The sequence below is a fragment of the Topomyia yanbarensis genome, chromosome 2, assembly GCF_030247195.1.
Source record: "Topomyia yanbarensis strain Yona2022 chromosome 2, ASM3024719v1, whole genome shotgun sequence".
NCBI lineage: Eukaryota > Metazoa > Arthropoda > Insecta > Diptera > Culicidae > Topomyia > Topomyia yanbarensis.
In genome coordinates, this window is record NC_080671.1 from 414,257,761 (window position 1) to 415,090,334 (window position 832,574).

At 39.0% G+C, this 832,574-nt stretch overlaps 7 protein-coding genes across 8 annotated transcripts; 3 read left to right on the forward strand and 4 right to left on the reverse strand.

The window, feature by feature from the left end:
• Nucleotides 1-53,204: 53,204 nt before the first annotated feature.
• On the forward strand, nt 53,205-627,873 carry LOC131685117 (hemicentin-1-like). 2 transcript variants are annotated; one of them, XM_058968577.1, is made up of 11 exons: nt 53,205-54,441; nt 259,187-260,510; nt 436,346-436,462; nt 462,067-462,267; nt 531,355-531,495; nt 531,573-531,704; nt 579,442-579,539; nt 580,117-580,494; nt 581,453-581,667; nt 591,458-591,516; nt 605,339-627,873. In XM_058968577.1, exons 2-11 carry the CDS (start codon nt 260,057-260,059, stop codon nt 605,467-605,469), a joined length of 1,926 nt encoding a protein of 641 aa, XP_058824560.1. In that variant the 5' UTR covers nt 53,205-54,441; nt 259,187-260,056; the 3' UTR covers nt 605,470-627,873. The 2 variants fall into 2 exon arrangements, with proteins under 2 accessions (XP_058824560.1, XP_058824561.1); XM_058968578.1 differs by lacking the exon at nt 53,205-54,441 and adding an exon at nt 159,856-159,932.
• Nucleotides 154,980-159,521, reverse strand: LOC131680901 (proteoglycan 4). Its single transcript, XM_058961618.1, has 3 exons — nt 159,362-159,521; nt 158,980-159,271; nt 154,980-158,925 (listed from the first exon to the last, which is right to left on the reverse strand). Exons 1-3 carry the CDS (start codon nt 159,404-159,406, stop codon nt 155,234-155,236), a joined length of 4,029 nt encoding a protein of 1,342 aa, XP_058817601.1. The 5' UTR covers nt 159,407-159,521; the 3' UTR covers nt 154,980-155,233.
• LOC131680902 (uncharacterized) lies at nt 194,277-204,314 on the reverse strand. The gene is made up of 2 exons (XM_058961619.1): nt 203,182-204,314; nt 194,277-194,433 (listed from the first exon to the last, which is right to left on the reverse strand). The coding sequence occupies exons 1-2, from the start codon at nt 204,312-204,314 to the stop codon at nt 194,277-194,279; spliced, it is 1,290 nt and encodes a 429-aa protein (XP_058817602.1).
• LOC131680903 (uncharacterized) lies at nt 221,824-226,258 on the forward strand. Its single transcript, XM_058961620.1, has 2 exons — nt 221,824-226,050; nt 226,145-226,258. The coding sequence occupies exons 1-2, from the start codon at nt 221,824-221,826 to the stop codon at nt 226,256-226,258; spliced, it is 4,341 nt and encodes a 1,446-aa protein (XP_058817603.1).
• On the forward strand, nt 226,323-227,003 carry LOC131680904 (uncharacterized). Its single transcript, XM_058961621.1, has one exon. It carries the CDS (start codon nt 226,323-226,325, stop codon nt 227,001-227,003), a length of 681 nt encoding a protein of 226 aa, XP_058817604.1.
• Nucleotides 242,921-243,560, reverse strand: LOC131685119 (perlucin-like). Its single transcript, XM_058968579.1, has 2 exons — nt 243,444-243,560; nt 242,921-243,383 (listed from the first exon to the last, which is right to left on the reverse strand). The coding sequence occupies exons 1-2, from the start codon at nt 243,546-243,548 to the stop codon at nt 243,000-243,002; spliced, it is 489 nt and encodes a 162-aa protein (XP_058824562.1). The 5' UTR covers nt 243,549-243,560; the 3' UTR covers nt 242,921-242,999.
• On the reverse strand, nt 609,540-614,413 carry LOC131680905 (uncharacterized). The gene is made up of 3 exons (XM_058961622.1): nt 614,344-614,413; nt 613,283-613,538; nt 609,540-610,635 (listed from the first exon to the last, which is right to left on the reverse strand). Exons 1-3 carry the CDS (start codon nt 614,411-614,413, stop codon nt 609,540-609,542), a joined length of 1,422 nt encoding a protein of 473 aa, XP_058817605.1.
• Nucleotides 627,874-832,574: the final 204,701 nt, after the last annotated feature.

The window sequence follows — 832,574 nt, forward strand, 5'->3', positions numbered from 1 at the left end:
AGTCCAAATTGGGGAAATCACTACCGTATTGTTTCGTCATGGATGACGAGGCTTATGTAAAAGCATATTTACTCCTGGCTTCTTTTGTTCAGTTCGATGTCCCTTAGGAAGTTAGAAGTGCCAAAAAATATATGATTTGGCAGGCAATTTGCTCTTGTGGAAAGCGGAAAATCCCCTTTCGTGACACCAGACAGGAGTACTTGAACGGATGTCTCCAAAAGCGTCTACTAACCCTTTTGAGGTCTCACGATGACCCTAAGCTTTTCTGGCCCGATTTAGCCTCGTTGCATTACTCAGGAGATGCTCTGTAGTGGTTAAGGAGGTCAATCTTGTGTTAATCTCCCGAACGCACCGGAATACTGGTCCATCATGAAGCAGTTTCTCTGGAAGCTTCCTGAGGAAAAGAAAACAGAAGCTGGCATGAGCCAAAAATGAATTTCCAACTAAAAAAAACCGATTTAATCCACCTAGCAGTGAGATGAGACATTTCTTACACATTTCACTATTGGATTAGTTTGCAGAACTCACGAGAAGTAGGCACCCAATTAGAGGTGGGATGAAAACAGTTTCTAGTCTTGCACGAATAAAATCTCGAATAAACTGAATAAATTATAGAAATCAACAAAACGACCGAAATAAGAAAGTAAAGCAAAAAATGAAACAATAGGTTTTTAAATTCATAAAATAAGTAGAAAAATTAATGGAAATCATTATAATTTTGATCCAAATACACGAATCAAATTAGATTAGGTTATTACATAAAAATTAAGATTATATTTAGAAATAGTTATAAGATTAATAGAATAAATTGACTCATACTAACAAATTGAATGAAATAAAACGAATGACTGAACATGAAATGCATAAAATTAAAGATACGAATAAAATGAATCAGATAAATCAAATGAATCAAATGAATCAAATGAATCAAATGAATCAAATGAATCAAATGAATCAAATGAATCAAATAAATCAAATGAATCAAATGAATCAAATGAATCACATGAATCACACGAATCACATGAGTCAAATGAATTAAATGAATCAAATTGATTTAATTCATCCAGTGAATACAATGAATCAAATTAATGAAATGGATCAAATGAATAAAAAGAATGGATCAACAAAATGAATAAAGTAAAAAATAAATGAAATGCATTCATAAAACAAACGAATCAAATAAATAAAATGAGCTGGAGTGATAAAATGAATAAAAAGAAGAAAATGAGCAGAATTAAATGCATTGATTGAAATGAAAAATTGAACAACAGTAAAAGGTTATAAATTAATATAAATAAATAAATTGAATCAAATAAATTATTTGGATGAAATGATTAAAACTGAAAAAGTAGTCAGATTATTAAAATGAATAAACTGAACAAAATGAATAAACTGGAATAAAATAATAAAATGCATACAATGAAAACAATGAATGATATGAGTAAAATGCACAAAAAGAATAAACTGATCAGAGTGAATCCAAAGAATGAAACGAATAAAATAAGTAAAATGAACGCAGATGAACAAAACGAATAAAAAGATGCGGAATGAAATTATTAATTAAAATGAAATGGTCATATATTTGAAGCCAAACACATTTTTGAATAAAGATAATGAATAAACCGGATTGTACGAATATGAAAACCATTGCATCAGAAAGTTTTGAAATGTTTTTGAAAATCCCATCTTCTGAGAAATGGACTTTCTAGGGCTTCCATCTTTTTTTGGTTTTATTCTTTTTGTTTTCATGCTTCTTTACTTGACGAATTCAAAGTTTACTTTTTGGTCACATATTCCCGAAAAAAGATTTATGTGCAGAACAGAATTTACTGGTCCAGTATTTTAACGCGCAATTGAATATAGTAAAGTGAGACAAGGTCACATGTGCTTTCAAGCCCCTTGAATAGAGAACGACAGAGGGAGAATGCGATTCGTGAATGAGACAGGTAGATATTTCAAAGTTTTTATTTGCATTGAAGTAAATAGTGTGAAATGTCTAGGCTATGTCGATTGCATAAAAGCCGTATTTGTATTGTTTCGTTCGGAATTCTCGTGTAGGAAATATGGTTAAATAAGTCCTATACAGACCAATATTGTGAAAAAGAAATGGTTCAAACTACTCAGTATATCCAAATATGGACGACGATAAGTTAGAAGACACATTGTAGTTGCATCCCCCATCGAGAGTGGGTACTTTGGGGACTTCTTTTCCTGGATCTAATTTGTGGATATTTTTGGTCTTTGATCCGTTATTTTTCATGAAAGTTCGTACCAATACAACGAATGTGCAGCTGATACAACTCATGGTTCATTCGCCTGCGCAACGTTCCGTCTTCCATCTGCACGCCACCATAGATGGTACGCAACACTTTTCGTTCGAAAACTCCAAGGGCGCGTTGGTCCTCCACGAGCATAGTCCAGGTCTCGTGGCCGTAGAGGACCACCGATCTAATCAGCGTCTTGAAGATAATCAACTTCGTGCGGCGGCGAATTTTGTTCAACCGGAGCGTCCTCTGGAGTCCAAAGTAGGCACGATTTCCCGCTATGATCCGTCTCTGAATTTCTCTGCTGTTATCATTGTCGTCGGTTACCAGTGAACCCAAATACATGAATTCGTCGTCCCACCCGATTTCGTCACCGTCAATCCGAACTCGGGTGGGAGGTTCACATTGTCGTCTCTAGAACCTCTTCCTCTCATGTATTTTGTCTTCGAAATCCTGGCTTCAGCTTTAAGTCTTTGAGCATATATTTCATTCAAAATTCAAAAGAGATACGAATAGTTTAAATATCGCACGTGGAATGTCTCTTTTGAAAATTTCCATCGTCATACTTTCATATTACCCAGTTAAGCCAAATATTTTTCTGATATAGCCATGAATTTCCTTAATTATAGTGTAGATACAGGCTTTGAATACAATTGAATTAAAGTTGAGTTGATGTAGCAGCAGACAAAAAATAGTTTTGTTTTCTCAAACCTTCGCAATTACAATTAATAAATATTTCAGATTGGCAGAAGATCTTATCACACAACTTAAAAATGCATACAGAAATAGCTAGATAGATGCGATAGAAGAGAGACAGAGAGAGAGAGAGAGAGAGAGAGAGAGAGAGAGAGAGATGGGGGGGGGGCGTGTGAGAAACGGCAAATGATGGTTAATGCAGTGACATTATTTTTATGGTATATTATTATCATATATTGATTCTTACATTCTTATCATAAATAATGTAAGTAGTAAGTTTTGCTCCATAACCAGTATAACCTAAATCTTGCAAAAGAGCTAAATTTTCGCTAGATTTTTGGGCTTCAAACATACAGTTGCTTTGGGTGACGCCACAAGTATAATTATATTAGAAATCTTTTATCTCACTACTAGGTGAATTACTTGTTGATCTGTGTATTGATATACCATCCAACATTTACCTCATGATTGAACGCAATGCCTAATCCAAGGAATAAATACTAGAACTCACTGTTTCTTTATCAACGCATTATTTTGTCTTTGAAGTGAACTTATATATTGATTTTTGAGAAATAGTTCTTTTATTATAAAGGTAATTCACAAAATGTTCTCAACATCGAATTCCTTGAATCACGTAGATGTGTTTTCATACCCCGATATTCAAAATCGGTTTAGTTTTGCCCCTTAAACACCAGTAAAGCAATACTCTGTATGAAACAATCTCATTTTTAATTGGTGGAAATTGGTAAGCGAGAACTAAAAATACAAAATGTCTAATATCTCCGTCGCTCGTGCACGGATTTAGACAATCTATAGCTTGTTAGAAAGGTATTTTTACAAGTTTTCTATTTATGTGCAGTTTGTGGGACAATATTGTATTGTTCAAAAGTTATTTGCGAAAAACCGGCTGTGTTTTGACAAAATCGCCCATATCTCAGAAAGTAAACAACATATCGAATATCAAAAATAATAGTGTCAAATGGCAACGTTAGACCTTTCATTTGAAACTAATTTCATTAAGATCGGTTCAGCCATTGCTGAGATAATTACATGACATTTTGTACATACATACATACACACATACACACACACACATACAGACATTGTCTCAATTTGTCGAGCTGAGTCGATTGGTATATGAGACTCGGCCCTCCGGGCCTCGGAAAAAGTTGTCAAAGTTTGAGCGAATCCTATACATTTCTTTTGTAAGAAATGTAAAAACAAATTGGCCCAAGCGTTGTATAAAACCTTGTAAGCAGTGTTAACAGGAAGGAACGTGCATTTGAATATGACTATGGAATTGAATGAAACGAATATGGGAAAAGTTGAGTAATATGTTTTGTTTTATTCCCTGAAAGTTTGAAAACGATTGGTTGAATGGGTGATTTTTGACGCATCTGCTGTTTTTTTATTTCGATTATAGAGGTTTTAACCTTAAGGTCATTCGCCTCTTCGGGTTAGAAAAATCTCTTATGAAAAATTTCTAACCCTATGTGCGGGATCGGGACTCGAACCCAGGTGCGCTGCGTACAAGGCAATCGATTTACCAATACGCTACGCCCACCCCCGCACCTGCTGTTGTTATGCAATTTGATTTCGTACACTCTTCTGTATCCCACAATCGGAGCAACGTAAAGTATCCTATCAAAAGTATTTTCAACATTCACATTTCAAAGGAAAAGAACTTTGGGTTTAACACGTTTATGAAATATTTAATAGTGTTGGATTTGGTGTAATACCCCAAGCAAATGGCCACATTGGGCGAATTCTGCATCATTGCGATGCTGGCTTGAAATATTTCGAATTAATCATTATTTCATAAAAGTTTGGTTTTTTAGTGTTTCGGATTCTCCTCGTCAGTACACACTTAATTTTTTCTGCCGAATCTCAGCATTTTTTGCAACTTTTGCCGAGATTTGAACAGCCGAGAACTCGGCAAAGCCATTTTTACTGAGATCTCAGTAAAAGCTACAATTGTTTGCTGAAATTCGGGAAATATTTCGCTGAAAATCAGCAAACGAATAGGACTTTGCCGAGCTATCAGTATAAACATTTACTGATTACTCGGATGTGCAGGAAATGGCCAAGCTCAACTAAGTGTGTAACTAACACCAACTTAATGCTAGCTAGACAAGTCCAACCCAGCACCAAATTGGCTCCAGTTAGTTTTAGTGGCTAACTGGGAGAATCCGAAACACTAAAGAACCAAACTTTTATGTTAGATATTGTGTCCTTATTCACAAAAAATGTGTTTGGTCGGTTTGGTTTAACTGACGTATTGACTTTCTTTTATTTCTAGCGAAATGAGTTCTTGATGCTAGGATTGTTGTCTGGTGTATTTGTAGTCACAAGATAGCACAACTCGATCTAACGAGAAATTGGAGCTTGCCGTAATTGTGTTTCGCTATATCTCAGTAACGTAGAAGAATTTAAAAATTCTGAAAACGCCACTTTGTAGAGATTTTAATATTCAGTAACATGGCGTATCTAACTCAGTTTACCCCTAAATGGCGTTTGTCATAAGATAGCATAACAGCGACGATATGTGAACCTTCAATATTAGGGTTCGTCGCGGTGCGGATGTGGGCGGTAAATGGATAGTCCGCACCGCAACCGCAAAAAAATAATAAAACCGCACCGCTTACCGCAACCGCACTGCATTTACCGCACCGCACCGCGCGGTAATGCGGTAAATGCGGTAAAAATCTGTATTTTTGAAAAGTGTGTTGAAAAAATATTAATTTATTTGTATAACTATATATAATTTCCTATTTACACGAACATTAACTTTGACGGACTCCTCAGAATGAAAAATTTATTAAAAAATGTCAACTTTGTCAAGTTTTATTAATAAAATGCCGTACATCTTGAGATAAATACTTTCGAAACAAGGTAAACATTAGCATAGCACTGAAGTCCTATGAAATGTAGCTGTATTTCATCATTATACATACAAAAACGTTTTTCAGCTGCAATTAATAGGAAAACTTTTAATTAATATCAGATCAGGTATCCATCCCATCTCAACCGGTACAGAGTTGTTGAAGGACATTTGAAAAACTGCAAAATATGTATGATCTACAGCATACAGCAGAAATGTTTATACAAATAGGGGATTTAAGGAACAAAATACGTTAAAACACTTACTTCGTATTTTTCAAGAAATCGATGTATTCTTATTAAAATACTAAGATTGCACCCTTAAAATTGTATGAGTTGAAATTTTCTAATAGCTAGTTCGAAAGATCTACCTTTTTATGTAGTTTTTCTAATATTTTTCCATAATGCCAATGCAAAAACTTCAATTGAAGTTGGTAGAGGTCAAAAATAGTCCTGTGCAAAATTTGGTATCTGGGCTAACTTTGACACTTTTCGCAATATGAAAAGAGGCTTTGAGAAACACAAAAAAATCGAAATACCCTATACTTACTTCGAAAGCTTTAATTTCAAAAAGTTACAAAATACTCCTAACTGAAAAATATTAGTTGTTAAATTGGTAGAAAATATTCCCAGTTGGACGAACAATGGACGTATGCGAAAAAAAGTTATGTAGAAGGAGTCTTAAAAACGAACTGCAGGAAAATTCATTGCGAATTTACACAGAAACCAACAGAGATAGAAATACGATGTTGAAGAACGAATAATAAAGTTATCAGCCTAATTTGGACCCTTGCGTATTTTGGACGCTCTTCAAACATTTGTCTCCCTTACTGCTGATTCCTCCAAATTCGTTTGTTTTGATGATGATAATTTCATTCTTTGGGTTGTTTTTAAGTCTTAAGACTTTTTTAAGTTCATCTTTAAGTTCTCCAAATTAATTAAAATTTACAGTTGAGAAAACGCCATCGTACACGATTCATAATTTCACGATTGCCAAGAGGAATCGGGAGAAATGAGGCTTTTTTAAATTGAATTTCACAGTACAATTAGAGCTTCCATCCCGGGAAATTATTTCCCGGGAATCCCGGGATTTTTGGATTTCCCGGGATTCCCAATTCCCGGGAAATTGTGTTTTCCCATTCCCGGGATTCGGGAATCCCGGGAAAAAAGATTTTTAATTTATTCCAAAAGGCGTAGGTTCCGCGAAAAAAATTCTGTAGGAAATATTTTTACCGGCAAACATTTGGAGTGAGTAGTGAATGCAGATTGTAGCGTTAGTGACGCGCGGTACTTTCTTAAAAAATCGATGAGTGTATGTTACAAAACTTGGGATGGTTTTAAGTGATATCATGCTTAACGCAAACGCTTTTTAAAATAAGGAATGTTACTAGAACGTCTGCAGAAATATTTGGTCAGTTCATCGAATGCATATTTCGTCTAATTTGTAATACCGTAGGTGTAATATCTGTAAATTTTTGAATGTATGAAAAGCAATACACAACACTGTATCTGTCCAACATCATGCGCATCCACACTCTTTGAATGTCGCTTTCAAGGATGCAGAAAGGATTTTTGAAGGGATAAGATCAAACAATCCAGATACTCACCCGTAACAAGAAATCGATAGTGGGATTCGTCCATCGCTGTACAGTTCGTCCATTATCTACTTGATTTTGATTCACAATTAATTCGAAATGATGCTGATCTTACTGTGATGGAAATGGATTCCATATATCACATTTTCTCATTTAATCGGAAATGACTGCCCACTACCCTGAAGCAGCTCGATCTTTTCATTCAAGATTATTAAAGAAGGTGCTTTGCATTAAATTGATTACATTCCATCGTATCAGAACAACGAATTCCAATTTTGGACAGTAACTCCAGCAGCTGCGTTTAGTCCCAATTGTAATCGTAATTACCAAAATTTAGGTTATGCCTATAGCCAAGAAAAATCATCAAAAGGAGTTGATGTTGCGTAAACTTATTGACGAGCTATCGAATGATTGAATGATGTGTAGGCCACCAAATCGCCATTTTCTGACAACTGCCTTTAGGACAGATATACATGCAATCAAACGGATTTGAAAAATTTTCGATTTATTCTTTTGTTTTCAAGAAAATCATTCACCTTTTTATTTTTCTTCTGTATTCCCGGGATCCCGGGATTTCCCGGGAAATCTATTATTTATTTCCCGAATCCCGGGAAGCTGAAAACCGTCGGGAAATGGAAGCTCTAAGTACAATTCAATTGTTTTTCAATGATTGGATTGTGCATTTTATATATTTGAAAAGGTTCGCTTGTAATTTTTTCAAAATGTTCAAAATATGTCGTAAATATAATGGTGCCAAATTAATAATGTAAGTAACGATGGGTTGAATATAGATTATATTCGGATTTCTTTTCAAATCATTGTAAAGTCCATGGAAATTAGAGCAATTAAATGTTTATTATGTTTCCCTATTGTAAGGTAATAATTTGCGTCGTTCTTAAATGCTAAAAGTCAAAGTTTTAATTCACTTTTTGAAGCAGACTTTATCAATTATTTTTTTAAGTGCGGTTGCGGTAATACCGCGCGGTAAAAGCTCATTTCCCGCACCGCATCCGCGAGAAAAAGTGTCTCACCGCACCGCAGTTTTTGTGGTGCGGGTGCGGTAAATACCGCGCGGTTGCGGTAATTACCGCAACCGCGACGAACCCTATTCAATATTGCATCTTAGGATGTATAGTAAAATATACTACCTAAACAATTTATCAGCTTAGCTCAAAAGTAAACTTTTGACAATATTGATCTATATATTGATGGTACAAGGGTGTCTTGAAAATGGCGAGTCTCCTGAATTCAAATGAAATTGACGTATTTAAGTAATCTTGTCAATATATTTATTGACAATATCCTTGTCTCGTGTAGGGTCTGCCAAAGACGGCTCCGAGAATTAAAAAAGTGTATCATTCTCCCAGGTTCGACAGTACCGTGAATGGTCTGCTGCGTCATATTCATTAAAAATGTGAAGAGTCTAAATTAAAACATGTTATCACTGTTGCGAATCCAGAGTTCGACTATGAATGTTCCCCCTATATATGTATGCATAATTCGAATTCGAAAGTTACATGACTAAGGAACTGAACCATCGTCACCATGAACGATTCTGAGTGAAAGAAAAGTTTATTAATATATTAAATTGAAAAGTTGCGTTTCTGAATGAATGCAGAGCAACGCGGGAAATTATGTCAGCGGGGCAAGGCATGGGTAAGCAGAAGGCGAATTTTCTAAACTTGGAAGCTCGTTTAACTTAGCGTAAAATTCATCACACTGCATAAAACATAAGGAACGTGATTTTCAAAAGACTCGCCTCCATGAAAAGCTTTTCATCTTGAACAGCTGCGAGCACGGGTTTGGCATCGAGTCGGGTCGGGTATGTGAGTGTGTGTGGGCGGATGTACGTGTAACAGATGATGGAAAATGTATAATAACGAGACTCCAGGTTCACGTTCGCCGGGGGCCACCACCCAAAAATCACTTGACAAGCTCAGACAGTCACCGTCCTCTGACGACTGGCGACGAGCTTCGGTGCTTAACACTTTCTCTTTTCCACTTTTCTCCACGAATTCTGATATGTTATTAGCTCCTGCTAGTGGTGCTTAGTGATGGGGAGCATAGTTTTTTGTGGGGTCTCCTCATGTTGAATATCAATAACAAATTATTGGTACAACTCATCCATTGGAGTGGGTTCATTCACTGCCAAACTTCAAGTTGAAAAATTTGTGCTTAAATTAAATGCTGTTTCGGTCGTTATTTTCATCGTTACTGGGACAAGTAGTAAATTGCTCACCAACCCTACTAGAAACAAATTAAATTCCTATCTAATCTCACTGTCGAGAGCATTTTATCGGTTTTTTACCTAATGTGAATTAGTAAAGTTTTCTAAATCTTTCTTTTAAAATCTCTATGACCATCATAATCTAAGATAGTTAGGTATGAAATGTTGGTTTTCATAGAATAATAGAATTATTCTGAAATTTTTATGTGTATAGTGATATATTGCCATCGATGTCAAGCTAATGGCCACATGAAATTTGCATTCCTCTTCTGGCAACAAAGTTTACTGTTTCAACACAAAGAACCCTCGAAGCGAAATGGTAGTACCAAAACCACAATTTAACGTCAATTGCCAATTTATTTTTTACGATGCAATAAACACATTACACGCCCTTCATTCATCCGTCTAAACTTTATCAATAATTTCAGAATGTTGGATGAGGAACGTATATAACTACCCCATCCCGGGGGAAAACACTGAATCCTAGTAGAAATCTAGCAATCCCCCCGAGACAAGAAACATAGCCAACCAGTTACTCCACTGTCTTCCCGCTTGCCAAGAACTACATGCCATCAGTCTTTTTCTCCACTGTGTTTAGCAGCGTGAACCCTACCGCCAACGTAGACAACCGCCCAGTAGGATCGAGACAATTTCACTCCGGACGTCATCGCATTTCATCTCGAAGGATTTAGAGTTGTTTATTTTTTGGTTGTTTTGCGTCAATCCCATGTTGCGATAAAAATTTCCATTGCTTTCTAAGGGGTTGAATGGACAAAGAGCTTCACTGCTTATCCATCGTGTTTCAACGCAGTAAGTTAGAAATATGTACAAGTAGGTACCAGTTTTAATACCAGCACTCGTTTCGACTGCGCGACATTTGATGATCATCGCAATAACGACGACGTCGTCATGACCAATGTCACCTATTTCGTTTTATTATTTGCTTGCATCTCGCTGTCCTCGGAGCTATTTGTAGGATCTTATATCGTCGCTGTTGTGCTATCTTATGACAAACGCCATTTTGGGGTAAACTGAGTTAGATATGCAACATAACTAATCTGAAAATTCTCTACAAAATGGCGTTTTCAGAATTTTGAAATTTTGCTTGGTTACTGAGTTATAGCGAAAAAAGTGATGAGAAATTGTCAGTTTTTTGCTTTAAATCACTGTATCTTGGGATTCGCTTAAGTAATGTAGAAGTTTTAGATGTTTTTATATGTAAAAATGTCTGAGGAACACAATGGCATAATAATTTTTAAAATAAAAATACATGTATTTCGAGAAATATGCAGTTTTACTTTTAAATTGGCAATATTTCATGTTTGGCAACACTGTAGTTAAAATTACTATTTTTTCTAGATTGCTTGCTCAATTTCCTTCAAAATGCATCTCATCGATTGTTTCTAGGCCAAATAAAGCCGAAGATATTAATAAAAGTTAATAATTGATGCTTTTTTTCTATGGAAAATTGTCCATGCACAATTATGACACTCCATACAAATTTTGCCATCAATACACACCTACGACACGTGTGAGTGCGACTTTTGTTTACATTTATAGTGAAAACTCGCAACATAGTCAACCGAACTTCATGATATTTGAGAGTTTAATACAGAATAGATTGAAGCATTAATTGTCTTCTTTGAATTGTTTTTACCATTTATAAGTTTCAAGATATTTAATCTCAAACTTTAAATATCGTTTTTCTCGAAATGTGCTAAACGGCGCTTGTCATAAGATAACACAACAGCGACGATATATTACTTTAAAATTCCTATGTCCCACGGGACGGTTTACGGAGGATAACACATATGTATGTTATCAGCGAACAGCGTTATTTGCTTGACGACTTACCATAAGACCGTGCGCCATCGTATAGCAACGGGCATGATAACATTTTTTTATGATAAGTGAAACATAAATGGGACATGAAACCCATCTTATCTAGCTGTTGAAAACATGTTGAATAGAGTGAATGCCAGTTGAGTCATTCAAATCATTTGCGCCTTAGTATTAGGAATGAAAATCGTTTTAGATTGCTGGTTTTTATAGCAACAGACTGGTTGAAGTAGTTTGCAATAATTTTTAATTTTATTACAATAATTTAGAAAAAAAACTATCCGCCGGCATATCAACTATGTACTGGTAATGTAAACCACATTTCATGTGCAAGTGTATCTACGCAATCGCAATAGATGAAATGAATGAGTTTATTTCTCTACGTAGCGATTAGAGCAACACTGAGTGGGTGATGATTCCGTGCGATGGCGATTTACCCTTTGGGTGGTTAAATGGAGATCGAATCGACTCCCAAGACTCAGGCTGACCCTGTTGGAAACCCCAGAATTAAACTGCACTCAGAGCTCCCACCCGGCCTGTTGTAGTCTTTTTCGGCCCTAAACTAAGTTGATGAATTTAGTACAAAAGCTGGACAGTACGCTTCTAGGCTGTAACCGAAATTTCAAAGGTTCAGCAATACAAGATCAGGGTAGTGTCAAACAGTTCAAATCAGGCAAATTATGTCTACATACCAGTTCACAAAGTAAAAATAGATGGCGCAGTCAACGATGAGAGTTGGACATGCGAACAAGAGAAGAGATGGAATTCAATATTAACTGCGGGGAGCGCTACGAAATATGGGCTTATCTTCGCTGGGTCCGTTTTACCGAGTTACATCCTCTTGCACAAAATTCGTCTAACTGTTCGTTTGGTTGTACCGCGAGTCATGAACTGCCTTAAAGTAACAAAAAAAGCTCGATTTTTTGTTACTTTATCTGAAAGTACAACTCCTGGAGAATATTTCTCCAAATTTTTCGTAGGGATCTGTGAAATAGATCTAAAGTTACTGCGCTTGGATGCGCGCTTCGCCTACCAAGAGCAATGGTTACTTGAAATTTCAAACTCGATTATCTCGAAATTTTCTTTTCCCAAAAATGGTTTTTCCGTGATCACGATTGTCAAAAACCACTCAACTGATTTTCTTCAATTTTTTTTCAATTGATCGTACTTAATTTTTCTCGTACCTTAACGATGCCTTTTTGCCTTTCTCCTATAGAAAGGCTATGCAATCACTCTGAAAACCGACTGATTAACCGAGGCTCGCAGGGCTGAGTCTCTTATACCATTCGACTCAGTTCGTCGAGTTAGGCAAATGTCTGTGCGTGTGTATGTATGTATGTGACCAAAAATAAGCACATCGGTTACTCAGGAATGGCTGAACAGATTTTGTCAAACTTAGTCTCAAATGAAAGGTACAACGGTCCCATAGGCTGCTATTCAATTTCATTTAATTCCGAATTTCTGTTCCGGAGTTATAGGTTAAAGAGTGGGGTCACGCATGAAATTCCCATATAAATCGGAATCAGAATGGTATCTAAAAGATGCAAAACTTAATGTGTTCGAAAATATTTGGATTTATTGTTTCAGCTCACTGATGCCCAATCACATTCACGTTGATTACATTGGACAACTTCGGCGGAACCGGAAGCTTCGGGAATGTGGTTATGCTCCTGAGTTGAATTCACATCTGCTTCTCAGAAATGTCTGACTCGATTTTCGCAAAATCAGTCTCAAATAAAAGCTAGAATATTGCAATTGAATGCTGTTAAATTTCCTTTGAATCGGAGATCTGGTTCCTGTGTTACGGGTTGAAGTATGTGGCCACATGCGAAATTTCCATGTAAACCGGTAATCAATATATATATAAATGATGCAAAAATAATTAAAATGAGTTACAAATTGCTTGAAATTGTTGACCGACACTCTTATACCACTCAACTCACTTCGTTGAGTTCGGAAAACGTGTGTACTCGTATGTGTGTATGTCTGTGTGTGTGTGACCAATAATTGCGCATCGGTTACTCGGAGATGACCGAACCGATTTCCTCAAAACAAGTCTCAAATAGAAGGTATAATATGCAGTTTGGTGTAGTATCGCTCCCCACTTACCCTAACACCTTTCATCGACCCCCCCCCCCCCCTTGGTCACCCTCGCATCCGCATTAGAGCATTGCAAAAAACAGTCATTTTTGCAATCTCAAAGGCCTCTTATTGTGACAAATAGCAAAGTAAACTTAGATGCCAAATTTCATATCATTTGGACAATTTTAGACTTCCGCTCACATTGCTTGAAGTTTTTGACATTGGTCCTACATTTTTACGTTCACCCTAATTTCTCTGAACAACTTTTTTTTTCTATTCAAACAAACTGCACCAATTTTTTAGCGTTTGTTTTCAAGTTTAATCATGATGTTTCTCGAAATTTAGAAGCCCTGGTGCGTTTTGTTCGTTCGTTATGGTAGTTTGAATGAAAAAAGAGATGTCCCATATTTATAAGCTCACTTTACTTTGTTGCCTTTGTCATATGGAAGGGTTATGCAATCAATCTGAACATCGTCAACCTAATCCCGGTCTATCCCCCCATCACACACCATCCTTCCCTAAATCCACCTTCCCTCATCGCTTATTTGCGATTCTTGTGATTTCTCATCACGTTATTGTGCTATCTTATTCATGAGTTTATTATCGCATTTTTCTGTCAGACTAGCGGGATTAAAATTCATGATTTCAGGATCTTAGTCGCGATTTTTGTAATTTCTTTTCACGTTATCGTGATTCATGTTCAAAATTCCTGGATCTTAGTCATGATTTTCGTACTTTCTGTTCATGTTATCGTAATGTTTTATTTTAAAACTTACTTCCAAATTTGACACGAAGAGTAATATGACTAATGTTCATGATATCAGCAGATATACCATGGTATTCGTAAACTCTCTTCGCCTAATTGTGATTTGTTACTTTTTGGTTGCTATCGATTTTTTTTTATTCGGAATAACGTGACAATATGCATTCGATCATACAAATATGACTGATTCGCGATATCTTGTTCTGTGAATTATATCACGCACACTATTTGAGATTCTCATCGCATTTTACGTTTTCTATCTAGATATCACCATTAACCTTATCAAACGAATAACGATGTTCGAGGTCCTAATAGTTTTTGTTATATCTAATGCTCGTGTCTATTACTATGGCCGCTAGCAACTGGACATTTCATTAAACAGTGCATGGAATAAAAATGATTCCATGAATAGTTCTCCAAATTTTGTGAAAGAGTTCACGGAGAAATTTCATTATCATGTTGCATGATAATTGTAAATGATTAGCGATATCTTCTGAATATCAACAGCACGCAAAATAGGCATCATGAACCAGTTCACGAATACATGAATAATATTTAATGATTTCGTGAACTATTTCACAAAAATGAAGGTGAGTTGTGACTTATATTAGATATCATGAACCAGTTCACGAATACATGAATTATATTTCATGATTTCGTGAACTATTTCACGAGCATGGATATTGGATCGTGACATATATTAGGAATTATGAACCAGTTTACGAATACATGAAAAATATTTGATGATTTTGTTAACTAATTCACGAGCACAGATATTGGATCGTACCTAATATATTAGAGATCATGAATTAGTTTACGAGAATTAAATTGATTCATGAATACAATTTTAAATTTCACAAAATAGTTCACGATAACATATCCAGAATATTATAATTTTGTGAACTAATGCTCCTATATCTATGAAAATCATCATTAGTCAACCTTTGGTTTTATGAATAATGTTCATAAATTTGTGAACTAGTTCGTCTACTGAAAATCGTATTAGAAACCGTGACTGAATTTCACAAAGTTCCACTAAAATAAGCGTTATGCGGGCGTTACTGAAGGGAAATTGAACATAATTATAAAACACATGATTTTTGTTCATGGACCTGTTTACTGCCTGTAAACGCATAAGAGTCCCATATTGAAATACAGCAAGCCGAGAAAAATGCTGTTCAAGATTTGCATTTTCATTGAGCCTTATGGATGGGAGAACCATGTTTTGGTATTTTTTTTTCGATATTTTCAAAACAAAACTGGTAATCTTATTTGTGCATTGTGATTCAGTGGTGATACAGAATATAATCCAACAGATAACTCATTTCCGACAAAAATCCATATGGGACTCTTATGCTTTTATGGGCAGTTTCCATAACGTAAAAACGTGATTGTTCCAGGATTCATGGCACTTTATTCACTATTTTGGGAACAATTTTTTCCCGTGTAGTTTGGATTAATGAGAAAGGCACAATTTCACCGCTAGGTGGATTAAAACAGGTCTTTTTTACAATAAATTCGGCTATGTCTGAACTGAAAGTCCTACAGATCTAAACTTTTTTTTGCAAGTATCTCAAACATTGAACTAAATAATAGATATTTTGCAGAATTTGTAGGTTTTTTTGAAAAATATATCAAAATATACAAAAAATTAGAGTTTATTATTATGTTGATCTGAAAAAGATTCTGATAGACAGGCATAACCTCTCAACTAGCATAAAAATAAATTATGTGGTTTTTGAGGTCGCTGATTACGATTCTGATAACGGAATTCGAAAATTCACATGGCAGCCTATTTTTACGAAATTTACGAGTTTTGTTGCAATCAGCATAAAACTCGATTTACGACAGTTTTTGGAGTCGCTGATTATGATTCTGATGTCAGAATTCGAAAATTTAAAATGGCGCCTATAAAATGACAACCATATATCCAAGCACAGTCGCCATATTGGATTCGCCATTTTGAATTTTACATTTTCGACATCAGAATCAGTGATCCCGGAAACCCCCTTGTAAAACGTTTTAGGCCACTATAAAAACAAACATAAAATTTAGCCAAGCACAGTCGCCATATTGGATCCGCCATTTTGAATTTTACATTTTAGATGTCAGAATCAAAATCAACTGCTCCGAAAACCTCCTTGTAAGACGTTTTAGGCCAATATAAAAAACATGAAATTTAGCCAAAAACAGTCGCCATATTGAATCCGCCATTTTGAATTTTACATTTTCGACGTCAGAATCAAAATCAGCGACCCCGAAAACCTATATGAAGCTAAAAATAACAGCATTAACAATGAAAAAAATTGCGTCGCTAAGGATTAATCGGACGGTAATACTACGTTCACATTACGAGTTGAAACGTGTTTTAACGCTATCTTGATGACATTTTTCTTATTGCTAATTAAAGGGCGAACACAAAATTATTGCGACACATTCAACAGGGCATAACTTTTTTACCATTGGGTAAAAATCAACCAAATTTTGCACACTTTCTCATTGATGTGTATTGTTTACATGCTGTCAAACTCGAAGTCGTGTTTTTCGATTCAAAGAAAATGGAGGTGAACCAACGCGAGTCGAGAGAACAAATTCTTTCCAAACACCTGGAATTTCCTGACCTGTCGCACCGGCAGTTGGGAAAAATGTTGAACATTCACCATTCAACCGTCTCCAGAATGTTGAAGCGGTTCCAGGAACGGTTGACGTTGGACCACGGCAAAGGAGCTGAAAAAAACCAGGACCGGAGAACAAAAAGACGGAGGGAAAGGTGAAGCGGATGATTAAAGCAAATCTCAACGTCTCAAGCCGTGATTTGGCTAAAAAGATCGGCATGTCGCAGAGTTACGTCCAGAATGCAAAGAAGAGAGCTGGACTACATACATACAAGGTACAGAACTTCCCAAACTGCGATGAGCGGCAACAATCGACGGCTAAAACTCGGGCACGGAAGCTCTACGAGAAGATGCTGACAAAATATGGCTGCTGTGTGATGGACGACGAAACGTATATAAAAGCCGATTTTAAGCAAATTCCGGGGTTCGAGTTTTTCACCGGCAAGAGCAAGTTCTATGTCGAACGACAAATTTATGAAGAAGAAAATGTCGAAGTTCGCCTCCAAATATCTCATTTGGCAGGCCATCTGCTCTTGCGGACTGAGGAGTGAGCCTTTCGTGACAAAGGGCACAGTAAATGGCGAGATCTACAAATCTGAGTGCCTCGAGAAGCGCCTTTTGCCGTTCTTGCAGCAGCATGACGAAGCTCCGCTATTTTGGCCAGATTTGGCATCATGCCACTATTCTAAAAGTGTCCTGATGCAGTGGTATGAGGCCAATTCTGTCCATTTTGTTCCAAAGGACATAAATCCGCCAAACTGTCCGGAGCTGCGCCCGGTGGAGCAGTACTGGGCAATGATGAAGCGGGAACTTCGGAAGAGCAAGAAGACAGTCAAAGACGAGAAGGACATGTTAAGAAAATGGAAAAAAACTGAAAAACTGGTACCGGATGACACTGTAAAGACTTTGATGGAGGGCATCAAGCGAAAATGCGTTCAATTTTCACTCAAGGCTCCATCGATTAATTTTTCTTTTGATTTTTGAAGTAAATATATGTATAAAACTACCCTAAAATTTTGGTTTGATTTTAAACATTATAAGAAAATTGGCATAACATTTTCGGTGTCGTAATAATTTCTTGTTCGCCCTTTCTTATAACGTGTTTTAACTCTGTAGTGTGAACATGGCATAAGACAGATATAAATGGACCGAATCGGAAACTGCTTACATTTGTACTCCTGGCACAAATTCATTTCAGAAACAGTTACTCGTTTTCATAACATGCAACCTAAATTATTCATGTTCATTACTCAACATTGCGTTTTTGAAAATCGCAAAAAATAAATAGTATTGGTTCACTAAAATTGATGAAAACCATTTTCGAATAACTGACTAGACCTAAGGATTAACGTCTATGGAATTCATGTTACATGAGCAAAATTGTAGCTAGCTGGCCCTGGGCTATCATTGTATGCAACACGTTTTTACACTTTAGCAAATGTTCAAGTATGAATGATCATATATTTCAGCAGGGTGTCATAATATATGATAATACTGTTAAATCATAGATTGTCAATTAATAACATCCAATTTTCGGTTTTAGTCTACGCTTTCGCGAGGAATTTAATGCTGCAACTAGTCGCAGCATTTTAGCCGCTCGTTCTGATTGCCAATTGCCATACCCATGGAAGTGTACACATTAAGCCATAAAACAGCAAATACAGCAATAGGGACTCAGGAGTAAGACTAAAAGGTTGTAACTGATTGCTTCTTTAAGTTGGTAGGTTAGGATTAACGTTTCGATTTCAATGCTTTAGTGTGTGGCAGTCAAGTCAACTTGTTCGCACATATCTTAATGTTAGATGTGAGAACGTGGCCTTAGAGAGAACCGATTCATTTCGATTATTGAACACGTAGTGACGCATCGTCTCTTGTTCTTTTTTTGTTAGATATCAAATAAAAAATGATGATCTGAAATGAGGAAGGTCTCGGGGCACCAGCGAACCGGATGCCCTGCTTCACCAGAATCGTCTGATAGTGCCGCTAGTATACCATCACCATGTGCCATGAACAACGATACCGTCGGGCTCGGGTAGGGTCCAGGTTTTGGGTCCAAAAAGCCGAACCCGACCATTTCCAATACTTACAGGTATGATGGCGAAAGAACGTGAAGCTTCCATTCTCATATTCATGGCTTTACTTTCCAAGCCCAGCTCTTCATATGTAAATTTATTATTACTCCTACAGCCAAAACGAATCTTTGGGAGCGGTAATGCATTTGTTTTATTTGCTCTCGAACTTTGAGCAAAAAGATCCCAAATGATGCTCCCGATGATTAGTTTTAGGGTGAAGGGATACAAAAAAGATATATGAAAAGAAACTGAAGTTTTTTTTTTGTAAAATAGTAAGATTACTATATTTGAAAAATATTTATAATGTGCAATCAATCCACTCCCGCCAGATAATCAAAAAACGTTTAATTCATCAAATTCGCCCGCAAATCATTTACAGAAACGTGATTGCATTTTGCTTAGCTAGCTCAGCATTAAATTTAGCTTCCATCCATCAGCATCGAATGCAAATCAGGTAATTTTCGAAATAGAAAAGAAAACAACAATCGCACATCAACCGTAACGAGACCCTTGTCTCCCACTCTCACCACCTAACACACTTATCCTGGTTAACGACTCTTACCGTCACGTGTAGCTTCGAGAGGGAGCTCAAATTCCTCAACCTCAACTCCCCCTTCAGCCAAAAAAAAGGCAAACGCCAAGAGCACTCAATGCTTATCTCAAATGCGTGATTTGCACAAAGAAAACGTAACATCAGATAAGTGAAATTAAGCTGGTCTTCTTTTCCTGTATTCCCTTCCACCCCGCCATTGGAAATCACTCTCGATCCGAATCGACGGCGGCGATGACTGCAAACGGTGTCAATTTGAATTCCTCCTTATTCTTCTCTTACATCCGAATCGGTAAGGACGTGTTCCAGACCCGCGCACAAGCAGTGCCACTTCCAATCAATCCAGCATTCAAAATCTTTTCAGATTCAGTTGCGTTGTCACGTCAGTTCACGGAAACTGGAATTAAACGAGTTCGGATTCGGGTTAGGATAGGGTTTTGATTGAGCAGTCGTCGATATTAAGCAAAGAGAGCACAGATATGCGTTTCACTGGTGCGTGGAGTCACACCGTCGTCGCTGCTCATGTCACGATAGGCGGAGGGTGTGATAATCTTATTTCTGTAGGACTGTCAGTCGTTGATTCGGTTGCTTGGTTGTCGAAATACAAAGCTCACTTAGGTTGATAAACACGTTGAATTCGATTTGGTTCAGCTTGTTTTTAAGAAGAGTGGGGATGATTGATTCAATTTAAGATTTTTAGAAATCTAAATCTTGTAGCTACAGTCCCTGGCCATGTTATTATACTTTTACTAAGAAAAGGATCCATCATTTTATATTCGACGTTTAATTGCTTTTGTGTTGTTATTTAGAATTTAGTTGATTTAACTAAATATGTAAAGTAAAAAACGTGTTTTATAGTTAAAATGACTTTTTCAGCTTAAGCATAATAATTTGGCAAGAGACTATAGATGCAAAAGTGTGTGATATCGATGTTTCTAAATATAAAAATAATAACATCTTGTTTGATAAGCAATTTGTAGCTGCGAAGCTTTGAATATTAAGCGTGTAAGACTTTTCTACCCAAATTTGACTATTAGTCACTATTGAAATTCAACAGAATAGTGATGCAAAGATTTAGGCGTGGCTATGCTTCCTGAGGAGGAAGCAGGAGACCCCGGTTAATATTTTGGGGTCAAGCAGTACTGGAGGATTGTGAAGCACATCTTGGAGAAGAAAACTGAAACAGCGAATAATTGAATTAAAGCGGAAGTGGATTGTAGTTACCAAATAAGTGGGGTGCGAGTTCGAGCAAAGAATGATGGACTCTGTACGCGAAATATGCTAAAATGAATTTTAAACAATGGTCGTTACATAAATTACATATTATATTGAAAATGTTATAAGTTTAAGAAATTTAAATACAATAGTATTCTAATGTTTTGACTATTCATGTTCTGCATTCATAACTGATTGAAAATCAAACGAAAATGCAAAGAAATGCAAGTGGAATGTTGGAACCCATCAAGATTATCCCAGTTAATAATATTTACCAACCACCAACACTCGAGCAGAACAAACTCTTGTAGTGACAATTATTGAACTGATTGGATTGTGCCACTTTCTTCCTTATTCCGTTTGAAACGTTTCACCTTTATCCATTCGCCATCATCATCGGACAACGGGCTTTCGCGAAATGACGGGAACTCACTGGCCAAGCGCAGGTTTTTGCCCCCCTCACGTGTATTATATAGTTTAATACATGTTCACCACCCGCGGCAGGGTTCGGGTAAAACTTTAACAGCTGCAGCAGCCATCAAATTGAACAACTTTGCCATAGCTGTTGATACTGCGCTGCTGCTGCTGCTGGTGGTGGTGGTGGCAACTTCAAGTCACAATAACCGATCTGCCCTCACTGCCCGCAGGAACGGTGGGAACTATGGGATCAAATCAAATTTCACCCATACCAGTCGGATCGTACGGGAATGGGGGTGGGCTGTGAACGAACGGTTTCTCGTCAGCTCCTTCAATTCGTCCGCTTCGCTTGGCAGAATTCCCTTCACCACTACTGGCAATGTTTTTGTGAGCACAAATTTAAACAAGTTACAAAACTTTTTCAATTCACTCTTCCATTCAGTGTGTAGCTTACTCTACTATGCCGGCTATCAGCGGCCGCGCGGGTTTGGCGAGAGAAAAAAAAGTCTCCATTGGAGCAGACCCTAGTTTTCGCACGGCGGAAGAACGTAGCGAACGAAAAAAAAAATTGCAATACACCAAACAATATTCATTCAATTCAAGTTTTAATCCGTCACTGCGATAATGCAGCAAACTGTGCAGCTGCAGAGATGGTCTCTCAGTTCGTGCGGATACGATGAGCGAAATTGAGCTTTCTATTCTGCGAAGAACAAACTTTCTGCAGTTGCGAGTTACGGCGGAAACTTTGAAGAGTGCGATTTTAGTTAATCTGCTTAGCACTGTACAAATTGAGATGATGCTTTGAGGGGTTGATATCAGTTGAAGAGTTTGAGGTGATTTACGGTTTGAAGTTTGTCTCGTATCAATAGAATATAACAAATATCTCGCAGTTGTATTATAACTGATTTTACATAGATTAGAAACTATTCTAATTGTTTCATGTCGTCTACGGATTTCATCCAAGATGGCGCCGGTGGTTGAGTGGTAAGCGTGACCGCCACTCATTCCAATTTGCCTGGGTTCAATTCCAGCCGACGTCGTAGAGATGTTTCTGAGGTGAAAAAATCTGTGGTCACGTCTTCCTTCGGAAGGGAAGTAAAGCCATTGATCCCCGGTCTATGAGTTTGGTGGATCGATATCTAGTCCAGTTTGGTGGATCGATATCTAGTCCAGATAGTGAAGTCACCTCTCTGGTGTCGGTAAAGAAAAAGTGATCCAACTTCTATACTCTTACTAACAAAAATATCCTCCTCCTGTGATACTTGTGGAGTGCGCAGTTAGTATATACGACCTCTAGCAAAAGCAAGTATCGGACCAACCGTTCCTTCCCTTTCCTTCCGCGATCTACGTTCGGGCCTGGCCGGCGCCGGTATTGATCAATACTTTAGGATTACCAGGAGTTGCACATTGAAAGATGTTTCGCTACTCCCAAGCATAATTATCTACTTATTCTCTGTGCAACTTCAGCTAGTCCAGATCGATATCGGAGTAGCAGCCAGGGGTGGTCGCACAAGCTCAAGCTCAAGCTGTTGGATTTCATCCAATCCAAACCATTTTATACCCCGAATTAATTAGTAGTTTACTTGAACTAAAGGTTGATTTGAAACTATGAACAAAATGTACAGATTTAATTTTTTTCTGCAATCCCAAAAACGTTAGCAATATACCGGAACCATATTATAGTTTATTTATTTATTCGATCTTCGGCAGATACCGTACAGATTAAGTGTTAATGTGTTAAATGTTTATAATCGCTAACTTATGACTAGATTTAGTAATATGATAGTCAAAGATTTCGGAAGTTTCATTAAATTTGCGGCAACATCTATCTACCGGATTATTCTGGCCGTAGGCTGTACGGTGCCTAGGAATCCATAAAAGCGGTCGGTTTCTTATAACACGAGGAGGAACAAATAAATTAATCCTTAAAAAGAATATCGGGACAGTCAATATTGCTCGACAACATATCAAAAATGAACATTCTTTGCAAGAAGGTACGACGTGACTCCAGCGTTGGCAAATCTAGTAGCATACATCTATTATTATACGGTGGTAAACGGATAGGGTCGTTCCAAGGCAGTTTTCTTAAAGCAAACCGTACAAAGCTTCTTTGAACACGCTCTAATCGATTGCTTTGCACGGCGTTGTACGGCGCCCACACTTGTACAGCGTACTCCAAAATGCTACGGACCAGTACGCAGTATATAGATTTCAGAGTGTAGAAATCCTCGAAGTCAGCTGTGTTTCGTTTCAAAAAACCCAATGTTGCAAAAGCTTTAGCCGTTGTCGCCGTGATGTGGTCGGCGAAGCGAAATTTTCTGTCAAATAACACTCCCAGGTCACGGATAGATTCCACGCACTCGATGCCACACGCTTGAAGGGTATATTCGCAGCGCCTTAGAGTTGTCGAGCGCCCGAAGCTTATCACCTTACATTTATCGACATTGATCTGCATTCCATTCAGCGAGCACCACTCTTCAATATTGACTATATCCTCTTGGAGCACAGCTGAATCGAGTCCCGAAGCAATGGAGCGAAAGATTTTCAGATCATCAGCGTAGAGTAGTTTTCCAGACTTGATGCGGGTGCAGAAATCGTTGATGAATAATATAAAGATAAGTGGCCCTAAGTGACTTCCTTGAGGGACACCGGTTGGCGTTTCAAATACGCTTGAGCATGTGGTGCCGATTCTAACAAAAGCGGATCGTTCAGAAAGGTAAGATTGTAACCACCTGGTTACCCACGGAGGAAATCCTAATCGCTGTAGTTTCATAACCGCAATGTTGTGCGGCACCTTGTCGAATGCTTTAGCGAAATCAAAATATATTGCATCAACTTGCTGGCGCTTCTCGACGGCTGGAACTAGAAAACTTGTGTACGTCATCAAGTTCGAAGTTGTCGAGCGTTTCTTTACAAAGCCGTGCTGACGTTCATCAATTATGTGTGAAGATGCAGCGTACATTGCATTGTAAACAAAGTTTTCCCGAATTTTGGCCAAACAATTCAGAAGCGAGATCCCTCTATAGTTTTCAATATTATGTGTGTTTCTTGCCTTATGGATAGGAACTATAGCAGCTTCTTTCCACACACTTGGAAAAAACATTTTCCGTGATCGAGCGCTTGAAAATAATGCTTACTGGTACAGAAAGCGCTCGGGCACAATGTTTTATGAACAAAGGGGGCAAACAATCCGGACCTGGCCCTTTCAACGGGTCAACGCTGGATAAAGCTATCAAAACATCGGTAACGTTTACGTTAGGGCAGGGGAGGCTGATATTATAGGTTGGCAATGTTTCAAGGTAGTCTTGCGATGGGTAGACAGGAGGGCTGTTAAATACATCTCGAAAGTGATCTGCAAAAAGATCCACCGATTCGGCTGTGGACTGTGAACATTTGTCTCGAAGATAAACATTTTCTGGAATACCCCGGAGCGTCTTCTGCTATTTATAAACTTCCAGAATGTCGAGGGATTCTTCCGCAGGTTGCATTGAACTTGGTTGAGATACTCACCGAATGCACTGTTTCGGGCTGTTTCATATTGCAGCTCAATTTGTCGAAGAATAACTTTGTTGTCGTCGATCCTGTGATGTAAGAATCGCTTACGTTGCTTCCGTAGTACGTTGCGCAGCCGGCCAAGCTCAGCGTTCCACCACGGGTACTTATAATCTACTTTTTTAGTGGTACGCATTTTAGGAACATTGCAACGAAGAATTCCATATATGGCCTCGTAGAACGCCGAAACTGCCTGATTCAAATCATTTCCATCCAGCATATCGTTCCAGTTGACTGCGCCAATGGCCGATGAGACTTCATCGAGGTTGCATCGAGAAAAATCGAAGTTGAGGTCGTCATTAGTTATATCAGAATCGTCGCCGTCGTTAGATCTTAAGACGTCAAATCTTAAGACGAAGGACTTATGGTGAGGGTCTACCTGAAGTGTAGATGTCGGAGGCTCCATCAGTTCGAACACGTTCGTGTCGTTGACGAAGGCTAGATCGAGTGTCCGTCCGTTCACATTGCTAAGAGAGCAGATTTGATATAAACCATCAGAGACCAAAGTTTCTGTGATGGCCGTCTCTTGCTCCGATGTCGCATTTTCTGGAATGTAGCACTTAAGATCGTCATCGAAAGACCACCGGAGATGAGGAAGGTTATAATCACCAACAACTTATACATTGTCTCGCCTGCTGGCTTTATCAAGAATGCTCTGAACCGCGGAGGAGTGCACGTTATACAAGTCAGGATCACTATTCGGCCTCAGATAAATGCAGCAAATAAATAACGACCGACCTGGCAGGGAAACGCGTACGACAACCTGTTCCAAACATTCACATCCAGGCATTTTTAGTTCAGTCGCAGCAAGATTTTTCTTTATCGCAATAAGAACACCACCTCCGCGGCGTAAATTGCGGGTAGAAGAATTACGATCGCAACGATAAATAGCGTAGTTCGTCGTAAGCTCGGAATTTAATATATCATCGCGTAGCCAGGTTTCAGTGAGAACAATAATGTCGTAGTCGCAGGAAGTAAGGGCAAGCAAGAAGGTCTGAGTTTTCGTTCTCATTCCACGGACGTTCTGGTAGTATACGGACAGGAAATCTTCAGAGGTCAAGTGTGTGATATGAATGGATCGATGAGAATCGAAGCTTACTTGGATGTTAGCGGCGTCTCCACAGTGATCAGGGGTGGAATTGGGGTGTGCGGAGGTCTCCAAAAATTCTGACCGGCTCGTCCTGTATCCTCAAATTCGCGAAACCGAATACCTAATGGCCATGTATCCACTGACATAGCTTTTGCCTTAAGACTAACTGGCATGCTCACCTTAAAGGATACAAAGCTCAGCGTGCGCACTTCTCTGCCTCTAGGGACCAGCTTGTCTGCCTTTACTTCCTCAGAATCCAGTCTCGTACGCACCAGTTGCAGTACGGTGTCGTCAGGTACCTGCAGGTCAATGCCGGAAAGATATAACCAGAACTTTGGTTCGTCGCTCGCGATAGCTCCCGGGGCAACTATATTTGGGCCAGAGTTACAATTTGCTGTTCCACACAGAAGTTTCGCCGGGCGGTGGGACGTGATATCCTCGTCGTTGTCGGTGTCGCGCAGTCTTTTAGCTCTGGATCGCGGAGCTGATTGACACACACGAGGTGTCAAAACGGGAGTTGCTGGGACGGAGTCAATCAGCGCCTTGAAATTGGTGCGAATTTCAGTCCGAATATCTGCGAGAATTGCATCTTTGATTTCGGTTTTGAGCGAGTCTATTATGTGTTCATTCGCTGCATTCACAGATACTAAAGCATTCGAAAAACGATCTTTACTCAGGATATTTTTGCAGGCATAACACATCCAAATCAGGTGGCCGCTCGATTTCAGAGCATCGTGAATTTCCGGTTTCATCCCAGAACAACGCAAACAAACTCCAGTTACTATATTCATAGTTAGGCGAAGACACTGAGCGGAGCCAATCGAGCATGACGTCACATAACATGTTCTCTTTGGATGTATATGGAAAAGGTATTGTGATTATGGTCATAATTATTTTACTTTTTTCCTATGTTATCGAGTGTAGAGAAACGAAAAGAACAAGATTTTTTTTGTAACACCAAGAGATATTTGCACAATTATGAAATCATTTCATCATATCTTCGACTTGGTTTTTTTATTCGTACATGTAAAGTTCTTACACACGACGACAATGAAATTATTAAGCTAGAGCTTGAACATTTGCGTGGGATGCTAGTGTTTCTTCCTGAAATAAGAGATACCAGTTTTCTGGTTTTTGTGTCCGCCTAACTCTAAATATAGTAACTCTAAACTATACTATACCATTGACGCAAAAACAAACCTTTCCGAATAGTTATTTCTCTTCCTTCCATTTTGCGAATCGTTGTATTCGCTTGTCTTCTATAAATTCAACGTTAAATTTTGTTAATCAATTGTGCTAAAGCGGATTTTCCATGACAAATTTCAAGTGATGCTAGTTGTCTAGCTAGACTTTTCGATTATTCTATACTGTAGTCACATGGAAAAAATCTGTTCAAAAATTCATGAAAAAAATGATGTCCTGAACACTGAAAATCGTGACCAAGTTACTGTAATTATAATTAATAATCTTCCTGTTTGTGTTTGCAGAAAACTAGTTCACGCAAAACATACACATTGCGTTACATTCGAATGTTTGATAGGGTTACTAGTGTTGTTCCCTGCTATAAATGATTAATTTTTGTCATTATTTTTGTCCATAATACGGAGATACACTAGTATTTATTATAAACTATATAAACTAAAAGAGCCGACAGTTAAACGATGTTCACGATTTCAATGTTGTTATAAGTTTACTATAAGTGTACTATCGGATTTTTATAGCAGAGCAATATGGCTCATATTCATAATTCTAGGATCTTAGTTACGATTTTCATAATTTATATGCACGTTATCGTTATATTTAATTCGTGAGTTTACTATCGAATTTGACACGTGGAGCAATGCGACTCATGATCATGGTATCAACAGTTTCACCAATATATTCATCACGTTCTAGTAATACGTTAATTTTGGATTATTATCAGATTTGTAACTCAGACTAACGTGATAATATGAACTGAGTCGTGAAAGTGCAACGGATTCGCAGTATCTTGTATATTAAACTGTCTCACGGAACACGATGTGTGCCTCTCTCTCTGTGACATGACCAGAAGCGAAAAGAGAAAACCCTGGGGGGGGGGGGGGGTGAGCAACATGAAGGCTCCCAACCACGATAGATGAAACCTGATACCACGCTGATTTTCAAACGGAGGCCTAGATAATTGCACCCTTGCCGCCGCAATTAGATCCTTATCCCGGGGAAGAAAGTTGCCAACTGTTGGACGACTGCCTTAATCATTGTTGTGGCTGCTATTGTTGTTACGATTGTTGTTACGATTGTTGTTGTCATTGAGGGTGTAGTTGTAATAGCTACTTCTGGATATCTGATACTTATTCGTGTAATTTTTTTTTATTTCGTTTATTTGACACGGCTCATAGCGGTAGCTTAACGGAACCGTGGATCTTTTATGTGTTAACAATATGTAAAAAATAAAAATAAAACAAATATTATTGATTGTCCGTTGGATCTCGTGCGCGCTACTTTTTATTGCGAGCGGAGACCTTCTTTCGCGGCTCGCCTACTGCGTCATGGGGACCATTTAATTCTCTCCTGTCCTCCACATCAAGGTCATCATCGTTAAAAGTGCCTTGGTGCTCGCGACCAGATGTTCTTTGCTGCTTCTTGCACTTACGGGTGACCAATGTAAATCCGTCGTCATTGCTATTATCTTCATCACCGATGTTGCTTACAGTGGTTTCTAGGGTTCTGGATGCTGCTTTGGCAGTTGTCAATATGAACTGAACAGCTGTCACAAATTTGGCAACCGTTTGTGGTTCAGGTATTGGTATTGAAAACTCTTTTTTGGGTTGGTTTACCGTGGATTCGTCGGCAATCGGAAGAGATGCATTCTCCTCTGTATCTTCCGCGCAAGGTTGTCCGTGGTGTGCTGTTTGATTACAATACTTGCACGTGGGAGTTTGCCCCTCATGGGTGCATAACGTAGTTTGATCAATAGTAGCTTCGTGGGTTTTGAGTTTTATAGTCAAGTGGGAGGGGATAGGTTTTTCGATCCGCATCCTCACCACAAGAACACCGTTAGGTGTACCCGGGAAGAAATTTCTCCACGTATCACGTGTAACTGATTCTACTTCGCCGTATTGCGACATGTATTTTGCAATTAGACCAGGAGGGGTACGTGGTGATAGGTCATGTAACTTTACATCTACATAGTCATTTTCTATATACACGGGAATCTTAATTCCAACTTTATCACTTTGAGCCACGTGCTTTAAGTTGTTCTGCAAAACGAAACGTTCGGCTTGTGCTAACGTGTTGAATGATATGAGTACGACATTACGAAGATGATGATACTGTAGATACATAACCTCCTTGAGCCTAAGCTGCATCTTCACCTTCAGCAGGTATTCCACTTCACGAAAACTCAATCTTATTGAACAGAATTTAAAGTCAACGACCGCTGCGTTGGGTCGGAGCAGAGATTTTTCGTCAACTTTACTCATGATGGTAAGAATAAATTAAAAGTTTCCTTTGTTCTCGAGACAATGCACACTACATCGAGAGGTTGCTAGTTTTTGTTCACTTGGTTCGATTGTACGTCTGACTTGGGCAGAAGTAGAAAGTAGACTGAATTTGTGTCTTTGGTATTACGACTATGTTGATGTCTGTTTTTATTGCGATCATTTATTACCAGATTCAACTGGTTTTTATAAGCTTTTCTTCGTGCCGTCGCCCTATCATTCACCTTTTGATGTTGAATTCTACGCTGATTACGTGTGTCGTACTCCGTCCCGTCAGAGCGCCACAATTTCTTCGAACCCAAAAAGCGACAACGTTCAGTGGCTTCGGTAGCGGAGCGGTGACCTGAGTCATCCGATTTTGTTGATTGGGCATTTAATTCGACCATCAAGCTGGGGCCCGCTAGCGGCAAACAAGCATCGCGTGTACTGCTATCCAAAGTGTTAAGTGCCTGCAAGAGATTGTAATTCTTTGAGAATAATTTAATCAAATATAGTAAAAAAATGAGATAACATGAAATAAATGGATGTAAAATAAATTTTAATAAAAAGCATGTATATAGGAGGGCAAATTAGAAATTGCGAAAAAATGCACACATAACTTCGTGGGGGTTATTTTTCGGCTTATCGTCGTGAATTAGACAGCGAAAACAACAATATTTTTTTACTTCCAACGTTTCGATGCATTTATTCTACCTTGATCAAGGAAACATAAATAGCAAAATAAAAAATCATAAGAAGTGGATAAAAGAAAAGAATAAACTTTGGGGTAAATATTGATTATAGCGAATAAGATGGATGGAAATGAGTAAAAAATATATTAATACTAGCTAATACCCATCGCGCGTTGCTGCGACACTCTGCGAAATAGGAGGAAAACACAATTTGTTCCAAAGCGCCATCTGGCGGGCAGATAATCTCCAACTAATAGCACACAAACACGCCCCATACCAAATACCTACTGTGTGCAAATTTTTACGGAAATCGGTTAAGCCGTTTGGGAGTCTATAAATCATATACATACAAACATTGACTTTTATATATATAGATAGATAGATAGATAGATAGATTGATAGATAGATTAAAAATAAAAAAAAAACTATAACATCGGAAAAAACATCTAAAACTGGAAAAGAATAAAATAAAGAAAAATTGAACGGTTGAAATAGCACAAAACAGAAAAAATCAACAAAATAAAAATAGATGTAAACAGAACTAATGTACACAAAACTGAATAATTTAGGAAAAAAGATAAATGAAACTCGCCAGATTAATGACAAAAATGGAAGGATAAAAATATCTTGAAAAAGATAAAAATACTAAAAAACATCTATAATATAGAAATCAAAAGTGAAAATGCAGAAAATAAAATTTAAAAAAAGGTGATATATAGAATCAGAAAATAAAATAAAATAGAAGATTTTAGGTTAAAGATGAAATAGATTAAATGTTAAAAATATGGAAAAAAATAATAAAAATTATACATATTTGAGTAGTTAAAATTTGAATATTAAAAATTGAAAATCATGAATAATTGAGTAAAATTTAAATTTGAATATAAAAAATTGAAAATCATGAATAATTGAGTAAAATTAGAATGGAATCAGTGCGGAAAAAAAACGAATAATAAATAAATAATGAAGAAATTGTTAAGGAGTAGTTGAAATAAAAAATCGAATAGAGGATAGAATGGGAAAAGGAAAAACATGAAAAAAGAAGAAATGTGGGATAATGAAGGCAAATTTGTACATGGGAAAAACCGCGAACGTGGCAGTACATAAGGAATGATAAAGTAAAGTAAATGTAAAAAAAATAAAGAACTGGCAAATTAAAAAAAAGTTGTAAATCCTTACGAAAATAACGAAAACAATAAAATATAAAAAATATAGGAAAACGACGAACAGAAAAAAATCTGCCAAATAGTAAAATGTAGAATTTCAGATAGTGGAAAAAGTAAAATTCTAGAGAAAGAAGGAAAAAGCAAAACAACATGAAATAAATAAAACAGTAGAAAATGATAAAAGTAGAAAACATGGAACAAATCACAAAAATTCAACAAAGAGAAACTATTTAACAAAGGTATATGCAATATACACCTGCTCGGAGGTCTGTAGGAAGCGAAACTACAGACATGGAAAAATCGCAATCTGTTCAAACAGCCAAGCAGCACTGTTGGCATTAAGATCGTCGTAATGTGAGTCGAAACTGGTTTGGGAGTGCATCACATCTTTACAAGAACTGGTAAATCGGAAAAATGATATTCAGGATACCTGGCCAGCAAGGAATCGATGGTAACGAAGTGACCGACGAATTAGTCAGGCGTGGTTCATCAAACACATTTGTTGGACCAGAACCATTTCTAGGTATATCTGCCTGTGCAATCAAACTAGAACTTTCGGCTTGGGCAAGAGACCAACTACTAAGCGACTGGCGTAACGTAGAAGGCGCTCGACAAGCTAAGAGATTCATACATCCAGATACAACGAGAGCCAAAAAACTAATGGATCTAAAACGAAAAGATTTACGTATAATCACAAGTTTATTTACGGGACGTTGTACTGCTAAGTATCGTCTGAAAAAAAAAGCAAAACTCAAGATGACAATTGTCGATTCTCTAACGACGAGCCCGAGAGCTCGGAACATATTCTCAGCCTTGCCATGCCTTGTGATATAGCAAGGGTATAAAGATGATGGGGCTTGAGAGGGGGAGGGGTATGAGTGATGGATGGGGTGGTGGTCTGCGGGGGGGGGGGGGGTGCATGGAGGGGTGTTCTAATGGAAATTTAAATGGTTGATGACCAATGAAGTGGAGGGGATGTAACCCCTCTCCGAACATCCGAAGCTACACCCCTGTTAATATCCAGAAACCTTGTGTTATAGCCGGGATTAGGTTGACGATTTTTAGAGTGATTGCATATCCTTATAAGAAAGGTAAAATGCCGTTTCTATATCAGAAAAGAAAGAGATAAAATGGATTAGATATTAAAAATACGCAAAATTATACAATGGACAGAAATGAATATATTTTAGATATATTTGAGAAGCTTAAAATCATGAATAATTGAGTAAAATTAGAATGGAATGAGTGCGGAAAAAAGAGAATGCGAAAATAATAATTAATTAAAAAAAATTTGCCATGAATGGGAAATAAAAATCGAATAGAGGATAAAATGGGAAAAAGGGAAGCATGAAAAATGAAGAAATATGGGATAATGAACAAAAATCTGCATATAGAAAAACACTAAGAAAGTGAAAGTGCACAAGAAATGAAAGAAAATTGAATAAATTATTGAAAAAGTGAAGTAAATTAAAATAAATTAAAAAACTGGCAAAATATAAAACGAGACAGAATGGAAATAACTAGGAATTGGAAAAATGAAGAAAATCGAAAACAAGTTGTAAATCCGTAAGAAAATAACAACAACAATAAGATAGAAAAAATATAGGCAAACGACGAATAGAAAAAAAATCTGCCAAATAGTAAAATGTAGAATTTAAGATAATGGAAAAAGTAAAATTCTAGAGAAAAAAGGAAAAAGCAAACAAACATGAAATAAATAAAAAAGTAGAAAATGATAAAAGTTGAAATCATGGAACAAATCAGAAAAATGCAACAAAGAGGAACTATGTGACAAAAAGAAGAAAATTGCATGAATTAAAAAAGGAGAAAACTGGCAGAAGGAAAAACATATAAAAAATAGGGAGAAGTTTTGAAAATATAAAAAGGGTACAATAGGAATAAATGTTGAAAATAGAAAAATTTAAAAATGTACTAGTTCAAATGGAAAAAGAACAAACGAAAATTCGGAATAATAAAAAAAGTGAAAAATATAGATGCAAATAGAATAGATAGTATTCCCCTCAAAATGCTAGAAATCGAAGATGTAAACAGATGGATTGAATAGAAATATAGTAACAATAGAAACTATAGAAGAAAAATGCAAAGATGCATAAAAATTTGAGAAAACATCAAATAGTGGATCAAATAAAAAAATTTTATCTAAACGATGAAAATTAAAAATAAACAGTAAAAAACCATGGACAAAATTCCAAAAAAAAGTTTGCGTTTGGATCGAATGAAATACAGGCTCTAAAAATGTCGTGATTGTTTACGAATTGTGTGTTTTTCTTTAATTTTTGGAATATTTTAAAAGGTTTTGCTTATGTTTCGAGATTAGAGGTTGAAATATGCACTCATTCTCACGACAAGCAGTTTATCGCACAGCCTTTTTATCCTTAGTAGAGAGGGACTCAATTTTTCACCTTCCAAGAAATTGCGGAAAGTTGCCGACAATTGAGTATTGGGAGCATGGTGTTTTCGTGGCTTTGAATCTCGAAATAAAACTAGTACAGTGAAAACAATTAACAAAAAGGCGACGTTGAACAGAACAGACACAACTTTCGCTGGACAATTGTCCAATACTTTCCGATTGGGTAGAATTGCGGACAGTTCGGTATATTGAAATTCTTGTGGACGAAATCCACCTTATTGTCACGATACCATTGTAGTACCTTCCAGTAGTAGTGGCAAATTGCCAAATTTGGCTAGAGCTTTAATGGACCTTTGTGAGCCTTAAATAAAGGTAGTGCATTTCCTCAGAAAAAGCTTAGTTTTTTTGTGTGTGCATCTGCAAATTTTCTGCCAGATCTTAAGTTCCGGACGAATTTAAATTATTTATAAATCTTTTGTCCGGAAACCTGCACACACGAACATGCAGCAGTTATGATGATACGAAATAAATAAATAAAAAGGTCCATACTATGAATTACAATACTTTCCCCAGTAAAGTAAGTATTTATACTTGTAAACACAGTATTGAGCTCTGACCGTCAGTATCGTATGAACGCTTAAAGGGTTACACCACTATAGAAAATGGAAAAATAGAGATTTATGGAAAAAAATTGTTGCCGCTAGGAAGAGATGAATCGTGATAATTTGAAATTAATTTTAAAATACTAATTATGATGCATAAAATATAATGTATTAAAGTAATTTATTCAGAAAATGGCGGCTGTGCAGCATATTCCCGTCGACGAGTTCACTGCCGGAAAATTTTACCTAGAATCAAAACCTGAACCTTTGGATTCATTAGAACGATAAGCAAGCGACGTACGTAGGATTTTTTCGATATTTGGATATTTTTAATAGAAAAACGTGGAAAATATGTTGGAAATCGGCACGAAACTGCTTATTAAAAATGAAAGTTTTACGTTAAAATTGAATAAAACGAAACAAAAATCAGGTTGTGTTCATTGAATTAGATCATGGTTGAAAGGTTTACTACTGGTGGTACTGGATATTGGTTTGGTGGTACTAGATGCCGCTCTGGCTCAATATGCACTGCATTCGTTGCACAGGCATACTGACAGAAAACAGACAAACATTTCTAAATTGGATAACTCTAATGTTCATTGAACAAATTAATCCCAATAAAGTGATTTTATTGGAAATGTTTAAGGAATCAAACGAATTCGGTTTAATCTGGAATGAAGATTGTACTGCGTTGGCCGTAAAATCTGCTAGTTACTAAGAAATGAAGGTAAATAATCTTGGATTTAATGAAAACAATTTCAACTTGTTCTTTACTCATTTCGCACTTATTTCCCCCTTCTTATATTTTCAAACCTCGACATAACGGTTCAAATAAGGTGTGTTTAATTAATTTCAATATATTAAAATTATTAATGACATTTTTTTGCCATTAAAATCAACATTGCTCGCAAATAGATTTGCCCAAAATAACGAATTTGTTGTAATTGTCTAGATTAGAAATTTTAAGTAATTCTTACACGCTGAATTGAATTTGGCTAAACACGAATAATGGACAAAATAATGGAGAAGGGTTTGAATAATTCTGGAATGTTCAACAAAATTTTGAGTAAAAAAATAAATTTGTCGCAGCCATCCTAATGAACAATGAAAATAATTACAATTAATTCATCATTCTAATTTAAACCATTACTACAATTTCTGAAATTTATCCTAGGTGTTCAAAGCCAAATAATTGAAAAAAATATAAATGTGGCAGCGAAACGAACCAAGATAATCAGAATGAGACAATTATTCTATATGACTATTTCGGGTAAAATTTTCCATCTCAAAGTTATTACAGTTATTTCATGAAAAAAAAATTCATTTAGCATGAATAGCTAATACATTTTCCGTATTGTGTGTAGGTTGTTCAATGGATGGTTTAAACTATATGCTAATTTTGATAAACTGTTCTTAGAAGCAGGAACGCAGAGCTTTCCATGGAGTCTGTTTATAGTTCTGGCACATGGCGATCTGGTTTTTATCCATACAAAGTGTGGTATGAGCAATGATAGTTGCTTGTATTCGAGTTATTATTGCAGAATTTATATCACTTTATCGTGACAGGCAGTGTCGCTTTAATATCTGATCGACTACCCACAAACTCATTAAATTTAATAAATGTAGTAATGAACTGCACCCGAAGTGGTTTCGCCGGAGAAAATTCGATCCCCCGTTATGCAGCAATATATCTCGTGGTATGCCTCAGCATTTTTGTTTGTCAAGCCCGATACTTCGTTACCTGATAAATGCAAATCCAATTGCCAGATTCCCCATTACCGTTAGTCAAATAAACTTTCCACTCCGGGGGCAATAAATCCCATCGCGCTGGTTCCGAAGCCACAAGTCGTGTCTCATCTGTCGTGAACGCGAGGATTATCAGTTTATATGTACCTATGGTAGCGACAGCGCACTTTGCAAAACGCTATCTCCAAAGCAAAAGAACTTCAGCTTCTAAAACGTCCCCGCTACACTGAGGCGGAGAGGCCGCGGGGGAATTAATCGATTTGCAAATCAATTCGTGATCGCTTTGGAATCGCAGCAACAACAGAACAGATTCGAGAGAGGAAGCAAAAAAAAAAAGAAACTGAAACGCGAACAAAAGATTATCCTACGAGTCGTCCTGCCTCCTGCATACGAAGTTAGTTGCCTTGTTCTGCAGTACGGTAGCGGAGCGGAGCAATGAACAACAGAAACGAATGGTGAAACGGAAAATTCGATTTTCAATTGCCAGCGCGTCATTTGCCTACACTACCGCCCGAAGGGGTTGCATAATAAACACCTGGGACAGAAAAAGTCCAGACTTAGCAATGCGAATGGAAACGAGAGAATTATGCTACGATAATGGTTGGTGGGAGGAGTTCAATGCCGGTTCGCTATACTCATGGAATTTCTCAGAGGTCTTGAGTTGTTACTCTTCCTGTTCCATATGCTTCAAACATAAATAAATTTAACCCGGCGCATGTTTATTCATGCTTGCCTATCTATATGTATCCACTCTAATAGATGGCTCTTCGGCAACTAGAAATTCTTTCATGTTTTTAGAACCTTGAAAGTATTCAGATAGAGAAAAAATGTTTGTTTAGCTCTAGACTTAGGGTATAAGTTGGAAATGTTTTTTAACAAATTCAATGCACAAACATTTCTTACATGTTAACTAATTTTAGTCGCAGACCTCCGAATCATCAACTTCCTAAATCATAGTTTGGTCGTAGTTTGTGTAGAAATGCTAGACGAGTTCGTAATACTTTTGAGCGGATGTGTACTTCAAATGGTAGTTCATTCAGTAGAGCTTACAATGGAAGTGCTGAAAAAAATAACCTAGGCATAGCCACGTGAGAATCTGTATCCTTCGGCAGTGCATTGAAGGCTGGATACGAGGGACGATAAAAGGTCACTTTGCGTCATCCCCCGATCATTCACATTCTTACACAGCTGAAGTAGAAATATCATTAACTTGCCACTAGCAGAATGTTGTTAGTGAGTTGTTGCTTCAATAGGATTTTTTTTCTGCCATCATTTACATATTGTACAAATAGGAAAAGTTTTGCGATTGGCGAATTGGAAAGTTAGTTAATTCATCTAATTAATACTTATGATATTTAGTAGTACATAGCAAAGAGACTCGTCGAAACTAATAAACCATTGCTACTACCCTATGGAGAAATTGGAAAAATCACTCTATTAACTTCACTTACAGGTTTGTTTTGGCATACTGCACCCGTTGACTAAAAGAATTGGCTTGCGGTTGTCATATTCGTAGCACTAACTTCATTGTTTCTGCCACTCGTCACAATAAATGAAAGAATCTATCCCTCATATCAGACAGTTTCTGTAGGTTCAACTTTGATCGAGCAATAGTATAATATGAGCTGAAATCATTGAAGAAGCAGCAATATTTTTATATTGTTTGAATTAAAAATAATAAAATTATGTCATGAGCTGTTCTTCAAGGCAAATATTTTCTTCTTGAAATACCGCAGGATAAATATCTGCAAGCTAAGCGTTAGCTCTGCTTCTTTTATTTGAGTAAAGATTTCTTCAAGTTTATATAACACTATAAAATATTGATCGGGTTGGTCAGCTTCCAACGCAATTCCACACAACCAAAAGAGCCTTTTCTTTGGTCGTGTACAATTCCGTTGCAGGCATTCACGGTCTTACTACCCGACGCCATCATCGCTGAGGTTAGTTGCTTTAAGGATAGTTTCTTAAGGTGATACCGCAACGCGATAAATTATACTTAACGTCCATCCTGCTGTAAGTGTTGGCCAACCCCAGCCGAGAGCACTGCTGAAACTCTCTGAAACAAAGACCTCAGGGTCGGTAGCCTTATTATGGAGCTTCGCGGGTGGCAAAGAAATGTCTGATTAGCCGATGCAAACTCTAGTTTATTCTCCTCACTTATACAGACTTTTATTCTCTTCTTCTCTGCACTTTCACTTCTTGTTCGTGTTGAGGTGGACAATCACGTAGTCATTCGACCTATGCGGCGAAACCCCTTCGCGCGCATCTGTCATCAACAACAACAACAATCAGTTGGTAGAAAACTTTTATCAGAGAAACACGCGGTTAATAAACAAATGTTCTTTTTCGCTAAGTAATCGGTTATTACGTTTTTATTCCGATGTCCGAACCATTTCCTGAATAGGTTATGGGTTCCAGTAGTCGCGAGTAACGGAAGTTCGGTCGGAAGTAAATGTTTTGCGAGGTGAGATCAAGGCGGAGGACACGGCTGAGGAGCGCCAGCAGAAGTCAAAAGCCGTGGAGAAAAGGGAGAAGAAGGGCAGGCGATGCCGATCATTGTTGATTTCCCGCATCCACGACAGTCAGCTCGAATACATCCATGACGAATCACCCCCTAAGACGATTTGGATTACGCTGCAGCGGATTTTCGAGCGGCGAAGCATCGCGAGTCGTCTGCATCTTAAGAAGCAGCTGATTACCCTTCGGCAGGACGGTGCTAGTCTGCGGGAACATTTCCTCCGGTTCGACCCGATCGTTCGTGAGTACAAATCCACCGGAGCTGGCATTGATGACCTCGATATCGTCTGTCGTGACAGCCATCGAGACGATGCCGGAAGACACCTGGAATTCGTGAAGTGTCGATTGCTTGACGAGGAAACGAAGAGGAAGAGTGCAGATGTTGAATCCATTTCGATCAAGCAGGATGCAGCAGCTTTCTACGGATCACGAGCTCGGAAGCCTCATCGCTTTTGCCAAGCAGGAGCAGTCGATCGTCGCGAAGCATCACGGCGTGATTCGTTTGTGTTCCATCGTAAATGGTGAGTCGATTCCGATAACTTTACGTGACGTGCCATACATTCCGGAAGCAAGTGTGAATCTGTTGTCGGTACGAAAAATCGAAATGAACGGATTGAAAATAGTGTTCGCCAGTGGCACAGTGAGCATCGCACAAGAATCGGGTGTCGTCGCGATTGGGGAACGTCGTGGAAAACTGTACGAACTTGACCTTTGCCGAGAAGGAGAATGTGTGAACAAATCGTCATTCTACTCGTGCGGTAGTGTATCAAAAAGAGTTCGAACTATGGCACCACCGGTACGGCCACCTGAGCGCGAAGAATTTGGAGACACTAGTGCGTGACAAGATGGTCGTTGGACTTGATGTGAAGCCTGGAACGAAGGGCAGCGACGAAATCGTTTGTGGTTCGTGCATCGCCGGGAAGCAAACTCGAATGCCTTTCTCCGTGCGTGAGGTTAGAAGATCGTCACGAGTTTTGGAGCTGGTTCACTCGGACGTGTGTTGTCCGGTGTCGTCCGTGGGTATTGATGGTGAGAACTACTTCATCACATTTATCGATGATTCGAGTCGGTTCACCGTTGTCTACTTGATGAGCTCCAAGGACCTAGTCATCAGCAAGTTCAAGGAATAGGAAGCCTACGTGTCGGCGAAGTTCGGAAGCAAGATCTTGCGGTTCCGCTGTGACAATGGCGACGAATATAGAGCCGGCGCGTTCCCTTACACGCCGGAACAGAACGGCGTCAGTGAACGCGTGAATAGGGCGCTGGTGGAGAAGGCGCGCTCCATGCTGGAGGATTCCGGAATCGACAAAAAGTTCTGGGGTCCAGCGATTGGATGTCTATGTGCACATTCCAAAGGAGCACAGGAAGAACCTGGATCCGAAATCATGGCGAGGAGTGTTCATTGGCTATTCCCACAATGGCTATCGTGTATGGGATACACAAAGAACAACCGGTTACGGTTGTGCGTGACGTAGTTTTCATCGAGAACGGTAGAAGTGGAGGTTCTCTGGTTCCGGAGAGGAAGACAAGCCAAGGCTATGTGCGTATGCCGAAAATCGAGGACGCAGCTGATGCCGAAAGTGATGTCGAGAACGAGGTAGCTGAGCAAGAAATTGTGGACGAGGAAAACTTCGATAGTTGCGTTGAGGAAACAATTCGGGAAAATGGTTAAGAAGCCGCGGCGGGAAACAAGCAAGATGATGAATGGCGAAAAACCAGTGCCGTCACAGTGTGCGGAAAGTACTCGGAAAAGCACGCCCCGTCCATTGCTAGAACGTCAGCCTCCAGCGTGGCAACGGGACTTCGAGATGGACTGGATTCGCTCTCAGTGCAGCTAGCTTCGTGGAAAATTTTCCGAGTTCGCTGATGGAGATGAAGAAGCGACTCGACTGGACTCAGTGGGAGTAGCCGTTCAGGAGGAGATGGAAGCTTTGGAGAAGAAAAACTCTCGCTTCTTGACGAAGATTCTCGAAGGTCGTGTCCCGATTACCTACAAGTGGGTATTCCGACTGAAGCGGGACGACGACGGCGGCGAGAATCGCTACAAAGCTAGGCTCGTAGCACGCGGATTCACCCAAAGGTATGGTTTTGATTACTCCGAGGCTTATTCCCTAGTTGCGAAGCTAGACACACTCCAGGCGGTGCTAGCGGTCGCAAACCACGAGAAGATGCCGGTCATCAAATGGACGTAAAGACCGCCTTCTTGAACGGCACGATCGCTTAGGAGATATATATGATCCAGCCTGAAGGATTCGAGAAAGGTAAGGGTCTGGTATGTCGCTTGAACCGTACACTGTACGGCCTGAAACAGGCGTCGAGGGCCTAGAACGAGCGGTTCCACGTTTTCGCCGAGAAGCTGGGATTCAAGAGAGGAGCGAGTGATTAGTGCCTGTACATGAAGCGAACCAAAACCGGTAAAAAGGTCCTTGGTCAGGGAATTCGAGATAAAGGACCTGGGGGAAGTGAAGAGCTTCCTCGGAATGTGGATTGAACGAGTCGTCGAGGAAAGATACCTACGAAGCAGTCATCGTGTTTTTCTGGAAGGTTCACTGAGGCAGTTCACTATCCAAGAGTGCAAACCGATTTCCACGCCGATTGAGTGTCGTTTTCGGTTGCCGAAAGGAGAAGAGTCCAAACGATCAGAGAAGCCGTATCGTGAGTTGATTGGGTGTCTCATGTACGTCTCCCTCACGTCACGGCCCGATCTATGTGCGGCCGTCATCTACTTCAGCCAATTCCAGAGCTGCCCGACGGAGGAGCACTGGGTACACCTGTAGCGGGTGCTGCGGTACATCCGTGGCACGTTGGAGTTTGGACTGGAATTCCGAGGAATTTATGGAAGCGTTGTGTGATGCCGACTGGCCCAATGACCGGTGGACCGGCGATCACTCACCGGATATGTGTTCCGGGTTCATGGCTGTACAGTTGGCTGGCTGACAAGGAATCAACCGACCGTATTCTTGTCATCGACCGAGGCCGAACTGGTTGCACTCAGCGTCACCGTATGCCATGGTATATGGATGAAGCGACTATTGGGCAGGGAGCTCAAAGGGCCTTTTTTACAATGGAGAAGACCTTTACGTCCTAGCCCAGTACACGTGCTATTGGTAGGTGTCCAAGCTACCGCACGGGGTGTACTGGGGGCGTGTCGGGCTCGAATGGTGACGCTGCCATTAATAGCGACTAAACTCCATTGGGCTCCGCCATCGTTCCTCCCAGGAACTACCTCTCGGTATTACTTCTGGGGGGATGGCTGTACATAGTGTACTAATTCACTCTCACTCACGCGTTCATACGTCCTGTATGAGGCTTACTGGGGTGCTCTCTCTATCGCACCTTGATTCACTCTCAAACACTCCACATGAGGCTGACTTTTGTGCTCACCTTTTTCGTTCCTTGCGAGGCTGACTTGTGTGCTCACCTCACCCATACCATGTTAGGCTGACTTGGGTGCTCACCCTATCACCTGGTTCACTCTCGATCGTGCCACTCTATTATACCTCTGTCACTCCCCCTGGCATCCCATGTGGGACATTTTTCTTAGGCCCCACTTCTGACATACCATGCGAGGCTGATTTGTGTGCTCACCTTTTTCATTCCTTGCTAGGCTTACTTTTGTGCTAGCCACTACCATACCATGTGAGGCTGACTTTTGTGCTCACCCTTAACATACCGTGTAAGACCGACTTGGATGCTCACCCTTTCACTCCTCTGCCACGCCATGAGGTATCGATAGCTAAGTCCCAACATACTACGCTACGACCCTCCCGTCTTGGCATGAGGCAGTCCACTTATACGCCTATACACTCACTCTTCTGTCTTGCTTCGGGGTGGCTGGGTTTACCCCTTACGCGGTTGCCATTCGCTGCGCCAAACCTGCCTCGGCATGAACAGACCATTCACTCCCTTTTTTTGCGCTTGGCCTTTTTCGCTCCAGCTAACCAATCACTAGTTAGCCGTGCCCGTCGTCTGTTGCTCGGTTCGCCAGACTACCTGTAGCCTACTGGCAATCTGGATGGTAGCAGCCGAGACTGCGTTCCACTTCTCCACCGATTGACACATCCGCTGAGTAAGGGTATCAGGGGTTGTGTCCCAGCCACAGACGTCTTTCGACGTCGAACCGATGACATACGACCAGTATGTGTTCGGCAGTTTCGTCTACACCTGGGCAGTCAGGGTAGGCTGGGACCTCCGCGTGCCCGAACCTGTGGAGGTACTGTCGGAAGCAGCGATGGCCTGACAGGAATTGTGTCAGGTGGAAGTGAACTTCCCCATGGGGTCTTCCCACCCAGCTCGATATGCTAGGTATCAGCCGGTGGGTCCACCTACCTTTCGAGGAGTTGTCCCACTCACGCTGCCATCTGGCGACCGAGGTCACCCTGGTGCGCTCGCGGGCTCCCCTATTTCCACGTATCTCAAAGCACTCCTCATCTTCCCGAATGACCAGCCCGACTGGCATCATGCTCGCTATCACACAGGATGCATCGTGTGATACCGTGCGGTAGGCAGATATCACTCTGAGGCATATCACGCGGTAGGTGCTCTCCAGTTTCTGTAGGTAACTGGTTACCCTCAGTGCTCTTGACCATGACGGGCCGCCGTACCTGAGGATAGATACGGCAACGTCTGCCAGTAACCTCCCAAGTAACAATTTTGGTTATATTGAAGTTTTATAGCGTTTATTACAACTAATGTTTAAAACCTTCCATGCATACTTCATGGTTTTGACACCTTTCTACAGGCCGCTATAAACCCGTGTTATGACAAGTTGGCCCAGTTGTATTGCTACCAGTATAACTTGATATGCAAACCACCATGGGAGTAATCGTTTTATTTCAAAGTCTTTAAAGCCTCTTCTGCTTTCCATGTTAAAGCTATCAGTTCTAGCTTGGATTTTCTCCATTGATTGGATATATTCAATGAAATTTTATCATGGTTTTATTCTTCCACACCCCATAATTTCAATCATCGAACGAAATGCATGATTGTTAGGTATATAATAGGTTTGTTCCAGTACACGGAAGTCACTCCGGAGTAAACAGAAGCAAAAAATCTTTACTCCTTTTTACTCCGGTTTGCTACCAGAAGAAGAAAAAAGAGAAGAAGAGAGTACAGGAACGATTTTCTCCGGAGTACTTCCAGTTTCTCCTGGTACTGGAACAGACCTAATATTTCCCAAAATATTGAATATACGAAATGTTTATTTTTGTTTACGACCCATTTTTACTCGTTTTCTAGGTATGCCGTTAAATATTTATGGTAAAATATAATGCAAAAGTTACGCAAAATAAATGCGCTCCATGAATTCGGCCGAGAATGGGTAATCTGTGATATTAAAAATGATAGAATTAAAATGACACTCTACCAAGTTCTAATTAAAAGTGCAACATTTTGTTAAAAATGCATAGATTTTTACTCGAAAAACGCCTTCAAACGTATAATTCTCATTCAAGCAAAGTAATAGGCATGTATTTGAGAAATTTTAATTTGTGCTTTTTTTGTGTTTGCATGAATTTTTGTATTGAACGACATTTTTTTAATAAAACTTGATATACCTAAAAATAGTTCCATATGACATGTCCTCCTGAGTTTGTTATAACATAACAAGTCATATAGCTAGTGTGTTTATCATAGCGCATTTGTAGCTATGTTACGATTGACAAGTTTTATGTTGGGCTGTATCGCTGCTTGCAGGTTATAATTATTTTGACAGTGATTTCGACCAAGATGGTAGATAAAAAGGCAGGCGTTTTTTGTATGTAGCGGTTGTCAAACTTGAGTTATCAAAGAAAAAAAGCGATTACGTCACATTTTTCGTTTTGAATAGCATTAAATATCAATATAGATACAATACAGCATTTCGCACTTACGGATAATGCTTTAACATGTATTGAAACTACTATTTTAAACTATATTCTAAAATGACAGTATGTTGCTGAGACCGCCATCAAATGTATGATTTGTTGACAGCTATAGCAAATGTCACACAATGTGGTGCCCTTTTAGTAATTGTCTTGATAAATTAATTTAAAGTAACCAAATTAGCAGGAAATTTCCGTATTCATGTAACCGGAGTATCTTGTTTTGGAATCTCATGTAGGAAGCATTGTGGTAATAGCTGATTGAACTTTTGAGATCCGGTTGGCTCTTTAGGAATAGAACTGAAGAATGCCACACTTTCCGTTTCGAAGAAGGATTGTAAGTGCAGAATTGTAGTACTATCCATGAAATTGTTTTGTTCACTGAGAATTGGCAGCAAAGTCTTTCCAAACAGAAAAGAAAAAAATCCGCTTTACTTTGAACAGACAATTTATTTTCGTCGAGCAGAAAATAAAACGAGTAAGAGCGGAGCGTTTGTGTAATAGCGTCACCAAGCTCTGTGTTGATTTTTATGCTTTTCGATGCAACTAACCCCAAAAAAACTTAGTCAAATTTCTTTTTAATATTGTGTACGTGAAATGACAAAATAAATAATTTGTAAAGTTGTATTAACAGGTTAACAAATCTAACCTCTGCGGGTGAAATGTCTGGCAAAAAGGCCGATATTGTGAAACAGCGCCCTGTTTACATTTTCGTAGAATATAAATAAAAATAGTAAAAACAACCGCAATCTTCACAGGCACAGCATTTAAGGTCAACCATCGCACTACAGGGCAAATTCGTTAGTTGGGCCACGACGGGTATCTGCAAGCATACGACGTTGCCACTAGCTAAAAAATCATTGGATAATGTGATTGAATACATCAGAGATGATTTTCAAAAGCGCAACATCTAACACATTTATTTCACTAAAACATTCCGGAATATGAATTCAAAATGCAGAGTAAATCTAATGACAGCTATTTAAAACCATAATAGAATCATCGGCTTCGATGGCGCCTTCTTAAAATCAAGATAAAACAATGGTAAATCCTCCAAGCATTTCAATTGTTACTTGGGCTACGTCTACTGGCGCACACCTTTGAGCTGTTGGACATCATTCTCGATAGAGCCGCAACAGCAGTAGACGCTCTCGTGCATGTATAGTCGACATGGCTGCCGAAGGTCAGCTTGTCGTCTATAATGACTCCGAGAGACTTCAGACTTCGCTGTGAAGTGATCGCGACTTCTCCCACATGAATAACTGCATGTTGTGCCGACTTGCGGTTGTTTACGATAACTACCTCCGTCTTATGATGAGCGAGCTCCAGGCCTCTCGCGCTCATCCATTCCTCCACCGTGCTAATCGCGTGTTCTGCGGTTAGTTCTACCTCAGGAATTGATTCCCCGTAGACCTCCAAGGTTACGTCGTCGGCAAAGCCGACGATCTTGACCCCAGGAGGGAACTTCAGTCTCAGAACCCCGTCATATACGAGGTTCCATAGCACCGGGCCTAGGATCGAGCCCTGCGGGACTCTGGCGGTTATCGGAACCCTTTTCTGACCGGCATCGGTCTCGTATAGCAGTACGCGGTTTTGGAAGTAACTTTCCAGGATCCGGTACAGACCCACCGATAGGCTAAGCCGGTGTAACGAGAGCGCAATGGCATCCCAGCTTGCGCTGTTGAATGCGTTCTTCACGTCAAATGTCACTAACGCACAGTATCGAATACCTCACCTTTTTCCTTGGATCGCTATCTCGGCAGTTTTTATCACTGAGTTGAGAGCGTCCATTGTGGACTTACCCTTCCGAAAGCCAAACTGGTTGCTTGACAGACCGTCCGTACCTTCCGCGTACGGGGTTAGCCTGTTGAGGATGATCCTCTCAAGCAGTTTGCCAGTCGTGTCGATCAGACAGATTGGGATGTACGCCGATGGGTCGCCTGGCGGCTTCCCGGGCTTCGGCAACAGCACCAATTTCTGCCTTTTCCATCTATCGGGGAAACGACACTCGTCAAGGCATCTCTGCATAGCTAGCCTGAACATGTTCGGGTTCGCTATGATCGCTGCCTTGAGTGCGTTGTTTGGAACTCCATCCGGCCCTGGAGCTTTGTTCATTGCTAGGGATTTAGCCACTGCGAGTAGTTCTTCGTTCGTCACTGGAGCCACCATTTCGGCCGTGCCCGCACTGTCTCGTAGTGCAGGTGGCCAGGGGCTTGTGGCTCGAGACGGGAAGAGTACTTCGATAATCGTTGCCAACCGGTCCGGAGACCGTTCTGGGGGTGAGGAGCCCCCTTTGGTCTTGGCCATCACAATCCTGTAGGCGTCACCCCACGGATTCGCGTTGGCACTCTCACACAGGTTGTCGAAACACGCTCTCTTGCTGCTTTTAATAGCCTTGTTAAGGGCCAATTTCGCAGCTCGAAACACTTCACGGCGGTTCTCTCTTGCATCCTCGGTGCGACCTCTTTGCATCTTACGTCTAGCTCTGAGGCAGGCTGACCGTAGAGTTGCAATCTCGGCACTCCACCAGTATACCGGGCATCTACCGTTTCTTGGCAGTGTTTTTCTCGGCATAGTGGCGTCGCACGCGCGTGGTAGAACAGCTACCAGCGCATCCCCGCTTAGACTGTCGGTGTTGGCCTCCAGTCCCAGGGCCGCGGTGAAAGCTTCGCTGTCGAAGTGATTGGACTTCCACCCGCGTACCTGACAGGGATCTCCTGCCCTCGGATGCTGCACACCATAGTTGATCTTAAAGCGGATTGCTAAATGATCGCTATGGGTGTAGCCTTCGTCTACCCTCCATTCCATGCCTGGAGCCAGACTCGGGCTGGCAAATGTTAGGTCAATCCACGCCTCCACTCCGTTTCTACGGAATGTACTAGCGGAGCCATTATTAGCTAGCACAGTATCGAGTTTCGCAAGCGCCTCCATTAGCGCTTGACCACTGCTATTTGTACAGCGGCTGCCCCACTCCACTGCCCAAGCGTTAAAGTCTCCCGCTATGACTACCGGTTTCCGGCCCACTAGGTCCGACGAGAGCCTGTCGATCATCTGGTAGAACTGTTCTATTGGCCACCTTGGTGGGGCGTAGCAGCTGCAATAGAACACACCATTGATCTTGGCAATCGCAACACCCTCGGCGGAGGGGTGTATTACCTCTTGAACCGGGAACCGTCCCGTTGTACAGATTGCCACCATTCCAGACCCGTCCGACACCCAATTGCCGTTGCCGGCAGGGATGCGGTACGGGTCTGATAAGAGGGCGACATCTGTCCTCGACTCCGAGACCGACTGCCACAGCAGCTGTTGGGCTGCTGCACAATGGTTAAGATTTAGCTGTGTGACGTTCACGGCTTCTTCTTATTTAACTCACCGAAGGGACACGAAGGTCCGCCCATAGCATGTTTATGGGCTTGCTTCTTAGCGGTGCAGATAAGGCACTTGTGTGCCTTAGTGCAACCCCGCTCTTTATGCCCCTCCTCGCCGCAGCGACGACATAGTTTGCTCCTATCTATGCCCTTGCACTCGTAGGCTTTGTGGCCGGACTCAAGGCACCGATAGCACCTATCCACTGAAGGCGGCTGGGGTATGCTAATTGGGCATACTGACCAGCCGATCGTCAGTTTACCTATCACGGTAATCTTTTTGGCATCTGCTTTCAATAGCCTGAGGTAGGCTACTTGGGTGCCAGAGGGTCCATCTCTCAATCGCACAGAGGCCCGCTCGATTGTGACGTCGCAATGTTCCTTGACGGCTGCGACGACGTCTTCTGCGGTCGTGAACTCGTCCAGATGCTTGACCCCTGCTATTTGTACAGCGGCTGCCCCACTCTACTGCCCCAGGTTTCCGGCCCACTAGGTCTGACGAGAGTCTGTCGATCATCTGGTTGAACTGTTCTATGGGCCACCTTGGTGGAGCGTTGCAGCTACAATAGAACACACCATTGATCTTGGCAATCGCAACACCCTTGGCGGAGGAGTGTATTACCTTCCGACACCCAATTGCCGTTGCCGGCAGGGATGTTGTACGGGTCTGATAGGAGGGCGACATCTGTCCTCGACTCCGAGACCGACTTCCACAATAGCTGTTGGGCTGCTGCATAATGGTTAAGATTTAGCTGTGTGACGTTCACGGCTTCTTTTTATTTGCCTCGCCGAAGGGACACGAAGGTCCGCCCATAGCATGATTACGGGCTTGCTTCTTAGTGGTGCATATAAGGCATTTATGCGCCTTAGTGCAGCCCCGCTCCTTATGCCCCTCCTCGCCGCAGCGACGACATAGTTTGCTCCTGTCTGTACCCTTACAGTCGTACGATTTATGGCCGGACTCCAGGCACCGATAGCACCTATCCACTGAAGGCGGCTGGGGTATGCTAATTGGGCATACTGACCAGCCGATCGTCAGTTTACCTATCACGGTAATCTTTTTGGCATCTGCTTTCAATAGCTTGAGGTAGGCTACTTGGGTGCCGGAGGGTCCCCTTCTCAAGCGCACAGAGGCCCGCTCGATTGTTATGTCGCATTGCACCTTGACGGCTGCGACGACATCGTCTGCGGTCGTGAACTCGTCCAGTTGCTTACACTGGCGTCTTAACCCAGGACCTCTTGGGCCAAGGCCTTATAGGCAGCACTGGATTGTGCGCTTCGCCAGCACCAAAAGCATTTCGCCTGTATTGGTGCGTCTCACGCTGAGCACGTCTTGCCCGAGGGCCGAGAGGCTTTCGGCCGCCCTCATCGACTTTAGGATGTCGGCATATTTGTCCTTGTCGGTTGTTAACCACAAGACCTTGCCTCTGTCCTTGGCCTTCTTCGCGGGCCGCGGTACATCCGGTGTCGGTGAAGGTTTCTTCTTGGTGATCAGCGTCTAGGAGTTTACGCCCCCTGCCCCGGTTGCGCCGAGTTGTTGGTACCTTCTCTCTGCCCGGCGGGGTCATTTTCGCCCCGGTTTACCTCGACCAAACGGCGTTTGGCCGTGACGGTTACACGCCGTATGGTGTTGGTTTTTGCACCCTCGCCTGGTGGCTTCCTAGGGTGCTTCGCTTTCGACGCCGTCTTGCGCTTGCCCTTGCCCTTACCCTTCGAGGGGAACTCAGCCGTCGCTTCGAGCGACTTGGCTGCTCCATAGAAGGGGAAGGGAAGGGCCTCTGTCTGGGTACCTATGTCGGCCTTCTCCCTTCCCTCCCTCTTGGAGGCCACAGTCTGGGTTTCTCTGTCGGATTTTTCTCTACACTCCACCCTCTTGGCGTAAGCCTGCTGTTCCTGTCTTGCGACACAACAGCCTACCGGAGCACCAGCAGGCGCTGTTTCAGCTCCTTGCTAATATTTTGCTTCGCGTTAGTGAACTCGATTATAGTATCGAGCTGCTCCACCACTTTACGCATCGCGGATAGTGGCCCGTCCAGCGCGTTGGTAGGGCTATTTTCTACCACTGCTGGGGGGTCACTGATGCTGTCGGTACGGCCCTCGTCGTTCCACTACTCTCCCCACTGGGGGGAGACCTCATCAAACCAGCTTTAGCAAAGGGGTTTGGCACCTCCGTTTTTTTGGTTTTTGTTATTTTTCACGTCGCGCGAGAAAGAAAGGTCAGCCACGCCAGAGCTCCGCAGTAACGTGGTAAGGGACGCTTACTGTGGGGGTTGCCCAGGTACCCCACAGACTCCGTTAACGATCGAGCATCTTTTTCACCCCCTCGATCACTCATCCCTCGGCACGGGTCGCTTCACGCCTTGGACTTGGGGTTATGACCTTTTTTGCTTTACGTGGTGAACGCGGCCCAGATCATCACAACCATCCTCCTTTACTAGGACTTTGGACCTGTAGCTCTGGTTCTCAATAGTTCCAAGTACGTAGGTTATTACAGACATGCTACTATTGAGATCTGTCATTCGCTAGCGGAGTGTGTGTGTATGCTGAACCGATCTTATCCAAACCAATTTTAAATGAAAGGCTTATCACCCAGACAGAACGCTATTAATTTGTTTTTGATTCTGATGTTTAGTTTCCAAGATATGAATGAAGGTAAATTGACTACATAGAGAGTTGTTTTGCATATCAGAAAGCGCAAACGAATACCTTTCCAAAGAGCTATAGATTGTCATAATCTAATTATTACCAAAAAAGATATTTAACATTAAATTAGGACAAAAGATTTTTATGATTTTTTCATAGCTATAGAAATAAGGCCAAAAGCGTACAATCTATTATTAGGCCAATAGGTCTTTAGGGAAGTTATTGGGTATAATATACCCTTTCATTTGATATTGTTTTTTTTGCAGATTATTCCCAAACAAGTGAGATAATGTCACATTTATTTTTGTATTGAGTGATTGTATAGAGATGATGCTCACCGCAAATTTTTAGCTCTCACTTTTGCCCTTTTTTCACTGCACTGAAGACACCAAGTATCAAATCATAAATACTTTAAAAGTTCGGCATGTTGTTTGTGGATTACCCTTTGTCGCCTATTTATTTTTCAACATAGTAATGATCCGTTTAAACAAGTCAGTCCTCTTACTTCGCCGCCATTTTAATTCAACCATTTTTTGGATAGTTCCATTCTTTATTGAATGATAATGAAGTCGAAATTCAGAAAGACTAACGAGAAAGCGAAGGTGCTATAGAATTCGACTGTATTCGTAAGGATGATGTGAAATTATATTAGCGAGAATTTTACCAAATAATCTCCAACATTTGATTCAGTATGTGTAAACTGTACTTAAAACATTCACTAAACCGCTTCAATTTTTTTACTACTGAATTCAGAAGATTGATAGCAGGTTTTCTGTGTTTCCATGATTTCATGTACTCAACTAATTGGATAACGAATAGCTTCAAATGATAAGCCCAAATATGCGAGTTTGCCAAAGTAAACATGATGCTACGTTATAACATGGACGAAATAATCATTTCTTTTCTTTTCCATACCCCCAGTTAACCGTGCAATACTCCTCAAGCTCAGACTACACTCACTGTGAACAAATGTTAGTTATGTAAACAATCGTCCCATTTTTGAAGTCTTGAAAACCCTACTAAAATCATTTGCCTCTGCCGACTTCCTGCCTATTACTTGCAGTGACAATAATCCTAACAGTAAACACATCTCCTGATAAGTTATCGTGAAATCCCTCCCTTCATATAAAAACGAATCCCGCATTTCCTCATCCGTTGAAAATGTGATTGTCGATTTCTATCCCTAACTACAGCAATGTGAGTTACCGCCCTTATCTAATTATAAACTGATTATTGTGCTGAACAACTTACCCCAGGATACCAAGAATTTAATTTTGGTGGGCATACCAAACCACTGAACAACCCTGCGGTACTTACCAAAACAGAGAATGAGTTCACTCACTCGCGAAACGACGCACGATGGTTCATTCACTTCCCACCGCTGAGTGCAATGTGCTTCGCCGGATCTCGCTTGTTGTCCTCTAGATGTGTTACCCACAGCTGCTCGGTGCCGTCGGCCGGTGCACCCATGCGCACTGGAGCTCCTGTTGCATTCGTGCATCACTCCGTTCACGTGCTCTACGGTCGTTTGATAGTGGCCGCTGATAACCCGAGAAGAGAAGAGGAATGGGAAGAGAATATTAGCATGCTACTTGCATGCAAGGTTAACGACTGACTGAACGTGCGCTCTCAAGTCTCGAGTGGGTGAGGCAGGAGAGAGTTCTAATGACACGTTGTTGATGACTGGAGTTGTACTCATAGTTCACTATCTGCAGCCTGTAACCGGAGGAGTGTTGCTAAACAGTAATACCAAATGTGTCATATATAATTGATTCTACCAAGGGTGTGTATTTTTTATGAAATTCAACTTGGCGGCGGAATAATGAGCGTAATAAGTTTGTTTACAAAAGTCTCATTAGCCCTTTTGAAGAATTAATATTGAATTGAAAATTTTGGTTGCGGCTGCCAAAATCATTTGGGTAGATCCAAAGGATTCTTTATCGCTTCATAAAGATGATTGCTGGTTTCGACTGCTTCGAATTCCGGGCACTATCTATTTTAAATTAATTACCTCTATGAAATCTTCAAGCAAGAGTATCAAAACTATTAATGTTACATTTACTGAACGGCGTCTTACTACCTCGCAACTAGTTGCTGCATGCAGATACGTTAAGTGGATAGTAGGCTATGGAAAAATATTAAAAAGTTTAACATTTTCATTCGTGTTTATTATTATTGCCTAAAATATCGTTTTAGTTCCTCAGTTCTCGTTATTATATTTGGGCATTGCTGTGATTCTCAAAGAAGGTTAGAGAAGGAGTTTATAAGGATTGATAAGGAACATCTAAATCGTGTGAACAATAACTAACGTACACAAGTACGAATACAGTGTCAGTAATTTGTGTCATAAAATAGATTGTTGTTTAACAATTATTAATAAGCCGATAAAGGGATTCATTTTGTTGAATTTCGCATTCGTTAGCTGAAAGCTAAAAAGCTTTAAAAAGAGTTACTAAAATGTGCGGAATTAGATTAAGAACGGTAGTTTTAACAATTGTGGAACATTGTAATCGAACCCGACGCAGCGTCGACGATCATTCAGTTCTCTGGTCTTAAATCAAAACTACATAGAAGCTGAATAATCCACAACTTGGCAAGTATCCTAAGTTCAACAAACGGTATTCCGAAAAAAAACTTCCGTCAAATCAAACGATTCCCACATAACTTCGGCATCACTGCCTCGGTGGGAAAATCGGAAAAACAAACCACCCACTTTGCTCACCAACCGCCCCAAACAGCAGCGTATGAGATGGTGAGCGAGAATTCTTTCTCGCGCTTCACACCGCGAAAGTCATCTCCGTCGGTCGTCGTCCTCACTCGTGGGCCAAGGTTCTCCGAATAGGGCGAGTGTGGCAGTCGAGCTGGTTTGGCAAGTCGCCAGCCGCAACCGAACCGTGTTCGTAGCGTTCCGACACAATCGAAGCTGCTGTCAGTTTGTATTTGAACTCCCGTCAACGTGGACGCGAATTTCGAGCTGGCTGCTAGAGGCTAGCTAGCGCTGTTATCTACCGTTCTTGGGAAAATCAAAAACCCTAACGCATCACTCTTCTCTCTGTGCGGAGGTGTCGTCCTCAGGCGTTGTGTTAGCTGTTTGGATAAGCAGTGTTCACACAGTGGTGGCAGCATGTAGGAGCCCTGAAAGGACTACACCGTTGTCGATTGTTCCGGTTGGATTTAGTGTTGACTTGTGGTGTGTGGGAAAAAAATCGCCCCCTAGTTGGTTCGCTTGGGAAAAGTGCGAAAAATAATTGAAAATTAAAGAGTCCTTAACCGATTGCGGGGAGAGCGTAAAGAGAACAGGGTTCGTCGAACGAACTCGAGTGGTTATTATTTTCCCAACAAGTTTTTTTTCTTGTGCAACGGAACGGAAAAACGCTCGCGCGAAGTTTATTTTGATTGGAGTTGAGCTCCGGTGGAAGTTGTTGGCGAAATTGGAACGTGGTTAAAAAAAAGAAATATAAGGTGTAATAGGGAATAGGGAGCCGTAAAAAAGGCACCAAAATCGCGAAACACAAATAAGGTTACGTAAAGAGTGAAGGATTAGCATATAGCCGATGCGGCGGGGAATGTGTACGCACGAGTGAATTAAACCAGGATAAAGTGAAACAATATTACAATAAGGATTAAGTGATTAAACAAAGTGTTTTGGTTCCCACCGTGGTCGTACAGATCCTCAATGGAGTGAGTGACAAGCAGCACCCTTTCGTGCTCACCGTTTATCCAGTACTTTCCTCGAGTGAGGGAGGAAAATGTAATTGCTGTGTTGTTTTCATCGATCCGTCAAGTGTTGTCCCGTGAACCACAATGCTGGTCACACATATTATTCGTTTACAGCATAATCCGGTTACTTCATAGTGCTTCAATTGATGTTTGCTACACACACAGTTGTTTGACGAAGAATTAGTAAGTCGAAAATAAACTTCCGGCGAACGAGTGGAACCTAATCCAAAGTATAATAAGTACTGGGAAAATTGCACCTGCTCGCAGCTTTTCCGTTTGTGTTTAGGAAGAACAACAGCGCGTAAGCCTATCAAAACAGTATCCGAGTCGGGAAGCGGCAGTAAGCGCTCGTTGAAAGTGGGTGACTAATATATCTGATAGCATCATCATTAGGTATCAGCGGATGTACATTTTGGAGTAGGCGCAGCATCCACCACTTTGAGGTAAGTTGAAGTCTACACAACACAACCACGCGGCTCTTGCAGCTAGCGGCTTGAGGTCTCGGTCACCGTAGTCTCAAAGTTCAGACATAAGACGAATCGGTACGTGATAAGAATGTTGCTCTCCCTGGAAAGCAGTTTGTCTGAGCGGATTACGGTTTAAGCTGCTTTGGTTCGGCTGCTGGTTTTGGGGCTTTTCGAGCAAGCTTACGTGTATGGTAGAAGAGACCCATATTCGAGGCAGGCAAGGATGATATGTGTTTAGTTGCTGGAGGGGCAAAAACTTTCTCCTTTCTGCTCTGCCAATGAGTCGTCGGACTTTTTTGGTTTACTAGGTTGGGGTGGGTTCACGGTACAAGCAAGGGTGTTAATGAAGCGCAGATGTTCGTAACTGCTGGGCTAAATTGCTAAATCCAAATTGCCGGGAACTTTCAGCTGTTTGAGCCGTTAATTCAATAATTCAAACAATTTTTTTACTTTTTCGAAAAAAATAGGTGATTAACTACGTGTGTTTGGTTAAAAGAAATTATTGAATAAGCGACGCTATATACCGCGGGTGGAATAAGCTTTATAGTTTCATAGATAACATTGCTTGAGGGTGGCGAGTGTGTTGGCCAAAATGAGAAATGATAGAGTAAGGCAGTTTGAACACATATTCAGCGTTCAAACTTCATTTCCCACGCTAGTAGGAACTTCATTATGTGGTTAAGATTGTTTTCGTAAATGAATCACTCGGCTATTTATGATGTCTTAAATATTTCAAGTAGTACGAAATCTAGCTGCATTCTCTCACTCTGGGGCTCTTTTATTTGAGTAGATGACAAACTCCGTTAACAGATGGACGAACATTGCTACGTTAGAAGTCTATCACTGAAGTACTGTTTAATCTCCATAATCGGATAAAATTTAGAGAGAAATATTCTTTCTCAATTTTTATCGTTGTATATTTGAGCTACAATTCTGTTTTTGGAGCTCTTTTCTCTTAACTTTAAATCTGAGAAATGTTCTACGTACCAAAAATACACGCGATTTAAACCACAACAATACCGCTCGATTTGTTTTATTATGATTCGGACTACGCTAACCGAAATCGGAAGTGCTTGTGCTTACTTTGGCAACTCCATTGGTTCAAGCATTATAATTGACCTCCCATTGCCCGATGACAATCTACGAAAAACAGGTAGCAATATACCATTAAAATTGAACTTGTAATTATATATCTTTTTTTTCAAATTTTTTTTTCGAAAAAATCGCGGAAAAAGAGGTATTTTGCAACCCAACTCGGGCAGAGCCGTTAACAACAAGCACAAATTCACCAACCAAAATCTTGCGATTTTTAATACAGCTCTGCTGAATATTTGCTTGTAACACCATTCGTACCTAGCTGTGTGAACGCGACGAGGCTTTCATTTTAGTATTGTATATTGATACCAGAAAACTGAGAGGACAATATCGAGAAATCTGATCGGCTGGATTGTTTACTGTTATGGTGGTTGTAAGTTTCGTTTCGTGTCTACACCAGACTTTGTTTGCAGTGTTAGTTGAATACATTTTTTTCCATTGCTAAATTAATTCTCTTCATGACATCAAAAGATTTTTAAGCCTAGTATACATTTGTATATCTTTTCTATCTCCAACAATGTGTTGCACTTTCGATGATACGTAATTTGCTAAAAAAACACTTCCAAATATCTGGCAAAAGCTACGCTCTGGTGCAGCCATTGAGAATGGTGCAATTGTTCAAAAAGAAAATATATACCTTGAAGAACAGCTCATGATAGAAAGAATGATGTATTTTATCATTCACCAAACAAATATACGATTATTAGAGTTTTTATACTGATTACCTCCCAAATTTTTACAACACAATAATTAAATTTTTGAGGCCATCAAAGATAAAACTGCGGAAACTATTTGATACGAGGGAGAGTTTTTTCGTGTACTGGAACGAGTCACAGAAACATCCGTAGCCTATTGCTGGTATTGTCGATGATACTGCAAGTTTTCATATCTTCATAAGTTAAGATAAGTGCTTAATTTTTCAATATTTAGATGCAATTGTATTGGCAATACATCTAATAGGCTTAAAATGTGCTTGAACCAAAACTGTTTACTTAAATGAAGAAAGTATTCAGCTCATCCACGGGAATAATAGAAAAGAATTCTATAATAATAAGTTCACTGCAAATTTTTCCGTAATATTATCATTACGGTGTTTGAAAACAAACGGACATTTTCTCGCGAGACTTTGTAAAATGAGTTCAAGCTAGGTGTTTGAAGGCAATGTACGAAGCATCTATTCAGCAGCTTTCATATTCAACATCAAGATCTGTTGGGCACTTTAAGGAAAAAAAGTTATTTGAAAAAAACTTTTCTTTGTTCAAACTGAATTTTTTTTTTCAGTGTATTTTTATCGAAAACTGAAACAATGAAAGTCATAATCATCTCAGTAACGAATTTGTTATAGCACATCGGACTGGACTGAAACGAGGAAGAAGGGATTCGTTTAACGGAGATCTGGTACTAGAATACTTAGCGCACGACCAGACAACATGTTTAATATCGCGATAACCGCCACCACAAGCGCAGAGACCGCTCTCCACTACCTCAACACGCCGAAGATGGGCCTTCTACATATAATAATTGTACATGACCTGAGATATGACCCGAATGAAGTCATGACCCTCATTCATTCTCTTGGACCAATATTTGTTGATTCTTTTGGAATTCCTAAACTTCCATCGCTCCACGAAATTTGCCAATTTTCGAGCGTCCTTTGAGAATTTTTTTTTAAAAACTTCTAATGCCAAGATGCCCACCTTCACATTATCATTCTAATCCAAGTGTCCGCCTTCTCATTACCCAGAATGGAGCAATGCGAAAAAATTCAAACTAAGGTAATCTACTATGATTTTTCAGCTAAAGTACTCAAAAACTCCCATGTTTTCCCCAGGAAATACAAAGTGTGCTTTCCATGCTCCACCAAATGGAGAGCCTCCTGTAACTGTAACGATGTGGGCATGGTCGTTGATAGGTAAATATAAAACCATCAATCTTGTGGGGAGAATGTTGGCAGCACAGCCTCTTTTATGATTGCACTTACCACTACTGTCATAATAATTAGCATAAAAGCTATGTATCAGCTGTCATCATATGACAAACGTTCCGTGTATTCCAATCACAGGATGAATCGAATACACAACGTAGGCCCTAGCTACCAGACGAAACATTGTTGCTCTGATGATCTGTCCGTTAATCCGTCCACGAACCGGTGCCAATAATCGCGTTTTTCAGCTTTCATAATTTTTTTCATTTGCATTTGTAGCGTCGTGTATATTTAGAAATATTCGGGCGATCCGACGTTCAAAAGTCGTTTTCTAAGCAATCTCTGCCCACCCCGAGATAGAAGACTGTTCACAGTTGTTCACGTCGGGTACTCGTTTCGTCTGACCTTTAATCGTAATGCAAATGCATTGTGTGAAATCTGGGGAAAAATGTAGGGACTGAAATATAAGGACACTTGGGGTTTTTGATGTCCCATGTGGAAATTCCTGCTAGTTTCTAAGATTACCGAGACCAGGAACCACTTACTTCGGTTTTGTAACAGCACCCTTCAAGGGATACTCTCAGGCCTTTACAAGGAAGCTTAGGAGAGAAAACTGATTTTCCTCTTTCGGAAATGTATCGGTACATTAGAAAATGTTTCCACAGTGGGATGGATAGACTCTCGCTCTTTAGTGTACAACGAAACGTAGAAATTAGTCGTTGTCGGTGACGTAGCGCTCTTTTGCATTATCGGAGCGTTCCTTAAAAGTATGTTTCATGTTGTCCCCACATAATTTATATGCATTTTCCACAGCGTGCCTTGTTTCTACAATATGTCGCTATAGGCCCAATTGTTTGCAGCAACGAAAATTCATGCCTCGCGGCACAAAAAGGCAAACAGGTAGACTAGCCCCACCCAAAAGATCAAAGTTTGGAGGAGCAGATTGGGTGAAAGGTTCGAAATGGGGCTGATGGAAAATAAGTTGTTTTCAAATACTTGAGCTTTTTCCTGAACGCAATTTCTTGCAAACCAGAATTCTCGCTGGCTGAACCAAAGGATTTTTGACGGAGCGAACCCCATACTTCGCAACTAAGGGCCGTATTGGAGACTGCACCATCAATCTCTACTTCCCGGGCGGGTACATAGACAAGATACTTCTTCGTACGCATATATCGTTGATGTTAAATGGCTCATCTTTGCGCTCATTCAAGTTTTTTATGAATATATACCAAATTCGTTACTGATACTTTTTGCATGTAACAGAAGACTAGCAGTTGGGAAAATGGGTTCTGAGATGATTATGACTTTCATTGGTCCAGTTTTCGATAAAAATACATTGAAAATAAATTCAGTTTGGACAAGGAAATTTTTTTAAATAACTTTTTACATCATTTATAGAAAAAGTCGATATCGAAGTAAAGTTTGAACTATGCACGCAGAGCTGAAATTTCAGTGCTTAGTTCTCATCCGAGTTGGAAATTTGAGTAAATGCTATTGAGTATGAACTTAGAATCCATTCGAATTTTTTTTTTCGAATTTTTTGACTCAACACAACATATATAAACTCTCTAGGAAAATTCAGTTTTACTTACACAATGCATTGATTGAAGAATTTATATATGTTATTAACGGAGCATTAGCAATAATTCATTTTTATTTCTATTTTATGAGGCATTTTTTCCGCTTTTCCTTTAAATTGGTTTAACCTTTGAGATTTCTTGCACTGATATTGTCCTATGCTAATTTGAGCGATTCTCTGAGTCCTGCCACTATCCCATGTAGTATGTGTTATCAAAAACATCATGAAGCATCAAGTTCTAAATGTTCTCAATCGATATAATACCCGAAGAAAGCGATAAGAGTTATAGGAAATGTATCACCACACAGTTAGGTGGATTAAAAGCGTTTTTTCCTTAAAAGTGCGCAACTTGAATTTTTGACGGGAGGTAGGGAACATAATTACCTACCTTGGAACAAAATTTCGTCCAAATCAAAGATGTTTTTTTGTAAAACGACTTAAAATTTTTAAAATCGTTTTTCCTCGGTGTAAGGGTCGATGAAGAATTTATCCAATATTTTTATTCAAAAATTTAACTAATTTTGTGAACATTTTTTGTAGAATTTGTCATTTTTGGACTATAGCCATTTGAAAAAAAAAAGTGGTTAAAAAGTTTGATCCTTCTCAAAAGACTGTCTAGATCATTTTTAAAAAAACTACAAGGGGCAGTCCTATGGGGTTGCACGAACTGTAGACGTAGGACTATACTACTTAATGTAAAATATTTATTTTCTTAGTACTTAGTGTGTGGGAAAAAACACCCGGACCGGTGAAGAAAAATCAAACTTTAGACAATATAATCACATCTCATGTATAGAACAAGCTTTCTAGTTGCTCTCAAACAGATCCTAAAAGTTCAAACACCCATGGATAACCCCAAGTTTGTAGATGTGTTTCGATGCCAGAGGATTGTAAAATGGTTAATATTACGTCATGAAAATTCAATTCTTCCGTGACAATTTTTTTTGCCTGCAAAATGCCCTGTGTGTATGCAAAGCTCATGATTTGTTGGGTTATTAGCATTGATCGGAAAATGCTTTCCAACGCTGCGCATTGCATACATACAGGAGATTTTGCAGGTCACCAGAAGCTGTTCATTTTACCACCGCCACATGTTCATTTTACCCACTCGCTATAAACATGCTTCATTTTTGGACATGTTTAGAAATCAAGAATCATGTTTGAAAAAATGTATTTATGACGAAGTATTTTTACCAAATATGTACAAAACATGTCTAACAAGAAACATAAGGTGATTGTAATATCTCATTCACTTACTAGTTATAAAATATTGACTTTGCTTAACGTGTTCATTTTACCGCCAGTTCTCCTACCTACCAACACATTCGCCCCAAACATTGAACCCAAGCGTACAATGCAAAATGAGTCAACGCTGATGATGATGGGTAGAGCGAAAGAGACAACTAGTACCACCACGACACTATTAGCGCATTTCACTAAAATTCCACGCGGCCTTTCCCGATTGAAAGGAACGGCCGCGCTTAGCCCATCTGTCATATTATCGTGATTTTGCATAGCGAAGGGCTGAATGATTTTGTTTCAAAAAACAGCCCTGCGTTATGCAACACTTTGTGCAGGTTGATTATTCCAGTTGCAAGTGGGGCCAAATTCACCAAGTTCCGTAAAATTCCTTTTAAATTACAGAATTGATAAAATTGCTTAGATGAGCTAAACTAATTAATCAAATCCTGTTTTAAAAACTGTCGTTGCGTTTAAACCAAAATGGGAAGCTTATTACTACCACTACATTACTTAATTTCAAGCGCAAATAGCAAATACATGTGCTAGTTAAACCAAAAATTTACTGGCAACATTACAGCGGCATTTAGGAAGCAGTTGGAGCGGTCTCCTGTTGGACGACACAGGGTAGCGTCCCTCCACAGCCAGTGTAACGGACTTCTAGCTCAGCTACACTGGCTGTAAAAAACACAGCGCAGTGATCTGCTTCGCCAGCCGTTCAACAGTGAACTGAGCATGTCTGGCCAAGTCCGTTCTTTAAATAGTCGATGATGACGTCATTCATAGAAGCGTTGCGCGCTAGGTACACCAATCCGTCGTACAGGGCTTGGGAAGCGCTATCTTCTGTGTGTTAATGCGCGATATTTTGACAAGGTTGTATATTATTTAATTTTTTAATGCTATGATATCAAAAATCTTTGGGTTTATCTATTGGAATCTATTCTTACAAGTATTCCGGGGCGATTTGTGCAAAAAAATTGAAGATTTAACGTGAGATGGCTGAATTATATGCGTTTAAAATTGGACCACTTTTCGTTACATACCATTTTTGTAGAATTTGCAGAGTGCACTCCCATATCGAAAACAAAGACGTAGTCCTACGTCAAAAGATTCTGGAAACCTTTAAATCTGATAAAAAAAAATTTATTTCAGTGCTTTATCAATGTACAAAAAGTTTCATCCATTTTAACACGTTGGAATATTGAACAATAACAAAATGTTGCGAATTTTTGCTTAAAATAATTTGAAATAATGTGTAAAACTAGTTTGACAAAAAATGTATTAAAAATAAACAAATCTAAAGGAAAATACAAACTTGTAATTTATTACTCTTGCTCAAATCTGAGAATTAGTTGTTTTATAAAAAATAGACACTTTACGAAGTTTCGTAAAAATCAGGTAAAGTCAAATTTCGGTTTTTTGTCGTTTTTGTACCAAAAAACCGAACAATATACTCAAAAAGTATAACAAATCAGTATTTTATAAGTTTAGAGTAAAAATCATTTCAAATTAGAATGATTCGGTAGACTATTCTGGTTTAATAAGCGATCTACGAAAAAAGTTTCGAGTGATCAAAGTCACCCCGATGATCAAAGTCACCCCGGTCTACGGTACCTAGAAACCAGAAATATGTAAGATATCTTCCGCAAAACCAAGAAGTGTGTGAGATTTCACGATAGCGCTATCGTTCCGATCCACGGAGTCAAGAATTCCCTTCGTTAAAGTAAAGTATGAATATGCGCAGTCCAAGATGACTTCCTTATGTAATACCAGATGTAGCGGGAAGTTGTTTCCCAATATTTGTTGGCCACCTTCACGCTAAACTGACGGCAGACGAGATAGACTTGGAGCGATAGGTTGATATATCGATGTAGTATAAGCATAGACGGTTTGCAAACTATAAAATCCTATATTTTCGAATATACTGACAAAAGTTTGCTGCCTTTTGGTTTTTTTTTGTTATGGCGGAGACTATTAAATTTTAATGGCACAAAAAACTCCTAATAAATAGAAACACACTATTATATCGCAGTTTTCTACCTCTGGAAAGCTTAAGCAAAAGCATACATATGCTCTTCAAACTTACCAAAGGTGTGACCCCATCAAGAACCAAGATCGCCTTGAGGCATTGCACCCCGCAAACTGGATCGAATCATTCTTTCTTCATTCTTGAATACGGCACTCTTCCAGCGGAAGTTACCCGCTGACAAAGCCCCGTGGTTTTTGCTTAGTTTATCGCTACGGTAGCGCTGCGATGGGCTTTCCGATTTCAGAGAACGGCCTTCTTGTACGTACATCCGCACCCTATGTGGGTATATGTAAATTTGATGTCCGTTAACAAACATGGCTTTTCTCGCTCGAGCATAATAGAAGCCACCAGCATGGTTCAAATGTGTGAAAAACATGATTTTCCTTTTATAGCGTCTCTTGCTGGAAATTTTCCGACGGCCACAGAAACGACACATATACACACAGGCAAACCCATGTTGGTGCTGTCGGGTCAGCATTCGTTCAGACTAAGAGTAGAGAGAAGCGGATAGGTTTGACCATCCAGGGAATTAGTTTCGATAGCCAGAAATGGAACGGACTCTATGGGAGTTGAAAGTAACAAGTTTTAATTGGAGTTGTGGTATACTTCACATTTTTGGTTACTCAGATTAATACACGCATGAAATGTTGTTAAGTTATGACTACAAATAGAAGTAAAAAAACAGATTTTTTTTGAATAGCGCGATTATTCCGGTACTCCTTTTTGCTTTTAGCTTAACATAGTAAAAGATCTTACAGTTCAGAACTATCGTCTGCGTTATGATTAGATTACTCTTGTTTATAAGTGAAAGTGATACTACATTCATGTTTAACTCTTTCACAACTACTACGGACCCAAAACTGACGAACTCAGCCGAGACCCGGTTAGACGAATAACTCTCCTCCAGAAGCTTGATTGCACCACTTTGAATGCATTTTCGAAACTCATTAAAAGTGAATCTATCAGTACCAGGAGGTAGAACCAGTAACTTTCAACAGCTCACATTTTGCTCTTCGTTCGTGGTTATTTTTTCTCCTTTCGAGTTTAAATCCTGTATTACCTTCTCACCCATTCCCCAGCCGGCATCATCTTTACCAGGTGATTTTGGCAGCGCATAAGTCTTCCAACGGATAGCGCAGGGAGTAGCAGAAGCAGCAGCAGCAGCAGCGCAAAAATCCAAGCATAAAATCAGTGCAAAACTTTTCTTAATTTAGCTGCTCTCTTTGCCGAAACATTTCGAATGCATCATAAATTCTAACCAACTTTCCGAGCCGTCAGAGACCCTAAGAAGCTACACGAAAGAACTTTTTGCTAGGATGTTCGTTCATAATTTCAAACCATACCACCAGTGTGACCCACCCGCGCACGGGCTGTTTGCATTCACTCGTTGGCCCCACGCCACGATCTGCTGGCTGGCTGAGTGCGCGCCGTATGTTTGCACCACACCAGGCACTCCGGGAAAAAGAGAGAAACAAGCTACACTAGACATGGGAACCATAAATAACGAAATCTTAGCTTATGAGCATCCATTACACCATCCCTGGGAGAAGAGGGGAAGTTTGATTTTGGTCCAGGAAATGTGCCCTTCATCCATCGCGGCTGTGAGAGTGCTTTGTGCTTGCACTGCATGGAAAATTTGGGTCATGTTCGTACGGTCATACTATAAGAGTGGGAATGAAAATATGCAACATTCCATCTCGTTGGAGAAATTGGAACACTTTGCGATGTATAGAAGACGTAAAGTAGTTTACAGTTAGTGTTGCTTTTAGTGTTTTCTTTTGTTTTATAAAAAACGTGGAAACCAATATTATTACTATAACCATTTAAATAATGAGTGTATACAATTCATTCTGTGACATATCGTTTTTTACATTTCTTTAAAAAAATGTATATAGTTCGCTCAAAACTTTCAAGATGTTTTCCAAGCCTCGGACGGCTTATTCTTATATACCAATCGCCTCAGCTCGATGATTTGGGCCAATTTCTGAGTATGTGTTTTTATAGTAAGGTTTAAAAAGCTTAAAAAGCCTGGCCTGTAGTGTATTGGCACTGTGTGGGACTCAAGACTCACGTTCGTGCCTAACCACTGAAAATACTACTTACTCTGTTTTTTCGCACTTCTTCCCCAAGGAACTACAACGAGGTATTACCTCCTGAGGGAGGAGGGGAGGTTGGTGGGCTCATTGTGATTTCGCCGCACCTCTTTCTGCTCCTCTATCCCAGAGCCTCAGCTAGTTCGTGAAACCTTTGAGCTTTGATTTAACTCTCGACTCCTCTTTTGCTACTTGCCTCCATTTATTACGTCCCCATTTTAGCTCTTGTCCCCGTGAGCCGTTTAGATGTTGATTCCATGAGCCATTTAGCTCCTGTTTCCGTGAGCTCCCGGCCTTATAACGATCCACTCGGATAGTCCCCGACGGGGAATTCACCCTACTCCGACCCATAGTTCCCCGACGGAGGAATGTCTACCGACAGCGATACCCGCTTCTTTGAGCCAGCTCCCAGATTTGTCGAGATCTACTTGGAAATTATCCGGCGGTGAACTACGCTACTTCGACTGAGACTTCCCCGGCAACGGAATGTTTCTCGGTACCGGTGTTTGTTTTGCGAGTCAATTAGATCCCATTTTCGTCACGATTCTGTCAGATAGTTCGCGGCGGCGAATCTACTCTACTGTACATTCTCCGGCGATAGATTTCTCCCGATACCGATGTTCGTTTCCGTTAGCCATTTAGCTCCCCACTTCGTCCCCATCTACTCGATTGAGTCCCCGGCGGTGGACCTAGCCTACTCAGCGGGCCAGCTAGTAGGTGCTGAGGTCTGTCCAGAGATTCCGGGTGGAGTGTAGCTTCCGGTTCACTGGCGCCCAACGACCCAATGCTAGACTATTCGTCGCGGTCTACTCGGTCTAATCTATGGCGGTGATTCTAGCCTACTCACGAGCTACTCGGTAGGGTGTCGAGGTCGGTCCGGTGATTTCGGTTGAGCCTGTTGTCTAGTTCGCTGGCGCCCCGACGACCTGAATCTGGTGCTACGTTGCGTACTAGTCAACTGGTGGACCTAGTCTATACCGACGGATAGTTTCTCTCGAAACCCGATTTGTGGTTTAGCGTCAGCTTTCTAACCAATGGTACTACTTTGTTGGTCCCTTCGCTACTTTCTCTGTAGCTCAGAGAATATACGCGTAACCACCTTGTTGACAACATCCCAGATATGCTCGTCGTAGCTCATCTCTTCGACACACCAGACATACCCCTTCGAATTTCTTCGAACCTAGGACATTCGAAGACCATTCGAAGACCACGTGTTCCAGTGTCTCTGTGCACGATCACACACTCCGGACAAAGGGGTGACGAAACGTGCCCAAACCGATGCTAGTAGTTCCGGAAGCATCCGTACCCGGACAATAACTGCGTCAACTGGAAGTTCACCTCTCCATGTTTCCTATGTACCCATGCAGACACATTTGGGATGAGTCCGTGTGTTCACTTTCCTTTCTTCGCGTTGTCCCATTCTTGCAGCCATATAGTCAACGAGTCCGCTCGAATCAGTCTCCTTGCATTACGTGCATTTCTCCGCTGATAGCCTTCCACGTCCTCAGCCGGAGTAATGCAGATAGGGATCATCCCTGCAATTACGCATACTGCCTCCGACAATATCGTTCTGTACGAACCCGTGACACGAACAGCCATTAGGTGAAACGTGCTTGTCAGCTTTGTCCGATTCCGCCTTGAGTTCAGCGCAGCAGCCCAGGCCGGTAAGCCATACCTCAGTAGTGAGAATGAAACATCCGTCAGGAGAAGTTTCGTGCACAGGCTAGTAGAAAGTAAAAGGCTATTAGTGGTTGTTTTGTAAGAATTGTAGTCTTTAGTACTAGTGTACAATAGTTATGTGCTAGTCACATGTCTATCTCATCCCCAGAAGTAATACCGAGAGGTAATCCCTGCGGAGAACAATGGCGGAGCCCAATGGAGTTTAGTCGGTATTACCTTGTTATGGTGGAGCCGGACACTCCAGTACACTCCGTGCGGTAGCTTGGCATCTACTAAGCACGTGTACTGGGTCAGTGCGTAAATTACATTCTCCATTGTAAAAAACAAAGTTGCATGTCTATCTGTATATGTGTTCGTCTGAGTACTTGTGTGGTGTATATAACACAATAATGACGCTCACATTCACTAGACAACACGTTCCATGCCAAGATGACTGGGATCTCTAGTCATATGGGAAAACTGATTCTCTTCTAGCATCTGTACCATACACTAAGCATCAGATTCATGGTGCACGCGCGATTATTCAATAATACATATGCGAATGGCACATGATTATAAAATCTAATTTGTACACACGTAGTTACATATACGCTTGCCCAAGTTACAAAAATGTTAACATGCAATCGCTCGAGCTCCTCGCGATCATCAACGCACACCTACGCCCGCGATCTCGCAAACATGAAAACACCCCGGTGACTAAGTGAACGGTTTAGCACAATTTGCAAACGCGTTCTGAAGAATAAACCTACAAACGAACGTGTTCGTGCGATCATGAATTGGTTTCGTCCGGAAGTTCCTACGTGGCCCTAGTGGTCTAGGTCCAATGCCTTCAGGTAGATCAAATAAAAAAAAATTCGCTCATGGCTGCAACTAGATCGAATTTATACATGCGAAGTCGCATACATGCGACAAACACGTTTACAGTCTTTCGCGATCATCCACGCAGCCAACACCCGCGTTCTCACACACACATGATAACATCCCGGTGATGGAGTGAACGTCTCAGCACTTATAAATTTCCAAACGCACTTTCCACCTACAATCTCCCGCGCTCGCGTGTTCGTGGATCGGTCACTTCCGGAAGTGTCTATCCTCGGTACCGAAAGTCTAGGTCCATGCTTTCAATTGAACCAATTAAAAACCTATTTTAATCCACCTAGCGGTGCAATTGTGCCTTTCTCAATCATGAATCACGAGAATGTGTGCGTTGTTTATATTCATTAAAAACTTTTAAATGCATATATTACATTTTATTATTATACATCACATGACAACTATATTCAGGAAAATAAATCTTTATTCGAGTTCTAAAATTTTGAAAAAGAAAAAACAGCCATGGTAATATTGAACTGAAAAAAGGTGCGAAATCGATTTTGATAAAAAAATTTTTTCGAGATAACATAAAATCTCGACGTTTCATGCATTTTAAAGATGTTTGGCATCAAAAATACGAATTCGATTTCTGAAATTTCATGGGGTCCCCCCTTTGAAAAAAAAAATTTGAGTTCTGGCTTATATGGGAATTTCATATGTGACCGGACGATTTAGTCTATATTACCGGACCCATATAAGCGATCCGTACGAAATTTTATAGACATCTGTGGGGATATTATAGCTATCATTTGGAACTAAGTTTGTGAAAATCGGCCCAACCATTTCAGGGAAACTGATGTGAGTTCGTAAATTTTGAAAGATGGCCGCTTTTCCCGGGCACTTCCGGAACCGTCTATGGTGGTCAATGTAGTCAACGAAAGTTTGGTTGGCCGTCGGTGACCTAGAACAGCAAATTCAAGTTGTTTGAGAGACATTTTAGCGAAATTCTTACCTTTTTTGCTTTCATCGGAGTATCGGTTTGAATCACAATTTGCTATGTGATCGCACGCCACAACCTGTAACTCCGTAACCGGAAATCGGATCGGGATGAAATTAAATAGCCATTTACAGGGACGCAATACCTTTCATTTGAGACTAAGTTTAACCGAATCGGTCTAGCCATCTCCGAGAAACCGATGTGACTGTTATTCTGAATTTAGATACTTCCGCCGGGGCTTCTGGAACCGATGATGGTGGCCAATGTGACCAAAGAGACTTTGAATGGCTGTTAATGACCTAGTACTACAAATCGAAGCAGTTGTGGTCACATTTTGGAAAAATTTTCACCATTATACATTCATTGCAGAATTTCTTAAAATCGACATTTTCTGCGTGATCGTACTCATCACCCTGTAATTCCGGAACCGGAAGTCGGATCCATTAGAAATTCAATAGCAGCCTATGGGAACGTTGCACCTTTCATTTGGGACTAAGTTTGTAAAAATCGGTTTATCCATCTCTGAGAAAAGTGAGTGAGATTGTGTTCGCGTACACACACACAGACGCACATACACACACACACATACATACACACACACATACATACACACACATACATACACACACACACAGACATTTGCCGAACTCGACGAACTGAATCGAATGGTATATGTCACTCGGCCCTCCGGGCCTCCGTTAAAAAGTCGGTTTTCAGAGCAATTGCAATACCTTTCTATTGAGAAAGGCAAAAAAAGGAAGCTCTCGTATCTACTAGACAACACGTTTCATGGCGACATGACCGGGAACTCTAGTAGTATGGGGTAATTCACTCTCCGACAGAATATGAACAGTATACCGAAAACTAAACATCAGAATGACGGTCCGCGTGACCATCAAAGAAAACACGCGAATATGTCAATGGCCACACGGTTATAAAATCGAATTTATGCATGCGAAGTCACTTACATGCGACAAACACGTTAACATACGAACGCTTAAGCCCTTCGCCGTCATCCACGCACACTTACGCCCGCGATCGCGCAAGATTGATAACACCTCCACGGTGTGTTTGGTAGAACAAGTTTATTCGAAAAAAAATCGGCATCGCTAAAACTTCAGCATGTGATAGAATGGAATTTTCCAATTTATTTGAAATCAAAATAAAAATATTCTGTCGGGAGCCTTAGAACAACTTTATTTTGAAGTTTGAAAACTTAGGTTTTACAATAAAACTGGTTCACATTTTTGCCTCTGACATTCAAATTTTACCAAAAGTGAGAATCTGATGGACAATTTTATTCTCTACAACTTTGTACAAATTTACAACTCGAACGCCATTAAAATTTCATCAAAGTTTCCAGTTTCGCACGTGTCCTACTGGTTAAGAAGTTGACTTCCAAAATCATCTTCCTTTGGAAAAAAATACTCGTCGTATTTTAACAGTGTGTGCAGAAGATCTTGAGTGCTAATAAAGTCCCACCTTTAAGCGGAAAAACATAATTTCAAATAATATAGAGAAATATAGAGAAGAGTAGATAAAATTTGAACGAAATTAGTACTCTTTTCAAAGATGCTGAATAATGCAGAAAAATGATTTGATTTGATCTCGATTGAGAATCTAGATTTACAGTTTTATGGAGGATAGCAAAATAATTCGATGAGATTTATGTTCATGTTTGTTAACTTTTGGGATAAATTCGAGGACTTCTGTGCATCGAACGATACAGCTGCAAGGTGTTTCTTGTACTCAAATTACACTTTGTTTTCCAAAGGAATAAATTTCACATAACTTAGAAAAAAGGTGTCTAGACTGGTGTTCATGGTGGGATTTTTTGCGACGCGGTTAAAAATTCACAGTAGGTACCTCAGAACAGTAAATATCAGAAATTAGGTGTCCTTCATCAGCTTATTGCCATTTGGTCAAGTTTCCCATGAAATCTTGGTCAAGTCTCCCTAACATTAGTTCAATGTCTGACAAATTTTATAAATACCTATTCCAATATTCCGATTCATTTCACTACTTCATAGGGATTCACATGGTATTTGAGTTCTATAAAAAAATAAATTACTCTAGTAGATATGTCAATACAAAGTTTGATAAAAATTACATAATTTAACGCAAATTCAAGAATTACGAAATATTTTCTATGCAGAATGGATTTTCCACTCCAAACTTTTAAAATTAACTGATGGGATCGAAACAAGTTTAAAAATATTTTTTTAATATTTTTAAGAACCGAATAGAACACGTTATTGAAAATTGTTGAATCGCGCGCTTGGTCAAGTCTCCCCATGTTCCCCTACTCGAAAGAGGTGTTGCTGTTACTGTCTCCAGATTCTGAACTGAGCTGGCAACTCTGTCATCTTGATATGTGGTCTTCGCTCTTAGACCACATTTTGAGGGAAATCTTCAATATACAGACTTGCATTAATACTTTGGGAATTTTCTGAATATATTTTCTTGTTCGTTTTCTGTTGTGATCCGTGTTCAGCGAGTAACGGCTCCGGAATTTCTTCTTAAAGGAAATTAAGAAACTTGGTTTTGGTCCTTTTTCCTATGATTATGCGAAATGTGTTCCTTTTGGAAATAAAACGCAATTCGAGGGCAAGCAAAACTCCGCATCTATAAATTCTGATGTAATGAATCTACCCCAAAAGATAACAAACACGGATCCAAACTCAAAGAGCTTTTTTCTCTTTCAATCTTTTTCTTTTAATCCTTTCATGTCCAACTTTTTTCTAGTGCATGTAGAGTTTCAAAACTATTTTTCATTGAAAATGGTGGGATCGAGAAACACGAAAAGCCTTTTTTCATAAAGATAGGTGCTTCCCTTGCAGTGTTAGAAGCTGCTCAATTTTTACCTTCCAATGCTCAATATAATTCTCCTAGAATATTTACAATAGTTCAATTGCATGGAAAACATAGCCAAAGGCAGGCTAAATTGATATGTTTCAAATTCATTTTCCGACGTCAACGTAAACTGTTCCTGGCAGCACTGCTCCATCGGAATCCAATCAGACTAATTGCTATTACTTCAGTTATGGAGCTGATCCTTATAATTGTGAATACTCAAATGAAAGATAATAGTCACATTTATTAGCCTTACTTGGTTTTGTGAACAAATCTTGCCTCAATCAAAAGTTATAGCTGTTTAAAAACGTTGTTGTCCACAAACAACATTGGCATGAATGGGTTAATGTTTATAAGGACAAACAGGATTCTCAATGCAAAGTCGTTTATTACAATGACTCGGAATGTCTACTTTAGTTCTTTCAAATATAATTGGAAAATTTCAACCGAGTTATACATGTAAATATACCGTACAACTGCTGAGTCGTATACAGTGCGCAAATATTCTATATACGAATAAAAGTGCAGGTAATATATCTACCTTGAGAGAAAATTGGGTTTTAATACACGATATAAACTGCACATAAATGCAACTGTAGTCGGTAATTACTCTGATTCGATGTGGCTAGCAACAGACACCTTTAAAACACTCTTACGACTCAAAACAGTACTATATACGATTATATTAGGCATTCAGAAAAAAAATTATGTATAATGAAAGTTGAGAATGAGAAAAATCTTACGACCACCTGTTTTTTGAAGAACGAGAATTACTTTAAAATTTTCATATCTAGCTTTTTTCTTTTTACAAATGGATTCACTTGGTCTCGAACCCCGAAGCATCAGCTTACGTGCCTTCAACAAATCCTATACACCAATTGATAGGTGTAGTTCATTCGGGCCAAAATCGTTAACTCTTGGGAAAACGCTTATTATTATACCACTCTGCTATACGATTTTGTCTCGGGTTATCATAACATACTATTAATGATATGCGAAATGTGTAGTAATCAACTTCCTTCTACTGAAGAAAATGTACTTATATATATACACACACTCAATTCAATGTGGTAATTTTCACACAGCTGAACAGTCACTTAAATTTTTCAACTGATAGCCCAGCAAAGTTGCTTTAATTTACTGATTTTCAGCGATATATTTTCCGAGTTTCAGCAAAACAAACTCAGATCTAGGTAAAAGCTTTGTTAGCTGAGTGCTCGGCTGTGTAAAACTTGGTTAAAGTTGCGAAAAAGCTGTGATTCTGTACAGCAAAATTAAGTGTGTATATCCATTTGTAATCCAATTAATGTCAAATTTGTATGTATTCTTCGAGGTCTTTCGATCATTTTCTCTATTATAGTAAAGAAGCTATAAATCTGCACCAAAAACGTTGAGGAGAATGCCACATTATATATAATTGCAATTTTATAAATAAATTATAAACTTTTGCTTCGCTGCTACGAAACATATATACAAGTTGGCGTAAAAACCTCATTGGTATTTTATAATTATTTAGTAAGCATTTTTCGTTAATAGATCCCCAATAGCATTGTTTGCCAAATTCATCAAATCATAGAAATAACCAAAAATAATGTATGAATCAATCATATAAACTTTTTCAAATCTTACTCATAGGTGTACCTTTATACGATTCCGATAAAAATTGCATGCTTATACGATTTTTCTGTATCGATTTTGTTGGCTATTTTCGGCAAATTTGAGACTAAGCGAAATGAAAGCAATGAAATTGAAAGACGGATAGGTATTCTAGAGCGAATCAGTTATAAACTTAGAACGGAAAACTAGAACTAGGCAGGCTGATATGGGCATGATCGAAAGGAAATGTGAAGAATTTTTTTCCGTCTTTCAATTTCATTGCTTTCGTTTCTCTTAGTCTCAAATTTGCCGAAAATAGCCAACAAAATCGATACAGTAGAACCTTGCGGCAATTAAAACATAGTAACTTATACGATTTTTGTTGGTTATCCTTATACGACACCTGGTTACCTGGGTACATACACGTTAGCACACGTGACATACAAACGCACACGCGATCGAACACGTTAACGTACAAACGCTGACTGTCAGAAACGTAAACAAAAAAAATATATATTGTTCAGCATACCTATCGCATAACGAATCATCTCCTTCTGATGATTTCAAAAGCGTTGTATCATATTGTAGCAGAAATGGGCTTCCGCTCATTATCGGCAGTGATGGGAATGCTCATCACATCATTTGGGGCAGCTCAGACATCAATCTGAGAGGCTCTGAACTGATGGAGTACATAAGTAGTACAAATCTCTATATTCTGAATGTGGGAAACCGACCAACTTTTGCGAGGTCTGGGAGGGAGGAGGTGTTAGACATAACACTTTGCTCTGATAGAATTTTGCATGAACTGGGAAATTGGCAGGATCCAAATGAAACTGAACCGTCTCTATCCGATCATAAATATATATTTTTCGATCATTTTGATGTCACCTTCAATGTGGTGACATATCGTAATCCTAAATCTACAAACTGGGACCTCTTTTTGGAAAACTTGGCGACTAAATTTCATGGATATTTTCCAACAATTAGTCAACTAGACGACTTAGATGACGTCGTGGATACGACAAACTCATTCATATTAGCATCCTACGAAAAAGCTTGTTCACTTCGTACTATTAAATCGACTAGGGGTACCCCTTGGTGGAGGGCTGAGCTTGAAAGAATGAAGAAAGTTATGAGAAGAGCTTGGAACCGGCATCAGCGTGATGCTTTGCTTCATACAAATCACCCGGAAAAGATGGAATACTTCCCGTGCTACTGCAAAAGGGATTTGATATTCTTAAACATGTCTTGAAAAAGATTTTGCTTTCCAGTCTTGCTACCAGGTATATCCCGAAAGCATGGCGAGAAATAACTGTTAGATTTATTCCCAAAGGGGGGCGCTCAAGCTATGAAGAAGCCAAGAGTTTTAGGCCTATCAGCTTAAGTTCTTTTCTTCTGAAAGCTTTGGAACGGATAATCGATCATTACATCTGGAACGTTAGTGCACAAAATGCAACATGCATATCAGTGTGGGAAATCCACGATCACTCTGCTTCACGATGTTGTTTACAACATTGAGAAAGCCTTCTTGCTCAAACAATCTAGCTTGGGTGTGTTCGTAGATATTGAGGGTGCTTTTGACAGTGTGTCCTTCCAGTCTATTCTGGAAGCGACGCGCGGTCATGGGATACCTGCATGTATCTCAGGTTGGATAAACGCAATGCTTAGTAACCGCATACTCTGCTCGTCACTGCGACAGGCTGAGATACGGAAGTTGAGTATTTGCGGTTGTCCTCAGGGCGGCGTTCTGTCACGTTTGTTATGGAACTTAGTAGCTGACGGCTTGTTGAAGAAACTCAATGAGCTTGGATTTCCAACCTACGGGTTTGCTGACGATTACCAAATACTAATTACTGGATTTTGCATCGGAACAATCTTTGACTTAATGCAACAGGCATTAAGAGCTGTCGAACAGTGGTGTCGACAAGTTAAACTATCAGTTAACCCAAGCAAAACTTCAATGGTTCTTTTCACGAAGAAGCGAATAACAACCGGGGTTCGTCCCTTGCAGTTCTTTGATTCTGAGCTACTGTGTGCAGATCAAGTCAAATACGTTGGAGTCATATTGGATTCCAAACTGAATTGGTCTGCTCACATTGAGTTCAGAGTCAAGAAAGCGTGCATGGCCTTCGGGCAGTGCAGACGAACTTTTGGAAAGACATGGGGTCTCAAACCTAAATACATCTATTGGATTTACACGACAATTGTACGTCCAATACTGTCATACGGATGCCTTGTGTGGTGGCAGAGGGGAGAGGTGGTGACAGTCCAGTCAAAGCTAAACCATCTGCAAAGAATGGCGCTCATGGCGTTGACTGGTGCTTTCACCACGACTCCTACTGCTGCTCTTGAGGCACTTCTAAATATCAAACCATTACACATACACTTAAAACAAGAAGCACTATCATGTGCATACAGACTGCAGGTTACTGGGCTTTGGAACAGTAATCATGTTGATCTTGCTACCAGTCATACTCGATTGTGGTCACAAATGGTTACATGGGGTGAAGATATTCTTGCTCCCAGCGATATTACACTCACTTGTAGTTTTCCTTACAGGACATTCCATATGAAGATTCCCTCTCGAGAGGAGTGGTTGTCTGGCTTTATGGAAAGACAACAACAAACGCAAGTGGTCTGTTACACTGACGGTTCTCTGATGGAGGGACGTGCTGGTGCTGGTGTCTACTGTCGTGAAATGAGATTGGAACAATCTCACTCACTAGGTAGATACTGTACTGTATTCCAAGCAGAAATCTTTGCGATTATATGCGGGGTGCAATCGGCCCTTCAACTGAGTTTGTCCGGCAGAGTTATAAACTTCTGCTCCGATAGTCAGGCTGCAATCAAGGCCCTTAGCTCAGACAAATCCCGGTCCAAGCAAGTGATCGCGTGCCGAACCCAAATCAAAGAACTAAGCATTGTCAACACTATCTACCTCGTCTGGGTGCCCGGACATTGCGGTATTACTGGGAATGAATGGGCTGACGAATTAGCCAGGGCAGGTTCAGCGATTGACTTCGTTGGTCCTGAGCCCGCGCTGCCAATTTCGACAAGTTGGATAAGGGAAAAAATACGGTCCTGGGCTTCGTCCGAGCACCGCAATTATTGGAGAAATCTACAAACGTGTCGCCAAACAAAGGCGTTTCTAGAACAACCATGCCCAGTGGTTTCGAAAAATCTCTTACATTTTTCGAAGCTCCACTGCGGCATGCTGACCTGGGCTTTAACCGGTCACTGCAGACTCAATTATCAGATGGCAACTATTCAGCGCGCTGAGTCTTTTTCATGTGATCTTTGTGAATCCGACTACGGAACCTCATATCATCTTATATGCAACTGTCCAGCGGTAGCGCAATTGTGATTTCGAGTCTTCAGCCGTCCTTATATAGACGAAACCATGTTTGGTCAACTGAAACTCAGAGATATACTAAGGTTTCTTATCCAATGTGGTAAAGAGCTTTAGGCTTATTCGCAGGCAAGTTGAACTACTTGTGAGTTTAACTTACCTGTTGTTTATTTTTGTTTTGTGCTGTTATTTTTCCCACCCTTCCAATTCTACTTCCCCACACCTCCTTGTCCTTTCCTTCCGATCAGGAAATGATGAAAACACACGGCAAGGCACAAATCCCCGACTACACATGGGGAACGTGCCATTTGAGCCAATATATTCTGATTCCTGATTCCTTATACGACACCTGGTTACCTGGGTACGTACACGTTAGCACACGCGACATACAAACGCACACGCGATCGAACACGTCAACGTACGAACGCTCGAATCCTTCGCGATGATACACGCGATCGCGACGTCTCTACACCCGCACATGTCTGAACCGTACAATGAATATCACATCCAGAATCACGGCCTGCTGCAATTGGCCAATAATAACGGTATTTAATGTTACGAGCCGTAATTGAAGATAATGATACTTGAAAAAGTTATATTTTTATGTAAAAGTTCTCATAACTGCGACACGAAAATAGTTTAGTCGTTGGTGTATAGAAACAAATTATAAAAAAAAATAATCTACAAGTTGTCCAAAGGGTGCTTTAGTGCAAAATAAAAACTACATAACTTAGAAATAAAACGATTTTTAGAGGAACACCCTAACGGTTGCATTTGAATTTCTCGTGCAATGAATAATATAAAAGATAGAGCTTGCATGTCTTCAGCAAATTTGTCTAAAATATGTTGTTCTATAACTGCATCGAAGATAATGAAGCTCTATCTCGTACCGTTAAAAAGATCAATTTTAAATCTTACTAAAATTGGAAGCAATCTAGCTTCTGTTTAAATAAAATGCAAGTCCTTGCAAAGCACAACTTTCCTAAACATATTGTAAGGCTATTTTGCCAAAAAGTTAAAATTCCTGCCAAATTTAATTCAATGAAACTGTGAAAATTGCAATATTTTTAAGTGGCTTGTGCTAGTACCCGGTTGTGATTTCAATGAAAGAAATAGCTAGAGTTTTTGATTATATTCTTCAAAATTCGGTTGGAGCATCATAGCATGAAATTTTTTTCTGGACACTCTAGTACACAGTCGTCTTATGGTGAACCATATGATAGGATAGTTGCTGATCCAATGACTGTGGATCTGGCAGTATCAAATAGTAACTCAACAACAATCAAGCCCAGAACCATGTGGGTAATAACCTTTATTAACAGCTAAGCAACAACGATTGTGCCTAGTACCTCCAAACCAACAACCAGTACCACCAATAAAGATGCAAATACCGTCAGAATCGATTGGAGCTCTTGCATATTCAATGTTGGGTTTTTGCATTTCGGATTCTCCTTATCCTTCAACCAGGGGTCAGTTAGACGACAAAGAGAAAATAGTCCCAAAATTGGCATTAGTTAGGCGCTACTTTTAAAAAGTCATACGTCTTGCATAAACGCCTAAATAAATGGCGGGTTCCGAGTAATGTCTCGGGTAGCAAGCACAGGAGTAATGTTTTGCTGACGATAAATCCGAATTCGATTTTTTTGTTTTTGTTTTGGTAGGCTAGTGCTGGTTTTGTAGTTTTTGTTTTATATTTATCGTCTGACTGGCCCCAAGTTGGTGCTAGTTAGCGATGAAGGTAATTCGAAACGCAAAAATCCAACTTTGCGTTAGCTATTGTGCCATCTTGTACAAAAAATTGTTTAATCAATTTTTTCCCTTGGCATTTTTTATTGCATCTGGCATAGTCGTTAACAGATCTGGCAATTGTTTAGTAAAACGAAAGGTTGCTATGGTTCAACAGCTACCTTTAGGTTCTTTTTCATAGTGAATTAATTCATGTTTAATTTCGGATCGTATTCTAGTTGGTTTCAATTTCAGATGTTATTTTGTTCGGCATGCAGTCATTCGGTGCAGCAAACAGGAGTTTGTCTGTTTTACTATACCAGATGACTACACACCAAACAAAATAACACCTGTAATTTTAATTTTGAGAAAATTATGAATGGATAATTAGTGAATATAATAAATTGACTTAATTCATTTTAGATAATCATGTTAGCTCGAAGAAAAAAATAACTGAAAATAGATTTTTTTTGACTTTCAACCACGATGGACTTGTTGGTAGAATAATATATTAACATTCCCACACTCTATTAACCGCAACCACTGTCACTGTCAACGAGGATCAAGCCTGTTGACAACAACAAATTGAATCAGTGTCAGCGGGAGAAATCTACCTGCGTACATATTCTTAGACACAACAAACCAACTACCAAGCTGCTGTATGTTCGTCCCCTATCGAAGAAACACAGTGTTTTTTATCCCAACTTAGACCGTACCGCCGGCATCGTCATAACTTGACTTTGTTAACGGTCCGGACCACGCGTTGACACCGGAAGCACACCACCCGCAACAGCCAAATACTATAAGGGAAAAATCAACAGATTAAAGGTCACAGAATAATAGTCCCACTCACCGTAAACAGGCAGTTGTTGTGTGGTCCGGGGAATGCTTGTTTCCACACTGAACAGCAAAGGTAAACAGCTTTTAGCCTGAAGAAAATATTTTATCCATTAATTATGCAAGTGATTTTGGAGTCGTTCCGACAGACGACAAGTCACCGACCACCAAGCGTCTCCACTACCACCGACCACCACTCACCAGGCAGAACCATCGGAGTCGTCGTCGTAAGCGGGCGGCACGCTATGACATTTGTTTTGTACCTACCTTTAGTCAAAACTCCACACCGCTAGCCCCACCACAATGGCAACCGATGCTGCCGCACGGTACTTGCTCACTGAACCAGAAGTCACTTCCTTTAGCACCACCAGGTAGGTTGTATGCGAGGCGTAGGTATATAGACGGATGATGGTGGTTGGCGATATGCCGAACCGAGAGGTTACTGAAATATTAAAGCATTTTCTCGCTCTAATCTTTCGTTATTTGTTTTTGCTTTCCATTAGTGGTGCCCTCGGTCGCGGTTGGAATTGCGTTCAAGGGGTGGAAAACCTGGGAGGGCGGTCAATGTTGGCAGGTTTACGAGTTTGCTCCGATCGGGGAAAAAGATATCGAAGGCCAATAATGTTTTTAATGGTTTTTGGCAAACGAATCTTGGCGCGAGATAAGCGCAGTAGATATTCAAATTCGTTGGTGGAACTTTTCCAATGTTTGCTTTATTGCACCGTTCAAGATAAGTTAAACAATTGAATTAGTTTTGGATGGAAATACTGTTTTCCCAGGTTACGGTTTGCTGTTTTGCAATAAATGGATAGATCTTCCAGGAAGAACCTAGATTAAAGGTTTTTTATTTGGAATCACTGCCTGAAAAGTGCTGGTTTTGCCACAAAATATTTGATCAGCGCTTTATTTGTCTTTCCTAAAAGTTGTTGGAATTTCTTCGGTTCCTTGATAGATGAAACTGAATCTACCCTTCCCCTCTACCCAGCGTGGTTCCCCAGAACATGTCTACATCTAGAATGCTCCGTTCTTCTTCGACGAACCCGCAGCATTTAATTTATTTGTTCGGGTCTATTCTATCCTGTTTGCCCCCGCTGCACATTGATCCCACCCCTGCCTTGTGAAAATCTTCAACTTCCCACGGTATAGCAAAATACAGCTCAATCTTCGATTTGAACGCTCGTTTCGCTACCACCTTCCAAGCCTTGGCGACACGTTCTGCTTTTACTCAAATTGGGGAGCAACGGAATTTATGACAGTGTGTCTTGGCGGGCGCAATTTGTTTGGATTGTTTGTCCCACCACCGTCGTTGCCTGTCGCAGTTTCCACTAGGGAAGAGCGACAGGGGAGAAAAATTCAAACTACGCTAATGAGGATTTGGTCGCCGCCAGGCGTGAGTAAGAGGTGGTTCCCTACACGTAGATTGCCGAATCGGTAGTAATCTTCTTGCTCGTCTTAGTTGTCTTCTTCTTCTTCTTCTTCGTTTTCGTCGTTAGGGAACCGGTAATTGGGTGTCGGTGAAATTTGGGATTCCAATGAATCCATGCTTTCAAAGCGGAAATCAATTTGAGAAAGTGTGTTTGTTGCGAAAACAGTCTTCGTGCTACGGGGGGGGGGGGGGGGGCAAATGTACAACGCTGGAAAAACTTCAAGTAAAGTTGAATATGTTTTAAGGATTCAATCGAGTATCGAGTTTTTTTTATCAGTTCGTGTCTTCAGTTCAGGGGTGTCTGGTGTAGTGGGCAAAATCAAATGAACCTCACCTTCAAGCATACACAATGAATGTATATGCTTGAAGGTGAGAATTTTCTTTTCTACATTGTGGAAAACCACAATAAGGTTTACAATTTATTTTAAGCGTAATTTTTATTTTTATAATACAAAGGGAAACAAGAATATGTTCTGATTAGGAATACAGTTCGATTTTTAACTGCGAATATTTTTGTACCTTTTGTTAAATAATGTTTGAGAAACTATGAACAGTTATACAAGGGGATGCATTGAGTTTTGGATTTGAATTATTTCGAATTTGGTTGGACAATTTAATGCTTCATTAAGACTGAAAAGGCACCTTTGCTTTTGAAGTAGAATATTTTTTTAAATTTTTTATTTAATTCGTTTATTTGATAAGGCACAATGTAGTAGAATACTTCTAACGTTTCAATATAGGGGCTTCGCTTAAAAAAAATCGGTCGGAAATCTACTTGAGTTTTTGAACGTGAATATCAGCTGTTGTGCTGAACGAAAAAATAAGATTTTTGCGCTATCTAATTGAAAATATGTGCAACAATTTTGTAAATAATTCTAAAGAATGTACATTGATTATCTGCACCATGATTGGCCGTACACTTTGCTTACAAGCGCGTTAGACTAGCCCCACCTCTTTGGCGGTAGAAGTTAACTATTTTTGTTCGATGGCCAGACTTACATGTTAGACTCGTGCTGGCTACACCAGCACGTCCTGTCTAGCGAATCCATCGTTTGCTGAGAAAGGGTCACCACGCCCCTATCTTGCCGCCAAAATATTGGAGCTGCCAGCAAACTAGGGTTCGCAGTACCGACCCTTTTTGGCGAGAACCGGTACTACCGGTACTACGGTACTGAAGCCCTCAGTACCGGTTGTACCGGTAAAGTACCGATACTCGAATATTTATTTTTAAATTCAAAAAAAAGTTTCAATGTGAAATTTAATGATCAAACTGATGACCTTATTCTAAGATGATTGATTTATGCTGATCAAAAAAACATATTTATTGTTTTTAATTGCTTCGTAATGGCATGACTCATTTCGGCAGAAGATATGTTTCGTATTTCACCTTCTATTATTTCGAAATCTAGGCCCCTTTGAAATCAATAACTGCTAAGCCGTACGATTTTTGTCGACTTAAACAGATGGTAAATGTAAGAAACCCAATTAACAACAGTAAATCAAAGTGAGAATGGCAGTAAAACAGAGGAGGTTGCTCGTATTTCCTCTATTTCTTTTCTGTAAATTGGCTTCGACCTTTATGTCGTTTGCCTACTATTCTCTAACGCATACCAAGGCTCTTTGCTTTCTTGAAAACTATGGAGTGTTCCTGACTTTTCCGATCACCAATAATTACACATCACACCATTTGAAGCAGTTTGCCAAATCTAAAATTGTTAGCTACTGAATCGTTGTTCGTTCTTTTATAGATAAAGGAATAAGAGCAAACCTAATACAGACATGACTTAGGCCATAGTTTTATTACGCGCCACCCAGTGAATAATGCAAACCAATCAGAATGTCGATAATAAAAAAATCATAGCAAATTTTTACGTCTCTTACACTAGATATGAATATTTTGAAATTTGGTACAAGATCATTAAAATTTAATTTCTACAAAATAGTGGAGGAATTTAAACATACCGTTCAGTACAACGGGAGCTAGTAGTTTTTAACTTCTAGAATTATTATGATGATGGCCCTACCTCCCCCACAAAGGTGTTAGCTCAACGATTTATCTAGAAGGTAATTAATATAATTAAAAGTCATCTTGCAGACCGATATTTTGAAACAGGGCCACTAGAGAGTCCACATATTTTTCATAAAAGAATTGTATGGTACCGGAAATACCGGTACTGGCTTTTGTTTAGTACCGATATTACGGTAACAAAAATGGTTATTCCCGGGATTTTCGGTACCAGTATTACCGGTATCACAACCCTACAGCAAACGCATCCCCCGTCATCTGCAGCTGGTCATTCGAAATTACGAAGAGCTGAACAAATTTCTCTCCGGCGTGACTATTTCCCAGGGTGGTGTGTTGCCCAATATCCAAACCATTCTGCTACCAAAGAGGACGGAAAAGACTCCGAAGAAATCGGCTACCATTGGACAGATGTAAAAAAAATCTTGGTGGTGGTGTTGAGAAGTCCAAAAGGCGAAAGGATAAGAAACCGGCTGCACAGTGGGACGAGCCCGGACTTAAGTCCATCGTTGAATGTTATGCGATATTCTCGCTAGTATTTATCTCCTATCAGCTGAGCCATCAGGGACATTTTTGCTAGATTTTAAGTGATTTGAACGTAAAATGAGATTTTGACAGCTTTTTAAAGTGTTTTCTGCATAATTTGACCTTAGGAACTACATCCGGTTATTTTCGTTTTTCAAAGAAATGGTTGTTTGCATTACTTCACCAAAATTATCCGTGTGATAAAATTACATCGTAAAATCGCCAAAAATAAGTCACCAGTTGGTTTAGTTAGTGTTTAGATAACTGTTTGTCATGAATTTTTATTGAATTCGAACTTCTAATGCGATATCAACAATGACGCCCGTGAATGCCCACGATCACACTATATTCACTATTCATTCGAAAGCTTTTAATTTTCTTTTTAAAATAAGTAAACGCTAGTTTTGCGAAAACTTGCGATAAGCAGACAAAATTAAAAAAAACTGTGAATGGAGACGCATGGTTATTACTGATATTGAGTTTGAATAATCACTTTATAGCTGGAATAATGACACGAATACATGCACAACTTTCAAATAGCATTGAGAGCATGATCTACAAGGGTTTTACTAGTAATCAAAAGTAAGGAGCCGAGTGGGAAGTATGTTTTTTTAGATGGTAGAGGTATTAAGAATGTTTGAAAATCAGTAAATATTTTCAAATGTTTCTGGAACTACTTTTGCTAACTTGCGCAATAACTGTCAAATAGAGTGAACATAGTTGAGTTCTATTCATTTGGTGAGACTGTTTTGATCCGAATTTGCATAGCACTGATATAGCTTAAGGGTATACGATATTATCTACACCATTTTAAATGAACAATATACACGAAAAAAGGGTTTTGGATTTATTTTCATTTAAGATATGAAATAAGCAATCTAAGTAACTTAAAACACACCTACGAAAAAAAATCGTTAACCATCTTGATTAGTGAATGTAATTAAATATTCCACTAAGACGCTCAAAATATTTGTTTTGAAAATGATAGAAAATGTAGCTTTCATATCAAGTAAACCACTAATGAATTAAATGTTTCAAAATTAGTCGAACACATTTTATTTGATCCGTAAAAACCAAATAGTCATTTCTGAGGCCCCATAATGAGATGTCAATTAATTCGTTTCAATATGGAAAATAAATTCCAAAATTACTATTGAAAAAATCATTATAAAAGACAAAATACTTACTTTTGAGCCACTCTAATTCGTAGTAAAGTTAATTTCTATTTTTATAATTAAAATAGAAATTCAGCGCCCAAAAACTTCTTTAAAAAAATTTTTGAATCTTCACTACAAAATAATTTTTTGAGCCAACCCTAACGTATAATGAAATTTTTTTTACATGTGTTAATATCAAAAACGATTTAGTACACGAAAATAAATATACACACATTTTAACCCATTCATGCCCATGTTGAACATGACCCATGACAACAACGTTTTTAAACAGCTATAACTTGAGGCGAGATTTGCTTACAAAAACAAGTAAGGCTCATTAATGTGATTATTGCCTTTAATTTTAGTATTAACAATTACAAGGATCAGCTCTAGAACTGAAGTTATTACAATTTGTCTGATTGGATTCCGATGGAGCAGTGCTGCCAGAGACAGTTTTCGTTGACGACGGAAAATGATTTTTTCATATATCTTCGTTATGGTGCAATATTATTGAAAACTGATAAAACTTATCAATTTAGACTGTCGTTGGCTACATTTTTCACATAATTGGACTATTGTAATTATTCTAGGAGAATTATATTGAGCATTAGAAGTATTAGTATAGGCTTTTCGTGTTTCTTGACCCCACCGTTTTCAAGGAAAAATAGTTTTGAATCCCTACATGCACTAGAAAAAAGTTGGGTATGAAAGGGTTAAGAACGATTTGGAAAAAAATATTTTTGGGACACCCTAATGAAAAGTAGACGCCTAATTTTGAAATGTTTTAATATCAGAAATGAATTCAGCCTACGAAAATTACATAAAATCGTCCTATTTGAACCGATACGGCAAAATTTGGACTTTAGTCCACCTTTTGTTCTAAGTCGTGCCACTGTGGGCTGTGCCAAAGCTTTCCCTGCAAAGGGGGTTGCAGCTGTCACTATACAGAAGGTCAGCGAAGGCTACAGCGATTCGTTTTCAGCATCGTGAAGCGACATGACGCGATAGGTCTTCTGTGCCGGGACAGAATCCAGTCAGACTATCTTGATGAAATCGAACATCCAGCAGTTGAAGTAATCAACACTTTCGTTGGCACTACATATTTCAGTTGCTCATTCGTCGCAGCGTCCAAAGTGTGTTCATCCATGTATCTCTCGTTAGGTAGTCGACTAGCCGGCGCCAATATTCTCGTTAATTTAAGCTTTTCATTGTGGTATCCTACATCGTATACTTCCTAAATTTGACAGGCCTTCCATCCTTCAAGGATTATTTATACGCGGAGACCTTTGACCCCTCACTATGTGGAAGACTATTCGAGGATATTCACATCTGGTATGTGTTTCGCTTGAGCAATGCCGAAATTCAAACCTGGCCAAAACGTATACTTTTCTACCAAAAGCAGTTTTATTGTGGCCTCGATTTTGCTGAATATCAAGGTTACGTTATTCACCCAATCTATAATTTGGTTAGAGTCATACTAAATATAAGCTATTTCCGACGGTTCCGAACCGTCAGCGTTTGTAAGTAAGATCGACAGATGATCGCTAAGAATATCATGAGGATCCGAGATAATATTTCATATGTAATCTAACGGAAGTTTGAGGAACAAATCTAAGCCACTCGGGAGAGTTGGTAGTGCAGGATGCTGTATCATTTCACCTGTAATTAAAATGGGCAGATTGAAGTTGTTGAAAATCTCATGGAGTATACAGGTAGATTGTGAAGAGGGTCTTCAAAATGATTGGTAATGCAGCGGGAAATTTGTTGGAGTTAAAACAATTTGTGATAAAAAATGTGGTGATACTTTTCCGGGATACTTACTTTTGCAATAAGCCTGTTAAGACAGATGTTTTCCGTTTAATTCCACTATAGACTTACTTTTGTGGTTAATGGAAAGCGTTCGATCAAAAATTCGAAATTATATTAATATCATTAGGCATTAGCAATGTTCAAGTTCAATCTAGTACAATGAAACATAGAAACTTTTGGCATTTTTAATGTGTCAGAAAGTATTGCGAACTACTTATCTGATCTAAGATTTCCTTGACCAGGACCTATTTACTTCGGATTCGTAAGATTTCCGAGACCCGGATTAAGTAAGATTTCCGTAGATTCGTCGAAAGTCACCCGATATAAGTTAATGTATATATGGGGTCGAAATCTGTTGGCTGTGATTTATCCTGAATGAAATCCATTACAGTTCAGTATCTTCACTGAGTGATGCAAGGGAACTTTAAAAAACCTCAACCTTGTACTTTAGCATTTAGTCCATTTAACTCGAATTGGTTATCATACCGTCAATCCAAACATCGCGTGCGGGTACGTATACTAGGTAACAGGCATGGCAAAAGCACCGAACGGTGCTGCACGGTGGGCACTTCTACCAATAAACACGCCACCAAGAGGATTGAAGTTGGTACGCCGTACCGGTGCTCAACAGCAGACACCGGTCGCCGATACCAAGGCACCGGCGTCGGTGCCAGCGCATGATATTTAACCACCGTGCTCGTTGCTTCGGCAAAGCACCGACCCGAGTGTTTCTGACTTCGGTAGGCACCGTAACCGAGGTGCATCTCACATCGGCAGGCACCGCAACCGAGGTGTTTCTGACATCGGCAGGCACCGTACCGAGTGTTTTTAAATTCGTAAAACACGGCAGCTTATATTTCGGTAGCGATTATCGCCGCGCTATTGCTGTCGCTTGGTAAGTGGCTCAAAGCAATTTGTGCGTTCATATGCATGAACGAGCTTGGTACTTTATGAAGAATCTGTAATGCATTATACAGTAAGGAAGGATTAAGTAGGTATGCATGTAGGAATTATAAATAGATGAATGAATGGATTTAAATTGGCGTTGGTACTGAAGTCGAATTGTACATCTTAGCCAACTCTTACATCAAACAACCTCAGTCCGAGTATTACGTTTGAAGACCATAACTGACCTTTATTCAGTATCAAAATTAAAAAGATTCTTCTGCACTTCGAAATTTAAATATCGTCCGGTCATTTGTATTCTTTAAAAATAAGAGAAAATTCTCTTCTAAAAACTAAAAAAAAATAATATTGAGACTAACTATTTAACGATTAATAGCGATTAGATTGTAACCTCCACATTTGTATTACTAAAAGTATCATTGAAAGACTAAAGTGTCAAAGTTTTCCGCTACTTAGTACTAAATAGCTCAGTTTGAAAATTTTATTCAGGTATGGAAATACATATGCGCCTAAATTGAATTGAAAAGCAAATAGGAATGCGTGATAGAAAAAAATGTTGATTTTAAATATTTTTATTCGGTCAACACCTTTCATATGTTTTGCATAATTTTAAGACTTTTGACTCCAAATTGTTAAAATTATTATTACCGTTGCTAAAATTACATTAACAGAGGAAGTCAGAAGTGTTGCAAGTTCCCAGTTTGACGGTTGTATGTTTCATTTGTCTCGAAATGCTCAAAATAATGTCCCGTCATTATAAAATTAATAAAAATATGATTTCTGAAAAAGTAGTATAAGTCAAGGTCGTTAAGTATCTTGTAAAGTATTCAGCTTTAGTCATAACTTCGAAAAGAAATAATGTTTCCAGAAATCAGTCTGGAAAGTTAATATGTTACTGATTGAGAAAACATTTTAGTTTTTAACTCTAGGTAGAAAGATCAATATTTAAAATCTGTGGAAATTCTCTTTAGTTTCCGCATAGGTAAAATCAAACATGAAATTGTAGTATTTTAGTAAAATTTCTAAAGTTGCAGCTTCAGCTACCATCAAATGACTTCATGAGTGCCGTGTATGAATTAAACAAAAACTTTAGGACCAATATTTTCAGTCTACTTTTCGGGCAAATGGTAGTGGGTCCAACTAGTTTGTATTGCAATTTTTAGATCTTGGTTTTTGTTCAATACAAATCATCCTATTTTGTCATTCTAATAAATTCAATCAAATATACTGTTCATTTGTCAAAATTTACAGTAAAAGTAAAAAGAGACAACTTATCATATGATAATACGCAAGCGAATAAAGTCAACTCGCGTGGGAACATATCATTTACATACGCGTTTAAATTTCTATGACTTACACAAACCCAACACAAATTATACCGATGACGTCTATTGACGAACCAAGCCAATTTCAAGTATCATTTCTTAAGAACGTTGTTAACATCTTATAGATGCAAAGTTTTTTTGTTTTGCTGTGGAAAAAGGGAAATTTATTCCAAATAATAAACAGATCAGATTCGAATATCCGGGGATTTAAAAAATCTTACCCCGGGTAATCGAATCTAAATTAAAGTATGTTAAATGTAAATGTATCAATTTGGCTCTATTCAATTTGTAAAATTCCAAGGTGTGATTTGTCTTTTCAGTTGCTTTTCATTTATATAATATATTGTTAATGGGTTCATGATATATTTCAGTTTTGTATAGCTATTTGTGCATGAATTCTCAAACAAACTTAAGGTGTATTTAATGCATTACAGGTCGCATTATCCAGGAAATAATTGGTCTGTTATTCGATTTTCTGGTGTAAGTCAATTAATTTTTCAACCACTAAAAAATAAAGTAAATTAATGAGCTTTTCGTTGGTGTTGTGGTGTTACATGCTTTAACTAACTTCTCGACGTTTAAGTGAGAGGAGTCTCGTCCTGTGCGTAGTGCTTACACAAAGCATAACTTCATTGACCAATATTGTACTGGATGGTCTGGTGGTCAAAATGCTCATAGTTTTCACAAACTTTCCAACTCATGTTTGCCATCTCCGACGGACTATAAAAAGTTATGTCGATGATAGATGCCCGACCGTCTCAGCAAAAATCATCGCATATCCTTACATCGATCACTGTTTCCAGTACAGTTATACTCTCTATGACTGGTAAGTCTACACACCCACTATACTGTGCAAGAATTTAAATCTCTTTAGACAGTCGAATAAAATTTTATGTATCTAAAATGCATGCAGTAATTAAATTTTGCCGATCAAATTGTAAAAACCCATTTGAAGCTGGCTTTTTTATACCTTAAAGCAGAATAGATATAAAAAGGACAAGGTATCGGTTCAATTATTAAAAATGCAGAATATAGCAAGACAAAAATCTAGTCTTCAGATTTCAAACTGCATCACTTCAGAATGTGGTTTGGTTGATCACTTACCATCTTGTCAACTAAATTTGTCTTTGTTTTATTGAGTTTACATGCGGAATAATGAATATAGCTTATATAGTATAACTATCGAAGAACTGATAAGGACTAGGACACTAGCTAGCGATATTTATGATAACGTAGATTTTTTCTAGAATAATGCTCTAGAAGTCTATAGTACAGCGAACCAAACGGCACGTCAACACGCGGACGCCGTTGGATGTGCCAGAAAAGTAATGAAGTCCGGCCAAAATTCATTTCTATGCATTGTGCTGTGTTAAAAGTTTTGTAATGGCACTGGTAATGACGTATAAAGCGGAAATAAATCGTATGGGCGCACCTTGATTGTGCCCTAACGCCTTTACATACGATAACGTGTTTCAAGTAATTTTGAAAATTGAAGTTCTCTGCAGTAGGTAACTTGCTACAAATGATATGAACAATTCCAGTTCCATTAGAGTAAAGCGAAGCCTCCCTCCCTTTTAACTTACCAGGACGGGGTGCTTGGAATGAATATGAAATATTTGCGAAATATGATCACCTTATACATGACCTTGTAGAGTTTGCGACATGAAATGACTCAATACTTTATTATTACGACCAGCTATAGATAGAATGTCTAAAAATTGGTAAAAATTATCCAAATACTGTGAAATACTTGTGATTGATTGATCGAAAATTCGAAACGTGTGCCCCAAATGGCGGCAATAGGAATAGATTCAAATTGAGCTAAGCCCATATGTGCGTTATCCGTATAGATTGGGATCATAAAAAAAAGATGTTTATCGATGGCAAAGTTCATATCTTTTGCTTTCAATTAGATATAAATTTGCATGCAGATAAAGAAATAGAATTTTCGTTGACTAGTATTTCCAAGACGCAAAATTAAAAAAAAAATCCACCATCCGCGATCTACACTTGCATCGAGTTTGGATATTTTATAATTACATATCTAACTAAAAATCAAACTGCCGTGATAATAGAAGTATATTTGCTGTTCTCTTTTATTCCGTCGCACCGAAAAATCTTTTTTCTTTCTTTTTGTGCATATGCTAGCGGGCTTAAACATTCTCGCTTTGATACGGGTGCAAAGTCAAAGAGTTTCCGAGGTGTTATCCGAAGTTGAAAGCGCTCGGCTCCGGTGCTTCAGAAATTTTAAAGCACCCGGCCCGAGTGTTTTCCGAAGCATCCCAGCACCGGATCGAAAATTTAACACCGCCACCGACACAGGTCACGGTGTCTTTTTTTAACAACTTTATGCAAAAAAATTCAGCATCTCTGAAACTTCAGGACATGAAAGAATGGGCTTTCCCCTTTCATTTGAAACCAAAATCAAAATAATCCGTCGGGGGGTCTAGAGCAACTTTTTTTTTTGAAGTATTTTTTCGTGAAAACATAGATTTTACAATGGAACTAGTTCATATTTCTGCCCCTAGATGGTGTTTTAGACATTCGAACAACACTAAAAGTGAGAATCTGATAGATTATTTAGTTGTCTACAACTTTGTTACCAACTAAAACCGATTTGAAATTATCCCGAAAAGTAGTTTAATATTTTAACGAATTCTAAGTCTAAGTTAGTTTCACAGAAGGCCTAGTGGTTTGTTAATTCACAAGCACTTTATTTGCCAAATAGTTGTGTTTAGTTGAATAGTGAATTCAGCGGAATTTGAGAGCTTGGAAAGTCATCTTTTAGCTGACAATTATAATTCCCTGATACAGGGCACCATTCATATTTTTAGGATGAGAAGTTTTAGATAAGTGTTGACCAAACTAGTATGATATTAATATTCTTTTTCATGATGGTAAGTGATTCCTCCCGCAGAAACAGCCTTTTCAATTATGTATTGTTCTCAGGGATGACTGATAACTATTATTACATGAATGTCCTACTCTGTTAGCATCTTCGTATAAAATTGACTTGTCCTGAACTTCAACCATTATATTTGAACAAACTCAATGAAACTTTTAACGCACCATTGCAATATTTCGCGGATTTCATTGCAACGCTTGGTTAAAAACGCTGATTATCCGTTTTCAAAATTAACTCAATGTGACAAACAGTGAACAAAAAACTTTGAGTTTTTGGATCAAGATAATTTTTTTTGGGATATATTCGAGGGCTTCTATGTATATAAGGTTATTGTTGTACTCAAATCATATTTTGTTTTCAAAAGTAATACATATCGCATAATCTAGGATGAATTTAGTAACGATATCTCGCACAATTGATAGGAAATGGCCGTAAAATCCAACTGCCACAATATGCTTTGCGGAGAAAATTTGAATAAATCATTTCACACTAACTACTAATTTGGACAGTTACTACTGTGGTTTGCGTTAAATTAGAAACGGTGTGTTCCAACATTTCGTCTTGAACGGAATTATAATAGCTGACTTAAGCGATCATAACCTAAATTATACGACGTATGGTCCTTTCTAAAACACCCGTGTAACAAAACATAAATGTAAGCAAACCCTTGTAACCAAGCAATACCTTCCGATTAATGGTAGTCCCTTCGAACCTATCGGAAAAGATTACAAACCAAAAGCACAAATAGTTTTCTGACTCTGTCAAACATCCTAATTTACAGAAGTTCAATTAGAATTGTCAACGTAATGAATCCCGTCTAATATTTTCATGCCACTAAACCCAATTATTTTTTGGCAATATAATAAGTGCGAGAAACTATATTTCCAAACCACTAGGCCTCGTGTGAAACTATCTTAGATATAACTTTGTTAAAATCTTAAACAACTTTTCCGGATGATTTCAGATCAATTTTTAGTGGTCAACAAACTTGTAGACAATTAAATTTTCTATTAAATTCTCACTTTTAGTGTTGTTCGAATGAATAAAACACCATCTAGGGTCAGAAATATGAATTATCTCCAGTAGTAAAACCTACATTGTTACGAAAAAAAAAACTTCAAAAAAAAAAGTTGCTCTGGACCCCCCGACGGATTATTTTGATCTTAGTTTCAAATGAAAGGGGAAAGCCCATTCTTTCATATTCCGAAGTTTCAGAGATGCTGATTTTTTTTGCATAAAATTGTTCTAATAAATACACCGTGAGGTGCTTCGTTTATCGTGTATCGGTGCTTCCATCGAGCACTGGCTTGGGGTGCTCATTACAATACACTCGGTTGCGGTGGTAAAATGCAGCACGCGGTGCCGTGGCGTGTTTGGACATGCCTGCAGGTAATCTTCGTAAAAGTGCCATAGCGAGTAACACATAACTTTTGTAAATTATCCGTAAGGAGCCAAATTGGGTTGAACCCGAATTTGGGCATAAAAGTACACATACCATATACTTCTGCAAATATAGATTCTTTTTATTTTGGTTCTATTCGTCAGTAGCTAGCAGACTGACTTGGTCGCTAGCCAGACAATAAATGCACACACAAATGATGAATAACTTCCGAGAATCTTAAACATAATATTATTTGTCTGCCGCAGATGAATTACAACCGCGTTATGAATTTTATAGTTCCGTTGTGACTAAATATCGTTCGAAATATTTTACAGTCGATTTCTTGATTTGTCTAAAAACTGGTATTCATTGAAATTCAGTTACCGTGCTGGGCTTCAGCATAAATTTATATTTCCATTTCTTCACCAAATTTTCGACTGTAATAGTCCATTTCGAGGATTTCAAAATTCGTCTCAACACAAAACAGTTTTCAAAAATTGTTAACATTTCTGAAAATAATATAGTTGGAATGTTTTGCGTTTCGGATTCTCCTCACCAGTAACCAGCAACAGACTTTGGGCTTGTTAGACAATAAATCAAAACTAGCACCAAAGCTGGCATTAATTAGACGCTTAATCCAAAAAAGTCATACGTCTTGCATGACGTCTAATCAACTGGCTGGTTCCGAGTGAAGGCTCGTGTAGCCAAGCACAGAAATTCTTGTTTGCTGATGAGAATGCGGAATCCGAACTTGTCTTTTGGTTCGAGGACCGAACGCTTGTAACTAAGCAAAAATATTTCCAAAAGCGAAATAATGATTTTTACATTTATCTGCTATCAAAGTCTGACTGGAAACAATAGATGACACAATTACAGGATGCTGGAGAGTAAATGTGATCAAATATGACTATTTTGGCACAGGTTTCGGTTCCAAGGGCGTATTGGTTCACCCAATAGACACTCACCATAGCTAATAAACTTCATCAAATAACATATTATGACCTATTTTGATACATAAAATGTCACTTGACAGAGTTCGATGCTTCTAGAGTCGGTTTCTGATTCCTTCTGCTGAAACCTCACTAAGGATTATAATGGAGTGGAATGTGATTCTGGATTCTTACCAACTGTTCCGATAAGAAATCCGTCAAAATTCTGATGGAATTTCGATTTGGCTATTTCACCAATTAAGTGTAAAGTACCCTTGTCTGGTGATTCGGATGTAGTATTTTTAGGATGAATTAAAATATACGCGTATACGTTTTGGATACTGGATCGGAGGTAAAAAAGTTTCTCCCAAGTTGTGATTATTCTGTCGTTTCGAGGCAGGATTCATTTTCAGGGTTATACTGTATGTTAATGAAATCACAGAAAAAAGTTTTAAATGAATTAATATAACGTATGCGGAATAAAATTTGGACAAAAGACATTTTTTTTGTAAAAAAATAATGCTAACTCTATACGAAAACATTTGTCACCTTATTAACTTAATGTAGAAAAAAATTTGAGCCCATTCGAGAAGTAAAGCAAAGAAGTAAAAAAGTCGAGTTCCACATTGGAATGTAGCACTTACCAAGTGACTACTCTCTTAATAAAATGTGGGTTTGATGTAACACTTTACAACCAAAACAAACTTAGTCAATTATGAGTAATGGTTTGAAAAAGGATAATTTAAACTTCTAGCGGGAAGCGCGATTGTCGACCCTGAGCTCTATGAATATTCCATGAGTTGTTTACTTAACAAGGTCGCAAAACTGATTGGAGCGGCAAAAAGGTATTGTTTTGGGGACGCGGGGACATTGGATAATTCGTTAAAAATGTAAAAGGCGTTTTAATAGGGCTATTCGGGAAAAGCAGTAAACATTGAGCAGGGAACAATGGCAAATATACTTAGGACCATCCCAATTTCAAGGCTGCTTCATTTTTCAAAAATAATAATAAGCTTTGTTTAGAACAGATCGAGCGCTTTTCTGTCACAAATTATATTGAAAACTTTTTTACATTTTGACGGCATTCAATTAGCTAGAGATTACTGGGTAGGGAAAGTTATGAAAATTAGAGCCATAGTACTGAAGTGAGAGCAAGGATGTGAAGTAAACAGATCGGAAAACTAGAAGTGGAAGGGTCATTAGAACAGGCTTAATATCGTACGGGCTTAATCTGTGTTCTGCTAATGAGGGTCGAGGTTAGGCAGTATAACTACGAATCACCCGAGTTCACTAGCATGTGTCTTGGTATCGATAGACGTGTCCACCTTTACCGTGACAACCGACAATATTGAAAACTACTACACTGAAGCCTCGAAAAGTATTGAGAATATCGCATATAGATTGAAGTTAGGTAAAGATAGTTGGCGTCTGATGAACAGTTGTTTTTTCTTCATTTTTAAGCGGTAGAAATTTTTGCGGTAAGTAGCACCCTTCAAAAATCTCCAATTTTTGAAGGGTGCTACTTACCGCAAAACAATCCTACCGCTTAAAAATGAAGAAAAAACAACTGTTCATCAGAATATGTAGCCTTTTATTGAATTTGAGTATCTTGGGAAAATATTGCCCCCAATTCTTGAAAAAGAGCATATCACAAAACACGATTCAGAAGGTTCCAAAATTAAATTAAATTTAAATGGATAATATTAGGGTTATAAGCAGAGTGAAGTGACGTTTTGAGTTGTTAATGTGATTCATATATTGAACGGTATTTTTATTAATAGCACTAAAACTTTCAGTCTATTTCCTACTACCAAAGGCATCGGCCAAGGTGTTCAGGGCGCTTTCTGCTGCTGCCCGAGCCAGCGCAAACGAAGAACAAATAGTTATTTTTATCCTGTGTTACTGGTAGTACCAATATAGGCTAGTATACTTCAACTAGTTACATACAGAGCCACATAGAAATTGTGCATTCTTGAAGAACAGCGTATATAGCAATGTTGCCATATGGCTTGCTTGTGTAGTTCCTGAATTATTGCTAAACTGAGAAGTAATGCAAACTGAGAGCAACCAGCCCGCTACACAAATGTAAGTCAGTGAGTAGACTTTTCTTTACGATCTAAAATGAAAATTGCCTTCAAATTGGTATTGGTATTCGAAATGTAACCTCGTTGAAGCACGGTTAATGCATTAATACTTCTGCTAAAAAATTCTCAAGATATTAAAAATTTCGTGTACTTAACCCATTCATGCCCATGTTGTTTGTGGATAACAACGTTTTTAAACAGCAAGTTATAGCTAATAATTTGCTCACAAAAACAAGTAAGACTATGTGACTATTGCCTTTCATTTGAGTAATAACAGCTCTAGAAGCGAGGTTATTGCAATTAGTCTGATGGGTTTCCGATGGTGCAGTGCTGCCAGGGACAGTTTACGTTGACGACAGAAAATGATTTTTTATATATCTTCGTTATGTTACATTATCATTAAAATCTGACAAAACTTATCAATTTAGACTGTCTTTGGCTACGTTTTCCGCACAAGTGGACTATTGTAAATATTCTAGGAGAATTGTATTGAGCATTGGAAGGTAAAAATTGAGCAACTTCTAGCACTGCGAAGGAGGCACCTATCTTTATGAAAAATGATTTTTCGTGTTTCTCGACCCCACTGCTTTCAAGGAAAAATAGTTTTAAAACTCTACAAGTTTGTTGAAAAAAAGACTACATGTTGTTGTTTATCGGTCGTTGACTAGTTGGTTGAAATCCTGTATCTGTCTAAAATCTTTAGAGGGTTGCTACCACATGCTGAATCTTACCTAAAATGCCTTTTGTTTTTACTCTAGGAAGGCACTTAGCACAGCTGATCTTCGTTTTATTTGTCAACGCTTTATACCATTAGGTTTGGAAAATTTCTTCATCTTGATGATGTGGAAATATTGAATTGGGCATGCGCAAACTTGGAACTGTTGTCAATAATCACTTCAGGACTGCAATACCGGAGCTCTTCATGACTAACAAAAACATTCCATTTGAGAATATAAGCCAATTGCATCATAACTAAAATAAATATTACACTATTTATTTGGTACAGAATCAGAATTAAATGCGTATTAGCATATTATAGATTTCAGTAACTTTAGCAGAATAAACGCTTGTGTCTGATATTTATTCGATTAGTGGTATATTTGTTGGTTATTTTAGAAATTACAATTTAATTCAAATTTGCTAGATTTTTATCCTATTTTCCAAATGTTTTAGGCAGAATTTGGAAAAAATTTGCTTTACGGAAATCCTGCATTATTTCTTTGCATGAAAATGTTTAATACACTGAAAATTGCTTTTGCTACTAAATGAGCAAAATATTTAATAGTTTTCGCTTCCAGAATTACACTGAATCATTTAACTAAATAAAAGAAATATCTCAATCTTTAAAATCAGTAGAACAGTTTACTCTAAATTGTCCAATTCAGTAAGCGTGCGTAGCCAAGGACTTCTACCGTTCTACCCGTTTTGATTACCTATAATTTTGGAAAGCAAATAATAATGACTTATATCAATTCTGTGAGAAACTACACCAGGCTTCTGGTCACCATTGTCTAGTTCCACCATACAAAGAGTCCGGTATTGTTATCGTTCAAGCGTTTGGCCAAAACAGGCATGTTCTTTTTGTCACGTAGTCACATTCCTTGGTCACACAGAACTGCTCCAAAATACTTGGCTAGGCACACTTCCCGATCAGCAACACATAACTTTGAAATCTTTCAAAGCTATATCTCGTGCTGTTACTTTTTATAATTTTCTATTATTTTAACTACTAACGAGATCAAATTTATAACACCGCTTACTATGAAAATTGAATTCTTATATCATTGTGTTATTGCATTCTGATCGGGTTGTTACGAGACCCTTTGGTACAGGAACGATAACAAAGAGATATAGGTGTGATATAGTCAATTCGAGACTAGGAAAAACTTCTGCCGAGATTTCCTCAACAGTGTTCGAATGATGAGAAAGCGACAAGCAAGCATATCGATTACTTACTACTTGGCCCCATCAACTCAAGTTAGAGTTTTTACTATTGCTCAAATCAGGCAACGTATATAACAAGATCACTACGAGTCAGTACTGTAAGCAGACGACATAACACGAAAAGCCCTGGTCATAGCATAGCATACCAAAAATGATAGCACTTATCATGGGTGGCTGATACAGTGATATCTTTTTATACAATAGTTCACTGCCCGCCTGGCCATGTCCTTACGATGGTTAGAGGGAATGAATGTTAGTTGAATACCTACCTAAGAAGATGCGAGGAACCCATGTTATCTCCTTAGGTGTTACGGATATTAAATTTTGTTAGTGGGGAAGGAAAATGGGATATGCATTTGGAGTGATTTATGTGCGTATTTAGTGAGTTTTTTGATTTTCATATTTAGATTAAGATATAAATATAGACCTTGCCTAATTTCAGTAATTGTGGAGCATATTCATCTAAACTATGGGCAGCGTAAATCTCATTCGGCATGTATCCATATTTCAAATTGGTATTGATAAGAACGAGCTCGAAGCAAACTCGCATCCGCTTCTTTCCGGGGAAGCACCTGGTAATAACTCACACTAATTTTCGGAATACGTCTGGGTGTTTGGACACCAGCGTCAAACACTCTACATTGGCCAATCACGCTTTCAGTTACGTGAGCGGTCCATTCTTACCCGTGGTAATACTAGAAATTTTCGAAATCAGCACTAATTTGCATAATTTTGACGATAGCTGAAAATTTTCACATCCCACGCGTAGGACTACTCATATCGCGAAAAGCCCTGGCATGTGCTTTAAATAATCATTCAGTACAATCAAAATCAATTTTAACATCGTCAGCTGTTCCCCAACCTGCCCTCATTCAACAACAACTTGGCCTAGTATCTCCCAACCATGAGTCTACAGTGTCAACAAAAATCCAACGCCATGTAGGAAGAATACATAATCATAATCTGCATAGGCAAAATACAAACAAGAACATCTGGCCGTGAGCTGTCATAAAATACGTAATACAAAAATTTCCTATAATTGGCTTCCCCCTCCCCCATGTAACAAATTATCATAAATTTCTTTATTCCCCCCTCTCCTAGTACGTAAAAATTCTTAAAAAATAGGCGTTAATTTATATTGAATATGAAAATGCAAGTATTTTGATGCATTGCTCAGTGAGAGAGACCCGGAGGGCCGACTGCCATATACCATTCGATTCAGTTCATCGAGATCGCAAAATGTCGGTGTGTGTATGTATGTGTCTGTCAAATAATGTGACTCAATTTTTTCAGAAGCGGCTGAACCATTTTGCACAAACTTAGTTCAATTGAACGCACAGTGGCACGACTTAAAGCAAAAGGTGGACTAAAGTCCAAACTTTTCCATATCGGTTCATATAGGACGTTTTTATGTAATTTTGGTACGCTGAATTCGTTTTCGATATTAAAACATTTCAAAAATGAACATTTACTATTCATTAGGGTGTCTCAAAAAACTTTTTTTTTCTAAATCGTTCTTAAAATTTGTGTATATTAATTTTCGTGTGCTTAATCGTTTTTGATATTAACATTTGTAAAAAAATTTCATTATACATTAGGGTGGCTCAAAAATAATTATTTTGTTGTGAAGGTTCAAAAAATTTTAAAAGACATTTTTGTGCGCTGAATTCATATGTTGGTTATACAAAATAGAAATTAACTTTACTACTTATTACAGTGGCTCAAAAGTAAATATTTTGTCTTTTATAAAGATTTCTTTCAGTTGTAATTTTGGAATTTATTTTCCGTATTGAAACGAATTGATTCTCATTATGTGGCTTTAGAAATGACTATATTATTTTTAAGGATTAAATAAGATGTGATCGATTAATTTTGGAACGTTTAATTCATTAGTGGGTTACTTGGTATGAAAACTACATTTTTTTCATTTTCAAAACAAATATTTTGAGCGTCTTAGTGGAATATTGATTTACATTCACTAATCAACAAGATGGTTAACGATTTTGTTTTCGCAGGTGTGTTTTAAATTGCTTAGATTACTTATTTCATACCTCAAAAAAAATCAAAAAATGGTCTTCTTTTATTAGGATAATATCGCATACCCTTAAGCTATATCAGCGCTATGCAAACTCGGAAAAAATAGTCTCACCAAATGACTAGAACTCAACTGTGTTCACTCAATTTGACAGTTATTGCGTAGGATTGCGCAAAAATAGCTCATGAAACATTTTATGACACATTTCAGATGGTTGAAAATATTTACTGAATTTTAAACATTCTTAATTCCTTTGCCACTTAAAAACCATACTTCCCATTCGGCTCCTTACTCTTGATCACTAGTAAAACCCTTGTAGATTATGCTCTAAATGCTATTTGAAAGTTGTGCATAAATTAGTGTCATTATTCTAGTCATAAAGTGAATATTCAAATTAAATATCAGTAATAACCATGCGTCTCCATTCACATTTTTTTTAAATTTTGACTGCTTATCGCAAGTTTTCGCAAAACTAGCATAGGCTCATTTTAAAGAGAAAATGAAAAGCTTTCGAATGAGCATAATGTGATCGCGGGCATTCACGGGCGTCGTTGTTGTTATCGCTTTAGAAGTTCGAATTCAATAAAAATTCATAACAAACAGTTATCTAAACACTAACTAAACCAACTAGTGATTCATTTTTGGCGATTTTACGATGTAATTTTATCACACGGATAATTTTGGTGAAGTAATGCAATTCATAAAATCAACCGTTTCTTTGAAAAACGAGAATAACCGTATGTAGTTCCTATGGTCAAATAATGCAAAAAACACTTGAGTTATGCCCTTCAAAAAGCTGTCAAAAACTCATTTTGCATTCAAATCACCTAAAATCTCGCAAAAATGTCTCTGATGGCTCAGCTGAAACGAAAAAAATACTAGTGAGAATATCGCATAACCTTCATATATGGACTTAAGTCCAGGCTCGTCCCACTGTTGAACGGTATAACGCTCCCATAAGATGCCATTGTATTTTTAGTTGATCGGACTTCCGGTTCTGAAGTTATAGGTTGAAGAGTGAGATCTCACAGCAAATTCCCATATAAACTGGTAACCCTATGATGTCCGAAAGATGTAATATGTAGGGGAACCCGGAGCCATTAAGACAGTGGAGGTAATTCGGACCCCTCGATTTCTCAGAGAATAGCAAGACTTTCTGACTATCGTACATATTCGTGGAACCGCTATTCTGATACATTATTTTTGAGAGCTGAATTTGATTCTTTGTTCTTTGTAGATACAACGTGTTTCGTTGTTTTGCCATTCTCAAAACAAAAACCATTATAATAAATAAACTGTGATTAAAGCAACAAATAAAAATGAAAAACTAACAGGTGATTATTTTGGAAACCTTGATGCTCCTATTTTATGGAATGATTTTTGTTTTGGGTGAAAACACATATATTTTCGAGACGCTCATCATTTTTGTTCGATATGAGCGTACGGGGCTATTGGAACCCCCTATTCCGTCAACCACCGTTCAGCGGCTTGCGACTGCGCACATCCTTACACACGCCACAGCAAAGAAAATACATGGGCCGCCAATCGACAGCTGTGACATACCAGATTAAGTTTTTGTAAGGCAATTTATTTTTTTTGCTTCTTAAGGTGTCTCTTGTAAATATTTCATAGGTAGACATAATACCATTGTAAAAAAATTAAAGAAAACTGACGGTCTGAATTGCCCCGTAGGGAGGTCCGAATTACCCCTACATTGTAAAAGGATGAAAAAACGTAGAGATTTGCAAATCGTCGCCGAGCGCTGCCATGGAATGGTGTAAATGAACATTTTATGGCACCACATCTATCCACCTAAAAGGGCGATTTGCTTAAGTAGGACCGAGTAGCCCCGGGTTCCCCTATATATGTTCCAGGTGCTTTTTCAAAACCCATTCGCTGCGTTGATTTTCGGGTGAGGCCATTTTTTTATAATTTTTGAAAAACTGACAGCGATAAAAATGCATTGAAAACAATACACTCTAAACTACTTCCAGCCAAATTTTCAAGAGAAAATACCCAATGGGTTATTTTCTACAGCGTATTTCCCGTGGTGCAATTTGATGTAGGACACCTTTTAATTTAACCTTTCTAGCTTAAAACAGTATGTAGTAACGTTTTTATAGAAAACCCTATCTAGCTACAGTTTTCTGCAAAGTTGTCAAGCACATTTTACTTACCTTACCTTGCCGTTCAGGCTTGAGACTTGTTGTCTCTTGCTGTATGCAGAAGCCGTCTCCACTCCACTCGGTCCATTGCTGCTTGTCGCCAGCCTAGCAGTCTTCGAAGGGTCCGCAGGTCGTCCTCTATCTGGTCGATCCCCCGTACTCGCTGTGCGCCCCGACTTCTTGTTCCTGTAGAGTCGCCCTCCAGAACCATCTTCACCGCGTCGTCGTCCGACATTCTTACGACGTATCCATCCCACCGCAAACGTCCTATTTTTGCGGTATGCGCGATGGATGGTTCTTCCAGTAGCTGATGCAATTAATGCTTCATTCGCCTGCGTCACGTTCCGTCTTTCATCTGCACGCCACCATAGATGGTACGCAACACATTTCGTTCGAAAACTTCAAGGACGCGTTGGTCCACCACGGGCATAGTCTAGGTCTCGTGGCCGTAGAGGACCACCTGTCTAATCGGCGTCTTGTAGATAATCAACTTCGTGCGGCGGCGAATTTTGTTCGACCGGAGCGTCCTCCGGAGTCCAATGTAGGCACGATTTCCCGCCAAGATCCGTCTGAATATCTCTGCTGGTATCATTGACGGCGGTTACCAGTGAGCCCAAATACACGAATTCGTCGACCATCTCAATTTCGTCACCGTCAATCTGAACTCGGGATGGGAGGTTCACATTGTCGTCTCTAGAACCTCTTCCTCTCATGTATTTCGTATTCGAAACGTTGATGGTAAGTCCAATCCTGCTGGCTTCATCTTTCAGTCAGATGTATGTTTCCGACATCGCCTCAAAGTTCCGTGCCCTTATGACAATGTCGTCGGCGAAGCCAAGAAACTGGACGGACTTCCTGAATATCGTGCCACTCGTGTCTATCCCCGCTCTCCTTATTACACCTTCTAACGCAACGTTGAACAGCAGGCACGAAAGACCTTCACCTTGCCGTAGCCCTCTTTGAGTTTCAAAGGGACTCGAGAGTGTCCCTGATACTCTAACAACGCACATCACCCGATCCACCGTCGATTTGATTAATCGTGTTAGCTTATCCGGAAAACCGTACCGAGTCTCAAGGGTTGCGGGTTGGAATCATGCCTTTGGGAGGATTTTTTTCCCACAATTGCTTTCGCTTAACTCACCATTTCGATCTGTTTTCTCCTTTGGATATCACCAAATGAGTTTTAATGTAGTACTGATTAACCACTGTACACTGTTAAACCCCATGCAAAGCTGGCTCAAACATCACGTCGTCGTCTCATAACTTCTACTAACGAAGCTGGATTGACTTGAAGTCTTCGTTAAAGTTTTAGGCAATCAATTTATCTTTCTTTTTTCAATTGCACTGATAATCGGATGGTTAAAGTACCACCTGACGGTGAAAATGCGAGCTCTTCAGTTTCCTTTATGTAAATTATTGACAAATCCCATACAATCTTCATGAATGTAGGTATGTTAGAATTGTCCGATTCGTTTCAAATATCAAACCAACACTCCTGGTTTAACTAGTAATCGACTCAGGCAGTGACCGAAAGAGTTGTCAAACATTCGCTTTTTCTGCAATTTTTTAAAAAATACTTTTGGAGCGACTTGGCTGGGTGTCAAAATTAATAGAGGTGTGCGTCGATGCGGATCCAATATGGCGACTGTGCTTGGCTAAATTTCATGTTTTTTATATTGACCTATAACGTCTTCCAGGGGTTTTTGGGGTCGCTGATCACGATGGTGACGTTATAATTGCAAATTTCGTGACAGCAGATCCAATATGGCGACATATGTGCTTGGCACTATTTTGAATTTTAGAATTCTGACATCAAAATCAGCGACCTCAAAAACTCTCGTAAATCGAGTTTTATGCTCATTCTAACAAAATTTGCAAATTTCGTAAAAATTGACTGCCATTGTGTATTTAGAATTTTCAATTTTTATAACAGAATCATAATCAGCAACCTCTAAAACCACATAATTTATTTTTATGCTAGTTGAGAAGTTATCCCTGTCTCTCAGAATCTTTTATAGACCAACATAATTATAAACTCCATTTTTGATAACTTTTTTCGAAAACATTGACCCACGAAAAATTCTGCAAAAAAATATATTATTTATTTTAATGTTTGAGATACTTGTAAAAAAAACACAGCCGAATTTAAAAACGAGATTTTCGAGTTTTAACTGTTTATAACTAATATGTAATTAACAAATTCACATATTTTTTGTGCTAGTTACCCAAGTAACCATAAGCATTAAACCATTGCACTATATTGGCTATACATTTGCATTAATGTTGCATTGAAATTCCATTGCATCATTTACAACGTAATAAAGCTCTATATTAGCATCAATAATGCATAGCTACACAGCCGACATATATTAGCTTGCTCTATATGCGTATATAAAGCTGATATAACGCGTACATGCTTCTAGGATCTTTAAAGAATGTAAGCTTTACAAGTGCATTTAATGGTATTATAGAGCAAATAAAAAGCTGATATAATGCTATTGTAATGCTGTGGGTTTATTTGTTATGCAACTCTTCTTGAAGATTATATTCGGATTATTTCATTTCAATCGAACATATGCAATATAGTCCAGGAAGCAAGCGCAGCGTACTTACCGTGAAGGACGAGGCAAGGTACCTCAGTTCGAGACTTACTAAAGGTAATTTTCGTAAACATTCATGTCATGTGAGAACGAAAACCCATTAAGGATATTCATTACAATGCATTAGAACAGAGTCAATTACGGTTTTAAACAGAATATTTAAAAAAAAATTCCTTTCTGCTCATCATACCGAAAGGAAACATAAAAAATGGTTTTAAAACCATGGCGGGCAATGACAAGCAACTGAAGCTTTTTAATAGCATTAGTAGTGCCAATATAAGGCTTTCAAATTTGACATTTGTACACTTTTGCTATATAATAGCATTAGCACTGCAGAAACGAGCTGTCAATCTTTGCACAGTAATAGCACTATATTTCGCCTTTTCTGGCATAATATCAGCATTATATAAGTATTTAGGACTTCACGGCTTTTTAGGACAGCTTTATATGTGGATCTAAAGCAGATATTAGGCTACGTTATAATGCTTATTGGTTACTTGGGTATACTCCTTACATCCCTAAGAGTTGATTTTAAAGAAAGAATTCGTATTTCTATGCCAACGCTATAGCGAAAAAATCGTGTAAATTTACGTCTCCTGAGCATGACATATACGAGCATCAAAAACGACACAGTTTTACGTTTGATTTTAATTTTACATGTCGTTGAATTTTGCGAGTCACGTAATTTTGCTCCACATATGGCGTTTATTCAAAATGTTGAAGAGTGTAATTTTATGATACTGCGCGTGGAAAGTACATCTTTCATGTAAACACGGTAATATTTCGTCATTTCATCAATCACGGTTTGTTAGATTATGGCATGTTTGGAATTACGTCAACGAAAAAATTCAGATTTTTTTGGTGTGTAACTAGAAATCAAAGAAAAACTTAGGAGAAGTAGGTGGAACGTATGCGTCGCAAAGGGTTAAGGTTGAACAGAGAAAGGGGCAAAAATCGGAAACGAAAAAAGCAGAGTTTTTCCACACCGTGTGTTAGATCTTCATAAAGATCATAAAGAGCGAGCAAGGGCGCTATAACCCTGGCTCATTAGCCAGGGCAGGGCCAAATACTTCTCTCCCATCCCAGGAACCTAGGACCAAAGGAGTGACATAAACCCTCTTAGCAAAGTCACTCCCAACGATTTATCAAACCTCCATCAAATTGAAACGGTTGTGTACGGTTGTCCACGTTTCTTCCTTATTCAAGGTTCAAAATAATCCGTTTATTAAATTATTCATTGAATGAATAATTTGATTGCCGTATAATTTTGAATTATCTTTATTTTGTACGCTGCACAGTTGGCCTGGCCGTTTTAATGCTTGTGTCATATTCAATATGTGCCATAAACATTAATAATGACAAGAAAAATTATGGACGAACGTCTGCAATTTTCCAGGATCCCTAGATGTATTGGCTGTGTATATGTAGACTAGACTAGACTAAATAGACCGGATCTTCATAAAAATCATAAATTCCTCAAAAAATCCCGGTGTGGCAAGCAATCTGCAAATGCGACAACATGAATCATCACAACTGCAGCCGTAAGTGGACAAGTTCAACACTAACTCCAAAGGTGGCTTCGACACTGTTCTGACAAGTTGACATCCTGCCAATACACGTTTAACGGTTTTAGACTGACTGTTCCTGTTAACCCTCAAAAAGGCAAGTGGTCTCAGAGGCCCGACTAGTTACAGTTTTCTAGTTTCAATGAACATGTAATTTGAAACACAAATGATCGAGCGCTTTCGGGCTTTCGATTCTCTCACTGATAAAGCGACAAAAAAGAGGCTTTTTATTTTATTGGGTCTTAGAAGAAATGCTTATTGAAGTCACAATTTTGGCTTGCCTTTTTGAGGATTAAAAAAAATTAACCCGCCAAAACTTTCGGAACTTCATTGTACCGAGAAATTTTGGGCTATCATTAACTCCATTAACTAACTTGGCCTTACCAAGCAGAGGTGTTTTGATTTGGAGAGGACGTCGAAACTTAACCGTATAGTAGTACTTAATTTCCAGGAAGTTCAGCCCCGAGAAAAGTTTATGGTGACCTATTTTTTACATTTTTTTCTCAATTGCCTTCATTAAACAGTAAGAATAAATTCCTCGAAGGATTTAAAATTAAGAATTAAGGCCCAAACCATACACTACCTTCTTCGAAGCAATTTTAATAAGTACTTCCAGGGAGAATCGCCACAGGTGAAGATCGTAACCTTTCGCATGATGTGTCTACAAAGAAATACTTTGAAGGTTGACGGTCTTTCCAAAACCCATACCGGGGAAGTTTTATTTTATCTTCGTTTTTTTTGCTCGCCCCTTATCTACCAGCATAGGTACCAGCTGAAAATTATTTGCGAACGAGGATACTCCCAGCACGGGATTGCACTCAAGAGAATAAGTCGCCCACGGACGTTTGTTTAACGTTCCAGCCACGCAGGTACATGACATACCGGTTTAGGTCTAGAAACCCTCCTCCTAAATTCCCCGGTAACAAGTGTGCCAAACGTTACCCTTCCGGAGTGGTTCCGTCAGTCAGTCTGTAGCAGATATTTTCCAATTTTTTGTCCTACAATAAGCTGATTGCCTTTTCGCCCTGCAGGAAATTCCCAGGGTACTGCAAACATAGCTGACAGACCATCGTCGGATGGAGGGAAAGATGGTGACCGAAGGTTGTTAGATTTTTTTTTGTTTCTCTTTAATTTATGACGATTCTTGGGTGCCCCGCTGTTGGTAATTTGATTGATGGAAGCAATTTCACCCGATAAAACGACGGTTACTGCTGTGATGCAGACAGGAGCGCTACAAATTTAATATTATTGCCGGCTGGAGGGAGGTGCTTTAAGTTCGGGTCACGTGCTTCTGCGAGGTATGAAAGTTTATTGCTCCGATCAGGGGTGCAGTTGGCGAAGGTTTTTTTTTAAATTCAAGGCGAATATTGCTAGCTAGAATAATTGAATAAATTCTCAGTTTATAGTTATTATACCACACAAAGCCAAAATTTATCCAGGTCTGCCACCACTGACTCGCTTCGCTGATTTTAAGATAAAATCTTCCCTGCGGATTGCGAAGCTTTGAAGGTAAAAGGACATTGCATGTTGTTTTTGACCAAACGAAAATTGTCTCGGTTCTTGTGTGTGTGACAATAAGCAACGTTGTTTACAAGAACAAGACAAAGCAAAAGATACCCTGTTATTGCTTACTAATGTGAGGTTGTTCTTCACCACCACTTATTATTTCGAACCATGGTAGGACCGTGTTAGAGAGCTTCCTTGGCCGTTGAACCATACTGTGTTGAAAGGTCAGTTAATTCTAGTTTATTGCGTACGCATTACGGCTTTAGTAAAGTGAAATAACAGAGGGGATTGAAACGAGACTCGAAAAAATTCAGCACAATTGATGTTTCCTGATGTCGTTCACGAACAATCGAAGTTTAAAAGCAACGCGGATTGAACCCGATACCTCGAGAAACATTTGCACTAGCTAAACCCCTCCTTTTAATCCCTTTATTCACTTAAGCCATCTGCTCATTTTTCATCTATACGTGTATTGTGTGTGCACTGAAAGCGGTTCTTCGACCAAACAACGGAAAATCCACATTGCAGCACTCATCAGTCCGGTTCGCCTGTGGCTCGTAAAATATTAAATGTGACCCGTTTTCCGCACGTTTGGTGTGTCCCTTGGCCTGACCGGTGTGGTACGGTGGAAGTCTGATGCAGCAGTAAGCTGATCACCATATGGCCGGCGAGGCTTGAATCATCGTAAAATGACCGAACGCAAAAGCTTTAAAATTCATATTTTATTTTTTTTTTGTTTGACCGTTCTCTGTTTTGGCACAGAATGAACGAACGGTCGCAGCCAAAGACCCAACGGAAGCAGTGGGGCGAAAAGCACACAAATCGATCGATCCTAACCTAGTTTGCCCAGTGCTTTTTTTGCCTTCCTGTGGAGTAGAGAATGGCCAGTGGATGTTTGCAAAGGCAAAAAAATAAACTTGTGGTTGAGACGAGGAAAAACCAACGGCGAGATGAAAATTAATAGCAAACAAAACCACTGCGAGACGCAAGACCCCGGTGAGTGGGCGGTATGGTTGCTGCATCGAGTGTAAAATAACAATTATAAGGATCGAGAAAATGCGAACGATTATTTTTTTTCTATCGAAACAGATGGTCATTTTTCCTATTGTGATTTAAAGAACAGTTGCTCGTAAATGCAACCAACGATTGCTTTAGATCTACAATGTATGTAAATGTTTGAAAAGATCTTTTAGAACTGTTTCATAAAATAATAATCAATCGTTTGAAATTAATAGAGGAGAATTGATTGGTCTGTAAGCCCTTAGATTACATACAAAGCTGTGGCGGAAAAGTGAGCTAAGTTCGTGATTTTTTTAAAGAGTGTTATGCTAATTTTATTTCAAAAAGTGAAAGACAGTTCGTTGGTAGCACTATCGAAGATTGAAAAAACAAGTTGAATTTAAAAAAAACTTAAAATTTGGCGAAGTTATGGCCCATCCCCGAAGCATGTTTTTTTGGCAGAGGTTTGTGTTGTACGCTCTCCAAGCCGAACCGCTCAACTGAAATTCAGAAACTAAAAAGATTATTGAAGAAAAATGTATTGTGGTGTACTTGAACGGATTGGTTCCCCAATACAAATTTTTGAAGTAGAATACTTCTAACGTTTCAATATAGGGTTCCCGTTTAAAAATTTTCTGCCAGAGCTTTACCAGATCTTTTAAACGTGAATATCTGCCGTTGCATAGAATGAAAAAATAAGATTATTGCGCTATCTGATTCGAAATATGTACAACAATTTTGTATCCAATTCTGTAGAATGCATAATGACTAAAAATAACGAAAATAATGGTTTTTGAGAAAGCAGTAATTATCTGATCCATGATTGGTCGGTACAATTCGACCAAGCAGCGAGCATTAATAAGACTTCCCCTTTGTCATCCAATGAACTGCGACACGTATAAAAAGGAAACGTATGAAAAATTCGTTAGTTTGTATTCTGGCGTTGAAGGTGTAGCAGCTGCTGCGGTTAACGTCAGCTCGCATTCTTCGAAGGTGGGTAATACATCCCATGACAGCCGGCAGACGCTTCCAGCATTTTATTCCATACTCTGTTGCGTTTCGGCTTCGCCTCATCAGAAACCGACACTAACTTATTGTCGGAATAGATTAGCGCCGGCTTGACGCAAATCCCTTAAAACTAAAACACACTTTGTGTTTCAATCGAACGACTGATCAAACGTGATGTCACGTTCGAGCAGATGTTCAATAAGACAATAAGTTAGTGTCGGTTTCTGATGAGGCGAAGCCGAAACGCAACAGAGTATGAAATGAGGATTTGTGCCCTCCTGTACAAAGACTGGTTTTTACCAACAAATTTTCACCCTAGTGAGAAATTTTGGTTTTTACCAAATTCTCCTCCTTAGGATGAAATATAGCATAGCATTTTATTGCCATGATGCACTGGCGTGCCAGTTTCATTCATACACAGAAGATACAATGATAACACACCACAGAAAAAGTAGAAAGCTCTTTCTTTCGGAGCTGAATAAATGGATTGGTGATGGGGTGGTTTGGTGTGAGAGAACCGCGCTCTCTTGCTCTTTAAATTATTTGTAGCGTCAGGTGCGTGTACAGATAAATTCAGCACGGCGCGCGTTCCAGAGTGCACTGCGGTGTATACATTGAAGTGTGAACTGGCGTGTGCTCTTTGGTTCGATGTTCTCTGGCAAGCGGTAGTGCGGGTGCGATTGACGATAGAATAAGCACTGGTTGTTTCGTTGTGTAAAAGAGATGGTTCTGGCTTATTGGATGCTGATATTATGATTTTCTGTTGATGATTTGATACGAGTTACTTCGTAAAGTTTATTTTCGAGTTCGTAGAGCATTTTTACACTACCGAAACTCGCGCTGAACAGGACATTCCGCCTGATGGCTGTACAAGTCACGAGTGCTTACAGAATAATATCGTCGGAGGCCGGGATGATCTCCATTTGCATCACTCAGGCTGAGGACGTGGAATGCTACCAGCGGAGAAATGCACGTAATGCAAGGTGACTGGTCCGAGCGGACTCGTTGGTTAAGTGGTAGCATGAGTGGGACAACGCGGACAAAGGAAAGTGGACCCACTGACTCATCCCAAATGTTTCGGCTTGGGTGCATAGGAATCATGGAGAGGTGAACTTCTTTTTTTGAAGCAGTTTTTGTTCGAGCATGGATGCTTCCGGAAGTACTTCGGTTTGGACATGCTTCGTCACCTCTTTTTCCGGAGTGTGTGGACGTGCAAGAGACACCGGAACACGTAGTCTTTGAATGCGTTTTTTGTTAGGGGAAACTTTGCCACTGCGACCACTATTCAGGTTATCTTTTGTGGCTGCCCCTGTTTGCTCTACATGTTACAAATTGCCCGAATCCAATGTAGTTGGGAGCGAGTTGTTTGTTTGTCCACATGTGTCGTCCCAACCGGGTAGTACATTATTAATGTAGCTGAAGATCCGTTTGGGACAGGTATGCCATATCTCGTGAGGTGTCATAAGATGCCTTCCGAAGTATCGCTCCCTTCGAAGAAATAGTACTGCACACTGGCAGAGAATATGTTCCGAGCTCTCGGGGTTGTAGTTTCAAAATCGACAAATGTCATCTTGACTTTTGCCAATTTTTTTCAGATGATACTTAGCAGAACAATGTCCCGTAAATAAACCTGTGATTATACGTAAGTCTTTACGTTTTAGATCCATTAGGTTTTTGGCTCTCGTTGTATCTGGATGTATGAATTTCTTAGCTTGTCGAGCGCCTTCTACGTTACGCCAGTCGTTTAGTAGTTGGTCTCTTGCCCAAGCCGAAAGTTCTAGTTTAATGGCACAGTAGATATACCTAGAAATGGTTCTGGTCCACCAAACATGTTCAATGAACCACGCCTGGCTAATTCGTCGGCCACTTCGTTACCATCGATTCCTTGGTGACCAGGTACCCAGAATATCATTACTTTATTCCGAGTTGCCAGTTGTTGTAAAGATGTGATGCGCTCCCAAACCAGTTTGGTCTCACATTTCGACGACCTTAATGCCAACAGTGCTGCTTGGCTGTCCGAGAAGATTGCGATTTTTGCATGTCTGTAGTTTCGTTTCCTACAGATCTCCGAGCAGGTGTATATTGTATATACCTCTGCCTGGAAAACTGCAGGCCACTTTCCCATTGATATCCCGCTTCTTTAATTCTTGGTCCGTAGACTCCCGAGTCAGTCAGCTCACCCATTTTAGAACCATCTGTATAGAATGATATTGTACCTTGAGGCAGTATAGGACAACCAACATCCCACATCTGACGATCCACTATGTGGACCTCATATGAGATATCGAAGTTCGGTTTAGCCTCCATTTTATCTTGAACTGTAGTCTGTACAGGGTTTAGTTTGAGTTCCTTTATTATACTCAGGTGACCATTTAAATCCCCATCAAGTAGTGGTTACCCTTTAGCACTCTCAGAGAGCCAAGTCTCGCCTCCCTCATAACATGTTTGTGCAATGAAGGTAGATGAAGCCTGGCTTCCATAGCTGTAGTTCTGATTTCATAGCGCCAGTGATAGAGAGGCAGGCTAGCCTCTGAACTTTAGTTAGTTTTGCTTGGGCGGTCTTTTGCTTAACTTTGGGCCACCACACAATGGAGGAATAAGTTAATCGTGGCCTGGCGATGGTCGTGTAGGACCAGTAAGCCAACCTCCAAGTTTTCCCGAAGAGTTTACTGCGCGCCCACAGTGCTGTTGTTGCTTTATAAACGGCGTATGTCAGGTGCGAGTTCCAATTCAGTTTTTTGTCTAGGATAACACCTAGGTGTTTCGCTTCTTCTGCATGGTTGATTGTAGTTCCACTGAGAGTTGGGGGAACCAACTTCAGTTTTTTTTCCTATTGGTAAATGGTACAATGACCGTTTTTGCTGGGTTCACGTTGAGTCCCTCTTTGAAACACCATGTCATGATGAAGTTTAGGGCTAGTTGAATCCGATCGCTTAGTACAGATTCATATTTTCCCCTCACAATTAGGACAATGTCATCTTCATATCCAACAATCTCGAAACCCATTTCAGTCAGATCATTGATAAGATCGTCCACATCTAGTGACCAGAGCAGGGCTGATAACACACCTCCCTGGAGACAGCCTCTATTGGCTGTTATAGTTGCTTTCGTGTCTCCCAACGTTACTGCGATCTCTCGACTCTTGAGCATTGCAAGAATCCAGTCCTCTATCGGTTTTTCCACTCCTCTTTTGGCCAGGGCCTTGTGAATTGATATGTAGGACGTATTATCAAAAGCACCCTCGATGTCAAGTATGTAGGCTGTTTCAGTAGATTTGCCCTTTTGATATACAAAGTACTTGTTTAGTGGAACTTTCGATAAGTGCTTCGTTCGAATATAGTGGTCCAGCAGTTTTTACATCAGTTTTAGATTTAGATCAGTGTTGATGTTAAACTAATGGATCTAAAGGCCTTGAGTAGTGCCAGGTCCTTTTACCCGTTTTTGAGATAAATATTACCCTAGCTTCTCTCCATCTTATAGGTGTTATGTCCAAGCATAAGACTGGATCTCAGGATGGTTAATAGATCCGGAAGAATTATGTGTGCCGATTTTTGTAGAAATATTGGAAGAATGTTATCAGGGCCGGGAGATTTGTAGGGTTCGAAGGTGTTGATAGGCCATTTAATTAGAGATGGTGTGAAAATCTGACAGGCCAGTTTTTGTGATGCCTCACAAGCCCTGTTAGGACGGAGTCTATCACAATTCTGACCTGCCGAATTCTCGTCTTTCGCAACCGACCCAGGAAAGTGGGTGTTCATTAGAACATCCAATGTTTCACTATTGCCAATTGTGAGAGAACCATCGCCTTTTTTCACTTGCCCTAGGCCATTTGTGTGATCCTTGGATAAGGCTTTTTGGAGGCGAACTGCCTCTGGAAAGTTTCCGATGTTTTCACAAAACTCACGCATTGAATGTCCTAGATTCGAAGAATTTCGTAGGGGCTAGCAGCGGGTCGCTGGGGCGCCAGTAAACCGGAAGTTACGCTTCACGCCGAATCACTGGATGGACCTCAGCACAAACTGCCCGGCCCATTGGGTAGGCTAGATCCACCGCCAGGGACTAGATCGAGTAGTTCGCGAACAAAATTTGTGTGAAATCGTGAGCTGATTGGCTTATCAGGGAAGTTAAGCGAAATGGAACGAGAGAGGAACCAAAGGGCCTAAAGAAGTTGCGGTGCTAAATGGCACCGTACAGGGAGCCAAAGGGCTGAAGAATTTGTGGTGCTAAAACCGAAGAAGAATCGGAATCGGGAAAACTTCCTTCGCTGGGGAACTCTCCGCCGGTGTAAGCTAGATTCACCGATGGGATCTATAATGAGTAGACCGCGACGAGACACCGCCAGTCGCGGGTCGTCGGGGAACCAGCGAATCGGACGCCCTGCTTCACCGGAATTGCCGAACTGACCTCGACACCTGGCTGGCTGGCTCGGTTTCGGGAGAACTTCTCTCGCCGGGGAATTCTCCGTTGGAGTAGGCTAGGTCCACCGTCGGGGACTAGACCGAGTAGTTCACGAACAAGTCGGGAGCTCAACGAGATGATGAATTGTACGAGAAGGGAGTTGCGGTGCTAAATGGCACAAGGGAACCGAAGGGTTCGGTAAATTATACAATTTGGAGTTTGTCGCTCAGATTGTCTTCGAAGGGGAAGAGCACTAAGTCTCGCCTCACAGCCAGCTTTCCGAGTGCAATGCAGAAATTTCCAGTCTGTGTGGATGGTGGAGAACTGGTGGTGCGTCGAGGAGTGGTGCTGCAACCCTATTGAAATAGAATGGATGCTATGCACATAAAAACCCCTCCCCGAAGTAATATCGTAAGATAGTGCCGGCGAGGTATCAGGTTCTGGGTAAGAGCAGTGGTTTTTAGCGGGTCGGGTGATGGCAGCCCAAACCCGTTCCCTAGAGCGTTAGGGTTTTTGCCTTTCTCATATAGAAAGGTTATGCAATCACTCTGAAAAACGTCAACCTAATCCCGGCCCGGAGGGCCGAGTGTCATATCCCATTCGACTCAGTTCGTCGAGATCGGAAAAAGTCTGTATGTGTGTGTATGTATGTGTGTGTATGTGTGTGTATGTGTGTGTGTATATATGTGCGTATGTGTCAAATAATGTCACTCATTTTTCTCAGAGATGGCTGGACCGATTTGCCCAAACTTAGTCTCAAATGAAAGGTGCAACCTTCCCATCGGCTGCTGTTGAATTTTGGATCGATCGGAATTCTGGTTCCGGAATTACGGGTTTCAGAGTGCGGCCACACAGAAATTTCTCACATAAACTATAGGAAAAATTAAAAATAGAATTTTTATTTTTGATGCTAAATGTGTTCAAGGTGCATGAAATGTCGAGATTTGATGCAAACTCGAAAAAAAAATTGACGACAATTCACTTTTTTGGATTTTGGCACATTTTTGCCTTTCTCATATAGAAAGGTTATGCAATCACTCTGAAAAACGTCAACCTAATCCCGGCCAAATTTTTTTTTTCGACTCGCATAAGGTTTCTGGATTTTAACAAGGGCGTAGTTGATGGTTTACGGAGAGGGGTTACATCCCCGCTCTACTGTTCACTTCCCTCCTTTAAAAATCTCCTTAAATCACCCCTCAGACCACCACCCCATCCAGCCCTCATACCCCTCCCTTTCTACCCCATAATCTTTAAACCACCACTATATCACAAAGCATACCAATTTAAACTGGGGAGTCGTTCGTTCATGGGACTTTCGCCCTCCTCACATACCCACCCCCGCATGACAAAATGAGTTAGCAAGCAGATAACATTGATCTAATGCTGATTAGGCTAATGAAGTATGATATTTTTTTTGTTTCAAGTGTTTCAACGTCGACACGTAGCTCATCAAGTTCGTGGCTGGCATGCCATTGTGTATAAATGCAAAGTGTACTAAGAATGTAATGGACATTTCCACAATTATGTTGAACATAAAAAGCCTCCGTGCCATAGTTTAGAGAAATGAGAAAGGCACAATTGCACCGCTAGGTGGATTAAAACAGGTTTTTTACATGTTGTCCTTGCTCAGGGTTTTCTTGAAATTTTCTTAATGCTCTCTAAAAAAACTCGTCCCCCTCCTTCCTCTCAACACCCCGTCCCCCTCTCACCATCCACCATCTCAGATCAACCTCCCACTTGCATTCCCTTTATCCACCCCGTATTCCAAAATAAGTTAGGTGACTCCCGACGCATCCTCCCCCTCCAATTAATTATAGCCCTTCCTTTCTCCAGAACCCTGCATTTCAAAATATATTGACATGAAGACAACTCACGCTGATTAAACTGTATAAATATTATATTTTTGTTTGTTTCAAGTGTGTCAGTGTCGACATGTTGCTTATCAGGTTCGCGACAGTCGTGCTTATCAAGTGTAATAAGAATGAAATAGACATTTTCATAATTTTATATTGTTGCCTGGTTACGCATTAAATTATAGTTTGGATAAATGAGAAAGTCATAATTGCATCACTAGTAGGGCATTGCAAAAAAAATTTTTTTTTTGAGTTCTCGAAGCCCCCCCCCCTTTCATATTGTGACAAATGTCAAAGCAAGCTCAGATGCCAAATTTCACATCATTTGGACAATTTTAGACCCCCGCCCACTTCGCTTGAAATTTTTTGAAATTGGTACTATGGGAAAATATGGAGGAAAATACATTAAATGCTATAACTTTTGAAGTAGCAATCAGAAAATTACAATTTGTACTTCTTTTGAAAGGAAATAATCATAGTATTTGAATAGAGATATTTTTGTTTCTACGAAAATACGGGAATCTTGGGTACTGGGTCATTTTGGCCCCAAAATCCCCTATTTTTAATGATTTTTCTGCTCCGTTATGCAAATTATACATATTTTGTAGTTATTATAATGTAAAAAATCTCAAAAATCGATCGGAGCCTTTTTGACCTTTGTCCGAATACGAGAAGTTGGGGTTAAATGGGCTTTTGTCATTCATATTAAACTTCATCATTTTCTCGTGAATATGTCTCTATTATTCTTTACTCAATTTTAATAAACTATACCTTGTTTAACGTGGAAAATCCTTAGGATAATAACAAAAATAGATTCGTTACCGGTAAAATTCAGAAACTTCGAATTATCTGACATATAGTGTCGATTTCACATTTTTATCATAAAATCGCACATATTAACTCCATTTAGCAACAAAATTCTTATTTAATTTACTACTTTTAGTGTAAAATGTGCTTAGGGATCACATGAGAAAAGTTTCATTTCTGGAAAAATAGGGGAAGTTGAGGTATCGCTCTGGTGAACGATCTTTCGCCGCAGAAGGGGGTGCTGGGTCTAGTTAGAAGCGTCCTGCGGTACAAGCCACTTCTAATTCTAGACTAAGTATAGTTTGTGGCACCTGCGTTACAAATACCACACGCTATAGCTTAATAAGCCGGGAATTCCTCGTCCAGTTAGTATCGTTCTGCGTAACAAACCAATACTAATTCTGGTCGTAAGACAATTTGCTTCCCCGCTTGCGTTACAAACAAGGAAGTAATTTGATTTTCCTTCTGCCTCTTTAGGTCAGAACGAACTGTTCTATGTTGCGGTGGTTTGTTTTGATTCTGCCGAACGGTTTTCTTGTGCTCGCTGCGAACAGCTGTTTGTGATTTTGCGTCGGCGACATATTGCCCCCCGTAAGTCTATCCCATAGACCTTACGAAAAACTAGCCGACGCGCCGATGGTCATCTTGCTTGTCGAGATTTTCGATGCCTATCTGATTATAAAGGTTCATATAATATTTACTTTTGTTACCTACTAATGATTTATGTTTTTGGAGCCTAGTTTAATATTTAATAAATGATAACGTTCCTATCTTTCAAGTTATTTTTTAATATTTGTTTAAGTTATTAATGCACTTGCTTTAAATTTGTGTAACACTATTTGCAGCTGTTGTTCGTGGAATTATTCTCGGTGGTCGTCTTGGAAGTGGAGTTGGTCTGCTCGATGTTCTAATGGTGTAACGTCGACTGCCTTTCTTATAGTAAAGGGCGCTGATTATCGTGGCCACAACAAGTACTGATGATACCGCTGCTACTATGACCGGAACATGATGATTTATCGCCTTTGTTTCAGGATCGTTGTGATAGGATGAATGGGTTGCAGCTATCGGATCAAGTTCTGTTGTTTCCCAAGTGTCTTCTGACGCATTGAAATTGTCGTTTTTCCATTGAGGTATTTGATCGTGGCGTTTGAAGTATATTTTTTGTTGCTTTGAAGTTCCGCCAATGCTAGCGTACGTTACGCTGTGCTTGGTTCGTATTTCACAACCAGGATCTAATTTTACAACCGCTATGTTGTATGAGGTGAAATTCAATTCCTTATTGCAGAGTATCGTGATTGTATTTGGATCTTTTGCGTAGTATAGTAGTGTGTTTGGTTGTGATAATATGATTACTTCCGCGTAATCGGTGGGCAGGTTATCGAAAGTTGTAATATTGCAGTTTCTTACGGGACGCTTGTGAAATATTGCTGCTGGCACGCATGACATTTCCATCTGTATTGTTGGCTTGAAGCAGAGGAAGTGTGTTTCGTTTAGTTTCCTTGCCTCATTAGAGGGATAGAAATACTGGTTGTGCTGATTGATGGCGATTCTTGGTTGATCAACATGAATTTTTGTTCTGTTTTCAAAGTCTGGTATAGCTATAACCTTGAAATTTTCGAATGATTCTCTTAGTATCACAATAGATCTCATCGTGATGTGATACGAATCATTCTTTATTTTGAGTTTATAATGGGTTGCAAACTCATCCTCGGGTATGTAGTGATTTGCAGGAAGTCGCAGGTTCGCTTGTTGGATGAATTCATTTCTTTCTTCTATGGTGATGGGTATACGTTTCAATTTTCTGTGACGTGTGAGAATACTCTCGATCAGTTGTTTAGCCACCATTATTGTGTCCATCAGATGGTTGGCTAGAGTTTCTGCATAGTTCATCGCGAACTGTTTGTTCAAAAGTTTGATTCCATCTAATGCGTGGTGAATCCGTTGTTCAAATTGATTGTTTTGTTGCAGGGTTCTTTCCCTTAGCTGATTCATGCTATGTGTGACGTCATGAATTTTTTGTTCTTCGTTCATTCGGATAGCCTCGATTTGCTCTGTCAGATCATCGCCTCCGAATAGTATGTCTTTAAGGAATCCAAAAATTCCCTTTCCTCTTTTTACTCGAGCTGGTTCCAAAATTTCCTGCTTCGCGGCGTAACACTGTTGTTCAATCGAGGTAGCCAAGTCGATGAGTGTTGGATTTTTTATTTTCTGCTTTAGTCCATTTATAGCGTCTTCGATGTTTCTGTGTATCGTGTCAATGAGTTTTACATCGTCGGTGGGAGATATGTTTGTAGTAATTTGTGTGTCCCAAATTCCGGTTTGTATTAAATAGGTAGCTTCGTGATCGAATAAAAGTCCCGCATTTGGTACGGGTTTGATGGTCATACTAGACGTTGTATTTAAAGATAGTACTGCTGCTGTAGTGACGAGCATTTTTGCCCACATGTTTGGCCTAGCTCGAATAGTTTTCTTTTTCGGTTTGGTTGGATGAGCGGCTTTGTGCTTTTCTGCTAGTTGTTTTACTAGCTCTATGTCGATTTTTTGTCGCTTACCCCAATCTGTCATATTTGCCTTTGCATTTGAGCTACTATTTTGCGGGAAGACGTCTTTTCGTTTTGGTGATATTTCCTGTATGTGACCGGTGAATACCGTATCTGCCTTTACGTCTAATTTGGCCAATTTTACAGTTGGCCTAACTAATTTAGAGTTTTCAGTGCGAACGACCGCAGACCTTGTTTGGCCATCCTGCGCCTTCCTTACTTCGGTTATAATTCCTTTATGAAACTTCCCTTTCCGTTGTTCGTCTGGAAAAACAACGACATCATCAGGCTGGAGTGGTTCTGTGTTCTGTTTCCATTTTTCTCGTTTGTTCAGTTTAGGAAGGTATTCTGTACTCCACCGATCCCAAAATTTAGTAGTTGCCATTTGAGCCTTTTTCCAGTGTTCTCTTGTTGCCTCGGCTCGCGACGTGTCGTCGAGTGAAGGATACGTTCCTCCTGCGCATCCAATCAAAAAATGATTTGGTGTCAGGGGTTCATCATCGTTGGAGCTTAATGGTATATGTGTTAACGGGCGACTGTTCAGGAGATGCTCTATCTCGATTAGAGCATTCCTAAGTACGCTCTCCTTGGGTTTTGATACTGGCCATAGCTTTTCATTTAGTAATTTTTTAACCTCTTGTATCATACGTTCCCATGCTCCTCCAAAGTGTGGAGCTGATGGTGGAATAAAATTCCATTTTATTCCTTCGATCGCTGTTCTGATTTCTAATTCCTTCATCTGATTACTTGCGCCAACCATATTGGTGCCGTTATCGCTGTACATTTCACAGACCTTGCCGCGCCTGTTTTGTAAGTTTTTTATGCAGATGAGAAGCGCGTCTGTACTTAAGTCGTCTGCTAGTTCCAGGTGTATAGCTCGAGTAGCCATACAGGTGAAGAGTGCACCCCAGCGTTTTTCACATCTTCTTCCTACAGTAACTTCCATTGGTCCAAAGAAGTCTATACCGGTGTGTGTAAATGGTTTTAAATTTGGAGTGGTGCGGCAGCTTGGCAATGTGCCCATTTTTGGAGGGTGAGGGCTTGCCTTCTTGTTTCTGCAGAGTTGACATCTTGCATTCACTCTTTTTACTGCCGCCCTAATCTTGATTATCCAGAAATGCTGTCGTATTTGAGCTATAACTGCTTCTGTTTCACGGTGTAGAAATTTCTCGTGGTATTGTTTTATGATCAAATTCGTTATATGTCCCTTGTTTGGTAATAGTACTGGAGTCATGTTTTGTATTCGTCCGCTGATTCGGATGAGACGGTTTTCATCTAATGCAAGCTCGTGATCTGCTACAGAGCTGTTCTGGTAAATACCTTCGCCGTTGATCAGAGCCACTAGCTCGGATGGAAAAGCTTCTTGCTGTGCTTGTTGTAACAATAGGATTTCTGCTCGCTTATAATGATCAGAAGTAATTGTCTCATCATATCTGGAGTTTGATACTTTCGTCCTCAATTTTTCCATGTATTTGAGCCAGTAACAAACTGCCTTCTTTAGTCGTCCCCAATCCGAGCACCAAGTTGTGTGCATAATAATGTTCGCAGGTTGTATTTCTTGAACGCTGCAAACCCTTTTTTCTTCTGAAGTTTCAATGACTGCACCTTTCTCCTTTGGCCATGATTCCACTTTTGTATTTAGGTACGTCGCTCCTGTATACCATATAGATTCCGTAGGTTGGATGTTCCGTGTTGCTTCGTCTGCCGGATTCATTCCTGATGGTACCCACCTCCATTGGGAGATCGTTGTGTCGTCGAGTATTTCGCTTACTCGGTTGGCTACAAATGTTTTATACCTGCGATGGTCACTTCGTATCCAGGAGAGTACAGTGGTGCTATCTGTCCACATGGTTACGTTTGTAATATTCAATCGAAGTTCCTTTAAAACGGTTGTTTTCAATCGTGTGCCTAACACCGCGGCTTGAAGTTCTAGCCTTGGAATTGACATGGCTTTATTTGGTGCAACTCTCGTTTTTGCTGCTATTAGGCTTACGTCGTATCCATGTAAGGTTTCTGCTCGTATATATGCTGCCGCGGCGAACGCTGATTCTGATGCATCAACAAAGATATGCAATTCCAATGATTTTGCGTCCGGTATGTTGGGAGAGAAACACCTAGAAATTCTCAGATGTGATATTGTGGATAGTCTATTTGTCCAAATCGTCCAATCTTCCATTAATTTCGTAGATATTTTCTCATCCCAGTCTATACCTTCTTTCCAGGCTTGTTGCATTAGTAATTTACCTCCAATCGTAATATGCGCTATTAATCCAAGAGGGTCGAAGATTCTGGCAATTGTTGAGAGGACTTCTCTTTTGGTCGGTATGGCGTTGGACTTGAAGTCTGCTATTCTATACCCAATTGTGTCTTGGGTCGTGTCCCAGTATACTCCGAGGACTTTCTCTGATGTTGCAGTTTTTTCAATAAATTCCTTTTGGGTGGATTGTCTCGCGACGTTGCGTTCAGGTAGGACGTCCAGCATGTCGGCATCGTTTGAAATGATGTTTCTTAGTGTGAAGTGTGCAGCTTCATGAATTTTTATAACTCCGAACGTAACTGCACTGGCTTCCTCCGCTGTCGAGAAACTGTCCAGATAATCGTCAACATAGTGTTGTTTTATAATGGCGTTGGCTGCCACCGGATCGCAATCTCGGTAGTTCTCTGCGTTTGCATTCTTTACTGCTTGGGCACATGCAGGTGAGCAGGTTGCTCCAAACGTCATTACCTGCATTACGTAGTGTCCCATGGTATTTGAAGCCTTACCGTCCCTCCATAAGAATCGTTGAGCCTCCTGGTCCTCTTTGCGTATTTTAATTTGTGAGAACATCTCTTGGATGTCTCCTGCTACTGCGTACTTTCCTTCTCGGAATCTCAGTAAAATTCCAAAGAGCGATGTCAAGTTATCGGGACCAGAGAGTAATTCAGTGTTGAGCGATAATCCTTGTACCTTGGCAGCTGCGTCAAATACAAGTCGCGGTTTTAAAGGTGTTTTATTAGGATTTACGACAGCGAAATGAGGCAAATAGTATGTTTTATCGGTTGTTAGTGTTATCTCGTTTGCTGTTAATTTTCGTGCGTATCCCTTTTCAACGTATTCCTTAATTTTGTCCGTGTACCATTGGGCAAACTCAGGGTTTTTCCTCATCTTAGTTTCAGTGTATTCTAACCTCTTTAATGCTCCCTTGAAGCTTTCTGATTTTGGCATTATGGGCCTGGCTTGTTTCCATAAAAGGCCAATTTCGTATTGACTCCCGTCATACTTCATTGTTTCTTTTATCAATTTTTCAGCTCGTCTATCCTCCTCGCTCTGTTGGTTAGTGGTGCTAACCTTAACGCCAAACTCTTCCGTTGAGAAGTATTTCCTCATTTCTTCTCGTAGTGAGTCTTGCTCCTCTACTACACAGGAATATATTTCTCCTTGATGTCGGGAGTTGGTCCTTCCGTAAATGACCCATCCTATTGGTGTTTTAGCGGCAACTGGACCGACTTTGCTTGCTCTCTGTTTTGTTGCTGTTAATAGTCGGGGATGATCAAGTCCAATAAGTAATGTCGGCTCAGCATTCTCGTATCCTTGAATAGGAAGGTTTTTAAGATGGTTGTAGTTGTCATGAAGATCCTTGTAGTCAAGTGTCTGTCGTGGCAAGGATAATTTTTTTACTGTACGTACACTTTCCATTTGGTATCGAATTTTGTTGTCGCCTGATATTTTGAAACATACGCTTTGGCTTTCGTTATCTTCGTGTACGGAGTCATTTGTCCATTTTATGCATAATGGTGATACTGGCCCTTGCAAACCTAAATCTTTGGCCAAGTCGTCGAGGATTAGACTGTTCGATGAGCCGTGATCCAAAAATGCGAAGGTTTCTAATTGTCTTCCTTGCGCATAAAGTGTAACCGGCAGTATTTGGTAGTAGACCTTATTTCTTTTGGTAGCGTGTATGTTAGTGCGCACATCTTCTTGTTCCTTCGAGGTGGACGATGTTGGAGCTTGCGCATCTATTTCTTTCACTTCCTTCTTATCTTGGTTCTTCTTGTTGTCTTTTGATTGTCCTGAAGGTTCCTTGATTTTTTGTTTTGTTTCCTCCTTTTGGGAGGCTCGTTTTTCATCATTTGTTTTTGGTCTGACGTGAAGAAATGTGTGATGATATGCTGTACATCCTTCTGTTCTGCAGTTTGGCCTCATTTGACAGTTTCTAAAGGAGTGTCCTTGGCGTAAACAGTTAAAGCACATGCGTTTCTCTAGTGCCAGTTCTCGTCTTTTTTCCACACTCATCTTTTTAAAGACCGGGCATGCTACTATCCAGTGTTGTTGACTACAACAGGAACATTTGGCTTGGGATCTGGATGTTGTTTCAGCGTGCATATTGACTCTTGATTGGCGCTCATTTTTCGGGTTTTCCTTCTCAGATTGACACACCTTTTGTGCAATAAGAAGTGTTGCTCTTTGCTGTTGCGGTTTCAAAAACTCGTGTAATTCCTTTAGTGTGAGTTTTTGCCGTGGTCGTCCTTCTTGCGGAATCATTGCTTCTGCTTCCTTGTCCGCCCATTGTTCTCTTAAGTTCAGTGGTAAGCGGCAAACAAGTTCAGCCATCTGCAACGGATTAGTTAAATAATCCTCACACTGTATCATGGACATGTTGGACACCAAATTTCCGAGAGTCACTACGAAGTCCACCATGCTTTGAGGGTATTCCATGCGTGGGTTCCGTAACTTTGCCAAATCCTTCCATAGTTCGTTGTATATAGCCAACGGTTGTCCGTAAATACTATCCAGAGTTTCTACTACATGTTTCTCGTTTCCTGGATCCATCAGCAAGGCACTTACGTGTACCTTTGCTGCCTTGCCTAGACTTGCCATAAGTCTGTTTATGTTGTCGGTATCGCTGAATTGACCTTCTCGTTTGCTTTGTTCGTAAAGCCGTTTGAAATTTGGCCAATCCTTGTAATTTCCGTTGAAAACTGGGAGGGGTGTTGCTGTTTGCCTCCTCAGTAAGTTTGTAATTTCATCCGGCAATTTGATTGTCGGAGCCATTTGTTGTCCCGCTTCGGGGTCCATTTTTACTTGGTGCATTTTGGTTGCCATCTCAATCATGGCTTTTTGAAATGCCTCATCACGCAATTTTTGGCTTTCCATTTGTGCCTCAAATTGGCGTCTTAGCAGCTCTACAGTGTCTGCTGGTCCGCGTTCCTTGGACACACTCCTGGTAGTCTTCTTCTTTTGATCCTCCAGCTCCTTTCTTAGTTGCTGGAGCTCCATTATTTCCTCTTTGCACTTTGGGCAGTGCCAGAGGTCCTTAGTGGAGGGTCTTTTCTCAAGTTTGGTGCAGGTCATGTGGAACCAGTTCCAACACTTTGAGCACTCGACCATCCATTCGTCCGCGCTGTCCTTATCCTTGCACAGGCGGCAATTCCCATTCGGGTTGTGCGCGTATCCTCCAGATGCCATCCTTTAGATCCGCTTTCTCTTTCGGCTTGTTTTAGATTCACTAGTGATATATCGCACGGTGTGATATATATTGTGATATCTTATTCAAGCACTGTTTGTTTTCACCGAATCCGCTATTGGCTGCGGATACGCCTTATTAGCGATTTTGTAAGTGACGCGTATTGCAATGCGTATTACTGTCCGTTATAAGCTACGGACACGCTGTGTTTCTAGCGTTTTTCCACCACAGTTTGTAGGTGTTCGCTTAATGTTTATGCCTTTTTCCACTACCGTAGCTTGGTCAGTGTAGGACTTAGTAGTTTTTCTTTACTTCGTGCCTTCTGTGGCGAGAATTGTGAGGATAAATCCTCTCTGGAGCCACCATATATCGCTCTGGTGAACGATCTTTCGCCGCAGAAGGGGGTGCTGGGTCTAGTTAGAAGCGTCCTGCGGTACAAGCCACTTCTAATTCTAGACTAAGTATAGTTTGTGGCACCTGCGTTACAAATACCACACGCTATAGCTTAATAAGCCGGGAATTCCTCGTCCAGTTAGTATCGTTCTGCGTAACAAACCAATACTAATTCTGGTCGTAAGACAATTTGCTTCCCCGCTTGCGTTACAAACAAGGAAGTAATTTGATTTTCCTTCTGCCTCTTTAGGTCAGAACGAACTGTTCTATGTTGCGGTGGTTTGTTTTGATTCTGCCGAACGGTTTTCTTGTGCTCGCTGCGAACAGCTGTTTGTGATTTTGCGTCGGCGACATGAGGTATTAGGACAAGTAATGAAAAAAATGAGATTTGTAAAATAAATATCGAAAAGTTTGATGTTTCTGAATTTTACCTATAACGTTTTTATTTTTGTTTTATTCCTCATAATTTTACACGTTCAATAAGTTACATTTTATGAAAATTGATTGAAGAATAATAGAGATATATGCTTGAGAAAATAATAAAATTTAATACGAATGACAAAAAGCCCTATAACCCCAACTTCTCGTATTCGGACTAAGGTCAAAAGGGTTCCGTTCGATTTCTGAGATTTTTTCACATTAGAAAAACTACAAAATATGTGCGATTTGCATCACGGAGCAGAAAAATCATTAAAAATATGGGATTTTGTGTCCAAAATGACTCAGTACTCCACTTTTCCGTATTTTCCTAGAAACAAAAAATATCTCATTTCAAATACTAAGATTATTTCCTTTCAAAAGAGGTACAAATTGTAATTTTCTGATTGCTACTTCAAAAGTTATAGCATTTAATGTATTTTTCCTCCAAATTTTCCCATAGTACCAATTTCAAAAAATTTCAAGCGAAGTGGGCGGGGGTCTAAAATTGTCCAAATGATGTGAAATTTGGCATCTGAGCTTACTTTCACATCTGTCACAATATGAGAGGGGGGCTTTTGAGAATTCAAATTTTTTTTTTTTGCAATGCCCTAATCACTAGGTGGATTAAAACAGGTTTTTTTTCTATTTAATATTACCGTGGCCGTTTCGAAAAAATTTCGTAAGCATTGTTTGGTGTATCGGGCATAAAGTATCCTTCCTACACATGGTGCGAACATTACTGTTCTCCTTTCACCAGCTGATCAAGACGACCAAACTCAAACCGCTGTTTACTGGTTCTGATGGTTAAAGTTTTCGATTTGACCTTTTTCCTTTTACAAAATTTTAGAATTCGAATAATAATTTCTTTTCTTGTATATAGTTGTGATGTCAAGTATTATAAAAATGTAATTTATGCATTTGAAAACTTTTAATGAATATGACCAACGATAAAATTCTCCTGTTCATGATTGAGAAAGGCAGTATTGCACCACTAGGTGGATTAAAACAGGTTTTTCTAATCAGTTTCACTATGTACGTGATGTTGCACCGCTAGGATTCAAAATCCATCTCTTAGCCGAACAGTTTATTTTCATTAATAACATGCGCCACTATGTTGAGAGTAACAATGTTAGGGTCAAGATCCCCGTGGATTATGAAGATGGAACAATCGAGGTCCGACAACGTGATCTGTCTCCGCATACATTCGATGGCACTATTCGCCAGTTGATTCCGCAATACGGAGAAATTCTTTCCGTTAGAGATGATAAATGGAGGAACTTCTTCTCAGATTTTAACAACGGTGTTCGAGTAATTCCGGTACCGACAATCCTGGGAATAAAGACCCATTATTGGTATTGTAATACCGGTACTGCATAAAAGCCAGTACCGGTATTTTCGGTACCATACAAAATATTTTATGAAAAATATGTAGACAATATAGAGCGACCTGTTTCCAAATATCGGTCTGCAAAGTGGTTCTTAATTATATATAATTATCTTCTAGATAAATCGTTCAGCTTATGCCTTTATGGGGAATTGAGACGGGGCCATCATCATAATAATTCTCCCATTGTACTGAACAATATGTTTAAATTCTTGCATTATTTGGTCGAAATAAAATTTCAACTATCTTCTACTAAATTTAATAGTATTCACAGTTAGCATTAAGAGTAAAAATTTGTTTTGATTTTTTTATTAGCGACATTTGGTTCCAATTATTCACTTGGTGGCGCATTATGAGGATGTGACCCAAGTCATGTCTGCGTTTGGTTTACGCGTAAATCTTTATTTATAAAAAAAGAACAGCGATTTAGTAGCTTTAGAGTTGGCGAACAGCTCCGAATGGAGCGATTCGTAATTTTTGGTGATCGGAAAAGTCAGCAAAACTCCGTAGTTTACAGGAAAGTAGTAGCCTTGGCCTCCATAAAAGTCGAAACCAATTTAGGGTTTCTTACACTTATCATCTGTTGAAGTCGCCGAAAGTCGCATCGCTTTGCAGTTATTGAATTCAAAGTGACTTAGATCTCTAAATAGAAGAAGGTGCCGCATTCGAAAATACCTTGTGCTGCAATGAGACATCAGTTTGAGCATTCAATTTCACCTTGAAAAAAAATATTTGACTACCGGTACTTTACGGGTACTATCGGTACTGAGGGCTTCAGTACCGCAGTACCAGTTCTCGTCAAGATGGTTGGTACTACGAACCCTATAAAGCGCCCTATTCTTTTCTTCATGACTCTGCGACCTGGCTCTTCCGATGCTCAGACTACGCTGTGTACTTCTGATAATCAGTCTCCCATTTGTCATTACTCAAAACAGACTGAAACAAATATAGCGGTCTCATAATCTTCAATTAATTCACAAATTGTTGTCCAACTACCGACACATGTTGAACCATCAACGAATGCTCGAATTATTTACGACTATAGCAAGCACGTCTGAAACAAAAAGCAGCTCCGTCAACAACAAGACGGGAAACGAGAAAGATGGCAACCTCTTAGACAGCAGTAGCGATGAGAGTGCGGACAAAAGTGCAATCAAGGAAGCTGATCGAGTGACCCTCACACGGTGTATTTATTAGAACAATTTTATGCAAAAAAATTCAGCATCTCTGAAACTTCGGTATATGAAAGAATGGGCTTTCCCCTATCATTTGAAACTAAGATTAAAATAATCCGTCGGGGGGTCCAGAGCAACTTTTTTTTGAAGTTTTTTTCGTAACAATATAGGTTTTACTAGTGGAGATAGTTCATATTTCTGTCCCTAGATGGTGCTTTATACATTCGAACAAGACTAAAAGTGAGAATTTGATAGAAAATTGAATTGTCTACAAGTTTGTTGACCACTAAAAATTGATCTGAAATCATCCGGAAAAGTTGTTTAAGATTTTAACAAAGTTATATCTAAGATAGTTTCACACGAGGCGTAGTGGTTTGGAAATATGTTTTCTCGCACTTATTACATCACCAAAAAAATAATTGGGTTTAGTGGCATGAACATATTAGACGGGATTTATTACGTTGACAATTCTAATTGAACTTCTGAAAATAAGGATGTTTGACAGAGTCAGAAAACTATTTGTGCTTTTGGTTTGTAATCTTTCCCGATAGGTTCGAAGGGACTACCATTCATCGGAAGGTATTGCTTGGTTACAAGGGTTTGCTTACATTTATGTTTTAGAAAGGTTCATGCGTCGTATAATTTAGGTTATGATTGCTTAAGTTAGCTATTATAATTCCGTTCAAGACGAAATGTTGGGACACACCGTTCCTAATTTAACGCAAACCACAGCAGTAACTGTCCAAATTAGTGGTTAGCGTGAAAAGATTTATTCAAATTTTCTCCGCAAAGCATATTGTGGCAGTTGGATTTTACGGCCATTTCCTATCAATTATGCGAGATATCGTTACTTAATTGATCCTAGATTATGCGATATGTATTACTTTTGAAAACAAAATATGATTTGAGTGCAACAATAACCTTATATACATAGAAGTCTTCGAATATATCTCAAAAAAAATTATCTTGATCCAAAGTTTTTTGTTCACTAACCAAACGTTGCAATGAAATCCGCGAAATATTGCAATGGTGCGTTAAAAGTTTCATTGAGTTTGTTCAAATATAAAGGTTGAAGTTCAGGACAAGTCAATTTTATACGAAGATGCTAACAGAGTAGGAGACTCATGTAAGAATAGTTATCAGTCATCCCTGAGAACAATCGAAAAAAATGAAAAAGAAGGCATACATAATTGAAAAAGCTGTTTCTGTGGGAGGAATCACTTACCATCATGAAAAAGAATATTAATATCATACTAGTTTGGTCAACACTTATCTAAAACTTCTCATCCCAAAAATATGAATGGTGCCCTGTATCAGGGAATTATAATTTTCAGCTAAAAGATGAGACTTTCCAAGCTCTCAAATTCCGCTGAATTCACTATTGAACTAAACACAACAATTTGGCAAATAAAAAAGTGCTTGTGAATTGACAAACCACTAGGTCTTCTGTGAAACTAACTTAGACTTAAAATTCGTTAACATTTTAAACTACTTTTCGGGATAATTTCAAATCAGTTTTTAGTTGGTAACAAAGTTGTAGACAATTAAATAATCTATCAGATTCTTACTTTTAGTGTTGTTCGAATGTCTAAAGCACCATCTAGGGGCAGAAATATGAACTAGTTCCATTGTAAAATCTATGTTTTCACGAAAAAACTTAAAAAAAAAAGTTGCTCTGGACCCCCCGACGGATTATTTAGATTTTGGTTTCATATGAAAGGGGAAAGCCCATTCTTTCATATCCCGAAGTTTCAGAGATGCTGAATTTTTTTTGCATAAAGTTGTTAAAAAAAGACACCGTGCCTCAAGCTCTATCAGGCGTCGCTGAAAATGCTCCCCTACCGAAGAAAAGAATCTCCGCACGCATTAATAAATTGCGTGCGAAGTATTCGAAGGACACACATTAAAGAGTCTTTATTAGATATTTGTTGTGGCAATTAAACAAATTATAAAAATCAAAAACAGAAACTTTTTCAAAATGCTTAAAATGCATAAAATGATCGTAACTTACCTTTTGTAATCTAGACGATGTTGTGAACCTTTTGAAAATACTCAAAAACAAGAAAAATATCGTTCAAATATATAGTATAAGCCTCAGACCAACTCAATACGATCAGCAAGCAATAGTAATTAAATTTAAAAACTCACTCTCCTTGGGCTGGACGAGATCAATAATCGGACTCTCTATTGAACGGATGAATGTATTTTACACAAACTTCAAAAACAGTGAACTGAATATATTTTGTAGAAAAATGTTGGTCGTTTCCATCTATAGCAATTTCATATAATATGATCGAATCTGTTCTCGGAATCACATTTAGAAAATCAAGCATTTTATGCTGAAGCAGTTGGTAAAAGACAATTTACAGATTAAAACAATGTAAAGATCAATACATTGTAAAGACAATACCGTTCTCTGAATAGCAGGCTCCATTCGAGATGCGGAACAGCACCTAACCGGTTTGATATCACTAGACCGCAACCCTTGACTTGGAAGCATATCCTAATAACCTAGCAGCTTCTACTATTCCATACTCGAAAATAGATGGAATCAGGTTCTGCAAACATTCTTTGCAATCACACAAGCGGAATCGAGGGAAATCCAACTGTTTACCGTTTCGAGATATCTCTATCCGCACACATACATACACACATACGTATGCTGGCACCTTCCGGGTTCAGGATGTGGTGGATGGATCGTTCCTCTCGCATTGGAAACGGAGAGACAAGGGCCCCCGGGCGAAGGGAACTTAAATTTTTCAACTTATTTGATTGTTCGGTTTTCTCGGGCGTTCGGAGTAGAATTTTTTTTTCCACTCGTACCATCGACGGCGGTAAAAAGTTGAATATGATTGGATTACTGGCGGGAAGAGTGCGCCTCTCGAGAAAAGCAAACACATTCGGGCAAAGCAGATGATAATTTAATTTCATTTCGTTTCGATTTTGTTTTCCGGCTCGGGCTGGCGGGAAGTTTTGCTTGCAAGGAGTAAGTTTCCTGAATTATGCATGCGGATTTTTTTTCTATTTTCCTTCCGGCGGAACTCGGGCGGAATTTGTTATCCGTGCCCGTAAGCTGACATAATTAGGAACTGGATGTTGTTATGTGAAAAGTGTTTGTTTTGGATTTATTTTGTTTTACTTTCTTTTTTTGTTTGGATTGCGGGAATTTAATGATTATGTAAAAAACTTCTTCACATTTGAAATGAGGAATGAATGAAATTATCATAAATTTCGCTTCGCCGTCGATTATCATAAAATCTATTGGAATTTCATTACCCATTGATTTACCAGGAAAGAATTTTTTTTATCTTAATCCACCCAATGGTTTAGTTGCACATTTACATATTGATCGGGTTTATATTAATCGAACTGTCCTTCAATGTCAACCTCCTTCTTAGTGCAGCCTAGATAAGCTGTGTAGTGTCAATAGTGGTTGTTTCAACCGGCTAAGAATTATACTACGGATCACCTGATCCGGTGGTAAAAACTCACCCAACAGGGAACCCCTATTCCACAGATCATGCGACCTGTGCTGCGGTTAAAATTGACAAGGGCGTTTAAAATATTCTCAGTAGGGAACGGAGTTTGGAAAGCACCGAGCGAACTTTCCAGTATGCTGCATTACGCAGTGGAACGTTTGCTATACACGCTGAAATAAAATTGCCGAAGGTCGGTATTATTTTGCCGGATTTTTGTTGGCTGGAGGTTTGGTGAGACCTTCTGCTGATGGTAGATCGGTGAAGTTTTGCTGGGTTTCGCTTATCAATTTTCGATGTGTACAGACGAACTTGCCCAAAGACCGTGTAGCATCCGGTTAAGAACTAGGTTCCTGATCTCGTGGCGACTGAAAACAAGAACCCCTAAGTCAATGTGTAGTCTGTGCTGAGGAATTAATGGCTCGAGGGTCTAAAATATGCCAGTCGCTCACCGATTTTTTTAGATTTTGCCTTTACTGTGTCATGCAGATCTCTGACTCAGTGGACCGTTATTTTTGTCGCGAATCGTGGAAATTTAATTATGATCCTGTCCCATTTAAACCTGACACGGGTCGCTACATGTGTTCAAATACCAACTTGCTTGGTGTCCTCTAGTTCTTGTGCATTATATGTTGGAAATGAAATGTACAGCTATCTAATCAGGTAGATTGGCACAAATCAATCTCCATTATAAAAGTACAGCAACTATGAATCTACAACTTATGCAGGAAGGTTCCATAGCATTGGTTCAAGAACCGTACTTCCACAAAGGAAACTTCTATATTGCAATGTTAATTAACACTGTCTCTTTTGCAAACAACAAGACAGCCCTGACTAATCCACGTGAAATGCCTCGTCCATGCATTCTTGCAGCTCACAACTATGTGCAGTCACAGTTAGCCTGACTATGGGCAGCATAGACAATAAGCATATATTTTGTTCGGTATATCTACCGCATGAGTTATTACCTTCTGATGATTTCCAAAGCGTTGTATCATATTGTAGCAAAAATTGGCGTCCGTTTATTATGAGAAGCGATATAGATTATGAGAAGCGATATAGATGTCAATCTGAGAGGCTCTGAACTGATGGTGTATATAAGTAGTACAAATCTTCATATCCTGAATGTAGGAAACCGACCAATTTTTGCGAAGCCTAGGAGACAGCAGGTGTTAGACAGAATGTTATGAGCTGGAAAATTGGCTGGTTCCAAATAAAATGGAACCGTCTCTATACGATCATAAGTATATATTTATCGATCATCTTGTTGTCACCCTCAATGTGGTAACATATCGTAATCCTGAATCTACAAACTGGAACCACTTTTTGGAAAATTTAGCGACTAAATTTCATTGATATTTTCCCACAATTAGTCAACTAGACGACTTGGATGACGTCGTGGATAAACAAACTCGTTCGCGGTAGCATCCTACGAAGAAGCTTGTTCACTTCGTACTGTTAAATCGATTAGGGGACCCCTTGGTGGAGGGATGAGCTTGAGCGAATAAAGAACTTTAAACTGGCCTCATTGTGATGACTTCAGGGCTTACAAGTCAGTTCGCATATAAGAAATGTCTTAGATCTGGGAACGGGCTGGCGGGCAAAGCCTATGCACTAATGTCTCTAAAGATGAACTCCTTAAAAACCAGAGATTGTGTTTATGTAACCGACGAAAAAGATGTTCTCAATTTTCTCTTCGCTGTACACTTTTCAGGTTGTATCGATCCAGAACTGAATTTTGAATTTGATATTCTCAAACAAAAAGTTTTTGCTTACCAGTCTTGCTACTGGATATATCTCAAATGCATGGCGAGAAATAACTGTTAGATTTATTCCCAAATGGGGGTGCTCAAGTTATGAAGAAGCCAAGAGTTTTGGGCCTATCAGCTTAAAGTCTTTTCTTCCAAAAGCTTTGGAACGGCTAATCGATCATCACATCAGGAACGCTAGTTCAGTTGAATTTAGAGATGGTCGGGTTCATGTTTTTGGACGCGGAACCCGACGGATTTCGGGTTCTCTAAATTTAAACTTCTCGGGTTTGGGTCGGGTTCCTGGTTTTCGGATTTGAATTTCTCGGGCTCGGGTCGGATCCGGATGTTTGGTATTGTAAACTTTCTGGGTTCTGGTCGGGTTCGGGTTTTGAACAGATAACACCCAACCATCTCTTAAGGCTGGTTACGTCCATACACAACACCTAGTCTCTGTTTGTAGTATTTAACCCTAGTAAAAATTGAGGTTTTGTTCAGCTCCTGAAGTCCTTCTTAAAACTTAGAATGCACTTGTAGTGTGCTATAAAACCAGAATTGCTACTTGGGAACTTTACTTCGAGATACGAATGGATGACCGTACTAAATCTTACCACCATTGAATCGCTAGAAATCGTTATATTTTCTGATGCTCAAATATTGTATTTTTTATTCATTTATAAAATTGCTTCTCTTCAGATTCGCAAACTGCCCGAATTATTTTATTTGTTAAATGAGCACTCATGAGAGAGAAATCAATAATAATAAGCGTTTCGCGTCTAAAATCTCTATGCTATTTATTTTTCATGATAATCATCAAAGAACAAAGTCAAATAAAATTTGTCGGAAAATATTGGTTCGAGCGAGTAGAAATCTACGGGAAGTAGAGACAATCTTGGCATTCATTTGGTAATGGTATACTAGCGCCACTATCAAATCATTGGTATATATTTGAAACAAGAACTTTCTGTTAGATTGTCCCCGGGTGTGTTCTGTTCTAGCCATGATCATATTTGTAATTCCGAGAACTTTATTGGAGATGACAAAGCATCTCTACTGGCGCGCATACCGTACTAGCTAATGATGTGACAACAAGAGAGAATCTTGATTGACACCCTTCCTTGACCGTACCAATCAGTAACGCGGGTGACGTCATGTAAACTGTGGAATACGAAGTGCCCATTGACATAGATTAATTTAATACATGTAATAAATTATACAGAACTACTCCTGCACGAATTTATCTTATGTTCCGGTTAAGATATCGACGATTTATAAGTTTCTCAGAACATTAAACATTCGACATTCAATAATAGTAAATATAAATGCCAATTCCTCTCGCTAGTAATGTTTTTTGCCGTAGGCAGATATAACTGGATGCGTATGGTGCTACTTCCGGTTCGAGTGATTCTATAATTTCAGACGAATCAGGCGCCTAAAATTAAAAATCTTCGGGATCTTTGGTTGATTCTCCGTATAAATAATTCCGATTCAGATCGGGTTTCTTAAATTATAAATTTTCTGATTCGATCGGATTCGGGTTTTTAATTTTGAAAGGATTGAGTTCGGGTTTTACAAAATTTTCAATCTCGGGTTCGAGTCGGGTTCGGATTTTTCAAATGTTAAAATTTCCGGCTCAGGTTCAATTTTCAAGCTTTCGGCTTCGGCTCGTGTACTGGTTCAAAAAAAAAAAAATTGAAACCCGACCATCTCTATTGAATATCCATATACAACATTGAAAAGGGCTTCTTGCTCAAACAATCTAAACTGGGTGTATTGCTAGATATTAGGAGTGCTTTTGACAATGTGTCCTTCCAGTCTATTCTGTGAGCGACGCGCGGTCAGAGAGTATCTGCATGTATCTCCGGTTGGATAAACGCAATGCTTAGTAACCGAATTCTTTGCTCGTCACTGAGACAGCCAACGATGAGGAAATTGAGTATTTGCGGTGGTTCTCAGGGTAGCTTTCTGTCACCTTTGCTATAGGATCTGGTTGCCGGCGGCTGCAAGTTTGATTACTTCTTCTCTCTGTTATTGTTGTCCGCCCTCGCTTAACATTCCCTGATACGGGCTCTGCTGCCCTGTTGCTTGATCGAAACCCTCTTTTGTATGTCTTTTGCCTTCCTTTTGTTAAAAAAAAACCCAATAGTGTTTCTCTTTGCAACATCGAATTTATTTGCATTAGGCTGAAAAAAATGCCGTAATATTTTTTCGTATGTCGATCTGAGTTCCTGGTTTTCAGATGAATATGTGTCAAAATGTATTCATCTTAGTATTCATACAAAAAATAATTTCAAATTTCAAATTTCAAATAAGTCTTAATTATTCCCTATTTTCAAGAAATTTTAATTATAAAGTAAAGAAATTTCCAAATTATTGTAAACGTGCCAGGTCAAATAAACAGACTAAATAAAATTTTTTATTGTGCATCCAGAATTTTGGACGCGGATTTTGTGAGACACATACGTGATTAATCTCAGGTTTGGTTTGTCCCCAAGATTCGAGTGGGTAATTATCCCCTCGGCTATTTTCAACTGGGTAGTACTACCCATACTACCCACGTGTTCCGTCGCCCCTGGGCGCGCTGAGCCATTCTCATGTGATCTTTGTGAATCCAACTACGGAACTTAATATCAATAGCGCAATTATGATTTCGAATTACATAGCTGACATCGTTTTTGGACGACCAAAACTCAGAGACCTACTAAAGTTCGCTATGCAACGCGATGAAGAGCTTTAGGCTTTCTCGCAGGCGATTTGAACCACTTGTGAGTTTAAATTACCTGCTGCTTGTTTCTGTGCTTTCTCCCTGCTCCTTCTCCTTTCCGTCCGATAAGAGAAATGACGAGAAGACACTGCAAGACACAAATATCCAACTACATATGAGGAACGTGCCATCTGAGCAGGCATTGCATTTATCGCTCATATGAGTAAATGCGCCCGGATAGTTTGCTACTGCGACAATAAAAACTCACATTTTCACACGAAAAGTTATTGGCACTCACACAACTTCTCCGTATAAATACAACGTGTTATTTCTCCGGATAAATAAAACAGCCGGAGAATGAGTGAATGAGTTTATCACGGTATCCTTTTTTCACTCGCTGCTTTCCTGTCGTTATTCCAAAACACGAAAAAACAAGTCTATCATACTTCTTTGCCGCTTTTCTTTGTAATTAAGTGTATTTTTTGAAGTTTTTATTGATTTCCACGAAATTAAAATTTTATCACCTACTCCGGTGAGAAGGAAAAAGTCAAATAAATTTTATCCGGAAAATCATTCTCACGCTATTTGTGGAGACGGAGAATTTTGCGACTCATCTTAACTCGGAAAAGTTGGACATCGGATAAGCTTCTTCTCGCGTGAGAGAGAATTACAATGCCTGCATTTGAGCAAATATATTCTTATACTTTAGTTATACATTTCAGTTTCGATTTTTGACAGATTTATATCGCTTCTTTCTGGGATCCCGGGTTATTCCGATGTTGGTTGGTTGTTTATTACGGGCTTTAACCTACTTGGTTATTCGTCCGAGAAGCCAATAAAATGCATACATATTATATTGCATTTCATTATGAATTTCGTTAGCAATATTCTAAAGGCTAACTGATAGGTTGTTCGTTGTGGGTCGCTGGCGTGCTTTGGATTTTGGAGTACTGCAGAGCGGGAGAGGTGAACAGTCCGTGGGGGTACTCACAATTTCTCGAGCAGCTCGACACCTCTTAAGAACGAGATAATTGTCTCCTCACTTGACGGGTCGTTGGCCAGAAAGTCTCGGATTGAAGTTGATGAACGTTTCGTAGGTTTTGAAATTCTAGGCAATCTACCAGAAGATGTTTCACTGTGAGTCTGGTTTGGTATACCTGGCATACGGGAGGAGAGGAGTTCAGTTCGAGTGATCGTATGTGCGTGAATTATTTTGATGTGTCCCACTCGTAGGCGGGAGAGGGCTCTCTGTTCGAGTCTGTTACTCCGGTCGGTTCATCGTTCCGGTACTCCCTTGATTTTTTGGAGGTGGCCTGGTTGGTCCTACTGTGGTAAATATAAAGTGAGTCATTATTTGTGCTTTGAAGTAGAAGATAATATCCGTCGATGGGACCAATTTGGTTAGCAATCTTCTGGTCTGTCTCCCACGAGCTGCCAATGAGTCGGCTTCCTCATTCCCGCCGATCCTGCAGTGACCAGATACCCAGCATATCGTAGTTATCGGTTCGTTCCCGTTTCCAGGGCCGATATGACCGACATAGAGTCCGTCAGAATGATAGTCGGTATTCCCTCTGGTCTCCTTGCAAGCGACTGATGGCAGCGACTTCTGCCGAGAAAATGGAACAGTTTTTAGGGAGGCAGTAGGCCAGACCAGCTCCCATTCCGCAGAGCCCCACTCCGACTTTTTCTTACAGCTTAGAAGCGTCAGTGTAGATCCGGACGTGATTCTGGAATTATTGGTTCATCAGCTCTAGGATTTTTGCCTGAGCGACCTCGTGGGAAGGGCCTGCTCCCAGTGACCTGGATAGGTTGGTGTTCGGACTTGTACCAGAGATGTGGGTAATGTGGATAATGTAGCTGCAGGAAAAAAATTAGTTTTAAGTTGTTACTTTCATAATTATGTTTCGTTTTCCTTTAGTAACGCCTGTATAATGCTTTTATTACTAGAAATATTTGTTTTGTTTTGTGAACTTCTACCACAGTTTCCGCCATTTCATTGCCAAATCAATTTTCTGTACGTGAGCTAGTTCACAACTTTCTAAACATTATTCATAAAACCAAAGGTTGAAACGTAATTTTATTCATATCTTTTGGAACATTATTCAGAGTCCGACTATGCGACGTGAACTGATTCATGATTTGTTTCATCTTGAACATGATCTGGTTTTCGTGGTTGTGAACTATTTCATGAAACCCGGAATATTATTCATGAATTCTTTTAATCATTGTGAACATCATCACACGATTCAATAGCCGTGCTCGTGAAATAGTTCACAAAAACACAAGATGTTTTAAAGTATACGTGAACTGATTCCTAATGTCTAGCGATTTAGTCACAACTAATCAAGCATGCTCATGAAATAGCACAAAACCTTGAAATATTTCGTATGTGGTCGTCAACTGGTTCATGACTTCTAGTATAATATACACGACTTATCATTCGAACTAATGCAACAATTTACAAAATTGAAAAATATTATTCAGTTATACGTGAGCTGATTTATAATTCCTAGTAACATACCATTCGAGCTCGTGAAATAGTTCACAAAATCATGAAATTTTATTCATAATGAACTGATCCATGATTACTAATATAGTAGTCTCACCTGACCATGCGCATTCGTGAAATAGTTCATAAAATCATGAAATATCGTTCATGTGTTCGTGAACTGGTTTATGATTTCTAGTATAATTTCCACAAAGTGCTATTCGTAGTCGTGAAATAGTTCGCAAAATCAAAATATATTTTAGCGTGAACTACCCGAAACCCGAAAAATTATTCATGAATCCTTTCAATGATGAACTATTTCATGATTCCAAATATATTAGTCAGGATTCAATATTCGTGCTCTTAATATCGTTCATGAAATCGTAAAATCTTATTCATGCATACGTGAACTCATTCATGATTTTTAACAAATAAGTTGCAACCCCTTCATTCATGCTCATGAAATTTTTCGAAAAATCATAAAATAATTTCCATGTATTCGTAAACCAGTTGATGTTTCCTAGAATAATAGTTGCGGCTTACCATTCGAGCTCGTGAAATAGTTCATAAGAACGAAAAATATTATTCATGTATACATGAACTAATTCATGATTCCTAGCAACAGACCATTCGTGCTCGTGAAATAGTTCACAAAATGGAAGCGTGAACTGATTCATGATTCATAGTATAATAGTTGCGTCTGACCATACGCGCCCGTGAAATAGTTCATAAAATCATAAAATATCGTTCATGTGCTTCTGAACTAGTGCATAATTCCTAGAATTTTACGATTGACCATTCGTGCTCATGAAATAGTTAAAAAAATCATAAAATATTATTCATGGATTCGTGAACTGGTTTATGATTCGTAGTACATGATTCACTATAATATTGAGTGTTCGTGATATTTAGAAGACATCCGTCATCATTTTCGATTTCATGTAAGTCTACACATGATCTTGAAATATCACGTGACCTGTTTCACAAAATTTTGGGTTTTTCATTAATTTCATATACAGTGAAGACCCGATTTTAACAGCACCCGTTTTTGTCAGCCCCCGGTTTTAACTACCCTCCATTTTATCAGTTTTTCGACCCGATTTTAACAGCCTCATATGATAATTGATAGTTAGTAGTTTGATGGCCTCTAGCAGACGAAGTAAGTTGAATTCAAGTAAATCCTTTCTTGAGCATATTTTTCTTATCTTAAAGATCCGAAATAAGTAAAAATTTCAAATTTTGCGCTGTCTGAAGGGAAATTTTAAGCTAAATAATCAAGAAAAAATATGAGGCTATATCTAGGGACTGTAGAAGAATATTTTAAGAGCTTCGGTACCTTAAAAAAAAGAAAAATAATTGTACCTATTTTATCAGCCTAAATTTATTAAGGGGCTGATAAAAATGGGTCCCACTGTAGTTATATCCAGTTTCTAGCAACTAATAACAGGTTCGAGCATAAGATATAAGAAAACTATTAAGACCTCGAACGTCGCGATTCATTTGATTATGATCGAGGTGATATTGGGCACAGAAAACGAAAATTACGCAGCGCGCTAAACAGTATATTAGAGAGTCACAAATCGTGTTCGTGATGTAGTTCACAAATCAGTCAAACTTTCATGATCCAATTCATATTGTCACGTTCTGATAAACAATCTGATTGTAATTAACCCTTACATGCGCAATGATATTTTAAAACAACATTGCGACAAACTTCTAAAAATTGTCATAGTAACGTATTAAAGCTGTGAGACATTTTGCAGAGAATGGTTTGCGCCCTTAAGGGTTAAACATGAATATGAATCACATTACTCCACGCTTCGAATTCGAAAGTGAGCTCAAGAATAAAATATCACGATAACGATAACGATAAATATATAATTACCAAAATCGTGTCTAGGATCTAGAAATTAGGAACATAAATTACAATACTAACGACTAAAATATCAAAAATCGTAACTATGATCCTGAAATCATAAACATAAATCACTCCACTTGTGACTAAATCATCACCATAAAATGAATAGAAATTGTGACCAAGATCCTGAAGTCATGAACATGAGTCTTACTACTTTGCCAGACGAATTCAACATGAAACTCGGGAATAAAGTATCACGAAAGCATGAGTATAAATTGCGAATATCAGGACTAAGGTTTCGAAATCATGAACATAAATCGTGCTACTCTGCCAGAAAAATCCGATGGTAAACTCATTATTGAAATACCACGATATGACACAATGAGAAATTATGAAAATCACGACAAAGCTCCAGAAGTCGTCAATATCGCTTAAATGGTGGTTCTTTCAGTTGATATACTTTATACAAACCAATTATGAACAACAATCATAACAAAAACCGTAACCCAACCAAACATTGCAATGTTACGTCATGTACATTTTTGCGAGAACTACTTTTTGGAAATGCGCATAAATTCATGAATACGAGGTTTATGATCCATAATTTCAGGAATTTGGTCACAATTTTCATAAATCATACAATTCACGAAATCGTGAAATTTATGAGCGGATTTTTTCTCTGTGAAAACCTTTTATGGTTTCCAATGATGTTGTCTTGAGAAGTGTTGTAATACTGTGAGAGAGTGAAATTATTAGAATATTTGTTTTAAAATCCCTATAACAAATTGTATTGTACCAATCGTGATTCAACACCCTGTTATATAAACATGGACCTGGCGGCAATATGATAGTTGTGTACAGAGTTACCTAACATCGACACTATGCTATACGTATACCATAATGTCATTTCTTCGTGAAAGTTCCATCCCATACATATCGAATTCATAGGCGAGTAACTAACGACCTATTATCCTCATAAAATATTCATGTTTAACGTATGTATTCCACTTCCACGGGTTTATTCATGTTGTCACTATTTATATCCCTTCTGAATATTATCCCATGTGATTTTGTTCTGCATAAATTCCCTCCGTATTCCGAACGGAACCTCTGCTAAATAGAAACACTTTCCCATGCTGATCTGACCAACCGATCCTGATAATCAGAAAACCGACCGACCAGCCGAATGTGTGAATAAAGATAACAATTTCACGCCCAAGGCAAAAAAAAAACTGGCATTAGCATAAATATGTGCTCCACATTCACGCTCGAGTCACTTTACTCCTGGGATGTTTTGTTAGGCTTTCTCCGAACCGAGCGAGTTTGGTTATTTTGTCTCCACTACCAAATGCCGAGAATCGATCTCTGCTGAAAACGAACCTTGAAAGCGCAAAAAATTTCACCCAAATTGAGCCGAAGATGGCAACAGTTTGTATCCTTTTAATTTTACTCACATTCGCACTTTATGAATTTGCTTTCCTGCATAAGTCGCCGAAAATCTTCGACCATTTATTCCATGTTACTGGGTTGTGGCGATGGAAAAAAAGAAACAGGAAAGGGGAAGCAGCCTCCTGAGGTCGTAAAATAAAACGATACATCCACCTACCGGTCGATATTTATGTGCGGGTATCGAATAGCCCCTGACTGACTTCGGGATGGGCTGGGATTCGGTATATCCGGTCTTGTTTTTTTTTTCCTTCTCGGTCCCAACAAGCCGGAGCGACATGATTGTTGTTGCTCTTGACTTGAAGTGTAGAAGATCCATTTCGGTGTAAAGGCCGAACAATTTATCTCTGTCCCTCCCCGCGGGAGGTCTAGTGTCAAGTGTCGTCTCTTGAGTCTTGAGTGGTGATACTCTTGTAGGTTGATTTTTTTGAGCACCGAACACGCTGGACATTAATGGGATTTTTATTACGCCGATTTGCTGTTTGGACAATATCAAGACGAGACTCGGAACCGGTGCCGCTAGGATAACGGGCAAAGTCATTACATCACTACGGTATATGGGTCATAAATAAATGGGAGGCCAAGGCAATTATGAAGACGATAATTTCGGACAAAGTATTTACTGCGGAAGGTGTTTTTTGACAGCAGGTGGAAGATGATGCGTAGGGCATCCAGGTCGAATTTGCACTCACAGCTGTTCTTCAGTAATGATGATACACGGTAAACTTTTTTTTACAATTTCTCTTACATAATAAATTATTTGACTTTTTTTCAGACGTTTCATTCAACCACAAAATTTGGGCATGTTTTTTCTTCGAATCACTTTAATAGTCGTTCCAATATTTGGGGGCCTGTTTGTTTCATTTATTCAATCCAAACAATCTTCCGGATATATACTGCGCTTATTCTGTTTCGCATGAAATCGTCATCTACTGTTCCATAAAACAGAGAAAAAATACCACAATATTCGAAGCAAACGCAACACCCGATGCCTTCATACGAACAAAAACCCCTCAAAGTGCGAGTAATTGCTTCGCTTCGTTCGCTTTCCAACCGGATGGATTTATTGATGAACGGTAGTACATATTGACTGACGGTGTTGTGGTGATCGGACAAAAAATGAAACCACCCCGAGATCCACACCCACGCCCGTCCATGCTTTGAGCAGGGAAGAAGGCAAAAAAAATAACGCAAACAACGCTCGGAAAAGGATGTGTTTTCACGGGTACACAATTACTGTATCGAACAACGCCGATGGTTCATAAAACGGCAAAGCCATATCATTCATTATTCAGCGAATGCAAACTCGAAAATACGCATGTAATTAATATTCAAAATGAGTCACCAGCAGCGGGCGGGTTGGTGAGAGGGAGGACCAGGGGGTTTGTACTCGGATCGATTGTGTTTGTGGTCGAATTCTACGAGCTTGCTGACGGGTGGATAAAATAAATTTATAAACATTTCAAACAACAGTTTACAATTCAGTTGCGGTGGGGGTAGTTTGACAAACAGAGGTTTGCTTTTTTGTGACCACTATTTAGTTCATTTGAACTGGTGACCTGTTTTTATACATCGGGGACAAACCACACATCAACTTGTAACGAAATTGGCGAATAATTCCAGGTAGACATGATGTATATATCTAGTGCAGCAAAACTGTAACTTTAAGCAATACCAAAAAGGTCAAATGAGTTTTACTTGTGTATATACGAACGAGCTATTCATAATATGTTACACGCTTGATAAATTTTGCATCCTATTTCCGCTTTAATGTACCGCAACCAGTATTCTATTTCAACACCTGCCTCAGTGCCTCATTCACTCTTCCAAGCTGACAGAAGCTTCATGTAGAATCGATTGCTTTCAGTTCAAAGGAAATGTAAACTCATTCACCAACAAAAGCATTCATTTGTTATACGCGGACAGATTGAAAGCCCAGTCTGGTTACTCATCTTGTACAGTTCAGAAGCTAAAAATTGCTTCGCTGCTGAGGCTGACCATGAAATATAACCATCACCAATTCGAACAAAACTTTGCTGTTGTGTTCGTTTTATGAGACTCCATGATTTCCTCAGGCAATTAAAATATTGTTACACAAGGATACTTTTTCAAAAGGGCGTATTTAAATCAAGTGCATTATCGGGATTTTGGATCTGCCAGACAATATCTTTTACATTCGTTTATGAGCGTTCGATCGCGACACAAGTGTTTTTTTCCAGTCCGTAAGGGTATAGCGACAGAGATAAGTGCTAATCCGCGTTTAAGGTTGTCTTGTGCATTCTCTGGCTCTCGAGGTTTTGGACTTTTTTCTTCTTTTGTGCGTGTGTTAACCGTTAGGACGCACAGTGGTCGGAAACGCCAAAAACGCGAACGTAATTCACTAGAGGCCAAACCATCGAATAGATTCACAGGGCGTCTTTGGAGGAATTGTTCGTATAAATATTCCCCACAATCTGGTAACAATTGAAATTAGGCATGGCCTACTATGATCGAACTAAAAAAAATAACTTTTTATACTGATGAGGTAGAAAGTTGGTGTCTTCGACAAAGTTTTAGAAATACTCATAGAGAAGAATTTTGTTGAAGAACTTGAGCTTGTAGGGTTAAAGGTTATCGATTCATAAGGCGTTTTCTATGGCAACCCCCTTAAATCCAGTTTTTTAAATATAACTTTTTTCATTATGACTTTTCGTGCAAACTATGTTCAAGACAAATGTGTAGGTATAAAAACTACATAATATTGTTGAAGACTGTATGTAAAAATACTTATTCGTCCGAAATTGAATGTACCTCATAACGTCCGGGGCATTATGACACACAAAGGGTGCGTCATAAGATCCGAAAATAAATGTGCATCTTAAATTCCGGAACATGATGACACACATCCGTTTTCGGACGTTACGACGCAGTCTGGTGCGTCATAATATCCCGGCCATAATGACGCACCGGCACCGTGTCATAACGTCCGATGGGTGGTGCGTAGAGTGACAGGAAAAAAATGACCCCTATCGGCCCACCTCTGAGTCGATTCCTAGTCCCACCAGGAGTACTTGCACCAAATTTGAAGCAAATCGGACAAGTCTAACTACCGGACCAACGTGGCTGAAGTTTGCATGGGAATTTTCAACAATTTACATGGAGAAAACCCACTAGCTCGCATTTTCGCCGCTAGGTGGCACTGTATGCATCGTATTATCACAGTAAGTGAAAATAAGAAAGATAATTTAATTGTCTACAACTTTGTCGAAGACTGCTAGCCAATCCGGCATTGTTAAAAGAAGTTATTAAACTTTTAACGAAGTGCTGTCTGAGTCAGTTTTGCATGGGGCCTAACAGTGCATGGTTGTGTATCAGTACTCGATTCATACGAACTAAACATTTTTGTGAAATAATCGTTAGGTTTAGCTCAATGGTATGTTTACAAGAATTATAGTTAATAATACGAGTCATGCTTTGGTTAAAAAAATTTAGTTCCTCCTGTTACCGCATAGAGGGCGCCAACACTAACTTTTCAACGGAGAGAGATAGAAATTTGGTGTCTTCTACAAAGTTATAGAGCAGGTATTTTTCAGTATTTCATCCGAACATCTTGATACTCTATCTCTCTTCTATGAAAAGTTAGTGGTGGCGCCCTCTATGCGGTCACAGGTAGAACTAAAATTTTCTAACCAAAACATAGCCCGTATTATTTAATACAATTATTGTAATTATACTATTCAGCTAAATCTAACGATTATTTCACAAAAATGTATAGTTCGCGGGACTCGAGTACTGATACACAACCATGCACTGCTAGGCCCCATGCAAAACTGACTCAGACATCACTTCGTTAAAAGTTTAATAGCTTCTTTTAACAAAGCCGGATTTACTAGCAGTCTTCGACAAAGTTGTAGACAATTAAATTATATTTCTTATTTTCACTTATAGTGATAATACGATGCATACAGTGCCACCTAGTGGCGAAAATACGAACTAGGGAGTTTTCTCCATGTAAATTGTTGAAAAAATCCATACAAACTTCAGGCACGTTGGTCCGGTAGTAAGACTTGTCCGATTTGCTTCAAATTTGGTGCAAGTACTCCTGGTGGGACTAGGAATCGACTCAGGGGTGGGCCGATTGAGTTTTCAAAAATTCATCATTTTTCTGGGCAGTCTAGTGGTGCGTCATAACGTCCGGAACATTATGACGCATCAGGCTGCGTCATAACATCCGAAAACGGATGTGCGTCATTATGTCCCGGACGGTATGACGCACATTCGATTTCGGATCTTATGTCGCAGTCGATACCCTGGACACTGTGACGCACTTATAGGTTCGGATATTGTGACGCATAAGAATTGCTTCATAGTGTCCCAGGTCATATCGTCCCAAAATAATGTGCGTCGTAACGTCCGGGACATTCTGATGCACGATAGTGCGTCATAAGGTCCTAAAATAAATACACGTCATAAAATCCGCAATTATTCTAGTGTAACAACGCCCGAAAGTAGTCCTGCGTCATAATGCAAGTTTAAAAATAAGTTGTACCTACCATCCTTTCTCGTATGGTTATTGTGCTCCCGAAAGTAAGGCTTTTGGCGAAGCTAGCTTGATGCGGCTATGCCGCCTAGCCGAGTCCTAGGATCCGAAGCGGCGCAAAGCTGCTGAGGATCCGCCGGACGAGGTGGCCTTGTTACTTGTCATCGGAATCGCAAGCAAACCTGTGATCCACTCGTTTGTCCGGTATACTCAAACATAGGGGCTATCCCTAGTTTAAACTCGATTGAGCGGCAGCGACATCGTTTCATTAGTGTGCTAGGGATAGCCCTTATGTTTGAGTATACCGGGCAAACGAGTGGATCACTGGTTTTCTTGCGATTCCGATGACAAGTAACAAGACGACTTTGCGCCGCTTCGGATCCTTGGACTCGGCAATGCGGCATAGCCGCATTATGCTAGCTTCGCCAAAAGCCTTACTTTCGTGAGCACAATAACCATACGAGCAAGGTTATCAGGTACAACTTATTTTTAAACTTATTAATGAATTATTAAAATTCTCGCTTTCCGCCCCTATTTTAAGAATCTACAACACTAAACTAGCATGTTTTCCGCTTATAAGGGAAGAAGTACCTAAAGTAAACAATTACCTTATAATATTCGGAAACGGGTGTGCGTCATGCGTTCTCGCACTTTATAACGCATATTTCTTTTCGGATCTTATGACACACACCTTGTGCGTCACAATGTCCCAGACGCCGGATTCTATGACGTCCCAGACGTTATGACGCACCCCCTGTTGCGACCTTATGACCCGGGACGTAGAGACGCAGTGCCTATGCGCCATAATATCCGAAACGATGAGTACGTCATATTATCCCGGACTTTATGACGCAATACCACTACGTCATAATATCCCAATATCAGTGTGCGTCATAATGTCCCGGACGTTATGACGCACCACCCTTCGGACGTTATGACCTCAGTAGTTATGACACGGTGCCTGACGTACCCTCCTTCGGATGTTATGACCTCGGACGTTATGACACGGTGTCATTGTAAAGAGCTAAGCCCATGTAAATAAGCGCCTTGTTGAAATCCCATTTAACCGTTTCAAGATGCTACCGTATCGCTACGTGAAAGGGTAGTGACACGTTTTACGAATGTTGTTTAGAATTAAAGTCGAGGTTTATCCGATATAATAATCGCTACAGAATCAAAAACTCTCTCATTGACTTAGAATACAGAATCCATTCGCTCTTTAGAACGTATGCCAGTTGATTTTTTTAAAACAGCGTAAAAAATCGTTCGAACTCTTCTCTTCGCGAAGAGAAAATCGAGTTTTGATAACAAGTTGTTTGCCTTTACCAAATTGTTTAAACGTAGTAGAAAAGTATTGAAATCGGCCGATACAAATTGTGGTCAAAATTTGGCTATCCCGTTTTATGAATAACAAGCACACAGTCTTGTGGACCAATGCTATGCTATGGAATAAATTCAATTATCGACTCTTAGCTGTACCAGACAGACTCTTTAAAAAATTGATTTCGATTCAGTCTGACCCAAAAACATTATTTTTGCATAACACTAGTGCATCTGGAAATTTATCGATAAATATGAGTGAATTTCGCACATACCTTTCTTGCAAAGTCTAATGTTCGTTCAAAACAATTCAGTTCTAAAAAATATACTCATCATTTCATTTGCATAACAATCTCTGCCTAAAGTTTCGTTCCAATTTTGAACGAAGAAAAAAAATCGTACTCGTCTATTCCTCGATTACGAGATCTGCCTCAACGTAAACAACCTCATCCAGGTACTGTACACGATAAAAATGTTCCCAAAATCGTGAATAAAATGCCATGAATTCTGGACCAATCACGTTTTTACGTTAGGAAAACAGGACCATGAACAAAAATCATGGCTTTTATGATTGTGTTCAATTTCCCTTCAGTAACGCCCGCATAACGCTTTCATTAGTGGAAATATTTGTTTTTGTTTTGTGAGCTTCAGTCACGGTTTCCGCCGAGTTATTTCTAATTCGATTTTCAGTACGCGAACTAGTTCACAACTTTATTAACATTATGCATAAAACCAAAGGTTGACTCATGATTTTTCATTGATATAGGAACATTAGTTCACAAAATCAAATTATTCCGGATATTTTTACGTAAATTATTTCACGAAATTTGGAATTTTATTAATGAATCCATTCAATTCTCGTGAACTAATTCATGATCCCTAATATATTAGTCACGAGTCAATATCCGTGCTCGTTAAATGGTTCACAAAATCATCAAATATTATTCATGTATTCGTGAACTGGTTCATGATTCCTAATATATTAGTTACGATCCAATATCCGTGCTCGTGAAATAGTTCACGAAATCATGTAGTATTATTCATGTATTCGTGAACTGAATATAATATATTTAATAACAGTATAAAGGGCGAACACGAAATTATTGCGACACATTCAACAGGGCATAACTTTTTTACCATTGGGTAAAAATCAACCAAATTTTGCACACTTTCTCACCGATGTGTATTGTTTACATGCTGTCAAACTCGAAGTCGTGTTTTTCGATTCAACGAAAATGGAGGTGAACCAACGCGAGTCGAGAGAACAAATTCTTTCCAAACACCTGAAATTTTCTGACCTGTCGCACCGGCAGTTGGGAAAAATGTTGAACATTCACCATTCAACCGTCTCCAGAGTGTTGAAGCGGTTCCAGGAGCGCTTAACGTTGGACCACGGCAAAGGAGATGGAAGAAAACCGGGACCGGAGAACAAAAAGACGGAGGGAAAGGTGAAGCGGATGATTAAAGCAAATCCCAACGTCTCAAGCCGTGATTTGGCTAAAAAGATCGGCATGTCGCGGAGCTACGTCCAGCATGTAAAGAAGAGAGCTGGACTACATACATACAAGGTACAGAACTTCCCAAACCGCGATGAGCGGCAACAATCGACGGCTGAAACTCGGGCACGGAAGCTCTACGAGAAGATGCTGACAAAATATGGCTGCTGTGTGATGGACGACGAAACGTATATAAAAGCCGATTTTAAGCAAATTCCCGGGTTGGAGTTTTTCACCGGCAAGAGCAAGTTCTACGTGGACGACAAATTTAAGAAGAAGAAAATGTCGAAGTTCGCCTCCAAATATCTCATTTGGCAGGCCATCTGCTCTTGCGGCTTGAGCCTTTCGTGACAAAGGGCACAGTAAATGGCGAGATCTACAAATCTGAGTACCTCGAGAAGCGCCTTTTTCCGTTCTTGCAGTAGCACGACGAAGCTCCGCTATTTTGGCCAGATTTGGCATCATGCCACTATTCTAAAAGTGTCCTGGAGTGGTATGAGACCAATTCTGTCCGTTTTGTTCCAAAGGACATGAATCCGCCAAACTGTCCGGAGCTGCGCCCGGTGGAGCAGTACTGGGCAATGATGAAGCGGGAACTTCGGAAGAGCAAGAAGACAGTCAAAGACGAGAAGGACATGTTACGAAAATGGAAAAAAAACTGAGAAACTGGTACCGGATGACACTGTAAAGACTTTGATGGAGGGCATCAAACGAAAATGCGTTCAATTTTACACTCAAGTTTCCATCGATTAACTCTTCTTTTGATTTTTGAAGTAAATATATGTATAAAACTACCCTAAAATTTTGGTTTGATTTTAAACATTATAAGAAAATTGGCATGACATTTTCGGTGTCGCAATAATTTCGTGTTCGCCCTTTAATAGTCACAACTTACCATTCCTTTTCGTGAAATAGTTCACGAAAACATTACATATTATTTATGAATTCGTGAACTGGTTCATGAATCCTAGTACATGATTCACGATCTATCTAGTATTTATTTGTGTGCTTGTAATATTTAGAAGATATCCACAATCATTTACAATTTCATGCAACATGGTAATGACATTTTCACGTGAACTCCTTCACAAAATTGGGAGTATTATTCGTGGAACCATTTTTGTTCCATGCACTTTTTCATGAAATACTCAGCTGCTAACGATCAGTAATAGGTACGAGCAGTAGATATAAAAAAAAATATTAGGAATATTGTTATTCATTTGATAAGGTTCATTGTGATGTCCGGACAGAAAACGAAAACAGCACTGAGAACCCCAAATAGTGTGCGTGATATAGTTCATATAGAACAAGATATCGTAAATGAGTCATATTTTAATGATCCAGTTCATATTGTCACGTTATTCCGAGTAAAAAACCGTTAGTAACTAAAAAATAATAGATCCATGATAAAACTGCTGATATCATGAACATTAGTTACATTACTCTTTGAAAGTAAGCTCTAAAATAAAATATAATGATAACATGAACAGAAATTACCAAAATCGTGACTAAGATCCTGAAATCATGAACACAAAGAAGTTACAAAAATCGTGGCTAAGATCTGGAAATCATGAACTTTAATCCCGTTAATGTCATTAACATTCACAATAATCGTGAATAAGCTCTTGAAATCATGAACAATGTTTGACTGTAAACTTTGTATTCCCAAATCATGAACAAGAATCACAACAAAAATTGAACATGTTCAGGGAACAACAACAGTAACTCAAGCAAACATTCTAATGTTACGCCATGTACATATTCGGAGCAAACTGGATTTTAGAAAACATAAATAGTTTCATGAATACGAGGTTTATTATTCATAATTTCAGGAGCTTGGTCACGGTTTTCGTAAATCGACCTTTTGTTCATGAATTTATTAACGGATTTTTTTTCCGTGTACGTTTATGGTGGAGATTGATTTGTGCTATTCTAACCATTGTTGATTAGAGAACTGTACATTTCATCTCCAACACAAATTGCACAACAACTAGAGGACACCAAGCGAGTTGGGATGTTAACGCATTTAGCGAGCCATATCAGGTTTAAATGGGACATGATCATTTGATTCCCACGATTTGCGAAGAAAATAATGGTCCACTGTGTCAGAGAGTCGCATAACATAGTAAACGCAAAACCCAAAATGCTCCGGGCGCGACAGGCATATTTTAGATCCTCCAGACATTAAATCCTCGTTACAGAGCTACACCTTGACTCAGTGACTCCTACTTTCAGTCGCCTCCTACGATATGGGAGCAGGAACTCAGTGGCTCAATTCATGGCAGGATACCACACGGCCTCTTGGCAGGTTCGTCTGTAAACATCGAAATTTGATAATCGAAACCCACCAAAACTTCACCGAACTTCCATCACTCGAGAGTCTCAGTAAACCCCCAGCCAACAAAAATTCGGCAAAATAAGGCGGATCATCGGCGAAAAAACTTTGGTGCGTAGAGTGAACATTCCGCTACGTAATGCAGCATACTGGGGAGTTCGCCCAGCTCTTCCCAGACTCCGTTCGTCGTTGAGAATATTTTGAACCCCCTCTACAATTTTACCTATATCACGGGTCACATGATACTATGGAATTGACGTTCCCTGTTTGGTGGGTTTTTACCACCGGAACAGGTAGTCCGTAGTGTAATTTTTAGTCGGTTGAAACGACCACTATAGAAACTACACGGCTTTTTAGGCTGTTCGGAGAAAGCAGCTGACATTGACGGACAACTTCCATAGATGGCCGAACAGCCAACTTACCATGGGGTTGGGTTTTTCGCGTTACATGTTTTTCTCTCTGAAAATGGAGAAAATGCATCAAACATTTTATTATTTTTATTTATTTATTCTTCTTTGGCGTAAAAATGCCACACAGACAATTTCTTATTCTAGGCTTCTTAATCTATTTCTGAACACGTTTTTGGAGATGTTGAAATCGTAGAGCGAATAGGTTTGGTTGAAGTGCCTAATGTAGGAGCTGAACGGCTGATTGTATGTACAGGTGGTTCGATGTGCAGGAACACGAAGAAATTGATGATTTCGAATCTGTCGGTATGGGATGTTGATGCATAGTTCATGTAGTAGTGCAGGACAATCAATGTTGCCGGCTAACAGATCAAATATGAAGAGACGTTGCATAATATTTACTCTTCGATTAGCAAGAGGTTCAAGTTGAATTAGCAAGCACCGGTGGGTGTAGTTTGGAAGGTTGAGTGGGTCGTTCCATGGCAGACGTTGTAACCATTCAAATGGCTACATTGACTGATTAACCTGAGTCAAATGCGTCGTATTTACCTTAAAACAACAACTAACCAAAAGCGCCAATATCACTATAGCTATATTCTCCGTAAATATGCATTTGTTTGTTAAAAAAAATTACTAATAAAAAAAACTAACCATCAAACGTCTGATTCAAAATTTAAATTGCAAATTAGAGATGTAAGCAGGTATTGTACCACAGGAGCCAACACAATATTCCACACACTTCACAAATCCTCAAACATTTATACGGGTTGCTACCAACACGTACGAGTCAATCGGAACTGACTGGAGGTGTTGCCTGGCTAAAAAACTAATTGCAAAGTGCGGTCACTTGGACTAAGAACACCGTAGAGTACAGTTCAGAAAGTTTACCACGTCAATTCTACGAGTCCATCCTTCAAAAGTGCCGCTAGTTCTGAGCACTAAACTTTATATTGGCCGCATCAGATCCAAGATCCGCAGTGCCTCGGAGCGTTGGCCTCGACAGACGGAACAGGTAATAAAAGCATCACCCCGCGATTGTCCAGAACTCGCATTCATTCCAGTAATTCCTGATTACTCCTTTGGTATAGCACCCAGCCACGCTGTCCCATTGTCAGTATCCAGACGGCGTCACTGCGGATTAATTATGGATTAAATATATTCTCCATACCGCGCACATTCCGATTCGTAACCCATATCGAGGCTGCGGAAGCTATCGAACCATCTAAAAAGGTCATATATTCAGACCGCCGCATTGGCACGTGGTGGTGAAGATCACCTGAGGAGTCCCGGAGACCTGCGACTAACACCGACCGCCTTCATAACGCGGAACAGCAACGAGACAACACGGAGAACCCGCGATAGAGGATCGTGTCATCTTTACGGGCCCACACACGTAACACACACTACACAATAGGGTCAACGTGAGTAATTTTGTACATACTAACCATAAAACTTAGGATAAGGATTTAGAACTAGAGAACTTAAATTAGGGATTTAGAATAGGTTCAATCAATGAATATAACAATAGTAGGTTACTCGCATTCAATTTTGTTATTATTTCTCTCAATATTCAATATTTTCCCTGAGAAGATAAGTTATAGTGAAATCTAAAAATATATTAAATATCTATAACTATCAACGTCGAAGTGCATAGCGAATAAAACTTTTTTGAACTCTATCCATGCGTGCAATCTACGTTGCATGATATGGCGCCCAAACAGGAACTGCATACTCGAGTAGGCTACGAACCAGTGAGCAATACAAAGCTTTCAAAGTATGTGCATCATCGAAACACGTGGTATTCCTTCTAATTTAATAAAATTCAGAGATGTTTCCAACATCCTGCCCTTTTATGCAACATATTCTATTGTGCAAGATGTTCCTAAATTAAAGCGGTAAAAAATTAAAACTGAAAACACTGCCAACTAGCTCCGTTCTCCCCTACTACCGATTATAAAGATCTACTTATTCAGTTTCATCATTTTCGGAATGTGGCTCTGCTACAATTCCACTATTTACTATCACCTACAAGAACAACGGGTACAGCCGATAGCGTAATTCGCAAGTTTAACGGTTGTGCAATCTCCGTTGAACTTGGCACTTGTGGACATTTGTTATCCGACATTGCCAACGGTGTTCAGGTGGTAGGAATTTAACAAAACTGACGTATTCCTTCATTTATGACCCTGAAACAAGGCACCGTCTACGCACTGATCGCTGGACTGGTCAGACTAAAACGAATTATTGAATATTAAATCCGCCCACCCCTGAGTTGCACCAGGAAATAAGAACTGAGTCGAACAAATCTACCGGATGGTTAAATTTTTCGCAATTTGCATGGAAAATAATAACTAGATGTCACTATATGCATTACATTTATACTGCAAGTGAAAATAAGAAAGAAAATTTAAATGGCGGTGAAGCAGTAATAGGGTTTCCACGATTTTTTTTGAGAAAAAATGGTTTAGTTCAGCAAAATAGTATTTTTCGAAGAATTTTGTTACAGAATATGAGTCATCTTTTACGACAAAATTTTAATTCAACATCTCATAAAAATGCAGCAAACTACAAGGAAGAAGACTTCACGGTCGGTCGTAGTCAGCGAATCGAAGAATCATATTAAAACATTCGACCGTGATCTTCGCCCAGTGTTTCTTTGTTGTAAATGTATCAAAGAACAACGGCTCTGTTAAGCTCACGTAGGGGCCTGCAGCCTAATAAACTAAGGGAAACAATCAAATCCTTTTTCGATTCTTTTTTAAATTAATAACTAATAAAGAAAAACAGATTTTTTGAGATCTTTCAAAAACGGTGCGGGAAAGGTGTTCAAAAACGGTGACGGCGGAGCCGTCAATATGGACAACCAACCGAAAGCAAAAATTTTGTGAAAATATAAATCTAGCTCGGCTGTAGATTTATCTGCAATGTCATACGTTTGAAGAGGATTAAGCACCTGGGTGGCTTGATTGATTTGAAATAAAAGATACAACTCTCCTCCTCCATAATCTGGGAATGTTCTTCACGGATCCAGTAAACATTCGGGTCAGTCGATTTTTGATAGCGCCGAGTTTCGCACAGGGTCACGGTTCCTGACCGATAACGATGCGATTTCTTCACCCCTCCTGTGGCAAGGGCACTTTAGCGCACGATTTATGGGCCATTGCAAAATGTTTCCGGTGATACGATAATGGGTAAACGGATGATGGGAAAACGGTTGTTCGGTCTCTTTTAAGGCCGAACAAAGGGACACGCGTGTACCCAAAACCGCTATAACTCTCTCGCTCGTTTTTATAGGTTACTCATATGTATTATGAAGACGGTACCGGTGGTTAAGTGCTAAGCGTGACTGTTTCTTACCCCAGTGGGTTTGGGTTCAATTCCAGCTGTTTGAAAAATCTCTGGTCACATTTTTTGGCAGGGAAGTAAATCTGTGTATCCCGGTTTTCGTGGAAAAAATATAAATTTTATTTTTACGTCGGAGATATATGGGTCAGATTAATATTTTGACCTCAGCCACCGCTTTTGCCCTACAAACCTATCTTGTCGTCGATAATGATTCAAGGAACTTCAGTCAATTGCTTAGTATACCTATGTATTTCAAAGATACATCGTGTGCTCAAATAATATTTAAATCGATTACGTAACTTTTCCTCATAGTTTACCAGTGTCGATTACTACCAGGTCAGCCAAGGGTTCGCCCCCCCATATCTCAAATAAATTAAATTTCCACCTCAGCAAAATAGCATAAAAACCGAGGTGCGAATTTGATCGTCAATAACCAGTGTGGTGTTGTTTACGAGAGGGATTTTTTTTGTTATTTCCATCATCCCGGCGAAGTATGATGCCTACCGACGGAAATATCCGATTGCAAATACCGGCGCCAGTTTGCTCTCCTATGGTACGCGCTTCCGATGGCCACAGTGAGCTTTCCGTACCCGCGGGACTGTGACAGCACGGTTTGTTTAACGTTTCGCCGAACCCGTCGTTGAACCTGACCGGCAGGTTTTTTGTTTGACAAGAGGATTTCGACGTGTGCCCGTGTAATTCAATATTGTTTGATGAGTTTAATTTTCAGTGGAATTCTGGAAAATTAAGTTGAGGGTGGATGGGCGGTAGGAAGTTTGTAGTATTGGCCATGTAAGGACATCCTGTTGCCTAGATTAATATTATTTATGCATTCGGATAAAGTTGGAACATCAAAGTGAAGGCCGAGTTATTGTATTCTTTTATTCTGGTAATTTCGTAGAGTGAGTTACAAACTTAGTTTATTAACGGGATATTAAAATGCTTGCCATGCCATGCCACAACATTCTAATTGGCTTCTTACTGGACTGGACTTTTTAAACAGTTTATGTGTAACAACTTCCGTGACCTAAGTCAGTAGCAAATTTCACTAAAGTTCAACATCGACCTTCACCTGCGACCGGAAAGCAAATGATGTTATTGACTCAACACATTAGCCACAAATAACATCCTCATCGTCGGTACAAACTGCCAGCGACGAATCGAACTGCTGACCCTTGGGACACTTTAGTTTATTCTTCTTGTACTTGTCCTTCTTCTTCAGCGTACAGATAAAGTACCGGGCGCAATTTTCCGGATCCGGGAACGTTCCTTCTTCGGTGCACTCGAATTTAATCTTTTGTTTAACCTCTACGGAGTCCTCCTGGGAATCATTTGAATCGGAAACCTCGGGGTTGGAGTCCTCTTCACTGGTGGAGTCAACGGTAGGGGTCAAGCAGCGTCTGCGATATGCATCAAACACCTGACCGTTGGGGCAATCGAGTTTGTACTGCCGGTAGCCGCCAAGAATGTTCCATACACACCAGAAGTATTTAGTATTATCCTGGGGATCCGCGAACCGGCCAGGAGAAGTGCAGGTGAATTGTCCGGCAAAACATGGACTCTGGTCGGCTGTGCAACGTTGTAGCGATGGATTGTAGGCCCATCCAAGGGGACAGGTTTGTTCCAGTTCATACAGACCGAATGGTAGCAGAATGCAACGGTAGTACTTGTGGCAGTTGGATGGATGCGAGAAAATTCCGGATTGCTGGCAGACGAAGGGTCGTGCGGTTGTTGATGTCGGAGTGCTTGGTGTTGTTAATTCGTTGGAGCCTTCAGTGGGGTTAGGTTGTCCAGGAGCAGCGGATGTTTCGGGTTGGGGTTGTCCTGGAGCTGCGGAAGTTTCTGGTTGAGGTTGTTCAGGAGCTCCGGATGTTCCTGGATGAGGTTCTCCAGGAGCAACGGAAGAGTCCGGCAAGGTTTCTCCTGGTGCTGCGGAAGTTCCTGGTTCAGGTTGTCCAGGTGCAATTGAGCTTCCTGGTTGAAAATTTCCAGGAGCGGCTGAAGTATCTGGTTGGGGTCGTCCAGGAGCAACTGAAGTGTCTGGCTGAGCTTCACCAGGAGCACCAGAAGAATCCGGCAGATTTCCTCCTGGAGCAACAGAAGTCTCTAGTTCTGGCTGAGTTTCTGCAGGAGCCACGGAAGTTTCCGGTTGGGGTTGTCCAGGTGCAGTGGAAGTACCTGTTTGAGAATTGCCAGGAGCAATGGATGTTTCTGTTTGAGATTGTCCAGGTAATACTGAAGAATCAGGTTGGGTTTCTCCTGGTGCAATTGAGGTCTCTGGTTGGGTCTGTCCAGGAGCAGCGGAACTTTCTGATTGATTTTCTCCAGGTGCAACGGAAGTGTCTGGCTGGATTTCCCCAGGTGCTGCTGATGTAGCGGGTTGAGGCTCTTCCGGTACAACTGAAATCTCTGGCTGATTCTCTCCAGGTCCAACTGGCTGGGTTTCTCCAGGTGCAACTGAATTCTCTGACTGGGGTGCTCCTGGAGTAACGGAAGTCTCGAGTTGGGGTTGACTAGGTGCAACGGAAGATTCTGGTTGAGTTTCTGCGGGTGCAACGGAAGTGTCCGGCTGGGGTTCCCCGGGTGCAACGGAAGTTTCAGGTTGGGGTTGACCAGGTGCAACGGAAGATTCTGGCTGAGTTTCTGCGGGTGCAACGGAAGTGTCCGGCTGGGGCTCTCCGGGTGCAACGGAAGCTTCAGGTTGGGGTTGACCAGGTGCAACGGAAGATTCTGGCTGAGTTTCTGCGGGTGCAACGGAAGTGTCCGGCTGGGGCTCCCCGGGTGCAACGGAAGTTTCAGGTTGGGGTTGACCAGGTGCAACGGAAGATTCTGGCTGAGTTTCTGCGGGTGCAACGGAAGTGTCCGGCTGGGGCTCCCCGGGTGCAACGGAAGTTTCAGGTTGAGGTTGTCCAGGTGCAACGGAAGATTCTGGTTGACTTTCTATGGGTGAAATGGATGTGTCTGGCTGGGGCTCTCCAGGTGCAACGGAAGTCTCAGGTTGGGGTTGTCCAGGTGCAACGGAAGATTCTGGTTGAGTTTCTGTGGGTGCAACGGAAGCGTCTGGTTGGGGTTCTCCAGGAGCAACAGAAGTCTCAGGTTGGGGTTGTCCAGGTGCAACGGAAGATTCTGGTTGAGTTTCTACGGGTGCAACGGAAGTGTTTGGCTGGGGCTCCCCGGGTACAACGGAAGTCTCTGGTTGCGGTTCTCCAGAAACAATGGAAGTATCTTGTTGAGTTTCACCTGGCGCAATGGAACTCTCAGGTTGGGATTCTCCAGGAGCAATGGTAGTGTCTGGCTGGGGTTCTTCGGGTACAACTGGTTGGGTTTCTCCAGGAGCAACTGGAGTCTCAGGTTGTGGTTGTTCAGGAGCAACTGAAGCATCTGGTTGGGTTTCTCCAGGAGCAATTGAAGACCCTGGTTGAGGTTCAACGGGTGTCACTGGTGGTTCAGGAGCAATAGTACTCTCTGGTTGAGCAGGAGCAGCTCCGGGTGCAGCTGATGTTTCTAGTGGGAGCTCTCCAGGAGCAACGGAAGTGTCTGGCTGGGGTTGTTCAGGTGTTACTGATACATCAGCTTGTGTATCTCCAGGTACAACTGATGGCTCTGGTTGGACATCTCCAGGGGCAAGCGACGGCTCAGGTTGAGACTCCCCGGGTGCAGCGGAAGCTTCTGGCTGAATTTCTCCAGGTGCAATTGAAGTCCCTGGTTGAGGCTCCCCAGGGACAACGGATGTCTCTGGTTGGGGCTCACCAGCAGCAACAGTATTCTCTGGTAGAGGCTCACCAGAAACAATTGTAGTATCTGCCTGTGATTGTCCTGCAGCGACAGTAGTTCCCGGTTGTGCTTCTCCAGCAGCCGCGGTTGTTTCTGGCTGCGATTCACCAGCAGCGACAGATGGCTGAGTTTCTCCCACAATAACGGTAGTATCCGGCTGTGGTTCTCCAGCTGTTATGCTAGTTTCAGGTTGTGGTTCTCCAGCAATAACAGTAGTTTCTGGCTGTAAATCCCCAGTTGCAACAGTAGTCTCTGGCAGGACTTCTCCTCCTGCAACTGTAGTGTCTGGATGAAGTTCTCCAGCAGCATTAGTAGTTTCTGGCTGAGGTTCTCCAGCTGCCACAGTAGACTCTGGTAGAGGTTCTCCAGCACCGACAGTAGCTTCTGGTTGAGGTTCCACAGCTACGGCAGTAGTTTGTGGTTGAGGTTCTGCGGCAGATGCGCTGCTCTCTGGTTGTGGTTCACCAGCAACAATTGTAGTCTCTGGTTGAGCTCCTCCCGTAACAACTGTAGTCTCTGGTTGGTTTTCTCCGGTTGCCACAGTAGCTTCTGGTTGAAGTTCTCCAGCAGCATTAGTGGTCTCTGGTTGGGATTCTCCAGTAGCCACTGTAGTTTCTGGCTGAGGTTGTCCAGTTGCAACAACCGTAGTCTGTGGCTGTGGGTCTCCAGCAGCTACGCTAGTCTCTGGTTGTGGTTCGTTAATATCAACTGTAGCTTCTGGCTGGGTTTCTCCCACAATAACTGTAGATTCCGGTTGAGGTTCTCCAGCACCAACAGTAGATTCTGGCGAGGGTTCCACAGCTACGACAGTTGTCTGTGGTTGAGATTCTCCAGCAACTGCGCTAGTTTCTGGTTGTGGTTCCACAGCAGCTACAGTAGACTCTGGCTGGGGCTCTCCCGCAATAACTGTAGTTTCCGGTTGAGGTTCTCCAGCAGCCACAGTAGTTTCCGGCTGAGGTTCTACTGCGACCACTGTAGATTCTGGTTGAGGTTCCACAATAATCTCATCTGCGGGAGGCTGCATTGGATCTAAACAATACGATTTTTATAAAAACTATTAACGCTGCATATTTGCATGAATACCTTGAGGGGCAATTGTCTCCGCTTGTGGCACAGTAGTAGAAGCAGTAGTAGTAATAGTAGTTGTAGTAGTAGTCGTCGTCGTCGGTGGCACCGATGAATCACACTCAAACTGTCCTGTATTGCTACAGAATGAGTTCGTGGGGCACGATTGGGCTACATCGTCTACCGTTTGTGGCCTTCCATCGCCTAAATCAATACAGATTTGGAAGCGTCGCTCGTCCAGACAGAGATAGTCCTTCCCGCCGCAGTCCGTGCCAATGGCTTGAGATTGCGCCGAACGTAGCGTAACACTCTGCGGCAACAGAAATGGAATAGAGAACAGGCACTTTTAATTAGCAACACCTTTATTAACACACGGCGGCACACGAACGATTAAACTCACCAGCACGATAAATTGCCACACGAGTAACTTCCTGAGGTTTCCCATGGTAGAGAGATTTGTTTACGCTAGAGGTAAGGTTATGGATCGGTGACTTGTCTGCTTGCTCCAATTCGTTGTCTAAGGTGTACACTTGGTTCGTTGGGGTCGTCTTGTTAAATGGTCTGGCTGGAGGCTGCGCTTGACCATTTTATAATGAATGAGATGAAGACTATCCGCAGAGAGTAATCCCTTCCAGTGCCGTATTACTATCGTCGGAATTGTGCGATAACAAAAACATCTGCCCGCGATAAGCCCATATCTAACGAGGAATGGTGTAATCGTGATAACGGACCGTGTGGTCTGTTGTCATGTATCCAAATCTTCCATTGCGCTTACTAATAAAAGCTAATCATCTAGGTAAACTAATTTATCTTAATAGTGTCCATCTGTTTTTTTTTTATTTATTTCAGGTGAATAATAATACTCGTAATTACTTGATGGTCTTTCCGAGAGATGATATTGATAATTTTACTGATGATTCATACCATTGTAGAAACATTCTGAAATCGCGCCTCCAAACAGCTGCGAGAAGGTAAATTTATGAGTTCTTTGCGGTAATTTACATGGGAACAAAACAAAATTCCACAGATAATGTGAAACAAAATGTGATTATCAGATTGCAGTGCTATAACAAACAGATTGCAAATGATTCATAATGCGGAAAATAGCGATGGTCAAGTATCTCGAATATATTGAGAAGTATGTACGAAACGGCATTTATCGGTTTCTTAAAACGTAATATAATGTTATAGCATGTAAATATAACACACATAATTAATCTAAATTAGTGATATGAGTTATTGAGCGTTATAAATTTTCTAAGATCTTATCACCGTAATGGTTATTATGATTTTGTATATTTGTTGAAAACAATTGTAGACTAATAAAATAAAATTCAAATTTTTTCCGATGATCATATGTCATATGAGTCAACGTAGCTTTTTTACGACTACTTTGCTTCAGTTTCATCATACAAGGAATGCCATAACGATATTGATCAGGTTTTTTCCATAATGATTTTATCAGGTTCGAGTAACATGGCAGCCATGTCCCAATAAACAGGGGTGGGATCCGTTTCATTTGAATCTTAAAGGAATCTTTTTCAGGTATTCTCAACAAGCGAGTTAAAGGTGCGAGAATGTGGCGGCCCGACTAATAGCCTTCCTCCCTGATCCCACGAGTGCACCTCTGTCATTGCTCAGACTACGCTACGTACGTATCAAGAGCCGATCCCGATTTGTCAGAATTGTAAACGAAAGCAGATCTCAGAAAGTTCTGCGCAGGTGCTGCTAAAACCAATCGATTACCAACATAATCCATCCACACGCATTTCAATATCATCTGCTAAAGCATTACCGGTTGTTCAACCTATGCCCATTTAGAAACGATTCTGTCCAGTACTCCAAAACCAACAACCAGAGAACAACACGAATGAATAGGAATACAAAATTATTCTTCGCAATTGCTAAAAGTATAACAGCAAGGATTTAAGGGGTAACGATAGAAAAGACGCAAATGCGCTCCTGTTGGGCAGTTGCTTTTCAGATGATATGAGGTTCCGCAGTCAGATTCACATAGATCACTTGAGAATGGGTCAGTGCGCTCAATAATTGCCATGCGACAGTGTTTGTGAGTTTTCAGTGGCCGGTAAAAACACTGGTCAGCATGTCGCAGTGGGGTTTCGAAACATGTAGTAGATTTTTCGATATCACTGCGCACTATTGTACTAGAAACATTTTTGTTAAACGACACGTTTGTAGATTTTTTTTAATAATTGCGGTGCTTGGACGAATCCCATGGCCATGACCGGATTTTTTCTCCTATTCAATTTGACGAAATTGGCAGGGACAGCTCAGGACCAAAGAAGTCAATCACTGCACTTGCCCTGGTCAATTCGTCAATCCATTCATTGGCAGTAATAACGAAATGTCCGGGCACCCAGATAAGGTAGATAGTGTTGACACTGCTTAGTTCTTCGATTTGGTTTCGGCACGCGATCACTAGCTTGTACCGTGATTTGTCTGAGCTTTTTTGGAGCCTTAATTTCAGTCTGACTGTCCGAGTAGAAGTTTATAACTTTGCCGGACAAGCTCTGTTGAAGGGCTGATTATACCCCGCACATAATAGCTTAGATTTCTGTTTGGAATACAGTACAGTATCCGCCTAGCGAGTAAAATTGTTCCAATCCTTTTTCACGATAGTAGATACCAGCATCAGTACATCTTTCCATCAGAGTCAGTGTAACAGGTTGTTGCCTCTCTATATAGCCATCATCAGCTCTCCCATATGACTCAACACCTGGCACTCCGTATGACAGTATTGGACGTATAGGTTCGAGACTCCAGAACTTTCCAAAAGTTCGTCTACACTTCCCGAAGGCAATACACGCTTTCTGGATCCTGAACTCAATGCAGGGATGCCAGGTGATATTTTGAAAAATCTGTGCGTGGCCCATTTAAAAATCTGTGCATCTGTGTTAATCTGTGAAACTTACAAATTTGTCCCTAAACAAAATGTGGCGATCTTTTTTTTGATTTTTGCGCGAGGCAAAAATTAAGCGCAAGGTCAAAAATGGAGAAAATTTGTGCTAATCTGTGCATTGTACAAAAAACTGTGGAAATCTGTGTATTAAAGCAGAAAACTGGAAATTTGTGCAGTTTTTGAAATCAGTGCAGCATATTGAAAATTTGTGAAGCACAGATTAATCTGTGCACCTGGCATCCCTGACTGAATGTGAGCAGACCAATTCAATAATTGGTATCCAATATAACTCCAACGTACTTGACTTGATCCGCACATAGTAACTCGGAGTCAAAGAATTGGATGGGAAGCTCTCTGTTTATTCTCTTTTTCGAGAAAAGAACGATTAAGGTTTTGTTTAAAATAACCAATACCAATAACTGGTTGACGCCATTGTTCGACAGCTCTTAAGGAGGGAGTTTGGTGTAGTGGGTAAAAAATCGACTTATTTTTTATTCGCTTAATTGTTAGTATTGAATCCCGTTATCTCGGTGGATACGCTGAGCTTCTTTTGTTTTAAACATCCATGCACTGCCCATGATCGCATATTTGTCCCATTTTATATGGGATTTCCTATCTTTATGGGACTGATTTGCGATCATGGGCAGTGCATTCCTCGTGCGTATTTTCTGTAACACACGAAGATTTCAATCTATCGGAAACTTTAATAGCTTTTTTTCTCGAAACCGTATTTTTTAAATTGCCGAACACGATAACTCAAAAACTGATTAACGAATTGACTTTATTTTTTTATGAGAATGCACAATATGTGTAGCCTGTCAATGAACCGCAGAAAACCGAATACAAAAAAAATCTCCCTAATATCTTGTAGAAAGTGAGAGAATTTTACAGTAAAATATGAGATTTTTCGGTTTTTTTGAAGCTTTACAAATCTTATTTCATATCCTGTGTCAGATAATTTTGTTAATAGTTATCGTGTTCGCCACCGCGCTCCTCGACGTGGAAATAGTTGGACGTCTACTCTTGGAATGTTCGTATGTGAGGCTCTGCGTGACTGAAAATATTTTTTTTTGTGCGCGATGATTCGTACATTCAGAATGTATAAATAAATCTTAACATTACACAAAAGATCCATTGTTGCCTTGCCTTCAAAATCGTAATAGAATATAACCGGTTTGAGCACTTTACATCAGGCACTCCTCTTAATGCTTGTTACATTAAGTCAAAGATTGCTCCGATGCAAAGTTCAGAAATTAGTATTTGGTAAACTAAGTAACTTGTAAGTTAGTTGACCTATATCTATGTCTCTTTTTTCTATTGATGCAATTCAATTTGCTTGCGATGACTAAGTAGGGAACATTATAAAAATTTAGAGCCATAGTGCTGAAATAAGAGCAAGTATGTTAAATATACAGATCGGAAAACTAGAATTGGTAGGGTCAATAGAAACAGGTTTGAAAGCTTGCGGACCAATACTTTGTATTCTGCTAGTAGGAGTCGGGATACAGTCGGGTCTCCTACTACGCGGTACCCGCTTAATAGGAATCCCATAGCTTATGGAATTTTGACTAATTAGGACTGTGGCCGAATAATGCGTCTGCTTTAACATTTAGCGCAATACCTTTTTTGGCAAAGTTGTTGTACTTACTTAGACCTACAATTTATAGTAATTGGATATCCAATTAGTTGAGAATTGGGGTGCTTTAAAACAGAGTTAATAATCGAACCTCTCATCGTGAATGTGACTATCGTTATACTCATTTAACATAAAATATATCGAAATTTATTATTTATTCTGATTATTTTGAAAGGTGGTGTCTTAGGCAGATTTGTCCATAAAGTCAACAGCTTCTAGATGATGGAAGTAATAACTCGGAATTGTCCCACCAGGCGGCGCTAGTGTGAAGGCAAATGTTCAAATAATCTCAAAGTTATACTTTATCTCAATAACGAGAATATTTAGAGGTCTTCAGTGAAGTTGCTCGAGAAATCAAACACTACGAGATGATGACAGATTAGTTTGGGACACTCTCACTATGTGGCGTTAGTGAGCGTACCACCCTTCAGCACATTATAGAATATGATACGTCTCAAAAGTCTAATAACTTGGCAAACGATGTTGTTTTCGGTAAAGTTCAAGAGGAGGTCAAGTACGCAAATATAAACAAATCATATTGGAATATATCCGCTAGGCGGTGCTAGTGAGCATGTAATATTTTTCAAATTCTAATTTAGAATAATTTAGAAGTGTAGTTTCTTCGGCAATATTTATCGACGGATACCCAATTGCATTGAAAATGTCCAAAACTGTCAACTGCCAAAAACTTGCCTTGCAATATAAAATTCGTTTCCAAATTGATGAAATTTTTTTTTATATTGACGCAGTGGTGGACCTCCCTATGCATCGAACATGTCCAAAACAATTGGTTTTCATCTGCCAAGATAATGTCTTTCAAAATAAGACTCATTGGCATATTGATGAAAAATTTTTCATTTTGAATATTAATTTTTTTAGTAGCACACAAGCGGTAGCCCTACACCTCCTCATGAATTTTGTTAAAAACAGCTTTCTAAATTATCAATTTTTTAGGATATATTACAATCTACCAACTATTGAAAGCTTGTACGCTCACTAGCGCTGCATGGTGAGAGTATCCAATACTAATCTGTAATCTGTTACCATCTGGCAGTCCTTGACATCATGAGCAACTTCGCAGAAGACATCACGCTTCTAAATTGCCATTATTTGGAGATACTTAAAAAAAAGATTTATGCTCACTAGCGCCGCTTAGCGGGTGATATCCAATTTAATCATTACGTTATCAAACAGCCCTTGTCGTTCTCAGAAACTTTACAAAAAACATCATTTCCTAAATTATTAAATTTTCGTGATAAAACATCTCCCAACAAGTACTAAAAATAGTATTCTCCCCAGCGCCGCCTAGTGACGGAGTATCAATTCGCCTTCGAGCAGCATTCGATCCACTGATGAATATTGCCGCAGACTTCACTTCTGAATTATCATGATCTTTAGATATAGAATTTGAAAAATAAAACATGCTCACTAGCGCCGCCTGACGGATCTATTTCAATTTGATTTGATTTCAAGTTCAAACAGCATGATTTACAAAAATGTATATTTTGTGGGAATCGAGTACTGATACCAAGGATGCAAAATGCCTACCTTTTCTGCGGCTGTAATTTTTCTGCCTACATTCTCATTTCTCTCTCGATGCTGCTGTCGTTCGCTAGTGCAGGACGCCCAGCGCTGTACGGCTGCCTGTGTGCAAAGCAGTAACATGACAAAAAACTACTGTCCCCAATACAGCCACCAGACGCGAGCGGTACAGCTTCTCTTTCCTTATTTTACGTTTTTTTTTAATATTTTCAATCTTTTTAATATTTTTATTCAAAAATGACGACAATGAATGCGGCTCATTTACGCCACGGCCGGCATCAACGCTTTCGCGTGTGGGCCTCTCCCTTTGACTATGCAGAGAAAAATGTACAAAGCGAGAGAACAAACTTTACTACGCCACACTCTCACCGAGCAGTCGGAGTACACCAGCAAAACAAAAATGTATTCTACTGCTGTACGGGAAAATGTACTCGGTTTGGCTACCGTTTTGGCAAGAGCTGTAGTGATGCGTCGCTGTAGCGGGCTGTACGGTTTGTGCAAATGTAAATATACCGAAAAAATGTAGTTTATCGGTACCGTTGGCATCCCTGATTGATACACAACCATGCACTGCTAGACCCCATGCAAAACTGACTCAGCCATCACTTCGTTAAACGTTTAATAACTTCTTTTACCAAAGCCAGAATGACTGAGTACAACCTTCCCATCGGCTGCAATTGAATTGGAAAACAAAATGACTTTTTGTAGACACTGTGGGTAAAACAAACACCCAATAGGCGTAAGATCGACGACCCCTTTAACTTATTTTCTCTCCACTTTATTAAAATGTTTGTATTTTTTTAAAAATGTGATGTATGCCTGAGTAATAAAGTGTGAGTATGTGAGATACAAATATGTACTTTTCGTAGCTTCATTATGTAGTGAGGAGAAGAGAGTTCGAAGGCGTAGTGCTATAAACATGAGTATTTTATGCTATAGGATTATTTCTTGATAAGGGTATTTCCAAATAATCCTTATGCACATCATTGCAACCTTCAGTGTCATTTTATTTCATAAGAGAAGATTTGCAAGTGTTCTACATCCTGCTAATCTGATTCATTCACTTAAAAGTGATGCACACTTCTTAGTAAAACTACCTTTTCCAGCCTTCATTTTTCGAATTCTGATCATCAACGATTTACCAGGTTATACAAAAGATCATTGTCTCATTGTGATAAAGTACATCCATGACAAACCAAGAGAACACTAGAACTTCGGAGGAGCTTTTTGCAGAAATCGCAAAAGCTTCGATAGAATCTGATAAGCAAAAACACCAATTTTTGATTTTTAAAGAAACTTATAAAAAATAAACACAATAAAAGTATTTCTGTGTGTTTCTGCTAATACTATAGTGTGCTAATCGTGTAATTGAAGTGTCACAAAGATTCCCAGCCTTTTGTAATGAACAGCATGTAAACACAACCATCTTCACAGAGTGTCGGTTTTACCCCAACAGCGCACATTTTTTTTTAAAAAAGCGATTAAAAATATTGAATTTCTCAAACTCGTCTCTAATGCACTCAGTTGATCATACGAAAGGCCGATAATAATAAGTACTGAAAAATGTGGTAATTTGAAAAACTTTTGTTCGGTTAAAACCTTAAAATCAACCAACAAAATTTTACATCCAGACGAGTATGAAAAGCTGCTGTCGTATGTTTTGTTCAATTTTATGACATTCGGCGTACTAACGTAAATCCAATTTGTCTTTAAATGTTCAACATAATCATACTAATAATAAAGTGTCACTATGAAATGAATAAAAATTTGATTTCTAGGGAAAGTTGTAGGGTGTCGGTTTTCCCCACAATTCCCCTACAAGTATGGTCGCCATATCATGCCGTTCAAAGTGATTGAGTGAAGCTTGCACAAATCATGTTTCGTGCGGATAGCCCTCAGGACACTTCCATGGAACAATCCCTTTAGATTACTGTCATACACAGACAAATGTATGTTGCTTGATCTGAAGACTTTGGAGTCCCGTCGCATTTTTTGGCAGAGAATGTTAGTATTCGACTTACTGTCAGGCAACATCGATAGCCCATTTCTTCTGTCCAGCATAAGTTTATCTGTGCCTTCTGTGCCCTTCAAAAATCCACCATGTTATGCGTTGCGTTGCGTAAGCACGGTATATTTCGTAGATTGCAGACTGATGACTCTCATTTCCAGCCAGACTACTTGAGGAGCGTTGTTTGGGAATAACAATTGATCCAGTCCAGGCGAGAATTTCACCTGAGAACCACCATTGCGGGCCTCGACCATCTTTACCGTAACTTGGGATATGAGAAAGGAAATGTTGATGTGGTACTTACTTAACGGAAGGCCCCGACTCAGTGACACTCCCATAAGTACCACGGAATGGATAGCGGGTGGGTTTTTAGTCAGGATTCGCCTCAAGCAAGCGATGCGACTGAGAATATATTTGAGTTTACTGACTGTAGGATACGTAAATGTTCTAGATGTTAAGGCGGTTAAACTCTGGGTAACCGTTTATCGAGAGTTTGTTTCATTGAAAACAACTTGAACTCCAGACAGCCGGCTGTCGGGAGTGTTGTCGACAATATAAAATGGACCATAAGCAACGAGTTTTAAGGCATGCGTTTTAAGAGATTGGTATTGTGGACTATTCATAAATTATGTTACGCAAAGATTGCCTAATACTAGCAAACTCTCGCTCTCTCTCTCTCATATTACCACGTTCTTTATCTCCTTGCTCTAATACGAAACGAATGATTTTAGTTTTTCCCTTTTTTGTAGGAGCACATTACAAAGTGTTCTATGGAATTTCTTATATATACATGGCACAATCGTGCGCAAAAGGGCCGAATGCGCCAAAGCGCATTGCGTGCTCCCCATCCCATTTATGTCACAATTTGTCATAGCGCGGAAGAATTAATAAATGGTCCTTTATAGGTATTATCACAAGATTATTGAGATCCCGTAACTTTAAATTTTCCACCTCGTTCGGGTAAACGTTGCGATATTACAATGAAGACGCGAAGCAGAAAAAATATCGATACTGCTTTACTAAACGATATTAATATCATGCACGAATCTAACTCCCCCTATCTCCAAATAGTAAGTACTTATTCTTAGCTCAATATAATTGATTCACGATTTAATGGACTAAAAGTAAACCATTAAATATGACAATAAAACATTTGTTCCTCGTGCTGAATAGATTGCCGCAAATTGGTAATTGGTTTTAAATTGTTCTTGAAAATTGTGAATTCTAAACCCTCATATATAATTCAAAAGTCATCACTCACTCAGACAAGACCATGCGTACTCCCCACGCGCATTAAATACCCAAAGGATTAGTTTCCTAGTTGGCCAAATAAACACTAAATAAACAAAGAAATTAGTTTGCTCAGTCTAAAGATTGGCATCAACCGTCGGATACGTGTTCCCTTACAATGCCATTAAATAAAAGAACATTTAAAATTGCTTACGACAAAATATATGCAATTCAGAATATAGCGAAATGAAGACTGCTTAATTATTTGCATTAAAAGAAGATAGGAAAAAAAAAATATTTGTATAATCAAGGTGGATCATTTTCAAAGAAAGCACCGCTGATGAATCACTTTATAAAAATAAGTGATAAGGGACGCGGACAAAAATAGCTGACCACCGCCCCACAGTGTTTTAAAACGTCGTTTTCGTGCTCAAAATTAATAGCGTCTAAACTGTTAACTTTAGAAGTATAGTTTGTTCGGAGAAGTTGTTGTTCTTATGATTGCGCATCCACAAGAGTATGCCGTTCAGTAATTAATTCACCTATAAGTGATATACGAAATTTATTTTCCGAATTAATTGAGATAGAGACTTGGTGTCTTCGACAAAGTTGTTGAAAATGTTACTACAAAAGAAATTGCTGAACATGCCATATATCTAGCTTCAATAGTTTACGAGTTATGGAACATATTATATGGAAGACCCCTTAAAATTAGTTTTTTCATGATAACTTCTTTAGACATTCTCCTATGTTCTTAAAATATTTCACAAAGTTGTTTGCGGTTTTGAAACACATATTTTTGCCGAACATAGTTAATTCCTATCTGTTGAATTTAAAAAGATATTCCAAATTTTACGATATTTTTGGGGCAACTTCCACCTTAAATAACTCGTTAAGGAGCAAAAATTAAAGGGTTGTGTACAGGACACGACCACGGTGACATTAAAAATGTAGCTTTTTTCAAGAGCGTGCAAATGAATTTTATCTATCACACATATCGACTCACGTTCTTGTTCACTCGCCTGTTTTCATATGTCACAATTTGCTATATACCCTCCCCATCAATACATAATTTATTGAAGGTCTTTTAACGGTAATCTATTATTTATTCAAGTATCTCACTAGGTGATTGGCATTATTTGGCTGATCCATCTAGTAAAAATAGGCCGGTCTGTCCAGAAAATATATTCAAAAGAAAAGTTCCATATTGAGAGCAGTGATGAGGAAGCCCACGCCCGCCAACGGAAATATACAGATTCTCCATGAAATATGAAATTTCATTTTCCATTTAAATTTTCAATAATGTACTAATGAACTTAAGTAAACAATCTTAAGGTTAAGTATTTCTTGATCGATAAGTGGATCGAACCAATTAAAATATTTGATAAATTACATCATTGTTATACAACGTTCGCACTACCAGTTAAAACGGGTTTTTATGCTATCTTGGTGACATTTTTCTTGTTGCTAATTATTAAAACGTGTTATAACTCTGTAGTGTAAACATTGTATTATTAAACCAATTCTGCAGCGTTTTATGTTATATAGGTGTTTTATGTGGTAATAGGACTGACATAATTATATCTTCAGTACAGCGGTTTGTTTCATAATTTAAAACAGATTTATTTTAAAATTTAAATTAGTATACCCAACCGTTCTATTTGTTGTATACATTAAAACGCAATTAGAACTGTGTTTTAAATACATAGGGTAGGACAGATGTTCTGACTGGATAAACTGGGAAAACAATTTTAAGTCCAGTAACGCTTAAGACATGGCTTGAATTTGAATCGTAAAAGAATACCCGCTTAAACTGCTGCTGGGTAAGTTCTGTTTTAAAATTTTCCGTTGTGTGCAGTACGAAACAAAAGTATTTGAAATTAGAAAACAAAAAGTTCTGCTGGGAATGTGATTGTCTCCGATGCAATTACACTCAGATTTTTCACGCAGGGGATACAGGCCGTGTAAATGAAAACCGCGTAAATTTAAAAAAAAACGCGTTATTGAAAACCGCGTAAATTTCAAAATCCGCGTAATAAAACCTGAGTGTGCTCTCCTATATAAAATACTACGCTGCTGAACAGTGCAATAACTACAGAAGCACGTTGTCAGATGCCTTACACATAAAAAACATATAACCGAAATATGAAACATGAAAACCAATAGGCTCTTTACCCTACGCAGCTACAAAGCGCCGTAAACATGGATTAACAAGTTACAACGCACACGCATGCATAAAAATAAATATATTTTTTTCAAACGCAACACTCTTAAGCAGCACACACCGTATTGAATTAAATCCAAACCACCCCACCCACCCACTTTGCAAATCATTCTGTGACACCGTGCTGGTACCCGAAAAATCCGCACACGGCCACCGCTGCCGAAAATGCATAGCGTCTACCGCTTAGTGTAGTGCCCAGACGCTGCAGCCATGATCTTACCCGTTCGACATAAGAACAAAAACTGATTCAAACGGGTACGCGTCACCTCTATTTATAAACTAACCGTATATGGTTTAGTCACTTAGGTGCGAGTGTGTGCGAATGCCAACGTTACCGAAAATCGATAGCGCTTATTGCATCGCCCGGAGACGATGTTGCTCCTATGGGATAAGAGCAACAACTGATTTAAACGGACATGCGTTGCTTCTATTTATGACTTTTCGTGTTTCATTGAGCAACTAAGCTGCCCTCTCTTGACGGCTGTGTCTGAGAAATCTGCCTCACGAATGGTAATTTTCCCGTTTTTCGTGAACTTTTTAATTTTACCAATTTCCAAAAGTCTGCTTGTATTGGGGAGATATTAAATTATTACCAATATTTAAGTTAGGTGTTTCTGAATCGGTTGGTGTATGAATGATTAAAATCCATCTAGTAATATCGGAGTTATAAGCGTGCAAACCTTACATAGTTTCGTTACATGGGAGATAGTTTAGATTTTAGAATGACACCTAGCCCCAGATAGTGGAGTAAGACATTTTTAATGTCAAAAGGAGCAAATTACATCATAACATACTGAAAGTACTAGCTTTTTACTTTTATATAGTAGCCCGATTGTTAGTCGACGCGAGTCTCCCCGAGTGTTATGTTCAAAACAATATCCCATCGCAGTGGTTTAAAATGAAATATTCAAGCGCACTGCGATAAGTAGCTTCATCTTTTCATGGAAAATTGCATAACATATTTATAGATGTCCAAAAAAAAAAGGAAAAAGGAACTTTGACCACAATCAAGATCAAAGTACGAAACGTAGCATATCGTGCGTTCGAGAAGTGTGTCACGTAAAATTTAAACAATGTGGATACTGCTAAGATTGAAAAAATGATGGAGATCCCACCAGAAGGTTTGTTAAAGTCTGTCGTGATATTTATAATGCAGCTTGATTAACGTCACCTGTTCACAATGTGGATCCTGTCGTGACTGAAGCTCGGTGATGGCTAAGTAGGTATAAAATGATTTTTAGAAGACGCCAAAGCTCTTCTAGCGGAAGAAGAAAGCTTTGAAGATGACGGAGAAAATGATTATTAAAAATAAATTATTTATCTAATTTATAATGAAAATATCGACTTTATTAAACACATCCAAAACTACACTTTGATTTTTGAAAGGCAAATCATATGCATTGCATGTTATAGACGAACGTGTTCTATGCAATTTACCATAAAAACATGAAGCTGTTTATCGCAGTGCGCCTGAATATTTCATTTTATACCACTGCGATGGCATGTTGTATTGATCATAACACTCGGGGAGAATCGCGTCGACTAACAATCGGGCCACTATATGAAAGTAAAAAGCTAGTACTTTTAGTATGTTATGATGTTGTTTGCTCCTTTTTGCTCCTTAACGAATTATTTAAGATGGAAGTTACGCCAAAAATATCGTAAAATTTGGAATATCTTTTTAAATTCAACAGATAGGAAGTAAGTATGTTCGGCAAAAATTCTGTGTTTCGATACCGCAAACAATTTTGTGGAAGATTCTAAGAAGATACGAGAATTTCTAAAAAAGTTATCATGAAAAAACTAATTTTAAGGGGTCTTCCATATAATATGTTCCATAACTCGTAAACTATTGAAGCTAGATATATAGTATCTTCAGCAATTTCTTTTGTAGTAACATTTTCAACAACTTTGTCGAAGACACCAAGTCTCTATCTCAATTAATTCGGAAAATAAATTTCGTATATCACTTATAGGTGAATTAATCATTGAAAGGTATACTCTTGTGGATGCGCAATCATAAGAATAACAACTTCTCCAAACAAACTATACCTCTGCGTGGTCAAAATAATCTAATCGACAGATGTTACCACAAATTTAACTAAAGTTCTTATGTGTTCGATTTTAACGTTTCCAAGTATAGATATATGTTGTTATTAACGTCTGTAATACGTCTGTACGGTCATTACCACAGATTTGAACTAAATACGTGGAATGTTAGATTTGCCCAAGAAGAAATTACTTGCCTTGAAGAACAGCTCATGAAATGAACAATGATAAATTACATTATTCATTCAACGAATATACCAATAAGGCAACTACTACGATGGTTTTCTCCCATATTATTAAGTTCAATGAGTATATTCTTAATGCCATCAAAGATAAAACTACGCAAACTGTCTATTACGTGAGAGAGAATTTACCATGTACTGTGACGACTTACCGGAACAAATAATTTATCGTTGAGTACGTCCAAAACGCAAATTTTCATAAGCTCCGAAACATAATGTTTGTTCGTTCATAGCCGAACTAGCTTAATCCTTTCATGCCCAACTTTTTTCTAGTGCATATTGGGTTCCAAAACTAGTTTTCCCTGAAAAGGCTGGGGTCAACAAACCCGAAAAACCTTTTTCAATAAAAATTGGTGTTTCCATCGCAGTGCTAGAAGCTGCTTTATTTTTACCTTCCAATACTCAATACAATTCTCCTAGAATGTTTACAAGAATCCAATTGCGTGAAAACCATGGTCGAAGACAGTGTAAATTGATAGGTTTTATCAGGTTTCAATAATATAGCAAATAACGAAGATATCTTAAAATTTCATTTTTCGTCGTCAACGTAAACTATCTTTGGCAGCACTGCTCCATCGGGATCCAATCACACTAATTGCAATAACTTCGATTCTAGAGCTAATACTTGTAGCTGTAAGCACTCAAATTAAAAATACTAATCACATTTATTAGCCTTACTAGTTTTTGTGAACAAATTTTGTTAAACCAAAAGTTATAGCTGTTTGAAAATGTTGTTGTTTATAAACAACATGGGCATGAAGGGGTTAAAGCTGAATCGTCCAAAATAGACACATAAACAACATTATTGTTGTTCATTAGCCCTTACTTTCGCATGTATAGCGACTTTAGTGGTAAAAAATTTTCAAACTGGAATGCTTTGTGTAATTGGTCCAAACAATGCGCGCTCATCGAATATACTCCAACTATCGTCAACGCACGTTATCTCAATCTCCTTTATAGCATCTAATCGTATACTGTTTATATTACCATCTAAGTTAATATGCAGGATACGATGTGTTTATCCTTCATCGCAGACCACAACGCAAGCAGATTGTTTTGATGACTCACACGTTTGATCAAAGAGTTGTTCATTTAAACAATACATTCCATTATAATCACTATCGGCAGCATGAGTTTTAAATTAAACATAATGAATGTGCTCTCAGATCCACAAGCAATGCGTGAAAAGCGGAGACCACTTACTATTGGTGAAATGAGTGAAATTAGTAGTTTTTGTAATTCTAAATGATCAAGAATCTGGATATATCAAAGATGCACTCGAATCACGCTGTTCACCGTCATGGGCTTCCTTCTTGAATAAACCTCAACCGTTGACATGAAAGTGACATAGGCACAGTGAAAATTTCAATTCTGCTTTAATTTCAGCCATTCAGTCACTATCCTTCAACCAGGTAAATAGAAAACCCATCGATTTCACTTCCGTCCTAATCCTGTCAGCCGCAAACCAAGGCCGAAAAATGTTTACTCTTGTCTTTCTACCCCATCTCACCGGGCGATGTGTAACCAATATCTGCAAAACGATAAAAGTTTCCCCTTTGGACAATTCTCATCTCTGTCGAGCATGGCTGCCGGGCCTTCTGCTGTTTGTGTGCTATCGATGGTGCTAGCATGACTTTTTGTCTTTTCACTATTACGTGATTCGAAGAATTTCCCAGTAAATCTAAAGTACAAGAACAAAATTTGTTCTGTTCAACTCGGATTCGTCGGGTGCGCTGCTACACCCGTTCGGTTGTATTGGAGACGATTACCAGATTACCTACAAGTTGGTAAAGTTGTTAGTAGGGTTCGTCGCGGTTGCGGTAATTACCGCAACCGCGCGGTATTTACCGCACCCGCACCGCAAAAACTGCGGTGCGGTGAGACCCTTTTTCCCGCGGATGCGGTGCGGGAAATGAGCTTTTACCGCGCGGTATTACCGCAACCGCGCTTCAAAAAATAATTGTCTGCAGTCTGCATTAAAAAGTGAATTAAAACTATGACTTTTACCATTTGAGAAGGACGCAACTAGATTTATTTTCTGAACGAATGCTTATCAATGTCATTATTAGGAAAATTCTTCTGTCAGAACGTTCGAGTCTTACTTATCACCCTACAATAGAGAAACATAATAAACATTTAATTGCTCTAATTTCCATAGACTTGACAATGATTTGAGAAGAAATTCGAATATAATCTGTATTCGACCTATCGCATTTTGATTTTTTACATTTTGGTTATTCTAATATGACAAAATATACTATTACTAAGAAATAAAATCTATAAGCTGTGTCCAATATAATTTGGCACCATTATTTTTACGACATATTTTGAAAACTATTTATTTAATACTTCAAACTAAAAATTTACAAACGAGCCTTTTCAAATACATAAAACGCACAATCCAATCATTGAAAAACAATTGAATTGTGCTGTCAAATCCAATTAAAAATGCACCATTTCTCTCGATTTCTCTTGGAAATCGCGGAATTATGAATCGTTTGCGATGACATTTTCTCAACTGTGAATTTTGATTAATTTGGAGAACTTAAAGATGAACTAATAATACTTAGATTTAAAAACAACCCACAGAATGTAATTATCATCATCAAACCAAACGAATTTGGAGGATTTTTTTTTCGCGTGTATCCATTGTTCGTCCAACTGGGAATTTTTTCTACCAAATTAATATTTTTCAGTTAGGAGTATTTTGTAAATTTTTTAAAGTAAAGCTTTCGAAGTTAGTGTAGGGTATTGCGATTTTTTTTGTGTTTCTCAAAGCCTCCCCTCATACTGTGAAAAGTGTAAAAATTAGCCCAGATGCCAAATTTTGCATAGTTTGGACAGTTTTTGCGTTAATTGAAGATTTATCTTGAAAACTCAGCGTAGGGGTTAGGTATTTTTTACATAGAATGTGTATGCAAAGTTTGAATGAAACCGCTTAAGTAGTTTTTGAATGGCAGGTACCACCGCAAACCATGTTTTTCCAGAAACGTTCTACAAAAAGCTTCGTCACCGAGTCGTTTGTCGACTGCATGGATTACAGCATGTTATTGAAATGATACACTATAATGTACAAAACTTTTTATCAATTCGCTTAACGCCAAGTTTAAAAAAATCGCAAAAAAGTATTTTTTTGCGCCAAAACCCTTACCCGTCCCCCCCTTAATAAAACTTTCAAAGTTGAATTTTTTCATAAATGTTACATTCTGAGGAGTCCGTAAAGGTAATTTTGGTGTAAATAAGAATAACATTTTATTATATATGGTTATACGAAATAAATGAATAATTTTTAAAAATACATGATTTTTACCGCATTTACCGCATTACCGCGCGGTGCGGTGCGGTAACTGCAATGCGGTTGCGGTATGCGGTGCGGTTTTATTATTTTTTGGCGGTTGCGGTGCGGACTATCCATTTACCGCCCACATCCGCACCGCGACGAACCCTAGTTGTTAGAATACTTTTCGAATCGATTGCTGCTCAAGATTAGATGTTTGCTATCAAGGATATACATATAAAATCAAAGCATGGGCCGCATGTTATGAAATGAAAGATTCGCACAATTTACCTTTTCTTATATTAGTGAAATTGATATATTCGTTGATACCTTGCCAAGAAGAATTTTTCGAAAAAACGAACTCGTTTCGGGTGACACTATCAGCGTTCAATTTGATAAGACTCGTTTGCCTAAACGATCCTAGTCTTGGAACAGAAATGAAATTTTTCCAATCGCAAGATGCGACGTTTGCCCTATAACAACAAACCAACCGAAGTCGTCGAAAGTCGAACAAATTGCCAACCAAAGTGCTTGGAAAAAGGCTGCGCGTAATCAGCATAATCACTCCGGTGGTGTCAGGTAATCTACTATTCAAGCAAACCAAAAACGAGCATCCGAAAGCTTCTCCGATACAGCTAACGAGCACTTCCCGTAAAACCTTATCGCCCGAAAACAAATGCTGCGCTATTCGAGGTGACTAATGGAGGTCAATTAAGTAGCGATTTTTATTCGTGTCTCACGTGTTAGCTTCCATGTTGGCACGGGCACGTACGAAAAGGCACACGCACTCCGGCAGCTCGGAAGGAGATACATACATATCCGAAACCCGCATCGCGCTGTTAAGGTAGACAAATGGATCGACAGACAGACAAACGGACCGACAGCTCACTCCCAATTTGTCGTGAATTCCTCATCATACTACTAATACTACTGCTGCTGCTGATACCGGTGATACCGGTGGGTTCGCCTCGCATCATTCAACAACTGATCATCGTTTCCATTCACGTATATTTCGGATACCACCAACGTAAACCAGGAGGGGTGGTAAACGGGGACTTACGAGGAAGCTTTTCGCAGATCACAGGGCTAGATTAATGATTGAAATTAACTCCGACAAGTGTGTGTCGTTTTCCACGAAGAAAACGGCCCATTCTTCACCGGGATACCGGCCCGGCTGACGATGATGATGGAAGCGAAACTTTTTGACAATGTGTGAACAAGCTGATGATGATGGATGTATTCATCGTTCCGTCCCCTGCCAGTCCACGCTCGTTTTTCCGCGCGAAGCCATTTCTATCATCTTTTGGGAAAATAACTTACGTTCAACTGTTTGGAATGTGTTGACTTGCTAGACGAGCTATTCGGTGGCGAAAAGTTAGTACTACTGAACATACCAACTTCAGGAATATGTCGGTATGTTTAAGAGAGTTAGTCAGAAATAAAATGATATTCGCTCTGGTGGAATAATCGAAATTGTGTTACGTATTGTTAGTACGTACACTTTTATTTGCTGATGGCTGGTTCATTTTCCTGTGCAATCGAGGGCAACGACACTAATACTGTTTGTGCAGTGGATAAGTAACAAAGCGATAGATACAATTGATGCTCGTTTCAGATATGGCTATAATTTTATGGTCTGGCGTGTTTCCAGGCCTAATACCTCCGAATTGGTATTCCAATGCCATAACCAGTAGCCTATCTGGAAAGTGTACCATGATTTGTAACCAATAGTTTTTACATGTACTACCCCTAATATGTCGGTAGGATTGTAGCACTACCCGTATAATTGCGCTGTGCACTATAAATCTCAAGTCACTAGAAATAAAGCTCAAGGTGCTAATTATTTTGTCTTGCTAGATTGCATTTTTAACCCAGTGTGCATTGGAACCCGCCTCATAAGAAAAATATGAGTTCGTAATGACTGGAACAGAACTGGAGTGTCGTGAATGCATTTAGAGCTGTACATTCAAAACTAATACACTAACCATTTACAAACACTTTTATGCGTAATACTCGAATCACGTAACATTTTTACGAAGCAAATTCGTAAAAATAAACTTTTTGCAACAAACTGAAAAAAAAAAAACGAAAGCGTGCAGTACAGTATGAAGTTTCAAACAATTTAATATGTTTTTACTAAGTATTAGAAATAAATTGCTCTGACTTCTGCTAATAGAAGATTAAAGATTATTCCACGAGATTTTAAGCCTGTTTCTAATGACTTAGCCACTTCTAGTTATTCGATCTGTATGTATCACATCCTGGCTCTCACTTGAGTACTATGGTTATAAATTTTCATAACTTTTTCTGCTATTTGGTTGCGAAAAGTTAGTACTACTAAACATACCGGATGTTGATATATGTTTGTATGTTTAAGAGAGTTAGCCAGATATAAATGGTGGAATTATCGAAGTTGTCTATTTTACCTAATGCGGACACTTTTACTTTTTGTGCTTGGTTCATTTTGCTGTACAACCGGAGGTAAAGATAGGGGAAAGTTTTTTTTATCATTTGCTTAGTGTTATAAAAAGAAGCAAATCGATCGAAAAACTATGCACATTGAATATTTAAGAAGCGAATTCATTCTATTTTGTGAATCAAATGACATCGAAATGTTCGCAACCTTTTTTATGCAGTTTTCAAAAAGGTTACAAAATTCGGTTGTCGGCACTGCTTTTTGTGGCAAATGCTGAATTCTCTATAACCTTATCAACATGGGTAATTTCGGAACGGGCTTGACGAGTGGATGCCACAAATTGATTTTTGACACCATTTTGAAATCCAAGATGACGACTTCCGGTTTAGCGGAATTCTCTATATCCCAATCAATATGAGTATTTCCGACACGGATTTCATGAGCCGATGCCAAAAATTGATGTGTGATGCCATTCTGAAATCCGAGCAAGCGACATCTCTATTCTAAAAGTACTCACATGGGAAATTTTCAGATTTGTCTATAGTAAAAATCCGTCATTATAAATATAGCTTCCAGATGTTGGATTTTTGTATGGTGGTGAATATCAGTTTAGGATATGTAAACAACCTACTATTACAACCTTTGCAAACCAAAAATATCCACATTGTACGAAAAGATGATCCTAAAACTTTGCAATTCGATTTCTATCCCCACCAAGATGTCTGCTCAAAATTTGAGCTATATCGGTCATGTCAAACTACTAGTCTGTTCACCGCTGAGTGGCACTGGATACACCAGATTGTCACGTCTATTGTTTAGAAATTTCAGTTTTTTGATTTGTGCCCATTTCATTTTTTTAGAAAAATTGGGGAGGGGAGGGAACCCTTTACCTCCACCCCTTCTAACTACGTGCTTGCATGGACTTTTGTCCTATTTGTCTGAAGCTTTTGTCGAAAAAATGACCGCCTGAAACTCACTCAATTGCAATGAATAGGATCCGACAGTGCTTTAGTGGTGCTTGATATGCGCACCAGCGTTTCACATACACACATTGTGCTTCTGATCAGGAATGTTGTTCAAAGTGACTTTGCTAGTTGTTGAAATAACTAAATTTCATTTTCCCTTTGAATGTTGTTGATTTTCATTCATATTTTGCCAGTTTTGCCAAATTTTCTTAGGGTGCTGACAACCGACCACTTTTTCTAAATGGCAAAAATAATCATTTTACTAAATTGTTAGTAGAATTTTTCATATTGACGGAATAAATAGAATCCCTTCACTAGTTATTAGCTGAGGCTTCTAGCTTTCCATTGGTATGCCTGTGGCTCTATATCCTGCTATGGGAGGAATGTTATGAGTCAAAAACCAAAGTGTGCCGACAACCGAACACTTTCCCCTACCCTACTCAGTACAGGTATCACTCTTGAAAACAGATACTACTGTTTCGACTACAACGTATAGTCTTCTTTAGTGTTCGTATCAGTCTACAATACATTTCACTAAGACCTCCTAAAAAAGTTGTGTGTAATTGGTATGGATAAGTAACAAAGCGATAGCTAGATTCAGTGGCCACGGTTGTAGATCTTAAGACCGGACCACAAATGTGTTTCTGAATGATTCATGACAAACGTTGAATACAATACTATTGTTACGTTTATTTTGTTATGAAATATAAGCCATTAGATACAGTAAAGAAAACGAAAAACTTACAAAAGAAGACGCAGATGTCGCCACGCACGCCAACAACGAAGCAACCCTGCATCAATCCCACTGCTAGAACTGCCATTGCAGAAGACCAGGAGTGGTATCCCTATGGTGATGTATAGACCTTGACAGTAGTCAACATATGAGGGGTCTTACATTGGGTTGTTTTGATTTTAACGAAGGCAGAATATGGCCGCCTAGCAGGGGGTTGCAGAAGACACATACAAGCGCACACCCAATCAGCGAAGAAGGTAATTTAACATGAGCAGATAGTAGCGATCAGATGAGGAGAAAGCCGTTTTCGTCAGTCGTTATAACGGAAAGTGCCATTTGGGAGAAAGTGCCATTTGGCAGAAAGTGCCACTTGGCAGAAAGTTCCGTTCGGTAGAAAATTCCATTCGGTAGAAAGTTCCATTCGGTAGAAAGTTCCATTCGGTAGAAAGTTCCATTCAGCAGAATGTGCCATTTGGCAGAACGTGCCATTTGGCAGAAAGTGCCATTTGGCAGAATGTTCCATTCAGCAAAAAGTTCCATTCAGCAAAAAGTTCCATTCGGCAGAAAGTTCCATTTGGCAGAAAGTGCCATTTGGCAGAAAGTGCCATTTGGCAGAAAGTGCTATTTGGCAGAAAGTGCCATTTGGCAGAAAGTGCCATTTGGCAGAAAGTGCCATTTGGCAGAAAGTGCCATTTGGCAGAAAGTGCCATTTGGCAGAAAGTGCCATTTGGCAGAAAGTGCCATTTGGCAGAAAGTGCCATTTGGCAGAAAGTGCCATTTGGCAGAAAGTGCCATTTGGCAGAAAATGCCACTTGGCAGAAAGTGCCACTTGGCAGAAAGTGCCACTTGGCAGAAAGTGCCACTTGGCAGAAAGTGCCACTTGGCAGAAAGTGCCACTTGGCAGAAAGTGCCACTTGGCAGAAATTGCCCCTTGGCAGAAAGTGCCACTTGGCAGAAAGTGCCACTTGGCAGAAAGTGCCACTTGGCAGAAAGTGCCACTTGGCAGAAAGTGCCACTTGGCAGAAAGTGCCACTTGGCAGAAAGTGCCACTTGGCAGAAAGTGCCACTTGGCAGAAAGTGCCACTTGGCAGAAAGTGCCACTTGGCAGAAAGTGCCACTTGGCAGAAAGTGCCATGCCGAATGTTATTTTTGGCCGAATGTCAGTTTTGACTAAATGTCATTTTTGCTGTATCGATTTTGTTGGCTATTTTCGGTAAATTTAAGACTAAGAGACAATGAAAGCAATGAAATTGAAAGATGGATTGGTATTCTAGAGTGAATCAGTTATAAACTTAGAACGGAAATCTACCGGTGTCGGCGGTAAAACATGATGATGAGTTATGTTCTATCCATGACCATGCGGTAGACTTGGGTGCAACGCCCAGCTCCTACTTAGCAGAAGGCAAAGGACTCTTCACATTTCCTTTCGATCGTGTCCATATGAGCCCGCCTAGTCCTAGTTCTCCGTTCTAAGTTTATAACTGATTCACTGTAGAATACCTATCCGTCTTTCAATTCCATTGCTTTCGTTATCTCTTAGTCTTAAATTTGCCGAAAATAGCAAACAAAATCGATACAGTAGAACCTTACGGTAATTGAAATATGGTAACAAATGTCATTTTTGGACGAATGCAGTAGTTCGTCAAATGTCATTTTTAGCCGATTGTCATTTTTGGCCGATTTTAATTTTTGGCCGAATGGCATTTTTGAACAAATGTCGTTTCGGCCGAATGTCATTTTTAACTGAATGCCATTTCGGCTCAATGTCATTTTTGACTGAATGTTATTTTTGGTCGTGTGCAATTTTTGGCAAAATGCATTTTGACCAGACGTCATTTGACCGACTGTCATTTTTGGACGAAGGCCGAAGTGTCACTTTTGGTTGAATATCATATTTTGTCGACTGTCATATTTGGCTGAATGTTATTTTTGGCCGAATGCAATTTTTGGACGAATGTCATTATTGGCTGATTGTTATTTTTGGCCAAATGTCATTTTTGACCGAATGTCATTTTTGATCGACATTTTTGGCCTACTGCCATTTTTACGTAATGGCATTTCTACCAAATGCAATTTATGGCAAATTAGCAATGGCATTGTTTTTGGCCGAACATCGTGTTTGGCCGAATGTGAATGTTGGCCGAATGACATTTTTGACCGAATGTCATGTTTGGCCGGATGTTAACGGTCAAAACTAACATCCCGCCATATGATGTTAGTTTTGACCGTTTGTCCTTTTTCGGCACAATGTCATTTTTTGCTGAATGTCAACTTTGACTGAAGGCCGAATGATGATTTTTTTACCGAATTTCTTTTTTTCCGAATGTCATTTTAGTCAAGGTCATTCTTTAACCGAATGACATGATAATGTGATAACCATGATCTAATAAATATCGAATTTGAATTATTGGTCTCAAATTCAATTCTGTTTATTTATCTTTGTTGTTAAGGGGTTGCACCACTGTAAAGCACGAAAAAAAAGCATGTTTCGAGAATTTTTCTTGACGCAATAAAGAAGTGAATCGAGATATTGTTAGATGGGATTTATGACATAACAATTGAATCACACCAAATTATTTTTTCGAGCAATTTCATCACAATATGGCGGCTGACCGGGAATCTATCACCCGTATTTTTTACCTAGAGCTAAAAACCAAAGTTTTTCTGATTCCTTATATCAATAGCAAGCGTTGTACGTAGGATTTTTTCAATATTTTGATTTTACACGAAATTGTCACAAAATTGTTAATTAAAAAAAATTAAGCAATAAAAAAATAAAATCCTACGTACGGCGCTGAAGAAATCAATTTTGAATATACTGTAAAAATTTCAAAACGATCAAAAATGATTTGTTCGAGTTACATTTTCGGCCAGCTCAAACAAAGTGGTTTCGAGAAAAACGCGGTTAAAGTTTTCAGTAGGTACACACGGGATATACATAAGAAGCAAAGTATTCCCCAAATGAACATCGAACACCATGTTCGCTCAAGTTCTGTGCTCCTTTTATACCCACATTTCGTGTACAACGCCAATGTGTACCAAAACAGGAGCACACGTTCGGCTGCACAACCGAACCCCATGTACGCACGCGGTGTTCGTACATACAAGTTTTTGATAATAGCTTTCTCTCCCTAAACAAGTTTAAATTTCCCCTGAGCCCACCAAAAACTTTAAGCGCATTTTTTCTAGAAACCGCTTTTTCTGTTTTGTAATATACGTTCAGGACAAAATCGCTAAAAATATGTTATTACAATAATTATGACCGATAATAATATTTAATTTTTCTGTCGGCCTCTGTCCGTAATTAGTGCCTTTCACGGACGCCGATATCGATCTATCAACACATGAACCGGGATCAACGGCTTTACTTCCCTTCCAAAGAAAGAAGTGACCACAGATTCAAGTTTGCCTGCCACCTTCCATTTTCGGCATGTCATTGTTAGGACTCTTTAGACCAATTTCTTCAGTGGTGTTACCCCCAAGGCACACAATTATTCAATTTCGTATTTTTTTTACAAAATGATTTTTTATTTAACTTTGCTGGTTTCATTGTGATTTGGGTTTCGCTGGTCTGTCCGTAAACGACAGCTTTTCTTATGCTATTGTAGGAGCAGATTAATTCGTTTTTTCTATGACAATTTCATACAACTTCGAAAAAGAATTCTTCAATGTAAGACAGACCGTAGAAAAAAATTCTACGTGGTAGTGTACCCTCTTTTTCAGAGCTACGAAAATTACGAAACATGTACGTATGGAATCGAGAAATATGTTTCCGAGAATGGGAATTCTTTTCGCTGGAAGTTTCTTGGAATGTTTTACTTTTCTATTAAAGAAAGGCTGCGTATTACTCCGAAACTCGTTTATTTTAATCTAGTTTCTGTTATAAATGCTATTTCAATCAGTTAGTCGAGTGCGGGAGATGCATGTCTGTGTTTACACTGAAAAGATATTAAAAGGGCTCTTGAAACTCTATCAGAATGAGTTTAAAATTGTTAGAATTGCAAATTGGTGCCCATAAAAGTATATTTTCGAACAGCCATGGTGAACTGTTTTTTGTATGTATGAGAAAAGAATACTTACTCAATAGGGTGAATAAAGGTAGGTTGTTTTTCTTCCCATATTGGCATGTTGAATGCCATAAACCTCAATGGTCATACGTATCCATCCCACCCATACGACCGGCAAATTCGTCGGACAGTTCTCCACACACACACACCATGACAAAGTGATTGGTAACGAGACGTGGTAGGTTAGCGTGAAAGAATCCTTTTTCCCCTTTTCACCGATATGCCAGCAGAATATTAATTTCACTCAATTTATCACAGAAAATCGTAAAACTATTTCGGAAAAGATGTTACCCTCCCCAACACCACCAAACCCGGTTCAGGTCTGGGAATCGGATCCATCCCCCTCCGGGAACAACCTGGCTGGTGATGCTGGTTGGGAGAAGATTAAGGATAATGGCATTTTCACCTGAGGGCGGTAAAAAACCTACAAGTGATCCCTGGCTGCTGCGTGAGAAATCGACAAAACTTGAGCAGCAGCAGAGCCGGAGGAGTGCCTCCGCCACGCCAGAATGTAGCGAGCAGTGCGGCTTAGCTGATATAGGGTGAAGTGCCTATTTTCACCATACTAAGGAGGGCGCCTCACTGATTCATTAATTACTCGGCCAACAAACAATGGAATACGCACAAATTGGCATCAACAGCTTTGCTTCGTTATTAAGTACCAAGATAATAACATACATGCGCTGAAAACAGTGAAATTCTCGTGTTTGAGCGAAACGAAAACACGAATCGAGTGCCCCTATTGTTGCGCTACCATTTGACTCAATGCGTTAAACAAAGATGGCAGACACTGCTCTAACCAACGGCTTCAAATGGGTAGCGTGATAATAGAAACATAGCGATAATGGGCTCATCACCCTATACGGTAAAAAGCCAAAAGCTATTGCCGGATAACTGAGCGTTGAGTGGATGGAAGCGTTATCTGTTTCTGTGCGAAAGACGTTCGTATAGAGTGCTTCGAGAGTGAAATTTGCCCGCAGTGCGATGCTGGGCTATGGATTATTTAAAGGAATACTTTCTTTCGAAGCGAGACTTGGAAGTGGAATATCTCGGAATGTTCTCGAAAGTGTGATTTGATTTGACGTGTTTGAGATTGCTTTCCCCGTTACATGAGGATATGTATAGAGTTTTAGGGTGCAAATTGTTGCTTTGATTACGACAGTAAAAGACGGATTCTTGTTTGAAATTGTATGCCTGAGGAGGTTCACAGTAAAATATTAAACGCATGTAATTTTTCAACAAGATTGAAATAAGGTTTTACGCGATAATTTGCTATCGATTTAGTATTATTAAGGATGTTTAAAAAATTAAAAAGGAAATGCAAAATTCGATTTCAAAAAACATTGTTAAAAATTTGCAAATAGATACCGAATGTCGCCTTTCGCTGATACCATTTGTAAGCGTCAATCATATAAATATTCATAAACATAACTCGTTGCGAACTTCATAGGAAATCGATTTCCCTTCTTCATTTTTCCGCCATTCACACTTCGCAGAGTATAATCATTCAAGAAGTTGTCTCCGGCGATGTCACCATACAATAATGTTGCCGTTTCTATCTTCGTCTGGGTAGTCACTTGCTTGCTAAACCTCCCACCAGAACTTCACCCCCCAACCCCTCTTTCCTCTACCTGACTCAGTCACACAAAGCGCGACTGCAAGAATATAGATTGCATTTTCCCATGACACAAGTTTCTTCGTCTTCGATCCATTTCCATTCATAGCTGCGCTAGCGGTGACATCGCACGGTGGTTCAGAACGGTGAAAAATTGGTCTCACAAAAGTTGCATTATAGCCATGCGCTATCTTCCGGAAAGTTTCTGGAAAAGAAAAGACATATAAATAAAAAAAGTTTCTGGAAAAGAAAAGACATGTACATATAAATAATTAATCTGTATAGAATCGAGAATTGCAATTTTTTCCCTACAAATGCAAATAAAGAGACAGATTTTTTTTCGGTTTAAAAAAAGTCCTGTCTAGAATCTTTACTGAAGACACCAGGTGTGTTTCTTCAATCTAGTTGAAATACGTAAATTGTTCCCCCTTTTGTGTACGAATCTATATTGTTAGTTTTAAGATAACTGTAAAATATTTCGTAAAAAACTATTACTATTGAATTCCTTGTTTTAAAATTTTTCATAAAAAATCTTTTGCCCCCTCTCCTGTATATAGAATCTTATTTCTAGTCTTAAGATAGCTGAAAAGTTTTTCTCTTTCATAAAAAAAAGTTTCAACATCGTAACCTCCTAGTTGTAAGATATCCAAAATGTAACGCATTTGTACCTATCAATTAAACGAAATGAATAAAAAAAAATACGTAACGTTATTCGTGTAAGATCTCAAAACGAAGCTTGATTTTAAAATTATTTTGTTAAATTGTTGCTTCTTGGAAGTTTGAGATGTGTTATCCTTGATAATTAAAGAGATAATGAGTGATGATACAAGATAAGTAGAAAAGGTGCTCTACTATTTAGAAGAAAAGTATTTTTTTTTTGATTTTTTAATAAGGAATGTGTTCAAAAATGAAAGTTCTATCATCAGAAATATTACGGTAGCTACCTCAATAGAAGCGTAAAAAAGTTTGATAGAACTTTCCTGAAGACACATACACACGAAAATGAAATCAAAAACTTAAAACCTGTTTAGACCACTTTTTTCCCATTCAAGACCACCGTGCGTCGTCGTCAGGCGAGCAAGTCTTGTCGAATTGGGTGGAACAGGGGACGGAGGTCGATCACCGGCAAGATCCTATTGCCGCACAATGAAATGATAGAAAATGACAGTCTAGCCTTCTTTTGCGATGTGCCGGGGAAGAAAAATGACAACATTAATAAACTCCACTGTACCCATTTTGTGTCATAATTTTATTCGATGATAAATGTGCGGGGCTACACAATCGACTTTTCTCCAATTTCCTTCGCCGAAGTAGGTCTAGCTGTAGCTACCTTCCTACCTGCTGGGTGTAACAGTTTTGCCATCTAGTGATTTATTGCCGAGTCATTTGACGCTTACGATTCGATAAATGGGTGGTGTTTTCCAACCTGTTTGCGAAGTACTGGAGTGATGACAGAAAATGATGATCATTCGATTTAGTTGGATTACTGCTGCCACCAGCGTCGCGTCCGTTGGAGTGTATTGCGCAATTTGTCACCGATGCTTGCGAAGGGTAATAAAAATGTGAGAATAATATATTTTTCTAAAAAACATGGTGAAATCTCATGGGTAAGTTTTATGAATTTTATCCGTGATCATTAGTTATTAAGTATCACCGATGATTTCGTTTGATTTTGTGTTATTATCTGGAAGGACTTTTTTATCAAAATTTGCGAATACTGAAAGACAAATTTAAGATAGTGGTCTGTAGAGGCAAATCGATAGATATTAAATAGTTAATTATAACAAATCTTTATTCAGATAAGTTACTTCAAATTTATTCTTTTATAACTTTGCAAAACATTGCGTAGGTTTATTTCCAACATCAAGCATGTTGACACTTTGATAACCCGAACCATCGGCTGTGGTCCCCCAGAAGGTTGAATGGGTTATGGGGCCACATCTAGGGACTATAGAATAATATTTTAACAACTTCGGCAGTTAATTAACCTTTCGGCAGACAGCGAAATCGTCTAAGTGCATCAGCGGCTGTTCGTTCAGTGGGCCATATACGCGACTTCCGGAGGGTTAAGAAGACAGAAAAAAAAGTGTGTCCCGATTTCGTCAATACCCATTTTATCAACCTAAAATAAACAAAGTGGCTGATAAAAACGAAAGAGACAACTAATACCACGACACTATGTTAACCGTGTCTGCAAATGGAGCTCGTATGTACAAACTATTTTGTGTACGAATAATTATACATAAAAGTGTGCTGGAAACGAGCACAACACAAAAGATAGCATAGCTCAGTCGCATTCACTGGGTAGCGTACCTCCACAGGCAGTGTAACGGACTTTTAACTCAGCTACACTGGCTGTGAAAACACACAGCGCAGTGGTCTACTTCGCCTGCTGCTCAACAGGTAACTGAGCGTAGTGCGCTAGGTACACAAATCTGTCGTCCTGGACTAGGGAAGCGCTATCTTCTGTGTGTAAATGCGCGATATTTTGATTAGGTTGTTCATTGTTTAAATTTTTAATGCCATGGTTTCGAAAATCTTTGGGTTTATCTATTGGAATATATTCTTAGAAGTATTTCGGGGTGATATGCGCAAAAAATTTGAAAATTTATCGTGAGATGGCTGAATTATATGCGTTTGAAATTGGACCACTTTTCGTTACATACCATTTTTGTAGAATTTGCAACGTGCACCCCTATATCGAAAACAAAGACGTAGTCCTACGTCAAAAAAGCAACATCTCAATTTTCCGTAGACAAATCAGATTCGAATGGATATGGATCCATTCGAATATGATGCGCTATCAAATACAGTGATAACCATTTGCATGCTGTCTCATGCATGCAGAAATATATATTCAAAAAACGACTATAAAACTCTTTTATAAGGTGATTAAAAAATTGCATCGCACATTTAAGGGTAAAAGGAGGAAGTATGAAGCATGTTTCTACATGGGGAGTGGAAGACGGGAGGGGTAAGGTTAACATAGCATACTAATTTTTTTCTGTTGGAACAAAATCCTAGAACATTTTGAATTTCTTAAAGATCACCCAAAAAAGTTATTTGAAAGAAAAAAAAAAGATTTTCAGGGGTGTATCATAGAAAACTCCACAAATTCCTTATAAACCAATAATTAGATACTTCAGTCTCTTCAGTAAAGTTTTTATATTCCTTATTATATTCCCTACAACTTTGCTGAATGCATTTTTTTTTATTATTTTCTTAAATGATCAAGCAAAAATTAGCTTCTCAGCTTTAGGGGGATTAATCACCCAACCATTACTTTAATAAAATGGGGAATATAAACATTGCTGAGAACACTATAACTCGAAAATTATTTTTTTTTTATTGTCAAAACAATTTCGACCACTTTTCTGCCTATTTGCAAACACTGTACGGCGGACCCTTATTGACAGGGCGGCTCAGGTGCTTCTAAAAAGTAAACTAAAGAATACTAATTTTAACAACTTGCATTCCTCCTTCCTACCGATTCTTATACCGATGCTGCTACTGACGAGAATGTGATGCGGCTTCCCAACGATTTCCAACCGGCCGAATTACTAACGGTCGCGTTCACCTACAATTTCATTGGCCACAACGGCAACGATCCTTGGTTTTAACTAGGTAGTTGTGCTTGGTTTCTTTGTTGGAATCTCCCTAGCGGACCCCCTTGACTATTAGCTGTGAGATAGATAGATATATAGATAGATAGATAAATGGAAAGAGATATAGAGAGAGAAATAGAGAGAGAGAGCTAGGCTCGTCCGACGAATTCTTCACAGCGAGGGCGGAAAAGAGCCACCTGGGTCCCTTCTAACTGATTATTCTGGGAGTGAGCTTTTGAGAAAAATTGACTTTTGAAGTTAGTGTTAGCGCACTCTATGCGGTCACAGGTGGAACTAAAATGTCAGCGTGGGACTCTAAACAGAGCTGACACGGTGGTCCTCCGGCAAGACAGAGGGTTGGGGAAGGCCCAACAAGCCGCCCTGGAGAACTAACCGTTACCAACAATGCAGAAGAAAATACGAATCGGAACAATCGGCAAAGACCTACGCGACGAAATAAGGACTAAGATTGGAAACTCGGAAAATGGAACTGCAGGTCGCTTTGCTTTCCAGCTTTCGACAGGTTAATCTACGACGAACTCCAACCACGCAACTTTAAAGTCGTAGCACTGCAGGAACTTTGCTTGATAGGACAAAGTGTATGGAAAAGCGGGCATCGGGCGGCTACTTTCTACCAGAGCTATGGCACCACCAACGAGCTGGGAACCGGCTTTGTAGTGTTGGGTAGGATGCGTCAACGCGTGATTGGATGTACTTCGATCAACGCAAGGATGTATAAGTTGAGGATCAAAGGCCGTTTCTTCAACTACAGCATCATCAACGTATACCGCTCACACGATGGGAGACCCGACGACGAAAAGGAAGCGTTCTACGCGAAGCTGGAGGAAGTGTACGACGGCTATTCGCAACGGTACGTGAAAATCGTCATCGGTGATATGAACGCTCAGGTAGGACGGGAGGTAATGTTTAGACGGGTAATCGGGCCAAACAGCTTGCACACCGTATCGAATGACAACGGCCAACGATGCGTGAACTTCGCTGCCTCCCGTGGCATGGTAGTCCGAAGTACCTTCTTCCCCCGCAAAGATATCCACAATCCACCTGGAGATCTCCTGACCAACGCACCGAAAACGATCCGAAATCAATCGATCTAATCGACGGGCGATTGATGTCACCAACTTTCGTACCTACTGCAGGGCGAATATAGATTCGGACCATTACCTAGTTGCAGTATGCATGCGCTCAAAACTCGACCGTGTACAACACTCGTCGTAGTCGGACGCCAAGGCCCAACATCGCGCAACTTCGGGACGCCGTGGTTGCCCAAGACTACACACAGCTGCTGGAAGTAGCACTACCCACTGAAGAACAGCTGGACGCAGCTACTCTTGAAGATGGCTGGAAGGAGATCCGTTCCGCCATAGAAAGTACTGCTATAGCGGCACTAGGTACAGCGATTCCGAATCGAGGAAACGACTGGTTCGATGACGAATATAAGCAGTTAATAGAGGAGAAGAATGCAGCACGGGCGAGGATGCTGCAGCACGGAACGAGACAGAATGTGGAGCGATACAAATAAGCACGGAACAGGCTAACCTCGGTCCTCCAGAGTAAGAAGCGCCAACAGGAGGAACGTGATCGCGAAGCGATGGATCAACTGTACCGCGTAAATGACACACGGAAGTTCTTCGAAAAGCTGAACAGTTCGCGCAAAGGCTACGTTCCGCAAGCCGATATGTGCAGGGACTTAGACGGCAACCGTCTTACGTACGAGTTTGATCATGATCATTTTCTGTGGTTTTAAATAGAGTGTCAATACCCTAGTAACAATTGAGATCTTATGGTAGTTTTATAGCCACTGATAAAACTTTGATTGCACTTGTAGCGTGCTATAAAACTTCAATTGTTACTTAATTATAACCAGTACTAGTGTACCGGGCCATATCGTGGAGGCGAATTTCCGTAAGATCGTTATCCATTGTATGTCCATGTACACGGAAATCTTGGTTTTGAGGTTTCCGTATTCGATGTCGAACAACAGCATCGTGTTCTTCGCTACGAAGCTTTCTGCCTCGACTAAGGAGTTGAATGCTATTAGTACCACATGCCTCGTATGATGTAGCTGTACGTGTGCATTTCTGTTAGCACACATTTCATTTTTATCTTGATTTACTGGTCAACCTCGCGCACTGTCGGTCCACTGCGGATCTGCGTATAGTTAATCACCATTGTGTTCTCCAGCAATGGGCGAGATTTGTTTTGTGATTCAGTTGGGGGCAACGGAACTTTACTGTGTCTATATGTTACACGTATCCGCTAAAGTGGAGTGGTGCTGGTAGTATTTGATGTTTGTATGCAGTTCGTAAGCGGTCCGTTTCTTGCCTTCTGATTTGTACGAGATTAGTGAGCAGACTGGGCATTTTATGTGTCAAACTTCATTAAACTTATTGTTGAGAAACAAAACCTTAGCGATTACATAAAAATAAATATTCGCTACACGAAACAGCGTCTAAGTGATGACGATTAAACCTTTATGATTAAAATTTTCGGGATTGTGTAGGTGTTTTCATTCAAAACAGACAACCAATACGACCGCATCAAAAAACCAACTCGAACCAATAATTGGAGGAAAGCAATCCGATGATTGAAAAACAACGTTTCTCGATCACAGAGACGAACATTTTAAAACTATTTACGCTAAGATAACTTCTCATACGCTAAATCTTCACCAGCAAACTGTCGACAAAAACAAGGTACGAATCGCAAAAGACGACTTGGAATGAAAACAAGTTTTCCCGGCCCGTTCCCTTACTGCAGGAATCCAACCCACGGCAACCTTCCGGTGCTGGGCATTGTATAAATATATCTCCCGTTTTCTACATATTCGCAGCTTACAGTTCAGCATCCGAGAATTGTTTTCTATTGAAGAATAGCTTGCTTTTCCCGTATGTATGTGCATTCGTTCTGTGCTGTACCTAACTAGGTAGCAAAGATAAGCTCGTTGCTGTTGCTGCCTTCAGTGGCCACCGTGGTGACTGAGCAGAGCCGTATCTCGTAACTCGTCGCATTACACCGGCAAGCTAGCTGATGCTGGAGAGAATAAATATCGAAACAACTTCGTTTGCCCCTGCGTCAAACGGGATCACTTCGCTAAAGCTTTTATCGGATATCGCACAATCCACCGCAAACAATGTCCGTGCCACACCACGCCCCCCTGATCATACCAACAGTCAACCATCACCGGTGTGGCGTGCGGGGGGATTTGGAAGTTTCCTTCTAGGAAGAGTTCGCTATTTGTGTAAACATGTTTGCTACAAAAGTCTGCGGGTCGGTGTGTTGTCGAGGGAATAGCGGTAGTTCTGTCGGAATACAACACGGCACATTGGGGTCGTTCCTGCAACTATCTACATATCAACTGAGGCTGCCGTTGGCATGATGTGCGGTTTCGTATGCCATGCTCCAAAGTCAATTTCCGTGTTGGTGGTGGCGAGACGGAAGTTTTCGTAATTCAAATATTTTAATACGGGATGTGATTGATTGATGGTGCTGTCGAGTCCGAAATTACACGCTGTTGCTTTCGACACCTGGGCCGGCGTGCCATGGATACCTTTGTCGGTGTAATACGATAATGCATTCATCCGTCAGACAGTGTGATATGAGGGATGAGGGTGGGTGTGTGTTATTAAATAGTTTTATCCATTAAAATAAGCGCGATGAATGGATAGAAGTAACAGTCGTTGTTGAATTTCAGAGTTAAAATTTTGACAGGAGAATTTAATAGAAAATATTTTGTATGAGCTAAGGCATATGGTAACAAAATCATTAAAAATCGTACATTGGAAAATACAAAATTATATTATTATTCTTCTGAACATGCTATTGAGCTAAAACTAACCATTATTTCACAAAAATGTATAGTTCGTGGGAATCGAGTACTGATGCACAACCATGCACTGCTAGGCCCCATGCAAAACTGACTCAGACTTGACTTCGATAAACGTTTAATAGCTTCCTTTAACAACATCGGATTGACTAGCAGTCTTCGGCAAAGTTGTAAACAATTAAATTATCTTTCTTATTTTCACTTTCAGTGATAATACGATACATACAGTGCCACCTAGCGGTAAAAATGCGAGCTAGTAGGTTTTCTCCATGTAAATTGGCGAAAAATCCTACACAAACTGCAGATACGTTGGTCCGGTAGCTAGACTTGTCCGATTTGCTTCAAATTTGGTGCAAGTACTCCTGGTTGCACTAGGAATCGACTCAGGGGTGGGCCGATTGAGTTGTCAAAAATTCATTATTTTTCTGGGTAGTCTAGAGCTCGCAAGTCACGGAATATATCCAGAATTCTTCGCTGGTCCGTCGTTGATTGTTGTTTACCCCTAGCTAATCGCCGAGTTAACTTCGTCGGGGCTAGGAATAAACTGCGAAAGTTCCTAATATTATTAGAAGACAAAACCCAGCGAGAACCGGTTTCTGCGGATTGGCATTTTTCACCACCTAGCGCTCCACATTTCGGAGGCCAGGTCATCGGGGAAAATGGTATCACCGGAAGACTTTACAACACTACTCGTGCAGGTGGAAGGATACCTCAATTTCCGACCACTACCACTGTCCATGTTAGAAGATCCCAATGATTTAGAACCGTTGACGCTATCGCACTTCCTCGCTTCAAGCCCTTCCTGAAACCAATCACGAAAATGTACAGGTCAACCATCTGAATAAATGGCAGTTAATGTAACGCAAGTTTCAAGATTTTTGGCGCAGATGGCGCCGGGAATACCTGTGTTAACTCCAAGCTAGGACCAAATGCAGGAAACCATCAGTTCAAGTCGAGGTGGGCAAGCTGGTCGTGACCCAAGATGACAATCTGCCCCCAATGCGATGGAGAATAGGAAGGATACAGGAACTCCATCCGGCCGACGACCAGGTAGTGCCCGTCGTTACCGTCTAAACAGCTGCTGGAAATCAAATACGCCCTGTAGAAAAATTAACCAAACAAACCATTCAGTCGAACAACGTACGCTACCGTACGAAACTAAGCTTCTATAGAACACTTAGTAGATCGGTTACTTTATCGACTATGCTGGACAAGCGTATCCGCGATTTAATTGGAAAGGAGACAAATTTCCAATAAAATTAATAGATTGAAAATACAACGTATACTTTTTGAGTTAGAGGCAGTTATAGATAAACAACTTAATAGAGAAAAAATGAAATGGAAATATGTTGAGCAAGAAATGCCACCTCCTGACATTGCCACTCGGGGCAACACAGTGGTCCAGAATGCGAATTTAGCAGGAATTTTAACTTTTTGCTAAAATTAAATAACTTAGCTTTACAACATGTTTGGCAAAGTTGTTGTACTTTGCAAGGTCCTTCTTTTTGTTTAAACCGATGCTAAGGTGGTTCTAAATTTAGCAATATTTAAAATAGAACTTTTTAACGGTTTGAGATAGAGTTTTACTGTCTTCGATAAAGTTGTAGAGTAACACATTTTAGACAAATTTTCTGAAGACATGCAAGCTCTAGCTTTTATATTTTCCATTGCACGAGAAATTCAAATATAAGCTTTAGGGTGTTTCTTAAAAAACGGTTTTATTTCTATAACTTTTGAAGTTTTTATTTTACGCTAAAGTACCCTTTGGACAACTTGAAGATTATTTTAGGGCGCATAATTTGCTTTAAAATATCAACTACTTAACTTTTTTTGTTTTACAGTTATAAGAACTTTTATATAAAAAATATAACTTTTTCAAATAGAATTATCTTCGATTCGGGCATTAAACATTAAAAATGTTGCTTTCGTTTGAAATAGGATACTTTGTAGTATAGATCACCAAAAAATGGCAAATACGATATTTTTTTATATCTTGTAATATTCACTCAAAAAATAGTTTATTTTTAGTATATATAACTTTCTAACGAGTGAAGCTAGAGGTTCAATATATTAAGAAAAATTGTTCTTCTTCAAAATATCTGAAAGTATTTCTAAAGTGATCTTAATGAAAAATCAAAACTGCAAAAGTTATACAAAGAAAACTATTTTTTTTAAGAAACACCCTTTTTTGGAAAATTACTTGTAAAATGAAAAGTACATGACATTAAGTTTCAGTGTCTGCGACAAAGTTTTTTAAAATTTCATTTTCTTCAATTCTCTGGAAGACAGCAAAACTCTATCTCGAATCATTAAAAAGTTAATTTCCTGATTTAAAAAAATTTAGAACTACCCTACCCACTATTTAAAATAATAGAAAAGTACTGTAAAGTGCTATATTTTATCATGAAAACGAAACTACATTTTTTATATTGTTCACCGTGAAAGTAATTTGAACATATTACAAAGAGTCAATTCATGAAAAACCAAATTTTTAATATAACTTTTTCAATTTTCATTTTTATCCAACCTATCCTTCAGATGTTTTTCAGAGTTTTTGAAGACGAAGATTTTCTTCTAATACCTTAAAACTCTAGCTTTTATCGTTCAGAAGATATAAGCTCTTAACTTTTCAAAAAAAAAAAAAAAGATTTTTTTAAATCAATTTTATAAAATTCAAAAAAATATCGTATTTGCCATTTTTTACTCAATTATAACTCTAATCATGACCTTATTTATAGTTCAAAAAGAATTATCTTTTATTTGCCCCAAATGAGTGATATTGTTATTCCAAACAACCCCATTTTTTGGCGAAAAAGTGTTCATAATTTTTCAACGGAAATAGCTAGATATATAGTGCCATGAAACAAATTATTCGCCTTGAAACAATCTTAAAGTTGTCTGAAGACTACTTCAGTTGTAAATGAATACAGCAAAAGTTGTTGGAATAAAACTGTATTTCGAAGAAACACCCTAAGCTCCTACTTTAAATTTGTTGTAAAATAAAAAGTATGACAGATAGAGCTTACATGTCTTCAGAAACATTTCCAAAATTTGTCGTTCTACAACTTCGCTGAAGGTCGTTTGGCTCTAGCTAGAATGATTAAAAAGTTAATTTTTTGATCTTGGTAAAATTAGAACCACCCTTACTGTTGTTTCAACAAAAAGAGGGGGCTCATAAACTACGAAAACTTCTCCAAAGACTTAATAATGCTAAGTTGTTTGGCTTTAGTAAAATCTCAAAATTCATGCTAAATTTGCATTCTGGACCACTGTGCACTGGTACCTCCTGCACGTTATTTGTGGTGTATCATTCCATAGCCTTTTTTCCGTGATGGCAGGACGTCTAATCTGGCCAAAACAGAACGGAGCCTTTGTGTTTCTTGAGGAAAGGTATCAGATGTTTTTCCAGGCACCCCAGCACATAAATTTCCTGGTTGATGGTCCCGGATGCGATGTAAATGTCATTCTTCAAACCACAGGAACAGATGGCCTGCCATGTGAGATATTTCTCTGTAAACTTCGACAACTTTATATGTTTGAAAATCTCTGAATACCTTTCCTTTTCCAGTTAACGAATAATATTTCTATTCAGGAAGCTGTTGAAAGTCTGCCTTGACGTTGTAAGTAGGGGTTTACCCACTACTCGGGTTCTTGTTTGCCCGGCGTACCCTTCTTTTTAGGGCGGCAGGTGCCTCTACAGAATTTCGGATTTTCGTAACAACAAAAAAGGTAAACAAAACAAATAAATTTAATTTTACCGTGTTTATTTCCTCCAACTCTCTCCACTGCTGCTGCTGCTGCTGATCTGCTACTGCTGGGCGGAAAGGCGGGCGGTCTCGTCCGACCGGCCGGGACAGAAACGGCCGAGTTCTCCCGATTTGTGTTGACTGCTCCGGCAGCGGTCCTTGACAATTAGCTAGGGAGGTGAGCTTAGCTCCTTTGTTGGAACCTCCCTAGCGACGATGGCGAATTATCGCCGGATCTACTCGCTCCCCGCGAGAGATTTCAGAAGTCACCGCAGTGTACTTCCCAGGGAGCACCTTTGGCCACTCTGCTTCGCTCTCCTTGACGTTTAGCTGTGAAGGAGAGCTAGACTCAATCGGCTGATCCTTCATAGCGAGAGCGGAAAGGCGTCTTCTGAGTCCTTTATGGTTAGCCGGGGAAGCGAGTGGCTCCTTAACGATTAGCTTCCCTAATCGGCGACCCGACATCAGACCAGAGTTCTCGAACCACGAGCCGGTACTTTTGCTGGAATTTACTTCCGCACACACGCGTTATTTGGCGGGTTGGATTTCCCAACAACAAACCGGTCACTACCGAAAACAAACCGAACAGCAACTTGGTCCGAAACTAACTAATCTTTTCACGATGGCCGCCTTTTGCACGACTAAAACAAAAACGACACACCGCCTCGATGCCTAGCTGTCATCTCCCTTGCAGCATAACCAGCAACCAATTCAACAGCAAGAGGAGAGCGGTGACCTAACTAAGCCCTATGTTATTTATACAGAAATATGAAACAAAATTTTGTACACCTATCTAGACCAACAAATTGGTTCACAAAAGCTAAAACAAACAAAATTTACGAGAAAAAGTGAACGATCATAAGGAACAGCTGTGAGCATTATGTTACATAAACAATGCACTCTACGGAGAGAGTACGTACAAATAGGTATATTTCCACCCAGTGCTAAATTGTTACCCTGAAGGGTTACAACGTATGTTTCGTCATCCTGTCCCACGTAATCAAACTTCGTCAACATCTTCATGTACAGCTTCCGCGATCGTCTTCAGGCCGACTTGTTTTCCTTAACGTCACGAATTAGAGTCACTACCTTCTTGTAAGTCGTCAGTCGGGCTCGTTTTTTAGCTGGATGCAAGGTTGTAGACGACACACCCAGCTTGCTTGCAACACCTCGGATGGAGAGCTTGCTTCTGACTTTCGATTTCCTGCCGTTCTAGTCTTCCTCACTGACGACAAACGTTTCCTGAACACGTTTAGTGATGGTTGATTTAGCCACACTCAGTTATTTCGCCAACTTACGTAGTAGTTCGGATTTTCACGATGCTCTAGCAAAAATTTGCCCCATTGCTTCTTTTGCTTTGATGTCATTTTTACAGCTGAAGTGCAAATGTCGAAACCAAACAGTATGTATGATGCTACTACACACATACATCTTTAAAATGAGGGATGAGCGGATTTTTATGCACCCAAAAAAACATCTCTTGCAATGATTGCAAGCGACAATCACTTGCAAATAATGTTAACAACGCTTGTAATTATGCTGCTAAAGTTGCTTGCAATTTTTGCAAGCATATATAATCACTTCATTTCTTGCTATACCTACATACGTTTCTTCAAAACAACTGTCAAAAGATTGCCGCCACCCAATCAAAAAAGGCAAATTGCTGGCTAATGGGGGGCTATTTGCTAACTCGGAAGCGCTAATTGTTCTTCAATTTGCAAGCAAATTGCTGGCAATTAGGGGGCTATTTCAAATGCAATATTTGGGCGATTTGTCGCCGCAATTTTTTTGCCGCTCTATCCGCCCTTAAATTGCCCCCAAATCACCCAGGGAACGCGCCATTTAATCGCCCTTAATTGCCTAATATGAAAATCCCTAATAAAACTTATTTTCGGATTAATTATCTACTCACATTAACGTATTAGTACAGGTTATCAACACCAAACTACAGGAAGAATCAATGGTGAAATTGGTATTGCACATCAAAACTTACCACAATCTGACTTTCATTAAGACTTTAGGTCAGGGATCTTGTTCCACTATACTTACACACGATTCCACAATTTCCCACATTCGTTGGCTAAATGAAGTGCACTAGGCAAACAAAATACAAGCGAGAACACGCCATGTTTGAAAAACACAAAAAACAACCAAGTCCATTTCAACCGCCAGAAAATTTGACTAAGTGTTGAAATTTCCGTTAAATCGCATTCGTAAATTGTATTTGTTCCTAGGGGCAATTAGCACAGACGAGTTGAGTTAAACGTCAAACTGTTTGAATCGCCTGACCATGTTCGTCCGCAATTTTTTTGACCGGGAACATTCACGTGCCTATGCTGGTTATTATAGCAACGCGCGGCGAGTTTTTATTTACTGTTTGCTTTTTATTCATTCCTCACGAACATCATTAAACACAAACTTGTGGCTCATTCATTACACACGAGACATTATCGAATTTCGGATGTGCTAATGGTACGAGTTTTAACGCCCTGCTCTCATGTGCAAGAACAGAATAGTGATAATAGTCAGTGCTACGATGCGCAAGAGCATGAGTTCAAATCTGGGTTGCGTCCGTTACTTTTTTCATTAACGGGCCACTTCAAAGTCAACTGTGGCTTTTTGTGTTTGTATTTGGGAATTGCACAAAAATGCTAATTTCCAGGTTATTATAACGAGGAGCGTATTCATAGCGCCTTGATCCCTGTAATAAATACCAAGAAACATTAAGAAATAGAGAGTAGTTTAATGTACTCGTCTGTTTTAAAAATATCCTGTCCCAAAGATTCAGAGCTCAGTACTGATCGAGCAGTATGGGATTGCATCTTACCTTGACCCCTTCACGATACTAGAATGGTCAGTCAGATCAGAAGTCAAAAAGAGCACCGCTTGCGAACAGCATAGAAACAGAAATACTACCAGTGCCGCGCCGCTTTAACGTGGACGTGTAACATATACATAGACGCAAAAAAGTTCCGTTGCACGGGAGAATACAATCGCGATTGATTTTTCGCAGACTCGTCTTAGACCTTCAGTGTGCGAGGTGGAACAGTTGGTCAAGGTAAAAATGGAACTTGATCGTACAGAGGTTTCAGACGTCCAGCTTCACCACACGAGGCAAGTAGTTCTTATAACGTTCAACTTCATAGCCGAGAAAGAAAGCTTCGTAGCAAAGAACAATATGCAACATGACGTTGAATATGAAAACGTCAAAACCAAGATACCCGTGTATAGGGACCGCGATCTAACTGAAATACGCCTCCATGATTTGGCTTCTCGTACTAGTTCGGATTGTATTAAAAGATTCATGTCAAAGTATGGAGAAGTGGAACCCGTCACAAACGATACTTGGAGAAACTTTTTCCCTGGCATACTCAACGGTGTTCGGGTGGTGCGAATGCGGCTGTACCAACCTATACCGTCTTACTTGACTTTCGAGCGCAGATCATCCCAAGGTGTTAACTACATACAAAGAACCCTATGCACATACCCTGGACAGACGCCCACGTGCCAGTTCTGTAATCAGACGGCACACTACGGTAAGCCATGTGCCAAAACAACTAAAGAAAACTCATCTACAACCACCACTACCAAACAGCCTTCCACATCTTCTGATACACAACAGACAGCCGGACAAAAAATGAATGCCGGACAAACAATATTCCACGGCATCTCAAAGCAAACAGGTAACGAACGCAGGGAAGAAATAAACAAGAACGAAGACGGCTATACCAATGTAACTCGAAAACACAAAAAGCACCAAAAATCTAACAGCGACAACCAGAGCCAATCTAGCGATGACGATATGGGCACAAACACGAGCGAGGGGGAAGACAGACAGAATGATCAGCAAGCAGAAAGTACACCCGACCATCGCTCACCACCAGGAAATAAAATAAACACAAGAAGCGGAAAGCAGTGCTCCCAGGATAGTCGCCAGAAATAAGATTTGATGGTTTATAGATTTTTTTATCTATTTTGAATGGATTTTTGAATTTAAAAAGTTTTTTTTAAATGTACATTATTTTCAAAAAGGCGAATGACCCTCGAGGTTAATACCTCAATAAAAAATAATAATGATAATAATAATAATAATAATAATAATAATAATAATAATAATAATAATAATAATAATAATAATAATAATAATAATAATAATAATAATAATAATAATAATAATAATAATAATAATAATAATAATAATAATAATAATAATAATAATAATAATAATAATAATAATAATAATAATAATAATAATAATAATAATAATAATAATAATAATAATTGTTGTTGTTGTTGTTCTTTATTAAAGACACAGGTGCATTCGTGTCGGAAAAAATAGTTTCAATTTTGCTTTCATTAACATTGAAATAATAATTTACAATTCAGTTTTTCTTCAATTTTTTGACGTAGGACTACGTCTTTGTTTTCGATATGGGGGTGCACTCTGCAAATTCTACAAAAATGGTATGTAACGAAAAGTGGTCCAATTTTAAACGCATGTAATTCAGCCATCTCACGATAAATTTTCAAATTTTTTGCACAAATCACCCCGAAATACTTCTAAGAATAGATTCCAACAGATATCCCCAAGGATTTTTGATATCATAGCATTAAAAAATTAAATAATATACAACCTTGTCAAAATATCGCGCATTAACACACAGAAGATAGCGCTTCCCAAGCCCTGCACGACGGATTAGTGTACCTAGCGCGCAACGCTTCTATGAATGACGTCATCATCGACTATTTAAAGAACGGACTTGGCCAGACATGCTCAGTTCCCTGTTGAACGGCTGGCGAAGCAGATCACCGCGCTGTGTTTTTTACAGCCAGTGTAGCTGAGTTAGAAGTCCGTTACACTGGCTGTGGAGGGACGCTACCCAGTGTCGTCCAACAGGCGACCGCTCAAACTGCTTCCTAAATGCCGCTGTAATGTTGCCAGTAAATTTTTGGTTTAACTAGCACATGTATTTGTTATTTACGCTTGAAATTAAGTAATGTAGTGGTAGTAATAAGCTTCCCATTTTGGTTTAAACGCAAGGACAGTTTTTAAAACAGGATTTGATTAGTTAGTTTAGCTCATCTAAGCAATTTTATCAATTCTGTAATTTAAAAGGAATTTTACGGAACTTGGTGAATTTGGCCCCACTTGCAACTGGTATAATCAACTTGCACAAAGTGTTGCATAACGCAGGGCTGTTTTTTTGGAACAAAATGTGTTATCATTCAGCCCTTCGCTATGCAAAATCACGATATTATGACAGATGGACTAAGCGCGGCCGTTCCTTTCAATAGGGAAAGGCCGCGTGGAATTTTGGTGAAACGCGCTAATAGTGTCGTGGTGGTAAAGTTGTCTCTTTCGCTCTACCCATCATCATCAGCGTTGACTTATTTTGCATTGTACGCTTGGGTTCAATGTTTGGGGCGAATGTGTTGGTAGGTAGGGGAACTGGCGGTAAAATGAACAGCAAAGTCATTATTTTATAACTAATAAGTGACTGAGATATTACAATTACCTTATGTTTCTTGTTAGACATGTTTTGTACATATCTGGTAAAAATACTTCGTCATAAACACATTTTTTCAAACATGATTCTTGATTGCTAAAGATGTCCAAAAATGAGACATGTTTATAGCGAGTGGGTAAAATGAACAGATTCTGGTGGCCTGCAAAATGTCCTGTATGTATGCAATGCGCAGCGTTGGAAAGCATTTTCCGATCAATGCTAATATCCCAACAAATCATGAGCTTTGCATACACACAGGGCATTTTGCAAGCAAAAAAAATTGTCACGGAAGAATTGAATTTTCATGACGTAATATTAACCATTTTACAATCCTGTGGCATCGAAACACATCTACAAACTTGGGGTTATCTATGGGTGTTTGAACTTTTAGGATCTGTTTGAGAGCAACTAGAAAGCTTGTTCGATACATGAGATGTGATTATATTGTCTAAAATTTGATTTTTCTTCACCGGTCCGGGTGTTTTTTTCCGACACACTAAGTACTAAGAAAATAAATATTTTACATTAAGTAGTATAGTCCTACGTCTACAGTTCGTGCAACCCCATAGGGCTGCCCCTTGTAGTTTTTTATACAAGGTTGCTTCTTTAAGGAAGTTTAAAACTTTCTGCTCGCTGTCGTTGTCGTTGCATAACGCCGCTCGTAAACTCGTCGGCTCGATGTCGTGCTTTTTCCTCGCTTCGTCGTATATCCTGCAGTGAAGGATCACATGACGAACGTTTAAGGTGACTCCACAGTAGTCGCATACTGGTGGAGAGGTCCTCTTCAGCAGGAATTCGTGCGTCAATCGGGTATGCCCTATTCGCAATCGCGTTAGCACTCGTTGGTCGGCCGAATTCTCGCGGTCAGTCCACTTTGTTGTGTTGAATTTTACTTCGCGTAGTTTCACCTCGGTGGACGCTGACCACCGCTGGTACCATCGATTTCGGATAGTTGTTTTGATTTGACTAACGGCATCTGCTCCGGGAACGGATATATCCAATGGGGGAACGCCCCTGGCTTCTCCTGCAAGTCGGTCTGCCTCTTCGTTAACGCGGATGCCAGTGTGACCTGGGATCCAGCAAAGATTGATTGGACGGTTCCGAAGCATGTTTTCAATCTGTTGGATCCACGGGTGCTGGGATGTGCCGGCTTCGATTGCTGATAAACAGCTAGCCGAATCTGACATGATCAGCAAATCGCTAGACGTGTGGTATGCTGTTAGCGCTGTTTTTATTGCAAATGCCTCGGCTGAGAAGACGCTGCATTGCTGTGGTAGACCTAGCGACTGTTGATAGTGTTCTCCGAAAACTCCCGCGCCGACAGCGATATCGTCTTTCGATCCATCTGTGTAAACGACTGTTGAGGGGCTGAAACGTTCTGTCAGTAGCTCCTGAACGACTGGACGGACAGTATCCGAAGGATCTCCGGCTTTTACGCGTTTCTTGATGTCCCACACGATCTGAGGTTTGGCTTCGTACCACTTCCGAGTAGTTAGCCGCGTGCGGGAGCAGATACTTGGAAGAGGCGTTCCGACCATCTCCATCAAACGACTGGAAGCTCGATGTACCAAGGGAATAGCAGCATTATCCCTACTATTCTCTAACATACTGATAGCCAATCGTGCGATGGTTTGGAGGACAAGCAGATCGAACGGCAAAATACCTGCTTCAGCCATAATGGCTAGAATTGGACTCGTGACGTATGCACCGGATGCAAACCTTACCATCCTGTTGTATGTAGGTGCGAGTGTTTGGACGACGGCATCTCCTCCTCTGCTTACGAGCCCCATGCCATATAGTAATCGAGAGGTGACAATTGCTGACCCGATTTGAAGTAAAGAAGCGCGTTGACCACGGGGTAGCTTGGCACCGATCATCTTCAAGATACGCAACCTGGATTCACACCATGCCATATCTCCAAGTAGTGTCGTACGCCTTGGCCAAATCTAGCGACGCTATCAGACAGTGTTCGTCACGGTCGGGTAATGACCTCTCCAACTCTGCAAAGTACCCCGACCAGATCTGAAGGCATGTTGTCGTTTGTCGAGACGCTCGTTCGACTCTAGTTCGGTGGTTAACCGTCGGTTGACAATTCGCTCGAACACCTTCGCCATACAACTAGTTAACGTTATTGGACGGAATGAAGCTGGACCCGCGTCATCCGAGCTTGGCTTTGGAATTGGTACGATGATTCCGGTTCGCCAAAAGGGTGGGAATACGCCACTGCGCCATATTCTGTTGAAAAGTTCAAACATGGCAGTTTTCACAGACAATGGCAGTCGCTGAAGCATTGGATGGCCGATGCAGTCCTGTCCTGAAGAGCCACTTCTTCCTCTGTCAAGTGCCCACAGCAACTCATTCAGGGTGAAGTCCAAATTGTAAATATCATCGCTATCTGGCGAGAAGTTTATGCGGTTTCGTTCGGCCTTTTTTTTCTCCCTCTGGAACAACGACGAATAGCTGGAGTTTGCGGACCTTTCGCTGTAGTGTTGCGCCAGTTCTTCAGCTATTTCTTCTGGCTTATCCGTGTAACCATTGGACCGTTTGATGACAGTTGGGCGGTGTTGGCGTTTCCCTCTCAACGTGTTCACTGTCTGCCACATCTCCGACGTAGTTGAACTTGGAGATATATTCGCGACAAGGTCTTTCCATGATTTTTTCTTGGCGTCATGGATAGACTTTCTTGCTGCTGCCCGTGATTCCTGGAAGCTTTCTAGTGCATCCGCTTTTCGTGGACCCTCTGCTGGTATACGCTTCAGTGCTCTAAATGCTTTTCTCCGATTTTTTATAGCTGCTTTCACCGCCGGACACCACCACGGAACCGCTTTGGGACCGACTCTGCCGGTAGTGCGAGGTATCGCGGTTTTTGCTGCTCTAATCAACCGGCCAACGAAACAGTCGATTGATATTTCGACGCCCGGTCGAATAGCGTTGGCGATCAATCGCTCGTAGGTTGTCCAATCTGCTTGGTCGTAAATCCATTTCTGTTTTTTCGTTGGGATAGTTGACAGTCCGGGAATGGAAACGAGAATGGGAAAGTGATCACTGCTGTGGGTGTCCGGAAGTGTTCGCCAAACAAATTTCGAAGCCACCGATTCGGAGCAGATCGAGAGGTCAATAGCCGAAGTAGTACCGGTAGTTGGATCAATCCGAGTGTGCGATCCGTCGTTGAGGATGAGTAATCGTTCCGATAGCGTTTTTTCGGTGATGAAGTGGCCTAATGCGGTAGATTTCGTAGAACCCCAGCAAATATGGTGCGCGTTAAAGTCGCCTAGTACCAGCACTGGACGTGGAAGCGTTTCGAGGAAGTCACCCAGCTGTTCTTGACACTGTTGAGTATTGGGAGGGACGTAGATCGATACAACCGTCATTTGTTGTGGCAGTTGGATTCGAACTGCGATTGCCTGTATATTGTCGTCGACTTCGATTCGTTCGAAGGGTACACGATCCCGAATGGCAAGACCTACTCCTTGTTGCCAGTATCTACAGCTACCAGTTTTCAGCAGCAGGGTATAGTTGTTGCCGATGAAATCTGCTGCGACTACTCGGTTGTCCACTTTTGTTTCCTATAGCGCTATCAGGTTTGGCTCGTGTTGGGCGATCAGCTGCTTAAGTTCACTGATATTGGAGCGGAGGCCCCGAATGTTCCACTGCAGTGCGAAACTGTTGCTATTGCGACTGGTGATTGTCGCTGACGAAGACGATGTTGATGGTGAACGTCTACGAGTTCGTATTGGCTCGCCAACAGGGTTCCTCGACGTGGTTGGGAGATCGGTGTTCTGGAACTGCTGTTGCGATGTGCTTTCACCGGCCAAAAATTAATATTTTTTCTAGACTTCTTGAACAATTTTCTTCAAAAGCCATCTTGCGGTTTGATTCTAGAGTAAATAGAACCGGAGATATGATCAAAAGAAAATCAAGGGTTTTGGCAATTTGCCAAAACGGAGGGTGCTCCCATGACCCGAACCACCAATTAATACCAAAACTTGGGTTTTTATATATTGGCCCAAGATAAACAATTCCTCCAAATTTGGTTTAAATCCGCGAAGGTCGATTACACGTGCCTTGATCACTTCGCGTGGAATCCCGATCAGAATGAAATAACAAGATTATAACAAAATGCAGTTGTCGTAACATACTGTGTTATAAATTTGGTCTCGTTAGTAGTTAAAATAACAGAAAATTATAGCAGGTTACAAAGCGAGATATAGTTTTGAAATCTTTTTGTTATGTGTTTCTGATCGGGATGACCCATATTCGTATGGAAGATGTTAACTTATCGAAATATTAACTAAACCTCTAATAATTGTGCATGTAATAGATATGGATGTAGTTTAACACATAAGAGGACCTTTTCGCGAAAACGTCCAAGTGTTTTATATATGACTTTTCTTCACTCATAACTATCTGATAGCATGGTTGGATGGATAAAGTATTGGTTAGTGATCGATCTGTAAGCGATTCTTACCGGGTACGTTTTGGGAGTGTACGAATAAAAAAGCATTAAATTCAAGTAGACCAATTTTTTATCGTAACACCCTCTACTATCGATGGAAATCGTATGAATTGGTATCAGTTCCACAGTTTGCTATCACAGATGACCTAAAGATGGTGAAATGCACGTCTTTGAGCGTAACAAAAACTCGAATTAACCCTTTCATGCCCAACTTTTTTCTACTGCTTGTAGGGTTTCAAAACTATTTTTCGTTGCAAGCGGTGGGGTCAAGAAACACGAAAATCTTTTTTTTCATAAAGTTAGGTGCTTCCCTCGCAGTGCTAGAAGCTGCTCAATTTTTACCTTCCAATGCTCAATACAATTCTCCTACAATATTTACAATAGTCCACTTGTGTGGAAAACGTAGTTAAAGACAGTCTAAATTGATAAGCTTTATCAGTTTTTAATAATATTGCAACATAATGAAGATATATTCAAAATTCATTTTCCGTCGACAACGTAAACTGTCACTGGCAGCACTGCTCCATCGGAATTGAATCAGATGAATTGCAATAACTTCAGTTCTAGAGCTGGTCGTTGTAACTATTAATGCTCAAATGAAAAGCAATAGACACATTTATTAGCCTTACTTATTTTGAGAGCAAATCTTGCCTCAATCAAGAGTTATAGCTGTTTAAAAACGTTGTTGTCCACAAACAACATGGGCATGAATGGGTTAAGAACCCTAATTATTACCTTTAGTTGGGCCAACGCATTGAACAAATATGACAGACGCTGTAACCAGCGGCATCGAATGGGTATGTCCAAAATATGTTCATTATCCTAATAACACTAAAAGCAAACAACAATCTGTAAATACTCAACAAATTATTGCAATTATTGTTGACAATCTACAAATCCGAAATTTTCGAAAATATTATTGAAAATCATTGAAAATGGCAACCCTGTCACCAAGCGAAATGAAACCGAAACATGGATCATAATAGAAAATCAGCTCTGTCAAAATGCGTATAATCGTAAAATTGTTTTCATTCATTTCTTGTATTCCATCACACATTTTGACACATTCATATACAATGTGGTTCTGACCAAACGGTATTTTACCTGTGATGGTAAAACAAATTACAATCTGTGCGAAAATTTCAGATGATTTGGAAATTATTGATACTCACTATATTATTGATAGATCTGGAATTCGCACTGCGACACGCTGCATTTTCAATTTAGCTGGGGTCGTGTCTTGTACACAACCTCTTTTTTTGTGTATTCCAGTAAAGCCGGCAAATGAGCCGGAATTCTGGCTGATTCTAGGTATCATTTCGGCTACTGTGACAAAACCGATTCTAAATAGAATCGGTTGTGTCACTGGAGCCGGAGGTATGTAGTTGCAAGTTTGAGCTTTTGAGCTTCCACTCTTAGTCGAAACCGTCGTTTTTCGATCTGCAAAAAGTACTCTTAATATTTTTTAAAAATTAAAGGAAAAATCCAGGAAGTTTTATTCCAATCAGTAGATGTATGCACATGAAATTATGATTTCTTTAGTTTTGCAAAGCTACCAGTTAACTTTGACGTCATTATTATACCAACCATCACACGATAATTGCGACCAAGCAACTTTTGCAGATCGATTTTTAAAAAATTTTGCGCATTTCTCACCGTGAAAGAAGCAGTACAAAAATACAACCAGGCAGCAGCAGATCTTGTCATATGTTTATCCTTCCGTGCCCGATATCAAAAGTTGGCTACTGCCGTCTGTTATATGACCTAAAATGCTTATCCATGCTCACTTTCAGCCTTCTGCCTCGGAGAAAACGTAGATTGTTTGCCGTTGAACTGAACCTTCGTCACAAACATGCGCGCACACACACACATACACCCGTACAGATTTGGCCAAACTGTGGCAGTTCTAGCGGAAGACCAAACGTTTCGGATGCTGACGATGATTATGACGAGGATTTTCGTTTCGGTGAGCAAGATAATTTTCTTCGTCCTAATTCAAGTCCTTGGGCAAGGTGAACGAAAAGCGGCAGAAGAAGAGATACATAGTTGCAAAATGTTTGGAATGGGCTGGAATTTAATTGCGTTGGTGGAAGATGCTCCAAATTGCGCCTCTTGGAATGTGGTACGAATAAGATAATTTTAATATTCGCTAGGCCAAAAAATCAGTGCTCTTATCCAGGGCATTCTTTTCTGTACAACATCGAATGCGAGTGCAATTCCCTAAGCACCGTTGACACTTACCTACCATAAACGCTATTTTCCCAAGCCTTTCCCAACCGGCAACTACGTATGAAACCTCTGCAGTAGCGCACACACGCACACCATGGTTGGCCGATTGAGCAAACAACGCCGTCATTTATTACGACCAGCGAGCGAACGGCGTATGAATAATCTTATTGGCCCATAAAGCGTTTATAGCAAACATACAGTCACTTTTCAAACAAGACTCCTGCTGCTGATGGCACCTTTCGCTCGCGGTCATAAACGTGGAGTGGGTGACAAGTAGTACCTACTCGGAGAGTATGCGAGTTTGTGTATCTATGGCTTTGTTAGTTGGTATGTGCCAAGCTCATTCCGTTTGATAAGTTTGTTGATAAAGGTGAGCGGTTCCTACTGTTTACCACAACTTGTACCTGTTGTCGTCGTCGTCACACTTGCTGGAACCATCTCCGATGGAGCAGTTTTGTTTCTGGTCCCGTACACATTCTAATCAAGCTTTCCTGTCTGACGTTTGCGGTTTTCATCAGAGCTGGGGAATGCAAGCGTCTTACATTGAAAATACTTTGCAATAGGAAGTTAGTATAGCCAATTAGTGAATCTGTGATTCTTAATAGTTATTACCGCTTGTCTAAAATTTTTTGATGTGGAATACTGCAAACATTAGTTAGTCTTTTAGTTTTTTTTAGTTATTGGGCTCACTGCAAAAATGGTCCAGCTCCCAAAAGATTGATTCGATTTATAAGAGAAAAACAAAAACGAAGAACAATAATCTTTTTATTAAAATTTTGTAGCTCGTCCAGTGCAGCCTATTGACAGCTTGAAAAGGCAGCCTTTGATAGAACCAGGACACGCCTACGATAATAGATCAGCTGGGCATCAGTCTGAACGCAAAAGTGCCCCCTCCTTGGGCAGGCTATGATTGGCGACTTTACCTTGAAGGAGTCTTTTTTTACCCGGAAATCGTTTATTAAATCCAACTTTGTCCGGTCCATCCTATCTGGTATACTCTGGTACCAGCATAATGTAAACGCTGAAGCATTCTACCAGCACAATGAAAGTTGAAGGTTGAAAGCTGAAAGTTGAAAGTTGAAAGTTGAAAGTTGAAAGTTGAAAGTTGAAAGTTGAAAGTTGAAAGTTGAAAGTTGAAAGTTGAAAGTTGAAAGTTGAAAGTTGAATGTTGAAAGTTGAAAGTTGAAAGTTGAAAGTTGAAAGTTGAAAGTTGAAAGTTGAAAGTTGAAAGTTGAAAGTTGAAAGTTGAAAGTTGAAAGTTGAAAGTTGAAAGTTGAAAGTTGAAAGTTGAAAGTTGAAAGTTGAAAGTTGAAAGTTGAAAGTTGAAAGTTGAAAGTTGAAAGTTGAAAGTTGAAAGTTGAAAGTTGAAAGTTGAAAGTTGAAAGTTGAAAGTTGAAAGCTGAAAGTTGAAAGTTGAAAGTTGAAAGTTGAAAGTTGAAAGTTGAAAGTTGAAAGTTGAAAGTTGAAAGTTGAAAGTTGAAAATTAAAATATAAAATTTTAAACAGCAACCATCCAACTTCAAACTTCAAAATTCAAACTTCAAACTTCAAACTTCAAACTTCAAACTTCAAACTTCAAACTTCAAACTTCAAACTTCAAACTTCAAACTTCAAACTTCAAACTTCAAACTTCAAACTTCAAACTTCAAACTTCAAACTTCAAACTTCAAACTTCAAACTTCAAACTTCAAACTTCAAACTTCAAACTTCAAACTTCAAACTTCAAACTTCAAACTTCAAACTTCAAACTTCAAACTTCAAACTTCAAACTTCAAACTTCAAACTTCAAACTTCAAACTTCAAACTTCAAACTTCAAACTTCAAACTTCAAACTTCAAACTTCAAACTTCAAACTTCAAACTTCAAACTTCAAACTTCAAACTTCAAACTTCAAACTTCAAACTTCACACTTCAAACTTCAAAATCTCAACTTTCAACTTCCAACTTCAAACTTTAAACTTCAAACATTAAACCTGAATTTTCAAACTGTTAATTTTAAGCTTCAAACTTCCTATTTCCTATTTTTGATTACAGTGATAACCCGTTTTTTATTAGCCCCTTGGTGAATTTTAGGTTGATAAAAAGGAGACTTTGATAAAATCGGAACATACATTTTGCTTTCTTTTTAATAAACTGAATCTCTTAAAATATTATTCTTTATTCCCTAGATATTATTTAGTTTAAATTTCCTTTAAGGTTATCTGACAATGCAAAGTTAAAAAATGTTTATTTTTGCATACTTCGGAAGATAAGGAAATATGCTTAAGAAAGAATTTACTCGAATTCAATTTGGTACGTCTGCTAGAACCCATCAAACTACCAATTATGAATTTTCGTATGAGGCTGACAAAATCGGGTCAAAAAGCTGTCAAAATCGGGGGTAGATAAAATCGGTGTCTAACAAAATCGAGTCTTCACTGTATTCAATTCCTGTTCTTCTAACGATTTTCCAATTTTAAAATAATTTTTCCTTTCTATTTACTATTTATAATTTTTGATCTTTGTTTTCTGATTTCTGATTTTTGATTTTTGATTTCTGATTTCTGATTTCTGATTTTTGATTTCTGATTTCTGATTTTTGATTTCTGATTTCTGATTTCTGATTTCTGATTTCTGATTTCTGATTTCTGATTTCTGATTTCTGATTTCTGATTTCTGATTTCTGATTTCTGATTTCTGATTTCTGATTTCTGATTTCTGATTTCTGATTTCTGATTTCTGATTTCTGATTTCTGATTTCTGATTTCTGATTTCTGATTTCTGATTTCTGATTTCTGATTTCTGATTTCTGATTTCTGATTTCTGATTTCTGATTTCTGATTTCTGATTTCTGATTTCTGATTTCTGATTTCTGATTTCTGATTTCTGATTTCTGATTTCTGATTTCTGATTTCTGATTTCTGATTTCTGATTTCTGATTTCTGATTTCTGATTTCTGATTTCTGATTTCTGATTTCTGATTTCTGATTTCTGATTTCTGATTTCTGATTTCTGATTTCTGATTTCTGATTTCTGATTTCTGATTTCTGATTTCTGATTTCTGATTTCTGATTTCTGATTTCTGATTTCTGATTTCTGATTTCTGATTTCTGATTTCTGATTTCTGATTTCTGATTTCTGATTTCTGATTTCTGATTTCTGATTTCTGATTTCTGATTTCTGATTTCTGATTTCTGATTTCTGATTTCTGATTTCTGATTTCTGATTTCTGATTTCTGATTTCTGATTTCTGATTTCTGATTTCTGATTTCTGATTTCTGATTTCTGATTTCTGATTTCTGATTTCTGATTTCTGATTTCTGATTTCTGATTTCTGATTTCTGATTTCTGATTTCTGATTTCTGATTTCTGATTTCTGATTTCTGATTTCTGATTTCTGATTTCTGATTTCTGATTTCTGATTTCTGATTTCTGATTTCTGATTTCTGATTTCTGATTTCTGATTTCTGATTTCTGATTTCTGATTTCTGATTTCTGATTTCTGATTTCTGATTTCTGATTTCTGATTTCTGATTTCTGATTTCTGATTTCTGATTTCTGATTTCTGATTTCTGATTTCTGATTTCTGATTTCTGATTTCTGATTTCTGATTTCTGATTTCTGATTTCTGATTTCTGATTTCTGATTTCTGATTTCTGATTTCTGATTTCTGATTTCTGATTTCTGATTTCTGATTTCTGATTTCTGATTTCTGATTTCTGATTTCTGATTTCTGATTTCTGATTTCTGATTTCTGATTTCTGATTTCTGATTTCTGATTTCTGATTTCTGATTTCTGATTTCTGATTTCTGATTTCTGATTTCTGATTTCTGATTTCTGATTTCTGATTTCTGATTTCTGATTTCTGATTTCTGATTTCTGATTTCTGATTTCTGATTTCTGATTTCTGATTTCTGATTTCTGATTTCTGATTTCTGATTTCTGATTTCTGATTTCTGATTTCTGATTTCTGATTTCTGATTTCTGATTTCTGATTTCTGATTTCTGATTTCTGATTTCTGATTTCTGATTTCTGATTTCTGATTTCTGATTCCTGATTTCTGATTTCTGATTTCTGATTTCTGATTTCTGATTTCTGATTTCTGATTTCTGATTTCTGATTTCTGATTTCTGATTTCTGATTTCTGATTTCTGATTTCTGATTTCTGATTTCTGATTTCTGATTTCTGATTTCTGATTTCTGATTTCTGATTTCTGATTTCTGATTTCTGATTTCTGATTTCTGATTTCTGATTTCTGATTTCTGATTTCTGATTTCTGATTTCTGATTTCTGATTTCTGATTTCTGATTTCTGATTTCTGATTTCTGATTTCTGATTTCTGATTTCTGATTTCTGATTTCTGATTTCTGATTTCTGATTTCTGATTTCTGATTTCTGATTTCTGATTTCTGATTTCTGATTTCTGATTTCTGATTTCTGATTTCTGATTTCTGATTTCTGATTTCTGATTTCTGATTTCTGATTTCTGATTTCTGATTTCTGATTTCTGATTTCTGATTTCTGATTTCTGATTTCTGATTTCTGAGTTCTGATTTCTGATTTCTGATTTCTGATTTCTGATTTCTGATTTCGGATTTCTGATTTCTGGTCTCGCCGACTGGTGGGATTGTTCCACAGCTTGATGACAGTGTTGGTGGGCACGGCTTGTAGAGTGGGTCATTGTGTGTCGACTTCGTTATCGTACATAGGCTAATTAATGAAATGTTAAATTAGAAGCCTATTTGTGTTATTTTAGTAATAACTTTAGTTTTTAGTACTAGTATACAATTGTTATATGCTAGTTGTTTGTCTGTTTGTGTATGCGTTCGTCTAAGTATTCGTGACAGTTGTGTCAGGGAATGGCGTTTACCGGCGTTCATTTCGTGCATTCGATTCGATTCATTCGGGAAGATCGGATTGGATGAATTTAGGTACTATTAATTTACCGACGCACGTGAATCATCCATTCCCAGTCAGCATAGCACGAAAAACTTCTAACGGAATGCATTTGTCGTTAATGGTAAGTAAACATCATTCGCTGGCATTTCGACGAGTTCAAGTAGTTTATTTGCATGTTACATGTGCTGTTTTCTCTTGCTTCATTAGTTGGTTTTTGTTATACTTCTATTTGTTTTCTTTTCCAGCGCTCGTGTACCAAAAGTAATACACCTTTGTACACTTCTAATTAATCTGTTTGCAACTTTTTTATTTATTCGGCATGACATGTTTATTTCTTTTTTTGCTACATCTTAAACTAGATTCATAACACAATAGCAAAATTAATTGCATATTATCTCATATACACTCACAATCTCTCCCATTCCAAGCGTACAAACGCTCGTTGCCTTCGCAATAACACAAATTTAGTCACAATCGTGAACATGCAATTGCCATCATCCACACATACCTACGCCCGCGATATCACCAACATTAAAACACCTCGGTAATTAAGTGAACTTTGTAGCACCTATAAATTTTCAAACGCGGTCTCGAGCATTAACCCACCAGTTGCTCGATTATATCCAGAAGTCTCTACTTTCGGTCCTAGCAGCCTAGCTTCATACGTCTAGTTGGACCAAACAAAAAAATGACGCTCATATTTACAAGACAACACGGTCCATGGCGACATGACTGGGAACTCGTGATATGGGGGAACTCATTCACTCAGATTCACGATCCGCGCGCGAATATACAAATGGCCACATGGTTATAAAATCTAATTTAAGCACGTGAAGTTACATTCACGTTAGTGCAAGCGACAAACACGTTAACATACAAACGTTCGAGCCCTTCGCGATCATCCCCGCACACGTTTGCCCGCGATCTCGCAAACATGAAAAGGCCCCTGTAACTAAGTGAAATTTCCAAACACGCTCTCAAGAGTGAACCCACATGTTCGCGCGATAATGAATCGGTTACGTCCGGATGTCTCTACTCGGCCCCTAGCATCCTAAGTCCATGCCTTCAGTTTGATTAATAAAAAATGACGGATGACAACACGTTCCATGGCGACATGACCGGGAACTCTAGTGAAGTGGAAGAACTTACTCTCTTCTAGCATCTGAACCGTACACCGAAAATTAAGTATCAGATGCACGGTCCGCGCGGAACCGTCCAAGTCACACGCGAATAGGCGAATGGACACACGGTTATAAAATAGAATTTATACACGAGAAGTTACATACTCGCTAGCACACGCGACATACAAACACCTCCCCCTTGTAACAATTAAGGTTTTATGGTACTCTTGAAGCCATCTTTAAAACTTGTAGTGTGCTATAAAACTAGAAATGCTACTTGGGATGCGATCGAACACGTTAACGAACAAATGCTCGAGAACTTCGCGATGATACACGCGATCGTGAGGTCCCTACGCCCGCATATATCTGAACCATACAATGAATATCACACCCAGAATCACGGATCACTGCGATTGACCTTAAGTAGTGTTTTAGTGGGTGAAATTTTATGTCTCGTCTGCAATTGTAGTGAGTGACTCTGACCGGGAGCCTTGCCTAGACTCTAGCTCTACAGCTCCAGTAAGACAACCCTAAAAAAAAAATTAGGAGCAAAATTACCGATATTGCAGAGATGAGCATTTTCTGCGGCTGAATTAATTTCCTGGATTGGAACATGCTCTCCAAAAGATCTGGAAAAAATTCTGTGGTTCACTATATTGTGCCATTTCATTACTCTATCAACTATTACTATTATCGTTACGAACATAATTGACATTAGTTTTCAATACAAGGAAAGACACATAACATTGTGTGCCAAGTGCATTTCATCGACAATCAATAATCCGCTATTACGGATCACCGACCCACGTCGCGCCGTCGTCGGGTTCAGAACCGTGGGAAATCAGGTCGTTAACTTATACAGACATTCGACATTGTACGATACAGCATGGCTGCTCCTTGCCACCCGAGGCACCCGTCGTTCGAACGAGCAAAATGTGCACCGCCAGCCATGATTCGTAAATTTTTATTGTTTACCGATAAACCGACATCAATAAGTTTGCCATTACTTTTACGAGTGTGTTTTTTTTTCTGTTTCCAATTTTTTTAAGTGCAAGAGAGAAAAAGTTTCCAACGCGGTTACTTTGATCGGGGCAACGTGGCTACCGCATGCCACTTGTTTCCCAATCGAGTGTTGCTTGCGGTGACGAGGTGTTACGGTAAGGGGGTTCGACCGGAAAGGGAGTGTGAATGATGGCAAATAAATTGCCCTTGAACGTGAGAGGAGCCCGGGAGCCAGTATCCAAGCGCAGCTGTCGGTTTTATGGATGTTCGAAAGTGCCGACTGGCAAAGTTCGCATAAAACCGTTGACGACAGGCACACGACATTGACGCATGGGGTTGGGAGGGGATGTTGAATAACTTTTCGGGATCTGCGTTAAAATTTTGCGATCGGACGTGATGCGCAGGAACAATGGACTGCAGGTGTCATTTATGGAAATTAATAAGGATTTATGCGTAGAATGTGATTCAGGCTTTTGGAGCATCTGCCACTCGGCGGAGTACTTCTTTTACTGTCCTATTTTTGCTTTAAAGTAAATTAACGAAGGTTGACTGATCATGTATCGTGATAGGCCATTTTCTAATTAAAAGCAAATAGGGCTTACCATTCCTGTATTTGCCTGAGCATCTTCAAATGAGTTGACACAATCAATCACTGCGTTGGTATAGAGACTGAAGACTGAATCGAGAAGGATGTGTCCATCCGTTCCCCGGTGTACCATCGTATAGGATGGGAAATTAGTAATCACTTCATTACATTCCAGCAGCGAACGTAATGAACACACTTTACATACTGGCAATATAGCTGTGTCTGATCGATTCATCGATGTACATTTACCTTTTCACATTTCTCGTAGGATAGGAGATGAGACTATTTTCATTCCGTTTGGTAACGGTCCGCAGTAGTTTTCGAATGATTTCTAATTGAAGCTATGTAATCAATATCCTTTCACACAATAAAGTATCAACATACTTTTTTCTCCATCTCTATTTAATATATATTTAACAAACATTACTCCATCTTAGTTTGATCACAATGGCTTACGCTTTGTGCGGTGATTCGTGTGGCACTCTTATTTCCCTAAGCTTCGACGATTATCAAAGCTGTCTGCTCTCTCAATTTGAATAGTCACACGAAAAACAACTCCGAAAGTCACAAACTACTTCCACCCAGTAGACTCCATCCTGTCGATTGAGATGTAGCCCCGAATCGTAACAATTCGAACCGATCTTGCGTGACCTCCGTCGAGCTTCTACCACTTCATTTTTCCTATACAACCGAAAGTCCCTACCGGGCAAACCGGCACTCTCCGGGTCGATAATGCCATTCGATTTTTTATTGCATTAGCGTTAACAGTGAATTTATGCGTTGTCCTCGTCGAAGGCGTTCCCCAGTACAGCGGGAGACCGGCAAACCGGAACAAACGGGCAAATCGAAGTGTCACCCATATGCGCGCACACACACATACACATGTGGGCGCGCAAACACAATCGCCCGCATGCCGAGCTTACACCACTTATTTCACATTGGGGGCGCGATGAGCGGTTGAAATCCTGCTTTTATTGGGAAGTTGCATGCTTGCAAACGCCAGCAAAAATAAAGCTCCCACATGGCGCGCGCGTTTCGTTTTCCTGAGCGTATCCGAGTTCGGGTTGTTTTTTTTTGCTGTCATCGAGGGCGATCAACTTGTGCTCAGCAGCAGTCAGAGTGGTTCAAAAGCGGTATCGGTGGGAGGTACTTTTGCCAAGTGGCAAGCGAGAATTGTCAACGCAGCACGGGGGTTTTATGCGAAAATGGAAGCGCAAAGTTTTCCCCATCCCTGGCTTAGAATGTGAGTGGGTAATCCAAAGCGGCGTCCATATTGCACTTTTATTTTTATTTTTATTTATGGTCGTTTTGAGTCGTCTCCACTGTTTCATCGTTTGGAGTAGCAAAAACATCAATCGATCTATCGTAAAAGTGGTTTAAAATTTGTCGTTATATTATTAGTGCGATGTAGTACTTTAATAATATAATATTTCAAACTAAATAAAAATCAAAGCAGACACGATAATTTAATTATACAAAAATTAAATTAAAGACCACTTCAAAGCGAACTCACCTCCTACGTTAAATTACATGCAGGGCAAAGCACCTGTCATGTCGGAAAATGACACTAATTAGCTTCTTGCTCACCCGCCAATGAAGGACATAATTTGCGCTAAGCTGTGACTTTCAACATTACGTTCCGGCACATTGTCTGTGTATCCAATTTCCACGCTCTCTGTCTAAATGCCAACCGTTTGACCCTGACTAGGGAAACAGCCGAAAGGTACAATGTCGAGTTCAAATATAATACCAGCAGACTAAAGCAAAAAAGTAGCAAGTCTGAATCGTACGTGGCTTTACCATTCGTGTCATTCAAATACTGCCCAGAGTCCGGTCGCATTACTTTGATCGTCGCGTAATTGGAAACCAATCTGTGTATTTCGAAAATGATTTCTAATGAAATTCCCTACTGTAACACAAGCGGTTTATGATAGAATCATTGCCTCCGGTTAATATCAACAGTTGAGCTAAATTAAAATTCTCGTCAAATCTGTCATTTGATAGACTACGCTCTGGTAGGATAGAAACGAATCAGCGGCGAAATAGCATGTAAAACTAATTTGAAACTGATGAAATGCTAAAACCCTGCGAGAAGTTATCGCATTAGAGTTCGGTAACATAAACGTTCCCCAAACGTTCCCCAAAATCAGGTTGAAAAAGGGTGGCTTCCTGTTTTGACATATTTCATTGTGGATTTGAAGCACTCATATTGGAGCTAGTGGTACGGTGCTACATACACTTAAAATAAAGTTTAGTAAATTGAATAGTCATTTCACCGAAATGGGTCATTTGACCGAAATGGGTCGATTGACCGAAACGGTTCATTTTACCGAAATGGGCCATTTGACCGAAATGGGCCATTTGACCGAAATGGATCATTTGACCGAAACGGGTCATTTGACCGAAATGGGTCATTTGACCGAAATGGGTCATTTGACCGAAATGGGTCATTTGACCGAAATAAGTCATTTGACCGAAATGGGTCATTTGTCCAAATTGGGTCATTTGACCGAAATGGGTCATTTGACCGAAATGGGTCATTTGACCGAAATGGGTCATTTGACCGATATGGCTCATTTGACCGAAATGGGTCATTTTACCGAAATGGGTCATTTTACCGAAATGGGTCATTTGGCCGAAATGGGTCATTTGACCGAAATAAGTCATTTGACCGAAATGGGTCATTTTACCCATTTTGGTCAAATGACCCATTTCGGTCAAATGACCCATGACCGAAATGGGTCATTTGACCGAAATAGGTCATTTGACCGAAATGGGTCATTTGACCGAAATGGGTCATTTGACCGAAATGGGTCATTTGACCGAAATGGGTCATTTGGCCGAAATGGGTCATTTGACCGAAATGGGTCATTTGACCGAAATGGGTCATTTGACCGAAATGGGTCATTTGACCGAAATGGGTCATTTGACCGAAATGGGTCATTTAACCGAAATGGGTCATTTGATCGAAATGGGTCATTTGACCGAAATGGGTTATTTGACCGAAATGGGTCATTTGGCCGAAATGGGTCATTTGACCGAAATGGGTCATTTGACCGAAATGGGTCATTTGACCGAAATGGGTCATTTGACCGAAATGGGTCATTTGACCGAAATGGGTTGTTTGACCGAAATGGGTTATTTGGCCGAAATGGGTCATTTGACCGAAATGGGTCATTTGACTGAAATGGGTCATTGGACCGAAATGGGTCATTTGACCGAAATGGTTCATTTGACCGAAATGGATCATTTGACCGAAATGGATCATTTGATCGAAATGGATCATTTGACCGAAATGGGTCATTTGACCGAAATGGGTCATTTGACCGAAATGGGTCATTTGACCGAAATGGGTCATTTGGCCAAAATGGGTCATTTGGCCGAAATTGGTCATTTGACCGAAATTGGTCATTTGACCGAAGTTGGTCATTTGACCGAAATGGGTCATTTGACCGAAATGGATCATTTGACCGAAATGGATCATTTGACCGAAATGGATCATTTGACCGAAATGGGTCATTTGACCGAAATGGGTAATTTGACCGAAATGGGTAATTTGACCGAAATGGGTCATTTGACCGAAATGGGTCATTTGACCAAAATGGGTCATTTGGCCGAAATGGGTCATTTGACCGAAATTGGTCATTTGACCGAAATGGGTCATTTGACCGAAATTGGTCATTTGACCGAAATGGGTCATTTGACCGAAATGGATCATTTGACCGAAATGGATCATTTGACCGAAATGGATCATTTGACCGAAATGGGTCATTTGACCGAAATGGGTCATTTGACCGAAATGGGTCATTTGACCGAAATGGGTCATTTGGCCGAAATGGGTCATTTGACCGAAATTGGTCATTTGACCGAAATTGGTCATTTGACCGAAATTGGTCATTTGACCGAAATTGGTCATTTGACCGAAATGGGTTATTTGGCCGAAATGGGTCATTTGGCCGAAAATGGTCATTTGACCGAAATTGGTCATTTGACCGAAATGGGTCATTGGACCGAAATGGATTGTTTATGGATGGCCCTGTTCCTCACACGTTTCTTTATCGGAGTGATACTACCTTAATTTTAAGTCACTATAATATTGTTTGTCGATGAAGAGATTTTATATGTTATGTATGTATGCATGTGATGACATTGGTCGTGTAGATGTAGGTAGATTAAATAAATCAGATGTTCGTTGTACCCCGTGAAATAAAGGTGTAATTAATAAATCCACAAGAGAGGTATTTATCACCCCAACATCCGAAGCCTACACCATCTCCGTCCGAGATGGCCAATCTCGGATCATATGGTCCTTCGAACCGGATGGTTGAAGGAACCGAGGTACCAGAACCAGTGCATTTGGCTAACGCTTGGATGTTGGTCGGCCATCTCGTTTCGAGTTTTCCGAATTGTGGTATACGAGACACCGCCATTGCTTTCGGCTTTAAGCGTCGGGGACGCTACGGTTACGGCGGGAACAACAGCTAACCCAATTTTAGCTTATTTGAGCATCGCACAAGAGGAGGCTTATCGTGCTGCAAATATTGAATGCCTCAAAACATCACCATAAGTTTTGGTCGGCTTGGGACATCGCATGGTTTCATCTTTGATGAGGTAAAATTTACACTGTATATGCCCAGCCGAGGCTTGGGTGAACAATTCGATACTATAGTTTCTTTCTGGTTCACTACGGCTTATACACTTGGAATTCTCTGTACATCATCTACGGAAAGCCAATTCTGCTCAGGGAAGCAATCGTTCTCTATCAAAATTACCTGCTGGATTACACTGTTACAATTGCGAAGTATATGCGCCATCATTGCTGCAGTGTCGGCAAGGGACTTCGTGGGATCACTCTTTTTTGAAAGTAAGTGCTACATTGTATATGTCCTTGTCGAAGCTAGGATAAAAGATCGATACTACAACGATTCGTTTCCTTTCTGGTTATTCGAGCTTGTCGGAAGATGTCAAAATCAACAGCGTCTAAAAAAGGATCAGCATTGCGAACCGTCACTACGCGTCTGAAGGGTCTACAGACATCATTCGACAACATACACAGCTTTGTGGAACGATTCAACGAACATGTCACAGCGAGTGATGTACAAGTGCGTTTGGAACGCCTCGACATCCTGTGGGAGCAAATCAACGACACCATCAATGAGGTCTTATCGCACAGTGACTTTCATACGGACCCATCGTCAATAATGGAGGAGCGGAGCCTGTACGAAAACCAGTTTTACGATGACAAATCATTCCTCATGGATAAGCATAAAATGTTGCAGGACACACCAATTCTGGATCAAACCACTCGCACAAACACCTCCTTTTCTCATGGTTCTACTCCGCATGCCCGTCTTCCGCAAATAACGCTGCCAAAATTTAGCGGGAACATCGATGAATGGATTAGTTTTAGAGACCTGTACACTTCCTTGATTCATTGGCAGGCGTATTTGCCTGATGTAGAAAAGCTGCATTATTTACGTAGTCAGTTGCAGGGTGAGGCATTGTCTGTAATCGAAGCACTACCGATCACCTCTGCAAACTATATAACAGCATGGGAACTCCTAGTTAAAAGGTACTCCAACCTCAAGGTCATCAAGCGGAAACAGATTCAGGGCATTTTCGATTTGCAATTGTTAAAGAAGGAGTCAGCTGGAGAGTTGCACACGTTGCTGGAAAACTTCGAAAGAATTCTTAAAACATTAGATCAGTTGGTACAGCCCGCCGACTATAAGGATCTTTTGCTCTTGCATATTCTAAGTTCAAAACTAGATAGCAGCACTCGTAGGAGTTGGGAAGAGCATACTTCATCGAAGGACTCGGAGTCGCTCAAGGATCTCACCGACTTTCTGGCTCGTCGGGTACGTGTGCTAGAAGCGTTGCCATCCAAAGGGTTGGACCAGCGGCATGACACCTCACAACCAATGTATAAGCAGCGCCCGTCTCAACAGCCACGTGCCAGTTATAGCGCTGTTCAGCAGACCAGTTTTAGATGTTCGGTTTGTTCAGAAAATCACCCGCTATATAAATGTAAGGTCTTCGGGCAAATGGCAGTTTCAGAAAGAGAAGGTGTGCTGCGAACTCACGCTCTGTGTCGAAACTGTTTCCACAAAGGCCACCAAGCTAAGGACTGTAATTCAAAAGTGTCATGCAGGAAATGCAAGGCCCGGCATCACACCATAGTATGCTTCAAGGCGCATAGCGATAGTAGAACGAAGAATAATGCAGAGTCTGAGGACGTGGCCTCCGGAAAATCGGACTCAGGGGACGCTTCAGAAACAAGGCTAGCTCATGTGGCGGTCGATAGCAGTGTGCTTTCTGCTACCTGCAGCTCACGGATTCCTACACCAAGGGTTTTGTTAGCAACTGCGATGATAACGATAAAGGACGATGCGGGAGTCAGCATCACTGCAAGGGCATTACTTGACTCAGGGTCTCAATGCAATTTCGTTTCTCGTCGCCTTTGTCAACGATTTAAACTTCATCAAAACAGGGTGCAGGTCCCTGTGGTAGGAATTGGTCAATCGGAAATAATGGCCAAATACGAAGTTCAGTTGACTATTTCATCCAGAACTCAGGACTTCACCAAATCACTGGCATTACTGGTACTTCCAAAAATCACGGTGAAACTTCCCATTTCGGACATTGATATAAATGGATGGAATATTCCTACGCATCTGAAGCTTTCCGATTCGGAGTTTAATCGATCCAAGCCAGTCGATTTAATTTTAGGCGGTGGTTCGTTTTTCGATTTCTTTAGTGTTGGACAGTCTATTGAATTGGGCGAACGGTTACCGAAACTGATTGATTCTGTCTTCGGTTGGGTTGTAGCTGGAGAGTACAACACACTATCCTACAATTCGCCCAGAGTCTGCAATACGGCAACAACCGCAACTTTGGAGGAGCTTCTACCCCGATTTTGGTCCTGCGAGGAGATCGGGTTGGCTGAAAGGATGTCACCACAAGAAGCACGATGCGAAGAACAATTTTCAAGTACAGTCAAAAGAGCTTTGGATGGAAGGTATATAGTCACGTTACCGAAGGATGAGAAGGTCATTGCGAAACTAGGTGAATCCAAGGAAACCGCATTCAAAAGACTGCAAGGATTGGAACGGCGTTTAGGAAAGGATCCGATTCTTCGGAAAAGATACGACGAGTTCCTGATGGAGTACCTGAAATTGGGACATATGAAAAAGGTGAATGTCAACGAAGATTGTCAGATCAATCGAGTCTTCTTGCCACATCACCCCGTCGTGAAAGAAAGCAGTACAACTACCAAAGTCAGGGTGGTCTTTGACGCATCCTGTAAGACCGCTACAGGGATTTCGTTGAATGATGGCTTGGTAGCTGGACCGGTCATTCAGGATGATCTTCGCTCAATAATATTTAGATGTCGAACACGTCAGATCATGGTTATTGCCGATGTCGAAAAGATGTTTCGTCAAGTTATCGTAGCATCGGATGATAGATGGTTGCAGAACATACTTTGGCGATTCGATTCGAAGGAACCCCCATCCACGTACGAGCTGACAACGGTTACATATGGTACTAAACCGGCGCCATACCTAGCTACTAGAGCCCTGCAACAACTAACGATAGATGAAGCACACAAATACCCTCTTACATCTAAATCTGCCCGAGAGGACGTGTATATGGATGATCTTATTTCGGGAGCTGACGACATGGATTCGGCTTCCGAATTATGCAGACAACTAGTTTCTATGATGGATAAAGGAGGATTCCACCTTAGGAAATGGGCCTCTAATTGTCCTGCCGCTCTTCAGGACATACCCAAGGAAGATATGGCGATACAGAACACCGCAGTAGAGTTGGACCCTGATCCGGAAGTGAGAACACTTGGGCTCATCTGGCTCCCTAGTAGCGATTCATTGAAGCTTCATTTTAATGTTCCCTTGGTGGAGGTTACAGAAAGGCTTACGAAGCGGAAGGTGCTCTCCATAATAGCGGCTCTTTTTGACCCATTGGGATTGGTTGGGGCCACAGTAACAATGGCCAAGCTATTTATGCAACTCCTTTGGACCCTCCCTGGCGAAAACAGCGATCGGTTAGAATGGGACGACTTCCTCCCAGCTGCGGTAGAATTAAATTGGAGGAGATTCCACGCTCAATTGCCAGCTCTGGCAGGTATACGCATTGCTCGTTGCGTAATGCTACCCAAAATGATTGAGCAGGAAATTCACGTTTTCTGCGATGCCAGCGAGAAGGCGTATGGAGCATGTCTTTATTTGAAAAGCGTAGACGAATCTGGACAGGTAATGGTTTCATTGATGGCTTCAAAGTCAAGGGTTGCTCTCCTGAAGAGTCAATCCCTTCCAAGGTTGGAGTTATGTGGGGCCCTAATTGCAGCAGAATTATTCGATAAGGTTAGGGCAGCAACGAGGTTTGAAGGACGAGTATATTTTTGGACTGACTCCACGACGGTTTTACAATGGTTGAAATCTGTTCCCACCACATGGACAACCTTTGTAGCTAACCGGGTTTCAAAAATTCAGAGTCTCACAGAAACTGCTCGGTGGTGCCATGTACCAGGTATTCAAAATCCGGCGGATTTAATATCGCGGGGTATGTTTCCAGAAGAATTAGTTCTCAGCATGCTCTGGTGGCATGGGCCGAGCTGGGTGAACGAACCCTCCAAATGGCCAGATCAGCCGAAACTGCCCAAGACACAGAGTATAGAAGCTGAAAGGAAGCGTACAGTTGTGGCACTAGGGGTGGTAGAAGATGGTGATTTTTACATAAGATACTTCCAATCGTTCTCCAACTATACTGATCTCATAAGAAAGACAGCATACTGGTGTCGGTACTTCAAGAACCTGAAGAATAAGGTGGACGGAACGAACTTGCAAGTTGGTTTCCTGACCAGTGAAGAGCTGAAACAGGCGGAATGGACACTAATTCGACGAATTCAACAAGCAGCATTCGAAGGCGAATGGAAAATGTTGCAAAAGGGTGAAGGCGTATCGCGTTCGTCGAGGATAAAATGGTTCAACCCATTCATCTCGAAGGAGGACCAAGTTATTCGAGTGGGTGGAAGGCTTACTCATTCGAGGCAAACAGAAGAAGCGAAACATCCGGCCGTGTTACCTGCACGACACCATTTCACACGGTTGTTGCTGTTGCATTATCATCAGCGATTACTGCATGCGGGGCCTCAATTACTTCTTGCGACAGTACGCCTTCGCTTCTGGCCTTTGGGTGGGCGTAATTTGGCGAAAACTGTTGTGCATAGCTGTATCACTTGTTTTCGTTTTCGCCCAACGACAGTCCAGCAGTTTATGGGTGATCTGCCGTCTGCTCGCGTCACACCATCTCGACCTTTTACTAAGACAGGTGTTGATTATTTTGGCCCAGTTTACTATCGACCAGGACCGCGATTAAGGCTTACGTTTCACTCTTCGTATGCATGGCAACAAGAGCGGTTCATTTAGAACTGGTATCGGACATGTCTTCTGAACGGTTCATTCAAGCCTTTCGTCGGTTTATTTCGCGACGAGGAAAACCATCTGATATGTACTCTGACAATGGGCGAAATTTTGTTGGGGCACGGAATCAATTGTCGGAACTTATACGGAATTTACGAACGAAGGAGTACCATGAGCCAATTGCCAAGGAATGCGCTGTCGAAGGAATACACTGGCACTTCAACCCGCCCAGCGCACCTCACTTTGGAGGGTTATGGGAGGCAGCCGTTCGCTCCGCCAAAACTCATCTTCTAAAGGTTCTTGGCCAGACTCCGGTTTCATTTGAGGACTTGCAAACGTTACTCATGCAAGTTGAAGGTTGTCTCAACTCGCGGCCAATGACAGCACTCTCTGATGACCCTACTGATTTGGAGCCGTTAACTCCGGGTCATTTCCTTATTGGAGCATCTCTACAGGCTGCTCCTGATCGGGATTATAGTGCTGTTCCCCTAGGACGTCTTCGACAGTGGCAAGCAGTTCAGCAAAGGTTGCAACACTTTTGGACCCGATGGAAATCTGAGTACCTATCTCAGTTGCAAGGACGTATGAAGCGTTGGAAACCTCCAGTGCCCATAGATGTAGGACGTTTAGTAGTTTTGCGAGATGATAACTCTCCACCTTATCGGTGGTCACTCGGTCGTATCCAGGAAGTGCATCCCTGACCAGATGGGATTACTCGTGTGGTGACACTTAAGACAGCCGATGGATTATACGTACGTCCAGTGGAGAAATTATGCCTATTGTCAGCAATCTCTGAGGATAATCCTAATTGATTGAAGGGCAGAATGCAACTGAAGTGGAAGTTACTTCAGGGGTGCGGGGATGTTTATGGACGGCCCTGTTCCTCACACGTTTCTTTATCGGAGTGATACTACCTTAATTTTAAGTCACTATAATATTGTTTGTCGATGAAGAGATTTTATATGTTATGTATGTATGCATGTGATGACATTGGTCGTGTAGATGTAGGTAGATTAAATAAATCAGTTGTTCGTTGTACCCCGTGAAATAAAGGTGTAATTAATAAATCCACAAGAGAGGTATTTATCACCCCAACATCCGAAGCCTACACCATCTCCGTCCGAGAAGGCCAATCTCGGATCATGGATCATTTGACCGAAATGGATCATTTGACCGAAATGGATCATTTGACCGAAATGGGTCATTTGACCGAAATGGGTTATTTGACCGAAATGGGTCATTTGACCGAAATGCGTCATTTGACCGAAATGGGTCATTTGACCGAAATGGGTCAATTCAAAGCAGATTTTTATTGGTGTATTATTTTGACAGTTTTGAAAAAAGTTGAGTAGTGTAGGTGCAATGGTGTCAAAATATATAAACTGTTGCTCTGTAGTGTAGTAGGCGAATGACGTTATGATTAAAACCATACTAAACAAAAAAGTCCTCAGTATATCGGAAATGGATATCTGATCAAAGATGAATGGACTGACCTGCTCATTAAATATAACAGTTCCATTTGCATTTTTGTCGGCAATGCCTTTGCACTCCGGAACACAATTAAAACTGCTTTAAGAAAAATACTAAAACAAGAACGTAGTTTAGCTTGCAGTTTTTTTTATTGTAGAACTTATCGACTGCCCAAAACCAGGTTTCTAGCTGCGTGTTACGAAAACCATATCTTTGTGCATAAAGACACAATACTCAACATAAAGTATGGTCTTTAGTGTTTTGAATTCTCCTTGCCAGTAACTAACACCATCTTAACCCATTATATCCTAGCCCATGAAATTTCACACGCAGAACTCTGCATCGTTAAACTCCTATTTACAGTATAATTTCGACAACTAACTGCATTTAATTGCACTAATGGGAATATTACACCTCGTATTTCTTTTTGAAACAAGACAGCTGTCGTTTTTTGTCATTTTTTGTTTGAACCGTGCATAGTTGGGGCATGAGAAACTCATTTAATTGAATTTTATTGTTCGAATTAGTGCTTATCATCCCATTATGTGACAAGACCTTACCACAGCTGTAAAAGAAGTGATGGTTGTCAGAAAATCCCAAGAAATATGTGAAACAGCTTAAAATTTGTTGTTTTTATTTGAGCGTATTAAAATTTCGACATGAGATATTTTCATTTTCAAAACCATTTTAAGCGGTGATTTTGTGTTTCTCATAATCTTGGATAGATTTTTTAGTGAAATTGAAGATATCATTTCATTTGGTTCAGTTTAGAAAACCCTGGGATATAATGGGTTAACGCTAGTTAGATAAGTCCAAACCAGCACCAAATTAGCACTAGTTAAACACTAAAATCCAAAAAAAAAAATCTCATCCAAATTTTATTCCCATTTGAGAAATTTACATAGTACCAGGCGTTTGGTTTCGGTTCACATTCCTCGTCGGCAAGCAGAACCTCTGTGCTTACTATCCAGACTTCACTCGGTGTAAGCCAGTTGTTTAGCGTTCACCAGCGTTGCCAATGTTCCAGATTTATCTGGAATCATCCAGATTTTTCGCAGCTGAACAAACACCCGGTCAAGCACCAAATACAAATTTGTATTTGTATTTGGTACTTGGCACTTGGTAGCAGAGCAGTTTAACAAAGCACTATTCAAGTCTTTTTAAGATCAGAAGAGTTTTAGTAAATTGTTATTGTTTTCATTCCATATTAATATAAACATTCAACTTATAAAAAAACCAAAAGCTGACGAATTGCCAACAGTCAAAAAATTTGTGTGCTATCTTGTTTCAGCCTCAGGTTTTTCTAATACCAAATATTATTTTACTTTTCTATAAGTAGTAAGCTCGTCAGACTGCCGATCTTGAGAAGGAAGTAAAAACTGTCTATTGTAGAAAAACTTACAGCAAGTGAACTGCGAACAACGTAAAACAAAATTTTGGCAACACATTTCTGGTATAGTATGCCCAAAGCTATCAGGAGAGGTTAGGAAGTTGTTCGATTGATTAAGAATTTTATTTATGTAGTTTACTAGACAGCATAGGGAAGATACAATAATTATCTTTGTACTATAAAAGCTCATTTTTTCGAAAAAATAATCATGATTCTAAATATAGTCAAATATACTTTTTGACTAGCTTTTGTTCGTAATTAAAGTTTTCAATCGTATTGGAATTCTGACCACTAGTTTTTGTGTGTATTCAATTTAATTTTTATCCCATTCTTCTAAATAGTAGTTTCTAAGATCATTCTCATTATAATCCGGATAGTTTCGAACTTTTTATCCAAATACTCCCATTTATTTTTCTAATCAGGTAATAAACGGGGTCCGCAGTGGAGAATCCGTAACATTCAAACAATTATAAATTAACTCGAAACGTTTTATGCACGCCTTATGCTTTAGGTTCTTCTCCTGATCGAATTTCCAATATCCACCATTTCTTAGTAAAAGTACCAGTTTAAGGAAATTTATTTTAAGATATTCATATTAAAATACACATTCTGATTCAATCAATGAAGACCAAATTTCTAGCACTTCTAATGGACATATAATACCCCATACAAAAAGTCCACTGTCCCTGCGCTTAGCTGCTGTTATAAGGCTTTTACGTTCAGGTCTGAGTTCACTTTTCTCCACTCGAAACAACAGTTATTTGAGACAAAGACGTTGAAGTTGGACTCGTGGACAAAGTTTACAATCTTTCCAATATTCCAATATAAAATGTTTCAATGTTGTTTAGTAAATAAAAAATCAATTCTTTGTTCTTCTCATTGATGAGCTGCTTCTTGGTCAGAACACAGGCATTGTACTTGTCCGTTCTGCATACATTACGAACCGTACCAAAGCAGACTTATACTTAAATGCAGTACCGTCTTTACGCATGGGCACACTGGGCCAGGGCCCGGGGCCTCAGGATTTTGGGGGCCCCGCGCTTAGGATTAAAATAAAAAAAATTAATAGACTAAGTTTCACAAAAAAATATTTGCTTATAACATTTTAGCGTGGGGGTAACAATAGATCTGTAGCAGCTCAGAATCGCATATTGCACCGTATCCCATGTGATCAAGACGTTTGAACGGTATCAGAGCGGCAGAAAACGAGACACTGCATGACTATTGAATCAGTGCAAACGTCAATCCAACATTTTGATTCAAGTTTCAATTTATTTTTAACAACCAAACGTTTAGTACACCACGTATACAACATTTGGAAGGCAACAAACCTTAGCCAACCAACCACAAAACCTTGATTGGTGAGCGATCTGTGGATGTGGTAAATATTAGTTTCTTCGTCATATCTCATATATCTGTATATGAATATATGTATATGAACAAATCCAAATGGAAGTGCCTAAAAGTGACTTCCTGACGTCTTTTTGGTCGGATTTGGCCTAGACAGTCTTATACTGGCACAAAACCAATAATGATTTTTTGCCGTATTTTAAAAAATAATCCACCATGAAGACAAACGTTCAAGAAATCCCAAAAAGAAGTTTGACCCTTTTGAAAGTGTTTACACATATCGACATTGGCTTTATCCTTGATTTCATTAAATGAGTCACGGCAAATGTGAGTGTGTTTGAGGATATTTGAAGAGCCTCAAACATTTGGTAGCGTAAATATTTTTTATAAATATTCTTGTGCGGTGTTTCACACAAGCAGTTCTCCCATCTAAATTCAAAACCTCAGTTTTTGGGTAAATGGCAAAGGCCAAGGACCACAGAAAAAAATATTTTGTAATTTTAAGTTTATTTTCGAGCACATACTTGGAGCATGAATAAACATGTAAAATTAAGTTCCATCATAAATACACACGACTTGTCTTGCTTTCTTCAACGAATTTTATTATAATTTTACACGTGGATTGAAAATTACAATTTCTTTAAACGGAAAACCAATGCACTTCAATGTATTTTTATTCGAATATTTCTGTAAAATGAATGACATGTAATATTGCAGGAATGAAACTGTAAAATTTTATGCTTTTGATGCTCCTATTGAGTGCATTGATTTTAACGTAATTTTCAATCAAATTTTTAATTCAATCTTTGTATGTTTACATTCGTATTTACATGTCGTTTAAATTTTATTATTTTTTGATGTGCATGTTAGGCGTCGCGGCAATGTGCATTCATCATAATTTATATTTCGACTGTTTTACATTCCTGCCATTGAAACAAATTGTTCCGATTATGTTGATAGATTCAAGTAATTTTTTGTATAGTTTTGAAAGCAATTTTGAACCAACTTTACGCGATAACTAAGGAATTGAACACTTCTTATATCGAATAGTAGGCATGTTAATGGTTGTCTTCGAAACATCAATTTGTTCAATAGGAATGCTGTTACTGTTACCAGTTCGCTTTCTACGCCTCCCCGAACCGGTCATGCACAAAACGAACCGAATGCACAAAACGTCTGTCGTAATATATAACAAAAGCCTACGGCAAAAAGAAACAAAATTACAAAGAACCGTAATTTCCATTCCGGCAGAAAGCAATACGAACCAAATGAACGAATCTCGTGACGATTCGCACTTAGACTCCAAATAATATCGATTGATTTCAAAGGTTCCCAAATTCATCTGTAAGCGGAGTGGAATATTCATTGAAAGAAAAAATGTAGCTTTTTCCAAAATCGGAAGTCGACTCCGTTCAGTTTCATTATATCAGGAACATCATGAAGCTATTATACCAGGAACTAGAGTTTGTGGTATTATGGAGTCCCGTACAGAGAAATGCGCAACACTGCCTAAAATGATTCCCTCTTCTTTGTTCCTGGCACCCACAGTTTTTGCTGTAACTTTGAGTGAATTCAACCGAGTTAAACAGTGGAGTGAATTGAAAAACCGATTGTTTCGTGGCTTAGAACCAGGGATGCCAACGGTACCGATAAACTACATTTTTTTCGGTATATTTACATTTGTACAAGCCGTACAGCCCGCTACAGCGACGCATCACTACAGCTCTTGTCAGAATGGTAGCCACACAGAGTACATTTTCCCGTACAGCAGTAGAATACATTTTTGTTTTGCTGCTGTACTCCGACTGCTCGGTGAGAGTGTGGCGTAGTAAAGTTTGTTCTCTCGCTTTGTACATTTTTCTCTCCATAGTCAAAGGGAGAGGCCCGCACACGAAAGCATTGATGTCGGCCGTGGCGTAAATAAGCCGCATTCATTGTCGTAATTTTTGAATCAAAATATTAAAACGATTGAAAATATTAAAAAATGTAAAATAAGGAAAGAGAAGCTGTACCGCTCGCGTCTGGTGGCTGTACTGGGGACAGTAGTTTTTTGTCATGTTACTGCTTTGCACACAGGCAGCCGTACAGCGCTGGGCGTCCTGCACTAGCGAATGACAGCAGCATCAAGAGAGAAATGAGAATGTAGGCAGAAAAATTACAGCCGCAGAAAAGGTAGGCATTTTGCATCCTTGCTTACAACACTTTATTCATGCAATTTATTTTACATTGTTACACAAAAGTATAATAAGCTGAATACAGTGTCGTGTTAGGCGATTGAAATATTTCACTATGATACTGTTTTTCTCAACACTTATACTTTTCTTGCATGTTCGCTGAAAGAAGAATGTTTGTTTACTTTACACGATAGGTAGCCATCTGACTGTTCGATAGGTAGATTTGGCTTCACTCTGTACGAGCCTTTATAACATAAACAACGCCTTTGCCAGGAACAACACTAAACGAATCAATGTAACTGACAATGTGCAAACTACATGAAGTATTCCAGAGATTAAAAACAACAGTGCGCTTCGTTTATGGTTACACATTGTGGAGCATGTACGATGCAATTTTCGATAACGTATGCGGAATGAAATTTGGACAACGCTTCCAGCATTAAAACAAAAATGCAACCGGTTGCAAGGCATCATACTAAACGTCATACTCTAGGCACACTTATTTTAAACATCCAGTGTTAATTTCGACCCGCTAGGAGATTTCATGTGAACGAAATGCCCAATCTGGCACCTAGCTATTATTCCAAAAAAAAAAAGTTTTGGCGCATTGGAGGATTACGACATACTTTTTGTACCAAAGGCTGATAAACCTCCAAATGTACCAAAATTTCGCCCAAATGATGATTTCTGGAGTAATTTGAAGCAGAGAGTATATGCCAATAATTTTCGACCTAAAACAAACAAACGTGATAATCAAAATTAAGAAAGAAATTAAGAATATGCCAACATCAATTTTTTTGACTCATTTGCAAAAAGTTCCTGTAAACTATCATAAAGCTTCACGAATGGGCTCAATTTTTTTCTACATTAAGTTAATAAGCTGACAAATGTTTTCATACCGAGAGAACATTTAATAAATGGTTTTCTACAAAAAAATTGCCTTTTGAATTTTGTCCAAATTTTATTCCGCATACGTTACACTACATAACGTTCCAATAATGGACGTTTAAGAACCCTACCCCAACATTTCTCCTTCTTGACGGAAGCACCCGTAAGCCTCAGACAACGTTTTTCAACTATGAAAGTCAAATTACACCGCATGGGAATACAATAGCGTAGTTCACTTCGAACTCCATTTCACTGTACGCAGCTCATCTGAGTTCGAACTCGCACCACCTCATATAGTGTATTAGGCCGTTTGCCACCATCGGCGCATATTTTGAATCCTTCTTTATTTTTTAAAATAATTTGGACACGGTTGATTGATTTGGATTTGGAAAAGACTCTTAGGGTGGCATGGAGTGGACATGGTTCCGTAATGCTGGGGATCTTTTTTGGATCATCATTTATTTATTTATTTTATTTATTTATTCTTATTTTTCATCTGACCTATGTTGGTCTACATCATATTATTACAGCTGTTTATTCCTATTCAATTATAGGGCCCCCTAGCCCAAGAGTGCCCAGGGGCCCCGCTTAGTCTTAAGACGGCCCTGCTTAAATGCTATGATTAAATTTTTTTACCATGTATATAACATTAATTAATCGATTTACCCAATTTTTTCTAATTAAAAATCGTTTATCCCTCATCGTAAATTGTTTACAGTTCAAGTTTTTTGCAATATCTGCTCTACGTTTCGCCACATCAAAGTTTTTAACGACATGTTAAATAGTTGGACGCAACCTTTGAACAATTTCAAAGATTTCATGAAGTGATTTAGCTTCATTTTTGTGAGTAATAATTAGTTTTCGTCGCATAATGGCAGTTTGTTTACCTTTTTTAACCATTACGTTAATTTGAGGAAATTTCTTAAACTAGTGTAGAGAAAACTGGGCCAATGAACACTTTTCTGTAATCATAAAATCTATATTGCTAACTAAAACAAAAAAAAAGAAATAACAGATTTTAAATTACAAATTAATTGACTTTTTAAACGTGTACGAATATGAAATTGTGCCATTTTCACACAAACTAATGATTTATTAAGTGTAGTGTACGAAAACTTGCACACTTTAGATTACATATGATAAGAAAATGACAGATGATGATTCTACTACCACATTTACAAAACAATACCTATATTAAATAGTGCAAATATTTATGAAACAATATAAAACATATATACTAGAGGTGTACGAATATGAGATTGTGTCACTGTAATTCTGTACACGCAGTTTCCGCAGTTTGTTTTTCTTAGTATGCCACATTTGTACATGCTTTTGTCGCAACTGTAGTCTTGTTTCTTTGAGTTGTTCTTTTCTAATTTTTGTAGTTTTGAGAGGTTCGGTTGTGTATCCATCGTCGAATTTATTTTCTTCTTCGTTGGTGTGTGTAAACGGAGCTTACGAAAATTTTGTTTTTTCGGTTCCATCATATCAGGAATGTTGTATTAATATCGTTCAAAAGTTAGGCCGATTCAGAAAACTTTATTTTGCGTAATCGAGAACACTTCGGCGCTTATTACTTTATGTAACAAAACTCAATTTTAACCCTGCGGAAATTGCGCAGTGCACAGATCTCATAGAGCACTGAAATTTAATCGAAATCGTTTTAGAGCTTCAGGTGGTTGCCTTAATGTAGATAAAGACGCGACTACCGGTTGTACGAAAATTACCAAACTGAATTGAGTGTGTATGAACTTCAGCTAAGAGGTGTGAGGTTATCGAAACAGACAAAAACAGGTTATTAAACTGAAAATTTTTGCACACCTTTTATTCTATTCTATTCTATTCTAACCCTTACACAGCCAGTATTGAAAAGCATCCTGGAAAACACTACAGTTATTCTATAATGTTTTTCTTGTCAATATTAATATTTGAAGTATATTTTCATATATCGCAAACATTAAAACGGCCAGGCCTACTGTGCAGAGTTGGGTTTAAAGATGTTTCAAAATTAAACGACAATCAAATTAGTCAATTAATGGATAATTTGATTAACGAATCATTTCGAATCTTAAAAGAGGAAGAAACGAGGACAACCGTACCAACCGTTTCCGTTTGAAGGGGATATGATAAATCGTTGGGAGTGACGTTACTAAGAAAGTTAATGTCACTCCTTTGGTCCTTTGGGATGGGACAGAGGTATTTACACCTTGCCCTGGCTAATAAGCCTAGGTTAAAGCGCCTTTAATCGCTTTGCATTAAGGACGAATGAACAACGGTACGAAAATCGAAACGAAAAAGCTCTTCCACACGGTGTGCTAAATGTCTATGACAATCAATCAGCTTCTGTTTAATATTGTTGCAGTACTGCTGATTGATTTCTACGAAGATCCAACACACGGTGTTCCCGCTTTCGATCTTCGTACCTCCGTTCATTCATCCTTAGAATATACAGATTATTTGTTAGAAGAGATGACAAACTGATTCACGTCGTCCTTGTCGGACTTTTGCGATGAGTGTAATAACGCACCACACAGCACAGACAATGTGCACACAGTATAATTTGTTTTAATGTGAAATGTAGAATTATTATCAAAAATGAAGAAGGCAGAAACTTAGCTTTTGTGCTGTTTACTCCTCCGCTTACATTGCTGCATCATTTAGACTATAATGTCCGATGATAAATAAATAAATAAATAAATAAATAAATAAATAAATAAATAAATAAATAAATAAATAAATAAATAAATAAATAAATAAATAAATAAATAAATAAATAAATAAATAAATAAATAAATAAATAAATAAATAAATAAAACGACCAATGACCTTCAGAAAACAAATTTCAGCGATTATCTCCACTATCGTTTTTTCACCACACCGGATATTCCGCTGGTACGGTTGCCGCTGTTTTGCATACCGGAACTGCAACTCATTTCGCACTGCATTTGCCGACTGTAGACTGTTGTCCTGTTTCTCTGTCGAGCCGAAATACATTGAGAGAGAGCTTCAATTCCCCCGGGTACAACTTCCTTGTTCGCAGATCCTTCCTCTCCGACTCTCGCCACGCCTAGTTTATAGCTAGACTGGATGCTCTTGCCGGTCCGTTCGCTTCATAATTCGCACTTTTCAGGTACAATGCAATGTCACTGCTCTAAATAAATTTGGCGAAAAATGCAAAATCACACAAAAATTTACTCTCAAACATGGTTGTCCCACCCATACATGAGGCTCAATGAAAATGTCTGAAAATTTTCCCACATCTTTTAAAACACAAACTGACTGTATCGATTTTGTTGGCTATTTTCGGCAAATTTGAGACTAAGAGAACGAAAGCAATGAAATTGAAAGACGGATAGGTATTCTAGAGCGAATCAGTTATAAACTTAGAACGGAAAACTAGAACTAAGCAGGCTCATATGGGCATGATCGAAAGGAAATGTGAAGAATTCTTTGCCTTCTGCAGAGTAGGAGTTGGGCGTTGAACCCAAGTCTACCGCATGGTCTATGGTAGAACATAACTCATCATCATGTTTTACCGTCGAAAATAGCCAACAAAATCGATACAGTAGAACCTTGCGGCAATTAAAACATACTAACACAAACACAAACTGAGGAAATTCCTACATGGACTCGAAAAACTGATTTTAATTGAGTTATTGAATTAATTAATCTAAAACTTGAATTTACATAAATTGAAGCCTTAGTGTATTTTTCATTTTAGTTTCAATTTAAGTAAATTCAAATTTTAGTTTACTTTAGTTGAATTTGAATATACATAAAAAAGAGACAACCGTGTCTCTTGTTTTAAACTAGCAAAATTTGAGGAGAAAAATCTAATTTGAGGATGAAGAACCCAATTTTTGAGATGTTTTTCACTTCCGCTAATAGATGAAAGGGCTTTAAATAAAAGTTAGTAATAACTATTTTAATTTCACAGGGAAGACAACTGTCCTTCGGATTCATCAGTCCCCTCGATAAAATTCGACGAATTCATTGCAAGCGTTAATTCGTTTGACGTTCAATCCAAAAATGCAAACAATGAATTTTAGCCAACAGCAGAGCAGCATTTCTGATATAATAAAACTGGAAAAAATCGACAATCAATTTCAGAAAAGCCAATGACCACTTCTTTGAATCTTTCCGCCCTTAAAATCAATGGATATAATGTTGATTCTAAGCGCGAATAACGCCTTGGGGTTCACTCATGTTCAAACCTCGCTGTAGGGATAGAAATAACGGCTCTTTGTAATATTTTCCCTTAAAGCTTGATTTTTTACCAAGATAATTTTTTTCGTATTCGAATTCATTAGACGTTTCGCACACTCGTTTTTTATTTCCGGTTCATGAAAACGTAGAAAATTAACTAAATAGTATATTTTAATTAATAATTACTATCTCCCCACTCCTTAAATTTTTTAGTCAGCGCCGTGAGTTTTTTAATAAGCCTGACTTCTGTTCACCCCAGGGTATTCAAGCTTCCCTTCGTAAGGGAACTGGCTGTGAACTCAGTGCGCTCCGCGACTTAAGGAGAGATAGACAGAACATTTGAAAATTGAATTCCTTTTATTTCAGAATCACAACATTCCTCCATAATCTAAGAATACACATGAAAATATTATTGGAGGCCAAAAGAATGGGATCGCTCCTTTTTTGCAGTTTTGTGGTGCTCAAGTTCATTTTTGGGATTTTACTTGGTTTTGTCTTAACAACGGCTCATTTTTTCTCGATAGGGCGAAGTTCTGGAATGTTTGAAGGTTTAGTTCAACGAACAACATTATTGTTGCGATGCTCCCACAAGTAACGATTCCATAGATTCGCCTTTGACAATGATGGAATTTTCAATTCCACTCCTCTCATGCAACAATAATGCTCCGGGTCCAGACAGAATTAAATTCAACTTGGTGAAGAATCTGCCTGACATAGCAAAAAGACGCTTGTTGAATTTATTCAATAAGCTTCTTGAGCAGAACATAGTCCCGCACGACTGGAGACAAGTGAGAGTTATCGCCATTCTAAAACCAGGAAAACCAGCCTCCGACCATAACTCTTATCGACCGATTGCAATGCTATCCTGCATCAGGAAATTGTTGGAAAAAATTATCCTACGACGTCTCGACAATTGGGTTGAGGCGAACGGCTTGCTATCAGATACCCAGTTTGGTTTTCGGAGGGGAAAGGGAACGAATGATAGTCTGGCGCTACTTTCGTCAGAAATCCAACTAGCTTCCGCAAAAAAAGAACAAATGGCGTCTGTGTTCTTAGACATAAAAGGAGCATTCGACTCTGTTTCCATTGATGTTCTCTCAGAGAAACTACATCAATGTGGTCTTTCACCAATATTAAATAATTATTTATACAACTTATTGTCAGAAAAGCACATGCATTTTTCATATGGCGATTTGGCAACATTCAGAATAAGTTACATGGGCCTCCCACAAGGTTCTTGTTTAAGCCCCCTTCTCTACAATTTTTACGTGAATGACATTGATAATTGTGTTGTCAGCCCATGCACTCTAAGGGAACTTGCAGATGATAGCGTGGTTTCTGTTACAGGACCAAAAGCCATAAATTTACAACAACCACTGATAATTTATCAAGTTGGGCTTTGAAGTTAGGCATCGATTTCTCTACGGAGAAAATAGAGTTGGTTGTTTTTTCAAGGAAGCGTGATCCAGCTCAGCTTCAGCTTCAGTTGGTTGGTAGAACGATAGCCCAAGTCATGACCTTTAAATATCTCGGAATTTGGTTCGATTCTAAAGGTACATGGGGAGGCCACATTAGGTATCTGATAAAAAAGTGCCAACAAAGGATAAATTTTCTCCGAACAATAACCGGACCTTGGTGGGGTGCTCATCCAAGTAACGTGATAAGATTGTATCAAACAACTATACTTTCAGTAATGGAATATGGGTGCTTCTGTTTCCGTTCAGCTGCAAACACTCACATTATTAAATTGGAACGAATACAGTATCGTTGTTTACGAATCGCCTTAGGTTCCATGCAATCGATACATACGATGAGTCTTGAAGTTCTAGCGGGAGTTCTTCCCTTAAAAGATCGATTCTGGGATCTCTCCTCTCGTTTACTTATACGATGTGAGGTTATGAATCCACTTCTAATTGAAAATTTCGAAAGACTTGTCGAGCTTCAATCCCAAACCAGATTCATGACAGTGTACTTCAATCATATGTCACAAGAAATAACTCCTTCTAGTTATGTTCTGACATGTGTTAATATACTAGATACTCCCGATTCCACTTTATTTTTCGACACGTCCATGCAAGAGGAAATTCGTGGAATCCCGGATCACCAGCGCTCTCTGGAGATCCCTAAAATATTCATAAGTAAATACCAACACATTGACTGCCATAAAATGTTCTACACTGATGGGTCACGAATCAATGAGGCCACTGGCTTCGGTATTTTAAACAATAACACCTCGATATCTTTCAAGCTTGCAGAACCTGCCTCCGTTTATACAGCCGAACTAGCAGCAGTTCACTATAGTCTGGAAATCATTGATACTTTACTTCCGAGCCATTATTTCATCCTCACAGATAGCCTCAGCACAATTAAGACACTACGCTCATTAAAGCTTGATAATCACGCTCCGTTCTTTTTGAAGAAGATACGAGAATACTTAACTAAATTAACAAATAAATCTTATCAAATTACCTTAGTGTGGATTCCCGCTCATTGCTCCATACCGGGTAATGAGGGAGCGGATAATTTAGCCAAAATAGGGGCGCTGGACGGTGACATCTATGAAAGACCTATTGCCTTCAATGAATTTTATAGCGCTTCTCGTCAGAGGACGCTTACTAGTTGGCAAACATCATGGGACAATGGAGATCTGGGACGGTGGTTGCACTCAATTATCCCTAAAGTATCAACGAAGGCATGGTTCAAAGGGTTGGATGTAAGTCGAAACTTCATTCGTGTGATGTCTAGACTCATGTCCAACCATTTTACGTTGAATGCGCATCTCCGCCGTATTGGGATCGCAGAAGATAATCAATGTGCTTACGGAGATGGTTACGAAGACATTGAACATGTTGTTTGGTCTTGCACTGAATATCGTGAAGCCAGATCCCAATTAATAGACTCCTTACGAGCCAGAAGAAAACCACCCTATGTACCTGTTCCTGATATCCTCGCTTTACGAGATCTTACATACATGGGCCATATTTATCATTTCCTGAAAACAATAAATATTCAAATATATATATATATATATATATATATATATATATATATATATATATATATATATATATATATATATATATATATATATATATATATATATATATATATATATATATATATATATATATATATATATATATATATATATATATATATATATATATATATATATATATATATATATATATATATATATATATATATATATATATATATATATATATATATATATATATACATATATATAAATAAAGAAAAAAAAAATAAACAAAGATTACAGAAAAACTATCAATAGGTTTACAATGAAATTCAAGAAAATAGAGTATAATTAAAAACATTCAAAATGATGATTATCCTCAGTTTTAGCATTAGAAAGTGCATTTTTTTATAACGTGATAGTCTTAAGAACCTTTGTAACATGTTATGTAAAAAAAACCCCGGCGTAAAAAAGCTTTTGCAAATGCCGTGTCAAATAAACGTTTTATGAAAAAAAACATTATTGTTTCAGTACTGGTGAAAGATGCTAAATCCGGTCAAAACAGTGTCAGGTCTACGCAAGATTTAAAAAAATTCAGCCGATTCAAAATTTTAAAATACGTGTTTTTCAAAAATATTATTAATTTTTATTAAAATAAGTTGAAATTTACATTGAAATGAGTGAATGGCATTTGGATTGGTTCAATACCATCCTAGCCTTGATGTGTCAGGTTTCCTGCCGCCAGTATCATTTCGCTTCCGATGCTCCTTGAACATCTTGGTCACATGGGATACGAGTTAATGTGCGATTCAAAACTGCTCTACTACCGATTCATCGATAAGAGACATTGGGATTTTGATGAAACAATACTGATATCAACGTTGAACTATAGACATCTTTTAATTATTTTTTTTCCATTTTAGCAACGCATTAAAAAGAGTAATAATCTAGAGCACCTTTTTCGAATATAGTCGCTAGTATGCATTTATATCCACCCTCAGTGCGGGGCCACCAAAATCCTGGGACCCCTGGCCCAGGCCCAGTGAGCCCATGCGTAAAGACGGTGCACAGTGGTCGGAAACGTCAAAATCGTGAACTTAATTCACTGGAGGCCAAACCATAGCTAAGAAGGTTTGGTGCGTGGCACTCTAGAACCCTATGAATAGGGTAAGCTTACTTTATCAGGATTTTTGACCTTTTCCATACAAAAATCAGCCAAAAAATTTTGTTTTCGTTTTTATCCGTAAACCTTAGTAATTAATGGTATGTCATCCTTTTGTCAACATTAAATTAATTATGGCATGTCTATTTGAGTATATATTAGTTTGGGATCTCCAATGATATTAAAAACTTCACTTTTTTGCTCCCACGTTTATAAAATCTGTAATATTCAGGTATAAGTGAAAATAATACGTGTAATTGAGTATCAAACCAAATATTTAAAAAAATTGGGGCAAAAAAACTGAAAAAAAATTTTTTTGCTGATTTTTGTATGGAAAAGGTAAAAAACATGATAAAGTAAGCTTACCCTATTCATAGGGTTCTAGAGTGCCACGCACCAAACCTTCTTAGCTTTATTGTGCATAGTATAGACAGTTAAAAGCCTGTTTGTGCATTTTGGTTTGCACCTTTCTTTCTTATACGTAGTTGAAGTTGGTGTAAAAAAATGTAAAAATCTTCAATTACTTTGAAACGAATGAGTATTGTTACATATAGTCTTCGACAATATTATGTAGTTTTGATACCTACACATTTGTCTTGAACATAGTTTGCACGAAAAGTCACAATGAAAAAGGTTATATTAAAAAAACTAGATTCAAGGGGGTTGCCATTGAAAACGCCTTATAAATCGATAACCTTTGGTCCTACAAGCTCAAGTTCTTCAATAAATTCTTCACTATGAGCATTTCTAAAACTTTGTCGAAGACACCAAGTTTCTACCTCGTCAGTATAAAAAGTTATTTTTTTTAGTTCGATCATAGTAAGCCATGCCTAATTTCAATTGTTATCGGATTGTGGGGAATATTTATACGAACAATTCCTCCAAAGACAGCCTGTGAATATATTCGATGGTTTGGCCTCTAGTGAATTAAGTTCACGTTTTTGGCGTTTCCGACCACTGTGCGGTGCTGTCAGTCAGTCATTGTTAAATTGTGGAGATTATATCAAATAATATCCTAATTTTATTAATCTCTCTGTTGCTTTACGTATTAACTGTACTCATCTTATTTACATCACACTAGAAAACTCCCACGTTTCTATCGGCATCCGCATTATCACAAACGAAATAATGCGCATTCCCACACGGCCCATCATTGGCGTGCCAGTTCCAACCCTGGCCGGGGATGTTCATCAAAGCCAGACAATGTTCATTTCCCTTATAGTTGTCCGGTTGTCCCGGGCGCCAATTCGCATACTGAAGCCGGGCCCCGGTCGCGTGCCAATAGTAAGTTCCTTCCACGGCCAGTTCGCTAGCACCCAGCCAGGCTATGGTGCTATCGTTATTGTAGATGTCGGATCGTTTGATCACCTCAACAACGGCGGCATGTTCCTGCGGTGTCTGCACGATTGCAAGTCGCATACCAAGGCTGAAGCAGTACTCCGCAGCGCGGTACCAGTTGGCCTAGTTGGTTAGATTGCATTAGCATTAGTTCTTGTTGAATGATTCGATCGGCTTACTTACTGTGAAATGAGGAACGTAATAACGTGTCGTTGCGAAGCATCTCATCTGCTGTCCGAGGGCCAACGCACATAATACTCCCAGCATCAGAAGAACGATTCGGGCCATCTTGTCCAGGCTGGTTCTTCGAAGAAACTGATATCGTGCGGCAAAGTTGCCGTTTATATAATGCTCATTGCTGTTTTTAGTGACAAAGAACGGGGACTTACCCGCGGCATCTGATAAGACCTGCTGCACAATTATGAGCATTTCTACGGGACTCGAGTTTTATCCACAATTTAATTTTTCCGAGAACTGGACTAGTTAGATAGTAATGGTATGCCTCTTGGTTGTACTTTTGTCTCGTAGTTGTAGTACGTACGTCACTCAATGTGATTAAGGAAGTACTGATGACGTGTTTATGTATATCAAGTGGCTTGCGTTAAGCCAAAGAAAGCCTTTCGTAAATATGGCACTAAAACAACAATATCTACATATTTTAGGGTATTATAATAGAGTATCAAATGATCCTCGAATTATTCTCAAAATCATCGATTTTCATGAAATATATTTTATCCTATGATACGTAGCTTCTGATTCTGGTCGCCAGAACTGTGGACAAAGTATATGCATTTAATAAATTGTTTCTATAACCTAAACTCCCATAGAACACATGCTTTAATTAGCACCGAACAGCTTTATTGATTTAAATGATAATTCCCCCAGTGGGTAACCAAAACACCCACTCCGGGTAATCGCACGCTGATGGTTTTCAATTCAATTTAACAAAGTACCACGGTGCTCCATAGAGCCTCAACCGGCCCGAGTGCTTCTCCAGATCAGGATTAGCCAACTTCTATTCTCAACCATCATTTTACCTGGTGTGTACGTACCATCGTTGGCATTTTCCATGCCTTCTCGCCCCAGCAAAGCACTCCCGTCGTTCGTTCACACATGCTGCTCCCGTGCGTGCCGGAATAGTGATAGTCTCATACATGCCGCTACCGAGTGCTGCTAGTATTTTGCGGCTGCTGCTACTGATGCTGCTGAGCTGGCTATTTTTATTCTATGCTTCACTTCACGCTGTAATGTAATTAGATCTCCGGGGAAATCAGGCTAATATTGCGAGCACACTTTACCTCAGGAAGGCTGGGAAACGATGGAATATGTATTGTGCTACGGATCGTGATCATAGGAAGAAAGACGGCGATGACGGCGACGACGACGACGACGGCAAACGACAAAGCGGGAAAATCTAGTTTGCTGCCACCGGCACAGGAATCGCGCAAGCAAAAGAGTAAACATTGAAAATGAGCTGAGCACGGTTGCTGGGTTTTACGATGATGAGATAAATGGGAAACTGTTTTGGGCGGGGATGTTGAGATGGCTGGCGGTTTTCTGCGTAAAGCTTGCTTTGTTCTGGATCCGGCGGAATGACGCACCTCGAGTAGGTAGTAGGTATGCAGCGCTGCTACAAAGGCTGGTCGCGAAAAGATCCTATCGAGCGCAGTTTCACTGGGACATGTTACTGTTGCTTGTTGAATGCAACGAGCGATTGTTTGTGTCGCTCGACGGTGCATGATGAATGCTTTTCGGTTGAATTGATGATCCGAATGCTAATGGGAATTTGGGTTTACCATAATCGCTATTTCGCGATCCAAGATTTGTGTTTTACAAGTAGAACATGAAACAATGAATGTTCTTATTTGGCTGTAATACATTGTTTACATTTTTTGCAAATCTAGTATTCTTACCACCAATCGCTTAACGACACATAAAAATAGATTACTATGCAACATTCACCGTTACTATACAAGAATAACTGCGAAGATCCGAGGACTAAGACTTGATTTAGAAAATTGATTTAGTTCAATAAATTGAGACAATGTCAGTATGTTTGTACCATATACGCATTAAACTGGCTCGATGTTGTATAGAAAATTTACAAGTTGATCCTAATTAGCGAGTACAGTACTTTTTGAATTCTTCTTGTGGTCCACAATGATTGTGCAAATTATGGGAACGATCGGTTGTCCCTCGGATTTACGCATCGCGTTTAAATTTTGAATGAAAATCAGTGTGGAAAAATGTACTTTTTGCACCTCCACTCATACATATAGCTATTTCAATCTAATTGACAAATCAGTGCAATAAATGAATAGTCCAGAATGTTATTACAGTCGGGTCTCCTACTAAGCGATTAACTCGGGGCGTGAAAAAGGAATCCGCATTGTAGGATACCCATAGCTTATGGGATTTCGACTAATTGGGGCTGTGGCCGATTATTTCGTCCGTGTCAACATGTAGCGACATACATTCTTTGGCAAAGTTGTTGTACTCACTTGGGCCTACAAATTAGAGCAATTAGTTGAGAACTATGCCGCCAGGGGTGCTATGAAGAAAGAGTAAATAAATCGAAATTCTCGTCGTAAATTCGACTATCACCAAATGGATTCAATGTCAAATATAGCAAGACCCTGATTATTTTGAAAGGTGGTGTCTTCGGGGAATTTATAAAAGAAGTCCAGAACTTCTGGATGGTAGAAAGTATAACTCGCAATTACCCCACCAGGTGGCGCTAGTGCTAATGCAAATATTCAACACATGTTAAAATAATTCTATATCTCAACATCGTGATTAGATAGAGTAGTACTGACTTCAGAAAAGTTGCTCGAGAGGACGAGGACTACCCAACGGTAACAGATTAGTTTGGAATACTTTCACTATACGGCGCTAGTGAGCATAGTAGCTTTCAACATATGGTAAAATATGATATATCTCAAAAGTCTAATAAATTAGAAAGATGGTGTTTTCGGAAAAGTTTTTGAGGAAGAATAAGGGCTACTCGATTATGAATAGATTATTTACTGCTGTGATTCTTATTAACTTTATTTAAATTTCTGAAGTAGCCTCAAAACGGATAAGAGGATAAATTCATCAACCCATTCTCTGGCGCATTATGAAAGTATTCAAAACCAATCTACCATCATCAGACAGCTCTAGAACTACCGATGAATTTCACTGAAGAAAGCCTTCTTCAGTGAAATTCATGATTTCGAGGTGCTAAAATATATTGCCAAAGACACCATCCTTCCAAATGATCATGATCTCGAGATACAGGATATGAAAATAATGCTCACTAGCGCCAACTGGCGGGTTCATTCAACTTTAATCTATCCATAATCAAGTAACCTTTGACCTCCTCAAGAACTTTGCCGAAAACACCAGCTTTCTAAGTTATTAGACTTTTGAGATATAGCATTATCTACTACATGCTGAAAGCATCTACGCTCACTAGCGCCACATAGTGAGAGTATTGTAAACTAATCTGTTATCGTTGGGTAATCCTCGACCACTCGAGCTATTTTGTTGAAAACACCACCCTTCTAAACTGCCTTTATATTGAGATGCAGAAATTGAAAGGAAAAATTCGTGCGCACTAGTGTCATCTAGTGGGTAAAATCGACTTTTTTTTTATACATTGTCAAACAGCACTTGTCGCCCTGGAGAACTTTACCAAAAACAGCATTTTCCTAAATTATCAGACGTTAGAAATAATAATGTTATGAAAGTTACGTTCTCATTAGTGCCATCTAGTGGGCGAGTTCTGAACTAATTTGTTCGCCGTAGGACAGAGCTCGGCCTGCCAATAAATATTGCCAAAGACACCACCCTTCCAAATGATCACGATATCGAGATATATGCTTTCAAAGAAAATGTTCACTAGCGCCGCTTGGCGGGTCCATTCCAATTTAATCTATTCATAATCTAGTAGCCTTTGACCTCCTCGGGAATTTTGCCGAAAATACCATTTTACCAAGTTATTAGACTTTTGAGATACATCATATTTACCATATGTTGAAAGCTTCTACGCTCACTAGTGCCGCATAGTGAGAGTATTCCAAACTAATCTGTTACCGTTGGGTAGTCCTCGACCTCTCGAGCAACTTTTCTGAAGTCAGTACTACTCTATCTAATCACGATGTTGAGATATAGAATTATTTTAACATGTGTTGAATATTTGCATTAGCACTAGCGCCACCTGGTGGGGTAATTGCGAGTTATACTTTCTACCATCCAGAAGCTCTGGACTTCTTTTATAAATTCCCCGAAGACACCACCTTTCAAAATAATCAGGGTCTTGCTATATTTGACATTGAATCCATTTGATGATAGTCAAATTTACGACGAGAATTATCGATTTATTTACTCTTTCTTCATAGCACCCCTGGCGGCATAGTTCTCAACTAATTGGATACCCAATCACTCTAAGTTGTAGGGCCAAGTGAGTACAACAACTTTAACAAAGAAAGTATGGCGCTACATGTTGACACAGATGAAATAATCGTCCACAGCCCCAATTAGTCGAAATCCCATAAGCTATGGGTATCCTACAACGCGGGTACCGCGCAGTTGGAATCCGCGCAGTAAGAAGCCGCGTTGTAGGAATCCGCGTACGTACTGGAGACCCAACTGTACGATTGTTTGATAGAAGGCTTTAGGGGGAGGCTCTCATCCAAAACTTCAGAAAAATTGATTTTTTTCTTTGTATTTTTTGAAAGGTATAAGTGTCTACTATATTGTGTTAAACGGGTTTTTCGATCAAACCCTTCAAATAAGCTTCTACAGGCCATTGTCCGAAATGGCGTTCTTGTTGCCATGAGACTCGCGCCTCAGGTAGGAACTTTTTCATGCCATAATGCACGTTCCCAGAATACTGCGCGTTGCACTGTACATTAGAGTGGGACATGGTTATATGAAAAAATAAAATTTCGCTCCGAGTAACTTTTTGGGTCCCATTTAGCTCCCAGAACAACTCTGCAATTTTTTAGTTCGATCGGTGAAACTATATTTTTGCGCCCATGGTTTAAAGTTTACATGGGATTTCGTATGGGGAAACCTACTTTTGCAAAATAATTCTTCCAAGAGTCGCCCGTTATCTCCTAAAAATAAATAGATAAGTCTAAAAGACCACGAAACGATCTGATGCTTGTGGAAAAAGTTATTAGGCAAAAACCGATTGATGCCCTGAAGATTGATAAAAATTTCACTTTTCATAGCATTACTGCTACTGACGGGAGAATTATATACAAAATCTTTAACTTTCTCTTATTATGCACAAAAGAAGCCTCAATTTATCCCTCAAAACTCTTGCGAAGTGGCCAAACAGTATAGATAAACAATTTAGATAAATTAAGAGAAGATAAAAACAAAATTGTGTATAATTGGACAACCAACAGCAGTGGTGCTAGAAAAAATGAATACTTTATCAATCGTCAGACCATCAATCGGTTTCTGCTTAATAACTTTTTTCTCAAGCATCAGATCGTTTCGTGGTTTTCGAGACATTGTTTCTTTGTTAAATTGTTTATATAAGACACATAACGATTTATTTTTAGGAAGCAATGGGCAACTCCTGGAGGAATTATTTTGCGAAAGTAAATTTTCCCATACAAAAACTTATGTAAACTTTAAACAGTGGGCGTAAAAATATATTTTCGGGGATCGAGTTAAGAATTTTCACAGTTGTTCTAGGACCCAAATGGTAGCTGAAAAGTTTCTCGGAGCTGGATTCTATTTTTGGTCCCACCCTACTGTACATGTTGTAACCCGTCAGGGTAACAATTTAGCAATGGGTGGAAATATACCCTTTTTGCGTATACACTCCGTAGAGTGTATTGTTTACGTAATGTTATGCTCATCGCTGTTTTGTACCGTGCACGTTAAATTTGTAAATTTTTGTTCATTTTCGCGTTTGTGAACGGTTATGTGCGTACAGATAAGTGTAGAAAATTTTGTTTGACAATTGTAAATAATTAATATAGGGCTTAGACAGGCCACCGCTCTCCTACTGCTGAAATAAGTGCACTGGTTATGCTGCGCATAGGTGATGACAACTATGCGGCGGTACGGCTTTTTTGGTGTTTGTTTTCGGTCGAGGTAAAAAAAGCGGCCATCGTGAAAGAGGAGAAAGTGACAGACCACGGCATCAAACAGACGTCGAGATAAGTGTTCTCTTTTTTCGGGACATTTCCCCGCCACTAGAAGGAAAGATTCAGTGCACGCGTGCGACGGCGACATAAAACTGGCGAATAGAAAAGGGAGAGTGGACGCAGCAAATAAAAGTTGGTAAATTTAGTTTATTTATTTGTTTACTTTTTGTTGTTACGAAAATCCGAAATTCTGTTAGAAGCACTTAGGCCGCCCTGAAAAGAAGGGTCCGCCGGGCAAACAAGAACCCAAGTAGTGGGCTACTTACAATGTGTACAGTAGGGTGGGACAAAAAATAGATTCCATCTCCGAGCAACTTTTTAGGTACCATTTGGGTCCTAGAACAACTGTGCAAATTCTTAGCTCGATCGGTGAAACTATATTTTTGCGCCCACTGTTTAAAGTTTACATGGGATTTTGTATGGGAAAGTTAACTTTTACAAAATAATTCCTCCAGGAGTCGCCCATTACTTCCTAAAAATAAATCGTTATGTGGTTTGTATAGGAAATTTACCAAAGAAAAAAAGTCTCGAAAACCACGAAACGATCTGATGCTTGAGAAAAAAGTTATTAAGCTGAAACCGATTGATGCTCTGACGATTGATAAAATATTCATTTTTTCTAGCACCACTGCTGTTGGTTGTCCAATTCCACGCAATTTTGTTTTAATCCTCTCTTAACGTATCAAAATTGTTTATCTATACTGTTTGGCCACTTCGCAAGGTTTTGAGGGATAAATTGAGGCCTCTTTTGTACATAATAAGAAAAAGTTAAAATTTTTGCATATAATAAAACCGTCAGAAGCAGTGATGCTATGAAAAGTGAAATTTTCATCAATCTTCAGGGCATCAATTGGTTTTTGCTTAATAACTTTTTCCACTAGCATCAGATCGTTTTGCAGTCTTCTAAACATTGTTTCCTTGACAAATTTTCAGACATCTGTTTATTTTTAGGAGATAACGGGCGACTCTTGGAAGAATTAATTTGCAAAAGACAATTTTCCCATATAAAATCCCATGTAAACTTTAAACCGTGGGCGCAAAAATATAGTTTCACCGATCGAGCTAAAACTTTTCAGAGTTGTTCTGGGAGCTAAATGGGACCCAAAAAGTTACTCGGAGCGAAATTTTATTTTTTTCATATAACCATGTCCCACTCTAGTGTACAGGTCTCGAGAACGTGTTTCACGGTTTGATTTGTAACGGCATCACAGAAAATGGCGAAAAACGAAAAAAAAATTGGTCAAAATTGTTATAGTCACATTTTAGTCCACCATATTGGAATCGTCATTTAATTTTTTTTTGATTTCGATACATATTAACACAATTTCGTCTTTATAAATCACAAAACCTTTTTGTTTCGCGATTTTGACTGAAATATCACTTATTTTTTATTGGGGGTCCGCCATATTGGATCTGCCATATTGAATTTCGAAAAACTGACTTTATATTCGTAAGCAGCTCTGTCCAAAACTCATAATTCCATGTAATTATTACAACATATTGACATTCTAAAAATATCGAAAGTGTTCTCAAAAATTTAAACGTGTATTTAAAAATCTAAACATGATTTTTTCAAAACTACGTACAATCTCATATGAAAACGGTTAAATTTAAAGACTTCATCTTTTGACCTCTCTAAAGAAAACCTTTCCCATTGGAGGAATGACCTATAAAATCTACAAATTCTTTGTACACTTAAACCTCCATTTACGAACTCTTTTTTACGTAATATTCGATCAACGTAACTTTTTTTACGAACTAAATTCGAAATAACGAACTCTTTTTGGAAAGTTTGAGTTCGTACATTACAGCATGAAGTTATATACTTATGTATTCTTAGTTAATTGATACTAATATAAGTTGGGTATTTTCGAAATGGGGTTGACGAGTGCATGACGGAAATCGACGTCTTGAGCCATTTTGGAATCCAAGATGGCGACTTCCGGTTTAGATAAATTCTCTATAACCTCAACAATATGGGTATTTTCGGGATAGGGTTGACGAGTGCATTGCGGAAATAGAACCCATATTGTTCGTTATCAAGAATAATGCTCAACCGGCAATCGTCATATTGAACTTGGAAAAGTTTCCAATTGTCTATTTTCAGCATCTGCTTGGCAAGCCCATTCCAAAATACCCATATTGTTAGGGTTATCGAGAATATTGCTCAACCGGAAGTTGCCATCTTGGATTTCGTATAGGTAATATAATTGTCCATTTTCAGCATCTACTTGTCAAGCCCGTTCCAAAAATACCCATATTGTTAGGGTTAACGAGAAAATTGCTCAACCAACGAATATTATGTGAAGCAAAGCTTTTTTACGAACTAATTCAATTTACGAACCCTCGGTTTGGTTCGTAAATGGAGGTTTCAGTGTATTCATCATTTTTAATGAAGTCTTAAGGCGGAAAAAAGCGTTTGATCTCAAAGTTTGATATCGCACCAGTACGACAAATTTGAAGTTTTTTTTACCCGTTCATAAGTCGCTCCTCTAATAAATTTAGTTTACTATAGAGCCTTAGTATTAGTATTTTGTATTTCGGATGTATCCTGAGAGAGCACGCAGTTTTTAAATTCCACGCGCGACTAACCTTAGACAGAAAGTCACCACGGCCGCCATTTTAATTTTTTTCGTCTTGAGAACAATTGTAAATGCAGACGAAAATATAAGCTTTTTGAATCCTAACACTGTTCCTTGTATGTTTTTTCATTAGTCCACAGAAAATTCCAAATTTTTCTTACCCCTTGGTCATTTGAATGGGAACCTCTTAATTTATCAAAGAAATGTATTAATTCTGCCAATAATGGAAACGTGCCACCAACACCTACGCCTCAAACCTAAATATCTCAGAACATGACCATCGCAGAGACTTGTAATTTTCGAAAGAATTTTTCGGAATAATTTTCTGAATTACATAAAGTTCAAAAACCCGATTTCATTTACCTAACAGTGAGATTGAACTATTCCTATACTATTCATCATACACACTCAATTCAGCTCGGCTATTTCTCAACTGCCGTGTTGTCAGCAAATCTGGAAACCGATATCTCAGCAAAGTAAAATTTGTTTACTGATTCCGGTGAAATATTTTTCGAGTCCCAGCTATCAAATGTCACTTTTACTGAGATCTCAGAACAAAAAAGAAATGTTTTCTGAGATCTCAGCTGTTGAGATTTCGGCAAAAGTTTCAAAAAACTGAGAATCGGCAGAAAAAATTAAGTGTGCATATCTTATTTGCATTTGTTCAATCACCAAGGTATTGAGTCTCATAAAGGAGCTGTTATTTGTTCGTAATCTTATTTTGTAGGAATTCCTTGTATCAGTATAAGCATTATATTAACTTTGTATATGCCAAACGTTCGTTTAGAATTATTCTGCGTAGTGGAAATGTACGATTAAAATAGCCTTCCAAATAATTTTAAGAATAAACCAAAAACTATTTACAGGCTAATAATTCTAAAGCAAACTTTAAATTGTTTTTTGAATGATATCAAAAAGGTTAAATCTCACTGTTAGGTGAATTGAATCGATTTCTTGGCTTCCCTATAAAGTACGTGTGATTCAGAAAATCATTTCGAAAAATTCCGACTTTGTGATGAATATATTGAGATAATTAGGATTCAAACGTATGTGTCGGTAGTGCATGTGCAGTGTTGACAGATTTAATAAATTTCTGCGATTATTCATTCTTTTTAGTGTGAGTGAAGTAGCGATCTGAACAAGCGAAGATGCAAAATACCTGCTCCGCCACATGCTGTGAGTGACGAAAGAGGCCAAGTTTCACGCTTTCTCACCCATGCCAACCGTCTACTCCAATTCTAAGTCGGGCGGTTTCTTGTCCGTCTACTATGAAAATGTTCGAGGAATGAGAACAAAAACTCAGGATTTCTTGTCGGCACTCTCCTCTTGCGATTATGATATTATTGTTCTCACAGAAACCTGACTGCGCACTCACATACTCAACTCTAAACTTTCAATGAACTACACAATTTATCGTTGCGATCGTAATTCTTCCTCTAGTTAACTTCATCGCAAGGCAGCTTTCTTATCACACTAAAAAATAATTTCACCGGGACTGTAAATTGAAATGCTCATAACTATGGCTTCCTTCAACCGATTTGGACACTTTTAGATGTTCTGGATTCAAGAACTTTTTGATTCTGTCAAATTGAACCGGATGAATGGATCTGGTTCTTGGTAATCCGAATAATCCGGAGTAATGTTCCGGTACTAGGGTATGTTTTGTAAATTTGAATAATGCCCTAGCAATACGAGTATCAAAACTCTTCAAATTGTCTCGAAAGTCTGTTATTTATTGTTACGGAACCCTATGGCAATTTAAAAAAATGGAATTGGAATGAAATGGCCACTCACGGTCCCACGGGAACCTGCTTCGGAATGTCCGTTCCGGGGTCAAATCACCAAATGGCACCAAAACCACGAGGTACAGCCTACCGAGGCAATTCCAAGAATTTTGATACCCTTATTGCTAGTATTCCATTGAAATTCACAAATAGTAACCCAGCACTGGAACATGTTTTCGGAAATTCGGATTCCCGGGAACCGAATGAAGTAACCCGATTCATTTTTACCATGTCTAAAATTGGATGAGTTCCTGAATCCAAAACACCCAAAATCATCAAAATCGGTTGGAAATTACTTTAGTTATTGGCATTTCAGTTTTGTGGGTACTCGGCTACCCACGTCGGCCTGTTATGTAGTGAAAAAATTTTGGAGCCCCTCCTCACTCACCCTTACTATATCAACAATCTTATTAACCCAAAAGCATGAAGTTCTAAGATATCACAAAGTTTTAATTTCCAGCTACGGATAAAACATGGGAATTTCATTAATTGAAACCTAAAAAAGTACCCGGATATCGCGTCGGACATATAACAGTTAAATAAAAGGCTGGGGATGGTTTTTGATTCTTATGTTTAGTTTCCAAGATATGAATGTTTGAAGGTTCAAAAATGGAGTTTTTTTTGCAGTTTTTTTTGAAATTTACTGCCGAAATTGATGATGTAACTAAACAATTTATATATTTTTAGAAAAATATACGAATACCTTTCGAATGAGCTATAGATTGTTAAAATCGAATAATTATCAAAAGAGATATTCAACATTAAATACGGACGAAAGATTTTCAACATTTCCTATAGCCAGAAATAAGACCAAAATCATTCAATGTATTATTAACGTCAAAACGGCTAATTTTAGGTCAATAGTATCTTCAGAGATTTTACTGGATGGAATATGCCCTTTCTTTTGGTGTTGTGTTTTGCTGATTAATCCCCTAAAAGTGAAATATTTTAATACATTTTCTGAGAAGTGATTATATTGAAATGATGCCTTCAGCAAATTTGTAGGTCTTACTTTTGCGAATAACTTTACTGAAGACATCAAAAATCTATTTTGAACGCTTTAAAAGTTATGGCTTGTTGTTTGTGGATTGCCCTATGTCACCTGTTTATTGTTCAATATAGTAATAATCCATTTAAATAAGCCAAATATTATTTCGATAAAACGAATTTTGTATTAAATTTTTTCATCTACAACCACTGGAAATAACCACTGAACAATTCCAAATTATTTGGATAGAAGTTGATCACTTATCGGTGGCGCGAACCATCTGAGGGCAAATTTTCTAACTTATAACTAGCGGATCGATCTGAAACATATCTCCGAAAATGAAAAGCGATATAAATAACTCCAAGCAATAACGTAACCAAGAGGAAGCTTTGGAGTTTAAAGCACCCCCCCCCCTCCCCCCAAAAACATTAAAAAAAATTGGAATGAACAGAAAAATTTATTGATGCTGACTGACTTCATTCAATATTACAAGAATAATTATCAAATAGATATATAGATATATAGATAACCTGTCGTTTTAAACACCATAAGAACTTTTGAAAAGTTGTGGGAATGGGATCATGACCTGTAAGTGACCTATTTGTCTTGATCTCACAGTTGTCTAATCACATCAATATCAAATACCTGCATGAAAACATTCTAATAGAAACTCATCTCAGAATTCTGAAATCAATCATAATTCTCAGATTTTCTATTATATTGAGCTCACTTTTGAAGGGATTACGGTCTTTTCTTAATATGTAGCGAAGTTGGAATTGATTTATTGTCTTTGAAACATAGAACTGCTCACCGAAAAATTGCATAACTTTCAACATTTGCAGCAAATTTTATCTTGGGAATGCGTAGAGTTGAGACGAAAACGTAATGTGGTTAATAACGAGTATAGCACTTTCCGAAAGTAAAGAGATTTTTAAGTAAAATGGCGTTTTCCGTTCGACTCTAGCAGGTCCTGATCGATTTTGATGAGCATTTTATTATTGTTATATTACCAATTATATGAATAGCTATAATAAATGTTAGAAAATAGTAATTTAAAGTCATGATTACATCATTTTGAAACCGCCAATTTCGGAGGTTTAGTACCTTCGATGAATTTTACAAATATTAAATAGCACATCATTTGATAAAATTATTTTGGCGTTATATCCTCCAAGAAGTATTTATGGAGAATTTACTCCTCAAACAAATTTAATTCTTGGGGAACGCGCATAGCGTAGTTGGTAAATCGATTGTTTTGTGCGCAGCTCACCTGGGTTCGATTCCCAACCACGCACATAGGATCAGAGATTTTTCCAAAAGAGATTTCTCTAACACGAAAAGAGGCCATCGAACCTGTGGTTTAAAGCTCTATAATCAAAATTTAATAAATATTTCGAGACTTAATGTCTTCAGCAAAATCAAAAGTATCAAAATACTTTAGGCTATTTGAATTTACCTTTAAAATAAGTTATTATGATTTTACTGTTTATGATAAATCTCTTCTACTGTTTATAATCAATAAAATTTACATTTTATGCAAAGCTTGAGTTTGTAAAGCTTACAATAGAAAGTAATTTTAGAAAAAAATAGATTAAGGATCAATTCATAAATATCATTTCAAAACTCGATATACTGCCTACACGTAGTATTCATGCCTGGAATAAATTTTTTTTAAATGATAGTTTCAACAAATTTGCTAAAGACAGGAACTTTGTTACAATTTTTTGAAAAACTGATTCTAAATCCTTTCTTGAGCATGTTTTCCTTGTTTTAAAAGATGCAAAAATGCAAAAAAAATTTTTTTTAAATTTGTGTTAGAAGACTCTTTTAAGAAAAAAATTATATTAGATAATCAGAAAAAGCTATCAGACTACATCAAGGAGAGGGAAGCATATTTCAACAGCTTCAGTTTATTATTAAGAAAGAAAAAATATGTCCCGATGTTTCGTCTGGCGCCTAGGCCCTACGTTGTGTAGTCGGTTCGTCTTTTAATCGGAGTATGCGGGACCAAGAATTCATTTTATTCCTCTGGTTGCAGAGACATGTGAACAGCAGCAAAATAGGTTAATCGACCATCAAACCGTGTGAATAAAACGCGCAATAGCCATATACTAAAACCAATTTTATTCCTCGCGTTATCACAGAGAAAAACCGACCATCTCTGACGGTGGTCTACAATCGTAACTGATACATTTATTCTTACTGGATCAACTTATGAAGTACATTGAATAATTGCAATGAAACTGGCAACACATTTACATCCATGATCTCTCGCTACTCCTCTCTCTCACTCTCTTTCTCACGATCACAAGTCACTACTTGCAGTGTACTCACTACGAGTTACGATCGATATATAAATGATATGTCGAGGAACCGACCAAGAATGACGCTGTGTCACAACACCCGATTTAGTTAATGTCCTCATCTTGTCAGCCTAAAATACACTATGGGGCTGATAAAAACGGGTCTTCACAGTATTTATTATTCAAAGTGTCCCACATTAACAGGTACATCCAAATGTTTAAGGATATTGTTATCAATTGTATCAAATTACACCAATTTTTTTTATTGTTTTCAGGGGGTTATTATAACAAATTCTTCCAAAATTTGACAAACCTGTTCCCATTCGTACGATAGTTTATTTTAAAAGGGCATCCTAAATTAATTGGTATACTTAAGAGTTTATATGTTGCAGATTGAGAAAATACAGAAATTTTCATCTTTTCTCCTACACAATATTACAAATTCTTATTGAACAACTTTCCCTAGTAAGGTTGTGAAAATTATAAAGTTAATGAAAATTTTTAATAGTTTTATTTTTTAATAAACGGACAGTGACCGTTGCTCCACAACGCAGTTTATTCTTTTATGGCTTGCGGTGAGCATGATCTCACGTATTACTGAACTAAAAATTATGTAATTGAACTTAGTTTTTAGAATTCTTCTCAGATTTACCCCGCTGAAAATCGCGCAAATGGATCTGAATGAGACCAGCTGGTGCTCTAAGACGTTTTCGTTAGATCTTCAGAGCAACGCGCACCCAGTGCACTAACGTAAGTGACGGAGTGTTACCGAAAAGTTTCGTGAAAAAGAAATCTTCAGTGAATGATGGCGATTTTCCCTAACGGGTTTTCAAAGTTTTTTATTTGCTCTTTGGCATTAGGATTAGCGATAATAAATCAAATCAAAGATACTACTGGAAAGTCACTTTTAGAAAAAGTCGCTATCGAAGTGAAGTGAACTATGCACGCATGCACTTCAGAGGTTGCGTGATATCAAGAGCTGAAATTCCAGTTTTTAGTTCTCAGTGGCGTTGGAAATTTGATTAAAAAAATTTGTAAAATTCAGTTTTCCCTACACGATGCATTGATTAAAAACTTAGATATGTTATAACGAGGAGCATTAGCAATAATTCGTTTGTATGTATAATAAATAAATAAATAAATAAATAAATAAATAAATAAATAAATAAATAAATAAATAAATAAATAAATAAATAAATAAATAAATAAATAAATAAATAAATAAATAAATAAATAAATAAATAAATAAATAAATAAATAAATAAATAAATAAATAAATAAATAAATAAATGTCTATTTTGTGGGCCATTTTTAGGCTTTTTTATTGATTTGGTTAAGCCTTTGAGATTTATAGCCCTGATGTTGTCCTATGCTTATTTGAGCGATTCTCTGAGTCTTGTCACTATACAATTTAGTATGTGTTATCAAAAAATCGCGAAGCATCATGTTCAAAATGTTTTTAATCGATATATTATCCGAAGAAATTGATAAGAGTTATATGAAATGTCTCATCGCACTGTTAGGTGGATTAAAAGCGTTTTTTTCGTTTTAGATCAATTAGTTTTTTGGTTCTCTTTATATCTAGATGTATGATTTCATTTCATTACACCAGTCGTTTACTAGTTGGCCTCTTGTCCAAGCTAGTTTGATGGCACAGGCAGAAATGCTTAGAAATGATTCTGGTTCAACAAACATGTTTGATTAACCACGTCTGGCTAATTCGTTTGTTACTTTGTTACCAACGATTTATTGGTGGCCAGGTACCCAGAATGCCATTACTTTATTCCAAGTTCCCAGTTGTTGTAATGGCGTGATGTATTCCCAAACAAGTTTGTATTCACGTTTCTATGACCTTATTGCCGATATTGGCTGTCCGATATAGCACGTTTGACTAAATTAAAATTCAACCATATAACCGGATACCGAGACCGCATTATCGATTTCTTTAGAATAAAATAAAGTCCGACGAGACAGTATTTAAAAAATTATCACCTCTTAAAATAAAACTTTCCTACCACCAGTAGAATGCATCCATAACTTTACCTCAAACATAACAAACCCAGCTCACCTAATATTCATAGTAAAATTCAAACAACTTTTCCGTTCTCTACTTCCAGGTCGTCATCGATGTGTGAAATTTACCGCCACACCCAGCCCACTCCCACGAATCCCCTCGCAACGTTTGCCAGGGTCAGCCAGGAATAAATGTGGCCAACAGATAGCCAACAATCAACACTAGAACCATTCTCGGCCGCCACAGCAGCAGCAGCAGCAGCAGCAGCAGTAGCAACAGTACTGACGGGGCGGTGAAGCTGAAGATGAAAAATTTATGGAAAAAGTGTTGCAAGCGGAAAGCGTAGAGTGTTTTTCATGAATAATTTTCCCTCGCGCGGTGTGGAAAGCTGGCGCCCGTTTAGCTATCGACTGTCACGAGGTTACGAGGCCGGAAATTTGTTTGACTTTCGAACTGGATTTGAATCCTGCCCAGGTAGTGTCACGTGGGAAGAAATTCGTGTACTAAGTTTATTTATTTGCTTCCGTTCCGTAGCGCTGGGGCGGAAAGTGGAGCGGTATCCTTTCGTGCGGTAGCTCAAGCCGACAGTGAAGATTCGTTCGGTGATTTTCCATCGCGGAATTGGAGCTAAAATAAAAAAAAAGTGAACGAAATCGATTTTCTACCTAGAGTCAGTGTTGAAAGGCGTATAAACTGACAAACAAAAACTGAGATAAAACAAATCACGACCATTAGTCGCGGGGAAGCAACCTCGAACGGGTGGTTGTAAAAAGCTAGCGAAGCGGTAAATTGCGAAAAGCAACCCCGCTCCGGTGAATCGCGAACAGACGCGGTGAAGTTGAATCAAAATAAATACGAGGCCATAAATTTAAGCGGAGAACTTTGCAATCGGGTGGGAAAAAGCTTTCCTGAGAGGGTTCAGAAAACCTTTCCCATAAATTATCGATTTCGATAAACAAATCATAACCGTAAAATGAGGCTGGAACGGTTAGGAGGGATGGAAATTTACGACAGCGATCGAGGCAACAGTAGTGCCGGTGCTTGCTTCAGTTGCGAAGGACTTTTGAGTGGTTCTGACCAAGCGGACAGTGGCGACCGTTTGCTCAACGAGTGCCGCTGTGTTGATGTGAGTGGCAGTGCTGGGCACAGTACTAGTACCAACCGTAGCACGGGAAGCCAAAATGTTACATCAGCCGAGCTCATCGACACCGACAGCGATGGTACCGATAATGATGCAAGTAGTCAGAGCACATTACTCATAGGCAGCCATCAGCTGCAGCAGGCACCCACCACCAGCACTGCCACAAGCTTACCGGCGGGGGGATACAGCAGTAGGGCGGCGGGACGGAAAATCAGATCCCATCTGCACCTGGTGACAGCCGTTGCCGTGGTGCTGCTGACACAATTGACTGTAAATATTAGCATAGGTAAGTGTCAGATTGAAATTACTGTTTACTTTGGGGGTCGTGTTTATGCAAGGGGATGGAGCTGACGGGCTGGGTTTTTCAATGTAAAGTTCATGGTATGCGAAAATTTCAAAAATTTGTTTGCTAGATTCTTCTGTTGTCTTTAAAAAAATACTCGAATTAGGTCACGAAAAGCATACATTTTCCAGCCAATGCCAATCTCGATTAACGTAATTTGCAATAAACCTCAAGTGTTTACATCGTGTCCAATTGACAGGCAAACAAAGACGACTGGGAGCTCATGCTGTTCTCACCTCAAAAAACCATGTTAAGCCATTATCTGCACCATCAACGTCAAACGTTGACAACGGTGACAATAATAACGAACAAACAAGTCCAACACCACGTGTGTCATAATGTTTCATTTATTAACTCAATCTTTCATGTCTGTTTACACTTGACCTCCCACGTAAAGCCTCTCCTATCCATACCGAGAAATGCGTCGCCCTTGCCGCCAACAGTAATCCCACCGTTCAGTTGGACAATATTTTCACTCATCCTTAACTGTTAATCCCTTCGGGCGCATTAGAGTCTCCTACTCGTTCAAATCGCTATGAGAGTGAATGAAATCCGCACGGTCAACAGGATAACAAAAATAATGACCCGCTCTGTATAAATAAAGCTTCTCGTGTTACAGGACTTCATCCCTCTCTAATTGGTTCATAATTGAGTTGCGAGAGGTTTTTTCGCTACTTGGCCACGTATACATAGAGACACTACACACACAACAAGCACAGCGGTCAACGAGCCGTTTCCGTGGAGAAAGGATCAGCTTCCTCCAGCGATATAATTATCACCTTAATTTGGGCGGAGGTTTCTTTTGCACCGCCCCTGGCATGACTGACCGGATCACATTTCATCCTTGTCATGCTAGGCAGGCGTGCAATTGCGGGAAGGGGGCTTTAGTACTGATGGTAGGCTACACTACTCTCCCGGTAGACCGCTGCTATCCGGCCATGAAAGAGCGGCGGAACACAATTCATCTCAAGTGTAAGTGGAAACCATTAGTGAGCTTGGCCACGAGGCGGTGTCCCTTTTGTGGGTGTTCGTAGGTGGAGTTTGGGTTAACAAACGGTCATTCGAAGTAATATGGTTCAAATCAGTTCTTGCAAAGAAGAGTTAGTAATAACTTATAGCACCCACGTAACGAATAAAAAAACGAAAATAGATTGTTTGAAAAATGTTTAAAACTACGGTGAACCATAATCGAAAAGAGGTTTTATTCGTTTATTTGTTTGTTTGTTGTATCTTCACCAACAGACCGCTTGGCCAGGGCCTGCGAAATACTTTTTTTCCGAGTGGGTAGTAAGACTCGGAGTGATTTCTACTCGTAGTGACGAAAGTTCAGACATGTAAGTATGTAAGTGAAAGTGAAAATTTCCGGATAATACCTGGTGGCTATTTGGAAATACCCTTTGTTAACGGGCTGTGTGACCGACGGCTCAGCGAAAATGTGTTTGTTTATTACTGATACTACAAATGTTCCACAGCTAAGTACCAATTACACTATTGTTACAAATTTCGTAGCATTAATTTTCTGTTTCCTCCGATAAAACCTTCTTTGCGTGGGTACTGAAGCCCGCATGATAGTGTTGACTAATGGCAAGCTATCTCCGGCAACAGACAGCCCCTCAGGCTTAATGGAGGTCGATTTGAATATTTATCCGATGGCAAAATAATGCCGAAAAATCTCCTTTTCGGTATAAATTGTATTCATCTAAAACAACAGGCCCCTGGAAGGTCTACTTCCAAACCAAATATAACCCATTTAACATCATCGATTTATCGCGTAAATTAACTAAACAACACTCGGCCGTGTACGAAGAAGTATCTTGTCTACGTAGCCGCCTGGGAAGTAGAGTTTGATGGTGTAGTCTACAACAGAGGCCTTAATTGCGAAATATGGGGTTGGCTTCTTCCAGAACCTTTTGTTTCAGTCAGTGAAAATTCTGGTTTGCAAGCAAATGCGTTCAGCATAAATCAAATAGTATAAGAACTTATTTTCAATCAGTCTCATGACGAGCCTTTCGCCAGATCTATTCTTCCAAACTTTGTTCTTTTGAACGGGGCTCGTCTACCTGCTCGCCTTTTTGTGACTCAGGGCATGCCGTCATTGCGAACAAGTGGGCCATACTGCTACCCAACGACTAATTTATACGCTCCCACGTCCACTAAAGAAATTCCCCCTGTGGAGGCATACAAGGTTTTAACTGGCTTGATTATCGACACTGCGATTAAAAGTCAGACGAAACGAGATCCGGCACAAACAGCAGTGGACGGTCTTCCACTTCGTGGTGGGTAGAGAGCACTCAGAATTGTACGCGAAAAGGTCCTATAATGACTTTTTGAATGTCAGATCGCTCGATTTTTTCCGAATAGAATCAACGTTTGAAATGCAAATGAAAAACTTAATGAATGCTGAAAATGCGGTTATCGGCACCGATTTGTCGACGGATTAACGAGAAAAATATTGTTTCATTTGGTGGCTAGGTTCTACATTGTGCATTCCACTCAACCGTTGATCGGAATACACAGAACAAAGAATCCTTTTTCGGCGACAACAGCATTCCATATAGATCTAAGCTAAACAATTGATGTTTCGTGATGAAATGATAATACTTTATTTAAACGAAAGGATAACACAAATTTATCTGACAAAAAAATGCTCGTGCTAAGCATTGTAGTGCGAATATTACTGTAGTGTTCGTTAGATGATGACTGTGCTGCATACATTCTCACCACAAAACTGATGGTTTTAAATTTACCCATCATCGACCATGTCCACATCGTTACAGTTCCAAGGATGCTCTCCATTCGATGGAGCATGGAAAGCACTCCTTGCATTTTCTGGGGAAAACATGGGAGTTCATTAGTACTTTAACTGAAAAATTATATCAGATAACTTTAGTTTGAATTATTTTGCATTGCTACATTCCGGGTAATGAGAAGGCGGAAATTTAGATTAGAATGGTAATGAGAAAAGGCGAACAGTTGGGCATTAGAAGGTGATATTCATGAAAGATCGCGTAGTTTCAACGAGTTTTTCAGTATTTCTTATCAGATGATAGGGATAAGGATGATATCTTGGGTCATGTCCAGTTATTATACGTTGGATGAGCATCTCCGGTGTAGTAGGGTTGTAGAGAGCGGTCTCTGCGCTTATGGTGACGATTATCGTAACATTAAACATGTTGTCTGGTCGTGCGCCTAGTGCCCTAGCGCTAGATCTTCGTTAAACGAATCCCGTTGGCCTCGTTTCAGTCCGAGATGTGCTAGCTATCCTCCATCTTTCTGTGTGTCTCTCATATACAGATTTTTAAACACGATAGATAGCCTAATTTAGTTATCTCTTCTCATTTGGTTAATATGCCAACAGCTACCTGGAAATCTAGTCATAAAAGAGTTCCCAGTGGATCCAAGGAGGGCCATCGGCGATCGGTCCTGTAGTATTCTCCTGTTTGCCAAAAAGCTCCAAGTTTAATATCTTCTTTTCCTTAACATGTCCGCCCTCTCTTCACTTTCCCTGATACGGTCTCTGCTACTCTGATGTTGAGATCAATTCCTCTTGTGTATATCTTTTGCCTTCCTTATAATAAGCCTAATAGTGTTCCTCCTTGTTTCAATTGTTAATCAAATAATAGTTCGTGCCAAAAAATAACATTGTGTATTTAGACTTAGAAAATATTTCTAACTGCATCCTTTGGTCTAAATAAAAATGCACTAAATTTTTTTGCTGCATATCGATCTGAATTCCTTGTTTAAAGATGTAGATGTGTCAAAATATATTCCCCTTAGCATTACTAAAAAAAGTTTAAATTTTAATCAAATCATCATTATTATACCATATTTTAAAGAAATTTAAATTGCCACGCCACCGCCACTCACTCCAGTTGGCCTGGGTTCAATTCCAGCCGAGGTCGTTGAGATTTTTCTGAGGTGAAAAAATATGTGGTTACGTCTTCCCTCTGAAGGGAAGTAAAGCCGTTGGTCCCAGGTCCATGAGTTAATTGATCGATATTTAGTCCTGATAGTGGAGTCATCTCTTTGGCGTCGATAAAGAAGAAGTATAATCCAACTTCTATACATGACCGCATCGTTGTCCCGTTTTCTATGGGGTTTCCTGTCTTTATGGAACTGTTATGCGACCATGGGCAGTACAGGGGAACATGGGAAGACTTGACCAGGTTTTCAGCTAAAACCGCATAAATCTCTAAAAAAGCCTTCAATCTCTCAAAAGTCATTGCGATATAATCATTGCGATATATTGTGCGTCCTCATGATTTTTTGCAGAATTGTTTATTTAATTTTTGGAAAGTTACAAAAGTTTTACTGTGATCGTTTTTTTGGTCAAGTCTCCCCACTGCGGGGAGACTTGACCAAGGCGTGGGGAGACTTGACCAAGAGAATTTTGAAAAATCAAAACAAAAAATAATGACATAAAACATACTGTAATTTTTTTCCATATTGTCGAAATCCTTAGGTAGCAGTAAAAAATATAAAAGGATTGCATTTGATAAATTTCGATTTTTTTAATGCATTTTTTTAAGGATTGACTGTACTGCTTGTATTGCATTGTTCACACGTCACGCAATCAGTCCTACTATTGCTAACTTTGTTTACTAATATGAAAATATAAAGACTTATGTTTGAGATGAGATTTTTTATGGCGTGATTAACATTAACAGTAGATACCAAATCATAATAAATATCAGGAGTTTTGTATCCTTCTTCAACTAATTGCCAGTTGGTCAAGTCTCCCCATAAAATCTTGGTCAAGTCTCCCCAACATTAGGTATTGCGTTCAATGTCATGCAAATTCTAGTCATACCTATTCCAATGTTCCAATTTGTGTAAAATCATTTCACTGCTTCACAAGGATTAATACCATGTTCACACTACAGAGTTAAAACATGTTATAACAATTAGCAACAAGAAAAATGTCATCAAGATAGCGTTAAAACACGTTTTAACTCGTAGTGTGAACATAGTATAAGATGGTATATTAGTACATTAATAGTAATTAGTAGTCGAATAGATATGTCCATACAAAGTTTGATAAAAAATTACATCATTTAATGCAAATTTATTATTCACGAAATATTTTCTGTAAGAAAAAAAAATTTCATTCCAAACTTTTTAAATTACCTTAAGGGGTCGAAACAAGTATAAAAATATTTTTGAAAAAAAATTAAAAATCGAATAGAAGACGCTATAGCAAAAAAATATAATTATGCGCTTGGTCAAGCCTCCCCATGTTCCCCTACTTACTAACAAATATCTTCCCATGATACTTGTGGAGTGTGCAGTAGTATATAGGGCCTCTAGCAAAAGTAAGTATCGGACTAACTATTCTTTCCCTTTCCTTCCGCGAACTACGTTCGGGCCTGGCCGGCGCCGGTATTGGTTAATAAAACACTTTAGGATTACTAGGAGTTGCACATTGAATGTTTCGCTACTCACAAGCATAATTCTCTACTTATTCCCTGTGCAACTTCAACTAGTCCAGATCGATAACGGAGCAGCAGCCAGGGGTGGTAACACAAGCTCAAGCTCATATTTTCAAGAAATTAAAATTTTAAGTTAAAAAAACTTTGCATCTCAATAAAAAAAATGAAATTATTGTGCATCGCGAATGTCAGGCGCACGCATTTTGTGCGCATGACAAATATTCGGTTAATTTCAGGTTTGAGTTTATTGCAAATTTTCGAGTGGGCATTTCCCCTCTCTGTTATTTTCGAGTGGGTAATACTATTCATACTAGCCACTGTATCCGCCGGCCAAGGGCAGCCAATGGTGGTTGCTTAAACTAATTACATTTCAAAATTGAAACTATCAAATTTTTCGTTTGGTTCAATTCAAACGTCATCGCCACACTGCTGAAAAAACTCTCCAGTTCACTCTGAAAAAACTCGGCATCGGTTTTATCCCGTATTTGTCGAAAAAATTTCATGTCGCTGTTTTTCTTTGTGGGGTTTTTGTACTTTGATATTGACGTTATTAAAGTAGATGAGAAATAGTACAGGACCGAGCTGGCTTCCTTGTGGTATGTCGGATGTAGCGAAAAATGGTGCAAATGGACAGTCCCTTATGCTGATTTGGAGCTGTCTTTCATCGAGGTAGGAACGAAACCAGCGTAGGAGTTGTTCATAAATTCCGCGTTTGTCCAGCTTCGCCAGTACGATATCATGGTTGATTTTGTCTAAAGCCGCAGATAGATTCATGCAAATAGAATCAGTTTGCAATCTGTCCATCGAGTACATATGTTGTGAACGAGAGCAAGTTGGTCATTGTAAATCCTTTAGGCATAAAACCGTGTTGGTCGTCTACAATGTAGTGTTTGCAGTCAATGAAAAGAGGGTACCTAAAACAACTAGCTCGAAGTGTATTGATACGCTACATAAACACGAGATTCCCCGATAATTATCAGATTTCAATGATACTTTATATAGATGAAGACTATGTCACAAAAAGCGGCTTTGCATACTTTGTTTTTCCAAAAATGATCTAGACTATCTTTTGAAAAGGGTCAAACTTTTTGTGCATTTTTTTTTTCAAATGGCTATAGTTTAAAAATGACAAATCTTACAACAAAATGTTGTAGGAGTGATTTTCACAAAATTAGACAAATTTTTGAACAAAAATGTTGAAAAAATTCTTCATCGACTCCAGCACTGAAAAAATCTATTTTAAAAATTTAAAGTCGATTTACTAAATAAAACCCATTTTTGATTTGGATGAAATTTTGTTCCAAGATTGGTAATTATGTTTCCCATCTACTGTCAAAAATTCGAGTTGGGCACTTTCAAGAAAAAAGTTATTTGAAAAAACTTTTCCTTGTCCAAACTGATTTTTTTTGAGTGTATATTTATCGAAAACTAATCCAATGAAAGTCATAATCATCTCAGAATCCAATTTCTCATCTGCTAGTTGCGCGATACATGCAAAAAGTATCAATAAAGAATTTGGTATATATTCATAACAAACTTGAATGTAAACTTTCAAATGGGGACAATAATTAATTAACAATAATAAGCTTCTATTTCAAAAAATTTTAAAATAATTAGCACGATGACGAAGTCGACCGATAAATCGACACACAATGGCCTCCACTGCGAGCCGTGTCCAACAACCCTGCCATTAAGCTTTGGAATAATGTTTGAAAACATGGCCCACAGCAAAAATCAATTCACCCGCGAGTCCGCCACGCCAGCGCGCACAGACCAGTGGTCGTTTCTTTGAACAGGTGCGGAGTATGAAAAAACTCCACGCTCGGTCTCCTCGATGCATTACTATCGAGGCGTAATGCAATAACCGTCTTCAAACAATTGTCTGTCAGAGGTTCTTTAGCACCGATGCACGCAATATGCTTGATGATGTTTGCAATACCGTCAAACCCCTCAACCTAGGGAGGAATACAAGGTAGACCTTTTTTAAAACAAAATAATAAGAATAACTCAAGACCTGTTCGATATATCAAATTATTCGGTTCAATAAAATGGTGTATTTCCATGATGGTAACAATTTTGTGGAACTGACATGTCTAAAAATCTTTTTTTTAGAGTTGCCCTACTGGAGCTGTAGAGCTAGGTTCTCGGAAAGGCTCCCTGTCAGAATTACACACTACAATTGCAGGCGAGACAGGCAACGTCATCCACTAAAACACTGCTTAAGGCTAATTGAAGCGGGCCGTGATTCTAAATGTGATATTCATTGTCGGTATATGTAGGCGTAGAGATTTTGCGATCACGTGTATCATCGCGAAAGGCTCGAGCATTTGTACGCTAAAGTATTTTATCACGTTTGCGTTTGTATGTTGCGTGCGCTAACGTGTATGTAACTTCGCGTGTATAAATTCGATTTCATAACTAAATGACTTAGAAGAATCGCGGTGCTGAATGGCACATGGGACTTAATTAAGCTTAATAAATTAGACAATCTGGAGCTTGCCACCCAGATCTGTGGTTTGCCGCCCAGGCTTAGATTAAGAAGAGTACTAATTCTCGACAACAATGGCCACTTTGTGTGGATGGTCAAAAATGGTGGTGTGTCGAGGAGTGGTGCCTTCCCTACTGCATCATACCTACTGCACATTCTTTGAAAGAAAGTGTGGCGAGACTCCAACGTTGGCAAATCTAGCAACATGCATCTATTATTATACGACGCAAGACGGATAGGGTCGTTCGGCTTTCTGAGAGCAAATCGTACAAAGCTTTTCTGAACGCGGTCCAACTGATTTGAATGGTATTGTTTCAGCGCGTAGAAATCCACGAAATGAACAGTGTTCCGTTTCAGAAAATCCAAAGTTGCAAAAGCCTTCGCCGTTGTTGCAGTGATGTGATTGGCGAAAAAGAGTTTTCTGTCGAATAACACTCCCAATTCACGGATAGATTATAATATTATACGTTAGCAATGTTTTAAGGTACTGTTGTGATGGATAAACAGAAGGGCCGGTAAATACATCTCGGAAATGATCTGGAAAAACGTTTACCCATTTGGCGTAGACTGTGAATTTTTGTCTCGAAGATAGACATTTTCCGGTATAGCGAGTAAAGGCGCTATAACCTAGGCTCAATGAGTCAGGGCAAGGTGTAAATACCTTTGTCCCATCGCAAAGGACCCAAGGAGTGACATTAACCTTCTTAGCAAAGTCACTCCCAACGTTTTATTCTAACCCCCTATAAACTGAAACGGTCGGTACGGTTGTCCTCGTTTCTTCCTCATTCAAGTTTCAAAACGATTCGTTGGTTGAATTGTTCATTAAATGAATAATTCACTTGCCGTATAATATTGAAACATCTTCAAACCCAACTCTGCACAGTAGGCCTGGACGTTTTAATATTTGCGATATATTATAATATGCTTCAAATATTAATGTTGACAAGAAAGACACTACAGAAAAACTGAAGTGTTTTCCAGGATGCTTTTCAATACTGGCTGTGTAAGGGTTAGAATAGAATAGAATAGAATAGAATAGAATAGAATAGAATAGAATAGAATAGAATAGAATAGAATAGAATAGAATAGAATAGAATAGAATAGAATAGAATAGAATAGAATAGAATAGAATAGAATAGAATAGAATAGAATAGAATAGAATAGAATAGAATAGAATAGAATAGAATAGAATAGAATAGAATAGAATAGAATAGAATAGAATAGAATAGAATAGAATAGAATAGAATAGAATAGAATAGAATAGAATAGAATAGAATAGAATAGAATAGAATAGAATAGAATAGAATAGAATAGAATAGAATAGAATAGAATAGAATAGAATAGAATAGAATAGAATAGAATAGAATAGAATAGAATAGAATAGAATAGAATAGAATAGAATAGAATAGAATAGAATAGAATAGAATAGAATAGAATAGAATAGAATAGAATAGAATAGAATAGAATAGAATAGAATAGAATAGAATAGAATAGAATAGAATAGAATAGAATAGAATAGAATAGAATAGAATAGAATAGAATAGAATAGAATAGAATAGAATAGAATAGAATAGAATAGAATAGAATAGAATAGAATAGAATAGAATAGAATAGAATAGAATAGAATAGAATAGAATAGAATAGAATAGAATAGAATAGAATAGAATAGAATAGAATAGAATAGAATAGAATAGAATAGAATAGAATAGAATAGAATAGAATAGAATAGAATAGAATAGAATAGAATAGAATAGAATAGAATAGAATAGAATAGAATAGAATAGAATAGAATAGAATAGAATAGAATAGAATAGAATAGAATAGAATAGAATAGAATAGAATAGAATAGAATAGAAGATAGACATTTTCCGGTATATCCCCGGAACGTTTTTTGCTACTGACCATATTCGATTATCCGTAGTCTCGATTATCCGTAGACTCGATTATCCGTAACTCGATTATCCGTAGTCCAAAGAAAACCACTACCATAAACCAAGGTGACATTGGTCACTTTTCGAAGTAATCATTACATATTTTTCGACGTAACATATTTTTTCAAGTTTAATATTTTTAAATCATGTACTGATATATGAAGAACATGATTGGATGGTTTTACCTGAAATTCTCTGCTTACTACTATTTTTTCAAAAATCATTACAATTTGAAGTCCGTTTTCATATTCCGGGGTGACTTTGATAGCCTGTGTGTTCACCCACATGAAGTTCTTGATGTCAATGTTTTTCATTCAAATGTTTGTTTAAACTAATTTTAAGACGATACCCGTTGTTAAATATATGTTAATTGGCATTGTACACAGCATTTAAATATACTGTAAAATTCAAACGACCAAAAATCGTATAAATCGAGTCTAACTTGAATAAAAGTATCTAAAAACTTGTTTAACTGCAAAATTTGTTTTATTCCAGTGGTTTATAAATTAACAAAGATTTTCATCCATTTTAACATATTGGAGTATTGCATATAAAAAATATTGCGAATTTAAGCTTGAAATAATTTGAAATAATTGCTAACTAGTTTCACAAAACAATTTTTTTAAATTAAGTAAGTTCTCAGAAATCGATTCGGCACATCCGATACCAAAGAAAGATAAAAACTCGCATGGAATTTACTATTCTTTCTAAACTCTAAGATTTATTTGTTGTATAAAAATAGACACTTTACGAAGCTTCGTCAAAATAAGATAAAGTTTAGATTTTTGCATTTTTTGCACTCAAAAATCGAATAATGTGCTCAAAAAGTACAAAAAATCACTACTTTATAAGTTTAGAGTAAAACTCATTACAAATTTGAATGATTAGGTAGAATATTCTAGCTAAATATGTAAGGGACCATCCATAAATGGCGTAGCATTTTTTGAGTCATTTTAATACCCCCCTCTCCCATAGTAGCATTTCGGCACAAACCTCTAAATACCCCCCTGGTAATTACGTAGCTTGACGGTAACTCTCCCCCTGTCTCCGTAAATTTTTTTAAACAATAAAAAACGATGTTAGTTATTCCCCCCCGTACCCCCCTGTCGTCACACATCATCACAAAATGCAAAACTCCCCCTCCCCATATAATGCAATGTCATTTATGGATGATCCCTAATCTATTAAAAAAGTTTCGAGTGATCAAAGTCACCCCGGTTTACGGTACATTACACATCTATAATTGTAATTTATACCAACTACAGTTTCTGAAAGAATAAATATTTTCTAAAAAAATATGAAAACTTCGTAGAAGTGCAGAAATTTTACTTAATTAGCATATAATTTTGTATTCGATGCGATGACTTACATATTTTCGCACACCAATCAATTACAATTGATACTAGCTACAGTTTTTGGAAAACCTGAATTTTATGTTCTCACAAAATTTTCACAAAAACACGTGTAAATACAGAAAATTCGCATTTAAAAAAACTTTTTTTTCTATCCCAATATTCAAATACAAAAATCGATAGAAATTGATATCAGCTGAAAAACAATCGAAACTTTTTAAATACTTTAAGAATATCGACACTTTGAATTCTTAAGATTCAAAGAATTTCGGGTGAGTGTCAATGAGAATTGAACGCTTGATAGTATGTGTATGAAAAAATGTGTTCAGCTTTGCCATCGGATTATACATATAAATCCTTTTCAAAACTCTAAAAGAAGAAAATCAGTCGATTTATTAGATCATCATGATTCAAATCATGCTAAATAGCTGCTGGAAAAACGATCGGCTTAGCTGAATGGTGCTTTTGAAAAAGTGGCGCTAATACTGCTGCTGATTGAACAACGCACGCTTCTTGGTGTCGTGCGCGTAAAAAGTTGTGCATTTTTGATACTTGTAACGTGTGCAAAATTCATCCCCCTAAGAAATGCAGAAATGCATATTTCAAAACCATCCAATGCTGGTTCTTTGTTGGACCAACGTTTGGCGACGCTCAGCAGACCGTTCAGCAGGTGTCCATTACTGGACTTGTGTTGGATGGTTTTGAAACAATTTTTTGGGCTTCTCAGTGGAATCTAGCGTGTTGCTTCTCTTAGAGGATTCCCAAAGTTTTGTTTTTGTATACAAACTAGTGGTGCGTAATCTCATACTCAGTGGTTATTTCTGTTTGAATTTACCAAAACCAGTATTAAGTTGATCGAAGTTTCACACAGAGAATTTAGTTTTATGTGTCTTGATTATTAGACCAAAGATAAGTATATTAATCCAAATTAATCGAACACGATACTTTAAAATAAAATAAGTTAGCTAAATAACTTATTACATGTCTTTCTTTCACTTTATAGAATATAAATTGATCGTCCATAAGTCAAACATTAATGCATGTACCATAAGTGAAACATTGATGCATGTACCTTAGATACTGGTTTTCAACATATAACTAATATATTTCATGAAGAAAAAAAAAACATTTGTTTTGATTCGATTATCCGGAGCGAGATTTTTCTGCACCCTACGGATAATCGAATCTGGCCTGTATTTATAAACGTCCAGAATGTCAAGGGATTGTTTCGAAAGTTGCGTTGCACTTGGTTCAGATATTCACCGAATGCACTGTTCCAGGCTGTTTTATACTGCAGTTCCATTTGACGAAGAACAGTTTTGTTCTCGTCGGTCTTACGACGTAAGTACCACTTTCATTATTTCCGGAGTACGTTGCGTAGATGACCAAGCTCGGCATTTCACCATTTTCTGCTGACACATTTTAAGGACCATAACGGCGAAGAAGTTGCAACTGTCTGATCTTAATCGTTTCCATCTAGCATATCACGTCATTTGACTTAATCGAGGTTGCGTTGAATAAAGTCAAGGTTAATTGTGTCAAAAAGTCACTACCGTTAGAACACGTATCAAAACTTAAAACGAAGAGTTTATTGTAAGGGTATACCCTCAGTATATAACAGTATTATAACCGAGGGGACGGGTATAGCGTAATTGGTAAATCGATTGCCTCATACGCAGCTCACCCAAAACCCAACTCAAACCCAAAACGAGGTGAATGACCTTAAGGTTAAGACCTCTATAATCAAAATAATAGAAAAAATATTATAACCGACATTACAGGGGCAATCAGTTCGAACACGTCCGGGTCGTTGACGAAGGCTAAATCGAGGGTGAAAAGAGGCTGCATGATGACAAGTTCAAACAGTTTTGAAATGGTGCATAGTGATATGATGCCGCGGAAGTTTTCGATGTCATTTCTTTTGCATTTTTATAAACAGAAAACATATCCGCTTTTTTCCAGCACGAGGGAAAAACCCCCTTGGATCAGGACAGTTGGAAAAGGTGACGAATTAAAGACAGCAAGTAGTCGATATGATGCTTCAAAAGAACGGACGGTAGTCCATCTGGTCCCGGTTTGTGAGTTGACTTCAGCTGGCGGGTAAAATCGTATCATCCACGTCATTTGACCAAAAGTCTGTGTTTGCAAAGGGACGTTTCTGAGGGCGGCGAAAAACGTGCTCAGCAGATAATACTTCTGCTTTAAAAACGCTGGCGAACTTAAAGGAAAAGAGACGACAGATTTCATTGCTATCGGTAGCCATTTCACCATTTAGAGTCATCGACGACGGAAGGCCAGACTCTTTGCGTTGCTCGTTGATATACCTCCAAAAAATACTTCGGGTGCGATTTGAGCTTGCGTTGAATATTGTGCTTGTGACGTGAGTGACAACGTTTGCTCATCTTTTTGTACTCGAAATTGAGCCTCACATAGTGGTTCCGGAGTGACAGAGTTCTGGTATTTCGTGAATTTTCTCAAGGCGGCTCGCTTTGCTGTTTTAAGTTACCGTAACTCAAACAAACAAATAAACAAATAAACAAATAAACAAATAAACAAATAAACAAATAAACAAATAAACAAATAAACAAATAAACAAATAAACAAATAAACAAATAAACAAATAAACAAATAAACAAATAAACAAATTAACAAATAAACAAAAAAACAAATAAACAAATAAACAAATAAACAAATAAACAAATAAACAAATAAACAAATAAACAAATAAACAAATAAACAAATAAACAAATAAACAAATAAACAAATAAACAAATAAACAAATAAACAAATAAACAAATAAACAAATAAACAAATAAACAAATAAACAAATAAACAAATAAACAAATAAACAAATAAACAAATAAACAAATAAACAAATAAACAAATAAACATTTCGGAGAGACTTGAGGGAGTCTATCATCGACGTCACATTCTATAGTCCTTCACTGACGGCGAACACGGACTGGAGAGTATGCAAAATGTATGTATACCCATAGTGATGACAATCATGCGGCGTATCGGAGAATGACGACCGGCGAGCGAAAGTTCAAGACGAAAGCCTTCAACGAAGATCTCTTCGTTGAGGCACTTCGGTCGGACAGCGGAACTGAGAACATGGTTACTGATCTAACAAGTCGGGCGGTGATGGCCACCATAATACCGCGAAAACTGGAACCATGCAATACACGGCGTCCAGCTTACTGGTGGAACGAAATACTCAGTACGCTACGCGTTGTTTATCTTAGAGCCAGAAGGCGAACTCAGAGAGCAGTATCGGAGCCAGATACAGAGGAGTGCAAGGAAGTATTTCTGGAAGTTAGGGCCGATTTAATATGGGAGGTCAAGCTCAGCAAGTCAGATTGCCACGGGGAACTGTGCCGAGTAGTAGACACCAATCCCTGAAGCGACGCGTACAGAGTCGTAATGGGGAAAATAAAGATCCCGTCGACGCCGGCCGAAATGTGCGCGGGTATGTAGAAAATACTCGTAGAAGGTCTCTTCCTGAAGCATGATCCAACTACCTGGCAAACGATACTGTACGGCAAAGAAAAAGGAGCAAACACGGACGATCGGCAAGTGACAAATGACGAGCTCGCAGTAGCGTTGATATAACTGAAATTAAAGAAAGCCGGTCCGGATGGAATACCAATCATGGTCCTGAAAGCGGCGATTTGTTCTGAACGGTGCTGCAGAAATGTTTAGATGCAGGCAGCTTTTCAGAAATGTGTAAGGTACATTAGATGTTACTGTGACAGCCAGGGAAGACACCGGGCGATCGGGCCTCGTCTATGCTTATATGTCTATCTTGGAAATTCTGGAAAGAATCACCCTTAATAGACTGAGTGCGTGCGGAGGGCGAGTGCAGACTGTCCAAGATCCAGTTCGAATTTCGCAAAGGAACATCGACAGTGGATGCAACTCCAAGACCACGATTTCACGAAAATCATGAGACGGAAATGCAATTATTTGCCCTTCCCTAGAGGCTTCAGTGCAAACATATAAGGATCGGCAGTTAGACTCGTATGACAGCATGTTCCAAATTCGGACATTGCTCGAGAGTGCGAAAAAAGCATCTAAACGAAAGTGAAGGGGAGATCGATACTGCACTGTGGTCACGATAGATGTGAAGAATGCATTTAACAGTGCCAGCTGGAGAGTCATCGCCGCAGCGTTGCACAGAATGAGGATCCCCGACTATCTATGGTAGTTTCTAAAGAGCAGAGTACTGCTGTACGAGACGAACGAAGGGCAGAAGTCAATGCGATGGCATTACCTCACGGCATTACTTCGGGAAGAGGTTTTTTATGTGCACAGCACACACTCCTATCCAACTACTTAGTAGTTAATTCTTTCAGTATGGTTACAGCACATATCCTCGACACACTGCCAGTTTTCGACCATCCACACAACGTGGCAATTACTGTATGGTAGTAGAAAAGCTAGCGTTGGGTCTAGAATTAGTGCTCTTCCCCTACGAGGACAATCTGGGTGGCATACTTCAGAACTGTCTAATTTACTGAGCTCTTCGGTTCCCTTGTGCCATTTAGTACCACTTCCTCGTTGAGCTTCCGATTTGTTCGCGGTATACTTGGTCTAGTCCCCGACGATGGATCCAGCCTACTCCGACGAAGAGTTTCCCGGCGAGAGAAGCTCGAAAGTGGGCCAACTAGCCAGGTGCCGAGGTCAGTTCCGAGATTCCGGTGGAGTAGGGCGTCCGGTTTGCTGGAGCCCCGGCGCGACTGGTCGCGGTCTAATCAGTCTAGTTCCCAGCGGTGAATCTGACTGTGCGCTGGCGGAGACTTCCCCGGGGAAAGAAGTTCTCCAGATACCGATTCTTCGTTGGTTTCAGTATCACAACTTCTTGAGCCTTTTGGCTCCGTGTCCGGTGCCACTTAGCACCCCTAGTTCATTAAGTCCTTTATTTCTTTTCTTGTGCCATTTAGCACTACTTTCTTGATGAGCCACTCAGCTATCCGATTTGTTAGCAAACTACGTGGTCTAGTGCCCGACGATGGACCTGACCTACTCCGATAGAGAGTTCCCCGGCGAGATAAGTTCTCCTGAAGTCAATCAGCTAAATAGGTGCCAAGATCAGTTCGGCGAGTCTGGTGAAGCGGGGTATCCGGTGCACTAGTGCGCCGATGACCCGCGACTAGTGGTGTGTCATCGCTGTCTACTCAGTCTAGTCCCCAGCGGTGAATCTAGCTTACGCTAACAGAGAGTTCCCTGGCGAAAAAAGTTTTCCCAATATCGATTCTTCTGTGGTTTTCGCTATTTTTCTATCGAAACAACCGGTGGGGTGCCGTGGTCGCTCTGGTGATTCCGGATGGAGCGTGGCGTCGGGTTCGCTGGCGTTTCAACGATTCATACTCGGTGCTCTGTTGAAATCTACTCGGCTAGTCCTCGGTGGTGGATCTAGCTTATTCCTGCAAAGAGTTCCCTGGCGGTAATTGCTCTCCCGAAACCATCGCTCGTTGTTCATCACGCCGTTTCCGCGGTAAGACGGTCATGATTTACATCATAGCTCTGTTGACTGCGTTCCACATCTTTACGTCGCTTGTCATTCTATTGGCCACATTATCTGGGTTGATGCCCGGTCCTCCCGTATTGAGTAGCTCCCTGCACGTCGCTTCAAACCTCGGACAATCGAAGATTACATGCTCTAGTGTCTTCTCGACGTTCTGATACTCCGAGCACAATGGTGACGTTGTGTATCCGAACCGATGAAGATAATTCCTGAAGCATCCGTGGCCCGACAGGTGGAAGGTTATCTTTCCGTACTTTTTTGACCCACGCCGACAGACCTGGGATGAGCCGGTACGCCCACTTTCCTTTCTCTGTATTGTTCCATTCCTGCTGCCACGTGACCATCGAATCGATTCTCATCATCTTCCTCACGTTTTTGACGTTTCATTCATTGTAGCACTTGATATCATACATCAGGGTGATGCAGATGGGGATCATCTCGGCAAATAACGCATGCTGCCTCCGGTACGCAACCGTAACTCGTACGAACACCACTCGGAACGTGCTGTTCAGCTTTTCGCGGTTTCACCTGGTTTTCAGCGCCGCACCCCAGGCTGGAGGCCCATTTCGCAGTATCGATGACGCAACACTAATTAATAGACCGACATTTCGCAGGTGTAATCAACATGGTTGTTAAAGCTTAACCAGTCGTCGATAATCACTCCCAATTATTTCAGTGCACGCTTCGATGCAATCACATGCCCTTCCACGGTGATTTGTATCCGCTGAACCGCTTTTCGGTTGCTGAATAACAACACATCCGTCTTGTGGTGAGCTATTTGCAGCTTGATCCCGTTCATCCAGCTCTCGATCGCATCTATTGTCTCCGCTACCGACACTTCCATTTCTTCAAATGTCTCACTCTTCACCGTTGGTAACACGTCGTCCACGAAACCCACGATTTTCAGTTTCCCGGGCAGCCGCAGTGTTATAACCTCATCGTGCATCCCGTTCCATAGAGTTGAACAGAGAATGGAGCCATGAGGAGCGCTCACTGCGACTCGCATTGCCTTCTGCCCTTTGTTCGTCTGGTACAGAAATACTCTACTCTGGAAGTAGCTCTTCAGGATCTGGCTCATTCTTCTGTGCAGCGCTGCGGCATTGGCCTATACGAGGCTGGATGGCCCAGTGACTTTCCTGACTTTAACAGCAATACCAGCTTCTGTACCTTCCACATTTCGGGAAAATTGTCATCATCTAAACACTTCTGCAGTAGCATTCTGAACATGTCCGGATATGCCAGGATCGCAGTTTTCAGCGGCACGTTTGGTATTCCATCCGGACAGGGGGCTTTCTTTGATTTTAGTCGCATCGACGCTTCTTTGAGCTCGTCGTTAGTCGCTTGGCACCCGGCTGTATTTGCTCCTTCTTCTAAGCCGTACGGTGTCGGTGATCAGGTAGTTGGATCGTGCTTTGGGAAGAGATCCTCAACGATTATTTTTAGCTTACCCGGACATATTACAGCTGGTGTCGCTGGGCCCCCATCTTCGTCATTACGACTCAGTACGCGTCCCCCAGGGATTGGCGTTTATTTCTCAGCACAGTTACTTATTGCAATTCTCTTGCCAAGCTTGATCTCCCGTTTTAAAGAGTCCCTACCTTTGCGAAACGTCGCCTGCACTCCTCTCTCAATCTCCGCTCTTGCTCTCTGAGCCCGCCTTCTGGCTCTAAGACAAGCAGCGTGTAGCGTTCTGAGCTACTCATTTAACCAGTAAACTGTTTAAAACAGTTTTAGTGGCATTGTAGCGTCACAAGCCGTCACAATTCTTCTTGTTAGATCAGCCGCATCAACGTACTTGATTCCGCTGTTCGCCGAAGTAACAACAAAGAAGTTTTTGTTAAAGACTTTCGTCTTCTACTTTAGCTTACCGGTCGTTCTTCTCCGTGCTGCAGCAGGGTTCAATTGGCCGATGCGGTAGCGAATCGCCTGGTGGTCGCTATGGGGATACTTCTAGTACACTCTCCAGTCCATGTTCAAGGTCAAGTCCAAGGTCCATCAGTCAAGGACTACAGAATGTACTTGAATTTCTCTCGGTACCGATGTCTGTTTCGTAAACCAATAAGCTCCTAGGAGCCATTTAGCTCTCCGCTTCACCGTGATTTACTCGTTGTCATCCTCGGTAGTAGACCTAGCTTCCGTGACGAGCCGACCAGTAGGTGTCGAGGTCTGCCGCCAATTTTTACTACAAGGAAACATTCTCACAAGATAACTTTTGCAAATGAAACTTTGAGAATTCCATTTCTAATATTAGGCATATTTTTGTTGAACACATTCATTTTTTTCAAATTTCTCCGCTACTATGCCACTGTATAATGTCGTAGTCGCAGGAAGTGATGACAAACACGAAGGCTTGCGCTTTTGTCCACATTCCACGAACATTCTGGAAGTAAATGGACGGGAAATCATGTTCTGTATGTGACGGCTTGCTATGACCCAAAATATTTTCAGAGAGCGGATTGTCATTTTAAGCAAAATATTCGCCTGAGATGGGAGTTCGGAAGATGTAGTCTTGACGATGGCATAGGAACAGGGCCGCAGAGAGAAAATACGGGCCCGGGGGGTCCAACGTACGGGCCCCCACCACTATGTATTGCCTGAGTACAAAAAAGTTAATGTTTGAAATCCATTGGAGTTCACTGATATTATGTATAGTACACTGAAATTTTATATTTATGTACCAGGTTTTAGCTCTAGTTGTTTGAAGTGCTAATGAAGGAAAAAAAAAGAACGTAGAGTTTTTTATACTTTGGGAGTTTTTTAATACCTCTTCGACAGTATTGGCGACTTTGAAAAGCACCATTTTTGTCAATAGTATTTATAAAAGTAAGGAAATGGAAAGATTAAAAATGTAGCAATTAAAAAAATTAAAAATATCTAAGCGTAGATGAACAGCAAAAGATAAAAACAATAGGAAAATAAATATTAAAAGAATGTACAAATTTGCTAAAAACAACAAAATCAACCAAATAAACAAATTAATGTCAATTGTCAAAAAATGTTAAATCGAGAAAAACCAAAATAAAACCTATAAAAAATTGATAAAAGAAAACAGGAAACTAGAAAAACATATTGCAAAGATTAAAGAAGTCGAACATTAAACAAATGGTGAAAATAATGAAAAATCGATAGGAAAGTAGGAAAATTTTTAAGAATCAATGTCAATGAAAAAAAAACTACTGAAAAGAATACAAACATTAATATAAAAAATGCATAAAACTGAATAACTCGATAAATCAAGAATAATAAAATTTATTTACCATTAAAACAAGTAATATTTAATACAATAGAAAAAGTAAATAAAACTATAAGACTGCATAAAATTAAAGGAGCATATATAAAAGACAAGAATAAAATAATCATAGAGAAATTTAAAAAAATGTTAGTCCATTTTTAAATGTAAAATTTTTAAAAACTGGAAAATTGGAATGATGAAAAGACGAAAATGTAAAGAAAATTGGATGTATTAAACAAAAACGGAGCAAACAGACAAAATGGAAAACAAAAAATAGTACAAAAAGCCGACATGGTATACTATACAATCAAAAAAATGAAAAATTAACGCGAAGAAAATGAATAAAATGGATTAAATTATTTAAAGAACATAAAAAACACTAGAATTTAAATTTGAAACAAATTCAAACAACGAACTAAATGTAAAGTGAAGAACAAGTGCGTATAGTGGCAAAAAAGATAAATCAAATGTTTTTTTAGGAAAATAAAAAAAAATCAATGTAAACGTATAGGAAAATGATGAACAAAAAAGTACTTTCAAAATAGGTTAAATGGAAACAATGAAGAAATAACAATAACGAATTAAATATGAAGATATTTAAGGTATAAACAATAAATAAAATTATATTAAATGGACAATGGGAAAAAAATAAAACTACGAAAAACGAAAAGCTAAAAACTAGAAATAAGGAAGAAAATAGGAGAAAGGTAAAAAATTAAACAATAAGACAAATTGGAACTGATTTGAATAAGTGAAATTGCTTTTGGAAATGTGAAAAATATAAATAAGGAAATAGATGTAGTAAACAAACGAATTCTAAAAATTAGATGGAATGACAAAAGAAACAAATAAAAAAGCATGGTATTAAAATATGAAACAATAAGAAAAATAAAATAAAGAGAGAAGAATTTTCTCGAAAAATTGCGAATAAAATGAAATAACAAAGAGAAAACTATAAATTAAAGTAAGTGATAATGATAGCAATAGAAAAAAAGTAAGGAACGTGAAAAGATGGATAAGATAAAAGTATAAGAAAGGCAGAATCTTACAATTGTAGAAATACAAATACAGGGTGTTTGGTTCATGGTTAAGAATCTCTCGAGAGGTGATTGACTGTCATATTTGGAGAAAAAAATCGTTCTACATATACCATCAAATCTCAATCATCACAAAGTTATTGAACTTTTTGTGTTAAAAACTTATTTGTCTTAAAATACCTCTAACTCAAAAAGTATACTTTGTACTTCAAATATTTTAGGTCCACTAGGAAGGTGAGAAAATTTCGCATTGAGTGGTGCTCTCACATGTTTCAGCTAATGAGTTTCAGTTTTTAACAGTAATTTATTGAAAATTAAACGATATTAATCGATTTTCGATCATTTCTTGAAAATCCTAATAGTTAACCTCATCGTTTTAATAATTCAAATTGATTGTCGTGAAGAGCTGCATAATTTGTTCTTTGACATGATACACTTACCTTTTTTTATTTTCATGAGTTTGGCTTATTCAACCTGGATATTTTTATCTCATTTTCACTAATACTAGCTCTAATTGAAAATGTATGGCACTTATTGTACTTTTTTTCTTTTTATTCGAAAGCCAGGAAAATTTTAACGAGAAAAATGTATTAATATCTTTCAGTTAAGTGAATTTAGCATTCTTTTATAAGTAAATTAGTTTAAAGTTAGTGCTATTATTAGCATTTTTGTCAATTTTCTTAAAATAGTAAATAATAAACATCACCATTATTATCATGGAAATAATGCATCTCAGCAAGTTCTACAGTTCTTTCTTTGACTCCATTCAATTATCTCTTTTGGTTTCGACGCAAAATCGTTTTTATCACATCGTTTCATATGCAAAAATAACGATTTCAAACCCACTACATTTAAGGCAAGCTCATGCTGTGTTAACTATTAAATAGCAGCAAAATGAAAAGAGATATAGACAAAGTGTCAAATAAAAAGTTATAGAGAACATTAAGAGGCATCAAATGAACAATAGTAACGATAAATTTTGTTGATTAATAATTAGAATAATTAAAAAACTCTCCAAAAAACACAAATTTTGAGTTATTTCGTTAGTAAAAAATCATTTAGTACATTTAACTAAAAGATATTTGTACATACACTGATTGGACATTTTCTCAGCTTTCCAATGAAATCTTGTAAATAACGATATAAAGCATATTTTTTAGATTAGAGTCTTTTAAGCACTTGCAAGTCGGTTACAGGAAAAGTATAGTAATGAAATTACAAAGAAATGAGAAGAGATAGAAATATGACGTCCAAGAACAAATTATGAATCGTCCTGAAACCCAACTTTTGGATAATGGATATTGTTATAATCATACTTCATTATTTCGAGAAAATTAGCAAAAACCTCCTCAAAAACACTAACTTTTAACTACTTTACAGCTAAAGGGAAATTAAAACTAATTAGTTAAAAGATATGAGAACACCATTCAATAGGAAATTTTCTCACCTTTCGAATGGAACTGAAATATTTAAAATACAAAGTATACTTTTAAAATTAGAGGTATTTCAAGACAAATAAGTTTTTTACACAAAAAGTTCAATAACTCTGTAACGGTTGAAATTTGATGGTATGTGTAGAACAATCTTTTTCTCCAAATATGGCAGTCTATCACCCCCCGAGAGATTCTTAACCATGAACCAAACACCCTGTATAATCCACAACTTGAAAAAATAGATCAATGAAATTTTAACAAAATAAAAAAAATCCATGTAGGAATTAAAAATGGAAAAAAATGAGAAACATGGATCAAATTTCAAATAAGGGCTGTGGTTGGATTTTACGCTATGCTGGTTTCAAAAACATTCATAATCCTATAAAAACAGGAAAAATCTTTCATTTGTGTTGGTGTGCACACTTTAAAATATATTACAAGAATGTTGTAACTGATTTCTAGTAAATAGATCAAAAATAAAAATAAGATCGGAACGTTCAGGAAGCGACGTTCAAAATCTCACGCTCACTCCTCAGTAAACAAACACAGGGTGTGAAATCACACTCCAGTTTCTTTCGAGAATCTTTGTAAGGAACATTGATCCATTGAAGAGAAGGTCCTTAACAATTACAGCTTGCAACCCGAGGATGATGTTTACGAGGACTGGGTGCTGGACGATTCCTGGTATAGAGAAAAGGGCTTCCAGGCGAATTCGGATTTACCTGAATGAAGACACGGAGTTCACCCCCAAAAACCGGTGTGGCAACCCTAAGCAGGGTTTTTTCTTTCAATAATTACTGTCGATTCTAATCCAGCGCTTTCCAAGATTGGAAATTGAATAGATAAAAAAAATCGATTTCATGTTGGCGAAATTTGAAGACAACTTCATGACTTCTAATCAAACCATTTAATTGTTTAACTCTTACATGTCTTATCATATTTTTGTTTGGATTATAGACATTTTAACCTTAAGGTCATTCGCTTCTTCATTCAGGTTATGCATCTTTCTATAAAAAATCTCTATTTCTGTGTACGGGGTTGGGATTCGAACCTAGGTGAGCTGCGTACATGACATTCAATGTACAAATTTCGCTATGCCCGCTCGAGACTGATCTCGTTTCGATGCGAGAATTAGGTTGGGATAAACATAGTTGATACCAAATATGCAGTAGTTTAGAACTTTCGCTATTCTAGTTACCTCATACACAAGATATGGAAGTTTTAATTGCATTCTCAAATAAATTTTGGTCGAAAAAGTATTTGTCAAAATTTTAGTTTCTGGTAAAAATCCGGGCCCCCTTCAGAACTCCGGGCCCGGGGGGAAACACCTCGGTCCCCCCCCCCCCCCCCCCTCTCGGCGGCCCAGCATGCTTCGTTCTAGTAACGGCAGATTACACGAACGTGTTGTGCCCGATGGCCCGCTAGAAACCGAGTGGTTTTCAGAAAACGAACTGTAAAGTTCTCGCCTGAGAAGGGAGTTCGGAAGACGCCCTCAGGACGCCCTCACACGATTAAGTAGACTAAGAAGTAATGTAGTTATATTCCATGTTCGAAGTTGAGTCAACATAAAATGAGATGAATAGGAGGGCTGTAATTAATTCGAGCTTGTCTTCTCTAGGGCATTATACTCAGTACTATTTTTCCTTAAAAATTATTTGGGTCAAAATAAAACAGAGCTTTTGGTCAAAATAGATGTTTCCTCGAAGTAGCAGGAGCGTGTTTAAATTACACACCTAGAAAAAATAGTGTAAATTTACGTCTCCTGACCATGACATATACGAGCATCAAAAATGACTTAGTTTTACGTTTGATTTTAATTTTACATGACGTTTAATTTCGTAAATCATGTAAAATTACTCCACATACAGCAATTGTTCTGAATGGTAGGAAGTGTAATTTTATGTCATTGCGCATGTAAAGTATATGTAGCATGTAAAATTAAACGGAACACGGTAATGTTTCGTCATTCCGTGAATTACTAGTTGTTGAATTGTGTCATGTTTGCAATTACGTCAACGATAAAATTCAGATTGTTTTGGTGTGTATATAATTAATCACGTTTCAAAAATATTTCAAGTTAACGAATAAAAAATCTGGAGTGAATATTGAAATATGTAATGCACCCATCAGTCTGCTCGGTGGATAAAATTATTCAATTTTTCAACAGAAAAAACCGCGAGATTTCAAAACGAAAATGATTTTTGCGACGCACAAGCATGGAGTTTTTGCAGTTTGTCATTCCATTATTCATTGATTTTTGTGACACGTAGTTTATTATTCAAAGCATGCTTGGTAAGGTTACAATAATCATTGCAGGGTACAGTTTAATAATATTTTAAAGTCCACGCAGTAGGCCAATGCCTCGCTTCCAGAATTAATGTGCACCAACCTAAAATAAACAACCCCAAACTCTCTCCCCAATCGAGCATAAAGTCGTTTATCTTGATTCTACTTGGAATTGTTCCAATTTCGCATTAAATATAAGCAAATAATCCATCGTTTAAATAAGTAATTAGTCCTTCCGCTCGCTTATCCGGATTCGTATCGACGACGACAACGACGCCGAGATGTGATATTACACCAGCCCAGCCCGCAGACACACTCCACTGATGAGAGCATTAATGATATTCAACTTCAATCGTAGTTAACTGGCCTACCGGGACGACGAGGCCTGAGAGCGTGGGTGGCAATGTTCGCAAAGTGGGATATAATTTACATTCTAATTGAAATTGATATTTACGTTGCAAGCCTACTTCACCGCGCACCTGTCGGCGAGAACTACTGTACCTACTGCGTAGTTTCCCACAACGGGAAGCGACACCCGGTCGCCATTTCCACTGTGACTGTCATCAGAAATATACATACCTACTCCATTCCATCCAAGACCACACCGTCATGGAGCGGAAGCAACCCTACAAATTATTATTTATAATAATCAGATCACTTTTGCAATCAGCATTCAATAATGATTATTTCCATGACGACTGTCGCCAACTTAAGCTGATAGATAGGGCAGTGGGAATTGCGATGTTCATATCTACGGGAATGTGCGCCAGTGGAGCCGTCGAACTGGAATTTTTCGCTCGTCGAATTGTTTGATTTTAAGTTTGTCGCGACCCTTTCTGAAATGAATTAAATTCTGTTTATGTTTTGAACGATTTCAATCCATAAAAAAACAATGCCATTACCGACCCCCTAAAATATCGTCGCCCTTGAATAGTTCAGCATCCAGGTTGAGTTGTGACGAAGGCGGTAGGCAATAAACATGACTAGCGGTGGAAAATTGCTAGTAAATATATAATGTAGCATGGTTTGCTGCTGCTCTCCCGGGTACCGTTCCGTATGAAATTATGATGACCTTAGAAACGCGCTTTGGCCTACTGCCAGGCCAGGTCTGATGGAAGCGTTCCGAACGGAAGCTGAACTGAAAGCTGATTTGCGTTGATTGCATGCTGTATTCGTAATTAGTTGGATGGTTTCATTATGATTCATTATATGGTGTGGTTTACAGCTTATGATTTGGTAATGCATGGCATAACGTAGTGTGATTTGTGACAATGTAACGAACACGTGTCACTTTATGGTGTGCATTTTAGGTGGCGGAGAAATTGTGCTATTAATTTAGCTGGACTGGGACATATAAATGCATAAATAACTGAATTTATATGTCCATATAAGTTTTAGATTTTTTCTCAGTTGAAGTTAAATGCAAACACTGATATGAGTTGCCTATCGATGCCCTGTGGAACATTTCAAACTAGTCTTTTATTTGTTAGTTGGGCTATGAATCAACTCCATGGCACACTACACAACTAGCATTTTCTTCAGCTACAATTGATTTTTTTGGGTTTTGACGTAAGTGCCAATACGTCATTAAAGACTTTTGTGGTACCGGGAAAACAGATCGAAATGGTAAGTTAAACGAAAACAATCATTTGAAAATAAATCTTCCCAGAGGCTGAATTCGAACCTGAAACCCTTGGGACTCTGGTCCAATACACAAACCAACATGATATCTCCGGGCATTGGCGACAGTGATCGTTCCACTGCTCTAGAGAGACGTCACACATAATATTTGATCCATCCAGCGAGGAAATTAAATATTTTTCAACTTCGAGGGAGATCAGCATAATATGAACAGAATAAAGGAGCCGGTCGTGTGGAAAACGAAGGATAGCTATTGGAGCTAAGTTGAAAATGTTTTTTTTCGTCTGAAGCACAACTTGACCTTTCGTAGCTTCTGATAGAAACTGACAGAAAAAATAGCAAACTTTTCAAATCTGTGGTAGCGCTCATAGCTGCCAGGATCATTATAAACAGAGGATTAAAATAGAAGAAAGAGTAGAGTGTCATTAGAGAGAATTAACTTGTTTAGTATTTAAGTGTTTGAAAAATTTGAAAATCAATTTTAACCAGATTGAGAAAACATAAACTCAATTTTTGAAGTAAGGTCAAGCCCATCTACATTATATGTTTTCAGGGTCACATAAGCTTGAACGGATATTTTGAAAAGATGAATAGTTTTGAAACAATATAATTAAATTTAGACTCACATAAGAATTTAACAAGAACCGTACGAATAAAGTGGAAAAAGGCACCACCAAACTGCTAAGTTTATAAAATTGAATTTACTTGGTTTATTTTTCCCTCTAACCTTCGTTTGAATTAAATTCATCCCATCTGCCATATAAAAGCACGATTGGCACAAAGGCGTCGAACAACTGCTGCTTCGGTGCTTGTGGGAAGTTGCTCCGAATCCGTTCGCACGTGGTGATCGCTGCTTTTTGTTGCATTGTATCGTGCCAGTAGCAAATTGAAATTAAAATTTTAGGGATTCTGGCACACAATCGTTTTGCTGAAATGCCTTTGCTGCTACTAGCTAGCTAGAGCAAATCTGCTTCCCAACCCTTTTGCCCGTAACAAGAGCTAGCGAAAGCGGTGGAAAAGAGAGGATGCGAAAAAAGGAACTTTTCGTCTGACAATAGGGCACTGTATAGCTCGGCACACAGCATAATCAAGTGCCTACTTTTGCTGCTGCTGCTGCTTGCGAAAGCTTCTTTCATGATGGGGAACTTTAGAAATTAAAAAAATCCGTCGAACGGGTTTTCCGAGGCAAGAATTCAGATTTAATTATTTCTTTTCTGTTGAAAAATCCTTTGTTGGTCTGGAAATTTTGATTGAAAGAATGTCTATTTGAGGCACTCTTGCGACACACGGACTAGATAAATGCCTACCCAGATAGCTGATGGTGTTGGCTGTGCTAACAAGCAGGTTTCTACCGTTGACTATTTGATGCGTAGAAAGCTGCTTCAATTCATCATGTGATCGAGTGATGTTTTTTATTCGTAAAAAAAAACTAGTCAAACCCGGTCAAGAGTAAGCACAAGTTGCCTCTTTTTTTCAGATTTGATAAAAGAAAATTAATAAAAGTTAAACAAATCTAAGGATGCATTTGATATACAACTCAACTCAGCTCGACGAATTTTTGTACCAGGAACAGCGGAACTATATTTAAATCCACTATGATGTATTTCTCCTTAGTGGCGAATAATTTTGATTTTTGTAAATTTTTTTTTTTGAGAAAATTGGTCAAAGCTTAATCCTTGCGCGTGAAGCACATAGTTCTGTCACTTAGTTAGTGTCGGATTCTGATGAGACGAAACCGAAACGCAAATATTATAACTAATTTATATTTAAACGAAAGGCTCAACCTTCGGACAGAACGAGATTATTTTTGTTTTAGATTCTGTTCCCATGATGTATATAATTGTTCCTGCAAAAATATTTCATTCGCTGTTACAGTTCCAGTAGAAAGCATATGAGAACACTATAGGAACATGTTTTTTTTTATTTTAGAGGTTTTAACCTTGGAAAGAAGAGAGAAATCTCTTTTGGAAAAATTTCTAATCCTATGTGCGAGTTGGGAATCGAACCCAGGTGTGCTGCGTACAAGGCAATCGATTTACCAACTACACTCTGCCCGTCCCCCTTAACTTGGTTTTTTGAATTTTCTTGCATGTTTTGCAGTATCTGTGGCGTTCCAGTTCGATTCTACCATAGACATATCCCATTTCGAAGAATCGATCGGTTCGAGACCATATGTTTGAGCAGGAAACATTGACGCATCGAAGAACAACTTTTAAAAGTACGTAATTTTCTATTCAGCGAATTTCATTAAATTGAAACCACCATGGTTAAATCGTGACTAAAGACTTCTCAAGAAGATGTAATAATAAATAAATAAATAAAAATATCCAATCTGATTTTGTTCACATACAGAGTATTTGTGCCAAAAAATAATTAAATTCACTTTTTCGAAATAAAGAAATTATTACCCCCTTTTGAGATTGTGTCCAACTTTTGTATAGAGTAGATGCACTGTGTACTGTTACACCCAACTAGATCTTACTTCGGAGGAATGGAATATTCCAAAAAACAATATATTGAAGAAAAGCACAATAATCACACTCCGGCATGCAATATGTGAGGGACGTAAACTAGCTCAATCAAGAGTTTCATCGTCGCAAAATGCTTAGTGTGGAAGCTTCCCGTGACTTAACTTTTTGTCGGTTCCGTCAGCATTAAGTGCTAAGTTACTTTACGCTTGTCCGGGCATGTCATAGTGTCAGAGGATTTGCATTCGATAAAAATACCGAAAGATCCTGACTCCTGTGGCAGAAGGCAAAGGGTTAGGTTGTCGGGAAACTCTAAGCTTGCTCATATGACCCTATTCCACGCTTTTCTAGACACCTAATTATCTCCGAGAAACAGGCACAATTGTGTGAATGATGTCTTCGAAGGATTTTGTTGACGTGCAAAGTTGTTTCTTCTACATGTGCGTCCACTAAATTAACCTCATAAAAGTGAGATAGATCTGTTTATAACTATTCAAAGAAAAACTATCTTAAAAACTGATTCCAAAATGTTTAACCTTACGGAAGTCGCGCTAGTGCACTGAGTGCACGCTGCTCTGAAAATCTAGCAAAATCGTCTTAGAGCAATTGCGGCTGCTGGTTCAGTGATCCATTTGGGCGACTTCCGGAGAGTTAAAAGATTCCCTCGTAAGTGCTCAGATGAGAGAATCACAGGCAAAGCTATGGATTACTGAGTACTTTAGCGATACTCATTTTTTGTGATATATTCTATCAGAGACACTGTGAGTGAACGAGCGACTGTTGAAAATTCTACTAGCATAAACTGTTGACGTAGGACTACCCGAGCAGAGTCTGACAACAAATTGAATACTAAACTTGATGCTGTGATGTAAGGCAAATGATTACGTAGGTTGTTGTCGTTTTGGTCGTTTTAACGGTTAAAAGATCAAAATGAAGAGCTGCAAAATTGTCCTATGACATCAAACAGAAAACTAATTCTGCTATCAGTGAGAGTAAATTGAAAGCTCATTGGGATGTTGAAATTTTTTTTGATAACAAAATATGTATTCACTTTGATGTTTTACCAAAGAAATATAAACATATAAAATTCTTCTAATTAACAAGGATAGCGAAATGAGATCAAAATTTGATGTCGTATTTAAAAAATCTAAAACTGATAGCAAAATAAGATTGCAATTTGATGCTATTATCAAAAAATGATTTTTACTTATTGTAATTTTGATGTTCGACTTTGCTCGGGTACTCTATCAAATGTTAAATAATTTGATTATATTTTATTTCTTAGTATATTTGGATTATCAAAAATGGAATATATTTTTTCCTACAGATTAACCCTAAAATACGCATTGTTGTTTAAAACAACAATGCGAGAATCATCTCAAAATTATCATAGTAACGTATTGAAGCTATAAGACAATTTTCAGGAAATTTGAAAAAAAATGATTTGCGCCTTTAAGGGTTAAGTACACGCAAATCCTAATTTTGTAACATGTAGTGCAAACAGGGGCAGCCACAAAAGATAACCTGAATAGTGGTCGCAGTGGCAAAGTTTCCTCTAACAAAAAAAACTTTTATTCATATCTTTTGCTTCATTTGGACTATAAACAATCGGTGTTATGTATTTTGAAGGATATGAGTCAGGGAATCTAGGAAAAATAGTTATTTTTGGTTACATTCATTTCTTTCATTTATTTAGTTCAACATCATTTTCATGATTACACTGAATCAACAATTTGCCTCCACAATACTCAAGTTGTAGCTGCAGATCTCCAACGTCGGTTACGCCCAACACTCGCCAAATCACGTTCCACCTGGTCCGACCATCGTGCTCTCTGCGCTCCTCGCCTTCTTGTACAAACCGGATCATTAGCGAACACCATCTTTGCAGGATTGTTGTCCGGCATTCTTGCAACATGCCCTGCCCACCGTATCCTTCCAGCTTTGGCCATCTTTTGGATACTGGGTTCGCCATAGAGTGCAGCGAGCTCGTGGTTCATCCTTCGCCGCCACACACCGTTCTCTTGCATACCGCCGAAGATCGTCCTTAGCACCCGTCGCTTGAAAACTCTTAGCGCTTGCAAGTCCTCCTCGAGCATGGTCCAAGTCTCGTGCCCGTAGAGAACCACCGATCTTATAAGCGTTTTGTACATGGTACATTTGGTGCGGGGGTGAATCTTTCTTGACCGCAGTTTCTTCTGGAGCCCATAGTAGGCCCGACTTCCGCTGATGATGCGTCTTCGGATTTCACGGCTCACGTTATTGTCAGCCGTTAATAAGGATCCTAGGTAGACAAAATCCCCCACTACCTCGAAGGTATCCCCGTCGATCGTAACGCCGTTTCCTAGCCGGATCCTGTCGTTTTCGGTTCCACCTACCAGCATATCCTTTGTTTTGGACGCATTTACCACCAGTCCGACCTTCGGCGCTTCGCGTTTCAGGCGGGTGTGCAGATCTGCCACCGTTCCAAATGCTCGGGCGATATGTCCATGTCGTCCGCGAAGCACACAAATTGGCAAGATTTCGTAAAGATCGTGCCCCGAGTGTTGAGCCATTCAAAATGGTGATCGCTCGGAAGTTCTCACACTCCAAATGGTCGCTTTTCTTGTGAATGGGGCAGATCACCCCTTCTTTTCACTTCTCCGGTAGTTGTTCGGATTTCCAAACCCTGACTATTAACCGATGCAGACAAGTGGCCAACTTTTCCGGGCCCAACTTGATGAGTTATGCTGCGATACCATCTTTGCCAGCTGCTTTGTTGTTCTTGAGCTGTTGGATGACATCCTTAACTTCCCTCAACGTGGGAGTTGGTTCATTCCCGTCTTCAACTGCACTGACGTAGTCATATCCTCCGTTGCCTTTGTCATCTGTATCTACATTCTCCTCGCCGTTCAGGTGCTCGTCTAAGTGCTGCTTTCACCTTTCGATCGCCTCATGATTGTCCGTCAGCAGGCTCCCGTCCTTATCCCTACATATTTCGGCTTGCGGCACGAAGTCTTTGCGAGATGCGTTGAGCTTCTGGCAGAACTTCCGTGTATCTTGAGAACGGTACAGCAGTTCCATTTCCTCGCACTCCGCTTCTTGCAGGCGGCCTTTTTTCTCCCGGAAGATGCGTGTCTGCTGCCTTCGCTTCTGTTTGTATCGTTCCACATTCTGTCGGGTTCCATGCTGCAGCATGACCGCTCACGCTGAATTCTTTTCCTCCAAAACCACTCTGCACTCCTCGTCGACACAATCGTTCCGTCGTCTCCGTTCCTCCTACCCGACAATGTCCTCAGCTACGTTGTTGATGGCTGCTTTTACTGTTCTCCAGCAGTCCTCTAGATGGGCCACGTCGAGCTCTCCCTCGTCCGGCAACGCTGCCTCGCGGTGCTGCGCATAGACAGTGGTGACATCTGGTTGCTTCAGTCGCTTGAGATCGTACCGAGGCGACCGTCGGTACCGTACATGATTAATGACGGATAGCTTTGGGCGCAATTTAACGATCACCAGGTAGGGGTCAGCGTCGATGTTTGTGCCACGATAGGTCCTGACGTCGATAATGTCGGAGAAGTGCCGTCCATCAATTAGGACGTGGTCGATTTGCGATTCCGTCTGCAGCGGTGATCTCCAGGTGTAACGATAAGGGAGGCTGTGCTGGAAGAAGGTGTTACGAATGGCCATGTTCTTGGAGGCGGCGAAATCAATGAGTCGAAGGCCTTTCTCATTCGTCAGCTGGTGAGCGCTGAACTTTCCAATCGTCGGTCTGAATTCCTCCTCCTGGCCTACCTTAGCGTTTAAGACCCCAATGATGATTTTGACGTCGTGACTTGAGCAGCGGTCGTATTTTCGTTCGAGCTGCGCGTAGAAACCGTCTTTGTCATCATCGGTACTTCCGGAGTGAGGGCTGTGCACGTTTATTATGCTGATGTTGAAGAAACGACCCTTGATCCTCAACCTGCACATTCTTTCGTCGATCGGCCACCAACCGATCACGCGCCTTTGCATATCGCCCATCACAATAAAAGCTGTCCCTAGCTCATGTGTGTTGCCGCTGCTGTGGTAGATGGTATGATTACCTCTAAGCGTTCGCACCATGGATCTTGTCCCACACACCTTCTGCAGCGCTACGATTCCGAACCCGCGGTCCTTGAGAACATCGGCGAGTACGCAGGTGCTCCCGATGAAGTTGAGAGATCTGCAGCTCCACGTTCCGAGCTTCCAATCGCTAGTTCCTTTTCGTCGCAGTGGTCGTCGCCATTGGTATTGGTTCGCATTCTTATCTTGCTGAATTTTCGCTGCAATTGGTTTTTTACGGCTGGCTCGCAGGGCCTGACACCAACCCTCTATCTTTCCAGAGGACCATAGTGCACAGTTGAGCTTAGAGTCCTTCACTGGCACTCGGACGATGATCTGCCGCCCCTAACATGAGGAACAGACGCTGTATTGAGCCGCTCCTCTTGGAGATCAGACGCTCAGGCGCTAAGGCTTGCAGCAGCAACTCCCCCCCCCCCTTTCCCTGTCAGCCTACGACCAAAGTTCCCACCGGGGTTGGTTACCCGATCTTCCCTCAGGTTGTTCGTAGTTCCCGGCCAGTACCACGGGGAGGTAGGGATAGGAGTTGCTGGGAAGAGGCTCTGTCTTACGCATTACCCGGCCTTTACCGAGCATTTTTTGTTACAGTGTTGCCAAATATACTATATTTCCAGTTTAAAACTTAAACTGCATTTTTCTCACAATTCGTGTATTTTTGTTTTGAAAACGATTATGCCATTGTGTTTCTCAGCTAGTTTTACACATAAAAAACTTATACATCAAGATAACTTGAGCCAATCCCCAGACACTGATTCCTTATGTCAATAGCAAGCGGATTTTTTCGATACTTTGATATTAGGCGAAATGGCGCACTTTCGAGTGAAGAAACACCGAAAATGTCATAAAAATCGGCACAAAATTGTTAATTAAAAAAGTTAGGCAAGAAAAAATAAAATCCTGTCGCTGGAGAAATCAATTTTGAATAAACTGTGAAAATTTCAAAGCGATCAAAAATGATTTGGTCGAGTTACATTTCCGGCCAGCTAAAAAAAGTGGTTTCGAGAAAAAACACGGTTAAAGTTTTCAGTACACTCGATGTTTACATAAGAGGCGTTGCGGCAGAATTGAAAATTTACGTATTGTTTTCATCTTCCATGTTTTGGGATATCATTTTTAACAGCCAAAAGCACATTTTGGACTAATAAATAGAAAATCGATTTTTTTTCAATTCTACAGTGGTGTAACCCCTTACAGATTATCAACCAAAATTCAATTTGAGAACATTCAAATCACGCGATGAAAAAGACTAGAGTAAAAATAATTCTTTGTAGATCCATATAACGACACTTAGATTAATGATTGTTCAAACGCGAGTAATAGTGATTTGACATACCGTTATCGGAGGAAACTACAATGTCAGATACAGAGGGACGGAGGCACTACAATACAGATGTTTTGCAATTTGAAACCCACTTTAAGTTTTACGTATGGTAGTAATACATTCCAAGTAGTGAATTTTTTTTGGCAAACCGAGTTTACTTACAATGCATGGTTTTAGATGATAATGAGTTTTGTTAAAATCAGGTTCGCCATGTTCAGTTATAAAAAAAGCAATAAACAACTGTTTTAAGCACTAGAGATATTCTACGTACAAAAATGATGTATTGCTTGATTTCTCAAAATACATCGCATTGGTAAAACCGTTTAATTGACTTTAGCTCCGCCATTCTGGATCTAAAGATTATGCCAAACATACATTTTCGGCATCTAGAAACAGTTTCCTTTATAAATTTTAATTATTTTTAATTTTGCGTTGCGTTGCGTTGCATTGCGTAAGCACGGTATACTTCGTAGATTGCAGACTGATGACTCTCATTTCCAGCCAGGCTACTTGAGGAGCATTGTTTGGGAATAACAATTGATCCAGTCCAAGCGAGAGTTTCGCCTGAGAGCCACCATTGCGGGCCACTACCATTTTTTGCCGTAACTTGGGATGAGAAAGGAAGTGTTGATGTGGTACTTACTTAACGGAAGGCCCCGACTCAGTGACACTCCCATAAGTATCACGGATTGGGTAGTGGGTGGGTTGTTAGTCAGGATTCGCTTCAAGCAAGCGATGCGACTGAGACTATATTTTCGTGAATGTTTGAATAGTTTATCGACTGTAGGATACGTAAATCTTCTAGGCGTTTAAACTCTAGCTAATCGTTTATCAAGATTGTTTCATCGAAAACAACTTGAACTCCGGACAGCCGGCTGTCGGGAGTGTTGTCTACAATGTAAAATGGACCGTAAACAATGAGTTTAAAAGTGGTATGGTGAAACATTCAAAAATTATGTCACGCAAAGATTACCCAATACTAACTCTCTGTCATATTACCACGTTATTTTTCCCCTCGGTCTAATACGAATCAAATTCTTTTAATTTTTCCTTCATTTTATGGTAACACTTTTATGCCGCTACTCGCAAAAGTGTTCATGTTCTATGGAATTTCCTATATACATGGCGCAATCGTGCGTAAAACGGCCGTGCAACCCTCCCATTTATGTCACAATTAGTCATATCTCTTCCTCCTAATAGCGTGGCAGAATTTATAAATGGTCCTTATTGGTATAATCACAAGCATATTGAGATCCCGTAACTTGAAATTTTCCATCTCGTTCGAGTAAATGTTCCGATATTACAATGAAGACGCGAATCAGAAAAAATATAAATGCTGCGTTCCTAAATGATATTAACATCATGCACGAATCAAACCCCCGTTTCCAAATAGTACGTACTTATTCTTAGCTCAGTATAATTGACTGATGAGTTAATGGACTAAAACTAAAGTATTAAATATGACCATAAAACATTTGTTCCTCGTGCTGAAATGATTGCCGCAAATTGGTAATTGGATTTGAATTGATCCTGCGAATTATCAGTTCTCCACCCTCATACATAATTCAAAAGTCATTCACTCAGACAAGACCATGCGTATGTCCCACCCGCATTAAAGACCCAGTGGATTCGTTTCCTAGTAGGTCAAATAAAAACTAAACAAACAAATAAATTAGTTTGTTCAGTCTAAAGTCCAAAGTCAGCTCGATTGGCATCAACCGGCGGATACGTGTTCCCTTACAATGCCATCAAATGAAAGTACATTTAAAATTACATACGACAAAATATGTACAATTCAGAATATAACGAAATGAAGATTGCTTAATTATTTGCATTTAAAAAAAGATCGGAAAAAATTAGTTGCATAACCAAAGTGAATCATTTTCAAAGATAGCACTGCTGATGAATCACTGTATAAAAATTGGTGATAAGGGACGCGGACGAAAATAGCTGACCACCGCCGCTTCCTTTGAAGAGTGCAATGCCAGCAATCAGAGCCTAAAATTCTCAAACCAATTCAATGAACGACGAAATTCAGAGAATTCATTTTCGTCCTTTCCCTGCCTCTTTCGTCGCTAACAGCATGAAAAAATAAAACAATAAAGACGATGTCCCCTCCTCTCTCGATTCTATGAAAACGAGTAGCAGCAGCAGCGACTTTCGTTTTCCTATGACAATCCGAAGTTGCAATTTCGTTTTGATGCATGGTCAGTAATTTGCGATTTTCATTTATTAAATGAAATTAATGCAATGTGCATCTAATAATGCAACTAGAACATAGTTAAAATAAAAAATATGCACACCGATCAGGCTTCCGTCTTACAATACCATCATTAGCTCGCAAATCTACAGAATCGAGCATCGACAAATAAATATCATTGCTAGTGTATGTTCGTTTCCCCAACAGTAAGTTCAATATCGAATGTACCAATATCATTCTGAATCTCAAAGCGAAAACGAGCGTGTGGAGAGAATAATGAAAACGCTCTGCTACATGCTTGCTTTGTCTTAGCCTGTTGTCTCATTTTCGATTTCGCAAAGTGCTAGTGGTATGGAAAGAAGCTTCGTTCTTTCGTCAGTTTCGCCTGATTTTGGCAAATGAAAAAAACATTTTCCGACTCTGCCAGCAATAACAATATTTTCACATTTCTTTCAGTACATAGGATAAAGCGCCTATTTTCACCTTATTAGGGAGGGTGTCACTAATTCATTAATAGCTCGGCCTACAAATAATGAAATGCGTACAAATTGACGTTAACAGCTTTGTTTCGCTGTTAAGAACAATGATAATTCCACAAATTCCCTGAATGCGCTGATTTGCTCGTGTTTGAGCGCAGCGAAAATTCGAATCGAGTGCCCCTATTGTTGCCTTACCATTTAACTCAATGCGTTGGATAAAGATGGCAGACGATGCTCTAACCAGCGGTTTCAAATGGGTGGGGTGATAATAGAAACATTGCGAAATTGCGAATTCTTTACCTTACTATAAATATACATAAAAACAAATTTCCAGATTTAGTATAAGTATGTTTTCGATCCATTTAGCTTTAGTTTACGATAGCTCAGGATATATACAATGGTGGGACATTTTTTGATTTACTGTGATGCATTATCTGCTACTGATTACTTTTCATATAAATTCATTTTATAGAAGATGTTTCCTTCTTTTAATCATGAGTTGTTCTTCTGAGATTCACTATTGAAACATTTGTTTTGGTACATTTTTGAAGTTATGCAAGGTAGTATCTACGTGCAAAGCTTCTTATGTGATGCATTTCGTTGATCGTATTCATATGACGACCAGTGATATAAAAAATCAATTTAGTTTGGTGATCCCGCTTACAATGAAAATGTCACTTTTCATTCTACATGCAACGATAGCCTGCCAAGTGGAGGTGGAGAACGGTGAGCCTAGTTATGTACGGTAAGCTAAATACACTGGATAGACGATTCAAGTCAATCCTGGATCTTATACATTCGGAGCAACATCAGATGTTGCTTGAAGATGTTCTCAACTCATTTTTGATAGTTTTCACGACGCCACCCACGTTACGACTTGACAAACTAATGTCGAAGGGGGTCAATTGTGGTCGTCTAACGTATTCTTGACAGGTCATATCGATGGCATTTCGGTTAAAAATCGGCAAACAGCCTCGATTAGTTATTAGATTAGAATATTCCTGGAGGAAATTTAGATTAGGTCATAAGTAACAATGAGAAATTCTCTTTGGTTATTTTTTCTTCTGTTCATTACCCGGTTATTTCCTTTGCATAATATATATTTTTCGAGAGTTGTCCTACTGGAGCTAGGAACAACTCCCAGGCAGAATCTCTTACTAAAATTGCAGACGAGACGGGAAATGTCACCCATTAAAACACTGCTTAAGACCAATTGTTGCGGGCCGCGACTCTGAATGTGATATTCATTGTACGGTTCAGATAAGTGCGGGCGTAGGGATCCCGGGAATACCGACCCATTTTTGGTACCGTAATACCGGTACTGAACAAATGCCAGTACCGGTATTTTCGGTACCATACAATTTTTTTATGAAAAATATGTGGGCTCTCGAGGAGGACCTGTTTCAAAATATCGGTCTGCAAGATGACTTTTAATTATATTAATTACCTTCTATAAGTTAAACATTACTAGCTCCCGTTGTACTGAACGGAATGTTTAAATTCCTGCTTTATTTGAAATTAAATTTTAACGATCTTGTATTAAATTTCAAAATATTCACATCTAGCGTAAGAGACGTAAAAATTTGCTATGAATTTTTTTATTAGCGACATTCTGGTTGGTTTCCATTATTCACTGGGTGAAGCGTAATAAGACTATGGTCTAAGTCATGTCTTTGGTTTGCTTTTAAACCGTTATTTATAAAAGAACGAACAGCGATTTAGTAGCTAACAATTTTAGACTTGGTGAACTACTCCAAATGGGGCGATTTGTCATTATTGGTGATCGAAAAATTCAGCACAACTCCATAGTTTACAGGAAAGCAAGGTATGCAGGTCGAAACCAATTTAAATAAAATCAAGAGAGGAAATGTGAGCATCCTGCTCGAATTTACTGCCATTCTCGCTTTGATTTACTGTTGTTAATTGTGTTTTTTACATTTATCATCTGTTGAAGTCGACAAAAGTCGCACCGCTTAGCAGTTATTGATTTCAAAGTGGCCTAGATTTCGAAATAAAAGAAGTACCGGTAGTTTACCGGTACTACCGGTACTGAGGGCTTCAGTACCGTAGTACCGGTTCTCGCCAAAAAGGTCCGGTACTGCGAATCCTAATCGCGAATGCTCGAGCGTTTGTGCGTGAACGTGTTCGATCGCGTGTGTGTTCGTATTTCGCGTGTGCTAACGTGTAGGTAACTTCGCGTGTATAAACTCCATTTTAAAACCGTGTGTCCTTCCGCATATTCGCGTGGGCTCCTGGATGATCGCGCGCGGATCGTGAATCTGATTCTTCATTCTTCGGTGTATGGTTCAGATGCCAGAAAAAGTGAGTTCTTCCATGTCACTAGAGCTCCCGGTCATATCGCCGTGGAACGCGCCAAACATCTTCCCAAACCAAAATATTCAATTTGCAATGCTTCAGATGGTTCTTTGTCATGCAAAGAATAGCGTATTAAGTCTAAGTCCTCGATTTTGAATTTCACTGAGGATAAATAGGATTTTTCATACTCTAGACCGCTTTCCCAAACCAAAAATGTTCATATTTCAGGGTTTCATTTGAATTTGGTAGCGAACATAAATTGTGGAACTGTAAACAACTTCCCAAACCAAAAATTTTAATATTGACCCATCGACTCTTAACCACTAATTTCATTCATTTCACTTGTCTATTCGTACATTCGGAGTGACAGCACCCAGTGGTCGCCGGTTTAAGGGCCAAATGTCGTTAATAAACTTAGACTCACGTGGAGGCATGAGATAGGAAACTTTTGAAAACTGTGTTATCTCCTCATTTGACGACCCTTATCATAGAATCCTACTGGTAATGATTGAAAAAAAATTAGACCACTAGGTGGATCAAAATAGGTTTTTTTTTTTCAAAATTGAGGTAATTAAATTAATTTTTAATAAAAGTTAAGTTAATGAAATTTTAATCGTCTGACAGCTATGTGAACCATGTGAACAAAAATGAACAACTTCAATTCCACACTCTGGCTACGACGAGGACACCGAAGAAGTCATTCGCAAGTACAAAGCCAGACGCAGCTGCCGAAAAAACATGTTTTTTCAACATTTCCTTTCGCGGTTTCATGATTTTTCACATCATTTGCCACTTCTCATTTTATTACCTGAATGACGTCAGTTTAATTTTTAAATAATCTGCAGTATTATTACTCTTCAAATAAAAGTTGAACCGGTTATTTTGAAGGCATGGGACATTGTTTAATTTTACCTCGAATATAGTATCGTACCCCCAGATTTTAAAAACAAGGAAAAAAGTACCTTTGCCTTATTAGATTTAGCTTGAAGAATATTTAGCCAGACATAAAACGATCATTACCAAAACGTTACCAGATGTATAACCTTTCCAACGAGTGCTTGTTTGTCAAAATCAGTACAAAAATGCCATCACGCGAGCTCGCCAAAGAAAACTGACCTACTTGACCCCACTCTACTCTACTTATATCTAGGATAGTCGAGGTTTTAAAAAGATTAAAACCTCGACTAGCCTAGGTATTTTAAAAACGATTTCTTTTATTATTATTTTCACAATTGTTTCTCTTCACTTATTGGTTTACATTCGATTTGTTGTATTTTTCTTTCGATAGCTTTTGCTTTCTTAGTCCATATTCTCGTATTTTTTTCGACGCATTAGTCATATTTTCTCTACCTATTTGGTTTTGTTATGATTTCCCAACGATGTTTTGTATCATTTCTCCATCCTTGTTGCTCATCGCAAGTCCTAACATAATACCTGTTAAACGATAATGTTTTCTATTTCCATCACTAACTTATCCAAAACAATTCACTTTGTTCCTTTTGCTATTTTATTTTAATTTCTTTTCTTTCGTTACCTCGCCAACATCATGGTATATGCGTACTTATGACAAGTCGCAAGTTATGACTCCTGTACAAGTGTGAATGAGGTGTTCCTCGCAATATTTCAAATAAGAACTAGTTGGAGAAAAATAAAGTTTAGGTTCATGTTAAATGTTAAATGAATCGATTGGAGTCTTGGAATGCGCTACTCGAGATTCACTATTCACAGAGGTTCGGGATTTTTTTTTGCGCTGATCAAATCTCTTCAGATTATTTTTTATGTGGTATATTATGGTCATCGGATTCATAATTGCTGTTGAAATGTCTTAGTTTTCTTCATTGCTGGACCTGGAGTAAAAGACTTTGTCCAACCCTCACTTCTGGGAATTTTTGGTCTACATGTTTATTGTGATATGGGTAGGATGATAAAAGAAACAAGACGACAATAAAACCGTACATACAGACACCCATTAGCCTCACATTGCGTGTTTGACAGAGGTTTGACATCCATTTCTCGAATTAATGAAAAGAAGCTGTTTTATAAATTTCCAACAAATAATAACTATAACTCTAGTGTCTTCCAACAGATCCCAAAATTCATAACACCCATGACTAACCCCAAGCTTGCAATAAAAATAGAACGACATAAACAGTCGATTTTCCTGTTTTTTTTTTAACACGCATGAGTGTTATAATTTTTAGGATCTGTTGGAGAATAGTGGAGATGTAATAATTCTAATTATCGTCCCGGTTACTTTTGAGGCTTGGTGCTTGGAGTGTTAATCTTCAAAAAGTAATGCTTTCGTTCTGCGAAAAACTTAAAATGCGCCCCGCGTGGAAGGAAAGAAATATTGACTTCTCAAAAGTCATCCACACTCAACAAGGCACTCCGAAAACATTGATTTAATAATGGATAATCCATCTAAATATACTTCTACTCCAATCGATTGATATACTACCAACGACCAAGACACCAAAATAGATGGTGAAGTGCGTTGGAATTTAATACAATGTTTGTTCATTTAAATACACACAAAACCATGGCAGATAGCAGATAAGTACACGGACATGGAATTTCATCCATGAGAAAACATTGCCCATAAATAATTGGCCAACAATAACCGGGAACAGCTGACTGACAGACAGGCCTGAGTAATTACCATCCCATAAATCTTCATTTGCCACAGTCGGACCGTCGTCGCTGGCTCAGGGTGCCATTCGATAGTTGTTCACTACGCTATCGGGATTAGGGTTGGGGTATTCAAGGGAAAAAAGGTCGTTACAGTCGGATTCCTTTTTTTTTTTTGGTGGAAAGCTGCAAAGATTAAACATTTTAGCGTAGGTTCAAGACAGTTAAGCTATGCTTTCTGTAGTATTATTTTAACAGATAGGCCGTAACATAATAGCGCTGCAAAAATTATTGATGAATAATGTCGACCCAAATTTGATCAATTTACACTTCTGATAAACTTTCACGTTTAGTTGCCTAAAACTCAAATGATTGCTATAAATTTTTAAGTAGATCGAATTCCGATAGCACTTCTAACGCAACACGTTCGCAATTCACCTTCGAGTCCGGTCAATTCCCTTGTGGCGGTGGCAAAACGCTTTCGTACCCTCGACGTGCTATTGATCTGTTGTTCACCCCTTTCGCAGCGCATTCCCATGACGAAAGCTCTCCTGTTGCTATCACTCTGCTCTCGAGAGGAAAAATGAGAAATACTTGATAGGATCGTTGAAAGGTTTTTTTTTCATTTGATTACATATATCGGAACCCCTATCTCTAGATTTCCTTCATCGCTGTCCGAATTACTTTTGCTTATTTTTCATTCGGTGTGGCATTTTGATGATGAGATGATATCTGCTCTAGCATTTCGCCTTGTTGGCTCGCTGGAGGTATGTATGCTGTTCCTTGGGCTGGCCGCCAAGCTGAAATCGATTCAGAATTGATTCATAAAGAAAGGATCGTTTATTGATAGCCTGGTGGGAAATTTAATTTTGTTGAAAGCTCGATGAACAAATATTTTTCACTTTATTTGGGTCGGGTTGAGATGTTGAAAATTTTTTGCTGCACGGATTAAAGGCAAAGGATAGAAACTTTTTAAAGTTTATGGTTATTGATTAAATTAAGTAAGTTAGACTCGTTAAATCGTAAATTAATATGAGAATCTCTAGACTCAAGTAAAATGTTCCGCCTCTGAGCTATATTTAGGTGAGGAGATGACTTAATAAGAAAAAAATTGTCAATATAACCAGGTACACACATAAACTAATGATCTTTGTAGGTATACAAATTGAGTTAAAACATCTATCAAAATCATTCGTCTATTTATCTGTAGCATTTTATTACTAATTCAACCAACAATGACATCAATTGAATACCTTTTGTTCAGGTACTGACAGAGACGATATCGTGCTATCTGAGGCGACTGCATCCTGAAACAATTGTCTGTAGCTTAGATAAAAATCTGTGATTGGGCATTTATGCCCAGGCTGATAGAATTTAATTGTTCCCTCTATATTGATGTCTTTCTGAATATGGTGTCCGTTTTGGTTATTTTGCTGTTTTTATATGATGTGCGTCTTGAATCAAAACAAAACTGGTTTTCATACTTAAATTCTGAAAAAATCGGTAAGTAGAGTATAAAAAATCTATTTATCATTAATTCCGTTAAAATCAGCTATGCGAGGAAAGAGTTGATTTTGATATTTTTTCATCGAATCGAACTTCAGTGGAGGATCGTAGCCCCAGTACCGATTAAATCTAACGAATATTTCTTTTCAGTATTGTTTACCTTTTTAAAAAAAAACATTTCATTTTTATAAAACATACGTATACTAATTTAAATTTTTCATGTTTCCCTTTCTAGGTGAGTTGAAAATTTTCTGTCACGATGTGGTAAGTCGATAATAAATCTAATCGAAGGGATTATAACAGTGTAATAGCTACACTGAGAAAAAATACAAGTGCAGATGTCAGTACAATTAAAATCTTAAATGAAAAGGGTGTGTCGGATTTGTTTTTAAACAAAACTGATCACATGGTGTCCATGAGATGCAGTCTTCTGAGACAGTTCCAAGAATGCGATTCACAAATCGTATTCCAGTACACTTAGGTTTTTTTACGTGTTTTTTGCGCGGTATTTTTTCACGCGGTTTTTTACGCGGATTTTGAAATTTACGCGGTATCAATTAACGAGGTTCCCATGAACGCGGATACTTAAATTTACACGGTCTTCTTTTACGCGGATTTTGAGTGTACTCGAACTTTCTGTATTATCAATCTTACCCGCCTTCCCCAAAGTTATGTTCGGTGATTTTCTAAGTTAGCATAAGTGTCCACTTTCAGCTTAGAAAAGAACACTGGACTTTCATATATTGAAATAGGAAAAGGTACCCGGGTACCCTGTTGGAAATATTTATTAAAAATGATGCAGGACACAGTGCAGTGCTGTTTTCGCCGTTCAACAAGCGAATGACATTTCCGATCAATATTTCTTAAATAGTCAAGAATAACGTCACTCATAGAAGCGTTGTGGGTTGCGAAGCTTCTATACAGGGTGTTTGGTTCATGAGTAAGAATCTCTCGAGAGGTGATTTACTGACATATTTGGAGCAAAAAATCGTTCTACACATACCATCAAATCTCAATCGTTACAGAGTTATTGAACTTTTTGTGTAAAAAACTTGTTTATCTTAAAACACTTCTAACTCAAAAAGTATACCTCGTATTTTAAATCTTTTAGTGCCATTGGAAAGGTGAGAAAATTTTCTATTGAATAATGATCTCACATGTTTCAGATAATTAGTTTTAATTACCTTTTAGTTGTAAAGTAGTTAAAAGTTAGTGTTTTTGATGAGGTTTTTGTTAATTTTCTCAAAATAATGAATTATGATTAGAGCAATATCTATTATCCAAAAGATGGGTTTGAGGACGATTCATAATTTGTTCTTCAACATAATATTCCTATCTCTTCTCGTTTTCTTGTAATTTGACTTCTAAACTTTTCCTGTAATTGACTTGCAAGTTCTTAAAAGACTCTAATCTAAAAACTATGCTTTATATCGCTATTATCAGGGCTTCATTGGAAAGTTGAGAAAATTTCCTTTCGATGTATGTACAGATATCTTTTAGTTAAGTGTACTACATGACTTTTTACTAGTAAAATAACTCAAAAGTTGTGTTTTTTTGGTGATTTTTGTATTTATTATAATTATTAATCAACTAAATTTATCGTCACTATTGTTCATTTGGTGCCCCTTAATATTCTCTACAACTTGCTATTTGACACTTTATCCCTATCGCTTTTCATTTCGCTGCAATTTAATAGTTAACACAGCATGGCCTCATCACAAATGCAGTGGGTTCGAAATTGTTGTTTTTGCATATGAAACGAGAAGATAAAAATAATTTTGCTTCGAAACTAAAAGAGATAATTGAATGGAGTCAAAGGAAGAATTGTAGAACTTGCTGAGATGCATTAATTCCATGATAATAATGGTGAAGTTTATTATTTACTATTTTAAGAAAATAACGAAAATGCTAATAATAACACTAACTTTAAACTAATTAACTTCAAAAAGAATACTAAATTCACTAAACTGAAAGGTATTAATACATTTTTCTCTGCAAAATTTTCCTGGCTTTTGAATAAAAATAAGAAAAGGTACAATAAGTGCCATACTTTTTCAATAAGAGCTAGTATTAGTGAATATGCGATAAAAATATCCAAGTTCAATAACCCAAACACATGAAAACAAGACAAGATAAGTGTATCATGTCAAAGAACAAATTATACAACTTTTCAAGACTAAAAATTTGAATTATTAAAATAGTGATGTTATCTATTAAGATTTTCGTGAAGTGAACGAAAAATCGATCAAAATTGCTAAATTTTACATAAATTACTGTGAAAAGATTACTTAACCTCATTATCTGAAACATTTGAGGACATTTTTCAGTGGAAAATTTTCTCACCTATCCTATGGATCTAAAAGATTTGAAATACAAAGTATATTTTTTGAGTTAGAACTATTTTAAGACAACTAAGTTTTTAACACATAAAGTTCAATAACTTAGTAACGGTTGAGATTTCATGGTATGTGTAGAACAATTTTTTTCTCTAAATATGACAGTCAATCATCCCTCGAGAGGTTCTTAACCATGAACCAAACACCCTGTATAGAAATACATGGTATTTTTAACGGTTATTTCGGAGCGATATTTGTGAATTTTATCGTGAAATTGCTGAACTATCCTCGGCCTAACTCGGACTAACGTTTCTTACATTCCTGGCTTTCAATCGGGTGTGTCCAGCGTCGGTTGTGATGATATGATGACTGTTCATGCAATGGACTGGTCTACCAGTACGACTTGATTAATCAGTATTTACTGGTCTCTTTAAATTAATCACTGTATGAAGGACCAAAAAGGAACAGCATGGCCGGTTAGTAACGTCGCTGTCACGGGAGTTGAGTCCTGAGGCTAAATTACACTGCAAAACAAATTAAAAAATATTATTGGGAGCAGAGCGTAAAATTGACGAAAATTTGTGAACCCAGGAAACCTCTGGTGAATACCACAATAGATCTAAATACTGGTTGCAGACGTTCCAGCAAAAAAAGCTGGAGAAAAAGTTTTTGAAAAACAAAATGGAACGGAACTTCACAGTTTAACCCTTTCATGCCCAACTTTTTTCTAGTGCATGTAGGGTTTCAAAACTATTTTTCCTTGACAACGGTTGTGGATCAAGAAATACGAAAAGCCTATTTTCATAAAGATAGGTGCTTCCATGGCAGTGCTAGAAGCTGGTCAATTTTTACCTTTTAATGCTCAATACAATTCTCCTAGAATAATTACAATAGTCCAATAACGAGGAAAACGTAGCCAATATTGCATCATAACGAAGATATATGACAAAATCATTTTCCGTCGTCTACGTAAACTGTCCCTGGCAGCACTGCTCCATCGGAATAGAATCATACTAATTGCAATAACTTCAGTTCTAGAGCTGATCCTTGTAACTGTTAATACTCAATTTAAAGGCAATAATCACATTAATGAATCTTACTTGTTTTTGTGAGCAAATCTTGCCTCAATTAAAAGTTATAGCTGTTTGAAAATGTTGCTGTCCACAAACAACATGGGCATGAATGGGTTAAAACCAAAACTTGTATGGATAACTAGGGTGGTCCTATAGGAAAGTTATCAATGAAAATGGTCATCTAAATTTTTCGCATAATGTCTTAATGATCGAATACTGATACTTCAATGTACAAAAAAATCCAAAGTAGGTACACGGAATACTGAAAATCTAAAAATGTCTTTAATTTAATTTAATTGATGTAGGAGGATATTGAAAAATAGAATACGTGGCATGACACGGCAGAAGGTTGACAACATCTCTGAATTTTATTAAACTGATTGATACATTATCTTTATTTTTAGAGACAAAGATGTGTGATGCAAAGACCCCGCCAACTTACCCCGACCCCGGGGTAAGTTGGCGGTATAAATTGATGCGCCAGAAAATAAGCAATCAAATGAAGATTCAATTACTTCAGGGATCATTTAGAAACGCGCTGAATGTCTTTTCAAGTGAACTATTAACCGACATTTGCTATTCTATTTCAGTCTCAATACAACGGCATTTTGACTTTGATGCGTATTCCATATTCAAAAGCAAATTTTAGAAATTCTTCAGGCGATTGGCAGAATATATGTCTGCTGCATTGACAAGATACACAAGAAAAAGATTTTCTTACTTTGGAGTGAATTCCGGAAATAAAAATATTTGATGATTATTTTTGCACCGTAAATGGTATCGCCAACTTGCCCCGCGAGCGGCCTACCAAACTTTCCCCAACCAATAAAAAAGTGTTTAAAATTTAGAAAATTAAAAAAAAATGAAAAAAAAACACAATATCTCCCTCAACTCCTACAAAACTAAATGTTTTGCAACAAAAACGCATTGGATAATGGGATTCAATAAATTTGAGGTACACACTGAGAGGCAGCGCTATACGTCGAATAGAAACGGAGAAAAAGGGATTCCGCCAACTTACCCCAACCGCCAACTAGCCCCGGACTCTCCTGTTCCTAACGAACTGGGCTTGGGAGCAGAACAAATTCAAATCACGGCAAGGATTTAACTAAATCATTGTGAAGAAATTTTTGAAAAAAAAACGACATTGTTTGTACTAGTACAAGGCTGATATTTTGATGGTAGGCAAAGCCTACTATGGTCATTCGAATGCCGAATAGTTACTTTTTGCTATACATATATGACATTGCACATAGCTTCCAAACGTGTCAACCATATTTCAAAGGGTGTGTTTATACTGAGAATCCGAGTAGATCGATTGTTCCGTCCTACCTGACCCTGCAGTACAGAACATAATGCAAGTAGCATTACACAGAGAATTCTTTGCACATCCACAATCTCCAAAACCATTTCCTGAACTACAAACAATAGCCAAATTTGTGCATCTGTTCAGGTTATATTGACAATAGCAAAAGCTGCGTCAAGTACCTCAAAATTAACAGACAGCGCCATTACAGAGCTAGTTCACAGTCATGACTAGTAAAGGCAAGTAACAAGAAAGAAATTAGATTTTCGCGAACAAGATCGCAGCAACCACGATGATGACATGGAAATGTACGAGATAGAAATGAACGACGCTGTTGGAGAGGGGAAAATATTTCCCCACCTCGTATACAAGTCCCACGCTCATCGGCTAGTCGCTCGGACGAAATCTGCCGGACAACCATTAAAACTCTTTTTATTATTTTTATTGTTTATTTCATGGAAATATATAAAAGACAAACGACTCCGTTTAGCCTACGTATCACGTATAAGTCAAATAAACGAGTAATATGATAAAAAGTAGAAGTTTTTTAGAAGGGTGAGTACTAAAACTCGAAAAAATGAGTTTTATCTCTAGTGATTATCACGTTCAATAAAATTTGGAAATAATATTAGATATTGGTCAGAATAAAGTTTGTTATTTAAATGACAAGTTTTCGAATTGCACAGAATTTGAATTTTTGTATTAGATCAGTGCACTGTACGCTTAGTATAACCACTAGACATCACACTCAAGCGTGCTGAGCCAAAAGAAAAAAATCAATTTGCTGAGAACGACAGCCAAAAAGACAGTTTTTTGTCTTTGCATCACTTTAACGTAATAGTATTTTTATTGACATTCATTTTAATGTTTATGCGAGGAGTGCGTTCCGTACTAAAACACTATTAATGAATCAAATATTAGTCGATCAATCGCAAAGAGCCTAATATTGCAACTAGCACCAGCATTTTAGTCACTTCCATAATGTCTATGTAAATTTGAACTGACAATACAGCGAGCAGAAGTCAGTAAGTAATCGCGACTGAAATGTTGTAACTGGTTGATTGAATTTTGGGCACTTTCTTTAACTAGATTAATTAATTAAATATATATTTTACACTGTCAACAGTCCATGAATTCCGATAAAAATACTTTTGTTGTCAAATATGCTGGAAATCATACACCCAAAGCTAGGCCGTAATACCTTTACGGCAACAAGAAAAAAATTCTCTAATAGCAAGACGCTCAGTACTAAAAAGGAACCAAGTAATAATTCCCGAACGGCAATATTAACATATTCAAACCGTCTCCGCGCACAGTGGGGCCGGGGCGGACAAAACTCCTAAAATTTGTTGTCGCTTTTCATACCTTTTATATTTTTTTTCCTAAATGTAGCATACCTAAAGGCTTTTTCCCCAAATTTTTGAGTCAATCTATTTAAAAATATAACTGCTATATTTTTTTGATCCGTACAATGTCTTGGATATCTGCAAAAATTTGAGTGACAAAAAGTTTTTGTTCATTCTAATTCATCTCGCTTTAATAGGTACTACAATGATAATTTAACATCACATATAGGCGTTTCTAATAGAAAATCATCTCAGGAATTCAATGGTGTATTTCAATTTAAGAAGCAATGATCATTTAAAAAGTCACCAATGAAATCAATATAACTATGTTGTTTAACGCGGACTTATTTACATTCAGAGTGTCATCTCTTTATCGGTAAAAGCGTGTTGAAGGATCTCATTTTATTCAACTGACGTAGAATTTTATCGAGTTTTAAAAATCATAGTGACATCTAGCGCCGTTTTGCGCCGAAGGTTGACATTTGATCATTTGTAAAATTAGTTTTTTCATGGAGACGCATTGTATTTTTTGATTTCGCTGCTTGTAAATTCAGGGTTTAGGGCGATTTCCTTGATACAAATATAAGTATGCCTTATCCGTCTTGTAACTATGGTTCGTGTTTCTACATTTTTACAGTTACCTGCAGTATAGAAAAATTGAAATAAATAAAAGCCAACGACGCAAACTAATTGCAACTATTATTATAGCTTTCCATGAATCCTTTCTCTTTAGTAGGTATTGGTCGTTAGCTTTACTGATGACCGGTGTATGGTAAACGTGTGAGTGTATGAAGTGTTCTTTTCTACCAGTTTTTTAGTTAATTTAACGTTTATTTTCAAGTGCAAACTCCCTATTTAATCTATCACAATCAACAATCAAATTCAAAACCTCCCTCAATAATTCACTTCCAAATTGACGAGACGCCTACGCCTCTATTTCAAAGCATACACAAACAGTGCAAAGTATGCTCGGGATATTTTTGCACGAAAAACCAAGTCAGGCCCATAAGGAGAGATATTCACGTCATCATTGGAATTGATAATCAATGGAAAAGTATTGAGCGGCTTAGCTGTGCATTGTATGAGCAACTGTGACTAGAGCAAAGTAGGACATAATTTGAGATCTTCATCAAAATCAAATAAACCTGTCATCTTTTAATAGCTTTGACGATAGCTATAAATAAATAAATCAATAAAACAATGCATTAAGACATTCTATCAAACACCATGTGGTATGCTACATGAGGATTTTCTCTTAAAGATCTAGGGGTGATTTTTTTACGATGGCATTCAAATCGGACTGAAGATCTACAAACAAATGTATAAAATTGCATCATTTTTTATTCACCAGGTTTTGATAAATAGAAACACCCTAGCTAAATCGTTACTGAGGACTACCCTAGGAATTAAAAATGTCTCTGTTCACTTACGAAGTATCTGTTTTGCGAAGTTAATAAAATCACTTTTGCGAAATTTAAAAAAAAAACTTTTAGAGCCACCCTAGGCTATCTAATTTTAATTTTAACGTCCAATTTTAATCAAAATCGAGTTCAGCGCACCAAAATTACCCTTAGATGATATTTTCGGTCATTTTAAACTACTTTTGAGGTTTTGTCCAGCTTTTGTATGGAGTGGATCCACTGTGCCGTGTCGTACTCATGTAGAAGATCCTTCGCGTTTCAACAATTCTCATACAATAAATACTTCGCATCTTCTTAAAATGTGCTGGCATTAGGTTTCGTTTTTCACTACATGACACGTTTTCGTATTTGCAGATCAGCTCACACTCGGCCAGCTTTAAAACACAGACAAACGGAAAACCGACTCGAAATAGTGGTGGGATGTTTTGTGCCGTGTTGAGTTGAAATCCGCACGACCCAAGTAACATTTTAAGTTTTATTACACACGACAAGTGTGCAATAAAACTTAAAAGGGAGGGACCTCAAGAGTACCATAACCTTCATTGTCACTTGGGTAAGCTTTTTGCGACGTTGAATGAGATAGTTTTTGCCCTCACTAATTGCTTGCCGAGTGGAAGCTTACCGTGACTTAACTTTTTGTCGGTTCCGACAGCATGAAGTACAAAGTTACTGAACACTCGTCCGGACATGCCGCAGACTCAGGTGATTCGCATTTCCAATGCCAAAAGATCGTGACTCCTGCGGTAGCAGACAATTGGTTAAGTCGCCGGTAAACTCAAAGCTTGTTCAAATAACCCTTTTCCATGCTTTTCTAAACTTTATTGCTTCAACTCCTTGGTCTCCCTTGAGTACTATGGCTCTTAATATTGAAAAATATACTCCACTTTCCAGTCACTTGCTAATTCAATGTCGTTAAAAACGTAAAACGTAAACGTAAAGATTTTCTCGTGAACTATTTCAACAAACTTGGATTTTTTTACGTGAATCCATTCAATCATCGTGAACTAATTCCTGATTCCTAATATATTAGTCACGATTCAACATCCGTGCTCATTAAATAGTTCACAAAATTATGAAATATTATTTATGTATTCGTGAACTGGTTCATGATTCCTAGTATAATAATCACGACAGACCATGCGTGACCGTAGAATAAATCGCAAAATTATAAAATTTCATTCATGTATATGTGAACCCTACCACACTGCCCATTAAAGCATAAGAGTCCCATATTGAAAAACAGTAAGTCGAGAAAAACTCTGTTCAACGTTTACATTTTCATTGAACCTTATGGATGGGACAACAATGTTTTGGTATATTTTCGATATTTTTAAACTATCCTGATAATTTTATTTGTGCCTTGTGATTAAGTGGTGATACTGAATACAATCCAATAGATAACTTATTTTTGACAAAAATCCATATGGAGACGCTTATGCTTTTATGGGCAGTATAATTGTCACGACTTATCATTCGTGCACGTGAAGTAGTTCACAAAATCATCAAATATTTCTTATGTATTCGTGAACTGATTCATGAATCCATGCTCGTGAAATATTTCACAAAATCATGTAATATTGTTTATGTATTCGTCATCTGGTTCATGATACCTACTATAATAGTCACGATTTACCATTCGTGATCGTGAACTAGTTCATGAAACCATAAAATATTATTCATGTACTTGTGAACTGGTTCATGATCCCTAATACAATAGTCTTCGTCTTCGTGAACTAGTTGATAATTTCTAGTACCTGCTTTACGATCTATTTTGTGTGTTTGTAATATTCAGATATTCTTAATTATTTTCAGTTTCATGGAACATGGTAAATTTTCAGGTTAACTATTTCACAGTTCTATGCACGTTTTTATGAAATGTTCAGCTGCTAGCGACCAGCGAAAGGTTCGAGTAGTAGATGTAATAAAACTATACGGACCTCGAACATCGTGATTCATTTGAAAAGGTTCAGTGTGATGTTTGGACAAAAAACGAGAACTGCGTTGACCACCACAAATCGTGTTTGTGATGTAGTTCACAGAACAAGATACAATAATAAAATTGCTGATATCATGAACATGACTCACAGTACTTAACGTGTCAAATTCGAATGGAAGCTATATAATAAAATATCACGATAACGTGAACAGCGATCACGAAAATCGTGACTAAGATCCTGAAATCATGAAAATAAATCACACAACTCGTGACAAAAATGTCAAAAATCGCGATTAAGATCCTGAAATCAACAACATAAATCTCTACTCGTGACAAAATTCTCACAACCTGAATAGAATTTGTGAAAATCATGACAATGTTCCTGAAATCGTAAAAATACTCACATTACTCGTGATTAAAATATTAAAAACCGTGACTAAGGTGCTGAAATCATAAACATGAAACACTCTACTTATGACAAAAATATCACGATAACGTGAATAGAAATTGTGAAACTCGCGACTAACATTCTGAAATCACGAACTTAAATCGTACCGGTCTGGTAGAAAAATCCTATGAATAAATTAATGCCGCAACGTGATGAGAAATCACAAAAATAGCGAATAAGCTCCTGAAATCATGCACATCGTTTGACTGTCGGCTTTGTATTCCCAAATTATGAATAAGAATCATAATAAAACTAAACATGTCCAGAGAAAAACAATAGTAATCCAACCAAACATTCGAATATAACGCCTTGTGTATATTCGGTGTGAACAAGTTTTTTTGAAACACAAATATTTTCATTCAATTGAATACGAGATTTATTATTGACAATTTTAGGAATCTTTATCTTTTGTGCATGAATTTATGAACGGATTTTTTCCGTGTATCTTTATGGTAATATGGGTTTCATACCGCAATGGGCAATTGCATGGTCTATTACCAAAATGATAATAGCATCTTGCCCAAAAATAGTAGAAACTTACCCGTCGGATTTCGGGTGTACTTATTTATATCCATCTTTAGTGCGGGGTCCCCAAAATCTTGGGGCCACTGGCCCAGGCCCAATATGCCCATGCGTAAAAACGGTACTAGGGCTTGTAGCAAAAAATGTGCTCAAAATAAAAGAGATGCTTCGAGTGTTTCTTAACGTTTGGTATAGTTGTAACCTTTCAGAGTTTTATGGACCATAGTTGATGGAATGGTACACCAAGTGTTTTTTTTTTTTGGTGCTAACTAATCGATAGCATGTAATATGTGCGTCAATAACATATAACGGGTGTTCTATAAAAAATGAGATTTTTTTCAGTAATGTAGTTAAAAGGCAAAAAAAAATTCACCGAATTCATTATTTTTATTGAAAACATAATGTTTATTGTTCAAAAAACGTTAAGAATATTGGGGCTCTGGTCAGCCGTACGGAGCAACTTAGTCTCGATGTTCTCACAAGAGCGCTGCACGGTACTGACCTCCATCTTCCTGATATAATTCCGGATCCTAGTGGCCAACTGCTTCGTATTTTTGGCTCGCGAAAGTTGGTCGGGCTCCTTTTTCGGCACGTACGATATCTTTTTCTGCTCAAGTTACTCCAGCGTCTTCTTGGCGTTAAGGAGTAACTTGTCCGGCCAGAAGATAAACTTCCCATTCGCATGATGCTCCTTTATGGACGGCAGAAGAGTTTTCTCAAGACACTCCTCCTGGTACACTTGTTGATTGATGGTCAGACAGCTCCGTTTGAACCACGGCTTTGAAATCCCTCTGTCCGATATGGCGATGCACAGCATAACTTATTTTTTCACATTTATGCCTAAACTTATATTTTACTTGGGGGGGGGGGGGGGGGTATGACCGACTTATCGCTGGAATAGCAGCTGTCATTGGAATATGGGTTTTCAAGAACGGAAGACTAACTTTCGCCGTCCAGCACGAACGACGTCCCGCGGTAGTTCTTCGTCATCCACCGGCACTGCGATTTCACAATCGCTATCAGCTTGTCCGTGTACTCGGGGACCGAGTCATCTTCCGACAGATGATGTTCTCCATCTTGAGGGTTCGGTGCATCAAGGTGATATTATCGGCCGGCGTCACGCAAACTCGTTCCGTCCTTGTTGTCGCTTTTTCAACGCTTCCTTCTTCTTCTTCGTCAAGATCTTCGCCGGACAGCCGCTACCGGCCTTCCGCTCCACGCTCAGAAATGCAAGGATCCGGTAAACTGTACTCACGGGCACGTTTTCGTTTTGTAAACATTTTTCCACGATGATCAAGCGTTTCGTAAAACCGTACAACACGCTCGCGGAATGCTTTTTGTTTCGATGCCATCTTCGATTGAACAGCACCTGAGCGGAAAGAAACATGCCACTCATTTCTAGGAAGTCCACAGAGCAATACTCTTGGAAAGAAAAAAATACGCTCTTTACTTTAATTACAGAAGTTATTGAAATCATTCTCATTTTTTATTGGACGCCCGTTACGTGGGTTTCTTAACTTTGGGTACCGTAAACCGGGGTGACATTGATCACTTTTCGAAGTAATGATTACATAATTTTAGACGCAACAAATTTTTATAAAGCTTAGTACTTTTAAACCATGTACTGATGTATGGAGAACAAGATTGGATGGTTTTACCTAAAATTGTCCGCTTACAGCTATTTTTCCAAAAATGATTTCAAGTTGAAGTCCGTTTTTGTATTCCGGGGTGACTGATAACCTGCATGTTCACCCACATTAAGTTATTGATGTCAATGTTTTTCATTCAAATGTTTGTTTAAGCTAATTCTGGAAAGGTACTCATTGTTAAATAGATGTTAATTGGTATTATACAAAGTATTTCAATGTACTGTAAAAAATTAGAGTAACCAAAATTCGTATAATTAGTGTCCAACTACAATTGAAGATTCTGAAAACCTGTAAAACCACTAAAATTGTTTATTTCAGTGCTTTATCAATATACAAAAAGTTTCATCCATTTTCACACGTTGGAATATTGAACAATAAAAAAAATGTTGCGAATTTTAGCTTAAAATAATTTGAAATAATTGCCAACTAGTTTCAAAAAAAATTTATTTAAAATAAACAAACTTTTAAAAGTAAATTTGGCACATCCCACTCTAAAGGAAAATAAAAAATCGCTTGTAATTTATTAATCTTGCACAAATCTGAGATTTATTTGTTTTATAAAACATAGACACTTTTCGAAGCTTCGTAAAAATAAGGTAAAGTAAAATTTCGGTTTTTTGTAGTTTTGTGCCCAAAAACCGAACAATATACTCAAAAAGTATAACAAATCAGTATTTAATAAGTTTAGAATAAAAATCATTTCAAATTGAAATAATTCGGTAGACTATTCTGGTTTAATAAGAGATCTACGAAAAATGTTTCGAGTGATCAAAGCCACCCCGATGATCAAAGTCACCCCGGTTTACGGTACATATGTAACCTTTCAGAGTTTGATGGGTGAAATGGTACACGGAGTGTTTTCTTTGGTGTGAACTGATCGATAGCATATAATATGTGCATCAATAACATATAGCAAGCAAATTTGAAAAAGTGGTTATAACCAATAGAGAACACATGCCGCTGATAACATTGTTCGGAGCATTATCTCATTTATTCGTATGACAGGTCTATTCGTTTCACATCCATTGCTACAAGTAATGACATAGCTGAAAAATGGATGATGATCAGACTTCCCATGAACATCCACAAGTTTGTACCTGTATGAAAAAATTCGTGCACGCGTTCAACCTCAAACATGCTTCGTCTAGATGTACAGGTTCGCCTCGAACATCGAACTCAAGCGAACGATGTACATATTCTAGTTGAAACATCCGTGTACGTACAACGGGTGCAATTCGCACAAGGCGAAAGAAGTCAACGCTAGTGATGACGTGAGTGAAAAAGTGAAAACTGGTGCTACGAACCTATGTGTACGCACACCGTGTACGTACATGGGGTTCGGTTGTTCAGGCGAATATGTGCACGTGTTTTGGTACAAAATAGCATGTATGAGTTCGTACACGAAGTGTGGGTGCACAGAACCGGAGCAAGCATTGTGTACGATGTTCATTTGAGAAGTCTGATGATGATATTTTTGAGCAAACCTGCATGAATCTACCAATAAAAGCATGGAGACAGGAGCGCTTTACTCCTTCTAGAGTTTGCTGACTAGCTTGTGTGAACATCTTACATAGGTACGCGACCGCCGGATGGTGTAAGTATTGTGAACAGCGACGCTTCAATTACACTAGTTTACAAGAAAAATGAAGCTTCAAGAAAAAGTATTTTTAGACTAATTTTGGGTCGCTGAACACGAAAACAATATTCTTTTTTTTGTTCAAAGAAGCAATTTTGTGATTTTCTGTGATTTTGCAGTTTTTAGTCATTATTTCGTGTCTAAATCATTCAATTAATGTAGTCAATATGCAGGTTGAAAGGTGTCGAGATGCCCTTTCCAAAAACATATAATATGTGTCGATCATATGTAAAATTTTTAGTGCTGCAAGCGACCAAAATTTAAAAAAGTGCATTTTTGACCATTTTTAAAAGTTACTCATGTTTACGTTAATTTTAAGTCTAATATCCGATGTTAGGATGGAAAATGTTGATGCTATGGCACATTGAGCGAAATGGAAATTTTATGATTTTAGCAGACCCTGCCCTGGTGCGGCGGTTTAGAGGGTGTAGCACTGGTCTCATAAGGGACCATTCATAAATTACGTAACGCAAAGATTGCCCAAAATTGACTCCCCCCATGTAACAAATTGTCACAAATTTCTCCATCCCCCCTCCCCTATTACGTAACAAATTCTCAGAAAAAAATTTTTTTTTCTTCGGTGAAAACATGTTACGTAACGATCTAGCTCACTCCCCCTCCCCCCTATGTCACAACATGTCACAACTTGTTATACCCCTCTCCCCTAAAAGCGTTACGTAATTTATGAATGGTCCCTAAGCCAGTCGTCAAATATTCGAGTCCCTATCGGGAAGGAGTCTCAGTGGGATCGTAGCACCAGCCACGTAATATTCTGTGAACTGAGAATCTGCTGTGAAGCCTGTTGAAGCAGAAGGCTTAAATTCCTTTAATTCGTAAAATATGTACTCACCACAGAAAAAACAACGATATTTCCAAATTTTAAAAAGAGCACTTAGTTGTACAATGAAATATCCAAAACCGTTCAAATGCCGCAGGATGGATGGATGCAAGCTCGAGAAGACAATACCCAACACAAACAATAACTATCAAGTATAGAAGATTATTTCAGCCGAAAGTATGATTGTGCGAAAAAAAGTTACAACTTTCACTCAGTGCTTCATACCATCTTTATTTTCATCCGATTTTTGTGACCATTGGCTTAAAATTTATGCAGGAATGAATATTTATTTCATTGGATTCTGAAAAAAAATTCGTCTGTCCTTCATTTATTATAAAAAAAATACTAGAAATATGTATTTGTTTAAAAAAGGTCGAACATTAGACTATTTTAACTTTGGTCGATTGTAATCATAATAAATGTACATTTCGCGGAAAACATACGATTACGGCTTAAAAGCCAATTGTCAAAATTCTCTTTGAAAGGAAATTCCGGACAAACCGTTACTGGCTAAACGCAGTTCATAGAAGTTAATGCAAGAGAAAACTTTTTTCTTTTGTTTACTATAAACTTCTCTGGTTGGCAGGTAACAGTTTGTCTGAAATTTCCATTTCTATCATATGTTTGTCGAGATTTGATCTACGCATATTATACATTTTCGGAAAGGGCACATCAATACCTTTCGAACTATTTCGATCGGATCCTATTTGAACAAGATATTGGCAAATAACTAATATAGTGTCCAAAAACACCTTTTTCAAAGAAATCTTGAAAATACTTCTTTGAAAAAAATGGACTTGGTTTTCGTATTTAGCGATCTAAAATTAACTGAGGAAACACATTTCTGCTTAGCTTATCGCGATTACCTTAAAATTGTTAAAATCTGTCACATAACCCATTATTGCCCAACTTATTTTTCACGCGCATCACAAATTGTGTTTTTCGATCGAAGAAAAATGATGTCATTCCAGTAAAATTATTTTTGTACTCAAAGTAGCTGATATAATAAGGAACAACCAGTGAAAATTTAAGATTGATCGGTTAATCGGTTCCTGAGATATCGTGATGGCCGCGTTGAACTTTTCAACAAAATACAACTCCGAGATAATCGAGTTTTACTGTCGGTGCAGCGTGTCAATGGTCTAGCGTATCAAACACTACGCACCGCCTACGAGTGGTCAATGGGTATCGGTCTATGAATAGCTGTAACTCAAGTTGTAGTATTCTGATCTTAATGAAACTTTGAGAAAATTTTCCTCAGCGTATGTAGTTTCAGAATATCTAATTTACAAAAATTCGATTTTTTTCATCCTAACAAAAATGTGTAACCCCTTAAGGAAAAATTGATTAAAAACAAAACATAAACACTGGTTAAACCACTCTAACTTCTCTAAACATATTCTGCAAGAGTATATGAACATTATTAACTCTTTGATAAGGCCTGTTCTGCGTTATTAATTGAGTAATAGGAGTTATTCTTAGCACCTACTATATATAGTGGGTTGGGCAATAATGGGATAAGATTCTGAAAATATGAAAAAATATTTTTCTGTAATAAAAATAGAGCAAAAACAAAAAAGCGGAAGCAAAAGAAAAACGTTTTTTTTAACTCGAACTTCTTTGAAAGAGAAATAGAGTATTATTTTCGTATTCAGCGACCCAAAGTTAATCTAGAAAACACTTTTTCCCGTAACTTCATTTTGCTTGTAAACTAGTGTGATCTTATTTAAGACCAAACGAGATATGTGAAAAACAGAGCAATTTTCACTCGGTGCCTAATAACATCAACAGTTTTTGTTGGATTTTCGTGATCTTAGGCTTAAAATTCACGTGAGAAGTTTGCCTGTCACATAAAACTTTAAAAGATTTTTTTTGCTGATTTATTTTTTTTATGAAAAATCAACTGAAAATTAGTAATCTTACCAAACACTACTTTTTTTGGCTTTGGTTGCTCTTAACCCTAAATTGTTGATATTTTATACTAACATGTTATACATTTTTGGAATGGACACATCCATACCTTTCGAATAGTGTGTTAATCAGAAGATTTGTTCCTGAGATATTGACCGAAAACTGCAAAAAAGTGCTCAAAACACCTTTTTTAAAAAATCACAAAAACGGTTCTTTGATAAAGAAAATGGATATGATTTTCGTGCTCAGCGACCCAAAATTGACTTAGAAAACACCTTTTTTCTTAACTTCATGCAATTAACTCAAAATTTGTAAACTAGTGTTATTTACACAGGATGTAGCTTCAATTTTTTTTTTCGAGTATCAAGTACCTGCTGTTTGTAGTCCCCGCATCGTAATTGGAACAATTCCCTAATTACACCGCTGCACGACTAGCATCATCAAATCCCTTTTCTTTTTATTTTCTGAAACTATTCCTCCATACGGCTCAACCAAACATTTCGTACACCCACTTCAATTCGCTGATTTCCCCGGAGAAATACTTATTTTTTTTTCAGCCCACCACACTATTGATTCACTTCCACACATTTTCCACAGAACTCGTAGTACTGTTTGAATCGTCTTTCGCAAAGTACTCACAATTTCCATTGACATGGGATGGAAAGTCATCAGGAGGCATGACACAAATGTCTTCTTCATAGATAGGGCTTTCGTGTGCATCAGATGTAGGAACTGTATTCTCCTGTGTCATTGCGTCATCATCTTCATCATACATGCATTATATCGGGTCGGCTTCCTACTTCCACCGAGCCGTGTGCTCTTCTGGCTGGTTGAGCTTGCCTGGGCGAGCCGAGGCGATTATGATCAATTTCTCAGTTCAGTTAGTTCTTAGTTCGCATTATTCAATTCAAAACCAATCAGGCGGAAAAATGCAATTCAGCTGAACCGGTTATAGGACGTTGTTGTGGATTACCTTGGTGGCAGCCGAAGCAAGCAACCAACTGAACGTGACATTAGCAATCAGTTCAAAAGATGACGTGATTTGATACTTTTAACTTGAAGCAACATATGCAACAGTCTCATGTTTCATTCAGCAGAAGTACCTACTGACGTACGAGGTGGCTTCGATGAAGCTGGGAAAATCCGAGATAAGACAACATTTATCTTGGCGCAATTGTTAAGCTTATCACTACTGAGTGTCGGGCTGATTGTCGTTTATCTGCTTCAGATTTATTATTTCATAATGCAGCCGACCTTATGAATCTATATGAACATGTGGAGATTTTCGTTAGGTTGTCTGTTTAAATCTAAATTTGTCTAATTTGTCTTGTTGTTGTTTTTTAATTGAACCGATACACGTGGCGATATTTATGTTAAACTAACGTATCACTGGTCAATTTAATTAACCACACCCTTGTACTATTACATCTTCAAATATTACTATTAAAAATTGCTTTGAAAATTTCGAACCTAGTTTCATAGCGCGATAGCAACTTTACCACTCAACGCAAACATCTCTTCACCTTCGAGACCAGAACACACCTGGCAGCCCCTACCACACCCGCACTGTGCAAACGATTTCGAAAAATTCTACAGTGTCCCACATCCGACGATTGAATTGAAAAATCAGCGATAACATCTTTGAAATGGTACGATTTTTCCTCTGGGGAAGAGAAGGTGCATCGAGTTCGCTAAGAATTACTCGGATTTTTCTTTCTTCGATTTTTTTTTGCCCTGCTACCCGTGGGAAGAGAAAGTTGATCGGAAGCGATGGTTTCCCAAGCGATGCCAAGACCACCCCGCGCCGCAAACCTTCTGATGCCGGCCGGCATCAGAATCCACTTCTCGCTTGAAGTTATATTGCATTTAGAAGCAACTATTTCTTACCAGCAGTTTGAAGGAGGGTGCGGCGTGCTGAGACGCGACGAGATGGTGACACATAATGCTTTCTGCTGATGGAAAATTGAATTGTAGAATAGAAGGGCGATCGGATGGACGGTTGGGCGGTTTCGTGGGTCGGGTAATAGGTTTTGCGGCGAAGCGATCGAAGAAAGTGACTGAAGAAAGATTACTTCGTCTCTCACACAAGCAAGCAGTGCCGGCGGCGCGGCAAGGACGAAACGATAAAAGTTAAAGCCGAAGCTGTAAAACTCTGCCGATGCGAGTTCGACACAGGTGGGAAATCCTATTTTCCTGCTCAATGTCAAACATGTTCAGCGATGGTGATGGCGACGGCTGTGTTGTGGGAGGTGGTGGAAAATCGATACGTTTCAAGGAGGTGTGATCGTGATTGAATTGGATTGGAGAACTAGTCGCTCGGTAACGACTTTCTTGGTAAATGTTTACTCTCAGTTTGAGAAGTGAGCACTAGCGGCGAAGAGGGTGGAGGATGTGCATTCAGATATCCGTCAATTCAAACTCTTTCAGTTGTGGATTTGTGTAACGAGAACGAAGAAATGTCAATATTTGTAATTCATTTGTTTGTTGATCGGATTGGAATTGTGTACGGCTGACAAAAGATTTGATATTTCTAGGCGTATTGGCACATTTGTTAGTTGAGCTATGTTTTCCCTCTTCAATATGTAAGTAAATGTACAATGAACAGACATGTAGACTGGAACAATTTTTACGGAAAAGCTATGTAAACTGCCGAATAACAATATGTACGTCACAAATATCATCGCACTCTACTTTGCATGTAATTTCATGTTATAAATAACCATTGTATTCAAGTTTTCATGCAATATTCGTGTACTGATTGCTGTAAGTCTACTGGCCGATTGCAGCGCCGGCTAGCGGTAAATTGCTACTTAAACTCATTGAAAAAATTACTTGGGTGTCAGTTAGCAGTGATACAAGTCAAGTTTTCAACGTGTGTAAGAAGAATAACAGTCGTTTTTAAATGACAGCAAGTAGTAAATTGCCACTGGCCAGCGCTATGATCAATCAGCAGATTTCCAGCAATCGGTATTCGACCTTGCATGCAAACTGGGATACAATGATTATTCACCTATGTAAAATTGAGGGTGATGGTGATGTATAACGCATTTTATTCGAATGATCACACAGGCTTTCCGGAATATTTTGCTCTAGCTTGCACGTCTGTTCTCCATGCTTGTATGTCAGTTATCAGTGCTTTTAATATGACATCCAGTCATGGTTAAAGTTTAGTAACTTTTTACAGATAGTCGCGCCATAGGGATCGCTTCCTATTCCAGATAACCCTTTTTTGATTTTTCACCTCTGAATACGATATAGTAGTGGAGATATTAATCGTCTCAGAGTGTTGAAAGCCAATACTTTGAATCCAGACTATGGTGGTTCTGGGGATAATCAAAGGTAGTTGAAGCCCCAAATAGTAAGGAATCGGTGAAACAGGCGTAATTTCGTAAACGATTACGAAACCGGAAATGAATATTTACTCAAGCTTTAAAAAACAGGTACAGTTTACCTGCCAAACAATATTTTTCTTAGCGAATCTCGGCAGTGTCGTATACTTACCTTTCAGCGTGCAAATAGTTCGGATTTTCGAAATGCGTTGCTCCTCTTAATTTCATGTAATTTTGATATGTGAAGAGCAAATTTTAAAACCTATATAGAGATGTCATTCTGGCTTCAAAGATCGATCACTGGCACCGACAATCAACCCATGTGAAAACTGTGAACAGAGCTCTCCATCAGGTCAGGCATCGGCTAGTAAACTCATATTTTGCGTGCTCAGTGGGCTAAATTACTACCATTTACCCATCAAACCCGGGTACAATTACCAAATCGGAGAATGAAAACCCCCTCGAAACCAAAATTATTTGGATTAAAGAAAACAAATTTGTGATCTAATAATTCAAATTTTTTTTGTCTTTTGACTTAAGTGCCAATACCTTATTTAGGACTGGTGATATCCAACGGGGAAAAACGATCGAAAATGGTGAGTGAAGCTAAGCAATCATGTGAAAAAATTCCACCCCAGAGGCGAGACTCGAACTCGCAACCTTTGAGACTCCGTCCCAATGCACTAACCCTTATGCTATCCCTGGGTATGGCGACATCCCAGAAAGAACATATGATTATCCCACTGGCGACGGTGATCGTACCCTGCCTGCAAAGCGAGAATCACACACAACGGCAGCTGATCACCCCAACACATTTGATCTATTTAATTTCCCCGCTAGATACCAAGGCCCGGGTTTTTATTATCGTGTGATGTCTAATTTTTAGTTCATTACCCATCGTACTTCGGTGGGTGACAGAGCTAATGAAGACTGTCGATTTCTGGTCCCTTGCCTTGCTCTGTCATCCACCGAAGTACGATGGGTAATGAACTAAAAATTAGACATCACACGATAATAAAAACCCGGGCCTTGGTATCTAGCGGGGAAATTAAATAGATCAAATGTGTTGGGGTGATCAGCTGCCGTTGTGTGTGATTCTCGCTTTGCAGGCAGAGTACGATCACCGTCGCCAGTGGGATAATCATATGTTCTTTCTGGGATGTCGCCATACCCAGGGATAGCATAAGGGTTAGTGCATTGGGACGGAATCTCAAAGGTTGCGAGTTCGAGTCTCGCCTCTGGGGTGGAATTTTTTCACATGATTGCTTAGCTTCACTTACCATTTCCGATCGTTTTTCCCCGTTGGATACCACCAGTCCTAAATTTTTGATGCTGATTAAGATTTCTTTTAACGGCTTTGTCAGTCTTTTGATAAATAATGGAACGAATTTTAATATTTGTCCGACGTTTAGATGCTTTTTGGCATCATCTTCAAAGCATCGAAACGTCGGACAAATATCAAAATTTGTTCCATTATTTATCAAAAGACTGACAAAGCCGTTGAAAGAAATCTTATATACACCGTAACACTCGAATCTCCATTTGCGATGCTGATTAATTTAATTAAATTTTATAATAATAACTATCCGATAAATTTTCAATGTATTCATTGTTTTAAGCACCACGAAGACTTTTGGAATTTGATCTCGTAGTCCCATAGTAGTCAAATTATTTCAGTGTCATATAAAATACTTGCATGAGGAGACTCCAATGGAAAATGATTGAGCTCACTTTTGAAGCGATGTACCGCAATATGGACGAGTGACATGTTTTCGAATGGGATGCCAAGTTGGAATGGCTGTGAAATTGCATGAATTTCAACATTAGCGGATAATGTTGTTTAAGAATGCATGTATTTATTTTTCCGATTGTTGTCCTACTGGAGCTGTAGAGCTGGGGTCTTGGCAGGGTTTCCCGTCAGGATCACTCACTACAATTGGAGACGGGGTGGGAAATGTCACCCACTAAAACAGTGCTCAACGTCAATTGCAGCGGGCCGTAATTCTGAATGTGATATCCATGGTACGGTTCAGATTTGTGTGGGCGTAGGGACTTCCCGATCGCGTATATCAACGTAAAGGGCTCGAGCGTTTGTTCGTTAACGTGTTCGATCCCGTTGGTGTTTGCATGTCGCGTGAGCTAACGTGTTTGTAACCTCGCGTGTATAAATTATATTTTATAATAGTGTGTCCTTTCGCAGTGGCGTGACTGTGATAATAGGACTCATGATTAATAATGAAAATAACACTTTCGGAAAGCGGAAGGAAAACTATGAGAAATAGCGTTTTCTGTTTGTTACCAATGATAAGAATAGTTGAGGTCAAGATCACGTTATTTCAAATCTGTCAACTTTGGAGGTATGGTACCATCGAAAAAATTTTCAACATGGAACAGCACATATTCTGATAAAATAAATTTTGACCTTATTAATTATTAAATCAATTTTTCAAACAAATTTAGTTTATAGATCTAACGTCTACAGTAAAGTTTTCGAGAGCGTTATTCTGATGTCATTGTATACGATAAATCTCTTCTGTTGTTTATAAACAATAAAATTCACATTTTATCGAGGGCTTGCGTTCTGAATCTCAAAGCTATTTTTAAGAAAATTTGATTTAAGAAAATTTCGTAAATATCGTTTTATTGCTTGATATACTGCATACATACCTTTAACAAAGTTGTTTTAAGTGACATCCTCAACAACTTTTCTAAATACACATTATCTCTTACTATCCTTTTCTCAATAATAACTTCTAGGGGAATGCATTATTAAAATTAATATATCAGAACACGCGAAGGTTTATGTTAGTAAACTTCTTCGAAGTTTCAAAGATGATATTTTCGGAATCATGTCATTTTATCCGTATGAAAAGTTTACGAACATTTATTACACTTTAAAAGTGCCTACTATTTAACTGTTAAAATATATTATAAATGAAAGTTATCTATGGAGGTTCAAAAGCTGTTCTATATTGAATATTCTTGTTTGCAAAGTATTGTATCAAAGTTACATCAAATTATAGCATTTTAAAACATAATCGATTTTTCCAAAAACCCCACCAAACCTAGTTCTGGCTACGCCACTGGGAAAAAGAAGTGAATTCAGATATTCGCACAACGAGCTTGATAAGCGAATGGTTGAAATTGATGTGTGAAGCCATTTTAAACTTCACTATGGCCACTGCCGGTTATGTAATATTCTCTAAGACTTTAAAAATATGAATATTTCAGAGTCAATTTTTAGATATCTAATCTCTGCTCTAAAACTAAACATATCCTATGTACTAGAAATATACACGGTATCAACCACCGATATAATTACTTGTCTTATTTATTATTCAGAGTGTAGCGTACGTATTTTAAAAAAAACTTATTCACTATTTTTGACTATGGAACTCAAAGTAGTTCTGTTCTTAACTTATTGAATGTGAGCAGTGCAAAGTTGCTGATGTGATGAAACTGGATAAAACTAACTTACAATTCCGCAAATAGACGCGTTCTCTCTTTCAGTTCAGTCCTCACTTCGATAACAGATGGCCTAATCTTGCCAGACCCGTGGCGTGTGGTTGGCCGAGTTGGCCACCACCAATACGCCAACCGTAGGGGGCGCGGAAATCTTGAACTACTTTATAAAATAATTGGAATAAGTCATAAAATAAGACAAAATCAGTGTGCCACTTGCAGATACAAACAAAAATATTATTGGCAAGTCGAACTGAAAACGGAAGTCAATATAAAAACTAAAGGGGCGCAAAATTGAGAATCCCCGAAAGGCTCCAGATGCCCACGTCAAGAAACTGTCAGTCCCATCCAGGTTTATTCACAATAAATGGCGTTGTGTTTGAATTCTGCGGCACGAAAATTTCAAATACAAAGCTTTTAATTATAAAGTGTCGTAATTTGCGAAAATTATTGCAAGCTTTTTCGCTCGTTTTCTTAATTTCAGAGAAACTAAAATAGCTAGACCAGCTATAGCTAAGATCGTGGAGTGAGCTAGATTGATAATCATCGAAAAGACAAGACGCGGGCATGGCGTAGTTATGGTAAATCGTTTGCCTTGTAGGCAGCTCACCTGGGTACGATTCTCAACCCCGCACGTCTGGTTAGATATTTTCGTACAGAGGTTTTTTAACCCGAAAAAAGAGGTGAATGACCCAAAAGTTTAAACTTATATAATTTAAAAAAAAATCGAGAAGTTAACTCCATGTCATATCATGAGAATTGAAGTTTCCTGGGTTTCGGAGAATTCTGCATTAACCCAAAGGTGCCCAACCTAAGCCCACAGGGAACTACGCAAAGTTGAAACTCTGGTTGAAATATTGCGCCACCTCAGATTTTTTTTTCCTGGAAACTCCCCGTTTGATCCAGAATTACTTAAAAATAAGCCAGGTTTTTCAGGAATCAGAGTATATTGGCTTAAATGCACGTTCCCAGTATGTAGTCGGGGATTTCTGCCGGGTTTTTAAACGTTGTATCAGTGTATTCCTCGAGTTTGGTGACACCCAAAAGACAATTTTTAGCCTTTTCAAGGAATCTCATTTCTCTACAGTCTTTAATTGCAGTAACAAGGGAATGTCAGAGCCACCCTCTTCCTGAGTCAAGAGACAATAATATTTGGTGTAAATGGTGTAGCTCTCTTCAGGTTTCTGTTAAAGAGAACATCAGTATGCTTGACTGTTAAAAATAGCAGTCAAAAATCTATATAAAAAACCTGTTTTAATCCACTTAGTGGTGCAATTGTGCCTTTCTCAATCATGAACACGAGAATTTTTGCGTTGTTTATAACACTAGTTTACAGCATTTCTGAACTAAATAAGCTAGTGGCCATTTTCAATGTAAAATCGTGTGCTGAATCCGAAAATTAGGTCCAAAAAATTTTATCTAATTTTAACAAGATAAAAAAACTTTTTAATCATTCTAGCTAGAGCCAAACGACCTTCAGTAAAGATGTAGAACGATAAATTTTAGAAAAGTTTGCTGAAGGTATGTAAGCTCTATCTGTCATACTTAGGTATCATTTTACAACAAATTTAAAATCAAATGTTAGGGTGTTTCTTAGAAAATCAGTTTTATTCAAATAACTTTTGCGGTATTGATTTAAAACTGAAGTAGTCCTCAGACAACTTTAAGATTATTATCGTCGAAAAGTTATGAGAACTTCTTTGCCAAAAATGGCAAATACTATATTCTTCAAAACATCACAGAATTGATTCCAGAAAATCTATTTATTATCTATTAAATTATAAGTACTTATATCTTTTGAGAAATAGAAACTAGAGTTTTTATGTATTACGAGAAAATGTTCGTCTTAAAAAACTATGAAAAACATTTGAAGAATAGTTTAGAAAAAAAATGAAACTGAAAAAGTAATATTAAAAATTTTGTTTTTCATGAATTGACTCTTGGTAGTATGTTGGAATTACTTTCACGGTGGTCATTACAAAAGACATAGAGTCGTTTTAATGATAAAGTTTTGCACTTTTAGTGTGTATGGTGGTTCCAAATTTATTAAAATTAGCAAATTAACATTTTTAGTGTTCGAGATAGAGTTTAGCCGCCTTCCATAAAATTGAAAAAAAAATATAATTTATGAAAACTTTCTCGAAGACACTGGAACCTATATCTTGTATTTTTAATTTTACAAGAATTTTACCAAAAGATTAGGGTGTTTCTTAAAAAAATGATTTTCTTTATGTATCTTTTGCAGTTTTGATTTTTCAATAACATAACCTTAGAAATAGTTTCAGATATTTTGAAGGAGAATTATTTGTCTTCATATGCCGAACTCCGTACTTCTTTCGTTAGAAAGTGTACTTTTTACTAAAAACCGGTTTTAATCCACCTAGTGGTGCAATTGTACCTTTCTCATTTCTCCAAACTACGATTCCATGGCTAATTATGTTCAATGCAATGGTGAAAATGTATATTACAAATTCAGTATGATTTGCACATACATAGAATGGATCGACAGCCATGATTTTGAGTTATTATGTGTCGACACTGAAACGGGGGGTCCAACCTGCCGAAAATTTTCAACTTGTTAAAAAAATTTAAACTAGCTATAATTTTTAAGTAGTAGCCCCTCACTGCATACTCCTACCTAAGCCTGTATAGGTCAAAAAAATTAAGTTGACGATTTTTAGAGTGATTGCATAGCCATTCTCTTTGAGAAAGGCAAAGATATGCCAAAGTCAAAAAAGTCAATTCTCGTCAAAAAAAAATTTCTCGACGTTGCATCAAATCTCAACGTTTCATGAATTTTAATGTCATTTGGCATCAAAAAAACAAATTCGATTTTGAAATTTTCCCTTACTCCTCCCTTTGAGTTTTTTTTTGATTTCAGTTTATGTGAGAATTTGCTGTGTGGTCTCACTCTTCAATCCGTAGCTCTGGAACCGGAAGTCCAATCAATAAAAAATTCAATGGCAGCCACTGGGAAGGTTGTACCTTTCATTTGAGACTAAGTTTGTGCAAATCGGTTCAGCCATCTCTGAGAAAGAGAGGTGACATTTTTTTCCACATACACACATACATACACACAAACAAATATTTTCCTATCTCGACGAACTGAGTCAAATGGTATATGACACACGGCCTTCCGGGCTGGGATTAGGTTGACGATTTTTAAAGTGATTACATAAACTTTCTGTATGGGAAAGACAAAAAATAATTCGGAATATAATTTTTGGCGTGAGATCTCGCAGCACTAAGATGTTAAACGTGTTATGACACATTGAAAGAATACAACCTGTCATAACAAGTTTGCTTGTGATTTACGTGTCACCCAAAGGTGTCAAACCCCCTTTTACACTCTGACCACTAGCGTGTAGTAATATGATATGGTCAGGACGCACGTGCTTGACAAAGTTGCGTTGCGTTGCGTTGCGAAGCACGGTGCTATTCGTAGATTGCATACTAACGATTATCATGTTGCCTATAGGTAGCTCAACTCATCTTGCTTGTGAGATAAATGATCGGGAATGAACTTTATCTCTTATGAGTTCAGTAAACCAATAGCATGAGAATCGTTATTGCCGACCACGACCATCTTCACCGATACTTAGGATAGGGTAGGAAAATGTTGATGTAATACCTACTTAAGGAAGGCCCCCGACTCAGCGACGCTTCCATAGATATTACGGAGTTGGATTGAAGGACAGGTACAGGTCTAGGATTCGCCACAAGCAGGCAATGCGACCACAAAATGAATATGTTTTATGCGGTGGGATGGTTAATCTCCGAGTACACGTATACTCAGAGCAAAAAGATATTTAGTTATGATTTTTCTTGTATTTAAACTCTGGATAGCCGGCCATCAAGAGTGATTTAGTTTTTCCCTAAACTACAGCAATTTGAACTCCAAACAGCCGGCCGTAGGAGTATTGCTAAAAGCGCGAGCTAGTCTGATATAAATATTCGCTTGAGAATTGGGTAGTAGGAACACAAGTCAAGAGTATTTTTAATGTGCACTTTCAAATAAAACCACAACTTAGTCTATCCTCATATCGAGTCATAGCCACCGCGGGCTGAACCTACCTCCAACCTCTAAGGCAAAGTTTCGTCGGACCACCGATCGCGATCTACTTTCAAATATCCAGTGTATGCACATATATACACACATGTGTGCATGCCTGTAAACATACATATGAAAAGACGCATGTATACATGCATACATACGCACTCATGCACACATTCACACACATATATTTGCACACACACATATTTGCACATATACATATATACCCATACGCGTTTAACAGCGCCAGATGAGAAGCCATCGCTGCAGCGCTGTACAGAATATGGGTCCTCGATCTATGACCGATCCTGAAGAGCTATTAATTGTATAACGGAACGTGAGCTTTCACCTTGTTTCTATACACGACATTCAAAGAACTGTAGAATACAACGAAAAGCGACTATTTTTTCTGACTCATGAGTTTTTTTATGGTAGGAACCATGTAGTTAAAGTCTTCGTAATATAGCTAATATAACAATAATCGCACGCGTCGTTATGCTAACCGGAGTGCATCCTGCGAGGTATAAAATAAGCATAACCGATGTGTCTGAACCGAACGACCCTGTATGTCGGACACACAACCGACGACACACGCGTGTTTTATTTCTCAGCCTACCACTAGAAATAGAAACAAAACTAGAGACAAGAAGAACGACAAGAAACCAATTTGCCAATTAAATGTGAGCATAAAGAGACCGGCCGTGTCGTGCCACTCCGCTACTGACCAGTGTTTGGTACTTTTAAAATGATGCTTTAAAAACTTGTATGCATGTATAAAAAAAAACTATAGAAGTCCTCCGAACTATTTTCCAACAAACAACTCCGAACCATCTTCCAACTCCGAACTAACAAAGCATGATTTGTTGAGAAATATTTAAGAGAAGCTTGCTACGTGGAGAACATAGTAATATTGGCTGAATTTTTTTAGAAAATGATGATTATGCATAGTGTAGTTGTTACTCGCATTGCCCCTATGATGTAATCCAATATCAACAAAGACGTTAATAATAAGCATCGAAATTATGCCCATAATAATTATCTCAATCAGAACAAATTGAACTCCAGTGTATATTCGAGGTTGTGCGCGTGACGGTGCCTTGACGCATTAGATTTTGTTGAAACCTGTCCTATCCGCACTGAACTAATTAAATCATATCTCGACAAACTACGTAAAAGCCATCCGCCAAAACTCCCCCCGAAGGGGAACCCCGGAGAAACCATTGCCGATCCCGTTTCCAGACCGGAGTCGCTCTAGGTCTGTTCTAATATTTACAAAATCCATATAAGAATGACAGCTCCGAGCGAACCCAGAGCAACTCCGATCCAAAATCGAAACAAGCATATTACTGCTTGAATACAGTTCCCATCAGTTTATGAAAGAGAAAACTTTTCTCTTTTGTTTACTTATAATATCTGCGATTAGCGAGCAGCGGCTCGTCCGGAATCCCCATTCAAAGTGAATTCCGACAGTCGGCCCGCAATCATATGTTTGTCGAGATATATTTGGCATTATATAAAAATCCTATTGGAAATTTCTCACCCGAATACATGAACGATGCCATAGCACGACACACAATGCCATTCCCATGACAACACATATGCCTTGTAGTTGTAGTGGTATTTACACCAAACGGAATTTAGGACGCACGTGCTTGACAAAGTATACTGTGAAACTCACTCAATTATGTAAAATTAAAAAAAGCAAGTGAACTGAAACTTTTGACCGATAGTGTATGTAATTTTTCTATAATTGAATCATCACAAAATTAGTATTAAATCGATTATTCATTATACAATGTTGATATAATTTGCAAATGCTATTTTTATTGGTAAAGGCATATTACCGAAATACTTTTATTAACTTGATTTATATTTGCGTTTTTGAATAAAACGCAAATATGAATGAACTAATAGAAATTTTTTTCTATTTAAATACTTTCTTCATTATGTATTCGTCCTAATAAGGACAATTTACTGATAACTGTTTTGTGATTCAGATCTAGAATTTTATGGAACGATTCGAACCTGGTCGGCATGGCTCATACACACGGTATAAATCAGCTATCTTGCTTCTGCTACGCCATCGTCGCTTCCCGATCAGAACATTATAACAGAGAGCTATCAAATTTATGTCTCATGTTGATATTTATTACTCTCTGTGTTATCTTTATGATATACCGATCAGGAATGCAAGAAAACTTATATCAATATTATATCTTCTGGTCCTGTCATTGGATTAATAGTATGATATAAATGTACGCATACAACGATGATGTTACAGTAAGTTATATATTCTTTCACAATTATCTTTGAACGCTGACAGTCAAATGACAGACAAATGACAGTCTATTTGCTTATACACTTAAGTCTCTTTTTATGCGTCGTAATTCAACTTTTTAATAGCGAATTTTCGAAGGTTTTGATTTTTGATTTGCGTTTTCCACATGGATTTTTCTAAATTCCGCGTTTTGAGTATAGACAAGATTTGATGCATGTGGTCGAAAAACTTTTTGTGAGGTGTTTGATTGACTTACTTGGTTAAAGTTGGATTAAGAGATGACATTTCCTATTTTCTGAGATACTCGCATGACACACAACTTCGAATAGGAGACGTATGATTTAAATGTTAAAGCCATTATTATAAAAAAAGCTTTGGAATCGTGAAGTTATCAAAGAGCTTTTGTAATGATTATAATTTTCATAAACTTATTTCGTAGAACATACAGGAAGTATCAAACAGTCCAGATGAAATAAAGAAACGCGAATTGAAATAAAAAAGAATTTGAAACTAGTTTTTATGGCTTAGTCAAATGAGTAGGGTGATGAGTCCATTATCGCTATGTTTCTATTATCACGCTACCCATTTGAAGCCGTTGGTTAGAGCAGTGTCTGCCATCTTTGTTCAACGCATTGAGTCAAATGGTAGCGCAACAATGGGGGCACTCGATTCGTGTTTTCGTTGCGCTCAAACACAATAATTTCACTGTTTTCAGCGCATGTATGTTATTATCTTGGTACTTAACAACGAAGCAAAGCTGTTGATGCCAGTTTTTACGCATTCCATTATTTGTAGGCCGAGTATTTAATGATTCAGTGAGGCGCCCTCCTTAGTATGGTGAAAATAGGCACTTCACCCTATATAGTAAATTTTCTAATCTATGCTGCATATTGCGAAAACGAATTTTCAGGTCACAAAATACTATCTGATATATTATAGTGATCTCCAAAATCTTCGTAGTGTATTTTGAGGATCTTAATAAGACTTTCAGTGCGATTGCTCCAATTTATGCGGGTTTTTATGAACAATCCAAACTTATCCAGCTTGTGGGTTTATAGTTTGTGCGTTTTTTGAATTTCTAAATTATCGCGACATTTTTATTTTATCCTCCGCATAATAAGTGTTTGAGTTTACTTGAGTATTATATCTTTTCATTCCCCGAAAGATAAGTTTGATATTTAACAAGTGATTTGAATGCGTTTTAGATAATCCTTGAAATATCTAAAAACTTTAATGCAAAAATATTGTTAATTTCCTCCTTAAAATTTAATCAAATTTGGAAAAAAATGTGCAACAGAAAAAAAACATTAAAATATTCAAGAATTCATCCCATCGAAGAAACATAAAAAATTTCTCGAAGTTTCTCATATATCTGTTATATTCGCAGTTGATAGATATAACTTCTGTGAAAGATTTTCATTTCTAGCAATTTATTAGGTGCGAGATAATTGTACTGGTTTGTTTAGTCTTCCCCATATCAATAATGCCAATAACAATTCCGCAAAAGAGACTTATTTTGAAACCTCAAAACTCATTTGCTGCTTTGAATCTATGCGGAATCCTAAATAAGATTTGTCGTATTCTACATAAAATAATGTACGTGAAATATCCGCTCAATGTTACCATGTCGCATCGACATTATTTCTAAAAACCAGGTGAAACAAGTTAACGAACAAGAAAAGCGCCAAAGCGCACTATTTAGAATCTAAAAATAGCCCCTCTTTCCTAATCTGAAAAGATATTATAAAGCTATTCAGTCTATCGTCATATAGGCAGCTGTATTAGTAAGTAAAACTGAATAGAAACAAAGCGTATGACACTAGGAAAACAAACATCACTTAGGCTTGGGCAAAGTTCAATGTGTGCGTTCTGGAAACGTCTTCTGCATCTATAATCGATTTGCACTTGACGAAGGCGTGGAATATTATGCTAACATTAAACATCAGTCGAAAACAACGTCGTTGGTTCATGCAGGAAACTTCCCCATCAAACTCTGAATACCCAGGTTCAAAGTGGCAATATCGTCAAATAATAATAATTTGCGTGTCATATATTCACAATAACAATCAGCCAGCATGTATGCCATCATTTGGCAATACTATAAAAGCTTTTGCTGCATGAAGCTTTTTGCTCCCAGCAAAAAGCGCCCTAATGTATGCTTTATTTTTCTCGTATTCTATTTTTAGACGTGCACGCTAAAATCGTTGATATTATACAATAAGTAATACAAGCTATGTTGGGGTCAATTATGCTATCTCAAGTTGTTATGATTGTGTTATATTGCTATCAACGTTTGTTATGAATGTGATATTCGTAGAGAATTTTTTGTTAGAATTTTTGTTATTTTAACACCTAACGGTTTCTACTTTATAACAAAATTTGATAGGAAATTTTTCGTAACAAAATATCAGCATGAGTTATAATTGTGTTATTTCCTTCTGATCGGGTTGGAACTGCGAACAATAAAAATCTTCCAGTACACAAAGATAAACGCCAACCTTCCGTGGCTCATGTTAACTGAGAGACGTAACAGTTATCCTACCAGCAGCAGTAGCAGCGTTACTCGTTCTGCCAACAGAATAGGCATGGTACTGAATGAATTAGAAACGTTCCTTTTATATAGATGATAATATTTGCAGGACGCTTATGAGTGTCGAGTTGAGATCCGTATTAGGGAAAACCTTGTGGAAATCTGCAAAAATTGCATGTTTTTCCCGTTTTTTGCAGATCAACGGATTTTTAAATAGTGTGTCAATAAAATACATAAATAAATATGATAACAATTTTACTGGGAATTGTCTTGTAGAAACGTTAAACATTTCAATCTGTTTATGACACTTTGTGTCTTCAGCAAAGTTATTGTGATGTTGTTTGCTAAAACTTTGCCGAAGACACTGATTCTGAAATTATTTTTTTTAAAGTAAAATTCGGATCTCACTTCTAGGGCGATTAACCATTGATCTGTTAAGGGGTTATATATGTTGAGGTCGGCCAAAAAGTAGATTTTTTTTCTTCTATCGTAAAGCTCAGGTTCTTAACAATGTTACCTCAAATTTTTATAGAGATCGGAGCAGTGGACCAAAAGTTATAGCGTTTTTCATCTTGCTCCCTAATGGAGGTTGGAGTGGTTCGCGGTTGTATGGGAAAACTTCAAAATGATTTAAACTAGCAGGCACAGCACTTTTTGAGTTCCTTTTGTGGTCCCAAATGCCTGTGCAAAATTTGGTAGCGGTTGGTTGCTTCCCGGGTTTGCGTTCAAAATTTGCATGGGATTTCATATGGGGAACTCAATTATTTTGCATTTTTGTTAATATAGATCGCTATTTCACTGAATATGAAAAACAAGCTTTATAAAACTATAGTTCAAATCTTGGTTATCAACTTTGTCGAAGACCGTAACTTGCTACGAATTTTCCAAAAATATTTATAACGATTTTAAAACTTATGGTAAAATCCAAATACCGAAATTGATTACTTTTTCCAACACCGCCAGTGCACCACCGACATCGACATTAAAAATTTAAATAAATAAGAATATATTCATCGCAGAGACTTGGTACCTTTGAATGAAATGTTCAGAATGAATTGCTAACATGGACGTAGTCAGAAAATGAAAAGAAGAGGGGGGCTCAAATCTCTGCGATGACTATATTCTCATTTATTTAAGTTTAAAATATCGGTGTCGTGGTGTACTGACAATGTTGGAAGAAATAATAAATTTCTGCATTTGGATAGAACCATAAGTTTTAAAATCGTTATAACTATTTTTTGAGAACTCGTAGCTAGTTACCGTCTCCGACAAAGTACAATAACTTTGAACTATAGTTTTATAAAGCTGGCTTTTCATATTGAATGAAATGGCGATTTTTTTTTTAACGTAAATGGAAAATAATTGATTTCCCCATATAAAATCCCATACAAACTTTGAACGCATTGCGCAAACCCGGGAAGCAACCGACCGCTCTCGAACTTTGCACAGGCATTTGGGAGCACAAAAGGAACTCAAAAAGTGCTGTGCTGAAAATTGTCACATTCTAGCCACTCTAATGGAGGTGTTGCTTATACTTGAAACTTTTATCGCGATTATCTCGAAATCATGTTTCCCAAAAGGGTCTTTGCGGTGACTACGATACCCGGAAAAGTTTTCAACCGATCTAAAAACTTTTTTTTTGACTTGTTCGTAATTTAACTGCCGTGTCCTTGAACGATTCCATTTTTTCGTCAAAATTTTCATATTATTGTTATGAATGTTTTAATAATTGGTTTAGGTGAAAATAGTGTTTTTTTTTTTTGGAAAAATCGTCCCCGTTTCAAAAAGAAGAATTTTTTTTTATCGATCGTTCAAGGACACCACAGGTACATATACTAATGATTTTTTTTAGTTTAATGGTTTCTGTTGAGCTGTTGGACTGGAATCGTAGTCACGGCAAACCTCTTTAAAAAAACGCTTTTTGCGGAAATTGCTATAGCTTCGATAATTATTAATATTTTTTTTATTTTCTCAAGTGGATTTGGCAAATTGGACATTATACTACGCTGAACGTATAACAAGTATTTCATAAAAATATGGCTACATATCTTTATAAAAATTCTCCGCTCGCAAAAGGAAATGCGTGCGCATGGTCAATTGGGCATGCAATAAAGTGTTATTTTTATTGTTTTATTATATGTAAATATATTAAAGATCCACGGCTCTTCTAAGCTCACGTGTCGAGCCATGGCAAATAAACGAATTCAATAGAAATATTTTGCATTATCAAGTTTTTAAAGAATATATTTCAATAGGTAAAGTGTTTCGCTTCAAAGTGAATAGAAATGCGCCACATGCCCCAACAATTTAAATTCAATCACGTTTAAAACTTTTCCAGACAAACCCTCAAACTGCGTTAACTTTTCCCTAAACATGTTATAAAGGCGTAAAGTCAGTACAAACCTTGTTTCTTAAAGTTAATGCACGCCAGGCACACCTCTCCGAATCACTTGTGTCGAGACAGAGTGGATTACCGTTTGAATTCGACCGAAGCCATCAGACGAGAATCCCATTCAAGCGCAAAGTCAAAACAACTGCTAATCCGATAAAGGCGTTTCACCTAAATATCGGCTGCAAACGAAACAAAGACCCATTCACCTTAAGCTGTAAGCTTTGGCAAGTACAAAGTCAAAGCTTCAACCACCCCCTACGATTGGCCCAGCAGTGCGGTGTGGTCTTCCACTTTTCAATAATATGCAAATAGAATTGTTTTCGTTCGGCATCTCTGGGTCCTCGGTCGGTCCTGCCTTCAATAGGTATGCGATACATTAGCAGGTTGGTTTCAAAAACTACCGAGAAATGACGCCGGTACCGATCGGAGCAGCATCAGAATGCATCACTCCGGATCGGTCTCCTCCGAGCCGAGCACACCGAAAAAGGGAAGAACTATCATCAATGATGGGATGGGGTACGTCAGCTGACCTGGGTCAGAGCACGGGTGGACGAGGTTATTGGTAAAGTTCGGAAACGACAAGGAAAGTTTTTCTATGCCGATCCCTAGATTGCATCGTGCATTAGCAAGGAGTACCGAAACACACACCGACATAGCCAAACGGACCGAACAGCGAGTGCTCGGTCCGGGAGAATCATGCCGAGTAGGGTTGGCATAGTTGAAGCATTTGCATAAAATATCAAATTTAGTATGTAAATATGTTTTTGTTTGTGTCCCAGTCACATGTAATCCAATTTCTTTCTGCTGGCTGACTTGCAATGTGGCAGTGGTTGCATTCGCCCCCTGACTGCCCTGTCCGCCCTCGTTAGGTGCATCGGTTTTATCCCTGAAGGCAGCAGCAGCAGGATAGAAGGACTGATGCTTCTCAGCCGCACATAAATGGTATAAACACAAATTAGAGGTAAAACGAGAGTGACTGACTTGGAAAATTGGAGTAAAGCCCCTGCCGGTTGGAATCGTTGTGGGTGGTGTCTGTGCCAGAATGGGAGGAACTGTGAATGCCAAGAAAAAATCAGGAAGGCAACGAATAATGGAGATGCGTGCTATTCGAAGTGAATTGATCTGTGCTATTGAACCATTATAAATGGATATTGAATTTGGGTAGACAACATAGTGAAATATATCAGCGTCATGTAAAAAGGCCTCTTTAAACCTAAAAATACAAAATTTTTACACAACACTGGAATTCTGCACAACTTCAAAACCTTAAACCACTGGAGATTATTTACAACTTTGTCACTCTAAAATGGTACATTTTCGAAATTTTAATCTCAGACGTTCTGATCAACTGATGACTAATCTCAACAACCCTATCAATGTGTTTTCTTGCTGCATCATCATGTATTTCGAACGCTAAAATTACGTCGATCGAGAACTATTTTGTTCCAACGTTTTTAAAATTCCGGATACCCAACCCGCCGTGCAGTCTGAAACCGATCCGCTGGCAATATAGTCCAACAGACCGATGGTAGTGGAAAAATGAAATGAGGAAAAATCAATTTTCATCATGTGCCATTCGGTTTAATCATCAGCCTCACCAGAACCACCCCCCCCCCCCCCCCCCTAGAAATCCAAGTCCATTTCAGTTGCATTGACTGTACGACACACAAAGTTGCCACCGCCGCCACTGCCGTTGGGGATGTCGGCACAGAATCGAAACCAATATAGCTGCCACGGAATCCTTATCCTCAGTGATATGCTTGATGTCTGAACAAAAAATATTAATGATTTTCGGATAACCGCTCGCCGTCGGTTTCCCAGGGATTCGAATCTCTTTCGGTGTTATACAGCAGAAATTATTAAAAATTTGAATTCAAATATTTTTTTTTTTCGACGGATAACATTGAACCAGCTGCTGCGGCATCCTTTCACTCTGCTGGACTAATGAAATCCCAATTTGCAACTAACAGCTCTTTAATGATCGCCTAATTGGCCACGTTCGTATTGCGAGCACGTTTTGCTCATTATGCTGACAAACGGCTACCGATTGAATACGGGAGCGAGGACAAGGACGAGTGCGTGGGAAATCAGACTAACGGACTGTTTCGATACTGTTCGGCGGTGTCCAGGTCGCAGTTGTCACAGCGGGCCTGAAATGATGCTGCGTTTCGATGTCGGCAGAGTGCAATTTTCGGTAAATAAAAGTCATAATCATTGTCTGGAAAAGGCGAAATGGAACAAAATTAGAAATGCTTCAGCGTTGTACATTCGATGCTCTCGGTGTTTTGTGCTGAGTCTGATGAAAAGGTTCGGGTTGTGCTGGTTGGAGATTGTGAATCGAAGCTGGTTATTTTTAGCAATGTATTTTTGAGTCTGCTGATTGTGGCAGAGACGTAACCTTTGGTTCAATTTAAAAATCTATTTTGAGTCGCTATCGGTTGGAAAAATTATACTTTTAGATACAGTTTGCCCCAGTGAACAGTTGCTTATTAAAGTGCCACGCAGCAGCCAGTTCACGTAGGTAACCGGTATTGTCTGAGTGTAAACAGATATCTAACCAAGGTTGATAAACAATGGGTTACTGTTGGCAGAATGTTTTGTTTTCACACGAATACAGCAGTCCAGAGCAATACAGTAATAGAACAATTTATATTTGTCTACCACTGGTTTTGATTAATATCTTGTCCATATCTTGCGTCTGATCTTGTTTAATCTACAATTTGTTTCTATATATAATGAATCTTATCTCATTGATGTCTCCATTCGTATCACTTTTGTTTTATTTTCATTCAATTGTAGCAACCCGATTTTCGTAGGTGACTGCTGTTGGTTGGCCGCAACATTGCAGGCCTAAAAGCAACCAATGACCCTGTTTTGGGTAGTATGAATGCATTCTTACCACATAACTGGGTGGTTGGTAAAAGGAAGGAGGGGCGAGGGGCGGATGGAGGGTGCAACACCCAACTGCTATTATACCTTCCATTTGAGACTAGGTTAGTGAAAATTGGTTCAGTCATCACCGAAGTGGCTTTAGTTCTGGAATTTGTCTGGAACCCGGGACATCCGGAATTATCGATAGTGGACAATATATACCAAGAATTTGATTCGCCATCAGTGATCTAGGCCTGGGAATCGAAGTAATTTGATGTTCATTTCAATAAATTTTCAACCTTATTAGATGTTACGATTGTACCGGTTTACATGAGAAATTCCTATGTGACCGCGATAACCAACCTGCAACTCCCGAACCAAAAAACAGAACAAAATGAATTTCGATAGCAGTCAATGGAAGCAATATATATCCTTCATTTGAAATCAAGTTTGTGACAATCGGTAAAGAATTCTATGGAAATAGGTGTGACATCAGCTTAGGAACTTGGCGAGTTCTCCGGTGACATGAAGAACCATCATTTTGGCATCACTGTTTGCTATATTCCGGTCATCAATTGGGCTAAAAGTTTTCTTTTCAAATTTTTAGTGTTTTACAATCGCGATTCATTTTATTGTTGTTTTACCTCTCACGTGAGGAATGAAGAAAATTTTAAGTCACGTAAACAAAAATAAACAAAATAAGTTGTTCTACCTGTTTATCTTGTTAACCCTTCGGCACTCGCGCGGATAGCTCCCCGAATGAGCAGCCGCTGGTGCTGGAAGAAGATTTCGCTAGAGTTTCGGAGGGTGTTGCACAAAATACAACGGCGCGAGTGCCGGAGGGTTAATCGGTCGTACGAGTGCATTGAAATTTCGTGACTTCAAGCACGATTATATCTGGTTGTGTTGATTCGTAAAAGTGATATTTTTGCTTGTGATTTTTGTTTTTACTTGACGTTATCACTGTGCAGTATGTTACGCTCAATTTTTTCGCCAAAAGCGACATCTTCCGGCGAATAGCTGAGTTGCGTGCAAGCTCGCCTCTATTGACGCACGTTACGCGTTAGAGTAGAATTATTTTCCTTCGCATATTCTATACCCGCTAGACGTTATTTCTACATCAAAAGCATGGCTTGTAGCAACTGCTCGAAAGTGGTTTATGATTCTGATCGAATCACATGTCGTGGGTACTGCGGAAATTCGTTCCACATATGCGTCAAGATGGATGATGATGTTCGTGACGTCCTGGGAACCCACCAACGGATTCCATTCTGAATGTGCAACGGCTGTGCTGACTTATTCTCAAATGATAATTTCCGTAGAATGACTTCGCGTTGTTGCGACATAGTGCCCGACGATAGCTCCATGAAATCTATAAAGAATTACATAGCTGATTTGAAAGATGTCGTCAAAGCTCTCTCGGTTCAAGTTGACTCAAAACCGCTATCCCCAACTATAACGCCTTGGAAACGCAAAGACGATATCTGAGAGATCGAACGCTTGTAGTAAAAATTGGATGTGTGTTCTCTGCCCTATTTTTGAAGAACTCGGGTGTTCCGCGAGAAAGTAATTTGGGCACACTCTTATTCACACTCTTTATCAATGATCTAGCTACAGTATTACCACCGGGTTGTCGTATATTCTACGCTGATGACGTTAAATTATATATGATCGTCTAGTGCATCAGGGATTGCTTAGCTTTACAACAACTTATGGATACTTTCAGTGACTGGTGCTCTTTAAACTCGCTTACAATCAGTATTCACAAGCGCAGTGTAATATCGTATCATTGCAAGCACAAGCCAATTTCATACGACTACTGTATTGGAGATCAGAATCTTGAGTGTGTACTACAAGTGTATGACCTTGGAATCGCTTTAGATTCTGCACTCACTTTCCGAACTCATTTCGACTATATTATTAACAATGCAAACTGCCAGATAGGATTCATGTTTAAAATTTCTAATGAATTAATGGCCCTCTCTGCTTCTGCTCGCTATACTGTGCATTGGTATGGTCGATATTTGAATCTAACTCCGAAATATGGTGTCCGTACCAAGCAAGATGGATAGCAAGAATTGAAGCAATTCAAAGAAAATTCGTTCGTTATGCACTGAGACGCCTTCCGTGGCAAAGCGCTATCAATCTTCCGCCATACGAAGATCGTTGCAGATTATTAGATCTACACTCGCTGGAAAAGAGGAGAAGAGTAGCCCAGGCTGTTATCGTCGCCAAAATACTTCTTGGTAGGGTTAGTCGCGGTTGCGGTAATTCCCGCAACCGCGCGGTATTTACAGCACCCGCACCGCAAAATCTGCGGTGCGGTGAGGCACTTTTTTCCCACAGATGCGGTGCGGGAAAGAGCTTTTACCGCGCGGTTTTACCGCAACCGCACCGCAAAAAAAAATTGATAAGGTGATAATTTTGAATATTCTAAATTGATAAACAGACTGCTATTACGAAAGAAAATCTAGCTATGTCCGAAATAATTTGACGCTATTATTTTTATGACATATTTTGGACACTAGTTATTTTATACCTCTAAGTAAAACTTCACAAACTAACCATTTCAAATACATAAAATGCAAGATCCAAATAGAGACAAAATTATTAGATAATTTAAAAACAATAAATTTGTACTCTTAAATCCAATTTAAAAGTGCATCACTTCTTCCGATTTCTGTTGGAAATCGTGGAATTATGAATCGTTTTCGATATCAATTTTTCAACTGTGAATTTTGACTAATTTAAAGGAATTAGAGATGAACTAATTATGCTGGGACTTAAACACAACCCAAAGAATATAATTATCTTCATCAAACCAAACGAATTTGGAGTAATTGGCAGTAAAGGATATAAATGTATGAAAGCGTCCAAAATAAGGTGGGGTTCAAATTAGGATGACTATTCTATCATTCGTTCATCAACATCGTATTTCTATCTTCTTTTATTACTGTGTAAATTCAATGTGAATTTTTCTGCAGTCAATTTTATTGGACTCTTTCTCAAAAAGTATGCTACATAACCTTTTTTCGCGTACTTCCATTCAAATTCACTATAATTTTCTACCAAATTAAGTCCTAATATTTTTCAGTTAACACTATTTTGTAGCTTTTTTGAAGTTTTTTTGTAGCTTTTTTGAAGTTTTTTACCACATAGTTTGACTCCCGTTCACCTCAATTGAAGTTTTTGCCATTGACTCTTTGGGAAAATATTAGAGGAAAATACATTAAATGCTAGAACTTTTGAACTAGCCTTTAGAAAATAACACTTCATACATTTTTAAAGGGAGATATCTTAGTTTTTGAATGAGAATACATCTGTTTCTTGAAGAATGGGGAAGTTAGAGTTTTGGGATATTTTGTCCGTAAAACCCCCTATTTTTAAAAATCATTTCTGCTGTATGCTACAAATCATACATTTTTTGCAGTGTTTCTAATGTTCAATAATTCTGTACCGATTGAGACCGGACTCCCGATTAGTTGTAATGTATAAAGCAATATAGAAGTACTGGTACTTTATTTTATTTTTTTGTGAAATTCCTTTAAGAATGAAAGGTGGTTTTTGAAAATATGAAAATTTAAAGAAAAATATATGCAACATCATTTTTTATTACATTTTTATTCCTCATTTTTTTCAATTAACTGAAGGGTTGCTAAAATAAAAGTTTTCCTATTACTGCAGTAGAACATTTTTGAATGTATAATGTTTGCCTTAAAATGAACGGAATTTTATTAATAAAAAATGCAAAAGTAGATTTTTTCATAAACATTACATTCTGAGGAGTCTCTTAAAGTTAAATTTCGTGTGAATAAGAATAACATTTTATTATATATTAATTTTTCAACACTATTTTTAAAAATATAAAAATTTTACCGCATTTACCGCATTACCGCGCGGTGCGGTAAATAAAGTGCGGTTGCGGTAAGCGGTGCGGTTTTATATTTTTTTGCCGCTTTCATTTACCGCCCACATCCGCACCGCGACGAACCCTACTTCTTGGTGGTGCAGATGCTCCGGAACTATTGAGCCAACTACACATATATGCACCGGAACGTGTGCTCCGTTAACGAAGCTTTTTGCTATTGAAACATAGGAACTCCTTGTATGGTGGCCATGATCTGATTCGCTTCATGTACGCTACAATCAACGAAGTGCTTGCGGATTTCGATTTCAATGTGTCATCTACTACCTTCAAGAACCGACTGCTAAGGAGTTTCTGACTTGACAGACTTTTACAGACATTTTAGTTATTCTTCTACAGACAGAAAAACATGTGGCATCGCAGGTTACACCCCACAAAAGCCTGAAGTAGTGGCAGCGAAGTACTTGGTGGAGGAGTTACACAAGTTTGTGGACGCGAGAAACAATGTCCATAAGAACATTAAGAAGATAGTTTTCAGAATCCGAAAAGCGCTAGTGTCTGCCGTGAAGGAGTATGACATAGTAACATGGAGGGTTATATTCCTAGCCAAGGGGAAGGAGAAGCAGATTAGAGTGGAGAACACGCCAGTTTCCGTGACTCCAAAAAGGACAAGAATCTCGCCAGGAGATGAACGGGCAGGTGGGACCAAGAGGCAGACGCTCGAGGACGCTGTAGTTGCCGAAAGAAAGGACGTCACCCAACAGGGAGAAAGCTGGAGTACCGTTGTAGGTCGGAAGAAGAAACACGGGAAACAGCAAAAGTAGAAGGAAGAGTGAAAAGGTGAGCAGAAGAGGAAAGGAAGACCATCAGCTCGTCAGAAGGCGCTAAAGGGAGAAGCCGTGATCGTCAAAGCCAATGACGCCACGAAGTATGCAACGCTGCGGATTTGGGGGAAAAGGTGGTAAGAATCAGGCGTACTCAAAAAGGTGCGATGCTCTTTGAGTTGAAGAAGGATCCCAGGACTGTTAGATCGACCTTGTAGGAGACTATTACCAAATCAATAGGTGAAAAAGCAGAAGTTTAAATCCAAGATGGCGACTTCCAGTTTAGATAAATTCTCTGTAATCTCAGCAATATGGATGTTTTAGGAAATCCGTCAAAATATCATACTTTATGCCTCTCGCACTCTAAAATCTTATAAAAACCTATGAAATCCAATAAAATCATATGACTTCTCTAGAAACTTCATAAAATCCTATAGAATTCATAAAAAATCAATGACATTGAAGTTGAAATCCGACTGAATTCAGTGAGATTTGAAGGCTCGATTTCACTTCTCTAAAACGGTCAAAAACAAACCGGTGACCTTTTGAAGAAACGTATTATGGAATGATGAATCAAAATTTAATAGGTTTGGATCCGACAAGAAGTGTCACGTGTGGCGCCCACCTATGCAACAGCTCAACCCTAAATATGCAGTTAAAACTGTGAAACACGGTGGTGGCAGTATAATGGTATGGGCTGCATTTTCTTGACACGGCGTAGGACCAATTGCAAAGATTGATGGTAGGATGGATCAACATCTCTACAAAAGCATTCTGGTGAAACATATGGAACCATTTGCAGAGGAAAACTTACCATTGCGATGGACTTTCATGCAGACTTGTGAAGCAATAGCTTTTGGATCAAAAGATTAATATTGTACCTTGAATCTGATTCTGATTGGCCAGCACAAAGTCCTGATCTCAACCCGATTGAGAATTTGTGGAACGACGTTGAAAAGAATATTAAAGCAGAAAAACCTAAAAATTTGACGGAACTGTGGGATGCTGCCCAAGAAGGATGGTACAGTATTCCTATCGAAAGGTGTCAACGACTTGTGGAATGTCTACCCCAGCGATTAGAAGCAGTTCCTGCACAGAAAGGTGTCCCTACTAAATATTGATGGTATCTGATTCATTTTAATAATTTTCTGATTATTTTTTTTTATTAAATGTAACATGTGCTAATTATACGGCCAAGTAAAAAATGCATTCCGTAACAAATATTAACCAAAAATACAAAAAATAAATCAAAAACTATAAAATAACTATTATAAAGTGACCAGATGTTTTCAAGACGAATGCGTAACACGCTCAAGAACCTCACCTTTCCCAAATATTTGCACAACTTGTGTAAGATTGAGAAACTTTTCGTAATGTTTCATGACCTGGGTCATATTAGAAGCCGAAAAGGGCATTGTGACAATCAGGATAAATTGGCTCATTTTTCACATTACCAACGTAATTGGGAAATTTGGCAGCATGACTCAAAATTTTTATGGGTGATTTGAACAATATGAATGTACAATATGGGTATTTTGGAACAAAAATCCGCATTTTGACAAACGTGGGACACTTTCCGGGACGTTTTACCATGCGGGTCAAGACTTCGAAATCCGGGACTGTCCCGCCTAATCCGGGACGTCTGGTCACTTTAACCTTTCATGACATTTTCGCTACATTTCATAAATTGTATGAAGTTTATTAAATATATACCGGGATTACATCGATTATAGGTTTTTTTAGAAGAGACGGGTCATTGTGCTAATTAAAGGGCCACCGCTGTAGTTGCTTTCGTTTAACTCGCCATTTCGATCAGTTTTCCTTGTTGGATACCACCAAAAATTCTTAAATAAGATATTGTCTCTACGTTAGAACCAAAAAAATCATTATTTTTCCTTAGTTGAATTTACTATGCAATAAACCTTTAGTGATCATCGGATAGTTTTATCCGGTGAGCCTTTCATCGTTCAAAATTTTAACGTTCGTCGAATTAATTTTCGACGTTTTGACCAGTTTACGTTCCGTCGGGGTCATAGTTTTACAATGGGAAATACAAAGTGAACAATTCATTCAACAAACATTCATTGAATCTCAAAACATAGAAAGTTGAATTATTTCGTGGCTGTTTTTATAGAATTAGAATGGTACAACTTAATGTTTGTTTTAGTTGTGTACTGCTAACTGTTTCAATTTGCATATTGGTAAACGGACCGTACTATGCATACCTAAATAACCTTTCATAATTTTCAAAAAAAAAATCAGTTACGATTATGCTACAAATTAAAACCAATATCGTTGCCAGTAATTTAGTTTGGAGGGGGTTTTGACGAAAATATTGATTTTTCAAAAATGCTGGCGCGTCTATTGATAACATTTAATGTATCGTGCGGTATCAACTGGGTACTATCGCGTTCTGAAGTAATAGCGTTAGCGTAGACAAGACTAAATACCTGTTGCATATGGCAGTTATGTGGGGTGGTGGGCTACCAGACAGGTTGAATCAAGCCCAACAAGTAGCAAACACCGAACGAACTATCAGGAAGAAAAGGACGAGCTGAAAACTCGCAACTTCGAAGTCGTAGCATTGGATGAGTTTTGCTAGGTGGGACAGAAGTTGTGGAAAAGCAGTCATCGAGCAACGCCACAACGATTTGAGCAAAATACGCCAATGCGAGATCAAGTGGCAGGCGATCAGCGAAAGGATGTGTGTAGGGTGGATCAAAGGCCATTTTTTAAACTACAGCATTATCAATGTGCACTGACTTCACCAAGCGAGACCCGGGAACGAGAAAGATGCATTTTACGCGCAGCGTGAGCATGTCTATTACAGCTGCCTACGCCGGAATGCTAGCCTCGTCATGACATAAACACCCAGATACCGAGGAATATGCGTAGTAGCGAGAAACAGAAGAGCAGCTAGGCGCGGTTACTTCTGGCAACAGCTGGAGCAACATACGAAACGCCATAGGTAGCACCGCCTATGCCGTACTAGGTACGAAAGTTTCGAATGGAGGAAATGACTGATTTGACGGGGAGTGCCAACAGTTAGTTGCGGAGAAGTTTGAAGCAAGGACGATGACACATGCAGAATCGATTGTGAGGTGATCGATAAGTATATTATGATGAAAACCTAGAGACGCATGCAGCCGGCGACAGATTTCGATTCTAACCGACTAGAGACAAACGGAAAATGCCATTTTTCATCAATTTCTATGTAGGTGTTTTCATATCTTGTTTGATGTATCCATGATTTACCAACTATAGTATCTTCACTATGATATTACTTCCATTCCCACAATTTACCTCATAACATTTAAAACATTTGATTCTCAATGTAATGATCAAATAATAAATTTCCTAAATTATTATTTGAATATTTAATTGGACTAGTCAGCATCAATCATTTTTTTTTAAATAAAATATTATGGTTTGGAGGGGGTTTTAACCCCCAAAACCCCCCATTGGCTACGCCACTGATTAAAACCAATTAGACTAACCTACCAGCTGAACTACTAGTCTCAATAAACAGACCGCTAAACCTTAAGTATTAACGATATAATATATCTGCGACCTTTCAACTGCAGCTGCTTTCTCCAGTCCTTGTACCACTTGCAATGATGACCAGAACAACAATAAAATTCATTCCCACTACACATTATCTGCAGAACATAATGCTTGTCTCATCCGGTCTTAAGCTTCTCCTTCGCCAGTCCGGGCACTGTCATCATAAAGGCGTATTATTTTATTGGCCTCCCAAGGCAAGCGTCAACGGGAGAAATGGATGACTGCTTCGTTCTTCGGTTGGTTGGTTGGTCGGTCGGTTGGTTGATCCCGGAGAACGAATGAACCAAGCATGCAAGCCATTTTCTCGCTTTATGACTAAGACCGTCGACAGTTGCTTGCTGGAGGAACTGATTTTGCAGAAAGCGCTATTTCGCAGCATCATCATCGTTCGCCATCCTGTCACCCAACTGGGTGACAACATGCGATTATCATCACACCAGGAACGGGTGATGATGGGAAACGTTAATCGAAATATGAGAAGAGAAAAAGTACCACATGTCAACAGTCTGCTGTCGATCGGATTGACAGTTTTGGTTCAGAGAAAGTAAACAGTAATACCTTTGACGCGTCCTGTTTATCTATCTTCTTAGAATTATTTGTAGGATGTGTTTTTCCTGTTTTAGGTTTACGACTGCCTTTCACAATCAGCCGACGACCGCGTTTATCGTTCCAGGAACAAGGTCCCGTCTGTTTCCTTTTTTTGTGTTACTTTGTTGGCTTCAACCAACTCACACAAACGGCCAGACACCGAGAGGATAGTGGGAATTATTTTCTTTCGATTTCACTGAGTTGAAACGTGCGCTCAGAAGCCCGCAGTCGGCAGCAGAAGAAAAACCAGAGAAAAGTTGCTTTATCGCTTAATTAAGATCATAATTCCTTACCTCGCTCTGGTTTAAATTGAATTTTCATCTCAATCTTCTGCTGGACGATAGCACTAAAGTAGAGCAAAGAGATAAAGAAAGTGGGTCGGTACTTTGTTCGCTGTCGTCGACCCTTGATGGACTCGCTGGTGGTATGTCCCTTTAGTTTACTATATTATGGACTATCGAGAATATGTTCCACTTTAATATAGGGTGTTGTCCTGCCTCTGCCGAGGCAATTTACTCGCGTATTCGCATCCATCTATGTCAATATTTTGATCTGTTTTTTCCATTGGACCAAACCAAATAAAATGATAGTACTTACGTAAAAAAAATATTTCTCGTTAAACTGTTAAAGGCGTATTAGCTAACTTTCATAATTCCCTTTGAGAGGAAATAACGGACAACTGTGAATGGCGAGTAGCGGTTTGTCCGAAATATCTCCTCAAAGTGAATTTTGATAATTGCCATATACACTCTAATCCAGTGTTTTTAAACCAGAGATAAATTCACCTCCAGGGGTGAATTAAACTACTACAGATGATGAATTATTCCGGGTAAATTTCAACTTGTTATCCTAATATTTCCATCGAATTATTGTTTTTATATTATAGAGTCAATAATTCGATGCAAATGTTAGGAATACAAGTTGAAATTTACCCAGCATAATTCACCATCTGCAGTAGTCTAATTCACCCCTGGGGGTGAATTTGCGTCCGATTGAAAATCACTGCTCTAATTTAAAGCAAAAACAATGTGCCCATCAAATGTAAGAGCGAAACCATATCCTATCAGTGCTAGCAGCGACATGCGTCCTCTTTGAACCATTGTTTCAGTAGCAAAATTATCTTCTCATGTTCGGCAAAAATCCAACCCCGCCCCCCCCCCCCCCCCGGGGCACACTTCGCTTCATCTGTACCATTTCACTCACACACACAAGCTACAAAGTTAGAGTAGCTTTGAAGGAACAGAAATTAACAGTCGATAAGCCGTAGGTACCTATGTGAGACGGCATTTTCGTGTCGAGGCTTAGGATGTCTTTTGGGGGACTATTCGACTGTGTTCACCAGTGAGCGATACCGCGAGGTAATCTGACGTTCCTTGTTTGGAGCGCACCGTTCGCTATCATTTTGGTTGATTTTTGAACCTACAACGCGTCACATTGTCTCGCGGCATCCTGCTATTTCCTGTTCCGAGTATGGTAGTCCCGGTGCACATTGAAGCCTAAAACCGAGAAATTGAATCTAAAGTCAATGTTACGAAAATTGTGTAAACCGATTAGCAGGTAATAAGCGTAGTCGGGATAAAATCAGACCTCACATAGCAGCGGATGGTGTAGCATCGTTGGAGTGATCGGTGGCAACATTGCATGAAAATGAAAGCTACACACAATGAAGGCTGAGAGAGGCTACTTATTGGAGCATGTACAATATTCGTCCATTGGGTATCATTTAATTCAATTATGACTGGCACATAAAACGGAGACGGAGAAATTGGTACATTATTTTGATTTCAGTTCTACTTTTCAGTTTCCAGTTTTTCCTTTACACTTTTCACACAGCACTTTTTTCTTTTCTACTTTCCACCTATCATGTTTTACTTTTCACGTTTTACTTTTTACCTTTTACCTTTCACCTTTTACCCTGTTACCCTTTTACCCTTTTACCCTTTTACCCTTTTACCCTTTTACCCTTTTACCATTTTACCCTTTTACCCTTTTACCCTTTTACCCTTTTACCATTTTACCCCTTTTACCCTTTTACCCTTTTACCCTTTTACCCTTTTACTCTTTTACCCTTTTACCCTTTTACCCTTTTACCCTTTTACCCTTTTACCCTTTTACCCTTTTACCCTTTTACCCTTTTACCCTTTTACCCTTTTACCCTTTTACCCTTTTACCCTTTTACCCTTTTACCCTTTTACCTTTTTACCCTTTTACCCTTTTACCCTTTTACCTTGTTATTTGTTACTTGTTATTTTTTACTGTTTACTGTTTACTTTTTTACTTTAAACTTTTTTTCACTTTTCTTTCATTAGCTTGTCTCATTTTACTGTTTTTAACGCGTTTTTCACTTTTTTTCATTTCACTATTGTAACTTTCTACATCTTTTCCACATTTTTAGCTTTCTTCGTTATTTGAACTTTTTTATATTTTTTCACCCTTTTTGCGTTTTTTCACTTATTTTCCTTTTTCAATTTTTTCTCTTTTTTGTTTTTATTTATGCCAGCATTTTCTCCCTTTTTAATTTGTTTTTATTTACTATTTAGATTTTTTCGCTTCTTATATTCTTTCATGTTTTTCGCCCATTCCATTGTTTGTATTTTTTCCACATCTTTCCCTATTTTCGCTGTTTTTACATTTTTAACCTTTTCATCTTTCATTTTTTTGCTTTTCTCACCTTTTTGCTTGTCACATATCCCTTTTAATTTTTGTCTTTTTTCACTTCTTTAATCTCTTCTCGTATTTTAACTTTTTTCAGTTTATTCACCTTTTTTGCTTTTTTCACTTATTTCAATTATTTTACTTTTACTTTTTGTTTTTCTTTTTCATCTTGTTATTTTGTGACCTTTCTGCATTGCATTTTTGCTTTTTTCCCTTTTGCTCATTTTGTTTACATTGGACACTTTGGTCACTTTTTCACATTGTTTACTTTGTTCGCTTTATTCACTATATTTACTTTTTTCACTCTTTTGTCTCTTTGTTCGCTTTTTCTTAACTTGTTCACTTTTTTCACTGATTACTTTTTAACTTTTTCACATTTTCATTTTTTTACTTTTTTCACATTTTGTCAGTTTTTCACTTTTCCACATTTATTATTTTTATCGCTTTTTTAATTTTTCACTTATTGCACTTCTCACCGTTAACTTTTAATTTTACGCTTAACTGTTCTCACGCTCGATTTTTTTTTTAATTTTTGTCCTTTACATTATTGGCCTTAGTCTTATATTTAAATTTTTGACTTTCGTTTTTTTTTGTGCATCCTCATTTTCCGTCGCAGTTGTGCTTTCCTCCCATGTTTTCTCAGTAAGTTCTTGGCTGCGATTAAACCAGCAGTTGCACGTGCCACTTAACCATCGGCACCGTCCGATTTTAGTTCTGCACTTTTGACATTTTACTTTCTAATTTGATTTCATCTGTTGACTTTTGACTGCTGACATTTGACTATTGACGATTGACTATTGAAAATTGACTATTGACTATAGACTTTTAACGTCTAGACCTTTGACTTTTCCCTTTGCTCTTTTTTCACTTTTCGCCTTTCACTTTTCACCTTTATTTTTTCACTTTCAACTTTTTACTTTTCACTTTAAACTTTGCATTTTGCACTTTGCACCTTGTATTTTGCACTTTTTATTTCTTTTCCTTTTTTTACATATACCTTTTCAAATTTTACTATTTTTTCTTCATTTGTTTTTTCCTTAAATTTTATATATTTTTTCTTTTTAGTTTCTTTTTCACTTTCACATATCGCATTTCATTTTTGAAACATCGCTATTAATTTTTCGCTTCTATCATTTTTTTTACTTGTTTCTTCTCTTTCACTTAATCGTTTTATTGATTTTTGCACTGTTTCACGTTTTTCACATTTTTATCTGTTTTTAACAATGCACTCTTTTTCCTTTTTTCGCATTTCTAACTCACAATTTTATATACATTTTAGATTTTTTGCTTTTTTACGTTTTTCGCTTTTTTCTCTGTTTACTTTTATAATATTTTTGCTTTTTTACTTCTTAATCTCTTCTTTTCAATTTGTTTTTATTATTTTCTTTTTAGATTATTTCCATTGTTTTATTTTTTCACTTTTTTCATCCGTTTCATTTTTCCATTTTTTTCACTTTATCACCTTTTCCGCTATTTTCACTGTTTTTATATCTTGAACTTTTTTATCTCCTTCACAATTTTAAATTTTCTTAACTTTTCACCTATCGCTTTTAATGATTCACTTTTTTGCCTTGTTTCCTTTTTTTACATTTTAACTTTTTCACTTTTTTAAGTTCATACATTTTTTTACTTTTTTCACCTTTTTCACTCTAATCTTTTGACGCTTTATTCACCATTTTGGAATTTTTCTCTTATTTCATTATTTGACTTATTTTTCTCCTTTTCTGTTATCTTTTTCACTTTAACTTTTTAACTTTAACACTTTTTGAATTTTGACTTTTGGCTTGTGAATTTTGACTTTTGACTTTTGATTTTCGACTTTTGATTTTTGACTTTTGACTTTTGACCAGAGTCGGAAAATGTTTTTTTTTTCATTTGCTAAAATCAGACGAAACTGACGAAAGAACGAAGCTTCTTTCCATACAACTAGCACTTTGCGAATTCGAAAATGAGACAACGAGCTAGGACAAAGCAAGCATGTAGCAGAGCGTTTTCATTATTCTCTCCGCACGCTCGTTTTCGCTTTGAGATTCAGAATTTACTGCTGGGGAAACGAACATACACTAGCAATGATATTTATTTGTCGATGCTCGATTCTGTAGATTTGCGAGCTAATGATGGTATTGTAAGACGGAAACCTGATAGGTGTGCATATTTCTCATTCTAACTATGTTCTAGTTGCATTATTAGATGCACATTGCATTAATTTCATTTAATGAATGAGAATCGCAAATTACTGAGCACGCATCAAAACGAAATTGCAACTTTGGATTGTCATAGGAAAACGAAACTCGGTGCTGCTGCTACTCGTTTTCGTCTATTCGAGAGAGGTGGGGACATCGCCTTTATTGCTTTATTTTTTCATGCATTTAGAGACGAAAGAGGCAGGGAAAGGACGAAGATGAATTCTCTGAATTTCGTCGATCATTGAATAGGTATGAGAATTTTAGGCTCTGATTTTTTGATTTTAATCTAATGTTTCATATGTCACTGTTAATTTTTTCTTCGCTTAACTATACGCGCTCACGATTACAAGCTCTGCGAAGTACACTCAAGTTTTTTTACGCGGTTTTTTTTGCGCGGTATTTTTTACGCGGTGTTTTTACGCGGATTTTGAAATTTACGCGGTTTTCATTTACGCGGATTTTGAAATTTACGCGGTTTTCATTTACGCTGATTTTGAAATTTACGCGGTTTTCATTTACGCGGTTTTTGAAATTTACGCGGTTTTCATTTACGCGGATTTTGGAATTTACGCGGTATCCATCAACGAGGTTCCCTTTATCGCAGATTCTTAAATTTACGTGGTCTTCATTTACGCGGATTTTGAAATTTACGAGTTTTTCATTTACGCGGTTTTTGAAATTTACGCGGTTTTCATTTACGCGGATTTTGGAATTTACGCGGTATCCATCAACGAGGTTCCCTTTATCGCGGATTCTTAAATTTACGTGGTCTTCATTTACGCGGATTTTGAAATTTACGAGTTTTTCATTTACGCGGATTTTGAAATTTACGCGGTTTTCATTTACGCTGATTTTGAAATTTACGCGGTATCCATCAACGAGGTTCCCTTTATCGCAGATTCTTAAATTTACGTGGTCTTCATTTACGCGGATTTTGAAATTTACGAGTTTTTCATTTACGCGGTTTTTGAAATTTACGCGGTTTTCATTTACGCGGATTTTGGAATTTACGCGGTATCCATCAACGAGGTTCCCTTTATCGCAGATTCTTAAATTTACGTGGTCTTCATTTACGCGGATTTTGAAATTTACGAGTTTTTCATTTACGCGGTTTTTGAAATTTACGCGGTTTTCATTTACGCGGATTTTGGAATTTACGCGGTATCCATCAACGAGGTTCCCTTTATCGCGGATTCTTAAATTTACGTGGTCTTCATTTACGCGGATTTTGAAATTTACGAGTTTTTCATTTACGCGGATTTTGAAATTTACGCGGTTTTCATTTACGCTGATTTTGAAATTTACGCGGTATCCATCAACGAGGTTCCCTTTATCGCAGATTCTTAAATTTACGTGGTCTTCATTTACGCGGATTTTGAAATTTACGAGTTTTTCATTTACGCGGTTTTTGAAATTTACGCGGTTTTCATTTACGCGGATTTTGGAATTTACGCGGTATCCATCAACGAGGTTCCCTTTATCGCAGATTCTTAAATTTACGTGGTCTTCATTTACGCGGATTTTGAAATTTACGAGTTTTTCATTTACGCGGTTTTTGAAATTTACGCGGTTTTCATTTACGCGGATTTTGGAATTTACGCGGTATCCATCAACGAGGTTCCCTTTATCGCGGATTCTTAAATTTACGTGGTCTTCATTTACGCGGATTTTGAAATTTACGAGTTTTTCATTTACGCGGATTTTGAAATTTACGCGGTTTTCATTTACGCTGATTTTGAAATTTACGCGGTTTTCATTTACGCGGTTTTTGAAATTTACGCGGTTTTCATTTACGCGGATTTTGGAATTTACGCGGTATCCATCAACGAGGTTCCCTTTATCGCGGATTCTTAAATTTACGTGGTCTTCATTTACGCGGATTTTGAAATTTACGAGTTTTTCATTTACGCGGATTTTGAAATTTACGCGGTTTTCATTTACGCGGATTTTGAAATTTACGCGGTTTTGATTTACGCGGCCTGTATCCCCCGCGTAAAAAAAACCTGAGTGTATGCTCACCGCGAGTCACTTGTTAAATATTTGCAAAAAGGAAATAGAAGATAGACAAGAAGATTGGGGAAGCAAAAACTGATCAACAAAGATGTAGTTTTTCCACTGTGATGTTACCCAATATTACGATATTAATAAGCCTTCAGGTAATCATTTCAATAAGCCCACTCATCTCCACCATCCCATTCATCTGGAATAAATCATCCTGACATCGAGCCGGTGGCGCTGGCGGCGGCGGTGGCAGCGGTGGTGTACACAAATGGTATACATAGTTGCTTCCCACATGATCCGTTGAGGATTTTATCCACCTCCCAGAGAACAAACCCAAGATGAGTGATGAGGATGCTTTCAATTTCCCGCAAAGACATCCCTAGTGGAGAAGATAGAATAGTGCAGAAATGCTGATTAAGATGTATGTCGCCTCCGGACAGCACACAACAACGCTACCAGTCGAGTCGAGTACCGCTGCTGGCTGAGAGCTCATGCTCCTGTCCAGTAGCATTTCCAATGAGATTGCGTTTCATAATTGGGAGCCTATTTGGTATTTATAGAACACAGGTGGTCGTGATGGTGGTGAGGGTGGTACTGATACTGGCGGTGGTCTTAAGATTAATTGGACTTGCAAAACCGCACAATCCGACTTGAGTCGAGTTAATTGCTTGCTATGATTGGCTGCAAGGATCGTGAAACAAAGGAGTGAATTACGGAAGAAGTAGTACCCGTATAATTGGTAGAGTTGTGCGGGAAGAAAATTTACTTTTCAACCTATAATAAATATGCTGTGAAAAGTTGGCTCCTTGTTCGGGTCGAGTTGTTTGCAATAATCGGCCCTCTAACTTATGATTTGCTGATTTGAATCGCATTTATTTCATTCGTAAATAAACGACAGCTAAAATGTGGTAACAGACTATTCTTTGGTTGCGTGTTTGGCGAATATTTATGGAACACTGACGGCTTTATAGAAACAGTGAGTTGGGTCAAAGAGGGATTGTTTAAGCCCGAAAGCAATTGATGGCAGGGTGACTTCTACACCAACGTAGCGATTATTTCTGCGTCAATTATAACAGAAAGAGGGTAATTCTAATGGGATCAGTTTGGAATTAATTGTTGGTGATATTGGGTTCGTTGAATGATTCAATGTTAGTTCTTTGAGCAGAGTAAGTCTCCGATTGCGTTTCGAGTCGTCCAATCAGAATCTGATGTAGGCCTTTAGTGCTCATTGACGCTAGATCCATAAACAGAAATAGAACTTGTATTCCAAACCAAAGAACTGGTCAAACGCGACATCCAGTTTTAGGTGTTGTAAAATGCGGTGAAAATTGTCGTATTGGTTCTCTCAACAAAAATAAAAGATCACATTGATCTATGTTAGAAATTACCATGAATGAAACAAATTGTAAGAACGCCTAGTTATGAGTAGATTTACTCAAATATAACCAGAAAATCCCAATTCAATGTACGAATGACTTCGAGCAACTGATGAAAACTTGATTTTATGGTTTTCAGATAAAGCAAACGTCCCCTCATTTGAAATTTGAATATTTTCCGACGGAAAATTTCTAAACCCTACACTGTGCCTGTCCTCTGCAGCAACTTTTGATCTGATATGGAAATGATTGAAGTGCGTACCTCCATTCACAACACATTTCGCCGCAGGTGGTAAGGCATAAGCGAAGCATCGTTTCAATTCATTCTCATCATTTCGAGCAAGGTAAGTTCGGTCGAAGCATCCATTCATACATACCTACATATATATGTACAATGTAGGTACATATCCAGCCGTGTATTGTTTGCCCAACGACTAAATTCGGTGCCTGGAGTAGCGTGATTTTCATCCGGCCAGAATGTTTGTGAAACAATCGTGAAATATGCCTTCATAGCTTTTCGAAAGCCATCGAGATTGTTCGATTGATCGCTTCGGGCTAATCGTACCCTTCCACCGTGCTGGGTTCCGAAGGATAAAGCTACTGTGAAAACCGAAACAGAAGGCGGTGTTTTCAGAAGAAATATTACGTTTATTTTGTAAGTTTTGTTTATGACTTTGAAATTATGCAAATCTTTGAGCCAGTGCTTTTAAAATGAGGGATTTACCAAGCTTGAGCTTTGAGATTATGAACGTGTGTAGGATGTACAAACGTACGCTTTTCTATTCACCTCAGCAGTCAACCGCTTGCGGGAAAATATTTATAATGTATCATGCAAACTCAAGAATTTATGAAAATTTTATTCGAAGTTGACTCAGTCAATTGATCTACGGTGTTGAACCATCTTAATCTTCATTAATGAGCTCATCAGTTCTTATTATAAAATAGTTACATTGCAACTGTTTTCATCTCAAATTAAAGAAATTATGTAATTTTAAAGGGTTAGGAACAATATCATAACCAGTTCGCGAAAAAACAAAATTGCAATTTTCATCGCTTAGAAATATTGTGACGTTTTAGAAAACAATTTGCTCGTTGCGGCGAAATCATAGTGGAATACAAAATTAAAATGCTTTTGAGAAGTGCAAAACGAGATTATAGGAAAATTTGACAACTAAGCTGCTTACTGGATATGAGAACAGGATTGACAGAGGATGATCGAAAGTCTAATGCGTGCCAAGAACCAGTGATTGACGATGTAAATGTGTGGTATGATTTTAATCAATGCGATTACGACGAGCTAAATGCGAGAATCTGTTACTTATTTATTTATTTATCGCACGCATCAACAGGCCGCACTCGACCCCAATGATGGAAACTTAAACTAATTACATCTAAAAAACTGCAGGAATCGCTTTCTTAAAGATATCCGAGACAAATGAAAGTCGAACAGGTGCGACACACGATTGAAGAGGCGTTGTAGTCCCGTGATAGCGGAATTAGCTGTTTGAATAGTTCGTCGAAACGGCACTCTCAGAAGAACGTTTCCGCGTAACGTTCTGGACCTTGCTTGGATGTTGACTCGCTCTAGTAAATCGGGGGAATCGATGCGTCCTGACAGAAGGTCAGATATGAAAAAGGCTCTTGCAGTTTCTCTACGACGCTGAAGGGTATCAAGCTGGATGAGTTGACACCGACTCTCGTAGCTTGGTAGACGAACAGGATCGCGCCAAGGCAGGCGTCGAAGAGCATACCGTATAAATTTTCGTTGAACGCCTTCAATTCGATCGCTGCTGTTCATGTAATTCGGATTCCAGGCTGCCGAACAATACTCCAGCGTGGAGCGCACTAAAGAGCAGTAGAGGCTTTTGAGACAATAAATGTCTGTGAAGGATTTAGCCGTACGGAAAATGAAGCCCAGGCTTCGCGATGCTTTACCAACAACATACGAAATGTGATTCTTAAATGTAAGTTTCGAATCTAATAGCACTCCAAGATCCTTAACGCAGCTCACCCGGGAAACAAGAGCTCCAACAAGTTATATTCAAACTCAATGGAATCTTGTTTTCTGGAGAACGACATCACAGAACATTTCGCCGGATTCAGAATCATTCGGATGTTTTCACACCATCTGCTGAAAGTGTCAAATTGCTGCTGCAAATAAAGTGCGTCCGTTCGGATCTTAATTCTGTTGAAAATTTTTAGGTCATCTGCATACGACAACCGTGGCCCTTTCAGCTGATAGTTTACATCGTTGAAATAGAGAGTGAATATCAATGGTCCGAGATGACTTCCTTGCGGAATTCCAGACGTTGCGGAGAATAGTTTGGAGTATGCATCACCTATGTTCACACTGAGTTGGCGGCCAACGAGATAGGATTGGAACCATCGCAGGAGTGATCCACTGAAGCCAAGTTTTTCCAATTTAGCGATTGCGATATCGTGATTGATTTTGTCGAAAGCTGCATATAAGTCAGTATATATAACATCAGTTTGTTGATTCGCAAGGGTTCGCTTCGTACACAAAAGAGGTTAGAGATAGTAGATTCGTCGACGTCGATCGATTCGGCATGAATCCGTGTTGGTCTTTAGAAATATATTCCTTACAGTGAAAAAACACTGACTCCACCACGACTAACTCAAAGAGCTTGGCAATGGCACAGAGCGCAGAAATTCCTCTATGTCAATGTTCCTCTTATCACCTTTTTTGTGGACAGGAAAGATGAAAGCTGCTTTCCACAATTGAGGAAAAATCGCGGTTGTCAGTGACATTTTGAATAGTTGACAGAGTGGTCTCAAACATCAATTGGATTGAAATATTATCACTGGGTACTCTCGACGAGGTTGTGGACAGGTTTTATCGTGAATTGGACTTAATTTTTCAACAACACGTGCCTCTGAGAAGGCGAAAGCGCCGTTGCACAAATAAACGCCCCTGGTGGAACGATGAGCTGCGCAATCTGCGAAATCGGTTAAGGAAGGCTAGTAAACGATTTTTCCGGACAAGAGGTGAAGATGATCAGTCGTTTGTGCGAGATTTAGAGCGACAATTTTAATCATTGAATGCATCTTGCTTTCGACCATACGTTTCACGACTTGAGAGTAACATGAAGGACGAGCCGAAGCAATTTTGGGCTTATTTGCGGAACAAAACATCCACCTGTGGATTTCCTGAAAAGGTGAACTACCGTGACAGGACCTCAACGACACCTGCGGAGTCAGCAAATCTATTCTCGTCTTTCTTTCAAAGTGTGCTAAGTAATAACCCACCACCTTTGTCTGAATCGTACCTGAGTAGTCTGCCGACGTTCTCCTTGAATTTTCCTGTAACATCTTTCATTGAACGCGAAGTGTACACCAATCGACGTGGTGTTGACGGTTCAAAAGGACAAGGATCGGACGGAATACAACCGTGTTTCGTCAAGGAATTGTTCTTCATCGTTAGCTGTACCGATATCCATGCTTTTCAATCGCTCTCTCGGTGAAAGTATTTTTCCCGCAAAGTGGAAGGCTTTAATAACATCAATTATCAAAGCCGGTAACGTCCATGACATCATAAATTACAGGGGAATTCCAATCCTGAGCTGCCTTCCAAAAGTTTTTGAAAGTATGCTGTTAGATATTCTCTACCCTGCAGTAAAACACATCATCACTACAGATCAGCATGGGTTTGTTAGAAAGCGCTCAACAACGACGGACCTAATGAGCTATGTGTCAACGCTGATTGATAAATTAGAGAAACGACAACAAATTGATGCGGTGTATGTAGATTTCTCCAAAGCCTTCGATCGTCTTCATCATCAGTTAGCTGTTGAAAAGTTGAGGCGAATCGGATTTCCGGACTGATTGACCAATTGGATCTTCTCGCACCTTACAAATCGCAGTGCATCTGTGCGACTTGGAACTGTACTTTCAGACCCATTCGACATCACATCGGGTGTACCTCAAGGGAGTCACCTTGGACCTCTTCTCTTCGTGCTCTTTGTGAATGACATTTGCAACGAATTGATATCGTGTAAGGTGATGTACGCAGATGATCTGAAAATTTATCACATCATAACAACTCTGGTAGATTGTTGTGCACTTCAGATGGACATAGATAGGATCTTGAGTTGGTGTGATAGAAACGGAATGACTATAAACATTCAGAAATGCAACATAATCACATTCGCACGAATACTCTCTCCAATTACGTTTGAGTATGCAGTGAGCGCTGCCCCAGTAGAACGAGTTCCATCAATCAAGGACCTTGGTGTTATACTTGACCGTAAGCTACGTTTCATAGAACACTTCAATGCAGTAACTGCTGAAGCCAATGCAGTACTAGGACTCATCAAACGAAACACTCAAGATTTCAACGACGTCTACTGCCTGTAGGCACTGTACATCAGTCTGGTACGCAGCATTCTAGAATATGGAGTTATCGTTTGGGCCCCGTATCACACCGTACACATTAATCGCATAGAACGGGTGAAAGAGATCTTCGTCCGGTATGCCCTTCGACGGCTTCCCTGGCGAAATCGACTTGAACTACCACCGTATGAGCATCGTTGTGCTCTTATCAACCTACCTGCCTACGCTACGAAACAGGAGAGTTTTTCTGCAGCGACTTTTTGTGTTCGATCTTCTCGCTGACAACATTGACTTCCCTCTGCTTCTCGCTAAGCTGCACTTCAGCGTTCCTGGTAGGTCTCTGCGGAGAATGAACTTCTTTCGGCGCTCTACTCATCACACGCAGTACAGCCAGAATAACCCGGTAGATGTTTGCTGTCAGCTCTTCAATGGCGTTTTTCATTATTTTGACTTTAACTTAAGTAGAGAAATGTTCAAATTGAAAATAGGTTTAAGTTAGTATAGTATTTCAGTCTGTACGAAAATTATTAATTCGAAGACAATATATATCATTATAAAAAGAACAGTTCAGGAGGTTGAACAACTGGTAAAAGTTCACGACATGGTAACGTAAGAGAAGGCAGATCGAATGACCTCCAAGTTACAGTGGATAACGCAACAAATGCTTTACCGCCAAGGATGAGGATCTCAACATGCAGCAGGCAATTTCGCCAATAAGATCCGACAGACGGGCAATCTTCCGAAGCCTATTACCTATTATAAATGAGTTCTAGTGAAGTTATCATGCCGGTTTTGTTAATGGACGCTCGACAACAGACTAGATCTTCAGCCATCGGCAAATCCTCCAGAAACGCCGTGAATACCAGGTCCCAATTATGAACGAATACCGGCTTCCCCGGGAAAATCACAAGACTAATTAAAGCGACGATGGAGGGGGTGCAAAACCGTGAGGGATATCGGGTGAACCATTCAGATCCTGCCGGGGACTAAAACAAGGTGATGGTCTCTCGTGCCTGTTGTTTAACATGGCACTAGAAGGTGTTATGCGGAGAGCCGGGTTTAACAACCAAGGCACGATTTTTACACTATCCAGCCAATTTGTATGCTTTGCGGATGACATGGATCTTATTGGGAGAACATTTGAAACGGTGGCTGAGCTTTGCAATCGACTGAAACGAGAAGCAGCAAAAGTTGGATTTGTGGTGAACGCGTCTAAAACAAAGTACATGCCTAGGAAGCAGTGTTACGATCGACGTGGATGTACTAGACGTAGTGAAGGAATTCATATACTTCGAATCTCTTGTAACGGCTGATAATAATAACAGTCAAGAAATCCGAAGACGCATCGTCAATGGAACTCGTGCCTACTGTGGGCTCCAAAAGAAATAACGATCAAAAAAAATTCACCCACGCACTAAATGTACCATGTACAGAACGCTGATAAGACCGGTAGTCCTCTACGGGCACGAAACCTGGACCATGCTCAAGAAGGGCCCGCAAGTCTTCGAGCGCCGTGTGCTTAGAACTATCTTTGGCGGCGTGCAGGAGAAGGGTGTGGGGAGGCGAAGGATGAACCACGAGCTCTACGGCGAACCAAGTATCCAGAAGGCAGCCAAAGCTTGAAGGATACGATGGACAGGGCACGTTGCGAGAATGCCGGACACCAACCCTGCTAAAATTGTGTTCTGCTCAAATCCGGCAAGTACAAGACGATGAGGAGCACAGCGGGCTAGGTGGGCTGATCAGGTGCAGCAAGATCCGGAATGTATCGGACGTAACCGTGGATGGAGAGAGGCAGCCGCGAACCCAGTGTTATGTAGAAGAATCGTTGATCAGATTATATCAAATTAATTAATGTAACATCATATAAATAAATAAAAATAAAAAGAGCTTAAAAGATCCACGGCTCAGTTGTGCCAAATGTCTATTATCTATTAAAACACTTATTAATATCTCGTAGTGTTATAAACAAGGGAAATTTATTTGAATTTTTTTGGTTTCGTCTTCATGGCCACCATCGAATTGGATTGTTTTAATGTGAAAGTTTGACTTTGCTTGGGAAATGTCGCAGTTTTATCCAATTAATCAACTCAATAAATTCAGATTATTAAATTATATTTCTTTATTTTTATTCTAACTATTGTAGGACCTACAGATTAGTAATGTTTATGGCTGGTAGTGAAATATATAGATCTGAAAACTAAAAGTGGCAGGATCAGTAAGAACAGGCTTGAAATCTTCGGCTTCTGTTGGTAGAAGGTGGGCTTATAGGCAGAGTTTCTGCGATTCATTGGTAGATGTCTCAGTTTCACGTAAACTGACTCTTCATTGATGTCACTTGTTTTAACAATATAGCTTCTCTAATATTCAATAATTTAATGCTTTTTTGCATTTTTGTTTTACTAATTATATCTTTTTCGAAAATTTAACTGATTTAATTGTTTATTCAGCTTTAATAGGTTCATTAATTTCATTCAGTTTTATCTAATTCAACAAATATTCAGTTTTATTCATTTAATCTTCCTTATCAATTCATTCATTTCATTCTAATTCAGTTTATATTTTTTCTGATTATTTATTTTATTCGTGTCATTATTATTTTATTTTATGAAACCTTTCAAATGCGTTTTTGCAATCGAAAAAGAAAATTCGGAATAAATATAACAACATATTTTTCAGAAAATAACATAAACAAATCATTCATCGTTATTTGGAAGAAATTCTCGCTCTTTTCTGTTTATGCCACTTGTCAACCGTTGCACGGCTTCGTAAGTCACGGAATTGGATAACTGATAACACTAATTCTCTATTCGACCAATATGTGACGCTGGTGACTGTTGCCTCTATCTTCATCTTGTAGAATTTGAACTACAGGTTTTGTTTAAAATTGGTTTTCCCATATGATTCATCGTCGTTCCAAGTCACATAAATCGAGCTTCATTAGTACCTGGTCTTACACCATACGATTTTGGATCGCTGTTTGTTGATTGGGACTTCGGTTGGGATGTTAATTTTCACAATAAGATTTGTAGCATTTTGGAGGCAAACTCGGCAACAACACAGCAGTTAGTATTCAGTTTTTTCGCCAAATCATTATTAAAGATGTAAGGATTAGCCTTAATTTTTCGAAGAGTTTCATTCTACTTAATAAACGTTCGACTCACAGTTCTCTTAGGTTGATTCCGTAGTTTTTTTTCTCTTACTCATTCGAGAATGGAAGGAATAATTGGGAAAATCGCATCTCGAACCGATTATTCATCATCTACACATCTACATCTTTACCTATGAAGCAATCTGTTTTCATACAAAATGAAGCAAAGTAACCTGGCGTAGTGAACGTACCTGAACCGAAGCTGCAAGAGCAAATGAAGAAGGAAATCGATTAGCTATTTGTTATAGCCTTTCTCAGCATGGATTGTTCTTCCGGAATGGCTTGTGGTTTGCACCACGATTTCACCAAAATATGCTATTGTGGTTGTGGTACACAACGAGGTTGATAACAGTCTATTATATTTCTCTGGACAAAAATATCCTTTGAGGCCGTGTGGTATCCGGCGGATTCAAGTATATTAAACAAGAATTGATCCACTGGGTTCCTACTACCATGTCATAAGACGCGACTGAAAACAGGAGTCCTTAAGTCAAGGTGCTTCTGCGTACCGAGGACTGAATGGCTGGCATGACTAAAATATCCCAGTCGCGAAGTGTCGTTACATGAATCTACATGCCAACGTTTTTGATATCTTCTGGTTGCTGATGATGAAATGTGTAGTGCTCTAGACCATAGTCTGTAGACTATGGTCAGAGTAGCTCACATTAATCTTCAGCATAAACGTACAGCAACTATGATTCTATCCTGCCTTGTGCAGGAAGGAAGCACTTTCTTGCGCATAACGTCTTAAGGTTACTGGGCTCTGGAGCAGTAACTCAATAGTTGAGTATACACTTGCTCCCAGCGACCCTACACTCACATTCAATTTTCTTTTTAAAACTTTCAATGTGAGAATTCCTACCCGCGAGGAGTGGATGTCTGGCAGGATGGAGCGACAACTTGAAGAATACGTATTTTGTTATGCTGACGCTTTTTTTTTTTGGAGGGCTCAGCCGGTACCAGTATCTATTTTCGTGAAATGAGATTAAACCAATCTCATTCGTTAGATAGATACTGTACCGTATTCCAAGCAGAAATTCAACAGAGAATTTGTGGTAAAAAACTCTATTTTTGCTCTGACAGTCGGACTGCCCTGAAAGCACTTAGTTTCTATGGGATTTTTCGACAATTTACATGGAGAAAACCCTCTTGCTCAAATTTTCGCCACTAGGTGGCACTGTATACATCAGATTATCACCAAAAGTGAAACTTAAGAAGATAATTCTATTGTCTACAACTTTGTTGAAGACTGCAAAGCGATCCGACTCGAATAGGAAAAGTTATTAAACTTTTAACGAAGTGATGTCTGAGTCTGTTTTGCATGGGGCCTAGCAGTGCATGATAGTGTATCAGTACTAGGTTTTAACAAAATAAACATTTTTGTGGAATTATGGTTAGATTTAGCTCACTAATGTGTTCGGAAGAATTGTAGTACATAATACGAGTTATGTTTTGGTTAGAAAACTTTAGTTCCAACTGTGACCGCATAGATGGCGCCAACACTAACTTTTCAACGGAGAGAGATAGAAATTAGGTGTCTTCTACAAAGTTGTAGAAAAGATTTTTTCAGTAATTTTGCCAAACATCTCGATATTCTATCTCTCTCCGTTGAAAAGTTAGTGTTGGCGCCATCTATGCGGTCACAGGTGGAACTAAAATTTTCTAACCAAAACATAACTCGTGTTATGTACTGCAATTCTTCCGAACATACTATTCAGCTAAATCTAACCATTATTCCACAAAAATGTTTAGTTTATTAGAACCTAGTACTGATATACTACCACGTACTGCTAGGCCCCATGCAAAACTGACTCAGACATCACTTCACTAAAAGTTTAATAACTTCTTTCAACAAAGCCGGATTGACTAGCAGTCTTCGACAAAGTTGTAGACAATTAAATTTTATTTCTTATTCTCACTTACAGTGATAATACGATGCATACAGTGCCATCTAGCGGTGAAAATGCGAGCTAGTGGGTTTTCTCCATGTAAATCGTCAAAAAATCCCATACAAACTTCAGGCACCTTGGTCCGGTAGCTAGACTTGTCCGATTTGCTTCAAATTTGGAGCAAGTACTTCTGGTGGGACTAGGAATCGACTCAGGGGTGGGCCGAGTGAGTTTTCAAAAATTCATTATTTTTCTTGGCACTCTAATCTACAGCTTTACCTATGAAGCATTCTGTTTGTATACAAAATAAAGCAATGGAACCTGGGGCAGTGAACGTACCCGAACTGAAGCTGCAACAGCAAATGAAGAAGGAAATTGATTGCTTATTTGTTATTTATTTATTTATTTATTTATTTATTTATTTATTTATTTATTTATTTATTTATTTATTTATTTATTTATTTATTTATTTATTTATTTATTTATTTATTTATTTATCTATTTATTTATTTATTTATTTATTTATTTATTTCCATTTTTCATCTGACCCATGTTGGTCTACATGAAATTTAATGTTGTTGTAAGGGAAAAGCCTATTTCAAGGTTCACTTCAGAAGCAGACCTCGAATGCGCGTAAAAACCCATAATCTTTTCGCATGTTTTTCCTACAATAACAATGAACAGACATTACAAATTAACAAAATTACATACAAGGTATACATCATTTCAATAATATTACAGAAATATTTTCACATGATCTTATAAGCTAAGTCAATCTCCTAAGTCTATTCTTGAAAACATCACTAGAAACATAAAAATCGAAATGGTCATACACACTATTGAAAACATTACACATCGCCCTTATGGGTTCGTTCTGACCGTACTCGGTGCGCTGAAAGTCTAGTCTTAAAAAGTTACGTGATCTAAGGTTTCTGGGGGGTACGTTAATATTGATTTGTGAGAGAATATCTGGGGCATCCGTTTGGCCGGTCAATATTTTCCCAATAAATATCGCTCTGGATGTATTGCGCCTTTTTGCCAGAGTTTCCATATCGAGCAGACGACAGCGATCAATGTATGGTTATAGCCTTTCCCCGCATGGATTGCTCTTCTGCGTACCGTGGACTGAATTGCTGGCAGAACTAAAATATGCCAGTCGCGCACGGAGTGTTGTGGGTCTTTCACTTGCTGTGTTACGCGAATCTCTGACACAGTGGACGTTTGTTTCTTCGTAAATCGTGGGATGGTCATGTCCCTAATACCCATTTCAGGGTTCGCTATAGGCGATTATAAGCCAACGTGTTTGGTATCTTCTAGTTGCTGTATAATAACCAGCACGTGATGAAATGTGCCGTAATCGAGTGAGGTTAGAGCATAAACACAGCACAAATAATTCTTCGGCATAAACGTACAGCAACTATTAATCTATCCCGCATTATGCAGGAAGGAAAAGCTTCCATAGCTTTGGTTCAAGAAACGCATTTACATAAAGAAAACTTATATGTTGAAATGCTATTTAACCCCGTCTTCACCAAAAATGGCATGATAAATCCACGTGAAATGCTTCGTGCATGTATACTTGCGAATAGTGCTATTGACGCATGTCTTGTATCCAACCTCATAACTCGCTATATTTGTGCTGTCACGGTAAATATGACTGTTGCTAACATAAACAATAAATACGTCTATTGTTTGGCATATTTGCCGCGTAATGAACCATCACCATCTGATGATTTCAGAAGGGTTCTATCATACTGTGGCAGAAATGAGTTTTCCCTCATGATCGGCTGTGATGAAAATGCCCACCACATAATTTGGGGCTGCTCAGATGTCAATTTGAGAAGCATCGAATTGATGAAATACTTTCTACACATATTTAATGTAGGAAATCGCCTAATATTTGCACGAGCGGGCAGAGAAGAGGTGCTAGATGTAACTCTCTGCTCGGACGGTATTACATTAGATATCGTCACATATCGTCATCCCAAATTTACGAACCTTGGCGACCAGGTTTCTTGGGTATCTTCAGACGATTGAATCTCCAAGTGACTTTGAAAAGGTAGTGAATAAAATAAACTCACTCATAGTACCAGCATACCAAGAGACTTATAAGTTATGCGTGTTTCTATGTGTTCTACCTTGATGGAGTACCGACTTGTTCGACTCAAACATTGATGTAGAAGAGCTTGGAATCGCAGACACAGGGACGGGTCGGGGGCATTTAAGTTGGCTCACAAAGCATACAACAGAAATGCCCTTGCACTCACATGTAGTATTCCTTTAAACATTTGCAATGTGAGAATTCCTCCTTGTGAGGAATGGTTGTCTGACAGGATGGAGCGGCAACTTGAAGAATACGTAGTTTGTTGTACTGGCGGTTCTTTGTTAGAGGGCCTAGCAGGTGTCTATTGTCGTGAAGTGATATTAAACCAATTTCATTCGCTTGGTAGATATTTTACCGTATTCCAAGCACAAAATTTCGCTATTCTGTGTGGAGTACAATCTACACTTCAACGGCCGGGGAATCTGCGTTAAAAGAATCTATTTTTGCTCTGACAGTCAGGCTGACTGAGATTTGACAACGAAATTAGTATAGAAATGGATAATTGCATTTCGAAGTGAAATCGAAGAACTTAGAACTTCAAACCCTATCTGCATACCTTCTATGGGTACCCGGAAATTCCGATATTACTGGAAAGGAATGGATTTCGTTGGTCCAGAACCAGTTCAACCATTGTCGATAAGTTGGATAAAGTACAAGATTCGCTCTTGTTCGCGATTCGAACATGCCAACCATTGGTGTAGCTTGCAAACATGTGTTGGAAAAAAAATTATGCTAGATGTGAGTCCGAAAATATAAAAAAAAATTGCTGCATTTTTCCAAGTACAATTGTAGTATTCTTATTAAGGTACTGACATTGCAAACTCAATTATCACTTGGTTACTATTCAGCACGCGGAGTATCATTCGTCTGATCTTTGTGAACCCGATTACGGAACTTCATATCACTTGATATGTAACTGCCCTGCAGTATTGCAATTTCCGAATTTTTCCATACATAGATGAACTTATGCACAAAGTGCTGGAGCTCAAGGAAATGCTATTGTTCCTAACCCAGTGTGATAATGACCTATAGTTTAAGCCGTATTGGAATGAAAATATCTCTTCGGAGGTGTTGTTGTTCTGATTGTATGGGGTTTTCAACAATTTACATGTAAAAACCGACAAACTTGCAAAATATATTACTATGTTTTAATTGCCGCAAGGTTCTACTGTATCGATTTTGTTGGTTATTTTCGGCAAATTTGAGACTAAGAGAAACGAAAGCATTGAAATTGAAAGACGGATAGGTATTCTAGGGCGAATCAGTTATAAACTTAGAACGGAGAACTAGGACTAGGCAGGCTCATATGGACATGATCGAAAGAAAATGTGAAGAATTCTTTGCCTTCTGTTAAATCGCAAGTGTTGTCTTTGATGAGTTCAAGTACAGCGTAAGCTTTAGCTATAACGGAAGAGTAATGTGCGATAAAGCGTAGCTTACAGTCGAGAAAGACACCAAGATCCTTAACGGAGACGACTCGTTCTACGGGAGCAGAACACATTGAGTATTCGAACTTAATTGGAGTTTGTACTCGTGTAAAAGTGATTGTGTGCATTTTTGAATATTCACACTCATTCCGTTTCTGTCACTCCAGTAAATGATCCTATCGACATCCATTTGAAATGCACAACAGTCTACCATAGTTGTTATAAGACTGTAAATTTTCAGATCATCAGCATTCATGACTTTAGAAGACAATAATAATTCACTGCAGAGGTGGTTCACAAAGGCCACAAATAGAAGAGGTTCGAGATGGCTCCTTTAAGGAACGCCCGATGTAAATTGTGGAAAGGATCCGATAGTGTAGTTCCAAGTCGCACCGAGGCGCTACGGTTCGGAAGGTACGAGAAGATCCAACTATTCAGCAAGTCCGGCCGTCCAATCCGCCTTAGATTTTCCACAGCAAGCTTATGAGGAACACGGTCGAAAGCTTTCGAGAAGTCGATGCACACTAAGAAAAAATGAAAATTACATTTGACGTACAACATTGCAACGTATTTGTCTATTTCATAACAGAATTTTACATGTTTTGACATGGTAAATAAAATATTGCGTTTCTTTTGATGTAATACTTTGCTGAAGAAACTGGAAAATTGCGAGCGACACATATTTCTGCATGTTCTCGAATGTGAATTCAAGTGAATTGTGACGCTCCTTTCATGTGCATCTCACAAGATGTAAATATTTTCAAGTGTGTGTACACCGCATCGATCTGTTGTCGGTTTTGCAATTTATCAATCAACAACGACACGTAGCTTTCTTACAAAGCCATGCTAGTCGGAAGTGATGATGTATTTTAATGCGGGGTAGATAAAATCTAACAACATATTCTCGATAATTTTAGAGAGGCAGATCAAGATTGAAATTCCTTTATAATTGGTGACATCATGTAAGTTGCCGGTTTTGTGGATTGGAGTTATCAAAGCTTCCTTCCACTTCGTGGGGAAAACATTCTCAACAAGAGAACTAATAATTGAGATGCTGATAGCGCCAAAGATGAAGAGCAATTCTTGATGAACGATGGTTGGAGCCCGTCCGACCCCGGACCTGTGGAACTGTTGTTGATTCTTGAACGTACCGTACCTAATAAATGACCTAAATCTAATTTTAAACTAAGCTAATCCTAATTGAAATAAATAAATACCTAACATAGTCAAACGCTAAACAGAAAAGTGCGCCACCCTACTAACGTGTACAAAATCCCGCAATGCTGCGTATACTCAATGTCGTATATACAGGTATGGCGAAGAGGGCACCTTGGTATTCGTAAGATGAATCTTACATGAGTGGTGTGAGTGATCACAGAATAAATCGATTTGCTTTCGTCATACCGTTCGTTCCGCTCCCATTGAATCGTGTGAATGCTTTGACGCCGACCCGTTGTGCTTCTGGATTGTTTACATTGATTATTTTTGGTTGCCAATACTAGCAAACCGTGTGTTCTGCCACACCTATATATATACCTCATTGGTGTAAACTGCAATAGCAAGACCGTACTGATCGATGAGACAGCACACAGAAAAAATGATCGCTGCACCGTGTGAGACGGAATAGGCAAATCAGCTAACAAAGGCAGTTGACAAGAATACGTTGATCAAGACGGTACAGTGCGTGTTTATTCCTGCAAAGTAAGTCGTCATGAGTGTGCAAAATAGCGAATATTTCACTGCAAGTTATACTCCCGGGAAATTGCAAGTGCAGTGTTGTGCGAACTGTGAGTTGTATGTACACAGTGAATTTAACAGCGTTTTCGTTTTTTCTTGGTGCTACACCGGTGTAGTGCAAAGAAAGAGATAGACTGATTACACCCAAGTTTGAATGAGTGTAGCACCGACTACACCGGTGTAGTGCACTGTCAAAAACGAATATGCCATAAGGCAGTAATAAGTCTGCAAGGCGTGGTGCAGTAGAGGCGAAGAAAACAAAACAACCCCAAGTGCAGTGAGGAAAAAGCTGCAAGGCAGCATATCCAGTCAAAGAAAGGTGAAAAACGGACCGTAGTAGTGCAAAGTGTAATTTAATAAGGCGATCATCCTGGGCCGTCTCGGAAGGAGACAGAGGAAAATCCTTCGAACGCGGAACCCCATGTAAGTCGCCCCACCATTTGGTTCTTCGAACCGGATCGGAGGAAACCCCAACCAGGAAGGATCAGTACGGTGAGTACACCATTGCAAATTGCTGCTGACTCGACGCTACGGCTTAGACACTGCCTGTTCCAGCCCCATGACGGTGACTACCGATTAAGCCATTTTCGATGCTAGCGGCCATCGCTGCAATTCAGTGCAAATTTTCAACATCGCAGCTGATTAGCGCCAAGTCGGAACACGAATTTTCGGAAAATTTCTGCTTTCGAAAAAAATGCATGTTTTACATTTCTTACAAAAGAAATGTATAGGATTCGCTCAAACTTTGACAACTTTTTCCGAGGCCCGGAGGGCCGAGTCTCATATACCAATCGACTCAGCTCGACAAATTGAGACAATGTCTGTATGTGTGTGTGTGTGTGTGTGTGTGTATGTGTGTATGTATGTATGTACAAAATGTCATGTAATTATCTCAGCAATGGCTGAACCGATCTTAATGAAATTAGTTTCAAATGAAAGGCCTAACGTTGCCATTTGACACTATTATTTTTGATTTTCGATATGTTGTTTACTTTCTGAGATATGGGCGATTTTGTCAAAATACTGCAGGTTTTTGGCAAATAACTTTCGAACAATACAATATTGTCAAACACACTGAACATAAAAAAAAGCTTGTTGAAATACCTTTCTAACAAGCTATAGATTGTCTAAATCCGAGCACGAGCGGCGGAGATATCAGACATTTTGTATTTTAGTCCTCGCTTACCAATTTCCACTAATTAAAAATGAGATTGTTTCATACAGAGTATTGCTTTACTGGTGTTTTAGGGGCAAAACTAAACCGATTTTGAATATCGGGGTATGAAAACACATCTACGTGATTCAAGGAATTCGATGTTGAGAACATTTTGTGAATTACCTTTATAATAAATGAACTATTTCTCAAAAATCAATACATAAGGTCACTTCAAAGACAAAATAAAGTGTTGATAAAGAAACAGTGAGTTCTAGTATTTATTCCTTGGATTAGGCATTGCGTTTAATCATGAGGTAAATGTTGGATGGTATATCAATTCACAGATCAAAAAGTAATTCACCTAGTAGTGAGATAAAAGATTTCTAATATAATTATACTTGTGGCGTCACCGAAAGCAACTGTATGTTTGAAGCCCAAAAATCTGGCGAAAATTTAGCTCTTTTGCAAGATTTAGGTTATACTGGTTATGGCGCAAAAATTACTACTTACATTATTTATGATAAGAGTGTAAGAATCAACATATCATAATAATATACCTATAAAAATAATGTCACTGCATTAACCATCATTTGCCATTTCTCACACGCCCCCCCATCTCTCTCTCTCTCTCTCTCTCTCTCTCTCTCTCTCTCTCCTTCTCTCTCTCTGTCTCTCTTCTATCGCATCTATCTAGCTATTTCTGTATCCATTTCTAAGTTGTGTGATAATCTGCCAATCTGAAATATTTATTAATTGTAATTGCGAAGGTTTGAGAAAACAAAACTATTTTTTGTCTGCTGCTACATCAACTCAATTTTAATTCAATTGTATTCAAAGCCTGTATCTACACTATAATTAAGGAAATTCATGGCTATATCAAAAAATATTTGGCTTAACTGGGTAATATGAAAGTTTGACGATGGAAATTTTCAAAAGAGACATTCCACTTGCGATATTTAAACTATTCGTATCTCTATTGAATTTTGAATGAAATAGGGTTACTGTGCCCTAATTCATCTTAGCACCTCTATTCATCTCACCCATTTGAAAACATTAGTTAGAGCAGTGTCAGCTATCTCTATTCAACGCATTAGCTCATATGGTAGGATGAATAAGGGTGCGTCGTACTCAACTTTTCACTTCGCTCAAACGCGAATATTTTACATTTTCCAAGCTAGATCTTTTATGGAACTGTTTCTTAAGAACAAAGCAAAGATGTTATTACATATATAAGCGTAATCCAATCACTGTAAGCCGAGTTATCAGCGAAATATTGTGACAACCTGACTAATGAGATGAATAAGGGCTCGTCTACCCTATATGCTCAAAGACTGAAAGCTGAAGCCAGGATTTCGAAGACAAAATACATGAGAGGAAGAGGTTCTAAAGACGACAATGTGAACCTCCCACCCGAGTTCGGATTGACGGTGACGAAATCGAGATGGTCGACGAATTCATGTATTTGGGTTCACTGGTAACCGACGACAATGATAACAGCAGAGAAATTCAGAGACGGATCTTGGCGGGAAATCGTGCCTACTTTGGACTCCGGAGGACGCTCCGGTCGAACAAAATTCGCCGGCGCACGAAGTTGATTATCTACAAGACGCTGATTAGATCGGTAGTCCTCTACGGCCACGAGACCTGGACTATGCTCGTGGAGGACCAACGCGCCCTTGGAGTTTTCGAACGAAAGGTTTTGCGTACCATCTATGGTGGCGTGCAGATGGAAGACGGAACGTGGCGCAGGCGAATGAACCATGAGTTGTATCAGCTGCACATTCGTTGTATTGGTACGAACTTTCATAAAAATAACGGATCAAAGACCAAAAATATCTACAAATTAGATCCAGGAAAAGAAGTCCCCAAAGTACCCACTCTCGATGGGGGATGCAACTTCTAACTTATCGTCGTCCATATTTGGATATACTGAGTAGTTTGAACCATTTCTTTTTCACAATATTGGTCTGTATAGGACTTATTTATCCATATTTCCTGCACGAGAATTCCGAACGAAACAATACAAACACGGCTTTTATGCAATCGACATAGCATAGACATTTCACAATATTTACTTCAATGCAAATAAAAACTTTGAAATATCTACCTGTCTCATTCACGAATCGCCTTCTCCCTCTGTCGTTCTCTGTTCAAGGGGCTTGAAAGCACATGTGACCTTGTCTCACTTTACTATATTCAATTGCGCGTTAAAATACTGGACCAGTAAATTCTGTTCTGCACATAAATCTTTTTTCGGGAATATGTGGCCAAAAAGTAAACTTTGAATTCGTCAAGTAAAGAAGCATGAAAACAAAAAGAATAAAACCAAAAAAAGATGGAAGCCCACAAAGTCCATTGCATATTTATTAGCCTTTTCTCAGAAGATGGGATTTTCAAAAACATTTCAAAGCTTTCTGATGCAATGGTTTTCAAATTCGTACAATCCGGTTTATTCATTTTCTTTATTCAAAAATATGACCATTTCATTTTAATTAATTATTTCATTCCGCATCTTTTTATTCGTTTTGATCATCTGCGTTCATTTTACTTATTTTATTCGTTTCATTCTTTGGATTCACTCTGATCAGTTTATTCTTTTTGTGCATTTTACTCATATCATTCATTGTTTTCATTGTATGGATTTTATTCATTTTTTACAGTTTATTCATTTTGTTCAGTTTCTTCATTTTAATAATCTGACTACTTTTTCAGTTTTAATCATTTCATCCAAGTAATTTATTTGATTCAATTTATTTCTTTATATTAATTTATAACCTTTTATTTTTTCTTTATTTTTTCTTTATTTTTTCATTTGATTCATTTGATTCATTTGATTCATTTGATTCATTTGATTTATTTGATTCATTTGATTCATTTGATTCAATTGATTCATTTAATTCATTTAATTCATTTAATTCATTTGATCCATTTGATTCATTTGATTCATTTGATTCATTTTATTCATTTGATCCATTTGATTCATTTGATTCATTTGATTCATTTGATTCATTTGAATCATTTGAATCATTGATTCTTTTGATTTATCTGATTCATTTTATTCATATCTTTAATTTTATGCATTTCATGTTCAGTCATTCGTTTTATTTCATTCAATTTGTTAGTATTAGTCAATTTATTCTATTAATCTTATAACTATTTCTAAATATAATCTTAATTTTTATGTAGTAACCTAATCTAATTTGATTCGTGTATTTGGATCAAAATTATAATGATTTCCATTAGTTTTTCTACTCATTTTATGAATTTAAAAACCTATTGTTTCATTTTTTGCTTTACTTTTTTATTTCGGTCGTTTTGTTGATTTCTATAATTTATTCAGTTTATTCAAGATTTTATTTGTGCAAGACTAGAAACTGTTTTCATCCCACCTCTAATTGGGTGCCTACTGCTCGTGAGCTCTGCAAACTAATCCAATAGTGAAATGTGTAAGGAATGTCTCATCTCACTGCTAGGTGGATTAAATCGGTTTTTTGTTAAGGTGGTGCTGAGTGGCAAATTCGCGTAGATTGGTACGCTTGTGTCGGGAAGGATAATTTCGTTCGATTTGCGTGCGATTCACGGTCGTTTTGCGAAAAAGTGTCATACCGCGACGGGAAAGATTTTTTCATTCGACTTGTGTCATTTTTCGATTTAGTGTCGTGTAGGAACTCAACAATCTGTTGGGGTCAATCCACGGAGCGGTGAGCACAGCAGCGCGAGAAGTAATAAGTACTGCTCAGAGACGACCCAGAAACGGTTGGTTCGATGAGGAGTTACAGAGAGTGACAGATGAGAAAAATGCTGCCAGAAGCCGGATGTTAATGTCTGGTACCCGGCAGAATAGAAAGCGGTACAAGGAAGTAAGAGGAGCCGAAAATAGAATTCACCGCAGAAAGAAAAAGCAGTATGAGGAGAACGTCATTACTGAGGCGCAAAACAGTATGGAACAAAATGGTATGCGGAAATTTTATGAAACTGTCAATGGCGTACGGAGATAAAACAGCGCCGTCTCCCGTCATATGCAATGACCGTGAAGGTAACTTGCTGACAGATAAAACTATGGTAGCAGCCAGGTGGAGAGAACACTTCGAGACATTGTTGAATGAAGAGAATGTTAGCGCGTCAACGAACAGAATAAGGATAAGTGACGAGCCTCTAGAAGAGGTGAAAAAGGCAATCAAAGAGCTGAAAAACTGTAAGGCTGCTGGAAAGGACGAGCTCCACGCCGAACTTTTCAAACACGGTAGTGAGCAGCTGCACGAAATACTTCACCGTACTCTTTTGTTGGTATGGGAAGAAGAACTACCTGCTGACAGGCTAGAGGGCCTCATTTGTCTCTTATACAAAAAGGGACACAGACTGGAGTGCGCCAATTATCGAGCAATATCGCTCCTCAATTCGGCGGACAAAATTATGTCACGTATTTTGTTCAACAGATTGAACGTTGGAGGAGTCTTTCGTCGGCGAATACCAAGGTGGTTTTCGTGAAGGCCGATCAACAATGGATCAAATATTTACCCTGCGACAGATCCTAGATAAATTCCGGGAATACAACTTGCAGACACACCTTTCGTTTATTGATTTCAAAGCGGCGTACGATTCAGTGAAAAGAAACGAGTTATGGCAGATAATGGTAGAACATGGTTTTCCGACGAAACTCATTGGGCTGATTTGTGCAACGCTGGATGGATCGAAATCAAGTGTTCTGGTTGCGGATGAGATTTCGACGTCCTTCGTACCCTTAGATGGATTGAAGTAGGGTGATGCGCTGTCAAACTTGTTGTTCAACATTGCTCTTGAAGGTGCCATCTGGAGAGCAGGCGTGCAAAGGAACGGTACCATCGTCACTCGGTCGCATATGCTCCTAGGATTTGCGGACGATACTGATATCATTGAAATCGACCGCCAACTCTAGTGACGTGCGATAATGATGTTACCCGCGAGGTGAAAAGGCGTCTTGCAGCTGCAAATAGGGCTTTTTACGGACTTCGTAGCCAGCTGAAGTCCCGTAGTTTGCAGACGAAAACAAAATTCACGTTGTACAAGACAATGATAGTTCCGGTTGCCTTGTACGGCCATGAAACGTGGATGTTAAAGGAAGTCGATCGTAGAGCGTTCGGTGTCTTCGAACGTAAGATGCTGCGAACAATACTCGGCGATAAAGAAGAAAATGGCATCTGGCGGCATCGCATGAATCACGAGTTATACCAAGTATATAAAGGAGTGAATATTGTCAAGCTAATAAAAAACGGCAGGCTGCGGTGGGCTGGTCATGTGGCACGAATGTCGGAAGAACGACAGGCGAAGATAATATTCAGTAGAAAACCGGGAAGAGGCCGACGATTCCGTGGCAGGCCGCGTACACGATGGCTGTTTGCAGTGGAAGAAGACCTAAAAGCACTCAATTTCCAGGGTGACTGGAAGAGATTGGCCCAGGACCGGGTCCAATGGAGGAGAATTATTCACTCGTCGTAGATTCAACGAAGAGAATTGTTGACCATCAAGTATCAAGTAAGTAAATCGTGTAGGAATGGTACCTGCGCCGGGAAGGATTCCGTTTTATCGATTTGAACCTTTTTTTCGTTTTCCGATAATTCAAGTGGTGGTAGTGAAGATCAGTGAGGTGGTACAATAATTGCGACCAAGACAGAAAAGAAACTGTCCGAGTACGTGATTCAACGGAAAGGGATTCGTGTAGTGCAGAAGGCAGTGGAGAAGTTTGCGGAGGATTTCGATTGCGATCGAGATGCCTGACAAATTCCAATTCGCCTCGATTCACTGTACCGGAACTACAAGGAGTCTCAAGGACAGATTGAGCTGTACGATAAGCCGGAGATGTTGGATACCCACCTGAAAGAGAAAATGGATTTCGATACGCGTTATTGTGCGGTCAAAGGATTTCTACTGTCAAATCGTGCTGCAGATTCCAACCCAACCATACTGAACAGCATAATGGCGGCACCTGCTCATGTTTCGTTCTCGTTTCATCTACGATTACCCAAGATCGATCTTCTCAAGTTTAACGGTGATTTCTCGCGTTGGTTGGAATTCCGTGACACGTATACGTCAATGAATCACAGCAATGCAGATATTCCGACGGTCGCAAAGCTGCAGCACCTGCTGCAGTCGCTGGAGAGAGAAGCCCGGAAACCATTCGAGTCCGTAGACATTGAAGAGGATAACTACGCATCGACTTGGGAAGCATTGCAAAAGCGGTACAACAACAAGCGGTTCCTGAAGCGTCAGCTCTTCCGAGCTCTGTTTGACCTCCCACCGGTTAATCAAGAAAGTCCCCAAGAAATTCACGCTCTGACTGACGATTTCCACCGGCATGTGAGGGCTTTGGCAAAGTAGGGTGAGCCAGTCCATTATTGGGATACACCGTTGGTCAACCTCCTTTGTTACAAGCTGGATCCAACTACGCTACGCGCTTGGGAGGAGAAATCCAGCAACAGCGACGACTTAATTTACGATATGCGTTATAACAACCCCGAGGCCGTTCAAGGTGGCATACACGGCAGCCACCGTTGAATCGAGCTCCAGTGCTCTGCAGTGTCTCGCCTGTCCAGAGAAGCATTTCCTCTTCCAAAGTCCAGCATTTTCCGAGATGTACATCTGCCAGGGTCGTGAGCTGGTTTCCCAGAAACGCCTATGATGGAATTGCTTCTGTACTGGACATCAAGCCAGGAACTGTACCTCTATGTTCTTCTGCCGTAACTACCGTAAAAAACACCACTCTTTGCTGCACGAACCAGCACCATAGAAAATCTACTCCTGTCGTTACAGCAAGCCAGCCTATTCCCTCGACGTCTGCCATCGCTCAGTTCGGGACACCCTAAATGCCGGGGTTCCTGGCCCAGGCCCAGTGTGCCCATGCGTATAGACGGTACTGGCAGCATTCTGTGCGTACAACGTGAGTTCAGAATTCGGTGGTAGGTGATATATACGAGCTGCTACCTGTTCTAGACGAGTGGCTTCATCGACGGTCATGAAGTGGAGCCTGAGTCAGTTTTACATGGGGTCCAATAGCACATGGTGGTGAATCAGTAGGCACTTTACTTTTTTTGCGAAATAATGGTTGGGTTTAACTGAATAGTATGTTTGGAACTATTTTAGTACATGATATGAGTCATCTTTTAACTATAAAATTTTAGTTTCATATTTCACCGTATAGATGACGCCAGCACTAGCTGTAAAAGGACTAGAGATAGAATTACTGGAAAAACTTTGTTCTACAACTTTGTAGAAGACTCCTACTTCCTATCTCATTTCCTTGTAAAAAATTAGTATGCCTGTAATCTATGCGGAGAAATATGGAACTAAAATTTTGTAGTCAAAAGATGACTCATATCACGTCATAGTCTGTACGAGCTCGCTCGAAGCCTATAAATAAATAAATGTAATGCGTTAGAATATCGCATTTATATTATTTAGCATACCATTTGTAGTTTTTGCTGATTTGAATATCTGTTCTGAAGATACAAATATGCAAAAAAACATATACTTCAGATACATAATGTAGAAAAATGTAATAGTCATGAGTGCAGCTTGGCGGTAGAATTTCGTCTAAAAGGTCACAATCTACTGACCAAGTGTGCATTAGACTGCCCAGAAAAATAACGAATTTTTGAAAACCCACCCTTGATTCGATTCCTATTCCCACCAGGAGTACTTGCACCAAATTGGAAGCAAATCGGACAAGTCTAACTACCGGACCAACGTGCCTGAAGTTTGTATGGGATTTTTCGACAATTTACAAAGGAGAAAACCTACTAGCTCGCATTTTTACCGCTAGGTGGCAGTGCATGTATCGTATTATCACTGTAAGTGAAAATAAGAAAGATAATTTAATTGTCTACAACTTTATCGAAGACTGCTAGTGAATCCGGATTTGTTAAAAGAAGTTATTAAACTTTTAACGAAGTGATGTCTGAATCAGTTTTGCATGGGGCCTAGCAGTGCATGATAGTGTATCAGTACTCGATTCCCACGAACTATACATTTTAGTGAAATAACCGTAAGATTTAGCTCTATAGTATGTTCAGAGGAATTATAAGACATACTACGAGTTATATTTTGGTTGGAAAATTTTAGTTCCAACTGTGATTGCATAGAGGGCGCTACCACTAACTTTTCATAGAAGAGAGATAGAATATCAAGATATTTGGAAGAATTATTGGAAAATGCCTGTTCTACAACTTTGTGGAACACACCTAATTTCTATCTCTTTCCGTTGAAAAGTTAGTGTTAGCGCCCTTTATGTGGTAAAATGTGGAACTAAAACGTTGTAACCAAAACATGTCTCGAATTATTAACTATAATTCTTCTGAACATACCATAAAGCTAAATCTTATGGTTATTTCACAAAAATGTTTAGTTCGCGCAAATCGAGTACTGATACACAACCATGCACTGCTAGGCCCCATGCAAAACTGATTCAGACATCACTTCACTAAAAGTTCAATAACTTCTTTTAACACAGCCGAATTTACTAGCAGTCTTCGGCAAAGTTGTAGACAATTAAATTGTCTTTCTTATTTTCACTTACAGTAATAATGCGATACATACAGTGCCACCTAGCGGCAAAAATGCGAGTTAATGGGTTTTCTCCATGTAAATTGTCAAAAAATCCCATACAAACTTCAGACACGTTGGTCCGGTAGCTAGACTTGTCCGATTTGCTTCAAATTTGGTGCAAGTACTCCTGGTGGGACTAGGAATCGAATCAGTGGTGGGCCGATAGGGGTCATTTTTTCTGTCACTCTAGAGTGCATAGTTCCAAGTGATCAGTATTGTACAAAATACCACGCACGTGTTACAAAATTTGGCGCGAGTGCCGGATTGTTAACTAACCTAATAATATGCCATTCCAGTAACCCTTGGAATGTTCTTAATCCAATAAATCTGCATTAATATTTCAACGATTTGGCGAATCAGTCAACTCATTTAGAGAGCCTTTAGTTAGTCAATTCGCTCTTGAATTAACGTCCGAGAGTGTATCCGTGTCACGTACGCGCGTATGTGCGAACAGCAGCGGAAGCGTGCGTTAATATAACACCCATTAATTATAATAAATATCACAAACGTGCAACCGACGCATTTTTCGTGAATTAATTACAAATCATGAATAATTATGATTAACTGCCGAAGCTGCGGTTGTTCCTTTTCGCCGGCTGTCATGTTCCCGCGGTATGCAGTTTATTTTGCGGACACTCCGGATGTTGGAGTCGAAAGTGATATTGAACTTTAATTGATAGGACTGTTTTGAAATACGTGCCTATATGAGTGTGAGCTAGCTTAGGATATATATTAATTATTGTAGGTCAAGGATTACCAGTTTTTTGTTCGTTTCTTCATTATTTTCATGTTCATTTATTGAAGGTTCTAACCTGAAAGGGTTGTTTACCTTCCTAAGATTGATAGTGAGCAGTGAGCACCCAATGTGACACGTGGAGAGAAGACTCCACGCTGGCAGAACTATAAATAATAGTAATCAAATTACTATAAAATATTGAATTAGACAATGGGAGTGCGCCTTGAAAATATTGATTCAATTGAATTCGAATAGGATTGACGTATTGAGGTTGTCTTGTATATATTTTCGTCTCGTGAGGAGCTCTGTCACAATCCTGTCAACGAGAGCTGCCTAATAAAGCACGGATAGTATTTACTTTAGCAGTTGATGTGGGAGAGCTTATTATTTAAAAAAAACATGAATCATCCATGAAACATTGAAGAATGCAATTCAACTACTCTTCGGATATGCCGGGAATTAATCCGAAATATTGTGAAAAGTTCACTGAACGTTTACAACTTTTCGCAAGCTTTTTTGCGTCTGCATTCGACAGCTTAGAGATATGTGGCTTTTGGTACTGAAAAGTGAATGAAATTTCAAGGCGACTCCACGCAGTGCTGAAATTTGTATGGAATAATACAAGTACTGCGGCGATTAAATTTCCTCTCAATTAACACCACCACCGAAGACCTTCACAAACAGTCCTCTCTAGAACAATGCCTTCAACCGCAAACATTGTCGAGCAGCAGGGTAACTCTCCCCCCAGTCCCGCTTACCCCACTCATTCCGTCACGTGGCGGACAACAGCCCTAACTCTCCCAAGGCTAATTTGGGTCCGATTCTTTGTGCCGTACGCCTCGTTTGTTTATGTATACACTGTGTTGCCCGGCTGCTTCTGGAATTGTTCCGACATTTGCGTGATGACGGAGGAACCCTGGCTTCATATCTCAAAAGTTCACAGACGCCATAAACACGCGCGCACAAGCGAAAGCACACTCCACCTGGCAGCGCAACCCGGGAGCGGGAGTTTCAAACCATTCCCGAAAAAAAGTAGCTCGTTATCGTTATTCAGTGCTAAACGATCGCCCAGGGGCACATCACATTGAATTTTTTATCTTTCTTCTTGTCGCACTTCCATTAGTCTGTCCCGGAAGCCCATCCCCCCTACCCCATGACTTCCGGAGTCAGTAGCTTAGCGGTAACAGGCAGTGTCATAAAAATCGATGATTTAGAACGCCCAAATAGCGCGGACGTGAACAAAGCAAATAATAAAGTGGATTTAATTTTTGAAATTGAACCACAACGCGTCTGGGGCTTGCAGGGAGTGATAATACGTTCGGGCGTGAGAAAAACCCTCGCATACCAGGAAAAATAAATAAATTCTCTTGTTTGATATATTGTCTTGTTAATACACCCCCACTTGACAGGTTTTTTATTACTTTACTAAATAATTCGCCGTTGTGGGGTGTGTGGGGACGATTCGCGTTCCCGGTATATTTACCTACTGGTGTCATGGTACCATTGGTACCAAAGATCTCGCATTTCGAGTGAAGCTACAACAAAGGAGATAATTTGTTACGCAGAAAATATTTTGTGGATTGAATTTGAGCGCAACGCAATGTCACAATGGTACTTGTGACTTGCTATTTGCTTTGGGTGGGCAATGAATTGCAAATTACACCAAACGTGAGACGATTATGATCAACTGTTTCATTTTGTTTGTTGTTTCTGATGATACTGAAAACTGGAATTCAATGTCCAACAAAATCATCGATTCAGCTCTACATCCAATTAATTATCCCACGTTGTCTGGTTTTTGTCTGTTCGCGGAAGGAAGGAAGTAAATGAGGCGAAAACAGTAAAACAAATGAACAGTCAAATTATTTATCATCTCAACTGTGAAATGTTGAAGAAGCGTGTTTTGGGATGCCTCATTGACTTGTTCCCCTGCCATTGACGGAACTGGTCAAGATTCTGAGCAGTACTCTCCCACGTTACTCTCGCATGAAATAGAATGTTAGGGTTTGTTCCAATACAGAGTGTTAATTAACACCCAATTTGGTCAAACAAGAATGTGTTAAAATTAATGAAATTTTTCGCCGAAAAAAAAAAAATTATTTTCACTTTTGAAATTCAATTACTATGAAACACAGAACAAATATTCAGCAAAACTTCCGGTTGCCCGAATCCGTATGGCCGGGCCTATCTATCATCTCATGCCATCAGATTCTACTTGTCGCTGTCAATCGTTTTGTTGCGCTTTTTCAGGTTTTGCTTGACGATGGTTTCTGATAGGGTTCGTCGCGGTTGCGGTAATTCCCGCAACCGCGCGGTATTTACCGCACCCGCACCGCAAAATCTGCGGTGCGGTGAGACACTTTTTCCCGTAGATGCGGTGCGGGAAAGAGCTTTTACCGCGCGGTTTTACCGCAACCGCACCGCAAAAAAATGATAAAGTGATAATTTTGATTATTCTAATTGATAATGAAAGAAAATCTAGCTGTGTCCGAAATATTTTGACGCTATTATTTTTACGACATATTTTGGACTAGTTATTTTATACTTCTAAGTAAAACTTCATAAACTAACCATTTCAAATACATAAAATGCAAGATCCAAATAGAGACAAAATTATTAGATCATTTAAAAACAATACATGCTTACTCTTAAATCAAAATTTAAAAGTGAATCACTTCTCTCGATTTCTGTTGGAAATCGTGAAATTATGAATCGTTTTCGATATCAATTTGGTAAACACGTGATCAAACGTGATCACCCTAGTGAGAAATGTTGGTGTTTACCAAATTTTCCTCCGTAGGGTGAAATATAGCATAGTGCTTTCGCATAGGCCTGCTAAGCCAAGACAAGTCTCGGCTTCACTGTGTCTCATCGGCATAAACAGAACTTCTGCTCGGACGGGACATCACGTTTGATCAGTCGTTCGATTGAAACACAAAGTGTGTTTTAGTTTTAATGGATTTGCGTCAAGCCGGCGCTAATCTATTCCGACAAAAAGTTAGTGTCGGTTTCTGATGAGGCGAAGCCAAAACGCAACTGTGTAAGAAATAAGGAAGTGCAAAGACTGGTTTACAAATAAATTTTCACCCTAGTGAGAATTTTGGTGTTTACCAAATTTTCCTCCTTTGGGGTGAAATATAGCATAATGCTACATAACTTTTTTTCGCGTACTTCCATTCAAATTTACTATCATTTTCTACCAAATTAGGTCCTAATATTTTTCAGTCAAGACTATTTTATAGCTTTTTTGAAGCTTTTGTTGCCAAATAAAATGTTTGACTCCCGTTCACTTCAATTGAAGTTTTTGTAATTGGCTCTTTGGCAAAATATTAGAGGAAAATATATTAAATGCTAGAACTTTCGAACTAGCATTTAGAAAATTACACTTCATTCATTTTTAAAGGGAGCAATCTTAGTTTTTAAATGATAATACATCTGTTTCTTGAAGAATGCGGAAGTTGGAGTTTTGGGATATTTTGTCCGTAAAACCCCCTATTTTTAAAAATCATTTCTGCTGTATGCTACAAACCGTACATTTTTTGCAGTTTTCCTAATGTTCAATAATTCTGTGCCGGTTGAGACCGGACTCCTGATTAGATGTAATGTATAGGCAAATATAGCGTCGTTCTTATTGATGAAATACAATATGTTTTTATTTCACTGTATTGGTATATATGCGCTACTATATAGAAGTACTGGTATTTTGACTTTAAATATTTTTTGGTGAAATTCCGTTAAGAATGAAAGGTGGTTTACTACGTAAATGCGACTTCATTTCTTATTACATTTTTATTCCACATTTTTCAATTAACTGAAGGGTTGCTAAAATAAAAGTTTTCCTATTACTGCAGTAGAACGTTTTTGAATGTATAATGTTTGCCTTAAAATGTTCCATGTTTTTATTAATAGAAAATGCAAAAGTTGATTTTTTCATAAACATTACATTCTGAGGAGTCTCTTAAAGTTAAATTTCGTGTGAATAAGAATAACATTTTATTATATATGGTTACACAAATGTACAATTTTTCAACACCATTTTTAAAAATATAAAAAATTTACCGCATTTACCGCATTACCGCGCGGTGCGGTGCGGTAAATAAAGTGCGGTTGCGGTAAGCGGTGCGGTTTTATTATTTTTTTGCGGTTGCGGTGCGGACAATGCATTTACCGCCCACAACCGCACCGCGACGAACCCTAGTTTCTGATATTTATTGATTGGGAGGAGTCTTGACCTTGGGTGTTGGGACTATTCTTATCCTTGGACAGTACTTGCACTTTGTTAGCGGCATACCACTTGTTCCGAAATGGTAGACTGTGAAATCTGGCCAAAACAGCACAGAATAATCGTGTTGCTTAATATAAGGCAGCAGATGTTTTTTGATTTCATTGTAGAGGTTTTAACAATAGGGTTATCCACCTTTTTATTTCCATCGGGTAAGAAAAATTTCAAACTCATTATAACTCGACCACTGTAATTCACCGGGCCTCTTCCCTTTTGGATGGATGGTCCTGAAATAATTAAATTTCACTAAAATACTGACACTTGTAATGTACTATGATAAACGGATATCTCTATGATGTATACATGACACATGTATATGCATAGTTAGGTCAATAATTAACAATCAATATTATTTGGTCATATTGTCAACTTCCGATTAAATTTCCACAATAAATTTGTATACGATTTACGGAATTGACTGAGTCAATATTCACAAACCGTGCTAGGTCAATTGGACGAAAATCATTTGGTCAAATGCCGTTTGGCCGTATGCCAATTAGCCGAATGCCGTTTAACCGAATGCCACTTGGCCGAATGGCAGTTGGCCAACGGCCATTCGAATGTCTCAATTTTGTTGATTTTTTCGTTTTCTTTTGCATCGTTTTGCATCATTTCACGGGATATATTCTAGCAGTGGGTTCAAAAGTGTATTGCGATAGGATGGAAAAAAAATAATTCGATTCGAATCACTAAAATTAGCACGATCGATTAAATTATTTTGACGATAAAAGTTCAGTCGTTTCTTTGCGCAATATATTGTAAGCATAATCATGCGCATAATAGATCGCCCGTGGTTGCTACTCCGTCATTGATCAAAACCGTGTGAGCTTGCAAAATTTTCATAGGAACAACACGCTTGGGATAGAATGAGCCACATTGTGCAATCTATATTGATCCCTTTATGCTAATCGATACCGACCTTATCCGAATGCAGATCTTCCAGAAAAAGAAGGAATGTTAATCCGATACACGTAGCTGCTAGAGATCGAAGAATCCTCTGCATCTCCATTTGTATCACGGGAAGGGGAGTTTTTTTCCATAATAGAGGTTTTAACCTTGGAGTCATTTGCCTCTTTTCGGGTTAGAGAAATCTCTTTTGGAAAAATCTCTAACCCTATTTTACCAACTACGCTATGCCCGTCCCCTATTTAAGGGGAGAGCTGTTAGTCCGCGTGTCAATAGCGATATCATGTAATAATTTCTCAGGGCTGTCGGCTGTCGAGAATTTGAGAAATTTATCATTTATCTAATTAAAACGATTGACCAAATAAACAACTTAAACTTCGGATAGCGAATATGATGAGCAGTGCTTATATTTTAATAAATCGGTAACGTTAATTTTCTATCACGCGACGAATATTCCATAGTTACTATCGTGTCGGTACTGATTTCATCAGGCGATTGTTTAAAAAATTTGCAGAGATATTTGTGCACGTCTTAATTTTTTCTTGTGTCATGTTACTTTTTTCTAGATAGTTGGATTGGCACAGTATAATGGTTTTGTAAAAGCGGGACTTTTAAAAATACTAAACTGCCAAAATAATGTGAAAATGGGGCGGGTATAGCGTAGTTAGTATATCGATTGCCTTGTACGCAGTTCACCTGGTTTCGATTCCCAACCCCGCACATATGGTTTAGAGAATTTTCTAACCCGAAAAGAGGCGAATGACCTCTGTAATAAAAAAAAGAAAAAAAAAGAGAAAAATATATGAAAATAGGAATGGAAACTGAGTTATTTCTGTAGCATTACTAACAGAGTACTGAAGAAGTGGGGCACAACTAAATAATATCGACCGTTATAACTGAAGAAAATCGATAACTGGCCTTCGAACCCTATCACGAATGGTCAATTCTCAACCTTTATATATAACTGAAGTCATCACTCCACTCAGACAAGACCATGCGTCCCCCCACGCACACCTAATTCCCCGTGAATTAATTCCCTAGTTAGTCAAACAAGCACCAAATAAACATAGAAATTAGCCTGCTCAGCCCAGTTGGCATCACCCGGCGGATACGTCATCCCTTACAATGCAATCAAAACAACGAACATTTAAAACTGCATACTACAAAATAGGTGCAAATTATAAAATAACAACACGAAGACTACTATTTATTTGCGAGAAAAGACCGGCCCAATCCGAAGTGTACAGTTACTGTGTTTGGGGTAACCTGCCCACTGCCACAATTTTTGACTATTAGCTCCACCATGCTCTACTGATTCCATGTATGGCTCTTAGTAATTGTGCAAATTTTGGTACCGATCGGTTGGGTCTACAGACCCTCCAAAAATTTCAAAATTTATATAGAAATTAGGAAGGAAAATGGATTAACATTGAGAATAAATTATTTAAAAAATCACCTCATCAATCAATTAATGAGTACACTATATATTTCTAAATGTATTCTTCTATTGAACACATTCGTGGAACATTGTAAGTTTGTGTAAATTCGCTGAGAAAAGTTATTAACTAAAGAAACAGCATGACTTCAGAACAATTGGATTTTATTCAGCCGATTTACAACCACCAAAGACACCGGTCACGAAATTCTGCCGCTGTCTGAGCCAGCGCAAAACGAACCACAACACAGTACTGTTATCTTGTGTGCATTGTCTCAAGAACAAAGGAAACCGTTCGATCTACATTTACATCTGCCAAGTTAGAGTAACAAACGAGCAAAGTGAACGACAGTTACTGCGCCTAGAACAAAAGAACCATTGTATGCACTCCTACCATCATACGTGAATTTGATGAAAAAGCGCTGCTTCGACCCAACACAGCGGTTGTTGACTTGAGATTTTGTTCTACACGACCCATTTTCGTGAGCTGGAACATTTTCTGAACGTGAACATGAAGCTTAGGCTTAAGGTCGTCAACTATCTTCAATATCATCATCTGCGCAGTGCAGTATTGATATCATTCACCACAGTAGACCAAGCAAAGAAATTCGCTTTACAGAACAACCTGAAACACGTGATTAAAAGTGACAGTGTTGAAATGAAGATCCCAGTGTACATAGAAAATGATTTTATAGATGCGAGACTACATGATTTATCACTGCATGCTCTCCGTGATTCAACTACAAAATACATGTCGCAATTCGGAGAAGTGGAATCCGTTCCACCTGATAGGTACTTGGAGAAACTTCTTCCCGGGTACTCCTAACGGTGTTCTTGTGGTGAGGATGCGAGTGGAAAGACCTATTCCCTCCCACTTGACTATACAATTCAAATCTAATGGAACTAACATTAAACAGACCACGCTATGCACCCACGAAGGACAGACACCTACTTGCAAATACTGCAACCAGACGGCACCTTGTGCGGAAGATGCTGAGGAGAATGCATCACAGCCAAATCCCCACACACCTTCCGAAACACATACTTCAATACCATCGCCAGAACCACAAACGGTTACCAATTTTGTGGCAGTTGTTCAGGCCATAATAACAACTATAAAAGCAGCATCTAATTCTTCAGAATAAACTGTTAGCACCATCGGCGAGGAAGCCAATACCAATGACAACGGCTTTACTCTCGTAACCCGTAAGGGCGATAAGAAAAGAGGAAAATCTGATCGTGAACATGACAGACACCATAGACGATGATGACATCGACGGAAACAAAAAAAATTAATCGACCCACAAGATGCACTAGGCGAGCAGACAAATGGTACCTTACCACGAAAGAAGATCTCCCCGCGCAATAGAAAGTTGCGTGGACGAGACCCGAAGTATACTTCATAATATTTTTTTATTCATTTTTATTTTTACGTATTGTAATAAATTAATAGACCCACGGCTCCGTTAAGTTAGCACAATGAGCCGTGTCAAATAAACCATTCCGGTTCCGCCTTTAGTTACCCCACATCCCGTGCCGGGCGTTGAGTTCTCCTGCGATGATGAACTGCGCCTACCGCCGGGTCAATTTGACTAAATCATGTTTTAACAAGGTCGAGGTACCATCCCGGATGCTGGTTTCTTTCGGACAGTAGGCCGCAATGATGATGATTGGGTTAGTCGACGGGGTAACCTCGACCCCGATTGCTTCGATATGAGTTAAGTTCGATGTATGCAGAGCCGTAAAGTGCGGTTGGCCAGGTTGGCCCCCACCAAGAACTTTTCAGGGGTGCTAAAATCTTGATCTGTTTTATAAAAGAAGTGAGATTGAGTCATAAAATAAGTCAAGATAGGAGTATCCCAGTTACACACAAGATTAGTGTTTGAAAGTCGAACTGAAAAAGAAAGCCAAGGCAGAGAGCAAAAAGACATTTAACTGATACTCTACCAATGACGCCAGAAGACTACGCAACGGTCATGTTAGTCCAGAATAAACTACGAACACGACAAAGACATCGAATATCAACAAAAATAGCGACAATTATTGCAAACTTTCTTTTGTTGGTATATTAAAAAAACATTATTGTTACAAAGACCCATTTGCTTGTAATTAGTGCAATGCTGCATGCATGACGCGCGGCACAAACACCGACCATGCAGACGATCCTTGTCGAAGAAGACGCAAAGCTGTCTCACTCAGTGCGATTGTCACTCAAAATCTTCACTCACTGGGGCAAGGGGTTACTGAAACAGCCAATCCCGTCCTTCAGTAGACCCACGCATGCCAAGCTCAAATCAATAACTACACCATCGATCTTAACTTTGTGAGCGGGCATGTAAACGCGTTAGTTCTTCATGTCGCTAGTGCAGTAACGTTTGCTTTAGACAAAATATCACAATTCTGATCTTATCTAGGCGAACTTTCGAGATATCTAGAACAGCTTACGAAATATTAGAAGCTCGGAGTCTTTGGCGACGAATTTTGTTCGACCTCCATTTTAGGATTGTTTGGATCAAGTCAGGAGAGTTTATTTATACACGGGCCTACAGCCAGACGCAAAATGAAAACTGAAGAATAGGAAGAAAAAAACAGAAGTCACCGGAGGATATAATTCGAAGAACAAGCTGCCTTTGACAGTAAAGCATCATTGTTTCATTTGCTTGTGCAAAAAGATGAGGGAGTGCAATCTGGAATATAACCGAAATGCTGTAACGGCCCACGGACTGGTGATTAGGGCATTGCAATTTTTTTTTTATTTCTCTCATATTGTGACAAATTTAAAAGTAAGCTCAGATGCCAAGTTTCATATCATTTGGACAATTCTAGCCTCCCGCCCACTTCGCTTGAAATTTTTGAAATTGGTACTATGGGAAGATATGGAGGAAAAAATATATTAAATGCTATAGCTTTCGAAGTAGCAATCACAAAATTACAATTTATACCTCTTTTTTAAGAAACTAATCTTAGTATTTGAATGGAGATTTTTCCGTCTCTAGAAAAATACGGGAAAGGTGGGTACTGGGTCATTTTGGCCCCAAAATCCCCTGTTTTTAATAATTTTTCTCCTCCGTTATGCAAATCATGCATATTTTGCAGTTTTTCTAATGTGAAAAAATCTCAGAAATCGATCGAAACCTTTTTGACCTTTGTTCGATTACAAGAAGTTGGGGTTATAGGGCCTTTTGTCATTCATATTATTTTTTTCATTTTCTCGTGCACATATCTCTATTATTCTTCTCTCAATTTTAATAAATTATACCTTATTGAACGTGGAAAATCCTTAGGAACAAAATAAAAATAGATTCGTTACCGGTAAAATTAAGAAACATCAAATTATCTGACTTGTAGTCTCGAATTCACATTTTTATCATAAAATCGCACATATTAACTCCATTTAACAACAGGGCCGGCGGATAGCGTGGGTAGCATGGGTAGTACTACCCACTCGAAAATAACCGAGTGGGTAATTACCCACTCGAAATTTTGGACGTTTTCATAAATTTGAAATCTGCCACGTATGTATCTCAGGAACTCATTTGAAAATTTCGATGCACGACAACTTCATTTGCACAATTACACTGCAATGTAATGCAAGCGTGTGTATTGCGAAAATGAGACAAATCCCTATTCTATTACCCTCACCGTATGCTTACTACCCACTCGTGCTAAAAGTGTAACGCCGGCCCTGTTTAACAACAAAACTCTTATTTAATTTACTATTTTTAGTGTAAAATTTGCTGGGAGATCACATGAGAAAAGTTTCCGTCCTGAAAAAATAGGGGAAGTTGAGGTATTAGGACATTTAATGAAGAAAATGCAATTTGTGGAGTTAATAACAAAAAATTTTATGCTTCTGAATTTTACCGCTAACGAATCTATTTTTGGTGTATTTCTAAGAACTTTACACGTTCAACAAGATACATTTTATTAAAATTGATTAAAGAATAATAGAGATATATGCACGAGAAAATGATAAAATTTAATATGAATTGCAAAAGGCACTATAACCCCAACTTCTCGTATTCGGACAAAGATCATAATGGTTTCATTCGGTTTCTGGTTTTTTTACATTAGATAAACTGCAAAATATGTATTATTTTGCATTGCATCACGGAACAGTAAAATTATTAAAAATAGGGGATTTTGGGGCCAAAATGACGCAGTACCCCACTTTCCCGTATTTTTCCAGAAACAGGAATATCTCCATTCAAATACTAAGGTTATTTACTTCAAAGTGAGGTATAAATTGTAATTTTCTAATTGCTACTTCAAAAGTTATAGCATTTAATATATTTTTCCTCCATATCTTCCCATAGTTCCAATTTCAAAAATTTCAAGCGAAGTGGGCGGGAGGCTAGAATTGTCCAAATGTTGTGAAATTTGGCATCTGAGCTTACTTTGATATTTGTCACAATATGAGAAGGGGGACTTTGAGAATAAAAAAAATTTGCAATGCCCTACTGGTAATTCAAGTCTAATGATATGCACCGTAAACAACAATCCACTTATCAGTTCCAAAAATTGTCTCCTTATTGTACTTGATATATGGTAGAGTGCCAATATTTATGATATTCCTGAAATTGCAAGCCGGACACACCTTAAAGCGCAATAGAAAAACAACGTCATAAAGCGTCGAGATCTGGTGTAATGTTGAGAAATATGCTTTTGTAGTACAAGGAATTTTTTTTGAATTGAATCGAATTGAGTTTGGGAATGCAGCTTTGTTTTTTCGTATTTCAAATGTTTTAGAAATCCATAAAATGTCGATGGCTGGTGTCAACTGGAAAAAATCTTTTTTTTATATATTTATTTGAGAATCTCAGTTTAAAAATTAAAAATACCAGGAAGGCAACTTTTATCAAAGCAATTTTTTACGAGAAGATACAAGATCCGTTGTTTCATGCATTTCTAAGGGGCCGTACACAAATGACGTAGCTTTTATTCTGCGATTTTTGACCCCTCCCTCCCCCCTCGTAGCATTTGGTCACAAAATTCTAACCTCCCCCTCGTAAATAACGTAGCATTTACATACCCCTCCCCCTCGTCCCACGCAAAGCGCCCGGGTGATGAAAAAAAAAATTACATGTTTTTCAATTATTTTAACCCTTTCATGGCCAACTTTTTTCTAGTGCATGTAGGGTTTCAAAACTATTTTTCCTTGAAAACGGTTGGGTCAAGAAACACGAAAAGCCTATTTTCATAAAGATAGATGCTTCTATGGCAGTGCTAGAAGCTAATCAATTTTTACCTTCTTATGCTCAATACAATTCTCCTAGAATAATTACAATAGTCGAATTACGTGGAGAACGTATCCAACGACAGTCTAAACTGATAAGTTTTATCAGTTCTCAATAATATTGCACCATAACGAAGATATATGAAAAAATCATTTTCCATCGTCAACGTAAACTGTCCCTGGCAGCACTGCTCCATCGAATTTAATCAGACTAATTGCAATAACTTCAGTTCTAGAGCTGATCCTTGTAACTGTTAATACTCAAATTAAAGGCAATAGTCACATTAATGAGCCGTACTTGTTTTTGTGAGCAAATCTCACCTCAATCAAAAGTTATAGCTGTTTAAAAACGTTGTTGGGCATGAATGGGTTAAATACATGTCCTTTCAAAATGTTTGACGACTTTTTTCATTATAACAGCAAATTGCGTGCAAAATAAGCCCATTTCATGACAAATATACTGTTGATAATTTTGTTTTGAATTTTAAATGTTAAGAGGAGCATGAAGACAATACTCTCAGTTCACAATCGTGCAGCTGCCAATGATTCTAAGAACCATACGTTCATCTAAATTACTAAATTTTGTTTGGTTGAATCCGAACTGAAAATTTAATTCAGCTTCCAAACTAAGTCTACTAGTTAGAAACATTAGCTAACTAATGTAGCAAGTTTAATCCGCATACAAAATCTTTTCGTATTTTTGCGACTAATTCCGCGAATCGTAAAATTTACCTCATGAAAAACCGCATCAAAAGTTGAATTTAAACTCATTTCTCTTGGGAATGGAGGAACATTAAATTGTTTTCTCTAAACAATGGGTTTTAAACTTAATGCTACGTCGCACAACTTCTGACCCTACCCTCCCCCTCGTCACACTTTGTCACAAATTTGGTATACCCTCCCTACCCCCCAAAATGCTACGTCATTTATGCATGGCCCCTAAGATATTTGGCATAGAAAATAAATTAAAAGCAGTCTTTTCAAACCCCAGTATCAACTCAAATCCAGAATTTCCCAAGTTCCATAAAGGCTATCTTAACCCTCAAAAAGGCAAGCGGGTCTCAGAGGCCCGGCACGTTACAATTTTTTAGTTACAAAAAAATGTGTATGCAGTATAAGCTTGGGCATGGAAATTTTGATAAGTAGCTTTGAAATCTATAACAAAAATAAAGAATTGTGAAATTTTCATCTATGGAGTGATGCGCAGCTATGTTTGAATTTTTTACATGCACAAAAAGGCAAGCCGGGCCTGGCAGGCCCGGTGTGCATGCAATATTTACTAGGAATGCCACGAGTTTTATACACTAATATTTATCTGAAAAAAACATTTTGATGAGTTCATCTTCATATTAGCAGGTTTTTTTTTCATGTTTTGATTGATTTTATCTTTTTACCTTATCTTATAAGAAAAAAATCTTGAAAGTTTGAGCGAAATCTATACATTTCTTTTATAAGAAATGAAAAATAGCATACAATAATGACGTGTGTCATATTTTTTTGGGTAAATACTTTTATTTCACCCACTGTGGTCTACTTGACAATTATTTGGATACAACATAACCTAACTCTGTCGTTATTGTCTATTTTTGTTGTCTATTCTTTGTGTTATAGTTGTCGTAATTATTCAAATTGTAGGATCTAAAAGCAACAAAAAATTGAAATGGGTATAAGACGATATGCCCATGTTTTCAATCGTCTCAAAGAATCTGAAATAATGGAAGAAATTCGAACAAATTCAATAGCAGACGATTCCGAAACTGATTTGCAAAGCGAGGAAGAAGATGTGAATGATATTTCTTCCGACGATGAATCTGATGCAGACTCGGAAGAAAAATCTGAATATGTACTCCGGTTAATAGCAACCCAGAAACATTTATTGGTCGTGTTCAAACGAAATGGAGCTCAGAACCAATCGACAGTCAACGTGATCTTCCGAGTACTATCCTTTTGGAAAAATTGACCTTTTTACATCCATCGCCTTATACGCTGAAATCGGGATTTGCTGCGTTTTCGTACTCATCATCCTGTAATTCCGGAACCGGAAGTCGGATCAATTAGAAATTCAACAGCAGCCAATGGGAATGCTGTACCTTTCATTTGAAATCAAATTTGTAAAAATCGGTAAAGAATTCGCTGAGAAATAGGTATGATATTATCTTAGGAACTTGGTAAGTTCCTCCGGTGCATCAAGAACTGCCATAGCTGGCCAATGTGGTCGAAGTGCCTTCGGTGGGTCATTAATGATCTAGACATGCAAAGCCAAGTAATATTGCACATATTTGAATATCTATTGCATCATTTGGACCTCATGGTGGTATCAGTTTCTACGGAAATTTGCTGTGTTATTGTACTCTTCAACACGTAACTCCAGAACCGAAAGTCGGATCAATAAAAAAATCAATAGCGACCGATGGGAAGGCTGTACCTTTCATTTGAGACTAAATTTGTACAAATCAGTCCAGCCACCTCTGAGAAAAATCGGTGATTGTTTGCCACATACATATATCCATACATACATACACACACACACATATAGACATTTTACGATCTCGACGAACTGAGTCGAATGGTATAAGAGATTTGGCCCTGCGGGTCTCGGTTAAAAAATCGAAATTTTGACTGATTGCATAACCTTTCTATGTGAGAACGGCAAAAAGGAGCTTAAGTTTAGACGGGCCTGAGAGGCCCGGCTTGCCCTTTAATGTTAGGATTTTAGGTTGCCTTCACAAGGGTTAAAAAAGTCAGGATGGCAGTAGATCTCGACGTTTCATCATATCCTATTCATTTAACATAAAAACTTCGAATTAAATCATTGATTTCTAAGGGTCCTTTTGTGTTTTTCCGTTGGTGAACACTTTGGATGTTTTGCGCAACTTAATAGTGTCCGATTGAGCTAAATTTTTGTAAAGAGACTTTTTTCGAGGTGCCTCCGGTTATTAAGTTTGCTGGTCATCTGTTTCTCGTACATGCCATTGGCACCCTAATGAACAGTCTTCTGAATAGATATTCGCTCCGTCGCCGTCAACTGATTTCATAAATATACAGTAAAAAATATGTACCGTAAACCGGGGTGAGTTTGATCACTCGAAACTTTTTTCGTAGATCGCTTATTAAACCAGAATAGTCTACCGAATCATTTTAGTTTGAATTAATTTTTACTCTAAACTTATAAAATACTGATTTTTTATACGTTTTGAGTATATTGTTCGGTTTTTGATTACAAAAACTACAAAAAACCGAAATTTGACTTTACCTGATTTTTACGAAGCTTCGTAAAGTGTCTATTTTTTATAAAACAAATAAATCTCAGATTTGAGCAAGAGTAATAAATTACAAGCGAATTTTTATTTTCCTTTAGACTGGGAGATGCTAAATTTAGTTTTAAGAGTTCGCTTATTTTTAATGTATTTTTTGTGAAACTAGTTGGCAATTATTTCAAATTATTTTAAGCTTTTTATTTTTTTTTTTATTGTTCAATATTCCAACGTGTTAAAATGGATGAAACTTTTTGTACATTGATAAAACACTGAAACAAAAACAATTTTAGCAGTTTTAAAGGTTTTCAGAACCTTTTATTCTAGTTGGACAGAAATTATACGAGTTTTGGTTACTCGAATTGTACAGTATATTGAAAGACTTTGTATAATACTAATTAACATATATTTAACAATGAATATCTTTCCAGAATTAGTTTAAACAAACATTTGAATGGAAAGCATTGACATGAATAACTTATTGTGGGTGAACATGAAGATTATCAAAGTCACCCCGGAACACGAAAAAGGACTTCAACTTGAAATCATTTTTGAAAAAATAGCTGTAAATGGACAATTTTAGGTAAAACCATCCAATCTTGTTATCCATACATCAGTACATGGCTTAAAAATATTAAACTCCAAAAAAATGTGTTGCGTCTAAAAATATGTAATGATTACTTCGAAAAGTGATCAATGTCACCCGGTTTACGGTAGCTGGAATTAACATGAAATTAACGACAATCAAACAAGAAAAAGATTAACTAGAAAGTGGGTGTGCCCTTTTCCATCTACACAAATTATTGTTTGAAAGTCGAACTGAAAAAGAACGTCAAAGTAAACACCACAGAAGCGCAAAAGTACGGATCTGTATATAATATATAATATATAATATATATATATATATATATATATATATATATATATATAATATATAATATATAATATATAATATATAATATATAATATATAATATATAATATATAATATATAATATATAATATATAATATATAATATATAATATATAATATATAATATATAATAATTGCTGCTAGGTATTCCCTAGCTACTTAGCAGACAAGTGTTACGAATAAGTCATTTTGCATTTTCATTTTGCAGCATTTGGTGGGACAATGAGAGCGCAAGTCAGTCCAAGGCCGATGATAGGAGAGGTAATGGCAGAATGGTACATGCAGACCACAAAAACGCCATGGGAGAGGATCAGGGTGTGGGTTGGGGTAGGGTTAATAAATTGATGTATACTTGAAGAATAATTGCGCTGCAGAATGTGATGAAAAGGTGCATTGAACAGTGCTACTGTTGGCTGTTCAGAAATAAATATAATATGTTTCTCCATAAGGTTTGATAGCAAATGCATGTATTTTGTGATTATGTGATACCAACTTATAAGTGTTAAAAAGGTCATCTTATACCGTGGTTTTATCAAGTTTAAGAGACCGCAACCGTAGATGTGCGTGGAAGATCGCGAAAAGCTTAAGCGTTTGTATGTTCACGTGTTTGTCGCGTTTACCAGAACGTATGTGATTTTGCGTGTATAAATTCGATTTTATAGCTGTGTGGCCATCAGAGTTAAAAATAATCGAAGCTCTTTTTTGATAACTGAAAATTATATTCATTCAAATATCCATGTTATTCATTCAGTTGAATATCGTACAATATATTCAGTTCGCTAATTATCTAGAAAAATATTTTCAAATGCCGGTAAAGCATATGAAACAACAATCATCATCGCTTACATTGTGCCAGGGCCTACTTTGATGCGTTTGATTCGTTGCTGCACGGTCGCTTCGTGTAATAATCGGAGACGAATGAAAATGTGCATGGATGAATGGGCGGTTTGTTCGTTTGACATTTTCAGCTGCGTCACTGAATATTGAAAATGAATGCGGCTGAATATGATCAATTTTCATTCTATGAATTTGAATATTTTAACTCTGGTGACCATATGCATATTCGCGTATGTTCTTAAATGATCGCGCGAACCGTGAATTTGCTACTTAGTTTTTAGCATACGGTTCTGGTACTAGTAGAGAGTTCCCCCATAACACTAGAGTTCCCGGCCACGTTTCCGTGGAATGTGTTGTCTAATGAATATGAGCCTCACTTTTTTATTGGTCCAACTGAAGACAAGAATCTAAGCTGTTATGAACGAGGACTGGGACTTCCTAATGTGACCGACTCATGATCGCGAGTATGTGTGGATGATTGCAATTGCATGTTCGCTTTTCTGACCCGGTTTGTGTTATCGCGAAGGCTAGCGGCGTTTGTACGTTTTGAATGAGATATTATGCGTGTATATGAGAGAATATACAATTGATTGTGTGTTATTATGAAACTAAGTTAACATATAATAATAAAAGGAAAAAGGATATGCCGAATTAAATGAAAAAATAAAGAGATTAAGTAGAAGCGTATAGATTGTCTGATTTTTTGGTATACATGAGTAGTGGAAAAGCGTGTTGCTATTCTAGGGAGAAACATAATCCAAGGTCTCCAAGCTACAAATCCCTAAGCATAAAAAATTGCAGGCTGGAGTCCACCACCCAGCCAACGGATAACTTCCCAAACTTAGAGATTGTACAATTGAAAATGTGGACTGTTTCAAATATTTGGGTATACACTTAGATCCTACGTTATCCTGGACACACCATATAAAATTTGTCGAAAAACGTGTGGCATCCTCTTGTGGTATTTTGTGGAGAGTTAAAGCGTTTGTTCCCCAGCGAGCTCTGTTGAACTACTACTTTGCATACATTTATTCACAACTTAACTACTTAGTATCGGTATGGGGGCGAGCAGCGAGCTCTCACCTTAAAAAGCTACAAACACTACAAAACAGATCCCTGAAAATTATATTTAATAAACCATTATTATATTAGACTTTGTTGTTATACTCTGAAAGTGCCCACAATATTTTACCCATAGCCCACTTATGTGACGTACAAACACTATTATTCATACACGACAATCTACATAACTCCATCGCGCAGCATAATATACATTTTACAATTTTAACACATTCTCGTTCAACACGTCGAAATAGTAACTTGCAACGCATTCGAGCAGCCACAAACCTAGGCCAAAAGCGCATTCTTTTTATTGGCCCTACCAAATTTAATGCACTTCCACTTGACATGCAGAGAATCGACAATCGTACAAGGCTAGATTGAAACAGTACTTTAAACATAGGCTTAACCAAATATTTAATTAATGATATTGTTTTATAATTTAATGTAAATATCCGTCAGCAGTATTTAACTTTAATTTAATTTATAATGTGGATCCCTTAACAGGAAATCTATTTCCACTGGGATTCCACCTTAGTTAATTATCTTAAACTAATTGCACATCAATAAATATTTGTTTTGTTTGTTTTTGTTGCCATTGTTCATGGGCTGAGACAAGTTGCGTCCACTACCAGGGGGCTCTTGTATAAGTTTTTTGGTGTGGGGGAGTGTGGTGGGCAACTAAAAAAAAAATGTTTCGAATAAGTCAGAGCTAAAAGAATGCTAGGAAAATTACAAAGACGCTATTCACAGTATCATCATGGCTGACAATCAAAAGCTATCGGAAACAATGTTTTAACCACAAGTAACAATTGTTTAGACTCGTATTCAAAATACGTGAAATGTTTCCAACCTGGAAGTAGCGGGAATAACAAATTGACAAAGTTATCTGTATTATCCAATATACTCCGATTAAGGGCACCAGTTTTATTTTGACGCCCAATTCCCCCTACAACAAACAGTTTATTGCGATAACGTCCACCTTTACTCCTGCGTCAAACTTCATTTTCAATTCCCAGAAATAAATTCTGACATGTCTAACCTTCCTGTCCTGACAGGGAGACAAAACTAGAAGAATTTCACAGCACACCTATTACCAGAAGCTACTCCAGCAGCTATTGTTTCCATCGGAGTCCCCATTTAGTAAAACACACACGTAACAGGTAACATGAAACGACTTCAAGTAAAATAATGAAACAACAAAAAATACACCACAAACGAGTTGAACAACATGATATTGTGTGCAAGCAGTGCATGCTCCCTGTCGGAATGGGTGGTGGTAATTAACAAAAGGCTTCTACTAGGCCACCAACCCGCCCACCCACCGGCCGCTGTCAAACCAAGTTGATGGAGAGGACGGCGGTGTTGGTGGACGGGCGAGCAAGAATTACTTTTTTCTCCCAGGAAACGTGCTACATGACTGTGACTAATCAACAACTTTAGGAGCACACCACACTGAAAATGGAGACGTGTTTTCGGATGTCACCTCAACTGTAATCGTATGCTGAATGAAGGCACTGGAGGGTAGTGAGGGCGTGCCGGTCTAATTAACTATGCATGGAAATTGAAGAGGAGAATCGAGTTTCTGGTGCATAATATATATTCAGCACAGTCCAAAGCTACGAGGTTATTTTGTCGTTCTCGAAATAATTTTCATTTGTTACCGACGTACAGAATACTAACGTTGCAGTATTTCGCCTTTTTCCGGGTGGGTTTGGTGTTGGTAATTGTACCTGAAATAAGAAAGGTGAAGTTATAGCTTCCCATTCTTATCCAACATCTTTCCGGCGAGGGGGCTGGCAGAGATGACAATGCGCAAAAATGTAATTATTTTTATTAATGATGAAAGTTTTTCCCGTTTTCCGGGTGCAAATTCAAAAACAACCTTCGAAATAATTTGAAAAATGGTTGTTCGTTGGTGCAGTTCAGTTGTGCCAGGTTTACCCTGCGCGCACAAACAAACAAAAACACACTCACAAACAGCACGACTCGACCCGGCACGGCTGAAGCAAGCGTAACTTTCCGCCTGGCAAATGAGTGCCTTTGAAGCAGGTGCCGTAATAAAGGTGTGGTTTGCTACATTGCTCGTTTGTTATTAAAATCTCTCTTTTAAGCAGTGTTTCCGGCGCCTGCCGTGGTTTGTATTACCGCGGCGTTTTTCCGGTGCAAGGACAGTCCTTCACGTTGAGTGTGGCTTGGCTTGGAGAAACGTTCGCGCTGTGAGAAATATTCGAAATGATGTATGTACTAAGTTGAGAAGAAGGTCAAGACCTAATAGGGAATTGTGATGTACAATGGAAGAAAAAAGGTTACCGTTTTCCTACTAAAAGATGTAGACAGCCATCAGGTTACAATGAAGCAAACGTTTGAGTTTTTATTTGCCAGACTATGAAGCAGCTAAAATCAATAACAATCAATCAAACTCTATATACTCTTCACTCAACAGCAAGACAATCTGTTCTTTTTTCCAACGAAACACTATATAACTAATTAGTCAACTTCGCTTCATTCTACAAAGCACTTCGAGTGATAGATAATCTTATCTTCGCCTGAAGGCGCTCCAAGTGGACCCGCGGGAGAAGCTGGTTGTTTTATGCAAATTCCTGCAGCAATCACCATTCTTTTTGTTTTTTTTTCTACACCCATCTTTAACCATGGTCCTGTTCGCGCGCTCTCGGCTACTTGGCCAGAATGGTGATACCCATTAGCACAAGATCTGGACGTTGATAAATTATTCCTAGCTGACTGGCGCGCGTTCGCGTTGGCGAACTGCTATTGCTCATTACTGGAGATATTATTTTTCATTTTTCCGCTGCTGCTGCGCCATCCAAGAAGAACAGCAGCATCCATAAAGCGCCCAACATGATTGAACTTTTCCCATTGCATTTCCAACTCAACTCGAGCGTGAGCTCTGATGTACGCCAATCGCCCAATGCCTTGGGAGCTGGAAAAAAATGGATCGGTCCGGACAGTCAGCCTTCTCGCTGATTTATAATTAACATGAACGGCAAACTTATTTCATATCGCATAATTAATCTCTGTTCTAACGTGTCCTTCTCTCGTTCGGGCAAAAGTTTGATGCCGCCGTGAAAGGATTCTTTTCTGGAGACAAAAACAAAGTTGCGCTTTATTCACCCTGCAGGGTGGTGTTGTTTACTCGTTGTGTTCGTGTCAGTTCTAGTTATTGGCAAAGTTATCAATATCGATGAAAAATTAAAAAAAAAAACTTCAAGAGACAGCTCAATGGGATTGTTTAAACTGTTGGCGACGAATGGAAAATATTTTGATCATAGCGCCATTTGATTTGTTGAACTTTTTGGGCATGTAGTAATAAAAATTTCTTTTTTTTGTTTCACGTGAGATCATTTGCGTCCATGCAAAATATTGTTAGAAGATTTATTTTATTGAATGTTTAACACCATTACAACTGAACTTGTTTAATTCATGATTCATTTATGGGAAGGACTGTCATTATTGGCTTTGAGAGAATAGAGTAAGGTGGGGCAAAAGTGCGCACCTAACAGTTTTCATAAGATTGCAGTTAGAAGAAAAGCACCACGATATCGGATATATTACAAATATGTACCTTTATCATATAGCTTCAAAACGTATTACTAGAAATCTCTTGTTTTGGGTTGTAATTCGAGAAATAAACATTTTTTATAAACACGCAAATGCGCACTTTTGCCCCATGATCGGGGCAAAAGTGCGCATAGCACGGGGCAAGAGTACGCACTGCTTAAATAACTTATTTACGACCACCAACAGACAAAGCTAATCAATGCTTGGATTTACATCCCCTCATACTGTTTCTCTATGATTCAAAGGTAGTTCCATCTGCCAGGTTTGAAATTGTTTATATTTTTTTTTGTAATACTGTAAAAGTTGATCTTCGTATCTTCAAATCGAGTCGTTCGTGTCATAACAAATGGATAGACAATTAAATGATTTTTTTGAAAATATTTCTATAGGTTTTCGAAATTTATATTTATTTCTGCTTTCTTAAATTTTTGTTTTTCTGCTCTGAGCGTTCGACAGTCAGTTTACGTTTCATATTGGAACACTGTTTTTTCTCTTGAGCTGCAGATGTCAGCCTTTCTTTAACAGGAGAGCTAGTTATTATTTCGGATTTTTGTCCTTTCTTTCGTCGTTGTTGTGGGTCCTTTCTTCTAGGAAGTGGGCGTATCGCTGCTGGTGACACGTTAGCCGACTTGCTAAGATCCAATGCTTGAACATCCAAATCTTCAAAACAGTTTCTCTTTTTGAATCGCAATGCACCAGAGGTCGACGGATATGAATTGGGCACTGAATGAATTATTGGTGTATCGTATACCTGTGGTACAAATGTTTGTAGTGGCGTAGCATTACTCGGCATGGGTATCTGGATTTCGGAAATTGTGCAAGATTGATTCGATTCTTGCGGAATGTCCGTTACTAAACACGGTTGAAAGTCACCATCATCAAACACATCCGGGTTGAAAGGTTCAATTCCACATGTTTTGAACGCAGTGATAGCTTTCTCAATAGTGGCACATTTACGATAGGCTATGCCGAACAATTCTGCAATTTGGTATTGTGTAATGACCCTACCTGGGTTATTAGTCATCCATGTACTACAAGCCTCTGAAAAATGGGTCTTTAGGGAATTAAAAAAGCAACGATCTAAAGGCTGTATCTTGTGGCTGCTGTGTGGCGGGATTGATAACATTACAATCCCATTGTCACGACAGTACAATATGGCCTCCAGATTCAGATGAGAACTGTGATTGTCCAAGATTAATAAAACAGGGTCATTCACCGCTGCCTTCACCTCCTTGTGGAAATGTCTCAGCCACTCCAAGAATAGTACACTATTCATATAACCAGTGTCTGACACAAGCAAAAGAGACCCTATAGGTGCCCCATTCAAGAGCAAAGGGTTTAGACGCTTTCGTTTGAAAATCAGTGCAGGGGGAACATAATTTCCAGTTGCACTCATGGCGCACACAGCGGTGGTAAGTTCACCCCTTTTCGCTGAACTAACTTTGCCGACAGCTTTTTTACCAGTACTGGCGATTACTTTTGGGGGACAATTGGGAACTGTCGACATACCCGTTCCATCCATATTATATAGCCGATTTGGAGGAAATTTATACTTCGTTTTTGCATCGAACAAATTTTGGAAAAATATTTTGACCTGCTCTTTGTTGAATCCCATGATTCGGGCCAAACTGGTTTGCTGAGGTGTTCTCAAAGATAGACGATGTTTCTTCATGGGGCACTTACCCCAATCTTTCCCTGCCAATTTCGTGCCCTGATTGAATCTATGCTGCACTTTGTTTTCTTCAGCAAACTGAAAAGCCAAGCGTCGCAAGTCGGTGAAAGTCAAACCGTAAAACGCCCTGTCCAGTGCTCTACAATGCTCGGCTAGTTCTTCCGACTGTTGACAAGTGAAAACTGGTCTAAATCGTCCGTGCTTCTGATTGGTAAATCGCTGCAGAAACGTGATTGTGATTATGTATGGAAAACCTCTACAAATAAATTAAGTATCTCACCAATTTAAGCCTCTTCCTCAAACATGCATCCGAAATGCCGAGATCTGCCGCAATCTGTCGCTTAGAGTCCCCATTCCGAAGTCTTTGACGGGCTGTTTCCAGCATATCTGCTGTACATACCTTCCGGTTTGTTTTTCTCTTGTAGGTCCTAGAAGGATTGTTTAAATTTTTAATCTTCTTGAACAGATATGTAATGCGCACTCTTGCCCAGTGATGGCATTTCACCCTAGTGATGCACTGGCGCGTAAGTGTGATGCCTACACAGAGGATACAATGATCACACACCACAGAAAAAAGCAGAACGCTCTTTCTTTCGGAGCTGTATAGACCGATTTCAAGTGTGCGCTGGTGTTGAGGTAGTTGGGTGCGAGATAACCGTGCTCTCTTGCTCTTTAAATTCTCAGTGGCGCGCTCAGATAAAGTCACCACCGCGCGCGCCCCAGTGTCGCTGTGGTGTATTCACTGGCGTGGTTTCACTGGCGTGTGATCTTTGGTTTGTTTTCGTCTTACAAGCGACATTGCGAGTGAGATTGATTTGATTTGCACAGGTTGTTGCGTTGTATTGTGTGGATGGTGGTGGTTTATTTCAAGCTTATATTATTTTCTACTGAAGATTTCATACAAGTTGCTTGGTAAATCGAACGAGTTTATAAAATATTGTTACACTACCTGCAAAACTAAAAGTACTCGGTCCTCGGAGCAAATTGGGAAAACTTTTTACGTATCATCGTTTAGAGAATTTTATAATGACCAGAGGCACCTGATATGCAAACTCGTGTTATAAGTATTAATAGTTTTATTATAACTTAATCCTACAAGTTTAAACGAAATCTTAGATTTCGTCGACAGGCTTGACATATTCAGTAAAATTAGGTATACGATAATTAATTTACATACAACATCACAATTACACCGTTATGCATTTGTTTATTTGTCTATTATTTTGCGTGGAAATCGTTTAAACAGCAGGCGAAAGCGAATGTTTCAAGAGCATGGGAGCTAGGACCGGGATTCTGCGCGTCAATGAGCGAAATAAATTGGCTCAGTTTCGGGGTCAAGAAAAAAGGCCACTAGTGTTCACGCTTATTTTAAATGAACAATGAATCTTGTGTTCCATAAAAGTATGTTATAAATGGGTCAGCAGCAACAATGTTTATTATACGTATTCTAGATTTTTGCGTCAGTTAGTATTTTAGACCGTAATTATAATGCACGGATTCATTGCACGTAATATCAACAGCAAAACAAAATATTAGGTATCTGGTAGTATCTGTCGGAATCTCTGTCAATCTCTATGAAATTTTCGTATTTTCAAGTAACAAGTAAGGTGTTTCCTCAAGTTTAAACAAGCGATTTTTGTGTGATAAATTATTCCTCATTATAACTTTCTTGAATGAGGTGTTTTATCAAAAAGGTAGTGTTGGGAAAATATCAAAATATCAATGTTCACAACAGAATCTTTTCATCGCCGATTTTCTAATAAAAAGTTCACTGATATAAAATATCGCTACGGAAAAAATCGTCAGTGAACTTCAAGAGTGCCGATGTTTGGGAACATTATTCGGTTCAAGAAAATATCGGAAGAAGAAAAGATCGCTTGCGAACTTTTATATCAACGAATATATAGAAAAAAATTCGCCTTATGAAAACATCTTGCACGATCTTCGAACAGAGGATTTCCGAGGGATTTTCAAAGATTCCAAAAACCTGTAGATTAACATGATATAAAAAACTACGTTCTATAATATTACGGCGATAGCTCAATAGGATAAAGCGTCAGGCTACTTTAGTGTCAACGAAGCTTTCTTCAGAAGCCATCGTATAAAAAAAAATTCATCAATCGACAGAATGAAAATGGGAAAGAATTAAAATGGTGCTTGAATGGTATGTTGTCAAAATATATACATGGAAAAAAGCAGATTCTGGTATGGTGGCCGGTTCTTAACAACCGTTGTTTGTATGACCGAGTATGAAAGTTATATATAGTTGAGCTAATGTATCTATAGTTCCATGTCCCATAGGAGCCGTAATTAGCAATGGCTATATTAATGATACATGGTAGTGGTAATGGTACAAGAAGTTTCACATACATAAATTGGTTAATAAACAATCTTAACATTTTTTATCATTTTTGGGATTAAACGTTTAATATATTGACATCGCCCATAGAACTTTTCATCGATTTTTTAGCAGAATTTTCACTCAAATATTCTAGTTCTTTGCACACATACCAAAGATACGTTGAACGATTTCCCATATTTGCAATTAAAATTCTAGGGCAGTTCATAAGACACGTAGAACAACTTTCAACATTCTGCTTTTATTGCACTATATTATTAGTCTAACTAATGCTATCGTTGTAATGCAGTACAAGTGCAGATTTTCAAAAATTTTATATTAGAATTAGAACGAAATATTTTTTTGTATCTCTACGTCGCTCGAGAATAGCCAAAAAAGCGTAAAATATTTGGCTTTTACTGACCCAAGCATGACTAAAATGCGACTTACAGCTTAAGTGCGGAACTATTAAACTAATATGTATTTACTTTGTTAGCATTACTAGAGCATTCGAAATTGATAAATTTTGAGAAGAATATGGAATATGTTGAGGATAATTAGTATTGTCTGATATAATATTACTAAATATCCATAAAAACTTATTTCATCAGGAATCAAATCCTATATTTCTGCTTATCATAAAATTTTAATCACCTAATTGAACTAAGAATAAAAATCACGGAAGTGTACTCGATTCGAAGTGTATGTATGAATACTTACAGGTGAATTGATTAATATATGTGTAGAATACGAAGTTTACTTTAATTTTTGGGATAAACGTAGATCGTATTCCTTTTTCGGATCGAAATGAAAACAAAAGCACATCCTCATGTCACGAAATCAACTATAGGTTCAAGGTTTACACAAGAAGATTTTTATTCGGTGGGGTCATAAACATCCTCTGATACATAAACTAAATATTATAAGTTTTACAAATTATAAAATCACGGCAAACAGATAAACGTTCTTTGGAACAATTTAGTATGTACTGCAAAGACGGTGGATTTGCCATTTTGAACTTCTTTACTATACTCGTACCCGAACATGTTAGGTTTCAATTTTAATTCTCTCTCTTATTATACCATCGCATGGAAATTCGAGAGAAAACCAGCTAATTTATTTAAATGATGGCACAGAAGAAAAATGCCGTCAAATGATTCCAGAACTAATTATTGATGGGTTACACTACTATAGAGCACGAAAAATAGGCATATTTCGGGAATTTATCTTGACGCAATAATGAGATGAATCGAGATCTTGTTTAACTTTCCGGCAGTGCACGCTGCTCTGAAAATCTAGCGAACCCGTCTTAAAGCATCAGCGGCTGCTCGTTCAGTGGGCCATAAGCGCGACTTCCAGAGGGTTAATGAGATATATAACATTACTTTATTGCAAAAAAATGATTTATTCGAGTAATTTCGTCACAAGATGGCGGATGTGCAGCACTTTCCCGTCGGGGATTTTTTTTGGAAAGGGTTCACGGCCGGAGCTCCATGTCCCGTAATTTTTGATCCAGAGCCAAAAACCAAAGCTTTTTAAACTTCTTAGAACGACAGCAAACAGCATACGTAAGATTTTTTCTATGTCTTGATTTTTCGCGAAATGGCACATTTTTAGTCGAAAAACGCTAAAAATGTGTTAAAAGTGTCGATTTTTAAAATTTGCATATTAAGAAATTATGCAATGAAAAAATTAAATCCCACGTACATCGCTGGAGAAAGTAATCTTGAACATGCTGTAAAAATTTTAGGCTGATCAAAAATCATTTGTTCGAGTTACATTTCCGGCCAGATTAAAAAAAAATTATTTCGAGAAAAACACGGTTAACGTTTTCAGTATACTCGAGGTATACATAAGAGGCGTTGCGAAAAAACTTGAATATTTATTTAATGTTTTCGCGATTCATTTTTTGGAATATCATTTTCAGCATCCTAAAGCACCAGTAAACAAAATTCAACTAATAAATAAAAATTAAATGCTTTAAAAAATCTACAGTGCTGTAACCCCTTGAAAGCACTGTACCGGTCAAATAGAAGCGCTTCTAAATTGGCACGTCATTATTTTTAATAACGCGCTACAGAAAAAACGCTTTTAATCCACCTAACAGTGTGATGAGACATTTCTTATAACTCTTATCACTCGCTTCGGATATTATATCGTTTGAGAACATTTAGAACTTGATGCTTCGCGATGTTTATGATAACACATACTACATGGCATAGTGGCAGGACTCAGAGAATCGCTCAAATCAGCATAGGACAACATCAGTGCTAGAAATCTCAAACCAAATCAATAGGAAAGCGAAAAAATGGCCCATAAAATAGACATACCATCGAATTATTGTTAATGCTCTGTTAATAAAATATCTATATTGTGGTGGGAAACTGAATTTTCCTAAAGGGATTATTTATTAATCATTCGCATGTATGTAAAAAGCCTTATGTTTACATTTGTGAGTATCGCCCTTTTCACAAAAAAGCGTTGAAATGAAATCGCAGCTCCTGATATCACGCTATCTCTGAAGTGCATGCGTGCATAGTTCCAAATTTTACTTCGACATCGACTTTTTCTAAAGGTGACTTCCCAGTAGTATCCTTGATTTGAATTATTATCGTTAATCCTAATGCCAAAGAACAAATAAAAACCTCTCGAAAACGAACCGTTTGGGGAAATCATCATCATTACTGGAATTTTCATTTTCACGAAACTTTTCGATAGCCTTCCGTCACTTGCGTTAATGCACTGGGTGCACAGTGCTCCGAAAATCTAGCGAAATCGTCTTAGGGCACCAGCGGGTCTAATTCAGAGCTATCTGCGCGGCGAGTTAAATCTGTAAAGAACACTAAAAATTAATTTCTATTATTAATTTTCAGTTCAGCAATTCGAGAGATCGTGCTCACCGCAAGCCATGAAAAATAGACTACGTTGTGAAGCGATGGTCACTATTTATTAAAAAATCACGGTTAAATAAAAAATTAAAGTATTAAAAAATTTCAAATAGTTTATAATTTTCACAAACTTATTAGGAAAAATTATTTAATAAGCTTTCGTAATATTGTGTAGGAAAAAAGCTGAAAATTTCAGTATTTTCTCTATCTGCAACATATAAACCCTTAAGTATTCCAATTAATTGGTATACGAATTGGAATAGGTTCGCCAAATTTTGGAAGAAGTCTATAAAATAACCCCTTGAAAGCTACCTAAAAATTGTTGTAGTTCGATGCAATAAAAAATCATATTTGGCAATTCATATTTGGCTGATAAAATTGGGGTGTCAATGTATTATAATAGATATTCAGCATTCGAAGAAGTTTCTTGTGAACGAGTGTAGAACGACTTTGTTTCTACTTACTTGAAGTCAGCGGCGTAGCCAGAAATTCGGTTTGGTGAAAATCGATCTTACTGTCCAAACGGCATAATTCCGAAACCATAAGTTTTAAAGTTTTAAAATTATGCAGAATTATTTTCCAGAAAATAGTAACAAGGTTCGTGTCTTTAGAGAACTTGTTGAGACTTTATTGTAGTCATGAATATTAACCTGAGAAAATTCACCATAAATACTTCTTGGACGATATACCGTCAAAATTATTTTATCAAATGATGCGCTGTTTAACGTTTGTAAAACTCATTGAAGATACTAAACTTCCGAAATTGGCGGTTTTAATATGATGCTATCTTGACCTTAAATTACTGTTTTTGAACATTTGACCTATACATATAATTGGTCATAATCAAATGCCCATCAAAATCGATCAGGACCTGCTAGAGTCGAATGGAAATCGTCATTTTTCATAAATTTCTCTCTACATTCGGAAAGTGTTATCCTCGTTATTAATCATATTACGTTTTCGTCTCAACTCGACGCATTCCCAAAATAAAAACCTGTTTTAATCCACCTAGTGGTGCAATTGTGCTTTTCTCATTTGTCCAAACTACGATTCCATGGCTGGTTATGTTCAATACAATGGTGGAAATGAATATTACATGTTCAGTACGATTTGCACATACATACAATGGATCGACAGCCACGATCTTGAGATACTATGTGATACTGAAACATCGCTTGAAACCAGCGGCGGATCATGGAGAAAGATCCGGGAGGTCCAGGTCCTGCCGAAAATTTTCAACTTGTTAAGAAATTTTAAACTAGTTTTAATTTTAAAGTAGCAACCCCTCACTGCATACTCCCTCCGGGCTGGTATGATTGACGATTTTTAGAGTAATTGCATAACTGTTCTATATGAGAAAGGCAAAACTGTACTAAAGTCCAAAAAAGTCCATTTTTGCCAAACTTCTCAATGTTTCATGAATTTTAAAGGCTTTTGGAATCAAAAATACAAATTTGATTTGAAAATTTTTCATTTCAGTTTATATGGGAATTTGCTGTGTGATTGCACTTTTCAACTCGTAACTCCGGAACCGGAAGTCCAATCAATAAAAAATTCAATAGCAGCCGATGGGAAGGTTGTACCTTTCATTTGAGACTAACTTTGTGCAAATCGGTCCAGCCATCTCTGAGAAACAGAGGTCACATTTTTTTCCACATACACACATACATACACACAGAGACATTTTCCGATCTCGACGAACTCAGTCGATTGGCATATGACACTCGGCCCTCCGGGTCGGGATTAGATTGACGAATTTTAGAGTGAATGAGAAAGGCAAAAACATTTTTAGCAAATGTTGAAAGTTATGCATTTTTTTGGTGCGCAGTTCTATGTTTCATAGACATTAAATCAATTTTAACTTCGCTTCCAATTAAATAAAGACCCTTATTACAGTACATCTCTACAAAAACGAGATCAATTTGAAAATTAATCTGAGGATTATGATTGATTACAGAACTCTGGAATTTTCTATTGGAATGTTTTCAGGCAAGAATTTGATATTGATGCTATTAGACAACTGTGAAATCAAGACCAATAGATCAGTTACATATCAGGACCCCATTCCGACAATTTATCAAAAGTCCTCATGATGTTTACAACAACAGGTTATCAATCTACGGATCAGATAATTGTTATTGTAATATTGAATTAATTCAGTCAGCATCAATAAATTTTCAACTTCAATCCAATTTTTTTTGTTGGGTGTGGTGGGGGGGGGGTGTTGTATGGTGGTAAACCCCAAAACTTTCTCTTGGCTATGCCGTTGCTTGTAGCTATTTATTTCGCTTTTTATTTTCCGATATTTTTCAGATCGATCCGATGGTTATAAGTTAGAAAAATTGCAGTCAGAAGGTTCGTACAAATGAACATTTTTGCACTGATAAGTTATCAAGTTCCTTCCAGACAACTTGGAAGTGTTCGGTGATTATTTCTAGCGGTTGTAGATAGAAAAATGAAATACAAAATTTGTTTTATTGAAATAATGTTTGGCTTAGTTCAATGGATTATTACTATATTGAACAATAAATAGGCGACAAAGAGTAATCCACAAACAACAAGCCATAACTTTCAAAGTATTCAAAATAGATATTTGAAGTCTTCAGTAAAGTTATTCGCAAAAGTAAGAGCTACAAATTTGCTGAAGAAATCATTTCGATATAATCACTTCCAAGAAAATTTGTGAAAATATCTCACTCATAGGGGGATTAATCAGCAAAAACACAATACCAAAAGAAAGGGCATATTGCCTTCATTAAATTCTCCAAAGATACTATTGACCTAAAATAAGCCGTTTTGGCGTTAATAATAGATTACATGTTTTTGGTCATATTTCTGGCAATGGGAAATGATAAAACGCTTTTAATCCACCTAACAGTGTGATGAGACATTTCTTATAACTCTTATCACTCTCTTCGGATATTATATCGTTTGAGAACTTTTAGAACTTGATGCTTCGCGATGTTTTTGATAACACATACTTTTTTTTTATTTCAATTATAGAGGTTTTAACCTTAAGGTCATTCGCCTCTTCGGGTTAGAAAAATCTCTTAGGAAAAATTTCTAACCCTATGTGCGGGGTCGGGACTCGAACCCAGGTGCGCTGCGTACAAGGCAATCGATTTACCAATACGCTACGCCCACTCCCATAACACATACTACATGAGATAGTGGCAGGACTCAGAGAATCGCTCAAATCAGCATAGGACAACATCAGTGCTAGAAATCTCAAACCAAATCAATGGGAAAGCGAAAAAAAGGCCAATAAAATAGACATACAAACGAATTATTGCTAATGCTCTGTTAATAAAATATCTAAATTCCTCAATAAATGCATTGTGGTGGGAAAACTGAATTTCCCTAAAGGGGTTATGTATATTGTACTGAGCCAAAAAATCGAATTTTTTTAATCGATTTGAAGTTTATACTTTACTCAAATTTACAACGCGACTGAGAACTAAGAAATCAACGCTTTTGCTTGAAAAAAGCGATAGTAGCAGTGATACCATTCAAAGAAAATCAACAGTGAATATTTCCAGACTTGGTTTTATTTCCTATTTAAGAACTATTGTGTTTTTTACATCCTAGATTGCATGATTCAGTGATCGAAACCCAAAACTTCATAAAGTATTTGAAATTATTAAATTAAGATTTGTGTTTGCTATTGAAATTAACAAAATGATAGTATCGCCCCTTTGACGATTGTTTACTTTTTCGGTCCCACCTATCAGCATTGAAGTATCGCCCTTACGTTTTTTTACAATACCAATTTTACAAATGGTGGGCGTTTGGTGAAAATCGATCTTACTGTCCAAACGGCATAATTCCGAAACCGTAATTTTTGAAGTTTTAAAATTATGCAGAATTAATTTTTCAGACAATAGTAACAGAGTTCGTGTCTTTAGCAAATTTGTTGAGACTTTATTGTTGTCATGAATATTAACCTGAGAAAATTCACCATAAATACTTCTTGGACGATATACCGTCAAAATTACTTTATCAAATGATGCGCTGTTCGTATGTAAAACTCATCGAAGATACTAAACCTCCGAAATTGGCGGTTTCAAAATGATGCTATCTTGACCATAAATTATTGTTTTGGAACATTTGACCTATACATATAATTGGTCATACAACAAAAATCAAATTCTCATCAAAATCGACCAGGACCTGCTAGAGTCGAATGGAAATCGTCATTTTTCATAAATTTCGCTCTACATTCGGAAAGTGTTATCCTCGTTATTAATCATATTACGTTTTCGTCTCAACTCGACGCATTCCCAAAATAAAAACCTCTTTTGATCCACCTAGTGGTGCAATTGGGCTTTTCTCATTTGTCCTGACTACGATTCCATGGCTGGTTATGTTCAATACGATGGTGGAAATGAATATTACATGTTCAGTACAATTTGCACATACGTACAATGGATCGACAGCCACGATCTTGAGATACTATGTGATACTAAAACATCGCTTGACCGCCGCTGGTTTCAAGCGATGTTTCAGTATCACATAGTAAGATCCGGGAGGTCCGGGTCCTGCCGAAAATTTTCAACTTGTTAAGAAATTTTAAACTAGTTTTAATTTTAAAACAGCAACCCCTCACTGCATACTCCCTCCGGGCCGGTATGATTGACGATTTTTAGAGTGATTGCATAACCTTTCTATATGAGAAAGGCAAAAAAGTCCAAAAAAATCAATTTTTTTCAAACATTATTTTTTCGAGTTTATATCAAATCTCAATGGTTCATGCATTATAAAGTCATTTGGCATCAAAAATACAAATTTGATTTTGAAAATTTTTCATTTCAGTTTATATGGGAATTTGCTGTGTGATTGCACTCTTCAACTCCTAACTCCGGAACCGGAAGTCCAATCAATAAAAAAAATCAATTGCAGCCGATGGGAAGGTTGTACCTTTCATTTGAGACTAACTTTGTGCAAATCGATCCAGCCATCTCTGATTAACAGAGGTCATATTTTTTTCCACATACACACATACACACACATGCATACGTACACACACATACATTTTCCTATCTCGACGAACTGAGTCGATTAGCATATGACACTCGGCCCTCCCGGTCGGGATTAGTTTGACGAATTTTAGAGTGAATGAGAAAGGCAAAAACATTTTTAGCAAATGTTTCATAGACATTAAATCAATTTTAACTTCGCTTTCTATTAAATAAAGACCCTCATTACAGTACATCGCTACAAAAACGAGCTCAATTTGAAAAGAAATCTGAAGATTATGATTGATTACAGAACTCTGGAATTTTCTATTGGAATGATTTCAGGCAGGAATTTGATATTGATGCTATTAGGCAACTGTGAAATCAAGACCAATAGATCAATTACATATCAGGACCCCATTCTGACAATTTATCAAAAGTCCTCATGATGTTTACAACAACAGGTTATCAATGTACGGATCAGATAATTGTTATTGTAATACTGAATTAAATCAGTCTGCATCAATAAATTTTCAATTGCAATCCAATATATTTTTTGGGTGTGGTAGGGAGGGAAGTTGTTAAACCCCAAAACCTTCTCTTGGCTACGCCGTTGCTTGGAGTTATTTACTTCACTTTCATTTTCCGATATGTTTCCGATCGATCCGTTGGTTATAAGTTAGAAAAATTGCAGTCAGAAGGTTCGTACAAATGAACATTTTTGCACTGATAAGGTATCAAGTTCCTTCCAGACAACTTGGAAGTGTTCGGTGATTATTTCTAGCGGTTGTAGATAGAAAAATGAAATACAAAATTCTTTTTATCGTAATAATGTTTGGCTTATTTCAATGGATTATTATTATATTGAACAATAAATGGGCGACAAAAGGTAATCCACAAACAACAAGCCATAACTTTTAAAGTATTCAAAATAGATATTTTATGTCTGCAGTAAAGTTATTCGCAAAAGTAAGAGCTACAAATTTGCTGACGACATCATTTCGATTTAACCACTTCCAAGAAAATTTGTGAAAATATCTCACTCATAGGGAGATTAATCAGTAAAAGCACAATACCAAAAGAAAGGGCGTATTGCCTCCATTATATTCTCCGAAGATACTATTGACCTAAAATAAGCCGTTTTGGCGTTAATAATAGATTACATGTTTTTGGTCATATTTCTGGCAATGGGAAATGATAAAAATCTTTCGTCCGCATTCAATGTTAAATATCTCTTTTGATAATGGTCCGATTTCAACAATCTATAGCTTGTTTGAAAGGTATTCGTTAAAGCTGTCTAAAAACATATAAAGTGTTAATCTATGTTGTCAATTTCGGCAGATAATTCAAAAAAACTGCAAAAAACGCCATTTTTACACATTCAAACATTCATATCTTGGAAACTAAACATTAGAATCAAAAACAAATTAATAGCGTTCATACTGTTTTTTAGTTATTTCATTTAAAATTGGTTTGGATAAGATCGGTTCAGCCATTGCTGAGAAACACGAATGAGAATTTGTCCGTTACATACACACACACAGACACACACACACAGACATTGTCCCAAATCGTCGAGCTGAGTCGATTGGTATATAAGACTCGGCCCTCCGGGCCTCGGAAAAAATCTTGAAAGTTTGAGCGAATTCTATACATTTCTTTTATAAGAAATGTAAAAATCTTTCGCCCGCATTTTATGTTAAATATCTCTTTTGATAATAGTTCGATTTCAACAATCTATAGCTTTTCTAAAGGTATTCGTTAAAGCTGTCAAAAAACATATAAAGTGTTAATCTATATTGTCAATTTCGGCAGATAATAGACCTTTCTCGTCCGACCCAACCCCCCTTTTTTCTTATTTTTATTCAAAAGACTCCACATTTTTAAGAATATTTCCGCTGAAATGAGACTTTTTAGAGCTATCGTGATTTTTTAATGATTTTTTTAAATTTGAAAAATGCAAGAATGTTGAGTATTTTTTCACCTTTGCAAGAATGGTGGGACTCAAAATATGTGTTTGGGCAGCACTGTTTTGTATATTTTTGCTTGGCTTCCTGGCAACGCGGCAAATGAAGTGGTGAGTCGCGGTACAAAGTTCATTGGTTATGTAAACAAACTTAAGTGAACCTCTCGGTGGAGAACGTTGCATGGTAATGTTTAACCTCACTTTTTTGACAGTTCAAAGAGATTGTTTACATGATCTTAGAATTTTTGTTGATTCGATCATAGTATGAGAAACTTGGTTTGGTTCGCTGCCAAATGTTAACACTTTCCCAACAAGGTCGCTCAGCTGTATTTTTTAATTGATGTCGGCATCATACATTGTTCCGTTAAATTTAACATTTTTACTTTTCTTGTACATGATTCATTGAAGAAGCAAGGAATTTCTAGCCAAACATTTGAAAAAGGCCTACTGCCAAATGCAAACAAATCGAATTTTGATGTTCTCTATTAAAATCCTGGGACAGAACCTGTGGATAGATGTTTTCTTTTTCTTTTTTCTGTTCATTTTATCTCTTGTCTTGCATAGCCACTCTTTCTTCCTCACATATTTTAAATGGACTGGCTACATATGACAGTTCCCCCTGACTGCATTTGACGGTTCCCTTTGGCTGCATTTGACAGCTCCCCCTGGCTACAATTGACATTAGGTTTTTTCGTATCCACACGTTCCGTACCAGTTAAAAACTATCTATCTGGCCATGTACATAAACATAACGCAACAATGGATTATGAAGAATTTTGATAATGATTTTATAACAAATTATAAAAGAGCCCGGCTGATATAAAAGTCCTAACTAGCAATACACTTATTATAAAATGATTATAAAGGATTATTGTAACTGATTCCAAAAGGATTATAAAGGCAGTGAAATACGTACTCAATGAATTAAGGGGTGTGTCTGATGTAATCAATATGCGCAATCAAACTAAATAAAACAGTATTCATTTTTTAAATAGAATTATAATGAATTCGACCAAAACTTCTTTTGCCTTTTTCTCATTTTCAAATGTTTGGGTAGAATTTAGATTATTTTATCGTTGTTGCGATCAATTTCGTTTGGTTTGTTTTGTTCACAATGTTAGTCGCAGAGCATTTTGGTGATCTATGGCAATTGATGACCTTTACACCCCATACTAGGTCCGCTCCTGTTGCAGCTGTTTCGTCCTGTCCGGCACCGAGTCAACCGATGGTCCAACCTGCGCCGCACTCGTCTGTCGCTATGTCAATGGCAGGGACTTGGATTAAAGGCCAAAATTTCAGCTACGGTTGGTGGTGTTGCTGCAATCGGTTTGCCTTCGGCCACGTTGGACATTCGGCTAACGGGAATATTCAGCGATTCCGATTCGAAGGAAGCAACGCCAGTAGCAGACTGCTTCGGTTCAGAAATACGCTCCGGTATCGGATGAAGCTAACACTCCGACAGGGCGAAGGTTTCAACGAGGGGCTCAGGCATAAGTAGCAGAGTCCTTGCACTTCCTGCTTGTCGAGTGAACAATTCCGACGAAACCACTGCCGCTCTCGCCAAGTTTGATCACCGTAATAAGTGCGACGTCAGCGGTATAATGCCAGGATTAGTCGAGAACAGTGCCAGGACTGACTTGCCAAGAGCTACAAGATTAAATAGCAACGCGTTTTTAAAGTGACCATAGTGTAACGTAGAGGCTTTAGCCAGATGATTTATTCAGCAGAATAAGATAGCAAAATTACCCAAAACATAAGACCTGGCTGCCGAAGTGAATCCACACACATCATCACCTACAGAGGCAAGCAATATTGGAACGCAGCGGAATTCCTCACAATGAATTGATCTCGTTAGGTAAAATTCCAGGGAGTACAATTTTCATAGCACAATTTAGTCGACCGAAATTGTAGTCCTCAGTCGAGAGAGAGACTGATAGAGTAGCAGCAGCTAGGAATTTTCTTTCGAAAGCTAGCAGCGGTTTCGCGTATTCTGCGCTAAGTAGAGAGCGTTAAGACAGATCTCCGAAACATGTCAAGTGCTATCAGATGAGAAAAAAACGTCGCATCTATGACCAGTACGACAAGGACGGTCTGCTGACCAACGGTTGCGTCCGGTACCACCATAACAAACGGCACCGGCGACACATATATATTCACAACATACTAATTACTTATCCTTCCGAAAAAGTAAATAAATTGACTATTCAATTTATCATTTAGTTATTTCCTGCCAATTTGAACAAGACAGCAGTTGCAGAAAGCTTTATTGCGGTGCAAAAATGATGGAAACTCGGGATATAATATAAATTTACATATAATTTCTCCTCCCTGATATTCTTCCAGAATGTATAATGCTCTGCATTCTTATCACTCCTATCAAATCCTTCTTACTCCTTATCGTCAGTGCCGAGCACTGTTTTGCATTTGCCGGCTAAATCAACGACAATGCGATAATCGTCAATCGACGAAACTTTTGCTGTAATGGAACTTGAACACGAATAATAAATAATTGTTCCATTCGAAAGCGACAACCTTGTTGTCCTCATGTTTGCAGCTATCATACGCTGGTAGGCATTCTGACCAATGGAAACGTTTTTCGGTATGGGCATTGAACGATCATTTCAACACCTTATCATCGACCGAATTCGTTACCTATAAAGTTCAGGTAAACTTCACCACCTAAAAATGAGTAATAAATCGGATCATCTTGTTAGGACTTAACCCACGAGCAAACAAACAAATGTGTACAAATCCTTATCCATCATCCAGAAAGCAATCGTTTTATAGCCCAATGCTTGATCTTACGATTCAATATATGCCACCGGGTTTTGCATCCAGCGCCGATTGGTCAATGTATGAACCAGGGGTGACATTACGCATCTCGAAACGAAAGGTTTATTGTATTCAAGCTTGTGTGAAAAGGCCGATTCGAATTGGTTGCATAATGTGGTACCAGGTTCCCATTGTTCCAATCCTCATCCCTCTTGAGTTGATAGTCTTTCAAAGAGCATCGAAAGTATTCAAGTAATGTAAATTTTAAAAGTCCATGTAAACAAGTCTTAGGTAAACAAGCACACTGAACTGTCAGAAAAGTGAGGTTATACATTTTCATGCAATGCTCTATGTTTTTGACAGGTATATGAATGAATCATTTCAGCATCAGTGATGCCAGGTCTATTTAAACAATAGCCTTGCAGTGAAAATATAAAAGTCTGCAGATTGCTACAAAAATCTTCAATAAATTTGACGTAGAAATGTAGTATGTATATATTTTAATGATCAAAAATGTTGAAGGCTTGTGTATAAATTGGCTGGCATAGGCTTTGTTCTGCTAAATATTTGTAATCTGCAAAACATCTGCAGTGAAAATGCAAAATCTGCAGATTTACTAATATATATGCAGATCTGGCATCCTTTTAGTATTCCCCACGGGAAATTCATCCAAATGGTGTAAAAATACGGGGAAACAAGGCAAGATAGGTATTCAGAATATGGGGTTAAATGAGCAGCTTGCACTATTTTTGATTTTTTCAATAGTTAGAGGTACCAAATCATCGCGGCAATCGGCAGTAACGAATTGGGGATAAAAAAGGAAGCATCCTATCATATAAAATTTTTTGACGAGAAAGGTCTATTAAAAAAAAACTGCAAAAAACGCCATTTTTACGCATTCAAACATTCATATCTTGGAAACTAAACATCAGAATCAAAAACAAATTAATAGCGTTCATACTGTTTTTTAGTTCTTTCATTTAAAATTGGTTTGGATAAGATCGGTTCAGCCATTGCTGAGAAACTCGAATGAGAATTTGTCCGTTACATACACACACACACACACACACACACACACACACACACACACACACACACAGAGACATTGTCTCAAATCGTCGAGCTGAGTCGATTGGTTTATAAGACTCGGCCCTCCGGGCCTCGGAAAAAATCTTGAAAGTTTGAGCGAATTCTATACATTTCTTTTATAAGAAATGTAAAAAACAAGTAACAATGTGAATTCTCGTGAACGTTATCTTGTTTTATGTGGACTTTATCTCGAAAAAGTTGGACATCGGATAAGCCTTTTCTCGCGTGAGTGAGAGAGAATTACAATGCCTGCGTATGATAATAATCGAAAACGTGTGTAATACCAGGACATTACTTGTAATGAATCACTTTACTTTTTGGCGTCGCCAAATTCGCAATCAAAATAAGTTAACTTACCATTGAGTTATTCAGTCGAACAAAAAATAGGCCGTACCTAATGTGGATGTACAAATCCCGTCTTACATCTGTTATACGATTAATCTGATACTACAGATCATTATAAAACTTTGTTTATACCAGCCGATACATTGATACGTAAAACGTTTTCCTTGTTTGCCCCTAGGCTCGAATACTTCAGGTTTCCCACGGTAGTGTAACAACACTCTATAAACTCGCAAGCTTTACCAAGCAACTATGAAATCTTCAGTAGAAAATCATATAAGCTTGAAATAAGCCACCGACATCCACACAATACAACGCAACAACCTGTGTAAATCAAATCAATCTCACTCGCAATGTCGCTTGTAAGACGAAAACAAACCAAAGATCACACGCCAGTGAAACCACGCCAGTGAATACACCACAGCGACTCTGGGGCGCGCGCTGTGGCGAATTTATCTGAGCGCGCCACAGAGAATTTCAAGAGCTCTTCTCCACACTCTAGCTCGTTCCAGTGTTGGGTGTATGAAAATTTACCTCTGCCATCAACGTGCGCTTACACATATCAAATACGGTGGTGTATATGAACGAAAGAGAAGCGCTCTCGTTTTGCTTGCCAGAGTGTGGGGAGTAATTTCAATTTCTCTTTACTGCACAGAGGATAGGGACATCACTGCTCTTGCCCCACGATTGCTGCGCACTCTTGCCCCGTCGTATGTTTTTTAACAGATTTCATTGCTTCAAAAATCACGGAATATTTTTCATCAAAACTAATGCGTTTACAGAACTACCATATATTGAAGGTTTTTTGGGTAGTATAGTTTTCGAGGTTCTCAATCATTCAAAGAACGATTTTGTAATCCCCAAAAATGGAAAAATTAGATCAAAATAGCGTAAAATGCTACTTACCTCATAACTTCACGCCACTAAAATGAAACCATTCATGTTTATATGTGTGATCAGCTGACCTAACTATGTGTCAAATTCATACAGTGTTGCCGGGTTTTCATACTTGTATGTTTCAGAAAGTTCAATGCGCACTTTTACCCCATGCGCACTGTTACCCCAGCTTACTCTATTCTAAACGTGCCTTTACTCGCAAAGCAGATTGTATTAGCAGAGTAACGGATTGTCCGGATTCGAGAATTGCACCTCAATTGACAAAAAAAATACAGAATGCGGACGTTCATTCATCGTCATCTGACTTAAGTCGTAAGCTACTACCCGTTCCTGCTCTCCGCATCGCGTCGGGGTTCAACTGGCATACTAGAACGCACCGCAGTTGGCACTATGGAAGCCCTCGATCCCCTCGCCACAGTCGCGCAATTGCTGCCAGCGATCATCAGTCGTCCCGGTTTTGTGTGGTTGGGAAGGGTCTTCCAACCCGCCCCAAATGGCAAGTATACATCTGATCCGAACACTTCAAGCACTGATGCATTCTTCGCTTCCAGTAATTTTCCTTTTACTCCGACATCTTGTGATCAGATGTCAATCACTTCTCTCGCCGACGATGATTGTTGTATTCTGGGGCGCGACGCAGTTGATTCGGATGCCTCGAAACCCTCATCATCGTTCCGATACTGCTCATGGGATAGACGAAACGATCTTTCTACACGCTCAAAATGGCAATATGGCTTCGCTCTCTGTTAAACCTGATTCGTCTTCTAACAAAACCAAAGTTTACAACCAGAATGTTGGTGGGTTAAATTCAAATCAACGGACATCTATTTACTCGCGACCATGAACTGCTGTTTTGACGTCATCGTTTTGACCGAGACGTGGCTTGACAACTGTACTCTATCTCGCCAGGTGTTTGGTTCAACATTCGATATCTACCGCTGTGACCGCAACGCCTTCAACAGCTACAAGACATCAGGTGGTGGTGTGCTTATTGCAGTTTCCCATGGTATAAAAGGGGTGAGCTCCGAATAAGTGTGGATATCAGTGAAACTTGCCGATCGCAATCTGTTCCTGAGTGTTTTCCACATAATAGAATTCATGATTTCAGCCTGATCTATGTACATCTTTCCTCCGTTTCTTTCATCACCTCGATCGCCGCTCCGTCTGACGAAATTGTTATACTGGATGACTTCAACTTAGCTGGCTTGACGTGGTGTCAAGCCAGCTAAGTTGATACGAGTCTACCTGAAATATTACAATAGAAACTAATAGAACGTTTCCTAGGCTACTTTGATCATTTGACACACACAACTTAACATTTTGCTCACGTATCTCAATATAAAAAACCTGTTTTAATCCACCAAATGGTGCAATTGTGCCTTTCTCCTTTATCCAAACTATGATTTAATGGCTGGTTATGTTCAATATAACATTGTGGAAATGTCTATTTCATTCTTATTACACTTGATGAGCATATATAAGTGCACGACTGTCACGAACCTGATAAGCAACATGTCGATACTGACACACTTGAAACAAACAAAAATATAATATTTATATAGCTTAATCAACGTGAGTTCAATGTTGTCTTCATGTTAACTTCATGGTGGAGAAGGGACGGGATATAATTAGTAGGAGGGTGAGGATGTGTCGGGAATCATCTAACTTATTGTAGTGTACTGGACGGATGAAGGGGACACTGGTAATATAAATTCGTAAATATAATGAAATCGATCATGCAATGCACGAATTCATTCGTTGTTTTCTGCAACGAAGTATTTTCGTGCATTGTAAATAGTAGGTTTCGTTCATTTCATGAACAAGAGTGCATGCTTGGTGAACGAAAGCTTTCGTAAATTTTACACATTTAATGTACACTGCACGAATATTATCGTTTATAATGACATTATTTTTCGTGAATGAAACGAAATGTTTTGTTTGTTTTAATAAGCGTTTGTGTATATTACGTTGGTAGCACGAATTCATTTCGTTTATTTTGGAAAGGTTTTCGTATATATTAGCCTCTTATTGTTTTCAGTCGATCTTTTGGGATCGATCTTTGACAACATCGATTTTTTTTTAATTAAAAAAAATCGATGTGGCCAAATCGATTCTATTGTGGTACGAAGAAATGACCGCTTGATGAACGAAAGTTTTCGTAAATTTTACTTATTTAGTTTACATTGCACGAATGTTATCGAAACGAAATGATTCGTTTATTTCAATAAATGTTTGTGTATATTACAAACGACTTCGTTGGTCGTACGAATGCATTTCGTTCATGTTAGAAAAGTTTTCGTATTTAAAAGCATATTGTTTTGACATTACTCCGGCAGAGAAAAACTCAAACTTCTTCATTCAAAACCAACGAGCAGTTCGCGATGGCTCAACTGAATCCGTGCTGCTCCGGATTCTGGATCAAGCGAAAGAGGTTAAGGAAATCTTCCTGAAACCGGCGGACACGGATACGGCTACTAAATAGTCAGACCGAGACCGTCGCGATGATCAACAATCATCTGATGTATAGCAACAGCTCTTTTGACGTTGACGGTTTGACGAATGGTGCTCGTAAATATTACAAAGATATTCGTATATAGCAGCCAACAATTCGTTTGCCGAATGAAGCTGTTACGTAATAAGCCAACGAAAGTCTTTTCGTGTTTTTCACGAAAAACTCGTAATAAAAAAATTAAAATGTTTCAATAGAACTACGAACGATTCATTATATGTACGGAAAATTCGTATATTTTATGAATATTTTCTGTGCGAATCCAATTCCTAGCGATTTACGAATATTTTCTATCAGTGGATGCATGTGGGAGTTTGGTCTGAGAGGGTGGGAGGTGAGACAGGGGGAGTTGAGAGGGTTCAACACCGAACTTCGTATTATACCATCCATTTGAGACTAGGTTAGTGAAATTTGGTTCAGTCGTCAACGAAGTGACTTTAAATCTGGAATTTGCTCGGAACCCCGGGACTTCCGGAATCATCGATAGTGGACAATACATTCCAATAATTTTTGATTCACCATCAGTGATCTAGGCCTGCGAATCGAAGTAATTTGATGTTCATTTCAATAGATTTTAAACCTATGAGGTATTACGATTGTAACGGTTCATATGAGAAATTACTATGTGACCGCAATAACCAACCTGTAACTCCGGAACCAAAAGTCAGAACTGAATGAAATTCAATAGCAGTCATTAGGAGTATTATATCTTTCATTTGAAATCAAATTTGTAAAAATCGGTTAAGAGTTTGCTGGAAAATAGGTGTGACATTAGCTCGGGAACTTGACGAGTTTCCCGGGGTATCGAGATCCGTCATAGGTGACCAATGTGGTCAAAACTATGTTGATTGACCATCAGTGATCTAGACCCGCAAATTCAAGTACTGTCGAACGTGTTTGAATATGTATTACATCATTCGGACATCATAGGGTTACCAGTTTATAGGGTAATTTGCTGTAGGACCACACTCTTCAGCCCGTAACTCCGGAACCGAAAGTTCGATCAACTAAAAATTCAATAGCGAGGGAGCGTTATACCGTTCATTTGAAACTAAGTTTGTGCAAATCAGTTCAGCCATCTCTGAGAAAATTGAGTGACATTATTTGACAAACACATATATACACACACACAAACATTTTGCGATCTCGACAAACTGAATCGAATGGGATATGACACTCGGCCCTCCGGTCCTCGGTTGGAAAATCGATTTTTGGAGTGATTGCATAGCCTTTCTTTATATGAGAAAGGCAAAAAACTACGCAAAATCACAAAATGGCGTAGTTTTCAAATTGCAGCAAAGTTGTATTGTACCCATTTTGTTGGCTTCTTCGGCAAATCGATAGCCAAGAGAAGCGAAAGATATAAAAATTACAGGCGGACAGGTATTCTAGAGTAAATCTGTTATTCAAACGGGAAAAAATCCTTCATGCTGGTATGAGTCTATCTATCCCCAGTTTTCTGTTCAATTGCTTGGCTAGTGCTACGATCCTACTGACTACTAAGAATCCTTCCTGAGGGAGGCTCCAAGCTACGACGAGTGACTTATGAAACTAAAGTCTGATCCTCTGCCCCACCAGACCAAGGTTAATAGTTAGAGGTCGTACAGATTGGAATAAAGTGCTGAGTAGCCCGAATCGAATAAGCCATTTTTAGGTAACGTTGATTTTTTTACAAATATGATAGTCTGTCATCCTTCGAGAGGTTCTTGCCCATGAACCAAAGACCCTGTACATTTCGTTGTTCGAGATGGCAACGATATCGAGGAGTTAGTTTCCTAGTTTACGTTCAGGCATAGGCTTCGAAACCATACCATAATTTAATGCTACATGGCGATCGGAGCTTGGAGCTACAAGGTAACGACAAATTTCTACAGTTATCTAAACTATCGCTATACAAATAACTGTCCCATGCTATATAGGAATCCCCACAAACATGGAACAAGTATACATAGAATGGAAGTGATTGCCGTAGTGAAAAAAAAACCAAGATGTGCACTGGTTTTGTTAATGCCTGAATCAGCTATGAACGTGTTTTGGTACGCCATGGTTTACAAGATATGAACGAGAACGGTGATCTACTTCGTGTGCTTACAGTATTTTATGGCAATAGAAACAGGGTAATTGGGAATGCATAAAGTCGCGGAGCAACGGCGACTTCCAGTCTCACCATCATCCCTTAATCTATGAAATCCAGGCTATGATTCATCATTCCTTGAAACCTTTGAAAACTTCGTTGGTTGAAGAACCTGAGACTTGAGCAGCAGATGTTTCAGAAGATAGCAGCGTAGAAAAACACTCACTAGAGTGGCTCGAAAATGACATTTTTCAGTACAGCACTTTTTGAGTTCCTTTTGTGGTCCCAAATGCTTGTGCAAAGTTAGGGAGTGGTCGGTTGCTTCCCGAGTTTGCGCATTGCGTTCAAAGTTTGTATGGGATTTTATATGGGGAAATCAATTACTTTGCATTTACGTTAATAAAGATCGCCATTTCACTCAATATGAAAAACCAGCTTTACAAAACGATAATTCAAACCTTGGTTAACAACTTTGTTGACGACGGTAACTAGCTACGAGTAAAAAAATAGTTATAACGATTTTAAAACATGTGGTTCAATCCAAATGCAGAAATTCATTATTTCTTCCAACACTGTCAGTACACCACGACACCGATATTTTAAACTTAAAAAATGAGAATATATTCTTCACAGAGACTTGGTACCTTTGAATGAAATTCTCAGAATGAATTGCTGAATAACATAGACGTAGTAAGAAATTGAAAACAAGAGGGGGTGTGGTTTGTGTACTTCCCAGTTCCCTGTTTAGATAGTTTAGTATAACATAAGGAGCACATCTTCAACGCAGGTTTATACCGCCGAATTAAAAATTAATCTGACGTGTTTGAGTGCTACTATTTAAGGGCTCTACTGTTATTTCATTTAAAATAGTACAACGGTTTATAAGTTTTACATATTTTAAAACCCTATTTCTTAGCCGTTCAGAGTTTTTTAATGAAATTGAGTTAGGATCACGCAAAACATAGGTGATGTTGGCGAACCAGAAATATACTTCAGGTTAGAACCCAACGCGATTGTCAGACCTGAGTTAGTTTTTGCCCCAAGCAAAAACAATAGATAAATTTGTAGGTGTAAATTCTAAATGTAAATTGTTATTTCCCACAACAAAGATTCATATTTGGGTCTATCAAAATATTAAGAAAGTTCAGTCGTTGACATTTCAAGGACGTAATGATTCTTTGTCTTATACAAAACAATCTAAAAAGGGACTGGGGAGTACACATGCCCCCCTCTTCTTTTCATTTTCTGACTACGTCTATGTTATTCAGAAATTCATTCTGAACAAAGGTACCAAGTCTCTGCGATGAATATATTTATTTAAGTTTTTAATGTCGATGTCGGTGGTGTACCGGCAGTGTTGGAAAATGTAATCAATTTCTGCATTTGGATTTTACCATAAGTTTTAAAATCGTTATAACTATTTTTGAAAATTCGTAGCTAATTACGGTCTTCGACAATGTTGTTAACCGGGGTTTGAACTATAGCTGGTTTTTCATATTGAGTGAAATAGCGTAACGTAAATGCAAAATAATTGGTTTCTCCATATAAAATCCCATACAAACTTTGAACGCAATGCGCAAACTCGGGAAGCAACCAATCGCTACCAAATTTTGCACAGGTATTTGGGACCACAAAAGGAACTCAAAAAGTGCTGTGCCCGTTAGTTTAAATCATTTTGAAGTTTTCCCATACAACCGCGAGCCACTCTAATGGTCTCCAAGCATGTCTTTATAGCAAGAGCAATCTAGGTGATCTGCATAATCTGTGAAGGGAATAGATCACTTAGGAAAGCTTAATGAAGAATGAGAGGCGTACAGCATCATAAGCCGCGAAAAATCAGCCGCCGACATCCGCTTCCTCGTATAAAAGAAGCAAGAATGAATCTCCAGGACTCCATCACTGCAGAAGAGTGAAGCAACAATCCAAAGCTGACTCAATGTTATCCTATTAATGTTGGATCAACTTAACATAAATATCTGGAACACCGTGTCTATTTCGGCCGACTGCATGCAGTGGGTCTATGAAGGCGAATCTGACAGTGTGCGACAGTTAGCGAAACATTGTGTTGCAGTATATTGTTCCAGAGTAAAGGTATACTGAACCGATCACAGAAGAAATTCGACGAGCCTCTCCGACAGTAGCAGCTACGATTTCACGCCAAAACATCTTGTATGGATTAGATCGCCACACTCCGCATCTTCCTAAAGCAGATAGAAGACTTCCTCTACCTAGTATTTATAAATTACCAGAAATCGAAGAGCAGCTATCACTCGAAAAAAGCCCGCATTCCGCGTTTTTCAAAACGAGTGAGTGAATCGTGAAAAGAGTTTAATTAGTTAGCGTCAACTGCAAAGAAAGCCGTCGTAGTGTAGTTTTTCTAATGGGAAGAAGAGCCTGCTCTTTGTCCATTGGAAAGAGAAAAATGACATTTCCCCTTTCGCTGCCCAAAACGTTTCAATCAGATGCCCTTATGGTCCCTTCCATACATCGGCGAGTTTGTTTATGGCTATTCATTGCCAAAATCCACCTATCCTCTGGTGGTAGATAACACCTAGTCAACTCTCTAGATGGCAACAGAAAATCCGTTAATTGCTGCACGATTCCAGTTCCAATTAAATGGAGCGTAGAGATCGCTGTCATGGGAAGAGAGCTGATGAAAGATAAAGCAATCCGAAAGAAACAATGCGAAACAGAATGTTTTGTGGCGCAGAAGAAGTATGTTGGAAATGCTTTTAACGAAACCAATAGTCGCCGAAAGTGCAGTTGATACCGATACTCTTGCTACTGACAACGAGCAAGACAATGGACTTGACGATATTTCATTGGCTGGATGATATTTGATAGGCTCTGACATAAGAAGATCTTCCAGGTGACCCGTGGAATAGAAATATTTACAACATACCGCACCTTTCGCTAAACAATACCAGCAACGTGTAGTAGGGCATTGCAAAAAAATTTTTTTTTGAATTCTCGTATTGTTACAAATGTCAAAGCAAGCTCAGATGCCAAATTTCACATCATTTAGACAATTTTAGACCCCCGCCCACTTCGCTTGAAATGTTTTGAAATTGGTACTATGGGAAAATATGGAGGAAAAATACAATTCTCGAGTACTTTTTCAAATGGACGTAAGTAACATTGAGAGCCTCTCTTTGTTTACTTTCTCTTTCGTTTATTACGACGTCATTACAACACTTTGTACTAATTTTCCAGTACATATCGAAAGCCGACGGTTTTTACTACAATATTATGCAAAGAGTAGAGTAGTAAATGTTGAAATGGCCGAGTAATGAACAGAAGAGAAAGACCTCAAAGAGAATCTCTCATTGTTACTTACGTCCATTTGAAAAAGTACTCGAGAATTAATGCTATAACTTTTGAAGTAGCCATCAGAAAATTACAATTTATACCTCTTTTGAAAGGAAATAATGTTAGTATTTGAACGGAGATATTTTTGTTTCTAGGAAAATACGGAAAAGTGGGTTAATGGGTCATTTTGTCCCCAAAATCCCCTATTTTGACATTAAAAATGTCTTACTCCACTATCTGGGGCTAGGTGTCATTCTAAAATTTAAACTATCTCCCATGTAACGAAACTATGTGAGGTTTGCACGCTTATAACTCCGATATTACTGGATGGGTTTTAATCATTCATACACCAACCGATTCAGAAACACCTAACTTAAGTATTGGTAATAATTTAATATCTCCCCAATAAAAGTAGAGTTTTGAAAATTTATAAAATTAAAAAGTTCACGAAAAACGGGAAAATTACCATTCGTGGGGCAGATTTCTCAGACACAGCCGTCATTAGAGGGCACCTTCGTGACTCAGTCAAACACGAAAAGTCATAAATAGAAGCGACGCATGTTCGTTTAAATCAGTTGTTGCTAATATCCCATACGAGCAACATCGTCTTCGGGCGATGCAATAAGCGCTATCGATTTTTGGTAACGTTGGCATTTGCACACACTCGCACCTAAGCGACTAAACCATATACGGTCAGTTTATAAATAGAGGTGACGCATACACGTTTGAATCAGTTTTTGTTCTTATGTCGAACGGGTAAGATCATGGCTGCAGCGTCTGGACGCTACAATAAGCGGTAGATGCTATGCATTTTCGGCAGCGGTGGCCGTGTACAGATTTTTTGGGTACCAGCACGGTGTCACAGAATGATTTGGAAAGGTGAGGTGGTTTGGATTTAATTCAATACGGTGGGTGTGTGCTGCTTAAGAGTGTTGCGTTTGAAAAAAATATATTTATTTTTATGCATGCGTGTGCGTTGTAACTTGTTAATCCATGTTTACGGCGCTTTGTAGCTGCGTAGGGTAAAGAGCAGTGTTGCCACAATTAAACCTGTACCGGGAGTTGAAAAATCTTTTCTATCTGTACTCTTCTATAGAAAAATCTGTACCGGATTCTGTACCCAAACAATAACAAGGTTATAAGAAAAATCATTTTTCTTAACATATTTTTCATTCGGGGAAATCAAACCAGACATTCTGACTGGGTTGTTTTATTTGAGCTTTGAGGAATTCCGCAAGAAACCAGTTGGAATTCCGGATGATGAGTTTGACTGGCTAATGTTAATATCAGCTCCAGCTCAAATTCTCGTTGCGACTTTGTTTGCAACCAAAGGTGGCTAAAAGAGTGGTGGCGAGAAGCTGAGATGGGGCTGGTAATATCAATAGAATGCGAGAAACTTGCTTGGAATTCAAATGAAGCAGGTCAGAGTATGCACTTCGAGAAGACTCGCTCGCCTTTCACTTAGACATCATCCCTTTGATTTGCTGGAAGCAGGTTTCTCGCATCTCACATTCTAATGTCAGCTTCAGTTCAAGCTCAACAAGTATCAGCTCTACTTCAGATTCTTGCTATCACTGCTGCCTAACTCAACGTTTACCTGCTATTTACTGGAATACATCGCAGGGTTAAATTATTTTACCTTGCTGTTTTGTAAAAAATCTGTACCAATCTATACTTTTTTACAAAAGTCTGTAATCTGTACCGTACAGAATCTGTACCAAGAATGCTTCAAAAATCTGTACCTTTCTAGATAAATCTGTACTTGTGGCATCACTGGTAAAGAGCCTATTGGTTTTCATGTTTCATGTTTCGGTTATATGTTTTTTATCACAACGTGCCTCTGTAGTTATTGCACTGTTCAGCAGCGTAGTATTTTATATAGGAGAGTACACTCAGGTTTTTTTACGCGTTTTTTTTTAAATTTACGCGGTTTTCATTTACACGGCATGTATCCCCTGCGTGAAAAATCTGAGTGTAATTGCATCGGAAACAATCACATTCCCAGCAGAACTTTTTGTTTTCTAATTTCTAACACTTTTGTTTCGTACTGCACACAACGGAAAATTTTAAAACAGAACTTACCGTCCCAGCAGCAGTTGAAGCGGGTGTTCTTTTTCGATTCAAATTCAAGCCAAGTCTTAAGCGTTACTGGACTTAAAATTGTTTTCCCAGTTTATCCAGTCAGAATATCTGTCCTACCCCATGTATTTGAAACACAGTTCTAATTGCGTTTTAAAGTATACAACAAATAGAACGGTTGGGTATATTAATTTAAATTTAAAAAAAATCTGTTTTAAATTATGAAACAAACCGCTGTACTGAAGATATAATTATGTCAGTCCTATTACCACATAAAACACCTATATAACATAAAACGCTGCAGAATTGGTTCAACAATACAATGTTTACACTACAGAGTTATAACATGTAATAATATTTAGCAACAAGAAAAATGTCACCAAGATAGCATAAAAACCCGTTTTAACTGGTAGTGCGAACGTTGTATAACAATGTAATTTATCAAATAATTTCCTTTTTTCCACCACTAATCTATCAAGAAATACTTACCCTTGAGATTTTTTACTTAAGTTCATTAGTACATTATTGAAAATTTAAATGGAAAATGAAATTTCATATTTCATGGAGAATCTGTATATTTCCGTTGGCGGGCGTGGGCTTCCTCATCACAGCTCTCAATATGGAACTTTTCTTTTGAATATATTTTCTGGACAGACCAGCCTATTTTTACTAGATGGATCAGCCAAATAATGCCAATCATCTAGTGAGATACTTGATTAATTAATAGATTACCGTTAAAAGACCTTCAATAATGTTTTAATGGGGAGGGTATATAGCAAATTGTAACATATGAAAACAGGCGAGTGAGCAAGAACGTGAGGCGATATGTGTGATAGATAAAATTCATTTGCACGCTCTTGAAAAAAGCTACATTTTTAATGTCACCGTGGTCGTGTCCTGTACACTAGACCTCTCCATATTTTGAAAAAGTTTTGAAATGTACATCGGTCAAATTCTTGTTCTAGGTGTGAATTTAAGAACTTTCGCCGAAAATGGCTTAATTTGGACATGATTTAGAGGTGTCTCCAATCAAAAATCGTGTTTTTACTAGGTTTCTATAGAAAGATCACTTATACTCTGATTTGATAGACCCTACATGCCCATATATCGTCAAAGGTTGTTCCTTAGACATATCTTAACGTGTTTTAACAGGGGAACATAGCTCTAATCGCAATAGAAAATTTGTTAATTAGACTTTTATATAGAAAAGAATTCCAAAACCAAGAAAAAATACTACTAATTTTCCTTGGTTTTGGTATTCTTTTGTACATAAAAATCTAATTAACAAATTTTCTATTGCGATTAGAGCTATGTTCCTCTGTTAAAACATGTTAAGATATGTCTAAGGAACAACCTTTGACGATATGTGGGCATGTAGGGTGTATTAAATCAGAGTATAAATGATCTTTCTATAGAAACCTAGCAAAAACACGATTTTTGATTGAGACACCTCTAAATCATGTCCAAATTAAGCCATTTTTGGCGAAAGTTCTTAAATTCACACCTAAAATAAGAATTTGAGCTGACCGATGTATATTTCAAAACTTTTTCAAAATGTGGAGAGGTCTACTGTACACAACCTTTTAATTTTTTCAAATGTCTTCAGATTTAATAAAAAAAAGTATCTTCAGTGGTCTTCAACGACCAGGATTCGAAATGGTTTATTTGATTGAAAATAACACATGAATGTGTAGTTCATAATCACAAAATTAGACTCCCGCGCGCTAAATTAAATTTAGTGAGGGGGCGATATAACGTAGTTGCTAAATCTCCTTACCGGGGTTCGATTGCCAACCTCTCACATGGGATCGGTTCCTTTTTTTAAAATTTTAACCCAAAAAAGAGATGAATGACCCTAAGGTTAAAAACTCTATAATCGAAAAATCAGTGAATTACAATACTCTTAGATAGAGTATTGCAATTCACTGATTTTGCTTTCTGATTTCACCAAAACAGTCTGCGAAAGTAAAAAAGACACAGATTTTACAACTTTTCTTTTTAAACAAAGATTAGAATCATTCATGAACTTTTCAAGATGAGACTTTCATCGCTATATAGCAAAAGATATGAAAAAAGTCTAGTCGTTCTAGTAGATGAAAGAGAGCTGATGGCAATTAAAATTGTGCGCTCATAAATAATGGCCAAATGAAATTGCATGGAAGAAACGAGCGCCTTTGAGACACTATTCGCGTTTTTTTTTCTTTTTCTATTGAATTTCCATTTTGCACTTCTCAACTGCCTTTGAAGCTTTCTTATTTATTATGATTATACCATGGTAGGTATATTATAGTGCTTCATTGGCGGTTGCATCGGAACGACAAAAATAATAATAAAAAACCCTTTAAATGTGCACTTCATGTACTTCATTTGCCGTTAATTGATTTCGCTAACTTTCGAACTATATTGCACTCAAATTTCTGAACTCTTTTCAAACACCTCCCATTCCGCCTATAATAGACCATCTAGACAGCAGTTTTCGTTTAGACTGATTTTCCTCCTTTTTCTGTCCCTTCCAGGTGAAGCAGCCAGCCAGATACTGAACAAGGCGGAGCCCCTGTTCATCACCCGGTCGGAAGCGTTCAAGTTTGCCGTCGGCGACACCATCACGCTGCCGTGCGAAGTGTCCTCGCCAGGTAAGTGAAGGTTAACCCCATCCCTGCCAGCATTCACTGCTCTAAATAAATGTGTATTCGTTCGGAACTTGACCTTTCGGCGGGTCGGTTCGGCTCGGCTCATGATGACGACGGTTGGATTGTGGCTACACCGAAAGTGCATTATGAATGTGATGTAAATGATGGGTTTGTGGCGGCGGCGGTGAACGAGCGGAGAACATAGAGAGTTATTGCTATACTTTTGTTCGGTTTACTGATCGAAATGGTAGTGTGAAAGATTGATATGTACCTAGAGCGTTCAGATGAAATTGACCTTTATCGTTTCAATTTCTCGCAATTAATTATTTGTAAGCTGGGATAGGATTTTTCTGCAAGATGACCTTTATCGTGTGTTCCAGGCAATGTGTGTTTAGAAACTGCGGAGACGTTTGAACACCGAGCTGTGATAGTAGCACAAGAATAACGCTCGGTCGAAACGTACGGAGATGGATTGTTCAAGTCTAAGGTTAGGACATACGTGGCGTTACTTTGTTCGCCCTGAAAATTATCAAATTGTAGCTTTAAACGCGGTAATATTTTACCTGCACAATTGTTTGGAACAAGAAGGATTATGTATAATAAATCTTCACAGATTTTAGCTGATTCATGCTGAAAAGCCGTTTAATTCAATCCGCCCAACAAATCTAAAAGCTAGATTATATAACCGCGAAGCTATGCCGAATAGCACAAGAAGTACCGACATCGTGGAAACACACTGTAAGCTGTGCAACAACGCTGTTGTCACTGCGATTCGTGGTGGCATTTTACCTGTGTGTGTGTGTGTGTGTAAACGACAGCATTGCATCGACAGACCGACCGTTTACATGTCCAAACTGTCAGAGACCGTCAGCACAGATTCCGGTGATTGATGCACCCGGAAGCAAGGCTGACAGCGAAGCAGGAACGAGCTCTTCAACCTGTAATGCTGGAGACTTGAGACCCAGATGGTTTTGGCGATGAAGCGTATAGAGTTGAAGCGTCGGGAGCACGGGCGGAAGATGGAGCAAGAGTAGTAGAAAAAGGAAGTAGGGTTTGAGCGGAGGCAATTCCAACTAGAGCAGGCGGTAATGAACGAGTCATTCCGTTTGAGAGAGTTGATCGACCTAGGTGGGGAAGGCGATGAAGACGACCGGAGGTTCGCCTCAGTACAGAGTTCATTTAGCAAGGTACCCCAGTGGAAGGCCGCCCATTCGATGTTGGTCGCCCCGACGGAGAAAGCTTCAGCTATTGATACGAGTAACGCGACGACAGCAACTGGAATACAAGCTAGGCAGGACAGCATGCAGCAACCAACTAGCATTACGGTAGTCTAGAAGCGGCGTTGGCAGGTATTTCGTTAGGGCAGTCTAGTTTTGAGCCAACGTTAGGGAGTATTATCAGTCGAGCCGAACTATCGCTTTCCTCTTACCCAGCCTCCTCCAGCAGGCAATTCTTTTGTCGTTCCGCGCGTCGGTAATCCGAAATTTACAATCACCGCGCAATCGACCGCAGTGAGTGAATCGCCCTAGAAGAGGTCCAGTGACAGTGGAAGAATTACTGGGAGGAGAGTATTCCTAGACGTACGTCGGCCAACCGTTGCCGTCTGTGATCCCCACTGTGCAAAGGTTTTCGAGAAGGCAGACAGTGCCGCCAGGGATCCAATTGGGACCGCAGGAACAACCACAGTTTGCGGAGTTCCAGGCTAGTTGCATGATGAGCAGGCGTATTGGGGACCGACATCACGATAACTGACAGCAAGACATGTTATGAACAGGGAGTTGAAAATCTTTTCTAGTAATCCGGAAGACTGGCCGCTATTCGTTAGTTCGTACGTTAATTCTAATCAGACGTGCGGTTTTTCGAACGAGGAAAATTTGGCGAAGTTGCAACGTTGTTTGAAGGGGCACGCACTTGAGTCGGTGCGGAGTCGGCTGTGGCTACCGGCGAGCGTCCCGAATGTTTTAGCTACGCTGGAGACACTATATGGTAGACCGGAATTGTTGAACTATACATTGTTGAAGAGGATCCGTGGGGTACCTGTCCCAAAACAGGAAAGACTCGATACGCTAATCGGTTTCGGTATTCCAGCACATATGCGATATCGACGAATGTCAACGGCGACATCACCCTTTGCTGCACTCCAAACGGGACACAAATGAAGCCTAGCAGGCCAGGGAAAATGGAAAGTCGCCAGGAAATGGCTGTATGAAGTTTGGGAAGACTACGCTTTTTCGTATTATTCCAATGACATTGTATGGGAACAATCGATCTGTGTCCGTATACGCTTTCTTGGACGACGGCTCGTAGAGAACACTAATTGACGAAGAGTCGGTAAAGGATCTTGGGGTTGTAGGAGATCCGCAATCATTGTGCCTGCAGTGGACGGCGAACGTGAAGAGGTCAACGGCACGCGTTGGAAATAGCAGGACGGTCTTAGTGGGACGTGCGTACCGTAAGCAAGCTAGATTTACCAGGACAAACCTTGCGGTACGCGAAACTCGCAGAAGCCTTTCCGTACCTAAAGGGCCTACCGATCGATGAATACGATCATGCAGTACCTCGCATCCGTATCGGAAACGTTACATCGACACTCAAGCTACGAGATGGCCGACCGGGAGAGCCGATAGCAGCAAAATCACGTTTGGGATGGACGGTTTATGGATCCAGCCAGGACAAGTCATGGGATATAGTTAAAAGTTTCCACATATGCGAGTGCCGGGAGGCCGAGTAGACCCTACATGAGCTCGTAGAGAAGTTTTTCTCAGTCGAGAGACTGGGTATAATGAAAGTCGCCATGGAAGTTCAACGAGCAAATCGGATCCTGATGGAAACTACTAAGCGGGTCGGACAGCGATTCGAGACTGGGTTTTTCTGGAAGTACGATAGCTTCGAGTTCCCGGACAACTACCAGATGACGGTTCGGCGACTGCAGTGTTTGGAAAGGCGTATGCAGAAGGATTTGCTCATCGGCGAAAGTGTGAGGAGACAGCTTTCTGAGTATCAAACGAAAGGGAACATACACGAAGCGACCCGGAAGGAACTCGACGATTCAGATCCACGGCGTATGTGGTACTTGCCTTTAGGAGTGATCATAAATCCCAAGAAGCCGTCTAAAGTTCGTATCTTCTGCGATGCCAAGGTGGATGGAGTCGCACTCAACACGATGCTGTTAAAAGGGCCGAATCTGCTAAATACGTTACTCAGTGTACTATACAGATTACGGGAGAAACGAGTCGCTCTGTGCGCGTATGAGATGTTTCACCAAATTCAGATTCGGCGAGAAGATCGACATGCACAACGACTGCTTTGGCGTGATGATCCGACACAAGCCCCCGATGTGTATTTGATGGACGTCGCTACGTTTGGTGCAACGTGAAGAATTTGAACGCTAAGGAGCATTCAAGACAGTATCCAGTTGCAGCCGACGTAATTATCCGGAAGCACTACGTGGATAACTACTTGGGCAGCGCTGACGACGTTGACGAAGCGGTGAAACTGGCACACGAAGTCAAACTGGTCCACTCTCTCGACGGATTCCATCTGCGGAACTGGCTTTCAAACTCCACCGAGATTCTCGCACGGGTCGGGGAGAGCGACCCAGTCACAGAGAAGTGTCTCCAGCTGGACAAGAACAGCTCCACCGAACGCGTGCTCGGGATGTACTGGAAGCCGGTCGACGATGTATTCACGTTTGCAATGACGCTAGCGGTGGGTGCGGAGCATCCAACTAAGCGCCAGGCACTACGATTGATAATGAGCCCATTCGATCCGGCAGGATTGTCGTGTTTTTTCCTCATACACTGCAAGGTACTAATCCAGGAGCTGTGGAGGGTGAAGACGACATGGGATCAACTGATTCCGGAGGAGTTACTTGGAAAGTGGATGCAGCATTCGTTGAAAGATATCATGTCGCTGCAACTGCATATCTACGTGGACGCTAGCAAAGAAGCTTATGCGTGTGTCGCTTACTTTCGCGCGGTATTTCCGGATGGGATGTCTGTGGCGTTATTCGGTGGGAAATCCAAGGTGGCTTCACTGAAGACACACTCCATCCCACGGTTGGAGTTGATGGCAGCAGTAATCGGAGTACGCTTGATGAAGTCGACCATCCTCACTGGGCATTCGCTGGTAGTCGAGAAGACAGTGTTATGGTGTGACTCTAAGACGGTGATAGCTTGGATGAATTCGGATCATCGAAGGTATCGCCAGTTCGTTGCTTGCCGAGTGGGTAAGATTTTGTCCAAGTCAGAGGCGAAACAATGGCGTTGGATATCATTCAGAAAGAATGTGTCCGTGGTGACAACGATTTATATATGCCGGAAGATAAATGGACCGTAGATGCAGATTCAGTCGGCGCGAGGACCGATGAAGAGCTGAAGTCGTGTTTGGTGCATAAGGAGGCTATCGTACCACAACTTGTGATGTGGTAGCGATTCTCGAAACTGACGCATTTGTATCGATCGGTAGTATATGTTCATCGCTACGTACAAAATCTAAAGCGAACGGCGAAAAAAGAAACTTGACTGGACGGACCACTCACTCAAGAGGAATTAGCAAAGGCTGAGACAACAATCTTTCGTTGGGTGCAGTGTGAGCAGTATCCGGACGAGGTGGCGACTTTGTCAGTAATGCGGGACAAGGGGCGCGACTGGAGAAAACCAGCAAAATATACAAACTGTCTCCGTACTTGGACAAAGCAGGTGTTATACGTTCTGATAGCAGGATATCTGCTGCGACCGTCGCTGCGTTTGACACTAAGTTTCCAATAATATTGCCGAAGGGCCATCCAGTAACTAGATGGCTGGTTGAAGGGTACCACCAACGATTTCTTCACGCCAATGGCGAGACTGTCGTGAACGAGGTGAGACAGCGTTTTCACATATCACAGCTGCGCCCGTTCGTGTGTAAGGTGGCCAAAGAGTGTGCCATGGGCAAAGTCAAGAAGCGGCGACACCCCGGATGGCTCCACTCCCTGCGGCCAGGTTGCAGGCGTACGTACGTCCATTTTCCTACGTTGCCGTCGACTATTTCGGTCCGATCGGCGTGCGGGTGAAACGAAGTATAACAAAACGATGGGTAGCTCTGTTCACATGCATGACCTCACGAGCAATCCATCTCGAAGTCGCTCACAAACTTTCAACGAAATCATGCAAGATGGCGATCGGGCGTTTCATCGGACGCCGAGGAGCACCTGTGGAGATTCGCAGCGACAGGGTCATCGAGCAACGAACTTAAGCATGAGATGGGCAAAATCGAGCGTCAGCTTGCTGAAACGTTCACAAACGCGAATACGAAATGGGTGTTCAACCCATCTAGATCACCTTACATGTGTGGCACCTGGGAGCGTCTAGTGCGGTCAGTGAAAACCGCTCTTGCTGCAATGTAGTCTTCTCGAACGCCGAACGAAGAAACGTTGGCAACGTTGTTAGTGGAAGCTGAGAGTGTGGCCAATTCGAGACCACTAACATATATTCCTCTGGAGACGGCGCAACAGGAGGCTCTAATACCGAATCACCTTTTTCTACTGAGCTCGAGCAGTGTAACACAGACTCCGAAGACGCTTACGGATCCAAGACAAGCCTGCAGGAATGACTGGAATCTAGGCCGTACAATGGTAGATCATTTGTTTAACCCTGGTGGGTGCGGGAATATCTTGCTACCATCGCACGTCATACCAAGTGATTCGAGGAGACGAAACCGATCGAGGTAGGAGATTCGGTGATCATCGTGGAGGAGAAGATTCGCAACGGGTGGATTCGAGGACGTGTAGCCAAGGTTGTCGTAGGCACGAATCGATATAGAAAAAGTGGGGTTTCAGGCAAGAACAGCAGAAGGTAAAGCTGAACCTGAGATACCTTTACGGGTCGGGGAGTGTTACGGTATGTCCCGCTGACTCCTTCCACCAACTCCACGGTCGACCACCCAGTGAGCAAATTTTCTGACTGACACCGCTCTGCTAGATTTCTGTAAGTCTTGGTTTGGCAGCCCTGTCAGATTTCTGCGCGTATCCTGTCGGGTTAGTTGAGCTAGGGCGAACTCGGTTTCGCTCGCGTTTTCTGGCAAATTTTAACAGGAACCGAGCAAAACCCTGGCATAACTCGGACATAAACTGTGCAAAGATCCTGGCAATTCCTACCTGGTAGAATTTAGCACGAATCGAGCAAAACATCTGACAAAGATGTGGCAGGAAGCGTGCAGAGATCTTGGCCATACATTTCTGGCTGGATTCTGGATAAAAGTGAGCAGCATCGGTTGGTTTAACTGCTTCTGTCAGAAACGGTTGTTGCATTTGAGCGAATTCGTTGCCAGAGTTCTCGCACAAATCGCGCAGATTGCTCGCAGAAACTCTGCCAGCATCAATTTCGCTTTGCTCAACTTCTCGACAAACATATGATTACGGCCTAAAAGCCAAAATCCACTTTTAATGGAAATTCCGGACAAACCATTACTAGCTGAACACAGTTCACAACAGTTTATGAAAGAGAAAACTTTTCTCTTTCGTTTACTACCAACATCTGTGATTGGCATGTAACGGTTTGTCCGGAATTTCCATTCAAAGTGGGTTTGGCAGTTGGCTTTTAGGCCGTAATCATATGTTTGTCGAGACTTTTGCTAACTTTCTGCTTGCTTGAACGTGCACCTGTCGGTGAATGACAACTTCGATGTGGTGAAGACCGTTTGAAATGGAAGGATAGGAAAAGGGAAAAAGGACCGTTTGAAATGGTAGGATAGAAAAAGATAGACGTCACGTAGAGATGAGAGGAAGGTAAGAAAAAGGAATAGATGAAATTTGTTGGAAATTTAAATAAAAAGAAAATTGAAGTCGTGAAGATCAAAAACAAAAATTTATATCCCGTTAGTAGAACTTACGTCGGAGAGGAATTCTTTAAATGCTAACCCTGAATTATAACCCTTAACAAAGGATAGGAGCAGAGTTGCACAAAATCATGACTATCACTTTTTCTTCAAAATGTACGCAAAGCTTCGGTCACAGATCAAAATGATCGTCTTTTTCAGTTGATAGAACTTGCAACCGAAACTGAGCATAGTGAGTACCAACAACAGTGACGAGGGAGAGAGAAATAAAAAAATTGACAAGACGCAGACAGCCGATTCAAGTGCCAGCACAATGATAATTTCCCTTTCCTTTTTGTCTACAACGCCAATTCAACAAGCGTAGTTTTTATTCACTAAACAATAACCATATACGATTCAATCACTAGACAGTGTTTATTGACTCTTTGCACTTGCTTTAAATTTGATCGAAATCAGTAACATACTGTTAGTTAAACTTGAAGGATACTTATAGCTTATATGCTGGTAGTAATCCATGTTGTTTTTTGACCTGGTTTACTGCTAAAATATTTATCAACAGACAGAGCATATTTTTAACTAACCGAACACATCAACATGATCAAAACACATCATATATTTCTTTTGATTTCCTTGCATTTTAACCCTGCCTACTGTGATTGGGTGCTCTAGACTGCGAATAAACAGAAGTTTTATTATTAAATATGACATTACATGAGCAATTTACGCGGCTCGCAAATTTTATCGAAACGGTGACGGAAAATGAAAATGAAATATTTCTCAACCAATTTTCGGTTAGCAACCAAACCAATTGTTTAATACACGGAAACGAAAAACTACCTAAAATTGAGTTCCTTTGACTCAATCTCGTGGTATCGTGGGGGAACTTAAAATTAAGTAAACCGTGTTGAAGGTAGTTTCCATTTAACCACGGCAAAAATTACAACTCATTGATAGGTTTTTTATACTCCAATTTAAGTTGAATTTACCTAATTTTGAGTTCACCCCAAACAACTCAAAAGTACCTTCCTCCACGGAAGACCTCGACTGAGTCGAATCTCTCGTTTTGTTTTTGACAACACTAATAAGTGCGAAAGAGACGCACAACTCCAAAGTAAGTTAAAAGAACTTATTCTGCAGGTTGTTTTATTTAACCGTGTAGGTAATGTATTTGAACTGTAATATTGAATTCAAGACTTGCATCGTGCAGAATTTAAAATTTCCTTTGCTAGGCTTAATGACAATAATTTTCAAAACTGACTGTCATCGAGAGGCTTCAGTCAAACTGAGTGAACAAAAGAGCGAAAAGACAGAACTTTTTTTTCGCAAAGGCACTCACGTTGTGTGACTGACACTATATGTTGCTGTCACAATGTGAGAACTTATACGGAAAGAGAGTCGAATATGAGTACTTGCGACCGTGTAGAAAGGTTTTCTGTTTACGGTTACCGAATGCAGCACTGGATAGGAGCACAAGAATAACGCTCGGTCGGAATGTACGGAGTCGGATTGTACAAGTTTAAGGTTAGGGCATACGTGGCGTAACTTTGTTCGCCCTGAAAATTAACATTTCGATTCAAATTATAGCTCTAAACGCGGTAATATTCTACCGGCACAATTCCATATCAACATTTGAATAGGGCTAATCAGATTTGTAAACAAACTTTTGTTTTGCTGATTTCTCCTAATTTGTTATCATTTCAACACAGAAAACATTTGAAATTGATTCTACCAAGGATAAAGATGTTGATTCATGTGTATTTTTCATGAAATTCAACTCGGTAGCGGAATAATGAGCGACATAAGTTTGTTTACAAAAGTCTCATTAGCCCTTTTGAAGAATTACTATGGAATTGTTGGGAACAAGAAGGATTATGTATTGAACCGATGTAAGTAGCAATATAAGTATCATTAAATATTTAATTAATAAAGCTCCACAGCTTTTAGCTGATTCATGCTGAAAAGCCGTTTAATGCAATCCGCCCAACGTACTCCTGCATAGTACTAGGATCCATTCTATTTTACAATTCAGTGGTATTTGAAGCCAGTTAAAGAATGCTGCCCAAAATTTTTGAAAACTCGGTCTAGATACCGGACCAATATGTCCCACTCTTTCGCATTTTCACCGCTAGGTCAGCACAGTAGAGAAAATCTTAGCTGTAGGAAATATCTAAACAGAGCACATTATTGGATGTACAATGTAATAATAATTTTCTCGTGCCAAATTTTCCAAAATTCCAAATAGCTAATGAAGATCATTGCAAGATTTCAAGTGCTCGATATTGTGCCGTTTCTGTCATCGGAAACATCACTCCCAAGCACTTCCTTCTGCCGTTATCTACTCCGGCTCCCAAACTGCTGACATCAAAACACTAAAACAACAATCAAATCCAATTGCCGCAATGGAGAGATGCTTTAACCGAAAGCAAGAGCAGCAGCGCGTTCAATCAGGGCACTTTGGCAACTCAATTCGGCGCCAATTAAACTAAATATCGCTTTTATTAAATGAACCCTATTACAACGCTCTGCGCCAATCTCCGGCCCGGCAGCGCAGGATCATAAAACTTTTATCAATCCAATTTTACAACTTTGCTGCGGCAGAGGGATTTCGCTTCTAGTCGCCTGTGTATTTTTTTTTTCTGTTGCATTACTCTCTCATCCCCGTGCTCAAGGACGCACTTCCCACTCTGCCCCAGCCCGACGTGCCCATCTCGAAAAAGCAGTGGGGGAGCAAGCGATGAAAGTTGCCAGTGTTGAACCGAAGCAAGTCAATCCTGTATCTGGTTGAAACACTAATAAAATTTGTCGCAACTGAATAAACATTCAGATTATCACGCCACGACAGAAACGTTTCAGAGCAGCAGCACTGTCCAGTTGTTTCCGATGGTCGCCCCCATTGCAGAAGGAGCGTCGACCATTGACGGTGTGTGTGGCGAGAGGGAAAACATTGGAAAACAAGATTCGTCACCCTCGGACCGGTTGTCCGGGCGGCAGGCATCGGGCGTGAATGACAGCAAAGTTGCTTTCCGCTCCCGCTTCCGGGGATGGGCTGCAGGCAGTCGCTACGGACAGTGTAGGCAGTGCTTGTCCAACAACATGTTTTTCACGCCTCTTCAGGTTGACTGGCAGAGGCGGACACGGCTTTGGGTGAGTTGGGAACGTGTTTTGTCTACATAAATTTTATATATAGGTTGTCAGGCTAAGTACTAACACTCTTAATTAGTGGTGCAGGTGTAATTCAGTCAACTATCAAGTACATCAAGGTCATCAACTAGAACGAAGAAGTCGAATTAGTAGGGTTGCAATTCACGAAAGCTAGTTACCCGAAGTGTTGAACTATAATCAGACACAATTACCTCAAATCAGCTTGTCCAAAGTACAAATTCAGACAACCCGATTTTAGTTGAGGAATGTTCCTAGTAAGGTTAATTCGGAGCAACTATCATTGTAACGAATCACATTCGAGCATTTCTATCGAAAATTTCACGTTGAAAAATTTGCACCGATATTGATGTTGGTCCCTGAAATAGTATTACATGGAAACGAAAATGTCAGTTTTCGCCTCTTCTGTACCTGGAAGCAACGCTATCCCATCAAACTTAAACAATACCCGTCTCGTGTCGTGTGGCAAGTACACGTTCCGAGAACACAGCGCACACATATTCCGATGCCAATTTCGATGGTTTCAAATTTCGTCCCGGGGCTATGACTCAAAAATAGCCGTTAGTTGCACTGATTGCATTTTCGACGCTAATGAACCTGTTGGATGAGTTTTCCCCCCGACACCGAAAGAAAAACATGTGTTCCATCCGTTTGCTAATGAATCATCGATGGCTTTATTCATGGTGGACAAGGATCGGACCTGTTTGGATTGTACACATTTTCTTTTCTAGCACAAAGTTTGCAACAAACTTTTTCGAGTGCCGCCACGAAAATTTCTCTCCCGTTCCCGTTCGCACGGTCGGCAATGGTCACTCAAGCGATGCTGCTTCCGGGTCGGATTCGTTTATCGTCATCATTGTCGCTGGCTGATGATTTTGTTCCGGTGCGACGGCATTTTTTCGGCCATCAACTTTTGTGTTTTCGCAACCCGCTCCACACGTCGTACACTGTGCGAGATCACTTTTCGGGGCCTGGCTGACGCGCGCTGGTTCAGGAATGGTTTTCGCACTGGAGCTATATGCTGTCGAATCAAAATGTGGAGCGACCACTATTCATACCTGGCAGTGCTTGCGGCGTTGATCTTCGCACAGGAACTCTAGTGCAGTATTCGTCGGCATCGAATGGCGGAAAGCGAATGTTCTGCCGGACGATGATGGCAGCATAGTTGAAAGACAAAAGTATTGATTTTGCTCTCCGTGATGAGGATAGACATGTTTCCAGTGCATACATTTTAATTGCATCATCTGAAGCGAGCTGTCCAAATTGGCGTAGAGAGAGAAAGAGCGCATCTGAAGCATCGATTAGCTGATACGCAACTATCGTTTGTTGGAAACTATTGGAATCGGTTTGGAAATTTCGAAATGGTACGAACCGTACCGTTTTTAATAAAAAAAAATACAGTCGACCGTTTCTATTAGCATAAAGCAACAACGCGCAAAACTGCCAAACTATCAGGAATCAGGAATCTGAATATATTGGCTCAAATGGCATGTTCCCCGTATGTAGTCGGGGATTTGTGCCTTGCCGTGTGTTTTCACCCATTTCCCGAGCGGAAGGAAAGGATAAGGAGGTGTGGGGAAGTAGAATTGGAAGGGTGGGAAAAATAACAGCCCAAAAACAGAAATAAACAACAGGTAAGTTAAACTCACAAGTAGTTCAACTTGCCAGCGAATAAGCCTAAAGCTCTTTACCACATTGGATAAGAAACTTTAGTATGTCTCTGAGTTTGAGCCGTCTTCGTCTATATAAGGACGGCCGAAGACTCGAAATCGCAATTGCGCTACCGCTGGGCAGTTGCATATCAGATGATATGAGGTTCCGTAGTCGGATTCACAAAGATCACATGAAAAAGACTCATTGCGCTGAATAGCTGCCATGTGAGATTTTTCGAAATCACTGGGCACGGTTGTTCTAGAAACGCCTTTATTTATTATTTATTTGTTTGGCTTTAACCGCACAGGGTCATTCGCCATAAGAAAGGAGATAGTTGCAATACATTTCACTGATTTAGTTTTTCTTCTTTGAGATCAATTGGCTATTGGATTGATGAGGTGTTGAGCTCCGGAATGAAGGCAGCTTGCCAGGACCGCGGGAGAGCCTCCCCAGCGCACGGTTTTGGTATGTCGGTGGACCCACTGAACGATGGTGGTGGGTGACTTGTTTATTTGCGGTTAGTCGAGAGACCTCCCCAGCACCCGGTTCGGATGTGGCGGAAGGCCCGCTGAGCGTTCGTGATTGATGAGCTGGCAGATTGTCGCAGTCGAAGGGCCGCGGGAGAACCTCCTCAGCACCCGGTCCGGGTGTGGCGAAGGGCGTTGATAGCAATTGGGCTGACGAATAGCGGTTTAGAAGGGCCGCGGGAGAACCTCCCCAGCACCCGGTTCGGGCGGTGGCGGAGGGCCCGCTGGGCGGTGGTAGTAGTTGGCATGACGGATTTCGATTGTAGAGGGGCCGCGGGAGAACCTCCCCAGCACCCGGTTCGGGTGTGGCGGAGGGCCCGCTGGGCGGTGGTAGTAATTGGGCTGACAGATTGCGGTTGTAGAAGAGCCGCGGGAGAACCTCCCCATCACCCGGTCCGGGCGGTGGCGCAGGGCCCGCTGAGCAGTAGTAGTAGTGGTTGCAGTAGAGGATGGTGTGAAGTTAGCCGGTTCGCGGTCCGTCTTAGAGAGATTCGAGAAGATTGGCATCTTTCAGGAAGGCAAGTAGTGCCTCTTCGTGCAATGGGTCGTTTGCCAGTGTTTCTCGAATCGAGGAGGGCAAGTTGTGATGTTGCCGTACGTTGTTGAACTCCCTGCAGTTTATTAGTAGGTGCTCCACCGTGAGTCTAGTGCTGCAAGATGTACATATTGGAGGGTCGACGCGGGTAATGGTGTGGACATGGGTGAGCCTCGTATGTCCCTCGCGGAGGCGGGATAACGCTCTTTGTTCAACTCGGTTTTCGCGGTCTGTCCACTTTTCGAGGTCTCCCTTTGCCTTCTGAGGGTAGCCTCGGAGAGTCCTCCAGTGAGTGATGAAGTGCTCAGAGGTCTTCGTCTTGAACTCCCTGATGATGTCGGATGACGGTACCTCATTAGAGAACAGGACGCGAGAGTGTCGACCGAGCGCGGCCAAGTGGTCAGCATCCTCGTTACTGCGGATTCCGTTGTGTCCAGCATATGGTAGTTAATGAGTCACAGGATTTTTCTATGGCTTGGACATAGGGGTGCTTGGACTCCCCTGATTCCAGCGCTTTGATGACTGAGAGGGAATCGGAGAAGATCACTGTAGGTGTGCCTTCAGGTTTGTTGGTAATCGCAATGACGATGGCGGCGGCTTCCGCGGAGAACACGGAACACACGGAGAGTAGACGACGGGCGAGGCCCGCTCCGATTCCGCTCACACCCGCGCCCGCCCCCTCGCCAAGTTTCGAGCCGTCGGTGTAGATGTGCAGATGGTTTGAGTATTTTTGTTCGACCATCTGTAGAAATTTGGCTCTGGCGCCCGGGGAGGAATCGACCGAGTTGGCCCACCGACCAACGGCGTTTACGGCAGCCTGCAGCTTCAAGCTGGTGCGGCCGGTCGTTTTCCCGATCGCTACAAGAATCACGTCGTCTGCGTACATGAATACGAATATGCCTTTCGGGAGCATGGCAAAGAGGGAGTTCATGCTGACTAGGAATAGTGTAACTGCCAGCGCCGATCCTTGGGGCCCCGTTTGCCTCCCAAAATAGGTCCGATTGGTTTCCTCCGATACCCACCCTGAAGCTTCGATCACTAAGGTATTGTTTTATGAAGCAGCCAAGGTTTCCGCGGATACCCCATTGATGCAGCTGGCGAAGCACTCCTTCGCGCCATACCGTGTTGTATGCCTTGGCGAGATCAAGGATGGCAATGTCCGCATGAAGGTCGTTGGCTATGGCGTCGCTTAAAATTTCGCCGAGGCAGCCTAGATGAACACTTGTACCGAGTCCCTTTCGGAAAGCGAACTGCCGACGATCAAGATGATCTTGTTCCTCGAGGAGGGTTAACAGGCGTCTGTTCATCATTTTTTCCATCGTTTTCCCAATGCAGGGGAGGAGACTGATAGGTCGAAAGTCATTCGGGCTTCTGGTTCCTTCGCATTTCTTCGGGATGGGGATCATGAGGGCGGTTCTCCAGTTGTCTGGTAGAGGCTCGCCTCCCCAGTTCCTGTTGAATCCGTCTAGTAGCGCTCGCTTGGCAACTAGAGGTAGATGTCTTAACAGGGGATAACCGACGTCGTCGAGTCCGGCAGAGTTGTCTTTTGGTGTGCTTAGTGCAATGGCAAGTTCCACCCCGGAGAAAGATATGTTGTAATTTTGACTCGCATCTGGCGTGAAGATTGTAGGAGTAGCTTCTGTGGCCGTCTTCGTTTTGAGAAAGGAGGGTGGGAGGGAAGAGTCCCCCGAGATCAATCCGAAGTGTTTCCCGATTTCGTTTGCAATATCGGAAGGTTCAACTGTCGTGGTACCATTGAGCAATAGTGCAAAACCGTTTTGTCTTCTTTTGCCACTAAGGGCATTTACCCTTCTCCACAGTGCCGCAGTCGACGACTCGGAACTTATCCCGCCCAGGAAGGCTGTCCAGCTGGCCTCCTTGGCTTTCGCGATGGCTTGTCTGGCCTGATTCCTAAAATGTCGAAAGACCGCCGATCGCTCATCCCATTGATGATTGTCAGGGGGAGTATTTTTAAGAGCTCGAAGAGTTTTTCGTCGATCTTTGATTGCCTTCACTACTTCTGGGTTCCATCAGTGAATCGCCCGGTTTGGTGGTGCTCCGCTAGTTCGCGGGATGCATGATTTTGCGGCCTGAGTCATAACTTCTACGAGTTCCTCTGGGGAGTAATTGCGGTCTCGATCGAGGGCGTCCGAAATGTTGTCTTCGTAGGTGGGCCAATCCGCTCGATCGTAGATCCAACGGTGGCGTCGCGACGTTAATGGGGGCAATCGACCATGAGAGATTGTGATAGGAAGATGATCACTGTTCCCAATGTCGGCTAGGACCGACCATCCGCAGGCTCCGGCGATGGAGCTAGAGCATATAGTTAAGTCTATGGCGGATGTGGATCGGCCCCGGAGAAAGGTTATACTGCCATCGTTTAGCGTCACGGCATCACTGTCTTCAATTGCATCGATAATGGCGTTGCCGAGATGGAACCACCTTTTTTATCCCCACACTGTGTGATGCGCGTTGAAGTCACCCATTAGTATGAACGGAATCTGCAGTTGCTTGAACAGATTCCGCAATTTGTTTCCGACGTCTTTTACTTCTTGGGGGATGTATATGGACGACGATCAGGTCGGTGTCCAGTTTTACCAGCTCGGACGGAAGGTCAGCTCTGGTTCCTCGGCCGACCGTCTGGTAGAGGTTTGATCCTTTAGCTGAATCCCAGGTGTAACGGTGCCCGAACCACGGTGATGGATCCGTATCACCTTTTTTGAGCTTACTGCAAATGGAACCTTAATTAGGAATATTATCAAGTAAAAACCTGTTTTAATCCACCTAGTGGTGCAATTGCGCCTTTTTCATTTATCCAAGCTATGATTCATTAGCTGGTTTTGTTCAATAGAATTGTGGAAATGTCTATTACATTCTTATTTCACTTAGTATCCCAAGACTACCACGAAAGTAGACGCAGACTCACTTTAAACAAAAAATTATAGGGAAGACCGGGGCTAGTATGTGGTGTTTTCAGTTTCCATTTTTTACCTCTTTGATGTAGATCTTGCAAAATAGAACATGCGGCTGTAGCCAACATCCCTGAATTTTATCACAGTGTTTGTTGCATTGTCTTTGTTTTATAGACAAAAATGTGTGACCGCCAATTTTCCCCGGCCCCGGCGGTATGTATAAATACGCCAGAAAATGGAGATTCAATTATATCAAAGTTTCGTGCTGAATGTCTTTTCAATAAAATTGTATATTAATCAACAATTGCCAATATATTTCAGTCTCAATACCCCGGCATTTTACTTTGACGCGTATACCATATTCAAAAGCATATTTTTGAAATTCTTCAGGCGATTGGCCGAAGTAAACATCCCCTGAATTGACGAGATACACAAAGTTTTTCTTTGGAGTGAATTCCAAAAATAAAAATATTTGATGACTATATTTGCACTGTAAATAGTAGCGCCAACTTGCCCCGCGGGCGTCACCGCCAACTTACTTCAACCGCATATTTCACAAAAAAAACTATTTAAAAAATAACTTTAGTTAATGGATAGATTTAATATCTATACGGATACCGAAAGCTCTTTTTACGCATTATCGAAAAATAAAATCAATTGAGAATGTGTTTAAAATTTTAAAAAAATACTTGGTATGCTCGAAAACACAATATCGCCCACAACTTTTACAAAACAAAATGTTTTTAACGAAAACACATTGGATAATAGGTTTCACATAACTTGAGCTACACAATGAGAGACAGCGCTATACTACCCATAATCGCAAGTCTGTCCCATGTTCTATGGGATTCCATATCCACATGTGACTAACTTGCGATTATAGGCAGTATATGTCTAATAGAAACGAAGACAAAGGGATTCCGCCAATTTACCCCAACCACCAACTAGCCTCGGGATAATATTCAATTAACTTAATCAACATGAGTTCAATGTTATCTTCATGCGATTCAATATTTGAAATGTTGGTGGAATGGGTTTGGAAGTGGAGCCGGGGAGAGGGGGGGGGGTTAGTAGGAGGATGCGTCGAAAATCCTTCTCTTATTTCGGTATACAGCCGTGTTTCAAACATTATACCACAGCTTAATGGCTTTTAGACTTGGTAAAAATAAATCGGGTTGCTTTATTCGGTTTTCGGGGACCCGGATTTCCTGAAGCATGTTCCAGTGTTGGGATACTATTTGTGAATTTCAATGGAATACTGGTAATATGGGCATCCAAATTCTTGGAATTGCTTCAGTAGGCTGTATCTCGTGGTTTTGAAACCGTCTGGTGATTTGACCCCGGAACGGACATTCAGGAGCAGGTTCACGTGGAGCCGTGAGTGGCCATTCAGAAGTCTAATTGCCATATGGTTCCGTGACAATGAACAACAGACTTCTGATACAATTTGAAGAGCTTTTATACTCATATTGCTTGGACATAATTAAAATTTACAAATCATAACCTAGTACCAGAACATTACTTCGGAAACTCTGGATTACCAAGAAGCAAATCTATTCATCTTCAATTTCACAGAATCAAAAAGTGGACGAGCTCTTGAATCCAAAACATCTAATAGTGTTCAAATCGGTTAAAGAAAGCCAAAGTTATAAGATTTTAAATTTGTGGGTACCCGGGTACCCTCGTCTCCCTTTTAAAGGTTTTTTTTTGTTGGACACATAACGGTTAACTTATCTTGTTTCAATATCGATGGAAACGTCTGATAAAAAAATTGGTGTAGCGTCTTTTCTTTATTAAAACTGACGAATTTATTAACAGAGTTCTATGACAGTAGCGAATTATGTGGAATAGGGCATTGTAAAAAATTTCTTATATTGTGAAAAATATCAAAGTAAGCTCAGATGCCAAATTTCACATCATTTGGACAATTCTAGACTCCCGCCCACTTCGCTTGAAATTTTTGAAATTGGTTCTATGGGAAAATGTGGAGGAAAAATATATTAAATGCTATAACTTTTTAAGTAGCAATCAGAAAATTACAATTTATGCCTCTTTTTAAAAGCAAATAACCTTAGTATTGGAATGGAGATATTCCTATTCCTTTAGAAATACGGAAAAGTGGGGTACTGGGTCATTTTGGCCCCGAAATCCCCTATTTTTAAAATTTTTCTGCTCCGTGATGCAAACCATATATATTTTGCAGTTTATCTGATGCGAAAAAATCTCAGGAATCGAACGGAATCTATTGGACCTTTGTCCGAATACGAGAAGTTGGGTTTATAGGGCTTTTTGAAATTTATATTAATTTTTATCGTTTTCTCGTGCATATATCTCTATTACTCTTCATTTAATTTTAATAAATTGTACCTTGTTGAGCGTGGAAAATTCTTAGGAATACAACAAAAATATATCCGTTTGCGTTAAAATTCAAAAACATCAATTTTTTTTAAATTAACTCTGCAAACCACATTTTTTTCACTAAATGTCCTAATACTTCAACTTTACCTGTTTTTCCAGGTATGAAACTTTTCTTATGTGATTCCTAATCGCATTTTCACTATAAGTAGTAATTTAAATAAGAATTTTGTTGTTAAATGGGGTTGATATGTGCGATTTTATGATAAAAATGTAATATCGAAACTATATGTCAGATAATTTGATGTTTCTGAATTTTACCGGAAACGAATCTATTTTTATTTTGTTTCAAAGGATTTTCCACGTTCAACACGGTACAATTTATGAAAATTAAATGAAGAAAAATAGAGATATATGTACGAGAAAATGATAAAATTTAATATGGATGACGAAAAGCCCTATAACCCTAACTTCTCGTATTTGGACAAAGGTCAAAAAGGTTTCGTTCGATTTCTGAGATTTTTTCACATTAGAAAAACTGCAAAATATGTATGGTTTGCACCAAGGAAAAATAGGAGATTTTGGGCTCAAAATGGCCCAGTACCCCATTTTCCCGTATTTTTATAGAAACAGAAATATCTCCATTCTAATATTAAGGTTATTTCATTTAAAAAAAGATATAAATGGTAATTTTCTGATTGCTACTTCAAAAGTTATAGCATTCAATATCTTTTTCCTCCATATTTTCCCATAGCACCAATTTCAAAAATTTCAAGAGAAGTGGGCGGGAGTCTAGAATTGTCCAAATGATGTGAAATTTGGCATCTGAGCTTACTTTGACATTTGTCACAATATGAGAAGGGGCGCCTTTGAGGATTCGAATTTTTTTTTTGCGATGCCCTAATGTGTAAATGTGGAATTAATCAATTTTGTCTTGCAGATTTACTTATTCCAGCATAAGTTGATACGCACTGTTTCATATGAAGGTGCTTTTGTTTGTTATACTAAGCTCTATTCCACCGCTTATAAAGTGTTCCAAAGGAAGGTCCCTGTCCTATTTTTATACTGGAAGTTTATATCCGGTTTTTATATTCTAATATATTTGAAACGGGTTTTACGAAGCATGTTCTGTTCTTGCGACTTTTATTTTCGTTCGCTCATTTAAGAACATTATCAAGTAAAACAGTTTTTGAATGTTTCGAAAGCTTTAAGTTTTGAAAAGTTCTTCCTAGCAAAAATATCGGTTTTTTAGTCTTAAAAAGCCGATGTTTCGATATTGGATATTTGGACGGCTTTATCAGTTTTTGGTAACGGTAAAACCGGTACTCCCAACTAGGGTTCGTCGCGGTTGCGGTAATTACCGCAACCGCGCGGTATTTACCGCACCCGCACCGCAAAATCTGCGGTGCGGTAAGACACTTTTTCCCGCGGATGCGGTGCGGGAAAGAGCTTTTACCGCGCGGTTTTACCGCAACCGCACCGCAAAAAAAAAAAAATTGATGAAGTGATAATTTCGGTTATTCTAAATTGATAAACGGACTGCTATTACGAAAGAAAATCTAGCTGTGTCCGAAATATTTTGACGCTATTATTTTTACGACATATTTTGGACACTAGTTATTTTATACTTCTAAGTAAGACTTCACAAACTAACCATTTCAAATACATAAAATAGAAGATAGAGACAAAATTATTAGGTCATTTAAAAACAATAAATTTTTACTCTTAAATTCAATTTAAAAGTGCATCACTTCTTCCGATTTCTGTTGGAAATTGTTGAGTTAGGAATCGTTTCCGATATCAATTTTTCAACTGTGAATTTTGAATATTTGGAGAAATTAGAGATAAACTAATTATGCTGGGACTTAAACACAACCCAAAGAATATAATTATCTTCATCAAACCAAACGAATTTGAAGTAATTGGAAGTAAAGGATACAAATGTATTAAATCGTCCAAAATAAGGAGGGGTCCGAATTAGGATGATTATTCTATCATTCGTTCATCAACATCGTATTTCTATCTTCTTTGATTGCTGTGTGAATTCAATGTGAGTCAATGCAGTTAATTTTATTGGACTCTTTCTCTGCTACATAACTTTTTTTCGCGTACTTCCATTCAAATTTACGATAGTTTTCTACCAAATTAAGTCCTAATATTTTTCAGTTAACCCTTCAGCACTCGCGCGAATGGTTCCCCGAATGAGCAGCCGCTGTTGCTGAAAGAAGATTTCGCTAGAGTTTTGGAAGGAAAATACAACGGCGCGTGTGCTGGAGGGTTAAGACTATTTTGTAGCTTTTTTGAAACTATTTTTGCCAAATACCACATCGGTTGACTCCCGTCCACTTTAATTGAAGTTTTTGCCATTGGTTCTTTGAGAAAATATTATGGGAAAATACATTAAATGCTAGAACTTTCTAGAACTAGCCTTTAAAAAATTACACTTCATATATTTTTAAAGGGAGTTATCTTAATTTCTGAATGAAAATACATATGTTTCTTGAAAAATGCGGAAGTTAGAGTTTTGGGATATTTTGTCCATAAAACCCCCTATTTTTAATAACATTTCTGCTGTATGTTACAAATCATACATTTTTAGCAGTTTTTCTAATGTTCAATAATTCTGTACCGGTTGAGACTGCACAGTGGGACGAGCTCGGACTTAAGTCCATATATGAAGGTTCTGCGATATTCTCACTAGTATTTTTCTCGTATCAGCTGAGCCATCAGAGACATTTTCGCGAGATTTTTGGTGATTTGAATGCAAAATGAATTTTTGACAGCTTTTTGAAGGGCATAACTCAAGTGTTTTTTGCATTATTTGACCATAGGAACTACATAGGTTATTCTCGTTTTTCAAAGAAACGGTTGATTTTATGAATTGCATTACTTCACCAAAATTATCCGTGTGATAAAATTACATCGTAAAATCGCCAAAAATAAGTCACTAATTGGTTTAGTTAGTGTTTAGATAACTGTTTGTCATGAATTTCTATTGAATTCGAACTTCTAAAGCGATAACAACAACGACGCCTGTGAATGCCCGCGATCACACTATGCTCATTCGAAAGCTTTTCATTTTCTCTTTAAAATGAGCCTATGCTAGTTTTGCGAAAACTTGCGATGAGCAGTCAAAATTTGAAAAAACTGTGAATGGAGACGCATGGTTATTACTGATATTTAATTTTAATATCCACTTTATGACTAGAATAATGACACTAATTTATGCACAACTTTCAAATAGCATTTAGAGCATGATCCACAAGGGTTTTAGTAGTGATCAAGAGTAAGGAGCCGAATGGGAAGTATGGTTTTTAAGTGGTAAAGGAATTAAGAATGTTTAAAATTCAGTAAATATTTTCAACCATCTCAAATGTGTCATAAAATGTTTCATGAACTATTTTTGCTAACTTACGCAATAACTGTCAAATTGAGTGGACACAGTTGAGTTCTAGTCATTTGGTGAGACTATTTTTTCCGAGTTTGCATAGTGCTGATATAGCTTAAGGGTATGCGATATTATCTTAATAAAATAAGACCATTTTTAAACGAACCATATACGCGAAAAAAGGATTTTGGATTTATTTTAATTTAAGGTATGAAATAAGCAATCTAAGCAACTTAAAACACACCTGCGAAAACAAAATCGTTGACCATCTTGTTGATTAGTGAATGTAAATCAATATTCCACTAAGACGCTCAAAATTTTTGTTTTGAAAATAAAAAAAATGTAGTTTTCATACCAAGTAACCCACTAATGAATTAAACATTCCAAAATTAGTCGATCACATCTTATTTGATCCTTAAAAATAATATAGTCATTTCTAAAGACACATAATGAGAATCAATTCGTTTTAATACGGAAAATAAATTCCAAAATTACAATTGAAAGAAATCTTTATAAAAGACAAAATATTTACTTTTGAGCCACTCTAATAAGTAGTAAACTTAATTTCTATTTTCTATAACCAACATAGGAATTCAGCGCACAAAAATGTCTAAAAAATGTTTGATCCTTCACAACAAAATAATTATTTTTGAGCCACCCTAATGTATAATGAAATTTTTTGCAAATGTTAATATCAAAAACGATTTAGCACACGAAAATTAATATACACAAATTTTAAGAACGATTTAGAAAAAAAAAATTTTGAGACACCCTAATGAATAATAAATGTTCATTTTTGAAATGTTTTAATATCGAAAACGAATTCAGCGTACCAAAATTACATAAAAACGTCCTATACGAACCGGTACGGAAAAGTTTTGACTTTAGTCCACCTTTTGTTCTAAGTCGTGCCACTGTGGACTGGACTCCTGATTAGATGTAATGTATAGAGCAATTTTTTTCGTCAAATATGGCGTCGTTCTTATTGATGAAATACAATGTTTTTATTTCACTGTATTGGAATATATGCGCTACTATATAGAAGCACTGGTATTTCGACTTTAAATTTTTTGTTGAAATTCCTTTAAGAATGAAAAGTAGTTTTTACTACGTAAATGCGAAAATCATCCATTTAATTTTCATATGTCAAACACATTGAAAATATGACAATTTAAAGAAAAAAATACTTCATTTCTTATTACATTTTTATTACATTTTCATTACATTTTTTCAATTAGCTGGAGGGTTGCTAAAATAAAAGTTTTCCTATTACTGCAGCACAACGTTTTTGAATGTATAATGCTTGCATTTTAAATGCACGGAGTTTTATTAATAGAAAATGCAAAAGTTGATTTTTTCTTAAACATTACATTCTGAGGAGTCTCTTAAAGTTAAATTTCGTGTAAATAAGAATAAAATTTTATTATATATGGTTATACAAATGAACAATTTTTCATCACAATTTTTAAAAATATAAAAATTTACCGCATTTACCGCATTACCGCGCGGTGCGGTGCGGTAAATAAAGTGCGGTTGCGGTAAGCGGTGCGGTTTTGATATTTTTTTGCGGTTGCGGTGCGGACAATCCATTTACCGCCCACATCCGCACCGCGACGAACCCTACTCCCAACCCTAGGTGGAATATAAACTGTTTTCATATACTCCTCCATTTTTGCCGAACGCAATTGCTTGCAAACCAAAATTTTTACTGATTGACGCAAAGATTTTTGAAGGAACCAATCCCATACTTCGCAATTAAGGCCCCTGTTGGAGACTACACCATCAATCTCTACCTTCCGGGCGGGTATGTAGACGAGATACTTCTTCGTACATGGCCAGTGTTATTTAGTTAAACGACGCACATATCGATGATATTAAATGGTTTATTTTGGCTTGGTCCTGCAGTAGACCACTTAGTTGTATTAGATGAATAGGGGAACCCGGGGCTATTCGGACCTACCTAAGCAAATCGCCCTTTCAAGTGGATAGATGTGGGAATTTTCATTTTCACTTACACACACCATGTCTAAACTTTTGTTACTATGGAGAGAAATCATTCCAACGCTTACCATCCACTCGGGAAAAAAGTGTTCTGCCGGCTATTTATTAAAAAAAAAATCACGCTTTTTTATTAGAATTTTTTGAGCCGCCAGTGCTACTATCAATTTTGTTTGAAGAAATAAATTGTTTCAAATATTTTACACAAACACCCCTTCCGCGAAGGAAAATACCAATGCTTTGCGAATACTACTTCAGCTGTAAACTGTTTATTAAGTCGGGTCTTCTGTAGTATTGGCGGCTCGAGAATTTATATGCATGCTCAAAGCAGATGGTAATTTGATGTAGTTGTTTTGATTGGGCCTGTTTGTACAACAGCCTCTATCCCAGGTAGTTTACATCAAGCTTAACCGTTATGCATCCGACGTGGTACCCGGGTACCTTTTTAGGTATCAATTAATGAAATTCCTATGTTTTATCCATAGCTGGAAATTGAAACTTTGTGATATCTTAGAACTTCACTAAGTCAAGCTTTTGGGTTAATAATATTGTTGATATAGTAAGGGGGGAGATAGGAGGGGCTCCTGAATATTTTTACTACGTAACAAGCCGACGTGGGTACCCGGGTACCCACAAAACTGACACACCAATAACTAAGGTAATTTCCAACCGATTTTGATGCTTTTGGGACTTGGTAAAAATGAATCGGGTTACTTCATTCGGTTCCCGGGAATCCGGATTTCCGGAAGCAGGTGCCAGTACTAGGATACTATTTGTGAACTTTAATGGAATACTAGCAATATGGGTATCAAAATTGCATCAGTAGGCTGTATCTCGTGGTTTAGGAACCATTTGGTGATTTGACCCCGGAACGGACATTCCGGAGCCGTGTGGGGCCGTGAGTGGCCATTTCATTCCAATTCCATTTTTCAAATTGCCATAGGGTCCCGTAACAATAAATAACTGACTTCCGAGACAATCTGAAGAGTTTTGATACTCATATTGCTAGGACATTATTAAAATTTACAAATCATGCCCTAGTACTGGAACATTACCCCGGAAAATCCGCATTACAAAGCACCAGATCAATTCATCCAGTTCAATTTTACAAATCAAAAAGTAGACGAGTTCCTGAATCCAAAAAATCTAAAAGTGTCCAAATCGGATAAAGGAAGCCATAGTTATGAGCATTTCAGTTTGTGGGTACCCACGTTGGCCTGTTAAAGGTGTTTTTTTTGTTGGACACATAACAGTTAAATCAATAAATGATATAACAATTTATTACGGCAAAAGGAATCTGTTTTAGGTGTAGCAAAGAGTGCTTCCCATGTCAAATGGCTTGAAGTGAGCATAATATTAGGATATCATATTCATCATTCCACTTGGGTTGAATTCCGGCGTGAAGAAATCGTTCACTAATTTATATAACGTACGTTCATGGCTGGGAAATACCAAAAGATTGAACCACATATCCTCATACTCTTTTCTATATATGCCAATATCCAACAGATACGAAATCTACCGAAGAAAACACGAGAAGGACGACGGATCGCAGTAATTTCAAACTGAAAGCTTTTAGTGGAATGGAAAATCGTTCAATTACCATAAAATCGATTCTCAATTTTGAATCCTAGCACACGCTAGGGAATAGTTAGTATTGGAGCTTCACTGTATCTTGCCGTCACGGGACTGTCATCGGAATATGCTGCGATGTGCACCGGTAGTTTTTCTATTCGTGCTAGAGACGTTCAGGATATCAGGATACCTATCAATTTGTATTGTAAACGAAATGTTCCAACACAATCGGAGGCGGAACCGGATGGGGACTGAACGGTTACTTTGTACCAATCAAGCATTGTAATGACACACAATTGTTTGCATAGGGCAATTGTGAAATATACGTTACGAATTTCGACGATTGAATTATACGTTTTCGTTGGTTTTTATTCGACACAGTTGACCGCTCTCGCACGCCACTGACATTGCCCCACTTTGTCGCCTTCATAATTCGGAACCATGTCATGCAATCTACATTCAGGTATGGATATTTTCCAATAACTGGATCATTATCAGCCGACACTAGTTTCAAGCCTTACGATTGAAATCGATTGGCTATTATGAGTAATCCTATTTGGATTGAGGATTTCGTTTCTGCATCAGCAACGGTATGCAAAAATCTAAGCCACCACAATCCAGATAACCAATGACCCAGACGTAAGCTTTTATTTTGACCAAATGTTTTCCCATTCGCTTGTTCATTCCAGGATCGTACGTGCTAGCGTGGAAACGTGGCATCGCCATACTGACGGCCGGTTCGGTGAAAGTGACACCGGACCCGAGAGTACGGCTGGTCAACGGGTACACCCTTCAAATCCTGGACGCCACCGCCCAGGATGCCGGGGATTACATCTGCCAGATTGCGACCATGAACCCGCGGGAGATTACACATCACGTGGAAATACTGGGTGAGTAGGTAGTTTCGACCGGGGGACCTCTGTTCGGGTGGTTTGTTTAGAAGGATTACCGAGCGAATGTAGTTTTGATTGGGGGTATTATGAGTGCTACCGGTGCGATGTACGTGACAGTTATACCAAGTGATGTGTACTATCTAGCTGCTCAGAAAAAATCGCGGAGAATTAAAAAAAAGTTCAGTTTTACAAAAGCAACTGCCAAAAGTCCTTTACTAATAGTAAACATTAAATTGTAAAAAAACTAATTACCAGATTCACTTTTTATGACACTGCAAAGATTAATGAGAGTCGTTTGCTTTCTTTTTCTTTCGTTTACCTCCCCCCCTCATCAGTCATCATGAACCCTCGCGCAAAAGTTTAATGACCAAAGCGACCCTTTCTGTCAAAAACAGTCGGAAGCAGGCAAATCTTCAACAAACTGGAAAAATACAAGCTTTTATTCGAGTCACTCCACATTCCACAGTTAAGTTCTACTCTTTGCCATCCGAATCCTCCTGTTGCCCCACGAAACGGACACAAAATTTTAAGACACGGTAATAAATCTTATTTGGAATTTAATCCCTCCAATCCGGAGCAAATAAAAGGCGCCTCTTTGCTTCGATTCAAAAATGTCCTTCACTTCCCGAACCGTCCCTCCACCCGATCCACGGCAGCGAGGAAGCTGAATCAGCATCAACAGCTACAGATTTAAGCTTCATTAGCTCATTTTCCCCCCGTTTGCCACGGCACGGGGCGGTGACTTTGATTAGGAGACAGAACGGAGGCGGAGTCGATTCTTGGCTATCGCCCGCTCGCAAATAAGACTTCCTCCCAGTAGTAGCAGAAATTTCCATTTTCATTTAATCTTCTAATTTAATCTAGAACGAACGAACCGAGAGCTTGGATTGTTCTTCGGAACGGTGCGGTGGGGACTCCGAGGAGGTTTCCGGGGATCGCCCTACATATTTTTCGTGGTTAAATTAACTACTCGGTAAATGGGTTTAATATGCGCATTGGGGCGAGAACTATTTTCTTAAATATATTTCAATGGACGAGCCATGTATATCTTTCATTGTCACAGAACGAAAAGTTTAATTTCGACTGGGAAGATTCTGTGCATTTTTCATTTCTGCTCTCCTCTAGAAGAACATTTATCAACCCTCCAAGGCGAGAGTGGAATCATGTTCCCCGCTACTGCGAAACAAAAACTTCAACGCTCAAGACGGATAAGCTTTAAACACAGGACAAAGGGACGCGGGAAAACAAATTATTTCCTATTTGGAATGGAAACTGTTGCTTTTCGAGTTTACCGGGTGTCGTTTGCTGTTTCGTTTGTCTTGGCACATCGTGGAAGAAGTGGTTGTGAATTATGGGGCCCTACGTTGGACGTTGGAAGGCGAAAGCGAGTCTATTTTTCTTGATGAAATGGATCAATGAAATACATAGGTCAAAAATTTTAAAAAAAATCTTAAATTCAACAAAAATTATGTGTATTATAATTTACATAAATAAAACTTCAACTCGTTCCTGCCGAACAGACAACTTCTATCAAAGCACCTGACATAATCGCTTAATCAAACCGAACAAATTCTTCTGTGGGGTAATGGGAAAACTTCTTCTCCCCTTTCCCCACAATTGGCACAAACTGTCGTAAACTTTCCAGATCATTTGTACGACCTGGATCTGAATGTTCAACAGTGATAATGCAATTCATTTATCACTTGCAAATGCCATATTTCGCAGCCACATGATTTGTGCTAATCGTAGTTTAGAAAAGATTATCTACCATCCTGCCCCCCGTCCCTTCGACCCTTTCGCCTCGTTATCGCCTGTGCTCGCAAAACCACGAGTTGGGAAACGAAAAACCAGTTCCCCAGTGAAAACGCGACAGAACAAAAGTTACCACGTGCAGAAAAAGACTATCAATTGTGCCGCAAGTTTGGATGAAAGTATTTCACCGGTTGTTGAGAGTGAAAAATTGGCACTGGCGGAAAGTTTTTTCCATATGTGTCTGTGTGTGTGAGTGTTGGCAAAATTCTTGGCGACAAAGAGAAAAGTTTCGGTTTTATTTCTAATTCTAGGACTTTTTTTTTGTTTCTTGCACCCCACCCTAACTCATCCACCAAAAAGTCGTTATTTGTCAGAAGTCATGAATTTTCGACTCAATGCGTGCTCGCATCTGTTCTTACGTACGCTGGGGATGGTTAGTTATCGTGTGTGAGAATGGCTATTCGTCGTAATGTATAACCCCCTGGAATGGGAGATAAAAACGATGACTAGGGCAAAAAAAGAAGATAATGTCTGGGGATTATGAATATGATATATATCTTATTTGCAGTTTACGAGAGCGGTCAAAAGAGCAGACATTCAGTGGAACGTTTTTTTTTGGTATTCATCCACTACATAACTTTTATTCAAGGCGAAGTTAAAGCAGAACAGATTTGGTGTATCAGCCGAGTCAGAGTTAAGCTCGGAAAATAATTTACTGAATGACCATGCGATTGTTCCAGTGCTGTCATCCTCCATGATTTTCTTTCGGTGCTGAGTAGATGCTAAACTTGGTTTTGCATAAATTATTTTGTGTTTTGTGTGAGTCTCCGTATTGTACATTCTTAATGTTTGGCCTCTTGATTATCCATCTATAATATTTTTGCCTTTCTCAATAGAAAGGTATTGCAATTGCTCTGAAAACCGACTTTTTAACGGAGGCCCGGAGGGCCGAGTGACATATACCATTCGATTCAGTTCGTCGAGTTCGGCAAATGTCTGTGTGTGTGTATGTTTCTGTGTATGTATGTATGTGTGTGTGTGTATGTGTGTGTAGGGTTCGTCGCGGTGCGGATGTGGGCGGTAAATGGATAGTCCGCACCGCAACCGCAAAAAAATAATAAAACCGCACCGCTTACCGCAACCGCATTGTATTTACCGCACCGCACCGCGCGGTAATGCGGTAAATGCGGTAAAAATCATGTATTTTAAAAATTGTGCTGAAAAATTATTCATTTGTTTTGTATAGCCATATATAGAAAAATGTTATTCTTATTTAGACGAAAATTATCTTTGACGGACTCCTCAGAATGTAACATTTATGAAAATATTCAATTTTGCAAGTTTTATTATGAGGGGTAAGGGTTTTGGCGTGAAAAAAAACACTTTTTCTCGATTTTTTTAAAACTTTGCGTGAAACGAACTGATCAAAACTTTTGTACATTATAGTGTATCATTTCAATAACATGCTGTAATTTTTCTATGCAAAAATATCGACAAACGACTCGGTGACGAAGCTTTTTGTAGAACGTCTCTGGAAAAACAGGTGTTACCTGCCATTCAAAAACTTCTTAACCGATTTCTTTCAAACTTTGTATACAGAGTTTATGTAAAAATACCTAACCCCTACGTTAAAGTTTCGATATAAATTTTCCATTAAGGCAAAAACTGTCCAAACTACGCAAAATTTGGCATCTGGGCTATCTTTTACACTTGTCACAATATGAAGGAAGACCTTGAGGAAGACAAAGAAATCGCAATGCCCTACACTAACTTCGAAAGCTTTACTTTCAAAAAGTTACAAAATACTCCTAACTGAAAAATATTATTTGTTAATTTTGGTAGAAAATATTCCCAGTTAGACGAACAATGGACGCGCGAGAAAAAAAAAATTCTTCCAAATTCCAATTGGTATGATGATGATAATTACATTCTTTGGATTGTTCTTAAGCCGTAGTACCATTAGTTCATCTCGAAGTTCTCCAAATTAATCAAAATTCACAATTGAGAAAATGTCATCAAAAACGATTCATAATTCCACGATTGCCAAGAGGAATCAGGAGAAATGATGCATTTTGTAATAGGATTTAACAACAAAATTCAATTGTTTTTCAATGATTGGATTTTGCGTTTTATGTATTTGAAAATGTTCGTTTGTAGTTTTTTTTCTTTGAAGTATAAAATAAATAGTTTTCAAAATATGTAGTAAAATAATGGTGCCAAATTACATTGGACACAGCTTACAGATTTTATTTCTTAGTAACAGTATGTTTTATCATATTTGAATGACTAAAATGTAAAAAATCAAGTAGCGATAGTTCGAATACAGTTTATATTCAGATTTCTTTTTAAGTCATTGTCAAGTCTATGGAAATTAGAGCAATTAGAGGTTTATCATGTTTCTCTATTGTAGAGTAATAAAAAACTCGAACGTTCTGACAGAGAGATGTTTCTAATAATGACATTGCTAAACATTCGTTCAGAAAGTAAATCTAGTTGCGTCCTTCTCAAATGCCAAAAGTTATAGAGTTATAGTTTTAATTCACCTTTTAATGTAGACTGCAGACTTCATCAATTATTTTTTGAAGTGCGGTTGCGGTAATACCGCGCGGTAAAAGCTCATTTCCCGCACCGCATCCGCGGGAAAAAGTGTCTCACCGCACCGCAGTTCTTGCGGTGCGGGTGCGGTAAATACCGCGCGGTTGCGGTAATTACCGCAACCGCGACGAACCCTATGTGTGTGTGTATGTGACCAAAAATGTCACTCATTTTTATCAGAGATGGCTGAACCGATTTGACAAACTTAGTCTCAAATGAAAGGTGCAACATTCCCATAGGCTGCTATTGAATTTCTAATGGATCTGACTTCCGGTTCCGGAATTACAGGGTGATAAGTACGAACACGCAGAAAATGTCGATTTTAATAAATTCTGCAATGAATGTAAAAAGGTGAAAATTTTTCCAAAATATGACCACAACTGCTTCGATTTGTAGTATTAGGTCACTAACATCCATTCAAAGTCTATTTGGCCACATTGGCCACCATCCTCGGTTCCGGAAGCCCCGGCGGAAGTATCTAAATTCAGAATAACAGTCACATCGGTTTCTCGGAGATGGCTAGACCGATTCGACTAAACTTGGCCTCAAATGAAAGGTATTGCGTCCCCGTAAATGGCTATTTAATTTCATCCCGATCCGACTTCCGGTTCCGGAGTTACAGGTTGTGGCGTGCGATCACATAGCAAATTGTGATTCAAACCGATACTCCGATGAAAGCAAAAAAGGTAAAAATTTCGCTAAAATGTCTCTCAAACAACTTAAATTTGCTGTTCTAGGTCACCGACGGCCAACCAAACTTTCGTTGACTACATTAACCACCATAGACGGTTCCGGAAGTGCCCGGGAAAAGCGGCCATCTTTCAAAATTTACGAACTCACATCAGTTTCCCGGAAATGGTTGGGCCAATTTTCACAAACTTAGTCCTAAATGATAGCTATAATATCCCCATAGATGTCTATAAAATTTCGTACGGATCGCTTATATGGTTCCGGAAATATAGACTAAACCGTCCGGTCACATATGAAATTCCCATATAAGCCGGAACTCAAATTTTTTTTCAAAGGGGTGACCACATGAAATTTCAGAAATCGAATTCGTATTTTTGATGCCATACATCTTTAAAATGCATGAAACGTCGAGATTTTATGTTATCTCGAAAATTTTTTTTTTATAAAAATCGACTTTTCGGGACTTTGCCGATTTCGCACCTTTTTTCAAGTTCAATATTACCGTGGCTGTTTCTTTTTTTCAAAATTTTAGAACTCGAACTCTTTTAATGAATATAAACAACGCACACATTCTCGTGATTCATGATTGAGAAAGGCACAATTGCACCGCTAGGTGGATTAAAATAGGTTTTTTTCTTGGTTTCTGTCCGATATTTAGGTGTTACAATATCTTTTATTATTTAATCTTTACAACATGCAGGTAAACATAAAATTATTTAAATATTCGCCATCTATCTAATGCTAAATTCAGACTGGCTCTAACCTATGATATTTAATCATGGCATTATTGCTATTTCTCAGCTTGAGTTCCTGTCTCCGAATTTTTTGCAGTAGTTGGAATTTATTTTCTAGGATATGAAGGATAACTTGTATTAATAGACTGTTTACTTCCCAATTTTTAGCCTGTAGTCCTTGACAACATGATAATAAATATTTCTCAAAATAATTCTTTTTTTTTTAATTTTTTGCCGACATCTTTTGATAAACATATCTTTCTACTATCCGTACTATGACTAGAGGTTCCATCCCGGACATTTCTTTCGCGAGAATCCCGGGATTTTTGGCTTGAGTTTCCTCATTCCCGGAATTTGGGAATCCTGGGTTAAGGATTTTTAATTTATTCCATATAACTTACCTTCTGCAAAAAAATCTGCAGGCAATATCTCGACCGGCAATTGTAAATTATACGTTTTCAACTGGTTCTATACCTTACGCAAATGTTTGCTAAAGAAAGTTCATGTTTTCATGCCAAAATCGCTGATTATTACCACGAAGTATTTCTTTACAGTAGCGTTAGTGGTGCGTATGATATCTCCGCAATCGTTGAACCAATTTAGGGATTTTTTAAGTAGTTCTTACTTATTTTAATAACTAGGTCTTCAATTAATGTGTTTGCAGATAGAGATTATTTACCGCAATTGGGCTGATTTCTTTTAAAAATTGGGAAGGTTTGTAAAAATATCGTACTTAACGCAAACGCTATTTGTTCCGTTCATCGAATGCATATTTCGTTCAATGGAATAGTAATATCAATTTTATTAAATGAATTATACATACAATTTTGCATTCCGTGATATTTAAATTTGCAAAAAAACTACAAGGAGCAGCCCTATGGGGTTGCACGAGCTGTAGACGTAGGACTATACTACTTAATGTAATAAATATTTCATATTTAGTAATAATAAATAAAACATATTTTTTACGTATGGTTTAATCACAACCAATCAACATCGAATGTTACGCATTGAACCAAACCTTCTTGGTTATCAGGTCATTTCATTTGTAGTAGGTGATCGAATCCGATTAAACTTATTTAAGAAAATCTGAAGAAAGAAGACAGAAAACTGTGACCGAACTAATATCTGAAGCTAAATCTTTATAGCATAAGATTAGCTTGTAAAAACTTTACGATTGTGTGTGGTAAAAAACCCGGACCAGTGAAGAAAAATCAAATTTTAAGCAATATAATCACATTTCATGTTTAGACCAAGCTTTCTAGTTATATTTTGCCATTATCGTAATTTTCTTAAAGTACGCATACAAATGTAGCGAATGCAGTGGTCTTAATCATATATCGAAACAAGAATCTAAAATAATTTTATATATGGATTAAGATGCGTTTTTGCAACGGTTTTTCAAGTGGCAGTGTATTCATTCATACATAGGCTTTGGTACATACTAACCTATTAGTAGGATCAAAATACTATAGGCTGAGTGGAAATGAATCACGTGAAAGGGAAATGAATCAATGAATTGATCAAACGTAAATAATGAACTTTCGTTGTGCAATTTAGTAACAAATTAGATCTACCTAGGATTCGCCTCAAATATTGAACCCAAGCGCACAAAGCAAAATGAATCAACTCTGACGATGCTGGGTAGAGCGAAAGAGACAACTAATACCACGACACTATGTTAACCGTGTTTGCAAATGGAGCTCGCGCTCGATTTTGTGTACGAATAATTATACATAAAAGTGTGCTGGATACGAGCACAACACAAATAAAGCATAGTATTCGAACAGACTAGCTCAGTCGCGTGTTGGACAGCACTGGGTAGCGTACCTCCACAAGCAGTGTAACGAACTTCTAACTCAGCTACACTGGCTGTGAAAACACACAGCGCAGTGATCTGCTCCGCTTGCTGTTCAAGAGGCAACTGAGCGTTTTGGCGAAATCCGTCCGTTTAAATAGTCGATGATGAGGTCATTCATAGAAGCGTAGCGCGCTAGGTACACAAATCTGTCGTGCTGGACTAGGGAAGCGCTATCTTCTGTGTGTAAATGCGCGATATTTTGACTAGGTTGTTCATTATTTAAATTTTTAATGCCATGATATCAAAAATCTTTGGGTTTATCTATTGGAATCTCTTCTTAGAAGTATTTCGGGGCGATATGCGCAAAAAATTTGAAAATTTATCGTGAGCTGGCTGAATTATATGCGTTTAAAATTGGACCACTTTTCGTTACATACCATTTTTGTAGAATTTGCAACGTGCACCCCCATATCGAAAACAAAGACGTAGTCCTACGTCAAAAGAAGTACAGAATACCGAATCTGTCCCATATCCAAACTCTTTCAATGTCGCTTTCAAGGATGCACTATTTTTGAAGACCAAGAAATTCGGACACTCGCTCATAACAGAAAATCGATGGTAGATTTCACCCATCGCTGCTCAGTTCGTCCATTATCCGCTTTATTTTAATTCAATATTAATTCGGAGTGATGCTGATCCAACTGTACCAGGAACGGACTCCATATATCACGTTTTTTCACTTGATCGCACACTACCCTGGAGCAGCTGAATTATTATTTTTTTATATATATATCATTTTCTATTTGATTATATTGTTTTGTTTGCATTACATTTCTAATTTAGTATATTGGGTGTTCAGCAACAAGTGGTGACTTTTCATCCCTATTGTTTACATGATTCAGTTAATTATTATTAATTTATAATATGCTTTCGCAGTTAAGTATTTTTTTCAGTAGGATGTTTTAAACCTACTTGTCTTCTAAATAAGGAGTTAAACAAATCTTATAAACTAACTTATAAACTATAAAGAGAGCTAATCGTTGCAATTGAAGATTGCAACGATTTTTGTCGGAAGTTGCTTATAATACTGTTCGTCATAATTTCTAATGTTTCTATGTTTGCGAGTCTGTGCAACTCATTTGTGCTAAACCAGAGAGGACGCTTCAAAATCATTTTCAGAATTTTATTCTGAATCCTTTGAAGCGTTTTCTTCCTAGTAGCACAACAACTTGCCCAGATTGGCACTTCATCTAGCATTGCCGGTCTCAATATTTGTTTATAAATTAATAGATTGTTCTTTAGGCAGAGCCTAGAATTCCTGTTTATAAGAGGGTATAAACATTTTATATATTTGTTGCATTTTGTTTGGATTCCTTCATTGTGATCCTTAAAACTACAAGGGACAGCCCTATGGGGTTGTACGAATTGCAGACGTAGGACTGCAATGCGTGAAATATTTAATTTCTTATTACATTTGGATTAATAATTAATCAAACATTTCTTTCTACAGTTCACTTCATGTATCAAACCGTCTTGCTCATCAGGTCATTTTATTTACAGTGAGCGATCAAATCCGATTAAAGAAAGCAGGCAGAAAACTGCGATGGAAAACCGAACTAATATCTGGAACTGCTTTAAAATTTTAAAAAGTTTTCTATTGTGTGCGGTAAACAACCAGACCGATGCTTAAAAGTCGTGTTTTAGGCAATACAGTCACAGTTCTTGCATAGGACAAGCTTTATAGTTTTATTTTGCTGTTATTGTAATTTTCCTAAAATACACATAAATGTAGCGAATGCAGTGGTCTTAATCATATATCGAAGCAAAACATATACAAGAATCGAAAATAGTTTTATGGATGGACTTAGATGCATTTTTTGCAGCGATTTTTTGAGTAACAGTGCATCCATTCATAAGTAGGCTTTGTAGTACCTATGTATTGGTAGAATCAAAGTGGAATAGGCTGAGTGGAAATGAATCTCGTGGAATCAATAAATTGATGAAACGTAAATAATAAACCTTCGTTGTACTTTCTTCTATCCATTCGCGTGAATTTGTTGCTAAGAAAGTTTTCGTCTCCTTAGCCTGTCATGGAAACGACAACGCAAAGAAAAACCGAAAGCTATCATACACGCAACACTTGAATATACCTACACATTCGCCTCAAACAATAAACCCAAGCGAACGGTGTACCGTGCTTGAATCAAAAAGCTGTGCCAGTACATCGTGTCCGTACACGAATGGAAGATACGCACCAAGCAGAATGAGTCAGCGCTGGTGATGATGGGTGGTGCGAAAGAGACAACTAGTACCACCAGCGCAGTGCTCTGCTCTGCCTGCTGTCCAAGAGGCAACTGAGCTTACCCGACCAAATCTGCTCTTTAAATAGTCGATGATGACGTCATTCATAGAAGCGTAGCTCGTTAAATACATAAATCTGTCGTGCCAGACTAGGGAAGCGCAGCCTTCTGTGTGCAAATGCGTGGTATTTTAACTATGTTGAACATTATTTAAAATTTTAATGCCATGATATCGAAAATCTTTTGGTTTATCTATTGGAATCTATTTTTAGAAGTATTTCTGAGCGATGCGCGCAAAAAATTGAAAATTTACCGTAAGATGGCTGAATTATACGCGTTTAAAATTGGACCACTTTTCGTTACATACCATTTTTGTAGAATTTGCAACGTGCACCCCTATATCGAAAACAAAGACGTAGTCCTACGTCAAAAGTAAGTTTTTTATCGTAAATCAAACCCAATATTTTAACTTTATCTGACCACGTTAAATTCAAACCATTAAATTTAATAATACTGTTATTAATTGGTTTAAGAGAAGAAGCTCTTGGCTTATGCGGAAACACAATCAATTCTGTTTTGCCGCATTAGTGGAAATTTTCCATTTTTTCAGGTAATCATTGAAAATATTCAAGCTTCGTTGCAGTCGAAGACTCCTCCCAGTGGCTGAGATGCTAGTATCAGTTGCTTTGTTTTCATTACATGTTTCCACACTGATGCTAGTATCATCACAGAAAAGTGGCTTTTTACAGCCTGTAGGTAGATTTGGAAGATCAGAGGTAAAAATATTGTATAGTATTGGTGCGACACTTGATCCTTGAGGGACGCCTGCTTTAACGGGTAGCTTATTAGATTTACAATTCCGATAAGAAACCTGTAGGGTACGGTTAGTGAGAAAATTTTTAATTATCTTTATTATGTAAGTTGGAAAATTGAAATCCCACATTTTAAAAATTAAACCTTTGTGCCAAACACTGTCGAAAGCTTTTTCGATGTCTAGAAGAGCAACTCCAGTGGAATAGCCTTCTGATATATTTGCCTTTATCATATTAGTTACTCTCACAAGTTCATGAGACATCATTCTAGTTAGGATGGTTTTTTTCAAAAAAATTACTAATAGAAGAGAGTAAGCTAATTGGTCGATAGCTAGATGCTTCTGCTGGGTTTTTATCTGGCTTCAAAATTGGAATAATCTTGGCATTTTTCCATCTTTCAGGGAAGTATGCTAATTCAAAACATTTGTTGAATATTTTGACCAAGTATCTCATGGTGATTTCGGGAAGGTTTTTAAGAAGAATGTTAAAAATTCCATCATAACCTGGAGCTTTCATATTTTTTAACTTTTTCATGATGGATTTGATCTCATCATAATTTGTGTCAGCAATATCGTCTAGAGACAATACTTGATTTGAAACGTTTTCATATTTTTGTAAGATTTCGGTTTCAATAGGACTCACAACGTTGAGATTAAAATTATGGACGCTTTCAAACTGCTGAGCAAGTTTTTGAGCTTTTTTTTCGTTTGTAAGAAGTATGTGGTCACCTTCCTTTAAATTGGTTTCTGAGGTTTCTTAAAAACCTTGGAAAGTTTCCAGAAAGGTTTAGAATTTGGCTTGATTTGTTCAACCTCTTTCGCGAAATTTTCATTTCCTAAGAGTGTGAATCTATGCTTAATTTCGTTTTGTAGATCCTGATAGATACATTTCATAGCAGGATCACGAGAACGTTGATATTGACGTCTTCGAACATTCTTCAATCGAATCAGAAGTTGAAGATCGTTGTCAATAAAAGGAGTCTTAAATTTTTTCTGATAAATTTCTAGCATCAACTATAGAATCACTTAAATTTTGTAATGCCCTATCAATGTCAGCTTTATTTTATAAATCAAGGTCATGATTAAAATTATTCTCAATATAAGTTTTGTACTTTTCCCAATTCGCTTTGTGATAATTGAACACTGAGCTAATGGGATTGGAAACAGCTTCTTGAGAAATTGAAAAAGTTACTGGAAGATGATCAGAATCAAAGTCAGCATGTGTAATCAATTCGCTACAAAGGTGACTTTGATCTGTCAAAACCAAATCAATTGTTGATGGATTGCTTACAGACGAATAGCATGTAGGACCATTCGGGAACAAAATTGAATAATAACCAGCAGAGCAATCATTAAAAATTAGTTTACCGTTGGAATTGCTTTGAGCATTATTCCAGGCTCGGTGTTTGGCATTAAAATCATCGATTCTGAAAAATTTCGACCGATTTCTTGTAAGTTTTTGTAAGTCTCCTTTCAAGAAATTAATTTGCTCGCCAGTGCACTGAAAAGGCAAATAGGCTGCTGCAGTAAAAATGATTCACCTCGGTGTCAAGAGACGGCGTAACGGAATGTTTGATCCTGCGATTAACCGCTATTGCGCTTCCTCCGCCGAATCCAACAATTCGATCAAATCGATGAATAACAAAATTAGAGTTATTCTTCAATTTAATATTTGGTTTTAAAAAAGTTTCGATCATAACGGCGATATGCACATTATGTATCCTCAAGAAGTTGGAAAATTCGTCTTCGCACGTTTTTAATGAACGAGCATTCCAATTTAATAAATTTAAATGATTATTTAAAGTCATTGTTAAACTTTAATTTCATTACAATTTTGTTATCAAATTCCCAACCCGCTTAAAAGCTTCAAATATGGAGGTAGAATTTAACATGGCAATCATCATAGGTAACATTGAGTCCTGCAGGTATTTTATTTTTTCTTCCGTTACGCTACCTAGATCCATTGGACTAAAGGAAGCGTTGGGTGCAAACGAGTTTGTGGGCGTGGTAACTGTAGCCGTTATTTTGGTCTTGTTACCTGCCACTGAAGCATAAGATGACACACCATTGTAGGATGGTGTGACGGAGGTAGAAGAAGTTGTTAATCAATATTGAATCGGATTAACACGTTTGGACCTGTTTTCTTGAAGTGTACCTGAAAAGTAGGTACATTTTTTATTTGTTGTTTTTGTTGTCTAGAACGAGAATTTATATTTTTCTCGAACTGGACAACCCCAGAAATTCGATTAAATTCGAATTAAATAAAGTTCCTGGATAATTCCAGAGCGTACTGGCGTGTTATCGCCGCTAGCCTTTCTCTTCATAAGAATAACTTGTTAAGGAGAAAAGCCAAGTAAATTTTTCAATTCGTTGGATATTTCATCCAAACTTTGACCTTGTGGTAGCCCTTTCAAGACAGCCTTGAATGGTCTATCTGTCTTGAAATCATATGAATAAAATTTATATAACTTCTCCGTAAGATACTGGAGTAGTCGTTTGTGGCCAATCAATTCCTCCGCTGTAACTCGACATTCTCCTCTTCGGCCAATCTGAAAAGACACTTTTACGTCCGGAAGGAACGTTCGAAAGGCTTTGAAGTCGGAGATCATCACTGTTATAGGTGGAGGTGATTGCGTTTTCTTCTCATTGGCATTATGCGCAATGCGAGGAAATTTAGAAATTTCATCAGCCTCACATTCGGATAAAACATCGAATGAGTTGCTGCAGTCAATTGAATTTTCGGGTGGAGAAGATACCCTTTTCCGTTTTGCTTTAATTTTTGGCACACGGCCTTTCTGGGAGGACCCTGGCATGTTGGAAGAATTAAATATTTCTTTAGGCTGAATTGTTCTTGAAAAATGTTTTAGTCTTGAAAAAGACTTTGTAGTCTTGAAAAAGACTGATTGAGTAGGTAGTCTTGAAAAAGACTAATTGTCGAAAAAATATAGGTAGTCTTGAGAAAGACTGATCGAGCGAAAATATAGGTAGCCTTGAGAAAGACTGTTGCTGTTGAAAAACTCTAGGTAAACCAGGAGCTACCAAGATTTTTCGACCGGTTCGAACGAAGGTTCAAGCCGGTATGCTGAATCATTTCATCCAAGGTAACCAAAGATGCTTTACATTAAATTGATCTTATTTCATCAAAATGTTCTCCAACGAATTCCAATTTTGGATAGTAACTCTAGTAGCCGCGTCCAGGATATCGTCGCAATCGTAATCTTGATTACCAGGATTTAGGTTATCCAAGGTCGATCCAAGAAAAATTATTCAAAAGAAGTTGATATTGTATAAACTGTGTAACGAGTTATCAAATGATTCAATGTTGTGTAGTCCGTCAAACTGACATCTTGCGACAACTGTTTTAGGACAGATATACATGCAATCAATTAGGTTAGAAAACTTTTAAATGTAGGCTTTTATGTTCAAGGAAAGAAGTCATTCCTTTTTTTCCTATGTATTCTCGGGATTTTTTTATTTATTTCCCGAATCCCGCTAAGCAGAAAACCGTCGAGAAATGGAAGCTCTAGCTATGACGACACTCGTTGAGTCATAAAATGGTTTCGCACTTGATGAGTGTGATGAGAACAGCCTTGTCGAAATCAAATGCGAAAACAGGATTACCTGAGTTTTCGCGAAATTGATAACAATTTTCTAAGTCTACATAAACGATGAACGATGAGAAAATCAATGTTCGGTTACCAGATCGTACACTGCTCAGTTAAAGATTCATGTCACATTTGGGAGCAAACGAATCCATTCCGACAGAAACATGTAGAAACTTCCTTCTCGTATTTCAGACAGTGTTTTGTGGAAAGAATGCCGGTGGGCCGATTCATTACCTGGTTCTGCAGTACAAAACATAATGCGATAGTACCGTTACATAGAGACTTCTTTGTACATATCAAGGACAAACAAATACGTGCCAGTTAAGTGAAAAACGACACATGACCATACACCCTGCTCAGACACCGCTGAACATAAACAATTACCAATTTTCTGGCAGCTGTTCCAGTAATATATCGATAATGTCGAAAGCTGTGTCAAGCACCTCAAAATCTACAGCCAGTACTATTGTTGAGAAAGTTCGCACTTGTAACGGCGAAAAGCAAGAAAGAAATCAGGTGATCGCGAACATAAAGGCAGCAATCACGATGATGAAACGGAAGTGTATAACAGCTAGATAGAAATGAACGATCCCTAAGATATGCAGTTGATGAGGAAAAAGTATCTATTCGCCCCGAAAACAGGTGTCCACTAGAGTGACAGGAAAAAAATGACCCCTATCGGCCCACCCCTGAGTCGATTCCCAGTCCCACCAGAAGTACTTGCACCAAATTTGAAGCAAATCGGACAAGTCTAACTACCGGACCAACGTGCCTGAAGTTTGTATGGGATTTTTCCACAATTTACATGGAGAAAACCCACCAGCTCGCATTTTTTCCGCTTGGTGGCACTGTATGCATCGTATTATCACTATAAGTGAAAATAAGAAAAATAATTTAATTGTCTACAACTTTGTCGAAGACTGCTAGTCAATCCGGCAACTGCTCTGATTGGATTCTACTGGAGCAGTGCTACCAGAGACATTTTCAGTTATCGGTGAAAAATTATATTTTGATATATCTTCGTTTGCTTCAAATATGTTTGCAAACTGATAATTCTTATCAATTTGGACTGCTTTCGGCTACTTTTTCCGCCCAAACGAACTATTGAAAACTTTGCAGGAGATGTGTATTAAGGATTGGTATGTAAAAATTCAGCAGCTTCTAACACTGATAGAGAAGCATCTATCTTGATCAAAGCAGGTTTTTGGTGTTTCTTTACTCTAACACTTTTAAGAAAAGCGGTTTTGGAACCCTATATGTGCTAGAAAAATATTAGGTATGAAAAAGTTACAGACTAAAATACTATACTAACATAAACCTATTTTCAATTGGTCGGTGTTAAGTCAGACCGGACTAAGTCGCAAAATATCAAAAAATGAGATAATGATAGCACTGGATACAGAATTTCGTCAGCTACATTCGACTTTTGCCAGATTTGAAATATGTAACAATAAACAAGAATTATGGCAAAAATTAATTTCCTATCATAATGTAAAGGATGCTGCGATTCAAACTTTAAACTCGTTTTTCTCGAAATCAATATTTTGTCACTTAGTCCGGTCTGACTTAACACCGACCAATTTGAACATTTCTCTACTTAAATTAAAGTAAAAATTGTGAAAAACGCTATTGAAGAGCGGACAGCAATCATCTACCGGGTTATTCTGGCCGTACTGCGTGCGATAAGTAGAACGCCGATAGAAGTGTATTCTCCGCAGAGACCTACCAGAAACGTTGAAGTCCAGCTTAGCGAGAAGCAGAGTGCAGTCAATGTTGTCAGTGAGAAGATCGAACACAAAAAGTCGCTGCAGAACGTATCAACCTGCAGAACGCACAACGATGCTCATACGGTGGTAGTTCAACTCGATTGCACTAATGCATTCTTTTGTGCAAGACCTAACCAGTGCAAAATGGGTACTGGTCTAGATACATCGTCTAAAGAGACACCCAGTTGGTGCTAGTTACTGACGAGGAGAATCCGAAACACTAAAAAACAAACTTTGTTAATGTTTATTACACAGCGTTCTCTAAGGTTCATTTGTAATGAAATTCACTTCTCTGTATTGTAATAAATGATGTAATCGAATCTTTTGTAGTAAACGGTGACCAATCGTGTAGTCTTAGCTCGATTGTGTTATCGTTTGAATAAAAGGAGATCTCGATTTGACAACCTTCTTGCTCAACGTAGTTGTTTCGAGGAATGAAGATATCTAAGGAAACTAATCTAAATTCCGTGAATCAAATCAACACTACCTTGGAATTGGGAACAGATACAGAATATAGGAACTAATCCACATCTGCTTCACTTGACGGACAGTGGGATAATCTATTGCTTTCACTTACCAATATTTTATCAAAGAATGAACTATTTTCAGCAACACCCCCTCTCAACCAAATTTATTGACACGTCACTAATCACTGATACTGAAGGAATCATAAACGGCCATGATAGTTGTTTTTTTTTATTCAGTTAATTTATCACTTGACTGGGTTATCAACAAAAATCAAGAGGAAAAAATTGTGTTAACCTGAAAGCAGGTGTGGCCACAGTAACTTGTGTGCAGTAAATTTGCATCCAATCCTGTTATTTTTTGCGGCGTAATGAGCATTACGTGAAGAAAGTTTTGGCTTAGTCGAATCAACTTCACGATATGACAAGATAATGCAAAATTCAATCCAGCAGTCAAAACCTGTAAATCTTCGTTTCCACCGTTGCATATAATGTGGTTCTCAAGAATTTCGTAAAAACTTTTAAAAATAATGGCGTTCCTTTCTACCATCTACAATCCGTGTTCTCGAATAAAATCCCAAGCGAGCGGATTCACTAGTTATTGATGATAGACACTCAACGCGGACAAAATCTGATTGAATATAAATATGAAAAGAAAACAAATTTTGCTCTTGAATATTTTCTTATTTCGATGTTGGATTCCAATTTTTGTATCGCAAACAGTACAGTTAAATGCACCATATCTGGCCACTCCATTGTTCTAAATTGCCTAGTATTTCAAAGAATATTGTGTGTAGGTTGTTTGCGGAACTGACATGCGCGGAACCTGATTGTAATAAGTACATAGAGTGGTCTGAGTTGAGGTTGACCTAGGTTGCAGGATATCTCGATCGATTCAATCTCTACTGCCGACTCGAGAATAATGGCATTTTCTTTGGATTTCTATAGTACAGTGCACGCGTACTTAAAGTGGGTCGTTAACTTTATGTTTTTCCCGTTTGCTTTGTGCACTTTTCTTGACCGACGTGTTCGTTAGTTGGAATCGGAGATATTCATATCCCGAGGAAATCCATGTGCTGACCGTCCAACTAGTCATTTAGTTCGTCATATTTCGAGCGGTCATACTCGTCCGTGATCAATAGACGCTCAAACCTGTCTCGGCCGTGTGTCCGCCCTGTTTGGAATTTACTTGTTCATTAGTGGTGTAGTTTGTTGGTTTGGATGGTCCAAAGCCGTTGAATGCATTTCTGCGAATAACAGCTTTAGTTTACTGTAGCCTAATTATGTTTCAGGATCGGGGCGAGCTTGTACAACTTTATTTAGGATCTGGATCGAATTTCCGTTAAAAATAAAGCTTGTTCGTTATTTTGTCCAGAATGTGCAAAACTATGGAGGAGGCCATTAAATATTATGCGAAGAATTATTCTCGGAATTTCATCACTCGTTGAAAAGCCACGGCTGAAACATGCTTCCAAATTCCTCTAACTCGCCTCGTTCATTATTCGCCAAAACGAAAACTTAACACAATTTCCCATCACAGTCAATGCAACACGTTGCAGCTGACCCGGAATCAACCAACGTCGATACTTTCGAAGTAACAGAGAACCTACCTCAACAACGCTTTTCTGTAGTTTGTTGAACCGATAGTGTAGTGTAGGTACATACCTAGAACACACATACCTGCATACAAGCGGTAGCGGAAGTGAAAACAAGGGGGCAAACATCGCCGCTCCTGAGAATTCCGCTCCAATTGCCGGAAATAACAAGGTAATCGAGGTTCAATATTATCACAAATTGCCATGCATCGATCGTTCGGATGGGCTGAGCCACATCAGCAGAATACACGCGGAGATTCATTCACCTATAAGGGACGTATCCATCACTGGAATCTCTAGCACGTTTTTAAAATGATTCTAACTTACTGCGACCAAGAAAGTGCGGCTATCCATCGTATTTTTGACATTGTAAAATAATCAATTACAGAAGATGGATCTAAATTATGACAAATCTGAGCATGAACTTAGACTAGTTAAAGGTAAACATAAATATTTACCATCGAAGTTATTGCTCTTTTCGGTGATCAGTTTCCCGGTACTTTACGTCTTTACCTTTCTTCGAATCCAGAAAAGTTAACCCACTTGCGTCGAGTGCAGCGAACTTTCCGGCAGAGCATCCTGCGGGAAACAGGAAAAGTGAGAGCATCCAAAATAAAATCTTAATGCTATTTTCAGTTTGAATTCATTCTGCAAAGGTAGCCCGTGACTAACACACCCGTGCAAAAAAAAACGTTTGAATCGAAAGAAAATAGTTATATGTGCTCTCCCGTCACCTTCCGTTCGTTCGGTGCAGCCAGCAGCCCCAACAGGAAGCCGTGGGAAAACAGCACTGCTCCTATAGCAATAACAACACGCGGCAGTCACTTCCCCGCACATTCACCCCGCCCTGCCCCGATTGGGATAGGAGGGGAAAATGGTGCAAAATGTTTTATTTATTAGCTCTCTATACGGTGATTTATAGGTGAACAGTTTGGGATTAGTTGCCCGTCGCATAAATCTTCTCCCTCCGGCACGGAAATGCTGTTTCCCGTCTGTTGTACGCGACGGACGAGAGAAGCATTTTTCGTAATGGCCAACAAACCTGCAGGCCACACCGCATCGGAATGCCAATGTCAATTCGCTTGGAAAATGGTCGTGTGCGATTCCGAACGGGAAAGTTTTGCTTGATATTTTTATCTGCGCTGGGTGGTGTTTGTGGGTTGTGGGGCGTACTGCTTAGGAGAATGGAAAAGACGGTCAAGTGAAATTCGATCGGTATGCTACTCACGGGTTGCCTGGAATGGTCGTTTTGAGGGAAATTAAGAGTTTTGCTCGCTCTCGTCAATAATTTATCTGCATTATTAATGCGGTAAGCGATCGGTTCGAGGCGAATAAAGAGTTATATTTACGCGTGTCGGAAGGTTGTGTATTGGAAAGGTTTATTTATTTTAATTAATTTGTGGAAGTTTTTGGCGAATTTATCGATATTGAAACGGTATTTTGTTAATCATTTGAAGTTTGTTCCATAAAAATGCCAGTTCGGTGAAATGCCCGTCCGGTAAAAATGCCCGTTCGCTAAAAATGACCGATCGGAATAAATGACCGATCGGTAAAAATGAGCGAACGGTAGAAATGAACGATCGACAAAAATTACCGATCGGTAAAAAAGACCGATCGTTAATAATGACCGATCGGTAAAAATTACCGATCGGCAAAAAATGACCGATCGGCAAAAATGACCGATCGGTAAAAATGAGCGATCGGTAAAAATGCATGTTCGGTAAAAATGCCCGTTCAATAAAAATGCATGTTCGGTAAAATGCCCGTTCGCTAAAAATGACCGATCGGTATAAATGACCGATCTGTAAAAAAGACAAATCGGTAATAATAACCGGTCGACTAAAAAGGACCGATCGGTAAAAATTACCAATCGCTAAAAATGACTGATCTGTAAAAATGACCGATCGGTAAAAATGAACGATCGGTAAAAATGACCGAACGGCAAAAATGAAAGATCAGTAAAACTACCGATCTCCAAAGATGACAAATCGGCGAAAACGACAGATCGTAAAAATAACCGAACGCTAAAAATAACCGATCGGTAAAAATTACCAATCGATAAAAATGAACCGATCGGTGAAAATTACCGATCGGACAAAATAGCCGATCGGTAATAATGACCGATTGGTTAAAACGACGGATCGGTAGAAATGACCGATCACTAAAAAAAATGACCAATCGGTATAAATGATCGATCGGTCAAAATAATCGATCGGTAAAGAGACCGATTGGTAAAAATGACCCATCGGTTAAAATGACCGATCGGTAAAAATGACCGATCTCCAAAAATGACCGATCTGTAATAATGACCGCTTGGTAATAATGAACGACAGGTAATAATGACCGCTTGGTAATAATGAACGACAGGTAATAATTACCGATCGGTAAAAATGCCCCTTTGGTAAAAATGCCGGTTCTGTAAAATGACTGTTCTAGAAAAAATACCCGCTCGGAATAAATGACCGATCGGTAAAAATGAGCGATCGGTAGAAATGAACGATCGACAGAAATAACCGATCGGTAAAAAAGATCGGTCGATAATAATGACTGATCGGAAAAATGACCGTTCGGCAAAAATGACCGATCGGCAAAAATGACCGATCGGTGAAAATGATGGATCGGTAAAAATGAGCGCTCGGTAAAAATGCACATTCGGTAAGAATGCCCGTTCGGTAAAAATGCACGTTCGGTAAAATGCTCGTTCAATAAAATTGCATGTTCGGTAAAATGCCCGTTCGCTAAAAATGACCGATCGGTATAAATGACCGATCGGTATAGATGACCGATCGGTATAAATGACCGATCGGTATAAATGACCGATCGGTATAAATGACCGATCGGTAAAAAAACCGATCGGTAATAATAACCGGTCGGCTAAAAAGGACCGATCGGTAAAAATGACCAATCGCTAAAAATGGCATCTGTAAAAATGATCTATCGGTAAAAATGAGCGATCTTAAAAATGACCGATCGGTAAAAATGAGCGATCGGCAAAACTACCGATCGGTAAAAATGACCGATCGGTTAAAATGAGAGATCGGCGAAAACGACAGATCAGTAAAAATAACCGAACGCTAAAAATAACCGATCGGTAAAAAGGACCGATCAATAAAAAAGAACCGATCGGTGAAAATGACCGATCGGTAAAAATAACCGATCGGTAATAAAGACCGATCGGTTAAAACTACGGATCGGTAGAAATGACCGATTACTAAAAAAATGACCGATCAGTATACATGATCGATCGGTAAAAATGACCGATCTGCATAAATGACCGATCTGTAATAGTGACCAATCGGTAATAGAGGACTGATCCGTAATAATGACCACTCTGTAATAATGACCGACTGGTAATAATTACCGATCGGTAGAAATGATCGATCGGTAAAAGTATCCTTTCAGTAAAATGACGGATTGGTTAAAATGACAGATCTGCAAAACTGTCCGATCGGTAATAATGATCGATAGATCATAATGACCGATCGGCAAAAATGTCCGATCGGTAATAACTGCGCTGAGCACCAAAAATACATTATGGAACCATAAATCGTCTTCGTGACATAGGTCACAAAATAAGATTCCGCCAATCAGTCACATTTTATGATCTAGTTGATATTACATTTCCGAGACTCATTCATTATTCAGTTTGCCGATCTCATGTGAAGTTGGCATTCACGTAGAGATGGCGCGAACGAAATTCAGTGTGCTGCAGAAATAACACCTCGCATAAACTGAATAATTTATGAAAAATTACTAAACTTAATGAAATAAAAAAAATAAATATTAAATGAAATAAACGATGGAATAAAATAATTAACGCGAATATAACGAAAACAAAAAATAATCAAATCCGTAAAAATGCCCCTTCGGTAAAAATGCCCGATCTGTAAAATGACCGTTCTAGAAAAAATACCCGTTCGGAATAAATGACCGATGGGTAAAAATGAGCGATCGGTAGAAATGAACGATCGACAGAAATAATCGATCGGTAAAAAAGACCGATCGGAAAAAATGCCCGATCGGCAAAAATGAGCGATTGGTAAAAATGGCCGATCGGTAAAAATGACCGGTCGGTAAAAATAATGGATCGGTAAAAATGAGCGATCGGTAAAAATGCCCGTTCGGTAAAAATGCACGTTAGGTAAAATGACCGCTTGCAAAAAATGCCCGTTCGCTAAAAATGACCGAACGGTATAAATGACCGATCGGTAAATAAGACCGATCGGTAATAATGACCGATCAGTTAAAAAGGACCGATCAGTAAAAATGACCGATCGCCAAAAATAACCGATCGGTAAAAATGCCCGTTCGGTAAAAATGCCAGTTCGGTGAAATGCCCGTCCGGTAAAAATGACCGATCGGAATAAATGAGCTATCGGTAAAAATGAGCGAGCGGTAGAAATGAGCGATCGACAAAAATTACCGATCGATAAAAAAGACCGATCGGTAATAATGACCGATCAGTAAAAATCGATCGGTAAAAATGCACGTTCGGTAAAAATGACCGATCGGTTAAAATGACCGATCTGCAAAACTACCCGATCGGTAATAATGACCGATCGGTAATAATGACCGATCGATCATAATGACCAATCGGCAATAATAACCGATCGGTAAGAAGGCCAATACAAATATTTTTTAAAAATTATGTCACCCCCCCCTTCAAAATCGCTGAAAAAAATCAGGGGGCAAATATTTTTTTTTTAAATTAACCAAAATTCAAAAAATTGTCACGTTTTATAGAACAACAATAGCTTCCATAGAGTTTTGCTTTTCGTAACTGAAAACTATTATGGTAGTTTTAGAAATTACCATCCCATGATAATTTTTATTTTGACCATTCTCGGGTAAATGTGAAGTTTAAATGAGATCATCGATCCAGTCCAACATCAAATGAAACGTTTGCTGGTCGCGGAAGGAAGGACCCATCTGTGTATTATCAAACAAACATCCCAAGCAGAGTCTGATAACGAATTGAGAAGTAAACATGATGTTGTGATGTAGTAGGGAATGATTGAAAGGTTGTTATCATTTTGGTCGTTTTAACGGTTAAAAGATCAAAATCGAAAGCAGAAAAATTGCACTATGACATCAAACAGAAAACTTTTCATGCTATCAGTGAAAGCAAATTGAAAATTCAGTGAGTGATTTCATTGATAACAAAATAAGTAATCAATTTGATGTTTGTCAAAAAAATAGAAACACACATTTTTTCTAAAAATGTAAGCACATCAAAATGAGATCAAAATATGATGTTATATCTGAAAAAGTGTAAACTGATATCAAAATAAGATTTCAATTTGATGCTTGATATCAAAATATGTTGTCTATTTGCTGTAATTTTGATGTTGGACTTTGCTCGGGATCTCATGGAAAGGCTAATACAGACAGACTTCTGTATCGATTCCATTTTAAACGCAACAGTCGATAGAGACATAATCGATCGTTGCAATCGAAAATAATTTCGATAAGGAAACAATCTGAATTCAAATCGAACTCCTGGAGATTTATATGTGGTTCAATATTCAATATACATGAGCTTTACCGAAAGGTTTTTGACATTTAAAAATGTGTGCGATTCTTATGAACTTGATCAGATCAAAATCTGCTACTAAACCTTCCATTTAAGGCTAAGCTTGTGAAAATCGAATAAGCCGTTTTCCAAGAACTCGAAGAGACATTAATTCTGAAATATTCCAAGAACCAGAAACATGCGAAATTTTCGAGATAGACGCTGGAATCAAAAGAACTTTGTCTGACCATCAGCGATCAAGAATGCTCTAGCAACACTAAATATAGATCTTACAAATAATGGTATCATCGGCACTTACCGCAGGAAGAACCGGGAATCCATTATCGATGTCAATTTTTGTAGCCTTGGAGTAACCGGAAAGATGGACTAAAAGTGTGCGAGGATATATCCACAGCGACCACCAAGCGATTTGGTACAGCATTGATAACAGGACTATGAACTACACATGAATATGAATATGTAGGAGATATATAAACGAGTGAAGATGGAAAACAGCGATTTTTCACAGGAACGTGTCCGTCGAAGAATTTGAATTTAAGGGAATCCTCTTCAACCTAAATGCGAACGAGTTCACGGCATTACTAACAAAGGCGTGTAATGCGACCATACCAAGGGATGGGAAACTGAGAAACGGTCGCCGGGTGCAATACGACGATTATCGATCTACGTATAAGTTGCCTCCGAGCTTGGAGAAGAAGTCGGAGATCACTTCGGTTTCTCATCTCGCTCAGTTCAGAAGCTAGAAATCGCTCCGCTGCAATAGCAGGGCAAGTAATCAAATTTACCCGCGCGACGCTTGGCAAAAATTGATTCCTTCTGCCTAGTGTGTGATACGTGAACAAACAATGAGTAACAAAGCCAAGCAAAAGTATATCACGATGCGGGCAAACTGTGTTGCTGTTGACTACAAGAAATATCCGGTAATACCATCAATTAATGAAGGGGAGCAAATGTTGAAGGTGAACTTGAAGTTCAACGTAGCTTGCGGTACTTTATGCGGTGCAATTCCACCATTTACGTCATGTGGTACTGAATATGTTAAAAAATATTAGTCAAGCAGAATCATTCGCTTCCCAGAACAACATGAAACACGTCACCGAATGTAATAACATTTTATACAGTATCCCAACGTATATAGATGTTGACAGCATTGAAATAAAGATACATGACCTGGCACCACGTACTAGTTCCTTCACTATCAAACAAATCCTGTCAAAATACGGAGAGGTGAATAGTGTTAAGGAAGATAGTTGGAGGAACTACTTCCCAAGACTCCGCAACGGAGTTCGTGTGGTGAGAATGCGTCCGACAAAACCTATTCCCTCTTACTTGACTTTCACATGCAAATCACCTCATGGTGTTGAATATTCTCAACGAACACTAGTCACGCACCCAGGACAGATTCCTACCTGTCAATATTGTGATCATCCGCTACACCACGGGAAACCTTGCGCAGAGACTGCTAAAGAAATTCCACCTGATACGACCAAAGCCGGTATACAATCATCATATGTTAAACCACAACCAGTTAGTAAACCAAAGACTGCAGACCGGACATTCACAAAGACCAGCTCAACAACGATCGGCCCCAGTACCACTAAACCAACTGCCATTACCAACATCGAAGTAACAACGATTACAGCAAATGTTTCCAAACCAACAACCAACACCACCAATAAGGAATCTAATACCGATGAAGAAGGATTTACAATAGCGACCCGTAAGCACAAACAACAAATAAGAACATCCGACGATGAGCAAGATGAATGCAGTACCGATGATGACATGGACGTAAACGAAAACGCGAGAGAAGACGAACCAAATGACCCCCATGGTGCGCTCCACGGCTCAGTTGTGCTAACGCATTGTGCCGTGTCAAATATATTTAAAATTAAAAAGAAGTCAGAAAGCTCGAGGGAAGCGAGCTGCAAGAACCGCTCTCAACAAAGCAGTCAAGCTGTACAAGAAAGCCTTGCCACAAAGCCAACGCGAATTTCCTTAGGAGAGACCTACAAAGTTGGCATAACAAAGATAAAAGGCTCAGCTGCACCACCTGAAAGGTGCCCGGAAAAGATGGAGGTCACCATCGAAAGGTTTTCCCCACAATCTATTTACGCCGTACAGTGAGGAGGATGATCACAAAGATGAAGATCGATTTACCAACAAACAGCTTATCGAGATGGCGAAAGCCATAAAAGTGAAGCGATACATAAGAGCCCGGATATGTTCAAAACGATCTGATAATTGGAAGCGACAAAAGCTGATGTTGCTTCCGATGCCGGGACAACATGGAAATCTTTCAGCGTAGTCAATATATCCCTTGGTAATGTTAGAGAGAAGGAGTAATTCTGAACAAGCTAACGAAGTACGCGGACGTGAGAACGGCATCTCATGTAATTCGGCTTCCTTATAGGCAGGTCTACAGTGAAATCCATCCAAACGGTTGTGGGAGCTTTGGAGACAGCAGAGATAAGGATATCGTTTTTGCGTGGTGGTTCCCTTAGGTGTGAAGAATGCTTCAATTGTACTAGCTGGGAAGCAATCGCCCGTTCGCTGTACAGCATGAGTAACTCTGCAGGATATTATAGAGCTACTTTCAGTACCGAACACTGATCTACGAGACAGACAAGGGGGAATCACAACTACAACTGACGTTCCTCGACTCGACGCTGTGGAACGCAGTGTACGATGGAGTATTGAAGCTGAACCTTCCCAGAGATATAACGATTTTCGGCTTCACGGATGATGTGGTGTTCCAAGTAATCGGACAATCGCTAGAAGAGGAGACACTCGACACGGAGACGATTGCCCATCATAAAACAGAGTTGATGATGACTAGCAGCCGAAAGACAGCGCGGTCGGAAAATATATCATCGACTTGAACTTTTAAAGTCACGACGATTATGTTAAGGGGAAGGCTGTGAGAGCAACCACAGCTTTGCTTGAGGCGCCAGTGTACTGGGCACCACGAACCAGCGGAAATCGCTGGACCGAAGCATGTGATCAGACTAGTTTCACCGTCAGGGACAAGATCGAGTAGGTCGAGTGAAGCACCGGCGGTGGGTCGTCGAGTTTTCAACGAACCGGAAGCAGCGAACCAGAAGTAACGCTCCATCCGATATCGCCGAACCGTCCTCGCCAAGTACTGGTTGGCCCTTTGAGTAGGATTTATGGACTATGCGAGTAGATTGCGACAAAACTGGGAGCTAAATGACTCGCGCAACAGGCATCGGTATCGGGAGAACTTCCGACGAGAAATTGAGATGGCTCGCGAAAACAGGAACTAAATGGTTCACAGAAACGGGAGCCAAATGGCTAACGGAAGTTCACCACTGCGATTAGCCGGATATGTGTTCGGAGCTAAACCGCTCTAATGTATCATTTTGTCTTAAGACTGAATCAACCTCCCCACGATATAACGCTTCGATGCAGTCTCGTGGAACAAAAGGAAGGAAGAAAAGTGAGGACTGTTAGTAGTGGCTAGGCACAAAAGTTAGTCCCACCTAGGGCCAATGCAGTTTTGAAGCTATTTAACCATACTATAAAACATACAGACATTTTCAGATATCGGCGAACTGAATCTAGTGGTATATGACACTCGACACTACGGGTGTAGCTTAAAAAGTCGAGTTTCAGAGTGATTGCACAGTCTTCCTTATATGAAAAACCTTTGACCGATTTTCATGCCTTGTGTGTACAGTCGGTCCTTGTGCCGCCACAACGGAACGAAAACTATTCAAGCAACCAAAAGTTAATATCTTAATGTACTCTTAAATGTTTACATTAAGTTCATAGAGAACTTTCAAGCTTTTATTGGGAATTTAGAAATTACACTGTTCGGAAAATTATTTAAAACGAAAACTTTAGCATCCCTTTCCTATGTGAACTTTTGATTGATTCAGTAATGTTTGCTTGAATTTTTCTAGTAAAACAAATAGCTCAACCCCGCTATACGAAATCACCCTGCCACTCCACGAGAACAATCGAAAGAAAATGTAAAAAAAATTGCGTTTATTAAAATAAATATTTATTTTTTGTTTGCCCCCCCCCTTCAGAAAAAAATTTGCACTTGGACATAATTTTTAAAAAAGATTTGTAATGGCCTAATTGCGCTGAGCACCAAAAATGCATTATGGAACCACAAATCGTCTTCGTGACATAGTTCACAAAATAAGATACCGCCAATCAGTCACACTTTATGACTATTGATATTACATTTCCGAGACTCAACATGAATTTATGCCGAAACGTCCAACACCTACGAATCTTTTGTTGTTTACAATTTATGTGACAGATGCCATGTCTGACGGCATTTAAACTGCTTTTGACAAGATTATTTTCGCTATTGCTGTGGCAAAGTAGGATGGATTAGGCTTTGGTACTAAAATTCTCTGTTGGACGCAATCGCATCTCAATAATCCGCGTCCAGCAGTCAAGATAGGTGATTGATAGGTGTATCCGAAGAGTTGTTCGCTTCAGCTAGTATTTCACAAGGCAGCCATCTCGGTCCTTTGATTTTTCTCCTGTATTTCAACGACGTCAGCTTTTGTTTAGAAGGACCAGTCAGTCGCTGATGAGCTTAAGTTATACCGCAGAATCCGGAATACTGACGACGCAGCTTTCCTTCAATGCTGATTGGTAAGCTTCGCGGAATGGTGCGAAATCAACCGAATTACCCTAAATCCCTAATGAAATGGATGGTCATTACGTTCTCGAGTAAAAAAAAGCCAATTCGATTCGTTACGTGACGATTAAGCAGCATATCAGCTATATTGTCGCAAAGGCATCATGCTGCTTGGGGTTCGTAATGATAATATCTAAGCGTTTTTTCAGATATTTACTGCTTGGAATTACGAAAGTTGAGGCTTGCTTATCGAACTCAATATATTGCAAGTGCAAAGGGACCTATAATTCGCTATTACGATTTCGGATATTTTGCCCAATCGAAATAACTGCCCCGAGCTTTTCAGTACGATAAACATGAACGTTTGCCTTTGAACCTCTCCCAATATTATATTCCTCTGATTACCTCTTCGCCAGACCAACTATGGAGTCAACGGTACCGTCATTAGTTTGCAGCGGATTTTCAACTGAGTGTCATCCGAGTATGACTTGCAAATTCCACGTTTGCAGAATACAATCTGAATTTTTAAATTTATTAAGACCACTTGACCATATCCGTAAACAAATAAATAAATAAATAATTAAATATTGCCACGTTATTCCGAGTAAAACATCCGATGGCAATTAAAAATAGCGATAAAACGATAAGACCACTATAAGACATAGAAAAATTACGAGTATCATGATAAAACTGCTGAAATAATGAACATGATTTACATTGCTTCCAGTTTGAAGTTCGAATGTTAGCTAAATAAAACGATTTCGTAAAAAGAAATTATGAAAATCGTAACTAGAATCCTGAAATCATGTACATAAATCACACTATTCTGGCAGAAAAAATCGATACGGATCACGATTACGTGAATATAAATTACGAAAATCGTGACTAAGGTCTTGAAATGATGAACATAAATTGCGCTACTCTGACAGAAAAACCCGATAGTGAACTCATCAACAAAATATCAAGGTAACGTGATGAGATATTGCGAAAATCGCGACCAAACTCCTGAAATCAAATCATGAACATCGATTAAATGCATTGTTCGTTATACAAATCGGCCTGTTCCAATGACCCTGCCACTTCTAGTTTTCCGATCTGTATACTTCACATCCTTGCTCTCACTTGAGTCCTATGGCTCTAATTTTCATAACTTTCCCTACCCAGTAATCTCTAGCTAATTGAATGTCGTTAAAATGTAAAAAAAATGAATTTAACATCTTTTCCGTATACCAAACTAAGTTGAGTAGGTTTCCTACGCACCCTCCCCCCTCGCACGAATACAGGCTGGTATACAGCCGTCTGATAAGACTTCTCGAGTCTTCTTGACTGTCGATAATTTATATTTCGAAAAAAAACTCAATATCGACATCAACTTGGGTTCCTTCGTCGACTACATCAGCCAGATAGGGGCAGACGACCTCCTCGCCGACATTGACATTCATGACATGGTTATGGTGTATAACACGGTGTGGCGCGAAGGCGTTCTCAGGCAGCTGTATTACTGCGGTATTTGAGCGAAGCTCGGCAATTTCATCAAGTGTAACTAAGCAAACGGTTCTTTAAAATCAGTATGAACTCCATATTCCAAGCCCTTCTAAAAGATATCCATATTATATTGAAAAACCTAAGCCTTTATATAGAACAGTTAAGTCAAATCTCCGGCATACCGCATAGAAATTTAAACAGAGAGGAGAAATTGCCCGAGTATGACAACGAGCATCTGTTCAAATTCCTTAAGTTAAGCAAATATGTATAATGAAAAGGCCCATATCAAGTTTTATAGAGTTAGAATTCCTGGTTCCGAAAGGCAAAATATTCGTGTTCATAAAATTTTAATGTCGCCGTTTGTGACTCTCAACCCTTTATTCATTTTCACCAGTCCCACTAATTCTCCCAGGCTCCAATGGTATTCTGCTTAAAATCTTTTCCCACTGACCCTGAGATAGAATGCCTTCTTCCAGCAGAGAAACCGGGTTCCCATCCAGGTTCGGTAAGTATGCCCCTGACACAATTGATGTAGCCGGGCGAAATCACCGCTTCGGACCACTCCTGGAACTGGCAGAACACCATCCAGGAGATTATCTCTTAAAATATCAACCTAATGAGAACATCCTCCCCTTGGAGAGTCACGGTCGAACGAGCTAAAACAGGACTGATGCTTATCGTGCGGTCAAAGGAGCAGAAAAATAGCATCGACTGCATGTGAATGTGCTCGTTTCCCGAGTGCATTCACTTGTCGACACGGAATGAAAGGTTTCCTCCCCACGCCCCCTTTCCCGGGTGCGTTCCGTGCATACCCTTCTCGACGGAGTAAAGCAAATGGAGAAAGTTTTCCTCGCTACGCTGCCGCCATCGTCGGTCGTAGCATCGCCGCCTGCTGGTGCTGCTGCTGCTGCTGGTTGACTATAATGAGGGGGGTTGCACGAGCTTTGATCGCTGGCTGTTGAAGCCTTCCAAACCAACGGATTGCTGGTGCTGCTGCTGCTGCTGCTGCTGGGCTAAGCTGGGTCCATACACACAGATCCATTCCATCCGGTACAGCGAGCTGACAGGAAGTGATACCCAACAACAATCGCCGGCTTTCGTGTTTAAAAGTGCTGAAAACCGACCCGAGAGTGCATTCACTCGTCCGTGTGCGAGCTAAATGATTTCCACCCGAGGGAAACTCAAAGCATCAGCATCGTTTCGACGGTTTTTGACATACAATTTCACTGTGTGTTTGTGGTGTGTGGTTCTATCTCTACTGTTGGCTTTGATAATGTATGTCGGTACGGGACGGGATGTTTTACAGAGCTCGGCTGAACGGGTGGCCAAGGGGGGATGCAGCTTTCAAAATCTAAGGGATTAATGATGTTGGTTCCATTTGCTATTCCGAGTTCGGGTCGAGTGGAAGAACTACACTTCAAGATTTTCGTTCAGCTGTTTATCAACTAGTTCTTGGGAGGTTTCCATCATATTCCGAGCAACCAGATAACTCAATTCCATTTATTTGGTCCCACTTGGGGCGAAAAAAATGCAACCTCATCAGGTCCTTTGCCGTTGGATTGCTTTCTGCGTGAATTTATCAAACTATTTCACCACCGTCACTTCTGGGGGACGCATGTTTACTGCGGAACGTATTTCTTACTCTATGAAACGAGCAGTTCGTAAACATTTGCCAGATCTAATATATATGCTAATCCGGAGTCACATTTTGTCGAGTGGCATCGCGTTCTATCAACTCATCACGTCATGAAAACGGTTCCGCTGAATATAATGCAGAGCCTCGACGCGACGGGAATGTGCCGCTAATCTATTTGGTGTTGCTCTTCGCTTTATATAGAGATCACCAGCAGAGCGGTTGTGAAAACTGCCTTCGAAAGAGTCGCCGGTAGACCCATAAACACATAATCATCGAGGGTCGTTTTCGTTGAATGGGAGATGTTTTAAATCATTTATATAACGGTTGCTCAGAACGCCTATTTTGAGATCTGTAAAGTGGTTCAGGGATCTATTCTTGCCTCGTACACTGATTCATGATTCCGAGTATATTAGTCACGATTCATCATTTGTAATTGTCAAATCTGTCACATAATCATAAAAGACGTTCCCACTTTCAAGATATAGTTCATGAAATATGTAATATTTTGCATGATCATTATGTTTTTTCGGGCAACGAGTATGCACATAAACAATTTCACAAATTCATAGTATTATTCATGGATTTTTGAACAGGTTCTTATGTCCTTTTAGATAAGATGTCTTATATAGAAGATATTACTAATCAGTTACATTCTCGTGCAACTCTTCACATGGTCTTGAAATTTTGGCATTTCACTTGTTTCTTAACCATCTGGCAGTCGCGCAATTATCTACATTTAGGCACCCGTCTGAAACTTGAAATTTAACCGAACGGTCAATTGACCAAACGGTCATTTGACCGAACGGTAATTTTTACCGAACGGTAATTTTTACCGAACGGTAATTTTTACCGAACGGTAATTTTTACCGAACGGTAATTTTTACCGAACGGTTATTTTTACCGGTCATTTTTACCGAACGGTCATTTTTACCGAACGGTCATTTTTACCGAACGGACATTTTTGTCGAACGGTCAATTTTACCAAACGGTTATTTTTACCAAACGGTCATTTTCACCGAACGGTCATTTTTACCGAACGGTCATTTGTACCTAACGGACATTTTTACCGAACGGTCATTTTTACTGAACAGCCATTTTCACCGAACGGTCATTTTTACCGAACGTTGATTCTTACCGAGCGGACATTTTTACCGAACGGTCATTTTTACTGAACGGTCATTTTTACAGAACGGTCATTTTTAGCGAACGGTCATTTTTACCGAACGGTTATTTTTACCGAACGGTCATTTTTACCGAACTGTTATTTTTACCGAACGGTCATTTGCACCGAACGGTTATTTTTACCGAACGGTCATTTTTATCGAACGGTCATTTGTACCGAGCGGTCATTTTTACTGAACGGTCATTTTCACCGAACGGTCATTTTTACCGAGCGGTCATTTTTACCGAATGGTCATTTTTATTGAACGGTCATTTTTACCGAACGGTCATTTTTACCGAACGGTCATTTTTACCGAACGGTCATTTTACCGAACGGTCATTTTACCGAACGGTCATTTTTATCGATCGGTTCGATTTACCGATTTAACGAACGGTCATTTTTACCGAACGGTCATTTTTACCGAATGGTCATTTTTACCGACAGATTATTTTTACCGAACGGTCATTTTTACCAAACGGTCATATTTACCGAACGGTCATATTTACCGAACGGTAATTTTTACCGAGCGGTTATTTTTACCGAACGATCATTTTTATCGAACGGTCATTTTTACCGATCGGTCATTTTTACCGAACGATCTTTTTCACCGATCGGTCATTTTTACCGAACGGTCATTTTTATCGATCGGTCATTTTTACCGATCGATCATTTTTACCGAATGGTCATTTTTACCGAATGGCCATTTTTACCGAACGGTCATTTTTACCGAATGGTCATTTTTGCCAAACGGTCATTTTTACCGAACGGTCATTTTTACCGAACGTTGATTCTTACCGAGCGGACATTTTTACCGAACGGTCATTTTTACCAAACGGTCATTTTAACCGAATGGTCATTTTTACCGATAGATTATTTTTACCGAACGGTCATTTTTACCAAACGGTCATATTTACCGAACGGTAATTTTTACCGAGCAGTTATTTTTACCGAACGATCATTTTTACCGAACGGTCATTTTTACCGATCGGTCATTTTTACCGAACGATCTTTTTCACCGATCGGTCATTTTTACCGAACGGTCATTTTTATCGATCGGTCCGATTTACCGATTTAACGAACGGTCATTTTTATCAAACGGTCATTTTTCCGATCGATCGTTTTTACCGAATGGTCATTTTTACCGAATGGCCATTTTTACCGAACGGTCATTTTTACCGAACGGTCATTTTTACCAAACGGTCATATTTACCGAACGGTCATTTTTACCGAGCAGTTATTTTTACCGAACGATCATTTTTACCGAACGGTCATTTTTACCGATCGGTAATTTTTACCGAACGATCTTTTTCACCGATCGGTCATTTTTACCGAACGGTCATTTTTATCGATCGGCCCGATTTACCGATTTAACGAACGGTCATTTTTATCGAACGGTCATTTTTAACGATCGATCATTTTTACCGAATGGCCATTTTTACCGAACGGTCATTTTTACCGAACGGTCATTTTTACCGAACGGTCATTTTTACCGAACGGTCACTTTTACCGAACGGTCACTTTTACCGAACGGTCATTTTTACCGAACGGTCATTTTTTCCGAACGGTCACTTTTACCGAACGGTCACTTTTACCGAACGGTCACTTTTACCGAACGGTCATTTTTAACGAACGGTCATTTTTATTGGTCATTTTTATCGAACGGTCATTTTTACCGAACCATCATTTTTACCGAACGGTCATTTTTGCCGAACGGTCATTTTTACCGAACGGTAATTTTTACTTAACAGTAATTTTTACCGAACTGTAACTTTTACCGAACGGCAATTTTTACCGAACGGTAATTGTTACCAAATGGTAATTTTTGTACCGAACGGTTATTTTTATCGAACGGTCATTTTTATCGAACGGTCATTTGTACCGAGCGGTCATTTTTACTGAACGGTCATTTTCACCGAACGGTCATTTTTACCGAGCGGTCATTTTTACCGAACGGTCATTTTTACCGAACGGTCACTTTTACCGAACGGTCACTTTTACCGAACGGTCATTTTTACCGAACGGTCATTTTTACCGAACGGTCACTTTTACCGAACGGTCACTTTTACCGAACGGTCACTTTTACCGAACGGTCATTTTTAACGAACGGTCATTTTTATTGGTCATTTTTACCGAACGATCATTTTTACCGAACGGTCATTTTTACCGATCGGTCATTTTTACCGAACTATCTTTTTCACCGATCGGTCATTTTTACCGAACGGTCATTTTTATCGATCGGTCCGATTTACCGATTTAACGAACGGTCATTTTTATCGAACGGTCATTTTTACCGATCGATCATTTTTACCGAATGGCCATTTTTACCGAACGGTCATTTTAACCGAACGGTCATTTTTGCAAACGGTCATTTTTACCGAACGGTCGTTTTTACCGAACGGTCATTTTTACCGAACGTTCATTTTTACCGAACGGTCATTTGTACTGAACGGTTATTTTTACCGAACGGTCATTTTTACCGAACGGTCATTTTTACCGAATGGTAATTTTTACCGAACGGTTATTTTTACCGAACGGTCATTTTTACCGAACGGTTATTTTTACCGAACGGTCATTTTTATCGAACGGTCATTTGTACCGAGCGGTCATTTTTACCGAATGGTCATTTTCACCGAACGGTCATTTTTAACGAGCGGTCATTTTTACCGAATGGTCATTTTTATCGAACGGTCATTTTTACTGAACGGTCATTTTTACCGAACGGTCATTTTTACCGAACGGTTATTTTTACCGAACGGTCATTTTACCGAACGGTCATTTTTATCGATCGGTTCGATTTACCGATTTACCGAACGGTCATTTTTACCGAACGGTCATTTTTAGCGAACGGTCATTTTTACCGAACGGTTATTTTTACCGAACGGTCATTTTTACCGAACTGTTATTTTTACCGAACGGTCATTTGTACCGAACGGTTATTTTTACCGAACGGTCATTTTTATCGAACGGTCATTTTTACCGAACGGTCATTTTACCGAACGGTAATTTTTATCGGTCGGTTCGATCTACCGATTTAACGAACGGTCATTTTTACCGAACGGTCATTTTTACCGAATTGTCATTTTTACCGATAGATTATTTTTACCGAACGGTCATTTTTACCAAACGGTCATATTTTCCGAACGGTAATTTTTACCGAGCGGTTATTTTTACCGAACGATCATTTTTACCGAGCGGTCATTTTTACCGAACGATCTTTTTCACCGATCGGTCATTTTTACCGAACGGTCATTTTTATCGATCGGTCCGATTTACCGATTTAACGAACGGTCATTTTTATCGAACGGTCATTTTTACCGATCGATCATTTTTACCGAATGGTCATTTTTACCGAATGGCCATTTTTACCGTACGGTCATTTTTACCGAACGGTCATTTTTGCCAAACTGTCATTTTTACCGAACGGTCATTTTTACCGAACGGTCATTTTTACCGAACGTTGATTCTTACCTAGCGGACATTTTTACCGAACGGTCATTTTTACCGAACGGTCATTTTTACCGAATGGTAATTTTTACCGAACGGTTATTTTTACCGAACGGTCATTTTTACCGAACTGTTATTTTTACCGAACGGTCATTTGTACCGAACGGTTATTTTTACCGAACGGTCATTTTTATCGAACGGTCATTTGTACCGAGCGGTCATTTTTACTGAACGGTCATTTTCACCGAACGGTCATTTTTACCGAGCGGTCATTTTTACCGAATGGTCATTTTTATGGAACGGTCATTTTTACCGAACGGTCATTTTTACCGAACGGTCATTTTTACCGAACGGTCATTTTTACCGAACGGTCATTTTTACCGAACGGTCATTTTTACCGAACGGTCATTTTGCCGAACGGTCATTTTTATCGATCGGTTCGATTTACCGATTTACCGAACGGTCATTTTTACCGAACGGTCATTTTTACCGAATGGTCATTTTTACCGATAGATTATTTTTACCGAACGGTCATTTTTACCAAACGGTCATTTTTACCGAGCGGTCATTTTTACCGAATGGTCATTTTTATGGAACGGTCGTTTTTACCGAACGGTCATTTTTAACGAACGGTCATTTTTATCGATCATTTTTATCGAACGGTCATTTTTACCGAACGGTTATTTTTACCGAACCATCATTTTTACCGAACGGTCATTTTTGCCGAACGGTCATTTTTACCGAACGGTAATTTTTACTTAACAGTAATTTTTACCGAACTGTAACTTTTACCGAACGGCAATTTTTACCGAACGGTAATTGTTACCAAATGGTAATTTTTACCGAACGGTAATTTTTACCGAACGGTAATTTTTACCAAACGGTTATTTTTACCGAAGGTCATTTTTACCGAACGGTCATTTTTACCGAACGGTCATTTTTTACCGAATGGTCATTTTTACCGAACAGTCATTTTTACCGAACGGTTATTTTTGCCGAACGGTATTTTTTACCGAACGGTAATTTTTACCGAACGGTCATTTTTACCGAACAGTCATTTTTACCGAACGGTTATTTTTATCGAACGGTCATTTTTACCGAACTGTAAAAAATACTGTTCGTTAGAAATTACCGTTAGTTAAAAATCAACGTTAGGTAAAAATTACCTTTCGGTAAAAATTATCTTGCGGTAACAAATTGCCGTTCGGTAAAAACTATCGTTCGGTAAAAATTACCGTTCGGTAAAAATGACCGTTCAGTAAAAATTACCGTTCGGTTAAAATTACCGTCCGGTAAAAATTATCGTTCTTTTTTTTATTTATTTCGATCTTCGGCAGATACCGTACAGATTAAGTGTTAATGTGTTAAAAGTTTATAATCGCTAACTTATAACTAGATTTAGTAATATAATAGTCAAAGAGTTCGGAAGTTTCATTAAATTTGCGGCAACATCTATCTACCGGATTATTCTGGCCGTATGCTGTACGGTGCCTAGGGATCCATAAAACCGGTCGGTTTCATATAACACGAGGAGGAACAAACAAATTAATCCTTGAAAGAATATCGGAAGAGTCAATATTGCTCGACAACATATCAAAAATGAACATTCTTTGCAAGAAGGTACGACGTGACTCCAGCGTTGGCAACTCTAGTAGCATACATCTATTATTATACGGTGGTAAACGGATAGGGTCGTTCCAAGGCAGTTTTCTTAAAGCAAACCGTACAAAGCTTCTTTGAACACGCTCTAATCGATTGCTTTGCACGGCGTTGTACGGCGCCCACACTTGTACAGCTTACTCCAAAATGCTACGGACCAGTACGCAGTATGTAGATTTCAGAGTGTAGAAATCCTCGAAATCAGCAGTGTTTCGTTTCAAAAAACCCAATGTTGCAAAAGCTTTAGCCGTTGTCGCTGTGATGTGGTCGGCGAAGCGAAGTTTTCTGTCAAATAACACTCCCAAGTCACGGATAGATTCCACGTACTCGATGACACACGCTTGAAGGGTATATTCGCAGCGCCTTAGAGTTGTCGAGCGCCCGAAGCTTATCACCTGAGTAAAGCCATGTCAAGTGATCCTCGAATTTTTCGCAAAATCACCGATTTTCATGAGATATATTTTATTGTATAGGGATTATGGTAAATAGCTTGTGGTATAAATATTTCGTTAAAACTCCTTTTTTCCTTTGAGATATTAACCCTTAAACTTTATTGCATGGTAAAATTGTAAAATTTATATCTCAAAACCTACTGAAGATAATTGAATGAATTTTTGTACACTTATGGAACGATATTTACACTATCTCATAAAAATAATTTTACAATATAATTATGTCAATAACGGTACTTTGCATCTACTTAAAAAATTCAATTGTATTTTTTCTTGTGTTCTTCACGCTAAGAAATTTCAAAAGGTATGTCAAATTACGCGTCAATCTCTCACCTTCAATAATCTGTATTGATAATTTTTCATTTTTGTTTCTATCGAGAGTTATGGATGATTTTGTAACGGTGCGTACCTTCAACGCACGGCCCACTTTTATGCAGCCCGGTGGAACTTACACATTGGCAACGCCGCATGTCCCAACGTCCTACTGCGCATCGCGTAGGAAACGTGCATCGCATGACTAAATGAAACCACATCTCTAGATTGGTGCAAAAGAACAAACTTTTATATACGGATTATCAAAGGTTAATGTTTTCTGGATATTTTGAGATACTTTTAGATTTTTTTTGACCGAAGTGCACAACAAAAACAATTTTGTTTAATGAATACTTTTTTATTATAATTTAACGTTACTAGGAATTAAACTGTATCGCAAAGAACCGAAACATAACTTATATAATACGCTTATGTTATTGCCATCTTCGAAGACACTTTTGTTATGGCATTTTCGTTTTTGACAGTGTACACCAGTATTGTCGGGGCTATACTCATTTAAACTTCAGTCTATCTCTTTTGTTTCACTATACCGGTGTATACCAGGTTAAAAACGAAAACGTTATTAGTCGATGTTTCATCCAAATTCATTACTAGTCTACAACATTATACAGGAAAATGGAACATTTTAGGAAAACAGCATTTTACTTCGCTTGTTTATGTCCACTGAGTGATCTTACTTATAAACAACGAAGTGTCTTGCGAAAAAAAATTACTTTGAATCTGTTTTTCAATCGCATTGGCGTGTTTTCTTTATCGCTATTGCTTATGTCAATTCTGTTAATTAGTGGTTCTCCAAGTTCTAGTAAGATATTATTTAGTTCATCAAATTTCAGTAAATCATCAACGATTTATAATTCAAAATCTTCATTAGTTTTTTAACGAAATACAGTATTCGGTTGGTCGAACCATATTTATAACATACAAATAAACGAATATTTTTTGAGCAAATATACTGTGCTAACACCTAGACAGAACCAACTGACGATAAAAAGTGGTAAAATATGTCAATTTGCAAAAAAGTCATATACATGCAGATTCGAAAATGCCCATTGCTCAAGTTTGCACAGCAACTGCCAACATCCGAGCGCGCCGGTTTGAGAGTTTGAATGACAGAAAATTAAATAATTCCTGACAAATATAACACTAAAAACCATGCAAATTACTCGGACTATGTTCACCTTTAAACATTCGCACAGAAAAGCTTATCTGTTTGCTCTAATATCGAAGATGGCAATTTTGGACATAAGATACGCTCTGCCAAAGCGATACGCAGTAGGACGTTGCTACATGCGGCGTTGCCAATATGTAAGTTCTCGCGGGCTGCATCAAGTGGGCCGTGCGTTGAATGTACGCACCGTTACAAAATCATCCATAACTCTCGATAGAAACAAAAATGAAAAATTATCAATACAGATTATTGAAGGTGAGAGATTGACGCGTAATTTGACATACCTTTTGAAATTTCTTAGCGTGAAGAACACAAGAAAAAATACAATTGAAATTTTTAAGTAGATGCAAAGTACCGTTATTCACATAATTATATCGTAAAATTATTTTTATGAGATAGTGTAAATATCATTCCATAAGTGTACAAAAATTCATTCAATTATCTTCAGTAGGTTTTGAGATATAAAATTTACAATTTTATCATGCAATAAAGTTTAAGGGTTAATATCTCAAAGGAAAAAAGGAGTTTTAACGAAATATTTATACCAAAAGCTATTTACCATAATCCCTATACAGTAAAACATATCTCATGAAAATCGGTGATTTTGCGAAAAATTCGAGGATCACTTGACATGGCTTTACTCACCTTACATTTATCGACATTGATCTGCATTCCATTCAGCGAGCACCACTCTTCAATATTGACTATATCCTCTTGGAGCACAGCTGAATCGAGACCCGAAGCAATGGAGCGAAAGATTTTCAGATCATCAGCGTAGAGTAGTTTTCCAGACTTGATACGGGTGCAGAGATCGTTGATGAATAATATAAAGATAAGTGACCCTAAGTGACTTCCTTGAGGGACACCGGTTGGCGTTTCAAATACGCTTGAGCATGTGGTGCCGATTCTAACAAAAGCGGATCGTTCAGAAAGGTAAGATTGTAACCACCTGGTTACCCACGGAGGAAATCCTAATCGCTGCAGTTTCATAACCGCAATGTTGTGCGGAACCTTGTCGAATGCTTTGGCGAAATCAAAATATATTGCATCAACTTGCTGGCGCTTCTCGACGGCTGGATCTAGAAAACTTGTGTACGTCATCAAGTTCGAAGTTGTCGAGCGTTTCTTTACAAAGCCGTGCTGACGTTCATCAATTATGTGTGAAGATGCAGCGTACATTGCATTGTAAACAAACTTTTCCAGAAAAAAAATTCTTCTGTAAAAATTATCGTTCTGTAAGAATTACCGTTCGGTAAAAATTACCGATTCGTAAAAATTACCGATCCGTACAAATGACCCATCAGTTAAAATTACCGATCGGTAAAAAATACCGATTGGTAAAAATACCGATCGGTAAAATATACACCATGGTAAAAATACCGATCGGTAAAAATTATCGATCGGTAAAAATTATAGATCGGTAAAAATTATCGATCGGTAAAAATTATTGATCGGTAGAAATTATCGACTGGTAAAAATTACCGTTCGGCAAAAATTACCGTTCGGAAATATTACCGTAAAAATTAAGTAATACATATGTATATATTGTACAACATTGCAAGCAGAAATCTTTGGGATTCTGTGTATCGCACAATCGGAATTTTCTGTAAAAGAATTTATTTTTGCTCTGACACTCAGGGTGGCTTGAAAGCATTTAGCTCGACAGATCCAAGATCGAATAATTAGTAATCGATAGTTGAGCTTCAATCGAAGAGAGGAGACGGGCATAGCGTAGAGTGCCTTGTGCGCAGCTCACCTGGGTTCGATTCCTAACCCCGCCCATAGGTTTAGAGATTTTTTCTAAAGAGATTTTTCTATCCCGAAAAAAGGCGAATGACTCTAAGGTGAAAAATCCTTTATAATAAAAAAATTAGCAAAAATTAATTCAAGGAACTTAGCACTTCAAATGCAACCTACCGTTTATGGGTAAACTACTGTTGGATAAATCACAAGACTCACTCTCGGGCTGCATCAGAATATGCCAACCTTTGGCGTAGCTTAAAAACTTGCGTTCAAACGAAAACATTTCTGCCGGGTGTGAGTTCGAAAATGTCAGAGAATTTGTTGCATTTTCCCAAACACACTGACTAGACATTGCAAACTCAATTATCACATGGCTACTATTCAGCGTGCTGAGTATTATTCGTGTGATATTTGTGAACTCGATTACAGAAGTTAATATCATTTGCTATGTAAATGCCCTGAAGCGATGCGTATCCGGAGTTTTGATTTACATATCACATATGAACCTGTTTACAGGGATCCGAAACTCAAGGATATGCTATTGTACATAACCCAGTGTGATAAAGAGCTATAGGTTGTATCAGTAGGGTTCATTGTTCCTTCGAGAGTGAAAAATCCACCCTTGTCATCAGGAAAGTGATGAGACGACATGGTAAGGCACAAATCATCGAATAAAATGGAGAGCGTGCTAATCGAGCCAGTATATTCCGATTTCTGATTTCCAATTTTGATAAAATAAAAGATAAAAATCAGCAAGTGAGATAGCGGGAATGAAAATAGGTGAGAAACGTTTTCCAATCTATTGGCTGGATTCGAATCTAGCATCTTAGCCCAAGAGTTAATGCATAGACGATGGTTAGAGTGCAGTAATACGTAGCGCTGGAGTCCCTAACAATACTAGGTTCGAATCCAGTTAGTGGAGCTAAAAAATTTCATCGATTTTCTCGCCATATCACTTGTTCCATTGTCATTGTCTCAATAACATTTAACATTTTATCGTCCAAATCACAAAAATCATCATTGCTACTTTCATAGAATTTTATAGAACAACAAAGCGACACAAAAGTGTATGCATGGGCTTTTTTCGAATTCAACCGAAAATAGATTGATCTGTGGTCACCCATTTCATTTGTTCATTGAATCGGTTTTGGTTCATCGATTTTGACTGACAGGCCCATTCTACCCACCACAGGGTATATGTAGATATGTATTCGAGCAGCGCTTTTTTGGTTCTTTTACAAACCGTCTTTTCCATTTGCTGCGGCCATCGTTTGTTCTGAGTATTCTGGTCGCGACATTGATTCGCAATCCTTCCACGTAGGGGAAACCGAGGCAATCTGAACATCATAATTTTGAAAGCTAATATGTTTGTTGTAAATCTGCCTTCAATTCTCCTGTTGATAGAAGGTTAAACATTCTCCGCATATCAATCGTTGGGAGGAGAGATGACACTAATGATTGGCAGCAACGACATTATTTTGACTTTATTTATCAATGTGGGGCAATTTGAGTTTACTTGAGGACTAAAATGGCCACGTTGAAGAAAGATGATGTTCTATTGTAACTTTTGTTTTGTTTTAACGGTTTTATCGCTCTTTTAATAACGAGAGGAATAAATTTTAATTTAATTTTTCGCAATATTGAATATATAAAATTAATATCCAAAAGTCGCAGTTAACCATCGAGGTAGAGCTCGATTTTAAGAATTTTATTGAATTCTATAATAAAGTTTGAAATTAATTTTACTTCTACAACATTTTCAACACAGCGACTCGTCACATCTCCCATGACCATTTTATTCCCCCGTTCCCTCATACGAGACTGTCCGGCTCGGAAAAACCTATAAAGCATTCTGAATTCCGCGGTCAAAATCAGCTTACCTCCGTAGGCGATATTATACCCGTTTATTTACACTGTTGCTTCTAGTCTAACCGTACCGTAAGCGTGGAAGTTCGAACGGAACTCTAGAAAAACAAAATAGGAGCCGGTACGGACATTAGCACGCAAACGCTTTCGTGCAGATGGCAGTCGCTGCGGTGCGTTGTTTTGCTGTACCACTCCTGTGCGGCGGATGTTTGCAGCGGAAAATCACTTTATAGTTTCCGGCTCTGGACAAGCGAGCCAGGGATCGGAAGCAAGCAATCGAAATACGAAGAATACTGGAGTCAATTCAGATCGATGGGATTTCAATTGACGGGAGACCTCGAAACCAATTTAGCGGATTAATTCAGCAGTATTTAAGGATGCAATAATGTTGGTTATCAATCCTTTCGATTTTGTTTTAAATGTTCTAATATTGAGTGTGGAACGTTACATAACATGTGTTCAACGGTGTAAAAAATCAAAATACTATTAATTCTGTATATATTACCAGTGGAAGGGATGAAGAACATTGTGTCAATCAATTGAAAGAAAATGGAGCTAACTTTTTTGTCATTTCGCTGTTACATACTATGTAAATGGTCCCTAATCGTCATTCTCAATCAATTTTTCACTTTTCGCGTTCTGCTCAAGCGTGCAACGGCTAAAAGATTTGCACCTTTCATGACCATCCACAAAAGACAACCTTGACGGTTGCTGAACACGAAAAGAATCCCCAGTATCCAGTGCTACACAAATTGTAGCCCAAACACGTATACGGATTGGATTATCCGAAGCAGGCAAACTACAGGTATATCATTTTGCATGACATGTTCGTGCCGTGCAAAACCCAAAGGCAATAATTTTGGGGCTACAGGAGTTGATTTCCTCCAACTCGCGTCTGGTGGTGATGGTGGATGTACATGTATGTTTGTCAAGTTTTTATTCAGCTTTTCTCCCCACGGAGGACACTGAAGCGGTTTGGCTTGCGGTTGGTAGCGAACTCACGTATGTACATAGCAGTGGCATTACTAGCTTCGAGCACGTTTCTTTCCCGTGTTTGAAAACGCTCGGAAAGGGAGAAGGCCATTTTCAGTTCTGCCCCGCGCCGCAGGTGGTCTTGCTGGATGGTAGGGTAGTTCTGCTCGAGGCAGTGGCTGTTGTTACGAGTAAATCATCTGCCGGATGAGTCATAAAGTACTGTCGGATGAGAATAGTATAGCCAATCTCGTGGAAACTAGTTTTGTTGGTTCGCAAGGGACAATGAGATAAGGAACATAATTCAAGTTTGCCGGTGTGTGTGTTTTGCAGATATGGGCGCCGATCGAATTTTTAAGATATGTGGCGCGTGGAAATTTGCATAATTGAACCTCACACGTACGCGTCTTTGTTTTATAATGCTGACGTATTAGACAACAAACACCTGCCGTAACAATAGTTAATTGAATTCTGTGGTAAAAAGCGCCTAAGTCAAAGCCAGATCGAGCATTCGATAGTCTGTTTTCGTCAACACCCATGCCTCATGACAGTACAGAGCAACAGGGAGTATCAGCGTATTGAATAGAGCAGGTTTTATGCGCGTTCGTAGGCTACGGGACTTTAGCTGACCATGTAAATTATAGTAAGTCATATTCACAATCGCGACACGTCTTTTTACATCACGACTAACATTATTTTCATGTGTCATAAGACCACATTGTTTCCCACCTCGGAACCAACACCGTTCTGACTGCTTCGTTCTCTACCAGCTACTATGCACTGATCTCTCAGCTTACCTTTTGAAAGACAGAAAGGCCTCTTCCACTGCTCTGCTATCAGCGCCAATATCATCGATATCATCAGCGTAATACGAAGCAGCTTGATCAGTTGTTCAAGCATTATCTGAAGGATTCCATGAGAAACCGGCCGACCACAAAATATGACCAACTACATTTCAGAATTTTTTTGTTATTAACATTATGATTTAAAATGGCGTTTAGAATCATATCCAAAACTAAAATTGTATTTTTGACTGAAAATAGTATGAATTATAAAAATATGTCAAAAGTTGTTGTTAGGAAAACTTTTTCATTGAAAGCTTCTCCATAATCCAAATACACTGAAAAAGTTTCCTTTGCGTCTTTGAACGATAAACGTTAGATTCTTGAAATTTTATCATGGGGTAACACGAATAACTTTTAAAAAGGGTATTACATGAATTAACTGTTTATGTTGGGACAAAATTCCGAATATCTCGAAAACTATCGCATTTTGGAAGATTTTTGTTAAATGCATTTTGGTTTAAAACGATACTTAGAATTATATTCTGTAATAAAATTGCAGTTTTGTATGTCGTTCAGTATGGAAACTTTTTTACCGATATGATACAATCACATTCAAAATGTTCCTTTTCTCTTAAAATTTTTGTTGTTGAAATTTAAAAATAGAAAAAATGGGTTTTTGCGCAATTTAAATTTTTAATGCAATTTTTTGTTTTTATTAAAAATAACACAACATTTTTTCCAGTGTATATTTTTTTCGTACAGAAATATTCGTTCCCTGTCACTCGCTCTCAGAAAGTTTTGCTGTATAAAATACAGTAATCGAACAAACAAATCTTGAAATTAATGCACATATAAATGTCTACGCCCTTTTACAAAAATTGCTCTTGAGTCAAAATAATTTTACTGATTGTGGAAAGTGTTTAGTCTTCCATGTCGGTGATATATTTAAAGTTTCATTGGAATCTAATTTGGTAGGTCACGATTTTACAGATTTTCGGACGGATCTTCGTGGAATTCCTCATCTGCCACAGTTCGTTTTGTTTCACTACGCCGATTTTATTTTTATTTGGACATAAAATTTGGTTTGGGACAATGTAATGTTTGATGTCAAACTAGTCATTACCAGTTATTAGCGTTTGCATGGTTACTTCCTATGAGCGCAATTCTGGGAGTTCTTCTTTTAACAGTTAATGAGGTTCTTTCATGCACAGACGTGATGTTTCTGTTGGTTTCAATCGGGTGAAAGAAGTGGAATGATTCCTTTTTACGGTTCATGCGATGACGTCCGTGATCTGAAAACCTAGTTAGAATTTTTTCCTCACAATATTTCCAACAGTTTTTTTGCGTCGAGATGAACATTGGTACGCCAAGGAGACGATTGTTGCAGTGAGAATAGATGTACAAAATAGAACATTTATTTTCATTTATGACTAAAATAGAGCCATTTCTGCTAAATAAGCACTATATGGAAGGTTTAAGAGACAGTGCACTGAAACTTTATTCTAAGAAAGGTTAGAGATAATATAACTTCATTTAAAAGTTGTTCAAAAATAGTGTGGCTATCTTTCTAATACTGCCAAAATAGGCTCGTTACCTTATTCAGAAGCAGGTCTTCTTGTCGTGTAACTAGATGGCTATCTGTGACTAGGTGCACCAAAGAAAGGCGAAAAGCATTTCTTTTCGTTTCAATGGAGACGCATGGCAGTTTGTAGTAAGCTTGACAACAGGGCCTAAAATTCTCATACCCATTCAATGAACGATGAAATTCACCGAATTCACCTTCGTCTTTTCGTTGCCTCCTTCGTTACTAAATTCACACAAAGCAAAACAATAAAGACAACGCCCCTCCTTCTTTCGATTCTATGGAAGCGAGTAGCAGAAGTAGTGACTCGTTTTCCTATGACAATACGAAAATTCAATCTCGTTTTAATTTCAAATCAGTAATTTTGATTTTTATTTTTATTTTCATTAAATGAAATTATAGCAATGTGCATCATAAAATGCAACTAGAACACCGCAAACACAGGAAATATGCACACCAATAGTGTCAGTCGTCCAATATCATCGCTAGCTTAAAATTCTCCCAAATAGAACAACGACAAATAAATATCGTTACTAGTTTCTATTCGTTTGGCCAGCGATATGTGCAATATCGAAGAGACTAATGTCGTTCTCAATTTCGAAGCGAAAACGAATGTATGGATGAAATAATGAAATTGAATTTACCCGCATGCCTGTCGTAGGCCGTTGTCTCAACTAATACTATAATCATCATGTTTTTGTGTCTTTCGTTTGTAATTATGAACCATTTTGCATAAAAATAATAAATAATAACAATAAAAATATATTGCAATCTGAAAAATAAAAATTTTCTTAGCAAAAAAGCTGTCGGATTTACCCCACTATTTAATGATCGGATTTACCCCACCGTGTCATTTTTCATTACGATGCAATTAAAAAAAATATGAAAAATTCTAAATTCTTCTATGCACTTTGTAGGACTTTAATCAAAGAATTTAAATCCACTTACATTTATTATGCAATCACTATAACAATCAGAAATATCCTGTAGTCAAAGATGCACAAAAGTCAAATCAAAAATTCCAAAAACACACCTTTTGTCGTTTGAGCATCTCAATGTAGACTGATGAAATGCTGTCATACCACCATTATGATTATTTTCGATGCTCTACACGACAACATTGATATTAGTTCGCGTAGTGCTTCTGATTTTCGGTAACAGAGGGGGGTCGGGTTTACCCAGCGGTCGGATTTGCCCCACCTTACCCTATAGAATAGCTCTCAGTAAACTAAGTGAAATTAGTCGAAATGGACTAAGTTAAGTATTTTTATTTTAATCGAGTATTGTTTCTATGCAATCTAGTTGTGATATTTGTAATACGTTATTCTTAAATAGGCTTATTGTACATTTTCTGAGAATTGATTTCTATGTAGAAACTGATAGCAATTAGTTAAATCCAGTTATCTATATTCATGCAGCTGTTGGACGAAATAGTTTTGAATTAACCATTGGTCCAATATTTGTAGTCACATTACCATTCGAAGGATAGATCGAAAACCAGAATCTCACATGATATAAGATTTAAAAAGTAAAATGTCGTGTAGACTGGTGCAATAGAATCTTGCAATTTTCCAAGCAATTCATGCATTGTGGACCTTAAAAAAAGCAATCATGCATCTTTTACTGAACAATTAATAACCTTGCTATCTGTAAATGATTTTTTTATTACACTAAAAAAAATCCGTTCATAAATTCATGAATAAAAAAGCACAATTTCGTGAACTGAACGATTTACGGAAACCGTAAGTTCTTGAAATCATGACTCTATAACTTCAAATTCGTGATATAGTTTATGTTTTCACAAAACAAGTTCATACCAAAAAATACATGGCGTTACTCTCAAATGTTTGATTTGAATCCTGAATGCACAGACAAACAGACGTAACAGTTCGAAGAAAATTAAAAAAAAATCATCGCCCACGGTATACTAGCGACATCTGTTGAACACATTGCACAAAATGTGATTCTGCCAACCATTTTTTTTTCAACCGAAGTACTGGCAACAATGCCCACACCGCTTGTCAACTGCAAGATTGTAGATGAAAGGTAGGGGCATTGTTGCAGTTGTTGAATTTGAAGAGCGAAATAAAAAAATCGCCTGTCACGTACTTCAATTTTCCATGGCATAATTATTGCAATTGACAAATTTAAAGAATGCAGAGCTATGACTGCATTTTTACAACCCAACACAACTATTTATTGTTACGGGAAATCAAGCAACGCCAAAATTGTTTTTCTTTTCGTGTGAAGAAATCAATTTTTGTCGCCAATTGGTCGTATGATTGATTTTTGTCTCTATTTACTCTTCTTTGCCGTCGCTCTTTTGGGAACCCGGAGACATCAGGTACTCTTTATTTTATTTAGTCTATTTTTAAAGAGTCGGCTGTGTTATCGAGGTCATCATTGGATCAAGATCACGGAGACACAACCCCTAAAATTTCCTTGCCAATATCAGAATCAATTCGCACCAACGATTTCATTTTTAACGTTTTCCGTAAGTGAAAACTCATCATGTAGGCTATGGGAGAATTTAATTTTATAAAATTACGATGATTCTGCATACGAGTACATGGCACTACTTTCCCTTTCAACGAAATCTTTGCTTCTGTCTTGAGTGCAAAGTATGTTCGATGTGTTGGTCTTTTACGGAACTGTATCCTGCCGCAATCTAAATATGTAGTTATTATCATTCATAATAATCTCACGACTTGATAGTTTACCTCCTGTTGGGTTGCGACGGATCATTAAATATATCTAGATTGAATATGGTCTAAGCGTATCTTCGATTTCCGTAACTCCTGCACCCCGCCAAAGTTGAATTTCTCCGTCAGTCTCCGGGAACCAACAAATTCGAATCCATTGCATACATCCGGTTAGATTTGTTACACCGAACCAGTTAAATTGGCAAGATCCTAAAATGTATCTACTCACCGATCAGCATCGTGCAGGAAACTACAAAATGATTTTGAACAATTTTTACCTTGAACACTTCGACAGGAATGCGTTTTACATTTCTGGACCATTTTGTTTGTTTTGGTTTGCATAAAATGAAAATGGCGGTTATGTTTTCGGGCAAAATGGTACAGCATGTCACATTGTTCCAACTATACGTACTGTTGCCATATTTCTTCGATAAATCCGATAAAACAAACGGATATGAAGGAGAAAAACATAAACAAATAACGTAGTGGGCAAAGGTTTTGATTTGGTCCAGTCATAATTATTTTTAACGCTAGTTTCGAGATTAAAAAGTGTCCCCAAGTGTTCGAATCGGAAGATTCATGGTGAAGTTCGGCCTTTTCTCTCCTTTCATCGTGCGCCAAAGAATCAGGATGCTCGTTCCGATCTTTATGTTTACTTATTTTATGGGTCGTGGAAGCCTTGTTCAATTCAACATGTATAAAACTAATACACGCAAAATTGACGAATGTTCCCACCTTTCTTTCCCTTCATCTTAGTTTTATAATTACACATTATGGCATGTGTCATGTGTGACATGTGTCAAAATCGCTTCACAAGCGCCACGCTCAGTGGGATGGCGCATTTAACATAATTTAAATCGACCATTTTTTCTGTGGGCTTATGAAAATTCTTCTCGTGTTACGTCTGTTTGTCTGTGCTGAATGCTTATACTGCATTTTCCATAAAGAATCGCTTCATGATATTATATGGATTCAAGTGCCGCGAACTTACTGACTCTTGGTGAAGATTTACGTAATTTTTTACTACGTTATCATAATATTTTAATCACGAGATAATCAACGTGACTCATTTTCATGATTTCAGGAACTTAGTCAAGATTTCCGTTATTTCTTTGCACGTTACCGTGATATTGTGTTCATGAATTTACTTTCAGACTATCACACGAAGTGAGGCCATATCATGATTTCAAGAACTGAATCACGATTTTTTGTAATTTCTCTAGTTCTGATTAGAGAAATATCGAATTCATGTCTTCCTTTTATTTCGAAAACCATTTCCTTACTTTGAATTTAATATTCCTATTTTTATACTTCCTCGTATAAAATGAATATTTTTGCTCATTTAACCCGAAGAAACTACCCATCCGCTATCCTATTATATGAATCAAGAACCAATTAGGTGACATAAATTGAAACCAGGTAAGATTTCCATTTAATTCCATTAATGCAGCGAAAATGCTGCAGAGAATGATAAATGAACTAGAAAGTGGAAACAATTGAACTGGATTATGAAAGTGGAATCGATCGGCGGTATTCTATAATTTTGTAAACTATTTTACGAGAACGAATGATAAATCATGAATCAGGTACTACTTGCATATAATGTGAACTAGTTCGTGAATTCATGAATAATATTCCAAGATTCGTGAAATAGTTCACGTGCGAACATGAAATAAATTAAACTCTGTGCAATCGTGCATTAAATTGCTCAATATGTGAACTAGCTGGTGAATCCATGAATAATATTCCGAGTCTCGTGAAATAGTTCGAGTGCGACCATGCACTAAAACAAACAATATTTGAACTAGTTCGTGAGCTTGGAATAATTTCACAAGCTTCGTGAAATATTTCACATTCGACCATGAACAAATTAGCATCATACGATTTTGTGAACAAGGAATTATAAATCATGACCAATATACTATGAATCGGGAACTGGTTCATGAGGCAGAGTTGGATACATGAATAATTATTCGAGTTTTGTGAAATAGTTCATGGACAAAATCACGTATTTGGTAATAACGTAGCAGGAAACATGGTTGATATTTCCGAGGGAAAAAAACTTCTGAAATATATGCGTTGTCTAGACGTTATGGAAGAAAAATTGAACATGATTGCAAAAAACGTGATATTTTATCATGGTCCTGTTTTCGTAACGTAAAAGCGTGATTCTTTTCGAATTTATGGAAACTTTATTCACGAATTTGGGAATACTTTTTTCCCGTGTATTCTAGTCTGTAATCGGCCCTACTCACGCTATTAAACAGCTTTATTTGGAAATGATTCTGTAATGTTTGCATATACGTTCAGGTTTGTTACGCGGTTTTTTTGTGCGGTATTTTTTACGCGGTTTTTTCTAAGCGGATTTTTGAATTTACGCGGTTTTCATTTATGCGGATTTTTTTTAATTTACGCGGCATCCATTAACGAGGTTTCCATCAACGCGGATTCTTAAATTGACGCGGTTTTCATTTACGCGACCTGTATCCCTCGCGTAAAAAAACCTGGCTGTATTTATATATGTTTCGAGCAGCGCCATTAGGGTGGAGAAAAATTTAAATTTTCTGAAATTTTTCCATTCTTCACCGAGATAATATTAAAAAGTCCACATTCGAAAAAAAATGTCCCTTAAATCGTTTCGGAACAATCACGTTTTCACGTTGCGAAAATAGGGCCAAAATGAATAAAAATCGTATATTTTATAATTATGTTCAATTTCCCTTCAGCAACGCCCGTGTAATGCTTTTATTAGAGTGAAAAATTGTTTTTGTTTTGTGAACTTCAGTCACGGTTCCTGCCATGCTATTACCAAATCAATTTTCTGTACGTGAACTAATTCACAACTTTATGAGCATTCTTCATAAAACCAAAGGTTGCCTGATGATTATATTCAGAGATTAAAGAACATTAGATCACAAAATCAAAACAGTCTGGGTATTTTCTTGAGATATATTTCACGAAACTTGCAATTCTCGCGAAATAATTCGTGATTTCTAATATATTGATCACCATAAAGAATCCATGCCCGTGAAATAGTTCACAAAATTTTCAAATATTCACGAATTCGTGAACTGGTTCATGATTACAAGTATAATAGTCACAACTGACCATTCGTGCTCGTAAAATAATTGACGAAATCAAAATATTATTCATATATTCGCGAACTGGTTCATGATTCCTAGTACTATAGACACGACTCGTGACATAGTTCACGAAATTGTAAAATATTATTCATGTGTACGTGAACTTATTCATGATTCCTAGTACAATACCCGAGCAGAAGAAAATGACTTCAGAATACCAAATTCAATACTTGAACACCACAATAAGGTATTGAGGATCCTTGCATAAGAGGTAAAATACCTGAAATAATAACTGAGACGTGTATTACGAATAACTAGTTAATAATGAAACGAGTTATTATAATACCTGAATAATAAATAAAAGCTTTTCAACCTTCCAATAACAAAATTCACTATGTGGAGGTACTCAACAAGGTATTGATTTGGAATTTGTAAAAAATCTTGCATGCATCCGTGAACTGATCCATGATTCCTAATACAATAGTCACGACTTCCCATTCGTGCTCGTGAAATTGCTCACTAAATCATAAAATATTATTCATGTATTTCTCAACTAGTTTATGATGCCTAGTACATGTTTTACGATTTATCTTGAATGCTTGTGATATTTGGAGCATATCCCCAATCATTTTCAATTTCATGTAACATGGTCATGACATTTTTACGTGAAATTTTTCACAAAATTTAGAGTATTATTCGTGGAATAATTTATGTTCCATGCACTATTTTATGAAATGTCATATATGTCCAGCTGCTTGCGATTAGTAATAGGTAATAATAGATATAAGAAAACTATTTGGGCCTCGAACCAGGGTTGCCATATTGAAATCTATATATTTTCGGGAACAAATCTGGAAATCTGCATCGCGGGAGAAAAATTGTGAATTAAAAATCTGTATTCAAAAATTAACTAGAAGCTTTCCAAAAAACAATATTTTGGAAATGAAAAAATAATTGGGATAACCGTGCACAAATATAACAATTATATTGATTTTATTCCTTATCTGGAGAACAAATGATATCGAAATTTGGCGTATTTGATCCACATCTTAAAGCCTGAACTGCATAGGATGCTTTTAAATTGTTATTTGAATTTCTGATAGGCTAGGTAGTACAAACCTTCACCGAAAATCTGTAAAATCTGTATTTTAGACAAAAATCTGTAATCTGTATATACAGCATCTTGGTCGTAAATTATCTTGAAAAATCTGTAAAATACAGAATAATCTGTATATGTGGTGACCCTGCCTCGAACATCGATATTAATTTGATAAGGTTCAGTGTGATGGCTCAACAGAAAACGAAAGTCGCGCTGGACACCAAATATAGAGATAAAAATCGTGTTCGTGATATAGTTCACAGAACAAGATACCATGAATCAGTCACACGTTTATGATACAGTTTATACTGTCATGTTATTCAAAGTAAAAAATGTGATAATAACCAAAAAATAACATATCGCGATAAGTCGAAGTGAAATTACGAATATCATGATAAAACAGCTGTTATCGTGAAAATGAGTCACATCATTCCACGTGTTAAATTTCAAAATGAGCTCAATAATAAAATAGCACCATAAGGTGATTTTAAATTACGAAAATTTTGACTAAGATCCTGGAATCATGAACATAAATCACTACTCGTGACAAAAACATAAAATTTTTTGGCTGATATCCTGAAATTATGAACATAAATTACTCTACTCGTGACTAAAATATCTCAATAACGTGAATAAAAATTACGAAAATCGTGAACAAGATCCTGAATACATGAATATAAATCAAATTACACGTGATTAAAATATCAAAAATCATGACTGTGATACTGAAATCATCAACATGGATTACTCTACTCATGATTAAAATATCACGATGACGTGAATAGAAATTACGAAAATTGCGACTATGAACCTGAAATCATGTACGTAAAAAATGCTATTCTGGGGAACGGGCATTGCGTAGTTGGTAAATGGATTGCCTTGTACGCAGTGCACCTGGGTTCGATTCCAAACTCCGCACATGGAGTTAGAGGTTTTTCCAAAAAGAAATTTCTGTAACCCGAAAAGAGGCGCATGACCCTATGGTTAAAACCTCAATAGTAAAAATAAAAAAGCATGCTATTCTGACAAAAAAAAATCCGACAGCAAACTTATGACGGTAAAGTGATGAGAAAATACGAAAATCTTGAATAAGTTCCTGTAATCATGAGCATCGTTTAACTGGCGGTTATGTATCCCCAAATTATGAACCAGAATCACAAGAAAAACTAAACGTGTCCAGGGAGTAACCAAAGTTACGGAAGCAAATATTCGAATGTAACGCCATTTATCTATCCGAGGTAAACTAGTTCTTGGAAACACAAATAGTTTCATGAATGCGAAGTTTATAATTCACAATTTCAGGAACTTCAGGATCACGGTTTTCGTTAATCGTGATCCTTGTTTGATAAATTTATGAACGGACTTTTTTTCGTACAGGTGTTCTTTCGAGTAATATTTCAAATTACAGAGTGGTAATGAAAGTAAAACCGTTGGTCGATGCGTTGATGGGCCGTTATCTAAGGGCCAGATGGTGGAGTCACCTCTCTGGCGTCGATCATTGGCACTCAGTGCGGACAGAGGCCGATGAAAAATAAGCGGAAATAAAAAAAAATACGGTGCGCTATTCGTCAGCTAATAAACTTTGTAGCAGCATCTAATTTCGGTGAGCTCAATAAACGTCAAAATGTATTTAGTGCATCTGATTGTCACCGGCATAGCGCGAGCTAAGAAATCGCTCTCCTTCCGTTAAATAGCCACCCAACCCAAACTCGACCAAGACAAAATCATGAAACACTACCTATAAAACACTGACCGTAAGCAGTTATCACCGCCGCCTTCTGTTTATTGACTCCGCTTGAAGCGCTACCATTCGGATAATTCGTCCATTATTTGTTGACCTTCGCAATCGTAAAGCAACTCGAATGGGAAGAGCTCTTCAAAATGATCCTCGTTGAACCATTATGGAACGGCTGCAAGCCCCCGTTCGGTCCAAAAACCAGCAGCCTGGACGAGCTGGGCAGCCATGCCACGACACGACACGGAACAGCTGCAACACGGAAACAAACAAATGGCACAGCAAAAAAAAAAATCCCTTCGCCCATTTTGCAAAACGACAGTTATCTCCCCAATTAGTTTATAAAAATGTAAATTTCTCTTCCACACTCGACCATCTGATGGCGCTGTTGGTTCACAGTTTGTTGTTGTCGTTTTTTATGAGACAGCTATTGTACACAACATTTTCCCCCACCGATTCTGTTGCTACTGTTTTTAGTTCAGTTGAATTTTAGATGACCGACCGACTGTTGTCACCGGGAGGGGGTGGGGAGTTGGCTTTTGGTGACGCAAACGTTCTACTCGTCACCGGCAAGCTTTCCTCGTTTCCCTTCCTACGATTTGTTATGTTTTTTTTCTATCCTCTTTCCCCTAAAGTGACAATTGAACTTGGTGGACTCACGAACGTTTCGTGATTTTGTTCTTCGCAGCCTGAACCTGCCACCGCTCAGTTTGCTGACAATTCGGAGTGCTTCCGTGCTTGAACGGGAGGAAAATTCACATTTCAGCATTGTAGTTTTTATTGTCCGGCTGTTCGCTGTGTGGGTGGCCAACAGTTTTGTCGCTGCTGGAGAGACACCACTTCCCGTTTCGCTGTCACATTGCTTCACTGGACTTCCGGTAATGTTTTGCAAGGTTCTGGCTTTTTTTGTTGTTTTATTGCTAAGCTTTGCTGACGGTAAAATAGTACTGCCACTTCAGCGGACCGTGAACTGATATGCGAATATGAATTGAAAAACATTTTGCTTGGACAAATTGTTGAAAACGTAGAACAAAAAGCAAAACTGAATAGTTGAGGTTAAGTGACAATAAAGTTAAAACAAAAAGTTGGGGCACTGATTGAAAATAAATGAGAGCGATGAAAACGGTGGTTTTTAGACACGTTCTTTTTATTAACCAAGAAAAGAAGTATATTCTACTCATAGCGTCATAAATCTTTCAACTCTCATTCCACTTATTCCTACAACCATATTAAATCCCCAGCGCCGAACGGGAAACAGTGACACTGTTTTTTCGCCCAAAAAGCCGAGTAAACATCGGCTTCATCCATTTAATTGTCCGGTTCTTTCAGGACATGTCTTCCCTCCATTTTCTGTGCCGTTACGAGGCGGCGCTCCTTCCCAGAGGGTTCCAACAGTTGACATGTCACGTTTTTGCATTACTTTTGTGAGCAAATAAATTTCACACGCTGCCTCTTATATATTTACCCGGACCATTTTCCGGTTCCTCTACGTGCTTGGTGTGATATCGTCTTTGTGCTACAACTGCTGCTGGCGGCCTTCGTCTGGCTTTGTGATGTGAGAGAACGTGATCTTCGCTGCTCACAATCATTGGAGGATTCTTACCGACGATGCACATAACGGCGAAATTGGACGACCTTTGCTTAGAAACCATTAAACCGTCAGTTGACTGGAACTAAGAGCTGTTTCTCTGAACAGGTTTGGGCACAGGAATTGTTGCTGAATTTGTTGGGAAAGGATGTTTGAGCAGGCTTTTATGCTACTGGCTAATAGTTGGGATGCTACTAATCAAACTCAGGTGATTTATTCACGCCAGTCATGCTGAAGTTCTTATACAATTTTTAACCTTTGAGCACTCGCGCTGTTGTACTTTGTACGACACTTGGACAAGATACAATCATTTTTGTGAACTGATATACCTCAATTGCAAAAATACAATCTGAAATTGTTTGATAAAACCGGAACAATTTAACGCGCGATGTGGGAAGTTCGACCAAACAATATTCTGTTCAATATATTTCGTGATCTCGATCATGTGGAGGATTGCTTCCTTCGGCAAACTTGTTCAGAAACTCAAGAGCTAGTCAATGAAAGATAAAATAGTTTGAAATAAAATTCTGCCGCTAGGTGGCGCCAGTGAGCATGTTATTTTTTTAGCTCACTGTATCCCAAGATGTAGATTTTTTAGAAAGTTAGTTAGTATCTTCGACGAAGTTGCTGTGCAAATCAAAACCTACGAGGTGATATAACGGCTGCTTTAGAAAACTACCGTTATGCGTCTCTAGTGAGCATGTCAATTGTTCAACCTAATGTATCTCAATTTCTCAATTTTTTAGCAAGTCAGTTTCGGCAAAGTTGCTGGCGACATCAAAACCTTCGAGGTGGTATATCGAATAGTATGAGATTCTTCCACTATTTCATTAGCGACTGAACTTGAGCATGTATTTTTTCGACCTACTGTATCTCAGTTTCCTAACTCTTTGGAAGGTTGTAGTTCTTTTTTTTCATCGAACTAAAACCGAAAATGGTGAATGTCAACAAGGGAATGAATAAATCGATGATATTACGAAAGCCAGATTACTAAATTGTCAGATGACGTTTCCTCTTACTCAACTAAACTATTTTTTTCATTCATGATTTTGGAATATGTATGCAAAAAACTAGCGGTGGGTAATGTCTGGGACATAACCGCGGTGTTGACGTAGGACTATTCGTTGGCGTTTCATATTATTAAAATTCTGCTTGTATCTCTTTCAAATGGTTAAATTAACACATCAAGTTTGATTCATCGGACTCATTGAAATTTTCCTGAGGGTTTTAATAGTATTAAGTTCGGTAATCTATTCAGTAATACAATTTTATTACCGAGTTCTCCGCATAAGATACAGGTGTATAAACATCTGTCAGTAAGAGTTGATAATTTGTGGAAAATTTCTGCCGATAAAATTGTTATTATTGTGAATATCATTGATTGTGAGTAACACAACATTCTTAATGCGATGAAACTTGACAGAGTTATTGTCAACTTCAAATAAAAAAGAACTTGTTTGAATCCACCAAGTGGTGCATTTGTGCCTTTAAAAATCATGAGCATTAGAATTCCAAGGTTGATTGTTATTTGTTATAAACTCTTAAATATATATTACATTGTTATTACACCCAAAATCCGGCGGGTACGTTTTTTCTACGTGAACGAGTGTGCAAAACGTCTATTGCATTATTTAACAAAAAACCTACCTCTATAAAAAACAAAAGGAAAAGTATTACCAAGAGCCGTTATTGCTATTCCTACAGTGAGTATGAAGTATGAGTTATCCTGAAGGCGATATGCGCGCTTAGCATCAACAATATTTCGATTGATTTCAATGGTGGCAAGATTCGGCGAAGTGGAATGTTCATTGGTAGAGTGGCTTTCACTGAAGTTGGTCGATTCTGACCAGTTTCATCGTATCAGAAACGTTGTACCGCTCACAATCAAGGAGTTCTGAAGAAATCTAAACAAAACAATGTTACTGCCTCAGTCTATTTTCAACCATCAAAGACAGCGGTCACGATACACAGTGTGCTACTACTTTTGTCCGAGCCAGTGCAAAGCGAACGAAAAAAAAACAGTTACTTGTGTGCATTGTTTGAAGAACAATACCGTTATTTGTATTCTTGGGTGATTTTTCAAGATGACTGAGTCTCATCAACAAAACGTGATTATTAGGCCTAACACAGTGGCGATTGACTTCAGGTCTTTTCGCATAAGACCAAGTATTCGTGATGTGGAACATCTGCTGAAGGTGAAAATGTAGCTTCGGTTTTCGGAAGTCACCTCCATACAGCTTGAACACGTCAGGTATGCGGTGCTGATAACCTTCAACAAATTCACCCAGGCGAAAAGATTTATTTCGCAGAACAACTTGAAACACGTACTTGTTTGTGACAACGTTGAAATCAAGATCCCTATATACATGGATAATGGAAATATTGAAGTTAAATTACATGATTTATCTCCACTTACTTGCAAAGTGGCAATTAAAAAATTCATGTCGAATTTCGGAGCAGTGGAATCTAGAGAAACTACTTCCCAGGTATTTCAAATGGTGTCTTTGTGGTGAGAATGCAGGTAGACCAACCCATTCCCTCCTACCTTACCCTGAAGTACAAAACAGAAGGGGGTGATACCATTACACAGCGAACTCTTTGTACATATCAAGGACAAACGAATACGTGCCAGTTCTGTGAACAAACGGCACACTACGGACAACCCTGCCCAGAAACCGCTGAGGAAAGCTCCCCTGCAGAATGAAATGCCAACACCCAAGCTCCAATATCTTCACCTGAACCGCAAACGGTTGCCAAATTTGTGGCTGCTATTCAGGCAATAATGACAACTGTAAAAGCTGCGACAAGTACTTCAAACTTAACTAATACCACCAGTGAAGAAACTACCACCAAGGATGGAGTGTTCACATTCGTGACCCGCAAGGGCAAGAAGCCAGGAAGAACATCTGATCGCGAGTTTTAATGCAGTAATCAAGATGCTGATACGGGCGTAAACGACAATGAGAAAGACATCGATAACCCCGAAATTGGCGAGAGAAGGAACATCTTCCCGACGCGAAAAAAGATCTCTGCTCGCAATAGCAAGTTTCATGCACGGGATCTTACAGGCTCAAAATAAAATGTATTGTAATTTTTATTTTACATTTTTTTACATCTTGTAAATATATAAAAGACCCATGGCTCCTCTAAGCTAGCGCATTGAGCCGTGTCAAACAAACGAATTAAAAAAAAAAATGTTACTGCCTACAACTGTAACTCCCGGTGCCTAAAAACTAGTTGATTATATTTGACATTGAGATTTATCGCTTGAATGTTTTGGGCTGAACGTCTAAATCGCGATTAAGGTAGCTGTCATACGGTGATCAGAAGAATTCTAATTGATAAACCATACCGTCAAATGATGAACTTGACTGTTTCTTCTTGGCAAATGCATTTCCAACTTCATTTCGCTCAATTCGAAGCAAAACACATGATTATTAAGCTTTAGAACTATGAGAAAAGAACTTCAAAAAATTAACGACAATACAAACGAACAACGGTCCAAATCAACAACAAATGCTTAAAAAAATTGTTTTTTTGGTATTCCGAATTTTCCTCGTCAGTAACTAACACCAACTTAATGCTAGTTGAGAAATTCCACGAAAATCCGTCCGGAAATATTTTAAATCTTAGATTCCGATGAAACTTTACATGTTTCACCGGCATGGGACAATCTGATTGACTGTGGAAAGTGACAGTCAATCAGATTATTTTGACTCAAGAGCAATTTTTGACGTAGGACTACGTCTTTGTTTTCGATATGGGGGTGCACTCTGCAAATTCTACAAAAATGGTATGTAACGAAAAGTGGTCCAATTTTAAACGCATATAATTCAGCCATCTCACGATAAATTTTCAAATTTTTTGCGCAAATCGCCCCGAAATACTTCTAAGAATAGATTCCAATAGATAAACCCAAAGATTTTTGATATCATGGCATTAAAAAATTAAATAATATACAACCTTGTCAAAATATCGCGCATTAACACACAGAAGATAGCGCTTCCCAAGCCCTGTACGACGGAATGGTGTACCTAGCGCGCAACGCTTCTATGAATGACGTCATCATCGACTATTTAAAGAACGGACTTCGCCAGACACGCTCAGTTCCCTGTTGAACGGCTGGCGAAGCAGATCACTGCGCTGTGTTTTTTACAGCCAGTGGGTCTGAGCTAGAAGTCCGTTACACTGTGGAGGGGCGCTACCCTGTGTCGTCCAACAGGCGACCGCTCCGACTGCTTCCTAAATGCCGCTGTAATGTTGCCAGTAAATTTTTGGTTTAACTAGCACATGTATTTGCTATTTGCGCTTGAAATTAAGTAATGTAGTGGTAGTAATAAGCTTCCCATTTTGGTTTAAACGCAAGGACAGTTTTTTAAACAGGATTTGATTAATTAGTTTAGCTCATCTAAGCAATTTTATCAATTCTGTAATTTAAAAGGGATTTTACGGAACTTGGTGAATTTGGCCCCACTTGCAACTGGTATAATCAACCTGCACAAAGTGTTGCATAACGCAGGGCTGTTTTTTGGAACGAAATGTGTTATCATTCAGCCCTTCGCTATGAAAAATCACGATATTATGACAGATGGGCTAAGCGCGGCCATTCCTTTCAATTCAATGGTGAAATGCACTAATAATGTCGCGGTGGTACTAGTTGTCTCTTTCTCTCTACCCATCATCATCAGCGTTGACTCATTTTGCATTGTAACGCTTGGGTTCAATGTATGGGTCGAATGTGTTGGTAGATAGGGGAACTGGCGGTAAAATGAACACGTTAAGCAAAGTCATCATTTTCTAACTAATAAGTGAATGAGATATTACAATCACCTTATGTTTCTTGTTAGACATGTTTTGTACATATCTGGTAAAAATACTTCGTCATAAACACATTTTTTCAAACATGATTCTTGATTTCTAAACATGTCCAAAAATGAGACATGTTCATAGCGAGTGGGTAAAATGAACATGTGGCGGTGGTAAAATGAACAGCTTCTGGTGACCTGCAAAATGTCCTGTATGTATGCAATGCACAGCGTTGGAAAGCATTTTCCGATCAATGCTAATATCCCAACAAATCATGAGCTTTGCATACACACAGGGCATTTTGCAGACAAAAAAAATTGTCACGGAAGAATTGAATTTTCATGACGTAATATTAACCATTTTACAATCCTGTGGCATCGAAACACATCTACAAACTTGGGGTTATCCATGGGTGTTTGAACTTTTAGGATCTGTTTGAGAGCAACTAGAAAGCTTGTTCTATACATGCGATGTGATTATATTGTCTAAAATTTGATTTTTCTTCACCGGTCCGGGTGTTTTTCCCACACACTAAGTACTAAGAAAATAAATATTTTACATTAAGTAGTATAGTCCTACGTCTACAGTTCGTGCAACCCCATAGGGCTGCCCCTTGTAGTTTTTAAATAGGCGTAAAAGTTTCTACGTGTAGCATTTTCGAAAAAAAAAGTCTGAAAACGAGTTACAAGGAATGAATACTTCTGTGCGAAAAAATATACACTGAAAAAATGTTGTGTCATTTTTCACAGAAACAAAAATTTATGTAAAAAAAATTAATTGCAAAAAACCATTTTTTTTTGTAATTTGTCAACAAAATCCTAAAAAGAAAAGAAACATTTAGAATATGATTGCATGATGGAGAACTTATCGGTAAAAAAGTTTTTCTAACGATAACTTTCTGCATGTTTCTAAATTTTATATTAACAGCAACAAAAACATGCAATTAAACCGTAATTTTATTATAGAATGTGATTCTAAGTGTTATTTCAAATCAAAATGCATTTAACAAAAATCTTCCAATATGCATCCAAATATCCCGACAGCTACTCGTATTTTGTTAGATTTTTGTTAAATGCATATTGATTTGAAATACTACTTAGAATCATATTCTGTAATAAAATTGTAGTTTTGTATGTCAATCTGAATGAAATTTAAAAACATGTATACAGTTATCGTTAGAAAAACTGTTTTACCATTAAGTCTCCATCATGCAATCACATTCAAAATGTTTCTTTTCATTTTAGGTTTTTGTTGATAAAATATTGAAAATTTAAAAAATGGGGTTTTTCGCAATTTAAATTGGTAGCATAAATTATGGTTTTGTAAAAAATGACTTTTTTCAGTTTATTTTTTTCGCACTGAAGTACTGTTTTACCAATTTTTTTCAAATAGCTATAATCTAAAAATGACAAAAAATATTGTAGGAGTGATTTTCACAAAATTAGTCAAATGTTTGAATAAAAATATTGTGAAAATTCTTCATCGACTCCTTCACTAAAAAAATCGATTTTAAAAATTTAAAGCCGATTTACAAAAAAAAACCCATCTTTGATTTGGATGAAACTTTATTCCAAGATAGCTAATTCTGTTCCCTACTTACCGTCCAAAATTCAAGTTGGGCACTTTCAACGAAAAAAAGTTATTTGAAAAAAAAAAACTTTTCCTTGTCCAAGCTGAATTTTTTTTTTGTGTATTTTTATTCAGGGGCTGTAGCCCAGAGACCAGAACCCAGAATTCCGAGGAGAGAGCCCAGACTCCAGATTTCATAGACCAGAGTCCCGAGGAGAGAGACAGGATCCAGAGGCGAGTCTAGAGTCCAGAATCCAGTGTTCAGTGTTGCGAATGCAGAGTCCAGAATCCATAGCGCAGTGATCAGAGCCCCGAGTTCCGAATACAGAGCTCAAAGTCCAGAATCCAGAGTTCCGCGTGCAGAATTCAAAATCCAGGGCGCAGAATTCAGAGCCCAGAGTTCAGATGCCAGAGCCCAGAGTCCAGAGCCTAGGGACCAGAAACCAGAGTCTAGAGTTCTTATCCCAAAATACTGAGCCCAGAGACTAAATTTCAGAGTCCCTAACCCAAAATAGTGAGACCAGAGTTTAGAGTCCAGAGCTCAGTGTCCAGAATCCCGAGTTCAGATTCGATAATCCAGAGTTTAGATTCCATAGTCCACTGACCAGAACCCAGAATCCAGAATCCTGAGTGTAGAGTGCATAGTCCAGAGTTTGGAGTCCAGAGGCCACAGTTCAGAGTCCAAAGTCCAGAATCAAGACCAAGAGCCCATAGCTCAGAGACCACAGCCTTCAGTCCAGAGTCCATAGCATAGCATCTCGAGGCTAGAGCTCAGAATCCAGAGTTAAGAATGCAAAGCCCAGAGTTCAAAGTGCAGAGAACAGAGTCGGGAATCGTGGGTCTAGCGTTCAGAGCCCAGAGTCCTCAACCCAAATTATTGTGCCCAAAGTCCAGAGCTCTGAAACCAGAACCCAGAGCCCGAAGTACTTAATCCAAAATACTAAGGCACGAGTTCAGACTCCATAGCACAGAACCCAGAATCTAGAGTCCATAATATAGAATCTCAAAGTGAGAGTCCAGAACCCAGCGTGTAAAGAGTGCACCATCCAGAGTTCAAAGCCCGGAATCTAGAGCTCAGAGACCAGAGACGAGAATCCTGAGACCAGAGTCCCGAGTTTAAAGCCCAGAGTCCAGAGCACAGTTGTGCTTTTCACAACTGTTGTTACTAAACTGCTTTAAGGCCTTAGTTTTATAGTACTATTATTTGGTAAAATAAGTATTGATGCAGGTTAGGTATAGGTAACCAGTGTAATGCCAAGTGAATACCAAATTCGTTAGTAATGCTTTTTTCATGTATCAGGCAACTAGCAGTTGGGAAATTGAATTCGGAGATGATTATGCAATGAGTAGTCACAGATAACAAACATTTAGGCTCGATTCAAAACGTGTGTACATTCCCGCTACTGAAATTCCGAATAAATCAGACAACTGAAATGCGTTTTACAAACATTTGTAGGTGGCGCAGTGATCGATGCAATGCTGTTGGAGTGCAGCTGTCAAACATATGTAGCAAACAGATGGCAGTAGGGAAACACTGATTTCCAACGTTTATCAATTTGAAAGTTTATAAAGGTTTTTAAGTAAATTTTGTTCTAGCCTAAATGTCGGTTATCTGTGGTTTAGTTTTCGATAAAAATGCACTAAAAAAATTCAGTTTGGACAAAGAAAAGTTTTTTTCAACATAACGTTTTTTCTTGAAAGTTTGAATTTTTGACGGTAGCTAGGAAACATAATTACGTATCTTGGAACAAAATTTCATCTAAATCGAAGATGGATTTTTTAAGTAAATCGACTTAAAATTTTTAAAATCGATTTTTTTCAGTGCAGAATTTTTTCTATATTTTTATTCAAAAATTTGACTAATTTTGTGAAAATCACTCCTACAACATTTTTTGTAGGATTTGTCATTTTTAGAATACAGCCATTTGAAAATAAATTGCGATTGCAATTGTGCCTTTCTCATTTGTCCAAACTATGATTAACAATATAACATTGTGGAAATGTCTATTACATTCTTATTAAGTTTGATAAGCATATATACCGTCACCAACCTGACAAGCAACATGTCAACGCTGACAGACTTGAAACAAACATATATAAAAATATAATATATAAATAGCTTAATCAGCGTGAGTTCAATGTTGTCTTCTTATTAAGGTTGCACAGAGAATGCGCAAAATTCGCAAACGAAAAAAGCAGTTTTTTTCCACACCGTATGTCAGATCTTCATAAAAATCAATCAGCAGTACTGTAACAACATTCTACATATGCTGATTTATTTTTATGAAGATCTGACATACGGTGTAGAAAAAACTGCTTTTTTCGTTTGCGAATTTTGCGCATTCTCTGTGCAACCTTAACATATTTTGAAATGCGGGGCTGTTGGGAAGGGCAGGGGTATAATTAGTGGGAGGGGGAGGATGCGTCAGGAACCACCTAACATATTTTGGTATACTATGAAGTGATGTTGGGTGATGAAGGGAATGCAGGTGTGATGTTGGTCTGAGAGGGATGATGGTGAGAGATTGGGGCTGGGGGAGGGTTGAGAGGAAGGAGGGGGAGGGTTCGATAGAGGGTTCAACACCGAGCTGCACCTTCCATTTGAGACTAGATTAGTGAAAATTGTTTCAGTCACCACCGAAGTGGCTTTAGTTCTGGAATATGCCCGGAACCCGGGACTTCCGGAATTATCGTTAGTGGACGATATATTCCAATAATTATTGATTCGCCATCAGTGATCTAGGCCTACGAATCGAGCTAATTTGATGTTCATTTCAATAGATTTTTAACCTATGAGGTATTACGATTGTACCGGTTCATGCTTATGAGCAATTCCTATGTGACCGCCATAACCAACCTGTAACTCCGGAACCAAAAGTCAAAACCGAATGAAATTCAATAGGAGTATTATATCTTTCATTTGAAATTAAGTTTGTACAAATCGGTTGAGAGATTGCTGGGAAATATGTGTGACATCAGCTCGGGAAATTCATGAGTTTTTCGGGGGTCTCAAGATCCGCCATAGGTGGCCAATGTGGTTAAACCTACCTTGATTGGTCAGTAGTGATCTAGAGCCGCAAATTCAATTAATGTTGAACGTATTTGAATGTATATTGCATCATTCGGACATCATAGGGTTACCAGTTAATATGGGAATTTACTCGACGAACTGAATCAAATGGTATATGACACTCGTCCCTCCGGGCCTCGGTTGGAAAATCGATTTTTGGAGTGATTGCATAGCCTTTCTTTATATGAGAAAGGCAAAAAGTTTGACATTTTTCAAAAGACAGTCTAGATAATTTTTGGAAAAACAAAGTATGTAAAGTGGCTTTTTGTGACAAAGTTCTCATGTACAGAAAGTTTTATTAAAATCCGAGAGGATGCTGCTAACATTTGTTCAAGTTGGCGCGAAATTCGTCATATAGTAATCGAACAAAACTTTTTTGAAAGAAATGCACGCAGAAACTTCTATGCCCTTTTGAAAAATCGCTCTTGTATCAAAATATTGCAATTGCCAGAGAAAATCATGGTGATTCATTAGCCGAACATAACTGCAAAGTTTCGTTCGAATCAGCGATGGTCTATATTGCGGTTGGCCGGTTTCTCATGGAATCCTTCAGTGGAGATATAAGTGTGCAAACCTCACATAGTTTGGTTACGTAGGAGATATTTCAGATTTTAGAATGGCACCTAGCCCCAAATAGTGGAGTAAGACATTTTCAATGTCAAATGACTCGACCACTAAAATGAGGGCTCGACAACACACCGAAACACGGTTAGATCTCTCAAAAAATTCAAAATAACTTTCCACTAAGCCAAACATTCAACGAGTCTCGTAGACTTCACACCTGGTATGTGTACTTCCAACACGCTCCTGGAACCACCAGCCAAGCGCCTGCAGCAGAGCTCCGAGCCATAAAAAATTACGGAAGTGATGCACTCAACAAACGTCAACCGTTAGCCCAAGCATTCTTGTGGAGGACCAACCAAAAAAAAAACTAACTCAAATAGATCCACTCGTTCATTTTTTACTCTTTCGCAAATTTTCCTACATGTACCGTCGAATTTTCGCAAATGTGACTGCGGTTGGTCGGCGCTAGTTTTCATCAACGGTATATGTACCATTGGGTCGAACGAAGAAGACGGCAGCCGGCAACAGAAAAAAAAACAAATACAATACGCTCAACTGACAATGCTTTCGTGACTTCCGAAGTAAAGTGCCTAACCCGGGAGGTATCTGGCTTGGTTGCATGTATCTCCCAAAAATGAGGCGGTCGAACTAGACGAAAAAAATAATGAATCCTGACTATCGTGCCAGTGTCAACATGAGGCGGTGCCTCTCATTCCCAGTGTACAAACGGCTACGAAGGTGATGAATAGAGTGAAAGTCTGGATAGATACAAGGCGGTGGATTCGTTGGAAGATTTTACAAACACCATTGGATTTCCTCGAGTTCTATTCTATGACATGTTTGTTCTATTCCACCCGAAAATTTCCAAACAATTCGTGGCTGCATATTTGCATCACAATAATGAACCCCAGTTGAACAGACATTTCTCCGGTATAGCCGCATTGAGACGCACCGTCCGGGGAGGGGGTAGACAGCCGAAGGTGCTGTGGCAAAGCAATTTCGGGAACCAGTTCACCACACCACCGGTTCGAGCGCGCGTTCTGCTACTAAATGAATGGAAATTCAAATTGAGCTTCAGGAAACCTCTAACCGAAATTACTTTCGAAGGAACACCGGCTGAAAGGTTCATCCTCGACAACAGTTGCTCCGGACGTCGAGAGGTGAACGACGCGGGAGCCAACAAAAAAAAATCATAAAGCGCCACAGCATAATTAATGGATTTTTGAAATAGCTTTTTGTTCCGGAACGAATATGCATTTCGTTTGCTGCGGCTGCCAGCCCGACTTCGTCTGACCAGGTACAATTAGAGAATGGAAATTTGAAGTAGAATGCTTTGAGAAACTTAGTCGGGCGAAGGTGTATGTCGTATCGTATATCGTTCTGAAATATTCAAGAACTAGTTGGTTCAGTTAGTCGTTTGTTGAACAACACAGAAACAACTTCTCTTTTTGGTTTGTTGTCTGGTTGGGCTCGAATTCGGCACATCCTCTTACTTGTGTTACAAAAGACGTGAAAGTATTGTTTATCAGATGATGATTCGCGACTGTAGGATTTCTATCGCAAAGTTCTTCAGTGGAAAGGTTTTTTGGGAGACCACAAGCATACATTCATTTTTTTTATAAGCTCAAACATGCAATCAAAATTTATTCGCACAAAATGATGCATCGTGCTGTTCTTTGCCCAAAAAATCATTTATGGAGGTGTTGAATAGAGTGGTCCCCGCAAACCAATTTTCCAGCAACGATACTTTATCATAATCAACTTTAAAATTAATTTTAAAATTTATAAAACTTGATCATCTATCGGTCGCTCGAAATAAAATGCAACAGACGAAAAAAAGGTCTCGGTACTGGAGCTCTGCGCTGTCAGTGACGGACCATCATCATGGCTCGGTTCTGAACACGCAAATCAGCAACTGGAAAAATGTTAACTTTAATTTGAAATTAATTACTTCTCAAAAGTCAGCTATCCTTTTTTCCGATCGCAGTCGGTCGTAGTCGTAGAAGGAACAGAACACGGAGGATACAAGCTCGTCATCTATTTTCGCAGACAGCACATGGTATTAGTTCGCTGGGAAAGTGACGCAGCAAAAGCTCAGCTGGAAAGTAAATTGCACACCACTTAATTTAATTATTTCCCCTAATTGATGGTTCTTCGGAAAGTTTCCAACCGGTTCGAGTACATACACAGAATTGGCGAGGGTTTTGTTCGAAAGAAATCAGTTACGTAATTTTATGTCATTTGTCAGTCAAATATCGCAATAAATTTCCACTCTGATTGTCGATTTTTTTTTCTGTCCGTCTACTTTCAGTTCCACCCAAGATTACGCACGTGACATCCGGTGGACATCTGCAGGTGCGAAAGGGTTCTCCAGTTCGGCTGGAGTGTTCAGCCACGGGGAATCCGATGCCGAACATCACGTGGACTCGGAAAAACAACCTGCTGCCGAACGGTAATTTGTTCGACTGCTCGCTCGAGGATAAAAAGTGCTTCCCAGTGGTTAATTAATTTAAATTACCTATTTTTCAGGGGAGGAACAGTTTACGTCCTCGGTGTACGTTATCGAGAACATGGACCGGCACAAGGGTGGCACCTACATCTGCACGGCCAATAACGGTGTTGGCCAAGTTGCAACCAGTCAGATTATTCTGCACGTGCTGTGTAAGTATGAATTCGAAACTTTTTGTTTCGGTTTTCAGTCATCAAGCTTCCGCTTGTTCAGAGTTTCGTAATGGAAACTTCGGTGGAAATTCGGTTGACTAGTTACCTTTTTCTCGCTGGCGTCACTCTTTCGCAATAAATTTTTTGAAGTTAATACAATAGCAACGAGCTGCGGTTTCACACACACACTCGTACACATACACAAAGAAGCTTCTCCTCCTCGAGCAACGAAACTAACCTTAAAAAGTGGAACATTTCATAACAGTTTTCTACCATCCATTGGAGGTTTCCTCGAAGCGCGAGGCAAGAAAAGAGAACCGATCCAGTTTCTCTGTTAACAAGTTTTAAAATTCTATTGAAAACTTGACAAAGGGATGGAAGAAATACCGTGGAGCGTACGCTTTCACACTACGCCTGTTCACAGTGATACAAAATGGTGGTCATAAAATAGAGGACTCTATTCAATCTACTCCAGACAAATAATTGGAGGGTGCTCGAACTACTAAATAATATACAAAAAACCCGTTCGTAAATTCATGAACAAATGATCACGATTTTGTGAACTGAACGATTTACGAAACCCGTGATGAAGTTTCTGAGATTATGAATAGTAAACCTCGCATTCCTGAAACTATCTGTATTCCCAAAAACTAGTTTGCCCTGAATATATACATGGCTTTACATTCGAATGTTTGGTTATTGTTCCCTCGATATGTTTAGTGATTCTTGTTATTAATTTGGGAATACACAACCGACAGTCAAACGATAGTCATGATTTCAGAAGCTTATTTGCGGTGTTTTGTGATTCTCATCACGTTACCGTGCTATTTTATTCATGAGTTTACTATCGGGGTTTTATGTCAGACTAGCGAGATGTTCATGATTTCAGGATCCTGGTCGTGATTCTCTTCGCTTTATTGTGATATTTTAATGTTCATGACTTCAGGATATCATTAACGAGTAATGTGACGATTTCAAGAACTTTGTCGCGATTTTCATAATGTCGTGTTGTTTTAGTCACGAGTAAAGATTTATATTTTTTTTATTCAGTTCGTTTATTTAATAGGCACAAATGCGTTAGCTTGGCGGTGACAAATTCTTTTTTTTACATTTTGAATATCCTAAAACTCAGAGGTTACAATGCACAAATATTTTTTTAATATTGAGAGAAACATTTTTTACAACTATTTTAAACTAAAAATACGATTCGATATACAAGATTGAACAATAATTATTTAGAAAAAAAAATTACAGCTATCTTAAGACAAATTTTTATGAGAAATGGGAAACGAAAGAAAAAAAAATGAAAGGTTCAAGACTATCTTAAAACTAGGAATATAATACAAATTGCTTTTTGTAACAGCAGCAGGAGTTGTATCAGGAACAGGGGGAGTAGGCGAGCACGATGATGGGGAAAGAAGAACAAAATTTGCAACTTTCAGGCAAAGAGAAGAACAGTGACATGAGTTAGAGTCTCAGGCTGGTAGATGGTAGATGCCTAGGATCGGGTTGACAGCGGAGAATCCTTCAAGAGTGATCAGACCATCGTCCTGCTCTCGCTTTGACTTAATTTTTGCAGGCGTGGTGAAGGTGACGGCAGTCACACAGTGGCACTCTGGTGCTCCAGAAGGAAGGACAGGGAACTTCTACATAAAAACGAAAAAAAGGATACGGGCTAGATTAGGATATTTGTCGTTTTAATCAAAAGATGAGAGACTTGCCAGGATATTCCGAACTGGAACATCGGGTGGTCTACCTCGGGCCCGGAGGGAATCCTTTAACTGTGATCTGGCGCCACAATATCCAGCGCACGCCCAGACATGTCGTGATAACCTTCATTACAAGCGACTACTCTCTGTGAGCCCAATACGCCGCAAATGCTCATCCAATGTGTAGTGGTTGGATATAAGCCGGGACATTACACGTATGAAATCCCGACCCTCATCCACCACCCTGAACCAAGGTTTCGTTGATACCTTCGGGATAATTGAATGTAACCAAACCATCATCCAAGTTCCCCATTACTCCACGAGTTTTGCCAACTGTCGAGTGTCCTCTGATGGCAAATACTGCAAAATTCCTTGAAGTAAATTGGCCTTTCGTAGATGTCACCTTCTGAAGCGCCTACCTTTGCTAAAGAGTCGGCTTTTTCATTACCAGAGATAGAGGAATGAGAGGGGACCCAAACAAAGGTAATCTGGTAAGATTTTTCAGATAACTTGCGCAGACTCCCGTATCTTCCCCAGAAAATAAGAGAATTGCTTTTTAGGTTTCACCGCACGAAGAGCCTCGATAGAGCTGAGGCTCTCCGAAATGATGAAGTAGTGATCTGTGGGCAAAGTCTCGATGATGCCAAGGGTGTACTGAATAGCAGCTAATTCTGCGACGTAAACTGAAGCGGGATCATTGAGCTTGAATGAAGCGGTGATAGTATTATTGAAGATACCGAAGCCAATGGACCCATCGAGATTTGATCCGTCAGTGTACAACATTTTGTCACGGTCGACTTCTCGGAATTTATTATGAAATATATTGGGGATCACTTGCGGGCGTATACGATCCGGGATTCCACGAATCGCGTCATTCATGGATGTGTCGAAGAACACACTCGAATCAGAGGTATCTTGGAAACGGACACGGTTGGGATTGTACGAAGAAGGATTGATGCTCTGTGCCATGTAGTCGAAGTACAAGGTCATAAATCGGGTTTGAAAGCTCGACGAGCCTCTCGAAGTTTTCAATCACCAACGGGTTCAAAATGTCGCATCGGATGAGCAGTCGAAATGAGAGTTCCCGAAATCTATTGTTAGCGGGAGAACGCCCGCCAGCGCTTCGAGACTCATCGTATGGGTCGAGTGCATGCAACCCAAGGCAATGTGCAAGCAACGATACTGGATTCTCTCCAGTTTGATGAAGTGTATGTTCGCAGCGGAGCGGAAACAGAAACACCCGTAGTCCATCAAGGATAATATCGTCATTTGGTATTACCTGATCAGGTCTCCTGGGTGGGCCCCCACCATGTTCCAGTTATTGTTCGGAGAAAATTGATCCTTTTTTGGCATTTCTGTTTCAGATACCTAATGTGACATCCCCAGGTATCTTAAGAGTCGAACTAGACCCAAAGATATTTGAATGTGAAGACCTGATTGATCGTTACACCCATTAATAAAGCTGGAGTTGCTCCGGCTCACGCTTCCTAGAAAAGACAACCAATTCAGTTTTCTCCGTGGATAACTCGATATCCAGCTAGAGAGCCCAAGCAGACAAATTGTAGTATCTTGCAATGGTCCTTGCAAATCGGCAGCATTGGACCCTGTAACATAGACCACCCCATCGTCTGCAAGTTGCCTTAGCGTGCATGAATTGGCAAGACAATCGTCAATGTTATTTACGTAAAAATTGTAGAGTAGGGTACTTAGACATGAGCCCATGTAGCTAAATCGCAATGTTGTCAAATCGCCATGCGAAAAGTGCATGTGCTTTTCAGACAACAGGTTTAGCAAAAAGTTATTTAAAATTGGTGAAAGACCATGCTGGTGCAGCTTCTCTGACAGAATGTTGATAGAAACTGAGTCAAAAGCCCCCTTAATATCCAAGAAGACTGATGCCATCTGCTCTTTGTTAGCATAGGCCATTTGGATTTCTTTAGAAAGCTACGCAAGGCAATCGTTCGTCCCTTTGCCTTTGCGGAAGCCAAATTGTGTATCTGACAGTAAGCCATTTGCTTCAACCCAATTGTCGAGGCGAAACAAGATCATTTCCTCCGACCACTTCCGAACACAGGACAGCATTGCAATCGGTCGATATGAGTTGTGGTCGGAGGCTGGTTTTTCTGGTTTTTGGATGGCGATGACGTTCGCTTGCCTCCAGTCATGAGGGACAATGTTACCCTCAAGAAACTTGTTAAATAAGTTCAGCAAGCGCCTTTTTGTAGTGTCAGGCAGATTCTTCAGCAAGTTGAATTTGATTCTGTCTAACCCTGGGGCGTTATTGTTGCATGATAAGAGCGCAAGTGAGAACTCCACCATCGAAAACGGTGTTTCGTTCGCGGTATCGTGAGGAGACGCGGCGCGGTACGTTTTCTGTACCGGGACAGAGTCCGGACAGATCTTCTTGGCGAAAGCGAATATCCAACGGTTTGAATATTCCACGTTCACGTTGGTACTGTTTCGGTTACGCATACGTCGAGCCGTACCCCAAAGAGTGCTCATCGCTGTTTCTCTCGTTAACCCGTCGACGAACCGGCGCCAATAACTGCGTTTTTTTGGCTTTCGGTAGACTCTTCATTCGCCTTTCTAACGACGCATACTCTGCCGCTCTACGCATAATTGTCCCATGTGCCTAGGGAATCCCATAGCACATGGGACAGTAATGCGTATAGCGGCAGTACTGTTGATAGTTAGCGGGTAACCCGTCTTCCCGTAAGGCCTTATATGCAGTGGACTTTTCCGCGATCAGCTCTGAGCACTCTTTGTCCTACCACAGTGTGGGAGATCGTCCATGGGTATTCGCGCTGGGTACTGGTTTAGTCTGAGCTTGATTCGCACTGTCGAGAATCGAGCCAGCCAAAAACCTGAACTCTTCCTCCGGAGGAAGCTTTTGAGTGGATTCGATTTTAACGGATATCGCGGTCGCGTAACTCTTCCAATCAATGTTCCGTGTGAGGTCATACGAGACATTGATTGTTTCCGATGATCTTGAACCGTTAGCAATTGAAATCACGATAGGCAAATGATCGCTACCGTGGGGATCAGGGATCACCTTCCACCTGCAATCTAACTGTAGCGATGTCGAGCAAAGCAATAAATCCAACGCGCTTGCACGTGCTGGCGGTGTAGGAATCCGCGTCATTTCTCCCGTGTTTAAGATGGTCATGGTGAAATTGTCGCAAAGATCTTGGATTAATGTTGATCTATTATCATCGTGAAGACAACCCCATACCGTACCGTGCGAGTTAAAGTCTCCTAGAACTAGCCGCGGTTCCGGTAAGGATTCCGTGATTATACAAAGCGTTCGGTTCCCTACCGAGGCTCTAGGAGGAATGTAGATGGAAGCAATGCAAAGATCTTTGCCTTTGATTAGAACTTGACAAGCGACAATTTCAATGCCTGGTGTCGAAGGGAGGATAATTCGGTTGAAAGAATAGCACTTTTTAAGTACTCCTCCGTAAGGGTTTTCTCGATCCAGACGAATTATATTAAAGTCGTGGAAATTGATATTTATATCGGAAGTTAACCAAGTTTCACATAGTACGAAAACATCACATTTTAAACTGTTTAGTAAAAATTTGAAGGAATCGATTTTCGGGAGGATACTTCTGCAATTCCACTGTAGGACAGTGATCGAATCAGTGACCTCGTTTGATGACTTAGCCATCGAAGGATACGATCGCTGCAAGGAGGGTCCATTTAGCAGTCAACTGTTTCAAAAATGTTTGCACCATAGGGAGAAAATGTGTCAGAATGCTTTTAAGAGGATCAGTAACATTGAAAGCTGTGAAAATTAAGTCCACTATGTCAGAAAATTTCATTAATCCGCTACTGGACTGAGTATCTGTTTGAAAAAAGGGGACACTTGGGGTTTTTGGTGTCCCTGGAAGTGGTGGGTACTCCTTGTTAGAATTAATATTTCCTGGAGCAAATTGCTTCGGCTTTTGTGCATCACTTCCGTTGGATTTATTGATTGTAGTTGGCGCACTCTGAGTGGACGACACCTTGGCACCCTTACGAGGCAATGTAGGGGAGGCTAGATTTCTCCTCTTCCTGGATTCCCCTGGGTTAACCATGTTCCCTCTTGTGGGTCGTCAGATTCTTGCTCAACGCCAGCCAAAAGAGCAAAGGAATTTTCGGAAGGGACAGATGGCGAAGCATTCTTTAGCATTTCTGCATAAGAGTGCCTCGAGCGATCCTTAAGGGAGCGCTTAATTCTATCCCCGCGCTGCTTGTACGCAGGGCATGACTTAAGAGCATGCGGAGGGCCCCTGCAGTAAATACACTTCTCAGTTTCTCCACCACAAGCGTCATCCTCATGCTCTCCCTCGCATTTGCCGCACCGTTTTTTATTGCCACAATAAGTGGCTGTGTGGCCCAGTGGCTTGCAATTGCTGCAGTTCATTACCCGCGGTATAAACAGGCGAACGGGTAGGCGAACCTTATCCAGGAGGACATAGTTGGGAAGAGAGGACCCGGAGAATGTCACCCGAATCGAGTCTGACGGAGAATAAGTTGTCTTATCATCTTCAGTTTTTGCGGAATACAATTGCTTGCATTCCAGAATCTTCACCTGTTGAAGTGAGGGGTCCTTAAAGCAGCCAACCCCGTACTTCAACCGGGTCTTCGCACTTCAGACCCGGTTCGGCGACGACCCCATCGATCTACACTGCCCTACAAGGCATATACAGTATATTATACACCCTGAATTGCTTCGTACAATGCTCGCTGCGAGCAATCTGGTTTGCCTGGTCGAGGTCATTTACTATAACTCGTATTTTATTAGCTCGAACACGTGCTATCTAAGCTACGGACGGGTAGTTAGCAGTCAGCTCCCGTGAGATCTCTAGAATATTAGGCGATTTCGTGTTGGGCCGGAAATACACCACCCAGGGTCAATTTGAACTGGCTTGGTATGTTTTAATACGGGGAGGACTGGGGGAATCAGGGAAGGGAGTAATTTCGGGTTTATCCGGTAAATTCATGGGAATATCATTCCCAACCAATGTTCCTTCGCCCTCGGCCATTTAGGCACGAGAATAGCACGTGGTGTAAACGAGAGATGAAACTTATATTCAGGAGAAAGGGAAAAAGTAGAGACCGATCGGGGAAAGGGAAATGAAAGAAAAATAATACTTAGCTTATATAGCGGCGTGTCCGGCTATTTTGGTAGTCACTTCACCAGCCTGGGCACCGACGAACAAAGATTGCCTCAAACAATGTTTGAAAAAAAAATATTTTGGTTATTGGCCAGGAATTTGTTCTAATTACTCCTCTGTGCGCTGGGAAATATCCGATTGGAGTTCGTGGCTAAATCGCTCAAGTACGCATGGGATCTATATGGCATAAGAGGACAGAATGACGAAAAGTGAGAGCAATGTCGGGAATTAAATAGATGAAAGGGTTAGCCATTTCATGGAATCGAGCTTGACTTCAAAAAACTCGTGAGTGAAAGGCTCCATATATTCAAATGTTTATTATACATATCTTCGGCTGGCAGCCGTTCAGACGTTTAAAAGTCATATTGCTATATATTTATTATACCTAACTTAAAACTCGATTTAGATATATTAAAATCAAAAATATCAATTGTTTCGTTGAACTTTACACAACCTGTATCGATCGGGTTACTCTCTCCATATGTAGTTCTATGCCGGGGGATCCAAAGAAGAGGCAGGTTCCGAATTAAGCGCTGCGGAGCATAAAAGTTTACTTTCTGGAGTAGATCAGGACAATCGATGTTTCCACTGATAACGTCGAATACTACAAGCCTCTGTAGTAAAACCCGTCACTGTTCAAGAGTCTGCATATTCAACAGCTTGCATCGGTCGGAGTATGGAGGCAAACGTACTGGATCGCGCCATTGCAGATTTCTAAGAACAAATCGTGAGAAACGTTTTTGCACTCACTCGATTCGATCACATTGAGTTACGTTGTGTGGCGCCTACACTTGGACAGCGTATTCCAGGGTACTGCGTATCAGAAAGCAGTACAACCATTTTGAGTGCATACAGATCACTGAAATCTGAAGCGTTTCTTCGTACGAAACCGAGAGTCGCAAAAGCTTTGGCAGCTATTGTGACAATACGGTCACTGAATTTCAGTTTGCAGTTAAATAAAACGCATAGGTCTTTAATTGACAACATCCTTTCCAGGCTGCAGCCATCTCCTTTATAGTCGAAACGAAAAATCAACCGACATCGACTAAAGCTAATCACTTTGCACTTCTTTGTGTTCATTCCGTTGAGTTTACACCAATCTTGAACTAAGTCGATCTCAGTTTGAAGAACTACATAGTCTAGAGGAGATTTTATTTTTCGGAAAATCATCAGGTCATATAACAGCTTTCCAGACTGAATTCACTCGCAGAGGCTGTTTATGAATACAATGAATATAAGAGGCCCGAGATGACTGCCTTGCGGGACCCCAGTCAGTAGTTCGACAAGAGTCGAGGTAAGGTTTGCAAATTTCACATAAGCTGATCTATTGTCTAGGTAGGACTTCAGCCAATTAGTTAGCCAGATGGGAAATCCAAGTTTCTCCAGCTTATTGATGGCAATATTATGGGGAACTTTATCGAAATCTTTTGAAAACTTGAAATATTCCTCGTCTACTTGGTGTCATTCTTCCACAACAGGACACTGGTGTAAGCTACTAGGTTTGAAAGAGTCGAGCGTTTCTTGACAAAGCCATGCTGGAAATCAGAGATGACAGGTTTAGCGGTAGCATACATTTTTTTCATATACAAATTTCTCTAAAACTTTCGCCACGCTGCAAAGAATAGAAATTCGTCTGTTGTTTTCCACGCCCTGTGCGCTTCCCGTTTTGTGAATGGGGGTTATCGCTGTAGTTTTCCATGGGCGATAAAAGTGGCCTTCGGCAAGAGACCGATTGAAGATAATAGAGAGGAGAGCAACAAGAGCATCTGCACATCCTTTGATTAGTTTCGGGGGTAAACGATCAGGGCCAGCGGAAACAACGTTACTCAGTGATGTACGTATGTAGCGCTCAAGTATAGGTGAGTTCGATATTGCAATATTAAACGTGGGTAAAGTGTTCAGATAAGAATCCGGGACAATTGTCTCAGAGTTACTGAAGACCTCACGGAAGAGAGCGTCAAATAGATTTGCTGAATCAAGCGGCTGTCGAGCTGTGACGCCTTTGTACGTGACATTCACGGACGCTCCGTCAGGGTGTCTTCGTTCTTTAAGAAAGGTCCAGAACGACGAAGGATCACACTGAAGGTTATGCTGGATGCGGTTGATATATTCTTGGAAAGTATTTGCCAAGACTGTCTCATAACGATGCTCCGCTTGATGAAGTAGCGTTTTTTAGGAAAGCGATTTGTTGCGAAAATACCGCTTCCTTACGGAGAGTATTTCGAAGATGACGAATCTCAGCTATCCACCATGAGTGTTTTTTGTGCAGCTTTATAGGTGTTAGTTTTAGCGGTACCGATCGACGTAGAATATCAAAGATATTGTGATAAAACAGCCTTGTTGAGTTCACAATCAGCAAACAGTACATTACAGCTGATAGCTTCAATCGACCCGGAAATCTCATCAAAGTTGTAGCGATTGAAATCATAATAGCGGTCGTTAGTTGGTCAAAAGGTATCGTTTCCGGGATCGACATAGGCATCAATACATAGGACGAAGGGCTTATGATGAGTTTCTATTTTAAGTAGTTCAGTTGGTGTCTCTAGAAATTCTACATTGCTGTTATTATTGCCAAAAGCAGGGTCGAGAGTGCGTCCATTTATGTTTTGAAGGTCGCGGATTTGGTGCATACCACCAACCAGCATGGACTCACACATGGTGATTTCCTATTCTGACGAGGCGTTTATTTGGGTAAGAATGTTAAGGTCGTCATCCAGTTTCAAACGAAGATGAGGCAGGTTATGGTTGTCCAACACAATGACGGTGTCAATATCATTGGCCATGTCCAATATTTTCTGAACGGCATCAGAGTGAGCAACGTTCTATGCTTGATCACTATTCGGTCTTAAATAGACGCAGCAAATATATATCGATTGAGAAGCTAGCATCACTTGGACAACGATTTATTCGAGGTGTTCATAGCCGGGAAGCGGTACCACTATAGACAAAAGACTGGTTTTAATTCCAATCAGTACACCTCCACCACGTTGAAGCTGAGTGGAACTCTGATTTCAGTTGCAGCGATATATTGTGTAGTCCGATGAGAGCTCTGCATTGCGCACATCATCGCCTCACAACCGGGTCTCGGTAAGAGCAATGATATCGTAATCGCTTGAGGATGTTGCCAGATTAAATCTATTCGTCTTCGTCCTCATCCCTCTTACGTTTTGGTAGTACATTGAAAGTACTTTTTTGCATAGACGATGTCGGTGGGAACTGTGACAAAGTGCAGGCAGTACTGCTGATTGTGGGACCAACGCCCGAATGAGTTCTGTCTAGACTCTCAGGTGTCAGGCTGGAACGTGCAAAAGTCGACGAAGCGCATGCTGCTGAGGAGCTCGCTTGGGAGTTGGATAGTTCAGCTACCCGGTCTCCAGTAGAAACCACGGTAACGGGACGACTTAGCGGAGACGGGTTGATAGATTCGACTGTGGCAATGCAGTAGGCATCCGAGTAGCGCTGTGTGGAGCTTCTCTGATGATAGCCTTTTCCAGTTGTTTATCCGTCCAAAGCAGTGTAGTTAACAATACTGCTGTGTACGGCGTGAGCGGTCTCTCTGAAAGCACGATGATTTTCAGGCAGTGAATAGTTATGAAACATTGCGTACTTGCCTGTGGGTGTTGTTTGGAAAACTTCGTTTCCAGCCAACGGTACAGGATTGAAACTGATGCGACTGGAAGAATTCACTGTTGATTTTTCTGCACTGGGTAGAAAGGGGTTTTCCGAAATGCTATGAATTATTATGGAGAAGCTTCTAATAAAAAAGTTTTCCAAACAACAACTTTGACATATTTTTTATAATTCTTACTATTTGCATTCAAAAATACAATTTTCTTTTTGAATATGATTCTAAACGCCATTTTAAATCGAAATGCTCTTAACAAAAATTTTCTAAAATGTAGCAGTTCTCGAGATATTTTAACTTTTGTTTTAACAACACAATTATTTTGTTTTATTACGACCTTTTCATAAGTTAGTCGCGTTTCTCCATAAAAAATAATAGGTTTTTCAAAAGGCCCGTAAACTTTCCTGCAACTTTCTTTTAGACATGAAGGCGATATTGTAAACCATTTGAAAGTTACATGAAAGCAACCAAAATATATTTCAACCATAGGGTCTGATGATTAAACTATATAACACTCATACGTAATGTATAAGTCATCATTCACTCAAACAAGACATGAGATTAATAGTGTTCGAATCACTACATTGCATAGCATGGAATGGAGAGTTCTGATGTTTTTTACATCACCTTTTATATCCCTATTGATTCAATTAAACATTTATAACACTCCTGATAACCAATTGTCTGAAGTAAGAGTTGCGTTTTCTGCAAACTGAGAACTTTAGAATTAATTTATCAAACGATAAATCTATTATGAACTCTCGGCAGCCGGCTTCCCAGTGTAATTAACACATGATAATACTCGCTGTAATTGCATACATCGTATCATTTAGCAAGGTGAATCCAGATCTGCGTCATTTTTCATCCCATCCTACAAACAAAAACTCCTACCTGTGATAAACGTGAAGATGCAGTAATCTTCATAGCTACGTAAGTTATAAAAACCTTGTTTGCATTTCAAAGTATAGAACTCTCGAAACTTAAACATTGAAACTACTCCCATGTTCGTTCTCTGAACGATTTCGCCTGTTCTAGTCAATCGAAATACACCAGACTGTCGTTTCAAGTAAAGTGATATCATAATAGAATCAAAAAGTTATTAAAAAGACCTTAAAACACGATGAAAGCTTTCCACTAAACATCCCAAAAAACACCGATGCTAATACCATTGTGATTACCCACAAATTTTTGCGAGCGTTATTCTCTACCTAACAGCTAATCGGTCCATGCATTGACCCCGTGCACCACTAAAAGAGCAAACATGTTCTTTTCAATCAAAAAACTTCTGGCTCACTCATCCAACCGCACCGTCCATGTGAAGTGGCAAGTGCTTAAAATAGTTTTTTATTTAATTCAATCTATTCCGCAACCACTCACTGATTAAGTGATAAGTGTAGGTTTTAACGACCCTTCTCCCCCGTATCACCAGAACCACCGAATGCAGTTCCCGGTGAGACTTCTTGATTTTTTTTTCTCAGCCAAAACATGCGATAAGCTGCGGCTACAGTGACTAACTACACCACACCGTAAGCCAGGAGGGCATCGGTCCGGTTTGGAATTCATTAACTAGAAGGGCGCAAAACTAATATATATGCTTATGTAATTTATGCGCTGCACTGGAGAACAGCGCCTTGCATGAGTACAGTTTTGAAACCTGTGAAGGACCCCGCGATGGTCCTCTCTGCGGGTAGAGAGAGATTGATGTGCGATAAACGGTCAGCCCGCCACCAGCGCTGCCGCCGCCACCGTTCGGTGAAGTATGCGTGCTGGGTGAGGGATTGTTTCGCGTGTCGGTTGCTGAAAGTTGTTTGGTGCTACTGGCGATAATGATTTCCACGGGCTGCATGTAAACGATGGAGGGGGGGGGCTTGGTCGCTTTCTAGAATACAAAGTAGGTAACAATTTATCCCCGTACTTAGCAGTGGATGACTTTTATGAGGGTCCGAGCACTGTATCGCTTGTTTGGTGCGGTAATCGAGGAGTTACAAGCAATTTATTAAAACAAATGACGTCCCCCGCGACAGGTAATAATTACTGCGGGAAGCAGTGAACGATATGGACTAGAGGTATAAAGTTTTCAAACGTGAGAGTGTCCAGCAGTGCTGTGAATATAAGCAGCTGTCTTCTGGTTGTTCTGAAGTTAGGAAAATGTCAGAGAGAAAATGATAGGTGTATACCAATTATAATTGAAGCGAACGCCTGGTCTTTTTTAGATCATTAATATCTCCATCAGCCGGGCTATGTCTAACTTTTCAGATAATGTCGCTATCTTAATTATTCCCTTTATTCATGCTCGTTCAAAGTCAATACCCTCTGACACATTCAATTTCGTTTCTACGTGCCGTTCCCGGTCAGCTTAATGAAAAGCTCGTATCAAATCGCATGCGAGAAGTATTTTGCGATACATTTTCGTGTCCAACACGAGCCTTGTGTATCATTTGTTTCCACTCGTTTTTATCACCATTCGGAGACAATGTCTTCGCAACAGAATGTGCAACTTGTTGTGTGAAAAAGTTTTAACATCATCATCACCTTACCACATCATTTGGGTGGAGTTTTGGTTCTTTTTTTTCCTGGCTTGCCTCGGGCACATTGCCGTGTCGTCGAGACGCTGCTACACAGTGTCGGCAGTTTATAGTATGTACATATACACATCCTGGCATAGATGCAACTTTCTGTTCGGCTGCGGTTTTACGGGAAATGGTACCTGGCTTTGTTCTACGGTAACGAAGAAGGTCAGAACGAATTGTATATTATAATGGCGAAAAGTTTTCTTTTTTGTTTCTAAAGAAAATGCATTTTTCGGCTACAGCGGAGTCTCATGCTTCATGTGCATAGTGGGTTCGACCGACACGTAAGAAAAAGTTTATTCTTCTAGTTTTGCATAACAATGCAGAAATCTTTTACTAAGACTAGTTTCATTAGAGAATTCGCGTCGTGTCAAAGTGTTGCGAATTACCTTGGGTGGCGGGACAATGGTGGTTCAACACCTCAAACTTAATCCGCTTTTCCTAATATGAATGTTTTTAAATTTTTTTTGAGAACTTAAATTGAATATAAAAACTTCAAGGGGCAGCCCTATGGGGTTGCACGAACTGTAGACGTAGGACTATACTACTCAATGTAAAATATGTATTTTCTTAGTACATTTAGAACAATAATAAATCAAATATATTTCTTACGCATAGTTTAAGCACAACCAATTCACATCGAATGCTGCATATTGAACCAAACCTTTTTGGTTATCAGGTGCTTTCATTTGTAGCAGGTGATCGAATTCGATTAAACTTATTTGAGAAGATCTGAAGAAAGAAGACAGAAAACCGTGACCGAACTAATAACTGGAGCTAAATCTTTATAGCACAAGATCAGCTTCGAAAAATTGTAAAAACTTTTCGATTGTATGTGGTAAAAAACACCCGGACCGGTGAAGAAAAATCAAATTTTAGACAATATAATCAAAGCTCATGTATAGACCGAGCTTTCATGTTATATTTTGCCATTATTGTAACTTTCCTAAAGAACGCATACAAATGAAGTGAATTTTATATATGGACTTAGATGCGTTTTTGCAACGGTTTTTCTAGTGACAGAGTATTCATTCATAAATAGGCTTTGTAGTATATATCTGTTAGCAGAATCAAAAGAGAATTGGATGAAAGGAAATGAAGCACGCGAAGTGGAAATGAAATTTGTTGCCAAGAAAGTTTTCGTCTTTGCGCAATGAAAGCACAGATTGCTATCATGCAGCCGCTTACAAACAGGGATGCCATATTGAAATCTGTGTTTCGGTTAAAAAAATCTTTTTACCATCTATGATAACTAAAACAGGAAAAAAATCTGTGATAAATTTCCGATTATAATATTCCCAAAGATCTGTGAAATTTTCATCAAAATGCCAAAAATCCGCCATCTGTGAATTCTGTGATCAAAAATTGTGAAAAAAAATCTGCGACATAACAGAAAAAACTGTGAATATGGTAACCCTGCAGTTAGATATAGGGAAACTGTGGGTAAAATGAACAGGGAGGGGGCGGTAAAATTAACAGATAGCCAAATCAAATCAATGTTTGTTAAATTTAGAACAAAGTTCACGGAAACGTGACCTGTCAAGTATTCAAAGGACATTGAAATTATTTCTTTTGATAAAAAGCTGTCAAATGTAAAATAAATATGATAAAAACCAAAATCGGCATCCATGTTTACCACTGATGTTAAATTCGGCATGTAGAATATAAGGTCTTTTGAGGTCAATTTTTAATTTTATTCTGAAAATAGTGTTACATCATAGTAACCTCTTGCAGATACTTCACTTGCAATAAGTGGGGTTTAGGGCAAAATGGCTTAATCGGAACAACTTTTTGAAAATAAAATGTCTTAGGGGGTAAAATGAACAGGTTGTAACGCTAACTTCAAGTTACTATATCTTCACTGCTCTCCACCAGATCCTTAAAGTGGAAACACCCATGGATAACCCCAAGTTTATAGATGTGTTTCGATGCCACAGGATTGTAAATTGGTTAATATTACGTCATGAAAATTCAATTTTTCAATTCAATACAAAAGAAAGCATAGTGTTTGAACGGACAAGCTCAGTCGCGTGTTAGACGGCCTTGGGTAGCGTACTGCCACAGCCAGTGTGACAGACTTCTAGTTGAGCTACACTGGCTGTGAAAACACACAGCGCAGTGATCTGCTTCGTCTTCCGTTCAACAGGCAACTGAGCGTGTCCGGTCAAATCCGTTCTTTAAATAGTCAATGATGACGTCATTCATAGAAGCGTAGCGCGCTAGGTACACAAATCTGTTGTGCCGGACTTGGGAAGCGCTACCTTCTGTGTGTAAATGCGCGATATTTTGACTAGATTGAACATTATTTAAATTTTTAATGCCATGATATCAGAAATCTTTGGGTTTATCTATTGGAATCTATTCTTTGAAGTATTTCGGGGCAATATGTACAAAAAATTTGAAAATTTATCGTAAGATGGCTGAATTATATGCGTTTAAAATTGAACCACTTTTCGTTACATACCATTTTTGTAGAATTTGCAAAGTGCACCCCCTATCGAAAACAAAGACGTAGTCCTACGTCAAAATAATTATTTCCAGTTCGATGTCATGATTTTGATCATCTCATTACTGATTAATAAAAGTGAATCTACAATTGATATTACCACACTCGTACTTTGAAACTTCACTGAATAAATAAAAGGGCGCCATAAGAAAAATAAAAATCGAAAGAACTTTTCAAGTGATCTAGAATACGTTGAAACTCTTGCCAAATACAACATTTCCAGAAAAGTTAGACATCAAATAATCCATTTTTCTCGTGAATAAGTGAACCTGCTTCCAGCCAGCAACGACTCTGATCGATTTCGAACAATTACCTGACCGTGGATTTTATTCGTGTGGATTGCGCAACACAAATGAATAGATTTTGTAACGTTATTTTATATCGGCCATTTAATTTAAAATCTCACCTGTGCGAAATATGGATCGCTTTTTTTTATTCCTTCGGTGTTAATGAGCCGGTGTATCAGTACAACATATTTTAAAATACAGAATATAGTTGGTGGTGTGAGGGTCCTGTCGTGTATCCAGATGGTGCATCCGCTTGTCGAATCGTCCGTTTTTCTTCCTGGTAGGTGTGGTAGCAACCGGTAGTCCATGACTCTTGTTGGTGATCCATGATACTTTGTGGTCACTGTGATAGATCCTTGTGGGTGGACAAGCGCAATTTCTTCATGCGCGCCGACGTCGAATCTCGTTACAGGTGGTGTATCTGCAACGAGGAAATCCCAGTTCTCGTTACAGTCAAAATGTCTGTAACGAGAACTGGGGAGATGGGGTACTGATGTAGATATCTGCTGATGAAGTATGGTACATTGCTAAGTAGAACTAGTATAAGAAAAAAACATTATTCAAATTAATCGATTTGAGAAAGAGGTATATGGGGTACAGAATTCCAAGGTCTTGAGTTGCCAGGTCGTCCCGGATCGGCATGTCGGGTGGCTTTCCGTGTGCTTGTAATACTTCATTAAGTTTTGCTCTGGCTTCCCGATGATCAGAATCTGGCTCTGAGCACGACCAAACGATGTGGTCAATGTCTTGGTAACCTTTACCACAATTACACAGGGCACTGTCGGCAAGCCCTATACGTGATTGCTGAGCATTACCGTTGTAGTGATTTGACATTAGTCTTGATGCGAAGCGAATGAAGTCCCTTGACAAATCAAAACTCTTAAACCAAGGTTTAGTTGAAACCTTTGTGATAATAGAGTGCAACCACCGACCTTTATCGCCCGTTGTCCATCTCGTTTGCCAGGCAGCGAGGGCCTTTTGCCGAGGAACACTGAAATATTCGCTATACGTGATAGGCCTTTCGAGGACACTGCCTTCGGTGGCACCTTTTTAGCGAGTTCGTCTGCTTTTTCATTGCCCCGTATTGAGCAATGGGCCGGGACCCACATAAATGTCACATGGAATGACTGGTCGAGCAAAGCACGAAGAGTCCTTTGTATTTCCAACAGGAAATGCGAAGGGTACTTGGCCGGTTTCATTGATTGAAGAGCTTCAATAGAGCTGAGGCTGTCCGAAAAAATAAAGTATTTGGCAGAAGACAGAACCTCTACTAGACCAAGAGCACAATGTATTGCTGCCAGCTCTGCAACATACACGCTACATGGCTCGTTTAATTTGCGAAAAACACTATGATTCACGTTGAATACTCCGAAACCAGTCGATCCATCAATACTTGATTCATCGGTGTAGAATTGTTTGTCTTGATCGATATGATTAGTTAGCCGAAGAAATGGCTGGTATAATCGACGATCGCAGGTGGTCAGGAATATCTTGTAGGTATAAGATGTTTCATGGTTAGATCAAAAGTAATCTGTGAGTTGTTAGACTGCTGTTGGATATTTTCAGTAGAGTTTAATGTTGATGGACAGGTAGCGTTAAGTAGTCATAATAGGGAGACATGCGCTTTGAATGCACTTCTAAGCTGTGCAGCACTTCGAAATTGTTGATTGCGAGCGGATTCATTACTTCACTACGTATCAGAAAACGGAGTGAAAGCTCATAGAACCGTTCAGAAAGAGGAAGCACTCACCTATCAGCTATCACCTCAAGGCTCATCGTGTGAGTAGAATGCATGCAGCCAAGGGGTACATGTAAACACCGATACTGAATTCTTTCTAACTGCTGAATGTGCGTTTTGGCAGCGGGTCTGAAACAGAAGCTTCCATACTCAATAACCGATAAGATAGTTGTTTTATACAATCTGATCAAATCGAGAGGGTGGCCACCCCACCAAGTTCCAGTAATCGAACGAAGAAAATTTACTCGCTGCTGGCATTTTTGCTTCAAGTAATAAATATGTTTACCCCATGTGCCTTTGGAATCGAAAAAGATTCCTAGGTACTTGAAAAACATCGAATGGGTAATTGGTTTGCCACCTAATAGAAGCTGAAATTTAGCGGGATCGTGTTTTTTTGAGAAAATAACCATCTCTGTCTTTTCTGCCGAAAATTCAATGCCCAGCTCGACAGCCCAGACAGATAAATTGTCGAGGGTGTCTTGCAGAGGCTTTTGCATATCTCTGCCGTTTGTGCATACTACCGACACTACGCCATCGTCTGCAAGCTGCCTCAATGTACCATTACCTGTCAAGCAATCATCAATACTGCTGACATAAATATTATACAGAAGTGGGCTAAGACATGAACCTTGGGGGAGACCCGAGTAACTAACTCTCAACGTCGACGAAGAACCATGCGCGAAATTCATGTGTTTTTCACGCAATAAGTTGGTTAAGAAGTTGTTCAACTTGGGTGAAAGACCATTTCGATGAAGCTTCTCTGACAGGACTTCGATGGATACTGAATCAAACGCTCCTGTAATGTCCAGAAAAACTGAGGTCATTTGTTGACGTTTGGCGAAGGCGATATCCATCTCCGTCGCAAGCAGCGCCAGACAATCATTTGTTCCTTTGCCTTTCCTAAATCCTGTGTTTCCGAAAGCAACTGATTTGTTTCGGCCCAGTTATCGAGACGCCGAAGAATCATTTTCTCTAACAACTTTCGTATGCAGGATAGCACAGAAATTGGTCGATACGAATGATGGTCCGATGCTGGTTTACCAGGCTTCTGAATGGCGACGACTTTAACTTGTCTCCACTCATGCGGAACAATGTTTTGTTCCAGGAAACAGTTGAATAAGGTTAACAAACGTTTCTTTGCTGAGTCCGGCAAGTTTTTAAGGAAGGCAAACTTGATCTTATCCGGCCTCGGAGCATTATTGTTGCACGATAGTAGAGCTATTGAAAAATCGACCATCGAGAACGAGAGCTCGGGATCATTTGAGGTGTCCCGGAAGAATTCTTGTGAGGGGACCGAATCAGGACATATCTTCCTCGCAAAGTCGAAAATCCAACGATCTGAGTACCCAACATTCTCATTTGTCGTTGACCGATTACGCATGTTCCTGGCTGTCTTCCAAAGAGTACTCATTGATATCTCTTTTGACAAACCTTCTACAAAATGGCGCCAATATCCTCTCTTTTTTGCTTTATTGAGGCTTTTTAGTCTGCGCTCAAGTGAGATGTATTCGATATGCAATTCCTGCTTGCCTTCTCGTCGCCAACTGCAGTATGCATCCGACTTTTTCATACAATTCCATTCTTTGTCCCACCATCGATTTGAGGGATGTGCTTGAAAAGTGCTTTTAGAGAAATGCTTGGTTTGAGCTTTAACTGCACTGTCGTAGAATAGGCTGACGAGGAAGTTATACTCATCTAACGATTGCAGCACTTCCGTAGACTCAATTAACCTCGCAGCTGTTTCCGCATATTTCTTCCAGTCAATATTTCGCGTAAGATCATATGAAATATCTACTGGCTCCACTGGACTAGGTCCATTGAAAATAGAAATAGCAATCGGCAAATGGTCGCTACCGTGAGGGTCTTAGATGACATTCCAAGTACAATCGAGCGACAATGAGTTCGAGCACAGAGAGAGAGAGATCCAACCTGCTTTCTCGAGCTGGAGGGGCTGGGACTCTTGTGGCTTCCTTAGTATTGAGGATCACACAGGTCAGAAATGAGAGAGGCCCGATTATCATCGTACGACTCCCCCCAAGCGAGACCATGTGAGTTGAAGTCCCCCAATATCAAACGGAACGCAGGGAGAACCTCAATTATACCTTTGAGCTGCTGGAAGTTTAACGAAGCTCTTGGTGGGATATAAACTGATGTAACGCACAGGTCTCGTCCTTTGATCTGTATTTGACAGGCCACCACTTCGGTACCTGTGAAGGCAGGAGGGTTGACTCTGTAAAAGGAGTAACATTTTCGTATTCCCAAAAGCACTCTTCCATGATGATCGGCTCTGTCTAGTCTAATGATATTAAACGCACGAAAACTCAAAGTTTGCTCGGGCCGAAGCCATGTTTCAGAAATTGCAAAAACGTCACAATGTGTGTGGTGCAGAAGTTGTTTGAATGTGTCTAATTTTGGAATGAGGCTCCTACTGTTCCATTGTATAATGACGGTATCCTTAATACTGTTCGACGTATTAGCCATCGAAACTGTTTAGTGAAGATAAGAGGGGCCATTTAGCGACTAGTTGCTTAGCTAACTCGCTAGTTGGGATCCATGCAGAGATACTACTCTTGAATTGCGCAGGAATTTCAAAAACGTTGAGAATCCATTCCATAATTGTTTTAAAGGAGATCAGACCTGTTCCAGTCTTATTCTCTTGCTGTGGTCCAGTGCTGCGATCTTTCTTTTTAATTGGGTGACTCGGAAAGTCCTTGCCTTGAATTTGAAAACCAGGGGCTACTAGTTTATTGGTCGATGGTTTCTTTGAGGTAGCTAACTTGGTCAGTACCGTCCCTTTTTTACGTGGGAGTTTCTGGGACGAGGCAGCACTTCCTTTTGGCTCCAAGAATAGGTACGTAATCAGTGTCCCCTTCTGAGCTACTACCATCATCTTCAGATAAATCAGAAAAAGTGTTATTCAATTGTATGTGATTCGGATTCGATGCTTTCAGAATTTCCGCAAAAGTGCGTTTGGATCGCTCTTTCGTGGAACGCTTAAGCTTATCTGATCGCAGTTTGTATATCGGACAATTACGTTCCGTGTGAGGAACACCACCGCAAAGAAGGCATTTTTCCTGCGGTCCTGCGGACCGGAAGTCGAAACTTGTCCAATAGTACGTAGTTCGGTAGGGCAGAACCTTCGAATGTTATTCGAAATGATTTCGAAGGGGTTATCATTTTGAGACTCCCTGTGCCTGATACTGTGTTAAGCTGTTTCACTTCAAGTATCTTGACCTTCGGCAGGTTTTAGGCTGCTTTGAATATGCCCAAGCCGTTCCTTAGTTCAGCGACCGTTAGGGACTCTTCGGTGATTACACCGTCTACCTCTGCGATGTTCGCCGGAATGTAAACGCGATATTCTAAATTAAATCGAGCATCATTCACGACAGCGTTGGCCTGTTTCCGGTCTGAGAGAACTACGCGAAGTTTATTGGCATTAACCTTGACTATTTCGCATACGCTTGAAAAATTAGCAGTAAGACCCTTACTAATTTGCGACACCCTCAAGGGTTTGCCTCTGGGCCGGAAATAAACCACGAATCTGTCGCCTGGACGGTCGTTGTATTGCCGAACACGCGGAATAATAATATTGGGGAAGACATTTTGATTATTGGCTGCACCAGTACCAGTACCAGAACCCGTAGCAGGACCCGTACCAGAACCTAGACTAGAACCCAGTGGGACCAGGGAAGGAAGTGGGAAAGAGGAATTCTTGTTGGAGTTTAGAGTTTTCGGAATTGCACCGGTTGAGTGATTCAAGGGAGTAACGTTGTGATCCATGTCGTCCTCGTCAGACATTGGGACGCAGGAATCACCGTCACCAAAGAAAATTATAGCAAAAACGAAATAAATAAATATAAAGGTACAGAAATAATGAGATAAATTTAAAAAAGAAAAACTTAACTGTTCTGCTTCCTACTGGAGCGCCTGCTGAATGGCGCGAACAGCTAGCACCAACGCTTTTCAATCACCCCACGTAGCAGACCTACGAAGACACCGCCGCTACGGCGATGGATGAGTGCCGAAAAATACCACCACTACTACGCTGCCACCGAAATCACCTTCACTACGACGACCGATGAGAGCCAAAATACACCACTTCAGGGTGGACCGAGCCGTCGCCACCCACCGCACCGTCGCTTGTATGTATCCGTATGCGTCGAACGATATAGCACAAAGTTTAATCCACTGTCGCCTAAGCACTGCCGCTGATGGGAAGCAAAGTCGCCTTCGCTGCCCACCTCCCACAGAGATAAACTACACCACCACTACTGTACACTGTACTACCTAATCGGCGCGATACAACCACGCGCACTAATCGCGCGGGAAAAAAACCGAGTCAGTGCAAACACCACCACCGCTCAAACCGTCCCGATAGGGCAAATTATCACAAGCCAACTCACAGCGAGCGAACGAAGACAGAAAACACATCTGTATCGTCCGAAGTCTACCGAAGGAATGGTATGGAGCGCTTGTTTAAATAGAAAATGTGTATAGCCATTTATAAAGTTTACCTTATTCAGTTTCAACATGTGCGAAACGCGTTACTGATACAATTCATAAATCGTCCCACACTAGATGAATTTATCAACAAGAACAACCTGAAAAACCTTTATGGAATGAGATAAAATTAAGGCTTTCCCTCCATACAGAGCATAAAGCTACATGACCTTACCTGACAATGCCATCAACCCTCCCATGAGGGTTTTGAATTACTTTCAAAAATTTATTAACTTTCTGTTCAGGATAAAAAATATACTGTAAACCGTTTTGTCACATAAAATGTCATTTGAGTTCGGTCACTCTAGAAACAAGTAAAAAAAAGAAACCAAGGACGAAACTTTGCGGGGTGGCTGGAATAGGTATGTATGTCAAGTTGGACGGCTTCTCTGATGGATCGGTTCACGTTTCGACAAGCTTCGATAGTAGCAACAGTAGTGAGCAGACAGCAGATGTCGGTCAGCGTGCTAGCAACGGCAGCTAAGGAGGAAAAACGCGAAGTTGGAGAAAATCGGGATATCGTTGTCTAGAGAAATTTTACCGCTGATGATTATTCCCAGTGTACGCAGTGTACATGAACATCGACAAGTTTGCACCCGTGTACAAAATTTCGTGTACGCGTTCAACCTCAAACATGCTTTGCCTTTGTGTACAGGTTCGCAACGAAAACCGAACCCAAGCGAACGATGTACAAACTTAGGTTTAAACACCGTGTACGTACACCGTGTGCGTACATAAGAAAGGAACACACAAAACAGAATGAGTCAATGCTAGTGATGATGAGTGAGAGAAAGCGAAAACTAGTATCAAGAACCTGCGTGTACGAACACCGCGTACGCACATGAGGTTCGGTTGTGCAGACGAACATGTGCTCGTGTTTTGGTACGCATTAGCGCGTTCGAGTTTGCACACGAAATGAGGGTGTAGATTGAGCACAGAACTAGAGCGAACATGGTGTTCGATGTTCATTTGGGAAGACTGATTATTCCGTTGGAGTGACAGTAAAATAGATCACGAAAATGGGCATCGGTATAGGGTGAAATACCGCCGCCGAGAAGTTCTCAGCACCAGCTAGCAGATAAATAGGAACAACTAGCACCAAGAACGATAAGAAGCCCGGCGAAGGTGGTTGTAAACAGATGTAAATTCTTATGGTCGACACCTCCGGATCGGTTCATGTCCCAACAGGTGACGATGTTTGCAGCAGACCTGAACAGGTCAGATATATCGCAAAGCTTGGTCAGCAAGTAAGGAAAAGTAACTATGGATAAAAACATTACGATTAACACAAAACAAAATAAGCAAGAACACAATCCCTACTAAAGCTTTACTTAACGATTGCCCCGGATGGATGAGGATTGCGAGATACAAGAGGTTTCGGTTCAGTCGGTTGGCTTAGCAACTACTACAAACCAGTCCGAATTCACTACGAGGATCGGTTCACGTTTCGACAAGCTTCGATATTAGCAACAGTAGTGAGCAAACAACAGATGTTGGTCAGCGTGCTAGCAACTAAGGCAGCTAAGGAGGAAAAACGCGAAGTTGGAGAAAATCGGGATATCGTTGTCTAGAGAGTGGCAGCGCACAGTGGTCGGAAATGTCAAAAATGTGAACTTAATTCACTAGAAGCCAAACCATCGAATATATTCAAAGTGTGTCTTTGGAAGTATTGTTCATATGAATATTCCCCACAATCTGATGAAAAATAAATTAAGGCATGGTTTACTACGATCAAACCAAAAAAATTACTTTTTATACTGACGACTTCTTCTTCGACAAAGTTCTAGATATGCTTATGAAGAATTTTGTTGAAAAACTTAAACTTGTAGGTCATCGATTTATAAAGCGTTTTCTAAGGCAACCCCCTTAAATTTAGTTTTTTTAAATAACTTTTTTCACTGTGACTTTTCGTGGAAAAGATGTTCCAGACAAATGTTGAGGTATTAAAACCACATAATATTGTTAAAGACTCCATGTAAAAATATTAGTGAAGACTGCATGTAAAAATTTTATCTGAAATCGGCGGCGCAGCGCACACCTCTTGTAAAAATACTCATTCGTTTTAGAGTTATTGAAGAATTTTGAATTTTTTTACACCAAGTTCAACGTGGACGAGCAGGCACTATTTTCAATGTCCAGACTACGCATAATAAAGATAAGAAAGTTTCATGCATGGCACTTTAGAACCCTATGAATGGGATAAGCTCACTTTGTAAAGTTTTTTTTGCTTTTTGCATATAAAAATCTACGAAAAATGTTTTTCTCGGTTTTCTCGTAAAAATTTGTAATAGAAAAAATGTTAAAATCTTCAATAACTTTGAAAAGAAAGAGTATTTTTACTTACAGTCTTCAACAATATTATGTGGTTTTAATGCCTTCTCATTTGTTTGGAACGTGGCTTGTACGAAAAATCACAGTGGAAAAAGTTCTATTAAAAAACTTAAGGGTGTTGCCATAGAAAACGCTTTATTAATCGATAACTTTAAGTCCTAAAAGTTCAAGTTGTTTAACGAAATTCTTCAATACGACCATTTCATAAACTTTGTCGAAGACAAAAACTTTCTGTTCGTCAATATAAAAAGTTAATTTTGGAAGGATTTTCAGGATCGTGTTCACTGGAAAACAGACAGAGAAAGAATGACCGGAATGGTGAGAATGAAGAAACAGTGAAAATTCACCTTTTAATTGGAAACACTGAGAAACGATATGTTCTCAAGCAGGAATCGAACCTGCGATCTCCCAGTCTCTAGTTGGGTGCGTTAACCACCATCCGCCATCGAGGAACTGAGATGATGCCATCACATATTCCCGACAGTATCGTGATCACCGGTACAGCCTCTGATTCTTACTAATTGTCCTATCGACCCCCAATGTCTCCTATAAGCAGATCGTAACCCTTTCCACTCCTCGATCGGGCCAGATCTCTCTCGTTTTCTATTTTTAGGTCCAGTGGACAGCGCTCAGGCTTGAGATATTTATTATCACTGTTTGCCGCCTTAGCTAGTTCAGTCACCGCCAGACTTTGGTAGTGGATAGAGCTATGGAGGGGCATTTTTTTAGTTTGATCGTAGTAAACCAGGCCTAATTTTAATTTTTATCAGGTTGTGGGGAATATTGTAACGAACAATTCGTCCCTGTGAATATATTCGATGGTTTGGCCTCTAGTGAATTAAGTTCACGTTTTTGGGGTCTCCTACCACTATGCAGCGGTGTCTTTTGATGACTTCTTCTCGATAATAAACATTTACCCAATTGGTTGAGCTGAGTAGTCACAAGACTAGGTCCAGGTCTCTGAAAAATTTTTCAAAGCTTGAGATTTTCTGTACGTTTGTATTAAAATAAACGTTAAAAAATCAATCCTGGGACCTGGTACATTCCATAAGAATTCCACACCGCGAATATTCAATATTATATGAAAAGACCGTATTTGGCCTAAACTTCACTTCTCGCTTCTGCGACCCACTCAATTCGATAGTGAAAGTAAGACATATTGGCTTAAAAAGCACGATTTACTTAACTTTAATAAGCTTAATAAGCGGAAGAATTAGTATTTCATCTTCCTCTCATCAGTAACTGGCACTGATTTAGCGATAGATAATGTAAGATATTGTGCCCATCATGCACAGAATGGTTTAAACTCACATTTCCGCATCAAAAATTAGTCAAGTAGTTTCCAGAACGAGAAACCATTTGTCGGGACCAAACTTGGGCCATTTTTTTGCTTGAATTCATCTGATAAGAGCACGTTGTAAATCATCACTGCACTACACACAGACTTTTTTACGCGGTTTTTTTTGCTCGGTTTTTTACGAGGTTTTTTTACCAAGATTTTCCAATTAACGCGGTTTTTTTACGCGGATTTTCCAATTAACGCGGTTTTTGCAAAAATATTCTAAGTCCTTTTGAATGCAAAAGACTTAGAAGATTTTCGGAAAGATGGAAGAGACGGGTCTGGAAGATTCCTTATGGCCCGCACCCCAACAATATGGGTATTTTCGGAATGGTCTTGAAGAGTAGGTGCCAGAAATTGATTTTTGACGCCATTCTGAAATCAAAGATGGCGACTCCGGTTTAGTAAAATCGCTATAACCCATGCAATATGGGTATTGTCGGAATGGTCTTGAAGAGTAGTAGACAAAGATCGACGCTATTTTGAATTCCAAGATGGCGACTTCTGGGTTAGCCACATTCACTATAACCCAGTCAATATGAGTGTTTTTGGAATGATCTTAACGAGTAGGTTCCAAAAATTGATTTTTTAAGCCATTTTTTAATCCAAGATGGGGATTTCCGATTTTGCGAAATTCAGTATAACCCAATCAATTTTGGTATTTTTGGAAGTTGAAGTTGTAGTACAAATAGTTTTAATTAAACAGTTGAATTTACTTAAATTTAAGCAATATGTTTAATTTGAATAAATTCAAACCCCCAACTCACACCACATACGTCTCTTTCTTCTCTCTCTTCCATTCTCACCGCACTTTCCTGGATGAACACATAAAAATATTTTGCATTTTGCTGGTTTATGATTAGATCTTATATATGAGGGTGATTAAGACGATTGCCCAAATTTTTCATGCGAGAATTTCGGTAAACCGGAAGTCGCCATCTTTGATTTCAAAATGACATCAAAAATCAATTTCTGGCACCTACTCCTCAATACCATTCCGAAAATACCCATATTGTTGGGGTGCGGGCCATAAGGAATCTTCCAGACCCGTCTCTTCCATCTTTCCGAAAATCTTCTAAGTCTTTTGCATTCAAAAGGACTTAGAATATTTTTTGCAAAAACCGTGTTAATTGCGAAATCCGCGCAAAAAAAAACTTCCAAAAATATTCTAAGTCTTTTACTGAGAGTTTTTTTTGCGCGGATTTTCGAATCAACGCGGTTTTTTTACGCGGATTTTCCAATTAACGCGGTTAATAAATAATCAGACATCCCTAGCCGTGACTGTCAAGATAACAGCAGCGATGATAGTATGAACGAAAACTACGATGATAGAAGCAGACAGGATGAGCGTCAGGCGTTGTCAGGTGACGCTGAGAATGCTCCACAGTTACAGAAAAGAATGGTAACGGCACACAGCAATCCTAGGCCGGACAAAATTTTAAAAAAGTTATGTTTCAATTATTGATTTTGTTAATTTTTTTCTAAGCTTCTCATGTATTGAGTGACATATTTTCAAAATGTTTTGATCATTGGATGAGAACACGATTTTAAAAAAAATGAAGCATGGTTTTTTTAGTGTTTCAAAATCTCCTCGTCAGTAACTGAAACCAACTTAATGCCAGTTAGATAAGTCCGAACCAGCACTAAATTGGCGCTGGTTCTACACAGCCACATTAGGCACCGTTTTAGGTTTTGTCCGACGTTTTGTTCGAAAACGCACCACTCTGCGACATGTGGCATGATTTAGGGTGTACCCCATTAGGCATACGAACGTTAGGCATAATAGACGGTAGGCTTAAATTATCATGTAGATAAATTAGTTAAAGGAACTCTTTCGACGATGATTGCATCCGCTGGTGAGTGTGTGAATGTTTGCATTTTTTTAATCTTGTAGAATTGTGCAAGGAAGTTGATCAAATTCTATCTTGTTGCAATTGTCCAAAAAAGAAAATAATTGCCTTGAAGAACAGCTCATGAATTGAAGAATGATGAAGTGTATTATTATTCATTTAACGGGAATCTAAATAATACTACTACTAATATATCCGTATACTGTCACTGAATGTTGAAATAAACAAGGTTCCGTGAAGCACATAACATAAAGTCCGCTTACGGGGGGGAGGGCAAGGATAAGGTAATTTTAGTAAAATAGGGCGCATTTAAAGAAATCGTTATAGCGATTCAGAGAGTGTTATTTCATTGCAAAATACTGAAAATTGCACAAGTGTTAGTAAATCTCCGGAAGGGCCCTTTCGAAAACTTGTTTTGTGGTGTACATCATAATTCAAAATCTATTACACAGTTGGACGAGCCCGGACATAAGTCCATATAATGGATGTAATGCGATATTCTCGCTAATATTTTTCTCGTATCAGCTGAGCTATCTGAGACATTTTTGCGAGGTTTTGGGTGATTTGAACGTAAAATAAATTTTTGACAGGTCAAACATTACATAGCTCAAGTGTTTTTTGCATAATTTGATCATAGGACCTACATCCGGTTATTTTTGTATTTCGAAGAAACGGTTGATTTTACGCACTGCATTACTTCACCAAAATTACCCATGTGATTAAATTACATAATAAAATCACCAAAAATAAGTGCCTAGTTGTTGTTGTTTAGATAACTGTTTGTCATGAACTTAAATTAAATTCGAACTTCTAATGCGATAACAACAACAACGCCCGTGAATGACCACCAACAAACTATACTCACTCGAAAACTTTTAATTTTCTCTTTAAAACGAATCTATGCTAGTTTTGCGAAAACTTGCGATAAGCAATCAAAATTAAAAAAAAACTGTGAATGAATACGTATGGTTATTACTGATATTAAATTTGAATAATCACTTTTAGAATAATGACACGAATACATGCCCAACTTTCAAATAGCCTTGATAGCATGATCTACGAGGGTTTCATCGATGATCGAGAGAGAGGATCCGAGTGGAAAGTATGGTTTTTTAGATGGTAAAGGTATTCAGAATGTTTAAAATTCAGTAAATATTTTCAACCTATTGAAATCACATTAAATGTTTCTGGAACTATTTCTTCCGCAGTAACTGTCAAATTGAGTGAACACAGTTGGGTTCTAGTCATTTGGTACAACTATTTTGATCAGAATTTTTATAGTCTTAAGGGTAAGCGATAATACCCAAGAGACGGCGCCGGTGGTTGAGTGGTAAGCGTGACCGCCACTCATTCCAATTTGCCTGGGTTCAATCCCAGCCGAGGTCGTTGAGATTTTTCTGAGGTGAAAAAATCTGTGGTCACGTCTTCCTTCGGAAGGGAAGTAAAGCCGTTGGTGTCCCCGGTCTATGAATTTGGTAGATCGATATCTAGTCCAGATAGTGAAGTCACCTCTCTGGCGTCGGTAAAGAAGAAGTGATCCAACTTCTATACTCTTACTAACAAAAATATCCTCCTCCTGTGATACTTGTTGAGTGCGCAGTAGTGTATACGGCCTCAAGCAAAAGCAAGTATGTCGAACTAACCATTCCTTCCCTTTCCTTCCGCGATCTACGTTCGGGCCTGGCCGGCGCCTGTATTGATCAATACTTTAGGATTACCAGGAGTTGCACATTGAAAGATGTTTCGTTACTCCCAAGCATAATTATCTACTTATTCTCTGTGCAACTTCAGCTAGTCCAGATCGATAACGGAGTAACAGCCAGGGGTGGTCGCACAAGCCAAGCTCAAGCTCAAGCTCTTAAGGGTAAGCGATAATACCCGAATAAAAAAGACCATTTTTAAGAGAACGATATTCGCGAAAAAGGGGGTTTTGATTAATTTTGATGTAAGATAAGCAACTTAAAAACAACACACCTGTGAAAAAAAAATCGTTAACCATCCTGTTGATTAGTGAATGTAATTATACATTCTACGCTCAAAACTTTTGTTTTCATATCAAGTAACCCATGAATTCAACGTTCCAAAATTAGTCGAATACTTCTTATTTGATCCGTAAAAATTAAATAATCATGTCTGAAGCACCATAAAGAGATGTAAGTCTATTGGTTTCAACATTGAATTATGGCACTACTCAGCTTTCCATAATTACTCTTGAAAAAATCATTACAAAAGACAAAATACTTTCCTTTGAGCCACCTTAATAAGTATATAAGTTAATTTCATATATTTTAATAACCAAAAAAAGAATTAAGCGTGCGAAAATTTCTTTAAAAAAAATATGAACCTTCGCAACAAAATAATTATTTTGAGTCACCCTAATGTGTAAAGAAGGTTTTAGTTTTTTTTAATACGTCTTATTATCAAATACGATTTAGCGCAAAAAAATTATTATACAAAAAATTTAAGAACAATTTCGATATAAAAAATAGAAAATATAAATGTTTGAGTTACCCTAATGAATAGTAAATGCTTAATTTTAATATGTTTTAATATCATCAGCATACCAAAATTACATAAAACTGTCCGATTTGAGCCGATACGGCCAAATTTTAACTTTATAGTCCACCGTTTGTTCTAAGCCGTGCCACTGTGCAATCGTTTTGAAATTTTGCACACTTTTTTCACAATATTTCTTAGGTAATTACTGGAGTTCTTCATTTTTTTCTCGATATTTAAATTTCACAACTAAAAGTGCCGATATTCGCAAAAAAAAAGAAAACGTGACCCCTTAAAATCACTATTTTTCATTTGTCATTTCTTACATTGATTTATCGTAAATACTTTGTGTGCAGCACTTTTAGAACTTTGAATGGCGCATATTTTTGTTGAAGTAACAAAGTGATTATCTGGTCCATTTGAAAAGTTATGAACGATTTTTGTTGAAAAATGCCCCATTTTTAAAAATTTATTATTTTTTTTACAGAAATAACGCTCCCGCAGAATTTTCACTAAAAACTAGAAAAGTTCCGATTTTTCAAATGAAGTTAAAAAATTGAAAATAAATTTGTAATCTTGGAAGATACAGAGCTTAAAAAACCATTTTTGCTTTGAAAATCGCCTGTAACTATGCAAACATAAGAGAAAGAAAGTTTATTGCTTCGGCAAAAATGTGCAAAAACAAAAGTTCTAAAAATCTCTAGAACAAAGTATTTGCGAGAAATAAACACATAAAAAGTTATTATTAGAAAACCAATATTTGAAGAGCCACCCTACCTTAAATATTGTAAAAATTATAACACATGAACCATTACAGATAGCCATACAGTTTCTTCAGAAAAGTTGCTTCAATTTGATTAATTTATAACTTTGTAAAACATTATGTAGCTGAATTTAACACATCTAAAAAGTTGATATTTGGAACACCCAAGCCGCAATGACCACCCCAATTCAACTAATATAAAAAAATCGGCAAGAAAGTTCTAAGAAAGTTCTCCGAAGATACTATATATCTAAAACCAACGGTTTGGGCGCAACTTTCTAAATACAGCTTTGGGACCATAGTGCATCGCTAGCCGCATACAGTCAACTGTCATCAATTATTCTGCAGGGCACAAAAAAGCAAGAAAACCAAAAATAAGAAGCCAGTTGTCTCGTCTTGTCTTAGGTTTCACCTCCCCTTAACACAGCAAAAGTAAGACCCACGATACTCCGTGCGTGACAGCCATATTTTTGCCAGCCATTCTATCTTCGGCACAGGGATACACCTTGACTTGAGGAATCCTGCTTTTAATCGTCTCTTACGACATAGGAGCAGGACTCAGTCGATCAATTATTGGCTAAAATAATTCAACCCGCCACACGGCTTCTAGACAGATTATGTCCGGAGAAAGATGATAGACTGTTATCAATCGGCTGGTGGAGCACAGCGAGATGAATTATATGAGTGTGTCGTATGTACCTACCCGCACGCTAAGTTGAGATCGACGGTGTGGTTACCAATCCGAGATAAAATTGCACGAATCTGTAGTAGCAGTGGATTGGATGGTTCTCATGGGAGGGATGTTGAAAAGTGTCACAGGAAAAATCCACATCTCTCAACATGCTTCATGTAGAAGCAGCGGGAGGCAACGTTCCTTTCGTGGAAGCACTAATCAATCTCTTGCAGAAATGCCAAGGAGAGCTATAACACCGGACACTAGGAATAGAAGAAAACATTTTCTGCTATGCCGAAATGCGATAGAAAGATGAGGAACGTTTTTTATGAGCTTTCTTGTAAAAACCAGAAGATTTCCCTTCAAAGAGATCCAAAAGTAAATCCTCATAGAAGTACTGGTTCAAAACCGAAATAAATGGCTTCTGGTCTCGAAAATTTAAGTTTAGCTAAAGAGTTCCTATTACTTGCAGAGACATTGAAAAAAGAATGAAATTGTTTTCTCTCGAACACCGATTTTTCAAATCTTTACTACTATCATCTGTCTATCGTGATTCCAATTGCTAACAATTAACCCTTTCATGACCAACTTTTTTCTAGTGCATGTAGGGTTTCAAAACATTTTTTTCTTGAAAACAGTGAGGTCAAGAAACTCGATAAACCTTTTTTCATAAAAGTAGGTCCTTCCCTCGCAGTGCTAGAAGCTGCTCAATTCTAACCTTTCAATGTTCACTACAATTCTCCTAGAATATTTACAAGAGTCTAACTACGTGGAAAACGTATCCAAAAATAGTCTAAATTGATAAGTTTTATCAGTTTTCACTAATATTGCAACATAACAAAGTTATATGAAAAATTCATTTTTCGTCGTCAACGTAAACTGTCCCTGGCAGCACTGCTCCATCGGAGTTCAATCAGACTAATTGCAATAACTTCAGTTCTAGAGCTGATCCTTGTAACTGTTAATACTCAAATGAAAGCCAATAGTCACATTTATTATCCTTACTTGTTTTTGTGAGGAAATCTTGCCTCAATCAAAAGTTATAGCTGCTTAAAAACGTTGTTGTCCACGAACAACATGGGCATGAATGGGTTAATGGCCTTGGGAAACAATCTTACGAAACGTTGATTGAAAGAACTGCTCGATTTCGAAATCTGAAAAATTCCACTCTATGGATTCCTGCGGAGTAGAAGTGTGAGTTTCTAGCTAGCTCTAGCTAGTTTCTAGCTACGCCGCAAATTAAGCTGTGACGAAACGATAACCCAGCACGAACAACCACAGACGGAGCTCCGTGGTGGAACAACAAGTGCTCAGACATGTACGCGGAAGAGTTCTCCGTGTATAACGCCGTTCAGAGCAATTAACCGATTAACCCCCGTATCTTCAGGATTTACGTCCCGTTTAAAAAGACAATGAAGAGCTTGAGAAACACCAAAAAAACGCAATTATTGGCACCGGTTCGTTGACCTATTAACTAGGGAAATATCGAAGTACTCTTTCGGAGGACGGCCCGATATATGCGTAACCGGGCGGTACCAATAAAAGCGTGAAACATTCAAACTTCTGGGTATCCATTGTTGCCAAAAAGGCCTATCCGTACAATGATCCATCACAGAAGACCTATATCGTCAGGATCCCTTACGATACCGTAAATGAATCACAGTTGTCGATGGTGAAATTCTGACTTGCTATCTTATCCTGCAATAATCAACTTGTTGAAGAATCAGCTTGACTCTGCGAAAATACAAGAAACAAAATGTGTGAGACGCTCCATTCTAACAAGCTTGCTGATATTGCGTAATTATGTGGCCGGATTTCTTTGCTAGAAGTAGAAAGTTCATTCTTTCATATCCTAAAGTTATACAGACGCCGTTTTTTTCTCTTGTTAAAGTTATCCTACAAAACACACCACGGCTGTACGTCTTGATCAACAACTGATATTCTTTTCGCCTATTCAAACTTTGTTTTCAACAATCGTGTTTCACCCTTCGCCGCTTTCCATGGGCTAGCACTCAGCAGCAGCAGTTCGATTGTTTACATGTGCCTTTTCGTGGTCACATTGCGTGTTCACTGGTCGCTCACTTTATGAGTTATTCTTCTGCCATTTCCGCGTCCCGTCGGTCAGCCTTGGCTGTTTACCTTTTTACGATTGACGATTTCGTGGAACGAATTTTGCACCGGGTTGGCGCAACTTAGCATTCGTAATAAGGCAAAAAATAATAGTAATTTTTACGACCTGTTCGTGATCGGGTGCCATTCATCCATCTAACATGTTTGGTGTTTTATTTTTCTCTTTATTTTCGTGCCATAATTTTCTTTGCAAATCAGATTCGGCGGCGCGGGATCTGGTTAGAATTGAAATTCCACTGTGTGGCGTAAATAAGTGTGGAAATCTCACTGACACCTCCCCGCTTGGTTATCGTGATTTATGTGTGGACCGGTGGGAGCTCCACGAGGAATGAAAGCTAGCACACCCGGACAGGTACAACGATTTACCTACGCTTCGTGTTGGTGGCTTTCGGAAAACCATGGGGTGGTGAAAAAATTGAATTAAAGCTCTGTGAAATGAAATGTGTTCAGGTGGAAAGCTGAACCCGAAAGGACCTGCTCACGCCACGGCGGCGGCGGCGGCGCACCGTTGATTTATGAAATCCGCTGACTGTAGCCGTCGTTGTCGCCACTGACTGTCGGATCCGATCGGATCGGAGCTGTCTGTCCGCCGCTGGACAGCGCTGGACGAAAAATGAAATATTGTCAACGGATAGATTCGTGACTCGCTGCTGGTAGAATGCCTGCGCCGAAACTGATGCATATTTCGAAATTATGACTGACATCTGGTTTTCAACGAGATTTTGCGGCTTTCGGGGTTTGGAATTTAGACTGTGATTGAATTAAATTGGACGTATCACAGCGGCCATAGAAGCTGGCACGGGCTCGTCTTTATTACGTTGATATTACTTGTTCCTAAATTAGGGCCGAAACTTTTCCAGCGCTTTCGCTGGGTGGTGGCCACCACAATAAACCGCAAGTATCCTGTTTATAGCCTCAATTGCAAGGGGTAGGGGAGAGGGGAGCACTGAGAGACTACTCACTTAATAAGCACTTGCAACCACAGTGAGCTGCATTCACATGTAGTTGGATAGCTCGTACTCTTGGTCGAACTAAAGGTTGGACTATTATTAAGTTCGTGAAAATAGCTATTCACTTCAGACGAGGAACTAACAACTCTCGTGCTATTTCCGTTGGCACTATAAAACCAGACCGTCTGGAAAAGAGGAAAAGTTTAAATTTAATTTAATGATACGGCCAGTCACTGGAGGGGATGACTAACAGAACTAGGCAGTTTGGTTAGTGGTTTCTAGCAATTAGATAGAGCAATAGGTAGTTAATGTTATTATACTTTTTATTAGTTAGTTTTTCAGGAAATTTAAAGGTATGACTATTGACCAGGTTCAGGATGCCAGAAAGTATTTACTATTTTTTTACGAGTGAGTTTTATGAAATTTGAAATTTATTGTTGTGCATATTTGAAAATGTTTGACAAGTTTTAATGTGAAAAATGTGTGTGTTTTAAAATCAAAACGAACGACGCTCGATAATTTCTTACTTTGAATTGATTCGTTAACCCTTAAAGGCGCAAAGCAATTTTTTTCAAATTTTCCGAAAATTGTCTCTCAGCATTAATACGTTACTCTGATAATTTTAAGATGGTTTTCGCAATGTTGTTTTAAAACAACATTGCGCATTTAAGGGTTAAGGTTGGCATTGAATTAGTGGAGAATGCTATAGCATTATCAACAAATATTGAGAATACTTGGATTGACGTGGAAAATTCATCAGAAAAAAATGGAATTGTTCGAACGTCGCCTTTTGATGCTTGATCAAATCAAAACAAAAATCATAATCACTGTCGCCAGAACAATTGAAGAAATTAGGAATATAATATGCAGCATTGCCAGTTACAACGGATTGATCGGGTTGCGAGGAAAATTAGATTGTGATTGGAAAAATTTATAAAAATTTCTTCGAAAGGTTTTCAGAATACCTCGCAGGAGGAAGGAAGGATATTGTAATGTTTGTAACCTGTTAGGGTAATAATTTAGCACAGGATGGAAACCAGTTTTTGCCTATTCAATCCGTAGAGTATATTGTTTATTGCAATTTAACTCACAGCTGTATGTATGCTCGTTCATGTTTTATACGTAAATTTTGTTGAAATAACTGTCCATAATTCTTGTTATTAGTCCACATAGGTGTAGTAATTTTCGCTGTTTTCTTGTGTATAAACAACATAGGATTAGATAGGCCTCATCTCTTCTCTTGCTGTCGAAAAAATATGCTGAATGCGTGGCTCGGTGGGTTGCAGCGACAGCAGTGGTGGAGGGTGTGTTGACATCGACCTAGAGGCGGCCATCGTAGTTTTGGTAGTTAGTTTTGGACAACGTAGTTCGTTCTTTTCGATCAGGAACGTTTCTTCGCGGGACAATTCCAGCCCGCGAAATTACGCGTATGATTGCAGAAGAAAAGCTTGTCCTTGCTAAAATGCTGGCCCGTGGTCCGAGAGAGGTTTGTGGAGTATGTCGCCGACAAGCAGTGTGACCACTTTTGGATGAGGTAAGAAGGGGCGGCGAAACATTTTACACCCGAGTGGGTAGAAAGCATAGGGTGAGGGGTCCATTAGTAATGGAATTGTGGTACATCGACGTTTTCAAATGTGTGTAATGCGAGATACATGCGTTACACATCTAAATTTTTTTGAAATGGTTCAAAATTTCGAGTGGGTAATTACCCACTCGGTTATTTTTGAGTGGGTAGTACTGCCCATACTACCCATGCTATCCGCCGATAAGGAGGTAAGAGTCGTAGATTTACTCCTATTCGCTTTCTCGTGTCAATATGGAGCTGAAATGGAACTTTGCTGCGTTTTTCACTAATTTGAGTCAATACTTTTCTTTTTTACATAAAAAATATTTCATATTTCGTCTTTGAACCAAGAATCAATTTTTCTGTTTTCGCTGGCATGACCAACACCACAATTTTGGCCAAGATCTTCTCTTGATAAATGGCAATTCTTTGTATTATCGTTAAGTATTGAAAAAAATCACTTCTTTTTTTATTTCGATTACAGAGGTTTTAACCTTAAGGTCATTCGTCTCTTCGGGTTAGAAAAATCTCTTATGAAAAATTTCTAACCCTATGTGTGGGTCGGGACTCGAACCCAGGTGCGCTGCGTACAAGGCAATCGATTTACCAACTACGCTACGCCCACCCCACTCACTTCTTTATTAGATTTGCACATTATTCTTTAAATACAGAAGAACGAACTCCGACTCTATTTCATACTTGGCCTGCGAGCGAAGAGAATAGTAATTTCGATGCGCGATAGAGGGAAGCACGCAAGCGTTGCTATCCCTAAAATCGATGTTAACTCACGCCGAATGAGAAAATAACTGAGCTTTGTGGCATAAACTCGACAGCTGATATATGCGAAAAACTGAAAATATGAAAATATATATGAGAAGTAAATATCTTTAGAAAGATTCCAGATCCCACATCACCATTTAGGATCATTAAAAATAATAGATCAATGATATGTATGGCAGATCGCAGATGGCCAAGGTATCACGAATATTGGGTGGTCTACCTCAGACTGTAAAACAATCTTCTAACCGGGACCTGGCACCACGACATATAGAATACGCCCAAATAACGTGCTCGATGTCTTGGTAACCTTTGCCACACATGCATAGTTTACTATAAAACAATGTGTTCGATATGAAAAAGACCCACATTATTAGTATTGATTAGACATGAGGTTGGGCATCATGCGATGAAAAACACGACCTACTTTCAACTCCTCCAACCATGTTTTTGATTATGCTTTAGGGATAATGGAGTGTAACCACCATCGCACCAGCTAATTCTACGACATAAACGAAACTAGGGTCATTGATAAAGATTTCGAAGCTAATGAACATTTCGATATATGATCCGCGAAGAACATTTTTTTATTTATTTGCAAAAATGCTTCGGATCCCCCACGAGCGTAGATGATCCCGAATTCCACGAAAATGGACGTGTATTCTACGCAGAACGGGGAACCTGAATCTTAGAGAAATATACGCAAAAGAATTAATATCTTGCAAATGTACCTGAAGTACACGCTCATAAATTTGCGTTGCGATTGAAGGTCGTCTAGCCAACAAAATTCCAATAATCTGCAATGGATTCATAATCTCGCGTCGGATAAGCAGACGAAAAGTGATATCCCAGAAATGGAGTATGATCTCTTGCTATACGCAAACAACAATACTGTATTAGTTCCAAGGTAATAATGTACCTCTGTGACAGGAACCGCGCTACCGTATCGCTATGCGAAAAGTTTTTGTGTTTTTCTGACAATAATTTGTACGAATAGTTGATTGACTTTAACGGTGAAATTTAGCCGAGATAACAATTGCTACAGAATCGCAAGCTCTCTTATAGACCCAGTATACAGAAACCATTTGCTCTTTAGAGAGTATGCTAGTTGAATTTTTGTTATAAGTAATTTAAGCCAATCGTTCGTAGGGTACCTTTGCTAAAGGCAAATTGAGTTTTGATTACAAATCGTTTACCTTAACCAAATTGCCTAGGTCTAGTAGAATAGTATTGCAATCGGCCAATACGAATTGTGGTCATAAGTTGGTTACTCTTTTTTATGAATAACAATCACTGTTATTAGTCTCCAGTACCATTGACCAATGCTCTGCTGCTTGTATAATCTCAATTATCGACTCTTTGCTGGATACGGCAGATTTAAAAAAAAATGAGTTTAATTCTGTTTGTCCCATGTCATTGTTTTCATAGCACTAGTTCACCTGGGAATTTATCGATAAATATTGAATGTTTCAGTTCACCGGTGACAGGTCGTGAACAATTTTCTGTTTGAGAATAGAGTACGATCATACCGTTCTTGAAAAGTCGAATATTCCTTGTTTTTTTTCGAAACAATCCATCATCGTTTTGGTTACATGACGATTTCTGCCTAAGAGTTTATTCAAAGTTTGAACGAAAAAGATTCGCGCGTGCCTATTCGTGTGCGGGATCAGCACCACCGTCAACAACCTTATCCAGGTTCACTGCTCTAGTTGTTCTCTCTTCCGGAATTCTAGTTACATGTCCAGCCAACTGTAGTCTGCCATGCTTTATAAGTATAGCGATGGCAGCATATTTATAGGCATGTTCTGCATGTTTGTACACACTAACCAGTCAATGATCTGTTTCTTCTTCTATGTTAGGAAAAAAGTTTGTACACGTCCTGAAGCTAAGGAATTGTACAAACGACAACAATTTACTGCATCCATTTCTACGTCGGAACTCTCATTACTGTGCGACAGTTCGATTTTGACAGCTTCTCTTTTAAAAGGCACAAAAGGCTCTTCATCTGCTCTACAATCGACTTCAATGGTGTCTATGTGATCCGGAAGCCAAGAAGCATGTGCATTCTCGTAATTATAGTGCCGTTCCTTCGAACACCAGCTCTTAGCATCGCACATCGACCAACAATATCGCACAAATTTGAAAATTTACTGGTTGCTCAAAGTCTCCCACAATTTGTTTCACATTCTTTGTCAAAGTACTGTCCTCTCATACCACTTCAGAGTTTTTCGGTTTGAATAATCTGTAGAGTTCATTGATGATCGGTTTGCACTACACTGTCAGTTCTTAGGATGCAATGTAGTTTCTAGGATATCCTCTGACTTTTCATCATATCGAATAAGCAGTTCAGTTTGCATAGTGCATATTTAACCAAAAAATCAGCATTATCTAAAAAGATGGTTTCTAGGCAGCAAACTGCAAAAAAATTAAAAGCGTTCAAGAATATATTGATGAAATTGTAAACTAATATAAAAAATACTATCAATACATGCCTAAAAACATTATTCAGTGTCCGTGGAATCTCTTGTATGTAACTTACTACCGCGCTTGGCGACCTTCTTTCGCGGGAAACATTCGTTTGCTCGTCAGCGGCATCGTGAGGATCACTCAAATATCTCATGTTGTCATTCACGTCAAAGTTATCATCGATAGAGCTGTTTTGGCGTTCGTGATCATTCTTACCTCGTGTACGTATATTATCGGTATTGACTTCTTCGCAGATGGAGCTGGCTTTTAGTTTGGAGGTGTTGGGCGCTGTTTTTGTGGTGATGCGTTTCACTGGGCATCTTCTGCGCAAGATGTACCGTCTGATTATAGTGCTGACATGTGTCCTTGATGGATGCATAACGTGGTTTGTGAAATTTTGATTCGGTTTGGTTTGATCGGTGAGAGCAACGTTAAGAAATTCAATGAGGGTCACTTATAGGATCCGATAAAGTTTATTGTATTTTCTAATCAATGAAAAAAATATTCACGTTTGTAACTATGTTATTTCCTGGGACGAAATAGGTCACAACAGCATTCCAATTTGTGAGAGAAACCTCACATCATGCATTCTAGAAATTCGTTAGCCTGTACTCCAAATGATGTATGTATGTTTTCGAACTGTTTATTTTTATTGTGCGAAAATGAATACCAGTCAAATCTATATTTGGAAAAAAAATCAATTTAAATATTATTCAGTATTCTCGTTTATTCCTGCTCTAATGCATCAACCGATTTCGGTTCGATTGGTTTCGGAAACCAATCGAGCAAAGGATGCGTGATTGTCTATTTGATATTAGATTTAAGAAATACTATGAAAAGTGAACCAATATTGAGGGCAAAAGATAGCAAAAATTAATGGGCGTACATGATAGAAATTCAATTGAAAAAATCGAATTTAAAACTTTCGAAGAATTCTGCAGCAGTTTCAGTAGATTCCACGAGAGAATCGGTAGATCCTCAGAAAGGACAAAAATCCGTTGATTTACGGAAAAATCTGGCAGCTCTATGGGGTTGCACGAACTGCAGATGTAGGACTACACTAGCTAATGTCAAATAGATCATTTTTTAGTATATTTGCATTAATATTATCTTAAATATGTTTCTTTCGTACAGTTTAAGTACAACCAATCAACATCGAATATTGAACAAAACCTTCTTGCTTATCTAAGAATTATAATTTTCCAATAACTTTTTTTTTCCTTGAAAGTGCTCAACTTGATTTTTTGACGGTAGGTAGGGAACATATTTTCCTATCTTGGAACAAAATTTCATCCAAATCAAAGATGGGTTTTTTTCGTAAATCGAATTTAAATTTTTTTTAAATCGATTGTGTTCAGTGTATGTGTCGATAAAGAATTTTTTCAATATTTTTATTCAAAGAATGGACTTATTTTGTGAAAATCACTCTTACAACCTTTATTGTAGGATTTTTCATGTTTAGACCATGTCCATGTGAAAAAAATTGACAAACAAAAGTTTGACCCTTTTCAAAACACAGTATAGATCATTTTTAGAAAAACAAAGTATGCAAAGTGGCTTTTTGTGACAAAGGACTCATGTACAGAAAGTTTCTTTTTTTTTTGTTCGAGTTGGCGCGAAATTCGCCTATATGGTTGGTGTTAAGTCAGACCGGACTAAGTCACAAAATCTTAAAAACTGCGATAATCATAGCACTGGATAAAAAAATTTCTTCAGTTGCATTCCACTTTCATCAAATTTGAAATATGTTACAATAAGCCAGAATCATGGCATTTTTTTCAAATTATATAGTAAAGGATGCTGCGATTCAAACTTTGAACTCGTTTTCTCGAAATCACTACAATGTCGCTTAGTCTGGTCTGAACTAAAACCGACCAGACCGGAATCTCAATCTGGAAAAATTGTACTGACATTTCGATTGTGTGCAGAAAAAAACACGGACCGATGCTGAACATTTATGTTATAGACAATTTTTCATATGTAGAACAAGGACTTCGATGCGTTTTTGCAACGGTTTTTCGAGTGACGGTGTATAAACTTTTAGATTCATTAATAGGCTTTGTAATATGTATTAGCAGAACCCAAGAATGAAAGGCTGAGTGGAAATAAATCACGTGAAATAAATGCATGGATTGAACGTAAATACTACGCCTTCGTTGCGCTTTCCATCGAGTCGCGTAAATTTGAAGCTAAAGAAAGCTTTAGTCGTTCCGCAACGAAAGCATATATTGCTATCATGCACGTAAGCAATGCAACTGCAAAATAAATTGTGTGAGCCTTGGTATACACATTCGCCTCAAACATTGAACCCAAGCGAGCGGTGTACAATGCTCGAATAAAACAGTTTTGTGAGTACCTCGTGTACGTACAGGAATGGATGATATGCACCAATCAACACTAGCAATTATGGGTGGAATGAAAGAGACAGCTAGTACCACGACTCTATATTCACTATGTACGCACATGGAGCACGACTGTACAGGCGATCTTGTGCATGTGTTGCGTTCAAGATTGTACATAAAACGTGTGCTTGAAACGAGCACAGAACAAGGGAGAGCATGTTGTTTGATGTTCGTTTGTTTGGACAAACTCAGTTGCCTGTTGAACGGCGAGCGTTGTGTATCTCCACAATTAGTGTAGTATACCTACACCTCATCATAAGCCTTCCGTGATGAAAGATAAGTCTGCTCAATAGCTGCCGAAGCGCTCTACTTGCTATTCAGCAAGCAACTGAGCTTATCCGACCAAATCTGTTTCGTAAATAGTCGATGATGACGTCATTCATAGCAGCGTAGCACGCTAGGTACATCATTCTGTCGTGCCAGACTTGGGAATCGTTACATTATGTGTGCAAATGCGTGGTATTTTGGCTTGTCATTTTGTTATTTAATATTTCAATTTTTTTTAATGGCGTTATATCAAAAGTATAATGTTTTACCTATTGTAATCTATTCTTAGAACTATTTCTCAACGATATATCGAAAATTTATCATGAAATGGCTGAATTATAAACTTTTAAAACCTGACCACTTTTCGTTACATATTTTTGTTGTATTTGAAAAGTGCATGTCGAAAAAAAGTCGTAGTCCTACGTCAAAATTCATCAAATGTCCACAAACATTTGTAAAAACAAAGGTAAATTCGGAAGAGATGCCGCATGTGTCGGTAAGACTCTGCACCGTGGTCCAAAATTGAAAAGTATTGAGTAAAAGTAGTTTTAGCTCTTGTTGATGTTTTCGTGGTTAGGTGTTTTCAGCTAAGTTTCATGAAGCTTGACTATGACTATAAATCGGTTAGCACCTTCTTTTTTAAGGGGTGCTCACATTTCTAGAAACATTTTTTATCCAACAATATGAACATATTTTTCTCTTACAACCTTGTGTAATCAATAAGTTGGAGTAACTTTACTAATAATACAATTTATGTATATGTTTGTACGCGAGATCTATGTGCTAGTAAGGGTTCCTTAAAAGCAGTTTTTGACGGTTTCTCCGTACAATGAATTTATATCACATATATTTATTCTTGAAAGTTTCATTTCGAAACATTATTTCGATAAAATTTACCATTCTATTCCAATATTGACATTAATCGAAATCAATGCGTTCAAGATAGAACCAATACTTAGATACATATCGCCTGATTAAAGAGGGGAGGGGGTAAGGGTTTCAGCGTAAAAAAAAACACTTTTTTGTGATTTTTTTAACAATACTTTTGTACATTATAGTGTATCAATTCAATAACATGCTGTAATTTTTATATGCCAAAATATCGGCAAGCGACTCGGTGACGAAGCTTTTTGTAGAACGACTCTGGAAAAACCTGTTTTAATCCACCTAGAGGTGCAATTGTCCCTTTCTCATTTCTCCAAACTATGATTTAATAGCTGGTTCGTACAATATAACATTATGGAAATGTCTTTCATTCTTATTACACTTGGTAAGTATATATAAGAGCACCTTTTTGCATTCATCGCGGTATCGGTTTGAATCGGAGTTTTCTATGTGATCGCACTCCACAACCCGTAACCCTGGAGCCGGAAGTCGGATGGAGATGGAATTTAATATAAGTTTCCGGGGACGCAACACCTTTCATTTGAGACTAAGTTGATCAAATCGGTCTAGCCATTTTCGAGAAACCAATATAACCGTTATTCTGAATTTGGATGCTTCCGGATCCGTCGATGGTGGCCAGTGTGGCCAAAGAGACTTTGCATGACTGTTGGTGACCTAGATCTACAAATTTAACAGTTGTGTTTACATTTTGGAAAAAAATTCACCTTTTTACATTCATCGCAGAATTCGTTAGAATCGGGATTTGCTGCGTGATCGTACGTATCACCCTGTAATTTAGGAACCAGAACTCGGATCCACACAAAATTCAACAGCAGCTGATGGACCTTTCATTTAAAATCAAGTTTGTCAAAATCGGTTCAGAAAATTCCGAGAAACTGATGTGGACAAACCAACAAATTTTGTTTTGTAACCATACTCTTCAACTCGTAATCCGGAACAAGATGTCGGTTGAAAATGAAATTCAATAGCAACCTATGGGAATATGATACCTTTCATTTGAATCTTACTTTGTAAAAATGGGTTCAGCCATCTCCGAGAAACCGATGTGGACATTTTGTTAACAAATCCGTACATACACACACATACATACATACATACATACATACACACATACATATACACAGATATTTTGCGATCTCGGCGAACTGAGTCGAATGTTATATGAGACTCGGCCCTTCGGGCCTTGGTTAGAAAGTCGGTTTTTGGAGCAATTGCATAACCTTTCTATATGAGAAAGGCAAAAGAATAATATTTAATTAGCTTAATCAGCATGAGTTCAATGTTATCTTCATGTGATTATATTTTGAAATGTTGGTGGAATTGGTTTGAAAGTGGTGGGAATGGGGGGGTTAGTAGAGTGAGAGTGTAGGATGCGTCAGAAATCCTTCATCTTATTTCGGTATTCCGAGTGGATGAAGGAAATGCGGGCATGAGGGTGGTCCAAGGGGAGGGGAGTGATGAAGGAGGGAGGTGTAAGGGCAAGGCGGGGGGGGGGGGGGGGGGGAGGGGCGACGACGCAATACTCAACTGCATATTTTGCCTTCCATTTGAGACTTGGTTTGAGAAAATCGGTTCAGTCACCAGCGAAGAACCGATGTGACATTAATTGTGGAATATGCCCGGAATTCCGGACTTCCGGAATAGTTGATAGTGGACAATATATTCAAAGAATGTTTGATTGGCAATCAGTGATCTAGATCTGCGATTAGAAGTAATTTGGTGACCATTTCAATAGTTTTTAGCCTCTGAGGTACCGATGTACCGATTTATATGGAAAATTCCAGTGTATCCTTACCAACACCCCTGTAACTCCAGAAATAAGAGTCAGAACCGAATGAAATTCAGCAGTAGTCAATGGTATTACTGTATCTTTCATTTGAAATTAAGTTCGTAAAAATCGGTAGAGAATTCGTTGTGGAATGGGTGTGATATTAGCTTAGGAACTTGGCGGGTTCCCCGAGGGCGTCATGAACCGTCATAGGTGGCCAATGTGGTCAAAGCTGCTTTGATTGATCATTAGTGATCCAGACCCGCAAACTAGAGTAATGTTACATCAATTTTAATATGTTTTACATCATTTGAACATCATGGTGGTACCAGTTTATATGGGAATTTGCTGTGTGACCGCACTCTTCAACCCGTAACTCCGGAACCGGAAGTCGGATCAACTAAAAATTCAATAGCAGCTTATGGGAGCGTTATACCTTTCAGATGAAACTAAGTTTGCGAAAATCGGTGCAGCCGTCTCTGAGAAAATTGTGTGAGTTTAAATGGCACACACACACACACAGACATTTGCCGATCTCGACGAATTGAATCGAATGGTGTATGACACTCGGCCCTCCGGGCCTCGGTTAAAAAGTCGATTTTTACAGTGATTGCATAGCCTTTCTTTATATGAGAAAGGCAAAAAACATGATTTGCGGTGTTACCTGCCATTCAAAAACTACTTAACCGATTTCTTTTAAACTTATCATACACATTCAATGTTGAAATTACCTAACCCCTACTTTTCTGCTCCGTGATGCAAATCATACTTACTTTGCAGTTGTTCTAATGTAAAAAACTTTCAGAAATCAAACGGAACCTTTTTGACCTTTGTCCGAATAGGAGAAGTTGGGGTTATAGGGCCTTTTGTCACTAAAATTTTATCATTTTATCGTGCATATAGCTCTATTATTCTTAAATCAATCTTCATAACATGTACCTTGTTGAACGTGAAAAGTTCTGAGGAATACATAGAAAATAGATTCGTTACCGGTAAAATTCAGAAACATCAAATTTTTTGACATTAACTCTACAAATCACATTTTTTCATTAAATGTCCTAAAACCTCTACTTCTCTTATTTTTCCAGGATGAAAACATTTCTCATGTGATCCCCAAGCGTAATTTACACTAAAAGTAGTAAATTTAATAAGAATTTTATTGTTAAATGGAGTTATATGCGCGATTTCATGATAAAAATGTGATATCGAGACTATATGTCTGATAATTTGATGTTTCTGAGTTTTACCGATAACGAAATTATTTTTTTTGTTCCTAAGGATTTTCCACGTTCAACAAGGTACATTTTATTAAAATTGAGTGAAGCATGATAGAGATATATGCACAAGAAAATGAAAAAATTTAATTTGAATGATATAAGGGCCCTATAACCCCAATCTGTATGATTTGCATCACGGAGCAGAAAAATTATTAAAAATAGGGGATTTCGGGACCAAAATGACCCAGTACCCCACTTTACCGTATTTTTCTAGAAACGGAAGTATCTCCATTCAAATACAAAGGTTATTTCCTTTAAAAAGATAAATTATAATTCTTAAAGTGTTACTTCAAAAGTTATACCATTTAATATATTTTTCCTCCATATTTTCCCATATCACCAATTTCAAAAAATTTCAAACGAAGTGGGAGGGAGTCTAGAATTGTCCAAATAATGCGAAATTTGGCATCTGAGCTTACTTTAACATTTGTCATAATAAGAGAGGGGGAGGTCAAGGTTTTTTGGTCAAGTCTCCCCACTGCGGGGAGACTTGACCAAGGCGTGGGGAGACATGAAAAATCATAAAAAAATATAAAATAAAACATACTGTAATTAGTTTTGTCCATATTGTCGAGATCTTTAGGTAGCAGTAAAAAATATAAAAAGGTTGCGTTTGATAAATTTCGATTTTTTTAATGCATTTCTTTTTAAGAATTAACTGTACTGCTTGCATTGCATGTTGACACATCACGAAATCAGTCCTACTATTGCTAACTTTGTTCAGATAGATAGATAGATAGTAGATACCAAAGCATAATAGATATCAGAAATTTTGTATCTTTCTTCAGCTAATTGCCACTTGGTCAAGTCTCCCCATAAAATCTTGGTCAAGTCTCCCCAACATTCGTTATTGCGTTCAATGTCATTCAAATTCATTCTAGTAATAACTATTCCAATGTTCCAATTTATGTAAAATCATTTCACTGCTTCACAAAGATAAAGATGGTATATTAGTACATTAATAGTAATTAGTAGTCGAGTAGATATGTCCATACAATATTTGATAAAAAAATTTCATTATTTAATGCAAATTTATTAATCACGTAATATTTTCCGTAAGGAAAGAATTTTTCATTCCAAACTTTTAAAATTACTTTAAGGGATCGAAACAACTATAAAAATACTTTTGAAAAAAAAATTAAGAATCGAATAGAAGACGCCATAGCCAAAAATAGAATTTTGCGCTTGGTCAAGTCTTCCCATGTTCCCCTACATGATATAAGGAGGTAGCAATGATTTTCGTAAACAATTCACAACTCAACAGATTTTTCCATGTCTGTCCAATTTGAATTCAAGTTTCCCGTAGCTCTACTATTCTTTCGAACAAGTTACATAACAACTCTATTACACCGCCGAGGTACCCCTCACAATTTTCTGGTCGTTTATTTAAATTACGTGCATGTTCATCGTAAGTGATTAATTAATCTTTCAAAAGCCTTGTTGCCTTACCCGGTAGCACCCCATTTCGAATCAACGACTACAACCCACAATGTAAGATTGGGACATTTCATCATTAAACATTACATTATACGGTGCCGGCTGGTTTGAAAAATTATCAACTACTAGTTCCTCGGAAAAGCTCCACCCTATCGTTGTTAGCCTGCCGGAACGGCCTTTGCTCATTTCGTTTGCTACATGATTTTTTTTTCTTCTCTTTTTTTTCCTCCGTTTCTGTCGTTTGCAGATCCACCCGAGATAAGCGTCGAGAATCCGATCGTGTATTCCGGCGAGGGTCAGGAAGCGATGCTTGTGTGCATTGTGCACGGCGAATCACAACCGGAAGTAAGTAGTTTTCCTCATTTCCCCTTTAGCCGAGCGGAGCGGAACGACTACGACGACGACGACTACGACGACGACAACGACAACGCAAACGATGGACGTAGCACGCAAGTGCATGTCGTGAACGATAATGGTTTCCGTTTGGTTAGCCGTTTGCGGAATATTTAGGTTGACTTTTTATCAGTTATCCCTGGGCTGCTCTTTTGGGCGGGTTCGATGCATCATGTTCAAGCGAATTGGAAGGGGAATTTTTTCTAAGAGCATCCTGGGGATTTTTGGAGAGAATGAAAAGTAGAATGATGGAATTGGTGACCTAAATTAACGATAAAAGCTTTATAGAAATTTTCAATCTGATGGAGCTCGGGACACAAAATTTAGTTATGGACAACATTTTAGACAGAGAAACATTTTGGTAGCAACATGAAAGATTAATAATATTATATGTCACCTTTTTATAAATATTGCAACATCAAACTTGATGCTTGTTTGAAACTAACACCCTCTGACGGAAGCAATTATTTTTCCCCCATTTCTCCTTTGTCTTTTTCTCGCTCTTCTTCCTTTTCAACCCCCACTGAAGGTACTGTGGCACAAGGACACGATGCAGATCGATCAAACGGAGCGGCATGTGATCGAGAGCCGTGGGGCACGGCACACCTTAATCATCCGTAAGGTGCACCCGCAGGACTTTGGCAACTACAGCTGCATAGCGGACAATCAGCTGGGTAAAACGCGGAAAACGGTTACGCTCACAGGGAAGCCGAAGGCGGCCGTATTTCGCTCGATGCCCAACAGCCAGTGGAAGGATAGGTACAACATTTCCTGGATCGTCGATTCACACTCGCCGATCGAGGAGTACAAACTGTACTACCGGCTGGTCGATGGGGACATCCTGCAGAATCATGACGGTCTCTATATGGACAGCAGGAAGTCGCACCACACGTACATGGGCGGCAATGTGAGTGTATATTGGCTAATGACACACAATTACGTTCCACATGTGCCAGATCAAGCTCGTATAATGGTTCTGGTATGGTTAGGTTAATTCATAGCTGCAATCCGTTTGTTATGTTAGATTCATATGTACAGTGTCTACTAATTGATATTGTGATCCAATTTAATGAATGCTATTCATTATACTCACCTCTAGATAAAGCATGCAAACAAAGTTCAAAATGTATCATACAAATAAGTACTCTACTGAGATTTGATTGTGACACGTATCAACATTTTAATGTACATAAATTTGTGTCCACTTCTATTAACATCCGATGCCTTGATTCCAATAACGGACTGAGATTGAAATTAAATATTTTCTAATCCGATAGAAGAAATGAAAATACTTCGATACAAATCTGCCGACCCGGCTGACACAATGGCAATTTGTTCCCTATGCGGCGCTCTTCATTTGTACTGCTTCGCAAATTGGTCGTCTTGATTCGACATTAAAAACCGGCAGAGTCAGCTTCAATTCAGTGCACAGCACTCCGATCCGTTCGGTCCACTCATGTGCTAAGCATGGAACTCATGTCCAACCAGACGACGATGCGGTGGTGTGTGGCTTCTGCCAACCCACGATTCTCACCGCCATCGCCAGCAAATGCACCAACATGTGAAACGTTATTTCCGTAATCCAGAAAAAAAACCTGGCCTGTCATAATAACGCAAAATTAATTCAATCTCTGCTTCCTTTTTTCTGTCCTATCGCCTACTGCCACCCGCGCAAATCCGGTCCCTCTCGGTAATGTGTACGTGGACCTGACCATCGCCCTCAACCTACGCCAACACGGAACATGGACACGGCATCCGGTTTGTCTCATCGAACATTACACGTACTATTTTCATCACCGGACTGCTGCTGCTGTTGCTGTCCATTTCGACTACGGCTCCCCCTATCGAATACGAAACCGGAGCAGATGCTGGAGTACGACCGGAAGATAACCTCGTTCGATGCCTACTCGTACAACAACGCGTACAATGGCCACAATCCGCACCACAAGTGGTCCAAGACGGACTGGCGGGACGTGGTGCTGCCGGCGTTCCCCTACTCCCACCACTACACCCAGGGCATGAGCTATCTGCTGAGGGGCCTCGAACCGGACCAGCAGTACGAAGCACGAGTGCAATCGAGGTAATTATTGATGAATCGGTTTCATTCCGCAGAACTAGGGGACAAGGTATTGGGTCCAGTATTTTTTTTCTACGTTTATTTTTCTATTCCGTTATGTGGGATAGGGCCCAAGTGGGATTAGTTGCCAGATTAGCTACTTATTTGAGATGTGCCACGGATGAAATTGAATAAACCGATAACGGGATTCGTATATAATTACACGGTGCAGCAGTGTAAAGGCAACACAAAACAATATTTTCAAAATGCAGTATACCCTCAAAATCTTGAATTGTAGCAAAAAAAAAATCTTCGGCACTAACAAATTGGTTGTGCTGCCATTTTCCTAATGGTTTTTTTTTTATTTTACGATCCGGGCAAGCAGAAGAATAGACCTTTCAACAAAATGCTTGGTTATCTTCTTTTGATAGAAATACTATAGGTTTGTGGGACAACAGTGTAAAAATAATTATTATTTTGAGATATTTTCATGAAAAATATTAAAAATACTAAACATTTTTCTTTATTTCTGAGCTTTATTAAAAATTTAAAGAAAATATTCAAAAAAATCAAAATCGGTCGAAAAATGTCAGTCATTAAATTAGTTCCCAATTAGAAATTTGCTCGCATAAACTCCTAAGGGGTAATGTCACGCACTGTGAGATTCTATAGGAATTCCACGAAGATCCGTCCGAAAATCTTTAAAATCGTGACGGATCAGCTTCCATTCCGAAAAAAAATTTCACTATTTCACCAACATGAAAGACTAAACATTTCCCACAGTCAATGAGATCATTTTGGCTCAAAAGCAATGTTTTGAAAGGGCGTCAAAGTTTTTGAAAAAATATGTTCGATTACTGTATTCTATACAGAAAAACTACATGAGAAAGAGTTACAGGGAATGACTCCTTCTGCACGAAAAAATATGCACTGAAAAAAAGTTGTGAAATTTTCCAAAAGAAACAAAAATTCATGTTACAAATTAAATCAAAAATATTTTTGTTTTAAATTTCGTCATCAAAATCTTCAAGAGAAACATTTTAAATGCGATTGCATTTTGAAGAAACTAGAAACTAAGGTTTTCGAGATATTTTTAATTTAATTTCAGCAAAAACAATTTATTTTTTTTGGATCTTTTCGCATTTCTCCATTAGGTTTACGTAATTGGGGAGGGGGTCATAAATAAATTTGTAACAATTTGTTACATGGAGGAAGAGGAGAGTCAATTTTGGACAATTTTTGCGTTACGTAATTTTTGTATGGTCCCTAACGGCTTGTCGGGAATTTTCATTCAAAGTGGGTTTTGACAGTAAATTTATACGCCCTAATCGTATGTTTTTCGAGAATTTATCAAATGTTGTATGAAATGAAAATCTATGATAATGTTAAACATTCACAATATTGATCCGTTTGGCCGCACTGATTTCGGCTTGTTTATGTCTCGTCCCTCTCTTAGTGATTTAAAGTTGTCTGATGAAAGTTTTCAATATGAGACTCATATTGGGCGGATTCCAAACACTTCTCAGCGGGTGAGATAAGGTGTTTTCTCAAATACATTGATATTCATAAAGGTGACAATGCTAAAAAAATAGATCTCAAGTTGCAAACTTAATTTCAGTAGCAAAGGAAATGACAGTTCAACAAAATGCGGTTACTGATACGATGCTGATTTTTTTTTTCTAGGATTGAAGCCAGAGAACTTGCTCTTTGTTTACACAATTCACAGAGTATATGTAAGGAGAATGATGAAAACTAGGACCAGTTTTTTCCTTCTTTTTTATTTATTTATTTATTTTATTTATTTATTCTTATTTTTCATCTGACCTATGTTGGTCTACATGAAATGTAGTTGAATGGGAAAAGCCCATTTCAGGATATACTTCAGAAGCAATCCTCAAATGGGCGTAAAAACCCATTATCTTTTCATATATTCAGACCTGATTACAATGGATTCACACTACAATAAAATATAATAACATAGTACACAGCATTACATAAATAAAAAAATACAAATATTACAAAAAAATGAATCTTAAAATCTAAGTCAACCTTCTTAGTCTATTTTTGAAAACATCACAAGATACAGAAAAGTCAAAATGGCCATAAACACTATTAAAAACATTACACATCGCCCTAATGGGTTCGTTTTGACCGTACTCGGTGCGTTGAAATTCGAGTCTTAAAAAGTTATGCGATCTTAGACTTCTCGGGGGCACATTGACATTTATTTGTGAGAGAATGTCTGGAGCATCTATTTGGCCAGTTAATATCTTCCCAACAAATACTGCTCTAAATGTGTTCCGCCTTTTGGCTAGGGTTTCCATATCGAGCAGACGACAGCGATCGATGTACGGTGGTAGCTCTGTTGGATTACGCCACGGCAGAGTTCTAAGAGCAAAACGAAGGAATCTTGCCTGCACTGCTTCTATTCGGTTGATCCAAATGCTTGTGTAAGGACACCAAATGGGTGCTGAAGCTTCCAAGACAGATCGCACAAGTGAAAAGTAGAGTGCCCGCAAACAATATGGATCAGTGAACTCTTTGGCGATTCTTATAATGAAACCGAGATTTCTATTTGCCTGTGCTGTAACATGAGAGTAATGATTTCTGAATGTCAGTTGTGAGTCCAGAAGTACACCGAGGTCTCTGACAACTGTCATTCTCTCTAGCGATTCCCCGGAAATGGTGTAGTTCCACAGTATTGGATTTTTTCTACGTGTAAAAGATATTATGGAGCATTTGGACACGCTGAGAGCCAGCAAGTTGCGATTACACCAACAACAAAAAGCATCTAAGTGTTTCTGTAGTTCCTTGCAATCTTCTATTGACCGCACAATAAGAAATAGTTTGTGATCATCGGCATATATAAGTCTACACCCAGGAGGTATAACTAAACAAACGTCATTGAAAAACAACGAGAAAAGCAACGGTCCTAGATTGCTCCCTTGAGGCACTCCCGACAAGTTGATGAAACTGTATGACTCGTTATTTCCTAATTTTACACACAGAGAACGATTTACGAGATATGATTTAAGCCACCCTATAAAATAATCCGAAGCGCCCAGCCGCTTCATTTTTGCCAGTAGAAGAGAGTGATCTACACGATCGAATGCAGCCTTGAGATCCGTGTATACAGTATCGACCTGAGATCCAAGTTCAATATTTTTAATACAGAGCGAAGTGAATTGGGGTAGATTAGTAGTTGTCGATCTACGAGGAAAAAAGCCATGTTGGTCCTTCGATATATATGCTCTGGTCTCGCGAAACAGCACATTTCCTACTAATATTTCAAATAACTTTGAGCCAGCGCAGAGTGAAGTTATGCCACGATAGTTCGCAACATTTTGCTTATCACCTTTTTTAAAAACCGGAAACATAACTGATTTTTTCCAACAGACGGGGAACGTTGATTGCGACAGCGATTGGTTAAAAATTAGTCTTAAAGGCGTACATAATGCGCTTGCGCATCTTTTGATTATAATGGAAGGAATACCATCTGGTCCTGCCGATGTTGAAGACTTTAGCTTTCTCATAGCAGTTAGAATATCTTCGTCAGTAAATTGAATAATGCCTAAATTAATTACATCATGAGGGACATTCTGAAGACTATATTCTATCTGAGTGGAGTTGGCCGAGACTTTTTTAAACACACTTGAGAAATGCTGCGCAAATAGGTCACAGATGCCGCTTGGGGTACTTGATGTTTCATTTGCAAGGAACATACTGGAAGGAAGCCCATATTCTTTACGTTTCCCGTTTACGAAAGACCAAAACTGCTTTGGATTTTGTTTCAGGTTCGATTGGGTTTGTGCGACGTGTCTTGAATAGAGAAAGCGATTATATGCCTTGTAACTGTTGCTGGCTTCAATAAACTCTCGTTTTGTGAGGGGGTTTCGTCGGCTGGTGTAATGCCGAAGTGCAGCTGCTCGCAGTCTTTTCAGTTTACGTAATTGACGATTGGACCACGCTGGTTTTGGTCGGGGACGTAGTGCGGGAACATGTAGTTTGAAAAGTTGTTTTAGGACCAGGGAAAGTTTTTCTACGGCAACATCTACATCGATCGCGGAATTTAGCAAAGTCTCCCAATCGATTGACTGCATTGGACACGGCTCAATGCGTTAGCATAACTGAGCCATGGGTCTTTTAAGATTTTTCCAATATGAGTTATTCCACGCGAAGTGATCAAGGCACGTGTAATCGACCTGCACGGATTTGAACCAAATTTGGAGAAATCGTTCATCTAGGGCCAATATATAAAAACCCAAATTTTTGTGTCAATTGAACCACCCCTCGGGTCATGGGAGCACTCCCCGTTTTGACAAATTGCCAAAACCCTTGGTTTTCTTTTGATCATATCACTGGTTCTATTTACTCTAGAATCAAACCGCAAGATGGCTTTTGAAGAAAATTATTCAAGGAGTCTAAAAAAAATATTAATTTTTTGCCGCAGTGCTGCCAACTATGCGATTTTTTCAGTTAAATATTAGTTTTAACGCAGTTTTAAGTTGCTTTTAGTTTTAACGCAGCGATTTTTTTTTGCGTCTGCTCTGTGAACTGATTGAAATATATTCTTGAACAACTTCCATATTGAGAATTGAAATGAAATAAACAACAATTAAATGTAAGTACACTCAGGTTTTTTTTACGCGGGGGATATAGGCCGCGTAAATGAAAACCGCGTAAATTTCAAAATCCGCGTAAATGAAAACCGCGTAAATATCAAAATCCGCGTAAATGAAGACCACTTAAATTTAAGAATCCGCGTTAAAGGGAACCTCGTTGATGGATACCGCGTAAATTCCAAAATCTGTGTAAATGAAAACCGCGTAAATTTCAAAAACCGCGTAAATGAAAACCGCGTAAATTTCAAAATCCGCGTAAATGAAAACCGCGTAAATTTCAAAATCCGCGTAAAAAATACCGCGCAAAAAAAACTTGAGTGTATAGCGCAGTTGCTAAGTCGATTGACCGGAACGCAGCTCACCAGGGTTCGATTACCATTCCGACAGAAGTTACATTTTTTTCTAATTCGTAAAAAGGGGCGAATGACCCTTAATTAAAACCCCGATTATAGAAAAAATACCTCTACGCTCGTATTTTAACACACACTGTTAACAACAACGATGTTTAAAAAACCAGAAGGTGAAGAATGGACGACTGGCGTTTATAGTTTTGATGAAATAAAGTTTAGTTGATGTTTGCTTGATGTAAATACAAGTGTTTGTTAGGCATTAGAGATTTTATAATACTTCAAAATTTGTAAAATATTTGTCATGAAAGTGAACTCAGAGATGTAGAGTCAATGTCGCTCCAACTAAGAGCGCTTGGAACTTTCCGTCGTACGCGGAATATCTCGAGAAATCTGGCAGAGTCTCCCCACAGTAGTAACACTTTTCAAGATTCTTACTGTAAGAGTCTTCCTCATGATTTTCTCCAAATGTTTCACTCCATGACTTATTACAACAAAGGGCAGCTGAGTGGCCAAATCGTTTGCTACAAATGCCGTTCATACCTGGTTACACAAAGAGACGAACAGGGAGACAGGCTCTGTCCAAAAGCGCATATTTTGGCAGATCCGATTCGACTAAGGATACTGGAAACGAGGCTGATAAAGAATAAAGTAACTACTTATTCTCAGTGGTTTGTGCTGTACATAAATATTTACAATTCAGAATTGGTACTAACTGAAGCATTAGGATCTCAGCAGATTATTCAGCAGATCTTCGCATTTCAGTTTTCGCGTCGGTGACCACTCTGTCGATTTCAACAACCTGCGCTGATACATTGACACGATATCCCATATAAAAATTAATAGCAAGCAATCTCGTTCGCTTACTAAACATATTTAACAATGGGAAAATATACTTTTGCATATAAAATATTTAAAATAATCCATAAAGAATTGTAAAACGATCCATAAAAAAGATGTCCATGTTCCAAAAAACAAAACTGAAAATCCACAAAACAGTGTGAAGGATCCACAAAAAAGGGTGATTTGATCCATAGATTTTGTAAAATTGAACCATAAAATGGTCGCAAAAGAGCACTAAAATAGTAATAAAAGAGCAATTAAAATCAACTAATGCCCTATAAAAATATTGGAAATGTTCCATAAAATGATACATTTTGCGCCATAAATTAACTGACATTGATTCATAGAATATTAACAATGTACATTAAAACACGTCGATATGTTCCATAGTATCGACAAAAATGTTCCACGGTATTACAAAATGGAGCAATAAAATGTCAGAAAAAGTTCCATAAATTTGATGAAAATGTTTGCTAAATAATTTTTCTTGGTCCATAGAAGATGTACAAATGAACATTAGAAATGATTCATATATCGACGTTAAATTATGGTTCATGGATATTTACAAAACGATCCATAAGAAAAGAAAATGTAAAACGATCCCTTAATATGTGCTTATGAACTAGAAAAAATAAATTTAATGAATTCATGCGAAATTTTATGGTAAACTGAAAAAATAAGTTGTGCTTAACAATTCTCATAACAGTGCCAGTGTTTTAACAAGTGAGCTTATACTGGGAGCTGTTGTGATGCGGCTTGGCCGCATATCCGAGGCCAAGGATCCGAAGCGGCGCAAAGCCGCTGAGGATCCGTTGGACGAGGCATTGATTAACCCGTAGCTGGAATTGCAAGCAAACCTGTGGTCCTCTCGTTTGCTCGGTTTACTTAAACATAGGGGCTATAGCTAGTTAAAAGCCGACTGAGCGACAGCGAAGTCGAACAGTGCACTAGAAAGCGATGTGGCGTAGCCACATTAGTCAGTGTTCGTGTATAAAGTGTTCGTTTTCGCTTCAGATAGTTATTCAGATAGTATTTGCGACTCATGCCAGCCTGTATCAGTGGTCTAATAACTCTCAGCGCTCTAATATCATAAATACCCTGACGTTTAAAGAGTTGCCATAATGATTTCAGGTTAGCTAAGGTCAGTTAGCTGACTAGTGGGATACGGAAGCTGAAGTTTAACTATAATGTATGCATTGTTTGTTGTACTTTGACATTACAACCAAATGTAATAAACTTTATTATAAGTTCGAATAGCAACAATTTCGCATGAATTCATTAAATTTAATTTTTCTGGCGCATAAGCACATATTAATGGATCGTTTCACATTTTCTTTTCCTATGGATCGTTTTGTAAATATCCATGAACCATAATTTAACGTTCGATATATGAATCAATTCTAATGTTCATTTTTACATCTTCTATCGACCAAGAAAAATTATTTAGCAAACATTTTTATCAAATTTATGGAACTTTTTCTGACACTTTATTGCTCCATTTTGTAATACCGTGGAACATTTTGGTCCATATTATGGAACATATCGACGTGTTTTAACGTACATTGTTAATATTCTATGGATCAATGTCAGTAAATTTATGGTGCAAAATGTATCATTTTATGGAACATTTCCAATATTTTTATGGGGCATTAGTTGATTTTAATTGCTCTTTTATTACTATTTTAGTGCTCTTTTACGACCATTTTATGGTTCAATTTTACATAATCTATGGATTAAATCACCCCTTTTTATGGATCATTCACACTGTTTTATGGATTTTCAGTTTTGTTTTATGGAACATGGACAACTTTTTTATGGATCGTTTTTCAATTTTTTATGGATCATTTTTGTTGTTTTAGCGGCGCAAACTTAGGGCTGCCATTTAACAATCACCCTCAGTTTGAATCGGATGCGACCGAAGCTTCCGTTGTAAAATCTCGCTATATCTTCATTCGATCGAATGGTCTGTTTTTGACATAGAAAAGAACCGGTCGAATTTGGGAATATTTCTTATATCAGATAACATGGCTTTATGAATCTTAACTTTGTTATTAGGCGTATCACTTGGAGAAGAGGTAGATTTCATCTCCATTGATTCTAAACTTATTGTTTTTTGTAGGAAATTTTAAGACCCGTTAATAACAGACCACCCAATCATCTATTGTTCGGCGGCTTTCACTCAAGCGTAGTCTGTTGGTAGAAAGCACTCTAAGAACAATACATGAAACATGGATAACACGGCGGTTCACCAGAGCGAAACGAGAATTGGACCATCTCAGTAGAGAGCTAACACGGTTCTGACTCCTTTTAACTTTTTACTTTAAAGACTGCATGTTGAACAACCTTACCCATGAAACTCCGACAGTCGTAAACACAGGGATACACAATTTATTTCCTTCGCTTCGTTGTTGTGGAGGAAAAGTCTTCTTTCATGTCATCATTGATCTCATCGGATTTTTCCAATACATATGCGGTATATAATGAGTGAGCAGAACGTTTACTTCTGCATCTGCATAATATTGATCAGAAACCGGAATTTGTAATGTCATCAAACATGTTAGCTATAAAAACATAAAGATCTAATCAAAAATCGATTCCTTAAACAAACTTTGCAATTCGAGTCAACATGATACGCTATCACTTTATTCCTTATAACAAGTAATCACCAGAGAGGTTGAAAGAAATCTGTATCTTAAAAGTCGGTCAATTATTGAAGTATATTCTACGTTTTATTGGAAGTCCGACAATATTTAAAGAAACTCTTCAAAATCTAATTCGTGTTACATGTTAAAAACCAATATTTTCAAGATTCGGCAACCCTTCCTTATAGAAACGACATTCATTTGTACATTTCTCTCGTTGCGTTTTTTATTTTTGAATGACACACCAAAGTGACCACAACCCGTAATCAGCACCAATGGTGCATCTCTATTTCTCACGTCCTCCCTGGCTGCCAATTCCTCAGACATATGTGTCAATGCTGATGTGGTTAAACCTAACGTCTACATCCGTCGCAGCAGCGTGCAGCTGCAACGGCATCAGCATCAGCACTTCTGTCGGCTTAGTCTTGCCCCTCATTGTCTGGTCCGGACGACAAAACGTAGGGAATCGAGCATCGTCCCGTAACTTCTGCAGCAGACCCCTGCAAGAAATGCTGAAAACGTGCTGGATTGAACGAAAGCAAAATTTGCGTCCGAAGTGAGGAAAGCTTTTTCTGTTCGAATACCGGCTGACAGCTATTATGAATGACAAATTATTATGGTCATCTTCGGGAACAGCTCCCCCTCCCCGGTTCTGTCCTTCATCGAGAGATTCAACTAATGCTGGCTAGCCACAACCCACTGGAAAATCGATTCAAATGGTTATGGTTTAATAGTCCGTTTTCAATCGAAACCGGATGATCTATGTCCAACATGTGGCGGCCGGTGGTTAGGAAAGGCAGAGGAAGATGGGAAAATAGAATATTAATAGCCGTAAATCATGTTCGTTGGTTTGAACCAGCTGTTTCCGAGCTACCGGGGGCAATATCACTGTATGCTGGAGTGAAGTTTTAACCTTTTAATTGAATTTTTTTCGTCATTTTGACCCTAATACCTACTCAGGGATCCACCCTCACAGCGAATACTACATGCCATTCTAAATTAAATATTTTCTCCGTTTTTTTCCTCTCTTACACCTACGCTGATTGCTGACACTCATCGCACATTCAAAAAACCGGTGGGATAAAATCTTTCAACCGACGGCTTCACGTTTCAACACTCGACCCCACTTGGACGTAATTAAATGGTCCATCCTGGGGATGACTATTCTGGAAATGACACCTTCTTCTAACCGGTGGCACCGGTGGCGTCAATCCGATGATGATGACGATGATGGTGATGATGACGACGACGACGACTACGATGGCGACGCCGGCTGCGAATTGGCAACCCCCCAACATCCACGGGACCAACGAAAAAACGAACGAATGGGGGAAAACATACATACGTCAACGGTACCCAGGAACCGCTACGGATGGAGTGATTTCTCTGAAAGCTTTTTATTCACCACGTCAAACACAGGTGAGTACCTGTCCAGGTCGGGATGTATTCCGCTTTTTTTATACTGTATTTGAATAAAAAACCTAATTGCTGTACAGATAAGGTCGCTTGAGGCAGACACTCGTCCTTGCGCTCGTCTGGGTATTAATTCATTATTTAGTTTGAAGGAGTGATAGTTTTACCGGCGATGGGACTTGTTTTATTCGTGACATTATTTTAATTGGAGCAATTTAATTGGAGCAACTTTGATGGACTCGGCATCATCTAGCTTTAAGTTTTTTTTTGTCTCTAGGGAATAAAGTACTTTTTAACGGTAACATAAGTATGGTAGGTTTGAGAATATTTCGTTACTTTTTTAATTTTAATATATTTAATTATTTCATTTAACCTTGGCTAATATAAATGATAGATATGCACAAATAGTAACATGTTGATAGGATTTATTTCAAAATTCGGCTGTTTTCCCGACAATCTCAAACTGTACCTCAATTGTTTTTCGCCTCAGAGTCAATATCACTAAAGCTGAATCGTTCGTAGCCAGTCACAATTTACTTTAAGCACCCACCAGCCAAAAACCAGTAGAATCGCATTCGGGCGTGGAAGTTCAGCATTAGAGCGTTAAAGCAAATGCCTTATAAATAATAATATATTCAAACCTTAACCAAGCAGGTTTCTTAGGGTACAATATTCGCATTAACCCTGCAATTTTCCCATATGAGAATAACCGACAACGTATGTAGCATCACGACATTACTTTTAAAGAATAATTTCACTTATTGAGCCGCTAAATCCGCAAAAAGAAGCAAAATGAACATTGACCATTTACTCATTATTGTGGATGTACAAATTCTGTCATACTGATATACAATTAATCTGATCCTGTGGATCGATATAAAACTGTGTTTATAGCATGGTGCACGATGATACGTAAAGCGTTTTCCCAGTTTGCCCCGAGGACCGTGTATTTTAAGTTTCCGTGGGTAATGTACAAATGCTCTAGAAAACTCGTAGGTAAACTATATGAAATAACTTGTCTTAAATGATCAGAAGAAAATCAAAATATCAGTATCCAATAATCTAACACTATCTCCTTTACCCAACGCAACAGCGTCTACCGCACTCACGCTATCGCTTGCCGGAGGAAAGTGAACCAAAGAGCACACGCCTGTGCATGCTTGAATGTATACACTGCAGTGCAATCTTGAACGCGCACCGAACCACCACACACTTTAAATCCGTTTATTCAATTCCGAAAGAAAGAGCGTTCTGTATTTTCTGTGATGTGTGATCATGGTTCTGTCTATACATGAAGCTGGCCCGTCAGTGCATCATTGGAAAGAAATAGAACCAGGCGGCACTCATGGGATTCCATTTTTATACCTGTGTCGCCATTCATTGGATGGCAAATTGGCAGTCCTAGCAACGCTCGCTGCTTAGTCAAAGTGTTTCCATTATTTTTAGTCATTGTACATTTTAAGGAATTAGTTACAAAATTATTGTGCACATTACAAACTCCACACGGTCCAACTGTGTTCGAGTCGATGCCAGTGCCACCACCGCCATGCGAACCGTAACCCCCCACGATGACACTTCCGGACGATATAGTTACGATGTTGATCATTTTAAGTGCGATCGATGAATGATTTGAACGAGCACGTAGCACTTCTTTCTATAAATTACCCGTATGTGATTGGGTAACTTTGGGTGCGAGTGTGCGAGTATATACACGGAAAACTCCGCAATCACAAAAAAATAATATTGCAATTTTTGCTATTTGTCTTACCTGTTTCAACTAAAAATTGCTGAATAAGCTAACTATTCTGTTGATTTCCTATCATCAATTGACTGAAAAAATTAGTTGTTTTTGGATGCTGTCAGTTTCTTGAAAATAAAGACAGCAAAAGGGAAACAAAAAAAATTGCAAAATTTTTTTTCAGCAATTTCTTTAGTTGAAAAGGATACTTTGCTCGCTATGTTCATTTTCTAATTTTTTTTTGACAAATATTAAAGTTTAGTTTAATAATCTTGTTATAATACTTAGAAGTGCCTAACTCATTTAGTGACATATGTGAATTTATTTTTTTACACTTCAACGACATTCAATTAGCTAGAGATTGCTGGGTAGGGAAAGTTTTGAAGATTTATAGTCATAGTACCCAAGTGAGAGCAAGAATGTGAGGTATACGGATCGGAAAACGAGAAGAGGCAGGGTCAGAAAACAGGCTAAATATCCTACAGGCTTAACTTTTGTCTTCTGTTGGTGAGGGTCGAATCTAGACAGCATAACTACGGATCACTCAAGTCCTGGTGGACTCCTGGAGTCCTAGTGATACAACGCGTTTGAATATATCAAGCCCTTGATATGACGGCAATAAACTAGATATACTAGCATAATTTGGCTTTTTGTTTCATGGGTAACAAGTCCTCCTAATACGTCAGTCTCTTTTCAACCATCAAAGGCATCGGTCACGATACTCAGTGTGATCCTGTTTCTGGTGAAAATGCAGCTTCGGTTTTCGGATGTCACCTTCATATAGCTTGAGCACGTCAGACATGCGGTGCTGATAACCTTCAACAAATTCGGGTATGTGCAAAAAAATTCATTTCGCAGAACAACTTAAAACACGTGCTTGTTTGTGATGATGATTTATCTCCACTTACTTGCAAAGTCGCAATTAAAAGATTCATGTCGAATTTCGGGGCAGTGGAATCTATTACGGAGGACATAAGGAGAAACTACTTCCCAGGTATTTCAAATGGTGTCTTTGTGGTGAGAATGCAGGTAGATCAACCCATTCCCTCCTACCTTACGCTGCAGTACAAAACAGAAGGAGGAGATACTATTACACAGCGAACTCTCTGTACATATCAAGGACAAACTAATACGTGCCAGTTCTGTGAACAAACGGCACATTACGGACAACCCTGCCCAAAAACCGCTGAGGAAATCTCATCTTCAGAAAAATATGCCAACACACATGTTCCAATACCTTTACCCGAACCACAAACAGTTGCTAAATTTGTGGCTGCAGTTCAGGAAATAATGACAACTGCAAAAGCTTCCAACTTAACAACTAATACTACCAGTAGCTACCACCAAGGATGGAATGTTCACATTCGTGAAAGCAGGAAGAACATCTGATCGAGAGTATCAAGGCAGTAATAACGATAATTATACGGACGTAAACAACAACGAGAGAGACATGGATAACCCCGAAGTTGATTAGAGAAACAACATCTTCCCGACGCAAAAAAAGATCTCCGCTCGCAATAGCAAGTTGCGCACACCAAATCTGACAGGCTTAAAATAAAATTGATTTTAATTTTTATTTTTACATCTTGTAATTATATAAAAGACCCATGGCTCCTCTAAGCTAACGCATTGAGCCCTGTCAAATAAACGAATTAAGAAAAAAGTCCTAATAATTAACAAAATCATTAGCTGTTACAAATGGTTAGTAATTATTTCAATATTACAATTGATTTAAACAACCATCCTGGTTTTCAGTTTCAACTCGCACCAATTTTGAAATCGACAATTATATTCGTTGTTAGAGCTATTTGATGAGCTGATTCAGATGGTGTGGGTCTTTGCCAACTGACAGCATCACATTTTCAACTAGACGATTTAGTTGTTTTAGTAACTGTTTTGTTCATAGAAAAACAAAAATAAAAGTTTAGAAAAATCAACAATCGTTTAGCTGTAAGGGTTGCCACCTCTGGAGAGGCTTTGACCCGGAGATTTTCACTGACCTTTCACTTTTGAGTGGAACTAGAGGGAAATTGGAATCAAAGATATTGCTCGGCAGTTTAGAGCACTTTAATCGATTTTTATTACTACGTTAAAGTAAAGCTGCAAATTTTTCACGTTTGAGGACGATTTGTTCGGTATAATCTGGTGTAGTATTTCACTTCCCCGACTAAGTGCCAAGAATACAAAAGCACCAGCTACTCTCGCTGTGGAGGATAAGTTAAGCGAGCATTGCTCTCCTCCATAACTAACAGGAAAAGTGGAGCAAAGGCGGCACGGCTGCGGTATTACATGGGGAGCACTATGTGATGTCGGTTATTCATCACCAGAGGTCGCACTAAGGAGGCAAAACTCACCTCCCTAACCAACAGTTAAGGGTCGCTGAAGGAGTAGCAACAACAGCGGAAGAACTCGTTTGATGTTGACCTAGTCAGTTGGATTAGATCAAATCTGTCATACCTTGATGCAGCTGGTGATAAGCACCACTAACAGTAAACTGATTTGGTAAAATTGCAGCAAAACAACTTTTCACATTATTTTGAGCGACTTAGTGGGATGCAACATTTCAATTGTAACATATAGCGAAATACAACTTTCCTTAATTTGTAGTAAATTTGATTTGTTTTCCATTTTCATTGCTTTGTGAAAGAAATCAGCAATATTTGGTTAACTTGTCTTCGCCACCTTGAAACGAAGGGTTAGTCGGGCAAAATAAATCTGAACCAGAGTAATAGTTAACTTAGACTTTTTAAATATTTTGTAAAAAATCAATTGATTCCAAAAAATTGAAATTATGCTACTTCCCACGAAACCCGGAGAAATTGATGCAAAACCCGGAGGTCCGGAGATCGCTCCAGAAAACCGGAGTCTCCGGGTCAAACCCAGAGGGGTGGCAACCCTAAGCTGTACCAAATATTAACCAATCAATTTCAGAAATTCTACTAATAGGTGAGCCCGGGGCTAGTTGGCGGTTGGAGTAAGTTGGCGGAATCCCTTTTTCTCGGTTTCTATTTGACATATAGCGCGGCCTTTTCTTGTGTAGCTCAAGTTATGTGAAACCCATTATCCAATGTGTTTTTGTTGCAAAACGATTTGTTTGGTGGAGGTTGTGGGTAAATTTTCTAAATTTCAAATTCTTTATGTTATTTAGGGCGATTTTCAATCTATTTCCCGAATGATTATATTTTTCGATAGTGCGTGAAAGGAGCTTTCAGTATCCGTATAGACGTTACATCTATCCACAAACAACAGTTATTTTTCAAATAGTTTTTAATAAAATATGCGGTTGGGGTAAGTTGGCGGTGCTGCACGCGGGGCAAGTTGGCGCAAGTTGCAAAAAAGTCATCAAAAATTTTTATTTCTGGAATTCATTCCAAAGTAAGAAAATCTTTTTCTTGTGTATCTTGTCAATGCTGGGAACATTTATTCCGGCCAATCGCATAAAGAATTACGAAAGCTTGCTTTTGTATAGGGAGTACGTGTCAAAGTCAAAATACCGGGGTATTTAAACTGAAATATAATAGCAAATGTCGGTTAATATACAGATTTCTTGAAAATACATTGAGCACGTTCCAAAAGGGTTGCTGTTACGACGTTATCGCCTTGACCGAGACGTGGCTAGACAACCGTACTCTGTCTCGCCAGGTCTTTGGTTCAACATTCGATGTCTACCGCTGTGACCGCAATGCCCTCAACAGCCACAAGCCATCAGGCGGTGGTGTGCTTATCGCCGTTCGCCGTGGTATAAAAGCCCGAGTGATCAATGATGACCGGTGGGCGTGCTCCGAACAAGTGTGGATATCAGTGAAACTTGCCGATCGCAATCTGTTCCTGTGTGTTGTGTATTTTCCACCTGACAGAATTCGTGATTCCAGCCTGATCGATGTACATCTTTCCTCCGTTTCTTTTATCGCCTGGATCGCCGCCCCGTCTGATGATATTGTTATACTGGGCGACTTCAACTTACCTGGCTTGACGTGGTGCCAGGCAAGTAATGGTTTTCTACGATTGGATATCGAAAAATCTGCGGTTATTAACAATGCCAGTTGTATTTTGGACAACTACAGCAGCGCAACTCTTCGGCAAATTAATAATGTCACCAACGAGAATGGACGTACATTGGACCTCTGCTTTGTAAGTGCCCGGGACTGCGCTCCGTACTGCTGCACTGCACCGACTCCTTTAGTCAAGCAGGTGCGTCATCATCCCCCACTACATTTTGTATTCGCTGGTAACCTAGGAGTTAAGTTTAAAGACGTCTCAAGCTCTATCGTCTACGATTTTAAAAACGCTGACTACGACAGCATCGTTAGCACGCTGTTGGATATAAACTGGGACGAAAATATTAACAATGACGACGCGAACGAAGCAGCGATGACGTTTTCTAGTATTCTTAACTACCTTATCGACCGTCATGTACCAAAACGAATAATTAGTACCGATGAACACCCTCCCTGGCAATCAACCGTCCTTAGACGTTTAAAATCTGCCAAACGAGCTGCATTTAAGAAATTCTCGAAGCATAAGACACTTGCATTACGAAATCACTACTTTCAACTCAACCACGAATACAAACAACAAAGCAGACGCGCCTTTTTTAGACACCAGCGAAACGTCGAGCGTCAACTGAAATCCAAGCCCAAGTTGTTCTGGAAGTATGTTAACGAGCAGCGAAAGGAATCCGGTTTGCCATCTTGTATGTCGTTTAATGGAGTTTTAGGCACCGACACTAAGGAAATTTGCCAACTGTTCTCCGACAAATTTTCAAGCGTTTTTTCCAACGAGCGCCTGCCACCACAACAAGTCGCTGCCGCCGCTAATTTAACTCCTTCTCTAGGACGAACCATCAACCGAATTTGTGTCGATAATGCTGCCATTCTTGCAGCAAGTGCCAAACTGAAAGTATCTTGTTCCCCGGGTCCAGATGGTGTTCCCTCGATTTTTGTCAAAAAGTGCATCAGCGGGCTTCTTGAACCACTTCGGCGAGTCTTCGAGCTATCACTCACTACTGGTACATTCCCTTCCTGCTGGAAAGCAGCGCACATGTTTCCAGTTCATAAAAAAGGAAACAAATCGAACATTGACAATTATCGGGGAATCTCGTGTTTAAGTGCTGTATCAAAACTGTTCGAGCTGGTTGTGTTAGATCCTATTTTCTTTCACTGCAAACACTACATTGCAGATGACCAACACGGTTTCATGCCTAAACGATCGACAACGACAAACCTGCTCTCGTTCACAACATATGTAATGGATGGATTCGCTGACGGATTGCAAACCGATGCTATTTATATGGATCTATCTGCGGCCTTCGACAAAATCAACCATGATATTGCAATAGCGAAGCTGGACAAACTCGGCATTCATGGACAACTTCTGCGCTGGTTTCGTTCCTACCTCGATGGAAGGCAACTCCAAATCAGCATTAAGGACTGTCTATCTGTACCATTCTTCACTACATCCGGCATACCACAAGGAAGCCATCTCGGTCCAGTAATATTCCTCCTCTACTTTAATGACGTCAATTTCACATTACAAGGACCCCGCCTTTCTTTCGCCGACGACATGAAAATTTTTCAACAAATACGGGATAAAACCGATGCCGAGCTTCTTCAGAGGGAACTGGACAGCTTTAGTACGTGGTGTGATCTAAACAGAATGGTTTTAAACCCGAGCAAATGCTCAATCGTTACGTTCACGCGGAAACGCCAACCGACTCAGTTTAACTACCGTTTCTTCGGCTCGAGCGTTCCAAGACACTCTCACATCAAAGATCTCGGAGTCATCATGGATTCGGCATTAACATTCAAACCACATACGTCATACATCGTGGATAAGGCATCACGACAGCTTGGGTTCATCTTCCGAATAGCGAAAAACTTCAGGGACGTATATTGTCTTAAATCGCTTTACTGCGCGTTGGTCCGCTCAACGTTAGAATATTGTTCAGCTGTTTGGAATCCGTACTACCAGAACGGGATTGACAGAATCGAGGCTGTCCAACGCAGGTTCATACGCTTCGCCCTTCGTCATCTCCCATGGCGAAACAGATTTCAGCTGCCGAGCTATGAAAACCGTTGCCAGCTAATACACCTCGATACACTCAGCATTCGAAGGGACTGCTCTCGAGCCCTGTTCGTCTCGGACTTACTCTCTGCCAGAGTGGATTGCCCAACAATCCTCGGACGTCTGGATCTTCAAGCCCGCGTGCGAGCTCTACGCAATAACTCCCTTCTGCGAGTTCCGTTCAGGAGAACGAACTATGGTTGCCAGAGCGCTGTTACCGGACTCCAACGAATTTTTAACAGTGTGGCGACTGCCTTTGACTCCAACAGGACGCGGAATGCGATAAAAGTGAAAATGTTGTCAATTTTAAAATGTAATTAGTTTAAGCAACCACCATTGGGGCCAAGGGGCCTGTTGGTGAAGGTAATAAACATAAACATAACTAAAAGGACCCTTTAAGTAATTGAATCTCCATTTAATTGCTTAGTTTTTGGAGTATCCACACATACCGCCAACTTACCCCGAGACCGGGGCAAGTTGGCGGGTATTCCGCGTCACATATTTTTGTCTCTAAAATGGAGACAATGCATCAAACATTTTTTAAAAAAATCAGAGATATTGCCAACAGTCTGCTCTGCCGCTTGTTCTATTTTGCGAGATCTACCTACATCAAAGCGTCAAAAATTGGAAACTGAAAACGCCGCCAACTAACCCCGGCCTCCCCTATATTGGTTTCTATGTGATCGAGAGCGTTTCCGTGTGCCAACGTTGCAGAAAGTTCATAGCGTCTACCGCTTATTGTACCGTCCGGACAATACAGTCAACATGTTGCTCGTTTAGCATGTCAGCATCGACTGAAATAGGTTTGCAAATTTCACATTTTACTAGTCGTTTCGAAAGGTTATCGGAAAATCCGTTTTTGCTTTAATTATAGTTGTCGTACAGTTTGCGAAATCGAATACGAAACATGTGCACATATTTCCGATCAGATGGTGAAAAAATATCGCGATTGCGATCATTACAACGGATGTTATTCGTATTTGAGCTCCGGGAAAAATATTTCAGCAGAAATTTTTGAAGCGTTTGAAGTACTATACTTCAAGAAGATGCTTTTTTCTTTTGTCTTTCGCGGCGAATGGGTTCAAATAAGCCTAAGCTAATTTTGCGGAAGTTAAAATTTAAAAAAAAGCCAAAGAAGGCACATGGTTATGGCAGATATTAAACTTGAATAATCACTCTATAACTAAAATAATGATGCAATCACGCCCACAATAGAGTGGCTGGCGGTTGTATGTGAAAATTTGAAATGATTTAAACTAGCGGGCACAGCACTATTGGAGTTCCTTTTGTGATCCCAAATGCCTGTGCAAAACTTGGGAGTGGTTGATTGCTCCCCGGGTTTGTGCATTGAGCTTAAAGTTTGTATGGGATTTTATATGAGAAAAGCAATTATTTTGCATTTACGTTAGTAATGATCGCTATTTTACTCAATATGAAAAACCAGCTTTACAAAACAATAGTTCAAACCTTTGTTAACAACTTTGTCGAAGACGGTAGCTAGCTACAAGTTTTCATAAAATAGTTATAACGATTTGAAAACTTATGGGTCAAACTAATTGCGGAAATTCTCAAATCGATGAATACATTCTCATCAGTTCAATTTTAAAATACCGATGTCGGTGGTGCACTGGCAGTGATGGTAGAAACAATGAATTTCCGCAATTAGTTTGAACCATAAGTTTTAAAATCGTTATAACTATTTTTTGAGAACTCGTAGCTAGTTACCGTCTTTGACAAAGTTGTTAACAAAGGTTTAAACTATTGTTTTGTAAAGCTGGTTTTTCACATTAAGTGAAATAACCATCATTATTAACGTAAATGCAAAATAATTGCTTATCCCATATAAAATACCATACAAACTTTAAGCTCAATGCACATACCCGGGGAGCACTCAACCACTCCCAAATTTTGCTGAAAATGACATATGTCGAGCCACTCTAACCCACAACTTTCAAACTACATGGAAAGCATGGTTTACGAGGGTTTCACCAGTGAACAAGTGAGGGAAGCCGTGGGGCAAATTTTATTATTTATTTATTTATTTAGTGGTTTATTAGATGGCGAAAGTATAGTATCTTATTTAAACACAGTAACTATTTCAATCTATTGAAATATGTAAATTTATGTTTCTGGAACTATTTCATGATAACTTAGGCAGTAACTGTCAAATTTACTAAACACAGTTGAGTTTAGGCTTACTTCATTCTAGTGATTTAGTAGCATCGTTTTGATAAGAATGTGCATTGAATTAATTCATCTTACGAATAGGCGATATAACTCAAATGAAATAAAATCATCTTTGTATGAACCACATGAGCAAAAAATGTATATAAATATAAGTTTTCTGTATGATATGAAATAAAAGTACCTGGATACTCAAAAGCAAACACGGAAAAATATTCATCAACCACCCTACTGATTGGTATTTTTTGTCATGTCAAGTAAGCCAGCGTTTCAAAAAAAATTTTTTAACTTATTTGGCCCGTTGACACTAAATAATTACGTTTGAAGCACCATTTTGTGCCCATATATTTCTTCGTTTCAACATTGAAAAAATCATCGTACCATAACACGGTGCCACAAAAAAAATGATGTTCTTTTAAAGTAGTCTGTTAAAGGTCATTGATCAATTGAAACCCTCAAAATTTTGATTGATATAAAAAAAACCTTTTTTTCAAGGTTTTCATCACGAAATTTTTTTTACGCGGTCATCTTCCAAATGAATTTAAATTCTCTAAATGTTCTGGAAAGAAGAAGAAATGACATTTCCAACGGTACGCTATGTTATTTACTTCTATTAAAAGAATTATGCGGTTTCGGGACAACAATCTGAAAGTACCCATTTTTATTAGGGAATGTCTTTGTTTAAGTCGAAATTTAGGGAGAACCTTGAATTCCGCATCCAACGACCTATTTAAGATTAAAATCGGTTTGGAAAATGGCAAAGTTACTCATTTTTTCCAAATTAGAAACTTGCTCGCATGAACTTTTAAGAGGACAGTTTCATATAAAATTTTCAAAAAATACTTTTTTAGCTCGATTACGTATACATTCAAAAGTATGTTTGTGAGTTTTGAGCTGGAAATTGGAAAAAATTACAATATAATTATAGCATCTTATAATGAGAGACAATACCTCACTAACCCCTAAAGAGTTCATGCGAGTAAGTTCATAATTTGGAAAAAATATCTATGATGATAAATAGGTCGATGGAGGCAAAATTGTATGCCCTCTCTAAAATTTTATTAAAACAAAAGAGCTTCTTTAGAAGAATGTTGAGTGATTTTCAAAATTTTCATAGAAAATCGCAAAAATTATGGTTGTTTTCATATTATTGATTTAAAACCGTACCGTTGGAAAGCTCATTTCTTCTTCTTTCCAGAACTCTCAAAAAAATTAAAATCGGTCGAAGAATGATCGCGTAGAAATTTTTTTATTGCCGAAAGTCCCGAAAAATAGTTTTTTTTTCCATAAATGAAGATTTTAAGGGTATTCAACATTTTTCAAACATTGTCTTGTGTTGCGCTTGGCGAGATCTAAAACCTATACTAGGTCAGTTGAAAAGTACAAAATCATTGTAGCACCGTGTAATTAATATTGAAAAAATCATCGGACCCAAATGGACAAAATATATATATTTTTGAGCCACCCTAATTAGCAGCAAAGGTAGCTCCAAAATTCAGCGTACCATAATTATTATTGAAAAAATTATTTGATCCTAAAATACATAGCTTTGAGCCACCCTAATAAACAGTAAAGGCAACTACAAATATATTTGAACATGTAAATAGAAATTCGGAGCATAACCTCAACTTTAACACAAATATGAACCTTTACGAGAAAATAATTATTTTTGAGCCACCCTAATGATTCATCAACGTTTTTCTGAAATGTTTTAATATCAATAACGATTTAGCAAACAAAAAGTCCCTCCTCTAGGTTGACGGAATATCAAACATCATCAAGCATATTTGTGCATTAGTTTTAACGATACTCAGACAGCTGCGTCAGAAAATTTTATCAAGAGTTATAGTGTTCGCCGCAGCGCTTCTTGACGTGGAAATGGTTGGACGTCTACTCCTGGAACTCTCGTACATAATGCGGGAACCCGGAGCTGTTCGGACCTACCTCAGCAAATCGCCCTTTTAGATGTCAAAAAATTTGTTGGGAAAAGGTCCTAATTGTTAGTTTAAAACCGCAGCTACATTTTGGTGCCACAAAAGTTCATTTGCACCACTCCATGGCAGTGCTAGGCGACGATTTTAAAAACTCTACGTTTTTTCAACCTTTTACAATTTTTTCCTTTTTTATTAACGACTTATAGTGAGTCAATCTTTGTCGGCTCCGACAGCATAGGTCATTAAATTGACTTTACGCTTGTCCGGACATGCCGCAGACTCAGGTGATTCGCATTTAATGCCAAAAGATCCTGACTCCTGCGCTGCAGAAGACAAAAAGCTAAGTAACCGAGAAACTCTAAGCTTGTTCATTGACCCTACTCCACGCTTTTCTAAACTTTCTTACTTCAAATCCTTGCTCTCCCTTGAGTACTATGGCTCTTAATATTTGAAAAATACTTCACCTTCCAGTCCCTTGCTAATTATATGTCGTTACCTTTTACAATGTACGGGTGATTCTGACCGTTTTTTTTATTATTTTTTATACAATGGAATTATGTTTACTTGTGAAATATTTATTAGAGAAATTCCTTAAGCAAAAAAAAATTCGTTACAAAAACTTAATCTGGTTAGTCACATCTGTCGATTGGCTCATCATGCATTTTCTTTGCTGTGGCATGTGCAATGTGCAATCGTAGCCGCAAGCCGCTGAACGTTGATTGATGGAATTTGGGGTCCGAATAGCCCCGGACGCTCGTTTCGCACAAAACTGATGAGCGTCTTTAAAATGTGTGTGTTTTCACTCAAACAAAAATTATACAATAAAATAGGAGCGTCAAGCTTTCCAAAAAACACTTACTTGTTATTTTTTCCTCCTTGAATGGTTGCTTTGATCACGGTTTCACCATTATAATGATTTTTGTTTTGAGGATTGCAAATGATGAAACACGTTGTTACTCCTTTCTAAATAAACCAAAGAATTAGATTAGAATTAGTTTCAGCTGTTAAAAATAATGTTTTAGAATAGCGGTTCCACGAATATGTACGATAGTCAGAAAGTCTTACGATTTTTTGAGAAATAGAAGGTGTCCGAATTACCCCCACTGCGCTAAGAGCCCCAGGTCCCCCTATAAATAGATCTTAGCATTACACTAAAGATCCATTGTTGCCTTGTCTTCAAAATCGTAAAGCAAAATAACTTTCGGTTTGAACACTTTACACCAGACGCCCCCCGCCCTTAATTTTGGTGTTATCACACTCAAGTACATATTTTACGATATGTAAAATGAATGGTTTCTCCTAGACCAATTTGATGAGTGTTATCAACATGCATGACTGGCATGGTTGAACTCGATGAAGGCAACTTTTGAAAGCCTAAGTTTCGTTTTCAATTTCAGGAAATGTTCCTTATCTCGAATACTCGAAATTCAGATAAGGAATTCTATAGCCATCGTATTTGGCCGGAGCACCACTTCTTGCTTCTGTAACTCACTCATCTCGACAGATCTTCGCGGCAAGAATTAACCTATCAGTTTCCTTTGTTCTTTAGACAAGGCGCTTATTTAGTGGCGTTAATTTAGCAATAACCCTTCAATTATGAATTTTCAATGTGAATATTGTAAAAGTCAAAGGAACTTTGACGATGAAAGTTGTCCCTTTTGAAAATTTTGACGCACTACAATAAGTAAATAGTAGGAGAAATTTATTTCACCGAATCCAACTGATACAGTTTCAGCATAAAATGAATTTTTTTGTTATTTGTTCTCCGGTAACTCCTGTAATAAATTCAAATGAACTATGTAAAAAATTGCACTGATAACCAAAATAACGCCGAATGACCTATCAAGGTTAAAGCCATAATTGAATAATAAGTCAAAAATCTTTTTTATTGTTCTTTCACCCCCAACAGATACCGAAATCCGCGATCTAAGCGTCACGCACCGTGGATCTAATGACAGCCCAGGGCTTCGGAGTCAACTCAGCTGGTTCGGCCTCGCCATTTTAGCATCCACCGTCACAATTCTTCGAGTATGGTTTTGAAAGTGATTACCGGTGACGTAAGTGGAGCAAAATTGCCGACAGCCGATAGTGACATGCCGACAGAGGATTGAGTAATAATCCAGCACCAGAATCTCCACCACCACCATAATCATCAGCACCTCCATAATCAGTGAACACAATTGCAGAAGCAACAACAAAATCAGCAGCATATTTTCCGTCGGTAATTATTATTATTATTATTATGATTGAATTCCAATTACAGATCGTGTTCGGTTTTTCGAATCAATTATCGAATGCGGTGAAGCGGTGAATACTCTTTTGTAGGTAGAATATTGCTTCATTTTGAATCGCCGGGTAGTTTTGCAAACAGTCAACCAAAAACCGGTGATCAATTCCATCACTTCAGTAGATGTTTTATTTTCATTGCTCGAACAACGTAGTACACGAATATAGCAAAAAAAAAATGATGAAACCAAGAAGACTATTTTTGATATGGTGAAAATGTTGATTTAAATGAAAAACGAGAAAATTATATGAGAAAAAAAACGATCGATGGGAGAAAGAGGGGCGATAAAGTTAATTTATTTTTAATTATATTTGAATTCCCAAAATGGGCGCACCACTGAAGTGTTTTTCCATTCAGCCGTTCTACTAGCTCTTTATTTAACGTTGAAGCTCAGCTCCGGTGAAGTACACCGCAGAGAGTTAATGGAAAGTACCACATGAAAAACGTGAAAATTTGCGGCCGCCGTCGACACTGAAGATCCGTCGAGAGCCACTCGATTGAATTAAAGGCAATTTAAATAAAATAATAAAAACACACAGCCTTTCGGAAGCGACCGGGCGGTATGGCAAAGGGGTCGGTAATTTATTGCGATTCAATTTCAGCTTCATTTTCGCACCACACTGTCGGCATCTTCGCTATGCGCTATGTTGGGTGGGAAAGCCGGGAAAAATTATGTACCGACTGACAGGCAGGTCACCAAGCTAGGTGAGGAATGCGTGATACGCATTTGCTGTTTTTCGCACGTCCGGGAGACTATCGACGATGAGGTGCGAGTTCCTGCGTGTGCAAAGTTGGTGGCGTGACAAGATTCATTTTTTTGTTGTTTTCGGCTGATACAATTATGAGACTTCCATTGAAACAGGATTATGAATATTTATCATCATAGCCGAAAAAGAGATATATGGCCCGAAATCTGGGATTATTTCAATTCCGTGCTATTTTAATTGATATCGTGTATCGTTCACCTTATATTACTCTGAAGCTTCTGGGAAGCCTATTGAACTTGTTTCGTCAGAAAAAAACTCCAACAAATCTTATTGTTGCCAATAAGAAAAGAACCAGTATCAATTGACACAAACACTGTATTGACATTTTCGCTCAAAACAGGTGCTCCAACCTCCTGCACGAGCCAACGCACGATCAGGATATAATTGAGAGCAAATATTTTCATCCTCATACTCCTTCCGAAACTTGTTTTCGACACGTGAACGGGAACCCTTGTTGTACTTGCTGGCTTTGTTGCCTTTTTTCGCGCCACTTTTTTTCTCGGTGGTGAAACCTGCGGAAACGAGCATAATGAACATCCACATTTATGAAAATTGGCTGCGGCTTCAGCTTTTTTCCGACAACCAAGCTGATTTACGTTCATAGGGGGTTTATTTCACAGAGCGATCTATATCTGAGGGGAACCTCACAGTCGCGGTATGCTTATCAAAGAGACACACACGCACGCGTACATTCAACGTGCTTGTCATTTATATTTTGTTGAATTAATCATCTTCGTTTCGGTCCTTCATTCGATTTCAACCAGTGAAGGCTTAGAAGTTTGAAAGCACTCACGTGGATTTATTTTTGGAAACATTAGCACAGATCCTAATCACAAGGCAATTGATGTTAGATAGAAGCAGATCCTTTATATGAAAGTTGTCTTCATGAATTCCACAACATCTGTGACACTTTGTGTAAGATGATGGATGTGATAATGGAAATAGATTAATAGAATGATAAAAAAAAGTTTGGATACTAGTGACGTCCTAAGTTGAAATGATTAAGATAAAAATAGAGAGACAGCGCGCCGACAAACGACCAAACAAAATGCTCGATGTTGTATCTTTGGCTCAAAATACGATACTGGGGTGGATTGTGCCTGGTAATCCTGCAATATGCACAGCAGAAATTCAAAACAGCTTGTTTAATCATTAATCCAAATTGTGATATGGAAGTCAGTAGTACTCTTCGATAAAGTTCTTTCAATCGACGCTCACTTGTGCCGAGACCGTAAACTTTGTAGTGTGACTTCAAGCCGACGATTTGAATCCATTGTTGGCAGAATCAATCTCTGCCTACAGCCGTTAAGCGGTAGCAATCAATTGAACGACGTGTTCAACAAAATTGAGAGTTCGCGAAACAGTATTCGGACTTTCTCGATGAATCTTTAGCGTTGAGTCACTTGGAGCTCAAGTTCACGAGGCTAACATTGATTCGAGCAACCACAGCCATACTGTGGTAAAAGCTAAAAGCGTAAAGAAATTAAAAGAGGTCTTCAATTCATCATGCCCGTAATCGAATCCCTAAACTATCGGCCAAAATGATGGGATAAAAGGAAACGTGGATCTCTTCTTAATGTTTCATCTCATTTCATTTATTTAGTTCAACATCTATTTCATGATAACACTGAATCAACAATTTGCCTCCACAATACTCGATTTGTAGCTGCAGCTCTTCAACGTCGGTTACGCCCAACACTCGCCAAATCACCTGCCTGGTCCGCCCATCCTGCTCTCTGCACTCCTCGCCTTCTTGTACCAACCGGATCATTGATCATTAGTGAACACCATCTTTGCAGGATTATTATCCGGCATTCTTGCAACATGCTGCCCACCGTATCCTTCCAGCTTTGGCCACCTTTTGGATACTGGATTCGCCATAGAGTGCAGCGAGCTCATCGTGGTTTATCCTTCGCCGCCACACACCGTTCTCCTGCACACCGCCGAAGATCGTCCTTAGCACCCGTCGCTCGAAAACTCCTAGCGCTTGCAGGTCCTCCTCGAGCATGGTCCAAGTCTCGTGCCCGTAGAGAACCACCAGTCTTATAAGCGTTTTCTACATGGTGCATTTGGTGCGGGGGGAATCTTTCTTGACCGCAGTTTCTTCTGGAGCCCATAGTAGGCCCGACTTGCACTGATGATGCGTCTTCGGATTTCACGGCTAACGTTATTGTCAGGATTCCAGGTAAACAAAATCCTCCACTACCTCGAAGGTATCCTCGTCGATCGTAACGCTGCTTCCTAGCCGGATCCTGTCATTTTCGGTTCTACCTACCAGCATATACTTTGTTTTGGACGCATTTACCACCAGTCTGACCTTCGCTGCTTCGCGTTTTAGGTGGCTGCCACCGTTCCAAAAGTTCGGGCGCTAATGTCCATGCCGTCCGCAAAGCATACAAATTGGCCGGATTTCGTGAAGATCGTGCCTCGGCTGTTGACCCCGGCTCGTCGCATCACACCTTCCAGAGCGATGTTGAATAGTATACACGAGAGTCCATCACCTTGTCTCAGGAAAAGTTCACCCGAAATCCTTACGCTGTTTTGTACACCGTCCATCTTTGCTTTGATCAGTCGAGTCAGCTTCCCGGGAAAGCTGTTTTCGTCCATGATTTTCCATAGCTCTACGCGGTCGATACTGTTGTATGCCGCCTTGAAATCGATGAACAGGTGATGCATTAGGACCTGGTATTAACGGCATTTCTGGAGGATTTGCCGCACGGTGAAGATCTGGTCCGTTATCGAACGGCCATCGATGAAGCCTGCTTGATTACTTCACCCGAACTCGTTTACTTTAGGTGATAGACGACGGAAGATGATCTGGGATAGCACTTTGTAGGCGGCATTCAAAATGGTGATCGCTCGGAAGTTCTCCACTCCAAATGGTCGCCTTTCTTGTGAATGGGGCAGATCACTCCTTCTTTCCACTCCTCCGGTAGCTGTTCGGTTTCCGAGATCCTGACTACTAACCGGTGCAGACAAGTGGCCAACCTTTCCGGACCCAACTTGATGAGTTCTGCTGCGTTACCATCTTTGCCAGCTGCTTTGTTATTCGTGAGCTATTGGATGGCATCCTTAACTTCCCTCAACGTGGGAGTTGGTTCTTTCCCGTCCTCAACTACACTGACGTAGTCAAATCCTCCGTTGCCTTGGTCATCTGTACCTACATTCTCCGCACCGTTCAGGTGCTCGTCGAAGTGCTGCTCCCATCTTCCGATCACCGCACGGTTGTCCGTCAGCAGGCTCCCGTCCTTATCCCTACATATTTCGGTTTGCGGCACAAAGCCTTTGCGGGATGCGTTGAGCTTCTGGTAGAACTTCCGTATATCTTGAGAACGGTACAGCAGTTCCATTTCCTCGCACTCTGCTTCTTCCAGGCGGCGTTTTTTTCTACCGGAAGAGGCTGCCTGCCTCCGCTTCTGTTTGTATAGTTCCACATTCTGTCGGGTTCCATGCTGCAGCATGACCGCTCGCGCTGCACTCTTCTTCTCCAAAACCGCTCTGCACTCCTCGTCGAACCAATCGTTCCGTCGTCTCCGTTCCTCGTACTCGACAATGTCCTCAGCCACGTTGGCTGCTTTTACTGTTCTCCAGCAGTCCTCTAGAGGGGCCACGTCGAGCTCTTCCTCGTCCGGCAACGCTGCCTCGAGGTGCTGCGCGTATGCAATGGCGTCATCTGGTTGCTTCAGTCGCTCCAGATCAGGTGGTCGTCGGTACCGTACATGATTCATGACGGATAGTTTGGGGCGCAATTTAACCATCACCAGGTAGTGGTCAGAGTCGACGTTAGCGCCGCGATAGGTCCTGACGTCGATGATGTCGGAGGAGTACCGTCCCTCAATCAGGACGTGGTCGATTTGCGATTCTGTCTGTTGCGGTGATCTCCAGGTGTAATGATAAGGGAGGCTGTGCTGGGAGAAGGTGCTACGAATGGCCTTGGAGGCGGCGAAATCAATGAGTCGAAGGCCATTCTCATTCGTCAGCTGGTGAGCGCGGAACTTTTCAATCGTCGGTCTAAATTCCTCCTCATGGCCTACCTGAGCGTTTAAGTCCCCAATGATGATCTTGACGTCGTGGCTTGGGCAGCGGTCGTATTCTCGTTCGAGCTGCGCGTAGAAACCGTCTTTGTCATCATCGGTGCTTCCGGAGTGAGGGCTGTGCACGTTTATTATGCTGATGTTGAAGAAACGGCCCTTGATCCTCAACCTGCACATTCTTTCGTCGATCGGCCACCAACCGATCACGCGCCTTTGCATATCGCTCATCACATCATCTATTTCGTTCGAATTAGGTGCTATTCGTTAGCCATTTCCTCACTGATGTCCTGCTTCAGGTGAAACTGAATCAGGTTCTAACCCTAACCAGTACTGTCGAAATATATTAACTGTCCACGGTTGAGGTTCGAAGTCGCGGTTGAGGTGCGAAATCGCGGAAAGTGTTGAACGCTTCGTTGGCGTCCCGGAAGCAAAGGGGAAATTAGCTGATTCGTATTCCAAGGTGATACCATGAGCCTTTACCGTTTTGTTGGAGATATATTTGATTGCTGGTTGAGTACCAATTTAATTGGCTGTCAGTCCTGCAAGGGCCTCAATGAAGAACACAGTCGCTTTCGGCCACAATCTCACTTTGTTGCTCACCTCAAATGAGTTGATTCGCTGATGGATTGGGCTCCGCCAATAAAATATTAACGTAAAACCTCTTTCGTGGACAGGTTTACCAAGGGAGCTAAACCGCTCCCAGCTTTGTCGCGATCTACTCGTATAATATCCGGAGGTGAACTTACCCTAATGCTACTGAGAGTTCCCAGGCGGCGCAATTTCTCTCAATAGCGATGTTCGTTTCATCTTTGTTTCTATATACTCGGATAGTCCGCGACGGTCTTTCTCACTCCGACCGTAAATTCCCCGGTGGTGAATTTCTACTCGTTTTCAAGATCCATTTAGCTCCCCGTTTCGTCGAGATATATTCGATCTAGTGCCGGCGGTAGGCATAGCATACTCAACGGGTCAGCAGGTAGGTTCTACGGTCTATCCGGGGATTCTGAGTGGAGCATAGCTTCCGGTTCACTGGCGCCCCAACGACCCGTCTCCGGTTGTTCGACACGACCTACTCGCTCTAGTGCTCGGTGGTGGAGCGTACTCATGAGTTACCCGGTAGGGTGTCGTAGTCGGTCTGACTAGTTCGCGTCAAGCGTGGGGTCCGGTACACCGGCGCCTCGACGACTCAAAACCGGTGATCGACGAGAGCTACTCGAGCTAGATCCCCAGGGATGGATCACGGCGACCGGTAAGGTGCACTTATTCAAACTGTCAGCTCTGGTTATTTGTTTGTTTTCTCCATTTCCTCTGCATTCCACTAATAATCTAGAGACGGCATTCCTTTTGGCGTTCTTTCTTCTTTGCACATCTCTTGTATGAACTCTCCGAGCTTAGAGCCCTGAACTAGTTTCACATTTCCTCGCATCTGCGGCAGTCGAAGGCCACTTACTCTGGTATTTCCTCTAAACCCTCGAACTCCCGGTAATAAGGTGAAGGTGCGTGATAGAACCGAAGAAGATACTTCCTGGAGTAGTCGTGACTGTCACAGGTCGCTGCTAGCTCACTGATTTCCTTCTCGCTCGTAACTTACTATGCATCGTTTGTGCTATTCTCTAGTGGATGTCACTCGTTCTCTGTACTCACTTCGACGGGGACAGTTTCCTGATGGCAATTGGACAGCATCTCTCTGCGCCACTTGGGGCCAGTAACTTTGTTCGTCAGCGCGGCTTTATGTAGTCGAAAAAATCTACAAAAAGACACTTGAAAAGATAGCTCAGGGAGTGGGATTGGGGAACCATCCCCGGCCCACTAAAACGGTTGCTCTTACTACCGAACCTGAATCCTCCCCAACACTACCTTATGGTTTTACTTTGAGGAGGAATTATTTTAAGTGATGCTAGTCTCTTCGATAGGGTCTGTATGTTCTGTATGAAAGCACGATAACTTGCTGTGGGTAGTTATTTGGTGCTCTTGTCTATGAAGACAATCTGAGCGGCAAACTATAGATTTTACAATTTACTGAACCCTTTAGCTCCCTAGTGCAATTCAGCACCACAACTTCTTGGGCCTTTTAACGCCCTATCCGGTGCCATTTAGCGCCGTAACTCATTGAGGCCCTTTAGCTCCCTTCTCGTTTGGGTCCCGACTTGTTCGTTAGGTACTCAGTGTAGTCTCCGACCACGGACCTAACCTACTCCGATGGAGAATTCCCCGGGCTGAGAAATTTTCCCGAAACTAAGCTGACCAGCTAGGTGCCGAAGTCAGTTCGGCGATTCCGGAGGAGCAGGGCGACCGGTTCGCTGGTGCCCTGATGACCCGCGACATCGCGGTCTACTCAGTCTAGTCCACGGTGGTGGATCTAGCTTACGCCGACAAAGTTCTCCTCTGTGAAAGAAGTAGTTCTCCCGATACCGATTCTTCTTCTGTCTACGCTATATTTTTCTTAGGCAAACCGGTATGGTGCCATGGTCAGTCCGGCGATTCCAGGTGGTGCGCAGCGTCCAGTTCTCTGGCGCCCCGACAACCCATACTTGGTGCTCTATCGCGGTCTACTCGCCTAATCCCCGGCGGTGGATCAAGTCTACTTCGGCGGAGAGTTTCCCGGTGGTGATTGCTCTCCCGAATCCGTCGATCGCTGTTCATCACGTCATTTTTGCTACAAGGCGGTCATGATCCACGAGTTTAGGTTGCTTTTCATTTTGTGGACGACATTATTCGGGCTCATTCCATCCTTTTCAACCATCTCCCTGCGTTTCGCTTCGAACCTTGGACATTGGAAGACTACGTGCTCTGGTGTCTCCTCAATGTTTTCACGCTCTGGGCACAACGGTGACGTTACGTGCTTGAACCAGTAAAGATGCTTCCTGAAGATACTCTCGACGATATTGTTCTGTACGTTCAGCTTTTCACTGTTTCGCTTGGTTTCCAGTATTGCACCCCAGGCAGTAGACGCCTCGAGCTGCTTCACGGATCGAAGATGTTTGGCATGATCCTCACTATTGCGTTCATTACCTTCGCCGACTTTTGCCAGACAAAGTCGACGTAGTTGTTGAAGCTCTTCGATTATCACTGCCAACTGCTTCAGTGTACACTTCGATTCAATCACGTGCCCTCTGAAGTCGCCGTCTTATGGTGAGCTACATGCAGCTTGACCCCCTCCACCAGTACTCGATCGCGTCTATTGTCTCCATTACTGACACATTCACTTCTTGAAGTGTTTCACCCATCACCGTTAGTGACACGTCGTCCGCGAAACCCACAATTTTCACTTTCCTGGGCAGCTACAATTTCAATACCCCATCGTTCATCCCGTTCCAGAGAGTTAGACCAAGAATAGCTTGTATAGCATCACTCTGCTGCGGTAGTAGCTCTTCATGATCTGACATAGATAGTCGGGGACTCTCATTCTGTGTAGCGCTGCAACGATGGCTTCCCAGATGGCGCGGTTAAGCGAATTGTTCACATCTATCATAACCACAGTATAGTATGGATCCTCTCTTCGCTTCTGTTTAGATTCCTTCTAAACGCTCTAGAACACTGTCTAAATTGTATCCACTGTCGATGCTCTTTTGCGGAATCTAACCGGTATCTCAGACAGTCCGCGTTCGCCCTTCGTGCATTTCGTCAACTTGTTAACTCTCCGGAGGTCGCACAAATAGGAGTTTTCCAACTGAATCTAGCAGGCATATAGGCCTACACGATGTCGGATCACCCGGTGGCTACCCGGCCTTTGGCAGTAACACTAGCTTCTGTACCTTCCAGATTTCTGGGAAATTGTCATATACAAACGCTGCTGTAGCACCATCCTAAACATGTCCCGATATACCAGGATTGTTTAGCTTCAGCTCAGCCGAGCACATTGCAGCTGGCAACGACGGGATCTTCGTCATCGACATGGCGATACGGTACGCGCCCGCCCATGGATTGGCTTCCGCGTCTCGGCACAGCTTCTTGTGACAATCTAACTTGCTAAGCTTGATCTCCCTGTTTTAAAGTGGCTCTAGCTTCCCGAATCGCCACCTCGCGCTCATCTCTATGTGACTCTGATCCCGCCTTATGACTCTAAGCTAAGCAGTGCGTAGTCGTCTCGTTGTTCTACTAATTGACTGGAAGTCGTCTATTGCGTGGCTCTAGTTTTCGCAGCATTGTGGCGTTACAAGCCGTCACAATCCCTCTTGTTAGATGAGCCGTATTAACGTTCTCGCTTCCGCTGTCCGGGTGAAGGATCTCAACGAAGAGGTTGCTTCCGTCTTCCACTTTCGCTCTTCGGTCATCCTTCTCCGGTACGTAATCAAATAGCCTGGTGGTCGTTATGATAGACTCTCTGCGGTCTTTCTCAAACGTGCCAACGGAACCTTCGTTATAGAATCGTACGGCTATCTTCGCTAGAGCTACCTGTAGAATACACCCCCTTGTGTTGGTTACGCTACTGCTCCACTCCACATTCCAGGCATAAAAGTCACCACCGATGACTGCCGACTTTCGGCGGATCAAATTATCGGTGAACTCGCTTCACTGTCTGGCTGAATTGTTTCACTGTCCACTTATGAGGCGCGTAACAGCTGTACACGAAGACGTCATTGACTTTGGCGATCACAAAGCCTTCGTATGAACTCTACCATGGACGTCTGCCCATAATTTGTATTGTAGCCGTTCCCATTCTATCCACCACCCAGTTACCGCGATTAGGGGAGTCTTGATGACTCTGCATTCACAGTGACGCCATAAATAGTTTCGGTCGTAGACTACCACAGCAGTTGCTGTGTGGTGTCACAGTGATTCGGATGTATCTGGATTATCCGTATTATCTCCATCACCGTTGGCCTGCAATTGTCTTCTTGTAGGTAGGACAGTTGATGGTCAATACCGTCCTCTGGACTGCAATGCATGGACTTCGGTCATTGCGTGCAGTATCTCGCAATGTAACCAGTCCACATTCCCAGCACATCGTAGATCTATCCGGGCCTTAACATATCCGTGCCAAATGTCCAAAGCCTAAACATTTGAAGCATTTTCCGCTTGTTTATTCACTCGTGGAGTGGCTCTCAATGGGCATCTCGATCATCCAACCGTAACTTTACCTACTTCCAGCGCCTTGTCAGCGGCGGTTAGCGGTTAACGAATCATCGCTGTCTGTGTTGTTGCGTACCCCTTTTTTTACAATGGAGAATGCATTTACGCACTTACCCAGTAAACGTACACGTGAACTTCCCCATGGGATCTACCCACCCAGGGCATCAGCCGGTGAGCCCACCTACCTTTCGAGGAGTTATTCCACTCACGCTGCCATCTGGCGACCGAAGCCACCCTGGTACGCCCGCGAATTCCTCTATTGCCACGCAGCTCACAACACTCCTCGTCTTCCCGGATGACCAGTCCGACTGGCAATCACATCAAGCGGTAAGTGCTCTCCAGTTTCCGAAGATAGCTGGTTACTCCCAGTGCCTCAACAGGGTTAGCCTGTTAAGGAAGATCCTCTCAAGCAGTTAGCCCGTCGTGTCGATCAGGCAGATTGGTCTGTATGCCGACGGGTCGTCTGGCGGCTTCCCGGCCTCCGGCAACAGTACCAGCTTCTGCCTTTTCCATTTATCGGGAAAACGGCACTCGTCAAGGCATCTCTGCATAGCTAGCCTGAACATGTTCGGATTCGCTATGATTGCTGCCTTGAGAGCGCTGTTTGGAACTCCATCGGGCCCTGGAGGTTTATTCGTTGCTAGGGAATTAGCCACTGCGAGTAACTCTTCGTTCGTCACCAGGGCCACTATTTCGGCCGCACCCACAATGCCTTGTGGCGCAGGAAGCCAGGGACTTGTAGCTCGAGTCGGGAAGAGTAGTCCTCGCCAACCGGTCCGGTGACCGTTCGGGGGGTGAAGAGCCCACTTTGGTCTTAGCCATCACGATTCTGTAGGCGTCACCCCGCGGATTCGCTATGGCACCCTCGCACAGGTTGTCGAAACACGCTCTCTTGCTGCTCTTAATGGCCTTATTAAGGATCAATGTCGCAGCTCGAAACACTTCACGAGAGCGGACTCTTACCTCCTCTATGCGGGCTCGTTGCATCCTACGTTTAGCTTTGAGGCAGGCTGATCGTAGGGCTCCAATCTCGGCACTCCACTAATATACCGGGCGTCTGCCATTTCTTGGTAGGGTTTTCTTCGGCATGGTGGCATTGCACGTGCGTCGCACAGCTACCAGCGCATCCCTGCTTAGACTATCGGTGTTGGCCTCCAGTCCCAGGGCCACGGTGAAAACTTCGAAGTGATTGATATTCCACCCGCGTACCTGGCAGGGATCACCCGCCCTCGGATGCTGCACACCTTAGTTGATCCTACAGCGAATTGCTAGGTGGTCACTATGGGTGTAGCCCTCGTTTACCCCGCAGTCAATGCCTGGAACCAGACCCGGGCTAACAAATGTTATGTCAATCCATGATTCGACCGCATTTCTACGGAATGTGCTAGAGGAACCATCATTGACTAGCACTGCGTCGAGTTTCGCAAGCGCCTCCAGTAGCGCTTGGCCCCTGCTATTTGTACAGCGGCTGCCCCACTCAACCGCCCATGCGTTGAAATCTCCCGCTATGACGAACGGCTTCCGACCCACTAGGTCGGACGAGAGCCTGTCGATCATCCGGCTGAACTGTTCTATAGGCCACCTTGGTGGGACGTAGCAGCTACAATGATGGATCGGGAACCGTCCCGTTGTACAAATTGCCGCCAACCTAGACCCGTCCGCCACCAAATTGTCGCTATCGGCAGGGACGTTGTACGGGTCGGATGGGATGGCGACATCTGTCCTCGACTCCGAGACCGACTACCACAGCAGCTGCTGAGCAGATGCGCAGTGATTAAGATTCAGCTGTGTGACGTTCACGGATTCTTCTTACCGAAGCCTCCCCGAAGGGACACACGGGTTCGCCCATAACATGGTTGCGGTCTTGCTTCTTGCTGGCGCAAATAAGGCATTTTGGTGCCCTGTCGCATTTCTGCGCCTTGTGTCCCTCCTCACCACAGCGACGACACAACTCTCTCCTGTCTGGGCCCTTGCAGTCGCATGACTTGTGGTCGGACTCTAGGCACTGATAACACCTGTCTACTGAAGGCGGCTGGGGTATGCTTACTGGTCATACTGACCAGTCGAGCTTCAGCTTCCCTCTCTCGATGATCTTTTTGGCTTCCGCAACGGGAAGCCTGAAATAGGCTACCTGCGTGCCAAAGAGTACAGAGGTCCGCCCAATCTCTTCGCCACACTACTCCATGTTTCGTACCCCTTCTTTAACCCGATAGCCAAGTGCACTTCACCCAGGTTGCACTGTGCCCTCAGTACGTCTCCCAGCTAGTTTACCGTCGTGGTCTCGTCATGGTCATTGCACACGATCACCGTCCCCGAACTTAAGGTTTTAACTTCTGCCTGTTCGATCAGTGATTTGGTCATAATCGCTTGCATAGTCGAGCTGTTTATCGTGGCGTTCTCCTTCTACTCGAAGAGCAATTCGCCTTTTTGGGTACACCGGGTTCTCACCACGTTATCACCCAAATCCATTAGCTCCGAATCCTCTTAAACTTTTTCAAGGAGCTCTGCATGCGTCGTCGCGTCATTAGCTTTGACCAGCACGGCTTCTCCCTTTGGTGTCTTCTGACGGACCGGAGGATTTTCTTTTCTCTTCCGCTCCACTTTTCTATCCTCCTTCCATTTTTGCTGTTTCCCCTATTTCTGCATCCAACCTACAGCGGCACCCTAACTTTCTCCCTGTTGAGTGCCGTCTTCCCTTCGGCAGTGTGAGCGTCCTCGCGCGTCTGTTCTGGCCCGGCTAGTTTTCCGTCTCCCCGCGAGGTTCTTGCCCAATTTAAACAATTTAAGGTCATCTGCGTAGATAAGTTCGTATCCAGGTGGAAGGACATTACAAACGTCATTGAAAAATAAGGAGAACTGTAAAGGTCCGAGATTGCTACCTTGGGGCGCACCTGATAAATTTATAAAGTTGTGTGATTGAATATTTCCTTGTTTGACAGATAGGAAACGGTATGATTTGAACCACTTATTGAAGCTGTGCACGGCATGAAGCTGCTGTATCTTTGCCAGTAGAAGGCAGTGATCGAGGCGATCGAATGCTGCTTTAAGAACGGTATAGACGGTATCCACTTAGGCTCCAGTTTCTATACTTTGAGTGCAATTCGAAATAAATTGTACTGAATGCGTGGCTGTCGATCTACCAGGGTAAAACTCATGTTGAACTGTCGATATATATGTTTTGACCTCGCGAAATAGCATATCGCGTACAAGAATTTCGAACAATTTGGGGCCAGCACAGAGAGAAGTTATACCTCAATAATTTACTAGGTCTTGAGATAAGCACATTTCTTGAAAACAGGATAAACTATTGACTATTTTCAACACAACGGAAAATTCGCTTGCGATAACGATTGGTTGAAAATTAGTTTTAGAGGAGCGCATAAAGCACTCGCTCATCTTTTCAAGATAATTAGCAGTGACCCCATCTGAACCGGCTGATGTCGAGGACTTCAACTGTTCAATGGCAGCAATAATGTCTTCATTAGAGAAACGAATAATATCTATATTTATCGCTTCACAAGGAACATCATGAAGGCTGACTTCAACCCTCACTGTCGTAGCCAGAATGCTTTCAAATACACCCGAAAAAATGGTTTTTCAAATAAGTTACAGATGGCACTGCTAGAACCAAGATTGTAAGAACTCCACTCTCCTTGCGCTTTCTATTCACAAAAGACTAGTCATGTTTCGGGTTGCGCTTATGGTAACACTGGAATCCGTCATAGGCTTTGTAATTGTTGCTCGCGAAAAGGAACTCTCGCTTATTAATGGGATTCCGCCGATTAGTATAGTGTCTGAGCGTAGCTGCTCTTTGTTGTTTAAATTCCAGGAGCAGTCGGTTGGACCAGACTGGTTTCGGTCTAGGGCGTGGGGCAGGGACATGTATTTTGAATAGACTTTTCAGGTAAAAGGAAAACATTTCTGTTGTATCATTCACACCAGTGGCGTAGCCAGATATTTGGTTTGGAGGGGATTTTGACGAAAATCATAGATTTTTCAAAAATGTTGGCGGGTCTATTGATGACATTTAATCTGTAGGCCGCGATCGACTGGGTACTACCGTGTTCTGCAGTAATAGCGAAATGGGATGGTGTGAGCGGGCATGGGCGCCATAACCCTACCGTAGGAAGAACTAAACACCTGTCCTGTCGCAGGTGGCGGTTGTGGTGGGTGGTGGACTACGAGACAGGTTAGGTCAAGTTCAATGAGTGGCCCAAAAACACCACTTTACTAACAATCAAGGAGAAAAGGATGAGCTGAAAACTCGCAACTTCGAAACCGTAGCAGTGGAGGAGCTTTGCTAGACAGGGCAGAAGGTGTGGAAATGCGGGGATCGAGCGACGTCACAAGAGCTGAGCAAAATGCACCAACGCGTGATTAGCGAAAGAATGTGTGTAGTGTGGATCAAAGGCCATTTCTTCAACTAGAGCATTATCAATGTGCACTGACCTCACGAAGCCAAGAAAGGTGCATTTTATGGCGGAACGTTAAGCTCGTCATCGGTGACATAAACATCCTGATAGGCCGGGGGTATTGTAAAAACCGGTTATCGCACAGGATAGTGGGTACACCTTATAAATAATGTGCACAAATTATCACGATTGATAAGTATATTATGACGAACACCTAAGTAGCGAAGCCGTAGACAACAAGAATATTGCAAGAATCAGCTTGGAGACGCGCACAGTCGACAACAGATTCCGGATCTACCTAAGATTCATGAAAAAATAGGACGGTCGAACCGCAGGCAATGATCAACTGTCATGTGAGCTACTCAAACACAGAGTAGAGGAATTGGCTAGAGCACTCCACTGGGTGCTTTAGAAGATCTGGAAGGAGGAGATTTTACCAAAGTATAGGATGTAGGGAGTAGTATGTCCCATCTATAAAAATGGTGTTAAGCGAGATTTTTGCGACTAATTACCGGTTATTCACATTCCTGAACTGCCGTTGTATGCAAAGGTGACGTAAATGCCATCGAGTATATTTTCAGGAAATCAATTTTCAAATCTTGCATGGTGCGGGTAAAAGCATGCTTTGGCCACTTTGTTTTTCGCATTTCAACAGGTTATTTTTTATTTTTATTTGAAGTCGTTTGCACTAAAAGATGCGAATTTTCGCAGTGAACTTAAAAATATGAAAAAGTTAAATTTGACCAAAGTTGCGCTGAAGCCACTTTTGCATACCAGGATAGTAAACGTCATCTACAAGGTGTTCTCCCAAATTCTTTGTTACCGCCTATAACCGTTAGTAGGGGAATTCGTAGTGCAATATGGCCTATAATGCACAAATACGGGTTGCATTCATATCTTCAACCAAGCTATTTGCAATAATATTCTTGAAAACTTTGCTGAAGACACTTTGTCTCGAAATAAGTTTGATTGGAGTTAGTAATGCATCCAACTGGAAAAATTAATCACAAAATTATGCTACTAAATACTACACCACCGAAAGCTTATGGTTTCCAAATTATGGAATCTTGGCGCCATTCAGTTCGATACCCAAATGTACACCATAAATAGCGAATCTTAGCTAGTGGCACTTTATATAAATGATAACCCAAAAAATCAAATGCATATAAAAACCGATTCTGACCTGTTAGAAACAAGCGTAAAACGCCATTTTTCATCAGTTTCTATGTAGGCGTTTTCGTTGAGCTATTTTGTTTGATATTTACATGATATTTATAGGATCCTCACTAAAATATTAGTAACAAGATCCCATTCTCACAATTTACAAAAAGTCCCCATAACGTTTAAAACATTAGGTTCTCAATATAATGAACAGATAATAAACTTCCAAAATTATTTTTTGAATATTTAAATAAACTAGTCAGCATCAAACTTTTTTTGTCTTCAATTCAAATATTTTGGTTTGGAGGGGATTTTAACCCCCAAACCCCCCCCCCCCCCCTTGGCTACGCCACTGATTCACACTGTTCGCATTATTTAACATAGTCGCCTAATCAATAGTTTGCAGCGAGTGGTTAAGACCGGCAAAATTAGTATTGGCAAAGTTCAACTCCAAATCTTCGAGTACATCTCGGCAAAAGTCTAAAAGAAGTGGATCAATAGAAGGGTGTTAATATCAATAAGCAACTCATCCGCCTGATATACATGGCAGCTTCTCGATGTTTCTTCAATAATGAACACAAAATCTGAGGTGCGATTACGATCGTTTGTTACCGTACACATCTGCAGCAAGTGCAGAAGGAACAGTAGATCTCGAAAAGGTTGAGTCAGAGGGTCGGCGTATGCATAGTCGGATGAAGTGCTTTTCCATGCGAACATTGTTGTGACTTGTTTTGTGTTTAGACGATAGCCCTTTTTAAAGCAGCGATCAGAACACCACCACCCCTTGTTTTGCCAGAAGAAGTTTCATTACACCGTATACCCATGACCAAAGACCTATAGCGAGTTTATTTCGTCGCTCAACTATGTTTCTGTCAGCATAATTATATCCTGATCTGCATCAAATGTAGCCACAAACGGCTCGTCGATCTTCGTGCGCAGTCCTCCAACATTCTGGTAGTATATTCCCAGTTGTTGAGATAAGTCATCATCGGGCGGTAGGGAACCAAAAAAATAGTGATGTAGTCAGGGTTTGAGTTGAAGATCGCTAGAGGACGGTAGCGTAACTGGAGCTGTAGAGCTGTGAGCAGACATCACTAGGCTAAGCGTTCGCTGTGTTTTTCTAGATATGCGGTCAATTTTGCCCACTGGATATGGAAATAACAGTGGATTCGGTGAATGAAAACTTAGGCGAATGTTAACGAATATTAAACAGTCAAAAATACTCAAATCTATGTTCAACTCCCAAGCTCGTAAAAGCTTTGAATTTACCCCTATGAAGTTCGCACTCCAGCTTATGTTTTTTTAATTAGGACGGAAAGTGATTTACTTTACTAACGCTACTTACTGTCAAACTGTTGAACGGTATTAAAGTTTAAAACTGACTCAGATTCATCTCAAAGAAGTCACATTAGTTAACTACGCTTTTCTTTACTGACAATCGCAGTATTCGATCCCAGTTAATGTTTTATTTCTTTACTTGAGTCTTATCTTACGGAATTTTAGAATTACACACTTTGAAGTAATAGCTAGTGTGGTTATCCACAGCGGATTTAAATTGCAACTGTTCATAAAACTTGATTGCGAAGTAAAATAAAATAAAAAGCAAACAAGTGAAATAAAATTCTTTACTACAACTGACACAGATTCCCCAAATTTGGACCTCACAAGTCAAAAAAAAACTTTTCACCGAACAATTTCCCCGCATACAGGTGGTATCAAATAAGTTATAAGCAACAAGGAATAGTTACCATCAAAATACCAACCAGACTCTCAGAAGACCGGAGAGCCCAATCCAAATCTTCAAACATCTCCATTATTCCAGAACAGTACCTGGGCCAGGTGGGAATTTGGTTTGGTCCTGGGAAATACTACACATTCACACAGCCGCACAGACATTTAATTTATCAGTTCTCTCTCGGAACAAGGAGACGGAACAATTTTAAGCCGGAAAACCACCAGCCACGTCGTCGTTCCGAAATGGACCAGGGAAAAGTTTTTTTTTTTGCGCAAGGAAGTCCGTACCATTCTTCTCGTGCTTCAGTCTATCGATTCTGTTGTAGCCTGGTGTCGGCGAGGGGATTCGGGTTTGTTGAGGTAGGGTAGTGAGGGGCCTAAAAACGTACAGGAATTTAGATGTAGGGGAGGTGTGCCTCAGAATGGCACTTACAGGTGTTAAAAAGGTTTTTGTACATTTAACAGTGTTTTAGTACTTTTATCACACTGCAGTCAGAATTGTTGCCGTGTTCTTTTGACGCCATTGAATTTTATTATTTCCATATCAACTTTTGGATAGGGCTAATATGATTTTTAAACAAACTTTTGTTTTGTTTTTTTTTTTAATTTGTTATAATTTTAACACAGAAAACATTTGAAATTGATTCTACCAAGTGTAAAGATGTTGATTCATGTGAATTTTTCATGAAATTACACTCGGCAGCGGAATAGTGAACGAAATAAGTTTGCTTACAAAAATCTCATAAGCTTTTGAAGAATTAATATTGATTTTAACTGCTACGCGTCCATGTTTATAACTTATAAACTTAAAAACAATGGTTTGTGCAGGTTTCGCTAACAAATTCAAAAAAAATCCCATTGCACAGTGGTCCAGAATGCAAATTTAGCAGGAATTTTAACTTTTTGCTAAAATTAAATGATTTAGCCTTACATCATGTTTGGCAAAGTTGTTGTACTTTACAAGGCCCTTCTTTTTGTTTAAACCGATGCTAGGGTGGTTCTAAATTTTGCACGAGAAATTCAAATGTAAGCTTTAGGGTGTCCCTTAAAAAAACGGTTTTATTTCTATAACTTTTGAAGTTTTTATATTACGCTAAAGTACCCTTTGGACAACTTAAAGATTATTTTAGGGCACATAATTTACTTTAAAACACCAACTACTTAACTTTTTTCGTTTTAAAGTTATAAGAACTTTTATATAAAAATATAACTTTTTCAAATATAATTATCTTCGATTCGGTCACTAAACATTGAATACTGTTGCTTTCATATGAAATAGCATGCTTTGTAGTATAGATCACCAAAAAATGGCAAATATGATATTTTTATATCTTGCAATATTTACTCAAAAAATAGTTTATTTTTAGTAAAAAGTATATATAACTTTCTAAGGAGCGAAGCTAGAGGTTCAATATATTAAGACAAAATGTTCTCCTTCAAAATATCTCAAAGTATTTCTAAAGTGATCTTAATGAAAAATCAAAACTGCAAAAATTAAACAAAGAAAACCATTTTTTAAGAAACACCCTAATTTTTTTGGTAAATTTCTTGTAAAATTAAAAGTATACGACATAGAGTTTCTGTGTCTTCGACAAAGTTTTTCAAAATTTTATTATCTTCAATTTTGTGGAAGCCAGCGAAACTCTATCTCGAACCATTAAAAAAATTATTTTTCTGATTTAAAAAACATTAGAACCACCCTACCCACTATTTAAAATAATAGAAAAGTATTGTAAAGTGCGATATTTTATCATGAAAACGAAACTACATTTTTTATGTTGTTCACCGTGAAAGTAATTTAAACATATTACAAAGAGTCAATTCATGAAAAACCAAATTTTTAATATAACTTTTTCAGTTTTCATTTTTTTACAACCTATCCTTCAGATGTTTTTCAGCGTTTTTTAAGACGAACATTTTCTTCTAATACATCAAAACTCTAGCTTTTATTGTTCAGAAGATATATGCACTTAATATTTCAAAAATAGATTTTTTAAATCAATTTTATGAAATTTAAAAAAATATCGCATTCGCCATTTTTTGCTCAATTATAACTCTAATTATGACCTTATTTATAGTTCAAAAAGAATTATCTTTTATTTGCCCCAAATGAGGGATATTGTTATTCAAAACAACCCCATTTTTGGCGAAAAAGGGCTCATAACTTTTCAACGCAAATAGCTAGATATACAGCGCCATGAAACAAATTATTCAATCTTAATATTGTCTGAAGACTACTTCAGTTTTGAATGAATACAGCAAAAGTGATTGGAATAAAACTGTATTTCGAAGAAACACCCTAAGCTCCGACTTTAAATTTATTGTAAAATAAAAAGTATGACAGATAGAGCTTACATGTCTTCAACAAACTTTTCCAAAATTTGTCGTTCTACAACTTCGCTGAAGGTCGTTTGGCTCTAGCTAGAATGATTAAAAAGTTATTTTTTTATCTTGGTAAAATTAGAACCACCCTAACTGTTGTTTTAACAAAAAGAGGGGCTCATAAACTACGAAAACTTCTCCAAAAACTTAACAAGGCTAAGTTGTTTAGTTTTAGTAAAATCTCAAAATTCCTGCTAAATTTGCATTCTGGACCACTGTGTATTGCTGGTACTGTTACCCTTTGATTGTTACTTTTATCAGCAAAAAATAAAGTGATTGTTTTTTATATGAACCTTTTCTGCTGGAACAGTGTTACCAGTTCAGCTAGCGACGAAAAACCAAAAGTTGTTATATGTTATTTGAATTGTAATATTGTTGAAAATTGAAGCAACTTGTATACTTAGACAGGCTTTGGCCATCATTTCATGAAATTAAAATATGTTAACCCTTTCATGCCCAACTTTTTTCTAGTGTACGTAGGGTTTCAAAACTATTTTCCCTTGACGAAGGTGGGGTCAAGAAACACGAAAAGCCTTTTTTTTTCATAAAGATAGGTGCTTCCCTCGCAGTGCAAAAAGCTGCTCAATTTTTACCTCCAAATGTTCAATACAATTCTCCTAGATTTTTTACAATAGTCCACTTGCGTGGAAAACGTTAACAACAACAGTCTAAATTGATAAGTTTGGTCAGTTTTCAATAATATTGCAACATAACGAAGATACATGAAAAAATTATTTTTCGTTGTCAGCGTAAACTGTCCCTGGCAGCACTGCTCCATCTGAATCCAATCAAACTAATTGCAATAACTTCAGTTCCAGAGCTGATCCTTGTAACTGTTAACAATTAAATGAAAGACAATAGTCACATTTATCAGTCTTACTTGTTTTTGTGAGCAAATCTTACCTCAATTAAAAATTATCACTGTTCAAAAACGTTGTTGTCCACAAACAACATGGGAATGAATGGGTTAAATAGCCAATAAAAATTGTAATAAGCATCGGAGGGTGAAAACTGAGCAGCTTTTTGTACTACGAGAAATTCAGTTTAGATCACAGCCAGCTGTTTTTGTTTTTGTTGATCCCAAAATTTCAGGGATTTTTTTGCAATTCTTTAGGTTATAGTAAAAATATTGTCATGAAAGCGTTAGAATCTATAAATGGCATCATTACTTTCGAATATTGTCATAACATTTCGAAAGTTCAGCTCGAACCTCTGGACGTATTCTTTGCAATAACTATTTTCACTGTTTATACCTTTTTTTTGTTTCAAACACGATTGACGCAGATATTTAATAAAGAGATTTCGCCGCTCTTTAGTTAAGTTGCTGTTGGATATCCTAAACCAATAAACTTAGCGTCAAAGAGTATGGAAAAATGCGTCTTTATATCAATCTAAAGCTTAAGGAATACTTCTAAAAACTAGACACTGTATCGTTCTAAAAAATTTAATTGTAGCTATATTAATTATGTTCATTAATTAGAAACCGGATAGTGTCCTTCCAACACCCACTTCCCCTACGGGCAAAAGTTTTGTCCGGAGAAAGAATTTTACTCTTCCCCTTCAGTGGACCAACCTGTCAGTGGTTGGAGACGAATGAATGCAAACGGTTGCATACTTTCCTGCTTGGCCAGCAGCACGAAGTCGAGTGTCGAAGGCGGCGGTGCAAAAATTGTACCTACTTCTCTTCTCTGTCTGAAAACGTCGGCCAAGACCAAGAGAACTGACGGTGACGGTGGTGGAAAACTTTTCAGTCTTTGCGTGTCACGTGATATGTAGGAGGTTTTGATGTTTGAGTTTTTTTATTAAATTGTTATCAGTTGAGGAGGTACCATGGATAACTTGAATCAATCATAGAATATAATCGTTGTCTCCTGTGCACATATTGGTGAATCAGATATCGGACCAGTCGACCGAAATGCGAATATAAGAGCAAAATGAACACTTCACATGAGTGCAGATGAAATGTAAAAAGCCTACAAAATGTTGTCCCAAATATGATTGTTTAACCTTAGTAAGTGTAAACGGATCCAAGTAAATTAAAAGAAAAGCTAGCAAATAAAATCTATTAGATAAACATTAGCGAAATCGAATGTTATTTATTTCCAAACAACAATAGTAAGAAAGAAAAATCACTCGCCTCTAAAAATCACTGAAGAACCTCTCACACACACAATGAACAAAAAGTTTATGAAGAAAATCAATCACTTTTCACACTTTACTCATAACAATTTAGAAGGTAAATGAATCCAAACTGGAAAATGGGTAAAAAAAGAAACAGCCGTACGTTTAAGAGTCCTAAGTGTATTATTTAGTCAGTGTAAGATATCTAAGTAAAACTAGAGAAAAAATGTGTATAAGTGAGCAGATAAGTAAATTCAGTGTTCCCGAAGAGCGGAAACTGTGGCAGCGCGAAAAGCAAATATAAAGAAAATCCTTTATATGAAAGATATACTTTTTATGAGATACTTGTAAGAAAACAAAACAAAGACTAAAAACCTTAGATGCACTTTTGTACATAGAAGCAACCACCCAAAGTGAAGAAATAAGAAAATAAAAAAATCTATTTCAAGAATAAATATTATTACAAAAAAAAACAAACGGCAAAGCAAATCGTGTATATCCTTTGGTAAAAAAAACCAGTTAGTAAAACCAACATTTCACTGTGCTGGATCTGGTACAGTGAAATGATTTGATTGAAATTTGTATTCGCTCGGGAACAGAAATCACAAATCCCCAACTAAATTCAATCGTTTTCTGATGGTTCAATCGGCACATAGAACAGTAGAAAAGTAACCCAAACATTTGCGATAGAATCAAGTTTAGTCTTTTGTTGACATCCTGTTCAGCCGCTGTGGAAAAATGACGCCAGTTTATATTTTTTATCCTAATTCGTCAAGAAAAATGGTAAGCACTAACAGTGAATCTCGAATAGTGAGTGATGTGATGGAGGCAGTCGATAAAACCTGTTACAAGGATTGAACTATAAGGATATTATGTAAGAAAATTTGCTGAAATAAAGAGGTATAAAATGAAGAGAAGCAGTGTTTATTATCGGTAGAAAAAAAAGAAATTCTTCTGCACAGCGCGTAGGTGGATAATGTTAACAAGTAAGTATCTCTTTCACTGTCGTACATTCTGCCAACCTACGGCCTCCGTGGTTGTTTGTACACGCGGTCGCACGACGCACCATACTCTCACATTACAAGCAGTGATGCCGTAGATTGAAATCTGTGTTTCAGTCCGAAAAATCTTGTTTCGATCTTTGATGTTTTAAATTGCGGAATATTTGTGGAAGACCTGGTGAAATAGGGTAGCAAAAATTAATAACAATACCGGAATATTTATAATAAGCTGTATATGTCATAATCTGTTACCAAGAAAATGCCAAAAATATACCATTTGTAAAAAGCGACTTCAATTTTTTTTGAATATAAATCTGCGATATTACCGGAAAAAAACCCATGAACATGGCAACCCTGCCGGCAAACTGTTCATCCTAACGAAACCCACCAGCCGAAATTAGTTACCAAATTTACAGCCCCCATCTAATCGTCGTCATCGGGTTCAATGGACACACTAAAAGTTCCATTTGCGGGGGCATCCGAGGGTTCAATCCAAGCAATTAACGAGATTAACGAGCCCGAGTTTCTGGGGGGAAAGGCCGCATCATCCTTCGGGCAACAAGCAAAACGTGAATCCCATCTTCAAACTTTCCTACATCTTGAACCGATAATAATGCAAGGGCGTAAATGGTTGGTCACCTGACAATGATTCATTAGGCAGCCTCTCCAGGCCCGTAGCCAGGATTTTGTTTCGGGAGGGGCTTAAAAATTATTGCATGAATGTATTAATTCTGATGACTTGAAACAATCACTGGAAACTGAACGTAATTATGAAAAGTTCTTAGTGAAAACAATTCCAAAAATAAGACAATAGACACTAAAAACTCTAATAATATGTTGCCTGTTACAAGAAAGGCTATAGTGCATCGACGAATTAAATTTGATTATTTTTGATTTACAAGTTAGAAATTTCTCTAGTTACAAAAATGAATAGTCAAGAGCTCAAAGTATTAAGGGCTGCTTGAAAATGCTACGCTGCATGCTACGCTGCTTGAAAATGCTACACATTCGATACACCTTTACAATTTGTAGAAGACGCTAAATTGGAATGAGTAGAAAAATATCCAAAAACCCGTCTCATGAAACTTTACACGCATTTGCTAATCAGAAGAACGAAACCAACGTCAAGGTTGTCCCCATGAATAGGAATATATCAGTGTGAAATCAAAGTTTACCGTTGCAAAGAATGTTCGAACAAAGTGAATGTCGAAATTTGCTTCAAATCTTCTGATAAGGCAGGCGATTTGTAGATGCAGAAAATAGGTTCAACTCCTATTTTCATGATCAGGTTTCTTTCTACTATTACTAGCTCTTTGACTTCATCCGAAGTTTGCGTTAACTCGACTTTATGAAATTTTCAATTTAAATGATACTGATCATGTCGTAATCAAAACAATCCTGAAAAAACACATGTTTTTTTCATTTGACTCTCATAGGTAATGGGTTAAAGACTATCTTCAACAACATTATCAGGCAACTCAGAATAACTATCTTTTTATCTATTTAAGTTGATTCTTTTTAGGTACTTTTTATATCATTGTACTTATGAATTAAAAATATCGTAGACTGATTTTCCTAGATCCCTAAAACTATAGTAAAAGTCAAAATGTAAAGTGAGTGCAAAAACTACTGATTTCACTACAAAGCAAGAATGCCTTAGCTCTATTGACTTTTGACAATCTTGCAAAACCGTTGTAACTTGAGAAGATTACCTAGATTAAGTAAATATTATATTTGAACATTTTGGTTTTATTTATTTATTTGAAGGTTTTATTTCGGAATTCGTGGGGTTTTGGACAATGTCAAATATATATTTCAATGATTTAATCTACTAATGGAAACTACCCAGAATTTAATCTACTGAGCGAAACTGCTCAGAATCTATTCACAAATCGAAAGAAAATTACTTAGCACTGATTACTCAATGCTTCTAATTTACATAAAATTTGGTAAATATAACATTGATGACACCACCAAAATAACTAGAGACTATAAACATAGATAATAATTTCAGCATCACTTGCTTCCGACACATGGAAGAGAACACATCGCACTTGCACCTAATTTGCCGAGGCTTTCTTTTAGAGTTGTCTGTTTTAAATTACAGCAAATTATCCGTTTCCTGTAAAACTTTTGCAAAACTCTTTGCCAATTCATTAAACAAATATGAACACTAATCTGTTTAGTAATAGGTTTGTTTGTGAATAAAAATAATTAGCTCTTGATTTTTTTCAATCATCATCAAGATTGGAAGAGATGTATGATTTCTTGAAGAAAGTTGTAATGTTTGTCTGATTACATGTTTGTTTTATCACTATTTGGGAAAAAGTTTCAATTAAAGTTGTTGCACCTAACGCAACGAAGACGAAATGAGAAGATCAGAGCGCAATTCGGAAAGAACTCGTGTTGAGTGTATAGTAAAGATAGAAGAGTGATCTTGAGTCGATTTAGATTGGTTGATTTTTTCCTCTCTTTGCTCTCTTATTTAAGATTATCTCTCTCATTTTATTCCATGACGAGCAAAAACGGAACGAAAGACTGTCACATACTTAAGACATGAAATTGAAACTGTTATCCCAACTTATTGACTTATAGATTCAATCAGTCCCAACATTTTAGTCCCTCTTCGTGATTGCCTATTATTTTACCACTTTTTGCCCGGTCCACTTTTAAAAGTATTTTTTTTGCACGTTTGTCGAAGATATCACGGATTTACGGATTAACAGTGTATTAGTACGGAACGAATTACTCGTAACAATGAAATGAAGCGTTAATAAAAATGGTATTGCGTTAAAATGACGCGAAATGAAAATTTTATTCTCGGCTCAATCGTTCTCAGATAAATTGAAATACTTTTTGTGTAGCGCAGAGTAGTGTACAGAGAACAGAGTGTACAGTGTGCACTGACCTAATACAGAAATTCAAAATTGTGTGCAATTCAAAAACTTATCATTTAAAAATAACAAACTGGGTCGTGGGTCTTTTATATATTTCCTTATGTAAACAATAAAAATAATATAACGAGTTTATGTGGTTATCCTACAGATCTCGCGCAAGCGCTTAGCCATTGCACGTGAAAACCTGTTTACGAGGCGAGGAAATATTTTTTTCCTCACCAACTATGTCTTGGGGGGAGTAGTTCATTTCTATCTCGCTATTGTACATTTCCGTGTCATCATCGTAGTTGCTGCCTTTATGTTCGCGAATATCTTCCTTGCTTTTCGCCCTCAATAATTGCCCTTCCAAATAGATTCCATTTCTCCCAAATGTGACATTAATCTGCGAGTAAGCGGTATCCGATCTTGTAGCGGAACATTCACTTTCTCATAGTCCATATACAGAAGGATCTTAATTATAGCATTGTCACACACAACCTTGTGCTTTAAGTTGTGCGAAATGAATGGTTTCGTCTGCACTAATTTGTTGAGCGCTAAATGCCTGCCATGGTAGAACTGGATAGAGCCGGTTTCCGAAAGTCTAATCTCTATTTACACCTTCAGGATGCGAATGATCAATAATTTTATAATCACCGCATTTGGCTGGAGCACCAATTCTTGCTTCTGCTAATCACTAATCTCGACAGATTATTACAGCTACAATTAAAGTAACAGTCTCTTGTATTCTTCAGACAAGGCACACAATATAAAAGTTACTTTTTTGTTGTTCGCTTGGCTCGAGCAAAAGCATAAAGCACACTGAATTTCGTGACCATTGCCTTCGGTGGTTAGAAATAGCCTTCTTTAACTTTTTCTCAATAATTTGTTCAAACCAAATAAGCAACAAGTTTTGTTAAAAGTCACCGGTTTTTTAAATTTATTTTTGAAAAATTTCGGGGGGGGCTTTAGCCCCCTAGCCCCCCCTCTGGCTACGTGCCTGAGCCTCTCCGTACCTGGGTGTCGTTTTGTGGGGGAAAGCTTACGTTTATCTCCCAGTAAAGCCCCTTCGGCTTCAGCCAGGTAGCAGCATTTGATCCCACACAAGTCCCTTTCATTCGACATCAGAAGGTGGCTCTCAAGTTTCTACCTGTACGGTGTTTTGGCTTACTGCGACATGGAATCTCGTCTTCGAGGGTGTGAAATTAAAATACATAAATATCAGGGTTAGATGTTTACCAAACTAATACCGCTCGGTCGTAGAGGTGAAAAACGGTTCATTTATTCGACAAGGATGTTTATTCTGCTGGTAAGGATACCATAAAATTCAATTTAAGTTCAACACTTACATTTTGCACCATTATATCTAGTTAGTAGATTTAATTGATGATTTAAGTAAGAATAGTCAGAAATAAAATTATATTCCTGAAATATGAAGCTCGTCGTAAAAATAATTAGTTGCATTTTTATGAGTCTCGATGAGGACTTCACAATAAAAAATGTACAGGCATGCATTCGTATATGAGCCACAGTAAATAAAAGTCGCAAGTTCAGTACATGCTTCGTATAACTCGTTTCAAATAGAATATAAAAATCGGAAATAAGCTTCAAGCGTAAAAAACCGCACAGAGATCCTTCAGCAAAAGAATCGCTTAAAACATGTTCACCCGTAAAACTCGGCAAGAATGGACCTCAAGTATAAAAAAAACCGGTTAAAAATAAATAAATCACTCGCAGGAGAATCCGTTCATGATGATGTTCAAGATTAAAAATCAGCTAAAAAAAGCTACTTTGTAACAATCGGATATATTTTTTTTTAAACTGAAGGTTTTTTATCCGATTCTTACAAAGGAAAGTCACAGTCCGATTTTTATGATTTTGAAGTTAATATTCGTTTTTTTATATTCTAATATATTTGAAACGGGTTTACCCAGGCCAGTTCTGTTCTTGCGACTTTACTTGTACAATATGGAAAACTCGAACGAAACGTGTGCTGAATTATACAATGCCTCTCTACTAATTGTGACTGCCATTGAAACATCAATTGAAGTGTACTCAGTATAGAGCAGATGGACCACGATAAGTTAGAAGACACCATGTATTTGCATCCCCCATCGAGAGTGGGGACTTTGAGAGACTTTTTTCCCGGATCTAATTCGTGGATATTTTTGGGCGAATCAAAGGCCATTTTTGAAAGTTCCTACCAATACAATGAATGTGAATTTTCAATAATAGCATCACAAAAAGGTGTTCTTATTTTTCACATGATATATTTGAGCATATGTTTCATTCAAATTTCAATTGAGATACGAAGAGTTTTCAATATCGCACGTGGAATGTCTCTTTTGAAAATTTTCATCGTCAAACATCCATATTATCAGCAAAAAAAAATTCTTTTTTCACCCCAATTTTTAAAATTCTTGGTTTGATATTCAATTACAAGTATTATTTTAACTTATACCTGAATATTTCAGATTTTTTAAACGTGGGAGCAAAAATGTGAAGTTTTTAATATCATTGGAGATCCCAAACTAATATATACTCAAATAGATGTCATAATGAATTTAGTGCTTGCAAAAGGATGTCATACTATTAATAACTAAATTTTACGGAAAAATAGAAATTACGGAATTTTTTTTGCTGATTCTTGTATGGAAAAAGTAAAAAAAACATGTTAAAGTAAGCTTACCCTATTCATAGGGTTCTAGAGTGCCACGCACCAAACCTTCTTAGCTTTATTGTGCATAGTTTAAATTGTCAAAAAAGTGACTATTTGTGCATTTTGGTTTGCTCCTTTCTTTCTTATACGTAGTTGAAGTTGGTGAAGAAAATGTAAAAATCTTCAATAACTTTGAAACGAATAAGTATTTTTACATACAGTTCGACAATATTATGTAGTTTTGGTACCTCAACATTTGTCTTGAGCATAATTTGCAGGAAAAGTCACAATGAAAAAAGTTATATTAAAAAAAAACTAGATTTAAGAGGGTTGCCATAGAAAACGCCTCATGGCTCGATAACCTTTAGTCCAACAAACTCAAGTTCTTCAACAAAATTCTTTACTGTGAGCATTTCTAAAACTTTGTCGAAGACACCAACTATCTACCTAGTCAGTATAAAAAGTTATTTTATTTAGTTCGATCATAGTAAGCCATGTCTAATTTGAATTATTATCAGATCGTGGGGAATATTCATACAAACAATTCTGCCAAAGACACCCTGTGAATATATTCGATGGTTTGGCCTCCAGTGAATTAAGTTCACATTTTTGGCGTTTCCGACCACTGTGCGAACCCAGGCGAGCTGCGTACAAGGCAATCGATTAATCAACTACGCTACCCGATCAGAATGAAATAACAAGATAATATAAGAACACAATTTCTGTAACATATTGTGATATGAATTAGATCTCGTTAGTGATTAAAATAACAGAAATTTGCAACAAGTAACAATGCGAGATATAGTTTTCAAATATTTCTGTTATGTGTTTCTGATTGGGTATGCCCGTCCCCCTGAATCAAATTAGATTAGCTCATTAAATGAAAATTTAAACTATATTTAGAAATAGTTATAAGATAAATAAAATAAAATAAATTAACTCAAACTAAAAAATTGATGAAATAAATAAAAGTTATGACTGAACATGAAATGAATAAAATTAAAGATACGAATAAAATGAATTTAATGAATTAAATCAATCAAACGATTAAAATGAACCAAATAAATCAAATGAATCAAATGAATCAAATGAATCAAATGAATCAAATGAATCAAATGAATCAAATGAATCAAATAAATCAAATGAATCAAATGAATCAAATGAATCAAATGAGTCAAATGAATCAAATGAATCAAATGAATAAAAATGAATCAAATGAATCAAATGAATCAAATAAATCAAATGAATTAAATGAATCAAATGAATCAAATGAATAAAAATGAATCAAACTAATTAAATGAATCAAATGAATCAAATGAATCAAACGAATCAAATGAATCAAATGAATCAAATGAATCAAATGAATCAAATGAATCAAATGAATCAAATGAGTCAAATGAATCAAATGAATCAAATGAATAAAAATGAATCAAATGAATCAAATGAATCAAATGAATCAAACGAATTAAATGAACCAAATGAATCAAATGAATCAAATGAATCAAATGAATCAAATGAATCAAATGAATCAAATGAATCAAATGAATCAAATGAGTCAAATGAATCAAATGAATCAAATGAATCAAATGAATAAAAATGAATCAAATGAATCAGATGAATCAAATGAATGAAATGAATTCAGTGAATACAATGAATCAAATGAATGAAATGGATCAAATGAACAAAATGAATGAAATGAACAAAACGAATGAAATAAAAAATAAATAAAATAAACAAATAAAACAAACGAAACAAATAAACAAAATGAACTGAATTGATAAAATGAATAAAAAGAAAAATTTAAGCAGAATAAAATTCATTACTTAAAACCAAAAATTAAAGATGCTAAAAGGTTATAATTTAATAGAAAAAAAAATTGTGTTGAATAAATTATTCGGATGAAATCAATAAAACTGAAAAAATAGTCAGATTATTAAAATGAAGAAACTGATTAATATGTATGAACTGGAAAAAATGAATAGAATGCATAGAATGAAAAAAGTGAATAAAATAAGTTAAATGAATGATATGAGTAAAATGCACGAAAAGAATATGCTGATCAGAAGGAATAAAAGATGTTGAATGAAATATAATTAAAATGCAATGATCGTATATTTAAGGTTAAAAAACATCTTTGAATATGAAAATGTATAAACCGGATTGTACGAATTTGAGAACCATTGCATCAGAAAGTTATAAAATGTCTTTGAAAATCCCATCTTCTGAGAAAACTGAGAAAAGGCTAATTAATATACAATGAACTTTCTAGTGTCTAGTCCTTTTTTTGTTTTAGTCTTTTTGTTTTCATGCTTCTTTACTTGTCGGCGTCGTTTGACGATTATCTGGTATTTTTCTTTATTGATGGACCTTAATTAAATATCAGGAACCTGGAACGTTCAATTTGCTTTGGAATTCAAAGTTTACTTTTTGGTCACATATTCCCGAAAAAAAAAGATTTTTGCGCAGAATAGAATTTGCTGGTCCAGTATTTTAACGCGCATTTGAATATAGTAAAGTGAGACAAGGTCACATGTGTTTTCAAGCTCCTTGAACAGAGAGCGACAGAGGGAGAATGCGATTAGTGAATGAGACAGGTAGATATTTTCAAAGTTTTCATTTGCATTAAAATCAATAATGTGAAGTGTCTAGGCTATGTCGATAGCATAAAAGGCGTGCATTCAGTTGATTATAATGTAGTCTTTTCCAGTCATCCTTATAGCTTGCATATTGTTTCGTTCGGAATTCTCGTTAAGGAAATATAAATAAATAAGTCCTATACAAACCAATACTGTGAAAAAGAAATGGTTTAAACTATCAGGATGGCAAAAATGTAATCAGATCAACTATCTGTCCAATGCACAAACTCTGATTATAATCCTCGCTAGTTTACTTGTACAATATGAAAAATTCGAACGAAACTTTGGCTGAGTTATTGTTATTACTAATTGGTCGGTGTTAAGTCAGACCGGACTAAGTGACAAAATATTGATTTCGAGAAAAACGAGTTTAAAGTTTGAATCGTAGCATCCTTTACATTATAATTGAAAATTAATTTTTGTCATAATTCTTGATTATTGTTACATATTCCAAATCTGGCAAAAGTCGAATGTAGCTGAAGAAATTTCCTATCCAGTGACATCATTATCTCATTTTTTATGTTTTGCGACTTAGTCCGGTCTAACTTAACACCGACCAATTGTGACTGCCATTGAAACATCAATTAAAGTATACTCAGTATAAAGCAGATGCACTACGATAAGTTAGAAGACACATTGTACTTGCATTCCCCATCGAGAGTGAGGACTTTGGGAGCCTTTTTTCCCGGATCTAATTCGTGGATATTTTTGGGCGGATCAAAGCCCATTTTTCACGAAAGTTCATACCAATACAACGAATGTGTATTTTCAATAATATCGTCACAAAAAGGTGTTCTTAGTTTTCCCATGACATATTTGAGCATATGTTTCATTCAAATTTAAATTGAGATACGAAGAGTTAAAATATTGCACGTGGAATGTCTATTTTGATCGTCAAACACCCATATTACCCAGTTAAAACAAATATGTTTCTAAATAGCCATGATTTTCCTAAATTATAGTTTATATACAAGCTTTGAATGGAAATGAATAAAATTTGAGTTGAATTGGCTTTCGATTTCTGGTCACCTGTCTACCCATAGTGCAACGTTTCGAAGTGATATCTCTTTCATCTTGAGGGTGTGAACATTTGAAAATAGTTACAGTTTTCCAATAATGCAAATATTTTGCAAATTTTCTCAGGTCTACAATTATTTTATTTGCCATTTAGGATGTATTATTAAAAGTTTTTCCGCGAGTGGCTCTCTTGTACTTTGAAATGCAAAAAACTATCTATAGGGTAACAGTAGACAAAAAATAGTTCTGTTATCTCAAACCTTCACAATTACATCAGACCCATGAAATTTTCTTGAGAATTAATAAACATTTCAAATTAACAGAAGATCTTATCACACAACTTAGAAATGGATAGAGAAATATCTAGGTAGATGTGAGTCGTGACAGTTGCCACGAACACGAAAGGAGAGAGAGTGAGATAGAGAGGGGCGTGTGAGGAATGGCAAATGATGGTTAATGCCGTGACCTTATTTTTATAGGTATATTACCCGATATAATAATTCCTTACGTCCTTTTTATAAATAATGTAAGTAGTAATTTTTGCTCCATAACCAGTATAACCTAAATCTTGCAAAAGAGCTAAATTTTCGCTAGAGTTTTGGGATTCAAACATACGGCTGCTTTCGGTGATGCCGTGAGTATAATTATATGAGAAAAGTTTTATCTCACTACTAGGTGAATTACTTGATGATCTGTGTATTCATATACCATCTAACATTTACCTCACGATAAATACATGAACTCTAGAAAAAAAATTCACTATGAGCACATTATTTTGTTTTTGAAGTGAACTTACATATTGATTTTTGAGAAATAGTTCAGTTATTATAGAGGTAATTCACAAAATGTTTTCAAAATCGAATTCCTTGAATCACGTAGATGTGTTTTCATACCTTGATATTCAAAATCGATTTAGTTTTGCCCTTAAAACAGTAAAGCAATACACCAAGGTTTTTCTTTACGCGGTTTTTTGCGCGGTTTTTTACGAGGTTTTTTTACGCGCATTTTCCAATTAACACGGTTTTTGCAAAAAATATTCTAAGTCATTTTGAATGCAAAAGACTTAAAAGATTTTCGGAAAGATGGAAGCGACGGGTCTGGAAGATTCCTTATGGCCCGCACCCCAACAATATGGGTATTTTCGGAATGGTCTTGAAGAGTAGGTGCCAGAAATTGATTTTTGACGTTATTTTGAAATCAAAGATGGCGACTTCCGGTTTAGCAAAATTTAATATTTTTGAGATGATTTTCGCAATGTTATTTTAAAACAGCTTTATGCATTTAAGGGTTAACTATATTTAACACTATACACGTCGTATTTAATGATTACAATAAGTATTGAAATGTATTATTTATGTATGATATAACTGGTTAGTGTCTGACGGTGTTTTATAGTAACACAGAGCCTGAGATTTTAAGAGTCAAGTAAAGAAAAATACGCTACACTGCATAATAAGATTACTTCTGGAGAAAAATTTGAATTGAACCTTAGTAACATTGCGAGCCTCTTTCCCTTTCGATTAATTCGACGTCACTACAAAACTAGTCTTTGGCAAATGTTCAGAAGTGTGAAGTTTACCTGCGCAATACCCTACAATATAATAACACAAATAAATTGAAGCAAGTTTGCTGAATAAACAGGGCAATCTATAACAGTTGATTTGTTATGATTTATTTTTGAGATTTGAGGTCGGGTTGTTTATATTATCTTTTGATGTGTTAATTTTTCGCAAATGCATTGTTCTAGAAATTTTAAGAACATTCAGTGCAACGGTAAAAATGTGCTCCAATTTTTACCGTAGCACTGATGTTTCAATCCCTTTTGTTTGGACAGTTGCAAGTGATTTTTAGAACAAAAACGGTTTGCTTTAAGCCTAAATATATTCCAGCATTGCAATTTGATTTTCAATCTATCAATTCAATATGAAAGACAAACCATTGGTTAGCTATGGAGAGTTGATAAATTTATTTAACAATTTAACATTTTTCTCTGTTTGTAAACAAGTTGAATAGAGTCTTCCCAAAATATTGACTCTTGAGGACAAAAGATAGATTTTTTACAGAATGTCAAAGGTGAAATTGATGATGAATTCTCGAAAAAACTGTTTCGAAAATAAATGTCTTGTTTTGCCCTTTTCTGTCCCGAGATCTGAAAAAGGTGATTTTTCATGATATGTCTGAAGGTGACGCATGGTAGTTTTTGATTAACCAGGGTTCTCAATAAAATTTATAAAAGTCTCTTAGCATTAACAACAATTGAAAAAAATGTGTATTCTGCTTAAAATTCACTAAACTATTTTTTAAATGAATTTTAAGATATGGTGCACTTTATATTGCCGAATTTTCAAACTAGCCTAGGTGCCAAAATTTGAGGGAAACAATAATGAAAAATTAACACCAAATATAAATTCAGCGACGTAAAATTACCCTAATGTGAGATTTTCATCAAATTCGGACCTCTTTTGAGGTTTTGTCCGACTTTTGTATGGAAAGTGATCACTGTGCGACGACTAAAACTAAATTACTAAAACATGAATAAAATTGAATTTTCTTATTTTCTCTTTCATCTCATTCAATTTCACACATGATTAAAAATCCTTGAAACATTTTTGAAGTCATAGACTGAAAATCCAAACTTTAAAAATAAGATTCCTTTTTTGGCACGGTTCCGGTTTTGGAAATTGAAAAAAATATAGCTTGTTCGAAAGGTATTTTTTACAAAATTTCTATTCATCTGTTGTGGGATAACGTCGTTTTGTTCGAAAGTTAATTGCCAAAAACCTGTCGTGTTTTGACAAAATCACCCATATCTCGGAAAGTAAACAACATATCGAAAAACAAAAATAATAGTGACAAATTGACATGTTAGGCCTTTTATTTGAAACTAGTTTCATTAAGATCGGTTCAGCCATTGCTGAGATAATTACATGTCATTTTGTACACACACATACACAGATATTGTCTCAATTTGTCGAGCTGAGTCGAATGGTATATGAGACTCGGCCCTCCGATCTCGGAAAAAGTTTTCAAAGCTTGAGCGAATCCTATACATTTCTTTTGTAAGAAATGTATTTTTTTATTTCGATTATAGAGGTTTTAACCTTAAGGTCATTCGCCTCTTCGGGTTAGAAAAATCTCTTATGAAAAATTTCTAAGCCTATGTGCGGGGTCCGGACTCAAACCCAGGTGCGCTGCGTACAAGGCAATCGATTTACCAACTACGCTACGTCTACCTCCTGTAAGAAATGTAAAAAATTTTGATCAAAATGAGTCTTTCGTGACCATGAACTCCAACACTTTTAAGGAAAACGGTTTTGGAACCCTATAAGCGCTAGACAAGAGTTGGGAATGAAAGAGTTAATTTCATCCATTTGTTATGTTTATAAATTTTATTATCTTAATATATTTTTGCCTTTCTCATATAAAAAAGGCTATGCAATCACTGTAAAAATCGACTTTCTAACCGAGGCCCGAAAGGTCGAGTGTCATACAGAATTCGATTCAGTTCGTCGAGATCGGCAAATGTCTGTATGTGTATGTATGTGTGTGTGTATGTATGTGTGTATATGTGTGTGTCATTTAAACTCACACAATTTTCTCAGAGATGGCTGAACCGATTTTCGCAAACTTAGTTTCATCTGAAAGGTATAACGCTCCCATAAGCTGCTATTGAATTTTTAGTTGATCCGACTTCCGGTTCCGGAGTTACGGGTTGAAGAGTGCGGTCACACAGCAAATTCCCATATAAACTGGTACCACCATGATGTTAAAATGATGTAAAACATATTAGAATTGATGTAACATTACTCTAGTTTGCGGGTCTGGATCACTAATGATCAATTAAAGCAGCTTTGACCACATTGGCCACCTATGACGGTTCATGACGCCCCCGGGGAACCCGCCAAGTTCCTAAGCTAATATCACACCCATTCCACAACGAATTCTCTACCGATTTTTACAAACTTGATTTCAAATGAAAGATACAGTAATACCATTGACTACTGCTGAATTTCATTCGGTTCTGACTCTTACTTCTGGAGTTACAGGGGTGTTAGTAAGGATACACTGGAATTTCCCATATAAATCGGTACAATCGTAACACCTCAGAGACTAACAACTATTGAAATGGTCACCAAATTACTTCTAATCGCAGATCTAGATCACTGATTGCCAATCAAACATTCTTTGAATATATTGTCCACTATCTACGATTCCGGTAGTCCGGAATTCCGGGCATATTCCACAATTAAAGTCACATCGGTTCTTCGGTGATGACTGAACCGATTTTCTCAAACCAAGTCTCAAATGGAAGGCAAAATATGCAGTTGAGTATTGCGTCGCCGCCTCTCCCCCCCCCCCGCCTTGCCCTTACACCTCCCTCCTTCATCACTCCCCTCCCCTTGGACCACCCTCACGCCCGTATTTCCTTCATCCACCCCGTATACCGAAATAAGATGAAGGATTTCTGACGCATCCTCCATTCCCACTCTACTAACCCCCCCATTCCCTCCACTTTCAAACCCATTCCACCAACATTTCAAAATATAATCACATGAAGATAACATTGAACTCATGCTGATTAAGCTAATTAAATATATTTCTTTTGCCTTTCTCATATAGAAAGGTTATGCAATTGCTCCAAAAACCGACTTTCTAACCGAGGCCCGGAGGGCCGAGTCTCATATAACGTTCGACTCAGTTCGCCGGAATCGCAAAATATCTGTGTGTATGTATGTATGTATGTATGTATGTATGTATGTATGTATGTATGTATGTATGTATGTATGTATGTATGTATGTATGTATGTATGTATGTATGTATGTATGTATGTATGTATGTATGTATGTATGTATGTATGTATGTATGTATGTATGTATGTATGTATGTATGTATGTATGTATGTATGTATGTATGTATGTATGTATGTGTGTGTATGTGCGGATTTGTTAACAAAATGTCCACATCGGTTTCTCGGAGATGGCTGAACCGATTTTTACAAACTAAGATTCAAATGAAAGGTATAATATTCCCATAGGTTGCTATTGAATTTCATTTTCAACCGACATCTTGTTCCTGATTACGAGTTGAAGAGTATTGCTACAAAACAAAATTTGTTGATTTGTCCACATCGGTTTCTCGGAATTTTCTGAACCGATTTTGACAAACTTGATTTTAAATGAAAGGTCCATCAGCTGCTGTAGAATTTTGTGTGGATCCGAGTTCTGGTTCCTGAATTACAGGGTGATACGTACGATCACGCAGCAAATCCCGATTCTAACGAATTCTGCGATGAATGTAAAAAGGTGAATTTTTTCCAAAATGTAAACACAACTGTTGAATTTGTAGATCTTGGTCACCAACAGTCATTCAAAGTCTCTTTGGCCACACTGGACACCATCGATGGAACCGGAAGCATCCAAATTCAGAATAACGGTTATATTGGTTTCTCGAAAATGGCTAGAACGATTTGATCAACTTAGTCTCAAATGAAAGGTGTTGCGTCCCCGGAAACTGATAATAAATTCCATCTTCATCCGACTTCCGGCTCCGGAGTTACGGGTTGTGGAGTGCGATCACATAGAAAACTCCGACTCAAACCGATACCGCGATGAATGCAAAAAGGTGCACTTATATATACTTACCAAGTGTAATAAGAATGAAAGACATTTCCATAATGTTATATTGTACGAACCAGCTATTAAATCATAGTTTGGAGAAATGAAAAAGGCACAATTGCACCTCTAGGTGAATTAAAACAGGTTTTTTTTTTATTTATTTCGTTTATTTGATAGGCACAAATGCGTTAGCTTGGCGGTGCTAAATTCTTTTGTTTTTCCATTTTGAATATCTTAAAACTAGGAGGTTACAATGTTGAAATATTTATTTTTTTTATAAAAGAGAAAAATTTTACAGCTATCTTAAGACTAGAAAAAAGATTCTATATACAAGAGATGGGGCAAAAGATTTTTTTATGAAAAATTTTTAAACAAGGAATTCAATAGTAATAGTTTTTTAGGAAATATTTACAGTTATCTTAAAACTAACAATATAGTTTGATACACAAAAGGTGGAATAAATATTTATGAAAAATTTCACAGGTGTCTTGAAACTAGGGATACAATCCTATTTACAAGATGGGGGACAATAGTTTTAACAAAGAGTAGAAATTACAACTATCTTAAAACTAGGAATACGGAACACAAATTTGATTTTTTTATCGGAGACTTATACTTGGTCATTTCCAAAATCGGTGTAGAAATAGTTGTATCAAGGACAGGGGAGAGAAGGCGTAGATGGTGACCGGGAGAGAAGAGCAAAACTTGCAACTTTCGGGCAAACGGGAGATCAGCGAAACAAATTAGCGCCTCAGTCTAGTAGGTCGGATTGGCAGATGGTATTCTTCGGACCCGCGGGGAATCCTTCAAAAGTCATCGGACCTCGAGTCGCTCTCGCTTCAGTTTCCTTCTATGCAGGCGTAGTGGTAAGGGCGACGGCGGTTACATAGTGGTACTCTGGAGCTGATCGGATCTACAAGGCAGGAGGAAACTTCTAAAAACGAGAAATAAAGGAGAGGGGCTAAATTGGGATATTTATCGTTTTTATGAAAGTATAAATAAGGGACATATTGGGGAAATCACGATTCGCCAGCATATCTCGGACTGGGACATTGGGTGGTCTACCTCGGGCCCGAAGGGAATCCTTTAACTGAGACCTGGCGTCCAAACACCCGGCGCATACCCAGACAACGTGCTCGATGTCGTGATAGCCCTCGTCACAAGCGCACAGACTACTCTCCGCAAGCCCAATACGCCGCAAATGCGCATCCAAGGTGTAGTGGTTGGACATAAGTCGGGAAATTACACGAATAAAATCACAACCCACATCCATCCCCCTGAACCAAGGCTTCGTTGATACCTTTGGGATAATCGAATGTAGCCATCGTCCAAGTTCCCCGTTGCTCCACGAGGTTTGCCAATTGTTGAGCGTCCTCTGACGACAAATACTAAAAAATTCGTTGAAGCAGATTGGTCTTTCGTATATGTCACCATTTAATGCGCCCACCTTTGCTAATGAGTCGGCCTTTTCATTGCCCGGGATAGAGCAATGAGAGGGGACCCAAACAAAGGTAATCTGATAAGATTTTTGAGATAACGTACACAAGGACTCCCGTATCTTCCCCAGAAAATACGGGAATTGCTTTTTAGGCTTCACCGCACGAAGGGCCTCGATAGAGCTGAGGCTGTCCGAAATGATGAAGTAGTGAGCCACTTACTACTTGTAATCGTTATTCATTTTTGTTCATGTTCGACACAGTACGTTGGAGCACGATATTTGGCTTCTGTGGTGTAGACAAAGCGATACACAGGTGTAGCACAAAAGCCTCTACTGTAGATTCACAGTAGACGTGAAGTATCAAATGACATATGTACGAGAACGAAAGAGAGATGATAGGTTAAAGATGGAAAACCGAAGAATATATTTCATTCCTTTATCGACCTGATGACTGTGCAGTCTACAATTTTATATCTCCCGAATACCCAAGTACCGCGAGTGCTCCCATATAAAGTTTCCCATTTTTGTTCAACAGGTAGATTTAATTGCTGATAACGATGGAGCAGTTTTAAGTTTTTGTTGTAAGCAAGATAAGAAAATAGCAGCACAACTCATAGTTGTCGTTTAAAATATAAAACCAAGAAGAGTTTCAATTTACACAAGCTGATCTCATATTGATTTCAAGAAAAAAATTTCAATCGAATCTTTCACCCAGGATTTTTTGTAGAAAAACGATGTGATGCATATAACGTAGGAGTAGGCTTTAATACGCTGTAGAAATATGTAGGAACTGACAACAAAAAAATCGCAAAACGCAGTGATTAAGAATCAGACGGAAATAAAACAACTGCGAGTACAGCGGGCAATCGACTTCTGGTGCTGGTGGCTGAATTGAGCTGATTTCACACACAACAATTGGGTTCGTATACTATTCTATTCTATTCCAAGCCTTGCACAACCAGTATTGAAAAGCATCCTGGAAAACACTGCAGTTACACTTTAGTGCTATTCTTGTCAATATTAACATTTGAAGCATATTATATGTAATATGTCGCAAATATTAAAAAGGCCAGGCCTACCCAGTATACAGTATTTAAATTATTCATTTAATGAATAATCAAACTAGCGAGTCCTTTTGAATCTCGAAGGAGGAAGAAACGAGGACAACCGTACCGATCGTTTCTGTTTAAAGGGAATATGATAAATCGTTGGGAGTGACTTGGCTAAGAAGGTTAATGTCACTCCTTTGGTCCTTTGGGATGGGACAGAGGTATTTACACCTTGCCCTGGCTCATTAAGCCTAGGTTAAAGCGCCTTTACTCGCTCTATGCAATATGTGTAAACCAAATATAAATTTATTGATGTTTCAAGCGACCAAAGTTTGACAAGAATAATTTTCGTGATTTTTTCAAATTATTTTTTTTTATTTCGACTTTAGCCGAATGTTACTCTGAAAATATACATGTGGTCGACACGGATTACACATTTTTCACTGCATTTATACCAACAACAAAAAGACGAAAAAATGTTTTTCGAAAAAATCTCCAAAGCGCTTCCCTAAAGACTGTAAAAGACTGTCTGGGGTGGATCTGCAACCGAGAATAGTGCGTCTAGTTCCTAAGGACAAGGATCTCTCGTCTCTGAGCTTCATAACCTTTAAAGTTGGCGTTAGCAAATCATACAGGGATAAGGCTCTGCCCAAAGACTCTTGGCCGGAGAACATCTACTTCCGTGAATTTGTTACCAATTCAAAAAATCAACGACCTGTCATCAGGATTGCTGCGGAGAAGAATCCAGCTGGTGGTGGACAGTAGCGCCAAGCTATTCTGGATAAACTCGTCTGTCCAACTTCTTGTACCCCGGCGAGCGATCTCGGTCTACCTGACGTATCGGCGACTTCTTCTGTGTCAGGTAAAGCCAGGAAGGGTATATGTCCTTCCGAAGCACTTCCACTGCACAAGCACTGCACACCCTCAATGTAAATTTCACTTACAGTCTGATGATGAACACAACTTAATGACTCTACCGCTGCAGCGAATCTTCAATGTCCAAATGAAAATTTCGATCGCATCGCATCCGTCCGCTCAGGTAAACATTTGAAGAATATATGTCCTTCCGAAGCTACACGTGATACTGCGCACCCTCAAGTACGCCTCCCATTGCAGTCAACCGCTGGACACAACAGTCATAACTCGGTCATTCCCTCCGCACAGCTGCTTGCTTCCCTTCTGGACAACAGTATATCCTGCTCTCCCCGCGCCATTCGCGGTTATGCTTATCATCGAACTCGCAGTCCTGAAAATTGGTATGCAGCACGACACCTCTCATGTGACGCTGATGGTTTGCGGATCTACTATCAGAACGCGAGAGGGCTTAAGACGAAAATTGATGACGTGTATTTAGCTGCTGTGGACGGTGACTATGATGTTTGCGTCTTCACCGAAACATGGCTTGATGCGAGGATAACATCGGTGCAGCTTTTCGGCGATGCTTACACCGTATACCGTGCGGACCGAAATAGTGGCAACAGTATTCACAGTCGTGGCGGAGGAGTTTTGATTGCTGTTTCCACCGCATTTGCCTCATGTGAGATTGATGTAGGTAGTTTAACCAGTTCACTGCAGTGTTGAGGCTGTTTGGGTTAGAATTACAACTCCATCGAGGAACTTTTATATTGGTGCTGTCTATATTCCTCCTGAAAAGCGACTCGACTGCAATGTCATGCAACTTCACATTGATGCTGTGAGTGAATAACGCTTCTTCACAAGCTGGCGCGGATGGCGTGATGATTGTCCTTGGTGATTTCAATCAGCCAGGGCTCATTTGGGTGCCGTCACGACACGGATACGCTTACCCTGACCCGATTGCTTCGACAACCAACATCGCCAGTCGTATGCTACTGGACGGATTTGCTTTCAACGGATTAAGTCAAGTAAGCATGATTCCCAATCACCAGTCACGCTTTCTGGATCTCGTCTTTGTTAGTGAGACTATTATACCTGTATGTTCCGTCAATGAAGCTTCCAGCGTGATTGTTCCACTTGACAACTTTCATCCAGCGCTTGAAATCTCAATTGGCACTATTCGCTCGGTTCAGTACGTAGAAACTGTTTCTGTCGACCGTCTCAACTTTCGCAAAACTGATTTTGTAAAGCTGCGCAGTTCTCTGTCGCAAATTAATTGGAGTGTACTGCATGCCCAAAGGAGTGTTAATGCTGCAGTTGCCCTCTACAAGCGACTACTACTGAACTGTGTTGAGACCTCAGTGCCTAAATGTCAGCCTCCTAACAAGCCGCCCTGGTCAAACAGCACTCTTCGAAAGCTAAACAAATCGACGGTGTCCTCTTTCTAAGCGCATGTTCACTTTTGCCAGTAATGAGTATCGTTGTTTCAACAAGCTTCTGTATAAACACTAAGTAAACCGCATGCAGAATAATCTACGCCGAAACCCGAAGGGCTTTTGGTCATTTGTCAACACGAAGCGAAAAGAAACTGGACTTCCATCAAGGATGCTTTACGACGGCGAAGAAGCTACGACAACTGTGGCGAAATGTACGCTGTTTGTTTTGTGTTTTTTCAGCTGACTCGCCAACTGCAATCGAACTCGAAAATGCTTCTCGTGACGTTCATGCTTGTGCTGTTGATATGGATGTGTTTACTGTCTCCGAACAAATGGTTATATCTGCAATCCTGAAAACCAAGTCATCTTATGCACCTGACCTCAGTGCTATACCTTCAAATCGATAATCGAACGCCTTTGTGTATAGACGTGTTTTTACGGTCCGCAGTTAATTGTTATTTATTTATCTTTCTACCGTCGCGCGTGTGTTCAATCCTATTAAACAACGGTTATCATAATGAGCTGCAGTGTGACATCTTGTAATATCAGCGACGATCGTTTCTTGTGGCAGTGTGAATTCTGCAGAAAATGTTATCACGCAGCTTGTGTAGGAGTCCAGCGAAATCAAGAAGAATTTATCTCGCACTTCATGATTCCCCTGTGTGCAGATTGCCAGCATAATCTAAAGGTAGGCATAGACACACGAAAAGTGCTGTACCAACAGGAAAAATTATTTGAATCTATAACTACGCAAACGGACTGCAACTTACAAATAGCAGCCGACATAAAAAAGTTCAATTCAATTGTTGACTTATTCGAAAATGTTGAGCTGCAGCTTAAAGAATCAGTGGCGAATGTGAACATAAACACATCGTCGCAAGTGGCAAATGCTGTATCGGCACTATCGCAGGCCATTGACAGTAATTCTTTTAATAAGGCCGATGAGCTGGTCACGCTGAAAAACCATATCACATCACTATTCAACATATCTATGGGATCCACAAAAAAACACATTGAAGAGTATGTAAATGATCTCACTGCCGATTTGACCAGAGAATTGAAAAAAATCTGCAGCGAAGTTCAGAACTTGAGCACCCTTACCATAGATATGGCAGCTCATTGTAATGAACACTACCTGAGTGAATCGCGTCCTACACGTGAAGTTTTAGACGAAGTGAAAATTATAACAAATTCAGTTGGCAGTGACATTCTCAAAGAAGTACAATCTCTTGCCGGCTCAATTAACACTTTGGATAGCAGTATACGCGATGCTTGTTTGCCACCAGCGGGCCCCAGCTTGATGGACGAATTAAATGCCCAATCAACAAAATCGGGTGACTCAGGTCACCGTTCCACTGCCGAAGCCACTGAAGGGTGGCGCTTTTTGGGTTCGAAGAAAGTGTGGCGCTCTGACTGGACGGAGTACGACACACGTAATCAGCATAGAATTCAACAGCAAAAGATGAAAGATAGGGCGATGGCACGAAGAAAAGCTAATAAAAAGCAGTTGCATCGGGTAATAAATGATCGCAATAAAAACAGACACCAACGTAGCCGTAATACTAATGAGACAAATAAACATCAGATATCCAGAAGCAGTTATTATAACTATAACCTCAATGACAACAATAATAGCAACAACAATAGCAATAATAATCGTAACAACAATCGAAACAACAATAGCAGCAATAATCGCAACAACAACAACAATACGCAATGCGGTCGTCCAACAGCTGGCAACTCTCTTCCCCGGGATAAGGATCTACTTGCGGCGGCAAGGGTGCAATTCTCTAGGCCTCCGTTTGAAAATCAGCGTGGTATCAGGTTTCAACGTGGTGAAACACTGAATCCATACCCGGTTGTACATCAATTTAACTCAACTTTCGCACCAGATAGGTTTGTAACCCCTGTCCTGACGAATTCCTTTTCTCAGCGCTGTTCAGCTTGTTCCTGTGAGCATTCGTGTTTTCGTCCAACCTAACGCACTCTTCAGAGGCAGACCATGACGAACCGGTTACGGATGAAAACGGATCAATAGTTTTGCATGATATTTCTAAGTATGACAAATTGCCATTAACTTTATCAGAAACGCTTTCAGAAATTTTGATATATTGTCAAAATTTTAATCGTATGCAGAGCGCATCTAAAATGAGCAAAATCTATAGTAATGTATTGAGCTCCTCTTATTCTGTTATTTTAGGCACTGAAACAAGTTGGAACGATAGCATAAAAAGTGAGGAAATTTTTGGTAGTGGCTTTAACGTATTCAGAGACGACCGAAATCTTTTAGTATCTCAAAAGAAGTCTAGTGGAGGAGTTCTTATAGGCGTTTCGGCTCAATTTAATTCTGAAATTCTTCCCACAGTGAAGTTTAAAGAATTTGAACATGTGTGGGTTAAAGCGAACATTTCAGGTGAAATACATGTTTTTGCCTCTGTATATTTCCCACCAGAGCATGCTAATATATCATCGTATGAAGCCTTTTTCAAAATTGCTGAACAAATTTTATTTGAACTTCCGGTCGAGGTCAAAGTTCACATTTACGGAGACTTTAACCAGCGCAATGCCGATTTTATTCCGGATTCTGAAAATGAAAATATTCTAATCCCAGTCGTAGGAGAAAACGAAACATTGAATTTCATCTTTGACAAAACTGCTAGCATAGGATTAAATCAAATTAATCATGTAAAAAATCAACAGAATTGCTATCTTGACCTTTTATTTACAAACACTCAGGATGATTTCTGTGTATCTGAATCTTTGGCTCCTTTGTGGAAAAATGAAGCTTTTCATACTGCTATTGAATTTTCTTTGTTCATCCATAAAAATCAAGAACCCAACGTCTATGACTTTGAGGAAGTCTTTGAATACCATAAAGCTAATTATGACAATATCAGACGGAAGGTAGGTAATGTCGACTGGCAAAATACTCTTAGGAATGAAGCGAATATTGAAACTGCCCTGGACGTATTTTACAAAATAATTTTCGAAATTATTCATGAAGAGGTGCCCATTAAGAAGAAAAGACGACACGGTAGCTCGAAGCATCCTATTTGGTACAATAGGCAAATTAAAAATCTGAAAAATAGGAAACAAAAAGCCCACAAGCTATACAAGAAAAATCAAAATAACGAGCACTTGGAACAATATCTCGACATTTGCGATAAACTAAATATTGCCATAGATTCTGCACTTGCGGATTACAACTCCAAAACTGAACAGCAGATTAAATCCAGTCCAAAGAATTTTTTTTAACTACGTCAAAATTAAATTAAAATCAGATAATTTCCCATCAACAATGCACTTGGATGACAACGTACATAATAGCCCGAAAGAAATCTGCAACCTATTTGCAACATTCTTCCAAGAAATATATACAACTTTTTCTGAACAAGACCGCGATCGCGATTATTTTGCTTTTCTTCCAGATTTTCCTATGGATATTGGCGTCAGTCATGTCATAGTGGAGGACATTTTCAATGCTCTAAACCATTTGGATTCATCAAAAGGTGCTGGCCCTGATGGAATTCCACCATTATTTATGAAAAACCTAGCAACCGAGCTTACAACTCCATTGTTCTGGCTCTTTAATATGTCTTTACAATCTGGAGAGTTTCCCAAAACATGGAAGAGTTCTTTCTTAGTACCTATATATAAATCTGGGAAAAAATCTGACGTTCGCAATTATCGTGGAATAGCCATAATCTCCATCATTCCGAAACTTTTTGAATCAATCATTAACGAAAAAATATTTCTTCAAATAAAAAACAGAATTACTAACCTCCAACATGGCTTCTTCAAAGGTCGTTCGACCTCAACAAATTTACTAGAATTTATTAACTATTCACTGATTGCAATGGACAATGGAAACTACGTGGAAGCACTTTACACAGACTTTAGTAAAGCATTTGATCGAATCGACATCCCAATGTTACTTTATAAATTAAAAAAGATGGGAATTGAGCCTGAGCTGCGTACGTGGTTAGAATCATATCTATCCAACCGCCAGCAAATAATCAAATTCAAAGGAAAGCAATCTAATCCAATTGAAGTCACCTCAGGAGTTCCACAAGGCTCTCATTTAGGACCTCTATTGTTTATTTTATATGTGAACGATATTTCCTTCCTTCTCAAAAAACTGAAAGTACTAATCTATGCCGATGACATGAAACTTTACTTGGAGATAAGAAATGCCGAGGATATTGATACATTCCAAAACGAAATTCTAGTTTTCCACACGTGGTGTCAAAAAAGCCTCCTACAGCTAAACGTGAAAAAATGCAATTCAATCACTTTTAGTCGAAAACGACAAACATCGAATGTTGTGATTACCTTAGGAAGACAGACTGTAGCAAAATGTGAAAGAATTAGGGATTTAGGCGTTATATTAGATTCCAAGTTAAATTTTATTGATCATTATAACACAATTATTCACAAAGCTAACAACATGCTCAGTTTTATAAAACGCTTTAGTTATCATTTTGTAGATCCGTATACAATCAAAACATTATATATTGCTTATGTTAGGTCGATATTGGAATATTGCAGCATCGTTTGGTGCCCTTTTTCAAGCACACATGAAGAAAGAATAGAATCTGTACAAAAACAATTCATATTATTTGCCCTTCGTAAACTAGGTTGGATAGCATTTCCTTTGCCATCTTATGAAGCACGCTGCATGCTTATCAATATACAAACATTGAAGGAACGTCGTGAATTTGCAATGCTTTCGTTCATTAATAATATCGTCTCGCATCGTATTGATTCAGCCGAAATTTTATCCAAATTGAACTTTTATGCACCTTCTCGACAGCTACGAAACCGAAGCATATTCTCAATAACTCCATATCGCACAAATTATGCAAAATATGGCCCTATAAATCGAATGATGGCTGTTTATAACCGCTATTGCGAATCAATTGATTTTACAATGTCCAAACTAAAACTCACACAATATTTTATACATAAAAGAAATTCTAACGCATAAGAAAATGATTCTGTAAAAGCTGAAATTGTTTTATTTATAATAAAATTACGTATATATATATTTTAGTAAATAAGAAAAATGTAAACATTACTGTAACTATACCAGTCTACATCGATTGACGAAATAAATAAATAAATAAATAAATAAATAAATAAATGTATTGAAAAAATGTTCGGACTTACTTGTAACACCACTTGCATATATTTTTAACCTATCGCTTCAGCAGCAAACGTTTCCTGAGGATTGGAAACGCTCAGTAATGTTCCCGGTATTCAAGAAGGGTGACAGATTCAACATGGAGAGCTATCGCGGAGTCACTTCACTTGGAGTCGAATCTAAAGTGTTTGAATCAATCATCAACGAAGCGTTATTTTCTGCTTGTCGACACTACATCAGTACATCCCCGAACGTTCAGTCGAGACGAATCTCGTCTGCTTCACGTCATTTTGCACGGAACAATTGTCTAAGAAATTGCAGGTGGATACTATTTACACTGATCTAAAGGCAGCTTTTGATAGAGTTAATCATGAGATACTGATAACAAAGCTTGATAAGCTAGGGTGTTCTACTAGATTCTGCCATTGGCTTCGATCCTACCTTGTACACCGTGAAGTCGTTGTTCAAATTGCCGATATTGCTTCAGAATCCTTTATCAACACTTCCGGAGTTCCTCAAGGTAGTACGCTGGGTCCACTGCTTTGTTCACTGTTCGTGAATGATGCAGTTTTCGTTCTAAGGCGTGGAGGAAAGCTGTTTTTTGCCGACGACTTAAAATTTTTTCTTGTTATACGAAATGAAGCCGATTGCCGTGAGCTACAGCATCTTATCGACACCTTTTATAGCTGGTGTGTAAGAAACATGATGGTCCTTAGCATTGCCAAATGTTTTGTCATCAGCTATTATCGAACGAGAAATATGCTTACCTTCAACTATAACATCGCAGGAACTCACCTACAACGCGTTGACCACGTGAAGAATCTGGGAGTCGTTCTTGATGAAAAGCTAACGTATACTCATCACGTTTCAGTGACCATCGACAAAGCCAATCGATTGCTGGGATTTATTTTCAAAATATCCAACGAATTTCGGGATCCTCTATGCTTCAAGGCTCTTTATTGCTCATTGGGGCGCCCGCAGTTGGAATTTGCAAACGTCGTTTGGTGCCCCTATCAATCAACGTGGAGTCTTAGAATCGAAGCAGTCCAGCGTAAATTCATACGATATGCGTTACGTGGATTGCCGTGGAACGATTCGTTAAACCTGTCACCGTACGAGGACCGTTGTCGTCTTTTACGACTTAATACTTTAACGCATCGGAGACATTCAGCGCAGGCTACTTTCGTGTCAAAGATTCTGCTGGCTGAATATGATGATCCGGAGCTACTAGCGCAAATCAGCCTCTACGCGCCTACCCGTTCTTTTCGCCCATGAGCCCTGCTGCATTCTGAAACTAGCACTAACTACGCTGCCAATAGTCCAATTTTAGCAATGAGTCGTCGCTTCAACGAGTTTGCTGAAATTTTCGACCTCGTCGTGAATTCTTCGCAGTTTCGTCGTCGTGTATTGTCACTAGTTTAATTGTGTTTAGTTTAACTTAGTTTAGTTTAGTTCGTTTAGACAAATTGTCAGTTGGACTTTTTTATACAAATACAAAATACTACAAATACAAAATACTAAAAAAAAAAACAATGGACACTGTTTTCGTGCTCAGCAACCCAAAGTGAGCCTAGAAAACACTTCTTCTCGCAACTTATTTTCATTTGTAAACTAGTGTAATTAGAACAAACTCACCGGTTAAGTAATGCTGGGTCCCCCAATCCGATTCAAATAGAACGTCGTTTTATTTCCAATGTCGCCAACATGATCCCATTGTATCCATCGAGAGAAAATAGTTTTGGCAACCTATCGACCTTCGGACATGGCGTTCTTACTACTTTACAGTAGCAGCAGTCGCTTTTTGGAATGGTTTTGCTTAAGATCCCGACGGATACCCAGAATCGTTGGAGACTCGCAGATCCCACAATGTTTTCATTCTTCACGGTGGGATTTCACAGGAACCTCCTAAACGTTATACACAACAGTTCTCCATCTATCTTAATATACTCACGATTTCCGCGATGCAATTCGTAGTTAATGCTCTGGTCAAGCGGTTAATGCTAAAGATTCTGAAGATCAACATCGGGAAATTTTTCGTGGACGAGTGAATGCGAGATGAAGTCACTATGTTGATTATGTAGAGAACGACGAAGACAAAGACCGAACATAGATCCGCATTGTTGAATCAAGGCGGAGAATTTAGATTTGTTCCAACCATGTTCACAGTTCCGATGCTATCACTCCGAAGATTCGCTTGGTATTGGATGTTGGATGTTGCCAAAATCCGGTGGGAACCATGGGAAGGCTTTGTCAGATGCAGTACATTTTGTATTGTTGAGATGAAACAGTTTTGGCTCAGCGTTGAAGGTTGGTCCGATTCCATGGAGCTGGGTTTTCCCAAAATTAGTCCGATTGGGGCACGACTTGCTGGCTTCGAAATGATTTTTGTCAACAGTTTTTAGTAGTATGCTTGCAACATTCTTGAACGATTACTTTTGGAAAAATTTTATCAGAAGCGAAAAATTGACACCTTCTCCGGCAAAGGTTGCTTCGGTTCTTTACATAACAATTAGATTCGTATACATATCAAAAGCATCTTTGACGAAGCCCACCGTTCCGTGCTACCGCAAAACAATGAATTTTTAATGGAAAAGTTGTTTTAGTGTGCTATACCAATACAAAAATGCAGTTAATTAAAATCAATCTACCTTCACAGCACACCCAGAGTAGAAGCTAAACATCGGTCCTAAAACTAGCCCCACTATAGACGAATTATGCTGCTGTTCATTTTTTGAAATACCCTTTAAGACCAGCTTCTCGAGAAGTGAAACAGTTACTAAAAGTTCAGCTGATGCTAACATCTGGCACAACTTAACACCCTGTAAATGCACCATATCAAACATTAACCAAGCATAATCATTCGTTTTGCGGAACAACATACAGCACACCAACGAATGCGGAAACGTTTGCAGCATTCCCGTATGATATATGTATAGACAACTGTCCTAGAGAAGTGCGCTTAGATGATTTATCTCCGCGCACCCCTGACATCGCGATTAAAAAAAAATTATGTCAAGATCCGGAGAAGTGGATTTCATAACAGCGGAAACTTCGAGTGTTCCTAACGCTGTTCGTGTGATGCGAATGCTTTCGAACAAACCAATTCCTTCATACGTAATCATTTTATACGGATCAACCGAAAATGGGACAACACACCGATCATGAACCCAAGGTAGATTTCTGTGTGTAAATTCTGCAAAAGTACACTGCACCACGGAAAACCTTCAGCAGGAGCATCTAAGAAAAGACCGCCTACTGTATCCTTAAACAGTACACCGTTATCTTATGCTACAGCACAAACGGCTAGAAAACCAATATATACCCTGATACGCACTACGTGCTTCACAGTAAACACCTACACAGAATGCCGTTTTCAATACATACTCTCGGTTACGTAATGACCGAGGATGACATCATTCGTAGAAGCGTTCCAGAGTGTCAGCCAACCAAAATATGCATGGATAACGTCTTAAACTTTTTTCACTTTGTCGACCTAATCTCTCGCCCCAAACTTGAGATGCGCAAGCTTTTGTTTGTAAACGCACGAAATTTTAGAAACACTATATGATTCATATTTTTAATGTCAAAATGCCACAAATATATAGTTCTATCTGCTGAAACTATTTCATAGAAGAACGGAATGTCTAAGCGATAGGGGAATTGTGGGAAAAACTGACACTGTGGGTAAAACCGACACCCCACAACTTTTCCTAGAAATCAAACTTTTATTCATTTCATAATGATACAATATTTTTAGTACGTTTATTTAGAGCATTTGAAGAAAAATTGGATTTACGTTAGTGCGCCGAATGTCATAAAAATTAACAAAACATTCGACAGCAGCGTTCATACTCGTCTGGATGTAAAATTTCGTTGGTAGATTTTAAGGTTTTAACCGAACGAAAGCTTTTCAAATCACCCCATTTTTCAGTACCTATTATTATCGGCCTGTCCTATGATCAACTAGGTGCATTGAAGACGAGTTTGAAAAATTTAATATTTTTAATTGCTTTTATAAAAAAATGTGCGCTGTTGGGGTAAAACCGACACCCTATGGTTAGGGTAAAACCGACACCCTGTTAAGATGGTTGTGTATAGTTGCGATTCATTTCAAAATACTGGGGATCTTTGTGACACTTCAATTAGCCTATTAGAACACTATAGTATTAGCAGAAATACACAGAAATACTTTTATTGTGTTTATTTCTTGTAAGTCTCTTTAAAAATCAAAAATTGGAATTTTTGCTTATCTGATTCTAACGAAGCTTTTGCTATTTCTGCAAAAAGGTCATCAAACCGAATTTCTAGTGTTCTCTTGGTTTGTCATAGACGAATTTTATCACAATGAGACAATGATATTATGTATACTCCAATAGATCGTTGATGATCAGAGTCCGAAAAATCAAATCTGAAAAAGATAGTTTTACTAAGAAGTGTGTGTGTGTGTCACTTATAAGTGAATGAATCCAATTAGCAGAACGTAGAACGCTTGAAAATCTTCTCTTATGAAATAAAATGACACTGGAGGTTGCAATGATGTGCGCAAGGATTATTTGGAAATACTCATATCAATAAATAATCCTATAGCATAAAATACTCTTATTTATAGTACTACGCTTTCGAACTTTCTTCCCCTCACTACATGATGAAGCAATAAAAAGCACATATTTGCATCATACATACTCACACTTTATTAATCACGCATGTATCTCATTTTTAATAAAGATAAAGATTTTAATAAAGTGGAGAGAAAATAAATTAAAGGGGGTGTCGATCTTACCCCTATGGGGTGTCGGTTTTACCCGCAGTGCTTACAAAAAGTCATTTTGTTTTCCAAGTTTTACAACCAATATTTTTTAATGAAATTAATTTTTTGAAGCGCTGAAAAAATTAAGTCTTGTTAAGAATTTTCTGAAGAAGAATTGTGCATTAAAATTATAATTTTATTGGTTTTGTGGCAACTTAGAAAAAGTGTTAAGCTTAAGGTGTCGGTTTTAACCATAATTCCCCTACATGGAATTTTTGGGAAATTTATCATGAAATAACTGAATTATAAGCGTTTCAAACCTAACAACTCTTCATTGCGGACTATGTTTGGTGACTTTGTAAAGTATTCCGATATCGAAAACAAAAAGGTTTTACCGTCATCGTCCATTGATTTCACGGGTTATATAGTGAACGTTTTAGTTTTCTGCAAGCATCCATAGCGCTCTGAAAATCATAACCCCTTATTTATTTACTATGTTCAGTCATACTGGATTCATTCCACTTTCACTTTTTCATTTCTATGATAACCCAATTGTTGCATCGGACGGAGCTCGGTACATTCTACTGCCATCAAATAGGTATATGACAGTAAAAAAGATACGTTTTGTGTTAATATATCTCCAGTACCACCCCTTTCGGGTGCCATTACCCCATCAACCCACACTCGTCCCCTCGGAGACGCGGGAAGCCCTTTGACAAGACAGCGGCAACGCCCGGCAGCAGTGTGGGATTAAATGTACTGTGAGAAAAAGGATTCCCGTTCGCAGCGGCGATGTAAGGGGTAGAAAAAAGGTATCGCCATACATGCTCTCATATCCCCGCGCGTGTTTTTGCCTTCTTTTCCATTTATGTTTCGGTGGTTTCTTTGCCAACATGTTGAAGAAACCCTGCAATTTGCTGCTGCAAAGTGCTTTCAGCAACAGCACCGCTAAGGGGTTGAAAACCTTACCTACACCTACACCCCTCCCGGCCCCCTATGGCATTCTTGGTTGGGGTTGGAGCATTCTGAACATTTGGAAGCGCACAATGCTACTCGGATGGTTGCATGGGATCAGTGTAAAATAGCAGCAAATTATGTGTTGAACTTTCACACGTGTTCGTTTTTCCCGCGTTTATTTTTTGCTGCGCTTCTTAAGCATTTGAGAGTTTCTACTTTTTTGTGCTGCGAACTGAATGCCAATGTTGTTTCAAGGTTGAAAACCGTGTAATCAGTGCGCTTAAAGACTACAAAAAAGGAACCGCGAACTTGTTTGCTACAGCCCTGGATCGCTGGAACAGTTGTTAAGCTGCAAGATGTAGGGAAATAGTTCTCAGCTTTAGCGGGCGCCATGAAATGACCTAGAATAAGTTGGTAATTCATGCGGGGCTGTGAAAACCTATGTTATGAAAAACTAATTTTCTCGTGAAGTTTTACAGTAGAGGGTTTTCGTTCTCCACCAAGTTTCTGTAATATGAATATTAAATATGCCCAGTTTTTTTCAGGGCGCAAAAGCTATTATTATTATGTCATGAGTCTAAATAATATCTTCATTTGTGAAATAGGCGAAATGCTTTAAAAACTGATGTTAAAGCATAAATGTAAATAAATTGTGATCAATACAACTGAAAAAAAATTAAAAAATAATAATGAATACGTAACTCTAACTCACCCTTCCGAAACATCATCTTCTCCGAAAAACGACATCAGGAATTTGTTCCGAAACCCCGTTCACGTGTTTGATTCAATGAATAAATGATTGTACGCATAAAGAACCATAGAAAAAAGAAAAGGTCAGAGCCACGGCATCATAACTTTATGTTTTAACAACCAACGTCACGGCGAACCTCAACCAGCTGTCAGTCGGTGGCATTCAGCCCGGGTAGGGCACAGAGCACAAAGTTAATTGCGGTGTCTTTTAGTGTTCCGTCACGTTTCTCAGTGTCTTCATTATTCGCGTCGTGAACGGAGAGGTGAAACAATGAGTGGGACACGTTAGCCGTTAGACGGAGGAATGGTTTCACAGTGCTATCATTACACCCCCTCGTCAGAAAGGTGGGTCGTCATTTTACCAAAGGGATACTCCCAGGAGGGATAAAGATCTTGCGTATATCCCAAGCTCATAGGTTCCATCCATTTCGGGAACGGTGATGATGAAGATTAGCAACGCTTGGCTTGGAGGTTATGCATTGTTTACGACTAAAGTTTGAATCGAGTGATGGGTTGTTACAACAGGAGTTAAAAGCGACGCAAAATGGTGCCTGAGTGCTACCGTTCATTATAAGATATCCGAATGAGAAAAGGATAATTATTTTCAAAGAAGACGCCAGTACGCTTCTTTTCACTTTTAATGTTATTCCATAGCGTTGGATGTCCCCTTTATTCTGTCTTCTGTCTCCTGTCTTCTGTCTTCTGTCTTCTGCCTTCTGTCTTCTGTCTTCTGTCTTCTGTCTTCTGTGTTCTGTGTTCTGTGTTCTGTCTTATGTCTTCTGTCTTCTGTCTTCTGTCTTCTGTCTTCTGTCTTCTGTCTTCTGTCTTCTGTCTTCTGTCTTCTGTCTTCTGTCTTCTGTCTTCTGTCTTCTGTCTTCTGTCTTCTGTCTTCTGTCTTCTGTCTTCTGTCTTCTGTCTTCTGTCTTCTGTCTTCTGTCTTCTGTCTTCTGTCTTCTGTCTTCTGTCTTCTGTCTTCTGTCTTCTGTCTTCTGTCTTCTGTCTTCTGTCTTCTGTCTTCTGTCTTCTGTCTTCTGTCTTCTGTCTTCTGTCTTCTGTCTTCTGTCTTCTGTCTTCTGTCTTCTGTCTTCTGTCTTCTGGCTTCTGTCTTCTGTGTTCTGTCTTCTGTGTTATGTCTTCTGTCTTCTGTCTTCTGCTTTTTGTAATCAGTGCGAATTGAAAATTGATGGGCAACTGAGAATTGAGTATTGAGAATTGACAATTGACAATTGACAATCGACAATTGACAATTGACAATTGACAATTGACAATCGACAATTGACAATTGACAATTGACAATTGACAATTGACAATTGACAATTGACAATTGACAATTGACAATTGACAATTGACAATTGACAATTGACAATTGACAATTGACAATTGACAATTGACAATTGACAATTGACAATTGACAATTGACAATTGACAAATGACAAATGACAATTGACAATTGACAATTGACAATTGACAATTGACAATTGACAATTGACAATTGACAATTGACAATTGACAATTGACAATTGACAATTGACAATTGACAATTGACAATTGACAATTGACAATTGACAATTGACAATTGACAATTGACAATTGACAATTGACAATTGACAATTGACAATTGACAATTGACAATTGACAATTGACAATTGACAATTGACAATTGACAATTGACAATTGACAATTGACAATTGACAATTGACAATTGACAATTGACAATTGACAATTGACAATTGACAATTGACAATTGACAATTGACAATTGACAATTGACAATTGACAATTGACAATTGACAATTGACAATTGACAATTGACAATTGACAATTGACAATTGACAATTGACAATTGACAATTGACAATTGACAATTGACAATTGACAATTGACAATTGACAATTGACAATTGACAATTGACAATTGACAATTGACAATTGACAATTGACAATTGACAATTGACAATTGACAATTGACAATTGACAATTGACAATTGACAATTGACAATTGACAATTGACAATTGACAATTGACAATTGACAATTGACAATTGACAATTGACAATTGACAATTGACAATTGACAATTGACAATTGACAATTGACAATTGACAATTGACAATTGACAATTGACAATTGACAATTGACAATTGACAATTGACAATTGACAATTGACAATTGACAATTGACAATTGACAATTCTCAATACTCAATTCTCAGTTGCCCATCAATTTTAAATTCGCACTGATTCTAAAAAGCAGAAGACAGAAAACAGAAGAGAGAAGACAGAAGACAGATGGCACAAGACAGAAGCCAGAAGACAGATGACAGAAGACAGAACCCAGAAAAAAAATTTGTAGGTTCAATAAAAATATGGATAAAATTCAATAAATAAAATTATTGGTCGGGAGACAATAAATTTATTTATTGAATTCAATAAAATTTATTTATTGTTTCAATCAAAAAAATCATCGTTCTCTTTGTTAATAATTTTATTTAATTGAAATTAAAAGAAAATGTTTGAAATTAAAAATGTTTTTATCGACAGCAAAAATACGTTCTTGTTCTAATAAAAAATATGGTCCAACCAATAATTTAATTGGTTAAAATGATAAACAATACATGATTGGATTCAATAACATATATTTTTGGTTTAAATATGCTAAATTTTCCTGCGTGTACAAATCTTTTTTCTGGGTGTAGTTAACAAGCAGACATGACTGTGTTCGTTTGAGACTGTCTATAGATCCTCAATTTAAATCCTTATTATGTGAACATAAACTCCCCTTAATACCAGTTTGACCATACTGAACCATAGCGTGAAATTAGTAATAAAAAATACCGAATCGGAGTTGACAATAATGCAAAGAAACACGACGTTTCAAATGTGTATAAACCAAAACCAACTTGAGTCCACTAGCCTACCTATAATGCATACAGTACATAGCTATAGACGAACGGCTGTCCATACACTTCAAACCATCCTCATAAATTATAGAACATTATTGATTAGCATAAGTTCCAGATATTCTGTGGAAATAATCGGGTGGAAAGGTAATGGACAAAATAGTTAAAATCAATAGCTTACCTCGATGCAAAATTTTCAGCTGGAACAAATGGAAGCAGCTACCAAAACGATCGCTCAAACAATAAGCTCGAAACAGCCTGTGTGCTCATATCAATTGTCCTAACAATTGGCAGAGGCAAGCTGCCCCTTGCACTCATTGAGCACATCGGGAGTGAAATAAAGTGCCTACAGGATCGTCAGCGTCGCATACGTTCACACACAGTTCAGTTGAACGGGAGAGAACATGTGATTTGCTTAATCAAAACGGAAATCTATTCGTGAGGCGGAAGACGACCTCTTCTATGTCATGGGAAGTTCTGTAAACTTCCACCCGATTTGCTTAGTGCGTTGGAAGCGGAGTGTCAGCCATGCGTAACTAGCTAAATCTTATTGTTGCTAGAACTGCAACCGTACTTAGAACTTGTTTAAGAGGAATGTGTCCTGGCTCTAATTATGAAGATATTGTGATGTATTTCTCACTTCTGAAGCAGACAAGTAGTATTCGGCCACCGATCCCGTCAGATACATTCCTGTGAAAAATATAGTATAGTCCTCTAGTGCTCGCCAAGAGAATGAATTTTGCCTTCCTTGTGCAATTTTACCATCTGAATTCGAGCATTTCATTCCTGAACCAGCCGTGACTGTAAACTGCAACTTCTTGCTGAGGAACATCGCTTACGGTTTGCAAGCCAGCCAAAATCGACTGCAAATCATTGGTCTTTGATCGGTATCCGTTTTTGTCAAGCGCAGTTCAGCCACCTGTTTTTTCAAATTTTGGCCATTTTCAGTTTCATTCTTCTACTTTTCCTACATGTCAGTGAGGTGTTTTTCTAGCATGTTAATTTTATCATTACACTGCTGGTTGTTGTTCATTTCGCGGGTGCGTTTACTTTTCTCCTCCTCTAGTCGTGGCTTCGTCTCTAGCAGCATATTCTCGGTTTTTCGTCGACCGTCTTGTTCACTATCGGCCATTCGTTGCCTCTCCCGGCAGTTGTGTTTAAGCATGGTAAGCTTTTTCTCGTTGCTGTTGGCATGAGCCATTACGCAGCGCTCTTTTCAGAAAAAAAAACTATCCGAACGGGTAATTATTTAGTACTTCACCTTTTCACCTGCTTGGATATTTTATGGCGCACCAGTTGGATACAATACAAACGGGATAGGGGTGCCATATACGTGGTGCCTTTATACTCGAGGGATTGCCCTTCCTATGATCATTCTCAGGGATAGACCGAATTATGGTCTTGTCAAATTTTGGTCTTGTCAAACTGCAAATGACGTGAAAACCCAAGATGGTACCAGATAAGGTAAAGGTATACATAAAGCGAGAGTTTTGGTTTTACGATTGGCAAGATCGACATTGCGTAAATACTGATTCACTTCCCAAAAAAGAGGTTAATAAAAACGAAATTAATTAAAACAATGTTTTGAATATAGAAACTAGTGCTTTCAGCCTCTCAAAGCGTTTGCAACCAAAAATATTATTGTACACACATGCATACACCTTATGCAGATTATCTTGAATCTGTTTTGCGTTTGTCAAATCTGCCACTCTTCTTATTCTTATCCGGACACGCTCTTTTTCCCTTTGGGGCAGACCCTCGCTTATACTCGTGTAATAAAAGGTTTGTTCCAGTACATGGAAGTTACTCCCTGTTGCTCCGGAGCAAAAAATTCTTGCTCCTTTTCACTCCGGTTTGCCACCAGAAGAAGAAAAAAGAAAAGAAGATAGTACAGGAACGATTTTCTCCCTGTTTGCTCCGGAGTACTTCCAGTTTCTCCTGGTACTGGAACAAACCTAAAGTGTCATTCAGGGATGCCAACCTTCAAGATTTATCTGGATTCATCCAGATTTTTAAGTGTCATCCAGACATACAGATTTACTTTTGTCTGATCCAGATTTCAGATAATTTGTCCAGATTTCTCCAGACACTTGAAAAAATAGCAAAATAAGTTCCAAGTGCTTCGTTGATTCTTAAACAAATTTTTGACAAGATCTGGAAACAACATACCGAAATTTTTTCACTTAAAGTCAATCAGCTGGAAGTTTCAGGAATCCAAGATGCGAAAAGCACATAGCTTCAAATTTAATCCATTTGCTCTTTGATGCAAATTAAACATTTAACATTGGCACCACTAGCCGAATTTTCAATAAGCCAAGATATATTTCATTAGTAAAATTGTACAAATACAGCTCATAGATGGCAATAAAGTTTTTTCAAACAAAAATTAAGCCACCCAGACAATTCAAGACTTTTCCAAAAAATATCACAGATTTTTTTAAAAAACACTTGGCATCCCTGGTGTCATTACTAAGTAATGACATTATTGAAATTGTATGCGAATTCCGTCATTACTCGCCTTACACGGTCACTAAAAGTGACATTACGCCTCACACGAGGCGCTAGTAATGTCATTACTGACCAGTAATGGCACTATTTATGATCGTGTAAGGTAATGACGGAATTTCCATGCGATTCCAGTCATGTCATTACTTAGTAATGACACTTTTATTGCACACGGTTAAATAAAACAACCTGCAGCATAAGTTCTTTTAACTTACTTTTGAGTTGTGCGTCGCTTTCGCACTTATTAGTGTTGTCAAAAACAAAACGAGAGATTCGACTCAGTCGAGGTCTTCTGTGGAGGAAGGTACTTTTGAGTTGTTTGTGGTATACTCAAAATTAGGTAAATTCAACTTAAATTTGAGTATAAACAACCTATCAATGAGTTGTAATTTTTGCCGTTGTTAAATGGAAACTACCTTCAACACGGTTTACCTAATTTTAAGTTCCCCCACGATACCACGAGATTGAGTCAAATGAACTCAATTTTAGGTAGTTTTTCGTTTCCGTGCACGTGATGACAATAAAATCACAGACAAACAGACGTAACAGCTCGAAGAAAATCCTACAAAAATCATCGCCCATGTTATACTAGCGACATCTGTTGAACACATTGCACAAAATGTGATTCTGGCAACCATGGGAAATTTTTTTTTTCAACCGAAGTCCTGGCAACAACGCCCACACCGGTTGTCAACTGCAAGATAGTAGATGAAAGGTAGGAGCATTGTTGCAGTTAATCGTCTATGTCACGTACTTCAATTTCCATAGCATAATAACTAGACACTTTATACACAGACTAGCGAAGTGTCAAAAATTGCAGCCAAACGGACTGTCAAAAAGTGCAGCCAAATGAGCATGAGGGTTTTGAAAGGGGAACTGCAAGAGGAAGCCCATGCAAAGCTTATGGGAGCTTCCGTGATGTCAGTTTACATCTATGGTTGCTAGTTTTATTGTTTTTCTCTCCGCTAGTATGTAATATAAAGTGTCTGTAATAATAACTACAATTGACAAATTTAAAGAATGTAGAGCTACGTCTGCATTTTTAAAATCCAACAACCATTTATTGTTACGGGAAGTTAGGCAACACCAAAAATGTTTTTCTTTTCGTGTGAAGAAATCAATTCTTATCGTTAATTGGTCGTAAGATTGATTTTTGTCTCTATTTACTCTTCTTTGCCGTCACGCTTTTGGAATCCCGGAGACATCAGGAACTCTTTATTTTATTTTTCAAACTGGCGTTTGCTTTTACTATAAAAACAAGGTTATGTAGCCTAAAAAGTTGGCTGTGTTATCGAGGTAATTGGATCAAGATCGCAAAGAAACAATCCCTAAAATTTCCTTGCCAATATCAAGATCAATTCGCATCAACGATTTCATTTTTAGTGCTTCGTAAATGAAAACTCACTATGTAGGTTATGGGAGAATTTAATTTTATAAAATTCTAAGCTGATGGTTCGCCACGATGATTCTGCATACGAGTACATGACACTACTTTCCCTTTCAACGAAATCTTAGATCTTTCGCTTGAGTGCAAACTATGCTCGATGTGTTGGTCTTCTACGGAACTGTACCCTAACACAACCTAAATATGTAGTTATTATCATTCATAATAATCTCACGACTTGATGTTTTATCACTTGTTAGGTTGTGACTGATCATTAAACATATCTAGATTGAATATGGCCTCAGCATATCTTTAGTTTCCATAGCATAAATTGGCAAGATCTTAAAATGTATCTGCTCACCGATCGACATCGTGCAGGAAACTATGAGATGATTTTGAACAATTCTTGCCTTGGACACTTCGTCAGGAATACATTTCACATTTCTGGACCATTGTTGTCATTTTTCTTCGATAAAACAAACGAATATGAAGGAGAAAAACAAATAACGTGGTGGGCTTTTCTGTGGCCAGAGGTTTTGATTCGGTTCAGTCATAATTATTTTTATCGGTAGTTTCGAGATAATAAAGTATCACTAAGTGTTCGAATCGGAAGATCCGTGGTGAAGTTCATCCTTTTCTCTCTTTTCTACGTGCACAAAAGAATCAGCATGCTTGTTCGGAAGATCTTTATGTTTATTTATTTTATGGGTCGCGGACGCCATGTTCAATTTGACGTGTATAAAACTAATACATTCAAAAGTGACGAATGCTTCCACCTTTTTCCCCTTCATCTTGGTTTTCGGGTGCTTGCGGTAACGAAGTGACGCATTATGGTTATGTGTCAAAATCGCTTCACAAGCGCCACGCTCGGTAAGGTGGCGCATTTTTCTTAATTCAAATCGACCGTTTTTTCTATGGGCGATGAAAATTCATCTCGTGTTACGTCTGTTTGTCTGTGATAAAATTATTTTTTTTCAAACTTATCCCATAATAGGCACTGCCGAATATGTTTTTCTTATTGCGAATTATCATAACATGGTGAATCTTTCTAGTGTGAACATACACAGAGGGAGTTTTTCTTTTGTTAATTACACGCAGAATAATAAGACTTGTTTGAAACAACGAAACGTTTTGTTGAATTTCAACGTTAAAGAAAGTTTGAATTTGTTTATATCAAACTGATTCCTTCGTTACAAACCAACAATATATTCGTTTAACTTCAACAAAACGTTAGCTGCTCTCTTTGGCACATACATTGTTTAAAACATACACTTATTTTATTGTATCAGTTCGTTCAGTTTCAGTATCAGTTTTATGCTGATTTCGTTTTTAGATCAGAGTCGCTCTAGGTTCGCTCTGAACTGTCATTTTATATGGACTTTGTAAATATTAGAGCGACTCGAATCTAAAACCGAAATCAGTATTAGTGTTTGTCATGTTGTCTAGGGGAACATGGGGAGACTTGACCAAGCGCAAAATTCTTTTTTCGGCTATGGCGTCTTCTATTCGATTCTTAATTTTTTTTCAAAAATATTTTTATACTTGTTTCGATCCCTTGAGGTAATTTTGAAAGTTTGGAGTAAAAAATCCTTTCCTTGCAGAAAATATTACGTGATTAATTTAATGCAAATAATGATGTAATTTTTTATCAAACTTTGTATGGACATATCTAATCGACTACTAATTACTATTAAAGGACTAATATACCATCTTAATCCTTGTGAAGCAGTGAAATGATTTTACATGAACTAGAACATTGGAATAGTTATTACTAGAATTCGCATGAAATTGAACGCAATAACTCATGTTGGGGAGACTTGACCAAGATTTTATGGGGAGACTTGACCAAGTGGCGATCAGCTGAAGAAAGATACAAAATTCCTAATATTTATTATGCTTTGGTATCTACTGTTAATGTTAATCACGCCATAAAAAAAATTCCACCCCAAACATAAGTCTTTATATTTTAAAATTTGTAAGCAAAATTAGCAATAGTAGAACTGATTTCGTGACGTGTGAACATGCAATGCAAGCAGTACAGTTAATCCTTAAAAAGAAATGCATTTAAAAAAATAAAAATTTATCAAATGCAACCCTTTTATATTTTTTACTGCTACCTAAGGATCTCGACAATAGGGAAAAAATAATTACAGTATGTTTTATGTCATTATTTTTTGTTATGATTTTTCAAAATTGTCTAGGTCAAGTCTCCCCACGCCTTGGTCAAGTCTCCCCGCAATGGGGAGACTTGACCAGAAAAAACGATCACAGAAAAAGATTTGCGTCAAGCCGGCGCTAATCTATTCCGACAATGTGTTAGTGTCGGTTTCTGATGAGGCGAAGCCGAAACGCAACATAGTATGAAATAAGGATTTGTGCCCTCCTGTACAAAGACTGGTTTTTACCAACAAATTTTCACCCTAGTGAGAAATTTTGGTTTTTACCAAATTTTCCTCCTTAGGGTGAAATATAGCATAGTGCTTTCGCATAGGCCTGCTAAGCCAAGACAAGTTTCGGCTTCACTTGTGTCTCATCGGCATAAACAGAACTTCTGCTCGAACGGGACATCACGTTTGATCAGTCGTTTGATTGAAACACATAGTGTGTTTTAGTTTTAAGGGATTCGCGTCAAGCCGGCGCTAATCTATTCCGACAATGTGTTAGTGTCGGTTTCTGATGAGGCGAAGCCGAAACGCAACATAGTATGAAATAAGGATTTGTGCCCTCCTGTACAAAGACTGGTTTTTACCAACAAATTTTCACCCTAGTGAGAAATTTTGGTTTTTACCAAATTTTCCTCCTTAGGGTGAAATATAGCATAGTGCTTTCGCATAGGCCTGCTAAGCCAAGATAAGTTTCGGCTTCACTTGTGTCTCATCGGCATAAACAGAACTTCTGCTCGAACGGGACATCACGTTTGATCAGTCGTTTGATTGAAACACATAGTGTGTTTTAGTTTTAAGGGATTCGCGTCAAGCCGGCGCTAATCTATTCCGACAATGTGTTAGTGTCGGTTTCTGATGAGGCGAAGCCGAAACGCAACATAGTATGAAAACTTTTGTAACTTTTCAAAAATTAAATTAAAAATTCTGCAAAAAATCATGAAGACGCGCAATAACTTTGTGCATTATATCTGAATGATTTTTGGGGGATTGAAGGCTTTTTTAGAGATTTATGCAGTTTTAGCTGAAAACCTGGTCAAGTCTCCCCATGTTCCCCTACTCTATACTCTAAGTAGATTTATTTTGCGTCGTAGTTCCGCTAGCGCTTGGGCCAGCCGCCGCATTTTGCTGGCACTGCACATGCGCGTTTAGCGGTGTCATCGGAGCTGGAACCATCAGAGCTGATGCCATCGGAGCTGCAGGGCGCGCCATATGGGGAGGCTGGCGCTGTTCATGTGGTACTGGTAACACGTACTCGTATGTCGTAGAATCGTATACAGGATCGTATACGTATTGTGTATTTCGACTGTATCGCGGCCTCACCGGATACCGCGGCGCCGCCCGGTATTGTGTTGGTACATAGTACCGTGGTGGCGCCTGGTACCGCGGTGTTGCCGGATACCTTGTGGGTATCATACTGCGCCGACGCATGCATGGACAGTCAATAACGTGATGACAATTTTCCATCCTGAAAAACAAAAAATAATTATAAAAAAAGGTATGCTCATCAAACCTATAAGGGCCCCTTACACAAGGCGCTAGTAATGTCATTACTGAGCAGTAATGTCACTTTTAATGATCGTGTATTTGTATTTGTATAAAAAAGTCCAACTGACAATTTGTCTAAACGAACTAAACTAAATTAAACTAAACACCATTAAACTAGTGACAATACACGACGACGAAACTGCGAAGAATTCACGAAAATTTCAGCAAACTCGTTGAAGCGACGACTCATTGCTAAAATCGGACTATTGGCAGCGTAGTTAGTGCTGCGCATTTCAGAATGCAGCAGGGCTCGTGGGCGAAGAGAACGGGTAGGCGCGTAGAGGCTGATTTGCGCTAGTAGCTCCGGATCATCATATTCAGCCAGCAGAATCTTTGACACGAAAGTAGCCTGCGCTGCATGTCTCCGATGCGTTAAAGTATTAAGTCCTAGAACACGACAACGGTCCTCGTACGGTGGCAGGTTTAACGGATCGTTCCACGGCAATCCACGTAACGCATATCGTATGAATTTACGCTGGACTGCTTCGATCCTAAGGCTCCACGTTGCTTGATAGGGGCACCAAACGACATTTGCAAATTCCAACTGCGGGCGCACCAATGAGCAATAAAGAGCCTTGAAACACAGAGGATCCCGAAATTCACTGGAAATTTTGAAAATAAATCCCAGTAATCGATGGGCTTTGTCGATGGACGCAGAGACGTGATGAGTATACGTTAGCTTTTCATCAAGAATGACTCCTAGATCCTTCACGTGGTCAACGCGTTGCAGCTGAGTTCCTGCGATGTTATAGTTGAAGGTAAGCATATTTCTCGTTTGAAAATAGCTGATGACAAAACATTTTGCAACACTAAGGACCATCATGTTTCTTACACACCAGCTATAAAAGGTGTCGATAAGATGCTGTAGCTCACGGCAATCGGCTTCATTTCGTATAACAAGAAAAAAATTTTAAGTCGTCGGCAAAAAACAGCATTCCTCCACGCCTTAGAACGAAAACTGCATCATTCACGAACAGTGAACAAAGCAGTGGACCCAGCGTACTACCTTGAGGAACTCCGAAAGTGTTGATAAAGGATTCTGAAACAATATCGCCAATTTGAACAACGACTTCACGGTGTTCAAGGTAGGATCGAAGCCAATGGCAGAATCTAGTAGAACACTCTAGCTTATCAAGCTTTGTTATCAGTATCTCATGATTAACTCTATCAAAAGCTGCTTTTTTTTCCATGCGTTTATTTGCACGGCATTTGCAAAAGCTTTTTACGCCAGTTTCTTTTTTTACATAGCACGTTACAAAAATCCTTAAGACTAATTTTAACTATACTAGTACTTTGTCTAAAACTAACACTGAAATCACTTTATTGTTTGCTTTTTTCCTTACATTGTTGTATTTCATAATGATCTAGTATTTTCGGGTGTATTTATTTACTTTTTTTCTGTTATTGTCTAAATTTAAAAACTAAATATTCTAGGACACTTTAATTGTTGAATGATTAGCCTTGGATGAGAGTATGAGGAGATGAATTTAATTAAATTTTGACAGATGCTGTTTTTAGAAAATGATAGATAAGTTCCATGTATAGAGGATCGCGATACGCCAGGATGTCTCTAACAGGAACATGGATTGGTCTTCCTCGGACTTGTAAAGAATCTACTAATTGTAATCTGGCTTCACGATATTCAGTGCAGGACCAAACAACATGCTCAATGTCATGGTAACCTTCTCCACAAGCACAATGATTACCCTCAGCGAGCCCAATACGACGGAGATGCGCATCTAAAATATAATGATTGGACATGAGCCTAGACATCACACGGATGAAGTCCCGACTTACATCCAATCATTTGAACCATGCCTTCGTTGATACTTTAGGGATAATTGAGTGTAGCCATCGTCCCATATCTCCATTGTCCCAAGATGTTTGCCAACTAGCAAGTGTCCTCTGTCGAGAAGCGCTATAAAATTCATTGTAAGCGATGGGTCTTTCATATATTTCACCATCTAGTGCACCAATCTTGGCTAAATTATCAGCTTTCTCATTGCCCGCAATAGAGCAATGGGCGGGGAGCCACACTAGGGTAAATTTATAACATTTTCTTGTCAGGTTACTCAGAGATTCTCGTATCTTCCCCAAAAAGAATGGATCGTGGTTATCAATCCTCTTTGAGCGTAGAGCTGCAATTGTGCTGAGACTATCAGTGAGGATAAAGTAATGGTTCGGGGGTAAAGTATTAATTATTTGAAAACTATAGTGAACTGCTGCTAGTTCCGCTATATAAACAGAGGCGGGTTCTGCAAGTTTGAGAGAAATTGAAAAATTATTGTTGAAAATACCGAAACCAGTGGCCTCACTGATTCGTGACCCATCAGTGTAAAACATTTTAAGGCAGTCTATGTGTTGATATTTACTTGTGAATATTTTAGGGATCTCCCGCGAGCGTAGATGATCCGGAATTCCACGAATCTCTGCTTGCATGGACGTGTCGAAGAATAAAGTGGATTCAGGAATATCTAGTATATTGACATATGTGGGAACATACCTAGGCGTTATTTCTTGTGACATGTGATTGAAATACACTGTCATGAATCTGGTTTGGGGTTGAAGCTCGACAAGTCTTTCAAAATTTTCAATTACCAGTGGGTTCATAACCTCACATCGAATAAGTAAACGAGAGGAGAGATCCCAGAATCGGTCTTTTAAAGGAAGAACTCCCGCTAGTACTTCAAGACTCATCGTATGGGTCGACTGCATGCAACCTAAGGCGATTCGTAAACAACGATACTGTATCCTTTCCAGTTTAATAATGTGAGTGTTCGCAGCTGGACGGAAACAGATGCACCCATATTCCATTACTGAAAGTATTGTTGTTTGATACAATCTTATCATGTCACTTGGATGAGAACCCCACCATGATCCAGTTATTGTTCGCAGAAAATTTATCCTTTGTTGGCACTTCTTTATCAGATACCTAATGTGGCATCCCCATGTACCTTTAGAATCAAATTCCGAGATATTTAAAGGTCATGACTTGGGCTATCGTTCTACCAACCATCTGAAGCTGAAGCTGAGCTGGATCACGCTTCCTTGAGAAAACGACCAACTCTGTTTTCTCCGTAGAGAAATCGATGCCCAGCTTTAAAGCCCAAATTGATAAATTATCCAAGCTATCTTGCAATGGTTGTTGTAAATTTATAGCTTTTGGTCCTGTAACAGAAACCACGCCATCATCTGCAAGTTGTCTTAAAGTGCATGGGCTGACAATACAATTATCAATGTCATTCACGTAAAAATTATAGAGAAGGGGGCTTAGACAAGAGCCTTGTGGGAGGCCCTTGTAACTTATTCTGAGTGTCGCCAAATCGCCATATGAAAAATGCATGTGCTTTTCTGACAATAAATTGTATAAATAATTATTTAATATCGGTGAAAGACCACATTGATGTAGCTTCTCCGAGAGAACATCAATGGAGACTGAGTCGAATGCTCCTTTTATGTCTAAGAACACAGACGCCATTTGTTCTTTTTTTGCGTAAGCGAGTTGGATTTCTGACGAAAGTAGCGCCAGACAATCATTCGTTCCCTTTCCCCTCCGAAAACCAAACTGGGTATCTGATAGCAAGCCGTTCGCCTCAACCCAATTGTCGAGACGTCGTAGGATAATTTTTTCCAACAATTTCCTGATGCAGGATAGCATTGCAATCGGTCGATACGAGTTATGATCGGAGGCTGGTTTTCCTGGTTTTGGAATTGCGATAACTCTCACTTGTCTCCAGTCGTACGGGACAATGTTCTGCTCAAGAAGCTTATTGAATAAATTCAACAAGCGTCTTTTTGCTAGGTCAGGCAGATTCTTCACCAAGTTGAATTTAATTCTGTCTAGTCCCGGAGCATTATTGTTGCATGAGAGGAGTGCAATTGAGAATTCCATCATTGTCAAAGGCGAATCTATGAAATCGTTACTTGTGGGAGCATCGCGAGTGATTTTCTGCGCAGGAGCAGAATCGGGACAAATTTTCTTGGCAAAATTAAATATCCAACGATTCGAAAAATCTTCGCTTTCATTAGTCACGTTTCGATTCCTCATTCTTCTGGCTGTGTTCCAAAGAGTACTCATTGATGTTTCTCTTGACAAGCCATTAACGAAGTGTCTCCAATAACTAGATTTTTTGGCACGACGTATACTGTCAAATTTGTTTTGCAAAATGAAATAATTTTCAAAGTTCTCACGTATACCCCCTTTCTGTTTCATAATTTCTTTGTAGGCAACTTGTTTAGCTTCATATGCATCAGAGCACTCTTTGTCCCACCAAGGATTAGGGGGCCGTCTATTTATTGTCATTCCAGGATTGCATTTCGTTTGGGCTTGTTCCGCTGCTTCAATAATTAAACCCGCTAAGAATTCATATTCTTCGGTAGGGGGTAGCTCTTCTGTCGAAGCAAGAGAAGTGGAAATTAATTTTTCGTATGTTTTCCAATCAATATTTCGTGTTAAGTCATAAGGAACATTGATTGAATTCGTAAGGCCTAATTCACTGTTAATTGAAACAACGATTGGCAAATGATCGCTACCGTGAGGATCAGGTACAACCTTCCACGTGCAATCTAACCGAAGTGATGTCGAGCACAGAGATAGATCTAATGCACTTGGACGTGCAGGAGGTCTGGGGATGCGTGTTGTTTCGCCAGTATTTAAAACTGTCATATTAAATTCGTCACAAACATTGTATATCAAAGAGGATCGATTATCATTGAAGAGGGAACCCCACAATACTCCGTGCGAGTTGAAGTCTCCCAGTATCAGACGCGGAGCAGCCATGGATTCCACTACCTCAAAAATTTGACGTTGTCCAATTTGAACTTTGGGAGGTATATATATAGAAGCGATAGACATGTCTTTGCCTTTAATGTTCGTTTGGACAGCTACAGCCTCAATGCCCGCAAACAAGGGGATGTTAATTCTATAGAAAGAATAGCATTTTTTAATTCCTAGAAGCACTCCTCCATACGGGGTGTCTCGGTCTAGGCGAATAATGTTGAAATCATTTAAGTTGAAATTAATGTTTGAGGTAAGCCATGTTTCACATAGAGCAAAAGCATCGCATTTTAAATTATGCAGTAAAATTTTTAAGGAATCAATTTTAGGTATGATACTTCTGCAATTCCACTGTAAAACAGTGATGGAATCTTTCATTGGAGGAGGTGAATTACCCATTGAAAGATACAATCGCTGCAAGGATGGGCCATTGAGCAATCAGCTGCTCTAAAAATGTTCTAATTGTTGGGAGGAAAGCTGAAAGTATACTCTTTAGTGGTTCAGAAATATTGAATGCTTTAAAAATCCAATCAACAATTTCAGAAAATTTCAATAATCCTACCCCCGGCTGAGGCTCAGAGGAAGTCGAAATTTTATTATTTCCAGTAATGGTGTTCTGTATGGATTGTACGTTCCCAAAACCGGGCGGAATTGATCTCGGTTTTGAATCGGAATTTTTCGGTTTTGGGCGCAGTTTATCTATTGGTGGAGAAATTTTAAGGCCTTTTCTTGGCAGCTTGGGAAAAGAAGACTGTTTTCTTTTTCTGGAATTTCCGGGTAAAACAAATGATGTACCTTCGCACGCTCCGTCAGAGTCAGACTGTTCCGAAAATAGAGATGCGTAAGTGTTTTCTAAGAAGATGGGTTTAGGGGTAGCATTTTTCAACATTTCTGCATAGGAGCGCTTAGACCTCTCCTTCAAGGATCGTTTAATTTTATCCTCACGCAATTTATAAATGGGGCATGCAGGGAGCTCATGTGAGTTTTCTCCGCACATTAAACATTTTTCTGAATTTTCATTGCATGTATCCTCTTGATGAGAACCCCCACATTTGCCACACCGTGCCTTATTGGAACAGTAAGTGGCTGTGTGGCCAAGCTGTTTGCAATTAAGGCAATTCATTACACGAGGGATAAAAAGGCGAACAGGGAGACGAATCTTATAAATAATGACATAGTTGGGCAGCGCAGACCCAGCGAAAGTCACTCGAAATGAGTCAGACAGTCGATAAACTTTTTTATCTCCTTCGTGTGATACTGAATGCAATTGCTTGCATTCAAGTATTTTTACGTCTTTAAGTATGGTGTCTTTGAAGCGACCAACCCCATGCTTAACTAAGTCATCAACAGTCAAACTCGATTCTGTGATGACCCCATCAATTTCAATTTCCTTTGAAGGAATATACGCTCTATATTCACGCGTAAAAAGCTCGCAAGAAGCAATTGCATTGGCTTGTTTGAGACTACCAACGCCAATGCGTATTTTATCTTTATTAACTTTGACGATCTCTTTTACATCCGAGAATCGCGAAGTCAAATCTTTAGAAATTTGAATGATATTTAGCGCCTTTGCTTTACGCCTAATAAATACAATCCATGGTCCCGTTGACGACTCTGGGTAAATTTTAATTCTAGTCGGATTTACATTTTCAGCATAAGGCTTAGGGGGAGGGTCTGTTACTCGTTCTCCCATCTCTTCATCCATTTTACCTAGTAAGAAAAACTATCACAAAAAGGAATGAAAAATATACCTGTTATCTACTATCTATTAGGTGACGAAGACACCGGTAGAACACACCTCATGTGTTACGTTGTAAACTCGGTGCCCGTTGTTTGACAATGTGACACTAGCTGTCCTTCTTCGTCGCGTTGCTTCTTCAGTAGAGAAATAGTCCTACCTGCAACACTTCAAAACTCTCTCCGATTAAGCTGCTCGTCGGTATCACCACCACACGCGCGCTCTCTCCGTTTCCACCACCTCGGTAGACAAATGTGGCTACCTGTGGCTTGCTGCGAAAATCCCACTGTCGATGCGGCACTTTTCGGTGCCACTTGTTTTTCCCTATTCGTCGTACCACTTCTGCGGTAGACAAATAGAGCAAATGGGTCTACCTGTGACGCTTCCCCTCTCGTCGATTAGAATTGCTCGACGACACCAATACAAAATATTTTTCTGTGTGTACAGACACGATCACTGTCGATTTCTGCCACCGTGGTAGGCAAATTCGTCTACCCGCGGTTTGCTGTCAAAACACCACTTGTCGAGGATGCCGTTGACCACGCCTCCGACGTATCAATTGTCGACTCACACTTAACAAACTCGTCTCTCTCTCTCTCCCACAATAACGCATACAGCGTCTCGCACTCCGTCACTCTCTCGAGAACAAAACCTTCCACCTGGAGGCACAACCGTCTCTGTCGGTTGCAAAAACTGTTATGAAAAGCTGCTTTTAGACCAGTATAGATAGTATCCACCTGCAATTTCTTAGACAATTGTTCCGCGATAGCTCTCCATGTTGCATCTGTCACCCTTCTTGAATACCGGGAACATTACTGAGCGTTTCCAATCCTCAGGAAACGTTTGCTGCTGAAGCGATAGGTTAAAAATATATGCAAGTGGTGTTACAAGTAAGTCCGAACATTTTTTCAATACAGTTGAAGGTATAGCACTGAGGCCGGGTGCATAAGATGACTTGGTTTTCCGGATTGCAGATATAACCATTTGTTCGGAGACAGTAAACACATCCATATCAACAGCACAAGCAGGAACGTCACGAGAAGCATTTTCGAGTTCGATTGCGGTTGGCGAGTCAGCTGAAAAAACACTTGAGAAGAATCTGGCAGACAGCGTACATTTCGCCACAGTTGTCGTAGCGTCTTCGCCGTCGTAAAGCATCCTTGACAAATGACCAAAAGCCATTCGGGTTTCGGCGTAGATTATTCTGCATGCGGTTTACATAGCGTTTATACAGAAGCTTGTTGTAACAACGATACTCATTATTGGCAAAAGTGAACATGCGCTTAGAAAGAGGACACCGTCGATTTGTGTACGCACGTAGAGTTTTTGCTCGAGTACGTTTTAGCTTTCGAAGAGTGCTGTTTGACCAGGGCGGCTTGCTAGGAGGCTGACATTTAGGCACTGAGGTCTCAACGCAGTTCAGTAGTAGTCGCTTGTAGAGGGCAACTGCAGCATTAACACTCACTTGGGCATACAGTACACTCCAATTAATTTGCGACAGAGAACTGCGTAGCTTTACAAAATCAGTTTTGCGAAAATTGAGACGGTCGACAGAAACAGTTTCTACGTACTGAACCGAGCGAATAGTGCCAATTGAGATTTCAAGCGCTGGATGAAAGTTGTCAAGTGGAACAATCACGCTGGAAGCTTCATTGACGGAACATACAGGTATAATAGTCTCACTAACAAAGACGAGATCCAGAAAGCGTGACTGGTGATTGGGAATCATGCTTACTTGACTTAATCCGTTGAAAGCAAATCCGTCCAGTAGCATACGACTGGCGATGTTGGTTGTCGAAGCAATCGGGTCAGGGTAAGCGTATCCGTGTCGTGACGGCACCCAAATGAGCCCTGGCTGATTGAAATCACCAAGGACAATCATCACGCCATCCGCGCCAGCTTGTGAAGAAGCGTTATTCACTCACAGCATCAATGTGAAGTTGCATGACATTGCAGTCGAGTCGCTTTTCAGGAGGAATATAGACAGCACCAATATAAAAGTTCCTCGATGGAGTTGTAATTCTAACCCAAACAGCCTCAACACTGGTTAAACTACCTACATCAATCTCACATGAGGCAAATGCGGTGGAAACAGCAATCAAAACTCCTTCTCCACGACCGCGAATACTGTTGCCACTGTTTCGGTCCGCACGGTACACGGTGTAAGCATCGCCGAAAAGCTGCACCGATGTTATCCTCGCATCAAGCCATGTTTCGGTGAAGACGCAAACATCGTAGTCACCGTCCACAGCAGCTAAATACACGTCATCAATTTTCGTCTTAAAGCGGACCCTACACGAGACAGAAATATTGTCAATAAATATATTGACAAGACTGCTTCAATCCATCAATCCCATTTAAATTCTACAGAATCAATATTTTCAAGATGACCTTACACCACCAATATATTGATCAATATATGATTTATTGTCAATATTTCTGCTCGTGTAGGGTCTGCTTAAGCCCTCTCGCGTTCTGATAGTAGATCCGCAAACCATTAGCGTCATGTGAGAGGTGTTGTGCTGCATACCAATTTTCAGGACTGCGAGGCAAGTAATGAAGGAATTCCCATACAATTCCAGTAATGTCATTACTTAGTATGGGTGTATGGGGCCCTATAGACAATAATGCAGAATAAAAAGGTGGAAACATTCTCTCTATTTTTTTTTTGTTTTTTTTTTTAAATGAAGCAATTTCGGCTTTTACAGAATCATCCTCTTACGCGTTAGAATTTATTTTGTGTATAAAATATTGCTTTAGTTTCAGTTTAGACATTGTAAATTCAATTGAGTCGCAATAGTGATTATAAATAGACATCATTCGATTTATGGGGCTATATTTTGCATAGTTTGTGCGAAAATGAGTTATTGAAAATATACTTCGATTTCGTAGCTGTCGTGAAGGTGCATAAAAGTTCAATTTGGATAAAATTTCAGCTGAATCGATACGATGCGAAACGATATTATTAATGAATGAGAGCATTGCAAATTCGCGACGCACCTTTAATGTTTGAATATTAATAAGCAAGCAGCGTGCTTCATAAGATGGCAGAGGGAATGCTGTCCATCCTAATTTACGAAGGGCAAATAATGAAAACTGTTTTTGTACCGATTCTATTCGTTCTTCATGTCTGCTTGAAAAAGGGCACCAAATAATACTGCAATATTCCAATATCGACCTAACATATGCAATATATAATATTTTTATTGTATAAGGATCTTCAAAATGATAGCTAAAGCGTTTTATAAAACTGAGCATGTTGTTAGCTTTGTGTATAATTGTGTTATAATGATCAATAAAATTTAACTTTGAATCTAATATAACACCTAAATCCCTAATTCTTTCACACTTTACTACAGTCTGATTTCCTAAGGTAATCTCAACATTCGGTGTTTGTCGTTTTCGACTAAAGGTTATTGAATTACACTTTTTCACGTTCAGTTGTAAGAGGCTTTTTTGACACCACATGTGGAAAATTTGTATTTCGTTTTGAAATGTATTAATATCCTCGGCATTTCTTATCTCCAAATAAAGTTTCATATCGTCCGCATAAATTAGTATTTTCAGTTTTTTGAGAATGAAGGAGATATCGTTCACGTATAAAATAAACAATAGAGGGCCTAAATGAGAGCCTTGTGGAACTCCTGAGGTGACTTTAATTGGATTAGATTGCTTTCCTTTAAATTTAATTATTTGCTGACGTTCGGAGAGATATGATTCTAACCATGTAAGTAGCCCAGGCTCAATGCCGATCTTTGTCAATTTATAAAGTAACATTGGGATGTCAATGCGATCAAATGCTTTACTAAAGTCTGTATAAAGTGCCTCCACGTAGTTTCCATTATCCATTGCAATCAGTGTATAATTAATAAATTCTAGTAAGTTTGTTGAGGTCGAACGACCTTTGAAGAAGCCATGCTGGAGGTTGGAAATTCTGTTTTTCATTTGAAGAAATATTTTTTCGTTAATGATTGATTCGAAAAGTTTCGGAATACAGGAGATTATGGCTATCCCACGATAATTACGTACGTCAGATTTTTTGCCAGATTTATATATAGGCACTAAAAAAGATTTTTTCCATATTTTAGGGAACTGTCCAGATTGCTGTTTAATATGTCTTAAACAGCCAGAACAATGGGGCAGTTAACTCGGTTGCTAGGTTTTTCATAAATAATGGTGGGATTCCATCAGGGTCAGAACCTTTTGATACATCTAAATGTTTTAGAGAATTGAAAATGTCTTCCACTATGACATGATTGACACTAATATCCAAAGGAAAATCGGGAAGAAAAGCGAAGTAATCGCGATCACGGTCTTGTTCAGAAAAAGTCGTATATATTTCTTGGAAGAATGTTGCAAATAGGTTGCAGATTTCTTCCGAGCTATCACGTACGTTGTCATCCAAGTGCATTGTTGATGGGAAATTGTCTGATTTTAATTTAGTTTTGACGTAGTTGAAAAAATTCTTTGGACAAGATTTGATCTGCTGTTCCGTTTTTGAGTTATAATCCGCAAGTGCAGAATCTATGGCCATATTTAGTTTATCGCAAATGTCGAAATATTTTTCCAAGTTCTCATTATTTTGGTTTTTCTTATATAGCTTATGGGCTTTTTGCTTCCTATTTTTCAAACTCTTAATTTGTCTATTATACCAAACGGGATGCTTCGAGTTGCCGTGTCGTCTTTTTTTCTTAATAGGCACCTCTTCGTAAATCATCTTGAAAATAATTTTGTAAAATACGTCCACTGCGGTTACAATATTTCCTTCATTTCTAAGGCTATTTTGCCAGTCGACACTACTTAGCTTCCGCCTGATATTGTCATAATTGGCTTTATGGTATTCAAAGACTTCCTCAAAGTCACAATCGCTGGATTTTTGAATTTCATGGATGAATAAGGAAAATTCAATAGCAGTATGAAATGCTTCATTTTTCCACAAAGGAGTTAGAGATTCAGATACACAGAAGTCTTCCTGAATGTTTGTAAATAAAAGATCGAGAGGGGTTTGAGGTTGTTAATATTTTTCAAAATAAAATGAAGGAAAAAAAGAGGCTGTAGGGGCCCTTACACGCGCAATAAAAGTGTCAGTACTAAGTAGTGTCATTACTAGAATTGTATGGGAATTCCGTCATTACTCACCTTACACGATCACTAAAAGTGATTAAACCTACAAATGTTGCGATTCGCGATGAGTTAACCCCACTTTGCTTAGAACTATTGAACGAAATGCGCGAGCGTCAGGAGTTTCTCAACATTAAATATGTCTGGTCCGGTCGAGGAGTTGTTCTTGTTAAGAAAAATGAAAAAGCAAAACCTGAAATAATTAGAAACCGGAATGATCTAAACCGCATAACTAGCCTATACTCAAATGGTTCTTCTGACGCTGCAGACTCGCTACCTGCGAATATTTCTCCATCACCCAAAAGAAAACGAACAAACAATATCCCGAGGGAATAGTGCTTCTTGCTTTTAAAACATTTTGCTCTTTTACATATAATTTACATTTCATTTCAATGGCTTATATAGAAAATTTCTTTCACGATGATATAGACAGTTATAATGCGAGTGTTTCAATGACTAATAGTAAATCGCTGAATATTTTGCAATGGAATATAAGGGGTATGAATGAGCTTTGTAAATTTGATCAAATCTTGCAAACATTGGATCGTTGCAATAAATTAATTGATGTGCTTGTTATCGGGGAAACGTGGATCAAGTCGGGCAATGAAGATATCTTTAAAATTAGGGGCTATAATGGGATTTTTTCCTGTAGAGAACAATCGAACGGTGGAGTAGCTATCTACGTCAGAAAGAACATTTCTCATAGAGTAGTGCTGAACACTGTTGTTAACGGCTTTCATCATGCTCACATCGAACTCTGCATAATGCAACATTATTTCGATGTGCATTGTTTATATCGCCCTCCATCTTACGATATTGGTCAATTCCTTGCCAAGCTTGAAAGTGTTCTTGCTTCCGCTTCAAATTCGCGCCCCTGTTTCATTGTAGGAGATCTCAATATACCGGTTAACCTATCGAATAACAATGTCGTCTCACGTTATAAAACTCTCCTGGAATCGTATGGTTTCATATGCACGAACACATTTCCGACTCGCCCAGCTAGTTCAAATATTCTTGATCACGTTGTCTGTAGACTGGAGGATGCTGCTCGCTTACGAAACGATACGATTTACACCATAGTTAGTGATCACGTTCAAATTATATCTTCATATAAACTTGCAGTAAAAAGAGAACCCGTTAATTTGACTAAATCAATAATCAATCATGAAAAACTCAATAACGACTTCCAAAATTTCATAGAAAACATCGAGTTGATTGATGATGTAGATGTATGTCTTACAAATATCATCACAACCTACAATTCTTTACTTGCGGAAAACACTAGAACGGTCTCCAAAACTTTTAAATGTAAAGGCGTTTTTTGCCCCTGGATCAATTTCGATTTGTGGACACTGATTAGAATCAAAAGTAATTATCTGAAACGAGTAAAAAATAACCCCAATGATGAAAACCTCAAAGCTCTTCTGCAACACATAACTAAAAAGGTTAATGTAATGAAAAAGCGGTGCAAAAAGGCCTACTTTGAAAACCTTCTATCCAACACAACTCATTCAAAACTTTGGAAGAATATTAATACCATTTTTGGTCGTTCAAAGTCGGATGTTCCCATCAGCCTAATTTGCAACGATATCAGAGTCACTGAGACTAAAGAAGTATGTAATGTTTTCAACGAGTATTTCTCTAGCATTGGCAAAAATTTGGCTGACAATATTCCCACGAGTCCCAACTCAAATCCTATTACAAATATACAACACGTCCAAGAAACAATCTTCTTGCGTCCTGCAACCATAAACGAAGTGATACTTTTGATTAAAGACCTCGAAAAAAATAACAGTTGTGGTCCTGATAAGATCCCCGCTAGTGTTCTTAAGAGTAACTGTACCGCTTTTGCAAACATCCTAACCAAAGCTTTTAATCTAATAATTCAAACCGGCAGGTACCCAGACTGTTTAAAAATAGCCCGAGTAATTCCAATTTTCAAAGCTGGTGATCCAAACCAACCTTGCAACTATAGACCAATTTCAACATTGTGCGTTTTCAATAAAATTCTTGAGAAATTGCTCATCACTCGACTACTCGAGTTTTTGAACAAACACAACATACTTTACAACTACCAGTATGGGTTCAGGCAGGGCTGCAGCACTTTAATTGCAATGACCGAACTAATTGACTCCATCATTAGTCAAATTGATAGCAAAAGAATTGTTGGTGCCCTTTTTCTGGACCTAAAAAAAGCATTCGATACTCTGGATCACTCAATCCTGCTTAAGAAGTTAGAATGCTATGGTATCAGGGGAGTAGCAAATCATATTATTCGTAGCTATCTGTCGTATAGGAACCAATTCGTATCTATTGGAGACTCGTGCAGCTCTTATAGACCAATAGAAATAGGAGTGCCCCAAGGCAGTAATATTGGGCCACTGTTATTTTTATTGTATATCAATGACCTAGGTAGACTCGGGTTAAAAGGGACTCCTCGTCTTTTCGCGGATGACACAGCGTTGTTCTACCCGAACAACAACTGCCTGGATATTGTACGCGACATTGAATCGGATTTAAAAACACTAACGACGTATTTCAACGAAAACCTTCTTTCCTTGAACCTATCAAAAACTAAATATATGCTGTTTCGTTCATCTAGAAGAGCTATAGGCGTGCATCCAGACCCAAGAATGGGACAGTCTGTAATTCAGGAAACTAACTGCTTCAAATATTTAGGACTTCACTTAGACCCCACACTCTCCTGGATTGAGCATATAACATCTATAGAGAGAAAAGTTGCATCGTTATGTGGGGCTATGCGTAAAGTATGCTCTTTTGTTCCCCAGCATGTACTTCTAAAATTTGATTATGCGCACATCCACTCATTGCTGAACTACCTTGTATCTGTGTGGGGCCGTGCCAGTATCTCGAATCTGAAAAAGCTACAAACGCTTCAAAACAGATGTCTTAAAATTATTTATAAAAAACCATTTATGTACCCTACTATTTTGTTATACAATAATAATGCCCATAACATTTTACCTTTGCTTGGGTTGACTAACTACCAAACAATAATATACATCCACAATGCTTTGCATAATACTATTGCTCATAACAATCTAGAATTTACAACAGGCATTCGAGCTCACAGCACTAGACAAGCCAATCATTTATTATACTCCAGAGTATCCACGAACCTTGGTCAAAGACGCATTTCTTTCATCGGACCTAAGTTATTCAACCAGCTTCCTACTGATTTAAAGCAAATAACATGTCGCACCCGTTTCCAAGCAAAATTGAAACTAATTTTACAAAATAAAATAGGAGAATTTTTAATTTAAACTTCGTTCACCACCAATCGAGCTTATTCCTTTAGCTATAATTGGTTAACATTTTTTTAATAAAAACAATTGATAAATGCATTTTTTATAGCAATTAGTAATAAATAAATTTAAATTATTATGAGCTTCCTGCAAAGCTACGATGGGACCCTTAAAAGGATTCTTTTCCGCTGGGTACTCGCCGTAGCTTCTTGTCAAATTTTGTGTTTTGTCGGTCTCGTATTGTTTTTTTTTGTTCTCAGCGTTTCCGCGATTCGTAACTTTGTTTTGTTGTGCTGACCTTTTTTTTGTACGCTGAGACTATCAGCACCGGTGCGTAAGCAAATGCGTGTATATTTTGATTACGCTAAACGATAATATTTTATTTAGACACCCGTTTTCGCACCGGTCGTTGGTAAATAGGTTGCTAAAGTAATAGTCTGTTTTTACACCGGTAGTTGTTATTATAGTTACGTTACATTTTTTTGCAATCATGCAATAAAAAATCGTTTTTTTTTAAATTATTTGGATTTAATTCAGTGAAAAAAATTTGACTAGAGAGAAAATACATTTATATATTGAATTCAACAAAACCGTTTCAGTAACAAGTATCGTTCTCTTTTCCAAAAATTATTTTATTGAAATGGTTGCAAATTTATTCAAACTGGAAGTGTTCATTGAAATTAAAAGTTAATTGTTGTTTCAATGCAAAAAATGTGTGTACCATTAATTTTGCCGTTTGAAGCAATAAACATTGTATAATTGAATTCAATAAGACATTTTTTTGTTCAAATATGCTAAAATTTTCTATGTAATAACAATTCTGAGAAATTTGATGGGTTCGAGACGGACGACGATTTCTATGAACTAAGGTTTGCCCGGCAGTTATTGTCTGAAGCACATACTACGACGGCTCCGAATCAGGAGTGCTATGAAGAGGATCATGTGTATAATATGCAAACAGACTTGCGGTGGAATAAGTTTTTCGGCCATTCAACGATTGTTTTGCAGAACCAGTTTATACAAACGATCGGTTTCGAAGACACTTTCGTTTTTTTTATGTAATACGAAGGCTTTGAAGAGGATAATACTATACTGAAAAGCCAGAGAGAAAGTTGGGTTTTACTAAATTTTGCGGAAGCCATCTGACATACATCTTTCGGATGCTACAGTCAAATATATTCGCATGGGAGAAAATTTGCGCGTTATTCTATGTGAGAATCCACCATATCTCAGATAATAGATGTTTAGACAGATTTTGTAGATAGTATAGTTGGCCCTCTCGAAATGGAAACATTACTATACAACTTGGGCAGAACAGTATACAGAAAAACAAAAATAATGAAGTGGTAGCACTTTAAGCGTGGCTTCAATAATGATATTAATTTGCTGAAGTAAACTGCGTTGTTTTTCGAGGTTGATACACGGAGCACGTTGATTCATCATATCATCTAACTTAGAACTAGAATCAAGAATCAGTAGCGACTGGCTCAAATAGCACGTTCCCCATGTTAATCGGAGATTTGTGGTTAAAAGACAATTATCAAAATACACGTTGAGGGGAAGTTGAAAAACCAATATTCACCAAACACGGTGTGCTCGTGAACAAAAGGAGTTTCATCAACTCTTTCGTGACTGCTGTGAACTGCGCTGAACCAACAATAGTTTCTCCGGAATTTCTCCTCAATGTGGATTATGACCCATCCCAAAAGTTGTTTTTCTTTTACTATTAATATATGACATCCAAGTCAGATTGTATATGTAAAAATATATCATTTTAAAGCAAGCAACAGCTAGCCGCTAGCCGGCGCTACTATCGGCTATCGGTATATGGACTTTGTGTGCCGTGCACCCAGTAAAGTTCAATCGGAAATGAGCCGGAATTCTGTCTGGTTCTAATTCGTATTCCGGCTGCAGTGACACAACCGATTCTAACAAGAATTAGTTGTGTTTTGGGGGCAGATCACTCTAGAAATGTATAAAGAATTTGCATCAAATTAGAAAAAATGCATTTAATTTCCATTTTTGCATCAACTTTGCACTCTCTCGCAGAAAAGTGTGTTTAACAAACGCTGATTCACTTTTTTCGACGTTTGTTGAATGTAAGGCTAATTTTTTGTACGGTTTTGACGTCTTACATGCAACGCAAAATACATTATTACACTATTTCGATGGAAAGAAATGCATTTAATTTAGCTGATTTTTAAAAATGCATCACAAGTGATCGGCCCATAGGTTGTGTTACTGGATCCGAAATGCAAATGAGAACTAGCCAACATTCCGACTGATTTTCCGATTAAGCTGAACTCCGTAGTATTCCGGCGCCAATAACACAACCAATTCTAATTAGAATCGGTTTTATTGCTGCAGGTAAAATACTAACTCCAACTACATCTACTTCAAGACATAAACATTTAGTGCGTACCCCATGGCAAATTGGTACACCCGAATTTGTGGCAATTTGATACAGTATATTAACTGAATTCAACATTTTGTTGTCGATACGGTAATTCCAAAGATGGAATCAAATAATGAGTTATTGTTTAAAATTATAAATTTGATTCCAATTTATGAGTATGGCAAAAGAAATAACACGGAATCTTTATTTCAAACAACGGTCCTGTGGGGTGGTGCAAAATTTCTAGCGCCAGCGATAAGAATTTTTTTATAATTCGAGGTAGCGTACTGTATCATATGGTGAACACTTGTGTCTCCAATTTTAACTCAAACAATTTGAAATACTATTAGAGCTTCGCCTGTCAAATGGATGAGCATCGCTTTTTACGATGCGATGAGCTGAAGCGACAATTATGTAATGTAATGTTCAGATTTGCTCTTTTGAATATCATCGATGTATTTCCCATATCAGTCTTCGAATTGTTATGTCTGTTTGTCTGTGCTTAGAACGAGCCAAAGGATCTTCTGACGTTTGGCATGGCCAGACACGGGTCATAATCATAGGTAAGTTAAACAGTCGAACGTTCGAACATTTTTGAACGTGACGTATGCTGCTTACCAAATTGGTCATCAAATCCACATCCATGCATCCACAGTTGGTATAAAATTCTCGGAGTAAGTCAAAAACTATGGTAACTAATAACGAAAGTGGTTATCCTAGAATTATAAGACATTTCTACATTGTTCGACGTAGAATACTTCTAGTAAATTTATAATAAACGTGTTGCAACAATCAATTTTATTATCCAACAATTAACTATAAAGTTAATTAACATTTCGTGTTACTGTTACTAAGAGCAATATAAGAAATGTTAAAATGTATTTAAAATACCAACAACCGCCCAAACCCGTCCTCCCCTTATTTACAGACTAAGTGAATTGAATTTCATGTGCATTCACGTTCATGCATTTCACTATACTGCCTATGATCAGTCAGTCCTATTAAGATACGAAATCCCATAGAAAACGGGGCAAACATGCGATCATGGGTAGTATACCACAACATAATATTATCCCTCGAAAATATGATGAACCACCGGATGAAACTAGATGGTGATGATGTAACAGGTGTGATCTGTGTCCGGCCATGCGTACCTATTAGCCACTAAATCCAGCGTTTCTTTTTAGGTATCCTTTTCTGAACCAAGCCCTACAGAGTGTGTGGCAAACTATTATCGTCGTGATCTTTCATTTACTGCTGGTCCGGAATTAAAAACATTTACGCGAGAAAAAATCACGCTTTTTCTTTCTTGAATCTTAGTTTCCACAGTCCCCACAATCACCACCATTTGTTCGTAGCGATTTTCACTGGTTGGAATCACAGACAGAACATCAATTTAAAAGCCACCTTATCGCTACCACTTCCTATGAAACCATAGCCATCATGATTATTTTCATCGCATTCCTTTGTCTTGGTAATGTCCTAATAATCAACATAGCATCCGTTGATTTCACAGTGACAAAAGCCACTTCTTGGTGTATTTCCACTCATAAAATTAATTGGCAATATTTGTTTATCCGCAAAAATTGAACGAAATAATCGAAAGCTTGAAGGTTTCGTTGGATACTGTCATTAGCCTTCGTATTGGCCTCCAAAGATAAAAGATTCAAAACCAATGAAATTCCGCTTCTTGATAGCATCTTTGCCCCTGGGCTGAAAGGTTTCATTATTGGATAATCCTGCTGGTTCGACACGTCAATATCTCTAATTCCATTAGTTTAAGAGAGATTCAAGCTTCGCTACAAAAGCCTTTTGGCTTTTTGATTTGTCCCATCAATCGAATCCTGGGACACATCATGCCCAGCTTGACATAATGCTCCATCGTCCAGTTCAATCCAAGCTGCTTCGATGCACTCATTTTTACTTCCACGCAGGAAACATACAGCATAATCAAAAATATGTGTTATTGAATACAAACAAATACTGTTCATTGCTTCAAACAACAAAATAATTGGTGTGAATCGAGGTTTGAAAATATATTTTCATTAAAACAACAATAAACTTTTAATTTCAAGAATTTTGTTTTAATTTCTGTAAACTTTAAAAAAATCTTATTGAATTCAATCAATTAATTTTCTTGTTTCACAACCAATAATTTTGTTTATTGAGCTCAATACATAATTTTATTTAAAATAAAAATCTTCCGCAAGTCGAATCAAAATTTACGCAGAACACTTCTACATAACATTTATCGCGAGATCCTATTTTTTACATTTTTCTTTGTTTTGCCTCCTTTCTGTGAATAGCAACGTTGGCGCCGGTTGGAAGAAGTTACCAAATATAGACACTCGCTGTAAACCGAAACGATAAGTTTCCATTTCCCAACCTGTTTACCAACCGCCGGTGCGGTGTCGTGTTATGATGACGGTTAGTAAATTGCTTATACCCACGCCCGGTGCTGATAGTCTGAGAACTGATGTGTCCACTACCAGGGGACTCCGTTTGTGAGCTTTTTGGTGTGGGGGTAAGAGGCGGGCTTTAATAAAAAAAAATAAAAAAAAAGTGACATTACTGCTCAGTAATGACATTACTAGCGCCGCGTTTAAGGGCCCCTTGTAACCGTTGGTTCCATCATTTAGATTTTTGATGTAAATAAATGTGTTATTTGTTGAACATTCACGTTTCATGTGCTACAATACACAACAGTAAGTAGGGAAGCTAAAGGGTGCGTACCACTGTAAAGAGAGTTTGCCATCTTTAAGAGAACGTATGGCACTGATCGCGGATGGCGCGAAACTTTTAAAAATGGATTGCGGATAAGGAATTGGAGGGAAATGCAACCTGAAATTCTAATAAAAGGACCAGCAGTTCTCAGCTCTGGTCTCTTTTTTCTATCAGGCGTCCGTGTGCTGAAGTATATTTTATCCGGTGAAGTTAAGTGTATACCCCCCCCCCCCCCCTTTGGGGTGGGAAGTGTGTTATAATGTTTACGGCTTGTTCAGGTAATTCGGATTTTGACCGAAAGAGTCCAGCAGACCATTAAGCAACTTCGCGTTGCTATTTTCTTCACCAGGACCTCTTAGCGCCGCATCAAATCGTTCAGCACACGGTTCGGCTCGCGAATCCGGGAGGATTCAGCGCCTAATCCGTAAAGGATCGTCGTTCGTCATCCTGCGCTGCGCGCCATCGTTTTACACCCTCGGGCAAAGGCCCTAATCGCAAAGGAGGGTCCCCTCTCGGTGATGGCCATTGCGGTTAGCCGCGGTCCCGCCGATGCTCGCCAAGGAGGGAAGACGCCTGCCTGCATCCAAGCCAGCAACGCCCGCTGGTCCGTTGAACTGCCATCTGGATCACCATCGTACCGGGGCCTTCATCCGGCCAGTTTCGCCGACGTCCGCGAGGGGATCTCGCCCGTCGGCATCGTCAGCGTCGCGACGCACATCAACAGCAGCAGCAAAAGTACGGTACGTTGAGTGATAGCAGTAGTGCACACGCCACAATTAGAACACAAATTATAAATAACACCCCACACCCACACGACACAAATATTTGTGAATAAAAGTTAAAGGCAAGAAAAGTGAAAGTTCTAGGTTTTTGTTCTTGATCCGCGTAGCCCTTGATTACCCGGTAGCTAGCCGACCCTGCGATACCAGCAAAAGAGTCGCTTCTACCGTATGAGCCTTGTTAAAACGTTCGGTAACACCCTTATAGGGCCCCTTACACGCGCAATAAGTGTCATCACTAAGTAATGTCATTATTGAAATTGTATAGGGCCCCTTACACGCGCAATAAAAGTGTCATTACTAAGTAATGACATTACTAGAATTGTATGAGAATTCCGTCATTACTCGCCTTACACGATCATGAAAAGTGACATTACTGCTCAGTAATGACATTACGAGCGCCTCGTGTAAGGGGTCCTTAAGGGGCCCTGTTGGTGTCGCGCTGGACGTGTCGATGCTCACATTTGAAATGTATGAAAAAATTGGTGTCCGTGCACCGTACTGAACCGTCACTGGATCGGATCGGAAAGGAAGGCCCACTTATAACGTGCGGATTTTCAATTACGTTCAACCGGAAAATGAGCACGATTTGGCAGGTTTTTGCTAGTATTCCGGCACCAGCGATACAACCAATACTGATTAGCAACGATTAAGGCACTGAAGCCGTAATAGTAACTAGAACTAACAAGCATTCCGGTAGAAACTTACTAGTGCTCTTTTCGATGGCAGTGCACCGGTGTAGTGGATTGCACTGGTTTTGCGCTTTCTAGCAGAAGTGGCAATGGAACATACCCAGTTTTCTGCACTTCTGCTAGAAAGTGCAAAATCAGTGCACTCCATTACACCGGTGCACAGTGGCGGGTCTTCAAACAAAAGTTGGACAAAACCTCAAATGTTACCTAATTTGTCTGAAAATCACCATTTAGGCTAATTTTGATGTGCTGAGCTCATTTTTGAAGTCAAAAGTCATAAAATATGAAATGCATTTTTTCCATACAGTGTCATTGAACCTTTCTTATAACTAGGAACCCGCTTTCATGATAGATCTTCCGTTACTGTTCACCAATGTCAGCAATATCATAAAAATGAAGAACACTACTTTAAATCCATTGTATAACGTGTTGGTTTACTGTAGATTGTCTAACTATTTTACACAAAACACCATGCGCTTCCATATCAGCAACAAAGCTTCAAAATCTCCTTAAAACTTTTTGCGCACCTTGGCGCAGAACGAGACCATAATATTCGAAAAGTAGAGGTTATTTCCCATAGAATTTATACTATGTGACCGTTCCGAAATGATTCCGAAATTTGTACAGAATACATTAGTGAAAAAAGTATTTTTGGTCAGACACCTCAAACATATTTAAACTAAAAGGACATAGTTCCAATGAATTTACCAAATGTATATTATTCACTAACCATGTCCTTTCGTTTCGCTACACAATGAAACTAGTTGTGCTTGAATCGGACCAAAATCAAAAGAGCAACATGCATTTGAAGTGAACAGAGCAATGGTGGTTTCGGAAATGAAAATCATTAAAAAGTCCGGACTTTGCTACGTTTAAACTCATGTTAAAAATTGTGTTCTTATCCAACGAATTAAAAAATTTTGAATATACATCATTCAATACATGAGAAAATTAGGAAAAATATAAAATATCAATATTTCAAAAATAAATTTTTGAGGTTTTGGCCAGCCTCCAGCCACTGTGCGGTGCACCATCAATCGAAAAGCCCATAGGTTATCAGTTGATTTTGTGACATGGTTTCGCCATGTTTTTTCTGGTATCTGAAGCGTGGGTCTGCCATGTTTTTTTTTCATTTTTTGCACTTCGAACCGAAAGTGCAAAACCAGTGCACAGAGGCATATCAATCAAATAGCGTTTTCGTTTTTACCTGGTGCTGCACCGGTGTAGTGCAAAAAAAGAGACAGACTGATTACACCCACGGCTTACATATACTAGGCTAGCTCGTTAGAGTGTAAACATTTGACGAGAGCGCATCATAGAAATCATCGGCGAAAACAATTACATGAAATTCATATATTGTTTGCTGCTAACAAATGATCGGCACCTGTTAAATCACAAGGAAGCTATGCGGATGTCCAAAACCTTTGCTATGATCAGAAAATTACGGTGGGATGTTTTTATGGCATTCATCCAAATTCCCGATTTACGCTAATAATCACATAGATGCACTGATTATCCACTGTGTCTAGTGTAATTATGGCGTAATTTACGTCAAAAATCCATTGCACACTGTTTTTTCCACCGTAAGAGCTCAAATATTGTCAATTAACAACTTTCGAGAAATCCGTTTGTTTATCTCAACGATTTCTCTGACGTCACCGAAAACTGTCATTTCGCGGAATAGCAAGCCTCCTTTCTGTGAGCCGTGGATTACACCCAAGTTTGAATGAGTGTAGCACCGACTACACCGGTGTAGTGCACTGTCAAAAACGAAAACGACATTTTTTGCTAATTGCAAAAAAGAATTGGAATGTGTTCCTGCTCAAACGCAACAATCGACCGAGCCGGAATCAATTGTTGCTTTTGTGTTGGAACTCATTGGGGATTGACACTAATTATTTTTTTAAAATCTCATGTTACTCACCTTAAACAGAACGTAACCACACACTATATTCGACAGCCTTACTTGGCCTATACTTTTACGATCTCGATTGGACCGTTGCTCAGAACGTTGTGCACGTCCCCTTGTGAAATATGATTAGCGAGGCCGAAAAGAATTTTTTTGAATCGATCTTTTATCACGAAAAATCGATTATTTATTCTTTGATGACAACATCGATTTTTTCGAACATCACTTACTCCCAGTAAAGTTCAGCCGGAATTCTGTCTGGTTCTAATTAGTATTCCAACTCAAGTATACTTGAGGTGGAATCTAGGGGCAGATCACTCTAGGAATATATAACAAATTTGCATCAAATTAGAAATAATGCATTTAATTTCCATTTTTGCATCAACTTTGCACTCCTTCACACAAAAGTTTGTTTAACAATCGTCCTACGCTGAACCACTTTGTTCGACGTTTTGTTGCATGTAGGGCTAGTTTGTTGTAGGGTTTTGACGTCTTACACACAACGCAAAATACATTGCAAGCAACGCAAAATATATTTGAATTTCTATTTTGATGGAAAGAAATGCGTTTAATTTCACTGATTTTTCAAAATGCATCACAAGTGATCTGCCCCTAGGGTGAAATACTAATTAGAACCAGACAGAATTCCGGCTCATTTTCTGGCTGAACTTAACCGTTGTGTGTCCGACGCGGTACCCGGGTACCTTTTTAAGTTTCAATGAATTAAATTCCTATGTTTTATCCATAGCTGGAAATTGAAACTTTGTGACATCTTAGAACTTCACTAAGTGAAGCTTTTGGGTTAATAATATTGTTGATATAGTAAGGGTGGGAGTGAGGAGGGGCTCCTGAATTTTTTTACTACGTAACAGGCCGACGTGGGTACTCGGGTATCCACAAAACCAAAATGCCCGTAACTAAGGTAATATCCAACCGATTTCGATACTTTTGGCCGTTTTGGATTTAGGAACTTATCCACTTTTCGACTTGATAAAAATGAATCGGGTTACTTCATTCGGTTCCCGGGAATCCGGGTTTCTGCAAGCAGGTTCCAGTGCTGGGGTACTATTTGCGAACTTCAATGGAATACTAGCAATATGGGTATCAAAATTCTTGGAATTGCATCAGTAGGCTGTATCTCGTGGTTTTGGAACCATTTGGTGGTTTGACCCCGGAACGGACATTCCGGAGCAGGTTCCCGTGGGGCCGTGAGTGGCCATTCCATTCCAATTCCATTTTTCAAATTGCCATAGGGTCCCGTAACAATAAAAACAGACTTCCGAGACAATTTGAAGAGTTTTGATACTCATATTGCTAGTACATTATTAAAATTTACAACTCATATCCTAGTACTGGAACATTACTCCGGAAAATCCGGATTACCAAAAACCAGATCCATTATTCCGATTCTATTGTATAGAATCAAAAAGTGGATGAGTTCCTGAATCCAAAATATCTTAAAGTGTTCAAATCGGTTAAAGGAAGCCATAGTTATGAGCATTTCAATTTGTGGGTACCCGGGTACCCTCGTTGGCCTGTTAAAGGTGTTTTTTTTGTTGGACACATAACTGTTAACTGGGCTTACACGGTTAAAATAAAGTGTCCACATACCTCCCCACTGAGACGACCATAAAAAAATGTTTCAAAATGGTTCAACACGGGTCCAACGATGAACGTCTGTTGAACGGTTATTTGGACGTCGTCTAACGTTGGTCCAACGAACGTCCTTCATTGGACGATTTTAAAACCAACCGCAGTCAAACCCAAGGATACCAGCTATATTTTTCAAATGTCTTCACATTCCATAAAAAATGTCAGGATTCTGAATTGGTTTTTGATCTTGAGCCAGATCCTGCCAGGCATCCGAAAAATGTCTTCAAAATGAAAAGCACGTCTTCACAACAAAGTTCAGCCGGAATTCCGGCTGGTTCCAGTTAGTATTCTGGCTCCAGAGACACAACCGATTCTGACTAGAATCTGTTGTGTCACTGGAGCCGGTGTACGAACTGGAACCAGCCGGAATTCCGGCTCATTTCCGGTTGAACTTTACTGGGTGGTCAAACCCATTCTAAAACCGATTCGGAAACTTGAATAGATTCAGTACAGGTTCCAGCTCAAATGCAATAACCGATTGATTCGGAATCGGTTGATTCATTTGAGCTGCAATCCGAAACGGTTGCAGTTTGGGTTTGACTGCCCCCTAAGAACGGTTGGTTTTATAATCGTCCAAATTCAACAGATGCCCAGCATTGGATGCGTGTTGAATGAATCTTAAACAATTTTTTCAGCTTCTCGCAGTGGATGGGATAGATTCTAGTTCAAATGAAACAACAATGTTTTCAACTCAATCGGTTATGGAATCGGATACTGCATTTGAACTAGAATCCATACTTAAACCATTCAGGATTCTGAATTGATTTCCGAAATATTCTACACGCTCATTGATAACAACTCAAATTTGAGTTGCCAGTCACTCAATTTCATAAAAAGTGCACGTAGTCAAAAATTGAGTTTTCCTAGTTTATTTAGTTTTGAGTTTGGGACATAAACGTCAAATTTGAGTACATTATACTCAAAAGGCAAATTCGGAAAATAATCATTCCGCATTTTTAATAAAGCTGCAAAAATATGAATTGGTATTTCAAATGTAATTTACCTGATCCTCCAGTCCGTTGTCCAGGCGTTTACGATGTCCGGAAATTTAATCTGAGGGTCTTTTTCTGCATCTATTTCATGCCGATCGGCATCTTGTAAAAACTGCAGAAACTAAAAAAAACATAATTGAGAGTTAGATTTGAAAACAAGCGAAACTCAATCAAACTTAACTTCTAGTGTTATGAACAATCAGTGTCTTAAATTGCAAACTCTTTTTTAGTTTAAGTCGACGCCTGATTCCACACACTTTTTTGAGAGTAAGTAGTTTTTTCACTCAGAAGTTTGAACATTTAATGATTACTCCAGGGATGAGTTAGTTCTACTCAAATTAAAACTCATTTTTAGACATATTGCTACTACTTTTGAAATTGAGTGCTCTGAACTCAAATTTTGAGTAGTTTTGAATGAGCGTGTATATATTGACCGAGGGGCAGATCACTCTAGGAATGTATAACAAATTTGCATCAAATTAGAAAAAAATACATTTAATTTCCATTTTTGCACCAACTTTGCACTCGCACAAAAGTTTGTTTAACCAAATACAAATTAGATATTAAATATTTGTATTTGGTTTAACAATCGTCCTACGCTGAACCACTTTGTATACAGTTCTTGCCTTGGACAATTGACAATTGAGAATTGAGGATTGAAAATGTAGTATTAAGTTTACAACTTTAATCGGTCAAAATCCCCGTATACTTTCTGGCAGTGTTGGAAATATTTGATCCTTTTCATAGAGTTGGCATAACACACAGCATACCCAACCAATCCATTCATAACTTTTCCTACCTTTTCGTCAGCCTCGTCCCTTGTTTCAACTTATTCCCCACAGCTTCACCAAACCGTAATTGAATCTAAATCGTCACTAATGAAGCGGGGAGTTAAATGGATATAAATGGCTGCCAAATCACAAATCACGACCCATCTGAGGTGCTCCGGGTGCGGTCCTGAGATCCGAAAGTGAGAAGCAAAGTGCCACAGGTGAGCGATAATTTTCAATCTTATTCGTCCACGGCCGACCGGCGCAGCGCAGCGGCGTGGTAGGCAGACACGATGCCAACTATGTAACGTCCCGGACAGCCGCGCCGTGCCGCCTCCTACTAGATTGTGGGCACCGCTCTGCTTGCTGTCATCGGTGGCTGTGAAGGGCGACATTTTCTGTCGCCAAAGCCAAAGGTTGAATGGTAGGTAAAAGAGGTAGATGATTGAAACTGAGGATTGCCTGGAACCTTTCTGGAGCGAGAAAATTGATCGACGATAATACTATGATTAGCCCTAGAGGCTTGCACGGTTCGACGGAATGATGTCGCTAGTTTAAGGGAATGTGTGAGTGTTTGTGGCTGTTGTCAGTTGGAGCACTTTGGTAGTAATAACCGATTCGATTGTTTCGACTGGTACACTTTATTCCGGTACCGTGTGGGATTTTGTTTCGAGGAATGATTGAATCCGGTAAAGGTGTCCCTTGGCGGAGCTGTTCTGATGGCAGTGATTTTTATTTGAGTACGACGGCTTAAACAATTTTGTTCAAGATTTGTATTAAACACTAACAGCTAAAATATCGGTTTAAGGCGCATGAAACATTCTTTCAGCATATATAACAATAAAACACTTCGTACTATGCGTAGGGCAAAATGTTTTGCCGCCGGTTTATCCATACAAAATGATTTCAAACAGGGCCGTTAAAAGAGGGCACCCAAGCGTGTCGTCACATACGGCAAGATTATTTATACAGAGCCCGTGTGTTCGTTTTATATCAGTCGTCGCTCATATGCCAAATGAGCAACATATTGACTGCATGGACTTTCGGCAACGTCGACATTTGCACACACTCACAACTAAGTGACTCTATCCAATACAGGTAGCTTGCAAGTAGAGCTGCCGCGTGTCCATTTCAATCGTTCATCGCTCAAATGCCAAACGAGCAACATCATAGCTATATCGTCGGGATGGTACAATCATTCGTGTACATGCAAAGTTTCAAATTGCACAGCGTGAAGAAGATACACGATAAAGTCACGATAAGCAAACGGGTGCAAGACGGCACCGTGTCATAATGTCCGAGGTCATATCGTCTGTAGGATGGATAGCTGTCCCAGACTTAATGACGCACATTTATTTTCGGGTATTACGACGCACCCTCTTGTACACAATCTTGTAATTTTTAATTAGTTGTCAATCCAAATTTCTATGATTTCACAACGAGATTACAAATCAATTATCCTTAATATCACAGAAATTCAAAAGAACGAAGAAAATGTGCATGAACCTTACACAGACAATTGTTTTTTTATTTGAGAAAAATATTTTCATTTCATTTCAAATAAATTAGTTAATTTTACCTCCTGAAATTAGCGAAAATTTTGGGATGAACTTGCGCCCATTTATGTTGTTAATAACGGTACTATTATTGTAGGAACAGTTACTGCAAATATCGTTCAGGAGAAACTGTTCATAGTTTTTAAGTGCTTGAATATATCAGAACGCGATGATATTTTTTTCGAGTTTGAAAAAAAAATCATTCGAAACGACTTATAGTACGTTCACACTACGAGTTAAAACGTGTTTTAAAGCTATCTTGATGACTCTTTTTCTTGTTGCTAATTATTATAAAAAAATAAAATATAAAAATAGATTTAATTCGCGGCTCAAGATCACTAATGAGCAATCAAAGTAGCTTTGACCACATGGCCCACCTATTTGAGACGGTTATTGATGCCTCAGGGGAACTCACCAAGTTATTAAGCTAATATGACGCCTATTTCTTAGCGAATGCTTAACCGATTTTTATAAACTTGATTTTAAATTACAGATACAGTAATCCCTGCTGTTGAATTTCATTCAGTTCTGACGTTTGGTTATGGAGTTACATGTTACTTAGTAAGATCACCCTGAAATTTCCCGTATAAACCGTTAAAATAGTAATACCTCAGAGGCCTAAACATCTGTTGAAATGGTTACTGAAATTGGTAAATTACTTCGCTTCCCAAGTTTGGCACGACAGCCTAGCGCGCTGATTCAAGCATTGTACGAAAGTTACAATAGTGGCAATATATACATTACATACATGAAATGTGACTATATTGCCTAAAATTTGAATTTACTTCACCGGTTTTTCGCACAATCTAAAAAATTTTGCAATTTAAGGGGGGGGGGGGGTAGTAAGGGATTCAGCGTGAAAAAAAAAACATTTTCTTCACGAATTTTTTTAGAACCTTGCGTAAAGCGAATTGATCAAAACTTTTGTACATTATAGTGTATCACTTCAATAACATTCTGTAATTTTTCTATGCAAAAAGATCGACAAACGAAAAAAACATGATTTTCGGTACTACCTGCCATTAAAAAACTACTTAGTCGATTTCTTTCAAACTTTGCATACATTTTCTATGTAAAAAATATCGAACCCCTACGATGAGTTTTTGAGATAATTTTTCAATTAAGGGTTTTTTTACTCATTTTAAATAAAAAAATGTATGCAATGCGGGAAACAACTTAACAACGTTCGTGAAAAAACTTGCCAAAAACCCAAATTTATTTTGGATATGAAATAAATTGTGTCAAGCTGATGAAGTTTTCTCGCTTACACGACACCGTTTCTTCGATTGGATGTGTTATCGTTGCAATACACGCTCAAAACGGCAACATGGCTTCGCGCTCTGCTGAACCTGATCCGTCCTACAAGAACATCGAGGTTTACTACCAGAATGCTGGTGGTTTATTTCATCAACGGACAGCTATTCGCTCGTGACCACGGGCTGCTGCTATGACATCATCGGGACGTGGCTTGATAACCGTGCTATGTCTCGCCAGGTGCTTGGTGCAACATTCGATGTTCACTGTTGTGACCGCAACGCCCTCAACAGCCACAAGACATCAGGTAGTGCTGTGCTTATCGCCGTTCGCATTGGTATAAAATCCCGTGTGATCAACGATGACCGGTAGGCGAGCTCCAAGCAAGTGTGGATATCAGTGTATCCTGTGTGTCACAGCACCTCACAGAATTCGTTATTCCAGCCTAATCGATGTACATCTTTCCTCCGTTTATTTCATCACCTCGATCGTCACCCCGACTGACGATATCGTTATGCTGGGCGACTTCAGCGTACCTGTTTCGACATGGTGCCAGGCAAGTCAAGGATCTCGGAGTCATCATGGATTCGGCACTACCGTTTAAACCACAGATTTCATACATCGTGGATATAGCATCAAGATAGCTTGGGTTCATCTTCTGTACAGCGAAAAATTTTAGGGATGTATTCTGTGTAAATTATTCTATTGCGTGCTGGTTCGCTCAACACCAGAACATTATTCTATTATTTGGAATCCGTACTACTAGAACGGCGTTCACAGAATCGAAGCCGTCCAACGCTGGTTCATACGCTTTGCAGTCTGACATCTTCCTTGGCAAAAGAGATTTCAGCTGCCGAGCTACGAAAACCGTTGTCAGTTGAAAGGAGAATTAACTATGGTCGCCAGACCGTTGTTACCGAACTTCAGCGTATTTTTAACAGTGTGGCGACGGCTTTTGACTTTAACCAGACGAGGAATTCGATAAAAGCTAAAATATTGTATATCCTGAAATGTAATTAGTGTAAGCAACCGTCATTGAGGCCAAGGGGTCTGTTGGCGAAGATATAAGATAATAAATAAATTGCGACTGTATCAGGGGACTAGTGTAACAGGTGGTACGGAAGCAAGATGGTCGAGTAAGGCATGCTGGGCACAGACTAATAGGGGAATTGTGGGAAAAACCGACACCCCACAACTTTTCCTAGAAATCAAATTTTTATTCATTTCATAATGATACATTATTATTAGTACGTTTATTTAGAGCATTTGGAGAAAAATTGGATTTACGTTAGTGTGCCGAATGTCATAAAAATAAACAAAACATACGACATCAGCGTCAGGGCCGTAGAGAGAAAATACGGGCCCGGGGGGTCCAACGTACGGGCCCCCACCACTGTGTATTGCCTGAGTACAAAAAGCCAATGTTTGAAATCCATTGGAGTTCACTGATATTATGTATAGTATACTGAAATTTTATATTTATGTACCATTTTGTTGCTCTAGTTTTTAATACCTCTTCGACAGTTTTGGGATTTTGAAAAGCGCCATTTTTGTAATAGTATTTATAAAAGTAAGGAAATGACAAGATTAAAAAACCTGTTTTAATCCACCTAGAGGTGCAATTGTGCCTTTCTCATTTCTCCAAACTGTGATTTAATAGCTGGTTCGTACAATATAACATTATGGAAATGTCTTTCATTCTTATTACACTTGGTAAGTATATATAAGAGCACCTTTTTGCATTCATCGCAGTATCGGTTTGAATCGGATGGAGATGGAATTTAATATCAGTTTCCAGGGACGCAACACCTTTTATTTGAAACTAAGTTGATCAAATCGATCTAGCCATTTTCGAGAAACTAATATAATCGTTATTCTGAATGTGGATGCTTTCGGATCCGTCGATGGTGGTCAGTGTGGCCAAAGAGACTTTGAATGACTATTGGTGACCTAGATCTACAAATTCAACAGTTGTGTTTACATTTTGGAAAAAAATCACCTTTTTACATTCATCGCAGAATTCGATAGAATCGAGATTTGCTGCGTGATCGTACGTATCACCCTATAATTCAGGAACCAGAACTCGGATCCACATAAAATTCAACAGCAGCTGATGGACCTTTCATTTAAAATCAAGTTTGTCAAAATCGGTTCAAAAAATTCCGAGAAACCGAAGTAGACAAATCAACAAATTTTGTTTTGTAACCATACTCTTCAACTCGTAACCCGGAACAAGATGTCGGTTGAAAATGAAATTCAATAGCAACCTTTGTGAATATTATACCTTTCATTTGAATCTTAGTTTGTAAAAATCGGTTCAGCCATCTCCGAAAAACCGATGTGGACATTTTGTTAACAAACATACACACACATACATATGTACATACATACATACATACATACACACACACATACATACACACATACATATACACAGATATTTTGCGAGCTTGGCGAACTGAGTCGAATGTTATATGAGACTCGGCCCTACGGGCCTCGGTTAGAAAGTCGGTTTTTGGAGCAATTGCATAACCTTTCTATATGAGAAAGGCAAAAGAATAATATTTAATTAGCTTAATCAGTATGAGTTCAATGTTATCTTCATGTGATTATATTTTGAAATGTTGATGGAATGGGTTTGAAAGTGGAGGGAATGGGGGATTAGTAGAGTGGGAGTGGAGGATGCGTCAGAAATCCTTCATCTTATTTCGGTATACGGGGTGGTTGAAGGAAATGCGGGCGTGAGGGTGGTCCAAGGGGAGGGGAGTGATGAAGGAGGCAGGTGTAAGGGCAAGGAGGGGGGGGGGGGAGGAGGGACGGCGACGCAATAGTCAACTGCATATTTTGCCTTCCATTTGAGACTTGGTTTGAGAAAATCGGTTCAGTCATCACCGAAGAACCGATGTGACTTTAATTGTGGAATATGCCCGGAAATCCGGACTTCCGGAATCGTCGATAGTGGACAATATATTCAAAGAATGTTTGATAGGCAATCCGTGATCTAGATCTGCGATTAGAAGTAATTTGGTGACCATTTCGATAGTTTTTAGCCTCTGAGGTATTACGATTGTACCGATTTATATGGGAAATTCCAGTGTATCCTTACTAACACCCCTGTAACTCCGGAAGCAAGAGTCAGAACCGAATGAAATTCAGCAGCAGTCACTGGTATTACTGTATCTTTCATTTGAAATAAAGTTTGTGAAAATCGGAAGAGAATTCGTTGGGGAATGGGTGTGATATTAGCTTAGGAACTTGGCGGGTTCCCCGGTGGCGTCATGAACCATCAAAGGTGGCCAATGTGGCCAAAGCTGCTTTGATTGATCATTAGTGATCCAGACCCGCAAACTAGAGTAATGTTACATCAATTTTAATATGTTTTTTTGTATCATTTGAACATTATGGTGGTACCAGTTTATATGGGAATTTGCTGTGTGACCGCACTCTTCAACCCGTAACTCCGGAACCGGAAGTCGGATCAACTAAAAATTCAATAGCAGCTTATGGGAGCGTTATACCTTTCAGATGAAACTAAGTTTGCGAAAATCGATTCAGCCATCTCTGAGAAAATTGTGTGAGTTTAAATGACACACACACACATACACACACACATACACACACACACACATACATACACACACAGACATTTGCCGATCTCGACGAACTGAATCGAATGGTGTATGATACTCGGCCCTCCGGGCCTCGGTTAAAAAGTCGATTTTTACAGTGATTGCATAGCCTTTCTTTATATGAGAAAGGCAAAAAGATAAAAACAATAGGAAAACTAAACATTAAAAGAATGTACAAAAGAGCTAAAAACAACAAAATCAACCACATAAACAAATGTCAATTGTCAAAAAATGTATAATCGAGAAAAACCAAAAAGGAAAACAGGAAACTAGAAAAACATATTGCGAAGATTAAAAAAGTCGAACATTGTTGAACAGATGGTGAAAATAACGAAAAACTGATAGGAAATTAGGAAAAAAAATTATAATCAATGAAAATGAAAAAAACCACTAAAAAGAATACAAACATTAATATAAAAAATGCATGAAACTGAAAAACTCGATAAATCAAGAATAAAATTTATTTAACATTAAAAACAAGAAATATTTGAAGCAATAGAAAAAATGAATAAAACGTTAAGAATGCATAAAACTAGAGGAATATATATAAAAGACAAGAATGCAATAACCATAGAGAAATTTAAAAAAATGGACGATCCAGAAAATTTTGACAAACTGGAAAATTTAAATGATGAAAAGACGAAAAGGTAAAGAAAATTAGCAGTATTGAACAAAAATGGAGCAAACAGACAAAATAGAAAGAAAAAAAATATAAGAAAAAAGCAATACTACAGAAACACAAAAATGAAGATATTAACACGAAAAAATGAATAAAATGGTTATTATTTAAAGAATAAAAAAGCACTAGAAATGAAATTTGAAATAAATTCAAACAACGAACTAAATGTAAAATTAAGAAAAAGTGCGACACTATGTCAGGAAAAGATAAATCAAATGTTTTTTTAGGAAAATAAAAAAAATCAATGTTAACGTATAGGAAAATGGTCAACTGAAAAAGTATTTTCAAAATAGGATAAATGGAAAACATGAAGAAATAACAATAACGAATTAAATAGTAAGAAAAAGGTATAAAAAAAATATATTAAATGAACAATGGGAAAAAATAAAACTACGATGAACGGAAAACTAAAACATAGAAAATAAGAAGAAAATAAGAGAAAAAATAAAAAATAAGGAAGAAAATAGGAAAAAGGTAAAAAATTAAACAATAAGACATTGTATCAATGAACTGTAAACCAAATATATTAAATTTCAATTTTAAATTTTTGGATTAATTTAGAATTCTTTTGGTATATCAAGAGTTTTTGATGACTCATTTGACAAATTGAGCTCTCAAATAGAGGTAGGGTTACCGCCTCTAGAGGTACTTTGACCAGCAGAATTTTACTTAGCAGGGGATAGACTTCAAGAGACACATGGGTATGTGTTGAAATCAATTCGAATTTCGAATTAAAGTGATCACTCGACAGAATTTTGGAGCGCTTCCATTTCTTTTTATTGTATAAAACGCTTAAAAACAAATAACTATGCACTGTTTTATATCTTATGTAGCTCGTAGCACTAGGAGGAAAAATATCTTATTTTCTTCACATTCACCGTAGAGTGTAATGTTTTGGTAAAGCACTCCACCATTCTGTGACGTTCACATTTAGTTGTATGTTTTTGCATTTGTTAACAGTTTTGTTTATTTAGTTAGATGTAGTGAATCGCTTTCTCGGATATTCACAAAGAATCCAAAAGCACCAACCACTCTCGCTGTGAAAGATAACCCGAGCGAGCTTTACTCTGCTCCTCAGTAAACAAGCACGGGGTGTGAAATCACACTTCAGTTTCTTTCGAGAATCTTTGTGAGGAACATAGGGCCTGCAACCCGAGGATGATGTTTATGAGGACTGGGTGCTGGGCGATTCCTGGTAAAGAAAAGGGCAACGCAAAATTGCAACATAATCCAATGGATTCTTCCGGGCGAATTCAGATTTACGAAGACACGGAATTAGCCTCCAAAAACCGGTGTGGCAACCCTAAGCAGGGTTTTTTCTTTCAATAATTACTTTCGATACTAATCCAGCGCTTTCGAAAATTGGAAATTCAATAAATCAAAAAATCGATTTCAAATTGGCGAAATTTGAAGACTACCTCATGACTTCTAATCAAACCATTTAATTGTTTAACCCTTACAAGTCTGATCATATTTTTGTTTCGATTATAGACATTTCAACCTTAAGGTCATTCGCTTCTTCATTCAGGTTAGGAATTTTCCTATAACAAATCTCGATTCCTGTGTGCGGGGTTGGGATTCGAACCCAGGTGAGCTGCGTACATGACATTCAATGTACAAATTCCGCTATGCCCGCTCGAGCCTGATCTTGTTTCGATGCGAGATTTACATTGGTATAAACATAGTTGATATCAAATATGCAATAGTTTAGAATTTTCGCCATTCTAGTTACCTTATACACAAGATATTGAATTTTTAATTGTATTCTCAAATAAATTTTTGTCGAAAAAGTATTTGTCAAAATTTTAGTTTCTATTAAAAATCCGGGCCCGGGGGGAAACACCCCGGTCCCCCCCCTCTCGGCGGCCCTGAGCAGCGTTAATACTCGTCTGGATGTAAAATTTCGTTGGTAGATTTTAAGGTTTTAACCGAACAAAAGCGTTTCAAATCACTCCATTTTTCAGTACCTATTATTATTGGTCTTTCCCATGATCAACTAGGTGCATTGAAGACGAGTTTGAGAAATTCAATATTTTTAATTGCTTTTAATTTTAATTGCTAAAATAATGCGCGCTGTTGGGGTAAAACCGACACCCTATGGTTAGAGTAAAACCGACACGCTGTTAAGATGGTTGTGTATACTTGCGATTCATTTCAAAATACTGGGGATCTTTGTGACACTTCAATTAGCCTATTAGAACACTATAGTATTAGCAGAAATACACAGAAATACTGTTATTGTGTGTTTCTCTTGTAAGTCTCTTTAAAAATCAAAAAATTTTGCTTATCTGATTCTTTCGAAGCTTCTGCTATTTCTGCAAAAAGCTCATCAAACCGAATTTCTAGTGTTCTCTTGGTTTGTCATAGACGAACTTTATCACAATGAGACAATGATATTATGTATACCCCAATAGATCGTTGATGATCAGAGTCCGAAAAATCAAATCTGAAAAAGATAGTTTTACTAAGAAGTGTGTGTGTGTGTGTCACTTATAAGTGAATAAACCCAATTAGCAGAACGTAGAACGCTTGCAAATCTTCTCTTATGAAATAAAATGACACTGAAGGTTGCAATGATGTGTGCAAGGATTACATCCATCAGTTGTCGTCCGCCTTCCTAAACTCCAGGTGCCATAACGAGAAAGGTGAGAAGTAATTCGTAATTGTTTTGGTTAGTACTTTCTTGCGCTCCTTCGATCTTGTACCTAAGTGGATTTCGTACCCAAAAACATACCTGTCATCATCTTGTAGAGTGTAAGTGGCGCCATCTGTTACTGAGCATTTCAACTAGTAACCCTTACACTACCGCATATCGTAAAATGCTTGGATTTTGTGAGAGTTGTACTGATAAATTTTCCGATGGTCGTAATGCTGTAAAATGTGGCGGTTTTTGCTCTTCGTCATTTTGCGCAAAATGTTTCGGACTAAACGACGAATTATTTGCCGCTGTTATTAACAAGTCTAACTTATTTTGGATGTGTAACACCTGCAAAAATATGGACAAAGCATGTTTTCGTAACGCATTAGTGTCCGTTGAGTCCGCAAACCAAATGGTGATCGAGAAGCTTAAAAATTCAATTCGCAACGACATACTGGAGGAATTAAAGGAAGAAATTCGGACCAACTTCAAAACGTTGATAGACGCTGTACCAAAAACGCCGATTCCTGGACCGCGACAATTTTCCTTTAATTCTGCTAAAAGAAAAAGAGACAACGACGATACAGGCTCCAATCCTTCTAAGCTGCTCGTGGTACAGATGCCACCGGTTCATTGACACCATCCATCGCTGTGAATCGTGAAGATGAAAAGTTTTGGTTGTACCTGTCAGGAATTTCGACCGCTGTCCCTGATGAAAGCGTCACCAAGCTAGCTGCGGATAAACTCGGAAATTCGAACATCACTGTCGTCAAGTTGGTCCCTCGTGGCAGAGATCCTAGAACGCTGAATTTTGTCTCCTACAAAGTTGGCATGCCCACGGATCTCAAAGAAAAGGCTATGACGGCGTCTACATGGCCAGTTGTCATTGCTTATCGTGAGTTTGAAGAGAAGTCGGATTCCAGAAAGGATTTTTGGAAACCGAATGCGCCCGACTCAGCAACAATGACTACTTCCACTGCTCTTTGCCCTCCTCCCAACTAGTTACATCGCCTGTTTCACATCCTGTATTGCCTGTTCCAGAAGTTACCGCACATTCCGAGCAGTTTCTTTCCGTTTACTACCAGAACGTGCGAGGAATGAGAACGACAACACAAGAATTCCATCTAGCGCTTTCTTCTAGTGACTACGACGTCATTGTACTTACGGAAACCAGGCTGCGCGAAGACATATTAAACGCTGAGCTCTCGTCAAACTACGTAATATATCGCTGCGACCGCAACTCAACAACCAGTCATCTGCGTCAAGGCGGTGGTGTCCTAATAGCGGTAAAGAACAACCTCGTAGGCTCGCAGCTAAGCTTATCTGGAATTGAACGCCTGGAGAAAATCGCCGTGCGTATCGCCCTCCCGAATCAATCTGTATATATTAGCTGTGTTTATCTCAGGCCAAATTGTGATCCGGATTTGTATCACGCGCACGCTAATGCCGTTCAAACAATTCTAGACAATGCTGGCAGCACCGACACTGTTCTCGTCTTTGGAGACTACAATCTTCCACGCCTTCAGTGGTCGCTCGATAATGATCTAAAATGTTACCTACCTATTAATGCCTCTTCGGAACAAGAAATAGCTGTAACGGAGTCTATGGTTGCAGGCGGTCTGTACCAGATCTGCGAATTGACGAATGTGAACGGGAGGATCCTCGATCTTGCATTCGTAAACAACACGGATATCGTAGAGCTGCTTGAACCTCCGACTGCTATTCTCAAAGTCGATCCTCACAACAAACCGTTTGTCCTGCGACTAGATGTACGTACCAACACTGGAGATGATTCATTTCATTCAATTGACGAGCTTGATTTTGACTTTAACCGTTGCAACTTTGACGAAATATCCGCACTGATTGCCACTGTCGACTGGACCGACTTAATGTGTTGTAATGAGCTTGACGAAGCAGTCGCGCTATTTTATGGCAAAGTATATGACATACTCCGCCTAAAGGTTCCACTAAAACGAGTCAACAGGAGGGTGGATTTCAAATTTCCATGGTGGAACGCTGAGATTCGCCGTTTGCGTAATGCACTGCGAAAACAACGCAAGCCTTATTTCCTCCATAAGTCAGACGAAAACAAAGTTACTCTTCGACGGATTGAACTGCAATACGAAACGGCCCGGAATTCCGCTTTTCGTGAGTATTTGAATCATGTGCAAAATAGCCTTTGGGATCACCCCGCAACATTTTGGAAATTCGTTAGCAGCAGAAAACGATCTGGTAGTACTCCCACTGACGTTTTCCTTGGAAACGCAAGCGCGCAATCTCCAGCTGAGTAAGAGTATTTGGAAACATTACCATCGTACAACATAAATCTCCCCCGTCCCACTGTAAGCCGAGCTGACGCCTTGAAGGCTCTGACTGCTGTTGATTCGTCGAAAGGGCCTGGCCCCGATCATCTCTCGCCCCAATTTAAAAAAAAGCTGCGCCCACGTGCTGTCTCTTCCGGTGTGTATCATTTTCAATCGCTCTCTCGCTGAAGGCATTTTTCCTATCGCCTGGAAAGAAGCTGCTATCGTTCCCATTCACAAGGCTGAAAATATTCACAACGTTGAAAATTACAGAGGTATCTCATTATTAAATTGTCTCTCTCAAGTTCTCGAAAAGCTGGTCTACAACGTCACGTATGCAGCTGCATCTCACATTATCTCGGAGTATCAACACGGGTTTGTCACAAAACGATCAACAACTTCTAACCTGATAGCTTACACTTCTAAGTTGTTTCCCGCCGTCGAGAAGCGTCATCAGGTGGACGCAATTTACATCGATTTCTCAAAAGCTTTCGACAAAGTACCGCACAACATCGCAATCTTGAAATTAAAGCGTTTGGGATTTCCCACCTGGCTGACTAACTGGTTGCAGTCGTATCTTTCCGATCGCTCGGCATTCGTGAGTATAAAAAACACGTGCTTGAACATTCAGAACACTCACTCGCAAGGCAGTCATCTGGGCCCGCTTATTTTTATTCTGTTTATTAACGATATCTGTAGTCGGATCAAGTCTGGGAAATTGCTGTACGCGGACGATCTCAAAATCTTCCGAACTATTGCTTCTGCACTTGACGCCGTAGTGCTTCAAGAAGATATCTGTACTATTCAAGAACGGTGCACGCTTAACGGAATGGAAGTCAACGTTAATAAATGCAAAGTAATCAGTTTCGGACGCTTGCTTACTCCAGGACGTTATGAATACAGCCTAAAAGGAAGAACAATTAAAAGCGTCGACTCGATCCGTGACTTGGGAGTGCTCTTCGCTAGGAAGTTGAGCTTTTCCGACCATATCACCGCGACAAATACTAAGGCTTTCGGAATGCTGGGCTTCTTAAAGCGGAACACGGCGGACTTCGATGATTTCTACGCACTAAAAGCACTCTACTGTGCCCTGATCAGAAGTGTTCTGGAGAATGCTGTGCGAGTGTGGGCACCATACCATGCCGTTCAAATTGACCGACTAGAGCGTATACAAAGATGTTTTGTGCGATTCGCCCTCAGGAAACTTTCATGGAATGATCCAGTTGTGTTGCCTCCTTATGCCGATAGATGTATGCTACTCGGTCTGCAGACTCTGGCGACTCGCCGTATCTTCCTGCAAAGAGTTTTTGTTTTCGACTTGCAAAAAGTCACTTTATTTTCCAAGTTTTACAACCAATAATTTTTAATGAAATTAATTTTTTGAAGCGCTGAAAAAATTATGTCTTGTTAAGAATTTTCTGAAGAAGAATTGTGCATAAAAATTATAATTTTATTGGTTTTTTGGCAACTTAGAAAAAGTGTTAAGCTTAAGGTGTCGGTTTTAACCATAATTCCCCTACAGGTCTGACGTGTCAACCAATGTCGAAGCTGTCGCTGTTGGAGCTGTCCCAAGCTAATTAAACTGAACACGAAATTGTCGGTACCAAGTGTTACGAGAGGCAAGATGTTGGCAGCTGGGCGCACTCTCCAATAACTCGTAAAGGCACCACGAGGGAGCAAGCTGTCAGGCGCTACCTCTCGCTGACACCCAACAAGCGGACAACTGTCATTATGCTAGATGAAAACCAGGGGTGACATATAATAACAAAATTGTCTTGAGAATGGTGAAAATCTTCTATTTGAGCACAGCAAAAACTCTAATCGAGTACCCCAATTATCGCAACAGCATTTGAGCCAATGTGTTGAGCAAAGATGGCAGACGCTGTTCTAAACAAAGGCTTCAGATTGGTAGGATGATAATAGAAACAGGGAAAAATAGGCTTATTAGCCTACATGCTCTTTTAAACACGTTTTCAAAAAATAATCAAGTGTCCCCAAATTAGGGATCGAGTCTCCACTAATCAAAGAATTTTCCATATTTTTGTAGTTTTCCAAAAATGCTCATAGCTCATGTCCAGTATAATATTTCCATGTAATTTTTTTATGATTATCAGTCAACCCTAGAAACAATATAAAACTACAAAAAATACATAGTTTTTTATCATTCCACGGAGTAGGACTGAAAAATAAAAAAGGGGATCAAGTCTCCTCAGTCTCCCCTATTGAACAACAGCCGCTGCCCGCACCAGTTACCTCCAGTCACCACTTAAAATAGCATTACCCGAACCGAAACGTCAGGTAAATAAATAGTAGTAACGCAAAAATAAACCCAACTTTCTCAAACAACAGAAACTGCATCAATCCGAACAAATGGCTTGAACCACTTTTCTCCTTTGAGAGAGTAATAGCACAGAACCCCGACCAGCCAAACTATCTGACCCTATTAAACCGCAAACATGATTCCTGTCAAATGCCATTATGAAAGCTTAACAGTTTAGACTAAATCAAAATCCATCGGTCTCGCATGATAACAAACGACGAGATGAATGATTACTCAACTTCCTTCCAACTTGCGCTGCCAGTAGTAGTCGACAAACTGGCCATCAACTGGGTCGACCGTTCACATGGACATCGTATCTCTACATGCATAGATAATTCACAAACTCACCGAACCGAGAAGCTCTCGACCTCGTCGTCGGACCGAGCGGTTTGAAGAGTCATTAGAGCTGACATTAATGCGATTACCATTGCGGTACCGTGAATGAGGGACAACTCTCGGTCGGGTTTTGATCCTGCCCGTCAAGTTTCATCGTTTTCCATCCCCTAACCACCCGTCAGTCAAATCAACCGAGAGCAGCAGTGAGTGGCATCCCGTCATGACCTTCACGCTTCAAATTTGTCTTTATTTGTATTGTCATTTCTGCTGCCCTCCGAAGTACGAAGCTGGGATCCGGGGGGGATCTGGAAGGAATAAATTAAACTGTTGGTGGAATTGGGTTCATGTGCGCTCTTCTCTTTTCATTTTCATTTAGTGCTGCTTCGGATCAGATGGGAACGGATCGACCCATTCGGAAAATTTCCAATCAAAAGGGTTTTGAAGGGATTATCAAGGATTAGATATGTTAGTTAACTACCCGATCACAGAAATTCTGATTATTGATAAGCGAATCGAACACCCACAATAAAAATAATCTTCGTAACTAAAGATGCGCTTTGATCTGCTCATGGTGCAGTCAACTTGAGTTATCACTAGAATGAGACATAGCAAAGACCAACCGTTGTTTCTAATACCATTCAAAAAGTCAACCTTCTTGGATGGCCAAAGCACGACTTTCTCAGCTTCTGAGTAAGGTTTGTTTGTTTACCCGTCTACAGGGGGAATTTTATTTTCCACTTCGTTGATTACCCTTTCAAAAAACACGACTTTCTATTGATACACTCACCCAACCACCCGCATACAAAATAGGTTGTCGAATCGATGGCATGAATTGGAATCCTGTGAGGTGGCCCATTGTGGTGGGAAAGAACAACAATCCTGCGGTTTTCTGGGAAAAAATGTATTTACCTTTGCCCTTTCGGTTAGATATCGCTGATTATGTTTGTGTTCTTGAACTGATTAGAAATCGATCCACCTAAAAATAGCATTATGCTTCCGAAAAGTAAAGGGAATTCAAGCGTTTGATGCTCATGAAAAGGAATATTACATTACACAATACCAGCTAAAATTTGATTTAAATTACATCCTATCCTAAATTTCAGTTTTCAGCAATAACTGAACACGGGCTGTAATATAAATTCTTGGAAGATGAAAAAAATCGTTTTCATTTCCATGTTTCATTTGCTGCCACCGACAAGATTCTCCGCTTCGACACCATTTAATCGTATCAGCCACATTGCGGAGGTGGTCAATAGCCGCAAAACTTTTCCTGTCGCGCTTCCAGCCACCCCCCGGCTACCCAACCACAACCGGAGATGGGCGGCGTTCGACACGGGTGTATAGAAAATCGCTAAAATTTGCATAATTCCAATTTAAAATAAAACTTTTTTTCCGAAAGCAACAAATTATTCAAATTGAATTAATCTCGACAAACAGCAAAATACGAAGAACTTGTGTACAATATCGGTTCGGATTAAGTTAATTTTCCAGCGCTGCCTTCGAGTGCGAAGGTTTTACGATTCCGTTTCCGCTACCATTCCAGATGCATTCGGGTTGCTTTCTCTGGTCAGGAATTTGTTTTCCTCCATTTAACTGGGCTGAGGGACGAACGAGGGAGAAAAGATCAGCTACTATCAAAGTTTTGCGGAGCATTTACATACAAATGGATGTAAGTTTTTCATCGTTCAAATTGCAAAAAACTTGCTCTGCTGAAAGGGCGTTTTCAGTGCTGAAAGTTGCTAATTGTTGCCAATAGTTGAGATACGTGGTTTGAGATCATCCATATCCTCAGCTTTGTCGACTCAGAAATAATGAATTAAAGCAGCTTCACAACTTTGAAACTTTACCAATGGTTTAGTCTGATCCGCCCCCAATTAGTATTAAAATTATTATCAACTGTAGGATAGCTTTGCTTGAAGCAGATTTTTCCAATCGGTTGTAATCCTGACATGTGCATTTCGAAAGTAAATATCCAATCAATTGAGGCTTTGATATTTTGCAACGTTTGCAACTTTTCAACTTTGCACTTTGCAATTTTGCAACTTTGCAACTTTGCAACTTTGCAACTTTGCAACTTTGCAACTTTGCAACTTTGCAACTTTGCAACTTTGCAACTTCGCAACTTTGCAACTTTGCAACTTTGCAACTTTGCAACTTTGCAACTTTGCAACCTTGCAACTTTGCAACTTTGCAATTTTGCAACTTTGCAACTTTGCAACCTTGTAACTTTGCAACTTTGCAGCTTTGCAACTTTGCAACTTTGCAACTTTGCAACTTTGCAACTTTGCAACTTTGCAACTTTGCAACTTTGCAACTTTGAAACTTTGCAACTTTGCAACTTTGCAACTTTGCAACTTTGCAACTTTGCAACTTTGCAACTTTGCAACTTTGCAACTTTGCAACTTTGCAACTTTGCAACTTTGCAACTTTGCAACTTTGCAACTTTGCAACTTTGCAACTTTGCAACTTTGCAACTTTGCAACTTTGCAACTTTGCAACTTTGCAACCTTGCAACTTTGCAACTTTGCAACTTTGCAACTTTGCAACTTTGCAACTTTGCAACTTTGCAACTTTGCAACTTTGCAACTTTGCAACTTTGCAACTTTGAAACTGTGCAACTTTGCAACTGTGCAACTTTGCAACTTTGCGACCATGCCACTTTGAAACATTGCAACTTTAGAAATTTACTGCATTACATTTTTGCGACTTGACAGCTTTTCAACTTTGCAACTTTACAACTTTGTAATTATGCAATTTTGCAACGTTGCAACTTTGTAAATTTGCAACTTTGCTATTTGCTACTTTGTAACATATCAACTTTGCAACTTTTCAACTATGCTACATTGTAATATTGCAAATTTATAGCTTTACAACTTTGCAACTTTGCAGCTTTGCTACTGCGCAATTTTGCAACTTGGCAGCTTTGCAACCTTGCAACTTTGCAACGTTGCAGCTTTGCAACTTTGCTACTTTGCAGCTTCGCAACTTTGCAACTTTGCAGCTTTGCAGCTTTGCAGCTTTGCAGCTTTGCAACTTTGCAACTTTGCAACTTTGCAACTTTGCAACCTTGCAACTTTGCAACTTTGCAACTTTGCAACTTTGCAACTTTGCAACTTTGCAACTTTGCAACTTTGCAGCTTTGCAGCTTTGCAACTTTGCAAATTTGCGACTTTGCAACTTTGCAACTTTGCAACTTTGCAACTTTGCAACTTTGCAACTTTGCAACTTTGCAACTTTGCAACTTTGCAACTTTGCAACTTTGCAACTTTGCAACTTTGCAACTTTGCAACTTTGCAACTTTGCAACTTTGCAGCTTTGCAACTTTGCAACTTTGCAACTTTGCAACTTTGCAACTTTGCAGCTTTGCAAATTTGCAACTTTGCAACTTTGTAACTTTGCAACTGCGCAACTTTGCAACTTTGTAACATTGCAACTTTGAAACTTTGCAACTTTGCAACATTGCATTTTTGCAACTTTGCAACTTTGCAACTTTGCAACTTTGCAACTTTGAAACTGTGCAACTTTGCAAATTTGCGACTTTGCAACTTTGCAACTTTGCAACTTTGCAACCTTGCAACGTTGCAACTTTGCAACTTTGCAACTTTGCAACTTTGCAACTTTGCAACTTTGCAACTTTGCAACTTTGCAACTTTGCAACTTTGCAACTTTGCAACTTTGCAACTTTGCAACTTTGCAACTTTGCAACTTTGCAACTTTGCAACTTTGTAACTTTGCAACTTTGCAACTTTGCAACTTTGCAACTTTGCAACTTTGCAACTTTGCAACTTTGCAACTTTGCAACTTTGCAGCTTTGCAACTTTGCAACTTTGCAACTTTGCAACTTTGCAGCTTTGCAACTTTGCAGCTTTGCAAATTTGCAACTTTGAAACTTTGCAACTTTGCAACTGCGCAACTTTGCAACTTTGTAACATTGCAACTTTGCAACATTGCAACTTTGAAACTTTGCAACTTTGCAACTTTGCAACATTGCATTTTTGCAACTTTGCAACTTTGCAACTTTGCAACTTTGCAACTTTGCAACTTTGCAACTTTGCAACTTTGCAACTTTGCAACTTTGCAACTTTGCAACTTTGAAACTGTGCAACTTTGCAACTGTGCAACTTTGCAACTTTGCGACCATGCCACTTTGAAACATTGCAACTTTAGAAATTTACTGCATTACATTTTTGCGACTTGACAGCTTTTCAACTTTGCAACTTTACAACTTTGTAATTATGCAATTTTGCAACGTTGCAACTTTGTAAATTTGCAACTTTGCTATTTGCTACTTTGTAACATATCAACTTTGCAACTTTTCAACTATGCTACATTGTAATATTGCAAATTTATAGCTTTGCAACTTTGCAGCTTTGCTACTGCGCAATTTTGCAACTTGGCAGCTTTGCAACTTTGCAACCTTGCAACTTACAAAACCTTGCAACTTTGCAACTTTGCAACGTTGCAGCTTTGCAACTTTGCTACTTTGCAGCTTCGCAACTTTGCAACTTTGCAACTTTGCAGCTTTGCAGCTTTGCAGCTTTGCAGCTTTGCAGCTTTGCAGCTTTGCAGCTTTGCAGCTTTGCAGCTTTGCAACTTTGCAACTTTGCAACTTTGCAACCTTGCAACTTTGCAACTTTGCAACTTTGCAACTTTGCAACTTTGCAACTTTGCAACTTTGCAACTTTGCAACTTTGCAACTTTGCAACTTTGCAACTTTGCAACTTTGCAACTTTGCAACTTTGCAACTTTGCAACTTTGCAACTTTGCAACTTTGCAACTTTGCAACTTTGCAACTTTACAACTTTACAATTTTGCAACTTTACAACTTTGCAACTTTGCAGCTTTGCAACTTTGCAACTTTGCAGCTTTGCAGCTTTGCAACTTTGCAAATTTGCGACTTTGCAACTTTGCAACTTTGCAACTTTGCAACTTTGCAACTTTGCAACTTTGCAACTTTGCAACTTTGCAACTTTGCAACTTTGCAACTTTGCAACTTTGCAACTTTGCAACTTTGCAACATTGCAATTATCGAACCTTGCTACTTCGCAACCTTGCAACTTTGCAAACTTGCAGCTCCTTTAACTGTTGCAACTCTTGAAACTTTGCAGCATCGCAACTTTACAACCTTGCAAGTTTGCAACCTTTCAACTTTGCAACTTTTGCAACTGTTGGAACTTTTGCAGCTTTTGAAGCTATTGCAAGTTTTGCAGCTTTTCCAACTTTTGCAACTTTCCTACCTTTGTGACTTTTCTGATCTTTGCAACATTTGCAACTTATGCAGTTTTCGCAACTTCTGCAACTTTTTAAACTTTTCTATTTTTGCAACTTCTGCGAGTTTTACAACTTTTGCATCTTTTGAAACTTTCGCAGTTTTTGCTACTTTTGCAGCTTTGGCAACTTTCGTAACTTTTGCAACTGTTGCAACTTTTTCTGCTGCAGCTTTTGCAACTTTTGCAGCCTTTACAACTTAGGCAACCTTTGCAAATTTTGCAGCTTTAGTAACTTTTGCAACTTTTGTAAGTTTCTTATCTTTTGCAACCTTTGCTGCTTTTGCAACTTTTACAAGTTTTGTTGCTCTTGCAGCTTTGGCAACTTTTGTAACTTTTGCAACTGTTGCAACTCTTGCTGCTTCTGCAGATTTTGCAACTTTTGCATCTTTTGAAGCTTTTGTAACTTTTGCAGCTTTTGCAACTTTGGCAGCCTTTGCAACAGTTGTGACTTTTGCAACTTTTGCAACTTATGCAGTAATGTTTCAACGGTTTTCTTACATTTAATTCCTCTATGCTTTTAAAGTCAAATGCACTTACACTTCACTATTTAACATGTTATATAGTGAAGTGCATTTAACTATAAAAACATAGTGGAATTAAATGGAAGAAAACCTTTGAAACATTACGTACATTCCACTAAGACCTCCGTTCGCGTATATATTGTGAACTTATGCAGCCTTTGCAACTGTTACAGCTTTTGCAACTACAGACTACAGCAGTTTTTGCAAGCTTTAAAACTTTTGCAGTTTTTGCAACTTCTACAGCCATTGCAACTGTTGCAACGTTTGCAGCTGTTGCAGCTTTTGAAGCTGTTGCAACTTTTGCAAGTTTTGCAGCTTTTGAAGCCATTGCAACTTTTGCAAGTTTTGCTTCTTTTCCAACTTTTGCAACTTTTCTACCTTTGGGGATTTGCTGCTTTGCAACTTTGCAACTTTGCAACTTTGCAACTTTGCAACTTTGCAGCTTTGCAAATTTGCAACTTTGTAACATTGCAACTTTGCAACATTGCAACTTTGAAACTTTGCAACTTTGCAACTTTGCAACATTGCATTTTTGCAACTTTGCAACTTTGCAACTTTGCAACTTTGCAACTTTGCAACTTTGCAACTTTGCAACTTTGAAACTGTGCAACTTTGCAACTGTGCAACTTTGCAACTTTGCGACCATGCCACTTTGAAACATTGCAACTTTAGAAATTTACTGCATTACATTTTTGCGACTTGACAGCTTTTCAACTTTGCAACTTTACAACTTTGTAATTATGCAATTTTGCAACGTTGCAACTTTGTAAATTTGCAACTTTGCTATTTGCTACTTTGTAACATATCAACTTTGCAACTTTTCAACTATGCTACATTGTAATATTGCAAATTTATAGCTTTACAACTTTGCAACTTTGCAGCTTTGCTACTGCGCAATTTTGCAACTTGGCAGCTTTGCAACCTTGCAACTTTGCAACGTTGCAACGTTGCAGCTTTGCTACTTTGCAGCTTCGCAACTTTGCAACTTTGCAGCTTTGCAGCTTTGCAGCTTTGCAGCTTTGCAGCTTTGCAGCTTTGCAACTTTGCAACTTTGCAACTTTGCAACCTTGCAACTTTGCAACTTTGCAACTTTGCAACTTTGCAACTTTGCAACTTTGCAATTTTGCAACTTTGCAACTTTGCAGCTTTGCAGCTTTGCAACTTTGCAAATTTGCGACTTTGCAACTTTGCAACTTTGCAACTTTGCAACTTTGCAACTTTGCAACTTTGCAACTTTGCAACTTTGCAACTTTGCAACTTTGCAACTTTGCAACTTTGCAACTTTGCAACTTTGCAACTTTGCAACTTTGCAACTTTGCAACTTTGCAACTTTGCAACTTTGCAACTTTGCAACTTTGCAACTTTGCAACTTTGCAGCTTTGCAAATTTGCAACTTTGCAACTTTGTAACTTTGCAACTGCGCAACTTTGCAACTTTGTAACATTGCAACTTTGCAACATTGCAACTTAGAAACTTTGCAACTTTGCAACATTGCATTTTTGCAACTTTGCAACTTTGCAACTTTGCAACTTTGAAACTGTGCAACTTTGCAAATTTGCGACTTTGCAACTTTGCAACTTTGCAACTTTGCAACCTTGCAACTTTGCAACTTTGCAACTTTGCAACTTTGCAACTTTGCAACTTTGCAACTTTGCAACTTTGCAACTTTGCAACTTTGCAACTTTGCAACTTTGCAACTTTGCAACTTTGCAACTTTGCAACTTTGCAACTTTGCAACTTTGCAACTTTGCAACTTTGCAACTTTGCAACTTTGCAGCTTTGCAACTTTGCAACTTTGCAACTTTGCAACTTTGCAGCTTTGCAACTTTGCAACTTTGCAAATTTGCAAATTTGCAACTTTGAAACTTTGCAACTTTGCAACTGCGCAACTTTGCAACTTTGTAACATTGCAACTTTGCAACATTGCAACTTTGAAACTTTGCAACTTTGCAACTTTGCAACATTGCATTTTTGCAACTTTGCAACTTTGCAACTTTGCAACTTTGCAACTTTGCAACTTTGCAACTTTGCAACTTTGCAACTTTGCAACTTTGAAACTGTGCAACTTTGCAACTGTGCAACTTTGCAACTTTGCGACCATGCCACTTTGAAACATTGCAACTTTAGAAATTTACTGCATTACATTTTTGCGACTTGACAGCTTTTCAACTTTGCAACTTTACAACTTTGTAATTATGCAATTTTGCAACGTTGCAACTTTGTAAATTTGCAACTTTGCTATTTGCTACTTTGTAACATATCAACTTTGCAACTTTTCAACTATGCTACATTGTAATATTGCAAATTTATAGCTTTGCAACTTTGCAGCTTTGCTACTGCGCAATTTTGCAACTTGGCAGCTTTGCAACTTTGCAACCTTGCAACTTACAAAACCTTGCAACTTTGCAACTTTGCAACGTTGCAGCTTTGCAACTTTGCTACTTTGCAGCTTCGCAACTTTGCAACTTTGCAACTTTGCAGCTTTGCAGCTTTGCAGCTTTGCAGCTTTGCAGCTTTGCAGCTTTGCAGCTTTGCAGCTTTGCAACTTTGCAACTTTGCAACTTTGCAACCTTGCAACTTTGCAACTTTGCAACTTTGCAACTTTGCAACTTTGCAACTTTGCAACTTTGCAACTTTGCAACTTTGCAACTTTGCAACTTTGCAACTTTGCAACTTTGCAACTTTGCAACTTTGCAACTTTGCAACTTTGCAACTTTGCAACTTTGCAACTTTGCAACTTTGCAACTTTGCAACTTTGCAACTTTGCAACTTTGCAACTTTACAACTTTACAATTTTGCAACTTTACAACTTTGCAACTTTGCAGCTTTGCAACTTTGCAACTTTGCAGCTTTGCAGCTTTGCAACTTTGCAAATTTGCGACTTTGCAACTTTGCAACTTTGCAACTTTGCAACTTTGCAACTTTGCAACTTTGCAACTTTGCAACTTTGCAACTTTGCAACTTTGCAACATTGCAATTATCGAACCTTGCTACTTCGCAACCTTGCAACTTTGCAAACTTGCAGCTCCTTTAACTGTTGCAACTCTTGAAACTTTGCAGCATCGCAACTTTACAACCTTGCAAGTTTGCAACCTTTCAACTTTGCAACTTTTGCAACTGTTGGAACTTTTGCAGCTTTTGAAGCTATTGCAAGTTTTGCAGCTTTTCCAACTTTTGCAACTTTCCTACCTTTGTGACTTTTCTGATCTTTGCAACATTTGCAACTTATGCAGTTTTCGCAACTTCTGCAACTTTTTAAACTTTTCTATTTTTGCAACTTCTGCGAGTTTTACAACTTTTGCATCTTTTGAAACTTTCGCAGTTTTTGCTACTTTTGCAGCTTTGGCAACTTTCGTAACTTTTGCAACTGTTGCAACTTTTTCTGCTGCAGCTTTTGCAACTTTTGCAGCCTTTACAACTTAGGCAACCTTTGCAAATTTTGCAGCTTTAGTAACTTTTGCAACTTTTGTAAGTTTCTTATCTTTTGCAACCTTTGCTGCTTTTGCAACTTTTACAAGTTTTGTTGCTCTTGCAGCTTTGGCAACTTTTGTAACTTTTGCAACTGTTGCAACTCTTGCTGCTTCTGCAGATTTTGCAACTTTTGCATCTTTTGAAGCTTTTGTAACTTTTGCAGCTTTTGCAACTTTGGCAGCCTTTGCAACAGTTGTGACTTTTGCAACTTTTGCAACTTTTGCAACTTATGCAGTAATGTTTCAACGGTTTTCTTACATTTAATTCCTCTATGCTTTTAAAGTCAAATGCACTTACACTTCACTATTTAACATGTTATATAGTGAAGTGCATTTAACTATAAAAACATAGTGGAATTAAATGGAAGAAAACCTTTGAAACATTACGTACATTCCACTAAGACCTCCGTTCGCGTATATATTGTGAACTTATGCAGCCTTTGCAACTGTTACAGCTTTTGCAACTACAGACTACAGCAGTTTTTGCAAGCTTTAAAACTTTTGCAGTTTTTGCAACTTCTACAGCCATTGCAACTGTTGCAACGTTTGCAGCTGTTGCAGCTTTTGAAGCTGTTGCAACTTTTGCAAGTTTTGCAGCTTTTGAAGCCATTGCAACTTTTGCAAGTTTTGCTTCTTTTCCAACTTTTGCAACTTTTCTACCTTTGGGGCTTTGCTGGCTTTTGCAAGATTTACAACTTGTGCAGTTTTCGCAACTTTTCAACTTTCCTTTTTTTTGCAACTTTTGCAACTTTTGCAACATTTGCAACTTTTGCAACTTTTGCAACCTTTGCAACTTTTGCAACTTTTGCAATCTTTGCAACTTTTGCAACTTCTGCAACCTTTCAATTTTTGCAATTTTTGCAACTTTTGCAACTTTTGCAACGTTTGCAACGTTTGCAACTTTTGCAACTTTTGCAACTTTCGCAACTTTTGCAACATTTGCAACTTTTGCAACTTCTGCAATCTTTGCAACTTTTGCAACTTTTGCAACTTCTGCAACTTTTGCAACCTTTGTAACTCTTGAAACTTTTACAACTTTTGCAACTTGTGCAACTTTTGCATCTTTTGCATCTTTTGCAACTTTTCAACTTTCCTTTTTTTTGCAACTTTTGCAACCTTTTCAATCCTTGCAACTTTTGCAACTTTTGCAACTTTTGCAACTTCTGCAACTTTTGCAACCTTTGCAACTTTTGCAGCATTTGCAACTTTTGAAACTTCTGCAATTTTTGCAACTTTTGCAACCTTTGCAACTTTTGCAACCTTTGCAACCTTTGCAACCTTTGCAACTTTTGCAACTTTTGCAACTTTTGCAACTTTTGCAACTTTTGCAACTTTTGCAACTTTTGCAACTTTTGCAACTTTTGCAACTTTTGCAACTTTTGCAACTTTTGCAGCTTTTGCAACTTTTGCAACTTCTGCAACTTTTGCAACTTTCGCAACTTTTAAAACTTTTGTAACTTTTGCAACCTTTGTAACTCTTGCAACTTTTACAACTTGTGCAACTTTTGCAACTTATGCAACTTTTGCAACTTTTGCATCTTTTGCATCTTTTGCATCTTTTGCAACTTTTCAACTTTCCTTTTTTTTGCAACTTTTGCAACTTTTCAACTTTCCTTTTTTTGCAACTTTTGCAACTTTTGCATCCTTTTCAACCTTTGCAACTTCTGCAATCCTTGCAGCTTTTGCAATTTCTGCAACTTTTGCAACCTTTGCAACTTTTGCAATCTTTGCAACTTTTGCAATTTTTGCAACTTTTGCAACTTTTGCAGCTTTTGCAATTTTTGCAACTTTTGCAACTTTTGCAACCTTTGCAACTTTTGCAACCTTTGCAACTTCTGCAACTTTTGCAACTTTTGCAACTTTTGCAACTTTTGCAACTTTTGCAACTTCTGCAACTTTTGCAACTTTTGCAACTTTTGCAACTTTTGCAACTTTTACAAATTTTGCAGCTTTTGCAACTTTTGCAACTTTTGCAACTTTTGCAACTTTTGCAACTTTCGCAACTTTCGCAACTTTTGCAACTTTTGCAACCTTTGTAACTCTTGCAACTTTTACAACTTGTGCAACTTTTGCGACTTGTGCAACTTTGGCAACTTTTGCAACTTTTGCAACTTTTGCAACTTTTGCAACTTTTGCAACTTTTGCAACTTTTGCATCTTTTGCATCTTTTGCACCCTTTGCAACTTTTGCAAATTTTGCAACATTTGCAACTTTGCAGTTTTTGCAGCTTCTGTAACTTTTGCAACATTTGCAACTTTTGCATCTTTTGTAACTTTTGCATATTTGTAACTTTTACAGCCTTTGCAACTATTGCAGCATTTGCAACTTTTTGAACATTTGCAATTTTTGCAATTTTGGCATACTTTTGCAGTTTTAGCAACTTATTAGTTTTAACAACTTTTGCAACTATTGCTGCTTATGTAACTTTTGCAGTTGTTGCAACTTTTGAATGTTTTGAATCTTTTGCTGTCCACGCACAACTACCTCCGTAAGCTAGCAAACATGAAAACACCGAGGTGATTAAGTAATCGTTTTAGCACTTTTGAACTCATAAACGTAGTCTCAAGCACGGACCCACAAACACACGTGTTTGCGCAATAATTATTCGATCACGGCCGAAAGTCCCTACCTAGTAGCATAGGTCCATGCCTTCAGTTGACGCTCATATCCAATGACCAACACGTCCCATGGCGACATGACCGGGAACCCTAGTGATATGGGGAATCTCACTATCTTCAAACATTCAGCACGTTAACATACAAACGCTTAAGACCTTCACGATCATCCACGCACACCAAAGCCCGCGGTCTCGCAAACATGAAAACATCCTAATGATTAAGTGAATGTTAACTTTTAAAAGTGGTCGCAAGCAATAACCTACAAACTCCCATGTTCGCGCGATAATACATCTCGTCCGGAAATCTCTTCCCTGCGTCTTAGCAGCCTAAGTCCATTCCTTCAGCTGGACGAAAAAAAAATTATGCTCATATTTACTAGACAACTTGTTCTATGGCGACATGAACGAGAACTTAAGTGATTTGGAGAAAATTTAATGTCTTCTAGCAGTGGAATCATGCGCTAAATATCAGATTCACGCGTGCGATCATCGAATTGATCGAATATGCGAATGGACGCACGGTTTTAAAATCGAATTTATGCACGCAAAGCTACATACACGCTAGCACACGCGACTAACTCGTAAACATACAAACTCTCGAGTCCTTCGCGATCATCCACACACACCTAGGCCAGCGATATCGCAAACATGAAAACATCCCAATGACTAAGTGAACGTTTTAGTACTTATAAATTGATAAACGTGCTCTCAAGAGCAAACCTACAAACGCCCGTGCTTACGTAATCAAGAATCGATTTCGTCCGGAAGCTCCTACTCTCGGCCCTAGTAAACTTGGTTTATACCTTTAGATGGACCAATAAAAAATGACGTTCATATCCACCAGACCACACGTTCTACGGTGGCATGATTGGTAACTCTGGTGATATGGAAGAACTCACTTTCTTCTAGTATCTGAACCGTATGCCGAAAATTAAGTATCAGATTCACGTTCCGCACACGTTCGTCCAAGAACACACTCGAATATACGAAAAAATTATAGAACGGTTATAAAATCAAATGTATATTTCAGAAGTTACATACAAGCAAGCACACGTAAAATGCAAATGCCTACGCGATCGAACGCGTTAACTTACAAACGCTCGATCCTTTCGCGATGATACACGCGATCGTGATATCCCTACGCGCGCACATATCTGAGCCGTACAGTAAATATCATATTTAGAATCACGGTCTGCTGCAATTGGCCTTAAGCAGTATTTTAGTGGGTGACATTTCCCGTCTCGTCTGCAATAGTAGTGAGTGATTCTGACGGGCGGCCCTTCCGATACACTAGCTCTACAGCTCCAGTAGGACAACTCTCGAAAAAAAAATATTTCTTTAGGAAATGACATTTCAAAAATTATTAACGATAGCAGATGCAATGAATTCACTGCAACTTTGCAGAATAACCCAAGTAATCAAAAGGCTTTATAAGGTAGCCTAATATCTGCTTTAGACCTGTATATAGGGCAGTCTTAAAGAGTCGTTCACCCCTATATTCTGGTATAACGCTGGTGCTGTACCAGAAAAGGTGAAATATTGTGCTGTTACTGTGCAGAGATTGACAGCCAGTTTTTGCTATTAAATAGCACCAATGAATAAGTGACAAATTTGAGAGCCCTATATCGGCACTACTCATACTATTAGAAAGCTTGAATTGGCTGTCATTTTCCGCAACGTTTTTGCAACGTTTTTTTATGCTTCTAATTCGGTATGACGAACAAAAAGAAAAATATTAAAAACCTGTTTAGAACTGTAATAGATTCTTTTTTATTGTACTGAATGAATAAGCTTAACGGGAATTGGTTCGCACACGACATGAATAAAATTTTACGAAAATCACCTCTCGAACAAAAGGTACCTTGACTCGCAAGTGTGCTGCTTTTGCTGCCTATGTTTGACTGCAATGAAATATGCCGAGTACGATTATCATTAGGAGATGCATAACGAACAAATCCAGAGCATTGTATTAGCATTATATTGGCTTTATATTTGATATTTATTAGCACTTAATGCATATATAAAGCATGTATGCGTTCTATCAGCTTCATATACGTATGTAGAGCTGATGAAAATGCTTCATTTCGGCTATGACTGTGTGCATTTATGATGCAAATATAGAGCTTGACTGCATTGTAATGCGGCTTCATTGCAATATTAGTGAGCCAGAATTGTGCAATTTCTTAATGTGTATGGCTACTTGGGCAATCCGGGATTCCCTTCAAAGAAAAAGACAGGCACTGAATGCAAACGCCAAAATTAATGAACCGCTAATCAACAGTTAAGCTCTGATACTAGATACAAATCAAGGCAGTACCGGAGATCAACATTCCATACCTCAACAGCAAAAAAAATTCCAAGATTTTCCAAACATCAAATAGAAGGTATTCGTCACCATCATCGGCTTCCAGCTTCATCATCATTACGATCGTATCGTCCGGTGGTGTCGCCTCCGTGTCGTTCAGTGCATTCTTAGTAGGAGCTAGAGTGACATTATTGCTTCAGCCATCCAATTTCTCAACGAGGGAATAAGAGCGGAGCCATTTCCGCATTTCCCCTCGCCTACTACGCGGGCTGGTAACCCTCTGGGCGTTTACTCGAGTGAGGTGGTGGGGGGGGGGGGGGGGGGTGTAGGAAGTGGGCGCACGAGTTTTTCAGATGCTATCTAATAGCGGTCTTTGTTTTGCCATCCTGTCATATCTTCCTCGTTATTATCCTTTTTTTCTCATTATACCGGCTGTGGGTCGGGGGCTTGCCGCGGTTGTTGGACGTGATATTTCGCTTCCGCTGGGTTTGGTCGTTGCCATTTTTTACCACCTTCACCTCTCGTTCACTCTGGCAGTTCGTGTATTTGTCGGAACTCTACCTGGAATGAAAAGCAGTATTAACCAGAGACAAGCAGCTCGACACGTCCGGGTAGAACGAAATTTAATATATTTTATGATAATATTTTTTCAACCATATTTCGCCTGTGATGATAGCCTCCAGGAACCAATCTCACGATGCCCAGTTATCATTTTCCTTCTTCATAGAGCGATGAAATGAAACGCGGTGAATGAGCTTGAGCAAGGGAATGAATAATGACTACCGAAATGAGTCAATCGATAGAGCTTTCCTTGTAGTCTGGTATGCGGAATGATTGCGATTTTATCTAAAAAGAGAAGTGGTTTGTGGCATACCAGACTGTAATTTTGTCCTCTTCCTAACTATGATATATGAAAATCGAGGAGTGCGCTTAATTTACATAGTCATGATTCAAATCGAAAACAGATGTCCTCGGAAAGTTCCAGTCCTCAAATCAATTATAATATGATTAAATGTAGGCTTATGATCTGTTGCCTCTGAGCCACTCTTTTGATTACATCTTCGCTTCTTGTGCCGCCACTATCTTCCGGGAAGCACTCTCCGGGTAAAAGTATCAGCAGCTTCAAGTAAAATACTAATTACGAAATAAATGAATTTTTAATGAGTAACAGAGCTTCTTCAAGTGGCTATCAACTCGGAAGAACAAGATGACGTATCTTGTTGGAGTGGAACTGAGGTTAAAAATAAATGCAGTAAACGGTTGAAAAGCATCTGCTCCAGCAGATAGTGGTTTGGATTTCTCAAGAAAGCAATAGCGAGCTAAATAATAAAAGTTTATCCTAAATATTAGGTCAGCAATGAAGTCAAAATTTTATTCAAATGCTAGTCGAATGCACAAGTGATGCACACAACTAACTCTTTCGATTGTCGACATGCCGGCATTTTACCCCAATGAGCACGAAAATTAAAAGTTTCGAAAAGAATAAATCTCAAAAACTGTACGCTTACCGAAACATCAGGAATCAGAATATATTGGCTTAAATGGCACGTTCCCCGTATGTAGTCGGGGATTGGTGCCTTAAAATTCAAAAAACATGGAAACATAGAAGTACCACGGCTCGAATAGTTTTTCATTCATTCATTTATTTAGTTCAACATCAATTTCATGATAACACTTAATCAACAATTTGCCTCCACAATACTCGATTTGTAGCTGCAGCTCTCCAACGTTGGTTACGCCCAACACTCGCCAAATGACGTTCCACTTGGTCCGCTCATCGTGCTCTCTGCGCTCCTCGCCTTCTTGTACCAACCGGATCATTAGCGAACACCATCTTTGCAGGATTGTTGTCCGGAATTCTTGCAACATGCTGCCCACCGTATCCTTCCAGCTTTGGCCACCTTTTGGATACTGGGTTCGCCATAGAGTGCAGCGAGCTCATAGTTCATCCTTCGCGGCCACACACCGTTCTCCTGCACACCGCCGAAGATCGTCCTTAGCACCCTTCGCTCGAAAACTCCTAGCGCTTGCAAGTCCTCCTCGAGCATGGTCCATGCCCGTAGAGAACCACCGGTCTTATAAGCGTTTTGTACATGGTGCATTTGGTGCGGGGGTGAATCTTTCTTGACCGCAGTTTCTTCTGGAGCCCATAGTAGGCCCGACTTGCACTGATGTTGCGTCTTCGGATTTCACGGCTCACGTTGTCAGCCGTCAATATCTTGTTAACCTTTAGCTGCAATTGGTTTTTTACGGCTGGTTCGCAGGGCCTGACACCAACCCCCTAACTTTCCGGAAAACCATAATGCACAGTTGAGCTTAGACTCCTTCACTGGCACTCGGACGATGATCAGCCGCCCTTCACATGGGGAACAGACGCTGTTTTGAGCCGCTCCTCCTGGAGATCAGACGCTCAGGCTTGCAGCAGCAAACCCCCCTTCCCTGTCAGCCTACGACCAAAGTTCCCATCGAGGTTGGTTACCCGTTCTTCCCTAAGGTTGCTCGTAGTTCCCGGCCAGTACCACGGGAAGGTAGGGATAAGAGTTACTGGGAAGGGACTCTGTCTTACGCATTACCCAGCCTTTACCGAGCCGAATAGTTTTTATTTATTTGACTACTGACTTCATAACGGTTGTGTATCGTCGCACAGCTCAAATGTGGTTTAGTCTCCAGGTCAATCATTTGATTACGAATGGCGTAAATTATATAACAGACGCGTACACGAACGAATTCGGAATAAACTAGTTCAGAAAAGAAGAATGGCGGGTAATATATAGTTGGAATCGTAAATAAAGATGTCGTTTGCTGAATAATAGCGACAACATTATTGCTTCTGTACCTAACCCTAGAACGTTACACTTGCGTTTTCCATCCTAGAACGTTGCACTGGGGTACAAATGTACCCTACGCGTTTAATCGCAATTTTTGCAGATAAAAATGCAAACAAAGAAATGTATAATACACCATTATCTTCGTTTTTTAATTGCGAAAAGTGTAAGTGTGTAAGTGAATGTACGGAATTTATTGAATCAATGATATATAAATTGATTTGAACAAAATAAGTGAAAAAATCGCTTTTTGACTATTTTCACAAAAATTACTATAATTTTGCGAATTTTCAACCGATTTGAAAAAAAATCAAATGATTTTAAAAGTTGAAAGAATGATCCGTTATAAAATGGAATATCGATTTTTGAAAAATTGCAATTATTTTGAAGAGTGAAAATTTAAAAATCGGGTTTCGGAAAATACTACGAAATGGGGCGGAAATTGAAATGAAAAAAAATATTTCTGACCAGTAACACGCAACGTTACTGTTACAGCTGTTATTGTGCGCAAACTATACTTGAAAGCCATTGCTTTGAAAAACTATAAAAAATAACAGTAAAACAATAAAAATCAGCAAAAATGAGAATGATTTTTTGTGCCGCTTCAAAATTAGTTAAATTAATTAAATAAACGATTAAAAATGATTATATAATACTAATTGTTACCACCGTAGTAACACAACCAGTGCTTAAACTGGTATTGTCACGAATCACATTTCCACTGACAGCACCAAACCTGACGAAACACTAACGGCACGGCAACCGTACACTGGGGTACAAATGAACCCCACGCCAATTTGGCACCTGCTTCCACGAAGGCTATAAACAAACTGACTATACCATCTTTTCCTACTTTTTTTTATTCAATTTGTTTATTTGATAAGGCAGGTTTACGTTAGCTTAAAGGTGCCAATCTTGGTTTGTTTTACATTTCAAATTCCTTAAAACTAGGGGATTACATATTGCTTTTTTTTAATTAAACTAAGGAGAATTTATACCTATACATATACACTAGGGGGTAATATAATTTTCAGAAGAAGAGGGGGGTCATTTAGTTTTTATGGCAATATGGTTTGACATTTTTAGCAGGGAGATTTTTGAAGCAAATAATTTTTAACTAAGGGGGACAATTTTTATAATTATCTTAAAACTAGGAATAACTAGAGCGCGTGGTTTAATTTTGTAAATATTCGGTGGGATTAGTTAGTTATTTTTTGAGATTATATAATATAATAGTTAGAACTAGAAGATGCTTCGGGGATCAATTTGGTTGATAGGGGGGGGGGGGTAAGGGGTGATACTTCTGGGTGTAAGAGTCAGGGGAGGGAGGGTGGACAAAGATGGCAGGACAGAAAGTTATTAACTTTCAGTTTCAGGCTTTGGGAGATCAACGGCATGAGATGTAGACTCGGGTGGCCTTCATCAAGAAGAATTATGTACAGGGAGGCCAGATGTTCTTCCTCGAGTCGGCAGGGGTTCCTCCAGACGGCTTAGATGCCAATCGGAAAGAGTTCGAGTTGCGCGTGTGATGTTCGTGCTGTAGGTCCCGTGTTTGTTGGCTCATTCGACAGAGATTTTTTGTGTCGCCTTGGAGTCCGATCAAACCTTCGTAGGTGTATGGTACAGGTGGAAGAGAGCGTTTCGTAGAATGATAGGAAATAAGAAGGAGCAGCTAAATTTTTATATTGATGGTTTTTACGAAGGTGTATATAAAAGACATATAGAGGACATCGCGGCTTGCCAACACATCTCGAACCGGGACGTTGGGTGGTCTTCTTCGGGCCCGGAGGTTGTCCATAAGCCGAGACCTGGCGAAACTGTACTCGGTGCACGCCCAGACAATGTGCTCGATATCGTGATAGCCATCGCCACAAGCGCAGATACCACTTTCCACGAGCCCAATACGCCGGAGATGTGCATCCAGCGTGCAATGGTTTGCCATGAGTCGGGACATCACACTAGTGAAGTCACGACCCACATCCATCCCCTTGAACCATGGTTTCGTCGATACCTTAGGGACTATCGAATTTAGCCACCTTCCTAGCTTCCCATTGCTCTACGAGGTTTGCCAACTTTCGAGTGTTCTCTGATGAGTAAAACTGAAAAATTCGTAGAAGCAAATTGGTCTTTCAAAAACGTCACCTTCTAGTGCACCCACCTTAGCTAAGGAGTCCGCCTTCTCATTGCTCGGAATGGAACAATGAGAAGGGACCCACACCAAGGTAATCTGAAAAGATTTGACAGATAAAGCACTCAGTAGCTCCCGTATTTCCCCCAAAAAATACGAGGAGTGCTTTCCATGTTTCATCGAGCGAATAGCGTCAATAGAATTCAGACTATCCGAGACGATGAAGTAATGGCCTGCGGGTAATGTTTCAATGACTCCAAGAGTATACTGAATAGCAGCTAGTTCTGCGGCGTAAACTGAAGCGGGGTCACTGAGTTTGTAGGAGGCTGTGAACTTTTGATTGAAAATACCGAAGCCAGTGGACCCTTCGAGGTTTGCTTCGTCAGAATAAAACATCTTAGAACAGTCGACTTATCGGAATTTATTAAAAAAAATGTTTGAAACCACTTGTGGGCATATGTGGTCCGGAATTCCACAGATCTCGTCTTTCATGGATGTGTCGAAGAAAACAGTAGATGAAATGCACACGGTTGAGATTGCAAGAAGAAGGATTAATATTTTGCGCCATGTAGTCAAAGTACAGGGACATAAAACGGGTCGGAGAATTGAGCTCAACAATGAGTAATCGATATGAGAGTTCCCAAAATCGATTTTTCAGCGGGAGAACGCCCGACAGGACTTCGAGACTCATCGTATGGGTCGACTGCATGCACCCTAAGGCGATACGCAAAAAACGATACTGAATTCTTTCCAGTTTGATGAAATGTATGTTCGCGGCGGAGAGAAAGCAGAAGCATCCATATTCCATTACCGACAGTATTGTTGTTTGATACAACCTAATTAGGTCTCCTGGGAGGGCACCCCACCATGTTCCGGTTATTGTATGAAGGAAGTTGATCCTTTGTTGGCATTTCTGTTTCAGATACCGAATATGGCATCCCCAAGTACCTTTCGAGTCGAACCAGACCCCTAGATATTTTACTGTGAAGACCTGAGCGATGGTTTGACCCATTAATAGAAGCTGTACTTGTGCTGGTTCACGCTTCCTAGAAAATACCCAGCTTAATAGCCCAAGCAGACAAATTGTCCAAGGTATTCTGTAATGGTCCTTGTAGATCGACAGCATTGGGTCCCGTTACAGAAAACACGCTAGCGTCTGCAAGTTTCCTTAACGTGCAGGAATTGTCAAATGTCCAAAATGAATATCCAACGGATTGAATATTCCACGCTCTCGTTGATACTGTTTCTTCGGGTACTGTTTCGCCGGGCCGTGCCCCAAAGAGTGCTCATCGATGTTTCTTTCGTTAATCCGTCGACTCTCTTCATTCGCTTGTCCAACGTCGCGTACTGTCGAAAATTAGCGGGTAACCCGTCGTTCCGGAAGGTCTTAAACGCGGCGACCTTCTCTGCGTACACGTCTGAACGCGTACACTTCGTCCCACCACGGATTGGGAGAACGTTTTTGTATGTTCGCGCCGGGTACTGGTTTGGTCTGAGCTTGATTCGCGCTGTCGAGAATCAAGCCAGCCAAAATACTGTACGCTTCCTCCGGAGGAAGTTCTTGGGTAGATTCGATGTTGCTGGATATCGGAAGGTTAATTCTGTAGAAGGAATAGCACTTTTTGATTCCCAAAAGCGCTCCTCCAAGGGACGTGTCTCGATCCAAGCGAATAATATTAAAATCGTGGAAGTTGAGATCTATATCTGAAGTCAACCAAGTTTCACATAATGCAAATGCATCGCAACTCAAACTATTTATTAAAATTTTGAAAGAATCGATTTTTGGGATGAGACTTCTGCAATTCCACTGTAGGATAGTGAACAAATCCTTGACCTCGTTCGATGAGTTAGCCATCGAAGGACACAATCGCTGGAAAGCCGTTTAGCAGTCAACTACTTCAAAAATGTTCTTACTGTAGAGAGAAAAGCTAACAACAGACTTTTAATAGGATCAGTTATATTGAAAGTTTTTATTATCCACAATGTTCGAGAGTTTGATAATTCCTGCACATCCTGCAATATAGGAGGTTCATCAATATTTTAAGTTACCTATATCACGGGACAATTCGCAATAATTTAGGTGTGCACTTCAGCACGCCTGCTGAAGCGACCTTCGTGGAGGCCGGGATTCTCCCCCTTCGTTACGGGGCTGTGCTCACCATCGCTAAAAGAGCACCTGGAGTTTTGAAGCGGACAGCCATAGTAGAGGACTGCTTCCTGTAACAGACAATCAGAGAGAACCATCGGGAATACACAGGCGTGGCCCTGCCACCAATCACCCGTCTGCACCGAGTTCGTGACCGTGCCTGACACGACCGCGGACCCAATTTGGACATAAGTCTGTCGACAGAGCTGAGGGTCGACGCTGTCGGAAGTGAGGCCACTGCAAAATATAACCGACTCATGGCTGCCAGATATAGCAGTTACGGGCGGATATTCACCGATAGCTCGAAGGTCGGTCATGAAATCGGAATAGGAATAAGCGGAATAGGGAAAGGACTCTCCTTCCGCCTATCGGCACCATGCTGGTTGTTTTCTGCCGAGGCGTCGGTTATTGCGCTCGCTTGGCTCAAAAACTGGAAGTTAGACCGATCGTTGTACTGTCTGAGTCTCTGGCGGCTATATTTGCTCTTGAGTCGGGGAAATTGCGCCACCCATCGAACAATCGTGCTAGATAATCGCTTAGTCAGTCATTGTTCAGCTTATTCTGTTGTATCAAAGGCTTGTTCAGCGTATTGAGGCCGAATAGGACCCACTTACCATAATTTGTTGGGCTGTCGGTCAATACAGCATCGAGGGCAATGAAATGGTTGATTGACTGGCAGCCAGGGGAAGACACGCCCGCTGATGTCTTACCTCACTTGTCCCAGCCTCAGATATCTTGGGCTAGCTGAAGTCAGGAATTACCGAAGCTTTCGCATACTATTGGCGCGGAAGTTCCAGACACCTTCAACGCATCAAATGCTCACCCGACCGCTGGACCGGAATAACGAGCACTGTCTCGGCTGAGAGTTGGGCATACAAAGGTCTCTCATTCTCATACCGTTTCACGTTACGTGCGGAACCTGAACCAATCATAAATATATATTTTTCGAGCATTTTGATGTCACCTTCAATGTGGTGACATATCGTAATCCTAAGTCTACAAACTGGGACCTCTTTTTGGAAAACTTAGCGACTAAATTTCATGGATATTTTCCAACAATTAGTCAACTAGACGACTTAGATGACGTCGTGGATACGACAAACTCATTCATATTAGCATCCTACGAAGAAGCTTGTCCACTTCGTACTGTTAAATCGACTAGGGGAACCCCTTGGTGGAGGGCTGAGCTTGATAGAATGAAGAAAGTTATGAGAAGAGCTTGGAACCGGCGTCAGCGTGATGACTCCAGGGCTTTCAGGTCAGCTCGTAGTGCATATAAGAAATGTCTTAGATCTGCAGAACGGGCTGGCTGGCAAAGCCTATGCACTAATGTCTCTAGTCTGAACGAGGCTAGCAGATTAAATAAAATTCTCTCCAAATCGAATGATTTTCAGATGAACTCCTTGAAAACCAGAGATGGTGTTTATGTGACAGACGAAAAAGATGTTCTTAATTGTCTCTTCGACACACACTTTCCAGGTTGTATCGATCCGGAGTTGATCAATGTTCACAGATCTCATTCTGGTGATTCGGACTCGTGGGCGCTAGCACGCACATTGGTTTCCACTGAATCGGTCAAGTGGGCAGTTGACAGCTTTGCTCCATACAAATCACCCGGAAAAGATGGAATAGTTCCCGTGCTACTGCAAAAGGGATTTGATATTCTTAAACATGTCTTGAAAAAGATTTTGCTTTCCAGTCTTGCTACCGGGTATATCCCGAAAGCATGGCGAGAAATAACTGTTAGATTTATTCCCAAAGGGGGGCGCTCAAGCTATGAAGAAGCCAAGAGTTTTAGGCCTATCAGCTTAAGTTCTTTTCTTCTGAAAGCTTTGGAACGGATAATCGATCATCACATCAGGAACGTTAGTTTAGTTGAATATCCACTGCACAAAATGCAACATGCATATCAGTGTGGGAAATCCACGATCACTCTGCTTCACGATGTTGTTTACAACATTGAGAAAGCCTTCTCGCTCAAGCAATCTAGCTTGGGTGTATTCCTAGATATTGAGGGTGCTTTTGACAATGTGTCCTTCCAGTCTATTCTGGAAGCGACACGCGGTCATGGGATACCTGCATGTATCTCAGGTTGGATAAACGCAATGCTTAGTAACCGCATACTTTGCTCGTCACTGCGACAGGCTGAGATACGGAAGTTGAGTATTTGCGGTTGTCCTCAGGGCGGCGTTCTGTCACCTTTGTTATGGAACTTAGTAGCTGACGGCTTGTTGAAGAAACTCAATGAGCTTGGATTTCCAACCTACGGGTTTGCTGACGATTACCAAATACTAATTACTGGATTTTGCATCGGAACAATCTTTGACTTGATGCAACAGGCATTAAGAGCTGTCGAACAGTGGTGTCGACAAGTTAAACTATCAGTTAACCCAAGCAAAACTTCAATGGTTCTTTTCACGAAGAAGCGAATAACAACCGGGGTTCGTCCCTTGCAGTTCTTTGATTCTGAGCTGCTGTGTGCAGATCAAGTCAAATACGTTGGAGTCATATTGGATTCCAAACATTGAGTTCAGAGTCAAGAAAGCGTGCATGGCCTTCGGACAGTGCTGACGAACTTTTGGAAAGACCTGGGGTCTCAAACCTAAATACATCTATTGGATTTACACGACAATTGTACGTCCAATACTGTCATACGGATGCCTTGTGTGGTGGCAGAGGGGAGAGGTGGTGACAGTCCAGTCAAAGCTAAACCATCTGCAAAGAATGGCGCTCATGGCGTTGACAGGTGCTTTCACCACGACTCCGACTGCTGCTCTTGAGGCACTTCTAAATATCAAACCATTACACATACACTTAAAACAAGAAGCACTATCATGTGCATACAGACTGCAGGTTACTGGGCTTTGGAACAGTAATCATGTTGATCTTGCTACCAGTCATACACGATTGTGGTCACAAATGGTTACATGGGGTGAAGATATTCTTGCTCCCAGCGATATTACACTCACTTGTAGTTTTCCTTACAGGACATTCCATGTTAAGATACCCTCTCGAGAGGAGTGGTTGTCTGGCTTTATGGAAAGACAACAACAAACGCAAGTGGTTTGTTACACTGACGGTTCTCTGATGGAGGGACGTGCTGGTGCTGGTGTCTACTGTCGTGAAATGAGACTGGAACAATCTCACTCACTAGGTAGATACTGTACTGTATTCCAAGCAGAAATCTTTGCGATTATGTGCGGGGTGCAATCGGCCCTTCCACTGAGTTTGTCCGGCAGAGTTATAGACTTCTGCTCCGATAGTCAGGCTGCAATCAAGGCTCTTAGCTCAGACAAATCCCGGTCCAAGCTAGTGATCGCGTGCTGAACCCAAATCGAAGAACTAAGCATTGTCAACACTATCTACCTTGTCTGGGTGCCCGGACATTGCGGTATTACTGGAAATGAATGGGCTGACGAATTGGCCAGGGCAGGTTCAGCGATTGACTTCATTGGTCCTGAGCCCGCGCTGCCAATTTCGACAAGTTGGATAAGGGAAAAAATACGGTCCTGGGCTTCGTCCGAGCACCGCAATTATTGGAGAAATCTACAAACGTGTCGCCAAACAAAGGCGTTTCTAGAACAACCATGCCCAGTGGTTTCGAAAAATCTCTTACATTTTTCGAAGCTCCACTGCGGCATGCTGACCAGGGCTTTAACCGGCCACTGCAAACTCAATTATCACATGGCAACTATTCAGCGCGCTGAGTCTTTTTCATGTGATCTTTGTGAATCCGACTACGGAACTTCATATCATCTGATATGCAACTGCCCAGCGCTAGCGCAATTGCAATTACGAGTCTTCAGCCGTCCTTATATAGACGAAACCATGTTTGGTCGACTGAAACTCAGAGACATACTAAAGTTTCTTATCCAATGTGGTAAAGAGCTTTAGGCTTATTCGCAGGCAAGTTGAACTACTTGTGAGTTTAATTTACCTGTTGTTTATTTTTTTGTTTTGTGCTGTTTTTCCCACCCTTCCAAGTCTACTTCCCCACACCTCCTTGTCCTTTCCTTCCGCTCAGGAAATGATGAAAACACACGGCAAGGCACAAATCCCCGACTATGTACGGGGAACGTGCCATTTGAGCCAATATATTCTAATTCCTGATTCCAACATTATTGGTATTTTACAAAGTTGCAGAACATTGAATCAGGCGTTTTTGAAAATAAAATTAAGCCCGGCATTTTTGCACCAAAATCGGCCAGAAACTGGACACGAAACAACAAAATACCCGCCCACCCAGAAGTGGCTCAGCTGGTACGCAAACCACTCGACCTGTGATTCCTGTGCAGATTAGAAACCGATTTTCCTTCCCATACCGGATCTCCACCAAATGCGTTTGTCCGGTATCCTTTCCGGTCTCCGCACTCTTATACCCGTGTCACAACTGTCACATAAAATACGCTTGATCCGGTTATTCTGCCGATCTTAAGGGGGAGGTTCTCGGATTTGATGCCTCAGGCTTGCCGGGCAGTAATTTACGCTCCAATGCCAATACACCAGAGCGAATCTCAAGGAAATGAAAGGGCTGGTGGAAAAACCAACAAAAGCTCACTTTAGCGATAGAAAAATATAATCATGCACGCATCGCATTCAAGCAGGTACCGGCAGCAATTTTCCGAGTAGATATTTTTCTTTTTTTCGATTCTCTTTCGCAAGGGGTTAATCGAACCTTTTCGCGGCCGTCCATTGTGGATGGCAAAATATTTACGTTTATCAGACCGCACAGTAAATAAGATCGAAAAAATGTGTTTTTTTCTGGTTAAACTTTGGAGAAGATAGCTTCCCAATCGGTTTTGTTTATTTATTTATCTCTGGTTAAGACGAAGGCACATTTTTTCGGCAATAATCGCTTGGCAGTGGCACCGAATAGACAGAAGCAATTTTCTTGTGGCATCTTCAAGGCGGATAAAAAGTGAAGACAAATTCTCCACCGGCATCCGAGCATATTTGGGTTTTCTTGATATCAGCTAGTCAGAGCAGAGTACCGGGGGCAAACTAAACGTCCAGGCAACCGTGGTAACCGAAAGCACAATCCGCAGAACAAACACAGCCAACATTACTCAGAGGAGCTCAGGCGAAAAATCGAATCCAACTGACACGGGAAAAAGGTCCGGTTGAAACCAGCTAGCAGTGTGAGCTTCCCTGCAAATTACAAAATGAAATTTACGGTGGGCAAGTTTCTTCCTAAAAGTAAAGTAGAATTCATTTTACTGCTTGGAGTTCAGAGTGGATTCTTACCGTACAGAGCTTTAGGATCATGAAATTATATGTTGTTATATAGGTAAAACAAGGAATAAATATTTATTTAATTGAATTAAAGAAGCTTCCCTTCAACTTCCTTGGACCACCTCATTTTGATGAGAATTTGCGTTTTGAATTCGTCTCATCGATATCTGGCAGACCAATTTAGTCACACAGATAGACATTAAATTCATAACGGAGCACTGCTTGTACAAGTAATCATTTCGCCACGGATGATGTAACGCAAAATGAAACGGTGAAAAATATAACTTAGAACTTCAACGTACTTACATCCAAAAGAGATTTACTTGATTTTGTACCAATTACAACTACTCCGAAGGACATCACAAGAACGATAAACATTCGAAATGAAACTGCGCGGCAATATCCGACCAGCACCGTCATCATCATCATCATCATTCGCAAGCGATTAGGCGGAATGATGTTCACGTTTATCATATGAGTGCTGCCCGCCGACGGTATGCATACCGGGAAGAAAAAAAAAAGGAATGCCAAGCGAGTGGCAGTGTCGACTCGATAGCAATCATAGTTGCAAATATTTTCCTTCCGTCTTAGGACCTGAGGACTCGTCAGTTCGTTTCAACAATCTTCGTTGCAGTGATTCATCTTTTCTTTTCGTGATGGTAGCTCCTCGGGATCGGTTGAAGACGCTGTCTGCATCCATCGGCGAAAGATGGCAAGAATCATTGAGATGTTCGATAAGTCATGGTGCTCAAGCATAGGATGAAATATATGCATATTTGAAGAACTTTTGTAGAACTAATCAATTTTCTAAAAAAAACATTTGGAGGTTCTTGCGAGATATCACGAAATGCTAATGGTTTACTCAGAAACCCATATAGTGTTTTTGTGAATTCGGCGCTAGCTTAGTCCTGTTACTAAGTTAGTGTCGGACTCTGATGAGACGAAGTCGAAACGCACATTCCACAAGCTTCATTCGAGTTTTGAAAAATGGACATTTTTGGAAATTTTTTTAATAAATCGCATTTGCGGATTTTTTAGAAAATTGTTTTGGTCTGCAAAAATTTTCCAAATACCCATATACTTTATTCTAGGGTGAACTCTTGAACATCGAGTTTCAGAAAAAAAACCTTATTTTCATTATATACTCATGGCATGGAATAGTGCTTATATCTTGCTGGTTCTCTTTCCCTTTCTAAGATCTATCATAGGATCTGCCACAATCTGTCAATATTTCAATGTCCAACCTGATCTAGTGTGTGCGGGAACTAATTATGCTTGGGATAGTCATGGTTATATTATGTGATATTCCTTCAAAAAGTTGGCTTTTGAATGCAAAATAAATAATTTTACCAGGAAAAGTCAAATTATAATTCGAAAATAAATTGAGTGTTACAGATTCCTGATAAGTTCAACGAAGTCATTAAAAAAGAAGAATGAAAGCGAGAAAGTGAAACACGAATTTACTGGAGTCACTGGGAGATTTATTGTAGCTTCATTTAGCCACTATTTCAGATGTTGGCAAATCAACCTTCAACTAATAGTTTTTTGACGTCAATTTCACAATTATTTTATAACGATGGCCCGCAGTTTTCTGAAGAAGGGGGAAAAGGGGGGGGTAAGAGTTTCAGCGAGTAAAAAAATCAGAGTTCTACGTTTTTTTACAACTTTCAGTAAAGCGAATTGACCAAAACTTTTGTCTGTTATAATGTATCATTCCAATAACATTCTGTAATGGTTCAATGCAAAAATATCCACGAGCGACTCGGTGATGAAGATTTTTGTAGAACGTCTCTAGAAAAAACACGATTTGCGGTGTTACCTGCCATTCAAAAACCACTTAAACGATTTTTTTGGATTAAGGGGTTTTTTTACTCATAAAAATGGCAGAATGTTTCGTTAAAGATAGCAATTTTTATTTAAAATGAGTAAAAAGCACCCTTAACTGAACAATTATCTCAAAAATTCAACCTAGGGGTTAAGTATTTTTCACATAGAATGCGTATGCAAAATTTGACATAAATTGGTTGAGTAGTTTTTGAATGGCAGGTAACACCGCAAATCACGTTTTTTCCAGAGACGTTTAACAAAAAGTTTCATCACTGATTCGCTTGTGGATATTTTTGCGTGTAAAAATTACAGAATGTTATTGAAATAATACATCATAACACACAAAAGTTTTGGTCAATTCTATTTACCCGAAGTTCTAAAAAAAAATCACAACAAAAGTTTTTTTTTCTTGCTGAAACCTTCAACCCCCCTCCCTTAAACTCGTTGTACTCTTTTAATATATTTTCTTCATTGATTAATTAAATTCATCGCTTTTATTTGTGCTATTCATTTCATGTAATTATTTTATTGCGTTGCGTTGCGTTGTGACGATGATTTTGGCGGATTGCACACTGACTTCATCATGTATGACTGCTGATTATCTAATAAGAGTTGCTTAGGAAATGGTAAGTAGGAATTCATACCAATCCGACCCATATTAAAACCTCAACAGCATGATAGCCATCATTGCCGGTCGCCCCCATCTCCATCGTTCACGGGGAATGATAAAGGATAAGGTAGACGGGAAGTGTTGATGCTCCACCTACTTAACGGAAGGACGACGATTCATCAGACTCTTCCATAGGTGTCGCGGAGTTGGTGGTTTGGAAGGGTATCAGGTCTAGGATTCGCTCCAAGCAAGCGATGCGACCTGTAAAGCACATTTTATTAGGTAGTTGTTTAGTTAGTCTTCGAGTACACGATTACTCGAAAAAGAAAAGATCTTGTTTAGTTTTTGATACTTTTTAAACTCTGGGCAGCCGGCTACCGAGAGTATCCGATGTTTCCTAAACAAAAGCAATTTGAAATTCACACAGCCGACTGTGGGAGTATTGCCTGGAAAAGCTAATCTTATCTGCGTAATGGGTCGGATCACTATCTATTGTAACGGTATTTAGACAGAATTCGCTACTTCTTCTCTACGATATATTTATTTAGTTGAAAACTACCGAGTGATAACATGTTATACAGACAGAGAGTTATGATAGTGCAAGATGTTATAAATCAAGGTATGTATTTCCTATTTTACGTATCGGATGATTTGTAAAATACACGTATACGAGCGATAATAACGACCATTGAAAATAAATACAAAGAATTGTTAACCTGATACACGGGCTGGTTAGCAATAACGGAACTTGAAATTAGATTCATAAAAACAGACGCGGCGAATTTTCAGTACGTATTTACCCGCGATCATCGATACTAGTCAGAGTAAAGCCTTGTTGCGGCTGATTTCCGATCAGATATTCATTTTTACGGTGCTGTTTCCTTGATTATATCTGATCGCATCCTCCCATTCTGCTACTATCGGCAGCAGGCTGATAGCACCCAGTCGTCGCCGGTCTAGGGACCAAATGTCATTAATAGACTTAGACTCGCGTGGAGGCATGAGAAAGGAGACTTGTGAGAACTAAAGAGATTAAAAAAACAAAGAAACGACATGCTCCGTCCGGAATCCAAACTCAGCTATAAGCTTCTACAGCTGAATTGAAACTCCAAACGGAACATGGCGCCTCCTTGCCATTCCAATCCCTTTAGTGAAGACTAGGGGAACTGGGGGTAAGCCCGACACCCTTGGTAAGCCCGACACCCCACGACTTTTCCCAGATATCAAATTTTAAATCATACAATAATGACAGGATATTATAAGTACGTTTATTTTAGGCATTTCGATACACATCGATGCCATATGGGTTCATCAAATGTCAACAAAATAAACAAAACAAGCGAAAGAAAAATTGATGCGCTTTTGGATGGTTTTTTTTAGTTGATACATTTTAATGTTTTAATAACACAAAAAAATGACCACATTCTATTCTACTTTCCATATCGTTATTTGTGTGTATTGAAGATAAGTTTGAGTATTTCAATACTGTTAATTGAGCATTTAACAAAAATGTGCGCTGTTGGGGTAAGAGAGACAATTTTTGGGCGGGGTAAGACCGACACGGTGTTTAGATGATTGGGTTCGTTTTTGATTCGATATAAACGACTGGGTATATTTGTTGTGTTCAATTATACTATAATTACGTCATGTTAATAATTGAAATACACGGAAACTATGTTTTTTGCATTTATTTATCAGTATTGTCTCAAGCCGACCAAAAAAATTAAGAATTGAATTGAACGTGATTCATAGTTATATTACAAAAAGAAACGGAAAGTATAATCTAATATGAGATTTTGAAATGATATTGATGAAAAATTTTCATTAACCGTCGGATTGTTGATCAACAGTGTTCCGAAAAATCACAACACGAACCGGATAGCTTACTACGAAGCGTGCGTCACTTCTAAGTGAATGAGTCCTAGTAACAGCGTATATAATCTGCTTGCAGAACAGGTCTTCCTCGTTAGAATGGTTATACAAGTGGCAATAAAGCTCGAAAGAATTATTTGAGAAAACCCGTACCATAATAAACTAACGAAGAGACCCTCACTCCACCTTAGATCTCATTACTTATATCACAATAACCGCTATAAACGATTGAATAAGGCTCTTTACTATTCCTATAACCAACGTATACAGAACAAACTCAGAACCAACCCTAAAAGCTTCTGGAATCATGTCAATGACCAGAGGAAGGAAGTCGGTTTACCATCTTATATGTCACTTGACGGGGTTCAAGCATCATCTCCTACCGAAATATGTAACCTCTTCCGCCAACATTTCAGTAGCGTTTTTTCTGAAGAAATCTTAACTGATAATCAAATCACCGAAGCTGCTAACGTCATTCCTCTACGTTCTCCAATCGGCTCTCACCCTATTATTACACCCGCTACAGTCAGCAGAGCATTTTCTAAGCTGAAGTCATCGTCCAGTCCAGGGCCCGATGGAATTCCATCAATCGTACTAAAAAAATGCTCTGATAGTCTCCAGCTTCCATTATCAATGCTGTTCAATAGCTCTCTGTCATCAGGAATGTTTCCCAACTTATGGAAAAAATCATACATTTTCCCAGTGTTCAAAAAAGGGAACAAAAGCGAAATTTCGAATTATCGCGGAATAGCTGCATTATGTGCAGTGTCTGAGTTATTCGAACTGATTGTGCTCGATTTCATCACTCATAACTGCTCTAGCTACATATCCGAGACTCAACACGGCTTCATGATTAAACGGTCAACTACCACAAACTTGGTATCTTACACATCTTTCATAAGTCAATGCTTCATACGTCTCCCAACCTTTGAACGGAACGGATCGTTATATTTCACAGTGGTGCTCGGTGTGTAAATTTTAGTGAGTCAAGGTCATCCTTTGTTCGTTCGTTAGCAGCCGTTCTGCTGGTGCCGACAGTAAATCCAGTACATTGTTTTCGCTGGTGCGGAACAATCGACGTTGTTTGCAGATAAGTTTTGCTTTATTTTTTTTCCTCGTTTGCTTTCTTTCCTTTTCCCTACTTTTACTCTACCTTGTAATCAAATAATAAGACACATTCCCGTTTATATAACGCTCTGCCCTCGTGCTTAAATGGCCGAGGGCGAAATACCATCTGATGCAATCATGGAAGTCCCTGATCCCCCTAATACTCGCATTGCTCCCCGTATAAAGCAGTACCCAGAAGGTTCCTCTGGTCCATGGGTGGTATATTTTCGGACCGGAGAGAAACAGGTTAATATATTAAAACTTTCTCGAGATCTGACTGCTAATTACCCGGCCGTAACTCAGATAACACGTGTTCGGGCAAACAAGATACGTGTTCTAGTGAGTGATCTCGGCCAGGCAAACGCGATTGCTTGCTGTGAGCGCTTTACGCGGGAATTTAAAGCGTACGTGCCTTGTGTGGCCTGTGAAATCGATGGGGTAGTGTCCGAACCGGGCCTGAAATGCGAAGAACTGTTGGAGCACGGGGTTGGCTGCTTTAAGGACCCCTCTCTTGAACAGATTAAGATCTTAGAATGCAAACAATTGTATACCGCAAACACCGAGGGAGGTAAGACTACCTACTCTCTATCAGGCTCGCTTCGGGTGACATTCGCCGGGTCCTCTCTTCCCAACTACATCCTCCTTGACAGGGTTCGCCTACCAGTTCGCCTGTTCGTACCGCGGGTCATGAACTGCAGTAATTGCAAGCAGTTGGGCCACACAGCCACATATTGTGGAAATAAGAAACGATGCGGCAAATGCGAAGGAGAGCATGAGGATGACTCTTGCGACAAAGAAACTGAAAAGTGTATTTGCTGCGGGGGCCCTTCACATGCTCTTAAATCATGCCCTGCGTACAAGCAGCGCGGGGATAAAATTAAGCGCTCCCTTAAGGAACGCTCAAGGCGTTCTTATGCAGAAATGCTAAAGAATGCTTCGCCATCTGTCCTGTCCGAAAATCCCTATGCTGGTTTGGCTAACGTTGAGCAAGAATCTGACGACCCACGAGAGGGAACATCTTTGGTTAACCCAGGGGAATCCAGGAAGAGGAGAAATCCAGCCTCCCCTACATTGCCTCGTAAGGGTGCCAAGGTGTCGTCCACTCAGAGTGCGCCATCTACAACCAATAAATCCAACGGAAGTGATGCACAAAAGCCGAAGCAATTTGCTCCAGGACTTGGAAATATTAATTCTAACAAGGAGTACCCACCACTTCCAGGGACATCCAAAACCCCAAGTGTCCCCTTTTTTCAAACAGATACTCAGTCCAGTAGCGGACTAATGAAATTTTCTGACATAGTGGACTTAATTTTCACAGCTTTCAATGTTACTGATCCTCTTAAAAGCCTTCTGATACGTTTTCTCCCTATAGTGCAAACATTTTTGAAGCAGTTGACTACTAAATGGCCCCTCCTTGCAGCGATCGTATCCTTCGATGGCTAAGTCATCGAACGAGGTCACCGATTCGATCACTGTTCTACAGTGGAACAGCAGAAGTATCCTCCCGAAAATCGATTCCTTTAAATTTTTACTAAATAGTTTAAAATGTGATGCTTTCGCATTATGTGAAACTTGGTTAACTTCCGATATAAATCTCAACTTCCACGACTTTAATCTAATTCGTCTGGATCGAGAAAACCCCTATGGAGGAGTACTTTTGGGGATCAAAAAGTGCTATTCTTTCAACCGAATTAACCTCCCTTCGACACCAGGCATTGAAATTGTCGCTTGTCAAGTTTTAATCAAAGGTAAAGACCTTTGCATTGCTTCCATCTACATTCCTCCTAGAGCCTCGGTAGGGCACCGAACGCTTTGTAATATCACGGAATCCTTACCGGCACCGCGGCTAGTTCTGGGAGACTTTAACTCGCACGGTACGGTATGGGGCTGTCTTCATGATGATAATAGATCAACATTAATCCAAGATCTTTGCGATAATTTCAACATGACCATCTTAAACACGGGAGAAATGACGCGGATTCCTACACCACCAGCACGCGCAAGCGCGTTGGATTTATCGCTTTGCTCGACATCGCTACAGTTAGATTGCATGTGGAAGGTGATCCCTGATCCCCACGGTAGCGATCATTTGCCTATCGTGATTTCAATTGCTAACGGTTCAAGACCATCGGAAACAATCAATGTATCGTATGACCTCACACGGAACATTGATTGGAAGAGTTACGCGACCGCGATATCCGTTAAAATCGAATCCACTCAAGAACTTCCTCCGGAGGAAGAGTACAGGTTTTTGGCTGGCTTGATTCTCGACAGTGCGAATCAAGCTCAGACTAAACCAGTACCCAGCGCGAATACCCATGGACGGTCTCCCACCCTGTGGTGGGATAAAGAGTGCTCAGAGCTGTACGCGGAAAAGTCCACTGCATATAAGGCCTTCCGGGAAGACGGGTTACCCGCTAGCTATCAACAGTACGCGTCGTTAGAAAGGCGAATGAAGAGTCTAATGAAAGCCAAAAAACGCAGTTATTGGCGCCGGTTCGTCGACGGGTTAACGAGAGAAACAGCGATGAGCACTCTTTGGGGTACGGCTCGACGTATGCGTAATCATAATAGTACCAACGAGAACGTGGAATATTCAAACCGTTGGATATTCGCTTTCGCCAAGAAGATCTGTCCGGACTCTGTCCCGGTACAGAAAACGTACCGCGCCGCGTCTTCTCACGATACCGCGAACGAAACACCGTTTTCGATGGTGGAGTTCTCACTTGCTCTCTTATCGTGCAACAATAACGCCCCAGGGTTAGACAGAATCAAATTCAACTTGCTGAAGAATCTGCCTGACACTGCAAAAAGGCGCCTGTTGAATTTATTTAACAAGTTTCTTGAGGGTAACATTGTCCCTTATGAATGGAGGCAAGTGAAGGTCATCGCCATCCAAAAACCAGGAAAACCAGCCTCCGACCACAACTCGTATCGGCCGATTGCAATGCTGTCCTGTATTCGGAAGTTGTTCGAGAAAATGATCATGTTTCGCCTCGACAATTGGGTTGAAGCAAATGGCTTACTGTCAGATACACAATTTGGCTTCCGCAAAGGCAAAGGGACGAACGATTGCCTTGCGTTGCTTTCTACAGAAATCCAAATGGCCTATGCTAACAAAGAGCAGATGGCATCAGTCTTCTTGGATATTAAGGGGGCTTTTGACTCAGTTTCTATCAACACTCTGTCAGAGAAGCTGCACCAGCATGATCTTTCGCCAATTTTAAATAACTTTTTGCTAAACCTGTTGTCTGAAAAGCACATGCACTTTTCGCATGGCGATTTAACAACATCGCGATTTAGCTACATGGGTCTTCCCCAGGGCTCATGTCTAAGTCCCCTGCTCTACAATTTCTACGTGAATGACATTGACGATTGTCTTGCCAATTCATGCACGCTAAGGCAACTTGCAGACGACGGGGTGGTCTCTGTTACAGGGCCCAAAGCTGCCGACTTGCAAGGACCATTACAAAATACCTTGGACAATTTGTCTGCTTGGGCTCTTCAGCTGGGTATTGAGTTCTCCACGGAGAAAACTGAGTTGGTTGTTTTTTCTAGGAAGCGTGAGCCGGCGCAACTCCAGCTTCTATTAATGGGTGCAACGATCAACCAGGTTTTCACATTTAAATATCTCGGGGTCTGGTTCGACTCTAAAGGTACCTGGGGATGTCACATTAGGTATCTGAAACAGAAATGCCAACAAAGGATCAATTTTCTCCGAACAATAACTGGAACATGGTGGGGTGCTCACCCAGGAGACTTGATCAGGTTGTACCAAACAACGATATTGTCGGTGATGGAGTACGGGTGTTTCTGTTTCCGCTCCGCTGCGAACATACACTTCATCAAACTAGAGAGAATCCAGTATCGTTGCTTGCGCATTGCCTTGGGTTGCATGCACTCGACCCATACGATGAGTCTCGAAGTGCTGGCGGGCGTTCTTCCGCTAAAAAATCGATTTTGGGAACTCTCATATCGATTGCTCATCCGATGCGACATTCTGAACCCGTTGGTAATTGAAAACTTCGAGAGGCTCGTCGAGCTTAATTCTCAAACCCGATTTATGGCCTTGTACTTCGACTACATGGCACAGAGCATTAATCCTTCTGCATATACTCCCAACCGTGTTCGTTTGCTAGATACTTCTGATTCTACTGTATTCTTCGACACATCCATGAAGGAAGAGATTCGTGGAATCCCGGACCATATACGCCCGCAGGTGATCCCCAATATATTTTATAATAAATTCCGAGAAGTCGACTGCGACAAAATGTTTTACACTGACGGATCAAATCTCGATGGGTCCACTGGCTTCGGTATCTTCAACAATACTATCACCGCTTCATTCAAGCTCAATGATCCCGCTTCAGTTTACGTCACAGAGTTAGCTGCAATTCAGTACACCCTTGGGATCATCGACACTCTGCCCACAGATCACTACTTCATCGTTTCGGACAGCCTCAGCTCTATCGAGGCTCTTCGTGCGGTGAAGCCTAAAAAGCAATTACCGTATTTTCTGGGGAAGATACAGGAGTCCTTGTGTACGTTATCTGAAAAATGTTATAAGATTACCTTTGTTTGGGTCCCCTCTCATTGTTCTATCCCGGGCAATGAAAAGGCCGACTCATTAGCAAAGGTGGGCGCATTAAATGGTGACATATACGAAAGACCAATCTGCTTCAATGAATTTTTTAGTATTTGTCGTCAGAGGACGCTCAACAGTTGGCAAACCTCGTGGAGCAATGGGGAACTTGGACGATGGCTACATTCGATTATCCCAAAGGTATCAACGAAGCCTTGGTTCGGGGGGATGGATGTGGGTCGGGATTTTATTCGTGTAATGTCCCGACTTATGTCCAATCACTACACCATGGATGCGCATTTGCGGCGTATTGGGCTTGCGGAGAGTAGTCTGTGCGCTTGTGACGAGGGCTATCACGACATCGAACACGTTGTCTGGGTGTGCGCCGGGTATTGTGACGCCAGGTCTCAGTTAAAGGAATCCCTTCGGGCCCGAGGTAGACCACCCAATGTACCAGTCCGAGATATGCTGGCAACTCGTGATTTCCCCTATATGTCCCTTATTTATACCTTCATAAAAACGATAAATATCCCAATTTAGCCCCTCTCTTTTATTTCTCGTTTTTAGAGTTTCCTCCTGCCTTGTGGAACCGATCAGCTCCAGAGTGCCACTATGTAACCGCCGTCGCCCTTACCACTACGCCTGCATAGAAGGAAACTGAAGCGAGAGCGACTCGAGGTCCGATGACTTTTGAAGGATTCCCCGCGGGTCCGAAGAATACCATCCGCCAATCCGGTACTCGACGACTTACTAGACTGAGGCGCAAATTTGATACGCTGATCTCCCTCCCCCCCCCCCCGCCGTTCGAGCGAAAGTTGCAAGTTTTGCTCTTCTTTCCCTGTCTCTCCCCTGTCTTTGATACAACTGCTGCTACACTGATGCGGAAATAAGCCACCCTTTGAATATCTTGACCAAGCATAAGTTTTAGTTAAAAAATTCAAATTAGTATTCTGTATTCCTAGTTTTAAGATAGCTATAATTTTTACTCTTTATTGAAACTCTTGTCCTCCATCTTGTAAATAGAATTGAATCCCTAGTTTTAAGATTTCTGTGAAATTTCTCATAAATATTTGTTCCCCCTTTTGTGTACTAAACTATATTGTTAGTTTTAAGATAACCGTAAAATATTTCGTAAAATACTATTACTCCCCCTCTTGTATATCAAAGTGAATCCCTTGTTTTAAATTTTTTTCATAAAAAAATCTTTTGGTCCTCTTTTGTATATTGAATCTTATTTCTAGTCTTAAGATAGCTGTAAACTTTCTTTTCCTTTGTAAAAAAAAATATTTCAACATTGTAACCTCCTAGTTTTAAGATATCCAAAATGTAAAAACAAAAGCATTTGGCACCGCCAAGCTAACGCATTTGTGCCTATCAAATAAACGAAATGAATAAAAAAAAAAAAATAAGTCAATGCTTGCAAGCAAGACTGCAGGTAGATGCCATATACACCGACTTCTCCGCGGCATTCGACAAAATTAATCATCAGATAACAGTTTCCAAATTAAGCAGACTTGGATTTAATGGCTCCTTCCTGGACTGGCTCCACTTGTACCTAACCGAACGTGAAATGGCAGTGAAAATTGGTGACTGCACGACTCCACCATTTGCCATCAGCTCCGGAGTTCCTCAGGGTAGTCATCTCGGACCATTCCTATTTTTGCTCTATTTAAACGACCTAAACCATTTGCTTAAGTGCAAGAAACTTTCATTTGCTGACGACTTTAAACTATTTCACCTTATCAGGAATGCCAAAGACGCAGAATTCTTGCAATCCCAGTTGGATGTATTCACCAATTGGTGCTATTCCAATAGGATGATGTTAAATGCCTCCAAGTGTTCGGTTATATCCTTTACTCGCAAACACTCGATAGTTAATTTCGACTACAACATCTCACAAACCGTTCTCAAACGGGAATCATATGTTAAAGATTTGGGAGTCTACTTAGATCCCAAACTAAACTTCAAACACCATATTGAGTACACTATTTCTAAGGCCTCCAAGCTGCTAGGATTCATTTTTAGAGTCTCCAAGAACTTTACCGACATACATTGTTTAAAAGCACTCTATTGTGCTTTAGTCCCTTCTACACTCGAATACGGCAATGTAGTCTGGGCACCTTATTACCATAATGATATTCAACGCATCGAAGCCATTCAGCGCAAATTCGTTCGTTTCGTACTTCGTAGACTCCCATGGAGGGACCCACTGCACCTACCGAGCTACATAGATCGTTGTAAGCTTATTGACCTCGATCTCCTGTCTGTACGCCGAGATGTTTCGAAAGCAGTTTTCATCGCCGATTTACTGCAATCTCGAATCGACTGCTCTGAACTTCTGCAACTTTTGGACATAGACATTCATCGTCGTAGTCTTCGAACCCATCCTTTCTTTCGCATTCCGTTAGCCAGAACAAATTATGGCTATAACGGACCTTTCGTCAGTATGTGCCGTCTTTTCAATCGCTGCTCCAACGACTTCGACTTTCATTTGTCCCGTAATGCCATCAAAAAATCGTTTTTGAGCTCATTATCTTGTTAGCTGTAGTCTAGTAATAGTTTATAGTTATTAAGATTTGCTGTTAGCTTTAATTGTAGTTATAAGTGTTGAATTGTATCATTTGGATATTTGTTATCTGTTGATATAAAAAATGAGAAGGTTTTATGCCTGCTGGAGAGAGAGTTAAAGCTAAATTCAGCTCCAGCGGGCTTTTCCCTGCTACCAAATAAATAAATAAATAAATAAATATAAACAATGCGTTATACATTATTTTTTCATAACACCACACATTCGAATGCTCTTCCTCTTGCTACGCGATGAAACTACAGAAAGCATACATTTGCATCACACATACTCATATACACATAATTGCACTTTATCACACATAGACAATACATTTTTAATGGAAAAAATTGGACAAAAATAAAGTCCAAAAGGGGGTCGCTCTTGCCTCTTTGGGGTGTCGGTCTTAACCGCAGCGTTTTTAAAATGTCATTTTCCTCCATTTTTTGGCAACCAATATTTTTTAATGAATTCAATTTTTTGAAACGCTGAAAAAATTATATTTTGTTAAAAACCACCTAAACAAGGATTATGCGCAGAAAATACAATTTTAGGAGCTTGGTGGAATTTTTAAAAAAAATATTGCGCTTAAGGCGTGGGACTTGCCCCGCGTTCCCCTATGTTATCACGCCGTTTGACGACCTACTCTCCTAAATGCTGCTATTCATTTCATGTAATTAATTTATTAATTAAAATCTATTTTTTCGTTTAATTTATTTCATTCAATTTATCTATTTTATTAGGATGATGTATTTTTTATTTCGTCCATTTAATTGATTTCATTTATTACTCAGTTCATTCATTTAATTATGTTATGTCTTTTCTTCTTTTTATTCCATTCATTATTTTCTTAAATTGTATTCTTTACATCTATTTTACGCAATTTATTAATTTTGTTAGTTTAGTCCATTTATATTAATTTTAATATTTTTATTTAGGTTAGTAATAGTATTTTTTATTCATTTTCTTCGGTTCATTGAGTTTAATGATATATTTTTATTTTATTATTTTAATTAATCATTTACTTAACTTTATTTAGGTAATTCACTTTTGTTATTTTTCTTTATTATTTTTTATTATTTTATTTAGCATATTTAATTGCTTCTCTCAATTAGTTTCTTTTAATTTTATTTACTTCGTTAATTTTATTTGGTTAATTTACTGGTTTTTTAGATTATTTATTTAATTAATTTTCTACGTTTTTGTCGATGTGATTTCCTTCCAGCAAGATTTAAATATGCATCCGCTCCGTCTCTAGTGCGCACTTCACATAACTTCTGAGCAAGTAATGATATAAGAAATCTCACTTCTAAGTGGATTGAAGCGCTACTTAAAAAAAATCAAAATTGAAATTTCTTTTGCATATTGCTCATTTTCCACCGTATGATCCATTTTTTAAAAACAAAATTCAAGAGAATGTTAGAGTAATGAGACAGCAAATGGTGGTTCGAGAAAAATTGAGCAACATTATAAAAAAAGTTTTTATCGGGGAGCGGGCATAGCGTAGTTGGTAAATCGATTGCCTTGCACGCAGCTCATCTGGGTTCAATTCCCAACCCCTTACATAGGGTTAGAGATTTTCCCAAAAGAGATTTCTCTAACCCGACAAGAGTCGAATGACCCTACGGTTAACACCTCCATAACAAAAAAAATTAAAAATTTAAATAATAAGTGAATTTACATCCAAAAGTAAATTATTTGCAATAAGCATGCTTATAGTTTCTGTTTTGATGCAGCTGTTTTCGATATGTTTTGATAACAAATTCGGTAAAATCGATTATGAGTCGCCATATGCAACAATATCAGTGCACGAGAACTCATCCACAACTTTATCTTCGACGTCTAAGCGATTAACTTCACCGAAAGCCTCACAATCAAGATAATGAAGACTGCTGCTATGAAGGACAACCCTACCTACGTATACTTCGACGCCTTAAGGGGTTACACCACTGTATGTAAAATAATTAAAGGCACCCTCGTTCTTTTCTATTTAATCCCATGACCACTACCCGATTGCCACATTTTATTATGACGACAAACTTATTTAGTTTTTTATTTGTTCACTTTGCTAAAAATTTTCCTCTCCCGCCACTATTCTATTCTATTCTATTATAACCCTTACGCATCCAGTATTTAAAATCATCCTGGAAAACACTGCAGTTATTCTGTAGTGTTTTTCTTGTCTATATCAATATTTGAAGCATATTTTCGTATGTCGCAAATATTAAAACGGCCAGGCGTCATGTGCAGAGTTGGGTTTGAAGAGGTTTCAAAATTAGACGGCAATTATATTATTCATGGAATAAATATGTTAATTAACGAATTGTTTGGAATCCTAAAGGAGGAAGAAACGAGGACAACCGTACCAACCGTTCCAGTTTAAAGGGGATATAATAAATCGTTGGGAGTGACTTTGGGATGGGACAGAGGTATTTACACCTTGCCCTGACTAATAAGCCTTGGTTAAGGGCCGATTGCTTTGTCCGTCAACTTTCACTTCCCTTTCCCACCGATACCTTTGCTTTATTTCTTCAGTTTTCATAATCTCGTTCCCATAGGCTTCTCAACATATCCGACGCATGTTTTCAAGAAACCATTCACAGACACTCACATGTACATAAACCGTCAAGAATGGGCGTTGAATTCTTTAAACAACGATTTTTTCCATAGACGAGCGCCCTCTTGGTGCGCCGCGCTTAGTATCTCAGAAACGGCCGGAGATGGGTTCGGTTCCCAGAAACATACCAAGGAATATGATTTTCACCAAATCCTTTCTATGGCATATTCTCAGCAGAGCTGCAAATTTTCAACAGTTTGTTTTGAACTTGAAGGAGGAAAAATTCTCAAATCATGCCCTACTATGTTCAATTCGCAGTTGTTCGTTTCCATTATTCATTCAAACAACCGACCTGCTCAATCATTTTCCATTCATTTTCAATTTCATTGACCCTGTGAATATCTCTTTACTAGGGTATTGACTAGGTTTTTCAAGCAAAACTATTCTGAACATAGTTCTTACTGTCCATGTAAGCTTGAAAACGCAAAACATGACGACATTTAACCTAAACTGGCCTCTACAGAGCAGATGACAGCTTTGGTTGGTGAATGAAAAAGCATCAATTTGAAATGAAGACGTACGATTCAGTTATGAAAATCCCGCCAACTTGAAAGTGAATGATTGAGGGAGGCTTTGAATTTGAATCATGGTTGGGTTTGATTGAACTGAAAGTTGGCATTTGAAAATGAAAATTTGCACCACTGATTCTCAGATACATATAGATTGAAAATAAACAAAGAAAAAAAGTCATGTAAATAAAACAAATCAACTACATGGTGAACATGGTATTATTCTGGCCAACCTCTATTATAATATCTGATTCTTGTTAGACGTTGCAATCACTAGCAATAAAGTACTCATTTTTTGAGAGCTTTTTTGAAAACTGATAACTTTGTTCATTTCTATCTCGTACACTTCCATGTCATCATCGAGATTTCAGACATGGTAATTTTCGCGAACATCTGATTTCATCCTCGTTTATTGCCCCTATGGATAACGAGTGCGGACTTCCCGGTAATGGCTGTTGCTTTTGAGATACATGACGCAACTGTTGCCGTTGATATTACCAAATTGGGCAATTGTTTGTAGTTCAGGTAATGACAAAGGAAACTATGAATGTGCAAAGATATAATGTGTGTAGTGATAATGTTGCATTACGTATTTAGTAGGAGGAAATGGGTTGGTCCACCTAGATTCTCACCACAAAAATACCATTTAATATACGGGGAATTACTTCCCAGATGTGGTCATTATAATGAATTTCATTTCTTCCAAACATGACATGATTCTTTTAATGGCCACGGCGCAAATAAGTGGTACCAGTATCTTAGAGCCGAGCATCGATTTTCTCATCGTCCATATACATGAGAGTCTACCACGTGTCACAATTAACCCTTGTGAAGGCAAGCTAAAATCCTAACATTAAGGCTCAAGTTACCTCAAGGCTTGGTAGTATGCGTAAGAAAAATTGTGTTCAGCTTTGCCACCAGATTATCCATTTAAACCTTTTCAAAACTCTAAAAGAAGAATATCAGTCGATTTATTAGATCATCACGATTCAATTCATGCAAAATACCTGCTGGAAAAACCATCGGCTTAGCTGGATGGTGCTGTTGAAAAAGTGGCTGTGATTTTTTATCACACTACCACACCGAGCTGGGGTACGCAACACAACTGCGCAATGAAAAAACCACAGCCACTTTTTCAAAAGCACCATTTAGCTAAGCCGATGGTTTTTCCAGCAGGTATTTTGCATGAATTGAATCGTGATGATCTAATAAATCGACTGATATTCTTCTTTTAGAGTTTTAAAAAGGTTTAAATGGATAATCCGGTGGCAAAGCTGAACACAAATTTTCCTACGCACACTACCAAGCGTTCAATTCTAACACATGCTTAAAAACCTGTTTTAATCCACCTAGCGGTGCAATTGTGCCTTTCTCATTTCTCTAAACTATGGCACGGAGGCTTTTTATGTTCAACATAATTGTGGAAATGTCCATTACATTCTTAGTACACTTTGCACTTATACACAATGGCATGCCAGCCACGAACTTGATGAGCTACGTGTCGACGGTGAAACACTTGAAACAAAAAAATATCATACTCCATTAGCCTAATCAGCATTAGATCAATGTTATCTGCTTGCTAACTCATTTTGTCATGCGGGGCTGGGTATGTGAAGAGGGCGAAAGTCCCATGAACGAACGACTCCCCAGCTTAAATTATTATGCTTTGTGATACAGTGGTGGTTTAAAGATGACGGGGTTGAAAGGGAGGGGTATGAGGGCTGGATGGGGTGGTGGTCTGAGGGGTGATTTAAGGAGATTTTTAAAGGAGGGGCGCGAACAGTAGAGGGGGGGGTGGTGTAACCCCTCTCCGTAAACCATCAACTACGCCTCTGTTAAAATCCAGAAACCCTAAACGAGTCGAAAAAAATTAGGTTTAGGTTGACGTTTTTCAGAGTGATTGCATAACCTTTCTATATGAGAAAGGCAAAAATGTGCCAAAATCCAAAAAAGTGAATCGTAGTCAAATTTTTTTTTCGAGTTTGCGTCAAATCTCGACGTTTCATGCACCTTGAACACATTTAGCATCAAAAATAAAAATTCTATTTTTAATTTTTCCTATAGTTTATATGAGAAATTTCTGTGTGGCCGTACTCTGAAACCCGTAATTCCGGAACCAGAATTCCGATCGATCCAAAATTCAATAGCAGCCGATGGGAAGGTTGCACCTTTCATTTGAGACTAAGTTTGGGCAAATCGGTCCAGCCATCTCTGAGAAAAATGAGTGACATTATTTGACACATACGCACATACATACACACACACACACACATACACACACACATACATACATACACACACACATACAGACTTTTTCCGATCTCGACGAACTGAGTCGAATGGGATATGACACCCGGCCCTCCGGGCCGGGATTAGGTTGACGTTTTTCAGAGTGATTGCATAACCTTTCTATATGAGAAAGGCAAAAAGGTAACTTGAACCTTAAAGGGCAAGCCGGGCCTCTCAGGCCCGTCTAAATTCAAACTCCTTTTTGCCGTTCTCATATAGAAAGGTTATGCAATCAGTCGAAATTTCGACTTTTTAACCGAGACCCGCAGGGCCAAATCTCTTATACCATTCGACTCAGTTCGTCGAGATCGTAAAATGTCTGTGTGTGTATGTATGTATGGATGTATGTATGTGGCAAACAATCTCACCGATTTTTCTCTAAGTTGGCTGGACCGATTTGTACAAATTTAGTCTCAAATGAAAGGTGCAGCCTTCCCATCGGTCGCTATTGATTTTTTTATTGATCCGAATTTCGGTTCTGGAGTTACGTGTTGAAGAGTACAATCACACAGCAAATTTCCATAGAAACTGATACCACCATGACGTCCAAATGCTGCAATATATATTAAAATATGTGCAACATCACTCGGCTTTGCATGTCTAGATCATTAATGACCCACCGAAAGCACTTCGACCACATTGGCTAGCTATGGCGGTTCTTGATGCCCCGGGGGAACTTACCAAGTTACTAAGATAATATCATACCTATTTCTCAGCGAATTATTTACCGATTTTTACAAACTTGGTTTCAAATGAAAGTTACAGCATTCCCATTGGCTGCTGTTGAATTTCTAATTGATCCGACTTCCGGCTCCGGAATTACAGGATGATGAGTACGAACACGCAGCAAATCCTGATTTCAGCGTATAAGGCGATGGATGTAAAAAGGTCAAATTTTTTTTCCAAAAGGTGAGTACTCGGAAGATCATGTCGACTGTCGATTGGTTCTGAGCTCCATTTCGTTTAAACACGATCTATAAATGTTTCTGGGTTGCTATTAATTTCTTCTGATGCATAACCGGAGTACATATTCATATTTTTCTGCATCAGATTTATCGTCGGAAGCAATATCATTCACATCTTCTTCCTCGCTTTGCAAATCAGTTTCGGAATCGTCTGCTGTTGAATTTGCTCGAATTTCTTCCACTATTTCAGATTCTTTGAGACGATTGAAAACATGGGCATATCGTCTTATAGCCATTTCAATTTTTTGATGCTTTTAGATCCTACAATTTGAATAATCACGACAACTATAACACAAAGAATAGACAACAAAAATAGACAATTGCTCACTGCACAGTGACGTCATGCATTAAATATGACAGGTGGTGGTCCTGTTGATTACATTTTGAACTTAGAGATTATTCCTATTCTCAAAATGAAGCATTTAAAATATATTGGGAATCATGTTTTTAGAAGTATTAATGTTCTCTAGACCGCCTTACAATTAAATTGTGCTATTTCCAACTGTGCGAAAATATATATGAAAGATCTAATAAGTGAACTAATTATTTGTTTATCAATTACTTCTAGTGTTCTCTGAATCGGTAAGTAGTTTTTCTTGGTAAATTAATTATTAGCACTAAGCTTATTTCAATGGAATTCAAATTCGTTTAGTCCAAACTGTAAACAAAAGGACCAGCACTTGTCAAATTTGTGAGGTTAAGGCATTTCATACAATGGTCAATAACGACAGAGTTAGGTTATGTTGTATCCAAATAATTGTCAAGTAGACAACAGTGGGTGAAATAAAAGTATTTACCCAAAAATATATGACACACGTCATCATCGTATGCTATTTTTACATTTCTTATAAAAGAAATGTATAGAATTCGCTCAAACTTTCAAGATTTTTTTCTTATAAGGTAAAAAGATAAAATCAATCAAAACATGAAAAAATTCCTGATAATATGAAGATGAACTCATCAAAATGTTTTTTTCAGATAAATATTAATGTATAAAACTCGTGGTATTCCTAGTAAATATTGCATGCACACCGGGCCTGCCAGGCCCGGCTTGCCTTTTTGTGCATGTAAAAAATTCAAACATAGCTGCGCATCACTCCATAGATGAAAATTTCAAAATTCTTTATTTTTGTTATAGATTTCAAAGCTACTTATCAAAATTTCCATGCCCAAGCTTTTACTGGATACACATTTTTTTGTAACTAAAAAATTGTAACGTGCCGGGCCTCTAAGACCCGGTTGCCTTTTTGAGGGTTAATTATGCAAAATTACTGGTTACGCATACGCATAATTACTGGTTAGCGCTGAATGCTTGACATGGTAGAACTCGATCAAAATTCAATTGCCTCCATATTTGGCTAGAACACCACTTCCAGCTTCTGCGACTCACTTATCTCGACATATTACCACAGCAAGAATGAAAGTAACAGTGTCTTTTGCCAAATTTGTGAAGAGTCAACAGAAAACATGTTTTTTTTTCTAAATTAATCCTCCTGCCCTCCCCCATACCGGAGCATTATTTCCAATGTAGGATTCACTTTCAACATCCGAAAGTCATTAATAAAGACGAAAGATGTGAATAACTCTTTTTTTCCAGATTCAGTCAGTGAAGTTTCAGCAAACATATTGCAATTTGAATTCTTCGCCTGTAAACTTATCCCAACCAGGCATTCAGCTCAGTAATGAAAACAAACAAACACTGCCGCCGCAATCAATAAAGCTATGAAAAAAACCTGTTCAAATACCAGAACTGCCATGCCAGCCCACCCCTGTTTACCGCATTTCCTAACAGCAGAGGTGGGTGGGCGTAAATAGCGATGCGGTAGAGTGGTGAAGCAAGAATATCCCCACAACGAGGCGATACAACTTCAATGCGGGTAATTTGATTATCCCTACGCTTCAATTCCCTTGGACCGCAGAGATGCGTAGTCGATGTGGCGGTGGCCGGCGGTCGGCGATCAGACCTAATGCGTAAATTATTACACGCTCACCGTTGATCGCTACTGCCCCAGACAAGCCATAAACCCCCGAAGGGGCTTCTGTTGGTCGATTCTTCGGTTGCCAGATGATGTGTTCTGGTTCGTAAAAAATATATACAACCGTACGCATTGAATGCGTGAGCTAGTGGTTTCCCAGAAGCGGAAAAGGTTTGCCTCCGCCAGCCCATAAAGCAGCTCCCTTCGGATTCCCCCCTCCACGGGGGCCAAAAGATCTTTCTTTGGTTACGAATCTGGCGTTGGTAGCAACCGCCGGATGGAAAAAAAAAAACAAAAAAGAAATCCGGAAGGTGGCATTAATTTTTCATTGATTTTAGATTACCGAAAATTGCAAATATTTGATTCTGGCCTCCGGGGATGTTCCGGATCGGTTACGGTTTCGGTGGTTATCCGATCAGGAAAGGTAGAAAGGTTTTTTTTGGCGTTGAATTAATATTTGAGTATTGCTCTCCGGTGCCCCGTAAACAATCCGTAAGGGGTAGCGTATTTTGATTAAATAGAAAAATAAATTTATTGAATTGGTTGATTGCGTTGTGCGGGTTTTATCGAATATTTGTTTCGAATTGGTGTCGCGAAAAGGCAATAATGCTTTCGTAGCATCTACCAGATACTTGTTTATATGGGAGCGATTCATAGTAGGACTTTAACCTATCAGTACCACTAAATTCAGTTTACATGGTATTATGTATTGATAAAAGTACTAGACCAATTGATCCAGTCTAGATTTTTAATTTAGATGCATGTAGTTCTCATATTTCAATTCAAATTGACGTACATATTTAAAATTTAATCTATTAAATCAATAATAGTAATACTCCAATCTAAAGTGGAATTCGCCCAAATTTCACTTAACTGAACAGATGTCGATAATTGCTCTCTGTAAATTTAATCAACGCTTCATAACAATTTTATGCAAATCACTTAGAATTTATTTTCCTGCACGTGTACAACTTTTCCCATTTACAGTCATGAGGTATGTAGGTTTGTTGGTACATACTGTACGAAATTAATTTGGTTACCATGCTCACTGTTTCAATCTTGCCAAAACCACGCACCTGCCAGAGACTTAACCCGGAACACAGAGAAAATGCGTAGCGAAGTTAGCTAGCTGTAGCACTAAGTATAGACTCGTCGCTGTACGCGTTTCTAGGGATTTCCAATTCCTGGCAAAGAAGCTAAAAATCTCATTGTCCTGATAACCACAGCAGCCCCCCCACACCATTTCCTTACCACCCGAAAATGTCACCGTATCGTAAATTGAGCTAACAACGGGTCTCCGCATCCATATTCAATCTTCTCGTCACGCCGCGCGCACAATGGCGATCATAATTTCACTCAATTATGAAGCGCGGAGAAAGAACCGCCTGCTCCCGCTACGACAACGACACCGTACCGGAAATATCTCGGGCGGAAAGCCAAAGAAGCTTAAACAAATGAAAGTCTAACAATGAGGAAATGGAAATATGTGCACATATATTATATTTATTAATAACTATTACAGACGACAGGCTGGATTCAATCTTTTTATATAAGAATTCAGAGAAGAGTGTGCTGTCTTTTGTATGCATTTGAACTCGGTGAAAATTGTGTTTTTCAAACATGCAGCAAAAATTGCTTAGAAATTATTTAAGTTTCATCAGATAAAACATATTTTCATGAGAATGCAGAAAAACTAAATTAGGAAAATAATGAAAATTTCATATATTCAACGAGCTATTATAATTATTATTATAATAAGCAACATCTAGTAAAGAACCAGATCAGTCGATGCAACAAATACAGAAGACGTTAAAGGACAACATAATTTCATACTTTTTACAAATGCATGAAAACGTATTGTATTAGACACTCGTTATTTGGTTTGTGTATACAATTGCATATGTAAAAATATCAAGGGAAATGAATGAACTCTTTGGGAATTATCTAAATTCGTTTGTTTGACCCGGCTCAGTGCGTTAGCTTAACTGCAAGTGCAACGCATAACTATTGAAAGTCAGTGTTTATTTACGCGATTTGTTATTTCGTATTATTTTAAATACAATTTTTTGTGAAACTAGTTGGCAATTATTTCAAATTATTTTAAGTTTTTTTTTGTTGTATTCGAATATGAAATAAACATCATAAGTTCTTGACCATCGAAGAGTGAACATCGCCTAGAAGAGAAACATTTAATTAAAGTGCGACAAAGTAACTTATCATTCACTGTGAAACTTGAATTGTTATGAGTGCATACAGTTCATCCTGCTGCTGCGGAGTCTTTGCAGTTCTCAGAAGTCTCCTATCTCATGCCTTCATGCGAGTCTCAAGTTCATGGATGACTTTTGATCCTTTGACCGGCGACGACCGGGTGCTATCAGTCTTCTGCCGATAGTAGCAGACTGGTAGGGCGCGAAGGGATATAGGTATGAAAACACTACCGTAAAAATGAATAGTTGATCTGATTTCAGTTCCAATACAACTTTAATCTGACTAGTATGACCACGTCTGCCTTCATGAATCTAACATCAACTTCCGTTAGGCGTCATTCATATACGACATGGTCAATTTAGAGGAGGGTAGGGGTCACGAGAAAGTCTACGCTTTTCCTTGGGGAGGTGGGGGTACCGGAAATGTCCACATGGGCTTCTCATTATATTTTTGTCTTTTGTAAGAAAATGAAACAAGCTTATGTCCCAATTGCTGTGAGCACTTTAAAATTATTCAGGATAGAAGATAGTCAATGTGCTTTTAAAAGAATACTGTGCGTGTGAAGATTGAAAACGTCGATGGCAATTATCATAAAAAAATCAGAGGAAATCGTGCGAAACAAAATTCGAGAAAAAAAAACTGTCCGAATCATTTGATTGAATTTTCTGTAATATATTCAAATATCCTTAATGTGGTTGAAATGACGCGCCAATTCAAGAATCCATAGGTTATGAAAAATCCCCGCACATAGAGTTGGGGATTTTTCAAAAAGAGATATTCTAACCCGAAAAGAGGCAAATGACATTAAGGTTAAAATATCTATAATCCAAATAATAAAAAAGGTTATTATGAATCTTTAAAATGTAGCAGAGCCTGACTCATATGAAGCTCACGAAATAGTCAGTGCTATATTTACAGACGCAAAGGTGGAATGAGCGATCGACTCCTTTGTACCATTCAAATCGTCGGGGATGGACGGAATACAGCCAATAATGCTACAGAAAAGCAAACAGCAAATCATTCCATACCTGACGAAAATGTTTAGGGCAAGTCTAATACTAAACTATATACCTACAAGCTGGAGACAAACAAGGGTAATATTTATACCAAAATCGGGGAAGCGCGATACATCACTTCCAAAATCGTTTAGGCCAATCAGCCTAACCTCCATACTTCTGAAAATAATGGAGAAAATTATTGACTTACACATTATAGCAGAGTACTTGAAAGACTCTCCACTGAGCGAATTTCAATTCGCATATCAAAGCAACAAATCAACAATAGATGCATTACACATGTTGGTTGGAAAACTAGAGAATTCTAATGAAACAAAAGAAATCTCACTTGCAGCTTTTTTAGACATAGGAGGAGCTTTCGACAATACATCTCATAGTTCAATGCGGAATGCTATGAGAAAACATGGGTTTGACATTTACACAATAAATTGGATCAACTCAATGCTTACAAACCGTGAAATTACTAGCACGCTTGGAAACACGTCACTGACTATGAAAACAAATAAGGGATGTCCTCAAGGCGGAGTTCTATCACCCTTATTGTGGTCATTAGTTGTAGACGAGCTATTGAAATCAATAACTGAAATGGGATACGAAGTGATTGGATTTGCAGATGATGTTGTAATCCTCGTGAGGAGAAAATGTGAATATGTTATCTCAAATAGAATGCAATCTGCACTGAACTTCACCTCGAAGTGGTGTAAAATGGAGGGCCTGAACATAAATCCCTCCAAAACAATCATAATCTCGTTTACTCGATAAAGGAAATATTCCATATCAACACTTTTGCTCAACGAAACAGTAATTGAAATGTACTCTGAGGTAAAGTATCTGGGATTGATACTCGATAAAAAACTAAACTGGAATGCGCACATTGAGCAGGTTAGAAGCAAGGCAACTAGTGCTCTTTGGGTGTGCAGTAGAACAATTGGTAAAAAATGGGGTCTCAGACCAAGTATGGTTCACTGGTTATACTCTACAATAGTCAAACCAAGAGTAACATGTGCCTCGCTAGTTTGGTGGCCTAAGCAAAAAAGACATCAACTCAAAAAAGCTAGGTAAACTTCAAAGGCTTGCTTTTGGAGCGGTAACCGGTGCCATGCGAAGTACTCCATCAAAAGCATTAGATGCAATGTTGCATCTCCTTCCGCTAAATCAAGTGAAACTACTTGAGGCGGAAAAAAGCGCATTGAAAATAAGTCGTCATAAACAATTAATATCTGGAAATCTAACAGGACATCACTGAGAACTGACATACAAGTAAAGTTTTCAACTTGTGTAAGAAATAAAACTGTCGCTTTGTGATGACAACAGCGAGTAGCAACTTGCCAGTGGTCGGCGCTTCGGTCGGCCAGCAATCGCTATACGGGACTTGTGTGCAAACTTGGATACAATGGTGATTCACGCATGCGAACCTGTATGCGATGGTGATTTTCAACGTATTTTCATATAAATGTTTACACAGGTTTTTCGGGAAAGATTTTCCTATAAATAACCTCGTCATTGGAAATGAAGACTGGTTGCATGCGATTCCGAGCCTACTTACAAAATTATGGAGCCTGAACGGTCAACCTGGGAACAAAGTGGCCCTAACCTCCACCCAGGCTCAGTAATTTTCTTCACAGATGGGTCAAAAATGAACCTTTTGGCAGGATCTGATATTACAGGACCAGGAATAAACGCTAGTATCTCCATGGGATACTGGCCGACAGTGTTTCAAGCAGAAATATATGCCATTCTAGAATGCACTTACGTATATCTGAAGAGAAAATACCGGTATGCAAATATCTGCATTTTCTCCGATAGTCAGGCTGCACTCAACGCATTAAGGGCTCCTATATGTCACTCAAAACTAGTATGGGAATGTATACTTGCACTCCGACAATTGGCAGTGAAAAATCATGTGAATTTATACTGGGTTCCAGGGCATTGTGGAGTTGAAGGGAATTAAAAAGCCGATGAGCTAGCAAGAAGAGAGTCTTCCACTAATTTTATCGGCCCAGAACCATTCTGTGGAGTCTCATCGAGTGCCCTCAAAATGGAATTGAAAAAGTGGGAAATCACAGCTATAAAGAAAAATTGGAGTACCACACCTGAACTACGACAATCAAAGAAATTAATATTTAATTTAAATTTAATCACCCAGTGAGAAAAAAAGCCTGGAGTTGCTTAGACTAAATAAAAAAGAGCTAAGCATCATGACAGGACTACCTACCGGACACTGTTCGAGTAAATATCATCTTTCAAAAAAATGGTAAGCTTACAAACGGTACATGCCGCGTCTGCGGATTTGAAAGTGAAACATCAGATCATCTGCTTTGCGAATGCAGTGCATTGATACAACGCAAACTAAGAGTCCTCGGTAAAGGAACGTTGGAGCCTTTCGATATTTGAACTGCAAATCCCAAGCAGGTAATAAACTTCATATGAAGTGGAGTGTCTAACTGGGAAGAGTGTGTATCTCAATAACGACAATCACTCATCAATAGTGATATGTCATAGTAGATAGTACACTTAGATTAAGAAAAGGGCATACCACAATAGATCTAGATACTGGTCGCTGTGGTTCGTCTCCAACAAAAAAATCTTTAAAGCGTAAATATAGAAGATCATAATGTCGTTCAAAAATGAGACATTTCCATAAAAAATACACAAAAGACGAAAGAAGTTTATGGTATTCTGTGGTTGAAGTTTGAACGATTTCCATTAAGTCTATTTTCGCCATAGTACTCTAACACATAGAAAAAATCCTGAAAACCCATTTTTTATGAAATTACCCGAAAAATACCAATTTAATCCACCTATCAGTGAGATGAGACATTTCTCACACATATCACTGCTGCATCATTGATTAGCTTACCGAGCTCGCGCGAAGTTGCCAAGCAACAAGTTTTGAGTCTTGCACGAATAATACTTCCAATAAACTGAATAAATATTATAAAAATAATAAAACAAAATAAAAATATTTATGAAGCAAAAAAATAAATAAAAAAAAAGTTATGGGGCAAATGACCATTTGGGTAAAGTCCCCAATAAACAAATTACAATTATAATTACAAAAGAAAGTTATTCATAGATAGGTAGAATGATAAAATCAAATTAATAAATTAAATAAATCAAATGAGCTCAAATGAAAATTAGACAATATTAAAGAAGCTGTAAAATTAGAAGAGTAAATATAAATTGTTTAAGCTTGATATTGAGCTTGTGCGACCACCCCTGGCTGCAATTTACTCCGTTATCGATCGGGACTAGCTGAAGTTGCACAGGGAATCAGTAGATAATTATGCTTGGGATTAGCGAAACATCTTTCAATGTGCAACTCCTGGTAATCCTAAAGTGTTTCTGATCAATACCGGCACCGGCCAGGCCCGAAAGTAGATCGCGGAAGGAAAGGGAAGGAATTGTTAGTCCGAATACTTGCTTTTGCTAGAGGCCGTGTATATACCTACTGCGCACTCCACAAGTATCACGGGAAGGAGGATATTTTTGTTAGTAAGAGTATAGAAGTTGGATCTACTTCTTCTTTACCGACGTTAGAGAGGTGATTCCACTATCTGGACTAGAGATATCGATCCACCAATTTCATGGACCAACGGCTCTACTTTCCTTCCGAAGGAAGACGCGACAACAGATTTTTTCACCTCAGAAAAATCTCAACGACCTCGGCTGGAATTGAACCCAGGCGAACTGGAATGAGTGGCGGTAACGCTTACCACTCAACCACCGGCGCCGTCTAGAAGAGTAAATTAAATTGTTTCAAGCTAACAAACTGTCATCCAATAATAAAAAATAACTAACTAAACTGAATGAATGTACTGAAGAATCTGAATAAAATATGTGAACTGGGAAAAATTATTAAAATAAATGAAATGAAATATGAATAAAAAAAATGAATTAATAAGACAAATAGTAAGAATAATAAGGATAAAATTAACCCTTACATACCTAATATTTTGCTAACACGTAAAGAGTTCCGTTTTTCGTAAAAGTATTTGAGTAAAGAAGCACGAAAAACTTGTTTTGGTCAGGATAGGCTGGAAATGGCGGAGTTGTTTAATGTTGAAATAGGATACATCCAGATGGCGCCCTCCGTAGTTTTTAAATACCAGTTAACACCGCAAATCTTGTTTTTCCAGAGAAGTTCTACAAAAAGTTTCGTCACCGGGTAGCTTGTCGATATTTTTGCATAGAGAAATTATAAAATTCTATTGAAATGATGCATTATAATTTATAAAAGTTTTGATCAATTCGCTTCACCCAAATTTATAAAAAAAAATCGCAAACAAGTGTTTTTTTTTCGCACTGCAACTCTTACCCTTCCCATAAACAGAAAACGACAGAGAGATTGCGATTCATGTATAGCAATACCTGTAAATAGTATTCATTTGCATTGAAGTATATAGAAAAGAGTGTCAAATGTCTAGGCTATGTTGGCAATTATGTTATTGTCGATGGCCATACATTCAGTCGATTACAATGTAGTCTCTTTCCACCCATCCTTATCACTTGCGAATTGTTTCGTTCGAAATTCTCGTTCTGGAGATATGGGTTGATAAGTCCTATGAAAAACAATACCATGACAAAGGAATGATTCGATCTACCAGAATAGATATTTAACCCTTAAAGGCGCATACCAATTTTTTTCAAATTTTCTGAAAATTGTCTCACAGTTTTAATACGTTACATTGATAATTTTGAAATGGTTTCCGCAATGTTGTTTTAAAACAACATTGCGCATTTAAGAGTTAAATTCTCTGAAAAGCAGGCCATTGAAAGTGACTCTGGACTGCTTTTGAGACACGAACATTCTGGAAATTACAAGTCGTATTTTTACACAAATAAATATGCTTTTAGTGACATTGATCATGTAAAATGTATATTGGGGTTTTTAGTACAACTCAGTGTCAGTTGTAGTTACACAGTAATATGCACGGCAAAAATTCAGTGAGATCAACTATTAGTAGTATTCAAGGCCTACTAAGTGTTTCATAATTCAAGGTAATCCATAATGATAGGGTACATATGGGTCATTCCATGCGAAGTGATCAAGGCACGTGTAATCGACCTCCACGGATTTGAACAAAATTTAGAGGAATTGTTCATCTAGGGCCAACATATAAAATCCCAAATTTTTGTGACAATTGAACCACCCATCGGGTCATGGAAGCACCCCCCGTTTTGGAAAATTTCCAAAACCCTTGATTTTCTTTTGATCATATCTCCGGTTCTATTTACTCTAGAATCAAACCACAAGATGGCTTTTGAAGAAAATTGTTCAAGGAGTCTATAACAAATATTATTTTTTGCCGACAGTGTTGGCAACTGTACATTTTTTAAGTTAAATATTAAAAGTTAATTTTTCTCTCAATATGTATATTTTAATTTTGAAAATTTTAATGCCATCGCGTTCCTCAGACATTTTTACATAAAAAAACTTATCATCCCAATATAATATGAGCGCATCCTGAGACACACCGTTTTGAACAGAAAAAACCGCAATTTCCCATATAAAATCGCAAGCGCACAACACTAAAAAACCAACTTGAGTATTCTGAGTTCAAACATAATTTTTCGTGAAGTAGACGAGAAATGATGAAAAACTACGTATTTGATTTGCTTCTAGCAGATCAGGGTCGATTTTTATGACAGTTTGATAATTTTCTCAATTTTGGCCAATAAAAATGGATTTTTATATGAGAAAATCGCAGTTTTTCCCTTCAAAACGGTATATCTCAGGATGCGCTCATATTATATTGGGACGATAAGTGTTTTTTATGTAAAAATGTCTGAAGAACGCGATGGCATTAAAATTTTCAAAATTAAAATATGCGTATTGAAAGAAAAATTAACTTTTAATATTTAACTGAAAAAATTGCATAGTTGGCAACACTGTCAGCAAAAAATAATATTTTTTATAGACTCCTTGAACAATTTTCTTCAAAAGCCATCTTGTGGTTTGATTCTAGAGTAAATAGAACCGGAGATATGATCAAAAGAAAATCAAGGGTTTTGGCAATTTTCCAAAACGGGGGGTGCTCCCATGACCCGAGGGGTGGTTCAATTGACACAAAAAATTGGGTTTTTATATATTGGCCCTAAATGAACAATTCCTCCAAATTTTGTTCAAATCCGTGAAGGTCGATTTCAAGTTTGCATCTTTTTTTGATCACTTCGCGTGGAATGACCCATATATAATACAATTGAAGTTTTAATGCAATATCCCTAAAATAACCATGTGTCCATCTTACTCCACCTGTCCGTCTTACCCACAGTTCCCCTAGATATCAACGTATGTTTTACAGGTCGGATCTAAACTTTCTAAACCTCCAACTAACTGACACCTACAGAAAGGTCTGGGGAGTCATAGTTTTTCCGTTAAGTAGGCGAACCTTCAAAACTTCTCGTCTACCCTATCTTTTATCCTTCCCATGAACGATGGAGATGGAGACGGCCGCCAATGGTGGCAATTATGCCATTGGGTATTTATTTATTTAACCTTCCGGAAGTCTCGCAAATGGCCCACTGAACGACCAGCCGCTGTTGCGATAAGACGATTTCACTAGATTTTCAGAGCAGCGTGCACTCAGTGCATTAGCGCGGCTTCCGGAAGGTTAAAGGATTAAACCCCATAGGTCATTCGCCTTGAGAATAAGAAAAAAAAACAATTCACAAATTTACACATGGTTATTCTAAGACTATTGATATTTTGGTATTGGATATTTTTGCTGGTATGTTGTTCCTGGAGAAACGGTTTAGTCGAATGCGTCACAGCTGGTCGAGAAATCCCGCGTCCTTGAGTAGAGCAGTAACACTTCCTCTCGAGTGGAGTCGTTGGCTAGACAAGTGCGACGTCGCACCACGCTGCTGCTGCCGCCGGTAATTTTTAACATACGCCGACACCGAATGGAAGACCGGAGGCGTGAACCTTTTTCCTGCGACGATAATTCGCGAACTCAAGAATTCCCAATATGTCTACTTTTACCTAAATAATACAAACTACTATGATATCAGTCCACTCACTTTCGGCTTCGGGTGTTTTTATGTTGAAGACCACACTGAAGAAAAAAATGGTTCCAAGCTCGTGAATAAAATGCCATGAAATCTAGAACGATCACGTTCTTAAGTAACGTAAACAAGCCTCGTTTTATAATTGTGTTTAATTTTCTCCGCAACGCCTGCATACCGCATGTATGCGTAGAGATGTTTGTTTTGTTTATGTACATCAGTATCACTATGCCATTGCCAAACCGTTTTTCTGTCCGTGAACTAGTTCACAACTTGATCAAATTTATTCATAAACCAATTGTTGGGTCATAATTTTATCCACAAATCTAAGCACATTGTTTATAATTGAACTATGCGACGTTAACTGATTCATGAATTATCACGTTATGATTATAATTTGGTTTTTAGTGGTTTTGAATTAGATTACAAAATTAAGAGTCTTGATGTTTCCTTGAAAACTATTTCGAAAAACTTGCCGCGTGAAATGGTTATGATTCCGACCATTTTAAATAAGATTCGCCATTTGTGCACGTTAGTACACAAACTCATAAAATACGTTTCCAATTTTAAGATATAGGTAATAAAATTTGCGATTTTGTGCATGTTCTTAGTATTTACATGTGAACAATTTCACGGAACTCAGTGTTTCATGGATTTTTGAACCGGTTCATGATTCCTAGTATGCTAGTAACGATTCACCATTTGTGTCTGTAAAACAGGTCATGATATACACACCTAGAAAAATAGTGTAAATTTACGTCTCCTGACCATGACATATACGAGCATCAAAAATGACTTAGTTTTACGTTTGATTTCAATTTTACATGACGTGTAATTTCGTAAATCATGTAATTTTACTCCACATACACCGTTTGTTCTGAATGGTAGGAAGTGTAATTTTAAGTCATTGCGCATGTAAAGTATATGTTTCATGTAAAATTAAACGGAACACGGTAATGTTCTGTCATTTCGTAAATTACGGTTTGTTGAATTGTGTCATGTTTGCAATTACGTCAACGATAAAATTCAGATTTTTTTGGTGTGTAGTTCATTAAATAAGTAATTTTCTGCATAATCTTAATTTTTAACATTTCTTACAAAAGAAATGTATAGGATTCGCTCAAACTTTGAAAACTTTTTCCGAGGCCCGGAGGGCCGAGTTTCATATACCAATCGACTCAGCTCGACAAATTGAGACAATGTCTGTATGTGTGTGTGTGTATGTGTGTATGTATGTATGTACAAAATGTCATGTAATTATCTCAGCAATGGCTGAACCGATCTTAATGAAACTAGTTTCAAATAAAAGGCCTATCGCTCCCATTTGACACTATTATTTGTGTTTTTCGATATGTTATTTACTTTCTGAAATATGAGTAATTTTGTCAAAACAGGGCTGGTTTGAAGCGAATAACATTCCAACAAGGCAACTATATCGCGTGAAGTAAACAAAAACAAAAAGCTTATGAAAATACCTTTCTAACAAGCTATAGATTGTCAAAATCCGTTCAGGAGCGGCGGAGATATTAAACATTTTGTATTTTCATTCTTCGCTTACCAATTTCCACTAATGAAAAATGAGACCGTTCCATACAGAGTATTGCTTTACTGGTTTTTTAGGGTCAAAACTAAACCGATTTTGAATATCCGGGTATGCAAACACATCTGCGTGATTCAAGGATTTTGATTCCGAAAACATTTTGTGAATTTACTTAATAATCAATTACCTATTTCTCAAAAATTAATAAGCAAGTTCATTTCAAAGACAAAATAATGTGTAAATTCACTTCAAAGTGCAAATTTGCCCAGAGTTTTTTATTTCGATTATAGAGGTTTTAACCTTAAGGTCTTTCGCCTCTTCGGGTTAGAAAATTTTTTATGAAAAATTTCTAACCCTATGTGCGGGGTCGGGACACGAACCCAGGTGCGCTGCGTACAAGGCAATCGATTTACCAACTACGCTACATCAACCCTCATTGTCCAGAGTTGATGTATTTACCCGCTGGATTGAGCAATGCGCTCACTCGTGAGATAAACGTTGGATGGTATATGAATACATCAAGTAATCCTCCTAGTAGTGAGAAAATAGATTTCTAATAAAATTCATATTCATATTATACTCGTAGCATCACCAAGAGCAACTGTATTTTTGAATAACAAAATTGTAGTGAAAATTTATCAGTTGCATTATTGAAAATAAAGATGTAAGGAATCAAAATTTCGCACTATAAACAAAAATAATGTCACAGCTCTAACCATAACTTACCATTCCTCACAACTGACACTGAGTTGAACTGAAAACCCCAATATACATTTTTCATGATCAATGTTACTAAAAGCATATTTTTTGCGAAAAAATGCGACATGTAATTTCAAGAATGTTCGTGTCTCAAAGCAGTCCAGGGGCACTTTCAATACTAATTGGCTTTTCGATGAATTTAAATAATTATTCTGGTAGTTTGAACCATTTCGTTGCAATGGTATTGCTTTGTATAGGACTCATTTACCCATATCTCCAGAACGAGAGTTCAGAACGAAACAATTCGCAAGTAATAAGGATGGGTGGAAAAAGACTGCATTGTAATCGACTGCATGTACGAGTTTTATGCCATCGACAATAATATAATTACCAACATAGCCTGGACACTTGACACTTCTTTTCTAGATATTTCAATGCGAATGAATACTATTTACAGGTGGCCTTTTCTCAGTTTACTATTTCTAATTACGCGTTAAAATACTGGACCTGAAAATTCCCTTCTATACAAAATCATTTTTCAGATGTCTGTAACCAAAAAGATATCTTTTAATTCCAAAACAAATTCCTGGTTTCTAGATTTTCTGATGACTAATTAAGGACCAGCAATAAAGTAGAAACACCAGATAATCCTAAAAATTCCGTCAAGAAAAGAAGAACGAAAACGTGCTCTTTGCAATGGGATTTTCACAAACATTTCAGAATATTCTAAAACAATGGTTTTGGAATTCGTGAAATTCGTTTTATTCATTTACTTCATTTCAATAACTTTCTTAAAATATTATTATATATTCTCATTTTTTCCAGCTCATTCCTTTAATGTATTATATTCGTTTGGTTAATTTTTTGCATTTTAAATATTTGACCAATAATAAATATATGATCAATTCATTGCAAAGACTTTTTTCATTTAGCATTGTTTTTATTTATTTTGTTTATGTGACCTAATTTTATCTATTGTATTCATTTAATTGTTTGTATGCATTCCGATCAATTTATTATCTTATGTATCTTATTCGAATTATTCATTTAATTTAGTTTTATTCACTTTTTTCTAATATTTTTTTCTGATATTTTTCCGGTTCACACTTTTATTCATTTTAATAATCTGACTAATTTTGTTCAGTCATTCACTTTATTCATTTCATCTAGAGCATTAATTAGACACAATATAATTTCTTCTATTAATTCTATTACTTTTTAATATCGCTGATTTTTTCATTTTAATAAGTTAACTGCTTAAAAACAAACAAAATGGAAAAATGATAAAAAGTATAGACAGAAAACATTTTTATTGTGATCAAAATTCTTCATTTTGTTTATTTTATTCATTCCATTCATTTTATTGATTTTATTAACTCTCTGTTTATCCTGTTATTTATGAACAACAACATTTTCAAATAGCTATACTGCCCATGCTTGCAAATCAGTCCCATAAAGATAGGAAATCCCATAGAAAACGGGACAAATATGCGTTCATGGGCAGTATAACTTTGGGGTTGGACAAGATTTCTTCACAAAAAAGTAAAACTAATAATTGTGACAATCACCGTTTATTTAAGCGCTAATAGTTACAAGAAAGATCCCTATAACTGAAGTTATTGCAATTGCTCTGATTGGATTTCACTGGAGCAGTGCTGCCAGAGACATTTTCAGTTATCAGTGAAAAATTATATTTTGATATATCTTCGTTTTCTTCAACTATTTTTGAAAACTGATAAATCTTATTATTTTGGACTGCTTTCGGCTACCTTTTCTGCCCAAACGAACTATTGAAAATTTTGCAGGAGATGTGTATTAAGGATTGGTATGTAAAAATTCAGCAGCTTCTAACACTGCTAGAGAAGCATCAATCTTGATCAAAACAGGTTTTTCGTCTTTCTTTACTCTAACAATTTTAAGAAAAACGGTTTTAGAACCCTATATGTGCTAGAAAATTATGTATGAGAGTTAATTTAATCTATATTATTCATATTATTTATTTTATTATTCCAATTTTTATGGTTTTATTCATATTATTTATTTCAATCATTTTATTAATGGTTAGTTTTTCCCAGTTCACATATTTTATTCAGTTTCTTAATTTTATCAATTCGGTTTAGCCAGTCCTTTATGTTATTGTATGATAGCTTTTATCCTGAAACAATTTAATTTACTCTCTTAATTTCATTACGTTTTAATATCGTCTAATTTTAATTTGAGCTAATTTGATTTATTTATTTTATTAATTTGATTTATGTTAACCATTCTGTCCATTTTATGAATAACTTTGTTATTTTAAATTTTGTTTTGTTTTATTATTTTTCTTTCATTTATTCAGTTTATTCGAAGCGTTATTCGTGCACATCTCACATCTAGTTGTTCGTAAATTTAGCGTGTGATCGGCAAGCTAATGAATAATACAACAGTGATACGTGTAAGAAATGTCTCATCTCACTGATAGGTGGATTAAATCGGTTTTTATCTAAACAATTCCATGGCACACAGACTATTATTTATGGGCACGTGAGCTGTATCATGAGCGTTTTCAATAAGTTCACAAATTTGAAAGAGATTCTTAATCATGTGCTCTCAGGTCTTGAAATGTTTACGTGGACATTTGTTTGAAGCTGCTAGCAACCAGCCATAAACACATGCATTTGATGTAAGAATACTCCAAATTAATCTTTCAAAAGGGATAATGAGAATCGCAAATAAACCTTTGTTTCGTTGATTTCTCTTAATTTGTTTTGGTTTCAATACAAAACATATTTGAAATGGCTTCTACGAAGGGCAAAGATGTGGTTTAATGTATATATACTATATTCATATATATATATATTGTTCATATGTATATATATTGTTCATGAAATTTTACTCTGCAGCGCAATAATGAGGGAAATGAGAATAGTTTTCCTTTAAGCGTCTTGCTAGAATGCTGAAAAATAAAAATATTTATAAAGTAGAAATGTTTTACCATTTATTCCACCAGGTATTTATTGAATTGAACATATACGTATTTCGTCGACTGAACTGTACAAACACTGAAGTCGGCAAGACGTCGACGAAATACGCCAGTACTAGGGTTTCCCCGGGGATATCCGAAACTGACCCCAGGATGGCCAGTGGTTGCAAAATCACTTTTAAATGCCTTTAGGAGGCTAACTCCAAAAACAAAGCAGTTTGATATACATATGACCACGATTGAAAAAAAAAGTGTTTGACCGCTTTCGAACCGGTTCCAGCACCTGTATATTATTGGCAAATATTAAAGTATATATAGTGTCTATAATCAGGGTTCACGAATAACATTAATTGTAACCAAATTGATACCGTTTAACTGGGTATACGTTTGTGTAAAATGTATTTGTTATCATTTTTACCCGATCTGACCCAGTGACCCGCCGGAATAACTCTGGACATGTAGATATTTCTGGCAATTTTAATAAACAAATCAAAACTAAAAACTCGTACATGTCCATTAAAGTTAAGCCTAAGTCGATACATTTAAAAACAATTTTTTTTACACTTTTATTTTTTTTTCATGTTGATTGTTGATAATAGAAGAAATATTTTGCATTGAGTGTAGTATTCTGTATTATTACGTGTTGATTTACTAACGCCCGCTCTATAGATGCTGCGAAATATCCATACATTATACAGTATAAAAATGTAGGAAAACTAAAAAACCCGAAAAGTCCGGATTGTTATACTTCGCTTACAAATACTACATAACATGACGAATCTAATCATGCTGAGTTTTTGGTTTACAAATTTTCACAATTTTGAGAAATTTTGTAATGAAAAAGAGTATTTTTTAAAGAAAAATCGATTTAAATCCCGATACACATGTTATACATCATTGGAGTCTTCAGAAAAGTTGTGTGTTTTGACAGTATCTAAAACTTTCTAGAATATACAAATGTAGAAAAAATTAAGTTGTAGAAGAGAAAGTTGAAAAATTTATTTTAAGGTGCAACGTACATATCTCTTAAGGAAAAATATATAGATGGCAGACATGTTCTTCAAAGTTGCTCAAAATAAATTGCTCTACAAGATTCCGCTCAAAAAAAAATTTTTTTGGTTGTCGAGCCAAAAAAATTTTTTTTTAAGTGACACTTGCACCTTAAGAAAAATTAAGGTGCTTATCCTAAAAGATGTGGGATATAGTCCTAGAAAACTTTCCTGAAGACATCAAATCATGAAAACATCTGTGAAACTCAGGAAAGACTTTTGACCGTCTTTTTTCAGTTTCGCCCCACTGTGCGCTGGTATTGATCAATAAACACTTTAGGATTACCAGGAGTTGCACATTCAAAGATGTTTCGCTACTCCCAAGCATAATTATCTACTGATTCCCTGTGCAAATTCAGCTAGTCCAGATCGATAACGGAGTAGCAGCCAGGGGTGGTCGCAGAAGCTCAAGCTCAAGCTACAGTGGTAGAGAATTTAGATTGAAGCAGGTATACACAATAAAAACCTTTCTCAATTATGCCTCAAGTTAATAGTGGTTTGTAAAAAGTTTGTAGAGGAAATTATTTTGAGAAACTCTTTTTTTATTTCGATTATAGAGGTTTTAAGCTTAAGGTCATTCGCCTCTTCGGGTTAGAAAAATCTCTTATGAAAAATTTCTAACCCTATGTGCGGGGTCGGGACTCAAACCCAGGTGCGCTGCGTACAAGACAGTCGATTTACCAATACGCTACGCCCACACCCTTGAGAAACTCTGTTTCAAACATGCAAAATGTCTATTTCATAGGAAAAACCCCTTTAAAAGAGTATTTACTATGCCTTTTTTGTCATGTTTCCGATGTCCAACAACTCACACAGAAATAATAACCAATATTAATGTTAATATTTAAACGTCTTCCCTAGCGAATGCCTAAATCCACAGTTTATAAAGAATGTTCTTAGGTTTCATCTCAATTTTACGTGTCAACACGAAACACCTCGTTTACCTACACTTAATCCAAGCATCAATCTACCACGCGGCAGTTTGTCAGAATTTTACGATACTTTTTCTTCAACTTTACACAACACAACACGTGCCATCATAGCCCCCCTCCGTGAGGTAAATAAACAAAGAACTACGCGAAAAAATACTCACCCCAAATTCTTGGTAGAGCCGGAAAGTTTCGTCCAGCCGACCATTATTACAGCAATAAAACTTTTAATGATTTCCCCGGATGATAGCAAAGTTGCTCGACGAGCACCAGCAAGAGCATTGTTTTCGCATGTGTCTTTCGCCGCCGCCGCTGGCAAAAAGCTGCCACTCTGTTCGAATGTTGGAAGTGTAAATAAGACGACGAAAAAATTTCTGAAGTCAGCATAAGAGCTATCAATTACCGGCCATCGATACCGTTGAGTAACACTAAATTTAATTGAATTTCGAACAGCGAACCTTTCGGAAGCGAAATTGTCCGCCTTTTGTCAAGTAGCGGAACTGTGGGTTCAGTGAAAATGTTGGCGGTATATTTTAAATTGTTGGAGTATCCGTTGTAGACCCGATGTTTGGCGTACAAAATAATTTCAGGTGAAGCTCCTTTATTCTGATGACACTATGACGAACCTTGCTGGTCATAACTGAAATAGTGCAGAAATTGAAATATGATCCTTTGAAGTTGCTGCTATGAAATTGCGCTCCAATATAAGAACAAATGAAACTTAAGGTTCAAGTTACCTTTTTTAAGCATGTGTTAGAATTGAACGCTTGGTAGTGTGCGTAGGAAAATTTGTGTTCAGCTTTGCCACCGGATTATCCATTTACACCTTTTTAAAACTCTAAAAGAAGAATATCAGTCGATTTATTAGATCATCACGATTCAATTCATGCAAAATACCTGCTGAAAAAACCATCGGCTTAGCTAAATGGTGCTTTTGAAAAAGTGGCTGTGGTTTTTTCATTGCGCAGTTGTGTTGCGTACCCCAGCTCGGTGTGGTAGTGCGATAAAAAATCACAGCCACTTTTTCAAAAGCACCATCCAGCTATGCCGATGGTTTTTCCAGCAGGTATTTTGCATGAATTGAATCGTGATGATCTAATAAATCGACTGATATTCTTCTTTTAGAGTTTTGAAAAGGTTTAAATGGATAATCTGGTGGCAAAGCTGAACACAATTTTTCTTACGCATACTACCAAGCCTTGAGGTAACTTGAGCCTTAAATTCGATTAGCTTTTTTTTTCTCAACCCACAGTTCGTTGAGTGAAGATGACTAAGATGCTATCATTTGAGTTGGGTCGTACGCACCAACTGCACCGGTTGTTATTTAATGTTATTTTTCGATGGAGGCACAGAGAATCAGCAACATCACACTGATGCCGTCAACTTTCCCCTGAGGTTTAACCGGGTAAAATTGGTGAAAGATTGCTTTTATCACCTCCAAGGACATTTATAGTGTAAGAATTTTCCAAATCTACTAAACTTACAAATTAGAAGTATATCTGTGAAATATTTTTTTTGGTATTTGACACCCTCTGGATATATATCTATTAAGATATCTATTAAATGAACCCATTTAATAGATATCTTAACATTATAATACCAGGATCGTTAAAACCATTCAGTCCTTAACCACAAGAAACTGTTGATTGGATGACGCAATGCAGGTTTTTGTTATGATTATTTCGTTTTTTCATCGTCGTGAATATTTAAACCGATTGCAGACTTTGATTCAAACTCCCACCAGTGGCATTGTGTCTGAGGCAGATTTCATTATGGTGATAGATTGGCTGAACGTGGGAAGGAAAATCGATGAAATGGTAATTGCTTGTTCCAACTTGAGCTCTAATTCATCAACTAAATGTTCTTTACCGGCTTTTTGTAGGTCGGAATTATACTAGCTTATTCTATAAGAACTATATGAATTAACCTACTCTGGAAACCTCTCCATCCTACTAAAACCTATCGAGAAAGTCACTAACATAAAATTCGATCCTTTTCCATCTAAAACCCCCATCTTTAATTCAAATATCCACAACCGCAAGTAAAAACTGGCAATTATTTCAACTGTGGGCGACAACCCCGATCAGGCCTGTACTTATTTTCCCGGCCATCAGCGCCAAGCTTCCGTAAACAATAAAATTCCCTCTCGGTAAACAATATTTGTTTCCCGGTTTGCACCGAGCGAACGTCAATCAATATTGTACTTACCGTTTTGTGAAGTTTTATTTTGCCTTTTGTCTCCTGATCCTCGACGGTTCTGTCGGTGTGTCGGAGCCCCAGCTGGCCGTGCCGTGCAGTGTCGTGCCGTACCGTTGGCATGTCTCGGATGACCGGGAAGAAATTTAATTCCCTGATTTCGCTCGATTTTTCAGTCTCTTTACCTTTCTACTTTGCCGTGTTGTTCCAATCTGCCGGATAACACTTGTTCTGTCGAGGGTGTTCAGCAAACGGGTTGGAAAATGCGATGCTTTTCTGCTGCTTTTCACCTTGAGATGTTGCCGTTCGGCCAGTCCCTACTCCTCTCGCTACAGCGGCGGCAGTGTCTGACCGTTGCGTGGGAGGATGTTGGAAAACCAGATGGATTGTAAAATGAGTAAAGTATATTCAAATAAAATTAGTTAAATACAAAAAATATAAATAACATTGAAAAAATTTCATGGCATTACATTCCACAGAATTTGGCCTACTGTATCAACAGATTTCGCAATAGATGCTTATAAAAACAATCAAAATTTCGCATTGCATTGAAAAAGTTGTTTTAGGATTCCCCATTGGTTTATATTGAATACTGCATATCAAGAAAACTAGCAACTCTGTCCAGAAACAGGAGGCAATAACAGCAACACCTCTTCCGGGTAAAGGTGGTACTTTTCCATAGTGATGTACTTTTACTTTTTTTATACAATTTGTTTATTTTATAAGGCACGTGGTTGCTGTTGCTTAGAGGTGCCAATTTCATTTGTTTACATTTAAAATTTCTTAGAACTAGGGCATAACACATTGAAATTTTTTTTATGATGAGCCCAAGGAAATTTTACAGCTATCCTCGACTATCCTATACATATACAAAGGGGAGAGTGGGTACAATTGATACAACAAACTTTTGTTTTTTTCTCATAACTTTACATACATTAAAATACAAATTTTAATTTCAAAATTCGCCATTTTTTCGAATTGTAAGAGCCATGAATAATGTATAAATCCGAATACTATGTCCTCTTAGTAATATGAACAGTTCTGAAAATCCTGCCAGACCGAGATTTTTATAAAAACGTGTGGTAACTTGTTCCTCTGCCTACTAGGGCTAAAGAAACAAAGTACACTACGACTAGTAGACACGAAAGTTCAGCTAATCACCTATCCTGACAAATTCATTAAAAAGACTACCTTTTGAGATGAACGACAAATTTTAAAGACCCATTGAAAATCAAGACAAGCACTTGCGGTAAATCAGTGCTGTTTGACTGGCTTTTCCAATCTCCCATAACTTATACCATAATTTCTCGCCAAACATATGATTACGGCCTAAAAGCCAACTGTCAAAATTCTCTTAGAAAGGAAATTCCGGACAAACCGTTGCTAGCCAAACACAGTTCACAGCAGTTTATGAAAGAGAACACTTTTCTCTTTTGTTTACTACTTTTGGTTGGCGAGTAACGGTTTGTCCGGAATTTAATTTCAAAGAGAATTTTGACAGGTGGCTTTTAAGCCGTAATCATATGTTTGGCGAGATTTGTTCATGGAACAATAGGGAAACCAACCTAATTTTGGACCCCTACATATTTTGGACCCTGTTAATGTATTTGTCTTCGGCACTGCCAGGTTTCTCTGCATTTGTTTGGTTTGATCTTTAGGGATATGCGAGTTACAGATGTTCTGAAGCAGATTATTACTGTGAGTTAAAATGTCAATTTTTTTTATTTCTAAGGCTGGATCTACTGAAAAAAAACATTTTTTTAATTTGTTTCCTTTTAGGACAATAACATATTCAAACCCACGAGACTAGTACGACTTTATAGGTTGCCGCATCAGATCTACTATAGTTTTCAAATGAAGCTTGCTGCTAGCGGATTGCAAAAGTATCAGACTATGCTGTGTGGGGTGTTGTCCCGGTTACCAATAAGGCGAACGAACATGTTTGCAGATACGTCATTTAGTCGGATAACTGTCAGTTTGTTAGCTGAATTTAAAAATCAGAAAAGAATAATTGAAGTTAAAAAACAATATGAGTGTACTCGTAAGGACACCCGCTATCAATTCATATGAGAAACTGAAGCAATTTTTCCTAATTAAAGAACTATTACATTCCTTGGCTTGTCTATTAAGTTCGAACATCATTAGTTCATCTCTAATTGTTTAAAATTAAACAGAATCCACAGTTCTAAAAAATATCACCGACAACGTTTCATATTTCAACGATAGCCAAAAGGAACCGATGAATGTGATACTTTATAATGTGAGGGAATCAAATATCCCCAAGGATCAAGCGTCCTCACTCTCCCCTATTATATTTGTGAGAGCCCCCATTCAGTGATAGTTTTAGTTTTAGACATTTTTATAACAATACAGTTTATGATTTTTACCAGAAATATTATTGGAACAATTAAGAAGAACAATTTTATAACTACAGTAAGATTCCGTTTTTGGCACGTTCCGTGTTTGGCATGCTCTCATTTTGGCACATTACGAATTTGGCAATAAATGCGTTCCGTTTTTGGCAACATTGTTGTTGTACATAATAAGTCTTTGAAAAATGTGCAGTAGATATTTTTTCGTATAAATTGACATCACATTTGACTTTATTTCCAAACATTGGAGTCATATTAACCCTCAAAGGCTCATATCATTTTTTTTCTTCAAATTTTGTTAAAATTGTCTCATAGTTCCAATACATTACTGTAATAATTTTGAGATGTTTTTCGCAATGTTGTTTTAAAACAGCGGTATGCATTTAAGGGTTAACTATATTTTACTCTATACGTGTCGTATTTAATGATTACAATAAGTATAGAAATGTATTATTTATGTACCTATAGACGAATTTCGCTCCAACTCGAATAAATGTTGGCAGCACCCTCTCAGATTTTATTGAAACTTTTTGTACATGTAGACTTTGTCACAAAAAGCTATTTTGCATATTTTGTTTTTCCAAAAATGATCTAGACTGTCTTTTGAAAAGGGCCAAACTTTTTTTTACCAATTTTTTTCAAATGGCTATAGTCTAAAAATGACAAATCATACAAAAAAATGTTGTAGGAGGGGTTTTCACAAAATAAGTCAAATTTTCGAAAAAAAAATATTGAAAAAATTCATCATTGACTCCTACACTGAAAAAAATCGATTTTAAAAATTTAAAGTCGATTTACAAAAAAAACCATTTTTGATTTGGATGAAATTTTGTTTCAAGATAGATAATTATCTTCCCTACCTAGCCTCAAAAATTCAAGTTTGGCACTTTTGAGGAAAAAAAGTTATTTGAAAAAACTTTTTCTTGTCCAAAATGAATTATTTTCAACGAAAACTAAATCAATGAAAGTCATAATCATCTCAGAATCTATTTTCCCAGCTGCTAGTTGCCTGATACATGCAAAAAGTATCAGTACCGAATTTGATATATATTCATAACAAACTTGAATGAGGACTGGAAGACTTGAAGATTGGAAGATTGGAGGATCAGACGACTGGAAGACTGGAAGACTGCAGTTCATTTATTCCTCTCAAATCTGATAAATTTTATGAAACAATTGACATACTTTTCTAAAATTTATTATATGTCTGATGGAGCAGCGACACAATACAAAAATAAGAAAAACTTTGCAAGCTTGTGTAGATTCCAGTCAAAGTATGAGTTAAGGTTGGAGAGAGAATGGGCCAAAATCGAAAACGATAAAAGCAGTTTTCTTCTACACCGAGTGTTAGATATTCATAAAAATCAATCAGCTTATGTACAGTACTGCTGATTGATTTTTATGAATATCTAACACTCGGTGTGGAAAAAAACCCCTTAATAAAAATATGCATAGTTGCTAAATTAGACAATATCTTCTCACAAACTGAGTTTTATTGGATTCTGAAATGATTATGACTTTCATTGGTTTGATTTTCGATAAAAATACACTGAAGGAAAAAATTCAATTTGGACAAGGAAAAGTTTTTTTCAAATAACTTTTTTTCCTCAAAAGTGCCAAACTTGAATTTTTGACGCTAGGTAGGGAACATAATTATCTATCTTGGAACAAAATTTCATCCAAATCAAAAATGGGGTTTTTTGTAAATCGACTTTAAATTTTTAAAATCTATTTTTTTAGTGTAGGAGTCATTGAAGAGTTTTTTCAATATTTTTATTCGAAATTTGACTAATTTTGTGAAAACCCCTCCTACAACATTTTTTGTAGGATTTGTCATTTTTAGACTATAGCCATTTGAAAAAAAAATGGTAAAAAAAGTTTGGCTCTTTTCAAAAGACAGTCTAGATCATTTTTGGAAAAACAAAATATGCAAAGTGGCTTTTTGTGACAAAGTCTTCGTGTACAGAAAATTTCATTAGAATGTGAGAGGGTGCTGCCAATTCTGAATACGATTTGGCGCGAAATTCGTCTATAATATAACTGGTAACTAGTGTCTGACGGAATGAATTTTCTCTTTCGATTATTACGACGTCACAACAAAACTAAATTTTCAGTACATATCGAAAGCCTGAATTAAGGAATTCAAAACTAATAGCTCTCAAATAGTTTGTTTTAGCTTTATGATGTCTTTGCAAATTTGTTAGTTTTTTTTTGCGATTTTTTCAAATGAATCGAATTAGGATGGTCCTTGCGGTTGGGGTGTTCAAAGTATCGACTGTTTGGATGTGCGAAGTTTACCTGCGCAATGCCCTACAATATAATAACACAAATAAATTGAAGCAAGTTTGCTGAATAAACAAAGCTATCTATAATGATTAATTTGTTATGAAGTTTATTAAAGATTTTTTTAAAGGCTCTTGAAAAATTGTACATTAATTTTCAGAAAGAAGCGATAACAGCCCCAGTAGCGAAATCAACATTACCATGCAGTGAATTGGTTGATTTTTGACGTCCAGTGGACCGAAGGAAAGCTATTCGAATTAAATGATATGTTACACCTCCGTAATGAGGGGCATTGTACTCGAGAAGTGCGCGAAGATTGTGAGAATTCTACAGGACGACGCACAGTATCGTCTAAGTGTACAAAATCTCAAAATTTTATTTTGGATTTTTAATGATTTAACATTTTTCTCTGTTTGTAAACAGGTTGAATGGAGTCTTCTAAAAAAGTTCTGAGGACAAAAGATTTTTTACAGACCTCAAAGGTTGGGAAAAACCTGTTTTCAAACCTATCTTATTCAAATGAATATATCGTTTTAGTTAAGATTCCGATTAGGATCCAACTGATTTTTTTAGTAAGGGTATTCGGTGGACTTAAATTTGCCATTCAATTTAGTCGATATAAGTCACTCTTTATGGAGAACAAATAATAAATCGTGCATTAAATTAAAATTATTTATTCAATGTACTTTGTTCGAAATAGTTCGGAAAGATTGCTTGTAGTTCATGACTCTTGAAAATTAGTGTACTTTTCGAAAATAAATGCCTTGTTTTGCCCCAAGGTATGAAAAAAGGTGATTTTCATGATATATTTGAAGCAGACACATGGTAATGTTTGATTACCCAGGGTTCGCAATATAATTTATAAATGTCTGTTAGCAACAATTGAAAATATGTGTATTCTGCTAAAAATTCACTAAGCCAAATTTTTAAAAGTGAATTTTCAGATATAGTGCACTTTATATTCGTAAATGTTGAATTTTCAAACCACCCTAGGTGCCAGAATTTCGAGGTAAAAAAAATTACACCAAATATGAATTCAGCGACGTAAAATTACCTCAATGTGAAGTTTTCACCAAATTCGGACCTTATTGAGGTTTTGTCCGACTTTTGTATGGAAGGTGATCATTGTGCGACAACTGAATTTGATAAAAACATGAATAAAATTGAATTTTATTATTTTTTTCTTTCATCTCATTCCATTTCGCACATGATTAAAAATCTTTGATATATTTTTGAAGCCGTGAATTGAAAATCCAAACTTCAAAAATAAGGCTTTTGGCACGGTTCCGGTTTTGACAACTGAAAAAAAAAAAAAATTGTTACCAAAAACGGAATCCTACTGTATTTTGAAACTAGGAATAACTAGAGGGAGTGATTGGATTTTGATAAGATTTGAAGGGTTAATTAGGGCTATTTTTGTGATTATTACTACAGTTGGGCAGTTCTTAACGAGATTATGTAATTTAACAACTAAAGCCAAAAGAACACTTCTACACAGAAAAAATGTTCCAAAAACCATGAATAAAGCGCTTTGAATTCTGGAACAATTCGTTACGAAAACACGATCAAAAATCATGTCAAATTTAAGTATGTTTAATTTCCCTTTAGTAATGCACGCATAACGCTTTTTTCATGTAAAGACTTCATTCACGTTTTCCTCCATATCATTACTGAATATATTTTCTGTGCATGAACTAGCTCACAACTTTATAAACATTATTCTTAAAACCAAAATGGACACGTGATTTTATTCATAGATTTAGGTACATTATTCAGAGTCCGACAGTACATGACCTAGTACATGATTAATTACATCTTCATCATGATCTGGTTTCCGTAGTTGTGAATCAGTACACAAATTCAAAACTGGATATTTATTTGTGAACTATTTCACAAAACTATGATTTCATTCATGAGCCCTTTTAATTCTCGTAAATAATTTATGATTCCCAATATATTATTCACGATTCAATCCGTGCTCGAGAAATAATTTACAAAACCGTAAAATATTATTCATGAATACGTGAACAGATTCATGATTCCTAGTATAATACTTGAGACTAACCATTCGTCGTCTCAGTTTATTCTCAACCACCAAAGGCATCAGTCTCGATACCAGTGTGCTCTCTGCTGCTACCCAAGCCAGCACAAGCAGTTGCTTTTTTCTTGTGTGCTTTGTCTGAAGAACAAAGGGAACCGTTACTATTATTCTATCAAGATGACAGTTTCGACAACAAAATGTGCTTCTTCGGGCCATTGAGTTCCGGTCTTTCCGCATAAGACCGAATATTGGTGATGTGGAATATTTGCTGAAGGAGAAAATGCAGCTTCGGTTTTCAGACGTCAGTTTCATTCAGTTGGAGCACGTCAGACACGCGGTGCTGATAACGTTCAACAAATTCGCCCAGGCAAAAAAATCATTTCGCAAAACAACTTGAAACACGTTCTGGATTGTGACACCGCAAAAATCAAGATCCCTCTGTATATGGATAACGGAAACGTGGAAGTTAAATTACATGATTTGGCACCACGTACTTGCAAATTGGCCATTAAAAGATTCATGTCGTGTTTCGGAGAAGTGGAATCAATTACGGAGGATACGTGGAGGAACTACTTTCCAGGTATTTCAAATGGTGTTTTTGTGGTGAGAATGCGGGTAGACCAACCCATTCCCTCTTACCTTACCCTGCAGTACACAACAGAAGGGGGTGATACCATTATACAGCGAACTCTATGTACATATCAAGGACAAACTAACACGTGCCAGTTCTGTGAACAAACGGCACATTACGGACAACCCTGCCCAGAAACCGCTAACAAAAGCTCATCTACAGATAGAAATACCAACACTCAATCTCCAATATAATTTCCTGAGCCACAAACGATTGCCAAATTTGTGGCTGCTGTTCAAGCAATAATGACAACTGCGAGAGCCGCGTCAAGTACCGCAAACTCAACAGTTAATTCCAGCAACGAGGGAGCTACTAGCAATGACGGAGGGTTCACGGTCGTGACCCAAAAGGGAAAGAAGTTAGGAACAACACCTGATCGCGAACATCAAGGCAGTAACCCCGATGATGACCCGGACAAGTGCGAAGACGACAAAGATACAAATGACCCCCTTGATATAGTTGACGTGAATGCAAGGATTTCCCCGACACGAAAACGGATCTCCGCGCGCAATGGCAAGTCGCGCGTACGGGATCGATCTTAGCATTAATTGTTTGTTATTTTTATTGTTTACATCATGTAAATATATAAAAGACCCACGGCTTCGTGAAACTAACGCCTTGAGCCGTGCTAAATAAACGAATTTAAAAAAAACTAACCATTCGTGCTCGTGAAATCGTTTACAATATCTTAAAATACGATTCATGCGTTCGTGAACTTCTTAAAATATGATTCATGCGTCGTGCTCGTGATTAGTTCACAAAGCCAAATGAACAGTTATTAGCTCATGATTCATGATCTATCTTGCGTGAAGTATTTCACAAAAAATAGAGCATTATTCGTGGAACAATTTTTGTTCCATTAACTTTTCTTGAAATATCATATAGTTGTGTTCAGCTGGTAGCGACCAATATGAGGCACGAGCAGTAAATACAAAAAAAAACTATTAGGACCTCGAACATTGTTATTCATTTGATATGGTTCAGTGTGATACCTGGACAGAAAACGAAAACTACGCTGAGCACCAAACATACACTAAAGAGTCGTAAATCGAGCTCGTGATCTAGTTCACAGACCAAGATACTGCGAATCAGTCCCAATTCAATGCTTCTGATCTTATTATGACGTTTCTCCGTTTAAAGAATCCGATAGTAACCAAATTAATATAACACGATAAGGCGAAGCGAAATTACCAATGTCATGATAAAACTCCTCTCCTATCATGAATACAATTTATATCTTCCACAAGTCGAATTCGAAAGTTACCTTAAAATTAAATATCACGAGAAAATACACATAAATTACGAAAATCGTGACTAAGATTCTGAAATCATGAACATGAATCACTCTACTCGTGAAAAACATCTCGATATCGTAAACATAAATTACGAAAATCGTGACTAAGATCCTCAAGTCATACACATAGAGCGCGCTGTTCAGCCAGAAAAATCTGACAATAAACTCATGAAAAAAAAAAATTGACGGTAGCGCGATACGAAAATCGCGACAAAGTCCTGACATCCTGAATACCGTCAAGCTGTCGACTCTTTTAGTTGATAGTTTATACAAACCAGTATATCCCCAATTTATGAACAGAATCATAACAAAAACATCAGGGTTTCCATTATCCCAAAGGTATCAACGAACGCTTGGTTCCGGGAGATGGATGTGGGTCGGGATTTTATTCGTATAATGTCCCGACTTATGTCCAACCACTACACCATGGATGCGCATTTGCACCGTATTGGGCTTGCGGAGAGTAGTCTTTGCGCTTGTGACGAGGGCTATCACGACATCGAGCAAGTTGTCTGGGTATGCGCCGGGTATTTGGATGCCAGGTCTCAGTTAAAGGACTCCCTTCGGGCCCGAGGTAGACCACCCAATGTCCCAGTTCGAGATGTGCTGGCAAATCGAGATCTTCCCTATATGTCCCGTATTTATACTTTCATAAAAACGATTAATATCCCCTCTCTTTTATTTCTCGTTTTTAGAAAATTCCTCCTGCCTTGTGGAACCGATCAGCTCCAGAGTTCTACTATGTAACCGCCGTTGCCCTTACCACTACGCCTGTATGAAAGGAAACTGAAGCGAGAGCGACTCGAGGTCCGATGACTTTTGAAGGATTCCCTGCGGGTCCGAAGAATACCATCCGCCAATCCGGTACTCGACGACTTACTAGACTGAGGGCGCTAATTTGTTTCGCTGATCTCCCGTTTGCCTGAAAGTTGCAAGTTTTACTCTTCTTTCCCTGTCACCATATACGTCTTCTCTCCCTGTCCCTGATACAACTGCTGCTACACTGATGTGGAAATAAGCCCCCCTCTGAATATCTTGACCAAGCATAAGTCTTCGTTAAAAAAATCCAATTTGTATTCTGTATTCCTAGTTTTAAGATAGCTGTAATTTTACTCTTTATTGCAACTATTGTCCTCCATCTTGTAAATAGAATTGTATCTCTAGTTTTAAGATATCTGTGAATTTTCTCATAAATATTTTTCCCCTTTTGTGTACCAAATTATATTGTTAGTTTTAAGATAACTTTAAAATATTTCGCAAAATACTATTACTCCCCCTCTTGTATATCAAACTGAATCCCTTGTTTTAAAATTTTTCATAAAAACATCTTTTGCCCCTCTCTTGTATATAGAATCTTATTTCTAGTCTTAAAATAGCTGTAATTTTTTTTCTCTTTCATAAAAAAATTTCAACATTGTAACCTTCTAGTTTTAAGATATCCAAAATGTAAAAACAAAAGAAATTGGCACTGCCAAGCTAACGCATTTGTGCCTATCAAATAAACGAAATAAAAAAAACTTCAGGGAACAACCAAAGTAAGCCCACCAAAGATTGGAATGTAACGCCATGCACATTAGAGTGGGACATGGTTATATGAAAAAAATAAAATTTCGCTCCGAGTAACTTTTTGGGTCCCATTTAGCTCCCAGAACAACTCTGCAAATTTTTAGTTCGATCGGTGAAACTATATTTTTGCGCCCACGGTTTAAAGTTTACATGGGATTTCGTATGGGGAAAACGTATTTTGCAAATTAATTCTTCCAAGAGTCACCCGTTACCTCCTAAAAAACAATAGATGTCTGATTTTTATAGAAAATTTGTCAAGGAAACAAAGTCTAGAAGACCACAAAACGATCTGATGCTTGTGGAAAAAGTTATTAAGCAAAAACCGATTGATGCCCTGAAGATTAATGAAAATTTTACTTTTCATAGCATCACTGCTGCTGACGGTCGAATTATATACAAAATCTTTAAATTTCTCTTATTATTTACAAAAGAAGACTCAATTTATCCCTCAAAACTTTTGCGAAGTGGCCAAACAGTATAGAAAAATGATTTAAACACATTAAGAGAAGATCAAAACAAAATTGCATATAATTGAACAACCAACAACAGTGGTGCTAGAAAAAATGAATATTTTATCAATCGTTAGAGCATCAATTGGTTTCAGCTTAATAACTTTTTTCTCAAGCGTCAGATCGTTTCGTAGTTTTCAAGACTTTGTTTCTGTGTTAAATTTCCTACAAAAACTATACAACGGTTTATTTTTAGGAAGCAATGGGCGACCCCTGGAGGAAATATTTTGTGAAAGTTAATTTTCCCATATAAAATCCCATGTAAACTTTAAACAGTGGGCGCAAAAATATAGTTTCAGGGATCAAGCTAAGAATTTGCACAGATGTTCTAGGACCCAAATGGTTCCCAAGAAGTTGCTCGGAGCTGGAATCTATTTGTTGTCCCACCCTAATGCACATATTCGGGGCAAAATAGTTTTTTTTGGAAAACAAATCGTTTCATGAGTACAAGCTTTATTATTCATAATTTCAGGAATTTGCTCACGGTTTTCGTAAGTCGTTAAATTCACGAAACCACGATTTTTGATTCATGAATTTACGGAACGAAAGTTTTTCGGGTAGACTCATCGTATGGGTCGAGTGTATGCAACCCAAAGCAAAACGCAAACAGCAACAATGGATTCGCTCCAGTTTGATGAAGTGTTCGCAGCTGAGCGTGAAGAGAAACCCCCCATACTCCATAACTGACAATATCGTTGTTTGATACAGCCTATATCCTGGGTGGGCACTTCTGTTTCAGATGCCTAATGTGACATCCCCAGGTACGTCTATTAAGCCATTTAAATTTCTGTTGAAAGCAAGGCAAGACAATCGTTCGTCCGTTTGCCATTTGCTTCGATTAAATTTTGGAGGTGGAATAGGATCATTTGATCTATTAAATTTTGAATACAGGACAGCATTTCAATCGGTCGATACGAGTTGTGAACGGAGGCTAGTTTTCCTGGTTTTTGGATGGTGATGACACTCAGGTGTCTCCAAACATGTGGGACAATGTTACCCTCAAGGAACTTATTGAATAAATTCAACAAACGTCTCTTGGCAGCCCGGCAGATTCTTTAACAAGTTGAATTGGATTCTGTCAGACCCTGGAGCTTTATTGTTACATGATAGGAAAGCGAGTGAGAACTCCACCATCGAAAAAGGTGTTTCGTTCGTGCTACCGTGAGGGGACGGGCCCGATGGACCTTTCTTTCCAGGGCAGAATCCGGACAAACCTTCGCGGCGAAATCGACTATCCAACGATTTGAATCTTTCGTGCTCTCGTTAGTAGGAGAGCCCGGGGCAGTTTGGGGTAAGTTGGCGGAATCCTTTCTCTCCGTTTCTATTCAACAAAAAGCACTACTTCTCGTTGGGTACCTCAAGTTATGTGAAACCCATTATTCAATGTGTTTTTGTTACAAAACATTTTGTTTTGCAAAAGTTGTGGGCAATATTGCGTTTTCGAGCACGCCAAGTAAATTTTCTTAATTTTAAAAAAACTGTGTTATTTAATCCTCCGGAAGTCGCGCAAATGGCCCACTGGACGAGCAGCCGCTGGTGCGCTAAGACGATTTCGCTAGATTTTGAGGGCAGCGTGCACTCAGTGCACTAGCGCGACTTCCGGAAGGTTAAGGCGATTTCCAATCTATTCCCCGAATGATTACAATTTTTCAATAGTGCGTGAAAAGAGCTGTCAGTATCTGTATAGACTTTTCACCTATCCGCATACAAAAGTAATTTTTTGAATACTTCTTAAAAAATTCAGTTGGGGTAAGCTGGCGATGATGTGCACTGGGCAAAATGGCAGCACTCTTTTCAGTGTAAAAGTAGTCATCAAATATTTTAATTTCTGGAATTCATTCCTAAGTAAGAGAATCTTTTTCTTGTATATCTCGTCAATGCAGGAAACATTTGCTTGTGCTAATCGCCAGCAGAATATCGAAAATGTGCTTTTGAATATGGAGCACCCGTCGAAGTCAAAATACGGTGGTATTGAGACTGAACTATAGCGGCAAATGTCGATAAATATACCGTTTTATTGAAAAGATATTCAGTACGATCCAAATAGACACCAAAAGTAACTGAATCTTCATTTAATTGCTTATTTCCTGACGTACGTGACGTTGGCGGATTTCCCGCGTCACATATTTTTGGCAATAAAAACAAAGACAATGCACCAAACATTGTTAAAATTCAGGGATGTTGCCAACAATCCGCCCTTTTTACTATGTGTTCTATTTTGCAAGATCTACCTAAATCAGAGAGATAAAATATGAAAACTGAAAACACCGCTAACTAGCCCCGCTCTCCCCTACTGTTACGGTTTTGAATACGCCAAATCGTGCCCCAAAGAGTGCTCTTCGAGGTTTCTCTCGTTAGTCCATCAACGAACCGATACCAATATCTTCGTTTTTTGGCTTTCATCAAACTCTTCATTCGTGTATCTTACGTCGCGTACTGTCGATAGCTAGCGGGTAGCCCATCGGCCCGGAAGGTCTTTTACGAGGCAGCCTTCTCTGCGTACATGTCTGAGCACTCTTTGTCCCACCATGGGTTGGGAGGATGCCCGCGAGAGTTCGCGTCTGGTACACGTGTAGTCTGAGTTTGAATCGCGATATCGAGAATCAAGCCAGTCAGGTAGCTGTACTCTTCCACCGGAGGAAGCTCTTGTGTGGACTCGATTTTGTTAGATATCGCGAACGCGTAGCTCTTCCAGTCAAGTTTCATGTGAGGTCATGCAAAACATTGATTGTAATCGGTGATCCTGAACTGTGATCAATAGTAATTACGACTGGCAGCTAGTCGCTACTGTGTGGATTCTGGATTTCTTTCCACATGCAATTTAACCGCAGCGATGTGGAGCAGAGAGACAAGTCTAAGGTGCTCGAGCGCGTTATGAGAGCCGGAATCCGTATCATTTAACCGTCTACAAAATGGTCATATTGGAGTTGCCACATAGCTCGTGGAGTAAGGTTGATCAATTACCATCATGAAGGCAACCCAATGCCCTGCCATGGGAGTTAAAATCGCCTAAAACTAGCCTCGATGCGGGAAGGCGCTCCGCTTTATCGGCTTTATCGATGGCCAACAGAGGCTCTAGGCCGAATGTAGGTGGAAGCACTGTAAAGGTATTTTCCTTTAATACGATTGAAAGAATAGCACTTTTTGATTACAAAAGTAATCCGCAAGAGTCTTCTCGATCCAAGTGAATAATATTGAAATCGTGAAAGTTGAGATCCTCTATTCCTGAAGTCAGCCATGTTTCGCTTGATGCCAATGCATCGCTTTTCAAGTGATTCAGTAAAATGTTTAAAAGAATCGATTTTCGGTCTAATACTTCTGCCATTTCACTGTAGAACAGTGATCAAATCGTTCGATGAATTAGCTCGAAGGATACAATCGCTGAAAGAAGAGGCCATTTTGCAGTCAACTGCTTCAAAAATGTTCTCACTATGGGTAGAAAAGTTATCAGAAGACTTTTAAGAGGATCGTTAATCTTAAAAGTTGTGAAATTCAAATCCACGATGTCAGAAAATTTCATTAGTTCAATACTGGATCGAGTATCTGTTTGAGAAAAGGAGACACTTGGGGTATTTTGTGTACCAGAAAGTGGTGGATACTCCTTGTTGGAATTCAACTTTCTAGGTCCGGGAGCAAATTGCTTCGGTTTTATGGCATCATTTCCCTTCGATTCATTGGTTGTAGATGGCGCATTCTGAGAGGAGGACACCTTGACGCCCTTACAAGGGAGTCTAGGGGAGGAAAGATTTCTCCTCCTCCAATTTTCAGACGGATGGCGAAGCATTCTTTAGCATTTCATTAAAGCGCTTCGAGTGTTCCTAAAGGTAGCGCTTAATTTTATCCTCGTGCTGCTTGTACGCTGGGCACGATTTACGAGGATGCGGGCAGCCCCCACAGTAAATATTCTTTGCAGTGTCTCTGTCGCAACAGTAAGCATTGTGCTCTCCATCGCATTTGCCGCGCCGTTTATATTGACACAATAGGTGGTTGTGTAGTGGTACAAACAGGCGAGCAGGTAGACGAACCTTATCCAGGATAACATAATTAGCAAGAGAAGTTCCGACGAAAGTCACCCAAAGATAACATGTTGTTTGCTCATTCTCCGTGCTGAATACAATTGCTTGCATTCTAGAATCTTCACCTGTTGAAGTGAAGGGTACTTTAAGTAGCCAACCCCGTATTTCAACAGGTTTTCGCACTTTGGACCCCCCATCGATCTCCACTGCTTTAGAAGGTACGTATACCCTAAATTGCTTCGTAAAATACTCGCAGCAAGCAATCTAGTTTGCCTTGTTGAGGTCATTCACTATAACACGAATCTTATTAGCTCGAACACATGTTATGTGAGTTACAGCCGGATAGTGAGCCGTCAGCTCCCGTGAGATGCCCAAAATATTCAGCGATTTCGTGTTGGGCCTGAAAGTAGACCACCCAGGATCCATTTAAGGTTTGGCACGAGGATTGCACGTTGTGCAATAATAAAAAAGACAATTGGAAAAAATATTGAAAAGTTTTTTAATTACTCCCTATAAATGCAAAGGAAAATAAATAATCAAAGAGAGACTAGAAATGTTACTTATAAGATGTCACCTATATTTAATCACGTCCTACTTAGAATAGGCAGGAATGCATATTTTTATGCAGTAGTTATAATACTCGTAAAGCGACGGTAGCTCCTGGAACAAAAATCCACACAAAACATCTCCTTCTCCCAAACCGACGGCAGACGGGCCAAGATATTACATCAAACTGTTTACGAGTCGAGTAAACAGTACTGTGTACAAATATCTATCTACCAGCGATGGATCAGAGAGCTGGCAGGTCTAACCCAGGTGCACGGTGAAATCATGCCATCATTCGACATAAAGCAGCGAGTACACTCGTTTATCTTTCCCCCGAAGGATCAAAGAGAAATATCTTTGATTCCAACCCGGCGAAATTTATGAAATACTTTTATTTCTCCTCTGCTCGAATATAAGCTCCTTCAAACGCAAAAACTTACTACTTGTAAACCAAACCCTCCTCGTTGCTACCGCGGCATTTTTCGAATCTATTTTCCCATTTTCATAAGTTTCATAAGATCCTTTTATTCGATTACTTATTTAATGAGTCGTTTTGGAATTTTTATAAGGTCGATGCAAAGAGTAACTATAGTTATATATGGTTACATAATCAACGGACTCTGTAGCAAACAAAAATTAAAATAACTGAAAGCAAACAATAACAGCAGCTCGCAAGATTGTGTTTCCTGAAACCACCGGCAACAACCTTCATCGGCCAAAATCAATTCCGACCGATTCCTAGTGGTTCGCAGAATTTCACCATCGATTTCAACGCAATTTTTTCCACCAATTTTACGCATAATAATTTATATCGTGATATGGCTTCATCAGCTGTTACGCCCTCATTTCCAGCGTGCAACCAATTTCACGCTCGCCCACAGATCCGCCCTATCCGCACTGCCCTCGGCCGATGATGACCGTCATTAACGAGATTGATATTTCCGGCTTTCGGCTCGATTTATGTGACTTTTTGCAGTTGCGCTTCTTTCCGCTCGAAAGCTTAACCTTTTGCGATCAACGAACATTTCAACGAGGATTATGCATTGGAAAGTTGTCCTTCTCGCAGCTGCTAGCTGCTGCAGCTGTGTGCAAGCTCCGGGCATCCGGAGTCAGTTTTGAGTTGTTGAGTTTACCCAGGGAAAGCAAAGTTATTTACCTTTGAGTGAAAGTTAACTGCACTCACTGCCGGTGTTTTTCTGTAGCTCGGTACGGGGCCGGCCGTGGTTCTGTAGTTAGAGTACGAAATTGGTAGTTATGGTGCCAAATTAATTTCTTCCCTAGTTAATCGGAATGACGTTGAGATTCCTGAAATGAAAGGAAATCGTGGTCGTAGTCGAGAGTAAGCTGTGGGCAGGGGTTAAACGGACAGGAAAATTGGAAATGATTTCCGGAAAAAGTCTTTCGCCATGCCATCATGATGGAGTGAAAATGCAAAATAATAGCTTAACACTTTTGACAGTGCGGTATTCGTGTTTTGTGTGCAATTATATTTCTCGGAACTGAATCACAGGTTTTCCACACTTGTTTGTCCGTCAAAGCACATAAAGGTTGCATGAAAAGTAAGTCCTCGTATTGCATTCTTTTCAGTGAGTTTATCGTAATCGCGACCTCATCCAAGTTATTTGAAGAATCAATTATTGGAGAATACCTATGAAACCTAGCGACCGAGTATTCTTCGCGAAGATAATAGTTTGTAGATCTCGGATTAGGAGACGTTTCGGTATCTTATGGAACGTAGAAATGATCAAAGAAAATATATGTATTTACGATCACACAACGGAGCAAACCGATGTGTAATACAGCAGTAATACATCTTCCTGCCAGATCGGGAGAAAATTCGTATGATTCAAAGCCTCTCAAATCGATAACTGAGCTGCCCTAGACGAGGTATTGGGAATTGGGAATTTGCATGGCTGCTGGTTATGAGTAAGGATGTCTGATTACGATTCGATTATTAGTTTAATCGATTAACGGCTATGATAACACTGCGAAACAAAATAAACCTTTTTGGTGGGATCCAACGGGAAAACATCGAAATAGTAAGTGAAGCGAAAGTAAATATGTGTGGAAAATTCCCCCAGAGGCAGAATTCGAACCTGCAACCTTTGAGATTCCGGCCCAATGCATAAACCCTTATTCTATCCCTGGGATATGATGAAGCCCCAGGAGGCTTTGGAGACATGACATGATCACTGTTGCCAATGCGATAATCATATGTTCTTTCTGGGACGTCATCATATCCCAGGGATAGCACAACGGTTTGTGAATTGGGCCGGAGTCTCAAAGGTTGCAGATTCGAATCCTGCCTCTGGGGGATTTTTTTCACATAATTCCTTAATGTTGCTTAACTCACCATTTTGACCGGTTTCCCCGTTGGATACCATTAAAAAAGTCCTAAATAAGGTATTGGGACTTACGCCAAAAACCAAGTAAATGAATTATTTGTATGAAACAGAACAAAAAAATTGGGAACAGAACGAAAAAATGGGGCACCAAAAAATCCTGGTGAAGAATTTTTTGAAAAAAAAAATGGCACGATGCTTTACAATTTAAATTCAAAGTTTGTTTAAACTAGAAGAAAAACATCTTCTAGGTATAAATGAGCATTTTTGACCATAATTACAAAATTTGATCACAACGTAGCTTAACTAAAGAGAAGATAGTCGTAGCCAAAGTTTCTATGTGACATAATACTGCTGTAATACTGCTTTAGTTGAAGAGTTCCCGGACCATTTCAAGCTACAGTATCTTAACGAGGGGTGTGGTGCTGGATAAATACCTGTTCTAAAAAAGTTTAGAACAATAATTTTTAATCTATTAGTAACTGATAGAGAATCGAAGCAATCGATCAGTTTTCCTCAATTTTTGTCACGATTAGTGTTTTGTCGTGATTATTCGACTTACTTTTCAATATGGGGGCCACTGTTCAAAATTTCGAATGAAAAATCTTCACGAGGTTTGGAACGCTTATATCTTACTGCATGAACTTCATCAAATTCTTCGACATTTTACCAAAACTATGTTCAGCAATGTTGCATTTAATTTTGGTGTATGTATGTCATGTATGAATCACGAAAAACTGTTTTCAATTTTTTTTCGAAAACTGCTCGGAAAAGGTGAAAATTTTTGGCTCATCTCGGTTAGAGCCGTCAATATGGTGCACCGAACATTTAAATGGTGAAATGTTTCAAATATAAGTCTTCTACAGATTTGTTTCATTATAATTTTTTTTATTCCAGAGGTTTTAACCTTAGAGTCATTCGGCTCTTTTCGGGTTAGAGAAATCTCTTTTGCAAAATCTCAAACCCTATGTGCTGGGTTGGGAATCGAACCCAGGTGAGCTGCGTACAAGGAAATCTATTTACCAACTACGCTATGTCCGTCCCCTTTCATTATCATTCATGTTTAAAGCGAACGGAACATCTCCTCAAATGGTTGTATAATTGGGAAATCTATGAGACGCTAGTTTTACAATTCAGCAGTGGATTTTGTGAACAAGATTGTTTTGCTTTACTCCTGCGAACAGAAAAAACCGTATTACAAACATCATTCGCTGGATCGAATCAGCGATTTTGTCGTACGTCGTACCCACCGGGGTCATATCTGAAAAAATAAGCAAGCAATAATTAGCTGACTAGAAACATCGCATCGATGGCCTAATACCGAGAAGGCAATATTTGTTTGCTGTGCACGGCTGGTGGATGAATCAGTTTGTGTCGTCACCTACCACTAACCGAGGCAATTGAATTCATTTATGATTGTTATAAAGTAGCATACACATCGAAAAACTGGTTTTCAAAACGCCCGACCGAAGCCAGTGATTTATTACCGCTTATTTCATGCACCGAGCCGCAAATCTTGAACAGAGAGTATTATGATTACAGACGGTTTCTACTATTCAACCTTCTCGGTGGCCGGAGACTGCATTTCAAGAAACATCTGATAGACATTTGCTTGAAGATAGTTATTACATTACGCTTCAATAGTGGTGCATCGAGAAGACCGAGAGCCCGAGCAAATACTCATGGGTTCAAACACCACATAGCCCCTTGAAAAGACCTTAAACATGGTCCGTGCCAAAATTCACAACCATCAAGACACCATAAAATGGTCTCAATAACCCATAAATACACCAACATATGGTATTTTATATGGGATCTGCCGGACCATGGTGATGGTGTTTTCATGGGTTGAACCCATTTCAAACACCCATGTCAAACCCCATGAGCATGGGTGTATTGTGGGCTTTTCGTTTGCTCGAGAGGGCTTATGGGTCATTTTTATGTTTCGTGTTATTTTATACTCTGCACCAGCGTAATTACCGACGCACGCGAATCATCCATTTCCGGTCAGCATGGCATGGTGAAATTCTAATTTAATGGAACATCATTTGCTGGAATTTAGACGAGTTAAAGTAGTTTTGTGAATGATCTTGAAATATTCTTTGGTCCTTAGATATAGCCTCATTACCTTGTCTGATTATTTAGTTTAAATTTCCATTATGGGGGCCTGACAGTGCAATATAAAAAAAACTATTAAGAAAAATATGCTCAAAAAAGTGTTTTCTCGAAATCAACTTGGTTCGTCCGCTAGAGCCCATCAAACTACCAATCAATTTTCATGTAAGGCTGACAAAATCGGGTCAAAAACTGATAAAATCGAGGGTAGACAAAATCAGAGGCTGATACAATTTGATGCTGATAAAATCGAGTCTTCACTGTATTACTATATCCTAAATTTAATTCATACTTACACTCACTAACACAATTAATTGCATATTCTCTCATATATGTACAAATGTATAAGCGCTCGTGCCCTTCGCGATAACACAAACCTGGTCACAAACACGAACATGCAATTGCAATCGTCTACACATACCTACGTGCACGATCTCGCCCACATTAAAACACTTCGGTAATTAAGTGAACGTTGTAGCCAGAGCCGTAGCATGCAGTTGGCCGGTTTGGCCTCCGCTAAGAGTAACAAGCATAGGAGACGCTGAAATCGTGATCTGTTTTATAAAATAACTGAGAGTAAATCAGAAAATAAGTCAATACAGGAGTGCCATTTCCAGACACACACACTAAATTATTGTTTAAAAATCCAACTGTAAAAGAAAATGGGAAAGGGAATGGGGGGGAGGTTGGATGCTTCTCTAGTCTTTCGGCCATCACATCATATGATTTGTTATTCTTGGTATGTATAACAAACATAAAGATATGACACAAGGTGCTAAAAACGCATAAAAATCCTGTCAATCCTATTTTTCATTGGATTGTCTGCTCTAAAGATATTATCAAGGGCCGTTCATAAATGATGTCGTGTATTGACAGTTGGGGAAATTACCATGAATTACCGAGAGAAAAAATGAAAATTTGAGACGTACTAGTGGAGTGGGGTTAATAAAACCAACAACAATTTTTAGACTGTTTTTCTGCGAGACATTGTTTATGAATCGACCCCAAACAAACAATATTGCATAACGAATATCACGTACCATCGATGACAGAGCAGTGGGATTAAGGCCAAGTTCCCCTTGGGTCGTGCAAAACGGAGAAGCAATATCAATTCCGACACAGAGAACAGACTTCCATCTCAAGCGTAAAAGTTGAGTAGAAGACATATCCAAAGGTAATTGAGATGTTACCACCAAAGGTGGTTCTGTCGTTATTCCATTTAGTGCGTTATTTTTACTGAATTGATATCCAAGTGATCGTTAGCAAATATTTGTTCAAATGACAAAGTATTTGTTTGTTTGAAACTGGATGTCTGTTCCCTGTGACTTATTTGTAACAATTAAAATCCTAAATTATTTCTGTTTTGTTTGATACAAAACAATTATTAATATACACTAGAACAGGAACAATAACTGGCAGAATACATAGCTACAGGGAAATTAGTATTCGTGAACATTACGGTTATCAGCGCGGTCTGATTTAGTTAATAGTCGATTGATCCGCTTCAGATCTAGGGGACCCAAGAGGAGATTAAGAACAAGACAGAAGCGGAAACAATGCAAAGTTATAATTGCATCACTGACGATTTAACACACGTTGTTTGGAGTTTGATACATTAGATGACACAAAATAGAGGACTTGACGTTAAACACTTCGAGGCAAACAGGCGAAAAATTTAGTCTTCCTCCCGAGGACCGGTGCTTGCTTGGCAGACAGCTGCTAGTTCGTCCAATTTTTCAAATTTTGTCTCGCGGAACGGACCAAGATCCCCTAAGCTATAAGCTGCAGTCCCGTTAGCCCGCTAAAAAAGCAAGGGTTCTGCAATATCACAAAGTTTCCAGTGATCAACGAGTTTTGCACTAAGTTGAATCTCTGGTCAAAATGACATGAAGCTTTTGGAGTTCCTAGAAGCGTTCCTTGTTTTATCTCAAATTTGGTATATTTGACGGCCTCTCAAGAGAAAAATTTAAACCTTTATAAGTAATCTCACCTGCCAAAAGTTGTCAAAGCAATAAAAGATACCTCCACATCGAGATAATCAGAGTCACACTCCTGAGTGAAGTGAGCTTAATGATTTGGGATCGTGAGTGGCGTTGCTCTTTTTAGTATTTCTGTAAAAAAAATGCTAAAAGCATTTTTGAAGGGAATGCTTCACATTCGTCGGATGCTTTTTGTACGCGGGGTATGGTTAATAACCATTGGTTATGTTGACTCTCCTGCCTTAAGATTACCTGGCACGAATTTTGAAAGAACACACCATTGTCCCGTCCAATGCGAATCGGTGAATACACTGTCGAACTCAACTTTGTGAGCGGGCTAGTTGACGTGATAGTCCTTCATAAAAGACAGAATATCACAATTCTGAGCTTATCTGGGCTAAATATCTGTCACCGCTTAATAAGTCATAGAGTCGTAGAGTTCCAGAGGTGAAGACCTATACAAAAATCACGAGATGGTAGTTTCATATATTTCTAAGACTTTTTGCATAAAAAAATAAAAAGTAGCCTTTCCAAATTCACATATTTTCTACGTCCCTTAAGGCTATCCACAAAAAAGTTTTTGAGGTGACACTAAATCTTGACATTTTACGACCATCTAAGCCGTTTTGTATCAGAACTACAAATTTGATTTTTGAATATCCAAAGACGTTTTTTTCACGGGTGAAAATTTTCGTACTTTGTCTGATTGAGCTGGATTTTGGCATAAAGACTTTTTTCGAGGTCTCTGGTTTTAAAATTCAATAGTTACTTTTTTCCAATACGTGCCGTCATTGGCACCCTGGTATACAGTCTCCTGAATAGATGCTTTCATGAAATGAGCGGCAGTCATTACGAAAGAACTTCGATCTTCGGGTCTTTCGGTATTTTTACGAGCTTCCAATCATCGGAAAAGTTGAGGAGTTGAACCGCTGAAGCGGGTCGAATTCCCTAATAAATCGTCAGATCTGTAAACTGATATACTCATACAGTCTTCCGGAACAATCTTCCGTCCGGCAACATTCAATACCTACGATCAACTGATTTCCCAAAGTCTTCTGAAAAAATACTCCGTCCGTCGCCTTCAAACAGCTAACTTCGAATGATATTAGAGACAAATCTGCAGTGAACTTATATTTAAAATTTCACAAAACTATAGTGTTCTGTTGGTGTTCCATACTGATGGCTTTGTCCGGAATGGGGTAAAAATTTCATTCTTAAAACCTTATTCCTTTCAAGTACATTGGAATATAGGTTACTTTTCGGTTAGGTTGTCTTACAGATACAAAACTTCATATTCACTGATGCATATTTGCTGAAAATGCTGCTGGACAAATGATGCAACGGGCGCAAAACTGAGTCTCCGTCAAGGGCGCCAAAAGACTACGCTACGGCTCTGGTTGTAGCACCTATAAACTTACAAACGCGGTCTCAAGCATTAACCCACAGCTCGCGCGATTATGAATCGGTCACGTTCGAAAATCTCTAGCCTCGGTCCTATAGCAGCATAGAATCCTGGCTTCAGTTGAACCAATCAAAAAATGACGCTCATAATCGCTAGACAACACGTTCCATGGCGACATGAACGGGAACTGTAAATCGTTCTCTTCTAACATCTTTACCATACACTAAAAATTAGGCGTCAGATTCACAGTCCGCGCGCGATCATTCAAGAATACAAGCGAATATACGAATGGCCACACGATTATAAAATCGAACTTATGCACGCGAAGTTACATACACGCTAGCGCAAGCGACAAAATATATTAACATCAAACGCCCGTGTCCTTCACGATCATCCACGTACACATACGCCTGCTATCTTGCAAACATGAAAACGCCCCGATGACTAAGTGAACGGTTTAGCACTTTAAAGCAATTAGACTTCCCAATGTATTGTGAGGGCTTGACCTAAAATTATATGAAAAAAAGCCTCAGTGTTGTACTATATGTTTGACAACGCCACTGAATAAAGGGTGACTCGCTAAATATTGCGACACTTTGAAAATTGCGCAACTTTTTCCATACTTTAACAATATTAACCAAATTTGGCCCAGTTCTGTTTAGAGTGTATTGTTCACATCCGCTCAGTTGTGTAGTTGTCGGTGTGATTCCGGTCGAAATAGAAGAAAATCAGCAAATCGTTCGGAAAAGGATTTTGTGCAACCACATGCAAAATTCTGTGTTGTCGCATTGTGCCGTGTTGAACACAACATTCGATCGTAAAGATTGGTCATCCAAAGGTTTCTAGGGTAAATGCGAGTTTACTGGGGTGACTGTTCCAAACGAAAGAATCTATCAGAATTCGTACCTAATTTGGCAAGCCATATGCACTTGTTGCAAACCTATTGAACCATTCGTGATCAAAGGCACAATGAGATTTATAAAACTAAGTACCTCAAAAAACTGCTTTTGCTATTTTTGAGACAGCATGATCAAAAATCGTTGTTTTGTGTCATACCACTATTCCTAAACCGTGCGGGAGTGGTAAAGGGCGAACACGAAATTATTGCGACACCGAAAATGTCATGCCAATTTTCTTATAATGTTTAAAATCAAACCAAAATTTTAGGGTAGCTTTATACATATATTTACTTCAAAAATCAAAAGAAAAGTTAATCGATGGAGCCTTGAGCGTAAAATTGAACGCATTTTCGTTTGATGCCCTCCATCAAAGTCTTTACAGTGCCATCCGTTACCAGTTTCTCAGTTTTTTTCCATTTTCTTAACTTGTCCTTCTCGTCTTTGATTGTCTTCTTGCTCTTCCGAAATTCCCGTTTCATCATTGCCCAGTACTGCTTCACCGGGTGCAGCTCCGGACAGTTTGGTGGATTCATGTCCTTTGGAACAAAATGGACAGAATTGGCCTCATACCACTCCTGGACACTTTTAGAATAGTGGCATGATGCCAAATCTGGCCAAAATAGCAGAGCATCGTCGTGCTGCTGCAAGAACGCAAAAGGCGCTTCTCGAGGCACTCAGATTTGTAGATCTCGCCATTTACTGTGCCCTTTGTCACGAAAGGCTCACTCCTCAGTCCGCAGGAGCAGATGGCCTGCCAAATGAGATATTTGGAGGTGAACTTTGACATTTCCTTCTACTTAAATTTGTCGTCAACGTAGTACTTGCTCTTGCCGGTGAAAAACTCCAACCCCGGAATTTGCTTAAAATCGGCTTTTATATACGTTTCGTCGTCCATCACACAGCAGCCATATTTTGTCAGCATCTTCTCGTAGAGCTTCCGTGCCCGAGTTTTAGCCGTCGATTGTTGCCGCTCATCGCTGTTTGGGAAGTTCTGTACCTTGTATGTATGTAGTCCAGCTCTCTTCTTTGCATTCTGGACGTAGCTCTGCGACATGTCGATCTTTTTAGCCAAATCACGGCTTGAGACGTTGGGATTTGCTTTAATCATGCACTTCACCTTTCCCTCCGTCTTTTTGTTCTCCGGTCCCGGTTTTCTTCCAGCTCCTTTGCCGGCGTCCAACTCCTGGAACTCGCAATAATTTCGTGTTCGCCCTTTATGTGGCTAATTTTGTTGGTTTTGTTCCGAAAGACATGAAACCAAAAAGAAAAACTGTTTTGAAGTCCATTGGATCGAAACCTTTAGGAAACATACTCCAACTGTGGGTGTCATCCAAAAATATCAGGCATTTCACTTAAGCTCGTCTCAAAAATGTAATCGCCATTTATGAAATGACATAAACACATATACTGAACTGCTGAAACACTTTAGTTTCATTTCAATAACTGAAACCGATTTACCAATCAATCTAAATGGGTCGCAATAATTAACGACTCGCATTTTATATGATTTTTCCAGCAATCCAAACCTTTTTCCGTATTTTCCGTGAAAGTCATTCACCTGAAAGTTTACAATCACTACCAGAAAAAACAAATTCAGTTAGTTTTGTAATTAACATTCAACGGGAGAGAAAACTCGAAAGATACTATCGCGTCAACTGATTTCAAAGTTAAACAGAGCATCTGCAGAGTGAAAATTATGATGCAGTTTTACTAACTTTCCCAGTTGATCCTGCTAGAAGTTTCGTTTGTTAATACACTTCGCTACGCAGTTTGACTCATCTTTCGTTCCGGCTTCAAACTAGCAATCCGTACAAAATTGGGCCAACCGGCGAAGTAAAGTTTCCCCTTTATAAATTAGCAGAACGTTTAAAGCAGCGTAATATAAAATTAATTTCACCCACTTGTGTTTACACCATCCGTGGCCAGCCTCAGAACGTCGAGTATCTGTCACTGTTTATATAATATTTATACACAGAACTAAGGCCACAGGGCATGAAACGCGAGAACGATCCGTTCTACGCTGAATGAAAAAAAAAATACACAACGCTAAATACTTTGGCCAAAGACACGACCATGTAGTTAACCCTTTCATGCCCAACTTTTTTCTAGTACATGTAGGGTTTCAAAACAATTTTTCCTTGAAAACGGTGAGATCACGAAACACAAAAAGTCTATTTTCATAAAGATAGGTGCTTCCCTTGCAGTGCTAGAAGCTGCTCAATTTTTACCTTCCAATGCTCAATACAATTCTCCTAGAATATTTACAATAGTCCAATTGCATGGAAAACGTAGCCAAAGACAGTCTCAATTGATAAGTTTTATCAGTTTTCAATAATATTGCATCATAACGAAGATATATGAAAAAATCATTTTTCGATGTCAACGCAAACTGTCCCTGGCAGCACTGCTCCATCGGAATACAATTAAACTAATTGCAATAACTTCGCTTCTAGAGATGATCCATGTAAATGCTATAATTCAAATGAAAGGCAATAGTCACATTAATTAGCCTTATCTGTTTTTGTGAGGAAATCTGGCCTCAATCAAAAGTTATAGCTGTTTAAAAACATTGTTGTCCACAAACAACATGGGCATGAATGGGTTAATGCATGCAGCTCACGTGTGCCTGCCACCATTTGGCTCAACTGCTAAGTGCAATCCACCCAACGCGACGACGCCACCCACCGCACGTGGCGGCGGCGAAGTCCTGGCGATGGAGCAAAAGTGAGTCGTAGACAAGTTCCATACCTCGAGCAACGGGGAGGGGGGGGGGGGGGGGGTAATATATTCATGGAATTTAAATTAATTTCTTGCTGTTGGCCCGAATCAGCTTCCCGCGTGCAATGGAACATCATTTTTCGGGGGAAATCCGCAACACGACGGAACGGGTTGCGCCGATCGTTACGAGGTGATCGTCAGGCGTGGCATGTAATCGCGATATAACTGTTAAATAATGGAGACCCGACCGCACACGACGGATGGCAAGTGGAGGAAAATGAGCGGGAGTAAAATAATTTAATGGCCAATTTGGAGGGATTTTAAGGGGTTAAACCACTGCAGAGCGCGGAAAAATAAACATGTTTCGGGCATTTTTCTTGTGCCAATAAAGAGATAAATCGTGATTCTGTATAATTGCATAATAATTCAATTTATGAAGCACACATATAATAGTTCAAGTAGTTTTGTTACAAGATAGCGATTGAGCAAGACCGGAAATTTATCTACCGCTATTTTCGGTCTGTGGCAAAAAATCAAAGTTTTTTCGATTCCATAAAACAATAGTAAAAGATGCACGAAGCATTTTTGTTTTTTTTTTGTTTTCAATATATTAATATTTCGCGCACTTTCTTGAAAAATGTTGAAAATTTCATTAAAATTGACATGAAATTGTTTAAAAAGAACTATGCAATTAAGAGATTAAATTCCATAATGCGGGGCAGGAGAGGGTAATTTTAAATAGATCGCAAAAGGTTTGTTCGAGTTACATTTTCGACTTGAAGACTCAACTTCAGCAACTGCTTCTGAACTATCCAAATAAATCTATCTTAATTTAGTCGTTGTACACAGGCAAGCAAGACATTCAAATTTCTCAAATTCAATATTATTCTAACTATTCGTTTCTAGAGGTCTTCTATACTTGATAGTTTATTATCTAATTTAACAAAAAAATGAGCTGTCCACAGTAATTTTCACGTGATAATGACAGTTTTCAGGTTATCCCGCAATGACGTTCGCAAAATTTTCACCGCTGTTTCTCCACTTCACTGGACAAAGGGTCTCTGCCAGCAAACGACCGGTAAATAATTCATGGGAACTGGATCAGTATCTTCAATGGACTGGATCAGCAAGCGTACCACGTAAAACCACGGTGATCAAAATATTTCGAACCTGCCATTACCGGGTCAGTGGGCTAAGTGACGACTTTTTCTCTGACAGGTCAACAATCTTTAGAACCGTGTCGTTTGATCAAGGGTCTTAGTCAACGCACCAGGTTTACGCTAGTCCATAATTGGAAACACTATTTGGAACACACTAAACTGACCAAAAACGCATAACAGTCCCATATGGATTTTTGACGAAAATTAGTTACCTGTTGGATTGTATTCTGTATCACCACTGAATCACAATGCACAAATAAGATTACAAGGATTGTTTAGAAAATATCGAAAAAATACCAAAACATGGTTGTCCCATCCATAAGGCTCAATGAAAATGTAAATCTTGAACAGCGTCTTATGCCTAAATGGGCAGTAAACTACTTCCAAAAATGGCCCATATGTGTTCTGTTTTCTAATAAAACATACTGAAATCGAGCCAATGCGAAGCAATATGCTAAATACCAGCCAAAAAATTATTTAAAACCACTTTATGCTAACCCTAAATAAAATTCAAGAATTGTGTTTTTTTTCTCCTTGGGGTGCAATTTCGAATATTGCTACGCATTAGCTTACTTAACTGAAAACGAGGTTCGATTACAGTATATCTCATCTCAACCGGTAATAGTTAACGCGACATCGAGTATGTTGTCTGGGTGTATGTCAAATATTAGATTCCTTTCGGGCCCGAGTAAGATTACCCAATGTTCCAATTTCAGATGAAATAGCAAGCCGCGATCTCCCGCATATGTTCCTCATCTACTTCTTCCAAAAATCAATCCATATTCAAGTTAAACCCTTTCTTTCTTTCTCATTCTTGTACTGCCTTTGTGATGCCGATTCGTACCCGAATGCTACTACTTGATCGGCTTCAACCTCATCACTGTGTCTATATTAATCAAAGAGGCCGAGAACGACCTGAAGGTGTGACCCATTTTGGAGGATTTCCTGGTGGTCCGGAGCGAGCTGTCTGTGCAGTCCGAGGCTCGGATGAATTGGTTTCTAAAGCAACTATTTAGATAGTTTTAGGAATTTAAAATCTTTAGTCTAGTCTAGTCTACACATACACAGCCAATACATGTAGGGATCCTGGAAAATAGCTTAGTTTTAGGAATTTAAAATCTCTTCCACGAAACAAACTTAATCGGTTTTCCCTTTTTTATTTCATGTTAATAAGTTCATATTAAGAAGAAAAATACAGCCAAACTGACCACCGCAATTTCCATCTAAGTTTTAATTAGAAAATCAATCGACCCTCCTCATATATTGAAATGAATTCCTAGTTTAAGATGGTATAACAATTGTTTCTTAGTGATAAAATATTAACTGTCGGTGTTTGAGAATATCTCATATGGACCATTAATGGCTGATGAAGAGTTTTTGTGTGTTGAGTGTAACAAGAGAGAGAGATTGCAATCTCTTACCACTAACAATACGGGTCACGTTCAACATTAGCGGCGAACTAACAATAAAGAGCTACTTGGCGCGATTCGTTCGTATGCAATACCATTATTGTTAGGGTGGGCATTGTGAACCTTTTTTATATCGAATTGTCCCACCCAAATTACAATGAGTGAACCGTAAGACGTTGTTTCACAGCGGTCATTGACTTTAAAACTTCTAAAATTTACTCACCTTTATAAGAGGTGGAGCGCTTATGGAAAGAGATAATGCGTGTTATAAAGTTAACCTTATTCAACTGCAGCACGTGAGAAATGTGGTACTGATACAATTCGAAAGTCGTATCACACTAGATCAGTTTATCCACAACAATTACAAAAACGACTTTGTAGAACATGACAAACTTAAGGTCGGAATTCCCGTGCGATCGACATACGGTTGCATGATTTTTTCTCTGGGTACAGCTGGTAGCGCAATGCGTAGATTAATGTCGCATCACGGGGAAGTGGTTCAACGCGACTCTTGGAGAAATTCCTTACCCGCCATTACCAATAGTGTTCGAGTAAACTTTTGATCAATACGACCGAGCTTTCGTGAAGTAGAATGCCGGGTTTACACTGCAAGTGCAAGAAGCCGGTTAGAACATCTGTTGGCCGGTATCAGGACAGTTTTAGTGATGACGATCTTGATATAAAAGACACGAGAGAATTAAACGACCCCCATGATGCCGTAGGCGAGCATACAAACGCTTTCGCACCGTGGAAAAAAGGCCTCCGCGCGCGATGACTGTACGAGATCCAACGGGTAATTAATAACATTTATTTGTATATTCTTTTTTCACATTGTAAACGTATCAAGGAACCACGGCTCCGTTTAGCTAGCGATGTGCGCCGTGTCAAATTTATAGTGATATTATTTTTTCTAGATTAGATTCCACATTTTTGTTGCTATCTAATCATAAGCTTTTTTTTATTTCGATTATAGAGGTTTTAACCTTAAGGTCATTCGCCTCTTCGGGTCAGAAAAATCACGTATGAAAAATTTCTAACCCTATGTGGGAGGTCGGGACTCGAACCCAGGTGCGCTACGTACAAGGCAATCAATTAACCAATTACGCTACGCCCACCCCCGTCTCATTAGTTAATTTCATGAAATCAAATTAATTAATTGTTCTCTTTGTATCGAATGCTTTCAACTTGTCATGTTAACTATATTTCTTCATGAACATAAAAAATATTCTAGCTTGATTATTCACGTAAAAGGTAACAGATTACTTTCTTCTCGTTCTTATTGTCTCCAATCTTTTTCTAGTAATTAGTGTAAGAATTAGCATCATCGGTTGCATATGTGATATACATAACTAGTCGTTTCAGGTATTTCGGTAGTGCGTTTAAAATGCACTTCAGTTAGCTAAACAACGCGCGCGAATAATGATAACATAAAAATCGGCACCTTATTCAATTGTTGGCGGCGAAAGAAAGCATTGTCATTTTTCTAGCTATATAAATATCAAAGTTTATACACTATAAATAATACTTGTATTATGAAATCTTCAATTACACAGGTATTGCCATATCTATATCGACCAATGTCTCGAAATACTAAAGGTACTCGCTTTTCATGGTATTGTATTATTTTAAGAATGTCGTGATACGCCGGAATAAGGAAACAAGGAATAATGAAATCGTTAATATACCGCTAGAATCAATTAAACATGAGCAACACTCCCGACTGTCGTTAGTCCGGAGCTGAAGTTGCTTTTTTATACAAACCGATCATTCCAAATTAATAAACAAACGATAAATCTATCATAAATTCTCGGCAGCCGGCTGCCTAGAGCAATAAACACATTATAACACTTCTGAGAGTTGCATAGATTGTATCTCTTATCAAGGTGAATCCAGATTTGTGTGACTCTTTACCCCATTCTACTAACAAAAAGTCCTTCCCGGGGCAAACGTACAGATGCAGAGGTATACACGGTCTCCATAACAACGTTTGCTGCACTAACATACCTTTCCTTCCCCGATGACCGCAAGGACGTGGCCGGCGCCGTTATTGACATTGAAAAGTATAGAACTCTCGAAACGTGCATATTGAGAATGGATAGCGTTAATTCTCTGTGCAATTTCGCTTGTTCTGGTCAATCACGGAATTGTAAGGTCATCATGCTCATGCTCAGAATCCTTAGTCCTATCACTAAGTTAGTGTCAGATTCTGATGAGACAAAGTCGAAATGCAAATTTCATAACTAATTTAGTTCGAAAAATGTATGAAACTCCTCCTGAGAAATAACGCGAAAAAGAACTGAGCAAAATTTTCAGAACGATTGGTTCAGCAGATTTTAAGTTATGGTGCACAACGTATTTTTTCAAGGCGCCTCCTGAAGATTTACTACCACTGACCCAATTTTCAATGTTTTGCGATGAAAATTCGGAAAAATGTTATTCGAACGTTGAGTGAAAATTGACTGAGGAGACCAACACTTTTTGTACAGCCAAAAAAATTCTTTTGATAATATATTTTTTGCGCCGAAAAGAGTAAACCAAAATTTATTTATTTTCCCACCTTCAGAAGAGAGGCCCAGTTGGGGCGGGTTTAAATATTTAATCCGACAATGTTAATATTTCAATATGTGCAGAATGAACTCGACGTATTTTAAAAAAAGTAAACTCCTATGACCCTCTTGCATTTTAACATATAGTGGCATATAAAATAAAAGAATGAGCAATAATACAACTTTGGTGAAGACAATATCTTATCCATAAATAATTTTTTTTTTGGGTTTCAGCGTAAATGCCAATACTTTATTGAAGCCTTTTTCGTGATGTCCAACGGGAAACAGATCGAAATGATGTGTTAAACGAAAGCAATCATGTGAAAAAAATTTCCCCCAGAGCACAGTGGTTTTTTATGCCAAAGTTGTGCGATCTATTCATTACGCCAAAATCGTTAAATTTGGTTTATTGACGTCTTCGGAGGAATTTGTAATCGTTATAAGCCCTTTCATATGGTTTTGTTATTTTAATGATTAATCTTCCTAAGAGTGAGATATATTTACCAACTTTCTTGCAACTGCATAAATTAAAATTATGTCTTCGGCAAAGTTATAGAGCTAGCTTTTGCGAACAACTTTGCCGAAGACACAAAGTCTTTATCTATAATATCCTCATCATTATTACTGGTTATTTGTAGATGACCCCTTTAAAGTCACTACTGTAGCTCTTTAATATCATTCTGACAAGTTCGGTATGTTGCGTTAAAAGGTTTGAATTGCCAAAATGGACAACTTTCTATGATTGGCAATTTTTGAAAAATAAAGTGTTTCAAATGGCGATCGGTTGTTAACGTGGAAACGGCTGAGATTACGTTAATAATGTTTTCTGACTTCTCATAAAAAATATCAAGGTTTGTCATTTTCTGCTATGATTTTTGCGATTAATCCTCCTATAAGTGAAATTTTCCAACAAATTTTTTTCTGCAGAATGAAATGAGCTAATGTCTTTGGAAAAGTTGTGGAGATTTCTTTTGCGAATGTCTTTGCTGAATACATGAAGTCTCTTCTATTAAGACTTAAGAAGTTATAGTTCGTTATATTTGGATGATCTCTAAAAATATTTTCTTAAAATATCTTTTTAATTACCAATTTACTTTACTACGAGAATTACTACGGGTTTCATATATTCTACGAAGTTATTTCAATTATCAAAACACACAATTTTGTTAACGCATATTTATTCCTATCTCGAGTTTTTTCGAAGATATTGGACATTTTTTATCTTTAACTATATCAGCAAAATGACAATCTTGGATCATCATAACACATCCTAGAAGTCACCATTGCTGTGCGCTTTGCCGTTTTCGCGCGTTTTTAGCGAAAAAAGAGCAGAGGTCCTAAGGGTTTGCAGGTTCAAATCCTGCATTTGGAGATTTTTTTTTCACATAATTTCGTGTAACTCACAATTTTGCTCTGATTTTCCCGTTGAATACAACAAAAAAACTTATTTCTAGACTAATCGCTAAATTAATCATTGAAAGCACAGCACCAAAATAGATAATATGCCTATTTCAAATGGTATTCACTTTTTATAACTAGTGTCGCCGGTGAATGGAAGCAGACTCAAATCTTATTATACTTACGCCTATGTGTACGTTTTATTTATTTATGTATCTATTTATTTATTTATTTATTTATTTATTTATTTATTTATTTATTAATTAATTAATTTATTAATTAATTAATTAATTAATTAATTAATTAATTAATTAATTTATTTATTTATTTATTTATTTATTTATTTATTTATTTATTTATTTATTTATTTATTTATTTATTTCCATCTGTCCTAGTTGGTCTTGAATGAATATGGGGGATGGGGAAAAGCCAACTTGAGTGACACATTAACACTTCTCAAATTGGCATTAAAAACCCATATCTTTTCAATTGAATACAATACAGAGGAATTCCACTAAGATCCGTCCGAAAATAATTAAAATCCTGATCGACCATCTTGGATTCCTATGAAACTTTACATATTTCATCGGCATGGAAGACTAAACATTTTCCACAATCAGTAAGATTATTTTGACTCACGAGCAATTTTTTAAAAGGGCGTGACATTTCTATGTGCATTAATTTCATTTTTTTTTGTTCGATTACTGTATTTTATACAGCAAAACTTTCTGAGGACGAATTTGAGAGAATGAATATTTATGTGCGAAAAAAATATACACTGAAAAAAAATTTGTGTCATTTTTCACAAAAACAAAAATTTGTGTTAAAAAATTTAAATTGCAAAAAAACCCATTTTTTCTAATTTTCATATTTTGTCAATAAAAACCTAAAGAGAAAAGAAACATTTTGAATGTTGTATGATAGAGAACTTATCGGTAAAAAAGTTTTTCTAACAACAACAACAACGTATAGCTTTCAAATGGTTTATAATATCACCTTGATGTCAAAGAGAAAGTCACAGGAAATGTTATGGGCCTTTTGAAAAAGTTATTACTGTTGATGGAGAAACGCGAATAACTTTTGAAAAGGTCGTAAGAAAACAAAAGAATTGTGTTGTTAAAACGAAATTTAAAATATCTCGAGAACTATTTCATTTTAGAAAAAAAATGTTAATTGCATTTTGATTCAAAATAGCGTTTAAAATAATATTTAAAAGGAAAATTGTGTATTTTACTGCAAATAGTATGAATTATAAATATATGTCAAAAGTTGTTATTAGGAAAACTTTTTTATTGAATGATCCAAATACACTGAAAAGGTTTCTTTTACGTATTTAAAACGATAAACATACGATTTTTTTAATGGGGTAACGTGAATAACTTCTAAAAAGGGCATAATCACATGAATTAACAAAATTCCAAATATCTCGAAAACTAACGCATTTTGGAAGATTTTTGTTAAATACATTTTTATTTAAAATAAGGCTAAGAATTATATTCTGTAATAAAATTACAGTATTGTATGTCAATAAGTATGAAATTTAAAAACATATATAAATTTATTGTTAGAAAAACGCTTTTTTTTGCAAAATACATTTTTAACAAAATTTTTGTTTTTGTGAAAAATGACACAACATTTTTTTCAGTGCATAAATATTCATTCCCTGAAACTCGTTCTCAGAATGTTTTGCTGTATAAAATACAGTAATCGAACAAAAAAAATTGAAATTAATGCACGTACAAATGTTTTTGTCAGAGAAAATATTGGAGATTCATAAACCGAACACAACCTCAAAGTTTCGTTCGAATCGACGATGGTCATATTTGTGGTCGGCTGGTTTCTCATGGAATCCCTCTTATACAGAACTTAACAAAAAACAGAGATTAAAAAATATAACAAAAACAAACTAAAAGAATAAAGTAAACAAATGTAAGAATTTCAAAAACGCAGCAAATGGAAATACAGATTAAAATGTCGTCAGTAAACATTTGGCAAGCCAGAAACTGCTTAATAGCTGGTTCTTGAAGGCAGTAAATGACACGATGAATTCGAAATCCGTAAACACTTCGTTGAATGTGGCAGACAAGAAGCGAATCGGATCATTACCACCATACAAGGAGTTCCTATGTTCAAACAGTAAAATGCTTGTAAAATGGAACATACGTTCCGAAGCATAGATGGGGAGTTGATCCAACAATTCCGACGTATCTATCTCTCCTAGAAAAATCTTAGTGACGAAAACAGCTTAGGATACTCTTCTTCTCCTTTCAAGCGTGTGTAAACCTAATAATCTACAGCAGTTTTCGTATGGCTCTGAGATTTTCTGAGAAGAAACATTTGTAGGCACTCAGTGCGACCCAAAGGATAATAATCATGAAAAAGATCGAACCAATTTATTTTGTTGAGCTTCTTGGAAAGTAAATTCAACACAATTTGCTACACAGCAATCACCAGTAACCTATAATACATTTAGGATTTCGATATAGTAGTCCTAATTCAAAATTTTGTCCAAGCAGGTAGGTGATATGTCATAGATCTAAACACTGATCACATTGGTTCGTCTCCTACAAAAAAAAGAAAACAAAATGTGAGAAACCGAATATATGATGGTCGCACTTCTTAGAAGGGATTGATTTCAGAAAGATCACTGATTCGCAGTGGGCCACATTAGCTAAAACTTGAACAGTTATGTTTTTCAAATAACGGTAGATCAATGACATATAAAACAGATCTCGGTTTTTAAAAAAATCACCGACTAGGACGGCGAATAGGACCCCTAGACCTATTTCAATAGGTATCTGGCACCACAATATTTTGTATAGACCAAACAACGTGCTTGATGTCTTGGTAATACTTGCCACAGACGCAGAGATTACAATCAGTGATCCCGATGTGATAAAGATGAACGTCGAACGTTCTAAAATAACACTACTCATCTTCTTCTTTTTCTCAACTAGAAAGTGTGCAATCTCATTTCCCGGAATTGAAAAATCTAACCCTGATCAAGTAATATGATTTCCCTGCTAAAGCACTCACACATTTTCGTTTATTCCCCGAAATTTGCGGGGATTGGCCATCGACCTCCAATGAATAAAGAGGCTAAATTGTACTGTTAGACTGTTAGTGAAGATGAATGAATAGCCTCTATACAGACCTATAAGCAAAGAGCCTATTCTGATGGTATTCTGCATGGCAGCTAATTCTCTGAGGTGAAGGAATAAAATTCTAGTCATCGAATGATACAAATATATTCAAGAAAATCCACCGACACAATTTGAGTCTTTCTTTTGTCGCTTAGCTTCAGTCATCAAAGCTAAGGTAGCACTTATCGAAAAATTAAATTGGTAACATTTTTTGAAAACTACAAATAAAACGACGATTACTACTCAGTACAAGTAAAATAATTCTATATAAGCTCTCAGCTATTGTTACCCACTCGTGTGGCATCAATATTTGTCGCCCCTGGAATGGCCCTTCTATCGTAAACAAAAGCACTAGTATGCTGCCGAGAGCAGCGAAGCCAATCATTTAGACCGCTCCTCGAAGACGGCAGTTCACCCGGTAGCAGAGGGTAGAGCTCAATCACGTACAACTTTTCAGTACAAGTGGATTCATCCTTCATTGCGTGCGCTCAACGTTTCCTGCTTAGATAACTGATCTTCCCTGGTGGTGTTGCAGCTTGAGAACTTCCAAACAGGTACGTAGCTATATCTAAGGTAGGTGAGTCGCGGGTAGTGCTGTGCTGGTTGGAAAACTTTTTCCCTCGTATGTACGCGGAAACAGCTTCGCAACTAGGCTTTCTGTTTCCAAAGGCTGTGTGTGCAGGAAGAGAAGCTGATATCAACGTGGTAGCAAAAGTCGTGTCTTGATGTCGGTGGTTGGGTGTGTGTGCGCCTGCCTCCAATGGTAGGCACTTGTAACTTTCACGAACGTGAGAATCTCAATGTTCCCGATGGGTTCAACACTTCGAAAACTGTGTGCACTAACTATTACAGTGTGAAAAAAGCTGCTGCTGCTAGGACTGCTGCATCATCAGACAAAGTTTTTCCTGTTTGCACCTCTCGTTCAAGCAGAACATTCGACATGAGCACGTTTCCAGAGCAAGCACCATTCCGGCCAGCCAGCGATACGGAAGGTGTTGAAATGCGCCTACCCGTCTACGAGCAGGTAATGCTGGCTCTGATGCTGCTGCTGCCAGACTTATTATGTGTTAAAATATGGGGAAAATATTGTTGGAGATAGTTTTAGCGTTACACCGTGCGAGCGTGAGAGCCAAACGAGCATGCATTACTTATGGCGTAATGAAAGTATGAATTATGAATGGCTTCTCTTGGATTCACTCCAGCTTTCTCGGAACTGTGGGGTGGATATTTCGATGATGACCTATTATCGCTGACATCCACTTAACATATTTATGAAATAAAATGGTCTCGACCATGTCGAGGAAAAATTATATCCCACAATCAAAACTTAGCGAATAAAAGAAAACGGAACTACCCTACCTCGGTCACCAGCACAGCTACCCAGAGTTTATCGTTTTTGCCCCACTTTAGCTGGCTGCTAGCCGTATGCATGTATCCTACATATTTGGCAAACTTCAGCGCGAGCGTTTTGCGCTACTGAGAATCTAGCATAATTCGCTCATGAACTGCTTCCACCGTACGTAACTGCAAACTTTCAATACTGTGATGTACCTTCAGCCGTAATGTGAAACCGAGGCTGGGTTCTGAAGCGTAGATCGGAAACTTCTACGTTTCATCATAATTATTAACTTTCATTTATTGTGCTCTAGAGTTAATATTAGCTTCAACGCATCATCGTCAGATGTTGTGCAAGTCCGGATCGGTGGTTTTAGACAAACCAAACTTTGGGTAGAATTTCTTTTGAACCTTTTCATATCTGTCATGAATACAACACAAGTGTTGGAGTTAAATCAACGCCAAAAGCAGTAAAATAATTTAGCATTAAAGAAAAAATTTACGTCTCTTGATTATAGTCTCCTGAATACAGGGGCGTAGTAGTTAGGGGGGGGGCCGAAACCGGCGGCGAAGCAAGGAGCTGAGAGCTTATTGGTTCACGAAACGGATATCGGTACCGAGAGAAATTTCGCCACATTCTGTAGTCCTTAACTGACGGCGAACATGGACTGGAGAGTGTGAGAGAAGTATCCCCATAGAGACCACCAGGCGATTCGCTACCGCATCGGCCAATGGAACCCTGCTGCAGTACGAAGAAGGACGGGCCGCAAGCTAAAGTGGTAGACGAAAGCCTTTAACGAAAACCTCTTTGTTGAATTACTTCGGCGAACAACGGAATCAAGTACGTTGATGCGGCAAGAAGGATTGTGACGGCTTGTGACGTTACAATGTCACGAAAACTAGGGCCATGCAGTAGACGGCGTGCAGATTACGGGTTAAATGAGTAGCTCAGTACGCTACACGCTGCTTGTCTTAGATCCAGAAGGCGTGCTCAGAGCGTAAGATCGGAGAGTGAGAGAAGAGTGCAAGCGACGTTTCGAGAAGGTAGGGACTCTTTAATACGGGAGATCAAGCTTAGCAAGCCAATTGCCATAAGTAGCTGTGCTGAGAAATAAACGCCAATCCCTGGGGGACGCGTACTGAGTCGTCATGACGAAGACGAGGGTCTGCGACACCAGTTGAAATATACCCGGGAAAACTAAAGATAATCGTTGAGGGTCTCTTCCCGAACCACGATTCAACTACCTGGTCACCGACACCGTACGACGAAGAAGAAGGAGGTAACACAGCCGAGTGGTAAGTGACTAACGACGAGTTCAAAGAAGCGTCGATGTGACTAAAATCAAAAAAAAACCGGTCCGCATGGAATACCAACCGTGGCGCTGAAAGCTGCGATCCTGGCATATCCGGACATGTTCAAGATGCTACTGCTGAAGTCTTTAGATGATGGTAATCCCTGAAATGAGGAAGGTGCAGAAACTGATGTTGCTGCCAAAGTGTGGGAAGCCACCGAGCCATCCAGCCTCGAATAGACCAATGCCGCAGCGTGGCATAAAAGAATGAGCCAGATCCTGAAGAGATACTTCCAGAGTAGAGCACTGCTGTATTAGACGAACAAACGGGCAATAGGCAATGCGAGTCCCAGCGGACGTTCCTCAGGGCTCCATTCTCTGTCCAACACTTTGGAATGGGATGTACGATGGGGTCTTAACACTGTGGCTTCCCAGGAAAGTGAAAATCGGTGGTTTCGTGGACGATGTGTCACCAACGGTGAGACACTTGAAGAAATGGAGGTGTTGGTGACAGAGACAATGAAACCGCGAAAAGCTGAACAGGACGCTTCGACTGCTGGTCGTACGAGTTGCGATTACGTACCGGAGGCAGCATGCCTTGTCGCCGAGATGATCCCCATCTGCATTACCCTGACGGAGGATATCAAGTGCTACAAACAATGAAACGCCAGAAACATGAGGAAGATGATGAGAATCGATTCGATGGTGACGTGGCAGCAGGAATGTGACAATACGGAGAAAGGAAAGTGGACCTACCGGCTCATCCAAACCTGTCGGCGTGGGTCAATAGAAAGCACGGAGAGATGACCTTCCACCTGAAACAGCTCCTACCGAGCCACGGCTGCTTAAGGAGTATCTTCATCGGTGTGGGTACGCAACGTAAACACTGTGCTTGGAGTGTGAGATCGTCGAGGAGACACCGGAGCGTCTTTGAATGTCCGAAGTTTGAAGTCTTTGAATGTCCGAGGAGAGTCCTTGAATGTCCGAGGTTTGAAGTGACGTGCAGGGAGCTACTTAAAACGGGAGGACCGGACATCAACCCGGATAATGTAGCCTACAGAATGACAAGCGACGTAAAGACGTGGAACACAGTAAACAGAGATATGATGTAGATCAGTGATTCTCAACCTGGGGTTCGCAGACCCTTAGGGGGCCGCGAAGTCATTGCTGGGAGTCCGCGAAGAAAAATATATTTTCCGAGTGCATATTGAAATTTCAAGTCATGTTTCCTAACAAATTGAAAATAACATATTGATAGCATACAAAATTGATGTTTATCTATGGGGGTCCGCAGCAAGCCAGTGTGATATCTAAGGGGTCCGTGGTACGAAAAAGGTTGAGAACCGCTGATGTAGATCATGACCGTCGTACAACGGAATGGACATCGAACAACGGTTTCGGGAGAGCAATCACCGCCAGGGAATTCTCCGCAGGAATAAGCTAGATTCACCGCCGAGGACTAGTCGAGTAGACTGCAACAGAGCAGCGAGTATGAGTCGTCGAAACGCCAGCGAACCGCAAGTCACGCTCCATGCGGATTCGTCAAACCAACCACGGTACCCCACCGATTGTTTCGATAGAAAAATAGCGAAAACCAAAGAAGAATCGATATTGGGAGAACTTTTTTCGCCAGGGAAGCTAGATTCACCGCTGGGGACTAGACTGAGTAGACAGCACCAGTGCACCGGACACCCTGCTTCACAAGAATCGCCGAACTGACCTCAGCACCTAGCTGATTAGCTCGATCTCGGGAGAACTTCTCTCGCCGGGGAATTCTCTGTCGGAGTAGGTCAGGTCCATCATCGGGGACTAGACCGAGTTGTTCGCGAACAAGTCGAGGAGCTGAATGGATCATCAAGGAAGTAGTGCTAAATGGCCCAAGAAGAGAACTAAAGGGCTTAAAGGAGTTGCGGTGCTAAATGGCACCGGTCACGGAGCCAAAGGGCTCAAGAAGTTGTGGTACTGAAGAATCGGTATCGAGAGAACTTTTTTCGTCTGGGACCTCTCCGTCAGCGTACAGTCAGATTCACCGCCGAGAACGAGACCGCGCCGCGCCAGAGCTCCAGCAAACCGGATGCCCTACTCTACCGGAATCGCCGAACTGACCGCAGCACCTGGCTGGTTGGCTCGCTTTCGAACTTCTCTCGCCGGGGAACTTTTCGTCGGAGTAGGCTAGATCTATCGTCGGGGACTAGACCAAGTAGTTCGCGAACCAGTCGGAAACTTAACGAAGAAGTGGTACTGAATTGGACAAGGGAACTGAAGGGCTCAGTAAATTAGACAGTCTGAAGTTTGCCGCCCAGATTGTCCTCTAGGGGAAGAGCATTAATTCTATACCAACAGCTAGCTTTCCTACCTTGACTACCCAAACCCGTTCCCTGAGTTGTTGGTTTGGAGCATTTTTTTCCTGCTCAGAATGTTTTTGAACATTTTTTCATATATATACAAAAAAAATCATATCCAGCCCCCCCCCCCCCCCGAAGAATTTTCTTACCACGCCACTGCCTGAATAATATAATATAAGTTATAGCATGGTCTATTGGAAAATAGCGAGATTGATCTTGACAGCAAAATTGTTGCCGGTGTCTCATATTTGTTTATATTTATATAAATTTTAACCATTATGGAGTTATTAATTTTTTGTGTGAATGATTTGCTTTATCTCAAAATTAAATGATGCCCTCATATCTTTCAGTTAAGGGATCGAAGTAACCTTCTAGAAGTGAAGAATACAAAAGTTGGTGTTTTTGATAGTGTTTCGCAATACCATAGGGGCGGGCATAGCGTAGTTGGCAAATCGATTGCCTTGTACGCATCTCACCTGGGTTCGATTCTCAAACTCACACATAGGGTTAGAAATTTTTCCAAAGAGATTTCTCTAACCCGAAAAGAAGAGAATGACCATAAGGTTAAAACCTCTATTATCGATATAAAAAAATGCCTTGGGACTTGTTGGACGGAACAATTTCGAAAAAAATCTAATACAAAACGGTATGCTAAAACGATGCCGACCAGGCGCTATTTCGCCGAGCGACGCTAGCGTTTTTGCAATAAAGGCACATCAAAAGAAGTAACCGATGGAAATTCCGGGTGGACCCTCCCTTAGCCATGGAATACCCCGATTTCTAAATAACGGCGACAAAATCGACCAGCAAACACTGGTCCTACGGGCTGTAAGGAATGAACAAGGGAATTGCCCTAGTCTACCGAAAAACCTGTTTGAGATTTTTCTGACTCTCAAGAAAGCCATCGGTGAAGACTCGAATGACACAATCAAGGCCACCAAAGAGGCACTTGGATCTCTATACGTGCTGCGGACGTCTTCTAAAAGGATCTGCGAAAAACTCACTCGTATCTTCCAGCTCGCAAACGGAACCAAGGCGGAAATCGTCGACCGCCCATGTCTCTATAAAACCCATGGGTTAGTGTTTGATATCAACATCAAGAATATAGACACCGCGATAATACGCAAAAACCTAAAGGACCAAGGCGTGATAGAAGTCCTCCGCATAATCAAGTAATTCAACCGCACATCAACGAACACTCCACTCCTGGTACTTGCATTCTCCGGCTCCCATCTTCCGGAATTTATATTATTACGGATTACTACAATTACGGATATGGTACAAAAAACTGCAAACAACAAGAGACTTGCCAGAACTGCGGCCGTGAACACGAAATATCACAAGAAAACCCTAGCAAAATCCGATTAAATGTATCAATTGCCAGGGAAGCCACTCCACCAGTGATCGGACCTGTCCCACACCCGAAAAAGAAAACGATATCGTTAGAATTAAAACGAACAGAGGAATAACCTTCCCCGAAGTACGAGCTCTAGTCAGTCACAAAGCCCCCCACCCGGACTTACGCCGAGACGTTGGGTAAACAACGCCCTAACCCGCAAAATGACGCCAAGGACCGAACCATTACTCTGCTTCGTGACGAGACTGTCCAACTATAGAAAAATTCGGACCAAGGAGCCACCACCATTGCCAAACTGAAAGTATCACTTTTGGATTGAAAGATCCAAAATAAAGAACTTCGCAAATGGCTCAACTTCACGAGGCCTTTAGTAACCTGAAAAGGCAAATGCAACGAGAAAACCTCTCCGTCGGAGCCGACACCAGCACATAACCAAAAGCTACACAACAGTGCGCGAAACCTGCCACTCCACAAAGGACCACTAGAGACCTGAACGCCCCTACAAAACCAACCAAACACGATAACAATCAAAGACGGCCAGACCGCAACAAAAGCCGAAAGGTCCGGGAATAGCATCAAATGGATAAATCCAGAAGTCCATCCAGAAGAGTCAACGACAAACGTACATTAAAAACTGCAACCGGAAGTGGAACGGCCAACACTTTCAAACCACAAGCCTATTACTATCAAACCACAACGCACAACGAAAAAACCCTAACGGTTGTTCAATACAAAATGCGAATGATTTCAATACCTTTCTATAACTAAAATAAAGCGTGTAATTTTTTTTCTCTCCAAGGGAATTGCTCTCTGGACTTCCTTTAAATCAATAGCATGTATCTTTTTGCTTGGGTGCTGTTCAATCTAAGATGGCGTCGAAACAGCAAGCACTCCGCGAACGTATTCTACGGTTTTACGAAACGCATGGTCATCGAGTTAAAAAGTTTACGGTAAATACGTGCCCGTGAGTACAGTTTACCTAAGTGAAGAAGAAAGAAGTGTTGAAAAAGCTGTTCAACAACAAGGACGGAACGAGTTTGCATGACGCCGGCCGAAAATATCACTGCTCTCATACCTTGATTCACCGAACCCTCAAGATAAAGGGCGAACACGAAATTATTGCGACACCGAAAATGTCATGCCAATTTTCTTATAATGTTTAAAATCAAACCAAAATTTTAGGGTAGTTTTATACATATATTTACTTCAAAAATCAAAAGAAAAGTTAATCGATGGAGCCTTGAGTGTAAAATTGAACGCATTTTCGCTTGATGCCCTCCATCAAAGTCTTTACAGTGTCCTCCGGTACTAATTTCTCAGTTTTTTTCCATTTTCTTAACATGTCCTTCTCGCTCTTCCGAAGTTCCCGTTTCATCATTGCCCAGTACTGTTCCACCGGGCGCAGCTTCGGACAGTTTGGCGGATTCATGTCCTTTGGAACAAAATGGACAGAATTGGTCTCATAACACTCCAGGACACTTTTAGAATAGTGGCATAATGCCAAATCTGGGCAAAATAGCGGAGCTTCGTCGTGCTGCTGCAAGAACGGAAAAAGGCGCTTCTCGAGGCACTCAGATTTGTAGATCTCGCCATTTACTGTGCCCTTTGTCACGAAAGGCTCACTCCTCAGTCCGCAAGAGCAGATGGCCTGCCAAATGAGATATTTGGAGGCGAACTTCGACATTTTCTTCTTCTTAAATTTGTCGTCCACATAGAACTTGCTCTTGCCGGTGAAAAACTCGAACCCCGGAATTTGCTTAAAATCGGCTTTTATATACGTTTCGTCGTCCATCACACAGCAGCCATGTTTTGTCAGCATCTTCTCGTAGAGCTTCCGTGCCCGAGTTTTAGCCGTCGATTGTTGCCGCTCATCGCAGTTTGGGAAGTTCTGTACCTTGTATGTATGTAGTCCAGCTCTCTTCTTTGCATTCTGGACGTAGCTCTGCGACATGCCGATCTTTTTAGCCAAATCACGGCTTGAGACGTTGGAATTTGCTTTAATCATCCGCTTCACCTTTACCTCCGACTTTTTGTTCTCCGGTCCCGGTTTTCTTCCAGCTCCTTTGCCGTGGTCCAACGTCAACCGCTCCTGGAACCGCTTCAACACTCTGGAGACGGTTGAATGGTGAATGTTCGACATTTTTCCCAACTGCCGGTGCGACATGTCAGGAAATTCCAGGTGTTTGGAAAGAATTTGTTCTCTCGACTCGCGTTGGTTCACCTCCATTTTCGTTGAATTGAAAAACACGACTTCGAGTTTGACAGCATGTAAACAATACTCATCAATGAGAAAGTGTGCAAAATTTGGTTGATTTTTACCCAATGGTAAAAAAGTTATGCCCTGTTGAATGCGTCGCAATAATTTCGTGTTCGCCCTTTAGAGTACATCATCTGTCGGAAGAAGATTCGGTCTCCCGAGTACACGGACGAGTAGATAGTGATCGTGAAATCGCAGTGCCGTTGGATGACGAAGAACTACCGCGGAACGTCGTTCGTGCTGGACGACGAAAGTTACTTTCCGCTCTCGCAGACATTCCACATTCCAGGAAATGACAGCTACTATTCCAGCGACAAGTCGGTCACACCCCCGAAGTAAAGTATAAGTTTGAGCATAAACTTGAAAAAAAGTTATGCTGTGCATCGCCATATCGGTCGGACAGAGAGATTTCAAAGTCGTGGTTCAAGCCGAGCGGTCTGGCCATGAATCAACAAGTATACAAGGAGGAGTGTCTTGATTAAGCAGACTGAGTGCCGTCCCATTGAGGATTTTTCGGCTGGCTCAGTGCCCTAGTGTACAAAAATAATTGGCGGACCAAGGATACGAAACAGTAACGTGTTATTAGAAGTATCCTCAGTGCCGGGAAGAATTCTGAACTATCATAAAGTTGCGTCTCCAACCTACGCAAAACCAATTGGCTTTCTGTTTGAAATATCACTTGGGATGCTTTATGTTCCAGGAATCGCTAGAAACTTCTTGTTTGATCTCTAATTTATAAGATTATTGGTTGTATGATTCGACTTTGTCTCAACGCTCCCTCGAACTACCATATTTGGCGGCCTCACAAGATAAACATGTTATCCTTTACAAGAAAGCTTCGAAATATTCGGACGAGTAAATCATGTGGACTCTTCCCACAATATGTACACTTTCCAGCATTCTCCATTCAAGAGTCAGTTTCATGAATTTTAGTGCACTTGCCACATCGGATTTTATCGTTACAGTGGCACATTTGATTGTATTTATATGTGCAAAGCATGACGTGTGATATAAACAGGTGAACAGATAGACGAACCTTGTGCAATAAGACGTAAACAGACAACAGATTCTCGGGGGAACATAGAATTTAGTCTCGTCCAGCGCTATCGTCGTTCAAAATTTTCGCTTACTAGAGAAATGGGTTCTTAAAACAGACAACCATGGGCCTCAGTCGATCCACCCATAATAAGCTCGAACTGGTGACCACACCGTCGATCTCAACTTTGTGAGCGGGCATGTAGATGCGGTAGTCCTTTATAAAAGAGTTGTCGCCTGTAGCGCCATTCGCTTGCTATAGACAGGATAGCACAATTTTGAGCTTATCTGGAAAAACTTTCAATCACGGCAGTATATTTCCGAGTCAGTTTTTTGGAACTGTTTAGAATGTTATCGATTATCTTTGAACCGAAAGAAGATTAGATGCGATCCGACCGAGTTCAATGTGTATGTTTTTTAAACGGGAAATCGTAGTTGTTGATGACAAAACTTGTTCGACATTCATTTTACCATACGCTAGGACTTTTTAGGATATATTGTTTTGTTTGTATTCACATGGCATTGTAAAATTCTCCATTTTTTAAACTTGTCCTAAACTTTAAACTTTGACGATATTGTAATTTACATTACTAACCAATTGTACTGTTTTACAGACACTACACATTCACCGTGGCATATTCGCTGCTACAATTCAGCGTTCTCAATATCCCAACTATCAACAATTTAATTTCGCCAGCGGGTGTCAGCCTTAAAAGAGTGCTGAAATCCTTATCTGCATTTTAAACGAAATGAGGATAACTTATAAAATAAGTCAGGATAAGGCCACACTAAAGAAAGTCAAAGTGAAGATTAAACGGGTACAAAAGCGAGACTTCCTCAAGGGCCACGCTACGACCCTACCTCTTCCCCCTTACATCAATCGAACATCCATGGCGAAATTCTTCCCTGGCTTTCGGCAGTCATAAAAAATTTCTGCGAAGCTCTGCCAAAATGTCTTTCGTGAGATTTTGATCACCCGACACTTAATCGGATTTACACACACATACATATACACAAGTCCCCCTAATAACGGTAACTGGGTGGCGGATAGATCAGGAACCGCTGTGATACAAGTAATGGGCAGATTCCCCATCCAAGAAGGGGTAGAACGCTCATAGTGGATAATAGAGCAGTTCAGCCTAACGCTGGAGCAGTTAACCGTGCAGTTGATCGGTCGGAAGCCGGTAATCATTGGTAGTGACTTCAACGCCTGGGCTGTGGAATGGGGCAGTAGAATAACCAACACAAGAGGGTGTATCCTGCAGGAAGCTCTAGCGAAGTTAGACGTACGATTGTGCAATGAAGGTTCTGTTAGCACATTTCGGAGACACGGGAGGGAGTCCATCATCGACGTCACATTCTGTAGATCCTCATTGACGGCGAACATGGATTGGAGAATATGCGAAACGTATACGCATAGTGACCACCAGGCGATTCGCTACCGTATCGGTCATCGGAACCCCGCGGCAGAACGGAGAAGGATGACCGGCGAACGAAAGGGGAAGACGAAAGCCTTCAACAAAGACCTCTTTGTTGAGGCACTTCGGCCGAACGGCGGAACCGAGAACGTGGATGCGGCTGACCTAACAAGAAGGATTGTAGCGGCTTGTGACGCCACAATGCCGCGAAAACTGGAACCACGCTTACTGGTGAAACGTGACGCTTAGTACGCTACGCGCTGCTTGTCTCAGAGCCAGAAGGTGGGGTCAAAGAGCAATGTCGGAACCAGATAGAGAAGAGCGTAAGGCAGCGTTTCGGGAAGCTAGGGCCGCTTTAAAACGGGAAATCAGACTTAGCAAATCAGATTGATACAAGGAACTATGCCGAGAAGTAGACGCCAATCCCTGGGGTGACGCATACCGAGTCGTGACGTCAGCCGAAATGTACCCGAGCAAGCTGAAGATAATCGTCGAGGGTCTTTTCCCGAAACACGATCCAACTGTATGGCCACCGACACCGTACGGCGCAAAAGAAGGAACAAACACGGAACGGCAAGTGACTAACGACGAGTTATCAGAAGCATCCAAGCGCCTAAAATCAAAGAAAGTCCTTTGTCCGGATGGAATACCAAACGTGGTACAGAAAGCTGCGATCCTGGCATATCCGGACATGTTCAGGATAGTGCTGCAGAAGTGCCTAAATGAAGGCAACTAACCGAAATGTGGAAGGTCCAGAAGCTGGTGTTGCTGCCAAAACCAGGGAAGCCACCTAGCGATCCGGTCTCGTACAGGCCCATATGCCTGCTGGATACACTCGGAAAACTCCTGGAAAGGATCATTCTTAACAGGTTGATGAAATTCACGGAAGATGAGCGCGAACTGTCCAAGATGCAGTTCGGTTTCCGCAAAGGAGCATCGACAGTGGATGCAATTCGAGCAGTGCTCGAGAGTGCTGAGAAGTCATCTAAACAGAAGCGAAGAGGAGATCGATACTGCGCTGTGATCACGATAGATGTGAAGAACGCGTTCAGCAGTGCCAGTTGGGAAGCCATCGCTGCAGCGCTGCATAGAAAGAGGGTTCCCGACTATCTATTCCAGATCTTGAAGAGCTACTTTCAGAGCAGAATGCAGCTGTACGAGACGAGCGAAGGGCAGAAGTCAATGCGACTCACAGCGGGCGTTCCTCAGGGCTCCATTCTCGGTCCAACTCTTTGGAACGGGATGTAGGATATGGTCTTAACGCTGCAGCTGCCTGAGAAAGTGAAAATCGTGGGTTTCGCGGACGACGTGTCACTAACGGTGATGAGTGAGACACTTGAAGAAGTGGAGGTGTCGGTGACGGAGACAATAGCGAGAGCTGGACGAACGGGGTCAAGCTGCAAATAGCTCACCACAAGACGGACGGGTTGTTGGTCAGCAACTGCAAAGCGGTTCAGCGGATGCAGATCGACGTCGGAGGGCACGTGATTGCATCGAAGCGTGCACTGAAGCAATTGGGAGTGATAATCGACGACCGGTTTAGTTTCAACAACCACGTTGACTACGCCTGTGTAAAGTCGGCGATGGCAACGAACGCAATAGCGAGAATCATGCCAAACGTCGGCGGCCCCAAAAGCAGCACGAGACATCTGCTATCTACTGTTTCGTCATCGATACTCCGATATGGGGTTCTTTTGCCTGGGGTGCTGCGCTGGAAACCAAGCGGAACTGTGAAAAGCTGAACAGGACATTCCGGCTAATGGCCGTACGAGTCGCAAGTGCCTACAGAACAATATCGTCGGAGGCAGTATGCGTTATCGCCGGGTTGATCCCCATCTGCATCACCCTGGCGGAGGACGTGGAGTGCTACTAGCGGAGAAATGCACGTAACGCTAAGAGACTGGTCCGAACAGACTCGTGTGCTAAATGTCAACAGAAGTAGGACAACGCGTAGAAAGGAAGGTGGACCCACCGACTCATCCCAAATGTGTCGGCTTGGGTGCATAGGAAGCATGGAGACGTTAACCATTTGACGCAGATTTTGTCCGGACACGGATGCTTCCGGAAGTACTCGCATCGGTTTGGATATGCTTCGTCACCCCTTTGCACGGAGTGTGCGACTGTGCAGGAGACACCGGAATACGTGTTTTTCGAAAGCCCTAGGTTCGAAGAAGCTCGTAGAGGTATACCTGGTACGACAGTGGACAATATCGCCGAAGAGATGTGCCACGACGAACATACCTGAGACGCTGTCAACAGAGTGGCGAAGGGACCAACAAGAAGCCACAAATTGGGTTTCGAGAGAAATTCCGCCGCCGGGGAACTCTCCGACTGTGTAGACAAGGTCCACCGCCGGGGATCAGTTGAGTAGTACGTGACGTAGCACCGAGTTTGGGTAGACCGCGTCGCAAAGCTAGCAGTAGGTCATTGGGGCGCTGGTGAACTGGAAGCTACGCTCCACCTGGAATCGCCGGATAGACCTCAGCATCTGCTGGATGGCCCGCTAGATCCACCGCCGGGGACTAGATCGAGTAGATCGGGACGACGCGGAGAGCTAAATGGCTCACAGAAACGAACATCGGTATCAGAAGAAATCTACCGCTCGGTTTCAGGAGAACAGGCTAGATCCATTGTTGGAGACTAGACCGAGTAGTTCGCGAGCAAGTGAGGGCAGGAACTTAACGGCTCATCGGGAAAGTAGAGCGAAATGGAACGAAAGGGAGCCAAAGGGCTCAAGAAATTGTGGTGCTAAAACCAAAGAAGAATCGGTATCGAGAGAACTTTCTTCGCCGGGGAACTCTCCGTCGGCGTAAGCTAGATTCACCGCCGGGGACTAGACTGAGTAGACCGCGACTAGACACTACCAGTCGCGGGTTGTCGGGGCACCAGCGAACCGGACGCCCTACTCCACCGGAATCGCCGAGCTGACCTCGACACCTGGCTGGTTGGCTTGGTTTCGAGAGAACTTCTCTTGTCGGGGAACTCTCCGTTGAAGTAGGCTAAGTCCACCGTCGAGTAGTTCGCGAACAAGTCAAGAGCTCAACGAGTAAATGGCGCTGAATTGTACGAGAAGAGAGTTGCGGTGCTAACTGGCACAAGGGAGCCGAGTCGTGGTGCTGAATGGCATAAGGGAATCCAAGGGCTCGGTGAACTAGAGTATCTGAAGTTTGCCGTCCAGATTGTCTTCGTAGGGGAGGGGCAGTAGGTCTCGACTCACAGCCAGCTTTCCGACTGCCATGCAGAAATTGCCAGTCTGTGTGGATGGTGGAGAACTGGTGGTGCGTCGAGGAATAGGGCTGTAACCCTACTGAAGGAACAAACTACAAAATAGTTGAATTACGCACATAAAAACCCTCCCCGAAGTAATGCCGTAAGGTAGTGCCGGGGAGGAATCAGGTTCTGGGCAAGAGCAATTGTTTTTAGCGGGTCGAGTGATGGAAGCCCAAACCCGTTCCCTGAAACATTTGGGTTTTGTACATTTTTACCGTCTCAGGGTTTTCTTGAAACTTTTTTAATGCTCTCTAAAAAAAACACACACACAGTTCTTGCTAAACCACAATCAGCGCAAACTAAAGTGGAAGACGAAAGCCTTTAACGAAAACCTCTCAGTCTGCTTCCTCATCTCGTACAGATCAGAAGCCAAATAGCGCACCGCTTGCGAACAGCACACAAACAAAAAAATATTATCCGCGCCGCGCCGTTCTAACGTGTACATGTAACATATAGACACAGGAAAGTTTCGTTGCACCTAACTTCGAGTGAAATGAGTGAGCAACAAAATAAATTTTGCCCATTACGGGAGAACACAATCGCGATTGATTTTTCGCAAACCCGTCTTAGACCTTCAGTGCGCAAGGTGGAACAGTTGGTCAAGGTGAAAATGGAACTAGATCTTACAGAGGTTTCACACGTCCAGCTTTACCACACCAGGAATGTAGTACTAATAACGTTCAACTCCTTAGCCGAGGCAGAAAGCTTCGTAGCAAAGAACAACATGCAACATGACGTCGAATATGAAAACGTCAAAACCAAGATCCCCGTGTATATGGATCTCGATCTAACTGAAATAAAACTCCATGATCTGGCACCTCGTACTGGCACGGAATATATTAAAAGATTCATGTCGAAGTATGGAGAAAAGGGATTAGTCTCTAACGACACATGGAGAAACTTTTTCCCTGGCATTCCCAACGGTGTTCGGGTTGTGCGAATGCGACTGAACCAACCTATACCGTATTATTTAACTTTCGAGGCCAGATCATCGCAAGGTGTTAACTACATACAAAGAACCCTTTGCACATACCCTGGACAGACGCCCACGTGCCAGTTTTGTAACAAAACGGCACACTACGGAAAGCCATGTGCCAAATCAACTAAAGAAAATTCATCTACCACAACCCACACCACCAAACAGCCTTGGACATCTACTGATACACCACAGACAGCCGGTCAAAAAATGCATGCCCGAAAAACAATATTCCACGGTATCCCAAAGCCAATAGTTAACGTACGCAAGGAAGAAATAAACAAGAAGGAAGACAGCTATACCAGAGTCGCACGAAAACACAAAGAGCACCAAGAATCTAACAGCGACGAACAAAGCTCCAACGATGAAGACATGGACGTAAACACGAGCGAGGGAGAGGGCAGACGGACTGAGCAGCAAGCGACAGTAGGTAAACCTGACCATTGCTCACCACCAAGAAAGAAGATAAACACGAGAAGCGGAAAGCAGTGCGCCCAGAAAGGCAGCAATAATATTTGATTATTTTTTTACTATTATTATTATTATTTTTTGAATTGTATACGAAAGCAAAAAGGCGAATGACCCTTGGGGTTAAAACCTTAATAAACAAACAAACAAAACCTCTTTGTTGAGTTACTTCGGCGAACAACGGAATCAAGTACGTTGATGCGGCAAGAAGGATTGTGACGGCTTGTGACGTTACAATGTCACGAAAACTAGGGCCATGCAGTAGACGGCGTGCAGATTACGGGTTAAATGAGTAGCTCAGTACGCTACACGCTGCTTGTCTTAGATCCAGAAGGCGGGCTCAGAGCGTAAGATCGGAGAGTGAGAGAGGAGCGCAAGCGACGTTTCGAGAAGGTAGGGATTCTTTAAAACGGGAGATCAAGCTTAGCAAGCCAATTGCCATAAGTAGCTGTGCTGAGAAATAAACGCCAATCCCTGGGGGACGCGTACTGAGTCGTCATGACAAAGACGAGGGTCTGCGACACCAGCTGAACTATACCCGGGAAAACTAAAGATAATCGTTGAGGATCTCTTCCCGAATCACGATTCAACTACCTGGTCACCGACACCGTACGACGAAGAAGAAGGAGGTAACACAGCCGAGTGGTAAGTGACTAACGACGAGCTCAAAGAAGCGTCGATGTGACTAATATCAAAGAAAACCCCTGGTCCGGATGGAATACCAACCGTGGGGCTGAAAGCTGCGATCGTGGCGTATCCGGACATGTTCAGGATGCTACTGATGAAGTCTTTAGATGATGGTAATCCCCGAAATGAGGAAGGTGCAGAAACTGATGTTGCTACCAAAGTGTAGGAAGTCAGCGAGCCATGCAACCTCGAATAGACCAATGCCGCAGCGTGGCATAAAAGAATGAGCCAGATCCTGAAGAGCTACTTCCAGAGTAGAGCACTGCTGTACCAGACGAACAAACGGACAATATGCAATGCGAGTCACAGCGGGCGTTCCTCAGGGCTCCATTATCTGTCCAACACTTTGGAATACGATGTACGATGGGGCCTTAACACTGCGGCTTCCCAGGAAAGTGAAAATCGTTGGTTTCGTGGACGATGTGTCACTAACGGTGAGACACTTGAAGAAATGGAGGTGTCGGTGACGGAGACAATGAAACCGCGAAAAGCTAAGCAGGACGTTACGACTGCTGGTCGTACGAGTTGCGATTGTGTACCGGAGGTAGTATACCTTGTCGCCGAGATGATCCTTATCTACATTACCCTGACGGAGGATATCAAGTGCTACAAACAATGAAACGCCAGAAACGTGAGGAAGATGATGAGAATCGATTCGATGGTGACGTGGTAGCAGGAATGTGACAATAGGGAGAAAGGAAAATGGACCTACCGGCTCATCCAAACCTGTCGGCGTGGGTCAATAGAAAGCACGGAGAGATGACCTTCCACCTGAAACAGCTCCTGTCGAGCCACGGGAGGACCGGATATCAACCCGGATAATGCAGCCTACAGAATGACAAGCGACGTAAAGACGTGGAACACAGTAAACAGAAATATGATGTAGATCAGTGATTCTCAACCTGGGGTCCGCGGACCCCTAGAGGGCCGCGAAGTCATTGCGAAGAAAAATTTATTTTCCGAGTGCATATTGAAATTTCAAGTCATGTTTCCTAACAAATTGAAAATAACATATTGATAGCATACAAAATTGATGTTTATCTATGGGGGTCCGCAGCAACCCAGTGTGATATCTAAGGAGTCCGTGGTACGAAAAAGGTTGAGAACCGCTGATGTAGATCATGACC

Coding starts and splice junctions, on each gene's coding strand:
- LOC131685119 (XM_058968579.1), bottom strand. CDS start 243,548: ATGGCCCGAATCGTTCTTCTGATGCTGGGAGTATTATGTGCGTTGGCC. Junction 243,384..243,443: donor ATTACGTTCCTCATTTCACA/GTAAGTAAGCCG, acceptor CTAACCAACTAG/GCCAACTGGTACCGCGCTGC.
- LOC131680904 (XM_058961621.1), top strand. CDS start 226,323: ATGTCTTCTGAACGGTTCATTCAAGCCTTTCGTCGGTTTATTTCGCGA.
- LOC131680903 (XM_058961620.1), top strand. CDS start 221,824: ATGTCAAAATCAACAGCGTCTAAAAAAGGATCAGCATTGCGAACCGTC. Junction 226,051..226,144: donor CTCAATTACTTCTTGCGACA/GTACGCCTTCGC, acceptor GCCCAACGACAG/TCCAGCAGTTTATGGGTGAT.
- LOC131680905 (XM_058961622.1), bottom strand. CDS start 614,413: ATGTCGATGACGAAGATCCCGTCGTTGCCAGCTGCAATGTGCTCGGCT. Junction 613,539..614,343: donor GCTGAAGCTAAACAATCCTG/GTATATCGGGAC, acceptor GTCTGGCAAAAG/TCGGCGAAGGTAATGAACGC. Junction 610,636..613,282: donor GTAGTCTTCCAATGTCCAAG/GTTCGAAGCGAA, acceptor AAACGTGCACAG/CCCTCACTCCGGAAGCACCG.
- LOC131680901 (XM_058961618.1), bottom strand. CDS start 159,406: ATGGGAAACCTCAGGAAGTTACTCGTGTGGCAATTTATCGTGCTG. Junction 159,272..159,361: donor TGTGGCAATTTATCGTGCTG/GTGAGTTTAATC, acceptor CTGTTGCCGCAG/AGTGTTACGCTACGTTCGGC. Junction 158,926..158,979: donor GGAGACAATTGCCCCTCAAG/GTATTCATGCAA, acceptor CGTATTGTTTAG/ATCCAATGCAGCCTCCCGCA.
- LOC131685117 (XM_058968577.1), top strand. CDS start 260,057: ATGAGGCTGGAACGGTTAGGAGGGATGGAAATTTACGACAGCGATCGA. Junction 462,268..531,354: donor ACATCACGTGGAAATACTGG/GTGAGTAGGTAG, acceptor GTCTACTTTCAG/TTCCACCCAAGATTACGCAC. Junction 579,540..580,116: donor ACGGCGAATCACAACCGGAA/GTAAGTAGTTTT, acceptor CCCCCACTGAAG/GTACTGTGGCACAAGGACAC.
- LOC131680902 (XM_058961619.1), bottom strand. CDS start 204,314: ATGGTAAGGTTTGCATCCGGTGCATACGTCACGAGTCCAATTCTAGCC. Junction 194,434..203,181: donor TTCCTTAAAGAAGCAACCTT/GTATAAAAAACT, acceptor ATTTTTCTACAG/GGCGTATTTGATTTCCAGCA.